The following is a 1153433-nucleotide window of genomic DNA, read 5'->3' as shown; positions in this document are numbered from 1 at the left end:
GATAAATAGGGTTGTTTGTGGCGTGGCTGCGACGTTATGTTTCGCTATGTTCTTTCAAAAGGTAGAGGGGAGAGATCGATAGGATGCGCGAGAGTAACTCCCTCCACTACCCGCCAAGTGGAGAGTTTTGGCGCCAAGACCTACCCCAACAGAGCTACAGAGCTGCCAACCTAACGGCGTGTATGCAGAATGCACAATGCAGCGTTCTACGCGCCGTTCACTACTCACTCAGTACAGTACTCACTACTTCACTAGATAGCCGCCAAGGTTCACTTTACGTTCTGTGTACCTGTTCAACCTTCTTACAAGGTAGTTAGAAAACGTTGTTACGATAAATTGCTTTCATGGAGAAAACTAGCATTTTTTGCAGAAATCTCAGAAAATAATGTAAAAAAATAATATTTTTGTCAATACATGCAAAGTGATGTTGCGGTATCTTTCATTCGTACCGATCTAAACTTACGGATGGAATTAATATTCGATGGTACTGTAAATATTTTATTTGTAGGCTGGTAGATTAAAATTACCATCTAAAAATCTGAACCTAAAAGGGGGTTTTAATAATAAAGGCTGCGTTTCTATACCATTTCAAATAACAATCCTAATGCTAGTGGTATAGCGTACATGTAACAATCCTAATGCTAATGGTATGGCGTACATGTTAACATTTAAAGTATCTGGAGGCATAAGATTCAACTATATTGTGTCTCCTTATATTTTGCGTTCTGTACAATACTAATAAACATTCTACCGAAACTAAGATAAAAACAATACACCACAATTAATTATCGTGTGCATTTCAGCAATATGTAATCAGACTATCACCCATGAATGAAATCTTCATTTCCTTTTATATTATTTAATATATTTTATGGAACAATTACAATCTCGTTTACAATAACATTACACGATTGATCTAATAAGATCAGTATAATAATCGATTCATCTCTATGATCACAACTAATGCTGCATAGATAATCTCAACCCATTCTACACTACACACACTTCTGCAGTCATATTCAGCATACGCCAATGAAGTACATAGCTCAGAGTGAAGTGACTAACTGAAAATGAGTTGGAGTTGTGTGTTGAGTTTTGTAGTTTACTTATTTTGGAACTTAGATTTGTGTACTTTGAAATCAAACAATGATCATTTTTCGTGACGATTGCATCGAGATTCTGCAATCACGGAATGCAAGCCTGTTGAAGGTACAATTCGCAAAGGAGCTGACCGTTGCGTTGCAATGTACCGAGGTCTTTGACCTGGTGCTGATGACGTCACTTCGCCCACCACCACTGCTCACCTGAGCGCTGTAGTCGCCAGTGCGAGTGCTGCCAACGTTCGCCTCAACAGACGTGAAATTCTTCCAGCAGATCATATACATAAAGAGAAATCATTGCCTATACGGTATTGCGATTCTGCATTGACTTAGGAACCACGTTACCTACCTACATTGACGTTGATCTGCTGTATTTATCTAATGCAGTCGGTTGTGCTTACAGACTCTCTGAAAGTCAGTCGCTGAGTTGCTTTATGAATGTTCCTCACTGGACCCAGCTGCTGTCCTCGTTCAAATGAGGAGACACAGCTGATCTTAGTCAGTAACATAGCTACACAGATCGTCCACTCCATTCTACATTTTATATTATGTCAGCTGAAAGTTCTTTCTTACACAATATAACGTAGATGTCTTAGGCCTCTTTTATGCACGGCGTTTTCGGTCGGGCGAAATCGTCGGGCGGAATCGATGTCCCTTTTATGCAGTTTCTCCGCCGAGCGGAATCCGCTGATGCCCGTGGTGGGGGTTGTCAGTGCTACCAACTTCGTTCATTTTGCCATCGTCAGTGACCCAAGATGGATCCTTGTGTATTGGTGTATACTTATTTGTACATGAAGAGAAATAGACGACGGCGAAGGAGATGGGCTGTACACCCGGTTAATGAAAGTCGTAGGGTGGATGGGGCTTTCACAAACCTATATGGGTTGCTGCGAAATGATGGGGAAAAGTTTGAGAAGTTCCTACGAAACAGTAAGTTTGTATTATTCCGCGGATTTAAACAAAAATGTAATTGATTCTCATGCAGTAAATTTTTCCCTAATTACACCACTTTATTTGTAGCCTACTCTTCAATCAATTACAATGAATTATGATATTCTATTTACAATGATTACCGAAAGTGATTTCAATACTGTGGATGACAGAGCGTGGGGTAGGTTGGCAGCAGTACATTCCGCCCGACGGAAAACGCAGTTGCATAAAAGGGTTCCTTTTGAACCTATGTAAAAACACGCTCCACGAAACGCCGAAACTCGGCGGAGTCTAAGTCCTCCGTCGGCCTCCGACGGAATTCTGAAACGCGACGGAGATTCCGTCGTGCATAAAAGGGTCCCATTTGATCCCATGTTAAAACACTCACCGACGGAAAGCCCGATAGATTCTGATAGATTCCGCCCGACGGAAAACGCCGTGCATAAAAGAGGCCTTAGAGAAGTTATAAAGTGGTATACATACATAAGGATCAGTTAATGTGATAGCTTGTTAAGTGCTTTAGTTAATTTTTGTTTAAAATGGAGGGAAATTTACCAAACCGCGTCTTTACAACGAGTAATGACAGTATTATTACTTTTGTGTGTGACATCACATAGTTAGAACTCATAGTCTGGATGAAACATTAAAAATAGGCAAAAGGAAACTGATTGATCAAAAACAACTTACTTACTTACTTGATACTTGTAGTCTATGTCGTTGACCGATGAAATCGGCATGACTGCGTCAGATTACTAAATACTAAAATACTATTTACACAATACTATTTACACTGTGGCAACCTATGTAAGTACGAAAAATCACAAAAAGTACAAGAAAAAAATTGTTTACAGAGTCTCTCTCAACATGTAATAGTATTGACTTTGAATAGTGCAATTAGATATCTCATCCTACATAAAATCTGAATCATTTTTTTATATGTGATTCATATTGGTGACGTTTAGTCATGCGTTGATTTGAACCAAAGTATTTTCAATGCATTAGTGTGCTAATACTACAAAATAAGCTCAGTACTTAAAAGTAAATTAATATTTTAATAGCCTCATTTCCTTAATTGATTACCCTTATATGACATGTTATTGTGCTTGGTAGTCTACAACATTCATACATTCTCAGAAGACTAGAGCTGCTCACGTGTACTCACAACAGATAAGTTATATACGTCACATCACAAACAGCTGAGTCCCAGCTTTACGTCGTGTTACACAATACACATTGCACGTAAACATAAACACCACAACAACTGACTGTAGTGTGTATCCATCTTGTACGCATTGGATAACTTGGGTCCTTTTCCGTTTTACGATTACCCCTATAGTTGTGTGTATAACTAGTGTGCAAAGTGGCACTTTGCGATCGTGTTACACATTATATTTTACATATAAAGCATATAAGAATTCGTCTTTCAAACTAAATGCAACACGTTTTTAGGTTAGGTTAAATCCATCGTTGAATGAAATAGGAATCATACACCAGCTGATCGTAGTCGTAGTGTCAAGTGTTGTCAACTTATTTTCAAGCATACACGTATTACGTGTCTAATAAAAGCATACGGTTTTGTGTTGTTTGGTTGGAATACTGGAGTGCGAAAAAAAATGAGTGCGACAAAAGTAATTAAATGCAGGAATTAGCTATTTTGCGTGCTATATGCTAATCAGTGCAAAGAAGCCCACTTTGTCAGGTAACTTAACTGTAGGAAAATAACTATTTCCACCTATTATTTTTGTTACTGACATCGTTGACGCTAAAATGCTAAAGCTTACAACACATTAAGTCGTTATAGCAGTTTTACTTGATTTTAAAGTCCACATTTATGACAGAAATAAGCACAACCTGTCTATTGGTGGCTTACTTAAACTACTGTACGTCCATTTTAATTTAAACTGGTGACAGCTTTGTCATGTCTCATGGAGATGAAACATGGAACGTTTAGTTATATAAATAATAAAAGACCAAACGTATTGCTTTTACCAAGAACTGTTAAACATTAACAAAATATTTGGCATTACGATGTTTTTAATACTGTGTCATTGTTGTCAAGCAACAGCATTAGTACATTATGATGATTACAGTAACAGCTAACTTGTAGTCTTAAAAGGGAAAGTATTAATTTCAGTACAGACCTAAAAACATTTTTTATCAAATTACGTTCAAAAATCTGATATCATATAGTGTTAATTAACCCTATATTATAGTGTGACTATCAAACACTATTTAAAGTTCTCTTCGTAAGAGTTAAAATCAGCTGTCTTCATTGTTGTCTTCTTCATTATTGTCAATGAATTCGCCATGGGGTTGTCTGGCGATTTTTCATGACAAGATGGACGCTGGAAAATGAAAGTTCAAGTTATTGATTTCTTAAATTTCACCAATAAGCAAGGATCTGTCAAACATAAGGATGAAGTGTGTCAGGTGCTGACTGGATGGCGGTGGCAGGTGCGCAGGTGTCTACGCAGGCGCAGGTAGGTATAGGGAAGGCACCTGCAGTCTGGCATCTTGTACGTACGGTCTTATAGGAGAGTCAAGCTAGGGAGGGCTACTGTAGATAGTATTGAAATAAAATAAACCATTGGCTAGTGGATAGTGTAATAGTAATACTTTTAATTTTTTTTACTCGGATAATTCCATCTATACGGACCAACTGTAGCAAGTTGGTATAGTACTGATGGGTTGTATAGTTTTTCGTTTATGTATTGAGTTTAAAAAGTGTAACAATAATTTAGATTCGCCCTGTATATTGGGTAGACAAATGTAACTAGGCTTGTCAGTTAGTCCATAAGTATATCAAAATGTATAAGTAAATGTTTGAGCGAGCGAACATTTATGATACAACTGTTGGAATGGCAGAATTCAAAGATTTTATGGTTCTGAAGTATTTGATCACATTTCAATATAAACATTTCAGTTTAAGTAAGTATATAAAATATACGTATCAATATAAATTTAAAGTGCCTGAACATAAGTCATGCGAAACAATGTTAAACCAGATTAACATAGAGAACCATAGATTAACATAATATTAAACCTTACTATTTATTAACCTTACTGCTTGATAGGTTTATTATTAATAATGGATCAGATGAAGACAATTTAAGGTTACTTCTGTCCAGTTTCCGTAGAATATGATTTTTCCTATTAGTTTGTCAAAATTTGAACAACCTAATAAATTTTAAATTAAAATGGCAACCTTTTCACTAAAAATAACCTTGCCAAATGGTAGTTTTAATAATAAAATAAACAGTTACCTTGTTCAATATCCTTGAACAAGGTAACTGTTTATTTTATTATTAAAATTTTCAATATCCAGTAGTAGGAAAATGAACTCTGGTAGTTTTAACATAAAATCTTGCGTAAAATGTGAGAAATACATTTGTCCACATCAATGAAAGCACACTCTGGTACCCGGACGTCTCCAACAAACTTTGTGGTTCAAAAACTGGCTTAAGATGTTAAAATAGGTTTTAAAGTCTAGTTGCACTATTCATATGCAATGCCCTTTAATGACCGGACCAAACATGAGTTGAGATAGTTGAAAAGCACCTATTGTTTACATCAATGATAGTTTTACCATCCAAAAAGTGGTCATTTTTTATATGGATAAAAACACATGCAAATCATTTCCACTACTCTTAACCTTTGAACATTCTTGTCATCTGGTAGCATCAGTTCACTAAGATAACCAGGATTATCGTCTTTACACTCCAACATGACTCAACGACAATGATCCGAATGATCCTGACTCAAACGCGAACTTAGTCATGATGACGTCACACGCAGTGTCACCAACCGCAGACTGATTTCCTGACTAAATAGTCATTGTGTGTGATCAATGTATTATAATTATAACACTAATAACATTGAGTTGAGATTCTGGGACAGTGGAGACGTTGAAATGATACCTAGTATAATTTACTTTAGGACTTCAGCCTAGGTACATAAAACATATGTTTTTCAATAAAAATGCCATAGATAAAGCATACTCCTTTAGTCTATGAAGAGACCCTAGCGTTGAAAAAAAAAACAGTTGTTGAATAATGCAAGTAAGAAGACTTATCTTCATAGTAGACTTATTCTCTGTAGGGATGGATGAGTTGGTGGATGCTCTGTATGGAACACAGGCGATGGGGATGGATAAAGGTTGTTGAATGCTCTGGAGGGATCACAGTCGATGGGGATGGATAAGAGTTGTTGGATGGTCTGTAGGGATTACAGGTGACAGTGAAGGATAAGAATTGGTGGATGCTCTGGAAGTCTGGATCGGATGGATCACAGACGATTGGGGAAGGATGCTCTGGAGAGATCACAGGCATTGCATTGGGGATAGATAAGAGTTGTTGGATGCTCTAGAGGGATCACAGACGATTTGGGAAGAATAAGTGTTGTTGGATGCTCTGTAGGGAACACACGTATTGCATTGGGGATGGATAAGAGTTGTTGGATGCTCTGGAGGAAACATACGTATTGCATTGGGGATAGATAAGAGTTGTTGGATGCTCTAGAGGTATCACAGACGATTTGGGAAGAATAAGTGTTGTTGGATACTCTGTAGGGAACACACGTATTGCATTGGGGATGGATAAGAGTTGTTGGATGCTCTGGAGGAAACACAGGCGATGGGGAAGGATAAGAGTTGTTGGATGCTCTGTAGGGATCACAGACGATTTGGGAAGAATAAGTGTTGTTGGATGCTCTGGAGGAAACACAGGCGATGGGGAAGGATAAGAGTTGTTGGATGCTCTAGAGGGATCACAGACGATTTGGGAAGAATAAGTGTTGTTGGATGCTCTGTAGGGATCACAGACGATTTGGGAAGAATAAGTGTTGTTGGATGCTCTGGAGGAAACACAGGCGATGGGGAAGGATAAGAGTTGTTGGATGCTCTAGAGGGATCACAGACGATTTGGGAAGAATAAGTGTTGTTGGATGCTCTGTAGGGAACACACGTATTGCATTGGGGATGGATAAGAGTTGTTGGATGCTCTGGAGGAAACACAGGCGATGGGGAAGGATAAGAGTTGTTGGATGCCCTGGAGGGATCACAGGTGATAGGGAGGGATAGAGTTGTTGGATCCCAGACGAGAGGCGATGGACGATGAAGTGCCGATGCGAGGTTGAGGTGGAGGCGAGCTTCCGCATACTGCGTCGTCTGGACCGTTACATCGCTACAACTAGGATGAGCTCTCTCTCTCTCTCTCTCTTGCTCACTCTGCTCTAGAACCAAGGAAACGAGGATACACCCACACAAAGACGGGTCACAACACAGTTCACTAACACTAAAGCAAAACAATACATGCGCAGTAATGTGATATACAAATTCTTAGATAACCAAAGCTTTGATTGTGTGATCATTTAACTTGTATATTGGTTTTAATTAACTGAAAATACTGAAAATGCCCCAATAACATTTTCTCCAACGTCTTAGGCAATCACCAGTTATCTAGTCAACAAGGATCATAAACGATCAAAATATAACAAATTTATCTTTCAGAATATGAAAAAAACAGAAACGTTTTCAAATCAAGTTAACAAATTAAATCTGCAACACCCTTTATCACCAGTTATTTAGTAATTAAGAATCATAAACGATCAAAATAAAAGTACAAATAAAGGGTGTGCAAGCCAATATGAACTAAGCCACGGCAACTTCCGTAGGCCTATTGTTCGACTGACTAGTGACACCCTCGATAATGTATTGATGTAGACGCGCTACATGACTCATGCCCGTAGACAATTGAGGGTTGTGACGTAGTGACTCACCCAGGGGTAGGTCACCCTTGTAGGGGAGGTACTACGGTACTACACTGTGCCGAACACCCGGCAGTTAGTTCTGGATCGGTTTATACGATTGCATAACAGGTGCCCAGGTCAAGGTCGAGTAATTGAACATTGGGGTTTAAAATTTAAACCACACATTCAGGGATGGAAACAAATGGTTTGCATTATGATCACAAATTGAGTTGGGGGCACAACTAGACAAGTCGGAGCTTAATCGACCACAGGACGTCATTTGAAGATCATTAGATCATGGATTAGATACACGATAAGAGTTGTACAACACATAGACAGTGACCAATTGGCCTACAGCAAGATGTGAAGATGAGTAAATGACGAATTTTCAGCCAAATGAACCCCTTTACATAAGAATTAGTGTGAGAAAAAGGACTGACGATTGTGTGGTTCAATTGTAAAGCCTAGGTTATAAACATAGGTAGTGAAAATGGTTTGCTAAGCTGGCTCAAATATATCCCCAAAGGAGAAGAGATTCCAGATTCAGCGTAAAAATTAAATTAACCCTTTTAGGAAAATCAACGGTTAGCGTCAGTGAAATCCAACTTCCAAGTTATCAAAGTAAGCCAACCGATTACCTATAACTTGAATGTTTGACTTTTCTTCTTGACCCAAGTATGAGCTGTACGTACCTATTTTGTATTTGCTATCTTATCACTGAAACTATTTGCCCCCATAGGTGGATATCTATCTATACTTTGTAACATTATTTTCTAATATTTCTATTAACTGATGTTTCCCTCCATTTCTCTGGACTTTTTCTCATTTTCCACCCCACCTCCCATAAACTATCGTATGTTTTCTCCGGCGTTGCGTGATCACCTGGACACAGCGGAGGGGGGAATTGAGGGGGCACTTTCTCCAAGTGAAAGTTGAGTTCTCACCCACCCTCTCCTCTCTGGAAGGTTGTTGAACCAAAGCGATTTGGGGACAACGGAGCGCGACGTCCAGGAACTGAATGTGGAGCGATTTGGGACCGGGAACGGGATCGGGTGGAAGTTGGAACCTTTCGGGAAGATATGTATTCCTCAAGTCCAAGACACTGATAGCAGAGTTCATAACCTAACTAACGCTCAGTGTTCGTGTAAATCTGTTGTTATGAGTTGAAAAAGACATTCAATCCCCATTAGCTGGAGCCAGTTTAAAAATCAAAATGGTCGTAGTCTCTGTCAGATACACACCTGTTTTTAAACCTAGCCAAACTTGGAGGTAAACTTATTATTGTTAACTCTAATAATCTATTGTACAATGCAAACAGTTACGTCATCAAAACTAAGAGTCACAACCTTTTTGACTGTAGGTCACCCAGTTAGAGGCACATTATTTCACTACGTTCTATTTGAATTAATAAAATTGATCCAGTTGGTTCGAAAGAGTGGGACGTCTAAACAATTTAAAAATATTACTTTCTGATACTAAAGTGGACATCTTCGGAAAAAAAATAGAATTGTGAGTAGGCTACTGTACAGTATTATAATTCGTGGATATGTCTTTTTTTGCAATATTCAATATTCCATTCAGTAATTGTGGAAGAATAAAAATATTATCTAAAACTAAATCAGCTCAACACATTCACATTTGATAGATGCTTGAAACAAAACAGTTGAACTGTCAGAAGGCACATAATCAAACCATAGATAAATGGAGTATAGACAGAGTATGTCTACTTCTTTTAATCTATGATCAAACCCTATTCCACCAATTCGAATCGCAAGCTACCTGACAGGATAATCAACTTTGTACCCAATAGACTTTGCTAGAGACTTCTAAACTCAATGTAATCATTATTGAGGTTATGTTTGACCGGAGTTTTGTAAGCATCAAAATCGAAACTTGGAAGAGACGGAATTGTTGTGAAACAGCGTCAGTCCATTGTATCAGAGGGGAGCGCCCCTCAACCCCATCCATTCATCGTCCCTCGCCACCTCACCCCCTGGCCCCTGTCCCCACACCCAGCACCTTCTAGAACACACTACCATTGACTATATATACCTACAGTAGGTATATATAGTCAATGACACTACCTTGTATTGTAGCGTCAAAACCAAACTCCACTCTACATTTAGAATAATGTTCATAAGCTATGTAAATTCTATGTAAATGCATAGTGTTTTTGATCAGTTGAATAATAAAGTTTTATTGGATAATGTTTAAATGTTTGAAAGTTTTAGCTTACTTCATCCCCCTTCTTCATTTTTGTTGTTTCGTTCTTGTCATCATATGTTCAAAATAGTTTTAATTCTTTCTTCTATATTGTAGGCTACATGTGTGACAGACTTCTTTCTTCTTGTGTGTGTTTGTGTTTGTATATATACAAATGTGTATTGGGGTTGGTTGTATAAATTGAAGGGGGGAGTACTAATTTACTATATATCATTGAAGGGGAATATTAATTTGGCCTTAACGTGTACCAACATTTGCATTCAACATGTTGAATTTTTGTTTTTTGCACTATGAAGGTAGATGTTAAGTTGTCTGTCAACGTTTGTTACAAAATATTAGTGGTTCAACCTTGGCAAATTATTATAAACACTATTCGTAAAATAGAGTAATTGTGTAAGGAATTCAAAACTACATGGTGGAAACGAAATGTTCGATCCCGTTTAAGCCCTGTCTAAATAATTTTGGTAAATTAAACTATAGGTTTAACGTGAAAAAATCACAGAGAAATACGCTTAACATTAGGCTATCTAAAAGTGATTGAGAATAAATTCGATCATGATAGGTATACTAACCTAAAAATGAATAAAATAAAAATAATTAATTAGTATTTCTCACTTATTCACACTTAAGTCTACAGGTTTTCCGTGACAATTTTCGATTTTGTTTCAATGAAGTGTGTTGTTATCTTTTGAGCAGCTTATTGAGATAATCATGTCGTCTGCATCCAATGTCTCAAAAATGTAACTGAATTACTGAATTCATTATGATTATTTATTTTTAGCTCTCTGTATGTAGGCCTATTATGTATAATTTATATATCTCTGTAACTACGTATATTATGCATTTGTATCTTTTAATCTCTGAAATCGCTATTATTTATAAAGGCTAGGCTAATGATTTTAATGCTTCTATTTTACGAGGTCTATTTTAATTTATTATTAATTATTGTCCAATACTTGATAGTTGATTACAATGAGACGATATCCGAAGTTAGCCACCAATCACTCCCTACGGCGGCGCGGCGTACCCTTTCAACCCATTCGAAAACAGTTTTTTCCTCTCTTAAAAATATTCAAAATATAACATTTCCTTATCATTCGCAGGAGATAATTCTCCTTCGTGGGAGATTATTTCGCATAGTTTTATTTTAAAAGCTTTTTTCAGAATACTGTTAATATTATTTATAAAACTAAATGATATTGTATTGTTGTGCAGAGATGTAATGTTGCAATAGTATATTCGTTTTGCGGATTGAATTATATTTTTATTTGATTTTATCTCTACTGACGACGAGCGCGTTTTAACACAAATCACCATAACAAATTTACATATACGCACACAAATACGACAAAAACAAGGCATTGTTACGTAATCACAAACAGGGAAATACCAAAAACAATTAGGTACGCAGCAATTACTTACAACTCCCAAAACCTCGTTGTGACAGACGATAAACAATATCAATGTCAATCGTGCAAGATAAAGGTTAGAAGTGGAAGTATGTGATCAGATGGCCCGTGCTCGGACAGTGGTGATTTTGGGTGCAACAGTTGGTAACTGCGACGCAGCTATACAGTTGGCAGAACTGACAGTGCAGACTGTAGCACTGTAGGGTGGGGGCAAGGTCACTATCCACTTGTTGATAGTATTAGCACGTTTTAGCCTGTCACTTTCAATTCACAAACAGTTTTTTTATAAAAATATTTAACGAAATAAACAAAAGTTTAAAACTTAAATGTTATTTAGGCTTTACGAGTCAAAAGCGATCAAACATGAAAACCGATACAGTATTTAACAAAAAAGCACATAAATGTTGGCATTTGTATTTTGATGATAGATGACAGATACAGATGTCGAAAGGAGTAGTGTACATGCTGCCCACAGAGCATGTAATAAAATGCTGCCACACAGTTAGTATGAAAGCAATTCATCGATATGAAATAAAAATTAAATAATTCAGCAACTAGTGGAAGTACTGTACATTATCAATATGTTTTCATGCATACATTATAATAATTAAGCGTTGGATTATTACTCTGCGAACTCTTTAAATAACAGCAGTCACACAGAATCTAACAAGTGTTGCAACAAAATCTGTCTTGTAGATACTGTTATGCACTTACAAATCAGTTTATGTGAAATACCCGGTTATTTATAACTGACGGTAAATACCCATTTTTCATTAATATCCGGGGGTCAAAATCCGTTACGTGCCCACAACTCCAAAACTTGTTAATATGAACATTTAAGTGTACAAAACGAAGTTATTCAATGACAGAGTACTTAGTTTACAGTGTGTATACAGTAAGTTAGTGCACGGGCGTATCAGCATAGATAAAAGGAGTATATACATGTCTACTTCTTTTAATCTATGGTATCAGCTAAACGGATCGGTCATCTCCCCTGAAACAGTGTCATAACCTGTACAACCTATAAAACTTCTCGAACAGCCAAAATTTGCAGTAGTTCATCTACTATTTTGTGTTATTTTTTCCAAATGTATCTAGCGTTTGATCAAAAACCTTTTCGAAATATTGTATTTTTCATTATTATTACCTATAAAAGGTTTCAATAAGTTATAGAAGTTCAATTAAAAAAAAAAAAATAGAGCTGTGGGCACGTAACGGATTTTGACTTTTCCGGGTTTTATGATTATCTAACTACAGGCTAGACCCCTGGGCGTCGGTGATACCCATTTACTCTACCTATTGGGTATTTATTTACCCGGCCCACATCACTATGAATTTATTTTCCTTGGCACAACTACTTTTTCTTGGTGTAAAGTATAGAATGCCATCTACATTTCTGGTCCTCTTCTTGTCTTTTACAACCAAAAACAAATTATCTAGTTGGTTTGGTAGCACTGCATCACGGCCAAGCCGAGTGTTTACGTGACGTTGGCCACACTGCTTCTGTCAGTGACGTCATGATCACGTGACCAAGGACAGTCGGATTGTTGGACTTTCCGCCTCCGCCGGACCACGAGTCAACAAACAACTTGGGAAAATACCAACAGGAACAACGACTACCAACAGTAACAACACATCAACATTAGAACAACATCAACACTTCCTGTGAATCACTCGCAGATCCTAAACATTTGACAATTCTTCGCGGAAGAGATTTTGAAAGGAAATGGTCTTATAACGGGGATTTACAGTACAATTGTTAATTATGTAGTGATGACATATGGAAATGGAAATATTGTACAGGAAATACTATCTTAAATAGTTTGATTTTTCGAAAAAAATAAAGATGGAATAATTTGTATTTGTATTCCTTGTTAAGATTGTCATCAAGCTAACTTTTTTTATTATTTTGGTGAATACTAAATAATAGTTGTCGGACTGGACTGGTAATAAGTATTTGTTATAAATCGTACAAATGAAAAATGTATCTTAATTAGTGACACGTTTCATTACACAATGAACACAAATCACAATGAATTGAGATAGTCAATACTTAAAGGAGTATGTTTATATAGGCTATATATCTATATCCTTATACTGTATATAACTTAGCTGTTGTACCCGTGCTTTGCAACGGGAAGAGGACACAAAATAGAAACATTTTGATCTTTACATTTGTTGTAACTTATAAAATAGTTACACATCCACCAACGCTTTTTAAACTAAATTCGGCTGCACTTTAGTATCTGTCCTACACTCATTCGAATGAAAAATATCGTTATATATAAGGCTATAGGTTATTCGATATATTCATTCGAATGAGTATAGAACAGATACTAAAGTGCGGCCCAAAATTCAACCTTTATGGCCTTTATAGAAGAAACATTTATGGATTTTTAATCTGGTGAGTAGTGGAAACTAAAATTTCCGTTTTGATTAATTTTAAATCTTTGTAGACTGATATGTGAAAATCTTATCAAATTTTCAAATACCATTTTCACGTACGTGAAAATTTACCTTCATCTCCCTCTTTTACATTTCTTTTTAATTATTTTTGACATTTTAAATTTAAATCTTGAAGCTGCAAAACTACTGATTATTACTTAATTTAAATGCATTTTTAGGTCAATATTGTTTAAATTAAATCACAAATTCTTCAATTTTTTCACTCACAACATAAATCATTAGCTACACTAACATCAGCTGTTATAAACTTTAGAACTATTGTTGTGCCTTATCAATAGTCTTTTTAAATATAAAATAAACTAGATTTACACTATATAAAGTTGTATATTATTAAAAACTAATAGGATCATTATAACATCAAGGACTAAAAAAGCTGATATAATATTCTTAAAATCAGAGATCACATACAGTATTATGTGTATTCAGTTCCATAGTCAATTGCCTTTACATTTTTACACTTACCATTGACTAAGTAAACATATCAACATATATTTAATCGACCTGGACCCGGGACCGATTTAATTTTTCGTTTTGAGGTCCCTAGAGGCAAAAACCATATTTATGTGTGCTAAAAATATATTTATGTGTATGTGTGTGTCCGTTAGCACGATAACTCGAACAAAGATGATCCGATTTTGATGAAATTTGGTATACTAAAACAGCTGTTTATAGTAAACACATGATACACACAAGTACGTTCGTTTCAGTATTACGTATATGATACTTTATAATATTATAGTATTTATAATACTTTACAAATGACTTTTGTTCATACAGTAAAAGACTGTGGTTTTTCAAGCTAATATTCTTTTATTGTGGTGAATACTAAATAAGAATAATTGCTAATTGAACAAAACTCTTGGTAATAAGTTATTTTCATAAATCGAACAAATTAAAAACTTCTTATCTTATTAGTGACACGTTAAAGTACACAATAAATAAGTCAATACTACGAGTATATTTGTTTTAAAAACTAATCATAATGCATCACTATTCAGGAAATCATCAACTGTATCAAATGATACTGTATGAAATGGCTTTTGTTTATACAGTTAAGACTAAGGTTTTTATTTTTCCAGATCCAAGGGCAATTTTTGTGAAAGGGGTAGTTTGTTGAATAAACTATACTACAAATGGCTATAATGATTTACAAAATCGGACTTGAGGAGTAACAACACCACTCTTGTGTCCAGTGCTGTGTGTATGCGAGTGACTGAACAATTTAACACAAGCTTCTCTGTTAAAAAATACAGTAATCAGTAAGGGGCTAAATTATAATTTCACTCGCATTATTTGCCAATACAGTACGGTCCCTTCTTCCTGTTCAAACTAAAATTCGAATTCTACTGGACTTTAAACATACCCTGAAGCTAAGTCAACTTATTCCCCGTGGTTTAGGCTCGTTTACCATGATTCAAGCTTTCCACAAATCTTATCGTTTACATGACAACGATTAAGTACCAACATAGCTACCAAATCCTAGACATACAACATGAAGCCAAAGTCCAAATATACAACAATCTCAATTCAAATTCTTACATATTCCTAACAGTCGCGTACCTTCCACTGCATCTGATGGATTAGATATTAACGAGTAATTAAAATTGTGCCTGATGATTAAGATGGAGATTGGAGAAGTTCAAGTCTTTCTAAACACTTATGTTGATCTGTTAAAATGTAAGGGTGTAAGTTTGTATAAGTTGTAAGGGTACCTATCTCCACCCAAGAGTTGCAGTGAGGTAATATCATATGAAATTATATTAAACATGTCTTATATTTGGAAACTCTATTTTTTAATACTTTTTAATTACGATTATACAAAGTAGGCATTTTAAGCCAAGTATTAAATAACGATCAGTGGAAACCATGTGGAAACCTGTGGTTTTGTTTATATTATAACGACTTGGACAATAATTGTTATTTTTATGTATGTTAAGATTTTGGGATACTAAAATCGACCTAACCTGTCCATCGAAATACATATTATCCTCGTGTGTATAACCATTAAAAATATTATCCCCTGACTGCAAAATAATCCTGTAAAAATTCTTGCCTGAAAAATGAGATGACTGTTTGCTTTAAACAGCAATTTTACAGTTATTTTTAAAATACTAGAATCGTTACGGGAAAATAAGGTGCAACCTGACTAGCTTAGCTTGTCTATCTGATTTTACAACTAAAAATCGTGATATTTCATCTATTTACTATTCGATCCTTTCGAACTTGGTGACGTTTGATAGGAAATTTTAAGTACTAAACAAAAGTGTCCTTGACATCTTTTCATAAAATCAGCAATTTCTTTGTGATTCAAATAAAAAATATAAAAATGCCGCCATTTTGAATTGGACCGAGATATGTTTTATTCTAAAATGAGTCACCTTAACATAAATACCAAGTTTCATAAAGATTGGTTGAAACTATCCCAAGATAAAAATGTTTAGGAAAAATACAAAATGCTGGATTTCTGGTTAACGAAGCGATTTTGGAAAACGATCTCCTTATTTAACCCAAGGAATCAATACGAAAATTATTATGTCCTCACCTTTTTTGAACACCCTGTTTAAAGAGATTTTAATTTTGTTACAGAGTAACGGGATGTAAGTGATAATGAGTGCTAGTGAAACTTAAAATATTGAAGCCAATACAAACAATACAATTCAAATTTTGTCCGTTACAATCCTTTCCTTATCTAGGATTGAGGATATAGTTATCTTCATCATTTCTTGATGACCTACGAACTTAGGGAAGATCGTTATAATGCAGGCCTGAAGGGTAGTAATTTATCAGACATTTAAATGTTATCAGCCCGGACTAAAATCGTATAAAGATAAGGCCCTTTAACTATTTAAACCGTCGCTACTGGATTCTTGTTAGAGGTTACTTTTTGTGTACAAAAGGTAACGTAAACTATTGATTGAATGCACTGGTCTATGTTTAGTTTGGGACCAAGTGTGCAGTTACAAATTGATACTTAGGGAAACTTTATACAATTAGTTATACTAGGTTCTTTTAACAATACATGTACCGGTGTATGACCATCAAAAACGTAAATGACATGTTAATTACTATAAACAAATGCAATATAATTTACATCGGTAATTATTTTTTGTATACCTATGTTTTTCACTTCGACTGATCATCACGTAGGTATTAAGTTTGCAGAGCAGCTCAACTCAACCATACCTGTAGTGTTACTGACGATTGACCATAGATTATTCAAGGAGAGTTTCTTACCAACTTTATTTCAGTTGAACCTTAGCAACCATTTAAGGGCACAATTTAATTTAACGGGCAAACCTTCTTTTTCTGCCAAAGATATTTAATATTTTTGTTTAAATGGGCTAATAGGTACCCAAAAATTGATTGGAGTTGGTCACAAGGCTGTGAAAAATACAGTTTCCGTCCTCCCTTGAATGTGTCCATGTATACCTATTTGTAGCTGTAGTTGCTGTAGTTAACAAAAACAGCTGATAGAGGCTATTTTTACTGTCATAATTTTATTTGATGTGTAAACAAAAATAACTGTCTTGGTTAGTTCTGTATTTTTATAGTAATCGTGGTTCGGACTAAACTTTTGTTATACAGAATTTTTAAACAGTATTTAGATAGGTTTATTATATCAATGTTTGTTACTAATGTTTGTACTGTATTGTTTTCATGGTTCATTTTCAAGGAATGAAACGCGGAAAACCTCCGAAAGCCATGCGTAGAAACACGTAAGCCATCTCCGAAAATGTGTAGGTACAGAATCTAAAGGGAGAGAAGCTACAATCGATCGTCCAACCAGTTCACAAATCTCACGAAATGTCTCAGAACCTTGGCCAAGTCGCGCATCGAAGAATGAAAATAGAGAAATAATTTTCAGATATTATGGCCGAGCAATATGATGAACAGGCCGATCATCTTGAGCAGGAGCGTCAACGAATCGCTGGCTAGACGTTTGACCATTGACCAAAGACTGCCTCCAGAGTACACTTATGACTTCTCCGAGCAAAGCTCGGTTCCAAGGTATTGAATGATTATGTAATTGATATCTCAGTTTATGCATTTTTACCGTGATAATCACGTGGTTTTACTCATGGCTTTGCGATAAATTGCAGAATGGAATTCTGTAATACGCCCCCCCCATATTATATCCTACTAGCTAATGAGGCTGAATGATTTTCCTCCAGGGAATTTTCATCGAGATGTAGCTCGGTGGAAGTGGGGTGAAGGAGAAAAAGAAGGTCCGTAGTTTCACCTCGGGCTGAGTTCACGGCAGCCTTGTAGAAATCAGGTGAAAGTTTGCCGCCATCTTGACTGTTGAGTGTGTTATGCAACGTGCACTGTGCAGGTGCAGACTCGGTCAATGCAACTGCAGGTCCAAGACGAGATATCTTATACAGTGAGGTCGAAAATCCCTCTTCCCCTAGTGAAAAACTGCCAGTCAGTGATTAGGTACAAAGTATCCCACATGGCATCACACTAGGGTGGCAAATCCTTTTTCACAAAGCTAGAAACTGCAGTAAATACTCTGAAAGATACTTCCCAAATATAAAAGTATTCGATTTAACCGGAAAACCCGTCATCTGGACTACCGCAACCAATTAAAGGTTCATGTCAGTAGTGCGCTGGAACGTGTACCACCGCTGCCCTGCACTTTTAAACAGTTTTGTCGCTGACCAGTGAAATGTTAGATGGTTTTACAGCCGACCAGTGCAATGTTAAGCATTTTATCTGCTGTACAGTTCAACGTTCAGCACACTATGTGTTCGTTGGTAGGTGGAGGTATGGTAGGGAGAGCAGAGAGTGCCACCACCGTGGCTGACTGAGGACTGTAGATGCCTGAACTCTGAAGGTGTTTATCTGCTGTCCAGTGCAATGTTCAGCAGACTATGTGCTGGTAGGTGGAGGTATGGTAGGGAGAGCAGGGAGTGCCGCCGCCGTCGCTGACTGAGGACTGTAGATGCCTGAACTCTGAAGGTGTTTATCTGCTGTCCAGTGCAATGTTCAGCAGACTAGTGTTGGTAGGCGGAGGTATGGTAGGGAGAGCAGGGAGTGCCACCACCGTGGCTGACTGAGGACTGTAGATGCCTGAACTCTGAAGGTGTTTATCCGCTGTCCAGTGCAATGTTCAGCAGACTATGTGTTGGTTGGTGGAGGTATGGTAGGGAGAGCAGAGAGTGCCACCACCGTGGCTGACTGAGGACTGTAGATGCCTGAACTCTGAAGGTGTTTATCTGCTGTCCAGTGCAATGTTCAGCAGACTAGTGTTGGTAGGTGGAGGTATGGTAGGGAGAGCAGGGAGTGCCACCACCGTGGCTGACTGAGGACTGTAGATGCCTGAACTCTGAAGGTGTTTATCTGCTGTCCAGTGCAATGTTCAGCAGACTAGTGTTGGTAGGTGGAGGTATGGTAGGGAGAGCAGGGAGTGCCACCGCCGTGGCTTACTGAGGACTGTAGATGCCTGAAGGTGTTTATCTGCTGTCCAGTGCAATGTTCAGCAGACTAGTGTTGGTAGGTGGAGGTATGGTAGGGAGAGCAGGGAGTGCCACCGCCGTGGCTTACTGAGGACTGTAGATGCCTGAACTCTGAAGGTGTTTATCTGCTGTCCAGTGCAATGTTCAGCAGACTAGTGTTGGTAGGCGGAGGTATGGTAGGGAGAGCAGGGAGTGCCACCGCCGTGGCTTACTGAGGACTGTAGATGCCTGAACTCTGAAGGTGTTTATCTGCTGTCCAGTGCAATGTTCAGCATACTAGTGTTGGTAGGCGGAGGTATGTTAGGGAGAGCAGGGAGTGCCGCCGCCGTGGCTTACTGAGGACTGTAGATGCCTGAACTCTGAAGGTGTTTATCTGCTGTCCATTGCAATGTTCAGCAGACTAGTGTTGGTAGGCGGAGGTATGGTAGGGAGAGCAGGGAGTGCCGCCGCCGTGGCTTACTGAGGACTGTAGATGCCTGAACTCTGAAGGTGTTTATCTGCTGTCCAGTGCAATGTTCAGCAGACTAGTGTTGGTAGGCGGAGGTATGGTAGGGAGAGCAGGGAGTGCCGCCGCCGTGGCTTACTGAGGACTGTAGATGCCTGAACTCTGAAGGTGTTTATCTGCTGTCCAGTGCAATGTTCAGCAGACTAGTGTTGGTAGGTGGAGGTATGGTAGGGAGAGCAGGGAGTGCCACCGCCGTGGCTTACTGAGGACTGTAGATGCCTGAACTCTGAAGGTGTTTATCTGCTGTCCAGTGCAATGTTCAGCAGACTAGTGTTGGTAGGTGGAGGTATGGTAGGGAGAGCAGGGAGTGCCGCCGCCGTCGCTGACTGAGGCCTCTAGATGCCTGAAGGCGACGGCAAGGTGAACCACTCTGACATCCTGTTCTACCATCTCTATATTTAAAGCAAATCCCGTTCAGACTTTATAATACTCCAACACAGATTTTATAAGCTATTTTATTATCTCTAAATACTGCTTTCTAATTTAAAGGCAGGAATTATAAATATCGCTTTATTTTTTTTCTAGCATTATTATTTTACTTATGCTGTGTGAGTGGTTTCGCTTTACGCCATTTACCCTGGCACTTTAGCTCAGGACTCGCTTTACCCTAAGGATTCGCTGTTTAGCCAAATGCTTAAAGTTTTCTCATTCAATCGAACCATTACAAGCGAGATAAAATCTAGACCCAGATGCTATTTTTGTTGGGCTATAAATTAACGATTCTATCCAACAAAATGTCGACGTTGAATAGCAACAATACCAGGGTTTCAAAATAAACCTAAATAAAAGGTATCGGCAAACGGTCACATTTTCTCCCATTAGCACGACAACAAGCCATGTAGTGGGTAGGTCCCCATAAAATATCATAGCTACCGGGTAGGATGGCTATGATATTTTATGGGGGAAATCACAAAAACTGCAATTTTAACAGTAAGTTTGACAGCATTTTCCCATCATTTTATCGGTTTTTATGAAGGTTTATGGTAATTTCGAGAAATGAAAAAAAACGCCTGAAACGCATGTATAGTACCCACGTAGGCCTGCCAAATTTCACCAAGATCGAAACACAGTTAGTTGTAGTCTGTAGCTCAGTAGCTCTAACCTAGTATTTGTATTCTGTATTACGTAAGGTAAGTTGTTTTCAATACAACTTTACTTCCTGATGATGGAAACGTGTAAACTGTAACAGCTATAATTCAGTAAACATTTCAATTGGCAAATGTATTGAAGCTACGCTAGTTTCAACTTTTAATTGTTTGCAACAGCAGACAAAAGTTTCGATTGTGTAGATATCTTTGACAACTCAGTTAATATTGTATAAGTCCTGAGCTTTAATACAATGTGAATGGCGCAGTATACCATTTGCAGTATACTGTGTGGACATAGTACGACTTGTATCCATCTGCACGAGACAACGCTACAGAACAACTTTAAACTCTCGTTTTAAAAGTAAACTAAAACGTCTTCAAAATTATATAAATTGAATGCAGTGTACCCTGAATTATAATAACATGATTACTAAGTATAGAATACAAATGATGTTGGGTAGTCGAGTGCCCGATTGTTTATGGTATTCGTCACAATCAACAGGTTGTCATTATTTATTTGATCTTGAAAAGTCAGAAGATTTTTATTATTTGGTCATTAGGTTAAATGACTGGTTCAAAAACAGCTGAACTTAGTGAGTAGGGTAATCAATCTCCACAGTTAATCTTACTCAACTTTACTTTTATCCTGCATTCACATTAAGTTTAAAATATGTACACACTTTGAAAATTGATTTTTTAATTTGATTTGATTTGATTTTTTTAATTTTATTTTTCCAGTTTCAAGAAAAACATCCAAATAAGTTTACCTTATGGTTTTCAGGCTCAAATGTACATCGCCCCCGGACTTCATCATACTCCGAGAACCTTACAAGCATAAGGTAAATATTTTCAATGTTGGTATTTTAGTGAAGTAAAGTTTGTGGTACGGACTTAGTTCGTGATCAGTAGAAGTTCCGTACAGTGATTGCCGGATTACTGTAACACAGAGACTACGCAGTTCGGACCATGGCGGGAAGCTACGCCGAGATGCGGAGAGAAGGGAAGGGACGGCTGCTGCGCAGTATCAGGAATTACCCAACCTTACCTTGAATTGTGAAAGTTAGTTTCAAAACATGACGGTAACAATAACAGGCCGCTTTCTATCGCAGACTCAGCGCGGTCGGCCGGCTATAGTAGAGCTACTTGCTACTATACCACCATACCATACAACCATAGATTAAACATACTCCCTTAGGGAGTAGGGAGTATGTTTATCTATGGTATAACGTACCGCAGACTCAGTGCGGTCGGCCGGGTAAAGTATAGAGCTACTATACCACAATACCGTACAACGTTCCGCAGGGCGACTCAGCGCGGCCGGCCTGCTATAGTATGTTTTCTGTGCTATAAGCTACCACCATACCGTACAACACATACCGTTACTCATACCATTCTTACAATTTGCGCTCTTTACTCTTTGGTAGTATGTAGTAATGGATGAGCAATAATTCACAAATAAATCATTTGATTTGTAGGTAACAGTTTAAGTTTCTCCTTCAAGCATCTAAATCTATTGATTACTGAGGATTGCTGCGACGGGGTACTTTAAGATGTTTACGTCTCGCGAGTCCAACAGGTGTTTATCAGTGGCCATTAGCATTGGACATTCGGACTTGAAGGTCATAAGGTCAATCTGCCGATAACGTTATCTCACTCTGTGGAAAAGTTTAAACTTCATCTAGTGCGCCACCAGACATTGTGTCTGTGGATAGGGAGAATGCGCTTGCCTACAGTTAAAAGGTCGCCGGTTCGATCCTGAGAAAAGTCAGTAGCTTTTTGATGGTTTGATACTGGACGGACCCAGCTGACCCTGAGCATTGGAATTTTCCTACTAATATTATAAATGAGAAAGTTTGGATGTATGGATGTATGGATGGATGTATGTTTGTGACAAGTGAACGCGAAAAATACTGGTCGGATTGGGCTGAAATTTGGCATGATGATAGCTCACATTCCCGATTAACATATAGGCATATTCTTATTTCAAAAATCTTTTCGGGCTCCACCCCAGTGGCTCTGGAGTTTCCCATGTTAACCTTATGAGAAATGAAATTATTGAATCTTAACAGCTGTTTCAATTAAACAAGTTGGTTCTGTTCTGTGATGTTCAATAGCATTAAAGTTACAAAAATTACCAACAGGGTGCAGCACTATTATTTCTTTTACATTTATGACAACAGCTAATTTGCAACCAAAAGGTGAGTGAGCGTAGCGAACGAACTTCAACCTGGAGGCGAGTTAGCGTAGCGAACGAGCTAACCTGAAGGCAAGTGAGCGCAGCGAACGAGCTCCAACCTAAAGGTGAGTGAGCGTAGCGAACGAGCTCCAACCTAAAGGTGAGTGAGCGTAGCGAACAAACTTCAACCAGGACGTGATTGAGCCGAGTGTAGGAGCGCTGGCGACCCGGCTTATCGAACTCGTAAATTAAGGGGTCATTAGAGTGTCGAGGCGAGTGGAGAAGACTACCTGACATACGCCTATTCTCCCCAACAGTAGTATACCGGGTATTTCGCTGGGAGAAAGGGGTGGTCGAGCAAAGAGGGGTGGGAGAAGGAGAGAGAGGGTGAGGAGAGTGAAGTGAATGTGAGCTGTGGCGAGCGAACAACACGAGAGCGTGGCCGTGTGTTGTATGCACTACAAGTAGATGCAAAGTAGTTTCTAAACAGAAAACAGAGCTTCCAAGAAAGTATCTATTGATTGGCGTTTGACAGTTAATACTAGCCTAATGCTAAAATTATAGAACATTTTTTTTTGTTATATAATTTTAAAAATATATGTGTAGCCTATGAGGCGTATATGTACAAAAATATTCTTACCTACAGTTGGATTTTTTAGCTAGAAGCAGTTAATGTGTGGTGGAATGTCTTTGAAGATGAACCTATTTAGCTGTAGTGCGATCATGTGTTTATATGTGTCAAAATTTTGAGGTTAAATCAAAACAAACAAACTGGCATGTTGGCAATCAATAATTAAGCATTTAGAGGCCGGTTTGTATTACTTACGAAAGAATTGCCATTTAAGATCAAATGAAATGATTTAGTATATTTCATTGTTTAATTTATAAGAAAAAATCTGTTTTTAGGCTACTGCATTTTATAAACCAAACTCGAATCTTGCTTCCTTGGCCTATTGTATAATGTTATCCTGTTTGTATGAGGTGAACTTATTTGATTAGTGATTGCATTAATGAATTATCAGCAATACAATTAACTGTTAATTACAATTTAAATCGGTCAAAACGTGAGTCTATAAAGGTTCATCTCGTCATATCAAGAGTATTTAATTCTGATCTCTAACATGAAACCCAAAAGGCGAGTCTATGTTTAGATGTTAAGATATTTCAAAACTATACGTAAATCATCATTACTGTATGTCCCAACGGTTATTTTATGTGTATCCCAGTCACATCAACCATATTATTCTATTAATATAATGATCAAAATTAATTAACTTATGCAAGAAGATTCAATATTTTAATACTAACTCATATAATTAACTATTATCAAAGCAACCATCACCTAAAATTTGGAGGAAACAATTAAGTATCAACTTATTCATTAGCTGATTTGGAATTAGGAATCACGTCTCTATTTCACAGTAAATATTCTATATATTGCAAAGTAGTTATATAAAAGTAGGCTAGAGTAAGTTTAAAGTATATTTAACTATTGTCAATTCCAAGAACTATTGTGTCAGTTTGTTTGTTTTTATTTAACCTCAAAATTTGACAAGTCTGAACACATGATCACACTACTGCCAAATAGGTTCATCTTCAAAGATATTCCACCACACCTTAACTGCTTCTAGCTAAAAAATCCAACTGTACTTGTTATAGGACTTTATTAAAGATCCTGGGCAGCATTAGTCCATTGGCAATCGAAACATCATTAAATACCGTACTAATATTATAAAGCTGTAAGTGTGTGTGTGTGTGTTCGTTATTTGTTTGGGACTCAATCAAGAAATGACTCGAATTGGGTTTGAAATTTCGCATGATGATAGATCATTTTATAGGCTTATTATTATTCCTATTTGTGTAACTAGTGGGCGAAGTGGCGCATTGCTGCACACGAGAGAAATGTTTACGCATGTTCCGTGGGCGAGTGTTGAAAGTGTATCGAGTGCGGCAGAGGTAGTTTGCACTCGTGTTACACATTATATTTTCCCTACAAATCATATAAATAGTTAGTCTTTCAAACATTTTTTTAGGTTAAGTTAAATCCAAACATCGAACGAAATGGGAAACGCTGCACCTTCTGATCGAAGTCGTAAGCCTGTGGTTTCCTAGACGCGTAATAGATGCACTGCGGCTTTTGTCCAGGTCCCAAAACGCAACTGCCGTGAGTGGTTTCCTAGACTGCGAACAATACACATGGTTGGTGCGTAAAATAAGTTCATGGGAGAGATTACTAGTGGCTACTAATGCTACTATGATGTTATACGATGATTTAGATAATGAAATGTATACTTTGGTCAGTTTCGAAGAAGCGTAAGCAGTGAAAAGTACATGATTAGGAAATGTACGTGGCCCTCGCGGAAGTTTAAACCGTAATATTAAAGCAAACATGTCAATTTAAAATGTAAAAAATAAATTATAATTTAACCTCTCCAACTTTGCTTTGACTGTTATTATATTTAGGCCTACCTATTCGGAATTTACCGAATTGACGAAATACTGTAGTATATTATACGAGTATAACTGCAATAAGCATTTCATACTTATACGCCAGCCCCGTAAGAAGGACGGGTACTCTGCTAGTAATTAATATACTGTAGGATTATTACTAAGATGTTCAGGGGTTCTTAAAATAATTATGGGGACTCTTATATTTGGGATTTGGTATTGTGCTAGCTTGAAAAGAATATATGTCAACATTAGGTTTATTTACAAATTACAAATATGTGAGGACAAATTAAGTGTAGGGAACATTTAATAAGGGAATTGAATATTAAAATTACACATAATGGGGAAATTAACACTACCTAACGAATGATATGAATTGTAATAATAAAAAAATTTAATTGTATGAACAACGTACTTCCATAATATGTCATTTCAACAGACAAATTCAATCGTATAATAAAATAACCTACTCCCGCCACAGTAAACCTGCAGACTAAGCTAATTTTCGCTTACCTAGCAAGATTTACACAAAAATATTCCCTTAAAACTGTCTAATAATAGTGATTTAATGATTACCTAAGTTTGCTGCTAAAGTGATAGTAGAGAGGTGTGTTTGCTGGTTAAAATGTCGATAGCTTGGTATGAAATAAACAAATTTCCCCGATTAGTATCCGTCAATAAACAAGCAAACTACAACAGTTGATTAAAAAAATAAAAATAACAAAGAGTAATATTTACTTTACAATTTTTATTGAATTTTATCTCCCCGTTAGGCGTACAACCAACGCTTTGTGGTACTAAATGATTTTTTTTATAAGCCCTACAAAATGGTTTAGAAAGAAATAGAAAAACTGTATGTTTTAGGGTCAAAAATGGGAAATCCCTATTTTATTATTTAACGAAAGTTTACACGTTTATACCACATTTCATCAACATCAGATTATATTTGCTTGAGTTATCATGCTGACGGACATATATTTAAAAATGTGGATGGGTGGTGTTTTTGGCTGTTATGACCCTTCAAAACGAAAAAGTAAATCGGTCCTGGGATTCTTACAACGAGATCTCCAGTAATAGCTAATAGCCTATACCTTTGAATAGAAAATTCACTTAACAAACTGATCAATTTGTACTGAAACAATAGAAACAAATCAATAGGCATCATTAAACTATTCATCCAAACCCGCGTGATCTTCCAGAGACCGCTCATATACAACTAATTTTTGTTTCAAGGCAAAGCACAAGAAAATTCACAACCGAATGTTGTATATGCAACACTAGTTACTAGGCCTACGTTATTGTTTTAAATTTAATCATCATTATTTAAATACGGTCAAAATTAAAGATACTTTTATTGTGAACCCAACAAGGTATATACAACTATTTATTGTTCTTATGAATTTGATTGACTAAATAGATGATAAATTATATAAAACAATATTCACAATAACAAATATACAATAATAATGAAGTGATAAAAAAATTCCCCAAAAAACACAGCTAAGTTTTTGGTTTTTACTGTAAAATAAAACAGTGCACTAAGGGAGCAGAAAATATAAAGGCTAGAAACAACTATGTATTAGACACTATTTGGCAATTTCCTGAGCCGTCCATATATTACTCATGCTTAAGTTTAATTTAAGACGGAAATAGCTAGCTCATTTCCTGAATCGTCTTTATGCTATTACTCTAGTGATTCAAAGAATTGGCTGCAATACATTTTGTTTAAATTAATATCTCAACAATAAGAATTCAATTCTAGGAAGGTCACTATCCCATCAGTTGCCCTCTCAGTAACGGAAGTGTTTCCTCCCCAAAGCCATTGCCCTTTGCACCCCTCCCCCCACCGGGGCACCAAAGTCATCCTCTTCTCTTACCCACGGGTCAGGTACTTTTTGGGGAGAGAGGTATTCTTGGGGGGAAAGCTAGTTGGTGTGCGAACTGAAGCCTAATGAAGCGTAAAAGGGTTCGACCCCGGATTAGGGCCAGAGCTCGCCAGGCTTCCGTTTCCCGATTGAGCCATGCGAACGAGATAATCTTGAAAATTAAGAAGTTAAACGGGGCAAAGCCCGCGGGTTACAGCTAGTTTTAAATAAATTAGGCCTATATCATTGACTATTGGATATACTGACTGATGAAACAGCTGATCTTAAAGCTACACAGATCATCTCACAGCATTCTACATTCACCCTTCACTCGTATTTGGGTTCAAATTCGCACCTAGGTGACGTCTCCATCTCATAATGATGATGATAATGATATGGTTACCAGGCGTTGGTCGAAGAACCTGTCCTGACCTCCAATATTAATGTTTCATCTTTAGTTCTAAACTAATGCAATATTTAACGTGTTCGTTTTTATGTACGAGTATAAATAAACATGGAAACATTTTCCTGGGGAGTGGATGTCATCAATCACGGCAAAAAAATAATAAAAATATAGTCGAGTTGGTTCTCTGACACGGTCAGATTTTAATTTTCAGTCCAAAGGGTTTACCATGGGCTTGACCCTCAGTAGCGACGCAAACGAGGGTTTGGAATTCTGATACGAGGCCGCTGGTTAAAACACAGTCTGATACAGAAGTATGTTCCTTGTCCCTACGACCCCAGGCATAGCATCTAGTGCTAGTGACACAGCACCAAAAGATATGGTGGTTAGGTTAGGTTATAAAAAAATTGAAATAGATATACATTTCAGGATGTACCTAGTTCATTTATTTTATGAAGACTACCTCGCCCCCTATATTTATGATTTTGGTGCTGTGTCACTAGCACTATATGCTAGGCCTGGGGTTAGTAGGGACAATGAACATACTTCTGTACCAGACTGAATTTTAACCTGCGGCCTCGTGTCAGAGTTCCAAACCCTTGCTTGCTTCGCTAATGAGGGACAACCTCTTGGCAAACCAAGTTGGACTGGAAATTAAAATCTGACCGTGTCAGAGAACCAATGAGGCTAAATAAATTATTTACAACATTTTAAGAAATCGCCAAAGCCGTTTTCGATATCTTTGTGCAAGCATACATACAAGCAAACATTGCTCATATTATAAGAGTATAGGATAAATACAACCATGTCACTATGTAACCCTGCATCGTCAAAGGGATTGCGGTTGAAAGGGGTTAATGATTGAATTTCAGACTGGAGAAAGATACTGTTACCACTCCAACACATATATAACTATGCACTTCAAGATCTGGTGGAAATCTGATTGCATAATTATCGTTATTACACGATTGTCACTATAACTTGGCATTATCAAACTCGCTTTGATTTCCAGTGAATATTAGTCTGAGAGTGCTGAGCGGTTTATGAGGACAGGCACAGGTGTAGCGGTTCGTTGTTCGCAATATCTCTAGTAGCTGAAAGGTCCAGTTATCCACGATATGAGGGCAGACCAAGTGGGTCGGGGCACCTCCCCCCCTCAAAAACGGTACCTCCGCTCCGCGGTGTCGCTCTCACCGCTCTCACACGATACCTCCTCTCCTCCTCTGGGATTCCAGCTCCGTTTTCTTGACCTTTATACTCCGGTGACCGCTGGATTCGCTGGAGGCGTCCAAACACTGTAAACTCCTGCAGTAACAATAAGAGTAGGTGTGTACAGTTACGGCCATACTTAGGCCTAAACAATAAAATCGCAATTGCGTAGATTAAAAAAAAATCACTGACGTCAAAAATCACGAACATAATTGATTATGGAAATGATAAAAACTTGATCATATGCACATTATTTTTTACACATCATCTGGGTATTGTGAGCTCTCCACAGATTCTAAAATATGAACATAAGGCAATAGAAGTGTCTAAAGGTACTGTAAATGCGGGGCGTGTTTCTATGATTCATCAGTTTGATTCCCTAAACAGCACTGTTTTCAAAATAGAAAATCATGGACTTTAGCTTAGCATATGGTAAAAGACTTTACCATACAAAGAGATACATTTAGTCGGCATCAATGCACCCAAACGTCCCCTCTCAGAAACATGGATCAAAAAAGACTTTAAAATTTAAAAATAGAAGCCGCCCTTTGTAGTCAGTATGCACGTTGAGTTCAGCTTTGACTATAGATACACTGCTAGAAGTACACATTCCATTGTTTAAGTTGTCAATGAAAGTTTATAATATCGTAACAACATTTCACAGACGGTTTAGTTGAGGTCTTTTTGAGATACGAAATAGACAAATCACACACTTATCTAATGTTTCGAACTGAACTCATATCGTACCTTGACAACAATGAACTTATCTGTACCGTGGAAGGTCGTGATACCCTGTGGGAGGGGGGGGAGCAAGGACGTCCCAAGGTCGTTCAGCTTGATAAAGCCAAGAACCACGTAGTACGATCAGCAGCTGCAGCGCGAGGCGAGCGTGCCGCACGAACCACTAGCTCAACCCTACACGCCTCTCAGCATCCATTCATAGTGTCTGGATAGTGGAACCCCCCGAGGTGGCGTAGTAACATCAACCTTGGGACCACGTCGAGACTGAGTCTACGGAAATCCAAAACAAGTTTCGTACATTTCGTTTTACGGACGATTTGCTTAACAAACAATGCTCCCAATGGAGGTTGATTAAATTGTTTTAGTATATGGATTCTGAATCGAGCATGTCTGATCCTTGCGATGCTATCCCCAAAATTGCTGTAATCCTGGTTTAGTGGGATGGAATCGCCCATTTGGAGCTCCTTCGATACCAATCTGTCAGCAGGATTGGCCGAACGATAAATCGCACTCTTGGAAATTCCTGGAGTCTTCTTTACCTTCTCTCCGGATGTGCGCTATCCCAAATAGCTTTTCGGAAATACCGAGGGTTCCTTCTTTACTAATCAGCTAATCTGACTGAATATCCTAGAAATATTCAAAGAGAATGAAAATGAACTAGTTAGATCAGATTTACACTGTCATTCTTCTTAATGTCTCCCAAGTCGAAGACTTTGCAAGTACCAAAGTACGTTGTGAGTTACTCAGTTAGTAAGCTGAACTAGATTTAAAACACATTTGAAAGAGGAATCTTAAAAAACGTAATAAGCAGAACCAAACATTATAACAAAACTGGCCTTAAGCAGAAGGATTGGGTGTAGCAGAAGAGTCGTTGTCAGGAGATGTTTGTCAGAGGTGCTGAAGCAGTAAGATATTTCAAATTTTAAGAGCAACTTTGGGCCATGAACAAAACAATACCTCAACGCAGTTTATGAATTATGTTACGTTTAACATCGATTCACCGAGTTATGACTATTTATATGTCGAAGGATTTAGAGAAATTTTTATCACAGAGATATCCATTGTATTCAAACTGATCATTTTCTTGCTTAGTAGTTTACCAAGGTTGGTTACTAAATGTCCTAGGAAGTACGTAGTCCTCTTTCTCCTGGTAGAAGAAGCACGTGAGGACCGAGGAGAGTACTCTTCAAATGTTTTTGGCAAAGGCAAAGCAATGACATTTTGAGGAAAACTTTGAAGTTACAAAATAAAATTCACTCCAACTTGAATAGGGAGCCCCCGCATTCTTTCCTGTGTTTTTGACTTCCAGATCAAGTTGAGGCACAGATGTTATATAAGGAACGCTGGAGTCAGGTGAGTTACGTCACTCAGGTAGTGACGTAAGTGTGGACTACTCCATGGAGTGGCGACACCCCTCCTCGCCGACCAATGGACTCGTCCGCTTATCTCCAGATAAACCCACTTTCACAACTTGCCATTATCACTTATAGCGAATATACTGTGATTTACAATTCAATATGAGTGGCAGTGGACTATGGGTATTGATGTTTTGTGAGACTGACGTGACTTTTTTTTGAAGCTGCTCCTCCCTACGACTAATCATTATCAAATAGGCGTTGTGTTTCAATGTAGAAAAGCCATTCACATACACCTTGGATAATGAAGAGCCGAGATATAATTTCTGAGATACACCTTGAAGTGGTATTGAACACGCTTTCAACTACTGATCCACTTATTAAAATCAATTTGAGGATTTGTAAGTAGCAACCAAACCAGAAGAATACCATAGATGACTCATGTTGTACCTTATACTGGTAACGAATTACAGACGCGATCAACAACTTTCGATCAGAAGATTACCATAGATGACTCTTATATGTTGTTCCTTATACCGGTAACAAATTACAGAGGCGTTCAACAACTTTCAAGCAGAAGAATACCATAGATGACTCTATGTTGTTCCTTATACTGGTAACGAATTACAGTCGCGAACAACAACTTTCGAGCAGAAGAATACCATAGATGACTCTATGTTGTTCCTTATACTGGTAACGAATTACAGTCGCGAACAACAACTTTCGAGCAGAAGAATACCATAGATGACTCTATGTTGTTCCTTATACTGGTAACGAATTACAGTAGCGAACAACAACTTTCGAGCAGAAGAATACCATAGATGACTCTTATATGTTCTTCCCTATACTGGTAACAAATTACAGACGCGATCAACAACTTTCAAGCAGAAGAATACCATAGATGACTCTTATGTTGTTCCTTATACTGGTAACGAATTACAGACGCGTTCAACAACTTTCGAGCAGAAGAATACCACAGATGAGTCTTATATGTTGTTCCTTATACTGGTAACGAATTACAGACGCGATCAAAAATTTTCAAGCAATTCTCTTTTAACGTATCAACGTGCTTATTACTTAAAAAAACTGGGATGATATTAAATTCAGGCACAATTGTATTGACAAGGTTGTTACCTCAAGCTTAGCAGGCATTTTACATGTGGTTTCGATTTATTTTGACTGTTTATTTTTGGCAGAAATGTGAGTAAGGTATATAAAAGGAAAAACGTTTCCAATACAAAGTTTTGACTACAAAAGATAGAAGCGAGCAGTGAATACAGAGTGGCAAGGAGTGGGGGTGATAACACATGAGTCAGGTCTGATAACAGCCTTATCAGACTGTGTTGAGCTAGAACAATATAACCTACAACTTTAAGACACATTTAAAGTTTACTTTACCACTGTCATTGTTGTTTTTGTCTGACATTATACTTTGTGTTGTCTAGATTCTTATAATAAATAAGAATCTAATCTGATCCCCCTTAACCCATAGGTTTTGAGTATAAATGCTGTTATTTGCTGTTTCTCAGTGGTTTTGAATTTTGTAGATTTTCTACATTTTTAGTATAACGACAGCGTGTATTTTCTGATTGTCATAAGCCACAAGCTGATTGTGAACAGAGTTCATCGAATTTAAACAATTTGTCACCTTAATTCTAAATTTGAGATATCCCAGCTTATTGACGTAGTAGCCTAGCTAGAGAGTCGACACCTAGTGACCCACGGTTCGCTTTTTTATGTTTTCATATACAATTATACTTATAACAAAGTTCTCGCATATTAGCCTGAAGGTCTCCCCAAGGGAAGATGTACAATTGATACATGTATGATCATAAATTCTGTAACTTATGGTCGTAACTGCACCAAATCTCTTGGATCATCGGCATGTTTACAAATGAACCTGACAATAAACATCCATTCTACAGGTGCCAAAGTTGCTTCATTCCTTTCTATATTCACGCTGTATTAAAATTCAGCTTATAATAAACAAAACACACGCCACCGTTTGCTAGTCATAGCTCAGTCAACAAAGCTCAAAATATGTCCCTCAGCGGGAAAAAATGGTGTGGTCCCGGATTTTTGCACAGTTGTAGGGGATACCCTCCTGAACAACATACTAAAAGTCCTGACTGATGGGGTGTGAGCTATGGGGGGGAGGGGGGTGTAAATGCACAATTTTTCTGTTTTCTGTAAAAGTAGTTCTAAAAGCCCTGGTTTGAACGATTGATTCTACTAAGTTTTTAATGTTGAACAGTGGCAGTTGCAGGAGCCTCGTTTGAAGGTTCTTGCTCAGCTACTTTACATAAAATAGCCTTCCACCTCCCACTACAACCTCCGCACAAGGTCTCGCGGACGGACGACGCGACGTCGACCTCTACACTCGCGTCTCCAGAAACTGGTTACTGTAGCTCCATTCTATACGGTAGACACTTCGGATCATTACAATCACATATTGCACTGCGGCCCAGTGGTGCTCTGTGTGATTGTACCAATAAAATGCTTCTGCTACACGCTTAAACTTCAAAATTTAAACATATTTTACACGGACGAAACAATGACAAGACAGTAAACCAATGGTTTGTATTATGGACAATGATGTCACAGAAATGTTATTCTCCTGAGGTGGTTATGTCAGCATTTTGCCTGAGCTACGGTCTCCAGAAACGAATGTGGTACTTTCCTGTTATCTGGTACCTGCGAACAAATTCTTTAACCACAAGTACAACTTCGTCGATCCAGAGTCCGGAGCACATACTACCGTTTAGGTTAGGTTTGGTTAGGTTAGGTTAGGTTCGATTACTTACAATACTCATGTTATTGATAAACTAACCTAACCTAACCTAACCAAAGTACAACCAGTTACCAGATAACAGGAAAGATTTTTTTCGCAGGTACCAGATAACAGGAAAGTACCACGAATGTTCATTCATTTGCAGATTCTCATAAGTTCGTTGAGTTGAGCATTTACTTAGAACTACAGTCTATGAACACTTCTATTTATTGGGTTTACTTGAACACTGCCGAACCAGAACGTCTCTTGGAGATTGAGCTCGTGTTGAAGTGTTTACTCTGAGCTACGGTCTCCAGAAATCTGATTTTATTGAATCAACTCAACGCTGCTGAATATCTGCAGCAGATGCGAAGCCTGTAACTGTTATTCATCATTCTGTACAATGTTATCAGAATAAACATAATCTGCAGAATTTAACAAGAAGCTCTGTTTAAGCTTTATACGACTTTATAGGACGTTTCTTGCTTTTTTAGCTTATAACATCTACCCTACAGCAAACAGATATACAATAGTATCTTGGACATTATATTGCTCTAAAGGCAATCAGGCTTTCCTTTTATCGTCAGTAATATTGTGTGTTCGTTTATTTACTTTTTAGTATTAACCACAACAAGTGTTTATGTCAGTTGGTACACCTGTAGTCAAAACCAACAATTAATATCGCAGTTGTTTTTTACACCTGTCACTTCCTGTTCCGCCTCGACGCACCTTCCCACAGGCCTCATTCCTAATCATCCACCGTGAAAAACCATCGCACAAACCAAACCAAACAACTGCAGTGGAAAATATGTTTATGCCTAAGATAGGTGGTTTTCTTTCTTTTGGGTGGCTGCTTTATTGTTTTCGAGTAATTACCTTCCTGAGACAATATGTTACAATAACGCTACTTTACCTTATCTCAAATCATAAAACCATCAACTTTGCTCAACTCATTACACCCACGCTACGCCTTCAGCTTAGCTCATATGATTACAACTTAGTTCAAACAACTGCAACTTGTTTTGGTTCTACGTGGTCCGACGTTTGTTTAGATGCGCGTGCGTGTGTGTGTGAGTGTTTATAGTGCGTGTGTGGGTGTGAAGACATTCCTGAGTGGTGAGTGTGACAATATGAGTCATGCACCAGCAAACTAGCCACAGGTCCGATTCTGTAGTGACTATAATAGAGTCCAATGGTCCTTGCACTAAAACGACACCAGTTACCAGCAAATCAAAACTTTTCCAGGAAAGATTATTAACCTGTGATTGTTTATATGAGTTCTAATTTATCCGTGTAAGGAAAAGGAATATTATGTGGATTACAAAATGTATCAGATATGCTTTATGTTTCGTCATTTATTCAGATTTATTTCGCCATTACTGTACATTGGAACTAGGGACTCCTTACAGGCGATCTAAGAAGGTGATTTAACTTGAAAACCGTATATTTTCAACCGTCATACTATATAAAATGGGGTTTATTCTGTAAAATTTTAACACTACACTTGATACCATAAAGTTTATTAAACACTACACCATGAAGTGTTGACTAAAATTTTCTGTTTATTACGAAAAATCACGAAACAAAAATAACTGAAATAACTGACTAAAGTTCTCCTCCAGTTGGTTCTATAGGCTACGTTTTATACAGCAACTCTTTAATACTTCTCACCCACAATCAATTATAACTCTTTGTAAGGCTACAAACTATTGCACCACCACGTTCAATTCACAGCAATCTTTCGTCCGTTAATCTGTGTCTGTGGCTGCCACTGCACTCAGTCATGTTCGGACCAGAACCAACACGTTGTAACATGTCGGTGTCTGAGTGTTGACTCACTGTTCTGGGTACAAGAGTAGTTGGTGGATTTAAGCTTCAATAAATGACTCAACAGTGAGGAATGTGTCTCGTAGGGCTTATCCCAACTCCGCGCAGTGGTCAGAAATCTGTCAAAACCGACTGCCCAACTCCGCGCAGTGGTCACTTCGGATCCCTCGCGGCACATGCCCAACTCCGCGCAGTGGTCAATTTTGGCTCTCACAGCCCTTACGGCTGAGAATTTGTGTTTGAACTTTAAAATTGTGTTATACTTTATGTTATGTTTATCATTTATGGGAAAGTAAAGAGATAAGATATACCTAAAACAGGAGATGAAGCTTAAAAACCACTATATTAAAAGTTTTAGAAAGTCCGCGAGAAAGAGTGACTGTGAATTTAAACGTTCCAAATTCTACAATACTCACTCATTCATATTGCTGGGCTTATGAGCTCTCTGAACTTTAGTACCAAGCTCATAAATATTAGTTTTGTATACAACCGCAGATTGCTATAACAAATTAGCTGTAATCTCTGTTTCATACAACAGTTAGCTACACACCTCAAATTGGAAAAAAATGGCCGACAAACTTCTATGTTTTTTATGACTTGCAATACAAAATTATATCAATACTTAAAGCAGTATAGGAATTTTAATAAAACATCAGACTTCAAAATTGACTTTATATTTAATTACTCTACGTACAAAATGTTCAAAATTCCAGGGCAAGTGAGCCAAAATTGGTCAAATTAATCATCGTTAACATACACATCGTGTATATTATTTACAAAAAAAAAAAAACAAAAAAAAACAATTCATTTAAATATCTGGACTAAAAAAAAATACAAATTGTTAGCCTACTAAAATTTTATAAGTAAAATATTTACAAATTTACAAAAGTTACACTTATTTCAAACCATAATAAATTTAAATTAATATAGTTAAACAATAATTATAAGCTTTGAAATGCGAAGCAATATTCACCTTAGTAAAACATTTTACAATCGTAAATATTTGAAATATTACAGTACCGGTAAGTAATATCTTATTAAATTTTCAGAAAAACTAAATCACATTATTGGCAAACCTCAAAAACAAACTTATACTTTAAATTTGATTACAAAAAGAATTTTAAAATGTTTCCTTTGTTAAATGTTATTGGAAGAGATTATTAAGTTTGTTATTCATTAAAAAGTCCATTGTAGCCAATTTTAGATGCAGAGCTAAGTTTTTTTTAAAAAAAAAAAGAGATTGCAGCAAATTTGCAGTATATTGCTGTATAAAAAGGTAAAATCCGTGATCGCAGCACACAAGTGTAACGTAAAGCTCATGAAATCGTTAATAAAATGTATTAGTATATTAAATAATTGTGAAATGTGAATTTCAGAAACTTTCATACGTATCCACTCTTCGCACGGACTTTTTGAACTCCTTACATAGTGGTTTTAAAGTTTCACCTCCAGTTGTGAATCTATAATTTTGCTTGTATAATAAGCTACAATATTTTTTTACGTCTTATTAAATGGCAAATTTGACGTCTATGAAGAGGATTTTCATTGAAGCCAGACCCAGACCAACGTTTTAGCGAATTTCCCATATAGGGAATAAGTTATAACCTTACTGTATTATGGTAAGACCTGGGCCCACTGATTTAATTTTTCGTTTTTATGTCCCAAAGGCCGAAAACACTATCCGTTCGAATTCATATAAATATATATATATATGTCCGTTAGCACGATAATTCGAGCAAAAATGATCCAATTTTGATTAAATTTGATATGAATGTTAAACCTACATATATTCGAACGAGTTCACGAACCAGCACGATCGGACCATGGAAACTGAGATTTATGGGGAAAAATCGAATTTTCCCAATTTTGACCCTAAAAGCATACATTTTTGCAAATTCTTTTGAAAGCAATTTGTAGAGCTGAAAGCCAAATAATTTAGTGTATCGAAGTATTATTATGTGCCATAATGGTTACAGAAAAAATGCCAACAAATTTTAATTTTATAATTCCCATGTTATTCTTATGGAGAATAAGTAAATTGTTGTAATTTCCTGTAAAAGGAGCGTATTTTGATTAAATTTAGAAATGAATTTTTTTTACACTTAACTATTGACATTTCACAAAAACACGTATTACCCTGCCTCTTGCAGCAAACCTATGTGCACTCATTAAACTAATGCTATTTAAATAGGGAATAAATAGTATATTTTGAAAGACATATTTTGCTGGTAATGCAATCAGGCAAATGGAAGTTCGCTTAGTCTGCAGTTTTGCTGCGGCGGGGGTATTAAACTTTTTGGAAACTTCTACTCACGTCCATGCAAATGTGCTGTAGCCTTTGTTTTGGTAACAACTTTACCAAAACAACTACCGTAGATATTAGGAGTGGCCACCGCGCGGAGTTAGACTTGACACTAAAAGTGACCACCGCGCGGAGTTGGGTTGAACCCTTCAGGGGCCATAAAACTTTTCCTCGGATTAAATTTGACCACTGCGCGGAGTTGGGCAATCCCCGTCTCGTACAGACAAGTTGTCCCAACAGTAGTTCAGACAGGGGCGGCTCCCCTACCCTAGCTGTCACCCTCGGCTCGGCCTTGGACTAGAGAAGTAAAAACTGCCTGTCAAGCGTCCAGTCCAGCGAAATTATTCACCTAAATTCCACCAAACGTCGCCGGGTTATTTACAGCAGATTCGTGCAATAAAACAGGCTGTGATCAATGTGACAAAGGTTGATTTTAAAATATGAATTTGAAAAGATGTTTTTTTGTTCCAACATGTTTAGTTAAGTTAGGCTAGGCTCTGGCTATGGTATAAGATACTTATTGCTTATTTTTTACCGACCAACGTATTTTAACAACAATTTTTTATACATGTCCCTCCCTGAGTGAGCTTATAGAACATTTGAGTAACGTGAATCTTCTGTAAAAGACCAACCTAATCTGTGATAGGCAATAGGCCTACTAACATCGTCTATGTGAAATCTGAAAAATAATTTTGCTACAAGCGAATTAACAAAAGCACAGAAAACATACTACTATAACCTTATATATAGTAGGTTAGAGTAGTATGTTTTCTGTGACAAAAGTGATAACAAGTTTGGTGAAGTCCAAGGCAAAATGTGAGACACCAATTGTTTAAAAATTACAATATCAGTTATATGGTAGAATAAGATGTTCTCTGTGATGTAATAACTGACTTTATCAGCAAATAAGATTTGTATAAAGTGTAAGAAATTTTGATAAGTAGGCAGACGACTATTGGACACACTTGACAAGACAAGAACATGGCAACTTCTCTAGACAAATTAAACTTCAATGTTCACATTCACAAGTTGGGTTTCTTAACGTCACTTATAGTTTCTGTTCACCTATTCAAACTACGGGTGACTAAGAAATTTGTCAAAAATATGAGTCAAGCTGTTGAGATCACAAAATATGATGGCTTCTTGGAGTTAGCATATCCAGGTACATTCAACCTCCGTTAATTAATTTTGATCAGATTAGACGAATTTGTGAGAGACGTAGAACTTTTTGACACGTTCAGCATGACAAGAATCAAGAACTTACTTTTTTAATGTCGGAAATGCTGAGTCTCTACCTATAAGGTGGTTTATGACCGGTTTAAAATCAAAAATACAGTAAATTTGCCAAAATCCTTAGTCGACGTTGAGATAAGAAGCGTCTTACTGACAGCGTAGAACTGACGTTATCAGCTAGTCAATTAGTGTTGTAGAAAGTAGATGAAATTGTGAGTCCATGACAACCAGTAAGACAATCGACTATTTGACACACAAGCGACAAGAACACAGTGGCAACTCACTCAACTAGTGGCTAATTAATGTCTACGAGTGTCCCCTATTCCACTAGTTGATCTTCTGGACGCCACTATGTGTTATACAGTACAGTAGTTTATGTTTGGCTTATTTTGTATTAAACATACCAGGAAATTTCTTTTTTCTTAATACAAATCATATACTAGGACTTGTCAGGTTGTCGAAGTAGTAAATACACAATTCTAGATTTGAAGGTATTAGGCTATTTGTACAGTATATCAATGTAGATATTTTAAATCTCATTCACACCCCTTGATTATTCCAAATACTGTAGCTAGAGCCTCACCTACTCCCAGAAGCGATCCCCTTGTTTTGATTTATTAAATCAAATTATTTGTCAGGCTAATCCTTGGTAAGAAGAGTAGTAACTTGGAATCAAATCATCCTTATGAACGTCCTATCGATGTTTGTTTGTATAATAGGTCTGTGTATTGTTGAGCACATACAATTAACTTTTTATTAAATTTATTTGTGCTATACTCTTAAAGTTCATGTTTTAGCCCCTAAATTGATGTACTGTACTGGCATAGTTAATGCTGGCACCGACTTTGAAGTGCCTTCATTCAAACACTTCGTTTAAGAAATCGTCGTAAATACATGATCGTGTTTGAACACACACACACTTGCCAGCATGAAACTTTGAAGTGCCTCCATTCATAAGAGGTGGAGAGGCACCTGTTGTAAGTTGTAAGACCTCTCGGCATGAATGGGAGGCAAGGGGAGTCGTGTGACATTGTTGCCAACTAAACAGCTTCAACAACCAAGTGATGCCAACATTTACGCACGATTACCTCAGGGTTCAAGTTCTTGTTTGTAAACAGATACGACCTGTCCTTATCTTTCTTTTGAAATATTACGTCATTAGAATAGTTAAGTAGTAATTGTTTGGCGATGAAGATGTTTATAGGTTCAGATTTGGCAATGGTGCAAAAATAGTTCATCGGGCGTATTGTTGAGATTTATTTGAAGACAATACAATATACTACATATAGTTACATGTAGTTCGTGGATGTAGTCGGCTTTTTAAAGTAAACAAAAACAGGAGCTTCGGTATTAGCTTTAGTGAGGAACTCAACCAACTACTGTATGTTCACTTGTAGAAATCTCACTAGCTCTGGTCCATATAGTAATTAGAATGTTGACTTCAACATCCTAAGTACGTACAATATTAGACCACCGAAACTGATTTTTTTCTTTTGGGACACCGTGAATTTTTCTTTTTATAAAATACACTAATCGTATAACAGTTTTAACAAATCTCATTTGAAATATTTTATAACAGAACCGTATTCACTCTGATATGGAAACTAACAGTTGAGTTGAAAAAAATACCATCTATTGTTTTGCGATCATTTGATTTATTGTTGTAAAATTGTATATGAAGAAATATGTTGATATAGTCCTAGTCGTAACCCACATCCTTTGATGACATCTTGGTAATCTTGGGTAATATTGGGCTGCGACAATGCTTTAATTAAATTATTAGCCACTGACCTTGGATGATTCAATCTTTTTGACAAATATGACCTCTAAATTCGTGGGTTTTTTTAAGCGTTAGATGAATAGCTAAAAAAACGCAACCGGGAGAAGTTTGTGATAAGATGATTGGTAGTGTAGTACAAATTACTGAAAAACTGAGGTAAACAAGATTTTTTTTTTCAAAAGTCTTTTAAATTCTTCGTAAACCCCAAAATATGTTCGTTACGATATATGTACTAAAATATTCCAAAAGATCGAAATTTTGGTCGGAGTGTTCTGTTGAAAGCGTGTGCTCCCGCAATCTCCGCGTTCCGCCACCTCCGAACCCAAATCTGTCCCGCCACCTCCGAATTCTTGAGTGACCCTAAATCCCGTCACTGCCTGCGTTGGTAGCAGTCATTGCATCCACGGCTGCAAAACCCCGTGGATGGAAGATTTGATGAAAATTTAACCCGTGGGTTAGGTTAGGTTAGGTTGGGTTAGGTTAGGTTAGGTTGGGTTGGGTTAGGTTACGTTAGGTTAGGTTAGGTTAGGACGGAAAGTCTTAACGCAGGTAGTAACCGAGGATTATAGGGGTCACTCTGAAATTCGGAGGTGGCGGGACACGGAGGTGGCGGGACGCGGAGATAGCGGGAGGTAACCTTCAAATCAACCCTCCACAGCCATAGTATCGGATGATGCAATGTTCTGGACTCACTCATCATAGAATCGACCATATTCCATATTCTAGTCAGTGTAAGGTAGAAATAATTAGTAGTAGGCCTAATTAACACTATCAATTATCAATTATCAATCATTAAGATGGGGACGCCACTTAGGTGCGTATCACTCTCTGTTGGAAGCTCAATAAGTTCAATTTTAAATTTCAAAATTAGATATGCACATCTCTACACTGTCAAAGATTGGTCGATCTCTTATCTGTAACCTAATCATTGAACTCTGTGGATTGTAAAAACCACGTCACGCAAGTTGTGACAGATAAGTGCAGCAGATAACAGCCTTGACCTTGACAACGACCTTGGCCCACTGCCGCATCCGCCATCTTGATCTGATATCAGCTGCACGCGACGCTATCACTATCACCTGATGCATCGATCGCGACGCCATCTTGTATATAGGCTTATAAAATAACGTGCACAGAACTGTAATTAATTATTGCATTGGTAGAAAATGTTATGTTGAGAGTATCGCCCTTGAATACTGGCATAAACTTTATATCCAAAACAATGTTAATAATGTATGTTGGTATTATTCTGACTACAGTCTTGCTTTTACTTTAAGGTTATATCAATAAAATGTTTCATTTGTCGGTTAGTGTTTGTTTGTTTTGTTTAGACGATAGTCATAAACGTTATTTCCAAAACATTTTTAACATTATGTTCTGAAATCGACTTCTTGCTTTTGGTATTTTATAATTTTTAAGGTAATCAAAAATGGCATGCCATATTATAGGTTTGACCTCTTGACTGTTCTACGTCCTTGATTTGTATGCTTGGTTTGTTATAGCAATTCATGTAACAGTTGTATGGTTAAAAAACCCATACTTTGCTACGGGATACGAGAAAACAATTGTAAAACAAGTTCTATAAACCTGCTACAAAACAGTTACTGTATCAAATAAAAGATTACTGTATAGAATGTTATATGTTTGAAAATTGGCAGAATTTTTATAGAATAAATAAACTGCTTTACTGCCGACTTTCAGATGCCAGAATACTAGAGTAGATATTGACATCTACTGTATATGCTACAGAGGTATAGCAAGTTGTTATTCACATATTACACAGTCGAATTGGCCGTTCACAGAGTGAGTTGTTGTTAAAATAATTGGCTCCCTTAGTTTGTTACAGTTAATGTTATATAAATTGTCTATACTTGAACAATTTGGAAATATTTTGTTATAGTATTACATCACAATTTAGCTTACAGAATATCCACTTCTGTTAACCAATTTCTTTTTTTGTTCACCAGGGTGCGTCTAGTCACTATGTGGGAGTCAGCTGTGTACGGACCCACTCGTTGGAATCATTTTCGTCATCTTCGCCAAAAACTGTATCCAGAACGATTGAACGATTGCCATCTTTCACTCCTTAGGTTTGTAAAGTTGTAGAAGTTGTAGTAATCATAGCTTGGTTTCCAGGTCATCTAGTCATCTGCTTCCAAGTTATGTTTTGAACAAAAATACATATTTTGGTGATAGATCATACAGTAGTAAATATACAGCACTCTCACTGATCAGGCAATTACAGGACCTGAAAGCTACAATTGTACTTCCATTTTGGCTTCATTGAAAAGTCAGCGCTTACGACAGAAGTCAGAAATTGTTATAAACACACTTTAATAGTCAAAGGCAAAACGTACAAAAGAAACATTAAATGATTCCAAGCAATGCTGCAAAGCCATAATTTCATTGATATCGATGACAAAATGCAACAGTATATCATCTGATGAACCATGTGATAAGAGAGCGAACCTCCTGACCTGAGCCTGTTCCCATCCCAATCGAACTAACCTCACAACAGAACCCTAACCTAAGCTAACGCCACATTAACTTAGGGATAATTTTAATCATTCAAACATCCAATGTTTCGAGGACTTGTTCTATCGTCTAAATTGAATGGCGATGAATATAGACTACAGGAATGGCAATTTCACTCAATGGGGCAGAAAGTTGACGCGACGCAAGCGAATTTAGAACTCCAAAAGAGAAATCGCCCAATTGGGGGTGAACGTCCGAGCGTGGTTACGTCTACGTAGACGAGAACGCAACCCTGTCAAATATTGGAGACATTTTACCCAACCCTGTGTCAATTAACAGTTGACTGACGAAATACGGTTTAGCTCGCTTTTGTCTGCACAAAGTCGAAGTGTTGAAGACAATAGGAACTGACGAAAGATTATCTCGTTGCGTTTGGGTTTAAAAGCGGAAACAACTACGGAACCGAAATATCGTCTGGGAATTTAGTTGTTGGTCGCTTATTTATAACACAGTAAAGGGCTATGTAAAGTAATAGGAATTATTTAGCTCTTCAAATTGAGAAGGAACATATTACGTTGTTATAGTATATGTATACATATTTTTGAAGTTTTATTTTGATTGTATTAGCTCCAGTAGACATTTTTCATTTTATCATTTAATTTATTAATGAGGAAAATGTACTGCCAATTTTACTTAAATGTGTTTTAATAATCCCTCCAAAAACCTCCTACAGCAAAGAACGAATTCCCATTCGGTTCCCTTTGCATTCATATGGAAATGTGAACAAATGATATATTTGATATGTTATAAGCTGTATTGTCATTTGGTAAATTTGTAAGCCTTAATAGCGTTTTGTTGTTTAGTATTTCATTGTTGTTTTCACCAATATTCTAAACCTATTTGGCAACTTATATTATTGACTATATACCATAACAATGGTATATAGTCAACGCTTCTATATATTTTTTTACCTTTCCAAACAAATTATCCATTCCTAATCTATCAATTTTTCGATCCTTTTACACCCAAAGAGCAAAGCATAAGTAGTAAAATATATAAAAAATAACAGAACATTTTGTCATACATTTAAAAATAGCTACTTAGTGCACGGAGAGTATTTATTCTATGGTTTTACTAGGGGTCCTTTATTTCAAATACGATTTAACCAGCTGAGTAAATTAATAGCTTTACAGTAGACTTTAATTGTTGCGAAGGTCATTTTTAGAACGATGAGAACGAAGAAACACGGCGCCAGGATAGGCAATCGAGATACACGAGCAGCACACACTACAGTCCACTGCGACTACTCAGTCTATTCTGACTACTATAATTCTTCAACTGGTAGAGGTGTTACTCTTGTGTACCTACTCTGGTGTACCTTGTGTTACTCTCGGATCTTGCAGACCACTCACACAGACAAGGGACTATGGCAATATTTGTTGAAATCCTAAACATGTTAACAATACGTTTTCAATATGTACTGACATGCGCCGGGTGCTTGTCAACATACGGCTGTGCGATTAAAATAATAGTCCCGATTAAATTGATGTGTCCGACATTCTGAACATACTGATCAAAAATTATTTTAAAAATGCGAATTCCAGATTTTTCACACTCTACCATACAAAAATTGAAACTGGACACTAACCCGCTTCCTAATACAGTAATACTGGTGTCGTTATAACACCGAACAGCCTTTTGTTTGAATTAAGGAAGGATTTTAGCTATACAAAATAATTTACGCAGAAGACGTATGCTACTTGACTGATATATATTATTTTACAGAAAATATTCATAGTTTTAGAAAAAAACTTAATTTGACTTGAAATATGGCATACTTTGACATTTTATGTGCTAGATTATACCCCAATATTAAAAAATGTATTGAACTAAGAACATAAAATGATGTACCGTAACTATGTGTTTGTTTTGAGGGGAGTCGCATTCAGAATACCAACCACCACTAATCTATATATTAATAGGCAAGCATGTTTCTTTAAAACCTTTTTTCTCAGCGCGTGTGAATCGTAGGGAAAATCTACGCATACCGTTGGAAAGCTATTTTCCTGTAGGTGTGCAGAATCCCTTTATAAATTTAAATAGGCTCAAAGATAAGCACAAAAAATGAGTTTAAAAATTTGAAAAGATTAACATGGATCTTATGCGTTGCTATGCTGGTTACGAAATAACAACGAAATATAAACAGAAAATCAAAACAAATGGAGGAAACTCCAATCACATGTTTTATTTACAGTGTGGGGTGAAAATAGATAAGTGAGTACATTACATATTTTTGGTCGAGTTTCGACCACTGGACGACCTCTCGTTAGATTAATTCTCTACACCGAAATAACTCAGACAATTATTAAATTGGACATGAATTTTAAATGGTTAAGAAAATAGCTTTGCAACGGACTAAGTTGTTTTTTTAGCGAGGGCCATTAATTGAACGCCCGATCATGAAGGGCAGCATGGTACAGTTTCGAACCATACAAAATGACCGACTATCCTCAGGATTGAACCCGTGACCTTATTAGATGTAGGCGAGAACGCCATTCAGCTATCCTACTATTCACTATACTCATTGTATATATAAATATACTAGCTGTACCCGCGGGCTTTGCCCCGTTTAACTTCATAAGTGAGCTCGTTCGCATGGCTCAATCACGTCCTGGTTGAAGTTCGTTCGCTACGCTCACTAACTTTTAGGTTGGAGCTCGTTCGCTACGCTCACTTGCCTTCAGGTTAGCTCGTTCACTACGCTAACTCGCCTATAGGTTGAAGCTCGTTCGCTACGTTCACTCACCTTTTGGTTGCAAATTACCTGTTGTCATAAATGAAAAAAAAATAAATAATAGTGCTGCACCCTGTTGGTAAACCTATTAACTTTTTAATGCTATTGAACATCACAGAATCAAATTGTTTAGTTGAACTAGCTGTTAAGATTCATTAATTCCATTTCAATATGAGTACTCATAAGGTTAACATGGGAAACTCCAGAGCCACTGGGGCGGAGCCCGAGAGTTCGATCAGAATGAAAAAGCTTAGTTTTCCTATTTAATGCCTAAAGAATCAGTGTACCAAATTTCAGCCTCCTAGGTAAATGGGAAGTAAGAGAATTAGTGATGAGTGAGTGAGTGAGTGAGTCAGTCAGTTAGTGAGTCAGTGAGGGCTTTGCCTTTATATATGGATGATAGGTTTTTAGTTTTCAGCATCCCAATTTCAAGATCACGTATGACGTCCGGTCGTGTTGTATCTTGCCGCGGCGCCGCCAACCAGAGTTTTCTGTAGCCCAAAATACCCTGGCGTCGCGCCCTCGGATATTTTTGGCGCCCCAATGCCGGCCACTCGTCATGCGCTATTTTTGCGCTCTCGTTTCTATCCTTTGTTGATCAGAAACGATTCAAAAACGTAGAAGATTGCCTCATCTTATTCGTGCTTAGAATACTATAGTTAAAGAATACAAACAACGGCTGTTGGCTGAGATAAAAGTGCGAAGAACAACAATAAAGTGTGTGTTCATAAAGGATTTGTGATGATATTCCAATGGATACCACCATACACAGTTGGTACATATGTTTAAACGTAGGAAAATCCTTGGTTGTTATAATATTTTGATTATTTTGGATTTTAAAACTCATAGCTATGGCGTCCTAGTTTGGTTCTGCGTTTCTTACAGAGACCCACGAAAACATAATAATACAGTACACCTTATGAAACAAATTGTTCATGCATTGGTTACAGTTACTGTACCAGAAAGTATACCAAAACCGCAAAAAAACTTCGCCGACTTTAGGTATTCATTGCTTTAGGTCAGTTCAATCAGCTGATTGCTGGAAAAGGGCAGATTAAACAATGTTACATTACACCACAGAGAAAAATATATAGGCCTACACTGGGTGGAAATGGAGGTACTCAAACGTGTATCACCAACATCTTCACCAAAATACTTTTTAGAATACATTTAATTATTGTACCTGATGTAAGAAGATCTGATGTCATATGGTTTACAAAAATGAGGCTGATGAACAAAATGAGTCAGATAGAAGCCTAGTCACGGCTACTATTAATGATTGATTCACTCCAATCGCTTCCTAAAAAGGGCGGACTCGAATTTGTAAACTTTTGCATATCCCCGAGCACGTATTGTGCAACACTTTTGTATGTAGTATAACCTTAGCAATATGTGAGTGCTTCTGAACATAATGCATACTTGCTTGGGCACCCAAGTTCGTAGGTAATCCTTTCTTCATACCGCCAATACCAGCTCATACCAGTTCATACCAGTTCATACCACTCTCTTCTGTCTCGCTGAAAATGAGCACAACCACTTAAAATTGCTGTACAAAGTAAAATTGGTAAGGAACACAGTCATTTCAAAAGCAATTTTCACTTTATGATATCTACGATCCTTTTCTAGTGCCACTTGTATTATTTTTTACAAGTAACAAGTTCTGATCCCTACGATGCTGAAATATGTTTCCAATGTCGCAATGAGACACAAATCTTTGCCAAGTTTCAAGCTATGCTCTCTACGATGGTCTCTAGAGCTTCTTTTCCAATGCCACCTGTATTACTTCTTTATGTGAAGCGATGATAAAACAAAGACGTGTCCGAGTCTGCAAGACGCAGTTGTAACGGCAGGCCAACAATAGGCCGACTCCCTCTCTACTTCCGGTCTGTCAGCTGTTTCCGCTCTATCGCACCTCACAAAGCCCGCGAACGACGATCTATGATCAGACACACGAACATTATACCATAACCACACTGAGGAAGATTTAACGCGATTTAAGTAGTTGGATGATTTGCTGCGGTTAGTATTTCAACCCAATACAGTCTTGGAAGAATCTAAGAACACAACTATAATTGTGTTATTGTGTAATTGTTTTAAATGTATTTGGATGGTCGGATGTAATTTGTTGAAATAAAAGCAAACAAAAACAATGATTTAACTAAATTTATTTCTCATAAACGTAGAAATATACTGTACATGGGTACAGTAGCCTATACTGTAAATCAGTAAACAAATATACTGTATATGGGTACCACAGGGTTCAATTTTGGGACCAATTTTGTTTTTATGTCATATAAAAAAACCTCCTCAAATTCGGAAAAAAATCAATATAAACATAGATTTTGCACCTCGTTAATCCTGAGATTAAAAGACACCAATCCCGGGATTTCTAGGTATCAAAAATCGACCGTGATCCCGGGATTGAGACCCCTAAACCTATACAGTTTGTGCGTGCAGCCGCTCGCGCTGCAGCGACCCCAGGTATGTTGGCTTGGTACCAACTATGCGCGTGCGTGTGTGTGAGCTCGCGTGCGTGAATCCGGCGTCTAGTGTCGCTGATTAACTCAATGCAAACCAACCTTTGCTGACGCTGAATTGTTCTGTGGTGTGGTGTGACATTGCAGATGAATATCCTGTGGAAGAAAGGAAATACTTTTGCTTGTACTTCCTTCTAACATTTCAAAGGCTTGTCCAAGAGTTTATATTTGACTGGAGTGCTTAAAACAAGTTAAGTAAAGGTTATTCCCGGTGCAAGATACTTTGTGAGCTGTTACGTTACTATTTACTACTGCAATTTGATTGTTTGGCTTGTTTGTCTGATCGTCATACGCGAGGAATCTAGTTCTTTGCTTGTGTTTTGTACAACTGGTTTCATCACACTTATTTTTCTGCGATCGATCCACCTGAATCATTGAATATTGAATCGTTTATTTCAGAACCCCCATAACCAACATTTTTTCGATTTCGACTTTTAGTAGATGTACAAATTGAAATACATCTTTTGGTGCAGAAATCACATACCTACAAAACATCTTGGTTAGGGGTTTCTGCAATAAACGATTAAATTACTAGGCATACTAAAGCAAGAATAGTTTAAAGTTTGTTACACCTTTTAATCTGTGATAAAACATGAAAAAATATATGAAATAATCTTTAACCTCCTTTCTAACGATACATTAAAAGCTAAAAAGATGTATCAAATAATACATTTTTGAAATTTTGATTTTAAATTTTACTTTTAAAATGCTAATTATTTCGTTTTATCAAAATACAAACCTTTTCCAGCACGATAAAGTCCTTTTACTAGGTTGAAATCCATAAAATGTAGGCCTAAATATCTTAGTAACTTATAAGGATGAGGTGCACTAGTTCTTGATCAAATAGCAAAAAATTCTATGAAAAATCGACCGTAAGAAATTTAATCAAACGCAGTATCAGTGTCAGCTAGTAAAGTTGACTGTGTCAGCATCTCAAGTTGACGTTGGTTTCACCGAGTCAAATACTCAGCGAGGTTACTGACCGTCCCAGGCCTTGCTGCATCAGCACAACTTGTGTCTTGGGTAAAAAGGTATTTATCACACCTCTGCAGATAATACCTCAATCATTACAATGGTTTGAAACGTTGGCTTGAACACAAATGTATGAATCCTCAGAGAAAACCTATGCTACCACACACGACATCCTTCTGACCTGTGATGTTCATGCTTTGTCTGAATAGACACCCTACATTATCAGCTGAGTAACTCGTCCTTGGCGTGGGGTTTTGCGCTGTTTTACATTAATTTATGAAAATCAATAATAACATGATTTAACTGTTGAAAGATACGCTGACTTACAAGTGTATTTACTTGAAGTCATTAAGTAAAAACGAACCTTACAACTTGGGATGAAGAAAAAATAGTACACAACTTATGCCTTACGTTATGAAACACATTGTTACTGACAAAAATTTCATTAATGTAAATAAAACGTAAACCAACAACTTAATATGCTAATGTTGTTAGTGCTGTTAAATATATTCTCTAGTCTCTCCTAACTGAATAGTTTGAACAGATGTTCTTTTGTATTTTTATGTTGGAATAATTTTATTATTGTAGTTGAAAATAAAATAAAAAAACAACGATAGCCAAGATTATTTTTTTATAATTCAAGAGTTGAATAACTGAATTACTCTTCCAAGTAAGGTAAGTTCATATCAAATTGAAAAGGTACCTATGGTAACCTCACATAATCGTCAACTAATTAATTAAGCGTGACTTTATGTTGTAAACATAATATTCTAGCACTGAACCCAAACTAAAAAATAAGATGTTCTTTTGTATTTTTATGTTAAAATAATTTTATTATTGTAGTTGAAAATAAAATAAAAAAACAATGATAGCCAAGATTAATGTAAATAAAACGTAAACCAACAACTTAATATGCTAATGTTGTTAGTGCTGTTAAATATATTCTCTAGTCTCTCCTAACTGAATAGTTTGAACAGATGTTCTTTTGTATTTTTATGTTGGAATAATTTTATTATTGTAGTTGAAAATAAAATAAAAAAACAACGATAGCCAAGATTATTTTTTTATAATTCAAGAGTTGAATAACTGAATTACTCTTCCAAGTAAGGTAAGTTCATATCAAATTGAAAAGGTACCTATGGTAACCTCACATAATCGTCAACTAATTAATTAAGCGTGACTTTATGTTGTAAACATAATATTCTAGCACTGAACCCAAACTAAAAAATAAGATGTTCTTTTGTATTTTTATGTTGGAATAATTTTATTATTGTAGTTGAAAATAAAATAAAAAAACAACGATAGCCAAGATTAATGTAAATAAAACGTAAACCAACAACTTAATATGCTAATGTTGTTAGTGCTGTTAAATATATTCTCTAGTCTCTCCTAACTGAATAGTTTGAACAGATGTTCTTTTGTATTTTTATGTTGGAATAATTTTATTATTGTAGTTGAAAATAAAATAAAAAAACAACGATAGCCAAGATTATTTTTTTATAATTCAAGAGTTGAATAACTGAATTACTCTTCCAAGTAAGGTAAGTTCATATCAAATTGAAAAGGTACCTATGGTAACCTCACATAATCGTCAACTAATTAATTAAGCGTGACTTTATGTTGTAAACATAATATTCTAGCACTGAACCCAAACTAAAAAATAAGATGTTCTTTTGTATTTTTATGTTGGAATAATTTTATTATTGTAGTTGAAAATAAAATAAAAAAACAATGATAGCCAAGATTAATGTAAATAAAACGTAAACCAACAACTTAATATGCTAATGTTGTTAGTGCTGTTAAATATATTCTCTAGTCTCTCCTAACTGAATAGTTTGAACAGATGTTCTTTTGTATTTTTATGTTGGAATAATTTTATTATTGTAGTTGAAAATAAAATAAAAAAACAACGATAGCCAAGATTATTTTTTTATAATTCAAGAGTTGAATAACTGAATTACTCTTCCAAGTAAGGTAAGTTCATATCAAATTGAAAAGGTACCTATGGTAACCTCACATAATCGTCAACTAATTAATTAAGCGTGACTTTATGTTGTAAACATAATATTCTAGCACTGAACCCAAACTAAAAAATAAGATGTTCTTTTGTATTTTTATGTTGGAATAATTTTATTATTGTAGTTGAAAATAAAATAAAAAAACAACGATAGCCAAGATTAATGTAAATAAAACGTAAACCAACAACTTAATATGCTAATGTTGTTAGTGCTGTTAAATATATTCTCTAGTCTCTCCTAACTGAATAGTTTGAACAGATGTTCTTTTGTATTTTTATGTTGGAATAATTTTATTATTGTAGTTGAAAATAAAATAAAAAAACAACGATAGCCAAGATTATTTTTTTATAATTCAAGAGTTGAATAACTGAATTACTCTTCCAAGTAAGGTAAGTTCATATCAAATTGAAAAGGTACCTATGGTAACCTCACATAATCGTCAACTAATTAATTAAGCGTGACTTTATGTTGTAAACATAATATTCTAGCACTGAACCCAAACTAAAAAATAAGATGTTCTTTTGTATTTTTATGTTGGAATAATTTTATTATTGTAGTTGAAAATAAAATAAAAAAACAACGATAGCCAAGATTATTTTTTTATAATTCAAGAGTTGAATAACTGAATTACTCTTCCAAGTAAGGTAAGTTCATATCAAATTGAAAAGGTACCTATGGTAACCTCACATAATCGTCAACTAATTAATTAAGCGTGACTTTATGTTGAAAACATAATATTCTAGCACTGAACCCAAACTAAAAAATAAATATTTTTCACCACACTATGATGTTTTTGGCTGTATTACATACGTTATTTGGTGGCTGAAGGTTACGTTTTGCTGGCCATGCCAGCTGTCATCGTAATTTGGGGACCGAGCAGGTTTTTACAGGCCGGGGCCGCAAAATCAGCTGTCCGCTTACTTACTTAAAACAGAATGCATTTTAAAGGGTCGCCGGAATTTTATCCCCCTGGAATTTTACCCCCTGGGCAAAGCTGACGTCACTATGACGTAGTAACCTGAGTGGCCAAAAGTTTGTTCGCGGCCGGAATTTTACCCCCGCGGATTTGGAAGTCTAATGAAAATAGACAGAGCGTGATTAATTAGATTAGCAATAAAAACCGGAATTTTACCCCCTGTCCATATAACTAGCGTTTAGACAACTGAAGATGTACGGGCCGGATTTTTACCCCCGGATTTTTACCCCCGGATTTTTACCCCCCGGAATTTTACTCCCGAATTTTTACCCCCGGATTTCCCCCCCCCCGTTATTTTACCTCCTGGCCGATTTTAGAAATTGAATGTATGATTTTCTTATTTCTGTTTTTAATTAATTGTAAACATTTCATTATTTAGTAGCCTACCTTTATTTATTTATTTTGTAAAGAAATGTTCGAAACAATTATCATTCAGTTGATTGTTTATACGTCATATTAACCAACTGTTAGCTTCAAAGATCGAATCCTAATTACTAGAATCTCAAAATTAAAATTAAAAACCTGTTCGGTTAGTTAATGTTACAAATAAATTAATATAGGCTATTTAATAATAAAATGTTTACTATTAAATTAAAACAGAATGAAGATAATTAATCATTCTCACTAATTTATATATCTGGCCAGGGGGTAAAATTCCGGGGGTAAAAATCCGGGGGGTAAAATTCCGGGGGTAAAATTCCGGGGGTAAAATTCCGGGGGTAAAATTCCGGGGGGTAAAATTCTGGGGGTAAAAATCCGGGCCGTACACTCTAGGTTTTTATAATTTGATGTGTTCTGATTAAATTCACAACCGTGAAAATATATGTTTGATTCCGCGTTTAATCCATCGAGCTGATGTCGCGAAACTCAAAAGTTCGCGGCCGGAATATTACCCCCTTGTTTGTGACGTCACGTTTGCCCAGGGGGTAAAATTCCAGGGGGATAAAAATCCGCTACCCCATTTTAAATACTCAATCAAAATCCATAGCATTGCAATAGAATTGTGTTATTGTCAGTATCATACTTTTTACCTAAGTGATTCCTTATAGTAGAATAACCACAACCCTTATTAGTAAGTACTGCATGAATAGTGAAGTTCAAATTAGGATACGTAATTTATGCGTCTCATAAACTAAAACCATGAGAGAAATGAAAATTGAACAATCAAAATGAATTCTTTTTGAAATTTTACATACTAAAACCGTAATATCTAAATTACCAAATACTACGAAGGTTTTACGAGGTCTAAGATGATTCTATGTAGGAAAAACTAATTCTTCTGGATGAAAACTACCCTGTCAATAACTGCATATCCATCGCCGTACCCTACGGACTTTCCAAATCCAGTACCTAAGGCAAGTATGTTACATACAGTACAGCATTAGGGTGTGTTGCTCTAATGGTTAGCGTTCCGTACTTCGGTGCTGGGCGACGGGTTCAATTCCTGTCACATCCACGAAAGCTTTTTCAAGGCTGAAAATGACATAACAGCCCCAGTCCGGGGGGTTTTGGCTCTCTAGACTGAAACATCACGTTTTTTACTGTATTATTTAAAACATTTTCACACAATCTATACATCATACAGTATACAGCCCATGTAAGGAAGGCAGGAAAGACAGTGTTGTAGACGACCTTGTCTTCACATCCTGTACATTCAGCGACCAGCTCACCACGACTGAGTCACTCAGCGCTAGCGGGCAACGGCTGACGTGCAAGACCAAGGCTGCGACAGTCTCTGACCATCTTGGTCACTATACTCTAGTGTAGAATAAAGGGATATCCGATGCTTTGGGGTGGAGTAAACATAGAAGTTTAATTCATTGTACTCTACGTGAAAGAAGAGACACTAAAGTTGCAAGAGACACTTACGACAGACAAGAAGAGATGGACGCTTGCACACATATGAGACACTAAAAGATTGAAAGAGGGTGCTAAAGTTACACCGATATTAAGAGACGAAAGAGAAACTACGAGAACATAAACAATTAGACGCCACACGCCATGGCCATGAGACATGTTACTAAAAGACGAAAGGAATACTAAATACATTCATGAGACTAATACTAGAGATATACCGTTAGCCTAATAACAAGACAACACTCGTACAGCATAACACGAGACAGAAAACGAAATAGATACAAGACAAATTAAGACAATGCACAAAACAACGTCAGCACAATATGTACTCTGCATTAGGCACGAACAGAAGAGACGATTGTAGTAAGTTCATGAGAGGTTCGAATCAAAGTGGCATTGCCATTGGACTGTGACGTAAACACACCATGATGTGGCATAAGTTCAAGTCAGAGATGAATGAATGATGAGCGTAACTTAAGAATGAATCACGTGATACTGTACCGACTACTAATAACCTGGGAATAATGTTTTGTCAAACATCCACAGGATCTTAATTTTGATGAAATATTCCGAGTACTATTAAATATTGTATACTTGGAATTCCCCATTTGAGAAAGACGTGATTCAACATCAGATTTAGAACCTCGTGAGATATTTAAATTAGTACATATTGAACAATGGTTGAACTGAAGAGCATGATCAATACACAAGAGTAAAAGTGTTTGAACGTTGATTAGTTATTAAAATTTTAAAATGGTCTCGTACAATGTGAAGAATATGTCTTAGTGTAGAATATAATAGAAATATACACGTCAAGATTGAAGAAAAGTAAATACTGTCAATGTTTTGTAGTGGAGTTAAACATATGCCGGGAACCTTGTTGTACTCTTTCGTAGAGTAAGAGCAATTTATAACTGCATTGAACCTTCTCTCTTCTACTTACAATCGTATCTATTTCAGCCGACATATACTGTACCTACATGAATTGAATGGACCATGGACGTTTGTTTGTCCACAGTCAACTCTCCAGGCTCCACGTACAGTATCTCGGCTGCTGCCTACAGATATCGTAGCGTCGTCGTTGTGCTTTCTTTCCTCTCAATGTGGCTTACTTTCCACATCCGTTTTGTAACACCCCCCCCCCCCCTAATCACCATTAACTATCCAAGACGTGTAGCTGCTCTGGATGCTGGATGGGATCAGTTATTTTTCTGGGATTAAATATCGTTTTCAACGCAAGTGCGCTGTATCCCCTCTGTGTAGCTATTTTTCATTAATATTTTAGAACCAATTTAGACAATGATTTTGCAATATTGTTTTATGGTTTCTATCAAATCTTCGATGAAGAAGAATACCTGTTGATCTACCACAGTGTAGTACAGTTATAGTAGTGCTACTGTACTGATGAGCTGACATGTTACACTGTAGCAGCTCATGTACATTAGAACAGTCAAGACAAATCTGTAGTGGACGACCTTTCTACAGCTTCCTAGCAGAGCAACCTCAATCATGTACACAGGACTGGATGGACTGCTCCAGTGTAGTTTGTAATAGTGTTACTGTACTGATCAGCTGACATGCTACACTGTAGCAGCTCATGTACAATAGAAGAGGCAAGACAAGTCTGTAGTGGACGACCTTCCTACAGCTTCCTAGCAGAGCAACCTCAATTATGTACACAGGACTGGATGGTCTGCTACAGTGTAGCTTGTATTAGTGTTATGTACTAATCAGCTGACATGTTACACTGTAGCAGCTCATGTACAATAGAAGAGGCAAGACAAGTCTGTAGTGGACGACCTTCCTACAGCTTCCTAGCAGAGCAACCCCTCAATCATGTACACAGGACCTGGATGGACTGTACAGTGTAGCTTGTAAAAGTGTTACTGTACTGATCAGCTAACATGTTAAACTTTAGCAGCTCACAATAGAACAGTCAAGACAAGTCTGTAGTGGACGACCTTCCTACAGCTTCCTAGCAGAGCAACCTCAATCATGTACACAGGACTGGATGGACTGCTACAGTGTAGCTTGTAATAGTGTTTCTGTACTGATCAGCTGACAACTCATATTTGACGTTATTACAGCAACCAACCAATAGACTGGCAATTGAAGTAAAAACAATGTGACAGACAGCGCTAATGCAGGAAATAGTTTGTGGACAGTTAATATTGTGTTCGTTCACTATTTTAAAAAAATGACTGAAATGTTCGTGCAAATATGGGCTAAGACGAAGATATACATGGACAACTTTGTGTGGCTTAAGTCGGAAAATCTTTGTTGAAAACACTAAAAAAAACAAGGCCAACTTCTGAAAAATTATAAAGTATTAACCGTATGAAAGTTTCATTACATCGAACTTTTATGATCATAGTGAGGATTTGCAAGTCTAATAAACTCATTGACAATTTTTAGTCGCTCGATTTCAACCAACAGGTAGGCTACACTATTTCTATAAAAACAAGTCCGAAGCAAACTATTTCTATTTCGCAGTATTGAGAAGAATACGAACAATAAACTCAAATAATTAAAGACGAGGAACACACATAACCACAATAGGGGAATCCGACGCAATGTTTACAGACAGAAGATTGGAGAACGAGCGTTGGAAGACGACGTAAAAGCAGACCAAAACAAGACAATATTGATCCGCAACACAACAGTGGGGTGAGGAGGAGTGTTTGATAAAACACAATGACAATACATCCCACGATTCTGTGTAAAGATGCCGCTCCATCCCATTTTAAATCCCATATATAGCTTAACGATTTCTTTTCTATTTGTTTGTTGGACAATATTAATATACAAGAGTGATGTTTGCAGTTGATAGTGTTAGTGTAACTATAAAAAAAAAATAAGTGTAGTTGTATTTGTGGAAATAGCGATAGACGAGGGTTTCCTAGAATATCATCCTGTATGATTTATCCCTATAGCACCAATAAATATCCCACATGTGGAATAATATCCCATATCCCACAATTAGCTATACAGATTGGTAGTGGTGTAGAACCAGTGTTTCCATCCGCAAGAAAAAAATATCCCTGGGCCGACGTCAAAAAATCCCTAGTTATCCCTAGTCCGTGTTCTAACAATCCCTCCAATTATCCCTCTTCATCAAATCTAGATAACTTATTATTTTTGCAGCAATACCAATGGATATCATGTATAGCCACCTAAAATATGGTAACTGGTGATAGTATTCTTCAATATCCCATATTATTTATAAAGTAATCTATATATATAAAAGGCAAAGCCCTCACTGACTGACTGACTGACTGACTGACTCACTCACTCACTCACTCATCACTAATTCTCCCACTTCCCATTTACCTAAGAGGCTGAAATTTGGTACACTGATTCTTTAGGCATTAAATAGGAAAACTAAGTGGTTTTTATTCTGATCGGACTCTCGGGCTCCACCCCAGTGGCTCTGGAGTTTCCCATGTTAACCTAATGAGTACTCATGTTAAATGAATGGAATAAATGGAATATATGGAATAAATGAATCTTAACAGCTGTTTCAATTAAACAAGTTGGTTCTGTTCTATGATGTTCAATAGCATTAAAGTTACAAGGATTACCAACAGAGTGCAGCACTATTATTTTTTAAAATATTTGACAACAGCTAATTTTAAACCAAAAGGTGAGTGAGCAAAGCGAACGAACTTCAACCCGGGGGCGAGTTAGCGTAGCGAACGAGCTAACCTGAAGGCAAGTGAGCGCAGCGAACGAGCTCCAACTTAAAGGTGAGTGAGCGTAGCGAACGAACTTCAACCAGGACGTGTGAGCGCAACGAACGTGCTCCAACCTAAACGTGAGTGAGCGTAGCGAACGAACTTCAACCAGGACGTGATTGAGCCATGCGAACAAGCTCACATATGAAGTTAAACGGGGCAAAGCCCGCGGGTACAGCTAGTACTATATAAAACACATTTTTGTCCATTGAAACCACGGCCATCTTTAACTCCAGCCAGGCCGCGGCCTGGTAGAATTGGCAACGTTGCAAGTACCGTAGTATTGTTTAGCGCAAGACGTCCTATAAGTTAACATGGAAATAAAACATAATATAGAATCGAAAACCAAAGCAATATAAATTGAAAATCTATTTCTGTACATTCAATGTGGAGTCAACATTTTCATAGCCCAGTAACCAAGCTTTCGTATTCTTAAAAATTACATAAATATCATTAGCTTAGCAATCTCCAAACACCTTTTACAACACTATACTTGCAACGTTGCCACTTCGAAGGCCGCGGCCTCCGTCCTGGAATTAAAGGTAGCCGTGATTAAAAACTGTCTATGTTGTAAAAAACAAGATTAATTAACTAGAAAATGAAACAAATAATTATTTTTAAAATTTTATAAACTAATACATTTTATTTATAAGTCTTTACAATTGTTTCAAAAATATTACTCAAGTGTCCAAATTTAAAACTTAAATTGTCTTTTTCAAACATGGCCACCATGCCTTGGTGAAAAGGTTACACCAAGTTACTTACTAACCAAAAAACATCACAGAAATCACCGGCAAACAAAATCAAAACGAAAACAAACATTCGACATAGACACAGGGCACAGGGCTTTAGAGTACTAAGAAAGAAACAAATCACAGTAATCTAGATCCACCGAATTCCATTCCACCGACCGACTCCAGCCCTTTGCTTGTTTCGTGCAGTGTTGGCTGTTCGCTGTTCCCAGCTGTTACTCTTCCCCTTGTGTGTTCCGACTTTGAAACACTACGTCACTACCACTACCTACAACCATAGATAAAACATACTCTTTGAGGACTGAGGAGTATCTTTTATCTATGCTACAATCGATTTGTTTGTTACCAAAACCAAAACCTAGGGAAAAGTAGTATAATCAATGTGTTATCAATACCTTGCAAAATTAGCCAAAATAGGTCCTTAACGTTGTTGAAATATAGCCATAATGTATTATTTTATCAATATTTCAATTTTATATTGTCAAAGGCCTGAAATCCCTAGAAAATCTAAAAAATCCTTCAATTTTGCTGATTATCCCTAGTTATCCCTCAATCCCTTTTCAATCCCTCGAAGGCCCTAAATATCCCTAGAAAGGGATTTTTATCCCTCAAATGGAAACACTGTGTAGAACAAACGTCGCGAACTTTTACATTCCAGCGAGCTCGGTAAACATCGTTTTGAGGGGGGATAGGAGCGCGCCAGTCGCTCGCTAGTTCCAAAACCTCCGCTACGAGCGCCACCTCTCGGAGCCAGTGTGATAAGTGATAACCTTATCTTATCAGTTCACTCTACGGGGAAGTTTGAGTGATGAAACGCACTGACAGCTGACACTTGTACAGTGACTGTTTCGTATCATGACGCGTGGTATAGGCTGGCTTTTTGCACTAGGACATTGGACATTACAATGAGTCAGCAACAAAAGATAGCAAATTTAGTTTATTCTGTACTTTTCCCTTATCTAAATTTGGAATTTGACACATTTCTGTTTGCTTTGGAAACTACTATTGCGCGTTGACGTTGATTCAATGTGTGGGAAGTATGAGGAATATGTGAATTGTTACACACAAACGCTGAATATTCGATTGTATGTGTTTGAACGAATCAAAACAAAAACATCGATTAGGCCTAAATGGGAATGCGACAAATCTAAATATAAAATAAGTTACTCCTCATCGTAATAATATTGTACTACTATTGCATTACAATACAGTGGCTGTAAATAATAACTCGCCCATATAGCAACCTGAGAGTATTGATTGCAATATTTGCAATCATATTTTTAAGCATGTTATATATCGTCAGCAGATTTTTAGGTTGTTCTAGAAATATGCTTTGATAGAAACTTCGTGTCCAGATTCCAGTGTAGTTTTGTTGAGGCGACGATGAGTCAATTCAGTGTTGCCGCTCGGTAGAAACAAAACGAGAACCAACATTCCCCACGATTGACGCTCGGCGCTAAATTTACCTTCTCGGTAGTCTTCTAAACTTGGCCCTGTTTGACGCTGCCGTCACAAACCTTGGGAATACTACTGCTGTCAATTGCTGCTTGATTCTTTTGATAAAATTTCAAGAAAAAGTATTAGTGAATAATTGAACGACTACCTTCCTTATACAGAAATACGGTATGCAAATTCAATATAATGTGTGGTACAGTATTGATGTTTTCAACTCAATTATTAAGGATTCATATTTCTTTAAATTGAAGTATTGTCAGTATACTCTTTTGATTATCAAGAGTGGTCGAAAGCGGCGACAAACTTAGAACTACATTAAACAAAAATGCATTCGTTCTTTTTTCATGCAAAAAATGTACTACGTAAGGGAAAACTCATCAACTGCTTGGGCGAAAAGTCAACATTACCGTACGTTGTCCATTTATGTTGACTGTAATTCGTGGTATATAAATAGAAACAAATTTTTGGAGTTTGAGGAACTTTGTCGGGTTCTTAGTTCTTTACATAGATCGGTCGGTGTCTTAGTTCTTTACATAGTCGGTGTCAGCTACTTTATTACATTCCAAAATTTGCTTTGGCTCATCTCAATAATTTAACACACGAGTAGACATGTAACCCGATTAGTGTGGTTTTCCTTTTACATCATCTAGGAAAACAATTGACGTAATTTACTACAAACTGTTACCTATCGTAATTACTACGGCACGTGACTTTGACGTATGTTGAGTGAAGTCAGATGAAATGAATGCATCATCGACGATGGACGTTGTGGCCTGTGGCGTGGCGACTGGCGAGGCGAGTCAAGCTTGGCTTTTGGCTGACTTCCAGAGCAAGGGTGATGTTTGAGGTTAGGTCAGGGGAAAGATAGGTGCGATAGTTGATAGAATGGCCGCTAGGATTGAGCAGCGCCACTTTCCAATGCAGATTATGTCATTTTGAGCGTTCAATGGGTCGTAAATTGGCAAAAACAATGATGTTGAAGTTCTGCCAGAGTGCAGAGAGCAAGTTCAACACAGTACTGTGCAATATTTACTTCGGAAATAATTTCCGAGAAGATATTTTGAGCACTATTGGGTTTATTGAAAAATTAATATAAAGAGAAAATAATGCAAAAATAAATAATTAACATTAAAAATATGACCCTGTAAAGTGATTACCAGCTCTAGCTCATTATTTGACCTATCTTGAAAAACATTGACATGGATTAAACAATTGTACGTCTTGGTATGAAAAATACGCATATATTATGAATAATAATTCCCGTTGATGCTCATCCGTAGTGAATATTTAGGAAGCAAAAAGGGCAAAATGTAATTTACAATGTCCAAAAATAAATGAAAATGTATGTGAAATCATTGATACACTATAAATATCTGGAGTTATAGTATTTGCCTTGTTACGCTGAACGGCTGAACGCAGGTCACAGAGCGGGGAACGGTCGCTCTAGTTGCAGAGTTTCACCAACGATGTAGAGGTGGGAGGAAGAGAAAGCGAGCTTGGCCATATTTGGAGAGGATCTGCGACTGAACCACCTTGAGATGGCCAAGAGACGCATGTCTCGTACCGTTACAGCTAGGACTAGAGACACTCTTGAGGAATCAACAACTGACTACGTCGGAGATATTCCTTAGAGGGAATGACCAAGAGACGCATGTCCCTACGCTACAGTTACAGCCAGGATTTAGATATGGTCTTGAGGAATCAACAATTGACTAGGTCAGAGATATTCCTTAGAGAGAATCACCAAGAGACGCATGTCCCTACAGTTACAGCCTTGATTTAGAGATGCACTTGAGGAATCAACAATTGACTAGGTCATAGATATTCCTTAGATAGAATGGCCAAGAGACGCATACCCAGACCGTTGCCATCACTCAGCCATCAGGACTCTGAGATAATCTTGCTTGAGGAATCATCAACTGACTTCATCAGAGATATTCCTTAGAGAGAATGTCCAAGAGACGCATATCTCGTACTGTTCCTTAGACATAATGACCAAAAGGCCATGTCCCATACTGTTCCTTAAAGGGAACGCCCAAGAGACGCATCCCCCATATTGCTCCTTACTGAGAATGACCGAGGGACTCATGTCCCGTTCTGTTCCTGAGAACGTCCAAGAGACTGTCCAATATCGGAACAAACAGGACTAGAGAGAGAGAGATACTCTTTAGTAATCAAAAACTGAGTCACAACAACACTTATCTAAGGAAAGAATCTCTGAGAGTGGAAGTGGAATTAAACACCTAAGTGGAATCATATCTAAGATTTCATTATTTCATCTCCCAGACAAGGTACGGTATACCTACAGGTTGTACCTTTCATGAGATGATATTAAAGAATTTAATATCTGCGTATTATTAAATCTTTTAACTACAAATGTGAAATCGGGTTATACAAGTAGAGGTCGGTCCAAATGTATTTATCTCATCAGCGATTAAAGCTCTTTGATTTTACCTCAAGAGAGATAGGATCAAAAGTGTTAATCCATCAATGATCATTCTCTTTGGCGTTAGTGACAAATACCAAATATTTCAATTTTTTAGGTGGATTAAAAAGAAATTGATATCAAAACTGATTCGCATGCTTATTTATGATACGAACAATATGCTATATTTGGAAAGGTCAGCTACAATGGTGGAGTGTAAGGGTTGCTATTTTTGGATCAGTGCGGGGGCGCGGCGACCTACCCTGGTGTTGCGTCATCACTACCTCCCCCCGCCAACACAACTACACCCGCCCCCGTCATTCATCCGAGCCCACGCCGCAAAATATGCCATTGTAGGCTGATAATCTCAAACCTGAAACAATTTAGATGTGTTGAAAATTATTTTACATTTCCATAACTAACGTAAGTTGTTAATTATTTTCTTAAGGTATTACCATTGACTATATATACCTGTAGGTATATATAGTCAATGATATTACTCAACTACTTTCATTGTTTGTTTGATGATACAGTACTAAGCTGCATGATGATGGTTGTGTTGTGATTCAGAGTGGGTTTGATAATTCCTAAGTAAGTTAATTTGAGTCGTAAAATTTTTGGAGTCCCTTTTTCATTGAAACTAATTGTTGAATAATTAAAATATACCTCCTATTTTAACTTCACCATTTTTATTATGGCAAATCACAATATTGTTTTCTTTACAAACTATAAGATTCCATACGCATTACTTTCTTTAGACAATAGTAGAGAATAGTTTCATCGAACACATAAAAACACGTAGGAATTCCTAGGCTTGTTGGGGGTTTTAATACTGTCTATTCGTTAAATCAAAATTTTGCAGAGATTACAGGTTTTTTACGAAGTCTTTGGAAATATCCGTTAAGATGTATTAACCGGTTTTACACCCCGGTGTCACCCTCGCTCAGTCGCTCACTCCCCCAACAGTAAAGAGTACGTTCCGATACTTGGGACACCCCACTTCCTTGCACTTGCTGTATTTACATTTTTCGGTTACAGGAAGATTTTTTACTGATATTCAAATTGTAGAACAGATTTTTATTGCTATCTTAAAGTTGCGAGGATTTAAAGTTGTTCGGATTGGATAACTATTTTTTCTATTGGTATAGTACACCGGCGTGAATAGTAACTGAAATCCTTACATTATGTTGAAAGTAAACAATCAGAAAATTGCTTAAAGGTCCTTACATCGCTAAGACTTTTATTTTTGTGGAATTTAACCAAACAGCGAACCATGTTTGAACATCTAACAAATTTATGAATGAAGTAACAATACATTAATGTACTGTTATGTGTATACTTTAAATAATCGGATATGTTTTCTGGTGCATGATTGTAAGTTTTAAGTTTTATACAAATTTCGTTAATACCACTACAGTACAACAATTCTCGTTCATACAACTTATTCATTCTCGTCAAAATTGTAACTTTGCCTTCGAGACTAACTAATTTGTTTGTTAATCCATTGGTAACTTATATTTTTACGACTGTGGTTCTCGTTACTATTATAGTGGTCGCGAATTCAGAAATCTTCCAGTGTGGAGATTCTTCTGTTGAGTCCCGCATTGAAGTCTTTGCAAAATAGAAACGTAAACATGCATTTAAATCCTGGTCTCGAGAATAATAGCTGTTATGGGAGTCGAACGAAAGATTGTAGAGTGTGTAAAGAGCATGGACTAAGTCTATAAGTATACATAAGTTATATGTCTAATTAACGCATATTAGAAATGTTTTTACGGAAGGATGTGATTTTAAATTTTTTAATTCGTTAATACATTGCCTAAAATAATTTCACAATTATTTCGAGATCACTGATTATAGTAAAACTATTATCGACTTTGGGTTTAGGATTTGAACCACACACTGTCATTCGTTATTTAATTTTTGTATGATCAGATTTTTGTTTAATTGGATATTTTGTTTTACATATTACAGTATATATCTATTACCAAACAATATGTTAAAGTCTCCTTAGCAAACGTGATTTCATTTTTATATTTTGACCATCTTGTAGGGTGTTCGACCGACAATCATGATGCAGTGGAACCGTAAGAATAAGAAGACCCTCGATAACAAGTCGCCCTTGATAACAAGTGTCATATTCAAATCCCCTTAAAACTATTTTACCCCTAGTCACATGTTATTACAAACCTCAATAAGAAGTCAACCTTGATAACAAGTCTTATTTTACAATCCCTATGAGAGTCTTGTTATCAAGGTTCTACTGTACAAATAACTGAGGGAAACTAGGTAAAGTTAAATTAGGGCCTATATTCAACATAGAAATACACAATGTTTTATTAACAAAAGAATAACGATTTAGTGCATATCCAATAAAAGTTAAGAGCCCAAAGTTAACTCTTATGATGTAATTTTGCCACATTAGTTAGTATGCCCAACTTAAACGAGCTGAGGTGACTCAATAGTGATAATATACTGAACCAGGAACTACAGGTTTTGTAGGTATCGCCAAACCCGTTCTTATCATTCAGTAGCAGCTTTGAAGTACGACCACGCGAACTCTTATCAATAGACCAGCGGTCTGGAATGACTCAGGGGCCACAGGTGATAAGATATTCCAAACAGGTAAACCCGTCCAAAACCTCATTATTTAGTAGCAACAATGACAATACGTTCATTGCGCTCTTATCACAATATGAGTGGATGGATTTCTGGGATTGACTCATATCACAAATCACATGATTAAATATGTGGACTGGAACCACAGGTTCCAATAGTTTTGTACTCCGATACCTGTAGAAACATTACCTTCCATCGGCAGATTGGATGGTACGTCAAAGATTTAAGATAGAAACTAATAAAATAATCAAAAGAACATCCGACGATGTGTCAGTGGTTTAGATAAGAAATTCGAAATAGGAAACGCCGAATTTTAAAAACTCTGACAAGTCTGTATCGCATAACCTGACCAAACCTTACTATTATAGGTATCCTTCATGTATAACATTAGCTCATCAGCAGACGAGCTGACTGGAGTGACTCATCATAGGTAATAAAAATATAAGATATATTTCAACCACTAGCTCTTCTTCTTCTTCTACGGAATACGAGTATCCTTGATAATACGCCTACCCTAGTGCTTATCAGAAGACGAGCAGACTGGAATGACTCATAAGATATTCCAAACAGGAACCACAGCCACAGACAGGTTCTTTGCCGCAAAAACCCGTCAAAGCGACCTTGGTCCCGGGGTTGCCTGTGGGGCGAACCACAGTGCGACAGTGCGGTGCGTGGGCGAGGTATTCTGTTAGATGTGAAGTGAAACTAAGTAGGGGTCAGCGAAGAGATGATCTTGTAGGCTTGTAGGGAACGGTGGTCGTACGTGCGACGGAGACGCGGGGTCAACGGAATATTAGGGTCACGTGACTCTAGCGACCAATGGCGCGCGAGAACGGAGGGAAGCAGTGTTGCCACATTTTCGAGGCCGTCGCCGCTGCCTGTGCCACCGCCTCCTCGATCGCGAAGATATAACCTCTTGTCAGATTACTGGGCGAATCAAGTTGTTGGGATAGTTTGACATAATTTTGTTCTTGTATGATTCCGAGTTTTGTGTTGTATAACCGCAATTACTTCATGGATAAATATTGAACTAATATGAATTTTATTATCAATTTTTGTGCAATGATGCATGATGGGAAATAAATTCTATCACGAAACGATTTTGTTAATGTGAATAGAACATGCTTTGTAAAAATGTACTATGATTACCTAGAGTATTGACAGTTTATTTTGGAAACACAATAATTATTATGCCTATTAATATATAGATAAGAAACCAGGACATATCGTATCCAAGGGTAACGATTATCAGTTATAATATCAACAAAAAATGAGGATTATGTAATTGAGTAATATTTTTAATATATTGCTCGATGAGTAGTAAATTAAATTTCAAAATTTTAGGCAGGTGTTCATTAGAAAAAAGTTGTTGATGTTCATACCACAAAGAAAATAAATAAATTACGTAGTACAGTAACTTGAATTAATTTTTTAAATACAAACACTTACAAATTATGACACCAATTCACTAACAGCGTTTAGGACTTATAAATCGAAGTACTGTAGCGGTAAAAGTTTGGAATCTAGCATGGTAATAATTCGTTGGGTTATATTGGCAAGAGTGAAAACGTCCTCCAAGGTTTGAAATTAGATTGGCAGCACTGGGATTGCAACAGCCGGCCTCGCCGATGCGCGCGCAGCTGCTGCTCTGCTACGTCACCTGGTGGCGCGATTTCTTGAACGTTCCCGATACGAGCTTCAAAACAATATCTCGTCCACGATTCAATAATTCACGATTCGTTCAAAAACGTTTCAGTAGTTTTGGTGTGAACTTGCGTAGAATCACAGTCAGGTTTTGAGTATATGGGCTACACTGCTATGTTACTAATGTTTAATTTGTTTTGTGGGTTACTTTTTTACCTTCTAGCAGGTGATAATTTAAATACTGATGAAAAAAAATTCTCTTTGAAATATTTTGATTTTTATTCCCTATGTAGGCTATGTAGCCAAGTGATTCTGAAGAATTAGCAGGTTGAAGAAGAGCGAGAAGAGTTTGGGATAGATAATTTGGTCGCCCACATTCACATTCAGGAATTAGTCGAGTTGTGAGTCAGAAACAAAAAGAGTAGGATTGTAGGGGTCCCGGTCACTGGTAGTAAATTCAGGGGCCAGATTAATATAATGTAACTTTACATAACCTACCTAACCAAACTTCTATCTGCGGATTAGGAGCAGTGGGCCAGTGGTGGCCGGTTCTCCGTTTCCCAAAGAATAGTAACCGAACAAAATAATAGGATTAATTAATTTGCTTCAAAGGACAAGAGCAGAGTGATCAGAGAAGGTAATTTCACTTTGAGTAATCGATTGGAGTTGGAGTATATGTACATTATATCAACGGTAGTTCTTTAACGATATGCGAGGACTCATATTCTTCAATAGTCCACTACAACAACACCACGGCCTTGTTGATTTTGTCATTGGGAGTCTACTAACTATTGAGTGAAACACCAAAATGACATAGTGACCAAAATAAACAATTAAAATATGGTAGGTACAGCGTCTTACTAGTTCAGATTACATGGGCAATTTGTATCCACTCAAAAGGAGTATTAGTTGTCCTGAATCATCAGTGATGTATCAACTCAAAATGACCAAAATAAACAATTTAAAATATGGTAGGTACAGCGTCTTACTAGTTCAGATTACATGGGCAATTTGTATCCACTCAAAAGGAGTATTAGTTGCCCTGAATCATCAGTGATGTATCAACTCATCGTTGTTTTAGATTACTTGAAGTTGAAGACGGCGATGGTGATGGTTGACGCGCGGCGCGAGCGTAGCGTAGGCCGTTGTGGGGGACCGAAGGTCGGGGGAGGGAGAGACAGAGAGAGAGATGCAGTGGGAGAGCCGGGAGGGTAGATCGTTGGTAGAAGAGAACTGAAGTGAAGTGAAGTGTAGTGTGTATGAGAGAGAAAGAGAAGAGTGACGTGTGCCACGGAGGTCACCTCGTGTGTTTCCCCTAGTCACCGCTACGCTACACGAGCGCTAGTGTCGCACGCCATCACCAAGGTCAATACACGAGTACACGGATTTGGATGTAGATAATCTCGATTCTTTGGTTAGCTTCACCGCTTCACTTACACAGATTGACTTTCCCCCGCTTTTTATCGACTGTTGATTCTACCCTTGCGTAGATTCACGTGAGCGTTTGCGTTGACCCTGTCACATGAAGCATTGGATTTTGTTATCTTACAATACTGTATTTTGAATATAAACAGTTGTATCAATTAATTGAGGATAAGTAGTTCGTTTGATTGTACGAAAATTATTTCAACTAAATATATCTAGGCCAAGCTGTAAAAAAACTCACTGTAAGAAGACGCATATTTTTATACGTTTCATTGATACATAGAGTATGCAAGACGTGAGAGCTGCAGCTGGGCTGATGCCTAAAAAAATTATTTACGACTCGTTAGTCGTCGTTCAAAACAAAAGAATAAATTTAATAAGAATAACTATATCTGGTGCTTCGTTAAGCAATGATTTGACCTACACTACAGCAATATTTATGTTATGAAATGCCATTCAATAACTGCTCATCTTCATGACGTGTACCTCAGTCGCTATTATTATAAATAATCGTAAAGTGTTGTATAAATAATCAAACGTTTCACAAAGATAGAGTCAGTAAAATATATTTAACCTATTTTGATCAGTATGGCACAAATACCTGACAGTCCAAGGTTATCGTCGGACTGTAATCAAGAATAAGAAAACAACAATTTACTTAAGTAATTTCGTAAAAATACAGATTTGTAGATTCTGAACTATGAGATTATTTAACTTACACTTATACAGATATAACCTATAATCCACTATATTCAATAAGTTGTATAGTTTGGGAAATCATGTTACTTGGAAATACTTACTATTTACCCACAAAGGTTGGAAATAACAACGTTACTTCTAAGTAAAGTGCAAGGAAAAAACTACAAATGCGACGCAACACCATCGAAGACACGTGTTGACCTCCAACCCCAGCCCACACCAGACAAAATTTTGTTTGTGTAAAAAAAATACTGTACCAATAAACTTTTGTGAATTTCTTTAAACCAAAAACCCGTAAATATTTTCTTAAATCAGCCACTCAACAACTCAGAAAACATGAAAAAATCCTGTCACAACAATTACGCAAGTGTAAATTGAGATTTGAATAATGATTTATACAAATATTTTCTAGAAAAATGAATATTTTTATACGAGTATTTAGCGTTTGAGTGCTGAATAATTTTATCAAAGTGTACTGTTGTATCTTATTTTCTATTTTATCTTCCTGAAACAGCTCACAATTAAAATTTGCTTTTTTTTAACAGTAGCCTAAAGTCATGTAGCAGGTTGAGTTCATGCACCAATGATTATAAGCGTATCACTTGATTCTGGCTGACAGTCCATTTAAGTGATAAAATACCGCCTTTGTTCAAGCTCCGATCAATAACGCTGCCGGCGCACGCGCCTTCACAACATTGCGCGCATTCTAGCGGCGACACCGACAACCAACACAAACACCTTTTGTTTGCCGCTCTTTGTCCAAGCTGTTTATCTTCAGGTTATAACAGCGTTTGTAGAGTTATCATCAAGGGGTTCCCAATACACTAGAACCATTGACTATTTCTAGTACATAGCCTAATGTTCTTTTAGTAAATCTATATAGTTACAAATTATTACTGTATCGGGAAACACAACTGTACACTGAAACCATGGATAAAACATGTACAGTAGTAGGATCTCGTGAAACTGTGTCAGAACAGAAATAAATTTTCATAAATAGATCTATAGCTTAAAAACAATGTACCAACACACAAGCATATACTGTATTCTACTTGGGCTTGTATTTACAAACAGTTATTTTATAACAGTTAATTTGGAAATACTAAAATTTAGTAGTTTAACACTTATGGAAAATTCCATAGGTTCTTGCATGGTAGGGGACTCACAAATCATCAATATATCTAACTATAGTAACGGGCAAAAAGAACATAATCAAACTGTACTTGCTCTGTGCGGGGGGGAGGGGGGGGGGGGTTAACGGGGTCGCGGCCTGACCGAAGATGTACAGTAAGCAGGTCGCTCAACACTTTCAGCAGGATCTCGGGTACCAATGCCCCTCTCCCGGCTCCCTGCCCCCTTGATATTCTGGTAAACCCCCTTAGTGTTCGAACAGGTTGGATATTCCTTATATGAAATATTTTGACAGCCTGGGGAATACAATGTGTTGTCGGATTTGTTCAAAGTAACCCACCGCGTTTCTCAGACGATCTCTGGTAAACCCTATGACTCTTTGGGCTTTTCAGAGGATACATTCTGACAGTTTGTTGATATTGTTGGATTTTTCTCTGTTAAAATAGGTTATAGAGTCAAGTCCCCCGAGGTGGTCTTTAGGTAACCTTTAATTGGACCAATTTTAGTTCCTAATGCTGATTTTACCACAGTGTTAGCCTCTGCTTGTGAATTTAGATTGTGGAGTAAAGAGACTTTGCGAAATTTGACTTTTTAAATGTTCAAGGTTTAATTTTTTTCCTTTCGTGATCATCAGGTAACCTTTAATTGGACCAATTTTAGTTCCTAATGCTGATTTACCAGTGTGTTAGCCTCTGCTTGTGAATTGGGATTGTGGAGTAAAGAGACTTTGCGAAATTTGACTTTTAAAATGTTCAAGGTTTAATTTTTTTCCTTTCGTGATCATATTCTATGTGATATTTGTGTAAGATGGTGTAAGTGAACAGTATTTAGATTTTTTTTTTTCAAGTAAAATTGTCATTAAAATAGCCCTATTTTGGAAACACTCTTATTACAAACAAGGATTCTAGGAATCACGACTGGTTCTAGTTGTAAAAGCCATTTCCATAATTAATTCAACTTTTTAATGACCTAGCGCAGCCCTATATATTTTAACCTAGGCCTACTTTTCGGTAATCCTATCCTGCCCAATGTGGAGCTTAGTAAATATACTAAGTAAACACATCCAATAGATTTCCAACAACAAATGTGATGCATTTTCTCCAGCGGGACGAGGAGACGTGGTGTCGTTGCCCTCGTGTGAAAGTGGAAAAGAAAGTTCGTCACTTTCATCATCAGCTGGACATCTACCGCTCCAGGAGGACAACGCAGAGGCAGTACAATACGCTGAATAAACTACGCACAACGCAACGCAGTACGCATTGTGAAAAACGTAGTACATTGTTGTAGAACGCAGTACAGTAGATACTACCCAAGCAAGTCAGTGAAAATGAAGTGCAAGAACACCGTAGAAAGACTACGGATACATGGCTATAATTGGGTGTACATAATTTATGATTGAAGCGTTTAAGTAGGTTTTCATTTTATGGGGTTGACTCCTTCTGTACTGTAGTCTAGAGTCAGCTTCAAACAGATCGTATCCTTTGTTTTAAACACGCATGAAATCCAAAAGCGAAAACACTAGTGAAAAACTAAATTATGCATAGCCCTACTGTCCGTATTGACAAGCAATTTGTTGCTTGAGTGAGTCGCTGAAACCTCAAATTATTTTTGAATAAATACTGTGTATGTAAAAGAAAATAGACTTCATCTTATTCTTAAGCATTTTTCGTGCGGTCAGTTTTGTATTGTGATCACCAATTGTCTTGTTGTGAACTTCTCTTTGCCATTAGGTTTAATACAAGAAATCCCCCTCCCAATTTGTTAAAAATAGCTGTGTAGAATTAAACTTTTAATTACATTACAGCAATATAAAAATGTAGGCTACTTCAGATTTAAGCATCTTGAAAAATATAATGACAGTCTGGAAACATACTGCGTGAGAAACATAAGTATAACATTTTACTCGTGTTGTAGCTTACAGAAATCCACAGCTAGAACCTTATCACCGAGTGACCTTGGACTTATTTCGATAACAGATAACACTATCAAGTTGTTGTGCAACTAACGATATTGAGCGATTGAGAATTAGACTGGTCCAAACCAACCGACCCCACAATGGGGAGGGGGCTACCGGTCGATTGTATAAGGGTGGGGGGGGGGGGGGGTGCGCCTACACCTTCGAACTTCAAACAAAGCGTCGTCAGTTCATCTACCAACCTGTGAGCTGTTTGTGTATTGATTACACCGGACGTAATGCGTTGGTAACAACATTGTTCTTGAGAATAAAAAAATAATCTAATTCCTGTTGTCATACAATTTGTATATAAGTAGGCCTAATGTTTTCTTTTTTTCAAAGCCAGGGTACTACCATAGATGAAGTAATATAAAGAAGTAATATAATATGAAGTAATATGGTGTTTATTTATTCTATGGTACTACTTTTTTGACTAGTTGTAGACACATACAACTTTATTCATCACTATAACCTTAATTACAGAGGTTACATTCCATGGTGGACTTAAGTGGTGTCTACCACCAGTCGATGGTGTCTATAGCAAATTCTATTTGTCGTCCCCTTCCGCTCTCCTTTCCTCCCTTGCCTACTACAGCACGAAATTCCTCTCCACCATACCAGAGAGCTAAAAGCGAACGGTTGTCCCAACAGCTTGTTTCCTCTGTGTCTTTCTCATTTTTGGCTGTGCGATCTCCATTTTATACCACAGGTACGTCCAAAAACATAGATTAGTAAGATCTTACTTCTCTGTGGTCCAAAGCAGCAATAAAAAAGGCGATCTTAGTTTCTCTAAAATGTGTTTAAATTATTTGCATTCTCTCTGTAATCAAACTACGCAGCTCACAATGAGATTTACGTTCACCAAATGGAGTGAGGGTGGAATTAACAACTGCCAAAGAAATATAATGTTATAAAATAATAAGGTTTATAATTTTCTGTGCAAAGTATGACGTTGACATTTCTTCACAATTTACCTTAGCTTTAGATCAGTTAGTCAGAAGAAGTATACAATCCAGAATAAAATTTCTTACCACTCAAGTTAGCAGACTGGTTGGGAAAAACCGAGCACAATGATATTTCCATATAAAATTTAATTCAGTATTTAAAAAAAAATAGCCTTACACAAACATGTTCATAGCCATGACTACTGACTAGTCATCTTGTGAAACTCCAACAAAGTTGAAACAACAGTAAACACGTTTGTATAAAAATTGTGCATTTTACCATGGTATGGTTGAATTAATTGATGGGTTTGAGTGCTAGGTACCAGAAAGATGATATGACTGAAACATCAGTAACATAGTCAGAATGTGGTTATTGGTGCTGAAAATGCTTTGAAAATATATCTGATATCTGTCCTCTTAACTGCATTGCTTCATGGAGAGAGAGACTGTTTAGAACAGGCACAAATGATAACAGAAAAGCTTTGTGACCAAACTGGTCACTGTTCTTCTCTTCTCTTTGCATCTCGACCAACTGAGACATACATCTCGTCACGTCATTGGCTGAAGAAACATTCCGCAGCAGCGATGATCTGGTCTGCAGCATACTCTGAGCCAGCTTTCTTTTCACTGCTCTTCTACCAACACGAGCAGTACCGTAGGAAGAGTTAGCCCTGGTCGTCACACGATGAGTATCATTGTCCATAATTTGCTCTTCAAATGGATCACATTCAATCGTACTTTGTAAGATCTCCTGGTCGCCGTCGCTATTCTCTGCGTCGTTTGTCCCCCCTTTGATGAACGGAAGGAGAAACTGCAAATGTTCGGAGTAACAATATCTTTTCTTCGTATTTCCACTTACGTAAGCCCTGTGGTCTTTAACAAAGGAATCTCTTACACACTTCCACTTCCTGGCCATGTCCTTGACTGAAAAAAGAAAATACGCATTAGTTGAAATGGTTCTGCGAGGAAAAACATATTTACGTTGTACAATAAAAGTGAGTCAAACAATCTTATTTGTATTATAGGTGTAATGATGTGCAAGAATATCAGATTTATAAACTGGGAAATTACCTATGAAAAATTCTAAATACAGTACCCTTTAAAAGTCGTAATTTGAATGCACTAACTAACGAGATAGCTGGGAGAGTTCATCGGGAAAGGTCAAACCTCGAGAAATAATTTTATCACTTGGGTATTTAGAAGATCTGCCTGGTAAAATCTCCATCTTATTCTCGACAAACCTCCAATATCATCAGTTCGCCACCTTACTGATTAGCAACCTCAACAGGTCGAAATGTAAACATATAGCCATCAAACCGGATCACCAGGTCGCCATGTAAGCAGGTAAACACCTAAACGGATTACCATTGGCAGCTTTGTAACCAAGTAGACACCCGAACAAGGAAAAATGAAAATATCTCCTTGAAACCAGGTAGACAATTGAACGTGATCGAATAAACATTTTGCCGTGTAGGTATCAGGTAGGCACATAAACGTATTACCAGGTTCAGGTTCATCTGTAACCACTAACCAGGTAAACATCTGACGGATTTCTTGGTGGATAACAAGGTTGATATGTAACCAGGTAAACACATTAACAAATTACCAGGTTGACATGTAACCAGTCAGGTAGACTACTAGACACATTATCGAATCACCAGGTTGACATGTAACCAAGTACACAGTTTAACGAATCACGAGGTTGTCATGTAACCAAGTAGTACACACTTTAACGAATCACGAGGTTGTCATGTAACCAAGTACACACTTTAACGAATCACCAGGTTGTCATGTAAATGTAACCAAGTACACACTTTAACGAATCATGAGGTTGTCATGTAACCAAGTACACACTTTAACGAATCATGAGGTTGTCATGTAACCAAGTACACACTTTAACAAATCACGAGGTTGTCGTGTAACCAAGTACACACTTTAACGAATCACCAGGTTGTCATGTAACCAAGTACACACATCACGAGGTTGACATGTAACCAGGTGGACACATTAACCAAATACCAGGTTGATATGTAAGTAGGCTAACACATAGAAAGATCTCTCGGTTTTAACCTGGCATGCACCTTATACAGATCACCAGTTCGCCGCTTAAATCGCAGAATCATATAAAACAGCGGTTTTGCGATAGCATTGACTGCATTTGCAAACAGGCATTTTTTACCCCCTTGCTATCCTACAATGTATGAATTAGGGCTTTGAATGGTTTAAAATATGTACCTCTTTAAAAAATAAAGTGAGATTTGTAAGATTGTAAGATTGATTGTAGGATATCAAATGAAAACAATTTGAAAAATACCCCCGCCGCAGCAAAACCTGCAGACTAAGCGAATTTCCATTAGCCTGATTAGATTTACACTAAAATGCCTCCTTAAAAATATCACATTTATTCCCTATTTAAATAGAATTAGTTAAACGAGTACTTAGGTATGCTGCAACAGGGAGGGTAAAAAAAAGTTTTTTTAATGTTAATAGTTTGGTAAGAAATGAATGTATTTTCCAAATTTGATCAAAATAGTTTCATAAACAAACAAACTACAACAGTTGACTTATTCTCCATAAGAATAACAAAATAATTTAAAATTTACAATTTTTCGGAATTTTTTCCGCAACCATTAGGCGCACAATAACGCTTCACAATACGAGTATGCTAAATTATTAGCTTTTTTAAGCTCTACAAAATGGTTTGTAAAAAAATAGAGAACTCTTGTGTTTTTAGGGTCAAAAATGGGAAAAACCTATTTTCACCCCATAAAACTCCCATAAACCCCCGTTCCCATAGTCCGATCATGCTGGTTTGCGAACTCGTTCGAATAAATGTAGGTTTACACGTTTATACAAAATTTCATCAAAATCGGATAATTTTTGCTCGAGTTATCGTGCTAACGGACATATATATATATATATATATATATATACTGTATAAATAAATAAATATATATAAATATATGAATTTGAACGGATGGTGTTTTTGGCCTCTAGGGACCTCAAAACGAAAAAGTAAATCGGTCCCGGGTCCAGGTCTTAGGGTGCGTTCACAAAGAAAGCTGGTTACAAGCACTTGTTCGCAAGCGCTTGCAAGCTTGAACCGGCGTAAGAAAAGTCAACATAGTATCAAGCGTGTGTGTTCACAGACAAAGCTTGTGCCGGCTAGCAAGCGCTTGTTACAAGCTCTGACAAGCACGCAAGAACGTTTCGTACTTGTTTTCCGGCGCTTGTTGGCCGAACCAGTCAGTTACAAACTACTAACAGTGCAGTATGGATGTCAATGAGTTGATAGCTCAAGTATTTAGAGCTTCCAATATCACAAAATATATTACCCACGTATTGTGGTTTTCCCCTAGAATGTTTAATAACGTAACCAATAGGACAAATATAACATATATGTATTAAAATTATAGGCAAACACATTTAATTCAATATATTAATTAAGTGTTGGATTTTTTATAGATGAAACTTGTATACTTTTACTTTATTTACCTAGAAAAATAAAACATTTGTATATTCTCACAATAATATTTGCATCATAATTAATCAGCTACCTGCATAGGGTGTTTAAAACTCCCTTCGAATATTTTTTAGGTTTTATTATTGGTCCAAAATTCGTTCTGGTGCATGGATAGGTTGCTTCCCAATTTCCCCAAAACTTCACTAAAACACATTCAATTTTATTGAGGATGTAATTAAACGTGGTTCACTCTATTCTCATATAAGAAAAAAAACTCACTTTATCCAATTTCATTGAGGAAATAGATGGTGGTGTTCACCGAACCTACCTCTTCTGCGGTTAATTGCATGAACACCTACTTTCCTTTTACGAATTTTTAATTCTACATTTTCAATCAAAAATAACTCTTCATCACTTGAGGAAGATATTGTCTCAACCAGAGCTGAGACTACACTGAGCTAGAAATGCAAGCGTTTGTTGTGAACACACAACAGCATTCTCAAGCGCTTGTTCCAAGCGCTGAGAGTAAGTTACTTGTAACCAGCTTTCTTTGTGAACGCACCCCTACCATGAGTACTACGGTAATAGCTTATTCCCTATATGGGAAATTCGCTAAAACTACAAAATAATACAAATAACTCAACACGTTCGCTACTGCAATAGTACGAAATGTTCCATTCACATGGACCAGCGACGCACATATGCGACGGCTGGTTTCCACCCATAGACTGCCGTCGCATATATGCGACGGCTAGTCACATTAAAATAGACTGCCGACGCATATGTGCGTCGGGGTTCTAATGTTTTTAAAATGCTTATATCTTTGTAGTGGTCTATTTGAAGGCACTGAATTCCCTGCAGTGGTCTACAGAGATGTCTGACGCACAACTGCGTCGCTTGGTCTGTGGATATGATGATTGGTGACGTCATATAATAGTTGGAAAAACTGGTCTTTACTTTTCTGCATCACTGTATGTATGTATGCAGTATGTATGCTGCATTATCCTACGTCGCTTTTATATTTGTTCAGTTATAAACTTTTCTTGAATAATCTGTTTATTTCTTTACTTACTTTCACCTTAAAACACAAAAAAATGAACTGTCGCATATATGCGACGTGTAGTCTATTTCAAGAAAACTATGATAATTTTCACTATTGTCTTCGCTGTAGACCGGGTGTCGCAAATATGCGACATTACAAAAGGTTATAAAAAATACAAATAAAAAAGAATAATTTATTTACAAACACGATTGTAGCGTATTACAATGTAAATGATCACTGTTTTACAGGTTTTCGCCCGTGGTCTGTGTGTACTGTTATCCAAGTGACAGTCGGTCTATGTGTAAGATTCAAATGTATACCTCGGTCTGTGGCAATGACCGCGGCGTCGCATATATGCGACGCTCAGTAGCGAACGTGTTAAACACATGGGTGATTCCCCACATAGGCGATGCCCGTGCATAGAAAATGAGTTCAGGAAGAAGTATGAACCGGGAGGAGAAGAGATGAGGACCTGCTCTCCTGGGTACTTACGCATTATATAGGCCACACCAAATAATTATAACCTAACCTAAACTAAGGGTGGTTAGGTTGTGTTAGAAAGATTTTGTAATTTAAACTAATTAAAATGTTATTTGGAAGAGGATTTATTTAACAGTAAACACCATTTTACATTGTACATTTAATTTTTTTACAGATGGCCAAAGGTGAAAAACAAGAAATAGTAATAATAACATGTGTGGGTCCATTACAGCTATCTACCTACACAGAGTAATCGCAACAACTTTGAGAAAAATTAATAAATATTGTATCACAGCAAGTAAGTAGGCAATAATAAATAACTAGTAACACAAGCAGAAACAATAATAACAATTAATATTAACTTAGTAAAATCTAAAAATAATCAAAAACCCAATTTTTGAAACGCTAAAACAAAAATAGCATGGATGCAAAAGCAACAAATACAAAAGAGGACAAATTGCAATAGGTACGCCAATGGTATTATAAACTCTGAATATTTTAAAAACTTAACAAGAGACAAAACAAGATGAACCATAAAATATTAATACATACTAGGTGAAACCCGTCGAAATCGACGGTTACTTTCAAGGCTTGCAACTGATATAACTGCGACAAATTGAGTGAAATTATACATATTTTGAGCATTTAGCATTGTTTAAAGAGTAATAAGTGTAAAAACAATAATGATATTAATTGCGTTAGTTGCCAAATATGGTTGATCATTCAATGAATAAAATATTTCCCATACTGTACATCATCGGAGTTATTATTAGTATGTTAACTGGTACATCTTCTTTTAGAAGAACCTTTAGATAGTATTAAAATCATATTGGTGGATCTTTTGTAGTTAAAACTTCCGCGATTTCATCTGTCTAATAAAGATTAATCTATGATTTTATTTGAGAAAAATATCTGTTTATTGAAAAGACACGTTCTAACTTTAAAAGGGAGGTCCATCCGTTGCAGTGCAAGTTTGATTTTTCCTTCGTCATGTCACGTCAGTTCATATCGTACTTCTGTGCCAATAAATAACCATCAAGCATAGTTTTGGGAAATCGGTTGGGGGGATGTTGAAGCTTATAAGACACTTCTGCACTTGTATTATTTTGCATTTTATTACACAATCGAAGATTTTCCCAATGATTTAAAACATGTATGGCAATAATCTCATAGTATGATAAAATATAGCCAAAAGTGGTGAAAAAGACAGACACCAACCCGTACAATAGATATAAGATAGTTCAATAAGAAATAATTGTTAAATAACAGTTACTGTGATAAAAGGATTTTCCACTGATTTCATAATGGAACGTTATACTGTATTGCAAAATATGACATGATACAGAAGAAAATCAATTTTAAAATCAGAAAATAACATTGCAAATACTTCTTTTGGACAATTCAGTAACTCCCAATAAATGTGTGTTGTTTAAAATACAATTTTAAATTAACAGCTGTTTCATTTAAAAGTATTATCCACATGGACAAAATGTAAACAAATCTGTGGCGGGATCTTTAAGGGCTTCTGGGGCAGAGCCCTAACGGGATTCACTTAGTTTTTCTTTTGGTAACTCATCTAGGGACCAAGACCTTTCTTTGGACACCTCTACCAAGTTTCTACGCCCAGTCGTTCTCTCAAATTCATGGAGACAAAGTTTCCAATTAAATATTTGGATTCTTCCATGTTAATCTTATGGGAGAAAATCCAACTTTGGTGGAGGATCCTGCCCAAACTAATAAAGATTTCAAAAAACGAAAAAGACTTTGCAAAACTACAGATCAGGGCCATTCATTTGACACTTTAATCATCAAAATCGGTCCAAAAATGAGGGAGGAGTTCTGTTTACAAAAATCGGCTTAGCGTATTATATATATAGATAGATGATTTATCGGTGTAGTCGGTATACTACGCAAGTACACTTCACAGAGAACTACAATAATGGCATCAACTTAACTTATAAACTGTATATGTGATTATCAATGTTGAGTTTTTATGGGATGGGCTTGATCCTAAAACCTGGAATTCTTTATAGTATTTCGACATTGTTCATAAGTTTTAATATACTGTAGCCTATGTTAAGCAAAAAATAAAAGTATTCAGTGCAAAATCCTAAAAACCTGATTGTTAAGAATTTAAAGTGGTTTTCACTATTAGCATTAGGATTTAGGAAGGTATGAAACTCAAAATTATGTACTTAATAATGTACGCAATTATGTACTTAATCTGTGAGGGGAGAGGGGAGCAGGTTACAAATATTATAAAAGTACCCCCGCCGCAGCAAACCTGCAGACTAGCTAATTTCCATCTACCTGGCTAGAATTACACTAAATTATTCCCTTTAAAAATTGTCAGATTTATTTCCTATTTAAATATCATTAATTTTAATGAGTACTTAGGTTTGCTGCTACAGGGAAGAAAATAGGGATTTTTATTGAAATATTGATAGCTTAGTATAAAGTAAACTAAATTTCAAAATTTAATGAAAATATGTCCATAGACAAGCAAGCTACAACAGTGTATTTATCCTCCATAAGAATGACATAGTAGGCTAATTTTAAATTTACACTTTTTTGGGGTTTTCCGTAACCGTTAGGCATACAACAATGTTTCAATTTACTAAATTAGGATATTTGTTTTTTTGAGCTCTACAAAATGGTTTGGAAAGAAATTGCAAAATTTTATGTTTTCAGGGCGAAAATAAGAAAACCCCATAAAACCCTGTTCCATGTTATAACCCCAAGCAACAATCATTCGCACTCCCCAGAATGAACCCACCCACACACACAAACAATCTCATAAGTAGCCGCGCGCCGCTTATTCGTCGACTCGCTACGAACGGAACTAAACAGGCGGCTATATAGTAATCACAATATACCTAGTTCATTATTCTCTAACTCGTTATAAGCAAAACAGGAGGGGTGAGAAAGGGGACACAATTAGGCGAGATCAAAGAATAAGTAGTAGGACAAATTTTACATTTTTAGTTTCCTCATCCACCACATAAAAAATACACGCGTTAAAAAGATGTAGAAAAGTGACAGCGAGCGCACCGCTTGGACTCAATGTGGTGGTCTCGTCGCCTTTTAAACGGGTTTACAGCTGTTCAATCGCGGCGGCAAACTGGGAGAACGAAAATCCCGCGCTGCAAGACATGACAAACCGCAAGCTCTCCGTTATTACACTTGTCCCTTTTCTCCCATCTGTATCGGTTCTGCATCTCACCATAGATAAAACATACTGATCTCACTCACTTTACTCTGTGGTGGGATTATTTAGGGGGAATAACACGAGATAAATAAATTTCAACGTAACCTATTAACTACCTTCAACTCACCTCTGTGTTCTATCTCGTCATCATCAAGTTCGTCCCAGTCGTCGTACATGGTAAGTCCCACCTGATGCCAACTTTCAGTCCTTTTGTCTCTGTTGTACAACTTACTCTTCAAATCGTACAATGCAGGGTAAGTCTGTACTTCACCGATGAATTTGACAACGTCGAACATGGTTTAAAGAGTTCGCTGGAAGATAACCTCAAAACGCACACGACGAACCGCTGTCGACAGCCGAGCGGCGACTGATGGCGGCTGGCGGGCGGCGGCAGTTTGGCGCGGCGGGATGCCACGTATTTGCCCGACCGCGACAACCGCGCTCTCACGCGGCGGTTTGTTCACCTTCCTCAACTGTTTTGGTTGTGAAGAGCTGAGCGAAATTACGTTAAGTTAATTCAATGGGCAAATGCGCCATTTTATATTAGAGTAGGCCTACGGTCAGTAAATTATTTGAAAGAAAACTTTTAGAAACAGCATGCATAACAACATGCAGACTGTTCCGTTCCGTAAGTAAGAAAAAATAGTAAATAAAAGTTGTAATAGTTCAAAGTTCAAAATAAATTGAAAATCAATATTATTTTAAGGTAAAATTTTTCCAAAAGCGAGCCCCTTCTGTTTGTACTACAGTACTAGTGAGAAAAGTGGTAGTTTAATTTTATCGACTTAAAAAATACAATTTGAACTCGAATTGGACACAATATTTGGTATTTATGTGTTTATGCTTGTGCTTACAACATTGAGTTTAGGATGTTTTGTGGCGAGAGCATAAACAAATCTTTGTGAATTTTTATTATGTTATATTTTTTAATGTTATTCTTAGGTTGTCGGTTACTCATCACTAAAATAAATTACAATTTACTAAAAAAATGTCGAGGTATATTTCAAGTTTACATCAAAACTCATCTTCAGCCTCTAGTAACAACATGAAAGTTTAGCTGAAGATGAGTTTTGATGTAAACTTGAAATATACCTCGACATTTTTTAGTAAATTGTGATTAATTTATTTTAGTGATGAGTAACCGACAACCTAAGAATAACATTAATAATGCCATCACGAAGGAAAAAACATACTGGAATGAATGTTATAATTTTACGATTGAACGGTACACGTCAACCTTTTCTTATTAGATGTATTACTGTATTGTTAATTGGTAGCCCAGTGATAATGCATTCTTTTTGTGTTCTACATGTCAACATGACCGTTTTCTTTCTACGTAACAACCAAAAATTGTGAATCATTTTTTAAATATGTAATAAATAAAACCAAGTGCAACTAATGTTATTTCTAAACAAGTTAGTGTGATAGTTATGATCCAAATGAGGTTCGGATGGGAGAAAAGAGAGACAAGACCGCAATAGGGGAGTTCGGGCAGTGACCGACACTTCCGGTAGTGGCACAGGGCAACAAAATGGCTGCCGTGTGACGTCATGTAAACACCAGACGTCAGAGCGAAGTGCAGTTTTGACGTCAGAGCTACTGTGACGTAGAGATATTAACGCCTGTCGGCACTTGGCAGTCTCTCTCTGTATTTTATGTGACACGTCGTTAGTTAATTGCAATTTTTTCTGAAATACTCAAATGGAAATTTAGTTTTGTAGTGGAAAACGTTAACACTATTGATTTATTAAAGCCTACATTACATTTACAAAATTACCAATAATTATTAAGGTGTTAGTTATAACAGCTGTGCATTTTCCCAAGTGTTTCAATTTTAAGATCAAGGCCTAGCCTATACACGATTGCTGCAAACAGTTTAGATTTATTTAGGGCTAGCAAAAAGTATTAGGCCTATATCATAGTCCAATTGTATTATAAAGGTAAAACTATTATAAAGTACAAAAGTTATTCTTGGAGGGATGAATTTCTTTCCTATTTGGTGAGCTCAATAATAAAAAAATTGCAATAATAATTATAAAGAAATGAAGTAAATTTTTATATTGCTTTCATTTTGTATGTGATTGGTGGCATGATATCCTATACTATAATAAGAGCTATATCTGTTTGTCTGTCTGCCTGGAATATATATCTTGAAATCCAGCGGAAGGATTTTGACTAAATTCCGGATTTAGGTAAGGTACTTATAGCCTAAAACTGTGATTGGTAACAACCACTACCTTAGGAAAATTCATATTTCCCTACACAACTAATTTGAAAAAAAAAATTAATATTGGCCTTATGGGTTAATGTTGGAACAAAATAACAAGTAAAAAGTCAAGCCATCCACAATATACATTCTAGCAAATTATAAAATACAGTATGGTACAAAGTGATAAATATCAGTGCAATAGAGCAAGTCAGTGTTGATAAGTGATGAGTGATCATGTTTTGAGTGCACTGGTATCAACTCAAATGTTTTACTCTTATTTAAGGGTATATTTTAAAATTTTTATGCACTCTTTTTTACATTTTACATAATTTGGACAGCTGTTCATAGTAAATTGAAATTCCATTGAAACTTAAACAATAAAAGCCAAAATTAGTTGTAAAAATGTAAGTTTCCTTTATATTGCTTTTGAAATAAACTGGTTCGGTCCCCCAGTACTACAGTGGTAAAAAGAAAAAAATATTCCATGCCAGTTTGTGTTTCTATTTTTTTAGAATGCAGATAGCTCTATAAAGAAAACAATGTTTCTTCCTTACTTAACCTTTTTCTGACTGATATCACTCACTACTTTCCCATACACTTATGTACTGGTCATGGTACTATGTATGTAATCACTAATCAAATGCATTTAATGTCAACCTTTTTTGTTAGATAGCATAATTAATATTAATAGCACAATGACAGCTAAACGTTATCTGGGCCAAGTATCAACACCAATCAGGATTGAACTGCAACCTTCAGGAGAAAAGCTAAGGTAGAAGAAAAACATTCCATTACCCTAAACAGGTTCATAATTTCAAATCGGTACTAAAGTATTATCCCAGTTTATTTCAGGGGTTTTGCTAGATGTGAAGTGAAGAAGTAGCTGTCCTAAATGATCTCGATGTACTTTCCAATAAGCATGGAGTAAATGAGACAGAAACTCTATCTATCAATAAGATCTGATAGCTGCACAAACTTTTTACTTAGTTTTTGTTAAAAATGTGGAAGTGTAATATTGACCTTCCTGGACTAACACCTTTATGACCAAGGCCCTCTATAAATGCCACATCATCCTTTACAAATCTTGTGAGGGAGGGATTTATCGGTCCTTACCCACAGTTTAGACCAAAGCCCCTCTGAACTGTAAAGAAATGGGTGAGTAAATCGTTAGCTAAGAACTACTCAGTTAATATCGAGAGCTTGAATATATTTAGTTAATTTTTAGCCACAGGATTGTGTGATTGACAAGATCAATAATACCTGAAAAAAACCTCGTCAGACAGGTAATGATTTGTTGTTGTTATGTAAACTGGAGTATTTGTGTTTAATTTATTCTGACGACACCTGAATAAGTGGATCGTTTCATTATTTACTTTGAAATGGCAACCATACGAATGTAGGGTTTTTAAGCCAAGTATGAATGGAGATGAGTGTAGGACTGGCGTGATCTTGTATTCTTGTTAGTGACTAAGGCAGAAATATTCCTTAGACACACAGCTGTTAATTAATAGCCCATACAGCCAATGGCAACTAAGGGACCTACAGTTTATAGTGGAATCCGAACCATATTTTTTTCCTTGTAATTTAAGAATTGGTCTAATTATCTATCAGAATAGTACTGTGGATAATCATAGTACTCACTTGTGTGGACGTTAATGCATACCAGGGAGTATCACATCCAAAGTGCCATATAAATATCTACAATTCGTGACCTCCTAGGACGACGCCATCGTCCCAGTCTTTAGTTTTTGCTGATTTTACAGTTCTAAATATCCACCATAAAATATGTAGCAGGTTTAACTTTAGATTACTTCACTACAAAGTCAATGATTGTCTGACAAAGTTTTTTTAGCTATTAAGAGTAATCATGCTATCAAGAAATCGTGTTTTCCTGTCAGTTTTTTTTAAAGGTAAAGAGAAACACACAATGTATGACAAGGACTGAAGAGGTAAATTTGGAGAATAGGGTTAAGATTAAAACAAAATAATAGGAAGCAATGCGCCTATTACACACTATGACATCACACTTAGAATCACTATGCTCACTATGTCATGCAGTCTGCCTGGTTTTACCCTTATATACAAATTGATTTAAATAGATTGTACAACCATTGACTAACAAAGAAATGCATGTCATGAAAAACGCCATGCGTAACTCTTAAAATAACGTTTTTATTTACAATTACAACACTTTACAATGCATGTTTATGCACCACATAACTTTTTTACAATCTATATAAATAATAAATAAATAAAACGGTAAATCAATACATTATAAGAGTACGGAACTACGTGGGCTTGTCTGGAGCCTGAGAGGGAGGTGAACTACAGGAGGTGGTAGATAGTATTGAGGTGTTGGATGTTCCAGTGGGTTTGCCAAAGCCCCCCACGGGTGGTCGGGTTAGACTCTCCCTGCTCAATTGCCCCGGGGGTCTCTTGCCTACAGTGGTCTGAGGCACAGGCGCGACTACTAAGGGGAGCAGACTGCCGAACAGCACATGTTGTATCACTGGGAATTTGGCCAGAACCTGCAACAATCATCATGAACAATCAACGGTTTAAAAATTACTAAGCAAACCCCTCGCATTAAAAATAAAAATATAAATTTTGAGAATCATAGAATGAATCAAGGCCAAAATATTGTGTTTGACCAGAATATAAGCTCTTTTATAAATTTACAACACAAACCCTTATTTTTAAACACCCACCTCAGCTTTGTACATTTTGATCAGACCCTCGTTGACTTTGCCCCAGTATCCAACTCCGCTGATGTTCCAAAGTTGGTTGGAATGTTCTGCAAATGGACCTGTTTTTACCTACAACAGAAAATATCAATTGTAACTCTTATCTGATTTTAATACTTTTTACATTTTGTACAATTCATTATTGTTTTAAGCTAGAATTAAAGAAGAATGCATGTATTTTATTAGATGCTTATCCTATACTCTAATACGAGCAATGTTTGCTTGTATGTATGTATGTATGCTTGCTTGCAACAAGATCTCGAAAACGGCTCCGACGGCTTTCTTCAAATGTTGTAAATAGTTTATTCCTGACCTAAAAACAAGTTTACTGCAGTTGGAACTGTCAACAAAAATCTAATTACATAGAAAAACGATACTTAAAATCACATTATTTTAACATTAGTCTTATGGGACCATGTTGGTTGAACTAAATTACAAGGAAAAAGTAAACAAAGGACCTGCAAGTTGTCTGTCCACAGTATACTAGCAAATTAAAAATACAGTACAAAAGGAAAAAGATCAGTTGTTACTATTGAGCAAAGATTATACTGAAGATTACTCGATACATTGTAGTCAAGGGTAGAAGTGTGGAGTATAAGATCTGTTTATGACGATTAGATTACGGTGTCTGCAATTCTTAAATGCTTTGGGAAATGAAGGAAACAGGTCCGCGACGTAGGAAGTGATGAAGGAAGTAGTAAAGGCGAGCAGTCCGGAGTGGGGGAACTGTTTATGACGATTAGATTAAGATATGCAATCCTAAAATGCTATGGAAAGGGAGGAAAACTAGGTCCGAGACGTAGGAAGTGGTGAAGGAAGTAGTTAAGGTGAGCTATACAAAGTGTGGGAATGGTTTATGACGATTATATAAGGTATCTGCAATCCTAAAATGCTATGGGATGGGAGGGAAACAGGTCCGCGACACGAAGGGGTGAAGGAAGTAGAAAAGGTGAACAGTGTGGAGTGTGGGAACTGGAAACAGTTTGTAGCAGTTAGAATAATGTATCTGCAATACTGAAATTCTATGAGAAGGGATGGAAACATGTCCACGACACAGGAAATTGTGAAAGAATTAGTAAAGGCTAGCAGTGCGGAGTGTGGGGAATGGATTCATGTATCTGCATTACAAAGACTGCTTTCAGAGTAAACTAATGATTCAGGTACTGAGAAATAATGCAATTTGGAATGAACCTCTTCAATAGAGGTTAATTTGATTGACTTTAAATGAGTATACAGATAAACCTTGCTTATCTCGCATCCAATGCTCCAATACATGCACCGATCTGGCATCATAAAACTTGACTTTTAACACTGAGACTTCTGGGAGCAGTCAGAATAGCCAGGGTAGGATGCTTTTAGGCAGAGTTCTGGTGAGTTTGGCAGAGTTTATGGACAAGCATCAGAAGTCGGGTGAACTTAATAAACTGGTCAGATACCTAACAATGCTCCTTTTGACTACCACCTGTTTTTGTTAGCATTAGCACTATACTAACATAAACGGCTATTTCTAAACAGCACCCAGTAGGTTTTGGTGCCTGTTGACAGTCTTGAACGTACAATGCCACTTGTGGTCTGTGGGCCTTAGCGAGAGGCAGACGACAAGGGGATTTTGGAGATGCTCGTAGGTCCTTTTCAAGCCCTTGGACTTCTCCTGACTAACATTAGACTAAGTGGTGGAAAAATAGGGTGATTGTACAGTAGAGCGTCGATCATCCAAAATAGTTGGGACAGAGAAATGTTAGGATTATTGATTTTTTGCCAGACATCAACGTAATGATTGTTTGAAATAAGCACCATTTTCCTTGGAAGCATAAGATATTTGAGTAATGACTGTTTGAATTAATAATAATTCTAATTTAAATATCATTAAGAATACAAACAACTTAAAGCACAACTGGTAATTTTTGACTCAATTTCAATAGTGTTAATTGAAAGAGGGAAACTTTCTTAAAAATTCCAAAAATATATAAACTTTATAATACAAACCTCATTAATGTACTTGATGCAGCCAAGAAACATGTAGTCCTTTGCAAAAGCATCGACAATGTCAGGCTGGGTAAAGGATCGAGGTTCTATTCTCGGGTGGTCTGAAATATTACAAAAAATATTAATGTTAACAATAGCAGCCTGACAAAATAAATCTAATTTGTCAAACACAATGAACATAACTATTAACTTTTAGTTTGCTTTAAAAGTAAGAAAATCTATGAGGGTTATCCGAAAAAAAAAAAAAACTGATGTTATAGCATGGGGTGTGGCAGTAGAAGTGGTTAGTGCCACCATGATGACAAAATGTTAAGATTTTTTTTTATGAGAAATGAACAAAGATCATCTTTGTGACTCGTTCTGGTGTGTGTAACATATTAACATCACCTGTATTTTGTAATACACTGTATTACACTACATGCGCTCTGACTTTCAGTTCCCCTGAATTTAAAGATTCTGTAAAACACTGGGACTAATTTAGAAAACAAGGCTCAAAGCCTGTCAGGGTGTCTACTGCATCCTGGATAAGAAATTCATAGACAGTTAACGGATACATTTAAGGACATGTAGTAAATGTTGTTTTCAAATATATTTTCCTAATTTGTCAATCTGTACTGACCCTTTGAGTGTCTCGAGTGGGTGAAACAATTTTATTTGAGGTTTGCCAGGCTTACATGTGGTATTGCTTCTAGGTGTGGCGGCCATTTCTCCACATAAAAGTAAGTGTGTGGGAAACAGTCGTAAAATACTGATTTAATAACATTTTTGGCCTAAATTTGTTTTGTTTTGTAGATTATTAGATCGTGCATTGTAAAATACTAATTTTAGATGAGGTTTCATGAGTTAAAATAAAATATATTCACGGACAAGACAGAAATATGTTACAATTTATACTCATTTTTAAGTTTGAGTCAAAATAACTGAAGCCATTCATAAAATAATAAAATAATAGAAGCAATGTCCGAATAAAATCATGCACCCATGGTGCCTAAGTTCAGTGGCGGCAATAAGAGCCCGCGGGCCCCACTGCAAGTTTGTTCGCCGGAATCTTTAAAAACATTATCACATGTATACACGCCTAAACTTGCACTTAAGCTTGGTACGGCATCTCCCGAGGCACCGAGGCGTCATTATCGTCTTCCATGATCGCGGAAAACTCGTGAATACTTCCCGTAGTAATGGAAGAAACATTTATAATAAGACATAAGACACAGTCTACCGTGATTGCAACCAAACCTATGACATCATCGGATAACAACAACATCATCGTCTCCCGCGTTAACGGCCCAATCTCTAATATCTCCCGCGACCCGTGGTGACGGGGAAATAATTTTTTCCACAATAGTGGCAAAACTCTAGATATATCTCTCGCGGAAAAAAAACGTCATTATCGTCTTCCGCAATCGCGGCAAAATACTGAACATCTCCTGCGGCCGCGGAGACATCGTCATCGTCACAAGTGGGAAAATGTTCTCGTCGATAACCGCGAACGCGGTAAAAGCAAAGGCCTAATCTTTCAATTTCGTGAGCTTGATCCTTGCAGATATAAAAGCTTTTACTTTTAATTGAGCATTATTGTATTGTGTACTGAGAAAATTGACTCGAGATTGATTTTCTGACTTTGTGCTTGATGTCTCAAGCTTGTAGGCCAGGCTCTGCTCGGCTCGAAAATCAAAATGATATAAAAATTAACAGTTTCCAAAGCTAACCGATTTTGGCCCGAGGACCATAGGTAAGTAACACTTTTTACCTGACTCGATGCAAACAAATCTAAAGTGCAGCCTCCTTACTATTAGGAGGAAATTAAATTAAACGAAAATCCTTCCTCAGCATCAATGAAAGAATGGAATTATTTATTAGCTAGTGCCCTAGCCACTTAGGTTAGTTCGCCGATTTAATCGTATAACAATTGTCAAGTTCATTTAGTTGAATCAGCATAGAGGGCCCCTCTCTGGTGTGACCTGCCGGGGGCTAGGAGAATTAACATTACCTACTGTTTTATCCTCCTAGGCCGGGGGCCACATTGGTTCTGAATACGGCCCTAATATAGCGTTTCACACAGTCTACAAGGACAGTTGATGCAACCTGCATGACTGATGACAATTCTTTTACTTAGGTTAGTAGGGACTTTATATCAATCAGTCAAGTAATATTATGTTAGCTGTTACAAATTAGCTGTTGTAAACTACTTGTCCTAGTGCTTTTATACAGGTTATAAACAATTTTTGTCATAACAAACGTGTGGCAATTGTTATATAAATATCGTTATGATAGGGGGCCCGTGTGGCTGAGCCTGTCACACAGGTGAAACAATCGTGGGCCTGTGTCCCGGTGATATTTCCCAAAAAATCCTAGTCAAGGCTCATGGGCCCCCCCTAGCTCGCGGGCCCCCTCGCACCGCGGGCCCTACGAGCCCGCAATTGCCGCCGCCGCCTAAGCCACCAAGTCCAGTTACACTTTATGTGACTAGCCAAAAACTATTAGTAAAACACACGTTAACTTATGGTGTTATAACTTTTTAAAGGTTTAAAATGTATTTTTCAATGATTCTGGTAATGAATCATGCAATTCTAATACCAAAACACACTACCAGCTGTGTAAAGCCGTCTTCTATTGATTAATGCGTAATGGTTTTTGATTGGTTAACCACATTTCTCAGCTTCACTGTACAGTAAAAGAGCAAAATAGTTGTTGCCAACCTACTTCTGTCGCATTTGGTACGATTTACAGCCAGCTTGATTGAAATGTGATACTGTATAAAGAGATATTTTATACTTTTCGATGAAATGGCGACCATACAAAGTAGGTATTTTAAGCCAAGTATGAATGGAGATGAGTGGCGAGATCTTGTAGTCTTGTTAGTGACTAAGGCCGACATATTCATTAGACACAGCTGTTAATTAATAGCACATACAGCTAATGTGGTAACTAAGGGACCTACAGTTTATAGTGGAATCCGAACCACATTTTTGCCTTGGTATTTACGAATTGGTCTAATTATCAGGATAGCACTGCGGCTAGTCGTAGTACTCACTAGTGCGGACGTTAATCCACACCAGGGAGTGTCACATCCACAGTGCATGCCTATAAATATCCACAATTCGTCTATAAATATAGATATTCTGAGCGTCTTGCTCTAAAACGCCGGCAACAATGGTGCGCCTCGGAGCGAGAAAAAGGTGTAGCTCAGAAAAAGATTTCCCTAAAAAGCCTTGAACTACTGTGTTCTACAGATAGGTTACGCAACGTAACATGTTACTCAACATATTATGATATTTCCAATACTTTTTTATTTTAATAATCTTACTATTATTATAAATGTGAAAGTTTGTGTGTTTGTTTGTTTGCTTGAAGTTCAATCACGCATAAACCACTGGACTGATTGGGCTGAAATTTTGCATGATGATAGCTCACATTCCCGATTAACATATAGGCATATTCTTATCTCAAAAATCCTTTTGGGCTCCACCCCAGTGGCTCTGTAGTTCCCCATGTTAACCTTATGAGTATTTTTTATTAAAGGGAATTAAAGAATTTAGTCAGCTATTTCAACTAAAAAAGTTCGCTCTATGATATACAAAAGCATTAAAAAGTTATTAAGTTAGTTTGCGTATTAATTAGATAATTCACTAATGCGTATATGATATTCACTTATCATATACAATTACCAGATTTTCTAATTAGAATTGATGCTAACCGGATACGTTAACCCCGATCGTTTTCAATATGCACACCCCGGAAAGGTCCCCCCTGCCATGATCTCCCCCGGTATACCTGCTGTAGGGCTTGGGCTCGTGACTCGAGCCAGCTATTGTTCACAAGGGTAGAGACTGTCCCATATTACCACCGCTCGACTGAACTCGCAAGAATGGGAAGGATTTGGTATTATTACGCAAATGTTGTGGATATTAAGATAAATACAAATTAACACTTTGATATTGTGCTTTCTCTAAACATTTCCCCTTAATTTTATACATCAAATGATGTATAAATTACATAATAGTTTTTTTCCGTCAACGTATAAAATGTATTTGAAAAACGTGGAAATGAAATAAAATGTTTATAGTAATAGTGAGAATTAGGTAAGAAATCAACTCGTATTACTATGAGCATGCTTCAACCACTCAACATCATAATACAGTCAGTGCACACTTGACAAACATATTTTCACATTTCCTAATTCTTAAATTGTAAACATTGAGCAATAAATGCTAATTTTTATACATTTAAATAATTGTCTGGATTTTATGGTAAAATAAATGCATTGAGAATATTCCTGATTTGATATTGGTGAAGGACTCTTTCCCGTAAAAAGAATTTAGAAAGTAAATATTGGTTAGTTTCTTCGGCAATAAACAGGAAAAATCTCACACTGTTTACGTTTGCGTTGACAGAGAAACAAGCAACAGTGTCACATTCACTTTACTTCATTATTTCACACAGCTGATATTAAATAACTAAATTGACATTGAAGTAGTACAGTTATTCCATGAACGGTCGCCCATTGTTTTGAAAGTTACACATTTAAATCTACCTGTAGTTCGCAGAATATTAATACGTATAACTTAAAAGTTTGCAAAAGAACATAATCCTAAGTATAGTATCCACTACTCTCAGAGTATTGATTTATGGAATTCGTCTGTAATTTGCAGACTATTAATTCGTAGAGTACAACTGTATTAATAGCGGGAAGTATTTTTTGTAAAATAGCTTAGATTTCCCCACTTCAGGTATCCCTCCCAAGAATACCTGAGCCAAATACGTTTGTTTAACATAGTCAAGGAAAAGTTTAGTTAGTTATTTACTAAAGTCAGTTTCATCTTTTTACCATAATTCGCACATTAACATAATTCATAATTATCAGTGTTATCTAGCCTATGTACTTAATTAATTTGGAAGGGGTTAATTTGTGAACAGAACCCCTCATTGAGTTTTAAACAGATTTTGAAAATGTTAATGTAATTTGTAAAAAGTATACTCTGATGTTGCACTAACAATAAAACCAGCTCAAAATATGGTAGGGGATTTTCCCCAGTGTTTTCTAGAGACCTGCTACACCGGTTTACTTTTTTATAACCCTCGAAATTTTGGTATATCGATATAGACTACACACATTCTACAAACATGACATAACTTTCATGGCATAAACTTATAGGCCTACTTACACAGATTTGATTTAAGACAAATCTTGATTTTACCCAAGGGTAGAAGTATAGTTCAAATCTACAGATTTCCTGAATACAAAGATCCGTTACGGTAGGAAAAAACAACATTTAAAATTGAAACAGTATGCGGGCAAACACCGACGATCAATATTTAAGTAAACTACTTGTAACATAAAAACGTCAATGACAGTTTGAAACCAGCTGTTAGTTAAAACAGCACTGAAACTACTTTAAATTATTAGCGTCGGCTGCTAGACTAAAAAAAATTAAACTTAAAAAAATGAAATCATGGCATTGACATTCCCTTCCTTAGAAAATTATATATATTTCAACACAAAAATCACGAAATCGCGAAAGTGGTTGATTCAGAATCCTGAAATGAAAAAAAAACTCTGTCACGTTTAAAAATATAATATATCACAATTAATTGCACGCTCTAGTGGAAATCGATGAAACCCACCCATATGAATTCTTGCTTATCCGTTTACTTTTCCACTCTTTGCGTTTTTGTACATGCCAAGTCAAGTCTTAAAACATTACATTTAAAACAATTGTATTAAATCTTCCATAAATTACAAGAAACAGTGACTCATCCATTTTCCCCGATTCCGAATATTTGTGCGCAATCTTGGCGACTTATGTTCAGTCTCCAGCATTTTGGAGGTGTTCGCAATTCAGACACACCCGTTCCCATAGTCCGATTATGCTGGTTCACGAACTCGTTCTAATAAACTTAGGCTTACACGTTTGTAACATATCTCATCAAACTCTCAGCGTTGTTGCCCGAGTTACCGCGCTCACGGTCACATATACAGGGTGTATTTATGAAGTCCCGCATGGGCTTAATATTTTCAAAACGGCAATAGATAAATCAATAAGATTTGGTACATATACACCACACCTAAAAACAACGTTTTAAAGACTGTCAGTTTTCTGTCATAATGGGGACATCCCGCAAGGAGTCAGAAGGAAATCTTAAATAAGAGCATAGGTTTATATTTACAGATAACCGTAGGCATATTCTACAACTTAATAAAACGTTATTTTTTGTATTACAGCCATTTTTCATTTAGGACACAAATAATTTTTTTGCTTTCTTTATTTGTTGTGCTCCTGGTCTTTAATGTTTACCAGGTTTTTAATGATTTATTTGTTGCCAAAAACAATTAAGAAAATATATTTAATTATTTACTTACATTATTTTTACGTAGTTAAAATGACTAAATATTTGATTTGATAATTTGAAATATTATCAACATATTTTTCAACCTTTTCCCATTTAAGAAGGTGTTTACCAAACACTACCAAATAGGTAAAGGTACTACAGTAGCAAAATGTGTATTTATATAAAGAAATAAAAATAAGAATAAGAAACGAAACACACAAATTTAAAGTGCGTAGCACAAACAATTTATCTTTATGTTTTTTTCTTCTTTTTGTGCTCTTGATTTTGGTTTTGATATATTTTATTGTTTTAAATTATATTGTAAATGAAGTTTGTACCGGTACTGTATAAATTCCTTGACACTTTGTAGAATATTAAATTGTTATTCAGTTATATTTTTGTATTTTCTTTCCATAATTAAAATGTATAGGCCTAATAGACGATTTAGTACTCATTGTGTGTATTTATTTCTCAATTTAAGTACCTGTCTTCCAAACTTTGTTACAAAATCCTAAATTTGTGTTAGCGAATTTCCCCTATAGGGAATAAGCTATTACCGTAGTACTCATGGTAAGACCTGGACCCGGGACCGATTTACTTTTTCGTTTTGAGTTCGAATTCGAACGAGTTCGCGAACCAGCTTGATCGAACCAAGGTAACGGGGGTTTATGGGGGATTTTATGGGGTAAAAATTGGGTTTTCCCATTTTTGACACTAAAAACTTAAAATTTAGCAATTTCTTTATAAACCATTTTGTAGAGCTTAAAAAACAAATAATTTAGTATATTGAAGCGTTAATTATGCGCCTAATGGTTACGGAGAAAATTCCAAAAATCTGTAAATTTAAAATGTCCATGTTATACTTAGAATAAGTAAACTGTTGTAGTTTGCTTGTTTATATACATATTTTAATCAAATTTGGAAAATGCATTAATTTCATACTAAACTAGTATCATTTTACAAAAAAAAAAACACATTTTTTCCCTCCCTGTTGCAGCAAACCTAAGTACTCGTTAAACTTTGATGGTTCAAAACTGGACCCATCTGTTCCTGATCATTGGGCTTTAAATAAATGGTCCTGGCTAATAAAACAGCTGATCTTAGTCAGTACAGTAACAAAGCTACACAGATCATCTCACACCATTCTACACTCATATTTGGGTTAAAATACGCACCTAGGTGGCGTCCCCATATCAATTGATATTGATATATTGAAATATTATTTAAATAGGGAATACATGTGATATTTTTACAGAGACGTTTTAGCGTAAATCCAATCAGGCAAGTGGAAATTCGCTTAGTCTGCAGGTTTGCTTTGTCGGGGGTATTTTTAATTATAATTGGCACTTTGTGATACATTAATTGGAGTATATACGTTTACAGCTCAACATTTCAAATTTTGATAACATATTAAAAATTTGAACTCAAGTATATTTTCCCCTTAGTAATTATGAAACATAATTTTGCAAACTTCAGTAGCAAAAAGGTTTTCTAAACATATACATCTTATATCACAATTTCACATCAAAATATCACATTTGTAACTATTTGGGAAAATAAACATTATTCTTATTCTTATTCTTCTTATAACAAAACTAATTAATTGGTATATCAACACTGATTGCAAGTCCTCTTCTCGATTTAAAGTGATTCTGATATTTTGATTATACTTTCATTATATTTTGACGCTATTCCAGTGATATGAAACTAGCCTAGGCTGTTTCTGAATAAAGGTACTTTTTGGCATAACCTTTAGAATAGTATCATTTACATTGTTGTAATTACTAACAATGAATTATTTCGATAAGTTTAAGGGATTAATCCCCTAAAAGATATTATGTTTATTCTTATTTAATAATCTGTTTCTAATTTTCAAATTATTAATTAAATCGGGGCCAAACCTAAAGCAATGCGATTCATTTTTAATACATTTTAGAAATTATTCTATTTTTAACAAATGTGTTGCTTAACAATTACCATAGGGTGTAAGGTAAGTTTACTGATGTTGATAAGTATAACTACCATTTAATCTTAATGCAACAGAAAAAATGTATACTTTACGCATTATCGTTGGTTATGAATTAAGTATAAAAGAATCATTTTTTAAAGTCAATCTTTGCTCGCATTATTTAGTTGTCTTAGAAGTTCGTACACATCTAAATCTACTGATTGATATTCCACCACAGCGTCTGCAATTTTCTTCTGTGGAAAAGCTGTTGTCCAAGCGACAATAATAATGAACGAGCGGCCGACCCTGAGAACAATGGACTGAGGAGGACGGGCAGCAGGTAGGCTGCCGAGCAGCACAGCCCTACTAGGGGTAGCGTTTCAGGGGGGGACGATTCCGGGGTGTACATAGGAGATGCCTTGCCGGGGAAGACCTTTCCGTTTCTACTTGTTTGAATTATAATTAATAACATAATTAGTTCATATCAACTAGATTTTGATAGATTACTTGTCAAGCCTTGGGGGGGAACGATTCCGGTCGCGGACATAGATTTTATACCAGCTGGTTGTCTGGTTTCGTGACGTCATGTTTAGCCTGGGGGGTGATGTTTCCGGGGGCGACCATTCCGGCGACCCTTAACAAACAACTGTGATACGCAATGAGAACTGTCAAAGTAGGATTGTTTACAGTTATGTTTATGTTTTTAATGTCATGAATAATTTGGGATTTTTTTGTGAATTCGTAATAATTTATTTTTCTTTATTGTTTAGGTGAAGTGGTCATTATGGCTATGTAGATGTGTAATACCATTAGTATACCGTCAATTTATAGAAGCAACTTTTATCAAACTTTGTCCTCCCCCATTGCAAACGCAAAGCTTGAGTATAACTGCAATAAGCATTTTAAACTTGCCAACCTCGTACGAAGGACGGGGAATCTGCTGGTTATTTTACAAGGGTAAATGTCTGCTTAGTTTGAAAATAAACTTTTAATTTGACAGTTTAACGATAGTTTCAAACTTCCCAAAATCCCAATTCATACCTTCAAATACCCAAAAACTCCAAACTTTTACTCTTATAAAAGATTATCTACCCCCCCACGCCCTCCCTTGGAAGACGCCCCTGATCGTCTCTCACAGTCATGGTTACATTATCATCGTCTTCCGCAACCACAGAAAATTCCTGAATATCTAAGGTGGTCATGTGGTCATCGTCATCATCTCCTGCGGTCATGGAAATTTCATCATTGTCATTCAAGATAGCGGATAACGGAAAAAACCTAAATATCTCAGGCGGTCGTGTGGTATCATCATCGTCTCCCGTGGTCTCGGAAGCGTCATCATAGTCTTTCATGACCACGGCAAAATCCTGGACATTTCACGGAGTTTTGTAGATGTTACCACTGCCTACTACTGTGATTATGGAAATGTTATCGACATCATCCGTGTTTGTGGCAAAAGCATGAATATATTGACCACGCAAACTTCATAAACTATTTAAGGACATATCCCGTAAATTTCATGGCTAACCCAAAATTGAGTAGGTACTCCATATTTCCCAGTTGGTAGACACCCTGCCTGTAGAGGTAGTATTTTTATCACATATGTTGACATTCCTTGCATGTATATGTAAATATGAGATTCTATTTAAAAGTTACCAGAGTTAACTCTCATCCTTCAAGTCTCTGACCATTTACTGCCACAATATGGTTTTATAAATAGCTATAAAAACCTTCATATACAAGAAAGGATTGATTCAGTATTGGTGAATGAGAAGACTGTAAATGTTCTTTGATAATTAGAGGGAAAGCTGTTTTTACTTATATGAGCACATATACACCCCCTACCATAGTTGTACATCTATGATCTATGCATAAGATTTATTTTTTAATTAACTAGCATATTAATATGGGTTAAGCCCAAGTAAAAATTGTTGATTCTTTTTTGCTAAAAGAAATAAAAAAACTCACCCATGAGCTGAGAACTACCCCAGATGAAGGGAATGAACTGGTAATCATCTAACGCCCACACACCTCTACTGCCAGCTGGCTCCATCTTGTATACGGTCTGCAGACGACGGACAAGAATCATGTATCTGCAATCATTACACATTTTTATATTTAACTACATCTACATGTTGTACAATTAAACCTCAAAAACAAGATCCTTTGTAATCATATTTGTAACAATAGTTATTTGTGTAACTAGTGAGCAAAGTGACACTAACTCGAAAGGTAGTATTTCGCCTGCGGCTCGTGCGTAAACATTGCTCTCGTGTGCAGCAAAGGCCATTTGCACTTGTGTTACACATTATATTTTTCCTACAGTCACTATAAAGCATATAAATAATTAATCTTTCAAACACTATACAACACGTTTTTAGATTCAGCTGGCAACACAAATAGGTCCCTAGAGAAAGTAGTCACCGGCCCGTATCACTCCGCTATTTTTTCCTCGACAAGCAATGTGCTCCGTGACTTGAGAAAATAGTTCCGTATGTTTTTGTAATTTGCAGTGGTTTCCGCGCCAAAAAAAATCCTTTAAAGATATATTCTTGTTTATTAAGATCGTAGGAATGTTTTAAAACGTTTAAAAGAAAAGTCCAGAAAGTTCAGCGAACATAAACTATAAACACGAAATGACAGGTTAAATCGTAGTTATAATAGTCAAACAGCTGCTCATAGTATTATTTTTCTTTAAGTGTTGCCAACCTATTTCCAAGCGTACACGAATTACTTGCATAATAGAACCACGCTGTTTTTTGTTGTTTCGTTGGAATCCTGATGTGCGCCAAAGTATAAACCATACGGCAAAGTATAAATATGCAGCAATTAGCAGTTTTCTTTACTATAAACAGTACAAGGAAGCCAACTTTGTCGGGTGACTTAGGAAAAAGCTTTTGTTCAATGATAGTCTAAATAGCTGAGTGGTTAGTGCTCGTCATCATGTAGAGCATTTTTATGAAACTTTATTACAACCGATCAACATTAGATAGCAACTACAGCACCTAGAGTTGGGTATGTCAAATAATGTCAATGATTAACTAAACAATAACAATTGAACCAGCAAAGCTGGGTAACAGGTGAAATTGTCAAATTAAATTCAAAACAACTTAAAACTAGATAAAGCAAAGCTTACAAAAGAATTAGGCTGCAAATAATTAAAAAAATTGTGTACACAATAATAAGCTTTATCTATAAGTAACTAAGACATCACGTTTTAAATGTTTCTGTTGAATTAAATCAACACGTTCGCTACTGCAATAGTACGAAATTTTTCATTCACATGGACCAGCGGCGCACATATGCGACGGTTGGTTTCTACCCATAGACTGCCGTCGCATATACAAGCGGCGGCATCAGACGAGTTGCTGGGGTGGCTATCAGAATAATTCCTGGCATTACGAAAATCCATCCCTGGGTGCTAAGTTACTTTTGTTTTTATTTTCTTACAATAGTGGTGTGTCTATACAAAACTCCAACCACCAAAGTATTGGTAAAGTGATCGCGACTACATCCATAAGGAACATAGTTGCGATCACGACAATATCGTCATTATTTCTTGCCATCTAGAACTTATCAAGATACTTGGCACAACAATCTAGGAAAGTGAATCAACAGTAAACAAAGAAATGTAAACTCTCCATAGGCTATTGGCAATGATTATTCAAGTATTAACAATTCCTAGTTCTGAACAAAATTCACAAACAGTTTGCAAACTTTTATCGGTCATCGCAAATAGCGAACAACTCACCATTAACTTGCTGGCTGGACTGGACACCCTTGTACATTATTAAAATTACATTAAGTTCTTCCTTTGACTTGGTATTGGGGTTTATTATCAAATAGGAACAGTCAAAATCTCGTAACCGCAGGACTAATCCTCGTATGGAAATTACCACCTGCACAAAGTACCTGCTCCCAGTTCTTAGAATGAAATCTCATATACTCATAAATCAGAAAATTATACAGCAATTTGTGTGTTACCACCATATTTTTACATCATTATGTCATATAAGAACATTTCAAAATTATGCAACTTACTTTCTCTTTAAAACTTTTATAACTTAAAATACTGTTTGTGAAATATTCCAATTTTCGGGTGTCATCAGGGTTTTGCCTTTCTTGTTCGATAATACACTCTTTCCCATTTAAAGTCCATGCAAACAAACATTCTTCACAAACTTTTGATACATGTTATTTTTACATCATTCACTAAAATGCATTGAATAATTATTTATATAGCAACAGTTTAAATTAAGTAGGCTAATGAAAACATTATAGTTTTACCTGTTGAAGACTTTACAGACTACAGCCAGATTATCCGCAGCTACGAATGCCCCAATCTTGTATAGACAACACAGAAACATACAGAAGCTCATCTCATGGCCAGTGCCGTAGTCTATTCTGGTAGAGTTACCAAAACTTTCTGTGAAGTATTCTTTGACTTCTGGCACTGCACGGTGGAATTTAGCAGGCAACACTTCTTGTAGGAGTTCCAGGGCATTCTGGAAATTGATAAGGTGAAAGGTAGAAAGAATTTGTTCTATCGAAAGATTATGTAGAAAAAGCGTTTAAGCCTGTTAAACCATGAATGTATTTGTGTACGTCATGTTAATTATGTACATGAGATTTTGTAATGGGCCTAAATGGTGAGGGGGGTAATTTCAGAAGGTAGGCCTATTGTAACCAGCTTAAACTACTATGTAACCCAGTAGGTAAGCAGTGTGGAACTACTTAGTTTATTGCTCGTATAATTAAGTAGTTAGTAGCATTTTAAGTAATAACTACCCACAGAGTCACGTCAAAATTATCGGTTCCCCCCACAAATTCCTCCAATTAGAGTGGTGACTATAAGTGTGGTGTTTAGGGACACTTTAGTTGTTCGGAGCTCTGATTAACCGAGACTATCAATACTGAGGCTATCCTAATCACTATCGACTCCTGGAAAATCCCACCAAACCGACTCGTGCGATTCCTGAGACTTCGTGGATTGTAAAGGTGGCGGAATTTCCTGTGTTACAATACGAGTTTTCACTGGCAGGGAATTTACGTCACAATTTTACAGGCCTAGCTAGATACTGGCTTGTAAAATTATTTTTAACCTCTTAAATTCCACGTAATTCATGACATGCTATACTTTCCCCAGCCTGAGTATTTGGGGCCAAGCCCTACATCACCATACTAATATCTTCATCAATATTGTAATAAACGAATCCCAATAAACCACTCAACATGTGTTTGTTTAAAAGAATTCTCCAATTTTACTATCTGTAAGTGAGAATGTGATGTACCGTCATGATTACTCATTATTTTCAAACAACTTATAGAAGTTAGCAATCTACGTTATTGCAAAAGGTTAGCTGAGTTCTAGAAATAAAAGTGTCTTATATCCTTTAACCCTCTAGGTGTCTCCCAACCGATATCGGGCGAGTTTTCTGATGCGTACGAGTGTCGCCCGTCCAAAATCGGGTGAGTGTGCAGGCGCTAAGTTAAATTCATTATTTTTTTTAATAAGGATGTATAACTGTTTAGCTAATTCAGGGCTTCATGGTGACTATAAGAGACAGACGTTTAGCGATCTATTTTTATTGTACACATGTTTCTTCTGAAACAGTTTTGCGATGCGAATGGCAAATTGTTTTGTTGTTGAGTTGATTGATGTGTGCGTAGTGAATTGTTCAAATATTGGTGATGATCTCTGTTAGAGAACTTTTAGGTCAATGACAATGACAATATTGAAGACTTTGATATCGGACAAAATCAGTCAGTGGAATCATTGTAGGGCTTTTCTAAGTGGTAATGGGGAAGAATGTGTGCTATATTATGAAAAACTGGATACTTCAGAGAGATAGGGATTTTTCAACGATCCTGACAATCCTGATGTAAATATAGTAGTAAAGTAAGTGTAGTAATTGTAGTAATGTTCCTAGCACAAGTAGGACAAAAAATACTAAAAAGAAAAACAATCTGCTCAGGATCCGTGTGTACGGTACTTCCCTGAGCAAGAGAAGGACATTGAACCAGACTTCATTAGGAGGAACCGGTGTTTGTTGTTTCAATTTAATTTAATAAATATGTTAAAATGTAGGATATTATTTTATTGTATAGGCTAAAGATGAAATAAAATGCTCTTTTATTCATAAGGGTAAGAAAAACACACATAACTATGTGTTATTAAGTGAACTAATAAAAGGTATCGGTATCGAGTGCGGAATCGAGAATCAAAACCAAAGTTCTGGAATCAGAATCTACACATTCTGAAATAGGCTCATCACTAGTAAAAAGTAAAACAAGAATGAACTGTACTAATACACTTTTTTACATGTGACAGCACTAGGACGTTGTTTTTACAGTTCCCTGCATTCATGACAGAACTACTTGACTCACCCATCTGAGGACGGATTAAAAATATTATGAAGTGATTAGAATACCCATAACTGTACTCACCTCCTTCACTTTGGTGTACCAAGTCTTGAAGGCTTTGTTGCCGAACCGCTGAGGCTGTTGGATAGGAGGTGTCTCTGTAATCCAAACGTCTAGTTTCTCTAGTAATGAGAGAACCCCTGCGGTAACTTCTGACTCTGGGCAGGACACTGATAACGGTTTTCCCTTTACTTCTCTGTTCATTGCCGTAATGAATCCTATATATTCCTGGAAGATTGAAAATTCATTAGTCTTTAGCTGGAACGTAAGCTAGTAAATGTTTTGAAAGTGCTTCTGAAATTACAAAAATATTACACATTGGTCTTTTGTACCTTAAAATTTAGAATTACATTATATCCAAAGCTGAGCTTTTTTAATTCAGTAAAATTTTTATAACAAGTTTGTTAAGGGTTGTTTGTTACTATCACATAGATAATCTCATTCAAGTTATGTGTGAAAAAAGTTGCAATAAAACTCAGATACAACTTACGAGGTATGCTTCAGATTTAAGCCAGATCTCCATTGCGTCAATGGAAGTCACACCTCGTTGAGGCACACAGAACGGATGAGTCTCTGGATCAAGACACTTTGAGCTATCCATAGTACCTAAAAGAAGTAATTACTTACAATTTGAGAGGCCTTTCTTAGTGTCTCATTAAACTAATTTTTTGTCAACTAAATTACATACAGTGTACGAATAAGTTAAACTTAGGGCTTACTTAACGGTGCAAAAACATTCTACAGTTTAGACTCTGTAGAGTGAAATTATGTATCTCTAGTTCTGAGGACTACAGAAAAAGGGCCAAAAAACTAAAATTACAAAAGGTCTCCAAACAAAACACATATTGTAGTTACACCCCTGCAGTCAACATCTCTGTATTTGGACCCTTTATTCCACTTTGTCATAATAGAGCATCATATCAGAAGGGGAAAAAATGGTTAATACCAGCAATTAAAGGGTGAAGAATTTGTCTATTGCATTGAGGGGATTGTCAGATTTTGTAAGGTGAGCTTGGCATAGGGACTTGTGAGTTATTCTTTCATACTAACCTAGTGGAAAGTTTAAAGCTGCTTTAAACAAATTGGGTACCAAGGTGAGTTGAAAGGCGGCAAGGCATGTTTAAACTTGCAGTAAGCACACATATAAGTCCCAACTCTCAACAGGGCAAGTCTACTAAGTGATGTAAACATAGATACATGGAGAAAACAAAGAGTGGCTGTCTCAAAAAAACAGCCATTCAACCATTTTTCTGCACTTTTCTCAGCCTTCGGCTGATTTGTTGGGTTGTTTATGTGGTGCTGGAATGAAACTAACTTAAACATTAGCCTACTTCTCAATCGTCTTTACAGTTTTCAAATTGGGTCTCGACAGAGCATTTAAAACGGAGTTTCTGGCAATTAAAAGCATAGGCCCACTTTACCATCCCAACTCAGTGTAAGTAGGCCTCCCTACAACTCTTTTACATGGCCTGAGTAAACCAGGTTTTATGAAAGAATATCTCATAGGCTACCTACATAAACAGTCTTACAGTCCTATAAATTATTCATTTGTGCAAAAAAAAAAAAAAAAAAAAAATGCATAATGGTAACACAACTTACTTTGAGTTTCAACAGCAGAAATAAATAGGTAGGTAATTCGCTCAAACAACTGAACTTTTCATAAAACAATACCAGCCACGTCCAAATAGGCTATGCATACCGTGGTTAATTTGTTTAAAAGTTACATAAAACATTAGATTTTTATTGAGGTACTATGATATAGGAGTTTAAAGTTGGGTTTTATAATTGACTACCGGTACTACGTTAATCTGTTTTTTGAATAGGATGTAGGCTATATAGCCTACGCGTTTGGTAAACCGGGCGTGGATTAGGCGTCCGGCAGTTACTGTCATAACCTAACTTAACTAACCAAACTTGCTGATAATAAAAAATCGAATGAAGGTTGAATCCTGTTCATAAAATAAAATTAGCCTATAAATGCCTCAAATTCTAACAAAAGTACGGTACCTATTTGTAGTGTTAAGAAGAAATGGCATTCTAAGCAAAACCTTTGACAAAAAGTTAAGTAAGTTAGTGTCACCGATGGCATTGGATCTAGATAACTTATCTCTTTTAAGTATGTCAGCCGAGTACTCTATCCACTACACCGCGAACACCATTGGCTTACGCCATATAGTTGTGGTAATGGTGTTTCGGGCCCCCACAACCTAGTGACGTCACTATCGGACGCCTAGTCCACGTTCGGTTACCGGACGCGTATCCTCTGGGTTTTTTTGTACCTAACTAGACACAGTCTAACTTATTCCCTCTGCCTAGGGTTCCCAGGGACCCTCCATCAAAAAAGAGGACAAAATTACTCACCAAGGGCGGTCCTAGACATATATTTGGGGGGGGGGGGTCACCGGGTGGCCTGGGGGGTAAATTTTGAAATAACGTGCTAAAATTAGTAGTTTTTAAGCTATTTTGAGGACCTAGTTTAGATAAATTAATATTCAATTAGGCCTACCCTTCAAGCTTGGACTTTGATACAACTTCTTTTCTTTATCCAATACCCAATTGAAGTTTTCAACCATCTAGGTTAAAATTAATGGTAACATCAAATGCCGAAAAATTTAATAAGAAGAATGCGGCCGAACGTCGAACGCCAGCATCGGACACTGCCGTTGCCGTATATCGCTGAAAGCGTCCGTCGTCTGCCGATCTTCCCTACTTTTCATAATGTACAAAAAATTGTCAGGCTCGAACGATCCCGAGGTTTGGGTTAGAGTTTGTAAATTAGTCCATTGGTTTGCCACAAGTGTAAGACTACAATGAATTCAATTTGGTAGAACGATTTGCAATAAAAATTATTAAAGTTCCACTGATAGGCCTATAATAGTTTATCTAGGCCTATATATAAAATATTTTTTTGGGGGGGGGGGGGGTGCGGGCTGACGGTCGCTAGTATGCTACTGGCCTGGCAAACTGGCTACTAGTGAGCAGAGTTAATAGTTTACAGTCAGCAGAGTCAGGCAAAGCAGGAAACCCATTGTTCGCCTTCCGTTCCGTTTGGTTCTACAGTATTTCCAATGGTTTCTAGCGTACGTTATACACAAAATTTGACCTAAAGAAAGAGGAAATGACACTTTTATACGTCAGATATTATTAAAGTGTTGTATTTTAACTTAGTTTAATGTTATGATGACGATTTCTTATAAAAGCTGATTGCTAATATTAATACTTGCAGAAATATTTTTTTATCCTCTCACAAATTCAAAATCCCGGACATTTGAAAGTATTGCCAAAAATCCCCCCGGACGTTTTTTTTGTAGGTACCCAAAAAGAGGACGTGTCCGGGAAAAAGAGGACGTCTGGGATCCCTACCTCTGCCAGTGGGTCAATGACGAAGACCAATGAATATGAATAACTTTTACGAAGGTAGGCTACTTATTAACTTAATAAGAAGGTAGGCTACTTACTAAAACATGACTTAAGTTTTAACAACGCATTAATTTCTTGCCCAAAGAGTCTGTAGCCTAGGCTTAATAGTCCTAACTTAGGCTAGCCTATCATCTAATTTGGTAAAAGAGGTAGGCCTACCGGTAACTTACCACACATTTTACCTTAATTACTGGCTCGAAAAATGTTTAGGATGACTTTTTTGGGCCTAGGCCCTAGCCTATGTGGGGGTACACTTCCGTATCTGTTGTCAAAAACAACCAAATAAAAACTTATTTGATACATCGATTATTTCATTCGGTTGTTTTTGACAACAGATAAGTTAGGCTACGGAAGTCTACCCCTATGTGAATATTAGTTTTGAATTTTAATTAGCCTAAGTTAGAATAGCAATAACTTACCCACTGTTACCATGTTTGGATCCATAGGCCTAACTTAGTAAGGTCTAGTTGAGTAAACTTATCCCTTATATTAAAAATAAGGAAAACTTTGGGACCATCAGCCGGTTCGGTCAAGTCCGGATTTTCTAGGGATCTTTTTGAATGTTCAAGTTTTTCTTAACAATGCACAAATGATCATGTACGAATTTATTAAAAATAAAAATCAACATCTAAGATAGATTTATTTAGTTTCTTAGCCGGTCTGGTTTAGATTCACAGTTCACAATCACAATGAGAATGAAATAATTAAATGAAACTCAATCAAATTACAAATAACAGAACAACGAACAACAACAAAACAAACGCTACAGACAGAACGCTCGTGCTCGTGTCGTGCCTTCCCTTTCGTAATTCGTGCCGTGCCGGTCTGCCGGACCCGGACCGAACCGACGTACAATTTTGATTTCAGCTGCGTTTTTTCGATACGGACGGACGAACGAAATGAGTACATTCTATCATAGATTCTATTCTATTGGATTGGGAATCTCTCACTCTCACTTTGTCCGTACAGACAGACGTACAGTATTAAAAAACTGCAGCTGAAATAAAAATTGTTTCTCCCGTACCCACACTCCACTCACTCCACAGAAAACAGAGAAAGGAAAGGAGTAGTGTTGGGATATCGAAAGAAAATATCGATATTTATATCGACGATAATATCGGAGCCTCAATATCGATATTCCGATAATATCGGACCAAAAATATCGATATATCGGAAAAATATCGTTAAAAATTAATGGAATTGGAATGCTATCGCAATGCATCCCTTTAACAGGAAATTACCTTAACAAAAAATTTAAAAAAATATTATTGAAATGAAACTATTCTAAACTATCCTAACCAACCAAGCTTGCTGTATTATTTCAAAATTTCGTTTGCTAGCCTATTCCCCATATGCATTTTCTGTAATCAAACGGAATTTTGAAACGGTAACTTAGCCTACACTACAGTAAGTTTGGTTGGCTTTGGTTATGTTAGGTTGAATAGTTTCTTTTCCTAATCCAGATATAGGCTATTATTTTTGCCTAAACAAGGTTAGTTCTTAATTTTTTTTTAATGCGTTTGAAGATATTAAAACAAAGGAATATATACAGACGGTAAAAAAATATCGATATGTCATCAAAAGAAATCATTGATATAAAAATGTCCCTTTAGCAGGAAAGTACCTTTGTTAATACTGAACAATATTTATTTAGCCTATCCTTATCTAAGTTGTCAGCTGATATGTTTTAATTTGTTATAATCAATATATCGGATAGAAGAATAAAATATCGATATTCAAAAAGAAATAATCGATAATAAAGAATGTTCCCTTTAACAGGAAAGTACCACCATGAACAGTTAAAAGATGCACACATATGACGTTAAATTGTTTACAATTTATAATTTTTTAGGCTTGTGTACAAAAAATATATATAATTCAATGGTTTTTATTGGTTTTCACTGCCGTCACGTCATTTTGGCACTCCACTTCTGCCAACCGTGCCAACTCACTATTCAAATGCAGGAAGAGGCAACCAGATTACAAAAATATATTTAACTAGATACATGGAATAGTGTGTGTGTACAAATAAATTTGTTATTAATAATATTTAATAACTGCTAAACAAGTTCAGAAAAGATTAAACTGTATTTTATTCTTGCATTATTCTTTGAAAAATTGCTAAAATCGGAAAATCAATTCTAACGATAATATCGAAGTAAAATATCGATATCCCGATAATATCGGAAGTCTAATATCGATATAAAAATATCGATATATCGGAACCAAAATATCGATATTTCCGATATATCGGATATCGATACCAAACACTAGAAAGGAGCGAGCAGCAAGTTTGTGTTTGTCGGTGTCAGTGCTAAAATAAGTAAAAATAACTTTTTAAGTTTAAGCCTGAGCTATAATTTTTAAGCTCAATTGGCAATTCGGAGTTTTTTTTAGTTGAAACCTGCTTAATTTGTTGGCTGGCGTTCAACTTGTATTGAAGAGTAGAAGTTCTAAATTAAAAAGGTTTGATTGATTAGGTTAGGCTTGCACAATAACTGATAAGTGATAACTTAAGCTTAATAGGCATTATACTTTAACTTAACTTAGGTCAATTAATTTTAAGCAATGTATGGTAACGCAAATTAATGCCCTGAAATGTACAGTAGCCTAGTTTAGAGCTGTGTCCTAACTAGCCTAGGTTTTCTAACTTTGGCAGCTTTTATCTTTTGCAAACCTTCTAAACCTTCAGGACTACTTTTTGCTTTTAGACAAAATCGGCTGCACATTACGTCCTACACTCATTCAAATGGAAATATCGATCGATATATCGATTATTCGATATTGTTTGGTTAGTTAGGTAAAGTTAACCTAACCTAAGTTAACTAACCATACAATATATTGAATGAAACAATCGAATAATCGATATTTTCATTCAAATGAGTGTAGGACGTAAAGCAAATGAGTGTAGGACGTAAAGAAAAATACAGCCACAAAATCCTATATATTAATCTAAGTTAGTAGCCTAGCCAATATACTTCCTTACTTGATACTTGATGTCTTCGTCTTTGACCCAGCTTGTGGGATTGACTGTGTCAGATGCCTTAATACCTACCTTAATACCTCCTTCTTCGTCTTTTACCCACAATGTGGGATTGACAGCGTCACTTTAACACGATTACTAATACAAAAACAATATTTACAACTATTTACATACTTCCGGCAGGCTACAGGCTTCTTAAATCATCCCCCAAATACTCTGAAATATCGTAATAGGCCCGGCTCTTGATGAAAGTGGTTAACACTGCCTCAAATGTTCTCAAGTCCAACAACTGGATATGTCGTGGCAGCTTATTGAACAGACTTATGGCTGACACACTATAACTAGCCTGGGTCCTAGATAGTCGCACCCTTGGTACATCAAGCTGATGGCGCTGCCTGGTGTTATACTGGTGGACGTCAACACGAGTGGTGAAGGTTGTTATATTAGCCCTAACGTGCACCAGACAGAGAAGTATGTAGTGGCCAACTACAGTAAGCACACCAAGTCGTGCAAAGAGGGGTTTGCAATGAGCACGATACTCACTCCCAGTAATAATCCTTAATGCACGCTTCTGGAGCCTAAGCACTTCAACAACCTTTGGCGAGTGTCCCCAGAGAAGAAGACCATAGCTGACATGGCAGTGAAAGAGGGCATGGTACACCATCACCAAATATGCCTCCGTTACACAAAATTTCAGCTTGAAGAGGAGGAAACAGATCCGTGAGAGTCTGTTGGTGGTCTGGTCAATGTGATGTATCCAGCTGAACTTCCCATCAAGAACAAATCCAAGCAATTTAACTGGATCTTGAACACCAGGCTGATCTCTGGAGAGGCTGCAGATGATGTGCTGTGTCTTATCCTCGTTTAGTTGGAAGCGGTTTGCCAGAAACCAGGCAGTTGTATCTTCAAGACGCTGTCTGGAGATGGCCAAAGCTTGATCGATGTTCGTACCAGCTGACAGGAGAGAAGTGTCGTCTGCAAACATAAGGGTAGTGCCAAGGTTGTCGAGATCGTTGATCATGATGAGAAAAAGGGTAGGCCCAAGCACTGAACCCTGGGGGACACCAAAATCAACTGGCAAAGTGCTGGAGACAGCTCCACCAACTGCAACGACCTGCGAGCGCCGTTCGAGGTAAGTACTCAGGATGGCAAGAGCGGCATCCCTGATCCCATAGAAGTGGAGTTTCCTTTTCAGGATGGAGTGGGAGACACAATCAAATGCTCTACTGATATCACAGAGAGTCAGAGAGAGAGCTTGGTGGTTTTCAAATGCATTTTCCACGCTTGCAGCAACTTTTGCAACAGCATCAACGGTTGACCTGCCCTTACGGAAGCCAAACTGCATATTCGAGAAGAGGTCAAGTCCCTCAAAAAATGCTTCAAGCTGGGGTTTTATGGTGGCTTCTACCACCTTTCCGAAGACAGGAGTTATGGAGATGGGCCGATAGCTATTAAGCCTCTGGTGGTCACCCTTCTTGTAAATAGAGACAGTTTTCGAGGTCTTCAGAAAGTCCGGGAAGACGCCACAACTAAGGCAGTCGTTGACAGCAGCAGCAAGTGGAATGGCGATGGCATCAATAGTTTTTTGAAGTATGTAGGTGGACATACCAAACACATCAGGGCTCTTAGATGGCTTGAAAGACAGAACCAGCTTTCTAAGGTTGTGAGGAGTAGGTTGGAAAACTGTTAGAGTATCAGGTGGAGGATTCACTCTAGATTCCAGAAGCTGGATGGGGTCCACATCTACATCAGGTAAGGCCTCAGTAATAGCTCTTACAGAATCAATGAAATATCCATTAAAGGTATCAGGGCTTGCAAATTCAACAGGCCGTCTAGTGCAAGACCTGTGCGAGTTGATGACATCCCATGCAGCCTTACAGCGATTTGGGGCGTGTTCGATTTGTGACTCAGTAGCCTTCTTCTTTGCCATCTCAATTTGTCCCTTATAATAAGCCTTGGCCTGTCTATACCTTAAAAGGTACCTGTCATTTTCACCGCCAGCAGACCTATCTTTAAGAGCTAGCATCACAGCTTTAATCCTAGCCAACTCATCCGTATACCATTCCTTGTGGCTAACTAAACGTTTAACCTTTTTGGTCTTCTGGGGTCGGTAAGGTCTGATTTTTTCAGGGAAAAACATATCAAAAATCTCCTGAAATTTTTTAAAGAAAACATACAACTTATTGCTAACTCCAGCATCATTTAAGATTTCCTCCCAAGGGGTGCTGGCAAGTGCCTCCCTGAAACGCACAAGATCAGCATCATCAACTAGCCTAGAACTAAAAGTATAATTCACACGCCAGGATAAAGAAGTATTGCTTACCAGGCTGCAGTTTGCCACATTGAGAGAGGTTACCAAGGCTGCGTGATCATCCCCATGCAGCTCCACCACCCTTGTGTCACAGTCGGAGGGTTGGAAGTTAACAGCAACGTTGTCGAGGCAGGATCTTCCTCTGGTTGGCTCAAAGCAGGTAATGTACAGGCCATATGATTTCAAGAGCTCCACAACAGTCCTCGCTCTATGGTCATCTCCAACGAAGTTTACATTGAAATCTCCAGCTATAGCAATTTTAACAGATGATTTTCTGTTCAGAAAGACAAGGCACTGTTCAAAAAGTTCACAAAAACTTTCAAAACTTCCGCTAGGGGAACGATAAACGGATACACAGATGGTGTTTTGAGCAGGTAAAAGAACAGCAACAAGTTCGCAATCAAGTTCTTTACAGAAACTATTTACATTCAAGACATTAAAATCGATGTCGCTACGGATGTAAATTGCAGACCCACCGCACCGAATTTCAGACCTACAGAAAAAACTGGCAGCATTGAGGTCAGATATTTTGCTATAAAAGTCAGTTACATTTTGAGTTAAAAAATGTTCACACAAACACAAGATGTCTAGCTTCTCATTTTCAGCAAATAGAGTCAAAAGGGCTTGCTTAGGCCTAACGGCCTTTCGGCTATTTCTTTCCCTTGAATAGTGGGATTCCTTCTGCATCATTCAGGGTGTATACTGGCCATTCTAAAAGTTCATGTTTGATGTGGTTCTTGAAATTTGAGGTTGTGAGGCTTTTCACGTCAGCTGGGAGGCTGTTATAGTAGTTTACGCAACAATTGCGTTAAGTTAGTCTTTACGACACGAGTAGAAATTTTCTTAAAACTTCTACGAGTGTCGTAAAGACTATTAACGCGAGTTGCGTACACTACTTTACCTACGACCGTTTTTTAATTAGGCCTACTAAAATTCTGGTTTTTTATTACTAACAATCACTACTCATAACTTCCTAGAGAGGTTATGTTTTCGTTTATTGTCATTGTCACTGAAAGTGATGCAACGACTTATTGTATAATCAGCTGATTTCATGTAATTATGTGTTTGTAAAACTTTGTTAAATAATACGTTACTTTTTCAGGCAATAGGTTCTGCTAGCAGCATTCTTACCATAAATACTGTATCAGGTACAATTAGGGAAATATTGCATATATTTTTGGACAACTGAATAATATAGTGAAACAGTTAATTTACAGTTAACTTAGATCTCAGCATCGAATATGTGGTCCACAACAAGTTGGGTGAAAAAGTGGTTAAGAGGTTTTCAAAATAAACCGGAAGAACATTTTCATTTATCAATTAACTTTATTTTGTTTCGTCCATTTAATGTATTGCTGGTATGTAATTGCATATGGTACCTTTGTTTTGATTTTGGTGGAAAAAGATTAGCTCAAACAGTTTGTGCTCTCATTTCTATCTCGTCAACATCACTTTCACTAACTGATATTTTAAAATCAACCTTCATTTAACTTCCACCAACTTAGGTTAAGAATACGCGAGTATCAACAGGAACAAGCCGGATCAACAGTTAAAGTTGTCAACTGATCAGCTGATTAGTTGACGTTCGAAGTATTTCAATTGTACTTCTTTTCTCTCAATCCTTGAACCTCATTGGTCCGTTACCCGTGTTGATATGAGAAAAACTATGCTGATATGAAATGAAACTATGCTGATATGAAAGTAAACAGCTGTTAAGTGAAACTTTCAATTCTAAGAACTGAACTGAAATGGCTACTTTAAAAAACGGTCGTAGGTAAAATAGTTTTATGGGCTGCAATTGGAAAAGAATTTTTGTGTTTTGCTCAGCCTGCATCTTTGGACTTTCAGATTTTGAGTTCTTTTACGAGTTCGATGTTGGTGTATGGTAGTTCTGTCATTAAAAAGATTGATATTCTGTTTGATGTAGTTTAGAGAGTTGAAAATATACTGGTTATATAATGTGAGGATTCTAAATTTTTTGTAAAGAGGTTTACAGTGTTCAAGGTCATGAATTGATGCCATAACTCTTAGCGCCTTCTTCTGCAGAATAAGAGCATCACTGCAGGCAGCCAAGTGTCCCCACAACAGAAGACCATAGTTCACATGACTGTGGAACAAGGCATGATAGATTCCTAGAAGGTGATCCACAGTTAACGCCTTTGTCAATTTCCTTAGAAGACAAATTACTCTTGATAATTTTGAACAGATCTTAGCAACATGAAAATTCCAATCAAGCCTGTTATCCAGCCAGAAGCCTAGAATTTTGACTGGTTCATTGTTCCCTGCTGGAATTTCTCTTTTTAGAGACAATAATATTCTTTGAGTCTTATCTTCATTAAGTTTTAACTTATTGCTGTGGAACCAGTTTTTAGCAGAGGTGAAGGTTTCATTGGCATCTGACAGAACGTCTTCAACGCTTAATCCTCTGTTTACCAAGGTTGAGTCATCGGCAAAAAGGAGAGTCTTTCCATTCAGGTCCATTCATGGTTCCATTCAGGTTCAATATACCATTGAACGTAAGAAAATTTGTTTACTTAAGAAACCATCTAAGTTACTCAGTGGTGGATTATGACCTCAGCGGCCCCTAGGCACATGTAATCTTTGCCCCCCGCCCATGGGCGTCATGTCAGACTTTTAATTGAGGTGGCAAGATGTGTACCGGGGGTATTCCATACCCCTCAGGCAGATGAGGGGTTCGGGGGTTAGAAGAAATTAGAAGAAACTGGCTTTAAATTTGTTAGTTTTTTAATTATCAATTATCAATCATTGAGATGGGGACGCTACCTGGGTGCGTATTTTAACCCAAATATGAGTGTAGAATGGTGTGTGATGACCTGTGTAGCTTTGTTACTGACTAAGATCAGCTGTTTCATTAGCCAGGATCATTTATTTAAAGCCCAATGATCAGGGACAGCTGGGTCCAGTTTCGACCCATCAAAAAGCTACTGACTTTTCTCAGGATCGAACCGGCGACCTTTTGATTAGTAGGCGAGCACTATAACCACTCAGCTGCCCATTAAGCTTTTTAAAACTATTTTTACTACAATTTTATTTTTATTTTCTGTCTGCGGCCTCCTGAGACCTGCAGCCCTTATGCAGTTGCCTATTGTACCTAATGAGTAATCTGTCACTGAAGTTACTATTTCCATCCTCCAATCTAGACAACTACTGTCATAGACAACAATAACAACTGTTGGTGCTTGGAAAAGAAAAACTGTTGGTAATACTGAACTTATACTTACTTACTTGTGCTCGAGGAAAATTTTTTAACAATTGCCTTATATCATTCAAATAAACAAAAATGTTTGTAAAAATCGCATAAGTAGCTCAAGTTTATAAAACTATCTTCTTATGTTACAGAATCACAGAATGGCCTCTTCAAGGTTAGATATTGTCATCTTTGGAGCTACTGGATTCACAGGAAAAGTAGCAGTCAAGGAAATTTTGAAGTTTGTTAAAGATAAAAATATAACCTGGGGCGTGGCTGGAAGAAGTGAGGACAAGTTGAAACAAGTTCTCCAAGAAGTTTCTAACAAAACAGGTAGGTACTACCTACTGTAATTATTCATTAACCATTAATCTTTATTATTTGTCAACATGCAGTGATAAACCCATTGTGTTTAGGCACTCCTGATTGTGCCATTATTTAAGCTATTACTGTATCAAACTTAGAAGCGAGCTGGTCTAGTGGTAGAGCCCGTGATTCGGTGTCCAAGGTCCCGGGTTTAAATCCCACTAAACACCAATGGATTTTATCCATGTGATAATGCCGGGAAACCCTCTAGGACTAGCCTATAAAGTAATCTGTTGTAACACAGTTCCGGGCTAAAACCTAGAGTCGTGAAGGTAGGACATAAAAAAGAACTGGGTACTTTCCTGTTAAAGGGAACATTCATTATTATCGATGATTTTTTCTATATATTGATATTTTTGTTTTCCTTAGTTACAATCCATATTCCTTGTTTTAATATCTTCAAACCCATTTAAATTACCTACAAATTTACAACTGATCTTGTTTAGGAAAAATAATACATAAGTTAATGGATTAAGAAATCAAACTGTTCTAACCTAACCTAAAATAACTAACCAAACTTGCTGTAACTTACTATTTCAGAATTCCGTTTGATAACACAAAAAAGGCATGAGGGAAATATCAAACAGAATTTTGAAATGGTATAGCAAGTTACCATAATGGTTAGTTATGTTTAGTTGAAAACAGTTTCATTTCAATATGGTGTACGTACAAATTTAAAATTAATTTTTTGTTGATACTGAACAATTTATCGTTGTATTGTCAGCTGACATGTTTCAATTCGTTAATATTGGATCTGTATATCGGATCGAAAAATAAAATATTGATATATAAAAAAAGGTCATTGATAATAATAATGAATGTTCCCGTACCAACAACTGTAAACTTATTATTGTAGGGGTGGGTTCTAAGAGGAGAGTGAGCAAACAAAGGAAAGAGAAATTCACACTTTCTTAATTTACAATAACTATCTCAACAAAGAGGGACATGTCAGAGTAATACCAATTTGCCATTCCTAATGTCATGCATGTTGTTAGTACTGTAATGTTTAATTAAATAACAAAATAAAAAAATGAAATAGTTGAGATGATGACTATATTTTACATATTTAATAGTGGAGCATTTCAACGTTTTTGAGTGCACAGGTGTGCTGCGATTGGGGTTTAATATATTTGGACTTGTCCAAAAAAGAAATGTAAAATAGTTTTCTGTGGTAACGGTGTGGTGGCACTATTTCAAATCATGACTAATACACAGCATTTTGTGGTTATTCAAACCTACGAAACTGATGGTGAAAGTAAACATCTCTGCTTTTAAATGACATTTATTTGTAAACATTGAAGTTACAAAAGTCTGTCACTAGACCCCTCAAAACCCTCCGGGGGCGGAGCCCTTTTGACTGATGTACACCAAACTTCACAGGCAATATCCTTGACACATTCTTAATAATCCCTGAAATTTTCATTAAATTCTGTTGAGAGGTTTTTGAGTCCATTGGAAACATACATACTTCCTCTTATATATAAAGATTGATTCATGTTGAAGCCTTCCGGAATTGGTAATCAATTATAACAGGTTACGTACCTTGACGTCCACAATTCCTTAGTCGGTATCCGTTGACTATAGTTTCGACTACTACGTAGTCATTATCAAAAACGGAACGTTAAAATATTACATTCGTTGAATGTCGTCAAATCTAAAATACATCGAACACATAAACAAACATAACACGAACACGGTAGACATTTAGAATGGTGGCCAATTATGTTAAATGTTTACCGTGTTCGTGTTATATTTGTTTATGTGTTCGATGTATTTAAGATTTGACGACATTCAAAGAATGTAATATTTTAACGTTCCGTTTTTGATAATGACTACGTAGTAGTCGAAACTATAGTCAACGGATACCGACTAAGGAATTGTGGACGTCAAGGTACGTAACCTGTTATAATAAAGATTGAGTGACTATTGTAGTGTCACTAATAGGGACCTAATGTTTCGTTTGTAGGGGAGGATTTGTCCACTGTACCCGTCATAGTAGCTGATGTGAAAGATCCTTCAACCTTGAGTGCAATGGCGGCCAGAGCTAAAGTGGTAGCCAATTGTGTTGGTCCGTACCGCCTCTATGGCGAACCAGTGGTGAAGGCTTGCATAGAGAACGGAACTCATCACGTTGATGTCAGTGGTGAACCTCAGGTGAGTGTGGACTGGTAACATTAATTTGATATGTTTCTGTATTATTTATTTTTTTATTTATTTTTCACTTCACTACTATGAGTTGAGCTGTTTTGATTATATGTTTACAACCTGCAAAACATCACATTTTCAACAGCTGTTTATTGTTTACTACCGAAAGTAACATTGTTTACAACCGAAAATTTTCCACTGTCAACAACTTCAAATATTTGTTATTGTTTTATCAACTGTTTAAATTTTCAACAACTCAAGTAAATATTAACTTTAAATTGAAGGCATAACCTAAACAATTCTATGAGTTTTGTAATGAAGAAAATAGTTATTCTTTGTAGTGTAGCGAAAAGTAACGTTCAAAACACGAGTGAAAGTGGGTCTATACATATTCTCCACAATTTAAAGTGCTCGATAAATCTCGCAATTCAAAAATGGTCTCAAATATGTAATGACTCACTTTCTACTCTTGTAATGATATACTACTGTATTCCTAACTTGGTAAGAAATATAAATTTGAATTATTTATCTTGTTTTGTAGCCTGGGTGCACAAGAGGTTTTATGGTTTGTTGGGGATAAGGAAGAGAAATTTTGAGTCCTTATTCATACACAAACGTTATTAAACACAATAAATTCACACATTCTTTATATAAAAGTACTCTGAAGTCCATCATGGGAATTAGATGCTATTTTAATTTATTTATTCACCACTAGCTATTTATTATCTACTTTTTTTCTAGTTTATGGAGAAAATGCAGTTGGAATACAATAAAGCAGCTGAAGAGAAAGGTGTATATGTTATAAGCGCTTGTGGGTTTGATAGTATCCCTGCTGACATGGGATTGATATACTTCATTGAAAAGTTTAATGGTAAGTCTTATTGAGGACTATGATCCTACATTTTTTACGCTTCCAAAATGCTACTTTTAAGTTTAAAACCTTCACCACTCTCTTGTCGGCTGTGAGGCTGCATTGGCCGTTTTGCAAGTGTATCACATGTCGGCTTCCAGAAAAAAATAAAAAAATACTACCTATGAAAAACAAAAAATATATTTTTTTATTTTTTATGATTAGTGTAATTTAAAGTTAAAATACTGGTACCTAGACTTAGTGACCTGCATAATAAATTAAACTTCTTAGGGTATGAGGCGGGGCACTAAAATGAGAGTTAAAAGGGTTAAGTTCAAGTTCATTTCTATAAAATCACAAACTGAAATGTTTTACCAAAATCAATTTGATTGATACAGAAGGAGCCTTCAACCCTTAGTTACTATATTCATGAGTATCTGATGAGTATTTTTGTGCACTGTATTAATAATGGTAACTATTGATTTTCTACTTAGAAGAACATCAGACATGAAAGTGGACATAAATTCAAGGTGTGAATGGAATGATTGAAAAGTTTTATATATATTGTATACAGTAGACTCCCTCTTATCCGGACTCCTCGGGACCGAGGCCAGTCCGGATAACGGTTTTTCCGGTTAAACCGACGTCTCCAAAAACTTGTTATGCAACCTAAATGTATTTGACTTAAATTTAGGAGAGCATTGTATTTAGACACGTGATCACTGGTCTCAAATCATTCCCACGAGAACAGTCGTTTCAGTACCGCCCACTTCCTGCCGATCTAGTCCGGTTAAACCGATGTGCTGATAAAAATTGTCCGGTTAAAGAGATGTCATTTCCGCCGAGTGTAGTCCGGTTAAATCGATGTCCGGTTAAAAGGTGTCCGGATAAGAGGGAGTCTACTGTTATTTAAATGCCTGATAAATCTGGAGAAAAGTCTGAAGTTTTATTTATGGATCAAGCCTGAACACAGCTTTCCTTAATCATTAGGAATTTTTTTTATGGTCCTGAGAAAATGACAAGCTAGTCTTGGTCTGTAACAAAGCTTTCAACTCATTCATTCAACCCTCATTGTTCACTCATCGTCCCTTTAAAAGAGTCATAAAAGTCTAATATATAATTGAATTGAAGTTCGTTCGCTACGCTCACTCACCTTTAGGTTGGAGCTCGTTCTCTGCGTTCACTTGCCTTCAGGTTAGCTCGTTCGCTACGCTAACTCGCCTCCAGGTTGAAGTTCGTTCGCTACGCTCACCCACCTTTTGGTTGCAAATTAGCTGTTGTCATAAATTAAAAAAAATAATAGTGCTGCACCCTGTTGGTAATCCTTGTAACTTTAAAGCTATTGAACATCACAGAACAGAACCAACTTGTTTAATTGAAACAGCTGTTAAGATTCATTAATTCCTTTTAAATATGAAAAATCATAAGGTTAACATGGGAAATTCCAGAGCCACTGGGACGGAGCCCGATCAGAATAAAAACTACTTAGTTTTCCTATTTAATGCCCAAAGAATCGGTGTACCGAATTTCAGCCTGCTAGGTAAATGGGAAGTGGGAGAATTAGTGATGAGTGAGTGAGTGAGTGGGTGAGTCAGTGAGGGCTTTGCCTTTTATAAGTATAGATCAGAAAATAAATTTGTTCCTGAATAAAAGTTGTTATGTGCTCTGTATTACTGTGGTATTCATTTGTTGTAAAATTTAGATATTTTAATTTAACTTTTAATTACTAAATCAATAAATGACCATTGTCAATTGGCTCCAAAAAGATGTAATAAATGCTATGGCCGTTTCAGCATCACTGTGACATCTTTAGACATTGAAGTTCAGCCATAAGGCGTCGTTAAAACACAAAAACATAAATGTCACACGGAACACTCACATAGTAAAGATGAGTTTTTAAAAACAGGTCTGTTGAGGAACACACATTTTCTGCACTCAAGCAAGTTGCTGAGTGGAGTCATCCTTGCTTTGTTGATGCTATTTAGGTTGTGTTTTTATCTATCAGGTGGAGAGCAAAAGTTGATTTTTGTTTTTCAGCTTTTGAATTAGGAAGATGCTTGATGCTCCTTATATCTCAACACAGGCTTGGAAATCCTTCATGACTTGGCTATGCCCACATAAAAAAATGCTATAGTGAACTTATTTTGAACGATAAACTGCAATTCAAATCACACTTCATTTTCAATAGTATTTTAAATCAGAGGAGTGAACCAAGACCAAGAGGGCAAAGTACGCTGTTAACAACACTGCCGCCTACAAGACAAGGCAAGGATGACTCCAGTCAGCTACTTCAGTAATGTGTGTTCCTTAACAGACCAGCTATAAAAATCTGTGTTTAATATGTGGGTATCTGTGTGACATTTATGTTTTTCTGTTTTATCCACACCTTATGGCTGAACTTTAATGTCTGAAGATGACACAGTGATGCTGACATTTTGTTACACCTTTTTGGAGCTGATAGACAAGGGTCTATCAGCTCACACAGTTTTTTGGAGCTGATAGACAAGGGTTTTGATTTAGTTATAGAGCTCAGGGGCTAGAAAATATTTATTTTGATTTTTCTTCTGTTTCACTGATAGGAGTTTTAATTAACAGCTTTTGAACTTACTTGATTGTATCTATTCTAGGTGAGGTGAATGCAGTGGAGACTTACTTAGAATCTGACAGCAATGAGAAAGTTGAGGTGTGTATTTTTACATGTTTGAGAAAAAGTCTTTGTTAACAAACTTCTAAAAAAAGGTTTAAGAATATCTCTTATACAATTTCACAAACTAACAAATTAAATATAAATGCAAGTCAATAATAAGAAATATATTAAAAACAAAATTTTTGTAGCAACAAATTGAAATTATGATTGATAGCATCACAAATCAGCTTACAGAATATCCGCTTGTGTTAACCCATTTCTATTTTTGTTCACTAGGGTGCGTCTATTCACTATGGAACGTGGGAGTCAGCTGTGTATGGACTTACTCATTGGAATGAACTTCGTCCTCTTCGCCAAAAACTGTATCCGGAACGATTGCCATCTTTCACTCCTAAATTGGAGCCAAGGTTTGTAAAGTTGTAGTAATCATAGCTTGGTTTCCAGGTCATCTACTTAGTCATCTGCTTACAAGTTAAATTTTAAGAATGAGACATTTTGGTGATGTATCACACAGTATTAAACAGTACACTCTCGCCGATCAAGCACTTTCATGACCTATAAAGAGTACTGGATTTCTGAGTAACATCTTAAAAACCTGGTGTTATTAGAAAATAAGTACAGATAAAATAGTGAGTAAAAATGTGCTGAGCTAATAGGTGTCAGGCTATTTTTCCGTAATGTAAGCCCTCAGCTAGAACACTGCTGCACCATCTAAATACTTTTAATTGAAAATTAAATAAACTACTCCAAATGTGCCTAGAAAGATTCTTCAAGCTTATATCCTTTTGAAATGATTGATGGCTTAACTGCTTAATTTTGAGTGCAGCTAAGTCCCTAAACCTATGTAGCAAACTTCGGGTCAATAAGTGAGCAGACTCTTGGATGACCAGCGAAGATTAAACTACTAAATAAGTATAGTCAATGGGTGTCAAGTAAAATATAATACAGAAATTGAATGGAAAACGATTGAGCTTGATTGTCCTCTGTTTGTAGGTCAGCCCTGCACAAGAGCGATGTGATTGGCAAGTGGTGTACTCCATTCCCTGGGTCTGATCGGCCAGTCATGTATAGATCTCAGCGGTTCTTGTACGAACAGGACAAAGTGAGGCCTGTCCAGGTTAGTCGGAGAGAATTAGCGGTTGGTAATGGGTGTGAAAATTACTGGATGAGCACTGGTTTAATTGGACCATTTTTGAGATATAAAAACAAAGATCATTGTGCTGAATCACAGTGAATGTGCTGCTATAACCCACGTTTCCTTTGATAGGTTTTATATTTATTAGAGCATTAATTTATTTAAACTTTGAATTTTGAGATTTTCATCTAATTTGATACCAGTAAGTAGAAGGTTTTATTCTCTGCATGTACAAGATTGACTTTAATCTATAATTTAATATATTTCACGAACCAGGTCATAGGGCTGCTTCATGTTACCTTCTGGCTGTTATGTTTTGTGAATGCTGGTAAATAGTTGCTGCAATTGAAATCGACACACTTGCACTGGTAAACTACAGCACGAACCTTTCAGGCTTGTGTGTAAAAATAAAACTATGGCATGAATTTATAAACGTTGCTTGAATAAGAAGTCTTATGATAAAGCTTGGTGATTTGTAAATAAACAGAGATTCGAGGTGTTATTCGGCCCTTGTATGATCATCTTACTTTGAGGTTCATCTAATCAATGAAGGACGTTTTGTTTTGTAGGTACAAGCCTATATTGGTTTCCCCAACCTATTGGCTGCAATCATGGTTATCTTGGTGGGAGGTATATTTGCTCTCTTTACCAAAACATCCTTCACCCGCAAATTGTTGTTGAAGGTAAGCCATTGGAGTAGCTAAAATATATATACATATCATACCATAGACAAATAGAATAAATACTGTCAAAGGAAGGTCCGGCAATATGCCGCTAGAGAGTGCTCAGTGTTCATCAAATCGTTGCCGTCGTTGACTCACTGTCTGCTACCAGCACTACCACCCTTGCAAACGAAATGCTACCAACGTATCCGACCCACTTTTTAATATTGGTAAAGTACAACATTCAGAAATCCTATAATTTTATTGGAAAAGCCCATTTTTTTAATCGGAACAAACTCCTACTCCCTGCAATCCGAGGAATTCTCCAGAAGTTGGCAACCCTGGCTTCAATTACCAACTTGTCATGGCAACGCTCGCTAGTGCTTGAAGCTGCAGCGGTGTGCGCCAAAACTACTTGGCACTCCTAGCGGTGGACGCCAGAATATATGCTATCCGCAGCACTGCTGTTGGTCTATATTTAATTATTCTGTCTATTATCATACTTATAAGACTTAAGCCAAGTTTACACAGGTAGAGTTTCTAGTAGAGTAACTCTACCCGTGTAGAGTAACACTCACTAGCGCCTAGTAGCTAGTATAGTAGATAGTAGGTGGTAGCAACATGTGGCATAGTATCTCTACTCTACTTCCCCCACCACTAGCAAAATTGTCACTCTCCTGCAGACTATACTTGTGTAAACGTGATGTGTCGGTCAGTCGGCAGTAGAGTAACGCTGTCTTGTAACTCAACTGGTTTTGAACACTCATTTTGGGAATGGAGGAGGAACACACAGTTCACAAACTATCATCAACACTACTACGTATGAACAGTCGCTTGATTGGTAGAGCGGACAAGAAAGTAGCTCTACTATAAACTCTACACTACCAACAACTCTACCCTTGTAAAACTGCCTTTATGATTTTTTTTAATATCACATGTGAGGTCTACTGTTGGTCTTCCTTCCTCCGTTTCATTTCTTGGACTGGGGGTGTTGGAATTTGAATTTAAGCATTTCGATGATAGAGATTGTAGTTTGGACTTTCCTGTTTATGGTTAGGTAGTTGCTTTAATCCATGACGTGTGTTTCCAGTTTTGTAAATTTCAATGTTGTATATAAATTTAAAAATCGGGACTTTTTTAATTTGTAATTTTCTGTTACTTTATGGGGAAATAAGCAATAAAACTCAAAACTTCTAAAAAATCAAAATATCCCTGGAGATACCATAAATTAGTACCCATATTCCAATTTTCACCAAAATCGGACCACACGTGTGGTCTGCAGCTCTCTCTGTACACATACAGACACACACCAAATAACACACGGACATCACTTTCAAAACCTGTTTTGGGTTCAGGAGGACCCAAAACGGATACATCAACACAAAACTCGTACTTAAAAAATTTTTTACGAAAAACCATACTTTCTATAGTAAAAATGTGAGTAACTTGCTAAGATGAGGAATAATTAGACCTATACCTTTTAAATCAACAACATGAAAACAATTATTTTGGGAACTGTTTTTTTGTAATAGCAATATGTGAATCTTTTGTGGTTGTAGCACCCAAAGTTTTTCTCGTTTGGATTCGTCAGTCACGAAGGTCCGAGTGAGAAGACACTGACAAACACAGAATTCTCCATCACATTCAGCGGTGTTGGCTGGACAGAGAAGGCAGTTGAGGGGCCTCACACTGAACCTCCCAACAAGACTCTGGTCACCAAGGTAGGTGATTGGACAGAAGAATAAAGTTGAACTTGCTTAAAGAACTATTGTGAAAGTGTTTACTACTTATTAGTTAAACGGAAGTTTTATGATTCAAAATGTGGAATCTGATCTCGTCTTTAGGGAAGAAAATCCAAAACATAACTTGATTCATAAACAAACCGAAAAAATTAAATATCAAACTGTTCCTCTTTAGGGTTTTCTTTTTCAATTTGCAACTCAAAACATTTGTCGTTTATAATTATTGTGTTTTGTGGCAATGCCTGCTTTAGGTATTAATTTTTGTATAGGTATGTTTTAGAAGGACTAACATCCCTAAGATAAACATTAAAAGATAATAGAATCCTAGAACAATGTTTTATTTTATTGTTTGCTAACTTTACCTTATACAAATACAGTTTAAGTTTCCATTGTAAATGTTGTCATGTGCAGGTGTCTGGACGAGACCCAGGTTATGGCTTAACCACTACAGCCCTGCTCCTAGCTGGAATAACCATAATCAAGGATGGGGACAAAATGCCTGGCAAGTAAGTTTTCTTCATAATATTTCCACCACACTTGACACCTTAATATGCAATTATTCAATGTCATCTTCTTACATAGTCTTATTGGTGTTAAATTATTGAATTATCCATCATGCTGATGCTGACATAATAAAGTATTTATTGTACATGTTTTGAGCTCAATACAGTTCAGTATTAGCAGCAGTGTACTTAATTTTAATTTAGTGCATCATTCAATGTTTGTCAAGATTACCCTTGACCTTTTTAAAGAAAGTGTGTAAGGACACACAAAAGAAAAAACACAAAGAAACTTAAAATTAACTATCTTTTACATCAGCACGTTTTATTCACACTTGGGCATTATGACGATCTGCCTGAAGATGAACTGTAATATGTCATCTCAAAAATAAGAACTACCGGTATAGTAAGGGTTGAAAAAATATTCATCAGTTTTAATGTTACTGAAAGAATACAAAACGCAACATGTAACAATTTTGTTAATGAAAAATTTTACAAACAGCTTGATTTATGGCTGCCCTTGTAAGTTAACTCCACACTTCAGAGTAACTCCGTGTGCCACTCAGAGGCACTCTGTGAAAGCTACCTTGCAGCCCTGATAAAAAAAATCAACATCTCTTCAATATAACAATTGAAACCGCCTAAAGTCAAATGAAATTAAGTTACTCAAAAGAAACCTACAAGTTACATTTATGATTAATTTGGTTGATGCATTTTTATATTTTTACAAAATATTTGATAATGTAGAAGGTGTAAATAACCTCCACTATGCACATGATGAAAGGTTAAAAAGAACGGGAACAGCATCTTCTGTACATAACTCAAACTATGATGGTTAAACATAAAAAAATATGTTGTTCTGTTAATTATTTGCAAGTACATACTAGGATTGAACTGTGTCACTTGTATGCTGAACTGCTTTCACTTTTTATAACATTTCCTATAACAGCTACATTTTATTTCAGAGGCGGTGTATTACCACCAGGTGCTGCATTTGCCAAAACCTCTTTGATCAAAGATTTGTCATCTTACGGACTCAAGTTTGAAGTCATCAAAGAAGATGTTAAAGAAAAGTCATTGTAAATTTGGCACCTGAAAGGTGGTACCTAACTGATAACTTCAAGACTGATTTAACTCTTATACATTCTTGTTGGGTCCAAACACTTTCAAAAGCTATTTATATGCATGAAGAACTTTATTGTAAGCTTTAACAAGTGATATTTAGTACTAACGGGTGAAGATACAAGTTAACTTTTAGTGGAGTTTTGTATTATGTGTAGAATGAAGTATCAGGAAGTTAAGCACATAAATACCAAAGAATGAACTGTTGTACTGTTTTAAGAGGTTGTTTATAACACAGTTACTTTGCTTAGGTTTTAATGTACGGTATGTACTTTTTAACAATGTAATCAATGCATTATTGTTAGCAGTCTGTTTGCAAAATAATCTCTGATTGTAAGTTTTTAATTTTAAACTTTGTTGGAGATATATTTGTTTGTGTCATTTTAAGTTAAAAATCAAGCCAAAGCTTTTAAAAAGAGTTTCAGCACGCACACTTTTAACTTCTCAACTCAATGTCTAATTCTTCATATTTTATTCAACTACGGTTTTAAAATCCCAGATCATAATCTTCATCTCTATGAATGTTATGTAATTTTGTTTTGTCTTTGAGCTTATGATAACTACCTAATTACTAATTGCCAATTAACTATTCACTGTGATCCTATTTGAAGTTGTGATATAATAATAAAGCTCTTGCAAAGTCTCTGCTAATTAATATTTTTATAAATTGATATCTATGTAGGTTTTAATTGCTCATCAGATTAAACTGTTGTGGTGTTAGCTATTCATATTTTGTTTAACAGATTTATTGCTATAGTAGTGTTTCTAATCAATGTTGTAATAAAATTTAAAAAAGTTCATTTTTGTGCATTATTTTTCCCTGAATAATATTTTTAACCTTAAAACTTAGCGTATGTAATCTGTAATATGTCATGATCGGTCTTATCTGTATCAGTTGTAATGTTACCCAACAGAAAGAAGAGGCCTATATATTGAAGACTAGCAGAGTAGCCGTCCTTCGTACGGGACTTTTGTCTAGAGGTCTCTCAACTATATATTCATCGTCTCTGAGTGTTTTTACTATTTTTCGTCATACTACTCATACTGCAAAAAAACAACAGTTGTTGCAGGTATAAAGTAGCTCTTTTACTCCCTAGGGAGCAAAAATCCTGTTTAGTTTCTAGGGAGTGGAAGTCAACTGTTGTAAACTACGCTTCGCAGGTCTCAAAATTATGCATTGATTGTTTTAATCGGGTGTATAGCTTATTGTTGCATTCTTATCAATAGTTTGACATATCAATAGTGTAATGTACAACAACACATATATCATAATAGAAAAAATGATTGAATCACAAGAGCTGCTTGTTTAGATTGAAATTAAGCTGGCAGTCGTTTTGAGTGGTTATTTGTACATGAAAAGTATTTTCGTTTTTTAACTCAGTTTGTTAAATATTGATACAATATGACAAAAGTATAGTTCATCACACAGGTAAAATGTTTTTTTTAAACCCTCCCTCATTTTCTAAGTTGAACTTACAAGTTTTGCTTTAAGCTAAGCTTGGGTTAAAAATAGTCATATTATGTCCTAGTGATGAAATATACTACTATGCTGGACCCAGCTGTCTTTAATTGAATGCTGAAGGGTCAGATAATCCTTGATTCAAGAAAATACACATTATAGTTTACTCAAAGCCAGTTTGCGGTTTACATGCTTACAATCAAAGTTTACAAGTGAGCAAAATGTTCAGCAAGATTTTTACTTCCTAGTAGTTTCTTTAAACCAAAAACTCAATTAAAAACAGCATTTTTTTACTGCAGTATGATAAAAATCACATTACGTAGTTGTAGCTAGCAAAACAGTTAGTCTCCTAAAAAATGCCTTAACAAAACCCTTGCCACAGAAACCTGCATACTAAGGAAGAAAGTATTTTTTTTTATGTATTCAATAAATAAGTTTGAAAAAGTTGATTACATAATATCCATAAACAAGCAAATTACAATAGTTTATTGTTATAATAAGAATAACACAAGTATTATAAATATAGGGTACAGTTTTTTTTTGAGTTGAACATTTGAACATGAAGAAGAAACATTTGAAGAAAGTTTTGTTTTCTTAAAGAATTTTGACTTTTTGGTGGAAATAAACGTTTTTGGCCCCCCTGAAGCCAAAAGTGGGGTTTGAAGTGATCTGGCTGTGTGTGGATGTGTACGGATCTACAGAATACACATGGGCCCTGTTTCATAAAAATACTAGTCTAGTATTTACTAATGGACTAGTAAATACTAAGTCTACGTTTCAAAAACCTACTAGTGTAAAATACTAGTTACTAGTGTACGGACTAGTATTACTAGTGGTTTTTACTAGTGTAGACAGCAATGTGTTTCATAAAGTTTTACTCTTGTAAATTACACTAGTAAATACTTGCCATTTTCTACCAACCTCTCTTCACCCGTATTATTTGAAGTAGACTAGTATTTTTATGAAACAGGACCCAGTTGTTCAATTTTGATGAAATTCTGTAAGGGGGTAGTTAGTGCCTACTACTAACAGGTATCTTCAGGCACACGTTTTAATTTTTTTTTTAACTGTGATTTTTACAATATCGACACGAAATATTTTTATCTATATTTAGTATGTCACGGTCCTTTTAACACTAAACAAAATGACACCCCCCCCCCGTTGGGGGGGCCCCAACGCAGTAAAAATTACGGTTCAAAAGTTATTGCAATTTTTGTGATAACCCCTTTAAAATATAGTTACTCCCGCCTTACCCATTATAAGAAAGAGTTGTTGACAAGCTAATGAGAGAAAGTATATGTCAAAGGATACTGATATAATTTATTTTTATTTTAAACTGTACTGTAACCAAACGTGTTTTAATTAATAGAATAAAAAAGTAATTACACAAGCCTACTACATTTATATTTTAAAAATATCTTCTAAGAAACACTTCAAAATAATCCGTACCATTTCCATTTAGTGGGAGACCGAAAACCGAACAGGTGGAATTTGCATTCTTGTTTATTAATTTTTAAATATGTTCGGCCGGTCGGGCCACTTCCCCTCCATAAAAACCAAACAGGTAGATTTCTCTGGCGACCTTGAGGGATGCCACCACACTACACGATGTGGAGTTCGAGGTTCGCCAGGTAGGAGAGGTGGGCGGAGCCCCACGTCTTGTCGTGGGGTCTGCACTGAGGAATCCGGCCGCGCGACAGTCCCTCGGCAACCTCTGGTGTGAACGCACGACCAGCTGTTTCCCTCCTTTCGTAGTGTTTGTTTACAAGTGCGCGGTAAACTTAACGGTGTGTGGAAGAATGTAGTGATTTGTTCCAAGTTTGACATTTTACGACTCTCGCCGGACATAACATCCAAGGCCGTGTAGTTTAGCATGTGATGGTGACCATGTCTACAGGCCCGGTGCTACTATGTCTATTCTGTGTGTTTACCCTGGTGTCTGCCCAGGAGGGATGTGTATCCTCTGGCAGTCTCGTCGGCGCCGTCCTAGGCTCGGTGGTGGCCACCCTCGTCGTCCTAGCGATAGCCTACTTTCTGTGGAAGTTCTACTGGAGAGGTCGCAGGGGTGAGTGTAGTAACAATGATGCAACTTCCCACACCTGTAACCCTACCCTAACTCAGGTGCGTCGACCTCTTCGGTATTTGTTGACACCTGATTTGTTTATTTTGCGTCTCGAGCTATGTCGCATAATGACTGTTTTGATTGCCGGAGAGAGTGGGTTTCTCTAAATTAATTAGCAACGACATTCCTATGGCTGGTGGGGTGATTCCGTGAATGTTTAAGTCGGTTTTACCGAAGGGAAATCTATATTTCTGGCTTTATTTGATCCTGAATTCATTTGGCTCTAATCCTGAAGATTATTTTCCATTATATATTATTTAATTTAAAAATAACTGAACTTACTGTATTGTAAAATATTCTATTGTTAGACACCTATATTTCTGTTCAAATTCAAGAATAAATATAAATTGCGTTTAACTGTTTGGCAGTCTATGTAATTGTTTCGTAAATACTTTCGTAACAGCATAAAGTTGGGTTTCATTATTGGGAGGGATGGGATGAGACTTAAAAGTATTTCACAGTTCCAAAATCTTTACAAATTCGCATACAGTAGGTAACCAGAAACGACAAGCAATTGAAATTTATATAACAGCCTTGTAATAGTGCTTTGTAAATATTGTCACCTTAAGGTAACTTTTGATATAAATTATATTTAAATAGCCGAATATTCAATCCGATAAGCAGTTCATATTTTATTAATTCATTACAGTACTGTTGTCAATTCACAGTATTCTTTGAACAATATTTACAAAAGACAAGTGAGCAGCCTGCATTGAAGTGATGTCCAATTGTTTACTCAGCTGATCTCATTTCATTGTTGCTCAATACCTGATTGTAAATAAAAATCAGCTACACTGATGTTACAACAACCTTTCAGAGATACCAGTAAACTTATTTGGATTGACAAACAAATTAACTTTACTAATTACCTAGATCTTGCCGTCATCATATCATTTTAATTTTGAATAAAAGAATAACATCGAAATTGTACTGTATTCAGTGTAAATACTAAACTAAATATACGTTGAGAAGGCGGTTAGTTCAAAACTGCGATCTACAGTAGACCTATGATAGGATGTAAAGCTTATTTGCAAAGTACAAATTCAATGTTATTTACTGTATCATCTCATAACATGTTCCCCACTGATGTGAGAAAAACCACCCACTTCATTGTGTTCACAAATTATGCGACTAATTTCATTATTTTATCACATTTTAAATTCCAAACGTCAGACAAGTACTCGATTAAACCGTAACAAGTATTCGATACTTGTCAATTGTATCTCTCAGTTTGCAGTAAGTTAACACTAGTAGTTTGATTTCGATGACTGTGATGTTTCTTATCGTATCGCTGATGGCGCGACGTTTATATCGTCAGCGATATCTTAGTTCTGCTGGTTGCGCATGTTTTCTGTCATTTAGGGTTTGAACAGATAATGGAGAATGCTTTAAGTAAATAGTTCTAAGTCTCGTACCTTGGTTAGTTATTAATTAAAATGAAACGTTAATGATTACTGAAGGGATTACTTTATGGCAGAACTCCTAGAGTTGTAACCGATTTTTTAAGGAGCTCCCTCTAAAGTTGTAGTAGAGTATAAAAAGAATTATAAAATTTTTAATCCTCTCATTGGATTTTAACTAAAATACCTCCATACTCCATAAACAAGTCATATTTATCCCCTATTTAAATAAAATTACATTTAACAAGTACTTAGGTTTGCTTGCTCCAACTCAAAATTGATTTCCCACCATACCCCAAGTAAACAGACTACTAAACCCACAGTTCACAGGTGATTTATAATTGACTAATTTGCGAAGAACGCTTCAACCCCTAGAGCGGAAATTAAATGAGTTATTTTCTGCAAACCCAGTGCAAGCAATAGCTCACTTTCGCTACGCATCGTGGATCGTGCGCTATTCTATAAACGGTGGGAACACACTTATCTTGCTTCAATTAAACTGATGGTGCTCATGCGGCGTTACACATTGCTTAAGAAAGCGCTTGTTACGTAGTTTTCTAGAAAGGGGTTGGATTAATGTGGAGCAGTAATAAAGTAAGAAAGTGCAAGTTTTGCTTGGAATGTTTATTGCAATGATGAGTTTGGATGTCATTTGGTGGTTTAACTTGAGGATTGAGATATACATAAGTGTGTGTGTGTGTGTGTGTGTGCGTTTATCGAGTATAATGTATATTTTGTACCATTGTTCAATAATAACTTGCAGTATCCAAAGTCAATGGTCCATTTGGTTCACATAAATGGAACGTCTACTTGCAGTATCTAATGTCAGGGGCAAGTCTGGTTCAAGTAAATAGAAAGTCTACTTGCAGTATCCAAAGTCAATGCTGTACCGGTTTCTTGTTAATGGGTCCTACTTCCACTATCTTAGTAAATGCTGCATCTGGTTCACGTCAATGCAATATCTAATTGCTGTATCAAAAGCTAATTATATATTTGGTTCCCATAAATGGAATCAAATTCGCAGTATCCAAAGTAAACGGTAAGTTACGTCTTGTTCACGTAAATGGAATGTCTACTTGCAGTTTGCAAAGCCAATGGTTTATAATCCTAATTGGTTATTAATTTTGTAGCAAATAATGCTCAACGTTATCAATCCGATCGTTCTTTCCTTTTGGTCTCTATTTCGTAACGCGCTAAAACATGTGACGACTTTTGTTTACATTTTTATTGTTATTTTTCAAATACTGTCATCACAACCAATTAGCCCATAAAGTCCATGTTAAATTTTTTAAAGTTTAAATTCGTGTAGGGAAAAGTCCTGTTGTCCGATTTGTACCATTTCAGATACCTTTCCATAGTTAGTTACCTTGTCTGTGCTAAATTTCGTGCTGATCACTTCAGCCGTTTGGGAGGAGTATTTGTAAAACTGTATTTTTAAAGCAGGAGTGTAGTAGGCATATAGGAGCTTCGCTTACTTCGCACACTGGGACGATTGCACGGGTGAGCTTGAAGAGTAATCTTAGATTTACTTGTCTTAACATTGTATAATTCTTGTACATATATGTCTCTGTTTCAGTGTCTGTACAGTTTTTATTTTCATTTAGTCGAGTAGGGACTATACTTATTTAAGTAAATTATACTGCTAAACAAAGCCCCCTCTAGATAGTATTCACAATCTGTCAAAGAGGAGCTTATGGTGACTCCTCAAGGAGCCACTGCACATTGTTGTCGACACTTCCGTTACCGACGTCCAACTTCCGTTTGCGCCTTAGAAGGCTGTGGACCGCCTACGCATATTGATAAGGTCGTGATGTTATCAGAGATGGCTATCGCAGCCAGGTGCTCGCGCAGCTGGGGTTTGGTCGTTGGTTTTGATTTGTCGATTGTTTAAGACGTTAGCTTGAGGTTTTTTTCGAAACGATGGAACTATTGTTTTGAATATGAACAACTACTTGGACCGAAATTCCTTTGATATGGAACCCATTAAACGCTAAGACGGCATTAGAGCTAAACCTCAAACCTTAAAGTTTGTAGTGTGTGTTTTCTAGAAACTTTGAATTAGAATCGTATTTATATTGGCAATCAACATTCTATACCACCTAACGTTGATGTTCACCACCGAGGAAACATTCTGTACAACAAACTGTGTAAACATTTTGACACTACTTGGTAAAAATAAACAGAATTCCTAAATTAACGCTGTATCGAGTTTTCAAATTAAAACAAATCGATTCACCATTCACCCATGAATGGTATTCATTCATTATGTGCTTTAGTCAAAAACGCATATTCTTAAAATTATAGGAGAACTTATTGGAAACTATGTATTTTATATCTAAGCAACTATAATACTAAAACCTAAGGGATGCATGTATAACTTTGACATTAGTACTATCTTCGAGTGGCTCGTCCAAATATATCCAATTTTAATTTAAAATTTGCTACAGCAAATTCACATAGAATAGACGTAGGGGTACCATTATCCAACATTCAATGCTTCACCCTAATTCGTTTCAGTTCAAAATCCAAAATAATCTTTAATAATGATACAGTAGTCATAGGATAGAAATCCTCTTCACTCCTGAAACGCCAAGGATTCGTGTCCTAAATCCTAAAATCTTTCCTCTGATTCTACAACGTTATTGTAGCACCTGTCTGGATCTCTTGTACAAATTCGCAGTCGACATCTGACAAGAGGTCGCGAGGTCACAGGTTCGAGTCCGACCTTCACGAGTTATATTCGTGATCAGCTGACTATTCATGGCGATGTTTTGTAATGTTAATGCCACGTCTGTTCCGCACACACCTGTTCACTGGTTACGTCTGTACCGATCTCTCTCTCTCTCTCTCTCCCTCTCTCTCTCTCTCTCTCTCTGACTTAAACCAGGGGTGGTGGTGGGACCGCTGGGCTTCGGCCAAACACCTCTCTCTCTCTCTCTCTCTCTCTCTCTCTCCCTCTTAGTCTGAGTACAATGAAGAACGGTTCGATGATTCAGTTATGAAATAAAGGTGTAACAATGAAAAAGTACAGAGACAATAATAATTTGTAAGGAAATAGAAACAATACTTTGCGTGCCGAAGCTGTTGAGATTTGCAAATTGTTTCATCCTGTTACGAAATACTGCGAAGAAAATGAATGTGAACAAAAACTGTTACATTAAGCCATCATCAGCGTCAAGCAAACTATTATTGTTGAAATGAAATCAAGGAGTCGTTATTTCGAAAACATTTGAGTCTAAAATAAATGTCTAAAAGACACGATTGAAATAAATCATATGTTATTTATATCTGCATAGGGTTTAAGTGTCACAACTGTTATGTAATTATTAAATTTTCTGAATGTCTGCAGTTTAAACTCAACAAATTCCGCATGAGTAGCATAACTAGGCTAAGTACTTTAATAGAAAAACCACAGAAAATTCTGAATTCCAATGTACAATTAAGAAGTGTTCATTAGTGATTACTGCATCATAAATTTATAATATAGCCTACAGTCCACAAATCTGAGACATACTTTCTCCCATTCACTTGTCAACAACCAACAACCTTTATCCATGGGTAAGCGGTGGGAGTAACTATGACATTTTACAGGGAAAATCACAAAAGTTGCAATAGCTTTTGACCCGTATTTTTACATCAAGGGGGTTGCACTATTTAGTTTAGATAAGAACCGAAACGGACTAATTTTAATTGGAACTTACCTTTTTCAAAAAATCAGACAGACATCACTTCGAAAACCACTTTTTTTGTTTAGGGGACCCAAAACGGATCCACTAGAAATTCATACTCTAAAATTTTGACCAAAACAATATTTTCTCTATATGGGGAAGAAAGTAAAAAGTTAGGCAAAATATATAAAAATTTGAACGAATAGTGTTACTGGCATTGAACATGAAAAGTAAATCAGTCCCGGGCCTTGGTCTTACCGTGCCACCTACGACAGCGATTTCCCTATAGGGAAATCCAAGCTAGGCAAATAATTTTTCCCAAAATCCTACAGTGATCACCTTGGTTTAACAAAACACATAACAACAAAAGATAACACAGATTAATTTAGTTATATAGCCTACTTTGTCACTAGACTAGAAACTTATATAAATGAATCTGATTGAATATAATTTTGATTCGGTCGCTTTTATCATTGCCAGCTGTTCAAACTAAGCTATTCCACATGCTAGCCGCGTGCTTGACGTAGCTATTCGCCCTACTTCAGTCCAACTGTTTGGTAACTCAGATTATGTAATTGGCTAAAGAAAAGGTGTAAGTTTATTACCTACCAGAGTAGATTTCAAATATAATTTAGATTATATACAGGGTGTTTCGAAACTCTCTCCCGAAACTCCGTGGTCATGTTCCTTAGGTAACAAAATATATCTTATAAACAAATGCCATATTATCTCGCTTAGTTTTCTGGTACCTCAAGTGGGTCCAAAGTTAAGGGAAATTATGTAAAAAATACGTACACCTATTAATATAATCAACTACAACAATGAAACTTGGCTGATAGGTAGCGTATCCGACCACGGGGGATAGATTTCCAGGGGTAAAATTCCGTGGTATGGCAAATCACTTTATAAGAAAACAACTACATGTTCATTATCTAACATATTGGGGGTAAATTTTTCCAGTCGCGGGCTGTTTCTCGACCATAGGCCTCGCCCCTCGTGACGTCAAAATTACGAAAGCTTTTTTTCATGGGGGTAAATTTCCGGGGGAAGAATTCTGCTACCCCACTGTAAAGCCTGTAAAGCCAATGATGGTGGATCTGAACAGTAAAAGACACCAAAAGGTTCACAATCAACATTGTAAAATGAGCTTATCTAAATCGTTTCTATAGTACGTCATATAGTTAGGCAATCACAGGTACAATTGTGTTAATGATATGCATAGCATAATATAAGTCTTGTTTGGATATGATAACACTCTTCTGACAATTGTAGGCTAATTCCGCGCAAAAACGTTGCTAGCTATTTTCTTTTATATAACATTGTTTTGCGTTAAAAAAGAATGAAAAATGTTTTTAGATGCTAAAGATGCTTTAGAATATACAGTAACAATGCAGTTCAAAGTTGTCATCTGTTGTACCCTACTACCTAACACGACTATTTTTTTTTTATAAGGGTGACGTTTGACTATAAATTTCGGGACTTTATCTTTATCTCTGTATCTTTATATTTATAAACATATGACGTCGGTCAGTATTATATCATAATTCCAAAAAATACTGAAATAAAAGGAAGACAAACTAACCTTAGGTGAACTGTAAAAGTGCTTCTCTATTGAGACTAACTGAAAACCTCATGTTTCTTTCTCACGCTTTAAGTTTGCTGCGACTTAACATGAGTCTGTAGGAAATAACGTCGCATTTTCCGCACGATAGGAATATGCAATTTCTCGCTCTGCACTGCCAATATCCCTTTGCCAAACTGCGGAACCAATGATCCCAACAGTGTTTACACGGTGGCAGTGGGAGACATGCCTGTCTTGGTATGAGCTGCTGGTAGTGGGGGGCTAATTTATGGTATTGTTTTTTTCTCTGACCAGTTCACCTTGAACGACGTTGCGTCTTGCGTCTCATTCCTCTGTGGAACGCCCTGAACGTTCAACTCCACCAGGCCACTGATATCAGCTGATTGTATTAGCCCTGATATCAGCTGATTGTTGACCAAAATCCGTGTTGTGTGAATGTGAATTGACATACACTTACTTGTTATTGCATTGGTGGTGTGACATTTCAACCTCTTTAGTGTGGACTTGTTTATTTATTTTGCGACTGAGTAACGATTAAATACCAATTTTAAAGTTGTAGCTTGTTTCGAAAAAAAAACCGTAGGTTGATTGAGACACAGAAATAGTGTGATTCTGGACAGTCCCGTTTTCTTACTCATTCACCCACTTAAACGAATTTTTAACTTTAAGGACAAATTGTTGTTACTAAAGTCGTCGTTTATGTCTCAATGCACTACCCCAGTAAAACGACAGCAGAGAAATGACAAATCGAATATTTGACTTTGTGAAACGTTCATTCAACCTTGTTATCGACGTTATCGTAGAGCCAAATCTTGCTGCAGCCGGTCAGTATGGGATATCTTCTTTCCATTCAAGATTCTTTAGTTAGACCATTTCTCCAACACGAAACCAATCAATACCTGCGACCCGGTGTGGATCATCGTGTGCTCCCACTATCTCCGCGTTCCGCCACCTCCGAACCCAAATCTGTCCCGCTACCTCCGAATTCTTGAGTGACCCTTATAATCCCGTCACTGCCTGCGTTGTTAGCTGTCATTGCATCCACGGCTGCGAAGCCCCGTGGATGGAAGATTTAATGAAAATTTAACCCGTGGGTTAGGTTAGGTTAGGTCAGGTTAGGTTAGGTTAGGTTAGGTTAGGTTAGGTTGTCACTAACCTTGGGCCTGTCAGAGACATCCAGCAGGTGGCCGGGGGGGGATTGCACACTTCTGCCCTGCATCACTGGCAACCTACCTCTTCAGCAGAGATTTTGTGTATTTTCGCTAAATTTAAGAACTCAAATAGTCCAGATTTTTATGGAATGTCGGCATCCTGGTTGAAGAAGGTTATAGATGTTATATTTGCTCCTCTGGCCATTGTTATAAATAGTTCCCTGAAAAATGGTGTTTTTCCCCAATGCCTCAAGACCTCTAGGACTGTGCCAGTGTACAAAAAGGGAGATCGAGACGTCCTTACTAGTTACAGGCCTGTCTCCATAGTGCCGGTTCTGGGCAAAGTCATTGAAGCCGTAATATCATCACAACTGACACAGTACTTGGAGACAAACAGTTTGATATCAGATAGGCAGTACGGCTTCAGGAAAGGTAGGTCCACCACTGGAGCAATTAAGAGGTTGGCTGACTTGGTTGGTGAAGCCTTCGAGGCTGGCGATACAGTGACTCTCACAATGTGTGACTTGAGTCGTGCTTTTGACTGTGTCAATCATGATCTTCTGAATGGAAAGTTGAGGAGTTTAGGAGTAGGTAGCGTGGCACTGAGGATGATCGACTCCTATCTGGCGGGAAGACAGCAGGTGGTCTCCGTTGAGGGTGCAACATCTAAGCCCAAAAGTGTCAGGTACGGTGTTCCTCAGGGATCGATTGTAGGCCCGTTACTATTCCTTGTAATGATCAACGACCTTGATAGAGATGGAGGGGTGGTGCTCTTTGCCGACGATACAACCCTGATATCACGGGGACCCCAAGTTGAGCTGTCGACAGCGGATGCAAACCGGCATCTCACTGAAGCATCCCGCTGGTTTGAAGGAAATGGTTTCCAGCTCAACCAGGATAAAACCCAGGCACTGGTCTGCAGTCTGGCGAGAAATGCCCCACGGGACGAGCCAGTGAAGCTCCTTGGATTTCATCTGGATAGGAAGTTGGCGTGGAACGATCACATCAGCAAAGTTAGTAGCAAACTTTTTAGGGTATGTTGCCTGCTGCTCAAGCTACGAAACTTCATCACTCAGCCATACCTGCTGAACATCTACCATGCTATGTTCCACTGCCATGTGAGCTATGGCCTACTGCTATGGGGCCATGCTGCGGATGTTGAGGACATCTTAGTGCTGCAAAAACGTGCTGTAAGACTCATTACTTTTAGTGACCGCATTGCCCACTGTAAACCCATCTTCGCAAGATTGGGAATCCTCACAGTCTACAGCCATTATATCCTGGCTTGCTCACTACTGGTTTATGACAATTACGACAATCTCCAACTCCGTTCAGCATTTCATGACCACCAAACAAGGCAGCACGAGCTACTGGATGTGCCTAGGGTTAGGCTTGCAAGATCGCAAAGGAGCTATAATACAGTGGCAATTCAAATTTTTAATAAGCTGCCTCACTCGATCAAGCGTCTTGAGCGTAAACTTTTCATGAAGAAGCTCGTCCCTCTCCTTAAGTCAAGAGCGTACTACTCTCTAAAGGATTTTTTTGAGGATAGTTTTCCTGAATTGTCTGGCTAAACCGCATATCCACATGCCAAAGTTATTGTAAATATATGTTTGTATCTACTCAAATTCAGTTTGTTATTATGTATTTTTGTATATATTGAAATTCTGACGCCATCAATCCCTTATTGGGTAAAAGATGAAGACATGGTAATAAGGTAATAAGGTTAGGTTAAGTTAGGTTTGGACGGAAAGTCTTAACGCAGGAAGTAACCGAGGATTATAGGGGTCACTCTGAAATTCGGAGGTAGTGGTACACGGAGATGGCGGGACGCGGAGATAGCGGGAGGTAACCGTGGATCATAAACATAAACAAATGACGTTGTTGGCCCGAATCCTATACTAATAGCATTGAACATATGTTTTGGCAGTTCCATTTAAGCAATGTTAAATAATGTTTATTTTCGGGCCAAAAACGTCATTTGTTTATGTTTATGATCCATAACGGTATTATTCTAGTATTCGTGCCTGCGACTATCCTAGAAATTGCTTCAGAATCGTCTTCAGCTGATTTACAACGATGAGCTAACTGTTATGAGTAGGCCTATGAGTAATCTATGCCATTGACAGTAAAGACTACCGAGCAGGGAGTTCCCAAACTGCAGCGATGACACCTGTTCCTGTGTTATCCGAGTAGATCAGGAAGGCCGTGGCTGATATCCATTACATACAGGTCTCATCATTCTGGGTGGTCTTGATCGACGCTCCTCACCCCCTCTCACTCTACCCTCGGGTTCAATTTTTTTTTCATAATCACCGGAACCCTAAAATCACCGTAGGTCGTTACACCCTTTAGGGAATTTCTTCTGGATCTTTTTATGTGGTTCCGCATGAACGGTTTTGCCCTTTTGTTTCCTTCAAGGAAGTTTCTGGGTAAAGTCGTCGCCCGCTTCTGTATCGGTATGGTTAGTTATGTTTGAGGGTTTATTCGTGTTAGAATATTTCTTTTGTAACGTTTTCCAACGGAAATTTAGGGAAATGGATTGTTGGCACAGTGTAACGTCAATCCTTGGGTTGTCATAGAATGTCATTTCTTGACCCCACATTAAGTTTAGTTTTGAACAGTTATATAACCTTAAGTGATTGTAGAGGTAAAATTTTACAAATTAGCTGGACTTAAAATACAATAAACATATAAATGTGTTTCTAAATACTCGAACAAATCGTTTAAAACTAAATATCCGACCTAATTACAGTTCAAATTGCATCTCCAAAAAGGTCCTTACCACCTTGTGGGGAAAAATGGCAAAAGACAAAACCCCTGTATAATACTCCTTCTCGGATTCATCGACTGAAGTGTTTAAGTTGTAAAGCATACTTTGGGATAAATAAAGAGAGAGAATGTTGCTGTTGGTTGTCAAAGACTCGCCACCCACAGCTACTGGATCTGTTTGCAGAATGCTTACCAAGCTGATCCTATTCTAAATCCCTGCCAACATTTTACCATTGTTTTGACCACCACGACTTGCATTGTCGCCTGTCTGGATCGCTTTCCAATCCTTCTCGATCCTGTGCTGACAATATTACAAATCAACCAGCATATCTTATTGTACACTTCCCAATATATGTTATCTTACAATATTACTGGCGCGCAGTTTTGTTAATGCGAATGTTTTGCTTCATTCGAACTACTTTAGTTTGAATCCATGGTAACCATGAATGGTTTGGGTACCGAGTGGTAATAGTGCTCGCCTTCAAATCTGAAGGCTGTTGGTTCAATGACAAGTGATGTTGATTCTAATTCCAGATGTCATTTGGTTATCTATTCATATTAAACAAAAGATCGACGTTTGATTTTAACAAGTTCAGAGGGCGGCCCGGTTTCTACAACAAAACGCAAAGAAATTTTAAACGCGTTAAAACACACGAAATAGCCGAGGTGATTGACAGCCTTAAAGCTTTTTGTTACGTAGTTTGTTTAGTTATACATGCTCATGTATTTTTTAATAATCTCTACAAATTATAAAAGTACCACAAAACATCAAAGAGGTTTACACTTTTATATAGTTAATCGCATCCAACCTGATCTGATCACATTTGACACCGCGCTAACTACACAATTTAGGTAATTATTGTTGAGGATGACAGATCCGATAGTTTACCTATTACAACAGTTTTGTCACAACAGACTGATAAGGAGTGTGCCAAGGTCGCAGTGATAACAAGTAGTTAAGCGCAGTCAGCTGTACAATACAGTAGTGATAGACAATCAACACCAGACGCTCTCAGGGACTCACGGTTGTTAATTTGTACTCACATACACATAGGGAGAGCATGAATTGATTGCAATTTTACAGTACATCCTTCCTGTGTAATGCTTATCCTTCCTTATACATAAATTGTTGGTTGATTGTTAACGTAAAAGAATTTCTAGAATGGAAAGTCCAATTTCTTCGTAATGATTAAATCATTCTAAAAAGCTCAACACAGTAACTGAGAGGACAGAACCCTGTATTAAATTGTAAGATAGGGAATAGGGCAGACACTTTCACAGACAGATGAAAGTTTCACAGTGATCAAATGAACGTTTTAGTATATAAAGCCTAAAGCCTTTGGGTGAAGGATGTGGAGACCTCTTGGGGGTTAATGTGTTTCTTCTTATTCAACCAACTTTGAAATGACCTCAATTTAATTAGTACAACTAATTGTAAACATTGCTTTGCTTGTCCTTTGGTATTAAGTTAAAATTAAATACTAAAGCACAAGTATAAAATGTACAATGTACCATTGCATAAAAGACATTGAGTCAACATCAGCGTACTCAAACATTACAGTACCAACACAAAACATTTTTAAAGTAAAGCAAACTTAGGATTTTAGATTAGCATGAAGAAGTGCACTCACAGTAATGTGTACACAGTATTTAGTAATTGTATGTGTATTTAAAAGTGTGTATTGTGTTCATGATGTACGTAGTGGAAATAAACATATTTTTTAAGTAATCAAAGTCAATGACCCTGTTACTCAATATGGTGTTAGCTTCGTGTGGTTGAAATATAGTTGTGTACCAACAATATCCAGATTGTGGAATTGGGAATTTTCTGTTTTCAAAGAACGTGGTCCATCTATTGGTAGTTTTTTTTTTTTTGCCACTTCTGTCTTGTCAACCCCTCTTCATCCCATAATTTGGTTGGTTTTATGGCCGTGGTAAAATTCCAACAAATATAACTGTAATTGTAATTGTAGCTCTTCGTGGTTACAATCATGTACATTTAACTTCCACGCATCTATGACGTCACCAAACGCTACGCATATGTGCAAACTTGTTCCCCAATGTCTGGACATATGGTTGATCTATCGACAGGTCGACAGCAGCGCTGCGGTGGATAACTTGCGCAACCTATCCTTGAGTTACATTCCTATAGTCAATTACTCCCCATGTTGGGCTCTTTCTATACCACTTTTACCTCTCAAATTTGGTTCCAGACGCTCTCCCCCGTTCTCAGAACCCCATCATAGTTGCCCCAGGGCTCCGTTTTCGCTTGATTCCCACCACGGGTTTGAAGAGTTTTCTTGACAGTGAAATTAGCGCTCGAGATAACCTGCGAGAGGAGAGATGATTTCCGATACAGATATTGCTTGCGAAAGAGTTTGGTCAGGGAAGAGCATTTTTAGTTAGTTACTCAATAGGTCCAATTCCATAATCCAATGGCCAATTAATCTGTAGAAATGTATTGAGACGGGTACCTATTTTCTGCCTATTTTACCCTGAATATGAGTAAATGCGTATCTTAATGTAGGATTGTTTGGATCTGGTAAATTCATGTATTCTACTCATTAGTCTAAAGCACAAATGCTTCTACTGTGTCTCTTCTCTCTCAGTCCTGTATTGAAAGGAAATTTTGAAGATGTCTTAGCTAGCTACCAGCTACGACTTGGAAGAGAGAGCTTGGCACGACTAAAAACCTTTTTGACACTTACACTGTTGACAGTCAATGTTCATATTCCGACATCCTAAGAAAATACCTCCTGAAGCAAATTGTTTTGCACGTATGGCAAGGAGTTCTAGTCGTCGCCAGATTCCCTCCATCATGTTTTCCATTAGTCCCCCGCTGCGATGAGATCGGGTCGCATTTCGCACTTTGATGGATGAACGGTTGATTGATTGATTGTTGATTAAAGGTGATTGACCCCCGGGCTCAAGGACAATCAATATTGATTTGCATTCAGATTAGCAAACCAATTTACACTGTCTAATTTGTTCAGAATAATTTGAGTCAAAGTAAATAGAAAATGAAGCCTGTATTAGTTGTGGCATGCAACAAACTCGCAATTCAACTTGGCGTTGTCAATGATGTGCGACTTCATAATCGGCCATTGTTTTAAATTCTACATCGGCCCCTTGACACATCAGGGCGTCCGCGTACAGGGCTTGGGGTGAACGTGTGGACTTGCGCGTGATGTGGCGTGATAGACATCTACACTCTACAGTGCAGTAGATGAGTACAGTACTGACGAATTCTTCCCAGTCTGTGTCTATATAGCGCTTGGCACTTCAATTATCTAGGGCCTGAGATGAAACGCTAAATTGTGTTTAGTTTGTATCTAACACCACTTACGTCCCACTCCAGGACTGAGTTGAATAAGTGAACGTGCATGTGTTTAGTATATGACTACTGATGAATTCTTCTCAGTCTGTGTCTATAGCGCTTGGCACTTCACTTATCTAGGGCCTGAGATGAAACGTTAAATGTAGTTTAGTTTGTATCTAACACCACTTACGTCCCACTCCAGGACTGAGTTGAATAAGTGAACGTGCATCGTGTAGTATACGACTACTGATGAATTCTTCTCAGTCTGTGTCCATCACTGAAATGTGGCATCCATCCATGTTTTATGGCTTTATGCAGCGATTGCTGCTACCTTAAAGCATTGATTAAAGGATAAACAACATCGGGATCCATTCAGTTCTCTATAGACTTAAACGGAGGGATGGATTGAAGCTCTTAAAGTCAGAATTGCACGATGTCTTATTTCCCTAGCTAAAGCAAATCTTGATGCAAAATTAGAGCATTTTGATCGATTATTTACCAAAATGTACTTAGTACGAACATTTTGTCACGATCCAAGTGTGCGAAGTATTTGTAATGAGGACTTTCGCCTCATTTCTTATTTTTGGTATCCCTAGCGTAAGAATTATTGAGCGGAACATGAACAATTAAAATTAACTCTTAAATGGAATAGAACCTAAAAAAATTACGTTCGTGATTTTCCTTTCGCAACCATCACGGATAGACTTTGCACTTGCATTCCAGTTGTAATCGTCCATTTATCTTTTCTCCATTCAAAATACCTCGGTCTTTAACATTTTCTTCAGTCAGCAATCAGCTGTGTCAGCCCAGAGGCGGTTTGGCCAAGGTCTACGCTACAGGAATGCGCCGAGCCACACCTTCATTCTTCATTCTTTGCCGCGCGTCTTCGGCGTTCGCTCGCTCCTCTGCCTGTTTGGAAAGCTGTCGTCCCCGTCCCAGCGTGGTCAGGTGCCCTGTATGGCCATGTGGATCACCACCATGTATGGGGCTTTATGGTGGCCGACTCAGGGGAAACTACTGGAGAAATGTTCTGTTGGAAAATTTAATGATTCTTCATAGAAATTTAAAATTTGAAATTAGAGTCTACGAGTTCATTATCACCTTGAACATATACAAGAAACACTTAGCTTTGGGTACATTTTGTTCATTTATGAACCATGATAGTTTTAATTGACTACTCGATTCCCGTACCTAGGACGGGCTAACAGCTCGTTATTCCTAATACAGCAGCGAACTACAGTAGTTGCGTTTTGATGAGTATGAATGTTGGGGAGTGTGGGGTGAAAAAAGACACGACTTATTTTACTTTACTGACTAAAATTAGTGGTTTATTTAGCCTTGGACAATAATCAGTTGGAGCTGAGTCTTCTGGCTACTAGCAGGCGAGCACTGTAACCACTCTGCTAGGCCTACTCAGTTATGTCACAAATAAATAGTCACATATAAGTTAATAGATTTCCTCGGATCTTGGTCAATAGGTAATTCGGATTAGAGAATGAGAATCGACTAATCTGCTTGTGACGTAATTATAAAGTAAAATCGTGTTTGTCCACCATATACCCATTTCAAAAACCCCATACTCCAATACATAATCGGTTTCGCTTTGCCCCTTACCGAACACCTTCGTCGCTGGAGGACCATGTTTTATGGCCAGGTTTATGGGCTTTGTTGAGTTTATGGTGACATAAAACGTGATTAGGGGAAAATAAATACAAGAAAACGCGTTTTGACACCCGGACTCGGGCCACACGATTTGAGGTTCTGGCTGTTTAAATATTCTGGTCCGATAGACTTGATGACCTTGACTCTGACTCTAGTCATCCGGAGATTCGAAGAATTAGGGACCATGCTCAAACTTTTGTAAATAGTTACATAAACACGATGATTTTGTTCGAGTTAAGAGATGAAACCTAAACAAATGTGTATCAGATTTAAATTACAAGGTTATATGATTCGAAATACCAAAGACTTATAAGTCGTAAATTAATTTTAGTGGTGCATTTGCATGACGCATAAAAATCAGCTGATTATATCCCCTCGGCAATGTCAACCATGCCAACTCACAATGAGTAGGCCTTCAACGACGAATCAAAATACTGAAAGCGATCTACTATGAAATTATTCTGTATGGTTAGTTACTTTAATTTAAATTATACTTTGTGATATTACTTTAAATACTTCTATTGATAAAACTCAACAACTTATCGAATGTAATCTAAGAAGTAAGGAATTTCATCAGATCTTTTAGCGTTTTTAAAGATAAGTTTCCCAAATTTCGGTTGTTTTGTTTTTAGTCTACTGTTCGATCCCTGTTAAAAATTGTCTAAATTTAATATACATACTCTCTCATTTCAAAACCCAATTGATGAGCACAATATTAATACCAAAATTAAAGAATTTCATATATACATTTTGTGTTTATTTTTAATCAGTATAAGTTTACACTAACACATTTTTCTAATCATCAAATTAGAAAAAATTGCAACCTCCTATAAACAAAATTATAAATGTTAAAACCGGATTGGATGTAAATAGTTTTTAAGAAATTAGCCGATAAACCTAAACAGTAGTACCTTCGATTACAGATGGAATTAGATATTCTATTCCCATGTTAAAATTGTAACCAGTATCATACACGTACTGTAGTTTCTTTACAATGTGCTGCTGTCAACTTGATTCTGTCGTATAAACCAACTGTTCAACTGAACTTAACTGAAAGGCCAACTGTGTGTTAACCTAACCAAATTTTACCATTTTATAACAAAAAAATAAAATCTAATTTTAACATTCGCTTAATCTGTGGGTGACTAAATCAAGGTATTTAGTCTATGATTCAACCATGTTCTATTTGAACAAATATTTGGCTAAATTGGCTACAACTAGCCCATGTAGATAGGACGTCTTCCTTACCAACAGGTCAATGCTAGTACTGTACCTATTCATTTCGAGCTTTTAATACGGAACAAAATATCGGTTTCGGTGAGTAACTTGCAGCTTCATACCTACATCACTATCTTACGGATTCAGAGCTTTGACTATTCAATAGTCAATAGTCAATGATCAGAGAAAGGCACTTTATCGTTGACGTCTCAAAAATCAAAAAAGGTTATGAGTCATGAGAGATTCACACAACTAAATTTTACGTTCCTAGTCAGTTATTCAGGGATCCGGGAAAACGAACGCCGCCCCCTTATCAGCACGCCCTGCAATCAACCTTCTGAGAAACGGTGCGTTCCGAAAATTCGTACTCTATGTTCTGGCGGGAGGCGACAGGAAGCGGATATGCTGACTACTCCATGGCGGTCTGGAGAAAGGGAAGGAGCGAGCATCGCGGTATTTGTTAGGTTAGGTTACGCAAGATGAGGCCGCGCAGGGCTGATTGTGGTGATTCACAACATGAATGGCCATATTGTCAGCCTACTTGCGAGTGGGATCTCGGCGCTCAGCATCCACGCCGCGCAAATAGCAGGGAAACATAAAGGTGGACGATTCACTGCTTTAATATTAGGAGTATACAACGGAATTTACATTGTTTGCTGGGTAGCCAATGTCGTTCCATTGAAAGTGGCAAGGGTTGTTTTGTACTTATTCGATAATTCAATCAAATCTTTATGTCAACGACACATACTTAGGCGCGTATTTGAAACATAGACACGAGAGAGAGTAGTATGGATTTAGATGGCCTGTGTAGCTATTTTACTGGCTAAGATCAGCAGTTTCTTTAGCCAGGACCATTTTTCCAGTGAATAAGGGAGGATTAGCTGAGCCCTAGACCAACGGGAAACATTGTCAGGGGAGACGAGTATACTGATAATCAAGGCCGTAGCCAGGACAAACTTTCCTGGGGGGGGGGGGGGGTCAGGTTAGTGGAGGTTCTAGGACCTTGTCAAGGGGGGGGGGCTTCTCCCTTCCAATATAAGAGGGAGGTCCTCTCCCGGAAAAATTTTATATTTTTAAAAGCAGTTTGGTGACTTTCCAAAGCAATTTTAAAGCCTAAAACTGTCTCCAATCGTAAAAATACTCTCATTTCACCAGTTGTTTGTCATAAGCAAGTAGACATTTACAAATTTTAATTATGACGATTGCATTCACAAATTTCAAAACATAATATAGACTACGGCCATATCCTCCTAAAAGAAGTTTAGTGACTTTCTAAAGCAATTTTTAACGTCTAGAACCGTGTCCCAAATCCTCCCATTTCCCATTTTATTTGTCATGAACAAGTAGACATTTTTTAAACTAAACTATGACGATATCATTCATAAATTTCTTACCATACTGTAGGCTACGGCCATATCCCCCTAAAAGCCGTTTGGTACTTTCTTTATCCCTGTATCCCCCCTTGGAACCGCCACTGCTGTAGTTTCTATTTCATAATTTAACTTGGAACTTGCACTTTTTGAACCTAGTGTAAATTTTTACTACTAAAGTAAATTTCGGGATTCGGGGCCTTTTAGATAATACTATATAGACTTCTAGGTAATATTAGACTCGCATTCAAATTATAAGCTTGCTGGTTCAATCAAGAGTGAGAACAATTCAAGATGTCATTTGTCATGCCACGGAATAAAGCACACAAATAAAATACATAACAAACATATTGATTTTTACTTCAATAATACCTGACTGTTGGGTCGCACTTGAACATGTCTTGAACATGTTTAAAACGAATTTATCATGGATCACCATGCTGTATCATTCTTTATTCATTGATTACATCGAAATGATAATGAATCCATTTGCTTGAAGGTTTAATATGTTTTAAACATGCTTAACAAAACAATGGCATCATTTGACACGGCTCTTTACCGCCCATGATTCTAATTTTATACCTGAGTAAATATTATATCATAGGTCACTTGTGGCAATAAAATGCACCGTGATACAATAATTCGGTGAATATTAAGTTATGTATGAAAGACGGCTGGAGAATAATTATTATGCATTATGCAAGTGTTAACAATAATTTCTCACGGGCTTTCTCCTGCGTGACTAAATATTCTCAGATGTGAAATTACGTAGTTTCTGTTTTGTTTTCTATTATTACGAATTCAAGTTATAAACAAGTATTTTTTCTATGAATAACCGCTTCAAAATACTTTTTTATGACAATGCCATTGAACTAACCTTTGTTTTTAAACGTTTCATGTAATGTAAACCCAATATTATGTTAATTTATGGATTTACAATTGAATTAATTTTGTTACAACTACTTAAAATCTTTGTGTAACCTTGAAATGTTATCCAGCACTCTTGGGATCTGAGTGGCTATTATTATCCAAGTCCTTGATGGACAAAACACTTTTCTCAGAGTTCGTTCGAGCGTAAACCACGTCGCCAGTTATAGACATAGGTCTTGCTTATCACCTTTTGTATCTAGTTTATTGTCAGCGCAAGACAGCGCATCACTCAACAAACATTGCGCAGATGTCTGATGTGATTGCGCAGGCGTATTGTTTACCAATCGTGTTAGCACTGCTTCGCCCACTGCCTTCTAAATAGGCGTCGCCATTCGTGGAGAATGCATTATTGTTTTATCGTAAGAAAAGTTTGAGAAATATTGATAACTGATCGAAAAAGACGTCAGGAAATCTAAGAAAACATTTGGCATAAGTGTAATTTATCTATTTTGATGATAATATGAAGAGGAAGTGGTTCCTGTATGTATGTGTTTGTGAGTGGGTTATCAAATAAAAAACAAGTCTCTTTATGTTAGTGCATTACCAAACCGATGGATGTATAATTTCGAGACTGAAGTCCGTAAAAATATTTGACCTAGAAGCTTTCTGTCATATTACCGACTCTAAATTGCTTAGGGGATTTCCCTCGGGCTTTCAAAGTTCTGAGTTGGGAGAGAAATAATATTGATTTGCATACATTCCAATAAGACAAACTAAGTTTTATCTTTTGAAGTCATTGAAAATTATGACTGTTATTCGTTTTAAAATAACGCGTAATGATTTGCAATTGCTCGAATTCGAGCAACAGGTACACTTGTGTTTAAAATGAAGCAAATATACGACCTAAACATAGTACAAAGGATAAACATTCGTAGCCTACGATGACCACTGATCAAATAATACAGAGAAAGTATTATACGCCACTACCACTGGTGGGGGGAAAATACCACTGATCGGATATGTATTTTACAGATTTTATTTATGTAATCTAAATTAGGTTATAACGAATAATATTTAACTTATGTGATTGGGAATTTAAACAACTACATGAATCAGAAGTTTTAAGGTTTATCTAAATAGGTTTATATGTAGATGAGGGCGTATTATTTACTTTAAACAGTGTAAGTGAACTTTTGATCCTATTGTGGAAATTATTTTGGAAACGTTTGAGTGTGTCAATGTCAACTAAATATAACCACATTTGTTTGATAGCAAAGATTGACCTTATGTAAATGACAGTTAAACAAACAAAATAAACTGTTTTAACTAAACCATATTTTAAAATTAATGTTTATTTGTGTAATTGGCTATTTATTATCAACACATCACGCGGTCTACCACTGAGTTTAAACAACGCATTCTGATTCTATAAATCCCAAAAATTTAATTCTATTCTATTCTAAAATTTGTATTCTAAAATTTAAAACATTTGTGATAACAGTATCGTGCTGGCAACATACTTGATCGTCATGCTGTATTGATCAAACATATTAGCAACGATTTGGGGAGATTGCCTAAGTTTAAGCATAGATAAAACATACAGTAGTCCCTTATTTCCTCCTAGTGGACTATATGTTTTATCCATGGTTTAAGTTAGTATACATCAGTTCAAGTAAGTAAGTCAAAGTAGTTTTTTGCGTTTTCGTTTTACTAGAAAATGCCTAATTCGCTTAACAGCGCCATACTTAAAAGATTTTAGAATGCATCCTCAAAAACTGCCTGATATTTGTAGAAAATGAAGACGAGCAATAAACGCCCTAAACACACGAACAACTACTTTAAAGGCAATAATTTGAGATAATTAAATGTAGAACACTTGCTTGAAAACAATTTTCATATGTTTCATGTACAAAATTTAAGAAAACATTCCTTAAGGTGAAATTCCTTAAGGTGAAAACTATTCGTGAAATTCTCTTCTTAAAACAGTCAAGTCTTCCTAAGTCGTCAGCTAATCAATGGATCCATGCAGGATTAATTTCATTCCTGCCTGACTTACCAAATCTAGCCAAGATTGAGAAAATGTCGATTGATCGGGTTCAACTGAACTGTTGGTTCATCAGATTACATAAGCAAACATAGAAAAAAACCGACACAAAAGGATATTTATGTAATGTCTACGTCTTTACTTATGAAACTTGTTATAGATGTTGATAGTTCTGAGACAAACTAATAAGGTAAATTGATGCAATAGTTATACATATCTATAAACATTGTTTTAATTCATTGATTTATTAAAAACCATGAAACGTGATCGTTCCGCTCAACTAGCTATCGCTGCTATGAAAGCAATCCTAGTTATAGAAGATTTTTCAGTGACAGTTATAAGAGTGGTAGGGAGGTATTTTGATTTCATATAAGCACGTTTGAAGCGTTTTATAGACATTAAATTAACACTGTGCCGTGTGTACGTGCTCAACGCTCAACGGCAAAAACACATTCATTCTCAGTATTTGTGTGCTAACAACTAAAGGTTACTGGAGAAGATATTTTACACCGCAATGGCAATACATAGTACATACGTAATTAAAGTTGGCATAACCGTTTAAAACTCCAGAATGAACGAGACAGTAATTTAAAATTCTCCTATCTCGTTCACCTTGAAATGCCTCATTACAGTGGAATCTGGAATCTGAAGACGTTTAAAACAAAAACGACTACAACCAGTCCAAAATCCACGGATTTGTAGTTCCTCGGGCTATTGGCCGCCGCACCTCTCTCTACACACTACGCACCTCTACACACTACGCACCTCTACACACCGATACCAGGGATCTACGTACAGGCTCGACGAAAATAAGAGGAGTCGGAGTAATATTTATGACACTCACTTTGAATATTCTGATCAAACTTGGGCAGATGCCAGGTACGGTCATCAACGTGGAAATAAAATTAATAGGCTTCGGATTGGGCATTTCTCGGGAACCGGTTATGCTTGCTAAAGTGGCGGCATTCCGCTTGGGGTTGGTTGCCGCATTGGATTAGAACGTTTCTTGGTTTTGGTTTCACGATGGTATCATGGACGCCGGTTTATCGATAGGTTGAAAATGGTGTAAACACTAGTTTAATCCTTGTAATTTGACGTAGGTTGGCACCAGCCTATTCAGGCTACCAAGAAGTCAGTAGCTTTGTGATGATTTGAGACTGCATTTAGCTGTACATAGCTTGATGATAGATTTTTAATAAATAATGCCAACTATGTCTACACCACCCTATGTGCGTTTCGTGATTTAAAAGTGACTGTTGATCAGAAGGTAGACACGATTATAGTATTAAGCTGGCATTTACACAATTTTTGGTTGTTTTAACCTAACTGTATTTTAATAGGATTAAGAAAAAAAATGTAAACATCTAATAAAAATGCATAAACCAATATTAGGCCGAACGGGTTTAGCTAAAAACAAAATCGTACCGAAAGGTTTTAACATTTATTTTGTAAAATGGTGTAAATCTGGCGAAATAATAACAAAATAGTAAATATCTAAACGGGTGGCCGTCGGGATGTTTCGGCTCCTTCGACAACAAATAAGTCTAAGTCTAAGTCCAAAAAGAAAGAGATTTCTTTGATTTTTAATTTTTTACAGCTAGGATCAAAGCCTTGCTAATTTAGTTTTGTTTTATGTTGTAGGTAAACACCTGGTGCTGGTTACGGATCCTGAGAAGGGAGGGGACTACGCTTTTGACAACCCTGGCTTTAAAGGTTGGTATGATATAAATATAAATGTATATTCACGTTTGTAAACCAAACTTTGGTCATTCAGTGGCAGTTTCAGCTAAAGCCACTAAAAATACATTTTTTGTACTCTCAACCCCACTCATTTTCTTGTGTTCATTAAAACAGGGTATGTTTTCTGTGGTAAGGTTAACATAGTTCTCAAATCATACAAGTGATTCAAGTCAAATAACTCGAATAGTTTATATTACAGTATATGAAACTATGTTTACCTCACCACCTCACCCTGACCAAACATATAGGTACTGTACAATGAAATTAGTGTAACCATGAAAAGTGCCAAGATGAGAGTTAATTTTTACATGAAATTGGTACCTACTCTGTAAATATTCCTCCTATAGACCTATTCCTCATATTCGGATTTGATTTTAAATATATATTTAAAATACCCTGCCGCAGCAAACCTGCAGACTAAGCGAATTTATATTTTTACCTGGCTAGATTTCTACTAAAATATCCCTGAAAATTGTCAGATTTATTTCCTATTTAAACAACATTAATTTTAATGAGTACCTAGGTTTGCTGCTACAGGGAAGGTATTGAGGTGTGTTTTTATTGAAATGTTGATAGCTTAGTATGAAATAAGACAAAATTGCCAAATTTGATTAAAATATATCCATAAACAAGCAAACTTGAACAGTTAATTTATCACACAAACATAATAGGAATAACACGGGAATTTTAAATTATTTTTTTTAGTTAACTCCGTAACCATTACCAAACAATAAAGTTTTTTTGTTTACGCTTTTGAAAGTAACATGCATTTTGTTTGGGAAAATTTAGTTTTTGGTTTTGTTGGTTTGTTTTGGTTGGTGTTGGTACCAACATTACAAAAAAGTGAGGTAAAAAATTATCATTTTGAAAATTATTACATGTGACACATTATTGTAAAGCTGCTGTGTTTACCAGGATTACAAATTTTCAATCAGAACAGAAAAATGTTTAGCGGTTTCAAAAATGCAGGGTATTACATCAATACTTGAAAAATTCACAAAAAAGTATTTGAAATGTCTTCTTTGTATGTGATTTAGGGGGAATAACTTCATTTCACATTTCTAAGTGAAAACGTACTCCTGTAAAAGTATGTGTACAGGTGGGCTGTCACACCCTGTTCATTACTGTGTTTTAAATTCAAGGAATATAAATAATGAACAAAAAGTATACTTATAGTTCCTATTAAAAGGGGTATTGTCAGCATTATACAATAAAATTTGTAGTTTGCAAGTATAGCATATTATCTGCATTATGTTTCATTTGCAATTTATTTTAGCAAACTCCCCACATTACCCCACATTAAATTGAAAAATTATGGAGAATAAATTTTGCAAATTTGCCTACTTCTTACTTAGATACAAACATTTCAATAAAACACACTTTATTACCTTCCCTAAAGCAGCAAACCTAATAATCTTTGAAACAAATGTTATTTGAATAGGAAATAAATCTGACAATTTTCAGGAAATATTTTAGTGAAAATCCAGATAGATGGGAATCTGCGAACTGCGTAGTCTGCAGGATTGCTGCAGCGGGGGTATTTAATATTTTTAATGATTATTTAATTTTTTCCAGAGGGTACACCCATTGGTCGAACAGCTGCCAAAGAGGAAAATAAGGTAAGAAGTGATTATTTTTATCAAAGTTTTTCCATGTGTAATACGCATTGTTTGTACTGAAGGTACAGTAAGTTCCATAAAATTATACTAGGCGAAACCTGTCAAAATGAACGGTTACTGTCGAGGATTCAAGCAAAATCATTTTACTATCAGTCTATGATAAATAACTACATTTTTTTGGAACAACTTGGGTACATACAAACATACAATCATAATAATCAATAACTCAAATGAAAGCTGACCAGTATTTCACTGAAGGTTCTGAAATCTAAACATGGAAAACATAATTTTAATTGAACAATATATTTAAAATTAAATTCCATATCCGAGAAATAATCAAATTTATCTATATTGATTGAGTAATACAGTATCAAGAAACATAACTGATTCAAACGATCAATATCTCAAATGAAGATGATAAATGTGATGAAGGATGACAGTGGCGGTCCCAGGGGGGGGGGGAGGGGAGGGATATCCCTTCCCCGAAATATTTTATATTTTATTAGCATATAACATAACATAAATACTATATAAGCTTGAACAAATTTTAGAGCTCAAATACGTTTAAAAATACATTTTAGGCTATAAATTCCAAATTTTTCCAGGGGGGGATCCACGGACCCCCTTTTTTTCCTGGGGGAAATTCCGTACCCCCAGACCCCCCCAAAATGAAATCCTGTGACCGCCACTGAAGGATGACATCCTTTATTTCTAGAAGTATTTTAAAACCAAGACATATGAAATAATTGAAATAATAAACGGTATCAGCAATCCAACACATACATTCTCCCGTTAGCTTTCCAACAACCAAATGTTCATGTTCATGTTTCATAGGTAAGCGGTGGGAGCAAACTATGATATTTTAAAGTTAAAATAACAAACATTGCAATAACTTTTGAACCGTAATTTTTACAGCAATAGAGGGTTGCACCATATTGTTCAGAACTATAAGGGTAATAATATAAAAATTGTAATCAAAACCGGCATATTTTGAAAATCCAGTTCTCCGTTATTTTATTTTCTCCTTTTATAAAATATGACAATCTATATAAGTAGTTTATCAAATTAATTCCTATCATCAGATTTATAACTGATTCAATGTCTGTAGCTGCTGAAATGGCAGAACTGGGCTCCGCTTGCTGGTTTGAGTGGCCCTGGTGGCAAACCACGAGCTTTGGACGACTCTTACGTTGGTGTGAGTATCAATCAATAACATTTTGTATTTATCTATACAAGCATACTGTGTATTGGTTATTTATAAGTAGGTATTTTTATCCTATGTTTGTTTATTTGAATGGGTTCTAGCGTAGCCTCTAATACAAAGCCTCGGCTTTGGTGTGTGGCAACGTCACCTTTTGCCATACTAATAATAGAAATAACAAAAGTGTAAACATAAACATTGGGCAGACACTCCTTTATGAATTAGTGCAACGGCTGTTTCGGTTTGCTGGGAGAGCGATGTTGCCATTTTTTTCTTATCCCGGTCTTGTATTAGAGGAGGCTATGGTAGTAGGCAATAGGCATATAGTTTAAGTTTGTTCAATAAAGTAACATGATAAAAAACCATATAGAAAAACCAGCAAGTAAAAACTACTCTAGTCTTTCTCTGTAAATTTTACTTATATCACATTATGTGACATTTTGGTTTTACACATTTCACACAATTAATAAAGGGTTAAATTATAGCCATTGTAGTGAAAAAATCTAATGGAAGCATCGTTTGAGTGTTCAGTATCAGATCCCATGGCCAGATCAGTACTCTACGTTGTGGAAAAACATACTTTTCTCTCAGGGCTAAACTCGTAAAAATGTTTGTGGATAAACTAAACTAACTACCGTACTAGAGTTAATCTAAATCCATTGAAAAATGTTAGAACAAGGTATATTTTTTAAAACCTATTGACAAAAAATATTTTTGAAATTGAATAAACATGGTTACAGGGATACCATCTAGATAGTAGGGATATATCTATTTAGTGTTTCAATCTGGTTATATAGTTTCACTTTTTCAATATCTTGTGAAGGAAACACCAAAACATCAAGTAAAATTATCTTGACACACAATCAACCTAAGAGTCATCAATCAAGGGCTTTTAGCTATCATATCAAGTCTAGTCCCTCCATTATAACTCATTACCCACATCAATTTTATCCCAAAGCCAAAGGAACAAACAAAGACAAAAGTGAAGGTTGTTCAAAAAATCTAACACGACCTAAGAAACATATTTTATTTTGATGGGTTCAAGCTACGTTTAGAGATCCTGTTATACACCGAAAGAGTAATAAAGGGGGTACCCTGTTGTACAATGTACATGACATAATTCCCATAATTGTAAGTTGACTATTGGATACAGTTGTTGTATTAATAGTCAAAGGTTATGGTTACAGCCACTGCATACTATCCTTTCAAGTGTCATCTGGTTTGTTAGACATTTCACTGACAACAACTAAGACCAGCATAAGTTAACAAACAACTAAGGCTGCAAATTTTGTAAGATATTTGCTGTAAACAAGGAGACAAAACTTTACTTTAAATGGCGATAACTCGAATAAATTTAATGACACATTCAGAGCAGTCAACCTAGGCCTTTTGTACCTAGGAAGCTGTGAGACAGCACCGGTGTGAATATACCAAAACTGATTTGATCAATTACAGCAGGTAGATACAGAAGTATAGACTCGGTATTATAAACCAGTCATTGCTCGTAAAGTCGTCACTGGTTTCACCTAGTGACCAGTTAGTAGATCTATGATGATGAGTTGTTGTAAGGGGTGAGCAAAAATGGGAAGTCACCTGATAGGTACAGAGCTAGTGAGGGAGATAATGAGATAGTCCTCAGTAGAGCATTTCGTTTGTTTTGTAATTTTTTTCAGGCAATGAAGGACATGTCAATTTAGTTTAACAAAACCACAGAAAATATACTACTATTACCTATTTTAGTATTAGGTTTAGTAGTATGTTTTCTGTGGCAAAACCTACAACTCACAGTTAATGGTGCTAAAAGTGTTAACCTCAAACCTAAATTTCCAACTTCATTAAAATAAGATTTTTTTAAATGAATTAGTGACAACTTTTGACTCCTTGTAGGCTTGTATTTTATTAGAAATTCCTAAAAGTTGGGGGGACCCAGGTCCCCCCCCGTGGGCCCATCCTACGGGACACCTATGCAAACCCTGGTGTGTTGTAGTAAGCTAATAATCTAATCTAAAAATCCTCCCTATCGGGGTTCTACAACTTGATGGTTATGTTACAGCAGCCACTAGTCAATGTGGTGCCACTGAGGAGCCATGACTTCACAGGTCTCGGGTTCAACATCTGTGGCAACATGAGGGATGGAATCTTCGTTAAAGACGTCCTCCACCGAGGTCCTGCCTCCGAGTCTGGTCGCATCGCTCCAGGTGGGCAAGAAAATATTTCCATAATTCTTTGATTCTGTTTTTCAAACGGTCTTTTAATCGATCTTTTTTCTGCAAGGAATTGTTATTTCATATTTTTTTTAAAACACTTTTGAAGAGTCACTGAAATCTGTACAGTATTTGTAGCATGTTTCTGAAATCATTCATTGAGGAACAAAATTGTCTGCATTATTGTGGGGGCAGTAAGAAACGTCATTCTTAGTTGTCCTTGATATTTATCCTGTCTCTTATTTTCCATAAATAGCATCTTTTCATAAACAGCAATGTGTATATAAAAATTAAATCAAAATAAAAATCTTTTTAATATGGAAAACCATTACCCCTTTAAAGAGAAGAGAGCAATACTTGCACTATTATCTCAAAATGATTCTCTAGGTGAAGGGGGTCATTTATTTTGTTTTTTGGATTATCACTTGTTTCAGGATATTCTTTTGTAATATAAAACCTGGATGGAGGTTATAAGAAATTTGTTTGTTTGTTTATTGTGTTGCTGTGAAGGGATTTGAGGCATTAACCCTGACCAATAGGGTGTTTTAAGAAAATGGTTTTAGTGTTTTATAATAATACAGGAAAATATTGGTCTAAGCCACATAAATTTAAACGAGGGGACCCATGCTCAAACTGCACATTTTTATAGGGCTCGATTTTGAGTCAAAATGAATAATGCAACACCCTATTATTTTCAGAGATTATTTTGTTTGAGACAGTTATTAGGTGAGGTGTTTCGTGTTATGTGTCCGATGTATAAAGGTTGACAACCTCATTTACGGATGAAAAAAACAATTTTTTTAACGTTCCTACCTGAAGATGTACTCCTAGCAGCATAAAACAGCTGTAGTTATTCATAACACAATGATCAATTGACGTAACAGTAGGTAACCTAAACCTTTTTAATTTTGCAATATCTTGATCCAGAGGCTAATCCATCAGTTATTAGGTGAATAAAACTACTACAGTATATATTATCATAGATATAACATACTCCCTTAGTAGATTTGTCATCCATATGGAACAGCTGAAGCCAATGTTATTGTTAGGTACCTAGTTCTGTACGTGACACTGCAGAGGTCGTGTTTTGATTACAATTTGTTTCTTGTTATTTCAGTAATTTAAAACCATGTTAAACCATAAGAAATGGTCAAATCATAAACAATAACTGATGGTCTCCTAGTTATACAGTGTGGTATAAAAGTCAGCCAAATCTTCGTGAACCACTGCTAGCGGCAATCTTCGTAGCGTTGCCTCTTTTAATACGGCGGTTTCGCTTCTTATAAGGTTCTGTAATCATTGGTTCTACTAACTAAGACCTTGAATTAGATACCAAAACTCGACCTATGCTGCTATGTAAGAACTTTGACTACTCGTGGACCGTTCCCCTTAAGGGATAAAAATCTGATAATAGCTTAAAAGAGTAGACATTTATGGCTATTGAGTGAAAATTTAAAAACGTACGTTTTCATGTCCCTGGCCTTTTACTTCGTATATACTGGATTTGTAGTTTATTATTATGTGTTTTAATATTTTTTGGGACGGGGGCAACATGTTACACACATTTATTTGGTTTTAAATAGGTTCTAGGTATTTTTTTCGTATTTTTAAAGTCTCGAAATTCACGACCATGACGTGTCCCTAGGGTACATTTTCCAACTTTCACGCTGTTTTTAGACTAATTATTCATGCCGAAATATATAAAGCCATATTTTTATGTCATCAATGGTTATTAAACTTACAAAAAAGGAGCATATTATAATTTTATTGTCATTACAAACTGACTACCATGACAAAATAAGTCTGTCCCTCGATTTGGCATCACGACCATTTGGGAAAAAATTTCAACTTTGGAGCACGACAGTGGCAAGCCTGGCGTCGATGGAGTTAGTTGGTTTTAGAGACTAGTTCGGGGTGTACGTCAGGATTGTAGTGCCGGTTGTTTCGAGTTGAAAGAAGGAATTACAAGATTAATAAAGGAAAGATTGTGTTTTTTGTAATTTTGGTGTGTCCATGACCGTACGTAGTCATTCGATGAAGTAGACATGGTGTTAATTTTTGTTTATAAGATATTTTAATTGCTAGATTAACCTATAAGTCCACTTTGTATCCTCGAACATGAGGCGCAGGGCCACCGCCAGAAGAGAGCCAAATAACACGCAATTTCACGACCAAAGTTTCACGACCATCGCGGGTTTTTTCACGACCAATCCAACATTATGGATTATAGTGTGTTTGGTCGTGACAATAACTTTAATATAATTGTAAATTGAACAGTTTAGTTCAATTGAAACACATATTTTTATTATAACTAATAGGATAATTGAAGGATTGTTTGGAAAGATTTAGATTATCCCAGACAATTCACGACCGTACCGCTTGTCCCTGACCATCACGTTTATAATTTCTATCCTAAAAATTTCAAAAATTAAAATATCGTCATATTTCAATGTTTTATACATAAGAAGCACACCTCTATACAAACATAACAATTTTTCGGGTCTCAGGTAAGTTTTTTCGGAGTTATACAAACTTAAAAAGATTTTATTGGCTTTTTTCAATTTTTTGAGTTTTTTTATTTTTTTCTAGAAAGACCAAATATACCAAAAGCTCAGTGACCTTTTTATTGTATAATGGTCATAAAAGTAAATTAGTTTATAGCAAAACATAGTTACAAAAATAATATTAGAGTGAAAATTTAAAAACGTACATTTTTAGGAAAAGCACTTTGCAAATTCTTTTCCCCTTTTTTCAAAACTTGTATTATTTTTTTTATTTCATTAACATTTGAAGTTTCATAAAATGTCCATGGTAACGCAATATCTTTGGTAGTTTCTTTTTAAAAGAGCATCTTTAGTTGAAAAACACAAAATCCTGTCACGACCATAACGGACGTTTAAATGAATATTAAAAAAAGTTAATATTATTTTTATAACTATGTTTAGCTATAAACTAATTTACTTTTATGACCATTATACAATAAAAAGGTCACTGAGCTTTTGGTATATTTGGTCTTTCTAGAAAAAAATAAAAAAACTCAAAAAATTGAAAAAAGCCAATAAAATCTTTTTAAGTTTGTATAACTCCGAAGAAACTTACCTGAGACCCGAAAAATCGTTATGTTTGTATAGAGGTGTGCTTCTTTTGTGTATAAAATATTGAAATATGACGATATTTTAATTTTTGAAATTTTTAGGATAGAAATCATAAACGTGATGGTCAGGGACAAGCGGTACGGTCGTGAATTTTCTGAAATAATCTAAATCTTTCTAAACAGTCCTTCAATTATCCTGTTAGTTATAATAAAAATATGTGTTTCAATTGAACTAAACTGTTCAATTTACAATTATATTAAAGTTATTGTCACGACCAAACACACTATAATCCATAACGCTGGATTGGTCGTGAAAAAACCTGCGATGGTCGTGAAACTTTGGTCGTGAAATTGCGTGTTATTTGGCTCTGTTCTGGCGGTAGCCCTGCACCTCATGTTCGAGGATACAAAGTGGACTTCTACGTTAATCTAGCAATTGAAATATCTTATAAACAAAAATTAACACCATGTCTACTTCATCAAATGACTACGTACGGTCATGGACACACCAAAATTACAAAAAACACAATCTTTCCTTTATTAATCTTGTAATTCCTCCTTTCAACTCGAAACGACCGGCACTACAATCCTGACGTACACCTCGAACTAGTCTCTAAAACCAACTGACTCCATCGACGCCAGGCTTGCCACTGTCGTGCTCCAAAGTTGAAAATTTTTCCCAAATGGTCGTGACGCCAAATCGAGGGACAGACTTATTTTGTCATGGTAGTCAGTTTGTAATGACAATAAAATTATAATATGCTCCTTTTTTGTAAGTTTAATAACCATTGATGACATAAAAATATGGCTTTATATATTTCGGCATGAATAATTAGTCTAAAAACAGTGTGAAAGTTGGAAAATGTACCCTAGGGACACGTCATGGTCGTGAATTTCGAGACTTTAAAAATACGAAAAAAATACCTAGAACCTATTTAAAACCAAATAAATGTGTGTAACATGTTGCCCCCGTCCCAAAAAATACTAAAACACATAATAATAAACTAAAAATCCAGTATCTACGAAGTAAAAGGCCAGGGACATGAAAACGTACGTTTTTAAATTTTCACTCATTAACTATTTTTAATATTCATTTAAACGTCCGTTATGGTCGTGACAGGATTTTGTGTTTTTCAACTAAAGATGCTCTTTTAAAAAGAAACTACCAAAGATATTGCGTTACCATGGACATTTTATGAAACTTCAAATGTTAATGAAATAAAAAAAATAATACAAGTTTTGAAAAAAGGGGAAAAGAATTTGCAAAGTGCTTTTCCTAAAAATGTACGTTTTTAAATTTTCACTCTAATATTATTTTTGTAACTATGTTTTGCTATAAACTAATTTACTTTTATGACCATTATACAATAAAAAGGTCACTGAGCTTTTGGTATATTTGGTCTTTCTAGAAAAAAATAAAAAAACTCAAAAAATTGAAAAAAGCCAATAAAATCTTTTTAAGTTTGTATAACTCCGAAGAAACTTACCTGAGACCCGAAAAATCGTTATGTTTGTATAGAGGTGTGCTTCTTTTGTGTATAAAATATTGAAATATGACGATATTTTAATTTTTGAAATTTTTAGGATAGAAATCATAAACGTGATGGTCAGGGACAAGCGGTACGGTCGTGAATTTTCTGAAATAATCTAAATCTTTCTAAACAGTCCTTCAATTATCCTGTTAGTTATAATAAAAATATGTGTTTCAATTGAACTAAACTGTTCAATTTACAATTATATTAAAGTTATTGTCACGACCAAACACACTATAATCCATAACGCTGGATTGGTCGTGAAAAAACCTGCGATGGTCGTGAAACTTTGGTCGTGAAATTGCGTGTTATTTGGCTCTGTTCTGGCGGTAGCCCTGCACCTCATGTTCGAGGATACAAAGTGGACTTCTACGTTAATCTAGCAATTGAAATATCTTATAAACAAAAATTAACACCATGTCTACTTCATCAAATGACTACGTACGGTCATGGACACACCAAAATTACAAAAAACACAATCTTTCCTTTATTAATCTTGTAATTCCTCCTTTCAACTCGAAACGACCGGCACTACAATCCTGACGTACACCTCGAACTAGTCTCTAAAACCAACTGACTCCATCGACGCCAGGCTTGCCACTGTCGTGCTCCAAAGTTGAAAATTTTTCCCAAATGGTCGTGACGCCAAATCGAGGGACAGACTTATTTTGTCATGGTAGTCAGTTTGTAATGACAATAAAATTATAATATGCTCCTTTTTTGTAAGTTTAATAACCATTGATGACATAAAAATATGGCTTTATATATTTCGGCATGAATAATTAGTCTAAAAACAGTGTGAAAGTTGGAAAATGTACCCTAGGGACACGTCATGGTCGTGAATTTCGAGACTTTAAAAATACGAAAAAAATACCTAGAACCTATTTAAAACCAAATAAATGTGTGTAACATGTTGCCCCCGTCCCAAAAAATACTAAAACACATAATAATAAACTAAAAATCCAGTATCTACGAAGTAAAAGGCCAGGGACATGAAAACGTACGTTTTTAAATTTTCACTCATTAACTATTTTTAATATTCATTTAAACGTCCGTTATGGTCGTGACAGGATTTTGTGTTTTTCCACTAAAGATGCTCTTTTAAAAAGAAACTACCAAAGATATTGCGTTACCATGGACATTTTATGAAACTTCAAATGTTAATGAAATAAAAAAAATAATAAAAGTTTTGAAAAAGGGGAAAAAAATTTGCAAAGTGCTTTTCCTGAAAACGTACGTTTTTAAATTTTCACTCTATTATTGGTATACAAAGTCTCAAGACTTTATCTGGAAAAAATATATGTAACCGTTCTCTGGGACATTTCTACCACACTGTATAACCAAACAGTGTAGAGCAAAATTCATGAAAATAAACCGAAAATAATAGAAAGAAAATTTTGGCTACACTAGTGATCAGTGTCAACGCACGTGAACTAGACACAAAAAACAAGCTTCAAAATGTACAATGGGATGAGAAGTCTACTTGTGTTGCTTAGTCTAACGAATTTGTTGGATTTTTGTATTCGGCAAATCGACCCCTAAATATTTATTTTTACAGGCATATTGGGTATCAATTTAAAGTTAAAGCTCTTATCCTCTATATGCCTTTTGCGGGTTTGGGTAGTATCCCGGGAAAGCCCTTCATCCTATAGGCTTTTTTTTAAATTTCAGTTTGTGCTAAATTCTGTTGTTAATCATCTGAACTGAGTGGGTAGTTTGTAGTCTTCTTTAGTTTACAAGTCGTCCTGTACCTGTTTTATCTGTCTATTAAGTGTATGTTAAATGTTATTACTTCACTGAAAATCTCATAGAGCAATAATACTTCACAGAATAAACAAAACCAAATGTTTCAGGTGACCGAATCGAAAGCATCCGAATCAGTTTGCGCCACATGGTGTTTGAAGACGCCTTGACCATCTTGTCGTACGCGTCGCCCTACGAGGTGCAGCTGGAGGTGGAGAGTCCCACATCCCAGTCGTCCTCACGACCCGCAACTCTGCTGCGAGAGAAGAGAGGCGCGCCTCCGACACAGGCGGACCGCATCTGTCATCCGTTCTACCGCAGCCACTCCATCACTGACCTCATGAAGGTAAGCAGTAGTGGTAATCAGATGACATGCATATCCTCAAATGTCCTGGGTTCTATAATATTGTTAGGTGTAACTCATGGCAGTCACAGAATAACTCAGAGTTTTTTACGTTATACGATTTAGCAAATATTTTAATACTTAGGCCTACTCAATAAAGTTGACATCATATTTATTTATAAAACTTATTTTAAAATCTTTCTATCATGGAAAAAATCTTGACTCTTATTATTTGTCAAAAAATGTAATGACTAATTTACCACTGACATTTTTTAAATTTGGAACTTCAGATAAAAAAAAAACTGTTAACTCGACTTATTACACTAAGCTTTAGTCATGCTCAAATGCTTGGATATAATTGATTTCCTATTAATTTAAAAATAATACGTGGATGGTGGAATCTCCTAAATTATTGTTTTTTTTGTTACAGATAACCAAAAGCAGTCCATCCAAGTGGGCCAATGAGTCATCAGTCGCAGACTTGAGCAATGGAGACATGACCAAACCTGCGATAATCGAAACATCTCCGATCGAAAAAATGCAAAAAGTTGGCGTGCGAGTACTGCCGCCAACAGCGAACTCTGAAACACTGAAAATCGAAGCAGAAAAATCACAGAATGCTAGAAACTCATACATTGAAAGTGGTCAAGTTTTATCCAAGAAATCTCCATCCAATACGCTTATCAAAACAGAAAAGTTGACTTCAGATTCATCCACTAAAACAACAAAATCACCTGTTACTCCTTCAAAGCCAAGTATATCACACGATTTTGATGAAATTGATTTGACAGATAGTGGCCACGATGATAAAATGAGCCAAGATGGCAACAGTAGAAAAAACACACCCTCCCCTGGCCTGAAAGAAACAAATGTTAAATCTTTGTTAGTGAAAGGTTACAACAACTTAAAAGAAAAATTCCATCATGCTGGATTAAAGCTTGAAAAAGACAATGAGGACGAATTAAAACCAAAACACAATGATGCTTTGCCTGAGGACAACTTGTCTGTAAGTGCCAAAAATGATAAGGCCATAAATATAGAAAAACAGGATAAAAATGCTAATGCTGAATCCAATCAGACTCACGATGTTCCAGAAGAAGTGCAAAAAGCTGGTATGGCAGCAAGAAGCAATCGAAAATCAATGACTGAAGAAGGGAAAAACTGGGAACGCCTCAGTGTTATTGATGTACAAAAACTAGAAATAGAAAGAAACAGAAAGGATAGTGTCAGTGGGGACAGTTCGAATGGAGGTGAAACCTCTAGCCAAAAAAAGAGCAAACGGAAAGCTCCTCCTCCACCACAAATCAAACCAGAGGACGAGACAGAACCAGTAAAACCTGCTCCAGAAATAGATGAACCAGATAACAAAGACAGTTTGTCAGAGAAAAATAACAGTCTTGATTCAGTTGATAGTGATTCTGAAGCTGGAGACAAAAGCGGAACAACGATCGAACTGAATTCTTCACACATAACAGTTCATCATGCTCCTGATTCTGAAACCAGCAGGAAAGCAGCATCGCTGGGAGATCTCTCCAGAATTGGCAATGATCAACCAATAATAGTTTTGGAACGGGCAGTTTCACTTGATTTGGCTGATGGAACACCGGGTGGTAGCAAAAAGAGAAAAGCGCCTTTGCCACCACAAGAAGAATTTTCAGATGACAGTGGACTAGCATACAGTAAAGAGGCGAGGATTGATTCGACCGTACAAACAAGGCTAAAGCACTCCTCTGATTTTGGAAGACTTGAAGATGCTGTAAAACTAAACGATCATTTGTCTGACGATGATACAGATCCTGGTGCAAGTGGTCTTTCCACACCTGAGCCTCCCTTGCAAACTATGATCAGTTCAACTCCCATGAAGAATGAGTTCTTCATGCCGTCTCTATCAGACAGTACTTATCAGAATGATAACACCAACACAACAATCAACAAGTCATCCCCTAGTCCACCTTTGAGTCCAGGTAGCAGCATCGGCGGTGTTCATATCAGCAGATGCAGTTGGGACTTGAGTGTCCCAGAAACCACAAATGAACGATTCATAACAGCCATGAATGGAAATAATACGGAGGACGAAGATGACACACCTCCTGAACTTCCGACCTCCCCTATTCCAACATACGTGACTGAAATACAAGTTGTTACTGCGAACAAAGATGGATTGGAAGGCCTCGTGGAAAACGGCAAGACCGAAATTAGAGATGACGTTTTCCCAAAAAACATTCCAGAGATGTCTTCGTTTATGTCTAACAACTCACACAAACCATTTTCTACATTTAACAGTGATCCATTCAGTGTTTCGACAAGAAAAACCCATGTGAACATCATAAGTTCCAATCAGTCTGATGATATGAACTCTTTGCCTAGCTTGAGTAATATGTCAGATACGTTGACTTCTGAAGTAAACAGGGTGTCACTTAGCCAGCCTAACAGTTTGGATCCTATTTTACCTGGAGATTTCACCATGAATATAAAGGAGTTCCGACCATCAGGAACTATGATGTTTTCAAGTGAGAACATGTCGGATGAACAGATTCTCGCCATGAAATCATCTCCCGAGCCCATTCTGATTGATACTAGTCCAAGACAAACACAGCTTCCCAAACCAGTGAGAACCAACATCAGCGTAACGTCAATCAAGAGTGGAGGTTCTCGTATACCAGTCCGAGCAGTGCCTGAACCAACTCAAAGGAAAGCTAAAAAAGAAAACTACGTGAGTTTCTCATCATTGAACGTGTCCTCGCCAAATGACAAAAAACATACGAATGGATCAGGGGAAAACAGCATCACTCATATAGTGTTGGACACCCACAAGTGAACTTCTATCGTTACACAGGCCTTCAGACATATATTGTCATGACTGTTGAGGTTTTAACTGATTGTTTTGTTTTAGCAGTGGTGCTGAAATTGAGTTCTGTGATGGTATTTTAAGTTAAGTTGTTATTGTTATAAGGGTAATTCGACTGAGAATTTGGAGAAATTGTACTTTTGTGCCAGAGTATAGCCATTTTAGTTTTAAAATGCTCAATTCCACCATTCTAGTATTATATATGTACATTTATATTTAAGTTGTGTGCCTTAATAACCTCTGTTGTAATATACTGTAAATAAAATAGGTGAATAGTTTGTAAATGGAATGGAGGACTACTTGATTTTCTTCAGTTATATTAGTTTTACAATCTCTTAAAAGTATATTATTCTTTTGTGACATAGTAAAATCAAAATAAAGTTTAAGATTTATTATTTGTTTTATATATACTGTAAGTTTTGAGGCGCTTGGACATAGAAGATTAAAAGTGTGTTTTTAACTGAATTTTTCAGGAAAAGGACCTTTAGTTTTTTGACAAGTAAAGTAATCGAAGCTTTTTCTAATGACCCACCACATAGAAATAAGATTTTATTCTAAGGTAAATATATCATCAATTTGGTGCTATTTACTTTTTTGTTATTAATAGTAGTTATTTTACTGTGTAATAATTATATATATTATAGTTTAAGAAAAATGCTTGACATACAGTAAAACCAAAAGATTACACCCACTATGTAATGGTAGCAGTACCAAATCATTCTCGATGAATTCTAACTCTTTAAGATAGATTGTGTTGGAAAAACATTATTAACTTAAATTATGTGTCAAAATAAAAATTTCTGTACCTGTAATAGCTAGAGGAATGTATGAATGGTCGTTGTATATAAAAAGTAACCTGTTTTCAATGCAGAGAATGTATTTTAACAGCTCAAATTAAAGTTCTTTTTAATCCTGTTTTAAATTTTTTGTATTTTTTCCTGATAGCACTGGGGGTTTGTTTAAAACATCTTAAACTCATTCTACACAATATGTTAACTAATTAATTCTTAATGCATCTTAACCAGGCTAATAACATTTAGTAATAAACCTGCAAAATAATATCCAATAAGTTACACAATTTTCATTTGGATGGAGCATTTTTAATCAATACACCACTCAAGTTGATGACTCAGGAAACTAGTCTAATAGTTTTTTTTATCAATCAACGACACTGACAATTCAATTTTCTTGGCTCAAAGCAGCAATGGGAAGTAAAGAGTGAACACAGTTGTTGTATACAAGTATAATAAGTATAAGTATTTCAATAATAAACACATAGATTCAACAATTTAAAAAATCAATATAAATTATGTAAACTGTTCAAAGTAAATTGATTATAAATATGTTAAATTCATCAGGAACACCACTGAGTAAATAAATGTTTAAATAATTACTATCCAAATAAGGAACGTATAATTAAACTTATGTAGCAAAGTATATAGTGCAGGCATTCTATACAATGTCTGAAGCTTATAGGTAAAGAATGAAATGGAGTAATAAAAATAGAATTTTGATTTTATACACTTTGACAAGGATTTTTTTATAAATACTGTAATAATGCCTAGCCATTCTATACAGGATGTCCCTAATCAACCTGTACTGTTTTTGTGGGATTGTTCCTAATATAGAGACAAACAGATTTTGCAATATACCATGGGGTCTTCCTAGTTTTCCGTCTATCTGTTTGTAAGTGTTTTTTACAAATTTCCTCATAGCTTGCTTCAACTTATGTTGAAACATCTGTACCAAATTTAACGATTCTAAATTGAGGCCTTAAAAGGAAATTTGTAAAAAACAATACATAGACAGAAAACTAGACATGGGAGACCCATGGTTATATTGCAAAATCGTTTTGACTCTATGCAAGGAGCAATCCCATAAAAGCGGTGCAGGTTGTTTAGGGACACCCTGTATAATGCCCCACAGGTATGCCAGGCAAAATATAAAATCAAGATTCAAGGTTAAAAAAAAAACATTTACTTAATTACAAAGTGTACAGGGTGTATCCATACTTTTGCCTGATTCTGTATATAGACAAACATATTTTTTCAATTACAATAGCTAGATGTAATTGGTTACATTATTGATTGCAGAACTGTTTGAATAAAATATAAAATATGATTACAAATTATACAAACAGTTAAAATAAAATATCGGACTTAGGAACACCACAGAAGTACATAAATGTGTAAAAGTTTCTATTCTTTTACCCATCAACCAAATTATAACCCTGGGAACCAATGTGCAACTATTTTGGTTATGTTGTACAAGATTAGAAACAAACATGTTTCAATAAGTATTTTTCCTGGGAAGGATTAAGTTTGCCAACCATGAGATATTTTGCAAAACAAAGATAATCGTTTACACACTGATTATCTAACATATAAAAATCGGAAAAGAGAAATTTTGCATCTAGTTGTAAACCTTTCAAAGTCCTCTCTAGATTGTTGGTCCTTTGTGTACCATAATACTGAAATCCTGTTTCCCGGGGATGTTTGTTGCACACCATAACACCACGAATGGCAACAGCGAGAGAGTATTCTTGAAATATACCTTCTTGCCACTTTGCCATTAGTAAGTCACTGGTGGCTAGCCGTTTAGCAGCCTCACTTAAGTCAACAAAATTTGTGAATTTTGTATAGAAATTCTCATTCAATCTACAGACAAAATCTTTTGCCTCTGCGAGGAAACTTTCGATTAAAGTGTCAGGTGTTGCTCCAAATTGAATATTACGATTTGCAGAAACTATAACTTTCCTTGGTGTGAGAACATTCCCAATACCTTGAAAAAAATCTACACGATAGTCTTTTGATTTTTCCTTATCACCTGACTGGGTTAGTAGTTTTTTATCTGTTGGTTCCATACACTGAAAGTACAGTTCTAACACACCATGACGTATATCACCTTTGCTAGAGGAACAGATTGCATAAAGAGCTTGGTCAGTTGGAACTTTAAAGTGTTTGTTTGATTCTCTTTCTCTAGTGATAATTAATCTGAGAACTCTGAGCATCTGAAGGTTTGTTATCGGGTTAAACCAAATCACCTGTATCTTAAGATTCATCTTACTGGAAAATAACATCCTGCGCACTTTACTATCACCACAGATAAAAATTATAGGATTGTTTAGTGTCAAATTTGAAACATTTTCTAAAACTTCATAAAATAAATTTGGGTTTTGAATAAATACAGTGGGAAAATCCTTTACTAGGATTACCGTTTTAAGACTATGTAAACTGAAACAACTGTCGTATTTTGATGTCTTCACTAGAAATTCTTCAAATCGTTTTATAATACTCAACTGTGGAGCAGTTGCAAACTTATCTACAGGCGTTATCCACTCTAATAGTTTGAAATGTAGCTTTTTACATACAATTTCCAAAGTTGTGGTTTTACCACATCCAGAAGGTCCAGCAAGTAATAAAAACTTACTCTGAGACTGAACAAGCCAATTTTCAAGTTCTTCAACTTTACGAATATGCACTCCTAGTTCGTCAATTTTGGTAGGGCAATGGATTTTCAACCAGTCACCTGAACTTGAAACTATTTGATTTTCTTTCGTAGTATCTACTACCACATTTTCCTGATGTATACATCCCTTCTTTAAGGGCGGTGGAAGAAAAAGCTCTTCTGATTCAAATGAAGGTTTTATCCAATTCATCTTTTTATTTTCTCTTTAGCTTTTACGGTTTCTCTTTCATCACTATCTGAAATTATTAAATCAGAATATAGTTAGTGAGGTAAATTCACAGAGCATAGAATAAATATAGAGTCCCCACTCCTATCCTACAGCTATACCAGTAGTGAAACCGATTTCCGCCATCTTGGTAAGAGAACTGGGCTCGGAACTTTGAAAACACAGCGTCATTACCACTGTGTTATTCTATGCTACTTTATGAATTAGATGAAGCTACGGTAACGCTCCGAGGATACATATAGAACTATCCTCCCTTCGATATTGACCTAGGACTCTGCTCCGCGGGCTTTCAAAGTTCTGAGGTGAGAGTTTCAAAAGTAAATATTGATTGGTGGTTTCCATGGCAACAATATAATGGTTTAAATGTAAATGCAGACCCGGCCGAGAAGCCTGCTTCAATCCAGACATCGAGTGCCGCCTCTATATTTATTCTATACTCTGTGGGTAAATTTCCTTCATCACAGTTTTAAAACAAACTGGCAAACCTATAGTGATAAAACGTTACAAACATTATCATTAAAAAGTATTATATTCAGTATGGGATTTGTAAATGGAAGTGAATCTACTTGAAATGAGTGTCTTGATCTTTTAAAATATTTGTTGGGAAGCTGATTAATATAAATTACTTTACCCTTAAAGGCCTTATTACACAAGGTAGCATGGCGACGTCCCCAGTGACAGTAGCTGGCGACGCAATGGCTACCAAACCACTGGCCAGTTCAGTAGCCAGAATTTTTCTATTTTTATAGCCAGTGGCAACAGGGCTCGGTAGCCAGTCCTTCGCCAAAGTGTGGCTACCTTCCTGTAATAACATCCATAAGAATCAATGCCCCATGACAGACTGAGTAGCCAGTTCTGTAGCTGGCGATGTCGCCAGGTTACCTCGTGTAATAAGGGCCTTAGACATCCCATGTCTTCTTATACTTAATAGGCCTACTTTAAACTATTATATTATTAAAATCCAACACCCCATGAAAAGATAATATTGCCAGTTTCAACTCACAGATTAACTGAATGATTCAAATGCGAATTACCAAACCAAACTGTAATAGGATATATCTATTATAGGAAACATAACTAAAAACAATGGCTATAATCATTGAGTATAAACATAACTATGTTTATATGTTATGTTTATACTCAATGCTCTAATTAATCAAAAAGAAAATGTTGAAGTGCTATTTTAAGCATAGATGTTGCAGTCCAGTTTTGGTAACAATATAAGGTACTGTGTACATGAGCTTAACGATGGGGTCAGTTTAGGGGATGTTCTACAATCATGGACAAGCCAATCAAAGTATTTTGCTGAACATTACCAAAAGCGCCCCTTCAATTTTATATTAAACAAGTTTGGTTATAAAAAATTAAGTCTAATACTGTAGGCTATAAACTGAGCTCTTAATAGACTATAAACTGAGCTTTTGTTAAGCATTTGGGGTTGTACATGAAGGCTCCCAAATTTGGTTCCCTATAACTAAAGTCTATAGATTCAGCAGGTTAATAATTTTAGACATTATCTGTTGCTATGTCAGTTTTATTTTATACGGTACTTAATAACTGCAAATGGTCTTGCATAGACTATAGCTGGCAGGCCTAATCATTAGCTTACAGAATTATTTAAATATATTGATTTATATTAGCCTATGGTAAAAAAAAAAAAAAAAAAAAAAAAAATGGCATGACATAAGACTAGGGTTAAGAATTGTATCAAACAATAGTGTAGGAATAATATTATGATAAAAAATTAGTACCTATAAAACTTACATGAAAAGACTATTTGCAAAATTATAATCAGTGAATTTACGCAGAAGACTGTTTGTATAGCTTTGTATTTAAAAGTTTCTTTCCACACATAGCGCAGATTCCTTTTTTGTAAGCACAAGGTTGGCAATAATGGGATCCAACTTGGTGAACTTTCTGCCGGCAAATTTTGCAGGTTTCAAACTTTGATGTGTAAGGGTTGAATCGGTTTTTGCTTGCTGTTAAAGCCTTATTTTCCCCAACCTTCCTTCCACCACTCTCGACAGTGTTTCTTGCACCAGTTTTCCAAGGATCTGGCGTGATGACCTTTCCAAGTTTCTTCTCACATTTTTCACAAACCATTCTGAAAACAATAAACACAGCTATTGATAGATCTGGTTACCAACATTAAATCTAGTTGAAAAAACGAGAAAAAAACTGTTCTAATTATTTGTTTTATCTTGTTGCCACAACTGTTGTCACTGAATATGATCAAAGTAATTTCATTTCGTAGAATATAAGTCTAATAATAGGCCTATGCATTGAAATCCTCTAAATGTATATAGTCCTAAGTATTAAAAATGGACTTAACAGGCCTTAATAGCATAATAAGTCACCCAATCTGAGTACCTATTCTATAATATGTTCATAAATAAATAATATCATAAATAAAAGTTTATCCTCGTTTTATGAACACAAAACTTATTTTAATAAGTAAAGGTGGGTCCACACTTGACGAACAATGTCCGCTAACATGTGAATGTTCGCCAGCGAACGTTCGATGTCCGCTAAGTGTGGACGCATCAACGAACATTTTTTGTTCAGCCTAAAAGTTTGCTCTATGAGCAAAATTTTGTCCAGTTTGGAGAGAGCAGCCCTTCGTGTTACAGCCCCTTGCAGCATGTCTTTGCGTTAAAAGTATACGATGGTGACTGCAACACAACGTGATAACTGTCAAGACCGACTAGACAATGGTCGAAATGCCACTTACTTTGATATTCATCAGCAACCGCAATCTATTTTTTAGCAGAAGATGGCGTCTTTACACAGCTAGATAATGCACAAACATACTTCCAGGACAATATTTGATATGCTTTGCCTGGATATTTTAAACAAATACATTAGAGAGTCCCCACTTGCCAAAAACCTTAAGGTGACTGCTAATCTATCTTTCACACCAATTGGTTCACAACAAAAAGTATTCTTTTTTTAAATTTCAGGACCTATTAATGTTACCAGCAATTCAAAATCATAGTTCGGCATCCGAGTAAAGTTTGAGAATATGCAAACAGCTACCAAGTCCGCTCTGAAGTGTTGTCCACTATATTTATTATCATTACTATTTATTATCACTTTGTTATTACCATTGTTATTACTTTTCTAGTTAGTACTATTGTAAATGCCTTCTCATATTGTAAACACATATTTTGTAAAATGGTGCAATCCGTTGGGAAATAAATAAATATATTCATATCGTCTTCTGTCTCTGTCACCACCGACGACGCCGTTGATAGATGTTAATGTAACATGCAGCAGAAACAACAGTACAGATTGAACAGCTTAAAAATGTTCAGCGGATATTTTTTCCTAGTTCACTGTACAAACGTGCATGTTCCTCGTGAATGTTCGCCAAGTGTGAACGCAGCTTAAAACAAGTTTAAATGAGTCTTATATAACTTAATAAGAAATATTTAAAAAGTAGCATGATGAGCAATTGTGAAACAATTCACTCATCCCTCTGGGTGGTTAATTTCAGGTCCACCTATCCCACTCAGCTCAAACACAAAAATTCAACGACCAGACCTTTGCTACCCGTAATAAATCACTTGCAATGACCATTGTCATTTGTAATGACTTGTAATGACCTAAATCACTTGTTACAAAACATTTTATTACGGTACACATCATGTTAGTTAGTTGCTGTGAACCGAAATAGGCCTATCATTAATTTGATAAGAGATTAGGAGAAAGTATTTTTTAGGAGATGGTCAGCGTTCCAGATCTTTGGAGTGATTCTCAGATTTATGGCCTAAGGGTAGTAGATGCTGGGGAAGGGTTGAGAAAGCAAGGGTGATAGCTGACGTAGAGTGAGAGAGAAGGAAAGGTTGGGGAGAAAAAGAGGGATGACGTCTTGAAGGGTGGAATACATTTCTTAGAAAGCATGGGGTGTTATACCAAAACTAAACTAAACTACTGTAAATAATGTACTTAGTTTTTATTTTTTATCATTAACAAATTATAACGCAATCTATCAGACTAGTTCTGTCAAAGATGAAGAATTCAAGTATACAAGTAACTGTTCACATATGGGTCACTTGAATGGATTTCTGTTTGACTAACAAAGATTAGGCCTATATGCAACAATAGTGGCCATCAATAGAAACTAATTATTCTAATTTATTTCCTGTTTTCTCGCTAACCTATTTATAATAATTTGAATACGGTACTTGGCTTGTCTTCAGCGTTCATTTACTACAAAAAACTTTCTTTTTCTAGTTTCTAGATATATTCTTGTTATTCTCTGTTCTATTTCCAATACAACAATATTAAACACACATCTTGTTTCAACAAACTCTATTTCCAACTAAACCAATGTTTACAAAAACATGTTTACAAAAATCATCTGTCAACAAAAGATATTTAAACACAAATAAATCATATGACTAAAAGAACATACTTAATACAACATCCCGCCTCAAGATGTCTACATCTTCATGAAGCTCGGTACCGCCTCGGTATCTTGATGAACCTTCCATAATGGGTAACTGTGCCAGCGTCTGGACGATCACGTGAGTTAGATGGACAATTAAGGACCGTAGATGAACAGTTTGAAAGAATGCAATCTTCTCCGTAGTATGGTGCAGGAACTAAGAACTTCTGGTTTCGTCGAATGGTTTTCTTGTCAATGTCCACAAGGTAGGAACGTGGTTCGTTCAATTTCCTGACTACTTTACCATGTCTACGTAGATCTGTGATCCATACCATGCTTCCCTCTTCTAATTCACTTAAACCCCTGGTTCCATGTCGTTTATCAAATTGCATCTTATACTTCGACTGGTACTTATTCTCCCTCTCAAAAAAGTCTTTATTTTCCACAGGATTTCCAACCAAAGTAGATGGAAGATTGTCTCTTATTTTCCCTCCAAACATAAGTTCTGGAATCAATGGTTCACTGTGATTAGTTGAGTTCTGAATACACACTGGACACGATTTGCTTTTTCTTTCTATTTCTTGAGAAATTCCAGGCCACCACATGGTTTCCAAAGCACGTTTCCTTGTTTTTGTGATTCCCAAGTGTCCACTGTGAAGCCTCTTAAGCATTTCCGCTCGTAGTTCATGAGGTATTATCATCCGAGTTCCTCGAAGCAATAACCCATCAATACAACTTAACTCGTCTTTCACGTTAAAGTATTCTTGAATCTCATTAGGTAAACTTGATTTTTCAGGCCATTCGTCTAAAATTTTTAGCTTGAGTTGTGCACATATTGGATCCCTCATTTGTGAGTGAAGTACTTTTGTCACATTTTCGTCTGTAGTGTTTATTCTAAACATACTGATTTCATGGACGAAGGCTTCCACTTCTTCTGTCAATTCGCCATCTTCATTAGCCGGAATAGGACATCTCGATAGCAGATCTGCTATGGCAAGGTCTTTTCTTGGGGTCCAGGTCATGCGATAATCGTATCTCATCATACGCATTCGGAATCGCTGTAGTCTCGGTGAGAGCTCGTCCAAATTTTGTCTATTGAAAATTGAGACAAGCGGTTTGTGGTCGCTCTCAATTGTGTACATTTTACCCATCAGGAAACATTTTAAACGGTCACTTGCCCAAGTGCACGCAAGCGCTTCTCTCTCAATGTTACTGTAGTTTTCTTCAACAGGCATTAGAGTCCGAGATATATATGCCACAGGTTTCTTGTTTTCTCCTTCAACTTGTAGTAAAACCGCTCCAAGACCTTTTTTTGAAGCGTCACAAGAAAGAATCGAGGGCTTTTCCGGATCGTAAACAGTTAAACATGGCTCTGATGATAAAATCTGTTTCACTGTGACAAAAGCTTTTTCCTGAGTTGGTCCCCAAAAGAAATCGTGTTTAGTCTTTAACAAGCTTGTAATTGGCTTTGAAATCTCACTGCAGTTCGGAATAAATTTAGCCAGAAAAGTGACCATGCCCATGAATCTCTGGACTTCATTAGCATTACTTGGGGCTGGTAAGTCCACAACTGCTTGTACCTTGCTTGGATCAGGCTTGATTCCTTCCTTAGACAGCACAAACCCCAAAAATGTCACAGTCTTCTTGCAGAACTCAGACTTCTGCTTATTCAAAGTGATTCCATTAGCTTGCACTCTCTCTAGAACGGCTCTAAGACACTCGTCGTGTTCCTCTTTCGTTCTTCCCCATATCAAACAGTCATCAATGTGCACTAAACAGTTCTTTGCCCCTTCTAAAGCTTTTGACATACGGCGCTGAAACTCTTCATGAGCAGATGTAATTCCAAAAGGTAACTTACAGAATTTATACCTCCCGAAAGGGGTGATAAATGTTGTGTAATCTTGAGACTCCTCTGCAAGGTTCAGTTGCCAGAAACCGGAATTCGCATCGATCTTGCTGAAGTACTTGGCTCCCGCAATCTCGGACAATGAAATCTCAATCTTTGGAATAGGATAAAACTGACGTTTCACACTGTTGTTGAGTTTGGATAGGTCCACGCAGATCGTAACCCCACCTCTCTTTTTTGCGCAAACTACCATTGGTGCGCACCAATCAGTCTCGTGTTCAACTGGGACAATCACTCCTTTTTCAAGCATATTCTCTAACTGCTCTTTCACCTTGCTTTTTAAAGGTATTGGTACAACCCTGGGGGTAGATATAGCATAAGGAACTGCATTCTCCTTCATTTCTATCTTGTACTCTCCTTTCATATTTCCCAATCCTTGAAATAAATTAGGGTACTTAGTAACCCAGTCAATATCTGATGAATCTACAGAAAAGATCCTCTTCACCAGGTTCAGCTCTTCACAGGAACGTCTGCTAAGAAGTGGAACATTGATCTCATCAGAAATATACGCATAATCATAAACCGATACACCCTTATGGTTAAGCTTCAGCCTTAAAGTTCCCAAAATATTGATTCGTTCTTTCTTCTTTGCACTGTACACAGGGGATTTGCACTTTCCTAGAGGCAGAGTCTTAATAAAATCACCAAGAACTCCTACTGGAATCATGGTTACATCAGCGGCTGTGTCAAGTTTAAATTTTATAAGCCCTAACACTTGGTTTCCACAGCTTGCTTTTACCTCCTGGGCCCAGGCTCTGTCATTGTTTTCTATATTCCCGATGAAAATCTCAGGAACCTGTAGATCTCCACAGTCTGAAACTCTCTGTTCGATTTCTTTAACAACGTTTTTGTTTTTTCTCATCCACTTTTCGCGGTAGGGACAGCATCGAAAAAAATGTCCAATCTCGGAACATTTGTCACATTTGGCTTTCCTAGCAGGACATTCGGCCAGTGATCCGTGCCAATCATAACCACATTTCCTGCACTTCTTTGTATTTTCTGCATCCTCGATGTATTTCTGGTCACAAACTCCTTCTGTCCGATTCGGTTTACCGTTTTGAACTGACGTTTTATTTACCAAAAAAACATTAGTATTGGCAAGTTCACGTTTTTGGCGTTCTAGCTCCTCATGTTGGCGCAAGGTATTAATTGCTTTCTCCAGAGTCAATTGAGATTCCAGCTGGAGTCTATCACTCAGACCCTCATCTTGCATACCAATAATGAGGATGAGAAGCATCATCTCATCATTTAGTTCACCCCATGCACACGTTTTCGCAAGGCCATGCAAATCTGTTATAAATTTTTCAGATGGATCACTCCCTTGCTTGTGTCTCAAAAATTTTGATCTCTCATAAATTATATTCCGTCTTGGCACAAAGTATTCATCAAAGGCCCTAAGAGCCTCGTCATAAGTATTAGGTTTTGGTGAAAACGAATCGAAAATATCTTCACTTCTACTACCCATTACAAACAAAAGTACATCGATTTGCCGAGCGTCGGAAGTGCTATCCAGACCGCAACCCCGTCTGTACCTTTGAAAGCGATTCCTCCAGGAATGCCATTCATTCGGAATAAAAGAGAACGTTTCTGGAGTTGGTAACGTGATATTGACCATCGGAGTAGGAGTATACATAACTGCATCATTTTCTCGGTTCGTATGTCCCAATGCAAAACCTCGTGACTCATCTTTAGTCTTTCTAGAGTCCCTTTCTGAAACGTAGTTGAGTTCACTTTGGGCGTCGTCCTCACCGTTATCCTCATACCTTTGCCTCCGAGTATTTCGTTTTTTTCTGCCCTTACTTGACATTATGCGTGGTTTTAGACTTTCAGTTCGATAAAAATCCACTAAGCTGCCACCATGTTCTATTTCCAATACAACAATATTAAACACACATCTTGTTTCAACAAACTCTATTTCCAACTAAACCAATGTTTACAAAAACATGTTTACAAAAATCATCTGTCAACAAAAGATATTTAAACACAAATAAATCATATGACTAAAAGAACATACTTAATACAACATTCTCATATTCATCTTTTTATTAATTCATATAGGCCTCATATGAATAAGGTTAGGGCCTATTTACCTAGTCCCTTTGGATTTCACATTTTTATGTCTTGTGGTATAATGACAATTGAACTAATCAATAGAGCAGGCCTACTGTAAGCATACGACTTGTTTGCGAGCCGGGTGCGCGGGGGGAGAGCGGTACCAATCTCCCACCACGCAGCCAAAGTTTCTGTAGCATTGGTCGGACTACGCTTTCTAAAAACATTCGACTAGCGCTGTTCGCGTTGTTTTCCTTTTTTGCGTACATTTCTTTAGAATTTAAATTTGAATTTGATAAATACTAAGGGTTCTATATTATTGTTTTGTTACTGTAGTAGAGTATTTTATTTTGATATAACTATTTTTTTTACTTATTTAAATGTACACCAAACGGTAAAACCATATTAGGCCTATATTCAAATTTAATTGTAAAGTTTGACTTTTTAGGTGTAAATTTTTTAACTTTTATAGTTAGAGTTTACAGGCGATATCTTAAGAAATAGATATAGATGCATGTAAAAACACATACAGATATACCTATAAACAGAAAACCATAAGGCTTAGTACATAAAATTATGGAAACTTTTGCTTTTTTCATATTATGTACAATAAATAACACCTAAAAATATCGGACGGGTTTTCCGAACACCCTGTAAAACGGTTAATGGCTTGCAGTTATTTATTTTAAGTGTCAGGTAAAAGTGTAAAAGTGTCAGGCTAGGCTAACATCGATTAATATCATGGAAACCACCCATAAAAAAGGGCAAACAATTCACAGAGAAGCGATGGAAATATTATAAGACCAACAGGTGCCATGTGTTGGTGTTACGCATCCGCTGGGAGTAGCAGTAATATAGACAACATTTTTAGGGCGACTAGTAGCAGATCGCCAAGCGCCGGGCAGTGGTGGGGGCCCCTCCTGGCTAAGGAGGCGGTGGAGGGGCCACGCGCAAACAAGTCGTGCACTTACAGTAACTTCAACAGCTAACAAAGGCAAAAATAAATCGAGTTTTGACCTTCTAAAGTGGAAGAAGTACTGTATTTATTTTTTATAGTTACGAACGCTTATGAAACAAGTATTTAAATTATTGTACTTAGGTTAGCGAAAAAAAAGGAAATACAGTATAACAGAACAATTAGACTTAGTTTCCATTGCTGGCCACTATTGCTGCATATAGGTTCAAGATTATATAAGTAGCCTACTTAGCCTATTTTCGACATGTACCATACAAGTTTTTGGTGAGACAAGTTCATTCACATAAGTAGAACTTAACAGTAGGCCTATCTTAACTTATACTAATCTTACGGATCTTATACTATTGTTGTGGGCTACATAATTTACTATGTCTTTAAGTTTAGCCGAAGAGCAAGAAGAAAAACTATGCATTATTTTTTAAGACTAAGATAGCTTAATGCAATTTATGGCTGCACTTTAGTATCTGTCCTACACTCATTCGAATGAATATATCGATTATTTCATTTGATAGGCCTATATTAAGTCTGGTTAGTTAGGTTAACCTAACCTAACCGAATGAAATAATCGATATATCAAATTTTAATCTATAGGCCTATATCGATATTTATCATTCGAATGAGTGTAGGACAGATATTAAGTGCAGCCAAATGTTTAGATAGATAGCCTACTGGATACCAAGGTTTGGAAGTGTAATAAATTAGGCTAAGAAATTTTACCTGGGGCAGCCAAGTAGAGCAAAGTTTCAGCTTTTGTTGATTGTTTATGAAACAAGCTCGGTTCTCGTTCGGTATTGGTGATAACCGACTGTTTCGAAATTTGAATCTGTAGTTACTTCAATTCACACAGCACCTACCTCTACCTACCTAGCCTAGACCTAAATAAATGCATTGAGTAAATGTAATGTATTGGTAGGCTAGGTAATTTTCAATAACTTCCTATTTGACTCGATGCCTCTTGGTTACTGATTGTAGGTTATTTGACCCTATAATACTTGTTATAATTTATGAAATATATTGTACTACTGATTTGAGTGAATAATATTGTGCTGTGTATGTTCTGTATGTGTGTGTACTATTAAAAACAATACCTAATGATGTTTTAGTGTTTTTTATGTCCTATGTGGACCAGTGGACGGTATAAACCTATAAAAAAAACTCAAACTCACAAACTAAACTGAAACTGACACTTCGACACTTGACTTGACTTGACAGATGGTAGATGGATGTGCGTATCGATACGTATCGATACAGATATCGATACAAGGACCGCAAAATATCGATATTTTGTATCGATACGTGGGAGTGTATCGATATGCCCGTATCGATACACCTATAGCCAATATCGTATCGAATATCGTATTGCTTATTTATTAATATAAATCTTATTTTTATGGTAAGAAATTTGTCTTCCCATCTTCCTTCCCTCAAAAGGAGTATTGGAAATTTGATATTTTACCCTAATCTTCAAAAACACTGATAAAACATGTATTTTCAGCTATATTTTGCAAATAACCTCAAAACTAGGGCCACCATTAATGGAAGTGGGGACCCTCATCGTCCATATTATCACGGCCGCCTTTAAAGGCGGCCGTGATATTATACTATTTAGGGGCGGTTCACGAGCTCGGGACTTCATAGTCCGCGACCAGACGTTGGTCCCGGACTATATAAGCGACGACCAAAAAATGGGTTCACGAGTCAGAGCCTAATGATGTGAAAGCCGGGCCCATTGTAGGTCGAGACCAAATCCATAGCGGAGCCTAATGACAGGGATTCGCAGGGAATTTCTGTTGAGACGTTGGTAACAACCAGTAACAACAGTCTGGAAACACATGTGAAGCCACTGCTGTTGACATACGCACTTCCATACAATAGGATGGTCGTGAAAAAGGGCTGAACCAAAACGTCCAAACCGATTATTTTCCCCGTATTTCATTGTCCCAATGCTCGCCGATAATCTATCTAAGTTTATTTATTTATAAACACAACAATCCACGTTTTTGTCAGATAATGGAAGTCTTTAGAGAAATATATTTTTCTGTGTGCATTATTGTAATTCAATTAAGATGCATGATATAAAATAACCGGGTAGGCCTATTTATAACCGGATGAATGCCTATTTTGCATAAATGCCCGATAATTAAGGATGGTGATTTTTGGATAGGATAATTTTAACTAAACTTATTTAAATGGTGTACAATTATTGAAACTAAAATGTATTTAGAGGTACTGATTATTAGGTATAAAAATCGTATGTGTGTGCTAGATTTAATTGTGGCTGTAAACAAAGAATATTCTTTCCGTTATTCTTCCACTCTATAATAATCTAACTGTAAAATGTTGAAAATAATATTCTGCAATTAGCTTGTAATATTATTTATGTTAACAGCTATGGTTTTTAATTTACATTTTGTGTTGTTGCGATTTTTAAAATCAGTTTCATTACAATGCGTTTATATTTACTAGGTAGGAAGGATTTACTTATATTATATTTACTAGTAGGAAAACATAGTTTTTTTTCTTTGGGCATAGTTTCGAACTGAAAATTTGATTTGTTCTGCTTTCATTACCAAACAAATAGCTACCATCCAAACTTTACTAACATTAAATAAACCACCAGTTTCTCGATGAAAAGTGCCATCAGCCAAAAATATTAGTGCAACTGACATTTCTTTTTCAATTTAGAATACTGTAATGGATTTTGCTGTCGGGAAATCCGTGCCTTGGAGTGAACGCCTCAAATGACTCATTGACGGCATCTTTGGACACATTTTAATCCATCTTTAAATTCATCAAGTCGTAAAGGGGTTTTAGTCATGATAACGAGCTGGTCCTATGCGAGGTAGCGGAGTGATGGTACATAATTGTTAACATAATACAGTATAGACATTTCATAGTCATATTCAATACACACGGCGACCAGTGAGCCAGTGAGTACAACACAAGACGGTGATATCATCGCGAATCGTACTCAACGACTGACGGTTTGATTGATGTTTCCCACGGCAAAAAACTATTTCTGATAATTATGTTGGATAACGATGGTTTAACTGTGGCTGATTAGTTATATTTATATTCTACGCATAATTTTGTCGTTAAAATTGTAATGACATGGGGTTTATCAGTAAAATATCTTTGTTATGATACTACTTTGTTACGTGCATAATTTATCTGTCGTTTTAAGTTGTTTGATGATTTTTTTCATGTTTTATGATCCTTTTTACCATTTTTACATATTTTTTAAATATGGTGTTGTGGGTAATAAAACTGTTCGGAATTTAATGAGGAACCATATTTAAACATTAGTTTTTAACAAATAATAAAAATAAAGGAGCTAATTAGATAAAACCGGCATCATGTCACGTTAAACCTGCCTCCTACCAGGTCTGAGTTGGAGACCAAACACCATTGTTCTTTTGGGCCCGAACCATCTCATTTGGGCTCGGACTTGACTCGTGAACCCACCGGGACTAATGATCAGAGCCGGGACTATCTGTAATTGGACTCGTGAACCCAACTTTTAAAACCGGGTTTTATCCCTGCACTAATTGTGTGCCGCCTATCAGTTTGGTCCGCGGCTTATATAGTCTCGAGCTCGTGAACCCGATTTTTTAAGTCGCGGCCCAAATACCGGTTATTTCCGGATTCTGGGCTCGGACTACGATAGTCCCGAGCTCGTGAACCGCCCCTTAATGTGTAAGTGGCATACCCACCATCATTATTAGTACTTTTTGGTCCAATTAATTTCTGGAAACACATGTGAAGCCACTGCTGTTGACATACGCACTTCCATACAATAGGATGGTCGTGAAAAAGGGCTGAACCAAAACGTCCAAACCGATTATTTTCCCCGTATTTCATTGTCCCAATGCTCGCCGATAATACCCAGAATAGCATAACCGAAGGAACATAATTTCAGGTATATATAGTATATAGTATATAGGTTACCATAGTACGGGTTATCCCTGTGTAAAAACTAGGAAAACAATAACAAAATGTTTTCCAATTTGAGGGTTTACCGGAATTTGGAGGTTATGTATGTATGTTTGATACAAAAAAAAGACACAGGAAGGTCTTATAGTATAATAAGTTATTAATAACCTATTATAACCCTCTTTACAAGCTTGTAAGTAACATAGTATTTGTCTATGCAGCTTGTATATTTGAGATATTTAATTTTTTATATAAATTATAAATAAACAATACGATACGATATTTTATCCGATACAGATAAAAATCGATACAAGAGGATACGATACGATACACATATCGATACACCACGTTCCGATACGTATCGATACGCAGTATCGATCCACCGCATTGACCCGTATCGCCCATCACTGAGATGAGGAGACGAGACAGCCTGAAAATGAAAAGAGTGAGAGAAAAGAAAAAAGAGTAAAGAAAGAGACGGATGCCAGACTTCAGGACATGAAAGGAGTGAACAGATGTTTTACCAATGATTATAGATATGGATTTTGACTTTAAATAGCGCTAGTAGAATGGATAAATAGCGCCATGGTGGAAAAACACCATGTTTTCCTTTCACCATGATCCGCAGTACTATCCTGATGACCAATTCGAATATACCAATGAAAATGTGGTTGGGATTCCACAATGAACTGTAGGTCCCTTAGTTGCCATTAGCTGTATGGGCTATTAATTAACAGCTGTGTCTAAGGAATGTCGGCCCCGGCCGTATTCACAAACAAGACTACAAGATCGCGCCACTCATCCTACACTCATCTTCATTCATACTTGGCTTAAAATACCTACTATATGGTCGCCATTTCATTGAACAGTCATTGAACAACAGATCATTTCGTAATCTGAAAAATATACAGATATATATACAGTATACTAGTATACTAGGTAATAAGGTAATAGTGGTAATAGTATGCTAGTATACTGGTTTAAGTTTGGAATCGTAGTGGGCCGTTAATGAATAAATGTTTTCTCATATTTTAGAGTAAATTTAGTGCTTTGCCATTACCATTAATCTTATCACTCCACTACTCACCGATTCTTCTCCGCGTCCAGAGAAGGGCTTAATTTGAATACTGGAGTTTTTTCTCGTTGACAAAGGCTTACTCTGCTTTGGTTATAACACAGACTAATCAACTTGAATACTTGAATACTTGAAGTCTGTGTCGTTGACCGATGATATCGGTATGACTGCGTCATATTTACTTAATACTGAGAAAACTATTTACACACTATTTACACTGTGGCAAGTGGCTCGTTGCCTAGCTCTTCAAGGCTGTAAAGAGGCCTATCTACCAGCCTGTCACGTAGGGCCGTCTTAAAATCGTCTAGGTCCAGAGGTCGCGTACATGCACCGGCAAGGAATTAAAAAACCTTATCGCAGACCGAGGATAGCTCTTCAGTGAGCGGGCTAGGCGGCATCTCGGCAAATCAATGTCACAAGCTTGACGGGATGATGGTGACTATGAATATTGTCTCTCACAACAAAATGGTGGGTATTAACCTTCAGCAGGATCAAGACATTGAGGACATACTGGCTATAAACAGTCAACACACCCAGCTCCAGGAAGATGGGACGGCAGTGCGCTTTGTAGCCAGAGATGTTATTATCCTCAGCGCCTTTTTCTGTAGGGCAGAAGTAATTCCTGTGTCCATGGAGAATGGCCCCACAGAACCAGGCCATACGTGAGGTGACTGTGAAACAGCGCATGATACACCGCTAGCAAATACGGTCTGGTACGTAATGGTGGTCCTAAGCTTCCTTAAAAGGTGGAGAACTCTTGAGAGCTTTACACATACCTTTTCAATATGGTGGTGCCAACTTAGCTTTGAATCCATCCAGAACCCAAGCAGCTTCACGCTGTTTTCCTCAAGACCGATCTTCAAGGAACATAAAAGGATCTGAGTCTTCTCCTCGTTGATCTTAAGCTTGTTGGCTATAAACCAGTCCTTGGCCAGCCTCAGGGTGTTGTTTTCCTCCTCCAGCAGCGGGTCGATGTTCTTCCCCTTTGTGACCAAGGTGGTATCATCTGCAAAAAGGAGGGCATGGCTGGTTGTAGCAAGGTCATTGATCATTATTGTGAAAAGAAGAGGGCCCAGGACCGATCCCTGCGGAACTCCATGGGGAAGAGAGCCTATAATAGAAGAAGCACCCATAATTGTTACTATTTGTTTGCGGTTGCCAAGGTAGTCTGCAAGAGAGCAGACAACTGCGCCACCGATACCATATTTTCTCAGCTTGGCCAGAAGGATGCCATGTGACACAACATCGAAAGCCTTGCTGAGGTCACAAAGGCTGAGGTGGACCGATTCATTTTCCTCAAAGGCCTGGGATATGGTGTCGACCAGGCTCAGGAGTGCGGAGGTAATAGATCGACCACTACGAAAGCCATGCTGTGAGTCCACCAGTAGGCCATTATTTTCAAAGTATGAGAGGAGTTGTCTCTTCATCACAGTCTCCATCACCTTAGAAAAGATAGGGAGGATAGAAATGGGGCGAAAATTTTCCATCAGTGTAGGGTTCCCTTTCTTGAAGATGGGCACAGTACGGGCCTTCTTTCCCAGACAGCACATTTTATCCCAGGGACATCCCGTAGTAGTCCCATATGTCCTGAGAATGTCTCGGGATATGTGCGCTATCCTCAGGATATCCCGCAAAATCCCGGGACGAGTACGAAATCCACAGGATATCCTACAATATACCGTAATGTCCCGAGATTTGTAAGTTAACCTCAGGATATCCTGTAAAGTCCCGGGATATGTACGAATGCCATAGGATATCCCAGAATGTCCCATGACATCCCGGGACATGTAAAAAATCCACTGGATATCCTGTAATGTCCCGTAATGTCCCGGTAACAAACTGAAGAAAAAATACTACCACTGATGAAATGTACAGTATATCTAAATTTAAATGTTCAACAAGGCCAATATATAATAATTTGTTTTTTTCACTAGTGCTTTCAGAAACTTGGTTTCCATCTTCAGGCTGTGTTTACACTAGTACAGAAAGTAAATATTTACTTAATAAATTAATTTTAAACAAAGTTAAAACAGATGATTTAAAGGATATTGGAAAAATAAAAAATAATATTAGAAAAATTAATCTTTTGAATTTTGGATATGTTACAGTGTTGTTCTTGATGTATTTATTTTCAGTAATTCCGAATTTATAATTGGGCCGTCTTCATTATTTAACAAATAATTTTGGTCTGTTTCTTTTTTTCTAAAAATAAGATTCCCACGCATTAAGATGTTGAGGTTTTATAATTTATTTTAAAAGTTTAAGGTTTCCCAGATTGAAAATATGTCTTGTTAATACTATGGCTAGCAAGGGTTGACTTTACTTTACTGACATATTACTACCACAGAGTTCAGGAAAACTAGAGTTCTATCATAGTTGTGTGAAATGTGAATTTAATTCTAACTTTAAATTAATAAAACAACAAAAAACTAATTTTAATCATATAACAATCAATTATTACAGTGCTAATCTAATGGTGATTAAATAATCTATATTCAAATACCAGTATCCTCTCCAACTACCAGAAAAACAATTCAACTACTTGAGGCCTAAACAGATTAACAGAATCATATATAGCCTATACTGTAGTATCAAAAATATTTTAAGTATTGCGACCATTGCAACTGTTGGCTACTCTTTAACAACTTGAAAACACCCATAATCAACAAGCGCAGATAGCTCAGGAGGTAAGGTAAGAGGCTCACAAGGCGAAGGTACCAGGTTCGAAACCCGTCTGGGCCAAAAACTTTTTTCTCGTTTTTTTCTTCAAAATTTGTGTTTATTAACTATTTAATCAATTTACTAAACTTATAATTAAGCTTTTCATACTAAATCTATATTATTTTGTGTTTTTTATGTTCAGGCCCAGACCACACTTTATCCCAGGGACATCCCATAGTAGTCCCATATGTCCTGAGAATGTCCTGAGGACAACCCTGGGATGACCTCGGATGTCCCACGGATATGCGTGTGAGCTTATCCGTAGGACATCCCCGGGCGGGGACATTACGCATTCCTGTGGATATCCTGTGATATCCCAAGTTGACCATAGGACCACTATGGGATATCTTGCATATCCTGTCGCAATATCCGTGGGATGTCCTGAGGAGAAAGTGTGCTGTCTGGGAGAGAGCCCGGAAAAGATCCATGAGCCAGGCACAAGTTGACCATGTGCGTGAGAGGAACGGCCACGAGATCTGCAACAGCCCTGAGAACATGTGTAGAAAGGCCATAGACATCTTGGCTCTTGGAGTCTTTGAAATTCTTAATCATTTGGGATATCTCTCTTACACTCACCCTATTCCAGCAGGTAAATGAATGGACGGAGGAGTAGTCCGGCACAGAATCCAGAGGATCCGTCTGCAACACAGGTAGATCAGAGATGATGTTTCCAGCCACACTTGTAAAATATTCATTTAACTCATCAGGGGATGCTTGGATTTTAGGCCCGGGACCTGGCGCTCTTTCTTTATTGATAATGTCCCACGCAGCTTTACATGGGTTAGGGGCACTAAGGATGGATTCTGCATTAAAGGATTTCTTGGCCACATTGACTCTAACCCTATAGTTCATCTTGATCTCCAAATAAAGAGAATAGAGCTGCCCTTTCCTACACATATCACTGGAGCCCTTATACAGGTCATGAACAAAAGCCATGTAATTTCTCGTCCTCCTCAGTTCAGGGGTGTACCAACAATTGGCTGATTTGTTATGCCTTGAACCAGAGCCAACGGAACAGACTTTACTCTTGGGGTTATATAATTTGGCTGGAAAAACAACGCAAGGGACTAACTTAAAGGAGGAATGTTTTATCTGGTTTTATCTAAACTATGGTTTTGGCAATGGCTATAATTACTGTAATATGAGAGAAGCAATGATTTATGGAATATTTTGCTACATACAGCTATTTCACCTCAACATTATTGTTTAATAATAAACAAAAATTGTGAACAGAAAAGCGCCACCGTCACCACCTACAAAAAAAAACCAGATTGAAAAAAAATAAGTATCAAGTATGTTTTTAAATGGGTGTTTGATTGAATCTATAGAAGGTATAAATAAAATATAGGTAGGTAGTCAATCGCGTTTTCATAATCCCATTTGCCATTGTAAATCAAATAAACAAATTTAGGTTTTATTTGTGTACGTATATCGTTTTAAAAACTTGTTGGCCTCAAACCAGTCAAGATCATTACCAGTGGAAGGAAATCTGAGCAGTTTGTAGTCAAGAAGCAGGCGTCAAATTCTTGTAATCTTCTTCTTCTATCTCGTCGGGAGTCGTTTCTTGTCGTTTCGTGTCGTCGTCGTCGCCATTTTCTAGAGCAAAACAGATTTCACGTACTTTGTGTGTGATATGATCCGGTGAAAAGTGATTGTTAAGTTATATTGTTTTGTAATGGTTAGAGCACTTGAAATTGTTTGAGAACAACGTCAAAATTACTATATTTATAACGTACAGTTTCTAAATTGTTAGTATATGGTGTACTTCTCTCTAAACTGTAAGTAAAATATTGATTTTTAAATGTACTTTTAGGGAGTCATATTCCAGTTAAATAACTGGCTGTTTTCGCGAATATGAGAGGTTTTATAGGTTTATTCTTTAGGATCTCGTTTAGAATAGTTTTATTTTTAATTACTATTGCTGTGCTCAGGCTACATGAATGAGTTTACTGTTCTATTATAAGTTAGATGTCAAAAGTAAGCTACTAAGCTAGATTTTCAAATGGGCTTTGAAAGAGAAAGTTGAAATGAAGTTTGATGAACAAAGCGTAGGTCTGTACATAGTCTTAGTTTTGAGGTAGGCCTAAGTCTCTAGTCATGTTGCCAAATGGTAACTTATAATGGTTAAGACCATGTTAACTTATAGGCTATCAGTGTTTACTAGACCTAGGCTAGGCTTAGTTTTTATTCTTCTTTATTTTATTTTTTTACTATAGGCTACTTTATTTTATTATTCTTTTAGAATTAACTTATACATAACTTATAGGCCTACATGGGTCCTAGACCTCATAATCAAGGGAACAAATGGTTTCTTTGATAGCCTATGGAAGACGTCCTAAATTTCACAAAACAGAGGCCTTTGGCTTAGAATATTGTACAGTAGAACCCCTCATATCCGACCATGACAGACCCCGGCCATGGTCGGGGAACCAAAAGGTGGGATCAGGGCCGTATTTCCTTATTGGCGGACACAGTCCTCGGGTTATCGGTATAATCGTATCTTGCAACAACGGCAAAACTTGCAATCTCTGCGTCTTCGGTAATCGTCTCACATGACCGTGATTACTCCCATGAGCAAGTCTCTGCTAAGGATGGAAATTACGTCTACTTTTCAGTAAAACGTTCTACCGTTCCTTGACTGGTTGGTAATTATAAATTAGGTGACAGTAACCCGTTTAGGTATTTCTGTTTAGCATTTAGTTACAGACATACCCTCCTGATCCATTTAACTTAGTAACTTAACTTAGGTGATAGGCTAACTTAGGCTATAAATTTATTTTTTAGATAAAAAATAATAATGTAAGACTAAATTACTTACGTAATTCCCGCCACAGCTCAATAAAATATGTCTATTCAGGACATGTTTCGGTGTTAAAACACCATCGTCAGCTTCAGGTACATACTTAGTGTCGAGTTGATCAGTTGTTAACATCGTCAGAAGATAAACACAATACGGACACGAATAAATACATAAAAGAATGAAACATTAAAAAAACATTAAACAAAATAAATATAACTAGTTACCTATACCTACAGCCGACCTCAGTCCATGGCAATGATTGTGGTGTCGCATAGGCCTATATGCGACGCTCGGTAGGTAGCGAATGTGTTACATGTAATCCAACATAACTAAATCCAACCTAACCCATGTTTAGGTTAGCAAAGGGTCAAAAATGACCGATTTTGGTATACCAAGTTTAGGTTAGGTTAGTATTAAGTTATTGACACTTGACGGTCAAATGTGTGTCGATATTTAGTGATTTTACACACATATTGCGTTAATAATGTGTTACCCTTTTCCATATTTCAAATGCGTTTTTCGGGGTGAAATAGCCTAACTTAGGTGTTTACCAGTAGGCTACTTACCTACAAAAAAAGTGATTGAAATGGCCGAAACAATAAGAAAGATAAGCCTACCATTAAAAGAAAAAAAAAGTTGTTAGTAGGCCCTACCTAAAATTGCCAATTTCTAGCGCTTTTCTCGATTTTCAAACACAATTTTCAGGGTGAAATAGGCGTTTTCTTCAAAAGTGTCAAAGGAAGAAAGTTCTTAAAATAGGTAGCCTAAGTTAATTTTGGAAGATAAAGGTAAACAAATTCAATATAACATAAGTAGTAAAAGTTCAATCTCTTATTATTAGACTAAGTTAAGTTAGGTCGTTAGGTACCTTATTCTTGTTTCTTGACTGATAATACAACTAGCCTAAATACAATAAAAAAACCCCTTTTATTTTTGGTATTATCAGAAATCCTTTCGTTCTTAAGCAAAACAATCTTGCAATAACTTTTACCATGGTCACATGTTATGGTAACATAGGGTTACACAGTAACCCAGACTAGATTAATAAGTTAATATAACAGACAATAAAATAACAGATAACAATTTATTAGTAAAAAAGAAAGCTATAGGCTGGGTGGAATGTACTAAGTTAGATAAACTATTAAAACATCTAAACTTAACAACTTTTACTTAACAAAAAGTATTTAATCACATAACAAGGATGTACAACAAGCCCCAGTTAGTTATATAGCAGATCTTTAAAAATCAACTCAAACAACGCTCTTGACCCAGAGTGCAATACATTGAACAACTTTAAGCTCATGATTGAATGGTTACTTGCACATTTACTCAGTCAGGGACGGCATTTCAAGTAGAGAGTTAGATCTACTGTACATAATGAGAATGGAATTATCTAACAGCCAAATGTTAGTAACTGAGAGGGATCAAACCTTTTCAAGGAATAAAAAAAAAAAAACACATTATAATTTAAAATGTTGGTACTTTCCTGTTAAAGGGAACATTAATTTAATTATTATCGATGTTTTCTTTTGAAACGATCCATATCACTTCTGTTTTTATCTTAAAACGCATTTAACCCTTCATCTGTGACACCACGGAGTTTTCTTCGGGTGCATTTGTTTTTATAGAGAAATATGTGTTATCGCCAGCCGGTAACTTTGGGAGTAACAGTACCTTGCGTGCATCTTTCTAGGAATCGATTGAACATTATTTAGATCTCACACCTCCCCCGCAAAATCCTTATTAGGCCTAATCAGTTAAAGCCCGAACAGTCACGTAGCACATAGACTGGCTCCATGAGTCACCGATGGTGTTGTTGTTTTTGTTTGCTAAATATATTTTTTACAACTATATTTTTTTTTTACAACTTATTGAATTATAAATATGGATAATGTTAAAACAGACATCGACATATCGCATGTTTACTACTGGATATAAGAAGGTAAAGCAATTTATAAAATCAATTATACAACATAATGGATATTGGCCGATACACGGCAGAGCTGACCACGGGGGGTAGATTTCCGGGGGTAGATTTCCGGGGGTAGATGTCCGGGGGTAAATGTCCGGGGGTAGATGTCCGGGGGTAGATGTCCGGGGGTAGATGTCCGGGGGTAGATGTCTGGGGGTAGATGGCCGGGGGTAGATTTCCAGTCGCGGGCTGTTTCTCAAACGTGTATAAGCCCCGCCCCTCATGACGTCAAAATGACGTAGGCGTTTTTTCATGGGGGTAAATATCCGGGGGTAGAAATCCGGCGACCCATCAAATCCTTTAAAACATCGTGTTGAATTTGGTAAAAAATCTGACAGAAAAGGAAAAACAATCGAATATCAGTCTTGGTGGCAAAGATGTTTAAAATATTGATATATCGGATCAAAAAATAAAATATCGATTTATCAAAAAAATTCATTTATAATAATGAGTGTTCTCTTTAACAGGAAAGAACCAAAATGTCTTTATCATTTATAATAGCCTAACAAGAATTGAAGTAGGCCTATAACAATATAAAGTGTTCAGTTAAAAGAAAAAAGATCTGAATAGACTATGTGAGTCCTGTTGCGACATAACTTCCTTTTAATATCTGTAATAGTCAATGCTGTAACGTGTCGATCAAACCATGATGGCCTGTAACGGTTTCAACGAAGTTACGGCGTGACAGTCACACAGACAGCTAATGTCCCTTCAAACGTATACGTGTACGGTAACTGCGGTGTACTGTTGCAGCTATGACAGTGTCAGTGTGCGGTTACAGTCACTTCTTACTTGCCGTCTACCTACCTTAAGGTTTATCTAGCACAGTAATAATATGTTCCGGTAGCTAAATTTAAAAAATAATAGCTGGGGTTTAAGGTAACCTATTGAGGCCGTAACAGTTAAATTTGTTGAAATCGTTCCCTCGTTATATCTTTAACTATCATTAGGCATACTTTAATTAGCTTAAAAACTTAATTGGTTCAGTTTTCATTGAGTGTTCCCAAACTGTAATTATTTCTTGGCTATATTGCCTAATTTAAGTTACGACAAAATGTAATCAGAAAATAAGATAAACATATAACCAAGAAGTAAGAAGTCTTAACCCTTACCGCGCTGTAGAAGAATATACTCGTCGAAATTCCCTTTGCTCAAAACGCCATAGACGACTATACTCGCCTTTAATACAGAGTGCATTGGCTGGTCCTTGTAGTTCCCAGTTTTGCCGATAGAGTGCAGCAGCTATTGGAGAACTTAAAATCACGTGATGGAAAATCACAATAACAACGTTCCCCGCCCTCTAATTGTTCAAAATGGCGGCGCCCTACACTTGCCGGTCTTTGCTATGAGAGACGCCAGCGCTGTGAACGAACTAACTCGCAAGTGTTTGGTTAGCTCGCAGACTCCACAGAAAACTTCGTTCTCTGCTACGTTCGCTATTATATTGGCTTATTACGTTGGTTATATTGTTATAATTATAAAAAAAATATTCAGCTTTGACTTTTTGGAAAATGTATTTTTTAGGTATATATAGCGTTACAGTCAAGGCCACCCGACATATCTGTAGCGCGGTAAGGGTTAAGTTAATCTCTGACATAGGCTTACTATATTTAATAAATTTGTGTCACATATATTTTTGACTTTTGAACCTAGTCCATTTTTGACATTTTTTTAACCTTGTCATTATTTTCCTAATGGCTTGGACCAACTTGGTGAATATTGAATTTTACACAACATAAACTATGGTGTTTGTGTGTTTGACATAGGCTCAAGCCTGGCATACCGTTTGTTAAAGATTTAAAACTAGTCGCAAGATACAATAAAAATTAATTTTCAAATAGGCCTAATGGTAGGGTCTACCTAGTGATTTGGCATTAAATTATTTAAACGGATTGACCCACATAAAAGAGAGATGGCAAAAAATATAGCCTACTGTTAGTTTTTAGTATTGTCTTATTTTTGTGGTTAAATAAGAGCAGTGTTGCTGTTTCAGTGTTTTAAACAACTGAGCTACATGGCACCTAAGAAACCAGTGATTCCTATTCAAGAAGTACCCAAGAAGAGGATAGCTCCTAATGGTGTCCGTCTGCCTGACCCCATTAGTGAAGGAGAACTACTCACTGACTCAGCACAAAAGACTTGGCGGCTAGGAAGGTCTATTGGGCTTGGAGGATTTGGAGAGATTTACTTGGGTAAAGCTCAAATAACTTAGTTCTGATCCTTATGACCTTGAAAATGTAAATTTGAACCTAGGCTGCATGGGAAAAGTTGATTCAGTGTTCATATGGTGTTAACTAACCCATTCCACCTTCTATCTAGTTATAAGAACATTCCATGTTTAAAACATGCCAAGGGTATGTATCAAAATAGTACACAAAATCCAAAAGATTTGAACTGTGAATAGCCTATATTAAAAGTAACGTTGCCAAGTACAGGTTGAAACACCATGTTCAATTTTGGACATCTCTAAAAAGTGATTGCTTTATAAATTTCTTAAAACAAAAGGGTTCATCAAATTCTTTTTCTAAAGAACAATCAATTTATTGACAGAGTCTGTATTTTCTTCACAGCTTCAGACGAAGTCAACAAACCAGTTAGAGAGGATGCTCCTTTTGTCATTAAAGTTGAACGGCACACCAATGGTCCATTGTTTGTTGAGAAGAACTTCTACATCCGAACAGCTCAAATGGAAATGATCAATGAGTGGGTGGCTCGTCGCAACATGAGAGCTCTAGGGATGCCCCACTTCCTAGGCACCGGCTCACACCATTATGACGGAGAACATTATAGGTTCCTCGTCCTTCCCAGGTGGGCGATTCTCCTTTATGTAGCAAAATGCTTTTTCCGTTTAGTTCAGTAGAACCTTGATAATGTAGCATGTGCTCCTTTAGGCCTATCGTAAATGGAATTTTGTTTTTTCTTAATTTTTTGAGGTTCTGTGTCCTCTTACTGTAATTTTTACAAGTTAACTAAAGTCGTGAAATATTCAACTGAAGTGAGGACTGATTTAGGACAGAGAGTTCAACTTGCTTACCTACTTTAAAAATGCTATACCTTAGGTGTTCCATGGTTCACTATGATAACTAGTGTGTGTTTAATTTTTCCCAATTTATCTCAAAATTGTCTGAACTAATGTTTCTTAATTAAGTCTGTTCAACTTAATCTGTCATAAGCCCTAGAAGACTTTGACACCAAACAAGATTTTTTGTACCTGATTTCAAATAAAATAAAAGTTAGTAGGTAGGCTACATTCAAGTAATATTATCATAGTACGCAAGAATCAGTGTATTTTACAACTGTTGTTATGCTATAATTAGGCTACTATTATTTGATACTTTTTTATGCGTTATCTATGTTTTATTCAAATACAAAACTTCTTTATTCTGTCACATGTAAATTGTTTACAAAGAATAGAGTCAGACAAACTCTTTATCAACATTCTTATGTCCTGAAACAGCGTAGCAGTGGCTTATGACTAGCAGTAGCTTACTAGACTTTCTATTTTTCTGTTCTTAATTTTGCTGTACAATGTTTGGTAATTTGTTTGTTTGAGTAAAAGTTTGAAAAAGCTGTGATTTTAAACGCTACAGATTTTATTACTGAACCAAGGTCAATGACATAGGCCTAAAATAATTATCATGATAGCGCAATAGCATTCTAATTGTATTTTTATAATGTACTATGCAAATTATCCCATTAAAGTCCATTTATACAGTTAGTATTAGGTGTGTTTATGAGTTGGATATAACTGTTTTATGTCATGTTCGATTATCCGTGGTTATCAGCTATTTGTGGGCTGTTCAAAATACAGTTTTACTACGTTTTATGTCAATAAACAAGTTCCTCTGATAACCCGACCTCTTTGCTGTTCCGACCATGCTCCCGGTCCTGTGGGTGACGGATTAGCGAGGTTCTACTGTAATACAACACAGACCTATTTGTGGAACATCCTTTTTCTACAAATACTCTTGGTCAGTGTTTTGGTAGGCCTCCCCTACAATGTTAATTTATTTCTTATTTCTGATAACCTGTAGCCTATATAATTGACTATGTTAAACTTTTTAAATATTGACTGGAAGTTTTGTTTCAGGTTTGGACTGGATGTAGAAAAAGTATTTATCCGTCAAGGTAGAAAGTTTCATGTCAAGACTGCTTTTACACTGGCCTCATATATTGTAAGTAGACTAGACATATTTGTTAATATCTGTATTCATTTAATTAAGTTAATCTCTAGCATAACTCCCCATAATAATGCTGCTGTGTGTAAAACAAGGTAGCCTACTAACATTAACAAGCTATTAAATGTTTTGTATTACACTATAAGAGTCTTATTTAATTTTATGCTTTTTCAAACAAGAAGAAAGGGAATCATTAGATAAATATACATTAACAGTTACAAACTTCTAGAGAAAAAAATTGAAAGGTAACGCCTGTGACAACATTGTAGTCTCTCGTGTGTAGATGTTAGTAATTGTAGACGAAACAGGTGTAGAGTTACCAAGGCTGAGCACCATGAACCGTAAAATGTAGCTATTCTCTGAGTGTGTGGAACTTAATACCCTCCTACAGCTAGTGTCCATACGCAGATAAGAACTATGCATTATGTTTTCAACTGCTATATGTATTCAATAATTAATTGTGATGACATCAGTCTGCAGCCAAAATAAAGCACTAGGCCAATTTAGATAGGACATTTTAAAAGTTGATTTTAGATGTTTTTACTGAGCTTTTTAGTCATTTCAGATCAATATTGATACAGAGGCTGCTAAGAATTTAGTTCAAATATTCCTTTATTCGTAGCAATCGTAGCCACAATGAATATGCTTGAATAAAGTAAAGTCTAAGTAAGTAAGCTAAATAAAATAGAATAGCTTTCCTTTATTGAATGCTAACCGACAAGCAAAAGATTACATTAGAAACATTATAAAAGTGCAGAACACCATAGAAAAAAAAACTTATTAATATTTTGTCAAATCTTTAATAACTTGTTCAGTTTTTGCACCATCTTAAATTATTGCAATGTTATTTGTTTATATTAAAAACCAGTTTTTGTAAAAAGAGTAGGCCTTCCAAACAAAAGTACAATTTTGTAGATGGACGCACTAGAGTATATCCACTGCCACGACTACATTCATGGAGACATCAAAGGGTCGAACCTACTGCTAGGTCTGGAGTGTCAGGCACCAGTGTATCTCCTGGACTATGGACTAGCCACACGATACCTCTACAGAGACGGCAAACACAAGGAGTACCGGCACGACGAGCGCCGTGCACACGACGGCACTCTGGAGTTCACTTCACGCGACGCTCACATTGGAGGTGGGTACAATATCAATGTTAACTATTTCCCGGTCATTTTAGGTTAGGTTTGCATTATCCACGATTTTCAGTCACTCATTATCGTGGATAATGAGGACCTACTACAAATATATTTCTTATATTTATATACAAATATATTTATGATTTATATATTAACTCAGGGTAGCTCGTTCGCTATGCTAACTCGCCTCCAGGTTGAAGTTCGTTCGCTACGCTCACTCACCTTTTGGTTGCAAATTAGCTGTTGTCATAAATGTAAAAGAAATAATAGTGCTGCACCCTGTTGGTAATCCTTGTAACTTTAATGCTATTGAACATCATAGAACAGAACCAACTTGTTTAATTGAAACAGCTGTTAAGATTCATTAATTCCATTTCTCATAAGGCTAACATGGGAAGCTCCAGGCCACTGGGGCGGAGCCGATTGGACGGATCACGAAATTGATGGTGTATAAACCTATTCCATGAAATTCTACACGTATGTACCAAGTTTCGTGGCAATCGGTTCAGCGGTGTCTGAGTTTATCACTGCCAAACAAATAAATAAATATATATATATATATATACAAACATCCTCTTTTATACTTATAGATAATAAATATGCCATATATTTATTTAAACAATATATAAACTAATTACATAATGAATAACCTAAATCTCCTGATGCCTCATTTAGACCTGCTTTGGATATTGATTTGTCTGAAAAAAAAAACGAATTTCTTAGCGCTAATGACAAAATGTTTATGGTATATTGTTTGCAGTACATTCTAGACGAGGTGATCTAGAGATTCTGGGATACAACCTGGTCCAGTGGCTGTGTGGGAGGCTACCCTGGGAGGGCAACACTGACCTGGAAGAGGTGAAGGAGGCCAAGATAGCAGCCATGAACAACATCACTACTTTCCTCAACAACTGCTTCAAGCCCGACCACGCTCCTGGTAAGCGTACATCACTCTAATAGTATAGCCTGACTCTGGCCATACTAGTCCTACCATTAGCTATATAACAATTTAGTATCTGAAAAAATAATGGTGAAACCAAATACCCCCGCCGCAGCAAACCTGCCATCTAAGCAAATTTCCATCTGCCTAAATTGATTTTCGGGTGATGTGTTATTATATTGATCTATAATCAAAAGGGCAAAGTAGTTAAAGTTATTATTGTAACAGTTTTAAAAGGTGGAATGCTAATATTTTTCAGCGATTGTACTGTAGGGTCAAAGCCTTTCATAAAAAATCTAACTAGACTGCCGTATGCCACTCAAAACAATAACACAATTAATTTAAATGTGTTTTTATAAGGTACATATTAAAATGTTTGCGAAGACTAATAATGCCTTAAGCTGGCCTAGGTTTTTGCAGGAAAGAGCATGACTTAGGAATGCAGTTGACATAACAATTATTGAACATATAAGTAAAATGTACAGGATCATGTAATAGGCCTAGCTCATTCATCCTTTAACTTGCATTTTACTAATTAATTGTCTACTAATGTTCTACACATCTGTATTAATTTATTTGCAAGTACCTGTGCACTTCCTAAAACTGGAAGGAGTTTGCAGTTAATTTTCAAAATTTGATGTAGAACTATCATTAGGTAGTACTTTAAGTTTTACGAAACCTCTTTTTTTATAACAGTAGTTGCTTATGTAATAACAATCTTTTTTTGCCATCTAGCCGTTCTACATCACTACTTACAATATGTGGCACATCTGGGGTTTGAGACGCAGCCTGACTACAAATACTGCAAACGTTTATTCCGCCAAGCAATCAGAGAGGCTGGGTATCAAGACGACGGAAAACTCACTTTCCATTCTCACGCCAGAAAGACAGCCAAAAAGGTAAAGTTTTTTGCTGTCAAAGAGTGCAACGATCATTTGCTTAGTAGGTGAAGAGGCAGTTTCAATAAATTAGAACATTCTTTAGGATGTTATTTGAAACCATCTTTGAAATAAAGTTACAAGTTTTAATTTTAAGCCTACTTTTGTTTTCATATTTTTACAATTTAGGTATACATTATTTGTTTTCACATTTTTTTCAGAGCTCATTTATAAACTTGAATGTTTGTTTAGAGGGAAAAAACCTTTCATATAAAAAATATAACTATTATCGGTAGTGTATTAAAAAAAATGTTTATTCCTAATTTAAAAGAGCAAACTATAATCAAATGAATTTGATAGTCTTATCCTTTATCAGACACGTTACTGTCAAGGTAATCTTATCAATTATGCAAACATGGTAGAGGTCCCTAAACAACATTCTTATTTCTATTAACAGAGTTCATAATGAGTAATGTGATAAATAATGTAAACATGTTCTTAGTTAGACATTTATTAACATCTATCTAACATAATTTATGTGAATGTTTTCCAGAGGAAGCCCTTGTATGAGCCGGAAAACAAGGGCGTTTGTGCCAAAAAGAAGTGTGTCCAGCCCTCGAGAGAGCCCTGTGTTGTCAAAAATCTTAATAGGTACGCTTAAACTCTACACCTTGTTTTAATTTTAAAATGATAACAGTCAATAAATTTTTAAAAAGAAATTTGTTAGGTTAATTTTTTAAAAGTGTAGTTACCTAATGTGCCAATTTCTGCTGCTTGCTTAGTGTCAAAAGAGTTGAAAGGTTAGTTACAATAATGTATTGTGATTGTGTTTACAGGATGACAAGGAATGTAGCCAACACATTGCCGTTGTTGAGATCAAAAAATGAGTTTAACTGGGCAAAGGTTTTGGCAAGTGATCCAGAAAAGATGATTAGGAAGAAGCTTCATTGTGCGGCTGCCGCGAACAAGTTGGAGCAAGACTCTCCCATCAGGTAAATAATAATAATACTGCACTCCAGCAAAATCTTGCTGAATAAACAGAGCTGTATCATATAAGATTTGTTAAATCCTCAACAAGAAAAATCAAGTTGAGAAGATGTAATATCTCTAATTCAGAAGAAGAAACCAAGGTGTTAGGGTAGCTGGCTAACCTAGATAGTTAAAAAAGGTAAGCCAATAAAATGTAGTAGCCTAACTGATTGTTTACCAATTTGTTGTATACCTATTCACCACCTATTGTACTCTAAGACATTACCGTTTAACATAAGAGAAAAAAGATGTTTGATTGTTACGCTGAACTAGCCTATATAAGAAGTTAGATAGTTGTTTTTTTGTAGGAATGGGGATTAAATAAGACATCAACACAAAAACAAATATCATTTATTAAATACAGGCGTAGAAGATTGTGAAGTGACACTTTTTATAACTAGTCGACTCCGATTGTCCGCACTCGAGGTCGAGTACAGTACTCGCCCACCCCTAATCATATGTGTATATTTATCATATGTTATTATTTTATTCTGTTTACTTTTTCAATATATTGTTTTTTTTGTTAACATGGTTTCTTATTTCTTTATAATAATTTGAATATTTGTTACTTTTCCCAATCCAACAGATATGTAATTTTTAGAAACTTTTTCTTATGAGAGGGGTGCTTGAACATTTGTGGCGAGCCATGCCTTCAAGAATAAGACCTGTCAAAAATATTTATAAAATAGGTGGATATTTTGAAACTTTGACCTATATAACAGTTTTTCATGCCTTGTGTTTTTCTCAGGTTAGAGAAATCTGAGGGTCACAGTCCAGACAGCTCGCTAGACAATCCCACTCCAGCCATGTTGGCCGTCATGTCTCGTATGAGAGACGACGTAGTAACCACCAGATCCGGCAAGCGAAGTAGGAGCGAGAGGTATGGTCTGCGGCTATGATTACACGGGGGTTGTATTGTTAAGCAAATTCATTATAGTATCTAGCTTAAATTTATATTTTATTACTTTTATGCTAAAATAAAACAAATTTATTGAATTAAATTTGTTTTTCATTTAGAAATTCCCTTTCCAACACGTTGTGTTGATGGGAAAACAAGCAGGGACATCATATTATAGGGATTGCAATAAGTTTGGTTTTATAGTTAACCTTATGAAAAGTTAAAGGAAATATATATATGTAAATTTTTCTGGCTGGTATATATTCCATAACACAAAATTTACCCCACTGTTGGAAGTGTGCTTGCGGTGTACACTTATAATATGATTTCTTTGTTTGCTTTCTCATATTGCTTTATCTATTTTTATTTCCCGGTAAGTACAACATCATGTGACATGTAAATTGATTTCATGATTCTGTTGCACTTTTGTTATTTCAGACTCATCAAGTTTGTAGGAAGCACTCATCCTGATATTCATGTTTGGTATGTCATCCAATTGTCGTTTCATCGATAATCACAGCTCTACTTGTTCTTGAATAGTATTTTCTTTTGGTCCTTGCTTTTTTTGAAGGTGTATCATTAGATAGGAATAAAAGTGTTAATTAGCCTATGTTATATTCTCGGTCAGGTTTCTGTTATGGTCTGCATGTTCAATCCTGTTGTACATCAAAATTCGTTGTTCTTCTTACAACCCATGTTTTGAGTGTTTGTTTCCCTAGCTTTCTGCTGGTTTCTCGCTCTCATCAACTGTTTATAGCCATCAGTTATGTGGTAAGTCATTGTTAGGGAGGAGGTAAGTCAGTAAAGGCCTTTTCAGTTTTAAGTTTGTCCTTTTTTAGGGAAGGTGAGTATAGGGTTTGGGTTCCAAATCAGTTTCGGAAACTAATGTTTTTAGTTTTCCAGGTATAGATGGATTGTCTGCAGGTTTTGTGAGTAACTGGTCTGGTAAACTATTTTTAACGGTTCTTGGTTTGCTAACAAACTTTTCTTTCAGGGACTTGGTCGAGGTGAGCGAATGCAAGTCTTAGCAATTGTCAGTGTATAGCTTTAGCAAGTAATCTTAATTTGAGATAAGATTTAAGTGACCTAACAGTTTAATTTCCATTTATATTCATAGAACAAATTTACCTTATTTTTTTAGTTCTATGAAAACAAGTCATGTTGCATAGAACACTTTATCAATAGGCATGTGTTGTTTTGCCTGAGAGGTAAGCTCAGGAATGTTACGGTGTTAAAGTCGCTGGAGTGGATATTTATCATTGATTGTTTGCTCTGCAGCCGTTGCCCGAGTCCAGTAGAACCTTCATACAACACCCCGGCAATGGAAGAAGTGCTGCAGCGCAGAGATAAAGAGACTGCACGAACGCTGAGGGTAGCAAGGAGAAATTCTGGTAGGTATTTAATATGGTTATTTGTTAAATTTATTTATTTGGAATGCAATTGCATTCAACCGAAGACTTAATATCTGTATTTTAATATTTTTACTTTGTTCCTATTGCAATTGGTTACAGTAATGAATTAAAAGCAGTTTAAACCCATTTAAATTATGTAGGAATATCAAGGAATCAAAATCCCTTGCGCTCAAGTCAACTGCTTATCTCAACATTCACTCCTCTACTTTGGTTCATCGATTATAAAGGAAATAAAATAAAAACTCGAGAAGTGATGCTTTATGGTGAACAAATTTTATACCAGGTAATTTGTAAAGCTATTCTAAATGATTATTTACCTATTGTGTTGGCAAGACTGATTCCAGTTCTGTAACTATTATTTATAGCACGTGCTTATGGAGATCCCCTTGGAGGTTTCACTTGATATCAAGTTCATTTTTTGAGCTTTTTGTGCATTATCAACTGTCTGGAACCCTATTCTTAAATGAGTTAGTAGTTATGAGTCAGTGCATTATTCCTCAAAATGTCTTCCCTCAAACTTATTCCCCAGTCTCTGTCACCATCCCTTGTGCTTTCTGTTTACTAATCCGTCGTATATTGTAGCTCGCTTGGCGCCTGCCCCCACAACGACTACTCGCAAGTCGTCTCCGGTCGCAAAACGTTCAACGCGCAATGCAGCTCTCAACCACAAGGGTTAATTGTGGTAAATAGATAGTGTCTCCGGTTGTAAATATGTAAATAACTCGTCAACGAATGTCAGACAACCACATTTACCAATGTAAATGTGGCTGTGTAGAGCAGTAGCAATAATTTTAGGCAAGAAACAATGTCTATTCAATAACTGTTGTCTAAAATCATTAAAATTTTATAAAATCATTATCGCTGTTGTATGAACTTAGTCAAGTTCTTTTCGTACTTTTATCAAATAACAATTAAAATTTGTTTTTAAATTATCACACTGCTTTTTTTAATATTTAGGAGTTAAGGAAAGGCCAATTGGCTGATTGGGATTAATATCTACAAGGATAGGAATTAAGCTCCTTGTACATTTTTTTTAATATTTGCAAACTTTTACCTGTATATTTATTTTAAAACTAAATAGTCCATATTCAATATTTAGGATTTTATTTTTTGCAGCAAAGAGAGGATCTTGTTCTAAATATATTAAGCCATTGAAAATCTTAAGAAGAAAAATTATCTTGAAGGCAGGAAGAATTAGAACTTAGACCATTATTATGTCACCTTAGCCAAGAGAAGGTTGTATTTTTGTGTTTGTGTATAAGACTGACATTTTGTAAATATATTCAAAGACATTTTTTCTATTTTCTGATTAATTTCGTAAGGATTATAGTATAGTTATTTTGAAATATACATGGATGAATTTGTGTTTTACTTATTTTAATTGTTTCAAACTATGTTAGTGGCACATACTTGAAACAATTTGTGTTAATATTAGGTTGTTAATAGAGTTGTGTCTGTACCAAAATGGATCAATTCTCGATACTGATACCATAATTTTTTTACTCTACCAAATTTTCTATATATAGCTTTATTTTACTACACCGACCCAACCATTTTGCTGCCATAACGGAAGGCAGTGACGATGGTTCTGTACCCGTAATAAATTGTAATTGGCTAGTTAGAATTATTCATTGCTGCTTTAATTTTTATTTACGTCACCCAATTAAAGCAGCAATGAAAAATGCTAACTAACTAGCCGATTAAAATTTTTTACAGAATCATCATCACTATCTTTTGTTATGGCGGCACTATATTGAACATATATAGTGGGCCCAGAAACATTGAGATCATCTCGGCAATATCCTAAATATCTCCATCGGTCATGGAAACATCATCATTATCTTTCATGATCACGGCAAAAACATGAACATCTTCTGCGATTGTATAGGCATCAACATTGTCGGCCGCGGTAACTATAACGTTATTTTCTTTATCCTTAACCGTAGCAAAATTCTGATCATCTCCTGAGGCAGTGTAGACATCATCATTGCCTGCCGTAATCACAGAAACATTATTGTCCTCACCAACAATCGTGCCAAAAGTATGAATTTTTCTTGCAAACTTCAGAAACCTATTGAGTATTGGTATCAGTATCGAATCTTGATGATTGATTCTCAACATCGATACCAATGTCCAAGAATCAATGATATTGAGAATTGATAAAGAGAATCAACACATTTCTAGTTTTTAATGTATGATAAACATTGGTTGATGTCTGTGATTGCATTACTCAATATTCACTATGAATATAGAAAATATAAATGATATTAACAAATTACATTATACATAGATGTAAATGTAAAAACGTTATCAATTTATTGTTTGAATGTACATTAAGTTAATATCTAGTAATTGGTAACTATTAATATTTTCTTGAGCACTTTGAAAAATCCTTTAAAACTGTGATGTAGTGTATTATCGATAAAAACTAATATGAAATTAGATGACATTGTTCTAACTTTACTCGACTTCACCTAGATTTATATAATTGGGTTGTGTTGATTAGCAATTTGGTTTTTCAACACTCTTTTTATTTCAAAATACATTGAAAAAATGCATTGCTTCTTCAGTCCTAAGAAAATCCCCACATTCTGATGCAATCACTGTTGCTGAAGCACTGGCTTAATAGTGATTAAAGAATCATGTAATATCTAAGAGACTAGTTGAACAGGTACACAATTAATTGTGCTTGTACATAGGACTGAGTGATTGCCAGATAATTCACCATATTAAATAGCCTACTGGTATTTCATATAGGGAATAAGCCATTACCGTAGGTATCATAAACTGGGCATGTGATCGATTAATTTTTTTGTCAGAAGAAAAAACACCAACCATTCAATTGATTTAGCATGATAACTTGATTACAAATCATCCAATTCCCATTAGACACTTTTGGGGTCGAGATGGTTTGGGAAGTACGGTACACACTTTTTCCACAGTTATTCATTAACTGTGGTTTATGTGACAAAAAATCCCATTTCACATCACAATATTGTTTTTTATTATGTACCTAAAACTTTTAAATTGTACTGATTCAGCTCATGGTATGGTTACAATGTGAATATTTAGTATGTTACTTATGACAGGAGTGGTCTTGGTACCCTCCTTTGGAGGCTGTGTGGATGAGTCCTGCTTTGCATGTAAATAGTCCTTCCAATGTAGCTTTGCTGGAAGCTCCAACTATAGAATAATTTTAGTCTAGAAATACTTGTTAGACTTTGAGTTTATTAATGTTGTTATTTTTTGTATACTTTTAAGACTAAATAAATATTATACTTACTCAATATCTCCTTTATTTATGCCTTTTAACCTAAATGTCCTTTATAATTGGAATGGGTTGTCCTTGTTTTAGTACAAAACCCTACAGTATTAGAAGTTTAAAATAGTATATTTCATAACTAGAGTAGTGAGTGCTTGCATATCATTATGTGATGTGGAAAGCGAAAAGAGACCTGACTCTTTACACATATTCCTGACTCGGGTCAAACTATCATACCACGCAATAGTTTGTAATCCTTTAAAACTGACTAAGAAGGAATTTCCCAAGTTACCTTTGCCATGACTTTGAGCATATGTACACTGGACATACGCTTACGAAGGAAGGATTGTACGTGCCAGATCCCATTTTATTACATATTCAGTTTTTGTCCTATACTTAAATCAACAAAACACTGGATAATGAGGGTCCTCACTTCCATCAATGGTGGCCCTAGTTTTGAGGTTATTTGCAAAACATAGCTGAAAATACAGGTTTTACCAGTGTTTTTTAAGATGCTAGGGTAAAATATCAAATTTTCACTACTACTTTTGAGTGGAGGAAGATGGGAAGACAAATTTCTTACCATAAAAAAAAATTTATATTAATAAATAAACAATACGATATTGGCTATAGGTGTATCGATACGGGCATATCGATACACTCCCACGAATCGATACAAAATATCGATATTTTGCGGTCCTCGCATCGATACGCACATCACTAAGAAAGGATTTTTTTCTCAGCCTACCCCTGGAACAAGATAGAATTAGCCCTGCTAGATAGAACATTTACATGAAGCACCCTTGAAATGTATTGGTTGATTTATATTGCATAGTTCATCTCTCTCAGGTTAGGCTCAGAAAAGCAAATAAATATACTAAATTCCCTTTGTAATGAACCCATAGGTAACAATATTATCAATAGTTTGTTTTCTGCTCCTAAGAAGGTAGTTAATGACAAAGACGTAACACTTCAAGTAACACATTTATTTACATTAGTTTGTGTAACATGGCAATACACAACTAAACATTTGAGCATTCTTTGTAGTATCACAGAACAATAATTACCTAAGAACATGATCATATAATTTTAAAGTACCCAGTGATTTATTGGGGTACGAATGATACAGATTATTTGCTCACACTGCTATTTTATTAAGAACCTTCTCTGTACCACCAAAAAGGTATACAGTGATGTTTTTAATCTAAAGTAAGTGATCCTGCCCTTAAAATTTGACAGACTACATGACTAAACATTTGAGTTAATTTGAATTAATCCCCCCATTTATTTTGTTTGGTAACATAATTTATAAATTAATTTGAGTTGACTTATTGTTGGCAGGGAAGTAGATTTTAGTCTGAAGATGGCTTGAGAGACTTATCAGTAGTCTGAGTATAGAGAACAGTTAACAGACAAGCACCAAATGCTATCACGGATGAGACCAAAAGAGCGCATGAAACCCCTCCCCAGGATATGATGAGTCCGGAGATGAACGGAACTAGAATACGGGCAATAGACGTGATACTACTTGAGGCCCCTACCACCGACCCAACACAAGACGCATCCGACTGTTCTAGCAATACTTCAGTCAACAATATCCGTGTCAGGGCATGACTAGAAGACAGAGGAATAATTCCCAACACAAAGATTTGGTAACTATTTGTAACATACAATAAACAAAAAGTAACAGCCATCATGAAAAAAGTGTAAGTTAGGCTTTTTAGATTGGACTTTGGTAAAAAGCCTGAGTGCTTGATTTGTCCCACGCCCAAGTTACATAAAACAGACACAAAACCATAAAAAGATATTGTATATCCCATAGACTTGTGGGATATTTCAAAGTTTTCGGTTAAAATAACACCCATGTTTTGAAAAAATAACATTCCTGTCAAAGCGAATAAAAACTTTACACTGAACAAAGCCCAGAAACTTGTCCACTTAATGTTATATAATTCTTTAAAAACAAGAACAATGTCTTCATATAGCTTCCTTCTCTCTGAATAACTTTCTTTGCTAAAAGACTTGTCAGTTTTATTAGCAAAAATATACACTACTGTTGTGTTCAAAATAAATATTAACATAACTGTTCTGGTTAAATTCAGGAATCCATTTTCCATTTCCATCATATGCCCACTGATTACAGGACCGATGGTGAATGAAAATGATGTGAAAGCATTCATGATTCCGTGGACAGAAGCTTGTTTCTCTTCAGGTACAATATCGGATATGAAGGCTCTAGACAGAGTCTGTGTATGTTTAAAGGATCCAAGAACACATCGGATAAAGAAGAACTGGGCAAATGACGAGATTATACCCATCAAACCGTAAGCTACCGAACAAATTATCATAGACAAACACAAGATTTGACTACGACCATTGATGTCGCTCCAACTACCAATGACAGGTCCTGAGATGAGCTGTGTGGCTCCGTAAATGGAACTGAGCAGGCCGATATCAGTGTGTGAGACTCCCAGAGAGCGGAGATGGGCACTGAACATTGGCATGATCAAACTTGCACCAAACAAATCCAAGAAACAGACCACATACAGCCAGCTCCATGGTTTCCACAGCATTTCTGTTCTTAGAGTCATTTGATCAAATCACCCTGAAAACAATTTAACTTTTGGAACGACTGTTAAAAGTGAATTGTTTATCACTGGTGGCGTACTTTCAAACAAATAAGGTTAAATAGTTTGAAGTTTTTTTTTATTGAGATTTCTGGATCAATGAATCTCAGACTCGGGTTTATATAATGATTAAATTAAAAAGCATTAAGGTGTCTTTTAACCTAACTTAAGGACTCATTTTAAGGACAATTTTCTTGAATGAACCTAGCAATAAAATGTACCTTAGCCTATTAGTTATTGAAAAACAAACATTTGCCAATTATACACATAGGGTACAGTTAAGTTACAGTGGATGCAAACTTATCCAAATAAATTAGCTAAGCCAAATCACTCAACTAAGAATATGTGTCCTAGTGGTAAGTGTCTCGAATTTCAGAGTGACAGTCACTCGTGTAGGCCTATATAACTAAAATGAGAAATGTTTGTTCTGCTTTCAAAGAAATTGTTTGAGTATCTCTAATCAAAATGCCTCTTGCGCATACAATGAAAAAACATTGTGAGGCTCATTTTTATTTAATCAAAACAAATGTGTTAGAAAATGTATCACTTAACTTTGAGAGCTTTGTTAGTAACAATGACTTGACAACAACCTAGCTTGTGAGATTGCAATGTGCCGTTAAGAAGACCAGATTACACCATAACTTAATCTGTTCCATTAATAATTCCCTTGACTTGTATTTAATAATTTAAAATAAGGCCAAGGTAGGTTTTTTATAGGTAGGAAGTCCAAATCCAGCATATTTTACTTTTGGGACCACAATTTAAACCTTAGAGTTTAGGTTAATAGAATACCATAAATGCAACATGAAAAAATGATAGTGGTAATTGTGTAGGTAACTGTGCAGGTTTAAATATGCATTGGGTGTATCGATTTCAAAATTAGCCTAAAACTATTGTTTTAAAATATAGGCGGTTGCACTTTAGTTACGGATATGTCCTACATTTACTTAGAGGTGGGGCAAAAACAACGCAACGGTTGTTTGACAAAGGTTGTGGCGCGAAGGATGTTGCACAGCTAAACTGTTGTGGAGAGCTGGCAGTTGTCGACAACTGTTTCCGGGAGTTCATAGCTGCGCGACTGCAAACCGCAACGCTCTACAACAACTGTTCGGTTCGGTTGTGGGCTGGCCAGATGCACGCGTTATCCAGCTAGCCTAAACGGTTGTGTAAAAAAGGCTGAGGCAGTTGTATTCAACTGTTTCGCGGCGAAGTCGTTGTTGTTTAAGACCGAGGTTACATGAAAAACTAATTTCTTTCTTATCGTAGGCTACCGTACTCAAATAATAGAATGCAAATGCTATCCTAAGTTTGTCGTTTTTATTCATGTTCATTTTAGATTTACTCCAAGTTATGTCAATTTTTACTCTATAAAATGCCATGTATGGCAACAGGCTACTAGGCTACAGCCAATTTAATGGTAATTATTTGGACGTAGTGACTACTCGCAAAAGTGAAATTTTTTTTTTTCATAATGACCTAAATTTCACGCTGAATCCGAAAATGAGGTTTTTATTTTTCGGAAAATACCGGAAATTCCCGAAAAAAGGGGAAAAACGGGAAAAATATTTTTTTACTCAAAATACGTCATGTGGGTACTCAAAATATGCGGAATATTGTGTAGATTAAGAATATGCAAGAATTGTTTTGATCCGATGAAAAACACCAGAGATATGACGAAAAAACTGAATAATCTGTTAGGTTAGGCTTGGTTAGGCTAGGTTAGGTTAGGTTAGGTTTGGTTGGGTTAGGTTAGGTTAGGTTTGGTTTGGTTAGGTTAGGTTAGGTTAGGTTAGTTTAGGTTAGTTTAGGTTAAGTTTGGTTAGGTTAGTTTATCAATAACATGAGTATTGTAAGTAAACTGACCTAACCTAACCAAACCAAACTTAACCTAACCTAAACTAACCTAACCTAACCAAACCTATCCTTACTTCATCATTAGGTTAGGTTAGGTTTGGTTAGGTTTGGTTGGGTTTGGTTTGGTTAGGTTATGTTAGTTTACTTACAATACTCATGTTATTGATAAACTAACCTAACCAAACTTAACCTAAACTAACCTAACCTAACCTAACCAAACCTAAACTAACCTCATCATTAGGTTAGGTTAGGTTAGTTTACTTACAATAGGCCTACTCATGTTATTAATAAACTAAACTAACCTAACCTAACCAAACCTAACCCCAACCTAACCAAACCTAACCAAACCCAACCAAACCTAACCTACCCCAACCAAACCAAACCTAACCTAATGATGAGGTAAGGATAGGTTTGGTTAGGTTAGTTTAGGTTAGGTTTACTTACAATGTTAGTTTACTTACAATACTCATGTTATTGATAAACTAACCTAACCAAACTTAACCTAAACTAACCTAACCTAACCAAACCTAACCTAACCTAACCTAACCAAACCTAACCAGACCTAACCTAACCTAACCAAACCCAACCAAACCTAACCAAACCAAACCTAACCTAACCTAATGATGAGGTAAGGATAGGTTTGCTTAGGTTAGGTTAGGTTAAGTTTGGTTTGGTTAGGTTAGGTTAGTTTACTTACAATACTCATGTTATTGATAAACTAACCTAACCAAACTTAACCTAAACTAACCTAAACTAACCTAACCAAACCAAACCTAACCTAACCTAACCCAACCTAACCTAACCTAACCTAACCTAGCCTAACCAAGCCTAACCTAACAGATTATTCAGTTTTTTCGTCATATCTCTGGTGTTTTTCATCGGATCAAAACAATTCTTGCATATTCTTAATCTACACAATATTCCGCATATTTTGAGTACCCACATGACGTATTTTGAGTAAAAAAATATTTTTCCCGTTTTTCCCTTTTTTCGGGAATTTCCGGTATTTTCCGAAAAATAAAAACGCCATTTTCGGATTTAGCGTGAAATTTAGGTCATTATGAAAAAAAAAATTTCACTTTTGCGAGTAGTCACTACGTCCAAATAATTACCAATTTAATTTATGCAAGCAATCGAATTTCTATAACTAAAGCCAAATGTAAAATACATTCACAACAACGTAACTGTGCACTCAGTTGAGCTGCTAAGCTTATTGTAAATGTAAACAGTGCACAAACACAATGCAACGCCAGTGCCAAGGTCAACAGTTAGTTGTCAACAAACGTTTAAGTTAAACGGTTGTCACTCCGCAGCGGTTGTGTGATTTTGGCAGTTGTGCCCATCCCTAATAGCGTAGATAAAACATACGCTAATAGTCAATGCTATTATACATTAACTACCAGCTAATTATAAAATGTAGGCTAACTGTTCTAAACTAAACCTAACCAAACTGCAGTAACTTATTTTTGTAAACAAGTATTTAACTTATTTACAATCTATTTTATACTAGAACAATACAAGCAAATTTCATGAAAATTTTAACATGGGTTAGTTACACTCCATCAAGTGCACTAACATCTACTACAAAAACTAACTTATACAAAGTTTAACTATAAAAACGATTTGGAATGTGTGAAAAATAGACTACTCTGGACAAGTAAGGTTTTTCAAACGATATAATAAAGGTTACTAAACTTAAGCCACAACCAAGCCAATAAAAATAACATTTAAAGTTGGCCTTGGTCCCAAACCTTCAGTGCAACAGATAAATAGGCTACAGTAAGGCCTAGTAATTCTAGCCGTTTCTTATAAAGGGAAAACTTCCATAGTAACATAAGGCACAAGATTTAATCACCTTCGATCATACCATCCTTCAAAATCAATCGCTAAACAGAATAATAATATTTAATTAATTAGTTTGTTGTTTGTTTATCCCATCCTAACCTCAGTGTCTAGCACTCACACACACTACGCTGAACTGAACTGAACTGACTGAACTTGAACTGACACTCTGACAGTGACACTCGCACTTCACTTCACAATCACACTACTCAAACAAGGATAGCGCTGGGTTCACAACGATATAGTAGGCATTCGGTTAAATATCGAGCTTGTTTTCTACCGGATGACAGACATCGACTTTTAGTATCGGCATCGGCTGTCGGCTCTCTGGCTCACCGCACCGGCTGTCTCATACTCATGGTGGAATAGTAATAGTAAACTATTGCCTTGGTGCCTTCTGCTGCAGCTGCTCCTATAGCTCCTATGTCTGTCGTCAAACGTCATAATGTGGCCTTGACGACGGAAGGCCATAATTTTATTCACAATATTACAGTGAGAGTGAATGCAAATAAATAAGTACAACATAATATCTGAACCTGGCATAAAATTTGCCAATGAAAATGTTTATTATCCAATTACAGTAAGGCCGATAACCAGCATGATAAATATATAAGAACTTAAATTACGGAGGAATTTTAAAATTAATATTCCAGTAACTTGCGCAATTAACGCCAGATAAATTACCACCCCCTTACTTTTAAAAGCGTTTAGATGACCTTTGCATATTTCCTCCATAATAATGCACTATGCACCATGAAACTGATCAAAAGGAACAATGTTGGAATAAATTTAATCAAATATTTTCCTCTCCTTTTAGGCTAGTGCTAGTAGTTTTTGTAATCCCTTTTTGTCTTCTCTCTTCTGTCTGTCGAGTGTCGGTGTTGGTTGGTTTGGTTTTTTTTTTAACAAAGTTTATTTACAATCTGTTTTACATTAAACAATTAATAATTAAATACGATGACATTTTTATTAATAAAATAAAAATTGGAAAACATGAGTTAGCAGCTAAACTGGTTTGTTTACGTTTTGGTTGGTTGGTTGGCGCTATGGAAGCCAATCGATTTACGATATTCGATAGTAGCTGTTTTCATACTACGACGATCGATACTTAACCGTATGCCTACCATATCGTTGTGAACCCAGCGCTATCCCTCAAACAACAACTCACAACTCGGAACTCGAACGAACTCACACTTCAGTCAGTCCACCTGATAACTTTTTCTTGTTTTTGTCTGGCTTTTCAAGGTTTCAATGTATAAAATGCAGCTGAGTTTGAGTATTTGACCTCATCCTCGTCTTCTTCTACACTGTTTGAGGGGGTTAAAAATAACCTATCTATTTATTTTATATGCTTAAAAAAATGCGACTGTGATATATATCGCTTTTTAGTAGCCAATACTTACTTACTTGTTACTTGATACTTGTCTTCTTTATCTTTGACCGTGGTTACGGAAATCGTCAAATTTTTAATACTATATAATAGAAACATATATTTACAACATAAATACTAAATATAAGTAGTATTTATGTAGTATATTATATAACCAATATAATGTGTCTCTGAGACGAGGTCTATTGTTATTTATTTATTTATTTTGTTATTTATTTATTTTACCGGCAAAATGCCAATTCATACAGAATAATTCAAAATTGACTTGTGCAACAAATGTCACAAGCAAAAGCAAAGTAAAATATGCTTAACAATACAAAAAATTGAAACAAGAACAACATCAAAGCAAACAGAAACAGTGAATTAATTTACAATACAATAAATAGAAACACTGACAAGATCTAAGCAAACAGAAACAGTGAGTTTTTCTATAATAGTGCAAATAAATAGGACTAGTGTGAAACATGGGGGAGAAATTGCAAATTTTGACTAAAAAATACCCCCGCCGCAGCAAACCTGCAGACTAAGCGAATTTCCATTTGACTGATTGGATTTACACTGAAATGTCTACTTAAAAATAAAACATTATTATTCCCGATTTAAATAGAACTAGTGTCCTTAAAGAATTGTTTTAGAGCCATGGGCCATGACTAAAAGACTTTTTAAAATAATTAAAGTAGCCTATACTAAAAGTCGCATGTATATTAAAGTTGTCTTAAAATCATTCCAAAAATAATTCCTTTTTTTCCAAACAGTTATTAAACAAAATGTTTAGACTATCTTATAAAGTGAACTTTTAACATAGGTACCGGATGTCCGCCCAAGTAGCACACATTGTTGTTCATATATATATTTTTGTTTGTTATTGTTGGCCCAACGTGGGGAAATGGTCACACGGTTATGGGCCCATCTGATTAGAGCCCATCATAACTGTGTGACCATTTCCCCCCGTTGGGCTTGCTTGTCTATGGACATATTTTAATAAAATTTGGGAAATCTGTTTACTTTATAGCAAGCTATAAATATTTCGATAAAAACACACCTTATTGTCTCCCTGTTGTAGCAAACCTACGTACTCATTAAAATTAATGATATTTAAATAGGAAACAGCCCCTTTATCTGCAGGTTTTCTGCGGTTGGGATATTATATTTTATTTTTAATTTAAGAGAATACCCAACAATTGATACAATTGTATATGAGTAACAACCCAATTGATAAAACTAATGTAGAAAAATATAATAGCAATGTTTAAAAACTACTTAGACCTGATATGTCACAAAAAACACTCGGGATTTAACCAAAAATCAAGCGGGATTAAACAGGATTTTTCATGACTCTAAAGCGGGATGAAACAGGATTTCTGGACCCAGTAGGCGGGATTATTATTTTGGTCGTGTGGATACACTGCCTACGCTATAATAGCTTATTCCCTAGATGGGAAATTCGCTAAAAACACTAGGCTATCTAAACTTTATTAGTTAATTTTTGGATAGGTACCTACTAAAAACAAGAAACAGCATCAATCTTTAAGCTTGAGTTGAGGATGTAAAATAATATTACTTCAAGATAAATGGTTCAAACCATAAATATTTACTTGGAGTGGAACAATACAAATGTGATATACAACTACAAAACATGATAAAACTTGTATCATTGACTCTTGTATAGTATACTGCCAAACATTTTATATCTGTTAACAATCATCCCCATATTTGCATTTATTAAAAAAGAAAAACTCTTTGGCATTTCCACACGATGGCTTCTGGAAACGTTGTTTTGTAAGGTCTAAAAATGTGTATTTCCCCCACAATTCGTCTTCTATTGCACCCAAAAAGTTGGAGATGTTGATGAAAACATTAGGTACCGTCTTGGGATTACAAGGATTCCGTGTAGACAAAATTCCCAAGAGTAGAGTAGAGCAGTAGGGTTTACTCATTTTTTCTTGCAAAGGACCACCATGGTCTAACTGTAATAGATAAAACATTCATATTAACAGCCTCAGCAAAACTAGTATACACAAAATTTTGATTGGTTACAAAATTTAAAAATAAAAATACATATATTTTTAACCAGGTTAAAGAAAATAGTAAACTTAAAATTTGGTCTACAAAATTATAGGTATTAAACATTCTATGGTTAAACCAAATAACATAGACATGGATGTTATGAGGGTAATCTATGAGGGAATCCTTATATATAATACGTGAAGGCGATTTCTACGAAACACTACTCCTCCGTTAATAATGGACGGATTTTTACAAACGACGTGTCAAAATAAAGTATTTTTTGTGTAGACCCCCTTTTGCTAATTCCTGTAATAAAAGTTCTTAGGCTTTGCCCCACAGGCCATCAATGTTGGAGTTTCTCCCATAAGATTAACCCATAAGATGGGGGAATATAAATATTTAATTTGAAACTTTGTCCCACTAATTTGAGAGAATGGCTGGGCATAGAAACTTGGTAGGGGTGTCCAAAGAAAGGTATTGGTCTGTAGATGAGTTATCAAAATAAAAACTAAGCAAAATCCCTTAGGACTCTTCCCTAGAAGCCTTTAAAGATCCCTCCACAGAGTTGTTTACATTTTGGCCATGTGAATAATACTTTTTAATGAAACAGCTGTTCATTTTTAAATTGTATTTCAAACAACACACATTTATTGGGAGTTACTGAATTCTACCATAGACTAACCAACACAAGTAGACTTCTCATTGTAAATTTTGAAGCACGTTTTTCGTGTCTAGTTCATGTACGTGACACAAAGGCGCTAGTGTCGATGGAACTTTGTTTCCATTATTTTAGGGTTAATTTCTTGATTTGTGCTTTACTGTTTGGTTATATAACTTGGGGACAAGTTATTGTTTATGATTAGATCGTATTATTTGGTTAAAGGAGGTTTTAAATGGCTGTAATAACGGGAAACAAATTGTAAACAAAACACGACCTCTACATAAACCGTACATGAACTAACAATAAAATTGTCTTCAGCTGTTCCATAAGGATGAGAAATCTACTAAGGGAGTATGTTTTATCTATGATTCTACCAAATAAGTATTTTGCAATGTTATTTTCTTATTTTAAAATTGATTTTCTTCTTTATCATGTCATGTTTTGCAATATATAACAATCCATTACGAAATCAGTGGAAAATCCTTTTATCACAGCAATTCTTAAATTATTTCTTATTGAACTCTCTTATATCTATTGTACGGGTTGGTGTCTGCCTTTTTCACCACTTTTGCCTACATTTTATCATATTATTCTACACATATCAAATATTTATGTAGAAATATCTGCTCTTAGCTCTTATCAAGTCTAATAAAATCCAAACATAGAAACCTTGCTTAAATGGTACCCATGTTGACAAATTATTTGCACCTGCCTATATTACGGACTTTGGTGCACTGGGTTGGTATTATTGAAAATAACACATTTTGGCTATAAAATATGGCACAAAGAGAAAATATTATTTTAGCAGCTACTGTCATGACAGAAAGGTCATATTCCTTTTAAACTACGGCAGATGAAATAATTCTTTATAAGAGACGTTGATTAACAATATGTAAACGTCAATATATACGTACCAGCCAATTTACAGTATTTTCACTTTTTAGAAATGTCCCATTGCTATGTAATTTGCATTATTTGTTGCCAATGAAGCCACCAAGACCATATGAACTAGGAGGCCCCTAACAGTTCAATAATAAAAGCCAACTTCACTTCAAGTATTCCACTACACCTAACATTCCGTATAGAGATTATATTGACAACTTTATGTTATTGATAAGGCTGAGACAACTAACTGACATCCTCCATGTCAAGGAATTCCAGCTTTAACAGTAACCGCACAATCAATTTCTCAAAACTATGCTAGAGGGTTCATTCATTGTCACAGAAGTACGGTATGAACTGACGCGACGTGACGAAGGAAAAATCCAACTTACACTGTAACGGATATACCTCCCTTTGAAGTTAGAATATGTCTTCCCAAAAATATTTTCTCTTCAAATAAAATCATATTGGGCCAAACTGATGAAATCACGGAAGTGTTTAACTACAAAAGATCCACCAGTACGATTTGAATACTATTTAAAGGTTCTTCCAAAGAAAGAGATACCATATAACATACTAATAATAACTCCGATGACGTACAGTATAGGAAATATTTTAATCATTGAATGATCAACCAAAATTGGCAACTAACGCAATTAATATCATTATTGTTTTTACACTTATAACTCTTTGAACAATGCTAAATTCTCAAAATATGTATATTTCACCCAATTTATCGCAGTTAGATGAATTAGCGTAAGACTTGAAAGTAACCGTCGATTTCGACGGGTTTCACCTAGTATATGTTTATAATCTACTATGAAACATACCAAACAGGGACCCTTATTTTCTCCATTTACGTCAGGATATCCCTTCGAACACACTTGCCAGCTTACAGGAGCTCCAAAAACCCTGTAGTAAGGGTTTTCTCCTGTGTCATCTTTGAAAAATTCGCTGGTGCAAGATTTAGACTGTGTCAGACCACTTGTTAATGTATTCAAGTATTCACTTCTGTAGGTGTCTAGAATCAGGAAAATACTCATTTAGGATGTTCTATTTGAACAAAGTAATGTATATTGACTTGAAAACATAATAATCAATTAACTACCTGGTAATTAAATAGCTTATTTGAAAACAAATGGCTAGATATAGCATCTTACCTTTGCTTAGCCCTGTAAAAATATAAAAAATTTACTATTTTACCCTACCGTACTAACATCATGCCAAATACCAAACAATCCAAAATATAGACACTACCATGTTCTGATGTATTTAAAAACTATGAATACAAAACCTGAAAACTAGAGCAGACCCGGTATGGACCATAAACATAAACAAATGATGTTACTGGCCCAATAGTAAAAATTATTTAACACTTTTGTGATATAAATGTCATGGCCTTGTGTGGTGCTTGCGTATTTTGTTAGAGTTGATGATTGAACACATTGGTATATTTGAATTGATTTACTTAATAAGATATAATAGATTGATATAAAAGTGAGTAAATGTTGTTGTTAAGTTTTTCTTGTGAAGTCTGTCGTGTCCTTTCTCGTTGAAGTCATCTGCCTTGGGCAGTCTCGATTTGTCTTGTCACACTGAGTCTTTTGGCGTCAGCAACAGTTTGGGCATTTATTTCTTTTTGGCCTTGTTCCGCTCTAAGAATCTCAATACGGACATATTCAGTTTGCAGCATCAGATTGTGTTGTTGATGGTACCTTTGGTTGTTAATAAAGAGGCGAGTTTCGCGCTCTTCAACGGTCTCAGCGTGTTGTCTTAGGCGGGTTACACACCGGTATCTCCGACATGATGTTGCAGATATTTTTTGTGCCTGCGACATGCCCCTCAAAAACCAACCTAGGTCAACTTATGGAGCTATACACACCAGTGTCGCAGTCGCAGGCGCGTGTCTCGAGCGAACCAACCGGTCGGTGTTTGGACAGACATGTCTCTTGTCTCTTGGGCCTGCGCATGAGCAGAACATGTTTCTAGTAGTTTTGGCGCTTTATTTACTTACTTAATTGCCTTATGGTGTGAAATGTAGTATTGTGATATTATAATACTTCAATTGACACCATAAGGAAATTACGTAAGTACTGTAATACAATTAATTACAATGTATTTTGGAAAAATTACCATGAAGTTATCTTTAATGTTTTTTGTAGAAAGAACAACAGCAACATCACAGCATCTTCTGCTGACGATGACATTATTTAAACTGATAAATGTTGTGATTCCTTCACTTTCATGTCGCCAGCTGCCTCTTCCCATGGTTGTATTTTATTATATGTCGCAGACATCATGCCCGCGACATCAGAAATATCGGTGACATTATGTCTGCAATACCGGCGTGTAACCCGCCTTAGGTCATGTCGCACTCTGTCATCCTCTCGCCTTTCCTCACGGTCGTCCTCTCCAGCTTGTCGTCTAACATGATGCAGCTCTCTATCCCGGGCAATCGTTGTTTTCTCTCAACCTCCGACTGCCGTGCTCTAGAACGTGCCATTTGCTCCCAAAATGGTGGAAGAGTGAGAACTGAACTATATTTTCATTTGTCCGGACAAAATTTCAGAGTCATCTAATGTTGTTTCATTTCCTTGTAGCTCGGATTCAGAATATTGTATTGTACCACCACCATCAGATTCGTAGTCTTGACTAACTTCTTGAACAGTCTGTGACATTCACCTTCTATTAGCATATTTAGATATGGCACGATGGCTTGTTATTTAAACTAAGAAAGTTCGGAGTCCCGTAATTCCTACCTACAAAGAATAATTGAAAGCTTCCTCAAAAATAGGACATTTATTGATGGCTCTCTATAAACTACCAGACCAATACAAGCCGTAGTCCCACAGGGTGCAATTTTTCACCACTACTGTTGTTGAATATTTACACTTCTGGTCTGCCCTTAATCAAACCAGTCCAAACAGCCGCGTTTGCAGATGACACCCTCCTCTACTCTGACTCTACACACCATGACAGCGAAATTGTGGCCCAAAACATTCAAAATTCCTTAAACGATTTAATGGAATGGTTCACAAAATGGAGAATAGCTATAAATCCAATGAAGATAAAGTGAAGATTTTTACCCTCCGAAAACAGTCAGATGCTCCAAATATTGAAATTCTAGGTGAACAGATCACACAAAACCCTCCAGGCCAAGTAATAAAATATTTAGTTGTATACTTGGACCAAAAGTTTCATTGGAAATTTTATATTAACAACAAATTAAAATTGGCTAATGGCATATTATTAAATTGGTTCCCTTTAATCAACAAAAAATCATGTTTGTCTATTAAAAATGGAACCCTTCTATACAAAGCTCTTCTACGTCCACTATTAATTGTTGTACGCCAGCCCAGTATGGCGAACTGCTTCATCAAGGTCAATTCGTAAACTGCAAACCTTTCAAAATAATATTTAAGGATAGTCCCAAAATGTAACTGGTATGTTCGAACCCGTCAAATACATTTAGAACTGGGAATCGAACCTAGAGGATTTCATCAAGAAAACTATCTTAAAATTCTTTACAAAACTTTCACTAACAAGCAGCATTTGAATTTATAACACAGGTCAACCTTCTGAAATCCAGAGAATCCGGCTAAAACCCAGATTGCCTCAAGATGTCCTACTATAACCCTTTCTCCATTTGTGTTCCATTCTGAAGAATTCTGTGTTCCATTGGTGTATACTTCCAACAGTGCCTCACAGTGAGAGCCACAAAAACAGAGTGACAATTAATAGTGCCTAGAAGGCTAGCCATAGCTGACCCCTACATATGTCAATGTACTGTAGCCACATTGTTTTTTATGTTATACTTGACCTGTATGCTGATCGGTTAATCCTATACTCTAAAACAAGCGAGTGTGTGGACAAACTTTAATTTTCGTCGGAGGATAAATATTTTTTTGTTGACAATGGGGTATTTGATCATGACAAATCGATTGGAATTGGAATTGGTCACAAGGCTGGGGAAAATCCAGTTTCCGCCCTACAGCCCTTGGAAGTGCACATGCTAATGTCAATACCTTTTTGTAGCTGTAGTTAATAAAACCAGCTGATACAGGTTAATTCTATTGCAATTAACACATTTATAAGATAAATGTTATTTTTAAAATAATGTACCGGTACTTAAATGTTTTTTTTTCTATCATCTATATTTTTATAAAATGTGTTCACATTGACACCGTGCATTATAAATATCTTTATCTTAGCTAATTATTTTAAATAATAAATGTAATGTTTAATTTGATCCAAGCTAAGATCGGTCTCCTGGTACTTAATTGTAAAAAAAGGTTTTGTGTTAGGCGTAAAATATTCTAGGAACAGCTGATATTATTTTTTTACAATAAATCACTCGACTTGTATGGTAAAACTTAGAACAAAATGAGTCTAATACAGCACAAAACTGGGTTTTTGAGTGTTCTTGTTTTTATTTCCAATGGATGTAGACACTTTGCAAGTAATTAAAAACCTTATCATATATGGAGAGAATACATCAAAATAGTTTAATCTTGATCTGTTAGTCTTTTTCCAGGAGAAAAAGAGCGTAAAATGCCATCTTGAGCGTCACAGATAGACGGACAGAGAGAAATATTGAGATAACACACGTTTCTGCTTTCCTATCGTATTAAACAAAAATAAACAAAATATTTATGATTCTAAACTATGTACAGACAAAAATATAATTTTTATTTATATAGTATAGATTGCTTAAATGGAACTGTCTAAATCATGTTTATGTTATTTCATTAGTATAGGATACGGGACAGTTGCCAGTTGTATAATTTTGTTTATGCTTATGACACATACCGGTCTGTTCTAATATTTGTGGTACAAACTGTGGTTTTAAACTCAACACTATCTTACTTTCTTATACAATTTTGTAAACTTAGGAACCATGCTTTATTATCTTATCCTTGATACTTTTTTATGCTGTGAACTCATTCTTTAATAGGTACATACATAAACAGGGTATGTTATCTTGTCCACTTAACAAAACAACTTTTAACTGAAGCCTACATTTCAGTTTTCAAGCACTACATATTATTGCCTTTCTTCTTGAACTCTTGGATAACAACTCTTAGAGGGAACATTGTATACCCATGAATAAGTCTTCAACAGCATAAGTTGTAAACACAAAACATATAGTAATAACAAAAACATGATTATAGTAAATCCTCTTATGTATAGCACTATTGTATTTCTCAAACACTGTTTGTAAATGTTAACTAATGTAAATGTAAACTGTTTGTAAATGAAAATTACAAACAATTCACAACTCACACATCTTAATTACCTGGAGAGCCCCAACCTAAGAAGTCGAAAGTACGGTTTCCCCAACCCTGACCATGTCCGTACCACAAGCATGCTGGACGAATATAACGAGTAATTTCAATTTCCCTATCCAACTTGTACAAGGCTATGTCAATTGTTTCAGAAGTAGGACGTGCTCTGTTCTCTTTTGATGGTTTATATCGGAAAGAAGGTGGATAGCCATTAGGTTGAACAATCTGGGTGACTAATAAGAATCTTTCTTTTCCATACTCGTAAGAGGACGATGCATGCTCTCCTAGCATGACAACGTTTACTTTATATCTGAAAAAAAAAACATTTAAAAATATGTAATATAATTATATATTATGATTGTTATTGTGATGGTTGAATTCTTCTAAAGCTATGTACAGTATATTAGCTAGACTTTTAACTCTGAAGGTTTGAACGACTGGCCATCTTGTTGTTACGGTACATATAAAGATAGTAGGAAACCAGAAACCAAGTTTTATTCATGCCGTTCACAACATTAAAATGTTTAAGGCATAAAATACATTTAATAAATGGCTTATATACCTTAACTATCAGGTGATCAGGCCGCTCACAACATTAAAATGTTTAAGGCATAAAATACAATTAATAATTACCTTAACTGTCAGGTGATCCTTTACTACTGCAGTTTCAACCCTCAGGGGGCTTTCTTCAGGTGTCAAAGGAAGTCAAAAGTTGTCATTCATACGAACTCGTCACATTTAAACTACAAGAACACAAATACAGACTCGAACACGAACATAAAAACAAATTTCACGTACGAGCCACAAAATTTTTTTCTGGGCATTGATGTGCGACGCGCGCAAGGAGCTAGTCTAGAAAACATATGACTATATGTTTATCACATATTTTCATATGAGCCATATGAAAATATATGACTAGTTTAGACTAGCTCTTCGCACGCGTCAGGCATCAATGCTGGTATCCAGAAAAAAAGGTTTGTGACTCGTACGTGTTATTCGTTTTTATGTTCGTGTTCGTGTCCCTATTTGTGTTCTTGTAGTTTAAATGTGACGAGTTCGTATGAATGACAACTTTTTACTTCCTTTGACACCTGAAGAAAGCCTTCTGAGGGCTGAAACTGCAGTAGCGGTAGTGTAAAGCCGCGTTTACACCAAAGTTGACAACCAGGTTTTTGACTAGAGTTTTGGAAACTTGTTGCTTTTTCAACAAAATGCAGCGACTTTTTCTGTCGTCAACCAGTGGAGCAACAAGTTTTCCACTAAATTTTGGTTTCCCGCAAATAGTCTGTAAGGTCAAAGAATGTTGACAACAAAAAGTTGAAGACTAGTTGCTACGCGCTTTGCGGGTTTTCGAACTACAAGATATACAATTTAGACAAGATATAGCCTACAATTGAGATACAATTTCTAGGGGATTTCGTACGGGGTTAGCATGTAAGTATAAAATGCTTATTACAGTTATCGGAGAGGACACGGTTTAAAAAAATTCGGTAGGTTGGAGCTCGTTCGCTACGCTAACTCGCCTTTGGGTTGAAGTTCGTTCGCTACGCTCACTCACCTTTTGGTTGCAAATTAGCTGTTTTCATAAATAAATAGCTTATTCCCTATATGGGAAATTCACTAAAAAAATAACAGTGCTGCACCCTGTTGGTAAACCTATTAACTTTTTAATGCTATTGAACATCACATAATACAATTTTTTAGTTGAACCAGGTGTTAAGATTCTTCAATTCCATTTAAATATTAGTACTCATAAGGTTAACATGGGGAACTACAGAGCCACTGGGGCAGAGCCCGAGAGGATTTTTGAGATAAGAATATGCCTAAATGTTAATCGGGAATGTGAGCTATCATCATGCCAAATTTCAGCCCAATCCGTCCTGTAGTTTATGCATGATTGAGCAACACACATACACACAAACTCACAAACTTTCAGATTTATAATATTAGTAAGATACGAGACAGGCTGGTTTGTGGAATCGGAATCAATCATGACAACACTCGCCAAAAACTATTTCATGAAGAACATTTGACACTTGAAAAGACAATAAACATCTGTAAGACTTCTGAAGAAGTAGAATTTCAGCTATCTACAATGTCTGAAAATAAATGCTGCAACGTTTATGCAGTTAAAGGAAAAGAAACTTTAATAGGTGAGAAGCAAGAAGAAAAAACAAGAATATAACACCTTCACTTGCAGTCGCTGCGGATATCGCCATGGCCCTTGAGCTTGTCCTGCTTACCAAAAGAAGTGCTCTAACTGTGGTATCCTTGGCCACTTCTCTAAGATGCCGCTCAAAACCAAATAATCGAGTGAAATCATTAAAAACTGAGGACTCCGATGAACATGGTGAAAAGTATATTCGATTCAAAACTCAGACAAGGTAACATTAATTAGTTCCTTATCTAAAGAAAGAAAACAAAAAGCAGGAGAATGGACTGAACTCCTAATACTTCCTAAGAACCAAGAAGTATTTTTCAAATTAGATACCAGGAGCTCAATGTAATGTAATAAGTAGAACTGTTGCATTAAATAGTAGTTTAGAAATTAATGGTTCTAAGATGAAAAATTTGATTTCATACACAAATATCAAGCTACCGGCGCTTGGTGAATGTACTGCAACTGTAGAAACAATTAACAAACCACAACAAAAAGTCAACTTCATTGTAGTTGATGGAAATTATCCAGCAATTTTGGTCGAGATTCATGTCAGACATTGGGATTTGTTATAAGGGTACATGAATTACACGGTAGCAATCTTGATGAAAACCTATTCAATGGGATAGGGTGTTTGAACAATTATGAATATGACATTGATATAGTTGACAATCCTTCACTTAAAATCTATCCAGCTAGGCGAATTCCTTTTGCATTAAGAGAACATGTTAAGCGTGAGCTTGTTACATGGTAGAGTTAGGTGTTATTAAACCTGTAACTGAACCTACTCCTGTAGTATCCCCCATGGTTTTGTTGTACACAAAAAAGACAAAGTCCGAATCTGCTTAGATCCAACAGATTTGAACAAAAATATTAAACGTCGCCATCACCCACTTCAAACTTTAGAAGAAATAGCATCAAAATGGCTCAACATTTTTCACACTCCTAGATTGCAGAAAAGGATTTGGCAAATTAAGGTTTCTGAGCGTACTTCTAAGTATTTAACTTTTTCCACGCCTTGGGGAAGGTACAGCTACTTAAGAATGCCATTCGGCATATCCTCTGCTCCCGAAATATTTCAAGAACGCATGTGCTCCATTTTATCAGGCTTTAGATGGAGTAGAAGTTTCAATGGATGACATTCTTATTCATGGCTCGACCATTGATATTCTGGAAAAAAGGACTTCCAAAGTTTTCTCTGCTCTCAATATAGCAGGTCTTAAGCTCAACAAAGACAAATGTATTTTCAAAGCACAAGAAATCAAATTCTTGGGACACATAGTTTCTGGAAATGGCCTCCTTCCAGATCCCACTAAGATTGAAGCTATACAAAATCTAAAACAGCCCTCAAATGTAGCCGAGCTACAGCGATATCTTGGCATGGTAAGTTACTTGGGTAAATTCATTAATAAATTTTCAAAGTTGACAGAGCCTTTGCGCAAACTACTGTACAAAGGAATAGCCTGGGTTTGGGATTTTGATCAAAAGACAGCATACAAAAAGCTAAATGAAGCGTCACCTCCTTTGCTCTGTTACTTTGACCCAAAACTTCCCATAACATTATCAGTTGATGCAAGCTCACATTCTGTTGCATCAGTGCTCCTACAGGAAAATCGGCCAGTAGCATATCTCTAACTAAAACACAGCAAAGTTACAGCCAGTTAGAGAAAGAGGCTCTAGCAATTTCAGTTGCATGTAAGAAGTTTCACGAATATGTATGGGGATCACAAGGTCTGGTAGTTGAAACTGACCATAAGCCTCTTGAATCGATCTTTAAAAAAACTCTTGCATGACACCCCTCCAAGAGTTAGGCGTATCGTTATGGAGATAATACCCTACAATCCAAGAATTGTTTATAAGAAAGGAACAGAATTATATATTGCGGACACACTGAGTAGAGACTGCACAAATCAGGCTACTCCTGAAGAAGAACTTTCTTTTGCAGTAGACTTGGTAATATCCATGCGAAAATAAAAACTTAAGGAGGCTCAACATCTCACAGAAAAAGAAGCTGAACTCTCCAAACTTAAGCACATCATTCTAAGTGGTTTGCCTGAAGAAAAATATGAATTGCCAGACAAGTATTGGAATTATTGGGATGAACTAGCTGTTCATGAAAATATAATTTTTAAAGGGGAAAAAATATTGCTGCCCATGCATCTTCGTCCACTTACACTAAAACAGATCCACCTAGGACACAGAGGAATACAAGACTCACTAAATTTTGCTTGAGAATACGTGTTCTGGCCTAATATGAGGAACAAAATCAAAAATTATGTTTTGAACTGCAAAATATGCTCAAAGCTCCAAAAAGATAGTAACGAGGAAAAATTATTACAGCAAGAAGTACCATCTAGACCGTGGATGGAAATAGGAACTGACATTTGTCACCTATCCGGTAAAGACTATCTTGTTGTTGCGGATTCCTACTCCGGTTTTTATATGACATTGTTGAGTTAAAATCCACAACATCTTCAAATGTTCCCAAAAAGTTAACAAACTGAACTCAAAAAGTTGTTTTCAGTACATGGAATTCCTGAAACATTATTGTCAGATGGAAGTACTCAGTCCAATTCATTTGAGTTCAAAAATTTTGAAAAAGAGTGGCAATTCAAAAAAAAGGGTTTCAAGCCCTTTGTTTGCAAGATCAAATGGATTAGTCAAACGGTATGTTCAAGAGGCAAAACTCATTGTAAAGAAATGTCTAGAAGAAAAGACCGATGTTTATCTAGCCCTACTTCATCAAAGAAATATACCCCGGAAAAATCTTTGATCTCCAGCTCAAAGATTAATGGAGCACAGGACAAGGACACTGCTCCCTAGCAAAGATAAAATTCTGCAACCTAAAATAATTCAAAACGTTCACAATGAATTGCAAAATATTCGGGAAAAATCCAGACAATACAGTAACAGAACAAAAAAGAACAACTTAGAATTTGAAGGAGAAAAAGTTCTGTATAGAAAAGAACACAGAGACTGGCAGCCAGCTACAGTCGTAAGAAAAGGTCCGGAGCCAAGATCATACCTTATAGAAACTCCAGATGGGAATATTTATCGAAGGAACTCTTGGTTTTTGAAGAAATGATTTTATGACGTTGAAGAACCTGCAGGAGCAAGTAAAGTGAACGGAAGTGAAGATGGAAATGGAGTTAAATGCGTAGATAGTAGAAAGTCATCAGAAAGAGTAAATCCTCCCAAAAGACTTAACTTATAAGTGAAGAAGGGAGATGACATATGACTATAAAGTCATATGGTTGTTAATTATTATTATATTGTTTTTGTAAACAAACTTACTTGTAAACAAACTAACTTGTAGTTCATTAAATGGAATTCTTCATCTAAAGATTTACTTTTATTTTAAAACAAGATACAATATGTTTTTGTCTAAATTTTATTATTGTACCTACTAACACATTTTTGTATAAAAGAATTACATATATTCATGTCTTATTAACTAATCTCTGTTCTTTATTTTCAAGGAGATTAAAAGTCACTTGAAAGTCCTATCAAAAACAATATGTGTATGTAAGACATCTAATACTCAACTCACCCCCACCAATGTATACAGCTGGCAGCGGAGAGAACATAACGCAGACTAACCAGTGCCCCTCCGCAGTGGAAAATCATTATCTTTAGAACTATCACTCCTAGGGATGCCTGCAAGTATGTCACTGAGTTCAAAGCATATTTTTGAAAATATTTTTATTATCTTTTACTATGGAATAGAAAGAGGCATTCCATTCCCATGTTAAAATCACTGTAGACAATTTCAGAACTGATAATGAAAGAAACAGAATGTATACATATTACTGACTTTATTTTGTGTATGCGAATGCACAATCCATATAGACCCCAAAGGGTATTTACTCAGGGGAGGTATAGAAGAGGCTACGATGACAGCTGTGGGCTTCTTATTAGCTGAGGGAACGCCATTACCGTAACAAAACGGACAATAGCCATCGGCCTCGGTGGTCTAATGGTTAGCGTGCTGGGCTGATATGCTGTAGGTCCCGGGTTCGAATCCCGCTGGTAGCATTAACTTTTTGTCCAAGATGTTTTTATTATCAGCAAGTTTGGTTGGTTTGGTTCGGTTATTACAGTTTAATTTTATTATTAAGTCATTATAAAATTTTAATTGAGCAATTTCCAGTTTTATTTAATAAACAGAATTATTTTTCCGATTACTAAACTTTTGTTATATTATTTCTTTATCAGCAAGTTTGGTTAGTTCGGTTAGGTTATGATAGTTTAATTTTATATTTAAAAAATAATAAAATTGAATTTGAGGCATTTATAATTTTATTTTATGAACAGAACTATTTTTGCGATTAGTAAACCTTCATTGCCAAAGTGCTCTCTACTACAGCGCTGTTCACGGAGGAATTTAGAACTAAATGCCTCATTCGTACCTCCCCTAAGTCAGACCCATCCCAAAGTACCCATGAACCTTTGAGAAAACTACAAGTCACACCCCCATAAACCATATACTTAAAATGTTCGTCATGACGAGAAACCTTGCGCAAAACTATCATAAATTGCCCTTTAAGGTCGTAATTTCTTTCTAAAGTGATCTTTCCATATACCGTATGTTAAAAATACCTCAGCTGTACTTATTTGCATGTTATTGCTAGCTGGCCCGACATACGTCGTCCTGTCCTAATGTGGTTAAATGCTCGTTCATTTTCAAGATGAGCTCGTTCGCATGGCTCAATCACATCCTGGTTGAAGTTCGTTCGCTACGCTCACTCACCTTTAGGTTGGAGCTTGTTTGCTGCGCTCACTTGCCTTCAGTTACATTTGACAAAAATATTTGTAAAAAACAAATGGAATAGAAACCTATTTGATAGCTCTCATTTGTTATGCATAGATTTGTTTTTAAAAATTAGGTTATCATTACAACAGCTGTTTCCTTAATTTAATTTAATCAAGAAATGACAAACATGGCATGGTAAACAAAATAAAACATTCTTCCATAAGATTAACATGTAAACTGCAAAGGGCCATAGGACACTTCCCAAGGGTTTTTGAAACGGAAACAGGCTATTGTTATTCTAGTACCTAAGGAATATCCCTGTAAATTTTCATGCCAATTGGTTCAGTTGTTTTTAGCGAATTTCCCTATAGGGAAGTAGCTATTACCGTAGGTCTCATGGTAAGACTTAGGCCCGGGACCGATTTACTTTTTCATTTTAATGTCCCCAGAGGCCAAAAACACCATTCGTTCAAATTTTTATATATGTATATATATATATAGGTATATATATATATATAGATTTATATATATATATATATATATGTGTCCGTGAACACGATAACTTGAGTAATTTTTATCCGATTTTGATGAAATTTGGTTTGAAGGTGTAAGGCAGGATAAACTTGAATGAGTTCGCGATCCAGCATGATCGGTCCATGGGAACAGGGTTTTATGGGGGGTTTTATGGGGTAAAAATTGGTTTTTCTCACTTTTTACCCTCAAAACACAAAATTTCCCAATTTTTCTCTAAACCTTCTTAAAGAGCTTAAAAAAACAAACAATTCAGTATATCAAAGTGTTTTTGTAAAGTTATTGGTTACGGAGAAAACTAAAAAAATGGTAAATTTAAAATTCCCATGTTATTCTTATGGAGAATATTGTAAAATGTTGTAGTTTGCTTGTTTATGGATATATTTTGATCAAACTTGGCAAATTTATTTATTTTATAGTAAGCTATCAATATTTTACTAAAAACACACTACTTTATTAGTTTCCTTGTAGCAGCAAACCTAGGCACTCATTAAACCTAATGTTATTTAAATAGATCAATTGAAAATCAATTCGGCCAAATGGAAATTCGCTTAGACGGCAGGTTTGCTGCGGCGGGGGTATTTAGTTATAAACGCTGTAACCAACACAACTTTCTTTTATATATTAAGATTTTTATTATTTAAATTTATTACCTTATTAAAATCAGGTATGATTATTTGTTTGTACTTTTGTATTCTGTTTAGTTTATTTCAGCTTAACTTAACCAATCAATGGTTAATGTGTTAATACTTATAAAGTCAAACGGGGTGAAGCCTGTGGGTAAAAAATAGTTTGAGTAAAGATGATTTGATTTGATTAAGATTTCCAGGAACATTAATCAAAAGCCCACAACACAACAACCAAGCTTTTTTTCAGGATTGAACTGACAACCTTCTTAATAGACGAGTACTATAACCACTCTGCTATGTAGTACTTACCATATGAGGATTTTCACCTGGTTTTGGTGGATTAAAAGGCCCTCCAACACACATTGAGCTACCATCCGGAGACTTGCGACAAACTTGCTTTGCGTACTCCTCACATTCTGAAATAATAAAAGACGTCATACTAAGATCATGGTTGAATAAATTAAAGAGTTTTAACTGAGCGGAGCGGAGCGAAACTCTTTGGGATCGGCTTCAATGCAAACTTTCTAACACTATCACTCAATAAGAGCTGAACATATTTTAAACAAATGTACCAAGGTTGTTTCAAGAAATGTTTGGAAGGTCTAAAACGGAACAATTAAAATTTTTGATAATGCCTGTATAGTTTAAAAATAGCTCAAAGTTTTTAAATTTTAACATTGGCCTTATGGGTTGCCACTATGGTTACAAATTAATGACGTAAAATGTAAACAAAACAAAGAATAATAACATGTGTTTATAATCAAGTCACGACCTAAACACAGTACAAAGGATAAACATTCGGAAGATTACCACTGATCAAATAATACAGAGAAAGTATTACACACCATTTGGAAACTACCATACTGATCGAATAGGTATATGTATTTTACTGATTATATTTATTACATTTATAACATTTTGACTATGCCTAGTTACATCGGCAATCATAAAAACCAGTCGGAGACTTGCCAACCCAGTCTCTGATTTATATTGTTATTGGAAATTGTTTGGAAGGTGTATTTTATTATTACAATATCCCTACACCTAAAATACTGATAAGGAATTTATGTATTAAGTGTGATCAAACTTACTATAAACGCTGCGTACACCCGGTGCTATGTTGAAGAAGGTTGGGATTTGAGGGACTGGGACATAAACATCATTTGGAGTCTTCAGAAACTTGTTTCCCATATCATTGATGTGACAGCAATGGTGATATCTGTTTGATACCGGGTAATGGTTCAACGGTTCATAATATACTACGTCTCTGCGAGGGTTCTGCACTGGTGTGAACTTCTGCTGACAAAACTGGTGCCACAATGGATTGGCTGGTGGTAGCGGATCCTTCCCACTCGCTTTTGCCTGAAAATACAACTGTGTCCTTAAAGTTGCAAAGAAAAATTGATTTAAAGGTAGACCTACAATTAAAAATCCATAGCTATAGGATAAGTCCATTCATTTAACAATTAAATATAAATACAATAATGTCATTATTTATCTGATTCACAAACTGGAATTGATATAAGTTTAATTAGGATTCATCAATACATTAGTAGGTGGTAAAACGTCCTAAACTTAACAAACTTTACCTCCAAATGTTAAACAAATACATTTTTGAAGAAGAATTGGCTTTAAAATTGAAATTGAAAGATAACTTTCCTAAATGTGTATGTATTATATTCATTTTAAAATATAATACCTCAATTTTCATGTTGTCAACATCAATTATTATCCAATCTATTGTTTGATAGGGTACGATCCCATCACTGAGCTAGAGATACACCAGGGGGAAGCACTGAATGAGAGAATTGCGAGACGTTGGCTGCCATTTGTACTAAGGCTAAAATTTATTGTACTTTTTAGTTCATTGGAACTAGAGGATTTTGGAATTGTAAAAAGGCCAATGAGCTGGTTGATTCCCCTAGTTAACAACATTTACTGCATGTTGATTTTCTAGCAAAGTTGCCGTGCTATTCTGGCTCACACCTAAGAACATTATTTAACAAAGAGACTTACCTTGCCACAGTCTTCAGGCTTCACACACAAGTATGGGAACCAGGAGAATATTATCCTATTGTCTTTTACCCCCAAAGGCTCCCCTCTTGCAAAACCACAAACTTGAGCTGGAAAACATGTTGAGCCTCTGAGAGATTGTACAATCTATATGGGTATGTCAAACTAAATATAAATATAGTTGAAACTTTGTTTTTTCCATGTGATGTTTCCTACACCATGTTATTCCTTGCATCTCTAACTATGGTTTTCTTGTATTTCATTTAGTGCAAATTCTTTGAATGGTAATCATTTAATTAAATCTGAAGCAAATAGTTTATTTAAGTGTCTATACACTGAAAAATTCAAAAGAGAAAATAAAGTATGCAATCAAATAGATAAATAATTAAGTTAGTGCATAAAAATGCACATGGTTGGAGAGGTTGGAGAGGCCACGCAAACGCCCCTTCAGTTAGCTTATAGTCTGCCTTTCAACTACTGTACAATGAATATACAAAACATTCATTGTTTGTAACATTCAAGCTAACGGTTGACAAAACTAAATAGAATGCAAATTTATTATTTTTTCATATTTTTATAGTTAGAATTTAAAAATCATACTGATGTTATAAATGTGGTAGTTTGTGTGTTTGTTTGAAGTTCAATCACGCATTAACTACTGGTCGGATTCATTGGATTGATCACATTCCCGATTAATATATAGACAGTTCTTATCTCAAAAAACCTTTCGGGCTCTGCCCCAGTGGCTTTAGAGTTTCCGGTGTTAACCTTAGTATTCATATTTAAAAAGAATTAAAAAATTTTGCCAGCTGTTTCAACTACACAATAATTTGTCTCTATGATACAACACTATTAATTCTATTTTCATATATGACAACAGCCAACCTGTAAAAGTAAATGACTTTTTTTGTTTTAAATGGACTAGGACATAGTTATTTGTGTAGGTAGTGCGCAAAGTGCCACTTAGCGTTCGCACTACACATTATATTTTTCCTACAATAACTATGAAGCATTTAAATAATTAATTAGTCTTTCAAACACTAAGCAACACGTTTTAGGTTAGATTAAATTAAATCCAAGCGTTGAGTGAAAAAGAATGTTAGAACGAAACAACAGGTTAAGTCAAGGTATCAAGAGTCAAATGCTGGGAAACGCTGCACCAATCTGATCGTAATCTTAGTATCTTTAAGTGTTGCCAACTTATTTTCAAGCATACACGTATTACGTGCCTAATAAAAGCACACTGCTTTGTGTTGTTTGGTTGAAATCTTGTAGGGCGGCAAAGTAAAATGAGCGTGGCAAGAGTAAGTAAATGCAGCAATTAGCTACTTTGTGTGCTATAATCAGCGCAAGGAAGCTCACTTTATCAGGTAACTGTAGGAAAATATATTAAAATACAACTATATAATATAAATTTACCAGTGTTAAATGCATCATAATTCTTGCGATTAAAGAACGTAGTTAGTTTCCTCTGATCTGGAAAAGACAAAAAGTTCTGGATTACTAAAGGATCCAGCTAATAAACTCACTAAGATCACATTAATTTATTATAGTTAAGAGAAGGTCTCAAAGTAATAAAATAAAGAATGATGAAGAATATCTAGCTCTTATACAATATATTTTGTGCCCTAACATTGTGTGCTCTGATTGTTTTGAAAACCCATTATATTTTTAGAGCTCAACTTATGCTAGGAGTAGATAAAAAGGTAACATAAGCCTAAATGCTTCCAACTTTACCTGCTTTGTTCAAATAGTCAAAGTTGCGGCCGGAAACATGGTAGTAAGGCACCCAGAGTCCGCGATATTCCTCTAAGCTGGTCGGAACTTCTGCAAACTCTGTATGGCTTCGATCTGGCTTCACCTGGTTGTTCGCCAGTTGGTAATGCTTCCACAGTTTGGTGCCGTTGATTGGGCAGCACACAAATGTTTCAGCTATGATGGATGATATGTGATCAGGATACAATCCAGCACTGAAATGAAAAGATAATTCACAAACTGAGAGTTCAATTTGAAGGAGAATGGAGTTCCAAGACCTCTATATGGTAGATGTGTAATACTATACTGTATAATTATACTATACTTGACCGTATATACTATACTATATCTGTAATACTATAGCATACCATAAATATAAAGAACCAAATTATCTCAAGCCTTATCCTCCCACATTGCAAACGCAAAGCTAGAGTATAACTGCAATAAGCATTTTATACTTTTACGCTAACCCCGTACGAAGAACAGGTATTTGGCTAGTATATATATATATCATTCTATGCAAAGACCCATTTAGGTGGAAATGCAAGGATACAAGATATTGTCAACTATAAAATAAACGGTATCAGCAATCTGACACATACTTTCTCCCATTAGTGTCAACAACCTTTATCACGGGTAAGCGAAAAGAGTAAAAAAAAAACTATGATATGTAAAATCACAAAAGTTCCATTAACTTTTAAACCGTAATTTTTACAGGAATGGGGAGTTGCACTATTTTCTTTGTTTGAAGTTCATTGTTGGTGATGGTGAGTTAATGTTGTTCAAAGGTTTATTGCGGACATTTTCCATCACGAATGTAAAAAACAATACACAACGTTTCGGGATCTGGAATCTGATCCCGTCTTCAGGTGAAAAAACTTAACTAACACATTACAACTAACAATACACAAACGCCCAACCTAAGTTGGAATACACTACAGTGTATATTTTTTGACTACTACCCTCGGTAGTGTATTCCAACTTAGGTTGGGCGTTTGTGTATTGTTAGTTGTAATGTGTTAGTTAAGTTTTTTCACCTGAAGACGGGATCAGATTCTAGATCCCGAAACGTTGTGTATTGTTTTTTACATTCGTGATGGAAAATGTCCGCAATAAACCTTTGCACTATTTTGTTTAGAACTATAAGGACCATAACAGCTGAATATCAGAACAGTTTTTTTTAAATCCATTTTTCCGTTTTTGTACGCATAAAATTTTCATGGGAAAGTGAAATAAGTTAGAATAACTTTTGTACCGTAATTTTTATGGCAATGGGGGGTTGCACTATATTGTTAACAATTGTAACGACCATCACTTAATAATTTCAATCAAAACCGGTTTTTTTTTTAAATGAATTTTTCTTCATGAGTGTTGTAGCATTTTATTTTCAATATTTTATTTTAGCTATTTTTGTTAACTTCAAAAACAATTTTACTACATTTTTTTAAATATTTATTCAAGCAAGTTAAATAATTTAGGAAACTATTCATTTGAGTAAAACTATGAAATTAAATTAAATTAAAATATAAAACCAAATTTAACTTGAAAGTCTAAAACAAGAATATTCTGTGCAAATCACTGCACAGGTTGAAGCAAGGTGGTGTGATCTTATTGGCTGGAATGTTCCAGAACTTGTGAATTTTAGCCAATCAAAGAACAGATCCACAGTAAGCATAATTTTTCCAAGTTTCACCCTCATTCTCTGTCTGTCTTGTGAAGTAGTAGTTTACTTTTGATGCATGTGACAATTGTAAAATTTGCTATAATTTTAAAATCGCCTTTTGGGTAAGTAAATTTTAAATACCTAATTATATTTACCTTGTTGAACCTAATTTTAGTAAAATATTCCAAATTTATCTTTTACTAGCAGAGTACCCGTCCTTCGTACGGGGTTGACATATAAGTTTAAAATGCGTAGTGCAGTTATACTCAAGCTTTGCATTTGCAATCGGGGAGGACACAGTTTGATAAAATTTGCTTCTTTAAATTGACGGTATACTATAGTATTACACATATACCAACCATAATGTTCTACCACATTACACTTAAACAATAAAAAAAAATATTAAAAATTCACAACAAATTACAAATTGTTCATGACATAAAAAAATACCTAACTGTAAACAATCCTACTTTGACAGTTCTCATTGCTCACAGTTTCTTGTTGCTGCTTTTAGTTCAAATTAGCTGTATACATAAATGCAACAATAATTGTAGTGCTGCACCCTGTTGGTAAATCTTATAACTTTTTAATGCTTTTGTATGTCATAGAACCAACTTTTTTAGTTGAAACAGCTGACTAAATGCTTTAATGCCCTTTAAATATAAATACTCATAAGGTTAACATGGGGAACTGCAGAGCCACTGGGGCGGAGCCCAAAAGGATTTTTGAGATAATAATATACCTATATGTTAATCGGGAATGTAAGCTATCATCATAGACTAACCAACACAAGTAGACTTCTCATCGTTCTCATCCCATTGTAAATTTTGAAGCACGTTTTTCGTGTTTAGTTCATGTACGTGACACATGGGCGCTAGTGTCGACGAAACTTTGTTTCTATTATTTTAGGGTTAATTTCTTGATTTGTGCTTTACTGTTTGGTTATATAACTAGGGGACAAGTTATTGTTTATGATTAAATCGTATTATTTTGTTAAACGAGGTTTTAAATGGCTGTAATAACGGGAAACAAATTGTAAACAAAACACGACCTCTACATAAACCGTACAGAACTAACAATAAAATTGTCTTCAGCTGTTGCATAAGGATGAGAAATCTACTTGGGGGAATATCTTTTATCTATGCTATCATCATGCCAAATTTCAGCCCAATCCGTCCAGTGGTTTATGTGTGATTGAACTTCAAATAAACAAACACACAAACTTTCACATTTATAATATTAGTAAGATAAGATAACCAATTTGTTTGAATTTTTATTATACTTTTTTCTATCTTGAAATGTATAAGTTTAGAGAATAAGTAAATTGTTGTAGTTTGTGAGTGTTCTCATTGCAGCCATGGAGACCAATCAATATTTACATTTAAAATCCTCACCCCATAACTTTTAAAGCCAAAGTGGCAAAGCCCATGGTCAGTATCGAAGTGTGAATAGTCTTATTACCATTCTTGATATGGTAGCTATATTTCTGTAAAATTGAAGCCCAGTCCGTTCTGTAGTGTTTGCGCCTAATTAGTAATACATATACAGACAGACACCATTAGATTTGCATACAATAGTATAGATATATAATAGGTTTTTCAACTAAGTGGTAGAGTTGAGATTTTAATAATCAATGGTGGTTGTTCCATACTGTTTTCTTCAGTAGATTTAAAGAACGAAATTATCCTCTTCTGGTCCTCCCACCACGTTGTGAAGTGAAGTGAAAGTAACTATAGTATAGTACACTAATTAAAAGTGCTCAGTCAAAAAAGTTGTATTTAACCTCATAGTATTACTCTGAGTACTGTATTATTCTGAGATTTAACTTACGAATCATGGCCCACGATTCTGCATGTTTTATTTCCCCATTTTGTCAGAAAAAATGGCTTTGACTCTAGGCATTCAGCGGCTGGGACACACACTGCTGGGACATAGTGCCACTGTCCCACCTCAGGCTCATAGGATGTCAAAAAGTCACAGAACTCATGGGCTGGAAATTAAAAACGTTATATTGCCGTTACTTCAGAATTAATAAATATTTTCGTTGGAAATTGATTTTACAAGGTAAAATATTATCATACAAATATTTCTTGTAAAAATATTAATTTTTTTAATGTAACATACAGCAATAACAAATAGTGAAAATATCTCAATTTTTAAATTCATTTAACGATTACAATAAGTGTAAGATGGCACATCCACAAAACTTTCATTGGTTTGGACCGAATTTCCTTAAAAACGTTAAAAATTACATCAACTTCAATAAAAAATGCCACTGGTAAAAAATAAAAGAAAAAAGGTATTGGTAAACCACTTATAATAAAATAGTTACGTTTTAGTACAACTTCTTCAGTAAAATAAATTTTAACAGTACCAGACTTATTTGAAAAACAAACTCTGGACGTCCAGGAAATAAATTCACTCATGAATTAAAATCTATCTCTTTAAAAACTGTTGAAGATTTAAGTCCTACCCTACCATAGAAAAATCATTCTCTTTTAGGTCCCACTAACTACTGTGGTTCCTGCGGACCCCTTTTTGAATCAAAACCCGTTCTTTCTTGGCTAACTATGCAAGCTGAGAGCACATCTACAATACATGATTGTAGAAAGAACCTGGCTGAATAAATGAATGAATGAATGAAAATACTTATTTGTTGAGGTGAACAATTAGGACCACATGGTCCTTTCTTACAGTTAACCTCGTAAATCTAAATATAAACTAAACAATGATTTTCTTAACAAACAATGATTTTAAATTCGAAACCAAATAAAACTAAAAACTAAAATAATAGAATCGTAATCCCTAAACATCACATTCACTCTCTGCCACAAATCTTATTAGTTAACAACGTTACTTACTTTGACGGAATTTTTCATACAGAAGGCCATCAAAAGTTTCCAGTGGTTTTCCTGAAAAATTAAAGTCTTCAAGTTTAGGATATTGCAGAAATAATATGATTCTATTTTGACCTTTTTAGTCTGATTGCTGATTACTCCTGTAATACAAATTTTTCAGTGTAAGCCTTTAACATTTCAAATTCCCTTGGAAAAAGGTAACGGAGATTTTATGTTCTATCAAAAGGTGCTATAATCTGTTAGCGAATTTCCCACATAGGGAATAAGCTATTACCGTAGGTATGGTGGCAAGCCCTAGCTAGACCTGGGACTAGTTTAATTTTTCGTTTTGATGTCCCCAGATCCGTTAAAATGCACATATATCCTTATATATAATACGTGAAGGCGATTTCTATGAAACACTACTCCTCCGTTAATAATGGACAGATTTTTACAAACGATGTGTCAAAATAAGTATTTTTTGTGTAGACCCCCCTTTTCACCAATTCCTGTAAGAAAAGTCCTCGGGCTTTGGCCCACAGGGTATCAAAATACCAATGTATTTCTTATGGATAAAAGATTTTGTTTACTTAAACGGACGAATAATTTGTATTACAGTAATTACAGCTGTTCATAGTAAACTCATGATACACACAAGAGCGTTCATTTTCAGTTTCGATAACTGGAGTGGAGTGATTGATTATATTATCTTTGAGTTGACTCTTTTAAGTTATCAGAAATTATGACTGTTATTCGTTTTGTAATAACGCCCGTAATACTTTGCAGTTGCTCAAATTCGAGCAACAGGTGCACTAGTATTTATATAATATCTGTCCGTTAGCACGATAACTCAAACAAAACTCGTCCGATTTCGAAAAAATTTTGTAAAAACATTTAACCCACATTTATCCGAATGAGTTTGTGAACTAGCATGATCGGACCATAGGCACTGGGTTTTGTAGGGAGTAACAATAGTTTTTTTTTTCAAATTTTTTACCCTAACATTATAAAATTTCATAATTTCTCTCCAAACCATTTTGAAAAGCTTGAATAAATTAGGATTATTCAACTTTTATGGTTTGTTTGTTTATAGATATGTTTTGATCAAACTAGGAAAATTTATTTATTTTATACTAAGCTATTAATATTTTACTAAAACACACTTTATTCCCAGTAGCAGCAAACCTGGGAACTTGTTAAACTTAATACTATTTAAAATTTAAATAGATTCAAGCGAACATCTAATCAGGCAAATTGAAATTTGCTTAGTGAGCAGGTTAGCTGCGACGGGGGTATTTTATGAGGTTTCGAGATATTTTTACGCCGGGGCTCCAGGTGCATAGTTTGAAAGAGTGTTGCATGAAAATGATGACAGCTTGTTTGCCTAAGATACTGCCTGTCTAATATCAGCTGGTTATTTAGCAAGAATCGTCATCAATCAAATATAAATACGTGACAGGGTTTTTTATTTCACGTTTCTGAATCAACTACTTGACGGATATTCACGATTTTTGTGTTGAAAGAAAGATAATTTTGAGAACTAGGGAATGTCAGAGCCATAATTTTAGTTTTGGATTCCAGTTTTTTTTAGAAATTAAGTTTTAATTTTTAGAAAATCTAGCAGCCGACGCTAACATTCTAAACTAGATTTTGGTATGATAAAATTTGCTTAACTAACATAACAGGTGTAAACATTTAGCGTTTGTGACACAAATTCAGCATTTGGATATAAATGAAAAGACATAAGTATAGTTGACTTAATTATACTATGTGTAATGCTATAATCATTGATACGTTCAATTCTTCGGTAAGATAATGACTGGAAGTTGGTATCGTTGACTAGGCCTACACTTCTCAAATCTCAATTGACAATTACTCTCTCTTTCGGCTCAATCGGCTAAAAATTTTACTTCAACGCTTATCACATCGACACAATTGATGTTTTATTGTAAAATTATAGGATTTAAAATGCATATCTAATGGGATGAAAATATATTTGGTCACGCAACAGATGTTAACAAGAGGATTTTTCACATTAAAACTGCAAGAAAATTTGTCTTTAAACTAAGTGAAAACTAACTGTTCTGAATTATACACACTTTTAAATGACTACTCGATTACGGCACGTAGGACGGGCGAACACCTCGTTATTTGTTAAAAGCCAAATGATCAAGGACATTAGGCTATATGGAATAAGAAATTTTAACTTACCAGCGATTAGGTTGTCAACATATCCAGTTACGTCGTCCGTTTCAATCCAAGGGTCAGGTAAAAGCTTCGTATCTTCAATGTCACAATCTGACGAGAGATCTTGCGGCGGAGCTGGAACGGTTTCATATTCATCTACATTTCCATTTTGAGAGCTAGTCAACAAAATCGGCAACAAACACACTCTTAACAGTATTCTCTCCATCTATGAATAAGTTTTGTCCCTCCAAACAAGGGGTTGTCCTTTCACAGTCTGTTTGATTACAATACCTTTTCAAACTACTAGTTTAAACACCGTCTTTGACTGTCATTTCTATGACTGCAACAAATCACTAGAAACTAAATATCGAATGTAAATTCAGCGTGCTATTTTATTAATAATGAGATTAAATGCACAATTTAGTATTTTATGTTTCATTAGCTATTGTATTGTGATAGTTAAATTATCAGTATTGATTTTACACACTAGAGGGGTAATAAAAACCAATTGTGCTTTTCTGCAGGTAGTTACGGGTGCTTAATATCTTATGTTTAATTGATTGTAGTTATTGTATTAGTAGTCAAAGGCATATCTTGACTACAAATAACGGAGAAAAATAAATTCTTCTGAAGTTTAAACTACAAATTGTATAAATTAGCAGGTACTGTATTACCTTAAAAAAAAATTAAATAATAAAATAATAATAAAATACCCACGCCGCAGCAAACCTGCCGACTAAGCGAATTTCCATTTGTCTGAATTGATTTTCAGTTAAATATATTTTAATAACATTAGGTTTAACGAGTACCTATGTTTGCTGCTACAAGGAAACTAACAAAGTGTGTTTTTGAGTAAAATATTGATAGCTTAGTACAAAATAAATAAATTTGCCAAGTTTGATCAAAATATATCCATAAACAAGCAAACTACAACATTTTACAATATTCTCCATAAGAATAACATGGGAATTTAAAATTTACAATTTTTTTAATTTTCTCCGTTACTAATAATTGAACAAAAATACTTTTATATACTAAATTATTTGTTTTTTTAAGCTCTTTAAAAAGGTCTAAAGAGAAATCGGGAAATCTTTTGTTTTGAGGGTCAAAAGTGAGAAAAACCAATTTTTACCCCATAAAACCCCCCAAAAAGCCCCGTTCCCATGGTCCGATCGTGCTGGTTCGCGAACTCATTCAAGTTTATCCCGCTTTACACCTTTAAACCAAATTTCATCAAAATCGGACAAAAATTACTCAAGTTATCGCGTTCACGGACGTATATATATACACATATATATATATAAGTCTATATATATATATATATATAAAAATTTGAACGAATGGTGTTTTTGGCCTCTGGGGACATCAAAATGAAAAAAGTAAATCGGTCCCGGGTCTAGGTCTTACCGTGCCACCTACGGTAATAGCTACTTCCCTATAGGGAAATTCGCTAATAATGAAATTATCTCCATTATTTTGTGTTGTGGACCTATACAATTTTACATTTATGTAAAGTGAATTCAATTTTCATAGTTTTTGAGTTATTAAGCTTTGAAAAATAAAAATGGCCGCCATTTTAAAATCATACAAAGTAGAAACTTGATGCTTAGAAAAATAGTTCCTACTAGTCATCATACACGTATTAAGTTTGAAGTTGGTAACTCAAGTGGTTCCAAAAAGTTATGGGAAGCTATGTAAACAATACGTTCATACTGACAGACGGAAAACTAAGCGAGGTAGGGCTAGTGGGGCCTTGGGTAGGGTCATACGTTTATATGATATTTTTGTTTGTTTTGACTGAGGAACATGTCCACAGATTTTCGGAAGATAGTTTCGAAACACCCTTTACACACATATATTCCGTTAGCACGATAACTAGAGCAACAATTATCCGATTTCGATGAAATTTGGTACTATATGTAGACCTACCTAAGTTTTTTTCGAACAAAGTTCGCGAACCCAGCGTGACCATGGGAATGGGGTTTTATAGGGGGATTTAGGGGATTTTAAAAATGGGTTTTCTCATTTTTGACCCTCAAACGTAAAATTTCCCAATTTCTCTCTAAAAAATTTTGAAGAGCTTAAAAACAAATAATTTAGTACACTGAAGTTACCCCCCCATGTATTTTTTTGTGGAGAATAAGTAAACTGTTGTGGTTTGCTTGTTTATATTTTTATCAAACTAGGCAAATTTATTTATTTTATACTAAGCTAATAATATTTTACTAAATAACACACTTTATTACCCTCCGTGTAGCAGCAAACCTCTACGTACTTGTTGAATCTAATGTTATTCAAATAAATTTAATAAAAATCCAATGAGGCAAATGGGAATTCGCTTGGTCTGCAGGTTTGCTGTGGCGGGGGTATTTTCTGTTACAAGTATATAGTGGTCCATAATCATAATCATATGTTATATTTTGTGACAAGATTATCTTTGGCTAAGATAATAATCAGTCATCTGCATGACACATTTTTACTAAATTTAAACTATTGATAGAGTATTGTATTAACTATATATTTAGAGTGCCGATTAACACGCTTTTTAAACAAGCAAACGTCCTTCAAATTGCCTACAAACACGGCATTTCTTCAACTCCAAAGTAGGAAATGACACGCCAAATTAAATAATTGTCACCAAAAGCGGTAATTTACTAGTTTTCCATGAATACGAATTCGGCGTCGCGATCACAGCTTATTTCCCCGTCACTGTCGCACAATGGTGTAATTACATCCGCCGACCTTCCACACCACATAACTAACTATATATATGGTGGTCACATCACCACTGTGAATTGTCAACATGCAGTTGGTAGTAGTGTTTGCTGTAGCGTGTGCGGTTGCGGTGTTTGGTGTGAAGGGGCAGGACGTTTGCGGGCCGCCCCAGCCCGGCGAAAAGCACGCCCATCCCCCGGAGTGCTGCAAACTAGAGGGTGCTTTGCCAGAACCGATGAAGGCAGCGGCGATGAAGTGTCAGGACAAGTTTCCTCATCCTCCACATCCGCCACGTCCCGCTAGTCCTCCCACTGGGCCGCCTCCCACTCCGAGCCCGGAGATGAAGAAACACCACGCTTGTATGGCCGAGTGTGTCTTCACTGAGACCGGGATGGTGAGCGGCGGCAAGATTGACAAGGCAGCAGTCACCAAGAACTTCGGCTCCGGCTCCGTTCCCGGTAACCTCCAGCCGGTCGTCACCGCTGCGATCGACAAATGTTTCGCCTCTTACGAGAAGGACATTGACACTAGCCTGGAGTGCAAGAGTGGAGCAGCTGAGCTGGAGAAGTGCGTCATGAGGGAAGTGTTCCTCAACTGTCCTTCTGCCTCGTGGACCGAGTCTCCGGAGTGTTCGGCGCTGAAGACCAAGATCACCAGCTGTCCCCAGCTGCCCATCATGATGATGGGGAAAGGTCCCCGGGGCCCTCAAGGTTAAGACTACCTCATACTGCTAAGTAATTTTTAAAGTTGTACCGGATAAATTTATTTAAATATAGTTGAGAATTTACGTCTCTTGTTTTATTTTTGCCTAGTCATGATGACTCAATTTGATTTAATTTTGTCTCAATTTTGTTGGTTGCAAACTATTTTTCCGTTATGAAGCATTATTTTTTCCAAATTAACTGGAATTATTCTTTTCAATTTTATTCATTTCTGAAAAGGCAAACAGTTGAATTGTTAACCATACATTGTAGACAATATTCATATTTTGTGATTTATTCATAATAACGTTACTCATCGGCTTCGCCCGATATAATTTTGTGTTTTATTACTACAGTACTAAGAACCCGTTGAGGGTTGAAATTGCCTTTTTCATTAATTTACTGTCTAACTCTCCTTTTTCCAGGAGCTTAAAATTACTCCCTCTGGAAAAGCCTACATAAGGTTTGTCACCAAAATACTATTCACCATATGGATAATTTTCACTACCTTTTAATAAAACATTTGTTAATATTTAAATTGTATTTTAAACAACACACATTAGGTAGTTGAATTACTAAAAAAATAAGTATTTGCAATGTTATTTTCTAATTTTAAAATTAATTTCTTCTGCATCATTTCATGTTTTGCAATACAACGTTCCATTACGAAATCAGTGGAAAATCTGAATATCACAGTAACGCTTCAAAATTATTTCTTATTGAATTATCTTATATCTATATCACGGGCTGGTTGTCTGCCTTTTTTACCACTTTTGTCTATATTTTATCATATTATTCTAGACAGATCATCCGAATATTGTCATTATGTTTTCAATCATTGAAAAAATTTTCTATTGTGTAATACAATACAAAATAATACAAGTGCAGAAGGGCACGTTTGCCATATGAGCCGTGTCCATATTTTGTTAAATTAATATAGTGTTAAAGGAGTATGGTACGGCTGTTGGTAAAGGAGAAAATTAAAAATATTGTAAATGAAAAATTCCCATGTTATGTATTGGCAATTTGCCATTGGGAATAAATAAATAGACACTCACCTTCCACCATGGACACACACACTACTTGGAGAGATCAAGATTATAGACTAACCAACATCTTATCTTACTAATATTATAAATCTGAAAGTTTGTGAGTTTGTGTGTATGTTTGTGTGTGTGTTTGTGTGTGTGTTTGTGTGTGTGTTGCTCAATCACGCATAAACTACTGGACGGATTGGGCTGAAATGTGGCATGATGATGGCTCACATTCCCGATTAACATTAAAGCATATTCTTATCTCAAAAACCCTTTCGGGCTCCACCCCAGTGGCTCTGTAGTTCCCCATGTTAATCTTATGATTTTTCATATTTAAAAGGAATTAATGAATCTTAACAGCTGTTTCAATTAAACAAGTTGGTTCTGTTCTATGATGTTCAATAGCATAAAAGTTAAAAGGATTACCAACAGGGTGCAGCACTTTTAATTTTTTTTTTAATATATGACAACAGCTAATTTCCAACCAAAAGATGAGTGAGCGTAGCGAACGAACTTCAACCTGGAGGCGAGTTAGCGTAGCGAACGAGCTAACCTGAAGGCAAGTGAGCGCAGCGAACGAGCTTCAACCTTAAGGTGAGTGAGCGTAGCGAACGAACTTCAACCAGGACGTGAATGAGCCGTGCGAATACTTATGAAGATAAAACGGGGCGAAGCCCGCGGGTACAGCTAGTGTGTAATATAAGTAATTTGAGTGATGTGTAATATAAGTAATGGTTTTCTATGCATTTATTAACCATCAAAAATTGGAGTGGGTCAGTTGGTACCATAAAATACTGTAATTGAGCGAAGCTCACTTTCCCTCACTTTGTAGCTTCTTTGTAAAGCGGCCCACACACTAGGGCGCTTGTGCGCGCACATGTGACACGCGAACAGCTCGACGCGCATGCGCCTCAATGTGTGGGTAAATGTGCCCATGCTCGCGACGCGCATGCGAGGTGCCTGGTGCCTGCCGCCGGACCTTCGAGCATCGTCACAAGTGCGCGAGCTTGTTATGATGCGCGCCAGTCTGTGGGAAAACCGAGGCACATGTTCGTGAACTAGCAGTACAAACCATAGCTGCATATACTGTAAATCGGGAACTACAAGGTCTGCGCCTGCGTGGCACAGTGTACACTGACTACTGCCCAACGTGTTGCATTTTATTTGTCCTTATTGTTTGGTTATTATTGACTTCTTTGTTGTGCGGTTAAGATGTCCTGGCATAAGAAAGATTTGGTCTGACTTTATTGAGCTTTATAGATCACAAACGTGTTCTTGGGACGTGGAAAGTGCAAACTTTTCAAACAAATAAATGAGAAAAGAAATTATGGAGCTATTGATAACGAAATGCAAGGGTGTTTCCTGGCAGTGACGATAAGTTTGTGAAGACTGAAATTAACTCTTTGAGATATTAATATCGATGTGAACCAAATATACTAATTAAATCTAAGTCTATAACCCTCATACTCTAAATACGACCCTTATACCCTTATATTAAATAATACAACCCTCATATTCTTTAATAACTTATTTCCCAAAAACCCAAAACCATAATGCATACAACTAATAACTACCCAACTAATTAGTAGTTTATAATCAAATCTGTTTTTTGAGGCAAATTTTATTCTTTAGTGACTTAGATTGCAACTCTAAAAATATGTCCATGTTAAAAAAATGCAAAATGAAAAAAAAAATAGTAAAAATTAACATGGTGACGATACAAAGGAGTTTATTAGAATGATTTCAATATAACTGTTGAATTTGCTGTTATAGCCCACTATTTGCATGGTCAAAGACGGTGGTGTCGCGCATGTGTCTTTAGGCCGGTGCTCCACTAAGCTGTTTGGCCGCGCGCGGCAGAACCTCGCGCGGCGTGGCCGCGACTATGATTTTATGCTCCATTGAGCGGTTTTAACGCCAATTGCGGACCGCGCTCGCTACTTTGTTGACTCACCTGGTACAGTGATGACGCGTGTTTTTTGTAGTGCAGAGTGATGTCGTTAGTAAAAGTTGTGTGTGCTCTCGAAGCCTGTGGTATGCTGGAACCGAAAAAGAAGCGGTACTGGGTTCACCCCTTCACTTTGGAACGCAGACAAGGAAACAATTTCTTTAAATTTTATGAAGAAATCCGGAAGCATGAGGACAAGTTTTTTCAGTACTACAGAATGTCGATCAAATCATTTGATGAACTAATTTGGAGTAGACAGGCCACGGCACAACCGCACAGTGGAGCTCACCTCACAAGACTGAATGTGGCGCCGCGACTGCGGCGACGCCGCGACATGTCGCGGCACCACCGCAAGGTGCGGCGCCGCCGCGCATGATGGAGCCGGTCCGATTCAAATGCATCTGCTGTCACAGGGCGGCAGCACCGCGCGCGGTTACCGCCCGCGGCCAAACAGCTTAGTGGAGCACCGGCCTTAGTGTGTGGTTACCAATTGAATCGCACATGTGCCTAGAGCCGCTCACAGTCACCTCACCACGAGCCACGCAAGGCACATGCGCGCTAGTGTGTGGGCCGCTTAAGAGCATCAGAATGTAATGGCTTGACCTGACCAATTGATATGAAATTTGGCCAACAGCTAAAGAATACTGAGCACATTGTGATTTTATTTTACGGGTCACGCAATTTCGCTTGTTATTTTAATGTAAGTTGAAAGAAAAATTATATTGGGTTTATGACATGTGGGTTTATCTCGTTTCATTTAAATAAAATAAACATATGTTAATTGTTTGTAACTGTTTTTTTTTACAATTCAATGTTTACTTTCATCCTAGGTAAAAGTTGGAATGTAACAGTTTATCAATGGAAGTAACAGTTTTGCTATATTTGTTTTGAGCATGCCTCAAAGGCCACGTCGTAATATTTATTGGTAGTCGCACCAATAATGCAAATATTGTAAGAGAGTGGCGTCGTGAACAAGAAGAACCAGATGAAGCAGTGGTGGAAGAAGCTGATAATGATAGGCAGTTAGCTAATCAATTCCAACATGAATTAGATACACTAACATTTTACACTTGCACTAGCTGTCATCGCCAACAACTAACAGTTTCAAACCAATCACCGATTTGTTCGCGTTGTCGTTCAAATGCAACTAAATTCACGGCGTTAAATAATATGGATGTGTCAAGTGTCCCGAACGAATTAACTGACCTGACGATTGGAGAACAAATAATGTTGATTGCACGAGTACATCCCGCTATGCGCATTTACAAAGTACAGGCAAATGGTCAGGTCATAGGATGGCCAGTTTCACTACAAAGGTAACATCATTAATGTTGAGCAAGATATTATAGAATCTGTCTTACCTACACTGCTCGAAAACTTAAAAGTCATCATTGTCCAACGTCAAGGCGTCTTTGGTCATATCGATTTCAAAGTTCGACGTGAAAAACTACAGCAAGCACTTATTTAGCTGAAGGCAAATAACGCCCATTCTATTTTGACATAACCATTAGTGATGAAGCGCTACACCAACTACCAGTCAATGATTTTGTTCACATGAGAGTACAGTGTGTACGTGAAAACCAAGAAAGTCCTGATGAAATCGAAGAAGACCAAGTTGAAGAAACATCGGTGCCTATGATTGCGCAGTTTCGTCAAAGGGATCACGTTCAGAGACTAATGTGGCCGACCGGAACATCAGCACCCGTAAACGAATTCACTAGGGTTGGCTATATTATATTCCAATGGCATTTCCTCATCTGTTTCCTTATGGAAAACCAGACTTATTGGATTTCACTCGGCCGCAAAAGATATCATCAGTAGCCTATATGAGTGATGTAAAAGTCTTGCTCTTGACAGTTTAAACGAAATGTCAAATACACATGTCTAATAACCTTTTATCAATTCCTATTCTTAACTAAATAAATGAACTATCAGATAAATTTGTCATTCTTTTGAACTTAAATAATATCGGGCAAACAAACGGTGAATCTGTTTAAAAGGAACATATTGTAGGTTGTTAGCTGCTTTAGCCATTGACAATCTTCAAATAATGCTTCGCTCATTTATGCGTCTAAAGTGTAACGGCAGACCACCCTAGTGAAGAATTTTCTGAGTATATAGGATTACTGCATTTTATACATAAGTTTTAATACACTTTGGTAGTTAGTTGGCAACAATGTAGTGTTTTTGTCTGCTTTTCTAGGTACCTACCTCCTCGACCTCCTACTCCTACAGCTGTTAGTCATATTGAAACGTCAAATCACGATGTTCAATGTTATTGTTTTGTTTACAACAGTTTTAAGGCTACTCCACGAATACTTAAGTTTAGTAACTAAAATAGACTTGACTTAAAAGTCAATGGTAAACTAGCTCTAGGTAACAAGGCACCTCTAGGTAAACAAGTTCTAGGTTATCGATGTGCCAATTGAATATAATGATAGTATTTTATTTGATAACATTAACTGGGATCACTTTTACATGCTATGAAGTTTGTTCTAAACATGTAAAATATAAACCTGTTGTTATAGTACATGGAATATTGACCAATTACTCAACAATAACTGATCTTGCTGATCGCATATCTGAGGTAAGACAATCCTATAATTACATATCTGAGGTAGTACAATCTTTACTTTATAACGTAAATATTTAATGCTATGGCAAATCTTAAGGTGACACAGGGTAATTAGGTCTTTCAGTCATTTGATATCAAATTGTTGACAAAAGGTCAAGAGTTAGTAAGGTTTAATGTGTCATAACTTATTTTAAACCATAGTCCTAAGTCCGCATCTAAAAGTTTTCCGCACAGTTCACTTTGGCACTGTATCACCCAAGTCTTATGGCCCACGCGCACAGGCCAATAAAAGGTTAAAGGGCGTCAAGTTATTTTAGTAGAAAAAATTTAGATAGGCCTACTGTAATTCCCATGTTTGTAAGTTACTTAGTAACAATTAATTCACCAGTTATGTAAATCATTTTGAATACTCGTAATACCGTAATGATATTGATCTGGAAGATCGGAGGACTGCATTTACCTTAACTTACACATTTTATATTTTTAGGCAGTTTTGGGATGGTTGTGTTCTTGACACTGTCTTAAATAATCTAATTTAGGGACACAACCAGACCAATGCCACAATTGGCCTCCCAATTGACAGGAAAATTTGTAGCTGTCAGTAGCTTAGCTTTTATTAAGCACTCCACTGCCCTCTCCACCTAAAAAATATTCATTTATTTAAATCATATAGGCTAAGGTTTATGTTCCAAATAAGTATGACATTTCTTAGGCAACATATTTTACGCTCCACTACTTACTTACCGTGTTAACGAGCTTCCCACACAAGGATTTAGTCTAGTCCAGAAAACAGCTGTTTGCCGCCAGGTTAATCAAATGGGATTTCATTACGTAGGTACTACTGTACTGTAATGAGTTTTTACCGGACACCAATCAGTTGATTATATTTGACAATGAGTGGATACAAACTAAAGCATAACCGATTGTTTAGTCCTTTAGTCGGTGGGATTAAGTACATAAGGATTTGTAGGGTTGCTAATTAGCTTAAAGTAACTTAGTATGGCGTAAAATATCGTACGTCACTCGTCCAAAATGTGTTTACCGGACTCTTATGGTAATCCCACGGGCACTCGACTTTGTCTCGCACATAACTTAAACGACCACATTCGTCCGGTAAACACCTATTTTCAGGACTATTACAAATCACTGATCCTGAGCATACAAGAACAAAAACAGTAGGCCCTAGGCCACTCAACTCATAAAATAATTGACATGATTTCAAAACCTTTCATGCTAAATACTGATTAATTAACTCATAAACTATCCTACAATTTATCCTCTGTCAAGACTTTAAATTTTAACTTGTTTTAAGATGCATCCTGGAACAAAAGTATACATTACAAATCAGTTTGGAGGATTCTGGAGTCTTGAACCAATGTGGCATCAAGTTAGTAAAATTGGTGCTGAAATAATGCAAATTTGTGCAATCCATCCTGAAGGAATCCACTTAATTGGTAAGCTTAAGCTAGGGCCTGTTCGATTTTAGTTCAGTTAAGAAATAGTAGGAGTAGGTGTTGTACCTTGAGACAGACAGTTGGTCATGCTTTTCACAAGACAGATGAAAGACCTACTGCAAAGGACCATGATGGGTTGGTTACCAAAATCGAGACAATTTAAGATGAAGTTAATCAACCATTGGTTTTAACTTCAACTCCTGCTTGTTTTGTAGATTCCACTATGCCTCCTGAAAGTCCCTTTTTCAAAAGCTGGCCCAAGAAAACCACAAGCGACACAGCATGGAAAATCGTGTTCACGGACATATTAAACTGTACAAATTGTAACGAATAGCCTTCTGTAGTAGGTCTTTAGGGAGATCAAAATGAAAAACTAAATTAGTCCCGGGTCTAGGGTTTTCTGCGCCACCTACAGTAACAGTTTCTTCCGTATAGGAAAATTCACTTGTGATTTTAATTTTTCTTTCTACAATAAGATTACAAATATTTCAATTTAAGAACACATTTATTTTTTACTTATATTTATAAATAAATGTTTGTTTACAGGGTATTCTCAGGGCGGACTTATTGCCCGAGGCATTTTAGAAAAGTATCCCGATCACAATGTCCATAATTTCATCTCACTCAGCTCTCCGCAAGGAGGCGAATATGGAGTCAAGTTTTTACACCTTTTCTACCCCGATGTGGCTTTGAAGGAGGCTTACGAATTGTTCTACTCTCATGTGGGACAACTCACATCAGTCGGCAACTACTGGAATGATCCCCATCACCAGGACTTGTATTTTAAATTCAACAACTTCTTACCACTCATTAACAACGAGGCAGACGACTATCAGGATGAGTTCAAGCGAGGAATTGCCAAATTGAGAAACCTAGTGTTGATTGGAGGACCAGATGATGGTGTCATCTCGCCATGGCAGTCCAGGTGATTAAAGTTTGAAGTTAGCCTAATATCAAGACTAGAATTTCCCAATTTCTCTCTCTCACTCTACCATTTTGTAGAGTAAAAGAACCCAAATAATTTAGTACATTGATTATTGAAGTGTTTTTAATTGGGTCACTGGTTACCCAATGGAAATTCCCTTAGTCTGCAGCAGGGATATTTTATTTTATTTGTGTGTATCCACGCCATTTGAATTTTGTTGCTGTCTAATGTCGACCTTTTGTTGGATACCATCATGAATTGATAACCCAATCACACATTACCTCTGGGTCCAGAAACAATCTTGTAAAGATTGGAGTTGAACCAGCGACCTTCAGGCAAGAAGGCGAGCACTTACCACAAATAACTTATCTATTACTGCTGCTGTTCCCCTGCTTTGCAATGCGAAGAGGACGCAAAAGATAATAATTTGTTTAGTGGTTTATTGTTTAGTATCTATTGCATAGTGGAATAGATAACAGAATATGACTTGCAATGGAGTTGGCTTTGAAGAGGTAGGGGATGCGACGTTGTCACATCCTTCTTGGCTGTTTAGCCGACTTTCACTATAAAGACTGCTATCTCCTAATTGCTTCTAATCTTCCCACATGTAGAGTAGTTCAACACTGCAAATAATTTATTTTTTCTTGGTGGTATCAGGTGGTGTTTTTATATTTGTATACCGTATGGAAGATACATTCATCACATACAGTACATCATAATGGTTTGATTGCACAACCCTCCAAAATGGCTCTAACAGCTCCCCAGCATTAGTTTATGAAAAAAAGAAGATAATATTAACAAATACAAAATGAAAATAAATATGTTAGGGTCATATGTCCCTGGAAATATGTTGTCTAGAGTCATATCTTTCCCAGCTATGATCTAAAAAAATCACTGTAGGCTGGCCTAAACAAGAACAGTACCTAATAGTTTTATGTAGGCTATACAATATTTTGGTTTTGATAAGGAAATGAAGTTGGTCATTGTTTAGGAATCACTCTAGAGCTCCCTAAATCCTTTTTTCTAAACACCAATCCTGACGCTAGCTCCGTTATTCTTATTACTGTCACTCGACTGAGCTCAGATTTACGGAGTTTGAGAGCTCAATAGCGACAATCAAATTCCTATAATATTGTGGTTTGCCTGAAAATGTTCATTAGTTTGATATCAATTTTCAGAAAAATGAACTAACGTTTACATATTTTTTATATGCGTAGGTACTTAATTGTTGCATTCATTTAGAATAGGTAGTTTAGCTATTCTATCTTGACATTGCGATATTGTAAACATTTTACTTGTACATGTCGTCGGCTGTCGGGCAGAGACTGAACTTGTAGCACAACTTGGCAACAGAGGACCCCCTGTCGAACTGGTTTCGGTCCTATTCTGTAATCTATTCTACCTGAGATTCTACTAAAGTAGGCTAATATTATAATGACAGTAAGTGACCATTAACGAAAACATAACCACTCAGAGACGTTATGAGTAGTGATTGTTAAGTCCTTAAATCTGTGGGAACATATTACCGACTTTGACAGTTTTTCTATTGTTTGTTTAGGGTAGTTATTGCAAAAAATATTGTAGGCCTACGTCATTCCAAAATGTGTTTACCATCAAAATCTGTTTATACATACACTTGACTCTGTCTCACATGGGAACGACCATACTCGTCCATTAAATACCTATTTACCGGATCAGTAATATACTAGTTTAATCTTTTCACCTTGATTTTCAGTCAGTTTGGCTGCTACGATGAAAATGAAGATGTGATTGACATGTTTGACCGGGACATTTACAAGCAAGACCTGTTTGGACTCAAGACGCTTGACGAGGCAGGCAAATTGACACGGTACATGGTGGCAGGCGTACCTCATCACAAATGGCACAGTAATCTGTCCGTCATTGATCACTACATACTGCCATGGCTTAGCTGATTGGTTGTGCAAATCTACTTCATTATTCTGGGTGGGCAAACAGAACGGTAATGTATACTAATATCATAGATTAAACATACTCTCTTAGTAGATTTTTCATCCTTATGGATCAGCTGAAGCCAGTTTTATTGTTAGTTCCGTCTGGTGCTGTCAGGATCGTGTTTTTGTTTACAATTTTTTTTTATTATTTCAGCTTATATAATTATTTAACCCTTTGCGGTCGAATGGCAAGTATAGGTCGCCGCCCGCCATTTTGCCGACTGCTCAAAAATGGCGACCTACAAGGACCATAAAAAAAAAATTATTCAAAAATCAAAAAAGTAATTTTTTTGGTTGAATGGCGAGTATAGGTCGCTGGGCGCCATTTTTCTGACTACTTGAATGGCAAGCTAAATTCGCCAGAAAATGTGGAAAAAATTTGACCTCAAAGGGTTAACCAAATAAAGCAATAAGTCGTCCTCTAGTTAAGCAACCAAACAGTAAAGCACAAATCGTGAAATTAACCCTAAAATTATGAACTAGACACAAAAACAAAATTACAATTACAATGGGATGAGAAGTCTACTGTGTTGGTGTAGCGTTCCCATTTCAATTGATAATAATAATAATAGTCTTAAGCTAATATATTCATACTCACGGATTAGACATTATCTTACTCCTGATTATTCATGGGTTAGGTTTTAGCATTCTATAAGATTTGAATTTGATGATGTTTAAGTATAATACCATAGACAAAAAGAATTAAATATAGACTTTCAGCCATGCTGCGGTTACCATAGGTTTCGGTGCACACCGCTGTAGTTTATGTAGCGTGTACGCCGTAACTACATGGCGCTCCAAGCGGTGTGCGCCAGAACCTATGGTAACCGCAGCACAGCTGTCTATATTTGATTCTTTTTGTCTATGATAATACTGTAATTTAATCAAGTGAATTTATTTTGTCATTGGTTAATACTATAATGTTTTTTGCTGTGATTATTTGTGACATTTAATTTAGTCAATGTTTGACTGATACTTTAATAATTAATTTAAGATCACTCTACAATGAGAATAAACATAACAGATGGTTCTATTTGGTTAAAAAAGCTAAAACTTGTCTTAAAAAGTAAAGTTCAAATTAAATATTGATAGGATAATAATATTCCACTTGATCTTGCTTATAGTATACGTGTGATGAACAAATATAAAAACTATTTTATGCATAATTACTGTACACGTACACAATGTAAAGTTATACAGTAGAACCCCTCACCCTGAGGACCAGGAGTATAACGGCAAATAAACTAATTGGGTGTGCTACTAGCCTAGTGTCTCGGGCTTTGGTGAGGGAGGGACGGGTTTTGATTCCCGGCACATCCACTTAACCTTAATATGGGTTTGAACCACTTGCCTTCAAAAGCGTTTGAACTCACATTGATTTCTAGTAAAAAATTCCAGTGAATACAGTAGTGTATAATACATATCGAATACATATTTTTATTTCAGTATTATTTCGCTGTGCCAGTATAATGCACGTTTATTTAGACCTGCAACGGTTTTTAATGACTTCAGACGACAAAGTCGTAGACATAATTTTGTACGAATAGTACCTAAACTTGAGCTTGATAAAATGTTTTTACAGTATATTATATAACTTATTTTATGACATTATAGACTATATTTTATAATATCATGGAAATTGTAGGCCTAAATGCTTAATTTTATAACGCCTTGGACAAATTAAACACCACGAGCAATCCTTGGTCCACTGGTGCTATTCTTCAATACGATTTAAAACTATATTAGGTAAAACCTTATAAGTTATGCTAAGGAGTAATATATGCCTCTAAAGTTACTACAGTTACAAGCTTTTTCCAACAACTTAATATTATCATTTAAACTATTATTATATCTTGTTACATCTTATTATTGTGTTTTGTTAAATGTTTATCAAAAGTTTAGATAAAGAAATTGATCTCATTAAATGTGTACAAGTTTTCATATGTCTATTATTGTCCTAATCACCTCAAATAATTAGTGAGGGGGGTTCATCAGATTTCCAGGCAACAAACAACTAACAACAGTTAAAACCATTTTAAGAATAGAACCCAATACTAGTAAACTTTAATGAAATTGGAGCTTCATTGATAGGCTAAGAGTCTTGCAGATTTCTTCTTGGTCATCAGTTACACAAAACAAGTGGTTTGAGTTGATTAAAAAATAATTACTTTGCTTAACTGTGTAGCTTGAACAATATAAAATGTATTTATCAAGCAAACTCTACTCTGAAATAGACACATTTAGATCCGGGCCAAATAGTCCTATCATTAAGTACATTTTTGATGTATCATCAAATAGCTTATGTACACTTAGTCTGTAAACTATTTGACCTGTTTGTAGGTCAAACACTTATCTCTCCTATTATTAAGTATTGAACTCTTAGCTGATAACCATGACCTGATAAGTGTTTTGTATAATGAATCATCAACAATTCTGTATTCCAGTACAACTTAATGCAAAATTCAAATCCTAGATTAATATTTTATCTTAAGTAGGAATTTTATAAAGAAAAATTGTGGTTTGATTGAATTAAATATGAAGTTTTTATCCCTATTTGGTAAGATGCAGTCTGGAGTATTAGTCACTAGACATTTTCCTGATTTTATAATCTATTTGAGTCAGACAATATTTAAATGAAAAAATTCCATTACCAGAACATGGCCTTTGTCTTCAGAAGCCAAGTTAAAATGTCCAACATTTAATAAAACCTATTGAAATTTAGATTTTTAACTTTTTAAAACACAGAAACAAATGGTTTGATTGTTAATTGTTTGAGACTATAATTAGTCATAGGAATTGTAAGACCTGAAATTACTCTTGCAATGGAAAAAGAAGGTTACTGTTAACTTAATCTTTGTAACCAGGGTAATCTCTAAGCCAATTAACCGTAATCGCTGAATTAGTCATGACTGAGCCAATTAACTGTAATCGATGAGTTAGTCATGACTCATTATTTATTATTCATAACAATTAGCAAACTAGTAGCCTGTAGCTGTCTCAACACGAGTTTAACACTTAGGTGGTGTTTTACACAGACACAAAATAGGATTCAACAACTAAACGAGATGCTTATGATACCAAAATAATTTTGTACTGGCCACCTGAGTGGTTATAGTGATCACCTGACAGTCAAAAAGTTGTCAGTTTGATCCTGAGATAAATAAGTAGCTTTTTGATGGCTCCAAACTGGACCTATTCATAGCAGTACCGGTATTTGATTTATTGCTTTTGTTTGATTAATTGCCTTTTTCAAATGGTTGAGGCTAACACAATTACTGATTAGTAACAAAGTTACATAGATAATCCCGATTCTACCCATATCTTCCATTCAAGTTCTAGGCATCTAGGTGGCGTTTTTGAAGTATCTTAAAACGTGACAGGGTTTTTTTACTTCACGATTCTGAATCAACCACTTGACATGATTCACGACTTTCATGATTTTTGTGTTGAAAGAAAGATAATTTTGAAAGAAAGGGAAAGTCGAAGACATAATTTTAGTTTAGGGTTTCAGTTTTTTTAGAAATAAAGTTTTAATTTTGAAAAATCTAGCAGCTGGTGCTAACAATTTAAATTAGTTTCTGGGCTGGTTTAACTAACAGCTGGTTTCAAACTGTCATTGAAATGTTCAAGTTACAAGTTGTTTGTTTACAACAATATTGATTGTCGGTGTTTGTCTACATACTATTTCACTTTAAAATATAGTTTCAATCCTACCATAAGGACCTGCGTTATCAGGAAATGTGTAATTTTGAACTATACATCTCAAACACTTGCGTATAATTAAGTTTTGTCGTAAATGCAATTTGTGTAAGTTGCAGTTGTAAGTTCAGAAAACTATCGATTAAAATATAGTCTAAGTGGTTTACATGTTGACAATTTTTCTTGATGTTCGAATGTTAATATGTCAGCATACAAACATTTTTTGTTAGTTATGAAAATGTCAACTGGTGTGGTTTCTATAAAACTGTTCAATAAGCTGCAGGGTGTCAGTAGAAACCAAAATCAATTTCCAAAATCAATGAATACCAAAATCGGATACCAACTATCCCAGTAGTACTGTATTGTTCAGTAAACTTGGCCACAGACCAAAAACCGAAAAACCATATTGCTGGGTTTGAGAATATAGTGTGTAGGAAAAAATGGCAGTGGTGTAACTAGACCTTTGTCAAGGGGTGATACCGTGGGTCTGGGGTGTATGAAACCATAGACACACCATATAGATAAACACCCGCACCGCAGGTAACCTGCAGACTATGAATATTTCCATTTACCTGGCTGGATTTCTACTAAAATATTCCCTTAAAATTGTCAGATATATTTCCTATTTAAATAACATTAATTTTAATGAGTATTTTAATTTGCTGCTACAGGCTAGGTATTGAGGTGTTTATTTATTGAAATATTGATAGGCCTAGCTTATTATGAAATACAGTAAACGAAATTGCCAAATTTGATTAAAATATCATCGATACTAGCAAACTACAATAGTTTATTTATTTTCCATATGAATAGGCCTAACATAGGAACTTTAAATTTAATATTTCCTGAATTATCACCGTAACTGTTAGGCATACAACAACGCTTCAATAAACAAAATTATTTTTTTTATTTTAGCTCTACAAAATGGTTTGGAAAGAAATTGTGAAATTTTATGTTTTTAGGGTCAAAAATGGGAAAACCCTATTTTACCCCATAAATCCCTGTTCTCATAGTCTGATCATGCTGATTCGCGAACTTGTTCGAATAAACGTAGGTTTACATGTTTGTACCAAATTTCATCAGAATCGGTTGATTTTTGCTTGAGTTATCACGCCAACTGACACACACACACACACACACTTATGTATATATGAATTTGAACAGAGGGTGTTTTTGGCCTCTGGGGACCTCAAAACGACAAAGTAAACCGGTCTCGGGTCATACCATGAGTCCTACAGTAATAGCTTGTTCCCTATAAGATGGGAAATTCGCTAAAATACAAGGCAACAATATGTAAAGTAGATATTGAGAATTAAATACTCCCTGTTTTACATAATAATATAATTAATTGTATGAGGAAAACACATTTAAAAGTAGTCTATAAAACAAGAGACATGCATTTATTCAATATAAAAATCATATTATTCTCAAACCCTCAATTATTCAACTAAAATTACACAACAATAGACAGTATATTCAAATAACCTTTTGTATAATAAACCAGTCTATAAAATATCTTTATGGTACACCTGTACCAAAGTCAAATCAGACCTTTCCAAACTATCTAAACTGATGTAAGAACAACAAGAGTAGGCTACAGGTACACTTGGTACACACACTGTTAATTAAATCGAGTACATACACAAAATAAAATAAAATATCTTAGAAATCTTAAGTAAAACTTGTACAGCTTACTCAATAAATTCAGTTACTAGTTTTAATAGAATAATTTATTTCTTATTTTTAGGCTTTGTTATCATTTTAGAGAGCTAACTTATGTAAATCCAGAATGGGAAACTTTATAAAAACCTATTCATAATACCGTATAGAAATAACAGTCAGAGTAGAATCGTATACACGAAAAGACGCTGAAAATATATATAAATAAATATACCAACCATCAACTGATAGGCCTACCCTTTTTTTTATCATATTCTATACTTTTATATGAGCAATATTTGCTTGTATGTATGTATGCTTGTATACTTGCACAAAGATCTCAAAAACAGCTTTGACGATTCCTTAAAATGTTGTCAATAATTTATTTCTGGCCTAAAATGTGTTTTATGCAGTTAAAACTGCCAACAAAACTCTAATTAAGTAAAAAAATGAAATCAAAAGTCAACATCTTTTAACATTGGCAAAAAACTTATATGGTTTGCCCAATAACCATGTTGGTTGAACAAAATAACAAGGAAAAAGTAAATAAAAGACTGGTAACATGTGTCTATAACAAACCATCCACAGTCAGCGACCAAAGAATCACAGTATACTAGCAAATTACAAAATACTGTACAAAAGGAAAAACATCATTTGTTACTATTGATCAAAGATTACACTGAAGATTACTCGATAAAGGGCTACAATGGAAACTATGCCTGAGCCGGTCCCCATTAGGTACTAATCCTTAAGTTTTAATAAAAATACTCTCCATAGATGTAGGGAACTTAATTTTAAATTACATAGGATAGGTGGGATTAGTAGGCTACAATACTTAACACAAATAAATTTCCAAGAAGAAGTCCTGGAACTTTGTATTATCAAAACAATAATAACCTCAAAAATTCCATAAGTATTATTAAAAATAAATAACATAAAAATCATGTCATGGAAATAACTAGTTTTTGGGATCACAAAAATAATATTTTTGTAAGATAACCAAATAAAAAACAAGAGACTGGCTGGACAAGAATAAATGAACAAATGTTACAACATTACAAAATGATGAATCCCAAACAAACAATAAACCTGATCACTTGAAATGATAAATCCTAATAAAGTAAAAAATACGACTGTATGTTAGCATAGATTAAAAGAAGTAGACACCCCTTTAATCTATGATGTTAGCAGTGACTCTAATGTAGTTAATATAGCATTTAATTCTTCTCAAAATATTGGAAAAACTAAATATGAAATTTTAGAGGCTGAATCACATGCAAATTTACTTTAGTACTGTAATTGAACTCAGCTTTAGCGGTTTATACATTGGGAATATGAACTAGAACATTTAAATTTCTGTCACAAAGCTCAGATTTGTTAAAATGGAAACAAAACTTCAATTCTTAGATCAATACATTCAGTACTTACTTTGCTTTAATTTGACTTTTAAAACAATTTACCTGATGAAAACACACTGTGACTGAAAATATGAACATACCACTCACTCTCCCTAAAACTAATGTGTGTAAGGTCTTTGTCTTTAGATGTTCAGAGTAGAGGTGTAAAATCTTCAGTTGACATTTGAACAGTTTCTTAATATAAACCTACATAAAAACCCACAATTTTAATTTTAACTAAATAAATTCAGATAGTCTACTCTCTTTTTAGCGAATTTCCCTATAGGGAAGTAGCTATTACCGTAGGTCTCATGGTAAGACCTAGGCCCGGGACCGATTTACTTTTTCATTTTGATGTCCCCAGAGGCCAAAAAAACCATTCGTTCAAATTTTTTATATCTTTATATAGAGATACTAGCTGACCCGGCGAACTTCGTATCGCCTAAGTTATAGGTTTCCCCTAAGACAGACCGATGGAAAGAAAGTACCGTTACGTTTAATTTTCAAGATGATCTCGTTCGCATCGCTCAATCACGTCCTGGTTGAAGTTCGTTCGCTACGCTCACTCACCTTTGGGTTGGAGCTCGTTCGCTACGCTCACTCACCTTTAGGTTGGAGCTCGTTCGCTGCGCTCACTTGCCTTCAGGTTAGCTCGTTCGCTACGCTAACTCGCCTCCAGGTTAAAGTTCGTTCGCTACGCTCACTCACCTTTGGGTTGGAGCTTGTTCGCTACGCTCACTCACCTTTAGGTTGGAGCTCGTTCGCTGCGCTCACTTGCCTTCAGGTTAGCTCGTTCGCTACGCTAACTCGCCTCCAGGTTGAAGTTTGTTCGCTACGCTCACTCACCTTTTGGTTGCAAATTAGCTGTTGTCATAAATGTAAAAGAAATAATAGTGCTGCACCCTGTTGGTAATCCTTGTAACTTTAATGCTATTGAACATCATGGAACAGAACCAACTTGTTTAATTGAAACAGCTGTTAAGATTCATTAATTCCATTTCTCATAAGGTTAACATGGGAAACTCCAGAGCCACTGGGGCGGAGCCCTTTTAAGAATTTCGAAACGGGAAATAGTTTACGTCCGATTCGCATACCTACAGAATTTACACACCAAATTTCATAACGATCGGTGAAGTCGTTCCGGAGGAGTTTGCAGACAAACACTGTGACACGAGAATTTTATATATTAGATATATATATGTGTCCATCCGCACGATAACTTGAGTAATTTTTGTCCGATTCTGATAAAATTTGGTTTGAAGGTGTAAGGCGGGATAAACTTGAATAAGTTCGCAAACCAGCATGATCGGACTATGGGAACGGGGGTTTATGGAGGGTTTTATGGGGTAAAAATAGGTTTTTCCCATTTCTGACCCTAAAAACACAAAATTTCACAATTTCTTTTTAAACCATTTTGTAGAGCTTAAAAAAACAAATAATTTAGTATATTGAAGCGTTATTATGCGCCTCATTGTTACGGGAAAATTAAAAAAAAATTGTAATTTTAAAATTCCCATGTTATTCTTATGGAGAATAAGTCAACTGTTGTAGTTTGCTAGTTTATGAACATATTTTGATCAAATTTGGAAAATACATTAATTTCTTACCAAACCACAGTCCCTTTTAACATTTTACATAAAAAAAAACTTTTTTCCCCTCCCTGTTGCAGCAAACCTAAGTACTCATTAAACTAATTCTGTTTGAATCCAATCAGGCAAATGGAAATTCGCTAAGTCTGCAGGTATTCTATATTAGTAGTGCATCCTAAATATTAAGGCGGTTGTCTAAAATATGTTACGATATGGGTACATATCTGTAAACATTATAACTTATCATGTTTTATTTAGGCTTTTAGTACTGCATTACAATAAAACAAAATTGATTTCCTTCATATGCCTAAATCAGTAAATTAAAAATGGATAAACTTGATAACACAATCATAAACCTGAGACAAAACACTGTGGAATGTAGGCCTACCACTCACAAACAAAAAATATATTGTATTTAAAACTACAATATGAAGAATCTGAAAACATAACAAATGGAACTTACTTAAAAAGGTTTGCCCCTGGTGAATCTGGTGATAAAATCCACACTCCACTTTGGTTGGTCCATTGGTACCATATGACCAGCATTTCTAACCAAAAGCACATTCAAATTCTTTGCTACTCTCGAATAACCAGCGAGTTCATTTCCAACAAACCATGGTTTTCTTGGAGCAACTCTATAATCCTGGGCACCATTCCAGTTCAGAGCGTCCACAAAACTTTCAGTCAAAGGAAAAGCAACAATTATATCCAGCTGTCCATTGTATAGAAGTACCCGGTAATCAGCATTCAGAAGTTTTTCAATTGTCGGTTTTGCAGATTGCATGAAATCTTCAATAAGATTTTTTTCAACATCGACAGATTGGACATTAAATTTGGCATTCCCAACATGGAGGTTTTTTCTGATATTTACAAGAGAGAGAAATCGTCCCATATCTCCGTAAGTGCTGTAGTCTTGGTTGTACAGAAAGTTGAAATAAAATGAAAAACCTGTTAAAGTTTTGAAAATAGAAGTTCCATTGGTTAGATCGCCCATTAACAAGGCATCATATTGATTAAAGGCGGATTCCCAATTCTTTTGCTGGATACTTTTTACGATATCTTGTTCTTTTTTAAGAAAAAAATCTCTGCCATTGCTATCAAGCAATCCGATCTGATACAAACGGTTGCCATACTGCATCATGTGTTCGGGATCACAAAAACCATTGCCAATAGCCAATCCTTTTAGATTTATTTTATTGATTGTTCTTTTGTTCATGGTGTGGATTGTGTCACATACGGCAGGTACATACTTACCGGCATAAGATTCCCCTGTGACGAAAAAATCATTATTTTTGTACTCTGGGAAAACTTGAAAAAACTGATACAAAGCTACGTACAGATGCTGACCAACTTGAGTCTCGTTTCTAACATAGCCATTGTCATTTGTAAAACTGAACCCAGTGCCCACTGGATTATCAATATAGATAACATTATGATCATGAGTCCAAGTATACTCACGTAACTTGAGTCCGTGCTTCTTTTTAATAGAAAATGGCCCATGTTCGGCAAACAATCCGTACAGTGATGTTGCGCCTGCACCACCTTGAAGCCAAAGAATAACCGGGGCAGAAGCGTTATTTTGGTAAGCAGGAAAAAACCAGAAAAACATATTTGAATTAAATCTAGAATCAACAGTAAAAAAACCTGCATAACTAGAGATATTGCTTTTCATCGGTGTCATTTTGCATGCATCACGAGCTTCTTTAATTTTACCTGCCTTTATATAATCCGTCAAGATTAAGGGCTCTCCTGGATCATCACCTCCACTTTGGATATTGTGATCTTGAATTTTAGGATACGGATTGAATAGTCCAAGACAACAGTTTAAAATCATTAATACACACAAGATAGAGATAGGTATAAAGCAATTATGCTGCAGCATTTTACTGTCTATTTTCAATCAAAGCAAAAATTTCAATAAAAATAAATTAATAAAATTAAAAACTTGCTGGTTTTGGTCTGAAAGTTAATCTAAACCACAAATAACAAAACAGTCAGCACAATTTTCCACTTTGCTAGTTGTACCATGAACAAAAAATAATTTGTTTTTAGTAAGCACACTTTATTAACTAAGTTAAAATAAAACCAGTTCTTCAAATACACTGTTATTGGAAGGTAAGGACGGCTGAACAGTACTTGGACGATTGAAATTGAATGGTTGGTGAACACTGAACACAGAACAGAGACCAGCCCAGTAGTCTAGACAGACAGGCAACTGATAATACACTGACCAGTACTGTACTGTACTGTACTGTACTGATTACTGAAACAACAACCAATGAACCATGAATCGTCTGCTCTTCAGTGTTGCCAACCAACTGGTAGTAAAAAAAAAAAAAAATACTCTATAGCAGAATAAGAATTCCCAATGTACAGTTTGGATATTGTAAAACAAAATATTATTAAAGAAGGTTTATAGTGTATCCAGTGGTGGTTCCAAAGGAGCTATAAGGGCTAAAGCCCCTAGTAGTTCACCTTTGGACTCTGGTGATATAAATTTATACTAGAGGTCTTCCAGTGGTCGAAAACTCAACCAAAAATATGTAATGTACAACTTATCTATTTTTACCCCACAAATAAAAACATGTGATTGGAATTTATTCTATTTGTTATGATTTTCTGTTTATATTTCATTGTTATTTTGTTACCAGCATGCCAACCATAAGGCCCATGTACATTTTTTGTGCTTATTTTTTAGCCTATTTTAATTTGTAAAGAGATTCTGCACATCTACAGGAACACCAACAGTACGTGTATATTTTCCCTGCGAGGCACACGAGCTGAGGAAAAAGGTTTTTAAAGAAACATGCTTGCCTATTAATATATAGATAAACATAAATCATGTCCTAAAAACGGTAACGGAGGTATTTGTAGACAATTGTAGACATTACAAATAGCTTTAACAAGTCACCTTTGCAAATAGTAAATTTTCCTGGAGAGGCCCTCCGAAACCCCCTCCTGATGTGTTAGTGTGTAAACACCACTGTTAGCCCCCTCATCTTTACAATGTCCTAGAACTGCCACTGTTTGGACTCCTAGCTTGGAAATATATGAAAACAAAATAATGTGAAAAAATAGGTTTATATTAATTCATTAAACTACACAAAGTTGTTAGTTTATACATATTGCAAGAAATTGGCCTGTTTATTACTACTGTTGGAATTTTTATTTTATTGAAGAAATAACTCAGAAACTAATGAAAAGTTGATAACATGTGTAAACAAATTTCATAAAAAAACTTTAAACTATGTTACTCATCTTTTCTCATAGGTAGCCTACTAATACAATTTTTCTTGGATCTCAATTTTTTATACCTTATCCTGGCTTATGATGGGGGGGGGGGCAGCTGCCCCCCCTGCCCCTCTCTGGGTACGCCCATGCTCGGCGCTAATACTTGTGAATTTTTCTTAAGCATCGCATGTAGCTTGCACATTTATACTTGCATAACCTTCCAGGCAAAAATAATCATCGCCGTGCAATCCTGGTTTCAAATGTTCTATTAGTGAGCCGTCTAACGTGACGATACAGTTGTTTATCGAAAAAGTTCTTGCCATTAATTCTTCCCCTCATACAATTGTGCCAGAGTCGTTGGAAACTTTATCCAACTATGCGACTCATCAACTAATTCTATTTAACACATAACAGACAGTCTTATTAGCTGTAGATCGGTGGACGCCTTAATCTTAGCATACACCGAATTGGAATCCCGGGTCTGCTACGAAACACAGAAAAAATGTCATATCTTTTCGTTTTGAAAGTTCCCCAGTAAGATTGTCAGTCTCAAGGAATTAATTCGCTACAAAATCTACATTATCACTTTCAAATTTCAAAAGCTGTTTACAATTAGCAACGTTGATGTCCTAACTATGTATATTTTCCTCTGACGGATCAGTAAAAACTTTGCCATGGCTACAACTCTACTGAAACAAATAGCAAATGCTAGTCAAAGTCAAGTGTGCCCCTGACCTCACTAAAAATCTCATCGCAATTGCTAATGAAAACTCTAGTGGTAGGTTTTTATTCACTTCTATATAAGCAATTGCTAGGTGTCCGGAAATGTCTAGCAATTTCTACCCCTAGCAAATGCTAACTCCTTTTATTCACACCAAAGTAAGCTAAGGAAAAAACCTAGTTTCAGCAAATGCCAGTTTTTATTCACTTCACCCACAAGGCTAGTGACGTAATTTGTTTATGTTTAAGATCCACACAGTTTCTGTTTTAATATTCGTCGACACAGCCATACTGTGCCTGTATTTGTACGGCAAATTGTGGCTGTTCAGATCACTAGTTTTAACTACCATAACGCCTTCTTCCTGCAGATGCAATGTGGGTGCTGCGCTAAGTTTGCCTAAGGTGCGTAGATTGAAGGCGTTACAAAGTCTAATAATGCTGTAGGCCTAGTACAAGGGTGCCGAAAATCTCGTCGTGTTTAATTTGTTTGGGAGGTTAACAATATATATCGTACCTATTTATGATTTCCAACAGATTTAATTTGTCATTAAAAACATTCAAAATAGTGACTAAAATATGTTATAAATACCCCCTAGCACAAGAGCAGACAGAGCTAATTTCTATTTGCCTGATTGGGTTTTTACTCCAATATTTCCTTAAATTACAAATACTGTACTATGAAATGGATGCACGAAAATGTTTAGGTTATATATTTGAATAGTAGAGATTTAGAAGTTTAAGGTTCTTACCTTAAATTTTCTACTCGTGTCGTTAACACTATTTACGCGAGTTGCGTACACTACTTTACCTACAAAAGTGTTTTAATTACTACAATCACTACTCAAAACTTGTAAGAGAGGTTATGTTTTTGTTTATAACCTCTCATTGCCACTGACATTGATGTAACGAAACTGTACCAAATACTAATTGCACCACTCAACAATTAAATTGGCCTGAACAGCTGATAAGTTGAAGTTCGAATCATTACAATTTTTCTTCTTCTCTCACAATCCTTGAACCTCATTGGTCCGTTATGAGTACTATTCTGTTATGTAAGTAAACAATGCTGTTGTGTGAAACTCTTCAATTCTAACAACTGAACTGAAACGGCTACTTAAAAAACGGTCGTAGGTAAAATTATAAAACTGGTACTCGAAACTAAACTAATCAAAACAATAATATTAATAAAGTATTAAGTAAAATGGTACACATTTTATAGCATCGTTACGTAAAATAATTTCAACTAACTACCATAAAAAATATCATAAATACCAAAGAAAAAATCTTAAGCTTCTTTCAATCTTTTATTTTCGAGTTTTGACCGATAAAACAATGCTCTTAATTTGAATCGAGGCGCAACTTTCCTTACAACGCCTCGTAAACAATAAAGTATTTAAATTATCAACAAGACTAGGCGACAGGTGGGTGGTGGTAAAATATCGAATACAATCGAATACATTAACGAATCGGTTCACCCGTATTGGGATCGACCTGCATTCAGATAAATAAATGACTGGTCAAGGGTGATTTTAACATTGCGTTGTAGTGTTATGATGTAAATAAGTAAAACCTCGTCATCATTTGCTTGGCATAAGGTACTATCTTTTCCTATTTTGTTCGCATTAAAAATAATGTTTGCGACAAACCTATGTTAATCCCTGTTGACTTTCGTTAACAGATGAAATAATCGATTATTGATAATAAAACATTATAAATTTGACTACAGAGTAAAAATACGGTTAATGAAATGCTTTGTTTCCGTAAACCTAATCGAAAAGGTCAGTGTTCTAAGACTATTGGTAACATTGTAACAATAAATAAATTTGTCTGTTCCTGCAACACTGTATGAATAGAAAAGAAAGAAGGTAAGAAATCTATCTATCTATATATTAATAGGCAAGCATGTTTCTTTAAAACCTTTTTTCTCAGCTCGTTGCATCGCAGGGAAAATCTACGCATACTGTTGGAAATAGATATTCCTGTTGATATGCAGAATCCCTTTATAAATAAAAATAGGCTCAAAAAAGCACAAAAGTGAGTTTAAAAATTTGAACAAATTAACATGGATCTTATAGGTTGTCATGCTGGTGACGAAATATAAACAGAAAATCAAAACAATTGGAAGAAACTCCAATCACATGTTTTATTTACAGTGTGGGGTGAAAATAGAGAAGTCTGTACATTACATATTTTTGGTCGAGTTTCGAATACTGGACGACCTCTATAGTCTATATATAATAGCATAGATAAAACATACTCCCCCACGTAGATTTCTCATCCTTATGGAACAGCTGAAGACAATTTTATTGTTAGTTCTGTACGGTTTATGTAGAGGTCGTGTTTTATTTACAATTTGTTTCCCGTTATTACAGTCATGTAAAACCTCGTTTAACCAAATAATACGATCTAATCATAAACAATAACTTTGTCTCCTAGTTATATAACCAAACAGTAAAGCACAAATCAAGAAATTAACCATAAAATAATAGAAACAAAATTTTAGGGGCCCTTTAAAGTTTCGTATTTTTCCATAAGATTAACATGGGAAACAAAAATTGTTATGAAACTCCAGCTGTTGTCAGAAATTAAAAGTGAGATGAAGAACATATGTTTATTGTAAACAGTCAATGTGTAAATTATTTATGTTGTATTAAAAAGGTGTATAGTTTTGGATGTTGTTAAGGACAACCTAATGCGGCTATGAGTGGGATACATTATGTAGTAAACACTAAAAAACAAGATCAGCTTTTGAAAAGTGATACCATATTTACAAGAAATGTTGATTATATCGAACTGTTATGTACATCGTGAGTATTTCCATAATCTTTGAGTCTACTCTTTTAAAGTCATCGGAAATTGTGACTGTTATTCGTTTTAACACAACGCCTGTAATACTTCGCAATTGCTCGAATTCGAGCAACTGGTACACTAGTCAATATAAATCGTATCATTGAGAGAAATCTTGGGCCAGAGGAATACAGTAACTAGATGCTTTTTACTATGAAAGTAAACCCAAAATACGATGTAACTTTTATTTAAAGGAATTGACGGTAAGCAAAACGTTTTTATTAGCTCGCTTACTTGTCCGGTAGGCCTACAAATTTTGCAATCAATTTTAAACTAATTAAAAACATGTTCCCGATGAGCTAGTGACTTGAATCTTGAAACATAGCTCACAAACGGATGACAATGCAACATACCTATAGTCTATATTTATAGTATATCATTTTATTTTCATATTTCTCTTGGGCTTCCAAATTTTCCATCTTTACATTTTGGAATAATGTAAATATATCAGTTGAAATCAGCTGTAAATACTTAAATTTGACAGTTCAAAGAGCATTGGTTAAGAGGTACAAGTTCTAACTCCCAAAAGATTCTAAATATAAAACAAGCATTTCAAAGTAAATATAAAACATATTAACAGGCCAAATAAAATAGATTTAGCATATTTAGACATTAAAGACAAAAATTAGAAAATAATTCATAAATAAAAAATACTTTTAAAAAATGCCACATTTTTAAACGCACTAAAAAGTAGAAAATAATTTATAAATTTGTGAAGAGAATAAGTACTTGTAAGATTTTAAACGAAAAACGTGGGGCGCATGCAATAGATAATAATAGTTCAATAGGTGAAGGTAAATTAGCATGAAAAAGAAAAAAAAATGTCATCTTTCCATACGCAGTACCATCAGATGCAGTTCACTCTCAGACAGAGAAATTATATTTAAGTTGCCTAAACACAGAAAAACATGTGAAATGCATCTACAGTATTTCATAACAGGTTCTTCAATATGCTGCATAAACCCCTCCCTTAAAGTGTACCATGACACTGAGCGATTTTAGAAAGTGGTGATTGCCTATGTATAGATTGCCTACTGATAGAACAAGCCCTCTTTAGTATAAAGGATTTCTTGACTTGTCGAACAAATTGAGACAGGGATTTCTGTGATGGAATTTAGTAAGTACGGTATATAAAGATTCTTTTTATTTTGGAAAATCTTTGTGACACTACTTTACAGATTTAATTCAGCATAAATACATTAATAAATTTTATTGTGTTAAGTGAGCTCTTTTTTATTAAAACTAGTTGAGCCTCTCGAATGCAAATAATGCCTATTTTTACGTACTGTAGGTATGGAGCTTGTTCAACCAAACAAATCAAAAACACGTACATACAAAATAAACCTGTACATTCTACTCTTCCTTCTACCCAAATGTTCAACCGACTACTATCGAACAACCGGGTGTCCCGATGCGAGTACTCGATTACTCGGATACTCCTGGGCGCAGGTTCGTAGGACTCAGGTCGATATGGTCGGGCGGGTCACTGAGACAGTAGTCCCTCAAAGGCCAACCTAGAGTGCGGACGTGCGAGTGTCTGTGCGTGCGTGTGTCGTCAGAGTGATTGTACATTACATTAGTAGGAATGCCACCCGACTATACCTTTGTAAGTTGGGCCACATCTAAGTAGTTGCAGAGTACGATGCATCCTCGGAGAACTAATTCCTAGATGCTTGTGAATTGCATGATGTGGTATGGAGGGGTTTTCATACCTGTTGATAAACATTTTGATCTGAAAGTGGTCACTTTGATTTTTTGCACAATGTAGTGTTACCTAGAGTTCCTCTTACTGTTGTTAGGCTTCTGACGATGATGATATTTGACTTTTCGAATAGAAGTGGGAATATGACAGGGAAAGACATCAGGTATGTTAAGTCGTCCGAGGTAAATTTATTAAAAATACACAAGTGTTTATGTATTCAGATTTCTCTGGAGATAATTATCTACGTACTGTAAATAGTTCACCGTACAAAAAGTGGAGTCGAGCTCCAACGAGAAACTGAATTGATAATTTTTAATCAGCATTTCCTGTATTCCAAGTGGTCTGCTTGCATTAAAGGTGTTCATAACACGAGTAAAATTATCAGTTGCGTTCATAAAAAAATATAGTAGTTTTATATTTGGGGATATTGTTATGTCTCATCAATTAAGTAAGACATGTTAATACTTTTGTTATGACAGGTGAGGTTTTTCGTGTTTACACTCATGTTATTATTCAAACATTTTGCATGAAACACATTTTTAAAATTTCGTTAACAGGTAAATTTTAAAACATAGATTTCAAGCACGTCGGTCATAAACATTACTTTTGTGTCCAATACTGGGGATTGGATTGAAATTGATGTTAACAATCTGTGCAGAGTAGGGAAAATAAAAAATTATATTTAAATTTCCGAAAAATAGTATATAAAAAATATATTCCCCAGCAAGTATTTAAGAACACTACTAACACTTGTGTAATAATGTGTATTGTAATTTGACAGGTGGTTTGTACTGTATGAAATTTCATGGTCAAAATGTACGAGTTTATAAAATGTTGTGTACTAACATGTCTTGAGAAAATCACTCCCATTTCTTGAAAAAGCTGTCTAGCTACAAAATTAGTTTCTGTTACCTTAACTCCAAACAATCGTCATTTAACAAATTAGTTTCTATTCCCTTAACTCTAAACAACATCTAACAAATTATTGCGGCAATTTTCCATCATGATTAATAATAAATTTGTTTTCACAAAAAAACAACAACAATTATGTCACATTAATTATGAGGAAATATAATTAATCTTATTTGGATTGATACAGGAATACTTGACAAAGTTTATTTCTTAATTTAGTGTACAATACTACTGTGTAATTATTATTATTAGAATGTTGACAATGTCAATGAAATAAAGAAGGGTTTTCATTTCATTTCAATGACAGACCACACTGCAGTTAACTTTACCTCCAGATACATTTTGAGGCGTCATATTATGCTTAGTAACTAATACAATTTTAATTACAGGTTTATGTATGTTTAAATATAGGCTATATAAATAGTGAACCCATTAAATTGTAATCGCCACTCAAAATAACAATAATTAATGACCAATATTCAAATGGTTAAGGGTTCCACTAAGATTACTCAGAAATCATTTATTTACGAGAGGATTTGTATCTACGAAAACAAATTGTGCTTTCTATGAACAACCAAAATTATTGTAAGAGCTATAAAAAGTTCTGATGTACTGCCAAAAAATCTTGATAAACCCAAACAACCTATAAATTTGGACAAAGCAGTAATATTCATGAGAAACTGGTAATAATGGTTTGAATAAATCTTAAAATAATTCTACAGCAAATATTTTCAATTTTTTTAAATTTTATTAGGTCTTTGCTTATATGAGGTCTATGCTGGTATCTTCAGACTCATCAAAAAAATAATTATTTATTTAAAAAATAAAAAAATAAAATAAACACTTATAGATTTGTATACGTAGATTAGTATACTTGTATACGCTATATTATAGATTTGAATGTTTAGAGTATGTCAATAACGTGAAAACTACTTGACCATTTGATCGGATTTTTCCATGAATAGAGCCGATATAACCACAGGTTTAATGGAGATGTTAGTTTAGAGTATGTCAATAACGTGAAAACTACTTGACCATTTGATCTGATTTTTCCATGAATAGAGCCGATATAACCACAGGTTTAATGGAGATGTTAGTTTAGAGTATGTCAATAACGTGAAAACTACTTGACCATTTGATCTGATTTTTCCATGAATAGAGCCGATATAACCACAGGTTTAATGGAGATGTTAGTTTAGAGTATGTCAATAACGTGAAAACTACTTGACCATTTGATCTGATTTTTCCATGAATAGAGCCGATATAACCACAGGTTTAATGGAGATGGTCATCTTTTATTTTAATTATCTGATAGGACTCTGCCCTGACAGCTTATTAGGTCCAATGTTGTTCTTCGAAGTGACCGTAAAAAGGCACTCGAAATGTCACCCAACTTGGTACGGCAATCAATAGTTTTATTAATACTTATGAAGTTAAACGGGGTAAAGCCCGTGGGTAACAGCTAGTAGTATGTATAAAAGTTGCTAAAAGTGCTTTGTACATTAATAGTATATTTTATAACAAGAGTAGAAAGTGAGTCATTACATATTTGAGACTATCGAGCACTTTAAATGGTCGAGAATATTTTCTATACATATTCTAGACACACTTTCACTCGTGTTTTAACGATACTTTTCGCTACACTACAAAGACTATAAAATTACGTTGGTTGTACATTTTTGGTTGTAAAAAATTTAAACAGTTGACAAAACAACAATTCGTAGTTTGTTTACGTCGGCAAAATCCAAAAAACAGTCAGTACTTTCGCATAGTAAACATTCTTTTGCCGTAGTAAGCAATGTAATGATGCATTTTCGCAGGTGATACATGTAACAGAACAGGTTAGTTCACAGTAGAGTAGCAAAAAATACAATATTATTGTATTCAGCTGACCTAAAATGATGATAGAACGGGGTAAGTATAATCCATGGTAATGTATTTAATCGAATATTGATCTTTATACTCCATGGAAAGACCTAACATGATTTTACTCGATGAAAGGAGGTTATCCAATCCACGAGGGCAAGTTTTGTTTGCTCGGTCGATTTGTTTGCTCGTCCTTCCGCTTATCACTTTACAACAAACAGGGTTTCCCCGCCAAGCTATCAAACAAGAGGGGAAGGCTGTTAGTAAAAATATCACTTGTATACGTTATGTGAGCGAATATTGTGGGTGTTAGTGATGGACTTTCAAAGCGCAAAAGTCTGCCATACCTTTTTAGATAACGTAAACTCAAAATCACCGACAATTAATTCAAACAAGGACTTGTGTACAGCAATTAACTTTTGGATACTGAAATAGACATCTGTAGTCAGTTTGATCAATAGTCAAAGGTTTTATCATTCAAACGGAACATGGTTGAATGGACCACAAACTGTGAGCTATTGTACCGGTACTGTAAAATTAATTTTCCCTTATTTTAGCAAATTTCCCTATAGGGAAGTAGCTAGCTATCACCGTAGGTGCCACGGTAAGACCTAAAAAACGTTTTTAAGGCTATAAGCATTAAGTCCCTATTTCCAAAATTTAGTCAAAATCCTTTCACTGGATTTCGAGATATATATTACAGACAGACATACACATACATACATACATACATACATACACACACACACACAGACAGACAGTCAAACAGAATTTGCTGGTATTTAGAGTATAGGATACATTTCAGAAAAAATTGAAACACGTGTTATTAACTTCATTCCTATGCATTTGCGGACAGTTTCTTTTTAATTGTAGTTTTTTTCCTCACTAGCTATTGAGGATTACTCTTAAAAATTAGGGTGAATCGTCTGGTACCAATCTCCAACTAACGACGCGGTTGAGAACACGATGGATTAATTTATATGTTTATAAGTTTAGATAAAACTCCTTTCCATTTTCCCCATGTCAGTTCCAACATAGACCAAAGATGTTTCTAGGCAACAGAAGCAATTGGTTCGTACCATAAAATTTTAGTTTCATCGCGCAACAAAAGGAAGAATACACTCACCCCTGTAAGAAATGGACTGTACGAAATGCGCTGTGGTCATTGTGTTATTGGTGGGGTTGATTCTTTTCCCCTTGGAGACTTGGGTGTTCATATCTGCATTTATAACGGTCATCCTACTAACTGTGATCATAACCCTGATCTTACTTTTCATCTCCTTCGTCATCGTAACCATAGCCCTGATCCTCGGCGCCATATTTGAGAGTATTCTATCTGACGAGGTCTTCTTGGCAGTTTTCCTAGGAATGGTTTTGTGGGCTTCGTACATGGCAGTCGTAGCGTGTGGGTTTGGATATGTAATTAAAACTTAATAAAATTATATATGTAATTGTGTACTATTAATTGTAATGGTTGACGTCATAGGTGAAATTAATTTAGAACATTGCCGTACTCACTCAATTGATCTAAATAAGTATTAATGTTATATCTAAATTATTAAAACGACAAATGACTTAAAACAGAGTGTATATCATGTATGTATATTATGTATGTAAACATTTTATGTTTCCAATGTATTCTTTGCAGTAACAAAAAATTAACCATGTTTCCCTTTGTACTTTTTTAGTCAAGCTCTGAATAAAAACTATTTAACGTATTTGCTATTTAAAGTAGCACTTAGTACACTAGTTACACAAGTAACTATTTATTCCGTACCCTCACACGGATATTTTTATATGGTTTGTGGGTATTGTGTTTATACTCCATCCACAAAATTTAGGTGGTTTGAGGGGAATCCTCTCCTATTCGCCCTAAACAGCCGTCAGCTCATATAAATACATCAAGCTAAAAAATGGTGGGGAACCTAGGAAACCTTCCCCTTAATATTATAATAATATTAATATTAATATTAAACCGCCTAAATCTCTGTGAAGAGACCATATATAAATATCAATTGAGATAAGGACGCCACACCTAGGTGCGTATTTTAACCTAAATAATTGTGAAGGATAGGCCTCCTTCAGTGTCGAATGTTGCGAGATGATCTTTGTAGCTTTGTTTCTGACTAAGATCAGCTGTTTCATAAGTCAAGACTATCTATATATCTAATTCCGTAAGCCCAAAATTTTACAATGAAATTGTGAGCGAACGGGAGGCCGTAGAAAGCTGGGAGAGGTCTCATTTTAAAGGTCTGGGCATGAAGTTTTGGGGAAAATTATTCATTTTTCTTAATTATGCACCAAAAGGTCGTTACGTAATAAAATAATTTACATTTAAATAACATGGGAATCCAGGTCATGTCTGCTTTGGTTACTTAAAAACATGTGGTTTATTTAAATTAAATCATATGGTAATATGTACTGTAATATGTATACTATTATAAAGCTGAAATCCAGGGTCTGGATTAGTTAATGGAATAAGATTAGTTGTGTTAGGTATGTCTGAAAAAAGTGTAAAGTTAGAAGTAATTACTGGAGTAGGCAAAGGGAACATATTTTTCATGCCAAAAATAAAACTAACATCTAAAGATCCTAATATGCCGTTTAAGTTTAGGAATTCAATTCCTATTGCGATTAGCTTTCGATATTACTATAAATAAAGCGCAAGGCCAAACCTTCAAAAAGTTGGCATTTATTTGAAAAAAAACCCGTGTTTACCCATGGTCAACTTAATGTAGCTTTTAGCCGGTTAAAGTTGCCAGATGATGTTAAAATAGTACTAGAACAAAATAAAGACCAAGGGTTCGATTAAAATGGATACTATACTCTGTTGTTTTCAGAGAGATTTTGTTATAATTAGCATTATACAATTTGGAGGATGACATTATCTCTATGTGTTTTATTTAAGTGAATTTGTCTATATTCAAAGGAATTGATAAATATTTAATTAATAGTCATGAAGATTATTATTGAAAATCTTCCTTAGATGTATATAATGATTAGAAAGTTTGTATTATAAACACACTACATGAACAGTCCTTTGGAATCTATATTTTAAACAGAACAGACATCAAAAAATTGCATTATGCAGGTATGTAATAACTTTTATACATATTATAATATACAAAAATGTTAAACGATAATTCAAGGTAGGGTAACCCATGAGACTAATAATTTGTACAAAATATTTACTAGAATATATATATAGGGGCTATTGCCCCTACAAGCCACTAGTTTTGTGTAAAGCTTAATGCTCAGGCTCAGCTGGGTCCAGTTTCAAACTATCAAAAAGCTATTGAATTTTCTCAGGATCGAACCGGTGACCGTTTGATTGTTAGGTGAGCACTATACCCACTCAACTACCCTCCCTTACATGATCACGTATATATTTAGTATTTAGTGGGATCAAGACAATTGAAAGTACCAGATTTTTTGTACACCTTTAGTAGGCCTATAAAACTATTTTAATCTATTGCTTTAAACAGACAGAATGAACTAAATAGTTGAAACATGGTTGAAAGAAAGTGTGATCGTTTTTCAATGTTTGGGATTTATTCAGTCCGGTAGTATTTTTGTGCTGAACATTCACACACAACACTACAAGTTGTATAAGGATAGACAACACATGGTTATATTTAAAAAAGAAAAACAACAATGCACGTAAATGGGTCCTAGACGTGTTCAATAGACGATTGAATCTTGAATATTGAATCTACACAATCTTCGCTATTCAAGCCAATGGCTTTGTATTCAATGTTAAAAGAGCAGTGGGCAAATTTCCAAACGGGTACGAAGTTCAATTGTTGTTCGAATCCTATTAGCCTCCCTTGTAATGTATCCAAAAAAATAAAGCACGGATAAAAATCTCCATGTAATTGGTTCTTGGTTTAATTAAACAAATAAGTTCACTCTCGGATGTGAAAATATTGTGCCAAGGTCAGCTATTAACTATGCTAACATTGTTTAGAGTAACAACAATTATTATGGTGACAAACAATATGCGCAGTAGAAATCATGACCATTAGTTTACCATTTTCTTAAATTTACAATGTGATACAACGCCCAAATTGTAGTAAATCAGTCAAAACACAGCGCATGTAACTTCTTTACTCTCCCTTGACGTCTTAAAAACTTTTGCATGTCAATAAACCTATTTTGCCAATCGTCTGTGCGCTTATAAATGAACAGCTGACTCATTGTTGACGATGTTTTCCTTGCAGTTCCTGTGGTTACTTGTAGGCTTGTAGTCTGCATTACACGCGCTGCTGCTTTAAGTTATTTTAAGTTATTATTGCTGCACCCTAGTGTTTCGTGTGTTACTTTATGTTTCACACTAAAAATGTCAATGCCACTATTTAGAAACTCCATTATTCTGTATAGGAATGTATTAGAACAGTTGGTCCAAAAGTTGCGTATTTTGAATACACGTTTTAAAAGCTACCTACTAACTGGCCTAGTGTAAACACGACTTTATGGATCAGCTTAAGAACTTTAAGGTGAAACCAATCCAAACGATATTATTATAAACAATGGATTGTCATACATGAACATAGTATCATCACTAAAGAATCTTAAAATCTACCTTAACCTTAAATTGAAATTAAACATTTATTCGATGTAGATTGTACAGTACAGTGGGTCTATAGGGGTATGCTGGTACTGGCAAATGTCTATGAGAGCACATATCAAGAGATCCTTAGTGGTTCTAAGAGTTGTACAGTAGTTTGATCAGCTACACCTTCCATCCTATTTTGTAACCTGAAACCTGTTTAGATGAGTGTTTTATGTCCAACTAGCAGAGCACCCGTCCTTCGTACGGGGTTGGTATATAAGTATAAAATGTTTTTTGCAGTTTACTCAAGCTTTGAGTTTGCAATGAAGGAGGACACAGTTTGATAAAATTTGCTTCTTTAAATTTACAGTATTCTATAGTATTACCCATCTACCATAGACATATTGTTCTACCACTTCACCTAAACAATAAAAAAATATATCAAAAACTCACAAAATATCACAAATTATTCGTGAAATTAAAAACATAAACATAACTGTAAACAATCCTAATTTGACAGTTAGTTCTCATTGCGTATCACAGTTCTTTGTTGCTGCTTAGTTCAAATTAGCTGTTTTCGTAAATGCAAAAAAATATAGTGCTACACCCGATATTAAATATGCATGTAAATGCATTTGGGTGTGACTTGTAGTTTTCTCAAAAGTTCATGGGTACTTTTGGCTTTATATAATAGATGCAAAAAAATTATAGTGCTGCAGTTGGTAAATCTTATAACTTTTTAATGCTTTTGCATATCATGGAACCAACTTTTTTAGTTGAAACAGCAGACTAAATTCTTTAATTCCCTTTAAATATGAATACTCATAAGGTTAACATGGGGAACTACAGAGACACTGGGGCGGAGCCCGAAAGGATTTTTTAGATAAGAATATGTCTAAATGTTAATTGGGAATGTGAGCTATCATCATGCCAGATTTCAACAAAATCTGTCAAGTGGTTAATGCGTGATTGAACTTCAAACAAACAAACAAACACACACACTTTCACTTTTATAATATTAGTAAGATAACGTGTTAGAACAATGAAGTAAAATTAGTGTTTTCTCTGTTATTTTTATGTAATTTGATTGCCTGAATGTGATAGAATTCCAATATACATGAGGTATAAATTAGTAAAAAAGCAAGATTAGCAAACACCTCAAATTTCCCTAAAAAATATTGGAAGTAGAACATCTAGATTGGCCAAACAGTTTTTAATTGGAAAAATATTACTCACTTTTGATGAAAATACACAAAATATATATTTTATTCTGTGGAGCTCTTATGACTTTATTTTTGTAAACCTTGAATTTTAAAAGTTTAATTTTATTTTGATCTACCTCTGGCGTTTTTGGTCGGTTGAGAGTTATTACATTTATTCAATATAAATGCTTTCTTTATTTCTGACAATTATGCATGTTAAATTTGAAACTATATTAACTCTAATTTGTTGCATAGTCTGTTTAAAGAGAGCCATTTGGTTTTTATCTCTGCTTGATCAGTTGCGTGCAGCAGTGAGGCTCATTTACACAACACAATGCGACAAACCGTAAAGCCTTAACATAGCGCTGGTCTTCGACGGTCCTTTCCGAGAATTAAACATTAATAGGTGAAAGATTAAGCAAGGTAGTGTATGGACTATAAACACAGCATAATATCATTGATTGTATAATATTCGAACAATTTTATCTGAACTTAAAAAAAAAAAAACACCCCGCAGGAAACAAGCGAATGTCCATTAGCCTCATTGGATAATCACTGAAATATTTCGTTAAACATATACTTTAATACTTTTAATACTTTCTTATGAAATGGCGACCATACAATGTAGGTATTTTAAGCCAAGTATGAATGGAGATGAGTGTAGGATGAGTGGCGCGATCTTGTAGTCTTGCTAGTGACTAAGGCCGACATTCCTTAGACACAGCTGTTAATTAACAGCCCAAACAGCTAATGGCAACTAAGGGACCTACAGTTTATAGTGGAATCCGAACCACATTTTTTCCTTGGTATATACGAATTGGTCTAATTATCAGGATAGTACTGCGGATAGTTGTAATACTCACTAGTGCGGACGTTAATCCACGCCAGGGAGTATCCCATCCACAGTGCATGCCTATAAATATCCACAATCCGTGACCTCCTAGTAGTTGGATTAAAGGACGACGCCACCCGCCCCAGTTCATCCATTATCTGTTATTACATTTATTCAATACCTAATGTTATTGACTAATGTTAAACTAATGTTAAATAACATTAGTTTTAGTTAGCACTTAAGTTTGCTGCTACAAAGGAAGGAAGTGAGTGCGTTTTAGTGAGATATTAAAAGCTGTTAAAAGATGTTAAAAGCTTATAAAATAAAAAAAATACCAAATTTAATAAAAATATATCCATTAATAATCAAAGTAAAAAAAGTTAACTTATTTTCCATTAAAATATCTTGATAATTTTAATTTACAGTTTCAAAACATTCTCCGTTACCATGAAGCGTAGGCTATATCAACTTTTCAGTGTACAATATTATTTGCTGGTTAAGGTTTACACAATGTAATGGAAAGAAATTCCAAAAACTCCAAATGGACCAAAAATTGGGAACACAAAATTTTACCCATAAAACCCTCCCCCCTGTGTCTGTAATCCGATCATACTAGTGTGCAAACTCGTTCTAATAAATGTAAGTGGACACAATTGTACCAAATTAAAAAGAAAATAGTGATTTTTGCTCTAATATCGTATTTACAGACACACACACAAATATATATAGCTCTGGAACACAAAAACGAACAAGTTAGTTCGTCCCGAGTGTATGTCCCGAGTCTAGCTTTTGAAATAAAACCTACCACAATAGCTTATTCCCTGAACGGAAAATTCTGATTATTCAGATAATTTTACTCTTAATTATAACCATAAAAACCATTAATAGGCTGGACAAAGGATAAGATTTTCTAGTAAAAAAAATTATCTAACCCAGCATCAATAGAGCACAAAATTCGTAGGTGTGTGTGCGTTTGTATATAATCTTACTAATATTATAGATGTGAAAGTTTGTGTGTTTGTTTGTTTGTTTGAAGTTCAATCACGCATAAACCACTGAACGGATTGGGCTGAAATTTGGCATGATGATAGCTCACGTTCCCGATTAACATATAGACATATTCTTATCTCAACAATATTTTCGGGCTCCGCCCCAGTGGCCCGGTAGTTCTCCATGTCAACCTTATGAGTATTCATATTTAAAGGGAATTAAAGGATTTAGTCAGCTGCTTCAACTAAAAAAGTTGGTTCTATGATATACAAAAGCATTAAAAAGTCATAAGATTTACCAACAGGGTGCAGCACTATAATTTCTTTTGCATTTATGGAAACAGCAACTTTTAACTAAGCAGCAACAAAAAAATTGATTCGCAATGAGAACTGTCAAAGTAGAATTGTTTAGGTTTACAGTTATGTTTATGTTTTTAATGTCATGAATAATTTGTGAATTTGTAATAATTTATTTTTCTTTATTGTTTAGGTGAAGTGGTAGATCATTATGGCTATGGTAGATGTGAAAACCATAGTATACCGTCAATTTATAGAATCAAATTTGATCAAACTTTGTCATCCCCCATTGCAAACTCAAAGCTTGAGTATAACTGCAATAAGTATTTTAAACTTATATGCCAACCCCGTACGAAGGACGGGTACTCCGCTAGTATATGATAAGTATTTACAATGATACAGTGTAAGGTATACACGCAGGTCGTATATCAGCCAGCAGGTAACTCATTGTGCGTTAACCCAAGTCGTAAATTGTACAGACACAGACCGAAATGTCTTTCTGAGTTTGTTTTATTTATATGAAGAAACAACAACAGTTATACAGGAAAATTGCTGGATCTCCACCATTTGGCATTAGTAATTAATATATTTCACCTGACATGGTTTGGCTAGTTAAGTTAAATTAAATAATTCAACTTAAATTTCTTACCAAAGCACGAATGTGTAGATGCTTTTAACAAAAATAAAACTAGTAAGTGAAGTAATCGATTAGAATAGATGGTTTTCTCCAGCAGTTTTAGGTAGGTATTTTCACTTGCTATTTTCCACGAGTCAAACTTATCTGTTTTTGGTCTACTTTTAGAAATAGCTCTTAACTCCATTAATATACATTGTCAAAACATTGAAAGGGGTGCATTAGCTTAGTTTTTGAAAAATCAGTTTTAAAACAAAAGAAGTAGTTTTGAGCTTACATTATTCATTTTAAAGTTCCTAGCGTTAGATAAAAGAGAAATTGATTGACTGTCCTTATTTTCCTTACTATAGTAATGTCCTGGCAGAGGATATAATATTTATGAATTTGCAACATTTCACGTTCTAGTAATTATATAAAGGAATTTAAGGCAGTGGTGTACGTTTTTAAGTAGGGAAACTACCCTATACATAATATATTTAACGGATAGACCTGCGTACTCTTTTTTACTTTCTAGATATGTGGACATAGAGGTAATGTTGGTCTAATACTTTGAAGGCAAAGGTAGGTTTGATAAGTTTGAACCAGGCCCCTAAGCCCTGGTATCCGACTCACGCTTTTATTGCTTGATCAAAGTAATAATGAAAACCTAGTAAGGTTTAGTTTTGATTAGTGGTTCAAGTTCTAGTAAATTATAATAACAAATTTACTTCAAAAGAATACTACTTTACTTTAATGGTTAGATTACCAGTTTGTCACTTTCAACAATGTGTCCTGTGACCCCTATGATGAACTACATTTTTCGTCATATTGCATCATTTATTACAAAAGTATACTAGACAACAAAAATACTTTTCACGTAAATATAACCTCTCAATGCGACTTTCAACTTGTTTTCAATTGTGAAAATGCAAACAAGCAGCTGTTTAGTAAGTGTTTTGATCATTCTCGTCTATCAATCGATATATAACTTTAATTTTTGCTTACAATCGACGTTTACAACTCAGTTTACAATATCTGACTTTGGCGCTCTAGGGACTGAAAAGGCATTTTACTCCCTAGAAGGAAAAGAGCTACTTTGGACCCGCAACGCATGCGTTAAGAACTGCTGTTTTTGCTGCAGTATGACGAAGGGTAAGTCAACTTGATTTCGGATTTACAACCTCTCAAGCTAAAATATAAAAAAAAAACAAGTTAACCAAAGTTCAAACCTCTCATTCCTTACAATCAGATTAAACGTATGTAATTTTCTCACTATCAAAGGAGAATGGAAAAAGAAAAAAGTTTGTAAGTTTTTGTAAAATATAAATGTTATAGTTGAGAGAACATAAGTAATTGCATCAATAATACACATTGCAAGGCGTACTTAAACAAGTACAACTGTCAATGGGGGTGAACCGGGTACGGTGTGAGTAGGCTCCTGGTACTGTATTGATCTAGGGTTGTCCCTGTCCATATAGGCTGTAAGGAATATCCTTTACCAAATCCCATTCTCAAAGTGCATTGTTAATAGGCATACATTAGTTCGTATGTAAGGCAATGGAAAAATCGATACAATTTGCCTTAACGTAAGAAACACGTATTTCAATTCAAAACATTATTGGCAAATAATCGAAACATAAGAATTCACTTTTAATTGACTACATCCAATATGTAAAATTCAGTTTTGTTTTGAAAATTTATTTATTGAACCTCATTTTAATAAGTCTGCTTACAAACCTGTACTAGAGGTCGTCGAGTGGTCGAAAACTCGACCAACACCCAACGCTGTAAATAAAACATATGATTGGAATTTCCTCCATTTGTTAGCGAATTTCCCTATAGGGAAGTAGCTATTACCGTAGGTGGCACGGTAAGACCTAGGCCCGAGACCGATTTACTTTTTCATTTTGATGTCCCCAGAGGTCAAAAACACTATTCATTCAAATTTTTATATATGTATATATATATATATATATAGATTTATATATATATATATATATATATATATATATATATATACATATATATACGTCCGTGAACGCGATAACTTGAGTAATTTTTGTCCGATTTTGATGAAATTTGGTTTAAAGGTGTAAAGCGGGATAAACTTGAATGAGTTCGCGAACCAGCACGATTGGACCATGGGAACGGGGCTTTACGGGGGGTTTTATGGGGTAAAAATTGGTTTTTCTCACTTTTGACCCTCAAAACACAAAATTTCCCAATTTCTCTTTAGACCTTTTTAAAGAGCTTAAAAAAACAAATAATTTAGTATATAAAAGTATTTTTGTTCGATTATTAGTAACGGAGAAAATTTAAAAAATTGTAAATTCAAAATTCCCATGTTATTCTTATGGAGAATATTGTCAAATGTTGTAGTTTGCTTGTTTATGAATATATTTTGATCAAACTTGGCAAATTTATTTATTTTGTACTAAGCTATCAATATTATACTCAAAAACACACTTAAGTTAGTTTCCTTGTAGCAGCAAACCTAGGTACTCGTTAAACCTAATGTTATTAAAATATATTTAACTGAAAATCAATTCAGACGAATGGAAATTCGCTTAGTCAGCAGGTTTGCTGCGGCGGGGGTATTTTTTTTTATTTCTGTTTAGTCTATATTTCGTTGTTATTTCGTACCCATTATGGCAACCCATAAGGCCCAAGTAATTTTTGTTTATTTAAATTCATTTTTTGTGCTTATTTTTTAGCCTATTTTAATTTACAAATAGATTCTGCACATCTACAGGAAAATATCTTTCTAACAGAACGAGTAGATTTTCACTGTGACGCACACGAGCTGTGAAAAAAGGTTTTAAAGAAACATGCTTGCCTATTAATATATAGGATCACCCTGATAAAATAGCTGGATAGCTTAATGAATGTAGTTTTTTATGTTCCACCTTAACATTATAGGATGCCAAGTTCTCGACCAGAACTGTTTTACATATTGCTTCAAGCTTGTCCTAGAGGGTTGGGGCATTATCAAATGGAAAAAATCTATTGGCGATTGGCGAAATTTGAACCCGGGACCTTAAGCTCCGAAGCTTTGCAACCTGACAAAATATAGTCGCTTTTACATGGTTCAAAACTGTCCTTGGTCATTGGGCCTTGTATACATAAATTTACTTTTATTCATACGAAATAACGCAGCTTGTTTTAGTCAGGAACAAATTTATATTTCATTCACTCATCCTCGCTTTAAAATGACGTTAGCGTCTTATAAATCTAATATCAATATATTCTATTCAATATACTTAATAAAGAACCGGATAGACTCATAGTGGGTATACATTTCCTTGAGCAAAGCTCGGCCACCGGGTACTTTGGCTATAACTGTTTCAGTAACCGTGACCTAGCATAATTACCCCATCAACGAGTTCGCAACGTGGCGCGGCATTTTAATGTAAACTATTAGTGCAACACTCGAGAACGTAAATTGGTTTTTCAATTTAATAATTATGACATACTGAGAATATGAAACATGCTTTGGAACTCAAATCTACTTTTAGTTGCGATAAAATCATTATGGAATCTACTGTAAATTATCATGTATACGCAGTGTACGTACTAAAAGACGTATCCTTTACTAACTGGGTTTGATGTATTAGCAACCAGTGGTTAATTAGCAGGTAATAAGGTATTAGTGAAATATTTTGTGCGAATTTTTTACAAAATACTAAGTACCTAGGTAACTATCCTAAAATCTAATTTAGTCTAATATTAGAAAGTCCTAAATATTAAAGCGAGTTTTAAAATAGTACCGGTTTCTAAAGTTATTTAAAATGACGGTGGACTCCTACTACTTCGAGGCCAACAGAAAAGCTTTACTATATTATGTAAGTAAAATAAGTATCCTTAAAACATGGATAAAAATTCCAATATACGTACATGTTATATCTTCTAGCCTTATAACTACATTCAACTGTTATAATAATACAACTTCGATCCAATAGCTGCTTAATCGCTAGAGTCTATTTTAGTCCAATGAATTAAAAGTCGTGTTGTCAGCGTTCAAATCAGTGACCCTTTCACCAACACCAAACTAGATTATCTTCAATTCCATCCATGTCCTTTCAAGTAGTAATTATTCATGTAAATACCAATATTTTTCAGATAAAAGTTGATGAGTTTTAAAAAATTGCATCATCAAGTTCTTATTTATATGTTTCTGCCTCAGTCTAGACGCAGTTTGATATTACGGTTTTCTAATAATAGGTCAACCAAGAAAGAACAAAAGGATTGAAATTAGCTCCAGAAAAAAATCTTATAATATTTTTTTTATTTAAAGGACTGAGATCTTCATGGCTTAAATAGCCCTAGCCAGAAACACAAATTAAAAATACGACTCACAATTGATTCTACGACGGTATTTTAATCCTATACGATAAAAATACTGCACCAAAATTTAATGTAGGACACGAAAATGACATTATCTACTCAAATCCATATACAGGTAATTGAGAAATCGCTGTATTAAGTTTAGAAGCATAGTTATTTTTTTAAAAACATAGAATATTTTTTTGGGAAGCTAACTTTTAGACTTGGAACATTTGATATGCATCATCACACTTCATTTACTTTGTAGCCTACTTACACCAAAATATTTTTGTCACACTGAGTACCAATCACCCTGTATACTAGCAATAAAAGTACAAAGGGAAAAACATCAGTTGTAACTATTTAGCAAAGATTACACTGAAGAATAATCGACTTAGAGGAAAATAGAGTAATTGTTTCACAATGTTTACTAACTCTTTTACAATAAAAGAGTTAGTAAACATTGTGATTACCTCAAACCTCAAACGCTATAAAAAGAGTAAAATAATATGTAAATTGTTTACATATTATTTTACTCTTTTTATAGCGTTTGAGGTCGGTTGGTTTTTTTACAAAACTTGAGTCATGCTGAAGTTTTACTTAGGCTATACTTAAATCTATCATATTATTAAAGTGATACAATCAAATTTCATGTAAACTGTTAAGGCAATTTACCAAATAAAAATATAGGCATATGGCACATCAAAACGAAGCTTAGAGTGTGTGAATTTGCCGAAAAGTATTGATATGGACGAATTTCCTAAGGGCTCTGCCCCACAGGCTGATTTCCAAAGGGATGCGCCTGGCATGCTTCCAATGTTTACATTATTTAATTTAATTTAGTTAATGAAACAGCTGGTCAGTACAATGCACTGGTGTTTGTTTATTTACGCGAATAAGATGTTTACGACGCTTTATGTAGATTGATGAGGGTTATGTTTGGTTTTAAAGTGAGGTTGTATACGTTTTGTAAAGTATTGCTCAAAGTTTCATTTTTTAATTTATATAGTAATCTACAATTGAAGAAGCTTGAATAAAATTGAAGAACATGGTAAAACATGTCATTCATAAAGCATCAATATGAAGCAATAATTGATGCTATTGCTACACTAAGGTATGATGTCATATTCTTAGGGACCTATAACATCAAAAGTAGTGGTTTGAAAGTAAGTAGGTTTACGCTTTTAAATCAGCTTCTATTTTCAAACTAAATCATAGAGTTGCTGTATGCATTTTAAAATACACATCAGCACCACTTTATAACTCTCTAGGTCACATGTTCTTCCCGTTGCAAAGCACGGGTATAGCAGCTTGTAAAGATTTAATTTAGTACCAAGAAATAAATCAAGCCCCTACGCTGTACTACGACGCTTTTAGCTGATTGCTACTGTATTAAACTGTGATTGTATATTAATTCCTACTATAAGAACTAATATTATAAAAATACTTCTTTTATTTTATTAACATATGTTTGATTTATTCTCAAAAATCCCGCACTCCTATTGATAAGGCAGGAAAAGAAGAGACCGGAAGTAAGACAGTATTGACGTAACAGGTGAGGAGGCAAGGAGGGGAAGCGAATAGTTTGGGGGGGGGGGTAGGGTAGTAAAAAATGTAACACCTGAAAGTATGACTTGACGTAAATGTCTTGCCAAAACTCAGAGAAAGAGAGAAAGGTCAATCGGGACAATTCTTTATTTTAAACAATCGCACACGCATCTTAACTGAAGTTAATAGTGTATGGACACTTTTTTACTCGTAGGATTCAAAAGTACGTACTGTAAAACGTAGTGAGAATTTATTAAAAAAGTAATTTATACCAACGTTCAATCTGCGGTGTGGAGTAGCGCTGACTCAAAATGTTGTAAATAAACTGTTTAATATACAAACCTTACAACAAATACAGTACTTGTGTACGGTCTTTAGCGGAAAGCCGTACGGCGGTTTGAACAAAACAAAATTAATGCTGGTGCTACCGTTACCTTGTCGGATGTCTTGAAGGTGGATGATGTCCGTCTCGTCCAAGGTAGTGGGTAGTCCAGGGGACGGAAGCGGTGTAGACAGCAGCGGTGTAGACCAAGGGTGCGGGGGCAACAACAAGGGAAATGACTAGCACTGGTGAAGTTAAAAATGACTGGTATATTGAACAAAACTTAAAACTGACAGAAATGAAGTTAATTGTGAATTAATGAGATTGAGAGAGTCTATGTAATATTATGTAGGTAAATGTAGCGGACGTCTGCCCATGACGCCGTCGGCAATGCTAGTGAGGAGCGTTTCCAGTAGTCGGAGTGGGGACGATTCGCCGTAGATAACGTTGGGCAAGGTTAGGGTAGCACCAATCTAGGGACTTTAAATAAGTACCGAACAACTTGTATAGCAGGTAATATCAATAATTTTTATCGTTACTATTAGTAACGATAGACACTAGCCCTGTTTTTTCTCAAGAATTCAATTTACCTTCGTGGTTTTCAGATTGATTTGGCACATTAAATGTTATTATTAAATTGTTTTTTGTCAGTACACCTAAAACTGTTTCGCTAACAGTCGCAAAACTTGTTATAGTGCTCAGAATTCGTATTTTTTTAAAAATAGTTATTATTTTATCACTTTTTATTTATTTATTTTTTTCTGAAATATTGTAAAGACTGAAAATATTTCAGTAGGTACCTCTTAGTTCGTTTCAAACAAAAAAACCCCTTCAAATGAAGCGTTACTTAAAAGGTTCATTTAACGAAATATTGAGACTGCACCCAAATAGTTTAAAATCAACAGTTTGATAATCAAAGGGTTTAACAGTTTTGTACAATATTGTGTTGAATACGCTGTGCAATAAATAATTAAAGATTCCACTGTTCATTCGTTTACTGCACTGAGCTGTTGAAGGAGCTTTAGCATATGGATATGACGTGTTTATGCTTTGCTAAAACCTTTTTATTTTACATTTCATTGACCCTAGATTCAAATAAACGTGAAAATTTTGTAAACATTAATAGTAAAACTGAGATTACAGGACTGAAGTTTATTCCATAGTAGCTCTACAGTCCTTATCAAGCCAGCCAAGCGAGAATTAAATACTACTTACTTAAAAAAATAACAAAAATGTATCATAAGTCATAATTTGTTTTTCAATTAAAATACCATTACAATTTTCTTCCTAATTAGTCGCAGTCCATTTACGTAATGGTAATTTAATGAGCTGAGTCATTATAAGCTATGCAGGTGTCTTTCAGTGCGACTTCTATAGAATGTATACATAGATACATGTTTTTAATCATTACACCTTTTATTAAATTGTCAATTATTGCAGTCAAATAAGAATAGTCAAGTTCAGTAGATCATTTCAATAGTCACTTTATTTACAATTTTTATTCATCGTATTAACAATATTAAAAAATGTGATAATTAATCTTCACAAATAAATTGTACAGCAGAAATATAAAGATTAATCAATGGACATACATATATGAAATTAGTCATTAACACTTTTTATGACCATGGAGGTAAACACATTTTTCATGTGTAAGTCTGTTTTAAAACGATTACCTTTATTTATTATGAATAAATCTACTGAGTGAAAAAAGACTATTTTGGGAGTTCCATTCTAAATATACGTATACGTAGTTTGAAAATAGTACAATATTAGTTTTGTTTGAATCATAAAGAGTATAATAATATGAAAAAAAAAATCTATACTATACTCCTATTAAAGAGGTGCAAAAGTAGGAATTCAGTAGCGAAATTGTAAGTTAATAGTAGTTTTTATAAGTAAAAAAACTTAAATTATTTAGAAATAGTATAAAAAAACAGCCGAATCAATGAAAACTGGGGCTTCAATAGATACACAGTCATGTAAAAATAAATGCAAAAAGGTAATTACTACTAACCAGCTACAACTGCAAATCTTATGTTGCATCCTCTGTAGTATATTAATAAACAAAAAACAAAAGGTGTAGTGAAATATGTCTAACTTTCGTTCAAAGGTGAATCTTGTTTGCACATTTTGTTTCGTTCTAGGCGAGAGTTAACAAACATTTTGCAAGTTTATTCATGTTTTGATAACACAGCTGAAGATTTTTTTTTATTTGGGATCAAGTGGACAATAGACGGGTACCTAATAATAAAAAATGTCGACAAACAGCTGTTGAATATTAATTTAGGTTTTAATATTTAACAAGGAATTTATGAATACCTTAGAATACATTAAATAGGAAACCTTGTTTATTACCGAACGTGTTTACCACTGAAACAATGTCTGGGCAAGCAGGTTTGCTGCGACGAGGGTAACACCTGTGTGTGACGTAAGCATTGACTGGCCAGTATCGAACGTCCGCCCACGACACCGTACAGCTGACAGGTCACGTGATCATATTGTTTTATGAATGACCCCCACCGACCATGTCAATCTATTGACTGAATGACCTGTTTCGCATGATAAGTAGTGTAAACTAAAATAAATAAAAGTTGTAGTTAAAATAAAAATAAAAAAATGGTTGTTTGTAATGCTTGCGTTGAGGTTTGTAAGGTAATTCTGTTTTTATAAAGTAAAGATGAGGGGAATTGAGAACTTCGGTAGTAAATTTTGTTAGTTATAAATTTCAATTAAAGAAACCGAATTAATATCGAGAATAATGTTATCGGTTGTAGTTCAATATTGTTGGCTGGATGCAGTTTGTTTACTTAACTGAGTTGATTTATTAATCAAAATGCGCATTCAAATTCTTTTCGGGAATACTCATTCATGTAAAACAAAATATATTCAACATCCATAGTTATTTCTCAATAACTAATCGTATAACTCAATAATTAACAGTAACCTGATAGATAACCACTTTGGTATCACCTGTAGGTTTGAGATATCAAAACTATAAGAAATTTATTTTGGAATGTACTATTTTTATAAAGGTAAAAAAATAACATAATGTGCGTTATGAACTAGTTAACTTTTACGTGATATGACTACCAAAAGTGTAGTAGGCCAGTTATAAACGCTCACTCTAGCCGAGTACTTCAGTTCGTGTTGAAAAGTCACTTATTATGTGGACTGTTCCGGGCATATATCTTGGCTCAAAAAAAAATGTTCAAAAAACATTTAAAAGGCCTCGTCCACTAAACCATTGACTCTATAAACAGTCAATGGCCAAAACTTTAAAGAGTTATAGTTAAAAAAGTAACGAACCTGCGTTGACGATACTGGTACTAACATGATAAATGTTTGGTCCAACACACACAAAAACGTGTGTGGATGTTTCCTAAAACTGTCTTTGGAGTTAAGGCAGTTTTATAACAATGTTTGACACTTCAGATTTTGAATCCGTCAAAAAAATATTTTGATCATGCTTACACTGCTTTGCATTCACTACGTACTAATTTTGTATGGCGTCTACAAACGAATGTCTATTCGAAGTTAACCTAGAGGAAATCACACAATGACTTTGCTCTGAGAAGTCGCAGATGAACCCTTACAAACAGAGAACGTCACACACACAGATGACAGAAGCCACACACATACAACCATTTTGTCCGCAATGTGATTGTTGGGCGTAGTCACGCGACGGAGAATAAAACGAAAACATTTACATACAAAGTTTACTTTTTTCAGAGTTATTCATGAAAAATTGGTTAAAATGTGTCTTTAGTCAGTTTTCCTTAACTATTTATACAGCTAAACATGTGTGATTTATAATGTATAAAATAGTTATTTTCCTACAGTCATCCGACAAAGTTGGCTTCCTTGCATTGATTATAGTACAGAAAGCTGCTGATTGCTGCATTTACTTACTTTGTCGCACACCAGTATTCTAACCAAACAAAATACAAAACAATACAAAACAGCGTGGTTTTATTATGCACGCAACCCGATTACACTTGGAAATAGGTTGGCAGCACTTAAAGATACTATTAATATTATCAGCTGATTGACTATTTATACTACATTTAACCTGTCATTTCGTGTTTATATTCTACTAGCTGTTGTACCCGTGCTTTGCAACGGGAAGAGGACACAAAATAGAAACATTTTTATCTTTACATCTGTTGCATTTAATATAGTTACACATCCGCCAACGCTTTTAGAAACAAAATTCAACTTTTAGCCTATGGCCTTAATAGAAACGTTTAAGTTATGACTTTTAAATCTGGTAAGTAGTGGATACCACCATTTTGGGTTTGATTAATTTTAAATCTTGTGTAGGCTGATATGAGAAAAACTGACCAAATCTTCGAATAAAACTTTCACATACATGATTTACCTTCATCTCCCTTAGTTACATATCTATTTTCTTTATTTTGACATTTTAAATTTCAATTTTTAAGTTGCAAGAATACTAATTTTTTAATTTAAATTAACATTTTTTAATTTCACTCTTCTTCATATTAAATCACAAATCCTTCCGTCTTCAGTTTCTTCACTCACAATAAATCATTAGCAAGTAAAACTAAGTCAGCTGTTATAATCTTTAGAAATATTGTTGTGCCTTATCAATAGTCTTTTGAAATGTTAAAGAAACTATATCTGAACTATAAAAAATGTTAAACAAATAATTTAGCATTAACGACAGCAGAAAAAAACTAATATGATTATCAAAGCATCAAGGACCAAGGACAAAAAAATGTAATAGCAAATACAGTATATTATGTTTCATTGCATCTCTGATTCTACTCTACAAAAATATCAACAAACAACACAATATCATACCAGTTCTATTAATCAGTTCCATTGTCTATTACCTTTACATTTTCACACTTACCATTAAGTAAACATAGTAACAGATATTTCCTTGGTTTAATTTAATCAGTGATGTGACAAAACACAAATAATAAATTTATCAAATAAAGTAAATGTGAACTGAAAGCTATGTTAAGATAAAATAAGAGTATTTAAATCAACGATATACAATTTAGTTATTGATGATATTCTTTAGTTTAATTTAAGCATTGGTTTAGCAAAACACAATAACTAAATTTACCTAAATATACATAAAAAAAAACAATGTGATGTGAAAGTTATGTTAAGTTAATCTAACACATGTTAAGCAGTTCGAATTTACTTAAATTAGACTCCAAATTCATATAAAACATCTATACATTGTAATTTTCTTATTGTTTCCATGAAAATATATATATAACATTATTTTCATAACACTTAAGACACCATAAAAATCAAAAGTAGAGCCTTAGTTGATGCAGCAATGCTTTTAGAATATTTTTTTATTTCTATAATCATTGACATAGTTTTTGAATAAATGATCTTTGATAAATTTTTAGATTAAATAAACCAACCACATAATTGTATGAAATAATAGCCTATATTAAATTTCATTGGATCAGCTGTCTTAAAATGTGAAATATGCAATTTGGCAGTTCTTGTTTACATTGAAATGTCAAAGCAAATGTAAACATTGTGAGTATTCTCATTGCAGCCATGGAGACCAATCAATATTTACTTTTAAAATCCTCATCTCAGAACTTTTAAAGCCAAAGGGGCAAAGCCCACGGTCAGTATGGAAGTGTGAATAGTCCTATAATGGTCCTTGGTATGGTAACTATATTTTTGTAAAATTTAAGCCCAGTTGGTTCAGTAGTTTTTGCACCTATTAGTAATACACATACAGACAGACACCATTAGATTTTTATATAATAGTATAGATATAGATTTTCGTTCAACGCTTGGTTTGAACATAACCTAAAGTGTAGTATTTGAAAGAATTATAAGTGGGCCTAACATTTTTGAGAATAATGAACTCAGTGATTGTGAATATATGTGTACACCAAAAGAAATATGTAGCAGAAACTGCAAAGCATGTTTCATTGAACCTGTTTCCTGAAATATCAAGAAAGATTTATGAACGAGCATACGAACTGTTTTCTTCTTGGTGCGTAAGTAAGAGAGTTAAAAAATTACTTGTTTATTCTGTTTATACTTATTATTACGGTTTATAAGTGTACTCTTGAAAATAAGTAACAAAAAGGTTACACCTAAAGATACTACGACTACAATCAGCTGGTGCAGTGTTTCCCATTCCGTTCAACGCTTGGGTTTAACCTTACATTAAAACGTGTTGTATAGGGTTTAAAAGCCCTCTTCTTGAATCAAAGTGTCCACTGAGTAGTGAACTCGGCTGTCATCATTTAGTTGCTCAACTATTTTATTATTTATTTCGTCACAAAGTTCATTCTTTGGTGAAAGTATTGCATGCTTTTTTGTCCTTTTTAAAGCATCTTCAGAGAATCCTTAACTGAAGATTTTGTCAATAATATTTTAATTCACAATACATTGGGGCGGAAGTCGTATCACCAAAGATACCACCAAGCACCGGAGACTCACCAAGACACCAAGATCATTATGGTAGCTCTCTTGGCCATTATCTATTCATAAAAGATATTTAGCAAATATTGATTCGCTTGGATTGGCTCTAATGTTTTTTGCAAGTAAAATCTTTTTATACATTGGCCATAAAGGTGATCTAATTATTGAATTTTCTACTATTGCACAGCGACTCGTGCCAGGTACTATGGGAGCACATTGCAGAAAATCACCTCCCAAAACAACAGAGAATGTAAATATTTAAATGACACAAGGGAAAGAGGTTATTTTTATAAAGACAGATGTTTTTTTAGAAATGAATCATATGTTTGATAAACTTTACTAAATTTTCACCTATATTTAAAAATACATGGCAACTTTTAAGTCCAATGGGGCGAAGCACATTGAACTGAGCGTGACAAAAATTATTCCATGACTTCTGCAGATAATTCCCTTTAATTTGACACATCAATCATCAAAATCGGTTAATAAATAAAAGAGTTTTGCTGTGCACAAGAAATTCCTTACGGAATTAGTATAATAGATTATTTATTTATATGCTTTATAGTGACTGCAGGAAAAAATATAATGTGTAACACGAGGCAAATGGTCTTTGCTGCACTCTAGAAAGTATTGTTTAACTAGTGAACAAAGTGGCACTTTGATGCACACGAGAGAAATGTTTAAACACGAGCCGCTGGTGAAGTGTGGGGTTCTATACATTTCATTAATTCTTTCCATTCAATCAATTAATCCAAATAACTTATAAACTTAAATAGGCCTACATGATGACGATTTTTAGTCCAGTTCGGCTTCGTCTTCTAAATTATTATCACAATATAACATAGTGTAGGCCTATACAAGATCTAATGATTAGTCGAAAATGCACATTTTTGTAAACTGACTCTACTTATTTTCCACTTGTAAAATTGGACCGATTACGAAACCCAATTACATAAGTACTCTTTCTATATTTCTAATCATATTAGGTTACTAATAGCATAACACGAGTATGACAGTCATAAACATATTTACGTAAAGTGATTTTGAACAGTGAGTAAGTTAGATTTTGTTTTTCAGTAACTCGTTGGTTACGTCATTGTTTTAATAAAAGATGACTTCTAACTGCTGTATAGATTGCCATCAAGGTAAATTATGTCGCTTAAACGTGTATTTATTAAATGTATGATTTATGAAATTTGAATTGTTAGGCAACTATTAATAAATTTACAACATTATCCTTTAGGATTTGGTACTGAATATTTGGTAAGTAGTTTATACCTAAGACATAACTATTCACAAAGAAATAAACCCAAATATTTTGTTCTCTAAACTAAATACTGTGGAAATTTCCTTTTCACATTTAATTGCCACCAAAGGGCAGAAAAGGGCGTGGTGCAGAAGGCTGAAGTGAGCTCAAGGGTGGTTCTGATCCCTTATTGTTTCTGCGCCCTTGACGCCCTCCTTAGCGCTCTTTAGCTGTAGATTAATCGGCGGCTTTCTGACTGTTGCTGGCGTCTGCAACGTGGTTGTCTTAGGTCGTGTGATATGTCCAACATGTGATAGACCAAATGACGTAGAACAGTCAAAGCAATTGACCATTGGTCACTGGTGATATTTGAAACCAGACCTTCATTATAAAAATCCTGCATCTTTACCAATAGACCAAGTAGCAATCGTAGCAAAAATTTGTTTAAAACGATAAACTAAATGAAATCGTCGTGTTTTAATTAAAATAAAGGCAACGACTAATCTTGAATAAGATTGATTTGTACACGGTGGTTTAATTATTCATTAAATACTTTAAAATCGGTTACGAGATTATTTAGGCAATTCTCCTAAATTGCTTAAATAATAAAAATTTACGAATGTACAACACATACATGTGTGCTTACTATTGAGTAATTACACTGAAATTTAAAACAATGTGTTTAAATATTGGAAACAAACAAAATATAATGACTGATATACTTTAATGCCCTTTGTTGTGGGTGTTAGGACACTTTTACCAATCTGAAAAAAAACAATTACCCTGTCCATTCAAGTTTTCTGTTCGGAGACAATTTAAATGTACAGGTTTTGAATGGCACAGTTCAACATGGCTATTGAATATTAACTAGGGGAAACCCGTCTAAATCGACGGTTACTTTCAAGGCTTACGTTAATTCATCTAACTACGATGAATTGGGTGAAATATACATATTTTGAGCATTTAACATTGTTCAAAGAGTAAGTGTAAAAACAATAACAATATTGCGTTAGTTGCCAAATTTGGTTGTTAATTCAATGATTAAAATATTTCCTATCCTGTACGTCATCGGAGTTATTATTAGTATGTTATATGGTATCTCTTCCTTTGGTAGAACCTTTAAATAGTATTTAAATCGTATTGGTGGATCTTTTGTAGCTAAACACTTCCGTGATTTCATCAGTGTTTGAGACAAAATATATGTTTGTTGAGAAGACACGTTCTAACTTCAAAGGGAGGTATATCCGTTACAGTGTAAGCTTGATTTTCCTTCGTCACGTCGCGTCAGTTCATATCGTACTTCTGTGCCAATGAATGAACCCTCTAGCATAGTTTTGAGAAATTGACTGTGGGGTTACTGATAAAGCTGGAATTCCTTGACATGGGGGATGTCAGTTAGTTGTCTCGTCTCGGCCTCATCAATAACATAAAGTTGTCAATATAATCTCTCTACGGAATGTTAAGTGTAGTGGAATACATGAAGTAAAGTTGGCTTTTATTCTTGAACTGTGTTATTCTGAACTCCTAGTTCATGATCTTGGCGGCTTCATTGGCAATAAATAATGCAAATGACATAGCAATTGAACATTTCCAAAAAGAAAAAATACTGTAAAATGGCTATTGACGTTTACATATTGTTAATCAACGTATATGATAAATACTTTAATCCTTTAATACGTTTTTTTTATGGCGACCATTCATAGTAGGTAAGTCAAGTATGAATGGAGATGAGTGTAGGAAGAGTAGCGCGATCTTGAAGTCTTGTTAGTTACTAAGGCCGACATTCCTTAGATACTGCTGTTAATTAATAGCCCATACAGCGAATGGCAACCAAGGGATCTACAGTTTATAGTTGAATTGGAACCAAATTTTTTTGCATTGGTATTTATGAATTGGTATAATTATCAGGATAGCACTGCGGGTAGTCGTAGTACTCACTCGTGCGGACGTTAATCCACACCAGGGAGTATCGCATCCACAGTGCATTCCTATAAATATCCACAATTCGTGACCTCCTAGTAGCTGGATTACAGGACGACGCCACCCGTCCCAGTCAAAGGATTATGTGATCTAGTTTAAAAGGAATATGACCTTTCTGTCATGACAGTAGCTGCTTAAATAGTATTTTCTCTTTGTACCATATTTTACAGCCAAACTGTCGTGTTATTTTCAATAATGTTACTAATTCAGTGTGCCAAAGTCCGTAATATAGGCAGGTGCAAATTATTTGTCAAGATAGGTCAAGATAGGTCAAGATAGGCCATTTTAGGCAATGTTTCTAAGTTTGGATTTTATTAGATACAATAAGAGCAGATATTTCTACATAAATATTTGATATTTTGTAGAATAATATGATAAAATGTAGGCAAAAGTGGCGAAAAAGGCACATACCAACCCGTACAATATATATAAGATAGTTCAATAAGATATAATTTAAGAATTGCTGTGATAAAAGGATTTTCCACTGATTTCGTAATGGAACGTTATATTGCAAAACATGGAATGATAAAGAAGAAAATCAATTTTAAAATCAGAAAATAACATTGCAAATACTTATTTGGTAGAATTCAACTCCCAATAAATATGTGTTGTTTGAAATACAATTTAAAAATGAACAGCTGTTTCATTAAAAAGTATTATCCTCATGGCCAAAATGTAAACAACTCTGTGGAGGGATCTTTAAAGGCTTCTGGGGCAGAGTCCTAAAGGATTTTGCTTAGTTTTTCTTTTCATAACTCATCTACAGACCAAGACCTTTCTTTGGACACCTCTACCAAGTTTCTACGCCCAACCGTTCTCTCAAATTAGTGGGGACAAAGTTTCAAATCAAATATTTAGATTCCCCCATGTTAATCTTATGGGAGAAACTCCAACTTTGATGGCCTGTGGGGCAAAGCCCGAGGATTTTTACTACATGAATTGGTGAAAGGGGGTGTCTACACAAAAAATATTTTATTTTGACACGTCGTTTGTAAAAATCCGTCCATTATTAACGGAGGAGTAGTGTTTTCAAGAAATCGCCTTCACGTATTATATATAAGGATGCCACTGATGAGGGAAATATTAAAATCAATTGATTTAATATTCTTTTCGTCACAACGCAATAGAGCACTCGAATCCAAATGCATTTAAAAGATTTGTATTCAGACTTTTAAGCTCTTATTTCAAAGACGTTTTAGAACTTACCTGCATTATGATGGCTATTTGGTCTGAAGAAGATTACTGTTCGTTCTTTGTTGCTATGGTCAGTGCTTTGAGATTCAATAAAATAATAAAAAATACAAAATATATTTGAATATTTTTGACGAATCTTATGTATTTCGTCACTGTTTATTCCAGACCAGAACAATTCCTTTTTCATGAATTATAATTTCAAATACGTTTTCGAGTTTGTCTGTATATTATAATAACTTTGGGTACGAAAGATAACTGTTTTGTTTATATCTAGAAGTAGTGTTGTTTATATCTAGAAGTAGTTTTGTTTGTGAGTAAATTTGATTTGAAAATGTTTAATTTTGAATATGTATTGCCATAAAAGAGTGAACACTATGGTGTGTTCTGTCTGGGTTCTTCTCCTTAATTGTAACAGGCTGTGAGAGATGTTCCATACTTGAGTCCAACCTTTGCCAGAGCCTGTTTTGCTGCATTCACTAGCTTAGATGTGCAAGAAGCTTTTAGAACACCCTTGTTAACTAACACCGAACCTGCCGATACGTTTGCACCTGTAAAAATATAAATTAGCGTAAATAATGCTTAGTATTTTCAGATGTACAGGTGAATAATGTACGTACATTCAGTTGCAGTTTTATATTTTTTACCTAACCCGCCATGTTAAACTTCCCTATCCCAAGCGTGATGTATACAACTTCGTTACTTCTCGAGTGATGTAAAGTATCAAAAACTCACTCGGTGATGTAATGAAACCCATTTAAATAACATTGAGTAATTAACTTAAAAAATATACCTCTATGGAGCCAACGACGTTCAACGCTAGAAATCAGCTGTGCTCTTGAATTTTATTGTTATGTTTTGAAGAATTTTCCTAACCTAGCTTTTTTTTGTTTGTAAATGAACGTTTACTGTTAGAAGATGAGTGAAATGAATGATGATTAATATTGTTCGTAACCTCCTGTATATTGTCGGGTCAGGTAAAATCTTGTACGTTACACGTTACGCAAGAGCGTGTTTACATCACTTAGGTAAATTATGCAACTCGCTTCCGCTCGTTGCACAACCTTCACCTGCGTGATGTAAAAACGCTCTTACTACACTTGTAAGGTAAATAGCTATTACACCATCCTTAAAATCCAATAAGTTATGATTATTTCAAAGGTAAAAAATAAAAACTGAATGATTATCTCTAGATCAATTTATTTTATCGAGCAGGTTATACTGATTTTTGGAAGATCAGTTTCCTATGAAATTAGATTTACAAAAGACTTCCGTTTACTAAAATGGTAAAGGGTTAATTTGTCATTATATCGAGGGTAAAAGTAGCTTATCTTGTTGAACATTGCCTCATACCATAGGATTATTTGGTCAGAGAGATAATTATATACCACCAAATTGTGGATTTATTTTTTACGATAACATAAAGAATCAACATGATTCATCTATATTTTCGTATCATGGGCGTAAAATTTAGTAAAAGTAAAATCTAGTATGCACTAAGTACTAACTATTGTTAGTGGAAACCTACCACTGACACTGCATGAATAGCACGCACACACTGAGTAGTCAGGTGAATGGTAGACGACGTATGTGTACCTCAGAACATCACCAGTGTTTGGGTCTGTAAACGTTGTAAACTGTATTAAAGTATAACTGCAGGAGACTTAACACTATTCGCCCACCAATTCAGCAAACAATAAAAAAGCTGAAATAGAATGCCTATTTCTACCTATTCAATAGGGCCTACCTTTAATTCTTTAACATTTTTGTGTACACAGTTTTTTTTTTTTAATTTGATTCATGGATATATGTGTAATTCGGAATCTGTTCATCGGTGTTTAATTTTTCCCCAGCGGAAGGTAATTTTTTCATGAATTTTTACTAACAGAAACTTAGAGAAACGCAATACATATCGTACATACTACCCAATTAACTAATCTTTATTAACATGGCATGCGTTGACATAGTGGCTTTTTAAACTAAGAGTGGCGTTGTCCTTTTATTCAAATTGTAATGAACTGTTTAGTAGCGCAACAAAAGATTTATGACAATAATACAAAGGATTGATTGATCTCTTAAAACCATTGCAAACAGTTTTGTTGAAAAACTTTTGGAAACTATAACATTTGGTAACCGGAATCAATTGACTAACTTTATAGTGGTTAACTTTATCAATGGGTTGACTTTATTTTGTATTATAAATTTCCTTGAGACCAAAGTCTCAAGATGTTGGAATATGTACCATAAAATTACCATAATAATTACCTCTAAAGTTACCATAAGAAGATTTTTATTTTTATCGTTTACTACTCGTCACGAAAGTTCCATTTCAGGGCTCGATAGTTTTTCCGTGCTCAGCTTTGCCTCGCTCGTTCGTAAACCATTATCTTGCTTCGAAATGGACCACTTTGAGGTTATTACTAGTGAAGTATAATATTTTAGACTCACTCAAGAAATTCGCAAGATCTCTAAAGAAAGTCTAGTGGTTTCATTAAAATTAGATTTTTTGCCATACATTAAATTCGTAGGAGAAAAATAACTATGAATATTTAAAGGCTACGTCTAACTAACCGTGTTTTAGAACACGGAATAATGGTTAAACCGTTTACATAAATAAATAATGAAATAAACAGAAGTATTACGTACAACATTATTAAAAGTATATTTAACAACAAACATGGTTGTGGATTGTGAATTCCTGGATATATTTTAAAACGTTTTTATTAGCCCGCTTTCTTGTCCGGTACAAATTTTGATATCGATTTTAAACTAACTTCCTGATAAGCTAGAGACTTGAAACTTGAAACATAGCTCGCAAATGGATGACAATGCAATAATCATTTTATTTTCATATTTCCAGGCCCCATTCATATTGGGGCTAGGCCCCATGGGCTTCAAAATTGTCCATATTTACATTTTGGAAGAATGTAAACATATAAATTGAAGTCAGCTGTAAATACTTAAATTTGACAGTTCAAAGAGCAGAGATTAAGAGGTACAAATGTTCTGCTCCCGAGAGATTCTAAAATATAAAACAAGCATTTTAAAGTAAAGATAAAACATCTGATTACAGCCAATAAGGTTTTGGTTATGTATTAACAGGCCATATAAAATATATTTCACATTTACACAATAAAGACTAAAAGTAGAAAATAATTTATAAATATGTGGAGGGAATAAATACTTGTAAGATTTAAAACGAAAAACGTGGGGCGCATGCAATAGACAATAACAGTTCAATAGGTGAAGATAATTGTAAATTAGCATGCACCCCACGTTTTTCGTTTTAAATCTTACAAGTATTTATTCCCTCCACATATTTATAAATTATTTTTTACATTTTAGTACGTTCAAAAACGTGGCATTTTTAAAAAGTATTACTATTTATAAATTTTTACAGTATTAACTTGCCTATTTTCACATTACAAAATCAATTACTTACCTATGACCAACTCTTTGCCATCCTTATAGCCTAGAATGTACGATCCTTTTAGAACTCTGCGAAAATTAAAAGTGGATTGATTAAAAAAATAAAATGTGAAAAAGCTGATTTAAACGTCATAGTTCGTAGTTTTCAACTAAAAACTGTAACCAATTAAATTCATAAAAAAATTAACTCAAAAGAATTCAATACTGTATTTGTTTGGTTGAAGTTTATTACACATTAGTACAGGTAAAATAATACAAAAACACTCCATATAAACAACAAAATTTGTACATTCATGAAATTTCACCCGTGAGTTACTAATAATATGAGAAATGAAGATCCGATGAGTCCCCAAAATTTTGGGCGTACTAAGGCCCTTTTTGGGGCCCTTTTTGATCCGAAGGGCCCTTGTTCCTGAATAATTTTGTTTTTACGTTTAAGGTCGAGTGAGGTGTGGTTTTCGATGGTTTTAATTATTTTAAATCGATTGGGACTAGTTTTAAGTGTATTAAACCACTCCATACAGGGTGTTTCGAAATGTTATTACTTTTTACGATATTTAAACATTTATTCATAAAGTAATAAAAATTAGATGCTCTATATAAAATGGGATTGTTGAAAATTACTGTAAATATTCTTTACTATATAAGAGGGAAAGATCACAAGAAGTAAGAGAAAATATTAAATATCCCCGTCACAGCAAACCTGCAGACTAAGCGAGTTTTCATTTGCCCGATTTTCAATTAACCAAAATAGCATTGAGTTTAATGAATACTTAGGTTTACTTCTACAAAGGAGGCTAATAAAGTGTGTTTATCGTAAAATATTAATAACCTTGTACAAAACAAATAAATTTGACTAGTTTTATTAGGACATATCTACAAACAATCGAACAAAATCATTTTACACTATTCCCCTAAAGAATAACATGGAATTTTAATTGTATTCGTAACTAATACACTTACAAAACACGTTAATATACTAAATTATTTGTTTTCTTTAAGCTCTTTAAATGCTCTAGAGAACAATTAATTGGGAAACTTTGTGTTTTGAGGGTCAAAGATTACAAATGTATACAACATAAAACCCTGTTCCAAGGACCGATTATGCCGGTTTCGTTAAAATTGAACCAAAATTACTCGAGTTATCATGTTTACGGACACGTATATAACATGGATATATTATATTATATATATGTATATAAACACATATATAATATTTTGAGTTATCTAGCAACCCTCTAAACAGCAGCCCTCTAAGGGTGCTTTAGGCTTCTGGGGGCATCGAAATGAACACGTAAATCGGTTTCGGGTCTATAAGACCTTCGGTAATAACTCATTTCCTCTACGGGAAGTTTGCTTAAAAGGGATGGATTAAGTTTTACACTATAACATAATAACATAGGTTTCTACGCAAAAATTTCAACTTTTAAGGTGGTGTGAATAATCTTTCAATGTGTTTTTCATAAGAACAATTTCAAATTGATATGTACTTTTCTTAGGTAGTTATTTAATTTTTTTTACATTTATTAAAAATTTAAACAATTTTATTTGTATAAAACCTTACATTACATATTAAAATAAAGTAGCCTACTTAAACTAAAGCTATTTTTCTACAATTTCCGTAGTATTTCTCTTTACAATTTCATCATCACAATAATTATTCTTAGACGACTCATTAACAATTTTATTATTCTTAGCAACTTGTCCATCTTTACTGATTTTGTCCAAGTTGGTGTTCAAGCACGATTCCCCTTTACAAACCTTGTATATTGCAGAACAGGCAACACCAATCTTAAAGCACGAACAATGTGGTGCAAAACACCTTTCATACATATTGACAAACCCCAACTTGTATCTTAATTTCCTCAAAATTATTTTCAATCAATACAAGTACGGTTGTCTTTCGTGGTTATGACGACCAGGACAACACTAAGACATCAGAGCAGCATTGTCGGTACAATCATTTTTGTCCTGAACAATGGGAACGAGGTTTATGGGGTAAAAATTGGGTTTTCACATTTTTACTTCACCCTCAAAACACAAAGTTTCCCAATTTTTCTCTAGAACATTTTAAATAGCTTAAAAACAAATAATTTACTACATTAACGTGTTTTTGTATAGTTATTAGTTACGGATATAAACACTAAAATTGTAAATTAAAAATTCCCATGTTATTCTTATGTAGAATAGGGTAAAATGATTTTGTTTGTTTTTTAATAGATATATCTTGATCAAACTTGTCAATTTTATTTGTTTTATACTAGGCTATTAATATTTTACTATAAACACACTTTATTAACCTCCTTGTAGCAGCAAACCTAGGTAATCGTTAAACGCAATGCTATTTTAGATTTAATTTAAAATCAAGTAAGTAAAAAGGAAATTCGCTAGGTCTGCAGGTTTGCTGTGACGGGGGTATTTAATATTTTCTACTCCTCGTGATCCTTTCCCCTTATGTAGTAAAGAATTACAATTATTTTCAATAATCCCCTTTTATATAGAGCATGGAGGTAACTAATTTTATCACTTTATGAATAAATATTTAAATATCGTAAAAAGTAATAACATTTCGAAACACCCTGTATGAAGTGGTTTAATACACTTAAAACTAGTCCCAATCGATTTAAAATAACTAAATCCAGCGAAAACCACACCTCACTCGACCTTAAACGTAAAAACAAAATTATTCAGGAACAAGGGCCCTTCGGATCAAAAAGGGCCCCAAAAAGGCCTTTAGCACGCCCAAAATTTTGGGGACTCATCGGATCTTCATTTCTCATATTATTAGTAACTCACAGGTGAAATTTCATGAATGTACAAATTTTGTTGTTTATAAAACCCTATTTTACCTGTACTACATAAGGAATATAAGATTACTCACCCGTTGTGAGAGGATCTTTGATTCCCATCGGAATCTTTGTAGAAAGTAGAAAATTGACAAGTATCGTTTGTAAATCCCGCAGGAGCTGACGAACTTCCGCTGACATACACAACATCATAGTCTCCTAACTGTCACAACATTTATAGTCAGTTCATAGGAATATAATACAATACAGTAATAGTGCAGAATAGAGGAATGTGTGCTTTGTAAACCACTGAACCACCAAGGTGCGAAACTCACCCTTAAAATTAAGGCGTTTGAACACATAAGTTACAGTGTGCCAAAGTTTGTTGAGTTTGTAAGAGTTTTGATGAAATAAGTTTAATAATTGAAAATGGAGGGTAGTGGACATCTCAATCCCTGTAAAAGATGTTGTTAATTTTAGAACTAATTAGAATGGAAGTGTTGAGCTACCAAAAGGTTTGCACCGTCTATGATACGAATCATGTGATACAAGTCACGTGATATATGTCATGTGATATTTGTAAACCGACCTTTAATCAAGTAAAACTGAAAGGGCAGCATTGTGTCAACGTATCAAAAACGAAGAGAGGAATTCCGTTTTGACGAAATCGTATTCAGTCAGAGGCTTTGTCCATGATCATGTTTTGTCACTAAAATCATTGTATCCATATACAATGATTTTAGTTTTTGAAAAGTTAATGAAAACTACAACAATTAATTTATGAAAATTTTTTACACATTTTCAATTAGTTGAAAGGATTAACAAGCACACATTAAGACCTCAGCTGACTAACATCTATATTGAGAAGCACACAGGCTGGTTAAACAGTTCTTTTACTATACAAACCTAGGCTTAAAAAGACTTAATAGTGATATGTTGTTGCACTTTAAAAGAAGAAAATCAGGAAAGATAGAATACGGGTTGACAATAATTTTCTAATAGTCCCGCCTTATCGAGGTGTTAGTTTTTCTATTGAGCTAACCTTAAAATCGAGTTGTAGGAGAAAAAACAAAGTCAATCTAATTTCCTCCACACAAAGTGATTAACTTAAATAAACTTGCTGGTTCAGCAAAAAAAGTAGCCAAAACAGTTTAGGATAGTAGTTAAAGTCATGTCATCGGACTTTATGTGATAGCAAATTCTTTCTAGAGAATGTTATAGGATCAGGGATTTTGTACCTTTCCTTTTTAAGAATCTGTTCAAACAATATACTCTGTAACTACAAGACCAATTGTCCAGATTTTAGGAATAAATTCGTATGAATATTGATTAGTAGTGTGGCAATTTACTTTTGTAAAACGTTTTATTTTACCTCAAGTGATATGTTTTTAAATTAGGTACATTTAAGGGGTTGAATTTATTTCAAAGGCAACATTTAATACCTCAATCCAATGGTATATTTTATCCTGTTTCCCTTTATTAGTAGTTGGATTTAGGTAAGGTGATGTCAAAGTAGGCTACGTGAAGTCACGTAAACTAATATCTTCATAGAACAATTTAAGGTCTCTGAGCATAATAAACATTTTGAAGAACTGTAAGGATTATTTTAAAATAATATCGAATCTCACAAACATGTTAACAAGTTTAACACGATGTGTTTACTTACAATATTCAGAAAAGGCGAGTCGTCAATTCCCTTACGTGAAGTCTGGATATTGTTGACGACATCTGACTCGCACGCTCCACTGGCCCCAGCCACGTACGAGAGGTAGGCGGCGAATGGGAGAATGCAGAGTAGTCGGGTCATGCTGGTAAAAGAATATCAACATTTCACACCAATGATTGTAAACAAGGTTTAATGCCAACGATAACCAAAGAAGTTGCAAGCAAATGATAGCATGTGAGCCGCTGAGGCTACCATAACCCAAAATAAAACCAGTGGAAGAACTTCAGGCCATTTTTGGATCAGTGGTCACAGTTGGGTAATGGACCAAACGCCAGAAGCGAAGTTGCCCATCATCATGGATCGAGGTCATGGTCCGGGTTACGGGGAAGTCTGATCCTGATTTAAGTGACAGTTAGCAGAACGTATCTTTCAATAAACAAGGATATTTGAGTATTATTTACTTCGACATTAATAGTCAAAACTATACTCAAGACCGGGGTCTAGAACATTTGAAGTTTTTATTTAGTTTAAAAACGGGTTAGTATTAAAAAGACACATACATTTTTCAAAATTTAGGGACTACTAATTGTGATCGGTGCAATAGTTTTCTCTGAATATGTGGCAAAAATTAGTACCTCAGTTTAATTAATATAATCTATTAAATCTATTGACTAATTAATTTCAAGTGTATTAACTCATGAAGCGTCGCCAACAGACACACAAATAAATAGACAGAAATTATGTCTTGTTTCTGTTTTATAGATTATAAATCAAGTAAAAAAACTCAAACTCAAATATCTTTATTTTTGACAGTCGTTACAAACTGCATAATAGCGTTAACAAAATGTCTCTTAAACAAATAAAAACAATATTTTCGTACGGATAAAATCTAAAAACTAAAGATCATTGTTTTCTTAAAAAGTCTTGAACACTGTAACAACAGCGTGACAAAAGAAGACTCTTAACCCCTTTGCCAAATTTGTCCCCACTATTTTCCATCTTCAGGGGAGTGGGGAGTGCATTAATAAGAAACAACTTTACGATTCTAGGCGTTGTAAATACAAAATTGTGTTTTATTTAGTAAATATTAGATATGACATATTTAAAACCCCAGTTACGAGGACACCTATTTCGCAAGGTAATAGGAGTCTGATAGTTTGGTTGACGAAATTAGACTAAATTATTGTTCTTTATTAAAATCCTCCTTGGTAAAGGTGGCATGCATAAGTAACTCCATCGATATAAATGCATTACTTCATTTATTCAAGTAGCTTATTCTTATCATATTATTTTGTATGGCATAGTTCATATTTAATAGCTTTTTTTCTACATAGTTTGATATTGATTAAAGTTGTAATAGCTCATCTTATATTAACTTAGACCCTAAATTAAAAAAAGTTAGAAAACTTTATTTTGGAGAAGGCATTTTACTCATTGGAGGAATGTATGAAAGCTGTTTAGATGTTAGGCTCAGCCTATGATCTTAATTTTAGTATAAAGACTATAAAATATTGTAACAATGACGAATTACCTGGCTGAATATGATGTTATGTGATTATAGGAAAATAAATAAATAATTAAATCAATAAGTAAATAAATAGACAATTAATTACAGAGTCAGATAATACGTATTTTCTCACCTCATAGTGAAAATAGTAGTAAGCCAATCGACAGTGGAAAAAACACTTCGTTATATTAGTCTTGTTCATTACGTTTTTATATAGTTTAAGAAACCCACGTCATGTTTAGCTAATAAAGATTAGGTTAGCTTCACGATGTCATGACTAGTGATAAAGAAACTATAAATTCTTTAGGCCATAACGTTTTTAAACTTAAGCACTCATATCTTTGAATGGTAGCCTATTTAGTAAAACATTTTAATCAATTAATTATTAAAGCCAACCTTTTTAAACTGGAAGCAAACCTAAAAATAAATTATATTATTTTTTTTAAATCCCTTTTTTATTAGTTACTGATGTTCTGGGAGTTACTTTATGAAGTGAATTCCATGTAGACATTAACAATAGCCATTAATGGTAATATTTACCAGTTAAAATTAATTTTTACCACCAGAATTAGGCCAGGATATTACTGTAAGTTATGTCATGTAAGCTATGTCTATTTACGATATTTTTTAACGATTAATTAACCCAAATAACCAATACAACCAACTAACCGAGCAAGGCTCGGTCCCCCGGTACTATTAATGAAGCTGATAATTGAAAAGTTTATTTTAACACTTAACATTATTTTGCCCAACCACTATTTAACTTAACCATTATGATGCTTCATTACATCACTTTTAATCTGCAATGACTTACCTGTATGTCGTGTTTCGCAGAAATTGTGATAGAAAACGGCGTTAGCCTCAATATAAGGCACCATACACAAAACAAGTTGTCTACACATATTAGTGACATTGTGTGAAAACGTGTACCCATTATAACTGGGAATGGTGGCGTACAGATGTGTGCCCTTCACACATAACAATATAACTCCACACAAGTGTGACAATCAACCGAATTGTCTTTGGCATTCATCTGGAATATGTTTTCGTGGGCCCTTGTTGTTTTGAAATATTTTATTTGCTTAGTTTTTGGGAATTGAATGTACATAGTGTAATAAACTGCAAATGGTTTCTTTATTATTTGAAATGTACTCGTATTGTCAAAAATAGATGTTCGACGCGGAGCTCAAGTTTCACGACCGATGTGAAGCCGTGGTCGGAAAAACGAGATTTGAAAGACACTTTTTGCCCGTGTGATTACCTATATGTTTCCTTATCTTAAAAAATAATCAACAAAACAAATTAAAAACGAGAATACTTTTAATCTATACATAATCTCAAAATGACTGCAAACTTGTTTTCAATCAACTCAAATAAATCTTCAAATAAAATAATATGAAACAATTATTTTAGGTTGAGTGTGAGATAGAAGGATTTAAATAAAAAAGAACAGCTCTTTGTGAACTATTTTATATGAATGAGGAACACGGATACTACAAGTGAATGGGTAAGGTGGGTGCGGCCACGGCGGAGTGATATGTGGCAATGGGCGGTGACTGTACCATCCTTCCTACCATTTAATTATGTGTTTGGTCTCTACACGAACGGATACGACTTTTAACCCAAATTGAAACCCTTGAAGTATAGAATTTGCTGTTCGTTACACACACATTTTGAATTCGAAAACAGTTTCTGCGAGTGCAGCAAAAATTCTTTACGCACGAATTACACTTTCCCTTCAATTATAAACATACATAGATTGAGAATGTTTTTGAAGAAGAGCATTTGCTGCTGTTCTCACTAATAACTAAACAGTTTAGATTTACATTAAAACTTTGTTTGGAGTCATGTCATAGATTAACGAAACTTTCTTGGCCATTTCCGTAAAATCTTTGGTCGTATTTTATAATTTTGCTTGTTAGTATATGTATAGGCCTACTTGTCTTTGCTTTTCAATATACAAAGTCAACAAGCGAATGAAGTTAACTCCTTTTCTTGAACATGTCCCACTAGATTCAGTCAGAAAAACTACATCTATACTTACATAGGACCAGAGTATGTTTTATCTATGATTGGACCGCGGCTTTCACGCCGTAAGGAAAACAGGGCAATTTCGTGGGTTATAACCTTCGTTAATGGACACTTAACTTACAACGTTATGGTCATGGTCTATCAAAGTAGTTCAATCAATACTCTGTATTTCGAACCGCAGGTGACTATGCTGTGTATACAGTTTAATAAACCCTTATAAGTACGAGAATGATTTTATGTACCGTATGAGCTTGAAATAAGCACAACACATTATGAAATAATAATTAATCAACTGACTCACTGGTGTCATGAAGCCCAAAACCAACTGGTTTACTGCTACTATAAAACAGCTGCTTATGTACAGAAAACAGCTGATAAATCGTGCACAGATTCTCATACTGTAATGTTTAACATTGCATGCATATTGAGCGGGTTTCTTCAAGATACAGTGACTCGTAGAAAGTGTCCAAATTCGGTTGTTCTAAAGTCTAATATTACCAACCTTATACAAATATAAGGTTGGTAATATTATTACTCTGGCATAATATATATATATATATATATTATGTATATATACATATAATGTAATATTATATTATGACATATGTCATAACATAGTTTTTTGTTCAAATGGTAAAGCTTAATAGCCTGATAAAAAAAAATAAATGTGAAGGGTTTCTTCACGGCTACAGCTCTAAAAGAAACAATTCAATACTAACATGGTTAGTAATTTAAACTTTGTTTTTAGTTAATTAAACACTCAAAGCTATTTCTACAGATTTTAAGCGATATCTAAGCTTTGTAAAAATCTCAAGCAGATAAAAAAACACACACACGGTCCATGGTTTTTAATCTTAATAAATGCACACAAGAAGTCCCATGTGATCCTGAACACCATGCATAGTCATGAATGAAAGGGAATTAAAGCGTTAGAGAAAATTGAATACAAATCACATACCTACCATCCCCCCGATATTTGCCGGCAAAACAACTATATTATTCCTTATCTCCCTACTATCACGATATTTGACAACAAAGTGAATTAAAAACGATACAAAGTCCACAAAGAAGTGGTGTTAAATGTCGCCGGTGTGGATTGTAGTTGCCTCACCTACACGATATCTGACAACAAAGTTAATTAAACACGATACAAAGTCCACGGAGAAGTGGTGTTAAATGTCGCCAGTGTGGATTGTAACTGCCTCTTTTACACTATATTTGACAACAAAGTTAATAAAAAAACGATACAAAGTCCACAAAGAAGTGGTGTTAAATGTCGTCGGTGTGGATTGTAACTGCATCACCTACACGATATCTGACAACAAAGTTAATTAAAAACGATACAAAGTGCACAAAGAAGTGGTGTTAAATGTCGCCAGTGTGGATTGTAACTGCATCACCTACACGATATCTGACAACAAAGTTAATTAAAAACGATACTAAGTCCACGGAGAAGTGGTGTTAAATGTCGCCAGTGTGGATTGTAACTGCCTCTTTTACACTATATTTGACAACAAAGTTAATAAAAAAACGATACAAAGTCCACAAAAAAGTGGTGTTAAATGTCGCCGGTGTGGATTGTAACTGCATCACCTACACGATATCTGACAACAAAGTTAATTAAAAACGATACTAAGTCCACAAAGAAGTGGTGTTAAATGTCGCCGGTGTGGATTGTAACTGCCTCGCCTACACGATATCTGACAACAAAGTTAATTAAAAACGATACAAAGTCCACAAAGAAGTGGTGTTAAATGTCGCCGGTGTGGATTGTAACTGCCTCGCCTACACGATATCTGACAACAAAGTTAATTAAAAACGATACAAAGTCCACAAAGAAGTGGTGTTAAATGTCGCCGGTGTGGATTGTAACTGCCTCGCCTACACGATATCTGACAACAAAGTTAATTAAAAACGATACAAAGTCCACAAAGAAGTGGTGTTAAATGTCGCCGGTGTGGATTGTAACTGCCTCGCTGGCTACCCATGTGTCGGGATAAATGGTGTGTATAAATAAGCCTCACCTACACATTGTGGGCTCGAGTTTTCCCTCCATTAAAGATTATCTGGCCCTCTAAATGAAACAAGTGGTGTGTGTGTTTCACTGAAGCAGCCAGAGCTACTCGTTGTTGTAGTCTTTTTGGATCTCTGATTTATTAAATACACCAGCCACAGCAAACCTGCTGACTAAGCTAACCATCTATTTGTCTGATTATGTTTTTACTAAAACATTTCCTTAAATATGTCAGGTTTATTTCACATAAGGTCTATTATAAAATACATTTTAAATTAATTCAATAATTTTAATATTTAATTTTATTTAATAATTTTTATAAGATTTAAGTTGAATGTATTTAGTTGGAGTTGGGTAAACTTAAATGAGTTGGCGCACCAGCAAGATCGGGTCATGGGAACGTTACTGGGTTTTTAAGTTTTAGAAAAAATAATTTTTATTCCAAATTTGTACTCGTAAAACATGGAAATACCAAATTTTCATTGAAAACGTAGTGTTATTTAATGTAAAATAGTATTCCAGTAACTAATACATGACACATAGCATATTTACTGTTTGTTACTGTATTATCCTTAAGAATACAAAATAACAATTGTAGTTCTGCATACTCATAGAAATTAAATTCATATTTACCAAAACATGGAGGTTCAAAATTAATGAAAATAAATCAGCACACATTACTTTTACCTTAAATCAGGCTACATGTCCTCCAGTATCCATGAACAATATTCACCTCCCTCAAGTAACGGAAATAAAATACTTGGGCATGCAATTAGATGCAAAGCTTAATTGGAAGGCACATATCTGGACTAAAAGGCAACATCTAAATTTAAAAACAACTAAACTTAATTGGCTTCTTGGATCTAAATCAAAACTCAGTACACAAAATAAATTGTTACTGTACAAAACAGTTTTAAAACCAATTTGGACTTATGGTATTCAGCTTTGGGGATCAGCAAGTACCTCAAACATTGAAATTATTCAACGTTACCAATCAAAATTATTACGTAAAATTGTCAACGCTCCTTGGTTTGTTACCAACAGAACACTTCACAATGATCTTCAAATTCGAACAGTAAAAGAAGAAATTACAAAATATAGTGAAAAATACATTATAAAATTGGAAAATCATTCAAATCATCTTGCACTTAATTTATTGGACAATCACAACACCATTTACAGACTGAAGCGACATACGATATTGGACCTACCATTCAGATTCGGCTAAGTGTTATCAAAATTCTCTTTGTTTGCTAGTGTTGACGGTGGTCAATCACTAGCTCATGTTCTTCAAGTTATTTTTGTATTACTATTTATATCATTTGCTTATTGTTCAACTTGAACAGATTGTAAATTAAATAAAGTTAAAAAAAAAAAAATATTTACCATGTTGTAAATGTTTACATTAGGCTTAAATTTGTCTAGTTTTAAAAATGTTATTTTGTTATATTCTTGAACTAATTCCAACACGTAAAATGATGGTCAAGAAGTTATTTAAGTACAGACCGTTTCACCGTGCTTGGCGTGTAGGGGAGGCAGTGCGAGAGAGACAGAAAAATACAAAAACGTAAACATAAAGCAAACTAATTTGACAACTTATGCTAGTTCACAACTTCAGTATTTGAACGTGACTGTACCGTACATTGAGGCGTAGTGGGGGAAAGCTCTCAAGTGCGCATGCTCCAGCGAGGCGCCATGCACCGTGACACTATCTGTAAGATAAAAAAGTTACAGTATCAAAATTCTTAAATGACAACAAAAATAATTACAGTATATTCATAAAGCTATTTTAACTATACCACCATAATCTAAGGTAATAAGAAGGTGTGGGTGCGGAAACGCCCTCTCCAGGGGCCGGGGAGGGGGAATAATCATGTACCAGCACCTAATCATCTTGTGAACAAAGGCCAGGGCTTAAGGGTTCAGAGGGCAAATTTTAAAGGGATGCTTTTTATACCTTTTGTCTCATATTATGTCCAAAGCTATTAAAGCTTTGTTCTTAACATCAAAGTTATAGCGTTTATAGTATGCTAGTCAGTCAAACTTAGTTTTTCATGCTCACTGATATCGACGATAATTTTTTTACATTCAATAATTATTTTTATTTTTTGAGGTAAGATATGTCTTGCTACCTTATTACACAATAATGCAGAAAACTTGGTTTAACATTAACCAAGACATAGCCCTAGCTTATATTAAAGCCAATTAATGAATTGTTTTTTTTCGTATGTGAGATATCTACATGCGGTATGCAAAGTCAATGGTTAATCTTGTTCCCATTAAAAGGATGTCTACTTGCAGTTTTTTGTTTCCAAAGTCAATTGTATTTCGATCTCATGTAAACGTCTATTTGCAGTATCCTAAGTCAATGGTACATTTCTTCACATAAATGGAATGCCTATTTGGAGTATCAAGAGTCAAATAGTGCGTTAGCATAAATTGATTATTAATTTTGTAATAAATTATACTCAACGGTACTAATCTGATTGTTCTTCCCTTTTGTTCTGTATTTTTAATGTGCCCGTTTTGTTGATAAACATTATGTTGTATGATTCTGTTGTTTACTTGATATTGTTATCTATCAAATTGGCTACATATTAACCCCCAAGGCCCATGTTAAATTTGCAAAAGCTAAAATGCAGAGAAAGCCCTGTGGTCCGATTTGTACTATTTCAGATTTATATTTACCATTGTTGGTTTCTATGGCTGTGCTAAATTACGTGCTGATCACTTCAGTTGTTCAGGTGGAGTGTTTGTTAAACAAAAGCAAGAGTTTAGTGTCACAGACAATTTAAGTGGTAGTGTTATGAGCTTCGCTCGCTCCGCCCAATAAAATTCACGACGAATAATGAGTTTGTTTGTTCAATTTTCATATATAGAAAACGACTATTACTTAATGGACTGTTTTTCGATGGATGTGTGAAATAAATTTTAAATGAACCACAAACATTGGAAGACATTCAAATTCGTCCAATCGGTGCCTTCAAAAGATGTAAAATGAGTTGAACTACTCAAGAAGCATACACAGGCCCGTTTTTGACCCTGTCAGCGCCCTAGGCACAACTAATAGTAGCGCCCCTTTGCAATATATATATAAGGGTGTCCACCGACCGGGAAATCCGGGAATCATGCGGGAATTTTATGAACCGGGAATTATGTGTAAATTTTGTATTTCTACCTGGAGTTTTCAAATTACCGTGATCGCGCATGACAACAGTTTCCGTGACCGCGGGAGACGATAATAATGTCTACACGGCCGCGAGATATTCAGAATATTGCCACGATCACGGAAGACGATGATAATGTCCTCACGACCGCGCGAAACAGCAAGAATTTTACCGCGATCGCGGAAGACGATGATGATCTCCACACAACTACAGAACATGATAAACATTTTGCTGCAATCGCGGGAGACGATTGCCATGTATACACGATCGCGGGAGACGGCTACGATTTCTACAGGACCGCGGGAGATACAATAATGACACGGCCGCGAGGGACGATCGGAATTATGCCACGATCGCGCAAGACAATGATAATGTCCACATGACCGCGGGAGAAAATCAGAATTTTGCCTCATTCACGGAAGACGATGATCTCCATATGTCCACAGGACCGCAGGAGATACAATAATGATTTCTACATGGCCGCGAGGGATGATCAGAATATTGCCGCGATCACGGAAGGCGATGATAATGGCCACACGATCTCGGGAAAAGCTCAGTACTTTGCCTAATTTGCGGAAGAGGATGATGATCTCCACAAGACCGAGGGAGATGATTACCATTTTTTTTTACAATCGTGGGAGGCGATTAATATGTTCAAACGACCGCGGGGGACGATATAATGATATCTTCACGGCCGCGAGGGGTGGTCAGAATTTGACCGCGATCACGCAAGACGAAGATAATGTCCTTACGACCGCGGGAAAAGATCAGAATTTTGCCTCATTCGCGGTAGACGATGATAATCTCCTCACGACCGCGGGATATGCTCATATATTGCTTCGATCATGGAAGACGATAATTATGTCTAAACGACCTGACCGCTGAAAATAGTAAGAATCTCGCCGCAAACGTGGGAGACGATTACGATGCCTACACGGCGGCGAGGGATTATTAGAAAGTTTACCGCAATCGCATGCAAACAACCACCATTTTTTTTATTTTCCAAATTTTTGGCGCCCCCCAAAAAAAGCCAATTGCCTCGCACCCTAGGCACGTGCCTACCGTGCCTATTCGGTAAATCGGCCCTGAGCATACAGAAACCCATCCTCCATATGGTTGAAACGTCTATTTATATTATTAAAGTGATACAACCAAATTTTATGTAAACGGTTAAAGCCATTTACCAAATAAAAATATAGGCATAATGGCATATCAAAATTAAGCTTAGAGTGTGTAGATTTGCCGAAAAGTATTGGTATGGACGAACTCCCTAAGGGCTCTGCCCCACAGGCTGATTTCCAAAGGGCTACGCCTTGCATGTTTTGAAGTTAACACTATTCGAATAATTTAGTGAACAACAGCTGGCCAATGCAATTGACAATATAGTTTGTTTGTTGTTTGCTTATACGTCGACTTTTATGCATTTCGTAATACGCAAACTCCTCCTAGACGGCTGAATCAATCGTTTTCAAATTTTGGATGGTGATAAAGACCATATCGGTGAGTGCCAACATCTATAAGGCGTTAAAAATAACTCTCAGGAATCCGCCCCACTGGGTCTCAAAGTTTCAATGTAATCCTTATGGAAGCAGTATTTGACACATAAACAAAGACATATGATCAGCTGTTGACTTTTGAATGCAGTAGATAAAGAAATAGCTGACAGCATTATTCCACAGATATTAGAACAGAAACGGTAGGAATCATAAATATAATCAAATGACGACACTAGCTTGAGGTCCGTGACGTAGGAAGTGCTAAAGGATTTACTAAAGGTGAGCAGTCTGGAGTGTGGAAACTGTTTATGACGATTAGATTTAGGTATCTGCATTCCTAAAATTCTATGGGAAGGGAGGACAATGGGTCCGCGACGTAGGAAGTGGTGAAGTAAGTACTAAAGGTGAGCAGTCTGGAATTGGGAAACTGTTTATGACGATTAGATTGAGGTATCTGCATTCCAAATATTATAAGGGAAGGGAGGAAAACGGGTCCGCGACGTAGGAAGTGATGAAGGAAGTAGTCAAGGCAAGCTGTCCAGAGTGTGGGAACTGCTTATGACCATTATATTAAGGTATTTGCAATCCTATGATGCCATGGGAAGGGAGGGAAACAGGTCCGTGACGTTGGAAGTGATGAAGGAAGTAGTATAGGCGAGCCGTCCGGAGTGTGGGAACTGCTTACGACCATTATATTAAGGTATTTGCAATCCTATGATGCTATGGGAAGGGAGGGAAACAGGTCCGTGGCGTAGGAAGTGGCGAAGGAAGTAGTAAATGCGAGCATTCCGGAGTGTGGGAACTGTTTATGACGATTAGATTAAGGTATTTGCAATCCTATGATGCTATGGGAAGGGAGGGAAACAGGTCCGCGACGTAGGAAGTGGTGAATGAAGTAGTAAAGGCAAGCAGTCTGGAGTGTGGAAACTGTTTATGATGATTAGATTAAGGTATCTGCAATCATAAAATGCTATGGAAAGGGAGGGAAACAGGTCCGTGGCGTAGGAAGTGGCGAAGGAAGTAGTAAATGCGAGCATTCCGGAGTGTGGGAACTGTTTATGACGATTAGATTAAGGTATTTGCAATCCTATGATGCTATGGGAAGGGAGGGAAACAGGTTCGCGACGTAGGAAGTGGTGAATGAAGTAGTAAAGACAAGCAGTCTGGAGTGTGGAAACTGTTTATGATGATTAGATTAAGGTATCTGCATTCCTAAAATTCTATGGGAAGGGAGGGAAATGGGTCCGTGAGGTAGGAAGTGGTGAATGAAGTAGTAAAGGCAAGCAGTCTGGAGTGTGGAAACTGTTTTTGATGATTAGATTAAAGTATCTGCATTCCTAAAATTCTATGGGAAGGGAGGAAAACAGGTCCACGACGTATGAAGTGGTGAAGGAAGTAGTAAAGGTGAGCAGTCTGGAGTGTGGATACTGTTTATGTCGATTAGATTAAGGTATCCGCAATCATAAAATGCTATGGGAAGGGAGGGAAATGGGTCCGTGACGTAGGAAGTGGTGAAGGAAGTAGTAAAGGCGAGCGTTCCGGAGTGTGGGAACTGTTTATGACGATTATATTAAGGTATCTGCAATCCTAAAATGCTATGGGAAGGGAGGTAAACAGGTCCGTGACGTAGGAAGTGGTGAAGGAAGTAGTAAATGCGAGCAGTCTGGAGTGTGGGAAATGTTTATGAGGATTAGATTAAGGGATCTGCAATCCTAAAATGCTATGGGAAGGGAGAGAAAAGGTCCGAGACGTATGAAGTGGTGAAGTCAGTAGTCAAGGCGAGCTGTCCGGAGTGTGGGGTCTGTTTATGACGATTATATTAAGGTATCTACAATCTTAAAATTCTATGGGAAGAGAGAGAATAAGGTCTTCGACGTAAGAAGAGGTGAAGGAAATAGAAAGGTAAGCAGTGTGGAGTGTGGGAACTGGAAACCGTTTGTAGCAGTTAGATTAATGTATCTGCAATGCTGAAATACTATGAGAAGGGATGGAAGTATCCCCACGACATAGAAAATGGTAAAAGAAGTAGTAAAGGCTAGCAGCGCGGAGTGTGGGGAATGTTTGTGGCAATTAGATTAACGTATCTAAAATACTAACTTGCTATGGAAAGTGTTGAAAACAGGTCCACGATGTAGGAAATGGCTTAGAAAGTAGTAAAGTATGAGCATAGTGTGAAAACCGTCTGTGGCAGTTAGATTTATGTATCTTTGATCCAAAAATGCTATGAGAAGGGAAGGAAACAAGTCTATGACGTAAGAAATGGTGAAGGAAGTAGTAAGGCTTGCAATGCAGAGTGTGGGAACTGTCTTTGGCAATTACATTAATGTATCTGCAATCCTAAAATGCTATGGGAAGAGAGGGAAATAGGTCCACGACGTAGGGGGTGGTGAAGGAAGTAGTAAAGGTGAGCGTGTTGAGTGTGGGAATGGATGTATCTGCAATGCTAAAACGCTTTGGGAAGAGACTGTAGATTGTAGGTTAAAATAATTACAAAGCACGAATCGATACACATTTCGATACATGCAGTTGTTTACAATAGAAATTTACAACTGACCTGACAACAGGTGATTTTTACTCCATAGAGGATAAAAACCATTTTTACTTCCTAAAGAGTAAAAGTGCTACTTTAGACCCGCAACGAATGCATTAAAAACGACTGGTATTACTGCAGTATGACCAATACAATATAATATAAACCCTTGATGACTCCGCTCAATTTTGTGGATGCCTCTGCGAACGCCACCTAGTTTACATTTTTGTTTACTTATTTTATTACTAGCTGTAACCCGCGGGCTTTGCCCCGTTTAACTTCTTAATTTTCAAGATTATCTCGTTCGCATGGCTCTATCACGTCCTGGTTGAAGTTTGTTCGCTACGCTCACTCACCTTTAGGTTGGAGCTCGTTCGCTAAGCTCACTCACCTTTAGGTTGGAGCTCGTTCGCTGCGCTCACTTGCCTTCAGGTTAGCTCGTTCGCTACGCTAACTCGCCTCCAGGTTGAAGTTCGTTCGCTACGCTCACTCACCTTTTGGTTGCAAATTAGCTGTTGTCATAAATGTAAAATAAATAATAGTGCTCCACCCTGTTGGTAATCCTTGTAACTTTAATGCTATTCAACATCATAGAACAGAAATGTGAACTCGTTTAATTGAAACAGCTGTTAAGATTCAATAATTCCATTTCTCATAAGGTTAACATGGGAAACTCCAGAGCCACTGGGGCGGAGCCCGAAAGGATTTTTGAAATAAGAATACGCCTATATGTTAATCGGGAATGTGAGCTATCATCATGCCAAATTTCAGCCCAATCCGACCAGTATTTTTCGCGTTCACTTGTCACAAACATACATCCATACATCCAAACTTTCTCATTTATAATATTAGTAGGATTTACTTTTATGTCCTTAAAAGAGGTGCGGTGAATTAACAGTGAAGCTATTTCTAACTGTTTGATACAAGTGAGTGATTAAAGGTTTTCGAAACACGATGAATATGAGACTAACAAACCATTTATGTTGTTCGTTCCAAGAGGTTGTCACCGATCTTTAACAGGTCGCCATTTCATTGAAAAGTATTAAAGACGTCGTGAAAGAGAGCGGCGAGTTCAGGTACAGCCGTACCCACCTCGGCCACCTTAGGACGTAAGGTATGAAGGTTCCACTGCTTTTAACATCCTTTCAGATGATAATTACTCGAACTTGGGCCCTTTAAATGAAATATAAAGTCAAAGTTTATTAAAATAATTTAATGGGGGCTTCTGTACGCCCGTGAATTCGCGGGTAGAACCCCTTGTATTAGATTAAAATAAGGTATGTACAAGTAAGGAGGACTAGGGTAAGTGTAACTAGGGTTGGTGTTTTGAGATGCTGATGAGGTGCGGGGGGGGGGGTTAATTACCGAACCACCCCTCTAATCAGGATCAGAACAATACGAGACGGCTGCTTGCTAAGCACTTACGCCTCCACCTCGTGTTTTGTTGTAGTTTGGTTTGCAAAAGAACAATTAAATCTGTGCCAGCTTTTAATATTTTGGATTAAATGTTATTGATTGACAATCGACTGTTGATTGTGGTATAGAGATGTTGATTTGAAGTTTTAACATATCTGTTGTGAGGTGAGGTTTTTAATTGTTGTTACACAGCACACATTTCAGAGAAATTTGTTACATTTTTCATTGTTTCAATGCGTCAGATATTTTAAAATTCACAAGAGTCTTTTGAGCTACCGTTAGTTTTTGTTTAGTTCAATCATTGACTTTTGGACACTGAAGTAGTTGTTCACTAAGTTATGAGAAATAATTGTTACAAATTAGTTTGTTGATTAAAAAACAAGCGTTTGGATCCACTAAACATAAGCCCAATAATGACTTTGATATATTATTATTCTAGCTGTACCCGCGGGCTTTGCCCCGTTTAACTTCATAAGTATTCGCATGGCTCATTCACGTTTTGGTTGAAGTTTGTTCGCTACGCTCACTCACCTTTAGGTTGGAGCTCGTTAGCTCGTTCGCTACGCTAACTCGCCTCCAGGTTGAAGTTCGTTCGCTACGCTCACTCACCTTTTGGTTGGAAATTAGCTGTTGTGATAAATTAAAAAAAATAATAGTACTGCACCCTGTTGGCAATCCTTGTAACTTTTATGCTATTGAACATCATAGAACAGAACCAACTTGTTTAATTGAAACAGCTGTTAAGATTCATTAATTCCTTTTAAATATGAAATAGTTATTTGTGCAACTAGTGAGAAAAGTGAGCAATTGACTCACTCGAGAGAAATCCTTACTCACGAGCCGTAGGCGAGTGAGGAATGGTTTCTCGAGTGAGGCAATTGTACTTTGAACTCGAGTTGCACATTATATTTTTCCTACAGTTACCATAAAACAAATAAATTGTTGAAGAAACATAACCTATTTTTACACAGAAGTGATGTTTTAATATAACATTTAATGTGAAGTGACAAATACAACAGTACAACAGCTGACCAGCTGATTTACAGCCAGTGCTGCCAACGTATTTCGCGCGCATACGACGTTGCCTGCATGTTACGCGCTCACTATTTCGTGCCTTCACGTCGCAAATCTGGAGTGAGACAAAGTAATTAGAGTGAGACAATGTTAACATTGCCTCACTGATGAGCGAATTGGCCACTTTGCTTTCTCAAATCAGTGAGAGAACATGTACATTGTTAGGTAACTGTAGGAAAAATCATAAGGTTAACATGGGGAACTGCAGAGCCACTGGGGCGGAGCCCGAAAGGATTTTTGAGATAAGAATATGCTTTAATGTTAATCGGGAATGTGAGCTATCATCATGCCAAATTTCAGCCCAATCCGTCCAGTGGTTTATGCGTGATTGAACTTCAAACACACAAACAAACAAACAAACAAACAAACATACAAACTGTCACATTTATAATATTAGCAAGATTATTAGGGGATAAACAGCTGATTTACTGTTCTTTACCGTGCTTTACTGTTAAAAAAATGTGTAACAATTAATTATTTATCCTAAACTTTGTAAACTGTACTTTCATGTATATATATTTTCCACGGAGTTTACTTTCTTTCAAAGAATGCATTAGGGAGTGAAGTTTGACATTAAATGAGACTAAACATTTGATGTAGATTGAATTTTTCATGAATAGTCTACAACAATAATGCTGGATATGACATTAAAAAACAATATTAATCATAGTTATAATCATAACTGTTCTTTCTAAATTCATGATGTATTTACAATAAACCCCATCATAGCTAAAAACACTCTTAACCTCCTAGTAGATGTGTGATGGTCGGCGATAGTGTTCAAGATGTGTGTTCCGTCCAGTGACACAATATTGGCAATATCTGTCATGTTGAAGGGTGTTATTTCATCCCCTATCGTTATACAGAGATAATGGAGGCGTTCTCCTAGCCTTAGACAACACGGTATCTTGACCTTGCACTAAATGTGTTCAGAAACAACATTACCCACCCTTATAATTGTGGCTATTTAAAATTGCATATCTGAATTAATTTTAAAACTTGTGATTTTTCTAGCAAATCTATAGAATTAGGCTAACTCTTTTAGGAAAGCGATATGGTTAATAGAAGGTGTTACTTATAAGATTTTGAAGTTTGAATCTTTAAAAAATGAAAATGCCCAATTGGAGCTAATTTCCCAACAGGTAAATACCCCCGCCGCAGCAAACCTGCCGACTAAGCGAATTTCCATTTGTCTGAATTGATTTTCAGTTAACTATTTTATAACATTAGGTTTAAAGAGTACCTAGGTTTGCTGCTACAAGGAAACTAATAAAGTGTGTTTTTGAGTAAAATATTGATAGCTTAGTACAAAATAAATAAATTTGCCAAGTTTGATCAAAATATATCCATAAACAAGCAAACTACAACATTTGACAATATTCTCCATAAGAATAACATGGGAATTTTAAATTTACAATTTTTTTAATTTTCTCCGTTGCTAATAATCGAACAAAAATACTTTTATATACTAAATTATTTGTTTTTTAAGCTCTTTAAAAAGGTCTAAAGAGAAATCGGGAAATTTTGTGTTTTGAGGGTCAAAAGTGAGAAAAACCAATTTTTACCCCATAAAACCCCCCGTAAAGCCCCGTTCCCATGGTCCGATCGTGCTGGTTCGCGAACTCATTCAAGTTTATCCCGCTTTACACCTTTAAACCAAATTTCATCAAAATCGGACAAAAATTACTCAAGTTATCGCGTTCACGGACGTATATATATATATATAAGTCTATATATATATATATATACATATATAAAAATTTGAACGCATGGTGTTTTTGGCCTCTGGGGACATCAAAATGAAAAAGTAAATCGGTCCCGGGTCTAGGTCTTACCGTGCCACCTACGGTAATAGCTACTTCCCTATAGGGAAATTCGCTAAAAGCTATTGCCGTAGGCAGATCGGAATGACCTGATCTCGGGGCCATTATATCTTTTATTTTGATGTACCATAGGTCAAAAATACTATCCGTTCAAAATGATGTATTTTAAAACAAATCCAATCAGATGATGAAAATTCTCTTAGTCGGCAGGTTTGCTCAAACAAGAGTTCTATTTGTTTCAGTAATTTGAAAAGTTGCATTCCTTATTTAAATTTCCACACACATATTCTGCCTGTGAGACTTTTTTTAGGTTATAAAAGGTATTTTTTACATTTTTTCCAATTTATTTTACTGGATATAACTTTTTTCCTTGGTAATAAGTGGCATGGGTGGGGTGGGAGGGACAATTTGACCTAGTATCCCCCAATGTCTGCCACTGTTATTGTTTGGTATGCATATCAAGTGGTAATGGTATGAGGCTATGAGTTATTACACTAAGTCGTCTATTTATGGCTTGAAATTAGTAGTTGTCTCTTGTTTCATTGAAGGTGGATTCGAAACCAATGTTTGAATTAATTAACAGGAGTTATATTCCTGTCACATTCTTGTTGTCGGTCTGGTCTTGTAAACCTTCCCATTTAGAAGTGAATACTAGTCAAATATTATGAATTGTTTTCATTTAGGCCAAATAATCGTAGGCATATCTCGTAGGTAGACGATTTGTAATTAAATTGTTACAATTTATACAATTCTTTATTATACATGCACTTTCTAATAGTACTGTTAGTAGTGTTAAATAAAAGTTAAATAAAAATTTGTCTTAATTTGAGATGATTTTTAAAATCAAAATCCAACCAGGAAGAAGAAATATTTTTCTAATTACCTAGTTTTAGATTTAGGTTTTTAAAATATCAATTCATAATGATAATTTGATGATTAGTTTTGACATCACGTTCACAATTGCTATGACTGTGCGTGCAAATAAATTTGTTTTAATTTGGTAAAACCTTGAAGCCTAGCCGTCCTAGCTCAAAGAACAATTACAAAACTACAAACCAATTTCTTATCTTATAGCGCCCTAGATATTTAAATTAGAATCACTTTGGTATTTCAATTGTTTTGGTATGGTAAATAACTTCAGCGGCTGTTTGAAATTAACATTGCTCTTATGGAGGGTAGATTCAAGATTGCCATTGGCCTTCAAAGACTCTAAAGGTTAATTTAAACTAAGAAGTTATTGCATTAGGTATTTTTCCTACTTAATATTCATCCACATAACTAAGTGAACAAAGTAATCTAAAGTTATATTAAAGTTAGTTGTTGAAACTGAACAAGTTTATTCGACAGATAAGTCTGGAATTAATATGTGATGCTTTTGAAGTTTATATACACGGCTAGACATGTTTATTCATTCCTTCTTTGTCAATTCTGTATCCTCAGATCGACTAATTAAATCAAAACGATTGACAGATTATCCTAAAGAATCATTTAACATAAACAAATAGCAGCAAATAATAATATTATACACAAATAAAATAATATAAACAAATAGTATAAACTAAGCGAGGTCATATTTACGTTCTGATACTGATTACCAAAGTGATTAGAAGAAGAAGATAAACAAAACACAGAGTATATCATGAGGTGGAAAGTGGAAGCCTCTTCCAACTATAATATCTATTACAACTAATCTTGAAGTTAAGAACTAAGACACGCATTCTACAAATTCGTAAACGTCCTGAAAAAAATACTAAAGAATTAAGTACAGTACTTCAATTTCCCACTGCATTTACTTTAGAGCGCCAGTTAGTTTTTGTCAGAGTTTTTATTGTAGTGCTGTAAAAGGAGTTAGCATTGTTTGTGGTATACAAACAATTATAAAATATAAGTCAAGTGATACAGCTTATGCTTGAGTGAGGCTAATGAATTTGGTTCTGAATTGCAAATTTGCTATTCTTCTGTCATTCAGTTAATCAAGCACTCTTTTCTCTTTGTTTTACAGCACTTCCTTACCTTATGGTAAATTTTAGGTGTATGTTCTTAATGCCTCACTGTTTTGGGGGAAATCTATTTATTTTTTCTCCTCCTCCCAAATTGCAATAACAGAGATGGGCTTACAGAATTAATATTATTCACCGGCGGAATTATCTAACTTTGCTAATTTGTGTGTGTTAGCAATATCAAGCAACCTAATGCTCTGCGTAATTCACGATACAATTATTACAACGGTTTCAGTCAGTTGTAACGGAAGCCACATGGCTTCCAATCTGGGTCAGTTATAGATCGATAACTCAACTTCGCCGACGTTTGTTTTCGTTGGCCTCCACTAGTTTTGTTAGTAATCCAGACAAGTGTTGTAAATCCTATAATGGTTGTGTGGTAAACCATTGAGGGTGGTTGAGGACGAACTTTCATGGTTTGGTGGTGTAGGTACTTGTACATTTAATCGAGTTAGGGGGAAATGTTCATGCTGCGAAGTAAATTCAAGTAGTAAGGTTATCTATTTATATTTAATAATAAAGTACCTGGAATCCTGTCAGATGATCCTGTGTTTGGATAGGCGAACAACCTTTTCGAGTAGTAACAAGGCTAATGCAACCAAATCCTCTTAATCGCTAGGGTTAGGAAGAGTCGACTTAAACACAAAGCCAACACAAGAAAACATTTAACTTCGATTAGGTCTATTTATGGTAACCCTAATTACGGACGCTTGTAGCTTAGTGTTGCCTGTAGATATAGAGATAGAGTAGTCATTTTCAAGCTCGCGTCATTTTCCACAAACTTAGATCCTGGTTTCCATTCACAACTTTACTGTTAAATGACAATCTTACAACAAGTTGAGTTAAGAGAGTATCAAAGCTAGATTTTTATTAACAGTTATCAAATATTTAATAGCTTTATAAAAAGTATAATCAATTCCATTGAAAAAAATAAACAAATTCTAAGTAAACAAAAAGTAACTCTAAATAGACAATGTTGAGATTATATCCGTAGAATAATTAACTTGATAAGTTCGCTCTTTTTTGTGACAGTAACCTTAATTGCAAGTAAAGTGTTTAGAATTTTGCTGCACTGTTAACGAACAAAATCACTTCTTTGTGCTGATCCAGTCAGGCGAAGTTTAGTACAATGTTATCGAACTTTGCTTCAGTGGACAGATAATAAACTGCAGTTTAACTGTTAAACGAATTAAACACTTTAACAACAGATTTAATATTTCATTAGACAAGAGTTTAATTTTAAACATATGAAAGGAATATACTATTATCGTAAATTTCTTAGTAAGACCCAGGACCAATATACTTTTTCGTTTTGATGTCCCAGAGGCCAAAAACAACATCCGTTCTAATTCATGCATATATTATATTACTAGCAGAGTACCGTACCTTGTATGGGGTTGCTATCGCCGAGTAAGAACCATACGGGTTTTTTAAGAAGTAGGTAGTCTAAAATTAAAGTATGATTTCAAAATTGTAAAACAAAGCAAATGATGTAAACATTATTACTTGAAATTTATACAAAAATATGTGCATACAGCTCTTTTTTTTTGAGAAAAATTTATATTTATGTGGCCTAATCCAAAAACATGTTTCAGTACTTTCAAGTTGTAAAAAAAAAACTATTAAAATCGTTCAAATTATGTAAATCTAATAATTTCCCTATTGTTTTGACATATCTATCAATAAAATAATTCGTTCAATATTAACTTTGAAAACTCGGTGACAAAGCCTAGGCAACAGAATACATACTATAATAAAAACTTCTTAAACTATAAACTTTGATACATACTATAGAATCTAGCTGGTTTCCTTAATCAATGTCTATAATCATCTTAAAATAAAAAATTGCTGAATGATATTTCGTTTTATTTTAAAGCCAGCTGTGTGGTAGAGTATTGGAAAATAAAATACCTTTAGACAGTTCTGCTTGTTTACATTTTAGTCATAGCGAATGTAAACTTTGTGAGTTTTATTGCAGTAATGGATACAATCAATATTTACTTTTAAAATTCTTACCTCAGAACTTGGAAAACCCTTTACGTGAGTAGTCCTAAACGGGTCCTTTATAGTAGATATATATTTTGTTTTTCCTTGATTGAGTAACACCATTGACTGGTAACACACACCCCATTTTATATAATTATACAGAAGTATTATAGGGAAACATGTTTGTGTGTCCATTGGGACGATAACTCAAGTAAAAGCTATCCGATTTTGATAAAATTTGGTACAAAAGTGTAAACTTACGTTTATTGGAACGAGTTCATGAACCAGCATGACTGGACTAAGGAAACGGAGTTTCATGGGGGGTTTTATCAAAGGCCAAAACCTCAAATTTTGCAATTTCTTTCTTCAGTTTCTAGAATTTAAAAAATAACCAAGCAAAATAGTTAAGTACAGCAAATTGAAGCGTTATTCTACCCTAAATGGCCCTTAATGAATCTACAGTAGAAAAAGTAAAAAAATGTAAATTTAAAATGTTGTTTTAAAGGAGAATAAGTTAACTGTAACTGTAACTGTAACTGTTTGGGTGTTTATGGATATGTATTTATTTGATCAAATTTGGCAAATTCATTTGTTTCATACTTAACTACTAGATTTTCACTAAAAGCACATTTTATTACCTTCGGTAACAGTAAACTGAAGTACTCATTTCACCTGAGGTTTTTTTAAATAGGGAAATAAATCTGTAATCGAAAAACAATTTTCTCATTTCCCAATCAATCAAGGGGAAATTCGCTAGTCTGCTGGTTTACTGATGCGATTTTATATTATAATTTTGCTATCTTATTATCAAGATAGCATGAAATCAATATTTCATGTACATTTACTATTTTAACGGTTGTTTGTTAGTGTCATATTAAAAGGAGTTAAAATGATACTTTTGTAAATATTTACAAGTTATAGGTACGAAACATAATTTACAAAATAAGCGTAATACCCAATGATAATCGTTCTAATTTGTTCCATAATGTAATACTATTGACTATTTGCATTGACTATTCTATTGGATACAGAAGTATACGGCAGAATTTAGTAATTCAGATCAGCGTAATCTGTAGGTGGCTCACATCAACTAAGACGATTTTGATAGAAACAGCTGGCTACAAATTTAAAATGGGGATGGAATGTCTAGTTGTATTGATAGTCAAAGGTAATACTTAATCCAAAGATAACTAACGTGTACCGGTACTTGAAATAGAATATTTTAAACGTAAAGTAAATTGGTATTGGTCGATTACCTGTGTGTTACATTTCTCAGTATTAATAACATTCTTTTAGGCTATTGTTTTATATATTTTAACTGCAAACCTTTACGTTACAAGAGGTGTTATAAACATGGATAAACCGATGATGAATTACCTGAACTACTGACATAAACATATGATGAGCTTTTGTCAAAGTCTAAAGATTTTTCTTTTGTGTTTTAGGTGAGTACTGCTCTATTTGGCTACGTATAAGTAAGTGAACTCAAAATTCCACGCTATTTAATTATATACGTTTAGTAATCATATATTTACATCCTTTATTTCATACATAGTAGAGATAATCATTTAGATTTACCAATGTATAACTATAACTAACTTATTTTAACGGTAACTACAGTAGATTAGTTTCTAATAACGCAATTTGTTTGGAAGTTTAAAAGATATAGTTTCTAGTGATTTTAAATTTGAAATCAAGTATGTTCATAAAAAAGTTACGAGAAAAGCAAATAAGGTGCAAGAGGGACTATTACAAAATTTTTTGACGAATTTTTAAAAAAATATAATCTTCCATCAAAATTAAAAAATGAAATAGTCATAAAAGTGCTAAAAGAATCATGTAAAATCATTCAAAATCATTTATATGGACAACGTTATTAATCTATGTTACATGTTATTTATATCGTAAATTTAAGTTTTTTTTACTGTGTCTAATAGGCAAAGTTTATTAATAAACTCAGTTTTCAAAATAAAAAAATAAATACTGAGTAAAAGTATAAATTAAAATTCTAAAATTACCCTTTCGAGCTGACATGATTCACAACTTTTGTAAAGATAGAGACAAACATTTCCTTTAGTTGAAATAGACTCTCTAAAATAAATTCAGCCCACTAGTTAATATTTGAACCACCCCTTTTTATGGCTAATAAGTTTTATGTGAAATATTTTGTAGATTTGATTTAAAATGAGTTCAATAAACTTTGGCATATTGAAGTAGAGTAACCAAAGTGAGCAAATGTGCTACAGATTCTGCTAACGCTGCTTTATGTTTTGGTAAAGGACCGTTACCCTGCAAAACACATAAATATGCCAGGAGCGTAAATAAATAACTAAATTAAAATTCCCTTTGCCTCATCAAACTATCTGGACTAATTAATTTGGTAGCTTAATTTATCCTTGTTCTGAAACATATGAATCGAGTAGACTTGGTAGTTTTTATGTAAAATGTAAATTTTTTGTCTTTTCACAAATCCACGATCCAGTCATTATGTAGCAGCTCTTGAAGCAGAGGTAGAGATGCGTTTTTACTGTGGGATTGAAGAGGAGCGAAGGTGTTAGGAGAAGCGTAAAAAAATGTGGGAGGGAGCGCTGGATCTGGGCGGTAATTAAGCTTAGAACAATGGTGATGTCGTTATAATTCCAGTAATGGCCTAACTGCTGTAATGGAAAATTGCTGCGTATTTTGATTCGTCAATAAAAATGAGTCTTTCTTTGCATAAACAGAATGAAACATTTATTTTTATTCTCCTGGCTGATAATCTTTGGATTATAATTTCAAGCGAGGGATTAGTTGATATTGCTTGAACGTTATTAAATCTCAAAATGTTTTTCAATTGTTCAAATACATGATGATTTTCTTATTAAATAATTTTGTAAGCCCATTTATCGAAATAGGTGGTATTAATTGACATTGTTGTAGGTGTCTTGATTATATCACACAGTCCGGAAGAGTTAGGACCAATTGTTTAACAATCTACCAACTATAATCTAAGGGGTTAATATGAAATATATAGGCACAGAGAGAGTAATTTATAAATTATGGATGAGGCAAGAATTGATAAAACACATACAATGCTCAGTAGTAGGAACAAATACAACATTTAAGGCCACTAAGTTGTTGAAATAAATTGTACTTTTTATAAGGAATACGAGTAAAAGAATATCCCTAGGTTTATTTTGTCATTGCATTTAAAGTAGTTTTTTTTACATATTATTGGAAGACAAGTTCTCAAAAACCCCTCTTTGATTTTTTTAAAGGTCATTCCTATAACCTATCTGAAGGGTATTTAGGCATTGTTCAGACCAAGGTTGTTAAATTGCCAGGAGGAAATGGTCAATTGCTATATGCTCTTTTTCATATAAACGTAATAGAGTTACTGCTAAAGTACGTTTTATTGGGTTTGAATTTGGGGTTGTTAATTTAAATCAAAATAAACAACATGACCGTAGTAAGAACGAGTTAGTTATTGCAGCTGATCTGTCAAAGGAACAACCCCGGCTGGCAATTAATGTGTGTTTCACAAAGCTTCTAATATCTTTTACGTTCAAATCTTATGACATTTTATGTAACTGGTACAATAATATATCTATGATACTTTATACAAAATACATCCGTCCTTGGGGATAAATGTTGTTGAATAAAAAGTGTAAATAAGTGTATGAAAAGTGAGGGGATTGAAACAAATATCTTGTTAAAACCTATGTTTTGAACGCATTAATGCTAAAATAATTAAACAGTTCAAGGTCGTTTTACACCCTCTTATAAAAGTCGTTGATACCCTGTCAAGCTTCCAAAATCTTACTTTGTTTAAAGCGAGTTTGTATTTCTTTATTAGACAACACATTTGTCTGGCGCCATTGGACAAAGAAAGAATAGCAAAGAGCGAGAGGGGGAAGGGAAATCAGGGAGGGGAAGGGAAATGGGAGAAAGAAGGGAGCTGGAGGGTGAAGTTGGGAGAGGCTTTGACAAACGATCTTGTTTACAGATAAGATAATTAAACTGATTAGAAGTTGAGGCAGTGCTTCTATTCTCATAAGGCACAAATAAGGTCATGGTATTCAGACCAAATTAAAATAACGCCATTTATTAACCCACATAGAAGAATTATAACATCGCAGCCCTTCTTTTTGTATTCCTAAAATTTCAATTTCACTACGCGATATTGAATTGGATCAATATCTCTTTGCATCGATATTCCTCGCAGAGGTACCATATCAAGTGTAACCTAGGTGATTCTCATTTGGTCACTTTATAAATTTTAATTTGCATTACCTATCCATAATAACATTTCTGTGATTGAGATACAAGTTAACGTTCATAAATTTTAGGACCAGATTTATAATACTTATTGAGATATAAAAATACATAAAATAAACTTCATATCGTGATTAATTGGACAAAAGTACAGTATTAGCACATATTAGTAGTTAAATTTGCAGATCTGTATGTAAATAAATCTGTCCGTAATAAAGGCCTCCCTCTACCTTCCGTTACGGCGAGTTACTTCAAATATGGTACCAATCCACTACTATTATACTAATAATTTTTCTCCCCTAATATCGTCAAAATAGCTGAGCATTTTGTAAAGAAAAATTGAGAATGTATAAAACCTATTCTATGATTAGGTAAGGACTCAATCCCCATTAAATTTCGTTGCCAGTTGATATCATTTACCGAGGCCCAGTGGTTCGAAATCCACTGAGAGCTGTAGGCTTAACATGATCAAATATAATTACCTTGAGATAAAGATAACTCGAATTCGAGATTTTTCCCCTGTAGAAAGGGTTATGAAAAGTACAAAAGCCACATACGAAGAATTTATAAGTATTGAAATAGTTTACAAAAAGTATAACTACTATTCGTGTAAAAGAAATATTTTGTACTGTATTAATTTACTCAGTAGTCGATACATTTTCCATTTAGATTAGGAAATTCAAACACAAAGTAGTTTATTATGCGTCTCGGTCTGTGTCGTAGCCTGCATAAAGACCAAGACTCACCTTAATCAAGTAGTGAAGACGAGCTAATAAAAGAGCTTTACATTGCAGATGTACTCCGCCACTCGGGTATTCTAAGAATAATCACCACCTTTGGCTTATCTACTGTTCTCTGATTTCTTTTTTAGTTTGCGTAAGAAATATCTAGTTTAGGGTACAGACATTTGCATTGATCTTTAAACCTATTTATACACAACATAGAATAAAATTGTCCAAATGTTTTCTCCATACTAAATACAGTAAAACTCTAAAATTACTTTAAGGTTTCTCAAGAAAATCTATTTTTGTTGTAAGAGTAGATAGTTCAGTATCTCGTCATTGTTGTCATAAATCCACGTTTTGGGAATAGCATGTTTTTAAAACGTTACCTATCAACCGCCACACTCCTCTGTATGAGGGGTTTTGAGTCAAATGTGTTAAAATAATATTTAATTAATATCGATAAAACTTGTACAACTTTGGAAAATAATAATGTTATATCATCGTGATAAAAACCCACCACCTAAATCTATTATTCTACTGTATATCTTGGTTTTACATTTTCAAAAGTCCCTTGTAATATGTGAAGAGAGTACCTTTAAATGTTTGTTCCAATAAAAATAAAATATGTTGATTTAAATTAATAAATAGTACTGATTGTGAACGTAAGTGAGTTTTCGTAATGAGATCAGTTTAAACTTTAAGTGGTTTCTATATTTTAAAAATCTATTGAATTTCGTAGTTCATTATTATTGTTTTGAGACATAAACTAAGCAAAATTGATTTTCTATCCTCAACGCTGAACGTTGAGGATTTTCAATCCTCAACTATGTGTCCTCACGGTTTACTATCAAGCCCCAGATTGATAGCGTAGACTCAAAATAAATTAATTAGCACATAAACGCCAGATAAAAGTGTGCCAAATGAATTGTCCCGTATTTCGAATGTTCGGTCTATCGTCGGTTAATTAATCGCCTACAAGATCGCGTCTGATTTATCGTTGTGAGAACTAAGACAAGAAACACAACTGTGTCTTCCTTCCCTCTTGATCAATTGAATCTTGAACTGTGTACATCTTGATGAATTGAACTTAATCCAACTCACATTGGAATTCTAATCGAATATTGTAATTGTGTCAGAGTGCTAAATCCAAGCTTATCCAAACCAACGCAAAATTGAATAGGAAACCCCATTAATATACTAAATACTTTACATAGCTGGGTAAAAGGATTGAGAAATATTCAGAGGGTTCGATCCTGGGAAAAGTTAAGAGCTTTTGATGGTTCCCTACTGATCCCTTGTGTCCTTGTTCTTTTGGTTTTTTATCAGTGCTTCTGAAATAAAACAACTGTTCTTAATCAGTAAAAAAACGACATAAAGTGCATACCACTTTCTTACCACATCGCAATCATATTTTGTGTAAAATACGACTAGTAGCATGCCCAACAGTTATAATATTTGGAATTTAATGGACCATTCTGTGGCTTCAATTAGGAATTACACCAATAATACTTATTTTAGCCTAATATAAATGTATTATTCAACCCAAAATTGGTTCGGTAGTTGTTCGGCCTCACTCATACTTTAAATTATCATAAGCTTCAGTACATAAGATATAAAACAAACTTCAATATTAGTTCGAATAGAAAAGTTTCTACATACATTAATTTCACAAGGAATTTTAATAGCTGAGCAAGTGCAGGCAACGGAAACAGTTGAATTTTTCTCCCAATAAGGTTACAGACAGACAGTAAGTTCCGTGAAAATTGCAGACTCGGATGAAAATGAAATTGAGGCATAAAGTACCATTTTACTGCCTCACATAAACCAAAGACCTCACGAGAATCTAGCCTCAGCACGAACACTCAATGGGCTTCCTTCCTTTGGCGGGAAAAACCTAACGGTCCGAGATTGCCATTAACAGCACACTGATTTAATACTGCCCTATTATATTCTGATATAACTTAATAATGCATGTAAAAGAATTTTTTAAATTAAACAAATTATAATACCTATTTTACTTTTGAATCCTTAAAACTCTAAACAGTATTAGTTTTACATTAAGTTTAAAGCTAGATAACAAATTAATTTACCAGTCTTTTGACCAGTTAGGCTGATGTACAAAAGCTTAGTCTGCAACATCAATTGGTGTGTTTTTATTTTAAAATATATAAAACTGAACGAATATGTAAACAACTGAAACATAATTAAAAGGCTTGACAGCCGCAGCAAACCTGCAGACTGAGCGAATTACCATTTGACGGGTTGAGTTATCACTAAAATATTTTCGACTAAGCGAATGCCAACTTGTCTGATTACGTTTGTACTAAAATATTTCCATAAATAAGACATATTTGTTCCCAATTTAAACAGCATTGGTAATTTAATGTTTCGCTACCATAGTTTATATCTCAGACGCTATTGACTAAGCTTGTGAATTTGTTTTGATATATTGGTTTCAACAAGATTTTGGTTATCATCAAAATATTTGGTTTCATTTGATAGCTACTGTATTCAGAGGGTAGCTCCGAAACGAGATATTAATAATGGGTTGGTTGGCCTTAGGATAATGACATAGAATTGTCCTTGTCAAATGGTGGATTGATATTAAAATAACATGTCCATCTTCGTTACTTTACCAATCCCTTATGTCATAACGATGATAAAGAAGTTGCGTCAAGTCACGGTTCAAACTGAGTTTACTTTATACGAGGTATTTTTTTTAACTGATTTTTTAATAGTTATTTGTGTAACTAATGTGCATAGTGGCCCTTTGCACTCGTGTTACACATTATATTTTTCCTACAGTTACTATAAAGCATAGAAATGAATAGTCTTTCAAACACTAAGAAACATGGTTTAGGTTAGGTTAAATCCAAACGTTGAACGAATTAAGAAACACTGCACCAGCTGATCGTAGGCGTTATCATGCGTTACCAACTTATTTTCAAGCGTACACTTATTATGTTCCTAATAAAAGCAACATTTTTGTTGTTGTTTTGTTAGAATACTGGAGTGCAGCAAAAAACAAAAGAAAACGAGTGCGGCAAAAGTAAAATGTGAGTGTAAAATAAGCAAGTAAATGCAGAAATTAGCTACTTTGCGTACTACAGTATAATCAGTACAAGAAAGCCTGCTGTGTCAGTATAAGAAAAAAAGTAAAAACCTTATTGTAACGCTAATTTTTATCACCAGCCATTTTACCGGTTTGCATTATCCGATGAAATTCCCTTGAGAATGTTTATGTAAGGGTTGTAGCCTCAGCGGTGTGGGTCAGCTTACATCAGTCGTAAAACAGTGTTTTACAACCTTCCATGAAGCTCTCTACTCCTCCCTTCTCTACCAACCCTGTAGTGGCTTAGTACACCCTTCTAAAATGTACTTAGATTGGTTTGAAACTACGATAGTATATGACACTAAAGAGCATCCTTAAGATTCCTTGGAGAGTTGACTTTCTATCTCATAACACAATTAAGGTTCACTAAATATTTAAATTACAATCACTCTGGTGTTTGGAAAATATTTTGAGATTGTAATTAACTCTTCAGCAGCTGTTTGAAATTATAACTGGTCTTATTGTGGGATAATCCAAGATGGCCGTTAGCTTCTATAGACTCTCTGGGAAATCAATTCAAAACTTCAAAAAAGATTTCTCATGTAACATTGTCTTAGATTTAAATTAAATCACTTTGTGCTTAAACAAACACTAGCCGATCCACGTGAAGCATTCACACTGAATCCCTCTGAAATCTCACTTATTGAAGGACACAACATACAGTTAGTACTGCGTAGTAAGTGTATTGTTGATTTAAGTATGGGTCCTTACTTAAGGACTAGATGTGGTGATTAACTTTTTCAAATTATAATGGTTAAGCTATGTACGTTTTTTCATGTTTACAGGACCTCTTTGAACACAATGTTTGAAGTAATAATATTGCCATATACGGAGGTATTGAGGACAGCTAAAGCCACTAAATGACATTATAAAATATATAATTTAATAGCTTAGATATCTTATTTACAATATGGATTTGAGCCAGCTACAGTGAGGGCCTTATCCCAAGACAATATGCTTATAACAGGCAAATCCCACTCACTCACTGATCATTCTTAATACCGACATAAGAACTCATAATTTGGAATGGAGGTTCCAATTAAGCTCTAAGTGTGCAATAAGAAGCGTTTTCAAGATATTTCATTAGGGCTCTGCCCCAGTGGCCTCTCATGTTATCCTTAATGGAGATCAGATTTGTTTACACCTAAACAGATGAATAATTTTAAATCTACACTATTAAGGGAACAGCTGGTCGTATTTCATTAGTTGAAATGTAAATATTTACATTGTTTTTGTGGCGTGAAAGTTTGTGTTTTTCTCCATAAACTTTGTGTAAAATAGTTAAATGAATCTAAAAAAATCAAGATGTGTACATATTGTAAAAAACATTGTTGTGAGTTTTAAGATCTGTGTGTTCTCTGCAACCAAATAAAATTACATTATTTGTGTTCAAAATACCAATGTCAAAGGAACAAATATTATTTACTTTCGAGTTTCATCTATTATTTTAAGGGATGGCACATGCATTATCCTATAAGCATAATAATTTATAATGGGTGTTCAGGAACGAAGATCAGAATTATTTGGTAAGTACAATCCCGTCCATCGTAGGGCTATAAGTAGGTTATAGTAATCACAAGGCCACAATCATGCATTGTACTTTGTTGTAAAATTAAATTCCACGTATTTGGCGGATTATGGTTTAGCGATTGAAGTAAATTACAATAGCTATTTGTGTATTAAGAGCGCAAATTTCGTCGTTGCCGCTCAAGAAGTGTAGATGCCATCTTTAGCTGAGTGTGGCTATACATTTAGAGAACAGCGATGACTGTCTGTGCTTTTAATCAATATTTTTCCAACCATCATAATTAATTTATCACATAGATGTTTCGCAGTAGTCTCTATGAAATGTTATTTAGGTTATGTTTATTTTTTTAGGTGATGTTATTTGCTTTGTTAAACGGTTGTTAACGTACCTGTTCACCGGCTGTGATTAGTGTAGAAACGCTTAAGGTAAAATCCGCTGAAGTTTAAATAATGCATTTTTTCTGTAGAATTGAGAAAAGCCAATTTTATGTGTGTGCATTAAGCTTGGTAAAAGCCTTGTAGACACCGCCAGTGTACCCCTGCAACTTTTTAGGGGCTGTGAAAGTAATGAGAACCACAATGAAACATCATGCGAGGATTTTTATATTACTTAATGTTACTTTAATATACAAGTAATACTTTTCAATAAAGCTATGAGAGAACTTATTGTACTATTGAAAATTAAGTGTACACCTAACTAAAAAGAGGTACAGCCAGGATAGTATTCTGGACAAAAACATTATGTAGGTGGTTTCAGACCAAAGTTCTTGGTCGAAGGGTAAAACTCCCTTGGTAAAACTTTGTTAGTCACGTTGAACTTATTTTAAGACCTTATGGTTCGGAAATTTGGTGATTATATATAGCTAAATGAATGAATCAATGCATTTTATTTGAATAATTGAATGAATGAATGAATAATTGTATTGTTGTAACTGTAATTTTCAGAAAAAAAAAAAAACATTCATTCGTTCATTCATTTATTCATGCATTCATTCATTCATTCATTCATTCATTCATTCATTCATTCATTCATTCATTCATTCATTCATTCATTCATTCATTCATTCATTCATTCATTCATTCATTCATTCATTCATTCATTCATTCGTACATTCATTCATTCTAACTGAATTTAAAATGTATTATAATTGAATTATTATTATTTTCTGGCTTGTCTGATAAAAAAGTAACTTTCCAATTTAAGTTTTCGTGAGCGAAGCCATGACAAATCAAATAATTAAAAATTCATATAGGTTTTTGAGAATCTTCTAAATGGAAATCTAACCTAATTTGGACAAATCTTTACTGGTTATGAATACATATAAAAATGACATTTCCAGTAATTTTACTATGCTCATTATACTTAAGCAAATATTAACGTAGGTATCTGCTAGAAATGTAATCTTTCTACTTGCCAAGTTAGTTAATTCCAGTGTTAATTCCAACGCTTTACTACTATTTTACAAAAGAATCCACCCACTTAAAGTGGTTAAATCGAGGACAGAAAATTTCAAAACGCATAAAAAATTGCCGGTCTGGAGTATATAATTGGCCTACATAAAGTAATAAGCAATACCGCATCATTATGCTGAACGTGATTTCTGAGAAAGGTTTGTGAATATTTTATAAAAAAAATCATTCTTGGGGGCAGCTAATACATAAATATTATGGAATAGCGAAAGGTATGTTTGGAAACACGAGGTTCTTCTAAATGTGATGATATTAAAAGCAGTTTCCTTAAAAATCGTAGGTAAGATCTGTAGCTATCTCACATATTTTTTTCATGGGATATTTACTTCAGTATACAAAAACCAATGATATGATAACGTACTTAAGTCGCGTGAACGTGGGCTAGCGTGAGAGACAATTATTTATCATCGACTGCGTCACTTTATAATTTAGCCGATTGGTAACGATTGGTAGGGCATTAGTGTTTGTTTAGTTCTATATTAAGCTTCAATAGAGTGGTAGGTACATTCATCAAGTATAAATACCTTAGTAAACATCAACCTATGTTTGGATACTAGATTAGCCTACTAAGGCCATCCGCAACATGGTGCATTCATAGCACAGAATTTGAAATTTAGCAAGTTTTAAGAAAATTTAAATTAATGTACATCGATAATGTCTATAATTTATATTATCGTGGCGTTTGTTTATTTTTATGCAGTCATGTAATAAGTAGATAAAATATTGATCGATGATAAATATAAATTACAGAAAGAATCTAATTTTTCGACATAAACACAATGATACTGGCTTCTGTGTGAGTCTAGTATTATTATAACCGTAGATGGTCTAGTCGCTATGTTGCTGTAAACAGCTAAGGAATGTAATAATGCCGAAGCTGTTTATTGGAAGGACGATATTACAGTGCCATAGCTTAGACTTTTATGTATTGCGCTAGACAGCAATTTAATTGCATAATTACAAATCATCTAGTTGCGAATTGTGTTTCAACTGTTGAGTAAGTGGAATTTTACACAGTTGAAATAGATTATTAAAAAAACTTTTTACTACTGGAGACTGTACCATTTATTTATCACGTTCTGTATGAAATTATATAGAATACATGTAATATAATGTAATTATATAGGATACATAAAGAACTATTCCCGATTAGATATTGACCTAGGATTCTGTCCCCACAAAGTTAAACCCACAAAGTTTTTTGTTAACAAGCGGAACTGTCAGATGACTTTATTTGATTTCACATTTCCACACAGCTGGTTCAAACATATTAAATACTTCACGAATATTAGAACAGAAAGGGTAGAGATCATAAACATAAAAAGTGATGTCACTCACCAAAATGCAAACATTATTTAACGTTACTTAAGTGGAACTGCCAAACCATTAGTGAATGCCATTAGTAAAGGATTCTTTCAGTTACGTCATTTGTTTATGTTTATGATATATATTGAGTCTTTTCTAATATTTGTGTAATGTTGTAATAAGACTTTACTCGGAGTAATTCGAGCAAAAGATATTATTCATGGTTATAGGAAATAATTAAGACTAGTGTACCTGTTGCTCGAATTCGAGCAATTGCGAAGCATTACAGGCGACTCAAAGACTCACGATCTACACAACAGTTAGAGATATACCCTAATCAAAATCTTGTGTAAATATCTCATCTTTTTTCAAAAAGCTGATCTTGTTTTTTTAGTGTTTTTAGTGTAAAAAAACATTATTTCTATTTCTTTTACTTGGTTGTGTTCTATGACATTTTCTATGTTTCCATTGTTTGCAAATCGGTTATTTCAATGATTGCTCAAGAAATGTAGCACAGTGTTAATTCAGTTTTACTTTTAGCCTATATCAAATTGTCCAGGATTTCTCACTCTTTTCCATTGTAATAATTACACCAACCCAAGTTTCGTCTTGGGCAGAAACCAACCCATACAATAGATATAAGTTAACTCCATAAGAAATAATTTTAAAAGTTACTGCAATATTAGGATTTTTCACTGATTTGGTAATAGAACATTATATTGCAAAACATGACACGATGCAGAAGAAAATCAATTTTAAAATCAGAAAAATCCATTGCAAATACTGTACTTCATTTTGACAAATTCAATAAATCACAATTTAAATATTAACAGCTGTTGCATTAAAAAGTAGTGTAGAATTATGCATATGGTTGTAATGTAAACAAATCTGAAGAGGCAACTTTAAAGGCTACTGGGGCATAGCCCCAAGGGAATTTACCTCTTTCCCCTTTTGATGGCTCATCTACATACCAAGACCTTTCTTTAGAGACCCCTACCAAGTTCCTACGCCCAGTCGTTCTCTCAAATTAGCTGTGACAAAAACCCCGTTTTCCTCCATAAGAATAACATAGGATGGGAATTTAAATGCCACGGGGGCAGAGCCCCAAGGAAATTCACCATGTTTTTCTTTTGATTGCTCATCTACAGACCAAGACCTTTCTTTAGACACCTCTACCGAGTTTCTACGCCCAGCCGTTCTCTCAAAATAGCTGTGACAAAGAAACAGTTTCAAATTAATATATAGATTCTATAATCATTGCCGTATCAACCTAGGATCCTATACTGAGATTTTTGAGAATTATTTTTTAGATATATTTTTGTGTAAACAGTAATAAAATACCCCTTCTGCTGCATACCTGCAGACTGAGAAATTTCCATTTGTTTCATTATATTTTCACTTAAAGTTGTTGGAAAATTACACTATTGTCAGGTTTGGAACTATTGTGATAGCTTTTCGTTTACAGTACAAACCATTCAACATGTCATTTTATTATACCTTAAAATCTATGGTTGACTTTGTATCCTAGGCAGCATGAATAACTGTTCAGAGTCTTAGTTAACAGACACGTACTATTATCAAGTTAAGTAATACATTTCAATTTTTCGTTTCTAATTTAATTGGTAGGTTTGAAACTATTTTTATGACATTTTGAAAGAACCAACATTGTCTCTTTTGCATACCTAATGACCCTGTTGCAAGGCACGTGTATAGCTGCTAGTTTGAATATAAAATGTTCATTTGAATAATTTACTGTAGAAACTCCATTATATAATCTTTTTCATACTTTGCTCATTGATGTGACATGAAATATATTGTTATTCTTTTAAAATATTTTTTAATTCAGCGTAAAGAAAGAGCTGTGATTGACAGTATCGTAAGTGGCTCCATTCATCAATGTTTATTTACATTCTAAAGCTGTCAACAACTTTAAAATGTGATTGGGATGTATACATATTACGTTCTATATTCAAGTGTTTTATAACGTACTTGCTGTAGCCCGCGGGCTTTGCACCGTTTAACTTCTTAATTTTCAAGATAATCTCGTTCGCATGGCTCAATCACGTCCTGGTTGAAGTTCGTTCGCTACGCTCACTCACCTTTAGGTAGGAGCTCGTTCGCTACGCTCACTCACCTTAAGGTTGGTGCTCGTTCGCTGCGCTCACTTGACTTAAGGTTAGCACGTTCGCTACGCTCACTTGCCTTCAGGTTAGCTTGTTCACTACGCTAACTCGCCTCCAGGTTGAAGTTCGTTCGCTATGCTCACTCACCTTTTGGTTGCAAATTAGCTGTTGTCAGAAATGTAAAATAAATAATAGTGCTGCACCCTGTTGGTAATCCTTGTAACTTTAATGCTATTGAACATCATAGAACAAACCTTACCCTAACCTAATTAACTTGTTTAATTGAAAGAGCTGTTAAGATTCATTAATTCATTTTAAATATGAAAAATCATAAGGTTAACATGGGAAACTCCAGAGCCACTGGGGCGGAGCCCGAATGCCCGATCAAAATAAAAACTACTTAGTTTTCCTATTTAATGCTCAAAGAATCGGTGTACCGAATTTCAGCCTCCTAGGTAAATGGGAAGTGGGAGAATTAGTGATGAGTGAGTGAGTGTGTCAGTGAGGGCTTTGCCTTTGTAGTGAGCTGACAGATTTATCAGCTGACAGATGTTTTAAATAGTTTATTGAATTTTGGTTGCTATGAAAAGAAAAATAAACAAAGAGACATTCTTTTAGGCTTTTCAACCAAAGTGGTTCATTTTTATTTGCTCTAAATAATTAATTGTTAATTACTTGTAAAAGTATGATAAATTAAACAATAATATTTAGTGGAAACCTCTAGACTTTTATTTAAAGTATTTATCCTATTTAAATGAGGTTCTTTTCACTAAAATTGGTGACCCCGATTTGAACACATCAAGAATACATAATGGAAGTCAATGAAGAAGTATTGGCAAGACTAAAACTGATGGAAGAGCAAAACCAAAATCTCAGAAAACAACTTAATGATGTATTTGGAGTTGACTCTGAACATTCAAGACAAAATCATGATTCAGAAGAAGATCTTTTGGTTAATCCAATGAATCAGAAAACTCAAGAACGAAACAATTCAGTAAATCCAAGACCGTCTGAAAACATAACTTCAATTCAATCTCCACAATTAAAATTTCCCCATTTTTGGCGTGAGAAACCAGCACTTTGGTTCATACAGATTGAGGCGATTTTCTCTTTATGGCACATTTTTGATGAGAACCTTCGTTTCACACACGTTGTGACACACTTAGATGAGATGACTGCTTCCGAAATAGAGGATTTACTCTCAAACCCAAATCTGGAAAACCCTTACACGAGCCTTATTGGAAAGAATTAATAAGAAGATTATCAGTCTCGGAACATAAGAGAATTAAACAGTTACTCGTAGAAGAAGAACTCGGTACAGATACGCCATCACACTTTCTCAGAAGACTGAAATCGTTAGCTGGCAGCAGCGTTCAAGATGACTTGCTGAGGATCATCTGGATGCAGCGACTTCCTGCGCATATTCAAGGCATCCTCCAAACCCAGTTAGGCGCTGGGGTCAGTACCGAATCATTGGCCGTTACAGCGGACAAGATTCAGGAGGTTCAACCTTTGAGTTCACCTGCAATGAGCTGTGACGCTATTTTGTCAAACCGAGGTAAGCCAACAAATACCTTTTCTCAGAACCCACATAGTCATAACAATCTCAATCAAGGAGGAGGTTTTGAGGCAATTTTGGAGAAACTTTCAATGCTGGAGGAGAAAGTTAACTGTCTTTCAGACGACTTGATCACATATAAAAATAGTAAGTTCAGATCGCAAAGTCAAAGCCAGCCCAGTAAACAGCATAGTACCTCACCCCACAATGACATCTACTGCTGGTATCATAAACGTTATGGATCACGAGCCAGCAAATGCGTGACTCCTTGCACTTATCCTTCTACAAAAAACGAACTAGGCAACTAGATGCGGTGTCGACTAGTTGTCATGTGCCTAGACGCCAAACTCATGAATCACCCGGAGTTGACAGCAACCACAGCAACAGGTTACAAGTAATTGATAACAATTCAGGCTATAAGTTTCTGATAGACACAGGTTCAGACGTAAGTTGTATACCACTAAATTTAGTCAAAAGACCCTTAAAACCATCCGGGATAGAACTCAGAGCTGCAAATAACTCTGAAATACCCACTTATGGTAGTTTATGTCTCAACTTAAATATTGGTCTACAAAGAACTCTAGTCTGGAATTTCATAATAGCTAAAGTAAGCACTCCAATAATTGGTTCTGACTTCCTAGCTCACTATTCTTTATTACCTGATTGTAGTAACGGTTTCTTAATTGACAACATTATACAATTAAAAAGTAAATGTCAGTTCATGAATACTCAGCAATATAGTATTAAATTAATTACTTCCGACCCATCAAACTATCCACTGTTATTGGAATTTCCAGAAATCACAAAACCTTTAGGAGTACCAAGATTTATTCCTCATAACACAGTGCATTACATAAATACGACTCCTGGCCCACCAGTCTCATCAAGACCAAGAAGGTTAGCTCCAGATAAATATAAAATTTCCAAATTAGAGTTTGAATCTATGGTAGCAAATGGAACTGCGTGTCGTTCCAAAAGCCCATGGTCATCACCACTTCATATGGTACCTAAAAAGAATGATGAATGGCGACCATGTGGCGATTACCGAGCATTGAATGCCCGCACTATTCCAGATTCTTACCCTGTTCGACATATACATGATTTCTCAAATTGTTTACACGGTAGTAAAGTTTTCACTGTGATAGATCTTGTAAAGGCATATACCCAAATCCCGGTTAATAAAGAAGACGTGCCCAAGACTGCAATAACGACCCCATTCGGTCTCTTTGAGTTCCCGATCATGTCTTTCGGTTTGAGGAATGCTGGTCAAACTTTTCAAAGGTTTATTGATGAAGTCGTAGAGGGACTAAGTTTTTGTTTCCCCTACATTGACGATATCCTTGTTTTCTCAAAAGATCCTGTCGAGCACGAAGAACACCTCCGTATTCTGTTCAAGAGGTTAGTCAAATATGGCGTCCTTATAAATGTGAAGAAATCTGTATTTAACACTGACTCGGTAGTTTTTTTGGGATATCAAGTCACCGCTGACGGAACCAGGCCTGTGCCTGATCGCATTGACGCCCTTCAGAATTATCCTTTGCCACAAACTGCCAAAGGTCTTAGGCGATTTTTGGGAATGTTGAACTTTTACCGCAGGTTTATTCCTCACACTGCAGAATTTCAAGCCCCTCTCCACACTGCCCTTTCGTCATTAAAAGGGAATCAGAAAGTCCCTTGGACCGATGTATTGACTGAAAAATTCAGTAAATGTAAGGATCATTTAGCCGAAGCTACATTACTTTGTCATTCCAACGCTAATGGTAAATTAGCACTTTTTTGTGATGCATCGAATACTGCAGTAGGATCAGTACTACAACAATTGAATCAAGATGGAATATGGGAACCTCTGTCCTTCTTTTCCCAAAAACTACTACCTAAGCAAGCCAGTTGGCCCGCTTATTATAGGGAATTGTTTGCCATCTATTCGTCTGTTAAACATTTCAGACATATATTAGAAGCTAACTCCTGTATTGTCTATACTGATCACAAGCCCATCACTTTCGTTTTTCAACAAAAGAAGGACAAACTACCTCCTGTTCAAACTAATCATCTTTCATTTATCTCACAGTTCACGACTGACATTCAACATGTTTCTGGTGCTTCAAACATAGTAGCAGACAGTTTTTCTAGGATAGAATCTATTTCTGCCAACAAGACTAGTAAAATTGATCTGCATCTCTTGGCAGATTCTCAATCTAATGATGAGGAACTTAAGTCTATTCTCGAAAACAGTACTTCACTTTGTCTTCAACCAGTTCCAGTTCCTGGCTCTGATGTTTTCGTCTACTGCGATACAAAGAACGGTAGAGAACGATTGTATATCCCCAAATGTTTACGCAGAGAAGCGTTTAATTCAATCCATAACTTAAGTCACCCTGGGATAAAATCCATGAATAAAATGTTAACTTCAAGATATGTTTGGCCTTCAATAAATCGTGATTGTAAAGAGTGGACCTTGTCCTGTCGAGAGTGTCAACGTTCAAAAATTACTCGTCATGTTCAAACACCTATCAACGATTTCCCTTTGCCAAATTGTAGATTTGAACATATTCATGTGGATATCATCGGCCCATTACCCCAAGTTGGAAATCTTCGTTACTGTCTTACAGTAGTAGATAGGTTCACCAGATGGCCGGAAGCACACCCCTTGCAAGGTATCTCTGCCGAAGAAGTCTCGTCAGCTCTTTTCAATTGTTGGATATCAAGGTATGGTGTTCCCTTGCGAATAACACCAGACCAGGGTAAACAATTTGAATCTGCACTCTTTGCTGAGTTGGGAAAATTGTGTGGATTTTCAAGATTAAGGACAACAAGTTACCACCCGTGCGCAAATGGCTTGGTGGAACGTTTCCACAGACAACTCAAGGCAGCCATCATGTGCCACTCCGCCTCCACGTGGGTCGAATCCTTACCCACAGTGCTTCTTGGAATAAGAAATGCTTTCCGTGTGGATCTGAACACCTCGTCTGCTGAAATGGTTTTTGGAGAGGTTTTACGCCTCCCTGGCGAGTATTTTATGCCAACAACCCAGCTAGCACCCTTAGAGGATCCGACTAATTTTGTGTCTCGATTACGACTCAAGATTTCATCATTAAAACCAACAAATATAAAGAGACACGGCATTAACCGAAGCTTCATTTTTCGTGATTTGGACACATGTTCACACGTTTTTCTGAGAGTAGATGATGTGAGAAAATCTTTACAACATCCATACACCGGACCTCATCCAGTGATCAAGAAAGACAGTAAAACTATCACAATAAATGTGAATGGTTCTATTGTTAAAGTTAGTCTTGACAGAGTTAAACCGGCCTATGTCCTTCAGAATGATGAAGTTAAGCCCTCAACTGTATCTCAAACTTCAAAGGATGTGGATTTTCAAAAGTCATATACGACAAAGTCTGGAAGAAAAGTGACATTCAAGAATCCAATTTCAGTTTGATTGAAATCGCCTTTGCTGTTATTATTATTTTTTTTGTTATTTGTTTTTTTTTTTTGTGACTTTTTGGAACCCTCCAAAACTCCATGGACTTCCAGTCTTCGTAGGGGGCTCCTGTAGTGAGCTGACAGATTTATCAGCTGACAGATGTTTTAAATAGTTTATTGAATTTTGGTTGCTATGAAAAGAAAAATAAACAAAGAGACATTCTTTTAGGCTTTTCAACCAAAGTGGTTCATTTTTATTTGCTCTAAATAATTAATTGTTAATTACTTGTAAAAGTATGATAAATTAAACAATAATATTTAGTGGAAACCTTTAGACTTTTATTTAAAGTATTTATCCTATTTAAATGAGGTTCTTTTCACTAAACCTTTTATAAGTATAGATACTCTTTGTATACATGTTTTTACTTCTTTCAAGATATAACATTTTTGTCGGCTATTTTATAATAGGTTAAAATACTTTTATTTTAACCAATACCTTTGTATTGGTAAATAAGTGGATGCTAACATTGTGAACTTGTAATGCTTCATACGAACGAATAAATAAAAGCAATACTCATAAACTTGTCACGGTAACTTTTTAATTTCGGGGTGCAGAGCCCTTAAGGTCGGGAGTAAGTGAGATACGTTTCTAAGCACACATATACAACTAACAGAGTATCCGTCCTTCGTACGGGGTTGGCATATAAGTTTAAATTGCTTATTGCAGTTATACTCAAGCTTTGCGTTTGCAATGGGGAGGACAAAGTTTGATAAAATTTGCTTCTTTCAATTGACGGTATACTATGGTATTACACATCTACCATAGCCATAATGTTCTACCTCTTCTCCTAAACAATAAAGACAAATAAAGTATTACAAATTTTAAAAATCACAAATTATTCATGACATTAAAAACATAAACATAACTGTAAACAATCCTACTTTGACAGTTCTCATTGCGTATCACAGTTGTTTGTTGCTGCTTAGTTCAAATTAGCTGTTTACATAAATGCAAAAGAAATTTAGTGCTGCACCCTGTTGGTAAATCTTATAACTTTTTAATGCTTTTGTATATCATAGAACCAACTTTTTTTAGTTGAAACAGCTGACTAAATTCTTAAATTCCCTTTATATATGAACAAGCTGCTATACCCGTGCTTTGCAGCGGGAAGAAAATGTGACTTAGAGAGCTATTAAAGTGGTGCTGATGTGTGTTTTGAAATACAGCAACTCTATGATTTAGTTTGAAAATATAAACTGAGTTAAAAGTGTAAACCTACTTACCTTCAAACCCCTACTTTTAATGTTAATTGATCCAAAAGAATATGACAACATACCTTAGTGTAGCAATGGCTTCAATTGCTTCATATTGATGCTTCATGAATGACATGTTTTACCATAATTCTTCAATTTTAGTCAAGTCCCTTTACATGAATACTCATAAGGTTAACATGGGGAACTACAGAGCCACTGGGGCGGAGCCCGAAGGGATGCCTATATGTTAATCGGGAATGTGAGCTATCATCATGCCAAATTTCAGCCCAATCCGTCCAGTGGTTTATGCGTGATTGACCTTCAAACACACAAACAAACAAACAAACAAACACACAAACTTTCACATTTATAATATTAGTAAGTAGTCCAATCATATAAGGAATTTCCCGGGAAAAAATTCCCGAAGATTTTTTCTCAGTGGTTTCTTATGTATTTTTTGACGCTGAATCCGATTTTAAACTTTGCCACCTCGCCAGAGGTGAGCTAACTTCAGAAATCGCAAAAAACTAATAAAATACTGTACTTTGTTTTACTTTTTTGCATATAACTCACAAACGGAGTATTTTTTTGCAATAACTGTCATTTACTAAATTAAAGTACACTAAATTCCCTACAATTTACGTATAATAACTTTATTTCTACGATGTTCCAAACTGACGCTAGAGCACGCTCAAAATTCATTATTTTCTTTTACTAATGGAAAACGTAGAAAACACCATTATAAATCCTTGGATTAGACACCCAACGAACTGATGAATATTGATTATTTTATAATTATATGGTACCATTTAGTGGTAAAAAAATGTAAGTGATGTTTATAGTCGGTAACCATAGCATAGCAATAAATAAATAACGAAACAATTTTCAATTTAAACTAGAGGACCCATGCTGCTCCGCAGCGTTAACATAAATATAATATCCGAGAAATAATCAAATTTATAATTTTTGATTGAAAACAGTATCTCAATTACTTAAATAAAAGAAAGTTCTTAGACCAAAATATATACAGTACGATTATATAATTACAACTGGTGAAATACATCTTAAATTGATGTAAGAATACGAAAATAATCAAATTATGTTCTTAGTGGAGTAAAACAGTAGGTAAATATATGCCGATGCATGATGTGAATTATTTGCGTGTATGGCATCAATTTGTGACCTAAATCATTAAAATCAGTCAGGTAGAAGAGCCAAACGAACTCGGAAAAGAGAAACCAAATTTATCTCCCATAAGAAATACATGGAGAGAAAATTTCTTTTACATATAAGCCGAGTGGGATTATAGATAAATATATGCCGGTGCTTGATGGCTAATCTGTGCTTGCATACCTTCAATTTGAGACCCTAATCATGAAAATCGGTCGGGCAGTAGAGCCAAACGAACTTGGCAAAGAGAAACCAAATTTATCTCCCATAAGAATAACATGGAGAGCAAATTTCGTTTACGTATAACCTGAGTGGGATTATAGATAAATACATGCCGATGCTTGATGGCAAATCTGTGCGTACATACCTTCAATTTGAGACCTAAATTATGTTAATCGGTCGGGTAGAAGAGCCAAACGTAGTCGGAAAAGAAAAACCATGTTTTTTTATATAAGATACCTTTGAAAATTATTATTATAAATCAATGTGTCAATTCTAACTATAGTTTACTATGCTGGGGCTGCAGTATAGATACCATTTTCCCTATATATGTACATTATATAGATAGTATCTTTATAAAATGTAGAAACTATATACAGAAAATAGACAGAGATGTTGACTGAAATGCTATAGACGAGCTTCTATTTATTAAATTAACATGTACAACTATAACTTTTATTTTCCTATTTTCTCCTCACTTGTCATCTTTATTTTCTTGACTGGCTAGGGGTCCTCGGATGTGGGCTGAGCTTTGAGATGGATGTTCTGTAGAAGGACCTGGGATGTTGTCCACCAAGAGTCTCTCCCCTGCCTCGGTAATTTCGTTTGTTGTTGATTTGGGATTAGAAAACCAGCAATGATAGGTATAGAGGTCGTTAGTCTTATAACTGTCTTATGACTCGACGTACGCTCTATTCCAACAAGGTAAAGTAAAGGCACTAAAGACAGTAAATAAAATAAAGACGGCAAGTGAGGTGAAAATAGGAAAATAAAAGCTATGGTTGTACATGTTAATTTAATAAATAGAAGCTCATCTACAGCATTTCAGTCAACACCCCCTGTATATTTTCTGTATATAGTGTGTCCATTTATAACTAGGGTTGCTTTCAGAGAGGTGAAAGCCAGTTGAGCGGAACAAACGTGATTTGATATTTGTATAAGTAACTAAATGTAAAAAAGTCAATGTACTAATGCTGGTTTTATTGTTTAAAATTATGATAATTCAGATTTGTTTTTACTACATCTTGTTATTCAGATACCTCTTCCAAAAGTACATTATGGTAGTTTTGACCAGGAAAATATTATCAGTTAATTTGGTGCAACACAAATAAACAACTCGATCAATTACACTATAACCTATACTTTACCTTCCTAATCTAACCTTACTTCAAAACACGTAGTCACGAATACTCATAAACCCCGACCTACCTTCCCCACATGCCTAAATTAGATGAGTGTTCAATCTGCGTTTTTATTAATAAGTGTAATAACTTACTGCACCGTCGATGTAATTCAACATAATATAAACTGTGATGTATTATCGGATTAAATATCGATTTCGATTCGGTTCAATATATCGCTTATTAAATCCTGATTTCTAACATTGGCTGTTTCTAATCAGCTGGCAACACAAATAGGTTCATGTTTAAAAACGTTTAAAAGAAAAGTCTAGAAAGTTCATAAAAACCTTATGATTCTCTTGTTTACATTTTTCTTGTAAACAAAAAACTGTCATATGGCTACTTTAGTCCCATAAGCCTAATGTTAAAAATTGGAAATTTTAAATTCGTTTTAAATTGCATTAGCATTATCTAATTGAAAATTGTTTGTTTATTAACCATTTCACTATTAGTCTAAGTAATCTTGTTAAGTTTAGCTGAAATGTGTTCTGCCGTTATTGAGTGATGTTGCTTTATTTGTTGCATTGAAGTTGATCCCAAAGAGCTACGCTCGCTTCGCTCAATTATACTATCTATATAATGTACATATATGGAGAAAATGGTATCCATACTGCAGCCCCAGCACATTAAACTATATTTTTAGTCGACCCTATGATTTATTTATAATAATAATTTTCAAATGTATTTAAATTGAAAATTGTTTTCTTATTTTTTTATGCTATGGTTACCGACTATAAACTTCACTTACATTTTTTTACCACTAAATGTGACCTAATGATCCCATATAATTATAAAATAATCAAAATTCATAAAATAGAGCTCGTTGGGTGACTAATCCAAAGATTTATAATGGTGTTTCCTACGTTTTCCAATAGGTAAAAGAAAATGATGAATTTTGAGCGTGCTCTAGCGTCAGTTTGGAACATCGTAGAAATAAAGTTAATATACGTATATTGTAGGGAATTTAGTGTACTTTAATTTAGTAAATGACAGTTATTGCAAAAAAATACTCCGTTTGTGAATTATATGCAAAAAAGTAAAACAAAGTCAAGTATTTTATTAGTTTTTTGCGATTTCTGAAGTTAGCTCACCTCTGGCGAGGTGGCAAAGTTTAAAATCGAATTCAGCGTCAAAAAATACATAAGAAAGCACTGAGAAAAAAACTTCGGGAATTTTTTCCTGAAAACATCATCTTTTTTCCTCATATGCTTGGACTAAAGATGTAACAAAGGTTCACGACGATTGGATTCCAGTTAAGTTAATTGATCAATAGATCTAAACAGCAAGTCCTAGAAACAAAGATATCTCACAATATAAATGTATGAGCACGGTATGCTTTTCGTCATACTAAAATTTAATCCTACTATAATATTACTACTATAAGTATTAATATCCTACTATAGGTATCCTGAATTTATAATCGCGTGTCTCCGTAAGAACTAGCAACTCTCTTGAGGTTTTTGGCTTTATTGATTTTATAGAATCATTCGCAGTACATTACTGTGTGAAATGCATATAGTTATGGCAATCATTATTGTAGCTAAATTACCGTAGCTTGTCGCAGAACAACATTTCTGACATTTTCATGATATAGATTTTTATCATTCATATAATTTATTCATTCAGACGATGGTTTTTATAAATACCCCCGCCGCAGCAAACCTGCAGACTAATCGAATTTCAACTTGTCTGATTACATATTTACTAAAATATTTCCATAAATAAGACATATTTATTCCCAATTTAAAGAACATCACATTTAATTAGTGCTTAGGTTTGCTGCTACAGGGAAGGTAATCAGTGTTTTTTGACCAAACGTCAATAGTATAGGAAGAAATAAATAAATTGACCAAATTTTATCAAAATATATCCATAAACAAGTAAACTACAACAGTTTTCATTTTCTCCATAAGAATAACATGGGAATTTTAAATTTGCACTTTTTTAATTTTATCCGTAACCATTAGGCATACAACAATGCTTCGATATAAATTTCGTTTTTTAAGCTCTACAAAATGGTTAAGAAAGAAATTCAAAAATGTTATGTTTTTAGGGTAGGAAAACGGGAAAAACCCATTTTTACCCCATAAAACCCCCCATAAACCCCCGTTCCCATGGTCCGATCATGCTGGTTCGCAAACTCGTTCGAATAAATGTAGGTTTACACGTTTATACCAAATTGCATCAAATTCGGATAATGTATATATATGAATTTGAACGGATTGTGTTTTTGGCCTCTGGGGACCTCAAAACGAAAAAGTAAATTGGTCCCAGGTCCAGGTCTTATCATGAGACCTACGGTAATAGCTTATTCCTTATATGGGAAATTCGCTAAAACCCATCCCATAATGTATTTGATAGTGCTACGGTTTGCGAAAGACATGTTCAGTATTCAAAGGGTTTCCGGATATGAAGAGGAAAGAATGCCATGAGGAAGAATGCGTTCATATTTTTTTCTGAAACAAACCCTGTCGTTCATTTTACAACCCTTATTTAAGGAGAGAAGAGAGAAACAATTTTGTATTGACATTCTTAAGCAATGTATACACATTGACAAGTTGAAACCTGTCTGGACTTGTAATTCAAAACTACGCTTCCTGTGAAGGATGCTCTAGTTATTTAACTAGAGACAACTTAGAACCTGGGGGGGGGGGTCATCATCCCTAATACTCTGTAACATCTAAAAAAAATATTATATTAGGGCTACTACATTATTAGCATTAAGAATGCATTTACTGTATTGCATTTGATTTGAAATGACCATATTTTAATTTGTAGAATTTTCTACTTATTAATTTTACTATCTAGGAACAAATAATATGAAGAAGTAAGGGATACTTTTAAATTAATATTGTACACACAAACTATTCATTCAATCACAGTGAACCCATAACACTAGGTGTAATGCAGTTGTCTGATTGTAATATTGAACAGGGAAAACGTATTAATCCAATATTTTTTAGAAATGAAACCACGAATTGATTGTTCCAAACGAGCTCGGTTTCACTTAAATTGGATTGACTTTGGATATTGCAGGTCTACTTTGAATGAGATGTTAGTGGCAGTATTTAAAGGCAGTATTTTTAGCTATGTATACTGCTTGTGTATTTAATATACATTATTGTTTTGTAAATAAGCGAACAGTAGATTTTGCGGCCCTAGGGATGTAAAAACCTGCTCGGGGTCCCCAAAATGACGATGACAACTGGCATAGCCAGCAAAACGTAACTTTCAGCCACCAATTAACGTATGTAAACGGCTAAAAACATCATAGTATGGTGAAAATACATTTACAGTCATGCATGGTTACACAAAAATCCTAGTAATTGGCAATTTTACGTAACATTTCCATTAAACTACAAATCAGAACGCAAATCCCCCTCCCCTCCACCTGCTAGCAATCCACCACAGGATACACAAAGTCTTATTACTTGTTCCTGGAACCAATAACCAATGTCAAACCTACATCAAAAGCAAAAGCTCAATTTTCCACCTAAAGCAATTCCGGTTATAAAGTGTGCTTTCAGGTTACTGAATTCTATTATATTTGAGAAGCTTATTGATTCTTAATAGTTTTTCAAATCCCTTTAAACGTTGTAGAATATTTGTCATTGTTGATAGAATTTTTTTATGGCGGAAAGAGTTTTAAGTACACAGAGATATTACTCTACGGTGTGGTAGGGTTATCTTGCTTACTTTGTGGGGGGATCAGGGTAGCATTTATATAGTCTGGTAAACTTATTCAATCTCAAACCACCGTGAACAAAAATAACCCAACCATCTCCAACCAATCTTTGTCTTTGTGAACTTTAAGATGTTCATGGAATTTCTTTCATTACCTGGGTAAGGTAAACATTTGTTGTTGTCTTAGGTAAAGTATGCAATCAATTCAGAGGCTTGTGAACATCCATGCTTTGATTACAGGAGGTGAGGTGACGGGGGATGGCGGACGAGGAGTTGAGGGAGTTGGAACTCACTCACGGCTACGGTGGCAGCGGGGGGCGCTGGGCCGGGAGCTCCGGAGCCACCTGGGGGCGCAGTCCGGGAGGCGGGGGCTCCCTATCACATCAGAGGATGGCGCCCTCGCAGCACCACGGCAACAGAGCGGCCGAGGCGGAGGACATCATGGGGCGCTCCCAGGTAACTAGAATGTAGACTTACGTAGCCTAGGTCATTAGAATCCATAGTGGTTGTAAGTCTCAATCATGAGTCATTTGGAGATTGCTGTCTGAACGTTTCCTCAGTAGCTAGGTTGAGACACTAAACTCTCAGGATGCCTCTTAAGATCAAAGCGTCTAGTATAAATTTAAACAGATTTCATGCTTGACACCATAAAAACACATTATCTCATAACTAAGTGATGACTGTCAATTCATAAGCCGGTACAGTCTGTTGTACGAGTGAAAGCCGAAACAAAAAGAAGCGCAGTACACCGTGATGCTAGTGGGCATGCGCGAACTAAAACAGAACTAGAATTTAACTAGAACAGTCAACTCAATTTGGTGAGCACCATAGCGCCGGGGTTGTTGGAGTCTTTTTTCTATAACTTGTAATTTACATCAGTTGTTTGCCCTATAATCTATTGGATAGTATCACTGTAGCTTTCTGAATTGACCTTATCCTTACACCTATATCTCAAGAAAAACAACATACCATGGTAAATTTTGAGCGCCTCAATCAGGAAACAACTGTGTTGGAGATTAATAAATAGTAAAGCCTAAAACTTTCAGATCCTACTGAGATTCCTTTGAAACATTTTTGGTTTTATTTAAAATATTTTTATATACTGTATGTCTAATATAGGTAGTGTATTATGTTGAACTGGCAACGAAGTTACTCAAATATAATAATTTCTATGTCAGTATTCCTGTTTCTGGTTTCAGTATGGTTCAGTATGTGGATAATGGTTACTTTTTTATTGAAGACAACTAGCTGTGCGCGCACAAATATAGCTATTGAGTTTTCTTTTATTCTATTCAATATTCTAAAGGTTAATAGGTTTGTATCACTTCCTCTTTAATGTGTTTTCGAATTGATATCATCGACAAATGCCGTAATGGCATAGACACAAATCCCGTCGCAGCATACCTGCAGACCAAGCGAATTTCCATTCGCCTAATTTGATGTTCACTAAAATATTTTTAAGTAAAACATTAATTAAAGAGTACCTAGGTTTGCTGTAATAGGGAGGTAATAAAGGGGTTTTTTGCTAAATATCAATAGCTTAGCATGAAATAATTATATTTGCCAAGTCTGATCAAAATATATCCATAAACAAGGAACTTCAACAATTTACTAATTCTCCATAATAATAACATAGGAATTTTAAAATTACAGTTTTTAAATTTTTTCCACAATCATTGGGCGCATGAGAACATTTTAATCTTTATTATTTGTTTTTTAATCTCTACAACATAGTTTGGAATAAAATTCCAAAATTTTTAGTTTTGAAGATCAAAAATATGAAAAACCAATTTTCACACCATTAAACTACCCATAAAACCCCGTGCCCATGGTCCGATCATGGTGGTTCACGAACTCGAATATATAATTATATACATACGGTATTTTAATTTTAGGTTCACGTAATAGGGCTGCTGATATATTAAATTATAGTAGTAAATAAAGCACAACAACTGAGCACCCTGAAATATAATCTAATAGTAGTTTATAACAGGTTACGTACCTGTTATAATTTATTACCCATTCCGAAAGGCTTCAACATGAATAAAATAATTATTATATCAGGGGGATCAGTTGTGCTTTATTTTCTACTATAATTTTTAATATATACATATATAACAACTTGAATAAGTAGTGTTTTTGGCCTCTGGGGATATCAAAATGAAAAATATCCCGACTGGTCCCGGGCCTAGGTCTTACCGTTCCAACTACGGCAATAGCTACTAACTTCCCTATTGGAAAATTCGCTAAAATGAAGGAGATTCCCCCAATACAATTTGTTTGGTTATATTAACCGTTGGGAACATTTACCGTCCCTCCCCTAAGGGAGGAAAATTGCACTTTTACGGAAACAGTTTCATTTTGTACTTGTTTACACAATCTTTAGCAAAATGCGTTTAAAACTAGAATTTTTGTCCAGGGTTATAATATACCCATAGCGCAATAAGTACGTAGGCTCAGTTTTTGATTGACACTATACAGACCACGAATACCAGGAAAATACAAAAAATATAAAAGATTTTTCTAGTATTCGTGATACAGACTAATCATTACCATACCCTCTTTGGTTTTTTTTTATAACGATAAACGGGAAGGCCACAATTTTACCGACATATCACTTGCTTATCAAGCCAGTTAACCAACATTTTCATTTGTGTTTCGTGTTAATTTTAAAATTTCAAATTAGGTAAACTGGCCTGTGGACCAAATTACTACAAATTGGGTTTTCGTATTCATTTAATTTAAAGTGTCGGTCGACTGGCCTGTTGATAAAGATGTTTGTTAAAAGATTGTAGGATCCACATTAAAGAATAATGATTAAACTGTTAAGACTCTAACTAACTACTGATAATTTTTTCTGTTCAGGTGCCCAGAGGTCGCTCCGGCCTGTACTACTCGCCGCCCGGTACCTCGTACACGATAGTAGAGCGGCCCCCGGGGGTGGGCGGGGGAGGAAGTGGAGGCGGTGGCGGTGGCAGTGGAGCTGGCAAGCCCAGGGGGACGTACCTTGGTTCGTCAACGTCCTTCTCCCACAACAACAACAGGACCCCCGCCTCCGGGAAGAAGCGACCCATCTCACCTGAACAGGTAACTGGGAAACCCAAATCTTATTAATGCTGTGATGGTTGATGGAGGAAGTCAAACCAGAGTAGATAACTGAGAAAACTACACACTATAGAGTGTGCTTTTGCTTCCATAATCATTTCCTTCCTTAGATTCAATGCTATAGTTGATATAACACAATAAAGGATGAAATTTACAATTAGTTATCCCACCATTGTGGTATACCTGGTTAAAATCGTTAGCTTGTACTGTGTAACATAAAAATGTATCTATAATGGCAGCATACTCTATTTATTGATTAACTGGATTACCTTATTAAAAATTACTAAATACCTATATATTTAAAATGTCAATGGAATGACTAAGTTACAGTAGCCTTTGTAAAACGTTTAACTCAGTATTCTGTACAATAAAATACTTACTTGTTGCCTACATTAAATTCTAAATATTGCTTGGCAAGTTTATTAGTAATCTCCCCTCTTAGGTGCTACAAATGCTGGGTCATAACCACCTGAAGACGCCTCAAGAGCCCCACCAGACCCGCCGCCCAGCGCCCCCTCCCCCCACCATGGACCAGCTGGCCGTCCGGACTGTCAGCATGAGCAGAGGACCAGCTGATGGCACCCAGAGTCACGGCTTTGGCATCTGCGTCAAGGGCGGCACTAAGGACTCTGGTGAGTGCCGTGCCACTAACATGGCTTTGTAATAAGTATTATCTTTGTATAAAAAAATCTCTCTAATATACCTACAGTTACAAAGAGGACTTCACGAAGAACATAAATATTAATCAACTAAGAAATTATAAATATTTGTGACTTTTGGTCCACATGAAATCATATTGATCGGATGAGGACGCTGATACCGTAAACAATATTCAGATTATTAAGAATAGAATGAGCAATCCATTAATCATGATTTTTGTGTAACGAGCTTCACTTGAAACATATTATTTAATTAATAGTGCAGTCGTTTTAGGGTTTTAGGAGGAAATAACTCTCTAAACGGCGTAACTTTGCATATGTGTTGTACTAGTAGTGGGGTCGTATAGCTGTATATAATGGCAGAATATTTCAGTTCTGGCGGAGAGGCTGCAATTTTAGGTGGTTATAGTATACAAGTTTCTGAACCTAAAACCGCCCAGACCCCAATTTTTAAGGACCTCGGTCGTCCGTGATGACGTCATCAAAATGGCGACCGTAAGAGAATGTTGGGTCCCCATGAATTGGCTATAATGACCGAATGCCTGAACCGATTTTCATGAAATTTGGCACACAAGTGCTTGAATACATTATCTCGGCCTGGATTGAAAATGGTCAAGTTTCATCAAGTCATTTCAAAATGACGGCTGTTCAAAACTAAAAAAATATGAGGAAAATAATTGTGATTTGTTTTATACAGGGTGAGTTTTAAATGAGTTCCCCCCCTACTTTTTTATATATTTCTTAAGATATCAACTCCGAACCACGTCAGATAATTGTAGAGTAGTGAGTACTTCATTTTGACTGGGTTTTATTTGATCTGTTTTTGTTATCAAGCTTTCTTGATAAAATATAACAATTATTTTGATTTAAAATGTCAATATTTCAAAAACCAAATATGACAATGAAAAACGGATTGCGGCATTGAATTCAACATAAAAAGTAGTTCAAAATGATGGGTCACAACACCACCTTCATTTTTTAAATAAGTTATCACATTTCAAAATGGCGGATCCAAGATGGCGGCTAAAAAAATACATCCGTCATAACCGAGTGAAAATAGGTCAACAATGAATAGTGGTGTCCACTTATCTTTATCTAGCACTATTTTGAGGTTATGGCCTTAGTTTGTAAATGCACAATGTTATAATGGACTAAAAATAAAGTTATAAAAAGTTCTCATAACTTTAGAATGGATCATTATTTTTTTAAACAGATTTCAGCATCGTATTTAGCGTAAAAGTCTTGTTTGAAACGGTGGGTCACAACCCTACCTTTACATTTGAAAAAATAACTTTGTATCCAAAATGACGGACCCAAGATGGCGGCCAAAAATTTAAACCCAGTCAAAATGAAGTACTTGCTACTCTACAATGATCTGACATGGTTCAAAGTTGATATCTTTAGAAATGTATAAAAAAGTAGGGGGGGCTCTTTTAAAACTCACCTGTATAAAACAATTCACAATTATTTTCCTCATATTTTTTTTAGTTTTGAACAGCCGCCATTTTGAAATAACTTGATGAAACTTGACCATTTTACTGATTTTTACTTTTTTGACCATATTTCCCAAACCGTTGGAAAAACAGAAATTATTTTTCATACAATGGTTAAAGATCACAAAAAATACATATTTTTGTTACAATATTTGTCCTACTTCTAAGGGTTATTGAGGAGAAAATATATTAACGTTAAATTTAAAATTTGCTATGTTAATCTTAAGGGTGTTTATGGTTATCTTTTAATAAAATTTTGCTCGTTTTTTGTACTAAGCTATTGATAAAAACACATTTTATAATCCTCCCTGTAGCAGCAAACCTAGGTACTTGTTAAACATAATGCTATTTAAATAAATTTAATCAGACAAAATTTCAATTCGATTAGTCTACAGGTTTGCTGCGGCGGGGGAATTGTATATACATTACACTGCACTTGAATCAGCACGTTATTATGCAATTTAATAGGGCCTAATTTACAGCAGTGTGATTGGTTGTCCTATTGCGTAACCGAATGTAGGAAACACTTATAACTCTGTTGTTTGTCATCCAATTTTAACAAACAAGGTCTCAAAGATTTGGATTTAAATTTTCCATTTACAAATTTCATAACATTTTGGCATTAAAGATTTTAAATGGCAGACTTGAGATATTGGAACGACATTTTCAAAGCTCTTATTACCTTATAAACTACACATTTATGCCAATTTTGATATTTCTCTGTTAAAAAATGTCCAAGATATAAAATTGTTTAAAAAAAATCACAAACAGACCGATAGACAGAAATCTAGTTATCATAGCCCCATACTTTCATGACATTATATGTTTGTCTTAGTCCAAGGAACAAGACCAGAAAATATGTCCAGACAATTTGGAAACACCCTGTATACATAGCTACTATAATATTTGGTTTTACTATCCTGTACGTCCTGACGATTGAAATGGTTTCTCAATTAATTTAGAATTATTTGTATTTATTAATGTAATAAATATTATTCGTCAATTGCTGATTGTGTAAAGTTTTGAATGAAGATTAATATGTTGATATCAAAAAGAATATTAGCGAAGGAACATTTTTTGTCAGAACACGGTGATAACCGTGCAACAGATCCTACCAGCTTCAACGTTCACTGTTTAGCTAACTGATTTGTAAGATAAATCTTAGTTCGTGTAGGAATTATAATTTTTATCCTACACAAGTATTTTCACAGGAAATGTATGTGTAGGTAAACATTGATTAGCCTTGAACTTTAAAACAAGTGCCCTTTACGTTGCCAACATTTAAACTACCCCTGACATTGAGTCTAGGGCCAACTAGGCCTTGGTTGTGGCGAAAAGCCAGCCCTTTGTTAAATAATCCGTATTAATGTACTGTAGGTTAGTAGGATTTCTAAACAATAGCGTAGAGCCTCGGGCAGTTAAATAGTTGATCCGATGGCAATTTTAAACAACAACTTTAACTTTTGAAAGCTGCTAAAAACCTTGGGTGAACTTATTTTTTGTAATATTTTGAATTCTTGGTACTTAAGATCTCAGGAAAATTTTGCACTTGACTTAAAACTTTAATTTTACTTTTATTATGTCAAAATAGCTACGGTACAATTTTAAATAGAAAAAATTGTATCTATTAAATAACGCTCTACAAAATCTTTGTTGATCCGTAAGGCAAACAAATCTGAAGGGGATATCTATGCCATAATGAAGCACTGTTTTTATACCACTATCCCTATCATGACACGAGTCGTCCTGATCTTTTCCCTCATTTGTGATTTGGTCTGGTTAAATTTCATGCATTTCTGAAACATTAAAAACACGATTCTAATATATCTTCTGTAACAAGATAAATTTAATCTCCATTCCTATGCATTTGCGAACAGTTTATTTTTTAATTATATTGTTGGAGCTGAGTCAAGCCATTGTGGATAACTCTTAAAAATAAGAGTGAATGGTCTGGGACCAATCTCCAACTAAGGACGCGATTGAGGCAAACACACGATGTATTAATTTATTTATAAGTTTAGATAAAACTCCTAGCCATTATTTTCCTTTCCGTTATAGCATAGACCAAAGATATTTCTAGGCAACAGATCAATTATGTCGAATAAAACAGAATCATGTATCTAAACATTTTATGTTTGTAATGCATTCTTTGCAGTAACAAAAAATTTACAAAGTTTCACTTTGCATTTTTTTAGCCAACCTCTAAATACAAAATAATTGATAATTTCAAAAATCATTATTGTTTTTAAATTTTTAGTACGCCTAATATACGCCCTCCATAATTTCATCTAGTAAAACAATATACAAGTTGAGGGCACAATAACCAATTTTGGAGTGAATAGAATAGAAAAAAGTGGCCTACCCACACAAATAGAAAAGAAGTTTTCACAATTATCCATCTGAGGACAGAGATCTATAATCTCAAAGAGAATTGCGTCATGAGAATATAAAGTCACAGCCTAAGGAAAAGAAGGATGAGTTTATATAAACAAAACCACATCCAGCCTAGAGCCATTACTCTTTCCCCCCTTCCCCCCCCCGCAACCCTCTTTAGACTCTCTCTCTCTCACTCTTCCATTCCTCCACTTCTATCAATGACATGGGAAATATTGTGAAACTTTTGTTTTTCTCGTATTTGCTTGAGCTGCAATATCCGGTGTTTTGACTGACGGTTTATAACAATTCATGTTTTACCTTTCACTCTATCTAACAATTCTGCTTCAAGTATTTTTATTTAAATGAGAATTTAAATTTATTTTTAGAGATTGAACTGCAAATAGAACCTGTTTTAGCCAAAAAAGATTTAAATTTTGAAGTTCTTCGTAAACTTAAACTCAATTTAAAATTATTCAAGAGGCCATAATCCATTCAGATGGAGGTACCATTTTGGACAATCTGGAAACACAATGCTGTTGGACTTTCACTCATGATCTGTGAAGGTCAAAGATGTGAATATTATTTTTATTTAAGTCATTATAAAATGTTTTGTTTGTACGTTAGTGCACTCGCTGGACTGTAATTAACTCATGTTAAATTGTCATGACATTTACTTGATCCAGTATAGAACAGATAGTAAATCAAATACTTGTAAAAAGAAATATGTTTATGTTTTATAATTATTGCCTTTGTTTTTTACTTAATTAAATTAAACACTAGTTTCCTATTCTGTATGAATTTTATTTAATTGACTGGGACGGGTGGCGTCGTCCTGTAATCCAGCTACTAGGAGGTCACGAATTGTGGATAATTATAGGGATGCACTGTGGATGCGATGCTACCTGGTGTGGATTAACGTCCGCACAAGTGAGTACTACGACTATCCGCAGTACTATCCTAATAATTAGACCAATTCGTTAATTACGAGGAAAAAATGTGGTTCGGATTCCACAATAAACTGTAGGTCCCTTAGTTGCCATTAGCTGTATGGGCTATTAATTAACAGCTGTGTCTAAGGAACATGTCGGCCTTAGTAACTAACAAGACTACAAGATCGCGCCACTCATCCTACACTCATCCTTCACTCATATTTGGGTTAAAATACGCACATAGTGGCGTCCCCATCTTAAATAATTGATAATTGATAATTTGATATTCATGAGTTTTAGATTTAATTCCACATTTCATATGCTCTCCCCTTTAAATGCAACACTTTTTTCTGTAACCAACACGGATCATCATTTTTCTGTGGGTTAATTTGTCAGGATCGATTCTCAAACTATTAATGATGCTTAACACGATGGACCATAACGGCGTTAAAGGTAGTAAATAACATTGATGTAAGATATCCTACAAAGCACTGGAGACGTTATGAAGTTGTGTAATTAAATTGAAATGTTGCCACTGTAAGAGGCCTTAATGGCTGCTCCTTCCTGGAATTATTATGGCTCCTTGAGGTCAAGCGCTATCAGCTGATATTTTACTGTTTTAGAGGGAATACAGAAATAAACTAATGTGATGTTTGATTTTCGCAAGTTCAAAGAACACGTTATTTTAACAAGAATCCATAATCCATCGAAATGTATATACCATTTTGGACCATCTAAAATCACAATGCAACAATTAGTTTCTTTTATAGGATAACAAACGGATCATCAGTTTTCTTTAATTGATTCTAGTTCTTTATTTTTTCATTTTCTTTTAAATACCTACTGTAGTTAGCTTTAAATTAGTTAAAATCTTCATACACTAGCTAATAAATATACTTTTTAATGAGCAAGAAGAAGATAAGTCAGTTACATCCACGAGTCTATAATACTAAAATATCGAATTATTATTATGTAAGTTGGGAACAAGTAATACAGTTTAGGGCACGTTAAAACAAAATGTTTGCTATTATAATCTGATGACCTTGAATCTTGTATATGCTATATTTTATAAATAGATTCCCATGTAGATGTAAATTTATTTTTGTATATTATACTAAGTTAGTCTGTTCAAACGTCATTGGTGTGATTTGCATTTTTGGTAAAGATACGGTCCAAATCTTGACTTTGTTACTCACTAATCGACCTTTAGATCCAACCAAAATACAGGGTGTTTCAGAATTAGTGTCGGATATTTTAGGGTATTATTCCTGGGTGAGAAACATATCCAAATATCATATTTAAACAGTCCGGAAGTCTTTATTTACTCAAACAGCCACCATTTTGTTTCTTCCTTAAATATATTTTTTAAAGAGAATGGTAAAACATACGGAATTGAAACTTTGCACAAACATTTCTGACTACTAGGCAAAGCTACAAAAAAATTATGAAAATTTTCCAAATACATAAAACAAAATGGCGGCCATTTAAAATTTTGTTTCTTAAATAACTCAAAAACCGTTGATTTTATGAACATTTTACAAGTATAACTTATTTTAGGTAATTTTATCACAAATCGATTGACACATTACAATTGAACGTATATTAACTGAGATATGGCAGTTTTAGTGATACGTCTGCCACAACAATGCATAACTCCGCATGCACTACAACTAACCTCCAGTGGTCACGTATCACTAAAACTGCCATATCTCAGTTAATATACGTTCAATTGTAAAAATTAAGGTGTCAATCGATTTGTAATAAAATTACCTAAAAAAAGTTATTCTTGTAAAATTTTCATAAAATCAACGGTTTTCGAGTTGTTTAAGAAACAAAATTTTAAATGGCCGCCATTTTGTTTTATGTATTTGGAAAATTTTCATAATTTTTTTGTAGCTTTGCCTAGTAGTCAGAAATGTTTGTGCAAAGTTTAAATTCCGTATGTTTTACCATTCTCTTTAAAAAATATTAAAGGAAAAAAACAAAATGGCGGCTGTTTGAGTAAATAAAGACTTCCGGACTGTTTAAATATGATATTTGGATATGTTTCTTACCCAGGAATAATACCCTAAAATATCCGACACTAATTCTGAAACACCCTGTATAGGTAAAGTAATGCCACTTTTAATTGACAGGCCAATGAAAAACGTTGACATGGGTCTATGATTGACTTTTGACTGGGATCGAACCAGAAACCTTTGGATTTGAAAACAAATACCTAAAATACCTCCGCTACCCAGACATTTTCAGCTTTATTTGAGAAAGAGAGTTTAGAATGTAGGACATCAGAAGTTTTTTTATTTCTACTTCATGAAGGATGCAAGAAACCCAAGATAGAAGAATGGTAACACTTGAATATCGCGCACATTTCTCGACATTTTCATTCTTCACATATAGCACGTCACTTCCAGATCCTCTTAAAGTTTATCTCAAAGTTGCTCGGTGCCCTTCTTTGCCTCCTTCGTCAAGTTACATTATTAAATTTTGTTCGGTCAATGTAAATTAATTATTTGCTAAACATCATTCAAACAAACTATTTAAATGTTACAAATGAATATTTTCCATGATAAAACAAAGACACTAACACAGTTTTTCTTTGAGACCGGACCTGTTCTAATATGTAAATCGTGGTCAATTATTTCCACCTAAGGTCTCTTATCCTCTCTCTTCCATGTGACCACTGTGTTAGAATGAGTGGAAAAATTGCCTTTGGGGGCAGACCACCGTATAATATTCAAGTAAAATTTACACAAACACTGAATATTCTACACAAAATATGCACCTAAAGTATTTCATTATAGACTTGTCTATTGTAGGTTGGTGGTGTACATAATATTCGAAATAGTTTTTTTCTAATATCATTATTATTACACGAGAGGAAGCATAACCTAAATGTTTAAATGTATAATAGTGATCATCTAATACATTTTAGGATGCTGTTTTGATGATGGACTCGGCCTCTATTGGTCCTACATTATACACCACAATAGTAACATCATCCCTGAATACTTCGTCTAAAACCCCCTGGATCATGGACATATCTGTTGCAGGGGTCGGGGTATACATCTCCAGGGTGGAGGAGGGGAGTGTAGCGGAGAGGGCGGGTCTACGACCAGGAGACTCGATACTGGAAGTCAACGGGACCCCCTTCACTGGGATATCACATGAAGAGGCTCTCAAGGTACTGTTTGTTTGTACATAATGTTTTACCCATCGAAATGTAGAGGCAATTACATGTATTCTGTATATTTCTTAAATTGTATTAGTCTTATACTTGCCAAATGTATTAGCTGGAGTGATGAGTGGATATAGTGTTTGTTTCGTAATTAACAGCTTGGTGCACCAATGTTCAGTAATTATTCATAGTTTGAAACTGGACCACAACAGCAGCCCGGATGGTATCCTTTATCTTTAGGATTTTAATAAATGATCCTAGGCAAAGAACAGCTGGAAATATAGACACACAGGCACACAATGTATTTGACTCTATTGTACAGGTTGTTCTAAAAGGTGGGGACGTAGTTTAGGTAGTGATTCCTTGGGTCAAAATAAAGAGAAAATAAGATTTAAAACTTCTCCAGAATCGCTTCGTTAACCATATATCTGACAATTTGTATTTTTCACATAACGTTTTTATTTTTAGATTGTTTCAACCAACCTTTATTGAACTTTTTGTGTATGTTATAAAATAGAAGAGACCCATGTTAGAAAAAAAATTATCTTGATCCATAATAATTGCTGGTTTTATGAAAAAGTACCTTATATTAGAATTTAAACTTTAACATTTAAAATTTACTTTTGCCACCAAGTTTGAACAAGATGAAAAATAACTTAAATTTCATGAATTTTGGTTTTACAACGAGGCAAGCCTGGCTAGTTTAGCCTTATTCTACCCCATTTTACAGACTAAACAAATCTTAAGCTGAAATTGTTATGTAAAATAACAAAATGGCGGATATCTGGTTAATGAAGCGGTATTAGAAAGGTTGTATTCTAGATTTTCTCTTTATATTGACCCAAGGAATCACTACGTAATTATGTCTCCACCTTTTTTGAACACCCTGTTCATCGATGGTGTTTTTACTTTTTTATTTGATACCCGTATTTTTTAACGACAGAAAATACAAATTATTTATTACACATAGAAATTGTGTATATTACCTCTAAATAGCCTTAAGTGTTGTCGCCTTGCCAAGAATATCTGTTTTATACAGACCCCATTGTTATAAATTCAACTTCGAATAATACGACCATTCCAATCCAAAGAGAATATGAATTTGGCTTGGTATCAGAATGAATATAGCTCTCACCTGCTAATACAGAAATGTAGTCTGGTTGGGCAGTAATGATTGCAGTCTTTAGAGATTTATTAATGTATATTTAAGGTAACATCCCTAGACCATAGGCAAATGTCAAATTTCACGTAAAAAATATCCAAAACTGAGAAATTGTGTTGCTAAACATAAAATCTTATCTGTGAGGCCGGAGGACACACACTTGGGTAAAAATAATAAAAACCACTTCTCAACTAATACAGTCTAAAAATCAATTACGGAGTTAAATTGATGTCCTCTATGCGATCGGTTGCATTGGACAACGGAAAGGGGCAAATTAATGATATTTCTAAACCTGTTTGGAGAAATTATTGATTGTCATGTGGTATGTAGTCTAGAATTTATTTTTCAACGTGAAAATTAAGTTTTTGTGATGTTACGGTGAATGACTATGGCCTGTGTCTTACTTCACTCCTCATCCTTCGTCTCTGTGTATAGGGACCGGCGATTCATGTGATACAGTCAGCCAACATTAAATAATTTCAAATGCCTACTCTGGTGCAATTGGGGAGGGCCATGAAAAGAGATGAAACCAAGATCAGTTTCAAAAAGGTTTATTTGATGCAAGGGACTTCACATAAACGAACTGGAAATGTAATAATATTTCATCATCGAACGGTTAGTACCAAAATATCCCCGAACGTTAAGTATGGAAGAGAATTCTCAAGACTATTCGAGAAATTTTTACATCCGTTTTTTTTTAGATAAAATCCAAACAATTTATATCTAGAGTGGCAGCATTGACTTTATAGCCACTACGTGTAAATATAAAGCCAATGGTAGCAGGTTAGCATTTTACAATGTTTAATACATTAATACTTTGTATTGAAATAATGGTCGCTACGAAGTAGGTATTATAAGCCAAGTATAAATGGAGATGAGTGTAGGATGAGTGGCGTGATCTTGTAGGTTTGTTACTGACTAAGGCCGACATATTCCTTAGGCACTGCTGTTAATTAATAGCCCATACTAATGTTAACTTAGGGACCTACATTTTATAGTGGAATCCGAACCACATTTTTGCCTTGGTATTAGCGAAATTTTCTAATTATCAGGATTGTACTGCGGATAGTCGTAGTACTCACTAGGGCGGACGTTAATCCACACCAGGGAGTATCGCATCCACAGTGCATGACTTGCTGGCATGGCAGTATAACTTGCTTTAACTTCATTTTCGGTACCGCGAACAATATACTATCAAGGACCTTGACTGTAATCGCAGTTTCGACAGAATGATCCTCTGTCGTGGAAGGATGGGCCATGTGACCCAGATATACACGTGGATCGATCAGGTGGCTGCGTGCCTGACCTAACCTGGCGCGCCTTGACCCTGCCAGAGCAAGGAACCACCCTTAGGGAGAAGGGAGAAGGGAGGTCGAAGGGAGGATGTTCGATAGTGTGTCACGGGTCCGTACACCGATCAAGACGCCGAACAAGACATCAGGCCGAGCAGGGAGACGAGCGCTCTGGAGGCGGTTTTTTGGCGAAAGATCAAAGAAAAGATCGGTCCGATGTACGGTCCGATGTACGATAGTGTGTCACGGTACATTTTTGCCCCGTACATCGTCGCGAGCGCCACACCGAGCGGCCGCCTGCGCTAGCATTGATAGTTCTGATTTAATATGGCAATTAAACTCTTTAATTGGTAAAATAAATAAATGTTGGGTAATATGTTGCCGTTATATATTATAATCATTTAAGATGTAATGTTGTGGTTTGTTTGGTCAAGGTTGAAAGTGTAGAAACCGTTAAATCAATTATATCAATTTTATTAATTTGAATTAAGTAATTGATGTTGACTTAAATTCTTTCAAAAATAATATAAACATTAATAATATTAAAGGCAATTAAAATGATCATTCTGTAATTTCAATGAATAAAACCAATAGAAATCAATAGATATAACTAAGCATCCTTTCTAGAATATTTTATTTTTGCGACAAGTTTTCAAAATGCGACTTTTAACAATAATTTTTATGTTATAGAAACTTTTTGGCTTTGGTCAATGCACCCCCTCCCTCTTCCACGGCACTGACTCCGCGCTCTCACTCGCACACACTCTCTATCTCTCTCCAAACTTCCTTTTGCAGCGCTCGGTAGAATTCGTCTGGTCTTGGTCATGTTCGGGGAAATGTTCGGAGTAAAATTTTGCTGATATTTATCTCCCTTCTCCCTTCTCCCTGCTCGGTTCGGGGTCTTGATCGGGGAAAAGATCGATAGTGTGTCACCGCCTTTAGACACTCACTTCTGTGAGGATAAATAGTTTACAAGACAAGTGGAACTACTGATGTGATAGACTACGACGCCGACAAAGTAGGTTGGGCAAAATTGTCTTTGGGGTCGTGCAAATTTCCTTCTCAAACTATTGCAACAGTAAAGCCTGTTTTGTTGTGTTTCGTGTACGTTTAGGAGCAGTTTTTTTACGTCGTAAATGTTCCTTTTTTAGAGTAAATGTTTTTTTCTACGCTCTACTTCTTTGAATATATCGGATAAGTGATTTTATAAATACGTCGTTAATATTGTTAATATTTAAGCCTGTTTCGAATAAGGAGAAATACGAAGTAAACATCAAAACCACACTCTGTATTACCAGGTATGAACGCGCTAAACATTTATCTGTGCTAATCTATATCGTTTACAAATCTAAGGAAGTATGTTAAGTCTATGGAAATATGTGAAACAGTGTATGATACTCTATGAGAAAAATAGAATATCGTGTAGATTCGAATTACTTGTCATAGCAAACGTTCACTTACTCTAACTCACTCACTTGACAAGTTTCTCACACAATTCAATTGATTTTGTATTGTTAGTAAGAGTAAATTAATATAAGATACTTGTTTTCTAGAATACGGAATAATAGGCCTAATACGAAACTTTACCAACGTTTTAACCCTAATGATGCAGACCTATTAAACATTAAGGAATTTCTAGCCGTAATTCTGTTTATAATATTCTATTTTCATCTAAAAATCATCTAGAAATCTTCAGACTCTTATTATTGTAACACAAAAAAACTGCCGGTACTTACGTATTATACGGAGGCCACTTATTTTACAGCGCGCTGCGGCAGTTGGGTTAAGTTGGGTTATCATAAATATGTTTGTAGAACTTTCCTAGTTTCGTTATGAATCGAACTATAAGAGATGAGTCATAAAAACTTATGATAACCCAACCTAACCTAACCGCCGCAGCGCGCTGTAAAATAAGTGGCCTCCGTATAATACGTAAGTACCAAACTGCCAATAAACAAACAAAACTATCAGAAAAAAATGTCTATGGTATACATTTTTTAATAACATACACTTATCCTTGTATTTTGTTCTAGCCAATACATGCACACGTCCAAGTTTAATCAATCAAATCAAATCAAGTCAAAAGAAATCTTTTAAATAAATTCTAGGTCAATATTTTACAATGCAATTTATTGAAAATATAACTCATCTATTGTTAATATTGGGATTGAAGTGTTGCAACCAAATTTAAAATACATCAACAACAAAACTCGTTGAAACAGTTTGAAAACTCCAAACGCAGAGTCCAATTTAATTTCATACAAGATATTTGATTATGAAATTAACTTGAAAAGACTTCCGAGAATGCTTATACAACGTCTACAACAATTTTAATCAAAGAGTAATGTTTGAACCATTGGAATTAATCCGTTGATTAAATTTAATAAGCCTACAGCCCCGGTGGTGATGAGACCTTGTTTCCCATTACCATTATAGCACATAGTTAACCTTTTTCGATCTAGAAAGTCCAAAAGGGACCCGGGGTGGTCGTTAAAGATAATGGGAGCGATTCAAACGAGGGCAACCTCACATAACACAGCCTACCTTCGCCCTGGCTCATTCTCATTTCCCTAATCGATGACCGAAACTCACACTTCCTTCTGACCCACCCTATCTTACCTTGCCTCCCCTTGTCTGTCCTTGACCCGATGCCCGAGAGTGCGAACCCCATAACTCCTATGAGTGTGTTTGGGTATTGTAAATTGAGTGTCAACGCGTGAAAAATACAATGGTGGAAAATGGTTGTCGAGAGTTTCAGAAGAAATAGTTGTTTGTGTAACTAGTGGGTAAAGTGGCACTTTGCTGCACACGAGAGCAATGTTTACGCACGAGCCGCAGGCGAGTGTGGAATGATCTCGAGTGCAGCAAAGGCCTTTTGCACTCGTCTTACACATTATATTTTCCTACAGTCACTATAAAGCATATAAATAATTAGTCTTTCAAACACTATACAACGCGTTTTTAGGTTCAGCTGGCAACACAAACAGGTGCCCTAGAGAAAGTTGTCCTCGGTCCGTATCACTCCGCTATTTTTTCCTCGGCAAGCAATGTGCTACGCGTTTTGAGAATATAGTTCCGTATGTTTTTGTAATTTGAAGTGGTTTCCGCGCATAAAAAAATGCTTTACATGTATTTTCTTGTTTATTAAGATCGTAGGAATGTTTTAAAAACGTTTAAAAGAAAAGTCCAGAATGTTCAGAAATACCGAAACTATAAACACGAAATGACAGGTTAAATTGTAGTTATAATAGTCAATCAGCTGCTCATAGTATTATTATCTTTAAGTGTTGCCAACCTATTTCCAAGCGTACAAGGATTACGTGCATAATAGAACCACGCTGTTTTGTGTTGTTTCGTTGGAATCCTGATGTGCGGCAAAGTATAAACCGTACGACAAAGTATAAACCGTACGGCAAAGTATAAATATGCAGCAATTAGCAGCTTTCTGTAGGCCTACTATAAACAGTACGAGGAAGCCAACTTTGTCGGGTGACTGTAGGTATACCAAATAGTCTGATCTGCCTTGCTGAAAGGGAAGCAGCATGGTCATAACATGTTGTGAAGTCATTCCTTAAAATAAAATTCGTCTATAGTTAGTTTTAAGTTTTAAATATGATTAAAGATGATACAATCAAACGTTGACTCTATAAAAATCATCAGTAAAACTAGTATAAAAGATTTTCACCTCACTATAATGTTTTTGGCTGTATTACATACGTTAATTGGTGGCTGAAAGTTACGTTTTGCTGGCCATGCCAGCTGTCATCGTAATTTGGGGACCGAGCAGGTTTTTACAGGCCGGGGCTGCAAAATCAGCTGTCCGCTTACTTACTTAAAACATGAATGCATTTTAAATACAGAATCAAAATCCATAGCATTGCAATAGAATTGTGTTATTGTCACCGTTGCCTAGCTACTATTAATTTTTATTTTTACTGATTCCTCAAATTATTTCTTCACATAACCTTAAAGTTGTAGTTGTGTTGACTATCAGTGTGCATTTTTACTGTGGTGATTAATGGTAATAGTGGTATAGCACAGAAAACATACTACTGTGGGTATAGTGTGGTGAAAAATAGCGTTCGTACCACGGACCGAAATGGTTTTACAGCTCTCGATCGATTTAAGTTCTCGACTTCGTCTCGAACTTATAAACTATCTCGAGCCGGCAAAACCTCATTTTCGGCCCTAGGTACGAAATATACTATTATATTCATTAGACTGTATTTTGTGACGTTAGCATTAGGAACAGAATTAACCAAATTGTTAAAATTTTAAATTGACACAAAGGGGCTACTTTTACATAATAAATATATATATTTAAATCTAGAAATATATAAATGTAAGTGGTTCCTGTCTGTGATCTGTGTACCGGTAGCGTTTTATTCAGCGTATAGTCTACCAATAACTACTAAAACAGCTGGGCTGAAATTGTTCACAAAGCTAGACTATGCACCTAGGCACATAGGCTTACGTCCTTATAATACCATCGGGATACAACCTGTGAACCTTTAAAGTTTCGTGGTAAAGTTTTTGTAAGTAAATACAACGATCATAAAACATCAATGTTAACATTAGCTCTATTGCCAGATACTTTTCGTGCATATTTTCCCTTTGCATTTCTATAAAGCTATTAATGTATTCTGTCACAGAGTTATTGTAAAAATTCTGTGATAGGTATCGAGGAATACTTGTTTATCACACAACTAAAATTATCTCTATGTATCTAGGATCCTGAGGTGTATAACTTGGAATTAAACGACAATGATTTGAAATGATGAATGCAGGGTTGGTTTTCACTTACCTTACCACAGAAGCTGTGCATTTAGTCCAAAATAGAATCTTGTCAAACTAAACATCAGTTGAAGGTGTGGAGGGTGGGATGGGAAATGATGATTGGAGGATCGTGTGAGTTTGCCTTCCGTGACCTCAGTCCTCGCTGACAGAAAGTTTGTTTTGCATCAAAGGGCTCAACTTGGGCCAAGGTGAAGGAGGCTTCATTCGCTGACCTAGCTGATAATGTTTTTATCTTGCTATCCTACCTCAAGATGTTTTATGGATGATTCTCCACTATCATGGGTTTTTGGGTATTTTCCACTAGGTATTATAGTTAAGTTCTCGAGAATTTCCCGGTCCAACTCTGAACAAGGAAACCACTACGAAATGTTGGCTCGTAGACACTTATAGGGTTTAATTTTGTTACTTTTTTAGAAACTTTAGTGAATTTTCCTTATAGAAAAGAAACTATTATAAAGAAGCCGTAGGTGAAATGGTTAAGACCTAGACCTGGTATCGATTTAAATGTTTTATTCGATTTAAAAAAAAAACTACTTATTCAGATTGATATAATTTCTAATATAGCCTATTATTTAAGACAATATTAGTTGAACTTTAAGGGTGTATTTTTCAAATATTTACTAAATTTTAATATTTTTATCGGAGTGTTAAAACAATTTACCACTAATTTATTGTCCGGACTAACTAAAGGTCGTATACAGTACGACATCTGTCGATCACTTTTCACATAGATAGATATAAGTGTTTGTGTCTGTTAACTCAATAGCCCGAACATTTTTCGTCTGATTTCTCATTAAATGTGGCATGGATGTGCAGGGCTGGATAACCTTGAATGGGTTTGCGGAAGGTCGGTTCATTTGACAAGTTAAAAGGGTTTACAGTTTTCCCAATTTTTTTTTATTTTATCCTTATAACTTATGCCTAATTATTATTACAACCATGGAGTAGAGCCTAAACTTAATAATATATTATTTTGAAACGTTCCTGTAATTAAAGGTTACGTTGAAAAATTAAAAAATAACTGTACATTTAAAATGTTTTAGTTATTTTTATACAGTACTAGCAGAGTACCCGTCCTTCGTACGGGGTTGGCATATAAGTATCAAATGCTTATAGCAGTTATGAGTGAGGACATGGTTTAAGAAATTTCGGTTCTTTTTGAAGTTCGTTCGCTACGCTCACTCACCTTTAGGTTGGAGCTCGTTCGCTGCGCTCACTTTCCTTCAGGTTAGCTCGTTCGCTACGCTCACTTGCCTTCAGGTTAGCTCGTTCGCTACGCTCACTCGCCTCCAGGTTGAAGTTCGTTCGCTACGCTCACTCACCTTTTGCTGTTGTCATAAATGTAAAAGAAATAATAGTGCTAGTGCTGCACCCTGTTGGTAATCCTTGTAACTTTAATGCTATTCAACATCACAGAACAGAACCAACTTGTTTAATTGAAACAGCTGTTAAGATTCAATAATTTCATTTCTCATAAGGTTAACATGGGAAACTCCAGAGCCACTGGGGCGGAGCCCGAAAGGATTTTTGGGATAAAAATATGCCTATATGTTAATCGGGAATGTGAGCTATCATCATGCCAAATTTCAGCCCGATCCGACCAGTAGTTTTCGCGTTTACTTTTCCCATACACACACACAGACACCACCTCTTTTTTATAATAGTATAGATAAAAATTTAACTGTCGTAGTTTGCTTCTGCATGGATATAATAGTTTGATAATATTTTGTTAAATTATTTATTTCACCCTATATTATTAGGCTACATTTTATGAAAACAAAATTGTTCTCGTTCTTGTATCAGCAAACTATAGCAATCGTGAAAATTAGGTGAAAATCCGCAATGAGTTAACTAATTTGTCTAGAGCCATGGAAAGCAATTGGGACTGGATATCTAAATGATAGAACTAAACAAGTTTTAATACATATGTTATACCAAATTAATTTGAGAATTGTTAAACAATATTTTCAAATGTAGGAATTATGGGATACAATATTATAATAGAATTTAAAACTGTGAAATGAAAATTGCTTAGCTAATCAAACTGTCAATAAATACTTATTAAGAGAGGTTTCCGGCATTATTGGAAGCCAACCAAAGCCGGTCCCGCGACGGTCAAGGGAAGGGTAATAATGTTATTTTGGTTATTGAAACTAGTTGCAATATGGTTTACTAAGCTGAAAAATAATGACGTGAGCAAACTTATATAATAAGCAAATTTGTTTTTTTTATTTTCAATCAAGTCCATATTAAAATTAATTGTAGAGTCGATTAGTGCACAATATAAAAACATGGGGTCATCGGGGACTTAGGTTTGCTGCTACAAGGGACAAACAAAACTATTTACTATTAATAATTTAAAATCTGACAAGGAAGTAACCAATTTTGTTAAATGTCAATATACATTGTTTCCAAATACTTTCGTCCTTAGTGACAGTTAGTCCTTAGTTGGTTTCCATTTGGACAAAGACAAGGTTCCATATCCCAGACAGAAAAAGGACTTCATCGCATAAGAAATATTTTAGAAATGATTAATCCTAATGTACCAATATATTTAGTAGACTTAAACGTAAATCAAGGAATGCCGTGTATGTTTAAATAATTTTGGGGGCTCAAAATTTGATATCACAATTAAATACAAACATTTAGTTATTACTAGTGGTCGTCCTGTGGTCGAAACTCGACCAAAAATAATTAATGTACAGACTTCTCTATTTTCTCCCCACACTGTAAATAAAACATGTGATTGGAATTTCTTCCATTTGTTTTGATTTTCTGTTTACATTTTGTTGTTATTTCGTCACCATCATGGCAACCCATATGGTCCATGTTAATTTTTTGAAGTTTTCAAATTCATTTTTTGTTCTTATTTGTTAGCCTATTCTAATTTTTAAAAGCATTCTGCACATCTACAGGAAAATGTCTTTCCAACAGTATGCGTAGATTTTCCCTGCGAAGCACACGAGCTGAGAAAAAAGGTTTTAAAGAAACATGCTTGCCTATTAATATAGATAAGACATCAAGGATATGGCCATGGTATATATACATTTACGTAAGCAAATAGGATAATCAAGTTATGGGGGATTTGGCATGTCTGTTGACGTTATAGAGGTGATAATGACAGTTGTCCTTTTTATTGGTATAGTTTACTTTTAGGTGTTGCATAGCAAAGGAAAACGATTAGATCAGATGATTAGCACTGCTGCCTATTTAGCATCTTGTTGACGTCACATACAGTTAAATCGCTAATCCAGGTGCTATTGACATGCAATGACTAAACATTTACCGCTTTGTTCTTTTAGGGAGTACCGGTATTTGTTGAATGTTAGTAAAACTGCACTTATTAAGCAGCTTTCGGTCATCAACCTGTGCTTGGTCACGTGACCTGGCGTGATACCGCGACTAACATTGTCGTGTGCATTACCCCGAAAACGAACTGCGATTTATCGGTAATCGTTGTATACATTTGGTTAGAAATGTCATACATATTGTTTTTATAGTAGTATTTTACACGTATGGCGTTTAAATCCTGTGGTAATTCGACAAGTTTATATATTCTATACTGCTACACGATTTGGGAAAATGTCTTCAAGATTTCATTTAGTTTCTTTGTGTTAAACCTTTAAGAACTCTCCCTGTCTTGATTTTTCTACCTAGTACCGAGTAGTTGTAGAACGAAACGGCTTTTTACAAAGAATAGAGTTAAATTATTAAGGAACGCGGCAGCGTTCCGCCCCGCCAAGTCCCCCAGCGGTACACAGCTGCTGCAGTGTATATATACTTGACGTGACAAAGTGGCTTTTTCACTCGTCTATAGCTCTGAAGAAACAAAAGCTATTAAAATAATTGTTCATCTATTGGATAGGGGCACTCATCCTCAACAAAATAAAAAAAAGAATTTAAAAAACTGTTGTGTTTGAGCCAAGAAAAACTAGTTTGAAAATTCACAAATTTTCCGTGTTCTCCTTCTCCTCCTTCTCCTTCTCCTTGAATGTTGACGGACCTACAGCCCAAACCACTGGCTCAATTTTAATGTTCTTTATGTTGTTTGAAAGCCCTTAACGTGTAGATGTGCCTTTTGAGGGTCTCAAGTCGGTGAGTTGAACCATAAACCCTTGGCAAGCCCTCAAAGTACGATTTTGGCCCATTTAAATAACATGGGATTAAAATCAAAACAAAAGAAGGACCAGCTGCGATTAAATCTCAATTAATTTAAATGTTAGAGAAATTCATAGGAACAGCTGAAAAATTATTTTAAAACTTTCATAAAGCATTTTTTCAGGTATACCGAATGATTTGAACTACTTACTATATAAAATTACTTAGAGCAGTGATATTCCCCGATACTTTCCATTGAAAAATGCAGTGTACCGATGGTACACTGGTACAGCAGTTCGTCATTTTTAACAGTTTAATACTACTTATCAAAACATATGAAACCTAGTAACTTGAAACTTAGTACTAGTACTAAGGTTTGTTTTATGTTTTGATACACTAAAACAAATAAAAGAATCGGGAAAGTCACTTTACGTATGTTAAACCAGCAATTAAAATGTAAATATAGGATTAATTAGTTTTTCAATATTCGTTTTGCCTTATGCTATTTCCAACAAACCTAAACTGTTTGATTACATTTTTACTTCTATAATAAGGGCTCAATTTACACTAGTCTTTAGATATACGGGTTTAATTATCAGAACACTTATGTAACACCAACGCATTTTATGTTGTTCAAGATGAACATTGCTGAATTTACAGCCCCAGACACAGAACCTATATTAATGGATGATGACTAGATTATACAGTTTCAAAGTGTGTGTTTAGTTTAAAATAAACATATTCTTGACAAAATCATAAATAGAAACAACCACCCTGTTGACTATACGTTTAACACATGTTTTCAAAAACTTCCAACGTAGCAATTTTTGTTAAATAGTAATTTTGGTAGGTGTGTCAAAAAGTTTTTAATTGGTTTATAGCAGATAAGACCAAAAAATGTAGAATTTAGTTCTACACAAACAATATTATTGAAATGAAATGAGATGTAGTTGTACCGTGGTCTATATATTTCACCCAAACTATTTATAACCATTTTTAATTACCAGCTGTAAATAAAAAAATTTGATGTCTTGTTTATTTTTACAAAAAGAGCAGCATTGTTTATGTTTAGTGAAGAGATCTAGTTCAAGAACATTGAGATGATTGAGAACATTTCTTAGGATCATTTGGTAAGATACCACGTCCATGTTTTAATTGCATTTACTTTCTTTCTAATCTAACATCAGTATGCCTTCTAAAGAAAGACTGGCAAGAAAAAGAAAACAAGAATGGTATTTAGAAAACGCCCCTGCTATAAAAAAAAGAAAAACAGAAGAAGCTAGCATACAATCCACTAATAAGAGTTCTACTTCTAAAGCTTGGTACCTTGAACATGTTAAAGGAGAAAAATCCAAAGCCAGAAAACGTTATCTAGCTAATATTGAAACTGAGAGGTTAAGAAAAAGTGTGCTAATCCTGAACCTCACAGAGCTAGGTTGCGGCAGCAATATTCTGCTAATCCTGAGCCACACAAGGCTAGGAAGCGTCAGCAGTATTCTACTGATCCTGAGCCACACAAGACTAGAGTGCGTCAGCAGTATTCTACTGATCCTGAGCCACACAAGGCTAGGAAGCGTCAGCAGTATTCTACTGATCCTGAGCCACACAAGACTAGGAAGCGTCAGCAGTATTCTACTGATCCTGAGCCACACAAGGCTAGAGTGCGTCAGAAATACTCTACTGATCCAGAATATTATAAAGCTAAACAACGTTTAAACTACGGTGCAAAACAAGAAATGAAACAATCTAATCGCAGGAGACGTTACAAAGTACTTTGTGCAAAACACCCTGGCCACTTTCGCTTGCGATATAAACTTAAGGTTTTTCACGAAAGGGTGCGAAAGTGTGCAGCCTATCAAAGCAGACGCTTTTTTTTTAGAAATAGATCTGATGGGAAAAGAAAATCATTACAAAATGCAAAAAGGAAAATTAAAAAAACTGTTGCAGCTTCACATATTTTCTTGGGGAAAATAAATTGTGAGAAAATAGCCAGACTTATAGCAAAGAAAATACTTGAGCAAGGTTATACTAAAAGGTTGCTAAGGGCTAAAGAGCTCTTGAAATGGGTGTTGCATGCTTATAAAAATTACAAAAACAATTTCCTTAAGCTATTTGTTAGCCTGCAAAATCGTGCTAAAGAGTCTCTTGCTAAGCTAACTGCAACAAGCACGTTTGAAGACAATGTTGAGGCGTTGTGTGGGCACAGTCTTCATGTTTCCACGTCGGAGCCTTATTTGTGGGAGTTTACGTATAGAGTGTTTCCTGGTAAACAAATAACTGTTGGTAATGAGCCCAGCACAGCTCATAGTTCTCCAAAGAAACAGTGGAAATGCAACTCAGATATGTGCTTCATTGAGCCTGACCACTTAGAGCAACTTAAATCTCTTTACAATGAAATAGTTGCCAGCTCTCTCACTAAAGGTTCTAAGCTTATTGTCAGCATGGGAGAGCACTCATGTCAAAGTGGTGTATCATCTCGTGTAGGTGTTCATCCTCACTCTTTGGACTGTTACTCAGGAGCATGTGTTTCGAAACTTCCTTTTCTGAGAACAATCTATCCTCACTTTCCTGCAATTCGTAGTCTTGTCTCCAAAATTTACCGACTGTTGAAAATAACTAAGAAGATTATGCTAATTAAAAATGGTATTCTTAACGTGCAGGTGAACGTGTTGTTTTCGATAGAAAGGGAATTTAAAGAGCAAACAAAAGCCTTTCTTACAGATGACACAAGTGAAAGCAAGGTCCCTGAATCTGAGTCTCAGTTGTTCGAAAAATATCAAAAAGCATTTGAGGCATTGGAGAAGCGTTCTTCTGAAACGCCAGTGTTTCCCTGTGTCTCATGCGATAAGTTGTTTAGTAAGCAGCAAGTAAGCCTTTTGAAAAACCTGAAAAATCAAATTGTAGGACACATATGGAAAAGAATAAAAGACATAAAGAAAGAAGAGTGCAAAACAGGATGGATTTGTCGGGGCTGCCTCGAAAAACTAAGGAAAGGTCAGATGCCTCCTACTTGCATTCTTAACGATCTCTATGTTTGTGCGCAGCCGAAAGAGCTAACTTGCCTTAACAGTTATGAAAAAGTTTTAATTCAGAGAGCCAAAGCATTTCAGGTTGTTACAAAAATGAACACAGTTGGGAAAAGAACAAGTCGAGCTCAGCAACAAATTTCTAAAGTCGTTGGAAGAAGTTTTCATTTGCCACTACCCCTTCAAGAAACCCTGCAAAAATTGCCCAAACCAAGTGACCCTCTGAATCCAAACCACGAGCTGTACGTTTTGGTCAGAGGGGTACCGACCAAAGCAAAGAAAGTTTGGCAAATGTTGGTTAGTGTGGATAAGGTACACGCAGCCTTAATTTTCTTAAAGAAAAACAACGCTCATTATGGTAGCATCGTACTACCTACAGATCCAGAAGGACTCTTCAACCTTAATGATGACACAAATTTGTTTCAATCTACCCATCAAAACGAACTGCCACCTCAGGAAATACTACATAGACGTGCTATATTAACTCAGGTAACTCACGAGGAATGGGATTCAGAAGAGTCTCACTATACAATCCACGCTCTTCATGAGTCAAAATCTTATAGTGATGACACCGAGCTCTATAAGATGCTGAAAGTGAATGAACCTCCGATTAGTCATGAAAACAAAGAGATTGACGTGCTTTGTTTCCCTGATTTGTATCCCGAAGGTAAATTTGGCCAGTTTCATTCCAGAGAAACCAAACTCAATTCTGCTGAATTTATCAAATGTCGGTTGCTTTCAAAGCATTCTCAGTTCAGACTGAATCAGCAGTACCTTTTTTATTTGCTGCACGATGCAAACCTTCGGCAGTTAAGACAAGGAGTATTTCACAAGCTCAACGTCACTGGATTCAGTGGCTCTCTTAGTGCTAGAGACTGTTTGAACAACCTTGCATCGGGAGAATTAGAGGGGAACCTGACATCAGTATTCTCCAAACTCAGGAACACTAGCCAGTACTGGATACAGCCTAGAAATGATGTCAATTGCATGGCCCAGCATTATGGACCAGCTACATGGTTTTTAACCATAAGCCCAAGCGATTGGAACTGGGATGACATGGCATTGTTCATTAGGGAAGTAAACCGGAGTGTTCCAGGCGCAGAAAAAAAACAAACTAGTGAACTTGTGGCTATGGATCCTATCAGTGCGTCAAGGTTTATCCATATAAAGTTCAAGGCAATGTTGGATTTTATTGTCTCTGATGCTGCTCCTTTAGGAAAAGTAAGTCACTACTTCTACAGGCGAGAATACCAAAGCAGAGGTCTCCAACATTTCCATCTTCTTCTGTGGGTTGAAAATGCTCCTGTAATGGGGACGTCCAGCAACGCAGAAGTAGCCGACTTTATCCTTAAGTACATTACTTGCAAGGTTCCAAATGCATCCGTTTCCCCTACTCTCAACAACAGAGTTACAAGTTACCAAATGCATCACCACAACTCGTACTGTATGCGGACAAAGAAAACCAAAACCGGGTTTCGTAAGGCTTGTCGTTTCGGGTTTCCCCGGCCTATCACAGGGAATCTTGTTCTGCGTGACGTTGTCGAGTCTGTAGCTGGCAGAAAAGCTCTCAAGTCTAAGTCACGTCTTTATGACCTACCCAGAACACCAAGAGAAAGCTTTGTCAATGACTACAACCCGGCCATGTTGCTAGCTTGGAATGGAAACGTGGACATCCAGTATGTAGGTGAAAGCACTTCTATCCTACATTGGTATGTCACAAAGTACACTACCAAAAGTGAACAAAGTCATGCTGGACAAGTTTTTACAGAGATTAATTCTACAAAATCATTAGCTAGTAGACTGTTTAACGTTGGCCTTAGAGCTTTAAACAACCGTGAGTGTGGTTCTTTAGAAGCCAGTGACACACTGTTGGGCATTCCATTGTACGGCACGGACCCGGAGACAACAATAAGATGGTTAGATGTAGGCATGACCAGACGCAAAAGACTACAAAAAATCGACAAGATACGAAATATGGACCCAAGTTCGACGAACATATTCTACGAGTCGTGGGTTGACGACCACTACCCAACTAGACCAGATGAACTTGAAGATATGAACTTATACGACTTTGTGAGATGGTACGATATAGCTGCTCAACCACCTAAAGGCGACCGTGAAGTGCATAAGTTGAATTCAGGCAAATTCCTCACTAAAAGAGTCAGACCATGCTTACTGAATCACTATAAGTACAGCCCCACTCAGGATCCTGAAAAATACTACCATGCATTACTTCTTATGTTTCTTTGTTGGAGATCAACTGATGAGCTGAAAGAGTCTCATGAAACATACACAGATGCTTTTATGGCCAAGCAGACACTTCTCACTCAAGCCTTCAAATATGACAAACGTTATTAAAAGACATAATTGCGGCATCGGAGAATGCAAGAGACAAAATTCAAAACCGAGTTGAAGAGATCAATGCAGAAGAAGGAGAGGTTGCTGATCCATCCAATATAGCCTTTCAGCCCTTTAATGAACCTGTACCCGCATCCCAGCCTGCCAGGGACAGCAATTGGGCTCCCAATGACGAGCCGTTTGAGACAAAATACCAAAAACTCAACGATGACCAAAAGAGAGTGTTTGATTATGTCAAACGAGCTGTTGCAAACTCTGATGGGACAGATAAATATCTGAGACATTTTGTAAGTGGTGTGGGAGGTACTGGTAAGAGTTTTCTCATCAAAACTATCAGCTCTTGGACTAAAAAATGTCTTCAAGCCTCCACATCAATATCAGCTCCCACAGGACTAAGTGCTTACAACATCAATGGTTCTACGATCTACAAAGTGTTTCAGCTGCCAGTTGAGCATGGAAAAACTCCAAAGTACAAAGCTCTTACTGATGATGTTTTAAAAATGTTGAGATCCAACCTGAAAGATGTGGTGCTCTTCATAATAGACGAAGTGTCCATGGTCTCTAATCTAACATTGATGTACATAAATCTCAGATTGTGTGAAATATTCAACACCTCAGACCAAAGTAACGGCTGGTTTGGTAAAAAACATATACTGCTCTTTGGAGACCTTTTGCAACTTCCACCAGTACATGAAGACTCCCCATTCATTGAACTTGACAGTGGCAAACTTAGTTCTTTTGTTGGCTCTCTGTCTTGTGTTAACATCTGGTCTGAACAGTTCTCTTATGATGAACTTACTACAAACATGCGACAAGCTCAAGATTCTAAGTTTGCTGATGTGTTAAGCAAAGTCAGAGTAGGCAATATGACCGTTGAGGACATCCGTCTAATTGAAAGCAAGAAAATACATCTTAATGGAAAAACTGCTTCGGAAAACCTTTCTCTACTAGGAGATTACTTGTCTGCTTTACCCAACAATTCTGTGTGCCTTTGTTCAACTGGTTACCAATGCTCCATAATAAATGATGAAATGGTCAATAGAATAAGCGGTCCTGTCGTTAACTTGGTTGCAAAAGACTCAGTTGACTGTCTACCTCGTCAACAAAACAAAGTTAAAAAGATACTGTCATCTTACAACTCTGACTGCAGCAGAACGGCTGGTATGGAGAAAATTATTCCTATTAAGGTTGGTGCTAAAGTTATGTTGCGCAGAAACATTGATGTCACTGTGGGGCTAGTTAACTCCGCCATAGGAACAGTAACGGGGTTGAGGTTTAATACAGACAATTCTGATGATGTAGACTCAGTGACAATTAACTTTGATTGTGGCATTACCCATCACCTACAGCGAGTAAACGTCAAGTTTCAAGTGATGGATAACGCATTTGTGTATCGAGAGCAATTCCCGATATCAATGTCCTACGCGGTTACAATTCACAAATGCCAGGGCCTCAGCTTAAATAGCGTAATAATTGATATTGGGGAGTCCATATTTACATGTGGCCAATCATATGTTGCCTTGTCACGAGTGACTTCATTAGAAGGGCTTCATCTTATTAACTTTAACCCAAGAGATGTGAAGCCTCAGAAATCCGCCATTCTCGAATACAACAGACTAAGGCAGAAGTACAAATCTGATCTTCCACTTTACAACACAAGTTGTGACTCCTCTTCGGCTCCTTATGTGAGAGACAGGAAGTGGTGCCAGACCAAAAATGTCGAAAAAGTGCAGGATGAGAGTACAAAACCAGTACCCTCTGCAAAGACTACCGGAAGATCGAGAGTTCAGTCAACTTTAGCATTAAGAGGGTTCAAGAACAATGATCGTGTGTCATGTTATGCGAATGTTGCAGTTCAGATGCTGTATTCTGTTCCGTACATCAGAGAGATAATAAAGAACTCGGAACTAATTTGTCCTCAGTTAAAACAACATCTTCATGATTACGAAGTGTCTCCCTCGGAGGTTGTTTTAGATACAGTGATTTTAAGAAACCTCCCTAACAACAATACATATACCCTGACAGAGCAGCAAGACTGTGCTTTGTTCTTGCTGGACTTATTGGAGACCAACAAGGGCATTATAGAAGCCATCTCATACAGCACGGTGAAAACCACAAAATGCCAGCACTGTCATTACACATTCACAGGGCAAGAGGAGACAGGCAATATAATCAGAATCCCCGTGGTGGCTGGTAAAGTAACACTACGAAATCTGTTAAGCCTTACGATGAACGACCACTGGGAGCCCTTGTTGGATTATGTGTGCAGTAATGCTGAATGCGGCCAACGAGGATCGAGCCTGGGCAAAGTACACGTCACGAAGTCAAACCGCTGTGTTCTCTTACAGTTTTTAATATTCAACAACAACTTACAAAAGATTACCACAACAAACATAGCAGGAGTCCCAAGTGCTCAAGTGACTATAGGTACTAAAACATACAGACCTACAGCAGCAATCTTTCATCACGGAGATACAATATCACGAGGCCATTACACTTGTACCATGAAGACAGCTTCAGGTTGGACAACAGCCAATGATGAACAAATATCAAACCAAAGATGGCCCATTGGTTCAAAGAATCTGTACATGCTGTTATTAACAGAACAGTAGAGGCAGCAGTTATTACTTTGTTACTAATAAAATTTATTTTAATTTTTTTTCAAAGAAAATAGAATTTTTATTTTAACTGTTAATTTTCTACAAAAATAAATAAAATCTAACAAAAAACCACTAAGTGGTAATACTTTCCCCGCCAAGTCAGCAATCCAAAAAAGATAATAAATCATTGTTTTTTTCCGCCAAGAAAAACAATGTAATGTATGGCTTGTTAAATACTTCAAAACATCAATGGCATCTTTGCAATGGCAAAAGTTTACTGTTAATTTATTTTCTGTAGTAAAATTACATCATTTTGTTGGTTTCTACTTTTATTTTTTATTTTTAAAATCACCAAGTTTGGCAACTTGGCGGCAGACTTTTGCTCGATCACTTTAAAAAATACCATAAAATTAGTTTCATTGAGCAAGTATCTCTCCCATTAGTACATTGCTAGGTGATAGCTTATTTTAAAAAAAAGACCTTATTTGAGCCACATTTCATAAAATCATAATAATGATGGTTTTATATTTACTGATTACCTCGAAATTATTATACTTAGTTAGTTGGACTAATTAATTAGAGAAGTTGATTTATGAAATTATCCTCAAACGTAACTTTAATGAAAAAACCAAGCAAAAGTCTGCCGCCAAGGTGCCAAACTTGGTGATTTTAAAAATAAAAAATAAAAGTAGAAACCAACAAAATGATGTAATTTTACTACAGAAAATAAATTAACAGTAAACTTTTGCCATTGCAAAGATGCCATTGATGTTTTGAAGTATTTAACAAGCCATACATTACATTGTTTTTCTTGGCGGAAAAAAACAATGATTTATTATCTTTTTTGGATTGCTGACTTGGCGGGGAAAGTATTACCACTTAGTGGTTTTTTGTTAGATTTAATATAAAGTACGCACAGTGTTATTGTTCAGTAAATTTCACACTATCTCTATCAATAAATAAAATCCAAGACGAATGGTTAGCTTGGCTACACAAGAGCAGAAGACGATTGTACTTTGTAGAATTATCTCGGAATCCACTTCAATGGATGAGATAAACGGGATATTAACTCGTTGGATAAAATACGACGCTAACACGTCATCAGTTAAGACCACGCCACATTTAACATAAGGGTGGCCCTGATATCAAGATGTACAGACTTGAGTCACGAGGATTGTTCTGTAGTTTGGATCAATTTATCTTCTAGACTTTTAGAAATTCTTTTCCGAAACTGTTCCGCACACATATTGGAGTTTTAACTTATCTAAATATATAAAAGGCCCTCACTGACTCACTGACTGACTCACTCACTCACTCACTCATCACTAATTCTTCAACTTCCCATTTACCTAGGAGGCTGAAATTCGGTACACCGATTCTTTGAGCATGAAATAGGAAAACTAGTAGCTAGTAGTAGTAGAAATAGTTTTTATTCTGATCGGGCTTTCGGGCTCCACCCCAGTGGCTCTAGAGTTTCCCATGTTAACCTTATGCGTTTTCATATTTAAAATGAATAAATGAATCTTAACAGCTGTTAAAATTAAACAAGTTGGTTCTGTTCTATGATGTGCAATAGCATTAAAGTTACAATGATTACCAACAGATATTGCAGCACTATTATTTTTTTATTTATGACAACCGCTATTTTGCAACCAAAAGGTGAGTGAGCGTAGCGAACGAACTTCAACCAGGACGTGATTGAGCCATGCGAATGCTTATGAAGTTAAAAGGGGCAAAGCCCGCGGGTACAGCTAGTTGTCTTATAACCCCCAAACAGTTTACTGATATTTATATTAGCGTGTTGGGTGTTAAACAAATCTTGATGCATCGAATAGGGCATTTAATTGAAGATTGGCAAGAAGTTAAAACGAATATTAGAACAGAAAGCGGTATGGATGATAAACATAAGCAAATTTCCATTTAAGCAATGATAAATAATGTTTACTATTGGGCCAGTAACTTAATTTGTTAATGTTTATGATCAATACAGTTTCTGTTATAATAATAGTGCTAATACCTTGTTGGCTTGGGTTTTGAAAGATTGACAGGTAAAAACAATTACAGTAGTCAATTTCATTCCGTTGAGATTGGAACAGATACTAACCATGGGTGTATCTAGGAAACATTCTAAACCCGTTAACAGAGGCTGTAACCCTCGGATTAAATCTGAGATGAAAGTGATCACTAAAATAAATTAATCCCAAGTAAAAACAATTTTATAGAACAATTGTTGGTTATGATTATAGCTCTGGCTTAGTGCCATACTTGCATAACGATAACATGGACTACACGAATCTGTTAGTTAGCAATATCAATAAGAGCAATTCTAATAATTAAGATATTGTCATACTAGTTAAGCAATATCCTCCTTTGCAAAAAAAATTAGTATAGTGGACTTTATTACTATTGTAGAAGATTGAATACGCTCATTTTAAATATGAAGAAAATCTGTTTAAAATTATCTTGGGTTTTACTGAGAAACTTTTCTGCTTATCAGTTTAAAGTGTTTGTATGGTTTACTTTGCGATTAATGGTTTCAGCGCTAACAGAATTATTCAACGAACTTTACTACGTTTATTGTAACTGTAAATATATAACTGATTGATAAAAACCTATATGAAGAATTAAAGTAGGGTATTACATAGAGTAATATTAGTATAAATTGTATACAGGATTTTCACGGTATGGTTAAAAAAAATTTTACAAGACAAAATCAGGACTGTACAAAACAATGTGAGTAATTTATGACATGCTATTTGCATAAGATTAAATATCAAAAACTAATAGATACTAATAGATACTAGTTAACTAGAAAAATAAAAGTTTTTAAAGTTTAAAATACAAAAACTACATATTTTTACATTGAATTGTTTTGTAAATAATAAGCGAAAATTGCAATACTTTTGAACAAACAGTATATCAATTAGTTCCCCGTTGGGAAATGGTATATGACTTTGACTTTAATGAGAATAAAATCGGTTACTCACTCATTTCACTGATTTATTCCGAGGTTTGTACCACTGTTGTGTATCACCTAACAGCCAATGAACATCATGTCATCTTTCACTTGAACTTCATTCAAGCGCCATAAAAATAATACAAACTAAATACATAATTAGTCATTATTCTAACAAGGAAATAAACTACAACAAAACTATGTAAATCATGTACTTCAACTGTGCACTAGCAAGACATCATTAAAATTCGGCATACAATGTTTTCGGGTTAGTTTTCTTTGTTGATGCACATTTTATGTAGGACAACATTTGGAGCGAATGGGTTGGTGACAAATGAACAATGGACATGCCACTAGACATGTAAAAGTGCATTATCTATACAGTAATCATTGTAACCACAACCAGTCAAGGATTTTTATGTAAATGTTATAAGATACTGAGCTGCTGCTCAAACCTAGGTCTGTATTAGGTATTGTTCACGGGACAAAGCCCCAAAGAAATGGGCATGTGGGCTATTTTAAGCCGGCATGTATTAGATATGAATGAATGAATGAATGAATAAATTATGAATTTATTCCACCACATATATAAAAATTACACAACCAGATGTACAAAAAGAAAAAAGTTCTTTATGCAAAACTAAACTAACTAACTATAACTAATTAACTATATACATGCGTAAAAGGTTGTTCCTATCTAATTAGTTCTGGAATTAGCAGACATAGGCTGTGCCTGTGCGTCTGCTAAGTTGCTATAAAGATTATGAAGTTAAAGTGGCGCAATTTAGTTTTATTATTTTGTATGAGTGAAAAATAAAATTAAATGAAAAGTAAAATTAAATGAAAAATTAAATGAATTTCAGCAGTTAAGTAATACTGACTGAGTTCCGATAAAGTTTTATGTTACCTATCTGTTCGAGGCTTTAAGATAAGTACAAACGTGTAAACCTACGTTTATTCGAACGAGTTCACGAACCAGCATAATCGGACCATGGGAACGGGGGTTTATGGGGGTTTTATGTGGTAAAAATGGGGTTTTCCAAGATTTTGCAATTTCTTTTCAAACCGTTTTGTAGAGCTTAAAAAAATAAATAATTTAGTATATTGAAGCGCTGTTGTACGCCTAACGGTCATGGAGAAAATTAAAAAATAGTGTAATTTAAAATTCTCATGTTATTCTTATGGAGAAAATGAAAACTGTTGTAGTTAACTTGTTTATGGATATATATTGATAAAATTTAGCAAATTTATTTATTTCATCCTATAGTATTTACGTACGGTCAAAAAAACACTTTTTACCTTCCCCGTAGCAGCAAACCTAAGCACTCGTTAAATCTAATGTTATTTAAATTGGGAATACATTTTATGTCTTATTTATGGAAATATTTTAGTAAAAATGTATCAGACATGTTGAAATTCGCTTAGTCTGCAGGTTTGCTGCGGCGGGGGTATTTTTACTACTGCACTTTTTGTGAAGAAATTCCTTTTTTAATAAAGTGATTTAAAGCAGTTTTTTTTCAAATAATATTTTTCCACCTGAATTTTATTAAATTACAATCGTATTCTAAGTAAATAAATGGAGACCTCCAACTGAGCTTTATATTGCTTGTCTCAGGCAACATCCTGAAAACTCTTTTAAAAATATTCTACATTATTACCTTGAATTAAATTCTTAATATCACAACGAAGAATATTAAATGAATTATTCACGCATTTTTACGTAGTATTTTATAGCCAAATTGTTTCATTTATAGTTTTATGAACGGAATTTTTTGAGACGTTTCATTTACATGTACTGTATATTTAACATCAGTACACTTTACCATAAGGAAGTCAGACTATCAAGATTACACTTGAATCTTTTGAAATATATTAAATCTTTTTTAACATGTTATATTTTAGAACACAATTATAACATGCAATATTTAACCATTGATAGCATAAGTATACTTGTTGTATTCGGCCTACACTCCTTGCCTTAGTCATACACATTTTAGCTACCTGTACATGCAGTAATGTAATTACACATATTTCAACTGTGATTTATATCAATATTATTACTACAAAATAGGACACAATTCACTTAATCCGTAAGCTACTGGGAAAAATAAATTTCCCTCGTGCGTTGATCAAGAAAGTACCTAGACAAGTGCACCGTTTTCAAAAATATTGGACGCTAAGAGGTCATAAATAAGTCGCACGAGTATCAATAATTTGACGAAGGGTCGGCAAGGGACCAGGCGATATTAGAGTGCGTAAACATGTTGGAAATGAAGGAGGGGGGTTGGAGAAGGGTGGTGATAGGGGAATGGTGGAGAGAACACCTCATAGTGGTGGACTCCTCAGTTTATACAGGCTAAATTGTATACTTAAGCAGATTTACAGGCTACATTATACCAGGGATTACAACAATAAGAATTCGGTGTTGCCTACTGATTTTTTTTCAGCATTGCTAAACTGGTACTGCCTTTATGGATCAGTTTCTAATTATTACTCTAAATTACTGATTTATCCGTTCTCTGTAGGGTTTATTGAGAAACAGATACCTTTAAAACTACTTAAAAAAACTTATTTGTAATAATATTTTTCAGAGGCCCAAATGCTTTCATAAGATCAAACCAATTTCATTTAATGGCAAATTGACATCTGGAGCCAGAATCACAATCGACCCGACGTCTGAAGGCGACTTTATAAGAGAGTGTTTTTTATATATTTCGTATCGCAACTTGGTCACTGCCGCAAACATTTTATCAGTTACCTTCGTCCTGTATCGGCTCACTCCTTGCTTTGCTAGATACGTTCCATCCCACAGATCTGTAGTCTATGTGGATCAAATAGTGGACGGGCAAATGCAAGGTTATAAGAGGCTGCCAACCTCTTAAGAAACAAACTTCTTTGAAACTAAATAAAAATATCAACTTTTGTGTAAGCATCAAAAACAGTGTAGCTTAGGCCTACAACTACGTCAATAAATTCACCACTTGAGAATGGTCACAGTAAGTCGTAAATTAATCCAAGTATGAGGGTGGAAAAGAGATTCTTTGAGTGGATTTCATACTGACTGAGATTCGCCGTTTCAAATTTATCAAACTACTAATAATAAGAGACAGCTGGGTCCAGTTTCGAAAAAACAGTGTAGCTTAGGCCTACAACTACGTCAATAAATTCACCACTTGAAAATGGTCACAGTAAGTCGTAAATTAATCCAAGTATAAGGGTGGAAAAGAGATTCTTTGAGTGGATTTCATACTGACTGAGATTCGCCGTTTCAAATTTATCAAACTACTAATAATAAGAGACAGCTGGGTCCAGTTTCGAAATATCAAAAAGCTACTCGTACCAGCGGCCTTCTGACTACTAAGCAAGCACTATAACCAATCATCTTTTGTATTATAGTTATACCATGAAGCCAATTAGGTAGTATACTTTAATTTAGGAAGAATCTAATTTAAGCTGGTAGTAGAAGTGAGATAAATTAAAAGACTAAGTAGGGCAAAAACATATATATTTTATGGTTCTCAAATTTCACAAAATACACTTTCCCAATAAAATCAATTATGGTCTTATTACTTCCAAATCTTGTACTAAATAATAAAATAGTGGAAAGATCTTACTTTAATCAGAGACACTGGTTTAATGGTCAGAACAGGCACTAGCAGATACCATGCAATGCAACTAGAAGTGGTACAAAAGCTACTGAACCAATCATAAGAAGAAGATGATGATGATGATATCTGTCTGAAAACATCACACAAACCCAATAAAAACTATTCTCTACAAATTCTAATAATTAAAGGTGGATTTAAGATCCTTACAACGCCTTGTGAAAATGTGCTTCTCCTAGAACAAAACTCGACAGGTCTGTATGAACTATACATGTTTTCTTTTCTTGTAAAATGCATTAAAATTCATTTGAAAACTATTCTTTACTTTACATCTTTTTCCAAAAATGATTTCTACAAATGCTATATACGATAAATCTCCTAAAATCTATTTTTTTTTACAATATTAAAATCTACTTACAATTTCTACAGCAACCACATTTTAGTAGACCATTCTTTCCAGTGAACTTAACTGACAAACTTGAATTCTGTTATCAATGACCACTACCAACCCTACAAAACTAAATCTTTTAAATCCTTGGACACTCTTTCTTAAGTTATTCTAGCCAATGATTATATAATATTAATTTTGTTTTGTTATTTCAATTAAAACTAATTTCCATCGGTACATAGTGTAATATTTGTTTATAATGAACATGTATGAATAAGAATCCAACAAAGCAGTTGAGACTGAAGGTTTTCCGTAAAAAGAGTCGATCTGTTGGTTCATTGTTAATCCTCATGTGCGTATCTTACGTTTGCCAACCTCTAGTGTTGTAAATTGTCCAGAAATATTCCTAAAATAAACATTTACAGTCTAAAATGTTCATGTAGATTTTGAAACTTTCGTCTTTAAAAGTCTCAGCGAATTTTGCACTCTTTGGGTCTTATGTGTAATCAAGCTAAACATGCAATTAATTGGCTTATTGATGTACAATTTTAATAAACTGTAAAAATTATTTAAGTTATAATTTACCTGGTTTACAGATGCTCAAGTCGTGTAGACAGCTGTCCATGACAGTGCGGAGTCCTCACCCCCCGCCACCGCCGGCTCCTGGAGGGAGTTCCCCCTGGATGGTCCGACAGACCTACTCCTGGATAGACCGTCAGGGACGTCCCGTGTCGCCGCCCCCGGAGTACGCCCGTGCCTCGCCCCCTGTCCTGGTAGCGCCGCCGCCCCCACCTCCACGGTGGAACTACTCCAGGAACATCAAGGATAGACCCATCCGGAAGGTGGGTTTTGGTGAAGCAGAAGGGGTTGGACCTCTTTAAGTGTTTGGTGTTTGCGGGGGTGTTTGATGAGTCACAAGTTTTTACGTTGATTTTGGCATATTTAGTTATACCGTTATACTGTGAAAAATTTCGAGATACGTTTAATATGGTTAACGATGTTAGACCAGCTTTTAAGGACATGATACTTCTAACTCTATAATGAAAGCTAGAAACCATTAGGCTGTTGTGTGTGACAGCATCAACATTTTTGTGAATTTACCCTATAGGAAAGAAGCCAATGCTGAAGTTGACATAGAATGGCCTACCCTGGTGTCTGTTTAATAAGATGTAGTGTATTTGTTTTTCCCAGTGGAAATATACAATTTGCGCGTATAGAAATATTTTGTAGAGCTAAAAGGGTAAGGCCTCGATCGGGTAGTGGTGTAAATGGGAGGTTGGGGTTCCCCCCGTCAGCGTGCTGACGGTCCCCTTCCTTCTGGCTATGATGGCGGGTTCTGCCTGTCAGGGATTAGATAGGTCCCGAGTGTTGCTTGCACTAAATGCGTCGGGGCGCTCCATTATGGTCCTCTAGGGCTCGTACCTGGTGGAACCCAGGTGGAGTGACGCTTAAACAAGCAGCCGGAATCCCTGGTTAGGGTTGAGGGGCAACCCTCTTTCCGAAGGGTCTGCTTCGGCAGCCGGCGAGCCTGATGACCTTAAGTCATCCGCCCATGATGTGCTAAAGGTTGATGCGTAAGCTTCGGCCTACATCATGGGGCCCGGGTATGTCCTCAAGGATAGGTACCGGGTACGCAGTCAGGGGGCTTCGGCTCTCATGACAAAGAAATAATAATAATAATAATAAGAGCTTCAGAAACCAATTATTTTGTACATTTAAGCGTTGTGGTGGATTAAAATGCTAGTTCGACAATTCCAAAGTATTTTGGATATATTTTTATCATATTAATACTTTTGTCATTTTATGCGAAACTATTTACTTAAAAAAAAACTTTTCGATTCCCTTTTCTCATGAAAAATTTGCAGCCTACTAAAAACCTAGATTCAAGAAATATATGTTACGTGTATATTTTCAAATCAGACATATGAACATTGTATTAGTCTGCAGGTTTTCTATAACGGGAGTATTATTTGTGATTAGTTTTGCTTAGATATTGAAGAAGCTGCGATACGAAACAGTTTTAACTCATCAAATGAATTAGTAGAACCGTTTTCCACGAAAAAGGCGCATTTACAAATCAATACTGCATATTTCAGCAAATTTCAGGTAGGTAAATTTTAGGAGGTGTATTGTTGTCAAATTTAATTAAAAAGGGATATTCCATTTTAAGTACCCTCGAAAAGCTAGCTTAACAATTTGTGAACTGAAAATCCAGTTTCGGGTTTTTCATTTTTAACTTTTTGCTTTTTAAGCTAGCTTGAATATATTAAGAAGACGAAAATGGTACATTTTAACCATAATTATTGGTCAATTTTGAGATATTAAAAATCATATATTTTGGCCCAAGAGAGTATGTTTCCATTGGGTATATCCAACACAGGAAAATTAGTTTGTCGTATAACGAAAAATGTTTGTCTTCCGATTTGCAAGCAATTTCGTGAGAACCTTTGTTAATGTTAACACATGTGTTCCTTATGCACAAGACCCACTTAGTCCTTCCGAAATCACCCACTTAGTCTTCCAAAGTTTGCATTCTATTCATTCAAGTCAACGTTTTATTTGAAAACTCGTTTCTTACATTTAAAAGTATACGAATACATATTTTACGTGATTAATTATAACGTTTCATATTCAAGCTCACGTGTCTTCAAAGATAAAATGTATCCAAAATAAAGCATTAATACAAATATAGGGATGTGTACCTGTGGGAATATGTAATGATTACTAGGAAATGTAACGTTTATAACCTGCGAAGTCTCTGAGTTTTAATTTTTCATTCACATATCCAATCAGACGCATTTTCCAATCAATTACTACGCGGTGTTGTAGAATAATAATATGGAGTAAGAAAGTAGTGTGTTAAAAATTTGGAATTAGGTCAATAGAGTGATGTACACCCTATGCACTCCAAAGAGTCATTATGATAAAAACACCTTAAAAACACATCAAAAACCGTTGACTGGGTTGTAACAGGAAGATTATGTATCTATTGGGAACCTTAGAAAAAGCTATTGTCATATACTTTGATCTCGAGGGCCTAGTGCAACATGATGCCAACACATGGCAGCCAATTTGCCCAAGGTTCAAGATGTTATTCTACTTAAGGGGTTTATTGGCTCAATATTTTGTTAAGATTCAAGCCCTCGTGAGAAGAGCAATCACCATAGATAGACGTGCCCTACACTAAATTGCTCTTCACGTCAAGGGCCCGTCTCTTTTGTGGCTCGGCAAGCTGATATTGTTTATGATATAACGTGTCTTATACCTATAAAGTGTCTTATGCTTCGATTTAGTAGTAAAGATGGCTAAGCTCTTATCGATGTCTAGTTTTTTTTAACTTTTAAAAAGGCCTACTGTATCAACTTTTTATATAAAAGATAGTATCTTAAAATCATTTATATTCTGTGCTGAGTGTCAACTTATACTATAAAGTGCAACAGGGGAACTAAGAAAGGTTTTACAGAAATTAAAATAATAGTCCTTAAATAAACTCTAGGGGATGTATTTATCTATGTTTTAGCGAATTTCCCTATAGGGAATAAGCTATTACCGTAGGTCTCATGGTAAGACTTAGTCCCGGGACCGATTTACTTTTTCATTTTGATGTCCCTAGAAGCCAAAAACACCATCCGTATATGTGTCCGTCAGCACGATAACTCGAGAAAAAATGATCCGATTTTGATGAAATTTGGTTTAAAGGTGTAAAATGGGATAAACTTGAATGAGTTCGCGAACCAGCATGATCAGACCATGGGAACAGGGTTTTACGGGGGGTTTTATGGGGGGGGGGGGGAAATTGGTTTTTCTCACTTTTTACCCTTAAAACACAAAATTTCCCAATTTCCCTTTAGACCTTTTTAAAGAGCTTAAAAAACAAATAATTTAGTACATAAAAGTATTATTGTTCGGTTATTGGTAACGGAGAAAATTAAAAAAAATTGTAAACTTAAAATTCCCATGTTATTCTTAAGGAGAATATTGTAAAATGTTGTACCCTAGTTTGCTTGTTTATGGATATATTTTGATCTAACTTGGCAAATTTATTTATTTTATACTAAGCTATCAATGTTTTACTAAAAACACACTTTATTAGTTTCCTTGTAGCAGCAAACCTAGGTACTCGTTAAACCTAATGCTATTTAAATATATTTAATTGAAAATCAATTCAGACAAATGGAAATTCGCTTAGTCGGCAAGTTTGCTGCGGCGGGGGTATTTTTAACGATACTGCATGAATACTAGAAAAATACCGGTATGGATCATAAACATAAACAAATGACGTTGTTGGCCCGAATCCTATACTAATAGCATTGAACATATGTTTTGGCAGTTTCATTTAAGCAATGTTAAATAATGTTTATTTTCGGGCCAAAAACGTCATTTGTTTACTGTATGTTTATGATCCATACCGGTATTTTTCTAGTAATCGTGCGATACTGTCAAGGCTAGTTTTCTGGAATTATATATTTGGCATTCTTTGGCATTGTCATCAACCTTTTAAATTATCAATCTCTTCGGTTGGATTTTGAGAAGTGAAAAAAAAACAAATAAGACAAAATGAAAAATAGTAAAAGCAATTTTATTTTAAAAGTGTACCTTTTCAAACAAAATGAATGTAACGTAAAGCCCATTGCAATATTTATGTAATTTGTAAATTATGGTCTTAACTCTCACACTCGAAAAAGTTTAAGGTTCTAAGGTTTTCACTAAATAACTAAAATATTCCATTTGGCATTTATAATCAGCGTCGTAATTTCATTAAATTTTATGCCTAATCTTAATTCATTATAAGTTGTTTGTACCAATTTAAAAAAATTATAAAAATATATTTAATTGTTAACAGTCAAAATTTAATATTTAACTATTTTATTACAGAAATAAAAATATTATAAACAATAATTATGAAGGACTAAAATAAAATTTTTCCTTTGTTACTGTTTCCAATCGCTAAAATACAAATAAAAAATGTTTGTCACAAATTAAAACTTTTGAAAGACTTCTTACGTTCTTGAAATGAACGTTTATGTTTCTACGGGTAGTAAGTAGTTTAAGGAATCTGAACATTGGTTTTCAATATGAATTAATTTAAATTAGCATATAAAAGTATTTACATTTATTTGAATAATTACATGTATATTATTATAATAATTATAATATAAACATCTCAATACATCTCAATATAGTATGACGTTTTGGATATAATTATTTAGGAGTACAGAACGCTCGACAGCCTAGACATGTCCTGCTAGGGTGACAAGTTTATGACCATGTATGTGTGCAGACATGTCAATATGGCGGATTTGAGGGGGGGGGTGCGCAAGGGGCTGATGAAGGATGTAAGGAAGGGGGGGGAGTGTAAATCTAATCACTCAAATCACCTCTGAGTAGGCTACATGTCTGTCTTTCTAATTGCTTTTTAAGACAGCTCCGTCAGGTTGGGTTTAGTTTCATTATGACACAGTTTATATCTGTATTTTTTAAAGATTATCATAAATATCCTTATTTTAGTAATTCGTGTTGGACCTGGAAATTTATATTGCGTGCTGCAGTTTTTTTAAATTATTAACGTGTTTGGGCAGAACAGTAATAATAAAAAAAATTTGTTGTAGTTGATATATGATAGGTAACTTATTTCATTGTGTAAGTAATTTAAATAAATCAACAAATAAATATTCAGCAAAATATTTGACACATTATTTTAATGCGTCTATTTACCGAAGATAAATACACCATTAGCTGTCATATAAGGACAAATATTATTATCATTTGTAAATAGAATAAGCCTTAAGCACAAGAAAATATACGAATAGTAGTTAATTGATTAGTCCTGTTTAAAATTCTAAAATATGAACTTTTCTACCGAACAGAAGTTTTCACAACTTCTGGTATAAGTTTTTTTTTTCTTTTATATCTTACTGTGAAGAACTAACATTATGCATATCCAAAGGACATTTTACATTCCGAATATACAGTGTAGTGTTTAAAATAAGATCACTGGTTGCCACTTCTAAAATTAGATTTAGATCTTGAGGGAGAAAGATTTTGGTGTCAGTTAGCCATGTTTTGTTTTTTTCATTATGAACAACCTTTTACCCTAACCTACAACTAACTTTTACAACTAACCTTTTAAACAACAGATGTGAATTGGGTTATTGCAAGAGGCGGGTTTGACTTGGATCCTTGTCCCAAAGAATACCACCTACCTCTAAACTTGACTTATAAAAATGAAATGAATACACTTTTTAATATATTGCATTTGTTCCTTTTCAACGATTCATTTTATTAGGGTGAGTTTAGAAAACGTTGTAAGTGATTTAGTGGGGGGGGGATTAAGTTCTGGAACTAATATGAATGTTTACTGCATGTGATGGATACCAATATATTACCCAGGATTGAGTTGTTACTACACCAGATTGTGTTTAGTCGCCATGTATCATCTAGTAGTACACAGTACCTCCGCTTTACACAGTATGCTAGTTATTGATATGTTCCTAAGTTTCCTGTTCAGTTCCTGAACCCTAAAGGAAAACTTCTAAACAGTTTAATCCCGACTAGGCCTGGGAAGGGATCCATTGAGTGAAACATTTACTTCTGCATGTATCATTGTACGAATGTTGTAAGTTGGAAAGGAAACGAATAAAAAACTGGAAAAGTTTTGTAAACATCAAAAGAGACTGATCAAAAATTCTGACGAGGGCCTATACAATGATGATCTGAAAGAAGGATCACATACTTTTGTCGCTGTAAAATTGCCAACGCAGATATCAGGATGGTCAAAAGATTTCTGTATCCAACCACTAGGAGCTCAATGGTTTTAGTTTGAATCACGTGGTACTCTCAGTCACTAGAAAGGAACGTAAAAGTATCAACTTTGATGGGAGACTAAGTATTCGGTGATTTCTAAAATTGTATGTTACAATTCATACACTCGGTTACCGATAGTTTCAAAAAGTCCGTGGCAGCTGATATGGATGGGAGATTAACTTTTAGACTGTCCACCCATCAAAGTAATAATTAGTTAAGCACCAGCCGGAGCTAATATTTTTGGCACTCTGTATATAATTTTGCATCTTCCTAACTAACTACTCTTTATGTACTTGTTTGGCAGGTGGAGCTCAGTATAGAGCCTGGTCAAAGCCTGGGTCTGATGATAAGAGGAGGAGTTGAGTACAATCTCGGTATCTTCATAACTAACTACTCTTTGTGTACTGTTTGTTTGGCAGGTGGAGCTCAGTATAGAGCCTGGTCAAAGCCTGGGTCTGATGATAAGAGGAGGAGTTGAGTACAATCTCGGTATCTTCATAACTAACTACTCTTTGTGTACTGTTTGTTTGGCAGGTGGAGCTCAGTATAGAGCCTGGTCAAAGCCTGGGTCTGATGATAAGAGGAGGAGTAGAGTACAATCTCGGTATCTTCATAACTAACTACTCTTTGTGTACTGTTTGTTTGGCAGGTGGAGCTCAGTATAGAGCCTGGTCAAAGCCTGGGTCTGATGATAAGAGGAGGAGTAGAGTACAATCTCGGTATCTTCATAACTAACTACTCTTTGTGTACTGTCTGTTTGGCAGGTGGAGCTCAGTATAGAGCCTGGTCAAAGCCTGGGTCTGATGATAAGAGGAGGAGTGGAGTACAATCTCGGTATCTTCATCACGGGGGTTGATAAGGATTCCGTTGCTGATCGAGCTGGACTCATGGCAAGTACTTATATTAAATACTCTTAAAATATGACATACAGCTGTTGTATACCAAACAAATCATTGAAATTATGCCGCTATCAAATATTTATTTACATCACTATATCCTATGACCTGAATTTATTTGTCACACACTGCGACGTGAGTTTTTTTAGCAATTATGTGCCAACGTGTGTTTGTGATGAATTTCCCTTTCAAAGAATCGTACAGTACGTGAAGATGTGGCAATGGCCACGAAACATATAAGACGTAACTGCAACGTTATAAGTTAAAGTTGCTGTCAATGTATGTTTAACCGTAATATAAACCAATTTCCAGAAGTAAAAGAAATAGGTCTGATTGTGATTTAACACCCAACTGAACTGTTAGATTAAAAATTCAAGTGTTTTTTAGTGTTGTAAGGTACTTTTTAAATAAATCAAAGGCTCAGTCTACCCTCCCCCCTAACTTTAACGAACATTACCCATTTAGTCCATTCGCCCCTGCGTAAGGTCATAACATTTAAATTTACACCTCAATCGTAAAAATTGGTTTAGTAGTTCGGATGAGGGTGTAACAGAGATAACTCTTATCGTATTAATTTTAAAGATAAACTATGCATAATTGTGTGATAGCTAGTAAGTCTCTAATAAGGTATTTAAGGGTCCTTAAAAAACAAAAACAAAATTCCATTCACTGCTTTTTTTTTACAAAACATAGAAATGCGCCTGGTAGTGCCCAGTGTGATTGCCGTAGTAACATATTTTATATGTTTACCATATTGTATTTTTTTCAGTTTAAAAGTGTATTTTATTTACAAATTTTATAAAGAAATGCTGGGAGACATATTTGATAACGATGTAATAATAGCAACAACAAGTAAACTGATAGTAAATAAGTTCTTTCCAATTAATATGCCAAACTTCAAAACTAAGTTGTACGTATTTAACATTGAGCCATTTTCCTGCAATTTATGTTATTCTATTTACATACCCTGAGGAAATGTTATATACATTATTGATGGATAGAGGCACAAACCACATATTTTGGATTTTGTTTCACAATGTGCGTTCCAAACAGCAATACCTACTGCACTTGACAGCCAATTTCAGTAGTCATATGTTTGTTGTCTTCTCACAAACTAAACGTTCTTATGTCTTGACAATGTGGGATTTCAGAGACAAGTAATATTAAAATAGCGCGACCCGGGTGTAGGATATATCATACTTATGTGTTGACAAAGACCGAGTGATATTGGAGAGCGTCGCAAGATGTGACATAACATTTTGTTTGTTCTGTCTCTTTATTGCTTTTTAAAAATATGTTGCAACTAACTTTCCAGCAGGATAAAGATAATAATGTTGCTATTCACTTGAAGGACAACACATTTTCCCTGTGGATAGTTGTTTTATGATTTTTAATTAACGATTTTTATATTTAACACAAATTGTAATATGCATATTTCGTTTTGTGTTATATGATGATGTTATGTGATGCTTAATGATTTCGATTAATAGTTGGGATCCAGAAACTTGGCCCGTGTTTGATGACAAAAAAATGTATCTAAAGAAAATAACCCAGATGTTTGAATCGTATAAATAGGCAAGCGTGTTTCTGGAAAACCTTTTTTCTTAGCTCGTGTGCATCGCAGGTAAAAATCTACGCATACTGTTAGAAAGATAGAACCCTGTGGAAGTGCAGAATCCATTTGTAAATTAAAATAGGATAAAAAATAAACATAAATACCCCCGCCGCAGCAAACCTGCAGACTAAGCGAATTTCCATTTGATTTACACTGAAATGTCTACTTAAAAATATAACATTTATTCCCGATTTAAATAGAATTAGTTTAACAAGTACTTAGGTTTGCTGCATCAGGGAGGTAAAACAGTTTTTTTTATGTTAATAGTTAGTAAGAAATAAAAACATTTTTCAAATTTGATCAAAATATGTTCATAAACAAGCAAACTACAACAGTTTACTTATTCTCCATAAGAATAACATGGGAATTTTAAATTTAAATTTTTTTGGAATTTTCTCCGTAACCATTAGGCGCATAATAACGCTTCAATATACTAAATTATTTGTTTTTTAAGCTCTACAAAATGGTTTGGACAGAAATTGCTAAATTTTATGTTTTTTGGGTCAAAAATGCGAAAAACCTATTTTTACCCCATAAAACCCCCCGTAAACCCCCGTTCCCATGGTCCGATCATGCTGGATCGCGAACTCGTTCGAATAAACGTAGGTTTACACGTTTGTACCGAATTTCATCAAAATCGGGTCATTTTTGCTCGAGTTATCGTGCTAACGGACACATATATATATATATATATATATATATATATATATATATATATATATATATATATATATATATATATATATATATATATATGAATTTGAACGGATGGTGTTTTTGGTCTCTAGGGACCTCGAAACGAAAAAAAAATCGGTCCCGCGTCCAGGTCTTACCATGAGTACTACGGTAATAGCTTATTCCCTATATGGGAAATTCGCTAAAATGAATTTAAAATTAAACAAAATTAATATGGGTCTTATGGGTTGCCATGATGGTGACGAAATAACAACAAAATATAAACAGAAAATAAAATAAAAAACATGGAGAAATTCCAATTACGTCATGTTTTATTTAAAGCGTGGGGTGAAAATAGAGAAGTCTGTACAATACATATGTTTAGTCAAGTTTTCGACCACTGGACAACCTCTTGTATACTTTAGTAGTTAATTATTAAGTTATAATAAATACATCAAATTTAGATATAGCACCACTTCTTCTCACAATCTCATTTTAAATCTTTAAATCTGTATTTATATGTCAATACTGTATAAACTACTGTGTAAGGATTAGCTCCATTACATTTGTAAAAATTGTCCCCATTCTATAATGATTCGAGCGAGATACCTCTAGTTCCCACCGATTTTCTTTTATACTCAAGGATTTTAAACTGAGGTGTCATTTAATGGGGATTTCATTTAAAATTTTGAGCTGTCCCCGAAATAACCCATTTTGGGCTTTCGGACAGTTTTGCGATTTTGGTGGACATATTAGTTTAGGTTGCGTTCTGTAGGTGAATGTGTAAGCTTTATTTATACTTTTAACCTTGATCACTCTAAGTGTTTGGTAGTTGAAAATCGTAAACAAAAGAACCATAAAAAAAATTAAGATATAACTAGCTGTTGTACTCGGCTTCTACACAGTGTAGAAGAACGTAGTCTCCTTAATACAATAACAAATCTTAGTAGTATAACGATTTTATAAATTTTTGTCCTATGTTACGGATGGGTTTACATATAGTAAAAGTGAATTAGTAATCCATTTCAAACCTTTACTTAATTTGCAAATTGCGATGGACTTTAAAAACTACTCTTTGACTTGGAATCAAAATTAATCCACTTAGTCCACTCGATGAATCGGCATTGACAAAAAAGAATGTAGTTGTTGTTTAAAATTTAGATTTTTGTATAAAAACTACATCAATCGCATTTCTCAAAATGTGTAACTTGTTATGCACATAGATCACTAGAGTATTTTAATTGTATCTTACATATTGAATTTATGTTTGCATGTATTTTGCAAAACTAAAAAAGCCTGTGTGACTACATGATATATGGAACCTTAGGCTGACTCACTGGGGACGGCTAACACCACTCCGGGGACTCATACGTTTTTGCGACTTAGTTGTCAGTACTGAGGGCAAGAAAAAATATTCTCTTGGAAAACTAAAGATAAGTGTGGATTCAAATAGGTAAATCTATTTGTTTATCATCCATACCATCTATTTGTTTATACCTATTATTGTTTATAAAATGTGTATATAAAGAATGACTAAACTACTTCCAAACTTTGAGCGTAAATAAATGCATTGATCTGGAGTGGCTGTACAATTTAAACAATTGTATTTTATTAGATTTCGAAACCTCTCAAACATCCAAACATTATTTACTGAACCTGGTCTTTACAGTGAATTTTAAAACGTCTTGACAAAGCATGCTTATTTGAGTAAAACTGAACTGGTGTAGGATGGCTGATTTTGTGGGAGCTAGATTGTTTAATGACATTGTACAGTACTCTGTAATAACAAAAAAACGCTATTTGCATAAAGAACTGACGTATAAGTTTTGTCCTATTCCATCCTAGTCATAGTCCTCAAAATATCGTGCTGAATCGCATGAAAAGAAACATTTTACTGTACAATGAAACTCTTTATTGGTTCGATTATAGGTACATTTGAAAATTTTATTATCAGTATTTGAGTGCACTACATTAAAACCTTTACCTAAGACCGTTCTATAAAGTAGCCGTTTCAGATTAGTTCTTGAAGAATTGAAAAGTTTCACATAACAGCATTGTTTACTTTCATAACAGAATTGTTTACTTTCATAACAGCATTGTTTACTTACATAACAGCATAGTTTTACTCATAACTACATAACAACATGGGTAACAGACCAATGAGGTTCAAGGATTGAGAGAGTAGAAGTAAAATTGTAATGATTCGAACTTTAACTAATCAGCTGTTCAGGCCAATTTAATTGTTGAGTGGTTTCGTTGCTTTACTGTCAGTGGCAATAAGAGGTTATAAACGAAAACATAACATCTCTTAAAAGTTATGAGTAGTGATTTTTGGTAATTAAAACACTGTCGTAGGTAAAGTAGTGTACGCAACTTGCGTAAATAGTGTTAACGACACGAGTAGAAAATTTAAGGTAAGAACCTTAAACTTCTAAATCTCTACTATTCAAATATATAACCTAAACATTTTCGTGCATCCATTTCATAGTACAGTATTTGTAATTTAAGGAAATATTGGAGTAAAAACCCAATCAAGCAAATAGAAATTAGCTCTGTCTGCTCTTGTGCTAGGGGGTATTTATAACATATTTTAGTCACTATTTTGAATGTTTTTAATGAAAAATTTAATCTGTTGGAAATCATAAATAGGTACGATATATATTGTTAACCTCCCAAACAACGACGAGATTTTCGGCACCCTTGTACTCATTATTCGACTTTGTAACGCCTTCAATCTACGCACCTTAGGCAAACTTAGCGCAGCACCCATATTGCGTCTGCAGGAAGAAGGCGTTATGGTAGTTAAAACTAGTGATCTGAACAGCCACAATTTGCCGTAAAAATACAGGCACAGTATGGCTGTATCGACGAATATTAGAACAGAAACAGTGTGGATCATAAACATAAACAAATTACGTCACTAGCCTTGTGGGTGAAGTGAATAAAAACTGGCATTTGCTGAAACTAGGTTTTTTCCTTAGCTTACTTTGGTGTGAATAAAAGGAGTAAGCATTTGCTAGGGGTAGAAATTGCTAGACATTTCCGGACACCAAGCAATTGCTTAGATAGAAGTGAATAAAACCCTACCACTAGATTTTTCATTAGCAATTGCTAGGAGATTTTTAGTGAAGTCAGGGGCACACTTGACTTCGTCTAGCATTTGCTATTTGTTTTAGTAGAGTTGTAGCCATGGCAGAGATTTGACTTAGGATAAACCATCATGTAATCGGCAGAAATCAGTAATTTAGATCAGCGCAATCTGTAGGTGGCTCACATCAACTAAGACAAATCTCATTAAAACCTGGCAACTTTAACATGGGTATGAAATGTCTAGTAAAACCTAGACCCGGGACCATTTACATTTTCGTTATGAATATCCTCAGAGGCCAAAAACACCATGCGTTCGAATTCATATACGCAGTCAGTAGGTTTGCGGTGGTGGGGTATTAACTAATATACAGCCAGAACAGCGACTGAGTTATTAAAAAGATATTTGCCATAAAATTTCGTTTGTATAAATTTTCCATCAGGGTTGCGATACAAAAACATTATTGTTGCCAACTTTTCAGCACTGACAACGAAAAACTTCATGAATATTCATTTTATTTTAAAATCGCATCAGTCTAGCGTTTTAAACAACGTTTCATTTTATTGGTGTTTTCCTAAGTCCCGCTAAGCAGAAAACAATGTTTGTTGTTGGCTCATGATATATTTGATTACTTTAAAATACTTTTTAGGGATAACGTTATTTTTATTTGTACCTCAGTGTCCTCAGTTAAACACTTTTTATGCACAAAAAATATAAGAAAATTATCATCTTATCTCAGTTACAAAGTAAAGGACTAGGGATCAAAACCAATTTTAATGTTAAAACACTTAACTTAGTGGCGCGCCTGATAATGTTAGGTAAGCAATCTTGAGGCTGTAACCATATTGTATACGTCATGCAGGCAATTGTAAAACAAAGATTTTAACATATAGCAGGGAATAAGCTATTGCATTAGATCTCATGGCAAGCCATAAACCCAGTACCAATTTTATAAATTTTTGTTTTGATTTTCCCAGAGACCAAATACATTACCTGTTCAAATTCATATTTAAAAGTTAGTGTTCGTTAGCACAGTGACTCGAGTAAAGATCGTCCTATTTTTATGAAATTTAGTAAAATGTGTAAATCTATGTTTATTTGAACGAGTTTACAAAACAGCTTGACCTAGCTTATGGTAACGGTTTCTTTTATTGGCGGTTTCCAATTTTCCACCACCTAAACTTAAAGTCTCTTAACTTCATTTGAAAACATTTTTTATAGCTCAAAAACAAATAATTTAGAACATTGAAGCGTGTTTGTACGCATAATGGTTGCGGAGAAAATCGTGCATTTGTACTAAGGAAAATAAATTAAAATAGTTGGGGGCCTAAAATAGTATTAATTTTGTCTACGTACCACAGACAAAGTGGGACTTATAACACAAGCAACGAAGCCCAAACGTTTTAAGACCCAAAAACTGAGCTGATATAAGATCAAATGTTTTATTAGTCACTGAATATAGTTCTTGCTCGTAGTTATTAAAGTTACATACAACCTGGCATGGAATAGGCCTGTATATACTCGTTTAGCTATTTAGAGACTAAATGTAAGCTTATCACTACATTTTACGATTATTTTTTGTTTGAACAGTGCTAGATTGTATTTTCATTTTCAAGTTTTAAGCCATAGTGAAATGACATACTAAATTTATTGTTACAAGTAAATTGGTGATTGTTTCTCCGTAGTTTTATTTTTGAAATCAATATGATCTTTTAATAATTCCAGATCTAGAATAGTTTTCTTGTAATAATTTTAGTTGTCTCCTAATTTACTCACTGACAACTAAGAATAAATTACCAAACTACTAAATGCCAAATCGTGTGTTTAGTGTGTGTAAAACTTGTTACTGTATAGGTTTTTTGATGATTTTATACATTTAGAATATTAAAATTGATTTATTATTATTATTTATTAATTACTGATCATTTACCTTTATTATTTTAATTGTATTACTAGTTTTCTTTTTATCACATGAAACAATTGATACTATCAATGTTCAAGAACTAATATAAAACCACATGTTTTATTTTTTTTAGAACCCGGTATTATCACTTTGTTTGGTCTTAGAACGATCCATCATCAAAATGCAAATTAACTCTAAGAATTAATTAAGAAGACAAATAACTGTGTTGCAAATAAGCTAAAGTAATTAATACATTTTTGTCACTTGATTAACACTAAACAGCAAGAAATGATGCATTAACCCGACAAAGATCCGATTCTGAATATCCTATGTAATTAGGTAATAGATATTGATTGATTCAAATTGAGAAAGCAAAACGTCTCAATTATGCAAATTAATCGGGCTATGTTTTATCTATGTCATTAGTCAAGATCTTAAATAACAAAAACAACACAACGACGTCCTAATAAGCATATTTGATTTAAATAAAACGTCGCATTAAATCTGCAGACTAAGCGAATCTGCATTTAACTGATTGGATTTGGGCTTAAATATTTCCTTAAATTGTCAGATTTTAAGTATACCTACCCTTTACGTTTATCGAACGGAGCATCACAAATAAATGTATCACTGGAGCTCTAACATGATTTTATTGGTGAAACAAAACGACAAGTAATAGTAAAAAACTGTCTAATAAAACACTGGTTTTATTTGGGTAGGTAAGAGAGTATAGTGTAATTATCTTAGCCAACAAATAAAACGAAACATATTTTATAAACTAAGTAGGAAGTATTGTGGTATATTTAGAGTCGCATTAATATAAATTCATTTTAGTAAATTCTTGGTGTAGTTAATACTGGCACCTGTTCTGCGTAACACATAGTTAGGAACTATTTTTTAAAACATTCTAAAAAAGGCATTTTTAATGGTAAATATTATCGTTGAAAAGCGAGACATTTTACAAACAACCAATAATAATTTTAAAAAGAGGAGAACTAATCCTAAATCCTCTCCTATAGATCCATACAATACATCTATCTATATATTAATTTGAAACTGTTTTTCTTTGTGACAGCTAATTTGAGAGAACGGCTGGGCGTAGGAACTTGGTAGAGGTGTCTAAAGAAAGGGCTTGGTCTGTAGATGAGCCATCAAAAGAGAAATGTGGTAAATTCCCTTGGGGCTCTGCCCCAGTGGCCTTTAAATTCCCATCCCATGTTATTCTTATGGGGGGAAAACGGGGTTTTCCCGTTAAGACGATAAAGAAACGTCTTGGTCTATAGATAAGCAATCAAAAGAGAAACAAGGTAAATTACCTTGGGGCTCTGCCCCAGAGGCCTTTAAAGTCCCCTCAGCAGATTTGTTTACATTATGACCATATGTATAATTTTACACTACTTTTTAATGAAACAGCTGTTAATATTTAAATTGTGATTTACTAAATTTGGCAAAATGAAGTAATGTATTTGCAATGGTTTTTTCTGATTTTTAAAATCGATTTTCTTCTGCATCGTGTCATGTTTTGCAATATAATGTTCTATTGCCAAATCAGTGGAAAATCCTAATATCACAGTAACTCTTAAAATTATTTCTAATGGAGTTAACTAATGTCTATTGTATGGGTTGGTTTCTGCCTTTTTTTTTACCACTTCTTGGAGATTGTACGTAGGCGTGTTGCACGTAGATGATTCTTTGGCGTATTGCATCTGTAGACGATACTTGGGTTGGTGCAGTTATTACAATGGAAAAAACGAGAAATCCTGTACAATTTGATACAAGCCTACTAAAAATAAAACTGAATTAACACTGTGCTACATTTCTTGAGCGATCATTGAAAGAGCCGATTTGCAAACAATGGAAACATAAGAAAGTCATAGAACACAACCAAGTATAAGAAATAGAAATTATGTTTTTTTCTTCATTTATAATCATTATTATAGAGAACCTAATGCGGCTATGAGTGGGAAACATTTGTAGAAAACTCTAAAAAACAATATCAGCTTTTGAAAAAATATAAGATATTTACAAACAATTTTGATTATATCTAACTGTTGTGTACATCGAGAGTATTTCCACAATCTTTGAGTCGACTTTTATAAAGTGATCGGAAATTATGACCGTTATTAGTTTTAAAATAAAGCCTGTAATGCTTCGCAATTGCTCGAATTCGAGCAACAGCTACACTAGTATATACAGGGTGATTTGTACTCAGTGTGACAAAATTTTTTTGGTGTAAGTACAAAGTAAATGAAGTGTGATGATGCATATCAAATGTTCCAAGTCTCAAAATTAGCATCCCAAAAAACTATTTTATGTTTTTTCAAAAATAACCATGCTTTTAAACTTAATACAGCGATTTCTCAATTACCTGTATATGGATTTGAGTAGGTAATGTCATTTTCGTGTTCTACATTAAATTTTGAACAAGAATAATGGAAAATGACGGAGGATCAGTTCTAAAAACTCCATTGTAAATAGATTCAAAGATAAAAATTAAGATATTTGATAAAAATTTTAATAACAATGGTCTATTACATTTTTCACACCCTGTATACAAGAAAGTGTCGGAATATATTAAAAACTGCGCCATTTTATAAGCTTTCCAACCATATGCTACACTATTGAGGTTTAGATATATTTTGTTTGTTTTAGTGGTTTGAATACCAGAAAACAGGGAACTTTTTTACTGTTTTTACTGTTCAAGCTGAATCAAAAATACAACTTTTGCTTAATACATGCCGACTTTCTATGTTTTAAATGGTAAAGACACCATGCTTTGTAGTCTTCAAACCATTAAAGCGTACATAAGCAGACATAAACATCAATAGTGTAGCATATCGTTGGAAAGCTTATAAAATGGCGCAGTTTCTAATATATTCCGACACTTTCTTGTATATAGGGTGTGAAAAATGCAATGGACCATTGTTTTTAAAATTTTTATCAAATATCTTAATTTTTATCTTTGAATCTATTTACAATGGAGTTTTTAGAACTGATTCTCCGTCATTTTCCATTATTCTTGTTCAAAATTTAATGTAGAACACGAAAATGACATTATCAACTCAAATCCATATACAGGTAATTGAGAAATCGCTGTATTAAGTTTAAAAGCATGGTTATTTTTGAAAAACATAAAATATTTTTTGGGAGGCTAATTTTGAGACTTGGAACATTTGATATGCATCATCACACTTCATTTACTTTGTACTTACACCAAAAAAATTTTGTCACACTGAGTACAAATCACCCTGTATAATTCTGTAAGAAAAAATGTTTACCAAAAAATTGTGGACGTCTGGTAAGTCGCAGAAAAGTGGGAGAGGTCTCAAATTGAAGGTCTTGACCCCGGACTCGGGAAAAATAGCAGAATTCCCATAAAGTTACCAGAAAACGAGATATAACGTAAAATATCCACCATAAGAAATGCATGGGGACTGAAAAACGTCTGCATTCTATCAGCTGTTACTTTTTTTGGCGAATTTCCCATATAGGGAATAAGCTATTACCGTAGGTCTCATGGTAAGACCTAGACACGGGACCGATTTACTTTTTCGTTTTGAGGTCCCCAGAGGCCAAAAACACCATCCGTTCAAATTCATATATATATATATATATATATATATATATATTTATATATATATATATTTATATATATATATATATATATTTATATATGTGTCCGTTAGCGCGATAACTCGCGCAAAATTGATCCGATTTTGATGAAATTTGGTACAAACGTGTAAACCTACATTTATTCGAACGAGTTCGCGAACCAGCATAATCGGACCATGGGATCAGGGGTTTATGGGGGGTTTTATGGGGTAAAAATGGGTTTTTCTCATTTTTGACCCTAAAAACTTTAAATTTCTAAATTTCTCTCTAGACCAATTTGAAGAGCTAAAAAAAAACAAATAATTTAGTATATTGAAGTTTTTTTGAATGTTCATTGACTACGGAGAAAATTTAAAAAATTGTAAATTTAGAATTCTCATGTTATTCTTATGGAGAATAAATAAAACTGTTCTAGTTTGCTTGTTTATGGATATATTTTAATCAAATTTGGCAATTTGGCTTATTTCATACTAAGCTATCAATATTTCAATTGAAAAAAACACACCTCAACATCTTCCCCGTAGCAGCAAACCTAACTACTCACTAAAATTAATGTTATTTAAATAGGAAATAAATCTAAAAATTTATAGGGAATATTTTAGTAGAAATCAAGCCGGGTAAATGGAAATTCGCTTAGTATGCAGGTTTGCTGCGACGGGGGTATTTTATTTGCAATGTTTACATTTATTCCGAAAGTCAATATTGGTAAATAATGTTTCAAAATGAATTGTGTTTAATTTTTTTGTTTTCCGTTTTTATAATGAGTGAAGTAACTTCACAGGGTAGGGGAAGACCTGCAAGACGTGGAAGAGTGTCCAGGAATTCAACAGACTTAAGAAATGCAAAAGAGAACGTCATGTAGGGCCTAACTGTGAAAGAAATCCAGAAGCTGTTTTACAACCTGCCTTTAGAAGAACGCTGGAAAATGAGTTGAGTGTTGTTTCTCACAATCTAGGTCCTCTTAAAGCACTTGCATGCATTGTGGCGCATTTCACTTCGCAGAGGAGGCCACAAATGGACATTTCAACGCATGTTGCCACTATGGACATCCCACAACCACAAGTAAATGACGATGATTTGAACTTCATAAAAAACATAAGGCAATACAACAGTGCAATGGCTTTTGCGTCGATTTCCGCTACACAAAAAGAGATTCCGGGAAATGGGCCTTATTGTCTTAAAATTCAGGGACAAATGCATAGATATATTTCTGACTTACTACCACGAAATGGGGAGTTGCCTTCATAATAATTAACAATAATTTTGACCTTTACATGTGGTTCTCAAAATGGAAACTATAACAGAATTCGTAAGATTACAAAACAAATCTTCAATTTTAAAATAGAAAAGATGTGCAATATTTGGCTGTATGATTTCAGCTCTGATTCGTCGCTCTCCGGGCTCAGGCCAAACCGTGTGCACGTTTCCATTTGTTAATATGTTGTGTTATTGATTTAATCATTATTTTACAATTGTATTTCATTGACACATCAGAAACAACTAATATACGACTCCAACGGAAGGAAAACTAAGATATAAAACAAAAAAAAAACACTTAATTTTAAGTAGGCTAACATAAAATTGATAACTTTAAAAACATAGGCCTATTTCGAATATTTGTCATTTTATGTATGTTTTTTTTATTGTAGTCTAAATTAGGGGCTATCTATAGGCCACTAGTATAACTTAATTTGATTACGATATTACTCGGTATTTGTACTCTCGTCTGAATACATTATTAAATATAATATGTTTGAATGCCTTAATGTTATTTAAAAATTATTTTAAAGTTTATTTGAAGTTTATTTTTAAGCAAATTTATGCTATTTAAATAACAAAAATCGTTTGCCTCCTTGTTTTAAAAACATCTTTTGTTTCAGTAATCATTTATATAAGTCATTCATTTATATATATATATATCATTTATACTACACATATCTGTATTATGGGGCTAGGATATTGAAGTAATTATATTTAGGAACTATGGAGGAGGATGTAATACCAAAATCAAATTATGATCATCGTCATAGTCTGACCGCGACCTAAAATCCCAGACATTAACAACTCCCATCTGGCGCTGACAGAAACGCCCGCCTTCTTTACAAGGGCATGTTCAACGCCAATTCATCCTGAAAATAAATCTTTGAATATAATATACTAACAAGTCAACAAAATGTGTATTTAACTTCTGAATATTTACAACCAACGACTAAAAATACGGTTAAATATCTTATGTGCAATTTGTTTTTAGATTATTTACTTTTATATTACTTCCTAAAATTTCAGCCAAATCCTTCCCCTAGTTATTCAAATAATTTTTTTATTGATAAGACCATAAACAAGCAAACATTTCTTAATAAAGTGTGAGATAGGATATAAAATAGGATACCTGGGGATTAAGCTCTTTTCGGGGGTGATCATTAGGCTTAGTGTATTCTAAAATTAGTTTTCCCTCAAAATATAAGTCTAAATTGATCTAAACCAACTGTTTTGTGACAAATCCCAATGGCATTTATTTATAAAGAACTAGCTGGCCCGACAGACATCGTCCTGTCCTAATGTGGTTTTATGTCAAATGCTCGTTCATTTTCAAGATAAGCTCGTTCGTATGGCCCAATCACGTCCCGGTTGAAGTTCGTTCGCTACGCTCACTCACCTTTAGGTTGGAGCTCGTTCGCTGCGCTCACTTGCCTTCAGGTTAGCTCGTTCGCTACGCTAACTCGCCTTCAGGTTGAAGTTTGTTTGATACGCTCACTTACCTTTTGGTTTCAAATTAACCGTTGTCATAAATTTTAAAAAAGTAATAGTGCTGCACCCTGTTGGTAAACCTATTAACTTTTTAATGCTATTGAACATCACAGAATCAATTTTTTTTAGTTAAACCAGCTGTTGAAATTAATTCTTTAATTCCATTTAAATATGAGTACTCATAAGGTTGACATGGCAAACTCCAGAGCCACTGGGGTCCTTTTGTCGTATCTGCACCAAACATCACAAAAACCATCCTTAAAAAATGCTTAATAATGCCTGAAAGTTTCATTACAATCTGTCAAGCGGTTTCGGAGTCCATAAAGGACAAACAAACATACATTGGATTTTATATATACGAGGTGTTAGCCCGTCCTACGTACGGGAATCGAATAGTCAATTAAAACTGTGTATAATTCAGAACAGCTAGTTTACACGTATAAAGACAAATTTTATTGCAGCCTACAGTAGAAAGAGTAATTATCAATTTAGAAGTGTATAGGCCTAGTCCACGATATCACCTTACATCGCATACCTGCCCCTTCCATAATCAATATCACCACAATAAATTCATCATTAATAAAACATACTACATAATACACAATTTCCAGTAGGTCTGAATAGAAACTCAGTAAAATCAAACGAAAATATCCAATAAAATTCACAGTAACGTTGGTGTCCTGACATCATTAAACGAATCGTCACACATATCCTTTAGCCTATATCAATTTCACTACATCAATTGCTAAATAAATAATAAATAAAATAATATTCATTTGAAAAAAGAACTGGTCACATGTTGAAGGAATGTAAAAAGTAAACACGCTAGTAAAGCTAGTGACGTAATTGTCTATGTTGGTTATCTATAGCCTACCATTATCAGTTCTAATATCCTTGATAATTAAACCACCCTCATTCAACCAATGAACATCGTAATTCCCCATATTCATTTATTTAAACTATTCAGTTTAAATAAAAGGGATATTTTGCCTACATCAGCGCCTCCAAACGTAACCGAAACTAAACACACGCCAAACAACTTTTTTAGACTTCATAAATGGATGGTTAGTATAAATAATTGTAGTATCCTATGTCAATGATGACGGTGTGTTCAATCTATGTCATTCATCTGTATATCTTTGGATAATACCCGTCTGAGGTTGTGGTGCTAATGGTATTCCTGAGGATTCTTGGTCTCCCTTTTTATGACATCAATATTTCCGGGCCTAATTCAAACAAAGTTTAAGCATTCAAACATTGATTGTAAACAAAAAGCTACTAAGATGAATTAAAACATGTAAACATTTTTATTTTCCTACCCTTTCCTAAAAAAGTTGAGTAGCAAAATAATTTGCATATCCTTTTTTTAAGACTCTTGTACGGAGCCTCGACTTGTATTACATCGATGGTGTTACTTATCTCGGTTGTCTACTAATCTTACTTATTTCTTATAATCAATGACAAAATAAGAGTAAATAAAATAACCTCATAGTTCCATAGTTGATATTTAACCAGCTGTTAGTTTAAACAAATTATATTGCTCTAAAACAAATCGAAGATTACAAAGATTGCTAAAAAAAATAATTTGAACATCCTAGTATTTTACTATGTATATTTAATTAATCTGTCATCCTCTTACAGAAGAATTGAACGTATTAATGATTAGCATTACACATAGTATAAATAAGTCAACCCTAAGTATGTCTTTACAATTTCATCCAAATGCTGATTATTTTATGCCAAAAGCTAGTTTAGAATCTTAGCGTCGGCTGCTAGACTTTAAAAAAAAATAAAACTTAATTTCTAAAAATCTGGGGCCCTAAAATTCCCTAGTTCTAAAAATTATATTTCTTTCAACACAAAAATCATGAAAATCCGTCTAGTGGTTGATTCAGAATCGTGAAATAAAAAAAACACTGTTTCGTTTTAATATTATAGATAGGTAGAAGATGCGAAAATACAATATTTATGTAACTTAGGGGTGTGATCTATTTCCTTGGTACCTAACTAAGTCTTTCTATAACTAAAATTGAAACTTCAGCCATCTTCAGCCTTACTAATTCAACTAAACACAGCCGACCGATGTAAACCTTAGAAAAGAGTGTGACAGAAATTGTAGAAGCTTTACTTAAATAATGGAGAAACATTGAGTCGTTATTCCACTGTTAAATGAAAATTTAACAACAATTTCCTTAGTACTTGGGGGGGAATATTTTGGTGGGAAAGTAAAATAATCCAAGTAAAATAGTCAGCATTCGATAGGAACAGTTTTTGTTCAAATGTTGAGTACTGTAATCTTCTGTGTAATCTCTGATCAATAGTTACAACTGAATGTTTTCCCTATTTATTTTTTCTTGTTATTTTGAAAAACCAAAATGGCTACTTGGCACACAGTAAATAAAATCACAAATACTAGAAAAGACCCAGTATGGATCATAAACATAAACAAATTATGTCACTGGCCCAAAAATTAACATTATTTAACCGTCTAAACCATATATTAATGTTATTGGTATATTAATGGTATGTTATTCGGGCCAGTTACGTCATTTTTTATGTTTATGATCCATACCGGTTTATTTTCTAATATTTATGGTACATATATGGCAATTCATCTATAATATTAAAACGGTTTGTGTAGCGGAATAAGAGTTTACCTGAGGTAGGGCCTCAGGGATCAACTTGTAGATCTGAAAGTACCTAGTTCCGTATTTTTGTCTTAATCCTTCCGCTAGATTTCGATAAAACAAATCCAAAGACATATCTCGTATTATTGGCTATAGGATTTACATTGTAGATATTGGACAACAGTTAATAAAATGTGATGTAAGATTATGTCAAAATTATCAAATTATGCTAAGAGATGCAAAACCACGAGCAACTACATTAGATGTCCCAGTTATCCCTCGTTATTGGCTATAGTTTTGTTTACATTATACACGATTAAAACTTAATGCGAACTGTTGAAAAACTGTCTAGCTCCAATCTCATAGCACGAGTACTACCCTTCACCACCCATGTTGGTGAACAAACATAATCTTTGATTTATGAAGATAGATTGACATTATTGATTATAAACCTATTGCAATAGAACTTCTCTAACACAGGAGTTCTATACTTGACTCCCACTCAAGCCACGTTGGTTGAATTGTATCATGATATATTGTAAGTCAATGTTTGGTCAACGGTAAGTCGTCCCTGGACTAACACACTATGAAGCCCTAAACCAACCCTAGTTCCAAGAGAAGGTTTCGAATTGTTATTAAGTTTGATTGTTCCCATAGATCGGTGACCAGATCCTGGAGATAAACGGTGAGTCGTTCCTGGATGTGGCATACAATGGAGCTGTCAACCAACTCTAGTACCACAAGAGGATTATTCTAATTGTTATTAAGTTTGATTGTTCCCCATAGATCAGTGACCAGATCCTGGAGGTGAACGGTGAGTCGTTCCTGGACGTGGCATACAATAAGGCTGTCAACCAACTCTAGTAACACAAGAGGATGGTTCGAATTGTTATTAAGTTCGATTGTTCCTATAGATCGGTGACCAGATCCTGGAGATAAACGGTGAGTCGTTCCTGGACGTGGCATACAATGAGGCTGTCAACCAACTCTAGTTCCACAAGAGGGTGGTACTAATTGTAGTAATGTTTGATGGTTCCCCATAGATCGGTGACCAGATCCTGGAGGTGAACGGTCAGTCGTTCCTGGACGTGGCATACGAAGAGGCCGTCAACCAACTCTAGTGCCTCAAGAGGATGGTCCTAGCTAATTGTAGTAATGTTTGATGGTTCCCCATAGATCGGTGACCAGATCCTGGAGGTGAACGGTCAGTCATTCCTGGACGTAACACACGATGAGGCTGTCAACCAACTCAAGTTCCATAAGAGAATGACGTTAACGGTCAGAGATGTAGGGAAGGTACCGCACTCCTGCACTGCCTACGACAACGACCCCTGGGACTCCCCTCAGGCGTGAGTACCCACTCCTTACGTAAGAAGATAAAGCTCCTTCTTTATTTACACTAACTCTGCTAACTAATAATCATGGGTGCGAACGCATCACAGACATAAATACTATGTGTGACTAACTAAAAATACTTTTATAAATAGGGCTGATAGTATGATTGGGACAGAAACAACCCTTTACCATTGATTCCTCTATTGTTTTTAATTCCTTATACTACTGTACTATGACTATGCTGCGTAGTTCCGTGGATACACGATACACAACTGAAGATTATGTATGACCTTGTGCAACACCTGAATTAAGTAATTGGATATAATACGATTTCAACAGCACATGATTTAATATAAGCCTTAAGTCATGTCAAGTACTTCTTCAGAGTATTACTCTAGCCTGGCAGAATCATATGCGTAGGAGTAGAAGTGAATGATTTCAAGTATGATGCATATTCTGCTCATTCTACATGTTCTCACCCCAACCTGTACTCGTGTTTCAGAAGGAGGATCCACGCGTCGCGGTCAGCCGCGCTGCAGATGGTGGACGAGAAGGCTCGTGTGGTGCTGAAGAAGAACGAGTTCAGCACCCTCACGTACTACCTGGACGAGTACTCGGCTAGACAGATGACCATTGAGGCCTTCGTAGCCGTCCTGCTGGAGCTGCTAAACACGCCGGAGAAGGTAAATACCACTCTAGCCCTGTTATTTACGTCACATTTTGGACGAATACACAATACTTAACTTCATATTTTAACAATCCTAAATAAAGCCAACAACATCTTCGCCATGATTCAGGGACCACTTTGTTGCTCAATGTCACCAATTCTATCTTGTTCGACCCTGCACTACCCAACAGAACCATAAAGATACCATAGAACCTGTGTCCATGTTAAGCTGTTGTCTGATGATATTGCCAATCACTAATAATTTAGGAGTTTGACTGGATACGCGGTCTGATTGGGTATAGCCTGATCTGGAGTTTTTAAGTCCTTTTTTGTGGAATGGTACCTTTAAGGTTCTGCGTGACGCTGGTACCTCAACAAGGTACCTAGAACATGGAGAATCCATGGAAGTATGAGCGTTTGATACTTCGGAGTTGAAATAAAATCCATTCGATATGCTTCATCTTATTCTTTATTGGTAAATACAGATATATGGGACAAATGTGGTATTTTGTATAGGATGTCCCGTAAGTAAGTACAACAAATTTAGGAATGGACTCAATGGGTCAAAATAAAACAAAAATCAAGAATGATATTTTTTTCTCCTAAATACCTCGTTTGTGAGATCATTGTCTCTTTGTTTTTTGTGTTTTAAAATTTTTCTCTCATAGATTATTTAAGATTTGTTTATGAAATTTTGAATATACAGGTAATTATATCAAGTCATAATCTATTTTGGAAAAAATGTCATTAAAATACGTTTTGGTTCAAAAATGATGGCCATTTTAATTGTTATAACGTAAATAACAAATACACTCCTGATTTTAATAAAAAAATGCCAGGAACACTTTTCTTTAGCATTACAAATAAGGTCATTCCTCTATCAAAATGACAACAAGGTCGAATGATAAATAGCTGAGAAATCGCAATGTTTAGGCGCAAAAAAGGTGAACCCAGACTGCTTGGCATTTTCCGCGGTTATAACAATTTTTAAGTTATAAAAATCACATAACCACCATCTTAAACGAATAATTTTTAATGGAATTTTTTTATAGATTTATAAAAATATCTTAATAGTTTTTGGGACATACATTGAAAATACAAAATTAAAAATATCTTGCTAATAAGAAATTTTTGGAAAAATTATTCTAGATTTTGGTTTTATTTTGACACATTAAACCTATTCCAAAAACCATTGTACTTACGGGGGACATCCAGTATACAATTTTTCAATTTCCTAATAAACCCTTTTTTTAAGACTCAAAAACACATAATTTGATCGTTGTTGTACAATAAATTAATAGTTGCGGTTTCCGTGTAATTCTTTTGGAGATTAACTGTTGTACAGTATGTAGTTTGCTTGCTTGTATTCATTTTGATCAAAGTCCACAGATTTATTTATTTCACCTAAATTTTACTTAATAACCGCTTTATTTATTTCCTTCTGTGTAACTGCAAACCTAAGTACTGTACTACAATGGTTATTAAGAGTCTATAAAGGGAATAAATCTGGCATTTTTCATAACTTATTCAAGTAAACATTCCATTCAGGGAAAAGGAAATTTACTTTTCCTACAGTTACCTAACAATGTACATGTTCTCTCACTGATTTGAGAAAGCAAAGTGGCCAATTCACTCATCAGTGAGACAATGTTAACATTGTCTCACTCTAATTACTTTGTCTCACTCCAGATTTGCAACGTGAATGCACGAAATAGTGAACGCGTAACATGCAGGCAACGTCGTATGCGCGCGAAATACGTTGGCAGCACTGGCTGTAAATCAGCTGGTCAGCTGTTGTACTGTTGTATTTGTCACTTCACATTAAATGTTATATTTAAAGTTCACTTCTGTGTAAAAATAGGTTATGTTTCTTCACCAATTTATTTGTTTTATGGTAACTGTAGGAAAAGTATAATGTGCAACTCGAGTTCAAAGTACAATTGCCTCACTCGAGAAACCATTTCTCACTCGCCTACGGCTCGTGAGTAAGGATTTCTCTCGAGTGAGTCAATTGCTCACTTTTCTCACTAGTTGCACAAATGACTATTTCTGCAGGTTTTGCTGTGGCGGGGATATTTTTGTACGACAATTTCATTAGAGTTGTCTCTCTTTAAATTATTTGCCTATAATTCAAAATTAATAATATCAAAGTATCGTATTTATTGTTTTTTTTCTTCTGAAACCTATGTGAAGCATTTGACTAACATCTGGACCATCATACTAGGGTAGACTGCTTATTTCATTAAATTACGTGTACCGTTTATGCCCAAAAAAACAAAGTTCTTTTTGGAAAAGCAGTTTGTAGCGTGAATTCAAAATGTTAAGCATATTAAATAACGTAATTCGTAATCAAGGTGGATAACTTTAAATCTAATTAACTTGTAGCCGACGTTCAGAGATTTCCTCGTCGCTCCTCAATTACGTAAAGTTTCATTTCTTTACCGTTTTATTTTATTAAATAAAATAATATTTTACATCCGTTAGAATTAATCATCATTCAATGGTGGTTCAGTGGTCCAATTTAATTCATGCAGGTTTAAAATATTTGATACGGTGGGTTGGGGCTGTATTCATTGTTGTATAGTTTGCTTTTGTTTGTGTAGTTGTATTGGAATCTATGCTTATTTAATACGCAAGCAGGTTTTTTTGTGACAATTACTCCTCCGAAACTAATGAATCGATTGACATGTGTTTGGTGTTATTGGAAAGAGCGTAACGTGAATTTGTGCAGGAAACTTGGGGCCCTTTAAAGTTTCGTATTTCCCCATAAGATTAACATGGTAAACAAACATGTTATGAAACTCCAGCTGTTGTCAGAAATTAAATATGAGAAGAACAACATATGTTAATTGTAAACTGTTAATAAGTTTGCTAATTTGATAGTTTGCTACAAAAATTTACTTACTTGGTTGAATGAAATATTTACTATTTGAATTTGGGTTGGCGTAAATATTATAATGGAAAAAAGTGAAAGTGCCTGAATAAATTGATATACTAAAAAGAAAACTGAATTAACACTGTGCTGCATTTCTTAGTAATTAATTATTGAAAGAACCGATTTGCAAACTATGGAAACGTACGCCTGCAAAGCCTGAAACGCCTGAAATACTTAGCAATTGCTCGAATTCGAGCAACCGGGACACTAGTGAATAGATAATGCATTCATTGTAGTACATTGTATTGTCATTTTTCTGCATTGTGCACGATACACCGTCATTTGTGTGTAGTATTGTGAAGTGTTCGGCAGTGTATTCTATCTGTATTGTAAAGTGTACATTGTATTGTATAGTGAATTCCAGGACAAAGTATTTAAGCTGTATTGTGAAGTGTAGGAGAATGTATTCTAGCTGCATTGTGAAGTGTAGGAGAATTTATTTTAGCTGTATTGTGAAGTGAAGGAGAATGTATTCTAGCTGTATTGTGAAGTGTAGGAGAATGTATTCTAGTTGTATTGTGAAGTGTAGGACAATGTATTCTAGCTTTATTGTGAAGTGTAGGGCAATGTATTTTAGCTGTATTGTGAAGTGTAGGGCAATGTATTTTAGCTGTATTGTGAAGTGTAGGACAAGGTATTTTAGCTGTATTGTGGAGTGTAGGCGAATGTATTCTAGCTGTATTGTGAAGTGTAGGAGAATGTATGTTAGCTGTATTGTGAAGTGTAGGACAATGTATTCTAGCTGTATTGTGAAGTGTAGGCCAATGTATTTTAGCTGTATTGTGAAGTGTAGGACAAGGTATTTTAGCTGTATTGTGGAGTGTAGGCGAATGTATTCTAGCTGTATTGTGAAGTGTAGGAGAATGTATGCTAGCTGTATTGTGAAGTGTATGACAATGTATTCTAGCTGTATTGTGAAGTGTAGGACAATGTATTCTAGCTGTATTGTGCACTCTTAACAGTGTCGATTGTACAATCTCCGATCGGAGCTGAGAGGTGATTTTCCACCCGACTCGCTTCTACATGCAAATCCAATTTATTCAACGTCTTGACGGGTTAAAATGTTAACATAACTACTTACAATGTAGGTTGCCTGTCAAATCCTTTCTCGTAAAATAGTTTAGCTTTGGTTTAGTTTGCTTTCAACTAAACTCACATTATTTTAACATCAAGAGGTTAAACTTACCTTAACATAACAAGCCCAAAACCCAATAATTTTGGATTAAGTTTTTTTTTTTATTTATGGATAGTTACTAGGACATATACAGCTACAAGAAAATGTATGACGACATTCTGTCACCTTTGGACAATTCGAGTTTTCGTCGCCATCTTGAATTTTTCAAAAAGGGTATATCATTTTATATGTTTTTATGTACGCACGAGCATTTTTTTTTAAGATTAATGAATTACTTGGTAGTATATTTTGGCAAGGGTTGAAGTAAAACAGAGATAACAACTGTTGGGACGGAAATGGAAAGCCTGCCGGTGACATTTTGCTTGGTATCTTGGAATTGGAAATAAAGTACATGTAGTGAAGAAAAATACCGTAAGAGTATGACTCATTACGTAGATTTATAATGATGGCTCATTTTTCAGTACACGCTGCTGACGGAACTACGGGAAGTAGTGATGCCTGAGGACAGAGGGAGGTTTGACGAGCTGGTCTACAGGAGAGAGTCTGAGGGTCAGCGGCTGCAGCACATCATGGAAACTAGACACTCGGCTCAGCACACGAGGGTAAGACCCTGCACTACCTAGAGTAGTGGTAGTTCTGTAGTTACTTGGACAGAGGCAGGTTTGACGAGCTGGTCTACAGGAGAGAGTCTGAGGGTCAGCGGCTGCAGCACATCATGGACACTAGACACTCGGCTCAGCATACGAGGGTAAGACCCTGCACTACCTAGAGTAGTGATAGTTCTGTAGTTACTTGGACAGAGGCAGGTTTGACGAGCTGGTCTACAGGAGAGAGTCTGAGGGTCAGCGGCTGCAGCACATCATGGAAACTAGACACTCGGCTCAGCATACGAGGGTAAGACCCTGCACTACCTAGAGTAGTGATAGTTCTGTAGTTACTTGGACAGAGGCAGGTTTGACGAGCTGGTCTACAGGAGAGAGTCTGAGGGTCAGCGGCTGCAGCACATCATGGAAACTAGACACTCGGCTCAGCACACGAGGGTAAGACCCTGCACTACCTAGAGTAGTGATAGTTCTGTAGTTACTTGGACAGAGGCAGGTTTGACGAGCTGGTCTACAGGAGAGAGTCTGAGGGTCAGCGGCTGCAGCACATCATGGACACTAGACACTCGGCTCAGCATACGAGGGTAAGACCCTGCACTACCTAGAGTAGTGATAGTTCTGTAGTTACTTGGACAGAGACAGGTTTGACGAGCTGGTCTACAGGAGAGAGTCTGAGGGTCAGCGGCTGCAGCACATCATGGACACTAGACACTCGGCTCAGCATACGAGGGTAAGACCCTGCACTACCTAGAGTAGTGATAGTTCTGTAGTTACTTGGACAGAGGCAGGTTTGACGAGCTGGTCTACAGGAGAGAGTCTGAGGGTCAGCGGCTGCAGCACATCATGGACACTAGACACTCGGCTCAGCACACGAGGGTAAGACCCTGCACTACCTAGAGTAGTGGTAGTTCTGTAGTTACTTGGACAGAGGCAGGTTTGACGAGCTGGTCTACAGGAGAGAGTCTGAGGGTCAGCGGCTGCAGCACATCATGGACACTAGACACTCGGCTCAGCACACGAGGGTAAGACCCTGCACTACCTAGAGTAGTGATAGTTCTGTAGTTACTTGGACAGAGGCAGGTTTGACGAGCTGATCAACAGGAGAGAGTCTGAGGGTCAGCGGCTGCAGCACATCATGGACTCTAGACACTCGGCTCAGCACACGAGGGTAAGACCCTGCACTACCTAGAGTAGTGATAGTTCTGTAGTTACTTGGACAGAGGCAGGTTTGACGAGCTGATCAACAGGAGAGAGTCTGAGGGTCAGCGGCTGCAGCACATCATGGACACTAGACACTCGGCTCAGCACACGAGGGTAAGACCCTGCACTACCTAGAGTAGTGATAGTTCTGTAGTTACTTGGACAGAGGCAGGTTTGACGAGCTGGTCTACAGGAGAGAGTCTGAGGGTCAGCGGCTGCAGCACATCATGGACACTAGACACTCGGCTCAGCACACGAGGGTAAGACCCTGCACTACCTAGAGTAGTGATAGTTCTGTAGTTACTTGGACAGAGGCAGGTTTGACGAGCTGGTCTACAGGAGAGAGTCTGAGGGTCAGCGGCTGCAGCACATCATGGTCACTAGACACTCGGCTCAGCACACTCGGGTAAGACCCTGCACTACCTAGAGTAGTGGTAGTTCTGTAGCTACTTGGACAGAGACAGGTTTGACGAGCTGGTCTACAGGAGAGAGTCTGAGGGTCAGCGGCTGCAGCACATCATGGACACTAGACACTCGGCTCAGCACACTCGGGTAAGACCCTGCACTACCTAGAGTAGTGGTAGTTCTGTAGCTACTTGGACAGAGGCAGGTTTGACGAGCTGGTCTACAGGAGAGAGTCTGAGGGTCAGCGGCTGCAGCACATCATGGACACTAGACACTCGGCTCAGCACACGAGGGTAAGACCCTGCACTACCTAGAGTAGTGGTAGTTCTGTAGTTACTTGGACAGAGACAGGTTTGACGAGCTGGTATACAGGAGAGAGTCTGAGGGTCAGCGGCTGCAGCACATCATGGACACTAGACACTCGGCTCAGCACACGAGGGTAAGACCCTGCACTACCTAGAGTAGTGGTAGTTCTGTAGCTACTTGGACAGAGACAGGTTTGACGAGCTGGTCTACAGGAGAGAGTCTGAGGGTCAGCGGCTGCAGCACATCATGGACACTAGACACTCGGCTCAGCAGACGAGGGTAAGACCCTGCACTACCTAGAGTAGTGGTAGTTCTGTAGCTACTTGGACAGAGACAGGTTTGACGAGCTGGTCTACAGGAGAGAGTCTGAGGGTCAGCGGCTGCAGCACATCATGGACACTAGACACTCGGCTCAGCACACGAGGGTAAGAACTAATAGGCCAATATTCAATAGGCAAATGACACCTATCGGGCATTTGCCTATTGGGTCCGATGATGATTCGAGTGTCCAATAGAAATCAATAACCATTGCTATCTTTTAAATGTCCTTGAACGTTTTATGAGTTAACAGTAAAAGTATAAATATAACATTTTTTCAAGATCATTAATAGACTTATTTTCATTTACTTTCTGTACATATTCGATAACAATAGTTCTGTAGATGAAAAAGACAATTGGCCTACGAATAGGGCCAGGCACCAGAGACATTTTTTTATCATGTTACATGCAAACAAGTAACTTAGTTAGTACAACATGCATCCAAACACTGTATTTCTCTTAACCCTCTTATGACTCAATCAAAGAATCATACTTCCTAATATAATTTTTACAGGTCATATTATTTAAAAGTAATGTTTTATGTAAAGTTATAGTAATGGTTACGTTAAATATAAACTTAAGTATTTTAACTTGTATTACAATTACCCAAAACGTAATACTATTTTAATGTTCCAGCGGAAAGCAGGGCCTGGGGGATGCTGCGACAACAACCACTTATTACCCAGCATGCACCACGAGTCGGTGAGTCTTTCTCTCTCTCTTGCTCTTATGCACAAGGCTGATTGCATGATATCTCTCTCTCTCTCTCGCACTCACTGGCTGGCATCTTCACTGCGTAACGCACGCAAACTGGCCTCCTAAAATGGTACTGCTAACTTGGAGGTTTTCAAAAGTATTATTGTTCAAAAAATATAATTTTTAAATTGTTTTTGTAACTTATATAGGGGTTTTTATTAGTTTGACACCTCTTTTGGGAGTCTGAAATTTTGTATTATCTATTCAATACGAAGTAAGCCTCTTTAAAAGAGACAGGTTACAGGGTATAGTAGTTACTTTATTGATTTAGGAAATGAAAATGCCATATTCTGCTTGTCTGTACTTATTTCTGATAGTTTAAACTTTTCATCAATAGTAAAAAAAAAAAATAGTATTTTAAAATATATTAATATTATTTTATATACTATGGTTAGAGTAACTTTGCCAATTATATGAAATCCATTGTTCATAGTTCTTGAGTACAGCCTAAAATATCTTGATAACATTTCATTCACTTAATTTATATTGGAAAATGATTATTGTATTGGCTCCTTGAACAAATTTAAAAACAAAATTCTCCTACTAAGCTATTGCTAGATTTCATTAGAAGTTCCAAGTTGGCAGTATTGGTTATATAGTTTGAATGTTTGATGTTTATTTAATTAATTAAAAGTAAAACCTGAGACAACTAAGAAATAGAGCCCAACATGATAAATAAGATATGTGATCCACGTTGTTCAAAATGTCATAATTGTAAAATAGTTTTAGATTTTGGAGTGTAAATATAAAAAATATATGTTTAAAGATGAAAGTTGTAGAATCCTCAGGTAGATTATACAGTATGTATTATACCTAGTAAATTTTATTTATAGAATTTTAAATTAATTGCTAAGTAGATATTAAACAAAATCTTTGTAAACTAGCCTATGTTTTATAAATATTGTATTGTGAATAGAATTGTAAAACAGTTAGGCAATAATAATAAAGTAGCATAGTACATCCATTTGGAAATAGCAGCCATAGTCTGAATGTTGTATAGATTAAAAAGCCATGTACGAAACAATCTTATTAGGCTTCAATATATACAAATGTAAAAAGCCAAAATTGTATAAACAAATTCCAAAACGAATCTTTAAAATGTGTATATAAGATAGCTTTGGACTGTATATAACAATTTGTGTAAAAACCCCTTATAATCTTTAAAATGTACCTGACCTATATAATTACATTCTCGATTCATACGAATTATCATCCAATGTTTAAGAACTATAAACTTAATTCAATTATATTAGTGGCTCACTGAATTAAAACACAACTAATATAAAATACTAGGCTTACCATTAAACGATAAAGTAATTATTAATGCTGTAAACTAAACTGGGATGATTTTCAAAGTCCATTTTTGAACCATGTTGAAACACCTATAGGATTTAATTAGGCAATTGTATTGTTCGAAGAGATGCTATGAATAGCCATAGTAGAGACGTACCTAAGTGCCAAAAAAAAGAGAATGCCGGCGCCGATCGTAGGGGTTGGACTTGGCTCAAAGCCAAGAAAGTAGATGTGAAAGGGTAAAGTGTCTTGCCCAAATTGAAAATAGTTTTGTAACTGTCACCGCTAGATTTTTGTATATGCAGTTGCTTCACATCATTAAAATTGTTAAAATTGTTAATAACATGACCTGATAAAAAGTAAAAAAAGTTTGAATTATTGTAAATTTATTGTTTAAACTATTCATCACTTGAGAGTTAAAGTAATCCTTATTACCCATTATGTTGGTTCATGTATCAATCACTTCTTTTCATTTTTCTGATTGCGTCAACCCAAATCCTCATTAAACCTGATTTTAAAATGTGACAGATCCATGCCCATTGTTTCTATCGTTGTACAATCTTAAAATAACCTAGTCTTGCATATGCGGCAAATATGCATTTTTATTAGCTCTTAAATGTTTTCACGACCTCGTAATTATTTACACATCCATTTCTCATACTTAAATCATTTTAAAAGGATAAATACACCCGCCGCAGCAAACCTGCAGACTAAGCGAATTTCAACTTGTCTGATTACATTATTACTAAAATATTTCCATGAATAAGACATTTAGGATATTCCCAATTTAAATAACATTAGATTTAACGAGTGCTTAGGTTTGCTGCTACGGGGAAGGTAAAAAGTGTTTTTGACCATACGTCAGTAGTATAGGATGAAATAAATAAATTTGCCAAATTTTATCAACATATATCCATAAACAACTACAAAAGTTTTCATTTTCTCCATAAGAATAATATGGGAATTTAAAATTACACTATTTTTGAATTTTCTCCGTGACCGTTAGGCATACAACAGCGCTTCAATATACTAAATTATTTCTTTTTTTAGGCTCTACAAAACGGTTTAAAAAGAAATTGCAATTTTTTTTGTTTTCAGGGTAAAAAATGGGAAAAACACATTTTTACCCCATAAAACCCCCCATAAACCCCCGTTCCCAAGGTCCGATTATGCTGGTTCGCGGTCACGTTAAAATAAACGTAGGTTTACACGTTTGTACAAAATTTCATCAAAATCGGATCATTTTTGCTCGAGTTATCGTGCTAACGGACACATATATATATATATATATATATGAATTTGAACGGATGGTGTTTTTGGCCTCTAGGGACCTCAAAATGAAAAATTATATCGGTCCCGGGTCCAGGTCTTACCATGAGTACTACGGTAATAGCTTATTCCCTATATGGGAAATTCGCTAAAAGAGAAATTCCGCGGTGGGTTTATATTTGTCAGGATTAATAGCCTCCTTAAAATATTACAAGTTATTAAGTAATATTTAAGGTCAAAGACGCGGAGTTTTTAAACTTTGAACTGCTTCCAAAACATACATTACCTATATAACTATAATACTTTTGGTTAAGTTTTCGACCGCTGGACGACCTCTAGTAGTTTGTGCCATGGGATGGGGTTGGTTTTAACTTACTTCTTAAGAAAGAATCATAAGTATGCCTTATGTTAATGTGTGCCTCCCATTTTACGTCCAAGTCACTTTGTCGACAAGTTAGGTGGCCTGTATAAATTTATAATTTTAAAAACTACTTTGTCATCATGTCATTTGTCCTGACATATCAATTGACTTAACATTGAAAATTAAAAATAAATTACCCAACATATTTCTTCTAAATGTCAGCCAATTGACCTGTCGACTAAGTAACAAGGCATCAAAGTAGATCATCCCATTTATCAAATTTATAATATCGGTCAAGTGGCATATCGAGCAAGTAACATTTCGAACAGATGGAGCCCTCGCAGCCAATTGAGTGAATACACCTTCTGTTGAATTTAAATACATATTCAACAAATTTTAACGCTACATCATAGCAAATTTCGATTTTGATTAAGTTTTAGGTAGGCATAAAACCCCTTTCCAGTGTTTTCTTACTTTAATAGGAATACCTGTAGAAAATGTATAAAATAACGTTTATGACCGTCAGTTAAATCAGTAAAGTTAAATTCTACATACTAGATGTTGGTATTTATCCCACTTTTATCTAGGAAATGTTTTGAATATTGTATTGAGCGGACTAACTCCTTTGAATGGTTTAAAAATCGACAAATTAATAAGTTACACTTCTACCAATAATTGTATACAGTACCTATGTAATAAAGTAAAAATTAATGTAACCCCTTTTGCAAATATTACCGTGATAAACATCTGATAACAAGTTGAATTAACTAATCGTATACTAAATTGAATAAATCAGTCTCCTAAATCAATGCATGACGTCGTTGAGTTTAGTTCCATCCAGGAATTGGTTGCATGGTTCATGAGTACAGCAACGTTGATAGTTTCGGAAACATCTTGTCTCATTAGAGTAGGCAGAAAGTAGTATTTCCCTTTTATCACTTCTGTACACATTGGTTGGATTTTGCACCTATTTCCTGGAACCTTTTGTAAAGATAAATATTTTATGTCACTTAATATGTTTTTCTTTAATATATTTCACTTTGTTTCAAATTGTTTTTCTTTTAAAACTATTCTTATTTTTATTCAGTGTGTCTTTGCTTTGTTTATCCCCTTTCTAATATAGATTTTAATCACAGACATTTCTATCAGACTCTTTTCGTCTGGTGATTCCAACTTTCAACTATTTTACACGCATTACGCATATACAGTAACACACCTGAATCACAGTCAATCAACTTCATCCTATCACCCCATTCTCCTTATCACTTCCAAAATCCAACCCTATCGGCCATCAGTTTCATGTTCAAGATGAGGCACCTCTTGATTAGTACCATCTTTTCTCCTTTGCATCTGCACCGTTCTCTCCCTCTATTTCTTGTTCTGGTAGTGGCACCGTCGCATGTGGACTGATGATTTCTGGGGTTCTTACAGCCGGAGTACCACGCTACCTCACGGCCGTGCAGGGTTCCCCTGGGTACCGAGACCATCTATAGTGAACCCGAGGACTTCAGGACCCCGAGTGAGGACAGCGGCTTAGGTCTCGGTCCTTCCGAGTTAGGGCCAGGTCGTAGGTGAGCCATCCCTTATTTCCGTTTTCACATTGTGTTTTTTTTTATTTGTTTCACTATTTTCTCCACCTACCTTGTCCTTTCTGGCTCAACTTGAGGGCGAAGCTTAGAAAATGGATCAGGGGGCGTTCTTTGGAAGATATGTTTCCTTCGAATGTTTACATGACAGGGTTTTCCTTTGCATGAAGGTCTACTAGTCTATATGATCATCAAAATAGTTTCCACAAAAGGGGTTCTTCATCTATTGTCGGAGGTGTCATTCTAATTTTGCGACTTTTAATTACAATTACGTATCCAGGACTTCTTGATTGAAGAATCTCAGTGTGTGGGAAACCAACATACTCTAGTTAGTATCCACTTCTAACACAACCTGCATTCACCAGGAGTCGTAAGCTTACCAAGTTTTAATACATGAGACCTTAACACGGTCAGAGTTTCTGTAAAACATCTCGTCTTGTTTGTGTGGATAAACTTCCGTAAATTTGAAATATTTGTGCAATTCATTCAGCATTTTATTCCATACCTCAACTGTTTTCTTTCTAACGTGGATTAGTATCACTAGAACATTGCATGCTTCGAAATAAATCTCATTGAACGCATTTGAAATGTTGATGCAGTTTCCTCAGTGAGCTTATCCTTATCCTCATTAAGACTTTCGTTTCCTTTATGTCATTACATTTATATCGTCTCTATTTTTTACATATCAATGTTTTTTTGTGTAGAACGTAGAGCAATGAAACCATGTAGGTAAATATTCAGCTTAGCAAATTAAGTAATGAGTAGCACAATTAAGAAACTTTCTTGGCAAACGGTATGCTAAATAGTTACTAACATTTTTCTACTTGTGTAAAAATGTATGTTAAGAATGCATCATATTTTTTAAGGTTATTACATTTAATGTTTGGTTATATTTTGTCATGAAATATTAAATCATCATCCAAGAGGGCACAATAGAATCATCAATCATAAATATTGTTATATTGTTCAACAGATTTTGTCCAACAATTATAACATTTTTCTGTCTTCTCCCCACACTTTAACTTTTAAGTCCATAAACTCAAACAGTTTAGGTTAGTTGATACCCGACAAAATCCTTCGTTTTAGGGTGATTGTAATTTACCTATTGAGTACAAATCAGTTGTATATGACAAAAAGTTAAAAAAATTTAAATCTTTCCTTTTAAAAGTAGATTTTTTTCTAATCAACACAGTCTCTAATTTTGAAAAGCTGAAGTATAATTTAAGTACATTTTAAAACACAAAAACATGTTATAATTACAAATAAAATTGCAGATATCTCTAAAAAAATGCTGATAGAGTCATAATGTTATTTCTTTTACTATTTATTTATTGAAAAAGGCCGGAAAATAGCAATTCTCTTCTCAATGAAAAGGTCCTAAGGGACATCAGATTCTAAGTAAGCTGCAACACAGAAGTTTAAACTGGAATTTCATTTTAAATTGCTAGATACTTTATATAGACATAATTTGAAAAACTTGCGATATTTAGAGTATTTTTTGAAATATTTTATAAAATCATTAGATTAAAAGTTTTCTGATTTCTTTAACGGTTCAGGATTTCCTTGACGAACGTTTTTCTGGTTCAGAACACTGAGTTTTCGTCTCATTCTCGTAACATTTAAGTTCGGGGACACGTTCTGTACATTACTCAAGAAGTTAACATCATGAAGCTCCGGAGCAACTTTGACAGGAAACACATAAACATTCTGTTACAAGATTTCCTTCCGTCTGTCTGCACATTCAGTCTTTTACTAAATTTAGTTATAAATATTTAAAAAAGTTTGATGGATTGACTTTTCCTATTTTCAACCTACAATAGTTTCAAAAGCAGTATAAAGTGAATTTTTGGAGCAAAGAAAATATTTTCCCCGTTGGGGTTTCATTGAGGAAAACATCACTACTTCATGTCTACAACACCAATAAAATAAGGTTCCGAATTGTAATTACCGTTTAAAATCGCCAAATACATTTTTTACATTAAAAAAAAACCTCTTTTACATATATATATAACTAATTAATACATATCAATTTTAATGAATTATATTGTTTGGTTTGAGTGTATGTTCTAAAAGGTAATATATACACTAATTGAACGTGCTAATTAAGTATCTTAAAGGTACGGTGTTCTACCTAAGCAAACTTCAGCTTGACTCCGCTAGAGATTTTGATGACAAAGCACTCTATACAGGGTGATTGATATAAGTGTGCCAGCCGTTTTATTCTAAAACTATAAGAGATATCAAAAAAAGTTAATGGTAAGTGCCTTGGATTTTTTATTTTAAAAATTTTAGTCAAGTCAAAAAAAATATTTTAGCCGCCATTTTTCCAATATGGCCGCCAACTTGGATTTTTCTTACAGAACACCCTGTATTTTATGATGTATTCCGGTAGAAAATGTAATTTTAAGACGATTTTATTCTTGGGATTTTTTTCATAAACCTAACCGTTTCAAAGATAATAATGTTTAAAGTTTTAAAAATTAGGCATAAGAAAGAGTTTCGATAAAGGCCTAAGCAAGCATGCCAGCTGCTTTATTCAAAAACTATTCAAAATTTCACAACTTTAACCATTATTATCTTTGAAACAGTTAGGTTTATGAAAAAAATCACAAGAATAAAATCGTCTTAAAATTACATTTTCTACCGGAATACATCATGAAATACAGGGTGTTCCATAAGAAAAATCAAAGTTGGCGGCCATATTGGAAAAATGGCGGCTAAAAAAAATTTTTCGACTTGACCACAATTTTTAAAATAAAAAATCCAAGGCAGTTACTTTTTAACTTTTTTTGATATCTCTTATGGTTTTCGAATAAAACGGCTGGCACACTTATATCAATCACCCTGTAGATCAAAGACTCCTTTCATTCAAATGTAAATCCACTTCTAAAGAAACCTTACTCTTAAATCTCCCTGAGAATATGTAATTCCACATATCTGAGAGCGTTGTTTCTACTATCTGCATTAAAAAGTCAACTCTTGACCAGTAGCCTAGAGTTTAAACTGAAGTAGGGCGTAGAGTTTTATTTATATGAATAAACGTTTACGAGACATTGATTCGGTTGTATAATAAAACAAAATACATTTTTTGCGAAAGGTAAGATACCTTTTTCGCTTCTCCAAAATAAAAATAAACTTGATTTGATTTTTTTATAGAACTACATTTTTTCTCTAGAGTAGATTGGATAAAGGCATTTGCGAATTATTAAAATACGTTAATACCTGAATATAGTGGACATATACTATTCTTCTCTTTTATTTTTTGATTTATGTTATGACCGATGGAATTTACCTTTGTTTAAACCCTTTTACGGTCATAGCTTCTACCTTAAAACATGTTTACAAGAGTTTGTAATAATGTGGGGAGAAATATTTAACATGGAACCTATTATTGTTACAATAATTGCATAGGTTTTTATATATAATATTTTTATGGTTTTTTATTTTTAATTATGTTCCAAACTAAATTGTCAAATTAAATTAATTAATTGTTAATTCAGATGAAGTTCGCTTGTACATCAGCCGTTTGTATGTTTTTTTTTCGTTGGAGATTCGTAAAAAATAAAAAGGATTTTCACAAGCATGTGCTAAATAACGTCAACTTACAAACTTGAAATGTCCAGCAAACGTGTGTTCTATAACTAACCGTTTGATTTTAAATCTTTTGAACTTGTATTCTTAAGAAAACTAAAGATGGTTTGGATTAATTATTTAATTTCACTGAAGTAATGTTTTAAATATTTTTATCTTATACCAAAAGTACAATATTTTATAATTTTTTATAAGGGATAAATATTTAAAACCGTTCCGTAAAGTTTAAGGGCAACTTACGTACTCTAACAGTTTTTTGCTATTCTGTGTTTTTGCGAAACCTATCCAACACTCAACACATGTCAAAAGTGAGTGAAAATATCTCTTTAGTACTTTTGTGAAAGAAAACAGCGATAAACATGGTGAAATTTGACCTATTAAAAGGATTTTTTTAACATTTCTGTTATTACTAAATCAATCCTTGTGGATTTATTGTTGCAACAATTCCTTCCCTTTTATATTTTGTATAGTTTGTTTTTCATTGTGTTTTTTAGACGATCGCTATCCACTATTTTAAAATATATTAAATATATTAAAATCTAGATTAATATAAAAAAAACATAAACAATGCTCACGTTTCAGAAGTATTGTAAAATCTAAAATTGCTTACTATTTAACTTAGGTAAAGAATTTCTTTGCAGACGATTTGTTAACAGGCAAACGTAATCTTTCGTATCAGACTTAGAACACCACTTATTAAAAAAGGTTCAAATAAAAATCAAACTGTATATTTCTAGGTCACAGTTTTCAAATCATGATGAGAGATTATTGTTTACTTGCCCCGTAGTGCAGACAATGTTCAATATATATTCCACCCCCTAACCTAGAACAGTATATGGAACACATATAATACAGGATGCTCACATTGACTGAGTGTATAGACAGACTAAGTCTTCCGGCTATAATATACTTCCCGGGCTTGTGTACTTGGAGTAAGCCATTGATTTTAAACTCAACTGTTCTACCTAATCCTATATTTTATTGCTCACTGTGTATCTAAAACATATAGGTAGGTACCTACAATAAACGTTGATACTTTATTACAAACTTGACTTACCAAAGGAAATGTATATTTGAGTATCCGTGGATTTTAATAGAATACTTTTTAAGTTTTATCCGTTTTGAGTAGTACAGTTAATTTTTATTTTGACATCAAAGTAGACTAGTTAAAAATGCTTCAGGATTTTTATTTTCACGTATAGATAAGATAAATAATTTTGTTGGAGAGGGGTGAAGATTGACAAATGACTGTTGTTTTATTTTTTAAAAACTATGGGACCAGTTTAAACAGGTAAAATATTTAAGTCAATATACTATTTCAAAGAATTATTACATAGAAATGACTGTTAATATTTAAAATGTGGGTTTAAATTAGCTGTAGAATACGTTTTTTGTTTCAAAGTTACTATTCTTTAAAAACACGTATGTTTTTTAACTAGAATCTTGTTAAAGGTAAATTTATTACTTTTGAGCCTAAGCTAAACCTTACAATTTGTCCATGTGTGATTCTTACTACTAATGAAACATACTTCTTTATATGATTATACATTTAGTATCCTTTTAGACGGCTAAAGACAGTTTAAATGTTTGTTTTCAAACGGATCATAAAAAGGTCGTTTACTATATTTATTTAGCCAAATTTAAAAGTGTTTTACTCAAACAACAAATTTGTAAACTCACCCTCTGATAGTATAACCAGAAAGTAAAATTCAGCTTGTAAACCATAAGGTAGGCTTCCACATTCAGTTTAGACTTCTGAGTCTTGGTCTTCGAGGGATTATGACGACTTTGAACTCGCGAAAACACTGATTGACCAACGTTTGCGATACGTTTGCAGCAATCTATCTTCGGGACAAGCTGAAATTCAACTAAAATTAATATTTAACTGTAGCTTGCCTTTGGTGTCATCCCCCGAAGAACTAGATTCGTTAGTCTACTAAAGTCCACCACAAAATATGAAAGGAACTCTGAACCAAAATTACATCATAGATTAAAGAGTCTACCCTTTTAATCTATGATCAAACCCATATAAACTGCTTGAGATTTAACAATAGGACGAGCAATCTACTAGTAGCCTATAGTCATAGCGTTAGTAGGATAGTGTAGCTACTAGTAGTGTGTGTGACTCCAGCATGTACCCCCGGGAGACGATCTGTCGGGAGAGGGATTGTCCCGGGAACCAGCGGTGGTCGCCGACCTATCTCAACAAGAGGACGTCCGACCTGGCGCTCTCCAACGACGAGGACTATGACCATGGCCATCAGGTAATTACCAGGAGACTAGGGTGTGTCAGGGGATCAGAAGACAGATGATCAGGAGATAAGTGATCAGATGATTGGTGATTAGGAGATAAGTGATCAGATGATAGGTGATTAGGAGATAAGTGATCAGATGATAGGTGATTAGGAGATAAGTGATCAGATGATAGGTAGTGTTTGTTAGGAGTTTTGATCAGTTCAAATTTGACAAGAATCAATATCTTATATACTAAAAAACTTTTGCAAAACTTGTGACAGCTAGCCTGACCATACTACTGGACCGAACTACACGCGGTTGGTAAATTAAAGAGATTTTCCTTTAGATGTGCAGAATCCTTTTATAATTAAAACAGGCTCATAAATAAGCGGAAAATGAATTTGAAATTTAAAAAAAATCAACATTGGTCTTATGGGTTGCCACGCTGGTGAGAAAATAACAACAAAATATAAACAGAAAATCAAAACAAATGAAAGACATTCCAATCACATGTTTTAGTTACAGCGTGGGGTGAAAATAGAGAAGTTTGCACAATACATACTTTTGGTCGAGTTTTCGACCACGGGGCGAGCTCTCGTTATATTCGATTACAAATTTGTGAGCACAAATGGAACAGCTGTAGCCAATTTATTCAAATAAAACATTGTTGGACTATCAAGTTACAGGATGATATATTAGTAAAACAAACTACCTCTATTAGTTTACAAAAGTTTGGCTTGGTTAGATATTATAATAATTAACATATAGCATATCACATATAGCATATCACCTACAGCAATCAATATTTTAAAATATAGCATATCATATTAAAACATATAACACATGTAACATATAGCATATCCTTCATTTTAGCTTGTTTAAAAAGTTCGTATAAAAAAAATAATAGTTTACATCAGTACACTCTGTCAGACTTGTAATTTAGCAATGTTTATTTTTATTTTAAATTTTTCACCGGGAAAAATAATATAAAAATTATTCTGGAACTGTATAAAAATGCATTACCTTTGACAGTTTAGTTTAGAGACAATAAGTAAATTAATTGTTCATGTCCCCATTATGGTGAATACCACGTGACTAACAGTGATTAATAATTTTAATGATTGCGTCATTGTTCAGGTCAATCATATATAAATGACGTCACTATGGTTGTAATTTCTGTAATAAACATATGACGTCATGGCGTCTGTCACCAGCAAATGTTGTGTTGGGAGATTTGGTTTGACCAATTAACATGCTAATTTGTTGTACCTCTTAATGGTACGGAATAAGGAATTAATTAATCGTAATAATTAATACAGTATCATATTTTAACGTTTTGAATATAGTGAAATTCTGAACAACAATAATCGAATGATTGAAACTGCACTAATGATATGCATTTCAGAAATTGTCATGTATTTTATGCAGTCTGTTTGGAGGCTTTCTGTTTTAATTTGCCTAAAGTATGATTTCGATCAATTCTTTAAGAACTGGATATTGTCCGTTAGCTTGGATTATTTTCTGTAAATCTGAGATGGAAAAGTTAAAGGTTAGTTAATCATTTCTATAGAGTAAGATTACTTTAAATCTAAATCTTAAATAATGCTTTTAAATTAATTGAAATGTAAGTGTTGTATTTTCGTATGCATTTTTATTTTTTACGAATCTAGTATATCAAAAATACCAATGGAAGATATGCTCTCTCTCCCAAACTTACAACGTTAATTTGTATTGTACACACCTAACGATTTTAAAAGAGTTTATTTTAGTAGTTTTATAATTTGTTGTCTTGTTTAAATTTAGTTTTTGGTTTTAAACCGTTGTTTGTTACTAGTATTTTTATACTCTATTTCAATATAAAAATCAATTGATTATTGTTATATTTGTTAATGAATAAAGTGGAACAACAAAGTCAAAATACAACCTCCTAAAAAAGTATTGTCTTAGGTCTTACTTTAAGTTTTACATGTTGTCTCGTATCTTGCATGCCACTGCTGAAGTTTCAGTTATACGTCGTTCACACAGTCTTTTACATTGTGGCGTAAAAGCAATAGTTCTTACTAAAAAAAAGTTATTCCCAGTTTCTGAGCACATGCTGCAATCCATGTAATTGATATTGGAATGAAAATATAGGGTGGTAAAAAAGCTTAACCATGGTAAATGTAGTTTGTTTCACTATGGTAATTTTATTTCTATTATACAAATTGTTCTGAGTATTACTCGATTTTATTAAGAGGCAGGCTAAATGTTTAAAATATAATAGCAATTTTAACATTTTGTTTTAAGATATAGAATAAACTGATAGCATCCTTTTCCAAGTTGGAATCACAAACGATTTGGATAGTAAAACAGCTGATCATGTAATTCATGGCATGAAATAGAACCTTTTAGAACTAATTTGATAATGCTGAATTATGCTCGTTCCGATAAAAAAAACTGTCTTAAAATAAATGTGTATTAATTTGTCAAAATATTTGGATCCATAATTTGAATAAAATATTTTCCCATATTTGAACTATAGTAAAAAAAATGTTAATACTAAAACAACTGATCATTAAAAGCTAATCATGAAATATTGTTTATCAGTTTGATTTTTACTATTTCAATTTAGTTGTTATACGTATACTTTGAGTTGTGTTGTGCTCGATTTTGATCAACAAACGACATAATAGAGTAAAACCATTGGTCAAGAGATTTCAATTTCTTAGTTGATGTAATTTTTTTCTAAAATTATAATCATGACTACAACAATTTATCATCTTTGTTTAGACTGTGACAATGACAGTGATTTAATCAACAGATATGTTGTACGTTATCAAGAGATTGTGTGAACGGCTAGGCGCACAGTGTGTCTAGGTGGTAACGTGGTGGCTGGCAGGTGCTAGTTGGTAGGTGCTAGGTGCTAGGTGCTAGGTGCTAGGTGCTAGGTGTAGTCGTAGATGTACAAGGTACTGTGGCTGTCTCGCAGGACTATGGTGAATTGCACGATCATGAGCTCGACAGAAGACACCATACGACCATCTCCACCGTCAAGTCACTCAACCAGCCCTACGATGACGCCAACATGGTGAGTACAAACCACAAACCCTCTCAAAGTTCATTTCATTTGTAAGATACGTTATTTCTTAAGGTTACGGGTGGGTGCTACCTCTGACATGTAGCGAATCGAAGTTTCTAATACTAGTTGTCAGTTTGAATGTCAGGGGAATTTTGTAAATTGGGAACTTAAACGCGTTATGGGCTGTAGTCCATACCCCTAATTCTTTACGTCTGATTCGTTGTAGATGTGCCCTAACAACTGGTCCTTTTGACGAAGTCTGCTAGGCTAGCAACACACACAAATTGTTACAATCTATTTAGATTTTAAATCGAATTACTATTTGATTTCACTCCTTTCTCAAATTCTTGATTCTTGAATGGGCTGATATGAGTTTTTAAATAGTCAAGGTAATTGAAACAATTGGTAAAATCCTATAGAACCGGTTGATGTTTTCAGCTTCAACAGATTCGTCACATGAAATTTACTGCTAGACGCTTTGCTATTGCTGTGAACTGAGCCATTTTTTTTCCCAAAAGGCAAAAAGTATAGAAGGCCTTTCTTCGAAAGATTATACGTGTCTCTGTATCTTAGTTTTTAAAAGGTTTCGAACAGATTAAGAACTTTAAAAAACCTTTATCTAAATATTAAAACCCATTATGAAAGCTGGGTATTTTTTTCATTTTACGTAACTTACAGCTATTTCCTAACGTACGGAATTCCAATACTATTCTAAATCTTTAATCTTGTAAACATTTTGCAAACACAATATTACGTTGATAATTTTTTCGATGTCACTCAAAAAAGTGTTAAATGCAATCAACTTTTCAATATTAATAAACTTAATTTTTCTTTGTAAGTAATATGATATTGAAATCCTAGGAGAGACAAATGCAAATCTGTTACAGTGGAACCTTGATAAGAAGACCCTCGATAAGAAGTCAACCTTGATAAAATGTCTTACTTTACAATCCCCATGAAAGTCTTGTTATCAAGGTTCTACTGTAATTAGAATTCTATTGAGATAGCGCTCACCCATAGTGTGTAAAAGATTCATAAGTCCCAAAAGGTAAAATAATATTGTATGGGTTACTTAAATTAGTTTTTTTACCAATTACTGTCACGTTTATAAAACACTTCGTTGAAGACAAAAATTGATTTATTTGAAACTATTAGGCGAATCTCATATAAATTGGATGAATCTTCGAGAGCGAGAAATCTGTCTGTCTGGAGTTTAAAGAAAGTTTAAGAGTCTGTTCATTTACGCGATTCCCTAAACATTTTGGTTAAGGTTAAAATTGTATTTGTCGAGTATTTTGTGTTTAACGTGAAAATTGATATGTTTAAAGATTTGTATTTGATTAGTTTTTTTGTCAAAGTGAAGTTTTAGTTTAATGTGGAAGAGTATATGCTACTGTGAAGTGGAAAACCATCACAAACATACATATAGCCAAAATTGTGTTCCTGAAAATGTTATAGATAAAGTTTTAAGGTGAATTACCTAGGTACAAAATAAAGTAAGGCGGATTTCAACATAAATTACATGAAATGTATAATAAGATTTTAATGGGTATTTTATCTCTCTTTCAAACAATTCTGCTTTTAGCGAATTTCCCATATAGGGAATAAGCTATTACCGTAGTACTCATGGTAAGACCTGGACCCGGGACCGATTTTTTTTTTTCGTTTTGAGGTCCCTAGAGGCCAAAAACACCATCCGTTCAAATTCATATATATATATATTTTGGCCAAACAGGACGAAATTTTCAAAGTAGATACAAAGAACATATTCAAGCAATTAAATCAAACAACAGAACTACACAAAAATCTACATTTGCAGAACACATACTTTCTACAGACCATACATACAAAAATTATAACGAAAACATTACCATACTAGACATTATTAACAAAGGAACCAAAATGAACATAAAAGAAAATTTTCACATATATAAACACTACAAAGAAGACAGAAACAACATTTTAAATATAGTACACACACAAACCACTAATCCTATATTTAACAAAATTATAAGTGTTAGAAAAACCAACAACTAAACATTCATTCACATAGGTACTAACAAAATTAACAGCTGTATTTATTCATAACATAATATTTTTGTTTGAAATTAGGTTAACACACTTGAAAATGTCCTTAGAGACGAAACATGTTGTGATTTATTAAATAAAAAAGAATATAAAAAAAGGGTACTCATGTTATTTTACATATTATTTATTAAATATTTATATATATATATATATTTATATATATATATATATATGTGTCCGTTAGCACGATAACTCAAGCAAAAATGATCCGATTTTGATGAAATTTGGTACAAACGTGTAAACCTACGTTTATTCGAACGAGTTCACGAACCAGCATGATCGGACCATTGGAACGGGGGTTTATGGGGGCTTTTATGGGGTAAAAATGGGTTTGTCCCATTTTTGACCCAAAAAACATAAAATTTTGCAATTTCTTTCTAAGCTATTTTGTAGAGCTTAAAAAAACAAATAATTTAGTATATTGAAGCGTTATAATGCGCCTAATAGTTACGGAGAAAATTCCAAAAAATTGTAAATTTAAAATTTCCATGTTATTCTTATGGAGAATAAGTAAACTGTTGTAGTTTGCTTGTTTATTAACATATTTTGCCCAAATTTGGAGAATGTTTTTATTTCTTACCAACTATTAACATTTTACATAAAAAACACTTTTACCCTCCCTGTTGCAGCAAACCTAAGTATGTTTTAAACTGATTCTTTTTAAATAGGGAATAAATGTGATATTTTTAAGGAGACATTTTAGTGTAAATCCATTCAGGGAAATGGAAATTCGCTTAGTCTGCAGGTTTGCTGCGGCGGGGGTATTTGTAAAATTTGCTTTAAAAGTTATTGATGACAATTTTTTAAGTAATTATCACAATAAATATTTAACAATAGATGCCGTCAACCATTTGTGAACTTTAGATAGTGAACACAATAAGTTAGTTAGTTAGTGCTTCCCAAATAGTTTACAAGGTTTGTGTTGCTCCTTCGACTTTTAGATACATCTTTGCCTGCGTGTTTGACTGGGAGTCTTCTAGCGGAAGAAGGCTCCCTTTTCCTTTGTGTAAAACATTCTACCGCCCAAATAGAATGTTATCAGTAAAGTTTTTTTTCTACTTAACACCCCATCCCAAATACCAGAATATAGTTTTATATCATAATTTATGTTTCAAACCAAATTTATTGATTTGATAGTTTTATGTAATATAATAAATGTTTAGTAATAATATTATAAATAAATAATAAATTTAAATAATATTAGTTTATGAATCAAATTAAGAAATATAAAGCAACTGATTTCAGTTTTTAATAAAGCTACAATTTTATTCAGTGTAAATAGAACTCAAAAAGCGTCGCTGTCTTTATAAATTGACTAAATATACGGTATCTCTAAATAAATAAATTGATATATATACATCTACGTATTTGCTTGAAACCTTTTTCGTATCTTAGCCACAAAAGTCATCCTCGTCAATAATTTTTGTAGAGTTCTGTTGTATCAATATACTGGGTAGAGTACATCCAGGTCTTTTCAAATACGTGTGGAACTTTCAATCTTTCTCTATGGCCTTTAAGAGTTCATTTCCATAAATTTATTATTTTTTATGCGCTAAATGGAATTAGGGCAAGAAACATTTGATCGGTTTGACAATATCATACTTTTTTTAATAAAATGTTCTTGTAATATTTTAATATGTTTTCATACTATACTGTTCAGTTATTATCAAGCCGTGAAAACATTGATCATGACATCAATATTGCTAAATAATTATGTTATTAAATAATAGTGTCATTTCCAAAGTACAACATCTTGGACAAAATTAAAATATCAATTCCATCAGGTTTGACCTCCTTAGCAAATTAGTGATAGATACGTTTCGAGAGCTGATATATGCCGTGCAGATGGCAATTAAACTATCTCAGTAAACATCACTAAGGGATTAACACATTAGGAAGTTTCGTGCTTCTAAGTCATTAGCAAGCGTCGGCCTACTGAGATAAAAACTACCTTCCGCATTCTAATTGTTATCAATTGTCACAAAGAAGGTTGGCTTCAAGAGGATAGATGAGTTTTGGAGCTGTTTAAGAAAATAAATCTTGAGTTTTGATTTTCAGCTAACTAATAACATTCATTCTTAATAATATATTTAAGACGGAAAAGCGGTCTTTGCCAGTGCGAGACGAAGTCGAGCACGGAATTTAGATCAAACACTGGCAAAGAGCTTTTCGGACGAGTATAGAATCATACTATTCGTCATACTACAAACAAGTATGATTATTGATTGTAAGGTTTTCATCTGTACACCAGTTGACAAATCTTTTGTATTCATCCTTTTATCTGTTACGAGATACTTGAGGTAGCAATTCATTTGAAACTTGACTTACTCAGTCCAAAAGGTTTTGGGATAAATTTCCACTTCCACTAACCATTATTTCAGAAATCACCAAAACACAATGCCATAATATGCTTCGCACTTGTAACACCAATGAGAGGTTAAATGTAACCAATCATATGACAATAATAAAAGTCAGCTGTTGTGACGCGTTTGTAATTTCTAATACTGATCTGAAAAGAGCTGTCCCGCAAAAATAGGCATTCACCATAAGATTAACATGTAGCTTATTTTAGTGATCGTAAAAGACAACGAGGGAACTTTATGTTATTTTTAATGAAAACAGCAAGTTTCCAGCCCCATTTTATACTGGAGGCCTACCTAGGTTTTGACGGGTGGTTCAGAAAAGAGTGAGAGGCCATATACGATTTGAAGTTTTAATACTATTTTGAAAGGGCACTTTGCATGAGTGTGCAATATTTTATGGAATACTAATAAAATAAGGGATAATCTGAGTTTATTGATGAGTATTATGTTTCATCATTAAACTAAATTTTCTATTGGTAATCAATTCTTGGTCGGAAAATGACTTTACTAGGTTTTGTTGAATTATTGTTGCTTCTTCAATGCTTCTGGTCAATCTTAAGTAAACTTTATTAACTTTCATACACTTATATTACGTAATGGCTAAGCGTACCATTCCAAGAAAGAGGCTACAAAGTTTAAAAATAGCGATCATTATTAAAATGATCGCTCTGATCATGATTAAACTTAAATAAACATACTTACATTATGAAAAGGAAGAATACATGAGACAACAAAAATAAATTAATATCACTAAAGCTGGTTTTCCAAATTAACTACTCAATATATTAAACAATGATGGGTTTTCTTTTCCGAGTCGGTTTGGCTCTTCTGCCCAGCCGATTGTCATGATTTTTTTTTTTTAATTAAAGGTATGTACACACTAATTTGCCAACAAGCATTAGTATTCATTTATCTGGCGTTTATTTCAAGATATGCAGAAAAGTAACTTCCTCCCTGTACGTTTATTATGGGAGTTAAATTTTGATTTTCTTTTCCTAGTTCATTTGTCACCTCTACCCGACCGATTTTCATAATATTGGTCTTAAATTAAAGGTATGCATGCACAGATTTATTTGTCTACTATATTACTCTACCAAAAAACATAAATTAGTTTTTTTTTCGAATCCTTACTTCAATTAAATTAATGTATTCACCATTTCTAATTACATTATCCTATATGTTTTGGTCTAAGAACCTTCAGTAAAATACCAGCTCTCATTTAAACTATTGATTGTTAAGATCTGACGTACCTGAAGTATGCTGCTGAATCACGAATCAACAATAATTCTAATTATTTAGAACTTATCTGTAATAAATTATACGTAACTCCATTTTGAGTTCTTTTATATGTCTTGGTCTTAAAATACTCCTTTCTAAGTATAATAGCTTCGCTTAGATATATTGATTGTTTGAATCAGTTAAGTTCAAGATACTGTATTACTCAATAAAAAAAATGAAATAAATGCTTATGTTACTACTGTATTTCTTTTTCTTGGTTGTATAGCGTAGACATTTAAATTATAGTGTTCTTTTAATGATGGTTTAAACAAACAAATGATATAATACCATATCAATTGTTGGTTTAAACCATCATTAAAAGAAGATTTTACCATGTCTAACAACAGTTGTTTTTTCACATACACAAAATGTTTATTTCTCCCCAGACTATCCCATGACTCGAAGTTTATAGGAAGTTTTGAACGCTGATTTTCGCAAATTGTATTTTCAAATGGTGACTCCTTGACGAGTACCAAAAGATGGAAAGGTTTTAACGAAGCTGATTGTTGTGTCAGTCAGTTCGACTAAGTTCGGTCATTTGTCACTATGGCTTAGGTGTGAGAGCTCTTCTGGGCGTTGAATATGAAGTTGAGTATGTTTAAAATGTTATAACAACTATTAGCTTTATCCGTATTTCGCAAATGGTAGTAGGCCTAGATTTTTGCAACTGGGTCCTTCAAAGTTTCCGTAAAAAGCTAGTAGTATTATCGTACTAATGATTATATATTCATTCATGTTTATCTAAAATCAATGTCATCTCATATCCATTTGATTTTGAAAATAATACTACAAGGCTCTTAATACTTTAATACTTTTTATGAAATGGCGACCATACATAGTAGGTATTTTAAGCCAAGTATGAATGGAGATGAGTGTAGGATGAGTGGCGCGATCTTGTAGTCTTGTTAGTGACTAAGGCCGACATTCCTTAGACACAGCTGTTAATTAATAGCCCCTACAGCTAATGGCAAATAAGGGACCTACAGTTTATAGTGGAATCCGAACCACATTTTTTTGCCTTGGTATATACGAATTGGTCTAATTATCAGGATAGCACTGCGGGTAGTCGTAGTACTCACTCGTGCGGACGTTAATCCACACCAGGAAGTATCGCATCCACAGTGCATGCCTATAAATATCCACAATTCGTGACCTCCTAGTAGCTGGAGGACGACGCCACCCGTCCCATATACTATACTATATAGTGGTACAGTACTAAATATTCTATTTGATTTGCTTCATTCATAAGTTGTATCATCGTTGAACGTGTAAACACTGTTGTTTTATTTTCCCACTTTAGGACGAAATTTGATTAAACTCGCATTTGGCTCGCTGGACGATAAACATATAGGGATATTAATCTGTTAGACTAATTTTTGCTTCGTTAGACCGTATACCATGTTACTTGTTTCTAATAGGCTATTTTTGGGACGTGAATATAAAATGTGAACCCTGGTGATATTTTGTAAAAGACTCGCTACACTACCAATGTTGGTATGTATTGCATAGGCATAAGTGCACTTTAAAAGATTGTAAACATTTGTTTCGAAATACGTACTAGTTTTCTGCGTAACGTAGCAAGCTTGAAAGGAAAATAATAAAAATTTAACTGCAAAATAATATTAAATATATTATTTAATAATAAAATGATAACAATACAAATAATTATTAGCTAAACAGTCTTAGGGCTAAAAAGAAACTTTTTACAATAGGAAACATAGCTATACTACTGTATCGTTTAACATATAATATATAGGTACTTAAAAGATATTTTATTGAAAGCATTTTCCCCTTTTTAGTCTAGTTTACTTGCGGAAACAGAACTTTGTTAAATTGTATCATTAAACATGATGAAGATGAAAACATATTAAAGAATATTACATTATTAAAATATCAACCGATTATTATTTCAAAATTGTTTTATATGTGGTAAAAGGGTCGACAGACATTTTGTTTTCAAAATACGTAAAAAATACGTATTAAGGGATTTAAATACAAGTTTAACGTCTTTATATGATCATAAATGTTTATAATTATTTCTATAATAGCTCACAACTCAAAGGGTCAGTGAAGTCATAATCTAATCATAAACTAGAGTCATAATCTATTAACTTGATAAATTTATGATGATTTATTTCTACGACGTAAAAGTTGTAATTATTCCAAACTAAAAAGTTCTCTTGCGTTATAATAGCTGAGGAAAACGTAATTACAAGACTTTAAAAGAGAAACAAGACTTGCATTTGAATACAACCCCCTTCCCCCTTCATATTCTTGATGAGTGATGGAGAAAGGGGTGGGGGGGGGTGGGGGGTTGGTGCCTCAAGCTAAACATTCTCTCGTTTTACATGAATCTTGACGAGAAACATTATAAAGTAAATATTCCATTCCCGAATATTACATTGCATTAAACGATTGACTTGTTGAAAAGAAGTAGACATCTATATGGATCAGTTAAGCTATTTTTCTCCATATAGAACATAATACTCATCTCCCTGATTTTACACTTTTCTATAGTCTGTTTCTTTGTTGTTAATAATAAAAGATATTAATTTGTTTGGTATTAATCGGAAGGAGTCCGTGAATTTGGTTCCTACAAACGGTTAGCTTTGAAGTTTAAATAATGATCGTAAAAATACCGATAGTGCAGTATTTCTAAAAAGGACTTTCGTTATCCTTTTTTGGTGTTGTGTGACAACAAAGATTCTTTATGTTTCAATAAGTTGCTCTTTTAGTTTGGCTTGTTAAAAAAGTTAGTGTACACGGCAAACTTAGACTTTTACTTAAAAATTACCAATAAAATCATAATTTTCTATAGAAAAATGTTAAACGATTGATTAACTACTTTTTCTCATGAAAGTCTTCACTTTCAATCGCTTATGTCTAATTGAACCAGGTATTAAGTGACAACATAGCGGCTTCGCCACTTTCCCCGGGTTTCTATAGCTTTTCCTGGATGCTTCTTCTGAGTTCCTCTGTCGCCTTTTCCAAACTCCTCTTGGTCTTCTCCGCTTCCTCAGATAGGTAGTAGTCCTTGGGTGGTTCCGTGGGGTACCTCAGGGCACCAGTCTGGAACTTGGGTCTGGGGATCCTCACCCTCTTCACCTCCAGTAGCCAACTCTCCATGGTGCTAGGTTCTGGAACAGAAGGGAGTGTCGTGAAATAACAGTTGTAACTGAGAAAAGCTTTTAGGAGTCTGTAGATGGTGTAAAATTGAAATTCTGTTAGTAAACATATATGAAAGAATCGTGTAAAATATCCCAACAAAATTAAAGTTGCACTACTACTAATGTACTAACCTAATTCAATACTTCCAAACTTACCGAAAATAATCCAACCCAACATTATTTAAAAAGTCACTGCTTTCAAACTTGTGTAATTCTAATATGTCAGAATCTTACCGAATCTGATTAAACCTAACGTAATCGTAACTATGCTACTAACTCTGACCTAGCCAAGTTAACATCTTTTTATGCTATACAGGGTGAATCTCGTAAGGTGTCCAGTATTGATTTTAGACAAACCGTTGGTCCTACGATGATGAAGTAAAATTATTTCCCACTAAACCAACCCCAAGGAATAACGTAAAAATATTTTTAACGATTTTTAAATACAGGGTGTACCAGAAACTGAGGGTCACTAGTCCGAATCTACGAAATATCAAATACAAACGTATATCATGTTATACATAAAATTAAAGCTCTTTTCAATCCAAACCATTTGGCAGAATCGGATTTTGATTATATTGATTCATTTCAAAATGGCGGCTGTTTTTGTGAAAAAATTAATATTTTTTTGAATACCCTGTATTTTTCTTAAAAATGCAGATATCTTGATTCTGATTCAAATATCGCATTCCTTATGAGCTAAGCTTTATTTTGATATGCAACACATCAATATTATCTCTAAAACAAAAAGTTTCAAAAATATCAGTTTTTGAAAATATGTACATAGCCAAAACTCAAAAATTTCAAATAGCACCATTAGTCAAATAGCATATCATTTTAAAGGTATTGGAATTCTAAGAAACTTTCAAATTTAAACCTTATGCGTATCTATTTTGGTTTTTGAGTTATCAACAAAAAACATGTTTTCCCACATTAAAACTCATGTTATTTGTGCGTCAGCCAGACGGCTATAAGTGTGGTCCAGCCTTTACCACCATGTTTAACAAATAACATGCGTTTTAATGTGGGGAAACATGTTTTTTGTTGATAACTCGAAAACCAAAATAGATACGCATAAGGTTAAAATTTGAAAGTTTCTTAGAATCGCAATACCTTTAAAATGATATGCTATTTGACTAATGGTGCTATTTGAAATTTTTGAGTTTTGGCTATGTACATATTTTCAAAAACTGATATTTTTGAAACTTTTTGTTTTAGAGATAATATTGATGTGTTGCATATCAAAATAAAGCTTAGCTCATAAGAAATGCGATATTTGAATCAGAATCAAGATATCTGCATTTTTAAGAAAAATACAGGGTATTCAAAAAAATATTAATTTTTTCACAAAAACAGCCGCCATTTTGAAATGAATCAATATAATCAAAATCCGATTCTGCCAAATGGTTTGGATTGAAAAGAGCTTTAATTTGATGTATAACATGATATACGTTTGTATTTGATATTTCGTAGATTCGGACTAGTGACCCTCAGTTTCTAGTACACCCTGTATTTAAAAATCGTTAAAAATATTTTTACGTTATTCCTTCGGGTTGGTTTAGTAGGAAATAATTTTACTTCATCATCGTAGGACCAACGGTTTGTCTGAAATCAATACTGGACACCTTACGAGATTCACCCTGTATAACCCAATGTAACCATACCTAATTTTACTCAATCCCTAACTTAACGACACTTTGAACAGCCTGGCATAGTTAAACTCGGCTACAAATAAATGTAGTACTTTTGTATTATGAGTAGAATGCTATTGATATCTTTCATATTCGCTCGAAAAAAGTTAACCTTTTAAATGTTCCAAGCCTAAGACCTTTAGCGTTTTACGAAATTTATCCTACTTAATTGTATTTAAACATAAACCTGCGCAATAGATTTAAAAATGCATCGTCACACAGCATTGAAATATATACAAGACACCAAGTACCTACTGCACTCACTGTAAACCGGATCGAACGCAATAGTGAAACTAGTGCGTTTCAGACTTTCTACCAAGTTGCCAATGCAAATTCATTCAAGCAGCATTATTAGATCGGATTTCAGAGAAATGCATGAGGTAAGTGACTGGAGGTGACTGGTCGGAACCGGTTAGTTAATATGGATAAGATCGACGACTGCACTATCGGAGAATCCGTCTTCCGTCTTCTACTGTTAAATGTTAATTATGTTGACAAGCTATCCGTGCAACTTGCTAGGTTCTTGGACAGTTTATTTCCTATGATGGTCATGGAAACACCGATTGGTTCTTTTGAGAGAGACTCTGGATTGCCGGGTGAAGGGTTTTCAGAAAAGGCTCCGGTAAAGAGAAGTAAGAGTTCGTTACTGAAAATATAATTAAGAAATGTATACATAGATCCTGCTGAAAAAAGTATGGGGGGTTTAGATAATGTTATATTCATACGATGTCGATGTACCATGGCACGTATTTTAAGGAAAATATGAAAGAAGGATGGGTGTTAAATGAAAAAATTATAGCCTCTTTACCAGGATCAGTACGTCCTTTAGCCGTTATAAAAAGCTCTATAATCAAGGACACCTGGGTCTGGTAACTCTTCGATCACTGGGGGAGAACTTATCACTGAGCTTTTTGAAAGTTGCCATTGTTTTATGTTATTTATGTTGACGTGAGTTGTTTTGAAAAACATATGTTGTAATATGAAAAACGCTCAAGAATAAAGACGATTTTCATTTCATTTCATCTAACACCATGAAAACTAACCCCCAACACACGTGTGTACATGTTTCACCACTACTTCGACCACTCAATCAAGCATTGCGACGTTTTGAAACCAATTGTTACGTTAGGAGAGCACAAGAGATTACGACGATTGCCCCCGGTCGTTACTGACCCCAACTATAACACGTCGTTTGAGGCGTAACCCTGTTTATTAGTCGGAACTTTCTCCATGACTCATGTGCCCAACATGGTCAGACCACGTGGGTTCACAGATAATCTCGATCCGGCTCGAAGGACCAACGATTTTTCAAAGCCTAGTCGCTCTTTGTCAGTGTCCAACTTAATCGTGTGTGGGAAATCGTCTCTCGATCGTATCGAATTCTCAGTAGAAACACACGGATTGGATACATGTTTCTTAATTTTGTATTTTCTCTTATGTTTGTTGAAGTGAGTTGTCTGATTTGTGTACACTCAGATGTGTCAGCAATCTTATAATAGGGAAGAACACCCAAAGGAGGAGTACACATAATAGCATTAAAAGCCTCCTTTAAAAGCTAAATAACAAAATAATTCAATCTCAGAGACAAAAGACGACTTAATCGTGTGCAGGAAAACTAAAAACATCTCTTCAACCAATCGACTTCTCTATAAGAATATTCGGATGGATGTATGTTTTACTACTTCGGTATTAAGTCTCCTGTTCGTTGAATTAATATTTCCGATTAGTGTAGGCCTACCGTTAATCAACTTATGTGGTCGATAAGTTAACCTAGTTCGCAGCAACAGTTCCAATAGCATGAATGTAAACAATAAAATAAAACTATAAAAGGAATACAATTTTACGTAAATAAATTGAAAACTCTACGTTATATGTTTAATTAACTCTTAAACCTTAGGCATACGTACACTCAGTATTTAACACCAACCCTAGATTCTCCTTTAGAAGCTAGACAACGAAAGAGCTCAATTCCAGAGACAAAAGACAATATTGAATCTCAGACGAGTCGTCCATTAGCTTTCTGGCCAGACAAAGCGGAGCGGTCAAGGCCATGTTCTTGTCACCTCTCTACATCTCTAGATGCTGACATGTCTTTAGACTCTATAGACACTAGATGCTAGCGCAAGACCGTGTGGAAGATGGAATCGATCCCCAACCACAGGCGCTACCCCATTTGGGGATTCTTTTTCATAACTTTGTTTTTTGCTTCATTTGTATCCAATACTTTTGTACTGAAATAATAAAGCATTAATTCACTAGAGAGGTACGTCGAATCTTTAAAATACATGTTCTAAAATACTGTTGCCAAAGCGCTATGTGTTGAAGTCAACGAAAGTAGTTTTCCTCGCAATCGATTCAATAGATTTCTATTTCCTCTGGGAGGTGTCATTTCCGGCCACACCGACGCCGCGGTCGATTTCATTATGTTGACGACCTTCGATGGTAAATTTTCAGTATTGACACTTTAAAAACAAAACAATGTGAGTGTTGGCTAGTAAATTTACTTGGATTATTTTAATCTTCACGATCAAAAACTGTCATCATATAAACACTCTACCACTCTAAATTTTACATCTAAATTTTATAATCAACTTAAGAAAACTTTCAAAAGGTGTTATCAGACTACCAAACTGTCCTACAATAGCATTTGTTAGTCTCTTCTTTTCGGTATTTCCCCCTCCTTCAGCAACCATTGTTCGCACAAAAAGCTAGTAAATCGTGAATTGAAGTCATAAACATAACGTTATGGAACATTTTCCACATAAAGGAACTATGGGAAAGTAATTGTTGCTTATTGCTGCATTACTTTTATTACTTTACTTTGAAATGGTTCCAGGAATTGATGCACTTTCGTCACTTCGGTTGGAAATTTATAACAGCAATCGTGAGTTTTTGTGTTGAGTGAAGAAAGTGACAAACGGTGGAAACCTTGGAAGCAAAGTTTGGCTCCGAGTTAGCAGTTGTTAACACTACCATGTTCAACAGACTTCAATGTGACAAGTTTAAAGTCAACGTAAGAAACTATTCTAAGTCTTGTCTAAAAAGATAGACACATTTGAAACCAAATGCGCAAGATAGCGCAATACCAAACAATTATCTACAAAATAAAGTAATTTTATGTTTACGATAAATTCACTAAAAGACGTATGCAAATCTTACGGCATATATTAAAGGATTTTGTCTATTCGTCTTGAAATTCACATGGCGCTTTTCCCTCCCAGGTAACTACTATCACTGGTTATTAATTGTACAACACTATTGAAAACCTAATTATGATGAATTTATGTGTTCTAAAACCGCTTATTTCCTCCTCAAGTCCCCACCTTCTAAAAATTAATTGATAAAAATGTAGCTTCGCTGTAGTTCTAAGTTAATCCTAACATTAGGTTTACACGCCATACACGATGCTACTAGTTACTACTACATGGACAATACTACCATTAAAACTAACTTGATCCTGAAAAGTCAGTAACTTGTTGATAGCTAGAAATTAGATCTAGCTGCTCTTTATCTATTTGGATTTTGATGGATGATCTTGGCTGCGCAATCAGTGGATTCTATTGATACGTCGCAATGTCCCTATTCGTGTCGATACTACAACGGGGTGCTCATCTCAGTAAATTGTACCATCTTGTTGTGAATAAATTGCTCGGAGACGTTCTCAAGAGCGCGCACGCATCGCGTGTCAAGCCACCACTAGATCTGACCTTATGTTAGCTAATCACATTATGTTGCTCATAAACTGAATGAATCCCCATAATCAGTGGACGCGAGCCAAGTTTGTCTTGCTCCTCTGATGAATCCTCAAATATAGTTTCATAGAGAAAATAATTTAATGTGCTGCTCCCGACAAGAACATCCACAAACAGTTCAAGAGTGTGCAGACTCCTTTATGTGAGATTCCTTGAGAAGTATCTTCATTTTTAGAAATCTTTGCTTGTAGCAAATGATCATATTTGTTTGTTTGTCTTTGTTTGATCGTTGTTTATTTGAGATACTCTTCATTAGAGTATCATTATATACTAAACAGTCAATGGTATTGTGTAATTAGTCTCCTAACTAGAACGGATAATTAGTGTATAATACATTTTTGAGCATAGAGCTTTTCGAAATTTGAAGAATGTGTATGAAGTATACACAAACGACAAGAGATTTCCTATTTGCATCTTGAAACATGGATTGATTCAAACATTTGGATGGGGAAGGGAGTTGTAGAAATTAAGAGAAACTTTTTCACACCTAAAATACTTGACCTTTTTTGTTTCCAAACCGATGGGCTCGACAGCCCAAGAAAGCATCCTCGGTTTAACTTGTGTCAGGTCTCGAACCGCCTGATCAAGGGTTCACATCACTTGGAACAGTTTGCGATTCGTGATTGCTACGTTTTGGTTCTAGTGGGCGATGAAAGGGATATTCAAAATCCATGAATGAAGGAAAGTCTTGCGCATCAAAGTATAATCATCATGTAATGTAAAGTTCGTATCAAGGGCATGCAGATTCACTCTATATATATTTTTAATGGTAATACGTTGCGGATACCCGTTCGTATACCTGCAGAACCTATATAGGCGATTTGCTAAACGAGGTGTTGAATAGGCTAACTCAAGTGTAAACTGGAAAATGAGAGTGCCCGAGTTATGTTTGGCCAAGAAAATCTAAATGAGACTAATTTTGCAAACAGCGAGGTCTGGATGGGTCAGTCCAAGCAGCCAGAGGCAGTGATTTAACTTGCTGTATACTTATGTTGAATATCCCGTTTGTGGTTAGATGATTCATCTTGACTCCTACAGGAATTTAAGCGCAGATAAATTACACCGAGAGAAATAGGATGAATTAGGCTTTATAAAAATACTTCTTTAGAGGAGATGTAGATGTATGTGTTATGAAACGCATTCCCTACTGCCATAACTAAGACTTGACAACAATGCGTTGGAGGGTAGACACGCATATTTGGCGCGAAACGTAACACTCTTGTGGCCTGTTCGTGACCACGTGACCGATGTGTGCAGGGAAACCATTCTGTTTCCGGCGCATTTCCGAGGCTATGTTTCCGCTTCCGGTTTACCTCATTTTCACGCCATAACTTGTACAAATTACATTCGCGTCTTCAAACGTGCGAGAAAGTGGATTCACAAAGAGATGTTACGGTAATTGACAGTAATTTGTTGGCTTGTTTTATAAATTGCAGACACACAAATGTAATGAAGCATGAATAGACTTGAGTGCTAATTGGACACTCTGAGGTACATTTTGAGTGACGGTCTGCTGATTTGGAAAACAACTCTAAAACTCTTAGAGAGTTGGGACGTGATAAAAGGACGAACAAATAAACTGAGATTTCATGCAGTTGCCCTTCATTGGACGTTCAAATGTTACCTTACTGGGTCACTGACCCAACCATTTCTAAACACAGAGTATATTCACTTCATACAAAACTTGGTGGACATATTTAACATGGCTTAATCATAATCTAACACCTACTATTAAAAGAACTAAGAAGTATTGTTTTTCTTGCAGAGCTGACGCTATCATCTGAACTTTTTTTCATTGAAAGTCAGTACTGTATTTCCCAATACCTTCGCATACTCATAATCGCCACTCGACACTGACTGGGGTGATTATTTGCATGCGAACAAAGAATCACTTTCACCCTCGGTTCCCGGAATTTCTCTTTTCTCGGCTGATTAGTAACGAAAGTGCCTCGGTTCACGACCCTCGGTTGGCCAAGGGACCCGAGCACTGGCAGAGTGACTCGCATTGTGAAGAAGTAGAAAGTTTGGCTATGGATTGGTTCAGAATATATGTCTTGTGAGATATTTCATCTGAATTGGTGTTCATCGAATGAGTCAATTTAAATGCTGTTGAAGGAAAATGGAACATTTCATTGGTTATCAAAGCACGATTTGTCTAGAGGTAGTCCATCCCCTGTGACTAGATGGTTGGTGGTATTGCAGAGGTCAAAAGGTGTCTAAAAGTGTATCAGAAGCTGAGAGGCACATCTGCTGTTCAATTCATCTAGATGGTTGGTGGTATTGCAGAGGTCAAAAGGTGTCTAAAAGTGTATCAGAAGCTGAGAGGCACATCTGCTGTTCAATTCATCTAGATGGTTGGTGGTATTGCAGAGGTCAAAAGGTGTCTAAAAGTGTATCAGAAGCTGAGAGGCACATCTGCTGTTCAATTCATCTAGATGGTTGGTGGTATTGCAGAGGTCAAAAGGTGTCTAAAAGTGTATCAGAAGCTGAGAGGCACATCTGCTGTTCAATTCATCTAGATGGTTGGTGGTATTGCAGAGGTCAAAAGGTGTCTAAAAGTGTATCAGAAGCTGAGAGGCACATCTGCTGTTCAATTCATCTAGATGGTTGGTGGTATTGCAGAGGTCAAAAGGTGTCTAAAAGTGTATCAAAAGCTGAGAGGCGCATCTGCTGTTCAATTCATCTAGATGGTTGGTGGTATTGCAGAGGTCAAAAGGTGTCTAAAAGTGTATCAGAAGCTGAGAGGCACATCTGCTGTTCAATTCATCTAGATGGTTGGTGGTATTGCAGAGGTCAAAAGGTGTCTAAAAGTGTATCAGAAGCTGAGAGGCACATCTGCTGTTCAATTCATCTAGATGGTTGGTGGTATTGCAGAGGTCAAAAGGTGTCTAAAAGTGTATCAGAAGCTGAGAGGCACATCTGCTGTTCAATTCATCTAGATGGTTGGTGGTATTGCAGAGGTCAAAAGGTGTCTAAAAGTGTATCAGAAGCTGAGAGGCACATCTGCTGTTCAATTCATAACTAGAATGCTAGGCTGAAATTAATCGCTAATGTGTTTTGCGATTAATCATCCCATTTTATGTGGTTTGGATAGAGTTAAAATGATGGAGCACTGTAGCAGTTTTAGGTTTTAGTATTAAGTTAAATTAAATGGACTGAACAAAGAAGGTTTATGTATTCACGCCAATTCTGATAGTAGATTAGTATTTTTAACACCACAAAAATCATGTGTACAGTAAACAAAATTTTAAAAGTTATGTGTACATCTCTAAAAACTGGTCCATAATTTTACGAACCAAGCTACTCTCTATGCCTGTTGAGTAGAGTCTAATAAGTTACATTTCGGTCAAACTATTTGGGTAGAGGAGTGGGCTGTTATAATTTGTTTAACAAGAATTTAAATTTGAGGTATATTGAAGTATTTTAAGTGTATGCCGTATAAGGTTTTCCGTCATGGCATTCACAAAGTGCATTGCTCAGTTTTTGGAATTGATTGCAAAACGGGGAATCTTATTACTACGACCAATCTTCTGAATAACATTGCGCATCAATGTTTCTGAGAAATTCTTATATTTTGTGTTTGCTCAAAGTTCATATTGTCAGCTGGTCAGGTGAAGTTCTCGAATGTTAGGAAAGAAAAGTCTCGACTCAACTTGTGGCTTAGCGCCAACATAGCAGTTTCTCTTGTGTAATTGAGATGTGTAGGAGTAGAAACCCGTATAAAGGACAGTTTTATTGAATAGTCTAGAATCGTACCTATGAAAAACAAGTGGAATAATTTATACAGAATGTCCTCGAGTTGTACACTGACCTTTAAAGGCATCATTCCTGGACCTAAGACAAACTAAAATATCACGTAAAAAGTAATTTTATGTAATTTTGGTGTCATCACGGTTAGAATGCTGTTAGCTAAAACAATCAGCTGTTTTAATTCTAGTTACCCAATCAGTGCAAATGTTGTACCACTGACCAGGGAATAAAAGAGTTGTACACATCATATTAAAAACGGGGATTTTCCAATTAATTTTGTTTACAGAATTTCTTGAATAAGCTGTCATTAGAGTTTAAATAAAACTGTGCAGAAGTTTTGTTTACAAGTGTAACTTAGTTTTCATGTTATTTTAAGTTTAATAGTTTTAAACGGCCACTACAGTATTTTAAAACCAAACATGATTAAAACACAATATTTATACTCAAAGTAGGTTGTCGCGTTACTATTCTGTCTACCAAAATTTAATTTACTACCAAAATCCGTTAGCAAATAAAAAATTATTGTGGGAAAAAAATTAAGACTGCATGGTTATCTTTTGTGTTTGGGAAATTTCGCGATATTTTTTTTTACCAGTAATGATACCTTAAGAGTCTTCCGTAGTGGAAGCCATGTTGGATTTCTTCCCCATAAGAACAATGTTAACTTTGGGTCCAAATATCTCATCAGCAAATTGTCATATAATTATGGATAAGGAGTTAAATTTAAGGAATTGCGGTCCTCTAGAGATTGACGTTTTTTATTTCACAATTTTTAATTTTTATAATGAATAATTGATTATTAATTAGCTTAAAATTAAGCTAATTATTGAAAGGAAATGAAATGGATTTTCGAAATTCAAAAACCTCAGTCACGATTCTATTAAGTTAAAAATACAAATTATAAATTTCAAAGCTATATCTTAACAAATAACGCCGTTACGTGTCCACAAATGATGCAATTCTAACATTGTTCATATGGGGAAGAAATCCAACATGGCTTCCACTACGGAAAGTTCGGTAGAGTTTGGGGTCACCCTCTGTATTTTCATTTAAGAATGTCTGTTCAATCATAAGACCTAGTATACTGTATCAAAGAGACTTTTTTCGGAGCAGTTGCAATTTTTCACAATAGAAATTTGGTAGAAGATATGGGGATCAACCAGTTTTAAAAACTTTTTAGATGAATTCATTCAACTACATTAATCTACAGTATTTTAGTAATTTCTGCATTTAGCTCTACGTTTGCATTTTGTATGGTATTTTTGTGCTTTTTGCGTTGTAATCTCAATTTTTGCTATTTTAGTAAACATTTTCCAAGATCTGTTGCGTGTTCCAGTTATTCCCTCTCATCGGCAGATATCAGTTAGGTCTCCCTACAACATCGCATTTGGTGAGAAATTAGCAACTTTTACCCATTTTCCTCTTAGAGCGAAAAGTTTTTTAGACAGCCGTAGAATTTTTCGTTTCAAACCGTAGATATTTTTATTTTGTTGGTAAAACGACACATATAAATAAACCAGACACTCATTTTGCTTCACTGCATGATCATAGTTTTTTTTTTTTTTTATTTGAGAAGGTCAAATTTCAATTTAACCTTGTGTAATGTCACGATTCTAGGTACTTCGGCAAACCGGGAAAGAAGGTAATGTTTATCTGAAGCTTTGTACATATGCCTTTATCTATCAACGATATTTTTAAATTTTAAGATACTGTTTATCAGGCTTAAACATTGAATTTAGCAAGAACGAATATATTTCTAATGGAAACAGTTTTTCAGTCTATTACTCCAAAACAGGGTTCATCTATTGAAGTGTTTGTTTTAAAATTACATGTTTTTAGAGCATTGCAATAGCAAGTTGCTAGAAACTATTGCAATTATCAATTTAAAAATATATATTTTATGGTAAAGCGATTTAAAATCGAAATACTGTAGGCTTTTCTCATTTGATTATTGATAACTCGATTAAGTATTTTAAAAGTCTCGTGTTTTTGTATCTATTTTGATTATGTATACAGTTTTTATCTATCGGTTTTCGTTAAACTTAGCTTATAAAATATAGGTATAAGATGTTAGTAATTGTATTTATTTATTTAACAGTGTAAGACAACAAAAACTGAGTCCTATCATCTAAAATACCTCAAATAATCATAAAGGTTAAATGGTGTATAGAAACAAGACATCTATACGGAAATTCGCTTAGGATTATTATACTTACACACCAATTTTAACTATCTTGAGTTCCTATTCAAAATAAGAATTTTTTAATTCTGCGTTCATAAAAATGTTTCCCATATATTCAAATTTATAAGAATAAAATGTAAACTTATAAACTTAAAACTGACTCATTTGTTGAAGACGTTTTACCGGGTTTAGATGTATTTCAATTGCTGATCGGACTACTGAAGCAACGATACGAGTTATCTCTTCCCCCTCCACCGTTCTCTATTCAACCCTCTGAGACGATCGTTTCCACTCTGTTAACTTTTAATTGATCTACTCAACGTACCTCAGCCTAGATTGATGAGCGGATGGACACTCATACCATTTTGTATACAGTCGTTGATCACTGAGTTCATAAACAATTGATCAAAAAACACTGTGTACATTTATAATTTTGTTAATATATATATTGTGTGTGAGATTATGTTGGTTATCACATAATCAAATGATTAATCTAGTTTTAGTCAGTTGGAAAATTATAAACCAGTTGATTTTCATATGTTTATGGGGAATGTCGCATGTTGACATTTGCAACAATCGTGGTAGAAAGAATATTACGTATTGTATAATTGTGTACCAGATTACCGATAAAACCCCTACTACGGCTTCACAATTTATTGAAAAATTGAGTAATTATAGAAGCTCTCCTTGCTATTAGTTTTTTTCATCATGGCTATTTACCCATAGTTTGTTAAAAGTATTTCTATATTTGACCAACATCGTCCTCTCCCTAAGACTGGGGAGCAAAAGTCATAAAACAATAAATGAACCAAAAGCATGATGAATCCAATTATATTTTTTTTTGCGTTAATAGAAAATCGTATCTTGTACATGTAATATTTCTTACAAATTTATTGTTAATGAAGTTATTTACATTGTTGCACTCATGAGGACTTAAAGAAGTCCTTTTATGCTATTCACCCCCACTTACATTAGGCTTGAGTTAGGTTAATTAGTTTGGGACTGCACTAAGTTAGGTGAAAACGTTGACTAAATATCACAATATGTATAGCAGTCAATATACGGTTAATATAAAGTCAATGGTAAAACATAATGCGGAATCATAGAATCTTTTGATAACCCCATTTAGAAAAAAAAACAACTATAATACTGAACAATAACTTAGAAAAATAATAAAATTAGTGTTTCTTTTGGAGGCATGGTCTATCCAATGTAGACAAGCATCTAAATACACTGTATACCATACTGTATCGCTTGCGCCACATGTACGGTGATGAGTGAACAGAAAGTATTACAACCAGAGATGAATTAACGGAAAACATCCCGTACGACATGATAAACGACACCTCAGACATTAAATACCACGTCAAGATCCGTTGGCCAAGACATGTAGCAACTCGGTCACAGCAACCGTTGCAACAATGGTTGCTCCTACTGCTAGGTGTGGTAACATCATTGTTATGGTTGCGGTAACCACTACTACCGCTACCGTTGTCTGTCTGTCTGTATTGTTTGTAAACACTCGTGCTGATGCCATATACGATTACGAAAAGTTTTTTGTCACTGTTAATCCATTCTTAAGTAAGTTGCTATTATTTTACATCGCCAGGTGTCACCTACCATCGCTTGAAACGTTACAAAATTGCAGATCTTCGTAGAAAAGTGAACCTAGATAAATTTTCGTGGTTTGCAATCCTCAGGACAGGCAGAGTGTGCTCTAGTTTATCTGAACGTCCCACTGGCCCTCTAGCATTCTCAGTCCACCAGCTACAGAGACACTACTGTACTCAGGACGTGGTGGTTGTGTAGTGAGGTAATATAGTCAGGAGAACACCGTGACGTGAGCGTGCTCTATTATATCTGAACGTCCCACTGACCCTCTAGCTTTCTCAGTCCCCCAGCTACAGAGACACTACTGTACTCAGGACGTGGTGGTTGTGTAGTGAGGTAATATAGTCAGGAGAACACCGTGACGTGAGCGTGCTCTATTTTATCTGAACGTCCCACTGACCCTCTAGCTTTCTCAGTCCCCCAGCTACAGAGACACTACTGTACTCAGGACGTGGTGGTTGTGTAGTGAGGTAATATAGTCAGGAGAACACCGTGACGTGAGCGTGCTCTATTTTATCTGAACGTCCTACTGACCCTCTAGCTTTCTCAGTCCCCCAGCTACAGAGACACTACTGTACTCAGGACGTGGTGGTTGTGTAGTGAGGTAATATAGTCAGGAGAACACCGTGACGTGAGCGTGCTCTATTTTATCTGAACGTCCCACTGACCCTCTAGCTTTCTCAGTCCCCCAGCTACAGAGACACTACTGTACTCAGGACGTGGTGGTTGTGTAGTGAGGTAATATAGTCAGGAGAACACCGTGACGTGAGCGTGCTCTATTTTATCTGAACGTCCCACTGACCCTCTAGCTTTCTCAGTCCCCCAGCTACAGAGACACTACTGTACTCAGGACGTGGTGGTTGTGTAGTGAGGTAATATAGTCAGGAGAACACCGTGACGTGAGTGTGCTCTAGTTTATCTGAACGTCCCACTGACCCTCTAGCTTTCTCAGTCCCCCAGCTACAGAGACACTACTGTACTCAGGACGTGGTGGTTGTGTAGTCAGGTATATAGTCAGGAGAACACCGTGACGTGAGTGTGCTCTAGTTTATCTGAACGTCCTACTGACCCTCTAGCTTTCTCAGTCCCCCAGCTACAGAGACACTACTGTACTCAGGACGTGGTGGTTGTGTAGTGAGGTAATATAGTCAGGAGAACACCGTGACGTGAGTGTGCTCTAGTTTATCTGAACGTCCCACTGACCCTCTAGCTTTCTCAGTCCCCCAGCTACAGAGACACTACTGTACTCAGGACGTGGTGGTTGTGTAGTTAGGTAATATAGTCAGGAGAACACCGTGACGTGAGTGTGCTCTAGTTTATCTGAACGTCCTACTGACCCTCTAGCTTTCTCAGTCCCCCAGCTACAGAGACACTACTGTACTCAGGACGTGGTGGTTGTGTAGTTAGGTAATATAGTCAGGAGAACACCGTGACGTGAGCGTGCTCTAGTTTATCTGATCGTCCTACTGACCCTCTAGCTTTCTCAGTCCCCCAGCTACAGAGACACTACTGTACTCAGGACGTGGTGGTTGTGTTGTCAGGTAATATAGTCAGGAGAACACCGTGACGTGAGTGTGCTCTAGTTTATCTGATCGTCCTACTGACCCTCTAGCTTTCTCAGTCCCCCAGCTACAGAGACACTACTGTACTGAGGACGTGGTGGTTGTGTAGTGAGGTAATATAGTCAGGAGAACACCGTGACGTGAGTGTGCTCTAGTTTATCTGAACGTCCCACTGACCCTCTAGCTTTCTCAGTCCCCCAGCTACAGAGACACTACTGTACTCAGGACGTGGTGGTTGTGTAGTGAGGTAATATAGTCAGGATAACACCGTGACGTGAGCGTGCTCTATTTTATCTGAACGTCCCACTGACCCTCTAGCTTTCTCAGTCCCCCAGCTACAGAGACACTACTGTACTTAGGACGTGGTGGTTGTGTAGTGAGGTAATATAGTCAGGAGAACACCGTGACGTGAGTGTGCTCTAGTTTATCTGATCGTCCTACTGACCCTCTAGCTTTCTCAGGCCCCCAGCTACAGAGACACTACTGTACTCAGGACGTGGTGGTTGTGTAGTGAGGTAATATAGTCAGGAGAACACCGTGACGTGAGCGTGCTCTATTTTATCTGAACGTCCCACTGACCCTCTAGCTTTCTCAGTCCCCCAGCTACAGAGACACTACTGTACTCAGGACGTGATGGTTGTGTAGTGAGGTAATATAGTCAGGAGAACACCGTGACGTGAGCGTGCTCTATTTTATCTGAACGTCCTACTGACCCTCTAGCTTTCTCAGTCCCCCAGCTACAGAGACACTACTGTACTCAGGACGTGGTGGTTGTGTAGTGAGGTAATATAGTCAGGAGAACACCGTGACGTGAGTGTGCTCTATTTTATCTGAACGTCCCACTGACCCTCTAGCTTTCTCAGTCCCCCAGCTACAGAGACACTACTGTACTCAGGACGTGGTGGTTGTGTAGTCAGGTATATAGTCAGGAGAACACCGTGACGTGAGTGTGCTCTAGTTTATCTGAACGTCCTACTGACCCTCTAGCTTTCTCAGTCCCCCAGCTACAGAGACACTACTGTACTCAGGACGTGGTGGTTGTGTAGTGAGGTAATATAGTCAGGAGAACACCGTGACGTGAGCGTGCTCTAGTTTATCTGAACGTCCCACTGACCCTCTAGCTTTCTCAGTCCCCCAGCTACAGAGACACTACTGTACTCAGGACGTGGTGGTTGTGTAGTGAGGTAATATAGTCAGGAGAACACCGTGACGTGAGTGTGCTCTAGTTTATCTGAACGTCCCACTGACCCTCTAGCTTTCTCAGTCCCCCAGCTACAGAGACACTGCTGTACTCAGGACGTGGTGGTTGTGTTGTCAGGTAATATAGTCAGGAGAACACCGTGACGTGAGTGTGCTCTAGTTTATCTGATCGTCCTACTGACCCTCTAGCTTTCTCAGTCCCCCAGCTACAGAGACACTACTGTACTCAGGACGTGGTGATTGTGTAGTCAGGTAATATAGTCAGGAGAACACCGTGACGTGAGTGTGCTCTAGTTTATCTGAACGTCCTACTGACCCTCTAGCTTTCTCAGTCCCCCAGCTACAGAGACACTACTGTACTCAGGACGTGGTGGTTGTGTAGTCAGGTAATATAGTCAGGAGAACACCGTGACGTGAGTGTGCTCTAGTTTATCTGAACGTCCTACTGACCCTCTAGCTTTCTCAGTCCCCCAGCTACAGAGACACTACTGTACTCAGGACGTGGTGGTTGTGTAGTGAGGTAATATAGTCAGGAGAACACCGTGACGCGAGTGTGCTCTAGTTTATTTGAACGTCCTACTGACCCTCTAGCTTTCTCAGTCCCCCAGCTACAGAGACACTACTGTACTTAGGACGTGGTGGTTGTGTAGTGAGGTAATATAGTCAGGAGAACACCGTGACGTGAGTGTGCTCTAGTTTATCTGAACGTCCCACTGACCCTCTAGCTTTCTCAGTCCCCCAGCTACAGAGACACTACTGTACTCAGGACGTGGTGGTTGTGTAGTGAGGTAATATAGTCAGGAGAACACCGTGACGTGAGTGTGCTCTAGTTTATCTGAACGTCCCACTGACCCTCTAGCTTTCTCAGTCCCCCAGCTACAGAGACACTACTGTACTCAGGACGTGGTGGTTGTGTAGTGAGGTAATATAGTCAGGAGAACACCGTAACGTGAGTGTGCTCTAGTTTATCTGAACGTCCTACTGACCCTCTAGCTTTCTCAGTCCCCCAGCTACAGAGACACTACTGTACTCAGGACGTGGTGGTTGTGTAGTGAGGTAATATAGTCAGGAGAACACCGTGACGTGAGCGTGCTCTAGTTTATCTGAACGTCCTACTGACCCTCTAGCTTTCTCAGTCCCCCAGCTACAGAGACACTACTGTACTCAGGACGTGGTGGTTGTGTAGTTAGGTAGTATAGTCAGGATAACACCGTGACGTGAGTGTGCTCTAGTTTATCTGAACGTCCTACTGACCCTCTAGCTTTCTCAGTCCCCCAGCTACAGAGACACTACTGTACTCAGGACGTGGTGGTTGTGTAGTTAGGTAATATAGTCAGGAGAACACCGTGACGTGAGCGTGCTCTAGTTTATCTGAACGTCCCACTGGCCCTCTAGCTTTCTCAGTCCCCCAGCTACAGAGACACTGCTGTACTCAGGACGTGGTGGTTGTGTTGTCAGTTAATATAGTCAGGAGAACACCGTGACGTGAGTGTGCTCTAGTTTATCTGAACGTCCTACTGACCCTCTAGCTTTCTCAGTCCCCCAGCTACAGAGACACTACTGTACTCAGGACGTGGTGGTTGTGTAGTTAGGTAATATAGTCAGGAGAACACCGTGACGTGAGTGTGCTCTAGTTTATCTGAACGTCCTACTGACCCTCTAGCTTTCTCAGTCCCCCAGCTACAGAGACACTGCTGTACTCAGGACGTGGTGTTTGTGTAGTGAGGTAATATAGTCAGGAGAACACCGTGACGTGAGTGTGCTCTAGTTTATCTGAACGTCCTACTGACCCTCTAGCTTTCTCAGTCCCCCAGCTACAGAGACACTACTGTACTCAGGACGTGGTGGTTGTGTAGTGAGGTAATATAGTCAGGAGAACACCGTGACGTGAGTGTGCTCTAGTTTATCTGAACGTCCTACTGACCCTCTAGCTTTCTCAGTCCCCCAGCTACAGAGACACTACTGTACTCAGGACGTGGTGGTTGTGTAGTTAGGTAATATAGTCAGGATAACACCGTGACGTGAGCGTGCTCTAGTTTATCTGAACGTCCTACTGACCCTCTAGCTTACCCAATTTTCTTCTCATTTATAATACAATTTATAATGTAGTTGGTACGTAGGACTCAGGTGATTTTTTTTTTTTTTACTAGTTGTAGGCTAAAAATAGTTTTTTTTTATTCTCTCTGTTTTTCCGCCAAAATGTTTGTCTGTTAAATTCCTTTAAAATTATGTATAACATTATAATACAACATTATGTAAACATTATATGTTTACATTTGAAAATGTCGAGATTCGAACTAGTAACCCTCAGTTTTTGGCACATCCTGTATCGGAAAAAAGTTAAGAATATTTTTATGCAATTTCTTGGGGTCAATTTAGCGGGAAATAATGTATTTCATACTTGTACGTTAAGCCGTTTTCCGTAATCAATTTAAGACACCTTACGTGGGACACCCTGTATAATCCAACTTCATAATTTTTCTCTTTGATATTAGCAGTTTGTTGTCTTCAAGCAATCTTGAAAGGATAGAACAGGTACCAGGACTCAATGTTACTATTATACATTACTTCTATACTATTCAAATGTTACTATTCAAATAACGTCTGGTTAACCCGGAGGCGCGGTAGCTTTCTAATGCAAATCAGTGCCAATAAAAGTGGAGATTGTCGATAGCAATTTGTGGCATATGTAGGATAGGCCAACAGCTGGACAACAGTTAGACTGGCCCAGCTGATCTCGAGAACAGCTGACAGAACAGCTGACCAGCGAGTAGCGAGAGATTACTTTACCTGAGGACGGGATCAGATTCCAGATCCCGAAAGGTTGTGCGTTGTTTTTTTTACCATCGTGATGGAAAATGTCCCCATTAAACCTTTGAACAACATTACTTGACAAATGGCACAGAGTCTTGAGAGCTTGTGTTAAAAATTGGCGATTTGGTGCTGAACAAATTTGTTTAACAAATATTTAATTTAATTAATTAGGGGTTTTTATTACTTTGCTCAATTCTAGGATTTAATCAGTCAATCCCAAGTTACACACTTATACTGTTGAAATTGGCTAAAATATAGTACTGAGGAATTACAATATATTTAATCAAAAAACAATAAATGTTAATGTTAATGCATCTCAAAAGTTGAAGCTTTTTTCCAATGGCGATTGACTATTTAAACTATACATTTTAGCTTCGTCAACGTTTTACAACCTAATAATTTAAATGTTTCCTATATATAATTATTTGTCAAAATTAATGGCAGGAATTAAGTTTGCAGCACACCATTCCAAGTTCTTTGAACTCTTTTCTTTGACGGATGCCAATTTGAGGTCTTACTTAGCCGAGTAATTGACATTCCGAGTGAGTTCACTTTGGAGACGGCGAATTACCGGGGATTCCCGACCCAACTTTACCAATTACTTTGGGCAAACGGTGTTACCGTCTTTAGCAAGTAATATACTTTATATTATTCAATAAGAATTAGAAATACATTTTTTAATCGTGTAAGGTTTATGAGAAAGTTGTTCGAAGCATGGTCATTTTTAAAGCAATCCGTTTTGTCGGTACTATGTTTAAATATTCAAGATATTAAAGGGAAATCACTGATTCCCAAATGCATTTTACACACGATTATTTACTATTTATTAAGCACACGATGAATTCACATGTATTTTACTACTAGCTGTTACCCACACCTCCACCCCGTTTTACTACATGAACGTTATTAATTAATGAACGTTGGTTATTAATAAAACTATTGATTGGTTAAGTTAAGATGAAATAAACAAAACAGAATACAGTAATGGTAATACAAACAAATAATAACAGCTGAGGTATTTTTAACATTAGGTTAATGGAAAGTTCCCTTTGGAAAGCAATTATATAACATAAGCTATAAGCTTATAAGCTGTTGTATAGGACAATTTATGAAATAATGAATAATTTTGCGCAAGGTTTCTCGTCATGACGAACATTTTAAGTATATGGTTTATGGGGGTGTGACTTGTAGTTTTCTCAAAAGTTCATGGGTACTTTTGGCTTTATATATAGATAAGCTATAACTAGTAAAATACGGGATCTTATCCCTTCAAAAATGTGTAGGCTACATTATTATTGTTGCCATGCTGAGAATACTGGACCAATTGAAGTGAAATTAAAATCTATCAGGGGTTACATTGTAGGTATTTTTCATCAATAAATTCCCTTAGGGTTTCATTTCACCCTACTGTAAAAAAGGTAAAGACTTGTAATACTTTCCAAAATGTATTGATCGTGTGTGATTGTTTTAAACCAACAGACAATTTTATTACATGAATACTATGTATATTGTCCACATTCTATCTAACATCGTAGTCAATCAAATCCACGCATTGCTATTGCCACAAATACGTTGGATCTAAATAAATGTACATTGGCATTACTGATTACATTCGATCCACTGTGGCCGTTTCTGCGGGGTCGAGCCATCAAAAGATGAACGCTACATAATCGCTCCACTTTAAGACGGTTTATTTTTCCATCGTTTATCTCATAACGTTTGATGAGCGCAATTTGAGTTTGGGCCGTAACCAGCCGCGCGGGCATCACAAGCAACCGGTAAAGGGTCCTCAGCAGTGATTCACACAGCGAGCACGGTGGTCTGCTCTGCACGGTGGTCCATGGCCAGCGGCCGCCGAGGAACATGACACGAGAGGAATCCGGTTACAAAGAACAGTTCCAAGGTGTAACGGTTACTAAAGGAAGATAGTTACAAAGAGCAGTTCCAAGGTGTAACCGTTACTAAAGGAATATAGTTACAAAGAACAGTTCCAAGGTGTAATCGTTGCTAAAGGAATATAGTTACAAAGAACAGTTCCGAGGTGTAGTCGTTACTAAAGTTATCTGGTTACAATTAACAGTTGCAAGGTGTAATCGTTGCTAAAGTTATCTGACAACAAATAATAGTTCAGAGGCGTAGTTGTAACTACAATCTGGCAATAGGGCAACAAAGATCAGTTCCGAGGTTATCTTTACAAAAGTAATTAAGTTCTAAAAGCAGTTCCAAGGTGTAGTCGTTACTAAAGGAATCTGGTTACAATGAAAAGTTACAAGGTAAAATCGTTGCTAAAGCTATCTAGCAACAAAGAATAGCTCAAAGGTGTAGTTAGTAGTAACTAACTACAGTTTTCTGGCAACAAATATTGGTCCCGAGGTAATCTTGACAAAAATAATCAAGTTACAAAAAGCAGTTCCGATGTGTAGTCGTTACTAAAGTAATCTCAATCTGGTTACACAGAGCAGTTCTGATGTTGTTAAGTTGTATCCTTGACTATTTATAGGAGACATTCCATTCCCATGTCAAAGTTGTTGCCAATTTTGGAATAAAAATAACCTCAATTGAATTGAGTGCGCAGAAACCAATTACTGTTTTTTTGGAATAGGCAAACTTAAACAAAGCAAAGCTGAAAGGACAAACTAGCTGTTATCGTGGCATCTTTGATGGTACATCAACTATCTGTATTTGCCTAACTATGCGTGTGAAGCCGAGAAAATAGAAGTTTTTCATAAATTTTAGAATTTTATCAGCACACGCTGTGATTGGCTCATTCAGCTGGGTGGGATTTAATTAAATATCAGCTACATGTGACCAATGTAGTGGGATGTTGATTTGTACCAACAAAGCAATGCTTGTATAGTTGACGAATACATGACAAGCCAAATGTAATCAGATTGTCGCCGCCTTGTCACTGGTTAGCGAAACGGGTTTAACATTACAAATTTTGGGATGGAACAGGTTATTGAATAAAACTGGTTTTGTTCTCATGTAAGATGATGTAACAAGTTCCAGTGATTGGGATTGAATCCGTCCCATCTTTCCTTTTAGGGATCCAACCGGTTTCGAAGAAATAGGTTATGTGACATCATTCGCATTAACTTCTAGCGACTGTCTAAGCTCATTAGAATTGAAGCAGTTCTTTGGTTGTTTTTTTTTTTACCAATTACCCTAGAGATGTATAAACTGTTTTTTTAATATGATTCAATCTTGGAATACATTACGAATATTAGATGAAGGCGGAAATCTCCATTGTTGGTAAAATAATACCATCGAATGTTTTATTTTATACAGACCATGATATTTTCTCCTCTGAGGTCAACGTGACCACGACCAGTGTTGCGATATTACCGTTGTTTGGGTGTAACGAGATGGGAATCGTATCGTTAGTTAATGTAACAGGTTACGGATGCAGTGACATTGATGGCGCTATTACCTGTAAGCAGTTAATGACGCGAATCGGTCAGTGGTAATATGGTTACTAACTTTTGAAACTGATAAAGTTTGGCAACAAAATGGAGATGCCAGTGTTGGAATTTTTTACTTTAAATATTGAAAATATAAACCTACTTTTGTAGTAGAATTGGTTTCAAAACTAAAAATGTTATTTTGAGAGGAGTTTTTAACATCATAAAAGTATTCTTTTAAGACTTTTGGCGTTTAACGTTAATACAATCAATTATACTTTTCCTCCAAGCGTTGCCCGGTGACCAGATACCACACTGTTCGACATTTGTCCTTACAAATAAATAACTCGTTTTAAATATTTTGAAGAAAATTTTGTTTTAAATATTCAAACAAAATATAATTTTAAAATTACAAAATTATTTCAGTGGGAACCAAGCCTGAACCATCGCCTTGTACCTAGATTCAGATAAGTTACCGCCTGATATCTGATAGCCAATATTCGTTCAATAGCCAATGGCCGATTTATAGCCAATCATTGTCCCGTTACAAAGCGCCGATTATATTGGGCTGTAAATGCGTCCGGCAGTACAAATGGTAGATCGCCGCAAATGGCGACTACAACAGTGTTTAAGTGCTGAATTCCATATGTCGCAAGCTAGACTGTTATTTTTTATGTATTTTGTTACACGATGAAGGATATGCCTATTTTTTTGTATATGATTGCAGTGCAATCCTCTCACCGTTTCAGATCAATCGTTCGTTCCAGGTGGAATGTAATCTTTGATACAAACATTAGCCTATGTATTATCACATTATTTATGTAGTACATTGATTTACCATCCAAGTTAATCTTTGCAAGGGTCAACAAATAAATGGTTCAAACATTAAACGCATTTTTAAAGGAATTATCGGTGATATATTACATGTAGATCTTTTAGACATATTTATCAATTATTAAAAAAGTGATATACAGAGGTTCCTCTTAACCTAGCTTTGCTCCCTAAATGAATATAGTATTGATATTTTTTTACCTACGACAGTTTTTTAAAGTAGCCGGTTCAGTTCAGTTCTTAGAATTGATAAGTTTCACATAACAGCATTGTTTACTTTCATAACAGCATAGTTTTACTGATAACAACACGGGTAACGTACCAATGAGGTTCAAGGATTGAGAGAGAAGAAGTAAAATTGTAATGATTTGAACTTTTATCAGCTGTTCAGGCCAATTTAATTGTTGAGTGGTACAATTGGTGTTTGGTACATTGTTTCGTTGCATTACTGTCAGTGGCAATGAGAGATTATAAACAAAAACATAACCTCTCTTAGAAGTTATGAGTAGTGATTTTTTAGTAATTAAAACACTGTCGTAGGTAAAGTAGTGTACGCAACTCGCGTAAATAGTGTTAACGACTCTCGTAGAATTTCTTAAAGCACTAAAAAGGTGTAAAGTTTAATTTAATATATGATCAATTGTTCTGTTAAAGCAAGTATTGAGATTCTAAAAAAATACATATACGAACCGAAGAAACATATATTCATCTATATTTAATAGTCCAGCATGAATTTTGTGATAATAAAGATTAATCGATCACAATTCTGCCAAAGAGAAAAGTATTAATTGGTCGTTTTTTGTGTGAAAATTTCAATGAATAGTCTATTGGCAGTAATAAATCATTCGGTATTGCTTTATGTTTAATTCATGTCACGACCTATTGGCCTACATCACTGAGTTCGCAGAGAGCATTAGCGTTTTGAGCATTAAAAAATCCAATCTTATTTTACTAAACTGTTCATAGTTCCGTAAGCAACTCTAATGTCAAAATTAATACATGATACTATGCGGTACTCGACGATTGAAGGCCACGCTGATGTTATTGCCTGTTCAGGGCTGGATGAGTAAGCATGAAGACTCAGTATAAATCATAAATTATGTCCAATTACATCATTAGACAAGCTCTATACGAGACTTTAAGTGCTAACGAGTTTCATTGTTTTACACAATTAAAAATATCTGTATACAACAATTTTGAATTAAAGAATGTCTATAGGCTACCACAGACTGTAAGCACATAGTCCCTCAACAGGCGGAACTCTTTCAGTGGTTTTGGTAAAGAGCAAGCATACTATTGTATATTATTTTTTGTGGATTCCAAATAAACAGTTTTTGACATTATGCCACATTATTAATTGGTGTTAAAAAGGGGTTCAAACTATGCTTTTCAGTAAAAATTGATCAGATCGGTTTCACCCCGGGCAACTTTATTTTTAGGTTATACACTATTAAATGTGAACAATGCCCTGACCTAGACAAACCTGGACTAGTGTACTTCTCATTTTCTAAATGCAATATGAGGTACCGTACAAACGAGTAATCGTCCTAATTTCCTCATAAGGCATTAACGATTAACGGACATAAATATTGTTTCCCAGAAATGTGTCACTGTTGCACACCAACAAATAACAATCCGGCATGATATGGACCAAAATCGGCTTGGCCGTTGATTCATTCGATCCAGAACCGACGACCGCTGACACATACCTACTACTTCATTCGATACTACTACTTCATTCGATCCAGAACCGACGACCGCAGACACATACCTACTACTTCATTCGATACTACTACTTCATTCGATCCAGAACCGACGACCGATGACACATACCTACTACTTCATTCGATACTACTACTTCATCCGATACTACTACTTCATTCGATACTACTACTTCATCCGATACTACTACTTCATTCGATACTACTACTTCATTCGATCCAGAACCGACGACCGCTGACACATACCTACTACTAGTGTACTAATGTGTAGTGAAATGTGTTTGTGTGAGTGCGTGTTTACTAGATATCCTCGGCACCACTAATACCTTCTGTTAAAGTCTTTAAAATCGTAGTTCTAGTATCGCATACATCATAGTCCAAACAATATCTGAGGGATTATTACTTTCAAATCACATTACCTATAAAAAAAACTGGAAAATCTGACAAAACATAGATTTTAATTAGTTTAATTCATCATAAAGTACTTCGGTGGTTTCCATTATTTTTCCCCAAATATTGGAAAGAGCGTAAACGTAAAGGTTTAATACTATCACAAAGTGGTACTTTTCAACATCGTTACCTCGTAAATTTAATTTTTGAAAATATTTGCTTACTAAGCTAAAACAATCAGTAGTATTTCTGTATTAGTGCTCTATCCCACAATTCAAAAATCAAACAAATAAATGCTCTTAATATTCATATCATTCGAGCGTCAACTCGTACATACTATTTTCATAAAACTCCCTTTTCATGCAACGTCAAAAAAGAATAACACCCAATCCAAACGCTGCTTATCACTCCGACGTTCAACTGATGTCAGTAAAAAAAGATACGTCACACGGCCAATATAATTTCAGATAATTTTATATCCACTTTGTCGCCATTAGTGAAAACTTTAAACGAGCGTTGATGTAAAACTTGTTCTCTCGATGTTTCTTGCTAACAAGTACAGGTTTACCACAACAAAGAGCTATCACAATACAATAGCACAAAATGGTTTCACTTTTACTCGTTTTGTCGTTCCCGTTGGAAAGTGAAAAGTAGCGAATCTAATGTCAGAGTTTGATAGAAACAATCACAAGGTCTGACATTGGTCATGGCCATTACTATTTCTCTCTCTCTCTCTTTGGGTGATCAGCTGTTGAAGACTGGTGAAGTTATGTTTGTCAACATTACATTAGAAAAAGCGTGCAGGGACGAAATTATTTTCTAATGTCTGTTAAGAAACAATGTGTCTATTCTATCCACTTTTTTGTATAAATAAACATTCCGTTTTATGAATCAGCTTAAGTGAATTTTAAGGTACTTGCGTGTCCGGTGTAGCGTCATGCTTTTTCTTATTTAGTTCTTGCTATTTCGAGTATACTCGAAACTTGTTTCGAAATAAAAATATGAACAAATGAAATGCTGGCTGCCCTGTAGTAGGCCTATTTAAAGGTTTATACCACTTCAGGGTAGGTTTAAGTGTACCACCTACCCGGGTAATTTTTTGGTGTATAAAATGTACACAACCTATTTATTTGACATCAGTGAAAACGTATTAACACACATCAAAATGGAATTTAAATACGGTATCACAATAGAAAAATAAATTTACTAATAGTATCCAGGTCAACGATTATAATAAACGGTGGTTGTGGTGGTAATATGAAAACATAAAGAAGCCAAAACTATTGTTCCTACTCATGGCCAAGATTGCCTGGCTGCATTGTATTCCAGCACTATTGCCCAATTTGCAAGGGATTTGAGTTATATCAAAACGTATTCTTTAAGGTGCTTACGACACAAATAATCGTTAAAAGACTATAAACAGTAGATCCGTTGTAACACCGCTTTATGTGTAGCAAGAGGATGCTATACTTTTATCAAAAAGCAAATTTATTATTGGGTGTTTTCTATCAAAGCATTATAATGATCAACTAAGGGGATAGGAAGAACTTACGTCATTATCAAAAGGCGCTTTTGACGTAGAAATACGAACACAAGCGTTCGATTACACTTACTTTTGTGAGGATAAACAAAATTAAAACATTATAGGGTATCAAAAACGACATTATTTCCGCCGAATATTTATGTAAAAGTAGATTTTAATTTGGAATGATTATTAATGGGCGAGAAGTATTTAGTCAATCCTTTGATCATTTTCGGAAAAATAGTTATTGGAGGTTCAATGTCATTGCATTTTCCAACGAGCTTGATAAACTAAACACTAAATAATTATTGGAAAATATCTAATAGACTACATATTCTTAAACTTTCTGTAGGTATGATAACAGGTATTTAAGATAAGATAACCGTCAAACCAAGTGCCTGTGATGCCATTAAACAGGAGTGCTTTAACGTTTGAAACATTTTCATGGATAGTTTCATCGGTGTCAATAGCGTTCGTTATGCTTAGTTAGATACTTAAAACGTTTTCCAAACTTATCCGAAAGAACCAATGTATAGTATTTTATTTATTAAAATATAATGAAGATAACTGATACTGTAACAAAATCAGATCCATAAATCTGAATCGTTACCTGTTCGTCTCCGAGAACAAGCAATTTATCTTTAATTCTAAGCAAAGAACTCCTTTAAAAATTTTTAAAGTTTTTTGATGATTTGAAACTGGACCCAGCTGTCTGTGATTATTGTTTTGTTATATATGGCGGGCTTATGGCCCTGGCCAAGGAATTGAGTTTGGTGTTACCTTCACTCATATGCTTAAAACACGCACCCTGGAACAACTATAAGAATAGTACATTTTAAACTATTTAGCTAACTTATACATCCACTAAGGGGTCTAAATATCACTCAAACTACCAAATAATTACAAATTGAGAACTGAACCACCAAACTAAGATTCGATTCATTACAATTAGATCCAACTATTTCATTAATAAATTTATTTCTGTAAAAACTAAAAACAATTGGTTAAATGCTAGATAACTAGCTTAGGTATGTAATCTAAGAGGTGTTACTTACCAGATGTGTACTGAGTAGCTGTCACGGCAGACGTACCAGTGTTACCACTACCAACTCCGGCCATCTACTGGAGTACTGACTCACTGACTGTAGGACTGTACTGAACGACTGAACCGAACCGACCAGGTCTACCAACCTACGGTATCAATGGGGCCTTCACTCCCTCCATTCATACCGCTTTGTTTACACCTAGAGAGGATATGGGGCAGCACGACTGAGTTTTTGTGCGGCTAGGTTGGCAGTGTTTACATTCTGGTAGTTGGTAGGCCTGGCTTGTTCTTGTTCGTTGGCTGGTTGTTCGTCATTAGGCACTCATCTTCATCCTAATTTCCTCGTTGATTGTCAATTTGCACGACTGTTCACTGTTCAGATGGTCCCTGGCGAGTTGAAGGTTTTTGGTCGCTGGGGGTTGTCGTCTCATGGCAGTTGATAGAAGGGGTTTGGTGGTTCTTTCCAACTTTCTAAAGGGCAAGAATTTGAGAATTACCTTTCTTGATGGTAAATATCTGTACCGGCTGATTTATTTTTTACTTGCGTAGATGTAAAACAGGAATTATTATTTACATTATGTTAAACGTTTACTTGGCTTACTGAAAGTGAGTGTAAAAGCCTTCTTAAAATTTCATATTGATCCAACCTGTGCTGGTCCATCCGAGGTAGACCTTTGACCCCTTGACTTTCGTCAGGAGTACCCTTCACATCCTCGTATTTATCTTGGTGATGACAATGATATTCGATGAGTCTGTGTCCGTTCAACCAGCCGCTTTTACTGAGGCTATGCTTGAGCAAGCGCTTTTGATAGTGTGCTTACATTGTCATCATCACAAGGTAGGCCCTACCCAGTATATTGAAGACCAAAGGATTCCCTGGTTAAAATCTCCCTGGTTAAAATCTGATAACTGTCTCCAGTTCACTAAAATGCAAGTTGGGTCATGAGGTCAGGTTTGTTATGATAATATCAAAAACAATTAGAATACGAGTATTCAATCAGAATACAGTACCTACATTCTACATATTTCTAATGAAATCATTCTTAACTAACCTTTTTGCTATTTGGGAGCGTGTGTCAGAAAAATCTGACCCACCTAGAAGTTATAGGAGTTTGGGGCAGCTATGGAGTTGACCCTACCTCCTATCGAAACCCCCTAGAGTGACTTCGCCATCTGTACTAAGGAGGCAAGCCATCTAAATGATAGAAGAAACAGAAAGTCATTTTTCACTTTACTTACAAAACTTGAAAAACAACTCACTACGGTACATTCTTAACTCACCCTTGACTCGTACTGTGCAAAAAATGCACAGAATTTTGACCTTGTCTCATTGTAATGATAATAAGGTGAATTAAATTCCAACAAGCACTCCGGTATTACTATTTTAATACTTTTTCTTCTGATTTGTATAGATACACACGATAAGTATAAACCACAGTCGAAGACCCACAGATTTCAATCGTGAAGAAAACTATAGGCATGCAACAGTTTCTTCATATTTGCTATGTTTACTAATAGTTTATGTTTATAAACCTTTCCACATTACTTTTGGAAAATTTGGAAACCGAATCCAAAATTTTGGTGAGAAAAATCTCACTTCTACCTCTACGTTCCGTGCACGCTCCGGGACATCCCGCAACGAGGGGCAATTCTAATCCGTTCTTCGTCATAATTAGGAACACCGCGTGGAGTTTCGCGACACGGATATCTGTCCGTTACTTTGACTCCAGCTCCTCTACCTCCACACATCCTGGAGTACAACACACTTTACCTGCCGAGTACCGATACTTTCCGACAATCCATTCTGTTCGTCTGTCAAGTTATTGTTTCCAAGATCTTACCGGCCGCCGATGTTGATGTTGTGAGGACTTGACATTGCACAAATTGTTTATTGCAGATTGATATTGAATATTTTAAATATATTATACATACTTTAATATCTACCTGCCGGTAATTTAGCACCCTTATGCATAAATGCGCATGTCTGATTATTTGGCATAATTATCCTTATCTGAAGATGAGAAAAGAAGCCAGCAGTAAGAAGTCTATTCAATTAAAAACGGCGGTCTGTTAAAACATTAATTACCCACTTAATACTACGTACCTCAACAAATAAAAAAATCTATATCATTGGAAAAACAACTTAGTCACTACAGAAGTTCACAAATCCAACATTGTGTGGTAGCTTGATCATGTTACGTTTTTCTGAACCGAAGAACGATTAACTATTGCTGGATAAAAGTAGTTTTTTTTCTTATTTCCATAGTACCTAAGCTTCTCTTGACTTGTTCGATTATTCCTGGGTAGAAGTCAATCCTTTTCCTCTATAGTGTTTTACTTCTCACGACACCGTGATGGTTCCATTCAGATCATTCTACTGTTGTATGCCGTGTACTACTTTGTCAAGGTTATAACTGGTGTTCTATTGCCACGGTTGTAGAGTTGTAGCAACTAGTCACATTGTCATTGTACAGAACAATACGAGACCTTGTATGGGTGCTGTCATGTGCATAAATAGGAAAACGACTAATCTAGCTGGAAAGTATAAACATGCTTTGCGTTGGCAGATGGGCAGATTTGGTTTTCAATTTTTTGTGTTTTCCTACCCCGTTATAAGTGTTAGAAGTCAAGTGTTCAAATCCTTGTCCTCATATTATGTAAAGTCACACTTTTTAGTAGCATCAATTGATAGCACATGATAAATGCATTTGGGACAAAATTCCAGATTGATCCAGCAACCTTCAGTGGCGAGTATTAGTACTGTAACCCATTCCTTAAGAGTTGGAAAATCCGTGTTTCAGGGCATAGTAATGCAACATCAAGCCTATTTATCTTAACTATAGTTTTGGAGGAGAGCTATCATCACCACACTACTATGCACCCAGTACCCATTGCTATGTTACGCAGTTTGGTAGAAGAAATCGGGGATTTTCGTTAAAACCCGTTAAATTTGGGAGCGTGAAGGTTATAGTAGTATGTTTTCTGTGGCATGAGCCAGAAAAATATCTATTGTATCTTCTACGATTTCTACGCGAAGTTGTATTATTCTACGTTTAGGTCTGAGGAGACATACAAACCTACTTTCTATAAGTCCACGCTCACGCTTGACCTTTTTCTGCCCCTAAACTCGCATTGCGTGATCAGAATACTTAGTTTTGTCTTATAAATCACCACAGTCGTCCTGGGTATGAATAATTCCTAAGTCTAATCCAGAGTTTAGGTACATTTCTATTCACCTCCCCACTTATAGTCTCATTATCTTCTGCCCTCCTGGTATTTCAAATTTGCACGTTCATTTTTAGAGTTAAATATTTTATGGTGTGTTGTTGCAGTGCGGTTGTTGGTATAGTTTTTCCTCAACAGAGTTTAGGTAGCAAAATTAATAAAAGCTAAAACCCAAACACTGGCAAACTTAAAAAAGAATAAGTTCTGTCGGCCGTCAAGGTGAAGTGGATGTTTAAAAGTGCTTTATATTATTAGATTGAAACTAGAAACCAACAGCGCATTAAACAAAATTCAAACAAAAAAATTATGAAATGTTATGGGGAAAATAGGGCCACACATTGAAAACACCAACCCATTTGTCCAATCTTCTAAGACTGAGCAGAATTTTGTAGGGACGAGAGCTCCGAGGTTAAAGTGAGATTCTTATGTACATAATAAAAGACAAAGGATGTAATCATGTCGCTACAATGATGCTACCTGTACAAAATGTCGCAGCTATTTAAAGCTGAAACGGAGCACCAACTGGCCAAAGAAATCTTATAGAAACCATCCGTTTTCATTCCCCCCCCCCCTGGAAATCCGATAATCCCCGATTCTCCTAGAAGAAATGAGTAGCCGAAGCCGTGTGGAGTGTAGGCCTATATAATACTCACCTTATGATTACATAATAATATTCTGAGTTTCTCAAGGTTAAACCAATTATACCTTCTGACTAACGGTCCAACTCTAAAGAAAAATCAGACGCTGTTTGATGTTTTAAACTCGGACCCAGCTGTACTTGATCATTGGGATCTTAACAAATGGTCCTAGCTAAAGAACAGGTCTATGTTAATCATTAGCAAATCCGTAATATCATTCATTCAACATTCATAATGCACTCGACTTGCCCTAAAATGCGCTCCGATTTGTGTCATTGTCATATAAGCATAATACAGATCATAAACGAATGACGTCACTGACCCGAGGGTAAACATGATTGTACTATTATTGAAGAGCTTATTCCCTTCAATTGGGAAATTCGCTAAAAGGAACTGTCACATAACTTCCAAACCTGGTGTTACATTTATAATTACAAAATCAAGAGTAACCAACACAACCATGACTCACGTGACTAGTCATATTCCGTGGGTAGGCCTATATGATCCAGGCCAGGAACGTCATTAATTTGTTTACGTTTATGATCCATACTTCTTTTCTAACATTCATGGTATAATCTTATGTGAATAGGGAACTAGTTGTGTATTAGTTTTGTGGCCCTGGGTTCAAATCCCATCAAGTACCAGTTACTTTAGCTATAATAATACCGTGCTCCTTTAGGCCTTGTTATGTTTGAAGGTTTTATAAAACAATTTCTGGCCTGATCCTAGCGTCCTAGGAGAACACAGCTGGTGGTGAGGTGACTCTACCGCTAGGTATGTCCATGTCACACCATCACCCTTGTACGTGGTCAGCTACCGCCGCAGCGGTGGCCGACGTGGGTGGGACATAGTAAATCTCGCAGCAGTTTCGCCCAATTTAGATCTTTATCGGGGAAATATAGCGCTTGTTTATTTGGACGGAGGTTCTGTCATTATAGCGCGCCGCTTCTTCCTCGCCTCTAGCGTCTTCTGCGCTGTAGGTCGTCCGGGTCACCACAGAAATGCTGATTTGTATCTTTTAATATTCTTCTGGTAAAAAGTGCATTTCATTCATTCGCTTCTTGCTTTGCCCGTGCTTTTAAAAGACCGCGGAAGAGTATGAGCATTGACTATGTATACATTCTAGCATAAATACCGGTGATTATACAATAATCAATGGTGTGAGGTAGTTTAGTTAGGTACACACTTACTACGAACACTCAATCACTCAATTGTTTCGCTCAAATTGATCATCGAGCATTATTTATTGGATAGATAGACACTGGGTTCTCAAGTAGCTAGTCATCTCATCTATCTGGGCCAGTTGTAGCATATTTTATAAAAATAGTAGTAGTTAAATGAACCAGTCACATACTGGGTTGCTGACAAAATTGGTTATCTTTTTTAAAACGTTGTTATTATGGAATATAACATGCTTTAAGTTACAATAAGTTGTTTGCCTTGGCTAGAAAGTCACTTTAAATCCTAGTGATGACATACTGTTCTAGGTAATTTCATTAACACCCATTTAATTAATTTACATTCACGTTAGTTAGTCTATAAGAATAAGATGGAAATTGACATTTTTAAGGAATTTGAAAGCAGTATTTTATACTCTTCCGGTGATAGTTAACTTATTTTTAAACTAACCTTGCTATATAAGTTTGATTAACCCTCAGTAGTAAATTTTTGCTACATATCATACTACTACACATCTATACTACTAATCAGTGGGATTGACCATTTATTATGCGGATTTGAAATCTGAAATAGATTAATTACAGTTTAATTCAGCTTAGACTTCGATTAGGCGATTTTCGATGGTACAACTACAACATTTATTTAATATAATTTTACTCATTTTAACTTGAGCATAAAAGGTTATATGGTGGTCCATTAACAAAATTTCTTTGGCTATTCTCCTTTTACCAGACCTACCAATAAATCCCCCCCCCAATAGAAAATCCTTTCCTGATTACTCCTCCGGTTTGGATGTTTTTCCAATTCACAAAGGTTTGTTGGTTTATTTCTCATTATTTGAACTACTAAGACTATATTATATTTCGATCCTTAATTAAATTACACCACAATGTTGATTTCAACCTTGAGAAATCAAGCCTTGATGGTTCATAAACTTCAATGGATGAATGGGCCGGGTAAGGTCAGTTTTAAATGGCCAATTTTTTACTCCGTTTAGGTGTATAAATTTGGCACATTTTTGTCGTATTTGGAATACCTCGTGTGGCGTGTGGACAGTAGCAATAATGTTTGGAATGTTATTGCTGACTAGAACAAAGCAATGCTGAGTGCACAGAATAGTAAATCGATGGAAGCGTATACAACTGTATTGTTTTTCTGATTTTAATTTGTTATCGATTTCAAGCTCCAGTATTATGTAACATTAATTAGATTGTATGGGGATGACACATTTTAAAAATTAATTGTGGGGTTTCTAAGACATAAATCCCTCTAATTACTAGTTAGATAAAACTACATTCTAAAAGTGTCTTTTAAATTTGTTGTCGGTTTTTTATTGTTTAAAAGCTTGAATCTAATATTTTATTAAATTAGCTGCATTGTGTGGCAAACTATATGAAACATAGAACCTGTTTGAACATTGAAGTACCTATTTAGCCACCCTAAACATTCTAATACCATGGAATATATCAATCATTTATTAGTTAATTGCATCAACTACATAGTATAAGTTTTTGTGTTGAATTAGTTTTATCCGTACAGTGTTTGAGATGTAGAGTAATGGGTGTTTAGAAATATGTTTACCTCTAATAAAGTTAAGTAATTTAGATGAATGTCTTCTAGAATTAGTCATATAGAGTATTTATATAAGGTTTCATTCCCCTTTTAAGGATCGAGTTTCCTTAGATACATGTGTTTTCATAGACATACATAGAACGATAGAACAATAGTTTAATCCTTAGATGATAATTGTAGCAGTTTATCCCAACAGTTCCATTACAGTAATTGTTTCTGCCAGTTAGTAGTGTCAAACTGCTGAGGGAGTTTAATTCTCTCATGAGCTTAGGTTAGAACCAATTATTGTGTGTAAACAATTTCTATTGATATTGTTTTGTTTTGGCTACAAATGAAGTTAAAATGTATGGTGTCATGTACAATCAAAAATGATTTTTTTGGGAAATCACCATAAGCTGAAGAATGTTGCCCAGTTATTAAAGACTGTGATTAGAGTGTTGCTGATTAGCCATCCAATGTTCATATTGCTTTATTTGACAATGGCTGCCCAAACATCTTGGTGTCCTAACCAGATAAAACTATTAAGGGGGACATTCTCAAACAGATAGTTTGAAATTAAATATATAAAACACAAGTCTTGGATGATAATTCAGTCATTAGAACTACAAGTAAATTAATTTGTGGGAAATCCTGCAGTTTCTATAGTGGTGAAGGGTTAGTATATTTATGGTTCGCTAAACATGATATCCAGGACATTAGATCTTTCTAGAACTTCATCCATTCTTCCCAACAAGTAACCTACCAGTACTATAGCCGCCTGAAAAAAAAATTAAAAATCCAAGTACTCTCGGTGAAATTTTTATGTCTAGGATGTTTGAAAAAAATAAGTTAAATTATGATTAAAATTCTTAATTTTAAAATTACCACCCTTAACATGATTTCTAGGCCATTAAGTAACAGCATTTCTCAAAGTAGACTTATCAATTACTTTAGACTTTGAAGTACGATTGAAAACTAAAATTTATAACACATAAGACCTGTGTTCAGCACCTAAAGGTGAGCATTATTTGCTATGGCTAGTGGCATTGAAGTAGACATTTCTTAGGCACAAGCTGTAGCCAATTTGTTATTAAAAAGAGCACAGTTGAATGAGCCACTCACAGATTGTACTTCAGTCTCAAATTATATTTCCTCCCTTAGTTTCTTTTACTGTGATAGTTGATGAAACCACAGAGAAGTAAGATAAAAAGGATACATTCAATGGTACACTTAAGTAGTGTCTAGCACCAGTCGCGTGTGTCTAGTGTAAATTCTATTGGTTGTCCCCTTCCCATCTCCTTTTCCTCCTCCTCACTATCACATACTACAACGCTCATGCTGTAGGAAGAGTCTGTGCGCTACAACTGCTGTTTTAAACAATAGCCGTTCGGGCTCTTCCTTGCTCGGTACTAGTATATTTCCATTCCACCATTCCCGAGCTAAAAGCGCACAGTTGTTCCATAAGAGTGTTTCCTCTATATCTTACTTCTCTGTGATGTAACACAAGAAGCTATCATATCAGTTAGACTCGATTAAAGTGTTGCCGTGGTAACAGGAACTAGAACACCCTGTTGTGGTTGTGGCTCAATCGAACTTTGTTCATTTTCATCCTAAGACTTGTCTACAACTTTAACATGGGAATAGAATGTCGAGTTGTATCTATAGTCAAAGCCAGTGGGTTGGAAGTATGAGCAGAGTTCTAAGAAACCTCTTACTCTCTGGATGTCTGGTCTATAGCGTAAGGTAGATGTTCCGTGGGAGGGGAAGCAAATGAGAGGCTATGGTTTCAGTGCGGCTACCTGGAAGGGCTCAAGTCTCAGTTGGGAGGCTGGACGCAGAAAGTCAAGTCTTGGTACTGGGGAAACCCTCTTGTAAGTTAGATTTCCTTCATCTCACCATCTTCTGACTTCCACTTGCGTTTGTTATTCAAAATCAACTAAGGGTAAAGGAAAATTGGTTGCGTTTAGTTTATGTTTGAGATACATAAGTTTGGGTTTCCAAACGATTGAAGCTAAGCCACTGTTTTGTTTATTTATTCTTAAAGAATGGTTGGATTAAATCGATGTGAGCCAATTATGACGAGGATTATGGTCATTACGACTTACGAGTGGCCTGTATCACATTATCCAGATTGTCTCAAGTTGAAGCGGTTGAAAGTGCTATGATTCATCATTAGAAACAGTGTAACTTGTATCATTGTTTGTTTGTAAACAATGATTCTCTCAATTTTTTCTGCACTTTCTAACCTTTCTTACCACTACTTTTGGGGTAAACTCTGAAGGGTTAGGTGCAGTCACTAAACCACATTTACTATCATACCCCCACAAAAGGTATGGACAAATTTACCCACCAAAATATTAATCTGACAAAACCTTTTTTTGTCTTTTTTTAATTGAAACATTTGATTTACTGTTCATAAATTTACCACTTGTCTGAGAAAACAGGTCTATCCACCTTTAACAGCGCATCGACCAAAGTTGAATGTTCAATGCCAACCATTCTTTATTTGCTTTGAATTCAGTTTCTTAAACAGATTTATTTTTTTGTGACCAATATTTTCAAGAATTTACTCAAAATGTAAATATTTTGTACTCTTACTAAACCATGGTGTTTTAAGTTTTACGGTTCATTGTTATTGGGTTTAATTGTAGTTTCAAGCACTCTAAAAATGAAAAAAATCCTTATTAACACATTTCTTTACTGGGGCGTAAGGTAGTTAGGGTTCTTGGAGGAATCGGAAGTGGAAGTCAGTCACCTTCACCGGCAAATCTCTTTACAATGTCTGCACCTTTCTTTCCGCACACTTGGTCCCAAATTTTTCTATAATATTTAAGTATCAGGAATGATTTACATTTTACTCTTTCAGCCCTTCCACTGCATTCAAACACATTTTGATAAGGTATACATTATTTTAAACACTTATCACCATGGTATGAAGATTGTTGATTGTGAAGACAGATGATTTGGAATTAAAAATCATAGCAACAAATTACAACATTCAGTTAATAAAACAAGGCTTTAGGATAAACAGATTTCTGGTGTCTGTATTCTGTACCTTAATTATTGTCCAAAGCTTTTCCTAAGTATTTAGTAAATCTAGGCAGACCAGATGTAGCTTTAAAATAAGGAACTTAGGTTGGTTTCACAAAAATGTAAATCCACCTTTCACGTTTCATCGGAAAAGTTTTATCCCTTGAATAATGGTATTTTCCATGGAGCTAAATACAAAAATGAATGTTTTTCTAGCTTTTTTTTTTCAAATACTATGTTATTTTATACTAATTCAGTGATACATACTTTTTAGTAAAAAAAGGTTTAAGTATATACATTTCTATGTATATTTCCACTAAACACACATTTCTTACGTCAACAACTTCCAAATAGCCACAGCAAACAAATTTCAAAAATTTTGTATTTTAGAATTTAGGTTTGTGCAGTTAATCACTATAGTATTTCAAAGAGATTCGTCAGACAAAAATTGTTCATTAGTCTGTTTAAGTTTATGGTGGATTTCATATCTTGGTTATTTCCATTTCAACCTTGGCTTTGTGATCTGATTCCTAGATGGTTAGCCTTTACTTTGAAGTGGCAATGTCAGTGTTCCATGTCACTTCAATGTTTCAAGTCCCCAGTCAAACAAGTTTCCACTTCAAAGAAAAGGCAAAGTCTAGCAACCAGAAGGTCACAAAAAGGTTTACAGAAACGCCAAGATACGACTCATACTAGTTACAAAACTATGCGTTAAGGTTTTGAATTTGTTTCTCCATTAAATTGTATTTATTAGTAGCAAACCTCTGTAATCTTTTACGTAATCGTTACCAGGAGTTATGCTTGTGATGGCTACAACACAGGACTTTGTTTAGTTATTTCACACAGAACAATTTCACTGTTAAATACCTATAGTAATTCACTACAATCTTCTGTTACGAAGAGAATGAATTGTAAGAGACTAGAAACATACACAATCAACAACAATACTCTTTGCTTCTCAATCAACAAAAACAGCTCATGGAGGTAGTTCGACTTGTAAGGAGATTGGCGGCCCTGCATGCTTCCGTTTCGTAGTGTAGGTTGGTAGACCCGCATGGTTGGTTGGTAGCCCTGTAGCCCTCATTTGGTTCTCGTTTCCACGCACCCGCTCAAGCTCATAGCCTCCAAAAAACCTCTGCATCTTTTACAATCTCACTTTGCATGGATTTTCCACTTTGGTCGATGCAGAGTTTTTCTGGAACTTAGTTTGCAGTGGATTTGGATTTGCATGATTCTCGAACTATGTATGTTTTATTCCTAGAATAGTCTTTACTCATTCCTAGTTTAGTTTGATTGCCTCCTTGAGATAACAAAAACCTTTCTAGCTCGTATTAAAAATTAAATTAGGATGAATCTAAAATTTGACTCTTGCAGTTGTTGAATCATCTTCCGATCAGTTTCTAAAACTTGGGCTTATGAAAAGTTGACAGATCATGTTGGGAAAATTTGTTGACCAAGATTATCGCTCATCAAGTACATCCTCATCTAGAGTTAAATGAATCCTTTCCTTTGTTTATTCTAACTGCTTACATTTCAGGATGTTTAGTTAGTCACAGTATAAACCAATAAATGGCACAGAGTCAACCCAAAATCCAGTGTACAAATGGAACACAATCTATTAAATTGTTTTTATCCTGACCAGTTTAAGCGTGGAAACTAATTTATATGTTACAAAATGGTTATTAACTGGACTCTAGAATTAGGCTGTCATCTTTTCCTTAGTAGGTAATTCTTTTTTATAATCAAGTTCACCCAGGCATAAATGGACCTCTACATTTAAGTCCATCAAGGGTATCACAGCCACTCATCTGCCACAACAATACTTGTAATGGTTGTCTACGAGATGATCTGTTGGATGCTGCCTTGTTACAGCAGCTCGCTCACAAGTTGGGACGAGGCTTCGACCTCAAGGAAGAACAAGAACTACTCGAGGCAGAGCCTGGTGGCATGAGAAGACACGGGTCCAACATGAGACTGTCTCGTGGAGACCTCCAAGACTCCTCAGCTGACAATGAGGCACAGGTTAGTCCTTTAATCCTCTAAATCCCAAATAAAGGATATCTGGGGTAATGTCAGGTGATCCTAGTTTTGCCGGGACAACAATGGTTTCAATCCTAGCAGTTCGTCAGGTTATAAATAATCCTCTATGACACTGAAGTTATCTTTCCATATAAAACGTGTAACAAAACATATAACTGTAGGCCTAAACATCTAACAAATCTTTACAACCTACTCATTTTTCCAACGTTCATAATGTCTCTGCAGAAATACTACAAGTGCCTAAACAGGATGACATACTGGAGATGATGTAAGTTCACGCTCTTGAGCATGGGAATTTCTTTTCTATCACCTTAAACTCCTCAACCAATTTCTCCCCTGGGTATAATCAACGAATGTTAATGTAAACAGCCAGGTAGTTAAGTGTATAACTTGTTATAGTTGAATTAGTCATAGCTCCTTGTATTTTATTTTGTATTTTTAGATTCAATCTGAAACGAATTGTTAAAAAAATATGTAGCCTAACCTCTTTTATATAAAATTCTATTTATTTATTTTTTATAATACATACCGGTACATTTTGTTATTGGCTATTTATTTTCAGTTAATTGTAACTAAATGTCTTCATTCTGTTAATTTTAAATAAAAGAGCGGTTGGCTTTTTCCTTATGTGAGGTTTTCCTCCTGTTTGTTGAAGTTAGTTGGAAACTTGACAAGAACAATCAGACTATCTTCAAGCTGGTTTACCTCTGAGTTTAAACTTGTCCCAACTTACTTCCAACTCAGAAACTCTTGGGTTCAGAGATTTCTTCCTTCTAGATAATTGGAGAACAAAATTGGCAATATATTAAACAAAAAATGTACAACATAATAACCTTTTTTGTGTGCAGTTGTGCTTTTTTTTACAATAAAAGTATGAGACAATTATCAAGACAAAATAAACGTAAGTTTGTGCTGATTGTTAAAAAGTCAATTTCTTTACACTCAATGGGAATTCAAAATATTGATTGAGTATACATTTAAACCCAACACAATTCCTGTTCATTCGCACATGTGGAGTGTGTGTGCTATTTGGCAGTTTTTACATTTTATACATTTTTAGGAAAGAAACTACAGTATCACAATACTCTCCTAGATAAACCTCCTAGCTATGACTCCACATTAGCAACAAACTAACAACATACAAAGCTGACTAGACAAATAACACCAACCTCAAAGAAATGGTATTTTTAGGTGGGTTACACACTGGTGTGAAGTGGTAGAGGGAGTTCGGAGGTGGTCTTTAAAATATTTTCACAATGATTTCCACGGTGAATGCATTTTGTTGTCTATGAGTCTTATTAGACACAGTGACAAAAGGGGAATTTTGTATGCAGATCAAGGTGTGACCAAATGAGAAAGATTAGATTATCACACTATAGGGGACGTATTCACGATTATCACCTCTGATTCGTATCAACTTTTTAAACATAAAAAAAAAATACTTAGAATTATGACTTCTTGCCCGCAAACATTCTTGCAAACAACTTTTTAAAGAACTAAAGATTCTAACCGTCCCTAATTTGTATATTCTTAAATGTTTATTGTATGTGAAATCAAATTTTTAAAAACTCCACAGTGAAAATAATCGGCACAATTATAACACTAGATTTCATACAGATGTTCAATGTCCTATACACAGATTAAATCTTGTGGAAAGGACACCTTCTTATATGGGTAAAAGATTTTTTAACAATTTTCCTGGGTACTACAAATCTATAATTGGATTAGTATCTTTTCAAGAAAAAATTTTTGAATTTTTGTTGGAAAAGAATTATTATAGTATAGATCAATTTCTCGAAGACAAATCAATGTAAATTGTTTGTTTTTTTACTATGTATTTATTTTTACCAATAAGCTAGTTTATTTTAGTATAGTTTGACAATGTCACCTGTTTTGTCTGGCTGTGCCAGAGCTTTAAAAAAAAAGTTTTGTGACAATAAAGATGACTTTGACTTTATTAAAGAGACTATTAAGAACGGTCAGCCCTGAAAGTCCGTAATGTGCAAATCAGCAAGCAGTTTCCTTAAATGTGATCACTGTCTAATGCGAACATCTGACGGCCCTGTTGTGCAAATATGTAGCCTTTTACAAACTTCCTAAATCACTAACACGCTTCTTCAATGTTTTCTGCATTCACACAAGTCAACTAATAAACAGAGATTTACCCCTTCCTACAGAAACCTAATCATAGAACGTGATTAATACTTGGCTTGGCAAGAGCGTAGATTTTCTTTCATCTTTCATAGCAAGTTTAAATACTATGGGAAGACTATATGGGTAGGAACCGACCAGAATAGTAGTGGATTAAGGAAGGAAAACGAGATTTGCCTCACAATTGAACTAGCTTGCTTCGCTTTGATAGAGTTCAATGAAGACCTTAATTATCAACAACCCTCGTAGATGCAGTACCATTTCAGTTGGCTTCAAACTTTGTAAAACTACAATAGTGATTACCAGTATGCCAAATATTACAGTAGCTTTGGAGTGGTAGTCCAAGTTTATGATTTAACCTTTCCCTTTGCAGGTTGTTCCGGATAGTCAGGGTAACTTGAGGATCACTGTGAAGAAGACTAAACCATTGTTAGGAATTGCGATTGAAGGAGGAGCAAACACAAGACATCCGCTACCCAGGATTATCAATATTCATGTGAGTCTATAAGTTTACCCCTTTAGAACCTAATTGACTAATTTGTTTAATCTTTTCCTTTACCTTATGAACAAAATGATAAGAAATTTTATAGTACAAGTTTTTTGGTGGACACAGTCACAGTAAGGATAAGTGAAAAGTAGCAATTTGTCATTCAACTTCTACATCAACCATTCACAGTTTATTTTAGTTGGGCTTCTCCAAACAAACTTACAATATTCTTATTACCTGTTTTTGAATACAGACAGGTTAACTTATGAGTTGAACAACAGACTTGACAGGCAGAATTTGTAGCCTTGATTATCGAGTTTGACAGATTATTTGGTTGTTGGATCAACTTAAAGTGTCTGATTCGTGCATTTCATAGAAGAAATACAACATATGCAAGTAAAGAGGGCTTGCAATATGGTGAAATTGAGCATCCGCCCAGAATCAGCATTGAATTTCCAATCACGAGTCCACATCAGTTTTCTTTGTTATTTTTTACCTACATTTCTAATCCTTATTTTATGTTCTTTTATCTATACCAAACTGGTCTCATGATTCTCTCTCATAACTCTCATAAATCTCCTGTAAATTTGTACAGACACTTTTACATTTTTGAAATATGTAAAAATAATTGTTTTGGCTTAACAGAATCTTTTTTCCTTACAGGAAAACGGGGCAGCGTTTGATGCTGGGGGTCTAGAGGTGGGGCAACTTATACTGGAGGTTGACGGTCAAAAAGTTGAAGGTTAGTAGACCTGTTCAATATATTTTTTTAAAACCTTTGATTGATTGGAGGGAAGGGACATACCCTGGGTGCAGGCATTTCAACCATAGCTTATTTATTGTGCACAGACCTTGCTTACTTGGTTGGACAGATACTTCAAGTGTAGAGACTGCTTCGGTAAAACCGTCTACACACATACCCAAGAAAAATAACCTTTACTCAAATTTAAAAATTGGATAGTAATTTTTATTTTAGGCCTACTTCATTGAGATTGTATGCAAAGAAACAAAATTTTTTTTTTTGGAATAAGAGTTACAAGACGATATGTGTTTTACTATTTATCATAAGTAAAATATTTTAAGGAGATATGTTCGAGGGTTGTACAATTTAGGGTATCCTTCAAGCTTCCACAGAAGCCAAGTTTAAAATCTGAGACATCTTCGTGTTTCTTACTTCATCCACTTCTATTCCATCTGGTTCTGACCAAAACGGGACATTAAGTAGGCGTATCATAGCATTCAATAACATTGAGAGAGAAAGTTGACACTTCCGTCAAGTATGAATTGTGTTCTGTGATTAGGTTACTCATGTGTGGCTTCCCATTCTTAGTGGTTTAATCAAACACTAGTTGTGTAAACTAAAAGCACTTTTAACTCATTCGTCACTTTACAGGCATGCAGCATCAAGAGGTAGCAAGACTGATAGCAGAGTCTTTTGCAAGAAGAGAACGACAAGAAATAGAATTTCTGGTTGTCGAGGCCAAGAAATCAAACTTGGAACCCAAACCCACGGCGCTGATATTCCTAGAAGCGTAGCGTCAAGACGACGCTCCCTCCCAAGCTATCTGTGAGCTACGCTATGCAGTTGTGCTACGATGTGTCGCAGTGTTATCAGTTGCGAGTACGTTAATTTCTGAATGTTGGATGGTTAAGTGCAAGGTCATGGTTTATTTTTGGAAAGTAGCCAACTGTGTTTAGTACATTGTGATATCACGGTTTTGTGGCTTGTTATAGTTAAATTCTGCATTTGTTTCGTTAAATCAAATTGAACAATATAAACTTCAAGGAATGTATTTTTGGGTGCTTGGTCTTTATCTCTAAATCATCACAAACCAAGACTGAACACAATTAGATCCTTTGTGGTGGTGGAAATTGAAAAAATGGATTTATACCTAACATAGATTGTTAATTCCTATTGGCTTGGTTTCACAAGAAAAAACAACATAGTAATTGGTACAGAGAAAGTTCTAAAAGGGTGTACTCCTCAGTCTTGGTTACAAATTAGGCCAGTGTCATGTTTGTTTTGTTAGATCCCAACAAACACAAATCCACTTAAGAGAGAAAGGCAAGGGATTGAGGGGGGGGGAGGAAAGTGGAAAAAGACATTTAGGAAATTCCAAGAAATGAAAACTTAACACACCCATGGTTTTGCTCGATATCCAATTATTTTCTTGGGTTATCCTTTACAGTTTTTACTCCTGTGCATTTACAAAAAAAAACCTACAAAACAGATTGCACTATGACCAAGCCACAAAATAATTTGTATTGGTTTGTATTGACCTTGATGATAATGAATTTGTACTGATTTTGATTTATGGTTTTCCAAACATTGCCTTATTTGTTAATCAAATAATTTTGCCGAGGACGCCAGGTTTCACGCAGAAGCTACAAGAGCCGTGCCTGACGAGACAGTCGCTATTGTCACAGAGAATTTTAGCTTTCAGTGTGCGTTAGTTCCTCTACATGTGAACTTTTAAGAGAGACTTTTTTTACTCTTAGAGACAAATACTCGACCCATTGTGTGCCAAACAACATATGAAATATATAAAATATATTTTTTAAAGAAAGTATTCTAAAATGACAAAATATTAGCCATGTTGTTTTAAGGTTTCAAACTGTTACTTGAATAGCATGCCTTAAGCCTTGAACCTCATGCTGTGTGTGCTTATTTTTTTGTAGAAAAGCTTTATCTTTTTGTTATACAAGCCTTTATATTGTATATAAACTGTTATGGCTTGAATTCTACAAAACCTCCTTCATTATAATTATTGGAATCCCATGACGAAGTAACTTTAAGAAAAACCTAAGCTCAATGTACAATCATTAATATTTATCAAGAGATTTTTTTACCCAAAATTAATTTTAATCTACTTGTCATGTATCAGTATTACATGTTTAATTTTTTAATCACTGATGTTTGTATATTATCATATTATTTTCAGTTTCTTAAGTCAGAACAATCAACTATTAAATTTTACAAAGTTTCAATAACTGTTGTAAACTCTTAAGAATTTGATCAACCTTTGCCAGTCAAGATTTATCAGTACAGTTTACTGATACTTTACTTTACCGTACTGACTCATTACTTCTTAGTTTCATACATTCCATGCACAGGCCTAAGGCCCATAGCAAATTTGAGCTAATTGTTTGATCTTTCAAAATTATGACCCACTAATGAAACATTTTACAGCCTGAAACTACTGGATTATTTTTGGGCTTTTGTAAAGCGAAGGGGACGCAGTCAGAAATACTGAAAATTGTACTGCTAGTTATGTTAAATTAAATTAGGCATGGTTTCAACAGTGTTTACGAATGAGAAATTTATTAAATGCAGTGAGACAATTTGTTGCTTTACAAATAAAAATATGCATTAGACAATTATGTTAGGTTATGTTATCAAGAATTGTGTAATTATTGGTATGTGTTCATCATTTAAATATTCCAGATGTACAGATTATATTTTTATCCCAATCAGATTCCACAGATAGGATGCTGTGGTTGTACATAGTTTGTGGAACGGTACTAGGTAGATGGTGTTATTGTTGTTACAATAAATTTATTTAATATTGTTACTGAACTTAGCTTAGAATTTTTTGAATGTTAATCCGTTTAGGGAACATAACTTAACCTTTGTTTCAATTTGTTTAGTGAAAAAAGCCTATTTTCATTAATTTGTAATTTGTGTGTGTGTGTGTTTGTTTATATCCCCTTTCAAACATTTATTTTACTGGGAACGAAGTGTGACACAATAAGAACTTCTGACCTTTCTTATCAAAAGTTAAATAAAGAAAACTCAAATTAACCACAACTTTCATAAGGTTTTAGGAAATTTATTCAACAGTAAATGGTGGGCATGGTAAGAATGTAAAATGAATCATCTGTATGTCTCAATTTTTTTGATGATGTCAAAGGATATTTATCTTCTATCTTAAGTATTGAAGAAAATAATATGTTAAAAACGCTACTGTAAGAAATAATTTTAAAAATGACTGAATTGATCCTACGTTTATTCTTAAATAAAAAAATTAAATGACTTTGTTCAACACAAAATGTAAGCAGATGCCACACTTCATTATTCAGGAGAATAATTTATTATCAATTTGTCTTAAAATATTGTATTTTCATTTTCCAGTAATCTACACATTTAGTTTTTATTTTTTAGGTTAAAAAAATAAATTATAACTTTGTACATTGTGTATATAAGTGATAGATTTATAGTTATTTGGAAATTTTAATAATTATATGGAAGGTTTGTAACATTATGGAACTTGTTGTATTGTTATAATATAACAATAATATTGACTCGTCTGTTATTCGCCTTTGTCAAGACGAAATATGCAAAACAATGAAATATGATTTTGGTGCTGAAGAACTCAGATTTTTTGTTTAAAGGGTTCTTATAGATTTTTACATAGGGAGCAAATTTGTCACTGACCAACTTAAAATTACAAAAAAATTTTGTTTATGTATTTTTTACAACTAATCTTTGGCAACTAACTGTGTCTTTTTTAAGGTAAATATAATATTTTTACTTATTAGAAATGATTATGACAATGTAACTTGATTTTTTTCAATGACATGATTCTTGCTGAGTGTTTTTGTGTCCCATTAAGTTCATTTGATTGTGTTTGGCAAAACTTAGTCTGAAAACTGAATTGAGGCAGCTCAGTTGAAAGGAGAGACAAACAACAAATTAGAACAACATGTACTTAAAGGAATTTAAAGTTACATATCACAAATAAGATCAAAACTTTTACTGTTGACTAAAAGATAGGAACAATATTTAGCGAATTACTGAACAAATAGTACTAAATTTTTATCAAAACAAAAATTTATTTTATAACGATAGTCTAAAACAGATTTGCTCTGACGTTAAAAATATCAGAGATTTAACAAGTCCGCATAGCAAGAATCAAACTGAAACCAATTCTTTCCACTAAAAATTAATATTGAAACGATTTGAACTATATACTGCCAAACAAAAAGACTTATTGTAAATAAATCACCAGTAACATTTTATTTGCAGAGTAAGATATTTTTGTTAAGTTTCCATTGACTTGGCTCCCAGTAAAGACCAGCTTATTACCGAGCTAGTGTCTATGCTAATCTAGTGTATTATGTTGGTAGGACAGAACTGTGTTGCTGTCATCTGTCAACTGAATGTTTTGCTACTAGGCTAAGATGACTTCTGTTGTCGCACCACTTTTATCGCTGATGCACCATATTTGTTCAAATGTGACTCTAAGGTTGTTGATTAGTTTGTAAAATATTTCCATATTATAGCAGGCCTATTGTGCAATAAAGTAACGTGTTTTTGTTTTGTATGAAACCTGGATAAACGTCTTGTGTAGTTTTTCTTACCTGCTGTTATGTTTGATTGAAACTTATTAGTCTTTTAAGATATTTGTTTCATTAACATTGGTTTACTTTAAAACAGGATATCGTAGATTGTATTTAATTTAAATTGATTTAGTATTAAAAGGAGTTAATACTCCGTTAAGTTTTAGAATTGGTCAGATTGCATGAAATTGATGGTACTAATTACAGATTTAAAATAACTGTTTATATAACCGAATATTTAAAAACAAAATTCAAATTGATAATTTGAGAAAATTTACCAAACTTTCTTATGTTGGGTGTTTACTGCACTAAAACAAACTATTCAGAAAAATTATTATTGAACCCCAATTAGTGAAAGACACAAAAACTTAAAGTGGAACCCTCTAATTAAAGAAACTCAAAAGTTTCAGGATTACCCAGTATAATTGGTTGTATTTGTTACTTCATTTGATAGTAAACCTTAAAGCAGTTGCTGTTTTGTGCAAAGGAACAGATGACTAAAAGTGAAAATAACGTAGCCATTGAGTAACAAAATACACAAGGCTGAAAGTTCCAATATTCTGGCCCTTTGGCTTTAATTTAATTTGAAGACTGACATCACCAATTCTTTGATGTAATGTTATCAGTATAGAAAATAAAGTGGACAAAACTCCAATCTTTTTTTTAAGGCTCTTCCAGAAGATAAATATTATAGGACCTATTTTGTTAGTGTTATTTTGGGTCACTATGAAAACCTCAAAACTTGTTTAAACTAGCCCCCCCCCCTTGTTTTCCCCCATAACCCCCCCCCCCCCCCCCGCGTTGTTTTCTTTGCTGGCAACTACCTTGCATTAGGCATCTGCTTGATGACTTAACATCAAACTTAATAATGTGACATTTCAATTGTAACTTAATAGGGTATTTAACTTTTGCTTGATATTTTCCTAGGATTTCAACGATTTAGTCTTTCAATCATGTCTCCTAATTTTAAATGGTCTCTCTCTAGCAGCCTAATACCAATGTAAATATTTATAGGACCAGGGGAATCAACACTCAAGTAACAATTACAGACATATATTACAGCTCTAATACCTTATACAGACACATAAATAAAAACAAAATCCATTATCTCTGAGCTGCCATAAACAATTCTTAGGATTGCGAGTAGCTTTAATTAAAATCACTACTATACAATTATGGAATTAACGAGAGAATTTACAATTTACACAGATAAATTACGCAGTTTGTTACCACAGGAAGCTAGTTGGCTCTCGGCCATCACAGAAGCATCACCAGAAGTAGTTCTCTGTCTGCGGGGCTCTCATGACGCCCACACCCCCACCAAGCCTGCGGTAGTTCATAGCTCCACAGAGACGCCACTGGTTCTGCTCGGGGTCATACACCTCGATGGTCTTCAAATAAGCTGTCCCGTCAAATCCTCCCACGGCGTACAGCTGTCCGTTCACTACTGCTAGGCCAACCTGTGTGTAAGCAATTAGATTAGTGGCAGCAATGTTCAGGGGTGGAATCAGACTGCTTTAAAAGCCCAAGTGTTCTAAGAATTTGGCGTATAAACAGAAACTACAACTTAAGTAACAAGTATTAAATACAAATCTAAAAAATATGGATCTTAAAAGCTTAAAATATATAGTCCTAAGAAAAAACTAACTAATTGCTGTACACTGCAACCATTCCATAATACAACTTAGTGTGATTAGAAGGGATTCTACTGTGTCTTAAACAATTAATTCAGATATTTAAGACAAGACAATACTAAGAAATGACGTCATAGAAAATTTTGAAAATATAGTAAACATTTGACACTTAAGGGATAGTGTATGAGTGCCAGGGAGATAAAATTATTTATTATATTATAACGGATAACAACATTTAAGTATTCATGGATTCACAGGGTCAGTACTTGTGGCGTAGTACTGTCACAGTCATGCAACTACTTGGATGTTGTGCTATTTTCGTAGGGCTGCCCCAGTAATCTGAAATTGGTTTTGTGACGCCCACAAGATTAAGTGTAAAGGGGAAGTGAATTACATTAAAGGAGATACCCCTACTTCACCTAGGACCAATCAAGAGGGTGGGTTCTCCCCTTTAAGTTAAAACCCTGGATAACCACTGAATTTTGGTGATTTAATATGATATTAAGAAAGATGAAGATATTCATCACATAGTATGGTACAAATTCTCTGCCCCTATCCCGTCACAGAGTAGATGGCAATGTGGTTACTACGAAACCATATAAATTCCCAGTTCTGAGGCAAAGACCTAGGTGCCTAAGATGAGCTGTAGTAAGGACATTCCACCAGCTCAGTCAAGCAATTGGCTACAATACAATAGGGTAATGGCCAAACTCGTAGATGGCAACCCTATACAGAGATTTTTTATCCTGCACAATAAATGATGGCTGAATATTGCTATTGAAGTCGACCTGTTTTACTACTCACCCCACTACGACGTGAGGTCATGGCCACGATGGGAGACCATGTGTTGGTGTGAGGGTTGTATCTCTCTGCACTGGACAGCTCCATACAGTCGTCTCGGCCACCCACTGCATAGATCAGGTTGTTGAACACTGCGCAGCCGAGGTGTTTACGACGGGTCGACATCGGGGACATGGGCGTCCATTTGTTCTGTCTAGGATCGTACCTCTCCACTGCAACAACACACCAGTACTTTGTGTTAGCTCATCTTTTTCAAACCTAGTCAGGTCAATGAACAATTGTTGGTTTGCTAACCCCTATTACCTAATTATGTTTTGTACTTCATTGCTGAGGCTGTTTCAGTCTAAACTCAACGTCCGTATAGCCCGCCACTCGATCGATCGGTACCATAATAGTTATTGGCCATTTTTCGTGTTTTATGTTTAGTGTTGTAAAACTGTAAATCTCAATGTTTTTTAAAAAAACTACGTGTACGCAAGAACGAAAAGACGATGACGAAAGTGGTCGCCTTTCAAGGACACAAGGATCACTTGACAGCAGGTAATTTCACCAGTACACGTATTGATCAGTGTTTTGTAGGCTTAACTCAAACAAAATAAAATTTATTGGTTTAACAGTGAATCATTTAAACAAATAGAATACTACTACTACTAATACTAAATACTGAATACTAATAGAATACTGTACTATATTTAACAATTCTATATATTGTTTTGATTTGAATGTGTTTACTGTTTGGTTGTCAAAGTGTTGTTTTATACAAGTAAATAGGCCTAAGTTAGATTTTCTTTATCTCTTAATATAACCAACCTACACTAGTGAACAATAATCAGTTTTAAAAATTTAATTAGGGATATTTTTTTTTTAAAATAAAACAATTAAGTAGCCTAATTTAAAATGAGGTACCGGAACCAAGAACCGAGAATGGATTTTGGTTAGGAACCGGAACCGGAACCGACATTGAAAAAGTGGTACCGATCCATCACTAACTGTTACAGTATTTTTACTGTTTGACATGATTGGAGTTTCCTCTAACCTGTATTGAGTGGACATTGGCCATCAGATCCTCCGATAGCGTAGAGATATCCTCCGAGGACGGCCACAGCAACCCCGAGTCTACGAGTGGTCATTGGCGCCACCTTACCCCACTTGTTGTCCTTCGGGTCATACCTGCAAAACACAAAAACACTTATTCCATAGTTGACGGTTGGATGTTAAAACCACCCCATCAAAATTAAACAGTAAAACCACTATTGTCAGTAACTGTGTATTGTTATTAAAGAATTGCAGCACAGCTGACCCTTCAGTATAAGCAGCGAAATAAATATAAGAGTGGCATTTAACCAAGGTCTTCATTTTGCACCGATTTCTAAAAAGTGAGACTAGGAAAATACATGCAGGAAAGCAATAAACTTATTTCAAGTGAGGTAGGTAACCTACAATGTCTGGATTCAAAACACAATTGGAAAATTAAGGTAATGGTAAACTTGGATCAACTTATTTAACACTTATTTATTGAAACATTTTATTTATTGAGAAAAATATTTAGTTGATTGAGGTACTCACAGGTTGTACCACACAGTTAAATTCTTTTTTCTCCTTTAATTTTAGGTACAATTTAAATGTGACATAAAATGTGCCATAATTTTAACAAGTCGCCCTTTCGATTTGGTTTGGTTAGAAAGATGTATATGTAAAAGATGTTAATTTGTCAGAAGTCAGTAATTGACATTGTAACTGGCTCAATTCAACCACGCCAATTTATATTCTGAAACCAGCATCAAACTTAACATGGCACTCGATCATTAGATGAGAACTCTTACCTCTCTACATGATTGAGACACTGGACGCCATCTTGCCCTCCCACAGCGTACAGATAGCCGTCCAGTACTGCGACACCGACACTGGTGCGACAGGAGGTGGTCGGGGCGACGTCACACGACCACTGGTTAGTCTGAGGATCATACCTGCCAACAGAACAACGACATTCTTACAACTAATACTCCCAAACTATTATAGTATGCAAAAATAACTCCAGATTTTATCATAAAGGATTAACAAAGGAAGCCTTCTCCGAGGCATATTCAATTTTAGTTCCACAAACGATATCGACTCAGTGAAATCTCTAGTCACACAGACAACTTTGAGATAATATGGCCAGGCTTGTACAATAATGTTTTAAGAAATTGTAAACTGAGAGATATGGTGGATGAATAGGTTTTGAATTGTTAATAGGACATTTTTAATTGCTCAATAAAAAAACAATAGGTATACAGAACACCTATACCTTTGCAACTAGATGGACTTAAACACTACTAATGCTTCCATACATGTTCAACCGATAAATTTTAAGTTTACTACACTATAGAATGTGTAAGCTGTGTTATCTTCGAGCCAAGACCAAGCCTAGCCTAGCTGATCCAGGTTAAGTGATGATGCACTAAGTCAATAAAACCGAGAAATCATAGAGACGCCAAGGTTTATGAGTTTCATTTAGTTTAGTGGTTTGATTAACATTTTAAATTAATTTTATAGCCATGTTTTAAGGATTTTATAGATAACAAGGACATAGGCTTGATAAACAAGTATAAATAAAAACACGATTTTTATATCTAAAAGCATTTATATCAGTTTCAAACCCAACTGACCTCTCAATGCTGTTGAGATATGACTGTCCGTCGTGACCTCCCACTGCGTACAGCAGATCGTTAAGCACAGCTACGCCAACGCCACAGCGTCTCTTGCTCATGGGCGCAACCATCTTCCAGTCCACGGTCTGAGGATCGAACCTCTCAACACTGGCTATGGCATCTCCACTGCACCATCCGCCCACTAAGCATAAACATTAGTTAGTTGATTACAGAAGTAAAATTGTTCTTATAATATGTAGATGTTGATCCCAGACATAAGAATGCAAAACAAGTTCAAGAGTTATAACATTTTCAAGAGTTTAAGGTACATTTTCAAATATATGGTTAAACAAGTATATTATCCAATTATAATGACAGGTTACAGATTTGCTAATCATAATATTACATCAATATCTTAAAAAAAAATTTTTTTACTCGATAAATTGAATTATTTAAATTAACTTATATTATATATTTGGCTCTGATTTTCAATGCGGTATACATTTTAGATCAACCATTTTTGTTTTAGATTAAACATCTCAGGGGTGAGAACTTCAAATGATTTGAGTATTTTTTTTTACAAAAGCCCATTTCCTTTCAAAAGTTCTAGAAATTTTCTAGGGATGGTCAAGTCTCGAAATTTCGGGAAATTTTCGGGAAATTTTAAATCTCGTTACACGAGACGAGATTTATTTTTGGCCGAGATTTTTATCGAGACGAGAATAAAAAAAAAAAAAAAAAAAAAAAATTAAAAACGCCTGCAGAAAGTCAATGCAATACCCGCAATACACGAGCGTGTTGTAGTTGCGTTTCCTTTGCGAAGGCGTTCTTATTTAATTAATTCTTTAAATGTAAATATTACTTTAATTATTTTAATAATATTACTTTAATAACATTTGAGAAGTTTTTTTAAGTGTAAGCAGTGTGAGGAATGTTTAATTACTATAAAAAGTCAAAACAAGTAACTATTTTATAAAAATTAATATTGCTTTTATTTTATGATTTATTTTATTTTAGGATAAGTTGAACTCTATCCTAACTGATATCACTATGTTTCCTAATCGTAGGCATTTTTAATAAGTTAGGCGTGATTAATAAAAAAATGTTATGCTGATGTTTTTTAATAAAAGATTGTAAATATTCTTGCCTATTATCATTATTTTTGTATTTAAACAGTCATCTAACAATGTTACAAAATCAGGTAAAAATTTTGAACGTGCATTTCCCGTTGCGTATGAGAAGGGAAATCCCGTCTCGATCTCGTCTCGAAATTTTATGAGAAATAAAAAATCTTGTCTCGTCTCGTCTCGAACTAAAAATCCAATCTCGTCCATCCCTAAAATTTTCCAATATATTTTGCCACAAAGTGTGGCATCCAGGGAGAGAGGCACGTCCTTCTATTTACAGTATGGTTTGTACATACAAAAAAGTCAACGGTGTAATCCATTAACACTACGGTGTGGAAATGCTCACCGGCAAAGAGTACTTCTCCACGCCGCGTGGGTTTCCTAGGCCGAGTGCGAGGGCCCTGCATGAGTGGCCTCTCCTGAGGCAACAGCAGGTAGTTCTTAGCCTCGTCCACCAAGTCTCTACAAGCCTCGTCACTGCGAACCAGCAAGTCTGATCCTACTGTGCCTACCAGGAACTTGGGACTCAGCAGGGGAAGCCTCACATGCTGAAGTACCTGTATAAACAACATTCACTCTAACATAGGTGTCTGTGGATCTGTAATATTCTCGAGTCAGGTCGGGCCAACTGTTGGCCCAAAAGGACACAGGTTTGTGCCTGAAATGGGCCAAATTTTGATTAAAGTCGGGCATTGCGGAGCTTCTATTATGGCAATTGAAGAAACCGTCTGCAAAGATTGGCGATCAAAAATTGACGGATTAGGTGCGATCGTGTGTGATGTTCATCGTATAACCATGATTGTGGGGGACAATGGTGATTTTGTAGTGACCGCAGAAGACGTTCACGATTTCGATATGGGGAGATCATCTACATCATTAGCTGATTCTAGTACAACAATTATATATTTTTTCTAATCAATACTTTCCAACGCAAACCAATTTTACCCTAACCCAATTTCGAACCAAAACTGAAGGAACAAATTATTTTACCTGACCCGACTCAACGCGAAGTAAAAAAAGTCAGCACTGCAGACTCCTTCTTTTAAGTTGCAGAATAGTTTGATTATTGCATCTATACTTGGACCAAAATAATCCTCATAGTTCTTTTAAGAGGATGGTCCCTTTAGTGTTGCCTTTGCCGGTCCCCAAGGGCCTCAAGAGCATGTGCTTGGAACCTAGCAAGCAAGGCAATGGTATCTGGGACAGAACAAGAATAAACTGTACTGATACATTTTAAGTGGCAGCTTTGAGACTCTAAGACAAGACTACCTTTGTTTCACGGTTATTCACACTACCAACTGAGCCACTAACTCTACTGTGGAAATTTAGCATGCTTCTAATGATGAATATACAAAATTAAAGCATGTCCAGGGTGTGATAAATCTATGACGACACTGACAGACTGGTTACCTGTGCAAGATGCTGCCTCCTTTCAGACACGTTGTACTTGACCCAGTTCATGACTGCGCTGAATACTTGCTCCTCGGATCTGACGTTGAGCTCGTCACTAGAGATTATGTCCACTAGCTGTCCGACGGGCAGCAACAGGAACTCTTCACTTTCCATCACCTACAATATAGACCTTTCAATTAGTGAGGTGTTGAATCTACTGAATCTCAAGAGAAAATTTTGAATCCCATATTTAATACCTACCAATAATTGACGACGCTAGCATAACCTGCGCTTTTGTTCGAGGTAAAAACCTAATGGAATCCTAATAGTAATGTTCAAGTTTTGAAAACTAGGGTTATTTTTAGACTGAGAATCTTGCAATATTATTGCATTTTCTCAACGTTGCTGCAACTATAGGAAACAGTTTTAAACATCAAATAGGTCTATACTTGAAATACTTTCAAACCAAAAACAAATAATAATGAGACAGTTAATAATTCATTTTCACAGTTGATGTGAATACCGGGGTACATCATATATTTATCATATTTTAACAATTTACATGGTTTTGAGGTTTAAGATTTGATTTTATAGGATTCAGTATTAAGAATCAAAACTCATGAACTTGAGATCACTACTTTTGACCTGTCATGTTTATGAAGTCATAACGTCTGTATGATACAAGAATGAACATTAAATTTATTAACTTTTCAAACATTGTTTTATTAGTTATAAAATTTGGGCTAGGGAATATGATTTTAGAACTAAAAACCAAGAAGAAGACACGTAAATAAGCACGGATTGAGGATAGAAGAGACAAATGTCAAGGATTCTCAAAGATGGATGAAGCACTCAATGTATGGTACGTATTGAGAACTTGAGTAGGCCTGCTCTAAAAACGAACAAATGTCACAAATATTTTTCATAGAGTGGTTGCAGGCTAAACATACTTAGCTACTTTTTACTAAATACTCAAAAGTAGTTATATGAATTTAATTTAACCATACATCAAACAACTCTTTGAAGTTAGACATCATATTAAGTTTTGCTCCGCTTAGCACCAGCTTCTTCAAGGATACACCTTGCACTCCAAACTGTTCCATTTCTTCCCACAAGGTTGATAAAATAACCAATTGACTAAAGAACCATACCAATTAATCATATTAACCATACCAAAGAATCGTAGTAAAAACATTACAATGATTACTTGCCTCTTGGAAGTTGTGCTGCGTGAACTTGTCGGCAATCCTCAGCAGTTCCCGACATGAGTGTGTGTCTGCGAACGCTCGTATCCCGAGGCAGTTGGACGGGTCCAGCTGTCGCTTGAGAAACTCACAGCAAATATCTTGTATCTCTGCTAGCTGGAGAAGACAGGCTGGAAACCAAAAATCAAAGTTTTCAAATATAGTTTTCAAGGATATTTCTTGTTTTGTTTTGGATTGCAAACTCAGTGATATAATAAAAAATCATAAGCATGAACCTTAAACTATATTGATAGGAAAGACCTAGAGATCACAGAGAACTATATTGTTTCCTTTTAATAAAGGGAGATCTTTAAACACTAACATTTAAATTTGCCCAAGAGGACTTGGGGACACTAAGAGCTCTTTTATGAACGTGTTTTGACGATTAAAATAGATAGACACATATATGACAACGATTTTGTAAAAATGTTTACCCGCACTACTTTCAAACCAATTTTGTATGTTGATAAATTGGCATACACGTTTTACTGTCTAGGTCATAGAACATTATTATTTAACAGGGATGTACAGATTTAAATTTTTTTTGCACCCAATTGAAAAAAAAACCTATAAAATCTATTTAAATCTGGTACTCTAATTAGTTTTTACTTAAATTGTATTTATTGAATTAAAATTGTTTTATTTACATATTAATGATCCGACCATACTCACCGGCTGGTAGCAGTGTCTGCACATTGGCCTCTTCTACAACAATTTGCGAGGTGTAGCAGAAGTCAATGAGCAGCTCCATAGCGACCTCGTCAATGTCTCTAATCGTCACTTCTGTCTGCCGGGACTCGGCTAACTCCCCGGTGAACATCGCTCGGAAGTAAGGGCTACACGCTGACAGAATCACTCTGCAACAAATACTTTGTAACTATCTAAAACGTTTAGTGAACCTAATTTGGATCATCCTAATACCATAGACAAAAAGAATTAAAAATAGCCCGTCAGCCGTGCTGCGGTTACCATAGGTTCTGGCGCACACCACTAGGAACACCATGTAGTTACGGCGTACACGGTACGTTCATTAAAAAAAAAAAAGCACGTAACTACACGGTGCTCTCAGCTGTGTACGCCAGAACCCATGGTAACCGCAGCATGGCTGACAGTTTAAAGCCCAGTACCAGGAGGCGGGCGTTGCTTGGCTTTCCAACCCAACAGAATCAACGGTGATGCCGGTTTACTATTACACGTTAACTCCAGTTAAAAGGACATCTCACTGTAATCCAGTCAAAATTAAAAACCTCTTTGGTTTAAGTTTGTTTATAATCAGCTGTTGTATTTATTTCTTTTATTTTGTTGATCTTTACGATTTGTTTTTTGTAGGATGGACGAGATTGGATTCTTAGTTCGAGACGAGACGAGACAAGATTTTTTATTTCTCATAAAATTTCGAGACGAGATTTCTCTTCTCATACACAACGGGAAATGCACGTTCGAAATTTTTACCTGATTTTGTAACATTGTTAGATGACTGTTTAAATACTAAAATAATGATAATAGGCAAGAATATTTACAATCTTTCATTAAATAACATCAGCATAACATTTTTTTATTAATCACGCCTAACTTATTAAAAATGCCTACGATTAGGAAACATGGTGATATCAGTTAGGATAGAGTTCAACTTATCCTAAAATAAAATAAATCATAAAATAAAAGCAATATTAATTTTTATAAAATAGTTACTTGTTTTGACTTTTTTTATAGTAACAAAACATTCCTCACACTGCTTACACTTAACAAAACTTCTCAAATGTTATTAAAGTAATATTATTAAAATAATGAAAGTAATATTTACATTAAAATAATGAAAGTAATATTTACATTAAAAGAATTAAAGTAATATTTACATTAAAAGAATTAATTAAATAAGAACGCCTTCGAAAAATCTCGGCCAAAAAGTAATCTCGTCTCGTGTAACGAGATTGAAAATTTCCCGAAATTTCGAGACTTGACCATCCCTAGTTTTTTGTTATTTTTTTGCCAAAGTAGTAACCCATAATATGGGTGACTGTTAAAATTGTTTGGGCTACTTTCAATTCATTTTTTTACGTAATTAGATTTTTGTTGGCAGTTTTAAGTGCATGAAACACGTTTTTTGGCCAGAAATAATTAGCCTTATTTACAACATTTGAAGGAAATTTTCAAAGCCGTTTTTGACATTAAAGCATCAAAGTTTTTGACCACACCGTTTTTGACCTTTGACATCAAAGCCGTTGCCTTTTTTTTCTTTTCAAACATCATATGCTCAATTTTTTATCACCATTGTCCTGTAGTTCATGTAAAACATAATACAGTCAAAGGTAGTCCTTCACTGAGTCACAACTTTAGAAAATGGTTCACACCAAAGCTTGAAGCTATGCGAAACCTAACACTCATTTTGTATGACACGTGGAAATGCAGTGCAAATGTAACAGACAAGAATATGTACATAAAATCTAAAAAACTTTATAACAAAGAAATTGGCAAAGCAAAGAAAATAGTAAATGATAATCTTATACAGGATGCAAAGAATAATTGTCAAATGGCCTGGAATGTTATAAAAAGAGAATCTTTGACAACTTAAGAGATCGTAAATCATGTAAAACTAGTTTTCAGAAGGTAAAAATCTTAACCATTCCATCTGTATATATTTTAAACACCTTAGTATATGTCAAACAAAATATAAACTCTTTTGCTCCTCAAAATGCTCATCATGATCACCTCACTAGATTTAGACATAACCTTGTTACTCCATATGTAAGGCTTGCAAAAACCCTGCATTGTCATGTTTACCATCAACTCGCTCTTTATAATAAACTACCAATAGCTATTAGAAATTTTCCACTCAATAGATTTAAGAAAACTGTAACTCTATTTCTAAAGGACCAATCCTACTACTCTGTTGCAGACTACATGGACGATCGCCTCACATCATGACCTGTTTATCTGATGTTAACATTTTTATCTAAATTTTTGTCGCTGCTCTTATCTTGTTTTTAAGCTATGTGTCTCAACTCTATGTATTTTACCATAAAATTCTTGACTTGTCCTATTGCATTATCTATGTTTTGCTTAAAGGAACAAATATATATTGTCTATTGTCTATTGACATATTCGTGCAAGCAAACATTGCTCATAAAAAAGTATAGGATTCATCAAGGACAGCTGGATTCAAGCGAGCACTATAAAACCACTCTGCTACCCAGGCACACTATGTATGACTAGTACTATAGGCAATAGGCAGGTTTACCAAACACATAATAAAGCTTGGAGGATTTAATGAGTTGAAACACATTTCGCATGAAAGAATTGTAACGAGTCAAATTATTAAAAAAGATTGATCATACTACATAAAGCCTTTAAAAAGGAATAGTTTAAATTATCTTATCTTGAATTTAAATATCTTTTTTTTTTTGTGAAGCATAACTCGGCAATCTTGAGCTTCCACATCTGTAATTGTTATACACATTAATATTTTATAAAAATTTCTTACCAAAGACAAAATCATTGTTTACCTATGAGCGAATATCTTGCGTGCGCCCACGTTAAGAACAACATCACACAGCTCTCTGTGGCGACGAAGCACGTTCAGTTCCGTCAAAGTGCCCCGAGGATGTTTCTCTGATGTGTGCGCCAGTCTGACCAACACAACTCAGTTAGTCCAACTTCACGTGATAACGTGATATCAATAGAAATACCATAAAAATTATTCTTCATTTATCTTCCTGCCACTTCAGTTATAACCTCCTATAGTATGGTCATTTAAATACAGTAGAACCTCGATAACATGTGTCTCAAGGGGATTATAAAATAATACTGGTTATCGAGGTCGACTTCTTATCGAGGTTTACAATAACATGTGATTAGGGGTAAGATAAAATTCAAGGGGATTAGAAAATGACACTTGTTATAAAGGGTGACTTGTTATCGTGGGTCTTGTTATCAAGGTTCCACTGTATGTCAATTAAGTTTTAATATTTTTCTTTACTTTATTTTGTGGTATGTGTTCATACTAGGCTACTTCATGTTAAAGAAAATGACTTGTAGTTGTTGGGTACTCTAGTCCAGATTAGTGTGAACTCAGTCGATCAGCAGTAGTAAAGGACTGGCCGCCAAACCAAATCAGTGAACAGTACTGACTTAGAAAACAAACTAGCTAACTTTGTAGAGGAACAAGGAAGGTAAAAAATTAGTTGTATCAGCCCTAGGGAGTTTAAATATTTGTTGACCTACTTTTTAAGGACACTTGGAGTAGGAGTATTGAATGCACCGACTATTTACATACATGTGAAAGGAGTAGGAGTATTGCAGTTCAAACTGTTTTAGAGATGTGGAGTGGGAGTATTTGCAAACCTACTAGGACTAGTGGAGTAGAAGTTTTGAAGACGCCTACTATTTACAGGGTGTTATAGTAATAGTAGCATTATAGGTAGGCCTATAATGGTTTAGGACGTTTGGAGTAGGAAGCATTTATTTTAGGCCTGCTTTTTTGATAGGTAGGCCTACACAATCTCTTTCAGTACCTGGCCGGGCTTGGTGCTCGGTCTCTGTCTCTGTCACGATCCGGCATCATCTCTCCCATCCTGCTGCGGTTGTGTAGACGCAGAGGGGGAGAGGCCCAACCCCACACCACGTCAATCTGGACACAACCAACGGTCAGTCATCACTTAAACTGTTCTTTCTGTGCATTCTTAAAAGCCAGCTTTGTTTCCAGCATGTTTTATCTTGTTATCATTGTTCTAACTTAATGTGTTGCTTGTATATGGAGTTGGTGTTTAAGAATGTACCTAATACTGTCCATCAGGATTTTATTTTGCAAGTAAAATAACGTAGAAAAACACAGAACAACGAATACACAATGCAAACACACACTGCTCCAACAGTGCTTCCACAGTACAAAAATATGAAACGTATTTAACATACACTACTCGACAACACAAGTCTCTTGAATGAATACTAGACTAGGTACACGTTACACTAATGAGCAATTAGATTTATACTTTACTTAGTGTTACTGTTAATAATAGGTAAAACTAATAAGGGAATAGGCTACTGTGTTTGTTGTCAATATATTGAAATTATATAGCCTAGGCCTAATCCCATGAAGCTTTTAATCACTATCAAGAGTTTCATTATTGAACTACAGCCTATGAAAGTACTGCAATTGATTAACAAGATGGTTAGGTTTGGTTGCCTTCTTCATAAGTGTAGCCCATAAACTTACAAACTTAAGCTCAGTGTACTTTTCTAGAACATAAAGGTTTGTTTTAAAACATTTTTATCTGAGATAGGCTAAATGTAAACAAACAATTTTGCACTTACTTTTACACTTCCCTGATTCCACTTTAGGGGAAAATCTCTGGTTAAACGACTATGCCAGAATTGTTCACGGGGTCACCTTAGTGAATAGACGAATCATTACACGAAGGAACTTGAATCTGCAACAGAACAAATATAATTTAGGCTATACAACTCTAATTTAATCAATCTTAGTTAGTACTAATGAGATAATTTAATTAACAAACCTATATGGTTAGTTTAGGGTTTTTTACTGTAAACTTTCCCAGACTAAACATCAATTCCCCTATGAATGAAAGCATAGAGACTAGTGATGTGGGCCGGGTAAATACCCAGTGGGTAGGTAAATATAAATTGGGTTTTTACCCGGGTACTTACCCCAGGCCCGGGTAAATACCCAAAAACTGGGTATTTATAATATTTATTAAAGTTAAAGAAGATTGAGATGTTCTTAAATTCTTCTGCAATTATTACCCTGGAAAGATAGTAAAATGATGATAAAATGTGTTAAACAAAATTTCATATGGTCACAACTAGCATTTTACTTCTGGTTATAATCGCCATAAATACCCAGGTCTCAGCATAAAGCATAATCGGCTTAAATACCCTGGTCGCATGGTTGCACTGGTCCTGACTACTTATGATTTTTCTACTTATGAATTTCTATGATAGGCCTAGATAGATGAATTTATTTTATTGAAAGTGAAGAAAAATAATTTGTAAAGTAATAATTATTATTTAGAAAGACAGGAAAATTTAACCTAGTAGTGGCCTATGTGTAAACAACCTAAGAAAATAAGGGTACACTTCCATATCTGTTGGCACAAACAACCGAATGAGTATTATTGATTATTCGACTGTTAAATTCGATATATCGATCAATATTTTCATTCCGTTGTTTGTGCCAACAGATATGGAAGTGTACCCAAAATAATTAAAATTAAATCTGTAGGATGGCAGGATTTAATAATATTTTTGTTCTAGATATTTAGTTGGTATCAATGGTATCAACATAAAAAAAAATAATTTCATAAACTTGTGATACAAATCATTTGAATCTATAGCACAATAAATCTTTTGAAATTATATTGAATTAGACCAAAAGAGAAGAGATAGGCCTACATTCTTTTTGTAGGTTTGTCCAAATATATTATTGTTTCCAACTAAGCGGTAACACAGAAAAGTTTAATTACTTTTAGTATTCTGCCATTCTGCCTATGTCAATCAAGCCTTAGGTCTGTCTAGCCTTCCAAGCCATTTAATACAATAACAATTTTTACTATCATAATTTAATAACATTTGGATATTTATAAATTAAAATAATTTTGTTTATGCTATTTAATTGAAAAAAATTCATAAAAAATTTAATTTATTGAAAAAAATTATGAAATGATACAAATTGAAATAGCCACAACCTTTTTTAATATACTATTTTTAAAGTACTGTAAGTTAAATTTAACTCATGTTACTCGATTTAAGACACGAAACCCCAAGCCTTTTGGAAACTTTATGTATTATTTTTTTTTTTAAGTGCTTCAGTATAAATCATTAAATAAAAGGTACTAGCAAAGCTTCAAGTTGCTGTAAAAGGTGTTATAGACTATCCTAATTTATCATGTAATGATAACAATAACATATTTAGGGGTGAATATAAATGAATTTCAATTGATTTCATAAATACCCATAATACCCGGGTATTTATGGATTTTGGGTATTTACCCGGGTAATTACCCAGGGTATTTACCCTGAGTTTTAAATGCCTGGGTATTTTACATCACTAATAGAGACTATAATTAGCCTTCAGACACAGGCATATAATTATTGAAAATGGCAATTCATAACTTAAAGGTTGATGGTGTGGTAGTTTTGGTACGCCTACAATAACTTAGATAAGTAGCCTATTTGTTTGAAAAAAATTTCACCGGTAATTTCACTAATTTATGTAAGAAAACACTCTAGTATCAAGAAGCTTTTAAGAATTATTTGTCATTAAATAAACAGACAATTGTAATAAGCATTGTTTCAGCAAAAATACATCTCGTTCAGACAGTAAAGGCCTAATACATAGGCATTTAACTTAGGGCCTGCATTATAACAGTAAAATATATCAGATAAGTACAGCGTTAATTGTAATCTATTTTTTGTTATCTATTAACTTTGTAATAATATTTGTATGACATTAAGTAAAATCAATGCATTGGTAGGTACACTAATTGATTACCTTAGTTGTATCATAGAATAAGCAACACAAAAGGAAGGCTGTATTAAAACTAGATGTTACCCACGGGCTTCACCCTGTTTGACTTCATAAGTATTAATAAAACTATTTATTGGTTAAATTAAGCTGGAGTAAACAAAACAGAATACAGTAATATAAACAAAATATCACAACTGATTTTAACACGTTCGCTGCTGAGCGCTAGATGCAGGGACGGCGCCAGGAGCTGAACTAGTGCTTGCCGCTGCGTAACTTTGCCACTGATACACTGAATTGCAGTAAAAACAACAGTAGTTATATACTGGATAGCAATGTTCTGCAATAAAACTGACTTTGAGCATAGTACCTAACAAGCGATTCTGATAGATAGCAGCACTACCCAGGTTGCAGTCGGTAAAGTAGTGTCGCTATCTAGCAGGAAAGAGGTGGGACAAAGCACTGTTCTATAAGACCCTGGCGGTGATTCAAGGAAACTATATTTTTTATGTCAGAAAAGTACGTCCCCACGAGCTGCAAAGAAATATAGGACGCTCGTGACAAGCTGCAAAGAAATATAGGACGCTCGTGACAAGCTGCAAAGAAATATAGGACGCTTGTGAAGAGCTGGCTGATCCATGGAAAGGTTAAACAACAATGAACGGTGACGTTCCGGAACGTTCCTAGCTCCTGGCGCCGTGGCCCCGCTGACATTCCGGAACGTCCGTAGCAGCGAACTTGTTAATAAGGTAATAAATTGGAAGAATAACAAACTAATAAGTGCAGCTCCCTCTTATCCGGACTCCTCGGGACCGAGGCCAGTCTGGATAACGGGTTTTCCGGTTAAACAAAAACTCGTTAAAACGGACCGTTTACTGTGAAATTCCACTTAAATTTAGGAGAGCATTGTATTTAGACACGTGATCACTGGTCTCAAATCTTTCCCACGAGAACAGTCGTTTCAGTGCCGCCCACTTCCTGCCGATCTAGTCCAGTGAAACCAATGTGCTGATAAAAATTGTCCAGTTAAACAGTGATGTCATTTCTGCCAAGTGTAGTCCGGTTAAAAGGTGTCCGGATAAGAGGGAGTCTACTGTATGAGAATTAGTGATGAATGCATGTCAGTGAGGACTTTGCATTTTATAGGTATAGGTTCTTGAAATGCCTTCTTTCTGTGATTCTATGGGATATACCATTTAAATGGCAGCATTTACTGCCTTTAAAGTAGGATGTGTTTAATTTGAGAATCATATTCCTTTAAAGTGAAACCACCTCGTCCCCAGATACTGGAATAGGTAAAAATGGAAACAACTACGCCTATGCATTAAAGCATGGATGTAAAACTGCCAATAAACCAACATTAAGCTATGACGTCAGCGTCAGATCAGCAGATCAAGAAGGCCGTGGCTTCAGAACTTCCTAACCTCAAATGCATGTTTCACTGAAATATGTGGAAATCATATATTTTGAGCAGTGTTTAAGTGTTTGTTTTACTAATGTACCATTTTTATATAACTGAGTTGCCTAAATAAAGTACAATAACCATTAATATCACTTGTTGTTATTCCATTGTATCACTCTATGAACCACTAACCTCAAAGTGCATTACTCGCAACAAAGATATGTAAACATTCCTTTCAGCCTATTTTAATATTAAATTTTATTAATTTGATTAATAAATGTAACCAAGGCACATACGAAAAAAATAATGATATAACACTGTTACTCTTATACCATAATATTGAATCACGAAATATACTCCAGACGTACGAGAATGTAACAGTGTTACAGTAAACAAAAACAGCTTCAACTGGTACAATCAACAGAATGAGTAAAGTGTATTATTCAAATCTGGTTTGATTCATGTTTACTATTTTTATGGAGTATGTTATTTACACGTATATACATGCCATAATAAAATGGCAAGCCCATTCGATGCTTATGATGGTTTCTGTAGGTGGTAGATGATAGTCCTGCTCCTTACTGAGCTACCGATTTTTCAGAAGAAAAAAAATTATATTTCAAATTTCGCTCGATAAATTTTGATAATTTTTATGGAGTATGTTATTTACAAGTATACACGTGACATAATTAAATGGCAAGCCCATTCAATGCTTATGATGGTTTTTATAGGTGGTAGAATATAGGCCTGCACCTTATTGTGCTACAAATTTTTCAGATAAAAAAAATTTATATTTCAAATTTCGCTCGATAAATTTTGATTATTTTTATGGAGTATGTTATTTACAAGTATACACGTGACATAATTAAATGGCAAGCCCATTCAATGCTTATGATGGTTTCTATAGTTGGTAGAAGATAGTCCTGCTCCTTACTGAGCTACCGATTTTTCAGAAGAAAAAAATTATATTTCAAATTTCGCTCGATTAATTTTGATTATTTTTATGGAGTATGTTATTTACAAGTATACACGTGACATAATTAAATGGCAAGCCCATTCAATGCTTATGATGGTTTCTATAGGTGGTAGAAGATAATCCTGCTCCTTACTGAGCTACCGATTTTTCAGAAGAAAAAAATTATATTTCAAATTTCGCTCGATAAATTTTGATTATTTTTATGGAGTATGTTATTTACAAGTATACACGTGACATAATTAAATAGCAAGCCCATTCAATGCTTATGATGGTTTCTATAGGTGGTAGAAGATAGGCCTGCTCCTTACTGGGCTACGGTTTTTTCAGATAAAAAAATTATATTTCAAATTTGGCTCGATAAATTTTCATTATTTTTATGGAGTATGTTATTTAGACGTATACACATGTCATACGTAAATGGCAAGCCCATTCAATGCTTATGATGGTTTCTATAGTTGGTAGAATATAGTCCTGCTCCTTACTGAGCTACCGATATTTCAGAAGAAAAAAATTATATTTCAAATTTCGCTCGATAAATTTTGATTATTTTTATGGAGTATGTTATTTACAAGTATAGGCCTACACGTGACATAATTAAATGGCAAGCCCATTCAATGCTTATGATGGTTTCTATAGGTGGTAGAAGATAGTCCTGCTCCTTACTGAGCTACCGATTTTTCAGAAGAAAAAAATTATATTTCAAATTTCGCTCGATAAATTTTGATTATTTTTATGGAGTATGTTATTTACAAGTATACACGTGACATAATTAAATGGCAAGCCCATTCAATGCTTATGATGGTTTTTATAGGTGGTAGAATATAGGCCTGCACCTTATTGTGCTACAAATTTTTCAGATAAAAAAAATTTATATTTCAAATTTCGCTCGATAAATTTTGATTATTTTTATGGAGTATGTTATTTACAAGTATACACGTGACATAATTAAATGGCAAGCCCATTCAATGCTTATGATGGTTTCTATAGTTGGTAGAAGATAGTCCTGCTCCTTACTGAGCTACCGATTTTTCAGAAGAAAAAAATTATATTTCAAATTTCGCTCAATTAATTTTGATTATTTTTATGGAGTATGTTATTTACAAGTATACACGTGACATAATTAAATGGCAAGCCCATTCAATGCTTATGATGGTTTCTATAGGTGGTAGAAGATAATCCTGCTCCTTACTGAGCTACCGATTTTTCAGAAGAAAAAAATTATATTTCAAATTTCGCTCGATAAATTTTGATTATTTTTATGGAGTATGTTATTTACAAGTATACACGTGACATAATTAAATAGCAAGCCCATTCAATGCTTATGATGGTTTCTATAGGTGGTAGAAGATAGGCCTGCTCCTTACTGGGCTACGGTTTTTTTCAGATAAAAAAATTATATTTCAAATTTGGCTCGATAAATTTTCATTATTTTTATGGAGTATGTTATTTAGACGTATACACATGTCATACGTGAATGGCAAGCCCATTCAATGCTTATGATGGTTTCTATAGTTGGTAGAATATAGTCCTGCTCCTTACTGAGCTACCGATTTTTCAGAAGAAAAAAATTATATTTCAAATTTCGCTCGATAAATTTTGATTATTTTTATGGAGTATGTTATTTACAAGTATAGGCCTACACGTGACATAATTAAATGGCAAGCCCATTCAATGCTTATGATGGTTTCTATAGGTGGTAGAAGATAGTCCTGCTCCTTACTGAGCTACCGATTTTTCAGAAGAAAAAAATTATATTTCAAATTTCGCTCGATAAATTTTGATTATTTTTATGGAGTATGTTATTTACAAGTATACACGTGACATAATTAAATGGCAAGCCCATTCAATGCTTATGATGGTTTCTATAGTTGGTAGAAGATAGTCCTGCTCCTTACTGAGCTACCGATTTTTCAGAAGAAAAAAATTATATTTCAAATTTCGCTCGATAAATTTTGATTATTTTTATGGAGTATGTTATTTACAAGTATACACGTGACATCATTAAATGGCAAGCCCATTCAATGCTTATGATGGTTTCTATAGGTGGTTCTATACATATGGTTCTATAGGACTTCTAGCCCAAACTTACATATATTATGCATGACATAGGCTATGTTGGTTCCTTAACCATAGTTGTTAAGTTCATTAATGTACTTATTAAACTTTATTTCATAATTGAAATGGAATTGGTCACATATCTTTGAACTGTAGCATACTTAATGTTGTTTTGTACCTATTTGCGTAAGTATTTCCATACTCTTAAGCAGTGAATTCAGCACATTCAAAAGTACGGGAATGTTGCTGGAAGTCAACAGTGCCGGAAGATCAAATAATTTATGCCTGTGCCGCTAGGTCAAAAACTACAATGTTTGCAGTGTCTGTAGATCAAAAATCCCAGTAAGTCAAATAATACAGTACGTGCTAAATACGTGGTCCATGTTAAAGCGATTGACACATTGGGAATTGACACATTGGGATGGCAGATTAATCAAATATGCATAGTAAAATACAGTAGTAGGATGTTCAAATTATTTTTTTAATTTTTTTATAATTAGTTTACTAGCGCTACTCAGCAACAAAAATTATTTAATTTATCTCTAAAAAACATATTCTTATAGTGCACTGAGCAGCAGTCTAAAAAATACTATGTAACTTTCTCATATAGCTACAAAATGCTCAAACTCACATTGCGACATTAATTTATAAATCGGCTTATATTTATCCAGCAGTTATTCATCTGCAGTAGAAGTTCAGTGTGCTCTTATCGTGTCTAATATCATCCAAACACAAAAACCTTGCCTAAAATGGTACCTATCTTGACACATTATTTGCAGTGGCCTATTACGGACTGTGGCCCACTGGGCTGATAACATCATTGAAAGTAACACGATACTTTTATTTTTTTTAGCTCATCCGGAGGGCTAGAGTAGAAATGCCGGAAGATCTGTTGACAGATTTATTCAATCACTGTTTACAATTATGATACCAAAGGGCGTGATGTTTATTTTAAGGGTCGTCCAGAGATATTTTATCGTTGTTTTTAACAGATTAAGGTAAACAGCCCCAATACAGGCATGTATATTGTCTATGTACAGAGCCGTCTTTATAAAATGCGAGGTCTGGGGCAATACATAATTGTGAGGCCTTGTTTAACCAAGCTTACCGGGGGGTCTGGGGGTTTCCCCCCGGAAAATTTGTGTAAAATTATACTTGTAAAGTCGTCATTTTAAGCACTTTGACGAAAAAAGAAATGAATATTTTATACTCTGAAAATGGCTGTTAATATTATAGCTAATTGCACATATTATTGTTCCAATTCCAAAGTGGATATCATAAATATTGTCCACGAAGTTCTTTACAATAATTAATAAAAAAATGAACACTTCTCTTCACTGTGGATTGTCGTCCCGTCACTTTGTAAATAGTAAATGCTCATAGGCTAACTTGTTTATGTACTTTTTGTAAATATAGGTTTATTGTGTTTTCGGCAGTTGGTCTGTAATGGGGGGTTTAAAGGTAAAAAATATTACCTATAATTGTCAATGAGTTTTTAATAATAAATTAAAAGAGGTAGTATCATTACAAACAGTGGAATTGATTCACAGTATTACTTTTTACTTTAATGACAAATATTGTTATAGGTTTATGTTTATTGCGAAATGCGAGTAGTTTACAGTCAGTCTTATCCACGCTGATTATCCATTCAATCCAGTAAACATTTACATCTGTAAATAAATTGAACTTAATTAATCATACAATAGAACTTTAATGGCACCAGTAAGAGTAAGCGTATGACTCACTCACATTCACCGGGGTGGCTCGGTGGCTGCCGCGAGGCTCGGGTTCCGTCATCGCCGCCGAGCTGTCAAACGTTGTTTGATATTCTTTTGTGTTTTAAATGTCGTTCGTAGGTTTTTAATCGATACAACAATTGATATAGGCTAATTCATAATAAATAAGACATATTTTAGGCAGATGTATCTGTCTGTCCTTTATTTTTTTATTTTCATTCCAAAACATTAACTTATTTCTAGCGATAGTAAGGCCTCGCCGGGTAGACCTCGCCGGGCAGGCCTCGCTGCGCGAGGCCTTCTCCGGCGCGAGGCCTGGAGCGGCCGCTCCACTCGCTCCACCCTAAGGACGGCGCTGTCTATGTAATATAAAAATATACTAAACTAAAGCTTATTCCACTTACCTCTTTCATACTTTGAATCACTAAGAGGTTCCAGTGGCGTTCGTGGTGTAGTTGATAGCGTCTCGGACTGCTGTTCAGGAGGTCTCGAGTTCGAATTCACCCGGGGGCATATACTTTTTGTCAAAGATTTTGCTTTAGAATGCTAATACTTCTTAACTGTACATCTTTTGTTCGAATTTGAGCCATTTATAATGTTATTTATGAAGAGAACTATTTTTTTAAAATAGCAAACCTTTATTCAAATTTTTTCTTAGAGCTTTTTCATATTATCAGCAAGTTTGGTAGAATTGGTTAGGTTATGACAGTTTAATTTTATAATTCAACATTTATAAATTAGTTTCATAATTAAAAAATTCATTTTCCATATTTAAGAATCATAAAATGTTATTATATCATTGTGTATCCAGTTCCATTTGGTAACACAGGATTCCAACTCCCACGACACAGTTACGTCGCGGAAAGGGGGAACATACCCTCCTTCGCCATTACCTCCCCAACATGCGCTAAAAATTTCGCGCAGGTCGTCTGCGCCGGCGCCGTCCTAGTGACTCATCGACGACAGACAGACAACGCAGTATGCTTATCCTCATACTCGCTATGTACAAGTTCATACGGACCGTTAACATGATTCGTAAACAGTATAATAACAGTCAGATAGCATTCATCATTTCACTTTGTACTTTCTTAGATTTATATAAAAATTAAAAAATATAATGATTTTCTTTTGCAATACAAGACGGATTAAAAATATTTTCAACAATTTTTGATTGAAAAAAAATGGACCTTACTTCATACTTAATCCATTGCCACAACTTTGTACATGAGTGAAAATTTAAAAACGTACGTTTTCAGGAAAAGAACTTTGCAAATTTGTTTCCCCTTTTTTCAAAACTTTTATTATTTTTTTTATTTCATTAACATTTGAAGTTTCATAAAATGTCCATGGTAACGCAATATCTTTGGTAGTTTTCTTTTTAAAGAGCATCTTTAGTAGAAAAACACAAAATCCTGTCACGACCATAACGGACGTTTAAATGCATATTAAAAATAGTTAATATTATTTTTATAACTATGTTTTGCTGTAAACTAATTTACTTTTATGACCATTATACAATAAAAAGGTCACTGAGCTTTTGGTATATTTGGTCTTTCTAGAAAAAAATAAAAACAACTCAAAAAATTGAAAAAAGCCAATAAAATCTTTTTAAGTTTGTATAACTCCGAAAAAACTTACCTGAGACCCGAAAAATCGTTATGTTTGTATAGAGGTGTGCTTCTTTTGTGTATAAAACATTGAAATATGACGATATTTTAATTTTTGAAATTTTTATGATAGAAATCATAAACGTGATGGTCAGGGACATGCGGTACGGTCGTGAATTGTATGGAATAATCTAAATCTTTCTAAACAATCCTTCAATTATACTGTTAGTTATAATAAAACTATGTGTTTCAGTTGAACTAAACTGTTCAATTTACAATTATATTAAAGTTATTGTCACGACCAAACACACTATAATCCATAAGGCTGGATTGGTCGTGAAAAAAACCGCGATGGTCGTGAAACTTTGGTCGTGAAATTACGTGTTATTTGGCTCTGTTCTGGCGGTAGCCCTGCACCTCATGTTCGAGGATACAAAGTGGACTTCTAGGTTAATCTAGCAATTGAAATATCTTATAAACAAAAATTAACACCATGTCTACTTCATCGAATGACTACGTACGGTCATGGACACACCAAAATTACAAAAAACACAATCTTTCCTTTATTAATCTTGTAATTCCTCCTTTCAACTCAAAACGACCGGTACTACAATCCTGACGTACACCCCGAACTAGTCTCTAAAACCAACTGACTCCATCGACGCCAGGCTTGCCACTGTCGTGCTCCAAAGTTGAAAATTTTTCCCAAATGGTCGTGACGCCAAATCGAGGGACAGACTTATTTTGTCATGGTAGTCAGTCTGCAATGACATTAAAATTATAATATGCTCCTTTTTTGTAAGTTTAATAACCATTAATGACATAAAAATATGGCTTTATATATTTCGGCATGAATAATTAGTCTAAAAACAGCGTGAAAGTTGGAAAATGTACCCTAGGGACACGTCATGGTCGTGAATTTCGAGACTTTAAAAATACGAAAAAAATACCTAGAACCTATTTAAAACCAAATAAATGTGTGTAACATGTTGCCCCCGTCCCAAAAAATATTAAAACACATAATAATAAACTACAAATCCAGTATCTACGAAGTAAAAGGCCAGGGACATGAAAACGTACGTTTTTAAATTTTCACTCACATAACAAAGCCAGTGTGCAACCGGTCACAGTTACTGTACATGTCTGCTGTTGCCATTTTGTGAAAATATGTGTAAATAATATACATGCAGCAACATTAAATTTGCAGTCAAAGGAACGAAAATCAATTAAACAGTTTGCTTTACAAATACTTTGTTTTATCATAAACTGTACTTCATATGAAAAAATTAAAACAATATTGAGTCACACCTTCACTGTACTAATGACCTATAACAACAACTCTGAAGTCCAATACGCTTTAGGTATTTTAAACTTTGAATGCACTGTTGAGGAAAGCACATTTGAAACAGATTTTGATAGTGAAAATGAATGTACAGATGAAATGTTTCAAGATACAAGTTGCACAACTTTATACAAAAAAAGTCCATTCTTTAACGAAATTTGTTACACTAAGGCTGAATTGTTTGCTATGCATGGTTTAGTTGTAAGTTCTTTAAATGATGAAAATAAAGCCGATTTAGACCTTTGTCCTTTATCTAAAGAAAATAGCCCTGACAGCTCAAATTTAGACTGTAGGCCTAATAAGAATCCGTTTTACTGCCCAAAATTAGCAATTCTCATTGCTAAGAGATTTGTAGCTTTTTTACCACTGTGGTCTGCCATATTGTTAAAAAGCAAAGTTAATGTTAAAGCATTAAAGAGATTAAGCAATGCCCCGGTTGAAAGTTGGTTTGGTATGGTTAAAAATGTTATTTTAAAGGGACAAACTAATCTCAGAGCTAACAGGTTTATTAGGCTGATAAGAAAGGTTATTGAGGCCCGTTGCAAAGAAATCACACTAAACATACCAAAGGAAGGTTGTTGTGTTCGTAAACCGAGGAATAATGTTGGTAAAAGACATTTAAAATTGAGCACTTAGTAGTCTAACTTAGTAGTCTAATAAATGGCAGGTTCAACTTCTACCTCATACAGAAACCATCATAAGCATTGAATGGGCTTGCCATTTAATTATGACACGTGTATACGTGTAAATAACATACTCCATAAAAATAATCAAAATTTATCGAGCCAAGTTTGAAATATAATTTTTTTTTAATCTGTAACTTAGTAGTCTAATAAATGGCAGGTTCAACTTCTACCTCATACAGAAACCATCATAAGCATTGAATGGGCTTGCCATTTAATTATGACACGTGTATACGTGTAAATAACATACTCCATAAAAATAATCAAAATTTATCGAGCCAAGTTTGAAATATAATTTTTTTTAAATCTGTAACTTAGTAGTCTAATAAATGGCAGGTTCAACTTCTACCTCATACAGAAACCATCATAAGCATTGAATGGGCTTGCCATTTAATTATGACACGTGTATACGTGTAAATAACAGTACCTGGGGACCGAGCTTTGCTCGGGGGAAATTATTAGTTTACTCTGAAAAGTATTGCAGATACATTAATCCACTCCCCATCTCCAAACTGCTAACCTTCACTACTTACTTCACCACTCCCTACGTCGTGGACCTGTTTGCCCTCCTTCCATATACCATTTTAGAATTGCAGATACATAAATGCCACAGACAGTTCCCACACTCTGCACTGCTAGCATTACTACTTCCTACACCATTTCCTAAGTCATGGACATGTTTTACTCCCTTCTCGTAGCATTTTAGGATTGTAGATACCTTAATGTAATTCCCATAAACAGTTCCCAGACTCCAGACTGCTCACCTTTACTACTTCCTTCACCACTTCCTACGTCGCGGACCTGTTTCTCTCCCTTCCAATGGCATTTTAGGATTGCAGATACCCTAATCTAATCGTCATTAACAGTTCCAAAACTCCGGGCTGCTTGCCTTTACTACTTCCTTCACCTCTTCCTACGTCGCAGACCTGTTTCCCTCCATTCCCATAGCATTTTAGGATTGTAGATACCTTAATCTAATCGTCATAAACATTTCCCACACTCCGGACTGCTCACCTTTACTACTTCCTTCACCACTTCTTACGTCGCGGACCTGATTCCCTCCCTTCCCATAGCATTTTAGGATTGTAGATAACTTGATCTAATCGTTATTAACAGTTCCCACACTCCGGACTGCTCACCTTTACTACTTCCTTCACCACTTCCTACGTCGTGAACCAGTTTTCCTCCCTTCCCATAGCATTTTAGCATTGCAGATTCCTTAAACTAATCGTCATAAACAGTTTTCACACTCCAGACTGCTCGCCTTTACTACTTCCTTCATCACTTCCTACGTCGTGGACCTGTTTGCCCTCCTTCACTATACCATTTTAGAATTGCAGATACATAAATGCCACAGACAGTTCCCACACTCTGCACTGCTAGCATTACTACTTCCTACACAATTTCCTACGTCATGGACCTGTTTTCCTCCCTTCTTGTAGCATTTTAGGATTGTAGATACCTTAATGTAATTCCCATAAACAGTTCCCAGACTCCAGACTGCTCACCTTTACTACTTCCTTCATCACTTCCTACGACGCGGACCTGTTTCCCTCCATTCCCATAGCACTTTAGGATTGCAGATTCCTTAATCTAATCGTCATAAACAGTTTTCACACTCCATACTGCTCGCCTTTACTACTTCCTTCATCACTTCCTACGTCGCGGACCTGTTTCCCTCCATTCCCATAGCATTTTAGGATTGCAGATTCCTTAATCTAATGGTCATAAACAGTTTTCACACTCCAGACTGCTCGCCTTTACTACTTCCTTTACCACTTCCTACGTCGCGGACCTCTTTCCATCCCTTCCCATAGGATTTTAGGATTACAGATTCCTTAATCTAATCGTCATAAACAGTTTCCACACTCCAGACTGCTCGCCTTTACTACTTAAGTCACCACTTCCTACGTCGCGGACCTGATTCCCTCCCTTCCCATAGCATTTTAGGATTGTAGATAACTTCATCTAATCGTTATTAACAATTCCCACACTCCGGACTGCTCACCCTTACTTCTTCCTTCACCACTCCCTATGTCATAGACCTGTTTGCCCTCCTTTTTTATACTATTTTAGAATTGCAGATACATAAATGCCACAGACGGTCCCCACACTCTGCACTGCTAGCCTTACAACTTCCTTTCCCATTTCCTACGTCATGGACCTGTTTTCCTCCCTACCATTACATTTTAGGATTGCAGATACCTTAATTTAATCGTCATAAGCAGTTCCCACACTCCAGTCCAGACTGCTCGCCTTTACTACTTCCTTCACCACTTCCTATGTCGTGGACCTGTTTTCCTCCCTTTCCATAGCATTTAAGGATTGCAGATACCGTAATCTAATCGTCATAAACAGATCCCACACTCCACACTGCTACCCTTGACTATAGAATCTAGTAATCTTCAGTATAATCTTTGCTCAATAGTAACAACTGATGTTTTTCCTTTTGTACTGTATTTTGTTTTGCTAGTGTACTGTGGATAGACAAATTACAAGTCTTTTGTTTACTTTTTTCTTGTTATTTAATTCAGCCAACATGGTTACCTAGCAACCCATAAGACTAATGTTAAAAAAATTTGATTTTTAGTTTCATTTTTCTACGTATTTAGATTTTTGTTGGCAGTTCTAACTGCAGTAAACTCGTTTTTAGGCCAGAAATAAACTATTTACAACATTTGAAGAAAATCGTCGGAGCCGTTTTCGAGATCTTGGTACAAGCAAGCATACATACATACAAATATTGCTCGTATTAGAGTATAGGATACTCCTTAAAAATAATCAAAATTTATCGAGCCAAGTTTGAAATATAATTTTTTTTAAATCTGTAACTTAGTAGTCTAATAAATGGCAGGTTCAACTTCTACCTCATACAGAAACCATCATAAGCATTGAATGGGCTTGCCATTTAATTATGACACGTGTATACGTGTAAATAACATACTCCATAAAAATAATCAAAATTTATCGAGCCAAGTTTGAAATATAATTTTTTTTAAATCTGTAACTTAGTAGTCTAATAAATGGCAGGTTCAACTTCTACCTCATACAGAAACCATCATAAGCATTGAATGGGCTTGCCATTTAATTATGACACGTGTATACGTGTAAATAACATACTCCTTAAAAATAATCAAAATTTATCAAGCCAAATTTGAAATATATTTCTTTTTATCTGAAAAATAGGTAGCTCAGTAAGGAGCAGGCCTAATTTCTACCACATATAGCAACCATCATAAGCATCGAATGGGCTTGCCATTTTTTTATAACATGTGTAAACGTGTGAAGAACATACTCCATAAAAATAATAAAAATTTATCGAGCCAAATTTGAAATATAATTTTTTTATCTGAAAAAAACCGTAGCCCAGTAAGGAGCAGGCCTATCTTCTACCACCTATAGAAACCATCATAAGCATTGAATGGGCTTGCCATTTAATTATGTCACGTGTATACTTGTAAATAACATACTCCACAAAAATAATCAAAATTTATCGAGCGAAATTTGAAATATAATTTTTTTCTTCTGAAAAATCGGTAGCTCAGTAAGGAGCAGGACTATCTTCTACCAACTATAGAAACCATCATAAGCATTGAATGGGCTTGCCATTTACGTATGACATGTGTATACGTCTAAATAACATACTCCATAAAAATAATCAAAATTTATCGAGCGAAATTTGAAATATAATTTTTTTCTTCTGAAAAATCGGTAGCTCAGTAAGGAGCAGGACTATCTTCTACCACCTATAGAAACCATCATAAGCATTGAATGGGCTTGCCATTTAATTATGTCACGTGTATACTTGTAAATAACATACTCCATAAAAATAATCAAAATTTATCGAGCGAAATTTGAAATATAATTTTTTTCTTCTGAAAAATCGGTAGCTCAGTAAGGAGCAGGACTATCTTCTACCACCTATAGAAACCATCATAAGCATTGAATGGGCTTGCCATTTAATTATGTCACGTGTATACTTGTAAATAACATACTCCATAAAAATAATCAAAATTTATCGAGCGAAATTTGAAATATAATTTTTTTCTTCTGAAAAATCGGTAGCTCAGTAAGGAGCAGGACTATATTCTACCAACTATAGAAGCCATCATAAGCATTGAATGGGCTTGCCATTTACGTATGACATGTGTATACGTCTAAATAACATACTCCATAAAAATAATGAAAATTTATCGAGCCAAATTTGAAATATAATTTTTTTATCTGAAAAAAACCGTAGCCCAGTAAGGAGCAGGCCTATCTTCTACTACCTATAGAAACCATCATAAGCATTGAATGGGCTTGCCATTTAATTATGTCACGTGTATACTTGTAAATAACATACTCCATAAAAATAATCAAAATTTATCGAGCCAAATTTGAAATATAATTTTTTTCTTCTGAAAAATCGGTAGCTCAGTAAGGAGCAGGACTATCTTCTACCACCTATAGAAACCATCATAAGCATTGAATGGGCTTGCCATTTAATTATGTCACGTGTATACTTGTAAATAACATACTCCATAAAAATAATCAAAATTTATCGAGCGAAATTTGAAATATAATTTTTTTCTTCTGAAAAATCGGTAGCTCAGTAAGGAGCAGGACTATCTTCTACCAACTATAGAAACCATCATAAGCATTGAATGGGCTTGCCATTTACGTATGACATGTGTATACGTCTAAATAACATACTCCATAAAAATAATCAAAATTTATCGAGCGAAATTTGAAATATAATTTTTTTCTTCTGAAAAATCGGTAGCTCAGTAAGGAGCAGGACTATCTTCTACCACCTATAGAAACCATCATAAGCATTGAATGGGCTTGCCATTTAATTATGTCACGTGTATACTTGTTAATAACATACTCCATAAAAATAATCAAAATTTATCGAGCGAAATTTGAAATATAATTTTTTTCTTCTGAAAAATCGGTAGCTCAGTAAGGAGCAGGACTATCTTCTACCACCTATAGAAACCATCATAAGCATTGAATGGGCTTGCCATTTAATTATGTCACGTGTATACTTGTAAATAACATACTCCATAAAAATAATCAAAATTTATCGAGCGAAATTTGAAATATAATTTTTTTCTTCTGAAAAATCGGTAGCTCAGTAAGGAGCAGGACTATCTTCTACCACCTATAGAAACCATCATAAGCATTGAATGGGCTTGCCATTTAATTATGTCACGTGTATACTTGTAAATAACATACTCCATAAAAATAATCAAAATTTATCGAGCCAAATTTGAAATATAATTTTTTTCTTCTGAAAAATCGGTAGCTCAGTAAGGAGCAGGACTATCTTCTACCACCTATAGAAACCATCATAAGCATTGAATGGGCTTGCCATTTAATTATGTCACGTGTATACTTGTAAATAACATACTCCATAAAAATAATCAAAATTTATCGAGCGAAATTTGAAATATAATTTTTTTCTTCTGAAAAATCGGTAGCTCAGTAAGGAGCAGGACTATCTTCTACCAACTATAGAAACCATCATAAGCATCGAATGGGCTTGCCATTTTTTTATAACATGTGTAAACGTGTGAAGAACATACTCCATAAAAATAATGAAAATTTATCGAGCTAAATTTGAAATATAATTTTTTTAGAATCTGTAAAAATCGGTAGCTCAATAAGGAGCAGGCCTAACTTCTACCACAAATAGCAACCATCATAAGCATTGACTGGGCTTGCCATTTTATTATAACATGTGTAGACGTCTAAATAACATACTCCATAAAAATAATCAAAATTAATCGAGCCAAATTTGAAATATAATTTTTTTTAGAATCTGTAAAAATCGGTAGCTCAATAAGCAGCAGGCCTAACTTCTACCACATATAGCAACCATCATAAGCATCGAATGGGCTTGCCATTTTTTTATAACATGTGTAAACGTGTGAAGAACATACTCCATAAAAATAATGAAAATTCATTGAGCTAAATTTGAAATATAATTTTTTTAGAATCTGTAAAAAATCGGTAGCTCAATAAGGAGCAGGCCTAACTTCTACCACACATAGCAACCATCATAAGCATCGAATGGGCTTGCCATTTTATTATAACATGTGTAGACGTGTAAATAACATTCTCCATTAAAATAATGAAAATTTATCGAGCGAATTTTAAAATATAATTGTTTTTTTTAATCTGTTAAATCGGTAGTTGGGTAAGGAGCAGGTCTAACTGTTACCACATATAGAAACCATCATAAGCATCGTATGGGCATGCTATTTTATTATCACATGTATTGACTTATAATGTAACATAATCCATAAAAGTAATCTACATAAATCTAGTCAGATGTATGTTTGTAGTGTGAAATGCACTTTGAGGTTAGTGGAAGTAGGCCTACATATCAATGGAATAAAAACAAGTGTTATTAGTGGTCATTGCACTTTATTTCGGCACCGCATTAACATAAAAATGGTATACTAGTAAAACAAACACTTAATAACTGCTCAAAAGGTGTAATTTAAACATAAAATGTATTTGAGGTTAGGAAGTTTTGACATGTGACACATGTGTTTGAGGTTAGAAAGTTTTGATACATGCATTTGAGGTTAGGAAGTTTTGATGCCACGGCCTTCTTGATCTACTGATCTGACGTGACGTCATAGCTTAATGTTGGTTTATTGGCAGTTTCACAGACATCATTAAAGCACTAAAAGCAGCATATTTTGTCTAATTAAACGAACAAACGTGATGACAAGAAAAGCGTTTAGGTACATTGAGACATTAAATAACTTAGTACACCATGAAATCTGTACTAGGGATCGAATGAAACAGCTTAGTCGTAATAAGTTAATATAACATCTAGTATGCTAGGCTACTAGCCTACGTAAGGCATTATAGTTGTTCATGCTCTGTTATTATTATGTATTCGTTATGAATAGGCTTACAAACGCTCGGTAGTTTGTGGCCCTGTTATTTATATATAGATTGACCATTTATTTAACATCACTAAAAGCTTAGTAAATAATTAGTATTTCTAATGTATAAATAATTAGGCCCTTACCACCATTTGGGGTCAGATGTCGATAACCTATAACTTCTCCAAAACTAACTAAACCTAAGTCCTAAACTGACTGATTTTGACACTTTGACACGGAGGACGGAGAGATTGAGATTGGGATTGGGAACAGGCGGAACAGGACTGACTCTCTGACATAGACAGGAATGTTTTGTGATAAAGGTGGCCGTGTTCCGTGTTGTTATTATATCATGGCAACATCCATGGCCGCCCATATCTTACATCTAATAATTAGATTAGATGTAATAATAACATCTAAATTTAAGTGAGTTAATATAGGTTTTTGCACATCAACTATAATAACTCTATTATTAATTTGTCAAATATCAAAGTCAAACAAAAGACATGTGATAATTAATCTTCACAAATAATACAGCAGAAATAAATATATTAATCAATGGTTAAACATATATAGGTATATGAAATTAGTCATTAACATATTTCCCCTCTTTAGGTATGGGTCGCTGTCAATGCGCCACCACGTCAAACCGCCACCTCGGTGTTTTGGTCAGAGGCGTCAACCCGCCACCACAAAAAAACCGAGGTGGCGGGTTGACGTGTATGTATAGGTCAACCCGCCACCTCGACAACAGGCCACCATGACAACCCACCACCATACATTTTTCCGAGGTGGCGGGTTGTCGTACACACTCAAGTCAATGAGCCACCACGACAACATGCCACCACGACTACCCGCCAACACCAGTTTTTATCAGAGGTGGCGGGTTGTCGTGAAGCTCCATGTTCGATGTCGGCAACCCGCCACCACGCACGTAGGCGACAACGCGCCACCCCGTCAACCCGCCACCACTCTTTTACGAGGTGGCGGGTTGACGTGTACGCTCAGTGTTCGGTGCCGTCAACGCACCACCTCGCTCATAGGTGACAACGTGCCACCTCGAAACACACCACCATGCACTCTTGTCGTAAATCGGTTGGATTTATATTCTGTAGCATTAAATATATTGTACGTTGATTCAGTTAAGTTAGAGAAAGTTAATGTAACTCTTAAATAGCATTTCTGGAAATTTTAGTTTATTTTCGGAAGAAAGATTGATAGGTAATACAATTATTAACATGGTGAAAACCCGACATTTGAAAGGGTCTCACGCCCTTAAGGGTAGTAAGTATTAAATTGTAAAATCTTAATGCAAAACTACGAATTGGGCCGAATCTTTTAACACCCTAAACGTTAAAATTTGTCCACAAATAAGGGAGGAGTAGTGTTCACAAAAAACAGCCCTCACGTATTAATATGAGATATGATAATGTATACCAAAAACGAATTATTTTACTTAATTGCTAGTGAATAAACAATGTTTTTTTTTCATTAGGCATATATATATATATATATATATATATAAGTTTTTATGCGCACCTACCACCACGTGCGCACGCCAAATACGTGTGAAAAGCATACATTTTATAAATTTAAACCGGCAGTAGTCAGGGATAGTTGTGCCATATAATGGTGATTGCGAAAGCAAGACGGAAATAAAATTGTATTCACTTGAATTCAAAAGGTAATTCGGGTGAAATGATCGGTATTTAGTCTGTGATTAGACCACGAATACTAGAAAAGACCCGGCATGGATTATAAACACAAACAAAAATGATGTTTAAAAAAATAGTACAACACCCTGTAATAATTATGGTCCAAAAGTTATTGCAGATTTAATGATTTTTAACTATATACTATCACCGCTTTCCCAGGATAAAGGATGTTAACAAGCTTATGGGAGAAAGTATGTTTCAGAATGCTGATACCGTTTATTTTTACACTTGTTTTGTCATTTCTAATGTGTGATATTAAGTAATCGTCCGTGATATGAAATAAATTGAATAACGTATATTGACGCTTTCAATTGGCTGAAGGCCACTGAGGCAGAGTCCTGATGAAATTTCAAAATGTTTTGTTTTATGGCAAATTTACAAGTCACGACCTATCCAACGACACCTTAAACGTTATGATCGGATGTGTAGCAGTTTCAAAACAATGTTCACAACATTTGGGCTGGCCAATTAAATATTTAAATAATGATGATGATTATATGTAGGTAGGTAAATGTATCCTCGACTAAACAATTTTCACAATGTGCAGTATATCGTATCTACATAGGTTAAAATAATATTACTGATTAATTTGAAACTTAATTACGCATCAAGCAGTTTCATTATACAGTATAATACGATTAGATACAAATTTGACATAGGATTATAACCTGAAAAAAAGTCAAAGCCAAAGTCCTTTATTTTTGTTAACCTGATTTTTGTTTTGATAAATAATTGGGGGGTTTCACAAGATAATGACCATTGGTACCATTTTCCTCCGTTTAATAATTGATCAACGCTGTTTGGCGAAATAATATTACATTTGGATGGTAAAAATGTAACTGGCCTAAGCGTTTATTTCAAGTTACGGCCTGATTAATATATGTTGAAGTACAGTGATACTAATTATACTAATATTACAAATGAAAGTTTGTGTGTTTGTTTGGGGTTCAATCACTCAATAACAACTCATTGGGCACATCGGGATTATGCTGAAATTTGGCATGATGATAACACTTTCCTGATTAAAATATAGGCATGTTATTACCTCAAAACTGTTTTCTGCCTTCTGGCCTTTTTGAATCTCTCTCGTATGTATTAAAACAATAGCACAATATGCCTCATTATTGCTAAATCAGGAACGAACCATGAGTTATTACTGGGAAAGTGAACGAAATGCATGTTGTAAAATGTAGACGTGGAAACCTGGTGCAAAGTATTTGGCCTATTGTTTAATATAAACAATCCCATAACCCATACCAGTCAGTACAGCGGGAACTTTAAAGGAAATATAAGGGACAGAATACAGGGGTGTCCCGTTAATCCCCTCGCACGTTTCTAAATTTCTTACATTTTTCTTTCTCATCAAAGTCCATTCCAGTTATTGGGGTGTCGTATCACTCAGGTCAGTTCACTTTCCCGTAGTCCTTTAATTTCCAACCTAAATACTGTTTTCATTTCACGTAGTAATCGCAAAAGAGAACCAAACCAATATTCTGCTGTTGATAAAAATATTCGCAACGGGAAGATGTGCCAAACGTCCATACTGCCTAATCCAAACACTTGTTAAGTATATTGAATTTTTAAACAAATAGCCACCAAATTTTACAAAAAAGTATGCCCTACATTGTAATTGCCCTACTGTTAACATTAAAATATATCAATAACATAATTTTCACAACTTATGGTTATAGAATTTTTCTTCATTTCAATAATCAATGGCATAAATAAACCTACCACATATTGTGTAAATTACATAATGTTTACAATTAACATATGTTCTTCTTCTCACTTTTAATTTCTGACAACAGCTGGAGTTACATAACAATGTCTGTTTCCCATGAATCTTATGGAGAAATACGAAACTTTAAAGGGCCCCAGGGCCTCACCCTAATTATTTCCCTAAAAAGAAAGTTTCCTGTACAACTTCACTTTACGCACTTTCCAAATGACACCAAAAACGTGCCAATCGTTTAGTAGTATCGGAGGAGTAAATGTCACAAAAAACCTGCTTGCGTATTAAATAAGTTCAAAATCCCTCACCTCAGAATTTTGAAAGCCCGTGGAGCAGAGTACTAGTTCAATATCGAAGGGGTAGTTCTATATGTATCCTCGGAGCAGTAGCTTGATTTTTGTCCAATTTGAGTCAAATCGGTTCAGTAGCTTATAGTTTATCTCATACAAACACACTACACAACCTCTTCTTTATAATAGTATAGATAGACATAGTAAATGATAGATGGATAGATAGATGTCATTATTATGTGATTATTGTTATTGTTTAGATTTGATTTGTTTACAAGTTGTACACAGATTTAGTTTAGTTAGTAAAGATACTTTTGTTAAATATGAATCAATTATTTCATACAATTTTCAACAGTACATTAGTGGAATGCCCCGAACCCATTGTGCCCATTGTGTATACTGCCCACAGTGCGCAGTATACATACTCGACGGAGTTCATGTGGCAGCAAGGGGCGGTGACGCATTCAACTAAATCTTCGCCGACACCGCTGCCTTCTGGGAGGCAGAACTCAAAACCCGCTAATTGCAATCATGTCAAATCTGGACAGTAAGGTAATTAAAATAGGTTCTTTCTAATTATGTAGTTATTTTTGGTCTTAGGTAAAAAAATCCCTCTAAAACAAGTGGCCTCCGAATAATAACTAAGTAACGGTAAGGTATTTCCTGAAGCATGAAATGGAATTTCAAGCAGAACATCAAAAATGCAATAAAAATCTTTGTTTAAGATATCTCCTAATGAGTTTTTTGGAATATATCTGTCTGGTATGAACTTCTCTGGGCAATACCCTTGACTCAGAGGTCAAAGTACATTACACGGTTGGGTCGAGTCTAGTTCTGTATCCTTTTTCAAATTCTTCTAAATAGAAAAACAGGTGCGCGCTAGTCCACACAAAGCACATTTTAGTCTGTTGTACTCTATATCAACGATGTATATTTTGTTTTATGTTTTTGGTTGAATGTATTATTATTTTCACCACAATACGGTTTTAAGAGAAAGTATAACCGAACAATACATTTTCATCATTTTTGTTTAGGCCATACACACGTGAATTACAATTAATAAATGAAGTTTTTAGGTAACTTATTTTGTAATGCATTGTCATAATGCTGAAAAAGAAAATAAGTATGGGTATTATACCAGGTGTGCACCTACAAAAAATCATAAGAAACTAATATCTTATTTTTCAAAATTAAGTTTCATGTTTTTGTCTTCAATGAAAATATGCGAAAACATAATTAATATTTTTATTTTAATTCTAGAATGACCCTTAATCGTTAATTTGTATTGAGTTTATCTTAAAATTCTTATAAACAATAACCGTTGATTAAAAGGAAAAGTTGTCTTGCGTGGATGCGTGTACTTTATTTCTATGGCAGATCTAACGATTCGAAAATTATTTTTTTTTTCAATCAATCAAGAAATTTATTTACACAATAATTACCAATACATAGGATACAAAAGTGCAAAAACCACAAATGGTTTGTCTGCACTAAAAATATTGTTTCTTATTTACCATACAGTTTTGTCAGTTTGAAACAGTAGCATGCAGTTTTATGAGTTCTTAATTGTCTCTTGAGTAATTATAAAAAAAATACAACATTGACACAAATGTCTGTAAAAATTCAACAGTAACAATAATAAATAAACTATTAGAATAAATAACAATAATATATTACTTTAACTTCAACTAAAAATGTATTGACAATAATGAATTAACAATCATTAATGAATTAACAATAACTAATGTATAGTTAACTTCACAGTAAACTAGATAACACATGTCCAGGTAAACTGCAAAAAGTGATGCATTTTATAATACACAGACAACAGCGGCTTTGCCTACAAAGATGGCGGGTTGTCGTGTACACCCCATGTTAACTCTCGTCAACCCGCCACCTCGCATGTAAGCGACAACGTGCCACCACGTCAAACCACCATCACTATTTTATGAGGTGGCGGGTTGTCGTGTACGCTCAATGTTCAATGTCGTCAACCCGCCACCTCACACGTAGATGTCAACCAGCCACCACGTCAACCCGCCACCACACTAAAGAGGTGGCTGGTTGACGTGTATGAACACGTCTAAGCACCACCAGGACAACGTGCCACCACGACAACCCACCACCACACGTTTTTCCGAGGTGGCGGGTTGTCGTGCACGCTAGAGTCAACGTGCCACCCCGACAACGAGCCACCACGTCAACCTGCCACCTCAAACTTCTTCTTTTTGATGGCGGGTTGACGTGGTGGCGGGTTGACGTGGTGGCGCCTTGGCGCGTTCCCTTAGGTATAATGGCAATTTTTGTCATCGGACGCCAAAAAGTACCTTTTGATGTTGTGATGTCAACAACTCTTACTTGACCATCCCGACCGGGGTACAGGGCAGATATTCTTCCTAGAGGCCAGGTGTTACGTGTATTGTCTTCGTCCACGATTATTGCCAAGTCGTTGACTTCAGGTGGAATAGTTCTTTTGTCTTCACTTCATCCATCCAGGCTTTCCACTTCAGACTAAGTTGAGTTGTCACAACACAACATTATCCCAACCTAGTTTCGTTCTCCATACATCCTGAACCAGTAGTCTGCTTTTCACTGTGGTAGGGGCACGATTACTAGAAAAAACATGGATCATAAACATCAACAAATGACGTTTTTGGCCCGAAAATAAACATGATTTAACATTGGTTAAATGGAACTGCTAAAACATATGTTCAATGCTATTAGTATAGGATTCGGGCCAACAACGTCATTTTGTTTATGTTTATGATCCATACCGGGTTTTTTATAGTAATCGTGGGTAGGGGCAATCAGACCGAGGTGATCGACATTAGCTGCTTTAAGAATCACCTGTTTCGTCGGATACTCAGATTCGAGAAATTCAAGTTGTTCAATATTGCGATGGAACACATAGCAGTCGGATTCAGCGTCCCTCCATAAATCCAAGTACTCGTTTGGAAGTCGAGTATCGGGCATCAAATGTTTTTGGTTTGGCTGGCTTTCAGGTGTTCAGGAATTTTCGAAAGTTTTGAAAGTTTTGAATTAGACATCCAGTTACAAATTTGGAACCCTCCAGCCCTATGTATCTCAATTATTTCTTGAACACGACGTCTAGCTTCCTCTTCTGTGTCGGTCAAATCCAGTTGGTCGTCCATATATTCTTTAGTCAGTATGGAGTTACTAGCTTCAGGGTACGAAGAGTGAAAAAACTGTCTTGCATTGTGGTTTACAACAAACAGTGCAGAGCTTGGTGAACATGTTGCTCCGAAGGTCATCGCTTTCATTGTGTAGGTATCTGGGGGGTTGGTTTTGTCTTTTCGCCACAGAAATATTTGCGAGAGTCAACGTTTTCATCTCTTATATTCACCTGGTGAAACATCATTCTCATTTATATCTCCCACGATGGCAAATTTTCCCAATCAGAATTGCAACAGCACAGATGGCAATAGATTGGAATAGTCAGGGCCACTACTGAGTAGCATCATTGAACGAGACTCCGTGAAATTTAGCAGCAGCATCGAAAACCAATCTTATTTTTGATAGGTTTGTTCGGGTTCGGTACTCCAAAGTGGGGTAGATAGAATGTTCGACCTGTTATGATACCAGCTTTTACTAGGCTGAGTTTTCTAAAAAATCCTTTTTCGATATTTTCGTCAATCTTACATTGTGTAAGCTTCTTTAAATTCCAGATCTATTTCTATTTTCTTTTCAAGAGTATTTAATCTTCTCAGAGCATTGTCATGGCTGCTTCCACAGTGTACTTTGCTATGGAATTGCATTCTGGGGAAACTGTAGTGAGTGAGGCAAATAGAATCTTTCTACTACAAAAACGTGTTTTAAGAATCATCTATGTAAAACTCACTTCATAGAGCACTCTGCGAACCTTTATTCAAGGAACTTCAAATACTTACCCTGCCATCAGCATATATATTGGAATCGGCCTTAAATGTTCTTAAATTTCCCGATTTACCCCCAAGAAATAATGAAGTACATGAGTGAAAATTTAAAAACGTACGTTTTCAGGAAAAGCACTTTGCAATTTTTTTCCCCTTTTTTCAAAACTTTCATTATTTTTTTTTATTTCATTAACATTTGAAGTTTCATAAAATGTCCATGGTAACGCAATACCTTTGGTAGTTTTTTTTAAAAAGAGCATCTTTAGTGGAAAAGCACAAAATCCTGTCACGACCATAACGGACGTTTAAATGAATATTAAAAATGGTTAATATTATTTTTATAACTATGTTTTGCTATAAACACATTTACTTTTACGACCATTATACAATAAAAAGGTCACTGAGCTTTTGGTATATTTGGTCTTTCTAGAAAAAAAAAACTAAAAAAATTGAAAAAAAGCCAATAAAATCTTTTTAAGTTTGTATAACTCCGAAAAATACTTACCTGAGACCCGAAAAATCGTTATGTGTGTATAGAGGTGTGCTTTTTTGTGTATAAAACATTGAAATATGACGATATTTTAATTTTTGAAATTTTTATGATAGAAATCATAAACGTGATGGTCAGGGACAAGCGGTACGGTCGTGAATTGTCTGGAATAATCTTAATCTTCCTAAACAATCCTTCAACTATACTGTTAGTTATAATAAAAATATGTGTTTCAATTGAACTAAACTGTTCAATTTACAATTATATTAAAGTTATTGTCACGACCAAACACACTATAATCCATAAGGCTTGATTGGTCGTGAAAAAACCCGCGATGGTCGTGAAACTTTGGTCGTGAAATTACGTGTTATTTGGCTCTGTTCTGGCGGTAGCCCTGCACCTCAGGTTCGAGGATACAAAGTGGACTTCTAGGTTAATCTAGCAATTGAAATATCTAATAAACAAAAATTAACACCATGTCTACTTCATCGAATGACTACGTACGGTCATGGACACACCAAAATGACAAAAAACACAATCTTTCCTTTATTAATCTTGTAATTCCTCCTTTCAACTCGAAACGACCGGCACTACAATCCTGACGTACACCCCGAACTAGTCTCTAAAACCAACTGACTCCATCGATGCCAGGCTTGCCACTGTCGTGCTCCAAAGTTGAAAATTTTTCCCAAATGGTCGTGACGCCAAATCGAGGGACAGACTTATTTTGTAATGGTAGCCAGTTTGCAATGACAATAAAATTATAATATGCCCCTTTTATGTAAATTTAATAACCATTGATGACATAAAAATATGGCTTTATATATTTCGGCATGAATAATTAGTCTAAAAACAGCGTGAAAGTTGGAAAATGTACCCTAGGGACACGTCATGGTCGTGAATTTCGAGACTTTAAATATACGAAAAAAATACCTAGAACCTATTTAAAACCAAATAAATGTGTGTAACATGTTGCCCCCGTCCCAAAAAATATTAAATCCAGTATCTACGAAGTAAAAGGCCAGGGACATGAAAACGTACGTTTTTTAATTTTCACTCACATAGGTACAGCACAAGACAAAAAAATAGTATCCATATCAACCATCGCAGAACTACACTAGCACAGACTAGCCCTTAATATTTAGGAAGCAAAATTTTCAATAAATTACCACAAGAAATAAGATTTTGTAGATCAAGCTAAATTCAAGAAAATGCTGAAGAAGTTTCTATTAAATAAAGCCTATTATTCAGTAGGGGAATTCCTTGAAGAGTGAAAAAGGCTGACAACTACCAATGATGACCACGGCTGAAAAGCTTCCAGTGGGATAAATACAAGTATGCAAGTTAGGCAGGGTGCACACTGGAGAAACCCGTTTCAGGAAACTGATTTCATGAAACGAGAAACTTAAGTTGCTCGCAACAAAAAGATTAGCTTAACACAGGGCAGTGCACACTGCGTTGCATGAAACTTTAATTTCATTTGTTTCTTGCAACTGGTATACATGAAATCCAAAAAACAGATTTCGTATAGGCTTCAGTTTCACGTTTCTATTGGTTTTATTGACTTTCTCAATGTATTGTTATTTTTCCTCAGCACTCAGAGCTAACCTCCGGTCGGTGTCCTTCTTTGTTATTAGTGGGCTAAGTAATTCCACCAAACGTTCAAAAAGAGGCTTTGGCATTCTAAAATACCAACAAATATGACAGTATCACTGCATAATTAATGAGCTACAATGTAAGTACTGTGTTGACCATCCCTAATCAACAGGTGAACCCAATACTTCCTTCTTTTAGTTTCCTTTAGCCACCACGAACGAAACTGATGGAATCCCGTTTCTTCTGTGTGCATTTGTTAAAGAAATGGTTTCCTTGAAACAAATTTAATGAAACCAGTTTCCTGAAACGGGTTTCTCCAGTGTGCACCCTGCCTAAGTATTAAGTATATAACCGAACAGTAAAGTAAAATTCATGAAATGAAACCCAAAATAATAGAAACAAAATTTTGTTTGATACTAGCGATTAGTGTAACTGGACATGAACTAGACACGTATAGAAAAACGAGCTACAAAATTTACAATGGGATGAAAAGTCTATATTCTATGATATTACGGAGTATGTTTTATCTATGATATTACCTACATTGTATCAATATTCAAAGCATAGATAAAACTAAACATACAGTACTCTATTTTAACTGTCTTTTATTGTTTTGCCTATTTACTGTTTAGATCAGCTGTTGATTGAATAATAATTTATTTCTTCTTACTGTTTTGTCATGGTGTAGTTTGATTTGTTCTCCTAGAGAATGCGCTAGTAGTCATACAATAATCACAAATTATGCATTTGTTTACATTTATCAAAAATAGTGATGTGACGAGTCGGGTACTTTCCTGACTCGAGTGACTCGACTCGCCAACTGCCGTGAACTCGAGTTACGAGTCGAGTCAGACTCAACTCGAGACGTTCCGAGTTCGTGTGAGTTCGGCATTCTCCGTACGAGTTCGTTAGTTTTGCGAGTCGGCCGACTCGGTACCGGCCAATAGCGTGTCAGCTTTACGAGTCGACTCGACTCGACTCGAGACGTTCCGAGTTCGTGTGAGTTCGGCATTCTCCGTACGAGTTCGTTAGTTTTGCGAGTCGGCCGACTCGGTACCGGCCAATAGCGTGTCAGCTTTACGAGTCGACTCGACTCGACTCGAGACGTTCCGAGTTCGTGTGAGTTCGGCATTCTCCGTACGAGTTCGTTAGTTTTGCGAGTCGGCCGACTCGGTACCGGCCAATAGCGTTGAATCTATGCGAGTTGACTCGTAAAGCTGTGACGCTATTGGCCGAAAGCGAGTGCGAGTAAACTCGAGTCAACTCGTTACGTCCCGAGTTCGTTAAGGTTCGGCTTTCTCCGTATGAGTTCGGTTTCTTGACTCGGCATTTGCGAGTCGGACTCGTAACGTTACGAGTTCGTGTAGCTTCGGCAATCTCCGTACGAGTTCGTAAAAGAACTCGAGTTGGAATTGAGTTGACTCGAGTTGACTCGACTCGGGTCTTGACTCGAGTCAACTCGACTCGCTAACTCAACTCGTCACATCACTAATCAAAAATATAATTATTGAAAAAACGTACTCTTAGAATAAAAAATATTCCTTGAAATTACGTTGCACCCATCGCTTAGCCTTTAGTTTAAAATGTCACAAATTGGAGGACTGGTTAGCCATTTAATTAACCAAGATGGCTGACACTTGTTGGTTGTTTTGGAAACCAATCCTAGCAGCCTTAGCCCTTAGCCTAGTTAGGCTAGTTGTATTCGGGTTCTGTTTGCGTGTAGTGTCTCGTACGGTGTTATCGTTTGTGTACGAATTAATAAATAGTGCTGTGCCTTTCCAGGATAAAATTGTGTTTCTAATTGTATAATAATATTTAGTGATTTGTGAAATGTGAATAAGTGTCGCAAAATAGCTCTAAATACCTTCTCTCTAATGGGTTAAATGCATCGTGATGTTGCAGTGTTAAATTCACTTCTATTATATGCAATTATTATATTGTGCCTTTAATTGATTATGAGCGTGTGTGTTCATTAGAATAAGCCTGTATTTGGATATAATGGAAAACAACCCCCCCTCTGGACCAACTGAAAAGTAAGTTTCATATTATTAGCCTAGCTGGCGCTAAGTTAGCCTACCCAAAGTTCCATTAACAAAATACGGTAGGCCTAGGCCTACTCTATCATTCTAGACCTAATTAGTTCAGACTGAATCTAAAATCATTTTATACCCTGGCTTAGCCTAGGATTTTTTCTATTCGGAGAAGGCAAATTTTAATGTAGGTAGGCCTAGATCTGAGCGACATATTTTTAGCAATTGGCAATAACATAAGTTTAAGCTTAGAGTCTAATGGTCTAAACGTAATGGGCAATGTCTAGGATTTGTAAAAGGTTTTACCTGCAGCCAACAGACATTTTAGTCAGTTCATAATTCATTTAGGCTAGGCTAGAGGAATTAAAAATATCCTAATCTAGACCTAGGCTGACAAATCTAACTTTAAGGCCCAGTGAGTCCATCACTACTTAAGTTAAAACAGGTAGGCTTGCAGCTGATTTAACCCGTGAGAGGTCGCAAAGATCTGTCTAAATGTTTGTACTGTTTTGCGTAAAAATTATATAGGTATATATATGCGTAAAAAATATTTGTTGGTAACTTATTGTCAGCCTTTACCATGCCTAAGCTCAGAAAACATAGGTACCCTACTATATCCCAGTATGCTGACCGCGTTGAGCTTTGCCTGTCAATTTGTAGGCAGCGCCACCATCATTACTATGCTGGTGCATTGTATGCTGGTGGCGCTGCCTACAAATTGACAAACTAAGCTCCACACGGTCAGCATTCTGGGTTAGGCCTATAGCAGTAAGTTTTCTGTGGCATAAGTTCACACCATATCCCAGGAAAACTGTGACATACTTTTATGTACATAGGTACCGTCCGTCCTTTAAGGGCACTCCGATTCCTATTTAAACTCAATGGTAGCTATAATACACATTAATAAAGTTTAATAAGGACTAGGCTAGAGATCTAATTTTTGTTTCTAGTGTAAATTTGTCCTTGTTTTAGTTCCTTATGCAAGGGTTTTAAAAAATAACAAGGATTTGCCGAGAATTTTTATTTTTTTTAAATATATAAAAATTGTTTTAAAAATATTTATTTGAATATTTTTTATTATTGTTATTTTTAGAGGTAATTTTAAAGTCTTGTGTAAGGAACTAGATATTGTTACTATAAACATGTGGTAAAAATTTGGTTGAGATATGTGTAATAGTTTTTGAGTAAAGTGTAATATAAGTTAAAAATTAACAATTTTCGGGGGACGGCCGAAATGCCAGGCAACTAAGCGTAGTACATGTAAAAAGGAACTCGTTCCTCCAAGTAATGTGAATCATTTTAATTTTTTTACAGATGGAAATGTTTTTTTCCATACAGTATGTATTATATCGTTAGAAAGAGGATTTAATTTAGAATAATAATCATCAATAAAAAAAAATTAAAACAATTAAAAATTTCAGGTCAGAGTGCCCTTAACTCCTCATTTTAGTCTAGCGACAGCTTTTTGTCATGTACTGGTTGATACCACTGCGTGCTTCTCCTCGTGTTTTTTTTAAAATTAAGGTCAAGTGCGGTAAGTCCTACTCCCGAGGCAAGTGGACTTCCAGCGAATAGATTTGTTTATTAATAAAAAAAATTGAAAACTTGGCCAAAGGTATTCAAAACTTTTATAACCTACTTTTTTGCTCTTTTAAATTAGTCTAATCACTAATAAATTCTCTTGCTAAGTTTACCTTACCTATGATTTCTATGAGTTTAGACATGTTTAAGAACCTCTTACGTTTCTACTCAAAACACAAGTGCCGCTCGTTAAATAAAAAAAAAAAAAAAATACTAAAAAAATAAGGATAGGCCTGCTAACTGAAATTTGGTGATCTTAACTTTTTATTTTTTGAGGGGAAATTCACACATTTTTATAGCCCTTAAAGTCAATTTTGGGGAGTTAGGGGTGGGCGGCACACTGTGTTTAAAACACATTTTAGGGGCAAAAGTACATTTTCCCATGGGGCAAGTGTACGCCCCCCTTAACTGATAGGCCTAAATTATCTCTAAGAATTTATAAAACTTTATTACCCATCTCTTGCTTGAATGACAAGAAAAAACTTGCACTTTGTAAATTTAGTTTTTTTAAGAGTTCTAAAATAAATAGTAGGCCTACAAATAATGAAAAACTGCTGTGAATAATACTAAGCAACACTTACCTTACCTTACACAGTACCTTTATTATTATGTTTGGTTTTATTGAAGTACAGTAGGCTAAACCGTAAGTCCTGTTAGCCTTCTGTCGGGCGCATTGATTTTCAAACACCAAAGGGCGCTCACGGATGTTACCTCCGAGAGTACAAAAACTCTACAATGATGATTAAAAACACTTTAATAGCAACAAAACTGTTAGAAAAACATTTTTTATGAGTTATACGTTATAAAATAGAAAATTTTAGGTATAATAAACAATAATAATAGCCTACATAAGTGTTGTGGATTAAAAAATTTTACGTTTTTACATACAGCCTATTACAGTACGGTACTAGCTATAGTATAAAATTAGAAAGAAAAATCAATAGGTAGGTAGTGTACTAAATAAGTATGGTATACCCTAATGAAATAAATCAATTGTTAGAAGGACTAGCCTACTCATTTTCTCAAAGCTCTTTTTCTTGAAAAAAAGGTTCACAAGTAAATGCACCAGTAGATCTTTCCACTAAATATTGTTCTCTGTCCTACCTTTCAACACTAGCCAACAATCTCGCAATTTGTTTTTCTTCAATCCATTTTATAATAGCGGTATCGCTAAATAAGGTCAAACACAAGGGCGCACAAGGAACTAGGCTCTGTAGGAATAAAATCAATTTCTTGATATTTTTGATAGGTTTACTGTAGGCTACATTCAAAAAAGTTATTTTCAATAGTTAATGTAATACGGTAGCCCAGAAATATAGGCCTAATGGAAATGTTTTTATACTGAACAAATTATTAATACATCTTTTTAACAATTGGGCTACTTCAAACCAATCCAAACCATACAAAAGGCAAACAAGACAACTAGGCTAATATTGATCAGGTGATGATGTAAAGACAAGATGAGAAATATTACTTCTCTAACCACCCCTTAATGTTTATTTGGGCCAGGAACATTTTTTGTCTTCTTTTCTTGACACAAGAAAGTTTTCAGGCTGTTAAATATATAGGGCTTCTTTCCGCTTTCTGTTCAAAAAAGCAGTTGACAAATCCAAATTATGAATTGGTGTGATCATGAACAAGATTATACACTTGAAAAGGTCCAATGTCCTTTGGTTTCCGTTGTCTCGGTGGATACTTTCTCACCTCTGGTTCTGCTTCATGATCATCTGCTGTATACATCTCCTCTTCCAGATTTGATACATTCTCAGCTATGACATCATTAACATCATCTCAGTTTTGGCTCTACTCTCTGAGTCATCATTTGATAGATCTAAAATCTTATATATGATTTTTATCTCTCACTTCTCCCCCTTCAACTGGTTTTTCTTCTAAGAACATTTAACATTTTTGGATATGATTATCTTAGAGGATCAACTAGTCTGTAGGCTATAGAGTTTTGGCAATAACCAACAAAAATCAACTCACGACTTGGGATCGAGCTTCTTTCTTTGTCCACTTGGTACGTGAGCAAAGGCTTTGCGCAACCAAAAACTCACAAATGACTAAGATCAACTTTCTTGTCGGTCCATACACCTCTTCTGGTGTGCTCCCAAAAACAGCTTTAGCAGGAGACCGATTCTTCAAATAAATTACAGTTATTAGCTGCTTCAGCCCAATACTTTTTGTCTAACCCAGAATCATGCAGCAGAGAACGAGTCTTCTCAAAAATTGTACGATTTGCCCTCTCAGCAACGCCATTTTGAGATGTTGTACTCCAGAAGCTTTCAGAAAATCTTCTAGCTCTCTCTTTCTTTACAAATTAACCTCCATTACCGAATAGTACCAAGTAGCCGAATGTCTTTCTTGAAAAATCATCAATGAGAGTTAGTAAATATTAAGCTCCTCCATGCGAACTAACATTCACTGGGCCGCATAAGTCGGAATGCACTAATCCAAAAATTTCTGCTGCGCGAGTTCCTTTCTTCTTTTTAGAATAAGGAGTTGTAGTTTGCTTACCTTGTATGCAAGAAGTACAGGGTGAACCTTGACCAGAATATCACATACCAGTTGACATTTTGTCCTTCAATAATTTCATGGATTTCCGACTTTAAATGAGCAAGACGATGGTGCCATAACTCTCTGTGTCTTTACTATTTCCTGCAAAGTTGCTTGACATTTAGTTATCAGGATCAATGTCCAACTTGTAAAGACCATCCACATTTGTGGCATGAGCTACAGGCTGATCTGATACTTTACAGTCCTCCTGTTTGTATAGGCCTACATCACACCCGTCTTCAGAAAAAAAACATTGTTAGACCTTTATTTACCATTTGACTAACAGAAAGCAAATTTAAACTTAAATTAAGAACATGGACAACATCAGTAACTTTTCTCTCAACAGAATCTATCATGACTGTTGCTTCTCCTTGACCTTCACATTTTAGTTTTTCATTGTTCGCCACAATGACATCCATACCAGTTTTGCTATACTTTTGGTATTTTTGAAGTAAATCTCTCTGACCTGTATGTGATTGGTACAAGCTGAATCAAGATACCAGCAATCAGCACTAGTTTGGCTTCTACCGGTAATGCCGATAGAATACACCAGTCACTGCTTTCATTACTGTTATTTGATATCTCATTAGCACGTTTGTTCCGATTAGTACCCTTCCCGATTTTGGAAGAATTTGTAAAACAATCTGATGCTTTATGACCATGTTTGTGGCATCGATAACATATCACGTCAGAACGTTTAGTGTTCTGTTTTGTAGCTAATGCATTTCTATGTTATGACTAGGGCTGACAGATTTTAAATCTTCTTGAAGTAATTTAGACTTGACTAGTTCAACTGTTAATTCGGTTCCTGAGTTTTCCAATGCCATAACCATAGGTTCATAATGACTAGACAAGCCATTCAGCATGACTACAGCAAGAAATTCATCTTCAATGGGCTTACTTATGTCTGCTATTTGTTGTGAAACAAACATAATTTTTTTTTTGTAACATAAGCGTCCATTGAATCAAATTAAAAAAGTTTAGTATTGAATAAAACCCTCAATAAACTTAGTCGTTTAACTAATCCCTTATCCTTGAATGCATTTTTAAGATTGTCCCAAGCCTCTTTTGCATTTTTTGCATTTCTTACGTGAGGATAACAACAAGGTTTTACAAATAAACATATTTTAGCAAGAGCTTTTTGATCTTGTTTCTTTCCACTTACCAAACCATCCCCTTGTGTATCATCCGGTTCAATTGTATTCCATATATCTTCGTGTATTAGGGCCATTTTCATTGCAAACTTCCAGTTATTGTTGTTGGAAACTCCTTCAAGCAGTTCAATTCCTATTTTCATGTCTCTTTCCCCCATTTTAAAAGATACTCCACTATGATGAATAATACCAATGATAGCAGCAGCAACAAATAGAAGAAAAATAGTTATGTTGAAAATATCTTACTTTCAGGATTTACAATGACAAAATTTACATTTACAAATTTTAAAAGGCCCATAACCTAATAGTTAATGTAATTAAAATAGCCCAGAAATATAATGGACAACGTTTTTATACTGAACAAATTATTAATACATCTTTTTAACAATTACATCAAACCAAACCATACAAAAGGTAAACAAGACAACTAATATTTGATCAGGTGGTGATGTAAAGACAAGATGGGAACTATTACTTCTCTAACAATTTTACCCTAATTCCTCAATTTCAGTCATTCCCTTTTACCTCTAGCTTATTAAAATTATTTAAATTAGCCTACAAGAAAAGTACAAGAAAAAAGAGCAAAGATTCTACAAAACTTTTACTGACTTTCTTTAACCCTCTTTAAGTTACCCACACATTTCCACAATGTAAATAAAGCACAATCAAAAACCTTTCAAGAAAATAAACAAATAGTCGTTATTGCATCGGCCAGTTGTTAGGCAACTAGGGCCTACACCATTCTGTGATTAATTTACAAAATATTTAGCTATGAGAGGCTACTTACTGTAGGTAATTTAGTTAGGTACGAATCTTAAGGAAGAAATACTTAAAAGTGTTTGTTTTCCCCAGGAACAGTGTCCGAGGAGGACTCTCCAACGGGCCGTCGTTCCGCCGACCGCCGGGTGCCAGACCTGTGTCAGCCACCGACGGCACTTCACCTCATGCCAATCACCTGCCCTTTCAGCAAGTTACCATCACTGTGTACAAGGATGAGAAGGGGTATGGCATGAAGGTGTCAGGCGACAACCCTGTTTACGTTCAATCCGTTAAAGAAGGTAAGAGTTTTTCAACATAGGCTACCTTAAAAAGTAGTTGAGTGATTATTTTTATAGGTTGATATTAGTAACAAAACTACCTACTCAATTGATCTAATTTAAGATCCTTTACTAATATTTGGATAAAAATAATCCCATTAATTTGCACCTTTATCTTTGTTGGTAATGGTAGGCTGAATAATTTTTTACCTATCCTCTTTGTAATTCTTTTTTGTAATCTTTTTTGTAATTTTCCGAAAAATGTTAGAGCTATTTACTCATTTTGTCCGAAAAGTGCTAGGCTTGTCATTGGGACAAAGTCTAGTGTGCGAGAAAAAAATTAGTAGGCCTCAAAAAAAGTTTTCATCTCAAAAGTGCTAAGGAACGAACGGTACATTGGGCCTTGATCAAATGAGGAACCAAAAGAAACCATCACTGTTTCAACTCAACAACTGAGTCACCCGATATGCCCATTTAAACTCACACAATTTAAACAAATAGGAGGTCATGCTGGCACGATATATTGTCGCACTTTAGGATGAAACGCAAACAACGATATATCGTTCCATAGCTAGCACTTTTTGAGAAAAAGACGCACAATGATAAATATCTTCGTATAGCACTGAAAGGGTTAAGCTAGGAATGTTTCATGGGTTGTTTTAGATAAAAAAAAAACAACAGAACTAGCCTACTTAATTTAAACTCCTTTATTTACGTTTGGATAAAAATACAGTGCGCCCATTTGTACCTTCATCTTGGTTGGTAATGGTAGGCTAGTAATAATTTTGACCTATCCTCCTCACTTAAACTAGTAGGCCTAATGTTTCATGGGTTGTTTTAGATAAAAGACATCAGAACTACTTTTGATGATAAAGTACCTTAGATCAGGGGTCTTCAACCTTTGGCCGGCGAACATATTTTATCCGGCCTGCAAAGGCCTACTGGGAAATTAATTATTTTTATGTAATAGGTCTAAATCGATGATCGTCAAAGTTGTGGCAACACCAGTAAGTAATTGTTTCAGTCTCGGTGATATCATGATCGTCATTCACAATCGAGGCAACTCGGCGGTATCGTTGTCGTCACTCAAGGTCCGGCAATACCCAAAAGTATGTTGCAGTCTCTGTGATAATGCGATCGTCACGGTTGTGGCCATATCCCTAAGTAAATATTGCGGTCTCAGCGATACCGTGATAGTCCCTCATGGTCGCAGCAATTTCCTAAGTAAATTTTGCAGTCTCCGTGATAACGTGATCGTCATCCGCGATCACAGCAACTCAGCACTATTGTGGTCCTCACTCACGGTCGTGGCAATTCCCGCATGTAAATGTTGCGACCTCGGTGATAACGTGATCAATATTCACGTTTGTGGCATCACTCGGGAGCATATTTTGCAGTCTGGCTTCACCACGATTGTTTCCCGCTATCACAACTGCACTGTGAACATCTCTTGCGGTTTCAGTAAAATATCTGTGATGCTCTCTAGTGATAATGATTTACTTATGATGTTAAAAGAGAACCAATGTAATGCCAACAATGAATTGAGATTTATGGGCAATTCTAGTCCTTGGTCCATACAGAATTCAAGTACAATACAAGTAATCGGTGCCCAGGTTGGCTGGTTACCCAGATATCCTGTTTATAATATAAGAATGTGTAAAAATGTCAATAAAGTAGAGTCCCGTTACGATCCCGTACCGAATATTTCGGATTAAACGTTTATTTTTTATTCTTAAAAATATCTTCTTTTTTTTTGTCTTCTAGGACGCTAGGCGCGAGGTATTGTTTTTCACATTACTTTAGGCTAGACTTAGGGGCTGCAGCATTATCACTTAAATAAAATCCATTTGTGATGTGGCGGGATTGGAACCCAGGACAAAAATTAAAATAAGTTAATAAAAAATGGTGAAATATTTACTAAAAATACTCTAAATAACAAGTCTATCTCGCCCGGCCGCTACAGAATACTTTGATCAGGTACAGCTAACTGTGTTAAACGTTTAATAAAAAAAAGTTAATAATTCAATTTTTGGTTTTCGGATTAAGTGGACTCTCGGATTACAGAAGTTCGGATTATCGGGACTCCACTAGTACCATACACCTCTCTCACACTTTCCAAGTTATTTCCAATAAGAGAAAATTAGCTGGAAACATGTGCCTAGTGATTGAGCTATCTTAATACAGATCTTCAAAGCTATGTGATCCTGAGCAGGACATCAAACTTTAACCCTGATTTGGCTAAATACAAATTTATCCTTAAAGATTAATGTCAATTTTAGCTTTACACTCCTTGTAAACTCATTGTCAACCATTCTTATCGTCATTACAAACAATTATGTTACTTTCAATTAAGTAAACTTAGTAGTACATCGAAAATATTTCGAGTTGTGTCATCCTCTTTTTGGGTTATTTTGAGGGGGGCTACATTTCTACACTGAAAAAGGTCCGGGCCCGCCTTTCCTCCAAAAATTGTCAGTGTGGCCCTTGAGCAAAAAAGGTAGGAGAAACCTTAGATGATAATATTACAAAAAAATACCCCCGCCGCAGCAAACCTGCCAACTAAGAAAATTTCCATTTGCTCTGGATTGATTTTCAAATAATATATTAAATTAACATTTATGTTTAACGAGTACCTAGGTTAGCTGCTAGAGGGTAACTAATTAATCAGTCCTACTTTAAAACTTCCATTAGGCCTAGATATAACACATAGGCCTATTAAAATATCAAGGTAAATATGCTGTTGAATAAACTTACATTAAATTTCTTACCAATTCAAATAATCATAAGCCTACTTTAGTTATGACAGACAAAGTATAAATCCGACAAACGCTGTTTTGATACCTATAAATAATCGTGACGTAAAATTCTAGGGGGGAATAAACTAGTAGCCTATTCACCAAAGTCAGGCTAGGCCTACCCCTAGAACCAGCCCCACTCAAATTTCTTCCCCGGAGTGCTCAGAAGGAGCAGAGAAAAATCCAGGGGTGATACGAAGCTGTCACGGCTTTGACTGATCTATTTATTAGATTTAATCGAAGGCTCAGAGCTGATTAGATCTTCAGTATTCACTTTGTCTTTTATTATTTTGTTTAGTCTCTTATTCGGTTCCTCTTCCTTTGTATCCTTTCTTTTTCTGTCTAAGCAATGTCCTCTTTATTTTTCTTCTGATCACTCATTTTCACAAACAAACAATCAACACAAATACACTCAACAACTACCACAGTGCGTTTGTCTCTGCAGTCTGCACTTAAACTGAACCAAAATAGTAGTTGCGCACGCATCCACGGTGGCGGCCACTGGTTGCTTCGTGTGAAAGCTCCCTTTTAATTCAATGCCCCGCGGCGAGTTGCCGCCACTGCGGTTGCCGGCGGCTGCCGACTAGCAGTTGCACAAGGAGACACTGTTTGGCCAATGTGTCCTGGCGGGCAACTGAAGTGGCTGCGTGTGAAGGCTCCCATTTAAAATAATGTTAAAGCTGTGGTGGTGGCCGCTTCGTGTGAAAGGGCCCTAAAGTGTGTTTTTTTATTAAAATATCAATAGCATAGTATGAAATAAATAAATCCGCCGAGTGTGATCAAAATATATCCGTAAACAAGCCAAATACAACATTTTACAATATTCTCCATAAAAATAACATGGGAATTTTAAAATAACCAATAATTGTACAAAAACACTTTGATATACTAAATTATTTGTTTCTTAAGCTCTTTAAAAAGGTCTGGAGAGAAATTAAGATTTTTTTTGTGTTTTAGAGGGTCAAAAGTTAGAAAAAAACCAATTTTTACCCCATAAAACCCCGTATTCCGAATTACGTGGTGCAAGTCCCATGCCTTTACGATCTTTTTTGTTTGAGTCATAGGACTTTGAAATTTTGTTATGGAAAAGAGTCATTTTGAGAAAACTATTTTGAAAATTTCAAATACGCATAAAAACAGTTTTTTCGTATTTTAAGAAGCTATTTTGGTAACAGTATCAAAAGAAAGCTTATGTCCTCTTTGGAGGCAATACCAATTTTTGTCTTAACTCACGGTAGTTTTAATTAAAATAATTGTTTTATCAAAGCATGTCGTAAAATTTGCATTTAGAAAAGGTACCTCTTGTCGGGACCGCACAATTTGTGAGATATTTGGTTCTCAGTAAACTTAATTTGTTGTAGTTCTCTAAATTCCCACTAGAATGCAGGACAATTCATTTTTTGGACTAAAGTCTGTTTATAAAGTGAATATTAGAAATGGGTCCTCTTGTCGATATGGCGAAATAACATTGAGCGACAACAGGTGGTACCTTTTCTCAGACCGTGCAGAGGCTAACAAATGATTTATTTTGACCTTTTAAATCTTCAATTCGATATTTTAACCGATACTGTCCTGTTCTATGTCAAATAAGGTTTAACAATCGATAAAAACCTGAATTTTAATATTTTCTACCTTAGGTACTTACTTACTTATATCGGCGGTACTGAAATTTTGCATCGTCGACAAGAGGTCCCTTTCGCTATCCACATTACAAATAGTGTTTTTTGCCTTTAGGGACACCAAAATTAAAAAGTAAATCGGTCCCAGGACTTTGTCTTATTTACCATGCCACCTATGGCAACTTCCCCATCTAGGGAAATTTGCTAAAAGTGGGTCGCAAAAGAAGATCTAAGATGAAGGTGGGTCGCCATATTGCAAAGTTAGGGAACTGCTATGTAAGCAGTGTTTTTGTGACAAAAATCACAGATTAGTGAGAGTGGATGTAGAGTCTACTCTCTTTAATCTGTTCTTGAACTATTAGCCAGGATCACATTTTTAAGCCTAATGATTCAGGTCTAGTTTTAAACCATCAAAAAGATACTGACTTTTCTCAAGATCGACCCGGCTACCTTTTAATTGCTAGGCTTTTGAATGATTAACAGTTGTTGCCTGATCTATATCATTCCAGTAAGAGATCCATGTTTTGGTCCGCTTACATTCCTTCGGCAAAACCGTACTTGTGCCACAATTCTGTTGCCTAGCTCATTTTCCTAATAATATCAATTTTTATGATGTTCTCAGTTAATCCTGGTATTGATTTGACCGGAAAAAAGTTTTTACTGTAATACTGTAGGCTACATTGTTTGCTTGTCATTTAGATTTGTTGCATTCAAATTTGTTTGATATTTTATTGTTTTTATCATAAAAACCTATGAAAATATGTCATAGAATACAATTACATGCCTACAGACAAGTACAGCCTGTATGCTCATTTTGTCTGTATTCACACAAACCATGTCTTTAGACTTTACGTAATCTTTAATTATTGTCTCTTTTTAGTTAAAGTTAAAGTTTTTAAACATTTGGTTTCAGGTGGTGCGGCGGAACGAGCTGGCCTCCATAGTGGGGACAAAATTATCAAGGTAAATTAATTATAACTATCTATATCTATATCTAAGTCAACTCCAACTTGAGGATACTGTAGTCCAAAAAAATTGAGGATTAACTTATTGTTAAATTAAAATTATAGATTGACTTTAGCTGTTACCTATGTGGTACTTATTTTATTGAAATTCCAAGCCTTTAGGCTAAGTTAACTAATTTATTTGTAAACATTTTCGTACATTATGTAGGCTAGATAATTTAACTATTCTACTACCCATAAAACAGCTACAAGACGTTAACATTCTATAAATGTTTGTATTTTAAATATTACTCTGTTTGGTCATTGAAAATGTTACTACCCATTTTTTTTACTACTCACCTGAACCAAAGAGACCATTAACCTTAACAATTTTATTACCAAAACCTTAACATTTTGTCTTTCATTAACTTTCAGACAATATTATATTTCCATTGACTTGTGATTTTTATATTCTTCACTATATTGTTTAGTAACCAGTTTTTCCAGTTTGTATTTTTAACTTTTTAAAGTAATCTGTAATTATTTTAATATATTATTTTAATTTCAGGTGAACGGAGTGAATGTAACTCATTCGACGCACACTGAGGTGGTTGAACTTATAAAATGTAAGTGAGAATTTTTAACATTTAGCATGTTAATTTTATAAACACATATATTTTTGTTTTGTTAAAAAAACCTTTGGATGATGTACATGTTATTTTTTAGTTATACAGCCCAGTTCTTCATCACGTTTAAATTGGCCCAATGCAGTAGCAAGGTGCGGATCCTAGTGATGAAAGTTGCAAGGCGTATGTTGTCTCATTGCCAGATTTTCCATATTCTATGTTGAACACTAGTCATCCTCATTCATACAACGACCTAGCACACGTATGTTGTACATACGATTGAAACACTTACGTGTACACATCATTTAACACGTTTGGCTGGCCAAGGAAGAAAAAAAATATTTGTATTTATAGTAAAAGTTAGTGCTTTTTGCCAGCCAGTACTTCTGGTTGTACCTAAACTACGCGAATCTACAATTATTATTGAGCAGACAGTAGTTTTAGCAAACACACATTAATTCTTGTGTTTTCTTGTAAAGAAGTGTTTTTGACCCCCTAAGATAGGTTTGAGGTTAAAGGTACAAAAGTACTCGGAGACACGAGAATGATTCCTAAGGAGGGGAAAGATGCTCCGATAGGGAAGGTAAAGTACTCACCCCCACCTCTTGGGTACCATTCGGCGGGTATAAATCCAGGGTGTTTGGTACCAAGAAGTCAGTTAAGCCTCCGGGCCCGACCCCACCGGATGGGCGTGCTGAGCCACTGGTGAGGGGCCTGATGGGCAAAATCTTGCGAGGAAGTTTCCCCCAGAACCCTAGGCCTTCTCAAGGGTGTTAAGGGCTGATAAGTGAAAAGACGGAGTATCTCACACTTCCATTTTATTCCATACTATCCTTATCCTAACACATATGTTTCCATGTACCATCGTATATACACTCTTGATCCTGGGTCCGTAGTCCTACTACCGTACCAGGCAGTGTCTCTGGGCTCGTATTCAGGGGTTGGGCAGAGGTTGGATCAAGGACAAAAAATGTATATATATATATATATATATATATTATCTAATATATAAAATTCTCGTGTCACAGTGTTTGTCTGCAAACTCCTCCGGAACGACTTCACCGATCGTTATGAAATTTGGTGTGTAAATTCTGTAGGTATGCGAATCGGACGTAAACTATTTCCCGTTTCGAAATTGTTAAAAGGGCTCCGCCCCAGTGGCTCTGGAGTTTCCCATGTTAACCTTATGAGAAATGGAATTAATGAATCTTAACAGCTGTTTCAATTAAACAAGTTGGTTCTGTTCTATGATGTACAATAGCATTAAAGTTACAAGGATTACCAACAGGGTGCAGCACTATTATTTCTTTTACATTTATGACAACAGCTAATTTGCAACCAAAAGGTGAGTGAGCGTAGCGAACGAACTTCAACCTGGAGGCGAGTTAGCGTAGCGAACGAGCTAACCTGAAGGCAAGTGAGCGCAGCGAACGAGCTCCAACCTAAAGGTGAGTTAGCGTAGCGAACGAACTTCAACCTGGAGGCGAGTTAGCGTAGCGAACGAGCTAACCTGAAGGCAAGTGAGCGCAGCGAACGAGCTCCAACCTAAAGGTGAGTGAGCGTAGCGAACGAGCTCCAACCCAAAGGTGAGTGAGCGTAGCGAACGAACTTCAACCAGGACGTGATTGAGCGATGCGAACGAGATCATCTTGAAAATTAAACGTAACGGTACTTTCTTTCCATCGGTCTGTCTTAGGGGAAACCTATAACTTAGGCGATACGAAGTTCGCCGGGTCAGCTAGTATATATATATAAAACAGGAAGTGATTTGAGTGCAGAATCTAAGTCATCGTGTCACAGGTTCTAATCCTGCCAGTCACAATGGCTTTTTTTTATACGCAAGTCCCGCAACCCAGTCAGCCTTATTCATAATATGTATTAAAACCTACCTACGTAAAGTTGATGAAACTGATTGAACTTGAAATAATTAATTAGAATCAAGGCTAATTTTTTATTGAGCTGATGATTTTTGTGCTCGTTTTGGAGTAAGTCAGGTCCATTTAGCTGCCCAGCTAAGAAATCATCAAAATGTAGAAGTAGGTAGGCCTATGTAAGATAATAACAAGTCAGTGTTAATTAGTTTTAGGCTTGTGTTAATTGGCTGTACAGACTGGTTAATTATTCTCCAAACTAACCTTCAGCAGCTGAATACAAAACCTCACATGGCCACTCATTAGTGCCAATTAAAGTTAATTTTAACTGTAAAATTTTTTTTAAATCTATTTCAATAAAACTTAAACTAGGTATGGTGTGATTGTTTACATCAAAATAGTTTGGTATGGTTGTTGGCTGGGTAGTCGAGTGGTTATAGTGCTTGTCCAACAACCACTATAAAAACTGGTGGCACTGGTTCGATCCTGAGATAAGTCAGTATCTTTTTGATCGTTCAAAACTGGACCCAGCTCTTCCTAATCATTGGGCTAAAAATAAAATGATCCTCACTAAAGAAATAGCTGATCTTAGTCAGTAACAAAGCCACACAGATCATCTCAAAACATTCTACACTAATCCATTACATGCACCCCCATAATTTATGCGGATAAAACCGAATAATCTTTGTTCAGTATATTTGATCAGTTATTTACACCAAAACAGTTTAATTTTACAATTAAATATAAAAATATTCATCTGTTTACAGTAACATTTTACAACTCAGAATCCATGTATTTTACGGCACCTAATTTCTTTCTCGTCAATCCATTAAAAAGAAAAATTATACGCAAATTTTCATTTCATTTGGATTTTAATATAGGATTCTTACTGACAATTCTTTGTGATGCTCCAGTTTCTATAATTTTTTTATTTTGTAACAATATTTACTTAAAATTAAATAATTACAGATTATCTTCGTCTAAAATAGGTATGTCCATACAGTTATTCCAGAAAGTTGACAACAGTAGTCCTACCTGGATCAAGTTTCCTGGTCTTCAACGTTCACCTTAACATGTATTTTTTAAGTAAATATAGACTGAGAAAAGGGGTACTATCCTGTTAAGGGGAAAATTCATTATTATCAATGATTTCTTTTCGATATAACCATATTTTTGTTTTCCTTTACGATCAATATTCCATCTATTTTAATATCTTCAAACGCATTTAAATTACAGATAGACAGACAAACAGACATAGCAAATATGTCTAAGTTATACTTGGTTCAATAACCAAGTTATTGAGTTATAGCTCGTATTAGAGAATAGGATTAAGAACTAATCTTGTTTAGGCAAAAATAATAGCCTATATATTGGATTAAGGAATGAAACTTTTCTAAGCTAACCTAACATAACTAACCAAACTTGCTGTAGACAAGTTACGGTTTCAAAATCCCGTTTGATAACAGAAAAGGCATATGGGGAATAGGCTATGAAACAGAATTTTGAAATTAGTTACTACAGCAAGTTTGGTTAGTTAGGTTAGTTTAGAATAGTTTTATTTCAATATAATTTTTTTTTTAATTGTTTTTGATACTGAACAATATTTATTAAATTATTGTAGTTGTCAGCTGATAAGTTTGGATTTGTTAATATCAATAGTCGATATATCGGAAAGAAATCATCGATAATAATGAATGTTACCTAAATCATAACTAGTTCTTTTAATCAGTTCCATAGTCCATTGCCTTTACATTTTCACACTTATCATTAAGTAAACATAGTAACAGTTATTTAATTGATTTTAGAAACAAAAGAACACTGTGTACAACTAGTTTTTTGATATTTTCCTTGGTTTAATTTAGTTAGTGGTGTAGAAAAACACAAATAAATTGACTAAATTTGAACAAAGTAAATAAAGTAACTTAAAGTAAATGTGAACTGCAAACTATGTTAAGGGTATTTTGTATTACCATTAATAATTAAGTATAGTCACACACATACAGTACCACAAATTATAGAACATAAAAATCACAATTTAGTTATTTATGATATTCTTTAGTTTAATTTAAGGATAGGTGTAGCAAAAAAACAATTACCTACTAAATTTTCCTAAATATAAAAATGTCAATTTGAAATGCAAGTTATGTTAAGTTAATCTAACGCATGTTAAGCAATCAAATTTATAAAAAAAAATGCCTCCAAATTCATACAAAACATCTATACGTTGTAATTTTCATACTGTTTCCATGAAAATATTTCAATACCTGTAAAGCAACATAGCATATTTTTTTATTTCTATAATCATTGACATAGTTTTAGAATAAATAACATATGAATAAGGTTTAGATAAACCTACATATCCTTGTATAAAATATTATATTTAATTTCTTTGGATTAGCTGTCTGAAATTGTGTAAAATCGTAATATGCAATTTGGCAGTTCAGGCTTGTTCACATTGAAATTACAAACCAAAAGTAAACATTGTGAGTGTTCTCTTGACAGCCATGGAGACCAAATCAATGTTTACTTTTAAAATCCTCACCTCAGAACTTTTAAAGCCAAAGGGGCAAAGATCACGGTCAGTGTCAATGTGTGAATAGTCCTATTACCATTCTTGGTATGGTAGCTATATTTTTGTAAAATTTAAGCCTAGTCAGTTCAGTGGGTTTTGCGCCTATTAGTAATACACATACAGACAGACACACCATTAGATTGTTATATAATAGTATAGAGTATAGAATTATAGATACAGTATAGGATATTAGACCCACCGCAGCAAACCTGCATACTAAGCAAATTTCAATTTGTCTTATTGGATTTTTCCTAAAATATTTCTATAAACAAGAATTCTATAAACAAAATGTGATCAGAATTGGTACAGTATTTGTAATAAACATTCAAGTAAACAAAATTATCAGTGACAGCTAGAAAAAAGAATCTTTAACAACTGCTTGTTATTTCATATAGGTATAATTATTCTCTAAACAGTTGATTGGTATTTGATGGCGTATGTAGTAAACATTGGGAGAAAATGTGACAAAAATCGCACAAAAATGGGGGTTTATTTATCTTTGTTCATTATTTTACCTTCAATGTAATGAGGCCATATTTTAATAGCTAAAGACATTCTCACCAATCCAGTGAATACAATAAAACGATTTGAATCTTGATCGGTACTCTAGTTTTCTAGGAGTAGACTGTTTAAATTGAAATTTTGGCATCACAGACAAACAAACAGATAGACAGATAGTGATTGAGATAAGAATCCTGGCATAAAATGAGGTTACTAACCTGTCATCAATCAGTCCTCTATTGTCTTGCAAATGTCAAACATATTCTCTTGCATAAGCCGTCGTCAAAATTACTTCACACATACACATAAACACACACGAAAACATTTATAATTACAAATCATATACATGCGAAGGGAATTTAACGACTGAAGAGAAGATTTGAAAATGGGGTTTTAACCCCGAAACTATAGTCATCCAAGACAATACAGGACTGATTGACGACAGGTTAGTAACCTCATTTTATGTCAAAAGATCAATCCTGGAGGCAAATTATAAAAAAAAAAAAATCCTGGCTCTCTTAGAGACAGGTTATACAAAGTAAAAATAACTAAAAACTTCATGATTTAAAACAATGTACAGACAAAATTGTAATTTTACCAAATTTGTTTAATACATTAATTTTATCAACACATTCATAAACAAGCAAATATATTACACCAGTTTTTTCTCGATAAGAATAACTTGGGAATTTTAAATTGAAAGCTTTTTATAGTTTTTTCTGCAACCTTTAATTTTACTACGACACTTCAATACACACCTTGGTGGCGTTCCCATTTAAATTGGTAGTGATAGTAATATACTAAATTAATTTTTTTTTAAGCACAATGGAGGTACCTAATGGAAATTGGCAATTTGCAAGTTTTAAGTTTAACAACGTAAATAAAAACAATGTTTGATAATTAAAAAACCCCATAATATCCCATTTCCATGACCCGATATTCGCCCTAACACCTTAAAGCAAAATTTCATTAAAATCCTCGAGTTATCATGTTTATAGACGAACACACACACATAGGACTGTATGTATATATTCCTATATATATACTTTATATGTATAAAGCCTACATATAAATTTGAACAAAAAGTGTTTTTGGCCTCTGGGGATATCAAAATGAAAAAAACCAATCATTCCTGTGTCTAGGTCTTAGACACGATATTGTAGTAGATATTGTAGTAGGTAACGTGATCTGTGACAAAATAAAATCCAATGCTACATAACTACCAGTTGTTTATTGTCCCCCGGCCCCCCATTGACAAGCTGTGTCATAGTTTGTATGGCAACTGCTGCTGCATGCTTGCTAAGGTGTTCATAATCACTGTCACTGCCATAGTTATTTCTCGCTGTACCTGTGAACTTCTGAAGACATTGTGTCAGGTTTCAAGGTCGAAGAGGTTCTCAGGACTAGACATAACACTTGCCTCTCGAGTATGAGTGGAAAGTTCTGTTGGAAGCAGCCTTAACTCTTGAAATACTCCTTATTCTTATTGTGTAGTTTTCCTCATGCTTTGACGTTTTCATTAGTTTCTGTAATGGTTGGCTCTACTGACAATTGTCATTCTAGTTTTATTATTACCATGTTTTTATAGTTATTGTTTATCAGCCTACTTCTTGTTGATTTCTGACTACCAAAGCTAAAAACATCCGAAATATCGAGAACATCTTGAAAAAGTTTAACGGCAAGGGGGATTTTGTAGGGGCTTAAGATGGGATAGGTCACTATTAAACTTTTTATAATGATTTATGCCCATGACCGAAGTGAAACCACATTTATACTTATTCTCCATAACATTGGTGGTTGGTGGTTTTGGCCGCAACAATCGTTTAAAAAAAGTCCTTTTATGAAAATGTAATTTAATTTTTTTGAAGGGGTTACAATTTTAAAATTTCATTTTTGGGAATTTCCCTTCAAATTTGGGAGCATTGAAAGTAGAAATATATGTCCAAAAAGTAATTTTATAAATTGAAAACACGTTGGAAATCTAAGAAATTTTAAAAATTAAGTAGGTCTTTTTTTAGGGTGGAAGGTGCGATTTTTGGAAAACGTCAAAGGGCACATTTAATGATTAATTATGAAAATTCTTTCAAATGCGCCCTTTGACGTTTTCCAAAAATCGCACCTTTTACCCTAAAAAATTACCTACTTAATTTTTTAAATTGCTTAGTTTTTCGATGTGTTTTAAGTTTATAAAATTACTTTTTGGACATATATTTCTACTTTTAATGCTCCCAACTTTGAAGGGAAATTCCCAAAAATAAAATTTTAAATTGTAACGCCCTCAAAAAATTAATTGGTTTTTTTTAAATGTGGTTTATAGGAATTTTTATAGGGGGGTTAAAATAAGAAAATGGATGGGTGAAATTACAAAAAAATGTTTAACAGGTTTCTATAAACATTGATTTACTATTTACATACATTTATATGGCCTACGTGTAATGATCCAATTCGTTGGCATATTAACCAACACTAGTTTGTTTAGCTGGGATCAATTAATTAGAAGCCCAATGTTTAATAACCGACCTGACCTTTTATTGTATAGACCTCTAAATTGAACCACCCAGTAAAAAAAAATCGATATGAAAAATAATACCCCTGCAGCAGCAAACCTGTGGATTAAGCAAATTTCTATTTACCTGATTGGATGTTTAATTAAATCTATTTAATTAACATTAGGCTTAACAAGTACCTAGGTTTGCTGCTATATGCAGGGTAATAAAGTGTGTTTTTGTAAAATATTAATAGCTTAAGTGTAAAGTAGATAAATTTGCCAAGTTTGATAAAAATATATCCCTAAAAAATCAAGCTACAACATTTTACTTATTCTCCATAAGATTAACATGGGAATTCTAAATTCAGTTTTTTGATTGTCTCCGTAACCAATAACCATAAAACATACTTCAATATACTAAATTATTCGTATATTAAAAAAATACACGAAACACACGAAAATACACGATTGGGTTATTCGTATATTATTCGTAGGTAGCTCTTTAAAATGGTTAAACTAAATCAATATATAGAAATTTGAAAGACTAGCGTTTGTTGCCACCAGGGACATAATTCCCGAGCATCCCTACGGTAACCCACCTACGGTAATTAGGGAGGTATCTATTGCTGTTCTAAGTGGAAATTTTTATCGGGTTTTTTATGTAAGCCTACCTAGTTAATTATCTGTTCTATTTTTCGTGTAGTTAGCTGTTTGGGGGTTAGGTAAAGAATGGTTTATGTGGTATTTGGCATTAAATATTTAAATTAGCCGCCATTTTTAAACGGGTTGAGAAGTTGCTAACACATTTTGCAAACAGATCGCTAGAAAGATTATCATTTTTGCAGAATTTCAACACTGTAGCTCAAACTGTTAAGGAGTTGTGATTGTTTTTGTAAAAACCCATACAGTCAAAAAGGCGCTAAAGGTAAGGAGATGGGAAATATGTTTATCAGTTATAAACGTTTCTGCTTTTCTGACCCAATGAGTCACTACGTTGCAAAACATACAATTTGGCAATATCTTTCCGTTCAAGATAACTGTCTACACCTGGTCTTGTTAACTACTATTTAATGTTGACCTTTTGTTAGATAACATCATTAATTGATAGGTCAGTTATAATTTTAAAGTCAATAGCAATCATTTGTATTGATATATCATGACCAATTTCATCACTGGGTAGTCAGTACGCAACTGAGTCCTGCACAGTTGAATTCTTCAGGTAGTCAGTCAAATTACATACAACCTCACACTTTAAAGACTTGGTCAGTCCAGTCCAGAATGTAACGTACCGCGGCGGCCGGAACTGAACGGGTCCGCGGAATTGGCTAACTCTGGAACTCGCTAACCCCATGTTAAACGCCCTATCTTCAAATTTGGTCGATGAGAGGAACTCACTAACTTGTTCGGTTTCGGAATTGGCTAACTCCGGAACCCGCTAACCCGCTCTAGAGCCGGGTTAGCGAGTTCCGTCCTCGTACGGAAGTCGCTAACTCGGTCCCTCGGCGGAACTCGCTAACTCCCAATCAGAAGCCTCGCGGGCCGTCCAATGGGAGCCAAGCACGAAGATTTTTAGCCAGTGTTGCCGAAAGTGTAGTACCTATATCGTATAGGTACCATAATGTTGTATCCTACGAATAACTATAGGATTAAGAGCAACGTAGTTGATAAAATCGACAAAAATATACCTTAGATTATAGTTGATAGTCGATAAACTATATTTAGAAGTATGTTTAATATTATTCTTATGATTATTAGGGTGGAAAATTTATTATAGTCTTAACATAGCCTAACCAACACAAGTAAACTTTGAAGCTCGTTTTTCGTGTCTAGTTCATGTCCGGTGACACTGATCGCTAGTGTCGACGAAATTGTGTTTCTATTATTTTATAGTTAACTGTATGATTAGTTCTTTAATGTTTGGTTATATAACTAGGGGACGTGTTATTAGTTGTGATTAGAACGATTTATTTGGTTAAACGAGGTTTTAAATGACTGAAAACAAGAAACAATTAATTGTAAACAAAACGCGACCTCTAAAGACAGTGCACCGGACAGAACTAACAATAAAACTGTCTTCAGCTGATCCATAAGGATGAGAATTGTACTAATATAAGGGGGTATGTTTTATATGTGGTTTTCTCAGTAGCTTATTGGGATGCAAAAAGATAATACACTGTACATTTAATTTGGATCTTTTACATGTTATGAAATATCTATTTTCATAGTCCGCCATTTGTTTCTTTAATTAAAATAAACTAGTTGCTCTGCCCGTGCTTCGCTACGGGGTGAGAATGCATAAAAGAATAATTTTGTTTTACTTTAAGATACTATAATAATATACTTTAAGGAACAGTTGCAACACACTTACCAGGAAACATATAGGCAAAGGCTAAATCGTACTTATTGATTATTTAAATGAATATCTCTTAATGTATTACATTACCACCATTTTATATAGTGTGTATCCTTTAAAATATATGCAAAAGTATAACTTATTGACCACATGGCACCAAGAAAAAATAATTCTCTTTGTAAACAAATTAAATTAAATAGCAGAACAGCATTTCTGACAACAGCTGGAGTTTCATAACAATGTTTGTTTCCCATGTTAATCTTATGGAGAAATACGAAACTTTAAAGGGTCCCAGGGCCTCACTCTCTAATTATTTCCCTATAAAAAAAGTTTCCTGCACAACTTCACGTTACGCTCTTTCCAATGACACCAAAAACATGTCAATCGGTTCAGTAGTTTCAGAGGGAGAGGAGTAATTGTCACAAAAAATCTGCTTGCGTATTAAATAAGTATAGATACCATTTTGTTAACTCCTGCAAATATAATTATTAAGTTCGTATTTATATACTGGGCTTGTAACCTTGAATCATAAATCATGATAAAATGTACACGTTAAACTTCATTACAGAAATACATTGTATTTGTAATGTTTTTTTTTTTATATAGCTATTGAATTTAAATAAATATTGATCAATACATTATAAAGTGGTAGGCCTAATGTATTCATGGATTGCATTACAAATTTGTATATGCATAAATACAACTTGTAAATTTCTGTTATCGTAGGCTATTAGTTAGAAGTCGGGTTATCCTCTTAATTTTGTTTAATTAATATTAATTTTACGTCTTTCAGTAGGTCTACTTTTTAAAAGTGTGGATTTTTTATGGTTCTAAATGGACCCAGTCATTCTTGTTTGTTATCATTTTTATGAATGGTGGCCATAGCTAAAATTACCTGATCTTATCCAAAAACAAAGCTTTAGTCTATTGAGTAGCTCAGTACCGGGGAACAGGGAACCGAGCAATGGCTTGGTATAGTTTATTTCGATTGTGAAAGCAATATAAAGGAAACCCAACACTCAAATAAGGAAAATCCGTCAAGTCGTTGATTAAAATCGTGAATTAAAATAAACCTGTCACGTTTTATTATATGAATATTTTATTATATTATATTTTATTATATCTTCTCCTATTATTTACTAGTGATGCTTAGGTGTACAATCTAAAAACTGTTTTAAAACATGTAACATTATTACTAAAAAATTCAACACATTTTAGAATTAGGCAACTATTTACTAGTAGGCCTAAAATGCTTTGGTTTAAACCATTAGGCCTACAGCTATTCTATAAGTTGATATGAAACTTGGTCTATGTCATATTTGTACACGTTGGACGATTCAACGACGAACATTTAATTTTAAGTCTATGAATTAGTTATGAAATTTACGATGGCTGATGATTGTATTAATTAATAGTTTTGGTTTATTACGACATTAAGATTAAATTTGTTTTCCATGTTTGAGAACTTGCGTGTATTTTAGCTTAATTTCGTAGAGGTTTAATTATTTAGTACCTATTAAACTGAATTTTAAATATTTTTCATATTATGTTATTTTCTTTTATACTGATGGCATTTATATTTAAGATCGAAATCATAAACATTTAATTGGCCATTGTACAGTTAAATAAAAATAAAAAATAAACACTTTTTCATGATTTTTTATTGTCTTTGAATTACTTTGGGCTAGTTATCTGTTAAAAGTGGAATTGATAACAAAAAACAATAACATTTACTGTATCTTCATTGACACTGACATTTTGAACTGGCAGTGTACGAGTATTTCGTCGAACAAGGTTGGCAACGCTCCGTGCAGTGGGCGCGGCCGGGTTAGCGACTTCCAGAGTTAGCGAATTCCGCCGCGAGACAAAATCGAGTTAGCGGGTTCCGGAGTTAGCCAATTCCTGACTGAGACGGTTAGCCAGTTCCAGAGTTAGCCAGTTCCGACACACGACCGAGTTAGTGAGTTCCTGAGTTAGCCAATTCCTACGTCTCAACTGAACCACATGCGGGCGGGGCATTAACAAGTCAAATTGAGAGGGAGTCGGACTTAATGAAATGGAATAAATCCAGAGGCAATTTCACAGTGGTTAGTGAGCGTGAAATGGCACCGAAGCACCTGGAGTCGGTAGTCGGCACGGCACCTCTCGCTCGTGGTCACCGACAGTAGGCCTAGACCAGCTGACGTCGGACGTGTAGAAATGTGTGATGCAGATGCATACGGTAGATTGCCAACTACTGCACTGTATTTTAACAAAGTAAATTTTGAATTAGGTTAGGTTTATACAAAGCCGAAATAACAGGGCAAATTGTGAGCGAATTATACGTTTTAACTGGATGAGATGACAACTATGTTGATTACTTAAATCAGCTATTTTTAAGTGAGGCTATTTATTTAAAAGTTTAGCCATTAATAGAACTGTTGGAACGAGAGATTGATTGATAATTAAGACTCGAAAAAATAGTGATTCATCTAAGGATCAGCCCGGTGAACAAAAACCGCCGGGAAATAGCGCTCAGACTCGCGTTATCCTGTCTCATACTCAGCTTTATTATGAGCTGTCGTTATTTATGTTAGCAATTTGTAAAGACAGACTATTTCTAACATTGTTTGGGGGTTAGATATGATTCTGTAGGGAGACGGACAACGGCCCAGATCTTTGTTTGGGTTAATTCCCTGATTTATTACCTGATGGTAGTGGTCACCGTAGCGGTGGGGAATCGAGAATTCTGAATCCCACCAGAGGCGTTAACTTTTTGTCAAAGATTTCGCTTCGAATGTGATTACTTCTTTTGTTAGAATTTCAGGCATTTATCATTTTTTGCCTACACCCGATTCTGTATTTGTATATGTGCAGTAACAAGCATCCTGTCAAGTGTGCATATGCCTAATAAATTGCGATGTAGGCTACCCGATTCTATTAGGGTTGCACGTTGCTGTGTACTTTATCATCGTATCATCTACTATTTAATTTTGTAAATGCGAAAATGTACGCTTAAATCAAAATGTTGTGGAATTCAGACAGAAATGCGGTACCTAAGCTGGCATATTTCAGGAGGTAACGTTTCCTGTGTCACCCGCTGACGTGTCCCTGGCCTTGACACCGAACTGGCCAAACATTGTAGCGAGTCACGCCAGTACTGTACCTGTGTACTGTGTTAGGAGTGTATTGTGAGGTATAGGCAGAGATGCAGGACACAAGCTGGCATATTTCAGGAGGTGACGTTTCCTGTGTCACCCGCTGACGTGTCCCTGGCCTTGACACCGAACTGGCCAAACATTGTAGCGAGTCACGCCAGTACTGTACCTGTGTACTGTGTTAGGAGTGTATTGTGAGGTATAGGCAGAGATGCAGGACACAAGCTGGCATATTTCAGGAGGTGACGTTTCCTGTGTCACCCGCTGACGTGTCCCTGGCCTTGACACCGAACTGGCCAAACACCAGTACTCTAACCTGTGTAGGAACTCAGAGGACTGCAAATTTTCCATAGCTCAGTAGCTAAGCTGTGTCATTACAGTGTATGCGTATGCCTGACATTCAAAAGGCCGATGGTATGAAACTAGGCCACGCAGTCAGTCATTGCGTTTTTAATGTTTTTGACCCAAGAAACATCTTATATTAGTGACAAATCTTTTCAAATCAGCCCACTCCATTCTACTTTCTGTTGTATCCAAATTTTGCTTATTAATATTTATAAGCGCTATTTCTGTCTACATAAATATGATGATCAGTATAATATACAAATAGTGTGTGGTAATGTATTAAAAATAATTAATGAAATGAAAATTGTTATTGTGAGAAATAAAATTATGTTTCGTATATTGAAGATGCGATTAGAAGACTGTTATGTCAAGATTTGCAATGCACGAAGTATCGCCAAAGATAATTTGGTATTATCTGAACAGCCCGTAAAACAAATCGGTCGGAGAACATTCCTAAATATAACCTAATTAGGCACTTTTAGATTGTCGTTGGATTACTGTAAGACTTTTTGGGTTGAATTCCTGTGAAACGGCACTTTTACGTACAATATAAACTAACTTTGCAGACTATATGCAATCTTAGAAATCAAACCATTCGCTCATATTTTCCTGTACTATGGGATATGTACCACTGTGAAGGAGTATCAGACATGTATTGTTCTCTGTGGCAACACCAAGACTTCACCATTTTCTGTCATGATGATTCGACAACTCCAGCACCTCCGCTTACAAAATAATTAGACATGTGGCTCCAACAGATGAATTTACATAGGCTTCTAGTCGAGTCAGTGTCCTTTTTCATCAGTGACATCATTTTTATTATGTTCTAAAAATAAAGTCAACTAACATGCTGAGCTCTTAAAGTATTCAGATTTTATTGCCGATTGTTCGACCCGTCATAAACGTGGACTAATTTTCATTATTATTCGATAACGCTGTTAGTTCTGACTTCGTGCTCACCCTGAACGGAATTTTAATTTGGGTCGACGTGGTGATGGTTGTTGAGGGAGATTCGATTGGGCTTTCAAATTCAAATGCATTCCTTCAAATTTATTGTGTTGATTTTTACAATTTTATCATTTGAGATAGCTTCAACCAACATGCAGCTTCAGCTAAAAATGCACCCGTGCGTATTTTTAACAGAAAACGAGTGCCAAATGAGAGAGAAAATATGCTTGGATTGTTTATGATTAAAATGAGCTGTTCCTTTTACCAGGCCTAATAAGAGCCCAGTGATCAAAAGAAAGCTGAGCTCAGTTACGAATCATTTAAAAGCTACTTACTATTATCAGGAACTGGTAACCTTGTGATGGTCGGGTGAGCACTGTTAAAGCTACCCTGACATGCTCAGTTAGAATTGATATGATCTGTTTATTATTTTATTTGATATATTGATATACAATCTCTCCCACAAGACCTCTCCGACTTCTACAATATGAACTTCTTAACTGTGCCTTCTCCTAGAGATATCCTGGGTTTACTTGCAAATTTGCGATTATAACTTGCCATATGAACTGTATCCAACCACAGAGAGATTACTTCTTTGTGGCCCAATTTAACATACGATTGTGACGTTGAAGCATACGATCCTGTTATCCTGAGGGGCGTGTCCTGTCGGCGTTGCGGATTATCCGGGATTTATACGGCGGAAGCGGAACCGGGCCGGGCCCTACACTCTGCAGTCCACACAATACAATACACCAAACACTCACACATCTGGTGGAGATGGCTCAGTTTTTATTACAATTTAACCAGTCAAATTTTGTTTCTATATCATATCGAAAACCTTGGTGATTTAACCTCGAAACCTCGGTGTAGAAATTTCCCCACTTCGGTTTCAAACGGCGACTGAGGAAAAACCTTCCTCAAAAACAGTGTTTATTAGGTGGTAGTTTTCTTTTTGGGGCGTTGGATGCATTATTGGAAGCTTATATGGGAAATGACGCAAGCTCATAAGTTCTAGTGATGTGGATTTGTGAAACTTATAGCATTTAAAATCAGATCCATGATACACTATAGTTTATTTTAGCAATAGTTTATTTTATCGTAGATTAAAAGTATATATCCGTTGGCGTGTGTACTCTTTATTCTGTGACTTTATCAATATATTTGGGTGATACTACACGTTTTAGTCATGGCCAACGTGGGGGCAACAGGGGAATACCCAGAAGTCAACAGTAAGAACGTTCCTTCACTCTTTCGGTTATTGTTCATTGTGTAGACTTTGAGCAAAGCTGCTTTTGAACTTGCTTTGTCAAGGAAATTTTATTTTATGTTGAGAAATTTTTATTTTAACAAGTGTTGGGGGCTAGCTGGAACTGTACAATGAAAATTTCAACTTACTAGTCAGTGATTGCATTTAAAAGAAACTAGCAAATTAGTCACAGTGGCCAATATGACAAGCTTCAGACTTATGTTGGCTACTAGACCTTTCGGACTTGTTTTCTGTCACCACTCGTCCAAAATATGTCTCCTAATCCCTCATAGTGCTACAGTGCAATCAAAGTAGCTAGAATTCCTCAAGTATGAAGTCTTACGACTTTGGATGACGTCCAATCATTATCAATTCTATAGGGTTTCAAATATAATCGATGTGGCACATTGCGATTGCAAATTGGGAACTATTGTCATTAAAGGTTATGTTTTGAACTACAAAGAACTACAAATATCAATATTTTACTAAAGCTTCTTTGATGTAGATTTTCCTTGACACAAATGCTTGGGCTTCTAGCGGCTGTACTCAGCTAATTGGAATGTTTGAATAGTGGGAATGTTAATTATTGTGTTGCAACTTAGTGCTGTTAGTGTGGCAGCAGTGCTTTGTGCCGGTACTTGGTACTTGGTTGTTGGTAGACCTGCTATTGTGTTATTTGTCTTATAAGGCGGCGGATACTGATAACAGTGAATTTACTGGACTTAAGGGCATTCCTAAGAACTAGTAATTCAGTATTGTACATTTTGTTTGAACTTGGTTGTTTCTTAACTATTTGACGCAGTCTAAAAGCCACCCATGTTTAATGTATTCTCTATCCATATAAAAAGAGTCACGTATTAATAATGGCAATTTTTTATATCTCTATTCATATGTTTTTTGCTCCTCCCAAATACTTTTATTGTGTTTAGATTACAATATCGAGTTCCTATAGTTACTATAGTTTAATTCCCTTTAGATTTATTATACTTTTAAAGTAAATTAAGTTTGTTTCTAAAATGTAAAATACATTATGTGTAGCTATTTCTCACATCTTTTAAAAATCTGCATTATTCTCTTTCGCGTCATGTTACCGTTCTATGTGTGTAGATTAGAGTTTAGCAGATCCTTTCTTTAAATTACTACAACGAAGTTGCCTTATAATGATAGTAATGTTGGTCAATAATGTTAGTGTTGGAACTATTTCTTGTTTTGAAAGATAAATAATAACACCTGCTGCTTTGTATTTTCATTGATAAAATAACCCTACCCAAGAATGAAAATTATATTTTGCTCTACATACAGCTAATTCTGGCCAGATCTTATCACCACAGATAAAATAATTTATAAATAAAAATGCTTTTTAAGAATGCCACGTTTTTAAACGCACTGAAAGTATAAAATAATTTATAAAATGTTGAGAGAATAAATACTTGTAAGATTTAAAACGAGAAACGTGGGGCGCATGCTGATTTACAATTAACTTCACCTATTGAACTATTATGATCTATAAGTATACACGTAGGCCTATGTATAACTAACATTTAACTACGATATTGATTTGTCATACCTTTGCGATTCGGAAAAGGAATTGTCGGTTTTTAAATGTGTATACTGTAGTTTTTAATTTGACTACAATTATTTGGTACTGAATTCAATATTGCAACGAAATATCTTCTAAAATTGAAGCCACTTGACTAGAAGACTATAGATTAGCATAGATTAAAGTAGTAGACATTAGTCTATTTTTAATCTGTGGTACCAGCAGGTGGATTGCATGGAAGTGCCTGTTTGTCACTCACTGTCGGCGGCTAAACTGTTTGATTACTTCAAGTAGGTCGTCTTTGTCAACTTAGAAACTTGTAGATAAGGTTGACATACTCGCTAAGTGGTTTCTAGAATTATTTGCATCTCAAGATTTTCTCATTTGTTATTGTGTCTTTTCAATGAAAGGTCGAAAAATAAGTTTTGGTTTTGAAACCCGATTGGATCGATTGTTTCATTTGCCATTATTAGGCCTACGATCTTTAATTTGTTAATAAATTGAAAACTCGATGTCAAATATGAGTGTTCATTTCACGTTGGAGCACTTCTTTTAAAAAACACTAAATAATTTGTTTTGTCAAGTTTCATACCAAAAATTACATGATAGGTGCCACTTATTGTGTTGGTTAATTCATCATTTAGTAACACGAGTGAACAAAATATTTTAGAATGACCAATTTATTGTAGCTAAATCCTATGCTAAATAATGCGTTTAAATCGTTTGAAACCCAGAACAACGTGTTTAACCGAAGATATACACATTTTACAAGAAAAATAAGCTAACTAATCAGTTTTTAAATAACACCTAACCACTACACCAGCTCGCTCCCCGGTGAAATGGGGATAGAGGATTCATATTTTTTTATTGCAAAAGAATTAAAAACTCCAGACGCCACGCGTACCGCAGTAGTGTACTTGGAGCCCTACATATTGTTTTGGACCAATCAAAAGCCCCACTGATACGGCGTGGGGTTCCCTCGTATGCCAGACAGGAGCAATTGAGCTGAGGCAGACAGACAGACGCACCCTCCACTCCATTACACTCAACACCGATATACCCGCCAAAACAAACGCTCCCCCCCTGTGTCACGCCTGTACACAAACGTTTGGTCGGTGATTCCTGCACCCTTTGTGTCGATGGTGCGGAAAGGTGGTCAATTATTGTGCAGCTGGTCCGTCTGCGTGTGCTGCAGATTGTGGTGTATGGGGATGTAATGCGAAGAGAATATCAATTATCAATATTACAATGAAATAGTACACTGAATATAGCAAAGAATAATGATATTAAATACTAAATTAAAATATTTTACAAAATATTAAATTATCTAGTGTTTTTAACTTTTACCCTCCAAAAGACACTGGTTTTAATACTTTAGAGTCAGTCACTGTATCGGGTGCTAAACGGGCGTCTTTACAGGTCTTTTCAGATGTTGGCGGAGCAACGCTTCCTAGACCTATTTAATGACCACGGTGATAACTTATTCAATGTTCTTATTAAACACAACGTCTTTATTTTAGTTAAGTGCCTAATTGGGAACAATACAATTGACAATACGTAATCCATAGGATTTAGACAACGATATTGTACCGTCAAATGGTGCTCGCATACTCAATGTAGGCAATAGGCCACGAATCACGTTCTGGTTTATTTTTCGAACTGGCATATTGGACAGAGATTTAATGCTTAGCGATACAAATTTGCATTGATACCGTGAAATAACGATAAAGACCAACCCCAAGAATCGTGAGGGGATTTGTGACGATCAGCATCAAATCAGCATTATTTGATAAAACTGTGTTATCAATGACCGTCTACAGGGTGAATAAAAAGTCAAGACCCCCCCCCTCTAATATTTTTCCAAGTAAATATACAGAGATATCCTTTTGGTGGTCGAGCAATCTTAGCAGGAAGTTTCATTTTATCATTTTGAAATTTTTGAGTGTCCCCCCAAAAGGGGGGATTTGGGGGGCAACTCAAATTTTTTAAATGTAAACCCCCTTCAAGTGACACCTCATTTTGAAGTGTTTACAAAAACTTAAAGAATGGTGAAAACTAGAGGTCGCTATCCCTTCTCTATCTAAAATGGTAGCCCGTCAAATGTTGTGGAAAATCAATGGTAAAATTGTTAATATTGGCTGCCATTTTGGATAGAGAAGAGATAGCGAGCTCTGGTTTTCACCATTCTTTAAGTTTTTGTAAACACTTCAAAATGAGGTGTCACTTGATAGGGGTTTATATTGAAACATTTTTAGTTGTCCCCCGAATCCCCCCTTTTGGGGGACACTCAAACATTTTAAATGTAAACCCCCTTCAAGTGGCGCCTCATTTTGAAGTGTTTACAAAAACTTAAAGAATGGTGAAAACCAGAGCTCGCTATCTCTTCTCTGTCCAAAATGGCAGCCAATATTAACAATTTTACCATTGATTTTCCACAACATTTGACGGGCTACCATTTTATTGAGAAGAGATAGCGACCTCTAGTTTTCACCATTCTTTAAGTTTTTGTAAACACTTCAAAATGAGGTGTCACTTGAAGGGGGTTTACATTTAAAAAATTTGAGTTGCCCCCCAAATCCCCCTTTTGGGGGGACAATCAAAAATTTCAAAATGATAAAATGAAACTTCCTGCTAAGATTGCTCGACCACCAAAAGGATATTTCTGTATATTTACTTGGAAAAATATTAGAGGGGGGGGGTCTTGACTTTTTATTCACCCTGTATACGTAACAATTAGATGGCAGCTGCCCAGTTTACATGCAGCGCGATCCGCGAGCAGTGTGAAGCGAGTCATGTGAGACAAGCTTGAAGGCTTCAGGAACAAGGACAATTACTTCCGGTGGTTAGTGTAACCTCTACATGCGCGCCGCGGCGCTGATCAAACACTCAAGATGATGTTGAGCCTCTCCTCTTCTGGGTCCTTTATATTAGCCAAGACAAACATTTAATTGTTTTGTTGGAGCAGTTTCATTTTACGGATTAAAAGTACTGATTTCTTCTCGTAGTTGGCTTGATGAATGTTCTGTATCGTATTTAACGTACGTTGTGTTGTTTTTCTTTACATCAAGCCGTTTAAAATTCTATGTGGCTGTTCGAAGTATATCACTGCAATTATTAGTTCTTCTATTGGTTCTTCTTCACTTTATGTTTATAGCCACTCGCCAGCAACATGTTTAAAGGAACAGCCCAAATCCTGGGTTTGTTGCTTTGTCACTTTGACGTTTTGTTAGAAATTAATTAATAGACCAATCACAAATGGCATCTGGTACCCGGTAAGACCAATCACAAATGGCATCTGGTACCCGGTACCCTATTTGATCTTGGTTGGGACCGAACCAAGAACACATTAGGTGTTTAGGTGTGTGATACAAACACTCGGTACAAGTAGTTTGGCTGCTTCGTTGTGTTTTACGAAACAAAGGTTGTGTATTACAAGTTCGTGACCTGTCGAAACTTCTGGTCACCGTAGGGGGTTTAATTTGTTGCGGATCTTCGGTGTTGTACTGTTGTTGTGGTGGTTGTTTGTTGTTGTAACCACACTCCTCCCACCTTCTAGTATAGTGAATGTTGCTGTAGCAAGATATGCTCGCGGTCGTGTGCCCTGTGAACTACCAAGGTGTACCACCACACGTACGATGGTGGGCCGCCCCAGGCGCAAGGTACGATCTATTGTTGTAGGCCTATAATCAGTGAACAATCAACTAGACTTGGTCCGGGAATCCGCAAACAAAACGATCATCATGTGTTCCCACAGTTAGTCAGGACTTTCTAGCGGCTTCACTAGACTGGGAGCTCGGGAATTGGTCAGAATGCGAAGGTGTGGATTAGGTGGTAAAAATAACAAATAGAGGTTTATGTTGCCTGTGGTGCTGTCTGAACTACCCGTTGCAGTGTGAAAAATTGCAGCTTCTCTAGGAAATGGAGCACATCTTGAGGTCAGAATGTCAGCTATTTACAAATATATTATGGTGAAAAACTTCTGACGAACCTCACCATGAGGAATTTAAATAGCTAGCATTCTGGCTGGAAGATGTGTTACATTCGCGACATTAAACAGGTGTAGTTAAAAAGTAAAGTACAACGCACTTTTGTGACAGATATACAGGCGAACTTGACTCTTATTTTTAATTCCGACGATCGAGAAACTAACCCATTACTAATTGGTAAACAATAAACTAATAATAGCCATATCTATCTATTATACTGTGTTATTAAAGCGATACAATCAAATTGGCCATTTACCAAATAAAAATATAGGCATATGGCACATCAAAATTAAGCTTAGGTAGTGTAGATTTGCCGAAAATTATTGGTTTGAACAAATTTCTGCTCAGCCCAACAGGCCGATTTCCAAAGGGCTACGCCTGATATGCTTCCAAAGTTTAAATGATTTAATTTATTTCATGAAACAGCTGGTCAATGCAATAAACTGGTGTTTGTTTATTCCTCGAAAAATATGTTTGTGATGTTTTATGTAGATTGAGGAAATAATATGCATTATTTAGTAGGAGAATTATGTTTGGTTTTAAAGAAGGGTTGTATAAGTTTTGTTAAGAGTATTGCTCAAAATTTCATTTTGTAATTTATATAATAAGCTACATGTTAAGAGGCTTGACTAAAATTGGTGAATTATGGTAAAACATCTCATTCCAGAAGCATCAATATGAAGCAATTGATGCTATTGCTACACTAAGATATGTTGTCATATTCTTTTGGATCTAAAAAAAATAATTTAGTATATCAAAGTGTTTTTTTGTGTGTTTTTTTTGGGGGAATTGTGGGTTTGCATAGTATTACAAAAACACTTTGATATACTAAATTATTTCAAAAAAAGTCTTACGAAATACGATCTTGGCCTATTAGGGTTAACATCAAAAGTAGGTGTTTGAAAGTAAGTAGTAAGATTCTTTTAATAAGATCTTTTCAAATCAAATCATACAGTTGCTGTATTTTAAAACACACATCAGCACCACTTGGCTGTCTAGGTCACATTTTCTTCCCGTTGCAAAGCACGGGTATAGCAGCTCGTGATTAATTACTTCCATGCTATTTTCACTATTTATAATGTTGACTATTTCAGTGCGTGGTTCGAGTGCGGCCCGTAGCCTACTGTTTCCCTGATTCATATTTCTTGGGTGTTCATCGCCCAGCTCGTAGGATAGGATAGGATTCCTTCTTCATAATTAGTAAAGGATTCTGAAATTGTCTCTTGTAATTACTTGACAAAAGATTAATGTAGCAACAGCTGAGTGGTACTAGTGTCAGTGTTGTGTTCGCAAAAGGTCAGGTGTTTGTGATGGTAATCAAAAGGTGGCTGGTTCGATCCTGAGAATTAGTAAGACAAGGATGCTGCTACTCAAAAGCTATATTATTCTGAATCCAATGACAATAGTTTGATACCATGATTTTGTGGTAATTGTTACTTCCTTCGTCAATCAGTTCAGCACAATTAAAACACCAGTTCTTTTATATCGCTCAATCTCTATAGGAGAAAAGAATCTAGTATAAATTTTCGTAAATCCTCATAAATTATCAAAAACCTTTTTAATGGCAATTTCCAAAGAAAAGTGAACTTTCGACCGAAGGCAAGTCTGCGAGTTGAAAGTTTTCAGATGTAGCAAATACGCCAGGAGAAGAAAGTACGTGCTTGGAATGGTCTGAATTGTTGGACGCGCGTGACCGGACTTAAAATGGACTATCTTTGGGAAATGTAGATTCTTTGTGATAAATATTGCAAATGGATGCATTCCTTAGAATATTTTATTAGCTTATAATGAAGGCGATCAGTTTTACCAAGAATAGTTCTAATTGTGATAATTCAAACACTATTTCGTCATAATTTTATTTATAGTTTTCATACCACTTTCGGTACCAAAGTCGTAACTCTCATAAGTCTCCCAAGTTCTCTTGGTCGTAGTTTCACAACACATCTCCGGCACGATGTTCGCTACCGGAAGTAACCGGAAGCAGTAGATCTGGCGGTAGCCAAGGCCGTGGCGGAAACGGATACATAGAGAAAGTTCTTGTGACCTTATCAGATGTGTTGAGGTGCTTATCAGTCACTAACGCGGCGTCTGGCCACTGATAGGGTATATTTGGCAGCCTCCGTCTTGGCTGGCAACAGAAGCAGTGTTGTATCCATTCGTCCCTATATTTCCTGGTCATTTGATTCCCTTGGTAAAATCATAGATGAAGTAATAAAATGAACCATTGGTCACTTACCGTGGAACATTATCATTGATGTAGTAGAGGCTCATTTATTGATTCTGATTAAGTTTTAAAAATCTTTTAGTATATTTGGAATCTATATCCAACCACACCCGTATATCTTGGCTCCCAAAATATAATAGTTCAATTTAAAATGCGAAATATTTTCTAATCTCCGTCCTAACTGTGCTTTTTTTAAACATAGAACATTTACCCTTAATTGAAGACACCAGGTTTTGCTATCTAATATTCATTGCTATGCTTTTTGATTGATAGACAATAAATAAAACAAAATCATCATGTTTTAATCAAAGAAGAAAATAACATCACTACGTCTGCATTTTACAAACAATTTTAAAATTTTACCCTCTGATGTCTGTAAATCGTCTGTGTAAGGAAAAATATTTGTAAATGTGAATGCCAATGTAATCATTGTATTATTCTTATTGTTTGTATGGAAACCAAACAATATAATTGGGCTCAACATTTAAACTAGTCATTTTATTATGAGATGAACATGCTCCCAAATATAGAATGATTTCCAACATTTCATGGGTTGGATGAACTTAATTCATATAATTCGTCAATACACAACGCATATAGTCACACTTTCTTCAACTTTAGTCACTTGTATTTACCCAATCATATTGTGTACAACCTTATAGCACAAAAATAAAGTAGTTAACATTTAATTACATTACTTACGTACGGATTTTGTACGTCGATTACAGGAAATGAATTCGGCCACCTGGTAGGTTACTTGGGTCATTATGGCTAATGTATGGGTTTAACGTCTCATTTGGTCAAATCAATGCATTGAGTATAGGGTCCTTTAACTATGTGTTTATTTCGTTATTTCCTCTCGATATGTTGCGTCGAATAATTTTTTGTCGACCAAATCTTCTACTCTCATTCTCTCCATTATGGTACAGCTTCGAAATTAAGACATAATATTTGCACGTTGTTCACTGAAGTCTTACTATGTTCTTTTTTTATGTATTCTATTAGGTGTGTTACTTATGTATTTTGATTTAGTTACTTAAAATGCTCGATTGCTTCAAATACGTCCTATACTTTTGAATTTGATATAATCAACTACAATAACCAGTACACAGTATCTAATGTATCTTCAACACAAACTACAAGTTCTATTTGCACATTAACTTTCTAGAGAAATGATGATAAAAATATGACACTAAACAGTTGATAATACTTATCAGCTGTACCAAACAAACTCAGTAAACTGAGAAAACTATACGTAACTTAGTTAGAATAAATTATTTTTTTTCTAAAACATATAGCTATGTAATGACAGGAGATATGTACAAACATGATAACCAAATATAGTTCTTAATTATGTATCATGGGCGTTCAAAATTATTTACACGTAACCATTTCCATTTTACTAACTAAGATGGAATCGCAACTTTGGACGTTACCATTACCATTTTACCAACTAAAATGGACTCGCAACTTTACACGTTACCATTACCATTTTGTCAACTAAAATGGACTCGCAACTTTACACGTTACCATTACCATTTTACCAACTAAGAATTGACCCGCAACTTTACACGTTACCATTACCATTTTACCAACAAAAATGGACTCGCAACTTTACACTTTACCATTACCATTTTACCAACTAAGATGGACCCGCAACTTTACACGTTACCATTACCATTTTACCAACTAAGATGGACTCGCAACTTTACACGTTACCATTACCATTTTACCAACTAAGATGGACTCGCAACTTTACACGTTACCATTAGCATTTTACCAACTAAAATGGACTCGCAACTTTACACGTTGCCATTACCATTTTACCAACTAAGATGGACTCGCAACTTTACACGTTACCATTACCATTTTACCTACTAAGATAGACTCGCAAATGGGCGTATTTAGTTTAAACATGAGTGAAGGTTGAGTTGAGTATTGAGTATAGTAAGACAATAATTGTGGAGCTTTGTCACTAAGATCAGTAGATTATTAGTCTAGGCCTTTACTGGTAATTATTGGAAGCACAATGATAAAGGAAAATCTGTATCCAGTTCCCATCCATTAAAAAGCTACTATAAGGATCGAACCGGGGGCCGTGTGAATTACTGATGCATCAGTTTCATGTTTAAAAAAGTCCAAATCAGTACAGCTACAGGGTCCGCTAGTAGCTTGACCGGTGGCGGAGGCAAGACGCAGTTAGCAGGTTGTTTGCTTGTGTGTTTACAAACGAACACACTACTACAGCAAACCTGCGTGTGTTTGTATGGACAGCTGGGGGGATCTTGGCAATGTTGTCTTTACTGAAGCGTTAGATTAAAGTTTTAGAAGGTCCAAATGAGGTTGGTGCCATTCTGTGGATTTTTTACATTGGGTTTCATGTGATCTGACCATCGTTGTATTTAGTTCAGCGTTGTAACTCGTTAAGAGAAGAACTAACAGAAGTAGTTTGTAATGTAGAACCGTTTTATTAACTGTAGTCATTTGAGAAATCGAATTGATTCGTAGACACGTTTTTGATATTGGTGGACATTTACAGCGAAAAGATACATGCACTGTGCGTTTGGCATGTACGGTTTTGTGCTTTAAGAGCTTAACTTATAATCTATGGCAAGTTGTGTTGATATTCTTGTCTAATTTTATAAATGTTTCAGGTAAGTTTGGAGTTTTACTATGTCCGGTCGGTGAGTCTTTAAAATTGTTCAATTGCAATCTTGTGTTATGGAATAAATAAAGTTAATTAATTATTGTTTAGTGATAAAACAAGATTTATTTGAAATCTACTGTAATGCCGGTTCGGAAGTCAAGTTTTCTAGAAAGTAAGCACTGTATCTTCTGTTTTGAAGTCGGATTAACATTTTAAAATATAATACTTCCTGTTTTGAACCATCAGTTTTTGAAACAGAGTCAACATAACCTCTTGCAACACAACTGAAACAATAAAATCCTGCTAGTTTTAGTGAGGGACGTGGTTTAAAAAGCTGAAAAAAGCTTTAAAGGACTTTGGACATCGACTTCACCATGAGCTTTATCCAGCAAAACAATCATTTGCATACAATACTTGATAAAGTTTTGTCACAAAGTTATCTTTTCATCAACAGAATAGATTATATGTTATCTTTACATCAACGTTATCTTTATCATCAAATGAACTTGTCCTTCAATTCGTGCGCATTAAAAGTAATCACCCATCGATTATCAATACCCTCCCACGCTTATTGCGAAGCCGAATCATATTTAGATCAGGCCTTCATAAAACTAGTTTTCCTCGATTACCGGGACAATTTCCCCATTCATATTCACTCATTTGAATCACCCTTTCCTCCTCATTTGGTACCTAACAGATTATGTCGTTTGCTACAGTGCAAATGGTTATCAGATGATTGGACCATAGAGTATATATTAGAACTTATGAGAAAAGTTGGTCAAGTTGTTCGGTTGATCCGAGGCCGCCACTCCTTCTTCCCACGTCTGACTCATTCTTTATCATTCGTCTGTTTCTCTACTGTTGTACGTCGTCTGCTGCTGTTGAACAGGTAGTCAGATGATATTAGAATACTCCTCTGATATCTTAAAAAACAGTGAGTAGCGGACTTAAGACAAAGCAATAGATCGGTGGTAGAGGTTTCTGTGTTATTAGTTTTAGACCAGTTAAATAACTTTCGGTTTGCCCTACTTGTTGTTTCCTCTTAGAATACGATGTTTTTCTAGTTAAATTTTTGTCTACGTTGATATATATTTTTTAACTTATTGCAGTCAAGATGGTTTCGTCATTTCAGTTTTTTATTAATTCTTAGCGTAATTTCTATCAATGATCTATTGATGGTCTTGGCCGTGACATTTTGCAAATTTTCTGAATAACAATAAAGTTTTGATCTTAGTGTTTGAATTCATACAGATGTTGCTGTTGACGTGCATAAAAACTGTTATCAAATATCAAGTTTGTAAAAAAACATGACGTGATGGCAGGTGTGTTTACACCTGGACGACCTTGAACTTCCTAGCATAGTTTACAGTTTAATACTGAACAATAATTTGGATACGCTTACCGTTTGAAGCATGCTGTTCTAAAGCGTGTAATATAGATGATTTTTATCAAGTTGTTTTAATTTCAGTAGGTGCTGTTGACAAAATTTAGGGTGAGAGGAATTAGATATCGCTGATACGCTAATGATTTACGTTATACTACTATAGGCGTTACAGTAGCAGTATTAAATTGTTAACTCGTATATTACTTGTACACAAAAATTAGACGCGATAGATAGTCAGCAGTAGTGGAGAACTACCGGTTTAACAGCACTTGGGGCGTTTTTTCCCATAAGAATAACATGGGGATCATTTTTTGGCCACCAAAACCAAAAATCCTGATCTTTGCCTAAATATCCCTATATAATTGTCAAACCTTATTTCTTACTTATTCCCTATAAATATATTCGATATTAAGCTAAAAAAGCTATTTCTTACATTTATTTACCCTTACAAGTGTACATTTAGAGTAGATACAATAGGACAATATGACACCACTTTAGGCACGTTTTCCCCATAAGAATAACATGGTGAGCTTTTTTTGACCACTTTTTTAAAAATCCAGCTCTCGACCAATACAAGCCTATATAAATGATCAATACCATTGTATAACTTCATTACTATTTCAAATCCACATGCATTCACATGTATATTCTCAAAATCATCAACTTGACAGTGCGAGGTTTGTACGCGAACTCGTGCGCGCTCCCGGCTCATGGCGTGCTCCCTTGGACATCCTTAGTGGAAATCCATGAGTTCTGGCTACTTGGGAACCCAAGCCATTTGACATACAATAAATCACCCTTCCTCCTAATTACCTTCTCTACCAAATACATGTCTTTATACTTGGTCTTTAACAACTCCTCTGTATAGAAGCCTCCCCTGATTATATTACCATTTTCATCTTTCAAGATATAAGTCACAGGCTTTGTATTCTTAACTTCTGCTATTGTAAATAGCTCACCTGTCCAATTTGGAGTATATCCTTTACTAAAAACATGTTTATACTTGGAAATCCTCACACTATCACCCACCTTATATCTTGGCTTTTTAACTTGCACTACTTTAGAAGTCCTTTCATGCAACCTCTCATGCACATATTTACTATTCTTAATATTCACTTGGTTAGGCTTCATACCTATAGATCTATGCACCTTATTATTATATTTTCGAATTAACTTTGGAAGTAAATCCAACCATTTATAACTTCCCTGAGCACTAAATTCCCTATATAACCAATTTTTTAAAGTTCTCTGAAACCTCTCCACAATTGCAGCCTTAGTTGTAGAAAACGTGTGATAGTGATTAATATTTAATTTTTTCATTAGTTTGCTAAAATATTGATTAAAAAATTCTTTTCCATTGTCAGATTGAATGTTTTTAACCCCCTTTGGTAGAATGGTTTTAATGGCTTCTGTAACCACCAACCCTGTCTTATTCTTTAGCGGAGCAGCATAAGCTTTTTTAGAAAATGTATCTATTAAAGTTAAAATATATTTATTGCCAGAATTTTCTCTAGCATAGTTTTGCATATCAATTAAATCTATTTGTAAGGTTTCGTTTATACCTAATACTTTGAAAGACCTTCTTATGAAATTCTTTCTTGCAGGCTTATGAAGCTCGTATGCAATTTCATTCATTTTTTATAACATCATCCTTTCCTGTAACTCTAAATACATCACCATTAGCCCCAATCAATAGATTATCTTCCATTCTTTTAAATACATAGTTTTCTGGTATATATGGTCTATTATCTATATACTTAAATCCACTCAAAGATGTGGGGTCAGCAACTAATAAATCAGGATTATATTCCATCAAATTAAAATTTTTTTCTCCATATACAAATTTTGATCCATCATAATACATAGCTTGTGACATTAAACAAATATCATCTAAATATTCCCCCATTGGCAGATTTCTTATATATTGTTTTTTGGCATCCCAACATTTTTCTTTTTTATCAAAAGTTATAGTCTGTTCTTTTGTAACACAGTCAGTGTCATCAACGGCAGGTTTAACACGTACTAACCTTTTATTATTAAAATCCCAATAGCCTGCTTCCATTTTTGGAACTTGTGAAACATTCACAGCATCTTTACTATCTGTACCTTCCATCAAATTGCTAAGTTTCTGTTTCTTAGCATTCCAAACACCATTCTCTGATTCTAAAAATTCATAATTATTATCGTCTTGTACAAATTTACCATCTTCTTTTCGTATTAAAGTCTGTTGTAAAGTGGGTACATCATTTAAACTTTCACCCTTTTCCACATTAGTAATTTTCTGTTTCTTAGCATTCCAAACACCATTCTCTGATTCTAAAAATTCATAATTATTACTGTCTTGTACAAATGTACCATCTTTTCGTATTAAAGTCTGTTGTAAAGTGGGCACATCATCTAAACTTTCACCCTTTTCCACATTAGTAATTTTCTGTTTTTTAGCATTCCAATTTTTATTCTTGGATTCTAAAAACTCATATTTAGTTTTACCTTGTAAAAAGACATCACCTTTTCTAGTTAATGTCTGTCCCAAAGTTGATACATCATCTACAATCTCCCCATCTTTAACATTACCAATTTTACGGTTTAAACCATTCCAACTATCGTCTTGTAAATTTAAAGTAGGTTCACTACTAGCCCTGGGTTCTGCAGGCTTATTATATGGATTATATAAACGATAAAATTTATCTATAAACATATTTTTATTTAATAAATAATTCCACTTTCTCTCAATTCCTCAATAATGGAATCTATTTCATTATCTACTCCTGAGTTACCGGCTTGGCGACTTAGCCAAAGAAGTCTTAACCTATCTACAAGCTCATTAGGATCATCCCAATAAATATAGTCTATTTTATTACCAGTCACTTGTCTCAAACCTTCACCAACAGATTTAAAAAGAGGTTTAATTATATTAAGATATTTAGTATGTCTATTACTTGAAATTGGTGCACCATCTTTGTAACTCTTTAAATGCCCATTTGTAGCTTCCAAAATTTCTTTATAATTTTGCAAATCAGCCGGAGTATAATCCTCAGGTTCTTTTAAAGTTAACAATTGCCACAAACCTTTTGTCCCCTTGTAGGTTTTATTTGCAATTGTAACATCATCATTGGCAATATCAACTTCCTTATTTCCAATAAAAAATTTATTTGCTTCTCGTCTAATACCATATGTAGTGTCTGTCATACTACTTTTACTGAGGTAATTTCCTAAATAGTCTGATGCTAAAAGACCAAAATCTAATTTCTGTGGAGTGGATTGCTGTAATGGTTGTAATGGTTGTAATCTTGGTATTATTGGTATTCTAGATGGAGTCATTGGGAGAATCTCCATTCGAGGCCTCTCTGTTTTGGCGATTTTTTTTAATTCTTGTAATGGCTCTATTAAAGGTTGGAATGTTTGGAACCTCTCTTCAGCCTCTAGAAACTTGCCACGTTTTAAAGCTCTATATTTCTCTCGTATTTGATTTGCAGAGTCAACCAATTCTTGTTGAATGTTTTTCATCTTTTATTTACATTTTATTTATCTCATTTGACAAAGGATTGTACTCAAACACTTTATCATGTATTATCAAACAATATGCAGATGTATTTGCTGGCACATTTTCTGCAGTTTCAATCTCTAATTTAATATCAACAATTCCTTCCTTCACTGTTTCGTTCTGTCTAGAACAGTCTATTACAATTAGTGGATATTTCTTCATAAACTCAGCCCTACTAATCATAGGATCTGGGATAGTATTATAGTAAGTCTCTCTAAACCTCATAAACATCTCATAAGCTTTAGAGACATCTCCATTTTCAAAGTCGAGATTTAAATCACTATAAGGATAATATTCAGAGTTTAGAAATACTTTGAGATTTTTTAACTTACAGTGATCAAATTCATCAGTTCTTTTTCGTGCACTATTATCCCTAGCTGTTTGGAAACCAAATATAATATACCTAGGCTTCTCCAAACTTGAAGACATCTTTACTGACCATGTATGTCTTGTAGTATTGGGATATGATGGAAGTTCATGCAGCTCTAAACTTCTAAATGCAATTTGCAAATTTTTATTTTGCAATAACATCTTTTGTAATTGTAACTTCTCCCCATCTGATGGTATCACATGTGGCATCACCCATTGAATTGAGTTAAGTGTAATTTTAGGAATCATATCAGCAGTGCCACTGGCTGGAGCACTAGTGGTTGTTAATATACAATTCAAATCATTTTTGGATCTTTTTAACACCAATTCTTGTTTGACATTTACTAATACCTTATTAAAATCCTCAAATACACCCATTAACAGTTCTAATGGCAAACAAGTACTAAACTTGCCACTTTTATGGAACTCTTTTAAATTCGTGTCAGAATCAAATGCCACATTTGACAATTTAGTAGTTTTATTGTAAGAGCTCAATATTTTCATAAGACTAGAAATTCCTGGGTTTCTTACAATGTCTATTTCTTTACCTGCGACTTCATATCTAATTTCATCAAATAAGAATGCAAATGCATTATTTATAAAATGACCTTTATCATGATTTTCAATTTCTCCCTTAATATACAGATAACTCCTACACGGGAGAGTTAGCAAATCTTGATTATTAATACATATTCGAATTTCATCGGAATTATTTATTGCCAAAGTGTTGTGGGGAACATAGGAGTGATTTGTAATTTTAACCACACTATCGTCGAATTGGGATTTCCCTGTAACGTCTAGAAAATCTTCCATTTTTATTAATAGAAAATTTTAACTTTAGTCCTATTGATCGTAGGAACCTAGCATTTTGTACACTTATAGATAAATTCTTATAAATTCTCATATCTTTTTTATATGACAAGTAATTGTAGTTTCTTCTCCATTAAAGTCAATTGCCTTGTCATGCTGATCGGCAAATGTAATACTGACAACATCTAAACTTCTCTTATTTACAGGAAAATATATAATATTTCTTGGAACTTCAATAATTTTGTAGCCAGGAGGAGCTTCTGGATAAAAGCTATGTATGGTGTGTGATTTGTTTCCGTTTAAATAGGACCCGTTTGCAATATTACATTTTACTCTAATCACATTTACATTATTAATGTTTATTTTATTTGTAGATTCAAACTGAACACCAGGAGTAGAAACACCTTTAAATCCCAATAAAACAGACCCTAAACATGGTTTTGTAAAATCAAACACGTGGCTAGAAAGTAATGTTGCTTTCATAGTTTTATTATTAGCTGTAAGGAAAAAGTCTGGGATTTGCTTTTGAATTTCCTTTGCAAGCTCAACCACCTCATATGTTCCTTCAGAAATTTCTATTGTAACTGGAGCTTTGTGGTCATAATAGAAAACATCATCACCTTCTTCAATGGTTAATTTGTTGCCTTTAAGTTGATTTAATTTTGGAATAAGCCCTTTGAATAAAAGTTTGACTTTAGTATTAATTAATGCTTCTCCATTCTTATGTATTATAACTTTAAGTTTACCATCTAATAACTGGTTTAAATCATCAACTAAGATCTCTCCCTTTGGTAATGTTTTTTTCTCTACTTTGTAATATGTTAAAGTATTAAGTGGTTTTTTTACATTAAATATAGAATTATAACTTTGAAAATCTACTAATCCAATTACATAATCATCATTTAATTCTATGGGAGGAAAGAACACTGACTTTAGCTCTGGCTCTGTACCCGAAAATGTTATAGTAAATGAATCCATTTTTATAAACAAAAATTTTTTATGAATGATAAACATAAAATTCCACAAATAGAACTATTTAAATCTTGTATTTGATCGGTTGTATAGAATATTTTATGTCCCTCAAAATATTTAATTACTTCTTTTGGAGGTTGGATTCCAAATGGGTCAAAATAAATTACAATATCTTTATTTTTACGATATGCTGTCCAATGTGTGCCAGATGAACTGTCTAAATTAACTATTCCGCACTCTTTTACTTTTGGTGTTAGATTTTTTAGCTCGTTTTTTAGGTACACCCCCCGGAAGTGAGGCACGTCTTTTGCGGCCTCTAACAGCTGGTAGTTGTCCATCTTTTTTATTAAATTTTAATCCCATTCCCATTTTTGCTTTTGCCTTCATCAAATTTGTCACCGCATAAGCTGCAGCTCTTTCAGCAAGACTTGCGTCCTTGGCCGTTACTCTAGTCCAAGCTAAGTCTGCTAATCTCATGTCTGCTTTGTTCCGAGCAGCGGTATCGGGATTATTCATGTAGAATATGTCATGCTCTTTACAATAAGAGTCTAGCTTATTTTTTGGAGGTACATTTTTGGCTAAATTTTGACGTATATTCGTTCCAGGTCCACAGTACCGATATGATGGTATGTGAAGTGGAAATGGAAGATTATTTATAAGAGTATTCAATAACCCTCGACCCCTGTAAGGCTTTAAGAATAAACCTTTGCCCTTTTTACATGTTTTCTTATTATTTTTCACCATTTTTATTATATAAAAAATGTCTTTTATTCAACAAAAACATAAATTTAAAATAGTACATACTAAGGAAAATATACCAAAGAAGTTGGGTCTATTTCCTACCAATATTCGATGTGTTATTTGTGGTCCAAGTGGAAGTGGGAAGACGGTTGTAATTTACAATTTAATTGTGAAAAAGGAAGGATTAAAATTTACAAACTTATATTTAATATCTAAATCTTTAGAACAAGAAAAATATAAAAAAATAATTGAAATATTTAGTTTGTGTGACGAAGTGAAATTACACACGTTTACTGACTGTGAAATCACACCAAATGATGTAAAATCACAGTCAGTTGTTGTATTTGATGACATAAATAGTCAAAATATTACACAATTTTTTTCAATGGGTCGACATAAAAATATTAACTGTTTTTACTTGTGTCAATCTTACAGCAAAGTACATAAACATTTACGTGATAATGTAAATTTCCTAATATTATTTAAACAAGATGATTTAAATTTAAAACATGTATATAACAATCATGTTGGTAATGACTTTTCATTTAACCAATTTAGAAATCTCTGTCATCAATGTTGGGATAAAACTAAATATGGCTTTTTCGTGATAGACAAGGAAAGGTCAAAGAATAATGGCAAATATAGATTTATGTTTGATCAATTTTATAATGACCAAGCGCAAGAGTATTGATGCCATCTTCCAGAATAAACCTCTTGTCATCGTCAAACGATAGTACTTTCTTATTCATAGTTAAGGTTTGAAGATGATGATTTGTAGATTTAATTCTTGTCACATTCTCATAATAATCTTGCCCAGTTGCAAGACAGTTTAAATAATGTTGATGTCTGAGGAGATGTTTAACTGTAGCACCATCAGCTCCTTTAGCTTTTTTGACCTCTAAAGCTTGCTTGTCTTCTTCATATAACCATTTTAGAGGAATATAAGAATATAACTTTGGTCTTAAACCACAATATTCATACATAATATGACCATCTAATTCGTCTTTAAACTTGCCAGTGACTTTTTTATTTTTATCAGAGTATAAGAAATGGTCTTTACTATATCCAGAGGTATCAAAAAAGTGCAAGTCACATTCTATTTCCTTGTAAAAGTCCTCTGTAACTATAGAATACATTAAAGAATCTGTATCTGTCATAAGAAATCTTTTGTTCTTAAATTTTGACATATAATTATAGTGGAAATCATACATTATTACTTTACTGATATCTAAAATGGTCATTCCTAAATATATCGGCTTATTAAACTTTACAACTAATTTATTTAAATGTATAGCATGTAAATTGTTATCGAACTTTTTGCTACAGTCGAACCTTGGATTAGTGACATATTTAGTTAATAGTGACTCATCCTTGAGATATATATCACGAAACTTGCGTTGGTTCATAATTGTTCGACCAAAGAGACTATTATTTAACAATTTGTAAAAGTCTTTTTCAAAATCATTTTTAGCACATTTGCGTTTTTCAATATTAAAATTAATATAGGGCGCAAGCCATTTAGACTGTCTAAATTTTAAAATTCTATGGTATTTTGTAACAATCAAACCCAATTCTTCATATTTTTGTAATGCTTTATAATGTAAAATATATTTAGTTTTGTCATTTAAATTAGGTATTAATTTGCCATTCATTTTCTCAGGTGCTAATGGATAGTCATTATGTAAATCATGTAAGCTTTTATCATATTTTAAATCAACTTCTAAAATGTATCCAAACTCATCATTTTGATTGTTTTTGTAGTCTATCTCATTCGTCCAACGAAATCCATCCATGGGTAGTGTCTCACACATAGCTGTGGAGTATAGCGAGTTACAATCTAAATATACTAAATACACACTCTCTTGTTTGGGGTCATAATGTTCACCCATATATCTATTATTGGCTTTAGCGTAACGTGTGGAAATCATACTGACTCCTCCTCTGATTGCACTTTCTATGAACAAATGCATGTCAATATCTTGAAATAATTGTAATTTTATACCAGTCATTCTAAGACAGGCCTCCCATGTAAGTCCAGGAAGTGAATACATATGTACGGGGTCAAGTTTGTAATCTTTTAAGCACAGGTCTCTAAAAGTCTCAAAGACATCAGCCAGTAGCAATACATCTGTTTTAAGATATAAATCATGATATTCTTGTAAATTATTTATATTAAAATGTGTCCAGATATGTTTTGCATGTTCATATTCGATGGGAGAGATATGTTCTTTAGTTAAAGTACTGTAAAATTTTTCAATTGGAGGTAGAGACTCTGCAAACTTATCTGGTCCTGTCATATATTCATAGGGAAATACACCTTTACGTTGTAGTAGTGGATTTTGTATGAATCTAAATGTATTTAAATTGGAAGCTAATTTGTATAATGGAAGGGACAGAAAGTTATAGGAATCTAAAAATACTAAATCATCAACAGAGAATGAAATGTACTTTTCCATATCTTTGGCTATGCAATTTAATTTACGATTAAACTTTCCCAAGTGTTGCATTATTAAATGTCCATCGTAATTTTTCAAGTTATGGAAGAATACTGGGATTTTCTTTGTTACTTTATAGTTTAAATTACAATCATTGTGGGCAGCTCCACGGTATTGGCCATTTGAATGACAATGTTCCCGTACCCTATGAAAATATAGGGGCTTTTCGCAAATGTGACAATGTGTTGAGTTTTGGAAAGATACCTCTTGCTCTGGAGTCATTACAAGGGGAATGTATATTGACATTTGACGTTTAATGAAGTCATAAGTCTCAAACAACCTTTTGAAAAACACATCCATAACGTTTGCACCACTATATAACTCTTCAGAAATAATCTTAGAATCTCTCACGACAACAAATGCAAATCCAGATGGAGTATGCTTGTTAGAGTTTATAAAGCATTCAAAATCTGCATAAATCACAAATGGGGCTTTAAGTTGATATTTATAGTTTTTAAATTGTAATGTATCTTGTTTAGACATTTCCACTCGTTGGGCATCAAAGTTTTTACAATATGTTGCATGACGTTCTAATATATCATTACTGTAAAAATGTTGCAAACACAACTTGCAAAAATGCTTCTTATGGTCATCTTTTGTAGAGTGGAACATTAACTTATCAAAATCACGAATTAAACAGTAATGTAATTTACGACCTTCTTGTAATAATAATAAATCTATATGAGTACTACTATTTAGTTTGGTTGTTCTTAATGGATATATAAATTTATCATATTCAACCCCAAATACATTAACACTTATGTTATTTTGTATTTCAAATTTATCTATATCAGATATTTTCACAGGATACTTTATGTTTGTCATATTCAACTGACTTTCATAGGGTACATAATTAGAGACTCTATTAGCACTTTCATTAGAGTTCCTTGGATATAAAGCTGCTAAAATTGACCAAAGGAAGCATTTATTATCAGAATTTTTTATATTTAAAACTGCATGTTTTGATTGAATACTTTTTGGTGTGGGGATATATGACTTTGGAGTTAAAGGCTTATACTTATAAACATGCAACTGCCAATATTTAGTATGGTCATATATCCATCCACTGCCTTGGGCTTGATATTTATGAATCGACGCATCAATCTTTAAAAGTGCATTTTCAATTTGAGGCTTTAAATCTCTCTTCTCAATGGTTAAGGTAGTAAGGCTTCTAAAATCTGCAATACATTCTTTTTCATTAACTAATTTTCCATTTTGATCCATTGAATATTTTATAAATTTGATTCTCCTAACTAAAGTCCATTTTATTGGCAGAGGATAAGACTTCAGAGTACTTTCAAGGTCAACTCTAATCGATTCACCAACAAATTTTATCATTGTGTATGGACAATTGTTACAAGAATTGACATGTCTTTTAAAATGTCCAACAACATTTCTTTTACAAAAATTACAAGTCTTGTGACTTTGTAATATATGTGATTTTAAAGCCACATTATTATCACAGATTAAATTGCAAACTTTGCACAGTTTCACCTTCATTTTATGAATTACCTTGTAGTGGCGAATCAGGTTACTTTTGGTGGAGAGCGACACGGAGCAGTGTTGACAGGTCGGCATCATGCACGAGAATGAGGTCTTGGGCCAATGCCACCTCTATTTATAGATTTTTTGAAATTTGCAAAATTTTTTACCAGAAATTGTGAAATTTTCTAAATTTTTTACTAGAAATTAAAAAGTTTCAAACAATTTAACTAAAAATTACTTCAACAGGAGGTCTCCCAACTAGGACTAGACCACTAGAGACAAGAAGACCGACCATGGGTCAGGAGCAGGACCATGAGCCGGGAGCGCGCACGAGTTCGCGTACAAACCTCGCACTGTCAAGTTGATGATTTTGAGAATATACATGTGAATGCATGTGGATTTGAAATAGTAATGAAGTTATACAATGGTATTGATCATTTATATAGGCTTGTATTGGTCGAGAGCTGGATTTTTAAAAAAGTGGTCAAAAAAAGCTCACCATGTTATTCTTATGGGGAAAACGTGCCTAAAGTGGTGTCATATTGTCCTATTGTATCTACTCTAAATGTACACTTGTAAGGGTAAATAAATGTAAGAAATAGCTTTTTTAGCTTAATATCGAATATATTTATAGGGAATAAGTAAGAAATAAGGTTTGACAATTATATAGGGATATTTAGGCAAAGATCAGGATTTTTGGTTTTGGTGGCCAAAAAATGATCCCCATGTTATTCTTATGGGAAAAAACGCCCCAAGTGCTGTTAAACCGGTAGTTCTCCACTACTGTCAGCATTAGGGAAATGTACCACTGTTTTACTCTACTAGACATGTTCTGATGCATTTGTAAAGTGACTTACGATTTCAATTTTTTTTAAAGGTTATGCCACTCATATATCGTGGTTATTCGATCTATTTTTACTTCTACTGTAATTATTTACAAGACTCAGTTAGGACTTTCGGATTGCGGCTGATTATGAACAGATTGGTGTGACTGGTCAAAATTGTTAATATGACATATTTTTATGAACATTTTACCGTTGTCAGTATAGGACATACTAATGTGTAATGTGGAATAGTGTAAGAAGCCGAAGTTTGTTTTAACCATGCAACATCACCAAAACAATGCAGCAATATAAGCAAGAAGATAAGATCAAGATGATGTTTCAGAAATACAATACAACAAAGATTGAGTCCCTACATGATGGTTTTTTTAATCTTTTGACTGTACGAAGCAAACTTTATCTCACGTAGAGAACTAATATCTTTGGAAAAGTTGACGTACAGTATATTAACATTAGCAATTCATTTTACCTTTGATAGTCCAGGATATTTTCACTTTTCAAACCTCGACCAGACTACTAAAATAACTCTTACGTGTGAGGTGAGAGTGGGCGATTATGGTAAAAATAAATATTACTGAACAAAGAGTCATAAAAGTTGTCGTTGGTGCGAGTGACGTGAACTGGGCAAGGTTTGGCAGTGATGGTTTGGTGCTGGTGTGTAGCAATAGCGAATAAGCAATATGTGTGTAATATTGTACTGAGTGGAAACACTGAACAAGTTGTGTATACAAGTGTCAGAGATGTTAATTTGGAAAGAGAAATTAGATGTGAAATTGGCGTTTTTGCTGTGTCGCAAAATATTGTAGGGAATTGTTTGAGACTGACATTTGCAAGCTAAACATGAATAATCGTGTTTATTTACGGTTTCTCCAGAAACAAACAAAAATATGACCTATAAATTCATAACGGTGTAAGTTTCACCAACAAAGTTCTTCCAACGCTTGGTCTGAAATCCTAGTCGGACAATGTTGGAAAACAAATTGCACATTGTGTGACTTTTCGTTAATAGTTTAAACCAGCGTTTAAAAAAAATCATAGTTAAATTGTCATACCATGCGATTATTTATTCTTTGGTTATACTGAGACACTCGACCCGGTACTAACTAATTTAAACCTCGATATAAGAAGTGAAGGATGCAATGAGTGTTGATTGGAGTGAGCTGTTTTTCGCAGATTTGTTAATAATTAGACTAGTTGTTCTTTTAGCCAATTAAAGAGGGAATAGCAAGAACAGCTGGGCTCAGTTCAAAAAAATATAAAAGCTACAAACCTTTCACGGCACAGCACTGAACAGAGAATCTATTGGTTACTAGACGAGCAATATAAGAACTCAGTACCCGCTGGTAGGTAAACAAATTCAAAATAAAACATTGTTCGTTGAAGGGAGCAGTTTTTGTCATGAAAGATTCCCTGTAAGTTAATTGCTTATTAATCATTTCGTTTGAACAATATTTTTACAGTATACGTGACACGGTTCATGTTAAAACATAACAACATCGCACTGCTGTTTGTTACGCAGACAGTCAAATATAATATATGATGTAAAACTAATGGTCGACTTTTGTTAATTTCAATCAATGCAATGACAAGTTCCATAAAAAGCAAACTACAACAGTTTACTTATTATCCTTAAGAATAACATAGAAATTTTAAATTGAAAACTTTTTGGATTTTCTACGTAACCGGTTACCCCGCAAAAACACCTAAATATACTAAACTATTTGTTGTTTAGCTCTTTAGATTGGTTTGAGGAGAATTTGGGAAATTTTGTGTTTTGAGTGCCAATAATGAGAGACCACATAAAGCCCCGTCCCCATGGCCCGATCATGCTGATTCGCGAACTCCTTCAAGTTTATCCCGCCTTACGTCTTCAAGCCATATTAAACAAAATTGGGCAAAGATTACTCAAGTTTTCGCGTTCACGGAAATATACATATTTTGGAAGAATAGTGTTTTTGGCTTCTAGGGACATCAAAATGAAAAAAGTAAAAAAGTAAATCGGTCCCGTGTCCAGGTCTTACCGTGCCACCTTCGGTAATACTGTAGCTACTTCCCTATAGGTAAATTCGCTAAAACCATTAGGTCGGTGTTAAACATTTTACTTTTTGTGAAAAATACGATTTCCTCCACATGTGTAAATTAACTAACAACCTCATAATAAGTGTTCGTGCAATTAGAGCTGCCTTCGACATAGACAACCATATAAATAGACAACGATTGGTAGTTAAAAGTAACGAATTGATGACCCTATCCTCGCTTTTAGCTGAAGAGCTTGACATAACGGGACAAAGAAAGCCGCTTATGCGCAAATCCTTTGTAAACGGAGGGGACAAATATTTAAATATTATTAGCGTTGCAAAGCTGTCTTTGAGGATAGCTTTGTGGCGTTCGTTTTAAACTACCAAGTTTGTAACACAATAGAATCATTGGAACTTGCAGTATATTCATAGTTAGAGTTGTCGTGTAAAATGTACACTTTTCTATTAAAAATAATGTTAAACTCTTTATGTGGCTAATTTTTAGCCTCCCCATCCCCCAAATTGAATTAATTCCCCACATATCTGATTTGTTTTAGCGAACAAGACTGAGGACGTTTTAGAGCGTTTTAACTGCTTTGTTTTTGTGTTTTCTTTTATTTGTGTCTAATGAAAAACACCTCAAATTCAAATGGGTTACTTTTATAATTGTACTAGCTGTACCCGCGGGCTTTGCCCCGTTTAACTTCTCAAGTGAGCTCGTTCGCATGGCTCAATCACGTCCTGGTTGAAGTTCGTTCGCTACGCTCACTCACCTTTTTGTTGAAAATTGGCTGTAATCATAAATTTAAAAACATAATAGTGCTGCACCCTGTTGGTAATCCTTGTAACTTTAATGCTATTGAACATCATAGAACAGAACCAACTTGTTTAATTGAAACAGCTGTTAAGAAATTCTTTTTTAAATATGGAAAATCATAAGGATAACATGGGAAATTCCAGAGCCACTGGGGCGAAGCCCGAAAGCCCGATCAGAATAAAAACTACTTAGTTTTCTTATTTAATGCCCAAAGAATCGGTGTACCGAATTTCAGCCTCCTAAGTAAATGGGAAGTGGGAGAATTAGTGATGAGTGAGTAAGTGAGTGAGTGAGTGAGTCAGTCAGTGAGGGCTTTGCCTTTTATATATTAAGATTCCACAAAATGCACAAGGTATATTGATAAATTTACACAACACGTCCACTATCACCGCCTGAGTAACGCAATTTATAAACAATGATTTAAAAAGCAATATGCCAGCCACTAAGACGTCTTCGGAATCAAAAACACTAACCTACAATGTAAACTATTAATCACCCTTTGCCATATGTCTTTTTGCCTAAAAACAATGTATATTCTTATACCAATTCGCAAGCACAATGGAATCTAATGCTAAAAGTGTCGTAATTTGTTTAAAACCATACTCATTTAAAATAATTTTGCAACTATGTCTACGCACAGGTCAGGTCTCTTTTGGCTATGTAGTTACAGTTCCGTTTGAATTGTGTAATAGGTTTTTTATCACCCATTCAAGTAAACTACGCTATGTTCGTCATAAGAGTTTACAGCTTGTTAAATACATTTTCGATGCAATTCAATCCATTCACGCGTGAGGTGAAAAATACAAATGACAAACAAAATACAAGTTCATAAACTCTATTAACTGGGTTCTATTAACTATTTCTATTAATTGAAGTTTGTGTATGTGGTTGTATTGATGGAAGAGACATTTTTGAACTTTCATTTCGCTTTTGTAATTGACATTTAAGAATGAAAATAAACTCTGTTTTAAGATGATCTCATTGCTAATCAAGCTACATTCTCGCTACACAACTGTAGCTGTACAAGTGTAGGGGTACACGGTACAGGCAAGACGCGGTTACCGGAAGTCGGCCAGGAATGTAAATGCAGACTGAGCATTACCGTCGACAAACAGTAAATAAACAGAGAACAAAACTAAACACATGGCAGCTACCCTGGTCTGTACACTGCGCCGCTTCATTGACTCCCTGTCTACCGTAGCAACAATGCTATAGCAATTAAACATACAGTATTAGTCTAATGAAGGCTGGTCAGAAGCGGACGATTGTTATTTGAGGTGCTCATTGAATATCCACTCCTTTCTAAGGGAAGTGTTTAGGTCAGTAGGACTAACAAAGCTAATAATCTTACTCCATCTTCCTCACTATTCAAGTTTCATAGTACAGAATTATGTCGCTGTCTCAATATAAAGAAAATTGTTGAACTATTACAATTATTGGTGCGTTGAAATATTTTCAGTGTCGTTTAAGAATGAGAATAAGAATGCTTTATTGTCGTTACACTCGTTTACATGCATGGCACAGTCAAGGAAATGTCTTAGAACTAGGGTTTAATTTAACATAATTTATAAAGTCTATTTCTCTATATGGGCACAGGTTTAACAGGTAGTTTTTAAGTACCGTTTTAAATTTAGAACAATTAAAACATCTAATTCCATAAGATAACATATTATAATACTGTTTGGACTTTCCAATAAAACTAGTAGCTGTGGTGCTGTATCGACACTGTCTAGATATAAAATTGCAGCGGTTTCGTGTGTTGTAACTGTACATTTTCATGTGTGTCTGTTTTACTAAAACTATTTTTTGCAAACACAAGGCAGTCTAAAATATACATTGCTTGTACAGTTAAAATAGTAGCCTCCATAAATAATGGTTTACTGTGTGTACTGAAATCAACATTGTACATGATTTTTATAGCTCTTTTTTGCAATGACAAACGTTTTTTTTATAATTACTACCTCCCCATACAATTGTTCCATAACTTAGATGGGAATGTATATGTGCATAAGATACGACTTCGTTTTAAAATGACATCACTCGCATCTTAACCGGTGTTGAACAATGTCGAAACTATTGTGGAATTACCAGTTACGTAACACCACAGAAAACATACTACTATAACCTTATGGTTATAGTAGTATGTTTTCAGTGGTAACACGCAGTTCGTACATGTAGACTACACCGTACAATGAGATGGCGGCGGCGGAGGACTACTGCTCGTTCTGCGGCTTAATTGGGACAAGGAAATAATTAAATGACGTCCCTCGTCAGTGACAGTCTGATTCTGAAGGCCGATGACCTTGCTGTGACACCGTCAAGGTCACTAGTGTATGAATCATCAAAATGTTGACGTTAGTCACCCTCACATCCCCGTCGGCTCGTTATCTCTGTGAACGGTAAATAATGCAAAAGAATCCCAGACACATGTTCAGTAATGTACCTGAAATATGCCCACGTTTTTTTACCTAAGTGTAAATGGGTTGTAATATGTAATTATTGTTTTATTTGCGATTTTGTATGCCATTGGCATTTATTCTAAACGCACGCCACAATGAAAACGGTCCAGCCTCATAGATCTCTATATATAAGAGATCTATGTCCAGCCTTTATTTTTTTTACCATCAAACGTCGTGAGTTAGCATCATCCATTTAAAGCCCAATAAGGAATTATAACTTACCTTGAAAATTTTTTGTAAAGTAAATTAGTAAACTAGAAATATCAAATGAAAGTATAAAATCTTAATACCTTTTTTTCTTTGTAATTATGCAGTTTTAAGTACACCTTGCTTAGACAAATTTAAATACTTTTAAATTTTCGTTTTCAAAGTACACAAAATCATTAAAAACTGGATTGTACAAAAATAGTGTGATGCAGTAATCTACTCAATAATTAATTGTTATCCGAGTTGACGATGACTCACAAAAAGTCATGGGATCGGAAGCCATTCCTGGCCCTACGTATATTTACTTGGCAATAATAACTTTTGGAAGTGTTCAACTTTGGATTATGTTGTTAATCACTTGTTTTTTTTACGTATTGTCTAAGTATCCGCCATTTTAAAGTTGTAATCTAATATTAGTCATCTTGTAATATCGTGATACTAGCATATCGTGATATTGTATCACGTTTGTAAGCATATTGTACTGTACATCGAAATTGAATGTCCGTTGAAATAAATAAAGAAGATAATTAAGTCTTTGGACGACTTTGTAGCTTGAAAACGAAAAGAGATATCACAACCGTATTTGGTATATCATTACTGGTAACAGTAAGCAACTTTTTTTGTACATAAGGTGTTCGGATGTCACCTATGGAGGATGGCCCATTGGGAGTAAGTTGAAAATCTTAAAGATAAGCATAGGTTGACATGTAAATCAGATAAAAGTTTTGTTGAACTAAAAACAAAGCCGTAAACATGACTTCAAATAGACAACCGAGTCAAAAATGACAGACGTCGAAATATTTCTTGAGTATGCAATTTTGAATCTTTAAATGGCTGCATTTTTGACTCGGTTGTTCTTTGAGCTCAAATTTAATGTGCGGCATTGTAATGTATTCTAATAATAAAGAGCTTTAATTTTATGTGCATTTTGGCCTATGCGTGCGTTAATGATTTTCTTCTGTCTTCTAGCGGGTGCCTCCTGAGAAGGTAGCGTATAATAACGTTGCAAATTCAATAAATCTTTGAACAGCTGTCATTTTTGACTCGGTTGACTATTTGAAGTCTGGTTTAAGGCTTTGTTTTTAGCTTTTTAACAAAACATATACTTTGGTTTATTTGAGATTTAATGGGGTAAACGTTGGTTTTTCCAATGTTCGGCCCTAAAATTATGAAATTTCACAATTTCTTTCCACACAATTCTGTGGGGCTTATTAAGTGTACTGAAGTAACATCGAAACATTTTAAATTTAAAATCCCCACGTTGCGTTATTCTTATGAAGAATAAGTCAACTATTAATAGTTTCCTTGTTTATAGAAACGAAGGAAGTTTGAAGCAGGAAACCTAGGTATTCGTTAAACTTATTGATACCTATTTAAATAGATGTAAGTGAAAACAAAACCAGGCAAATGGAAATTAGTTTAGTCTGTAGGTTTGCTGTGGCGGGGGATTTTTTAAACGCCGACACATGTTAAGGATTGTCTGACGGGGTACTTTTAGCCATTATTTGCCATAAAAAGCAATCCTTGGGATATCGAAATGAACTATAAAAAGGTAAAGTCTTGAATTCACGCAATACGAGGTCAGTCTTAATATTTCTAAAGCCTGTGGGCCATTGACAGGAATAACATGGCACCAAATATATTTCTAATCAATCTCTTCCTCACTACTTCATTACCTTGACAGTAACCCCATTGTAGTGAGCGGTGAACGCACTAGTAGTACGGAAGTAGTGATCTAGATGGCAGCTTGGCAGGTGACAGTCCGCATTCCGACGTTCTCTTCACTGTCTCTGTGTCAAGGTGATTAATTATCGTTTATATTGTTGTGTATATCCCAGTGGCGTAGTAATCTGTCTGTCACTATCTGGCACAATTGACTATTTTTACCAACCGTAAGCTTACAACGCGCCCGAGGTTTTAGCCTCTCCGTGCATTTAAAAAGTTAATAATTTTTAATGATTACCTGAGTACGAATTGTTTTGGCGATTTTTAACAAACATATTTAGCTGGGTAGCTGGGTGGTTACAGTACTCACCTGGCTATTAAAGTCGCCGATTAGATACTGGGAAAAGTCAGGAACTGGATCCATCTGTCCTTGATTATTGGGCATTTAATGAGTGATTCTTCCGAATGAAACTGTGGATTGTAGTAATTAAAAAAGCTTTACGTGTCGTCCCACGCCATTATATAATCTTGCCATTATATAAAGAGTTACGTGTACAGTAGTTCTGAAACAGATAAATCTAATACAATACAACGATTATCATTCAATTTTACCTGTACGTTTCCGTAATTTGAAGAGGTTGATGTAATTCTTGAGCTCGTAATTTATTGTTCAAATGAGGCAGGGACAAAATGCAGTGTTAAAACTATGTATGACTGAAGGACGTGAGTATATAAAGTTAGATAGGAAAGAAACATTATTTTCAAGCGCAGTGGATGAAACGTTGTAGAATTGTTTTTGTATAAAATTGAGAATCTCAACGAATTCAAAACCCGAACAAGTAGTTCTTGCACTTTATGTACTCAACCCTACAATCGTAAGCTTATGGCTAAAATAGCTCGGCGATGGTGATTAGGCAGGGATCTTTGAGTAAGAGAAAGAGGGTGATAGAGGGAACAGCTGATCTGCGGCGGTACTTTTGGAGGGAAGCCAGCCAGTCTGCGCAGCTATGTTTACACCAAGGCTACTGTCGGACGTTGGATGTGCGTGTTTGGATATTAGTGAAAACCAAACTATTTCGTTCTGGTTAACTTGACGATGCACTTGGAAAATATGTTGTTCAAATTAATATTTGATACGATAAAATATTAGATTTTTACATATTTTAACTTGAGTGTTACCGATGCTAATACTGTACTTCCATATGTTTTGATTGGTTAGAAATGGGTGGTTATAGATGGTTAGCTCTACACAATTCTATTGAATAAAATATTTAAAACCAGAAGAACGCTTGGCTGAAAATTTGGATGTTTAACAACCATAATGTATAATTATTCGTCTAAATTAATCAAAAGTTAATATATAAACAAATGAACGACGAATAAACGTGTATAGACGTTCGAAACTTAATATTGTGTCAAAATGTCTATTTACATGTTGTGTTTATGTTCTATATACATATTTATAGTAAAAATAAATAAGTTTAAGAATTGTATCATGACTGATTAGGGCTGTGCATAAGAGTAATATGATAGGATAAAATGTGTTGTTAAGCAAATCTAAATAAATAATGAATGTTTAAATTTTGTAATTACTAACACACAGTCTATCACTGTATCAATTCATGGCCATAAAACAAACTTATACTGTATTTACTAACGCATTGCAGACGGCCATTCTTTTACTACTCTTACTAAAACTTGATACATATGTAGAGCGTTTTACCATTTAGTGGATGAGATATAAGGACCACGAGTCGAAGTAACAGTATGTTTTGTGTTTTTCTTCAAACTACAATGTTTACGCTGTAGGAAGGTCGTGCGGTATTGGGTGTGCTCCAAATGGCTGTAATCCCTAAAGCTTCGTATCCCATTTGTTCCCGTCTCCCCTACAAGCTGCTATTTTCTCCCTCTTGAATCTTGGTTGGTATGACTCTACTGCTACACAACAAATAAGCTTCTACCATTGTCTCTAACTAAAATGTGTGTATACCAAAACATTGACATTTTCTGACACTATTCAATATGTGCTGTTTGGTATTTTTATAATTTGTTATCATATGTTGCATATTTGATGTTTGTTTTGATTGTATTGTTGTTTTGAGCTTGAAGACTTACTTTTGGAATCTTGGCTAATAAAGTAACCAAGTAAAAAGTTTAAGTATAAAGTTTAAGTAGTAGTGGTTTAAATGTTTAACTGTGGTGTGAGTTTTACCTTTCACTTCATGGTGTCAGGTTAAATAAACTTTTGTGGAGAAGAAAGAACTAAGAATGGCTGAAGCAGTGAGTAGTACAGTTAGTACAGTTCAATACTGTACCAACTTGTCACACCTGAACCTTTCAATTTCAGGGAACCTTCTGAATGGCCTAGATGGATAAGAAAGTTTGAAAGGTTTAGATTAGCTTCAGGATTAGACAGTAAGAGTGGGGAAAATCAAGTTAATATGCTTTTATACTGTCTAGGAGATGAAGGAGAAGACCTTCTAACATCTTTCGGATTAAAAGATGAAGAATTACAGAGTTATGACACTGTCAAGGGTAGATTTGAGTCTTACTTAGGTTTCAAAATCAACATTGTATATGAGAGAGCTAAATTTCTAAAAAGACGTCAGTCTGAGGGGGAACCTGTTGATTCTTTTATAAATAGTTTACACAAACTGGCAGAGCGATGTAAACTTGGGGAATTAAAAGATGAACTAATTAGAGATTTGATAGCAATTGGGGTAAATGATGATAAACTTTCTCAAAATTTACAGTTGGATGAAAAATTAACTTTAAGTACAGCAATTTTGAAAGCAAGACAAGCAGAGAGTTTAAAACAACACAAAAAGTAGTGAGGGAATCACCAGAAATTAAGTTTGTCAATAAGGGTATTAATCAATCCACTAAACATCGGTTTAGGGACAGTTCTTGCAATAAAAGTCAAGATCAAAGCTTTTCAAAGAAAGGCAAATGTAACAAATGTGGATTTGTTGGGCATCACAATAGCAATGATTGTCCTGCCAATCAGTCTACATGTTTCAGATGTGGAATAAAGGGACATTATGTGAGATGTTGTACCAAAGGATTTGAAGTGAGAGAAATTAATAAAAGTAATGAACCATTAGAAAAACCTAAAACCTATTTAGGGGAATTGACCATAGAAGAGATTGGAGGACAACATCCTTGTAAAGTAAAACTTAATGTTAAGGGGCATGATATTTTTTTAAGTTAGACACTGGAGCAGTTGTTTCTATAATTGGATATGATCTTTGCAAGGAGTTTAAACTGGAAACGAGTGAAACAAGTAAAATATTATTTGGTCCGGGGAAAACTAGGTTGAAAGTGGTTGAATATATATACAATAATATACAGTATATATTTTGAATAATAAACTGTATATTATGCGCAACATTCCGAAATAGGCAGATTCGAGCTGTTGCGTGCATGAAAGTAATTTCCGTTTGCGTGCGTTAGGTGACAGTCTAACGTTTGATTGATTGCATATCAACAGGTAAAATGGGATACGTAAAATACGTAATGTTGACCTAGGTGACTAACAATGATAGAAAAAAATTAGATTCTTGAATGTTTTCACTTGGGTGGTATCAGAACTGCATGGAGGAATACATCTAATGGAAATGAAACCGATAGCCTTTCAGTTTTGAAAAGACGACCAATAATTTTATTCACCCCACGATAATATTGATATCTAAAACATCTTAAATTATAAAGTAATTAAAATCAAAAGCAAAATTTCCAAATTTGTTTTACTGACTGCTTGGGATAAATACGTTGCTAATCATAACTAAAATAGTTCATTAGCTTTCCTCCTACTAATACTGCAGCACTGTTATGTCGTTTTATTAGCAAAAGCAAAGGGAAGAATACTGTAATATATTATTCATAGTATGAAATTAATTTGAATTTGGAATGGGTGAGATATGCTGTGTACATTTTAATATACAACCTCCGTGGCAGTACTGTATATACCATGACGTATTAGTCAATAGTTCCTTACCTATTCACTTGTACCACTAACCACAACAATGGGTGTACCCACACTATCACCAACTCCCTCCTCACCACAATACGTCTAGTGGCTATCTGACAGTCGTTTGGTGATAGTTAATGACTTGGTCGGCTATTTGTTCAGCTCCCACTACTATACCAGTATAGTACACCTTAGCAGTACCTCAGTGCTAACAAATTGTCATACGTCACCCATGCTGCATGGTTATCGCACGCGCCATTATCATTTATTAAACCTATTTCTCCTAGGTATATAGTGTGCTGCATCTCCTCTGCCTGTGTTAAAATTATTTAGTTTGGTGGTACTGATGTAACTTTTGTTCTTGTTTAGCCTAATTTAAATACCTGGTTTGTACAATATACGTTCGCTTTGGTTTCATGTGATCGCTGGCTTAACCAAACGCCTATTTTATTTAAGACGGGACAGTTAAAATGCATTTTTTTTTTATAAAAATTTTACTCGGGGTCTGTCTATAAATTATTTTAGATGAAACTACAACTTTCTCTTTTAATACATCTTAACAATCCATTTCCAACCGTAAGGGTTGAGATGCAACAATTCCAGTTGTGTTTATAAAATACATCGCATATTATTTTGAATAATTATAACACACGTTCGCTTGTTAATACGAAATAACTCAAATACCTTATTTGTGCCATGCGGTGAAGGAGTGTAGTAAAGCAATGCAATGTACTCTAGTACTGTTACGTTTCCTGGTAGTTCACGGTATATCCACTACTCCGCGAGAGCAGCACCGTCCGGCATATCTTTTCACCTTTCTTTTCGTCTTGATAATAATTTAAATCGCTTTTGTCGAATTTCCAAAAATAAGTAGTTGTTCCGAAGTCGTCATCTTAAGACCTAGGTCCGAGACCTCCGTAGTTTTCGTTTCTGGGTTACCAGGAACAAAAAATACCCCCACCGCCCCGCCCCAAAACTTCAGACTGATAGAATTTCCACTACTCTGATATTTTGCTCGGATATTTCCTGTAATGGTAATTTATTTCCGATCAAAATAACATTAATGTCAATCATATGTTAAGGAGTCTACTCATTTAATCTATGTTTCAATACTGCACATGGAAGGAAAAACATATACAGTAATAAAAAACCTTTTCTATAGCGGTTAGCTTATTCCCCATAAGAATAACAAGGTTTCTATTTTTTAGTTTCTCTGTAACCATTGGTAACGCTTCAATGTACTAACTATATGTACTTATTAAATTTTTGTATTTTACAAAATTATTTAGGAAAAATTTTATGTTTTCGGTGATAATAATTTTTCCGGATCTAGGTCTTACCATGAGACTTATGGTATTACAGTACTTATTTAATATAGGGGACGTTTGCTTACACAATGGTTGCGACATACATGTTGTAAGTTTAGGTAGTTTTTATCTAATAAAGTGCTACTACGTTACGTACAGTAATTAGTCCACGTTGATTGGTTTCGGACATGTTTTAGAGAATAAAATCATTGTTGTAGCCTTCGATTATAAAATATGGCAATTCTTTTGATTCTATACGTTTTTCTTAACATCGTTTTTGTGTCCATCCATCAAACACTCATTATGCGAATGCGGACTACTTCGTGTTGTAATTTTAATTTATTAATGTCCATTAAAACCCATAAAAACAATCGCAAATTCACTTAGACTGTAAACATTTTTGTATAGCTCATTAAAGCCATGCGTTGAAGGTCTTAGATCTGTATTCTTTGTAGTCACCGCCTCGCTTAACTGTTATCATAACTTTATTGGTTTTCTAAGAACGCTGATACGTCACAACCGATCTAGTAGTTTGTGGTCAATTACGTCGTTAATTGCTTTTTGCTGAATTATTTTAATACAAATCAACCTTATCAGCTCTTGCTATTGAGTTAATTATTAACGTCATTGTTTAGATTGTTTTACTCTTGAAACCTGAGTTAAGTAATTTTAATGCCTAGTTTTAAATTATTTTGTTCGTAAACCATTTGCTCCTAATCTGGGTAAAAGTCAAAGAATTAATTCTTTTGAAAACGTCTTCCCCATAAACTGTCATGGTTTTTTTTTTTTACTGAGTATGTTATTTATTTGCAATTAAAATCCAATTGACTAAAATTCCAAGATGCTTAATGTACCTGCGTTAGTGATTTTTCATCTGACATACAACACAGCTTTTCTCACTCAGTTTGAATAAATTAAGTGTGGAATTATACCTAGTGTTATAGCGATAGAGAGGATTGCATTAGTTAAGCATGGTTCAAGTCGAAGCATTTAGTCGAGAAATCAACTCTTGAATTATGTTATTCTATGTATTATTCCATTTTATTACAAACACAATTAATTGTAGTTAGGAAAAAAATATAAAAAAATATATAAAAAAGCTGCTGCAAAATCTTTCTTCTATATATTAATTTGAAACTGTTTTTCTTTGTCACAGCTATTTTGAGAGAACGGCTGGGCGTAGAAACTCGGTAGAGGTGTCTAAAGAAAGGTCTTGGTCTGTAGATGAGCCATCAAAAGAGAAACATGGTGAATTCCCTTGGGGCTCTGCCCCCGTGGCCTTTAAATTCCCATCCCATGTTATTCTTATGGAGGAAAACGGGGTTTTTGTCACAGCTAATTTGAGAGAACGGCTGGGCTTAGAAACTTGGTAGGGGTCTCTAAAGAAAGGTCTTGGTCTGTAGATGAGCCATCAAAAGAGGAATGAGGTAAACTCCCTTGGGGCTCTGCCCCAGAAGCCTTAAAGGTGCATCTTTAAATTTGTTTACCATATGCATAATTCAACACTACTTTTTAATGAAACAGCTGTTAATATTTAAATTGTGATTTATTGATTTTTTCAAAATGAAGTACAGTATTTGCAATGGGTTTTTCTGATTTTAAAATTGATTTTATTCTGCATCGTGTCATGTTTTGCAATATAATGTTCTATTACCAAATCAGTGGAAAATCCTAATATCACAGTAACTCTTAAAATTATTTCTTATGGAGTTAACTTATATCTATTGTATGGCTTGGTTTCTCCCTTTTTTACCACTTCTTGGAGATTGTACGTAGGTGATATTCTTTGGCGTATTCCATCTGTAGACGAAACTTGGGTTGGTGAAATTATTACAATGGAAAAAAGCGAGAAATCCTGGACAATTTGATATTGGCTAAAAATAAAACTAAATTAACAATATGCTACATTTCTTGAGCAATCATTGAAATAACCGATTTGCAAACAATGGAAACATAGAAAAAGTCATAGAACACAACCAAGTAGGTAGAAGAAAAGAAATAATGTTTTTTTTTTCATTTACAATCTATTATAGACAACCTAATGCGGCTAAGAGAGGGAATAATTTGTAGAAACACTAAAAAACAAGATCAGCTTTTTGAGAAAATACAAGATATTTACAAAAGATTTTGATTTTATCTAACTGTTGTGTAGATCGTGAGTATTTCCATAATCTTCGTGAGTCGCCTGAAATGCTTCGCAATTGCTCGAATTCGAGCAACAGGTACACTAGTTAACTAATTAACTGTTGAATTAGGTTATGCCTAATGTTATTTAAATCGATAGAGAATATTACATAATTAAATTCGAAGGACTTGCAATATCGATATACTGTATTAAATCTTGAATCTAGTAATCTCGATCGTTGTTTCATTTTGTTAAATAATAGTTGTTGTGTTCAAAAGACATGAACACGCATATTACACATCCAGCAAAGCTTAGTTTATGCCCAATCAGGCTCAAACACTATTTTTTTGCCAAACAATGAAACTTGTCAAGCCTCTCGTGTATCAGCTGAGTTCGCAGCCACCGGGGACCGACCGTGATAACTCACACTATCCGCTTATTTTGCAAGGTGTTGCCATGACTAAGCCAGATAATAGTAAGCTCAGTTCAGTTATCGGTCGGCTTTTGCCAGTGTAAGAGAACTTTACAAGTTCACCGGCTCCTTGTTCACACACGAGAGGTACGTTACCATGAACAGGAAAGTTTGTTCAAAAATTGTTAATTCATGAGATTTTTCAGCTAATTTGTTGTAGATAAGTTCTAAGATTATAATATTTTAGCATAGCAATTTATTTGAGGGCAACTATCTAAAGAAAGCCTTGTTCAGCTACCCCATATCCTTGTTGTTCATTCTATGATTTAAGGTTTGTTTAGTGTGGCCTTGGATTTAAGGGTGTTTATGAACAAACAATTATAAGACTCCTAAAAAACCTTTTGGGCAACCTAAAGCCGATAAAAAGAAAGGTAGGAAATATTGTGTTAAACGAATTCATCAATCACGTTTTTAGGGAACACAATCGTCATACTTATTATTGCTTATCCTCCCTTCATATAACTAAGATTTTAATGACTTCACTCTATCCAACGCAGTTAGCTGAATTTACATAAAACCTCAAGATTAACCGTCGATTTCGACGGGGTTCCACTAGTTCTGTTTAAATAGGGAATAAATGTGATATTTTTAAGGAGACATTTTAGTTTAAATCCAATCAGGCAGATGGAAATTCGCTAAGTCTGCAGGTTTGCTGCGGCGGGGGTATTTTTGTGTTGTTCTCGTTGTTACTTACCTCTGTGAAATGCTAGTCCCAGGTACTATTGATGGTTCAGCGGCTACATATCAAGGTCTCCTACGTCGGAAGGGACTTCTAGTTTATTCGGTGGAGTTGACGTACCAGTATTATTAACAGTTATCCTAAGATTTTACACTATCATATTAAAAGGATCTCTTGTTCCCCCAGTGGCGTTGACGTGCAAATAGCGTTCAAATCATTATAAGGACCTGTAGGTGTAGATCTCGTAGTTACTGCACTTACGTGTGCCTATGTGACATGCTCGTCCCATGTTCTGTTGACGGTTCAGCGGTAACATATATACTAAGATACACTACGATTAAAAGGACTTCTTGTTCCTTCGATGGTGTTTAAATACTAGTAGTTTTGCCAGGTCTCCGGCGATAAGAAACACTTCTTGTTCCTCAGGTGGTGTTGACGCAGGTCTGCAACAGTTTGAAGCACTTGTTTTTTTGTGTCCGCATGTCATTATCCTATTTTTATTTTCCAGCCGCGCCGCAAGTAGTGTTGACGGTACAGCAGCGTTGTGCCAGCCACGTAGCCAGATCACCTACGGGATCCATCGCCTCCCCAGGCATGGCCAGGTCACCGCTGCAACATCACCACTCGGCACCCTCTAGAGATCGCATCACCGGGCCTCAGCCTGTTGACGTAAGTGCCACTGCTACTGTAATACTTTTGTAAGGTTTGATGTTAGGTTATTTAGCCCTTGGAACATGGTGGTTCTAGTTTTCGGTAGGACAAGATCATTTTATATGCTGTTGGATATGATGTAAACAAAACATTATGGAAGTACCATGCTTTGTTAATGAATTAAGTACGTAATTGGAAAGTGTTCAAATTCAACTTTGCTAATGTATAAATTACTTTTAAAAGAACAAAACTAAGTTTTTTGTATTCAATGTTATGGGAAAAGAGAGTAAGGAATCAGTCGTAGATAACTGAAGAATTTACGATAGTACCACAAGTTTGAGAAACAAGTATCCTATCTGATAGATGTGCAGGTTTAATAGAGAGTAGGTACGAGCTTAGGGAATTGGAGATGTGAATGTACCACGGAGACAATGCCCAAGAAAAAGTATTGGAGGAAAACAGGATAAATTACAAATTGAGACGTCGGTACAGAGGAGGCCGATTTGAGGAACAATAAGTCGGTACTGAGAGGGAAGCCTAGCTGCAAGTGTAGACGTCGTCTGCACCGAATGAAAGGCTAAGGTACAAGCGGATACTTTGGTGCTGGGATAGCCTAGATACTTTTTTTACGGAAATTCACACGTTAAACCTACAACACAGAGAGGGTTGTTGAGGTGATTCGGTTATTTGATTGATGCCTCGGTGCGTGGTGGCGTGATTTGACGGTCCCTGACACATTGATAACGATCCTGGTGGCCAAGCTGCAAGTGTACGTCGGTACTGAGATGGTGGCCAAGATGCAAGTTGAGATAACTGCATTGAGGAGGTCATGGCTGCGCTGTCTTGTAGATTGGCTGTGATTCGTTGACAATAAGATGATTGTCGGTACAATCTCCATTGGACTACTTGTCTAGTACAATTTTGTTACATACGCTTCACTAATTTTTCTACAGTACAAATATAAATGACTGCGACAATAGCTATCGTCAAATACATAAGAGTGAAGATTTTCATAAAACTAATACTGTAACTTATATACGTTTATTTTATGAAGAGGCCTTTTCAACAAAAATAAATTCCAGCTAAAAGTTCATTGTTTTATCAAAATTAGTAACATGCTTTTATAATGTCATAAGTAGTTTTTTTTGTGATTACCCGCTCTAACCCTCTTATTCCCAAGGAAGTAAACAGTTAAAAACGCTATACTTTTTGTAATTTAGCTTCATTGAGAGTAAATGCGTAGAAATTAACTTGAGAAAGAAAGTTGTAAAAGAAATTTATAAACCTGAATACAATTTTAAATCTTCATCGGAAATGTCTGACTGAGTAACACGGCAAGGCAACAAGAGTCCCCAAGAAATGACCTTGAGTCCTAAAGAAATGAACATTTATATTTGTATAGCCTAATGATTTGTTAGCCTACTATTAAACCTTAGCTGTAGGTAAGCTTTATTGCAGGTTAGCTTTTGTAATTTTTGCATACACTCATCCCTTAAGCCTGCTGAAATAAAGAAGTCTACAGTAATTTGTATTATTAAATTGTACAGTAGCATCTAGACTAAGCAATACAATGTTTTATCTATGATAGTAGCTTACCTGATTGAAGAAATATTCAAATCTGCACGGTTCCATAAACTACTAATTCCACCCTATTAAATTCGTTTTGGACAGTATAAATTGTAAACTAAAATACATAAAATCGATGACAAATGATAGACTAAAATTCCAAACTAAATCGTGGTTTACATTTAGATAATTGGGGAAAGGCAATCCAAGAAACTGTTCCGAAATGTTTAACTAATATTGAGATTTTTTGGAACGAAAGGGTTAAGTTGCACACCCATTAGCACGCATAATAGCAGAGCTCAAATATTTGAATTGGTATTATATTTTACTCCTGCAACAGTTAAAGGGTAATAATCGATAAAGTAGGTAACTTGACAATATCTTATATAGTCCACCATGAACATTAATTGAGTAAAGTCTGCGTTGTACCACAGACTAAGGAATCACTTTTTCGTAGTTGTAGGCTACACAAATTTAAGCTGTAAAGTTGTGGTGAACAAGATAGCGGAAGTTTTTCTGCGTTAAGCCTCATCAGCTGACGCAATCACAGATGATTTTATCAGCTGATTCTACAGCTGACTCCCACGGGGCGTTGCTGCTGCCTGATTGACCTCCTATTCACTCAATTGTCATAAACATTTTACGAGCCGCCTTATCAAGATTTTACTGGGTGTTGGGTGTTGCAAGCAACTTATTCATCACGCTTTGTTGTACTGTACGTACGTGCATGTAGCCGATGCAGTTTGTACCAAATGCTGTGGAGTATTTGATGCAATTTATATTCGCTAAGTATCAATAATGAATTTACCCCATTTTTCCTGATAGTTATCCAGATTGCTACGTCCTAATTGCAATTTTTTTCTCAATGTCAGCCACAACGTCTAGCACCTGTCTTGAAGTTTGATAGACGAAGAAATCAGGACGATCCTTCTGTAGGACCTGTGTATTTAACCGTAACATGAAATAGGCCAGTACAAGATTCGCCCTCAAATTCGTCCTCTGTTCAATTTTGGACTTAATATAAGCCAAGATTTCAAGATCCAGCTGCTAAAATTGCCTTTGTTCATTATTCGATTTGGTAACTGTGCCAATACTTCGAGTCCAAGAGTCAGCCATAAAATGTTACCTGCCTTTTATCTGTACAAACGTTTTGGCATACACCCTAATTACAAAATGAAACTTCAAAGTAGAACCAGGATTAATTTTGAAGGATGACAGTTAAGATTATAGTATCCAGCAATCCAAGATGATCTTTGCTAACAAAGTGAACAAAGTGTATTCGGTATGGTTATGGTACAAGATGCAACCACATACTTAATCTTCATTTTTTATTTATTCAAGGCTGCATAAACAATTGACCACAGTCGTGATCCTAATCCAATGATGAGTTTTTGTCGAGAATCAAACATCTATCCAAAAACTCAATTCTTCACTAGATAACAATTTTGTATTGGCCAAAACACAGTATTCAGAACCTCATTCCATGGATTATTTTTATGGTTATTACACTATCAAGAAACAGAATTTGACTGTTAAATCGCATACGAGGATATATTTAAGATACACTTGATACGCAGAAGTAAATAACTTCACTCCTTGATCTGATTCAGCCAATGAGGAATTTTCTCATCAATCACTCACACGGATTTCCCCAAATTTTCGAAGATCGAACCGCAATTTTGTTCCAGGGTGAGAAGAAACGACAAGTTGAGTACGAGCGGGTACACACGCTACAACTGATGCTGGAGAAAGAGCAGAGGTTCGTGGACGGTCTGCGGAGCGAGCTGGCCAAGACCAACGACATCAAGAAGCAAGAACAGCTGGCGGGGGCGGAGCGGAGGGTGCAGACGTTGCAACAGCAACTGCTCAATCTGTCGTCGCACTACGAGCAAGAGGTATGTACAGATGAATAGTGTTGTGTGATTGACGGGTTCTTTTTAATCTGGGTCAAGTGCGGATCAAATCAATCAACACAAACAGTTTTAGCGCCACCTAGACTCTTTACGATTAAATAGGGGGTTTGCAGAAGCAATCTGAATCAGCAAACGGGGAAAACAAGTTTCGTTGCAAGCTTGCAACAAGTAAAGACAAAAAATAAATAATTTTTCATACCACGACATGAAATCCAAACGAAACCAGAAATAAGAAACTGGCTAACCTAAATAGATTTTACTTTATTTTAAACTGGCTGCGTAAAATGTGGCTTTATCAAGATAACCCTTTGGACAAATTTTACATTTTTTAGTCTGCAACCAACATAACGGAGGTTTGGAAACGTGGGAATTTGAGAATATGGGTTGCCTATAAGGCGTTTCCATTATTGAACTAAATGATTCTGGGTGGTATTAAAGATAGGGGGAATGTTCAAGCATTTTATAGGTGTAAGTGTCTAGGACGTATAAGAACGTATAGTTTCAGTTTGGGCTCTATATTGTCGTTCCCCTTATTTATTTTGGACGGTACATACAGAATCAACCACCTATGGCGTTCATTGTTTCAGTTCTCATTTATAAAAGTTTCTGCATACTTATTTATCAGTTTGGTTTGATTTTACTTATACCTTGCCGGTAATTTCGATATTACAAAATGGTTAAAAGGGGTAAAACACCGGCGTTGAAAGGAAGAATTGTTTGAATTACTGGATACTTGTATTAATCAATACAACATGAACCCAGGCATTTCACTGTTAACTTCTCGCCTCGCCCAGATTAAATCGAACCCAATTGTATTGAACGAACGTTACTTTGTGAAACCTGCATTTAGATAGTCGTTTTTGTGTGCACTTCTTTAAAATTGAGCTATAATTTAGTTAGTGAGCAGTTTGAGAGTTTATACTTAATTATTTATAAATAGACAAATGCTGTGTGTTAAGTGTATTGGGTGTAACCAAAAACTGTGGTGTCTTGCACTTAATTCCAGAATAAAAAGTTGGAGAATCTTTCACTCTTTATTCTGTTCCTAACTCAGCACTTTGTCGTTGTTTAAAGCTTTGATAGTTTAGTTATTCTGTTAGAAAGTAAATTCTTAATGAAATAGAACAATTTCGTGATCAATAGTTAAGCTATAGCTCTATAAAATTGACTCTTTCCATTGCACCTATACCATTTCTTATCCTGCAACGATTAAAATTTTACTGCCAGTAATACACGTTATAAGTATTGTATTACTCACTAGTGCCTTGTCCCCTCTTTCAACGGAACAGATGAGCTTAAAATTATAAAAATAATCTCCTCTCAGCTGCTAAATTAAAAAAAATTTTAATAATTAAAAAATATAATTAATCAATTAGTTTTTTTTTCAAAAAATATTCTTCAGCTCTCTAACAAGCTTAACGTGGCGATTTCGCAAGAACTGGGGCAGAGCCCTGAGGGATTTTAATACTGTATATCGATAAATATAGGAACCTTCTCCATGGACATAACATAGAACGTTAATTGACCAATATTTCCTAGATGTTATATAACATGACACAGTGTATAGGAAAGTTCATATCTTCAGCATGTGGAACAAGTTTTACGACAATTTAACATACTACAGATATAAGCATAGTATTTCAATTTGTGTTCATACTAGTTGTCCAAGTTGATAGATTTCTGCCCAAATTCAATAACGCCTTATTAATTTCCAACTTTATTTCGTAACATGTAACAAAATTATGTGTTTTATACGATATTTTCATAGATCTATTTTTTTATTTTTCTCTCTTGAGCAGACAAAAATTAAGCCTGGATATATTTTCCTCATTAGTTTATGCTAAGGCTAGAGGGGGTCGCGGCATTACCACTTAGATCTAATGCATAGGTGATCGACTGGATTTGTACAGGTATCTCGGGGACCGAACTCCCGCGCTGTACCACTGGACCAGCTCGCTAGCACAGATAATATATTAAATAGTTGTTAGTTTATTGGTTTCCATTTAAAGTCAACCTGTGAATTGTTGGTTTATTACAAGCAATTAAATATTCAGAAACGTGTCGTAGTGTTGATGGGGTATTGCCGTTTCATATTGTTGACATTATACTAAGTTGGTTCTCTTCCAAATTCGATACTGTAGTGACTTCTTCGTTTCTAACTCTATCGTGTAACAGTTAGCAAATTAAATATCAGGAAATGCGTCTGAGTAAGTAGGATTGAGGCGTTAATTTTATCTTTAAGATGTTATACACAGATAGTTTATTAAATACCAGTAAGTTAATTGGTTTCCTAAGTCGATGAAGCCTTATTTGTTCTTAACTTTTTGCACAACAGTTTAAATAATGTTCGGAAATGCGTCGTCATCGAGAGTATTATAGCCTGTAATCTTGAAGATATTATACACCGGGATTATATAAAATATCGTACTAATTGATTGGCTTCCATCCAATCAAAATGACTTCTTCGTTTCTAAGCAAGATAAATATCCGGAAATGCGCAGTAGAGTTGATAGAATTGTGTTGTTTTATCTTGACAACATTAGTTGATGGGCTATCAGTAAATGACGACCGGGCTGTATGTTTAGCCAAGGTATTCACATTAGTGGTGCCCTACGTTGTCATTTGACTGGGTGGGGCGCACAAGGCAATGTACGACGTAGTAAATATACAACGTATCCATAAGGTTTAATATTTTTATGGAGAAATTCCTTTGTTCAGTGTGTCATAAAATGTGTAGTGGGCTCTGCAGAACCAGGTTATACTAATAAATACCTAAATACTGCAAGTCAAAAATCGTCCAGTATTTTGTTTTATTTCGGGGTTTACTCAAACTTGGTATACACTTCAGGGTGGTTGTTATTAAAAGTATCCCAGAATATTTGCTATCTGTTATTTCAACATTTCAAATATTCAAATATTGCATGGACTTCAAAATGACGGTCTATTAAAACTTGAAGAACCCTTTATTCCTAATTCAATGACACTTTAATTTAAATTCAATAAATATCTTCCTAGAAGTAGTATTTATAGCTGAACTGTGTTATGTAAAGCAAAGAAAATGTAAAGAAAAACTTTGTTGGAAAATATATAGACTACCAATATCAGTGTCAGAATTTTAGTGCCAGGGTAAAAACATTTAATAAAACTTAATCAAAACATAAATTACAATAACTTAACTACTATATTTGTATTATATATTTAAATACTTCTAACTGCAAAACTTATGACAGCTAGCCTGACCATACTACTAGGCCGAATTACACGCGGTTGGCACAAAATGATATATATTTTTCTGTGCATGTTCAGAATCCCTTTATAAATTGAAATAGGGTAAAAAAGCATGACAAATTAATTTGAAATTAAAAAAAAATAACATGGGCTTACGGGTTGGTTTGCTGGTGACAAAATAACAACAAAATATAAACAGAAATCCAAACAAATTCCAATATATTTGTATTTTATTATTAACGAAACCACCGTGGTATGATCTTATTAGATCAAGTTTATTCACTCAATTATATTTTCAATTCAACAATGATAACGATTCAACAGCTGTTTTGTCCCGATCAGGTGATTCATATGAGGTGATACATCGTTTGTCCTTGTCACTATAAAGCCGCCTACTCGACAGCTGTTTATGTTATGATAAAAGCATTTGTAAAGCCGTGGCTACATAGTAAGGTGACGTTTACTAAAAGGCGTTTGTCCGAGTTGATGTACTGGTTTGATATTATCTAAATTGTACACAATTTGTTCGTCATGACAAATTTCAACTTCAGTATCTGCTATAGTGTTGGTATCGAATGCTGTTTGTGTTGTTTATTTTTTATCCCGGATTAAACTAATTTACAAATATTAACGTGATCAAATTGGCATTACAAGTTCAGCTCATTTAAAACAAATGTGAAAAGGGGGTTTATAAAAGATAACGCTGGCATACCGGACATTGTTCTACAATTCTCAATCTACATTTATTTTTATTTTATGTTACTGTGTAAGGCCTAACTGACTAAAGGTAAAAAGTTAACTTAATCTTTTAAGACGTTGGCCATTAACTTATCACAATCACGGCAAACAATTGTTACCCTTTAGTGAAAATAAATTGCAAAAACTAATTTAAGATCGTGTGCTTATAGTTGTAGAAGGAATTGGAAAAACGGCTTCTTTATCGTTTACTACGCGATAATACACATTAACAATAATCCATAATTTAAGTTAAAAATCGGGTGTTTGAATTTTGTAAGGTCTTCATTTATTGCTTAACTTTTTTTGTATTAACATGTTACAAATTATTTTCATTTGTCCTATATATATATGAAATAATTATATTTATATCTTTAGTTGACAAGTTAATCGCTTTAGACCGAGATGAGATATTCGATGTCAATTTGACAGTTCGCGTCGCGGACTTCGGGCCCAAGGCAGCGATGTCGTGGGTTCGGATCCTGGTCACTGCCGATAACATTTTATCAGTACAGTTCACCTTTGTACTGTACCGGCTCACTCCTTGCTTTGCTGTAAACGATCCACGCACGGGCGCTTAGTCTATGTGGACGGGCAAATGCAAGGTTAAAAGAGGCCGCCAACCTCTTAAAAAAAAAAAAAAAAATTGTTCAATTCTTTACGAGATGCTGCATGCGTATAATTCAGCTAAGTTTCGATTCTGAAGGTACAGTACGGAACACGTCATCGTCTTGATGGTGTGGAAGTGGTGTGGTGTGGATATGGTGGACTTGACCTTTAGAATGGAAAGGTCATCAATAACATTCAGAACCCCGCTGTGTCGGTGTGCAGCGTACAGCGTATCCGCCTTCAGCACGGCTACGGCTACGGCTAGTCCGTGAGAAATGAGTTTTAAATGAGATTTTTTGTGTTTTATCTGTCTCAAAAACGGTATTGTACATAGGGGGGTTTTTACTAGGTTTTTTTCCCGGGAGTGTTTTATATCACTCAGGCTAGGCTTAGAGGTCGCGGCATTATCACTTAGATAAAGGTAATTGGCGATTTGCGGTGTTTGAACCATCGATGTATAACAACTCCCGGTTGAGTATATTAAATCGATGATTTGATCCAGACACCAAGAGAAAAGTCCCGCGCTCTACCACTAGATTAGAAACCATCTAACACCAGTACTACAACATTTCTTTCAGAAACATGCACACTTTTAAGAGCAGGACACTGCCAATCATGAAAAACACTTCGCAGAACATTATTTTTATTTTAACACGTTGGGTGCTGATGACGGGAATTCCCGCAATTGCTTAGCATTGAAATAAATGCAACTTTTATGTTCAAACATGTCGACAGCACAAATAGTGTTAACGCGACGTGAACACATAAATACAAATAAAAACTAGAAATACCATAGAATATCAAAAACGTAAAAGGAAATGATATATAAAAGAATAATATTATTCACAAACTACAAGAAACGTCTTAAAAATTTACTAAATACTTTGAACCTTCTCAAAACGAACCCAAAATTCGAAAAATTATAAAACCTTATAAGCAAAATAATTGCAAGAAAATAAGCTCTACGTGGTGTTTATATGGCCAAACAACGACATTTTCTTTATCCTTAAAATTTACAGTTATATAACATTTTGATTCATCCAGGACGGAAATAAACCTACACGAATCATTGGTTGATTCAGCGATATTTAGAGGAAATGGAGAATCCTATCGCGACACGTTTGATGCACATGATAATATTATTGAAACTATGTCAGATATTCGAGTTAATTGTTTAGCTGTAAATCATTTGTCCATTATACTGTACAGTGCTAATTGGCTATTGCAGTTTGCAGTAGTATTTTTGGTATACGAGTAAAAAGGTTCATCGGTGTATTTCTTTACTGTACAAGTTATGAAAGTGACCCCATCTCGGATAAATATAATATACAGGGTGTCCCGGAACTCTCTACCAATATTTTAGGGCATTGCTCCTGGGTAAGAAACATACCTAAATATCATATTTAAATTGTCCGGAAGTCCTTAGTTACTCACACAGCCGCAATTTTGTTTTTTTTTCAGTTATTAATTTTTTTCTAAAGAATGGTTAAACATACGAAATGGAAACTTTGCACAAACATTTATTACAACTAGCCAAAGCTAAAAAAAATATGACGATAAAAAAAATGGTGGCCATTTCAAATTTTGTTTCTTAAAAAACTGAAAAACTTGATTTTACAAAAAATTTAATAGGCCGCCATTTTGTTTTATGAATTTAAAAAATCGTGATAATATTTTGGTAGCTTTGTCTAGTTGTCATAAATGTTTGTGCAAAGTTTCCATTTCGTATGTTTAACCATTCTTTAGAAAAAAATTAATAACTGAAAAAAAAAACAAAATTGCGGCTGTGTGAGTAACTAAGGACTTCCGGACAATTTAAATATGATATTTAGGTATGTTTCTTACCCAGGAACAATGCCCTAAAATATTAGTAGAGAGTTCCGGGACACCCTGTATATTCTATGCCCCCTGAAATAGTCCATTAATGACGTCATTGATCAGAAAGAATAGATTAAGATAATTTTAGATAGTTTTGTCTGGTATGTGTAGAGGGATTCTTTTCTATTTATTTCTTGTTCATTAACAATCTTTTAAACAATTTTACCAAATCCAACAATCCATTTGTAAAATATTGCCTGTCCCATGGTAAACCAAAAGCACTACTGTACTTGTATAATCCACCCTTGTAAATAAGATCAAATCATTTTGTCGTATTAAGCGTAGGGTAAACTTACGGTTAGTGAAGTGTGACTCAATAAAAAAGCCAACACATCTGCGATTGAACAATACACTGTAAAGATTACGGTGACGCACCTACAGATTAGCTTATCTTAAACACATATTTTGCCAGTGAACAACTATGGTAAGTGGCTACTTCAGTGTTGTTGGTACACAGACTTCCCTCATCGTTCTAAAAATAAATTTGCAATTGCATTTTATTGGATTTTAAGATGGGATGAAACTACTTATAACCGGAATCTTCGGGGTTAAACCTAAATGAGGGACCGCTGGTATGCTGTAGGCTCTTTCGTCTTTCAGTCGTCCAAAGTTTTTTGCGGGATTGACTCTTGCGAAAATTTACGAAACTTCATAATGTTATTTTTTAACTTATTGGTAAGGTGTTCTGGTATGATTTTTGGGTGTTCTGGTCTGATTTTTGGGTGTTCAGGTGTATTTTTCACGCTAAATGTGTTTTCTAAATTGCTTTAAACATACATTCAATGTTTTGCTGACATGTATATTCCGATAAACCACAGCTAAAATCGCAAAAAACACGATTTCAGTTTACGTTTTCAGTTCTACCTTTGTTCTAAACAGCAATTAGTCAAACGGCAGTTGATACCAATCTGTTTAAAGGCAATGTAGTATTACCAAAGGTACTATTGCGTCGCCTTTAAAAACCTTCGAATGGCTCTAAGAATAAGAATAAGAATAAGAATAAGAAAGTTTATTGCCATTGACCAAGTTGTACATAGGAATAGGCATTGTCAAATTACATTAAATAAAATATCACTAAACATGTTCATATCTATAGATAACAAAGATATAAGTTAACTTATATACACTTATGAAAACAATATAAGATGATAACCGCTTGATAATACCGCACGTCAACTTTTTAGATTACATTTATCTCTCAAATCGCTATTTTAATTAGGCTGTTTCTTGGTTAAGCTATGTTAAAGCAAATAATTTTTCACAAGACATAGTTTAACAACAATTTACACGTCTCGGAACTCATAGACATTTACAAAGAAATGCGGGGACATTTCGCCAAAGTCCCTTGCAGGTTTTGTTTCTTTTCTTTGACGGAGGTAATTTCAATTGCGCAAATGAACACAATTCACTTGTGATTGCACTCGAGATATGACTCGCCCAGTGTGTCAGATAATGTTATCGTGCAGTGCAGGGTGGAGCGGTGTTAGTGTGTATATCGCTATCATTGTTGTGTTAGTGACCCGTGCGCGCGACTCTAGCTGCCATTATCCACCAATGTTTACATGTCATAATTAGTCTAGTGTTTGTCGGCGCCTGAAGCGCTTCTGTTACGGCCCGCGGTACGTTCGTGTGCGTCAAGGTTCGCGATGGATTTTAATCGGCACCGTAAAAATTCTCTTCAGGTAGTTAAAATAGGCCTACTTTAATTTTGTATAAATGTAGGAACTAAGGTTGAAAAGTGTTTTTAAGGGTTATAGTTTTTGGAAATAGTTACACTCGGTATTCCTAAGGATATTTGGAAATTTCTTACACATGCGTTTTGAAAATAGTCTTATGTGGGTTAATTGTTAGAGATCGGATTTTTTCCAAGCAGCATGGGTTAAAAAAAAACTATAAAACCTTTAAAATAAGTGATATAACGATTTATCCTGATGTAATTTTTTATTTAGAAAACAAACAATGATAGGTATCTCAGGTTAGGAGAGCTTTTTTCTGAATTGAAGAAAACCCTCCATTCTAAATCATATAATGACAATAATTAGGAAAGGTTTGGAAGTCTTGGGAAGTAGTTGCACGCAATTTTTTTTAAAGGAATTCAATGCATCCTTAGCCCTAGGCACCTGAAGTATTTATAAAAAAGTTAGTTGGAGTTAGGCCTACACACCATGCAGTTTAGATAAGTTTTAAAATATTTTAAAAACTTAAAAATTAAAGGTTTTTCTAGAAAGTTTTTCAAAGAAAACTAGCTAACGATCCTAAAAATACCTAGGGTACTTTAGCGAATTTCCCTTATTGGGAATAAGCTTTTTTCAAGCAAAGAAATCCAAATATTACAGAACTGTAAGGCTTTGTTTAGCGACAACCTTATTTTGTTATCCCTGTTTTATTTATTTCATTGTCAATCAGCTAATATGCATTGTTGCAAAGTTATCTCTAAAGTTTGGTGTTATCACAATGTTATAGGGAATTTATCGTAAATAAGACTGAACTTGGTGTTTTCAGACGCTCAAATAGAGTATGTACTGTAGGTCTAGGTTTTTTTGTTTACTACATATACGTTTTCTTCAAATCTAATATATAAAATTCTCGTGTCACAGTGTTTGTCTGCAAACTCCTCCGGAACGACTTCACCGATCGTTATGAAATTTGGTGTGTAAATTCTGTAGGTATGCGAATCGGACGTAAACTATTTCCCGTTTCGAAATTCTTAAAAGGGCTCCGCCCCAGTGGCTCTGGAGTTTCCCATGTTAACCTTATGAGAAATGGAATTAATGAATCTTAACAGCTGTTTCAATTAAACAAGTTGGTTCTGTTCTATGATGTTCAATAGCATTAAAGTTACAAGGATTACCAACAGGGTGCAGCACTATTATTTCTTTTACATTTATGACAACAGCTAATTTGCAACCAAAAGTTGAGTGAGCGTAGCGAACGAACTTCAACCTGGAGGCGAGTTAGCGTAGCGAACGAGCTAACCTGAAGGCAAGTGAGCGAAGCGAACGAGCTCCAACCTAAAGGTGAGTGAGCGTAGAGAACGAGCTCCAACCCAAAGGTGATTGAGCGTAGCGAACGAACTTCAACCAGGACGTGATTGAGCGATGCGAACGAGATCATCTTGAAAATTAAACGTAACGGTACTTTCTTTCCATCGGTCTGTCTTAGGGGAAACCTATAACTTAGGCGATACGAAGTTCGCCGGGTCAGCTAGTTTTTACATATTAATAATATTTGATTTATTAGGTATCTACTAGAGTCACACCTGGGTACTAAATTTCAAACCTTTCTTGGCATAAAACTAATGATTTATTTTTAATGTATTCTTGAACTGTAACTTTTTTCTTAATACTTTAAACGGTTGCATAAAAAATATCCTGTGTATGTCTTGGAAAAGCATTCAATATTATGTTCAAAACTTATTTTGTATGTATAACATTTAATCCAACTTGATTGGGGTTTCAATCCAAAATTGCAAGGATTTTAATGAAAGTAAGAATATAGGTTATCTTTTGAAACAAGTCACCCTTGTCAATATGAACACAATATTTCCTAGAATAAAGCCGGTTAACTTTGCCTTTAGATGGCATTGTTGATGTGTTGGATGGATTGCTGTATAAAAAACTGTACTTTCTTTAACACTATTCACAGCCATGAAGTGGTTAAAACTAAAGTCCACAATAAATTAGGTTAATTTCACTGACACCCAACTATGATGTTTATATGGTATGAAATAACCTTAAAAAACTTTACTTATTTTTACTCTAACAGCTGATGATTAAATAAATTGCAGACATGTAAACAAAAACCCAAAACAAATTTTTCTTCCTATACAAACTCCATGCTAACATTGAATTTCTGTGGGGCGTGGCCCATTGGGAATTTTGTAAAATCGCTTCTTATTCTAAGTGCTGCGGTTTGGGCTGTGCGTTGATCGGAATTTCGCATTTATATATAGAGTTAAAAAGTGTTTGTACAATAATTTGTTGCATTACTATTATATTACTAACCTAAACAAATGATTTTTGAACTGTATGGTATAGCCCCTTCTACTGTACGGAATAGCCCAACCTCCCGGGTCTCTTTCTTACAAGGTAACTTTTTTTTAATTACCAATTTTTACATCTAAAAAATGCAGTAGTTCCAAAATGTTTATATACAATCAGTAGTCGAATAATTAAATTATATATTGCTTGTGTTTACATTACTTTTACTTCGTAATTTGCGATGTAACTACGAATCTCCCTTATGTGTACGGCATAGCCCCGCTCTCCCCTAAACATTATTTCTTAAAGTTTTTGGAAAATAATTAACATAATCTCAAGGTTTGGTGTAACAGTGGTTTTGTACAAGTCATTTTAGTTAGCCTACAATACAGCACTTTTAAATGATGAGCTTATCAATGAACATTTTAGTATGTTAATTATCCTTAGCTAAGTATTGTATGCGCCCATTTAGGTACTTCCTTAAACATTACTTTTTAAATTAACTTTCTTAAGTGTGTTAATTTGTCTAACTTGTAGGTTTGTTTTGACAGTGGTATTTTAGTAGTAATAACTCCTATTTATCTTGTCAAAATTCAAATTAATTTACCAGCAAATAAGAAAAGATATGGAACATAGTAAACATTCACAATTAGCTGTTCCCCAGAAAACCTTCTGACCAACATGTTAATGGCAGAGTCTATTCTTGGAACAGTCAATGGATTGTGGAACAGTAGTTGTGAATCTACAAGCTTGTAAACCATTACAAAAGCTGTGGCATCTCTTTTATATGTTTGCAGATTGTGTTTTATCTGTGCTTCTGATCTTTTCCTCCTCATTTAGGGCTAGTTTGAACTAGATTACCCTCTCTGAGATTTATATTTATTGTTGGCTGAATTAATCTGCTTTTAGATTGAGTGGGCCATTTTATGTAAATTTTTTCTTGTTTTTGGGCTTGCAACTTGAGAGATAGCACACTGTAATAAAGCTTCAAGTTGTTGTATTAAAATCGTGTTCACGGGGACCAAAACGTTTGACTATAGATGTAATAAATGAAGTAGAAGATTCCATTCTGGTTTTTGAGCTGTTGCCAGATTTTGAATTTCTAAAGATCATTTGAGCTAACAACAGATTGGGCTGATGTAAAATATATTTACTTTTTCATTCCTCGACATTTTTTTGTGCCAATTCAAAAAAGTGACATACTGAAAAATAGACAATTTTTTTGCCCAAAGAGTATGCATTGTAATGTAGAAGAGTACATTAAAAATAAATCATTCTTTTAATGCTATGAAACTTTTGCAGTTCAGTTTTAAGGTCAGACCCCAGCAACTAATAAATCAACAACAGGTTGTTCAAACTGTCAAGGTCAATATTACAATCTCTATTTGTTCTATACATGTGTATTATCAATCTTAAATGGCTTGCTATTTACAGGAATGTATATGAATTTGAACAAATGACATTTTGGCCTCTTAGCAAATGAAAAAGGAAAAGCAAATCTGTCCTGCGTCTAGTTCTTACTACAAGAGGGAATGTGTTTTACATTCATACTCAAAGTCAACATTAAAACTTATGTTAAACTTGTCATCATAATTTTAATTTCTCATAATTTAATTAAGAATTTTGACTAAAAAAATTGGCAAAGCAACAACTAATTTATGTTATGATCAGTGATATTGATTCTGTACAATTATTCATAACCTCAAAGCAAGTATTGTGTCGGCACAGTCCGTCAGTATACAGTGCAAGTGCATACAGCTGCAAGTGCAAGACTAGTGATGTCGGTCTAAGTGAAGTGTCAATAAATGGGTCAATTCAGATGACATCACTTAGTTATGTAACTGTTGCATCCAACTGGTTATTGATAAATTCAACTCTAATTGGATTGTGATCAAATGAATAGAATGAATACTTTGGGTTGCGTTAGACGTTGTTTTATTTGTTGTGTATAAATTGCCATGAATGTTGGAATTTGTCCATTCTTGGAAAAAGGACATTGTTCAGCCTAGGAGGTTAGCTTCTTGAAATTTGCACAGAATGCAAATGGGACCTATTTAAACAAATCTGCAAAAATTTTAGAGGTGTAGACTGCTATCCTTTAAAAGTTGTTGAGTTTCTGTCGTTGATAATGCCATTGGCGCAGATACATCCACAAAAATGTCAGAGATGTAGGATGAGTTCCTTTAAAAGTAGTTGGGGTTTCTTCCGTTAATAATACCACATGCCGAGATACATCCACAAAAATTTCAGAAATGTAGGATGCATTCCTTTAAAAGCAGTTAGGGTTTCTTCTGTTAATAATGCCACTGGTGAAGATAGAAAAAAGTTATCAAAGCTTTTACATTTTAAAATGGTGGAGAACAAAATTATTGTTTTTAACAGTTATATACTATCAAAGTTTGGAATACTTTTCTTTCTTTTAAATTTGAGTTGAGTTGATGTTTGTTTAGGTTACTAGTATCTTAGAGTTTGCAATGCCAGTACGGCCACTAACTTTTATCAGAATTATTCAGTTAGTAAATTTTATGCCGAATGAGGTCGAAAGTAGAATTATTTATGCTTGACTTGTTTCAAACCCACAGGTGAATCAACATTAGCATGAATTTAAAATTAGCAATGTTTATTTAGTTCACGAAGACATATACAATAATAGTGCCTAAAACATTAATAATTACATTAACACGGTTGCAATTAACACGCACATGACATACCTTTAAATATTAAATGGGACTATTCATTCCTTTACTATCTCACACTTTTCCCTTGTTTTTCTTGATTCTTTTAATGTTTGGGAATAGAGTAAATGGATATATTTTAATTTAAATGTCAGTTTACCTCTTTCAAACATTTACTGAAAAAATGTACGATGAAAAAAAAATACTATTTAAGCCTTTTTATGTTTTATCCAATTATATTGTAATATATTTTAACCTTCATAAATATATTCTCTTTAAGATACCCACATTACTATTACTTAAACTATTAATTTAAGCTCTAGTAAAGCTATTTACTAATACCCTCAGCCTGCATATTTAAGTATACATTTTATCTGTAGATTATACTGGGTTAGGCAAAAGTATGCATGCCCCCTCATGGCTTTTGAGTCAGTGGATTACACCGGGAAAACTATTCCTGCACACCTAAGTATGGTAAAAAATAACTTTTTGGTTTGTACAAAATCTTTTCTTGGAGTCCCAACAGATTTTTGGGGCAGCCTGAAAATTTTTAATTGCAAAGTACCATTGAGTGACAACTCTTTTGAAAGACCTTTTACTTAGTAAAAAAAGGTGGTTGTTTAACATTTTCAACAACGCAACGTAAATGTGTTTTTGATTTTAAAATGACCGCATGTCGTAGTAGGTTGAGATAGAGACCTCTGGTTTTCACTGATATTCCTGAGGTGTCACTCGATGGATAATTCTTTGACTAAAAATTTTAAGTTTTTATTCATGTGGCTGATTTACTTAAAATGTCTTGGCTTAATATATATGGCAGTCTATTGATTGCATCATTTTATGATTGGGGGAAAAAACCTTAATCAATCTATAAAGTGGCCAAGAGTTGATGACCTCTATTGTCATAAAATTTCTTCTCTAATGAGTAGTAAAGATTGTTTTGCTCGTGGTCATTTTGCATTCTTGGTTTGAGGAGGTTTAATTTATTTGATAGCCTCGAGATAGGAAGACCATAACTCATCCGTGACAAGTTACACAATGGCTCAAGGCATATTAGGCTACTGTGAATAATACAGCTCTACAGGATATTATTTGTTAATCTCTTATATTATCCTTTACAATTTACATTTTTTATATACATTTTTTAAAAATGTATATAAAATATGCTTGAGTATACAGGGTTAGTAAAAAGTGTGGAGACCCCCTGTTATTTTTTTAACGGCCCATACTAGAAAAACTAAACTCGGCACACCATTATGGCATGTTGTGAAGTACTTTTTGGGCATAACCACCACTTGGTGTTCATCCCCAAAATGGGGGATTTTAGGGGAAACTAAAAAATTTCAAATACAAAGACCCATCGAATGACCCCTCATTTTGAAGGTCTTGGTAAAAGAAAACCAACAACGCAAACTAGAGGTCTCTATCTCAGTTAAGTACAAAATGGCAGCCGATTGAAATTCTCATAAGTTCCCAAACCCAAAATGGGGGATTTTGGGGGAAACTCAAAATTGTTTAATGATAAGCCCCATCGAGTGACCCCTCATTTTGAAGGTCATAATAAAAGGAAACTAAAAACACAACTATAGGTCTCTATCTTAACACAGTAAAATATGGCAGCCAATTCAATATAAAATTGCAAGTTATTTCCGATTTTAAAGATTTCAATCACCTTCCATTTTTTACTGGATTGAGATAGAAACCTCTAGTTTGCGTTGTTAGTTTTCTTTTACCAGGACCTTCAAAATGAGGGGTCACTTGATGGGGCTTATCATTAAAAACTTTTGAGTTTCCCCCAAAATCCCCCATTTTGGGTTTGGTAAGCAAGTGGCTATTAGGCTTAAAAAGTACTTCATAACAGGCCAAAAAGGTGTGTAGAGTTTAGTTTTCCTAGTGCGAGCCGCTACAAAATTTACAGGGGGTCTCCAGACTTGGAAAGCTGCAAGTTAAATTCAACTTCTGAGAATTTCAATTGGCTGCCATTTTTTAGTGGATTGAGATAAAGACCTCTAGTTTGCGTTTTTTGTTTTCTTTTACCAGGACCTTCAAAATGAGGGGTCACTCGATAGGTCTTTGTATTTGAAATTTTTGAGTTTCCCCCAAAATCCCCCATTTTGGGGATGTACACCAAGTGACGGTTATGCCAAAAAAGTACTTCATAACATGCCATAAAGGTGTGCCAAGTTTAGTTTTTCTAATATGGGCCGTTAAAAAAATAACAGGGGGTCTCCACACTTTTTACTAACCCTGTATAAACATACAGGGTGATTGAAAAGTCTGGGTACGGCTTAATATTTTAAAAAATAATGCAGATAGAGCTAAAATACTTGGTACAAAGTTACAGGGCATAAAACTCTATTTTAACACATATTCAGTGATTCAATAACTCTTCAGGGGGACGTCCCACAAGGAATTTAAGTATATTTATTTTTCTATTTGCTTCCATTTAGCATAAAACTAAATAGATTATTATATCAAACAATTAATTATTATAAGTAACAAATTTGTATAACTCTAACATACAGGGTGATTGAAAAGTCTGGGTACGGCTTAATATTTTGAAAAATAATAAACGTAGACCTACAAAACTTGGAATCTAGTTATAAGGCATATAAATCTATCTTAACACATATCCAGTGATCCGCTACCTCCTCAGGGGGACGGCCCGCCAGGAGTCAGAAGAAAATCTTAAATGGAAGCATAGGTCAATATGCACATCAAATTAAAGGTCTTTTTTGGTAGAATACAATGCCGCAAACCGCACTTCAAAAGGTTGATCCTGCGCAAAATGGCAGATGTTCAAAGATTTCTTGAATCCGCCATTTTGAATCTTTGAACGGCTGCCATTTTTTACTCAGGCATTCTTTTGAGCTTGAATTTACGGCATCGTAATATAAAAGTGAAGACCTTTAATTTGATGTGCATATCGACCTATTCTTACGTTAACAATTTTCTTCCGATTCCTAGGGCTGTGCCCCCTGAGGAGAAAGCGTATAATAGCAATGTAAATTAAATGAATCTTTGAACAACTGTCATTTTGCGCAGGATCAACCTTTTGAAGTGTGGTTTGCGGCATTGTATTCTACTAAAAAAGACCTTTAATTTGATGTGCATATTGACCTATGCTTCCATTTAAGATTTTCTTCTGACTCCTGGCGGGCCGTCCCCCTGAGGAGGTAGCGGATCACTGGATATGTGTTAAGATAGATTTATATGCCTTATAACTAGATTCCAAGTTTTGTAGGTCTACGTTTATTATTTTTCAAAATATTAAGCCGTACCCAGACTTTTCAATCACCCTGTATGTTAGAGTTATACAAATTTGTTACTTATAATAATTAATTGTTTGATATAATAATCTATTTAGTTTTATGCTAAATGGAAGCAAATAGAAAAATAAATATACTTAAATTCTTTTTAATGAAATAATTGGCCATACAAAGTAGATATTTTAAGCCAAGTATGAATGGAGATGAGTGTAGGATGAGTGGCGCGATCTTGTAGTCTTGTTAATTACTAAGGCCGACATATTCCTTAGACACAGCTGTTAATTAATAGCCCATACAGCTAATGGCAACTAAGGTACCTACAGTTTATAGTGGAATCCGAAACGCATTTTTGCCTCGGTATTAACGAATTAGTCTAATTATCAGGATAGTACTGCGGATCGTCGTAGTACTCACTAGTGCAGACGTTAATCCACACCAGGGAGTATCATATCCACAGTGAATGCCTATAAATATCCACAATTCATGACCTCCTAGTAGCTGGATTACAGTAAATAATAGTATACAAGGGTGGTTTTTTTTTGAAAAGGCAGTTTTTTTCCTATAAATCCGTAGTTCTCTTGTACACGCAACGAAGCTCCTCGTAACTTACTGGCATCATTTGTAAACAGAATGATACCATTTGCATCTCTGTAGCTGACATGTATGTTTCGCTGAGTGTTTAAAAGCTGAGGCTCAATAGCTTAAAAATTGTTAAAACCACAGCGAAGCGTACACGTCAGCTACAGAGCTGCAAATGGTGTAATTCTGTTCACAAATGATACCAATAAGTGGCGAAGACCTTTTTTGCGCTGTACAAGCGAACTAAGGATTTATATGCAAAAACGACCCTTACATATTTTTAAAATGTGTTTGCTAAAATAAGTTAAAACATTTAATTATTTTAAATCGCCATCAAGTCAGTAGCTCAATTGATGGGGTGACAAACTACGGAACCAAATTCTTGCGAGTTCAGGTCCTAGCGCCACCTTAAATTTGTCAGTTTAGTTAATGCTTGTGCTGTATCATCTCACCTTTGATTTGTTTAGTATGTTCACACTCAGGCATTTGATGCTCACTTGTTGAGGCAAATGTAAGATTAGAAGATACTGTCAACTTATTAAAAACAATGGAAAATTTAATTTATCAAATTTATTTAAAGGTTACCTTTAGGTTTAGGTGCAATGGAAACATTTTTAAAACTCTGTTTATTTACATGAAAAATGTTATTAGCAAAATATTGTGATGGTTTTGTGCATCTTATGAATTTGATATTTTGCTCTGTGTAAGATTCAAAATGCATTTTGAGATTTCTCACGTTTGATGTTTTATTTTAACTTATTTTTAAAATTATTTATTTTAGTGTTGGTTTCAGTGTTTAGATTTGTCAGTAGATGAATAAATTTAGCTATGAGTTAGAGGAGAGTTGATGTTTTAATTTGAATGGTTGATGTCTATTTTGATTTTTTTTCTGCTGCTGTTTGTAAAATACTCCCTGTGTCTAGATATTTGTTTTGAAAACTTTCTTCTAAATTTAACTACCTACTAATGATTGGTGAGAGTGACTATCAAATGCTTTTGGGAATCCATGGTGGTGAACTAATAAATAACATAAATAACTCTTATTAACTCATGACTGATAAAAGATTTAGTCATTTTGTTTATAACATTTAAAAACTTAATAAAAAAAAAGTAAAACTATATGAGAAAAATTACTTATGCTACATCGAACAAAACATTATACTCAAACTGTTGAGATTTGGAACCAATAGTTGCACAAATCTCAAACACTTTCTTATTTCCTTTTTTATTTACAAATACTCGCTGATGAACAGTTTTAATTATACTTAAAAACAATTTAATTTAAATAATGGATTTTATTCTTATACAAATGTTATTGTAAGTCAAATACTTTGTGGTTGGCCAACTTGACATAATGAGAAGTGAAATTTAAAATTTCTGTAAGAAAACTATTGAATAAAAAAATATACCGCCACCTCAAGTAAATATTTTAATAAGAGGAGTCATTGCATTGGTCCTAATTATGTTTTTCTATAGTCAGTAAAATAGGTATCTAGCAAAATCCAGGATTCTTGAAACTGATCATGCACATCATGGAAAATCTGGAAACCAGGTTCTTCTAGGCATACTTTTCAAAAAATAAATAGGCTACTTAATCAACTTATTAAAGCAAATCCACCAGATTTTGGCACCCTAGAAATGTTCAACCAATTGGCCTAAGAGTTTTTCACTCATTTCTCAACCAAATCATTAATTATTCTACTAACCGAGAACCATCCCATCAACCATTCAAGCGTGTGCCGCTAGTGTGTTGAGCTTGTACTAATTTGCTTGTGCTTTGCAGCCACTTTCCCCTCGGCATGCAGATCCCGATGTTCCTCCGCCTCTCCCGTCCCGCAACCCTGTTCCTCTCTCGTCCCCCCAGTCCCCTCCTCCCTTGCCTCCCAGGCAGTATCTTCTGGTTCACTCCGAGTCTGTTTTGGGAACTGTCAACTCTAATATTGCCGTAAGTAGTGGGTTAGCAAGATAGGACTGCACAAGATTGCACTCCTGCAGCTTATAAAAAAAATTGGTTTTAGGACTTATACTGTCGCAACTGGTTTTGGTTATTCTTGTCTAGCTAAATGAAATGCTCTTTTCTTTTGAGAATTTTTTCAATCTTCTCTCTGTGATTATTTGAGTATTAAAATCCTATTTGGAATGTTTTCTCAACTTTTTACCTTATGTCACAAGTTTTTTTTTTACTTTTACTAGCTACAACAACATTAAAAATCAAACAATAAATTTAAGTTAATGCCCTACTTTTACATTTTGCCTATTATGTTTTGGCAGTATCAAGCTTCTTTGTACAAACTAATTTTGCTAAGGGTTTCTGCAACACTCACACTTGACAAAATATCTACCCACTTTTAGAGGGTCAAGTTGTTAGACATTTTTGCCATACAGGAAATTTCCCATTTTTTAATTTAAAAAACTTCTTGTATAGGAAAGAATTTTGAGAATAAAGTTGTCAAACCACAGAAGCCTCGAGTTTCCAAAGTTTATATTATCAATATCCAGAAATTGTTTATACTTAAACACCTGTCGGTCGCACCTATTTTTAACATGACCGGTTGCACTATATCTCTTGTATACATTTTTCCTTAAAGGTTTTTTTGTACTTTTAGAGATATATTTTCCCCATCATTTTTATTTTACTTTATAAACACTCTTGATGTCATGCATATTTCACACTGTCTAAGCATTTCTCAATTACACATATAAAAAACAATTTATCAGACCATACACATTCTGTATCCATTAGATACAGTGTGACCATGCCTGTCACACTGTATGTAAAATTAAATTCTCAACGTTTTTTTTTTCTAGGTAAAAACAGTTTTATTTATTTCTATATTTAATGGAATTACCTAATTTTAGCGAATTTCCCATATAGGGAATAAGCTATTACCGTAGTACTCATGGTAAGACCTGGACCCAGGACCGATTTTTTTTTTCCGTTTTGAGGTCCCTACTGGCCAAAAACACCATCCGTTCAAATTCATATATATATATATATATTTATATATATATATATATATTTATATACATATATATATATTTATATATATATATATATATTTATATACATATATATATATTTATATATATATATATGTGTCCGTTAGCGCGATAACTCGAGCAAAAATGATCCGATTTTGATGAAATTTGGTACAAACGTGTAAACCTACGTTTATTCGAACGAGTTCGCGAACCAGCATGATCGGACCATGGGAACAGGGGTTTATGGGGGCTTTTATGGGGTAAAAATGGGTTTTTCCTATTTTTGACCCAAAAAACATAAAATTTTGAAATTTCTTTCCAAACTATTTTGTAGAGCTTAAAAAAACAAATAATTTAGTATATTGAAGCGTTATAATGCGCCTAATGGTTACGGAGAAAATTCCAAAAAATTGTTAATTTAAAATTCCCATGTTATTCTTATGGAGAATAAGTAAACCGTTGTAGTGTGCTTGTTTATTAACATATTTTGCCCAAATTTGGAAAATGTTTTTATTTCTTACTATTAACATTTTACATAAAAAAAAACACTTTTACCCTCCCTGTTGCAGCAAACCTAAGTATGTGTTAAACTGATTCTATTTAAATAGGGAATAAATGTGATATTTTTAAGGAGACATTTTAGTCTAAATCCAATCAGGCAAATGGAAATTCGCTTAGTCTGCAGGTTTGCTGCGGTGGGGGTATTTGTATGATAGAACAGAAATATAACAAAGATATATCATATAAAAATGAAACCGGTCCCGTTTTTATTTTGAGATACATCACAAACTAGAAACTGAGGGGGGAGGGAAGGAAGCAGCACAGTGGCCAAGACCGGTTTTGGGGCGAGAATTCAAAAATGGTGGGAATTTTTTGTGTTGCTGTATCTAATAAATTAGGTGTGACCAATGGAGGTTTAACATCTTTTTAAAACACATTACATTCAAACACATCAAATTTTGAAACCTATAACAGCTTATGTGTATAAAACTTTTGCTTTACCAAAAAAGAATAGCTTTAACCTCAACATTTTAAATTTATTTTAGTGATGACGCTAAGGTTTTGTCAACTATTTCCAGTTGTGAATAACATGCCAACTGGGTGTTTTATTTTTCAACATTAATACCTATATTACTAATTTATTTCTGCCATGTTTGCAGGGCCCCGCAGCACAAACTCCGACTCACCACAGGACAAAGTCCAACCCTGACACTATGTCTGCTCATAACCTCTCCTTAGCTGAAGGTAATTAAAAAATAATTACCCTTGTATCTTAGATAGTGATCATTTGGCTACCTCAGCAAAGCTGCCTACTTTGTAGAATATACTTTCAATTTTGGAATTGATTTAATAAAATCAGTTCAATTTTGGAACTGCCTACTAAGTACTCTGTTTCTGATTCTGAATCATCTGACATGTGTTTCTGGCTCAGTCGGTAGCGCAACGGACTATGAATCCATGGCAGCGAAGACAAAGGTTTGCGTCCCAGAGTTGTCACTCAATTGTATCAGTACAGTTCACTCTTGTACTGTTTTTGCTCACCTCTTGCTTTTCTGAATACTCTTCACAAAGCCCAAGGCCTAATGCAATTTTAAAAGAGACAACCAATCTTCTTAATTAAACAAATCTTAATATTACTGACAAGGAAACCCAACCTACAGCTATTCAAATAGGGTTTCCTGCTGTTCCTGTTGGAAATTATTTATTAAAATTCGTATATCAAATTTTGGTCCAGCAGTGTAAGTTTTTGAAAGAAAAAACCAGCTATATTCGAAAGGTAAAATCCATTTTTAGTCCCTGAGCTGTGATGTAACTAAAAATAGACCTTTCCTCTACAGCTCAATGAGTTGTAACTTTTGTTACGGCCGTTTCGGCATTATCATGCCATCATCAGATATCTTTGGCTGAAGCAGTGTCGTCAAAGTAAAAAAGAAACACATAATACGAATAGGAACACATTTTACAATTACAAAAATATGAAAATAATACCCCCGCCGCAGCAAACCTGCCGTCTAAGCGAATTTCCATTTGGCCGAATTGATTTTCAATTGATCTATTTAAATAACATTAGGTTTAACGAGTACCTAGGTTTGCTGCTACAAGGAAACTAATAAAGTAGTGTGTTTTTAGTAAAATATTGATAGCTTACTATAAAATAAATAAATTTGCCAAGTTTGATCAAAATATATCCATAAACAAGCAAACTACAACATTTTACAATATTCTCCATAAGAATAACATGGGAATTTTAAATTTACCATTTTTTTAGTTTTCTCCGTAACCAATAACCGTACAAAAACACTTTGATATACTGAATTGTTTGTTTTTTTAAGCTCTTTAAGAAGGTTTAGAGAAAAATTGGGAAATTTTGTGTTTTGAGGGTAAAAAGTGAGAAAAACCAATTTTTACCCCATAAAACCCCCATAAAACCCTGTTCCCATGGACCGATCATGCTGGATCGCGAACTCATTCAAGTTTATCCCGCCTTACACCTTCAAACCAAATTTCATCAAAATCTGATAAAAATTACTCAAGTTATCGTGTTCACGGACACATATATATATATATATATATATATACATATATAAAAATTTGAACGAATGGTGTTTTTGGCCTCTGGGGACATTAAAATGAAAAAGTAAATCGGTCCCGGGCCTAAGTCTTACCATGAGACCTACGGTAATAGCTACTTCCCTATAGGGAAATTCGCTAAAATTTACAGGCCTGTCTCACACACGGTACCGGTTGTAATTGTAGAATGTGTTAGAGTTCGTGTTCTGTGTTTCTACCGTGACGACGCTGCTTCAGCCGAAGACATCTGATAATGGCATGTTAATGCGAAAACGGCCGTAAAAAAAAGTTACAACTCATTGAGCTGTAGACTAAAGGTAATCCATGTTATTAGTATATTTGAAAGGCTTTTAATTGTCTATTATTAATAGTGTATCTAGCATTTTTCTCCCTTTTGTTTCTTTTCTATTTTAAATAAGAAATCTAGTCTGGTCAGTATACACTTAAAATATTGATGCATCCCTGATATTGCTAGGAGAGTAACATGGGCTTGGTGTCAGGTAGCAGGGCTATAAACCTTGTCTCTTTTGGTATGACCTGTCTATAAATTACATTTGGGCCTCTACTCACGCTGTCAGCACTCAGACAAATGAGCACTTGTCTGCGAGCATTAAGGGATTCCTACAATTATTAGACCATTATTTTTATTGATGATATTAGATAAAAATTTTTGTTTAGTGCTCACATAAAACGTAACGCTTGATGGTTTTAAAAGAGATGTAGGAAGACTTTTAGTAGTAGTAGTCATGTCAGAGAACAAATCATGGACACAGACATTACTCTTTTTTATCGGATATATTCTCTCAAAATCTTTGTGGCTGACTCGTAACAAAAGAATACTCACTTGTTTAAGTCCCAGCCACACAAACATTTACCAGCACAAGTTAGTATACTTAAAATGTCAACAATTGTACCTTTAAAATGAACATACAAATTCTCTAATTGGAGCTCCCAAAACTTTGGACAAAACAAGCCTTGAACACAGAGTAACTTTACGAGTCTTTAGTTTACCATCAATCTAGTAGAGGGTTTATAAACCTTTTCGAACTCTGTTCTGCACATGTGAATGTTTAGACCGTTTGATCATGTTGTTCTTTACAAACCGTGTTAAACAATCACAATCTGATATAAACCCACCTTAAAAGTACGTATATAGAGTTACTTATTTGAAATAGTTAATTAAGTTATAGATAACCGCAGTACATTCTTATCAGCCCCTCTATATTACTATTTACATTTTTCTTACTCAATATTCTCTTTAATGCAGCTGGATCAGATGGAGAGCTTAGTACAATTTCGGTCGATGAAAATGACAAGAGTCGTAAGTTAAAGTTATTATGATGATAGTGTACTTTGTTCAGGTTTTAAAGTATTGTATGAGTAAACAATGGGAATTGTTATGTTTCAATATGGTTAAGCTTAGTCAATTGTAACTTGAAAGTTGAAAAAAATTCTATGTATTACTTAAGAAAATATTAACTACTGGTATCGATATGATTTATTTGACAATCTGTCAAAAAAAGTACCTTTGTAATACAGGTTCAGGTTGCCTAGGGCCTAACAATATTTTGTAAATACTGTAAAGCACTTATTCATTAATTCATTCCTTTATAATACAAAAAATGATTGAAACACTTAATAGCCCATTGTCTATGTAAATGTGTTGAATACTTATTGTTGAGTACTTATTGGAATTTAGTCCAAGAACAACAATACATTAGTTTAAGGGAATACAGGGCTGCTAACTATAGTTCGGCCGCTTAGAAAGCGACCTCCTCCAGCATTGGTTTAGCATTAGCGCGCAGGTCGTTTTCTAAGCGGCCGAACTATAGGAACATTTGATAGGTGAAACTCTTTTGATAGAGGATTAAACCATCCAATCAGGATATTTGGATTTTACACATAAACAGCCTATTGATCTATTTGGATACGTAACTTATTTTGTCTATTATTTATAATTTGTAAATAAGTATGGTATACCGGTACACATAAACTTTACGTTAATATTTGTTATTTCTATTCTGTCCCACATTCACTGTTCAGTACATGGTGCTCATAACCCATGTATTTCAAAAGGCAATCTCAGTAAAACTGTCTGTCCTAAAAAAAAATTAGACACATTGTGAAAAGCTCCTTTCCATTTACCTATTTATTTACACTAATATTCAATTGTTAGGATACTAACGTCAAATTATTAAGTCCAAAATTAAAATAGGAATAAATAAATTACATAAAGAAATAAGTAGGCTATAATGTTCTGAGCCTTTACGACTACAGTTGGCACAACTCATATGAGAAATATGTATAGGCCTACCTCAACTATCAACTATCACCCATACATCCTGTACTGCAAGATGAGCATGGAACTGAGTACCTACATAGCTTGTAATAATATTCATAAAATTACAATCCTGCATTCTCCGTGGTAATAATGTTTCCTGTATTACAGCGTCCAAGAGGCTGATAGCTTCGGAGTCCATGTCCGAGCTCCACTTTGCCAAGAGGTCCAAGGGTGGTGTCGCATGGGATGTAGACTCCCCCCGTATCACACCCCCCGGCACTCCTCCGCCCCCATATGGTGGGGCCGGCGCAGCCAGCCCTGTCACTGAGGACAGTGTCAGCCCAGCATTGGATGAGAATGACACCACTAGAGGGGAGGTGAGGTTTTGGTGACATTTGTATAGCCTACTGTAGTAAGAGTATCTTTAACTTCAGTATCTAGGTATCAAATACTCAAAGCTATCAGACCCCTTGTGAAATATCTTAAATGACTTCTTGATCAGCATTGTACATGTTATTAAGCGTAAATGTAAGTTTTAAGTCTTATAAGACGTTTCTTTTATTTACTTTCTGTAAATACCTTAAAGGGAATCCAAGTGGCCGAACACTAGGACTAAAATATCAGTGTTGATTTGCGACCTTTTAGTGGATAGTAGAAGGTCAGAAGGACCAGCAATGGCACTGCAGCCAATTACATACGGACTTTGCCAAACAAATCCAAAAAAATTGATAGCTTAGTGACTTGTGTCAGATGGGCCATATTTAATTTCCATTCAAAGGGTTCTGTGATCATTTCTTCTCTGTGGCTTTTATCAACTAACATTGTGGTTGTGTTTGAATGTTTGACTGATGTATTGTTGTTGCAGCCTCCTCCAGGAGATATATCTCCCAACCCTGGACTCAGCCCTCAGCCTCCCATCATCTCCATGGAGGAAGACGAGTCCGACCAGGAGATGGTAAGTCCAGTAATATAACCTCCTGGTGCTCTAACTAATTCAATTTCTACTATATTGTGCTAAAATGCCTTGTCAAAATAAGAGACTAATCCTCAAACATTTAAAATAGTATCTTGACTTTTTTCCTAACACTGATACATTTAGTGATTTTTACTTATTGACTTAAAACTTTTGTTCAATCATTGACGTATTTAAAGGAGTGCTTGATTTTTTTTCAGTTTGTCTAAAACAATCGAAAACTCACATCTCACTCTGTTATGCTATTTTTTGGCTACAATTCAATGTTACTTGATAAATTGTTTTTATTCTAAAACTTGATTCTTAAGATATAAAGTTGTCATTGATGAGTCTGTAATTTTTTTACTTTTGCCTTACAAACTTTTCTTATTTGTGTAATTTACAATAGTCAGTTTTTATTAGTATTACAATGTCATCATTACAATAGTTATTTGTGTAACTAGTGGTGAAAGTGGCACTTTGCTGCACACGAGAGCAATGTTTACGCACGAGCCGCAGGTGAGTGCGGAATGATCTCGAGTGCAGCAAAGGCCTTTTTCACTCGTGTTACACATTATATTTTTCCTACAGTCACTATAAAACATAATTAATTAGTCTTTCAAACACTATACAACACGTTTTTAGGTTCAGCTAGCAACACAATTACACAAATGGTGCCCTGGAGAAAGTAGTACCCGTGGTCCGTATCACTCCGCTATTTTTCCTCGGCAAGAAATGTGCTCCGTCTTTTGAGAATATAGTTCCGTATGTTTTTGTAATTTGAAGTGGTTTCCGCGCCTAAAAAAAATGCTTTAAAGGTATTTTCTTGTTTATTAAGACCGTAGGAATGTTTTAAAAACGTTTAAAAGAAAAGTCCAGAAAGTTCAGAAATACCAAAACTATAAACACGAAATGACAGGTTAAATCGTAGTTATAATAGTCAATCAGCTGTTCATAGTATTATTATCTTTAAGTGTTGCCAACCTATTTCCAAGCGTACACGGATTACGTGCATAATAAAACCACGCTGTTTTGTGTTGTTTGGTTGGAATCCTGATGTGCGGCAAAGTATAAACCGTGCGGCAAAGTATAAACCGTACGGCAAAGTATAAATATGCAGCAATTAGCAGCTTTCTGTACTATAAACAGTACAGGGAAGCCAACTTTGTCGGGTGACTGTAGGAAAAATAATTGTTGAACAAGATTACTTACTTTTCAAATTGTGATGAATTTTTGTATATTATCTATATGAAATTCCAGTGTCAAATTTGTCTTTAGAATAAGTACACAACATAGTTTTATTGTTCTCTGAAGGAACATAAAAAACTAATTTAATCCCAGCTTAATTTTGTGAGGCTCTTTTAATTTTCATATTTCAAAAAGAATTATTTGAATTTGCTTTCAATTATAATCTTGAACAATAAATCAATTCATCAGGACGATCAAGTTAGGGATTGTACTATTTTATATGAACACATTTTCTATGATGGAAATTTAATTAACAACTGTGTGATAAGTTTATAACCTCAGACCTGCAATTTATGTATGTTGACATGGAAAGCTAGCAGCTATTAAATATGCTAAATTGAGAGTAATTCAGGAATAACCAGCCTCGTTCTTGTGTGGTTTATTATCCCACTCTCGTAGCTTTCAATCTTGCTTTAATCTTATTTAATGACAATGTAGGCTTTTAGGTTTAATGTGTTTGTGAAAATGTGTCATAAACTCAGTTAACTGTTTTGCTTCAAGTTCAATTTTAAACTTGTGTTTCAGCGGCTTGCCAGAACCTTTGGCAACGATACAAACTGTTTAATACCTCTTTGCAGAAAAGATTATGGACAAATTGTTTAAAACAGCTTTTAAAATAAAGAGGAATGAGGTTCATGTGGCCTCCTTTTAGAAATTGTTACTTTTTTTGCTAAACAAAACTGATCTTAACTTGATGAGCTTATTCAGTTTACTCATGAGATCTGTTTAAAAACATGTAAAGTAATTTAACAGTTGATTAACATAAATCAGCGGTAATTGGAAATTTGAGTGGTTTATGGAGTCCATCCATAACACTGATCTTAAAAACCACTAAACTAACTAAACTAAACTATGTGATAAAATCAAGTGACACTGAATACGTTTGTATGATTATATGATGCGGAAAAAAGCTTCTGCATGCATCCTCTCACGTTTTAAAGGTTAAGTGTGGGTTAATCCGTAGCTAGCACATTCGTTTAACACCAACAATAGGGAATATAATGTATATAAATAATAAAATTTGTTCCTCTCTTAGTTGCTAAAACTTTTACTAGGTTGAGTTTAACCGCATCCGTTCACTCATATTCTCACATTTCAATCTGAAATAAAATATGACGAGGTTTAATTAGAATTAGATTATTTTGTTTGGTTTCTTCTTTACAAATAATGAAAAAAAAAACTTGTCTAAATCAACCCTCTTCCCTCTGTGTGTTGTTGCTAACCGTCGTCTGTTGTACCAGAGTCAGCTGGAGGACCATGGACCATTCAAGAGTCTCTCAAAACTGTGGAACAGCCATGCTCATCTGGCAGTGTTCATGAACTACGTAATCTCTAACAGCGAACCTTCCAGTCTGGTGGGTAAAACCAGTATAGTCCGCTATTGGAAGTTCTCTTCTTACTTTGTATGCACTTGAGGCGCATCTATTTTTCTTCTCCTGGTTTATAATTATTTTCTAAGATTTTAGGTGTTAGAAGGTACACTACTGACCTTTAGGTACACTCTTCATACTTTAACATTTCGCCAATTAGCACCCCCTCCCCTTCCATATACAATACTCCTAACAACAACACAATGTGCTTAACTCTATATTAGGGATAGACGAGATTGAAATTTTAGTTCGAGACGAGACGAGACGAGATTTTTTATTTCTCATAAAATTTCGAGACGAGATCGAGACGGGATTTCCCTTCTCATACACAACGGGAAATGCACGTTCAAAATTTTTACCTGATTTTGTAACATTGTTAGATGACTGTATAAATACAAAAATAATGATAATAGGCAAGAATATTTACAATCTTTTATTAAAAAACATAAGCATAACATTTTTTTATTAATCACGCCTAACTTATTAAAAATGCCTACGATTAGGAAACATAGTGATATCAGTTAGGATAGAGTTCAACTTATCCTAAAATAAAATAAATAATAAAATAAATGCAATATTAATTTTTATAAAATGGTTACTTGTTTTGACTTTTTATAGTAATAAAACATTCCTCACACTGCTTACACTTAACAAAACTTCTCAAATGTTATTAAAGTAATATTATTAAAATAATTAAAGTAATATTTACATTTATAGAATTAATTAAATAAGAACGCCTTCGCAAAGGAAACGCAACTACAACACGCTCCTGTATTGCGGGTATTGCATTGACTTTCTGCAGGCGTTTTTAATTTTTTTTTTTTTTTTTTTTTTTTTTTTTATTCTTGTCTTGATAAAAATCTCGGCCAAAAAGAAATCTCGTCTCGTGTAAGGAGATTTAAAATTTCCCAAAAATTTCCCGAAATTTCGAGACTTGACCATCCCTACTCTATATAATAATATAACACAACACAAAATTAATTAATTGTTTTAAGTAGCCTAACAAAACAATTTTTTCCTGCCTCATCAACTCAAAATTTAATTTCAAAAACTTATCTTTATTGTTAAATTTAGTATTCATAAATTTTTCTTATACTGCCTTGCACAACCTTGTGCAAACCAAGGAGTAGACGGAAGTGACTTATGGATGTAGTTCTAACAGCCCTATGGCATTATTTATTATTGTATTGTCTTTGGTCAAGAACACACATACTACCAAGGTTTTGTATCATCAGTGCTTCTGCGTGCACCTGTGCTACCCTCCCTACTCAAACCCTTGCCAAAGACATCATTCACCATTCTATACAAGTATGAGATATGAAGATATTTATTTTATTAAAACTGGAATTCCGTAACATTTTACATTTTGGCTAAGCTAAGTTAATAAGTACACTAGTCTAATTGAAAATGTAGAGTTAAATTCACAATTCATTTTGCACTAAATGTTGTGTATTTTTCAGCTGTTCTACTTAGTGACAGATCTGTACAAAGTTGGGAATGCTAAAGAGATGAAGAAGTGGGCTTATGAGATCCATTCTAGCTTTTTAGTCCCTGGCGCGGTGAGTATGAGTTTATATTTCAAAGTATTAAACAAATCTTATTGCTCTGCAGCTCAGATAAATTTCTCACAGATAGACTCTGATGGACAGTAGAATAGGTTGACATTGAAACACCCAATAGAACCTATAGTGAAATAAGTCTTTCAATCGATTTATTCAAAACAATACTAATTGAAATTATGTTGGGGAGCGAGCTGGCGTAGTGGTTAGAGTACGGGACTTCACTCCCTGAGGTCCCGGGTTCGATCCCCGCCAAGTCACAAATGGATTTTATCTAAGTGATAATGCCGCAACCCCTAGGTCTAGCCTGAAGTAATGTGAAAAACAATCCCAGGCTCGTGCCTAGAGTCCTTAGGACAAAAAAAAAAAAATGAAATTATAAAAAAATTTTAACATATTTTATAGTAGATTTTGGAAGAAATAATTTCCCTGTTTAAGTAAAACCAAGAAGTAGAGGGAATCAGAAAAATGTGTCTTAGGCCTAAGCCTTGAAGATTTAAAAGTATAACATCTCTGAATCATCAGTTTAAAATGTAAAGTTTTACCGATGTAATTTTTGTCCATGTAGTTGATTTAATTTACCAAATGTACTTTTATTTTCAGCCTCTTCGGCTTGCAAATGTAGATGAAAACATCGCAAGAGAAGTGGACGATGTTTTACAAAACGAGTCTGACAAGGAAGAGATACTGCGAAAGGTAAGGCCTTGTGAAAAACTAGACAAAAATAACTTTTTTGAAAATCAAACTTACAAATGAGGGCTTTTTGATAGGATGATGACCTTTGTTAATACGGTAATAATTGTCCAGATTCTTTGGATGTTATAACCTAGCCTGGTTTGTATCAATCAGTTTTGGTGGAGTTTATTGGAACAATGTAATCAATCACTTTCTATTAGTACCACATTTTGGTAATGCAGAATTTGTCACAAATGGAAGGAGTCCTTGATTTTCATTTTGTCAAAGCCACTTAATAGGACTCAAAAATATAAATAAAAGCTTAGCCACTTTACATCATCTAAAAGTGCTGGTTGTGTAATAACATCATTGGTTGAAACTGTTGTTATATTCTACATTGTTATGGGCCTATATTAGATAAGACTAAGAGGAATGTGGTGTTCATAATTTGAGCAATGAAGACTGTGTAAAGCCAAACCACTTTTGATCTTAGATTCCATTCACTCTTCAAATAAACTTAAATCATAAAAAAAAACCTAATAATATATTTTGTCACAAGGATCTATTCTAAAATGATTCTTTTTAGTCCGAGCTTAATGTTAACGACCGAGGCAAAGATTAAGACAAAACACAAGTGAGGGTCAAAAAGATACTTTTTGATCGAGTGATGAACCATCCTTTTTGTCATACTGCACTACTATTTCATAGCTGAAATTACAAGCACTGTTCGATATGAGAGTTAATAGAGATTAGAAAAAAACAGTGTCACATACCTTTCAATAAGAAAATCTAACACTGGAAAGTAGCAGGGGGAATGGGGATTGGGTGAGCTCACCACGCTGAGGGACACACAAGAAGATCTGGAAGTTCAGATGCACTACACACTTCGAAATGGGGAATTTAGTACTATTATTCACTGATTAAGATATAGAGGTTTTAAAGTGGGGACACTTCCACCACGAGGTGGTCAAAAGACCGAGAGATTGCCAGAAAAACGGCGCGGCGCGGCACATACGTCCGATCGAGGAAGGTTTTAGACGCTAACTGAATAAAATCATGGTGGGGAAATTTGAATTTTCCATGAGAGGGAAAGAGACAGAGATAGATCACGCCATATGACGTAGGCATCGTATGATTTTAAGGAGAATGTGGGGGAGGGGAATTGCCGTGGTGTGTGTGTGTGAGTAGAGTAGAGTACATTTTACAGACTTAAAATAAGTAACTAATATACAAATAAATGTTGAAAACCTATGCACACTGTTAATTAAATGTTAATAAAATTGATGATTGATGATGAGACTACTAATTACGCTATTTACAGAACTGTACTGAACAAGCACTAAGTTACGAAAAAAATCCATCATATTTGTGTATAGGTTATTCCCAAAATGCCCTCTATGTTTTTTCGGTTTTTTACAAACCAAAATATTTAACCAATTAATCTCAACGAACTTATGGAACACTTTAATATTAACAGAATTATATTTGTATCTCTGAGTTATATTATTCTAATAGCCACTGTTCCATTTGCAGGTGTTCTGGAAGGCACGTAACCGGGCGAAGGAAGATCTGAATGAACAGCTTGCGGACTTCCAGCAGAAGAGGACGGCAGGACTGGGCACACTGTTTGGACCTCCGGACTCCGTTCTGGACGAGAGCATACATGACAAGGGGAAGGAGATCAAGATCGTTGAAAGCATCTTGCTACCCAAGCTCGAGCCTTTCCTGTGAGTTATGTTGTGGTAATCATGGTAATCTGAAATATCTCTTAACTGGCAAAAGTAAAGATCTGTTTTTGTATGTTTAAATTTACAGTCTCAAAATTATAACAGGGTTTAATTGGCTCAAATACATATTACGTTTCAGATTAATTTATGTTCCAAATAGCATTTACTCAAAACGTTTTTCTATCTGATAATTTTCCCTTCAACAGTCAATAATCAATGTTTATGTTATTCCGCAGAGAGGAGATCGACAAGGATGTAGTGGACGATCGCAGGTTCACGACAGGAGCTGCGCTGGGAACTGTCATGGGCAAAGTGTTTGGAGTACGCTCACAATCCTTCTCCTCAATGCTGGATCGGTGTCCTACCTTTGTCTCAAAGGACAAGTCATTGAAGGCCAAACTTCTTGGCAAATCTAGAAAGGTATTATACCAGTAAGCTATGGAATAATTTTTTGGGAAATAGCCCACATGTAAAAAAGGTTCTTGTAATTCAGAAAAAGATTCTAAGAATAATAGCCAAAGTAGATGTTGTTGAACACCATAAACCAATTTCTATTGATTTTAAAATTCTCACTGTTGTTAACATGTATATTTTTAATTTATTGTTAACTAGTTTTAAGAATTTAAATGCTTTTAACTGCCGCAAAGATGTCCACCAGCACAATACTTGATTCAGAAATTAACTTGACATTCCCTATGTTAGACTGGAGAAATCTAAGAAAAGCTATGAAATAGTGGGCATGCAATGTATCAATAAGATGACTACATGTATGTTCTCTCTCCCATATAATTCTTTTAAACATAAAGTGTTCCAATGGCTAGCTGTTAATCCTTTTTACGAACTCAAAGACTTTTTAGACCTTCCTTCGTCAAAGTTTTAATCCTTTTTACGAACTCAAAGACTTTTTAGACCTTCCTTCATCAAAGTTATGTTTTTAGTTGTCATTGTCAAACTATTATGCCTTCATTGTAGTACAACCTGTCTAATTTTGTAATGTTTTGCTAACTTTTAAATGGTTGTTTTTACTTCTCGATAGTGATAAACTCTGTGATATTAGTTTAAGACCAATAATTAAATAACTTAAAATGCAATTTTTTTTTCGTAGACTTCACAGTACACTTCGTAACTTACTTCTCAATTTGACAACTGCTCTGCATGAAAAATGCTTGACTCTTCTAATACATTTGTAATATGTCTCCTGGAAATAAACATGTCTTATGTCTTAGGTATTTATTCCTCTTTAATTGATTCAGATACAAGTTTGCCAAAAATAGAGACAAGTTTTATTTTAAGAACTAACTAATAGCCGTTCCCAATCACAAATGATAACTGTGTTCAAAGTTAGTTCTCAGGATGAAACTGGTTAAAAGGGATGAGCTGATTATGAATCTTGATTCATCAAACCCAACAACATTGGTGGTATCAAGGAATCATCGATTAATGATTACGGATAATTTGTTACTTTGGATCAAATCTCAAAATATTATTAAATGACAGCATTTCAAATTATTTATCTTATGCGATTGTAAATTTTTAATCTCAAAAGCTTAGCAGACTCTTTTGCAATTGCAATAATATCTTAATATTTATCCCTATTTAAAAAAGTCTAATTTCACAAGTAATAAGGATATACAAACTTTTAGATTTTTTAGATCCTTAACATCATTATTTTTAACGATTGTAGATTACTAAGTATAAAATAAAGTGTTCAATATATCAACTGTTCAATATTGTTCTGTGAATAATTTATCAATCTTCTTAGTGGTTTTTAACAGCTTTCTTTTCTATCACTGTTTGCTAATTTGCTATATATACATAATAATATCAGATCAGGAAAAATTGAAATCAACATAATCTATCAGTATCAAAATCGTACAGCATTCAAAGTCGACATCAGCAATCACTACAATCAATAGCGACGATTAGAGGGGTTAGCTGATGATTCCTTACTTTTACAAGGATATATTGATAATCCAATGTAATATTATTGCATTATACTACCCCATGTCTAATGGTCGGTTTGCCACCAAAGACTACAGTAAAAGTCTTTGCAAGTTGGGAGTGTGTGTCTCTAATGTGATTTGATGTTGTAGGTGACTGCTCGTGGACATCACTTTGTGGCACACCACTACTACACTGTGACGTACTGCAACCATTGTCAGCTCATCATATGGGGCATCGGCCCACAAGGGTATCAGTGTTCTGGTGAGTTATCATCTGTCACTCCAACCTGACTGGACTGTAATTGTCTTAAGAACTGAAGATACAGCATCTTGAGTTATGAATTCATTTACAGTTAGGTGCTGTACAAAAGTATAGGTATTCTTGTTTTGAGATTTGGCAGTCCTGGCTATCCACAATGTATGTGGCTCAGCAAAGTATCATGAAAAGTTAGAATGTAGGTTACTGACCACCAGACTATACGTTTTGAAGATGTGTAAATAAATTTAAGAGAATGTCTAAGTAAATAGAATCGATGAAACAGAGAAGGATACTTACAGGAAGACCTAAGGGGATGTGAATAGAGGTGGGAAGGGATGTAGGAAAAAGAGGAGTGAGATTGCAGGTGGTGGATTAAGAGAGTGGAGGTAGGTCCAAGTATGGCTCAATTTTGTAGCCTGTTACAGGCTACATCAGTAATAATATAATTGCAAATTAAGAATGAGGTAACATGATGTATAGGTAACATGATTAATATAACAATAATCATTAATTACAATATTCAGTTAACAAAAAAAAGTAAAGCATAATACACTAGTTATTTGTGTAACTAGTGGGCGAAGTGGCACTTAGCTGCACACGAGAGAAATGTTTACGCACGAGCCGTAGGCGATTGTAAAAAGTTTCTCGAGTGCAGCAAAGGCAGTTTGCACTTGTGTTACACATTATATTTTTCCTACAGTTACTATAAATCATATAAATAATAAATAATTAGTCCTTTAAACACTGTACAACACCTTTTTAGGTTAGGTTAAATCCAAACATTGAACGAAATGGGAAACACTACCAGCTGATCCTAGTCGTAATATCTTTGTATTGCCAACTTATTTTCAAGCGTACACGGATTACGTGCATAATAAAAGATTGCTGTATAATGTTGTTTGGTTGGAATACTGGTGTGTGCCAAAGTAAGCTTTCTGTATTACAATCTATGCAAGGGAGCCCACTTTGTTGGGTGACTATAGGAAAAAAAAAATTATCCATTAGTCCGCGGCCTACTCGGTCTTATTAAAGATCTAACTCTGGAAATAGAGAGGCCTGGAAACAAGACAGCAACCTCTCTTCCAGTGAAGTGGAAGATGATATGTTTGTAATAATTCCCTCTGGTTAAGCCCCTGTCACACGGAGCTGGTTTTCTCGCCGCTAGAACCAGCAAAAAACCAGCATCGTGTGACTGATTCTCCAGCTGCTAGAAACACTCGCATGAGCTGGTATCTCCAGCCGCTGGAGGTTTTAAACAGTTTAATGTTACAAGCGATTGTCACTTGTAAGAGTCACTCAGGTCATGTGACCACCCAGCTGTATTTGCCTGACAGTATTGTGCTAGTTCTAGCATTAAGAAAAATGAATTTATTTAAATTAATTGAACACATTTAAACTAATAAAAAATAAATTTAAACTTTCATGTTTAGAAATTTTTTCACGCATTGTCATAATTTGCTCGTTGTTACGATTGCTACATTTCACATATATTAATTAAATGAATGTGATTTTTGTGTTGATGAAAGATAAAGTCCTTACGCCTACCACAACTTATTCGATTTTAATTAGTTAATTTACATGCCCGTAGTAGATACAAAATAGTAGTGTTTTTATTTATTAATATTTAATTTTTTTGTAGCACTTTTTACTTCTATGACGGTTGATCATTGACAAAATATCACTTCTAATACCAAAATTATTTTTGTTACCTACGGAGTGTGTAGTTACATCAAATTACATCCCCAGACTTGTAAGCTGTAGCGCTAGTTCTCCAGCTTCGTCTGACAGGACTTCTAGCGCTCTGGAGAACTAGCGACTAAAGCTGCTGGTTCTCGCAGCAAGAACTAGCTGCTGCAACAAGCTCCATGTGTCAGGGGCTATAGAGATTCGTCATTAGAGTGATCGTCGATAGAGTTTCTCGTCTAAAAGACTAGTGTCTGTAGTGTGAAGTGTGACATAACAGCTGTTGTGTATTAATTATTAGTATTGTTTGTTATGGTTTATGTTTACATTAGTTGAATTTCTTGAAAATAAAATGGACTTTATTAGAAAACTATTTTGTGTGATACAACTTTATTACTGGTGGCAGCGGTCAAAATAATAAGGTAATATAAAACCATATAGCTATTATTTCATCCTAGAACAACACATTATGGATTTGAAAGCCCCACCACCTATAGATTTGAACAAGAACACTTTTGATGAATGGGCTAGATTCAAGCAAAAGTTCTTTTTGTATTTAGAAGCTACTGAGAAATCTAAAAAGCCCGGTAAAACTAAAGTTGCCTTACTCCTTTGTTTAATGGGGAATGATTGTTTGGACATTTTTAATAACTTCAAACTAGAAGATACAGATAGGGATAATTTAGATAATGTTGTTCAATCTTTTGATGACTACTTTAAGCCAAAAGTCAACACTGTTGTAAACAGATATGAGTTTTTCAATATGAGACAAAGACCAGAGGAGCCAATTGACACATTTGTAACCCACCTGAAAACTCAGGCAAGAAAATGTCAGTTCGGTGAACCTTGATAGTTTAGTTAGGGATTTGCTTATTATTGGAACCAAAGATGTGATGACTAAAGAAAGGCTGCTAATGAAATCTGATTTAAAGCTTGATACAGCTATTCACTATTCTAAGGCTAGGGAAGAGAGTCAAAAACAAGTTAAAAACATGGGAGAAAGTTGTTCTGTTCAAAACCATCACGATCATCCTAGTCCTGAAATTCATAAGATAGCAGCTAAGAATAATGATTTCAGGCCTGCTAAAAATGAAATTAAGAAGACCTGTTTTAGGTGTAAGACTAGCCATAGTTATAGAAACTGTCCAGCTTGGGGGAAAAGATGTACCAACTGTAACAAATTAAACCACTTTTCAAAAGCTTGCAAAGAAGCAAGGTTAAATTCTGTAGAATATGAAGAAAATTTTAAAGCCTCTGAAGAAAATTTGATTAGTATAGAAACAATTGTTAGTGTAGATTCCGTGAATTCTTGGACTCAAAAGCGTATTGTAAATGGATTAGAAATTTCTTTCAAACTTGACACTGGTCTAGATGTAAATGTTATTCCTTACAACATTTTTTGGAAAATCTCAACTGATTCAAACATTAATCCTACTGGTAAATGCCTTAAGTCTTACAGTGGCCATGATATAGATGTTTTAGGCACATGCTTACTTAACTGTAGAGTTTCTGGTATCAAACCAGTCCTCTAGAACAATTTTACGTTGTGAATGGTGAGGCTTGCCCTATTCTTGGACTCTTCACATGTAAAACGTTGAACCTTATTGCCAGAATAAATGAAGTAGCAAATAAAAGTAACAACGTTTTATCGGATTACCAAGATGTTTTTGATGATGAGTTAAGGAAATTACCAACCACATACAATATTAAACTAGTGGATGAAGCTATTCCAAAAGTTTGTTCTGCACGACCTATACCTCAGGCATTGAACGATTTGGTTCGTACAGAGATAATTAAGATGGTTGACAAAGGTATTTTAAAAGAAGTAAGTGAACCAACTGACTGGGTTCATCCCATAGTGATTGTGAAAAAACCAAATAGTAAAGTAAGAATTTGCATAGACCCTAGAACGTTAAACAAGTACATCAAAAGAGAGCATTATAAAATGCCAACCCCACTAGAGATTTTCTCCAAGCTGGAAGGAGCAAAATACTTCAGTGTGCTTGATGCTTCATTGGCATTCTTACAAATACCTCTGACTGAAGAAAGTTCACGATTATGTACAATAGCTACCCCTTTTGGCCGATTTTGTTACTGCAGACTACCGTATGGATTGAATAGCGCTCCGGAAGTGTATCAAAAAGCAATGGATTTTGTAATATCTGGTTTAGAGGGAGCAGTTTCGTATATAGATGACATTCTCATATTCGGGAATTCTAAAGAAGAACATGACAAACGATTGGAAGAGTTTCTAACAAAAGCTAGATGCTTTGGACTCAAGTTGTCTAAGGATAAAAGTCAAATATGTGCTGAAAGTGTAATTTACCTTGGACATAAAGTAACTTCACAAGGGATATCCGTAGTTGAATCGAAGTTGAAAGCAATACAAGACTACCCAACTCCAAAAGACAAAGCCGATCTTCAAAGATTTTTAGGCATGGTGACATATATTGGACGATTCATAAATAACCTATCAGACAAAACTGGGACGCTAAGATCACTTATGAGTAAAAATAAAAGTTTTGTGTGGACAGATGTTGAGCAGACGAGTTTTATGGACTTAAAAGAAGAAATCATCAAAAGCCCTGTGTTGGCTTACTTTGACAACAAGAAGACATCAGTTCTATCTGTAGATGTAAGCAAGTATGGACTTGGTGCTGTTCTTCTCCAAGAAAATCATCCAATTGGCTATAGCTCTTCTGCCTTAACTACTACTCAACAAAGATATAGCCAAATAGAAAAGGAACTTCTAGCGGTTTTAAATGGATGTAAAAAATTCCACTATTACTTATATGGAACGAAATTTGTCATAGAGACTGATCATAAACCTCTTATTGGCCTTCTTGAGAAGCCTATATCCAATTTATCTCCACGACTTCAACGAATGGTAATGGAATTAATGAGATACAACTTCAAACTGATTCATGTTCCAGGAAAGAAAATGTTTGTCGCTGATTCGTTATCCAGAGCTCCTACAAATGACAATGTAAATACGGATTATCTTGAAAATGGTGCGGAGGTTGTGTACTCTTTAGTAGTGTACGAAAATGATGACATATTACAAAAGCTGAAATCAGAAACAAATACAGATGTGGAGTTAGAAAAAGTAAGATACTATATTGAGTATGGGTGGCCTGAACACAAAAATAAAACTGACATTGAAGCTCATCCGTTTTGGGTTAGCCGTTACGAGTTACATGAGTTTGAGGGTTTGATTTATTTAGGAAATCGTCTTGTGATTCCAAAGAGCCTTCGATCCAACATTTTGCATCAAATTCATGCGTCCCATCAAGGAATTAACTCTTGCCAAAGGAGAGCACAAATGGCCTTTTATTGGCCTGGTTTGATGAAAGACATCAATAGCTTAGTTAATCAGTGCAAAATTTGTCAAGCGTTCCAGAGATCTAACACCAGAGAACCTCTTAAACCTCACCCGGTACCTGAGAATCCATGGGAAGAAATTGGCATTGATTTTTTTTAAATCAAAGGAGCAGAACACATGTTGGTAATTGATTACCACTCTAAGTTTGTAGAGATTAAAAAAATGAATACAACAAATGCTGAATCTGTTACCAGCAGTTTAACTCAAATCCTCAGAACACATGGATTGCCAAAAAAGATCCACTCGGATAATGGCCCTCCCTTTGACAGCCTTAAGTTCTCTGCCTATGTGAATAATTACCAGATAAAACATGAAACATCATCTCCATACTACCCCAAATCAAACGGCATGGTAGAGAGAGCCATCCAAACTCTAAAATCAATGCTTATAAAAACTATGAATTCAAAAGGAGATTTGAATGTGGCCGTTGTAGATTATAATAACACTCCCAAATATCATCTGAAAGCTCCTGCTCAGATGTTGATAAGAAGACTATTGAAAACTGTAATTCCAGTACCAAAAGAAGTTCTCAAACCCCTTTTCCCTACTACTGATACAATTCAAACTCTTAAGAAAAAAACAGGTAGAACAGAAGAATTACTATGATAAGAATTCTCACAGTCTCAAGGAACTTAAAGACAATCAAGCTGTTTATGTACAGAATGGGAAAAGAGATTGGGTCCAAGGAAGAATTTTGAAGAAACATGAAATGCCAAACTCATATATTGTTGAAACCGAAGGTGGGACCTATAGGAGGAACAGAATTCACCTCAGGCCAGCATACGGACATAATTTTCAAGACAGCAAGAGAAAAGAACCTGAAATTGTGGAAGTACAGCAGAAAAGGCCTACAAGAACTTCCAAGCCTCCAACAAAATACAAAGACTTTGTTCCTTAAAAAAGGGGGGGGGGAATGTGACATAACAGCTGTTGTGTATTAATTATTAGTATTGTTTGTTATGGTTTATGTTTACATTAGTTGAATTTCTTGAAAATAAAATGGACTTTATTAGAAAACTATTTTGTGTGATACAACTTTATTACTTGAAGCAGTTACTGAGAGATAATGTTTTCCTTGTGTTTCAGATTGTGGGCTGAACATCCACAGAGCCTGTGTAAAGGTTCTGGATGAGAGCTGTCCTGGGCCGATGGTCAAGAAGGAGAAAGGCAACGACCGCATCAGTAAACTGATGGAACGGATCATGCCTGAGCAGAGACGCAAGCCCAGCTCCCTCAACCTGGCACATGGTAGGTGTTTTGGTTGTTCAATAAGTTGGTGCTTGATAATAGGACGCTTTCGAAAATAATGCTCAAGTAAACCTATAAAGTTAGAAAGGTGTCATAAAAATTGCCTGGGTAGCCAAGTGAGTGTGGCGTTATAGTGCTTGTTCAACGTACTTATTTGACTGATTAGTGTTGGATTTACGAAAATCATGTCACAAAAACATTGAAGTACCGAAAATAATATAAACTTTAACCTATGTGTTAAGAAAAGTAAAAGTAGCATAACAATTTTTTGGGTAGCCATGTTTTTGTATTGATATTCTTCTGACACTTACGGTACCAAATGAGTTTTGGATTACCAAAAACCCTGAATTACTGAAAGAAAAACTAGAGTTAACCTAAGAGGTAACAATAGCTATAAGGGACTACTCCGCTAAAAACAATAAACATTTAACATAAAATAGTTATCTAAAAATAATTTTTACGTTCATATCAACAAGGATTTCTTCTACATAAAGGCCCTATATGGCTAGCTTTTCAAGGTTGCCCAGCTGTCTTGAGGATTTTGGGTACTTTCGTATTATAATGAGGCCACCCTTACACAGTGCACTGTGGCGGTTATGACTCATCTGGTATCGTTTGATTCATAACAAAAAGAGGACTTTCATACAAACATTTATGATCACCCAACCTAATTAACCGCCGCAGCGCGCTGTAAAATGAGTGGCCTCCGTATAATACGAAAGTACCGGATTCTGTTTAGGCTAAGTTTCTGTAAAATGGGTTTATTACATTCCCTTACTTATATTTTAAAATAATTTCAGGTTAACAAATTCATAAAAAAAATACTTTTCCTACAGTCACCCAACAAAGTTGGCTTCCTTGTACTGTTTATAGTACAGAAAGCTGCTAATTGCTGCATATTTATACTTTGCCGTACGGTTTATACTTTGTTGTACGGTTTATACTTTGCCGCACATCAGGATTCCAACGAAACAACACAAAACAGCGTGGTTCTATTATGCACGTAATCCGTGTACGCTTGGAAATAGGTTGGCAACACTTAAAGATAATAATACTATGAGCAGCTGATAGACTATTATAACTACGATTTAACATGTCATTTCGTGTTTATAGTTTCGGTATTTCTGAACTTTCTGTACTTTTCTTTAAAACGTTTTTAAAACATTCCTACGATCTTTATAAACAAGAAAATACCTTTAAAGCATTTTTTTTAGGCGCGGAAACCACTTCAAATTACAAAAACATACGGAACTATATTCTCAAATTGCGGAGCACATTTCTTGCCGAGGAAAAATAGCGGAGTGATACGGACCGGGTACTACTTTCTCTAGGGCACCTATTTGTGTTGCCAGCTGAACCTAAAAACGTGTTGTATAGTGTTTGAAAGACTAATTATTTATATGCTTTATGGTGACTGTAGGAAAAATAATAATGTGTAACACGAGTGCAAAAGGCCTTTGCTGCACTCGAGATCATTCCGTAAACATTCTCGTAAACATTGCTCTCGTTTGTAGCAAAGTGCCACTTTGCCCACTAGTTACACAAATAACTATATAATACAACAATAAGATTATTATTGCCTATTCTTCCATTATATTATTATTTTCATGCTGCTCAGAAGAATATAGTAATATATTGCCAAATGTCACAACGGGTATAGTACAATATTTCAGAACGCTCATATTATTCCACTCTTCACATAAGTTATATGTTTTGCACTAAGTGTGATAGCTTTACATGTTTATACAACATATCATTATTTGTTAAATTCAATTAGGCTTTCAACTTCTGTTCAAACTTGTCTTCCCACTCTATCACTATTGTTCAACTTGACAGAATAAATGTGGAGGCGTTGAGTTTATTTGCTTAAGTTGCACTGTTCATCGTCTTTCTGCTTTGTTAATTTGGCAACTTCAGTTACCGCTAAAGTTAGGGTTTGTTAAAAGTGGTCTTGCTCTGTCCATGTGTTTTCTCATTTGTATAAATTTGTTTATACATCATCTTAAACATATTTTTTGTAAGTTTTTTAGTATGTTTAATTTGTTTGAATTTCAAAGTCAAACAAATTGTGAGTTATTGTTTTAAGTTTTTCTGTATTCGTTTTGTAACAAACAGATCTCAGTGTTATAAAAAAGTAATATTTTAAAATACATTCAAAGTACCTATAAAACTGTCTAACATTTACTAATTAATCACAAATCTTAGAAACTAACATAAGTAACCGATATTTTTTTAATTTACCAAACAAATTTTTTCTTATCAATGTATAGTTTACTGTAAATATACATTTATAATCAACAAATTATTTTTGATTGTTGAAATAAATGCTCTTATTAATAAAATTACACAAAAGTGTTAATCAAAGTTGTTTTGTAAAGTATTTTCATTGTAATAAACTAATGCTAAGAATAATAGGGTTGAGAAAAATCTTTGAACAACGTAGCGATGGCGAATAGTTTTAGAGTGTTAACATAATTGCACAATTACAAATACGTGTTTCACCATACCGTACCGCTTGGTTCTTGGCACCTGAACATACTGACAGCACCTGTATGGAGCCCACTGATAAACCTTTAGTGAGATAACCCTGCCTTATCATCAATTTGATAGATTAACCTATTGTAATAATTATTTTCAGTGTTAGTCTTGAGTGTTTTTGTAGTGATATCTGTGTGTGATACCTAACTCATGTTGAACCGTAGATATAAGACTCACAAAACCTGTTCTGTGCCGACAGACAATGTTGAATTTCTTAAACAGATCACTTCTGTTTTCCTTCACAGTAAGTGTTGATCGAAACATGATTGTCATAGACATTTTGATATTGAAGGATATCTGTGTAAAAAAAAAAATAAAAATAAACAGGGATTGTGTATAGTTTTAATTTTTCAGTTTTAGTACAGGTAAAACTCACCTAAGAAAACATAAAAATTAGTCCATTCATGAAACTTGCAGGAAACGTATAAACTTCTCCCGTTTTTTTTTAAATAAAATAACCGTTGGTTCCGCCAAACATTGAGAATCACTACTTAATCCTCAACTATACCTTACAGTTACTGGTTAACGTTTGTTTTTCACTTTCGGATATTGTAGGCCTGTACAGTTTCAGAGATTTGCGATCGCTCTATTCATTGCCAAAAGTAAAAGTTACCCTACAGGTAAACCTTACACTACATTCGCCTTTGTGTTCTTACAACATTGTCTGTAGCTAGAAAATTATTTATTACAACGGCAACAATGAACAGTTATGAGTGCTACTGTAACAAACACAAAAGGAAAAAGAATTGAAGTAAAATATTAATTTGCAAATGTTTGTTCCAGCGGAGAGGGTTCGTAGGCAGCAGGAGGAAGCTGAGAACACCGACACAGAATCTGGTAAGTTCAATCCATCGGTATTAAATAATTATTTTTACTTTTTTATCTGTAATTATAATAGTATAGATTGAGCTTTCCAGTTACCCTTAAAGTATGTTTACATCCAAACAGATAAAATGTGTTGTTTATGGCAATACTTTGGCATGAATTCTGTTTCAATAAAAACTGTTTGACTTATCTGATTAATGCCTGGAATAAGGGATGAGTGTAAAAATATTATGAGAATGCTTGGTTACTGATTAAGTCATAGGACTACTAATTGTTGGGCAAAAACATTTTTTAGTTTTTTTTGTGACAATTATTCGACCATGCTTAAAAGGAAAACTATTCTTACAGGCATGCTGTTAAGTTAAATTTGTATCTTATTTTACATCATGAAGAATAGTTTTCCAAAGTAACATGAGCCATATATGCATAAACGGTGATAAATAAACTGACATTCAAAGTCCCTGAGATTTAATTTTAACAACCATTCAAGGTGATTTGAATTCCTTACAATTTCAATGCTCAGTAGCAAAATGTGAAAATAAACAAGTCTGGCTGGCTTCGGCCCAACGTGCGACAAATTGCTGATCCCTCATGGAGCTCACAGCTTATAAAGTGTGCAGAGTGTCGGCAGAGAAGGCTGGGTAAAAATTGACTTGGAATGTTGGCAAATCACCAATCGTCATCTCGGTACTATGTTTAGGGAAGTAAATTTAGTCTGGTGTCTGATTTTTTAATTACTGTAGTTAATAATACGATATACATTAAATTGTGTTTAAATTTTATGACTTATTGAGGTTCTTTTGATGTTGCTTACCCAACAAAGAAGGCTATCAATTTTATAACAGTTGTCAAATTAAATTTATGAAATAGGTTAAGAGGCTGAAATACAATCTCTAATTTAAGTCTATCAAAGTTTTGACGTTAACAAATTATGCAAATTTAAATTCAATCTCATAAATGGTAAATACCACTGACTGACAGACGACCACTATACCTCAATATATACAGGGTGTCCACAAAAGATTAGTACAATTTCAATCATTAACTATTCTGTTACTTTTCAACACACGACTTTCTACCTTTGTTTTTTTTAATATTGGCTACATGCTAACGTTTAGTTTTACTCATATTTGTTTCCAAGTTTATTGGTATTGTGGTCTAAAATAGATATTTTTGATTAGCAGATTTAATAGACGAGGTTACATACTGGCTTCCTAGTTTATTTTCACCATCACTCTGTGCGATTTCTCCTTATTGGGTGAATCAGGGACATTTTCTACACTCTACTTGACATAAACATCTCAGTTATAAACTATAAGATAAAATTATGGATGCCTTTCTCCAGGATTTCCAATAATGCCATTTCCATATAAATTCATGTTTAAAACTATGTTTTTTGGATTTAGTTTTAATTTTGAGAAATGCTTTTCTAATTTTAATCCTTAATTCATCAACTGAGATGTTTTTTTTCAGCTAGACTATGTAAACTCTAATCATAAGAGGCGATGTCAGGAAAAGAAAGAAGTTAGTTTATTTGCCAATATTGTCTATTTTTTTTGCTAGTCAGCAATTTAAATTTAAGGTCAGAATATCTACTCAGACGAGCAAAACTGCCAAAAATTGTGTGTTAAACTAAATTGTGGTGTGAGGCAGAAACAAGTCAATACAGGTAGAGCATCGTAAAAAATAGCAATATGGATTAGGTACGAAATTGTACTAATCTTTTGTGGACGTATATACACGGCCTCGAATTATCAAATTTGACATAGAAGGTCTGTGTATGGTGTTGATGTGCAATAAGACAAAATTACAAAATTCAAAATTTAATGGGGTTTAGCGATTTTTGTTGAAAATCTACTATGCAAGCCTTTTTATTTTGGTCCGTATGAGCTAAACCAGTGCTTTTATCTTAAATCTGATGAAAAATCCTTTGTGCAGAATAAAATTTACTACAACTTTTAAAGTTCTTTTCATCTCATTCGGTTTATTGAAATCAGTTTAAAGTCAAAACTGTAATTTTTTTGGAAACAAAGGCAGTTCCCATTTAAATATTATTACCAAACTTTCTATTTAATTATAAAGCAGTTTATTTATAGTAGTTTACGCAACAATTGCGTAAAGATAGTGTTAACAAAATGAGTAGAAAATTTAAGGTACGAGCCTTGGCGAGGGCCCTAAAAACTTCTACCAGTGTCGTTAACACTATTTACGTGAGTTGCGTACACTACTTTACCTACAACAGTGTTTTAATTACTAAAAATCACTACTTCTAGCTTCTAAAAGAAGTTTTTGTTTATCACCTCTCATTGCCACTGACAGTGATGCAGCGAAACATTGTACGAAACACTAATAGCACCACTCAACAATTAAATTGGTTTGAACAGCTGATTAGTTGAAGTTCGAATCATTACAATTTCATCTCAATCCTTCAACCTCATTGGTCCGTTACCTGTGTTGTTATGAGTAAAACTATGCTGTTATGAAAGTAAATAATGCTGTTATGAGAAAGAACTGTACTGAAACGGCTACTTTAAAAAACGGTCGTAGGTTAACATAATAAAAATACAGAAATTGATAAAAAAAGCTGTTTATAAAGTGTTGTATAAGTGCTTAAAGTAAGCACTTTATTACATTTTAGGAGTTATTGCTCATGCTATTTCTTAAAAAATAAGTACAAAATAAAACATGTAACCTCCTAAAAACATTCAAAATTTTCTATTCCAAAACATGATCTCAGTACAGTATTAATTGTTACCATTAGCCAAACTATTGTAAAATTAGGGATAGTTTTTGTTTAAAGTTTATACAGGCATAAATTTGGTGAGTCAGTGGCTCAGTCGGTAACGTCACTTCGGGCCAAGGCAGCGATGTCATGGGTTCGAATCCTCTTTACTGCCGCAAACATTTTATCAGTACAGTTCATCTTTGTACTGTACCGGCTCACCCTTTAATTTGCTGGATATTCTGTTATTTATCGCTATGATGTGTTGCGTCCTTTTCCTACAATTAGAGCTACTGGTTAAAGTTTGTTTTTCACTTTCGGATATTGTAGGCCAATACAGTTTCAGAGATTTGCGATCGTTCTATATACAATTTACCCTACAGGTAAACCTTACACTACATTTGCCTTTGTGTTCTTACAGCATAGTCTGTAGCTTGAAAGTGTTTCAAAAATGTCTAATAATATGCTACAGCTTGACAAGATTAAACTTCCCTGAACTGCCTGCTATGAACGCAGGTAAAAAAGTTAAATGTTAGTATTGGTAGCTCAAGAAATATAAAAGAAAGAGATGACAAAAACTCAACAATAATATCAAATCAGGTAGATATAGCGACAGAGAGCAAAATATATCACATTTAATATGTGATATTATGTCACAAAATTAAGGTTTTTTTATGTTACTTAATGCTATTTTGAGATAGACTATCTAATACTTTGCAAAAATTTTATGAGAAAACCAATGCAAAAAGTTATTTTAGCCCATAGTGAAGTCACAACTTCAGCGGGTTTATAATAGTAAAAAAAAACCAAAAGTAGGTCAGGCGAAGCCGTCAGGCAACAGCTAATCAGTATATAAATGTTCAGAGAGTAGGTACTCAAACCTACACTGCCTGACTAGGAGTTTTGAAATACCTACGAGGGTAGAATGAACATTGCCTTCCAGTCGAGAAGTGTAGGAGAGTATTGTACTTGTAAGGATGAATTATTGTTTATGAGGTTGTAGTGATAAGTAGAATCGGTAGGTGGTGTGAGGGAGTCATTGTAGTTGATATCCTTTGTTAGTGATATTGTTGTCAAATTTATCTCGAATTAGCTTGTGTACTAGTCCTACAATAATTATTTTCTACAGAATGTATTGCAATTTTTTCTAAACATACTGCTCATAAAATCATAAAGCTGGCATGTACGTAAAACTTTAACTAAATGCAACACACCTCTCATATAATTGTTTGTAAATATTACTTATCAAATCTTCTTTCAATACTTAAGGATTGGTTGGTGGGGCCATCTAAAGTGTGCGAGCAGTCACAGAGATATATGAAATAAAATCAAATGATACGGAATTCCTTCTTTATTAATACTTTTAATACTTTTCTTTGAAATGGGGACCATACAAAGTAGGTATTTCAAGCCAAGTAATTATTAAGGCGAACTTAGGAGCTCGTGGTTCTTTCTTACAGTTAACCTAATACAGTACCTTATAGTTAATATAGTAGAGATGTTGAGATGCACCAGGCCCAGTGCCAAGTGAGGATATTTCTATTTCTCCCCTGAATGACGTTCACACAGCTTGACATGTCTTAAAGCAATGCTGTATACATTACTCATAAAGTGTTCACTGTAGACTATGTGTGTGGTTTGTGTGAACATCTACAGTGTGTGACTAGTCACAGAGCCAAGTGAGGACATTTCTATCTCTTCCTGAACTTATGGCAGCTCATCATGTCTTTTACGAACGTTTGTATACATTACTTATCAAGTCTTCATTGTAGACTTTGTGTATAGCTGGTGGGACCATCTACAATGTGTGACTAGTCACAGAGATATAGTAAAGATGTTGAGATGCACCAGGCCCAGAGCCAAATGAGGATATTTCTATCTCATCCTGACCTTCTCACAGCTCAACATGTATCATACAATTGTTTGTATACATTACTTATCAAGTCTTCATTGTAGACTTAGTGTATAGCTGTTTGGACCATCTACAGTGTGTGACTAGTCACAGAGATATAGTAGGGATGTTGAGATGCACCAGGCCCAGAGCCAAATGAGGATATTCCTATCTCTTCCTGACCTTCACACTCAGCTCAACATGTACCATACAATTGTTTGTATACATTACTTATCAAGTCTTCATTGTAGACTTAGTGTATAGCTGTTTGGACCATCTACAGTGTGTGACTAGTCACAGAGATATAGTAGGGATGTTGAGATGCACCAGGCCCAGAGCCAAATGAGGATATTCCTATCTCTTCCTGACCTTCACACAGCTCAACATATCTCATAGAAGTGTTTGTATTCATTATTTATCAAGTCTTCACTGTAGACTTTGTGTATAGCTGGTGGGACCATCTACAGTGTGTGACTAGCCACAAAGATATAGTAGGGATGTTGAGATGCACCAGGCCCAGAGCCAAGAGAGAATATTTCTATCTCATCCTGACCTTCTCACAGCTCAACATGTATCATACAATTGTTTGTATACATTACTTATCAAGTCTTCATTGTAGACTTTGTGTATAGCTGTTTGGACCATCTACAGTGTGTGACTAGTCACAGAGATATAGTAGGGATGTTGAGATGCACCAGGCCCAGAGCCAAGTGAGGATATTTCTATCTCATCCTGACCTTCTCACAGCTCAACATGTATCATACAATTGTTTGTATACATTACTTATCAAGTCTTCACTGTAGACTTTGTGTATAGCTGGTGGGACCATCTACAGTGTGTGACTAGCCACAGAGATATAGTAGGGATGTTGAGATGCACCAGGCCCAGAGCCAAATGAGGATATTCCTATCTCTTCCTGACCTTCACACTCAGCTCAACATGTATCATACAATTGTTTGTATACATTACTTATCAAGTCTTCATTGTAGACTTAGTGTATAGCTGTTTGGACCATCTACAGTGTGTGACTAGTCACAGAGATATAGTAGGGATGTTGAGATGCACCAGGCCCAGAGCCAAGTGAGGATATTTCTATCTCTTCCTGACCTTCACACAGCTCAACATGTCTCATACAATTGTTTGTATACATTACTTATCAAGTCTTCATTGTAGACTTTGTGTATAGCTGGTGGGACCATCTACAGTGTGTGACTAGTCACAGAGATATAGTAGGGATGTTGAGATGCACCAGGCCCAGAGCCAAGTGAGGATATTTCTATCTCTTCCTGACCTTCACACAGCTCAACATGTATCATACAATTGTTTGTATACATTACTTATCAAGTCTTCATTGTAGACTTTGTGTATAGCTGGTGGGACCATCTACAGTGTGTGACTAGTCACAGAGCCAAGTGAGGACATTTCTATCTCTTCCTGAACATATGGCAGCTCATCATGTCTTTTACGAACGTTTGTATACATTACTTATCAAGTCAATACAATGTGTGACTAGTCACAGAGATATAGTAGGGATGTTGAGATGCACCAGGCCCAGAGCCAAGTGAGAATATTTCTATCTCTTCCTGGCCTTCACACTCAGCTCAACATGTATCATACAATTGTTTGTATACATTACTTATCAAGTCTTCATTGTAGACTTTGTATAGCTGGTGGGACCATCTACAGTGTGTGACTAGTCACAGAGATATAGTAGGGATGTTGAGATGCACCAGGCCCAGAGTCAAATGAGGATATTTCTATCTCTTCCTGGCCTTCACACAGCTCAACATGTATCATACAATTGTTTGTATACATTACTTATCAAGTCTTCATTGTAGACTTTGTATAGCTGGTGGGACCATCTACAGTGTGTGACTAGTCACAGAGATATAGTAGGGATGTTGAGATGCACCAGGCCCAGAGCCAAGTGAGGATATTTCTATCTCTTCCTGACCTTCACACAGCTCAACATGTCTCATACAATTGTTTGTATACATTACTTATCAAGTCTTCATTGTAGACTTTGTGTATAGCTGGTGGGACCATCTACAGTGTGTGACTAGTCACAGAGATATAGTAGGGATGTTGAGATGCACCAGGCCCAGAGCCAAGTGAGGATATTTCTATCTCTTCCTGACCTTCACACAGCTCAACATGTCTCATAGAAATGTTTGTATTCTTTACTTATCAAGTCTTCATTGTAGACTTTGTGTATAGCTGGTGGGACCATCTACACTGTGTGACTTGTCACAGAGATATAGTAGGGATGTTGAGATTTACCAGGCCCAGAGCCAAGTGAGGATATTTCTATCTCTTCCTGACCTTCACACTCAGCTCAACATGTATCATAGAAATGTTTGTATTCTTTACTTATCAAGTCTTCATTGTAGACTTTGTGTATAGCTGGTGGGACCATCAACAGTGTGTGACTTGTCACAGAGATATAGTAGGGATGTTGAGATTTACCAGGCCCAGAGCCAAGTGAGGATATTTCTATCTCTTCCTGACCTTCACACTCAGCTCAACATGTATCATAGAAATGTTTGTATTCTTTACTTATCAAGTCTTCATTGTAGACTTTGTGTATAGCTGGTGGGACCATCAACAGTGTGTGACTTGTCACAGAGATATAGTAGGGATGTTGAGATTTACCAGGCCCAGAGCCAAGTGAGGATATTTCTATCTCTTCCTGACCTTCACACTCAGCTCAACATGTATCATAGAAATGTTTGTATTCTTTACTTATCAAGTCTTCGTTGTAGACTTTGTGTATAGCTGGTGGGACCATCTACACTGTGTGACTTGTCACAGAGATATAGTAGGGATGTTGAGATTTACCAGGCCCAGAGCCAAGTGAGGATATTTCTATCTCTTCCTGACCTTCACACTCAGCTCAACATGTATCATAGAAATGTTTGTATTCTTTACTTATCAAGTCTTCATTGTAGACTTTGTGTATAGCTGGTGGGACCATCAACAGTGTGTGACTTGTCACAGAGATATAGTAGGGATGTTGAGATTTACCAGGCCCAGAGCCAAGTGAGGATATTTCTATCTCTTCCTGACCTTCACACAGCTCAACATGTATCATACAATTGTTTGTATACATTACTTATCAAGTCTTCATTGTAGACTTTGTATAGCTGGTGGGACCATCTACAGTGTGTGACTAGTCACAGAGATATAGTAGGGATGTTGAGATGCACCAGGCCCAGAGCCAAGTGAGAATATTTCTATCTCTTCCTGGCCTTCACACTCAGCTCAACATGTATAATACAATTGTTTGTATTCTTTACTTATCAAGTCTTCGTTGTAGACTTTGTGTATAGCTGGTGGGACCATCTACACTGTGTGACTTGTCACAGAGATATAGTAGGGATGTTGAGATTTACCAGGCCCAGAGCCAAGTGAGGATATTTCTATCTCTTCCTGACCTTCACACAGCTCAACATGTATCATACAATTGTTTGTATACATTACTTATCAAGTCTTCATTGTAGACTTTGTATAGCTGGTGGGACCATCTACAGTGTGTGACTAGTCACAGAGATATAGTAGGGATGTTGAGATGCACCAGGCCCAGAGCCAAGTGAGAATATTTCTATCTCTTCCTGGCCTTCACACTCAGCTCAACATGTATAATACAATTGTTTGTATACATTACTTATCAAGTCTTCATTGTAGACTTTGTATATAGCTGGTGGGACCATCTACAGTGTGTGACTAGTCACAGAGATATAGTAGGGATGTTGAGATGCACCAGGCCCAGAGCCAAGTGAGAATATTTCTATCTCTTCCTGGCCTTCACACTCAGCTCAACATGTATAATACAATTGTTTGTATACATTACTTATCAAGTCTTCATTGTAGACTTTGTATAGCTGGTGGGACCATCTACAGTGTGTGACTAGTCACAGAGATATAGTAGGGATGTTGAGATGCACCAGGCCCAGAGCCAAGTGAGAATATTTCTATCTCTTCCTGGCCTTCACACTCAGCTCAACATGTATAATACAATTGTTTGTATACATTACTTATCAAGTCTTCATTGTAGACTTTGTGTATAGCTGTTTGGACCATCTACAGTGTGTGACTAGTCACAGAGATATAGTAGGGATGTTGAGATGCACCAGGCCCAGAGCCAAGTGAGGATATTTCTATCTCATCCTGACCTTCTCACAGCTCAACATGTATCATACAATTGTTTGTATACATTACTTATCAAGTCTTCACTGTAGACTTTGTGTATAGCTGGTGGGACCATCTACAGTGTGTGACTAGCCACAGAGATATAGTAGGGATGTTGAGATGCACCAGGCCCAGAGCCAAATGAGGATATTCCTATCTCTTCCTGACCTTCACACTCAGCTCAACATGTATCATACAATTGTTTGTATACATTACTTATCAAGTCTTCATTGTAGACTTAGTGTATAGCTGTTTGGACCATCTACAGTGTGTGACTAGTCACAGAGATATAGTAGGGATGTTGAGATGCACCAGGCCCAGAGCCAAGTGAGGATATTTCTATCTCTTCCTGACCTTCACACAGCTCAACATGTCTCATACAATTGTTTGTATACATTACTTATCAAGTCTTCATTGTAGACTTTGTGTATAGCTGGTGGGACCATCTACAGTGTGTGACTAGTCACAGAGATATAGTAGGGATGTTGAGATGCACCAGGCCCAGAGCCAAGTGAGGATATTTCTATCTCTTCCTGACCTTCACACAGCTCAACATGTATCATACAATTGTTTGTATACATTACTTATCAAGTCTTCATTGTAGACTTTGTGTATAGCTGGTGGGACCATCTACAGTGTGTGACTAGTCACAGAGCCAAGTGAGGACATTTCTATCTCTTCCTGAACATATGGCAGCTCATCATGTCTTTTACGAACGTTTGTATACATTACTTATCAAGTCAATACAATGTGTGACTAGTCACAGAGATATAGTAGGGATGTTGAGATGCACCAGGCCCAGAGCCAAGTGAGAATATTTCTATCTCTTCCTGGCCTTCACACTCAGCTCAACATGTATCATACAATTGTTTGTATACATTACTTATCAAGTCTTCATTGTAGACTTTGTATAGCTGGTGGGACCATCTACAGTGTGTGACTAGTCACAGAGATATAGTAGGGATGTTGAGATGCACCAGGCCCAGAGTCAAATGAGGATATTTCTATCTCTTCCTGGCCTTCACACAGCTCAACATGTATCATACAATTGTTTGTATACATTACTTATCAAGTCTTCATTGTAGACTTTGTATAGCTGGTGGGACCATCTACAGTGTGTGACTAGTCACAGAGATATAGTAGGGATGTTGAGATGCACCAGGCCCAGAGCCAAGTGAGGATATTTCTATCTCTTCCTGACCTTCACACAGCTCAACATGTCTCATACAATTGTTTGTATACATTACTTATCAAGTCTTCATTGTAGACTTTGTGTATAGCTGGTGGGACCATCTACAGTGTGTGACTAGTCACAGAGATATAGTAGGGATGTTGAGATGCACCAGGCCCAGAGCCAAGTGAGGATATTTCTATCTCTTCCTGACCTTCACACAGCTCAACATGTCTCATAGAAATGTTTGTATTCTTTACTTATCAAGTCTTCATTGTAGACTTTGTGTATAGCTGGTGGGACCATCTACACTGTGTGACTTGTCACAGAGATATAGTAGGGATGTTGAGATTTACCAGGCCCAGAGCCAAGTGAGGATATTTCTATCTCTTCCTGACCTTCACACTCAGCTCAACATGTATCATAGAAATGTTTGTATTCTTTACTTATCAAGTCTTCATTGTAGACTTTGTGTATAGCTGGTGGGACCATCAACAGTGTGTGACTTGTCACAGAGATATAGTAGGGATGTTGAGATTTACCAGGCCCAGAGCCAAGTGAGGATATTTCTATCTCTTCCTGACCTTCACACTCAGCTCAACATGTATCATAGAAATGTTTGTATTCTTTACTTATCAAGTCTTCATTGTAGACTTTGTGTATAGCTGGTGGGACCATCAACAGTGTGTGACTTGTCACAGAGATATAGTAGGGATGTTGAGATTTACCAGGCCCAGAGCCAAGTGAGGATATTTCTATCTCTTCCTGACCTTCACACTCAGCTCAACATGTATCATAGAAATGTTTGTATTCTTTACTTATCAAGTCTTCGTTGTAGACTTTGTGTATAGCTGGTGGGACCATCTACACTGTGTGACTTGTCACAGAGATATAGTAGGGATGTTGAGATTTACCAGGCCCAGAGCCAAGTGAGGATATTTCTATCTCTTCCTGACCTTCACACTCAGCTCAACATGTATCATAGAAATGTTTGTATTCTTTACTTATCAAGTCTTCATTGTAGACTTTGTGTATAGCTGGTGGGACCATCAACAGTGTGTGACTTGTCACAGAGATATAGTAGGGATGTTGAGATTTACCAGGCCCAGAGCCAAGTGAGGATATTTCTATCTCTTCCTGACCTTCACACAGCTCAACATGTATCATACAATTGTTTGTATACATTACTTATCAAGTCTTCATTGTAGACTTTGTATAGCTGGTGGGACCATCTACAGTGTGTGACTAGTCACAGAGATATAGTAGGGATGTTGAGATGCACCAGGCCCAGAGCCAAGTGAGAATATTTCTATCTCTTCCTGGCCTTCACACTCAGCTCAACATGTATAATACAATTGTTTGTATTCTTTACTTATCAAGTCTTCGTTGTAGACTTTGTGTATAGCTGGTGGGACCATCTACACTGTGTGACTTGTCACAGAGATATAGTAGGGATGTTGAGATTTACCAGGCCCAGAGCCAAGTGAGGATATTTCTATCTCTTCCTGACCTTCACACAGCTCAACATGTATCATACAATTGTTTGTATACATTACTTATCAAGTCTTCATTGTAGACTTTGTATAGCTGGTGGGACCATCTACAGTGTGTGACTAGTCACAGAGATATAGTAGGGATGTTGAGATGCACCAGGCCCAGAGCCAAGTGAGAATATTTCTATCTCTTCCTGGCCTTCACACTCAGCTCAACATGTATAATACAATTGTTTGTATACATTACTTATCAAGTCTTCATTGTAGACTTTGTATATAGCTGGTGGGACCATCTACAGTGTGTGACTAGTCACAGAGATATAGTAGGGATGTTGAGATGCACCAGGCCCAGAGCCAAGTGAGAATATTTCTATCTCTTCCTGGCCTTCACACTCAGCTCAACATGTATAATACAATTGTTTGTATACATTACTTATCAAGTCTTCATTGTAGACTTTGTATAGCTGGTGGGACCATCTACAGTGTGTGACTAGTCACAGAGATATAGTAGGGATGTTGAGATGCACCAGGCCCAGAGCCAAGTGAGAATATTTCTATCTCTTCCTGGCCTTCACACTCAGCTCAACATGTATAATACAATTGTTTGTATACATTACTTATCAAGTCTTCATTGTAGACTTTGTGTATAGCTGTTTGGACCATCTACAGTGTGTGACTAGTCACAGAGATATAGTAGGGATGTTGAGATGCACCAGGCCCAGAGCCAAGTGAGGATATTTCTATCTCATCCTGACCTTCTCACAGCTCAACATGTATCATACAATTGTTTGTATACATTACTTATCAAGTCTTCACTGTAGACTTTGTGTATAGCTGGTGGGACCATCTACAGTGTGTGACTAGCCACAGAGATATAGTAGGGATGTTGAGATGCACCAGGCCCAGAGCCAAATGAGGATATTCCTATCTCTTCCTGACCTTCACACTCAGCTCAACATGTATCATACAATTGTTTGTATACATTACTTATCAAGTCTTCATTGTAGACTTAGTGTATAGCTGTTTGGACCATCTACAGTGTGTGACTAGTCACAGAGATATAGTAGGGATGTTGAGATGCACCAGGCCCAGAGCCAAGTGAGGATATTTCTATCTCTTCCTGACCTTCACACAGCTCAACATGTCTCATACAATTGTTTGTATACATTACTTATCAAGTCTTCATTGTAGACTTTGTGTATAGCTGGTGGGACCATCTACAGTGTGTGACTAGTCACAGAGATATAGTAGGGATGTTGAGATGCACCAGGCCCAGAGCCAAGTGAGGATATTTCTATCTCTTCCTGACCTTCACACAGCTCAACATGTATCATACAATTGTTTGTATACATTACTTATCAAGTCTTCATTGTAGACTTTGTGTATAGCTGGTGGGACCATCTACAGTGTGTGACTAGTCACAGAGCCAAGTGAGGACATTTCTATCTCTTCCTGAACATATGGCAGCTCATCATGTCTTTTACGAACGTTTGTATACATTACTTATCAAGTCAATACAATGTGTGACTAGTCACAGAGATATAGTAGGGATGTTGAGATGCACCAGGCCCAGAGCCAAGTGAGAATATTTCTATCTCTTCCTGGCCTTCACACTCAGCTCAACATGTATCATACAATTGTTTGTATACATTACTTATCAAGTCTTCATTGTAGACTTTGTATAGCTGGTGGGACCATCTACAGTGTGTGACTAGTCACAGAGATATAGTAGGGATGTTGAGATGCACCAGGCCCAGAGTCAAATGAGGATATTTCTATCTCTTCCTGGCCTTCACACAGCTCAACATGTATCATACAATTGTTTGTATACATTACTTATCAAGTCTTCATTGTAGACTTTGTATAGCTGGTGGGACCATCTACAGTGTGTGACTAGTCACAGAGATATAGTAGGGATGTTGAGATGCACCAGGCCCAGAGCCAAGTGAGGATATTTCTATCTCTTCCTGACCTTCACACAGCTCAACATGTCTCATACAATTGTTTGTATACATTACTTATCAAGTCTTCATTGTAGACTTTGTGTATAGCTGGTGGGACCATCTACAGTGTGTGACTAGTCACAGAGATATAGTAGGGATGTTGAGATGCACCAGGCCCAGAGCCAAGTGAGGATATTTCTATCTCTTCCTGACCTTCACACAGCTCAACATGTCTCATAGAAATGTTTGTATTCTTTACTTATCAAGTCTTCATTGTAGACTTTGTGTATAGCTGGTGGGACCATCTACACTGTGTGACTTGTCACAGAGATATAGTAGGGATGTTGAGATTTACCAGGCCCAGAGCCAAGTGAGGATATTTCTATCTCTTCCTGACCTTCACACTCAGCTCAACATGTATCATAGAAATGTTTGTATTCTTTACTTATCAAGTCTTCATTGTAGACTTTGTGTATAGCTGGTGGGACCATCAACAGTGTGTGACTTGTCACAGAGATATAGTAGGGATGTTGAGATTTACCAGGCCCAGAGCCAAGTGAGGATATTTCTATCTCTTCCTGACCTTCACACTCAGCTCAACATGTATCATAGAAATGTTTGTATTCTTTACTTATCAAGTCTTCATTGTAGACTTTGTGTATAGCTGGTGGGACCATCAACAGTGTGTGACTTGTCACAGAGATATAGTAGGGATGTTGAGATTTACCAGGCCCAGAGCCAAGTGAGGATATTTCTATCTCTTCCTGACCTTCACACTCAGCTCAACATGTATCATAGAAATGTTTGTATTCTTTACTTATCAAGTCTTCGTTGTAGACTTTGTGTATAGCTGGTGGGACCATCTACACTGTGTGACTTGTCACAGAGATATAGTAGGGATGTTGAGATTTACCAGGCCCAGAGCCAAGTGAGGATATTTCTATCTCTTCCTGACCTTCACACTCAGCTCAACATGTATCATAGAAATGTTTGTATTCTTTACTTATCAAGTCTTCATTGTAGACTTTGTGTATAGCTGGTGGGACCATCAACAGTGTGTGACTTGTCACAGAGATATAGTAGGGATGTTGAGATTTACCAGGCCCAGAGCCAAGTGAGGATATTTCTATCTCTTCCTGACCTTCACACAGCTCAACATGTATCATACAATTGTTTGTATACATTACTTATCAAGTCTTCATTGTAGACTTTGTATAGCTGGTGGGACCATCTACAGTGTGTGACTAGTCACAGAGATATAGTAGGGATGTTGAGATGCACCAGGCCCAGAGCCAAGTGAGAATATTTCTATCTCTTCCTGGCCTTCACACTCAGCTCAACATGTATAATACAATTGTTTGTATACATTACTTATCAAGTCTTCATTGTAGACTTTGTATATAGCTGGTGGGACCATCTACAGTGTGTGACTAGTCACAGAGATATAGTAGGGATGTTGAGATGCACCAGGCCCAGAGCCAAGTGAGAATATTTCTATCTCTTCCTGGCCTTCACACTCAGCTCAACATGTATAATACAATTGTTTGTATACATTACTTATCAAGTCTTCATTGTAGACTTTGTATAGCTGGTGGGACCATCTACAGTGTGTGACTAGTCACAGAGATATAGTAGGGATGTTGAGATGCACCAGGCCCAGAGCCAAGTGAGAATATTTCTATCTCTTCCTGGCCTTCACACTCAGCTCAACATGTATAATACAATTGTTTGTATACATTACTTATCAAGTCTTCATTGTAGACTTTGTATATAGCTGGTGGGACCATCTACAGCGTGTGACTAAGTCACAGAGATATAGTAAAGATGTTGAGATGCACCAGGCCCAGAGCCAAGTGAGGATATTTCTATCTCATCCTGACCTTCTCACAGCTCAACATGTCTCATAGAAGTGTTTGTATACATTACTTATGAAATCATCACCGCATACTTTGTTTGTGGTTGTTGTGTGACTAGCCCCGTTATACGTTATTGTATGGAAAATTTTAAGGTGAATGTTTATTGTGAAAATTCCCTTATTATTTCAATGTTTCTTTCAAATTGATTATAAAGAATATGATGTTAAAATGTAATATCCTTTGCACTATCTCAAATTTGTAGGTTTAAATTAGATCATTGTTTCGTATATAGTCTTCTAGTTATTGTGGCCATTAATTACCATAAAGTTTTGAATGAGCCTAGAATGAATAATCAAAATATCACGTTTTAAATTTAGGAACAAGCGTACTTTTATCTCAGTAAAATAAAGCTTTTGTTATGTTTACATATTGTAATTTTCTAATGTTTGGAATAAATAATTACTTTTGAGTTGAGGATTGTTGTAATCATATAGTTTAAATGTTTGATTAACTAATTAATAGATATGTTTTAGTTCCAATACATATGAGAGAATTTTTAATTTTCTGTAACTGGTTTTTACTTTTAGTCTACCTTTTCCTGTGACTGTAACCCATTGATCCATTCAAGCACTTTATGCTCTTATACAGTTTGTAAAAGAGAGTTTACAGAATTAGTAATTTTGATCCTTTGTTTCCAATCAAGTACGTTTTATACTTTTGGGTTTAACCATGCTTATTAAAACAATAATATGTACAGTAAAATATTTATTCACACACAAAATTTTTGTTCAATTGTATAATTATTGCACATATTACATTAGTATGATAATATACTTAGCCAATATTTTTATTTCAAGTATTGTATTTAATTTAATTTAAAAAATAAATTTTAAAACTTTAAATTTATTAACAGCATAGTGTTCAGAAGGCTTAAAGGGGAGGGGGGAATCAGAAGTTTTGAGAGTCTTTTTTTTGGGATTAGTTTGAATGGTTTTACAGTTTTGTTTGTATAAAAATAAACAGCAGCAAAAATGTTTCACCAAAGTCAAATATCCCGTAACTGTATTGGAGCAGAATCTATCATTGTACTCTTTCTGCCTGTATTGAGACACAGGCTGTTATGTATTCTAAAGCACTCTTCTTCCGAGGAATTTATTTCCCGTTCCTCAATATGAGCCATACAATGCGGGCCTTTATTGGCTCAACGTGCTGAGAAATCTTATGTTTTCTCTCCTAATGTCTATGAAAATATTTAGTTAAATCAGCGCATATCACCTTGAAAGTAGAGTAATGAACCTTGAGTTAAATAAATTAACACGTGAAAATAAAAGTTTCAATAAAGTAAAACATTGCTCAGTTAATGAAGGAAAGGAGCCAATTATTTCAGCAAAGTTGAGATAAAGTGAATTCGTTTAGTGAAAACTCGAAGTTCTTTATGAAGTATTACCTGAATAGTTATATTCCTTACTTCATTTTACAAATTAATTGTATTACTCTTAAATTTTTAAAGGTGTAAAACTTTTTAAAATTTTTAAACTTTTATCTAATTAATGTAAATTTATGAAGCATGCTTTATAATCTTGAATTCTTTCCAAAATTAAAATTCTCTTAGTAGGAATTTATGCTAAATGTTAATCTATATACCAAGGATTACTATAGGTCTGTTTCCGATGTAATATCGGTCATGCGCACCAGTCCTGGATTGTTTAAGTACTTAGGTGGAAGTTTGTATTGCATGTCCTCCTTGGTTAATTAATAATAATAAATAAGAATTACAATGTTTATTTTTACTTTAATCCTCAAATTCTACCAATTTTACACTTCCAAAAGGCCAATAAAAAGAATGTAAAACTAACTATGGCTCTATATTATTGATTAATAATTAACATTATGTTATAAATCAGTAGTGATAGCACAACTAAAGTAATACTTTTTATTCTGTTGTTATATACACAGTTGCATAGCTAAGCTACTAGTTTTTTAAGCTAGTGAAAATGCTTCTAGTGAAAATGTTATTTTAGTGAAAATGCTTGAGGGGGTCAATTATTTTGATATTTCTAAAACCAAATCTTGAAACTGGTTTCAAAATTATAAGTATCCTGAAACTCCTTAAAAATAATTATTGAACCCCCTCTTACTTAGACAAATAAGGAATTCAGAAAACAAGAAAAATTTCCAAACATCAATAATTTTTTAAATAATAAGCTTATTCAAGAAATATTTAGTCTAAACTTTTCCTTGCGAGCCCAGCCAAAGTGACAACATTGCACAGGAAGCCTAATTGCTCGGGTGTCAATTAACAACTCCCACATACAGTCTGACACGTAACATCAGAGTCCAGGCTACAACTACAGGCTTACTCTGTGACTTACTGTAAAACTATCAGTGTGGCCACCTGTTAGCGAAAATAGCTAAAAATACATGGAATTCAATATTTAATCAATGAGTACCTATGTTAAAGTAATCCCACGTTTCTAGAAAAAAGTAGAAAATGTCAAAATTTTGTATTGTATTATTTAAGGTTTTTTTGTACATTTGCCATAACTATAAAATAAAGTTTGATAAATATAATCAGACCCTGTCCTTAAGTGAGAAACTACCTAAAACAAAATAAAATATTACTACTCAGACCAGCCAAATAGCCTAAGTCAAAAATAATATAAACTAACCATCACCAAAAAACGAACCTTAACAAATGCACACCATTAAAAAATAATTAGGTTTCTCTTTGTCCTTCAATCACACAAAACCCAATTGAAAAGTAAGCAAAAATTTTGTTCTAAAAAATATTGGTCTTATTTATCTACCCCTTGATTGATTGACCAAGAGCTGAAAAACGTAGGTTTTTTAATTTGAGAATGTACAACATATTTAATTGTGGTTAAGCTACAAAGAACATTTTTATTTACAGTATAAATTACAACGCTTAAGCTAGGGCTACACTTGTCCAGTTTAGTCTGGTCCGAATTTGTGAGAGGTGACTACACTTGTCCAATTTGCTCCAGTCTGGTCCAGACTGGATGACTGGAATAGGTAGGTGGGTACGCTTGTACCATATTTGGAAGAACACACACATTCTATGAATCTACTCCTTTAAGAGGTAATCTTGTGACGTCTGAAATAGCCGAGTGTTCTTGGAACCCCCAAACCTCACCCGAATTTCAGGAGTGTGTGGCTAGACTTGTCCGGTCAGTTCTGCTTGCCTCTGTAAAATTGCAGATAAATGCTCCTGGAGGATCCTTCCATGCTAGACAGGACCGTACAAGTGTAGACCCATTTTAATTAATGGGAAGCATAGTTCTGCATTTTGAAGGACCATAACCGGACCAAATGGGGCAAGTGTAGCCACTGCTTTATTTGATTAAAATTTAAAATCCTTAAAATTGTATAATCTTTTATTTATTAGAATTGTGTTATCAGTTACTTACATTTGATATTTGTTTTCACTAATGTTGTATGTCTTGTGTTTTAGGTGAGTGCAGAATTCATTTTATAGCTGTCTTTGGTAAGTTTTGATAAGTTTCAGTACAGTGCAGGAGTGCAATGAATGTGTGTTGTTGCCTTTAAGAAAAGTAAGTGTTAAGTCTTTTTGGGAGTTGAGGGGTGTTTGCAGAATGTTAGTTACACCTCTGCACCTCCGTCCTCAGATACTGTGCATGAGCATGCTTATATTTAACTCAAACGTTTTTAAGTTCATGTAAGACACAACAATAAAGGAATTAGGCGAGTTACTTATATAGCTACTGATTAAGTGACAAATGTGTATCATACTCGTACAATTGAGGTTTCACTTTTTCGTTCAGTTCAAAAATCAACATTCAATTAATCATTTCTTTATACATTTTTATGTTCAACCATATGATGCAAATACGCGGGGTTGAACAACTTGAAACTATTTAGTGGTGGTCAAAACCAGAAATTTTGAATATCAAAAACAAAACCGAAACTTAAAAAAACGAATCCCGAATCTCAAATCTCAAAACCCAAACGCGAAACTTTTTAGTTACTCTAAAAATGCAGGTAATGATAACAATTTCATTATGATTATGTGATCAAAACTGAAACATATAGTGGTCAATAAAAATTCCATTGCGACCATCTTGTATATGAACAGTGTTATAAACAATAATAATGACACAAAAAAATCTCAGCAGTTTCAAAAAATAGTGCCAAAATTTTCAATTTCAAAACTTTTGAATATCGAATCTCGAAACCAAAACTTTTCTTAAGTATTGATGGGGTTTTGAGATTTGGTTTTGACACATCACTAATAGTCTTATATTCATCTACACCTTAAAAATGTTTGGTTTCTCACCTTACATTACCTACTTCTACTTTCATTTTATAAACGTGATTCTTGTGATCTTCCGTCCTCAAGACAATGTTTGTTTTAATCATTTTGTGTTTTCATGCATCAATTTGTTAAATCATGCTCTTTCCCACACTGAAAGAACTACGAGAACTAAGGTGCTAATACCATTTATACCTGGCAAAAAAGCTATTTGGAGAACGTTCGGCCATTAACTTCTACCTTATATACACGCCAAAAGAGTTATTTTCACTTTGAAAAGTGTTATAAATAGTGTTCCGAAAGTGTTATAACGGCTTGGATGAAGTTTTCGTCTTTGCCTCAGTCAGTGTTATACCGGGACGTTGGTTGCTTTTGGCACTGGTCGTTGGCTTCGCTCATGGTTTTCTCTGTTGTGGCACTGCGTCCAAACAAATCTTCAGACTTGCGTGAGAATACACGCATTCAAGGAATGCGCCTCAGACTAGTGAATGGTAGCTGGACCGTTGCTGTTTCAAGCTGTAAGGAGAAATGATTATGATTGATAATTGGTGATGGTAAACAAATGTTCTTATACCAAGTAGGGAAAACAAGAACATTGAGAACCATTTTTACTCGGTTGCATAAAGAAAAATACTTTAATGGGTTTAGGGAATTTCTCATTTAGGGAGTTTAAGCTATATTTTGTTTTAAAGTGCAAGTAAGAATACAAATTTCAACCAAATAAATAGAGGTCTTTAAAAACTACTATTGTTAAACTTAAAGTAACTAAGTACAGTGTAGGGAAAATATGGTTTACATTTATTTTTTTATCAAAACTTTTGTTTCTAAATTCTGAATTGCCAAACAAATTGTTGGAATAAATAATTGAGATTTCAAGCCAAAGAAGGAGACAAGTAAAAGACGTGTTGTATACATCACTATTATCATCTTTTTCTCTATGATAAAAAAAATTTTAAACCTGCAAGTTTTCATTATTTTTTATGGCGTAGGATAGTTAAAGATCCTAATTAATACTCAACTGTCTATGCTAGAAAATTTATGACTTTTATCAGTTTAGTTTCTAATAAATAACAACTATTAACAAAAAAAAACCGGTTAATAAATAAAAAAAATCAAATATTGAACATGGCAATTTTAATAATTTTGAATTTAAATTCATCATAATTTTAACTATTAAAATTATGTTAATTTTATGTATATAAATTATAATTTTTTTTATTAAAATCATGATTATTTTATTCATTAAAATCGTGATAATTTTATTTATTTAAGTAATAATAATTTGATTTATTTAAAATATCTTTTATTTATAAATATTATGATGATATCATTTATTTAATATATGATCATTTTACATATTAAAATTATTTTTAATATTAGAATTATGATGGAGTCTCTTTATTATGTGATACAAGTAATAGACAGCAGACTATTGTCTCTACAGTAGCCAAGATGTGGGTCATTAGGTCAAGGTCATCTGTGACATTGATCATTATGCATTATTATGCTCCTCCTATCATCATCTTGCTAGTGATGTGATCACAAAATGTTTGCATTTGTTGCCAAATCAATCAATACCTTAATTGATATGTTCTCGCCTGAACTGTTTAAAAGCTTGTTTGGTTTTAAAAGAGATGTGTGCTCTATATACTGTACGGTTACATAGTGTGATGATGACTAAATATTGACATAATTCCATCTTCATTTTTTAAGATAAAGTCGTAATTCAGAATTTTATTTTTTGCTTATTTTGGTGTGTGCCAACATGCTTATTGTCATGTCTCTTTGGTTATAGTACAATAACAGATCTAACTGTTCAAAAACTAATAGTTTGTTTTTGTTTAAATTATTGAAAAGATTTTTGAATTAGCCTAGTGAGAAATAAATAGTTAATTTTAAATTGAATTGTTCATGATTTAAACCAGACAGAACTGTAAAATACCCCCGCCGCAGCAAACCTGCAGACTAAGCAAATTTCAACTTGTCTGACTACTTTTTTACTAAAATATTTCCATAAATAATACATATTTATTACCTATTCAAATAACATTAGATTTAATGAGTGCTTAGGTTTGCTGCTACGGGGAAGGAGAAAAGTGTTTTTTGACCATACATCAATAGTATAGGATGAAATAAATAAATTTGCCAAATTTTATCAACATATATCCATAAACAAGTAAACTACAACAATTTTCATTTCCTTCATGAGAATAACATGGCAATTTTAAATTACACTATTTTTGAATTTTCTCTGTGACCGTTAGGCATACAACAGCGCTTCAATATACTAAATTATTCCTATTTTTAAGCTCTACAAACAGTTTGAAAAGAAATTGCAATTTTTTTTTGTTTTTAGGGTCAAAAATAAGAAAAATCAATTTTTACCCCATGAAACCCCCCATAAACCCCCGTTCTCATGGTCCGATTATGCTGGATCGCAAACTCGTTCGAATAAACGTAGGTAAATTTAATCGGTTCTGGGTCCAGGTCTTACCATGAGTACTACGGTAATAGCTTATTCTCTATACGGGAAATTCGCTAAAAACTGTACACAAGTTAGTGATCAATATGGATGACATTATGACTAATATATAAAAGTAGTGTGTTTAATCTGTTCTAATGGTCAGCCTAAATGCAGGACAAAGATCTTAAATTTTACTAATCATTGAAAAAATACTCAGTCACGATTTTTTTTCTTCCATTTTTCAAATACAAATTGCTTATCTGTTTAGTATCCTAGTATATGACACAACTTTGTTGGTTTAATTAGAATTAAAAACTAAAGTTTTCAATTATATTTACCTGAGCAGAAAATATCCTAAAAAAATTTTAACCCACTCTATACACATTATTAAATAGATTAAAACCGAAACAAAACAAGTTTATGCACACAATTTCCGCTTTTAGATCTTATTTTAAAGAGTTTAAAAATTTATCATATTTTTTTTTATAATGCAAATGATTCAAAGATAAACAGACCCTTTACATTTCATGCAACTAAACAAACAAGGCCGTGTTGACTCGGGTATACCCGAGGCCTGGGTTTGGGTATACAACTTGAGCTTGGGCCTTTTAAATATTTACACACATTCCCTTTGTATAAAGTGACATGGATATTATTGTTGTCAAACCTTTTTGTGACTGTTTGTGGTTGGAATCCTATCAGGAATAAAAATCACATGCTTTATTTGCATATAAACATTTAGAGTACATTTCAATGTCGTTTGACCATATAAAGTACGTTTATACTATGTCCGCGTTACCATTTTATCCGTGGTAGGTTAACATAAAGTGGATACTACTAAGCTGTATGTTTTTATGTTGTTGGTGTAAGAGTATTAATTTATAAATCTCAAAATTTAAAGTAACCTAAAGGCTTGAAAGGATGGTGGCTGCAGTTAATCAGAGATAAATTGTTTCTGTAGGCTGTAAAAACGAGATTTTGAATTAATAAAATAGCAAAACTCTTGAATTATTGTTTATACAAAAATATTTGTTAAACATTTATTTGTTCCCTGAAAACTGAACAGATTATATGTGTCATACACTACATGAAAGAATAGCGATAGCTTTACTAAAATTTGTAATTTTTTTGTTGAGTGTAGCCTCATAAATTGTATAAACTACTAGAAATTATATTGTTCACCATCTATTTTTTTAGTTGCAAACCTTTAACTTGCATTTATAGACACTTTTGGACGAAGAAATAAAAGTTAATTCCACAGAGTGTTTCCAAATTGTCTGTATATATTTTGTGGACTTGTTCCTTGGGCTAAGACAAACATAAAATGCTTTATAAGTATGGGTCTAAAATGCCTAGATTTCTGTTTGTGATTTTTAAGAATTATTTTATATGTTTGAAATTTTTCAAGATAGAATGTTCAAAATTGGTATAAGTGTGTAGTTTAGAAGGTAAAAAGAGCTTAAAAAATTCCGTTTTAAAATGGCGGCCATTTATCTTAAATTATTGATGCATTAAAGATGTTTTAATGCACAATTTCATGAAAACTGTAAATATTAAGAATATTGTTTTTAAAATCAAAAAGATAGATGTTTTAATTCCAAATCAAATAAGACCTTGTTTGTTAAAATCGGATGGAAAACAACCGAGTTATCAGTTTTTTTTTTACATTCGGTAGGACTACCATACTGCTCTGTAAAATAGCAATAATAAACCTTAAGAGCAGTACAGAATGGCAATGGTAGTCCTATTAAATTGCATAACCGAATGTAGAAAAAAACTGATAATTCGGTTGTTTTCCATCCGATTTTAACAAACGAGGTCTTATTTGATTTGGAATTAAATTCTCTATCTTTTTGATTTTGAAAACAATTTTCTTAATATTTATGGTTTTCATGAAATTTGGCATTAAAGAATGGCCGCCATATCGAAACGGCTGAAGATATTGGAACAAAATTATTTTATATCTTTTTAGCTTTTAAACTACACAGTTATACCAATTTTGGACATTCTATCTTAAACAAATTCCAGGATATAAAATAATTCTTAAAAATCACAAACAGACGGACAAACAGAAATCTAGACATTTTAGACCCATTCTTATACGGCATTTTACGATTACCTTAGCCCAAATAACAAGTCCACAAAATATGTCCAGACAATTTGGAAACACCCTGTATAACAAATTGTCACTTATGGAAGACATGATTACAGTGCAATACTGCAAGTAAAAGTAGCACAAATAAAATATAATAGAAGTATTTCCGACTTATACGATTATAAACGGTATCAGCAATCTGACACATACTTTCTCCCAAAAGCTTGTCAACAACCTTTATCATGGGTAAGCGAGTAACTTTGATAATTTATAGGGAAAAATCACTAAAGTTGCAATAACATTTGAACCGTAATTGTTACAGCAAGGGGGGTTGCACTATTTTGTTTAGAATTATACGGACCATAACATGTTATTTTTATCAAAACCGGCTTTTTTCCTAAAATCTGATTTTTGTGTTATTTTATGGGTTTTTGTGGGTAAATAACATAAGCTACAATAACTGTGGAACCGTAATTTTAACGGAAATGGGATTTGTACAATTTCGTTCCAAATTTAAATGACCATAACATACTAATATTAGTCGAAACCGGTATTTGTCTAAAATCAGATTTTTAGCTATTTTATGGGGTTTTTATGAAAAAAAAAAACAAAAAAGTTGCGATAACTTTAGAACCGTAATTTTTATGGAAATGGGAATGGTACAATTTTGTTTAAAATTTAAAGGACTATAACATACTACAATTATCAAAATCGTTTGGGCTACTTTCGAGAAAATAGATTTTTCCGTTATTTTATGGGGTTTATGAAAAAATCACCATTAAAAATAAAAATTTCAAAAAATGAAAAAAACAAAACGCCAGGAGATACCATTGATTAGTCTACCTTCATATGTACCACATTTCAAGTTTTCTAAACTTTAAACACAGTCTACACTATTTTATACCACTACCACATGGTACAACTAGTGTATACAGTATGCTTAACCCCGATACACTGATACAGTAGTAAGCTGTATCACCCCCACCCCACCTCCCCCTCTCAAACCGTGGTGCGCGCCGCGCCGCGCCGCCTCAGTTGCCGACATGGTCGCGTCCTGTCGTGTCTCGTGTCGTCCGTGTCGTGTCGCTCCGTGTTGACAGTGTGTTGTGTAGTGTTGTGTTGGATTGGATTACCACCTCGTTGTTGGTTTGTATTTCGACGATCACCGTTGTTTGTAGCAGTCAGCGAATCATTTTTAAAATTCATAAATAGGCCTAATAATATAATTAATTAATTATAATCGATAAATGGCATATGTTTATATTTTATATAGGTGTTTGACATGTTACTATGGTTGCGAGAAATTTATCTATATATTAATAGGCAAGCATGTTTCTTTAAAACCTTTTTTCTCAGCTCGTGTGAATCGTAGGGAAAATCTACGCATACCGTTGGAAAGCTATTTTCCTGTAGGTGTGCAGAATCCCTTTATAAATTTAAATAGGCTCAAAGATAAGCACAAAAAATGAGTTTAAAAATTTGAAAAAATTAACATGGATCTTATGCGTTGCTATGCTGGTTACGAAATAACAACGAAATATAAACAGAAAATCAAAACAAATGGAGGAAACTCCAATCACATGTTTTATTTACAGTGTGGGGTGAAAATAGATAAGTGAGTACATTACATATTTTTGGTCGAGTTTCGACCACTGGACGACCTCTCGTATAATCAAATATGCAGTGTTGAAGCACTTATCGCAATTTTAATTGTTGAAGATATAATCAGCTGTTTAAATTGTCGCATTGTTGGCAATGACCGTAGTGAATCTTTCTTGAGACTTGTAAAAAAACGAAATATGTAAGTGTATCGGTCGTTAAATGAAATAAAATACAAAGTCTACAAGTTGACACAAGTTATACTTATTTATATTATAGTTCAAATATTTTGAAAAGTATGTACAATATTACTTCACTTGTAGACTAGCGGGAAATGGTTGAAAAACTTCCTTTCCATAGAATTTACACTTTATTTTACTCAAAATTATTGCTATAGTTTTTTTACGATTGATTAGCGTACGAATTGACTGTAGAACAACTTACGATGATAGTAATTTGGCAATTCCTCCAACTCTCTGTTAAGACACGAGTTTTCGTCGGTAGAACTGTGTAGGCCTACGTTTGTAAACAAGTTATTAAATGCCTGCCCAGTTGATTAAATTTGTTAATCGATTGATAGCTTTTTTATTTAAACATTTATGTTGCAGTATTCTAACTGGTTTTGCGATTTAGAGCGCACCCATGCAGGACGCTTGCAGTTTCCAATCCCCAATAATATGATAACTTGTAGGCTGGGTCGGAGCCCACATTTTTTACACATTACAAAACAAAAAGTTAGTTGTCTTTTGCGGCATTATTTCCTCCCTTCAATAAAATGAATCAGAAAATGGAATTTAACGGAAGTTAACGAGGCGTGTAGCATGGGTTGTCGAGTTTAAATGTTCACGTTTGCTCGAGTATGGTCATTAACCAAGTTCATGTCCCTCGGTGTTAGTTATACTATAGTGTTATACTGCGGACGTCGGGCAGGGTCCAGAAGTTACCGTCTGGCTTGAGAAATAGCAACCTGTGACGGAGAAATAAGATTAAATACAATCTTCGTATGTGATAGAAAATTAGTTTAACGTAAAAGCATTGACTATTGGATAGTCAAAGGTAAAAGTATGGATAAAACAGCTGAAGCAGCAGAGTGGATATAGTGATCGTCTAGTTATCAGAATACAGTATTGCCAGTTTGGTTCTGTGAAAAGTCAAAAGCTTTTGATGATACGAAACAGGACCCAGTTTCATAACCGAAACGCAGAACACTTTTTTACTCTTTAGAAAATTGCTAATCTTTCAACTATAATGTAACTGTTCCCTAAAAATAATTAAAAACGATTAGCTTTATTTTATGGCTAACATTAAAGTTCATATAGTCTATCTAATAAAAGAAAGTAGCATAAATCGTATCATGTAGGCTACCTCAATCCTCAACTAATAAATAGATCCTACCCAAATATGTGATATTTTTACAAACTCTATTAAAAATTTAGTCAGGATAAAGTTTATTCTGTATTTTAATTTACGCTAACATATCTTATCAGAATTCGTGTTATTCATTTTATAAACTCGTTTTTAGAACGATCTTCCATCATTAAAGTGTAATTATATTAACAAATCGAATAAAGACCTTACATGTTTACTATAAGGTGTGTAACAGCTTATTAAATCCTACAGCACAAGAGTATAGGTTCCATCAAGGTAAATCTAATGAAATAATGTAAACGTTTGTGAAATTGACATTAATACAGTAGCATACGTCCGTGGGGTTGTTTAATGTGTTGAGGGAGAGGCGACTGACGTATGGACTTGCCGATCCATAACTAATGAAACCTCTGGAATTAAACCACATGTTTATCGGACGTTTTCACGTTTTTGTCCATTTGCGATTGTGATTGTACATTTTGTGTAAAAATAACCGAATGAGTATTAATTCAATTTAAAATACATAGTAGGTAGTTATAAATATTAGTTTGGCTTTACAATGATAATATCATATATATCATATATATGATAATATTATATTATAACTAGCTGACCCGGCGAACTTCGTATCGCCTAAGTTATAGGTTTCCCCTAAGACAGACCGATGGAAAGAAAGTACCGTTACGTTTAATTTTCAAGATGATCTCGTTCGCATCGCTCAATCACGTCCTGGTTGAAGTTCGTTCGCTACGCTCACTCACCTTTGGGTTGGAGCTCGTTCGCTACGCTCACTCACCTTTAGGTTGGAGCTCGTTCGCTGCGCTCACTTGCCTTCAGGTTAGCTCGTTCGCTACGCTAACTCGCCTCCAGGTTGAAGTTCGTTCGCTACGCTCACTCACCTTTGGGTTGGAGCTCGTTCGCTACGCTCACTCACCTTTAGGTTGGAGCTCGTTCGCTGCGCTCACTTGCCTTCAGGTTAGCTCGTTCGCTACGCTAACTCGCCTCCAGGTTGAAGTTCGTTCGCTACGCTCACTTACCTTTTGGTTGCAAATTAGCTGTTGTCATAAATGTAAAAGAAATAATAGTGCTGCACCCTGTTGGTAATCCTTGTAACTTTAATGCTATTGAACATCATAGAACAGAACCAACTTGTTTAATTGAAACAGCTGTTAAGATTCATTAATTCCATTTCTCATAAGGTTAACATGGGAAACTCCAGAGCCACTGGGGCGGAGCCCTTTTAAGAATTTCGAAACGGGAAATAGTTTACGTCCGATTCGCATACCTACAGAATTTACACACCAAATTTCATAACGATCGGTGAAGTCGTTCCGGAGGAGTTTGCAGACAAACACTGTGACACGAGAATTTTATATATTAGATAGTATAATGAAGTTATTAAAATATAGTGGTTAGTGCGTAGGACTTTAGTTGTAAGTACCGTTACATGTATTACAACCTTGTCAATTACCAATGGATTTTAGCTTTGTAAAACCTTGACTGGGGTGGTTCGGAACCTACTTCAAGATAAAATATGTTTTATTTGCTAGAAAACAAAACTTATAGAAAAATCTTTTTATGTATTCGAGAGCTCACTTTACTAAATGTTATACGACATTAAATAATGTATACAATTAGCAGTAATAGGGTAAGTTAAGCTTCAGGATACAGAGTTTAAAAAGCTAAAGTCTCTCTCAGATTCTCTTCATGAGTGCGAATTGAAATATTACATTTAATGAGATTGATAAAAACTAAATACGTGTTCTTGGGTTGTTAATATGATTAATAAACGTTCTTCAAAATAAATTATTAAGGTTAAATAGTTTCAAGTATTCTGTTTGGTTACGATCTATCTGTTTTGTACGATTTGTTTACTTTGATGGATATTAAAATCTATTAGTTATATAATATAGTTTATTGATCGTTTTTGTTGAGAAAGTTCTTAATTTTTACCTAAAATGTCATTCTTTGTGTTGCGACGTAATAATTGATAACACTAATTGAGTGTGCAACCACAATCCAAAACCGATACATAAAGTTATTTTAATTCTTAATAAACATGTAAACTTAAATGTTTTGTATAGCAAGTGAGGCTTGCAATGCGAAAGTACTTTGCATTACCAATAATATACTAATTGTGCGATGCCATTCTTCATCACTTTCTCTAAGGTTGTGTTCACACGCACATTTTGAATCCCGTTTAAGTCGAGTACGGAATAACACTTTATAAGTGGCATTTTAACATTTTCTTCATCACAAAGTATGATTTAAACTAATGTGCCTGTCAATATTTGCTAGTAGTATTTAAGACCGACATGGCGCGCAACCTTTCAAGACGTGTAATCTGACCCCGTCATCAGGTGCGAGGTAATGTTAGAACTGCTTGTGGTTTAGTGTTCAGCCTGGGTCTGCGCTCAACCTCGTCATTGTTACCCTACGAGGATTAGTTGTGTATTGAATAAATTATCATGCGATATAATTTGTGATATTCAAGAAATTACGGCAACTCTTCGAATTAGTTCACTCTTCTCTTTATACCGTTTAAATTGACATTTGGTTTGTGTGAAAATTGCTAATTTTGAATACTTATCACGTTTCAATCTTAAATAGCCACAAGGTCAGTTTGGCAGCGACGGTGACTGTAGTGCCGTATGTTTAGGTGTAGGAGTGGCCCAGAATAGCTCTGATCTGATTGTATTTCTACAGTGTATTGTAATGTATTGTATTGTAGCGGTGACGGTGACTGTAGTGCCGTATGTTTAGGTGTAGGAGTGGCCCAGAATAGCTCTGATCTGATTGTATTTCTACAGTGTATTGTAATGTATTGTATTGTAGCGGTGACGGTGACTGTAGTGCCGTATGTTTAGGTGTAGGAGTGGCCCAGAATAGCTCTGATCTGATTGTATTTCTACCGTGTATTGTAATGTATTGTATTGTAGCGGCGACAGTGACTGTAGTGCCGCATGTTTATGTGTAGGAGTGGCCCAGAATAGCTCTGATCTGATTGTATTTCTACAGTGTATTGTAATGTATTGTATTGTAGCGGCGACAGTGACTGTAGTGCCGCATGTTTAGGTGTAGGAGTGGCCCAGAATAGCTCTGATCTGATTGTATTTCTACAGTGTATTGTAATGTATTGTATTGTAGCGGTGACGGTGACTGTAGTGCCGCATGTTTAGGTGTAGGAGTGGCCCAAAATAGCTCTGATCTGATTCATTATCTGCAAACGACTGGTAGCTAACCGATGTGTTTCTTTAAAAGTCAAGTTGGGCCAGGGTCAACTATATTATAATATTCTCTAGAATTGTGCATATCCCACGCCTACCTTTTTTGTAGTGCCTTCGAAATATTCTCCATCTGGAGGTAGAGTAAACAATCTATATTGTGTTACTTATTAAATAACAAAATTATGTCTGAATTCGTTTTTTACGAATATTTTACTTATTGATCGGTGAAACAAAATTTTCCTTAATATATATTTTTTATTATGTACTCTGGCTGTTTTGATATAACGATTGCATATTCTTTTCAATACTAATATTCCCTCTCTATATTTTGTCTATACACTATTTATTAACAGAAGTGTTTCAAGTGTATACATACATATAATAACCTACATTACACATACTATATGACAGATAACTCACTAGTAATCATAATTTTCTTTCCTTTTTTAGGCAAACGTACACGCTTGCTGTAGTTATTCAATAAAAAAATAGATTGAGACACCATTTGGAGTCAAATTTTATCAAACAGTTAAGCGACTCAAGTGTGTATTACTTGTATTTACGGCCTGGCCTTTGTGCAGTAACAGTAAGTGAACAGCTCAACTTAGATCATGACTGAGGAATGACTCAGTGTTGATGTCAGTATTGACTAGTGCTAAGTCAACTCAGGTGCTATCGCATAGTGCGCATTATAGTGTATGTTGTCAAATACTGATGAAGATAATACGTATGAGGTATCTTACCTTTATTCCTAAGGTCTTAGGATACCAAGTTGATTATTTGCTAGGACAAAATACCGCTTTCGCCGTTTTCATCTTTCTGTCGAAATCCTGGGTTTCTTTCCGCACGTCATGTATTAGTGGTTTCACTTCAACTTAGTCAAATGTAACATCTTTACCATTATTTTAGGAAGAAGAGAGATCCCAGATAGGTGTTAAGAAACTTAAATGGCGATGGCCCTTTCGTTTGTACGATGCTCTTAAAGAGTAGACTCTTAAAGGGGGTGTTTAAATCGCCGAATAAAAGCCATTCTTATTCACTAAGGGTCAGACTCGGCTGTCAGCCTTTGATGTCTATGTTAAAGTATTATATATGAGCATTACTGTACCTGCATTAGCATTTGTATCTCAGAGTAGAGCTCTTCTCATTGGCTAAAGGGGTGATCTCTACTGCACGCTTCTGATGTCAATTGTAACACATACTGTGTTGGTGAAATACCGCTGTTTTTTTTCTGGAGTGAATATCGACTTGTAGGATGTTTCTGCAGTGAATATCGACTTGTAGGATGTTTCTGGAGTGAATATCGACTTGTAGGATGTTTCTGGAGTGAATATCGACTTGTAGGATGTTTCTGGAGTGAATATCGACTTGAAGGATGTTTCTGGAGTGAATATCGACTTGTAGGATGTTTCTGGAGTGAATATAGACCTGTAGGATGTTTCTGGAGTGAATATCGACTTGTAGGATGTTTCTGGAGTGAATATAGACCTGTAGGATGTTTCTGGAGTGAATATCGACTTGTAGGATGTTTATGGAGTGAATATCGACTTGTAGGATGTTTCTGGAGTGAATATCGACTTGTAGGATGTTTCTGGAGTGAATATCGACTTGTAGGATGTTTCTGGAGTGAATATCGACTTGTAGAATGTTTCTGGAGTGAATATCACCTTGTAGGATGTTTCTGGAATGAATATCGACTTGTAGGATGTTTCTGGAGTGAATATCACCTTGTAGGATTTTTCGGAGTGAATATCGACTTGTAGGATGTTTCTGGAGTGAATATCGACTTGTAGGATGTTTCTGGAATGAATATCAACTTGTAGGATGTTTCTGGAGTGAATATCACCTTGTAGGATGTTTCTGGAGTGAATTTCGACTTGTAGAATGTTTCTGGAGTGAATATCACCTTGTAGGATGTTTCTGGAATGAATATCGACTTGTAGGATGTTTCTGGAGTGAATATCACCTTGTAGGATGTTTCTGGAGTGAATTTCGGCTTGTAGGATGTTTCTGGAGCAAATATCTACTTACATGGTGTTTCTGGTTTGAGTCTCATTTTTAGGACGTTTCCGGCTTGAATATTGACTTATAGGATGTTTCTGGAGTGAATATCTACGTGCATGGTGTTTCTGGTTTGAGTCTCATTTATAGGACTTTCTGGCTTGAATATTGACTTGTAGGATGTTTCTGGAGTGAATATCGATTTGTATTATGTTTCTGGAGTGAATATTGACTTGTAGGATGTTTCTGTAGTAAATAAATCTACCTAAACGATGTTTCTGGAGTGAATATCTACTTACATGGTGTTTCTGGTTTGAGTCTCATGTATAGGACGTTTCTGGCTTGAATATTGACATGTAGGATGTTTCTGTAGTGAATATCTACTTAGGCCTACATGGTGTTCTGGTTTGAATATAAATTTATATAACAGGACGTTTCTGGCTTGAATATTGGCTCATAGGATGTTTCTGGTTTGGATGATGTTTATGGTTTGAATATCTACTTTTACGACGTTTCTGGTTTGAATATCGACTGGTAGGATTACATTGACACTCAGTTAGCTCCACGGTGACGTTTTACGAGATCCCCGAGAGGTCAGAGTTAGTTAGCATTTACTAATTGCCAATTACCATCAGGTTCAAGCATTCCGTTCTTTGTTCGTAGTGAACTGCTTTTTAAACATGCTTAGTTTGGGAACTATTCTGTGAATTACTTATAAGCAATTATACTACACGGCAAAGGTATAAATTTGTTCATAGGAATCTTGATACCGAGTTGATTAATATTGGCTGTCTGTAGTATTACTTGAATACAAAGCACATTTAATTAATAAATAACTTCTTGATCAGCATTGTACGTGTTATTGCAACAACACAATAACATAACACAACAATGGCATAACATAACAACGCAATAACATGTTTGGCGTTAGCATTTAATTAATGGGTAATTAAATCTTAATGTTAATTTCTGTGTTCTCCTTTGATCTTTGTTTTATGTTCATTATACTTGATGCACTTCTTTGACCAGGTTTTTCGGATTTAATGCGCGTATTTAAAGTTGACTAACGCCCAACTATAATTTAAATAAATTAAAATGGAATGCACGTAAACACATTAATATATGTGAACATAATCAATTCTGCCAATTTGCTAGTATTAACCAATTTACACATGGCTGATTATCCTGTGACGTTACACTGGAAAACCCTGTGAGAAATAATTTAAAATTTAGTCCATTATAATCCGAAGTTACTTTTAAGAGATACGACGGACATCCAGATCGAACTGTTAACCATCTTCTTTAGACCAGCTGATTTACATAATGATGAGTGGGTTCGTGAGTTTACACCCTATTTCTAATTGATATAAGATGTCATAAAAGGAAACTATATGGGTATTTTTTATCAGGCATTTACCACCATGGTGAGTGAGATGGTCACAGTTTATTTTCTTTCGTAAATTCATTGGAAGACAGCTACGGGTACAATTACACGATTTTTAATGCAATTCTTAAAGCCAACTTACGTGATGAGATAGACGTATCTGTTAGCCAAATTTACCAAAGGGAACTCTTCTAATTGATACTGGGTCCAAACGACAATGATCGGCTTCGAAAGGGGTTCGTTAAGCTATGACGTCACCGCGTCGCTCCGGTCGTCAGTAGATACGTTTCACCTCATCAGAACAAAAATATCTAATCCTACAATTAGTATTGCCAGAAATTGCAATGACAATCACCACGATAAATAGGATGAAATAAGCAGTGGCTTTTATAATAATACACTTGTCTTATTTTAGATGTTTGAAATTATCAATAACTTCTCTAGGATTTATTTGGAAGTGGAACTAACGCCGTCAGCTTGATGATAAGAACAGGAGCATTTCAAATATAAGATTCCTCGTCGATAAACCTATATATTATGTTATACAGTAGGTAGGCTCTCATGATCTAAATAGACTGAAAATGCCTGTTACTATCGCCAAATTTTAAGCTAACTTATTAGTAAAATGATGTTACTTGATGGGGATACACGGTAGCCTAAATAGGATGACTGAAGTTAAATCATTTAGCTTTTATCAATTATTTTGATTGCAATTGGGTCAGGCTACATTAGGTTAAAGGATAGTAATTTCATTTTCACACTTTGTAAACAAAGTTTATTTTTCTATTAATAAAAAATGAAATAACTATCGTTATGTATAATAGTAGATACATATCCAGGTATCGAACAAAACATTTGAGTCATTACTGATACATTTTTGCTAGTAGTTTATATGTGTTAATATGGCAATTATAATACTCCACTCCACGGCTGATCGTCCATAAACACGCTTCTACATCTTACTAAATGCTAATATTATAAAAGTGAAAGTTTGTGTGTTTGTTTGTTTGTTTGTTTGAAGTTCAATCACGAACTACTGGACGGATTGGGCTGAAAATTGGTCTGATGATAGCTCACATTCCCGATTAACATATAGGCATATTCTTATCTCAAAAATCCTTTCGGGCTCCACCCCAGTGGCTATGCAGTTCCCAATGTTTACCTTATGAGTATTCATATTTAAAGGGAATTAAAAAATTTAGTCAGCTGTTTTAACTAAAAAAGTTGGCTCTATGATATGCAAAAGCATTAAAAAGTTATCAGATTTACCAACAGGGTACAGCACTATTATATTCTTTGCATTCATCAAAACATATAATTTTAACCAAGCAGGAACAAAAAACTGTGATACGCAATGACAACTGTCAACGTAAGATTGTTTACAGTTATGTTTATGTTTTTAATTTAATGAATAATTCGTGATATTTTGCGGATTTTTAATAGTTGTTTTTCTTTATTGTTTAGGTGAAGTAATAGAACATTATGGCTATGGTAGATGTGTAATATTATAGTATACCATAAATTTAAAGAAGAAAATTTTATAAAACTATCTTCCCCCATTGCAAACGCAAAGCTTGAGTATAACGTGGACGAGTACGAGTATACGAAGGACGGATACTCTGCTAGTGTTTATATAATTGTCAAGTATATGCAGTACAACCTCTGTGGGTAATTCAAATATTCAGCGAGAGACCTGAGTTTTATATTCCGCGGATATTGAAGGCATTTTCGCTGCTCTGACGGAAATTGTCGCGTCGGTCTCCAGATCACCAACTGAATATCGTATCAATCGTTGCTCTTTGACCTTTCATATGATTTTATGCAACTGCCTCGTAAAACTAATTATACTGATGGAATATCCTTGACTCCTAATAAAGAACTACCTATTCTGTGTAAAAATAATATTACGGATATACGTTTGTAGTTTTGAGGTTAACAAAAATTATCAATAGACATGATTTAGCCCCTGAGCTGAATTAATGACTATAATATAATTGTACCATTACCTCGTCACAGATCTGTAGTTTCCGTATACGGCCGTTTCGGCATCAAAATGCCATCCTCAGATACATACAAAAAAAAAAAAGTTCAGCCGTCTATCTGTGCGCGCGAGCCCTTCGCTACTATCCTTGCAGAAAACCTACGATAGGGGCGACTGAGGGCATTGTTCGCTTATTTCCACCAACCCAACAGTAATTCACAACTAATTTTGCACTCGAACTTCATTCATATTCACCTTTAATATGCACTTTAGAAGGGCTTTGGTACCTCATAAAAATATTTTAATTTTACTAAAACTGTGCTGCCTTGTTATTCCATGTTTGTATAGCTAAATGTCAAGTTAATAAGAATAACAAAAAATTTTTTATAAATCATTTAATATGGTAAATATTACTGATTCACCATAACATGACCAATTTTAACACTGCTCTAGCTAGAATATATTTTCAAACATCATAGCGATTGGTGTGTTGTTAATAAACACAAACTTATGCTGGGTTATTCCTTTTTTCAACATTTTAATAAGGTAATATCCTTATTGACATCGTTAAAACTAAAAATTGAGTAAATATGCAATGTGAATAGTTTACCGTTTATTGTTGCTGTAAAAACCGCATAATATGTCCAATTGGAATGTAACAAAAACAGAAATGATTGCTATGTCACTGTTAATAATATAGGATCATGACCTCGTATTTCCTAAGTAAAATTTACATAATTCAAAATTGTACTAGGTCGTACACGGAAGCGTCACTAATAAAATTACACCTGCAGGCCAGTTTGGGCTGCCTCAACTTCCCGTTGCCGTTTTGGGGTAGCCAATGTTTTTAGAAAAGAGCCCCCTCCCACCCTCCCGCCATGCAACCTGACCACCGGCCCGCGCGCACAGATAGACGGCTGAACTGTACATCCACCCGATTTGGCGTCGTCAAACTTGATACTTACACGTAATACAATAACAAACATTTAAAACATATAAAACGAGAGACAGGCCTGTCGCGCACATGATGAGTACGATTACGGAAGCTGAATGGCAAAAAATATTTTAATATTTTTATATGAAATAAATATATAACATAAATAAAATATATAATCTACAAACATGTTAAAACTTGAGTTACAAAGGTATAGAAATTGAAGAAAATACCTAAACTAAAGTGGCTGAAAAAATGTCGATATGTAGTATCATTGACTAACAGATTTGTTTATATTTTATGTTTATTTCGTTCTTTCGATACTAATAGACAAAGGTTAAGCAGTTCAAATACTGATCATAAATTTGGAAATGAAAAACGGCTATCGCATTTACGTCAAAAAATTGATTGAAACATTATTTTCTCATATTGTGATTGAAATATAATAACACGTCTGTCTAATAGTACTAGGTGGCTTGTGCTATTTACAACGATGTCTGCCACACAGTGAGGTGGTTGTGGAAGCGTGTACGTTGTACGTTGTCGACAGGTGTAAGTGGATCAGCGAATCAGCATTGACTCAGCAATACCCAGCATACCGCCACAATGTTGAGCCTAGGTAGGGTCTTTTACTATGACTATCGATAAACAAGTTAACATCCCAGCCTTTTGTTTGGCCTGTTTTGGTAGTTTAATTTAGCCTCAGAATCAGTGTCAATGGCTGATTTATGTCGGAAAAAGATTTTGGAGCAAGTCAAACTGAAATGAGTAGGCATACCTATCTGTAGTGACAGATTTTATGACAAATCATAATACGGAAACGTATAGAATTCTATGTGGATAACTTATTTAACTATGTTCTACTTGAATAAAGATTTTGCTACAGCTGGTTCGTATGTATAATATGCCTCCCCTGGTATCTTAAAATCATGTGAGAAACAATAGTTGGTCAAAAACATTTACGATGACGAAACAGTAACAGTAGTACTGAAATTTTCAACGTTATGTCGTTTCACTTTTTTCAATTCATACGTTGTTATTAACCAAGGCCCCGCTAGAAAAACATTAACGCCAGGCTAATGCTTAACCTAGAAACCATATACAAAACCAGAGATTTTACGAGTTTCAAAACCTCCCGCCCAATTGGTTCAAAACATTGGGCAAATTACTATTGGTGTCGTGGGGCTCATTTCACCAGTTTTATTGTAGGCAGAGATGTTTCAGAATTCGTCCAAATCGGCTGGTTACTGTCACTTAACCATTATTGTGTTTTATAGTTTAGACTGTTTTAATTTCGATAAAACTGTGGAATCAGTGATTTTCAATCCAAAATATTAATGCAGCTTTTAATTATCAATATTAATTTTATACATCGAGGCTAGTACAGTTAATCAACTTTTCTTCGATATCGTCTTTAACTTGTAAAACAAATGGGTTGTATGCACGGTTTAGTTTATGAACCAGTGTACTCGACAGAAATCAGAATACTATTTCAGTATAATTTACACGTATTAGGTGAAACGTGTAACAGTTAATTGCATTGTTGGAAAGTATCTCATCATAATCCGTTAGGAGTCTTAAAATAATTTACGTATAATGATAGAAATTTAACTTGACCTGAGCTCGGTACGGTAAGTTTCCAATATTCGATGCTGAACAATGATATACAGAATGTTATTAGGCATTGTAATTGAACCGAGAACAGTGCAGGATATTAACTGAGATAGGCAATAACCTTCAGACGTAGCTGAGGAAATGAGCTAGTGTACAGTAGTTATATGTAGCACGTGTTCAAAGCACACGATACGGAAACTAAACCATTTGTAATTAGACTTCTTATAAAAAAGGTACTCAGTCTACACCTCATACTTAAAACATTACCTTTGCTTGATCGTTCTCTGTGGTTGCATGGGATTTGTTCACCGCCCACTGAGTGGTGGAGAATTTACCAATAGCCAACGGGTTTGGGCATTCGATTTTATTATGTTTTTTTTATTGTAATATTAACAGGCAATACCGGTAACATGTGCAATAATGACTTTCATAGTGGTTGACATCTGGGCAACTGGTTTTAAATCCTCAACAATACAATACAGTATATAACAGTATAAATTAATTAGAATGGAAGGACAAGTACGTAGATTGCCATTGCTGAAAATTTAGCTTACAATATTTAAAATTAAAGAAGAAGTTTGATTTGCAGTAGAACGGTCTTTTTATCTGCCTAAGATTTTCTCTTCTAATCTGTGGATGTACAGTAGTTCTAAATCGTGGTTCTTCCGAACACTCAGTCTACGGTGACGTCTCCTGATCGGTTGGCCATTAATTAGACCCAACTTTTTAATTATCTGGCAATACTGTACTGATAAATCTAAAGTATAAGCATGGAGGGCCTAAACCTTGTATCCAGGTGCAGCACATGTCAGAGCGTGACAAGATGGTCCGGCGTCAAGGTGACCCGGTGCCAAATAGCTCTGAACAATAAGGCTAAAATTGTAGTTAGGGCACTGATACAGTAGAGTGTATACTCTTTAATCTGTGATACAACTTACGTTATCGCCTTGTTGCCAATCTTGCCGGAATATCACTGCTTCCTCCTACCTACGCTTGTTCTGGCTGGAACGTGACGTCATTTTTCAGATTAGTTTGACGCCGGAGCACTTTGTCATCGCACCGCTTGTGTACCGATTTTGTTGAGTTATGTTCACATAGACAGTAGCGAGTGAAGGTTTGCTTGTAGTCATAGAGATATTTGGTGCTCAGATGGGCGAGTCGGTCCAATATTTAAACCACCTGATAGTCGATTTGCATCGTAATGTTGTAGATGCAGTTCTCGGTTTGACGGCTGTTGCGGTCTCATCGTGCGACAAAGAGATAAGGTAATCTCTGCAGCTGTAAAGTGAGCACACACGCCGGGCTATCACGGATATGGGCCGTATATTACTGCGTGGAGCGTGAGCGTGAGGTGCATTCCTCCTCCCACCCCTCAAACATACTACATACCTCCAGGCACGGGCGAGATCAATAGCAAAATATATTTTACTCTTAACACTTCTGAATGCTGTATGACTTGTAGTGGTATTTCGACTTCAGATAAAATCCAATTCACTATTTTCAAAAATGTGCAAATTTTACTTAAAAAGCACACTAGGCTGTTTAATAATTTTCACCTATTTACACGAATTAAAATTAATTTTAGCGAACGAACAATGAACGAACGAGAAGAACAAACACTATGAAAACTAAATAGCACCTGGACATTTTCCATCTGTGCCATCATACTTCTTTTGTCAACTAAATACTTGCCACGCATCTAGTATTTTTCTCAAATTTACATGATTACGATATTAAATTACAAAATATATGGTTATTACTGAAGCAGCATGTGCTCAATTTTACTGAACCTCGTAATAGTTTAAAGGTATGTGTTGATAGGTCAAACAGTATGTTGACATACTCTTAATTCATACACTAAACTACAATCCATACTCATATCATACCCTAAAGCTGATAAAAATTACAACATTCAGTGTAGAAAACAAATCCGCAAATTTCTGATATTCCGCGAGTCAGTTGCTGGCGTTCCTTCGTCCCTTCGGTTTGTACTCTAATATCAGCATACTTGGACAGCTCACGCTAACTTGGTTATTTTCCTCTTTATTTTCATAAAAATTATATTCATCTTTGAGATCTCGTGACTAGCAACAGTATTAGTTTTTGTAATGCGCCGATTTTCAGGTTGAAGGGCGTTTCTTGCGGAATAAACGATTTGTGGGATAATGAGTAGCCTATGAGCGTTGGTGTACACATAGTTTTACACCGTGTTACCAGTCAAGTTACTTGTTCATGTAAACAGTTGACTGACTAACTAATTTTTAAATTGATTTGATTTGATTTTACAACAATGCTGTATTTTACACTACATCTACTCCGTTTCTTACATTTATTTATTCAGAATTCATTTCCTAAATAGGATTGCTGAACATAACCGTTAATCTAATGGTCAATAAAAAGTGATTCTTATTTTATTCATACAATTTAAAATGGCGATCGACTGTTCGGCATCCGTAATTATAATGCTTATGTCATGTGCTAGGCACATTCTTTGACGGCTCTCAAAATTTAGTTTTAACTTCATTTCCACTACATCAAAGACATTTCCCTTTTTTAGTCTAGAAAGGTTGGTGAATTTGACTATTTCGACGCACCTTTTTTGTAACTGAGCTGTTAGCTGGATTGGTGAATCTGTATGTCTGGTCGGACCCTCAAACATTGGTGAATCTGTATGCGCCAAAGAAACTGTTAAAGGATTGTAAGACTTAACGACTACTAGTATTAGGTTTATTGCTTCATTGAGATAAGGGTCGTTAGCAACTCGTGTTAATCGTTTGGTTACGTAACTCAAGTTTAATGTAGAAGCTCACTAATACTGTGTACAATATTGTTAAATATTTTCTCCATATTTTAACAACATTTATACTAGTTTCTTTATCCTTGCACTTACATAACACTTACATAAGAGAGTAACGCGGTTCTTTGAATCTACAGAAATAGTTACACCCACTGTTGATGTATTAAAAGTTAACTATACCGATAGGTTTCATGGTTATATCCCGATTGCACAGTCTATTATTTCAAGATACATTTTTGTATATTGTGAAATTTAGTATTTCAAAATTTAATTACAAAATTAGTTGTATCAACAATATTTTCAGTATTTTTTTAAATTGTGACTAATTAACTAATTGACTAATTGTCTGATTTAATTGATGGAAACAAAATAAAACAGTGCTTCTGCACGTCTTGGAGTGACGGATTGTGAATTTGACCTAGCTTACATTATTAAATTATTTTCATAAAATTATGTTTCAATTTGTATAAAAAGACATAATTTACTTTATTTGCAACTTTACATTGTTTATCATGTTGAACGCTGTTTAGGTTTTAAATAAATCATGGTAACAAATTATTACATTTGTTATATGTTATACACTATAACTAGGCAGTCTCTTTGTTTCCTAAGGAAGATTGGAATTATGTTGCATCTATTTACACCTAAGAGTGTACCAGCTTACGCTTGGAGGTCATTGGAGCGTATTCGGACTCGGACATATTTGGTTCATAATGCATCCGTAAATATCAGTGGTATTTTCAGTAAGATTATTTAGAATGAATCGAATTAAGTATTCAATAATATTGAAATGATATGTTTTAGTATGGTCATTTGTGCACGCGTTTTTTTACAAAAAGAGATAAAAAAAATCGTTCACATAATAGTATAGAAGCCTACAACGTTAGGGGCTGCATGAAGAGGAAATTCCTGTAGCGGGCGACTTGACGATTGAATTCCCTACATGTCTCTTATATTGATAAATGCTTTCCCTTCTCTTTTCTCGACTGCTGTAGCTGTATTCCATTGCGTTTGGCTGAGGTACCGCCAGATTAGTGCACCAAAGTACTAGACCAACAACGTAACATGTCAGCTATTTTTAAGGATCTTTATAGAACAAAAAATTTACTTCGTTATGATCAAAAAGTTGTATTTTATTTATGATTTATAAACGTCGTGAAACACTTCAAAGAAAGATTTTTTGTAAAGCATAATTACCGGCCTAGGTGTTTATCGAATTCGTTACACGGGACTGGCCATTTCGATAGGTACGTACGGAGTTTGGCATCTACATGAAGATTGTTGTAAGTTTTGATAAGGGACTACATCAAACTCGTAGTCCATAAATCGTACCATAATCCCTATTTTTTAGTTTCCATACTCTTAAGTGCAGTTTGTTAATCTCTGTTTTATGTTTTTATCACTGCAAATCTTTGGTATTGTACAAGAAAAAAATTATTTGATCGTAATTTCACATACCATTTTAATTAAATACTTTGTAATCATTATTAGAGGCTTATCTTTGCATGAATATCGCCAATACGTTGCTTTGGAAATAAAATAAAACCGTATAAACACCAACGCACATTTTGCTGGTATTTCAATCTGACTTCTGAGTGCGGGTGAGATGAAGAGTGGAACCTGTGTAGCTTTTCGCGATTACTTATACGACCCTTATGATCAAGGGCCCCTTCTCAGTGCCTAACCAACTGATTATTACTATGCGTTCCTACAGTTGAATCCTTACAACTCAGTGTTCGATGGACTTCACCAAGCCAAACCCAAACTGATTGAACTTTAGCCACGCGTGACCCGCTGTTGATCCGTGGCTCGGCTCCTTTGCGATTAGTTTTTCGCATTTTACGGAGCCAAACTGGGTCTTGTCGACAACACGAACCCCTGCTGTAATTGCTGCACATTCCACGTTTTATTGGCTCCCCCCCTCACCGCCTCTCCCACCTAGGTGGACACGAGACAGTTGATCTGTTGAGCCGCGCGGCGGGTGTGAATGTGAATTTTCTGTTTTCTGTGACTAAGTCTTACCCGCAGTACTTGGTTTACGAGTTCCATTTCGTGTGAGTGAATTAAAAGATCGGTATGGATATTTCTCAACGTGGACGTGACACTTATCACTTAAGCAACTATTATGTATGCTACGATGCTACTGAGTGTACATGGACTCTGTTACACAGTTTTAAAGATAATCAGTTTCATCATTCTCATCACAATGTCACACTCAGCAATGGTAAACGATGGTTGTCAAATCCGTGCCCACCTTCACTTTGATCTCCTGGACATAAAAGGCTGCCGAGCAGTGTCCGTGTACTGAAATGTCCACATCACGTACGCCGGACGCCCTCTTGTCTGATGCAGCGGTGTATTATTGGCTTCTCTTCTAGAGAACTCTAAAACTAAATTTTGTGTGGGCTAGGTTAATTTTGGCTGTAATCAAAATTGTGTAAGTGAGTGTTTAAATTTAGAACAGCATGTTTTAATGTTTTTTTTTTTAGCCACAGGTTTTGCATTCTTGTAGTTCAACATGGTTCCGACTTTAAGTTGCCTAGTTACTTCTTCATTAGCATTTTACTTGTTGGTGATATCACATGAATTACATAGTGTTCTAAACCTGTCTGATATATTTATACCGTATCATTAACAAGACGGTAAATATATAGGCCTAAATAAAACAATATGTTACAATCGCGATCGATTTCGAATAGTCAAATCTGTCATCATCATGTCCAATTGGAGACAGTTTAGATTATTGACTTTAATATTAACTGGACAAATCATAGTAAATAATCTACAAAAAATCCCACAGTTTTTTTTTTTATTTCTATGACAAATGCGAGAAGGGGAATTTCGAAAAAAGAACAATATTTTTAATATGTAGCCTACTTTTAGAAAATACCATTACTTATATGTATCAGCTATCGGATCTATTCAAATTCCATCGATTTTGATTGAATTAATTAATTCCCAAGAACAAGCTTACTTTCTCCAGCGTCAGTCGACCGTGCCAGACAAGCGGTAACTAAAGAGAGCGCTTAGCTCATTAACGTACTACAAAGTGGCGACAAACGGAGTGGAACCCTCAAACCTAATAGAGGGCAATTATATCCACTGGATTAAGGCCACACAACAAACCTGTGATTATACGGTAGCTGAAATGTCTCCTTCGGGGTTCATATTATATTATTGGTATAGCTTCAAATGGTAAAGTTAAGCAATCGCTATCTCATCGTGTAAATTGCTCGATGTATTTACAATTTTTTACGATGTCCTTCGAATATTGTACACATTTTCCCTTAAAAACATTTTAAAGTTACATTTTGGTAATCGGTAAACATAAACGAGGACACATGTTAATGAGGGTCTTATTATCAATGTTTTATCATTCAAGGTTTGCCTTTCTATCTTCTAATTGTGGGGACAATTCCCTTTACAGTGATGATTTTGCTCACAAATTCCAATAAAAAGATAACATGTACTAACTGTTCTGTATTTTTGCCAAAAATATAGAAACATTAGTTTTTGGTGTGCATAAAGTTTCAATCTGTCAATAAAATAAAGTTTGCTCTAGGTTTTGGGGTGCAAAATCCGATACAGTTGTTCTAAATCAACAAATGTACAACTTAATATCCACACGACAAAATGAACTATATTCCACGCTGATTATTATTACCTTTTGTAGATTGCTTCAGAACCCCTTCCACAAGCACAGCTACAGGTGCACGAGCGTTGTATGTTTCGCCCTATAAAACATAAATTTTCCACCCTGTGAGCAGAAAATTTCAGCTCCACTCACCACTCTGTGTCATATTTCAAAAACGCAACTGAGGATTTGAAGTTTACACAAACTTTATTCACCTTGTGTTTCGTCGCGTGTCATTTAAAATATTTAAAATCATAAACTGCTTCTCAAAGAATAATTTATATATGATGAAAATATTTTTTTGAATAAATTATGTTACCAATTAGATTTAAAATGACTTCAAATTTACTCTACTGCAGTTGTTTTGAGTGTTCGCGATTAGAAAAGCTACTTTGGTGGAGTATGCTTGGCGGATTCGTCTGAACTAAGTTCTGACTGGTATTACAGTAAAAATCATTACCATCCATAGTGTTCTTTACATAAATTGTTGTCCAAATGGTCATACAGAAGCGTTAAGTAGTGCGAGCCCAGTATATTAAAGTTTGCACTTAGATCCGACCCTCAAATTATATTTCCTAGTCTTCTCAGAAGTACATTCCGTGATATTTTTATACTTCCTACCTAAAAAGGATTTACTTACTTTTTCACTATAGGCAAATCTTTGAGTACTCATAAGTACCTTTGTTCACTGTAGTTGTCAGTTACATTCCGATCTCTGAAGTACCGAATGTGCCGTATGTTTGGACGCCTGTTATACAGTTGATTAAAACCAGCGCCATAAAGATACTTACAAGGCAGGAATTGATTATTGGATCCAAACAGCTGATTGCAACACGGGCTCTCGGCACATTGCTCGGTGAACGCCTTTAACGGCACGAATGATTGGATGTGCAGCAGCAGCACACATGTGCCAAGTGTAATCGACCAAGCCGTTCCAACTCGCATACTAGGGACTCGGTGTTCCATTACGTTAAAGTAACAGTTCCAATTTTATACTCCTGTTGATAGTTCTCTTAGCGTTAGACTGCAATGTCCCATATCGCATACGTAGTTCTCAGTGTTAAGGCTGTTAAGATGTCAAAACATTTAATTGAATAATGTGTTATCTAGGCATATGTATGTGTTTAACTGATTCAGTATTTATACTTCCACAGAGAAACAAGTAACTTCTCAGTGTACTACGGACAGAACCAATTATTGCTTATCATGAAGTTGATTTTGATTTTGTTTTATTGAATCGATATACTGTGAAATGTGTCAGTTGAACTCCACTCCTAGAAGTTTGCAGAAATGATATTGTGTTTGGTTGTGAAATAAATCCTTCCAATGTATTTGTACACTCATTAGGTGTGCTGAAATATCGACTTATCTGTCTTAAGTGTCTAGATAACTGAAAAGTGATTGTGACTTAAAATGATTATCTTTCTATCGAGTTTGTACTTTTCATGACGTGCTAATAAATTTGAAGTAGGACCAAAATGGCCAAAATCAAAGAAAATTTTGGATACGATATGAATTGTCTCATAGTCTGGATATTCGCAGGAACTTAACCTATTATCCTACAATCAAGTACTTACTTACAAAATGTTAAGTATCGCTAGACGCTTTCCCCTCATATGGATGTGTTACTTTCCTTCTGTCAGAACTTATTCAAAAACCTCTACAATCTAGAACACTTCAGAGCATGTGCATAGGGAAGTAAGTCTTGAAAGCTTCTTAATCTGTAGTGAGGGGGTCCTACAGATGCATATGTGGCCACAGAGGAGTTAAAATGCCCGTAACCACTCTGCCACCGCAGCAAGGTAACAAAACGCTAGACGCGTAACCAGAACGTTCGGTACTCGGGTGGCCCAGGTAGCATCACAACGGAAGAATCTCACTCCCATATAAAAATATAGGGATGGTTTTATATAATTTTCTTTTCATACTTTCTTAAACCTGTCTCTATTTTTTTGCATACCTTGGGGTGGAAAAGGGGAGTAGTTTTATTCTCAATCAGAGTGGAGGGAAGGCGCTTTTACAAAAGCTGTAATAAGCAAATAACCCTAGAGTAGGATTGACTTGGAATACTCTAGCTAGATTAATACATTACCCTAGCAAAATGTTGACATAATCTACTCGAACTGAAATAGAAAATCCGAAACTCGAATAAAAAATGCGTCAGTTGAAGTTCTGAGTTTCTTTCAAACGAACGTTTCTCGTCGCAACCACGAATGTTAGAATGGTAATTGACTTTATCCGATTGACAATCAATTACTGTATCTCGGTTTATTGGTTTTCGAATTACCACTTAAACGTTTCATTGAGTTAAATTTAGTTGCACTGAGGCGTTTGTACAATTTTATTTGACAGCCTTAATAGAGTGGCATAAGCTTAAACTTTTTCGTTTTTCTTGATCTCTTAAAAGAGTTTTATCACGCTAACCCATTAGGCGACCTCTTAGTTTAACGTAATTGCATTTGACGTTAAAATTTAAGTTTTAAAAATGGATAATGGTCAGGATTTTAAAGTTAAAAGACTGTTGTGACTTCGTTAATTTTAAGGTGAATTATACAAGTTATTTCCCGTTTCTAGGGTTTAAGAGGTTATATTCGGTATGGGCTTTAATGATCTAGGAGAAGCCGAGGTTGGAAAATGAAAGAGTGTCGTAAAGACATTTTTTAGCCTGTTTGTTTGAAACTATATTATATTTCGTAGTACTGAGCAATCTAATCAAAAAACGTAAATGTTTTACTTAGTTTGCCTTTAAAAATTAGCTTTCAAAATATTTGCAATACTGTATTTATTTTACCACACACGAACAGCTGTCGCATTTTGTATACAAATATGCAAGAGGTTTTATTCCAGTTCGCCAATACAATAAGTAAAAAAAACTCAAATTACTACTGGAATGGTTGTGTTTCAAGTTGTCAATATTGTTGTGAAATATGCAATGTGGCACGGCAATAAACAATATTATCTTGGTATTGTGATTATTATCAGCAAAATCAGCTGACTAACTTTGAAATTTTCAGCTGATTTACTCAGCTCCAGCTAATTCTTTTGTTTCCTAATAAATAAATAGGTATTACAACGTAACCCACCAACGCATGTATTTTAAACAGCCGCAGTGTAGGCTAAAATATTTTGATTTTGGTTTATATTTAGCCCAAACCTTTACGTTATACCTTGAACTATTGATACAACCGGCACATAATCAACGTCTTAGTCCATACTATCGCTGTGAATCTTAGATCAACTGTTCTTAATGTTGTTATATATCCGCTAATGCTGCTGTGTTACTAGCATTTCGTACGTAGAATTGCAGAAACAACTGGAAACTACCGAGACAGCAGAGCACATCGAGTACCACTTGACTCTATAAGCGATATTGGAGTGTCTTCAATGCTGCAGTGACGTTATACGTTCGATCGTTCCACTTCGTGGTCGGTTGGTAATTGCAATGAGTATAATACCATTACCTCCCAGGTAGAACAGGTTGGTATCTCTGATAGCAAAACACGACCCTTGATTTATACAATTAGACTGGTATACACGTGCTTAGCAGCGCGGTGACTATAGAGAAGCAGTTATTGTATTACCATTGGTTAGGAAAAATAAATTTGTTCCTATGGTAACTGGATTATTAAAGGACAATCAAACGTAGGCCTACTTTAAAATGTCCCCGCCGCAGCAAACCTGCAGACTAAGCGAATTTCCATTTGCCTGAATTGATTTTAAATTAAATCCATTTAAATAACATTATGTTTAACGAGTACCTAGATTGCTGCTACAAGGAGGCTAATAAAGTGTGTCTTTTAGTAAAATATTAATAGCTTAGAATAAAATAAATAAACTTGCCAAATTTGATAAAAATATATCCATAAACAAGCAAACTAAAACATTTTACAATATTCTCCATAAGAATAACATGGAAATTTTGAATTTACAGTTTTTTAATTTTCTCCGTAACCAATAGCCGTACAATAACTCATTAATATACTAAATTATTTGTTTTCTAACTCTCATGCTCTAGAGAGAAATATAGAAATTTTGTGTTTTTTGAGGGTCAAAAATAAGAAAAATCTATTGGTACCCCAGAAAACCCCCCGTAAAACCCCGTTCCTATAGTACAATCATACTGGTTCGCGAACTCATATGAATGGAACCTTCTTGTGTAAATTTCACTGAAAATTTATAGGAAGCAGAGAGAACATTAATTTGGGCTTATGTAGACTATAATTGATCATTCAATGTTTACAAGTACTTTTCCCTCGTGGCACCTTACGTAGACAATTCTTTTGCTTATTTATTTCTAAGAGAAATTAATTTCAATAAGCAGTTTCAGCATTGTATCCTGTAGTATTGAAAAACGTATCTACTGTACATACCTGAGACCGAGGATCTATAAGGTTTTGCATCCTAGTCTTGTAAAAATATTGCAAAAATAGAAACTCACCCCTGCCTTCATGTACTGATAAATAACGGGTTGTGTTAGAAGTAAAAATAAATTGTATCAAAGTATATCGAGCACGTACTTCGATTGCAGTTTGTAATAATTGACTCAATGCGGCCACTAGTTCGATTACAATGTCGGATCGCAAAGGAACAGCTTGAGTGTATTAGCGCTTATGGCAGCAATATCTGAGGAGTCTTGTGTTATGTCTTCAATAACATTGAGAGCTATTGGATATTGGATTGCACTTGGCATTGGAGGAAATCACCTTAGGACAGGTCTGAATGGACCATTACATGTAACATTATAATGTATAATCTCACTTAGACGGTACAAAGTGACATTGTAAAACATGTAATGTTAGACTTGTAGCATTATTACTAAATATTGAAATAAACCTAAGCTTTTTTATTGAGAAAAATCGTTCACAATGTAGTGGCTTCTTAGGCCTGTTTCACATCTACCCGACTGCCGGGTGCCGGGTGTCGTTTAGCCGGCAATGGGGTGAAGAAGTATATATGGCACCGTTCACAAATGCACGGCATGTGTCGTGACCGGTTAATCACTTGCCCGGCTGCCGGGTACTAGTCGAGGGATGCCGGGTGCCCCCTCGGCGAAGGCCGGCAGCCGGTGCCGGGTAAACAAGCCGGCTACTACAGTGGGTATAGCGGCCCAATGTGACTGTTCACATCAACCGGCACCTGCCGTCTGTCGGGTACACCAAGAGTACTTTTAGTTCAGTTCTTTGTAATTAATGTGTATTAATTTTGGGTATTTGTTCGCAAAGTTTTGGTCATGTCCATGAATAGACCATGAACTACTTATTAATTTAGTTCAAAAGCAGAACTATTTGAATTAAATAAAATTTTTATTCAATTTATTTTTTGATTTTATTTTATTATATGATATTAAATTAAATTTTACTCAAATACATGTCACAACTAATGTCACAACTTAAACCATTATTATCTTTGAAACGGTTAGGTTAATGAAAAAAAATCACAAGAATAAAATCGTCTTAAAATTACATTTCCTACCGGAATACATAATAAAATACAGGGTTTAATAAGAAAAATCAAAGTTGGCGGCCATATTGGAAAAATGGCGGCAAAAACAATTTTTTCGACTTGACTAAAATTTTATAAACAAAAAATCCAAGGCACTTACCATTTAACTTTTTTTGATATCTCTCATGGTTTTCGAATAAAACGGCTGGCACACTTATATCAATCACCCTGTATAGGTACTTTTACGAGTTTTTATCTACTTTTTTCTGTCCTAAATACTCTTGATAACCTTCCAATAGTTACTCTTCTCTCCCATAACGCGTTGCGATATTACTGGAGAATGTTCTCCTTTTAAAGAGTCATGAGCTTTGTCATTTTCCGATAACTTAGTAGTTCACAGTCTAATGCTTATTTACATTTCGCCTGTACTCCCGCCAAAAGAGGTGTGGAGGTGACGATATCCCCGCCATTTGCGAAGCTTGACCGCTCCGAAGCCTCACGACCGCGTGTAAGGCTTCTCTTGGACTTTTAACGTCTCGAAGGTTTTGTACTCGGTCAATGACAACGTGTGTATCAGTTTGAGTTATAGTAAAATAACAACAAGCCAATTATTCGTTCCTAATTCCACTTTCCAGTACAGCCCTTATGGAAGAAAGTCAAATTCGCTAACAAAGATAATTGAAGTTTTACGTTCTCGCTTTGTAAAATTTTTTTCGAATCCCAAAGTTGTACAACCATTTTCCTAACATGTGTTTTGTAAAATTAAGTGTTTTGTGAAATTTGTCGTCATTATATGAATATCATAAGTCACCGATGTCGTAAATACATTCGACGTTAATTTTTTACACATGTATTATGTTGGGTCAAGATTAAATTGAGAAAAGAATAGATGAATCGTCGATGTTCGAAATAGCTTGGCTTATCGGTGTCAAAAAATCACGTTTAAAGTCGTTTATAAAAGCTTTTAACTAAACTCTTTAGAAATGGTGTTAAAATAGTATTAATGTAGAGACAAGTTGCAGAACTAAGGAGGAATTTAATTCTTCTTGCTAGTGACAAGCTAAAGACATGTACTGTATATCGTTGCCATTTCATTGAAAAGTATTAAAGTATACAGTAGTTAGACCACCATTTTGCAGTGATACGAAACACCTATGTTTACACTTTTTTCCATTGAAATGTTAGAAACAACCGTGAAACCTTGCAGTGTAAAATGCAGCAATAGAAAGGTGTTTTCCCTTACCTAATAATCGTATTATTAAACTATACTTCATAAACAACTTAGTTAAATACAACAAGATTAAAATAGTTTATAAAAATTAACTGTGACTATAGGTGTGTTATAGCTGGACTCGTGGACCGGTTATGCTACGGTTGTTGAGAGAGCGTGTTGTGCTCACGGTTGGGTTTATGTTCGTATTTATTATTTGCACAACACGTACAGTATTTACAGTATGATTCGCTGACTGCTGCCATTCTCAGGTTGTTTGTTATACAAAGCCACAGCCTCTGTCGTTGACCCTACATAGCTAGGTGTTAACAAGAATCAGTTACTTTGGAACTGTTACTCATATTTGCTAACAACTAATATTTCAACACAAGAAGAATGAACATCATTTTCCAATATAGGTTGTCTTACTTTGAATATATTTAATCTCAAATCTACGTAATTAAATAGGCCTACTGATTTTTAATGTAGGATACTCTTCTTCAATCTACTTTATGTACGTATTTGAGACAAATTTACGCGTATGTGATAAATTTACGTATGTTTGGGAATGATTTACTTACATTTAAACTAGAATTAATATAATTTGATGTTTTACGTCCCTTATGTAATCAGCTAATTTACGTAACATTCAACAAACGCATGTAAATGTAAAGTCTCGTATACATCTGTTTCCACCATCGACATATAAAACTAACAGTTAGTTTTATGTCGATGGTTTCCACTGACAATGCTCAGTAGTAGCGCCCGTATTGATGTTAGCAGACGCTTGCCTGCAGAGCCCGGATAGCTCAGTCGGTAGAGCATTAGGCTTTTAACCTAAGGGTCCAGGGTTCGAGTCCCTGTTCGGGCGTTAACTTTTTGTTGACTTTATTGGTTCGTTTTATTATCAGTATATGTTCTTTAGTAACATTGTCGATAAATTCATGAATATTTTCAATTTATTTACATTTTACCATTATTTTGGTATAGGTATGTAATGTAATTCCCTGCAGGCTTTTTAATAACTTAATATTACATTTCGCATTTCTGTGGCTTTATATAACTACAGTACCCTACGTCGTTTATTTTACACTGTGAACGTTTTTATTTATTTTTTTAACAATTGCTGGTTTGAATACCATTTTATATTGATAAAAATTGTATTTAGATTTCTTTAAATATGATAGGATTATCACTTTTTTAATTTCTGAGGAACATATTTCTCATATTTATTTTTTCCTTTTTACTAATTTACATTTTTGCTCTTTTAATTTAATTAAATTTAATTTTAATTTTATTATTTAATTTAATTTTTAATTTAATTTTAAAAATTAATTTTTAACTTTTAATTTTTTTTAATTTGCTTTATAAGTAAACTTTTTATTTGAAACAAAATTAAAATAAATTGTTGTATTTACAGTTCAGTCCTGTAAAATTAATAGTATTTGTTTTGGTGTTCATTAAAAAAAATTATTTACTTTTATTTATCATAAAACTACTTTTATACCGAGAAAAATAACTACCTACAAAACTTTGCATATACTTACTTTATTGCAAAATAAAACGACAATTATTGAAAATGAATAAAAACGTCCACAGTAAAATCAATTTTCTCTCAACAGCTGTGAATCGTCTGCAACAATGATGCATACTGTTTAGTGATTGGCGCACTAGTGCCATTTTGACTAGTGAAGTGTCACTAGTGTTAGTGATGGTGAAGTGAACTAGTGATCTAGTGATGCTATGGTGTGTCTCCCGGGTGTATGGATATCCTCTGCCCCCCATACATGGAAAACCATGAACCCCATAGGAGCGGGACGCTGAAACGCAGCAGCAGCTTCAAGAAGATTCTCAAGCTATTGGGATCAGGTATGTGTTCAAATGAGATTTAGGCAAAAGAGTGTATTTCAATAACACAAATGAGTAGTAATGTAAAATTAAATTTGCAATGATGTGTAATTAAATATTTTGGTTACGAACGAGCGTCTTTAGGTAGGCTACTTACCTCACGATCAATTTTTTTTTATATTTCACGATACAATTTTGTCTCTTTTTTAATTATTGGTGCATAAACAAACAAGAGTGTACACATTTACTGGGTTTGCATATTAATAAATGGTACTAGTCAATATTTTTCATTGTATTTAGTAACTCATTTTTCCTTTTATGTTTGAGAACACTTTGAAATACACCCATATACCTTTTTTACCAATGCATTCACTTAACATAGGACCTATTACGAACAAACCAATGGGAAGGTGCAAAACGGAACACTTAATATTTTAACCTTTGAAAACACACTCATATATTTACCAATTCATTCACCCAACATAGGGACTACTAAGAACAAACTAAAGGGAATGTGAAAAACGAAACACATATTTTCCTTCAAAAATTAGACAGCTATAAAATAATTACTAACAACTCAAAAAATTACTATTTAAGCTCCTCCAAAGTCTTCCTTACCTAATGAATTGAAATTATAAAAATACAGTTCCATTAAATCAATTGTTAAGTTTTTGTTATTTATTTTAAATATATAAATATACTGTATTTCAATTATTAACTTTTTGCACATACACATTGGTAAACTAAATGCATGTCGCGTGTTTTGGGATCTGCTTGGAAATATTTCTCTCTTGGGCTCGGTCATGATAATTGATGATCATACATGCAATTCCAAGCAACTCTTGCGTTTATCTTTAACTCTATTGGTATTTCAAACGCATTTTAAGGGGCGGCCTGAAACTTGGTTTCGTAACCTAAAATAAGTTACACCTTTGGCTACATCATCATCATCATCATCATCATCATCATCATCAATGATACAGCCATGTGACAAATGATGTCTCGGCCAGGATCGTTTCCGCTTCGGATAGAACTGGCAACCTTCAAATTTCAGTAATAGTGTGTTTTTTCATTCCTGTCTCTCGCCTACATTGGTACTGTATTCATGAGTTGGCGCCAAGTGAATGAGAAGCGGTCAGCAGGCGGGACGGACACGCTGCAAGGCGCAAGGCCTGTTGTCTTGTGAGAGTTGTCTATTTTCATTTACTTGGCACCAGTTTTGGCAGTGTACCTCTACAGTCGAGGTCTTGGTGGTTACATACACTGTTTCATCGCTCTGTCGAAATATCTGACACGTGGTCCAACCATAACTACGTTCTACTCGCCGAACCCTTGACTACCTCGTTGTTTTCTGAGTCTGAAATATTTTTCTGTGTAAATATTGCTTCAGTGTTTTTTGAAAGGAGTATTCAAGCTTTTGACAACATTTTGAAAACAACTAATTGATTGATTCTTCTTTCAGTTCTCATGTTTGTGTTCTTCTCAGTTCTATTGTTCATCGAGATAAACAATATAGCTAATTCGTATTCCTTTTGGTTTTCATTTTTGTGAATTCTCATCTCTAAGATCTGTTGTTGATCTGTTGTGACACAGAAGCAGACAACCGTATAGCATATTTCGATATGAAAACGAAAAGAAAGTTTGATGCCCTCGCGTTTTGTTGTTACTGGTTGTTAATGATTTGACTATGGCTGTACCAAGGGGATCAATTCCTAAATATCAACTGTTAAGTCCTGTTTCGAACCTTCAAGAAGTTTACAGGCTCCTACATCTTTCCTCCAATCTCATTAATCTATCTTCTTGTTTAGGTTAACTATTTTCAAATAGGTTACCTTTTCCCACATTCTGCGCTCCAATGTTCGCTCTCACCTGTGATATTTTCAAACTTTTTCTCCTGTTAACCACCTTTACAACTATTTTCGGAACTCGTTTTTGTCAGTGCTTTAAGATTGTTAACTTAACTTTTTTTGTGGCTATTTTCCCATGTCACGTTGTTTGAAACGTATTCTTCTTTTAAATCTTTATTTTAAAAATATTTCAAAAAATACTCCTATATAAACTCTCAACCTTATAGGTCCAACTTTTTCTTAACTCTCTTATTTAGGCATTGCCCTTATATTTTTCAATTCTCCTTAACCCAGAGCCACCCTTTTCCAACTTTTTGTATTGCTCGTATAGTCCAGCTTCAAACCCAGGTTTACTATTTTTTCCAGTTTACCTCTATGTACACTGTACAGTCCCTCTCTTGGAAGGGCAAAGCATAGAGATGCTGTGCCCTTCCACTCTACCTCTCTTTTCTTCGTTCATCCCTATACAACTCCCTTTTTTTTATCTGTTACCCCATGGCACATATCCTATCCTCTCAGACCTAGTTTTATACTTTTCCAGCTCCCCTTATCGCTATGTAATTCCCTAATATAGCCTCATTCCCAAACTTACCCTTTTCCGTCAATTTTCTGGTCCAACCCAGCTTCCTACTTTATCAATCCTCAGGTATACCGGTTTCACACTAGTTACCCTCAGTTTTACCCTGTCCCCCCTTCCCTTTGTCACATTTCCCCAGCACGTGTCCGCAACTGTAAGTGGACCGATGCGTCTGCTGCTGCTGCTCTGTACTCTGTACCCCGATCATGTCCCTCGACCTCTCAATACCCAGGTCAGGTACTGGGCGACTTTCCCCGCCACTTGATTGACAGCTACTGCGGTAAATGTGACAGCGGATGACACTTGACACTCCGCTATGGTTAATGAAGATTGTTTATTTACAAGTGTCTTCAGGCCCGCACATTGTTGGCATTTTATCCGTCACTTTTTTCATAGACTTTCCAATAAAGTGTTGTTACTTGCTTTGAATCTACCATGGGAATGTTGTCCTTCCATGCGGGAGTAGATTTCTGTTTAAAGAAAATCCCATAGAGCTACCGCAACTTAAGTACGTTGGGTAGGTAGGTGACGAATAGATGTTTGGACCCACCTTCATTTTTCCCTGTTCCTAACGACCCATATAAAATTCCACTTTCCATTCTAGCCATAGGACCTCCATTTAAAAGTTCTGCATGACTGGTGACATTTAAGCTCATCATCAGCTTAGAATCATTCAGCAAAAATAAAACACTACAAGAAAGATCACTTGATCATTGCTGTGCAGTACTTATAAAAGTAAGTGACGGAACTGGGATTAAGACCGACAAGTGCGATTTGATGATTTTAACCTGACTAGCTCCATTGGCTGGACCTTAAATTTCCCACGCCCACTTCTTAACAGCGTATAGTGATTATGTTTTAAATAGTGCTTTTGAAGTTGAAATAAAATGTGATTTTATAACTAAAACTGAGATGGTGAATTGGCTTTAATGTTTTAAACTTTGCAGAAGAAAGTTGGGTTTTACTGGTGAACTATTAAGAAAAAGGTTTTAATGTATTTTAAACTATGAACTGTAGGGTAGAATTACATTTTTAACCGTCAAAATAATGAATGAAATGGAATTTCAATGGTTTACTATCTTGTATCCCATGTCAAGCAGTAAACTGGGTTAAAATAATTGTATGTTTAAATATGTTTTAATATGTGTAACGTGGAATTGATCGAGATCGTTTAACTGGTGAACTAATATTGTTATTTAGAAATGGAGGTTTAACGAAAAAAAAACTGGAGTAAAATGGCATAAAAGGTAAATGGATTTATTGACTGTTAAACTATTAAATAATTTGATTTGACGGAATATCGTGGGGTAAATAGGAGTTTCAAGTGGCAAATTATAACTTTAGGATGAAATTACTGTAAATTTTGACAGTTAACCTATTGAACCAAATGGGATTTCAGTGGTGGTGGTTGAAACGACGTATCAAGAGAACAGCTGGGATTTAAACGGGATTCTTCAACGACGGGATAGATACCCGTGCTGATAATGAATCACTCGTTGCCCAACCTGGGATTGGTCATCGGTGGTCGTGTGCGATGTGATTGGCCAATAGTGGTCGTGATTGGAGAGTCAAATAGGTTAAACAAAGCCTTATACATCACTGGGCACGTAACAGGCCCGACGCACTTCCTGGGCACGATGACGAATATTGCAATCGATCGTATAATTGAAACGTTAACGCGTGACGATTCGCAAATAATATCTTAATCTTGGCTGTTGTGTATTCGATTTGGATTGTATAGACAGAGACTGTAATTCAAAATTTAAAAATTCTCCTAAAAACCTAATGAGGAAATGTTTACTAATTTTTAAGAATGTTAGTTCATCTCCGAAGAGTGTCAAACAGTTTGATTGTTCGAAACTAGACCCAGCTGTCTCTGGTGTAAGAGACAGCTGAGCTTAGTTAGCTACAAAGTTATACAGATCATCTCACTATATTCTACACTCACCTTGTACCGACATACACTGATTCATTCATATTCAGCTTGAAATAACCTCACAGCTGTTCATCATTGAAGTATTGATTGAATAATTGAACATAACTATTGACTATGTTGTTGTATTAATAGTCAAAGATATAACACATACATTTAGATGCAACAGTACATGTGACCCTAAAATCAAATGCAATATTGGCAAGTCTACATTAAATTATTTTGGCTTTATATTCCTCATTGCATTTTCCACAATGTAAACCTTTTGATTTACAACAAACTTACGCTTTTTATAGCCGAAGTACTGTTTGTAAACTCACTTCTGTTAAAGAAGTTGAAAGTTTTTTTTTTTTACATTTAAAGAAATATAGTAGCATAGATAAAACATACTCCCTTAGAAGATTTCTCATCCTTATGGAACAGCTGAAGACAATTTTATTGTTAGTTCCTGTACGGTTTATGTAGAGGTCGTGTTTTGTTTACAATTAGTTTCCCGGTTTTACCACCATTTAAAACCTTGCTTAACCAAATAATACGATCTAATCATAAACAATAACTTGTCCCCTAGTTATATAACCAAACAGTAAAGCACAAATCAAGAAATTAACCCTAAAATAATAGAAACAAAGTTTCGTCGACACTAGCGCCCATGTGTCACGTACATGAACTAGACACGAAAAACGTGCTTCAAAATTTACAATGGAATGAGAAGTCTACTTGTGTTGGTTAGTCTATGATAGTAGTCTTTAAAACAGCTTGTTTTTAAATTAAATAAATCTTCTAGGCAACACTGATTAAAGGAACCGAAATGGACGTCTAAGAAGTATTTATAGATGTTGAACTACTTCATCTTTGTAATTTAAATCATGAATGGTTGCATGCACGGATATTAGAACACAAACTGTATGCATCATTAACAGAAACAAATGACGTCACTGACCTGAATGGCCAGTAATAATAGGCGTACAGCTTAATTGGACGTTTTTTGTCAGTTACGTTTAAATAATGATAAAAACATGTTTAATTTCGGGCCAGTGACATAATTTCGTTTATTATCCATACCATTCATGTTATAATACTGTACTCGTGGTTCGACCGTAATCCCAGCCACAACATGTCTTGTCCCATATCAGCTGACTGTCAAGGTCACAGCTGTTATCAGCCAAGGTCAAACGTCACTCACCTGTCCCGGGGAAGGACGCTGATGATTTGCATAAGATTGAGTCAACAACGTCTTCTTCCTTAAGTATTTTCACCACTGATTGTTGCGTTGACTTTACTGTGTGACCTTGAAATTATAGGTCTAGTTACTCGCGGTGACTATTGAGTCAGTTAATATCCGGTTGAATCAAAACACTGTTTCAAACACATTCAACCTAATTTTGGTACTCGATTACATAATAACTAATTCCATGATTTCCATGAGGACCGATGCCACCAGGTATGGCACGGTTTAGTGTGTATACTCCACCTATATATATTAATTAGAGACCTCATCCTACACTCATCTCCATTCATACTTAGCTTAAAATACCTGCATTCGTATGGTCGCCATTTCAAAGTAAAGTATTTGATTTTATTGTTTGATTTCTTTAATTAAAATCTGATTTCTCATCTACGATCCTAACTCTCCGATGATCTCACTCAAATTGCTAGGCATGCGGGTAGCAACCACCAATGTATGTGCATATGTAAAGATCGTAATTCCCAAACCGGTTAATTTACAAGCAGGGATAGCAAGTGCCCAGTAACAAGTTTATATCGCCTTTCACATGAGTTATTTATCGTTAGCATACATACAGTCATAAACTGAAACGAAGGTAACCGAAGAAAATATACTAATGAGGTTCTGCCACATGAAAGAATGTCTTAAAACACATTAATAGGGGTTCCCTTGATATATTTATTTCTGAAAATGATTAATGTGTTGTCCTTATTTACTTTTTAAAGCGTATTGTCACACTTTCGTAAAGATGTAGAGTGCACTATTTCCTATTCATTAAAAATGTAATCATATTCGACTATACTCATGTATATTCGTTTAAATGCATTTGTTACTTTGATGTAAAATTATGAATAAATTAGTAAGGGATAATAAGGGCTGCTGTACTTAGCACAGATACCTTAAGCCATCCTATAATAATTTTTGTTTTTTTTATGGTACTTGTAGCTCATTTAGGTGATTTACCTCAAGAAGGCTTTCCATCCGAATCACGTAAGCATTCCCACCTTACCCCGTGGATCATTCTGATTAATAATTTTTCCCTATTGTTATTCCTATTGTTTTTCCCAATCTAATTTTTATTTTTTCCCAATCTCAACGGAGACTCTTATTTCATAGTCAGTCTACGATCGGGTCTGACCAGTGTGACTATTTGAAATAAATTATGTACATTTAACATCGTTATTTATGTGAGGATTAAACAAATTTGGTATCGTATGGAAGACGTAGTTTGTTCAATTCGTATATTAGTTCATTTAGCTGCATGTAGAACGCTCTCATTAATCTAGAATCACAGAGACATGTGAAATGTGGAATCTACATGTAGAACGCCCTGATTTACATTTGCCCCCGGTGTGTAAATGCAGTGTAGTTGCTCACATTAAAACCCCGTTGCCAGAACTGAGAACCAGTCGGAGCGGTTGGCGATCATCTTCGATCCTATTATTATTTATGCAGGTTGCTCTCTTCTGCACAGTTTCCTGCAATTTCACAAACCGTCCTATTTCCTGGACACTGCTTCAGTTAGAAGCGTCATGTAGATGGGATGAATTTGATTTGACAGATTAATATTACTATTTTCAGCCAAGTGTGTTGTAGTTGCACAATGTGATACTGTATCTCAATATGAGAGAATTTGTCTCTTTTTAACGTACTTCTTTAAGTAACTGCATATTTGGGCCATCATCTCATCTCCCATTCTTCCAATACAGTATTATTTTGTTATTAGATTTCGTAAACTAGTATATGGGGTTAGAATAAACTAAACCCATTTGTGCCCTCAAAAATAAAATTACACTAAAATAACTTACTTTAGTTAACTGGCTAACTTGTTTATAGATCCATATTTTTGTTGGCGTAATTCTACGATAGTGAAGGCGTAGAAAAGATGTTATAAAATGTACAGCATAATTGCCTTTACGTTGATTGTACAAGATAATTTGTTCTATTTATGTGCAATGTGCTATTGTGTGTGGAACTGGGTTCCTTTTGTATAAGGGTGTGTTTTATATGTATGCACTTTTGTATATTTTACCACATAGCTTTTTGTACTTATTCATCGATGTAAAACTAAGAAAGGAAATAAGACCCAACCTCTGGATGAATATCCTTATATACAGAAAACTTTTTGATTTTCCTCGCGAAACTCATCAAGCTCAAAACTCAGTCGAATCTCACTTCAACGAACAAGAACAAAATTACATTACTTTAGCGAAGGATTTGTTCTTTCCACCTTAACTGACAATCACATCTGTGTAGTTACAAGAGCGTGCTGCGGTTACAATTGAACTGTATCAAGTGTTGATTGTAATTTCATAGACAGCTTAAATCGATTAGTTTGTATTTTCTTTTTATTCCGTGTTTAATGTCACTATTTTAGTTAGTAATTTGCTTGACATTTCATACAAAAGAGTATTTCTACAACTTTTGACTTGTTTACGTAGGTACAGTAGTAACTTCACTTTGGATGAAAACAGAACACTTTGCAAACAAAACAAGTATACCAAAATGTAGAAATTTTAAATACTGTACTAAAACTTATTATTTTAGAACATGAAATTGACTTGATCTTTATGGAATTATTTGGGTTTTTTACTTGTTTCATCTTCAAGTAAAATATAGTATCTTCTAATCTATCTTATTGTAATGCAAGAAATCTCGCGCGATTTCACCCAACAATTAACCCCACAGTATTTATTTTTGCCGTCATAGTCTTGCTGTTTTAAAATAAGACAAAATGTTAACCTCTTTGTTTCCTTACTTTATTGGCGGAAATTCGTATGTTTTAGAAGGAAACAAAATTGCAATTCAGGAGACATGTTTTCCCCTTATGTGGTATCCCAATTCTTACAGTACTGTATCCTAAACTTGAATAAAAATTCATATCCGTTTTGTACCTTGGCACACCTAAACACGTGTGTTCATGTTAAATACATGGAAGTAACTTAAAAAAAAACCCCTCTCTCAAAAGTTTGCACTAAATTAATTGCAAGTATTAATGTGGAGGTAGGTCTTAAAAAACAAATCTTTATGGCAAACAAATTTGACATTAGTCTACACTTTATTCTCTAATTAGACCTATCCTAGTTCAGTGTCACATGTATCAAACAGTAGCAGTAGTTACATGTGTTTAACGTGTTGCTACAGCGTCGTGGCCTGTCACGTATAATATTACACGTACAAGATTTACACGTGCATTAAATGACACATTTGTCTACGTTTGCCGGCTTTCTTGAAGTCGTGCATGGGTCTACATGTCTTACAACACTGCTCTATAGTAATAACAATTAGGTGGTACGTGCTGATGCAGCAATCGGTTTAAATCGAAAATAAATTGTAGTTAATGTAAGTAAGCGCAAGTCTTGTGACAGAAAATAATATGTGTTATCAATTATGCTGATTCTTAGGGTTTACTATCGTATCACAAAAATTTTGAAAGAATTTTCTAAACAAAAACCCAAAATAAAAAAAGGGTCTCTCTCTAGTTGTTTCGTAGTACTATTTACTTTTATTAACTTAAATCAAAGTATTTTGTCTATCAAAGAAGAAATATTTTCATAATTTATTAGTTACGTGTTATTTGTAAACATCAACCCTTCACAAGATTTACTGTAATGATTTAAAACCAGTCACATTACATCAAAGATTAAGAACAAATATTGGGAATTGTTAAACGTAGGAATCAGTAATGAATATGTTTAAACGTACATCTCAAACCAACTTAACCCTTACCGTATTTGAAACGGTACTTATACAGTTTCCTGTGGTGATAAATTATTGGTAAGCTTTTCCTAACTGCTTAGCGACGAAGAATGAAATTAGTCACGACGAAAAAAAATTATTACATAATTTATGTAATTCTCACCATCAATTTCCGTAATATATTCAGCAGCTCTCCAAAAATCACCGTTGTAACGACGTAAGGCTTTCACCCGGTGATAGAATATATTGAATTATATTATCAAAATTTAAATCACACTAGCTACAGGGCGATCTGCGCGAGTGCTAATTCCCCAGACTGGACTCCAGCGTTGTAGATCGTGATGTCTTCTGGCGTTGGCTGACCTCTGCTTCTTTATTCCTTGAGAGTAACGCCCGTGGAATGTAGCCAAGTATTTTATATAACATATTTTTCCAATTAAAATGCCTTTGTAAAATAATCAAGTGTTAATTTTCCTCTTAATAGTACTGCGTAAGTTAAACTATGATGTAACGTACTTTTCACCACACTTAGATGTTTTTGGCTGTATTACATACGTTAATTGGTGGCTGAAAGTTACGTTTTGCTGGCCAAGCCAGCTGTCATCGTAATTTGGGGACCGAGCAGGTTTTTACAGGCCGGGGCCGCAAAATCAGCTGTCCGCTTACTTACTTAAAACATGAATGCGTTTTAAATACACAATCAAAATCCATAGCATTGCAGTAGAATTGTGTTATTGTCCCCGTTGCCTAGCAACTATTTATTTTTATTTTTGCTGATTCTTCAAATTATTTCTTCACATAACCTTAAAGTTGTTGTTGTGTTGACTATCAGTGTGCATTATTATAGTGTTGAATAGTGGTACTGTAATAGGGTATAGTGTGGTGAAAAATAGTGTTCGTACCACGGACCGAAATGGTTTTGCAGCTCTCGATCGATTTAAGTTCTCGACTTCGTCTCGAACTTAAAATCTATCTCGAGCCGGCAAAACCTCATTTTCGGCCCTAGGTACGAAATATACTATTATTATCTTAATCATTAGTTTACATCCCTATTAACGATTAACCCCATTAACCCCTAGTTATGTAACTTTTTTATCGGAGGAAAGTTTTTTTCCTGTTTAAATTCAATAATGTATTTATTTTGTGAGCTGTGTGTAGTTATAGTGCGTAGTAGTAGTGTAGTGCGCGGGGGGGTAGGGGGGTGTGCATTTTGCATTTTAAACACATACTTATAATCCTAGACAACACAAACAATTTAGAAGTACCGGATCGTTTGTAAGACCCCCTTATTTGTCTCTTACTGGACTGGAAGTATCTGTGCTGATATTTTGATGCATTTTATTTATCTTAGTTCGTCGAATCGTCGTTGTTTGATATCTTCTCACTTTGACTAAAGTAAAGCCGAAATACCTTGGATTAAATATGTTGCCAGAATTAGATTTAAAATGAACACAGTTGAAGAGAACCTTTGTAGGAGTGTCCCACAGACAAACGCTCATTTAGGTACCGTACTCAAACTTTCCAACCGAGGTACAACAGGACGCCTTGTTGTAAACAGTTGTTTCTTTTATACATATAAAATATGACATCAAAACTAATAAGCTTCGAGTAGGCAATTAACTATGTTCCATTTTAATTTTAATTCTACTACCGCTGGCCCATATACAGGGTGACTGATATAAATGTGCCAGCCGTTTTAATCGAAAACCAGAGATACTGTATAAAAAAAAGTTAAATGGTAAGTGCCTTGGTTTATATTAAAAAAATTGTAGTCAAGCCGAAAAAAAATATTTCGGCCGCAATTTTTTTAATATGGCTGCAAGTATTGATATTTCTTATAGAACACCCTGTATTTTATGATGTATTCCAGTAGAAAATGTAGTTTTAAGACGATTTTATTCGTGTAATTTTTTTCATAAACCTACCCGTTTCAAAGATAATAATGGTTTAAGTTGTGAAATTTCGAATAGTTTTCGAGTAAAACAGCTGGAATGCTTGCTTAGGCCTTTATCGGATCTCTTTCTCATGCCGAAATTTCAAAACTTTAACCATTATTATCTTTGAAACTTTTAGGTTTATGAAAAAAATCACAAGAATAAAATCGTCTTAAAATTACAGTACATTTTTTACCGGAATACATCATAAAATACAGGGTGTTCCATGAGAAAAATCCATGTTGGCGGCCATATTGGAAAAATGGCGGCTGAAATAATTTTGTCGACTTGACCACAACTTTTTTAATAAAAAATCGAAGGCACTTACCATTTAACCTTTTTTTGATATCTCTTATAGTTTTCGAATAAAACGACTGGCACACTTATATCAATCACCTGTATACATTAAATGTCTACATATTGTGGTGTGCAAGGTTGGCAATAGTTCTATGCATGGGATGTATTATTGTTATATATTATTTTGGACAGAATAATTTTATTTGTCATCATCATATTGAATTAATGGTCGTTGTATAACTAACTTATCTATACAGGGTTAGTAAAAAGTGTGGAGACCCCCTGTTATTTTTTTAACGGCCCATACTAGAAAAACTAAACTCGGCACACCATTATGGCATGTTATGAAGTACTTTTTGGGCACAACCGCCACTTGGCGTTCATCCCCAAAATGGGGGATTTTGGGGGAAACTAAAAAATTTCAAATACAAAGACCCATCGAGTGACCCCTCAATTTGAAGGTCATAATAAAAGAAAAGTAACAACGCAAACTATAGGTCTCTAACTTTACACAGTAAAATGTGGCAGCTAATTGAATATAAAATTCCAAGTTATTTCCAATTTCTAAAGATTTCAATCAGCTTCCATTTTTTACTGGATTGAGATAAAGACCTTTAGTTTGCGTTGTTGGTTTTCTTTTACCAGGACCTTCAAAATGAGGGGTCACTCGATGGGTCTTTGTATTTGAAATTTTTGAGTTTCCCTCAAAATCCCCCATTTTGGGGATGTACACCAAGTGACGGTTATGCCCAAAAAGTACTTCATAACATGTCATAAAGGTGTGCCGAGTTTAGTTTTTCTAGTATGGGCCGTTAAAAAAATAACAGGAGGTCTCCACACTTTTTACTAACCCTGTATATACAATTTATCAATCCTACCCCTGCAAGAAGCTAGCTAGTCACACTGCATTTTTATCTCAAAGAGAAATAACCTGGATCCAATTTGTTAAGTAGTTTTCCCAATACGATATTTGTTTTTCGTAAGGCCTCTCGCCCACTATACGATTTCAGTCGTACGACACTGTGTCGTACGATATTCTTATCGTATGTGTGGTCCTCGCCCACTATACGACACTTTATCGGATAAATGACCAGTTGCTCGGTAGCCATGGAGGAGTGGGTGTGTTGCGCAATATCTTAACCATGTTTTTTTTTGTCAAACAATGGATCCGTTACGTGTTGTTGCTATGTGGCTGCTATGGCGTAGAATTAAGCGTCGTAGGGTTAAGCGGAAGTATTGGATTCACCCTATTAATCAAAGTAGGGAACACACAGGATCATTTCAAACTCTTTTTGATGAACTTCGGCGTGATGATAACAAGCTCTTCAACTACTTCAGAATGTCTGCTGCATACTTTGATGAATTACACCAGAAAATAAAAGCTACAATTGCTTACCAAAATACTAACTGAGGAACTGCATCACTTCTAAAGAAAGTCTAGTTATTAGGGTACGTTGAGGTTAGTAAGATTACATTATATATTTGATACGTTTTGTTGGAAGTGGTCAATGTGAGGCTACATCATTAAAAAAGTAATTTTTTTTTATGTTTAGATTTTTCCTAAGTTAATGTAGGTTAATGTTAAGTTAATGTTCCTATTTAAAGACATCTTAAAATTATACGAGTCCGTGACATTTAACAAGTTTTTAACATTACTTATGTTTGTCATATTACTTTCATAGGTTTTGGTCATAGGTGTGTATGTTCGAACAGGTTTTGTATTGTTTTTAAATATTAATACTATTTGTTTAAACATATAATCTGCAAAAAGTAATACTTAGGTATTTTAGACAAACTATTTAACACAATATAATTAATAACAATTGTTATACAAAAATTACGGAATAATAAAAGTCGCATTGTTTTATAATTTTGTTTAAATATTTACTTATAAGTAATGCAGTGCATTAAAATAATATGAAGAAAAAATATGAACGAACTGTCAGGAATACAGACAAAATAAAAAAAAATCAAAATCACGCAAAATGTTGGCTGAAAAGACAAAAACTAAGCGATATATCAAACATTATAATAAACAAGTAGCCTATGAATTAATTGTAAAAAATATATGCATGATCAAAATTATGCAAAAAACTATTTCAAAAGACGAAAACCCCATTTTAAACGACAAAACTTAAATTAGCGAAAGTCATGCGAAGTGAACAGCGAGAAGGCTCAGCGCGAACTAGGACTAGGAGGACTTGGGGAGAACGCACGACATACGATAAAAATCGTATAGTGGGCGAGCGCCCATTTGATCATACACGCCACTGCGAGTTAGACAGTCGTACGACAGTCGTGTATCACAGTGGCAGTCGACGACTGCTTCACGACAGTTTATCGTAGTCGTGAGATTATCGTACAGTGGGCGAGCTCTCATAAGATCCAATGGTTCACTGTTGAAATGTTGTCGTTCCGACACAGTGTCGTACGACCGAAATCGTATAGTGGGCGAGGGGCCTAACGAGACGGGACGCGACGTTTCAGACCAATTTGCTCAATAAATCCGTCGGCGTGTAAAATCGGAGAACCAACATCGCCGTACCCTCTCCCTCCCTTCCACTATCCCACCCCCAACCCCCCACCCAAGCCCATCGGTGTCTGTGATTGGGATTACTTTCGACTGCCAACCAATGGCATTACTTTTTATTTACGGTATCATCCAGGTAAAAGCATTATAAATACGTTATTTCTAGATTTAATCTGATATTTTGTGTAATTAAAATTATTTTTAATAACCAAGAACTTTTTATTAAATCATTAATGAAACTAATTACCAACATATCATATTTAAAATCACACAAAGAAATAAAAGTGTGATTTAAAGTGATTGCACGATATGATTATCACTTTGATCTTGTTGTCCTGCACTAAATACCTCCTCCGTTGCCGTAACGCTTGAGAAAGATGTGTATATTCTACTGTGCCCAAACTATGAGAACTCGACTTTATTTACAAAATTAAAACAAACTTTCCTCACTAACCGAAAGCGAAATGAAACAATCGCCGGACGAAAGCGCCGCGGCGCGGTTTTGATGAAGAGTTCTCCCACTAAGTGGATAAGAGGAGGGAAAGTAGAGGAAAGAAATTGCAAATCCCACAGTTAACCTGGTTATACAGGTGTAATTTGACTGACGCCAGTTTAAGTGAACGCCTCACATGAGAGATTGTTGTGAATACGATTGTTGTCATGAAGTGTGAAGTGTGGCTGGTCGGTAGCGGATCAGCTGTGCACTGGTTATATCATAGAGCAAACATCGAAACATGTTTATGCTATGATTATATCGTGTTGCGTTAAATTAATAATTGTTTACATTGGTAATTGATCTATTTTCAAGTAAAGCTGCAGCGGAGCAAAAAAATCCTAAAAAGGTTATGTCATTGATTCAAAATCATCATAGCCTCAAAATAAGTTAGTCTTTTTAACTCTCAAAATGTTTGGAATTGGAAAATAAATCAAGAATCTAATTTATTGTACCGTAAAATAAAGAGATGTCTTTCTTTATGATTTCAAACTCTTAAACATAAACAACAGAAATCGACGTTTTTAGTCATGCTGAATGCTGTTAGTATTTTAAAGATTCTCTCATTATAAAGATCTAAAGGCTGTCAGTTGGATTCCTAATTAAGACGATTATGGACTGGATACAGTTTATCATTTGCTTTCAATTAATCGATGATTCAGGCAAACAAAATGAAGCGGCTCATTTCTTCGATTGTCGCATTCGCAGAGTCATTCGTGTAGGTACTTCGGATACTTCACTAATGCCATTCCTGTACACTTTCCACTGTAATATTCCAACTTTTTAAGTCGAAACGATGAAAGTTATCACTTCACATGCCGCGTCGTTTTCACGTATCGTGTTCCACTTTGGTTGTTGGTCTAGGCTACTACGTACGTTACGTTACATCGACCAAATAGCACGTACGTTTTATTTTGTACGTTATTGGAATTTCTACACATTAATCGTAAGGGAATGGTACAAACCCTGGTTTCGTCACTAAGCGCTTACCTTATGTTAGATACTTAGTTAACTGACAGCTCATCAACAAATAACTTTGGGCCCGGAATCGATCCAGAGGGGTAGTCGTAAATTTTCCTATAGTGCGTAACGCTCACCGTTGTCGCTCGCGGAAAAATAAGAATCCCAGTATACCACTGAATCGATCTCGCTTGGATTCGTACTAGTATTTGAAAGCAAGCACTGTAACCACTCGCCTACCAGATGATCTGCACCACTCTGTTGTCTTAGCACGGTATCCTTAGTAGACTTTATAGTTTTCGCAAACGGATTCGAGACATTTTGTTCGACCTAATTTTTTACTTTTCAGGATTGACCAAGAGTCCCGCAGCCTACCCTGTCAAACACGGGTTTCGCATCCCTTCCTACCGCTCTGTAAGGGACGAGGACGTAAGTCTGGCCAAAATACACTCTTTAAGTTGGGTCTTATTTGGGAATTAGTCCACTTACCGCGAACATTTGCTCAATTTAAAATTGTATTTAATAGTAACTAATAGTTTCTTCAATGTTTTCTAAAATTTTAAACTAAAGTATTTACGTTTTCTAACTTTGTGTAGACATTTTTAGTGGGCTAAATTGTTTATACAAGACCTGACTTTTGTACCACAATGCACTCTGTATTCCTAGCCAATTGCAACGCCGGTCGAGAAAATCTGCTGACATCACTTTGCTAGTAACACATTCTGCTAGAAAGCACAGATTTGTAGAGGCTTTTGTGTATCTGTTAAACAACAACGCTTATCAATAAGTATATTTTTTAATGCAAAATACTTCGTATGTAAGCATTACGTTTGCTAAGTAAGGCGGCATCAGAGGGTTTTGTTCTTTTGAAAAGTTCACTGTTATTTTATAATGCTTTGGTCTCTTTAATAAGAAATGTTCTTCATCAACATTGGCGCGCGACATTGACCCTGCAAGTCCAGGTTCTAATCCCGCATATAAACTAAATATTGCCATGACACCGTTTTTGGATCCCGTCTTAACTGTATGTACAGTTTTAAGAAAAAGAAGGATCTCAAAAGCAATGAGAGCTGACTCTGTAATACTTAAGGACAATGTTACAAATTTGTAATACATCACTCTGATTCCGGGGAGCGAGAGTGGCCTAGAGGTAAAGTGTGAGATATCGGTCCCTGAGGTCCCGGGTTCAAATCTTGCCAAATCCCCGTTGGATTTGAGTTTTTTCAAGTGATAATGCCACAACCCCTATGTTTAGCCTAAAGTGATGTAAAAACAATCCTGGACTCGTGCCTAGCGTCCGTTAGACAAAAATAAAACTACGATCCCACCGATCAATTAAGTAACAAAATAAATTAAGATAATTGATAAATTAGTCCCTTAGGCGAGTACATCCCCTCGTTGGTAGTAGCACGGATTGTTCGGTATAGTAGAAAGTGGTATACACCTTTTTATTGGCATTGATAAAGCGTCATATCCCCCCAAACAATACAAAACCGTCACAAGACCGTCTGATTGTGGAACAATCTGTTATAGTCGTGTCGTGTGGGTGTATTTATATCTGGTTTTACCAATCCACCCACTTCCCACTTCCGGAAATCTCTTTTCGATATCCGTTCGCTGATTTTCACCCTTTCAGCAATTTACTGTGTCTGCGTTTCGCCTCCGTTACAAAAATAGTAGTCCCCAATGTGCAATATTGCTCGTTCCAATGTTCGTGTTTTTCTTTCACATCTAATCTTGATCTTTAAAATCAATACTCTATGTAAATAAGACACTACTAGTTCCTCAAATTATTTGGGTATTTCCGATTGTCGGTCCTGTACAAGGAATGTTTCCTTTTTCTCCTAACGTTATGGTATACTAGCTGTACCCGCGAGCTTCGCCCCTTTTGACTTCACAAGTATTAATAAAACTATTGATTGCCTTACCAGGTTGAGTGGCTTTTCATGGTTACTTTGAAGAACAACATTAGGCTTAAAGCTGTCAGAGAGTATTTGGGCCCTAGGAGAGTATTAAAATAAAAATTACTATCTCTACCAAGCCTGTGGTTATATTGGCTCCCATGAAAAAAAAACAGCTCAATTGATCAAGTAGTTTTCACGATATTGAGATACTTCAAACATTTATATCTATAATATTAGCTCCTTCTATCCAAGTCATTGACTTGATCAGCAGTAATGCTCTAAAATTATTAACTCGCTACTATGTTTCCTGGACATTATTTTTAGAGGAACAAAACACGATACTTTTTTATAAAAAAAAAAAAAAAAATTAAAATCAATAAGTTGATGAATTATGCACTTAAAAATAAAATTACCCTATTCGCACAATAAAACAACAATTTAGTATTTGACAGTTCTCATTGTGTATCACTGCTTTTTGTTGCTGCTTTGCTTAAATTAGCTGTTATCATAAATTCCAACAAAAAGTTAATAGTGGTGCAGCCTGTTGGTAAACCTTGTTACTTTCTAATGTTATTGAACATCATAGAACCAAGATAAAACATTAGAACCGAACCAACTTGTTTAATTGAAACAGCTGTTAAGATTCAATAATTCCTTTTAAATATGAGAAACCATGAGGTTAACATGGGAAACTCCAGAACCGCTAGGACGGAGCCCGAAAGTCCGACCAGAATAAAAACTACTTACAGTTTTCCTATTTAATGCCTAAAGAATCAGTGTACCAAATTTCAGTCTCCTAGGTAAATGGGAAGTAGGAGAATTAGTGATGAGCGAGTGAGTGAGTGAGTCAGTCAGTCAGTCAGTGAGGGCTTTGCATTTTATATGTTTAGATGTCAATATATACCACGTTAAATGCAATCAAACCATGTACAATAAAACCGTGCTATTTTTTTAACAAAAGGAAAACGTATTAACTGATGATTAACTCATCAACTGAACGTATTGACCCCTGGCAACTATCATCAAACGATTAATTTGTTTAATAATAACAATAAATTATTTATCACTAATACTGTTGGGTTTATTTGAAATTTAAAATTCGCTCTTTGATTTAACTTTGGTTATATTGATAACTTGATAACATGATATTGATTGGCTCATTGATTCCATTCTGTAGAAGAGTGTTATATTGCTTCAACATAGGTATTGTGGATTTAAACTATTCATCATGACATTTCAAAATGATAATAACACTAAAGTATAATTTACTTTACACGATTTTACGATAAGGAATTTAAGGGTAAAAGTTGAGTCTATGTCATGAGATACTAGCTCCTTGGCTCAGCGCGCTGCAGTAACAATATCGTCTGAACGCTGAATCTGTTTTATATCAAACATTTCTCCTATGTTGGATTGGATGCAATTCGTATCTTGCTGTGTTACGCCAAGTAGTCGGTTTGTATTTTTGTAGATAAGTTTAGTAAAATTTGGGGCAATATTACACGATTTTGGACAGACTCACTTTAAATACGAAGTCAAATGTAGCTTTGAACACATAGTTATTATGCCTCTTGACTTAATTTAAATTATTGGAAGGGAATGGCAAGTATTGTATAAAACACATAGTACATAGCATTATACCACATATAAGGTAAAGATAATAACTAGTTGCCCTTTGTAAAAAAAATATAGTTTCCCTTTTGATCAAGTGCAAAAAATACACGTTTGAAAAAATCTTTTGACACCGTTTTATGAAACATCTTTTAACTTTTGGTGTCTAACGAGATGGTGTTATGTTTCGTCATATTTTAATAGTACAACTCTTTGGAAATGAAGTGTACATGTTTTTAGCTCAATAAGGTAGGACCCTGTGATCGCTGAGGGTTCAGCGTCTCTTGGCCAAGAATCGATATACATAGCAGTGATGGGGTCGGGGTCGGGTTGCCAAGGTTACGCCCATGGTCTGCCTCAACACCGGTCTGGTAGTGCACTGTACGCACGTGTACTACGGCAGAGGGCCGCCGGGTTCAGCTCTCGCTGGTCCCAAACCTGCAAAGAATATCGCTCTGGCGAAACTACGTTTATATTATATTGTAATATTTTATACTTATTTGGTGTTAGTATCTGATTTAGTGATTACCATGATAACTAATAGATTTTTTCGTTTCAGGTGAGTCCCTCCCTCGAACCAGAATCATTTGGTAAGTTAGTTAAGGGTAACATTCTTCCTCAGAATTAAGTTAAATAAGAAATCTTTCAACCAATAAGCATTATGCATTAGGTATGTATGTTAAAGATAGTGGGATTAATTATTATAACTGTCGAGTATCAGTTTTTGACCAATCTTACATTATTTCCTGTTGCAAAATCTGTAAGGAACGAATTATATTATTCTGATGTAGGCTAAATACGTAAATAGCGTGTTTAAAGCTGAGAAGACAATCACTTCATTCAGCTGTTAAGTTCGTAAATCTAGACGTTCCTTAAATAGCAATACAAACAATTTCTTCGAGTAATCATTAAACATTCAAAAAATGTATTAAAATATTTTGAATGGCCATGACTTAATTTTAAAACATAACATTTTACCGGGTAACGGACAACTTTATGAAATTATATCATGAAATAAATTAGATAAAATTAACCTTTGCAGTTTTCTTGTTATTGACAATAATGACAACAAATAATTCAATTCTTATTTTATCCAAATCTTAGGTAGAAACTCCAAAGATCTTATGTGAAGCCGTATGTGAAAATATCAATAGGCTACGTACATGTTTGCCTAGTTCTAATGTGTTTTCCAGAATACAATCTATTTCTGTAAAAATACCTTCGAATATCATAAATTTGTTTTCGCTTGGTTATGAAACATAACATTCATTCATACAAACATTCACATTAGCTATATAACTTGCATCTACACGTATATCAAATCTACGATAAACGAGTTGATAAACAGACTACTTTTACCACCTTCCATAATCATAATATAAATCACCCCCTTATATGTCCTGTAAAATATTTCCTCTAAACACTTATAGCGTAGCAAAGTCTGATTAAAATATTGACAAAGATATGTTAGTGAGGTCAATTTCTACTTTATTTAGAATCTCAAGTTTTTAACTCTGTACAAAGTAATATAAGCACGTCACATAACACAGTATACAGTAGCTGCATGCCCTGACTCAGTTATACACTGTCGTAGTCCTAGCACGTCGTCCTTAACTTTGTTTACTTTGTTCTGAAACTTCTCTGTTCCACCGTTCGCTGGAATTACTAAACTAAGTACATTTTTACGTAAACTTTGTTATAAGGTGTACTAAAACCAACACGATTAAAATCTAGCAAATGTACTGAACAAGCTTACTTACTTTCCGTGTCCGGAAATCAGACTTCGCTTTTCCAAAAATTAGCTACCGATATGGCTTTGTCATTCGCTTGTAAAACATCATCTTATGTACAAGACTGGTCTAGGCGTGGACAGATCAGCAGATACTGAACAAGCTGTCAAAAAGCATATTCGTAATACTAGAAACAAGTACAATAGTACAATAGTAAGTACAATAGTATCTAATTTTGTATAATTTTCTACAAAACAAAACAAAAACAAATTAAATCCAGACATAATTTTAGAAGATTATAAATTACAGCAGGTAGAACATACAAAATTTCTTGGTTTAATAATTGATATAAATCTAACCTGGGACAAACATGTTGATCATGTTATCAAAAAAATGTCTTCAGGAGTGTCTGCTTTAAGACAAATGTATACATTTTGCAATTTAAAAACATAAATATAAATATATTATGCCTTAGTTCATTCTAATTTAGCTTATGGAATCAGTATATATGGAGCAACTACATAAAACAACTTAAAACGGATTTTATCGTACCAGAAAAGGGCAATTAGGGCAATGTTTAATTTTAAGAGGAAAGTTTCGGTAAAACATATTTTTACCGATCTTGGAATACTAACTGTTCATGGAGTATATATCTTGGAAACTATTATTTATGCGAAAAATATTACAAAAACTCACGCATCAAACAAAATTAGTCATAATTATAACACTCGTTCTCAAGTTCAAATTGATAGACACAATCTAGAATTTTATTAAAAGAAAACGAAATTCACAGGAAATAAATTTATGTCTCATCTTCCAAAAGCACTTCTAACTGAAAATGATACAAAAATGTTTAAAAATTGTCTGAAACAGTATTTGATTAAAATTGCCCCTTATTCTCTTGAAGAGTTTTGGGAGAACAAATAAAATAAACATTCTGTCTTATTTTTAGTTCAATGTAAAACATTTTATTTTGTAAGATCTGACTCTATTCCTGTACAATTGTACTTAAATGAATAAAGGATAATTTGATTTGATTTGATTTGATAGTAACCGACATGAAACGCGCAATATAATAGGTCATAAACGTGATGAGTCTACTTGCACTTTTCAAAGGCAAAGATCTTATCTTGTAAAGGCTGAAAAACTTGATAAAAAGCTTGATACTAAACGGGACTTATAGAAACTTCTAAATCTCAAGATAAAACTTTACAGATTCTTATAAATTATGGCCTCCGCTTCTTTGTTTTGGCTGAGAGCCATAATGCTTTGACTTTTCCACATCGCCTTTAGAAAATTAACTAAGTGCCAAACTGCTCTAAATTGAATAAAAGTAATTATAGTTGTCATATTAAAGTTTTTATAGCGTAACATTTAGTCGAACTATTTTTAATAGATTGAAATAGGGTATTTAAAGTAGTTTTTATTTATCTACGTATTTTCTACACGCAACATTAAGGCTTTGGTGTCTGGATAGCGCAATAAATACATTATTAATTACAAAGTCTTTTTAGGTTTTGGTTTAATTATAAGGTTAGCGCTTGACAAAAGATGGGTTCGTGGTACCATTGACTATATAACCACAACCACATATATAACACACATATATAACCACACTATATAACCACAATGTTGTGGTTATATAGTCAATGGTGGTACGTCTACCTGGGAAGTTTGAATGTTGATGTAAATAATACAAAAGCAAAACATCGCAGCTATATGTTTGTCATATACATATTCATGATCTGACTTTCATATCCATATAAAAGTTATTGGTTTGTCGACTCAGTGACTACATTTAAACTTGAAGCATTTAAATTAATTTGAGGTTAGACACTCGAATATATTTTATATACATATAGCATGTGTATGGATCCCCCAGGACCTCATTTTGGCCAGCATCAAAATGGCATTTAATTGTATTATTTATATTTTTGGAAACACCTTGATAGCAAGATAATAACCAAACAATACTCCTCGTTAGTAGCTGAAAGTTGTGTGAAATTATTAACACTAATTTATTTGGGTCTTTTCAAGAAGAGTGCTGAGGGGGAGGGGGGATAAGATTCGCCCTATGTAAGTGGAGAAGTTGTAAATAAGGTTATTTTAAGTTAGGTTTACTTGTGTTTTTATGTCAGGCTACGTAATTTTCTGTTGGATAAGATTTTCTTTAGATCAAGGCAGGCCATTCACAGCTTATTATGCATGATCTTAGGAAGAGTCACAGGTTAGGTTATATAGGTTGGTTCTCTTACGAAATGTAAGTAGAACCATTGTTTATTGTTTTTTAAAACGCACATCACCTACATTTGAATTCATGGAGTTCCAATAGTGGAGATCTTCTTGAAATAACCCAAAGCAGTTTCTTACAAAATACAATCCTAACATGTGCTGCTTTTTCAAACATATACGCCAAGGTTAGAGCTGTGTGAATCATCCTATGTAGTATTGATGTAGTAGTCGATGTAGTAAATGAAATACTAGTATTGCCGTGCAACACGCGAGTTGCGTAACGCCCTGTCATTGATTGCCTACAAGTATTGATGTGATAAACATGTCTCCAAATGAGGTTGTGGAAGTAGTAGTGGTAAGAGTGGGTTGAGTGGGCTTTATTGATAATTCCAAGCAGGCCTGATACGTTTTCGTTATCACGTTATTAAATTTGTGCCGAATTCGTATTTGCGGCTAATTTATAGTACCAAGGAAGAGGTTGAACTATTGTACATGTAAATTCCAACTAAACGTGTAACCAAGATTATTTAGATCCGTGCAAAATTAAAGGTTGTAAATACGTTGGAGAAATAAAGTGATCGCATGTAAGATCCAACGTGGCGTGTGAATACTTTGTATATTCTTGCCACAATTTATGTTTTAATTGAGACCAATCTATAGACTGCAGAGACATAGTCAAACTGAATCAACCCCAGATAAAATCGTAAACTATCAAACATTCTTATAACCTCAAATTTTATTATCTAGACCATTCTTGGATTCGTGTTGAGTTTGTACCTTGATACAAACCTTATCGTGTCCTGTCTTTTGCCTTTTAAGGTTTGTTTTCATTGGTATGGGGCGAATCGAATGCTCTCGAACTGAAAAAAATTTCAGTAAATCGACACCAGAACATTTTTGTTAATTTATTCAAGTTTTTTCACTTATCTTTGAACATAACTGCTATTCTTAAATTTGCAATGCAAATTTGTGTCGTTAAAAGATTAATTAAATCACTAATTAAATATTATGGAGATGGTTAGTATTTAATCGCTATAGTCAAGTGTCTTTAACATTTACCCTTCCGCATAATATTTTGGCATTCAATGAATGAAATGCAGGCGTAGAGTTGAAATAATTCCCATCGTCCAACCGAGTTCAATGATCTTTGAAGAGCTGGAAGGGTGTAGTCTAGGGCTCTTCCTGAATTGAGATTCTCCCTCTTTTGCACATATTTGTTAACCACTTTCCTTCATTCCTTTCTTCTTACTATTAGGAATATACAAAACTCCTTTACCAGAAATGTATTTAAGTGACAACCCGCGGAGAGATGTAATGAAGTTTTTAATTTGCACTAAAATATTTTAGCTCAAATAATAATTTACTGTAGTTAAAAATTCATCAAACTATTTCTGTTCTTTTGATTCAGTACAGATTTTTTTTTTTTTATTTAATACAGATTGGTCGGTAAGCAATAAAGTTTGTTACAAAAAGCTATATTCCCCCTGTTTGCGTTTAGTTGAGGAAGGCAAGTCAACCTCAATTATACACTGCGGAATTATTGTTGTCACGAACGCCTGCAATGTCACCTTGACTGTCCGTCATACTTCTGTGTTACTTGTGTTGCCTACATTGAGGTGAGCAGGCGCTGTCAATACTGTTGTTATGTATTTCGTTTGGACTAAAGTAGTAGTTTTCCAGGTTATCTAGTTTAAAACTGCGTAAAATATGTAATTCAAGAAATTAAACATGAATAAGCCCCTTTCATACTGAAGGTTCTTTACCATTTCAAGATTTTTCATAAAAACTACTAATTTGCTTTACAAATCCGCTAAAAAGACAAACAATGTTTATGTCATAGACTTCAAATCAATATTCAATGCTATAAATTATATGGTACATCAGATTGTTTGTTTTTGCTCATATTTGATGACGTTAGACAAATTCATTTATTATTGGCCCTTACACACGTTTTTTGTAGGTGCTATAACTTACTGATATAACGATACTGCCTCTTATATCCGAAATTCCCACTCATTTTGCCACGTTAAGTAATTATTTCCATTATTAGTATGTACTGGTTTAATGAAAGTTCAATAATTTGTTTGAAAACTCGTCTAGTTCGACATTTTGCCACAGCGGGAATATCTTGTCCATGTAAACCAAAACACCCTTTCAACAAAGAACATGCGAACATTTGCAATTTTGATTAAAAATATATATTCCAATTAGAATTTAGCCACGAAATATGATATGCTTTCTTTATGTTTGACTAGCAGAGTACCCGTCCTTCGTACGGGGTTGGCATATAAGTATCAAATGCTTATAGCAGTTATGAGTGAGGACATGGTTTAAGATATTTCGGTTCTTTTTGAAGTTCGTTCGCTACGCTCACTCACCTTTAGGTTGGAGCTCGTTCGCTGCGCTCACTTTCCTTCAGGTTAGCTCGTTCGCTACGCTCACTCGCCTCCAGGTTGAAGTTCGTTCGCTACGCTCACTCACCTTTTGCTGTTGTCATAAATGTAAAAGAAATAATAGTGCTAGTGCTACACCCTGTTGGTAATCCTTGTAACTTTAATGCTATTGAACATCACAGAACAGAACCAACTTGTTTAATTGAAACAGCTGTTAAGATTCAATAATTTCATTTCTCATAAGGTTAACATGGGAAACTCCAGAGCCACTGGGGTGGAGCCCGAAAGGATTTTTGGGATAAAAATATGCCTATATGTTAATCGGGAATGTGAGCTATCATCATGCCAAATTTCAGCCCGATCCGACCAGTAGTTTTCGCGTTTACTTTTCCCATACACACACACAGACACCACCTCTTTTAGCGAATTTCCCTATAGGGAAGTAGCTATTACCGTAGGTGGCACGGTAAGACCTAGACCCTGGACCGATTTACTTTTTCATTTTGATGTCCCCAGAGGCCAAAAACACCATTCGTTCAAATTTTTATATATGTATATATATATATATATATATAGACTTATATATATATATATATATATATATATATATATACAGGGTGTTCATTTGAAAACTTTCCATATCTGTTGTGTGCAAAGGTAAGGCTTTTAACACTTGTTTGTTCTCAATTCCCCCTAATTTGGACATAAATTATTTTCAATTTTGAAAAATGCCCCAAAAGGGCCCAATTTGGGGGGTAGGGGTGCTTTTTGAGAAATTTTCAAATGTAAACATGGGTTGTGTGATACATCAATTTAAAGCTCTAATCACCCCGATCATTTTGGTGCAAAAAAAGTTTAATTATCTTTAACCGTATTTACAGTGTGGGTCAAAACGTTTTAAAAAAGGACTTTGAAGTTAAGTACCGTATTACCCTAACTACTGAACGGAACAGTGCCAAATTTCTTTCCAAGCTTATTCTTGAGCTACTCTTTAAGATAACTTGTAGTAAGGGCATTTTCCAAGTTATTATCTAATTTTAAAAAAATCTCAAATTTTAAGAATAAAAGAAAGCTGAAAACTAAAAATTCTTAAATAGCAAGGTATAACAAATTTCATACCACGTGAAAGGTCCTTTTTTAACAAACATTTTACGTATTTAAGTTTTCTTTCTATCTCTTACCGTTTAAAAATTGCAGTGGAAAAACATAATTTTCTATGGTAAAATAACTAGTTTTCTAATAAAACACATTGCACTTTGTACAACGATGTAGTAGGATTCATAACAAATTGATCGACTACTTTTACGTGTGTCAGAATTCATCCTGTTCTTTTCTCATTGGTAACTGAGCCAGTTTCAGAAAACTTCCTAACTAAATCATTTACAGCCATATGACTCAATGTTATACCTGGATATCTATTGTGAAAAACTTTGCAGTTATCCTGGAACACTTTTGTTGTGACCAATAAGTAAAAATAAAGTATATTTTTTTAAGTTTACACCATATTTGATTAGGTACTACAGGAAATGGTACTTTTGAAATTAGAACTACCATTGACTAGTCAATGGTACTACAGAAAGCGGCCCACGCTTGGGTTTTTCTCATCAGCTATAAAACTTGTTTTTCACAAAGTAAAACGTAATGACTTGTTTGCCTATCTGCCTAAAAATAATTATGAATTGTTTCCTTCAGTTATTGCACCACTTAATGTGTCTAGAGACGAATTTTGGCTGTTTTATTAGAAAACTAGTTACAATTTTACCATAGAAAATTATGTTTTTCTACTGCAATTTTTAAAACGGTAAGAGATAGAAAGAAAACTTAAATACGTAAAATGTTTGTTAAAAAAGGACCTTTCACGTGGTATGGAATTTGTCATACCTTGATATTTAAGAATTTTGAGTTTTCAGCTTTCTTTTATTCTTAAAATTTGAGATTTTTTTTAAATTAGAAAATAACATGGAAAATGCCCTTACTACAAGTTATCTTAAAGAGTAGCTCAAGAATAAGTTTGGAAAGAAATTTGGCGCTGTTCCGTTCAGTAGTTAGGGTAATACGGTACTTAACTTCAAAGTCCTTTTTTAAAACGTTTTGACCCACCCTGTAAATACGGTTAAAGATAATTAAACTTTTTTTGCACCAAAATGATTGGGGTGATTAGAGCTTTAAATTGATGTATCACACAACCCATGTTTACATTTGAAAATTTCTCAAAAAGCACCCCTACCCCCCAAATTGGGCCCTTTTGGGGCATTTTTCAAAATTGAAAATAATTTTATTGGATTTGGCATGTCCAAATTAGGGGGAAATGAGAAGAAACAAGTGTTAAAAGCCTTACCTTTGCACACAACAGATATGGAAAGTTTTCAAATGAACACCCTGTATATATACGTCCGTGAACGCGATAACTTGAGTAATTTTTGTCCGATTTTGATGAAATTTGGTTTAAAGGTGTAAAGCGGGATAAACTTGAATGAGTTCGCGAACCAGCACGATCGGACCATGGGAATGGGGCTTTTTGGGGGGTTTTATGGGGTAAAAATTGGTTTTTCTCACTTTTGACCCTCAAAACACAAAATTTCCCGATTTCTCTTTAGACCTTTTTAAAGAGCTTAAAAAAACAAATAATTTAGTATATAAAAGTATTTTTGTTCGATTATTAGTAACGGAGAAAATTAAAAAAATTGTAAATTTAAAATTCCCATGTTATTCTTATGGAGAATATTGTCAAATGTTGTAGTTTGCTTGTTTATGGATATATTTTGATCAAACTTGGCAAATTTATTTATTTTGTACTAAGCTATCAATATTTTACTCAAAAACACACTTTATTAGTTTCCTTGTAGCAGCAAACCTAGGTACTCGTTAAACCTAATGTTATTAAAATATATTTAACAATTCAGACAAATGGAAATTCGCTTAGTCGGCAGGTTTGCTGCGGCGGGGGTATTTTATAATAGTATAGATAGATAGATAGATTATCCCATCATATGATAACACTCATAATGATTTTTATTCTCTTTCTTTGCAAGTCTTGTTATATGTCCCATGCATTTTCATTTAACCAAACAAGGCTGTGTACACACACAAACCTCAGAGCCCCTTGTTTGATAGTCAATGAGTGGAGATCGCAAAGTTCCCCACTACTCTGGCATTCCCCCAGCAATAAAATTCCCCCTTCCCCACCACTGCTGTATATACGAGTAGGCTGCGTGCATACGACAACCCCTGCCGAGATAAAATCAAATGTACTGAGCAAAGCTTTTGTGGGCTTTAAATTAAATGTGATTTAAAATTTAAATATCCTGCTATAACAAACTCGCATATCCAGTTAATTTGTTTAATATTCCAATGGATATATTAATCCATTATTACATTATCTGGATCACGTTAGATATACACCATCTCTTTCAGTAAAATAAAGCTATTTAGATATTTAATAAATGAATCTGAAAATAATTCTTCTTGATATTTTTTACAATGAATTATGAAGTAGTAAAAGTTAACTAAAGCAGTAGCAAGCAGTAGAAATAATTTACCCAATCTGTAAGGTACGTCACGTCCACAAGTTGCATACAAGTTAGTTTAACTTACTCATATTAAGTTAATGAACAGTTTTGAAGAAATAATTGCACAGTGTTTTCTATTTATTTCTATTTACCTGAATCGTCTAATAAAACAAGTGTGAAGTGATGAACGCGCCAAATATAAGTTTTTTTGTTTTTTGTTTTGTTTTTCTATTAAATCATCATGGGTAAGTAATTCTAATAAAAAGTAATGTTGTTTTCGGAAACTATTTATGTTATTTACACGTCAATTTATGCGTATAATTCAATTAACTGTCAACAGGTACAATATTAATTTTAACACTATAATTTTTAAATGAATAGATGGATGTATGTATTATAGTTTTTCATTGAAGGCCACATTCCAATACAGTTTTTACATCAAATTAAGAATTTTTACGTATAAATTACTTTCAATAAATAAACTTCGATAGCTTTCATACAGATTTATTATATACACTTTTAGTTTTATAAAAGATAGTCTCATTCCCGGAAGACTTGAAGGTCGGTCTGTTGGTGGCATTCTCTCAAATGCCAGCCCCACAACGATGCACAATAACGTGATAACGACCCAACTTGTGAAAGGACCTTTCAACTTCCCGGTTATGTTACAAAACTGTAAATCTTAATGTAACTTAATTAAACCGCCTGTAAAGGTCCTTATGAATATCTGATGATTAGAACAATGCTGTATCTCTATCACTGCAAAATGTGGCTGGCTACTTTTAGTTTCTATGAGTTTATCACAAATTAGAATAATAGACCAATTATTATAAGTTTTAAGAAACATTAGCTGAAGAAAACAAGATTTTGCGGAAACAAGGTTACACTAAAATGTTACTAATAGTCACGTAATAGGAGGGTTACTTTGTACCCAAAACATCGGCCACAAGAGTAACATACGTTCGTGGCTTACACATATAAAACATCCCTTATACTTACTTAAACCACCCCTTAAAGCTCTATGCTAAAATAAATCAACTTCAACGTGATTCCGCCAAAATGGCTGACAACTATACCTGACTTGAGCTGCAAGAGAGAGTAACATATAACAAATTATCTACGATGGTTTTGGGGTTACCTGTATGTAATGGGGTAGTATTATATTTGTTTAGGCAATCAATGCTAAGGGTCCGATCTGTGTCTGACCTAAGGGTGGTTCAGTTCAATGGTTGGAATCCCCAATGCGTATGGATTATACAGTAGACAAATATATCCTTTATTAATGTATCGGTTGAGAAAACTAGATGAGCTTTACATGGCTTTACGGATCTCGGTAATATAATTATTTTGCAGTGTTTATTAAACTGGTTTTCTTTTACTGAACATAATATCTTATATTGTTACGGTTTTTTAGGGTGTAAATAGTAGTTTACGCAACGATTCCGTTAAGTTGGTCTTTACGACACGAGTAGAAAATTTAAGTTTAAATTTAATTTAAAAACTTCTACGAGTGTCGTAAAGACTATTAACGCGAGTTGCGTACACTACTTTACCTACGACAGTTTTTTAATTACTAACAATCTGGTTTTTAGTTACTAACAATCACTACTCATAACTTCTTAGAGAGGTTATGTTTTCGTTTATTGTCAGTGCCACTGAAAGTGATGCAACGACTTTATTGTATAATCAGCTGATTTCATGTAATCACGTGTTTGTAAAACTTCGTTAAATAATAAGTTACCTTTTTCAGAGAATAGGTTCTGCTAGCAGCATTCTTAACATAAATACTGTATCAGGTACAATAAGGGAAATATTGCATTTAATTTTTTTTTACAACTGAATGATTATAGTGAAAGAGTGAAAGAGTTAATTTACAGTTAGATCTCAGCATCGAATATTATAGAATATTATATAAGCAGTTTGTGCTCTCATTTCCATCTCGTCAACTTCACTTTCACTAAATGACATTTTTAAAACAGTTTAGCCTACCTTCCTTTAACTTCCACCAACTTAAGTTAAGAATACAAATGCCAGGATATCAACAGGAACAAGTAAGATCAACAATTAAAATTGTCAACTGATCAGCTGATCAGCTGATTAGTTGACGTTCGAAGCATTACAATTTTCTAATTCTTTTCTCTCAATACTTGAACCTCATTGGTCCGTTACCTGTGTTGATATGAGAAAAACTAAGGTCCGTGAAGTTGGCGTACCCATATTAGCGTATCCACTTTTGATCATACCAATCGTTAGTTCATCGTTAGTTCTCGATAGTTCCCAAATTTTTTCGTTAGTTCTCAAAAAATAAAAAAGTTATAGCCGATTATAAGTGGGTACGCTAACTTCACACTTCCGGGTTCTAGCACGCGCCGTTTTCTGAGGAGAAATGTTTGCATCTATATACCAATCGTTAGTTCTTCGTTAGTCCTCGATAGTTCCCAAACTTTTTCGTTAGTTCTCAAAAAATAAAAAAGTTATGAGGCATACAAAGTGGGTACGCTAACTTCACAATTGTACAATTTCCAGCGGGAACGGTTTTTTTACCATAAATGCCTATATCTATATACCAATCGTTAGTTCTTCGTTAGTTCTCGATAGTTCTCCAAAATTAACGTTAGTTCTCAAAAAATAAAAAAGTTACGAAGCATAACAAGTGGGTACGCCAACTTCACAGTTATAGAATTTCCAGCGGGCACAGTTTTTTTACTATAAATGACTATATCTATATACCAATCGTTAGTTCTTCGTTAGTTCTCGATAGTTCTCCAATATTTACGTTAGTTCTCAAAAAATAAAAAAAGTTAAGAGGCATACAAAGTGGGTACGCCAACTTCACAATTATAGAATTTCCAGCGGGCACAGTTTTTTTACTATAAATACCTATATCTATATACCAATCGTTAGTTCTTCGTTAGTTCTCGATAGTTCTCCAATATTAACGTTAGTTCTCAAAAAATAAAAAAGTTAAGAGGCATACAAAGTGGGTACGCTAACTTCACAATTGTACAATTTCCAGCGGGAACAGTTTTTTTTACTATAAATGCCTATATCTATATACCAATCGTTAGTTCTTCGTTAGTTCTCGATAGTTCTCCAAAATTAACGTTAGTTCTCAAAAAATAAAAAAGTTACGAAGCATAAAAAGTGGGTACGCCAACTTCACAACTATAGAATTTCCAGCGGGCAAAGTTTTTTTACTATAAATGCCTATATCTATATACCAATCGTTAGTTCTTCGTTAGTTCTCGATAGTTCTCCAATATTTACGTTAGTTCTCAAAAAATAAAAAAGTTAAGAGGCATACAAAGTGGGTACGCACACTTCACAATTATAGAATTTCCAGCGGGCACAGTTTTTTTACTATAAATACCTATATCTATATACCAATCGTTAGTTCTTCGTTAGTTCTCGATAGTTCTCCAATATTTACGTTAGTTTAAAAAAAATAAAAAAGTTAAGAGGCATACAAAGTGGGTACGCTAACTTCACAATTGTACAATTTCCAGCGGGAACAGTTTTTTTTATATAAATGCCTATATCAATCGTTAGTTCTTCGGTAGTTCTCGATAGTTCTCCAAAATTAACGTTAGTTCTCAAAAAATAAAAAAGTTACGAAGCATAAAAAGTGGGTACGCCAACTACACAACTATAGAATTTCCAGCGGGCACTGTTTTCTGACTATAAATGCCTGTATCTATATACCAATCGTTAGTTCTTCGTTAGTTCTCGATAGTTCTCCAATATTTACGTTAGTTCTCAAAAAATAAAAAAGTTACGAAGCATAAAAAGCGGGTACGCCAACTACACAACTATAGAATTTCCAGCGGGCATTGTTTACTGATTATAAATGCTTTTATCTATACACCAATCGTTAGTTCTTCATTAGTTCTCGATAGTTCTCCAATATTTACGTTAGTTCTCAAAAAATAAAAAAAGTTACGAAGCATAAAAAGTAAGTACGCCAACTACACAACTATAGAATTTCCAGCGGGCACTGTTTACTGACTATAAATGCCTGTATCTATATACCAATCGTTAGTTCTTCGTTAGTTCTCGATAGTTCTCCAATATTTACGTTAGTTCTCAAAAAATAAAAAAGTTACGAGGCATACAAAGAGGGTTCGCTAATTTCACAATTATACAATTTCCAGCGGGCACCTTTTTCTGACTATAAATGCCTATATCTATATACCAATCGTTAGGTCTTCGTTAGTTCTCGATAGTTCTGTAATGTTTACGTTAGTTCTTAAAAAAATAAAAAAGTTACGAGGCGTACAAAGTGAGTACGCTGACTTCTAATTTATAAAATTTCCTGCGGGCACCGTTTTCTGACTAAAAACGCTTATATCTATTTACCAATTTTTAGTTCTTCGTTATGTCGTGTTAGTTCCCCAATATTATTACTAGTTCTTAAAAAATGAAAAGGCAATAAGGTCTTAAACGTGGTTATGCCAACCTCAAACCCAAATCATTCCTAGCGTGCACCCTTGTCTGACTAAAAGTGCCTATATCTTAATATTAATCGTAAGATGGGCTCACTCATTTATTTTGTTAGTTCTAAAAAAGTTAAATAAATATACGTATAGCCAATAATCAATAGATAAACTTATTTAATGCTTCTGATTTCCAGCGCGCACCTTCATTCAACGAAAAATGCTTACAGTATACTACTATACAACTAAATAAATATTGTCTCGACCCCGCCATACCCAATACGCCATGCTAGTAATGTGTTGTACACATTTATTCCATCCACTACTCTAGTCTCCAGTTTGTTCAAGTCCGTATGACCTTCCAGTCTCGATCCGTGCAACTGTCACTCGTAACGTGTTACGTTTAATGATGCAATTTTATAATACTAATACCGAACACAAACAAATACAAACAATACAAACGATTAGTTTAATTAACCAAACAGAAGTTCTTTGATCGTACATATTTTATCTGCTTAATCCAATTCAAATAATCAATGCTTATAAATTACTTTATACCATTTTACTTAGCAGACTCTGGTTTTCATTTTGATGGATAGTTTATTTTGTTTCCATGATGGACTTTTTATAAAATGCACTTTTTCACACAACTAAGTAGGTATAAATATGATTTCATTGCTTATCTAAAACCAATTTTTGGAAGCGTTGTCTTTTTTGGATGTTCTAGTTAACTGAACATATTCAACTGTTAATCATTTTGATAACGTAATCAAAATTATCACTCCTAAAAAATAATCTAACCGAGTGACACCTGCAACTACTATTGCGGATATCACAGATAAGCGCTATCCTGGAACTGATAAGCAATCCTTTCTCTTCGAGAGAATCATAATGTGATAGTTATTCTAATGTCAGTGTTACTTTGATTTTCATTGTGTGAAGATGAATCAAATTACAATGCATGGAACTAAAAATTGGTATATAGATTTAAGCGTGTTTAGTAGGAAAACGGTGCCCGCTGGAAATTTTATAATTTTGAAGTCAGCGTACTCACTTTGTATGCCTCGTAACTTTTTTATTTTTTTTTTTAGAACTAACGTAAATATTGGAGAACTATCGAGAACTAACAAAGAACTAACGAATGGTATATAGATGTAAGCATTTTTATTTTAAAAAAAAAACTGTGCCCGCTGGAAATTCTATAATTGTGAAGTTGGCGTACCCACTTTTTATGCTTCGTAACTTTTTCATTTTTTGAGAACTAACGTAAATATTGGAGAACTATCGAGAACTAACGAAGAACTAACGATTGGTATATAGATATAGGCATTTATAGTAAAAAAACTGTGCCCGCTGGAAATTCTATAACTGTGAAGTTGGCGTACCCACTTTTTATGCTTCGTAACTTTTTTATTTTTTGAGAACTAACGATAATTTTGGAGAACTATTGAGAAGTAACGAAGAACTTACGATTGGTATATAGATATAGGCATTTATAGTAAAAAAACTGTTCCCGCTGGAAATTGTACAATTGTGAAGTTAGCGTACCCACTTTGTATGCCTCTTAACTTTTTTATTTTTTGAGAACTAACGTAAATATTGGAGAACTATCGAGAACTAACGAATAACTAACGATTGGTATATAGATATAGGTATTTATAGTAAAAAAACTGTGCCCGCTGGAAATTCTATAATTGTGAAGTTGGCGTACCCACTTTGTATGCCTCTTAACTTTTTTATTTTTTGAGAACTAACGTAAATATTGGAGAACTATCGAGAACTAACGAAGAACTAACGATTGGTATATAGATATAGGCATTTATAGTAAAAAAAACTGTGCCCGCTGGAAATTCTATAACTGTGAAGTTGGCGTACCCACTTTTTATGCTTCGTAACTTTTTTATTTTTTGAGAACTAACGTTAATTTTGGAGAACTATCGAGAACTAACGAAGAACTAACGATTGGTATATAGATATAGGCATTTATAGTAAAAAAACTGTTCCCGCTGGAAATTGTACAATTGTGAAGTTAGCGTACCCACTTTGTATGCCTCATAACTTTTTTATTTTTTGAGAACTAACGAAAAAATTTGGGAACTATCGAGGACTAACGAAGAACTAACGATTGGTATATAGATGTAAACATTTCTCCTCAGAAAACGGCGCGTGCTAGAACCCGGAAGTGTGAAGTTAGCGTACCCACTTATAATCGGCTATAACTTTTTAATTTTTTGAGAACTAACAAAAAAATTTGGGAACTATCGAGAACTAACGATGAACTAACGATTGGTATGATCAAAAGTGGATACGCTAATATGGGTACGCCAACTTCACGGTCCTGAAAAACTATGCTGATATGAAATGAAACTATGCTGATATGAAAGTAAACAGCTGTTAAGTGAAACTTTTCTATTCTAAGAACTGAACTGAAATGGCTACTTTAAAAAACGGTCGTAGGTAAAAGTCTTAACAACATTTCAATATCGCGACATTACGTGTTTACAGCAAGGAATTGTTCGACACAAGTTACGGATTAATCCAGCTGTTTTTGATTGAGGTGTCTATTGTTAAAACGATCACGTGACCAGCAAGACTAACCAATCAGACCACTAATATGTATTGGCGGATTCACAGTAATGAATTGGCTGTCCCAACTAAGTCAGTAATTAATAAAGCGTTAGCCTTAATGACATCAGCTCGCAATCGACATTGTGTGTTTTTACACTACATAGAGGGACAGTGCTTTTAATGATTACTGTATATGTTTAAGGAAAATATGTTAGTAAGTAAATGATTAACTTTAAACAATTGTATTTTTTAGATTTCAAATTTTGGATATTATTCGTTAGACTAGTTTAAGCTAAAACTACAATTCATGACATTTGCAGTTTTATACAAAAATACTATTATGTAATTTTTTAAGGTAGGGATTTTGCAGACCCTAAATACTTAACAAGAACATGAAATTTACCAGTAACACCTTATCAGCCACTATGCACTGCAGTGACTGTTAAACAATACAATGTAATACTTTGAACGAGAGGTCGTCCAGTGGTCGAAACTCGACCAAAAATATGTAATGTACTCACTTATCTATTTTCACCCCACACTGTAAATAAAACATGTGATTGGAGTTTCTTCCATTTGTTTTGATTTTCTGTTTATATTTCGTTGTTATTTCGTAACCAGCATAGCAACGCATAAGATCCATGTTAATTTTTTCAAATTTTTAAACTAATTTTTTGTGCTTATCTTTGAGCCTATTTAAATTTATAAAGGGATTCTGCACACCTACAGGAAAATAGCTTTCCAACGGTATGCGTAGATTTTCCCTACGATGCACACGAGCTGAGAAAAAAGGTTTTAAAGAAACATGCTTGCCTATTAATATATAGAAGATAATGGTTGCTAGGCAACGACAACAATGCACACAATGGAATTACCGATCTAGGGTTGAAACCTTATTATCCTAAGGATTTGGTTTGTGACTGAAAGTAGTAATCCTCTTCCTCAGTCTGCACAATATACAGGGTTAGTAAAAAGTGTGGAGACCCCCTGTTATTTTTTAACGGCCCATACTAGAAAAACTAAACTTAGCACACCTTTATGGCATGTTATGAAGTACTTTTTGGGCATAACCGTCACTTGGTGTACATCCCCAAAACGGGGGATTTTGGGGGAAACTCAAAAATTTCAAATACAAAGACCTGTCGAGTGACCTCTCATTTTGAAGGTCCTGGTAAAAGAAAATCAAAAACGCAAACTAGAGGTCTCTATCTTAATCCAGTAAAAAATGGCAGCCAATTGAAATTCTCAGAAGTTGAATTTAACTTGCAGCTTTCCAAGTCTGGAGACCCCCTGTAAATTTTGTAGCGGCTCGCACTAGGAAAACTAAACTCTACACACATTTTTGGCATGTTATGAAGTACTTTTTAAGCCTAATAACCACTTGCTTACCAAACCCAAAATGGGGGATTTTGGGGGAAACTCAAAAGGTTTAAATGATAAGCCCCATCAAGTAAACCCCTGGTAAAAGAAAACTAACAACGCAAACTAGAGGTTTCTATCTCAATCCAGTAAAAAATGGAAGCTGATTGAAATCTTTAGAAATCGGAAATAACTTGCAATTTTATATTCAATTGGCTGCCATATTTTACTGTGTTAAGATAGAGACCTATAGTTTGCGTTGTCAGTTTTCTTTTATTATGACCTTCAAAATGACTTGATTATGACTTGATGGGGCTTATCATTTAAAATTTTTGAGTTTCCCTCAAAATCCACCATTTTGGGTTTGGGAACTTATGAGAATTTCAGTTGGCTGCCATTTTGTACTGAACTGAGATAGAGACCTCTAATTTGCGTTGTTGGTTTTCTTTTACCAGGACCTTCAAAATGAGAGGTCACTCGATGGGTCTTTGTATTTGAGATGTTTTAGTTTCCCCCAAAATCCCCCATTTTTGGGATGAACACCAAGTGGCGGTTGTGCCCAAAAAGTACTACATAACATGCCATAATGGTGTGCCGAGTTTAGTTTTTCTAGTATGGGCCGTTAAAAAAATAACAGGGGGTCTCCACACTTTTTACTAACCCTGTATATTTTATCTATCAATAATGTTTCAATCAAACAACGGAAACAAAAACAGTGATCAAAAGCTTTTATCAGCTGGATTCAACCTCTACTTATCTTTTATGAATGATGAAAACTATCATCACACCCTGGTACATGTATGGTATGGGTGTACAAACTTGTCTTTCATTTTGCTTGACACGGAAGAGAAGACCACTCTCCCGGTCCTATAAGCCGACTATCTAAATGCAAGCGTTTCTCTGTCCAGAATAAGAGAACCCAGCTTAAAGGTGCATTGTCCCTGAAGCGACTCTTGCGATAGTAGCTGAGCGATAGTAGCTCAGCGATAGTAGTTGAGCACTGGTTAGCGTTGTTTCAAATGGGACCATTGTCCATGACGCGACTGCGACTGGAGCGGCTAGCGGCTGAACACAGCGACTGTAGCGGGTCTGCTCTGAGGGGAGTCTGCTCTCAGAGTCGCAGTCGCTGAGCGATTTGTAGGTGTGGACGGGTTTTGGTCGTAACGTCTTCAAAGAATACAAAACCGCTTTTTACCCCTGAAGAAAATATGAGATATGTACGTAATATTAAATCACTACTATTATAAATATAAAAAAACACTTTTTCAAAATGCAACGTTTTTAAACGCACTATGAAGTACAGAATATGTATTGAATAAATACTTGAAGATTTAAAGAAAACGTGGGGCGCATACTTATTTTACAATTATCTTCACCTATTTATTATCCATTGCATGCGCCCCACGTTTTTCGTTTTAAATCTTACAAGTATTTATTCTCTCCACATATTTATAAATTATTTTTACTTTTTAGTGCGTTTGAAAACGTGGTATTTTTTAAAATTATTTTTATTTAAAATTATTTTATACTTTTTAGTCTTTAAAGTGTAAATATGTTAAATCTATTTTACCTAACCCACCATGTTAAACTTCCCTATCCCAAGCGTGATGTATACAACTTCTTTACTTCTCGAGTGATGTAAAGTTGAAAAAAAACTCACTCGGTGATGTAATGAAACCCATTTAAATAACATTGAGTGCTTAACTTAAAAAAATATACCTCTATGGAGGCATCGACGTTCAACGCTAGAAATCAGCTGTGCGCTTGAATGTTATTGTTATGTTTTAAAGTATTTTCCTAACCTAGCTTTTGTTTGTAAAAGAACGTTACTGTTAGACGATGAGTGAAATGGATAATGAAAAATATTGTACGTAAACCCATGTATATTGTCGGGTCAGGTAAAATCTTGTACGTTACACGTTGCGCAAGAGCGTGTTTACATCTCTTAGGCCGGGGCCACACGACGCGGATCATCCGCGCGGACGGACCACGCGGACGATCCGCGTGGTCCGACAACACATTGAATCAAATGAGAGTGGCCACACGGGGCGATCCTAAGCCGCCTGGGCGGATTGTCCGCGCCATGTCGCGGATTGTCCGCGCGATCATAAGCCGCGTTGGAGGGGATGACACACGTAGTCTTATGAGAGTGGCCACACGATACGGATTGTCCGCGCGGTTGGAGCTCATTTTCAAGCATTTGTAGTGGTTTTTTTTAGTTTGTTCTTGTGCATTTCGGTTTATAGGTGTAAAATGTTCGATACAGACAAATCAATAGAACTTGTTACTAAAGATAATGAGGGATTTCTCATGTTGTACATTTCTCATGAGTATATCTTCCTTAGTTATATGCGGTCAAAGCAATTGAAGTAGCTCGTCAAACGATGCTATCTACATGCGATAGTATCAGAAAAAGACTCCAAACTATGGTTTCGCATGTGCTCGTAAAAGGTTTGGAACACAAATGGTTTATCGGTTATGAAATGATGGACCCAATGATTTCGGTTAGGCTCTAGCTCACCACACGCTTCTAATGCACAAACTAACATTCGTGTTTCTTCCATGACTACAACGAGAACGAGTGAATTAAACCATGTTAGAATCTCAGTACGTAGGCTGGGAAACCTCAACCGGAAGCGGTTCATCCGCTCCGTGTGGCCGGGACATCGTCGCGCGGCTTATGATCGTACGATCATAAGCCGCGCGGACGATCCGCCACGTGTGGCCCCGGCCTTAGGTGAATTATGCAACTCGCTTCCGCTCGTTGCACAACGTTCACCTGCGTGATGTAAAAACGCTCTTACTACACTTGTAATGTAAATAGCTATTACATGGCCTGTTAATACATAACCAAACACTTATTATCTGTAATCATAATATGTTTTATCTTTCCTTTGAGCTGCTTATTTTATATTTAGAATCTCTCGGGAGCAGAACCTGTACCTCTTAACCTCTGCACTTCGAATTGTCAAATTTTAGTATTTACAGCTGACTTCAATTGATATATTTAGGCCTACATTCTTCCAAAATTTAAAATGAAAAATTTGGAAGCCCATGGGGCTTAGCCCAAGGGAAATATGAAAATTAAATGATATAATATTGCATTGTCATCCATTTGTCAGCTATTTTTAAAGTTTCAATTCTCTAGCTCGTCGGGAAGTTAGTTATTGATTGCAAAATTTGTACCGGACAAGAAAGTGAGCTAATAAAACGTTTTAAAATTACCTGGTGTCATGGCACTTATACAGTAGCACCAATTCACTCGAAAGTCAGCAAACTAATGAACAGAATCGCTCTGGAACAATCGCTTCTGGGACAATGACATGGTTAGCTACTATCGCTAAGCTACTATCGCTGAGCTACTGTCGCTCAGCTACTATCGCAAGAGTCGCTTCAAAGAGTCACCAACCGCAGGATGAGAAATTATACTTAATGAGAAATTATGTACATATCGGATTTGTGAGATCGAGCTTGTCTTATTTTGGACCCCCAAAAACACATGTCTCCAAATTCAGAACCTACATCCAGAAAAATGCGTTGGTTTAGAAATTCGTTCAAGTATGATAATTAAATTATTTTGAAATTTATCTTTCGGAGCTCAGGAGCCCAATTGAGACTTTTGTATGAATTTTCTGCAAGCGTCTACTTGCCTCTTATCAGTGTCAACAGACATTTATGCTATTTTGACTTGAATATAGGTAACAAGTCTTTTCTAGCCAAATTGAACTACTAACTTAGATATTGTACATACAAACCTTCGTTACTTCACCACATTCATTGTATTGTTGTAGTACATTTGTACCGTCCTTGTGGCGACGTAATACAAGTCCATCTGATCGCCAACAATGTTAATGATGCAAGTTCAAGACCAGGACGACTGTTTGGCAGAGGTTCATCACTTTAGGCGCCTTCATAGTGATCATAGGCGACGCTGTGTCGGCTCGTGTAATGGGATATGTTATCTGTTGATCGTTGATTGGTAAATTTAAATTTCCTACATTTTTAAAGTGTTAATACATCTTTAATACTCGCATGCATACTGATGGACTTTGCATTGCCAACCAAACTATCCACGGATAGTAGACACTGGCCGCGGCCGCAGACTGGCCTGACCTCGTTGACCTCAACATTATGTATAACCATGCATGTCTCACACAAGTTCGCCGCCTCTTGCAGCTTATTGTTCCTGGTCCATCACAGTCACGAGACCTTCATTACCAGTCTTTCGGACGCGGGGTTGACAGATTTTTCTAAAAAAATGTCATGTTTTTTTTTTTAATGTCAATGATAATTGTGACGTATCGGGTGTGTTGCTTGAAGGACACGACAAATTGATGATATTTAAAGAAGAATGCATTGAAAACATTTAACCTTCATTTTGGAATATTAACTTGTGTTAATGGTGTGCACCTGGATCATTTCCAACCAACCAAGACACAGAACATGAAAATAGCTGTGTGCTTTCGTTAAAGTAATTTAATACAAAATCATTCCAAATTAATTATTTACTTTTTAATGCTACTTGAGTCAGTAAAGTTAGCTATTTAAAGTGCTAGGATAGTGGTAAATTATAAATGAAATGCATTTAATTCGTAACCCTACATTCAAACTGATTTCCATAAATCGCTTTGCATTCTCTTGGTATCTCACATATTTTGCTGATTTTGTTTTTATTTCGTCGCTCCGTCATTTTGTTTTAGTTGTTTTGTGTTCGACGCGTCTTGTATACTAGTTAAAAGGCAAGCCCTTCATGGAACAATCTGTATACGTATATACAAATACATTAAATAAAATAATATACGGAAATCACAAATTATGAGAAATATACAGTCAATATCAGCAATATTCTACCATTCATTGGACGTTCGACAACACGGTGGCTGTGCTGTAGAGCATATGTTTCGATCAATAATGACGTCACTGATGGATGACGTCACCACATTAACAGCTGATTAATAGTTTACAGCTGGACCTTCTTAATCCACCTTTTGCTTCGACTGTGTTATCAACAGGAAAATCAAAGTGTGACACTATTTAAAACGCTAATCAGAATTTCATATTAACACCGGCTCTACAGGTCTAATTTTCTAAAGCCAAATGGTAGATTCAATCTACAGTATTATTGAATGGGGAATGCCATCTCTGATTGGTAATTCGCATCCTGGCCTTTCAGAATCATCGAATTTCCGTTTTTTATGAATATTTTTCTACACTAGGCCTACTTCTGAAGTTGTGTGGTGTTTATATTTGTTGTAAAATGTGATGTGTCCCGTTATATATTGGACGAAGGAAGGTACAGTGTCCAGTTTTAGCACAAGGCGTTGTGTCTCAAGTGGACAGTAACTAAGTTACGTGCGGTTACTGCCAGTGATTGGATCTGCTGCTGCTACTTCGATAGCCAACTCTATTTACTCTCTGAAATTCCCAGGCTTAATATTTTAAATTTTTAGATTCACGTGTTGCTTATTTGAGAAATTTATTCTTCTTCATCTTCTTAAAATAAAACCGGTGTTTGGCAGAATATTTTCTATTATCTTCTTATAACATATTATGTAGTATACTGTAATCCTTTTAATGACCAATACTTATTTAAATTTGTTTTGCGTAACGATGTTAGTTATTTTTATATACCCTAACCTAAAAGAAGAACTTATTAAGACAACCTAAATAATGGAGTTGTTACGACGTTACAAAATATTTGTAGCACACATTTTTAAATAGAAAGTTAACTTGTTTGAAGATACTTTCTTGTTTTATTTTTTGTTTTATTTTTATTATTCCGATATTTTCCTTTTATGCCCGTTTTAGTTTACAGTGTTTTGATGGTAATAGTGATTCTTATTTATTCAAAAAGGCTTCACAAAATTGTTTATTGTGACATCTTACTCTGCAGAATAATAAAGCGAAATTTGGAACTCATCAATTATTGTACTTTTCAATCTCCAGATTAAGAATCGTGATTTTTGCATTGTTTCTTAAGTTAAAACTCGGTGTTTCTTTTTTGGAAGTAAAATTTTCATTTTATTAATGTGATCTTGCACACTTAGGCCGAATTCCATCGAGTTGATGGATTTCTTCTGCAAACGCCCACTTCCAATCTTCCCTTCTGTTATCTTCTATTCGGTTTCTAGTGGTTGCTAAAATTCCAGTCCATTTTAATGTGCTGTAGTTGGAAAGCTCTAAGCGAACCCCTAGCTAACCATATATATTAAATGTACTTAATGGCTTTACGACGTAAACCAAGGTGTTACAACATAATGTCTACACGACCGACATACTCCACGGGTCGATCACCCATCATGTAAGCTCCTACCGATGACTCAGGTTAGGGTGTGGTCCGATGTCTCACCCCTCTACCAGTGAACCCCTTGCATTTTGTAACTATATTTTTTGTTAAACAATTATATTTATTAGATGAAAGTGCTATCAAACTTTTACTACACGACATGTTGTAGCGTTTAGTCTACAAAATAGGTCTGTTCATTATTTTCACTCTCTGTATAGCTGATGTTGTTTGGCTATAACTGTCTACAGCTACACTTAGGTGTGTTTGACTTTCTCTATGTATACACTTTTTGTATAGAGATTTTTGTCTGTCACTGCCTTTATTCAGGGGTTTTCCTGACTCTTTGTACACAGGCTGAAGTCTTCTGACTATCTCTCCCTGTGTATATACAGTATATAGTTAGTCTCTCTTTGTACACATACTTAAAGTCTATCCTTACCATAATCGTACCTATGCAAAAATATTGTGATTGTAAGGTCCGTGAAGTTGGCGTACCCATATTAGCGTGTCCACTTTTGATCATACCAATCGTTAGTTCATCGTTAGTTCTCGATAGTTCCCAAATTTTTTCGTTAGTTCTCAAAAAATAAAAAAGTTATAGCCGATTATAAGTGGGTACGCTAACTTCACACTTCCGGGTTCTAGCACGCGCCGTTTTCTGAGGAGAAATGTTTACATCTATATACCAATCGTTAGTTCTTCGTTAGTCCTCGATAGTTCCCAAATTTTTTCGTTAGTTCTCAAAAAATAAAAAAGTTATGAGGCATACAAAGTGGGTACGCTAACTTCACAATTGTACAATTTCCAGCGGGAACAGTTTTTTTACTATAAATGCCTATATCTATATACCAATCGTTAGTTCTTCGTTAGTTCTCGATAGTTCTCCAAAATTAACGTTAGTTCTCAAAAAATAAAAAAGTTACGAAGCATAAAAAGTGGGTACGCCAACTTCACAGTTATAGAATTTCCAGCGGGCACAGTTTTTTTAATATAAATGACTATATCTATATACCAATCGTTAGTTCTTCGTTAGTTCTCGATAGTTCTCCAATATTTACGTTAGTTCTCAAAAAATAAAAAAGTTAAGAGGCATACAAAGTGGGTACGCCAACTTCACAATTATAGAATTTCCAGCGGGCACAGTTTTTTTACTATAAATACCTATATCTATATACCAATCGTTAGTTCTTCGTTAGTTCTCGATAGTTCTCCAATATTTACGTTAGTTCTCAAAAAATAAAAAAGTTAAGAGGCATACAAAGTGGGTACGCTAACTTCACAATTGTACAATTTCCAGCGGGAACAGTTTTTTTACTATAAATGCCTATATCTATATACCAATCGTTAGTTCTTCGTTAGTTCTCGATAGTTCTCCAAAATTAACGTTAGTTCTCAAAAAATAAAAAAGTTACGAAGCATAAAAAGTGGGTACGCCAACTTCACAGTTATAGAATTTCCAGCGGGCACAGTTTTTTTACTATAAATGCCTATATCTATATACCAATCGTTAGTTCTTCGTTAGTTCTCGATAGTTCTCCAATATTTACGTTAGTTCTCAAAAAAAAAAAGTTAAGAGGCATACAAAGTGGGTACGCCAACTTCACAATTATAGAATTTCCAGCGGGCACAGTTTTTTTACTATAAATACCTATATCTATATACCAATCGTTAGTTCTTCGTTAGTCCTCGATAGTTCTCCAAAATTAACGTTAGTTCTCAAAAAATAAAAAAGTTACGAAGCAAAAAAAGTGGGTACGCCAACTTCACAGTTATAGAATTTCCAGCGGGCACAGTTTTTTTACTATAAATGACTATATCTATATACCAATCGTTAGTTCTTCGTTAGTTCTCGATAGTTCTCTAATATTTACGTTAGTTTTTAAAAAATAAAAAAGTTAAGAGGCATACAAAGTGGGTACGCCAACTTCACAATTATAGAATTTCCAGCGGGCACAGTTTTTTTACTATAAATACCTATATCTATATACCAATCGTTAGTTCTTCGTTAGTTCTCAAAAGTTCTCCAATATTTACGTTAGTTCTCAAAAAATAAAAAAGTTAAGAGGCATACAAAGTGGGTACGCTAACTTCACAATTGTACAATTTCCAGCGGGCACAGTTTTTTTACTATAAATACCTATATCTATATACCAATCGTTAGTTCTTCGTTAGTTCTCGATAGTTCTCCAATATTTACGTTAGTTCTCAAAAAATAAAAAAGTTAAGAGGCATACAAAGTGGGTACGCTAACTTCACAATTGTACAATTTCCAGCGGGAACAGTTTTTTTACTATAAATGCCTATATCTATATACCAATCGTTAGTTCTTCGTTAGTTCTCGATAGTTCTCCAAAATTAACGTTAGTTCTCAAAAAATAAAAAAGTTACGAAGCATAAAAAGTGGGTACGCCAACTTCACAGTTATAGAATTTCCAGCGGGCACAGTTTTTTTACTATAAATGCCTATATCTATATACCAATCGTTAGTTCTTCGTTAGTTCTCGATAGTTCTCCAATATTTACGTTAGTTCTCAAAAAAAAAAAAAGTTAAGAGGCATACAAAGTGGGTACGCCAACTTCACAATTATAGAATTTCCAGCGGGCACAGTTTTTTTACTATAAATACCTATATCTATATACCAATCGTTAGTTCTTCGTTAGTCCTCGATAGTTCTCCAAAATTAACGTTAGTTCTCAAAAAATAAAAAAGTTACGAAGCAAAAAAAGTGGGTACGCCAACTTCACAGTTATAGAATTTCCAGCGGGCACAGTTTTTTTACTATAAATGACTATATCTATATACCAATCGTTAGTTCTTCGTTAGTTCTCGATAGTTCTCTAATATTTACGTTAGTTCTCAAAAAATAAAAAAGTTAAGAGGCATACAAAGTGGGTACGCCAACTTCACAATTATAGAATTTCCAGCGGGCACAGTTTTTTTACTATAAATACCTATATCTATATACCAATCGTTAGTTCTTCGTTAGTTCTCAAAAGTTCTCCAATATTTACGTTAGTTCTCAAAAAATAAAAAAGTTAAGAGGCATACAAAGTGGGTACGCTAACTTCACAATTGTACAATTTCCAGCGGGCACAGTTTTTTTACTATAAATACCTATATCTATATACCAATCGTTAGTTCTTCGTTAGTTCTCGATAGTTCTCCAAAATTAACGTTAGTTCTCAAAAAATAAAAAAGTTACGAAGCATAAAAAGTGGGTACGCCAACTTCACAGTTATAGAATTTCCAGCGGGCACAGTTTTTTTACCATAAATGCCTATATCTATATATATTAATCGTTAGTTCTTCGTTTTTCTCGATAGTTCTCCAATATTAACGTTAGTTCTCAAAAAATAAAAAAGTTAAGAGGCATACAAAGTGGGTACGCTAACTTCACAATTGTACAATTTCCAGCGGGAACAGTTTTTTTACTATAAATGCCTATATCTATATACCAATCGTTAGTTCTTCGTTAGTTCTCGATAGTTCTCCAAAATTAACGTTAGTTCTCAAAAAATAAAAAAGTTACGAAGCATAAAAAGTGGGTACACCAACTTCACAGTTATAGAATTTCCAGCGGGCACAGTTTTTTTACTATAAATACCTATATCTATATACCAATCGTTAGTTCTTCGTTAGTTCTCGATAGTTCTCCAATATTTACGTTAGTTCTCAAAAAATAAAAAAGTTAAGAGGCATACAAAGTGGGTACGCTAACTTCACAATTGTACAATTTCCAGCGGGCACAGTTTTTTTACTATAAATACCTATATCTATATACCAATCGTTAGTTCTTCGTTAGTTCTCGATAGTTCTCCAAAATTAACGTTAGTTCTCAAAAAATAAAAAAGTTACGAAGCATAAAAAGTGGGTACGCCAACTTCACAGTTATAGAATTTCCAGCGGGCACAGTTTTTTTACTATAAATGCCTATATCTATATACCAATCGTTAGTTCTTCGTTTTTTCTCGATAGTTCTCCAATATTAACGTTAGTTCTCAAAAAATAAAAAAGTTAAGAGGCATACAAAGTGGGTACGCTAACTTCACAATTGTACAATTTCCAGCGGGAACAGTTTTTTTACTATAAATGCCTATATCTATATACCAATCGTTAGTTCCTCGTTAGTTCTCGATAGTTCTCCAATATTTACGTTAGTTCTCAAAAAATAAAAAAGTTAAGAGGCATACAAAGTGGGTACGCTAACTTCACAATTGTACATATCCAGCGGGAACAGTTTTTTTACTATAAATGCCTATATCTATACGTATACCAATCGTTAGTTCTTCGTTAGTTCTCGATAGTTCTCCAAAATTAACGTTAGTTCTCAAAAAATAAAAAAGTTACGAAGCATAAAAAGTGGGTACGCCAACTTCACAGTTATAGAATTTCCAGCGGGCACAGTTTTTTTACTATAAATGCTTATATCTATATGCCAATCGTTAGTTCTTCGTTAGTTCTCGATAGTTCTCCAATATTTGCGTTAGTTCTCAAAAAATGAAAAAGTTACGAAGCATAAAAAGTGGGTACGCCAACTTCACAATTATAGAATTTCCAGCGGGCACAGTTTTCTAAATAAAAATGCTTATATCTATATACCAATCGTTAGTTCTTCGTTAGTTCTCGATAGTTCTCCAATATTTGCGTTAGTTCTCAAATATGAAAAAGTTACGAAGCATAAAAAGTGGGTACGCCAACTTCACAATTATAGAATTTCCAGCGGGCACAGTTTTCTAAATAAAAATGCTTATATTTATATACCAATCGTTAGTTCTTCGTTAGTTCTCGATAGTTCTCTAATATTTGCGTTAGTTCTCAAAAAATGAAAAAGTTACGAAGCATAAAAAGTGGGTACGCCAACTTCACAATTATAGAATTTCCAGCGGGCACAGTTTTTTTAAATAAAAATGCTTACATCTATATACCAATCGTTAGTTCTTTGTTAGTTCTCGTAAGTTCTCCAATATTTACGTTAGTTCTAAAAAAAAAAATTAAAAAGTTACGAGGCATACAAAGTGAGTACGCTGACTTCAAAATTATAAAATTTCCAGCGGGCACCGTTTTCCGACTAAAAACGCTTAAATCTATATACCAATTTTTAGTTCCATGCATTGTAATTTGATTCATCTTCACACAATGAAAATCAAAGTAACACTGACATTAGAATAACTATCAAATTATGATTCTCTCGAAGAGAAAGGATTGCTTATCAGTTCCAGGATAGCTCTTATCTGTGATATCCGCAATAGTAGTTGCAGGTGTCACTCGGTTAGATTATTTTTTAGGAGTGATAATTTTGATTACGTTATCAAAATGATTAACAGTTGAATATGTTCAGTTAATTAGAACATCCAAAAAAGACAACGCTTCCAAAAATTGGTTTTAGATAAGCAATGAAATCATATTTATACCTACTTAGTTGTGTGAAAAAGTGCATTTTATAAAAAGTCCATCATGGAAACAAAATAAACTATCCATCAAAATGAAAACCAGAGTCTGCTAAGTAAAATGGTATAAAGTAATTTATAAGCAGTGATTATTTGAATTGGATTAAGCAGATAAAATATGTACGATCAAAGAACTTCTGTTTGGTTAATTAAACTAATCGTTTGTATTGTTTGTATTTGTTTGTGTTCGGTATTAGTATTATAAAATTACATCATTAAACGTAACACGTAACGAGTGACAGTTGCACGGATCGAGACTGGAAGGTCATACGGACTTGAACAAACTGGAGACTGGAATAGTGGATGGAATAAATGTGTACAACACATTACTATAAAAAAAAATAGCATGGCATATTGGGTATGGCGGGGTCGAGACAATATTTATTTAGTTGTATAGTAGTATACTGGAAGCATTTTTCGTTGAATGAAGGTGCGCGCTGGAAATCAGAAGCATTAAATAAGTTTATCTATTGATTATTGGCTATACGTATATTTATTTAATTTTTTTAGAACTAACAAAATAAATGAGTGAGCCCATCTTACGATTAATATTAAGATATGGGCACTTTTAGTCAGACAAGGGTGCACGCTAGGAATGATTTGGGTTTGAGGTTGGCATAACCACGTTTAAGACCTTATTGCCTTTTTATTTATTAAGAACTAGTAATAATATTGGGGAACTAACACGACATAACGAAGAACTAAAAATTCGTAAATAGATATAAGCGTTTTTAGTAAGAAAACGGTACCCGCAGGAAATTTTATAAATTTGAAGTCAGAGTACTCACTTTGTACGCCTTGTAACTTTTTTATTTTTTTGAGAACTAACGTAAATATTACAGAACTATCGAGAACTAACGAAGACCTAACGATTGGTATATAGATATAGGCATTTATAGTAAGAAAAAGGTGCCCGCTGGAAATTATATAATTGTGAAATTAGTGAACCCTCTTTGTATGCCTCGTAACTTTTTTATTTTTTGAGAACTAACGTAAATATTGGAGAACTATCGAGAACTAACGAAGAACTAACGATTGGTATATAGATATAGGCATTTATAGTAAAAAAACTGTTCCCGCTGGAAATTGTACAATTGTGAAGTTAGCGTACCCACTTTGTATGCCTCTTAACTTTTTTATTTTTTGAGAACTAACGTTAATATTGGAGAACTATCGAGAACAAACGAAGAACTAACGATTGGTATATAGATATAGGCATTTATAGTAAAAAAAACTGTGCCCGCTGGAAATTCTATAACTGTGAAGTTGGCGTACCCACTTTTTATGCTTCGTAACTTTTTTATTTTTTGAGAACTAACGTTAATTTTGGAGAACTATCGAGAACTAACGAAGAACTAACGATTGGTATATAGATATAGGTATTTATAGTAAAAAAACTGTGCCCGCTGGAAATTGTACAATTGTGAAGTTAGCGTACCCACTTTGTATGCCTCTTAACTTTTTTTATTTTTTGAGAACTAACGTAAATATTGGAGAACTATCGAGAACTAACGAAGAACTAACGATTGGTATATAGATATAGGTATTTATAGTAAAAAAACTGTGCCCGCTGGAAATTCTATAATTGTGAAGTTGGCGTACCCACTTTGTATGCCTCTTAACTTTTTTATTTTTTGAGAACTAACGTAAATATTGGAGAACTATCGAGAACTAACGAAGAACTAACGATTGGTATATAGATATAGTCATTTATAGTAAAAAAACTGTGCCCGCTGAAAATTCTATAACTGTGAAGTTGGCGTACCCACTTTTTATGCTTCGTAACTTTTTTATTTTTTGAGAACTAACGTTAATTTTGGAGAACTATCGAGAACTAACGAAGAACTAACGATTGGTATATAGATATAGGCATTTATAGTAAAAAAACTGTTCCCGCTGGAAATTGTACAATTGTGAAGTTAGCGTACCCACTTTGTATGCCTCATAACTTTTTTATTTTTTGAGAACTAACGAAAAAATTTGGGAACTATCGAGGACTAACGAAGAACTAACGATTGGTATATAGATGTAAACATTTCTCCTCAGAAAACGGCGCGTGCTAGAACCCGGAAGTGTGAAGTTAGCGTACCCACTTATAATCGGCTATAACTTTTTTATTTTTTGAGAACTAACGAAAAAATTTGGGAACTATCGAGAACTAACGATGAACTAACGATTGGTATGATCAAAAGTGGATACGCTAATATGGGTACGCCAACTTCACGGACCTGTGATTGTACACAAAATTGTTTTATACGAAATTTTTCTTATATTAACACATTATCTCTGTCGTTCTTAAAGAGGTGTATACTTGCGGAGAGTAGAACGCCAAGATGGATGTCCCAATTGCTGTTGTGTTAGATTGATAGTGGACTTCGTCGTGTGACTTGGGGCTCTTATAATACTGTATCACTAAAATTGCATTGACCGTTCAATATTTCCATGCATGTTTAATCTATTTCGTCAATAGTTTTCGTTAATGCAATAAGCTATTGTGTAAAACTCTTGTTTATTAACTTTTGTTCTGATTGTATTTATTATTCACATTTGTACTGATTGTATTTCTCTTTTTCAGGTGAGTCTTGCTCTTTGCAGTTTAAGTGGTAAGTGGTATGTATTGTAGTTTCTGCTACCATGTTCAAGACATGCATTTTATTTGCCAGACAAAGCTGAGGGAGGTGCACATGGTCATTCAAAATAACTGTTGTTATCTTTAGTAACTCACGTAAAAACTAGTAAAAGTAAATATTGATATGGGGTTACTTAAATACTTAAATACTTTAAATACTTTTTTATGAAATGGCGACCACACATAGTAGGTATTTTAAGCCAATTATGAATGGAGATGAGTGTATGATGAGTGGCGCGATCTTGTAGTCTTGTTAGTGACTATAAGGCCTTACGCAGAGAATACCTTACCCGTTTTTTATGAATTCCAATTCATTGTACCTTGGGCTTAGCCCTGGCTCCAGCATTCTAAATCACTAACATGAATCCCTAAATTAATCCTTAACTCCTGATTGGTCACGTTACTTGTTACTTATTCTTAGTGTGTCTGTGTTCCGAAGACTTTCACTACTGAATACTCGTGATTTTTTTGTTCAAAAGGTAAACAAATTGTGAAATGCAATCCTATGTAAAAGTTAATTTGAAAATCATAGCTCTATATTATCTAAGATAATATTGGATGTGTAACAAATGTAAACTTTTTTGTCCGCACGTTGTGGAATGTGCTCATGGTGTGGAGAGAGATCCAGTAGAGTAGTAGACCACCCACCAAGTTATGGGTGATTGCACTGAACCCCCTGCAGTGTATATAAACTACATAAGATCAGACTGTACCAACACTCATAACTACACTTCAGGAATTTTTGAAATTGTAAGAATGCAATTCAAGGCCTCAGCGGTGAAGTGGCTCTCTTGAATATAGATGAAACGTTCTTGAAGAAATCAATCTGGGGATTTGAACTGCTTACGTTAATATAACGAGTGGATTTTTGGTACCTGTACACTTGTTGAACCTCTAGGAAATTTGGCGAAACCAGTTAGTACTCAGTACTCGTTCAGAACTCCCCTTTCTCAAGTGTTGCTGCAGTCAAGGTTCAGAGGTGAAGGGCGATGAGGCCATTCCGCTGGGCACCACAATATCCGCTCTGGCCAGATGCCAATCAGACAGGGATAGTCTTCGTCATTTCCGTTACTTCTTCAACCTGAAACTTTCATACGTCAGCTGATGAACGCACAATTGACCAACAATGAGAAAATATATCGTCCGCATAATCGTCTCGAAATTTTGTTGGACTACACTAACTACAGTAAAGATGAAGTCCAAAAAAATGGCAAAATTATATTTTTGAACTTCATTCATTATAACTGTAAGACACTGGCAATGACGTGTGTCATATCGGGTGAATATGAAGTTGGATTCTTTGTATGTCTATGTAAGTTTCATAGCGACTAAAACTATCTGATTATTTGATTGAATGGTCTCATAGTAAATGTTCTAAGCTCAACTGCTGTTTTTGCATTGGCTCAGTCCACTCACGTACTTAGGATGCATTCACCAATTGTTCAGCCATTCAAGAGTTGCCCACGACCCGACACTTCTGGCAACATCCTTGACCTTGGCAAATATGCATTCAGCCAAACCTCATACTCAGGCCGGGGAAGTCCTATCCACCTACTCTGCGACAACTTCTGACGAGTTGACTGTTGACTCATCCAAGGTTATCTGACCATCCAAGGTTTTGATCAGGAAGAGTTCTTAATAATCTTTCTGTCATTCTTTTACACAATTTTGCAGAAAGTGCAACAATGAACATTTAACAAGCAATGCGTTATTTATACACAATCTATATGTCCATTTACATCGTAACTTCTGAAATTGAATCCGTTTGCTTTGAACATTGTATTGGTTCGTATCAACTATAGTACCAAACCAATTACTGTATATGTATGAAAAAACTAACGAAATGTGTTGAAAATGTTGGATAGACACAAAGTACATCATAAAATTATAGTATTTTTTTTTTTACTTGCCATGTTTAGCAGTACAGTATCTTTGTCGTGATCATTTCATAAATTTGACTGAAAATAATAATACATCCTGAAACCTAAAAAAATAAATCCTGAAAATAGGTTTTGCCATACATCACGTAGGCTATTATCATTTTAGCTAAAAATCTGGGTAACTCAAAAGAATGAAGCTCTTATCACATATCAGTTTTAAGGAAATTAATGTAATTAGTATGCTTTGGATTCTGCCTTATTCATAAAACTATAAGCTCTAGCTGAATCAGAAGAAAATGTCATATCAACCAGTAGCATCACTATTTACTACGTTTCTACTAGCAGTGAATAATATTACCTATAGAATACAGTAGGTATCTTTTGTTCATATGGAGCAGTCTTTGATTTCTCAGAACCCTTTCAAAGATCATACACAACTGCTTGTACCAAGTTTATTCACGAAAATTTTAACAAGACTGTGGTTTAAATTGATAGTCAACACTACACCGTTTGTAGACCTTGCACAAACCGTCATCTCGACTCATTCTTCTGTCGGTCTTGTTTTCCAAGGCTCGTACCAAATTACCCGAGTTGTGAGACATGTGACGCGTTCGCTGTTTATTTCTGTTTCAACTTCTTCAATGTTTTCACAGTGGATGTGATTGTGTAGTTGTGATTACTCGGGTTTTGACATACACTATTTTATAACTGGGTGTTCAATGATTTTAGCGGAACCTTGAAATGTATCTTATCCTCCTTAGGTTGGCTAAATCTTTGCTAGTTAATGCCGTGCGATTCACCTTTTGTGTTTAATTCTTTTAATATTCAAAAGAAAAATCAAATAATCCGTTTTTAAAAATCAGACAATTTATTAATATTTGAGGTATTAATTAAATTAATGCGGTCTGGTCCAAGAAGGTCGGACAACACTACAAAACATAAAATTGTTGACTGATGCACCAACAGTAGCTACTAAATGAATTTTCGCGTTGAGGAAATGAAAATATCACATTTCTTGATCTGTCAGATGCTCGCTCATAATTCGTCCTCAGATTATCTATCGATACAAGAATTATTGCATGGTATAGTTAGGAGTGATGCAAGTATGAGATTCTACATATCATAACCTCCCAAGTTGCACAGTTTATAAACCTGTGTCTGTGTTGGTTGTTGTATTGTTGTTTGCGTGTCGTGCCGCCGCGCCGCCACGCTCCCCTCCTCTACGCCCCCACTACACGGCGTGTTCCGCACTTAGTTCTCTTTCTCTAGTCTCTCACACTCGCACTCTCTAGTTTAGTTGCCAGTGGGATGCCGCCGCGAGAGCGAGTGTTGTATGTTCGTCTACAATGAATCGCATTGTTTTTGTTTGTGTTTGTGTTGAAAACGCAGTCACTATTACAGTGGGTAACTTGTGTTTCGTCACTTGAGTTTTTTGTGATTCACATTGTGTTTTGTGTTTACCGTGTTATTTTTGTGTTAACCGCGATACTTGTGTCAGTGTTTGGTATTTAATTAGTGTTACATTTGGGATCAACTATGTGGTTCACAACCCCGGAAAACAGTTTCCGAATGTCGAGCTTCAAGACGAAGATTCGTCGAAGGAAGTACGCGCTGACCCGCGGTAACAGCAGTGCTGGAGACAAGAAGAAGGAGAAGGAGGAGTGCCACGGGGCCAAGGGGGTCGCCGCCGATTGGGAGTTTGTCAACTTCAACCCGGTCATCTACGGCCGCCGTGGACTCCCGCAGAACCTGTCGCCTCCTGGTACACCTCTGGAGGAGGACGAGGGTGACCATGGGACTGTGGTGAAGCGACGACCTACCCCCTCGCCCCCCGCGTCTAGGCCATCCTCCAGACCGCCCTCATGGCTGGCGGCTCTGCCCTATCACTTTGTCATGGAGGATGAGGAAGGTAATTCGTCACGTTTTTTGACACTCCCTTTGTTTTTGCCCTCCATCCTCTAATGCTCGTGTCCAATGGCTAAAAGGGTTCCAGAGAGTCTACAATTGGTTGTAGTTTCTGTTTTATTTAGTGTTCGTTGCAATAATAAGATAATTGTAACTCGCGTTCATTTGACCACCCAACAATTTATCGCAACATTGATCGCAATTTACAGCATTCAATTCCCAAATTTAGAAATACTCTTTGTTTTTAAATGACCCTAAGACCAAAGGTAACTGATCCTCAAAAGCCTGTGTAACTTGTCCACTTGCTAGAAAAACTGTATTTGTTATATTTACGATTGCAAGTTTTATCGTAATATGTAAAAAGTTTGAGTTTTAAGCTGTCAAATTAATTTTTACTCAACTTTCCTTCCCTTCTTCCAAAAACACAATTAAATGCACCGTCAGCAAAATACACTAAACTAGTAAAATTTGAATAGAAGTTTGTGTCAAATGTGGTCTGTTAATTTAGACTTCGTCATAATAACTACACAATACATAATTATCTTATTCCCTTCATATCAGATGTCCCAACAGACCGACAAGGACTTCTTGAAAGAACGCAGCCCCTTTGACAGCCCCAAGCCCCAGCCGATGTTTTTGTTGGGTCTGACGAGGGTTTTAAGGGGGGGGGGGTGTTGTCGGAAAAGAGGTCTGTGGAAGATTTTAGTTTTGATTCTATCAGTAGAATAACTGGAGAACAGACATCAAGGTTAAGTTCTCAATAATTCCATGATGTCAATTAAACTATTTTGGAACAGGCACACTGTGGGGCATTTGTAATAGTCTACATAGGATTCTTTAAATACACAGATGGCGTGTACATTGCATTAGCCATTCTTCAATTTCCAAAGTTGTTGATCACGTTGATCAAACTTTCATACAAGCAAAAATACAGTACCATTCCCGAAACTGACTTGCAAGTATGCAAATCTACTTCACAGCCATAAAACCTGGTTCAGCATAACTACAGCAGTTCATGCAATAAAATGACTGGCTTGGCGGAAAAGATTAAACGTGAAGTAGGTAGCATAGGTTATTGCTTGTCGGTACTTTCTGCCTAGCCGAATTGCATCGTAAGTTTTGACTACCGGTAGGCCTACTGCGTTAGTTTTCGTCATTATGTGTAGAACTTAAGTTCCAAAATTAAATTTAAAAGATGATTTCTATGTGAGTATTTTCCTGTCTTCGGAACAAATACATTGAAGTTATCTTTAAACCGTCCAACACATAAGTTTATTTATGTCTGCTGAATCGAGAACGTTAAGCGTTTCAAGGTACGGTACCATCTTTTTAAAACGTCAGTTTTCTCTTTTGCAACCATCGCGACGATCGCAACCCAGAAACCACCGTATTAGCATGTACTGTTTTTACTTTGTTGTGTTTTACAACTGTTTTAGTTGCGGAATTATTTCAGATTTGCTACAGAATTAAAGTCCTGTAGTTGCGATGATTTCGCTCAGTGTCATCTTGCCATTTAATGTGTCATGTCGCCGTAGTTTCCCCACTTCCTCGCTTGCGACAAGTGTTTGTGAGTGAGTTGCGTCGTGGAAGTGAGTCATTGTTGTTATCAGTGAGATTATAGCAACTCTACAATCTCGTATCTCTAGTCGTTAGTTACCCCATAATCGTTATGGAAGAGAGCAATTCAATTTGGTTTCTGCCGAACCTAATAGCAACACAACTATAAAATGGCTCAATGAAGATTTTTATACGCATCGTATTTTTTTGGGCTCTGCGGTTTTAAACAGTTCTGCTGATTTGCGTCTACGTGATACAGTCTTGGTTGTTATTACAGTATAAGACTTAACTTTTCCACTATTGTCTATTGTTTTAATTACCTATGTTCAGATGTCGTTGTTATACATATTCTTTCTCACTTCTCGTCTATATCCGTTACTAGATAAAACACACCGCCAAACTATAATACTGTAATAACTGTAATACTATAACTGTAATTTTTCGAAATAATGATGATTAGGAGCCACAAAATAGCTCCATTCAGATACAGTATAGGCATAGTATCCAAATGCATATACATATTGTAACTGTATACTAGTCAATTCCAAAATCGTCATTTAAAACCTAATAATTCTACAAATATTTACAATTTTAAAAACTAACAATTGTTTACAAACTAAAGTAACTCTATAACTAGAAATTATAAAAACGAAAACATAGAATACCTACTTGAACACCCCATAAAAATAATGCTAGTCACTATCATACGCTCTGTGTAGTTAGCGGACAGTGCAGCATACTGTAGTAGAGGTTCAGAATTTACCTTACAAATTTCATGGGGTCGGCTTTTTGGCGCGAAGTGCAGCTTGATTGTGGCGTGTTGTGTTTGAACAAGTGAACTTCATTAAACAGTACCGATACTTCAGTTGGCGTGAATGTATGACTACAAAACACTACTAACTTGTACCACGTGATCAAACATTTGAATAATGTTCAAACCTTCACGTTCAGGCCATGTTAAATAAGATGTATATAGTGTTCTTATTTAGAAGTTTTAGCTAAAGTTCTTTGAGTTTTTTGAAGAATACCCGCCTTACCAATATTGTGTAGGAACTACAAAGATATTTCGATTTTACATGGCTGTATTGTAGCCTACATATTACCGATAAATATACTAATAGTGTAAATAGTACTGCTATGGCAATCCCGTGTGCAGTGGCGTTGCTTGGTTAAATTCCAGGGGGGGGGGGGGAGAAGCCTCAAATTTCCCAACTGCTTAACCCCAACTATTTTTTTTTAAATCAATTTCTGTACTATTTTTAAACATCTAAAAGTTATTATACTACACTGCAGTATCATTCAATTCAGTATTTATAAACTTGCATCAACAAAACATAGCTAGTTTTACATGTATACAAAATTACTCAATTTCTAAAACTTCTACCAATTCATAATTAAATTTTATGACTTAGACAAGTAATGTTTCAAATCCAAAAAACTTTACAAACCATTGTGGTAGCAGACGTAGCAGTGTAAAATTTTAGGGATATAAAATAAGCCTCAGAGTACAAATTAGTATAGAAAAAATATTTTATTGCAAAATAATGGAATTAAAATACTTTTAGAAGTTAAGATCAACATTTTAACTTTCAAAAAACTTACAACTAGGGTAGGCCTAAACAAGTTTGTAATGATGAAATATTAATATCAGTGTTGTGAATAATATTATTCTAGTCTAGAAAAGAATAAACCTAAAATAAGACTCGTATAAAATAAAAACGTTCAACTTGGTTGATAATAAACTTATACATACAATAAAAATGTTAACCTTCATCTTCATCAAACTAGAACTTAGACAAAAATCAAACTTAGATTGAAAGTCAAACATCAAATTTTAGGTTATGTTTTGTCCACGTAGATCTGTTTCAGAGTGATTAGTTGATTCATTTTTGTAAATCCTTAATTAGGAATGATAAATAACTTGTGTAGATTTTTTAAATATATTCAGCGAATAATTATTCCATTTAGGTTATTAAAAAATAAGAGTTTTAAAGGTAATACCGATACACAAAACCTATCTTTAATGTTATTTTAATCTGCTTATGAGCAAGTACTCCGGTCAGTTAGCCTGCTCCAAATACCATAAAAAAGTATAAAATATATTTCATGTGACTGACGTGAAAAATATTTTTGAATTTCTTGTAAACACTAACAAACAACATAATTGAACAGAAGAGCGACATTGCTTGCACTTTCAAAATTCAAACTCGCAGTCTCGCAGACGAATCATTCAGAATCATCAACACAGGACAGGATCAAGGTGGCCAACATACGTCCAAAAGGAACAAAATTTCTCGTCAACGAAATTCCAACAAGCTATACCGCTAATTAATTATTGATTTCTTAAAATAAGGCGTGTTTAGCCATGGTTTAGCCTTGTTTAATCAAAGTTAAATGAAATCAAAGAAGTGTCAAGTTTATTTGTCCAAGTCAAAGAAATTTTTATCTTTGATGGATTTTTGCAAATATTTAAATTTTGTTTAGTTTAAAAATATATTTTCTTGTATCTGACTTCCCAACTGTCCCAACTCGTGGCAAGGAAATTCCCAACTTTTCTCTTTCCCAGATTCTAGGGGGGGAGGCTCCCCCCCTACCCCCCCCCCCACAAGGCGACGCCCCTGCCCGTGTGTAGCAAATAGTTTCGTCCGAATTGCAACTCATTCGGACTGTACTTATTGAAATTCCAACGCATTATCTTCTGCCGAGGGTCATGATTAAAAACAAAATTCAGTACATTGGTGCGCACACCTGTACAACATGAAGATGGCTCCAATTCGGGGGTGAAATTATTTGCTGAACACTAAGGGGTTATCTTGGACCAGGTAGGTATTTGAACCATTCTCAATCGTGATAATGGCTCTTAGTTCAGTTTGTGTACATACACTATTATCCCAATGTATAATTTTATTACTTTACTAGCAGAGTACCCGTCCTTCGTACGGGGTTGGCATATAAGTATCAAATGCTTATAGCAGTTATGAGTGAGGACATGGTTTAAGAAATTTCGGTTCTTTTTGAAGTTCGTTCGCTACGCTCACTCACCTTTAGGTTGGAGCTCGTTCGCTGCGCTCACTTTCCTTCAGGTTAGCTCGTTCGCTACGCTCACTTGCCTTCAGGTTAGCTCGTTCGCTACGCTCACTCGCCTCCAGGTTGAAGTTCGTTCGCTACGCTCACTCACCTTTTGCTGTTGTCATAAATGTAAAAGAAATAATAGTGCTAGTGCTGCACCCTGTTGGTAATCCTTGTAACTTTAATGCTATTCAACATCACAGAACAGAACCAACTTGTTTAATTGAAACAGCTGTTAAGATTCAATAATTTCATTTCTCATAAGGTTAACATGGGAAACTCCAGAGCCACTGGGGCGGAGCCCGAAAGGATTTTTGGGATAAAAATATGCCTATATGTTAATCGGGAATGTGAGCTATCATCATGCCAAATTTCAGCCCGATCCGACCAGTAGTTTTCGCGTTTACTTTTCCCATACACACACACAGACACCACCTCTTTTTTATAATAGTATAGAAGATTTGCTTGGTTCGTTTTTACACAGTCATGACACGAAAAGATCCACAAAAAAAATATTCACTTGAAAATCGTGTAAACTGAATAAAAATTTAATGATCGTATTTAAAAATTCATAAAATGTTTATAGAACAAGTAGATTAATGTGTTCGATAATAAACAAAACGCGTTAGAATTGTGGATAACAGGTCTATAATGATTGATCACTTATGGAGGTTATTGAAGGCGCGATATAGGTCGTGACCTTATAGCGTAGATAGAGCATGATGCTTCTGAGATAGGCCCATGTGCCACCCAGCTGAGACAGTGGCCGACACACGTCATGGACCACAATAGATCTTTGTAGGATTCGCAACCTCTACACTCAACACAGTAACCTACGTGCGGCCTACGTCGATGTATAATAATGTTGAACTGAGACTTAATACGATACTATTCGTAACTTTCGTAAATTGTATGTTCTTATGATATTAATTAAATACTTAACTGTTCATCTGATACCTGTAACGTTTTGAGGAATGATCTATACACATGCCTGGGGACGTGTCCGCCCTTTTTCCAATACGATCATAAATCTTTTAGACCACTGCCTGAGTTTTTGGAGACCCTAACTTGTATGAGTAATTAATTTTATTGATTGGTTTCTATATTGGCTATACAGAAAGTGTAAGAAACTCTGATGTATATCTTTAATTCGTTAGTTTACACATCCAAAATTCAATGTACAAAAATGGTGTTTAACCAAATGATGAAATTGAACAAAACAAATGAGTTTTTATAGATATGGAAAATAAATCCTTGTCCTTAAACAAACTTGTATGTTGCCTCTATCAATCAATCAATTTATCACCTAAATGTTATATACTCTGTAGAAATCGTGTTCACGTAAGTTTGATTTTGTTCAATTCCTGTTATGAACTCAAGTTAATAATGTGTTTGTTGTCAAATTAGGCATTAACATTAGTATGTATACTTTTAAATCACATAACTGAACTCTATTATGGAGCTTCTACGTTTTAAGCCATTTCAATTACTAAAATATTATAATGTATGTCCTTAAAACACTTTACAGAATGGGATAGCGATTAAAACTTTCAATTATCGACGATCTGTTTCAAGTAAACCTTGCACAAGACATCAAGTTACCTACAGTTTAAAACTGATACAGGCGATTTAGTGTCAAACTGCGCAGTAATGGTCAGCTTTGCAGAGTCAGTAGGATAAGTAGGCCAATACATTGCTAGGCCAGCACAATACATGTATACCTGGGTATGGCCTGTGTATCTAGGTATAATAACATCGCTACATCAGTAGACGCGCAGCTTTCAAATATTCAAACACATCGACCAGTCTGGGGCTCTGGGCCAGCTTCTCCGGGATTACTGCTTAGAACCTTTATATCTTGAATAAAAGACAATGATTGTTTTTATCGCCTCTATCACTGTATATTTTATAATGTTCTTGCATGGATTTGTTGTTAAAATATTGACTACAATCATCTCCCAGAGATTGTAATGATTGATAATGATACCGAATGTTAACAGAAGAAGAAATTTACCAGAACAATAATAAAGTTTATGTTTCGCATTATCCATTTCGATTTGTAGCTTTTTGATACCAATGCCAAAGCACTTGGGTTTAAATTATTTATCGATATGTTATTGTCTTTCCTAATCTAAGAGCATAACTCTTTGCTTCCTAACATTGGAGGAAAACCTAGAGTGAGGTACAGTATGTTAGTTGTTGATATACTATTTAGAACTACTTAATGTAATCAGACTAGCACGGCATCTTATGTTTCCAATTAGCTTCCTTACCTCAATGTTGGAAGACATCCAGTGTAGAATGGTATGTTGCCGTTTTGCTATTTCGCTTTCTATCCTGAATGTAAGCAGACATCGATTGTAGCATAGCATGCAGTTGCTGCTTTCTAATCTAAATATAAGATGGTCAAGATTACATTATGTTGTCTAGACGGCACTTTCGTAACCTCAATGTAATTAGACGTCCAGTGTAGTATACTGCAGTATGTTGTCTAGACGGCACTTTCGTAACCTCAATGTAATTAGACGTCCAGTGTAGTATACTGCAGTATGTTGTCTAGACGGCACTTTCGTAACCTCAATGTAATTAGACGTCCAGTGTAGTATACTGCAGTATGTTGTCGTGTTGGCTTCCCGTCCCCCTTCCCACGACCACTGGCCCCATGGCACACATTGAACAGCGTACTTGCTACAAGGACGTGGTATATGCTGTTAGAAAACTAAAACTTTGGTCATAAATTTTTTTAACAAAATTCGTTTGTCTGAACTTAAAATATGCATGTTCCGTTAGCATTAGACAGCTTCAGATATAAATCGTGTATTTCGTAAATGAATGTATGGAATGTTTAATATCATCAATAAGTCTCTGAAAAAAGGCATACATTTGAGTTGTAGATGAACAACCCGAGTTCGATTTTAAAATTCATATTATCTTCTAGGGTGTTAACAGAAGATCCTGAATTTGCCTATACAATCGCCTTTAAAGCGCAGACATAAATAATAATCGTGTCAACAAGGACGTGGCGTATTTTACATAACCTATCCTGAATCAAATGCATAAATCGGGAAAAGTTATTGACAATCAATCAGCAGGCAGTGAACTGATAACTAACAGACACTTTTATCTCGTTTTAATAAGTAGAATATTTGACAAGCTACTATCCTGGAATGTTAACAGTTTTTCGCTCGAAGTTTCAGTTAAACTATTGGCTTAAGTTAGGATATTTATTGTTTACATGCATGTGGTCAAAAGTTGTATGCAAGATACGCAGTAAGTACACGATATGCAGTTCATAGCTGTATGCTGGGTCAGTGGCCGACTGTCCGGATATGAGCCACTCTACACCACCTGACTCATAAGTAAATGAGCCAGCAAACCCAGTTACAGGAGTCATTCATATTGCAGCACTTTACTCAGCAAACATAGATACAAAATCCACAAAGCACTCACATTCTAGTGCATCCTATAACGTCATTAGATCGACTAACGATGTGAAGAGCCGTCGTAACTTCCCGGTTGTTCCTCGTAACTTATCGTAACGTATTACGATATCGCGAATCTTCCCGGCCGTGTTCCTTTCCTATGATTCATTTTTAGATACGCTTATAGAGCTGAAGGTGAGCTGTGTTTCAAGCTTTAAGTCTCTAGCTCATTGGGAAGTTAGTTTAAAATCGATTGCAAAATTTGTACCTCAGACAACAAAGCGAGCTAATAAAGACGTGTTAAAAAAGAAAGAAATTATATCCAGCCGTCCATGATCAACTTTAATAATGCCATGCCTTTGAGAACCTGCTGATCTTAGCCGCCAAAACATCATTTGTTTTACGTCGGCGTCGAAATGAAATCAGTATCGTACCTTTCCCATCTGCGGTTTTAGTTTGGTAAAGTTTCGTTTACAGTATATATATATAGGCTATATTTTGGTACCTCCAGTATATTTTCATTAGCCCATTAATCGGTCTCTGTTCTCAAAACGATTTTGCATGCGAGGATTTTCTGTACAGACAAGCATTTATTATTCATTTGTAATCGTGTTAGTTGCTCATAATTACATAAGCGCTATTTGTATACAATTCCGAGCGTATTGATACCCTCAAAGGAGGTCACAGTGACAATGGTCGCGGCCACGTTTGCTGCATGAAGTCACACCTTACAATGCGGCCTATTGCATCGATTATGTCGTTGTTATGGAAATGACACGAAAACAACAGCTGAACACTCGGTGGCTCACACAATCACTTTACCCAGTCCAGGAATAGGTTTACCTTTGTCATTTGGATTTTTATGTTTTGGAGGATAAGAATCGGTCGATAAGTGATCACTTGAAGTATCTCCTCAGCTCTGTAGGGACTTGTTCATTTAGTGATCACTTGAAGTATCTCCTTAGCTCTGTAGGGAGTTGTTCATTTAGTGATCACTTGGAGTATCTCCTTAGCTCTGTAGGGAGTTGTTCATTTAGTGATCACTTGGAGTATCTCCTTATCTCTGTAGGGAGTTGTTCATTTAGTGATCACTTGGAGTATCTCCTTAGCTCTGTAGGGAGTTGTTCATTTAGTGATCACTTGGAGTATCTCCTTAGCTCTGTAGGGAGTTGTTCGTTTAGTTAGGGCCAATGAATTCGCGAGTCACTTGTTTTTATCATAATTTTCAAACATATTGATAGCAATATAAATTTGTCTGCTTAACTGTATAAACACGCTTGTTCCTTGGATTCGAACTCGCAGTTCAGGAACGGTTTTTTTCTACGGGTTAGTTTTACTGACTGTGAAGTGAAACCAAGGCGAGTTCGTGGGTTCGCGTCTGGGAGCAGTTGATTATTTTACTATTTAACCTTTTCTTTGTTTGATAACGTTCCACGCACAGGCCTTACATGCATATGGACAATTTTGAGACACAGTGAGACCATAGATGAAGTAATCTTCATCTATGGTGAGACTACCAAACACAAACATATCCTTCGTAGTAACAAAAATGTTCTTCTAATGTAACAAAAATCTGCAATAAACAACTATTGTAAAGATTTACTGTTGTCATATACATTGGTTAGAAAATATCGATGCACTCAGTGCAGGGCTTGTAACAGGCTATTTTTTCCTCTTGGTTTTTTTGTTATTTTTTTGGAATTTGGTTATTTTTTATTTTTTGGGGGGTTTTGGTTATTTTTTGGGCAATTAGGTTTTTATTTATCGATTTTAATGAAGCCCGTAAAACTTTTAAAACTCATAAAATTTCTCCAATGAAGAGGGATAGGATTAGTAACATAAACCAAATTGAACATGGATTTATATTCTTGTCTTTGTACAATCCTGTATTAACGTTGCTTACTTAACGTTAACATTTATCTAGTTTAAAAATGTTAATGTTATATAGGAATATTAATTATATTTGTTTTTGTATTTTTTGTCTAAATAAATGTTTAAAAAGGGGAAAAGTAAGGGGAGGATGGGATGACTTTTTCTATTTTTTTCATTTTATTAGTATTATTGCCTTAGTAGATGATCACTTGCTATTTCAAAATTATCCTACGTCATTTTTATTGCCTACATATTTTTAATAAATAGGTGTCCCAATAAAATGCCGGTTTTTTTTTAATTTTTAGCGACATTTTGCGTTTAATCAAGGCTATCTTTTTATTATTTATTTTTTTACCTCAAGAACTGTTACAAGGCCTGTCAGCGATAAAAAATTTGGTTAAAGTTTAACTATTTCAGCCTAAACACTAGTTTTACTACGTATTAAGCCTCAGATTTTATGTTGATTTGATTCAGCTTATGTTCTCCCTAAAATAACAGTCAAGTAGATTATTATGGCAGGTACACTGCAGGATGGTTCAAGTAGCTATATCAGAGACTCGAGTGTCGGTGATATTGAGGGTTATTTCTGTTGAGACCCGCGCAAAGGTCGCACGTGTGATCGCGGCTCGTGTTCGACAATCTGCTCGGTGTAACACCTTGTAATTACATCCACATTCACTGTCATGTCAAATATCCTCACCAACTGTGGCATTTACAATAGTGTCCCTATCCCGTCAAACTATTTTGATCCTCCCCATACATTCAGGGCTTTTACTGATGTAAAGTAACTATTGAACACTTAAGAATAATGATTATTGAAATTGCATATTCCCTTTCTTGGAAATATATTTTTTTACACTAATGTTTCAATATTGTGCTTATTTGTTTATATGTGTAAAATTATACATGCGACTTAATAATCAACAAATGAAAATCAATTCCTTTATCTTTGTGATTCAACAAATATTTTAATTTGTTACAAAGTTTACTAACGTTCTGAAACGTGGGAAGACTTAATACATGTGTTATCAATTAAAAATTAATTAAAACGTTGTTTGGCGCCAACCGTTCACGTATACGGTTGTGGCGGTGGTGCTCCACAAAAAATCGCATCAGAAAATGTTGAAAAGATACGTTAAGGAAATTGTTATTGTTCCAGTTTATAGATAATAACACTGCTCTTTGAGATCGGAGCCATAGGCCTACTCCTGTTCCTTTTACATTTTTCATGAATAACCCCGTTTTAGCTCCTTTTGCCCCAGCCTTCTAGTAGGGTGTTAAAATGATTATTTTCTACTTTGAGCCTTAACACTACTTGTAAGTTAACAACAAACTATATAAACGCTGTGGTATTTATTTGTCTTTTATCTTTGCTGTCCACCTTTGTTGTTCCCGACTACAATTGTTTAGAGATCCGCAGTGCTTCAGCAGTTGTTATGTTTCATGGAGAGGCGATGATGATGGCTTTCACAGCAGAGGTTGAATGGACTTGTGCGTGACTCTGTGTATGGGCAAAGCTGGGACTCGTGAGCGAAACAAACACCCCAAGACACCGCGACCCGCTCCCTTCCCAGCTCCCAGCTGCTCAACACTATTTGCTGATTTTCCATTCCAGGTGCTAAGTGGGAATGAGTTGACATTCCTCATAGTGCCATAGTATGATGGATGGTTAATGGTAATGGAATTGTACTTGAACAATATGGTTAAGGTGGTTAAGAGAAAAAAAATTCCTACTAAAATCGTGGGGGTGTCCTGAGAAGACGTAGTACTTAACCATATTCGCCCAGCTTATTTCAATCGTGTTTCGTTCATTGATGCGTACAACATTTAAATTAATGAATATGTACCTACAGAATATTATTTTCAAACAGTATACATACTCATAAGGTTCACAATCCATACAATATTTGTCTGCATACACCTTATTCCATATATACCAGATAATTGCTTTTTCTTTTATTTTATCCGATATTAACCAACTTCAAAAACCTGACCACTTTTGCCGTTAATTGTCAGAGATTTTTCAATTTGTTGTTTGATTTTTGTTTTCATGGACATTTTGTGCACCTGTCACGACGATATTCCAACTTAATTTCATAATTTAGTAACCGATTCCACTAGATTTACCTGTATTGTTCCAACTCACATTTGTATGCACATTTTAAACAAGTTAAAATATTTACACGAAGTATTCCTTCATGGCATGTCTTTTCTAAGGTCATTAAATTTTACACAGTTTAATATTGTAAAAGTATGTCTATTGGGTTAAATGTATTCCTGATTGGTTGTCAGAGTGTGGGAAACACCTCGCTTTTCAACACCACGAGTGCACGACCTCTCTGTTCTGACAGTCTCTAGATGACTCTGTAGATGAAGGGATCATATCGTGCTGGGAGTCAAACCCTGATAACCTCCCCAGTTATGGATTGTGTTCATCCGAGACCGACTAACAATACCACACTGCTGTGTTATAGTGAGACTATAATTAGGCACAATCGACGACTACTGATGATAGGCGCGAGTTCATAGGCTACTTCCGACTAATTTACATAGCGAAGACTTATCCCAATTATTGTGGCATACGCATACCTCCGACTAGGACGACAGGTAATTCCTCAGTATGGTTCTTATATTCAATGATTTATAAATCCAACAGACAAGCTTAAACAGGGGTTTTATAAGTTCCTTGCACTTCTCTAAGGCCCCGGGTACGATACGAGCGGCGAGCGGCGGGCGGTGAGCGGCGAGCGGCATGAGCGGTGCCGCTCTGACATCGGGTCTCATTTAGTTGCGTGTAAATTTGATGAGGGTGGCCACGATACGTCTGAGCGGCGAGCGGCGGTAAGCGGCACCGCTCAGCGCCGCTCATGGTTCCAAGTCAAAACCGATTTTCGCGAAAACGCCGCTCGCCGCTCAGGTGAGTCATGCACCAATTCGGCCTAAAATGACAGGGAAACAGCAGCAAACATGCGATACGGGTCGATACGTGAGTTGCATTCCAGGGAATGTTTGTGGAATGACCAGCACGGAAGTTTTAATACACTTCAGTCACCAGAAAAGTATGAGATCAAGTTAGGGTTAAGGTTTTTCTAAAATCTAAGTTTTTCTTTAAAGGCAAACAATTGTCGGATAGCAACAATAGTTGCAATACGTCTTGCAGGTAAGCATAGTTTACCATTTTCGTGTAAACTGACTCATAAAACTGGGGAAATTTAAAGAGCGTTATAAAAGTGCCGCTTGTATCGTAGCCACCACCGCCGCTCACGTGCCGCTCAGGTTGCCGCTCGCCGCTTGCCGCTCACCGCTCGCCGCTCGTATCGTACCCGAGGCCTAAGACTTTCAAAGCTTTTTTGTATGAGGAAAATTCTGATTAGGTAAAATAATTCAATTAATACTATGTTTAGTTGCCATTTTATACGTTTTATTTATACAAGATAAGAGTAGATCATTAGACTTTCCGATTTATTTAAACTAACTTTAATATTTTACTTGCTATTTTTTCCTTAGGTTAGATGTTGTGCCAGGGGACCGAGCCTTGCTCGTTAGTCGTTTAAACCCAATCAGGGGTTAAAGTAAAAAAAAAAAAAAAAAAACATATAAGAAAACAGACACATTCTGATGTGGTAGAAAATGTATAATCTAGTTAAACCCCTTAAGTGCTTGTGTGACAAACAAAAAGTCACCGAGTCGTTCCTGGGAAAATGCAGTAGCTATTTAATGATTCTAAACAAAGCCCAGCTGTTTTTGGTTGTTAATCAGGCTTATTGGTCTCTACAAATAAACAGCTAGTCTTGGTCAGTAAAGCTACCCAAACATGAAATACCATCTTACATGATATATCTTGAAAAATACATCTCACTCCATTCTACTGTCATCCTTCATTCGTATTTTATATTTTGGGTTACTAAGCCCAGTTGCCTACATAACATATTTTCTCATATACCTGTATTAACTGGTATTGTTGGTAAAATTTCATATACAATAGTTCCAACTCTAAAAACTCATAAATGCTATCAACATGTTAAAGTTTGCATATACATTTCTAGTAAAGTGGTAGGCATACTGTGTGTAGTAGGAGTGAACTCGCCTCCACTGCATTGTCCAAGCACTTGACCCCTGGCCCGGGGCCGTTATTATGAGTTAATGTGCAGCTTGGTTACACCGACCTTGAGCTGTTACATTGTTCTTGGCTGCTCTCTTAGACGTAAGGAAGTTGTTAACTGTTCTGCTTCCTCATCACTGAAAGCAATCGAAAATCAATTCACTCGTGAGAAAATTGTGGAAATTGTTGGTTTTGGTAAACGTGTATTTTAAATTATGATCTTATTGGTTTGATTTTTTGTGTTTTGCAAGATCGGTCTAATTCCTACAGTCCTGTGAAATGATTTACTCAAATGTCGTGATTCAACCAAATGTGTAAAGGCATAAACAAATACAACAGTAAATTCAAACCATTTCTATGTTGGAACATGTATATGGGAAATTTATTTACATATAGTATGGGTTTTCTAATAATTGTATTCTGTACTCTTTATTTGATCTTTTTCCTATGGTTATTAAAACCGAATGTTTTGATCTCAACAACCAATTTATTGTTTCCATTTCCTCCGATCCTACGTAACCTCTTCACATTCTCGTGTCTTCAAATACACCATTCTTTCTCTATCTTTCCTTTAAGACTTTTAGCGCATCTTCTTTCTTCCTTTCCTTTTATATTTTTTTCAGCCAGCGAACATGCTTCGATTTTTCACTGTTATTTTTTCAATTCCCAGCACGTGTCCAGCACATTTTAATGTAACACATGCCATTAGTTTAAGCAACGTGGTGCTTGACCTGATACCTTAGCTCCCTAGGGATCCTTCATAATAAATTGTAATAAATAATAATAAATCCTTCTTGTTTATTTTTAACTATTGGATGACTATTTCGATCCGTGGTGTACAATTTACTCATCATTAGTATGCTTTTCATTGACTAACTTATTTAAACTATTCATATCACATGTTGTCCACCCTCTTGATATTATGTTCTCCAACTTCTTTTACGACTGCCGTGGTGTACATCCCTACGTTGTAAGCGTGATTGATTTATCCATAGATAGACTACTCCTTTAATCTATGGTTTATCTTGCTGATCCTCCCGGCCACGTAACTGGTGAAAGTTATGTAGGAAACAGAGCGTTGTGTGATGTACTGTCTTGGTGTTGTAGTGAAGTGTGATGACTCATAGTATATTGTAGGAGTGGCCAGTGACACATTGATTGTTGGCAGTGTATATGCGATTATATCTTTTCCGTTATACGGAATTAGGCCAGTTGGTTTTCGCCTGGGGGTTAGCTATGTTGGGGTTTTGTTTAAAATTTAATTTCTTCGAAGATATTAAATGTCAATATACGTGTGAGATTGTACATGCATATAAACGTTGCGTATTATCTGATATTTGAAATTATAGTGGTTTTTGCGGTGATACTTTTTGTTTAAAATAGGGAATTAGGGAAGGCGTTGAATTTGATTGAAAAAGTTATTACGTTTGTGCGCATTGTCGCCTTTGATTTTGACATTGTACTGTAGTTTTAAATATAGATGAGTTATGGTTTAAATGTTTTGGATGTGTAAAAGACATTTTAATACGATATTGTAATAAATTATTAGGTTATTCTGGACACCAAATCATTAAACTATTATTGTAATATTTAAATTTTTGCTTAGTTTACTGATGTAAAAATCTTAAATATAATGCCATGGGTAGGCTCTACTTTGGTATTATACCGACCACACCGATAACTCGACTTCCAAATAAGATTTTAATTAGTTTAAGAAACATAATATTCCTAACCTGACCTTACCTAACCACCCTGGTTAGGTTAGGTTGTTTTATTATGTGTGGTTGGTATATACCAAAGTGCCAAGTAATGTTTTCAGCAATACTGTAGTCTCACTTATTTCCTTTCTATCTTAACCAAAACTTGCTTCACTCTAGAAACAACTATTATTCCAGCAAATGCACCTGAATTGCGTAAAATAGTAAGATTTTCCCAATTTAACTGCTACAGTTTGCCTTAAATATATTATAAATCACATTAAATATTTCATGGCAGTTAAATTACAGTAGCTAAATTACAGTAGTTTCGCCATGACCGTCGTCTCAGTTAAGTTACTTTCAACAATGATGCACAACTGTTTGAAACTCAAATCCTTCTTCGCTCTGTTTTGTTCAATGTTGAGCGTGTAGTAAACTTGTGTATTTGCACAAGATTTCACATTAGCGGAACATTCGTGGACTATTTTATAGAACGCCAACTTGGAATTACAGCTGTGCAATTAAACGTGGAACCAAATTAGCATGTTCTTATTTCAACGAAGTAGCATGTAAGTTACCTTTGACTCAAAACTCAGTAATAAATAATGCTCTTCGTGTTTTTTAACTTATACATACAGATTGCTTATAGTAAAAGTCATGATTCTGCCAGACCACATGGACTGTACTTTACCTGCTTTGAGAAATAACCAACATGCAGCAAATGGAAGTATATAAAAATTGGTCATACAGTGTACCTAACATTGTCGCCTTCGTCTTATGCTTCGTTCCTAAAAGTTTAGCTGTTTTTGTATTGTAATTATCATGGTTTTGTTGTTTAGCAACCCAAATCCTGTGTAAGAATGTCATAACCATTGAGCGTACCTTCCCGTTTAACCATAGTCAAAATGTAAATCCTGTCTTCTGGCCACATCGTATGCCAACATAACATATGGGCTTGAACCACTTGTCGAAAAAGTGTGTGTCTTTGTTCATGTTTACAATACATCCGTTAAGGATGTCACAACGGTGTTATTTTATCCTCCCGATACAGTATGCTCAACATGTTCAAGATCTATGGAATCTCATGAAGTAGAAATAACTAACCACTAAGTAAGAAGGTGGCAAACATATTGAGCTCGTGATTGAGCTCCTTGTGGCAGTCCTAAACAGTAATCCACAAAGAAGTCCATTTTTAACGTAATCCATCCTCTACGTAAGATCGATTCCACCATAGTGCACGTTGCACGTTCCTAGACCGACGCTGAGGCGGCAGGCACGACCCTCGCCCATATATTACTGTTTTAACGACAGCAATACACCTTGAACATCGTCGTGCCAGCGGGGTTTCCATTTATGGCAACCATCAGACATTAAACTCCGCGGACAGTCGGGAACAAAAGGGTTAGGCGGTGCTGTAGAACCTTGAAGGATGAACAATCTAGGAATGCACTTAGACAGTTTTCGATAAAGTTCTGCTACACCATACCTACCTACAGCCAATGACGAAGTGTTGTTCCTCTACTCAAAAATCCTAACCGTTCCAACTATTATTATATTTGAGTCAGCATTGATTGTTTAGAAGACTCCAGAGATTGCTACAGTATTGATATTTTCCCCATCTGTGACTCCAAAAATCTAACCACTGCTTTAGTATTCTTGAGATAGTTTAAAAGACGCCAGATCTGTTTTAATATGTTTTTTTTATTCGAAGATTCACATAATATTCTCCACCTGAGCTCATTACTGTACATTGCTAGTTAAAAATACGTCAGAGATTTTTTGCTAAAAGTTCGAATGTGCACTGCTGCAAGTACTCATTGTATAGGAATAGTGAAACTTGTAGCAACTTTCTTCCAACCTTGAAAAAAGTGATCCAAGAATAATATTGACGACAAAATTGCAAGCGAAATCATAAAAATGGATTGCGTGGACACATCCAAGAAAAATAAAAGAGTTGATTACAAAGTTTGCATAAAGAGATAATAAGAGTGCACTAAGTGTTTGTCTGCAAAGGCATAATCATTTGTTATCAATAATGCTTTTCGTGCGTTGGCAATAATACATTACTTCCATCCAGTCATATAACCAGACTTGACTTAACTGCCAGGAAATATTTGTTAAATACTTAAACTAAATGTCTATAAATACTTCCATCAGCTCCAGATTATGTAAAATCGTTGAGATTAAGTTGTTTCACATTTCCTCGCCTGTTGCCTCTCGGCTTGTGATATTAAACATCGCGAAATTGCACGAGCTTTCACTTAGCAGCAATTAAAAGAAATTGCGCTCAGGATCGTGTTGAAAAATCTTAGAAATTCCAGCGAGATTAGAAATTAAGTCTATTAAGATCGTCGTTCTGAAGGATATTTGTAATTGGCATTTTTGAACTACGTAAAATAACCTATAACAATGGAATAATCTTCATCATGTAGCATCATACCTCGGCATAAATAATTTATTTCGTTACTTTATTACAAACCTTTGGACTTAAATGTGGATTACAAATACAAATTTTTAATTTAAAAATCCCGTAATTTTTTAAATCCTGCCTAATGTGTTTTTAATCCATAATTTTTTTTTTAATTATTATTAACAAATGACGAATTCTGCAAAACATAAATCAGAAGGGCCACTCCCTATATCTAAAATTTTCTGGACTTCTACTGTATAGTTTCATTATAATACATGACTCTTTTGAAATATGCATTAGCGAACTTTTGTAATGTAGCAATATTTTAATTATTAGAAACTGCAGTTTTAGTAGTTTGAAGTTATGTATTAGCAAAGCAGTAAAATATACGCGTTAGTTTATTTTGTGAATAATCAGCAAGTTTTAACAAGGTTTTTCAACCCTGTTATTAGACAAGTTGTAAATGACAAAAGAAGCACTCGTCTCCGATTTAATCACTTTCGTAAGAGCTCAAAATATTTCATCTTGGAATGTTTAAGTTTAATCTTTTTGCAAACAGAAAGTTGAAATGCTTCAAAGTTGTAAAGGAGTGAGAAGTTTTAATAAGATCAAAATCTGATGTCTTTTCATGTTCTATTTGACTCAGGAAAAATATTTTTTTTAATTTTTTTATTGATTCCTTCTGAAATTCGTTCTGTGTATAAATGATTTGAAAGCAATTCTTTCGATTTGAAATCTGATACGAAGAATCATGTCTTTATCGACATATTTGTAATGGAATTATGTCTGCAGTGTTAAATTTGTGAATATTTTTGTGTACTTGCTTATAAGCAGTTTTGGTAATTTTGTATTTTTTCCAGGTGGGTTTAATGACAGAAATATAAATGTGCTGATTGGTGAGTTTTAAATTAGTGAACCTTACAAACATTTTCCTTAACGTTTGCTCACAAATGTGCATTAGAATCGCATACACGAGGCAATAAGAAATTTATAATTATTATTTACCTGATTCAGGGGCAACATTAAGATACACTACATCGCTCGTTTTTGAAAATGCATACATTGTCAACAGTTCCTATTATCACCCATTATAATTGCAAAATTAAACGGTTACTTATCATAGCAAGGCGATCCAGTGCAGTGTCGATTTCATTTCCGTTTCCGCTTTCACCGCTGTCTGTGCACTAAGTAGTGTGATCGGTACCTGGTACTTGGTTCTCGGTGCTCAGTACTTGCCACTCAGTACCGCAGTTTGGCGGGAAAGTTTGGTAGATGTCATGAATCACTAATGACCAATCAGCTGATCGCGCGGCTTTCACATGACTGACACAATGTCTCGTTTGAATTTTTACGAATTTTCAAAAAAAGGTCTGCAAAATCGCCAAAATGGGCTGGCCATTCCACACTTCTAACATTGGTCACTGCTATGGTTAACAGCAATCAAATAATCCAGCTGATCATAATGTAAACAAATTATCAAAAGGATAACATGGGAACTTAAAAAGCCACTGGGGCAGGTCCCAAGGGATTTTTTTCAAAAATGTAAGGTCAGTTTTCAAATCTACACACCAAGACGAACATTTTGGAATATACAATGTGGGGTTAAATCTTTAAACAAAAAAGCCTCGTTCACAAAGTCTCATGTAGCGTAAATAACATAGATTATTATGACATGTGACATTTTTTCACACATGTTTTTTATACCACTGTGTACTTACTGTACTATTGTTTGTTTACCTACGTTGTTTGCATAGCAACCACGTTCCACCCCGCAACACAATGAAATCACTTGAATGGGCCAACTGAACCCTTGTATCCGTGTTATCTTAAACGTCACAAGGAGGCGGTTATCTACGGGTTATCAGCCGCTGATAAGTGTCTGCTGATAGCACAGCTCAGTCTGATTGTTTGGTAGCAGACATGTGGTTGTGTGCAGTGTTCCCCCACCACACCACTGTCTATAGGCAGACGCGTGTAATGTCTTGTCATGCTTACAGTCAATAGTGTTGCGATGTGATAGTACGACTTTGTACGCTGTGATAGTACGCTAGTGTTGTGATAGTGTCAGCATGCACCATGAAACGTCAGTTCTCCTTTTACGGAATCAGAAAACGGAAAACTCTTCAGAATGAGGAGAAACAGAAAAAGGAGAAATTGCTGAAAGCTGTGTTGAGAAGTGAGCAACAGAAAGGTATGAGGTTATTGTTGACTGTATAGTGTTTACATTCGGAGCAAATGTTTTGGGACCAAATGAAAATACTCTAGATTACACTTAACCATCATAAAGATCTCACTTAAGTCCTCGCCTTAGTTATAATCGGAAAGTTGTTTATTAGCTAACCTCAATCAAGTCAAAAAGTTGATTTTGAGATTGTTGGAGCTATATGTAGAGGTTCAGTTATTGCGAATAGGTTTTTCTTAAAACACGTATAGTGATAGACATAATGTACCGTTCGAGGGTTTGAAGAGAAGCAGTGGAAAATTAGGGGTAAACTGTGAATTACACTCTTGTCTTTGATAACAAACGTCAGTCTATAAACTTTGATTGACGAGACGATTCACAAATCGAAACCACATTTCTCAGTAACAGATGATTCCTTACTTTGTGATAAACTCTAATTAGGTATCTTCTGTAATTTATACGATTGATTGGATCTTGTATACTAATGCTTCATTGAGTAGGCTATAACAGTATACTGTGGCATTGAGGCTTCACAAAAATGTTGTGTACAGTTTGCAATGTAGTTAAGTAAACTTTTCATTTGATTTGGCTTAGCAACATTTTCTTTTTGCTTTGATCAGCTTTGTGGCAATGTAAAATAGTTTTTAATATGTCAAAATCAATCGGTGGGTATGCTTCTAGAGGCTTTTGGCAAATTTTAAGTTTATTTTGGGTTTGAAATCACAAGGACTTTTCTTAATGTAAACAAAGTTACGTTCACAAGTTCTAGAAGTCATAAAGTTAAGGCTTGATAAGAACAATAAAACTACAATATGAAAAGAGAAGGGGGAAAACTAGTGATGCTAAAAGAATGGCGACAATTGTGCAAAGCTGGTGGTAATTAGAAATGTTTACATTTGTTCTACTGTATTGTGGGTAATTGGGGTTGTGCAATTGACTCTCTCCCTCTGTCACATCTGCTGGCCTATTTTTTATGACTTCGGAACATTAATGGCATTTTGCTTTTAAATGGAAACATAACTTAAAACTAAAGCTGTACGTGGTAAATGTGAAAACTGAGCGTAACTGTAAAGTCCTCAGTCATGTTAAATTTCATAAATTCTACAACGTTGAAATATTGACAATGCATGGATTCCACACACATATAAATACGTTCAGACAGACATACATTTGATTATATTGTGTGTGTAGATTAAAGACTGTTTTATAGAGAACGCGTCAAAGCGAAAAACCACAAACTACTTGGTGATTTGTTAAAACAGAGACGGCCGAATAGATGCCGTTGTGTCAAGTATGATGATGCTACGCTCGGTTTTAACACTTGTAACAGTTTTGAGAGCCAAAATGTCACTCATTTGTTTCAAACTGAATGGGAATGGCCCAAGGCGGAAACATCGAAAATAACTAGTCTATAGTGGTACTTTCCGTAGCAGTAGCCAGTAGCGCGGCCTCACTTGGGCACAGGTGTCTGGGACAAGGTCTGAGCACAGCGTGTTGACTGGAACTGTCGATTTCTACGTCATTGGTTTGAACACGCATCATATACCGGTTACATTTACTAACTTCTCGAGGACTGTGACATACTTTGAGTACTAAGCTAAATTTTAATGTGGGGTCAGTGTATGATCAATGAAACAATGTGGTTGAAGATCTATTTCTTTTATCATTGATTAATGGCCCCTGTTTCTCTTCCCAGGATAATTTTGTATCACAACTCCAAAAATAGGAAATTTCAGGCTTCGGACCATCAAAAAGCTATTAACATTGGAAAAAAGGTGTAATTCCATCGCGTGAATTCCCTACATTCGTTTGGCCGTGATAGTCATGTATTCAACAACAGTATAGATCAGTTCAATAAAAATGTTAAGTTTATTAATTACACCTTTGGCGCAGGTTAATTACTAGGTCACATACCAAAAGGTTATTGTCTTAGAGCCAGGAGATAACCGATATACTTACTTGAATACTTGTTGTCTTAATCTTTGACCGAAGTATATCGGATAGATTGCGTCGTTATACTAATATTTTCAAAATTATTATATACAAAACTTGTTTTACAATATATCATAAAACTTAGGCTGTGGTAAGCGTGTCTGTTTCTCAACCTGACATCAAAGGATCATATTTGACAACTCGTCAAGACTATACAGGGGCCTATTTGGGAGCAAGTTCTTCAGCTCGGTCGGAAGAATGTACTATTGATGCACAGGATAATATTTTACTCTGGAATAATCTTTAAGATTTTTAGACTTATGTTGGCAGGTCGAGTTATTTTTTTTTTTTCAAAGTAATTGTACGTGGTTGAGAAAGAATCTAGATGTACTTATGCAAGTTAAAGGGACACAAGGTTTAATCCTCTGATATTATCTGATATGATAATTATGATATTTTGCTACATTCCAATTATACGTCATTTTATTTTATAAGTTTGCCGTTGTGTAGCCCTTGTCGACTTATTGAACGACGACGTTTCCCAATAGCACGTGTACTATGAGGTTGTACGACCCAGTAGCAGAAGTGATTTATGACAGCTATAACACTTACTATAAAAATAAATCGCTAGTCCTATGAAACATGGCGGTTCATAACTTACACCGGCTTCCCAGGCCTACCCAAGTAGACGATAAACCGCATTGGGTATAAATCTACGTATTCAATTGCTTCCCATATTTCATATAACATCTGGCACAACTACCTATATCCTTCATTTTTATTATTTTTTGCCTCCTGATCACAATATATAAATTATTACTAGAGGTTAAAATACCTTATAATCCGTCAGTGTGATAAAAAAAGTCACCGATGAAAGGCGACCGGTTTCAACCCATCAAAGGGGTCATCGTCAGGCGTTGAATGGACACATAATTACTCCGAAGAGGTCGTCATAAAGTCAATAAATACAAAACGAAGAACAGGTGAAACACTTAAACACATTTTTACAAAAACACGTGTGGCCACAAATTGACTGCGCGGTGGACGGTATGTGCACATTGAGTTACAAGTCCAGACTGACCCCTATGCCCTATATCTATATCCAATGACTTCAAAAAAATCAATACTCATTGCTCAATACACTTTCTCTGCGAGGGTATGAGTGGGGATTTATTATTATTCTAGGTCCCTTATACATTCCTCTGAATGGGAAATACAAATTGTAGTTTTGCACAATATGTTAACACTCTTTTCTACTTTTTATTGCGTGTGTATTTTTGGTTTCTTTGGTAGATGAATTCAGGGGTCGATTCTCGGCCAAGATGCCATACGTCATTGAGGGTTACTAATTAATTATGTCACCTAATAAAAATCTATGTTAGATGGTAACAAGACAAGTTTTTGACCGCTCCCTCACAACGTAAACGATGGTAATGCTACAACATAATCTCGTTGTGCGCTTTCAGTAGCGTTTTAACACATCAAGAACTAAGTGTTGAGAGTTTTGAGTAGTTGGTTCTTTTTTTTTACCTAGAAGGACAACTGGTACTGTTTTGTTGGTATATAGTACCACGTCCATTGAAAAATAATCTTTACGAAGGCTTTGGGATTGAAGGAGAAAACATGAATTCTTTTTGAAGATTGTCTGAGGTAATTCTAAAAAAATTAAGCTTAAACCTTTGTTTATTTACTCTGATTTTGCGGTTTCTGTCAAATAATCTATGGATTCATAAAAATACACGATTTTTATTTTAATTTATAGTATCCCTTATTTTTTCGTTCAACTTTCTTTTTTTATCTATTTATGCAATGGGTCATCGAAAAAAAATCAATATAATTAGTTGTGGTCTGGCTGCATGCTAAGAATTCTTCCCCCTTATTAATCTTAAGATACTTAATTAAATAAGACAGGTTTCTACCTTAGTGGATTGTATAACGCCCTCTAAAGCTATCCAGGAAATGGCACTAGAGCGTTATCCCAGTATTGTGATCACCCTGGCCTGGATACAGTTAAGTTTCTCTGACTCATACATTGCGGTGAAACGTGTTATAATTTTCACCGAGTTATCGACTAGTCCAAAGGTCAAGCTTTGACTTCCGTTGTTGGGAGTGTAAAGGTGTAAAAGCTCTCAAGTGTTGTATGTCAATATAAATAAGTCAAGCATTTTTATAAAATATATGTAGCTTTTGGTAATCGTGCATAGTCCCCAGTAGTAGTAGTAGTAGTAGTAGTAGTATTGTAATGCGCTTTTCATCAAACTTGAGGTTGATTATTGGCCCATTGAATTATGGTAACACACTTGATTTTACCTTGTAATAATTTTATTACCTCGATGGGGTCATTCAAAGTGTTTGAAAAGATATACATGTTACCGGCAAAGTATATATTAGGCATTCTATTGATTAACTAGGCGTTCTTTACAACGCCTAAAACGAATTAGGCAAAGTTTGAAATAGACTAGTTGTATACAGCATTAACCAAAATAAACAGTACTGAAACTGTATCAGGTATTACCCATCGATCTCTATTAGAGATCGACGGTATTACCATATCAGTACTGTTTATTTTAATTTTGGCTAATGCTGTATTTTCCCTAGTCTATTGAATGTAAGCTACATCGGTACACACCATTCTGCACTCATCCTTCACTCATATTTGGGTTAAAATACGCACCTAGGTGGCGTCCCTATCTCAATGATTGATAAATTCCTTGTTTGGCATGAACTAATCGTATCTAAAACAAACTAACCTAATGGGATACCTTAGTGCGTGAAGATACCTTTGGAAACCTCATGATGATACCTTAGGATACATCGTGGTTGAGGATACCTCTTGTCTTGTGGATACCTCGGGGTTCCTCGTGTTCCAATGACTCATCGTCGCCGGCTCGGACGGCTCCATGCTCCATGTCGTGGTGTGATGAGACGCCGGTGTAATTGCCCAGCCCAAGGCCTCCTATTGTACACAGGCTATTGTGAAGACCTGCTGTACTTGTACTGGAGGCGCAACGCTCCGTTCCATGATTCATGCGGTGTCCCACATGATCAAGACACCTTTGCACGTCATTCTAGAAATGTTTCGTAGAATCTCATCTGATTTGACACATCAATATCAGGGTATGATTCCCTCTACATTGGTTTCTTAATGCTGAATGATAAGTATATACATTTATTTCACGTGGTGCTTAGATATAATTTATTAAATTGTTGCCATTGAGGTACTCAATCATTTTGACAATTTTGTGGAAATTAAAAAATAATGTTTTTTTAGTGTCAATCAATTTGGATGGTCTCAAGTTTTATGTTTGTAGTACTGCACTTTACCATTACCTAGTATAGGGTGTTCACATTCTGGAAAGTCAGGGATAGTCATGGTAAGTCATGGAAATAGGCAAAAAGTCATGGAAGTCATGGACCTCCCCAATGATGGATGGATTTCGGGGGTCCATTCAATGATCTAATCGGCCGTAACCCCGACTATTGTAGCATTTTTCCGAATTTTTCACAAATGTACAACAATTAAATTTATACAGTTGTCTTAGTTTATGGGTTTTGAGTTTGTACTTAGTTCATTGTTGTACCTGTTGTACGCCATTGTTATCTGTTTATACATATTTCAGTATTTTCTATCTAGACAGTATTATTCGTGTGTTTACAGTATATTATAATTTTCGGGTCGAATCATGGAAATCAATGGTTAATGGTTATGGATAGTCATGGAAAGTCATGGAAATTAATGACAAACTGTCTGTGGACTCCCTGTAAGTAGATATTATTAGTGTTCTGTAAGTTTTTCAACACAACGTAAATTGAAAAACGTACAGGAATATTCCAACTAACCACACTCAGATTGAATTGTGAAATTGTTTCATCCCTTCTTAATCTTAAAAACATATACAATAAAAGTTGTGGGTCAAGGTAACTAGAAAAGAAACAAATAATCGTAGAAAATATTTATCTGATTGTTTTGATACGTAGTTACATAATCGAGAGAAAATAATACACTTTGAAAATCCCTTACTAAGTGATCTCCGAAAGACTGTAAATTCTTTATAGCCAATTATTCTAGTTGGTTTCGGGGTTCATATTTTATAAGTAGCTATAAAATAGGAGCTCAAATTCCTAGAAATAATGGACTGTATATTTGTGAAACTAAAATTTAATTGTCCTATGTTAGAATAAATTGACAACGCCCTCCTACTAGTCCTACTTCTTTAGTATAGATGTTCTATTTACAATATTTTTAATTTACAAAAAAAATTGCATATTAGCTTTACAGCCGTGATAGTTTGATCCGTATTCGATTCTCCGATCGTTTCGTCCTGCCGAAGGACTCCAGGACGGGTCTGTGATAGGAATGTCGTGGACATGAATCATGGAACAGATCTTCTGGGATTGGCACGACGACGCGGTAGTTCTCGGAGAAACAACGCAACATAACTATTGTATATACTACACGATGTGTTATATCCTGATCTCCTGCGTCTAGGCCTCTAATGTCTCGGAATCGCATGCTTACCAGAGTTAACATAATTTACTCTAAATTACTCTTAACCACCCAAAATGTTGGGTCTGTAATAAGTGAAACCAGATAAATTACTATTCTGGGAACGGGTGGATCGTGTCTGTAATTGGGGTGAAATCAGGAAGCAGCTCTTTGTCCCTTAACTCTCGTAAGGTTTTTGGACCTATGAGCTTCTGAGGCATATTCTTCACACTTGAAAGGCAACTGAAGTAAGTTAGTTGTAAAAATTGCTTTTCGTTTAATCTTTGTTTGCTATATTCAGATATGCTTGTACAAATCCGTAGCCTTTGTTTATTAGCCTTTGTATTACAATGTTTTTTTTTCTTGTTTTTTTTTTTTATCTCCCATGGACATATCATTTTACGTAATCCTAGATCGCAAATATGTTCGACGTTCTCGTTAATCTTTGCTGTTTCTCGGACAAGCGAGTCCTAAACCTTTGAAGTATTTGTATGTTCATGCTAGAAAGTGCTTTAACGGTATCATACTTAAGCATGTATATTTAGAAGAGACGACGCGTTAGTTGGAAATGGATGCAGGGTGTATGTAAAATTAGTGAGGTGACTCAAGTGACTTATGCATTGTGTTACTGGCTAGGATAAACCTTTTCTAAAAAAAAGCAAGGCCTTTTATTCAAAGCCTGACGATAAGATACAGTTAGTTCTAGTTTTAAGAGACCCAGAAGCAATTGATTGTTCTGTTACCTATTTGGCAGTCCACGTCCAAATGAAGAACAAGCCCGTTTAAAATGCACACTAAGTAGGCTACTTAATTTCAACAGTTAGGCTACTTTCCTCAACAGAACTCTGCAAGTGATCTACTAGGCCGCCAACAAGTGCTCGTTTCAAGACCATAGGTTCTGTTTGCGCTCGCATTTCACACAGCTGGAGTCTATTATAACGTCCCCTGGATACTCGAGTCGAGCTGCTGTCTGCCCCATCCATCCTCCGGATGTTCACCACCCCCCCCTACCCCTCCTATCACCTGTCTGTCACGTGTTCGTCTCAGGACCCTCAGAGTGTTTTGGAAGATCAGCTGTTGCTGTAGGGTGTTGCATCCGTACATTGTTGTCTTTAACTTGATTGGAGCTAACCTTGAAATTGTCTTCAACTGGTCCATGAGGACAATTTTTAAGCAACAGTATGTTTAATATTTGACAGTGGAATCAGACATTGCATTCACATGTTAAAACTGTAGAGAAAAAATCGACGTATTTGAATTTAAACATTAATCGCTTATGTCAATTACTGATTTATGTCGAGTAAGAATACACGAATTTCAACAAAGCGAAGTTTATAGGGCATCGTATTGCATACTATAATGCCTCGTTATGTAACATGAAAATCAACGTAACAAAGAATTGGGAGTAAATTTAATTTGGGCAGCAGCGAACTGGCACCTTGTGGTTGTTTTTTATTTAAAATTGTTCTTGTAAACGGGATGTCTTATTCAGTATCCAAAGTTAACTTGATTGGTGTCAAAATGTCGAAACGCCGATAAGCTTATGACGCCTTCTCCTTGTAAGCTGTATTTTTGCACAGAAAACAGACTTCTACTGCGATGTGGCGGATAAATAATTTTCTTTTATTACTTTGAAATAGAAAAGGCTTATTAGCAAAACTTAGCTTAAAAATGACTATATGGGTTATTCGAAATTAGTTGTCCCATAGCACTAGCAGCATTTTGCATCGCACACATTTTGATGTAAGGAAAAACAGATCTTTAGTTATACCTGGGTTCCGTTTGTTAGGGAAGTAAAAACCGTGGCTCGTAAAGTCTGACTGTATTTCTACAATATTACACGGCTTTAAAGCATGCAAATTCGCTGAAAACGTTAAGTCAATTTAAACAGCGAACAGCAACAGTCAACCTGTCAAATAACGCTGTTAACGGACGTTAACAAGTAACTTACGCTTTTTGAACTTAACGACTCGCCCTCGTGAAGAAAGTGAACAGTTAACTTTATTTTCGTTTTGTTCTCTTGTTTCAAATTAACTCTTCGTCTTTATGTAATAGTAAAAGTCTTACAAGATTGTTTTATTTATTTGTAAAATACGTAGCTGTGTTTAGAAAAACTTTTAGAAAAACGTGTACTTTTTCGAGTAAAAATACGTGAACGTCCTTTTCCTAAGTTTTCGCCCTGTGGAAAATATTTTTCTTTTAAATAAAGTTAAAGTAGTTCTGGTTTTTAAAATTGTGCTTCCAGATTTAATAAATAGATTTCAGTTATACACAGGCGTATTCCTGCCTGGTTTGGCCACAGCACACAGCACAGGGCCCAATGTTTAGTCATAGCGGGTATGTCTGTGGCGTGTTGGTATGCGATTGTTTACTTCGAGGAGTGTGACCTCTCGCACTCACTCATTCGATAACTATCGTACGCAGATCGATATCGATTGACTATCGTATCAGCGTAGATGGTTGTCAGAATATTGGTCAACTAACTAAACTATATTGCGAACTAATTACAAAGCACGCTTTTGTTTACTGTATCAATAAATTTAACCTTTGAAGACAGCTTTGTTAGTAATTTTACCAACTCAGTATCATTAAGGAATGCACGAACAATCGATTTACAAGATTTAAATTGATCTTTAACCCACTTAATCAATGTAGCCCAAAAATCGAATGACATGCGTTGATAGTTCATTTACTGCTTTTTGATGTCAACTACTTTTGATAACAAACTTAAGGCCTCTCGCCCACTATACGATTTCGGTCGTACGACACTGTGTCGTACGATATTCTTATCATCTGTGTGGTCCTCGCCCACTTTACGACACTTTGTCGGATAAATGGCCAGTTGCTCGGTAGCCCTGAAAGAGTGAGGTGTGGGTGTATTGCGCAATATCTTAAAACAGTGGTTTTGTATCAAATAGTAAAACAATGATTCCGTTACGTGTTGTTGCAATGTGGCTGCTGTGGCGATAGTGGCCAATGTAGGCCTACAGCATTAAAGAAACATTTATTTTTATGTGTAAATTATTTTTTAAGTTAATGTATTTAAAGAAATTTTCAAATTATATTAGTCCATGCATTTTACAAGTTTTTAAATTTACCATAACTATCATAGGGTTTTGGGATAGTCTGGTAAAAAGTATGTATGTTAAATTGTTTTGGATTAGTTTTTAAATAGATTTAATTTTATCAATATAATCTACAAAAAATTATATTTATAGGTTTTAGTGAAACTTTTTTACACAATATAATTAATAATTAAGATTATACAATAATAAATAATAGCCAAACTAGCATTGTTTCAATAATTATTTTGGTATATTTACTCATAAGTGATGCAATATTTAGACATAATATAAAGAAAAATATAAACAAATTGTAAAAAATAAATAGGAATATCAAAATTACGCAAAATAATGGTTGAAAAATAAGACCAAGTGATATATCAAACATTATAATAAAAAAGTATTCATGAATTGTAAAAAAATATTTATTCACGATAAGAAATACGCAAAGTGATATAACAACTATAATAATGACGAAGTATGAGTTAATTGCAAAAAGTATAGGCCTACAGTATATAAGACTACTGGGGAGAACGCACGACATACGATAAAAATCGTATAGTGGGCGAGCGCCCATTTGATCGTACACGCCACTGCGAGTTAGACAGTCGTACGACAGTCGTGTATCACAGTGGCAGTGAACGACTGCTTCACGACAGTTTGTCGTAGTCGTGAGATTATCGTACAGTGGGCGAGCTCTCATAAGATCCAATGGTTCACTGCGGAAATGTTGTCGTTCCGACACAGTGTCGTACGACCGAAATCGTATAGTGGGCGAGGGGCCTAAGGCCCCTCGCCCACTATACGATTTCGGTCGTACGACCCTGTGTCGGAACGACAACATTTCAACAGTGAACCATTGGATCTTATGAGACCTCGCCCACTGTACGATAATCTCACGACTACGACAAACTGTCGTGAAGCAGTCGTCCACTGCCACTGTGATACACGACTGTCGTACGACTGTCTAACTCGCAGTGGCGTGTATGATCAAATGGGCGCTCGCCCACTATACGATTTTTATCGTATGTCGTGCGTTCTCCCCAAGTCCTCCTAGTCCTATTTCGCGCTGAGCCTTCTCGCTGTTCACTTCGCATGACTTTCGCTAATTTAAGTTTTGTTATTTAAAATGGGGTTTCCGTCTTTTGAAATATTTTTTTTTTCATAATTTTGATCATGCATATATGTTTTACAATTAATTCATACTTGTTTATTATAATGTTTTATATATCGCTTAGTTTTTGTCTTTTCAGCCAACATTTTGCGTGATTTTGATCTTGTCTGTATTCCTGATAGTTCGTTCATATTTTTTCTTCATACTATTTTAATGCACTGCATTAATTATAAGTAAATATTTACAAAAAATATATAAAACAATGCTACTTTTATTATTTCGTAATTTTTGTATAACAATTGTTATTAATTATATTGTGTTAAATAGTTTGTCTAAGATACCTAAGTATTACTTTTTGAAGATTGTATGTTTAAACAAATAGTATTAATATTTAGAAACAATACAAAACATGTTCAAACATACACACCTTTGACCAAAACCATCCCAAAACCTATGAAAGTAATATAACAAACGTCAGTAATGTTAAAAACTTGTTAAATGGCACGGACTCGTATAATTTTAAAATGTCTTTAAATAGGAACATTAACTTAACATTAACGTACATTAACTTAAAAAATAATCTAAACATAAAAAAATAATTACTTTTTTAATGATGTAGCTCCACATTGACCACTTCCAACAAAACGTATCAAATATATAATGTAATCTTACTAACCTCAACGTAATAGCTAGACTTTCTTTAGAAGTGATGCAGTTCCTCAGTTAGTATTTTGGTAAGCAATTGTAGCTTTTATTTTCTGGTGTAATTCATCAAAGTTCGCAGCAGACATTCTAAAGTAGTTGAAAAGCTTGTTATCATCACGAAGTTCATCAAAGAGAGTTTGAAATGATCCTGTGTGTTCCCTACTTTAATTAATAGGGTGAATCCAATACTTCCGCTTAATCCTACGACGCTTAATTCTGTGCCATAGCAGCCACATAGCAACAACACGTAACGGATCCATTGTTTGAAAAAAAAAACCATTGTTAAGATATTGCGCAACACACTCACTCCTCCATGGCTACCGAGCTAGTCATTTATCCGATAAAGTGTCGTATAGTGGGCGAGGACCACACATACGATAAGAATATCGTACGACACAGTGTCGTACGACTGAAATCGTATAGTGGGCGAGAGGCCTAAGACAGCAATTTATGCAGAGCCCTGTCCGTACCGTAATCATTTATTCTACACTCATTCTTCTTTGCTAAACTACACTTGTTCATGATAAGCACGTGTAAACACTGATAGTTTAATCAGTTTTAAGTTATACCTTCTATAATTAAAGGGACCAGATAAAACTAATTGTTAGTTTTTTTAGTTTCCCATTTAATTCTCTTGGTAACCAAAATTATGGAATAATTATACATACCCTGTAGCCTCTAATCACTACAGTGACAGCACTCAGCACATAATGTTTTGTCCTTTTAACTCTCAATGCGTTCTATTTGCAAAGAAATGTTACACGTTTCGACAAAAACATTGTAAACCCAACCAGTGTTTTGCTGCTCTAAATATTGTAAAATTGGCCTATCATTTTATTTATTAAAGCATGTATCAAATCAATATTGATATTCGCTCAGAAGTACCTGCGCGTGTTGTATAATGGTGGGATCACCTCATTCTCTGTCGCTATGGAGAAACCAATACACTGAGTAGCGTGGGATCTGTGTGGATTGCAACACAGCAAAACAGCTTATAAGGGTTTATTAGTCACAGAGAATGATTCTTAATTATGGCGATTATTTCGTAGTAGCTAATGCGCAATACACCGAGTTAAAACTGTTTTCACAGTGATATTTAGCAGTAAAATGATTTTTCCTACAGTCACCCGACATAGTTGGCTTCCTTGTACTGTTTATAGTACAGAAAGCTGCTAATTGCTGCATATTTATACTTTGCCGTACGGTTTATACTTTGCCGTACATCAGGATGCCAACGAAACAACACAAAACAGTGTGGTTCTATTATGCACGTAATCCGTGTACGCTTGGAAATAGGTTAGCAACACTTAAAGATAATAATACTATGAGCAGCTGATTGAATATTATAACTACGATTTAACCTGTCGGTATTTCTGAACTTTCTGCACTTTTCTTTTAAACGTTTTTAAAACATTCCTATGATTTTAATAAACAAGAAAATACCTTCAAATATTTTTTTTTAGGCGCGGAAACCACTTCAAATTACAAAAACATACGGAACTATATTCTCAAAACGCGGAGCACATTTCTTGCCGAGAAAAAATAGCGGAGTGATACGGACCGCGGGTACTACTTTCTCTAGGGCACCATTTGTGTTGCCAGCTGAACCTAAAAACGTGTTGTATAGTGTTTGAAAGACTAATTATTTATATGCTTTATAGTGACTGTAGGAAAAATATAATGTGTAACACGAGTGAAAAGGCCTTTGCTGCACTCGAGATCATTCCGCACTCGCCTGCGGCTAGTGCGTAAACATGGCTCTCGTGTGCAGCAAAGTGCCACTTTCACCACTAGTTACACAAATAACTATTTCAACGCATTAATTTTTTAATTATTGCTTTTACTGTAGATTTTACCATAGAACACATAGTTGCCCTATCAGTATTCCCACAACGATTTAAATGTCATGCTAATGGGGGAAATTTTGTGTCAGTTTGCTGAGATACGTTATGTTTTATTTTCAACAGGTGACAGCTTTGGATGGGTTCCGAACCACCGGTCCATTTCGTTATCACGCAGCTTAAAGCTTTCGCTGATAGGCGGGATTGAAGCCACGGCCCCAGGAACATGAGTTCCGTGTTAAACCACTGTAGATTCTCCCGTATAGTAGGCAATAAGATTGCGTACAGTTTAGAAGAATGGAATGGCTGCCACATTATGGAATATTCATATCTGGAACCATTAAATTTCATACTTTCTTCAGTGTAGCTGATCACATTCACATCTCTTCAACGTGAACTGTCCAGCTATGTTCCTTTCGGAGATTGGTAGCATTAACGCCTGCAATTGTCCTTGGAGTCCGCACAGTTTAAATAGCATCGTTGAGTGATGATGACTCAGTATCCTGTGTGTCTATCCTGCCATCCTGTAGTCCTGTAGTCCTGGTGGCGTTGTGGTCAATACACACGCCACACCGCCACTGTCGTGTCGGTTAGTTGAGCACGCACGCATTGTTTGTACCATCACTGAGCAGATATAATGTGTTTATCTTAGTTCCAAGTTGTCTCTACCAATATGATCTTAGTGAACACGACTAACTGCATCAGTGCACAGAGTAATTGCTGAAGCCATAAATTCACATTTTTGTCATTTCGATATGCATATAAGTTACAGGCTTGAAGATTGTGGAGGATTAACTACAGTACTGTATTCATTTTCTTTGTTCTAAAATACTTAAACCATTAGACGTGGTATAATAATCAACAAAAAGTTGATTTCAGTGTTATATATTTTTTTTAATAATGGGGGTTAGTTCTAGAAGTAAACTCTTGTATACGCTCCCTAGAGTGTTCTTCAAAACTACAGTAAGAAAACTCAAACCCAGACACCTTAGATCTGAGGAATTGAGCCCATTGCTGTGATGTATTTAAAGCAAATTAGTTTTTACCAAGACTTGTACTGTGCACTACTTGGAAACCACGATGCACCTTAGGTTTAAATGGAAAATAACTTCATGCATTTTGATAAATAGGCATACTGTAATGGCGCAAAACAGTTTAGTTAAATAGTTAACCATGTATACGTTGTCAACGGTGTAGAGTTGTAAGTAGTTTTGAAGGTGACAGAGCACCCGTAGAGTTCGCATGCTTATCAGAACGTGGCTGATTCTATCCTGAGTAAGCTAGTAAAAAACAAAGATTTGCCAGATATTTTACTCCACAATACACAACTAAAACACAAAATTTCTTATCTCATAACGAAATTATAAGATTTATTTTGTATGATGATTTTTTTACGCTATGATTGTTTCCAATGATGGTTTTATGATTTAACTTAATAACAATTTAGAGTTAGCGACGCTGATTAGCAGGACTGTGTTGTTAGTTATGTAGATACATGACGATGACGTGTTGTATAACTTGTAGATCAGGTTACTTGAGTGAGCAACAGCTGCCAATACAATGCTAACAATCTTCAGTGCAGGGCTGATACTGTCAAAACTTGGCCAATCAACCCTGGGCTGACACCTCTGGCAAATAAAAAATTATTGCTTCAGTCCTAGAGCCTTGGACCACAGACTTTGGAGTAACTTTGGTCTATAGTCTTTGCTTGGACTCCTCGTTTTTGTGTTTTCATATGTTTCAACACCATTAAAAAGTTCTTCAGTTTTTTTCAGGGAACGGTCTAAAACCTACATAGTCGTGTTACCATATAACGTCGGCCTTTTCCCAGATAGCGTAATTAGTCCAATGGCAAATGACATCTAAGGTCGGAATTGACACCGCTTGGGATCGAACTAGCAACATTCACAATGAAAGGCGAGCATTATTACCTCTCTGCTATCCATATACGAACCATGGAACCATAGGTTTTCTTTGTGTGGTAACGTAACCGTAACCTTGTCCTAGTCTGATATCAGAGATGCTAGATTTTATAATTATAATTGGAAGGTCTCTTGAACGAGATTTGAGAATCTCCCTTCTTTTATTTTTGCGGTTGGGGTGAGTACGTCACGATACATTCCCTTGCACATACAGCCTGAAAAGATTCTGCTCGGCCATGCTTTTGGGACCTCGATATCAAGACAATTGCAAGAGACTCTTTTTATAAACACTTTTTTAATCCCATTGACTGTATTTAAGCAGTCGATGTTGTGGTGGGTTACTCATAAGTAATTAATATTTTAATTTGCCATGGTTAAGGACAAATCAAGGTCAGACTAAAGCCGGGTTTACACTATGTAGCAAAAACTGCTATATAACTTTTGCTATATAACATTGTTATATAACTTTTGCTATATAACATTGCTATACAACTTTTACTATACAAAAAAGTTACAGACAATTTTGTGATTCCGGTGCCCGTGCTATATGTTAAGCCGGGTTTACACTATGTAGCAAAAACTGCTATATAACTTTTGCTATATAACATTGTTATATAACTTTTGCTATATAACATTGCTATATAACTTTTACGATACAAAAAAGTTACAGACAATTTTGTGATTCCGGTGCCCGTGCTATATGTTATATGTAGCACAACCTCATTTACATTCTGTATCGAAAATGTCGAGCCGAAGAGACATTGTTCGAGGCAGCTATCACGGTGATCGGAAGTCAGAAGCGGAAGCGATCCATAATTAAAACGCGAAATAAGACGATGGTAGATTCAAAAATGTTTTACGTATGACCACAACGCTGGTTGTCCACGGAACAGTTCAATTAAAGTTTATGTTTATAATAGCATCCCGATCCCACGCACTGTCGCTTTACAGTCTTTCCATTGTAAACAAAGATCCCCGAGCAAAAACGTCCGTACACAGGAGGCTACAACTGTGAACTTTTGTGAACTGTTGACACTAAATGCTACATATAGCAGATGCTAGACGAAAAATATTTGTATAACATTGCTACATATAGCAATGTTAGATGTAGCATGCATTTCTTTTGATCTTTACCGACTCCCGATGGATAGCACAATTTTTGCTATATATAGCAGAATCTGCTACATATAGCAGTGTTATATAGCACTTTTGAAAAGTGACTTTTTCTACTTCTAGCAAATGTTATATAACATTGCTAGATGTTACACAAATCTGCTATATAGCAGGTTTTGCTACATAGTGTAAACCCGGCTTTATATGTAGCACAACCTAATTTACATTCTGTATCGAAAATGTTGAGCCGAAGAGACATTGTTCGAGGCAGCTATCACGGTTATCGGAAGTCAGAAGCGGAAGCGATCCATAATTAAAACGCGAAATAAGACGATGGTAGATTTAAAAATGTTTGACGTATGACCACAACGCCGGTTGTCCACGGAACAGTTCAATTAAAGTTTATAATATCATCCTGATCCCACGCACTGTCGCTTTACAGTCCTACCATTGTAAACAAAGATCCCCGAGCAAAAACGTCCGTACACATGAGGCTACAACTGTGAACTTTTGTGAACTGTTGACACTAAATGCTACATATAGCAGATGCTAGACGAAAAATATTTGTATAACATTGCTACATATAGCAATGTTAGATATAGCATGCATTTCTTTTGATCTTTACCGACTCCCGATGGATAGCACAATTTTTGCTATACAGTTGAACCTCGTTTGTACGAACCTCAATAAAACGAATTCCTCGATAAGACAAATTTTTTTAAATCCCCTTGACACTTTCATATAGGTCAATGATAAAAACACCTCTATACAACGTAGTAATTAAGTTAAAAACCTCCATAAGACGAATTTGTTTGTGACATGGGGTAGGACTGATTATTCTCTATACAACGAATATTCTTAGCACAAAACCTCTACAAGACGAACGTGACCTCTATAAGACAAATTTATCATAATCGTAAACTCCATAGTACGTAGTTTTCAAAACAAATAGAAGCTCGTCTCAACATGAAACCCCCACCCATCCCTCCTCCTTCCTCAGTCATTGTTTGGAGAAACCTTGGAGCGAGGAGAAACCTCTATAAGAAGAATAACAGCAGCATTAAACCTCGATAAAACGACCCTCTTTATTAAGAATACCTCTATAGTACGAATTTTTCCCGTACCCCTTGAAATTCGTCTTATAGAGGTTCAACTGTATATAGCAGAATCTGCTATAGCAGTGTTATATAGCACTTTTGAAAAGTGACTTTTTCTACTTATAGCAAATGTTATATAACATTGCTAGATGTTACACAAATCTGCTATATAGCAGGTTTTGCTACATAGTGTAAACCCGGCTTAATACAGTATCAGTGTAATCAGGCCACCATGCTGCGCCTATAAGGCGGTCAATTCAGTACAGTATATGCTAATGTGGCTAATGGTCAGCTAATTGTTTGCATATTCCCGTTCATGAATTCAATTTACATAAATATATTGCACTGATTTCTTACAAAGAAAAACTGCATTGAAAGCTGCCGACGTTGAAAGTAACTAAATACACATGTAATGTTAAGTGTTTTTAAGAACCGGTTTGTGAAAATGGCTACTAATACATCTGTCCTTTACGTTTGATGTTGAATAGGAAATCAGGTTTACAGTAATTGTTTGCTACGAAATGTTTGTACGCACGAAGATCTCCTGGAATTGACATCAGCAAGGACTACATGTACTGCCTAGTCGGAAGTCTTAACCAAGTGAAAATGTAAATTAGCTGACTCAGATTGATGTGAAAATAGTTTTAACGTCTTGCAAACTGTTTTTATATTTAATTACATAACTGTTCCCGAACAATATGTATACAAAACTCACAGGCAGCCATGCTGAACGTATATAACCTTGATAGAAACTGCCATTACATGATTAAGACTTCTTATCATAATAAAGCACATCACATTGACGGGTGTGCTATCAAAGGCCCTAGTTCAACTAATCGACATAATTTAATATCAACTAGGAAATTTTTATGGTTTAACTTGAACTTACTGGCCACTAAGACTGATGGATTGTTTGGAGGTTAACAGTGAGACAGGACCATAAGGTGATTTATTTCATTTCATAATTTAAAATATGTATAAAAGGTTTACGTTCCTTGTCCGTCTTCAGTCGTTAGACAGCAAGGTGCCCGCTAACCTTTCATATGATTCTTCCTTCCAATCAAATCGCTCATTTAGACCAAATGAGTTAGACTTTTCCACTTTTACACACTCTCTCTCCGGTACTTTGGTATTATACCGGCCACACCGGTAAATCGACTTCCAAATAAGATTGGAATTAGTTTAGGTAACAAAATCTTGATAACCTAACCTAACCTAACCTAAAACATGGTCCAACCTTAGTTTAGGTTAAGTTATGATTAGGTGAGGTCTGTATAACCTCTCCTCCCACATCTTATCATTTAACATCATAGACTCATTGCCGAGTGTGTGTTTTATTCTGAGGACCATCGGAGTGTAACGTCAGCTGTCACGGTAGAATCACCTGGCGTCTGTCTGTCTGTGTTGTCACGTAAATAACCTCTTGTGCGGCCGTCACGTCACGCTGCGTCACACAAGGCGTAACGCACCACCGTGTCTCCGCCGCGTGCTGTGAACAGATTGTATGTAGTCGTCGAAGGACTTCTTCGTAGCAACCAAGACTCGAAACACGAATTAAGTTAACTATCATCAATTCTGGACAGCCGTGTATAAAAATGGCACGAGCTCATGAACGTGACACTGTAGACTACGTAGTTTAACGTAGTTTGCTGTTAAAATGAAATGAGTAACGCAGGACATGTTCATTGTGGTCGCAACGTGACAGAATTGTCAATTCACTGTTCATCCTAGAAGTCTTCAGCTACGCAATTCTTTGGTTATATGCAAACATTGTGTTTTACAAAGCAACGATAAACCATTTACATCAGCCGTTTAGTTTATATAGTTGGAAAATGATAATTCTTTGATGATACAGACATACTTGTATTATAAATGATATATTAAATCATTATCCATACCGAAATGATTTTCTACTGGCTCATGGATACATAAAGTCATACATTCTATAGATTCATAGTAAAGACTGGGGTTGTGTTTTAGAACGCCACACATCAGTTTGATTAAGGAAAGCAAGATTGGTAACGTCGGTGAGTCAATTTGTTGCCACCAAGACTATCAATTTTCGGACTTGTGTCCATTTACTGCTTTAGTACAACACAGCAGATTTTCCAACCGGGAATATGTTGTTTGCAAAATCAGCCATAGGTGCAAAGTTCACGTTTATAGGCATACTGATGTGAGATATGCTACTTTAACAACTGTAAACAGAAGAAATGTTTTACCTATTTATAATACGCATACGATTTGGTAATTTGAATTGTATTTATTCTTGAATTAAACAGTTTTATACCAGGATAAATTACATTAGTTTACCCTCTCTCATGTGGGCATCGTCAGGTAATTGGAAATCCGCTACGAAAAAAAACCTAACTCTTTGTTCTTTCGTTGATTTTAAAATTTTTAAACGTCGATCCATTGAACGCGAGCGGGGATCGTGTCCGAGAGCAGACGACGCTGTTGCCATGACAACAACAGTACTAGCTGCAGTAGTTCAGTGGTGGGGGGGTCGGAACTCCCTCATAGTTGCTGTAGTTGATTACTTGTGGCGTAGCATGTATATTATATTAAGTACGTTTGTGTATATTGAGTTAACGTTTGTTTTTCTGTTCCAGGTGAAAGGACTGTGAGCGGGTCGCGTGTTGACCGAAGGCCAGACCCGGTGTCCGAGGAGAGGGCAGGGTCCAACACTCACCATCCCCACCTGGCAGACCATGACGACGACCCCGCCCACCACGAGCAGTGAGTATCGCAAACTTAAAATACAAATAAATAAACGGTATCAGCAATCTGACACACACTGTCAACAGCCTTTACTATGCCATGTTACGGGCAAATCACAAAAGATGCAGTAGCTTTCAAATCGTAATTATTCCAGTGGGGGTTGTACCATTTTGTCTAGAATTGTAAGGACTATAACATACTAAATTTTGATCGAACCCATTCAGGCCGATTTGTTTAAATTCTATTTTCCGATATTTTTGTGTTTCATAAGGAAATCGCTATAAAAATATCTAAATTTCAAAAAGTTAAAAAAAAAAACTTCTATATAGATATCAAGGATTAGTACCCACCACCACAGTCTTCAGATTCGTATTCAGCACCCTCAAAAATATAAAGTAAGCCATAAAAAATTCAATTACCTACGAACTTTCCACTTCAATTCCTTTTTAAAACCCATTTAACTGGACCGAGGTGAAGAGAAACTGAGTGCGGGCTTACTGAAAACAGTGTTATATCATGGACGGTTATATCGTATGTTGCCTATTAGAAATGCAGGTTTGGCAATCTGCCCAGCCTCTCTATGGACTGGTATATTGTATTGATTGTTATTGCATTTCTCCGTATTGTTCTGTTGACCCCGGTGGCTGTATTTGCATATCAGAGTGCCAGAGAGCCGACAATCGTGGTACAAGGTCAAGGTCACATGGTTTAGTTGGCCTTGTGGTGAAAACACACCTGGAATGTGTTTATCATATATAAAATAATCGTATATTTAGCATTGTGACTCGTGTACCATGATTATTTAATTACAACGAAACTTTAGTTAATGTTCTCCTATTTTAATTCAATTAAGAGTAGTGAAACGAACATTTTTTAGATGGGTTTACCAAGTAGTGTTCCAACCATATGGGTAGAAGGGAAGATATCCTTCCATGTAAATAACTTGTGGAGGATAAATATCATGTTGTAAGTCAGTATGTCGCTTCTTTCCCTTGTAACAACCTTTCATATTCAGCATAAGTGCAAATTAAAATCCATAATAATAATAATTGTACATCTTGTTGAAGCAAACTTAATTTTCTTTGCAGACAGTGCTACTTATTACAGTACCGTGCTTATACTGGACGGAAATAAAACATTTAATTTGCTTTTAAAATGTTTTAACTGATAATAAACTGAAACCCCCTAAAAGACACGCTTGGTATGCAGGTTATTGGTAGGTTAATTATGGCTGGGCTATTTGTATTTCGTAGCAGAATGAACATATGTTGTTGTCTAGTATTCGTGCATTAGCTATCAAAATCATTGTGCCTTGTAATAGTGGCATCGATATAAAATTTTAAGTTTTAAAACAGTAACGATAAGAATGTTGGTGTTTGTTTAACTCGCTCTTAACCCAATTAAGAAAAATATGGTTTAAGTTTTATGAATGTATCTTAATGCATATCCGTATGTTAGTTACATAAATTTGGTTTTGGTCCCTGTGTAACTATAGTGCAACTTGCCACAGAATTGTCATTACAGTACAAGGTCTGCTAATGCTATGTTAGTTGTCCTAGTGGCAATACCGCGTACTACTGCTAGCGCTAGCGCAGCGTGGTGGAGAATCAGTGAACCAAGCCAGCGTTGGTAGTTGCGCTCTCCGCTGCTAGTAGCGCTGGTGTATGGCGTGATACCGCACCATCGTATTGTCTTATCACAGTCGGTGTCCCGCGCTGCTGTGGCTGTACCGTTGCGGGTGGCGGGTGTTCAAAGACCATGGAAGGACCGTAGTAACCTTGGTCCTGTCTCGCGCCCGAACCTAGAACATGTTTCAGAGGAAACGAAGCTTGCCGGCCTCCGTGTATGTAGAGATGTTGGACAAGATTATGTTTACGTGAAAATGTTTGTGATTAAATGTTGTTTGTCTGTAAAACACAAAAAACTTTATTCGTACAACTTAAGATGTAATTTAAGCGTGAGTAGATGGCATCGAATAGGGAACTTGTTGATTACATTCACGAAATTAGCATTACACAGTTTAGACTGAATGTCTTTCTTAGGATACGATTGCATTGGGTCTACCTTTTTTATGGTCTTAAGACAACTTACTGTCATTTGCCAACCTCCAAAAATTATTCGTCATAAAAATAATTGAGTAAACCTTTTTGTGTTTGTGTGTGTCAAATTTGATCACAGATTAGAACGTGTTTACTCTTTTTGATGTACAAGAAACTAAAAATTCTTGATTACAAAACAGTTCGGGTTGGCATTTGTCATTTATCCTTCTCCCTTCGAACAAGATGTATCTGGGACCCCGTCAAATTGAAATACGAAATTGACAATAATTACGAGTTTGATTTTGTTAACACATTAATACATAAACAAACCTTTTGATTTAACTAATAAAATAATAAGTTCAGTTTCAGTGAAATAATGAGTGTTAACAGGGCTCATTACTGAAAAAATATTTCTATACACTAAAGAAGAGGAACATTAAGATTGCTGTGATGTTTAGAAATCTTTAAAACTACTGTAATACATTTCACCGGCAATAATCTTAAATGAAAAAAAAAAATGGACGCGTAGGTTTTATTTTTGACGACTATAAATGGATCTCAAAATTATTTTAGCGGCATGTTTATATTCACGTGATTGGTGTGTTCTTCGCTAAAAAAACTAACCAAATTACACTCTGCTTTGAATATGATTAAAATACAACACTCTCTAGGTTCTTTCATCACACGTCTCTTAAAAAAGAGGAGATGCAAACAAAAATAAAAATTCTAAAACTCTTTTAAAATATTTATACTGTTAACATTTGCTCCCCCATTCATGAATCCTACGTAGTAAGAAGCAGGTTATGAAACATCCAACATCAGTTTGCATTGTGCAGCTCGATACCGTAATAGACTTGTGTTAATATTTGTAAACACTGCTGCCATGTGGTTTATGGCTTTTTAAGCCAGCCACCGGAGTAATTAAGTTCAAAATAATGCCAGGCAATATGCCAAATGGTGCCAAGCTTACGAATATTTACTACTAAGTTACTTACTTGTGGTTGTTTTTATATGATTTTAGACATTTCGAAATTACGATATAGAATTAGTCATTGTATTTAAAATGATCCTGCCTGATGAAACTGCTAAACATAACATAGACAACAATTTTCTATGATCATAGTCAGTATCAAAGCTACACAGATCATCTCACAACTTTCTACACTCATCCTTCACTCAATCACTCTTATTTGTATTGAAATACGCACCTCGCGTCCTCATATAATTGGATAATTTATAGTAATAATATTCAACCTGCAATAATATCTAATCAAATCAAATCAAATCAAATAGTTTATTTGCACATTAGATTTGTATACAATAACATGTAACAAATAATAATATAAATATAAATTAACCATACTATTAAACATCGTAGTGCCCTTTTGTTGCAATGGAGACCAATCAAAATGTACAGGAAGAACTCCGTCTCGAAACAGACGTCCGGCTGTAGCCAAATAATATTTAATTGCCATGAACATGTCTTTATGCTCACATGATTCATAATACAGTATATATATTTTTTACACGTTTACTGGTTCAGCACTCTCTACTGTCGACCGGTGCATACAGATTCATAGACAGATACCACCTTCAGTTTTGTTTGGTATCGGTTATAAAACTATTACTATATAACATAAAGTTATCGATAATCCACAGCCGCGCCAGTGCAGGGGCGGTCAAGGTCAAGGTCGTTTGTACGAGTGATAACGCCGGATATGGAGTGCAGTGATAACATTGCAAACGTTTGTAATACTTGGTTTTTATCGCGGTTTAGTTTGGTATTGTAGGTTGATATTGGTCGTTCTTTAGCTAACTGAAGCTTAGTTTATAACTGCAATGCATGGTTGAAGGATTTCCATTATACTCTACAGTGTTAGGTGGGAAAGTCTGTGAATTGTCAAAATTGAATTAGAGCAATTAACGTAGTATCAAGTGAGTCAAATGATAAATCAATTACAATACGTGATCAATATAGTTATAAGGTTTATTATGTATTTATTATTTAAATGTTTTTTTCTCTGTGAGATAGTAGGTAACACGAATACTTAATTAATCTTCGTAATCATTATCATCAACAAATCTGATGCATATCCCTAGTTTTAATACGATATTAGTCTCAGCACAATTAACCTGTTTTGGGATCTTGTTGAGTTGAAAATGAATATTTAGTATTCCCGCGAGAAGAATCGTGGAAACAAGGTGTCTTGGCGAGAATGAATATTTTATCTCCTATGTCCTAGCGCGGGGAAGTGAGCGGGTTTGAGGATTCACAACCACTATCCATATCAGTGTTTTGATTATTTCGTGGATGTTTAAAATAACGCGCGAAGCATTTGTGATACTTAGGTGTAACTTGTTGTTAACCGTTTGTTTTTTGTATTTAAAATATTTCCCCCCTGTTAAACCAAAGTAAAACTATCTAATTGGGAATACTATTTTGACCTCTGAATCCGATATTACTACCAAACAGTAGAGCACACATTTTAAAATCTACATTGAAATAAAATATAAACGTCCAGTGCACTCAGTTTCAACATGAAGCGAACATGTAAACCTTCAATTTGACGAGTGGGATCTTCCACTATCCAGAGTCAATGATTTGGTCCGTTTTGTAAAGCCAAGTCAAGCCAAGTACCATTCAAATGTCGTATTTTAGCTTCATTGACAAGCTCAGCGCCGGTGTTTCGGCTATTGGATCAATCTGCGAGTCGTATTGACCTGGCAATTTGTGAATGAAAGGTAGTGACGACTGACGATGATGGTTCGTGTCTCGAGGCTATCAATCAGTTGCTGAGGACCACGCCCTGAGATGGCGATGCTGATTGTGCTGAGGAGTGGAACAATCAGTTCGCAGCATTTAGGAAGTAAATGCTGATACTGTGTATGCAATGCTGCGTAATCTAGCATTACCCTTGACCAAAAAATATTAGTGCAGGTGGTTATGCTCAAATTTTATTGCCCAAGAGTACATATCGCGCATGATATGTACATACCCAACCTGAACATAAATTATATAAAAACTTGGCGACGATGATTTAAAAAATGTAAGTTTCCCAGCCATATACAACACTGATTCACGGCCCTTTTCCCGGCTATCAAAACTCAAGAACAGTTGTTGCACTTGCGATTAATTAAATCCGTTATGTAAGACACAACGTTTTAAATCTCACTTGGTTTGGATTTGCTTACAAAACGTGATCGGAAATGGTTGCGGTATTTTTGTAACATTTAATCTAAACACATCAGTGACAGATAGAAGTGAGAATTAATCCAAACAGCTGTTCGTTATTTTATAAAATGTAATTGTAAACATTAGGAGAAAACTTGACAAAAATCGTTTTTAAATTGGGGTTTTGATGGTTTGTTATTTTATTTCCAATGTAGCGAGGGCATATTTTAATAGCCAAAGACACTCACCAATCCAGTGAATACAGATTTAATTTCTGACGTAATATTTGAAACATGAATTGAACTATCATATTTGAAGCCGTCAGTAGATACTATACACTGTACTAGCTGAATTTAGATCGCACATGAGTGTTTACAGTGAATGTTTTGTTTGTTGTAGGAGTCATCATGTGACCAAGACCAAGCCTTCAGCCACCTCCATCAACCGCTCCGAGAGCTACAAAGACCGGATACACCAGAAGGTAGGAATACACCTACTGTAACCTGCACTCGTATTGTTATGTGTAGCTTCTAACTGCTGGGCCAGACGTTTACTTCATCCATACATAATAAACCTTGGCAAGTCTAAGTAACACCCCTTGTATGGTTGATGAATAGTGTACAGTTTTATTGTTAGTTGCACAAATAAACCATTCACGCAAATATAGAGTAGATTTCCGAATGCAAATACTGCGTGTAGTTTTATCTCAAGTTGGTAATACAATCACAATTTTAGGATCATTCTGGGTCCGAGAAGTCAGCCCGCATACTGTAGTGACATTGGGTAACTAGATTGCCTCTTTGTTAATCCAAAACCTGTAATTCTGTATAATTATTTTAAATGTAAGATTCGTCAATTTTTTCTTTGATGAATCGCTATTTTTATCCTATTACTTTGAAATGGGGGGGGGGGTTAGTGCAGCTGTACGGTAAATCAGTACATTTGTTAATAGTAATCATTGATCGTCCGTCCTTCAAAGTCAAAGTCAAAGTCTTTATTGCCATTAAATACAACAAGTACAATAGGCTCGTCATTTAAATAAACAAAACATGCAAAATCAAATCCATCAACAAACAATTCAAATAAATAAGCTCTAGTCAAAAAACAAAACAAGAAAACGTGCACAAACCATGCAGGTGTACCTGAAAATGACTCAAACGGTTACCACCAGATTGCTTTTGTCACAGTTGAAAAATTCGGATATGTGGTAAAAAGGATTTAGAGTGAGCCAATTTTTTACAAAAGTGGAGAATTTTTTTGTGTGTAGATTTCTTGTACATTGGGGCAATTTGTTGAAAAGTTTAATGCCTGAAACAGGAAAAGAACACAATGATTTTTGAAGCCTATTTCTAGGTACAAAAATATCAAACTTATTTCTAGTATCATAACTATGTACATCGCTATTTATTATTATTATTATACCTTTATTATTATACCTTGTTGTAACAAGGACGATTAAGGAGTCTACAGAATCCATACTCATGTTTGGCTTATATTATTTAGTGGTAAAACAACTCGCAATGTTCTTATACAAATTAAATCAGCAATGCAATGAAAAATATTATTCGACATCATAACCTATTGATGAGTTCGAGTTAGTGAGCGATTATTGGGTTTAGCGATAGCTAACAATACGACTCAATTGCCTAATATTAATTCACAGAGTAGAGGATATGTTAAACAATGTTACATGAAGGTCTCCTCCTCCTCTGAACTCTGAAGCAGGCCCTTATCATCATATCAGCTCGGCTCTGCTGGAACTAAGAGCTCCCCCACCCTCCCTGCTGCAACTCACCCTCCTACAATGTACAATACTGACGATGAATTGTGTAATCCTATTCACAAAACCTGGCGTAGAAATCTAATTTTCTAATACGTTGTATTGTAGTATCATATTATGCTAGTACGGCAGTATGTTTTACTTTTTGTTCTATCGTTATCTCGTACCCAACTGTAGTTACACTACCATCTTCAGTATCCAAAAGTCAATGCTACCATACTACCGGTACCGTAATAGCTTATACTTATATTTTAATGAAAAAACTAATATTTTATCTGTTCTTCAATTGATACTAAATGATGAAACATTTTGCAAAATCTGTATACTTATTAGGTAGTTCAAAAATAAAGTGCAGTACAACGATATAAGTTAAGACAAAACAGAAAACTCTTTTGAAAAATTATGATTCCTCTTCAAAATACATGTACCTATTTTAGAACATCCGTTTTACAAATGTTTTGTTGCATATTAAGTTTATACTAGCAGACAATGTAGCCAATGTTTCCAATGTCTGCGATACTAGCTATCTCATCTATGTTTTGAATATAAATAGAAATAACTCGCCCAAATTAACCCAAATCTAACAACTAGATCTCGTTTAGTTCAACAATAATAGACCAGTCCTGACGATTTATAAAACCGTGGTTTGCTGAAAAAAAAACACCTTTCCCCAACTACTTTTATCATAGTACAGTAGCATGAAACTTGTATATTTAATAGAATCTGTGAATAAAAAATTGTAAAATGGCAGATCCCAAGTCTACAATAAAGAACGAATATACAATACTGTATTAATTAGTAGATAATTAGTATATTCATTGGCAGGTCGATTCCTCATTGGAATATTACCGAGTTACAAGTTTGTCTACCAGAATGCGCGGTGCTCACCGCTTGCGACAGTAGCGCTCCTAGCAACTATGATGAAAACTACATCACCGACTATTGAGTGCCAAATACTGCCTTGCCGACACTGTTTGTTTGTTTTGTTAATTTTACTTTGGCATCGTTGTGTTTTCCGGGGTCTTTCAATAATAAGTTTCATTTTCTGAGAAGTTAACAAATAAATCTAGCACAGATTGTCAATTTCATTCCAATAGCCTTGACTATTGGATACTTATAACTATGGACTGTTTCATATAGAAATAATAGTTTGTCAAATCACGTTTACATTAATGTTTACAAGTACAGTAAAACACGTTTTAAACATACGGCTACAACAATCCAAATTACAACTTTTGTTTCAAATATTATTTTGCAAACTCCGGGGTAAACGCGGCTTTACAACTTTAACAAATGCCTGCATTTAAAAACTATTCTTTTTTATTTATTTATCCCTGATTTGTTAGGATCTTCATTTCTATTCTTCAAACAGCACTAGATTCGTGTTCCAGTATGATCTCTTGGTTTTGACGGTTCATAGTTTGCAACAGCTGACGAGGCTTATTTTTCTGTATTTTATCAGCTCCATAAGACATTTGAGTATACACTTTCATATATTTTCTTATTTTCAATTTCATTGAATTTAAAATTTTAATACTATAATAGTATTACTGCGATTCCTTTAAGTACCTTTTAATACCAAATTTGGTTCTTACAAACTAAGCTGGTTTTAGTCAGTTTTCAGAAGTAGAACCACATAATGGAGAGTATACTGTCTACTCCTTTAATCCATGGTAGAACGACCAACCCTTTAAGACATACTCTATGTGTGCGTGCGTGTGTGTGTTTGTTAGATGCCATTGTAAGGGATGCACTGTACAGTGTATCTCTGTGCCAGCATACCCCTTGACATTTGATATTGATTGTGGAGCCCCTCCGTCCCTACCTTTACCTCAGCACGTGTGTTGTGATTCCTCGGTATCTCGGCTTTGTTCAGCATTTTCCAAACCCAACAGTAGATTTTATTACTTCATATTTTAATTTTAAAAAGACATAAATTTACATATTTTCAATACAGTGATATACCACAAATTTACACAGTATTTGTTACCCTTGACTTTGAATACTAGGGTGGACATCATATCTATTTTGACTTGCTGTAGCCAATGTTTACAATTAAAAATGGATCAAAAATAAGTCACTCATATGGTAAAATGTTTGTCTTTCTTGTTTCTGATACCTTGATAACTTATGCGACATTATCGATGTATAGTAGTTACTTATCGATGTGTGACATAAGGATTATATTGTAGCATAAAATAGGCCGACGTTTCGTTTGGCTCTTGTTTAAAAATCTGTAATTAGTGAATTAACAGCAACCCACTTGGTGGCTCAAACCAAAGCTAGTAGATTTTATCCAACAACTGGCTTCAGCTTTAACATTTTGTTTTTATTCTCGAGTGTAATATTTATATCACGATATCTTTTTCTTTAATAAGTTCGAATGGTCATCGTGCATTTTTGTAGAAACTAGATGCAACTATCTCCTAGTATTTAAAATGTTAACTTCAGAAAAAAGTTAAACCTGATGGACTTTCCGTTTGGCATTTTCCATGAATTTTCTGTGATTAAGAATGATTCTCTCTTGGTCATACTATTTGAGCCTTCCCTGTAAATGTATAACCAGTAATGTTGAATCATAAGTCATATACCCACTGATTAAAAGCTTCGTATCGATTCTTGAATCTAAATAGTTTCCGAGTGTATCGTCGTCTTCTTCTAGTACCGTATGGTTTGTTTCAAATACAGCAAACTACAACATCAAATAATTACTTAGCAGTACCTTACTTTACCTAGTTGGCCATCTCAAACCTAAGCAGGTTTTTGGCCTCGCCAAAAGCTTTTCGCCATCTTCCTCGGTCTTCCATCAGTTATTCCGTAACATTCGTTCTTCTCGTGTCTTTTCGGACTTGGTCCCACCACCGCAATCTCGATCTACCCAGTGGTCGCCTGCCTGCAGGAACTGCGTCTAATAAAATTAAATTTGACTCCCCTGGTCTTCTACAGATGTGTCCTGCCCATCTTAGTCTTATTTATGCTAACTATGTGATTGGATGGACAGAAATTTTAACCGTTTGTTCTTTCAAACGAAAGAGAAACGCCATGTTGAATTTCCCCATGTTAATTCGTCAATATGTAACAACTAACGATATTCCTCGGACAATCTGGCGTTATCTCTCGACTTGTACCATTAGGTTTAATCATAAGCTCCATGACCCGATGACACTCTGTTGATTGTTTACCGCTAGCGACGTCAACCGGGCTTGCCACTGTCCAGTGATAGCGATGAGTCATCGACAGTCACTCAGTCCACTACGGTCAGTGCCTCACTAGCCATCACATTGGTTATTAACTTGTGCGTTCGCGTTGCACGCCAAGCCCCAGTTGTTATCTAGGTAGATCGTTATCAGTTCGTTGGTCCTTCGTGCCGGATCCAGTCAGTCCGCCGCGATGACGGCCGGCGTGTGTTACAAGTGCAAGACCCAGCTGGTCCATGCGGTCAAGAGTGTGGTGCGGTGTTTCAAGTGCGGACAGCTGTTTCACGCGGCGTGTGTCAGGATAGCGGATATTGTCAAGTTCGGGAAGGACAAGACGGAGTATGGCTGGGTGTGCGACCAGTGTGGAGGTAGCCATGACAAGGAGCGTGTTGTAAGTTAAACTGTACATTTTCTAAAGTTCTTGAAAGAAGTTTCTATGATGTTCGGCTCGTTCCTACCGACGAAAGTAACGTTACAGATGTTTAAATTATTGTTTCACGACTTTTATGTGGTTCTAATACCTTGTATCCTCATTAATTCGTGAAGGCGATTTCTACGAAACACTACTCCTCCTTTAATAATGGACGGATTTTTACAAACGATGTGTCAAAATGAAGTATTGTTTGTGTAGATGCCCCCTTTCACCAATTCCTGTTAATACAAGTCCTCGGGCTTCGCCCCACAGGCCATCAAAATCACAATGTATTTCTGATGGATAAAAGATTTTGTTTACTTAAACGGACAAATTACAGCTGTTCGTAGTAAACACATGATATACACACAAGAGCGTTTGTTTTCAGTTTCGATAACTGGAGTGGAGTGATTAATTAAATTATTTTTGAGTTGACTGTTTAAGTCATCGGAAATTATGACTGTTATTCGTTTTGAAATAACGCCCGTAAAACTTTGCAATTGCTCGAATTCGAGCAACAGGTCTATTGTACTCTCTACTACGCCGCAGCGTATATGGTTGTGGTTTCTTTTCGAGTGGAAATAAGTTTTAATGTTAACATTCCACTCAAAATAACTATCGAATGGTCATTTTTAAGGTGTGGTCAACAGCCTTCACATCAAAATAGTGGTTCTGTAAATTACTTTTTGACGTTTGGTACATTAAACCACCATCACTCCTGTTCTTGTTACTAACTAATTGGGCTTTTCCAACCTTCTCGCACTCCAAAGCAAATGGGAATTTTATATATTCTATTTTAGTTATAGAAGTAGAAAGTTCACTTTCCTCGAGTTGTCAACATGAATTCATTCCCACTTTAGAGGCAAGCTGTAGTTTGTTAGCTGTTGCACAGTATATAAATTGTCGGCGTGAAACGTTAGCATATTCGCATAGCATTGCAAATTAAGTTGGTAGTGAAACGTATCCTAACTACCTGATGTATTTTGTTTGATTTCAGGTTTTGTAGTGTTCTATAGACCGTTTTACATACTGTATTTCGAACGATTGTGTATGCTTTTTTTGTTTAACGATTAATGACTGTGCAGAACGGAGGTCTGAAGTTAGTTTTTTCTCAATGTATTCGTACACAATGTTGATGAACAGTTTCTTTCGCAATTTATAGGGGAAATACTCAATAGACATCATAAATCACTGTTTAGTGCACAGATTGTATAAAAACATGTGTTGAAGTTAATATTTTTCTTTTGGTAGGAAACTCTTACAGTTTGTTAAAGGAAATAACGCTCAGTTTGTTATAGGAGATAGCACATGGGGAAAACAAAGACCAAAATGTATTGTATTAATCCTTTGATGCGTACGAGTAAATTTTTTTTATAGCAAAGAGTTTATGAAGCATTATTGAGTACCGGTTGCAAATATTTATGTTGGCTAGTGCCATTGAGTAATGGACAAAAACATGTCGTTTGTCGTTACTAGTATAATGCTACAGTACATACAACCTCGTGCTTATGCACATTGGTCTTAGTTTTAGCTTCATATGACCAGATAACCTAGAATGGAAAATATAATTCTGAGCCCAGGTCTAACCATGGTGGTAAAACCTTATTGAATACCGGTTCGTATTTCATGTTTACTGGAATACTTTTGCCTCCACTTGAAAATACCTCGTAGCCTCGTGCTTAAGAGTTGCTTTCTTAATGTGTATCTTAATTATCCCGAACTTAAGTTTCACCAATGGTGGTAGAGTACATAATTTTAAGCAGGGAAAATAATCTGAAACGTAATTAAATACCAGTGTGCCATTTTGGTGTCGGCTTTGGTACCTTAGCAGTATAACCCGACCACTCTAACATACCTCTTGTGTATGCTGTGCATGTGGTCTGGTATGGGGTGGAATGTTTGGACGGCGGGTGTTTGCATCACAAAGCCTCATTAAGGGCGGTTACAATCCCCTCTCCCCGACACCTCAAAGGCCCGGCACTTACTGGGTCTGTGTGTATAAATTACACGCCTGTCTCCATGTGTACACTGGCGATGCCGCGGTGCAGCGAGGCTTATAAGCTGGGTTTAAGAGGTTTCGTTTTGAGTTGATTTACCTGCGTTTACATAAAATACAAGTCTGGTTTAGTATGGGCAAGGACAACCAAAATAGTTTGCGACTGTTTGAGGTGTTAAAATGTCGGTTGAGACGCTAAACAGAGTCAGGCACTGCGGCACTTGGTACAGCCATCGGGTTGCGTTGATAATGAGCGAAGTATTCAATCAGACTCGAAAAACAGATATTCCGCAGTTATTCATTTATAGGCTAAACTCAATAGAAATGTTACCATACTCAGCGAATAGTGTGGTGATACGGTTTGACCTATAGCAACCACTGAGGATTCCGGCCTCCCATTCTCTTCTATCCTATGCTTCTTCTAATAGTCTTTCATTACCCTCCACTTCATTCTTGGTTTTCCTAGTGGTCGTCTACCTTGTGGTACTCCTTGGAATCCACTTTTTAAAGTTGATGTATCTTATCTACACCACCATAGGCTGCCCATACAAGGCTTTTTCTTTTGAAAATCGCCCCTATATCTGGGCGTTTATACATTTCTCGTAGCTCTCTGTTCTTTCGTATCTTAACCTCCGTTATCTTAAACTTTACTTCCTCGCGCTCTATTCTCAAACCCAGCAACAAGGTTTTTCGGTTCTTTAATCAGTGCCGAAGTTTCTGAACCATACGGTACTACTGGGATAGTTATGGTATGGTATGAATCGAATTTGGGTTCTACTGACACCCTGTAGCTTATTGGACTGTTTTCTAGAGACCTACTACACCGGTTGACAAACAAGCATTCGAACATGAAGAAAAAGAAGTATCAATACGTATACCACTTAAATCTTAAACAATTAAGCGATATTATCTTGAAAATATTTCTCAAATATAAGTTACAATTTTCTTGGCATAAACTTATACGTAGGCTACACAGATTGCATTTACGATAAACATTATTATACGCAAGTGTTTGAGATGTATAGTTCACAATAACAAATTTACTGATAACACAGATCCTTACTGTAGGGGAAAAACTACATTTTAACTTTTACGTAACTTAACTCATTAACTTTAAATTAGTTAGTAGGCAAACACCGAGATCAATATTATTGTAAACAAAAAACTTGTAGCATAAACATTTCAATGACAGTTAGAAACCAGCTGTTAGTAAAAACAGCACTGAAAGCTTTAAATTGTAAGCGTCGGCTGCTAGACTTTTAAATATTAAAGCTTAACTTCTAAAATTTGAAACCCTAAACTAAAATCATGGCTTCGGAATTCCTTAGTTCTCAAAGTGATCTTTTTTCAACATAGATATCATGTTAATAGTCCGTTTTAGAGAGAGATTCAGGATTAATATCAATTATTACTGTTACATTAACATCATTTTTTTTATCTATAGGTTTCTTTATTTTAATTTCAGTCAAACGTAAATAGTTAGGAATATCTTGGTTTGTTTATTTCGTGATAAACAGAGTACCCAATGAGTCATGTTGACATAGTATTGTTTATTTTCATGTTTGGATTATTTAATTTACTGAACAAGTTGTTTGTATGCGACGAAACTGTTATTTATTCTACTAGCCTTGTTTGAGTGATCGTAATTTTATAATAATTTCCATCTGGGTAAAATTATTTCGCTTAATCTTTGTGTAGTGTACGAGCACCACGAAATGTTCAATTACTTAGCCGATGGACATAAATGAAATATAACCCCTAACAAACAATGAAAATTAATTACATCAATTAAACTATCAGTCGTTAACTTTGTAGAATAAGTTTACCAACCCATATAGTGTATTTGTTGCAAAATACTATCCGAATGATTTTATGTTTGAAGGGTCACCACCGGTTTTTTATGAAAAAAGTCAGGATATAGAGATAGGTCGATAGATACATAGTGGATATTTGGTAATTTATCCTGACGTAAAGAATCTAGTTAGGTATCCGAATGGTTAGAGCTTGCCTTGAAATCTGAAGGTTGATAATTCGATCTCGTGTAAAGTCGCTTCTAGACCAAGTCTTAATTTCTTTTTGTATCAGGAAATGAAGCTATCCAACAAAATGTAAACTTTGTCAAAGTACCGAGTTTTAAGCAAACAAATTAACGTAAAATATGTTTAGCATTTTTATAAAGCTAAACAGTTGTATTTAAAAAAATATATAGTAGGCTAATTGTTTTTATCAAACGGTTTAAATCTCATAAGAAGTAATAAAGCTGGACTTATTCACTTAAAGCACCGACCTTCACTATTTTATCAGTCAGAGTAATCAGAAATTTGTTATTAAACACAATTACTTGTGTGGCTAGTAGATTGAAAACCAATAAGATGTTTATTTTACAATAACTAATAATCATATCCATTTGTGCAACTGGGTTTGCCCAAACTCATGAGAATGACACCATTTCCGCACCTTATCGCTACGATATCTCATCTTAGTACAATGCCGTATGATCGATAGCCGTAGTGTCCAGTTGTACCGAATGTTCGTTTATGTGAGAATGGTTGCAGGTTTTCGTCTTATAGTTTGTTTATTTTTGTGATCAACATAGTGTAATAGGGTCGAACATGACAGTGTAAATGGAAAGGGAGCGACATCGTCGTGCGTTGTCCGTTCCTTTTGTAAACCGAGGATATGTTTGGGTATGTTGTGGGATTGTTAGTCTTTTCTATACACTTTATATATTTTTATTGTCAAAATTAACGCACTGACTACTTTGAAATGTATATTGTGTCGCTGAGGATAGTAATGTGTTGATGGACTTTGAAGAATTCTTGTCGTTAAGGGTTTGTTGTCTTTACTACTGTATGTCCCCACAATTTCAGAGATGATATGGCCTAGATGTGTTTATTTTTTAAGGAGTTAATATTTGTAGTAACCACTAGAAAATTATACAATGACAGTTTGGAAGTCAATAAATATTGTTTAGGATGAGACGAGAAGAAAACTCAGAAGTGTCAATGTTATCAGGATATAACAAAACAAACAAAAACCTGGCTCGTGCCCTCCCGATTGCGAACAATCCTGATTGCAAAAAGTCCAAAATGCGAACATGTTTCCGGGTTTACGAGGGGTAGGGGGTTGTCTATAAGGTGGAAAGGATTCCCGATTGCAAAAACATTGGAGAGGTTGGGGTTTTCCACCCATTCTATTCGTAGATACTTTGGTCTTTAACAGAATGATTTGGCCAGAATCACAGATCAAGACTGGTAAACACATACTGGAGCAGGACGAATTGTTCAGTGTTCTAGAAGACACATAATATCTTCATGAAACGTAGTAAGTAAAGCCGCATTCTTCTGTCTCACAAATCCGCTCTGATTATATTTAAAGTGGTTGTTTATCAATATGTTTGGCTTATAATAATCAAATAATCTTAAAACAGAAGGTAAAAAACAATGATTTCATATAAATACTGCAGTTTAACATAATTAATCCTAAATAAGATGAATATGCGTTATAAACAAAAATATCAGCCCGTCTCTTCTATTTAACAGCAGTGACTTGACCATTTTTACAGATTCCAAATATTTTTCGCAGTCTGGACGACTCACGTTCTGGTAGTCCTCAGCATTGTTGAGGTCTTCGCAGTCTGGACGATTTTACCCTTGTTCGCGATCTGGACTGTTCTCAATTAGGACTCTACAACCTCCGGGCTGACTCAAAAACTTGTGAGGCTGGTGCCTTCATAAACCCCAATGATCCACTCTCCATTACATCCATCCCAGATTACACTATTTTTATTCGGAAATTACTCTATCCATTTCCTGCACTGTTGTGCATCGTATCAATAATTATACATCAAGAATTAATTAAACTTAAAGTTCACTGTACTAAACAGCGATACATTTGTCCAAATCATCACTGTATGCTAGTGGAATTTTAATAGCATAGTCATTCAATTAGTAAACATTTTAAGAATTAATTTATTTTTAATCTCTTCCTTTGAATGACATTAGTAATTTAATACTTACTAATTTACGGATGTTCCTCGAATTTTACCTTTGAAGTATTTATTGTTTTTTAGCTTTTACACACTCAATATAGCTCAATAATCCTACTTGTATGTTTCAGAGACAACTGCGGGAACGACGGAAAACAAGTGATCCGAACCTCTCGAAATCAAACAAGTAAGTAATATGATTCTTGTAGCCTAATTGTACTTCTTAATTAGTTCTTTCACACACGTTTCCGAACAAAACTCTGAAAATATTTACCAAGCTATTAAATTCCATACATATTACTTGTTCTCTATAGATTTGTTCTATTTTCACTGAGATAGTTTTTTCCAAAGAATTCCCTGTGTTTTAAACGACCATCTCAATACCTCAGCAATTACAGCACTAGTAGGATTTCTCGTTGAACTCTTGAACTTTGCTATGCGAGATGATGAGAGGCAGAGGCGGTGCTGAGAAGCGTCGCGGCGCCCACGCGCGAGGGTAGCGCCGAGCGCCGAGCGTCGCCCAGTCGAGTGGTGGCACCGCGACGGGAGACAGACACACGTCATACATCGTGTCTCCGATACGTGCGTGTGATACGTGAGTGGTGAATAGTGCATATACATTACTGTGTATACTTGTATACTACACAGCTGTGTAGAACAGTGATAAACGCACTGTGTGATACAAGTGAGAAGTGAGGTTAGGTTTGATACAACCCCCACCCACCCCACACAACCCCCGCCACGCCATGTCCACTTTTATCATGGCATCGATCTGTAATACCATCTAGTGATGAATTACTTGTTGAATGCCGGTGGCTAATTTCCTTAACTTGAGTACGGTTGCCCTAGATAGTGCGTTTTAACAGTGTTTGTGCATAAATTGGGATATTAAACACGTTTCAATGTTTTTCTCTTACAAAATTATAATTTACAATATCTGAACATTGTTTCAAATACGATAGACTAGGAATTATTTAATTCGAATGCGAGGGTCTAATGATGGGTTGATCAGTACCGACTGTAGGCAGGGAAGGAAGCGAGGGTCTGATGATGTGTTGATCAGTACCGACTGTAGGCAGGGCAGGAAGCGAGGGTCTGATGATGGGTTGATCAGTACCGACTGTAGGCAGGGAAGGAAGCGAGGGTCTGATAATGTGTTGATCAGTACCGGCTGTAGGGAGGGCAGGGACTGAATGTCTGATGATGGGTTGATCAGTACCGTCTGTAGGCAGGGCAGGAAGCGAGGGTCTGATGATGGGTTGATCAGTACCGGCTGTAGGGAGGGCAGGGACTGAGGGTCTGATGATGGGTTGATCAGTACCGTCTGTAGGCAGGGCAGGGAGCGAGGGTCTGATGATGTGTTGATCAGTACCGGCTGTAGGGAGGGCAGGGACTGAGGGTCTGATGATGGGTTGATCAGTACCGTCTGTAGGCAGGGCAGGAAGCGAGGGTCTGATGATGGGTTGATCAGTACCGACTGTAGGCAGGGAAGGAAGCGAGGGTCTGATGATGTGTTGATCAGTACCGGCTGTAGGGAGTACAGGGACTGAGGGTCTGATGATGGGTTGATCAGTACCGACTGTAGGCAGGGAAGGAAGCGAGGGTCTGATGATGTGTTGATCAGTACCGACTGTAGGCAGGGCAGGAAGCGAGGGTCTGATGATAGGTTGATCAGTACCGACTGTAGGCAGGGCAGGGACTGAGGGTCTGATGATGGGTTGATCAGTGCCGACTGTAGGCAGGGCAGGGAGTTAGGGTCTGATGATGGGTAGATCAGTACCGACTGTAGGCAGGGCAGGGACTGAGGGTCTGATGAGGTATTTATCAGTATTGACTGTAGGCAGGGCAGGGTCTTAGGGTCTGATAATGTGTTCATCAGTACTGACTGTAGGCAGGGCAGGGTGCGAGGGTCTAATGATGGGTTGATCAGTACCGACTGTAGGCAGGGCAGGTAGTGGGGGTCTGACGATGGGTTGATCAGTACCGACTGTAGGTAGGGCAGGTAGCGGGGGTCTGATGATGGGTTGATCAGTAACGACTGTAGGCAGGGCAGGTAGCGGGGGTCTGATGATGGGTTGATCAGTACCGTCTGTAGGTAGGGCAGGGAGAGAGGGTCTGATGATGGGTTGATCAGTACCGACCGTAGGCAGGGCAGGGACTGAGGGTCTGATGATGGGTTGATCAGTACCGACTGTAGGCAGGGCAGGGAGCGAGGGTCTGATGATGGGTTGATCAGTACCGACCGTAGGCAGGGCAGGAAGCGAGGGTCTGATGATGGGTTGATCAGTACCGACCGTAGGCAGGGCAGGGACTGAGGGTCTGATGATGGGTTTATCAGTACCGACTGTAGGCAGGGCAGGAAGCGAGGGTCTGATGATGGGTTGATCAGTGCCGACTGTAGGCAGGGCAGGGAGCGAGGGTCTGATGATAGGTTGATCAGTACCGACCGTAGGCAGGGCAGGGACTGAGGGTCTGATGATGGGTTGATGAGTACCGACTGTAGGCAGGGCAGGGTGCGAGGGTCTGATGATGGGTTGATCAGTACCTACTGTAGGCAGGGCAGGGACTGAGGTCTGATGATGGGTTGATCAGTACCGACCGTAGGCAGGGCAGGGACTGAGGGTCTGATGATGGGTTTATCAGTACCGTCCGTAGGCAGGGCAGGAAACGAGGGTCTGATGATGGGTTGATCAGTACCGACCGTAGGCAGGGCAGGGACTGAGGGTCTGATGATAGGTTGATCAGTACCGACCGTAGGCAGGGCAGGAAGCGAGGGTCTGATGATGGGTTGATCAGTACCGACTGTAGGCAGGGCAGGGACTGAGGGTCTGATGATGGGTTTATCAGTACCGACTGTAGGCAGGGCAGGAAGCGAGGGTCTGATGATGGGTATATCAGTACCGACTGTAGGCAGGGCAGGAAGCGAGGGTCTGATGATGGGTTGATCAGTACCGACTGTAGGCAGGGCAGGGAGCGAGGGTCTGATGATAGGTTGATCAGTACCGACCGTAGGCAGGGCAGGGACTGAGGGTCTGATTATGGGTTGATGAGTACCGACTGTAGGCAGGGCAGGGTGCGAGGGTCTGATGAAGGGTTGATCAGTACCGACTGTAGGCAGGGCAGGGAGCGGGGGTCTGATGATGGGTTTATCAGTACCGGCTGTAGGCAGGGCAGGGACTGAGGGTCTGTTTTGAGTTATTTTCATCATCCTTGTGTCGTAACGATGAAGCAATGTGTTGTGGCCTCTGGCACGGTGTTTTATTCGTGTTCGCGTCAAGCTTTGCTTTGTTTGTATAAGTTTGCACGTGTGTAGGTAATAAATAGATAAAGCTTTTCAACATTTACGATTTTCATCCGACCTGCGTTTAGTACGGATACGGTGTTCACCTGAAGGACGTGTTTTTGGTCTACGAATAAAACAAATAGTGTGAAGCAAAACAAATAACATAACACTTTTTATTGATTCGCTCGCACAACTAGAAATATAGTCGATCAAATTTTTTGCTACTACTTTACCAATATAATTTCGGTTTCCCAATGAGCTACTGTATAATAATTTTTTTTACTCTGAGTATTCAATACTCTCTTGTGAATCGCAATAATGTCGCCGTTGCCAAAAGTTAATTTTTGCATGACTTCTTGGCTTTTAATCTTGTCTTTAACGAAAAAACGTAAGTACTCTTTGTTCGTTGCAATGGAAAAAGAGTTGAACTTTTGAGCGATGTTTTGGAACCATTCCACAGTATAATTATACATCGTCCGACTAGTTCAGCTGGCGCGAAATTTGTATTAAGCTGCAACAGTAGAACTCACTTTTGAACTGAACGTGGTATTCAGATCGATTTCCTTCTACCTTTAACTCCTTTCAATACTATTTTTATACTCCTGAACAGGTGAATTTAGGGTGGAAATTCTTAAATGAACGCAAAGTGTCCTTTGCTAATAGTCAGTGTGTGACAGAAATGTGCTAAAGTGTGTTAGAATTGTTTATAATTCCGTCTGAAGATGGATCAGCACGGACGTGTGATGGAGAGGAACTTGTCCAGTGTGGACGCGACAAGTTTGGCCCCTGAGCTAGGCCCGGACAGACGGTGTTACTCGGAGAGGTAAGGGTAGTAAAGGAAGGGTAAAACAAAACGTAACTAATAGATGAATGTTAAAAAGTAATGAGTTCGTTTTTTTTCTGTTTTTTAGCGAATTTCCCTATAGGGAAGTAGCTATTACCGTAGGTCTCATGGTATGACCTGGACGCGGGACCGATTTACTTTTTCATTTTGATGTCCCCAGAGGCCAAAAACACTAATCGTTCAAATTCATATATATTTGATATGAATCAAATATATATGAATTTGGTATCAAATTCATATGTGTGTGTGTGTGTGTGTGTGTGTGTGTGTGTGTGTGTGTGTGTCCGTTCGCGCGATAACTCGAGCAAAAATGATCCGATTTTGATTAAATTTGGTACAAACGTGTAAACCTACGTTTATTCGAACGAGTTCGCGAACCAGCATAATCGGACTATGGGAACGGGGGTTTACGGGGGGTTTTATGGGTTAAAAATAGGTTTTTCTCATTTTTGACTCTTAAAACATAACATTTCTCAACTTCTCTTCAAACCAATTTGAAGAGCATAAAAAAACAATTAATTTAAGAAGTATTTTTCTGCGATTTTTTTTCTTGTACGTGTTCGTGTGTTTGAAGTCATTAGAATCCAAGGTGGTTTTTTACATCAACCACGACGGCAGGTGGATATATCTATCAGACGTTCACCCTTGTGTTGAAGAGGTATCCTCAGTGGCCAGACTGAGACTAGAGATAGGCAAACCTCTTCACAGTAAGGTTGAAACGTCTAGTAGAAATCCCCAACTGACAACGCAGTAGGCGTCGAAAACCACCATGGATTCAATCAAACCGTGTTTTTGGTCAGGTACTTATTATACTAGTGTTTATAACTCTGACCTGTGACGACATTTCTGGTGGTAATCTTGTTATAGTATGGTTCTATTCATAAATGCCTGTGTACAATATTTTGTTAATAGAGGTAACACAAAAACAAATTTTCTTAACATGCATTGAATGTTGGGGAGGTTATCTTGTTAGTCCTTTTTACAGCCGTATTCGGAAGCAAAACTCCAATAGAAAGGTTTAATTGTCAAATGACCGAAAGATGAAGTCTGTTTGAAGGCGAGTCCTGCAACGTGAGGTGGAGCGGCTGACAGTATTTCAAACCCTCCCCCCTCGACCCCTCGGTCAATCTCCACCCTCTCATTTCTCTTCTCCCTTTTCTCAAGTCGAGCACACAGTATCGAATCTTCTCACCCCACCAACATCGCATGGTACAATGTAAATCAGGCATAGTCGAGAACGGGTGGAAATATTGTGCCTAATACTCTAGAAAATTGGTTATTCGTGTTTTTTTAGTTTGGTCAGGCTAAATGAAAATGTATATGTATGAGAAGAGAAATTAATGTGGTACATAAAAAAATATTTAAAATATGAACATTGAAATAATTTTATAATTCTAAAAATTAAACCTGACTTAAAAGTTCTTTACAGATATGTTTTCCTATATCCTCGTGGGGCGAATGGATTAATTCGTTTGGTAATCATGATAATCTTTTATAAAATATGTCTGTGTACATTCTCTATCAATATACTCCACCCAAAAATGGAGGATCCGATGGTCGGCATAAATCTAGCTTGTTTCCTCCATACATAGTCTATTAAATCCTTTTTTTGTTTCTGTCGCCGTTTAAAGAGTGATATCTTATAATTTAGAGAATGGATATTCTCGAAAGATTCTGCCGGAGACGCTTTTGTCGTTTAGTTACAAATGTATCTTTCGTCACAATACACTGTTTTGATACAGTTTTCAACCATGAAATTAGTCCAGAAAACAGCTGTTTGCTGCCTGCTTAATCAAATGGGGTTTCATTACGTGCTACTGTACTGTAATGATTTTTTACCGGTCACCTGCTGATTAAAATTATCAATAAGTCAACGAAAACGAACAAATAAACGAAAACATAACCTCCCTTAGATTTTATGAGTAGTAAGTGATTGGCAATACCTTTAGTCGGTGGGAATATGTAACGGATTTGTACAGTTTTTTAATGGTAATCGCCTGTTTTCCTGACTAGTAACGTAATGTACTATTACAAACAGTTAATATTTAACAGTTAATGTTTTTTAACGTACATCTCTGACATGGGTTTTATCATGTAACAAAAATCCTAACTGTAAATGCTTGTGAAAATTGAGAACGATACAATATGCGGAGTAAAGTAGTATTACTTTTGTGAAATTGAGGAATGCGTTGCTGTAAACCGCGACAGGTGAAGTGATTCCTCCAAGGAACAATAACAGTGAAATGCTGAACAGTCACGTTATGTAAGCTGATGAAATGCCACCAAGTGTCAGCAAACATTTTGTATCCGCTTCAGACAAATTGCTTGTCTCGCTCATCCTTGGAAGGTTTAAATTATGTTTGGAGATGTTTAGACAGACATGTGGTCGCCGCATACTTTGTCGTCAAAGTTGTATACCCTGCTTTATTAAATAACGACGATTGCTTATAGGCTGTTTGGCATTTTTGTCTGAGGATAAATTTGTAAAACAATCTCCCAATCGAATTTGCAAAAAGCTAGTTTGTAAGTTAAGTTAGGTACCTGGTTGGTTAAAAATAATTTTAGGGTAAAGATGTAAATGTGTTATTCAGTTATTAAGTTACTCACGATACGGGATATCAATAAATGGTTTTCACTTATGCGGTTAAGGTGAAACTTGACCCATAAGCGAGTATCCTACCGCAAAGAAATAACAATAGCACAATTACCTTATAGCAGAAGCATGCATTTTACAATGCTGGTGCCAGCTAATGGTGTTTAGTGTAGTATTACTGCATAGAGTTTTGAGTAAGTCTTACATTATTCCAACCAAACCAATTAAAAGTGATAGTTAAATAAACATAAATGAATCAATAAATAAACATAGCACAAGGAAAAAAATATTTACCTGCAATGATTATCATCTAACTTATTACAGTCATATTATCATCTTATCTATCTTATTATCATTTATCTTATTGTCTGCATGTATACGTTAAGAGCAAGCACATTTTTCTGTTTACACTGTTTCCGTTTTCCCTCGCCCAGACTCTTGACTGCAGAGTTGAATTAAAACATATTTGGAATGATACAATTTTAAGTTTTGTAAATTTGCATGGGCAATAGCCACGATATTTTGGTATTTTTTTTTAACTTACCTCAAACTCTTTGTATTTTTTTTTTTAATAAGTAGTTTGATTCGCGAAAATTAGCTAAGGCGGATCAGTTTAGAGCACGCTCGCAGTGCGTGTGTAGAACACGGATCTGTTATGTTGAGATACCGATGTCTGGACCATTGCCAACTACCATCTGAATGGAATGGGCTCAGATTGACGCGTCAGACTGTTTTGGCATCCGAACCACTGGGATGACTCATGTGGAGGTCTTCTGCGCAACGTTTGACAAAACTTCAAAACTATTATACTTGTCTGAAATAGACTTTGGTGACACGTTTACGCTGCCGTTCCGGATGTTCAGAATTGCACAGTTTGGCAAACTTGACGATACTGATGGGACAATCAATTTAGGAAGTCCTGATTTGTTCGTGTAAAATATACTCTGTCAGCTGAAGTGGGTTGCTAATTTAGTTAGTCAACCGTATTTTTAAACTTTTAGTAAGGTTGTTTCATTCTTTCTTCCTAGAAGGTTGTAGCGATTTTTCTTATTCCTATCGATAACGTTCCACATATACAAATTAAAATTGTAAAAAATGCAACAGCACAAGTCGAAGTATTATGATTTAAAAAACTTGTTCGACGTGGACAAATATGCGTGTGTATATAATACAGTGCAACTTTGTTAAAGCTAAGCATTGTTTTTCTTTTGAAGAAATTATCATAAAATGTTCTTTAGAAATGATTGATTAGTTGATTGGTTAATGGCCTATGGACTAAAGTACTCATTGGATATTTTTTCTTTATAATTTCACCTCCTACACATAACTGATGTAGGATGTCTATGAGGACATGCGGTATTTTTTAGATTCATCGTCTCTTGCTCAGCTGTTTTTCTTTCCCTGGAATCGGAACCATTTGTGACCTCACTTTCGCCCTGTGAACTCTTCTTGAAACTTCACTTGAGTGAGTCGAGTTTCTCGAACGGCTCTCTCTATCGAGACCGAAAGGTGTAAGTTTACTCTACAGTATGTGACTTGAAGCCTATCCACGAAGAAAAACACTAACTTTATTGATTTTTTGAATTCAATCACTTCCTTCACCACCAATCTATTAATTTTTATCAGGATATCCTTCACACCGTGATATACGTGACTTTCAGAGGATGAAAGTGTTGCCAACCTAGTCCACCCGGCGCCGGCTCACCGTTTACGTTTTGCGGTTTCGCTTAATTTAACAAGCAACTTATCACCTCGCCCGTCTCCCAGCGCCGTAACTTTGCTATTTTTGCTCCCTTTTGTTTCTGGTGTGACTGAACGCGGAATGACTCCGACCAATCAATACGTTGACACTTCGTAAACTTTGTACGGGCAACAATACTGGAAACGTGTTTCTGGAATAGTTATTGTAATATGCATTTTCTTTTGTATAGAAATCGAAATGGCCTTGCACGAGTAGTACTACTCACGTGATTGATAGTAACAAGCGGTATATTAAACACCTTATAAATTTATCATCATTATGGCTCAGTGCAAGACAAATTTTAAGGACGGTCCAGTGCAGTGTGTAAGGTCTGGTAATTTTTGAGAGCGATGATGTCTCATTTATCTATAGCTAACTTAATGAATTAACTTAGAAATTTGAAACTATCTTGACCAAATAAATCGTTGGCTAGCATTTATAAACTACTGCATGATCTACGACATTATAAGTAAATTTTAATGTGCACACTGGTACTGTATCCTAGCTGTCACATTGTAATCATTTATCAGTTTATTTCAGATAGTAGATTGATACTCATACGAGATGAAATGAAAATGAAATGAAAATCATTTTTTCAACAGGCAAAGTTAGGGCCACATGGCCCTTTCTTACACTTAACCTGCATACATAATTATAAATATAAAATAGAATATACAATTTAACACATTATTTACACAAAAACAATACTTTTTTGACAAAAACGAAAACAAAATGTCTAACAAAAACAAAAAAAGTCTCACACACTCAGTCAGCAATTACGCAAGTGCCAAAACAGTCCTAGGACGCACCAGCCGAGGCCATACGCTCAAAGTACATTTTTTTCAGTGCCGCCACGAACCGAGGACCAAGGGCCGAGATCAGTGTCGAAGTAGATTTAAACAAATGCCGTCAGATGTGATAGATTTTCATGTATATTTCTGTTTTGTTGGGTTTTGATGTAATGATTAACTGAATTGTCTTGTTTCGCCAACTTCAAACCTAGCAAATAAAAACTTGACTGTTTTAATCCTAAATATTTTCAATTAGAAAACCAGATGTAGAGCCTATGCAAGTCTGAATAAAAGCATGGTATAGTGAAGTAGGTGGTGACATTCTTCTAAAATATAAACACATTTAGTCAACATCTTTCAAACATAAATGAACTTGAAACACAATTTAATCTAGCGTGTTGCACAAAAACATAAAACACTGTACACATATTGTATGGTGATGATCTTTAGATTGCAATATATGAAAATTGTATGTCATAAATGAAGTATGATCGTATAGCATAATTAAGTAATTTGTTGGTTATTGAGAACACCTAGGTCGAAGCGTTGAAGGCATGAAGAACGAGATAAGTGTTGTACTCTTGTTATCAGAGATGTATCTCGCACAAGAGGCCATTGTGAGAGACGAGGCCAAGAGGCTAGAGGCCGCTAGGTTAACAACGTTATAATTAAGAGCCGCAATTAATTAGAGTCATATAAAATCGTATTTAAGTTTTCAGAGCTATAGATTTCTCGTGTACATATTCCAGGATACAGTATTTGTGTGTTTGTGGTCAAGCGTTGCGGTTTTGGTACAGCGAGAGCGAATTGTAGAATACGAGGTTTTGGGAAGTAGAGTTTATTTAGGATTACTCCTGTTTAACCGGTTTTTTTTAATTATTGAAATAATTGTGACGGACATTAACTAACATAAGTTGTATAAACTCGAAATTAAAAATATCCAAATTAAGAAATTCGTGTTAACATCCTAAAATATTTACTACTACCTACTAATGATAAATTGATTTTTTTCATGGAAAACGTCGTTTTTCTTGCATGTACCTACAGTATTTAGCCAATTTCTCTATGGGGAAGATGGTAGGCTTATGTCGTCTCTCCCATGTTATCCTCGTTTAGAAGTAATTAACTTTTTTATTTGAGCTATATAGCTTAGTGTGGTATTTAACGATAGTTACATCAATATCAGTATGATTGACCTGGCTGTAGTGAGCCCCCACCTTATCAGATACAGATCCTACAACTGATAACGGAACTCTGTTTGACGTATCCGTGTAAACTGTGTTGTGTAATCGATGATTGACATTCGTGTTCAAAATGTACAACAATCTGCCATGTTTTGCTCGGATATTGCGGTAAATCAGCAAACAACAAGCTTGTCAACGTGTTTAATCAAAAAGCTCATGACCTATCTTGTTGTGCAACTGGATCAGATTTCATTATTTTTATTTCATCTGAAACTGATTGTTTATTTGTTTTTATTAGCACGACTTTGGAAAACGTTTGTGAGCTAGTTAGTTGTTATAGACTGTTATTATTCCAACCTAATTAGGGCTTTGTAAAAATGAGTAGTTATATTACTTTTGAACTGCTACTGAGTTAACATTTATTTATTTTTGCTGTCTATTTTTGATTTCACAAAATGGACTTGTTTGATTTTGTCTGTGTAATTATGTTACTTTATAGCTTGGACAGCGAATCTCCATAAACTTATTTTTTGGAGGCACATTGGTAACGTAAAATAAAAGGGACCTCCAGTATTTATTATTAATTATCTTTACTGAAAAGAAAGAAATTATTCCGGTATGTCAGTAATATGTCTAAAATGGTCTAAATCAACACAATAACCCTGGTAAAATCCAAAGCACCTACTTGTTTTCTCGCGTAGGCATCGCTTCAAACAACAACACTGTCGGAACCGTTTACACCCATTGAGCAGGCGTGGAAGACAAATTAACAAACAAAATGACGCGTCTGAGTAGTTGGTGTGTTCAAAGGAATCGCCAACGTCTTCGTGTTACTGGCAAGAATAGAATGGCGAGGTAGGCGTAGTATACTTGTCTAGGGAGTAGTTAGTCATTCCCTGGGGATCAGGTAAACCTTAGGGAGACATTGCCAGAGGCAGTGACTGGTATCATAGACCATGGATGGACTTAGAGGCTCCATTTGTATGTTGCAGTTTTGGTCAGGTTTTTTTATTTATTTTTTATTTTATTTAACCTCCGAGAATTTTATGTTATTAGTTACTGATTTCAATTGGGAAAATTTACTTTCTAGCCTACTCTGAGAGAAAGGCGTTGTAAGCTAATCAAACTACACCTTTTATGCGACATCAAACTTAGAGAAAATATAATTCTAACTCTAACAAGAACACCCTGTAGGTGACCTATTCAATAACGTATTCTATTTGGGTATAAAATGGTACCTACAGCTGCTGGTCTATATAGATGGGTGCCCACTCAGGTACCTAATAGTCAATGATAAAGTTAATTGCATAATCCAGAGGGTTTTAGGGCTTATTTCACCTGTACCACTTTAGAAATAGTTTAATTCTACCTGGTCAAGTGACGGAAAACTCGTTGAAATTAACTTGAAACTTGCAGGTTATTTCAATGGTTATTCCAATTAATGATAAGAGTGTTTTGTTCATGCCATTTTCGACTCAATCCATCCGCAGCCTCGTGCGAGGGGGACGTGTGCTTATGATGTTGATCTCGTTTACGACGTGTCAACATCGTATGTTGACGTCACTCTGGAGCTTGAGACGAGGCTAGTGACAACAATGCCACAACATCGATTGTTAGTGTCTACAACAGATATCCATTGATCGTCAACACTGTAGTGTAGGCATATTAGGAATTCTTTTTTCTTTTAAGAAAAAAGCCGTGAATCTGCATTAAAAACTAATATATTACTATATTACTAACATATTACTATTTGACCAGTTAGTGATCTTTTAATGCATTGTCCTGGCTTAAGAACGATTTTATATGAGTCAGTAACACAGTATTGTAACAAAGTTCATTCAACACCAATTCTTCCATTGAATAACGCACCCTGCTGTGACGGCGTCGTAGTATTCATCTGTAACGGTTACTTAATTTATACAAATTAAAAAAAATACTTATGTCTGGAAACTAAATACTGTAGTAATTGTCCATGTCACTGATGACTACTTTAGTAATTGCGTCATTATAAAATATCAAAACTGTACCTTGATAACACTCGACTACCTTATAACACTTGCTACGGTCCCCTTCTTTTGTTGTTGTTTAGGTGGATCGGCTTTAGGATTTTTGATGAAAAACCACACAGTAATAGTTTATGTAGTTTTAATGTAGATGAAAGAAACGAAAAAATGTCACATGTTAGGCTACACAACTTTACTAGCTAAAGCCTACTTTGAAACTATATAAGAAGTAGTTGATACTGTTCAATAACTAAAATGTGGAGTGGTGATAGTTCTATTATGTCGAATAACTCGAGGATATAACGTGTAACGGTCGCTACTCAGTACGCACTCAACTCACATGGCGTCACAAGATGGCGTCGGCGTTGTCTGTTATCCACCGCGCACACGTACAGCTCACTCCCTCAACGTTCTATCTCAGACTGCCTTCACTACAAGAAACGAAATACTTTTGCAACACGCACCCCCTGGTGGTCTTTTTTGGCAACTCTGTACTTCGTTACCGGCGCTCCGTCAAGTGGCGCGCCTGGTGTTTAATTCTGAATATAGTTATTGATTTGTTTTTTTAAGAACTATCGCTGTCGTCCGTTTTTCCGTTATTGAATTTGTGTTAGTCCTTAGATTTAATATTATTTAATTTTAAAGATTTGAACCATCACAGATTACCCCCTTGAATTTTTATAAAAATTTGTTGTTTACGAAATATTTTTTTAAAAATTCACGATATCGCATATCACCACGTCCACTTACATTGTAGGTACCTATAGATAATATCATATAAAACATAAAAATAACTTTTGCATTGAGCACTTATATTGTTCCTGAATTCTCAAATTCTACCTACTATTAAAGTCAAAACACCAAAATATAAATAATATGTTTGGATACCTTAAAAACAATAACACTGTTGCAAAGCGTCTTTTTCATACTAATATTTCACTTCATAGAGCTACAGATACCAATAACAAACCTTTCTTCTTCTTCTTTTATATGTAAATAAAAATGGATAGGTAGATCTTAAATCACTAACCCTAGGGTTCCAGTGGCTTATATACTCTAACCTACGTAGAGCTCCCAATTTGCCCTTATAAAATCATACACTTCAAACATTTTTCAATACATTATAAAACCCAAAATTACTTCACATTACAATCTTTTCATAATTACCTTATTTCCTACCTAATATTTACACCATATATATATATAAGAAATAAAAAACATTAATACAACAATTAACTGAGTTATGAAAAATAACTATTTCCATAATAAATCAAAAATGGTCACCATTCATTGTTGTTTCAAATCCAGAAGATGATGAAAAATTGAAATTGCGGAGGTTATCCTAAAAATATTGTAGGCCTATATCTATTCAAAGTATTTCTTTAACTGCCTAACATTGTATGTACCCTTGATTTTGTTTTTACTCTCATCCCGCAATACATATGCATTTTCCATCTTGATATCTACTATCAGATATGGTCCCTCATATAACTGGAAATATTTCTTAATTTTCTTTCCCAGTTTATCCGATAAAGGATGACTCTTAATCAAAACTTTGTCTCCTATTTCGTATTTCACAGTGGTATTCTTTGTATTAAACATGTCTTTTCTCCTTTTTGCCTTATCTCTCAATTTGTTCTTAACTAAAGCTAATACTTCCCCATAATTAAATGAATTTGATGGGTAGTCTATTAATCTACTGAATATATGATCACAACGTTTACCAAACATCAATGTGTAAGGAACTTGTTCTGTAACACTACTGACGGAAAAGTTCAAACAGTCTTCTATATGACTTAAATATTCTGTCCACTTGGTATGTGTTTCATAACAATAAATCCTACAAAGGCGGTTGATTTCTTTGTTATACCTCTCCACTGGATTGCTTTGTGGATTATAGATTGATGAATGTATACATTTAATATTCAACTCACCTAACCCTTCATACCATTTTTTCGAACTCATTTTTGTTCCATTGTCGCATAATATACACTCGATTTTCCCTACTGAAGACAAATAGTCTTTCACTTTGAGTAAAAGAGTCGCTGAATTTGGCTTTCTAATCGCATATACTTTTACGTATTTACTAAAAATGTCTACCATCGACAGTATATATTTTGCTCCAAACCTACCAGTCGGTAATTCCCCAATAAGGTCTATGCTTACTAGTTGTAGTGGCCTATCAGCCAATATTGGCTGAAGTTCTCCTATTTGTCGTTTATTAGTATGCTTTGTCTTTTGGCATAGATCACATTTCTTGAGCTGTTGTTTAATTACCTTTTCCATATTCTTAAAAATACAAAAATCCCTCAAAATCAAATATACTTTATATCCCCCAAAATGTCCATACTTTCTATGTGTATAGTCAACCAACTGCTCGATCTTACTTTGAGGTACGCATAATCGCCAGTGTTGATCATCGTCTTTCTTATTTTTAAACAATAACCCATCATGAACTTTGAATGTTTTGCTAACTTTATTTTTTAAATCATCGTTATCACAGTTAAGTATGTCTATTACACTACTCCATATTACGTCGTTTGCTTGGCTTGCTCCGAAATCTTTCAATATATCCCGGACTTCTTTTTCCCCATATCCAACATTTAATTTATTCTTATATACTTTGATGTTATTATGTACCTTATCATCCATACCGCCATCTCCGATTCTTGACATTACATCACAAACAATGTTTTCTTTGCCCGGTAGATATTGAATGTCTAAATTAAATTCCTGTAAAACCAACGCCCATCTAAGCAATCTCCCGTGGGTTAATTTGCATGTATTTAAAAACGATAATGCCTTATGGTCCGTCTTTACAATGATTTTAGGATGACCTGTCAAGTACGCTCTAAATTTATTACAGGCGAATATTAAGGCGAGTAACTCTTTCTCAGTTATTGTGTACGCCTTCTCTGCCTCTAGCAGCTTTCTACTTGCAAACATAATTACTTTCTGTTCTCCGGAATCGTCTAGTTGATACAATACACTAGCTATTGCGTTATCTGATGCATCAGTCCCTATATAAAAATCTTTATAGAAATCAGGATGACTTAGCATTACTGACTTAAGAAACTCTTCTTTCAACATCTTAAAATTATCAGATTCTTCTTTGTTCCATTTCCACGTCTTTTTTCCACTTAACAAATGGCTGAACTTATTAGTCATATCAGAGTATTTATGATGGAATGCCCTATAGTAATTCATAAGTCCCAAAACAGACTGTAATTCTTTTAAGTTTTTTGGATCCTTCAAATTCAAAATTTTGTCTACTTTTTCAGGATCTACTTCAATACCCTTAGCTGAGATTACATAACCCAAAAAATTCACTTGTGGTTGTAAAAAATTACATTTACTAATTTTTACTGTAGCACCATATGTTTTTAATCTATTTAGTACTAAGTCTATGTGATGTATATGTTCCTCTAGTGTCTTAGAGTAAATCAAAATATCGTCAACATATGCAATCATAAAATCGTCAAAATCTGAGCCAAAAATGTGAGTCATTGCTTTAATAAAACTAGCAGAAGATATTTTAAGTCCAAAAGGAAGTCTTTTAAAACAGTAATTAGCCCCATTGAATACAAATGCGACATATTTTCTAGATTCCTGATTTAACTTTACTTGTAGAAAACCTTGGGTTAAGTCAATCGAGGTTAAATATTTTGCCCCCGAAAATCTTTGTAAAATATTCTCTATTTTGTCTGTACGTTCGCAATCATTAATTATGTATTTATTTATGCGCCTACTATCGAGACACAGTCTGATCGATCCATCCTTTTTTGTTACAGCCACTAGGCTATTGCTAAATGGACTATCTGACCTCTCTATTATCCCGTCTGCTAATAACCGTTCAATTTCTCCCTGTACCTCTTTTCTTTTATGGAATGGAATTGGATATGCCTTACCTATAAAAGGCTTCTCATTTGTTAAATTTATTTTAGTCTCATAGTCTTTGATCAAACCTGGTTTGTCTGAAAATACCTCACTATGTTTATGCAAAACCTGGGAAAGCTTATTTAATTCATTACTGTTTATTTCATGATTTCTTAGTTTAACATCTTGTACTACCTCCACTAACTTGTCCTCTACTTTTAACCCAGCATGGCTCACTCTAACCTTTATTTCATGACTATTATCACATGCAATACTATTTATACTACTGTCAGCGATTTTATTTTGAGCAAACTCCAACTGGTCCTCGTCAGCTACTATACGTACATGTTTATTATAAATAATTTTTATTCCACATACGTATTCCTCGCTATCACTCCTGTTTAAAGCTATTACATGTCTCCTGTTCTTACCTTGTAATTCTACTGTGTATTTGGCATAGTCTAGTACTGCCTTATATTGCTCCAGGAAATCACTACCCAAAATTGCAGTTAAAGGAATGCCCCTCACTACAAAGCAAGATATGTCAAATAATTCATCTCCTATTTTACAAGGTAACAAAATCTGTTTATGTATTTTTTTGGATTTGATTCCTGTGACCCCCATTATTGATATATTGGTTACAGGTAACTCAGGAATGTCTATAGTACTTTGGGATTTTATGATGTCAAACATATCTTCAGACAGTATTGTAGCCTGAGAACCAGTGTCCACTACACACTTGATTGGTACACTCCCTACCATTACATTTAACTCCGGTAACTCTGTCCCTAATCTTCTAGACATTTCGCTGTTAAAGTTACTTTCATTTGTTAATTCATCTCTGAGATCTGGACTGCCTAAAAGTGTACTATGGTTCACCCCTATTTTTTGTTTCTGCACTTTATTTCCATGATGTATTATAAAATCATGGCACCGTTGGTACACTAGTCTCAAACCTTCTCTATTTAGATGCACCTCATCAATCCTATTAATTCCCCTTAAGTAAATATGCTTCTCAAATAGTTCCTCTCTACAGGCACAATTATTCATAATTATGTCACTAATTTCCATATATTTAATTTTATTCATGCCATCAAAACTTTTCAAAAAATTATTAATTTGATTCACTTCATTAATATGGTTTCTGTTTATTTTAACAAGCTTAGGTACCACTGGCACACCTATAATCAATATGTTTCTCTTTAGATCTATTAATTTTTTCAATAGAGCTCTATACAGGCTACACACTTGTTCTACGCTGTCACCTCCTAACAGATTATTTATACCTATCCAGGTTATTACATTAATACTTAAATCATTCGGTCTTTCCTCAACTAATTGGCTTAAATCCTGTATTTTATTCCCACTTACACAAAAATTAATCTGGTTTTTCCCATTTTGCGAGCGCCCAATACTATTATGCAATATTTGATTCCCCAATCTAACCCCAAAACTGTCAGATAACAACTGAAAACCTTTAATACTTGGTTCATAGTTGTTATTTGTAATATTATTCTGAGTTCTAGTCATATTTATTTGTTTCGTATTATCCGAGACGCTCGCCGCCTTATGTCACTTTGGAGAACCGTCGTTTTGACTAGGCCTATTGTACCTTCTATTGCCATTTACTTCTGACTCGTTATTGTTTCTGTACCCCCCCGATCTTTGTCTTTGAAAAGAGTCATTTCGTCGATTATCAAAGTTTTTCGAATTTCCCTGGCTTCCCTCAACACTATGCTTGCTTTCGACAATGTTCGACAATTGTCTTAATACTACTTCAAGATCTTCCTTAGTATCAACGTTCCTGGCAGTAGCGATTGCTAGCCCTAAACTATGTGGGAGGTGTCGAGCAATTTCATTAATGAATTCTGTCATAGTGAATGGTCTATCTAAATAGGAATTTTTATCATAATACTTTAGCACATAAGCATACAGATCAGACCTACCCTGAACAAACTCCCCTTCACCTAACAAGTCATTTTCAAATTGTCTCTGAATGCTTTTGTTCCAGTATTGTCTCCTAAAAGCACATTCAAAATCATTGAAAGAGCCAAGAGTCATAATTACGTCTCTTGCCCATAAGTTAGCTGGTCCTTTTAAATATCTTAACAAAATTAATTTGTTAGTCTCCCATGAGTTTTCAGACACCTCCGAGAACTTTTTGGCAAATTTTAGAAAATACATGGGATGGACGTAACGCTCATTTTCTCCATGAAAATCTACAAGATACATTTCGGCGGCACTACTAGTTTGTTTAACTAAAAACTCGCTACCATTACACGTTTTACTTAAATTTTCATTGAAAGTCGGCCCTTCGTTAGTTAAATCAGTTTGTGATGTAGGCCTACTTCTAAGCTCCCTAATATCTTTAATTAACTGGTCCCTAACGTCAATTAGTTCACTTTTACTTAACCTAAACTTTTTTTCAACTTGTTCATCATATGAAACTAACTCCTGCTTAAGCTGACTCTCTATTTCTGACTTAAAGAACTCTCTCCACCTTTCTTGTTCTACAAGGAAGTTACTAATTTTTTCTGAATTGCTTTTAACTAACGTACACTGCTCAGAAACTACGGTCTCGACTCTGTCAACTCTATCTTTTACATTAACTAATTCTCTTTTACAATCAACAATTTCCCCCTCCATCAACTCCACCTTTGAAACAACAATGACTGATTTATTCTCAACAGTTTCAACTTTAGTTTGGATTTCACCAATCATTTCGTCATGCCTATTTACAATAGAATCTAACTTTTTATTAAACTTTTCTTCAAAATAGTCAAATTTCTTATTTAGTCGTTCATCGACTGCCTTAACTTCATTTTTAACTTCATTTAGCAACTCTGCTGTCTTATTTACAAAAAGGTCCATTAGTTTATTCATAAAATCATCAGAATTTAAGTTAGGCCTACTGTTAACCTCTGACAAACTAGGCCTAGCCATTTCAGTTTCATCAGGACTAGTTAACTGTTTTTGTGACTCACCCCCCTCTACCGTATTCATATTTACATTATTTAGGTCTAGCCCATTTAGTCCTACCTGCTGTAAATCTATTTCAATATTTGGGCTATTTTCCTTAGCATCACTCATTTTATATTTTAAATAAATTAGTGGACATTCCTCAGAAGATATCGAGCCAGAATCGCTCATTAGGCTAATTCTTAATAAGTTTTAAGTTAATTGCCACTGGCCCTTCACAATACACTAACTTAAATAATAACTTAGATTAGGCCTATGCCTACCTTATTCACTTACTTAAGTAAAAACGTTTCTCAAGTCGTAAGGTCGTCATGTCGTGATTTCATCAGGTCGTGAAGTCGTGGGATCATCTGGTCGTAAAGTGGTCAGGTCGTCAGGTTGTCGTGAAGTCTCCAGGTCGTCAGGTTGTCGTGAAGTCTCCAGGTCGTCAGATTGTCGTGAAGTCTCCAGGTCGTCAGGTCTCCAAGTCGTCAGGTTGTCGTGAAGCCTCCAGGTCGTCAGGATGTCGTGAAATCTCCAGGTCGTCAGGTTGTCGTGAAATCTCCAGGTCGTCAAGTTGTCAGTAGGCTATATCACTCATCAGGTCGTCAGGTTGCAATTCATCACTCATCAGGTCGTGAAGTTTTAGCCCTCAGGTTGGCGCGCCATCTGCTACGGTCCCCTTCTTTTGTTGTTGTTTAGGTGGATCGGCTTTAGGATTTTTGATGAAAAACCACACAGTAATAGTTTATGTAGTTTTAATGTAGATGAAAGAAACGAAAAAATGTCACATGTTAGGCTACACAACTTTACTAGCTAAAGCCTACTTTGAAACTATATAAGTAGTTGATACTGTTCAATAACTAAAATGTGGAGTGGTGATAGTTCTATTATGTCGAATAACTCGAGGATATAACGTGTAACGGTCGCTACTCAGTACGCACTCAACTCACATGGCGTCACAAGATGGCGTCGGCGTTGTCTGTTATCCACCGCGCACACGTACAGCTCACTCCCTCAACGTTCTATCTCAGACTGCCTTCACTACAAGAAACGAAATACTTTTGCAACACGCACCCCCTGGTGGTCTTTTTTGGCAACTCTGTACTTCGTTACCGGCGCTCCGTCAAGTGGCGCGCCTGGTGTTTAATTCTGAATATAGTTATTGATTTGTTTTTTTTAAGAACTATCGCTGTCGTCCGTTTTTCCGTTATTGAATTTGTGTTAGTCCTTAGATTTAATATTATTTAATTTTAAAGATTTGAACCATCACACACTGTGCCTCTAAATATCTCCAATCATTCACAATATTAAAGTGATGAGTATCGTATCGAAGGTTGGTATGTGTGTATGTGTGGTGGCGTGGTGGCGCGGTAGTGGCGCCCTGGAGCCACGCCAGGTGGCGCTCAGCCTCGCCAGATATACGCGCCATCGCTCACAGGGGTTCCCTGAATTGTGTAACATCTGTATCAGAACCTGGCTACCTCGTGCGTGACCGTTGGGCAGAATTAACTTAATACACTGTAAGTACGAAGGTTCGGTCATGGACTTTCATGTGTTTCTATGAAATTTTCGGCATTACTTTGCCTAAATCCTACAGATTAGTTTCCTGTTTGGTCACAGAAACTCTTCAAAGAGATTACATTTTCGTTTGAAATCGCTTGTTGTAAATTATTTTCACAATTTTAAGAACATATCCTGCGAATGTTCCGGATGATTGGCAGCAACGCGGTATCCCGCCAATTAATTTGGGAACGCAACTGGATGAAGCGCGTAAAAGAGATGTAGAAGAGTTGTGTAGTTACCTCATAAGACCAGCTGTTTGTTTCGGATCAAGGACAGTAGCTGGGTCAAGTTTTAAACCATTTAAAGCTAAAAGGTTAGCTGAATTTTCTTAGGTTAGAAACAAGAATCTTTTGATTAACAGGTGAACCTTCTGAACCCATTTTTGAAGAAAATCTAAATTTAAACTTTTAGTTCTATAATGTGCCGAGTTGAAATTTAACACATCTAGTTTTTGGTCTTCCAACAAAACCGATGGTATTATTTCTTTTAATTTGGGTATTTCAATGCATTTTTTTATTTTTATGAATTTTTAATTAGAATGTCCAAATTTACAGTTTGTATTGCTCACCTCGCGATAAGTCATACACTGGACATCGTATTGTGCTTTAGACAGGTCGACAACGACTCTATTGTGCAGTGTGCAGTCTACAGCCACTGTTTGTAGAGTTAACCCCTTTAAATCCCCCTCCCTCCCCCACCATTAATCGACCAGTGTGGAAACGTTGCTAGTTAACTCTCTTTAGTGTCTTGATAAAATTATCCAGGAGACTGCACTCCTTTGCCTTTAAAGCTTGCACATTTAAAACTCAACTCATGAAGTAGTTTATGATGTTGTTAAGAAAGGTTCATAAAATTAAAAAAGCTGGATAATTTTGCATCTATTATTATAGCTTTTAATTTTGAAAATAATTTTAGACAGTCGTAAAAAGTATTTTCTCAATTAAATGTTTGCACGGATGTAAACAGATACAAGCTCTAAATGTATGCAAAGTTCAAATTAAAATGTTTCCATTCCAAGACAACACATAATTTAGTCGAGAAATGTCCTGCCTCCCCTTTACCTTCCCCCTAAATGTTGAGCCACGTGTGGTAAATCATACATAACATTACCCCAAGATGAATCTCCACCCCGTTACCTCCTATGGACACCAACAATCAGTCACGGAATTCCTATTGTCACTTGATCTTCTCGTCATATGTTCAATGTTTGCTTCACGTATTAAGCAATATTTTTTCCTCAGAAAAAAAAACTGTTTAACTCTTGTGTGTAGCACTATGATAAGTTGTATAGGAAAGTTTACCAGTTTACCAGTGCATCGGTTGTATAGCAAATCGATGCGATTGATAACAAAAATAGCTTAATTGTGCAGTTTTGGCAGAAGAGGAAATGCGTGTAGTTTTTCCGCATTGCTGCAAAGTCAGGTCAATACAAGGTGAGTGGGATGAGATAAACTCGTTACCAGCTCCGATATATTGGCAAATTAAACAGACACAGTTTACACACAAGGTTCACTGCAGCGTGGAGCGTACACTGTTCTATAGGCTGTGGCTGTGGGGGCGTCACGTGTTTCTTTCTTCTTTATCGACTTGGTTAACCGTAAACCAACCTCTTACGTTTTTCGATTTATGTAGATAGGGGTCCGTTGGACCACTCCCACCTCCTCGATCCTAATAGGATTCGATTTTGTGTTCTGTTGAATAAACCTAACTATGTATTTACCATAAGTAAATTGAAACCCAGTCGTAAATAAGTATTACTGAATTAATACCTTAAGCCACTGACATGGCGAATATCGAAACTATATTGTTATGAACACCATAATTTCTCTATTGGTAATCTCGGGGTATTAATGTATTAATTCAGAAATACATGAACATCTATATTTATAAAAGAGGAAGTTTGTATGTATATATATTTGAACGTTATGAGCTCGGACACCGTTGGACCGATTGCCACGAAAATTTGTACATACGTGTAGAATTTCATGGAATAGGTTTATTCACAGTCAATTTCGTGATCCGTCCAATCGGCTCCGCTTCAGTGGCTCTGATGTTTCCCCATGTTAACCTTATAAGTACTTACATTGAAATGGAATTTTAAAGAATCTTAACAGTTGCTTCAACTAAACAATTTTATTCTGTGAGTCCAGTAGCATTAAAAAGTTAATAGACTTACCAACAGGTTGCAGCACTATTATTTTTTTTAATTTATGACAACAGCTAATTTGTACCAAGCAGAAACAAAAAGCTATGATAGGAATGGATGGATTTTTACAGTTATGTTTATGTAGCCAGTTAATACTAATACTAAATTAATTAAAGTCTATCTACATACAGGAGATCTAGGGAACATAATAATCGTTCTATTTAGCGTTTTCAAGCTGCTTGCCATTATTTTCAAGGAACCAAAATTGTCTCTTCCGCATCTTGACCCCGTTGCAAGGCAGGGGTATAGGGGCTAGTAAATTAATAAAATTCAAACAGGAAAATACCTGACTTCTATAATTTCCTCACTTATTTCTTATTCCCTCCGAAATTTGTTATCTGTACGTCAGTGACGTAGCCAAGGGGGGGTCCGGACCTCCCCCCCCCTTCGGGTCCTAAATATAATATTTTTTTGTTAAATTAAACGTAAAATTATATTAAACTAATTATATAAATTATATAATAATACTGTATTGACGTTGGGGTTGTTTATTTTCAATGCCAGGAGATCTAAAAGACCGTGTTGGGGCCTATATCTTCAAAAATTTTCCCGGACCTCCCTACTACCCGACTGGGCGGTCTGTCGACACCCCCATTTTGAAATCCTGGCTAAGTCACTGTGTACGTCGACCTATTAATTTTCTGTTCGTTCTTCAACGCGTTACCTCTTGAACTGATGCTTTTAAACAGTTTATGTGAGTGAAGGGGAAGTGCTTGAACCCGAATGTTTATAGGTTAATGTATCACGGTCTCGACGTTCAAACTTGAGTTTGTGTATGTAGACGAAGTCTGTTCTTAGTAGTGTGCAAGTTACAAGTGCGTAGTGACTGAGATTACAAACATGATATTTCACAACCCAACCCTTGAACGTTGAGTTTGACAATGTTACGTAAAGAGTTATCTGTCAAACAAGTGTCTTTACTTGTAATTTAATTTTGCCGGTTGGATATGAAAAATTAGCTCTTTTTTCAAACAGCCGAAATATCGTCATATGTGGATTACTCGATCCGTGGTAACTTGATGGTTGTCCAAACCCTTGTGCCGAAATATGTAGTCTTCACTGTATATAATTGTGTTAAACGTTATGAAGTACATAAAGCAATGTCCAAACGTAGTGTTACGTTACGCAATTTGTCCAAGTGTATTATCTCCTGTGTAACTGTAATGAAATCCTCAGTGAAGCCTTGTTCTGTAGATAATCCTACCTAATTCGATTTAGCTCTATTATACGGAAAAGTATTCTGGTCGGCCTAATCTTTTTAGTTGTTAGTTGTTTTTAGCTGCAATTTTTTATACAAATATACGAGAAACTCAGTAAAAACGCCCATGAACTTTACCAAGCAAGTTTGAACATAATGGTGAGCAACTTGTAGGTTTGTGTTGTTCCTGAAATGTATGCAAGACAATGAAAATTGCTACGTGGTCATTTTAGCAGAGAAACAAAACCCCATATTCCAGTAGATATCTAGATAGATTTTTTTCTGTGTGGTAATTGCACCTTTCTTTGACGTTTTATCATCAAGTTTTGTTCGATAGAAACGAGGGTGATTCTGGACCCAGTCGTTTGTCATTGTGCTATCAATTATTAATCATTAGTCTATCAGCGAAAAGGTCTACGTTAAACAATACCATTGTTTGGACCGTTCCCTTACAAAAACGTAAAATATGCGGCGTCGTAATAAAAAAAAGAGTCTTTGCCGGAAGAGTTTTAAGTCGAAACATTGCCAGAGAAACCCCCACTTTTTTGCGCATCGGCACAAAATTACTCCTTGTGTGATATTATAACATAGAAAAACAGGAATATTTGTGAAGTGACAACAAATAGTTTAGCTTATGATATGAGTGTAACAAACAGCTGTATAAGCGTCGTGACGTCGAGGACGCTTGTGGATTTACCGCTAGCGTCTGTTGTGAGACGGCAACAAATTGATACCAAGCAGGCGACTGGCCAACGACACCCACTCTAGAGGAAATCTCACCATTATTTGTGTGAATTAATTATCACGAAAAGACTGTAGAGTTTGCTGAACTCATACTGAGCAGTCCATGGGTTGCCAAAGAAAGGAGGTCTTGCTTGGGTAGGGGATAATCGATGAAATCGTAGCTATAATAGACTGTCGATTTGTCCGTTTGTTATCGGATATTTTAATTAAATAGTTGGGAAGAATGTAGATAATTCATCATCAGAAGTTAAAAAAATATCGTTTAAAACACGTAAACTAATAAATATACTGATATCTATAAAGTTAGTTGAAGCAGCAAGTCCCCTCTCCCCCTCCCCAAAAAAGGTCTGACTGGCTACCTATAAGCAGGATATAGAATTTGATCAATAACCTTAAATATGAATTACGTTTGTGGAAATGACGAGTTATTTACCTTTTTTTGTTTTTTATAGCAAAATGCATAACCAGGTTTTTTTTAATTAAATGAGTATTCTCTAACTTATTGACAACTTAATTTTTTATACCTCAGGCAATGTTTTTTTATCGTTGGTTTGGATTTTTTAAATGTGTTTGACATACATGTATTGGACTTAGACTAAGACTAGAATGTTAGGACTAAGTCTTTAAGATCTTTACGAATTTGACAGTTAGATAGATATCCCGTAAAAACTGACCAATGCTTTCACAGCAGACTTGATATCAGTAGTTTGGTGGGCAGTGTCCATGTGTGATATGGCGGTCTGATGAGACGTCTCCTGATTCCCGGGACGCGGAGTTATCAATGACCTCAAACCAACGAGTGGGTTTGGTAGGATGTCGCCAGAACAAAGCGGGTTTGGTCTAGAGCAGCGACGTATAACGTCAGTGTTGGTGATTCTGTGTTTGTTTACAATACAAGCTGGCGACGACAGATGCCAATTATTTGACATTGCATCGATAGCAACAACATTGCTTCCATCCTCCTCTCGCACCCCTCAGCACCTCTCACATCATCCATTCTCCCCGTCGGCTCTTATTCTCCCTTCTTCTTCCTCATATTTTTCTCGTCCTCTTTCACCCGTCCATCTCATCATCCTCATTCCATTATCCCCATCCTTTTTTCCTCATCCTTCCTTCCTCCCCAACCTTTTCGCATCCTCCTTCAATTTTCTCACTAGAACGCTGTAGAAGAATTGTGAATTGTTTAGTACAGCAAACTTTGGCACAGTGATTATTTAGTGAATTTGGCAAATTTGTACCAGTTCAGCAGGTATATATGAAATTCTGCCGTTCTGTCATTGATTGCATTATATCTACCATAGAATACCTGGTTCTTGTTGGCCTTTGTATCGTGTACTAGGAAGTGAAAGTTCTCAGTTCTCAACAAGTTAGTCTTCACAGATAAAGGGACGAAACTGTGAATTATGGGACTCTTTGGGGCTTTCGCTGAATACAGTTTAATTTTGTATCAGCTTTAATTATTACTATAATCTTTAAAACAAAACAAACATAATGTTAGTAAATTAACATTGTGGTCTCTGTGAGGTTATACTTTTTTAAATCTTCCACTGTTCTTCCGATCATTTAGCCTGATAAGGAAGCGTCACAAAGTGTTTGCCAATGTTCTGGTATTTCCGTCGTCTCTTGGTCTACCACTACCACATTTGTTATTTCTTCTATATACCGTACTAAATACTTTATTCTGAAATGGCGACTTAGGTACGCATTCTCATGTAATAATTGAAATGCTGAAATTATTTAGTCAAGCTACATGTTAATAAACGGAAATCTTCTCTGTGCATTTTATTAAAAAAGAAATACGGTACGAAATCAGAGAGGTTTTACCCAAAAACTAAAGAAAAATTGTAACGTCTATGTGTAACACTTCGAGGTTTCTTTAAAACATCGTAAAATTGTATATCCGAGTGGGAAAAGCTTTAATTAAGTGTACCTAATAACTTCACTGCGAGCTTATGAAAAATGCTCTTAATGTTTAGCAGATTGTGTAGTTCTTTGCTTATATTGTCGACATTCAGACAAACGTAATTGCATTATTTGTTTATTCATTTTGTATTCCTTTTTCATCTCAACTGTCATTTTTCGTTATTTTTAAGGGAACAGTCTAGGCCCTGATCTTCTTACTATCCAACACTTACATTATAATACACTATTCATTGATAGCCTAATCATAAGTGACAAAATGGGTTCATATTCGATTCCGCTCAGAAGTGAACCAGCGAACGTCAGACACGAGGGCGAGGATTACAACCCTTTGATCACCCAGACAATTTTTCTTGAAATCGTTTAGCAAAAAAAATATCGAGTAGACTACAGAGATATGCACTAAAGGGCGCACATGAAAAGAGCCCAAAAACTCAGGCAGACGCTTGAAAAGCGCCCGGACCAAGGTCCCTCCCAGGACGGTGCGAAAAGAGCCCGGGCTCTTCCTAGAACTTTCACAACGAGTCTTCAAAGGATAAAGAACCAATAACACAGTTTAAATACATGAATTTATTTACAATATTAAAAGATACAATGTTAAAAGATACATTATTTAAAATATATTAATAAAAGATATTTACATTACTAAAAGATATAGTCTGTTTACCTAACCTAACCTAACCCAACCAAACACAACTTTATTTCAGAACACGAGTCAGCGTCCTCCTCCTCAGGTACCTGTGGAGACCCGGGCTCTTTCCATGCTTAAGATTAGTGAAACTTTTTTAGGATTAAAATTTTGGGCTCTTTCCACGTGCTCCGGCACTAAAAACCCCTTTAAAAATCTCACCCCATACATTGTGTGTCATGAATACCTACCTGAAACGGCATCGGAACTAAAAAGAGGGGAAATACAAAATTCCTCAGTGTTTTCGGGAAACTCGCACGCTCGGAATGCGTGTAAGTCCAGGGTTAATATGCTAAGACACATGACGGGCGATCCCGGCGAGTCTGATACTAAATTTAAAGCAGAGTTATTTTAACTGCGGGAGAAACGTAGTGACGTACACCGTCATGGCGGGTTTTGGAATTACTTTTGATTATGCCGTCATGTCGCCGGTGTGGTATTGCTTATAAAATTGGGTTGAAATACACTAAACTCGTACGTAAAGCAGAGCGTGTCGACGATTTTTGTAACAGAATTTTAAAAGAAATTTTAGTTTAGTTGTTTTTACTATTTTTCCAACATTTATTTATTTGAATAAATATTTTTATACCCAAACATAAAAAATATGTCTTTCAACATGTTCCAATATCTACTCCTATTGTGTAGTACAGTTATTAAATATATAGATTTGCTTAGTATTTATCATTAAGAGTAGACATTCTAAGCGCTGTATTGGAATTTTATTTCATTTTTACTTATTTTTATTTTTAACGGCAATGGCATTTACAATTAATAAACTTATCTTTGAAGGTCCTCAACTGGTACTCAACAAATTACAGGAATCGTCACTGTTAAAATGCTTGAACAAAATTTGCGTATACAAGATTCGAGTTTCTGTTTTCAACATTTGCAAGTTAGTTCATCATTAAATAGGTATATTAATTATTTAATTTACAACAAAATTAAAAGAAATAAAAAAAACATTTAACACAGCCAAATTTTGCTTTTACATTAAGCGTATTGGGTTTGACATTTTCTAAATGTTTTATGTTATGTCCATATTTATATTATTTTAGTGTATGATATTAAACAGTGAATGACAGCACATTACGCAAAATAATGTATGTAAATTTTCAAATTTTTTATACAAAAAAAAAGGTTTGCTGTAATTTGTGCTGTGTAACGTAGTCTTTAGAACAAATTATAAAAATGAGCAGTTATTAGAGTTGTGATATCAGTTAATGAAAATATCAATGTAGATTTGTAACAAGATCAAAATATGATAAAATAAAGTGACAAAAAGTTTTGGTCGACCGTGACAGGATTCGAACCTGCAATCTTCGGATCCGAAGTCCGACGCCTTATCCGTTAGGCCACACGGTCGGTGATGTGAGGGTGTTATATTGCGCCATTCCCCCCTTACTTCTTATCAATTAACCATAATTCCATTGCTCAGATCTATGATAGTTAATTGCATTTTTATGTCATTAATTATTATTCTTGTATTTCCTTAAATTTGTTAAATTATGATAATTTACATTACTTATTAATTTGTTTAAATTTTATAAAATAAATGAATTTAGGGTTAGGGGTAGCTTAATCTAAGTTGGCTACTGTTATTTTGGATTTTCAATGTACATTTTTGAGTTTTTTTTATGAATAGTTAGAAAATACTATAAAATATAGGATTTGTTATATCATCAATTTAAAAACAAAATTGTGTCAGCCTTATAATTGGGAATCGTAATACAAATTAATATTTTTTGGTCAGAAAAATGTTATACGGTAACTACTATTCATGCCTGCACAGAATACTTTATGGCAGATAACTTCGCCAGAAGAATGTTCAAAGTAATTTTTTACACTGTCCTGCTGCTATAAATACAAAAGTGCCACTTAATGCGCACACCCACGTAAATCATGTTCAAAATTTTTAAGATAGGAAAAGTTATTATCATTTTGAAGGCTACTATTTTCATTATTCTTCTTTTCAATCAGTGGCTTGAATAAATAATTTACCAATTGAATCTTTTCTAAATGATTTTAACTTAATAGGCCAAAGCTACTTGGGACAATCCAATTTTAATTAAATGATTTTTGTATTGAAAATAACTTTAATACTTGTCAAAATGACTTAATCAAAGATGAAAAGTTGTTGAGAAACAAGTTCTATAGATTAAAATTTTATTAAATCCGTTCAGGAAACCGGGTGTTGAATGTTTAATATCATTGCGAAAGATAACTGTTTATGCACCAATGCATACCCTGTTTAGTACTATCTCCTACCCATAATCCATCAGCAATGGATCTCAAAATAGGAGTTGGTTGCATCTACATTTCATATATAATTTACTGTATACTGTATTAAATCAGCTATTTTTTTCTGTTAGCATTTTTGAACTCTGCAAATTCCGATTCTCTACATGACTTGTGTTTTGTTTCAGTGATGTTGACGTGGAGAATCAGGCGTTGTCCTATCACTCTGGTAGCTCATCAAACTCCAGTCTTTCTACGAGGTTAGTATGAAATTTAACAATATAACAGTTAGTATTAACATGATTTTAAAAAAATATTAAATTTGTAAGCAACTTTTTTGCAAGAAATATTCTTTAAACAGTTTTTAAATAAATAGGCTTTACAATTGGAAAAACATTAAAACCGATGTTTAGCTACAACACCTCTTCCTTCTGTCAGCCAGTTATTACTTCAGTTTACAAACTCATTGAAAAATATGGCAATACATTATACACAATTGGTGTAAATTGTAGAAACTCTGTGTATCAATTTTAAGGAACAGTGTGTTCCTGTCACTGGGTACCGTAAATGGGAAAAATACAGTGATCTCAGATCTTGATCTTACCATCAAGGCTTCAATAATAGTTCTTCCATAAAATCTGAATTCCTTAAAACATTAATACAATGCAAATACCTATTGATTTTTCTGTCATAAAAAAATAAAATCACACTCTGTTAAAATTATTATCAACACATTTTAATTTTGTGTGGTGTAGTATAGCATAATAATTTGTTTTATAAAAATGCATTAAAACAAAATTTAAATCAGATTTTTTAGTTTGTTATAATTATCTTGTTTTACATCATATACCTTAGTGGCTGATTGGAAATGATTGTAAATGCCATTACCGCTAACCAAGATCTATTGGGACAGAGACTATAAATAATTGTTGAATAAGTAATGTCAGTTAGTAGCTGAGTGAGCCTGGTTGTTGGGCGGGGGCTGTAGAGAATGAAACTTTGATGAGGCGGGAGTGTTTTTCCCCAGGGTAAAGGAAGGCTTTTCACAGCATCCTGACACATTATATGCTTTATTGGTTGCTTTATAGACAGTCATTTATACTGTTTTAAGGACTGTAAAGCTGGTGATTCTGTATACAGCTTCAACTATTTTATTTAAAGCTATTTTATTTATTTTTATATAGTTCGTACTTAAATATTATACAGGGTGAATAAAATGTCAAGACCCCCCCTCTAAAATTTTTCCAAGTAAATTAACAGAGATATCCTTTTGGTGGTCGAGCAATCTTAGCAGGTAGTTTCATTTTATCATTTTGAAATTTTTGAGTGTCCCCCCAAAAGGGGGGATTTGGGAGGCAACTCAAATATTTTAAAAGTAAATCCCCTTCAAGTGACACCTCATTTTGAAGTGTTTACAAAAATTTAAAGAATGGTGAAAACTAGAGGTCGCTATGCCTTCTCTATCCAAAATGGTAGCCCGTCAAATGTTGTGGAAAATCAATGGTAAAATTGTTAATATTGGCTGTCATTTTGGATAGAGAAGAGATAGCGAGCTCTGGTTTTCACCATTCTTTAAGTTTGTTTAAACACTTCAAAATGAGGTGTCACTTGATAGGGGTTTCTATTGAAACATTTTTAGTTGTCCCCCGAATCCCCCCTTTTGGGGGACACTCAAAAATTTTAAATGTAAACCCCCTTCAAGTGACACCTCATTTTGAAGTGTTTACAAAAACTTAAAGAATGGTGAAAACCAGAGCTCGCTATCTCTTCTCTATCCAAAATGGCAGCCAATATTAAAAATTTTACCGTTGATTTTCCACAACATTTGACGGGCTACCATTTTGGATAGAGAATAGATAGCGACCTCTAGTTTTCACCATTCTTTAAGTTTTTGCAAACACTTCAAAATGAGGTGTCACTTGAAGGGGGTTTACATTTAAAATATTTGAGTTGCCCCCCAAATCCCCCCTTTTGGGACGACACTCAAAAATTTCAAAATGATAAAATGAAACTTCCTGCTAAGATTGCTCGACCACCAAAAGGATATCTCTTTATATTTACTTGGAAAAATATTAGAGGGGGGGGGTCTTGACTTTTTATTCACCCTGTATGTTTAAAAAACAGATATAGTTAAAGAAAAGATGGTGGCAGTAGATGTTATCATTGATTATTGGATACTGAAGATATCCCATCTATTTCTCAAGGTCAAAAGTTTGGAGAATTGGTTTTGTACAAGGTTTGGAATTTATGTTTCCAGGTGTGATTCTAGTACCTAATAAATTAACAATTATTGATATGTACAAATTGGAAACTGGATCCGTATTAGACAAAAACACATAGACATACAGATACAATACGTTCTCTGTGATTGTGAAAACATTATGGTTGAGTCTTATTTACAATAAATTCCCAATGACACCAAACAAACATCGTTGATAACTATGTATGTAGTAAAGAAAACAGGGAGACCAACATATAAGCACAATACTTGTAATACTTGGGTTGCAAAAAATAAATAAATAAACACATTGTAATACAATTAAGTAATTAACCACAGCATGTCCGATTGTGGCTCGATTGAACCTCTGTCATAATACATAAATTTTTCACTCAATTCAAATATAAGACTACCTACTGTTTGTAAGTTGTGGCATCTTTTTTGTTGCATAAACAATTTCTCTATCACAAACTATGGCAAAAAACGATTTAAACTGTAAGTTACTCTGTGAGAAGTTCATTCAACTAAGTTCCGTTTGTCTATAAATTTGGCTACAAAACAGGTCTATATGGATGGAAAATCTACTTCAATGTCCAAAAAGTCAATGCTACCTCTCCCTATAGCTAACGTTGAGACTGTTTGACAGAAGCTTGGACAGCCCGAGCAACTCGCTGGAAGCTGTGAGTGGAGGGAGAGGGCCAGGGGGTGAAGTGACACCATGGGACAGTGATACAGAGGCGGACGTGGTCGACCCTCCTGACTGGAAAAACACTGTCCCAGAGGACATTCTCAGGACCCTGACACCTCACGAGATCAAGCGCCAGGAAGTTATCAATGGTAAGGGACTACTGTTCGGTTAACAAATCTTATCTTCTCAACACAAGTAAGGATTCCACAGTCAAGTACGCTACAAACTAGTTCTTCTGGTAATGACCGCATTAAAGATGTAAACTTATTACTTATGGCACATTTTTTCCTCATCTTTTAGAGTATTATTTATCTGCAACCGGTTGCAAGTACTTCACTTCTAGTTGTGTTTTAGTAGTAGATCCTGACAACAATAACAGTGAAATGTTCTAAGGATGGCTGTCTGCAATGAGGGTTAAATGTCAGCACTTACGTATAAGTGTCTGTCAACAATGTGCGTGTAACTACAAGACCTACTGTACTTTTTACAAAAAGTTGTACCATTGATTCTTGATCAATACCAGTCCTACTTGATCTCTTGAGCAAGTAACTTTTTGTTTCATAATATTCCCTTACAGATATTGAATAATAAATCTTGCAAGCATTCTAATGCATATTTTTAAATAATAGTTCAGTTTTTAGATTTGTTGTATTTTTATTTTTTTGTTCTTTTGTTTTTAGCAGAGCCGGTCTTATGTGTCCTGCTCCAGGAACAGATTGAATTGTTGTTCAGTAATATGGGAGCATTTCACAAGTTCCAAAATCGGATGATGCAAAGTTTATATTGCCGATCGGTATTGTACTTCTGGTTATAACTGTACTTTTGGATCTACCGATCTTTGGATCATCCGATCTGCAATATAAACGTTGGATCTTCCGATTTCGGATGAACCAATCGGCTATTTAACTATTGGATCTTCTGATTTTGGATCTTTGGAAGATGATCCAGTAATGTGTACGTTCTTTTACAGAACTGTTCATGACTGAGAGATCTCATGTGAGAGGACTCAAGGTGCTAGACAGAGTATTCTACAGGCCTATGAAGGAGCAGCAGGTCCTGCCCCAGGAACAGATTCAGCTGTTGTTCAGTAATATGTACGTTCTTTTACAGAACTGTTCATGACTGAGAGATCTCATGTGAGGGGACTCAAGGTGCTAGACAGAGTATTCTACAGGCCTATGAAGGAGCAGCAGGTCCTGCCCCAGGAACAGATTCAGCTGTTGTTCAGTAATATGTACGTTCTTTTACAGAACTGTTCATGACTGAGAGATCTCATGTGAGGGGACTCAAGGTGCTAGACAGAGTATTCTACAGGCCTATGAAGGAGCAGCAGGTCCTGCCCCAGGAACAGATTCAGCTGTTGTTCAGCAACCTAGAGGAGATGCTGGAAATCCACTCCAGGTTCAACAACAGCATGAAGGCCAAACGTAAAGAAGGTCCCGTCATCGGCGAGATTGGCGATCTTCTGTATAGTATGGTAAGTTTCTTACTCCATTAAACTTAATAACATATCTACTGTGCTCTTAGTGCCATGGGATGTGAATGTAAATTATTTGTATGGTACATAAGAATCTTGATGGGAAGACTTCCAAGAGAATTAATTTAGACATGCCACTATTGTTTAATTTTCACCAAAGGTATATTCATATTCATATTCAAACATCTTTATTCATCATAAGTCATGTACATAGGTGGTACAGTGAATAGTGTCAGGATACTTAAAATAAAAATACTATATCTATACAGTAGAACTCCAATTATCCGAACTCCAATTAACCGAATCTCCAATTATCCGAATCGCTTATTTCAACAATTTTAAAAACGTAAAGCTAGGCTACAGTAATAAGTTTTGCAAAATATCAAAGAATTGTTATTAAACACATTTAGCCAATTTTGGACTTTGATGGAACACTATTGACTTAATAACATGTATAGAACACTTGTACTACGAGCATTGTAAACTGTAAAAATGTTCAAATTTAAATTATCATTAATTAAAAGTTCACTTAGTACCAAAAATGAGGATTTTTCTTTAAAATTCCCGGAATTCCGGTAAAACTCCGATTGTCCGAATTTTTGATTATCCGAATGGGGTCTGGTCCCTATTGATTCGGATAATCGGAGTTCTACTGTATATGGGAGGTGGAAAACTCCTCAAAAGAATATAATGCTAAATTTATTAAATAATCTTTTAGAATTTTCTTGAATTTAGATAGGTTTGTTTCTTTTTTTATCAATTCAGGGACAAATTTTAGAAACTCGTTACCAGCGTATGAGGGTTTTTTTTCAAAAATTTTAATTTGTGAGGCTGGACAAACTCTCTTCTCCTCCTGAAATAATAAGAATGTACTGAATTTATTACCTGCTCAGATTCATTTTTTTGCAATAAGAATTGTTTCATAAATATATTGCCCATAAACTGTAAAAATTTGTAATTTCTTAAAATGTTCTTTTGCCGAATCATCTCTTTTAAGCTTAAGCATAATTGTGATAGCCTCTTTTTGCCGCTTCAGAATGCTATCCATATTAAATTTTTTTAATTTTTTGATATGTGTATTGTGTTCGAATAATGAACCCAATGGAATTTTATAAGTGCTATTGTTGTCTAGCAAATCTTTATATTAATGTTTTACTGAAAGTAAATCTTGGAACTAATCAAGCAGTGTTTAATGAACAAAAATCGCAAAATGTGGAAGTCCTTTTTATTTTGTCCAGTTTTTTAGCACGCTATTTATATCTTGTGTATTTATATCCTATACAGCTTCAATGAATCTGCTTGTGATGTATATTCTTGTATCCCTGTTACAATTTTTATTTTCTGTTCAGTTTGAAGGCACAGACGGTGAGCACTTCCAAGAAGCAGCGGCTGTGTTTTGTAGAAAACAACAAATTGCTCTTGAAGCTCTAAAGGAGAAACGGCGGAAAGACGCTAAGCTCAACAGTTTCCTGAGTGATGCAGAGGGCAATCCTGTGTGTCGAAGGTTACAACTGAAGGATATCATACCTTCAGGAATGTTTAGGTAAGCACTTTTCTGTCACCCAAAACTCATTAATGAGGGCTAAAATATACTTATTGTAAAGTAACAATATAAAAAGCTAAAATAATGCATGAACCCGATTTTGTTGTCCAAATTATTGAAGAAAGACTTCTGTTTCATCATCCTACCCAATAGACAGCAATTCGGTTAAGTTTCATAAAAGTCTAACTTAAAGGTGGTTAATTTTAATAAATTACTTTCTCTACAAAGAAGTAAGATATAGAGGATACAAGCTTATGGGACAACTGTGCGCTTTTAGCTCTGGTTCGTTGGGACAGAAATGAACTTGTAACGAGCAAGGAAGAGCCTGAACAGCGATGGACACATTTTTGTACAGTAGTTGTAGCACACACGGTCTTCCTGCAGCTTGAACAATCTACGGTAGTCTCTTTCCAGTAATCCGGCGTCTTTTGATGGGTAAGGTCTTCTGCGATCGCGGCAAAATTCTGATTATCTCCAATGAATAAACCTTAAAAGAAGTGAAACCGCCATATTAAAAGAGGCGACGCTACGAAGATTGCTGCTAGCGGTAGGTCACAAAGACTTGGCTGGCGACGCTAGCGCTTCCCACATAAATCTTCATGAACTGCCGCTGGTAAAAATCTTTGTAGCGTCGCCTATTTTAATATGGAGGTTTTGCTTCTCATAAGGTTCTGTATTCATTGTTATCTCCCATGGCCGATTAGGCATCATCATCCCTTCCTGCATTGACGGAAATGCCATCGTCGTTTTGCACGATCAAAATCATGAACATCTCCCGGGCCGTTTAGACATTATCATCGCCTCCCGTGGTCACGGAAACGTTGTCGTCGTCTTGCGCAATTGTGGCAAAATCATGAACATCTCCTGTGGCCGTTTGGACATTATCATTGCCTCCCGCGATCGCGGGAAAAATCCGATCATCTCCCGCAGCCGTGGAAACATCATCCACTCTTGCATTCACAGAAACTTCATCGTCGTTTTTGCGATCGCGACAAAATCATGAACATCTTTCGCGGCCCGTTTAGACATTATCATCGCCTCTCGCGGCCGTTTAGGAATAGATCTCAGCGTCCACTGGACCTCGGCGGCCCCGCCACACTGCGGGGATGTTATTTACACTTCACTTAATTTCTCCAATTACATCTGTGCTGTTATAAAGTTCCCATCTTGGGCCTTCTTCTCCAATCTCCTTGTTCACATATAGGTCCATTGATTTTTTGCAGTAAAAAACTATGAGTACCTTTTCATGTTTTATAATTAATTTCCAAATTTCTGATCCATGTAGGAGGACTGGGCATATTATTGTTTTGTAGTACATGGATTTGCAGGGATAAAAGCAATTTATTACATTCATGGCAACATTTTGTTTGCTGAAATTATTTTACTTTGTATCTCTAGTAGCCTACATGAGTATTTTGATTTGATATTATTATTCCTAGTTATTTAAAACTGTTTGTATTATCAAATGTATGCCCCTCAATTTGTATGGGCTCGTTTCTATCATCACGCAAAGTGCACATACTTGGGTTTAGAGTAATTTGCTTATAAACATATTTTTCTATCCTCTCTCATACAAATTCTAGTTAATGTCTTAAAATCCTCTAGTGAATTTAATGAAAAGAGTTTTATTTTACTGCGGTTAATAGTAAAATTATTTATATTTTTTTAAGGACCACATTCTTCTCTTTTGCGTCCTCTTTGCATTGTGAAGCACGGGATTAGTAAATTGTTAAACATGTATTTTCGGATGAATACTTAACCTCTGTTTTCTTGCAGGTTAACCAAATACCCGCTGCTACTGAAGAACCTAGAGAAGTATACAACGGCTGGGACGGAGGAGGCAGTGAGAGTGACGAGGGCAGAGGAGAGGAGTCGAGAGATCCTCAACTACGTCAACACTGCAGTGAAGGAGGCAGAGGACCAGTACAGATTAGCGGAGATACAACGAAGACTGGACAGAGCCTCCTTTGACAAGGTCGACCACGCCATGGCACACGAGTTCAGAGTCAGTATTACTTTCTTTTGTAAATCTGTGAATCTTGAGTGTAGTCACAAATAATTAAAATACACTAAAGGAGAAGGAATGTGTACACAACTAACCGTAAGTCTAAAGAGTTCAGGCTGATAGGACCAAAAAAGTTAAAAACACAATTTGATAATTTGCCCAGAAGTGGTTTCTGCAGAAGAAAGAAGTAGGAATGGTCCTGCTGATTTTCTACTTCTTCCATCCCAGGGGCAAAATGTCAATTTCATTGGGTCTTTTTTGTGTGTTTTTTTTATGTGCTGTTAACTGCCTTCAAAGATTTGTTGGGGGAAGATAGGTGTCTTTCCATTTGCCCCCTAATGTATTGCCCCCTATTTTCTCCAAAAACTAAAAATTAATTTTGAATTACAAAGGCAATGGTGAACAGATGCATGGTTGATTAATAAGTAATAAAAACTGAAACAAAAAAGTCACAACAAAATACAATAAGAAGAGTACAATTGAGAGAAAGTTACCATTTCAAAATAGTTAGCAAAAAAGTGTAAATGAAGATCTTGAAGCAATGTCAGAGACAAAACAATTAAAAACAATACAATCTGAGTCATATTTAACATAAACTCATGGTCAATTAATGTCATGGTCATATAGGAAATCTGCCGGGGAGTAATATGATTTCTCATCAATAATGCGTTAGTACAAATTTAAAATTTGTGTGGTGTATAGGATTTTATTTTCAAGGGGATCTTATTATATGAACAAATCCCCATATACATGTTTTTTTTTGTTTTTTTTATGAGAGTGTTTATGAATTGGTCCAATTATCCGAATCAATTATGATCATACCACATGCGGATGATAAAATATTTCGATAGTTTGATTTTTATTGAAACTCGGGGTAATGCAGAAAATAAGCTGATTCAAGCTGAGCTTTTACTACAATGATTGATTGCAGATTGTGTCTGCAAGTTTTCGGTATCGGAAAATTCACACTTTTGCCACTATTGCGGAAGGCGATTATGATTTTCTGTGACCGCGGGAGACGGTGACAAAAACAGGAGAGGTTTTGGATTTTGCAGAGGCACGGTTTCTCTCTTAATTTTTAGTCCTAACACTTAAGTTAAACTCTACGGTTTTAAGTTTTTAAAATTCTTTCTGTAGCGATTTGGATAATCTGTGATTTATATTGTTGGAGTTCGGATATTTAGAGAGTTCTATCGTATACCTCAGTCCAACAGCGGAAACCCCCTTTCTTTGTTATCCCTACAAACTTGTTCCTTTGGTGAGTTGGTAGAGCAACGGACTATCAATTAATCAATGTTAGCAATGTCTTGGGTTCGCATTATACTGCTACTAATTTTATCAGTACTTTTTACTCATGTTCTGAATTGGTCCACCCCTTGTTGTGCTGGATATGTTCCATGCACAGCCCCAAGCCCTATACAGAGGGCAGAAATAAACCTTCTTTTGTGGCTGTGCAGTTCAATGATGTAGCTTTGCATGATCCCTAATCTATGTTGGATATCTAACACACTATGGTGAAAACAAATTTACCAGCCAACGATCTCCTATTTCCCCTAGATATTATCAACAGTCAAACTGCATAAGTGATCAAATTACCTTTAAGGGAATCATAATAAGAAAAATGTTTTTCTTAGCATTTAACCTTTTATTTCCTATACCTTTTGCTTTTAGATAGATTGAGATTGGATTTGTACAACGTCAAAACACCAGGGTGTGTACCAAAACGGCACAAGGAAGATTTCTCAGGTGCCGTTTGACGTCACTAACTGCTGACGTCACTTTGAGGGAACACCATTAGCGCAACGATGCGGTTGTGAGCCATCGGCCTCGGTGGTGTAGTGTATAGCGTGTCGGGCTGATAATCCAAATATACCGGGTTCGAATAATTAAAAAATTATAAAATTGAATTTTAGGCATTTATAATGTTATTTTATGAACAAAACTATTTTTTAGATTAGTAAACCTTCATTCCATTTTTCCATTATCAGCACGTTTGGTTAGTTTGGTTAGGTTATGACAGTTTAATTTAATAATAGAAAAATGATAAAATTGTCTGTTTCTTCAGACGCAGCAGTTAGTGACGACAAACGGCACCTGAGAAATCTTCCTTGTGCCCCACCGGTGTACTGCTTATTTCTGGTAGAGATGACTGAAGGATAAGTGTTATTGTACAACATGATGAGTAACACTCTACTGATGTTTGCAGAATCTAGACCTGACGAGACATAGGCTAATACACGAAGGCCCCCTCAACTGGAGGATAGCCAACCGTCCCAAACCTATAGACTTGCATGTGCTGCTACTAGAGGACATTATCATCCTGCTACAGAAACAAGATGACAAGTACGTCCTCAAGTACTACAGCTCCACACTGAGTCCTGTCATCAGGGTGTCCACGGTCATCGTCAGGCCGAACGCTGTCGGTGAGTTGTCGTTAGTACATACTTGCAATCAATTGAAGACGCTAGAAATACAGGTCAATTGTCACTGAACTAGAATAAAAATTGTATACACAAGCTAGTTAAATTCTTGCATTTAACAGTAAAAAAGTAAAATACTAAGTAAGATACCTGCTTCTGCTAGGAAGCAGGCTTACCTGAATGGGAAAGAGTCAGGCACAAGGCGTATTATAATTATTGTATCTTACTTTTCAAATAACCCGAAGCACTGTTGGGAATATAGTTGGAGCAAATTGCAATCGTTATATTCTTCGTTGATCAATATAGACCCTTAACTTAAAAACAAACGCCATGTAACTGTTATCCTTTCACCATCTACTACATCTGAGAGAAATTAAGGCTGTCTGACATTTTTTACTAGACCCTTTAGTACTGTAAAAGAAATTTATCCTGTGGTTAGTCTGATGAGGCTAACACTATATGGGGGAAGAGGACCTATAACTCATATGTAGACAATATTCATCTCTAGACATTATGTAATTGCTAGTGAGTCTGTCCTAAACTCGTAATGGGTTAACAAACAAAGCGTACCTAAACATTCACTTTCTTAGGTCTTTAGAATTGTTTTTAACCTCAAGTTTTTTTACTGGAAAATTACCAGTTTCCATCCAAGTAATTGTTTAGTTTGTACTTTCAGCAAATAACTGTTGACTTTACCTTAACGCAAGTAGCTCAGTGGTAGTTTCTTTGGCTGGTAAGCCACACATTGCTACTTAAAGCCTGCAATCACCTCTAACTTGACAATGTGACCATGCTGTAAAGGTACTTCACTACTCAAATGGATAGTCAGTAGATGAGCAGATAACAGGCAGTTGGAGTTTTAACAAATTGAGGATTTAAGTTAAGTGTTGTTTTTAATTTCAGACAAGAAGGCGCTTTTTCTCGTCAACACAGCACAGAGTGGGGCCCAAATATACGACCTCGTAGCTAGTTCAAATTCAGAGAAAAGACTGTAAGTACAGCCTTTTTCTATTCTTAGAACTGTTAGTGATTGATTTGTGAGTGTAATCGATACATCCATGATTGTGTTTAACTATTACAATGATAGTTCAACACTTTGCCGTAAAAATAAATAAATTAGTTCATTGTATTATTTAGTCGACAAAAAAAAAAAACTTCAAACAATCAAGGGAGGGTTAATAAGTTTCACATCATATTGCACAAAAACGTATGGCATATGTCGTACTTGTCATTTATGATGACGTATCCGTAGCCACACAAGATGATTTTGCCGCAATCGTGGATGACGATAATGACGATACCGCGATCGTGGGAGACGACGATGACGTCTACATACCGCAAGAGATATTTATGATTTTCCCGCAATCGTGGATGACGATAAAGACGTTTCCGTGACCACGGAAGACAATGATGACGTCCACACAATGACGTTTCTGTGACTGTGGGAGTCAATGATGATGTTTACACGGCCGCGGAAGATTATTTTGCTGCTATCACGATCCCAGATGACTTTCCCGCGATCCTGGGAGACGACGATGACGTCTACATGACCGCAAGAGATATTTATGATTTTGCCGCAATCGTGGATGACGATAGTGACGTTTCCGTGACCACGGAAGACAATGATGACGTCCACACAATGACGTTTCCGTGACTGTGGGAGTCAATGATGATGTTTACACGGCCGCGTAAGATTATTTTGCTTCTATCACGATCCCGGATGACGACGATGACGTTCCCCCCAATCCTGGGAGACGACGATGACATCTACATGACCGCAAGAAATTTTCATGATTTTACCGTGCTCATGGACGAAGAGGTTTCCGTGATTTAATCCAAGAGGAGTGCTGAAAAAGTTCAAACATGTGAAATATGTATTTTATTTTTTAGTTATTTAAATGTACTGTATTTTGGCAGCTTTTTGGAGCATCTTTGGCTACTTTTGAGCCTACTAGCACAACATTTTCTTGAAACAACAAATCTTGAACACAGGTCTAGATACTAAAATTAAAAAGCTGAATAGCCAAAATGATCGGATAAAAGTGAATATTTTGTATGTATAAAAAGCCATAAAGTTATGGAAACCTATTTCAAATATTTTAATTAAATTAACATATTTTCATAAAAAATAGATGTAGCCTATGCTACTTATATGCTGCTCATCAGTCCAAAATTCCAATGCCCATTGTTTGGTAAAAGTTTAACGTATTTGTAGCATTACAAAATGGTGCCAGAACTGATCTCAACTTCCATCATGATACACCAAACTTTGTTCATATTTCGGAATAAATCTTCCCGTCTGTCATGCTTACGTGTGGCTTTCAAACACGTTGCCTTACTTAAAACTTCCATTGATGGTTCTTCTGCTAAAATAATCTAAAACCAAGTATGTGATGTATTGTATTAATGACTCATACTCACATTTTTAAATACTATTGTTCAATAATAAGTATAATGATTAATTATTTGACCTACTCAACATATAATCTCAACCAAGTTAACTCTTCATTAAGTTATACTAAGAGAAAAAGCTATATTCAGAATATAGTTTTTTTATCATTCCACCCTTTTGTAGCATAATTATCATGATACCTCTCGTACTCACCTATACTTACAATAAGCTGAAATACGGTACGGTTTTTAAATCCTAAACCTGTGCAAATTATTCATCTAAGATTTAGTATCAATCTAAACTAAAAGTAGTCCAGTGGTCGGGTCGAAAACTCGACCATTAATTTGTAATGTACAGACTTCTATTTTCAGCCCAAGCTGTAAATAAAACATGTGATTGGAATTTCTTTCATTTGTTTAGATTTTCTGTATAAATTTCGTCACCAGCATGGCCATAAGGCCCATGTTATTTTTTTCAAATTTAAAATTCATTTTTTTGCTTATTTTTGAGCCTATTTTAATTTGTAAAGGAATTCTGCTCATCACAGGAAAATATCTTTCTAACAATATGCGTAGATTTTCCCTACGATGCACACGAGCTGAGAAAAAAGGTTTTAAAGAAACATGCTTGCCTATTAATATAAAGGTATAATTGAATTATCAAATCCTTAAGCATGTTATTGAATCAGGTTGAGGCTTAATAGCTTCAGGTATAACAAACTAATGTTCTATGGATCAATTATCTTTAAACTATATTTATGATTGAAAGTGAGGGTCCATTAGTTTTATGAAGTTGTAAAAGAGTATTAATCACGATCTACACAATAGTCCATCAAGTAGTTAGTCATATAGGACTGAATTAGTCTCTTTGAAAGCCTGAGATAATTTGATACGTAGTTCTCTTTTTGTGTTTCTGGTTTTTTGTGAAACAACTTTGTAACAGTATTTTAGCCTCTTTCAGTTAGACAAAAGACAATTGCCTGGTGACATATAAGAAAGAACTATATATACCTCTTTTAATTTGACTCATAAATGTACTGTATTCAAATTCAATTTAGATTATTTATTTTAGATATCTAGTCTACATTCTCCCTTTAACACGTTCCCTACCGATCGTCACACCCCCCTGTTTCTGAGATGAGTATAGTTGGTAGTTAATGTGTTAAAACGTTAAAAGTTTTAACTATTTCAATTTGATTAAACATTTGGGACCTGAAATTATTCTGCAATGTTTAACAAACTATTACAAACAAATTCTGCACCTTTAATTTTTGCATAATTAAATTCCATGTAGAACTTAAATACACAGTTGACACACTTCCTAATCCGGCTTGGGGACTTTAACGGTGCAGTGCTGAACTATTGAAAATGCTAGATTCTTGTACATATCTATTAAGGCCTCTTTTATACTCTGGGGCTGCTGCGACCTGCGGCTTTGTAAGTGCATACAGTTAAATGGAAGCTTTCATACTATGCTATGTTGGCTAGATGCTCAACGGTGCATCATAGAGCCGCAGAAACATGCAACCTCAAGGTGAATTGCATTGTGAGAGCTTTTATACTCTGCGTGTCGCTGCAGAGTAGTTGTCAACATGGCCAAAACAAAACGCCTCCCAAAATACTCCTGCCAAATTCTTTTAAACATAATAATGATCTAGACCGAGATAAATGATTAAATGTTCACTTATAATATGATATACACTCTGAAATAGTTGTTTTACTATTGACAATAATATTATTTAGTACGGTACTATCATTATAAACAAGCTAATTAATTTTGTCTATTAAGCCACGGTATGAGTTTTAGCGGGATGCTCCGCCAGGGAAGTATTAGGCCTATTTGAGTTCTTAGAATTATATTATCCCATCACCACATTCACTACAAATAACTTTAAAGGTGAAAAGAAATCCCTAAGTCAGTAACCTTGACACCCCCCCCCCCCCCTTCCTCACTACAACTGGCGCTGCACAAACTTGTGGCTTCTGCCATTGGCCGCAGCAACGTGCGGATCGCCACAGAGTATAAAAGAGGCCTTAAAAAAGCCATTATTGGGAGACTAGCAGAAATTGTGCTAGATAGAGAGGTTGTCTGATTTTATTGAGACTGTTTTAACCTTGGAATTAAGCTATAGAATATGTCTTATTTTTCTCCTTCACAAATATAACACTTTCTTTTGTTTTCAAACTGTGATAACTAGATTATTATGAGCTTTTTAAATTAAGAGATAGATTATCCCCATGGTACACATGATCCGTAGAGCAGCCATACAAGGTGTAAAGTGTTGGGATACGTTGTTTTGTCGTGTTGGTAATGCAAGTACAGAGGTGTTAACGTTCACGTTGTGGCCGCACTGTAATGTGATAACAAGATGCAATAGTGAGACCCCAAGTTTGATTGGAATATGTGATAGTGGTTCTACTCTATTTACGTTAACTTGTGTGTAGTGTTTTGCCTTTTTATAATGTGGTGGCACAGAATATTTAGATTACAAAATATATAAAATTGAATTTTCATTCATTGACAAATATTTGAAAATATAATATATTAAATATTTAAAATATGAGAATTGAAAATTGTTTTGGCTATAGAATGACAAAATTTGGTTTTTGTGCTGATCTTTTTTTAAAATATGATGAGTAGTGGAAAAGTAAGAAGCTTTTTTTCCTAATGTCCTTGATTATTGGGCTATATAAATAGTTGATCTTTGTCAGTATCAAAGTTGCACAGATTATCACACTCCCAGTCAGCAACACCCACCCTTCCATTCAACTTAAAATTAAATATATATATATTCATTACACAAAGTAATTCACTGTCTTTTTGACTTAGTTACTTTCTTGACTGATATAATTTTCACTTTTATTACGGCAGTTTTGAGACTATAGTGGCATATGACATTACATGGTAAACATATTCCATGTTTGCTTCAGTTCTTTCATTTCTTTTTATGTCTACTCTTTTTTGCGTGTATTGAGCAAAAAAGAGTAGGATTTCATTAATTTAGATTGAGATATTCTTGCAATTGCCAGCCGGTAAACTTGCTACTTTTACATACTTCTTAGCTGTTTTGTATTTAATGAAAGAAAAATGAATTAAGTAAGACTAGTAAGACTGATTTCAATTATTCTTCCTATAAAATATACATAATTTCCAGCAAAATTAATATTACCAAAGTAACTCTATTGAATTCCCATACAAACGATTCCTTCAGCACACTTCATATAATGGCAATTTTTCTCTGTTAGTTGCTACATTATTCTAGCCAACTCTGATTATTAATGTATGTGGGCAAGCCATGAAGTTATTTGGCCCAGGGGAGCAGTAACCTTGCATAATGGTATTCTAGTCTGGACATGTATCACAATGGAAACACTATTTGTTTTGATGCTTTTGTAAATGGACCTGTTGGTTTTTGATTAAAAACTGGAGTTTTCATTTGTTTTTTTCAGTTTTAATACTCTTGTAACTCTGAACTGTTATTACTTATTGAATGCTAATCATTATGTGTCCTGGTAATAATAAATGCTTTGTGTTATTCAATTTTATTTATATTAATTTAATCTAATAAAGGACCAAATGATGATGCATAATTAAATAAATGTTTAATTACCTAAAAAAGTTGAATGTAATTTGAAAAACAAATTAAAAGAAGTGTAGGAATATTCCTTTATTTACATTGTGAGGAAGAGCCAAATTAGATTGTAAGATCAAATCAAAATATAATAAAAAGGTTAATGCTTCCTGAGAAATAGATCTATATCCCTTATGTCTCTTCTTCTGATTTGTTCTTTGCATAAGGTAAGATAAATAATCGAATGATATATTGAATAACAAATTAAAATAAATAATTTAAAATAATATCTGAAACTTAATAGGAACTATAGATTTATCTGTTTATTCAAAGTAGCAGGATTTATTCATATGGTTTGAGAAAACATCAAATGATATCCGAAAAACGAATGAAAACTCTTTGTTTCTTACTTATTATTACACTTTCTTAGTTGACCCATTATTGATTCCTCTTTAAAACAAGATTTGTGTAAAAAACATAAAATATATTCAGAACATTTTGTTTTATGCATACAATAAATAAAACATTTAAAACACATTTTTTTAATGTATAAACTAGCTAACCCTTGAAAAAAGTCAAGACAAAATCTGTATAGTATTCTCTCTGGAACAAAAATTAGCAATTTAAAGCTGTGCCGTGTAGTGTAATAGGTTTCTAATAAAAACCAATGAGGATAGAAGATTGAACTGCTCTTTAAAAGTCAATATCGTGGATTTATCAGGTCTGAGAGGATATAATGGGCGATGGCGATTACCAAGCGAGCCTAGCCACTGATTGCTCTTCACCCAATGTTAGCGCTCCAGCCCGATAATGTCTTGGCTTTTAGTACTTTTCAGCATTAAAATTCTTATTTAAGCTTTTAAACCACTTGAATGTGATTAGTTTGCAACAAGCTCCTGCAAACGATTTTATCAAGTAAATTATTGTATGGTGTCTTAAAAACAATTTTAATCTGTTTAATTTGTCACCAACCAATTGTATTCTTTCATTTTAAACGTATTTGGTGCTCAGTCAATGTTTTTTGTGAAACTGTTTAGGCTAAAAATGTGTTTTCGTTATACTGCAGCAAAAACAGTCATTTTTAATACATGCATTGCGGGTCTAAAGTAACTTTTTTTCTCCCTATGGAGTAAATACAAGCTGTTGTAAACTCAGTTGAAAATTTGATTATAAGCAATTGCATGTCCCAAAAGTATGTATCGATTTTTTTACTCGGCTGTAGCTTATTGTTGATCTCTTGTCAATAGTGTTTCCATTAGCAAAATTGAAAACAAGTTGGCAATCGTCTTGAGAGGTTATCTTTACATGAAAAGTATTTTTGTGTTGTAACTTAGTATGCTTAATAATGGTGCAATATGTAATAAATATAGTTCATCACGCAAGAAAAAAATATTTTTTAATCCTCGCTCATTTTCTGTCCTCAGCGTTGCCTCGGTGTGTCAAAAAGAGTCACGCTTTTGTAATAAAATATATGTACTACTGAAATCTCAACCTGGATGAATCTATTGTAATCATTGGTTTTAAGACGGTTATGAGCCATGCAAGCAAAAAATAGTTTTATTTTTAACAGACCCATTCGAGACACAACTGATTAGGTCTTTAAGGTAAAGGGGCAAATTTTGAATTATGCCTAGATCACATTCAAATTTGTTATACTACAGAATCTTTGAAAATATTTGATCATTGTATGTTTTCTTTTTTAAATAAATAAATTGTTTACATAAATGTTTCTTGCCCGTGTTAGTTGTGATAACACCTTTTCTAACCCAGCTATAACTTGCTGTTTACCAAATTTAATCATTAATTACAAAGTCAGAGAAGCTTTACAACATTTACCATACTGCTCACACCATTCTTTTGTTGCTCAAGTGAACTCATTAATCATATCTTGTCCCACTCAAGATTTTTCTTACGAGTTTTTCATTTGAGTTAGATAATTGTTTTTAATCACATTAATACGTCTAACACAGGTAGAAAAGTGGTGTGACTTGAGTTAGCACCCTAATTATCATCATTGGTAGTTTGTTTTGTTACATTTTTAAATCCGGGTATTATACCTACCTTAATCAGTATCTATAAAGGAAAAATTGTGTTTTAGGCAGATGTTAAAATATTAACGGAAAGTCTACGAAACTCTAAGAAAACTGTTGGAAACTACGAACTTTTGCTCTTGATAGTCAAAAATTATGCTCGCAGTATTGCTTATGATTTTCACATTGCTCACTGAACCCATATATTTAGTAAATAATTGTGGCTAACAGCCAACATTCTATAATATTGTTTAGACTAATTTGTGGCACAATTAACTGAGCTGTTAGTCAATTAACCCTCAAAGGCAGCAACTCTGATCTTGCCTTTGTAAGCTTGACTGCATCCCTTTTTACAGACATCTTAGTTCCATTATTAACTGTTAATAATTTTGTGCCCAATACAACAGTAAAACATAGTCTAGCATAAAAATAACTGTTTCGGTTTTTTTTCTAATTGGGTTATTTTAAACACAGATTTATGGGGGTTTTACATTTAAATAATTGAGTACTAAAACATATACCTGGCTGTAATGAATCAGCTAATCTTATTTGACCTAAACTGGCCATAAAACTCATCTACTCGGTTCACACAAATCGGCCATCATCCTATATTTTATTGATTCAAACATTACAAGATTACCAATGAAATATAATTTGAGGGCAATATATATTGATCGCTTTATGAATAAAATATATTAATGGTTTGATTTGTAAGTTTAAGATATTAGTGAATTTTTAGCTCTTTATATGTTTCTACTGTTTTCAATCGTTAGTTTTTAGCATAAAAAAGTACATTTATAATAATGTTTTCTAATTGTGACATACAAATTAGTTCAAGATGTAATTTGATGTTATGCTTTACATGATCATCTCAGGTTGCTGTTGCGTGTTGCATGATTGTGTCACGATCACTCACACTTTTCCGATGTCCTCCGTGATTGCTATATCATGTGATTACTGCAACAGAAATCATTGTTTAACCTCTTTTTGTTTTTACAAATTAATTTTCCCCTGACTAGAGACGGTAGAGTATATATACTGTTAAACAGGTAAATTTTCGATAACGATGTTTAACAATTGGACTGGCGGTATCGAGATTGACTCATCCTAGTTGTTATCGTCTGTTATCAGTTTGAGAGCGCCAAGGGGGGGAGAGGGGGTTGACGTAAGCCGAGTTTACGTCATCAACCAGAGCTTAACTCTCATATTATTGATTTCCGTGGTTGTTAAATTCCATCTGACAACTGATATTCATCCCTTCCTCCCACTAATTCAACTTCCTTCAAATATTGTTTATATTGTCAACAGCTATTACAATCATAACGAATTTTGTTGTTTGCATATTAATATTACATTGGAAAACATTATTGCGGTAAAACATATTTATAAAATAAAATTCATCCTTTTGAAATAAACTAAATATAAGGTTAATAAAAAGTAAGAGCAAGTTCATAGTTATAGTCTCAGTAGTAGAAAAATCGGTATCATCCGGAAATATTAAAACTTTTCCTTTTATTTTACTTGTTTTTTTTTTGTTTTATTCCTTAAACTTTATTTGCCATGTAGCCAGCTCATTTGAAAACATTATTGCGGTAAAACATATTTATACTGAGTCTAAAATTTTTCTTTTTGAAATAAACTAAATTTAAGATAAATAAAAAGTAAGCTAAAGCAAGTTCATAGCTATAGTCTCAGTAGTAGAAAAATCTGTATCACCCAGAAATATTCAACTTTTCCTTTTATTTTACTTACTTTAATTTTTTTTATTTGCCATGTAGCGAGCTCAGTCATTAGGCGTGTTCATTTATGAAAATTCTTATAATGACTTAAAGCAGTTTTATAAAAGTCTTTTAGCTTCAAGACAAACAAATTTTGTGTGTTGTATATGTATGGAAATAAAAATAACTAGAGCTTGTAAGGCCTTAATGCAACATTTGGATATTTACTAGAGTATTAGACAATTAAGTCACCTCATTTCGAAAGTACTTACAATTTGTATTACTCTACTTGACGTACAAAGCTATAGTAAACAGTTGCAATCTAAATGGTTATAATTTTAAACCATCGTAATAATTGGTGAGGTTTGTAATATCTTTGGAATCGATCATATGATGTATTGGCCCAGAAAAGGTATTAGATATACAATAATTATTGAGTAATAACATTGACTACCTATTGAATACAAAAGGTAACTTGAATATGATCATTTAATATACTGTTATTAATAATATTATAAAATGTAGACAGTTTGTAATGCACTTTATGGATCTAAGTGTTGTATTATAGGATCTGACATTAACCGTCATTAACGATCTATAGATTAAGGATCTATAAATGGCACTTTGTCAATACCTTGACTCTGTATAGTTGAGTATTGTTAAGTGATGTTCAGTGTGCAGTATTGGGGAATCATTTGACTAATGGCTATACTCAAAAGTGTGTGTTCCAATTAATTATTTTTATGCTATCTTTTGATAATAGTATTTTATGAAAGTCTAAAATATTTAATTTGCTTGAACTATGTAATATATTTATTCACTCTACGACCATGAAATAGTAAATCAATGATTATGCTCTTTACAAAGTGCTATGCTGCAAAAAATGTAAAACGATTAGTTTGATGCACTAAAACAAGAGGTTTAACAATGTCTTTTATTTCTCATTCGCTTAAAATTGGGATGTACTAGGTATTGTTTGTGGCACAATTATTGTTTAAAACAACTATTACAAATGAAATAGTAAAATGTGTTATGAACCCGGACTGACTAGGAGTTTGGTATTCGTACGAAAAAATTATTTTTTTGTACAGATTGAAAATTAAAATTATTACCATACTAATTGTTTTAAAGCGAAAGAATTATATGACACAATTCTACTCCATCTCAAATGGTTGCGTGATACTGAGGGTGTCAATAAGCTCTCTCGTTTGTCCCAACAGAAAATAAATTAATTACTGAAGATTGGATGTTTTGGGTGTATTTCTTAGGTTAATTTGTCATACATGGTATACATCAAACTGTTGGCAAAGTAAAGTTGACAGCAATATTAAGTTATTGTTAGTCCCGTGAAAAATTGTTTATGAGGGCGTGCTCACATAATAGAGTAGACGACTGATTTTATTAGTGTAAGGCTACAATTTACATTAAGACCCTTTAAGATATATAATAACTATATTTAAGTAATAGAGTTAAACAATTTATGACTTTGTCGACTAATGAAGAGAGCGGACGTATTTAAACTTTGTACAATCACGTATAATTAGTGGAAATGAACCGTGGGATGTTTATTTTACAAACTCAAAGTACAAAGGACTTTGTCTTTTGTTTGAGCAGTTTGAGCATCAAAAGCTCCCATTTCCCTTTCTATGCGTTCTAAAAGCTTATAATATAGCAGCTTGGAGATGGTTTGATTTCACAAAGCTACTCAATTCAACAAAACAAAGCTACACAAGCTACAGGAACTCAAGCGTTTGAGTTCCTAGAATGTAAACTGTCCAGTAGACGCCATGCTGCCTGTTTTATCAAAAAAACAATTTTAACACAAGTTGACACTGCGTTTTAATCAAGGTACGAATTAATATTTCAAAATGTGGAATGTTTCAACTATCGAATTGAATTTGTTTTTTATTTGTATTTTTTAGTTTAACCAAACAATAGAAAATATGTGTATATGGGAAAAAAACTATTATGTAACCTATGCAAATGATATCTTTTAAATTTGAAGAAATATTCATTAATTTGAACTTGTGCTGCAAATTTTTATCCAACAAATTTGATGGAATATCAATATTTTGTTAAGAGGGAAATAATTTACTCTGTTCCGTTCCACCCTCGTCTTCATTCATGGCCAAAAACCTCTTAGTGAAATTACATTTATTAATGATCATTTTCTCTCAAACCACGACGTAATGTAGTTAATAGCGAATCATCAGCCTACGCTTGAAGTCAGTGATTGATTATCTTGTATTAATGTATTTTGATGGCTTTCTATAGAAATGTTGGCTGATGCATTATTTAGTTAATTATTAAAAATTTTAATATATGACCACAATAGTTAGCTATGTAGGGGCAGCGTGACTTCTAAAGGCGAGATATAGGGACATTATACCTTGAGGTTTAATCGGGGGAAGCGAGCTGGCGTAGTGGCTAGAGCGCGGGACTTCGGTCCGTGAGGTCCCGGATTCGATCCCCGCCAAGTCACAAATGGATTTTATCAGATTTTAAGTGATAATGCCGCAACCTTTAGGTCTAGCCTGAAGTAATGTGAAAAACAATCCCGGGCTCGTGCCTAGCGTCCTAAAACAAAAAAAAAATAATAACTTCAGGTTTGGGTTTAAATTTCACTTAAGACATTGGTTATTCTGAGACATGTTTAGTTTTGTTTTCATTAATTTATATTAGAACAAAAAAAAATTACGTCCCTAAAAGGAGTAAAATTTTTCAGCTCCATAGTGAACACATTAACTCTTATTTTAATTTGTATATGTCTTTTACTCGTACTGTTTACATTTTTTTGTGCTAGTGCAGTTGATTTCTTTTGACAACGAGATTGTATGAAGTTGAATGTGGCACCTAAATACAACAGAGTAAGAATGAAACTGTGATGGTAACAGTGGGCCTACTGTTACAGCATCGCGTATCTCCGGAGTAGAATTGATTATACAACCGTCTCTGTGGTTTTAGTGACAACTGTAAAAGATGGCTGTGAAATATATCATTAGGTTTTTAATGTCTCATAATTTGAAAGGCGGCAAGTGTTTTAATAGTTCTCTTGCAGTTTGTCTGTTTGATGGCTTTGTCAGACATAAAGTTAGCGGAAACCTTACATCATAAGGTTGACGACCAACGACCAGTCTAAACATTGCCCGGTCACTTATGTCAAACCAACTGTTAACTCTAACCTGCTGACTCATTGCCTTTCTAGACAAACCTATTTGTGGTATTTGTAAACCATAAGCTATTTTAAACTTAAACTTTTACAGTTGAACCACAAGTAAACCGTAAAAGGTTTTTTCCTGTTTAAAAATGTAGTTTTGTACTATCTTGTGTAGACATTATGTCTTGAAAGTGTATTTCAGTTTTGTATGAATAAAAGTGTAATAAAATATTGCACACCAAGCTACTTGTATTTTGAAGAAGATGTGGTTTCTTTTTGGGAGTTTGTGTTTTGGAGACCTACAAAACATGCTGACATTTTCCCACAAGGGTATATAGTAAATCCGGGTGACACAGGCATATCCATGTTGAAATTGTGGACTTCAAAGTGTAAAGGTTATGACTCCGGTCAATTTTTATTTTCTGATCCCTTTGGGGATGAAAAATAAGGCAAACCAAGTTATTTTTAGTTTTTAAATCATTAATGTAAATACACAACACATAATTAATAAATACTGGGATACAGGGAAATGTGTAGAGTGAGATTAGAGATTTTCCATGGTGCAGTGTAGAGATTGATAATGCTATCACCAGTTGATTTATCTCTTTGCCACTGATAAAGGATATCGAGATCGAGGTCAAGGGTAGTCTGGTTTCCACCAAGCTTTCAATAGTTCACTACTTTATCATTCGACCGCCATTGTTGGTGAAATTGCATTCTGGAACTTTTTTAGAAATTGTGTGTCGTTTACAACAGATCTCTCATAATTCCTCTTGAAATTATGAAAAAATCTTAAAGAATACCTTTTCTGTCCCCCTCTAGCGATTTAGGTTCCGTTTAATATTGGAGCTAAATCAACATTACGAATTTAGTTATACGTTTATTGCTTGAGATGCAGATAGTTTTTCTCGTTTCTTTTGAGAAATTCTATGCTATGTACCCAGTTCAAAAAAAGTTAACACCTATGTTGATGTGATTGTAGAACTTGCTATTAAAATACCCCCGAAAAAATTCCCCAATATTTTCGTTACAACAGAGTTAGGTTGTTGTGTCTATGAGTCTATTGTAAAGTGGTATAGATTAAAAGATATTTTAGTAATCATTGACGAATTGACGCGTTGGACAAAATTGTAGCTCGTCTGGTGAATTCTTTTATAAAGATAAAACTCGCAGAGACAGTGAGCTAGGCTTCGGGCTAATCCCTCAATCTATCTTACTGGGATCAATCTAACCCCGATGTCTCGGAGGTAATGTGCTACAAAACATCCTGGAAATGAGAAAACAAAGATTTGCTTTAAATAAACAACATATTGTGCATGCGTTTTACAAATTTGTTGACACTATATTAACTCCATAATAAATTTAATATGGCTGTGTAGCAGTTGTATGTTATGCTGTAATAACGCTAAATAAGACTAAAATATGTCATTTTGATTGTAGCCAGTTATTAAAAAAACAATTCGGTCTAACTAGTCTGCGGGCTACTTGAGTCTAGACCATATTATCAGAGACAGTGAGCTGCATCCAGAACTACAATCATTAACGAAGACATATGTAGCCCAATGAAATGTTTATGAAGTAAGAGTTAAGTAAAATAAACAATTGTGGAACAATACAGTATTAACCACAATATGTGTTTATACGTTATCTATATAACGTTAAGTTCAGTTGATTCTTTAAACTCATTTATGTACAAGTCGTTTTATATGTTTACTTACTTCGTCAAATTTTGGAGTTTGCTTAATATCAGCAATGACACTAATTTGAACTGAGTGTGAAATGTAGGGAGAGTCTAGAATAAAGTGAGATGGCCTACTTCAAAATCTAATGGGGACCGCTATCTCCCATTTTTAACTATTGGAAAGCTACTTACTTTTTTCAGAACTAAACAGTCGTATAACTCAGACTATTTTCACTCTCTGTGATTAAAACAGTATATTATCATTAGTGGAAGTGAAAATTGTGGAACCCTCATAAAAACTGTGTTGATAATTGTTCCTTTTCGTGATGTATTTATAGTAAAAATAAGTTGAGCTGTATTGTCTAGAAGAGAAGTCTTTTAGTCAAAGAAAGACAGTCAGGACCGAGTTAATCTTATTTACAGATTCAGTCTCAACGCTATTTGTCTGAGTTAGGATTGTGACAGTGAAGTAGACAACAGGGTTCAGAGCAGGAGGTACTTTATGGGATAATGTACTTTGGATATCCGTAGGCCTAATTGGAATAAACACAATATGGGAGAATGTTTATGGTACATATTAACAGGTTCAGTCCCAGCCGTCACACTCCCCTGTATGTATGGCTACTCTCCACACGGGAGTGATGTCCTAGGCAAAAATTAAGGGTTCCTCGACTAACATTGCCTTATTTTTACAGAAAAAACGTTATATTTCAGTTATCTTTTGTCCGATCTTTTTGATCCTGGTATTGTTTTGTAGGAAATTAAAAATGCTAAAAAAGTATCCTTGACATTTTTTCATAGAATTAGCCGTTTTTGAGTTATTTAAGTTAGAAAAATTCAAACGGCCGCCATTTTGAAATTTACAATCGGAACAACTTTATTATTTTTTCTATTATAGGTATTGTGTATGTTAACATGTTTACCAAATTTCATAATCATCGAATAAAAAACTTCACAGATAAAAATATTTTTGTATAAAAAACAAAATGGCGGATGTCTGAGTAAATATGCATTTTCGGACATACCTTCCCATAAACTTTTTTTCTTCCTTTTAGTATGGGGATTCATTTCCCAAAGTCCTGAAACGTTTTTTATGGACACCCTGTATACATTTGTCTGGACAGGTTTAGAATTTTGTTATTTTTTCATTCCCCACAAATAGGACCTTGATAAAAAAATCTGGCGACTTTCTGGTTGGGCGAGATAGAAATGGGGTATTGACCGGCAAAGTTAGGGTTAAACTGGGATATTCCCTTCATGGTATGGGATGAAATGTGTTCTTTTACTGTAAAGCGAGAAGGATAGGGGACTTCTCATCTTGAAAGAAGACGAAAAAGAAGAAAAACTAAATAGGTTTATAAAGTCAGGGATACGATGCAATGCGGATAATAAATTCAATACAATACTTCAGGTACACTATATGCAATACAGATTTTCAATTGTTAGTATATTCTTATCGAGTTTACAAATTTATGTTCATATACTTAAATAGCATAAAACCACAAGGTTACACGAACTTCGTGCAATTAAATTGAGATTTTTTTGTGTTTGCGTTGAGTCCATCATTATAAACTACAGTATAAAGATTTCCCAAAATACTTCTGAAGAATGATTAAATTAACACATCAATCTTTAATCCGTGCAAAATTGTGTATTTCATAACTCGGGCCTATAAAGTCACTCTTTCCTACACGAGCTCTAGTTTAACGACCGAGGCAAAGCCAAGGTTGGGAAATAAGTGCGGGTTGAAAAGCCATTGCGGTCCGTGTGATGAACTATGTTTCCGTTATACAGCACCGACCTAAACTAGACATGTGTAACATATCTATGATGAAATTAATTTACAGCGCTAAAACTCCGAACTTTGTTTACTTTTTAGATAAGTCTCTAAAATATTTTCCATCTAGCTTTCGTCTAAATGTTAAAAGAGGAATTTAGTACATTGAATATACAATATGACACGATGAAAAATATAAACAAATCAATAACGATGCGATAATTTTGTGATCGCGAATATTTTCGTGGCAAAATCAGCTGGGTAAGTTTAAAGCGAGAAAATGTCCAGTTGACATCTACTATTCCAGCTGATTTATTTGTCCCTATGGATAAAAAGGCAACTTTAACTGCAGTTGACGAATATCACACTTTATAGTGAGGTGAACGCCAAACAGCTGTGTCAGAGGTTTCCCACGTTGCTGGCTCGTTGACACACTGAACAACAAACAGCCATTACCTGTGAAACGGCACTCCGAGTACATTATAGCGTAAAGGGCCGTTCATGGTCCAATGGTGGAACGGTGTCTGTAGAAAACTGGGCAAGAGTATATGATTTACGAACATAAATTATCTATTTTTATATAAATAAAATTAGAGTTTTGTCTGTACATTGCTCAGAATTATATATTTTTAGGTTATTTTTACGTTTTATACATTAAAGAAGCAGAAACGAGTCTTATCTCTATTTCTGTCCGTCTGTAACACTCATTATGGCATTTTACGCAATATTCTCCAGGAAAACGAGAGTACCTATCAAGATCCAAGTCATTTTAATGTATTAACTGGATTGGCGAGAGTGTCTTTAGCCATTAAAATATGACCTCACTACTTTGTAAATAAAATTACAAACGTTCTAAAATGCAGTTTTGTGCGATTTTTGTCAAATTTTCGTTCAATTTTTATCACATAATTAATTTTATATGAAATAACGAACAGCTTCGGATCAAGATTATTTTTTCTAGTCTTCTATATATTAATAGGCACGCATGTTTCTTAAAAACATTTTTTCTCAGCTCGTGTGCATCGCAGGGAAAATCCACGCATACTGTTAGATAGATATTTTCCTGTAGATGTGTAGATGTAATTTCCCTTTGTAAATTAAAATAGGCTAAAAAGTAAGCACAAAAATGGATTTAAAGTTAAAAAATAACACGAGCCTAATGGATTGCCATGCTGGTGACGAAATAACAACGATATATAAACAGAAAATCAAAACAAATGGAAGAAGGTTTTATTTACAGCGTAGCGTGAATAGAGAAGTCTGTACATTACATATTTTTGGTCGAGTTTTCGACCACTGGACAACCTCTTGTTCAATATGATTTCTGATTACAAAAATTGTGCAACGAGTGTACTTTTTTAGATTTCAAAGCATTTTCGGCCCTTTATAGATTGAATAAGTTAAGTTTGTAGAAATCATGTACAAGCCGCTTATTGTTGTTGAAAAACTAAATTTCTAGTGTGATTGCTAACTATTGTCCCCCATTTTGAACCTAAGGTAAGGATTAAATCCTCTTCGGCTTGTACACGTTATTTTACTAAAGTTTTAACTCGCCTGAAATTGACAGTCTACTTTAAATACGCACCTAAGTATGTGCTACTATCTCCATCTATTCTATATAAAGAATAGATGGAGATAGTGGCACATATTTAGGTGTGGCACACAATATTATAATTCAGTTTTAAAAATCTTTGTACAACTAAATCTAGAGTTCTACTGGACTGATTTTATTAATTAATGGGTCGTTAGAAAGCTTAATTCGTGTAGATTTGCAAATAATTATGAAAGTTTGTTTTTGTTATGATTTATGGTGAAAATAAAAAAAAACATGTTTTCCATAAGAAATACATTGGAAAAGGTGTTTTTCACACTTTTTATTTGGGTGAGACTTTCGGCTGCCTTTTTTTAGTGTTTCCAAGAAGTGTATGGTATCAATTTGTTGGAAATTTTATTCTTTTTCAGAATATCACCTTCCACTTTAGTCGATTTCCTCACCATTTAAAAGTTATTTGCAAAAAGCTAAGCAACCTCCGAAAATATAGTAGTGAGAAAATACTGAGTTAGGGATATTTTTGTTAAACTTTGTACAACTAAATCTAGACTTCTACTAGACCGATTTTGTTAATTAATGGGTCATTGGAAAGCCCAATTCATGTAGATTTGCAAATAATTATGAAAGTGTGAGTTTATTGAATATGTGTGGTAAAAAAGTAAAAATAACAAAAATACATTAAAAACAGCTTTTTCAAGTTTCTGTTTTCAAGTTTCTTTTTGTAGCCAGCTTTGGCTGCCTTTATTAAGTTTGACTATAAATCAATGATAAATACCTCAATCTTTTGAAAAATGTAAGATGTTCTTGATTTAGCGAATCTGTGGTGCGTCCATACCTTTAGATTAAGGCCAAAATTATGAAAATCGGTCGGGTAGACGACCTTTAGCCCGACTTGGAAAAAACCAATAATTTTTATAGATCGCAATAATTGCTGGTTTACCAGTGTGCATAATCTAAACATACGAAACATGACATGTTTAATTAATTGTGTTAATAATTTAACAGCTTATTGCTATATTGTTATTTAATGGATTTTTCTTTTGATTAAAGTGAGTTCCTTATGTTAAGTATAGTATGCGATTCTAATATTGTGTGCTTAATCTGTACCAAAAATATTAGTGAGTAAAGTGGTGTATGGATTTCACAACCATTATTTTACTAGAGGCCGTTGTATTTAACCACAACGGGCTCTGATGCTAGTAATACAATAATAACTTATAGAACTACTCCGATGTTAATTAACAATTGATGTGCGAGAAAATTTAAATTATTAAAACTTTTAACTGGTGTAAACCAAACTCCTATAAAAACACTAGTTGTTATAATTTTTCCAAAAACTTCTATTATTGATTTAAAATACTAATATTTTAAACATTTTATACACTTGACAGATTTTCTTCACTTAGATATTCGTAAATGTTTTACGCCTCTTTCACACGACGCGGCGCGCGCCGTGCGGCGCCCGCCGGATCCGGCGTAGGGCTATGGGAGTATATGAGTCCCTTCACACTATGTCCGGCGCGCGCCGCGCGGCGAATTCGCCGCACGGCGCGCGAGTTACCGCCGGATGCACCTTCAGCCGGACGACAGCGCCGCGCGGCGTCCACGCCGGACAACTTGGTGAAGGTGCATTGGTTCTTATGGGAGCTTTCACACGGTGCGGCGCGCGCCGCACGGCCTAGCCCCTACGCTGTCTCAATTTAGGCAAACAACCTGACCAAGGGGGTGCAACAGTTAGTTAAGAAATTATACATCGTTGTATCGGAAAATAATATATTTAAAGTTATTACAAAACATATATTTTTATGTTCATCCCATGCAAATCGGCCAACTTAAAGTATTAAAACAAATTTTTTTCTTTAATAACTAGAGGAGAATATTTAGTATTTAATTAATAATTTAGTAATTTATACGTAATGTAACATTTTTTTAAACTTCTAGAATACAATATTTTCAGATATGACGAATACTTATATATAATACGTGAAGGCGATTTCTGTGAAATACTACTCCTCTGTTAATAATGGACGGATTTTTACAAACGATGTGTCAAAATTAAGTATTTGTTGTGTACACGCCCCCTTTCACCAATTCCTGTAGTAAAAGTCCTCGGGCTTTGCCCTCCGGCCATGAAAATCCCAATGTATATCTTATGAAGACAAGATTTTGTTTAGTTAAACAGACGAATAATTCATATTAATTACAGCACTTCATAGTACACACATGATACACACAAGAGTTTTCGTTTTCAGTTTCGATAGATGGAGTGGAGTGAGCGTTCGTTTTCAGAGTGAGTTCGTTTCCAGTTTCGATAACTGGAGTGGAGTGATTGGTTGCATTATCTTTGAGTTGACTCTTTTAAGTCGCGGGAATTGTGACAATTATTCGTAAAAAAAACTCCTATAATATTTTGCAATTGCTCGAATTCGAGCAACAGGTGCACTAGTTTTTATATTTTTAATTAGCCTACAGTATTCATTTTATTTGAACTTTTAAGTGGAGTATTCATTTAAAAGCCACAACTGAACGGAAATTAAATTAGCCTATAGTATTCATTTTATTTGAACTTTTAAGTGGAGTATTCAAAAGCCACAACTGAGCAGAAAATAATAAATATTTAGGAGGGCCGTACGGCGCGCGCCGCACGAAACTGTACTAGTGTGAAGACACACGCTTGTCCGGCGCAGCGCCGCGCGGCGGGCGCCGCACGGCTCGCGCCGCTTCGTGTGAAAGAGGCGTTTAGGATCCGACGCTAAGTAAGGATGTTAATTCCCCCTCTCCCTAGGCAAGTCCCGTTCTTCCCCTTCGGTTGACACTAATCCATCGGGATCTACTGGGTTTGCATAGCAATAGCTCGAGCATAACAATTCCCCTTCGTTGCAAAAATATTTACTGTTGATAGAACCATTTACTACAAAACTGAATTGTTGTAATTTAGTAATTACAGTATAATTGCAAATGTCATAAAATGATTGAAAGATTTGATTTTTACTGCAGATATTTTGTTCCGTTTTAATCTGAAAATTTATATTTTGATCTAAATGATTCATACTACAGTTTTATTTAGGTGTAAACTAGAGTGCACTTTTAGTAATTTGAATGTTCCTTACACCTTCATTCGGATACTGCGCTGTAGGGAGTTTTCTCGTGCCGAGATGGAAAGGAACAGTTTTATTTTGTGCTATTTTTATTAAATTGTATTTCGGTTGTGATTTCAACAAAGGTGTGGCAAGTAGTGTAACCATCAACTTAAAAATGATAAGTAAACCTGGCTGATGTTGCAGCTGTACTTTTTCGAGATTTTACAAAATTACGTATAGCTTTGAATCGTGCAAGAAGATTAGTTTCTCGAATTGTAAATTTTGAAATATTTAAAAAAAATCCACGATGATATCGTATAGACAGACCATTATTATGTTTCAGAATAAATGTTTTCTGTTTTAAGGACTTCTTACTACGACGTATGCTTAACTATGTTGTTAAAATCGCAGGCTACACGCTGTTTTTCATAGTAACTTATATTGTTTTGTTTGGTTAAAAATGTTCAAAAACAAGTCGAATAGCTAGAAACAATCATTTTTCACATAAACTGCACGGTGCTAAACGTTTTACTGATCTGTAAGGATTCGTGAAGAAACGGCATATTTCTACAATAATGATTTTATATTGTAACTAAAAGCAGACGCAGATAACAGTTATTCGTTCAATCGTGTTATGTGTCCTGTTTTATTCGTGTGCATTTATTTAAAGTACAAGCTTCATATTTTTTATCATAGAAAATAAAAAAAGACTAACTTAGACATTGGAGTTTTACGGAATAAAAGTAATTGAACCGGGCATCTTTTGCCACAAATCCTCATGATCAGGGATTCTCACTTTCTCCCACCCCAAGTTCGCAGGTTGCGCTACGCCCGGGATGCTGTGTTGTAGAGCGGAGGGGGGAGGGGGGCGTCACGTCCCCCCACGACGCTTGGGCCAGTGCCAGTGTATCGCGATGGTCGTGACGGAACGGACGCATCTTTGAAGCGCCGCGGCGCTTATGCGATACACGACGCTTACCAAGCGCTGGGATTAAGTTTTGTGTGTTTTGTGAAAATATTTCCGACTGACAATTCATTCGTGTACGGAAATTAATTTTCATAACCAGGTTTGACATTGTTATTTTGACATAGAGTTCAATCGCGTATTCATAATTGTTTAATTTATAAAATATTTCTTTTTTAAGGTAAATTTAGTAGTTTTTGTTAATTTGTTTTCCGTAAATAACACGTGCAATGCTGATCAATAAATTATTTAATTTAGGTGGATTTCTTTACGAAATAAAACATATTCGCGAAATAACAAGTTTGTTTTTAGATATTTATGAATATATACATAATATACTTAAATATATATACCGCTATGGTTTTATTTTGGCATACAAGGATTTAACTCTTTGAAGGAATTAGTCGTTATTACGGCCAACAATCGTTAAAATAGCAATATGTACCAATACTAACAATAAAGACATTGTTTGTTAATTTGTATGTTAAATATAAACGTAAACGTGTGTATACATTACACATACAAACTTATTTAATGTCTGATTTTGCGTATTCATTTATCAGAGGCCTATTTAAAAACGAAAGATTTAATAACTCAAATCTATTTTCTTTTATATTGTTGTATCCTAAAGTTAATATCGATAGTTCGTTTTTACTTATAGCTCTGATGGAATTCGATTTTTTGATATTATTTTAAAACTCTGATGGAATAAGTTCCAAAATGGTAATATTTTAAAGTGTAACAATATCCCCAAGCAGGGCCGTTCAACGAGCGATTGCAAAATAACGCTCTGTTACTGACTCATATGAGATATTGATACTTCAGACATTTCTCAGGAGACTAGAATGCAGTTTCTTACATTTTAATTTAAAAAATACACACCTTATGCCACAGCTAAGAAATAGAAACTACATATAAACAATTTGTTCGTCAAAATGCTAAATAAAAATAATTTTTTTTACGTTCTTTGAAAATGTTGGATGCATTTATTTATGACTTAAACTTTTGATTAGAAAAATTGCAACTACATGCAACACATTGTAAGTTAAATCGTGTTAATAACTACGTACTGTAGTTTCAAAGCCAGGAAAGTTGTATTTTTGTATTTTTTCATAAAATTACTTACGTACAAAACATTGTTACGAATAGTGGAAATACAGACTTTATATGTAAAAGGTTGAAACTATAAACATCGAAAAATCTAATTATTATATCGTGTGCTCCAAGTTGGACACAACAAATCACTTGTCTCCGACTCGTCGAGGATTCGAGGTTGACCAATTTGGCCAAGTGCTATACGCTGTTCTATTTCAAATACACAACAAATAGATGCTTACTTTAACCGATGCGCATCTTTTATCACTATTAAGATACTGATACTAATCTACTGACCATTTTTAAGGCCAACCTTCTCAAATATTAAACGAAAAAAATTTGTTTGTACTCCAGCAACATTTCAAGAACACATCCAGTATGAAATAAATAACTAATAAATAAATTATGCGTATAGTCTTACTAATAAAATGTTAGGCCTACACATAAAGTCACTTGTGTGATGTGAAAGGTGTTTCAACAAAGGACAGATTTATGGAAGTTTAACCATTTAACTTAAAGCCAAAATTTTGGTGTCATTGTTTATCAGGATATAGGTTTGTCAATTATTTGACTAATATTACAGTAAGTGTTCACAATATGATAGAGTACTGGTAAAAATTGTTTCGACGATTGTCTAAAACACTCATGGGTCATTATGATAAGTCCTATATTGCTTGTTACCTAAGGGGTTTGTGCGAAAAAACCATCAAACCTCTTGCGAACATCTTTAACAATTCAACCTAGAACTTAATTCCCTCAATAATTTCATTGTAATTTAAATTAGAATAAGATATTGTCATGATTGTTTCTTATTCCCAGTTAAAGCCGTGTTTTATCCAGTTAGTTTCTGCGTGAAGATCTTTTTAGCATCAAAACCATTACTTAGATGTAAAGTTAATCGATCAAACCTATAGAAGCTCTTAACATTGTTGACTCATTATACTGATAACGTGCGTGCATTATCGATACATCCCACTGAGCCTCCATATCCCGTATGTCAACATGTGACGTCATTCCCAAGGTCATTAACACATCACTGTCCATGATAACCCACATAGATAGCAGAGGGCAGACCGTTACTGACGTCACACGTCAGACCAGCAGCCATTTAAATCACTTGTATTGATTATTGGTCACTAATTGCCGGCCCAACACTTGAGGTGATCATCCGTTGTTAAGCTAGGAGACAATAAATATAACTCTGTGGTGCATTCAGTGACATGCGTCAACCAGGAAATGCGTTTCCTTTGATTTGTTATTGGACTATACATTTTGAAATCAACACAACAACAAATATTAGTAGTGCATTGCGATCACTCTTAAAGACTAAGTTGAAATCACAGTTACACGGCGGTCTTAAGGTTTTTTAAATTAGATGTTTTGTTGAATTTGCAATCTGTGTTAATGTTAATTTCACAGTAACTAATTCTATGAATGGAGACCAGGAAAATGGAGGGAAATTTCAGAGTTCAATAGTAATCAGAAATAATTGCAGAGGAATGTGCTCAAGTTTGGCGACTTAAAGTTTTTAATGATGCATTTGAAACTGTGTACTTCTTGCTAAGTTGTGTTCTAGAATTGTGTTCAAAACTTGGCTCATTTCTTTTAAGCTGCACTAACTACCTATATCAAAATATAACGATGATTTAAGTATGAATTAAACTGTCGGTTTAGTATACAGGACTCATCCTACACTCATATCCATTCATACTTGGCTTTAAATACCTACTTGGTATGGTCGTCATTTCAATGAAAAGTATTAAAGTATTAAAAAGTATGTAACCCATTAAAATAGGTATATGTTCACTGTGTGGCTCCCACATTTGTTTGTTAACAATTTATCCAACGATATCATCCGTAATGTTTTAAAATTGAATTACATTTAACGTATTTTCACTTAACTTAACCTTACAGAAAAGGCAAAATTAAGACGTATTCAATAAAGATATTATATTTAATTCCATATATATTCGATCTCAATTACATTATCACCGGAACGTTTACAGTATTAAATTATACTGATTAATATAATTAATCGTGTATACTAAAAGACTTTTGCAAAACTTACGACAGCTGCCTGATCATACCACTGAACCTAATTACACGCGGTTGGTACCAAATTAAATAAATTTTCCTGTATATGTGCAGAATCCCTTTATAAATTAAAATAGGCTTAACAATAAGCACGAAAAATTAACATGGGCCTTATGGGTTGCCATGACAATATATAAACACAATTATATAAACAGAAAATCCAAACCAATTTCAATCACATGTTTAATTGACAGTATGGGGTGGAAATAGAGAAGTCTGTACATTACATATTTTTGTAACAGGTCCACGACGTTGGAAGTGGTGAAGGAGATACCTAGTATTTATAATAAAACTTTAAACAGTCAGAAAGCTGTCACAAACAATCTTAACTGAAATGGATAATTAACAATGTATTTGTTTTTTCTTAACACTTTTGAAACGTTGTTTCCTATCGAACATGGTCCAGCTCCAGATAGGAATGCTCCAGCTTGTCCATTACTATAGACAAAGCCCACAATGGTGCCTGGCGTATTGTTATCTACAAAGAACTACGCTTGGGGCACACCGATGACGAATCACCGCCGAAATTGAAACTCCCCGGGGCCAACAGCAGTTTGTGTCTTTTTTTCTTTTCGATTTCGATACGATTACATCATAGAACTAACCAAACACTACACAAACAGTCTAACCTGTGTCGTCGATGTGTTCATTTAAATGTCTACATGTCGGAAAACGGAGAACCGGCCACCTCTGGCCCTAATCCGCATATAGAAGTTTGGTTAGGTTAGGTTAGATTAGATTATATAAATATGGGCCCTGAATTTACGAAATGAGTGCAAAGATGTCACCTGCCACTACTAAAATCACTCAAACGTAGTTTTAGGTTATTTCATTTCAAAAGGGATGCAATTTTATATTGATATACAGTATGAAGTTGTAGAGATTTTAAAATGTCCATTTATTTGTTATAGAACAATAATTAATGTATCTACGCAAATTATAGTATTGGAATCGGTTGAAATGCATGAAATTGACATGCCTAATATTTCTCTATAACTTGTCATAAACAAAATTGCAGGGTTAGAAAACTAAGTATTGTCATTCAAATATTTAAAAAAGCTGTAAAGATATTCTTCATTTTTAATTTAGAGACTATAAACACACCTATTTAAAGGTGTTATTCAATGTAAACTTTAGAAACTCAAAGATTATTAATTCGAGTGATATATGATTGTGCAGAGTTTTAAATACCCCGTATCTTTTCTCCCATGTTAACGACATTGCACAGTTATAAATGGAATTTTGTGTACGTGTGTTAGGGAACTCGCTCAATTAAACAGTTGTAATATTCAGTGATACTAATTGCCCTTAATTATCGATGGAAATCAATACGCCTCCGACAATATATACTTCAAACATTGGTTTTAATTAAATCCATGGTGATATTCCACTAACATTTTGCAACCAAAGGTATATTATCAATTAGTTTTCTAGGTCCCGAAGTTCTAAAACTCGTCTGCAAATATTCCCCACCAAACCGTCGATCAACTCTAATAAAGGTTAGGATAAATTATGCTTCGACACAATGGTGTTAAACCCAAATAAATAATCGTGGCCAAATAACCAGTCAGTCCATTTAAAACTCATTTTTCAAAACAAATACACACCCTGATGTGTCGATGTTGTAAAACTCTAATCTAATCAAATCGTGTTAACCATTTGATCAACAGTTTGGTGAGTAATGTTTGTCGTATTACTTACACATCGGGACTAAATGCAGTTTAACTCGGCTGAATTTTTTATGACCTACGGAAGACGTTTTTCCGTATATATCGCATCTATAGTGGAACACGGTAGCCAGAAGCCCGGGGTAGATTTATCTGTGTTCCCTGAGGTCGTACTAGTGCTGATGGAAATGTTAGGTTTCTTTGTCATTTCGGCGGGCTGCTGCCGGAACCGTTTTGCGTAATTACCAATACATATTGATGTTTCGTGTCGTATGGATATTTACTTGACAAAAAGTTGTGAGGAAATTTAATTTTTTACGTACGCTGTACTTATTTTAATGTATTATTTCCTTTCAGCCACTTTTACTTTAAATTATTATTATTCAAACAAATAGGATGTTTTTTTAAACTACAGTACTTAAGGAGTTTGTCTTTAAAAGGTATCAGTTTTTTAAAATTTCAAAAATGACTGAACCACTGTATTTAGACATTGGCTCGAAATGATAATAATTTGACATAGGGTTATCCAAAAAATGTTGAATGCAGTTTGAGTTGCAAAGTGACTTGTGTCTTCAAACAAGGTTCAGAGATGGTGAATTTCCATTATTTTAAGTTTGTTTACTGCCAATTATATTCACATGTTTCCTATTTCACTGATCTAAACTAAACGTTTTGATCACATACAAATGTAATTTAAACGATGACATTTTAGATTAGGCCATGAATTATTAAAATGTTCTTACGTTTTATACCAGGATAAACACATTAAACGTAATGTTTCTTTCTGACTTGACTTCTTGGTAAACTATACCGATACGCTAAAACTTAATGGTTAACAATATATAATTGCTAATTGCTAATATCGTTTCGTTGATAGGACAACAGAAATAACATATAGCGGTTGTGGTCAGTGTATCTGTGCGGTCGCCGCAGCACGGACTGCGGTTTGTGAACAAACTGATAACCAAACTCTAACCTTATTCAAGAAAATACTGAATGTAGTTCTTAATAAGTTGGAAATCAAAATCAAACAAGCGGATGTTGATTATTGTGTAGTATGAAAGCTCTGGGTTTTCATTATGCAACAGTCAAGGCTGCTTACTCCCTTGTATAACGTAAAATATAAAGAATCATAAGGCAACATAATGTGTAAATGAACGTTTCAACTGTAACATGAAAGTTAGTAAATATCCTACTTTCTTAAAAATGAACGCTGAATATTTTTACACAATTTATTTTCTTTAAGTGCTGCAATTAAAATTCATCTCTATCAAATTAAAAGTTTGTAATATTAATTAGCTCTGTGTTTTCTCATTAAGCGCCAGTGGCTCAAAGGTCGGTTAAAACTTATGGAGCAATGTCAACAGCTCCGACACGTTTTAACGAGAGGTCGTGTTTAACTAAAAGTTAAGCCCTTGGAAAGGTAATGAAAACTTGTGTTTCCTCTTTACGCTAGATAAGCTTAAAATACGTCCCGAACAACCCGAAACTTTCTACGTTAAGAAAGCTTTCGCAAGCTGGGAAATTCGATTTATCTGTAAATGTTGAAAGTGTGTTCTTATATAACATACCAACCTGTATATCGATCGTGAAAGTTAAGCCGTTGAGCTGTAATTTAGATTTATTTCTAACAACTTTGGACTTAAACTATATAATTGGCGTTTTATACATCTGAAAACTTAAAACCCTTTGATGTATTTTTGGAATCATTTGATAAAGGCGAGTGCCTTAAAAACTTCTACGAGTGTCGTTAACACTATTTACGCGAGTTGTGTACACTACTTTACCTATGACAGTGTTTTAATTACTAAAAATTGCTACCCATAACTTCTAAGAGAGGTTATGTTTTCGTTTATAACCTCTCATTGCCAATGACAGAGATGCATCGAAACATTGTATCAAACACTAAATTCACCACTCAACAATTAAATTGGCGTGGACAGCTGATTAGTTGAAGTTCGAATCATTACCATTTTACTTCTTCACTCTGAATCCTTGAACCTCATTGGTCCGTTACCCGTGTTGTTATGAGTTAAACTGGTTAAACTATGCTGTTATGAAAGTAAACAATGCTGTTATGAGAAACTTTTCAATTCTAAGAACTGAACTGAACCGGCTACTTTAAACAACGGTCGTAGGTAAAAATGTTAATATTCTTGTCGTGCACTTTTATTGTGGTACAGTTGTATACATTTATCCGCCCAACCACCAGCCAAGCTGTACTATTGCAGTTCTAGCTGTATTGCAGTAGTGGTATGCAATGCTAAACGGCTGTGTTTAGTGTTAACGTGTAGTTAGTGGTAAACACGCAGATTGTTATTCTACGCTGTTGACAGAGAACTGTGCTGCGAACTACACTGGCCACTGCTAAACAAATACAACGCACGTTCAACACATTAAATATATTTAAACTATACAGGTATCTTAACTTCTTGGTTAGTTCAGTTTAAATTGATAATTTTTGTATCCACAAGATTATGTAGTCTCGGTTTGGGTCAACGTAATATTTCTAGCTTCTTATTGTAGGTTTAGAAGTAGGGTTTTTGTATCCCTCTATCTTACTTCAAAACAAAGAAACATGCCTCTTATTTCCTCAACCTCAATGGTCGAATCGTTAAATCACTACTATAACAGGGAACGCAATTAGGGCGTATTGTCATCCAAATATGAACTGATGACGATGAGTGTGGGGTGTGAAAGTTACCTTATGTAGCCTGGTACCGACTAGGATCAGCTGTTTAACCAGACAGAGCCATATTTAAACCTCAATGATCAAAGACAACTCCGTCAGTTAAACAATCAAAAAGCTACTGATTCAGAATCGGATCGGCGACCTTAAGATTGCGAGGTGAGGGCTAAAACAACCCAGATAATTCACTTTAATATTTTGTAATAACACTTAAAGAGGAACTGACCTACTATTCACAGTTTAGTCCGCCATACTGGGAGGAACTAAAACTATTTGTATTTTAGTAATGAGTCCGCCCCAAATCCTAAAAGCGTTAATGCAAATTTGTAACACCTGGCTAAATGTGAGTGTTGATGGTTTACACTTTCGCTCGGTTCACAGAAAGGATGTGTACGTAACACGTTGGGTAGGTCATATTTACAAACATTGCGCGGTCCAGCCGCGTGGAGAATTATGATGTGTTTGCGTTGGACCACGTTTTGGGGTTGCCCCCCCCCCCCCCCCCTATGGCACGGAGACTTAGTTTGTTGTTTTGAAATAAATTCACGGGTTATTCTTAGGCTTAGATTCCGCAACTGTTTGAAGTAACAGAACTGGGTTAAGGGAGGTGGAAATAGGTTTTGTGTATTGTACTTGCTCGAATACCTTTTGAGTTTAAAGGATACTTAAAATGTTTATACATTACAATGGTGCTAAAGGGGTCATTAGTTTCGACTGAAGTGACCCTTTACAGGCCTAATAGAGTCAAAAGACATGTTAGGAGTATCTAAAAATGGTATGTTCTAAAGAAGTTCATGTTCTAAGATTCCATGTTATGGATATATTTTTTCCATACGATGCTTATATGTACCTCCCCCATAGAAACACGTAAAACAATTACATGAAATCTTTATAAGACATTATGTTATTTTTGAGGTGTGTCAAATAAAAAAATTTTGGTAATTTAGGCCTACCTTGGATTCACCATCACTATCTTTTTCCTGAATTCCGATGTTTCACGATCCGTTAGTTTAAGTTTAGTCTTGAATAGGCTACGTTACTGCAAGTATAACGAGAACTTAACAGTTGATTTTCATAATTTGGAAACCAAAACACTCTTTAATAAAAAGATAATTATGACAACCTCTGCATCTGGTCTGATCGTTATGTTAATTTTTGTGTTTTGTACGGAATATCGCGGACTCTTATTCCGTCATTTAACTTTGTCGGGAATTCTAGTGGAAAAAGAAATCTTTTTCAAATATGCGGAACGTGTTCTGTTGCTATTCTTGTTATTTTTAATGGAGGTAAATTAACAGAAATTAAAAGAAAGGTAATGGAGGAATAACGGGTAAAGCTAATTGCATCCCGTTGAACCGTGTTAAAAAATCGTGTAAAATATTAAAGCCATTTCATTGTAAAAAAACCCTCGATAATCGTTAAGTTTTTAACTTTTTAAATTTACCTTTTCTCAACCCGTGTTATGTTTTAAAATTTAAATCGCAATTCGTCATTAGAAAGCTCGCATAGAAGTTAAATGAGCGGAGAAACTTGCACCAAAATATGAAACTAAAGGGAGAGTAATGACTGCACATAAATATTACCGTTCCATTTCTCTTTGTCACAATATTTGTACTTGTAGCGTTATCATTGTTGAAGCAGCCTCCGTTGATGAATAGACCTAATCGTGCTATTTTTGTTCATCGTGTGTGTACTAGTTATGTATCAGAAATTATTTCATGCCATCCTTGGTGATTATATGTCTAAATACTTCTATTTGTCCACGATTTTACTACTTTTTCATTATATTCACGTAATTTGTTTTGAATAGTATCAGGTAAATAAAAACAATTAGGCGTTTTTGCTGGTTCCAAACTAAAAATACGACATATATGTACTATTAAAATACATAATTTAAACTACATCAATGAATAAGCTGTATTGTAGTCGCTATTGAAGTCGAAAGTTACTTAAAAAAGCGTATTTAATTCTTTTGTAAACTATCTAATCAAATCAAATAAAGTTTTTCTATAGTTGTTTGTTTTATTATAAAAAAATGTATATTGTACACACTCCTCTATTTTCACCCCACTCTGTAAATAAAACATGCCATTGAAATTTCTCCCATTTGTTTTGATTGTTCTTTTATATTTCGTTGTTATTTCGTCACCAGCATGGCAACCCATAAGACTCGTGTTTATTTTTTAATTGTAAATTCATTTTTTGCGCTTATTGTTGAGCCTATTTTAATTTATAAAGGAATTCTGCAGATTGGAAGAATCTTTCTTAACTGACGACATTATGTGAATTAATAAAACAATAAGTGATGAAAAGATGTGAAAGATTCTCATTCTCATTTCAAATATATTATAAACCCCATGTCGGCCATTTAAGATGATCCACATGGAGTAAAACATGGTACATGTATTGTGTTTCTATGTGCAGTTCAGTTACTGTACAAAATCAGTTATCCACATGACTAGCCCGTGTCCGAATCCAGATTCAACATGGCCGATTGATTCTAGCTGAAACCCACTCTGCCACCCTCTCCCTAAATACACAGGCTTTTGATTACGGCGAAAATGAAAACTCTCCCTTTTAGGTATTTAACTTCCTGTAAACTCATTAGGACTCTTGTCATAGTGTTAATAGATTATAATTATATTTCGTGCTTTTCAACGGCAAGTGGTTATGTGGATGTAAGTATTCGAGTTGAACTGGCCATAAATGTAAAAAAAAATTGAACAGTATCGAAATGACGTTTAATTTTATACATTATAGTTTACTTGATATCCATTGTGCCCGGCTCAATATAGCATGTAGTATGTCATTAGACATTAATGCGTAATATTATATATTACTACTTATTACAAGCCATCAATATGCATCAATATTTGGTTTTTAGTCCATTTGTAGGATATATATAGACTTAATGCGTTATTAACCATAGTTTACACAGCGTAAAAGTATTTTCGTAGTTGCTGCAACTGCAGGTGAAACAACTCTCTGGAGGGAATGTGTTTTTCCTACTGAAAGCTTTCTCTTCCGCTTAAGTGTTTTCTTACTTACTCTTAGTAAGTGATTAACCCATCAACCTTTAGTTTTAACACTCTCCGAAATGCTTAGCTAAATAATCGTCTTAAAACTTTACTGTTCTGCTTATACAATTGTTAACCGCGAAGTAGTGTGTCTGACATGGATTAAACGCTTCAATAAATCTTGATGGAAATTCTGTAAGAGAAAGGTAAAGTTATGTCTATACAAACTTTCTTTTCCGTTGGTAGTTATCATATAATTCAGTACCTTATATGTTGTTCTCGTAGTACATAACAAAGTCAGTGAGTGCCGAGTATGGCTAATAAGTTAGGCGGCTTTTCGAACATGAACCTACAAGGATTGATCGATCTAACACGATTATATAGCTAATACTTGTTGTAAACTCGGTAGTAGGCTACGTGTCTCTCGTAACTGATTTTCATTTTATATCAATCTGTGTTTTCGTGTTTAGTAATGTTTGTAATATTAGAAAATAGTTTTAAATAATCGGGTTTATTGTACAATTTGGGAAATAGTTGCAAAAATGCATCCAGCTTTGCTAAACTAAAAAGGGACCCACATGCACATGATCTTCGTTTTGAAATACATGTCCGTATTTAGGAAAAATCTACGAATTAAGTCCATTCCCTTTCCATTGTTTTTAATTGAAATTTGTATCTGCATAGAAAGGAATTATTCGTTCACTACCATCTTTGACTTTATATCTACACCAGAGATATAAAGTCAATGCTACCATGAAACAGAATGCAGTATTCTACTGACATTGTAACCCACATTTTATAATACTGTAACGAAAAAGCTTAGGTCTACAACAGTCATAACCTCGTATTGTGAGTTTGCAAAACAATTGATAAATACTGATTATTTGCAGATTATGGGAAAAAGTAGTAGCCTACATAATGATTATGTGATCAGAGACACGTAATAAAGATAATCAGCAAATATATTTTAAGGAAGACGATAATTAATTCCTACTAGTTGCCCTGCCCGTGCTTCGCTACGGGGTGAGAATGCAGAAAAGAATAGTTAGGTTTTACTTTAAGATACTATAATATACTATAAGAAACAGTTACAACACACTTACCAGGAAACATATAGGCAAAGGCTCAATCGTACTTATTGATTATTTAAATGAATATCTCTTAATGTATTATAGTACCATCATTTTATATAGTGTATATCATTTAAAATATATGCAAAAGTATAACTCATTGACCACATGGCACCAAGAAACAATTCTCCTTGTAAACAAATTAAATTAAATAGCAGAACAGCATTTCTGACAACAGCTGGAGTTTTATAACAATGTTTGTTTCCCATGTTAATCTTATGGAGAAATACGAAACTTTAAAGGGCCCCAGGGCCTCACTCTCTAATTATTTCCCTATAAAAAAAGTTTCCTGCAAAACTTTACGTTACGCTCTTTCCAATGACACCAAAAACATGTCAATCGGTTCAGTAGTTTCGGAGGAGTAATTGTCACAAAAAATCTGCTTGCGTATTAAATAAGTAAATAGATAGATTATTAGAAATATATTATTCTTTATAGTAAACTGATATACCGGGCCCACAATGCTAGCTTTAGAGTAATAAATCTGCAATACCAAGCAAAGCTATTTCAATAAAACTCGTCCACCCAGCAATGAATATAGTCCTAAGGCACACGTGTGCTGTATGAAAGACACACGTGGCGTGTATTTTGTTTTATTGGACTTCAGTGGGCGGAATGTGTTTATATTTTGCTATATTTTACTAGAAATGTAGAGATTGTATGCAGAACTCTGTATCTGCTGTGGGTAGCACGGATAAGGATTAAAAATATTTCAGACAAAATGTAAAACTATATGATTAAGGAGACTTTAGTTAGTTAAGTTGATTGTCAGACATTCAATAGTTTTAGGAACATAAATACGTTTTAATCAAATTTATTTAAAGAAATATATTTTTACGAGACAAAATGAAATTCGTAACGACGAACATGTGCAAATCTGGTGACGCCCTTGAAGCATCTCAGGCGCGTATTTAAAACAAAATATTTTATTCACGTGTTTGTCTAAACAGCAATAATATCCTCATTCTGCTCATATTAACTCATTTGCACGAAACAAAGCCTATCGCCTGAATGGTGATTGTTAACGGAATCAACCGTGTTGACAACAACAATAGGCCTGATCAGCGAGCATAGCCTAACGTATTGTGCTAATACAAGACCATCAAACTTGTTTTCTCTCTAGAAATATTTAACTTATCGTTAAAAGTATTTTAAGTGCCATAACTTCAATGGAGTGTCATTAACTGTTCGCATCTAACATTTTTTAGACAGTTTTCCTCTTTTAATAAAATGTCTAACTATGCCAAGGTTTTAATTTTGTTGTTGTTCAAAACATAATATGCAGAAAACTTAGGGCTAAACTCAATTATTGACGGGGGTGGCGCAAGACATCATAAATTAACCGAATATTAATGTATTATAATGTAATCAAAACTACATGTAACTAAGAATTTGCGATCTCTCACATCTGGACATATTCACTTCTGTGTTTGTACTAACTCAAAACATTATATGATATGATTACTTACAGCCCGTCGCTTGTGAATAACATTATAACATTATTGGAGACATAAATAAAATGATCGAAATATAATAAACGTTGGTGATAGAGGCAATTTCTTCGTGGACTTGGTTTGATGGACATGACATTTTAATTGTGAAACGGTAACAAGATCGTGTTACGAGTGGAAGCTGTGGGGCGAATTAGTAGTAGTGGTGAAATGGCCGTTCTGGACCAGTTTCGTTAAACTGTTGCGTCATCATGCTGCGGGACCGCCGCAAGTCGTTGACACTAGACCACCACAAGTCGCCGCCTCTAGAGAGACTGAAGAACGAGAGGCGGGGTAGTTTTGCCGCCCCCAGTACTGCCGCCCCTTCTACCCCGCCTCCACCTATCAGCTCCAACAGTCTACATCCCTCGTCCGCTGAACATCCCCAGCCCTACAAGCACGAGCGGCGAGGAAGTCTTGTATCCAGGTACAGGCACTTGCTATTGCTATGAAGTGTACTAAATAAACTGTTATGGTGCTTTAAGTATTGTATTAAACTTGTGCTTATTTTTTTTAAGTTTATCACCGACATTTTTAACAACGTAGATACAAAGGGATTTGCGAAACTTCTGGATCTTAAAAAGCTTTAACTCGTGTTTGTCTTAAAGTAATTTATAACATAGGAAAAGTGTAGTCTATTATCATGTGCCCGCTTTTTATTACTGACAAATATAACACACAATACAGTACGTATAGTAAACTCGAAATATACAAACAAACAAAGTATATTTTTGGTTGTTTTAAAAATAGTTCTGTAAAATGTTTAATGTATTAACTAGAGAAAACTCTTATAACTGATGTTATACCGAAAATGAGGCAAATTTGCTGTGTAGGAGCTAAATCTTAGAGATTATCTTTCTCTGAATTCAAGTGCCGGTATTGACCTCACACTAACCATCCAACAAATAAACAATATTTGATTCGTTTTTTTACGTTGCAATTGCAATATACACACAGCTTACTATGAAAAATAAAACTTAAAGAAATAAGTCAAATTCTCAAGGCTGTCATCCTTCTTGATCTGATTTTGATTTTGGTTTGAACTACAGTGGAGCCTTAATAAGAAGACCCTCGATTACAAGAAGCTTATAATATCAAGACTCATTTTCAAATTCTCTGGATGTCAAACTAGGGTCACTGCAAACCTCGATAGCAAGTCTTATTTTATCATCACTTTAAGATACTTGTTATCGAGGTTCCACTGTACCTTAATGGGGATTAAGCAACACTTTAAATAATTACTATTATACTCAATGCTATTAGCCTAAAAGATGTACGTGTAATTAAACGTTTTGTTTTGTTTTGTATGTGAACACCCTTAGTGGTTTGTTGTTATCCCATTCGATCATGTTTTAATCCAGAAGATTGCCTATGAAGATAGTCCATAGCACATAAATACTATCATATCAAGAGTATCTTTAGGATTAAAAACTACAGCCGAAGTAACTAAAAGGACAAGGTCGGTCGTCATCACAGTTTGGATTGAAGCAGTTGAATGGGAATTCGAATCGCAGAGAGATGCGAGGGATGTCAAAGAGAAAGTAATATCTTACGTCTTACCCAGCATTTAGAGAGCCGGTATTCATACTAAAGTCGTCCGCTTGAAGAGCTCAAGTCTTGTTATAACGTTTATTCAAAACCTTGTTGCCGGCTTAAATTAGAATATTGGGTTTCTACCTTCGTCTAATGTTATTGCTACTCCAAAAATATCTTGTCTGACCCAACTGAAACTTTTACTGTGATTTGATTTATTCTATCGTTGTTTTTACATCGTGAAATAACATTTTTGTGGATTTCATTTATTTATTAAAATATCTTACATCTGATAACAAATATTTTCAAAACGTCACTAGATGTTTGTTAGGGTGGTTATACTTACTGTAGTACAAAAATAGTGTAATAAAACAAATATTTATTAGAAGACTATTTCAATACTGCTAAAGGCACCATAGTTGCTGCACAAATAGAAATATGATAACCGTTATAAATATGATACTGTATTAACGATTTTTTACGGAACTTGTGTGTGGTATTTTGCAATGAAATTACGTTTCTTAGAACTGAAACGAAACTTTAATAGAGGGTTTCCATAAATTAAGAAAGTCATATTTCCCTTCCAATGTATAGTGACGGAAAGAACTTGGGCTACAATAGAATGGCAATCTTAGAACAAAAGCAACGTCCAAACAAAAGCTACGCTCTGCGTTATATATTGGGTATACTGGGTATCAAACTGGACAAAGATTATTTATCCTTGGTGGAAATCAAGTGTTGGGAGTATTCAGATAAATTTGATTTCCTCTCTGCATAGTACTAGTAATTGGGTTTCTAAAGAACAATAACAATTTATTTACATTTTTTCAATTTAAACTTGAATTAATGCTACACAATATTTGTTGTAAGAAAGTTAATTCTCCCTGAACCTATGGTGCTCATCTACAAATGGCGACACTGTCACACTTTTTTAGTCGACACATTTGGTGCTTAGGGGGATGCAATAAATCGAGACAAGATATGAAGTAGTGATTTCTAGTGTGAACAATCTTTTTCGAAGAATTCTTAGAGAAGAATCTTACCAAACCTGACTAAAACTACATGCCTTAATTTCTCCTCTGTGGTGTACTTGCGCCGTGAATACACATATTTCTGATACCTAACATTAAATACTTAGATTTGTCACATTTTGTAGTGTTAAAAGGTGACAGTACAGCATTACAATGCTTTATTCTTGACCATTGCTAAAGAAATGTTGCCTGCATATAGTTATGATATTACAATATTTCACAAATAATGTCTATAAATAAGTGCTTACCTTATACAGTTCTAGCTGATTATTAGTTAACAGGTACATTTCATATAAATTCTAAGTGGAATCTATTTCAACTGTTTGACCACATTTTCGTTGATGTTCAAATTATATTCCTTCGAGGGATGTTTATTTTAAGTCCCTTTGATACTGCGCCAAGTTAAGCTTTCAATTAATTGCACAGCTTCGAGTTACGTTTTGCAATTAAACTTGGAATAAGATAGTTAAACCGCCTAGATTATATTCTTTGTGGATACGGTTTGACAATTCAATTTTATACATTTCAAACGTTCACACTGAATACATATAATGTAATAAGCTTATTTATCTTACTATAATCTAACTGTTAATTAGATCTTCAGCAATGTTACATACGCTGACAGTTTGTAACTGAGCTCCTGATTATCACACACGCCGCGTATTTATGAGCCCCATGTTGCTTTAAATTACACGCAATTCACCTAGAAAAGTTAGTTTACTTGCGAACGAATTTGTACAACAAAGCAACCATTAGTACACAAACCGTTGGTATTAGTAAGAAATCAAGAAATCGAGAATCTTTATTGCTGTTGATCCATGTATTATAGACATTGGCGTAGTCAATAACTTAAATAAATGCAGACGAATTTAGCAAAGCGTTAACTTATTACAGGTAATTAATCTAAGGACGTTTACATAATAATAAATCGATTTATTGAGCGGAGCGAGCGAAGCTCTTATACGTCGACTCTTATGCATTTCGTAATACGCAAACTCCTCCTAGACGGCTGAATCAATCGTTTTCAAATTTTGCATGGAGATAAAGACCATATCGCTGAGTGCCAACATCTATATGGCGTTAACAAAGTCTCTCTGGAATCCGCCCCACTGGATCTCAAAGTTTCAATGTAATCCTTATGGAAGTAGTATTTGACACATAAACAAAAACATATGGTCAGCTGTTGACTTTTGAATGCAGTAGATAAAGAAATAGCTGATAGCATTAATCCACAGACATTAGAACAAAAACGGTATGGATCATAAATTATAATCAAATGACGACATCTAGCTTGGGGTCCGTGACGTAGGAAGTGGTGAAGGAAGTAGTAAAGGTGAGCAGTCTGGAGTGTGGAAACTGTTTATGACGATTATATTAAGGTATCTGCAATCCTAAAATGCTATTTGAAGGGAAGGAAACAGGTCCGCGACGTAGGAAGTGGTGAAGGAAGTAGTAAAGGTGAACCGTTCGGGGTATGGGATCTGTTTATGACCAATAGATTAAGGTATTTGCAATCCTTAAATGCTACGGAAAGGGACGGAAACAGGTCTGTGACGTTGGAAGTGGTAAAGGAAGTAGTAAAGGCGAGCTGTCCGGAGTGTGGGAACTGTTTATGACGATTAGATTAAGATATCTGCATTCCTAAAATTCTATAGGAAGGGAAGAAAACGGGTCCGCGGCGTAGAAAATGGTGAAGGAAGTAGTCAAGGCAAGCTGTCCGGAGTGTGGGAACTGTTTATGACGATTATATTAAGGTAACTGCAATCCTAAAATGCTATTTGAAGGGAAGGAAACAGGTCCGTGACGTAGGAAGTGGTGAAGGAAGTAGTAAAGGTGAGCCGTTCGGGGTATGGGATCTGTTTATGGCCAATAGATTAAGGTATTTGCAATCCTAAAATGCTACGGAAAGGGACGGAAACAGGTCTGTGACGTTGGAAGTGGTGAAGGAAGTAGTAAAGGCGAGCTGTTCGGGGTATGGGATCTGTTTATGACCAATAGAATAAGGTATTTGCAATCCTAAAATGCTATATAAAGGGAGGTAAACAGGTCCGTGACGTTGGAAGAGGTGAAGGAGGTAGTAAATGCGAGCAGTCCGGAGTGTGGGATCTGTTTATGACCAATAGATTATGGTATTTGCAATCCTAAAATGCTATGTAAAGGGAGGAAAACAGGTCCGTGACGTTAAAAAAGGTGAAGGAAGTAGTAAAGGCGAGCTGTCCGGAGTGTGGGAACTGTTTATGACGATTAGATTAAAATATCTGCATTCCTAAAATTCTATAGGAAGGGAAGAAAACGGGTCCGCGACGTAGAAAATGGCGAAGGAAGTAGTCAATGCGAGCTGTCCGGAGTGTGGGAACTGTTTATGACGATTATATTAAGGTATCTGCAATCCTAAAATGCTATTTGAAGGGAAGGAAACAGGTCCGCGACGTAGGAAGTGGTGAAGGAAGTAGTAAAGGTGAGCCGTTCGGGGTATGGGATCTGTTTATGACCATTATATTAAGGTATTTGCAATCCTAAAATGCTACGGAAAGGGGCGGAAACAGGTCTGTGACGTTGGAAGTGGTGAAGGAAGTAGTAAATGCGAGCAGTCCGGAGTGTGGGAACTCTTTATGACGATTAGATTAAGGTATTTACAACCCTAAAATGCTATGGGAAGGGAAGGAAACAGGGGTGCGACGTAGGAAGTGGTGAAGGAAGTAGTAAAGGCGAGCTGTTCGGGTAATGGGATCTTTTTATGACCAATAGAATAAGGTATTTGCAATCCTAAAATGCTATATAAAGGGAGGGAAACAGGTCCGTGATGTAGGAAGTGGTGAAGGAGGTAGTAAATGCGAGCAGTCCGGAGTGTGGGGATCTGTTTATGACCAATAGATTAAGGTATTTGCAATCCTAAAATGCTATGTAAAGGGAGGGAAACAGGTCCGTGACGTAGGAAGTGGTGAAAGAAGTAGTCAAGGCGAGCTGTCCGAAGTGTGGAAACTGTTTATGACGATTAGATTAAGGTATCTACAAACCTAAAATGCTATTGGATGGGAGGAAAACAGGTCCGCGACGTAAGAAGAGGTGAAGGAAGTAGTAAGGCGATCAGTGTGGAGTGTGGGAACTGGAAACCATTTGTAGCAGTTAGATCAAGTATTTAGATCAATGTATCTGCAATGCTGAAATGCTATGAGAAGGGATGGAAGCAAACCCACAACATAGAAAATGGTGAAAGAATTAGTAAAGGCTAGCAGTGCGGAACGTTAATCTAATGTTTTGTGACAATTAGATTACCGTTTCTAAAATACTAAAATGCTATGTTTAGTGATGAAAACAGGTCCACGATGTAGGAAGTGGCTTAGGAAGTAGTAAAGTATGAGCATAGTGTGAGAACCTTCTGTGGCAGTTAGATTAATGTATCTTCAATCCTAAAATGCTATGAGAAGGGAAGGAAACAGGCCCCACGACGTAGGAAGTGGTGAAGGAAGTAGTAAAGGCTGGCAGTGCAGAGTGGGGGAACCGTTTGGGCAGTTAGATAAATGTATCTAATACTTAAATGCTATGAGAAGGGAAGGAATCAGGTCCATGACGTAGGATATGATGAAGGAAGTAGTAAGGCTTGCAGTGCAGAGTGTGGGAACTGTCTTTGGCAATTACATTATGTATCTGCAATCCTAAAATGCTATGGGAAGAGAGGGAAACAGTTCCACGACGTAGGGGGTCGTGAAGGAAGTAGTAGAGGTGAGCAGTGTTGAGTATGGGAATGGATTAATGTATCTGCAATGCTAAAATGCTATGGGAAAACACTGTAGACTGTAGGTTAAAATGATTACGAAGCACGAATCGAATCGATAAATATTTCGATACATGCAATCGTTTACAATACAATAGAAATTTACAACTGAGTTGACAACAGCTGATTTTTACTCCATAGAGGCTAAAAACTATTTTTACTCCCTAAAGAGTAAGAATGCTACTTTAGACCCGCAACTCATGCATTAAAAAATGACTGTTTTTACTGCAGTATGACAAAAACAATATAATATGAACCCTTGATGACTCCGCTCAATTTTGTGGATGCATCTGCGAACGCCACCTAGTTTAATTTATTCACATTACTAACAATGTATATAGAAAACGTTGATGCCCATTTACGTAGCAAGAAATGATTAACCCGTCGATATTCGTTTACCATACAGCCATTTATGTAGCATATTTCCATCCAATGATAAGTAATTGATCCAACAAAAACCATCAAATCTACAAATAGCCTATATAGGTAAAATCGCTTATTTTCAGAACTATCGACCTAAAAAGCAGCTCGATCATATTGTGCAAATACTAACAAATCGTGTAACTAATTCAGGCAATTAATCTCGTAATCGCAATTAATATTATTGCCAACCCAATACATCAGACTTGTGCGTTGGTCATTCATTACTCCGACTTACTACATCTCCATTGTTTTAGTCTTTTTGCTGAAAATAGTCTTTAATAAGTGCATAGTTATACGGTACTGTATGTAAATACTTAGCATTGACAATACTACAAATGTTTTGCACAACTAATTCTTTGTTTGTTTCTAGGTAAGTGTTCCTGTATAATTTCCATGGTTTTGGTGAGTCCTTTAGTTAGTTTTGCTCTTTGACAACCTGTTAAGTGTTTTAAGGTTTTCTTTTACGAAATCTTAGTGCTGTTAAATTCTAGTTAGTCCTGCATTAGTTCTATTTATTACATTCACCACTAGTTGTTTGAATGTCACTCCCTAATATATACAAATCTGATGAAACTTATCTGAATAATTAACTAATATAATTTGACAAAACTTATGTCAATGCACATTCCAAATATGTGAAGAATGTATGTATTTCACCAACTTATTCGTCCTATTAAATTAGTCAATTATATATTTCGTGTAAAATCAATCGAGAAAAAACTTGTATCAATGACTGGTTCACTGGCTGTGTTATGAATCCGTTCAGTTTGTTATAGGCTACAACGCGGCGCTGTGAAGTCCAAGCCAAACAGCTGTTGTCTAAATATCTAGATGTTAATGTACACATGATGTTAGCCAACTGTAGCTAGAAGTTACTTTGGCTGAAACGTCTTGGATCCAATCTAACTTGGCTTGCGATGAGGAAATGGGTTATTTGGTTATTGACACACTGGGTTAACTTAGATACTTAGAATAAACACATTTTCTAATCAATATTTAATACAGCAACAAAATTCAAGCTGCATATGCTGGATGAGTGTATAATGGAGTGATATAGCATTTAGCTTTGTTATTTACTGATATCGGCATTTTTTTTTTTTTTTTAAGAGGTTGGCGGCCTCTTTTAACCTTGCATTTGCCCGTCCACATAGACTAAGCGCCCGTGCGTGGAACGTTTACAGCAAAGCAAGGAGTGAGCCGGTACAGTACAAAGGTGAACTGTACTGATAAATATTAGTGGCAGTGACCAGGATCCGAACCCACGACATCGCTGCCTTGGGCCCAAAGTCCGCGACGCTACCGACTGAGCCACCGACTCACAAACACACTTTTTTTTGTCAGAATCATACGTTAAAAAATAATAGAGTACAGCTTGGTCCAGTTTTTACTACTGATTTTCTTTTCATCGGGATGGATAGAGTTTCGAATTCAACACTGCAATTCTAAAAAATGTTGACAAACTGTTTGTGATTGGTATAGTAAATTTAACTGCACGGATTCTTTTTTTTATTTTTTTTTTATATGGGCACATCGTGTTAAAACATGAAATCAACATCAAAGGAAACACACGTCGATAGATAAATCATAAACCCTATCATGTCAAAATTTATAACGTTTACATTGTTGCCGACTTGAGCAGAAAAAAACTCACGATGCTAACGAAACCAAACAATAATTAGATGACACGTCTATTGTTTTTTTTTTACGTAGACCTAATTGTTTCATATAGATTATAATAAATAAATAATAATAAAATACATTAGGGCCTATTAATAAATTTTTAATGTTTACTTTTCACTATTTCCTATTACAGTATTGACAATAATAGCTAAACGCACGGTTACAAGTCAATAACATAGACTCGATGATATAGTAGCTATCTGTTTAACCGTGTAGGCAAATGCAATTACATCTGATGGATGAATGTACACTCAACGCTCCTGAATAATTAGTTTATGAAACACATCTACAGTAAGTTGATCTCGTCGCTACCTTCAGGCGAGATTCATTACTTCACTTCACTTTAGAAAGTATAAATTTTCCATAAAACATAATACAATCGAAGATTGTTTGCACCTCAATTTTAACTGGTACGTATTAAGTGCTAACTAAAATCAGTCACAAGTAGGTTACTTCCTACTACTTCCTACTACTATTTATGTACTTACTCAAATATTTAATAAATATTGACTTATTTTGTCAGTATTATCATAGATCATAGTATTGTTTATTTAATTGTTGTTTTGTTGATTTTGTCAGATATCCATAAAACGTGTTTACCAGATTGTGTGTTTTATGCTTCGTTTAGATTATATATTCAACACATTTTATTTCCGTAAATTTATCATTTTATTTCAAGTAAAATGTTCTTTTTCATTCACTAAACTCCCATTCTAAATAGATATGCGATTGTTATGTTATCATACTTTACCAATAGAGATAATAATGGTAGTTTTGCGATAAAAAACTTAAAACTTAATGATCGAAAGGTTCATACTCAGGTAGGTCGTTTTCGTTGCGTACACTTTGAATTAGCACACAGTTGTCTAAAGATGTCTATGAAGAATTATAAAATCTTAATTTCATGCACTTTTGACATAAATTTTTTTATATTTTCATTGTTCATGTACCTATATTTATTGTAAAATTTACTTTAAATATTTCAACAATATTCGATGCAATTGAACACAGTTAATATGATTGAATGAATTGATATCCTCTATAAACCTTAGTTCATTACAGTATTCTCTATGTGATACGTGCGCAGGTCTAATGAACACACGGACCAAGTCAATGTTTGTGTGGGTTTGCATTAATTGGTAATTTCATTTGCCCGTGAACTGCCTGCCAATGTCAACCCCCCCCCGTCCCCCCTCACACACCTCTCCAGGTAAAACAAACAAAACGTCCGCTTGGATTATCATTGTTGAGTCAGCTCCATCGTGGTAATAAAACGTATTAACAATTATTGAAACAGACTAGTGACGTACTCAAAGTCACAGCAATAGAAAATTAAACTAAAATTGTTTTTGATGTATTTGACAGTATTCTACGAGTAATTGTTGAAGGAAAATTGAATTTCTGAAGGACTAGTTTAATTGTGAAACTTATGCGAAATGCGAATTTGGGAAGATATGTAAAAAGTTAGGGGGTATCTCATGTCCTATACTTCATTCGTAATTTCTTACGTTTTCCTCTCGCCAACACTGTATAAGCAAAAAATGCAAAATAAAGATCAGCAATTCCTATATTTCACGTTAGTTAGCCTAGAGTGTGTAAATATTTGCCTGTTCGATTGACCTAAATGATCTGTGATGATGTCATACCGCTGACAGAGTCGAACTTCCATGCTAAGACGCTCTGAATAAACAAAGATATGACCAAGCGATACCGACACTGTACTTTATTGGAGAAAAAAACAAAATATAATCGTTCGGACTTGGGTATTGTCATTGAATGTATTATTTATCGATGATATCTTATGTGATTCGTCCAACTTAATCTTTGTTTGGCAGGACTCGTCGGATATGATGAGAACACACGAATTTTCATGAAACAAAAATGCAATATTATTCTTACAACACATACTCGTTGGAATTTGATTCCTCCTACGATATCATAATTTAGAATATTTATAAAATTAAATCCGGTTTCAGAAGTACTTGTGGGTAAAATTTTTCACAAATATGGTAGGCCTATATCAATGATGATTATGAAAGCTTAACTGAAAATTTGCAAATCAATTGTTATCGTTGGGAAAAGTTTGTAAGAAATTTTAGACGTTTTAAACTTCCGCCTTAATATTCATCTTAACAAGAACGTTGGAAACAGTTTCGTCTCGGCACTAAATTGATGCCATCTTACCATCTAAGAAAAATACCATCTTTATTAGAATATACAACATACATTGTCACGCCTTTGAGGTGGTACCACTTTTCTGCTACGCAAGTACATCTAACAGTAATCCAATAGCTTCAATCAACCATTATGAAAATATTTTAATTTCCAACAGTTCTCGTTAATACAAGTTGATGCAAACTCAAATTACATTGCTAACAGCAATTACAGTTTTAATGAGTAAACAGAAACTAGTTTACAAGTGGTGTAAGTTGCGTTGTTTGCTGTCGCAGCGGAAACAAAACTCGGAAAACAATTGCAGATGTAACAATTATTAGCAATACTCGTCCAACCAATGTCACTGAAAACCCGGTGTTGACACTGCATAGTTTTATACGTTTGTAGAGTTTACAAACGTACAGAATATTGTGTTTGGTTTCATTGTTATGGTGTGTGTATTTTTACCCTCTATTGTTTAAATGATTACATTTCACAATGGTTACAATCAAATACACTTGATTTTGTATATGATGGTGTTAAACAAAACAAACTTATATCATTCTAGTGTACGTCAATTCAATATTTTGCGTACAAAAACATGTTTCAGTACATAGGCCTAACTTTATTATTTTGTCGAAACTGCTGTGGTTGAAAATATTTCACATAAGTCATGTATTATTTACTCAGTAACATTCCTAAGTAAAATCATGCAAAATCATGTAAGCTGTATGCAATAATTGTTGAAACATGGTTACATGAAGCGTGTTAGCGTTTACAGGCACGTTATGCTAATGTTAAGGTCGTGTTTTTATCACATTATTTTACAATCACATACACTACTAATTTAACGAACTTGCAAAATTAGGTTTGTTGGGTCTGGTTTTAAGTTTCAGTGCCGCAATATATTTAACGATACGACTACCCACTCGCAACATATACAGCCATCATTCAAGTTAAACCATAAAGGTTTTAAAGTTATCGTTAGTTCGTCCAGCGTAAAGCAGTTTTCCACGGTTCTTAACCTGATTAGTTTCGTTCATACGACCTACACGGAATTGCGTAGCATAAAACTGTACACTTAATGCTCGGAAATTGTTTGTAATATATTAATCACAAGCTGGCCCGACAGACGTCGTCCTCTCCTACTGTGGTTTTATGTCAAATGCTCCTTCATTTTCAAGATGAGCTCGTTCGCATGGGTCAATCACGTCCTGGTTGAAGTTCGTTCGCTACGCTCACTCACCTTTAGGTTGGAGCTCGTTCGCTGCGCTCACTTGCCTTCAGGTTAGCACGTTCGCTACGCTAACTCGTCTCGGCGTTGGAGTTCGTTCGCTACGCTCACTCAACTTTTGATTGCAAATTAGCTGTTGTCATAAGTTAAGAAAAATATAGTGCTGCACCCTGTTGGTAAACCTATTAACTTTTTAATACTATTGAACATCATACTACTATTGAATCAAATTGTTTAGTTGAACCAGCTGTTAAGATTCTGTAATTCCATTTAAATATGAGTAGGGTCAACCGGGGCTAATATGAACAAAAAAAGTAAACTTTTGACATTAACTCAAAAATGGTAAATGACAGAAGAAAAGAAAAAATAGTAGTGTATACAGCTCTTTTAGCTGAATCTATTTATTTACTAACAAAAACCATAAATGTAACCATTATTAAAAAAAAAAATTAAAACCACTGTTCACATTAGCCCCGCTAAAAGGGGCTAATGTGAACAGCCATGGGGCTAATGTGAACACTCTTAATAACTCTGTTATTTACAACACTAAGCATATGTGGGGGCTGTTGTGAACAAGCCTAGGGTCTAGTCTACCAGTTGCAATAAGTCTCAATATTTTATCTTAAATAGTTTTTGAGATATGAAGGTATCTTTGGAGAGCCACGGGTCGCCCTACGGTAACCCTTTTTTTTAAACCATTTATAAATATTATACAGGGCTAATAATAAGATATAAACAAGAAAAAAATTATCTGTCAACATACCTGAGTATTTATTAAAAATGTCTTCCACATACAAATTGTTTAAAGCACTTAAAAAAACAATAGCCTAATTTAAGACAATGCAAATTGTTCGTTTAGGCAAATGACAGTTTATTGCACTTTTAGGCCTATATTAGGTAAATATAAAAATGTGGGCTAGGCCTATTCAACACCTTAACTGTTGTCTTTGTAAAATTAAAACTGTTTTATCACTGTAAGGCCTTCAAAGAAGTTTATTGAGGAACTTACGCCTCAAAAACTTCGACAATTTTGTCGAAGACATACTTATGTCTATCACTGGTTCCACATACATTAGGGGCTGGAAGTTTCCCCAAAATGTCAGTGGTAGAAACAATAAATATATCATCTTCTTTTTTCAGGAATGATTTTTTTTCCTCATCACAGGATTTAAATCCCATCACTTCGATCTCCCCGTCAGCCAGTGTTTTTAACACTGTAGCGACATAGCGGAAGGTGGTACTGTTCACAATAGCCCCCATTCACTGTTCACATTAGCCCCCCAACTTTGAAAGCTTATAACTTTGGCTGTTATTAATATATTTTAACTTTGGGAAAAGAAAAATAATCCCAAATTCTTATTTAACAAAATTCAGGCTTAAGATTATTCCTACAACCAATGTAAAAATTGTTATAACAAAAGTTTTCACTTTGTGCGGAAAAGTTTTTTGGGCGGAAAAAAAGTGTTTTAACAAAGTATTTTTTTAAAGTACCTAAAAGTCAAATTTGAAGTTTTCTCATTATGGACACAAAAAATACAATAAATTTCCTTTCTAATTATATTTTTTTCATGATTAAAAATCCCAGATAAATGACTTTTTAAGTCATTGTTCATATTAGCCCCAATATTTTGGTGTGTTCATATTAGCCCCGGTTGACCCTACTCATAAGGTTAACATGGGAAACTCCAGAGCCACTGGATCGGAGCCCTTTTGACAGATCTGCACCAAACTTCACACAAACCATCATTGAATAATACTTAATAATGCCTGAAAGTTTCATTACAATCTGTCGAGCGGTTTCGCAGTCCATAAAGGACAAACAAACATACATACAAACAAACATACATTGCATTTTATATATAGATTTGAATTGTAGACTCATAATTTCTTCACAGTATATTCTGTAAGAATTTGAGTTATTACAATGAATTTATTGTATAATTAATTATATACTCTTTTTTATCAAACATAAAACCACTATAATGCCATTCGATAAAATAATTGTTTGAAAATGTATGTTTTATATAAAATAGCTCTCTAAAACTAAACATTATAGTGAAACTAAAACAATGAGCACATCTTAGTAAACATACCACATATTGCTCAACTTTTCATTTAGCAACTTTAAGTAAATTCATAACTTTTTCAAACACGTAACTCTCTTTCCCTTATATTCTTTTGGTCTTTTATAGGTATTGGACATATTTTACTTACATTGATATTGCACAAATCATAGGTTCATGTAGCGCAAGTTCAGCTGTGTTAAATACATTTCACTTAGTAATGAAATTAAAATATTCGGAAATTCCATTACCCTACATATTGATATAAACTTTATATGTTTCACTTTGTATGCTTAGTCTTTTTTAACTTGCTTACAATTCGTCTCGGTATTCGCTACTACAGTAAGGTTGGTTTGTCAGCTGTGAAAGTCGATATTTTTATCCAATTCCATGTTTGTATTTTCCACACTGTGTTCAGTCACGAGTTTTTACTCACACAACACGTTATTACTGCGGTCGTGACTTATTTATACAACAATCGGCGACTTATCGCTAACTTTGGTGGTGACCTTGTAGATTACACAAGCACAGCAGGTTTACCTCAATTGTGGATATTGCACGCAAAGTATGATTTTCATACTGAAGGAAAGAGTTACTGGTTTTAGTTTCAATGATTTGGTTTCATTTTAAATCCTTCTGCTTGGATAGCTTTGAAATTTGATTTACAACTTCAAACAACATTACTATTCGATACGGTTGTATTTTGCGTATTTTCTGTCCTCCTAAAGCTTCAAACAAATTAATAAACGCATGTGTGTGATCAAATATTTCGATTTGCTGCGGACTTCGTCCTTTAACAGTATCAAACTTTCAGTTTGTCTATGGTGAAACTTGGGTGATGGCATTCAATGTTAGCATTTAAATAGTTTATTTTTCGTTCGTTTCATTTCCAATAGTTCCAGGTTTAATGTTAACCACCAGCTAATTAAATTCTAGAAAATCCAAAACGCTGCTAAGTAAACTGTGAAATTTAGAGAATATCATTGTTAGTGGTTCTGTGCATGTGTTAAGTGATAATTGTACCCCGATGTGAAATTCTTGAAAAGTTGAGAAATAAAATCTAGGCTTACGTGATTTTTAGTTTTATAGATTTCTTATGATAGCATGCACTTCGGCCTTGAACCATATTTTGATCTTGTTCTGTTTGCACATTCGCCCCCCCCCCCCCCCACCCTCTTCACAAACATGACAATTTGTACTAAAAGCAGAGTAAAGGTATATTGAAGGTATCGAAGAAATCTAAGATGAATTTCGGGTGTGAAATAACCTGACAATCAACCAAAGAAAAATCTAAGCCTAATAATTAACGTCCTTGATATCTTTAAGAAATGCGTCCTTTCAACTCCTCAGTATGTATTTCATACAATAACAGCGCAAACTTGACGTAGGTCAGTGGAACCTTGATAAGAATACCCTCGATAACAAGTCGCCCTTGATAACAAGTGTCATTTTCAAATCCCCTAAAAAATATTTTACCCCTAATCACATGTTATTACAAACCTCGATAAGAAGTCAACCTTGATAACAAGTCTTATTTTACAATCCCCATGAGAGTCTTGTTACCTTCTACTGTATAATGTTTTTCAAGTGTTATTAAACTTATTGTAAGTTAATTTCCGTAAATTTAATATCACGTAGGTCTACTATGCTATTAAGAAGTTATAAACCTTATAGCATAGTTTTAATCTGTATCTCAATCTCAATACATCTTTTATTTTACTTGACTCTTGACCGTGAGAGATGTAGGAGTAAGTACAGCGCTGCCTCTTGACCTGCATTTCTTCAGTTTGATGTTGGTTGTAAGACTGCTTTGTGGAGGAAAATTGCAACGCTACTCCGCCCACAAGTATTTCTGTGGGAATATTCGTGTATTTAAGATATTTTAACCAAATTGTTTAATTTCTAAGGTCGTCAGGTACTTTGTTTTAGTAACAAGTAAACAAGTACAACAGTAAACTGTAAACAAAATGGTAAACAATAACTGATTTGCCTATGTTAAAAAACATAAGATAGCACGACGATACACAATTTTACACATTCACATTGTTTTCCAAATAAGATATATTGTTTGTTCAGTATATCTTGTAAAAAGAAATTTGTTTGCTACTTCTCCTTTACTAATTCATAATTACGTAACTGACATATGTAGTCCAACATATAGTTCTACGAGGGCTTAACGTTCACATTAAATCACACGCAGCTTCTGAACAACCTTGATGTAAAAATAATATAGGCTTAGATAGTTTTGATGCCAAACTACAAACCAAGACAAAACAAAACTAAATAGCTAGAGCCAAGTTTTGTGTTAGAGCGCGAAAAATGAAGACAGAATACTTGACCACCTGCCCAGCAAGTTGGGTATAAATAACTAGGAAATGGTATAGTTTTACACGTTGATTTATGACATAGTTACAATGTACTGTTTTTGAACTCAAAGCGGTGATTATGAAAGTATGTTTCGGGTAACATGAAATGTTTTGCCCCTGTGAAACTGGATGTGTTAAATCTTCAAAATACGTTCTGTAAATATGTAATAAACCCAAGTTTCTTTAGCGTTTAGCTACAAACTCCAGGACTAAATGGCTGTTCTTGCCGAAAATCGGGGGTTAACTTACATCATGAAGGCAAAATAAAACGTTTTATCCGTAAATATAAAATCTTCATCAAATTAATGTTTTAAGTATCAAATCTTCGTTCTTAAAATATTTATTAAATCCAAAAATATTGACTATTTTAAGTCGTTTATGTGACTGGCCTTGCTTTACCATTTATATCCAAAATCGTAAATTTTAAGTCCTAAATGCCTCATCTCGTATATAATTTGATATCCATTTTTAAAACTAATGATATTAATATGCAATTCTAGTCCAATTCACTTGCGTGTTTGTCTTATGGGGTTCTGAATGTTTAACAAAAACACCTTGAAAATTAGTAATTTTAATCACTTTCAAATAACTAACTGCCCTGCCGCCAGTGTATTTATTTTTATTTTTAGATATGTTTCGTTAAAATAATGACTCAACTAAACGCTGTATTTAACCTGGACCCACGTATTACAATATCAAAATAATTTATAAATAAAAATACTTTTTAAGAATGCCACGTTTTTAAACGCACTAAAAAGTAGACAATAATTTATAAATATGTTGATAGAATAAATACTTGTCAGAATTAAAACGAAAAATGTGGAGCGCATGCTACTTTACAATTAACTTCTCCTATTGAACTATTATGATCTATTTCTATTGCATGCGTCCCACGTTTTTCGTTTTAAATCTTACAAGTATTTATTCTATCAACATATTTATAAATTATTGTCTACTTTTTAGTGCGTTTAAAAACGTGGCGTTCTTAAAAAGTATTGTGGCTACATGGTTTTGCCATTAATTTGAATCTGCTAATTACTGTCTCAACTATACTTTAAATGTTAAAATTATGATATGATCAGCTGATCATATCATAATTTTAACATTTAAAGTATAGTTGAGACAGTAATTAGCAGATTCAAATTAATGGCAAATATGTGGCTACATGGTTTTGCCATTAATTTGAATCTGCTAATTACTGTCTCAACTATACTTTAAATGTTAAAATTATGATATGATCAGCTGACTGTTTGTAAACTTTATATTTGATTTTATTGTAGTTCTTTTCTTAATACAAAAGTGTTTCAATGTTATAATCTCTTCTTTTAATTAACTTATTTTGTGTTAGTATATTTATATAAGGCACAAGCCTTATTTGGTGACCCCTTACTGTACTTTTTATTGTCATTAATTCAATTGGACCATAATGAATAATCAAGATTCTACTCCAACTCCTAGTACACCAGAGGCTTCACAAATCTCAACAATTCAAGTGAAAATTCCACCATTTTGGTCAAAAAATGTTTCACTTTGGTTTCATCAAATTGAATGTCAGTTTTCTCTTCATGGAATTTCAAAGGAAAGAACTAAATACAATTATGTAATGAGCTCACTGAACAATGAAGTTGCAAGTCACCTTTCGGATTTTATTACCAAACCTTTGTCTCAAACTCCCTACTCTGACTTAAAAGAAAGGCTCTGCTCAGAATACGAAATTTCAGAAAATGCCAAACTAAAACAACTGACAACAGAAGTTTTTCTCGGAGATAAGAAGCCGACAACTCTTCTTCGTGAAATGAGAACCTTAGCAGGCACACAGGTAACTGACAGTTTTTTGAAAGTTATTTTCCTACAACGTCTACCTAGTCACATTCGTACTGCTCTAGCTGCTTCTCAAACCAATTCTCTTGATGACTTAGTTAAATTAGGTGACCAAATAGCTGAACTATCAGCTGTCGACAACTACGTTTGTGCTCAAGGAGATGTTGCGCAATCTAGTGATCGGATTGCCAACTTAGAAAAACAAGTCAGCGAACTAACTCAGTCTATTGATGGACTTCTTAAGTTAAGTAAACGCAACTTCCCAGTCAAACATAAGAACAATTACTATCCTAAAGAGAGAAATGATCAAGGTGAAATTTGCTGGTATCATAACAAATTTGGTGAAAATGCTAAAAAATGTGTTCAACCTTGTTTGTTCACACCAAAAAAGAATGCACAACAGGAAAACTTCCTGCCCCGTCACTAAATGCGGCTCAGGATGACAGGGGCTTTCAATCTCGCCGCTTATTTGTAACCAACTTACCCTGTGGTCGTAAGTTTCTCGTGGATTCTGGAGCAGACATATCTGTTTTGCCTCTCACAAACAAAGACAAATGTGCTGTAAGTAATAGACAATTATATGCTGCCAATGGTTCTGTTATCAAAACGTACGGTAAACAAGACATAAAACTTGATCTAGGCTTGAAAAGAAAGTTTGTCTGGTCTTTCATAGTTGCAGACGTAACCCAACCCATAATTGGCGCAGATTTTTTATCACATTATGGTTTACTTGTTGATATCAAAAATAAAAGACTAATCGATAACAGGACTCAATTATCTGTTATTGGAATTCAAAAACTTTCAAATCAACAATCTGTATTGGTTCTTGACCCAAAAGGTAAATACTCAAAACTTATCAACCAATATCCTAATTTACTGAAAGAAAATCCTAATTTTCAAGTTTCACAGGACACAGTTTTTCACTCAATTCAGACAACAGGTCAGCCTGTGAACTTTAGAGCTAGACGTTTATCTCCAGAAAAACTTGCGGTAGCTAAAAATGAGTTTCACAAGATGGTTGAGTTAGGCATTTGCAGACCTTCAAAAAGCTGTTGGTCCAGTCCACTTCATTTAGTTCCCAAAACTGATGGTACATGGAGACCTTGCGGGGATTACCGTGCCCTAAATGCAAAAACAGTTCCTGATAGATATCCTATACCTTATTTGCATGATTTTAACAGCCAGTTAAATGGAAAAACTATATTTTCTAAAATTGATCTTGTTCGGGCTTTTCATCACATTCCAGTAGCTCCTAATGACATTCCAAAAACTGCTGTCATAACGCCTTTTGGATTATTTGAATTTCTAAAAATGCCATTTGGATTAAGGAATGCTGCACAAACTTTCCAGAGATATATTAATTCTCTTTTGCATGATCTAGAGTTTACCTTTTGTTACTTAGATGATATTCTAGTAGCATCCTCCTCAGAAGATGAACATATTAATCACTTGCAAACTGTTTTTCATAGACTTAATAAGCATCACATTAATATTAATACGTCAAAGAGCGTATTTGGCGTGACTGAGATCTCTTTTCTTGGTTACACAGTTTCGAAACAAGGAATTTCTCCTCTTCCTGATAAAGTTGAAGCTATTGTTAGTTGCAAACTTCCTGAAACCATTCTTGAGCTTCGTAGATTCCTTGGACTTATAAACTTTTACAGAAGTTCACTTCCTAACGCAGCTGCTATTCAGCAACAACTATTTGATTTGTGTAAGGGTACACATAAGTCTGATAAACGAAAAATAATTTGGACTTCAGAATCTAAGAAAGCTTTTGAGGATGCAAAGGGCCAGCCAGTCAATGCCACACTTCTAGCACACCCATCTCCTGATGCTCCTTTAGCTCTCATGGTCGATGCATCAAACTTCGCTATAGGTTCGTCTCTCCACCAGATTTGTAATGGAAACTTTGAACCTCTTGGGTTTTTCTCTAAATCCCTTACAACAACTCAACAAAAATACAGTACCTATGACAGGGAACTCCTGGCTGCATACCTATCTGTGAAGCACTTCCGTTATCTCCTTGAAGGGCGAAGTTTTGTTATATATACAGATCACAAACCTCTATCTTTTGCCTTCAATAAACCCTCTGATACATCTAGTCCAAGGCAATTGCGTCATCTAGACTTCATTGGACAGTTCACTACCGACATAAGGTATCTTCCAGGAAAACAAAACATTCTTGCTGATTTCATGTCAAGAATAAGTGCTATTGACCTACCTTCATCTATATCATTTGAACAAATTTCTGAAACTCAATCTCAAGATGCTGAACTTAAAAACCTGAAGTACTCAAACACAACTTCTTTGATATTCAAAAATATTTTACTTCCTAATGGCTCAGAGCTGTGTTGTGACACAAGTACTGGAAGACTACGACCGTTTATTCCTCAGCAGTTCAGAAAACAGTTATTTGACTCCCTTCACAACCTGGCACATCCTGGAATCAAAGGATCTCTGGACCTTATTAAACAACGTTTTGTTTGGCCTTCCATGAATAAAGATGTCAGACTTTGGGCCAAAGCATGTGTAGCTTGCCAGAAATCAAAGGTTTGGAAACATACTACTTCTGAGATTGGAGCTTACAACAACATAAATGGACGTTTTTCTCACATTAATGTGGACATAGTTGGACCCTTGCCACCTTCTCAAGGATTTACGTACTTGCTAACTATCATAGACCGCTTTACACGATGGGTCGAAGCAACGCCTATCAAGGATATTACTGCTGGAACAGTTGCAGAAGCACTTCTTTCTACCTGGATTGCTAGATTTGGAGTTCCTCAAAACATTACTACAGATAGAGGAAGACAATTCGACTGCAATTTATTTCAGGAATTAACAAAACATCTCGGTATCCATCACATTAAAACTACAGCGTATCACCCTGAAGCTAATGGAAAGATCGAGAGATGGCACCGACATCTGAAATCTGCATTAACGGCTCAACTCACATCTAACTGGACACAGACGTTACCAATGGTTCTACTGGGACTAAGATCTTATATTATTCCAGAACACAACGTTACTGCTGCAGAAATGACACTAGGTCAGTCCATCAGACTGCCATGCGATCTTTTTCAAACTACAGAAGATACCTCAACAAATGTTCCTGATTTAGTGTACAATCTGAAAAGAAAAATGAATGATCTCAAACCAATAGAAGCCAAATACCATTCTTCTAAGAAGGTCTTTGTTCATCCAGAATTAAGAACATCCAACCATGTTTTTGTTCGTCATGATTCATCCCGAAGACCGTTGCAAGCTGTCTATGATGGTCCTTACCAAGTGGTTTCGCGATCTGACAAGTGGTTTACTATTCTTACTCCACGAGGACCTACGTCGATTTCTATTGACCGACTCAAACCGGCATTCCTCCTTCAAGATTCTATGAACGGTACGACCATTAACGTAAGAAAAAATGACATGAAACCTAGAGAAACTCAAGTAGACAAGACCAAAGACAGAAATGAAGATGTTGACCTTAAAAAAACACTGATTTTTACAAGATCAGGTCGTAGTGTTCACCCCCCGCATCGTTACGTTCCTCGTTGACACTGGGAGGGGAGTATGTGGCTACATGGTTTTGCCATTAATTTGAATCTGCTAATTACTGTCTCAACTATACTTTAAATGTTAAAATTATGATATGATCAGCTGACTGTTTGTAAACTTTATATTTGATTTTATTGTAGTTCTTTTCTTAATACAAAAGTGTTTCAATGTTATAATCTCTTCTTTTAATTAACTTATTTTGTGTTAGTATATTTATATAAGGCACAAGCCTTAGTATTTTTATTTATAAATTATTTTCTAATTTTTAGTCTTTAATGTGGTTAAATCTATTTTATATGGCCTGTTAATACATAACCAAAACGTTATTATCTGTAATCAGATGTTTTATTACATTGAAATGCTTGTGTTATATTTCTAGAATACTGTATCTCAGAAGCAGAACTTGTACCTCTTAACCTCTGCTCTTCGAACTGTCAAATTTAAGTATTTACAGCTGACTTAAATTAGTTGATATATTTACATCCTTTCAAAATGTAAACATGAAAAATTTTGAAGCCCATGGGGCGTAGCCCAAGGGAAATACGACAGTTAAATGATATAATATTGCATTGTCATGCATTTGTGAGCTATGTTTCAAATTTCAAGTCTCTAGCTTATCGGGAACATCGTTTAAAATTGATATCAAAATTTGTAGGAAAGCGAGCTAATAAAAACTAGCCCATGGGGCGTAGCCCGAAAGGAAATAAAAAAAATAAATGATATAATATTGCAATGTCATCCATTTGTGGGCTATGTTTCAAATTTCAAGTCTCTAGCTCATCGGGAAGTATCAAAATTTTCAAGAAATCGATTTAATAAAAACAAGCCCATGGGGCGTAGCCCAAGGGAAATATGAAAATTAAATTGTATAATATTGCATTGTCTTCCATTTGTGAGATATGTTTCAAGTTTCAAGTCCCTAGCTCATCGGGAAGTTAGTATAAAATCGGTTGCAAAATTTGTAGCGGACAAGAAAGCGAGCTAATAAAAACGTTTTAATAATTACGTCCTTTGAAAATAATTTTTCTTATCTTCTTTAGTTTTGTTATTATCAAACTACGAATTTAAAGTGACTACAACTGAGTAGATTGCTTTCATAAACCCCGTGTCTACAACGTAGTGTTTGAGAAAAGTTCTCTTCCAACTTAAAGTCTTTGGTGGAGAATGAAGGTGTAAATTTAATGTGTTTCAAAAGTAATTTCGGCACGTGTGATAGGTCCTTTGATCTGTCCGAGATTGAACCGTCAGCATCACTGGAGCTACAGACGTCCGTATCTCACATCCAGGCTTCGCTCAAACATTACTATATATTGCCCAGCCTCGTGTGGTAATCTGTTCTTTTGGAGGGAAAACTTTTGTGGTTGTAAGATAAAATACCCCCGCCGCAGCAAACCTGCCGACTAAGCGAATTTCCATTTGTCTGAATTTATTTTCAGTTAAATATATTTTAATAACATTAGGTTTAACGAGTACCTAGATTTGCTGCTACAAGGAAACTAATAAAGTGTGTTTTTGAGTAAAATATATATAGCTTAGTACAAAATAAATACATTTGTTAAGTTTGATTAAAATATATCCATAACCATCCTATAAACAAGCAAACTACAACATTTTACAATATTCTCCATAAGAATAACATGGGAATTTTAAAATAACGTTTTTTTGAATTTTCTCCCTAACCAATAATTGTACAAAAACACTTTGATATAATAAATTATTTGTTTTTTTAAGCTCTTTAAAAAGGTTTGGAGAGAAATTGGGAAATTTTGTGTTTAGAGGGTCAAACATTAGAAAAATCAATTTTTACCCCATAAAACCCCCCGTAAAACCCCGTTCCCATGGTCCGATCATGCTGGTTCGCGAACTCATTCAAGTTGATCCCGCCTTACACCCTCATATATAAATTTGAACGAATGTTGTTTTTGGCCTCTGGGGACATCAAAATGATAAAGTAAATCGGTCCCGGGCCTAGGTCTTACCATGTCACCTACGGTAATAGCAACTTCCCTAAAAATTTCCTAAAAACTTCCCTAGGGAAATTCGCTAAAAACTTTAGTGGTTTTAAGATACAACAAAAACTGTGTTCAGAGTGTCTTTGCTGCAATGCATTATTCCCGACAAACCCCTAATGTGAAAGTGTACTTATTTGTTATTACCGCACATATTTGTTAACAGTTACTGTCCTGATACTGCTTACTGCAGTCGCTGCTTTTAAAAGGTAGATTAGCGAACTGATTGAGAAGCGCCGCTTTAAAGGGAATTATTAAGTCGAAGGAAATTAGGCCTATAATTACTTCCAACGGATGGAGTTTTATTTTATGTACCTTGAGCAGATAATGAGGTTCAATAAAAGAACAAAAGGACAGTGATGGAAGTATTAATGCTATTATCTCTCTAAAAAGAGAGCAAGAAGTTTACCCTTTCTTATCTGTATGCATTTATAATGAGGATACACATTTTAAACTCACATCACCTTATTGTAAAGACATAAATCTATTAAAGGGGTTTTTTTTTATAATTGTAGTGTAAATATTTTTTATGTGCCATACAGTTCGTGTACAGTATAATATGAGAAAAAGCTGCAACCTAGTTAAATGAATATGCAGCTAGTTGCACGTTTGTAGTAGGTGTTTGTGTGTACATTACACATATCCAAAATTGAGTTTTCCCTTGCTTAAAATCGCGTTAAAACGACTTTTCTACACGTTTCAGCATATTTTGCGATCTCCGTGTGTGCGAACCTTGACAATAGATACATACAATTATAACGGTAGAGTGGTTTCCAGTTCAAGAAGAAATATGACTGGTATGATTGAGCCGCCGACAAATTGCGGCAAAATAAATTTTTCTTCCGTACACCATATTTTCAATCATTTAACTAAAGCGGCTCTTGGCCAACTCAAGTATGCTTTCTTCCCCCATCACCCAACATATTTTCTGAGAAAATATTACAAGACTAAACTAGCTATAGCTGGTCTTAAGATGGAATATTGACCTACAATGGTTAAATACTATCGGAAATCATTGAATCTATACTTGTCTGGGTAAAACATAGTTTCATGATTGTTAGTTCCTTCAACTGTTTGGTTTGTGTAGCGGTGTAGACGTGAGCGTGTTGACTGCAAGGTCACGCGTTTTGAAGCGTGACGTCACCGGGCCATGTTGGGCAGCATCACATACCTAACTAAATTTGAGTTGAACCACTTGTGAACCACTTCAGACTCTGACCTACCACCAGTCTCAGGTCACTTGATATCGACTAACTATGACGTTTTTGTTGATCCTAATCGAAAGACGGAATCTTTAAACCTAAGTTACCGATTTTCACGTAGGTAGTAGAAGTCAAAATATGTTTCTTTTAGTCCTGATCGATGCTATAATTCTTTGGTTGATGGGAACAACACGTTTATGAGATATTGGTAATATTGTTTTTATTATGGCAGTAACCTTGTTATTCCATAATGGTGTAGTCTCAAAATTATTTAGTTTTAGAATATTTACTTCAGAGATTATGTTGGTTTGATATCTGTAACGATTGGGGTTGTGATACTAAATAATTAACTTGAATCTCTCTTATACAGAGTGTACCAGAATTCCTTGTGCTCCGTTTTTAGTTGTATTCCATGTTTCCAGACAAAGATAACACATTTGAACATGGGAAAAGTGGTTGTGTATTAATGTGTGTATATGCATACGTACTTTTAGTCAACCCCGAATAACTTATATGAATTCAACCTACAAATTGTTGAAGGCGTGTCAAGCGGTTTCAAAACGTCAGTTCTTGGGGGCTGCTCTGGTATTTAAAGGTAATCGGATGATTACTAATGTTTTTTACAAAGCATTGTAGTTACGAAAATTCTACATTACTTGCCCCTTACCACGTTAAACATCACATACTCTGTGCAAAATAATCGTTTTATTATGATTTTTGTTAGAAAATTTGTTTTTTTAGGTACCTCTTTTGTTACCAAAGGTATATTTTATACATATAAAGTAAAGGCAGTAGGCCTAATGTAATAGTATACATTACATTCATATAACGTTTACTTCTTCATTGATTTATAAGTACGAAATAAAACTTAGCAAACTTACCTTTCAAAAGATTTTATAAAATTAAAAGTTTTAAATTGGTTCTTGACAACTTGTGTTAAGTTGTTTTAATTATATAGGCCTATTCTTTAATTATTTCTACTTTTCAATTAACAAACTAGAAAAAATGTATTTACATTGCAAAAAAGCAAATGGCGCCAGCTAGCATTTAATTGTCTAGACGTAAGCCTATTTACTGTACATTGTTAATTGCATAGTAGGAAAGTCTAATGATTTCTAATCAACAATTAGACGTATTGTATGTAGATAACCGTCAATCTTCAGGCTCAGTTTACAATATAATATCTATAGCCTACCACGCGTGGCTGCGGATCCTTTAATTGGATTTGTAGGGTCGTTGAATAATTAATTGGTGTGTCATGTCGAATAATGTTTAGTGTTGTTTTATTTCACGTGAGACTTTTATCGTAGTGAATTAATTGGTACGTTACGACGTTACTTCTTGTAGTAAATGTAGTTTGACTGTCTTAGTTGGCGCCGTTTCATTCACTATCATTTAGTTTGTTATAACTATTTTGGAGGATGCATTTGGAAGCCGTAAGAGATACAAGTAAATATATGGGCATGAAGAGAATAGAAACATATTTGTACGAATCCTTTAACATGGAAAATTAGTAATATTTGATTTTTCTTTCAGACTCATGCCGAATCTTTGTACTTTATGGCACATTGAACAGAATCAAACATTTTTACCAATACATTTTCTTAGTTCGTAATTTGCGTATACTGTAGGCTACTAAATAATATTATACCAACAGTTGTTACAACATCAGGTAAGTTTTTTTTTTCCGATTTCCGGCGAAATTGAATTACTTGTCCTTGAGTCCTACTACAAAATTATCAAAAAATATTAAGTGATTGTTTCATATTTCCAAGTAAATCCGTTGGTGTCAAATATATAAAAAAGCCAAGCCAGTTTTTGGTAATTCCAAAGTCGTATTCGCGAAGCTTTCATTTCCCAGCTGCAAACAAAGCTCTCTAAAGCTGGCCATATGTTATCAGCTGACTGCACACGTTGTAACATGTCTACGTCACGTGGTCTAAGTAGACATATTGCATATCACTGTCACTCACCTACATATTCTCACTTATTGTTTTGTGTTTATGTCAAATTACAGTGTTTTATGTCATCGTTGACAGCGTGGCACATCTCTTTATTGGAATTCCTCATGTTTTCTGTCGAATTACAGTATTTCTTAATGTACAGTATGACATTTGGATAATGTAATATTCGTGGATGGAATTTATTTTGTTTGACTTGACGGAGTGTTTTTTTATTTGAATTGTAATAATGTTAACTTAAATGGAAGGTTTCGGTTGGATTGAAAAACTTGACACAACACGACATATAATAACTAAAGTACTACATATTATAAATACAGTACAATACATTCACTTAGAGAAACCTAACCTGAACATTGACTTTGAATGGTGCACGTAGACTTCTATTGTAAAAGTTAAATCGTAATGCAGGTTTCATGTTGGTTTCGTTTGAGTGCGTTAAAATAGAATACATAATTAATTAAGGATAAACAGTGCAAGTTGTGATTCAATCCTTCCGTAGTACTAGTTGACGTTTACCTATAGATCTTATGAAATTAATTGTAAACACCTAAACGCCATTTTGAAACTCGGACAAAAACCTTTAAAATTATCTTCAGCCAATCTCTATGAATGATTGACAAGGGAGTAAGGTTTATCTTACTCTAGTGTTCATTGGAATATGACATTATATTATTGAGTTAAATGTGTTAACGATAAGGATTTTGCAAAAACATTTTACGTTAAATGGAAGCATGCATGTTATGCCGACCAAATGGTTCACAATACTTTAGTGAATCGTCCACCTCATTACTAGATATACTATACTATTACCACCAATTAAATTGGGGACTGAACTATTTTAACCCAAATATGAGTGAAGGGCGGTATTGTAGAATGGGGCGATGTGGCTTGTATATCTTTGTTACTGGCTATTTATCTGACCAAGACCATTTATAAAAAACCCAATAATCGAAAACAGCTGCGTCCTGTTTTGAAAAATCAAATACTACTGACCGTTCTCAGGATCGAAACGGCGAACTAGAATACTATTAATTACTTAAGTATGGCTTAACAACCGAAGCCAATTGCACAACTTGACCAACAATTCACCAGAACGTAGAGTTAAAGCGGTTAACTTTATGCTTGTTTGAAGCACGGCGGAAACATGTTTCACATTAGTCGGCTCCTCAAGGTCTGCCAAGTGCCAAGTGGTTGCAGTAAACACAACTTACGCAGTCGTTAATTGTGTGGAGCACCGCCAGGAGTGCTGCGTGTCCGAGTGTGTGTGTGTGTGTGTGTGTGTGTTCGTGGATATCATCACATTAGTCGGCTCCTCTAGGTCTGCCAAGTGCCAAGTGGTTGCAGTAAACACAACTTACGCAGTCGTTAATTGTGTGGAGCACCGCCAGGAGTGCTGCGTGTCCGAGTGTGTGTGTGTGTGTGTTCGTGGATATCATCACATTAGTCGGCTCCTCTAGGTCTGCCAAGTGGTTGCAGTAAACACAACTTACGCAGTCGTTAATTCTGTGGAGCACCGCCAGGAGTGCTGCGTGTCCGAGTGTGTGTGTGTTCGTGGATATCATCACATTAGTCGGCTCCTCTAGGTCTGCCAAGTGCCAAGTGGTTGCAGGTTGCAGTAAACACAACTTACTCGTTAATTCTGTGGAGCACCGCCAGGAGTGCTGCGTGTCCGAGTGTGTGTGGGTGTGTGTGCGTGTGTGTGTGTGTGTGTTCGTGGATATCATCGCATTGCGCGGGTCTTGCCAAGGTAATGCTTCACAGTTTGGGTTGAGTTGTGTTAACTAAAAAAATATATCGGATGTGTTTAAAGAGAAACATTATCAATAATTTAGAATAGGCACACAAAGTTGGGTTTTATAATTTTGGATTCATAATTTAATTGTATAATCATGTATAGAATTGGCTTGTGGACTAGAATCGACATCTCGTTGTTCTAAATTACTCGTAGTTGTAGAAAAATTTTAAATTTAAACACTCCATTAACATTATTTATTTGAAAGAACCGCTTACACAGCGTGCGGCTATTGCCAGATTTATTGTCTCTTAGGTTTCATACTTTGATATTTTATAAGATATATAAGATGTCATAAATTACTGCTATTTGCCTTTCAGTTTGGCCTTTAAAAGTTTGACTATTTATATAAGTATAATCTATCTGTTAGCGATTTCACAATTATTGAATGCAGTACCTAATGTTTTAAATTTATTAAATACAAATAGCCCATTAATTTTCGTTTTAAAATAATAAAAACATACGATTACGAGTTGTCACGAATTTAACGTCCCATATTGAATATACCAGTGTGAGTCTACTGTATTAGATATATGGATGCATTGACTATTAATGATTTAACTCGTGGCCGAGGATTACTAATAACTAATAACCAATATAGAGAGATCTGTAGATTACATTATAGCTGCGTTTCCATTACTGTGTAATGTGCAATTAGCCAAGGCATAAATTAACCAAAGCATACAATTTGTCAGTTTGTGCAAAGTATATTATTTGTAAGCCTACGTATAATAAAATATATGAATTTTGAAATTACTGTTTGGGGTTTAAAAGTTATAATTAACTGTTGGGATTTTTTCAATTAATTATTAATTTCCTGAGGTACCTATAACATGTATTGATCCTCTCATTGAATACACGAATGTGAATGTATTTATGTATAACCCTCTCTGGTATAACGCATGTATCACGTTAACGTAACGCTCTGTCGTAGTCACTCTTGCGTGACGTTAGTGACGTCAGCGTGACGCATGTGATAACTGTCACGGTCCTCGCCTCGACCTTGAGTCACATCATTCCGTAGACTCTACTTCGGTGGTAAAATATTGAATAAGTGTGCATTACTGATGACAATTACGTGCATATGAGCATGCTCAGAACTGTGGCGACACAGATGTAGTTTCTACAAAAAATATAACATTTGCTAACTACTGATAACAATGAAATAGTTATGTTTAGTTTACAAAAAATACGTAATTTCCTTTAAAATTATACTTTCTTGGTATTATAATGTTGATGTGAATTTGGAAGCCATTGGTGTGTAGTGAACTGTACCATCGTGTAAAAAAGTTCTAACTCACTCACTTTAAACGTGTTTTAGAAGGGAATCCCCCACTTTCATGAATGTTCCAGAGACAGAAAATGTTCATGTTACCATTAATCTATTAACTCACGTAGAAGAGAATCAATTTATTTAATTTTGACTCGCTCGTCTATTTTTGTGTGTAAATGAATGTGTTTTATAGTAACGCCCCTCATAGAAATGCAAGGGTTTGAATGAACAGACCAATAGATATTGTCTGTACCAATAGGCTCAACAGAGAATCGCTTGAGGAGTAAAAGTCATCTGGTGCCTGCAGGATGTAATATCGCTAGACCACGTTTCGTTCTCGACTCATTCCAGTTTAATTTCTCTCTGTTAACTCGCTATTATTTACCATCTACATTCCTTCCAACGTTTAATCCGCCGTATGTTTTCACTGATTAAATTCTGCTTAATTATACTTTATTGCGTTTTAACGTTTAGAAATACTTTCTGGTAAAAAATGCAGTTTGTTCGGAATTGAGAACGCATTTACTAAGTACTGTATAGTGTGCCATTGTGTTTGATAATTAAGACGTTGGTAAGTAATTAATTGTACTAAATATCTGCTGTTATGGTGCGGTCATACGTCAGAAAAGATTAATTATGATTATAGTGAAAAGGTTTACACAATGGCTGAATATTTCGAATTCATTTATATAAAAAAATATTGAAAATATTTTATTAATTTAGGAATTGTCACTTTTAATCCTTACTATGGAATTAAGGGATGTTATTCTAGCGAATTCTAGCAGGTAAATTAAGGTGTTGATCATTATTTTTAGAAGTTAGGAGAGTGGAAAAAAGACCTCACCACCATAATTTGAAAATCCCTTGAATAAAATATACGAATCTAAAGGGCGTGAGCTTGCTGTAGATTTAAAAACAAAATGTTGACCAAACCTAAACCAACTCTTGTGTTACATTCTGAATTAATTTAAGATGGTACAGTAGCTATCACTTCAATACTTTGATCCTCGACAGTGTAGTAAGCTGTGTGGTGGTTTATCTGACATTTGTACCACATTGTTTGTTGTCGCTATTCTCGTCTTCTTTGACCTGAATGTTACTACAGTGCCAAGGTGTCCTGGTCGATTGTAATGCCACTCACGACTGTCTGAAGGCTCGTCACTTCCTTCTGGGGCGGACACCCGACCACCTGCCGCGATCTGCTGATCTGCAGGGGCTGGTGTATGTAATGCGGGTAGTCCATTGTGTGAAACCTACTTAGAGATGTTACGAGTGTTCGAAATACTGCAAAAATTACAAGTAGTCAAGTAATATGAAGATTAAGCCAGTCACTTTTGGCCACTGGAGGTGACATTCCATGTTCATGGGCTAGCTGTAGTCGATACTTAGCCGATATAGAACATGATTCAGAAGCCACTCACGAGTGTGCAAAATTCAATTTTGTACCAAAGTTTTTATTCCTGAGATAGTTGTTGTGACATGATGATTGTATTGTTCACAAATAGTTATTTATTCGGTATGGCTTGGTTATAAAGTTGGCGTGTTAAATAGAATCGTATTAGGGAGTCTAATAGCTGCAAACAACAACAGCCGATGCTAATGTATGACTAAAAAAGTCGTTTACTTCCACAGTTGTACACAAGTTAATGTAAAACAGTAATTATTACCAACCGTCTACAACCTCTTGCAACCCTTAGAACTCGTATGCTTCATAAAAATATTGACTGAGTATAGACACCAACAAGTCTTAATTTCAAGTCTGGTTTACGGGTTTCTATGAAACTTTGCATTTACCGTTACCAAAAATTGACTTTAAACAAAGAATCACGATTTTATTCCTACATTTTGATGTGATACGAGGTCAAGAAGTCGTTTATTAGATCGTTTGATGTGGTTGAAATGGTTTTAAGACTGGTGAAATTACAATAAATAATAAAATAACAATAAAACACACTCTTCTAAAACATAATGGAACCAATATTAAGATTTTCTGGCTAATTAGGGTGATAAATAAAGGAGTATGTTTAATCTGATACCAGATATGCCCGAGGTGTCTTAAGCAGCAGACGGGTATAAGAAGCCCCAGACTGTGATACAAGCCCCTCTTCCCCACAATTGATTTCGCATCGTATTACCACGTTAACGTCTGCTGCCGGCTGACTGATGCCTAAGTACCGTGCACTGTACAGGATCACTCACCCCACTGTGTTATATGATACCCCTTACGTCATTAATATCAGGTTAATGTTTACGGCATGCTGCAATTTTTGGGATTTTTTGTATAATTCTTTTAATATTTTGATCTCACTAATTTTACTGTACGAGATTATTTAGGTTTGAAAAAGGTTAACTCATTTCATATCATATTATTATCGGTAGCATACTTTTCAAATTATCTTAACTTACATTTTGAATGATATGAAACGTTTGCTGTAAAATATTTGGGGTCGAGATAATTTAAAACTGTCGTTTAGTCTTTATAATAATCTTCAAATCTTCTCAGAGGCGGGTTGTAAAATGTCTTATCGAGGTACACGTTTTATCAAGGTTAGTCTTCCATCTGTTCCATGTTAAAGTATGTCAACGCCGGTAAACAAATATCCTTTAATATATTGGTAAAGTTTTCAGTTACAATGTATTATGTCATCAGAACCCAAAACTTTGTTTCGAAATAATTGTCATTGTAAATTATATTTTTAACTAATTAAGTATTGAGTTTTTTTCTACAAAGTGTTCGTACAAATATTCAAAAGAAACAAACTTGTTATTACGTTACTCGTAATAATACCAATTTTGTAATATGGGAAACTTGTAGTTTTTAATTAAAAAAATATATATATTGATATAATTGTGTTAATACAACATATTGTATTGTCACTTGAGTTAGACATATTGTCCTCTAGAATCAATTGCTCCAGGAAAGTAATTTCATTAAGGTGAAAGCGATTAACTTCTCGATTCGCCCAATGAAGCGCAATGATTACATTTTTTGTCGTCTTTGATTCTGAGCCAATGGCCTGCGCTCTCATTTGGAAACTGTTTGATTGAATTTTTAAGTGGGTGGATCTATAAGCAGGCTTTGAGTTGTCTAACTTTTTTGGTCGGACCTAATGGAAAACCAAGTAAATTCTTATACTCATGATTTATTTTTTAAACTTTAAGTTACTCCCTGTTTTACTAATATTTTAAAATTTAATCAGTTAAAGTTAAATTAGTGCTTTTAAATTAAAGCAATAATTAAAGTTTCTATACAAAAGTGTGTTAAGTCTAATTTGCAATTTTTTATCTTATGGAGTGACAATTACTTTTAGGGGAACCATTAAACCACTGACCATTAGATTTAATAACGAAAGCATGACAAAATACTTATGATAAAGCCCAATGTATCATACATCGATGGACCCAATCAAAGATACGAAATTATGTTAATATGTTTCTTCATGGTGTTAGATTGGTGTTTCGTCATGGTGTTTCTTCATGTTTGACAGGGTCGTCTGAGGAATTAGTAGGGATTGTTGTCAATAAGTTTTGGAAACGTTGTCCAGTCCCACTTGACTGATACAAAGAGTCTCTGTAGGCCATTTTTTTAACTCAGCTCCCTTATACTTGGTGTCGCCTCTTCAACCGAGGTCGGTCTATATACAAAGAAGTTTTCTAAGGCCAAATTTTGTCTGGGATCAAAAGTTTCGTTAACAGCTCAATCTTTAAATACAATGTATAAGGTTCTAAAAGTTATTGATGTTGTGAAAAATATTTCGTCTAGCACTTGTCATTATGTAAATGAGATCCACGTAAAATTACAAGAAATAAATGTTAAACAACGAAGCACATTCTTTTTTATACACAAGCATAACTCAAAATTGTTTTAAGGTGACCCATTAGGATGAATAATATGTACGGGAATATGTTATTGATATTTAATATGTTGTGCCTAATGCCTTTGTTTTAGGATCCCTAACCATAGTAAATGCTACAACATAAATTGTTCGGTTTTTATTTGTTGTTAACCATACCTTTAAGTGGAAATAACACTGTTTCACAGCATTTCTTTGGTATAATTTAGTAAAATTATTGTATTTTTTGAGTTATAAATGTCATGCTAATTTGTCCTTTGTTTTCAGGTAAGTTAATAACTTAGCTGTGATTGTTGCGGGTGGTAAGTTTTAAAATTACAACTTAATAAAAAAACGTAGTACTGTACCGATTGCCGTAGACCAGATTTGTATTAATATGCGTAATTTAATATCTATATTTATTTAATACGCAAGCATGTTTCTTGTGTACTCCTCCAAAACTACTGAACCAATTGACATGTTTTTGGTGTCATTGGAAAGAGCGTAATGTGAAGTTGTGTAGGAAGCTTTCTTTTTAGGGAAATAATTAGAGAGTGAGGCCCTAGGGCCCTTTAAAGTTTCATATTTCTCCATAAGATTAACATGGGAAACAAAAATTGTTATGCAACTCCAGCTGTTGTCAGAAATTAAAAGTGAGAAGAAGAACATATGTTAATTTGAAACATAAGTTTGCTAACTTTACAGTTTGCTACAAACATTTACTGACTTGGTTGAAATGAAATGTTTACTATTTGAATTCGGGTTGGCGTAAATATTACAATGGAAAAAACGAGAGAGCCTGGATAAATTGATATATTCTGTTATGTACATCTTGAATATTTACATAATCTTTGGGTCGAATCTTTTAAAGTCATCAGAAACTACGACCGTTATTCCTTTTAAAATAACGCCTCTAATACTTAGAAATTGTTCGAATTCGAGCAACAGGGACACTAGTATATTTTATTTTACAATTATTTTAATAAATTAGTTAATTGTGGTTAACTAACCGATATGTACATTGATCGATATGTAATGTACATTGAAAATGCGTTGAATACAAATCCATACAGAAAGGCCTAATGCAGAAATAACTACAAAATGCAGTAATATGTAAGCGACGGTTTCATGTTTTTAGAACATATTGACTGTACCATTACGAATTCACCCCAAAGGAAATAATATCATTGTGAATGGAGTGAGAAGGAGAAATAAATAATGTAGTTGGTAGCAGTGGTGTCAGAGCCCACAGCTGATATTCTGCGTTGATACCTCGTAATATATATTTAGGGATTTACAGGAAATGTGTGTTCTCATTATGACCACTGTAATTGTGATGCATGCAATCAAGGCTAATCGCTTTTATAATTAGGTGTCTATAAAAAAGTGTAATTCAAAGTGCCCTTTAATAATTGGATCCGCAAATTATATATAACATAATTTAACAATCCATTACTTTTTATATTCGTACCCGAACAGTAAATTTGGTTTGTTTTAGTTTTACAAAACTAATTAGAAATTTCTGAGTTTTTGAAACTAGCCTTTTCAATTCAGTTCTAAGAATTGAAAAGGTTCACTTTACAGTGTTGTTATTTTTACTTTACATCAATAGTAACGGACCAATGAGGTTCAAGGATTGAGGGAAAAGAATTAAAATTGTAATGCTTCAAACACCAACTTATCAGCTTTTCAGACAAATTTAATTGCTAATGAGTGGTTCGTACAATGAGTCATTGCTACATCACTACGACTAGTATTCGTGCTACATCACAACCAGTGATATTGATAGGTTGTACACGAAAACATAACCTCTCTTAGTGTAGAAACATACAGACAGCGTAGCGTAGCGCAACGTAGCGTAGCGCAGCGTAGCGTAGCCGAGCGCAGCGTTGTCCAATACACACAGAGAGCGCAGCGTAGCGTAGCGCAACATAAGTTGTAGACGGTCTTAAAGGTACATCAGTATTCCATTTCCATTTCCATTTCGTTTTGTCATGAGAGCCGAAGCCCCCTGACTGCATACCCGGTACCTATCCTTTAGGACATACCCGGGCCCCATGATGTAGGCCGAAGCTTACGCATCAACCTTTAGCACATCATGGGCGGATGACTTAAGGTCATCAGGCTCGCCGGCTGCCGAAGCAGACCCTTCGGAAGGAGGGTTGCCCCTCAATCCTAACCAGGGATTCCGGCTGCTTGTTTAAGCGTCACTCCACCTGGGTTCCACTAGGTCGAGACCTAGAGGTCCATGGTAGAGCGCCCCGACGCATTTAGTGCAAGCAACACTCGGGACCTATCTAATCCCTGACAGGCAGAACCCGCCATCAATAGCCAGGAGGAAGGGGACCGTCAGCACGCTGACGGGGGGAACCCCAACCTCCCATTTACACCGCTGCCCGATCGAGGCCTTACCCATTGCTGGGAAACCAGAGATAACCAGAGCGATAGATCCCCAGATACCCCTGGCGGGCTCGGACCCAGCACCCGATCTACTTCGTTTGCCCGTCAGACCCAACATCACTGCCAGGCCATCAGGGTTTCCCAAAAGGAGGCAGGTATAGAAGTGGGACCCACCCGGATGAACCTATCCACCAGAGGTGGCGACACCCTTGACTCAATTGAGGTTCCGGGAAGAACCCCCCACACTCAAGATAACCATACCGTCCGTGCTCAGAGACAGGGATTGGTTTGCATAAGTACCTACAAACCGTTGCCCTCACACTGCGGAAAGTTACGTTGCCCTTGAGTGTCCCCGTGAGTTACGGGTACTTGCCCGTTTTCACCTCCAGGAAAGGTTACTTCCAAAGTCGAGGATTTGCCCACTGAATGCTGGTCGCACACAACAAGCAGGCCGAAGCCCAAAGAACCACAGACACAGGTAGGTTAGAGATTATGATGTACTTCCATCTCTCCTAGAGCTAAACACCCCTCCATCCTGGATAAAGGAATGTCACTGGGACCCAATGCCCAGTCGTCCATGTCTGTGGCCTACTTGAAAATGCCGATACCAACACGGAGCATTTACCTCCCCTCTGGGGGCTAGGTATTTCTCCTCCCAGGACGAGGCTACTTCCAAAGTCGAGGATATGCCTCACAAAATGTCAGTCGTACACTACAGGTAGGACTCAGTCACAACCACAAGCTACAGGCAGGTGAAAGATCTATGAACTTAATCAACACTAGCAGAGCTGAACACCCCACCACCCTGAATGGAGGGAATGTCACTGGGTACTCTCACTTTGGGTACAACCCAAAGAGGCTGGCTTGCCCAGTCGTCCATAGCTTGTGGCCTACCTGAAGTGCCGGTTCCAACACCGGGCAATTACCTCCCCTCTGGGAGAGCTAGGGTCCGCGTGGTCGCCCAGGCCACGAACCCACGCAAGCGTGGGCCCCCTGCGGATAGAGGTACATCAGTATAGAGGATGGCTCTGTCGAAGACGACTCGTATTAGTTTTGTCGAAAATATTGAAAATTTTAATAGTCAAAGGTTATATATTAACAGGCCATATTAACATATTTACACATTAAAGACTAAAAAGTTGAAAATAATTTATAAATAAAAAACTTTTTTTAAAACAAAACGTTTTTAAACGCACTAAAAAGTAGAAAATAATTTATAAATATGTTGAGAGTATAAACACTTGTAAGATTTAAAACGAAAAACGTTGGGTGCATGCAATTAATTGATAATAATACATTAGTTCAATAGGTGAAGGTAATTGTAAATTATCTATTGCATGCACCCCACGTTTTTCGTTTTAAATCTTACAAGTATTTATACTCTCAACATATCTATAAAATTTTTTAGTGCGTTTAAAAACGTTTTGTTTTAAAAAGTTTTTTATTACGTTTTCCATCGAAACATAACATTTACAACAATTACAAACTAGGACTTCAAGCGCAGTCTCTATTAAAACACAATTCATTTTTAACTCCTGAACACCTTAAACAATAAAATATCCGTCTTTACCTTCGTCTTAAGTCCAGATTTAATTTAAAAAAACAAGCTGCTATACCCGTGCTTTGCAACGGGAAGAAAATGTGACCTAGAGAGTTATTAAAGTAATTCTGATGTCTGTTTTAAAATACGGCAACTCTATGATTTAGTTTGAAAATATAAACTGATTTAAAAGTGTAAACCTGCTTACTTTCAAACCCCTAATTTTGATGTTAATAGATCCAAAAGAATATACAACATACCTTTAGTGTAGCAATAGCATCAATTGCTTCATATTGATGCTTCACGAATGACATGTTTTACCATAATTCTTCAACTTTAGTCAAGCCTCTTTACATGTAGCTTACTATATAAATTACAAATGAAACTTTGAGCAATTCTTTACAAAACGTAGACATGTACAAACTTTCTTTAGAACCAAACATAACCCTCCTCAATCTACATAAAGCATCACAAACATCTTTTTCGAGTAAATAAACAAACACCAGTTCAGTGTACTGACCAGCTGTTTCATTAACTAAATTAAATTAAATCATCTAAACTTAGGAAGCATGCCAGGCGTAGCCCTTTGGAAAACAGCCTGTGGGGCAGAGCCCTTAGGACATTCGTCCATATCAATACTTTTCGGCAAATCTACACACTCTAAGCTTCATTTTGATGTGCCAATATGCCTATATTTTTATTTGGTAAATGACCTTAACCGTTTACATAAAATTTGATTGTATCACTTTAATAATATAATAGATAGATGCCAATTCCGTACGAAGGACGGGTGCTCTTCTAGTCAATAATATGTAGGAAATAAATCTGTAGTTAGTGATAGTTTTGTATGCAGAAAACTAGGATTAACGTCAAAACTTCACCTCTTAGAATGTGTATACACAATACTGTATGTATTACTGCTTTGCAATGAGGTTTTAATCAAAATCGTTTGATGGTGTCCCAAAATAGTTGTTTATGAATGTCGAACAGATAGAAGAAAGGGTTGTTCTGTCCATTATGCCTCGGGCTAGGTTAGCGAACTAAGTGCTGTGCGGTTGTGTGGTCAAGAAGGGTTGCAACTGGGGGGGGGAGGTTGGTCAAGGGGGGGGGGGTTCGCCCGGATATCATCACTTGGGAGGGGAAGAAACCCGAGTAGAATAATCGGTGATATTGGAACTGTGCAGTTGTCCGGAAACGAGAGAAGCAATTGATGTGCACGTTCTTTTACTGTACAATTACGTTAAATTTATTTTGTTTTTAAAATTTATAAAAAAAATATGTTTTGCACTTTTTAAGGAAAAAAAAACTTGTTTTCTAATTAGCGTACAAATAGTCTTATGAGCCTCTAGATCACGGTTATAAAAAAATACAAAGTTCCAAATGCCTGCATAACTGGTCGTGATCTGGTAATTTACTTCAGTCAACTACTGGTTTCAAACTACGCGTCGAACACACAATAATTGTTGGTGTGTTTCTCTTTCATACCTAATGTCGCGGAAAAAACGCTTAGTCAATCGAGCTTCGAGCTTGGAGTTAGAGTAAAGTTGTAAAGAGTTGTCATAAACACGAATACACTAACTGGCTGAAGTTATTGTCTACGATTAACGAACGGTGTTGTCGCCGATGGTGGGTCTTGACACCATACCAATACAGTTGATTGTTGCACCTTTGGATAATATGAAACCAGGGGTCGTCTGAGGACTGAAGAAGATCACCTGGCAATGTCACAGAAGTATTTACGTCTTTTTACAAAAATATATTGTCTAGTTGCATTTGGTGGTAATTTAAAAACAATTGACACGTATATAATATGTTTCTTAATGAGATTTTTTATTTAATTACAAATTATCACTTTGTGAATTTATAATCTGTAAATATTTCAAATAAGGAAATAAAACACTATTAACTTATTTTATATAATTAATTCTTATGAAGTCGGTTAAATCCATTTCAGCATTCAGAGGGGGTTTCATATTGAAAAGCTAAGCACTCTTTAAATTCATCGTGATGAAAATAATTTGTGAGACGGATGAATGACGCGAGAGACAATATCGCCTGTGACTACGCGACGCCACTAGCGCTACAGTCGTGTATTGCGGGAGGTCGCGACACTAATGCAGGCGCTCTCTCGCAACCACTCACCGTGATGAGTTCTCCGTTCTCCGTCTTTGTCTCTCTCATACAGAGATAGACGTGTGTATATTGCCATCATCAAGTATCAACATCTGCTTCTCTTCCTTCTAGTTCTTTAGGTATTATATTTTCATGGTTTTGTGTTGTCACTTAGGTTATTTTTTGTAAACACTGTAGTGAGTGATTGAAAATTATAGACCTATACTATATTTTTAACGGCATCGAAATATATACGTTTTTTGATCAATAACACTAGTTTAAATCTATACATGTGATAACTGTTTTGTGTAATATTTGACCATACTGATTTTCAATCGCTAATAAAAGTATTTTAGTTTTGATACTATACATTTTCTTAGGCCTACAGTGCTACAGTTCAAAATGTTTGATTTTCCCCATTGCATGTACGTAGTATATGTTTGAATGATAATCAATCGTTTACAATAGGTTCCAACTTTCAAACTCGTTATGGATATGTCGTACATTGAACCCTGTGATCTTTCACCGTCCGAAACATTTACCAGTGGCTGGGCAACACAACCAATACTCTACCAAGTATTTTTTTTAAGTATGTTGCTGCCATATTGAACAGGCTATGTCGTTAGGAATCTGTAATTTGTAAATACCCAAAACGCCTTCAACAGCACGTCTCTCTGCCGCAGCACACTCCTGTAGTGCAGTCGCCAGAGGCAGAACCTAGTTTGAAGGTGAAAGGCCACAGGTTCCTCAGGACCGGTTTCCGGTTTCCCCTTGTCCATAACGCCAAGTGTGTCAGTCGTCAGTCGGGGCCGCGGCAGCGTCTTTTCAAAATAGCCGCCGGCCCCGCGTCCGTGGCCCGCCACCGCTATTTGTGTCTGCCGCCTCAGTCTGTCTGCGGTCGTGTTGTCAGTGGCGGTGTTACTGTGTTGTGTGCCTTTGATAAGGAAAATAAGGTTTTTCATAATACACTTTCTTGTAAGGATGTGTGAGAAATCTTGTGTGAAGGGGCGCTCTAGATAACTGTGACTTGGATTTTCAAAATGAGGTTTTTGACATACACATTCTAAACCAATTTTGGTATCCATGAAGAATTCTTTAGTTTTTTGGGTTGCTTTACAATTTTTTTAGGGAATTGTCGAGTCCCTGGTTTTGTCACTTCATCATTCAGGGCAACCACATTCTATGTGCATGAGCCACATGGGCTTGTTGCTCTCTGTCACTATGTTATAGTTAGCATAATTAATTGTTTATAGCCTGAAGACAAATGGCATCTGAGTCCAGAATTTATCACTGGAGATTAAATAAAGTAATAATTACAAAACATTGTTGCTAGGGTCTTGAACCCAAATATAACTGCTTCTTGGTACTTTAGTTTTTTTTCCAATTTATTTTCTTGATTGACCATAGTTTGCACACGTGATATACATGTCATGTGAGTCAGCTTATTTTTTTCTGGCTACACTCAATTCAATCATCGTTTTCCCCCTGAAACTTGTTTATGCAGTGGGAGTTAAGTTAAATTTGTTACACCGGATCTCTTTAGTGCCGTAGTTTTAAAATGGTTCATAGTGTACATAATTTTTCATCAGTAAACAATTAATTACTGTAAATGGGTAGAATGTGGAAAATAATATAAACCATTGAACAATTAAGTTTAACATTAAAGTTGTAAACTCATGCCATGGCCAGTGGCTACCACACAATATTGTATGACATCATGTGACCTCTCTCTGTCGAGATATGTCATAGATAACAGTTTTTTTTTAATTCTTCAGAACTTTTGGAACAAAAATTAAACAGCCAGAACTGTATAGTGTTAAGGTAATTTCTTGATTTCCCCTTCGTTGTGGTTGTAATAGAATTGACAACAATCATCCTCTGTGATGTTGCTACTTATTTATTCTGTTACCTGGTTGAACTGCTTGTCGGTTACAGTAGTTAGTTTAAGACTGTCTCTTCTGATAAAAGAAATAAATATCAGACAATAACAACATACATGTAATCAGAAACACAAATGTTAACCTTTTCAAATTGTTTGTATCTTTAATTACCATTTTGCTATCCTAGTATCCTTTCAGCATTTTAGTAACCGGGAAAATAAATCATTGACTTGAATGTCAATTCAATAAGAACAAGTAACCACCAGCCTCAGCAACAAAAATGTTAAATACAACCTCATACATACTCCATGTAGTTTTGAAGTAACAATTTTGACCATGTAAGTTACTCGTGGAGTATTTTACCTCACTCGAAGCTCTGTGATTCCCAAAATTTCTTCGAATGATTCAATCATATTTTTAATTCCTTTGGTGGAGGGAACTATGACAAATTTGTTTATAGTTGATGATTTTTCATGTTTACTAAGAAGAGACCCCAATGTTTTTGAACAATTTCAAAAATAGATCCGACTTAAGATTTTCCCAGCAGCCCTTTGTTCTGACCCAAAATTGTGCGGAATGTGTCACAATATCCCTAGTTTAGTGGCCGTCAAGCTCAGAATAACCTGTGAGTGACAAGCGTAGGTCTGACTCTCAGAGAGTGCCAAAACTTGAACTGCGATTGAGTCTTTGGTACAAGTGTTGACGTGAGCGATGGTTTCTGCTTGCTTTTGAGCCGTCTTATGTTTTACAGACATGTTAGATCCTCTTTCATGAAATACTTTAGTTCTTGTCAATCTTATTACATCAAATTTCCTATGGATTCAGTGTTTTTATTTTTTTGGGGTGTCTGTTCATACACCGTGCCAAAGTTCTTAAAAAAAATGTGAAATTCCTGCTTCTGAGTTCTGTAGTTATTTTTTGTGGCACTCATACTCAAGGTCTGTGCCTCTTTCTTCAGATTTTGTTTCTTGTACTCCACATAGCCCTGCATTTAAGAAAACTAAGTTACAAAACAGTATGTAGATAAGATGACCTCATAAAACGACTTCCAACTTGTTTTCAATTTTGCTTATGCAAACAAGCAGCTTTTTAGTAAGTGATTCAATCATTTCAACCATTACAATTGAGTTTGTACATTATACATTTGATATGTTGAACTATTGACAAGAAGACAACAATAAGTTTTTACCGATTTAAATTAATAAATGAGTTTTATACATGTGATTGTTTACAATAGAAATCAACAACTGAGAAACAACAGTTGACTTTTATTCCATAAGAGAAAAAGAGCTGCTTTAGACCCGCTCGGCTTGTTTAAAAAACAGCTGTTTTTGCTGCAGTATGAAAAAATATGTTTTTCGTATTTTCCCAGCCCTGCTGGCCTTCTGAAAGTTCAAGTGTTACCATGCTGACCAGTCTGAAAGACAAAGTCAGTATTTATCTGAGCTGCTCTGCCTCCAGTGCAGTTAATGTTAGCAACCTGACCAATTAAAACAACCAAAAATAGGATTTCTAATTGCAACTGTCATGGCAACATTTTGTATTTCCCCATCCATCAAAGTTTTTGCATAAGTTAGTTGAATATCTTCCCATAAGAATTTGGTCTTAAGATTTATATATGTGTGACAAATTCATGTATGTGTAAAAAATCAGGTTGTTTATATTATTTCCTTACAAGCGTCCTATGTTCAGTGCCTGATTCTTTCACCCACATGTAATTTACCAAGCACAGTTATTGCAGAGGTAGCTGTAGTCGGAGGTCATATTAATCAGTTGTAGCATTGTAGCTCTGTAATTGTTCCTCCTAGACCAATATATTTAGTGGATCATTTTCTTTTGTTACCTTAGTGTTAGCTTGGAATGGGATATAAAGTATTTTAGTTACTGTTATGGTTTAATTGTTTAAATTGTTGTCAGAGGTTGTCACTAACTTGAAAGAAAATTGTTTTTATCAGCTCTACAAACTCTGTGGTTGTATTTGTAGTCAACTAACACATAACCAATGAATACAGAATGAACAATAATTTAGTCTTTTGAGAGTCCAAATAATAATTGATTGGTCTTTTAAAGAGATCTTAGGAAACATGTCTTCTCCGATTTCTTCCCTCTAAAACTTAAGTTTCCCAATTCAACTTCTCCATTTCACAGTTCTTACATTGTTGTCTCCCTTGGTGGGGGAAATAAGTTTTTAACTTGAATGTTTCCACTTCTCTTTGCTTTCTGTGTCATAAACCACTCACTTTTTTCCTCTTACAATATTGAAAACAGAAAATCTGTTCCCTGAAATCAACCCCTCTGTCATAACCTTCATTTGATTAAATCCACTCATCGATTCTGTAAAGTTTCCACCATGATGCATTAGCCAGATATTCGTGTTTACCGTCGAGACGCAGAAATGAACAAACGTAAATACCCGACACGGCACACTGCTTGGCAGTTGGCACAAGTGTGAGTGACTCAGTGAGTGGCACAGGTGGCCGTGTTGGTGTTAGTGTGTTGGTGACAGTGTTGTGGTGTGGTGGTGTGCCATGTCAGCTGGGTAGGACCATGGGACTGGGCATTATGTCATCCCCTCCGACTTCTCCTGGAAATGCCATCAAGAATGTGTTCAACGGTGTTCAGTCGCAAGCCACCAGGTAATAGGCGATTTGAATTTTTGGAAATTTAAGTTGGTTAAAAACACTGGGTCCAGCAATTCATCTGATTTCTGTCAATGGCTTGCGTGAAATAAAAATCTTATGAAAAATGTAAATTAGGTTATTACTGGTCTCGTGGAAATTATTAATAATCTAAAATATTTCTAATAAGATTAAAGTGGTGGCTTTTAAAACCCTTTAAAAAACTCTGAAGGGTATAAAACTCTCTGGGTAAAACTCTGAGGAACAGTTAGGGAATAGTTTTTATAGTCACAAGTAGATCAAAGTTGCATGGTGATGGGATGGAGGTATGCCTAGACAGACAGGTTCAATTATTTATGGATTATTATACTATCTAAAAAATCAAAGTAATTTGGGTAAGCAGTTAAATGTTATATAGTTATTACAAAATTATATACTAGAACAGTAAACACTTCTCTTTTGGTTTGTTAATTTTATAGAAAAGTACTTAATTTTTCCTCAATAAAAACTTAAAAATTCATTTATAAAAATTGACAAAGCATATTGCATCATATTCCAACACCATTAAATTAAATTATTAATAAACAAATTTTAATTTATTAATTTTTCTTTTTTCTGACCATTCAGCTGTTCCATTGGAAGGATATTTTTATAGCATTTTCTCACAAGAAAGGACGGTTCTTTAATGAGGTATTTTATAATAATGATTAATTTCAAAATACTGGATTCAAATAATATAACAAAACTGTCCACACAAAAACCTAACATCATTTGTTATTAATCAAATCAAATTAATGTTTGCCATCTAAAACTATTATTTTTTTATAGCCCATGTAAAAACAACACAGTATTTTTGAGTGATAAAATCACTGTTAAACCAATGTAACAGATTTTGAGTTGCACATTGACGGACTATTGCTGTAGTCAGATTCTATATTTGTACCACCCACTCCCATGTGTTTACACCGAGGTGTGCCATCTTTGTTGGGCTCGCGATCTCGGTCGGTCTTTCAAATGTTCAGATGCTAAAACAGAGCTCAAATGTTCACAACTTGCAAGTCTCTTTAGCTTCTTCTTTACCCCATCAAAAATATGTACAAGCGGTAGTAAACCAACTCCACATTCTTAATATGGAAAAATTAAGTAAAGGTTTGAGGGAATGATGGGTTTGTTTAATCAATCAAAAATCTATTTTCAATAATAATTACCAAACTGTATTGTGATTTTTGATGTGAGATGTTCAACTATTTTCTTCTGGCCTGAGATTTTGAAGTGTTTCTGAAGTAATTCCACGACAAGCACACAAACCAAAATAAAACCTTAAAACCTTGATTATTGGATACCAACATGGCATAAACTGTGTTGACTTTATTTTTAAGCTTTTGAAGTATTATTATCATTCAGTTCAACAACATATTTCATCCTTCAGACATTCGCACTAGTGTACTTCTCTACTTCAGTATAGAACACCAAACTTACAGTATAAACATCTGAAGAAAAATGTACTTCTTATAGATGAAAAATTAAACCAATAACTTTCTTTTCTAGTCACAACTACTGTTTTAATCACTGTTTTATCAACGCTTATTCACTGATACAGTCTCAGTGACCTTGCCAGAGCCAGGATAATAGTATGCAATGTAGATAACACCGTTGTTTACGTGGATTGAAAAGCTGTGAGTCACATCCTGGCGGGAAATGTGAATTGTGTTTGCGTAGGATAGCGAATTGCTCAATGGGCTAGCTTTGGTTACATAATTCTGTGGAATCAGTCGGAAATACTGGTTGATCCATGAGGCAGTTGAAGATTACATCAGCATCCTCAATAGCTCAGAGATAATTTTTGCTGCGGTTTATTAGGAGTGTAAATGCTCCTAATAATAAATTTGAATAGAAAATTGAGATCCTAATCAGAACTGTGTGTGCGTAGGATAGAGTAACAAACATACATATATTGGTATGTGCAACTTGTATTTCAAGAGGTGCGTTATTTAATACACAATTATTTAGCTTTGGTTGTTTAATTCTGTAGAATCAGACAGAAGTACTAGATGATCCGTGAATCATTTGAGTAGTAAATTCAGTATAACTGAGAAATGAATTGTCGTAATGGTAAGTCAGGGGTTTAACAGACTTATAATTAAGTTGTAAAATGTATCTGGGCTTTTTTGAGTATTGTTGATTAAAAAAGTATTTTTTTACAAACTTTAAAAATAAAGTTAAAAAATAAGTTGCGAATGTGACATTGGAAATTCAATTTGCCTTTAATTAATAAGGCGATGTAGACAAGTCCCTCAGGCTCAACAGGCCACCTGTTGGAGATGAGTGATGATCCTTGTGTCTTCTGCGGCATATGACATTATCTGTAGTTTTAACCTCTAACATTGTACGATTTTGAATTTGATTTTTTAACAATTTATTTCAATAATTTCTTTGACAAATATAATGTTTGTTTCTTTTCTTACTACATGAACACATATAACACAATAAATCCCTTGTTAGTAATTTATTTGTTAAAAATCAATCCAACCAGTTGTGTTATCCACCTTGTGATGGTTTACTTTACGTAAGTTAGATTATTACTGCTCGGCTAAAAGTTAAAAAATAAAATCACCTATCATATTTTTAGTTATATTAAATGATACTTATATTAGTTAACTTTAAATGTTTGTTTAACATTTAATTGCACACATAAACGTATACTCCGACCTTAAAGCAAAGAAACTTACAAATGATGATGGTACAAATTAATTTCTGCTGATAATAAATAACTATCTGAAATGATAAAGATGAATTTTCTCGGTTATCATGTACAACAACAAAAAACTTGTCAAACTTGTATATGTCTAACAGAAAGGTATTTTTCCTATAAAAGCAGTCAGGCGTGTGACAGCTGTGGCAGGTTTTCTGTGAACTGTCTGCTTTTCACCTGTTTGTAATCACTCGAGGTATTTTCTAAGTGGCCATCGAGCTGGATCATTACACTGTGTCTGATGAAATACTTCATGAGTCGGTCCAAGAGTTTGGTTTAAACCAATACAGATTTGTTTATGTTTAACTTCTTAGTATTTTTTTTATATTTGAAACAAATGGATTCTGAGTAACCTTTTGGCAACCAAAAGAAATTACTAGGTGGTATTTGAACTTCTTTAAATTTTTGTATTTATCAAAGTAAATTAAAAATAGCTCATCTGCCAAAATTTTAAATTTCTTAAAGTCTTAAAATATGCATTAATAAAATATTACATCTATAGATATGATGTATTTAATCTTGAAATAAATCGTAATCTTAGTTGTTAAGTAGTCATTGGAATTGAATCGTGTAAGGAGACTTGCCATCCTGTTGTTGGCAACTTTATTGTGTGTTTCATGTTAGTGTCACGGTTTGAAGTAAAGAAATTGACTACATATTTATCTCTTATTTAGATTAGGTTTCTACAAGGACACACCAAAGTGTGTATTAATTTTACTACATTTTACAATTCTTGATCTTTGGTTGTAATAATAGGCAGATCTCGATTGTACGTATTGCTTATTTTAATGAAAATATTTTGTATATTTGGATTAAACCGTGTGGCATAATCAAAACTAATCTAATTTCACCCCATGCTTTAAATAAAACGTCTGATTGGAATTTCTTCCATTTGTTTTGATTTTATGTACGGTATTTATAAAGGGATTCCGAACATCTACAGGAAAATATCTTTCTACCAGCATACGTAGATTTTCCCTGCGATGCACACGAGCTGAGGAAAAAATTTTAAAGAAACATGCTTATCTCTTAATATATAGGATGATAAATATTTAAGTATAATTATTATGTTTATTCAATTGTACATAGTCCTGGAGGGTTACAAATTCAATTTCAGGCAGTCAGGGGGGCTTAAGCACTTCCTCTCCGTTACAGGGCAATGCTTCCTGTGTCCACCACCCCCCCCCCTCCCCTCTGAAGTATAAATAAATCAAACTCCATCTCGGGACATCATAAATCATGTACAGCAGACTGTACATTAGAACAACCCAGTGTGAAACTGGTAATGCTCGGCTGTTAAACTATTTTAATATAAATATATTTTGAGTTACAATGCTTTGTGTTTGAATAGTGAAGGTATAGCGCAAAATTTATTTGTCACAGTACTGTACTATGGTAATGATTTTGACAATATTTTGGTCATGACAGTCAATAAAATCTCTTTGCATCAGCTGGTATTTAAAACAGCTAATAGAAACACTGTAGCAGTACTTCCATTAGAAAATGACTGGATCTTTGATGGCCTGTGGGGCAGAACAGGGGTAATTTTGGACACTTCTGATATTTTTCCCACCGTCCTTGGACCGTAACCTTTAGAATGAATCCTAAACAGCCTAATATTATAATATGCTACCTTTTTCCTAGCTCAAGATATTTTTTGGGGACCGATTCACTTACGGAATTGAATATATAGATCTGCCTGTGTAATGGGTTTAAACTTCAGGTTTGATAAGTAAGACCCATCCTCTACATAATAGAGTATCAATGGGTTTACAATCTTACACCATTAAATTACCTACATTGCCTATTCCTTTGCTAAAATACCCCCGCCGCAGCAAACCTGCAGACTTAGCGAATTTCCATCTGCCTGATAAGATTTAAACTAAATTGTCTCCTTAAAAATATCACATTTATTCCCTATTTAAACAGAATTAGTTTAATGAGTACTTAGGTTTGCTGCAACAGGGAGGGTAAAAAAGTTTTTTTTAATGTAAAATATTAAAAGGTACTATGGTTTAGTAAGAAATTAATGTATTTTCCAAATTTGATCAAAATATGTTCATAAACAAGCAAACTACAACAGTTGACTTATTCTCCATAAGAATAACATGGGAATTTTAAAATAACAATTTTTTTAAATTTTCTCCGTAACAATTAGGCGCATAATAACGCTTCAATATACTAAATTATTTGTTTTTTTAAGCTCTACAAAATGGTTTAAAAAGAAATTGTGAAATTTTGTGTTTTTAGGGTCAAAAATGGGAAAAACCTATTTTTACCCCATAAAACCCCCCATAAACCCCCGTTCCCATAGTCCGATCAAAGTTTATCCTGCCTTACACCTTCAAACCAAATTTTATCAAAATCGGACAAAAATTACTTAAGTTATCGTGCGGATGGACACATATATATATATATATATATATATAGATATATAAAAATTTGAACGAATGGTGTTTTTGGCCTCTGGGGACATCAAAATGAAAAAGTAAATCGGTCCCAGGCTTAGGTCTTACCATGAGACCTACGGTAATAGCTACTTCCCTATAGGGAAATTCGCTAAAAAACAGAGTCAAAACTCACTGGTGTTTGCATAATATTTGAAACAAACAAACTGCAGATAACGCTAGCGAAATTGAATTTAACTGTTTAATTGCACAACAACTAATAAATCACATCGAGAGAGTTATCAGCTGTTTTGACCCTTGTAATTGTATATAGTGAGAGGATCAGTTCTCCACCAATCACCATGTCATGCACTCCGCCTCCCGTTATAAGGTGATCTTACTCATTTACGACTATTTTAGCCTTTTTATATATAAATTCAAATTTATTTAAAAAAAAATTGAAATCTTACTACACATTGTAGTCTGCTGTAGAACAAAGAATAATATTACAATAAATTTTGCAAGTTTGTTTCCTAATTATCTATCTATATATTAATAGGCAAGCATGTTTCTTTAAAACCTTTTTTCTCAGCTCGTGTGAATCGTAGGGAAAATCTACGCATACCGTTGGAAAGCTATTTTCCTGTAGGTGTGCAGAATCCCTTTATAAATTTAAATAGGCTCAAAGATAAGCACAAAAAATGAGTTTAAAAATTTGAAAAAATTAACATGGATCTTATGCGTTGCTATGCTGGTTACGAAATAACAACGAAATATAAACAGAAAATCAAAACAAATGGAGGAAACTCCAATCACATGTTTTATTTACAGTGTGGGGTGAAAATAGATAAGTGAGTACATTACATATTTTTGGTCGAGTTTCGACCACTGGACGACCTCTCGTGATAATTATTATATAGGTGGTTTCTTATAATATTAATAGAAAATTTTATGGCTGTTAAAGATATTAAATATAGCACTTGATTTTCCAAATTGTTGAGAATTGTTCCTCTTGATCCAGTTTCTAAACTTAATACTTACTTAAGTTGGTCTCCTAAACTCAATTCCACTTTCATAGCCCAGTATGGGTCATATGGGATGGTCATTGTATTAACATTACTGCAAACAGCATGCTTAATTGCTTATTGTCATGCAGGATTCTGGATTTGTCAACTGTTTTTGCGACTCTTGACAATTTCTTAGTTGACACTAAGATCATAGATGTTCCTTACCACACGAAGAATGTGAATAGAATAGCAAAAGCTCTAAGTCTCAAAAAAATATCTAAAATTTTAGTTTTCTAAAAATATATCAAGTTACTGTAACACAGAAATTAATTTAACAAACATACTTTTGAGGATATGGAGGTAGAACCCAATTCCCCAATAATTTAGGATCATCCCTCTCCAATCAAATCTTTAGGAATCCAAACGCCAAACCAAACCATCCATCTGCTCATATATTCACCTTTTCTAATTCACCTTGGATGATTCCAAGTTGAGGTCGTCATGGTTGCAACTTAGGTCAAGGTTAGGACAAGTTCTCTCTATGAATGTTGAGAAGCGTTTGACCTCAAATGTAGCTATTCAGAAATAGACTGACTCACATTCTGCACTAACCTCTCGTTTTAGTCCATCTGTTAAATTATTTTAATTGCCTCCCCCCTCTCCACCATTTCCTCTACCTTCCTCTCCTCTCTGTCTGCTCAGTGACAGTGTATAGGGGAGACGAAGCTGGCAGTTTCATTATTCGTTAGTTTTCTTTCATTGTTTCATTAACCATAATTGTCATAGCTAATGGAATCCCATCCTTGTTGGCATTTGGCAATAGAACATACAATGTTTAAAATAGTTGTTTGTGTTAAGCTAACCAAACACAACTGTAAGGAAACATGTTGAATGAATATTTGAAAGTTACATTATGGAAAGCTATAAAACAATAGCAAACAAGTTGTCTTCGTACTTTATTTTGAATAGATCCACTCTATTACCTAATTTAAATTTATGTTTCTCATTTCAGAATTTCAAAAGTTTAAGAGGTTTTAATTTTCTAGTAGTATTTATCAAAACGACCTATGTATCATAATTTAGTTATGAAAAAGAATATTCAATCACATTCTTTTCAATATTGTTTTTTTTAACAAGAAGGTATACAGTTTTTCAGTCATTCTGTTGTTAATTCTAGTGGCAAAGAAAGTAAATTAGGCCTTTTAATTGATCCGTGAAATTCAACAACCCAGAATATAAAAATAACAAAATGTATAAATAGTTTTTCAAATATATTACAAAGTTCATTGTTTGACATTTACTTGTCAGTAAAGTTATAGCTCTTGTTTATTTATGACTCTCTCATAAACTTGAAGGTTATCTAGCTGTGTTGAGGTTAACAAAATTTCATTACTGAACCTTGTCTTGTATTTTAGGATCTTAGATAACGCAACTACAGTTAAGATTTGGTTGTATTGTGTATTAAATTTACAAAATGGATATTAAATTATTTTTATCTTATAGAGAATAGTCCAATAGTGTTTTATAAATTTAAAATCAGGACCCAATATTTACTATCTCAATATTACACTTTGCAGTCCAAGTTTCATTAATAGACCAAAAGCCGATTGAAAAGTGCCTAATAACACTTTCAACTTTTTATATAAGACAATTTAGATTGAACACCTAAGTTATCCTCTGACCCAACCAGTGAACTATGAAAGCCACAAGCCAGAACTATGCCTCATTCATTCGCGGAAGGGGAGATGATAACCATTTTTCTGCAATTGTGGGAGGCCTTATCTATGTGCACACGACCACTGGGGACGATTTAATGATGTCTTCACGGCAGCGAGGGGTGATCAGAATTTGACCGCCATCGCGCAAGACGATAATTATGTCTACACGGCCACGAGGGATTATCAGAAGTTTAACGCGGCCGTATGCAAATACAACCACAAAATATTTTATTTTCCAATTTTTTGCCCCCCCCCTCCAAAAAAAAGCCAATTGCCTCGCACCCTAGGCATGTGCCTATTCGGTAAATCGGCCATGGTGGTGGATATCGTGCCATTATTCAGTGTTAAGTCAAGCTCTCTCTTGTGCTAGCACATCTTAATTATAATGATACTTAGTTTAGTTAGCCTTTGGTTTTTTAATTGAACATTTTATGCGAAATATTACATTAAGAGTCATATCTAAAATTTTTTGGAGTGAGTCCAGATTGTATATTTAAAATAGTTCATCTAAGGATCTAAAGACCATGTTGGCATAATCATCGTAAGTCTTGTATCGAAATATGTTGGTGGTCAAACTAAGCCTACGTTGGTTTGTTACAGGTGGTTCAAGCACATATCAGATGCTGCCGAAGCTTACAAGACTAGGGAAGGAAAGCATCGACGCCAGGACACCAGCACTCACGAAGACAACCATGACAAAACCAAAGAGTAAGTAGCTTGACATACACATCCATTGGCTCATTGTTTTCAGTGTGAAAAATGGATAGATATTTGTTAAAGGTATTTATAAGTGTCCGTGGCAGCAAAACATTAAAATACCACCCCCGCCGCAGCAAACCTGCAGACTTAGCGAATTTCCATTTGCCTGATTGGATTTAAACTAAAGTGTCTCCTAAAAAATATCACATTTATTCCCTATTTAAACAGAATTAGTTTAATGAATACTTAGGTTTGCTGCAACAGGGAGGGTAAAAAAGTTTTCTTAGATGTAAAATGTTAAAATGTACTGTGGTTTAGTAAGAAATTAATGTATTTTCCAAATTTTATCAAAATATGTTCATAAAGAAGCAAACTACAACAGTTGACTTATTCTCCATAAGAATGACATGGGAATTTTAAAATTACAATTTTTTTGAATTTTCTCCGTAACAATTAGGCGCATAATAACGCTTCAATATACTAAATTATTTGTTTTTTTAAACTCTACAAAATGGTTTTAAAAGAAATTGTGAAATTTTGTGTTTTTAGGGTCAAAAATGGGAAAAACCTATTTTTACCCCATAAAACCCCCCATAAACCCCCGTTCCCATAGTCCGATCATGCTGGTTCGCGAACTCATTCAAGTTTATCCCGCCTTACACTTTTAATTTTATTAAAATCGGACAAAAATTACTCAAGTTATTGTGCGGATGGACACATATATATAAAATAGATATATAAAAATTTGAACGAATGGTGTTTTTGGCCTCTGGGACATCAAAATGAAAAAGTAAATCGGTCCCGGGCCTAGGTCTTACCATGAGACCTACGGTAATAGCTACTTCCCTATAGGGAAATTCGCTAACAACGTTTCACATATAGACCTTACTTTCCTTGAATATAAATAAAATAACAAAATATTGGAAAGTCAATTATGAATTTATGAATATTTTTACTTTTCCACAAATTAAAGTAGCCTTTTCTTATTCTATACATCTAAAAATTATTTTTTTTGTTCAAGAACTGTACTTTCCTTTATCTTCTTAAGAATCTATCTAACATTAAATTGCTATTATTATTTATTATTATTCATCTAATAGTATTCATTTTGCAAATTACTCAATACCCTTTCTACTTTCAACATTACACAATATTTCATCAAAGATACCAACCACAGAAGATGTATTTACAGTTTAACTCATAAATGTTTACAGACTAAATGGAATTCTGCGTAAACATAATTTGTTTACGTTAATTTTCCTCAAACAACAAAGTAATGTTGTTATTTCATGGTTTGATAGTCACTAATTACATTTGGATATTAGTGAAAGTGATTAATGTATTTCTGCATAGCCACGTTCGGATAGAAAAATGGTATCCCAATGAATCGATAAATAAAGAAACAGAATTTTCTGCACTCTGATTGGAAAGATAGTTTGGATCAATAACAAATAATGTAAACTAGAAACTGGGAAAATAATTTGGATTCTGTTTATGAACAGAGAGTAACAGACAAAAGCGAACATTTCATTCCAGCCCAGACTTTGCTAATATTAGAAGAATCAATATCAGAAATGTTGTTAAAATGGAAGAGAGGAATATTGGAGTGGAATTTACTTTGCAAAATTGTATTCCTCCTTTTTGTTACAAAGCTCTCTAATGATTAATGGAACACTTTTGAAATTTAAAATTTAATCTTTGTTTTCTTAATAGTCTTAAGTCACGAGTTATATCAGTTCCCATCTGTACTATTCATCTTTATCCAATGTTATACAATTAAAGCTACTCTTGTTATTTTACTCTTGCTTATTATTCATTAATTACTTATTACTTCAGTACAACTCATTCAATGATCTACTAATACATATACTTTTCTTAAATAGAATAAGGCACTAAGAAAGCTCTGAAGAACGCCATTTGTATTAACTTACAAGTTGGTTTGCAAAATAAATTATTCTCTGTTTTTTACTGATAAATCTTACTGCACCTTTCAGTCAAGTATGGAATTGAAATGATGATGATGTTTTACTGATGTTGCTCCTAATCCTATAAGTACCCCCTATAAGGGGGAGCAAGCTGGCGTAGTGGCTAGAGCGCGGGACTTCAGTCCCTGAGGTTCCGGGTTCGATCCCCACCAAGTCACCAATGGAATTTATCTAAGTGAAATGCCGCAACCCCTAGGTCTAGCCTGAAGTAATGTGAAAAACAATCCCAGGCTCTTGCCTAGCGTCCTAGGAAAAAAAAATTCCTATAAGTACACTTTAGATAATTTTCAGTCTCCCCCTTCCCTTAAAAAGTCCATCCTAGAGCTGGTACTTATTTCAGTAGAATCGGCTCTAAGTAAAAAGAAACTATTCATTCGTGTACAATGAGTGTACCAAACTGACAACTGAGGCAACTCGTCTCTCATTTACAAGGGACAAAACGAGACGTAGGAATTGGCTAACTCAAGAGATCGCTAACTCGGTCGTGTGTTGGAACTGGCTAACTCTGGAACTGGCTAACCGTCTCAGTCAGGAATTGGCTAACTCCGGAACCCGCTAACTCGATTTTGTCTCGCGGCAGAATTCGCTAACTCTGGAAGTCGCTAACCCGGCCGCGCCCACTGCATGGAGCGTTGCCAACCTTGCACGACAAAATAATCGTACATTACCGTATTTCAAAATATCAGTGTCAATGAAGATACAGTAAATGTAATTGTTTTTGTTATCAATTCCACTTTCAACAGATAACCAGCCCAAAGTAATTCAAAGACAATTATTAAAAAATCATGAAAAGTGTTTTTTTATTTAACTCTACAATGACCAGTTAAATGTTTATGATTTTGATCTTAAATATAAATGCCATAAGTATAAAAGAAAATAATAGAGTTGAAAAATATTGAAAAGGTACTAAATAATAAAACCTCTACGAAATTAAGCTAAAATACACGCTAGTTCTCAAACACGGAAAACAAATTTAATCGTAATGTCATCAAACATCAACCATCAGTCATCAACCATCGTAACTTTCATAACTAATTCATAGATTTAAAATTAAATGTTCGTCGTTGAATCGTCCAACTTACGTGTAAAAATATGACATTAGACTAAGCTTTTATCTAGGCCTAATAGTTTAAGCCAAAACGTTGTAGGCCTACTAGTAAATAGTTGCCTAATTCTAAAATGTGTTGAATTTTTTAGTAATAATGTTACATGTTTTAAATAGACTAATTTTTAATTCAATCTATAAATAAATTAGGCCTACAACTTTATAATATTGTATTGATAAATGTGTATTTAAATTCAATAGCTCTATTTAAAAATACATTACCACCACAATGTATTTCTGGACTGACAATTAACGTGTAAATTTTATCATGATTTAAGATTCAATTTTATGATTCAACGTTACAAGCCCAGTATATAAAATACGAACTCAATAATTTATTTGCAGAAGTTCAAAAAATGGTATTTATTCGAATAAAAGAAACAAATGGCGAACTACGAAAATAGATATTTCATAACATGTAAAAGATCCAAATTAAATGTACATTTTTATCTTTTTGCATACCATAAAGCTACTATTTAAGTAAGAAGCCCAAATATAAAACATACTCCCCTATATTAGTATATTTCTAATCCTTATGGATCAGCTGAAAACAGTTTTATTGTTAGTTCTGTCCGGTGCACTGTCTTTAGAGGTCGTGTTTTGTTTACAATTGTTTCTTGTTTCCAGTCATTTAAAACCTCGTTTAACCAAATAAAATGTTCTAATCACAACTAATAACACGTCCCCTAGTTATATAACCAAACAGTAAAGAGCAAATTATGAAGTTAACTATAGAAATAATAGAAACACAAAAAAAAAAGATTTTGTTGACACTAGCGATCAGTGTCACCGGACATGAACTAGACGCGAAAAACGAGTTTCAAAGTTTACAATGGGATATAAAGTTTACTTGTGTTGGTTAGTCTATGGTAAGACTATAATGCATTTTCCACCCTAATAATCATGAGAATAATGTTAAACATACTTCTCAATATATTTATTTGATCAACTACGTTGCTCTTACTCCTAATTAATCGTAGGATACGACATTATGGTACCGATACTATATAGGTACTACACTTTCGGTAACACTGGCCAAAAATATTCGTGCTTGGCTCCCATTGGACAGCCCGCGAGGCTTCTGATTGGGAGTTAGCGAGTTCCGCCGAGGGACCGAGTTAGCGACTTCCGTACGAGGACGGAATTCGCTAACCCGGCTCTAGAGCCGGGTTAGCGGGTTCTGGAGTTAGCCAATTCCGAAACCGAACAAGTTAGCGAGTTCCTCTCATCGACCAAATTTGAAGATAGGGCTTTTAACATGGGGTTAGCGAGTTCCAGAGTTAGCCAATTCCGCGGACCCGACAAAACTACTCTATGAGATATTTTTGTCTGGGGGGATTATTGCTTGATGTCGAAAAATTCTTGTAGATTTAGAATTAGTTACTTGTCCTTTATCCTAAAGAATTTATTGTTCATGCTAAACTTATCTTTGTAGATCTGAGGAGTCGGGAGCCAGCAACAGTGAGTTGTTGTCGGCCCAGCGAGCAGACGACAACCAGAGTGACGCAGCATCTCCGACACTCCTTGCCTCCAGTGAGACAACACCTCAAGCCTCTCCCTCCCCTCAGCATCCTGACACGCCTGAACCTCCCTCCCGCAAGAGTGGTGAGTTAGTCTACGTTGATATTCAAAGATCAAGACATTACAATCAATCTACTTTTTACTGCTTCATTCCCATATTGTGTTTGGTCTAGAAGTATATGATGCAAAATGGCTAATTTTAACCACAAAAAAATGTTACACCTTAAGGTTGTCTATCACAACTATATAGGCTTTTTTATTTTCAAAACTCAAGATTTAAGAACGCTCTATAATTGCATTTAACACAAATTGGTCCCAATGATTTTAATTGCTATTGGGCTAACAAATAAAACTTTGTATTGCAAAAAATATCTTTATTTTAATTAATTTTTGTATGATTAGAAATTATTTTTTATTTTACAGGTAATTTTTTTATTATACCATTCATGTATACTTTATATTGTATATGACTGAATAAAGAAGTTTGAATTCATCAAGTTTTGTGTTCCAGTTAGGCCAATGAATACAAATATTCTTTAAAAAGCGTAATGTTTATGCATAATAGTCAGACTAGAATTTTGCTGCCAAAATGAGCTTTGTACGGCCACCACTAGGATCGCTCGTGCGGCGGCCGCGCTATTCTATCCCTCTCTCTTTCTCTAAGCAGATTTTTTGTCTCACTCAGTCAGCTGACTTGGCCGCATGCTTGCTATAGTCTACCTAGCGGCCGCCTCAAGAACTATCTAAAATTCAATCATTTCCAGACTGAATTTGTAACGAAAGCATTGCCCTTCTTATTGGTTTTGTATCTTAATTGGTAAGGCTTACATTAGCATTTAAGTTCAAATCAATTGTAAAACTACCAATAGAAAATTACATGTTCACTAAATTTCAGTTTCACCGTTGAAGCTTGACTATATTTCTCCTATTGTGACTGCAGGTGAAGGACTGAGTCCCAGTCCGGTGCGCCGTGTTGCTGAACCTCTGCGCCAGACGACGGCGGAGAGTTGTCTCATAGAACCTACGGAGGTGGTCATCTGTCAGAGTCCCGTGCTCACAGCTGAGCCAGTCCTCACACCTTTAGGTGAGTTGTAACTAAAAACCTTTTGAAAATCAAAATACTCAAGATTCTAATCTTCTTGCAGTTATCTTCATCAATGTTATCTGCAATGTTATCAAGTTATCTGCATCATGCTTATGCAAACAAAAGTATTAAAAAAAACGTATGTATAGTAACAATTTAAAGTGTTATAAGCAGGCGTAATGTGAAGCAAGTGCTGTGACTAGTATCATTGACTATTCTATACAGAGGTAGACATCCCATTTACATAGATCAACTACTCTGTACACAATATTTTGGAATAAAAACGCTCCCCTAGCGCTCACAGAGTGTCCTTTAAACAAAATTATATTTTATCCATTGGATTTTGATTTATATAAACTATCAATTTTATTATTTGATGTAGGACCTAAAAGATGACACGGTTTACACTAAGTTTTCCTTTCAGATTTGCTCGGTTAAAAAGCCAGTTTATACAATATAAATCAGTAATTATTGACTTCAGACACTGTCTGGAAGGGAATATTCAACTTTGTTTATTTCTACTCTAAAACTGTCTACAACTCTGGAGATAGAATGTCGGATAGTGCTAACAAAAGTTTGTACTTTGGTAGCAGATGTGGGTTATAGATCAATAAATTTTTTGGGATAGATTAATAGATTTTAAGATATTTTTTTATAACTAAAATAATATTCATACTAATTTTGCTATTTCCTGGTTTTTATTAAAATTATATAACTATCATTCAAACCCCTAAACCTCTTCCCTTTAATTTGTGAATTATTTTATGTAATTGGCCAAGTAAAACATGTAGACTGTTCTTACAGAGAAACTGAGACGAACGGACGAGCGTATACGGGAGTCGCTGGAGGAGAAGCGACACCTCGTGGCGGAGATACTGCATGTGCCACCAGCCGAGTATGACACCATCTCAGACATGGCGGCCGAGCCTTCCCATGACAAAGAGCCCCAGGAGATACTACTGGCTCTGTCCAACCAAGGTACAGTATAGACTCGTGCAGAGTAGTTTTTGTTGGTTTCAACGCCATTGGTGTTTTATAAATCACCAAACGCTTTCAAGAGAAAGTTTTTCTAACCCCTTAAATTTTCTGTGAATAAGTAGGGGATCACACTTGTTCATCAAGGTTTGGAGTCCAAGACACTTATCACGAGGCTATTATAACACTGAAGTAAATTCTGAAATATAATAGGCACATAAAAGAATGTGTACTATTGTCAGGCATTGGACCTGTCCCTTTTACACCAAAGTTTGAGCCGCTAATCACGAGGAGAGCAACACACATAAACAAATTTTGTTTCACAGTACATGAATGAATTTGTAACATTTCTGGGGACTGAACCAGATTGTCTCACAATGAATTGTTGATTCAGTAACACCCAGGCTAGCAACACATCCTAATGATTCCTGAAACATCCCAATTGAATTATGTCTATAGCTCTTGTTTCACCAGTTAAATTTCAAATAATAATAGTCTTTTACAATAACTATTGTTGTTCTGACAGCCAACAAGCTAACGTCAGTGATTAACGAGTACCTGCAAGTGACAGAGGAGGAGGCAGTGACGGCCAGTAGAGCTGTGGAGGAGAGACAACGATGTCACTTGCCCAGTGTTCCGGCACATGTTCTGCAACAGATCAGCTCACAGTTCAACTCTCAGTTGACTCTACTCATGGTGAGTGCAATGTGTAGACATGCTTGTGATGTAGGCGATGGTAATATTTCTGTCATCAGAGATCATATAGCAAATCCACAGTGTTCCTTTAACCTCCCAATGCTAAAAGTTAACATCCCATCTATAACATTCACCATTGTAAAATTTGAAGCTGATTTGGTGTATGTTATTTGTATTTAACTCTAGAGCAAATCCTAATAATTTAAAATAAATTTATTTTGGTATTTTGTGAATCTACTAAAGCAGAATAAATATTTGGTTATAATTTATGACTTCGTCTCGTACGTGAAACTCACTCACAAATTTGGTATTCCAGTGGCTTTACTTCAGTTAACGACACTCTGGAAAATAGCACTTTTGGTACTACTAATGAAATGGACTAGCCTACTCCTATATGGGAGAGGAGTTTAATTGTGAAACACTAAAGAAAGTCAGCTCAGCCTTCATTGACTAGAAATCTAGGGAAAATATATTAATCTTAAAATTCATTTTAACTATCAATTTTATTTTATTTTGTTTTTACTTTTTTACAGAGTGTTATGAAGACACGAGAAGAGGAGAGAGTTATGTTTCGACATGAGAATCAGAGGAGTAGAGAGCAATTGCATGCTGTCTATGAGAGACAACCTGCGGCTACGTTAAATACTTCCACGGACAACCGCTCTACGGATAACCGACGATCCATGGACTTAGAACCTGGTGAGTATCCTGGCGCACTTGTACATGACACAACTATATTGCAGTTAATATCTTTTCTTTGTTACAATCAGGCAAAAATGTTGACAAGTTTTCTGAATTGTGTTCCAGGTCCCTATTTTGTATTGCAACTTTGTTACATAAATTTTTTTTCCACCTTGTAATTCAATGAAGCCTATTGTAAATCATGTGGTTGTAATAGCATGAAACTTTTTATTCTTTTTTTTTTCAAGAAAACACAACAACTCTAAGACATTAGGTGCCTATTACACTGTAAATAAGTTTCATGCGATTGAAACTGTGTGCATGTACACAAACTCCCTGCTCGCTACCAAAATCACTCTGCACTTTCCTTTGCATTAAACCTTTCGATTTTTTCAAGGCAAATGCTATGCTACATTTAGAAACAGAGTAATGCAGTTTGATTTTTAATGCAAATAATATTTTGAAATAAAAGTTGCGATACATAGTAGGGGTCTTTAATGCTAAAAATATGTTTTACCTTTTCAATTATATTCCCCATCTAACAGCTTAATTCTGAGTTGGTTTATAGAGAATGATTATTAGCTCACTTTCTTGATGAGTTTGATTTGATATAGTCACACAACTATTGATAGATTTGTTAACCAATGATTTTTTTACCCCTAAAGTCAACTAGACTCTTTTTAACTAATCCATATTTTTATTAGTTGCTTTATTTTTAAGTTTAACATTAGTTAGTGTATAACTCTGTTATGTGTTGAGTGAAAGCCTACAAACAAATAGTTATCCGCCTTCTAACAAGAGAAAGTTTTGCGCTGAAGTTTCTTCAATGGAACTAAAAGTAATTAATATAAAAATATAACAAATAGGCCTACTTCTTAGTTACTTTTTGCTTCACATTACAAATGAATGCACCCGAAGCAGTTAAATGCCACAGTGCACAGGTTTTCACATTTTTCATGAAATTGCAGTATTTTTTTACAAAATATATATAACACAACATTATTACTTAAATTTATTTACTTTACCTGGTAATTTTCTTTCATTCCTCTTATGTAAAATATAAAAGTGTGATTTTTTGTTTCAACCCCCGGGGGTTGAACCGGTTTACCCCACCGTTATCAGACCCCCCAAATTGGTTGACTGTTTCAATATTTGTTCTATAATCTGGAGTTAATCTATATACTGCATATAGTTAATATGGAACACAAACTTTTGAGAAAACCGTAAGCAGCAAACTTTTCCACCGCATACAAATAAAAGGTCAAGAAAAAAATTTAATTTTTCTATAAACCCCTTCCCTAAGGGCACGAACCTGAATTCTTTAATGATTATAAGAGTGTTGTAAACAAATTTTAAATATTCAATTTGTGTAATTACAGTAAATTTTCTTATTTACTAATCAGTGGTACAAAGAGAAATCATCCAAAATATTTAGTAGATTATTCCATTGTTCTCCCAAGTTGAAATATTTTTTTAAATGTCTATAAAGTTTTTGGTTAGGACATTTTGTTTCAATTTCCAATTGAATTAATAATTATATATCCAAACTAAATTATTCAACTCTCCTTTCAAATTTGAGAAATACAATAATTAGTTGGACAATTAATTCTTGAAATTGCTTAACTAAAGAACATTTCTCATCCAATCAGTGTCCATATTGATCCAAGTTTAAGTTTAGGAGAAGCGTAAATTAATTCATTCCATCAATCAAAACATATGATAAAAAAAGTTTTCATTTCAGTCTTTGCTTAAATCCACCCTACCTTGACACTTGTCACAATACACTATTGGGTTTTATTATCACATCTTTGCTGTGCACTGTTTACCACCCATCCTGTAGTGTTTGCGTTCGCAGTGTTGTAAATGCTTTGCTTTGCAGTAGACATTGGAGCTGCATGTATAGAGACTCAAAGCATGCCACAAGATGAAGCAGACAAGGATCAGAATTCAGCTAAAATACCCACAACGCCGGAGGTATGTAACTGAAACTACAGGTATAACCTTTATGTTTCTCAAAAAAATTTTTTTAGATCATATTTGTTTAAGTAATATTTTATGTAGCAAATCCATTGAGAAGTTCACTGATGTCAATTTCTTTTAATTTTTTTTTATCATTTTCACTAAAATAATATATATTTAATGCCTAAATTCTCATAGAGGTTGTATATTAAACTCTTAACCGGCCAGACTAGACAGCACTATCAGTTTCTTCTTCTGCCAATATGACTCTAGGAATCAGAATCTTCTTCATAGTTTATTTGAATAGAACATTAATGATTGATACTCATATTTTTTTTGAAAAACATTGATTTAAACCCTAACCCAATTTATTAAATAATCTTCAATCAAAGAAAAAGAAAATATTTTACCTCAGTCACCTACCTACTACAGGTCCACGATACTTTCAAGTTGGGTCTGGCCAGCAGTTAGCCCAAGGGATTGGTTTGGGCCAAAAATGTTTATTTTAACGATCGTTGAAAGCATTTGATGCACGATTGAACAATTCAATTGAAGATTTCATTTCGCATGCAGCTGAAGATCATGGCGATTGTCCTGACAATGATGTTGCAGTGGCCGCAGAAAATGTTCACGATTTTGCCGTAACCTCGGAAGATGTTCTCGATCATACCATAATCGCGGAAGATATTCACGGTCTCACTGTGACCGTAGAAGATATTCTCAATTTCACCATGACCACGAAAGACTTTCACAATTTCGCTGTGACCTTAAGACTATGTGATTAGGCAGCGATCTCGGAAGATGTTTGCCATTTTACCAAAAGACATTGACGATAAGCAGAAGGTTATGTATAATTTTATGCAAACCAACGGTAGTATTCATGATCATTCATCTGTCATTTTTAAAAATATTTTCCATAGCAATAGCAATCCGATTTTGGCCCAACTCCAAATTAGTTTGGGCCCAACCCTGGCATGCAAGTCTGGCATGCAAATGCCTATATTTGATGTGCTCTGATCTGTCTAGTGTTGTGTTGCAGGTGTTTGTTGATGCCTTGTCAGGAGAGACGGAGGAGAGTGTCGCCCAGTGATCACGTCGTGTCAGTGTACAGTACTGTTGAAGCCTTGCCCTAGTGCCTAGTGATGTTACCAGACACTACCGTGGTGCTCATTCCAGACAGTTCGGGACTAAAATGTTACAGATAATCAAAGAGATTTGTTATTATTTTGATAAGTTTATTCGAGTGTTGTTTGTCTCGTTTTTTATTATTGCGTTGTTCGATCCTGGGTTTAATTTATTACGAGACGAGGTATTGTAGAGTAGTCGTAAGATGTTTCCTATATGCATTTATACAGTATTGTCCCGGTGTGGAAGTTGGTGCTACTCGTGCCGAAGCTAGAGTCGACTTTGCGCTCGTCCCTTGCGGTTTTGGCTTGTTCTGTGATAACGAGACGTTTATTCAATCGGCTTAGTCTAAATAATTTGCTAGCGTATTTCCGGTGTTTCTTTTGGAAAAGGTTCGGAAGTGTTATATTTTTTACATTTTATTTGTTTTGTTGTTAAGACGATTGTAAACAAAGGCCTAAATCCAAAAGGATTGTACATAATAGTTTTATTATAGAGCGCAAAGTTGTCTCTAGTGATGATCTGTGTTTGTAATATTTTTTTGTATAAAATACTTGTATATTTTGCCTGTATTGTATTGTTCGAGCACTACTGTTTTAATATTTTATTTTTGTCACTTCTGATAGAACTAGATCTGTTACCCCCATTGCGCTCTAGAATTTAATTTTTGCAGTATTATGTATTGTTTTGTAATTATTGTCATTTAAATGAACCAGTTTTTAAAACATTAAAAAGTACGAGCTTTATAAATTTAGATTTATTAAGGGATTAAAAAAATATGCTTGAATTATTTGATTGGCCAAACATGCGCATGGCTCATTTAATCTTTCTAAAGGCGTTTTGTTTTTAACAAAGTTTATTCAGTTCTTTACATGTATACATTTATACATATTTTTTTACTTATAATATTTTTTGTGTATGATAAATTTATTTTTTGAGCTATTTATTTTGTCAATAGTAATTGTATGTTTATTATCTGTTCAATCCCAATACATTATGAAAGCTACAAAATAATAAAAAAAAATGTTGACTAAGTTTTAATTATTTATTTTATATAAATCCTTGATAAATGTTTCTTGAATGTAGGACATTACATTGTGGTATTTGTAACCAAAGTATGATTTTTGTTGTAAATAGGACAATTTAATGTACAATATTTATACAGTCGGTAGGAGCATTTACTCATCCGAAGGCCTATGAGATCATTGATATAGAAGCATGCATATTATTATAACCCAGCTGACATGCTACTGTATATTCTTGTAACACACATGTATTGTATATAGACTGAATCACGTAAAAATAAACACATATTGATATATAAATAACTAACCAGTTGTTTTATTTTTCACCGTATTAGTATAAGATTATAGGAAATATAATTTTCTAATACCACATTACATAACATGGGAAGTATGGAAATTAGAAAGATTTAAGAAGCCTGCAAGAAATGTAAATAAAGTGGTATGGGCATTATTAAATACAATGTTGACTGGAAACAAAACAAAACATAGTTTCTCCAAATTCAGTTGAAAGGTTTTTACAATTAATTCTATATTATTGAACAAATTATAATTTCAGCAGCAGAGTTTATAAAAACTTTTAAGTTTTGTGTGTAACTGTTGATCTCAAAACCTTTAAAGTTTACACAAAATTATGACTTATTCATATCCTTAAAGGTGGCAGATTAAATAAATCTGACATATTACTTAACATACATGGAAGTACAAACAGCAACTCTAAACAAACAGTGTTTTACATTATACTGAAATATCATCCCTGTATTTTCAAAAGATCCAAATAGAGGTTAAGGTGATAAAAACCACATCTTCCCCAACTATTGCCAGAAAGCTGGTTTAACTGTCAGTTAGAAGCTGTTAAAACATATATAACTTACATCTCAATATCCTTTTCATATTCTCAACACCAACATTCCAGTAGATTGGTGAAGACAACAATTTTAAACACAATTTAGGATTACAAAAGAAATTGCTGTGACACATTTTTGTGTGGGATAAAAAATTTACCAATTATAAAACATAAACATTTTATTCAAAGGTTTTATGGTAGAAATGTGGTGCTAGTTCCTCTAGCCATTCAGGTTGGATCACAGTCAGTTCTCTCATGTAGCTCCTGTCAGTCTGCACAACCTCACAGAACAGCAACCTGCGAACAAATATTCACTGTGAATCTTGCTCAAAACCGTCATGTTTCTGAAACCGATACTTTTACACTCATATAATGTTGCTTGAAACACAAGTTGTAAATAAACAGTGTAACCAATTGTCGAGAAATCTGTGGATTGGTTTAAGTTGTAGTTATTACCTGCTTTACTTTAAGTTTTAAGTAGATAAGTTATAAATTAATTTGAGTGTAAGTTCTGTTTCAATTTTATTTTTTTCACTAAGTTTTGATTATTTTCTTAGTAACAAAATAAACAAAATAAAATGCAAATCACAGCTGTCTAAAGACATTGCAGTAGCAACACCAATTGAGACAAGCCCCAGAATGATATAGTCACATTGACCATAGACAAAAAGAATTAAATATAGACTGTCAGCCGTGCTGCGGTTGCCATGGTTACCATAGGTTCCGGCGCACACCGCTGCAGTTTACGTAGCGCGTACGCCGTGTAACTACGGTGGTGCTCCAAGCGGTGTGCGCCAGAACCTATGGTAACCGCAGCACAGCTGACGGCCTATATTTAATTCTTTTTGTCTATGCATTGACTTACCATTGTATGTTATGACATTTACTGTTGCTGACAGTAGTAGTAGGCCTAAGCAACCTGATCCAAAAATAGTTGCTTTACTTGGTCTGATAAAAATTACTAATCATTCAAATTCTTGGCAACACTCAAGCAACCTCACCAACACTAATCCAACTAACTAAATATTTGGATTTTAACTTTTATATACAGTCCAATTTCAACCCCAATTGGCAATTTTATAGACTTTCTGTGTAAAAAATTATGCACTTTAAAATTCCAACCACTATTCACTATTTTTGTTTACTTCTAGACATTAAACTAGAACTTCAGTTTTATAGCTCCCAAAAGATTCTGGGATGATAAAAGTTGATATTTATACTAGTATATTAATCAAAATACCTTTAAACCCATTAGTAAAAATGCAAAACTGTCAGTTTGAATAATAAAAAAAGTGTAAATAGAACAATGTGAAAAAGTAAAATGTTAAGGGTGAAACAAATGATATTTTATACCTCCTTAGGGCATAATTTGCACCACCATAGACCATACTAACAAAATGATCTCAGGCGTAAGAGAGAGGTGTGTGTTTTCATCAGCTCAATTGTTTTCATGCCGTTAGAAAGTAACCAATACACATAATATTTCATCATTTACCAACAGCAATTAGTCTGTACCTTTCCATTCAAAACATTCAACAGTTATTGCTCTCTATTTATTGTTTAAATAACTTAAAGCAGGAGACTCAGTCAAAATTTGTTTTGCCCTTGATCCCTGCTAAATCATATTATAGACTACATACCGCCATGACAAGATTACATCTTTGACCATAGAAGTAGACGTCCCATTCCTATGATAAAGCTGCAGCCACTTAGATAATAAACAAGTTAATGTTGGAGTGAGCTACCACCAGAGTGCACTGATTACTGATTTCTCTTGAACGTGCTAACTTTTAAACAAAAGCCAAACTAAAAGAACAACTTATTGTAAACCATAGCGTCTTATGTCACATCAATTATCAAATGTAACACAACAATTTTGACAACAGTACATTCGACTACGTTCTAATGAATTAAAAAATTGCCAATAGCAGGTCTACATAGATGGGACGTTGCTCACCACTGAGGTTGCTCCAGAGTGTACAGTACGGACGTCGGATGAACGTGCAACACCACGTCTCCTCTCACAGTCTTGTACACTCCGGAGTGATGCAGGTAGGCAGTGTTGGGGAAGAAACCTGCAGTGAAACATCGCCTCACCTTACTGCTGTCCCCTGCGACAGTTGGATCACTTAGTGTTACAGCACTTTACCCAATGTACTAAGGTGCTAATCCAGCCAGGTGATTAGAACCTGTGCAAGGTCTGGAGAAAATAATAATAGCTTCCATTGTTTTCCAATATATTTTAAATATCTTCTCTATTGCTTACATGTATACTCGAGTATTTAGGCTTACCACAAAAATTTATTTTACAGTGTTTGAAATAGTCACACTAATCTATTCTAATTGAATCCTATAACCACAAAAACGCAACAATTTACAGCTAAAATAAACACTGAAATTTGATCTAATATCACTTTGAAGCAAACCAAAACCATAGCGTGAATCTCAAAGGCAACTGTAGTCGGTCTCAGCATTGTTGCAAAAATAAACAAAGGATAAAACGTAAAACAGGTGGCTGCTAGCAACAGTTAAAGAGCGAAATGGACCGGTGATTAATTTGAAGCTTTAGGACACATTATCAGCCTATAAGTCCTTGGCATTGCTGTGTACATGAAATACAAAGATTCTCCCTCAGCAACACACACTGAAGCCTATAATTACACTGTCGCTGTGAGAGACTGTCGCAGCAAGAGGATTAATTAGTTGATACACAGCATACAAATTAATCTACCAATGAGTATAACTGTTTGTGATCATTGTTGCTGAATGTGTGACTTCTCTTTTTAATAGAGGGTAGTGCTGCTGGCTTACAAAGCATATTTTTACAACAAAGGTACAATTTCACAAGCAGAATAAATTAAAGAAAAATGTATGAAGTTCAAATAAAAGCAATTTCTCTTACTCACACAACAGCGTCTATTTTTTAACATATTGAATAACATTCTGATTGAATTAGGTTGGATTGCTTTCCTAACAAAAATCTGTTATCGATAAAGCCATTATCCTCGTGAAGTTGTACCAAAGTCAAAAAATTATTCCAACGAAGGACTATCTCACTGATACTTTCACAGAAAAGTACAAAGTTACTATATAGTTCCATTGCCTGCTATCAACAAAATTATCAATCATCTATGACCACGTCTTTACTGTAATGTCACCCACCTGCAGCAGATATTATTGGTACTCCGAGTTTCTCACAGAGTTTGAGCATCTGAGATCGTATCTCCGACACTCTCTTCATGGCCTTGTGGTTGACAAAGTGTTTGTGACACCATTCTCTACTGGACTTGTCTGAACGTGCCACCTCTCGTTTGTACGCAGTGTAAACGTTCAGGAGAGTCAGCAAGTCTCCTTCTTCTACCTGGGCAAGAAACAGATGTATATATTATAGAGTTAGTATAAGTTGAAGCTTGAAGCAAATGTAAACTTTGATTATGTTAGATACTAGTGTTATTCGCAGGAAAATTTAAGTCCTTGTTTTATAATTGGCTATTAGACAACCCTTCTTATAGCCTGGACGATTTTTTCAAGTCTGGCCAAATTAATCTTTGATTGCATAAACCTGCTGCTCACCTGTTGCTTTATCAGGTCCTAAATTATTGTTGTTTGTTTAGTCATATGTACATATTTTTATTTGAGTTATTAAGCGCTATTGTTTTTTCAAAATATTGAAAGTGTTTTTGATTTTGTTTTGTTTGACGATTGATGTATGATCATGATTTTGACTTTGTCGATGATCTAATGTATTCTTATGACAAATAAACATTTTTTATTATTATTATTATTATTATTGACAGAAGTCTGATTTACAATTCAAAAGATGTTTCTTAGTTATTATTATTCTGTTAAATGGTATTAACATAATATTTTTATTTTTAAATTCAATTAAACCTAAACCTGAGGGTTCCTACAAGCGGAACACGGAGAGCGGACTCCTCTTGTCTTAGGTAATTTTAATGTTACTGTTTTCCTAGAAGCGGAGCGGAACGCCATGTTAATCGCTTTTCTGCTCTCCGCTCTCATCTTCCGCGTCTAGGAAAACCCGGCTTAAGAAAATAAGGGTTCTAACAGCAAAATTTTAATTTCAGTAATGAAAAGGCTGTACATATACAATGTAAACCTTGTAAGTTTATCAATTCATTCATTCAACTAAAACAATTTTCTATATATTTTCAGATAAGCAATCAGCCGGGTAACTGAGTGGTAATAGTGCTTGAAAAAAGTCATTAACTTTTTGATAGTTTGTATTGTAACTAGACCCAAGTCTAGTTTTATTATTACTTTTATTACTGGGATTTTAATCAATGATCCTGGAAAGAACCTGTTACTCTTGGTCAGTAATAAAGCTACATAAGGATTTGATTCTATATTGATCTACCTCATTAAAAAGATTCACTCACCTCAAACTTGCGCCTCTCTACTCTAGCCTTCACACTGGCAGCTCCACCTGCTGGTCTAGTGAACACACTCTGGACCTGCAGCAAGGCAAGTACACTGGCAGCCTCCTCTGAACAGCCAAACTCTCCTGGTAACCCAACAATATTGGCTAACCTTCGGTATGAACTGCATTTTATGGAATAATATGTTTAAGACATTGAAGCCTATGGGCACTAACAGAGCTTATATGCATAAATATACGGATCATTTTTGTATTAATTCAAAAAAATTTTACTTTTACAGTTTTAATCAAAACACCCAAACCATTTATCATTTTAAAGAAGAAATCAAGATTTTTTAAGAAAATATAATATGTTATAAAGTAATTAAAAATAATATTATTTTTTTTTTAAGACAACAAATATTGTAAAAAGAAAAAAATGGTATGTTATGACAGAGTTAATTAATTGAACCCAATGTTTAAATTTATTGTTTGTGCATACATAAATAGATAAAAATTCATCCTTTTTACCGAATTAAATTTAAACTTTTTTTAATTATTTTTTTAGGTATTATAATTTATATACCTAAAAATTCAACATGTCCGGCTTGTTTAGAAGGTTGGCGAATTTGCCAGAAATCTTCAATTATTGTCATAAGCACACTCTGTAAGTGGCTCAATTCTACAATTTACACTTAATTTTTATTCCAAAACTGGCTACAGCATTTTTAATATGAGAATGGAATGTCTCATCTATACACAGTAAATTCTGTAACCCAAAGTTACCAAGTGTACCTGCTTCATAAATGTTTGTTTTTCGCAAGCAAAGTACTCAAGATAGAATGTAATCAACATGTATGTTCCAACCTAACCCACCACTCACCGGAGGCGAGCAGAACCTTAGCATGGAGTGGAGGGAGAGGCAGCTCCGCCATGTTGGTGCCGAGGGGTTGAGATAGAGCACCGTTGTCATCAATGGCCCCCAGAGCGTGCAGCAGCTGATAGGCTGCGGCCAGGTGTCGTGCAGGCGGAGGCGACGGGAAAGGGAACCTCACAACATTATCAATCCCCAGCGCCTTCAACTGCAGAACTGCACTTGACAGATCCATTCTCTGCATCTCCGGTGGTGTGGTGGTGGGAAGTGTGTCGTAGTCCTTCTCACAGTACAACCTTAGGATGAATTGAATTGAACTTACTTAAAGGTCGATTCACACATATCAGTTACAGCACGTCAAAGTTCAGTCACATCATTCACGCCACAAACAACCAAAATATTCTTTAATGAATTTTATATTGCATTATCTACACTCATCCAGCGCAGGTCCGTCAGTTGATCTGCCGGCATTTGTCAGTCAATTTCAGATTTCTTCTCACCGATATTTTTAGGTTTGTCGGACGCCTGACAGACGTGCTTGAGGTTAGAAAATAGTGTTTTTTTTATTATTATTAAAATGATTGTGCTTATATTTTAACGACTGATTGTAACAATTAACAAGATGGACAGTGAAAATTTGATAGAATATTCAGTTTTATTTAAAAATGTTGACTGTAACATCACTGTAAATAAAGTGACGGAAGACTGACTGTAAACAAATGAATAAGAGTTTGACTGGAAAATTGCGGATACAACTGAGACTGAACTGTGACTGGTCTGTGACCGAACTGATATGTGTGATTCGACCTTTCATTGAAAAATCCTAAGCCTGTCACTCAAAACCAAACACATAATTTAATCAAAGTTTTGATTTTGTTAAGTTTTCTTTGTAAAGTTGTTTAAGCATAATAAATTATGTGATAATCAGTTTGCTCTCAAATATATAGTGAACTTTCAAACAAACTTAAATAAATTAAGATTTCTGACTAAATAGAAATACTAAATTTGTTCATAAAATCTCAGAAAAATAGGACACCTGTAAACTTTGCCAGGTCGCACACGACCAGCCCGGCCGGCCCTCTGTTCAGCTGACGCCTGTGACACTGGTACTGTCACTAGACTGTCACAACATGTGTGTGGGTCGTACCATCGCATTTTCACAAATCCACAGTCCACCACTAGACATTATAGAACAAACAAAGAATGAAGTAATACATGAAAACACCAAATTAAACCTATACTGCAATTCTTTCTCAAACACAGGTAGTTAAAATATTCTAAATATGATACGACCCATTGGATACTACCATTATCCCACCTCATATCAAGTCAGTTGTTGTTTTCTGTAGGTACTATTATGCAATACAGGGGAGTGAGAAAATAGGTACTCACAGTTTTGATGTGTTTTCAAACTAATCTGTGTATGACTGTGCCAGTAAAATGAGTTACTGTAGCTCTTTTTCTGTGGTTTTTGCAATTGTTTGTTGCTATTTATATCATGCACTTGAGTCATACGGCTGATTTGACAAACAGTTAAACCTCATTTACTTCTATGTCACTATAAACCTACGTTTGCTTCCTCTGAAAATTTACTTTCTAGTATGTGAGAGTAAAAGTTTGTTTTGAACATATTGATATTGAGGTGATATAGACTCGAGTCTAGAGCCTTGCCGAATAGTTTGATTGATCAAGAAATCAAGTAAGAAAACTAAAACATACCGAGCATTTTTCTTGTAATATCATTGTAATTGCAGCAGCGTCTGCGAATATTGTGCGTTAAAAATGTACTATATCGCAGCAATTGTGTGTGATGCAGCTACGACACATATAATTTTAACCTACCATAAACAATTCCTGGAATAGTAACAGATGTCTCAGCAATGTTGGTTGACACAACAACTTTACGCTGAGTTCTGGCTGTGTGTTGGAAAACTTTCAACTGGTCTGCGTTTGGTAGAGATCCGTACATAGGGAGAATCAGCAGTTCTACTGAAAAATATACTCAATTATATCATAGAATGAAAATTAATTTAACACCAGGATAGTTACAAAAACATTGTGCATTATATTATCTGTTTATAAATAAAACTTTAAATTATTTACCTACAACCGTTTTTTTTAAGTAGCCGTTTCAGTTCAGTTCTTAGAATTGAAAAGTTTCTCATAACGACATTGTTTACTTTTATAACAGCATTGTTTTACTCATAACAACACGGGTAACGGACCAATGAGATTCAAGGATTGAGAGAGAAGACGTAAAAATGTAATGATTCGAACTTCAACTAATCAGCTGTTCAGGCCAATTTAATTGTTGAGTGGTGCAATTAGTGTTTGCTACAATGTTTTGTTTCATCACTGTCAGTGGCAATGAGAGGTTAAAAACAAAAACATAACCTCTCTTAGAAGCTATGAGTACCAGAGATTTTTAGTAACAAAAACACTGTCGTAGGTAAAGTAATGTACACAACTCAAGTAAATAACACACAACAAGCGACACAAGTCAACTCAAGTAAATAACTCGTAGAAGTTTTTAAGGCACTTGCCAAGGCTTGTACCTTAAATTTTCTACTCGTGTCAACAACACTATCTTTATGCAATCATTGTGTAAACTACTAACATAAAATATAAATTGAAATATTTTTTACTCTGAGTACATTGGGCCGAAACATGATGTTACAGTTATAGATTGTCCACATATAACTATTCTTATATATAAATTATTTCAAGTGACTGCACAACATTTCAGAGCATAATATACAGTATTAATATTATTGAAAACAGTAATCCCCTAACCGTAAGTAAGTAATAAATGTGGTGTGTAGCTAGCCCAGTTGTTAGCATCTCGGACTTCAGTACTACAGTACAGTACTGGGTTGGTTCCCAGGCAGCAGATCCCAGGTATATCCAAGGAAATTATAGGCGTTTTGGCCTCTTTTACCTTAAAAGTGTTTCTGATTCCTTCATACAAAATGACGTAGACACTAAAAAGGGAGGAAGAGGTAATCCTGGGCCAAACAAAATACTCTGAAGAGTTAATACATTACTCACAGTCTCTGCGTGGGCTGGAGGCTGCATGTTCTCTCAGCAGAGCCACTGCACGGTCAACCTCCTCTTGTCCTGTCAGGAAACACAGCACATCCCCTCCAGCCTCTGACACATGGATCTTCACCACAGTGTCCACAGCGGCTCTCACATAGTCCGGTACTGGCTCTGAACACAGTACTCAACACACTCAGTCATACTCAGCAAGTACAGTCTAGGAGAGAGGCCTGTGGCACCTATGTTACAGAACCAGCTGAACACATCAAACTGGTAACCCCCAATGTACTTTGTGAAGCTAAAAATTAAGGGAAAAAACAGAAACTTACATACAGGGGTTGGTTTCTAATGGATTGTTTTTTGCAGTAAAGTGTAATCATATGACAAGGCTACGATGATAGTGTATAGACCTATTTAGAACAAATTACTAAATTGAACTGGATACTAAATTTTATTTTTTGCTAGAGACAAATCCAGTTTATTGACAGTCCGGATTTTTGACCTCCAAATTATTGATGTTCTACTGTACTTGGAGGAATCACGACTAGTGTGAATGGATGTTCATCTTCTCATCATTCAGAGAATATCAGCATTTGTAGTGTTTTATAAATATTCTCTATCCCTGTACCGAACAGACTGCTCAGAAAGTGATGAATATGTGGACATCTATGCACGGAAATTAGCAAATACCAACACAAGTAGACCGTCACTCGTCAAATGCTCGGCACATGACATAGCCGCATGTGTGGACCCCCTTAAATTGTTTGATCATGTGATGGCATGGATCTTTGTTCGATTTGGTAGAATAGTTCTAACAAATGAGTTTGATGCACACAACAAACCCTGCATTAGCCTCTTGACAACATGCTGAGTGGAAACTGGATCTACCTTTCAAATAGTGGATTTGCACTGGATACAGACGACCTTCCACACTCATTATGACAGCTGTTTTCTTGTTTTTGTCCGAACTATGGTTGAAGAAGCTGCACAAATGCTCTGCATCCATTGTTGCTGAGGTGACAATGACTCTCAACTTCTTTTGTTTCTAAATAAACAGTAACATATCACAGAATGCAACCACAACAAACACAAATCTTGATTGAACATGTCAAGCAAGAAACTAGACAGCTGGTAATCCACAGATTGTGCTAAGCAACGAGTTTGGAAACATAAGTGGTAACCTCCTTTGGCTATGCTTAGAGATGTGTACTGTCGTAATCTTCTACTAACCTTTTAATCACTAAAAAAATGTTATTAATCTATTATAAATTATTTTTTACATGTACAATAAAAATTTAAATGTCAGATTAGTCAACAGACCAGGGTATGTATCTCATAGGCGAAGATGACCTTATATAGATGATTAAATATATAAGATTGTAGCTTTATTATAGCGTGTCACCATCCCATAATTAATTGTACTGTAATCTTTAGTTGGTTTTGCTTTTTTTGTATTTTAGTTATGTTGTAACAGTTGTCTTAGTTCTTTTTTCAGCCTTTTAGGCTTATCTAATGGTAAATCACGTGATTTCAAGGCAAGTGTTAAACAAAGATACGTGTTGAAGTTACTTGATCCCGTACTGGAATGGGGAGGGGGCGCATACATTGTCATCTAGGTATTATTTGCGCTTCACTTATCGTACTGTCTATCACTGTATATCATTGCTCAAGATCAATATATACAGTATACACACATATTGTATCTGATAGGCTAGTTGAATAAACATCAAACTCATGTTTTTCATCATCAATATCTTCCCATTCTCATTAGGGCCTACTCTCCCTTTTTAGAGTAATGGTGGCAGCAATACCTCAATACACCCTTGAACTTTACTTGCGACCAGTACAATTTTATGTAATAAGACCAGCTGATTCATTAGTCAAGGCCATTTATTGAAAGTCTGATTGTGTGTACATCATTGCACTTTAACAATTAATAAATTTATGGTGTTGAGCAGATAATCACGAACTTAAAACGTATGCCCAAGTGCGGTCTGAGGCTAGCACCACTTTTATACTAAAACTCTTTAATTTAAGCTGAGGCTTTCTCTCTTTTAAATATAGCACATTATTCATGTATTTATCACAAGCAAGTACCTCACCTTTTTCAACATGTATCAGTAATCCAAAGGGTATAACACATTGATTAATCAAGCAAGCACAGCACATCACTTAATTAAATAACATTCCATAGGAAACACAATATGCAGGGTACAGGATTTTTTTTAACAGAGGGCCAGGCTTACGCTTGACCATGGGATTGCATCGCAGCTGGAACAGCTTATTGTGCACCCTCATTCACAGGTCCTCATTCCCCGTCAAATCCCAAGTCCTTAGTGAACCATAAGAACCTTTTGACTATGGTAACCTGTTCTTCCCTTTGATCTCCCATTAATAGGTCAGGGGATCTCATACGCAGACCTTGTAGGGCTGGGTACATACAGGGTACAGGATGATGAGATTACCTTGGTTTACCACATTACATTTACCATCCACATTAGGCAAAGATTGTAAACGTTTAAAAAGTAAAACTTTTTTACGATTGGCAGTTCAATTGTTTGCAGGTAACAATATTTTGTATGTTGTGTTTAATTTCTATAGCCAACAAAAATAGCACACTCAAACTTATAATACTTACCCTTAAAATTTTCTTCAGAAGACCCATGAGGATGTCTGTTGACGTAGTTCTCTCATGAACTTCATCTAACATTATGACAGAATATTGCCTCAACAAGGGGTCTGCCATCATCTCACGCAACAGAATCCCTTCTGTCATATACTGCAAAATAATTAAGTCCCTTAGGCCCTTAGATATGTATCAGTAATATGAAGATGAAACAGAGTAAACCAGAGACAATTAACTGTAAATGGGACTATCAACACAGAATAGCTATTTGTGTATTATGAGCGCAAAGTACGTCATTGCCGCTCAAGAACTGCCGCTAAGCTAAAACTTTGTGCAGCCATACATTTTGAGAGCGGCAATGACTGTTTGTAATACACAAGATGTTTCCTACCACCATAATTAATAGGCTATCATAACAGACAGATTAACTTTTTTATTGTATATAAAGTCATTTGGTTATGTTTGCTTTTTAGGTTATGTTATATGGTTAACAAATGTTAGTGTTTTATAGAAATGCTAACGACGTAATCAGCTGATTCAGTGTTTAGCGAGCAGAAATTATCTATTTTGCATATCCTTTACAGGTGTGGCTATGTGATCATTTCTATGGTCATGATGGTTGGCCACTGGATCGTTAAAATTAGCACTAATAAGTTTTAAATTACCTGGCTACTGTCTCCGATCCTCGGTATAGTTTTAAGAAACTACAGCTGTTTCATGCCTTACATTGGCACATCATCAGGTTTGGTGAACGCCAGCTTTTCTATAAAATATCCCTCGGAGATGAGATCGTTATGGTTTTACAAAAAACATGTAGACATTTACACACACGAAAACACGCACGAAACATTTAAACACTAATAATTGAGAAACTACTGCGAAACGTGATGCGGCGCCGGTGACGAATTAGTGCTGAATTCGGTATAGTTCTAAATGATACTTTACGAAAAGAACTGGCAAAAAATGATATAGCAATATCGTTCAAGACTACAAACAAGCTGTCGTCATTGGTCAGAGCCAAGAGCAAGTCCCACACAGATAACGACAACAAAACCGGAATCTATAGATTAAAATGTGACAACTGTCCCAGCTTTTACATAGGACAAACTGCCAGATCTTTCACAACCCGATTTAAAGAACACCTACCAAAAAAGAACTCTAAATCAGCTTTTTCCAACCACCTAACAGCCACGAACCATAACTATACAGACATTCATAATAATCTAGATATTTTACATTTTTGCAATAAAGGACGCCATATGGACACAATAGAAGAATATGAAATATATAAGGCATCAAAAGAACAACCACATCATATTTTGAACGAAAAGCAGTCCTTTGAGTCTAACATAATTTACAACACGGCCATTCTGATATCTGATTGTCAAACCAAAGAAAGAGAAGATAAGGATAGAACAAGGGTAGGGGTCAACGCTGCCGACACGTGACAGTCGCGACTTATCCGTCACCGGCGCCGCATCACGTTTCGCAGTAGTTTCTCAATTATTAGTGTTTAAATGTTTCGTGCGTGTTTTCGTGTGTGTACAAATGTCTACATGTTTTTCGTAAAACCATAACGATCTCATCTCCGAGGGATATTTTATAGAAAAAGCTGGCGTTCACCAAACCTGATGATGTGCCAATGTAAGGCATGAAACAGCTGTAGTTTCTTAAAACTATACCGAGGATCGGAGACAGTAGCCAGGTAATTTAAACCTTATTAGTGCATTTCTATGGAGTGGTGGGAAAACAGATATATGAAACTATTCATGAAATTTTAAATAATAACCATAAAATAAATACTATACTCATTGACAAGAACAAATTGAAGATTTTTAGACCTCCTTAAATTAGAATATTTTTTTTCTGTTTCACTTAAAGTCTTTATTTTTTAGTTTGGTTTCATAATCATGTTTTATCAAGTGTTTTATGTAAAGAGTTAATTCTGACAATGCTCTTTATTCAACGATTGCTATTACATGTATATCAATAAATGTATGTGTATCACAGGGTTGCCACCCGTCCCGATTCTGCCGGGATAGTCCCGATTTTGGTTCCTTATGCCTGTATTTAAGTATATGTTAATTTATTCATCATTGCCTCCAGGATTGATTATTGACAATATAAATAGGTTACATACCTTACGTCGTCAATCCTAAAATAAGTCTATGGCGACTAGTTTCGAAACATCAAGGTTTCATTGTCGAGCCTCTTGCCTCTTAAAAACATTGTGACATCTTGTCGTCGTCATTATACACAGTACATTTAACATAAACACACGAACACGGACACATACTATTTACAAAAATGAATGCGCGGCCGGCCATAAGTACCGCGGTGACGGACACGATACCACCCCACCACTGGGCTGGGGTATCGTGTCCGTCACCGCGGTACTTATGGCCGGCCGCGCATTCATTTTTGTAAATAGTATGTGTCCGTGTTCGTGTGTTTATGTTAAATGTACTGTGTATAATGACGACGACAAGATGTCACAATGTTTTTAAGAGGCAAGAGGCTCGACAATGAAACCTTGATGTTTCGAAACTAGTCGCCATAGACTTATTTTAGGATTGACGACGTAAGGTATGTAACCTATTTATATTGTCTATGTTAATTCGAGAGGGAGGGGGACAATGTCCCGATTTTTTCCTGACGTAAGGTGGCAACTCTGGTGTATCATGTCTATGTCGATGTCAGAAACTCACCTTGATCTTAGTCACTCCTGGTTGGCTACAGTCATCAAAGCGTATGCAGTAGCCGACAGTCTGTCCGAGCACTGTGCCTGTCTCGTCTGCCACTCGGGTAGCAAGAGTTGTAGCTGCCACTCGTCTCGGCTCTGTAACCCCTACCATCCTCCCATCTCCACACCATCCCGCCTCCACCAGGTACTAAATAATATTAAATGAGTAAAAAATTAGTATCATACTTTGTTTAAACAATATTGTTGATAGATTGGTAGATGTGATAGGCCTAGGTTGATGAATCAGTCTCTATAAGAGGGCTGCATCAAAATAAGCTTACATGAATAGATGGCGAATTTAATTAGGTAGGTAAAACTTTTAGGTTAAATTGCCTATTTATGATTTATTTTCATAAAGATTTTTTTAAACACTGTAAACTTTTAAATTAAACAAAAACCACAATTGAGATTTTTTAGTGAGGATAGCAGGCGTCCTGAATGAAGAAGTCTTAAGCATAAAACTTTACACTATAATCACAAAGCATTATAATATTGCACAGTTAATGACAGTGTTTTCAACTAAGGAAGAGAGAATTTTCTCGTCTAATGGTGGCTACATTTACAATGCTATGTGTTATAATATTTATGAAGTGTTGAGTTTTTTGTGAATGAACGCTTTTATGCACAACACAGAAGCTTATTTCCCACGGGAGTTTGTAAAAGATTATCCAAACTAGCTTAAAAACCCAAACATAGTGAAGAGTTGAAGTTTAACAGACATAAAGTCTAGATCAAAACCATTAGTTCAGTACACAAACCTGAGGAATCTGAGTGCTTTTGCCACATCCTGTTTCTCCAACTAAAACTAAAGTTTGGTATTCCTCAAGCAAATATAGCAAGTGGTTTCTATTGCGATTTATTGGAAGTTTTTGACGCTGCTGTTCTAATGCTAGGGAAATGTTGGGATTGTATATGAATTTTGTTCCTGACAAAGCTTCTATATCCGACTTGTCTTCTTCCCATCCAGCTGATTCTCCTAAAATAATGAAACCACAATGTCAGCAGTTATAGGCAACATATCTAAAACTATCTCTTAAACAAATAGGTCAGGTTTCAGAATACAATTGTGTCATTATGAATTTGCCTCAGGGAACATGTTTTAATGAGTATATACACTATTTTAGTAACTCAAGACCAAAGAATTTTAAGAGGTTTCAAAGCTTAACCTTTAACTGTAGACTAAGGAGTATGTTTTATCTATGGCTTAACTTATTCATACCGTACCAAACACTTTGATGCCTCCAGCACCTTCAAAGGAAGGATGGGAGGAAAGTAATTTAAGTTGAAACTTAAAACGAAAGGGTAAACCAGTTTAAGTTGATGACAGCACAGACATTTTAAATGAGCGTAACCAACTTAAGCTTGTAGGCTGATTTTACAATTTTATCATTACAGATTAATATACCTACAAAGGTACAAAGTTTTTAAGGCCTTTTAGGCAGAGCCCTGGCTGGATTTACGCAATAATAGACTATTATTATCTTAACGTTCCCCAAACCTTTTGGTCTGGCAACCCACTTAAGTTACATCTTGGATTTTTTGCGACCCACCAATCAAAATATAGGCCTTGGCCCTATTATTTATTTATTTTTACAATTTCATTGTTACTCCTCATTCAATGGTTTTTATTCCTCATTATAGTTCTTTCATTGTCCAAGTTTTCACATGTAGGCCTTACTGAAGCAACGAAGCAGGCCCTACCCTGTTGCCCCAACGAAGCAATAACCAAATCTGACCAGCTGTTTGAAGTGGCAAGAAATTGGTTTTCACTTAATGGCCTCAGGTTAAACGAAGAAAAAACGCAAAAGCTCCTGTGCACACTCAGTAAATCATCTCCATCTCAAGATATTCCAGTCAAACGCCTCGGTTTTATCCTGGACCCAAAACTTCAATGGGACTGTCATATTGATACAGTGTGTCTTAGGCTGAGTAGAGTCAATTTCCTCTTAAGAAAACTTAAGCACCAGATCACTAAACAATATCTTCTGATGTCTATTTCTCCTTATTTCACAGTCACATCAACTATGGTATCATACTCTGGAGCCACGCACCCGCCTGTACTAAGATTCTCAAACTGCAAAAACAAGCCCTAAGAATAATTACCTACAAGCAGCGAAAGACGGGAACATTACAGACCACTTTTCAAAATGCTGAATGTTTTTACTGTTTTCAATCAGTTCACCTACAATTGCCTTCTGCACTTCAAAAGAAATTTAAACTCTCGTGAAACAAGGGGTGACATGCACGACCATAATGTCTGAGGTGCCCGTAAATTAAATACAGATCGCTATCTTAGACAAACTATGACAAGAGAGTTTCCCTGCCATAGCTGTCAGGATGTATAATGCTCTGTCTGGTAAAATAACAGAACTTGACACAAAAGTGTTCACAAATAAAATTTAACAATTTTTATTGGAGAAACCCTTTCTACTCAACTACTGAGTTCTTCAAGTATGCTGGCGCGATGAACTCGCTGTCCACCGCCACCACACAGTTTTAAATGTATATATATATCTAAAATAGTTTTTATTTTATTTTTTTCCGCCATCTATCCAGCCTAGGCTGGTCATCGATGAAGAGGAGGTAATTCAGGTACCGGTAATACTGTATTCTTATTATTGTTACTTTTGATATTCCTCTCATGGGTACAGTTTCTTAACTGGGCTACGCTAATATCGATTGAAACAATCGATTCGATTAGTAAACGTGCATGCGATTTTTTCACCATCAGCAAGTTTGGTTGGTTAGGTTAGGTTATGATAGTTTAATTTTGAAATAGATATATTTTAAAATATTGATTATTAATCAATATTTTCAATTCAATAGTTTCAATTGATATTAGCGTAGCCCAGTTAAGAAACTGTACCCCCTCTCATTATTATTATTATATATATGCTATCTAGTCATAATGAGCAATTTACAACTTGTAATCAAACTGAAAACTGGTGTAATTCTGTTGGCAAATAAATAAAAAAGCTACCGGTAGGCTACCTACTTACCCGGCTTTAAGAATACTGGTCTGCTGACTTTCATATTTTAGAGATAAAATAAACGTGTTATCTTACTAAATAAACACAATTACGGCAAATAATTTACATTACATAGCTTTATGAACATTCATCGGTCCTTTCACAATTAAAAAAATTCATGTTGATAAAGATAGCTAACCTATCACAGACAGTTTAGTTAACCAATCTAATTTTGATTCGGTCAATCTATTGAGCAAAAACTAATTGAAAACAAGACAAATTAAAGATTTTTCAGCAGCAGTTAAATAAAAAAGAACCCAACAAACTTCTAATTTCACTTAAGTTATTACTTATTTGTTGTTGTTATGATGAATTTATTTGACGCATTGTATGATACGCATGGGATTATACGACGGACGACAACGTCGACAACTCTCTATAAAGCCTCGTTCTCGTTCACACGGTGCGAGTTTACAAGCTACTCGCCAGCGTGTAAGAAGCCGGCGAGTTGGCGAGTGTGCTTGCTTAGGGCCCTTTCACACGAGGCCACTGGTGGCGGACACCGGTGTCCGCCACCAGTTACCGGCCGGGAAACTGCAGTGGATGGTACAGGCAACTTACAAGCCACTCTACTACAGCCACTGTACTGGTAGAAATGCTGTACATGCTGTCGAACAATGAACATCTCCTTCTTCTCGCGTTGATAATAAAGAAAATAAGGCAAAGACACAGGCGTACTATACCGAATAGCCGGTTACTTTTCAATTTCGCAAATTAGATCATCAGTATCCACTTTGTTTTCTATTATTTTGTTTATTCTCTTCTTCTGTTGTTTTCCTTTGTCTTTTTCTTTTTCAGCAACGTCCTCTTTATTTTTCTTCTGATCACTCATTTTCACAAACAAACAATTCAACACGAAAACACTCAACAACTACAACCATAGTGCGTTTGTCTTTGCAGTATGCACGTGAACTGATTCAAAATAGCTGCGTGCTCATCCACTGGTGGCGGCCACTGGTTGCTTCGTGTGAAAGCTCCCATTTAATTCAATGCCCCGCGACGAGTTGCCGCCACTGCAGTTGCCGGCGGTGGCCGACTAGCAGTTGCGCGAGAAGACACTGCTCGGCCACTGTGTAGTGGCGGGCAACTACAGTGGCTGTGTGTGAAAGGTCCCATTTAAAATAATGTTAAAGCTGTGGCGGGCAACCAGTGGCGGCCACCGGTGGCGGCCACCAGTGGCCTCGTGTGAAAGGGCCCTTATAGCTCAGTGGCTTGTATTCGTTCACACGGAGCAATTGTCTGTGCACGGAGCTTGTCCACTCGCCTACTCGCAGACGTGTAGAAAGACGCCGGCGAGTCGGCGAGTGCGCTTGTAGTCGTTCACACGATGCTTTTCCCCCCCGGCTTTTTCCACTCGCTCACAGTGTTTCCATTCGCGGGATTATTATCCCGAAAACGGGATTTTTAGACCTTGAGCGGGATTAAAACGGGATGCGGGATAAAACGGGATTTTCGGCTGTGACGATTATTTATATTTTTTTCTACTCAATTTTAGAGAAAAACTAACTCAAATTGTTTACATACTGTAGCAAAATATAATAGTGATGTTTAAACAACTTATAAAAGATTTAGTTGGGAGTATGTTTTATCTATGGTTGTACAAAGATTTTTAAAACCGAATTATATATAGAATAGATAGCGCATGTTATGCACGATACGATGAAACTTAGGCATTGTGGGATTATGCACTATGATATATTTGACAGTCTCGCAGTGTATAATCTTAGATGAAGTAATATAAATAATATGGTAGTAATAATATGGCGTTTATTTATTCTATTGTATAATCATCTTTGACTCCTCGTATCTGAGCTGACTGTACTTTATATAGTATGTCAACATATTCAATTTGAGGAATTCAGGGAATGGGTTAGGGTGAATCATTGGGAATGGAATGATGTTATGTCACTTTTGCCTTTTGTCACTTTTTAGAGGTTAGGTAAAGAAAGGCAAATGAAAATCATACAATAGAAGGATTTCCTATTATTTATTTCTACTTTTATTAAATTATTAAGGAATAGCATATGCAAATCATTTCCAGCGTAAGTAATTATTCTCAAGTTTTATAGTCCTATGTTGTACTGCTCTGAACTTAGTGATGGGATAACCGAATGGTTTCCATGACCGAATAATCAATCAGTTATTTTTTGCGTCAATCGGTTATTTTTAGTTGAATGAATCACCGAATCAATTTTAGTCATTATTCAGTATCACAAACCACAACTAATTTTTATCCTATGGGAAACTGAATGGCATTTAGTCTTTCAGCGTCAATCGGTGATTTTTAGTCGAACGAATCGCCAAATAAATTTTAGTTACCTGATTATGTGACAAACTAAATCAACTAAATAACTAAATCACCGAATCGCACGGTAAGACTAATTTAACCGAACCAGGATAAAATAACCGAATTAGTCTATTCAGCATCAATAGCCGATTGATTCGGTTATTTTCATTCGGTGATTCCCACCACTATCTGAACTTAGTCTAGGCCTAGTGGCGTGAGTAGAGTAGGCGACCTATAATAGGCCTGCGTTTTGCAACCAAGTCCGGCTGCACTTTACTTGACGTCCTACACTCATTCGATTGGTTTTTTCGATTCGATATTTTCATTCGATTCTTTCATTCGATATATCGTTTGGTTAGTTAGGTTAGGTTAACCTTACCTAACTAACCAAACGATATATCGAATGAAGCAATCGATTAATCGATATATCGATCGATATTTTCATTCGAATGAGTGTAGGACGTCAAGTAAAGTGCAGCCCCAAGTCCTTGTTTATTTATTAGGCTAAATAATCCCCATTTACAGATGAAAAATGTATTATCCTATAAAAAAAATGGGTACAGTTAACCAAAAGATTATCCATAGCCTACAAAAACAAAATGAGCTAAACAAGTTTTCAGATTTGGCTTATAACAGCATTTCTTCGATGCAAGTGTTTGACATAGGCGTAGGCTTAAACGTTTCATCAACTTTCTAGAAGGTTACATTTTTTAAAGGGAGAGGAGGGAAAATGCTTTTACGGACACTGGTAGCCACTGTACGGCCTGTAGTGTGAGACTCAAAGAATCTATCTCCTGAATCCTGAGTCTCCTGAATCTATCACAGACTACTTACTAAAAAGCCCCCTCTACTCTGTTGGACACAGACCTGGAATTGTTTCTCACATTACTTCAAGTCAGGCCATCATGTGACCTAAGCCCTCAGGGCTCTCACCGTTTTTGGCATTTAGATACTTTATGACCTACACCGCATCCCGGTCAAGGTCGAGCTTCTTGGCGCAGAGAATCTAGATGTAATGTGACACACAGGTCCAATTGTCCTCACCCTCCGTCATCATCGGTATGACCGGGTCCACTGACAGCAGTCCTACTAACTGTTGAGCCTCCAGGCGGGGCCTTTCCCAACGCTGGCAGTGGAAAAGGTATGTTCCACGTCATCTGAATGCCTGGGCAGTATCTGCAATCGGGTGACACGGCTTTGCCCATCCTGAACAGGTACGACCGGAAAAAGCCGTGACCCGTCAGAAATTGGGTGAGGTAGAAGTCCACCTCTCTGCACCGCCGATTAACCCGATTAACAGAAGGTTATGAAAACTCTGTGAACTGCAAAATAGAAGGTCAAAATATGGGTAACTTATAAGAATCCAATAAGTTAGTATGATCGACTATTAGTCCCGAAAGTAAGTAATTTTGGGGCACAACATCAAGCCCCCAAATAGAACTTTTGTGATGAGGAAGGCCGCTTTTAAATATGCAAGAGGTTCTAGGTTTTGTTAGGGCGCAAGGGAGAGTAGGCCTAACCTTAACTAACTAGGTTAAGGGGTGCACATTTATCTCTCGGGCCCTTAGCACATCAGATGCGAACCTTGGCTCTGGTGATGAGTAATAAACAACACGTTTCATCAAATTACGTTAATCTTCTTGGTTTTAATTAACAAAATATTATTCCATTGTCTCTTTCAAGTTTTTTCAGCGAACGATTTCCAACCTGAAGGTGAGTGAGCGTAGCGAACGAACTTCAACCAGGAAGTGATTGAGCCATGCGAATACTTATGAAGTTAAGCGGGGCAAAGCCCGCGGGTACAGCTAGTACTGAAATAAATGTGTTGATAGAGATGTTTCTGTTGGCAGATGTGACATGGATGATCAACACCAACAGCTGTTGCAGCAGCTGAAGACGACGGTGGAAGGACTGCTGATCAGTCAGGTGTCTAATGTGTGGCACGTTTATGGCGGACTCAACCGCCTGCACAACATCATGTGCAAGATCTTTAGACATGGCTGCAAAACTCTCAGCCAACAGGTCAGTGTGGTTATGGCAGAGTAGCTGAGTGGTTAGGTCTATATACTCCGTTCAAAAAATTTAGGCGGCTTTAGGCGAAGAAATCTCCTCCATGTCTTGATCCTGCCATTAAAACATAGACATAGCTCAACAGCTGAGATGTGGCAAAGGGGTAGCGGATTTTTATCCCCCTGGGCAAACGTGACGTCACAAACCAGGGGTTAAAATTCCGGCAGCAAACTTTTGAGTTTCGCGACATCAGCTCAATGGATTAAACGCGGAATTAAACATATATTTTAACGGTTATGAATTTAATCAGAACACATCAAAGTATAAAACCTAGAGTGTACGGCCCGGATTTTTACCCCCGGAATTTTACCCCCCGGTGTTTTATCCCCGGATTTTCCCCCCGGATTTTTATCCCCGGAATTCAACGCTCTGGCCAGATATATAAATTAGTGAGAATGATTAATTATCTTCATTCTGTTTTGATTTAATAGTAAACATTTTATTAGGCTATTAAGTAGACAATATTAATTTAATTGTAACATTAACTAATCAAACAGGTTTTTTATTTTAAATTTGAGATTCTAGTATTAGGATTCGATCTTTGAAGCCAACATTTGGTTAATATGACGTATAAACAATCAACTGAATGATAATTGTTTCGAACATCTCTTTACAAAATAAATAAATAAAGATAGGCTACTAAATAATTAAATGTTTACAATCAATTAAAAACAGAAATAAGAAAAGCAATCATTCAATTTCTAAAATCGACCAGGGGGTAAAATTCCGGGGGGTAAAAATCCGGGGGTAAAAATCCGGCCCGTACATCTTCAGTTGTCTAAACGCTAGTTATATGGACAGGGGGTAAAATTCCGGTTTTTATCGCCACCTAATCTAATTAATCACGCTCTGGCTATATTCATTAGACTTCCAAATCCGCGGGGGTAAAATTCCGGTCGCGAACAAACTTTTGGCCACTCAGGTTACTACGTCATAGTGACGTCAGCTTTGCCCAGGGGGTAAAATTCCAGGGGGATAAAATTCCGGCGACCAGTGGCAAAACCTCAATTAGCTGCATCATACATTAAGCAGAAAAAATGTTGGGGGGACTTCCCATCAAACCGCCTAAATATTGTGAACAGAGTATAGAGCTCGACTAGTGCAAAATAAATAGGCATGGGCACCCACAAGGGGGTGCAAGTACTTGTACCCCCCTGGCTAGAAAAAAAGAAATACATTTAATACCCATAATGCTTTGTAATCACTTTTATTAATCCAGAGTGGGTTTTAAGACATTTATAAAATTACGTTCATAATGGTAATTTCACAAAAAATATTTTAAATTGACATTTAAATCAAAAAAGTAGTTGACTCACAGATTAACCATACTTTTATACTTTACTAGCTGTAGCCTAACCCGTGGGCTTTGCCCCGTTTAACTTCTTAATTTTCAAGATGATCTCGTTCGCATGGCTCAATCACGTCCTGGTTGAAGTTCTCTGTGTTACCAAATAGTGTAAAAGTACGTTTTAAAACACTAGCCTATATTTTCAGAAATTTTCCTCAGATCCCCCAGATGTTGATTAGACCTATATATTGCACCCCCCTGTTCCAATCCTGCGGGCGCCCATGTAAATAGGTAATCCTAATTTCGTCTTAGACAACTAGTTTTGAAACATAAATTTAATTTTCAAGCCTCATTTTAAATTATTAGAATACATTGTTGTCGTCAATACTCAAATATTAAACATTTAGCTCATAAGGAACACATTAACATTATAAATAGCTAATCTCAATTATCCTAAACCAACCACCTCAAAGTCAAATAACTCTAAAAAGTACGGTAATGAAATTTACAATTATTCTTAGGCATTGAAAACTTTTAGACAAGGCCCTACTCATTTATAATTAAATAAATATTATGTAATGAGTACCGTACCGGTATATTTAAGTAAAAACACCGTTTCTGAAACATAAAAAAAAACGAAGCCCAAAAGCGTCTAGCAATATGGGCTGGGGGGGGGGGCTGGAGCCCCCCTATGAGACCCACGTTAACCACATTAACCAGATGGTGGGACCAAAGTGGAACAGGACCAATCGAGACGGGAAGAAGAAAGGAAGAGGGAAGAAATAGAGATAAATCGAGGCATTCGATTGGGTTGATTGATTGATTCTGTTGGGGTCCTGTTGCACGTTAGCCACTAATTGGCTTTTTGTGCTCCCCGATTGTTGCGTCAGAGTCCGTCAAACCAGAGTTGCTTAATGAACTTCAGCATCCTATCTATTAGCTCCTCCTGAGGAAGGTGTCTGCCCCTTGTCATTCATTGTTCCAAGAGTGCTACTCCTTACCTCGTTCAGAGCTGTACAGTCATAGAGTAGGTGATCTGCAGTCTCCTCGGACTGCCCACATTTCTTACTTGCAGTGTCTCCATTGTGAATCCTCAAGCGATTCAGGTGCAGTTTTAGGAAGCCATGGCCTGTGACCATTCCTGTGATCTGTCTAAGTTGCCTCCTGTCTAATCGTAGAGCATTAGAGGCGACTGATTGTGTTGGGTTAGGTTAAGTAGGCCTACCATTTGGATTTGGGGTACAATACCGGCAGCAGTAAATATGTTTAAACTTTGAAATCAGTTGAGTCCACAAAATAAAATTATTACAGGATAATTTTTACTTAGTACTATAGCTGAGCCAAATTTGAAATTTGTATTTTCATGCCCAACATTAAGCAATATTAAGCATCAAACTTTTAAAATTTTGAAAATTTTAAGATTTTGAAAATTTTTATTTTAAACCCTATACAAGTCCACAACTTGAAACTTTGAGAATTTGGAGTACACTATCAGATAAAAAAATAACAAACATATAGTCAATTGCCTTTATGTAAAAAGAAATTGTTAAAAATTAGTTTTTGTTAACATAGTTGTGTTCAACTTCAAACAGGTAATTAGACCTATTGAGTGCATAACTATATTACCATAGGAAAGTTTAGATCTTTCTGAAGAGATTGGTTTCTATTTTAATGTTCTAGGATTAGTAGAACCAGAGATATTTAATTTAACGCAGAGCCCTGAGATCGCTGAAAAGGGGCATTCGAGTAACAAAAAATAGCCGCCATACAGTAGAAAAATAAAATTAAAACTAAATAATTGTATTTTTATACTTCTAATCATATGTACTTTCAAGGATAAAAAAATGAAAAAATTAAAAATCTTGAAGCAACCAATTAATTTATTTCTGGACCACTTGATATGGATTGACCCAACTTAACTGTTTAAATAACAACATATTAATAATGATAAATAACTTAGTGAACATAATTCACTGTAATAAAGCAGTTACAGATTGATGGTGGAGCTATATGGAATTTTATAATTTAAAACCTTACTGACAAAAAGTAATTATTATCAGTTTATAATTTTTTTTTTTAGATCACTATCTTAGATCATGCAGAGTGCGTGAGTCACAGGTGATTTCAGGGCACAGGTGTGTTTGTATACAAAAGTGCGCTGAACTAGTTTTCATTGCGCAACAGTCAAGGTCATGTGTTTAATGTTATCAATACTGGTGTACAAGTTTGTTGTAGCTAGGTTCCAAAGTTCTTACCAGCTCCGAGTTCATTTATCTATTGACGCACTTGTTATCTTTCTAATAAATATTTTTTTGTGACATCATTCATCATGGACGATACAGTGAATCATCGGTTTTTCACGGTAGGTTCGGTAAAAATACTGGAGGAATTTTGTAGAAATTTAAAGCTTTCACCAAAAACGTCCAATTATTTTAACAGTGACTCATGAGAGCTATTTTAATATATGACCAATGTGAGGAGGTTCCCGTCCGTGTGGAATAAAACAATAGACTCCTAATTGAATAATTACTGGAAGTTATTTTTATCATAGAAAAATATCTATGTGTTAAGAGGCAGTTAATTTGTTACGTTTTACAAAGTTTCAAGTCAAATATTTTTTTCATAAACGCTGTGATTATTTAATGAATTAAACATATTTAGTGACACTTAAGTTTTGTTTCAAAACATTACTTATGTAATGTCTGAAGGTTAGGACATACATTTTCTAAATAGCATATCTTCCTTCGTCACAAATTTAAGTTAAAATAATAATAGTCACACTTTTTATAACATTTGAATTTTTTATTTAATTGTTTTTGACAATATAATAGGTTTACATACCTTTATTTTATCTATCCTGATTGACTAGTTTTGAAGCAACAGTTTCATTGTCAAGCCTCTTGCTTCATAAAATAATTGGAACATATTGTTGTTGTCAATAGACAAAAAATACAACCTTTAACATACACGAACTTGGATACAATTTATTAACATAAACGAATGCATGTCTGGCCACAAAACACACGGTTACAGACGAAGCATTGTACATTTTTTATTGCCCCGAAATCACTCACATAAGGGCAAATAGTGAATTATTGATCTGTTTTAACTGTGATGTAAGATACCACAAAGATAATAACACACATAATATATGAGTAACAAAGATGGTAAGCCTAAGTGAAAGTATGCTACCAGAAAAAGTTTTATACATAATAATTTATGTATTCCATTGTCCCATAAAATTTGTCATTTACATTATCATGTCCAATGACTCAGTCAGTGATAGTCGATATCTAATCTGGCAACAGTGATAGTGCATCTGTCATTTCTTCCCTCTATTATTTTTGTTGCTCCAAAGTTAAACATGGGAACGCCACCTAGGTGCGTATTTTAACCCAAATATGAGTGAAGGATGTGTGTAGAGAATGTGATGATCTGTGTAACGTTGTTACAGACTAATAAGCTGTTTCATTAGCCAGGATCATTTATTTAAAGCCCTCAATGATAAGGAACAGCTTGGTCCAGTTTATAACCTTCAAAAAGCTAGGCTACTGATTTTTCTCACGATTGATCCGGCAAACTTTTGACCCAGCCTGTAACTTCTGTAAACATTCTAGAAATGAAAAATGTCTATCATCATATCTACATAGAGTTTGTTCAAGATGTGAAGATGTTATTGTTACAGGGGGAGCCAGATGTGTGGATATTCATACAAGGATTGAGTTGGCTTCAACCCACCCTCGCTGCCTCCCCTACATTTGTATTGGACACAGCCAAGGGAGTTAAGGATAAGGCGGCCAACTGGCTGTACAAAAGGTGTGGTATGACTCTGAAATCTGTTAAAAGTAGTGTTTGAAATGTGTTGAATGTGTTTGATCTCTGAAATCAAATGCAAAAATACGAGAAATTAACTTCACCAAAAAGTAGTATACTGTATAGAGATTCATGCAATTTTATTTGGAAGGCATCAGTTGGACTTTGCAAGATATACCAAATACATGTAAAATAGATGATTCTGTGAATCATATCAAATTAGGGAAGATATTTAGATTCAATGCAAGTACAATATCCTCCTTTGTTCTAGTTATTTCCCAGCATGGGTATTAATTTACCAAACCCTCCACACCATCAAACTTCTCTTTCCTATCCATCCTCTTTTCTACCATCAACAACTCCATTCTCCTACGAATTCTCTTGTCTTACATTCTTTTTACATGTCCAAACCATCCAAGTCTTTCTTTTCTACTTTTCTGTTAAATCTTTCACCACTTCCCATCCGTTATGTTCATTTCTAACTGGATCAAACCTTGTTTTACACGCAGTAGCCCTGGGAAATTCCCTTTTCTACAGTTTGTATTCTATTTTAGTTTCTGGACATTCAAAACTTCCTCCCGTAAGTCACTATTGGCCTGTAATATACTATACCTGGATGATTTTGCCATTGTTGATACCCATCTATACTATTTTAGCCTACATTTTCAGATTTTGATAGAGCCCTGCTCCCGCCTCATCCTCCCATTACTTGACTACACACCTTATCTACTTAACTGCTCCTCCAACTTATATGGCTCATTACTCTCACAATTCCTTCTGACAACAATTACATCACCCTTCCCTCTACTTTGGTTACTTCCTCCTTTACTCTCAATGACTCCAGTTTTCCACTAACAAGTTCCTCTTTCAATTTCTATTGATCACCAGTATCTCACCCCTGCTGTTGTAGCCTGGAGAGTCACTCGCTGTCACAGAAGCTGTCTTGGTTGTTGTCTGATAAGGAACACCTGGCCAGCTGCTATGAACCCTCGGCCTTCCTGTGTCAGCCCAGGTACAGTGAGGCGACTCTCATCTGTCTCAGGGCTGTGGAGGAGAATCAGCTGTCTCTGCTGACTGACATTGACCCTAGTCTGGTGAGTCAGCCTCGGGCATCATTAATTGAGAGGAGAAAATGGTGTCTGAGTCTAGAATACTTGGAATTGAACCAGTGTCTTGGGCAGGCGAGAATTTTAACTCAATTATTAACCAGACGATTGATTTTGTAACTTTGTACCCATAGTTTTTCTATCAGTTTTCATCCAGTCTCCAGTCCTAGCTTAATAGTGCTGCCTTAGGCAGGGTTCACTTGAGCGACACATCAAGCTGACTGGCATTCCTCACGACTCGGCGACACACAAGTTCCACCGACTCGTGACGTAAATGAATGTGCATCGATAAACAATGTTTTTGATAAGTCGATGTTTTGCTGTCAATATTTTATGTTCCTTGAACGGCTCCATTTGATCCTGTGGTCCGCTACCTAGTCCTGCTTACCTAGTCAGCTAAATAAGTTGCTTGTGTGAACCGTGTCTTAGTTTAAAACTGCTAACTAGCTGACTTGTTAGTGGAATTGAATGTTGTAAGAATAGTTTTGGAACGATATATGGGTGTACAAATTTCACAATTGCATTACCGAGCATTTTTAGTTTCACTTACCATTCCCCCTCCCACTTTACCTTTTTCAATAACATTTAATGACTGAAGGTGTTTATTGCTGGCTTTTACAGCCGAATCCAAATCAAATTTTGTAAGTACAAGTATTTGTCTACTGCACTCATAAAAAATTAATAATAATATAGACTAGGGTTTAAATATTTTTCTTTGGCTCGATAAGGAGGCGTTTTTAAAATATCTACTCTTCTTATCAGAATATCTGCTACATACATAATAAAGAAGGATTGTTCAGAGGTTATCTCCAGTGCAACTCATGGTTCAATTGATATTGTGTTAAGGCGTAGTACTCTGATAATCTGAACTTGCTTGTCACCGCTACAATTAGACCATCAGTACACCAGTACAAAACAATGTAACACTTTCTGTATGGTACTGTCAAAAAATATGGGGATTTGTTTTTTTTGTCCTACAGGTTGGCGTGTGTTAACACTCAAAAAATGTTAAACAACTCCAGTCAACGCACAGATTTCCTGTCCTTATAAACTCTTTTCCGATGATTCATTCAGTAAAAATAATTGTGGATTTCTCTTTAGGGTAGCAACAATTACTGCCCTCAATTATTTAATTACAATTATTTAATTGTTTGAAACCACTGTGCTTGAGCTTTGTTCTCCTCCCTCAAAAATAAAAAAAAACTCACAATTAATTTGTTTGTGAATATTGCTTGAAGCAGTTGCATTTGTAAGAATCTCCCAAAAAAGTTTATTTTGTTCCCTAGATTTAAACCATAATTATTTTTGTACAAATTTATTTAAAGCTACTAAATCATATTTTAATAGGAACAATTCAATTCTTGCATTAAAATAGGTCATGTTATATATTTATACATTTAGACATATACATTTAGAAAATAGTTTAAACATAACAAACCTTATCAGTAAGTTCCGGTCGCTAGTCTTGGGTAACACGATGTCACTGAGCCAAGTCGTGTCTCGTTGTATCTCTGTCTACAAATGTAGTTTACCATCACAGCTGTCAAACAGTGCAAAGTCCACCATGTTGAACCCCCTTGACCGCACTTTGTGATGAGTTTCTGTCATTCCCGAGGCTACTGCCTGATAACTTGTCACTTGAGACCATCGACTGTACATTCACACAGTGGCCTCAGACAGAGATAAGCGTTGGGAAACCTTCATTCAACAAACAGCTGTACAGCTTAGTCAGTGGCCGAGTGCTCCGTTGCACTCAACTGTCTGTGTGTTGCACTCGAGTACAGAATGCTGTTGGAGATATACACCGGTGTTGATATTGCAAGTTTGCTCTTATCTGATAAAGAACTGTCTGATCAAGATGAGGTTGGTTGAAATTTTTTTTTACAATTGGGTCAATATTTTTATTTACAATGAAAACATTTTAGTATTTATATTTTTAGTTTAAAATAAATTATCTTAAATATTGACTGTGGTACATAGTTTACTTCTATAGTTTGCTTCTAAAACATATTTTTACTATCAAGCTGTTTTATTTTTTTTTTTTCTTATTTTAAATTCTCATTGGATACCTATGCACAAACAGGTACTTGATTTTATTTTAATGAATGAACAAGTCTTGTTAATGTAACTGTTTGTTATACTTATTGTTCTTTATGCTTGTTCTCTAAAAATAACAGATAATTTTTCTTTCCTAGTCATGAAAAAAATCTTGTAGCCTTATATTATGACAAGTCTTGTAACTTGTGTTAACATGTTTTGCTATGTTTATAAAATGCACACTTAAGTAAACTGTTACTTTCAGTCCATAATTTTCAGTCTTGTTTTAATATATTTTAGTTTAATTTTAATTAAAAAACCAAAAAAAGTGTATGAATTGGTTGAATAAATAGCATCTTTGTTCAAAAATGACACATTTTTAATGTAAAAATCTTATCATGATTTTACAATCTGATTTTGAAAAATAAACCTCATAAGATTTGTTTGCTCAGACAAAATGTTTACAACAATGTAACCCGAGTCAGTAAATAAATTCATGTACAAATCAATTATTATCCTACCTACATAAAGTATATCAAGTATTTTCCTGCAACTTAAACTGCTGGTACATTACTCTGAAAACAATTTCATTGAGTGATTTCAACTCAAAGACTTGAAAAATGAACGCCTCTATGGAAAAATTGTCTCTTTGAACCTTACTAAGCTCAACCCTAAATCAAGATTTATTGTAACCCATTTAGCAAAGTAAAAAAGTTACGATTTAAGCATTCAAATTTTAATTATAATTACTAGGCCCATTATTGTTATTATCATTTGAGATGGGAACGTTTCCTATGTGCATATCTTCCTCACAGAAAAGTAGACACAGTTTATATAACAGTCTTTGCTCATGTTTTTATTGTTTTAAATTTAAAAGTATACTAACTTGTAGCTTGCGTTTTGCTAATAGTTTGTTTTTGATCTCATTCATGTGTTTTTCAGTTTCTGTCCAAGTGGAAAGCTCACCGCCGATGTTCGTCTTTCCCCGATGCGATGCAGAGAGCGGCAAAACTCAAACACAAACTCGTCCCCCCTGACACAGAGTTGGCAGCCATCACTCCCCCCACTCCTGCACCTATATCCGCCACTGTAGAGTCTACGCTGAGCACATCGGAGGTCAAGGAGAAACGTGACTCTCCTGTCCTGCGAGCATGGCGAAGTCTTCCTAGTCTTCTAGAGGCGATCGGGAAGAAAACAGAAGAGCGAGAGAGACAACCTAAAAGCGCACCTGTATCCAGAAGACCTTGTACTCTCCCATCATCCCCAGCTATCCATCGAGTACAGCCCTCCCCAAAACCGCCAGAACAGAAAACACTGTCTCCGAGTGTTCTGAAAATAGACTATAAACAGTTACAGAAAGAAAGCACAGTTAAGAAAGGAATTTTGAAGAAATCGAAGAGCAACACAAATGAACTCATTGTTATGAAAGACGTGTCAAGAAGTGAACCGATAAAAATCAAATTGAGCAAACATAACGAAGTGAATATTTCCTTAAGTAGTAATGGTAGTTCGGACATTCTAGAACGACGGAGAAGTCACAAGAGCATACATGAAATCACCAACAGTATCTATGAAGAGACTGATAGTTCGTATGTGGACAGTTCGTCGCAGAACAGTTTCTCACATAGAGTGAGACTCAAAGGTGGAGTGAGATGTGGTATAAAGAACAGCAGGAGGAAGAGTTTCATGGAGTCTGGAGGTAACAGTGTTCAGCCGATGTCCACTGGTTACTTCCCCAGACCTACGCAGGGTCAGAGCCTGGCCAGCTTCTTGTCCTCAGGTCAGTTTGCAGGAGCCAAAGCTGAGCTGGACAGGGAAAACGCACATTTTGCCATCTCCGAGGCCATGATTGCCGCTATTGAACAGGTACTTAGGTTTCTCCCTTAATCTATTCCTCTAATGGATAATACTTAACTCGCATTCCAATAAGGGTACCCTGATCTTATCATCAATTTGATCAAATAACATAAAAGTTATTAGTATCTTCCCAAAAGGCAAAAAAAATATAATTAGCATTAGCAACACAAAATTTATTTACGTTTCCCACCACAAAAATTGTAAAAATTGTTAGTTGTTGTTTTTAGTACTAACTATTAAGATGTTCTTCAAAAAAGAGATGAAACTGTTAACATAGTAATAATAACTCTTATGACGTCCTGGAAATATTTTATTCATTGTGACCATATTTTGTAACTTGCGCAATAGCTATTATTATTTTTACACTTATTTATTACTCATTAAACAATGCTAAATGTTAACAAGTTTTGATAATTTCACTCTATTCATCACAGTTAGATAAATTATTAGCGTACCTAGTATTATTGATTTTAAAAGTAAACTGGAAATACATCATGTCAAAATAACTATTATAACTATTAGGGAGATTTTATTGTTATAACTCAATATAGGTAACTTATTAAATGAGTCGTGCTTGAAACTATATTTGGTTGAACTAAAACTCAAAAATTCAAAGTTGGGTTTAAAAGAATTAATAGGTATTCATATGAAATAGATATGGTGGAGAGAACGTAAATGGTTTCAAGGAAATAGAACAAACTCGTTCGATAGTTCATCCTTGATAAGGCATTATTGTTAGTGTTCTATTGCTGTTGATAAAAAAACACATTCTTCCTCGGATTTTATTTTAGTTTGTTTTAATATACAGAATTAAATCCATTTATTTTGTCTGAAATTTAGTTGATGCCACTAGTTTATGTGAGTTTTTTTGCCTCTACGTTTACGTTTCAGAAGTAACAATAAATTGTCTCCCTGTGTATGAGAATTTATCTTGATGTAATAATCCTCAGCTTGGATTGGAATAAGAGGTTAATAAACTGGAATCTTATAATTAAGTATGCGAGCTGTGCTAGACATTGAAGAAACCTTTTAAGATTAACTTAGTCAAATTAAATACACAATCGGAGAAAACTCTGAAGAGAATTATGATATATTTAAATATGTGCTGATCAATGACTTAGTTAATCAAGTTTTAAAATTCTATTCAAACTTAGGCTGGAAAGTGTAATCTACAATTAAAATAAATAGGTAACTTTAAAAATGTTTTCCTCAATAATTATTGATAGTTTATAACAGAACATATTTTTGTACTAATCACTTTTATAGTAATACAAACAGTTATTACTTTATTAATTTTTTTAATCGATAGATACATCAGTCATAATATACTGATGGAATGGTAATCTTTTAGGTGAAGTTTAACATGTGGGCAAAAGTAGCAGAAGACACGATTGAGGAAAGCGATGAAGAAATCAATAATTTGAAGCAGCGAATCAGATTGCGGCGAAGGCAGAAACAGGAGGAGAGGAGGAGGAATGTTTTAGGTCTGTCGCTACTGAGCGATGGCAAGACTGACAGTAAGTGCTAGCTAATCCAGTTATTTGCTTTAGTCCAGTACTGTATCTGTTTGACTGCATGAAGTGTCAACTTGTTTTTTTGATTATTATTTTTTCTAAACCAATGTCATGTTTACGATTTTCTCTCAACGGTTTCTTCCATGTAGCCTAAAACGAAATAACCTAATTTCACATGTTATCAGAAAGGCATTTTTCACAATAGCAATTGTTACACTAAATATTTTTTCCTTGTACAGTACTTAACAAAAATTAATAATTTAATTTGTTGATTTGTCAATAAGCTTGTCTTTTTCAATGATTGGTTTATGTATTTATTAGCTTAGTTATTTCTTCTCTGAACTGTTTCTTTTAAATGCTGACTATTTTTTAACTGTTTTACTTACAAGGAAAGTAATATTTTTTTTAAATTGCATTTGGTCTATAAAACTACAAATTTTTAATCAAACATTTTTTTTATATTAATTGTTTTATTACATGTTTAGTGAACGTAACTGTACAAATCCAAACTATAACACGGTTTCATGTTACGATAATTAAAGGTTGACCTTAATTGATAGAAGTGTAATTTAAACACTTAAATAATAGTTTCTATCACCTGAACTATTACCACAGTTTAATGGTTACTTAAGGTCTGACCTTGATCAAATGAATGCCAAATGATATTTTGTAACCAATTGTAAGCAGCGCAGTTACTCTTATCTCTTATCAATGTCGGTTCACACCATCTTGACCTTTAGTTAAGATTAATCACCCTCCCAAGTCACTGATATGATTTATAGTTTTAGAGGTCAGTTATTTTCATTGTGTTAATTGTTTTTTTTAGTTATGTTTTGTTTACATTTTTTCTATTCATATGCTGCCCAGTAGTTGTTTGTGATTTATTTTGAACCAGTTTTGAATTTTTTAATGATTCATAACTTAGTTTTCACCACACTCTAATGTTTTTGGCTATATTACATACACATTAATTGGTGGCTGAAAGTTACGTTTTGCTGGCCATGCCAGCTGTCATCGTAATTTGGGGACCGAGCAGGTTTTTACATCCCGGGGCCGCAAAATCAGCTGTCCTCTTGCATATTAATTACACAAACAGTATCCATAGCATTGAAATAGAATTGTTTTATTTTCACCGTTGCCTAGCAACTGTTTATTATTATTTTTGCCGATTCCTGAAATTACTTCTTCACATAACCTTAAAGTTATGTTGACTATTAGCGAATTTCCCTATAGGGAAGTAGCTATTACCGTAGGTCTCATGGTAAGACTTAGGCCCGGGACCGATTTACTTTTTCATTTTGATGTCCTCAGAGGCCAAAAACACCATTCGTTCAAATTTTTATATATGTATATATATATATATATATATATGTGTGTCCGTGAACACGATAACTTGAGTAATTTTTGTCCGATTTTGATGAAATTTGGTTTGAAGGTGTAAGGCGGGATAAACTTGAATGAGTTCGCGATCCAGCATGATCGGTCCATGGGAACAGGGTTTTATGGGGTAAAAATTGGTTTTTCTCACTTCTTACCCTCAAAACACAAAATTTCCCAATTTTTCTCCAAACATTCTTAAAGAGCTTAAAAAAACAAACAATTCAGTATATCAAAGTGTTTTTGTACGGTTATTGGTTACGGAGAAAACTAAAAAAATTGTAAATTTAAAATTCCCATGTTATTCTTATGGAGAATATTGTATAATGTTGTAGTTTGCTTGTTTATGGATATCTTTTGATCAAACTTGGCAAATATATTCATTTTATACTAAGCAATAATTATTTTACTTAAAACACACACTTTATTAGTTTCCTTGTAGCAGCAAACCTAGGTACTCGTTAAACCTAATGTTATTTAAATAGATGAATTGAAAATCAATTCAGCCAAATGGAAATTCGCTTAGACGACAGGTTTGCTGCGGCGGGGGTATAAGTTTTAATTATTATTATTGTGAATAGTAGTAGTGTGGTGAAAAATAGTGTTCGTACCACGGACCGAAAATGTTTTTGCAGCTCTCAATCGATTTAAAAACTATCTCGAGCCGGCAAAACCTCGTTTTCGGCAATAGGTACGAAATATACTATTTTGTATCTCAATTTTTATTTATGTAACATTTGTGTACGGTACTGTAAAAACGTGAATGTATTTAATCCAACACAGTGTGTTTCTTCACATACTTGTCTTAAAGCCTATAATTGGCCTCAGTAAATTTAAAATTTAAATTGAGGGTTTTATAAATGTAATTGACTAAATTTTACTTAATTATCCTAGCTTAATTGCTTCTAAGTTTAAAAAAATCATATACAATTGAAATAGGCCTATATTTTGTAAGTTTACAATAATTAAAACTTGAATATTGAAATAAATGTAAATAACTATTTACTCTATTTGGGTACCTAATACTTGAGTTAAAAACAAATTAACTATAGGTAGTTTAAAAAATTACATTTTTTTTAAGTTCTGTAATATTGCATTATTTATGCACTAAAATCTTACGTAGAAACTGATTAATTATATGGAAACTCTGGTTGGATTTTTATACAAGCTCAAATCCAATTATTTCTTTACATATTCTAACTTCATAGTCAGTTTGGTAATATTACTGATATTTCATAAAAGTTATATCATGAAAGTTTTAAAATACAAAAAGTCCATTGTCTTTAAAAATCCTAAGCTCCTCCATATCTTAAGTTTATATTCAACACTTGTAGGGAATCACATGATTAATTATCTATTATTGATATGAGAGTATTTACCCCACAGTTCATTGGGTCAGTTTCATACGACGTTCACAATAATTGATTTTATTAATATTTACACTGCCTTTTTCCATAGTTTGGATATTATAAGGGTAAATATGTACAAATTGGTCAATGTTGCTGGTTTACATCCACATGCCCAACCAAACAGTCTAGTTGTAGTCGGAGAAAAATGTTGACTAAATGGAATGTATAAGAATTGTACAACATGCTGTACATGATTTTTGTCATCAACCACCAGAGTGATAGTGTGAATGTGTATGTTAGGGATTACGATTTTGTCACTTCAGTTTGTAATAATTATTTTTCAAATTTTAAAACATGCTTGAAAATCATTGTTTAGTTTATGTTTAGATTTACAAGGTAAACTAATAATCATCTCAATAAATAAGTATTTTTATTTTTATTTCATTTACAAGTATCATAAAATTCATCAGGCTCTTGGTTAATTTTTTGCGGGGTTTGTTGAATGAATAAATACATAGTTTATTCCAAAAACAGTGACTACAGAATTCAGTTGTGCTTATTCTTATTCAATACAGAGTAAGACAAAGTCATACACTAAAATTACACTTTTGTTTTAATTTACCTAAAGATTCAACAAAAACATAGGAAACTTCATGGATGATTATTATTTGCATATAAAGTGTGTAATGTTACAATTAGGTTTTTCAGTCATTGATCCCCTCTCTTCAATTTTCTTGCTGTCTTGAATCCAGTTAATAATTGTTGTCCTTTTAGCGAATTTCCCATTAAGGAATAAGCTATTACCGTAGTACTCATGGTAAGACCTGGACCCGGGACCGATTAACTTTTTTGTTTTAAGGTCCCTAGAGGCCAAAAACACCATCCGTTCAAATTCATATATATATATATATTTATATATTTTAATTCACGTAATAGGGCTGCTGATAAATTAAATTATTGTGGTAAATAAGTACAACTGAGCACCCTGAATATTATATATATATATATATTTATATATATATATATATTTATATATATATATATATTTATATATATATATATATATATATGTGTGTGTGTGTCCGTTAGCACGATAACTTGAGCAAAAATGATCCGATTTTGATGAAATTTGGTATAAACGTGTAAACCTACATTTATTCGAACGAGTTCGCGAACCAGCATGATCGGACTATGGGAACGGGGGTTTATGGGGGGTTTTATGGGGTAAAAATAGGTTTTTCCCATTTTTGACACTAAAAACACAAAATTTCACAATTTCTTTTCAAACCATTTTGTAGAGCTTAAAAACAAATAATTTAGTACAGTAGACTCTCCCTCATCAGGACCAATGTGGCGGACGTCCGGTCCGGATTACGAAAAATCCGGACTATCGAGAGTCGAGCAAATACACAGTACTGTATATAGACGTTTTTTCAATTTTGTTCCAGGTCCACAGTAATGATAGCCGGGCATATGCACTTCCACCATCGGCCAAATTTTGTTCCAGGTCCACAGTAATGATAGCCCAGGCATATGCACTTCCACCGGTAATAATTTTTACCGCCGTGTTATCCGAGTTTTTTCATTATTCGAGGTAGTCTATTGTACTGAGCCACTAAAAAAATCACTATTGCCGATCCGGACTACCGGGAGTACGGACAAGGCCGATCCGGATGAGCGAGAGTCTACTGTATATTGAAGCGTTATTGTGCGCCTAATGGTTACGGAAAAAATTCCAAAAAATTGTAAATTTAAAATTCCCATGTTATTCTTATGGAGAATAAGTCAACTGTTGTAGTTTGCTTGTTTATGAACATATTTTGATAGAATATGTAAAATACATTCATTTCTTACTAAACTATGAACATTTTACGACAAAAAACACCTTTTTACCCTCCCTGTTGCAGCAAACCTAAGTACTCGTTAAACTAATTCTATTTAAATAGGGAATAAATGGGATATTTTTCAGGAGGCATTTTAGTGTAAATCCAATCAGGCAAATGGAAATTCGCCTAGTCTGCAGGTTTGCTGCAGCGGGGGTATTTAGGAGAACAAGGCTTTTCTCTAGGTTACTACTGTATATTAAATAATAAGTTAAACTTAGACATTGATTTATATTTGTTATACAGCCACAACCACAGAAAGTGTTTCTCCACTTTCCACATCTCCTGGAGGTTCGTCTGACAGTATCTCAACAGATGGTGTAGATGACCTTGAGATAGACGATAACACCAGTAACCTCAACAAGCTTAACCAGTCTGGTAAGGGTTGAGTTATATCAACTGTTTACAAAATGTCCAGGATGTCTTGTGTTATAAATATGTAATGTACTACTCCATTACTAATTAGCAATATAACGAAAATTTAAATTGCATCATTGTATGAGATCAAAACATTTTTGTTTGTATATATTTCATGTTTAAGTGAAACCAACCAGTAGAAGTAGACTTCCCATCCCATTGTAAATTTTGAAGCTCGTTTTTTATGTCCAGTTCATGTCTGGTGACACTGAATGCTAGTGTTGACAAAATTTTATTTCTATTAATTTAGAGTTGATTTCGTTTTGCGCTTTGCTGTTTGGTTACATAACTAGAGGACAAGTTATTGTTTATGATTAGATCGTTTTATTTGGCTAAACGGGGTTTTAAATGACTGAAATAACCAGAAAAAAATTGGAAATAAATCACGACCTCTAACAATAAAATTGGCTTCAGCAGTTCCTTAAGGATGGGAAATATACTTTTAAGAGATTATGTTTTATCTATTGTGAAACCTTAGATTATTAAGATTAGCCTAGTTGATATCTAGTTGTTGTATTAAGATTAAGTTGTAGCCAGCTTTAGAATGAAAATTACTGTAGTTGAATTGATCCACTGATACAGTTTCAGGGTGTCTACCAGTCGGGAATTCCAGGAAAGTCAGGGATTTTAAAAAGTTGTGAAAAGCAATAAATTTCAGCCGAAGGTCCAAATAATCTAACCCTTAAAAATTTATCGGAAAATTATCGGGAATAATGTATTCCCGATCATCGGGACGGTATTACGTTTAGTACGAGATTTTCTTTGGACATTATTCGTTGTGATCGTTGGCGATTTTGCCGCGTCGTGAGTGACAATGATGATGTCTCCTTGATTGAGAGAGATGTAAACGATGATTGCGCGACCCCAGGAGATGAAGTTATTTCGGTGATCGCGAAGATCTTCAAGCTTGCACTGTGACCGCAAGACAAGTCAGAGATGGCGCCGTTAATGCGGGACATGTTGACAATAGTGCCATGAGCGCAGTACATGTTGACGATGGTGCCATGATCAAGAGACATGTTGACAATGGTGTTGTGACCACGGGACATGTTGACGATGGTGCAGTGACCGCCAGACATGTTGACGATATTGCCGTGACAGCGGGACATATTGACGATCGTGTCGTGGCCGTGGGACATGTTTATGTTGGTGATGTGACCGCAGGACATGTTGACGATGGTGCCGTGACCACAGGACATGTTGACAATGGTGCCGTGAACGCGGGACATGTTGATGATGGCGTTGTGACTACAAGATGGATAAGGTGTAGTAACATGGAGAATGGACTGAGGTTGTGGTCGGGATTTTTTTTAAATGGTAACGAAAAGTCGGGAATTTCATTTGAGAAATCTGGTAGACACCCTGAGTTTCCTGCTGTCTATCACTGATTTCTATCACATACACTGACTTAATCCAAGACAAACCGACCACAGAACTTGCTGTGAGCTACAGCTTTTTTTCATGTCCATCAATTATCAAAACTTAAGAGAGAAAATATAATTTTGATAGCAGTTTACGACAATGGTGATAAGGATGATCACAATAGCTATAATGATGATGAAGGTGGTTTGGTAAAATACAATTAATTCAAATTGACTCCATAGGGTTGTCAGTGTCGCTGGCATCTCTTTTCTCCGAGGCAGAGTTGTCTCGTCCACCGCAACGTGACAGTGATGTAATGTCAGGGACTGGGGTGACAGCTGAGGGTGTCGCGTTGGCACTATTGAGGCGATTCAGTGACAAACAGCTACCTCGCGCATCAGACATAGAGTGGCTAGTCAGCGAACAGGATGCTTGTGGCCAGCGAGTGAGTAGAAATACATTTTTGAAGGAATGGGAGAGTTTTCTTGAGGTTAAAAGAAATATTTTGAATTTCAAATGTTTTGCATTTTTTTTTCGAAATCCAAAATCTGCTTAACATTTTTCAATGAAACACCTACTTTGTTTTTAGAAAATCTTTGAAGATTCCTCTGCATCAACTGATTCTTTTATCTCCTGGATCTCTGAATATTACAGGTCAAACTAATATTTATTTTTTGAGCTTTTCCTCCAAACATATTTTTTTTTAATAAACCCCTTAAATTAGACACAAATACAAACGCTACACTGTATTTCCAGATATCCTAAGCTGATTAAAGCCATTAAACTGGTGTTGTGCTTGTTTAATTTGATTCTTAAGGCTCTTGTAACGTTTTAGTTTAGCCTGATTTACTCTTTGGAAGTTGTATTGTTGCCAGACCTGTTTTTATTTTGTTTCATGGGAAGAATAAATCAAAATATCGAATAATATTTATCCAATTTAAGTGTGTGCGATTGTACCCAAATTTCCTCAAAATGAATGTTGTTTAAAAATCCTTTTAGTTGTTTGATATTTTTAACCCTATCTTAACAAAACATTATTTCTAGTATGCATATACACTATTAACTCTTTGAGCTCCACTGTCCAATATATTGCATAACCAAAATTCCACTTACAAGTATCTAACTCATCCAAAACCACTTTAAGTTATAGGTGATAGGAGCTACAACCTAGAAGTCAAGTTTAAAAATGCTACATTTTGGTTTTTGGTTAGCCACTGCGGTTATTGCGGTAGTAAGCTAGGTCTGATTAATGGTCAAGCGGACCAACACGTTGTCTTTTCATCCAGAAGATAGCACTGTATATTGGGGGTAGTAATCCCGTCTTGGTCAGATCTGGTGTGCAAATCTATGGTAAAAAGTTAACAGGATCGGTAAATTCATTGTGATTTGCACAGTTGCACCTAAAATCAGGCATGTTTCTTATCTTATGTTTTGTGGTGTCCACCAGAAACCTGTTAACTTTTTTTTAATTTTATGTCCATAAGATAAGGAATAAAATAATATAGGTTCAACAAATCTATATAATACGTGAAGCCGTTTTTTGTTAACGCAACTCCTCCCTTATTTGTTGACCAATTTTAATGTTTAAGGTGTCAAAAGATTCGTCTCAATATGTAGTTTTGCAATAAGGTTTTAGAATTTTAAAATTCCTCCTCTTAATGTCGTGAGGCCCTCTCAAAGGTTGGGTTTTCCTCATAAGAAATACATAGAACAAATTTAAAAACAAAAAAAACAGCTGTTTCTAAAAAGAAACTCATTAGATTTTTGGTAGTAAATATGCTTGTAATATTCAGTAGGTTAAGACCAAGTTAAACAGTTAATCAGTTTTGTTGGAAGAACAGAAAATGCCTCAAGTTCAAAGAAGAAATATTAAAAACGGGAGGAGGAGACAATTAATAATAAGATATCTTTATGCGTATGAGAAGAGTAGAAAAAGAGAGGTGTGGTCTAACAGATACCCATCCAAATACACATTCACTTGGTGAGAAGAGTAATATTTGCCAGTTCTGCTATGCAACTTACTTTGGAAGTGAAAAAATTTACGAAGCACATAGTGTTGTCACGGGTAAGGTAAACTTGCCTAATGTCAGATCAAATGAATGCATGCAAGAAATGTTTACTTCTGACACTGATAGATCAAGATATTTAAATACATTTAGTATAAACTATGTTTATGATGAGTTAAAGTAGGAAGATTATACCAAATCTTGACGGACCTTATGTTTTTGTTGTAAACTTTTGTATTACTCGCTCTTCTTCAATTGAGAAAAAACGCAAATGGATTGTTTACTTCTAGGTTATGTTGCCAGTTCCTCGGACAAACTTTTACAAAGTTTTTTTACTGAATTCACCAACAAAATCCAGACATTTCAAGTCAAAAATAAGAAGTTTCAAAAACTCATTTACTATTGAAAGTTTTAGTGGCAATATAAGTGACCAAACATAAATGAAGGAATTAGTGTTTATGTATTCAACGATCGAGTAGTTACGGTCAAGTTTATTTTTATGATTCAGGGGGAGGCAAATAATATACGCTGTTCAAAAAGAGAAAATGAAAATTGCTATCCAAATCTTTTAGCTATAAGAGTTATCCAACATATTTCAACAAATGAATCCATACTTTCAAAACTTTGGTACAGGTATTGAGAGAAACTCCACTGATCAGAACAACAAGAGAATGTTCTGCTGCGGGACATATACCTACTGTGACTGACAGACAACACGTTAAAATACGTTAACCAACTTTCAATGGTGTTTGCTGCTTTAGCCTATTCAAAGCAGATTATGGTTGTCCAGTTGGTAACCCAGATTTTGTGGGTAAAAAATGGAGCACATGAAATGGTTGATATCACCCCACTTTTCATCATTCTCTACGGAGAAAATTCGTTTCTTAGGGGATGTCTCAAATCAAAGAAATAAAATGACCCAAATTAAATTACTTGACACAGCTTATCAGTAAGGTAACGGTTTTCTTCAATTCTCAATGCTGGAAAAACTTTGTTGCAACATGTTAACTCGAATTGAAGCAGATCGTTTAGCATTCATTAGAAGTTATCAGTTAAAACTGAGAGCAGAAATAATGTAAGTGAGCCTTGACGACGCAAATAGAGATATTTAAAATTAGTTTCTAACAAGTGTTTAAACAACTTTAAGATGTAACTAGAATTACTCGAATTTAAGCATAACGTTTTCCTCGGCGTTATGTTTCATACTATGCGGCTCATTGAGCCGCACGGGTTCTCTAGTAATCCTTAGAATTTAAGTTTCAAATGTTTGGCAAATAAACACTCTTTGTTATTTAAGTATCGGTTTGTTTGTGTGCACAGCTGTTGCCACTGCCCACAAGTGTGCCAGTAAGTCCAGACGAGGCTGAGGATCAGGATATGAGGAAAGCGACCCCACTGCGGGGAACTGTGGAGTGGGCCCCGCCTCGGCCACAGATCATCTTTACCGCCCACCCCCCTCCAGAGTGAGTAAACATCACAGGTTAAACATTTTATGTTATAGCTAAGAGTTGCGTTTTCCTACATTTTTGTTTGGGGTTATTAAATGACACTTTGAACTTAGCTCACTATGATTGATTTTATTAAAGTTTTGTTTTTGTGATTGCTAAAGTAATGTTATTAACCTGCATTGATCATGTGCAAAACTCAATCGAGTTTAACCAAAGGTTTAGTTATCCAAACTGGTATTTTGAGGAACATTTACAAAAACATCTCTTCTAAGTTTTCTGTTGTTCAGATAGGTAACGCTTTATCAATGTCTTCCAAATAAAAGCTTCTGATATTACTAAAGATTGCTCAGACTAAGATTATGTGAAGTATGTCTGCTATTATTAGAGGTGTCTTGATCAAATCAGTCAGGTCCTTTAACACACAGAAACCACGTTGAAATTATGATTCACACGAAGCACATTCTCTGTCCACAGACGGCGCATTCTTATGGCCAAGCAGAACTACAGATGTGCAGGCTGTGGTCTAACAGTTGCGCAGCAGTACGCAGGCAGGTTTAGATACTGTGAGTATCTCGGCCGATACTTCTGCACCGGCTGTCACACCAATCAGCTGGCTGTCATACCTGGAAGAGTGATACAGAAATGGGACTTTACCAGGTATGCTGAACTAAACATTCTTCTCACTAAGACTAAAAAAATCAAAGTATACTCCTACAAAAAAATTATTCAGAAGATATCTTGTTTTGGCTAGTTGTATTGCATCCGTTGCGAAACCTGCGTAAGTTTCTCTCAAATTTCAGTATGGCTGGGTAGGGTTTTCAATTTTTCACTGTATTTTATGTCGATATAAGATGTTTATCATATTATGTTCTTGACCTTGTTCAGTTCGATGCTGGATATGAAAATAGATCATATAACCTGAAACTATCCTTTGACTACTTGTTATTGGACTGATGACGTACAAAGCATGTTAAACTTGATATATTTCTCAAATGAACTGACACTTATCTTTCTCAAACTAAATCCTTGGATTGGATTGGATTTTTTGCAAAAGTGTGGGATGCATTTTATTTATTGATGAATAAAATAGTAACTTAGTGAAATTTTTCTTTTGTAGGAATTACCATAGTAAAAGAGGGGAGTAGTAATATTTTCTTTATTCTTCTTCTAGTGCAGTCCAAACCTTATTTTTAATTTTTAAATAATATAGTTTAACTTTGAAATTGATTAAGCATTATAAGAAATGTTCCTGCCATGGGATGAAAAAAAGATTTCTTAATAAGTACTGCACAATTTATTCGTCCCTGCGATAGAACAAATCAGCCTTGCTTAATCTATCAAAACCTTTTGTGTGATGTTCAAATTTACCCGCAGATGTGCTGTCTCCAATTTCTCGTACAGACTGCTGGACCAGATGGCCAGTGATCCGTTGTTTAACATCCTGGATCTCAACTCCGGATTGTACTCTCGGGTGAGAGCACTGGATAGAACCAGGGTGTACAGGATACAGCTGCACTACCTCAAGGACTTCCTCAACACATGCCGTTTTGCACTACAGTAAGTCTGTGTCCCTTGCACAGATTCAAATTTAGGCCTAAATTATAAGCAAATATGTTAAATAATCAAACACTCTTTAGAAGAATCTTAATTTTTACCCATTAAGCACCATAGACAAGTGAAGTGTGATTCATTAGATGAAATAACAAAAAATTTATCATCAACATCCACTTAGCAGCTCCAGCCTCCTGGAAGTGTGAAGCGTGTTAACTAATGAATGAGTTGTATGTTAAATTAACCCTTTGAGTGACTCGAGTTGGTGAAACAATTTTATTTGAGGTTTGCCAGGCCTACATGTGGTGTTGCTTCTAGGAATGCTGGCCATTTCTTCACATAACTGTAGGCGTTTGGGAAAATTGTCATAAAATACTTATTTATTAAAATTTTTGGCCTAAATTTGTTTTGTTTAGTAGAGTATTAGATCGTGCATTATGAAATACTAATTTTAGTTGGGGTTTCATGAGTTAAAATAAAATATTTTCATGGCAAGGATAGAAATATGGTGCAGTTTGCAAAGTTTGAGTTAAAATATCATAATATAAAATTATTCATTGACATTCAATTTTACATTCTTTTTAAAGAGCATTAAAAACTAATAAGAAATCATGTATAACAAATGTATTTATTATACTTGTCCAAAAAAATGTAACATTTACTACAAAGAGGTCTCAAAAAATTGTAGGCCCTACCAATGGCCCTACCCAGTAAACAACCCAAATCATGCTCTAAGACTTGTGTTGTTACAGACAAAACTATATTATTTTACATTTGACTGTATTTTATGTTGTTATTATTATGTTTATAATTCAAATTACTATTAGAAGCCATGCACAAAATATACAAACGGTCAAAATAAAATCATGCACCTAAGACCTATGCTACCATGTCCATATACCGGTACATTTTATGAGATTAGCCACAAACTATCACCAAAACACAGAAATAAGTTGTGGTATTATAACTTTTTTAAGGTTTAAAATGTATTTTTCAATAATTCATGACCATAACCTGCAATTCTATAACCAAAACAACTTGTAAACAACAGTCGAAACAACAACACAACACACACACCAGTTGTGTAAAGCTGTCTACTATTGCGTAATGGTTTTTTATTGGTTGACCCCATTTCTCAGCTCCATTGTACAGTAAAAGAGCAAAATAGTAGTTGCCAACCTCCTTCTGTCGCATTTGGTGTGATTTGCGGCCAGCTTTATTGAAATGTCATAATGTATGAAGTGATTTTCTGAGCGTCTCGCTATGTATTGTTATTGTTTCTGATTTGTAATCACAAACATTCATCATGTGTTCATAGCTTCATTTATGTAAATATATGAGTAAAATAAATATTGTCAGTCTTTCATAGAAATGTCCTAAGACTACACTAAGAGAGAATGAATTGACAAGCAACTAAATCACTTCAGAAAAGAATTTCAGGCAGTTGATGGCACCCAAAAAGTTTCCACCACAATTCACTATTCATTTTGGGTACCGTCAACTGCATGCATTTCTTTTTATTTGGTAAGTTTAGATGTGTATTTTTTCCTTCTTCCTGTAAAACAACATAGTTTATACCCTTAGGCATTGATTCCCTGCAAAATGGTTACTCGATAAAGCTTCCGTTTTGTCTTACTTGTGTTGGTGATCGTGCTTTTTTACCTAGTTTTGCAAATTCCATTACCATCAAAAGGTATATTTCAAACTCCAGGTGACAGATTGGCAATACTAACATGGATGGTTGTATTACAGAGAAGACGGTTGTCTACAGGATTTTTTGAGGTCCACTCCCCCATACTTTCTGATGGATCCCCATGTCTACTCCATCCAAGACCTGAAGCAGGTTAAGATCGGAGAGATGACTGAACAACTGAAACTCCATGTAACCGCTGCCTTGGCTCATGTGGAGGATTGTGTGGTAATTCATACTATTTCAGTAGACTAACAACTCTTTAAAGTTCAATGAGATATACTTTGCAAGTTTGTTCATGTTGCACAAATGAACTGTTAATAACAAAATACAAAATAAAATCATTGCCTTTTGGATACTAATGTAGACATCCTCTCCCTATGTTGGAGCCAATGATGTTTCAATGTAAAATCACATTTCATTTCTTAATTTGTTCTACCTTAATAGTTGATGTGATATAAAACATGCAGTAGTCTACATTAGGTAGTTCTTTAAGCTTGGCCTGGTTAAAAAGTGGCCGTATTTAAAGAAATCAGTAATATACATTTGTGCACTCTGTGAATAACTCAATTCAATTAGCCTACAGTAGAGGGTCGATTATCCAAAGCAATCGGGGATCTGGGGTGTTCGAATAAAGGTTTTTTTTAGATAGTTGGTGAATGATAGTGAAAATTATATACATAATTTTTATTTTAACTTTGATTGCTAAAATAGAGATTGAAATGTATACATGCAAAACAGATTGTTGACTGTCTCCTGCAATTGTAGCAACGCTCAAGAGTATATATTGTGGTGTTTGCGTCACCACTGTTGGTTCTTGGAATAGCAGCAACGCATGTGAGAATATCATGCGGTTGCTTCATCACCGCTGATCGTTTCATGCGATCATGGCAACACCACACCAAGTAACGGCCTTTTGGTTTTGATGTTTCGGATGATCGGGCTTTGAGTAATCGATGCTCACTGTATGTCCATTTTCATTCAAAGACTGACTACAACTTAACATGTGAATGGAATGTCTCCTTCTATCCATACTCAAATAGTTTGTAAACAAAAACCTCAAAATTGAAAGTGTAACATCTAATCTTAATCACAATTTCCTTGTAATTGCAGTTGTGCCAAGGACGAGGGTTCGTCTGTGAGGTGTGCAACAAACCCGAGGTGATATTCCCCTGGCAGCTGATGAAGGTGGACAGGTGTAACAGCTGTGGCAACTGTTTCCACTCTGACTGCTACAAGGTCGGCACCACTGCTTGTGGTAGATGCTTCAGACTGACCAAGAGAAAGAACTCCATCCTCACATCACCTGTTGAAGTGTCATAGCGAAGACTGAAGTTCCATCCAAGGAAGACTGAGAATTTGTCGTAACACTGTCTGTGATTTACCTGGTAGCTTATGAAAAGTGATAAATGAAAAAATATCAAGATTTTGCTCAATGTGAGTTATCAATCAAATACTATAAAAGGCCTGGCCTGATGTATTAAGGAGTTAATAATTTGGTTAGGCTGGATAGAGTATGTTAATTGAATTTTGTGTTACTTTTCTTTTTCCTTCTGTGGTTTAGAACAAATTATATATAGTTTAAGTAAACCAACCTGTTATCATATTCTATCAAAATGTTATTCTAGCGGTACCAAAGATGCAGAAGAAGTAAGTTAAAATGATCTTAACTTTTGATATGTTAGGTTATTTTATTTTTATTTTATTGCTTGGTTTATTATTGTATGCTAATGATTTGCTCTTAATCCGTTACTTTACAAACGAAGCTGGATTATTGTAAAACTAATTGGAGGGTGAGGATTACAATACTGTGATATGATCTGTTAAGTATAATTGCACATTTGGTATGAGCAGCTCTTGTTAACTCACTTAGGTCTACATTGTATCAGAAATTACAACTTTTTAATGGACTTGCAGGTAAAGAGTTAAAATATTTACGAATATTGTACCTATATTACTATATAGGTATACGATTGAGATAGTAATTAATAAACTAGCTGCATTGTAGGATAATTTAGCTACCTTCAATTAATGTGTGGTTCGATTTATTTTGGATCAAAGTTTTCTGCCATAAAGTACTCAAATCAAAATAAGATGCCACGGCAAAATCTGACTGTTGTCTCATGCCTTCACTCACTACAGTTAGTTGTAATTCAATATATTTGAAGACACTTAGCTAAAGGCATTTATAGCCTTCCAACAAAAAGACTGGTGTGTACAGTAGGTACTCTTTTATCCACCATTTTAAGGATTTTGGTTAAACTGAATAACTAGTTTTAGTCATTTTAACAGAAAGTTAACATATTAGTTATTTACTATGTTACTATAAAAATACCAACATAAATGGGACCTTAATAAACAAAAGAGATGTTTTAGGGGGTCAGCTAATATTTAATAACTTAATTGCAGTAAGCAGATTTTTAAAACACTATTCCTTTTAAAATGAATTCCTTGTGACAGGAAGGATCAACCGATGTCAGTTCATTTGATGTTATATAAATCAAAAGAGTGCCTACTGTAGTTACGTTTACAGATTCCTCTAGAATGTATGTGTTTGGTTTGGCCAGTAGGTTAAGCACTGCGGGATGAAAAAACTGTTAGTGAACCTCTAATACAGTAAACTAGTTTATCGAAATTGGTCTGTTCTGTTTTGCACCGTCCCAAAGTCATATCAAAGTTGGTGCTTTTTGACTGCCATAATGTGAACGTTTGTGTAGATCAGGTCTTTCCTAGCTCTGAGGTTGCAAGGTAGCCTACATTAGGCAACTATAATTGTATTGTTATTGTTAGCTGTCTTGTGAAACGCCTATCCTATTGTACAATTGTGTTTTATTTTTATACTATATTCTAACAACAAACTACGAGTGAATTCTCGTATCACATCACTTAATATTTTTAGATTACTGTAATACAATTTTGAACATAAACATTGACATCTAAGTTTTAAGAATGAACTTATTTTATAATTAATTATAATTAACTAAGTTCGCAAGTTTTCATTTTAATATTTTTGATATTATTACACAATCATCATGTTTAACTTTTATACACTTTCATGCAAATAATATTTCGTTAGTTTTATAACTTTAATATAGTTACGAATTTAAATATTTAATATAAAAGTGTTAATAAATATGTTTATTGTTTATACTATTATTGTTGATTAAATAAATCTAACAAAATAAATTTTATGTTCCCTTCTTTTTCCAAATCATATAAAAATTCTAAAAGGAAGAAATCTTCTAATCAAAAAACCAGCGAACTTGTGACAGCCAATTTAAATCAGAAAAAAGAGGGGGGGGGGAATGAAGTTAAAAGAACTGCCGATTAACATTTCCAATATACCTACTACTAGAGGACCCATGCTGCTCCACAGCATCATATAGGATGGAGAGGACACAGCTAACTCACCTGATGAAAGGTTGCAGACGAGTCAAAGAACACATAAGTTCTTTGTTATGTGTGTGTTTTATGTGTTCTTTGACTCATCTGCAACCTTTCATCAGGTGAGTTAGCTGTGTCCTCTCCATTCTATATATTTATTTGATTTTTAATTCAGTAATACAGTATCTTGGAACTTAACTTAAACGTTTGCTTAAAACTCATCTAATATCTTAAATGAAAGCCGGTATTTCACTGAATTTTCTTATACCAAATATATAGGATTATGTATATTGTAACTGATTAAATACATCTTAAATTGAAGTAAGAATTTAAAAAAAAATCAAATTTATGTTTTTTGTAATACAGTAGATAAATATATGCCAATGCTTGATGTGAAATCTGGGAATGCATACTTCCAATTTGAGACCTCAATAATGAAAATGGGTAGAAAAGCCAAACAAACTCGGAAAGAAAAACCAAATTTAACTCCCATAAGAAATACATGGGGAGAAAATTTCAGTTACATATATGTCGAGTGGGACTGTAGATAAATATATGTCGACGCTTGATGAGAAATCTGTGCGTGCATACCTTCAATTTGAGACCTAAATCATGAAAATCGGTCGGGTAGAATAGCCATTAAGATTGAGTGCTTAATATCGGGTGCTACATTATTGAAGAATTCATGGTCACCCAAATCATTGACAGACAAGCGGAAAGTAAATAAAAGAGACGTCTTATAACGCTTAAAACATATATTTACGCAAATCCTGTTACTCACAAGACGGTAAATATACAAAAAAGATGGTAAGTGGTGATCGATTTTGATTGGACACTCCAATCATCATCAGACCCAATAGGCGAATTGGCCTATTAATTCGCCTATTGGGTCTGATGATGATTGGAGTGTCCGATTGAAATCGATCACCACTTACCATCTTTTTTGTATATTTACCGTCTTGTGAGTAACAGTATAAGCGTAAATATATGTTTTAAGTGTTATAAGACGCTTCTTTTATTTACTTTCCGTAAATTTAATAACACGTACAATGCTGATCAAGAAGTTAAACAGACAAGTGAACAGAACATGAACAAGGTATTAAAAGATACGTCTATGATCTGACAATAACTTATATTATAATTTAAAAGCCTAAAAATACAATGGTGTATACAGTATAATAGTAATCTACACAAGAATGGGTGATCAGTACAAAATACAGTGTGTGGCTAAGATATGGAGTCTAGGCAGGTACCAGAGGGGGAGGGGTAGAGGTAGGGGCGGTGTCTTGGTCCCCACCCCCTTCACCTCGAGCTTTTTTCCGCCTCTCAACATGCCCGTGACAGTTGTCACACTCGTCGTCATCTTCACTGTCCGAACTCTCACCAAACGCCCTAGGCTTGTTGTAAATGCAGCAACCTGAAATAAAAGGAATATTATAAACGTTAGGTTAACGTCGTTGTAAACGTCTACTACATCAGTATACAAGGTTATTTGTGTTTCAAGTGGCAAAAGTAGATGGTCAAAACCAGAAAATATAGAATGCAAAACCAAAACATAAAAAATTAAATCTAGTATCTCAAAACTTGAATACAACACTTTTTTACTCTCCTGGTTATGTACAAAAATACAGATAATAATAAATAGTTTATTAAAATTAATTAACCCTCCGAGTGTCCATAGTTTAGGCCTTAATGTCCACCTATTTTTGGCCCCTTTGCAAGGTTTTATTAAAACGGATCTGAGAAGCTTAAAACAATGTTAATTCTAATGTTCTATATACCATTTTGTTTGGAAAATCATGGGCTTCAATATTATATATAAAACATAAGGAACATTTAAAAAAAAAAAAATTTTAGGTAAAAAAAAATATAATTTCAAAAATTTTCAAAAAAAAAATAAGTTCGCGCTCAATGAAATTGTATAAATTATAGGCCTATAAATATTTGAAAATAGCCACTTTGTTCTAAATTTAATGAGGATTACAAATATATAATCATATAGCGAGGTAAGTTATCAAATAAATAAGTTATGAGCGAAAAACGGATTTCAGTACATAGCGTTTAGCTAAGAATGCATAGCCTAACCATAGCTAGGAATCTGGCTGATAATTTACATCAATATCACTACCTACTTCTTCAGGATCATCAACCAGCACTTCAAAACCACTTAAATCTTCTTATAATGCACCACGTATATCACTACTTTTGATTTTTAACACTAAAACAATGATAAACGTAATAAAACACATCAGTCATCGGTCCGGGGGAACCTAGCTGTTTACAAATACACGCATGTCAGCTGTCTGCTACAATATTTTCGGAACTAAAATGAATAGCGCTTAGAGACAGACCTCTGGAGAAAGCTTAGAATATTACGGAAAGAACGATACCTAACTCGATCCAGTTCAATCCGATTCAGTCAGTCATAGAGCCTTCGCCGTAAACGATGTTTGTGCGTCTTAAACTCGACGCGTGACCCTACACAAAGTGTGTTGTGCGTCTTAAACTCGACGCGTGACCCTCGGAGGGTTAAACAAATAATAATTAAATAATATAATTAAATAAAATTATAAATAATAATTATAAAATAATATAATAAAATAAAATAATTAAAATTAATAAAACAATTAACAATTCTTTTCACAGCATATTTTAAGGGATCTCCACTGGGCGACAGCGGCACCGGACTTACCGGGGGGTCGAGGGTATTGTTTTTCCACCCCTCAGCAAAAAGGGGGGTACAGGGGTTCTCCCCGGAATATTTTTGCATAAATTAAAGTGAAAATCACACATTTCTACGTATCTTTTAATGAATTTTCCGATTATATTTGCTTGTAAATAGTCCATATAATCTCACTTAATTACGTATTCTAGAACGTTGTAACAGGCCAAGGCTCGCTTCAAAACTTTTCGGGCCAAAATCAAGCATGTTAATCACTCGTTTACTAGACGGAAGCTGAGAGTAGGCCTACTCTAAAATATTTACACAATGTAATTTTTTTTTACTTTAAATTCTCATACAATGTGAATCATTAAAAAAAATATGCCGGTACCAACCATATTCCCACTGGGCGACAAAATCTCAGCACTAGGCAACACTTGTGTCGCCCAGTTAACATGTTATTTTATGCCCTGATACTTTTACTTTTTATACTCATACTCAAACTAAATTAATGGTCTATAGTCTGTGCTAGCACTTAAATCGAAACACCGGTTAATTTTTTGAAGTGGTAGTTATTTTGTTTATGTATCAGCTGCATTTAACAGAGGTAGATTAGGAAATAAGTCTAGGTATTGCATTCTCACCTGAAACTAGCTTCTCGTGTCTATTTAAATATACATCATTCATTGTCTTTATATTCTTATATTTTAATTAAAAAATGAGGTCATATTCGTGATAATGTTTCATGAGAATATTTGAAGGTATCTATCTGACCGAGGAATAGCAGGAAACCATTGTTGCTTACGCGTCGGATATCTTGGAATCTTAAAACTCTGTATGTATTTTGAGTTTTAAATGAGCTTTTGTAATTATTCTTTCACCCTGGCACAACACATTTATCTGGCATGGTGTAGTAACAAGTTCAATGTCATAACTAATGATTAAAGGTAGTAGAAGCACGAATAAGTAAGTCGGTACGCGACTCCTCGATTCACTATTGTGGTAAGACGATCGCGCGCCAAGACTCAGATGCGACTTGCGAGTTTTCGCTCGCCGCGGCCTTGTGTACTAGAGAAGACTATGGTATATAATCCACCCTCTAAAATTGAGAACTAGAAAATATAAATGTAGTCTTGCTTGTATTGTCCTGTTAAGCTGGCTGACATTAAGTTAAAAGCAGATTTATTTCCGATTCACAGGTTTATTCCATTCAAGATGTTATATTCTGATGGACCAAAAACCATTAAAACCATTGTGCTTAATTAAAGAAAATGTTTTTTTTTTGTTTTGTAAAATAACACAAGAGTCATTGTACCAACTTAAGGTTAGATGGGTCTATTTCATTTACTTACATTTGGATTTTTTCTTATTTAAGTGTTCATTATCAACTGTGTCTTCACCCCATTTTACTTGTTTCTTGGATTTAGGTTTTTTAAGCCTCAACCGCAATGTTGGGAGATCCTGGAAAGAAGGATATAATTAGCATTGAGCTGCCACATCAATTTCTTAACCAATAAAAACATACAAGTTAAAGATTTAAAATTAGCCACTTTTTTGAGTTATGACACTTCTAGCATAACCAAGCCTTAGGAGTTGTTTTCTTACGTCAGTTAAGATAAAATTTCCTTTAAAACAACTAATTGGTCAATCAACAATCCAGGGTACAGCATTTATAAAAAAGGCCATCTTTTTTGTAAAAACATTTTATAAACTTCAATTATACAGGGTGTTATATAAACGCCCTGTATAACAAAGCGATTCCATTATATTAGAACTACCAAGTGACATAGATTAACTTTTTTGTATTTATGACATATTTTATGGTCTTGGTTGAGACACCAAACATTACAGAACCTAAATTATTCTTCCTAAGGGTAGTAATCAAAGGTTGTAGGCCACCACAATGCATTACATTTAACATTTACGTAGTACTGGATACCAAAATATGATTTTTTTAAACTGGACACTACTTTATTTTTAAGTCCTTTCTGCAGTATAGCCTAAACGTAATTGTTAGAGTAGCTTACCATGAAAGGATCAAATCATTAATTAATTGTTACATGAAAATTAATTCTTATCAGTTTTATAATATTTTATAGTAGAAAGCCCATGATAACTTTAATTACATTTTGATTCTTAACTAAGAAATATTTCTCAAAAGTTTTATATTAGTATGTGAAAAATAAGGTTAATAAAAATTACTTGGTTTTGTGGAAAAATAACACTTTTTATTATATTACAGTTTTTAGCATTATACATTGATTTATCGATTTTATTGTAACTAACTACCTTTTTTACACCTGTTTTGTAATTTACACTTTTGGAGGATAAACTACAAAAACTAAACTAAATAATTACATAAGAATACAGTTGAAAAATATATACCTATTAAGTTTAAACAAATTTTTATGTTGGATCAAATATTAATAAAAACAATAGCATTTGTCATTTAGATATTAATTAATGACTCTATCTAACAACAGGTCACAGATAGTAACCAGATAGTAGGGTTTAGACCAATCCCTTAGATTTTTTTTAGAAATTTCCCTCAATTAACCTACTGTAGTTTGCAAAACCAATAGCCACTTAATTTACAGGTTAATTACTTTTCATAAGATTTTTGACTTGATATGATGTAACGTTTTGAGATATCTAATCATTAAATAAATGTAATCACTACACAAGATAAAGCACTAAAACAGTTTGCTTTCTGTTTTCGGCAAACACACTCCTTGAAAATCTGAAAATATTACAACAGGTAGATTTTTTTTATCCCACAGGGTTTCTTAATTAAATATTGCCAAGGAATTACTTAAGAAGTCCATAAGGTTGGGAATGGATGACAATATTTAGCTAATCATCAGAAAACAATAAATTTACTGAAATAATCAGTCCATCTTCATATGTTTCTCACTTAAAAAGTACAAACACAATTTAAGGTAGATTTAAAACTTGAAAGGTAAGTTAGTGCTTACTGAAGTAGGCTATAGCAATTCTGTTTACAGGGAGAAAATTTATTTTTTTACTTAGAGGTAAGTAAATTTCAAACTATGCCTTGTGTGATTTAAACCATTCTTTAGAATGCTTGACAATGAATAGATAATAGATGGGTGATTTATTCCATGGTCCAATAGCATAATTTAACTTCATGATTTGATTTGTAATAAACTAACTGATATAAATGGATTAATATATTTGTTTTTACTACATTCCCCTAAATTACTACATTATTCTCTGCCCTAAACACGGCAGAGAATAATGTGACCGTGTTCTGCATTACATTTAATAATACTCTGGATGGGGCAATCAAAGCTCAATTTTCCCAAAAAAAAAAATGAAAATCCAAACCAAAAATTAATCTAACGGGGGGTAGAACTAAATCTATATTAATGGTTCGTTTATGGAGTATTCATAAAAAAATACTACTAGGTACTGTCATTGACTATTGGATACTGGGAAAATGCTAGTACAGTATAACTATAACTATACAATGAAACATGGACAGTGTTTAAACAGAACAAACACTTGAAAATTTCCATTAAGCTTATCTGTTTTCTCGCTAAAAGAGGAAAACAATTTCAAGGTGCTTGATTAGTTTGGATATTAGTTTAAACTATAACACTACATACAGGAATAATGTTAAATTTTTGGTAGCATTTCAACATTTAAATTTGTTTACAGACAAGTAAATATATTGTTTAATTGAGCCACTGATGGAGTGTGCATAAGTCAATCACTGGTTTCTGTCCATTACACCAACTTTTAACCAAACCAAGGACTGAATAGGCAGCTTATTGTGAGCTATAGCATCTTTTATGATATTTTAACAATCATAGTATGATACCTTGCCACAGCAAACCTGCAGAATGCAGACTAAGCGAATTTTCATTTACCTGGTTGGATTTTGCGCAATAATGTTCCCCTAAATTTTTTAGATTTATTTCCTTTATAAATAACATTGATTTTAATGAGTAACCTACTTAGGGTTGATGCTACAGGAAGGTAATGTCAGCACATTACATGTCAGCATCTGAGGTACATGTTTTTGTAAGACATGTTGATGGCTTAGTACGAAATAAACAAATTGGTCAAATTAAATCAAACTATTGCCACAACCTAGCAAATACAACCTATAAAACCTAACCTAACCAAACTTGCTGATTATGAAAAAATGTTATGAAGGTTTACTAATAGAATCAATATTTTTAATCGATATTAGGGTAGCCCGGTTAAGAAACTGTTTCCGGTCTTTTTTACCTCCTGCCCACTACACCCCTTCCACTAAAACCCCTGAATCACTCTTACGCTCTGGGGAGTCAAACGGCACTCGGGCCAACCTGACGGTTTTGACAGTTCATGACCCCACAGCAAAGAATAGGACGGCACTCGCTCCACATCCCATATCCAGTATCCCGGTCATTTTGATTTACTTTATATGGCCATTCTTTTTCAGTTCTCCGATTTTTTCTGGCGAATAATTCAGCACTTGTGACAAAACATGGTCTGTATGCTCTCCCAGAAGAGGTGGAGGGGAGTGTATACAATTTGTGCTGTCAGAATATTCCACTGGTGGTCCGACAAGTTTCACAGTAGATCCATCTACCAGCTTCACATCCTGGACTAGCTCTATGGCCTTCACGTGCTCATCCTCAAACACCTGGAAACATTAATCGTCTTGAAACTTTGAAGGAAACATGCTAACTCTTCAGAAGACTACATAGAAAATATGTTGATTTAAGTTTTAGAAGTTGTCTGAATAAATTTAAAAAGGCACATTTTTGTTGATTAAGAAACAAAACAACCACTCACCATCTTTATGAAAATAAGCCGGTGAATGTCAATGTTTAAGATTATAAGGACAATATGAGGAAACTATTGCATTACTTTCTCTACATTGACATTGTATTACAATAAGTCCATACAAAAGAGAAAGTTTATCCTTAACACTGACAAGAGGTCTAGTTACATTTTTTTAAGATCAACAGAAATGCTTTATTCCTTGAGCAATAAAATACATCCTAAGCTACAGCATACATGAATTAATTTATAAACATTGATCTTATTAACAAAATGGTAGAATTCTTATTTAACATATTATTATTGGATTAATGATAAAGAGTTCCTATAAGGAGTTATTTAGCCTAAATTAATCAATAGTTACCAACCTGAGATAGTGTATTCACTTGTCCATAAGGAAAAGCAGAACCCTCCAAAGTCTTCAGCCATTCTGCTGTGGACTTTGATATAAAAACGTTTATTAATTGTCTTATTAAAGCCTTTCGGTTCTTAACCCGTTCCTTGTTGGTTGCAAACCTCACATCTTTATACAGCTCGACAAGATTAATTCTCTGACAAAGTGATTTAAACTGTTGATCTGAACCTGTTCCTACAGTCAGATAACCATCAGCAGTAGCAAATGTTTCATAAGGCACGATACTCTCATGTGCTGTCCCCCACTTCTTAGCTTCTTTCCCAGCATTGAGATAGTTGGATCCAATGTTTATTAAACTGGCTATTTGTGTTGAGAGAAGATTGCAGTCAATTTTCTGCCCTCTGCCTGTCTTTGCTCTATGTAGCAGAGCTGCTAGTATTGCTCCGTGTGCAAACAGTCCGGTCGCCAAGTCAGTCATGGCTACCCCAGGCTTGCATGGATCTCCGTTTTCTGGGCCTGTGATGTGCAGGAGTCCACCGATGGAGGCAGCGATCACGTCGTACCCAGGTCTCTTGCTGTAAGGTCCTTTTGAGCCGTACCCAGTCAGAGAGAGGTATATAAGATGAGGAGCTATCTTTTTTAGTGAGTTGTAACCAATACCTAGGTCATCTAACTTACCGGGGACAAAGTTTTCAATCAGTACATCACTGACTTTTGCTAAATCGTTGATAACTTCTACGCCCTCGGGAGTTTTCAAATTTACACAAACACTTTTCTTATTTCTGTTAAGGCACACAAAGTAGCAGGTAAGCTCCGATTCTTTAACGTAGGGAGGGCCCCATTTTCTAGCTTCGTCTCCCCCTTCAGGCTGCTCAATCTTGTAAACTTCTGCTCCTAAATCTCCTAAAATCATGGTACAAAATGGACCAGCTACTATTCGAGTCAAGTCAATAATCCTTACACCACTTAATGGGCTACCAAGATCGGATGTAGAAAAATAGTTGAAACCTTTGTACGATCCACATATCAGTTTTCTTGTACTCCTTCCTTTCAGCATGCATGCTACACATGCTTTAGTGGCTAAAATATACCTGAAATAATAACATCAATCTAATGCATTCATGCGGCACATTCTAGTCCATCCTGTAAATAGCCTAGATAAAAAAAAACAAGTATGCCAAGTAGTTTTATGTTATCATAAAAATGTCTGCATACAAAAATTTCAGATAGGTTAGTTAATGCAATAAGTTGTAGACCTAGGTTTTACAAATAACTTAGTTGATTATTATCAAATTACAGCTAGATAGTCAAATTTTGCAGCACTTCTAATGGTTTAGCAATATTATATACGGTAGCTTAAGGTACTATGAACGGTTTTTCGATTTTATAATAACTAGAGATGTTAAATTAAATCAACCCTTAGTTTGCCTTCTTAATTTAATTATCTAATGTACATTTTACATCATTATTTTTGTAACTTGGTTAGGCCTCATGACTTAGCGAATATTATTTACGAGTACAGTTGACTCAATAATGAGACACTTGGCAGTCTGATCCTGCCATGAACACATCCACATTTAGCATCTGTAAAAATAGGTAGCCTGCAGAATTTTGATTTCTGTTGTACTGAAGCTAATAGGACTCTCGTTTCTCTCCAATTGGGGTGTCCAATCAAAATCGGTGGTCCTGACAATTTACAATTATTATTATGTGAATAAAACTAGGCCTCATTTTTAGGATTTATTAGTCAATTAGGTACGGTAGTAAATCAAACTTTTAAAAGTATTCGAGTTTTTCAGCAATTAGACTAAGCTACTAGCTACTTGGGACACCTTATTGAATTTAGGCTAATTTAAAAGTTATGTCTACAAGATACCTACAGCTGTACCTACCTACACGAGGTAATAAACTAAAATTGTATAAAATAAATAAAACATTGCTTTTTCTGTAAAAAAGGACTCTCAATAGTATTAATTGAAACACCCAGTAGACAAGGAACGTAATAATAACTTATAATAAACCTGTAGGCCTATTGGCTTCCATGGTCAATGATTGCACATTCGTATTCTTGGTCAATGTTTTCATTTACCTATAGTCTAGATTGATATTAAAACATTACTCTAGGACCTAACTTGTGTTGAGAATTATGACCGTTTCCGTCTGCAATTAGGTTAATTTTAACGGTACCTATTTATTTTTCTGGAACGCAATGTTGCATTTTTGAAATAGTATTTTGTTGTGTCTTACCCGGTATTTTAATTGAGCAAAACACATTTAAGTCACACATTTTTAAAACATTTAACTTGGTCTGGAGTTAACATAAACTAACAGTTTGGTTCCTTAACCTAAACTAGGGTACAGTTCTGTAGAGAACCTGGTGATATGATGTCGGAGTAAATATCAATTAGGTCCATATGTATCAATTATAATTTGGTCGAATCAAATTTAATCTGGCCATAAACTACTAGGCCTCTTATTATATGAATAAAAACAATAACCAAAACATTAATAAAGCTGTTTCTTTTTTATCCTATAAGCTTAAGATAACTTAATTTTTTATGACTAAAATGGGATGAAACTATGCCTAACTTATACATTTTTGAACCCTATGCGGTGATCAAACTTGGATAACTTTGTTAAATTGTAAGTTAATGTTTGGGTCCAATTTAGGCCTAATACCTTTTTGTTTGTATTGGTTATAAAACATTGAATTGAGTAGGCCTAACTTACCTTTGAAGTTATTGGTCTGTAAGCTATTCAATTGAAACCAAATAATAGACCTATTTTATGAACATTAGGGTACAGTTAGTTCCACAGAGAACTTGTGATATAGGCCTATTGTCAAACAACTATCACAGCTCCAAATTCGCAGAAAGGTCCACCTTCCATCCTCACATTAGGGATAAGCATCGATAACTTAGTCGATGTTTTTCTATCGATGTTCAATGGTAGGTTACCGATAGGCCTATGGGATTGGTGTGAACCTGGCAATAACTCCAGCCATAAGTAGTGCGCGCGCCCGAAAAAATCTATTGCTGGCCGTTTTGCGGCAAAATGCGACCGCGTAACATGAAACCGATGATGTCACCAGATAGAGGACAGTTTAACGGACACAACAGTATCAATATCATGTACCTGGGGAATAAGAAAGGGGGGGTAAAGTCAGCAATAAGTAGTGGGCGCGCCCGAAGAAATCTATTGCCGGCCGTATTGCGGAAAAATACGTCCGCGAGCAATAATAACGACGATGCCAACAGATAGAGGACACTTCAACGGACACGACAGTATCAACATCATGTACCTGGGGAGTAATTTAGGGGGGGTAAAACCAGCAATAAGTAGTGGGCGCGCCCGAAAAAATCTATTCCCGGCCGTATTGCGGAAAAATACGTCCGCGAGCAATAATAACGACGATGCCAACAGATAGAGGACACTTCAACGGACACGACAGTGTCAACATCATGTACCTGGGGAGTAATATAAGCGGGGTAAAACCAGCAATAAGTAGTGCGCGCGCCCGATAAAATCTATTGCTGGCCGTATTGCGGAAAAATACGTCCGCGAGCAATAATAACGACGATGCCAACAGATAGAGGACACTTCAACGGACACGACAGTATCAACATCATGTACCTGGGGAGTAATATAAGGGGGGTAAAACCAGCAATAAGTTGTGCGCGCGCCCTTTCAAATCTATTGCTGGCCGTATTGCGGAGAAATACGTCCGCGAGCAATAATAACGACGACGCCAACAGATAGAGGACCCTTCAACGGACACCACAGTATCAACATCATGTACCTGGGGAGTAATATAAGGGGGGTAAAACCAGCAATAAGTTGTGCGCGCGCCCTTTCAAATCTATTGCTGGCCGTATTGCGGAGAAATACGTCCGCGAGCAATAATAACGACGACGCCAACAGATAGAGGACCCTTCAACGGACACCACAGTATCAACTTCATGTACCTGGGGAGTAATATAAGCGGGGTAAAACCAGCAATAAGTAGTGCGCGCGCCCGATAAATTCTATTGCTGGCCGTATTGCCGAAAAATACGTCCGCAAGCAATATTAACAATGATGCCAACAGATAGAGGACACTTCAACGGACACGACAGTGTCAATATCATGTACCTGGGGAGTAATATAGGGGGGTAAAACCAGCAATAAGTTGTGCGCGCGCCCTTTCAAATCTATTGCTGGCCGTATTGCGGAAAAATACGTCCGCGAGCAATAATAACGACGATGCCAACAGATAGAGGACACTTCAACGGACACGACAGTATCAACATCATGTACCTGGGGAGTAATTTAGGGGGGGTAAAACCAGCAATAAGTAGTGGGCGCGCCCGAAAAAATCTATTCCCGGCCGTATTGCGGAAAAATACGTCCGCGAGCAATAATAACGACGATGCCAACAGATAGAGGACACTTCAACGGACACGACAGTATCAACATCATGTACCTGGGGAGTAATATAAGGGGGGTAAAACCAGCAATAAGTTGTGCGCGCGCCCTTTCAAATCTATTGCTGGCCGTATTGCGGAGAAATACGTCCGCGAGCAATAATAACGACGACGCCAACAGATAGAGGACCCTTCAACGGACACCACAGTATCAACATCATGTACCTGGGGAGTAATATAAGGGGGGTAAAACCAACAATAAGTTGTGAGCGCGCCCTTTCAAATCTATTGCTGGCCGTATTGCGGAAAAATACGTCCGCGAGCAATAATAACGACGATGCCAACAGATAGAGGACACTTCAACGGACACGACAGTATCAACATCATGTACCTGGGGAGTAATTTAGGGGGGGTAAAACCAGCAATAAGTAGTGGGCGCGCCCGAAAAAATCTATTCACGGCCGTATTGCGGAAAAATACGTCCGCGAGCAATAATAACGACGATGCCAACAGATAGAGGACACTTCAACGGACACGACAGTATCAACATCATGTACCTGGGGAGTAATATAAGCGGGGTAAAACCAGCAATAAGTAGTGCGGGCGCCCGATAAAATCTATTGCTGGCCGTATTGCTGAAAAATACGTCCGCAAGCAATATTAACAATGATGCCAACAGATAGAGGACACTTCAACGGACACGACAGTGTCAATATCATGTACTTGGGGAGTAATATAGGGGGGTAAAACCAGCAATAAGTTGTGCGCGCGCCCGATAAAATCTATTGCTGGCCGTATTGCCGAAAATTACGTCCGCGAGCAATAACTTATTGCTGGTTTTACCCCCCCTAAATTACTCCCTAGGTACATGAAGTTGATACTGTCGTTTCCGTTGAAGTGTCCTCTATCTGTTGGCGTCGTCGTTATTATTGCTCGCGGACGTATTTCTCCGCAATACGGCCAGCAATAGATTTGAAAGGGCGCGCGCACACCTTATTGCTGGTTTTACCCCCCTTATATTACTCCCCAGGTACATGATGTTGATACTGTCGTGTCCGTTGAAGTGTCCTCTATCTTTTGGCATCGTCGTTATTATTGCTCGCGGACGTATTTTTCTGCAATACGGCCGGGAATAGATTTTTTCGGACGCGCCCACTACTTATTGCTGGTTTTACCCCCCTTATATTACTCCCCAGGTACATGATATTGACACTTTCGTGTCCGTTGAAGTGTCCTCTATCTGTTGGCATCATTGTTAATATTGCTTGCGGACGTATTTTTCGGCAATACGGCCAGCAATAGATTTTATCGGGCGCGCGCACTACTTATTGCTGGTTTTACCCCCCCCTAAATTACTCCCCAGGTACATGAAGTTGATACTGTCGTGTCCGTTGAAGTGTCCCCTATCTTTTGGCATCGTCGTTATTATTGCTCGCGGACGTATTTTTCCGCAATACGGCCGGGAATAGATTTTTTCGGGCGCGCCCACTACTTATTGCTGGTTTTACCCCCCTTATATTACTCCCCAGGTACATGATGTTGATACTGTCGTGTCCGTTGGAGTGTCCTCTATCTGTTGGCATCATTGTTAATATTGCTTGCGGACGTATTTTTCGGCAATACGGCCAGCAATAGATTTTATCGGGCGCGCGCACTATTTATTGCTGGTTTTACCCCCCCTAAATTACTCCCCAGGTACATGATGTTGATACTGTCAAGTCCGTTGAAGTGTCCTCTATCTGTTGGCGTCGTCGTTATTATTGCTCGCGGACGTATTTCTCCGCAATACGGCCAGCAATAGATTTGAAAGGGCGCGCGCACAACTTATTGCTAGTTTTACCCCCCTAAATTACTCCCCAGGTACATGAAGTTGATACTGTCGTGTCCGTTGAAGTGTCCCCTATCTTTTGGCATCGTCGTTATTATTGCTCGCGGACGTATTTTTCCGCAATACGGCCGGGAATAGATTTTTTCGGGCGCGCCCACTACTTATTGCTGGTTTTACCCCCCTTATATTACTCCCCAGGTACATGATGTTGATACTGTCGTGTCCGTTGGAGTGTCCTCTATCTGTTGGCATCATTGTTAATATTGCTTGCGGACGTATTTTTCGGCAATACGGCCAGCAATAAATTTTATCGGGCGCGCGCACTATTTATTGCTGGTTTTACCCCCCCTAAATTACTCCCCAGGTACATGATGTTGATACTGTCAAGTCCGTTGAAGTGTCCTCTATCTGTTGGCGTCGTCGTTATTATTGCTCGCGGACGTATTTCTCCGCAATACGGCCAGCAATAGATTTGAAAGGGCGCGCGCACAACTTATTGCTAGTTTTACCCCCCTTATATTACTCCCCAGGTACATGATGTTGATACTGTCGTGTCCGTTGAAGTGTCCTCTATCTGTTGGCATCGTCGTTAATATTGCTTGCGGACGTATTTTTCGGCAATACGGCCAGCAATAGATTTTATCGGGCGCGCGCACTACTTATTGCTGGTTTTACCCCCCCTAAATTACTCCCCAGGTACATGATGTTGATACTGTCGTGTCCGTTGAAGTGTACTCTATCTGTTGGCATCGTCGTTATTATTGCTCGCGGACGTATTTTTCCGCAATACGTTCGGGAATAGATTTTTTCGGGCGCGCCCACTACTTATTGCTGGTTTTACCCCCCCTAAATTACTGCCCAGGTACATGATGTTGATACTGTCGTGTCCGTTGAAGTGTCCTCTATCTGTTGGCATCGTCGTTATTATTGCTCGCGGACGTATTTTTCCGCAATACGGCCGGCAATAGATTTTTTCGGGCGCGCCCACTACTTATTGCTGACTTTACCCCCCTTTCTTATTCCCCAGGTACATGATATTGATACTGTTGTGTCCGTTTAACTGTCCTCTATCTGGTGACATCATCGGTTTCATGTTACGCGGTCGCATTTTGCCGCAAAACGGCCAGCAATAGATTTTAGCGGGCGGGCGTACTACTTATTGCCAAGTTATTGCCAGGTTCACACAAGTGCCTATGGGTACACTTCCACATCTGTTGGCACAAACAACCGAATGGAAATATCGATCGATATATCGAATTAAACAGTCGAATAATCAATATTACTCATTCGGTTTTTAGTGCTAACAGATATGGAAGTGTACCCAACGATATTTTTGTTACTGTACATCGATGTTTTTCATTACTAGAGAGTACAAAATGCAGACGAAAAACTGATAAAACATCAATGTTTTTTTATGGTTTTGCAACAATGTCATCAATCGACAACAGAACAATCGAATGTAATGGTTGACATCGATGTTGAACATTGATGGTTGGCCTATCAATGCTCATCCCTACCTCAAATGCCTAGCTTATATAACTTAAGGCAATCTAAAACACAAATCTCAGAGTGGAAACGATGTTTGCTTTGAAAAGTGCCAGGGGAAAGTGCTTGGAATTTTCTAATATAGCCAAACAAACTAAAGTTTGTAGAAATCACATGAGTGGATAAACTGTTCATTTACCTAAGTCTAAGTTAAATGTTCACAGGCTAAATAGGCTAGGCTACCCAAATGGTAAGTTAACTTCTAAACCAATTTTACACTAGGCCTAAAGGCTGATATTTAAAAACTATCAGGGGGAACTGATGAAGGGAAATGATGATCTGCTTACATCTATCAACCTTTAACACACAAACAGAACAGACATGGAATAACTGAGATCTTGACTTGATGTTACTCTAAAGACTGAAATTATAATAAAGCCTAACTGACCTGCTGAGCGCTAGCATTTTCTTCCTCAACAACAGTAACGGTGTTACTTTCAGCTACTTGATTGAGATTATTAGCGATTTCCGCCATCAGCTTCAGCTATGACAAATTGACATGCGTATGCATAAGTGAAATGTAAAAAGAAAGTGACAATTAATTTTGTATACAACCACCACAATAAATGTGACACTGACGACTGACGAGGACGAGTGGGAGTTGGGAGTAACGAGTGGGACTGACGTTAAAAGAAGAACAAGAACAAGAAGTTCTAGCATGCTGTTTTAAGCCCCCCACACACTACCAGACCAGACCTCCAGACCAGACCGTCTGGTCTGGCGTCTGGCACTTGTCTTATCGTGTGTGGGGCTGTCTGCAGACCGATTTTCTCGGACCAGACTGTCTGCGTGTCTGATGGTTGAACCCTCAGACCACAGACGGTCTGAGGTTCCCCCACCACTATTTTTGTCTGGTCTGTGAGTGTGTAGCGCTGTCTGTCAGACGGCCGACCATCGTGACAGTCTTCATCCATTTGTTGGAGTTCTCACCACCGTCTCTCAATTACGAATGTTAGACCGTCTGGTCTGGGAGTGTGTAGAGCCGTCCAAGACGGTCTGGTTGCAGCCAGACGGTCTGGTCTGGAGGTCTGGTCTGGTAGTGTGTGGGGGGGCTTAAGCCCCCCACACACTACCAGACCAGACCGTCTGGCTGCAACCAGACCGTCTTGGACGGCTCTACACACTCCCAGACCAGACGGTCCTAATTCGTAATTGAGAGACCGTGGTGAGAACTCCAACAAATGGATGAAGATTGTCACGATGGTCGGCCGTCTGACAGACAGCGCTACACACTCACAGACCAGACAAAAATAGTGGTGGGGGAACCTCAGACCGTCTGTTGTCTGAGGGTTCAACCATCAGACACGCAGACAGTCTGGTCCGAGAAAATCGGTCTGCAGACAGCCCCACACACAAGACAAGTGCCAGACGCCAGACCAGACGGTCTGGTCTGGAGGTCTGGTCTGGTAGTGTGTGGGGGGCTTTACTCGACGTTCTGGGTCTGTACCCACGAGCTACTCAGCTTCCACATGCACAACAGCATGACATAGGATAACAGCTATTTGTGTAATAGCTTCACTGTATATCTTTAATTGGACCTGTTTAGATAGTTGTTTCGTTTCAACGTTTCAACAGTTGCAGTTTGCAGTTGCGAACTGTGCATTGTGGTTTTGAGGTGTTTATTCTTTACTGCTTGTTTATTTTTGACTTGAGCTGCTTGAAAAGGTGTTTTATGATTATGAAAATTAAAGTATTAAAGTGTTGTGAGTGAGCTGAAGCTGATTATTTGTTATTAGGTATTAACAATTAAATATTTTGCGTGCATGAATTATTTATGAACTTTTAAATGTTCACTTAACCTATCTTTTTCGGATTCCTCAAGAAAGAGTGATTGTTAATGTTAAGTTGAGTTGCGTTTGTGTGTAAATTTGTTAGATTGGAGTTTTGGTAGTGGTAGGTCTGGTCTAGGTTTATTTTGATTAAGTTAGTTGGGCCTTTCAGTGGAGTTTAGGTCTAAGTTATTGCCTTTGAAAAAGTTAAATTAATAACTTATCTATTAATAAGAAGAGTATGCCTAAGTTAAGTTTACCTTAGAGGCTAACTTAGACCTACCACTACCAAAACTGCAATCTAACAAATTCACACACAAACAAACACCTAACCTAACCTAACAATCACTCTCTCTTGAGGAATCAGAAAAATATAGGTTAAAGTAAACATTTAAATCTTCATAATTAATTCATGCACGCAAAACATTTAGGCTAATTGTCAATACCTAATAACAAATCAGCTTCAGCACACTCACAAAACGTTAATTTTCATAATCATAAAACACCTTTTCAAGCAGCTCAAGTCAAAAGTAAACAAACAGTAAAGATTAAAGAATAAACACCTTTTCAAAATCACAATGCACAGTTCGCAACTGTAACTGTTGAAAAAACAACTATCTAAACAGAAACAGGTCCAATAAAGATATCCGGTGAAGCTATTACACAAATACCTGTTATCCCAGGAACTGTTCGAAGGCCTTCTGTGCTTGTTGAAGCTGAGGTGCTCGTGGGTACAGAACGTCGAGTCATGCTGTTTTTATAGCTCAGTGATTTTTTTTTTTAACGGCCGGCTTTGTTCGTAAAAACAATGCAGCAGCGTGGTTAGATATTTCGTGGGGTCCCAGTTTATCGACATCCCAAAAGATCGACACTGAAATAGTCCCACTTTGTCGACAACTCAAAATGGCGACAGTGTCGGTAATATGGGATGTCTGTAAAGTGGGATGTCGGTTATGTGGGATGTCTGTTATGTGGGACGGTTGTGTAAATTTTCCCACTTTATCGACACGCAAAATGTCGACAAGCAAAACAGATCGACAAAGAGCGGGAGATTCAAATTGAAGGTGAACAGCTCTTGCTGAACAGCTCGGTTGAGTCCAGATGCATATGTAATGGAGAGTCGTTCTTTTTCTTTACTCCGAACGACTTCTATTCACCGCGCTTGCAGTCTCCTTCAAATTTGGCAATGCTATCCCAACTATCATGTGTATATAAATTGTGTTCTGTTGTTTGAAGGCTTTAAAATAATCTGACATTTTGTCAAACTTGTATTATTATACTGTTTTTTTTTTTCGTGTAAGAAGAAGGTAGTTAAGACTTGCTACCTAGGCCAAAATTTGCTTGAGGATGATTATGATATCCATCCAAAGTTTTTTCAATCATAAATTTATATGAAATAGAAATATATAACGATATAGTAAATAGCTTTTTCATTTAACTTGCTAGCTTAGTGTTAAAACAGATCAACCCAAATAACAATTTTACGTTCTCCAGAACTTACATCGAAAATGAGGAAATGAAAAACTGCGTTAATTTTCCTAAACAAACTGCAGATGCTTTGATTCTTTTGTTAACCTTTCCATTACCAATATGGCAATCCATAAAAAGCAGTGACAACATAACATTTTGCAATTTCTTTCCAAACTATTTTGGAGAGCTTTAAAACAAATTATTTAGTATATTGAAGCATTGTTATGCGCCTAATGGTTACGGAGAAAACAGTTTAAAATTTAAACGGGCTCGAACGGGAAATTTCGTTACAACATACTGACTATACATCACTGCATTTACCTAGCAGTGTAGCCATGCTGCGGAAGGAAAGTTGAAATCAGGGGCGTAGTCTCGCTGAATTGAATTAAAAATCATTATTTTTAGCCTTAGCCAATCTATTACCGACCCTCTACGACCAAACTATACGTGACATTTGTTGTTCTACTACTTTTACTGAACCTCTTAAATTTTATCTCTAAGGTAGTATGTGTTAAAATGAAATTGTATTAGTTAAATAATCATTTGTCTAAAGAAATTTAACTTAAGTTAAATTTAACGTTCGTTGGTACCATTTTATTAAAACGAAAGGTTCGTAATTGTTTAAAAGTTGTTATTTGAGTGGAAATTAAATCGTAAAAGAAATTCATAATCATATTCTCAATTCATTTCTAAAGATTTGGATAGTTAAAAATATACTGTAATATGCTAACTGGCTAATGGTTTTTCATGATTTTTCACAGTTAGTAGGACTGCTGTCGGTGGACACGGTCATACCGATTATGACGGAGGGTGAGGACAATTGGTCCTGTGTGTCACATTATATCCAGGGTATTCTCCGCGCCAAGAAGATCGACCTTGACCGGGATGCGGTGTAGGTCATTAAGAATCTAAATGCCAGAAACGGTGCGAGCCCTGTGGGCTTAGGTCACATGTTGGCCTGACTTGAAGTAATGTGACAAACAATTCCAGGTCTGTGTCCAATAGAGTAGAGGGGGTTTTTTAGTGAGTAGTCTGATAATTTTCAGTCTCACACTACAGGCTGGCTACCTGTGTGCGTAAAAGCATTTTCCTCCTCTCCCTAAAAAAAAAAAATGGTTTTTCATGATCTTGTATTTCTGTAGCAGTCAGTCTTACAGTCACTTAACTGCATTCTCCGTAAAAAATATAACACTTCATAGATAAAACATTAAATTTAATGTAGTTTTTCCATAGGACGTCATTACAAAATGTAACAACGTCTATATGAGTTTTGCTTGTGTCATCATAATGAAAACTATGTTTGAGAGGGATAGACATCAAGTACATTTTTTTTTCAGAGGCTTTTTGGTCGATGCGCCATACTTCCTTAATAATATTCATCAATTTCGAAAATTAAGGCGCCACTTCAAATTTTGTATTAACTGCTACGCTGGAAAAATATTTCAAATACTTACATTTAGAACAAAAATAAATGTTATATTACAGTATCTCCATTCCGCCTTTTTTACTGTCTCCCCTATACACAGTATATGGAGTAAGTATTGATGTAGGCCTATTTGTTATTGATGCACTATTTGAATCTATGGTATTGTTTGCCAAAGCTGTCGAGTTTGTGGTTTGAATAAAAATATCCATTTTCGGTCTCCTTTAGCCCAATCTAAATATTCATAGGCAAGCATGTTTGTTTACAACTTTTTTCATCTCGTGTGCATTGCAGGGAAATTTTACGCATACTGCTGTAATAGTAGTTTACGCAACGATTGCGTTAAGTGAGTCTTTACGACACGAGTAGAAAATTTAAGGCACGAGCCTTGGCGAGTGCCTTAAAAACTTCTACGAGTGTCGTAAAGACTATTAACGCGAGTTGCGTACACTACTTTACCTACGACCGTTTTTTAATTACTATCAATCTGGATTTAATTACTAACAATCACTAATGATAACTTTTTAGAGAGGTTATGAATCAGCTGATTTCCTGTAATTACGTGTTTGTTAAACTTCGTTAAATATTACATCGCTAGCAGCATTCTTACCATAAATAATATTGTATCAGGTACAATTCGGCAAATATTTCATTTATTTTTGGACTTCCGCCAACTTAATTAAGAATACGCGAGTATCAACATGAACAAGTCGGATCAACAATTAGCTGATTAGTTGACGTTCGAAGCATTACAATTTTAATTCTTTTCTCTCAGTACTTGAACCTCATTGGTCCGTTACCTGTGTGGATATGAGAAAACTATGCGGATATGAAATGAAACTATGTGGATATGAAAGTAAACAGCTGTAAAGTGAAACTTTTCAATTCTAAGAACTGGACTGAAATGGCTACTTTAAAAAACGGTCGTAGGTAAAGATATTTTCATGTAGATGTGTAGAATCTTTTAGCGAATTTCCCATATAGGGAATAAGCTATTACCGTTACTCATGGTAAGACCTGGACCCGGGACCGATATAATTTTTCGTTTTGAGGCCCCTAGAGGTAAAAACACCATCCGTTCAAATTGATATATAGGTATTAAATATGTGTGTCCTTAACTCGATAACTCGAGCAAAAATGATCCGATTTTGATGAAATTTGGTACAAACGTGCTAACCTACGTTTATTCGAACGAATTCACGAACCAGCATAATCCGACCATGGGAACGGGGTTTATGGGGTAAAAATAGGATTTTCCATTTTTCCCCCAAAACAATAAAAATTTGCAATTTATTTTTAAACCGTTTTGTAGAGCTTTAAAAAAGGAATAATTTAGTATATTGAAGCGCTGTTGTATGCCTAACGGTCACGGAGAAAGTTCAAAAATAGTGCAATTTATACCCATGTTATTCTTATGGAGAAAATGAAAACTGTTGTAGTTTACTTGTTTATGGATGTATGTTTGATAAAATTTGGCAAATTTAATTTTTTCATCCTATACTACTGACGTATGGTCGAAAACACTTTTAACCTTCCCCGTAGCAGCAAACCTAAGCACTCGTTGAATCTAATGATAATTAAATTGGGAATAAATATGTCTTATTCATGGAAATATTTTAGTAATAATGTAATCAGACAAGTTGAAATTCGCTTAGTCTACAGTTTGCTGCGGTGAGGGTATTTAAAAATTAAAATAGGCTCAAAATAATCATAAAATGGATTAAAAATTTAAACAAATTTGCATATGGGCCATATATGGGTTGTCATGCTGGTGACGAAATAACAACGAAATATAAACAGCAGAAAATCAAAACAAATGGAAGAAATTCCAATCACATGTATTATTTACAGTGCGGGGTGGAAATAGAGAACTCTGTACCTTTAGATTATTTTGGTATAGTTTTTGGCCACTGGACGACCTCTCTCGTATATGGTACAGTATACACTAGGGTGGTCTACCGTTACATTTTTAGACGCATAAATGAGCGAAGCATTATTTAAAGATTGTCAGTGGCTAAAGTAGCTAACGACCTACAATATGTTCCCTTTCAACAGATTCACCGTTTGTTTGACCGATATTATTTAAGTTCTAAAGAATGACAAATTTATCTGATAGTTCATTTATTTAGTTAAGAATAAGAATTGATAAAAGGTTATTAGACATGTGTATTTGACATTTCGTTTAAACGGTCAAGAGCTTCTTTCTTCTTTGCTCAAGATCCGTGTCTAATTGACATCAATCGGTCTAGTGAAAATGGTGTGTGGATCCAGAAGCAGCGCCTTCAAATATCTTAACTCTTGATAGGCCTACACGTAGGACAAACCTAAGCCATATTCTGAAGATCCAATGTCCACAACAGCTTGGTTGATGACTTTTAAGTTTTCGGGTAATGTAGGTATGACAGATGCTATTTCATTAATATCTTGCTCAACATAAATGATGTTACCTTTGTAGTGAAACTGGCCATCCTGACCCATTTGCTTGTACTTTGTAAATGCTCATAGCGGGATGTACTCGTGCAATCAACATTTGTTCTACAATCGTTAGGTCAGTTAATTCGTTCGGGACACTTGACACATCCATATTATTTAACGCCGTGAATTTTGTTGCATTTGAACGACAACCCGGACAAATCGGTGATTGGTTTGAAGCTGTTAGTTGTTGGCGATGACAGTTAGTGCAAGTGTAAAATTTTAGTGCATCTAATTCATGTTGGAATTGATAAGCTAACTGCCTATCATTATCAGCTTCTTCCGCCACTGCTTCGTCTAGTTCTTCTTGTTCACGACGCCGCTATCTTACAATATTTGCATTATTGGTGAGCACGATTACTAGAAAAATACTATTTTTCTAGTAATCGTGTTGGTGCGACGACCAATATTACGACGTGGCCTAATTGAGGCATGCTCAAAACAAATATAGCAAAACGCGTTACTTCCATTGATAAACTGTTACATTCCAACTTTAACCTAGGATGAAAGTAAACATTGAAATGTAAACAAAACAGTTACAAACAATTAACATATGTTTATCTTATTTAAATGAAACGAGATAAACCCAATATAATTTTTCTTTCAACTTACATTAAAATGACAAGCGAAATTGCGTGACCCGTAAAACAAAATCCAGAAGGAAATTTGCAAATATTTTTTACCAAAACATTGTGCTCAGTATTCTTTTAGCTTTTGGCCAAATTTTATATCAAATTCTTCAAGCCGTTACATTCTGATGCTCTTACAAAGAAGTTACAAAGTGAAGGAAAGTGAGCTTCGCCCAATAAGGATAATTTGAGTAAAACTAGTCGGAAGTGTTACGTTAATTCAACTTTACAACTATCTACCATGTAATTGAGCGTCAATTATATCGGTTTGACAAACGATGTGTCAAAATTAAGTATTTTTTGTGTAGATGCTCCCTTTCACAAATTCCTGTAATAAAAGTCCTCGGGCTTTGCCCCACAGGCCATCAAAATCCCAATATGTATTTCTTATGATAAAAAAAAAACAGACAAATAATATTTTTATTGTATTAATTACAGCTGTTCATTAGTAAACACATTATACACAGCACAATATTGTTCGTTTTCAGATTGAGTTCGTTTGCAGTTTCGATAACTAGAGTGGAGTGATTGATTACATTATCTTTGAGTTGACTCTTTTGAGTCATAATCGGAAATTATGACTGTTATTCGTTTTGAAATAACGCCTGTAATACTTTACAATTGCTCGAATTCGAGCAACAGGTGCTCTAGTATTCACGTATTACGCGTTTTTCACAAAGGCCATTCAACTTACAGTTCTTGGACCAGAAGAAAAATTAGAAAGAAGCTCTCTGTGTTACTGTGTACACACGCCTCTATGTGGAGTCTGTGACTTACCCAAAATTCCCTGAAGGCCTTATTCAACCAAAAGTACTGGTGATCGTGATGAGGAAAATTCTCGGGTACCTAGCCATAGTATGAACGAATAATATACTAATTTGAATATTACTTCATCTATGGCTACCTATAGTTAACTAACGCAGATTTTCCAGACTTGTGTATGGACATAGATAAAACATACTCCTCAACATACTCCTTGTATATCTATGGTATGGACTTGGTGTGTATTCGGCGAAAAGCAATTTAGGTTTTATGTATTTTTTCGTGCAATGTATAATCAACCTGATAATGTTTGTTATTTATTAAACAAATCAGTTTTACAGCTTTAGATAATTTTAATACTATAGGTACTGAAAGATTAAAAGTATACAAACATTATTAACGGGTACCACCAAAAAGGGCTGTCGGTGCAATCGTAGGGTGGACCTAATTCCTGACCAGGTGCAATCGGGCAACTACAGGAGGAATAGTACACTTCCTGTATATTGTTAAATGAAAGTAGTAGCTTACAGATTACGTTACTGCATGTTTTATTGATTTGGCGAATAAAACCAACCTGAACTTTTTTCTGACACAATTTTGTATATGGAGCTTTAATTATATGTTGTAGGGTATTTCTGAATTTTAAATGCACAATTATTAACAGGTTTCAACATTATAGCACTCTTCTTTTCAGTTGGAGTTGGACTTTTAAATATTTTATATTGTAGTGGAAACCAATAATTAATTACGTTATTAATATATGTCTCAATGTCTCTGTTTGAAGTGAAGTAAAATAATTTTTGATTTGTTATTTGTATTTGAAATTATTATTACAGTACAAGTATTATTTTAATAACGTGCGAAAGTTCCGCATTGACCTAGACCTAGACAATTTGAATCATAAAAGTACAGTCTGCTGGTATGACCGCAACTGTATTGGGAGGCACGTCAAGCCTTTGATATCAATGGCATTTCCGGCATTTCCGCTCGGGCATTGTATACTGCTGGAGAGATAGTCAGCAATTGAGATAAGACTTGTTTGCGTTGTTTCCGCTTCTTTATTGTGTGAAATGTAAAAATAATCAAAAATAATTTATAAATAAAAACTTTTTTTGAAAACAAAACGTTTTTAAACGCACTAAAACGTGGAGAGTATAAATACTTACAAGATTTAAAACGAAAAACGAGGGGTGCATGCAATATATAATTTACAATTACCTTCACCTATTGAACTATCAATATTAATATCAATAATATCAGTATTATTATCAATTGCATGCACCCAATGTTTTCGTTTTAAATCTTACAAGTATTTATACTCTCCACATATTTATAAATTATTTTCTACTTTTTAGTGAATTTTAAAACGTTTTGTTTTAAAAAGTTTTTTTTATTTATAAATTATTTTCTAATTTTTAGTTTTTAATGTGTGTGGAGGTTAAATCTATTTCAAGCATCTATATCAGATTAAGACAGAGGCATGTGGGAAATCTACGGTTTTATTTGAGCATAGATAAAACATACTCCATTTGAGTTTCTTTCCATATAATTACTAGCTGGCCCGACAGACGTCGTCCTGTCCTAATGTTGTTTTATGTCAAATGCTCGTTCATTTTCAAGATGAGCTCGTCGCATCCAGGTTGAAGTTCGTTCACTACGCTCACTCACCTTTTATTTGCAAATTAGCTGTTGTCGTAAATAAAAAAAAAATAATAGTGCTGCACCCTGTTGGTAAACCTATTAACTTTTGAATGAAACTATTGAACATCACAGAATCAAATTGTTTAGCTGAACCAGCTGTTTTAATTACATTTAATATAAGTACTCATAAGGCGAAGTAATGGGAAACTCTAGAGCCACTGGGGCGGAGCCCTTTTGACGGATCTGCACCAAACTTCACCCAAACCATCCTTGAATAATGTTTAATACTGCCTGAAAGTTTCATTGCAATCTGTCGAGCGGTTTTGGAGTCCATAACGTTCAAATACTAGCTGTACCCGCGGGCTTCGCCCCGTTTAACTTCATAAGTATTCGCATGGCTCATTCACGTCCTGGTTGAAGTTCGTTCGCTACGCTCACTCACCTTTTGGTTGGAAATTAGTTGTCATAAATTAAAAAAAAATAATAGTGCTGCCACCCTGTTGGTATAATCCTTGTAACTTTTATGCTATTGAACATCATAGAACAGAACAAACTTGTTTAATTGAAACAGCTGTTAAGATTCATTAATTCCTTTTAAATATGAAAAATCATAAGATTAGCATGGGGAACTACAGAGCCACTGAGGCGGAGCCCGAAAGGGTTTTTGAGATAAGAATATGCTTTAATGTTAATCGGGAATGTGAGCTATCATCATGCCAAATTTCAGCCCAATCCGTCCAGTAGTTTATGCGTGATTGAGCAACAAACATACACACAAACTCACAAACTTTCAGATTTATAATATTAGTAAGATATATATATTTAAACTAGCAGAGTACCCGTCCTTCGTACGGGGTTGGAATATATAAGTATAAAATGCTTATTGCAGTTATACTCAAGCTTTGCGATTGCAATGGGTGGAGGATACAGTTTGATAAAATTTGCTTTTTTTAAATTTACAGTATTCTATAGTATTACACATCTACCATAGCCATAATGTTCTACCATTTTACCTAAACAATAGAGAAAAATAAATTATCAATTCGCAAAATTTCACAAATTATTCATGAAATGAAAAACATATACATAACTGTAAACAATCCTACTTTGACAGTTCTCATTGCGAATCACAGTTTTTTGTTGCTGCTTAGTTCAAATTAGCTGTTTTCATAAATGCAAAAAAAATATAGTGCTGCACCCTGTTGGTAAATCTTATAACTTTTTAATGCTTTTCCATATCATAGAACCAACTTTTTTAGTTGAAACAGCTGACTAAATTCTTTAATTCCCTTTAAATATGAATACTCATAAGGTTAACATGGGGAATTACAGAGCCACTGGGGCGGAGCCCGAAAGGATTTTTGAGATAAGAATATGCCTATATGTTAATCGGGAATGTAAGCTATCATCATGCCAAATTTCAGCCCAATCCGTCCAGTGGTTAATGCGTGATTGAACTTCAAACAAACAAACAAACAAACACACAAACTTTCACATTTATAATATTAGTAAGATATATATATATATATATATATATATACAAACTTCCTCTTTTATCAATATAGATGTGATGGAAAATTTTGAAACGTACGTTTTCAGGAAAAGCACTTTAAAAATTTCTTGATCCATTTTTTGAAACTTTTATTATTTTACCGAATTTCCTTATAGGGAAGTAACTATTACCGTAGGTCTCATGGTAAGACCTAGGCCCGGGACCGATTTGCTTATTAATTATGATGTCCCCAGAGGCCAAAAACACCATTTGTTCAATTTTTTATATATGTATATCTAGGTATATATATATATATGTGCGTCCGTCCGGAAACTAACTTGAGTAATTTTTGTCCGATTTTGATAAAATTCGGTTTTAAGGTGTAAGGCCGGATAAACTTGAATGAGTTCGCGTACCAGCATGATCGGACCATGGGAACGGGGTTTTATGGGGTAAAAATAAGTTACTCTTAAAACACAAAATTTATCAATTTGTCTCCAGACCTTTATAAAGAGCTTAAAAAAACAAATAATTTAGTATACCAAAGTGTTTTTTGTACAGTGATTGGTTACGGAGAAAATTCAAAAAATTGTTAATTTAAAATTCCCATGTTATTTTTATGGAGAATATTGTAAAATGTTGTAGTGGGCTTGTTTATGGATATATTTTGATCAAACTTGGTGAATTTATTTATTTCAAACTAAGCTATTGATATAAAAAACATACTTTATTAGTTTCCCTGTAGCAGCTAACCTAGGTACTCGTTAAACATGATTGTTAATTTAATAGATTAATTGAAAATCAATCCAGGCAAATGGAAATTTGCTTAGTCGGCAGGTTTGCTGCAGCGGGGGTATTTTTTTATTTCATTAACATTTGAAGTTTCCTCAAATGGCCATGGTAGCGCAATATCTTTGGTAACTTTTCATTAATAGAGCATCTTTGATGGAAAAACACAAAATTTTATCACGACCATCTATTCTATATATAATTCAGTTTTAAAAATCTTTGTACAACTAAATCTAGAGTTCTACTGGACCGATTTTATTAATTAATGGGTCGTTGGAAAGCTTAGGTCGTGTAGATTTGCAAATAATTATGAAAGTTTGGTGAAAATTTTCAAAAAAACATGTTTTCCATAAGAAATACACTGAAAACGGTGTTTTTTACACTTTTTATTTGGGTACGACTTTTAGCTGCCTTTTTTTAGTGTTTCCAAGAAGTGTATGGTATCAATTTGTAGGAAATTTTATTCTCTTTCAGAATATCACCTTCCACTTTGGTCGATTTCCTCACCATTTAAAAGTTGTTTGCAAAAAAGCTAAGCAACCTCCGAATTTATAATAATGAGAAAATATTGAGTTTGGGATATTTTTGTTAAACTTTGTACAACTAAATCTAGACTTCTACCGGACCGATTTTGTTAATTAATGAGTCATTGGAAAGCCTTACTCATGTAGATTTGCAAATAATTATGAAAGTTTGATTTTATTTAATATTTGTGGTGGAAAAATAAAAATAACAAAAATACATTAAAAACTGTTTTTTTCAGGTTGTTATTTTCAAGTTTATATTTGTAGTCAGCTTTTGGCTGCCTTTATTAAATTATTTCAAGAAATACACAGAAGGTATTTGTAGGAAATTTTATCTTCTTTCAGAATATCACTGCATTTTCTACGATTTACTCACCATTTAAAAGTTATTGTCAAATTAGATAAGTGACCTCCAAATTTTTAGTTGTTAAAAATACTGAATTAGGGATATTTTTGTTAAACTTTGTACAGCTAAATCTAGACTTCTACTGGACCGATTTTGTTAACTAATGTATCGTTGGAAAGCCTAATTTGTGTAGATTTGCAAATAATTATGAAAGTTTGATTTTATTAAATATTTGTGGTAAATAAAGAATAAAAAGCAAAAATACATTAAAAACTGATTTTTTTTTTAGTTAATATTTTAAAATTTTAATTTATAGTTAACTTTAGGTTGCCTTTTTTGAATATTTTCAAAAAACGCCTAAGAGTCCTTTGTAGCAAATTTTATTCTCTTTCAGAACATGATCACCTTCCACTTTGGTCGATTTCCTCACCGTTTAAGAGTTATTTGCAAAAAAGCTTAGCAATCTCCTAATTTATTGTGGTGAGAAAATATTGAATTGGAGAGATTTATGTTAACTTTCTACAACTAAATCTACAGTTCTACTGGACCGATTTTATTAATTAATAGGTCAATAAAATCTGTGTAGATTTCCAAATAATTAGTAAAGTTTGAGTTTTATTTATTTATGGTAGTAATACGTTTTGCCGGTATGAATAATCTAAAAAATTGTATGGTAGTAATAATGGGTTAGCCAGTATGCATCATCTGATCATATGGAACACATGTATTAGATTGTTTTATTGTTATTTCCTTGATTTTTCTTTGTTTACATTTAGTTGTTTACTATTTGAATTGGTGGTTGAGGTCCGTAAAGTGTGTTTCTAAAGTGATGTTTTTAATCTGTACCATTAATAAGTATTGGCAAGTTAAGTGATGTATGGATTTCATAACCAAAAATTATTATTTTAAACTGCCAATTATAAATTATTCAAATTTAATTTATAATTCACAGTTTAAAATAGTATTTAATATTTGTTATTTTGAAATGTTAATTATAAACTCAATATTTTACATTAGTTTAAAAATGAATAACTTTACTCTTCACTACATGGTTGGTGATGGAAACTGTTTCTTTAGAAGTGTCTCATTTTTATGCCATAAATCTCAATCCAGATACAGTGATATACGATCCACGGTAGTTGATGAAGTCGTCAATAACTGGGACTACTATTGTCCTTTGATCGTAGGGGATAAGACATATAGACTAGAAGGAAAAAAACGCGACGGAATACAGAAATTTGATGACCTAAAGATGGGGAATACGCCGGTAATGTCGAAATCGAAGCTGCAGCAAGAGTTTTTGACTGCCAATTCAAAATATATGCTGAGAAATTGGATTATTTTGTAACGGTTGGTGAAGGCACAACGATCTATAAACTACGATTCTCAGGAAATGTGGATGCTGGGCATTACGATGTTTTGATAGACAATAGTATGCCTGAGAATCAAGAGGATATAATCTTACCAAAATCAAAACGTGGCCGTGCATAAAAAATATGGAAAAAGTAAAACATGTTCTGGCAGACGTGAATCAACAGCTCATAAAAATAAATTGAAGAAACCAAATTATAGTATAGATAAAGATTTACTCCAAGGGGTAAAAAAGTGTTTATCAAGCAATCAAAAGGATGGAGAACCAGAAAATGAAAAAGAAACAGAACAAGATAGTCTGACCAACACTTCACTCAGAGATGATGCAACTTCCTCAACCTCCTTAATTTGTGTATTGGGAATGCCAATACAAAAATTAAATTTAAAAATTGGAGCTGTAATAATATTGCTACGAAATCTTAACACAAAACGGGGGTTATGTAATGGGACACGATTAATTGTTAAAGAACTCAAGCCCAATTAAATAATTGCAGAGGTTTTAACTGGATCAGCAGCACGTGAAATTGTATTCATTCTAAGGATTGAATTAGCACAGACGGACACAGATTTACCATTTGTTTTAAAAAGACGTTGCTTTACTCTTTTAGAAAATCAGTTTATTTTCTAAACAATTTCATTCTTAAAAAAATGTTCAGGTACTTACAAGGGCATATATTATGTACTACTGTACTTTCTAGGGACCGTTGTATTTATTAACTACAACGGGCTCTGTTGCTAGTCTTGGACATAAAACTGAATATTAAAAATGGTAAATATTATTGTTATAACTATTTTTTGCTATAAATTCATTTACTTTTAGGGCCATTATACAATAAACAGCTCACTAAGGTTTTGGTTTATTTGGTCTTTCTAAAAAAAATAAAAAAAATAAAGAAATTTAAAAAAAGCCAATAACATTTTTTTAAGTTTGTATAACTTAGAAAAAACTTACCTGAGACCCGAAAAATTGTTATGTTTCTATAGAGGTGTGCTTCTTTTGTGTATAAAATATTGAAATAAATATGACTAGCAACAGTGCCCGTTGTGGTTAAATACAACGGTCTCTAGTAAAGTAATGGTTATGAAATCCATACACCACTTTACTCACTAATATTAATGGTACAGTTTAAGCACATAACATTAGAATCACACATTTAACATAAGAAACACACTTTAAACATAAATGCAAATTGTTAACAACAACATTTTATCAAAGAAAAATTAATTAGATAACAATAAGCTGTTGAATTATTAACACATGTTTCGTATGATTAGATTATGCATACTGGTAAACCAATTATTGCCATCTATAAAAATAATTTGTTTTTCTTTTCCGAGGCGGGTTAGCTCTTCTACCCGACCGATTTTCATAATTTAGGCCTTAAACTAAAGGTGTGGGACGTTGCGCAGATTTACTATCAAGCATCGGCATTCATTTTGACGTATATTTCGAGTTATGCACAAACTGCCTCCCTGTACATTTCTTATGGGAGTTAAATTTTGGTTTTTCGCAATGTTTCGCAAGCGGGCGATGGTTTACAGGAGGGCTCTTCTACCTGCCCGATTTTCATAATTTTGGTCTTAAAATAAAGCTATGCAAGCACATATTTGTCATCAAGCATCATCATTAATTTATCTAATGTATTAATCGACGAAAGAATTTGTTTTCCCTCCAATTAAAGATGTATTCCAGCAGTTATAATTGCATTATACATTTTGGTCTAAACACCTAAAGTGAAATACCAGCTTTCATTTGAGCTATTGATTATTAAGATCGGACTACCTAAAGCACACTGCTGAATCACGAATCAACAATAAATACAATAGTTTTAGTACCTATCTGCAATCAATGATACGTACCTCTATTATTTAGGTTATTTTATATGTCTTGGTCTTAAAATACTTCAAAGGCTTTCACTTGAGATATTGATAGTTTTAATCAGTTAAGTTCAAGATACTGTATCGCTCAATCAGAAAATATAAATTTGATTATATCTTGGATTTGGAATTTAGTTTTAGATACATTTACTTAATTCTAATTACGTTACTCTATTTGTTTTGACCTAAGAACCCTCATTGAAATTCCAGCTTCCATTTCATTAAAGTACGCAGCTAAATCACGACCATCACAAATTGTTAAAAAAATGGAGTTATTTATCATCGATTTATAGCCAAACGATCTTGCTTGCAACCTCAACAGTACTTTCATAATTATTTGCAAATATTCACAAATCAGGCAATCCAATGACCTATTCATTAATCAAATCGGTTCAGTAGAACTGTAGATTTAATTGTACAAAGTTTAACAACAACATCTTTAATTCAGTATTTTCTCACTACTTTAAACCTGGAGGTTGCTTAACGTTTTTGCAAATAACTTTGAAACGGCGAGGAAATCGACCAAAGTGGAAGGTGATATTCTGAAAGAGAATAAAATTTCCTACAAATTACTGTTATGAATTTCTCGAATATACTCAATAAAGGCAGCCTAAAGTTGGCTACAAATATAAAATTGAAAATATAAACCTGTAATAAAAGGAGTTTTAAATGTATTATTTTTATTTTTTATTTTTTACCTTAAATAACTAATAAAATCAAACTTTCATAATTATTTGCAAATCTACACAAATTAGGCTTTCCAACGACCCAGTAAGTAACCAAATCGGTCCGGTAGAAGTCTAGATTTAGTTGTACAAAGTTTAACAAAAATATATCAAATTCAGTATTTTCTCACCACGATAAATTTGGAGATCACTTAGATTATTGCCAATATCTTTTAAATGGAGGGGAAATCGACCAAAGTGAATGTAACATTCTGAAAGAGAATAAAATTTACTACAAATAACTACTATGCAATTCTTGAAAATACTTAATAAAGGCAGCCAAAACCTGGCTACAAATAGAATCTTGAAAACAGAAACTTGAAAAACCCAGTTTTTAATGTATTTTTGTTATTTTTAATTTTTCACAACAAATATTTAATTAAATCACGATTTTGTAATTATTTGCAAATCTACATGGGTTAGGCTTTCTAATGACCCATTAGTTAACAAAATCGGTCCAGTAGAAGTCTAGATTTAGTTGTACAAAGTTCAACAAAAATATCCCAAACTCAATATTTTCTCATTACTATAAATTCGGAGGTTGCTTAGCTTTTTTGCAAATAACTTTTAAATGGTGAGGAAATCAACCAAAGTGGAAGGTGATATTCTGAAAGAGAATAAAATTTCCTACAAATTGATACCATGCACTTCTTGGAAATATAAAAAAATGGCAGCTAAAAGTCGCGCCCAAATAAAAATTGTGAAAAACACCGTTTTCAATGTATTTCTTATGGAAAACACGTTTTCTTTAATTTATCACCATAAATCATAACAAAAACAAACTTTCATAATTATTTGCAAATCTACACGACTTAAGCTTTCCAACGACCCATTAATGAATAAAATCGGTCCAGTGGAACTCTAGATTTAGTTGTACAAAGATTTTTAAAACTGAATTATATATAGAATAGATAGATGATATTTTAATTTTAGAAATTTATATTATAGAAATCATAAACGTGGTCAGGGACAAGCGGTACGGTCGTGAATTGTCTGGAATAATCTAAATCTCTCCAAACAATCCTTCAATTATACTGTTAGTTATAATAACTAGGTGGCGTTAGCAGAGGCATCCACAAAATTGAGCAGAGTCATCAAGGGCTCATATTATATTGTTTTTGTCATACTGCAGTAAAAATAGTTGTTTTTAATGCATGCCTTGCTGGTCTAAAGTAGCATTTTTACTCTTTAGGGAGTAAAAATCGTTTTTAGCCTCAATGGAGTAAAAATCAGCTGTTGTCAACTCAGTTGTAAATTTCTATTACAAACGATTGCATGTATCGAAATATGTATCGATTCGTGCTTTATAACCATTTTGACCTAAAGTCTACAGTCTCTTTCCCATAGCATTTTAGCATTGCAGATACATATTGATCCATTCCCACATTCAACACTGCTCGCCTTAACTACTTCCTTCACCACCCCCTACGTCGTGGACCTGTTTCCCTCTCTTCCCAATCCCATAGCATTTTAGGATTTTAGATACGTTAATCTAATTGCCGCAAACATTGCCCACACTCTGCACTGCTAGCCTTTACTACTTCTTTCGCCATTTTTATGTCGTGGGCATGCTTCCATCCCTTCTCATAACATTTCAGCATTGCAGATACATTAATCTAACTGCTACAAATGGTTTCCAGTTCCCACACTCCACACCTTACTACTTCCTTCACCTCTTCTTACGTTGTGGACTTGTTTCCCTATCTTCCCATAGAATTTTAAGATTGTAGATACTGTACCTTAATCTAATTAATCGTCATAAACAGTTCCCATACCCCGAACAGCTCGCCTTTACTACTTCCTTCACCACTTCCTACGTCACGGACCTGTTTCCTTCCCTTCCCATAGCATTTTAGGATTGCAAATACCTTAATCTAATGGTCATAAACAGATCCCATACCCCGAACAGCTCGCTTTTACTACTTCCTTCACCACTTCATACATCGCGGACCAGTTTCCTTCCCTTCCAATAGCATTTTTAGGATTGCAGATACCTTAATCGTCATAAACAGTTCCCACACTCCGGACAGCTTGCCTTGACTACTTCCTTCACCACTTCCTATACATCGCGGACCTGTTTTCCTCCATTCCCATAGAATTTTAGGAATGCAGATACCTAAATCTAATCGTCATAAACAGTTTCCAGACTCCAGACTGCTCACCATTACTACTTCCTTCACCACTTCCTACGTCACGGACCTCAAGCTAGTGTCGTCATTTGATTATATTTACGATTCATACCGTTTCTGTTCTAATATCTGTGGATTTGCTATCAGCTATTTCTTTATCTACTGCATTCAAAAGTCAACAGCTGATCATATGTTTTTGTTTATGTGTCAAATACATCTATATTTATAAAAGGCAAAGCCCTCACTGACTGACTGACTCACTCACTCACTCATCACTAATTCTCTTACTTCCCATTTACCTAGGAGGCTGAAATTTGGTACACTGATTCTTTAGGCATTATATAGGAAAACTAAGTTGTTTTTATTCTGATCTGACTCTCGGGCTCCGCCCCAGTGGCTTTGGAGTTTCCCATGTTAACCTTATGAGTACTCATATTTAAATGGAATTAATGAATCTTAACAGCTGTTTCAATTAAACAAGTTGGTTCTGTTCTATGATGTTCAATAGCATTAAAGTTACAAGGATTACCAACAGGGTGCAGCACTATTATCTCTTTTACATTTATGACAACAGCTAATTTGCAACCAAATGGTGAGTGAGCGTAGCGAACAAACTTCAACCTGGAGGCGAGTTACCGTAGCGAACGAGCTAACCTGAAGGCAAGTGAGCGCAGCGAACGAGCTCCAACCTTAAAGTGAGTGAGCGTAGCGAACGAACTTCAACCAGGACGTGATTGAGCCATGCGAACGAGCTCATCTTGAAAATTAAGAAGTTAAACGGGGCTAAGCCTGCGAGTACATCTAGTCGAACTATATAACACAACTGGAAAACCGGGTAGATAGGAGATTTGGGATAAAAAGCGCGCCGTTTCAGCAACCTTCCCCCACCACAAAGGGGGACTCGACGCAGATATGTCAGTTCCTCAAGCCGTGCACGCGGTTGTTAATAACCTCCTGGCCGTGCATACAATAGGTTGACTGCAATTAAAGTTATATATTCGGAATCTGTATTAACTGAAGAATCTGGCAGGGCGTAGCCCAAGGGAAATATGAAAATTAAATTAAATTATATAATATTGCATTGTCATCCATTTGTGAGCTATGTTTCAAATTTCAAGTCTCTAGCTCTTCGGGAACTTAGTATAAAATTGATTGCAAAATTTATACAGGACTAGAAAGCGAGCTAATAAAAACGTTTTAATATATAATTCTGAGCAATGTACAAAACTCTAATTTTATTTATGAAGATTTATTGTTTGTTTTTACTCTATTACTGAATTAATAATTATTAATAATCTATATATTAATTTGAAACTGTTTTTCTTTGTGACAGCTATTTTGAGAGAACGGCTGGGCGTAGAAACTCGGTAGAGGTGTCTAAAGAAAGGTCCTGGTCTGTAGATGAGCCATCAAAAGAGAAACATGGAGAATTCCCTCGGGGCTCTGTCCCACTGGCCTTTAAATTCCCATCCCATGTTATTCTTATGGAGGAAAACGAGGTTTTAATCACAGCTAATTTGAGAGAACGGCGGGCCGTAGAAACTTGATAGGGGTGTCTAAAGAAAGGTATAGGTCTGTAGGTGAGCCCTCAAAAGAGAAACGAGGTAAATTTCCTTGGGGCTCTGCCCCAGACGCCTTTAAAGTTCACTCTGCAATTGCGTTTACATTTCGACCATATGGACAATTTTACACTACTTTTAATGAACCAGCTGTTAATATTAAAATTGTATTCAAAGGTCTATTGAAACTGTCAAAATTAAATGTTTACATTATTATTTATGATTTTAAATGGATTCTCCACTGCATGGCAAGTTTTTTATAGTTTCAACAAAATGATGAATTTATGATACGTTTTAAATGTTTTGTTCAAAAATCTTTGCTTTATTGCTCTTAGAAAATTTTAAATGATGAAATAAGTGTGACATATCAATTTCAAAGGAACATATAACTACTCCTTATCGGGTTAGCTTATATATATTGTAAGGTTGGCACTTGCCTGTTTTTCCTACTTTCAATCACCATTTATTTTTAAATTCAAGAAAGAACACCTGAGATTCATTTATTTGAATAAAAGTTTTTGATAATCGGGTTGAAAATTGTGTCATAGACGAGTACGTTGAGGATGAGAGCTGTGTTCAAGTTTTGGAATAGACTAACTACGGAGTATGTTTCATCTATGGTTTTGGTGAAGTAGGTGAACTAATGTCAATTCAAGGTACGGTATTTAAAAAAATGTGTACACAGTTTTTACTTTGATGTACACATGTAGCTAGGTCGAACAACGCATCTAAACCTCACTACATACAAAACATTCGGAAACACAACATTGTCATCACATCTCATCGCATTTGCATAATTTGTTACCAAGGCTGGACCAGGTTATGGATTTGGTTCCGCAAATGATTTGTGATAAAATTTCCTACAATTATGGTTCATTACAATCCACAAAATACATGCACAGCTTTATATGATCTAGGCCTATACGGCCAAGGCAAAACTACCCCATAAGTTAATGAACTATCAAGTAAGAACAGGATGATTAAATACATGGGTCGATGTGGCAAGAGAAGGAATTAAAATTGCTGAGATCGAAGTAAGAATGTTACTGCTTTCTGGAGAATCAGATATGTTTATCAAACAAAATAGTGATAGTGGCTTTGGTAAGAAACAAACTCATGAACAAACAATTATAAGACTCCTAAAAAACCTTTTGGGCAACCTAAAGCCGATAAAAAGGTAGGCAATATTGTGTTAAACGAATTCATCAATCACGTTTTTTAGGGCAGGGGTGCCCATCCCCCCCAAAGCTCACGTCGCAGAATCCCCCCCAAATTCGTTGTTTAACCATACCCATGCCGGAAGGTCTGGGGGCTAACCCATAGTTATGTTTATAATCCGGGGAGGGAAGGGGTGCCCCCGACACTTCTTTAAACTTATGGGAATTTAAGCGTTTGAATCAAACTTTAAACCCAATAAAAATGGACAATTTTCCTTTAAAACTCTAGTACAGGTAGCAAACTATTTGTTGGTTTAGTTTTAATTTAAATGAGTTGGATTTTTGACATGCACACAATTTGAATCAAAATTGGCCATAGTCAAAGAGTGTAACATGTTAATTTTTAATCAAAATCGTTCGGGCCAATTCTGAGAAAATGTTATTTATCCATTATTTTTATAGGGTAATGGAATATATCACTATTAAAAATCCAAAATGAAAAAAAAAAATCTGGAGAGACCATGGATTGGTACCTAAAATACCAAATTTCATCAAAATCGGACTCAGACCACAGGCGTGGTCTGTAGCTCTGTACCATACATACACACATACAGACACACACACACATCACTTCGAAAACCACTTTTTTGGGATCAGGTTTTTTACATAAAAAATTCTTTTACCATATTAAATTGTAGGGGAGAAAGTACTTGAAGTTATGTCAAAAAGTTTGAGATATTTTCTAAATTGCCCTTTAATCCACTTCTGAGTTTGGTCCTTTTTAAATAAGTGTAAAATATTCAGTCTCAAAAATATTACTAGGCCTAAACTTAATAGTATATTTCGTGCCTAGGGCCAAAATGAGGTTTTGCTGGTTCGAGGTAGTTTTTAAGTCCGATACGAGGTTGAGGACTTAAAACGATCGAGAACTGCAAAACCATTTCAGTCCGTGGTACGAACGCTATTATTCACCACCCCACACTATACCCTATTGCCACTAATTCACCTCAATGATAATACACTGCACACTGATATAGTCAACACAACTACAACTTTAAGGTCATGTGGATAAATAGTTTGAGGAATCAGCAAAAACAATAATGAATAGTTGCTAGGCAGCGGTGACAATAAAACAACTATATTGCAATGCTATGGATACTGATTGTGTATTTAAAGCGGGCAGCTGATTTTGCGGCCCTAGGGATGTAAAACCCTGCTCGATCCCCAAATGACGATGACAGCTGGCATGGCCTGCAAAACGTAACTTTCAGCCACCAATTAATGTACCTTTATGTAAAACAGTTAAAAACATCATAGTGTGGTAAAATAGTATATTACGTTACTAGTCCTGAATCCCGTGCGAGACGAAGTCGAGTAGTGTTTTTTTTTTATACGAGTCCGGCCAACACAATTTGGACGAGTGACGTACGATAGTTTACGCCATACTTCTAAATCCGTTCAAATTCCTATATTACCACCAACTAAAGGACTAAAAATCACTAGAGGTGTTTTTGTTATAACCACTCATTGCCACCCAAATAGGCCCTACAGTATAATCAGCTGATTGGTGTCCAGCAAAACTCATTACAGTACAGTGTAGTACTGTATGAAACCCCATTTGATTAAGGACAACAGCTGTTTTCTGGACTAAATCCTTGCATGGGAAGTTTGCCAAAATAGTGTAGCGTGGCGTAAAAAAATAATTATATATCTATTCTAAGACTAGTAAAATTTATTTGAAGCTCTTTCTAGATTCAAGAAAAGACAATAACAAATAGGTACAATTTAATTAATCCATAATCATGTGTTTCAGTTCTTGAAGTTAACGTAAACACATAGCCTATCAAAAACCTTAATTGAATGTCACAGTACTGTATGTCAATTTCTTCCAATGAATAAATGACCCAGGCATAATTATTTAGTAGAGCCAAAATATTATCACAAGCTTTCATGTTGTTTTTCATGTTGTAAAAATAGCAAAATGATTATCATTATCATAATACTGGCTTTTTTATGAATCAAGAATATATATTATAATAAACAAACCTATAAAACCATCAATAGGTCCTCAAGGCAATGAGACTATTTGAGAATGAGTTCATAATGAAAGGTTAAAACAAACTCAAATTGCAGATACAATTTAATAAGCAACCATAATCCTTTGACAGCAGTTGTCATGGAGTTGTTCTCACTGTCAAACATGATACGAGTCAGAAAGTGGAAATCCATCCACATTAAAGCATAGATAAAAGTATCTATATATTTTATAGCAATTATAAAATGATGTATTAATCAAGATAAAATGTCAAACGGGATTTTGATTGCATAATTACACCAGTAATAAATTAAGGAGGTCGTAAAAATTATCTGATTAATCTTTTATGTGCTTTTAACCAACCACAGGCTTGGATCCCCCCCAAAATCCCAAAATCCCCCCCAAATAAAATTCTGATGTCGCATTTTGCGACATCAAACCCCCCTGTGGGCACCCCTGTTTTAGGGAACACAATCGTCATACTTATTATTGCTTATCCTCCCTTCATTTAACTAAGATTTTAATGACTTCACTCTATCCATAAAACCTCAAGATTAACCGTCGATTTCAACGGGGTTCCTCTAGTCTATATATTAATTTGAAACTGTTTTTCTTTGTGACAGCTATTTTGAGAGAATGGCTGGGCGTAGAAAATCGGTAGGGGTGTCTAAAGAAAGGTCTTGGTCTGTAGATGAGCCATCAAAAGAGAAACGGGGTGAATTCCCTTGGGGCTCTGCCCCAGTGGCCTTAAATTTCCCATCCCATGTTATTCTTATGGAGGAAAAACGGGGTTTTTGTCGCAGCTAATTTGAGAGAACGGCTGGGCGTAGAAACTTGGTAGGGGTCTCTAAAGAAAGGTCTTGATCTGTAGATGAGCCATCAAAAGAGAAACAAGGTAAATTCCCTTGGGGCTCTGCCCCAGAGGCCTTTAAAGTTCCCTCTTCAGATTTGTTTACATTACGACCATATGCATTTTTAATGCAACAGCTGTTAATATTTAAATTGTGATTTATTGAATTTGTCAAAATAAAGTACAGCATTTGTAATGGATTTTTCTGATTTTAAAATTGATTTTCTTCTGCATCGTGTTATGTTTTGCAATATAATGTTCTATTACCAAATCAGTGGAAAATCCTAATATCACTTATGGAGTTAACTTATATCTATTGTATGGGTTGGTTTCTGCCTTTTTTACCACTTCTTGGAGATTGTACGTACCTAGGTGATATTCTTTGGCAATTGCATCTGTAGACGAAACTTGGATTGGTGTAATTATTACAACGGAAAGGAGCGAGAAATCCTGGACAATTTGCTATAGGCTAAAAATAAAACTGAATTAACACTGTGCTACATTTCTTGAGCAATCATTGATATAGGTAACCGATTTGCAAACAGTGGAAACATAGAAAAAGTCATAGAACACATCCAGGTAAAAGAAATAGATTTTTTTTTACACTAAAAACATTAAAAAAACAAGATCAGCTTTTTGAAAAAAGATAAGATATTTACAAAAGATTTTGATATCTAACTGTTGTGTAGATCGTAAGTATTTCCATAATCTTTGAGTCGCCTGCAATGCTCCGCAATTGCTCGAATTCCAGCAACAGGTACACTAGTAATTATAATTATGATTCTCATTATAGATGTTTGCATTGGTTTTTGTTCTGCCACACTGTTCAATGCAAACACAAGAGATGTCTATTAAAATAAGTATTAAGAATGATTGAGATTTGCCTGTATATTCCAACCATGGTAAGTGAGTGTAACTTATTCAGTTATAGGCTAGTTTGACTAGCCAGAAAACCGGGCTGACACTAACAATGACAGGTTTTTACTTTCCTGACCCTATTTTCACAAGGTCAGTTTGTGTGGTATATTTTCCAGGGTGGCTCTTTCAGTGACATCCATATCCATGTTAATCAGACACACGAAAAAACATTGAAAATCTTCAAAAATATTGTTCAAAATGGCTCTTCATGCTGGAAATATGTAAACACCTACACCTTACCTACCCTTTAGGTTTTCACCCTACTAGATTTGCTGCTACGGGGAAGGTAAAAAGTGTTTTTTGACCATACGTCAATAGTATAAGATGAAATAAATAAATTAGCCAAATTTTATCAACATATATCTACAAACAAGTAAACTACAACAGTTTTAATTTTCTCCATTAGAATAACAAGGGAATTTTAATTTAAAATATTTTTGAATTTTTTCCGTGACCGTTAGGCATACGACAGCGCTTCAATATACTAAATTATTTCTTTTTTTTAAGCTCTACAAAACGGTTAAAAAATAAATTGCAAACTTTTTGTTTTGAGAATAAAAAATAGGTGAAACCAATTTTTACCCCATAAACCCCTGTTCCCATTGTCCGATTATGCTTGTTCGCGAACTCGTTTGAATAAATGTAGGTTTACACGTTTCTACCAAGTTTCATCAAAATCGGACCATTTTTGCTCGAGTTATCACCCTAACGGACACATATATACAAATATATATTATTCTTGAGGAGATCTTGATAGAGTTTATGATAAATGAAACATGAAACATTGCAAATTTTCTTTTAATACAAATGTTTTCAAGCAAAGAGAAATTAATGAAAAATGTAAAAATGAACAAAATAAATAAATATGAACTGTTTTTTCATAAATAAATATATATATATATGAATTTTAACGGATGGTGTTTTTGACCTCTAGGGCCCTCAAAACGAAAAATTAAATCGGTCCCGGGTCCAGGTCTTACTATTAGTACTACAGTAAATGGGAAATTCGCTAACAACATTTCATTTCATATAATTTTATTCATTTCAGTACATCAATACAGGAGTAGCGATCTACACTATATAAAGTTGAAAATGATTAATTTACAACTTATCAAAATATAAGAAGGTTTCAACTGACTTATACGATCCCCGCCTATAGAACAGGCACCCTGCTAGTTAAATATCAAGATATCTCTTTTCACCCAAGACAAGGTCAGTTAGTGAAAGTAATCATTTTAACAAACATACTAAAAAAAACAGTATTTTTTTTTACCAGGCAGAAGTACAAACAAATATTAAAAATTTAAGAAAACATTTTCGTAAAAACAATAAAATGATCTTAGTTTAATAATCTAAATGAGAAAAAAATGTAAATAAAAGTATACTGATATTCCAAATAAATATTAAACTAATCAACATAATGAATCTAAACTGATTTGTCTCCACTTCTTCAGCCTCCTCTCCCCCAACCACCATGCCTCCATCGCCTTCTACCCTGTCATCAGGCCTGGAAAACAGAACAAAAATTAATACAAAAAACTGTATTCTGAACAAGTTTAGTCTTTTTATGCATACTTTTATTATTATTTAACACGTTCGCTACTGCAATAGTACGAAATTTTCCATTCACATGGACCAGCGACGCACATATGCGACGGCCGGTTTCTACCCATAGACTGCCGTCGCATATATGCGACGGCTAGTCACATTAAAATAGACTGCCGACGCATATTTGCGTCGGGGTTCTAATGTTATTAAAATGCTTATATCTTTGTAGTGGTCTATTTGAAGGCACTGAATTCCCTGCAGTGGTCTACAGAGATGTCTGACGCACAACTGCGTCGCTTGGTCTGTGGATGTGATGATTGGTGCGTCATATAATAGTAGGAAAAAGTGGTCTTTACTTTTCTGCATCACTGTATGTATGTATGCTGCATTATCCTTTGTAGCTTTTATATTTGTTCAGTTATAAACTGTTCTTGAATAATCTGTTTATTTTTTTACTTACTTTCACCTTAAAACACAAAAAAAATGAGTTGTCGCATATATGCGACGTTTAGTCTATTTTAAGAAAACTATGATAATTTTCACTATTGTTTTCGCTGTAGACCGGGCGTCGCAAATATGCGACATTACAAAAGGTTATAAAAAATACAAAAAAACAAGAACAATTTATTTACAAACACTATTGTAGCGTATTACAATGTAAATGATCACTGTTTTACAGGTTTTCGCCCGTGGTCTGTGTGTACATGTTATCCAAGTGACAGCCGGTCTATGTGTAAGATTGAAATGTATACCTCGGTCTGTGGCAAAGACCGCGGCGTCGCATATATGCGACGCTCAGTAGCGAACGTGTTAATGTGCTCAGTGGCGTACTGAGGGGGGGGGGGGGGGGGTTCGCACCAGGCCCCACACCAACATAGGTCTCCAAATATCAGGGCCGTATTCCCCCAACGGCGGACACTGTGATTTCCGAGGGCTTCGGCCTGGGAAGGGGACTCACTTGCGGCCTCAAAAGAATGCTTTTTTTTCTCTTGGAAAATAAATTTTCCCACAATCTGTTAGAATTAGGGGGTACAATAATCCAAGTTTAACTTGTATTCTCATGATAGGCGAAAGCGTCTGCAAAGATTGCGTGATCAAAATTTACGACTACCAGCGATCGCAGGTGACGATAATCAGGCCTCGCAACCGCGAAAGATGTTCACGATTGCTCCGAGGATGCCCACGATTATAACCACTGGCGACTGTGGAAGACGAAGATGATGACCCTGCAGACACGGAAGACGCTCACGATTTGGTCATTACCGAGGACAATATCGTTTAATTTTGCCACAAATGCAGTAGTCGTTTGTTTCAATATATAAGTGCATACACCCATTTTGTATAGGACAAAATATAATGTACAGAGTGTGGCAAAATTATCTGATAGTTTTCTTCGCCGCCCTGTGACGACTGGCGGAGGGTGGTGGGGATAGGGGCGCTTCAAGGCCTACGTGCAGACACTTAAGTGGCAATTCCGGTGTAGCTGTTCAGGGGTAGTCCCGTACACGTTTCAACATGGGTCCAAGGGGAAAAGTCCCAACTTGAAACAACATTTTGCTGTGGGTCTGCACTTGGATAAGCTGTAGCTGTGCACATGTCTGGCCACTCAGTAGAAGAATTTTATGATATGACCTGCACTTTTTATTGATACAAAACGGCAATAGTGCAACAGTTGAAGCCCAGTGGCTAAGCAAAGTGCATCTCATTTTCAGAACCAGTGATTGATTTGATTACATGTGACAAAATTGCGTTATGAGCGACGAATCACACTTTCAACCACAACACATAGTCTTTCTCCCTCACTCTCTTGAAGTTCTCTAGTATCTGGGCTGACCTTGGATGGCCTATTGATTTTAGTTTCAATGCTGAACTAGTAGCTCTAAAGTTGCTACCCAAAATGATGTTGCGAGTTGGGACTTTTCTTCTTTGATTCACATTGAAACATCTACTGTAAAGCTACACAGGTATAGCAACTTTTAAAAACACTTCCACTACAAAAATACATGGTGCTCAGCTGTCCACAGCTCCATGGCTACTAAAAATTGTTCACACGTTGGCTTTGTAACAACCCTATTCCCACCACCCTCCGCCACACACTGGCTTGACAGGGCGGCAAAGAAAACCGTAAAATAATTTTGTTTGTCAACCGCCCTGAATGACCTTTTTTATTTCTTAAGGTAACAAATTGGCTTGGTGGACAACATTTTATGTCAAATGATCATCAATGAAACAGGAGAGTATTTTTAAGGCTTTTCAAGTTTGTAGGGTACTATTTATTTGAACAGCATTTGAAGGAGGTTGGAGTTAACTTTAAGATAAGATAAATTGAAGCACGCTCGTACTAAATACCTTATTGATCTATCAGAATTTTACTACTTCTTTCAACTGCTTCTGTTGACAACGCTTTTCCATTTCTCTTAAAATAATTTTTGTTTCAGTACTTACCAAATGTAAACACTATGACATATTCAGAATAATTATGTTGTCAAAAAATATAGCCTACATTTCCTAAAAAACAAAAGCAAATTTTGGGCACCTCTCCAGTTAAAATGTTCGATACACTAGGAATTCAGGAGGGTTATGCGACATAGGTTTCAGGACACGGCCCTGGATTTATAAGTATTAAATTTGAGGAAATGGCAAAACTTACCATAAGTTAGCTCTCTTCAATCTTCGTCTTTACTTTGCCCCATCCTCCATCTCCTCTTCCTCTGGCACCTCTCCCCTGTACCTTCCAATGTCGGAGGATATTAATTACAACGCCCCCATTCTACTGGTAGGCTACAGCTCTGTACAGAAATATTGCAAAAAATAAAAAATAGTGTTATACAAATAATTTTAGTCTAACAAATAATACAAGAGTGTACACTCCTTTCTAGATTTGCGATATTCAAATAGGTAGGCCTACAGCTAATAGATGCAATTTTTTGGCAATCTGGGTCAAGTTAATATAAATGTTAGAACTTTTATCAATAATTTGGTTTGGACAAAATAAATTGCTTCAAACATTAATTCATTGTTATTTCCCAATTTGGAAAAATGCAAGCTATAGCCTAATTAAGACATTTCCAAACAACATGTTTCGTGATGTAATCCAAATAAATTTTAAGTAGGGGCCTAGTTTTAAATTGTTATAAAAACTAAAAATTTGCATACAGATTATAAATTATCCTCATGTTCCACCAAAAACTATTGTAACTAGTGGGCAAAGTGGCACTTTGCTACACATGAGAGAAATGTTTAAACGAACGAGCCGTAGGCGAGTGTGGAAAGTATCTCGAGTGCAGCAAAAGCAGTTTGCACTTGTGTTACAATAGTTATTTTATTTGTGTAACTAGTGGGCAAAGTGGCACTTTGCTGGACACGAGAGCAACGTTTACGCACTCGCCTGCGGCTCGTGCGGAATGATCTCAAGTGCAGCAAAGGCCTTTTGCACTCGTGTTACACTTTATATTTTTCCTACAGTCACTTTAAAGCATATAAATAAATAATTAGTCTTTCAAACACTATACAACACGTTTTTAGGTTCAGCTGGCAACACAAATAGGTGCCCTAGAGAAATAGAGAAAGTAGTACCCGGTCCGTATCACTCCGCTATTTTTCCTGGGCGAGAAATGTGCTCCGTGTTTTGAGAATATAGTTCCGTATGTTTTTGTAATTTGAAGTGGTTTCCGCGCCTAAAAAAATGCTTTAAAGGCATTGTCTTGTTTATTAAGATCGTAGGAATGTTTTAAAAACATTTAAAAGTAAAGTCCAGAAAGTTCAGAAATACCGAAACTATAAACACAAAATTACAGGTTAAATCGTAGTTATAATAGTCAATCAGCTGCTCATAGTATTTTAATCTTTAAGTGTTGCCAACCTATTTCCAAGCATACACGGATTACGTGCATAATAGAACCACGCTGTTTTGTGTTGTTTCGTTGGAATCCTGATGTACGGCTAAGTATAAACCGTACGGCAAAGTATAAATAAGCAGCTTTCTGTACTATAAACAGTACAAGGAAGCCAACTTTGTCGGTTGACTGTAGGAAAATTATATTTTTCTTACAGTTATTATAAAACATATAAATAATTAGTCTTTCAAACTCGGTATAACACGTTTTTAGGTTAGGTTAAATCCAAACATTGGTGAAATGGTAAGCTGTACCAGTTGATCCTAACATCTAGTATAATATCTAGTCGTAATATCTTGAATGGGTAGCCAACTTATTTTCAAGTGTACGTATGTATTACGTGTCTAGTTTAATAAAACCAGGCTGTTTTGTGTTGTTTAGTTGGAATACTGGAGTGCGGCAAAAAAAGAGTGCGGTAAAAGTAAGTAAATGCAGCAATTAGCAACTTTCTGTGCTATAATAAGTACAAGGAAGGCCACTTTGTCAGGTGACAGTTGGAAAAATAATTCACATGCGCTTCATTTTGAAAACTGTGAATGACTGACTTAAACAACCTTTTTATTATTACTGTTATCATGTTAAAATGTGTAATTTTGCGCTAATGCTGCCTAGTTATTAGTTTATAACTAATGTGATAACTGTATACACACATTTTGTTTGTCCTAGGACGCTACAGGCACTAGTCCGGAATTTTAATTCGCATTTCACACTTCAGCCTAGGTCTAGGGCTGTGGTATTCAGACAAAAAATAAAATAATATAAAAATAAATAATGAAATACATTGGTCATCTGGCAGAATTTGAGCCCCAGCCCGGTACTGAAGTTCTGCTCGCTCCCCTAGGGTACAGAATTTAGTCAATTGTAGGCATTAGGCAGGCCTATAAAATACGTAGAGGAGGCTATGACTTAGAGCATTGGAACGCTGAGAAATATGATCAGTCATTAATATTAATCGGGGCCAATCGATGTGACGTCAATAGGCCTATGAGCGAAGACAGAATCATATTTAGTAAATAAAGTTGTCACTTCCAATTACTTGGTGTTGAAAACAATCAGCTGAAGGCTTAAGTTACTTCACCCACAGTTCATTCCACTTGTTAATGTCATCCACCCTACCTTGACTATTCAAACATTTTGAGCGGCGATTTATTCCGTTTCCGTAATATTCATCTGCAGTGAAAAATAGTGGTCTATTTGGATTCAGTACATAAAAAACTACGCAGAGGATACGGGCCCGGTAACCAGACGTGGATTAGGCATCCGGCAGCTACTGTCATAACCTAACCTAACAAACCAAACTTGCTGATAATTGAAAAAATTGAATGAAGGTTAAATTCTGTCCATAAAATAAATTTATAAAAGCAAAAAATTTAAACAAAAGATAGCCTATTGTACAGTTAAGAATAAACCCAAATATGGACAGTAGGCCTAGGACATAAAAATGTTCTTTCCATTTATGATAACCCAACCTAACATAACCGCCGCAAAGCGCTGTATATCTGTAGCCTCCGGATAATACTTACCACAGTACCGCTTTGAACATTGAATAACTTCAAACATAGCCTAGTTATCTATCCCAAAAGGGGAAGAATATTGACTCACCTCACTTAAGTTATGGTTAGACCAAGGAACATTATCATAGCAGTATGGCAATTATTGCCTCCAGGGTACACAACTCTGGTCTCTCTCTCATCTGCAGTGATGTCGATAGCAATGTCGTCCAGAAAGGTCAGTCCTCTTAACATACAGTATTTAAAATAAAGACCAATTTGGGTTCAGGTCAAATTACAGCCTTTGCTCCAGGATCATCTATAAAATTAACATTGAAGTCATCAGCAATGAATGATATAATCCAAGTCAGCTCTAGAATATTTGAAAGCACTTAAGTTTACGTCCTACACTCATTCCAATGAAGGTATTTCTTTAATAGGCCACTTTCTTTCTTATTACTTGACGACCATACAAAGTAGGTATTTTAAGCCAAGTATGAATGGAGATGAGTGTAGGATGAGTGGAGCGATCCTGTAGTCTTGTTAGTGACTAAGACCGACATTCCTTAGACACAACTGTTAATTAATAGCCCAAACAGCTAATGACAACTAAGGGACATACAGTTTATAGTGGAATCCGAACCACATTATTGCCTTGGTATAGGCCTACTATACGAATTGGTCTAATTATCAGGATAGTACTGGGGAGAGTCGTAGTAAGTATTCACTCGTGTGGACGTTCATCCACACCAGGGAGTGTCGAATCCACAGTGCATGCCTATAAATATCCACAATTCGTGACCTCCTAGTAGCTGGATTACAGGACAGCGCCACCCGTCCCAGTCATATTGATTATTTCATTTGATAAACTTAGGCCTAGGCCGGCTGCACTTTACTTTACGTCCTACACTCATTCGAATGAAACTATCGATTGTTCGATTGTTTCATTCGATATACCGTTTCGTTAGTTAGGCCTACGTTAGGTTAACCTTACCTAACTTACCAAACCATATATCGAATGATACAAACGATTAATCGATATATCGATCGATATTTTCATTTGAATGAGTGTAGGACGTAAAGTAAAGCCCCTAGGCCTAATATTAAGTTTGGTTAGTTAGGGTAAAACCTAACCTAACTAAAGGAATGAAATATTCAAAATACGGGTACAGTTTCTTAACTGGGCTATGCTAATATAGATTGAAACTATCGATTCGATTAGTAAACCTTCATGCGATTTTTTTGCCAACAGCAAGTTTTGTTACATAAACAAATTCTTAAAGTTGACACTGGGTCAGTGGGAAAAAGAGATCGGCGTGACTATCCTAATAGCCTAGGGATAATGCCTATTCAAACATTTGCTACAATATTGTTTGATGATCCAGAATTAGCCTAGGAATAAGCTGTATCTTAGGTTCTTGTTGGTGACTTACCTAAGTTAGTGTCTGGTAGGACTAATGTTATGAAGTTATCATGTTGATTACGTTTTTTATCCTATAAAAATTAACTTATTTTACATTATTCCTTGAAAACTATTGTTTGTAACACTCGAGTCATCTATTTTCTTGTAAAAAAGTAAAGAAATAAAAAAGATAAATATTTACAATATAGGCTACTTAAAAGTTTTTAGTCTTAGTCAATAAATAACCAGCTTGAAGATGTCCGTCGGAATTCAGTTCAGAATCAAATATTGCGACTCGTCGTGAGTTGAGGAACTGAACGATGAATTAGAACAACTCCTTTTCAAGAGTAGCTCCGAAGAACGGGAGCTTGTCGATATACTGGGACTATTTCAGTGTCGACATAGTGAAACTATTTCATTGTCGACAATATGGGATGTCAACAATTTGTGGTGTCGATCATTTGCGACGTCGGTTATTTGGGATGTCGGTTAAGTGGGAATATTCCAGTGTCGACAAACTGGGAATAATTCAGTTTCGATCAATTTCTACGGTTGTCGATATTATGGAACCCACCCGATATTTTATATATAACTTTTTCATTTTGGTTGCTTCCTTCGGGTTAGTATTGTCTTCTGAAATGCACAATTGGGTAGTTAACTTAGCAAATCTAAAAATGTTGCAGGGATGCTAAGCTAAAGAAAATACCCCCGCCGCAGCAAACCTGCTGACTAAGCGAATTTCCATTTGTCTGAATTGATTTTCAGTTAAATATATTTTAATAACATTATTAGGATTAACGAGTACCTAGGTTTGCTGCTACAAGGAAACTAAAAAAGTGTGTTTTTGAGTAAAATATTGATAGCTTAGTAAAAAATAAATAAATTTGCCAAGATTGATCAAAATATATCCATAAACAAGCAAACTACAACATTTGACAATTTCTCCATAAGAATAACATGGGAATTTTAAATTTACAATTTTTTTAATTTTCTCCGTTACTAATAATCAAACAAATATACTTTTATATACTAAATTATTTGTTTTTTTAAGCTGTTTAAAAAGGTCTAAAGAGAAATCGGGATATTTTGTGTTTTGAGGGTCAAAAGTGAGAAAAACCAATTTTTACCCCATAAAACCCCCCGTAAAGCCCCGTTCCCATGGTCCGATCGTGCTGGTTCGCGAACTCATTCAAGTTTATCCCGCTTTACACCTTTAAACCAAATTTCATCAAAATCGGACAAAAAATACTCAAGTTATCGCGTTCACGGACGTATATATATATATATATATATAAGTCTATATATATATATATATATAAATTTGAACGAATGGTGTTTTTGGCCTCTGGGGACATCAAAATGAAAAAGTAAATCGGTCCCGGGTCTAGGTCTTACCGTGCCACCTACGGTAATAGCTACTTCCCTATAGGGAAATTCGCTAAAAGAGTTTGCTCGGCTGCTGTGGCATTGAACACATACATTGAACATTACCTCCTACACAATACCTCTTAAACAGGCCATAGTACGATTTAAATTATTTCACCAGGACCACAACAATGGATGGATTCTTCAATCTTCAATTCTTCAACTTGGATAGAATTTCATTCTTAAAAAAAGGGTGATAAGAATCATAATGAATTTGAATTTTGGTGATTCGGTTCAACGGCACTTTATATGTTTTTTACACAGCACTTCATGTTAAAAAAAAAAAACTAAGTATAAACAATCTGGTTCCCAGGTTAGGTGACAGACATTCCTATTTTACAAGAAATAGAAATCAAAATGCCATTGATTTCCACATTCTAGAGTTTTATAATAAAAAACCTAAAATGCGGGTGCTAAGTTTTTACTACGGCTACCTGTGGAATGGAATTGAGAAACGTTGATGATGTAAAATTTTTTAAGAAAAATTTTAAACTGTATTATTTGACAAATAACCCATTATATACATTTCATGAACTCTGACAACCATACTTTTTGTTTTGTTTACGATCAACTTTTGGTTTAAATAGGTACCTTATTGCTTATGGAGGAATTGTAAATGAAATAAAGTTGTTAGCTTTAATTTAGCATAATGACGCCGTTCAATATATACCACTGTATATTATATGAATAAAGACATTTTCAATTCAATTCAATGTAACACGCCTCTAAAAAAACCATACACACTCACACATAAATACAACAAACCCCTTCCAAGAAATTTACAACTCTCCGGTCTCCACGACTGTGAAGATTAAGATGTGGCTAATGGCTAAGACAGGCCGAGGCGACTCTTTCTTTCTTGATCAGCATTTTGCAATCCAAATTAGTGTTCATGAAGCAAACAGAATTATCGAATTTTGTAAATTTGAAGGGGCATTAGTTTGCTATTATTTATAAAAACCCACAAGACAATATTAACTTGATACTTGATGCTTGATGATGTCCAACTAGCATCGCTCCTGCGACATGGACGTCAAAATGGGTAGAAAACACAATAATAGGCCTAATTGAACAGATCTTCTACTTTAAAATAGGCTGCTTCAGATAAATATTCCTTTAACATCTTCTTAAATTTTAATTTAATGTTAGAATCAGCAAGATATTCTAAATTCTTAAAAATGTTTTAAGTCAACATACGACTCTAAACTATATGTTTTGTCTATACTATATCATTTGCCTAGAAGCATTCCCATATTAGATCATAGATTAGATAATTACAGTATTTGAGTTGAATATTTATATAGAAACCCGATCTAATAGGTATTTTGTTATTGACCTTAAGGATTGTGTTATCTATGCTAAAACCTAAAAAAAATTAAATTCTTAAAATCAAATAAAAACACTAATTTTATTTAGGTAAAGTCGACAATAAATTGCATTACCTAAATCTTAAATCCACAACTTGAAACTCTTTCGGCCATACATTGTCAAAGAGTCCAAAGGTTTTCTGAGCGAATTGGTTATGGTTATTTTTGCATGTGCCAACTATTTTAAGTTTTTTTTTTGATACTTACTTACTTGATACTTGTGTGCTGCGTCGTTGACCGACAATGTCGGATAGACTGCGTTATCAATATTGCGTTATCGATATTGGCGAGGGGACGTCGGAGGCACGGCCACCTTTAACTCCCAGGCCGCGGCCTGGTAGAATTGGCAATGTTGCAAGGTAGTAGTGTTTTCTAGTGCCAGACGTCTCATAAGATAACATGGCAGACAGGTGAGCTCATTAATTCGTGTATAATTCATTTATATTTAAATTTATGCACATAAATTTATTAAAAGATTGACAAGAAAACATATGGAATAACCAAAACAGTGTTTAAAATCGAAAATATAGTTTTGTACATTAAATATTTGAATCAATATTTTCATAGCCCAGTTACCAAGCTTTTGCATTCTAAAAAAAAAAATACACAAATACCTTAAAGGGACCTACAGTTTATAGTGGAATCCCAACCACATTTTTGGCTTGGTATTAACGAATTGGTATGTAGACGTTTGGTATTTGGTTTGTTATCGGTCGAAAGGGAGTCTGATATCAAAGTTTCTCTGATAAAATTAAAATGTTAAAATATGATGAGAAGTCTACTTGTACCATTTATAGTCGATGACTTATAGCACAGAAAACATACTCTTATAGTCACACTCAATCGTATAATTTCCTCAACTTGATCATCGGTCTTAAGTGGCGTGTTCTTACAGCTGATAGCCTATTGCTATTTGGAGGATCAGGACTACTTTGGCATGTTTACAAATATCAGCTGTCAGCTGACTGCTACAGAAGAAAACACAAGTATGTATGTATAAAAATATTCTGTGTTAGCTATTTTTGTACATATATTTTTAAGTTTAATTCATTGATCTTCATCCCTCCGCGTCCAATCAAAGGTATTGTTGACTGAGTAATATTTGACTCATAACATAATAGTTTTATTATATATTATTATTGACTCTTTGTTATCTCCCAAAGGTTTGGATGACAATGAATAACTTGTGCTAGTAATGTCAGTTACTTAATTTATTAGCAATTGACATCAATTTTAACATAGGCCTACTATTTTTAGTTAAGTTAAGGGGTTTAAATTTTTGGAGCGATATTTTATTTATATAACAATGCCTACTTATCAAACTAAAATATTGTGCATTTGTTCTCTAGCAGTTTTTAAAAAGTATCAGAGTACCAAGTGAATTATGCTAAGTTAAGTCCTGGTTGTTTTTACTCTTAAAACTGTAGTACGGTGTACAATTTAGTGAAAGGTGGGCTGGGTATGCCAGAGAGAACATAGCCTAGCCTATCTGAGGTGTCAACAATAGCAACATCACTTGTTTACTCAACTTTGTATCTGCAGTGTTATTGTGCAATTCCTTAATTATAAAACACATTGCTGCTAGACCTAGGTTTGATTGTTGTCACATGATTCTATTTTAGTTTTCTCCTTGTTGGCTAAGTTAGTGAAGGCTTGCAAGTTGCCTTGGAATGTTAAGTCAAGAGAAGCAAATGGTCAGACCCGAGCCTAACCTTGCCTCTAATTAATTCTATTGTTGTTACTGTTAGGACTATTTATTTGGTCAACTTATTAATTTAAGCAAGGCTCTGAACAAATTAACTGGAACATAAACTTCTTGGTGGCTTAAAGTGAAATTAATATCTGCAAATTTGTTTTTTTCAGCACCACACTAGTGGCTGCAGCATGGAGGGGGAAAATGGTGATATCAGTTGCTGGGAGCTGATGCCGGACCCAATGCTGATGCAAGTGTTTCAATACCTGACAGCCAGAGAACTCTTGAGTGCCGGACAGACTTGCCACCACTGGCACCGAGTCTCTCATGATGAGATGTTGTGGAAGCGCCTGCTCTATAGAGACTACAGGATTGATCCTAGCATTGGAATTCTCCCAGGTAAACCTATGGGTCGCCGGAATTTTATCCCCCTGGAATTTTACCCCCTGGCAAAGCTGACGTCACTATGACGTGGTAACCTGAATAGCCAAAAGTTTGTTCGCGGCCGGAATTTTTTTTTATTTATTTATTCACTACATGTCATTACATCATTTGACAGGACATAAGTCATATACAGGATAATACTAAAACTAAGAAATAACAAAAATGTCTTACTAAATTATTAATCTAACTTAACGTCCCTATTTAAATAACATTCGATAGAAAAAATTTTTTTGTTTTCAACCAGGTCTTCAGGGTGGATCTGAACTGTGTTTTACTATCAATATTTTTTATGCGGAGTGGTAACTTATTGTAAACTTGTGGGCCTATATATTGGGGAGATAAATGAAATTTCTCTAATCTATGGGTTTCAGGCTTAATATAACTCTTAAATCTAGTGTGGTGGGAATGAATGGGTTGGTTCATGAATGAGGAGAGATTGTCTTTAACCCAATTTGAAATTTCTAAAATATAGTGATCATAAAATGTTAAAACCGAAAATGTTTGAAAAAGACTTTTACAAGGAGTTCTACGAGGAACTCGCCCGATAATTCTAATTGCAGATGTAGGAATTTTACCCCCGCGGATTTGGAAGTCTAATGAAAATAGCCAGAGCGTGATTAATTAGATTAGCGATAAAAACCGGAATTTTACCCCCTGTCCATATAACTAGCATATAGATAACTTATTTATATATCTGGCCAGGGGGTAAAATTCCGGGGGTAAAAATCCGGGGGTAAAAATTGGGGGGGTAAAATTTTGGGGGTAAAATTCCGGGGATAAAAATCCGGGCCGTACATTTTAGGTTTTTATAATTTGATGTGTTCTACTAATTAAATTAACAACCGTGAAAATATATGTTTAATTCCGTGTTTAATCCATCGAGCTGATGTTGCGAAACTCAAAAGTTCGTGGCCGGAATTTTACCCCTGGTTTGTGACGTCACGTTTGCCCAGGGGGTAAAATTACAGGGGGATAAAAATCTGCTACCCCAAACCTATTCATTGTTTTGTAAAAATTGTATTAGCCTACAACTTTTTGAAAAATTAACCAAAGAAACTGGCTTCTAATTTTGTTTGGGTTTAACCAAAATATGTAACTTAGGTAGGTACGGTACCTACTGTATTGTCATGTAAAAATATATTCCTCATACAGTAGAACCCCTCATATACGGCCTTGGTTTTACCGGTCCTCTGTTTATCTGGCCCCTTCCAAGAAGCCAATATCAATTTTTTTCTCACAGCTTACAGACGTTTAGAAGCAAGCACTAGGCTTTGTGACTGCTCAAGTCATAAAATAAAAAGTTCTCATTATTTATCTGTTTGTTTATACATTTATTTGCTGAGTCACTATACTCAGTTGAGCTAGTAGACCTAACCTCTTATCAGTTGGTTGATTATTTCCAAAGTGGGGTTAGTACAGTACAGTGTGAGTACATTAATTTTTGTATTTCACAAATTGGTTAAGAATGTTGAGTAGAAATGCATGTACCATTTTAGTGCTAATGATCTTTACATACAAATTATTGTCATTTTTACCTCCATTTAATAGGTTTTGTTACCTGGAATCATAATATTTGTACATTCATTACTTAATGACTTTAACCTACAAAAACTTTTTTTCTTTTTACAAACATGTTTATTTTTCTAAAAATGATCCCAGAACAGAATTAAATGATACTTTTGGTTGCATATATTGATTACCTATTATTATTAGGTATGAATTGTCATTTTCCGTAGGTTGGTTTATCCGGCCAAATCGTTATCCGGTCAGGGACTTGGTCCCGTGGTGGCCGGATATGAGGAGTTCTACTGTATTCATATTTGTATTAGGCTGTTTACTACAGATGTTGCTTGTTACTTGTTAGCGAATTTCCCACATAGAGATTAACTACTACGACTATCCGCAGTACTATACTGATAATTAGACCAATTCGTAAATTACAAGGAAAAAATGTGGTTCGGATTCCACTATAAAACTGTAGGTCCCTTAGTTGCCATTAGCTGTATGGGCTATTAATTAACAGCTGTGTCCAAGGAACATGTCGGCCTTAGTCACTAACAAGACTACAAGATCGCGCCACTCATCCTACACTCATCCTTCACTCATATTTGGGTTAAAATACGCACATAGTGGCGTCCCCATCTTAAATAATTGATAATTAATTGATAATTGATAATTGAACTTAAGCTATTATCGTGGAGATGGATTTTTTAATAGCCTAACTATGAAAACATGTACCAGTAGCAAGTTGCCTACAAGTTCACATGTCGAGGACTGTTTGACAATGTATGTTTCACCATTAGTCAAAATTTCTGGATCAAATGTCTGGATAAAATTTGATAAATTTTGGATTTAAGGGTAAAAAATGAGAAAACCCATTTTAACCCCATAAAACCCCCCGTTAAACCCCGTTCCCATGCTGCTCCAAACATGCCGTACTAGTTTGCTAACTCATTTTCAAGTTTATCCTGCCTTACACCTTCAAACCAAATTTTATCAAAATCGTACAAATATTACTCAAGTTATCGCGTTCAAGGACACACACAGTGTTTTTTGCCTCTGGGGACATCAGAATGAAAAAGTAAATCGGTCCCGAGCCTAGGTCTCACCATGAGACTTACGGTAATGGCTACTTCCCTATAGGGAAATTCGCTATATAATATGGTAGGCCTATATAATATGGGGTACGACTGTACCCCATGCGCCTATTGAGGTTTTAAGTGTTGGCTGGAGGGTTAAATCCTATATTGAAAGTGACAAGGCAAGCCTTGAAAAATAAAGAGAACCCCATAGCTAAGATGAGAACCAAAACTGAGATTAAACTCAAACTTGAAGCCAAATAGCCAAACCTAACAAAATCACTCCGCTAGGCCTTTGAAAGAAATTAGAGAAGATCTTCAATCGGTTTTCCCAAATGTAGATAGCATTAAGGATCTTTGCAAGCACATTTATGAGTGAAAATTAAAAACGTACGTTTTCAGGAAAAGCACTTTTAAAATTTTTTGTTCCGTTTTTTGAAACTTTTTTTTATTTCATTGACATTTTAAGTTTCATAAAATGTCCATGGTAAGGCAATATCTTTGGTGATTTTTTATTAATAGAGCATCTTTGATGGAAAAACACGAAATTTTGTCACGACCATCATGGACATAAAACTGAATATAAAAAATATAGTTAATATTATTTTTATAACTATGTTTTGCTACAAATTAATTTGCTTTTATTTCCATTATACAATAAACAGCTCACTAAACTTTTGGTATATTTGGTCTTTCTAGAAAAAAATAAAAAATTTTAAAAAGCCAATACAATCTTTTTAGTTTGTATAACTCCGAAAAAACTTACCTGAGACCCAAAAAATCGTTATGTTTTTATAGAGGTGTGCTTCTTTTGTGTATAAAACATTGAAATATGATGATATTTTAATTTTTGAAATTTTTATGATAGAAATCATAAACGTGATGGTCAGGGACAAGCGGTACGGTCGTGAATTGTCTGGAATAATCTAAATCTTTCTAAAAAAATCCTTCAATTATACTGTCAGTTATAATAAAAATATGCGTTTTCAAACTAAACTGTTCAATTTACAATGATATTTAAGTTATTGTCACTACCAAACACAGTACAGTATAATCCATAAGGCTGGATTGGTCGTGAAAAAACCCGCGATGGTCGTGAAACTTTGGTAGTGACATTAAGTGTTATTTGGCTCTGTTCTGGCGGTAGCCCTGCATCTCATGTTCGAGGATACAAAGTGGACTTCTAGGTTAATGTAGCAATTGAAATATCATATCAACAAAAATTTACACCACGTCTACTTCATCAAATGACTACGTACGGTCATGGACACACCAATATTACAAAAAACACAAACTTACCTTTATTAATCTTGCAACTACTTCTTTCAACACAAAACGACCGGCACAACAAACTTGACGTACACCCTGAACTATTCTCTAAAACGAACTGACGCAATCGACGCCAGGCTTGCCACTGTCGTGCTCCAAAGTTTAAATTTTTTCCCAAATGGTCGTGACGCCAAATAGAGGGACAGACTTATTTTGTCATGGTAGTCAGTTTGCAATGACAATAAAATTATAATATGCTCCTTTTTTGTAAGTTTAATAACTATTGATGACATAAAAATATGGCTTTATGTATTTCGGCATGAATAATTAGTCTAAAAACAGCGTGAACGTTGGAAAATGTACCCTAGGGACACGTCATGGTCGTGAATTTCGAGACTTTAAAAATACGAAAAAAATACCTAGAACCTATTTAAAACCAAATAAATGTGTGTAACATGCTGCCCCCGTCCCAAAAAAATATTAAAACACATAATAATAAACTACAAATCCAGTATCTACGAAGTAAAAGGCCAGGGACATGAAAACGTACGTTTTTAAATTTTCACTTTTATATCAAACTGCTCACCAGAAAGATCGTTTTCATGCTTTAATAAGGCAATAAATTATTTTAGAAGCAGATCTTCTGAAGAAAGACTTAGTTAATTAACAGTCTTGAATATTGAAGCTGAAGGAGAACTGCTGAGAACTCCCTGGACTTAACTTGATCAGTTATTGGTTCATTTGCTAGGATGAAATCATTAAGGAAATTGTAAACTAAACTACTAACTACTAACTTAACTCATGTAACCTTTCAAGTACCGGTACACTACAACTACATATGGTGTCCGGTCTAAGTAAGTAAAAATTAGGAATAGGTTTAATAAAACCAATTAGAATATAAAGTTTTTCTTTTTAATATGGTTTTATAGGACAAAAAAAGTAAAAAACTGACATTCCCATTTATATTCTTTACAGGCAAGACATCTTGGCAGGAAGAGTACAAGAGGCTGTGCTATCACACACCCACGGTGTGCTCAGAAGTGCTGAAGGAACATGCTCACCAAGTATTGCACGTCAGTTTTGCACACAATGGAACAATGTTTGCTACGTCATCCAAAGACGGATTCATAATTGTAAGTGTTTTAAAAATGTTTACCGTTTGAATTAATATTGCAAATCTAGTCATGTGCACCTATAGATTTGCGCAGATTGGTTTTCATTTAAATTCATATTGATTATGAATCTTATTTTTAGCGAATTTCCCACACCGGGAATAAGCTATTATCGTAGGTCTCATGGTAAGACCTGGACCCAGGACCGATTAACTTTTTTGTCGAACAAAAATGATCCAATTTTAAGAAATTTTGTATAAACTTACATTTATTTAATGAGTTTGTGAACTAGCATGATTGGACAATGGGAACGCCGTTTCAATGAAAAGTATTAAATGTATTATAACAGAAGTTTATTAGGGGTTTTATGAGATTTCCCATTTTAACCCTAAAAACTTAAATTTGGCAATTTCTTTCTAAACCATCTTGTAAAGCTAAAAAAAACAAATGATTTAGTATATTGAAGCGTTATCATGCGCCTAATCTTTAAGGAGAAAATTAAAAAAAAAAACTGTAAATTTAAAACTCCCGTGTTACCTATTCTTATGGAGATTTAGTAAACTCTTGTAGTTTGCTTGTTTATAAAATATAATTTGATCAAATTTAGAAAATGTACCTATTTAATTGTTTGTGGAAAATTGTAAGTTAGGCCTTATCAATAAATTTTGGACCACTTAAGTAATAGCAGAATTTATCTAAATTAATGTTGATTAGTAAACAAACTTCAAACACTATCAACGGAATTAAACGTAGAATAAAAATCATAGGCCTAATACATTTTGTAATCACATGTTTAATGTAAACAAAGCTGACGTTTATCAATCCCAATGCATTTGAAATGGAAGATAATTTTCATTATTTCCCATTTTCTGGTAGATTTGAATACAATTTGATATTTTTCCCAACCCCCTGGGACCAAGAACTTTAATTTGAGCCCTCTCCCATCATCCTGCGAGCTGGCAAACTCTCACAGTTTTGATTAAAAAAAATAGCTTATAGAACTAATAATTCAAGGTGGAAAAAAGTCCTGGGACGGTTAAATATTTTAAATAGTAATACAGATAGAGCTTCATAACTTCGTGCACAGTTACCGGGCAAAGATAATTTTATCACATTATTCAAAGATGCCCTACCTCTTCAGGGGAACGGCCCCGTTAGGAGTCAGAAAAAAATATTAAATGTAAGCATAGGTTTATATGCACATCAAATTACTTAAAGGTCTTTGTTAGTAAAATACAATGCCGCAAACCTGAACTCAAACGGACAACCGAGTCATAAATGATTACTTTTTAGCGAATTTCCCATATAGGGAATATTAGCGAATTTCCCATATAGGGAATAAGCTATTACCGTAGTACTCATGGTAAGACCTGGACGCGGGACCGATTTTTTTTTTTCGTTTTGAGGTCCCTAGAGGCCAAAAACACCATCCGTTCAAATTCATATATATATATATATATATTTATATATTTATACTAGCTGACCCAGCGAACTTCGTATCGCCTAAGTTATAGGTTTCCCCTAAGACAGACCGATGGAAAGAAAGTACCGTTACGTTTAATTTTCAAGATGATCTCGTTCGCATCGCTCAATCACGTCCTGGTTGAAGTTCGTTCGCTACGCTCACTCACCTTTGGGTTGGAGCTCTTTCGCTACGCTCACTCACCTTTAGGTTGGAGCTCGTTCGCTGCGCTCACTTGCCTTCAGGTTAGGTCGTTCGCTACGCTCACTCGCCTCCAGGTTGAAGTTCGTTCGCTACGCTCACTCACCTTTTGGTTGCAAATTAGCTGTTGTCATAAATGTAAAAGAAATAATAGTGCTGCACCCTGTTGGTAATCCTTGTAACTTTAATGCTATTTAATTGAAACAGCTGTTAAGATTCATTAATTCCATTTCTCATAAGGTTAACATGGGAAACTCCAGAGCCACTGGGGCGGAGCCCTTTTAAGAATTTCGAAACGGGAAATAGTTTACTTCCTATTCGCATACCTACAGAATTTACACACCAAATTTCATAACGATCGGTGAAGTCGTTCCGGAGGAGTTTGCAGACAAACACTGTGACACGAGAATTTTATATATTAGATATATATATATATATATATGTGTCCGTCAGCACGATAACTCGAGCAAAAATGATCCGATTTTGATGAAATTTGGTACAAACGTGTAAACGTACGTTTATTCAAACGAGTTCGCGATCCAGCATGATCGGACCATAGGAACGGGGGTTTACGGGGGGTTTTATGGGGTAAAAATAGGTTTTTTCCCATTTTTGACCCAAAAAACATAAAATTTAGCAATTTCTTTCCAAACCATTTTGTAGAGCTTAAAAAAACAAATAACTTAGTATATTGAAGCGTTATTATGCGCCTAATTGTTACGGAGAAAATTCAAAAAAATTGTAAATTTAAAATTCCCATGTTATTCTTATGGAGAATAAGTAAACTGTTGTAGTTTGCTTGTTTGTGAACATATTTTGATCAAATTTGGAAAATGTTTTTATTTCTTACGAAACTATTCAAATTTAAAAAAAAACAGTTTTACCCTCCCTGATGCAGCAAACCTAAATACTTGTTAAACTAATTCTATTTAAATCAAGAATAAATGTTATATTTTTAAGTAGATATTTCAGTGTAAATCCAATCAGTCAAATGGAAATTCGCTTAGTCTGCAGGTTTGCTGCGGCGGGGGTATTTTTACCTACAGTATATTACTTTTCGAAATATTTAACCTTCCCGGTACTTTTTTTCCACCGTGTAAATAAAGATTGATTATACTATTAACATTTAACTATAAAACCAATTTATTACCTTCCCTTTAGCAGTAAACCTAGGTACGGCCGGTACTCGTTACTATGTTATTTAAATACAGAATAAATATGCCATTATGTCATTATCAGTAGGCCTAAAGGAAAAATATGTTTTTCTTCTCACATTGCAATGTTTGTTTCTTTCAAATAGGTCCTAACACTTTTAAGCTTAACACAAAATTTAAATACTGACTATTAACAGAATTTCATGCAGGTGCACATAGGCTACCTTGACTCACAAATTATAATCTATGATTGTTAAAAGTAAAACTATATTGTAGGGGTGGGTCTATTCTATTTAAGCATTTTTTTTAAGTAAGCCAATTCATTACTATAACTGAAAAAATCTATTGTGTTTTATATATATATATATATATATATATATATATATATATAATCATTATTATTAAATAACATCAAAATAAAATAAAACTAATTGTTTGTGGAAAAATGTTTGTTAGGCCTAATCAATTTTGGACCACTTTATTAAAAGCTGAAATTAATTATTTGTTTGTGATTTAATAATAATTAAATATTTGATTTGATACACACAAAATAAGATGAGGTTCATATAAAGTCAGAGTAATATCAGAGTGATCAGCTACTTTATCATGGTGGTACTAATTCACAGGTTTGGAACTCTGACTACCCTGCTTCAGAGAGGTACAGTCATGACATGAAGAACTTCAGCTGGAAGTACACTCAGTTCTCACAGTTCAACCAGTCCGACACACTACTTCTGGTGTCGGGTGTACACTTCGGCACGCCTAACAGTACCTCGGGAGAAATAGCTGTCTTCTCACTAACAGGTAATGCTCAGATAGATTTTTATTTGTGTTTCATTGCCATTGGCATTTTTAACATCTTTTTGTAAGGAAACGCTGTTCTCGTTACCAATATTTTTGCGGTGCCTGCACTAATTTCCATTTTAAAGCAGGTAAATTCAAGATACACGTACAAAACTGCAGCATGCAAAAAATGGTTTGAATTGCAACATGACTAACTAAAAATCGCAACACATTTTAGGAATATACTATTCTTAATTGTTATTTAGAGTACGGGTACAAACCTAATCTGGCCTAATAAATAACACCTCTAAAACTCTTGAACCGTCTACTTAGTTGTTTGTACACTTGAGTGCATTGGAAATCCATGTTGCATCCCCTGTCAACCGTTGTCAAACTTGATGATAATCTTGGAAACAAAGGCTTAGCCAGTCTCACCTAGACCCCTTATTATTACTGATGGTCCAGCCTCAAAAAAACAGCTAAGAACATTTCAGGTCAATAGATACTAACCTTGAAACTAAACATCCTTCCATTACAGATGGCTTCCAACTGCAATGCAGGGTGGTCAACAAGCCCTACGACATATTCGGCACATGGTACAGTGACCAACACCTGCTGTCTGGGGACCTGTACTGGCTGGCTCATCTGGTCAGCACTACTGGACTTTGGCTGAACAAAGCTTCTCAGGTCATACAAGAAATGTTGTCTTATCTCTCGCTATGTTTTTACTGTGAAATCTTTACAGACGTCTTGTAAAAACACGGACGGATTGTAAAAATTCTAAAATTGTTGGGGTTTGAAAGTGTTTAGCATATATAGGTTAACAATGATTTATATAATAAAAAAAAAACTGTTTAACCTATTATGTAAGAGAATTTCATAACTTAAGGTTACAGCTAGCTATAGTTGCAGCCAAGCAAGTTAGTTAGATTTTGACATCAGCACCGTATTTACTTTATTACTAACTTTTTATGTCTATATACTTTTTACTATATCAACTGGCAATGAATTTCAATATCATTTGACCCTCTTCCCGTAGAAACTTATTTATACAACACAATCCTAAACTGGCTGGAGTGCCGATTCAACCCAATATTGTTATTGGCTTCTACAAGGAGATAAATCTTCACATAGGGGTTGGAACCGGCTAAAATAGTACCAAGTTAGGAAAATAAAAAAAATAAAAAATAGTGCAGGTTTCAGATTTGAACTATTTCACTTGGCTGCGAACTGGAACATCGGAACCCTCGTACAATTTTGTGTACATCTTTTGTTACATCCTCGTAATTTTATATGACTCACAACTATGTAAATATTTGTTCACAACAGGAGACGGCGTCTGAACACACGCCCATTCTGAGTCAGCTGTTTCGGTTTTACAACACCAACGCCTCCTCAATCAGGGCCATCATGGTTGCCAACTGTCTCACCAGTGAGGACCCTCAGCCAGAGGGTGAGGGTAGTGGTAGCACTGCTGGGAGCCCCCCTCTCCCTACCCCCCAGGAGCGGGGCAACCCCCTCTCCCACCGAGAGCTTAACCGCAGGTCCGCCTCCTTCCGGTGCAACACACTTGTTGAGGATGCCCCATCTAGTGATCCCCACAGGTTAGAACTGTGCCTACTTAAAAAAATAACAGCATTGTACCAATGGAAATTTAGATGTTGCAGTCGTTTGGCAGAAAAATAATCATTGTTTTACATATCTTCTTCGCTGAGATGAAGCATTGTAAAAGGAGGTGAGAAAATTTACTGCTAGTGGATAGTGGTTATTTAGTGGTATTTACTGCGCCATTAAAGTTTTCAATTACATTAAAGGCATCATTGTGTACATCCTTCTAGTTTTCTTCACCTAATTTTTTAATTGTCTACGAGTTCATTAGTAACTACTACTCACCACAAATAAACTTTTCCCATTGTAGTGTGGCGATTGTGCCAATTTGTAACAATTGATGGAGTTTGTGACTGGTTGTTACTGATTGAAACTGGTGGGGTGTGCCTGTGGAATAATGGAAGAGTGGTATGAATAGGCGAGGGCTGGGACATGGAAATATATAATGAATTATCTAAAAGGTTGAGGAATTAGAAAAGGGCTGTAATTGTCTCTATTTTAAAGGAAAGATTTTACCCTGAGGTTGATTGTGTACATTGCCATAAACACCCTGAGCCAGCTTTTGATGCGCTGTGATTTTGATTTACTAATTTTATAACATGAAAATCTAATAACTAAACCACTACCTGAAAATGTAAGAATTGCGTTGACATGAATAACTAATTAATTAACTAACTGTGGGATATGAAACCTTGATTGAAGTAAAGTAATTTGGGAATAAATTACCGTAATAAATAAATTACGGATTGACAGCAGAGAATAATTGAACCATTTAGAACCATGTGAATTTGTGACATTGTTTCAACAAGCTGAATGCCGGTTCCTATTAAGAAGAAACCGACATATTAAATTGTAAAACTACATCCTAAAACCCCTGGTTTCTCCCGGCAACCCTTAACTAAAACTATTTCACTAACTACTTAAACTATTTCATAACTACTATTTGGTTCACCTGATGATTTAACTATTAATATTAAAATACTACTTATGATTAATTTGCAGTGGAGCTGTCTTCCATATAGGTCTAGGCAGGTGGCAGGCGAGTGAATAACAAGAGCGAGTTAGGGCTGCTTGTTCTTTTTAGTTCTATTGCCTTTGACAGCTGATACGCTTCGGCCAGTAAGTTTTTGCTCGCATGCTGAGTATGTATTGTAACGTTCCGAAGTGGATTCTCCTTTTTATTCAATCCTCTCAACAATGCTGAGACTGATCAACTCAGCTATGTTTATAAGCTGCATAAGCGCGCTATGCTGCCTGCCGTTTGAGACCAAAAAAAATACCCAAAATAAAAGAAGAGTTGACTCCGGATCTACACCAACTGGACTCAGTTTCCCCCCCCCCTTGTTCCTTGGTTTTGGAAGTGAATCCTTTCGTCCTTCTTCTCTGAGACGACGGCCATGATACTTCATCCTTTTCTTGTCCTCCAAGATTCTCAACAACTGTCCCCGAACCCTAGCCTGGGATTTATGTGATCGGGGTGAGTCTGAATTTAAGTTAGTTAAATTATTTGTCCTTTTATTGTATTTTGTCTTTCTGTGTAATGTCAACGTTTGTGTTTAGGTTCAATTCATTTTGATTATTGAAATTGTCGAAACACTCGGCACGAGAAAACCAAAATGGACATGTCAGGGAAAAGTTTGTCCAAGCCTAAAGTGTAATTTTGTAAATTTCTGATACTTAGCCTTTCAAATTATGTATTTGTTTGGTGTTCCTACAGAGGGATAAACTTAGTTAAATTCTTTATTATGTGTTTTAAGCAAGAATAGTTGGAAAAAAGAGACTAGTCGTTGACTATCAAGTTTGGTTTTGACATGTCGCAATCTTAACATATTTTGGATTCAAAGACGAAGTAGTGAGGTTAAGGCCTAACAAACTTTTTGTATGTAAATAAATGTCCTGTTTTAGTATTTTTGTTGAATTTCTGTCAAATTAAAAATTGATTTTTGTGTTAAACTAAGATGTTTTAGGATATGGTTGCCTGCAGAATCATGGCAAGTTGAGCACATGGTTGGACCTTATTAGTTTAGGTTATTTTATTACAACCATAGGTTACAGGTATAGTTATTTTGATAGTGGATTACAGAAATGTTTGATTTAAAGGAAGTTTTAAATTCAATTTTGAATTTTGTGGGCTGGAATTTGGCTTAGGCCTAGTACCGTAACTTTTGTGGACACTTGAAAAAAAAAAATAGAAAAAAAATGTAAAATAAATTAGCTCTAGCCAATCTTATGGTTATTTATTACTATTTCTTTGATTTATGATGTAAAAATTCAGTTGAAAGTGCCTAACCTAACCAAGATGCTTACTAGCTTGCTCACCCCATTGAAGTGCGCAATTACAAGACTGTTTCGCTATCTCCGTTTCGGAGTGAATGAACAATATAATTATTGACACTCCAACCTTGGTACCCGGCTAATTTTGCCTTTTGAGTGACTGAACTATTGCCTGTTCACAGAAGTTAGGCCTAGGTAGTGCAGTGCATCGTGTTAAACCATTCTAAGACTGAACTATTAGAACTCCTGTGGTTGACCTCATAGAACAAACATTTAGTGCTACTTAAACCCACATATCTTACCATTGCAACATTCTATTCCCTTTGGGTTGTACAGGGAGCAGTTACGGATCAGAGAGAGCAGTTACGGATCAGAGAGAGCAGTTACGGACCAGAGACGTTATTGGACTTCCAAGATCTGCCTATTGACGACCTCATCGCCGCTGCAGTGTCACTGTAACTGGCCACTGAAGTCTACCCTACCAACCGTTGGACGATCCGACCCTATCGCCATGGAGACTCTGGGCCCGAGATTCGACTGGATGTGAAAACGATAAGTCCTAGGCCTAAGTTAACTTACTGTGTGCAGGCAAAATCTTTTCTGTTTCAATTTGAGCCGTCCCATTATCAACAGAACAGAAGACTGAGTGCACCCTGCCCGTTTTGTGGAGTGTTAGGTTAGGTTAGGTTGGACGCTCCGTTTCTGAAGAAGCAACGTAGGTTAAGCAACATTCATCGTAATATTTATATTTATTTGTATCATTGTTTCATTGTGTATTATATTGTGTTTATTCCAGGTGGCCACCTAAATTCATGAAAATATTGTCTGAAATTTAATCATTTAATTTACTGTAGGAATGTGTTAGGTTCTGGTTAGGCCTAGTGTATGTAAATAGTAACCTGTTTAAATCCCACATTCTAATTTGTTAACTTGTCAGTGTTTATTTAAATCGTTTGTTTCATGTTCCAATATTTTTGAGATTTAATACTCAGCAACTTAAATTTGTTTCATGTTTTCGAATATTTGAGATTAGTAAATTTAGTAAATTGTTTCTTGTTACATTGAAGGGTCTTTTCTTGTTATTATTGTCCATGTTTTGAACCACTCGGTACTTGAGAATATTTTTTTGGTTAAGGAATTGTTTCTGCCTTTTGTACTGATATTAATTGAGTTCGTAAATTTTGAACCACATTTCAATTCCTTGTATTGTCAATAGTTGAATTTTTCTCTAGTAAACTTGTATTTTGTAACTTGTATTTGTATTGAATTATTGATTCCCATTCTAGTTTTAAGTCATGCATTTCCCCTTGATAACATGGATCAGTATCCACACACCTAGGTAGGCCTAACAGAATTTTAGGTTTTTACGCTCACAGTTACCTCTAGATCTTGAGGTTAGGGTACATTTTAGTAATTTTAGATTGTAAGGTGTGTTCATTTTGGTCACGTAAAACTTGTTCTTTTGTCGTATTCGCGTCTTTCGTAATCAGGCTCACCTTTCGGTCACCTAAATACCAGGCAACCGTCCAACCCGCTAGGAATTCCCTTTCCTCATTAATGGAACTCCCCCCTACCCTAAGGCAAATGAGGTGGCGCCCTGTGACTACAAGGTGAACTGAATACAAGACTGAAAATACAATTAGGCAACACCCTCGACCCAAACCGACTGACTTGGCAATTCATGTAACTCCCTTTGGGAGGTTACAAATTGGCGTCCAGAACGTGGGGCCCTTTGGACTATTGAACCTTCTGTAGGAGAATATTGATCTTGGATATTTTCTACTGCATATTTTAAGGCCTATTGGCAATATTTTTAAGGATACTTGAATTTAAGGATCTCTTGTGCATGTTTGGCTTATTATTGATTAGGCCTAAGAATGGATAAAATTAACGCATATAGGTTACGTAAGGAGGAGGTTTCCTATGAACTGAAGATAAGAGGTATCTCAGGTGATGGGGATGCAAATGAATTGCGTAAGCGACTCACACACGCCCTTAATGCTGGTACTCCCATTGAAGAAAAAGTGGTTGCGAGTTTGGTAACAGAAAATGAACTGGATTGCTGTGAAGATAAGTTTTCAGACTTGAAATCTTTAGTTAAGGCGTACTATGAAGACCTACCAAACGAAGCAGAATATCTTAGAATTTCAACTCGACTTAGTCATCTTCTACAACGAGTCAGCAGGATTCCTATCGATGAAGACAGCGAAGACAACAAAGAAGAAACCTCTAGGAAAGAAGAGCTACTGAAGGATATTAAGGAATTTGTCGATGAATTGTCAAACAAAACAACGAAACCAAACACAGAAGGCCAAGGCCCTTCAGATCCCATGAAACAAGTGCCCGGTCCGGAGAATAAACCAGATGAAATTGCTACCCCAATGTGTGGTGACTTAAAAACTACAGATAATACAAAAACTGAAGAACTGGAGAATCGTAGTGAAACTAAGCCCTTAGGTAGATCCAACTTTCAGAACAGTCAAGAAAAACATCTCAAGGACAAACCAGCACGTTTATCCAAGACAGTACCTGTATTTAAATGGGGGTTAAAGTTTGACAATGAATCAGGTCAGAGCGTAGGTGCGTTTCTAGAAAGAGTAGAGGAACTTAGAAGAGCTCGTGGGTTGAGTGAGGAGGATTTATTTGAATCTGCGGTAGATTTGTTTTCCGGGTCGGCATTGATATGGTACCGTTCAACAATCTCAAGAATTGACTCCTGGCATGCTCTATGCACCGAAATGAAGATTGTGTTTCAGAGTCCTGACTATGATTACATGCTACTTCAAGAGATAATGAGTCGGAATCAAGGGGAAAATGAATCCATAGACATGTATCTTGCAGCGATGGAGGGGCTTTATGGGAGATTGTCAGAGAAACAACCAGAGGTACTAAAGTTGCAGCAAATGATTAAAAACCTAAACCCTTACCTTCAAGAAAAATTGTGCATGTTCAACATCAGAAACCTGGAAGAACTTCGAGATATGGGAAGGAAAGCAGAGTTAGGAAAACTACGAGCAAGTTATCAATCTCAGTCACAACGCTCTAAAGCCTTAGAACCTGACCTAGCTTACAAAGGACACTCAAGATACAAATCAGATTGGAAGACTACAGACACCAAGAAATTATCAGCCTTACAAAATAAACAGACTACCGGAGAATCACACCCAACGATAAAATGCTGGAATTGTTCAAGAGAGGGCCACAGATTTTCAGAATGCAGGAAGGAGAGAGGGAAATTTTGCTATTCTTGTGGAACACCAAATATTCGGAAGCCAGAATGTCCTCGGTGCAATCCTACTAGTCCAAAAAAACGCATAAGCTTGGGGGCCGGTAATGAAATTGCTGACTCCCAGGAAATTAATAAAATTCTGAAAATTAGCTATGTCATCACCTCCAGTGAAAATGATCCTAGGCCTTACTTGGATGTCAGGATATTCGGGAAATCAATTAAAGCACTTCTAGATTCCGGTGCCTCGAGCACTGTGTTAGGAAACCAAGGTTTATGGATATTAGACCGATTCCCTGCCAAATTAAAAGAATTTTCGTCCAAGGTTGTTGAGACAGCTGATGGTAAACAACATTTAATTAAGGGGAAGATAATCATCCCGATAACCTTAGAAGGGAGAACACGAGAAATTGCCGTGATAGTAGTACCCACTTTACCACAAGGCTTGATCCTAGGCATAGACTTCTGGGAAAGGATGCAACTAGTCACTAATATGGCAGAGAAAACCTGGGAATTCGCTCCAAAATTAAATTCCATGGAAGTTAAAGAAGGTCTTCAACCTAAGGAGTACTTATCTAAAAACCAAACTGAAATTTTGCAGAATTTAGTTGAAAAATATTTAGGAGACAACAAAAAGGTGTTAGGCCGCACTGATCTGGTCACCCATGTGATCGATACTGGTGATGCAAAACCAATTAAACAAAGGTATTATGCCGTTTCTCCGGCCAGACAAAAACTTATCAACGAAGAACTAGATAGAATGCTTGAGTTAGGGGTGGTTGAACCCTCCATGAGCGCTTGGTCGAGTCCCGTGATCCTCCTGGACAAGCCTGACGGTTCAAAACGATTTATAGTGGATTTCCGGAAGGTCAACGAGGTTACCAGAAGAGACGCTTACCCACTACCCAGAGTAACTACCATCTTAGACCGTCTGAGAGATGCAAAATATCTAAGCTCTCTCGATATAAAACATGCGTATTGGCAAATCCCACTTGAAGAAACTAGTAAAGATAAAACCGCTTTTACTATCCCAGGAAGAGGTTTGTTTCAATTCAACACAATGCCATTCGGTCTCCATAATGCGCCTGCCACCTGGCAACGATTTATTGATAATATTTTAGGCCCAGCATTAGAACCTTATGTATTCGTCTACTTAGACGACATTATTGCGGTAACGCCAACATTCGAACTTCATCTACAAGTATTGGAGAATATTTTCAAAAGACTTAAAGAAGCTAAACTTACCCTGAATCGGGACAAGTGTGTGTTATGTCGCCCTGAACTTAAGTATTTAGGCTATATTGTTGACCAGGGTGGTCTTAAGGTAGATCCAGATAAGGTAAAAGCAATATTGGACATCCCGATACCACGGAATCAGAAGGAAGTCAGACAGTTTTGCGGGACGGCCAGTTGGTACCGTAGGTTTATACCTGATTTCGCAACCAGAATACATCCTTTAACAAGCCTTCTACGGAAGAAAGTTCCATTCAAATGGACCGCTGAGGCCCAGTCTGCTTTTAGGGATATAAGAGGATGCTTAGTTAAGGCCCCTATTTTGAGCTGTCCAGATTTTGACAAACCTTTCCTCATTTCGTGTGATGCTAGTGGGTTTGGATTAGGCGCTGTTTTAAGCCAAGAATTACCAGAAGGGGAGACAGTGATCGCTTATGCTAGTCGAGCCTTATCGAAAAATGAACAAAAATTCTCTGCTACCGAGAGAGAGTGCCTAGCAGTTGTGTGGGCGGTGGAAAAATTCAGAGCCTATGTGGAAGGTACAACTTTTACTGTCATAACGGACCACTACTCGTTACTCTGGCTACATAACCTAAAAGAACCTCAAGGAAGACTTGCACGGTGGGCTTTGCGCCTACAAGCTTTCGACTTCAAGATAGTTCACCGTAAGGGAAAAGAAAATGTGGTTCCAGATTTATTGTCCCGAACATCCAACCCATCAGTTGAAACCCCTAAAAGTTGTGGCTTAGTAATCCCGAACAATATAGAAGATAAATGGTACCTAAAAATGATTGGTCTAGTAAATTCTAGTCCAGAACGTTACCCGGTCTGGCGAACTGACAACCAACGGTTATGGAAATTCCTCCCAAATAATGATAAGTGTGATAGCGAGGAAGATGCGTGGAAATTGGTAATTCCTAAGGAACTGCGGAAAACAGTATTGGTCGAGTGTCATGATCTACCAACAGCTGGCCATCTTGGTTGTTACAAAACCTATCACCGTGTTAAACAAAAATATTATTGGCCTAAGATGCGCACTGATATTATGACCTACATTAGACGCTGTGAAACTTGTCAGAAGGTTAAATATGACCAAACAAAACCCACAGGTTTCATGGGTGTGCGTCGTGGAGTAGACAAACCATGGGAGATGATAAGTATGGACTTGTTAGGCCCTCTGCCGAGATCATCTAAGGGTAATAAATTCATCTTGGTAGTTACAGATATGTTTACGAAATTTGCCTTACTTTTTCCCATACGTGCCGCTACCGCTATTACAGTTGCCAACCTGGTAGAAGAACATGTTTTCCTTTTATTTGGAGTACCTCGTTACATAGTATGTGACAATGGTTCGGAATTCATCGGGAAACCAGTGAAGAAATTAGCAGAACAGTATCGAGTCAAAATGCTATTCAACCCCAGCCGTCATGCACAATCCAACCCTACTGAACGCACTAACAAAACCGTGCTAAGCATGATTCGTGCTTTTGTTCAAGAAGACCATCGTAAATGGGACGTAAATATTGCTCACCTGGCTTTCGCACTAAGGACAGCAGTTAATGAAACCACAGGTTATTCACCGGCCTACTTGAGTTATGGAAGAGAACCTTCAGCCTCCGGGGATGGATATCAACTTCTCAAGAGTCCAGACGAATTAGAAGAATTGCAAGATGTGAACCTACTATCCGAAAAACTAAGAAACCTTCAAAACATATATAAATTTGTTAAGGGTCAACTGGATAAAAGCCACGAGAAAAATGCCCAGCGGTATAACCTACGGCGGAGGGATCTTCAATTAAAAGTAAATGACTTGGTGTGGAAGCGAAATTTCACTCAATCTGATGCGGCTAACTACTACTCCAGTAAACTTACACCCAGATTTGTGGGACCATATAAAGTTGTGGAGAAACTGTCATCTAATGTGTACAAATTGGAGGATCAAGATGGAAAAGCAATTGGGAAGTGGCATATCTCAGACTTAAAGCCTTATATTAATTAATTTCTGGCAGTCAAGAAAATGTGGGACATTTTCTTAAGGAAAGGGGGTATTTGTAACGTTCCGAAGTGGATTCTCCTTTTTATTCAATCCTCTCAACAATGCTGAGACTGATCAACTCAGCTATGTTTATAAGCTGCATAAGCGCGCTATGCTGCCTGCCGTTTGAGACCAAAAAAAATACCCAAAATAAAAGAAGAGTTGACTCCGGATCTACACCAACTGGACTCAGTTTCCCCCCCCCTTGTTCCTTGGTTTTGGAAGTGAATCCTTTCGTCCTTCTTCTCTGAGACGACGGCCATGATACTTCATCCTTTTCTTGTCCTCCAAGATTCTCAACAACTGTCCCCGAACCCTAGCCTGGGATTTATGTGATCGGGGTGAGTCTGAATTTAAGTTAGTTAAATTATTTGTCCTTTTATTGTATTTTGTCTTTCTGTGTAATGTCAACGTTTGTGTTTAGGTTCAATTCATTTTGATTATTGAAATTGTCGAAACACTCGGCACGAGAAAACCAAAATGGACATGTCAGGGAAAAGTTTGTCCAAGCCTAAAGTGTAATTTTGTAAATTTCTGATACTTAGCCTTTCAAATTATGTATTTGTTTGGTGTTCCTACAGAGGGATAAACTTAGTTAAATTCTTTATTATGTGTTTTAAGCAAGAATAGTTGGAAAAAAGAGACTAGTCGTTGACTATCAAGTTTGGTTTTGACATGTCGCAATCTTAACATATTTTGGATTCAAAGACGAAGTAGTGAGGTTAAGGCCTAACAAACTTTTTGTATGTAAATAAATGTCCTGTTTTAGTATTTTTGTTGAATTTCTGTCAAATTAAAAATTGATTTTTGTGTTAAACTAAGATGTTTTAGGATATGGTTGCCTGCAGAATCATGGCAAGTTGAGCACATGGTTGGACCTTATTAGTTTAGGTTATTTTATTACAACCATAGGTTACAGGTATAGTTATTTTGATAGTGGATTACAGAAATGTTTGATTTAAAGGAAGTTTTAAATTCAATTTTGAATTTTGTTGGCTGGAATTTGGCTTAGGCCTAGTACCGTAACTTTTGTGGACACTTGAAAAAAAAAATAGAAAAAAAATGTAAAATAAATTAGCTCTAGCCAATCTTATGGTTATTTATTACTATTTCTTTGATTTATGATGTAAAAATTCAGTTGAAAGTGCCTAACCTAACCAAGATGCTTACTAGCTTGCTCACCCCATTGAAGTGCGCAATTACAAGACTGTTTCGCTATCTCCGTTTCGGAGTGAATGAACAATATAATTATTGACACTCCAACCTTGGTACCCGGCTAATTTTGCCTTTTGAGTGACTGAACTATTGCCTGTTCACAGAAGTTAGGCCTAGGTAGTGCAGTGCATCGTGTTAAACCATTCTAAGACTGAACTATTAGAACTCCTGTGGTTGACCTCATAGAACAAACATTTAGTGCTACTTAAACCCACATATCTTACCATTGCAACATTCTATTCCCTTTGGGTTGTACAGGGAGCAGTTACGGATCAGAGAGAGCAGTTACGGATCAGAGAGAGCAGTTACGGATCAGAGAGAGCAGTTACGGACCAGAGACGTTATTGGACTTCCAAGATCTGCCTATTGACGACCTCATCGCCGCTGCAGTGTCACTGTAACTGGCCACTGAAGTCTACCCTACCAACCGTTGGACGATCCGACCCTATCGCCATGGAGACTCTGGGCCCGAGATTCGACTGGATGTGAAAACGATAAGTCCTAGGCCTAAGTTAACTTACTGTGTGCAGGCAAAATCTTTTCTGTTTCAATTTGAGCCGTCCCATTATCAACAGAACAGAAGACTGAGTGCACCCTGCCCGTTTTGTGGAGTGTTAGGTTAGGTTAGGTTGGACGCTCCGTTTCTGAAGAAGCAACGTAGGTTAAGCAACATTCATCGTAATATTTATATTTATTTGTATCATTGTTTCATTGTGTATTATATTGTGTTTATTCCAGGTGGCCACCTAAATTCATGAAAATATTGTCTGAAATTTAATCATTTAATTTACTGTAGGAATGTGTTAGGTTCTGGTTAGGCCTAGTGTATGTAAATAGTAACCTGTTTAAATCCCACATTCTAATTTGTTAACTTGTCAGTGTTTATTTAAATCGTTTGTTTCATGTTCCAATATTTTTGAGATTTAATACTCAGCAACTTAAATTTGTTTCATGTTTTCGAATATTTGAGATTAGTAAATTTAGTAAATTGTTTCTTGTTACATTGAAGGGTCTTTTCTTGTTATTATTGTCCATGTTTTGAACCACTCGGTACTTGAGAATATTTTTTTGGTTAAGGAATTGTTTCTGCCTTTTGTACTGATATTAATTGAGTTCGTAAATTTTGAACCACATTTCAATTCCTTGTATTGTCAATAGTTGAATTTTTCTCTAGTAAACTTGTATTTTGTAACTTGTATTTGTATTGAATTATTGATTCCCATTCTAGTTTTAAGTCATGCATTTCCCCTTGATAACATGGATCAGTATCCACACACCTAGGTAGGCCTAACAGAATTTTAGGTTTTTACGCTCACAGTTACCTCTAGATCTTGAGGTTAGGGTACATTTTAGTAATTTTAGATTGTAAGGTGTGTTCATTTTGGTCACGTAAAACTTGTTCTTTTGTCGTATTCGCGTCTTTCGTAATCAGGCTCACCTTTCGGTCACCTAAATACCAGGCAACCGTCCAACCCGCTAGGAATTCCCTTTCCTCATTAATGGAACTCCCCCCTACCCTAAGGCAAATGAGGTGGCGCCCTGTGACTACAAGGTGAACTGAATACAAGACTGAAAATACAATTAGGCAACACCCTCGACCCAAACCGACTGACTTGGCAATTCATGTAACTCCCTTTGGGAGGTTACAGTATATATCACGGTGACGCGCACGGCTCAGTAGGTTCCCAGAAGCTAAGATTAGAGTAATGGTGTAATGCTTAGTCAAATTACCGTCACAAACAATGGTAGGTAGCTAAAACTAAAACCTTAAAATGGTGTAAATTCTAAATAAATTATCTGATTGATTTAATGATGTTGTGTTCTGACAGTTCTGAGGGAGAGGCTCAATCATCGTCAATTTGTTACAACACGGACTACCGCATGTTTGAGAGCCAGTGGTCAGAGCAGGGCCGAGACTCGGACTCTGATGGTAATCCTCTCTGCTCGCATGCTAGTACGTGGGGACAAAATACACTTTATTTCTCATGTCTTCTTTTGTAATCAGAAGTTTATAAATTTTAAGAGTTGGAGATAAGTTCAAGCTTTGATTGTGGATTGAACTAGACATTTCATTCCCACGGTAAAGCTGTGGCCTGGTTTAGAATAATAATGGACAAAGTTGAAACGAGCCACCAATAATGTGCGCTGGTGTAGAATACTGATTTCTATGAACACGCTGAATGTTTAATATAGCCAAAATGAACGGACAGCTTATGTTAAATTCCATCATATTTATATTACATGAACAATATGCCAGTAACAAAAAATAAGGGAGAAATAGCATTTTAGACTGTAGCGCAATCTATGGGTCCCTCATTCAACTATTTTATATTTATTTTTTTTTTTTACTGGTTACTAATGTGATGTCTACTTCATTATCCTAAATTCAATGTTAGAGTTAGATACCATACTAATGTACGTATTGTACTAGGCCTAGATATTGTTTTAATAACATCACGTGTGCTATCAGTTTTGTATGAGGTGGCATTAAAAGTGGACATTTTTGGAATAACACATACAAAATGAGTTGTTGATTTTTATTTCTTTTAAATTTAACTAATGATATTTTGGCATAAGGAAGGCTTCATTTTGCAATTAGTAGCTAGAGCTGATAGGCTAGTGTTGTAATGAAACAGCAGTTGACTTGGCCAAATTTCATCTAATTAAATTCTAACCTAGAAAAATTTGACACAACTTTTTAATGTCAGTTGAATGTTTGATTCGCATTATTGTATACTTGCCATATATATATTTTTTAATTGTAATTATTTAGAATATTTATTCATCAATGAAAGAGAATGTAAATTGTCAAATAGTTTTTTTTTTTTTTTTTTTTTTTTTTAGATAACCTCAGCATGGTAAATCTTTTAGTTATAAAAGCAAATGTATGACCCAGGTTCTGGAGATGAAGTTGAAGTGGAATCTGAAGTTTCTGACATGTCGGTAGAAGGTGATGATGAAGATCTAGCGAATATGCCTGAAAAGTATCTAATTTTCACTACAGGATCAAAAACATACACACCTCATCAGATCGGTAATTAATAAATTATAATTGCATGTTAACATTTCTATATAAACACATAGATCAAGTATATTCCATGAAAAAGCAATGCTTGTTGGTAAAGATATTGTGTATTATAATATCTTGGAATTTTATTTTTTTACTACAACGATCACTTGAGTAAGACAGTGACATACTTTGTGTATGTATTTTAACCTGAACAAGAATGCAGTCTGAGTTTAAATTAAGTGAATGATCTGTATTTTCACTGACTTAGACCAGCTGTTTTTTCATCCAGAATATTTTATCAAAAGCCCAAGCTGTATCAAAAGCTTGTATCAAAGATGACACCTGAATCCAGTTTTGAAAAATAAAAAAGCTTCTGACTTTTAGGATTGAATAGGGAACCTCATAATATATGTTCCTACAGGTTTAAAGAGGATCAAGCCGGTGTCCTTTCCACCTGTTCTGCCTCCCGGGGCCTCGCTGCAGGAGCGACTAGCTGAGCGTAGGGAGAGACGACAGCGGGAGAGAGAGAGGGAAGACGCAGGGTTCCCTCCCCCACCTGACCCTGACTGGCTGGACTACGCTGCTGTAGCTGACAGGTTTGACACCATAGACCACGTCATAGATCTGCACGGCCACATCATCGGCATGGGGCTCTCTCCTGACCATCGGTATGTCTACTACATCATTCATATTTATTTGTACTTGCTATGAACTTTTATAAAGTATGTGAGAGAACACAATGAATATAAACCATGTACTACAACTTGGAACATTTAAATATAAAACTTCTTTTAAGACACGCTGTAAATTAAAAAAAATTAAGTTCATCAGACGTTCATATTTATTTGATAATCCTAACCATCATATGTTTTTTTACATAAATATGTTTACGAAATCATAAAAAAAAGAACTACCGATAGAGAAAAGTTTGTACTTCAATGTAAAAATCAAGCAGGTACAACATTAGAATAAAATGTGCGAAGTGTTGAATCAAGTTACCTTTTAAGGAATTTAAAGACCTAATAAATGCTTTGATTTAACATGTAATTTTTTCCATTTGTAGAAGTAGACATCCCATTTCCATGTTAAAATTGTAGCCAGTGTTAGAATGAAAAGTGAACGTAGTTGAATTGAATTCAATTAAGTAAGATAGTGTTGCAGTCAATAAGTACGGATTTCTGTCTGTTACGCCAACTTAACCAAGCCAAACAAAACTATAGCATCTTTGATGTCACATTACTTATCCCATTATCAAAAATCAAGGGGAAAAAAGGATTTTCACTCTAGTCCACGCTGTGCAAGGCTCATTTAGCTGTTGTAGTTGAATGAACCATTGGCTACCAGCTACACCAGCACTTTTTGTCGACAAGATGACTACTTTGTTATCCAAAGGTCAATAATATAACTTGAGAGAAGGAGTAAGCACTTGTGAAAAGTGACATGGGTCTTATAGGATTTCTCTTCTCAAAAGTCTCAAATATGTTCAGAAATAAATATAGTTAATCAACTAAATAAGCTATTATTATTGTGAAAAAATTTCATTGAGGATTTGTTGATAGGTTCCTCTACGTCAACAGCAGGCCGTGGCCGAGCGGCTACCGCATCAAGAACCCTCTCGACCCTCCTCCGATCGCCCAAGAGATTGATATCCACGTGATCGACCTCGTGACCCTTAAGGAGGTGGGCACCATGCTGCGAGCCCACAAGGCGTACACTCCTAACAACGATTGCTTCTTCATCTTCTTGGATGTTTGCGACCACTATGTGGCGAGGTCAGATTTAATTAAGGTTTTACTTATTCCTTGCATATTACTTGCAGGATGCTTACCTGCTTGAAAACTTTGCATCTGGTGGTTAAAACAAAACAAAATTTAATTAGCAACTATCTTATTATGTTGCCTTTATTCTTGCTTTATAGTTGTATACAACTTACAACCACTGAACTAACGCAACAAAACATTGACACTTATTCAGGGCCAATGAAAAATAACTGTAATGTTTATAACATCTGTGTAGCCTATTATATTAAACTTATTTGGGTAAAATTCTGTCTCGTAGACATCATTCACCATTGTATATCAATGATATCTGACCCGCTCCCCCAATGATGTCTTAAATTTGATTGCCTTTCAATCAGCCTCTTTTATCATTATTGTTGGGGTGTTTTGCAGTGGTGCGGAAGACAAACATGGCTACTTGTGGGACCGTCACTACGGCGTCTGTCTCGCCAAGTACCCCCACACTGATGTTGTCAACTCTGTAGCCTTTAACCCTCGAGATAGCAACATGCTGGTTACCACTTCTGACGACTACACCGTCAAGGTAGCTGTGTAAACAGTTTTTAGTAGTGATTTAGTGATACGTATATTACACTAGTTTTGAGAGATCTTTCATATTATAATGGAATTGGTTGTTTTTTTATTATTTTTTAAATTTATAGCCATTTATGCTTGTGTTGTATTGAATTTTTTATTCACTTTTTATTTACTTTTGACATTGGCTTTCAACCATCCAATAGGACTCTCAACCAAGGTATGTTTATGTTTGGGAATATAGAGAAAAGACATGGCAGGGCTACTTGACAACTTACAGAAACTCATTGGTTTTGTCTACCCTTTTGGCCCATCGTTCACCCCAATGCATACCAGAAACAGCTGTCTCTATTTCTATATTTATGGATTTAATTATGCATACAACCAATTTTCATGAAGTTGAGTTAACTAGGGATTCCTTTTTATGTAGTAAAAAAGTATTATGAACCAAGTATGTTTTAAAACCATCCAATCTGAAGAATTTGAGGTACCGTAGTGCTCTTGTGTCATAAAAAAAATTTGTAAAACAACAATAGATAAACTAGTTCTAAGGATGTGGAAATTTGTCTGAAGTTGAAGATGAAGCACATGGATCTAGTTTCCAAGGATTTTTCAACTCAAACCTTAGTTACGAAAATCAGTGACCGTGAAGTAGTCTAATTTTTTGTGTACTGTTAAATTTTGATTCAATCGCCAAATTAGACTTTCCCCTTCAGGTAAGCATGCAATACTCACAAAAACTATTAAAACCTAGGTCCTTGTGCTCTACTTTACATCCTGAAAGTGACTTTTATGTGAAGGTATGGCGCTCTCGAGCAAGGCTGGAGGGTCTACTGGGAGTCGCAAGGACCAACAATCTCCCACGAGCAGTGAAGGGACATCAACGCAACTCTCGGTGCAACATGAAGAAGTGTGTAACTTTGTAAACTGAACTTTCATAACTGGATAGGTCAACATATATTTTGGAATCCCTCATCAATATTGACACCATAAATAATTTCTCCCATTTTTGTGTGTATTGTTTGATTTTATGCTATTTGTACTGTTGAGTGTCAGGAGTTCATTTTGATTTCCCACCGATGGTGTGAACTAAGATAATTGTGTGAAATTTTGACATTCATGGATTTAAATAAAATAAGGACAGTTACGATCCTTTTTGAGAAATTCCAGACAAATGTATTTTGGAGTATTTACTTTGTCTAATACTGTATACCTAATAAATCTAATACATCATTAATATCAATGCTATTGTGAATTTTTAAGTCAATAGTTTTTCCCAAAGAAGGAATCTTCGAGACTCAACTGTACAATGTGCTTATAATCACTTTTTACACTATGATTTTGATCCTCTGATTGTTCTATAACACCTAGATTTTAAGGATTCCAAAGTACCATGTTAAATTTACGATCTGTAGGGAAGGAGGTTACAACCACATCTTTTGGATATATTATTAATTATTCCTGAGTATCTATTTAAACTTATTTAATACGCAAGCAGGTTTTTTGTGACAATTACTCCTCCGAAACTACTGAACTGATTGACATGATTTTAGTGTCATTGGAAAGAGCGTAATGTGAAGTTGTGCAGGAAACTTTCTTTTTAGGAAAATAATTAGAGAGTGAGGCCTGGAGCCCTTAAAAGTTTTGTATTTCTCCATAAGATTAACATGGGAAATAAAACAAACATTGTTATGAAACCAGCTGTTGTCAGAAATTAAAAGTGAGAAGATGAACATATGTTAATTGTAAACAGTCAATGTGTAAATTATCTAGAAGATAAACATGGACAACCTAATGCGGCTGTAAAAGGGAAACATTATTAGAAACACTAAAAACAAGATCAGCCTTTGAAAAATGATATTTACAAGAAATGTTGATTACATTAACCTGTTATGCACATTGCGAGTATTCCCATTAGTTAAATAAACATAGATTAGTTTGAGTTGACTCTTTTAAACTCATCGATAATTATTATCGTCAGTCGTTTTCAAGCAACTCCTGTAATACTTTACAATTGCTCGATTTCGAGCAACATGTACACTAGTGTATTTTTAATTTCCAAATCCATTGTGATAGGTTCGCACAAATGTTTGTTAATTTTAAATCAATTATCAGTCAATCAATCAGTTGTTTAATTTTTCATTGCTTTTGGAAGGTCCTTTTAATTTGTTGCATTGTGTTTATTTTTTTTTTTATATTACAAACCTGAATCTCAACTCCAGCATTGGAATAAGTAATTTATGGTCTTGAAAACCTATTTTGCTCGTGAGATACTACGGCTTGAGAAATTGCCCGTGTTTTGTACTTGAAAATATTAACTCTTGAATTGTACATACCCGTCTCATAAACCGTCCTGAAGTGAAAAGTCAATGAAAATATTTCTTACAGCTATATCTCATATCTTATCTGCATGACTTTCCAGTTAACATTAATTTAATATTCTACAGTTGTGAATTAAACCAACCATTAGCAGGATTGTAAACAATGTTACCTATACACTATATCAAACAATAGGCTAATTTAACGGTTAAAAAACTGTAGTTTGAAATATTTTACACAATCTCAAAACCATTTTTTAGTAAAACCTATTTACATTATATCTGAACAGTTTAGGATCGCATTGGATAATTTTTATGTAGCATTTGACTTGTTTTACGATTCAGTTGTAAAATTCATAGTTCAACATATACTTGTTAAATTCAAAATGTTAGTCTTTTATGAAAATGGCTCCAAATCACCAACCCCAAATACCAGCTTTGTGTGTCGTTTTCAACATGTTTAGTGTTTAACAATTTTTACCTAGAACCGTGTTTTTAACTAGCCATTTCAGTTCAGTTCTTAGAATTGAAAAGATTCACTTAACAGCACCGTTTTACTTAACTACACGAGTAACGGACCAATAAGGTTCAAGAATTGAGAGAAATTAAGTAAAATTGTAATGCTTCGAACTTCTTTTGGAAGTTATGAGTAGTGATTGTAATTAAAAAACCGTTGTAGGTAAAATAGTGTACACAACTCACGTAAATAGTCTTTATGCGATCCTTGCGTAAACTACTATAACCTGTTGGTTTTGGAAACCAATGAGAAACCCCAAGAAATTTTTGGACTTTTTGAAGAATACTCATGATTTGACCCCAATGGGAAAACTTTGTTCCTTTATTGTTAGTCACATTTCTGGGTAGAATTGTAGATATTTTGTAACTAGTATAAGATATTCATTAAAGTCATATTAGTGTTGGCTACTTTAAATAGTTTAGTGTGAAGTTTTACTGTTGTAGATGTAAAAATTTAAGTCTTGTTGATGTATTTTGAATACATATAAATATTTTAGTTTTAAATCAAATTTAGGAACGAGGAACAGTTTTTGTTTGCTCTTAGCACGGTGTCACATTGGTTTATTTTAATGAGGTTTCATAGAAAAATAACCACTGGCTGGTCGACTAGTTTCCTCTCTAGTATATTGCCTCCGGCAACTATGAAAATGTAAAGTGGGTAAGAGAGCTGTATCCTTCACAACACAGTTTTACTAAAAGCATTGGCTACCTACTTAAGGACACACCCCATCTATAAGAATCGGATGTACCGAGCTTTTTTTACTGAAAGAGATCATAGACAAGGTTTTATAAACTGTGATAATAATACAGTTATATTTTATCTTTCATTCTATGTTTACTAAAGGCACAGAAAATATGCCATAACCTAGTTCAAAATACACTTCCCTTTCCGTTAAAGATTGTTTAAGGTGTACAGTGAATAATACAGTATTTTAAACAGCTCAATCTGTAGATGGCTAAACTGTACCGTAATTACCTTTTATTGTATGTTTTCATTATAAAACTGGATATAACTTAACACGGGGAGAATATGTCCAGTTCAAATTAGTGTATCTATAGTTAAAGAACAATGAGCTCGCTCAGAGTTATGTGATGGTTATACAAATACCCAATTCATCTACAACCAATAACAATCCTTAGCTCTTTATATTGCTGTACACCATTCATTACTACCTTCACAGTTTTTGTGAAGTTTATATTAAACACCCAAACTATTTATCTGTCTATTTGTTTATGTATCAGTAAATCAGAATAATTTTAGCTATTTAGATTAAAACTATTTGAGTTCTGATAAACTCAGACATGTTGTTATCCAAGCCTTTTTTTTTAGAGCTGTCAATGTAAAAATTCTGTATGTGCAATAGTATATTTCGTACCTAGGGCCGAAAATGAGGTTTTGCCGGCTCGAGATAGTTTTTAAGTTCGAGACGAAGTCGAGAACTTAAATCGATCGAGAGCTGCAAAACCATTTCGGTCCGTGGTACGAACGCTATTTTTCACCACACTATACCCTATTGACACTATTCACCACTAAAATAATGCATACTAATAGTCAACACAACTACAACTAAGGTTATGGGAAGAAATAATTTGAGGAATCAGCAAAAATAAAAATAAATAGTTGCTAGGCAACGGTGACAATAACACAATTCTATTGCAATGCTACGGATTTTGATTGTGTATTTCAAATGCATTCACGTTTTAAGTAAGTAAGCAGACAGCTGATTTTGCGGCCCCGGCCTGTAAAAACCTGCTCGGTCCCCAAATTACGATGACAGCTGGCAAGGACAGCAAAACGTAACTTTCAGCCACCAATTAACGTATGTAATACAGCCAAAAACATCATCGTGTGGTGAAAAATTCTTTACCCTACCTTACCTACTTTGTTTTGACTTGCCCTTTATGTCTAAGAAAATAACACACATTCACCAACAAGTTACTATATAGTAGACAGCATAAAAATAATTCAATAAAAGTTGATTAGATGTTCAGATTTCTGTGGTATTTAATTGCTGTAACAAACAGCTGTTATAATTTCTATAGGGCCATTTTGTGCAGTCTTTTCTAGATTTGTTATTCTTTACTTAAATACAAAAGATGTTTTTTTTTTTTACTTTCTTTGCTTGGATACAACATTGTACTTTTATACAGTATATAACCCGTGTGTGGGATGGTCACACAATTGTTCATAAAATTTCTTAGTTGCGTTGTTCTATGTCTCTAATAATGATTACTGTATATGATTGTTTATGGGATTGAATAAATGCATTCAAATATAGATACAAGCTTAGCTGCGTTCAAACAAAGTTTCACGTTTTAAGCATATTTAACAAACTTATAATATAATTAGCATGCTTATAAATTTGCATCTGGTATCAAATTCCATAGTAATTTCAAATTTGGTTTGATTTGTAGGTTGTGGACTAGATGAATTTAATTTTTTTTTCTAGTATTAAGTATTTTTATCAGATTGAAAATCTGGTTGTTTACCATTCTTGTACATAGCTTCATCTGTAAAATACAGAATAATGAAAGTGTTTTGAGGCGTCCATCTTATTATTGTTTATTGGCATCAAGTGAAGAAATAAAATACTTTTGTTATATTTGTTGATTATGTTAAATACCCCTTCTAACTAAAAACAACCACCTTTTACTTTACAAATAAATAGTTTTGAACTGTTCATTCTACAGGTTTAAGCTGTCTCAGTAAATAATAAATGTTAATATACTCATTATTATCTTAACAATTAACTAGTTATCATAACGATCAAATTTATGTTTGCGAGTATTTTTATGTCAATTGTAAGTGTATCAAACAGTAAAAGTATGTCTGAAAGAAGCTGACTAAGGGTAAACAGTAAAAGTGATTGTTAATTTTTTTCAAAAGATAAAAATAATAAGAGTGAGTTATATTGACAAACCTTTATAAACAATAACTTTATTCAGGCAGTTTTGTTGTAACAGAAAGTTTTTATCAATGCCCAACATGAACAAGATACCAAATGGGTTCTCAAATCTACGAGAAAAAAAATTTTTTAAAGGTAGGTAGGCTCTTTTAACCTAGCATTTACACATGGGCCACAGAGGCCTGTGCATGGAACCTTTGTAACGCAAGCTGAGACTAGACACACGACCGACACGCGTCTACATGTTCCGCGTTTTAATAACAGTAGGCCTACCGCGCAGTTATTTGTTTTTAATCGTCAATGTAATGTTTTTGTGTAATGTGTATGTGTCTACAAACTTCAAGACGCACCCGTAATGGTGAAGTTCAAGGACTTATATTAGGACTGATGATGGCGATATAATTCGCCGAAATGCATCTTCTGTGAAGGATACCATAGGATAGACACAGGTAATTTAACCTTTTTGACCATTCATAATTCACTTTTAAATTCTATAAATGCATATTTGTGAATAATTTACAAAACAAACACACATCATTGACATTCTCAATAGGAATTTTGCCAACAAGTTTTACCTTATATATTTTTATTGTGATAGAAAGAAAAGGCTGATATTCATCCAAGCATCAATAAAATTCTGAGAACCATTTATTTACACTCTTAAATTTTACAAGCTTTCTAATCAAAAATAAAATTATTCACTAAGCCTATATACAAATGCATAAAATATTTTCTTTTAGACTCAAATTAGAATATTTCACAATTATTAAGGATTTAAGTAGTAATGAAATATATCTTATCACAGTTCATATTTTCATAGTTATTGAACATTCCCATACAAGCTACACACATACATACTTTGAGCAAAATACACTTTCAAAAAAATGTCCTCATCGATGCAAGTTTATAATGATATCAAGGTAAATATTTTACGTTTGATAAAACTATAACTCTTTGACAGTAATCTAAATGGCAAATAATAATAAATTTTGAAAGCAATAATATACAAACAAGTTATCACAACATAGGCTATTTATTATTAAAATATACGACAACAACCTATAATGACTTTATTATAAAAATGGAATGACAGTAGATTTTCAATAAAATATATTTAATTGGGTTATAAATTCCTAATTTCCAATAATTTGAAATTTTTTTATCATTTTTGTCATACTGCAGCAAAATGCATTGCAGGTCTAAATGCTCACTAGGGAGAAAAAAGCCTTCAGGCAAAAAGTGACTATTCAACCCACCCTCAGTTTCCAAAACTTGGGTTCAAGTAAAAAAAAGAGTCACTTTATGCCCTAGTTATATTTGTTTGGTTCAGTATTTTATTCTAAACCTATTTGTCTGACTATGACACAAATTTATATGTTTCATTGACTATTTTGATGAAAAGCAAATCAAATTTCATTATATTAAGCTTGAATATTAGAGATAACATTTTGATTTTCTTTACAATACCATAAATGGTAAATTATTGTGTGAAATAGAAGCTAAAACTAACAATAAATTCTTGAATAGACGTTCTATTAATATTTTGGGTACTAAAAATATTTATTCAATAAACTACATGAAATAAAAATTGTTTGAAAAATATAAAATTATTCAAAACTAAGTCATATAAAATTATCTGTGATAATTGCAACAAATAAATAAGACAAACAGCACACAAATTACAATATAATGAAATTATAAACAAATTAAATTGATACTAATTTGACAAAATACTAGTTCCTAAAAATGGATTACCTGTTACACATTGCTGGGCAAATGATTTCAATAATTTAATATACATTTTAAATGAGGCAGTAAGTTTTAACTTAATAAAAAAAAGTTTTTAAATATGTCAATTCTGTTTTAACACGTTTGCTGTGTTGTATATTTTCATGCATTATTCCAATGGTGCGTTACGAGATCTATAGGTCTCGTCCGCTATAATTATGCCTACCCAAGTGCGATACGAGACCCCGAGATTACGTTGCGCAGAAATCATTTGTACATCATAACCTCACAAAGAAAAGAGAGCGCTCTGTGTTTGTTTATTTGAACCGGTACCGTACAATGTTGACAACCTTCAGCCAGCCCAGGAACTGAATATGACAAGATTGTACAAGACCCTGGGATCTCACAGCTATACGTTAATTATTTATTTGTATTAATTTCTCTCATACAATGAAACATTATAAAAATATGTGATTTCTAATTATTTACAATTTCCTAATAATCATAACCGTAAAAAATGGATATTTTATCTTTCTATTATCACTTTTCATAATGATACGTTTCCTTATGGCTGATTTCAGGCTAAATAAAATAAAAATGAAAAAAATATGTTTACAAATTATTAATTTTGTTATAATTTTTGGGTTTGGCAATGACCTCGAAATGAGCACGAGCCACAGTGGAACGAGTATGGCAGGGGTGGGCGCGAGCTATATTTAGACTTGCTAGGGGGAATCCAATCGCAGGACAATGATACAAAGTTGTTTTTTTTTAAATTCCTTGCCCGGTTTGACTTTTGATTGTCTTTTTCCGCGTAGAAACTTTGAATCATTAAAAATATAATTTGAGTTAACCAAGCATTGATTTTATATGAAATGCTAGGGACTAGAGGAATGTTCCAATTCAAATTAATGCTATGATTTGCATTTTTATACCAAAATCCAACATTGCGCAATGACGGTATTTTAGGTTATTGACCTTAATTAACGCATCCAGTAGTGCTGTTTCAGAAGAAAAGCACGTTGTTAATTATAAATTACTGTTCCCGTAGTTGAAAACTATTAATTATCTTGTAAATGTATAAAACATTAGATAACTCATAAAGATAAGAACATACATCATTATTCTTTCTCATAGTTCTTCCATTCTTTCTTGGGTTTCATTTCATTCACATTTAACAAGTTGCCATGGTTACTAATCACGCCATTAGCCTCCTGTGGTGCTTGAAACAACTATTTTTGATACGACATCCAGAGGTCTCGTATGGTAATAAAGGAAAAATTTATAACTTCAGTGCATTATCTCTTTTAGATATCTATTCATCTCGTTAATTTCTTGTTTACTAGCTGTTTCATCAATAAAAATGCATTACTTATGTACAAGTTTCATTTCTTTACGATAACTATACGCTGAAATATCAATGTCATAAATTAAGGGAAAAAGTAAAATTATGGGTCCCGCACTAAGAGGTAGGTACGATTCGAGACCTCGAGATCTCGTAACACAGGGAACGTGTTGAAATATAGGCCTATGTTTTTGCTTAACTAATCTTTATAATATAAGTTCATCAAATTACCATATATGGTTGTTATTTTCAGTTTGGAAATTACAAAAATATGATTTATGACTAGGTTGATTTATCACATGGCTTAGTTTCGTAGAAGTAGATGAATGCGGGAAACCAAAAAAATTTTAAGGAAGCAGATCTTTAAAGAGATAACATCTGAGAAAAAAATCTGAGAAAATTTAAAGAGTCCAGGGGGAAATAGATTCACATAAAAGGTTACAGAACATAACACTGATATTTCATCTAAATTAGGCTTCTTCGGTAATTAGATTGAATAAGAAAAGAGAGAATAAATATATCTTCAATCTACCCGGTTAGGACATAACATAAGTTTTATGTTTTGCAACATGTTTTTGTGTAACTTTTAGCCCTTGGACTCTTACTTTTCTCAGATAAGCTAGCTGAACTCAACCCCTTCTAGGTGTACACTATTCACAATTTACCAATAGTGACACTCAAAAGAACTTTTTACAACTGCATTGTGTTTTACACAAGGCGTTCAAAGTAGAAAGAAGAATCCAACACTGTTTGACAGTTGGGTATTCATTGTATGAATCTTGTAAATCCATCTACTTCTACAGTTACGGAGAGGTGGTAGTTTACGAGGGAGAGGTGAACAGCAGTGAGAAGGCGTAAGCTGCTGAGCTGCGTACTTCTCTCTCGGGATCCTTTACTTGCTGAAGTAGCCTCATAGTTATTGTCTCCAGAGCGACACGTTCACGCACGTAGCTGGGAGAGTTGCTGTATAGGGCTCCTGCACAAATATAGAAAAAATTAGGAACAAAAGTAGATTTGAGTTTTTTGAGGATACCTGAATGGGAGAGAGTTCACTCTGGCCAAAGAAACAACAATTTAGCTGATGTACAACAATTTAGAAGATTTTAGCTGGAGAAATATTCTAATTTTTGTACAGTTTTGTGTTTATTATGGAGAAAACGCTACTTCCATTCACTTTTATTGATAACTACCAATAACTTAAATAAACTTCAAAAATATTTCATGAAAGTATTTACCAATAAACAATGCAGAGCCAGCTCTAATGGAAGGCCAGGAACTTTTACCATAACTTAGAGCTGTGGTGATCATCACTGGTATTTGGTCAGTCATTTCTTCAACCTTAAGAAACATATCAGTTGATTAAAAAGAGGAAACTTCTATAGTAATATTAATTAATGATTTAGCATATTCCATGGAGGATTTAAAATTACTACTTTGCATGTGTTGTCACAGGGTATATGATAACAGAGTAGAGTAAGTTATCACTTCAAAGCTATGCTGTAGAAAACTCAGAATTTAATATGTTCCTGCATCCGGGGAGCAAGCTCGTCTAGTGTTAGAGCATGTGGCTTCAGTGCCTGAGGTCTCAGGTTCAAATCCTGCCAATCACCAATGGATTTGATCTATAATGCCGCAACCCACCAGGACTAGCCTGAAGTAATGTGAAAAACAGTTCCAAGCTAGAACTAGCGTCCTTAAGACATATAAGAAAATAATCAAATATTTTCATGAATCTGGCTGTTTTAGGCCTTTTCTGTAATTAACAGTAGTACAAGAGAATATACATTATAATACAGGTCTCACCAGTAGTTTAGCCAGCCCCAAGAAAAAATCTTGGTAGTATAGAGTAGCATCATCAATCAGATGCTGGTTCATCATTGCCTTTGTCTTCTCAGCCTCCAAAATGTTGCTGACAGCTCGTAGACTGAACTTGCACGCCTAAACAGTAAACACAGAAATGTCACTAGATATCAGAACTAGATATCTTACAACTCGTGACTGGACCCTTGTTCCAACTAAGCAATTCCTAACCATCAGTAGGAAGTCTTATGCGGGAGCAGTGTGAACCATAAAGATCTCAAAGAGTGAGAGTCTACCTATCTATCACAACCTTTGTATTTTATCTAGTCATAGAGCTATTTAGGAATGTCATTGAGATCTCTAATGAATGAATCATCTTTATTAATATCATTTAACCACAAACCTTAACTACAGACGGCTCAGAGTCACACAGATGCATGAGCAGACAAACCAAACACGCCTTGACTTGCTCTTGGAAGCCCGGAAGAGCAGAACCCCCAGAAACGGCCAGTTCTCCCAGCAGCCTCAGCGACATCGTTCGCAGCTCTATGTTCTCCTGTGACACAAACCTTATCACAACAAACCTCGGGAAATAGCGTAGGTATTACAGTACTTATAATAATTTGGCTGGATGTACTATGTTTAAAATAAGACTTCAGGCAAAATCTAGAGGTATTTTCTTACATTACTGACACTTTGAACAGGTTTGTTATAAACAGATCGTAGTGGGTTTTGTTGAAAATTATGTTTTAACTTCTTGTTGAACAATCAGATAAATGAAATTGTTAACAAAATCATGTCCTTCAATAATTTAAATATCTAAAAAATGATTTATTTATCATGATAAACCGCAGTACAACACAAAGTAAAGATAATATATATATAACTTATAAAATGTCTTATCAATAAACCATAACCAATAAGACCAATAAGATTTATCATATACTTGAATTGTTAAAAATAACATTTATTACAAAGCTATGAAATATTTACCAGTCATAAATTGTGTAGTAACTAAAATACACTTTGCAAACACCATTGTATAGAGATTCTACTCACAGTTCCACCCTCGACAATCCGACTACTTCATTTTACAAAAAAGCTCAACAAACCACAATCCACAAACGTTTTCTCAGTATACACACCCCCGTTTTATATGCGACCCCCAGCAGTTTGGAGACAGCTACCTTCTCAAAGAACGGTTTGACTCGCAGCGCCACCGCCACCTGTATGTCTCGTACGTGCGCCTGCTGTATTGTAGGTAGCACCTGCGAGAGTCCGACCATCGCCTGCAGAGCAACGTCTCCATGACACTCTGCGTCGTGATCGTCCAGGCCTTGGATTAAAGCCTCCAAGATACTCTCGCAGTGGCGCTCTCTCTGCAACAAACACAAATGATTCTATTGGAGCAGTAGTTTAGTTTTTAACAGTTATGGTTTGAAAAACTATGTTTTTTTAAGTTAATGTACTTTTAGAAGCAACAAGGTTAATTTCACAGTGATACTCTCAGTATCATACACAAATTATGGGTCCGCAAGACAAGGCATCTCATTCTATTCCATACTCACACCTTTAATTAATATTTTGTGTAAAATACACCCAGATGTGTTCCCATCTTAATTAGTAACATTTCGAACTAACTTATTTTAAATTGTATTATTGAATTCTTACAGAAAAACAAGGGAAACAAAAGACTGATTGAATAAAAAAGCACTGTAAAATAACAAAATTTGAATAATTGCTGCAGACAAGCCAAATGGCTTTTGGCTTTTGTGGCTGAATTGTATTTGTTTTGTACATTTGTATTTTTTTGAAAAAAAAATTGTAATTTTATTTTGAATACTGACTTTATACTTTTGGATATCATGCTGCTTAAAGCCTTTGCAAAACTTCTACTCAAGATGTCTTACAACAGGCCACATATATCAAATTACAATTATTTTACAGGATTATGTTAGACTTTTGTTAAACAACCATTCACAAAACAAAAAATATAATTAATCAAAAATCAAATTACAGAAGTTGAATTTATAAATCACAACTTTTTATCCTTCATCAACTATTTAAAAATAAAGTAAAAAAAACAGGCAAAAGTAAAAAAAAGAATGTTATAATCCAGCCAATTGGCATAATAAAGAGCTTGCCACATACCACAACACAATGGTTCCAATATGCAAGCTATACAAAAGACAAACTATTATACATAAACATAATATTGAGTTTGTGTTGCACATTAATTTGTAGTTACGATATAACCTGTTTGAATAAAATAGGAAAAGTAGACTCAAGTTAGTAGGCCTATTAGTAAAGTTAGTATTAATCAATTTAATCTGGCAGATATAGGACGGTGACACTGCCGGATTAGTGAAAATGCCAGATTCCTGGAATGTTATCAATAAAAACACTTAAAATACACTTAAAACCCGTCTCCGAAGATCACACGATCAGAAACAGCTATTGATATCATCGGACGACGATATTTCCGTCATCCTGGAGTCGTTGATAACGTGTAAACGTCCGCAGGAGATGTTCATGATTTTGCTGCGATCATGCATAACAATGTTGACGCTTCCATGACCACAGGAGATGTTATGACTTTGCCGCGATCGCGCAAGACGACGACGACGTTTCCGTGACCGCGGGATAGAATATGGATGTTTACACGGCTGCGGGAGATGGTAAAATTTTTGCTGTGACTGCGGAAGACAACGATAATGTCTACACGGCCGCAGGAGATAATCAGAATTTTGACGCGATCGCGGAATACCTCGGAATACCAGCGCAGGAGTGGTGCAGTGCCGGATTAGAGAGGGTCTACTGTACTAGTATTAAAACCACAAAAACTGTATTTTTTATGTTCAGTATTTATTTCAATAACCAACTTAATAACTGCGGATCGATAGCGGTACAAATTTCATGCACTATTGCGTTTCAGAACAGCTTTGATTATACGTCCATTTGAATTATCAAAGACCACTTAGCCAATGTGTAACTTAACTTTTAATTTGTATCTCTATAAGAGCTTTAATTTAAGCTTTCATTGGAGTTTCTAACTTGTCCCGTCGCTGAAATAAAGTGCCTTTACAAAAACCTTAACAGAATTTTTGTTTATTGACGAAAAATTCTAAAGCTTATAAATATTCTTTATATGTATATATTCTAATAGCTATAACAATTTCATGACGATTAGATCATTAGTTTTTTTGTTATAAAATGTTAAATTCGCCCGTTGTTGGTAAAGCGCAAAAAAGCGCGTTGGAAAAACCTGCACTTTTTTCATTCAACCCACTGAAAGGCTGAGTTGAAACTTCATATAAAATGTGAAACCAACACACATAAACGCAGAAATAAATTCGTAAAATTAAGTATGATGTAACTTGTTTTTTTGTCTATGTTTACTGGTTACGTTGCAATAGAAGCTCAAACTTGAGTATCTATACTTTTTGACCCAACAGTAGATCCTTAAGTGGTCTCATTTACTAACAAGGAGCATATTAAAGTGGGTTAATTGTAGAGATATTGTTTTTTTTTTTTTAGTTAAAGAACTAATTATATAAATTCAAGGATGTGGACCTACTTGTTGCTCATCCAGATAAGAGATGTTAGCAAGACCCTTGAGGCTGAGTCTCCTCACTAGAGCCGAGGGATCAGTCAGGGAGGCCAGTAGGTTACTGAGTACACTGTCTATCAGTACAGTTTGTCCTGCACACTGCAGCTGTATACACTGTAACATACAGGGGATACATCCAGATAAGAGATGTTAGCAAGACCCTTGAGGCTGAGTCTCCTCACTAGAGCCGAGGGATCAGTCAGGGAGGCCAGTAGGTTACTGAGTACACTGTCTATCAGTACAGATTGTCCTGCACACTGCAGCTGTATACACTGTAACATACAGGGGATACATCCAGATAAGAGATGTTAGCAAGACCCTTGAGGCTGAGTCTCCTCACTAGAGCCGAGGGATCAGTCAGGGAGGCCAGCAGGTTACTGAGTACACTGTCTATCAGTACAGTTTGTCCTGCACACTGCAGCTGTATACACTGTAACATACAGGGGATACATCCAGATAAGAGATGTTAGCAAGACCCTTGAGGCTGAGTCTCCTCACTAGAGCCGAGGGATCAGTCAGGGAGGCCAGTAGGTTACTGAGTACACTGTCTATCAGTACAGATTGTCCTGCACACTGCAGCTGTATACACTGTAACATACAGGGGATACATCCAGATAAGAGATGTTAGCAAGACCCTTGAGGCTGAGTCTCCTCACTAGAGCCGAGGGATCAGTCAGGGAGGCCAGTAGGTTACTGAGTACACTGTCTATCAGTACAGATTGTCCTGCACACTGCAGCTGTATACACTGTAACATACAGGGGATACATCCAGATAAGAGATGTTAGCAAGACCCTTGAGGCTGAGTCTCCTCACTAGAGCCGAGGGATCAGTCAGGGAGGCCAGTAGGTTACTGAGTACACTGTCTATCAGTACAGTTTGTCCTGCACACTGCAGCTGTATACACTGTAACATACAGGGGATACATCCAGATAAGAGATGTTAGCAAGACCCTTGAGGCTGAGTCTCCTCACTAGAGCCGAGGGATCAGTCAGGGAGGCCAGCAGGTTACTGAGTACACTGTCTATCAGTACAGATTGTCCTGCACACTGCAGCTGTATACACTGTAACATACAGGGGATACATCCAGATAAGAGATGTTAGCAAGACCCTTGAGGCTGAGTCTCCTCACTAGAGCCGAGGGATCAGTCAGGGAGGCCAGTAGGTTACTGAGTACACTGTCTATCAGTACAGTTTGTCCTGCACACTGCAGCTGTATACACTGTAACATACAGGGGATACATCCAGATAAGAGATGTTAGCAAGACCCTTGAGGCTGAGTCTCCTCACTAGAGCCGAGGGATCAGTCAGGGAGGCCAGTAGGTTACTGAGTACACTGTCTATCAGTACAGTTTGTCCTGCACACTGCAGCTGTATACACTGTAACATACAGGGGATACATCCAGATAAGAGATGTTAGCAAGACCCTTGAGGCTGAGTCTCCTCACTAGAGCCGAGGGATCAGTCAGGGAGGCCAGCAGGTTACTGAGTACACTGTCTATCAGTACAGTTTGTCCTGCACACTGCAGCTGTATACACTGTAACATACAGGGGATACATCCAGATAAGAGATGTTAGCAAGACCCTTGAGGCTGAGTCTCCTCACTAGAGCCGAGGGATCAGTCAGGGAGGCCAGCAGGTTACTGAGTACACTGTCTATCAGTACAGTTTGTCCTGCACACTGCAGCTGTATACACTGTAACGGATAAATCCAGATAAGAGATGTTAGCAAGACCCTTGAGGCTGAGTCTCCTCACTAGAGCCGAGGGATCAGTCAGGGAGGCCAGCAGGTTACTGAGTACACTGTCTATCAGTACAGTTTGTCCTGCACACTGCAGCTGTATACACTGTAACATACAGGGGATACATCCAGATAAGAGATGTTAGCAAGACCCTTGAGGCTGAGTCTCCTCACTAGAGCCGAGGGATCAGTCAGGGAGGCCAGCAGGTTACTGAGTACACTGTCTATCAGTACAGTTTGTCCTGCACACTGCAGCTGTATACACTGTAACATACAGGGGATACATCCAGATAAGAGATGTTAGCAAGACCCTTGAGGCTGAGTCTCCTCACTAGAGCCGAGGGATCAGTCAGGGAGGCCAGTAGGTTACTGAGTACACTGTCTATCAGTACAGTTTGTCCTGCACACTGCAGCTGTATACACTGTAACATACCATTAACAATACAAGGGTCCATTCATTTCTGCCCTTTCATAATCGTTTGAGAGTTTCTCATACCATAGAGGATGGTGATTATTTTAATTATTTATTATTTTTTTATTAATTATTATCAAGTATTACCGCGAGATGCTATTATTAAATTGAAGAGTAGGCAGGTTTTTTAACAAGGAATATCTGCCTTGAAAGTTATTCAGATCTTGATTAATATTTTAAAATACCGTAACGCCATAAAACAAATCTTTGCCTGTCAAACACAAACTTGAATGTATGGCAGAAGATGATAAAATGAACGGTAAAACTAAAACATCCACCACACAGGATGCATTTGATTTATTTATCAAAGATCAAATCATCACATGTTACTATTTTTGACGTAAGTTATGGTATAACTTACTGTACTTATGGTATAATTGGACTGTACCTCAACATTGAAGGCAGTTACGGCAGCCCTCTGAGCCTCTAATGTGCTGTCATTGTATTGACCCAGAGCTGTCAGTATCTTGGGCAGCAAATGTCCCCAGCTCTCACACACTGCCCTGTAACATTGTCATTGATCATCAAAACTTTGAATATAATGTAGTAAGTTTTACAGAATAGTTGAAAATCTTTACATTTGATTTACAGTTATTCTTCTCATCATAAAAATACTACTAGTCAAAAACTTTGCTAGATTGACCTAGCCTTTTCCAAATTATGGTGAAAATTCCATAAACAAACAATTGTGAAATTGCTTTAATACAATTAACCACCTCCATGAATTCAAGATATGGTAAACTTTATGTAAATGACAAAACACTACCTAATTTTAAAATGAGGATATTAACCCTGATATGAACTTCCGGTGGAGGTCACCCTCTGTGGCAGAGCTTAGTAAGAGAGGTCCACTTAAATAAATGGGGGATGGCTTCGGTGCAAGTTGACAGGATGGGTTAATTCTTTGCCAGTTGCACCTCATATCTTGCGTTTTGCAGCTTTTTGTAAATTCTCGCTGTGTATGTTTGTGTGTCTCCACCAAAAATTGCCGTATTGTTGTAATATGACAGTTAGTTTTTTTTTCTTGTAAAGGAGGAAAATCATATATAAAATAGCTTATAGGCAATGTTAAACCACTGAATAATGGAGATAGAATTGTGAAAACAAAATGAACGTTAGCTATTTTCACAACTAATACCTGGCGAGAGCTGGTATCATGGCCAGGAAGTAGTCTATGTTGTTGCTGCCCAGATCTATCTGTGAACATTCCAACACAGCCTCGGCGGCCGCATCACATCTGGCACACAGCAGGAAATTCTTGAAACAATCCTGCGCCACTCTGCAACATAAGACGGTGCATTATATTTAACTGCCATGCCAAAAATGGTGTAGTTACTGTTCAGTTCTTTTACCTAACATTTTTCTTTAGCCTGTTTAAAATTAATTAGAACAGCTGATGATTTTAAAATAATTTATAATATTGAACAAATAAACATGATTCTATTCTGGTTCTTCTTGTTAACATGACTTACTAATTTTTCTCTTATAATTTTCATTTATTACACACAAACACAATACAGTTACTTAGTTGCAAATCATTAAATAAGATTGGATTCGTATGACACTGTCAAAACAAGGGTGTGTAGAAACAAAAATAACTGAAGGGTGAGTTTTGAATGGATGAGACATAGTCATTGACTAGTCAGGTGGTTCTTTAGCTGGTCCAATGATTAAATGCATAACCATCAAGCTGGGCCCTATTTTTAACTATCAAAAAGGTACTGACTTAACGTAGGATCAAACCAGTTACATTTGAGACAAACACTTTAACAACTCAGCTACTGAACTTACAAGTTAGACTATTCTAAAGCTCAAAATAGTTGACGTACTTAGCTGGGTTGATCTTGTAAGCTTCTCTGTTTGGTATGAACATGGTCTTGTTTGTCCCAGGGGCATAGATGGGAGGAGTGACTCCAACGTAGGCAGCGACCACAGTAAGCAGCAAGGCAAACAGGTCAGCAAAGTGGGCAGAGGCTAGGTCGTACATGGAGGCCACCAGGAACATCTCTTTGAAGGCTGAGATAGCCTGCCACCAAACAAGTTATGGTAAGACATTGAGGATAAAATTGATGTGTCATTCTTCTGGGTAATTGCTGAGTTTTGTTAGGTTGTAAATTGATTGAGTAAAATAAGATCGTTGAAGACTTAACCTCTACAGTGTAATATCTGTACATGCTTGCCTTTTGTAAATTAATAAAGCATTAAGCTTCAACAGGTGTACAATAAGCTGTTCTAGCTGTGCTGTAATCCCATGGTTGCTTGTAAGCCTGGCCCTCTTAAAAAAAAGCTTCAACAGTAATCTATGAGACATTATCAAGATAGCTAAGTTTGAAATTTAATTGATTTTTTAAGGCTTTCCGAGGAAAACAATTATAAATAACAATCATAACTATATCACTAAAATAACATAATGCTATATTCAAAACAAAAATAATAAGTTAAATCAGTAGTTAAATCAATTAAGGTGGGTTTATTAAGAGGTAGAAAAGTGTTTTAAAATATGTTTTCTCCAGTCCAAGTTATATTAGTGCAAACAATTTTAAATGTTTAATTTTTCAAAAGGGGTGGGCAGCTTCTTTTGCCTTTGCCTGAGCACAATATCCTCAGGCCTGTGGGAGGAATGTGTTCAGCAAAGCAAGAAGTGAGCCAGTACAGTATAAGAGTGGTCTCTACAGATCAGTAGTAGCGGCACCACAACACAACCCCCATATTGATTGATTCATAGTCTGCCACGCTATCGAATGAGCCATTGACAAAACTTGACTTGACATGGGCAAAGACTTTTTTTTAATAACCATACCACCTGCATAAATAAGGTGTGCGGTTTCAATAAAGTAGACAAGATAATAGACATAGGCTTACAGCAAAAGGTAACAGAGCAGCGACTCTAGGCCGGTCGCCAGTCGTGGCTGCGTCCTCGTTGAGCAAGGCTGAGGTGTTGATGAGACGCAGGAATTGATCTGTAATGTCAGCAGCCATGGACTGGTCTGCCGCCAGGGCCTTCCAACTGTCACACACACTCCTGCCAACAAACATAGTTCATTCTATAAACTCTATTTCACATTCACCTGTCTACACTGGTAGTACGCTTATTCTGCGACAACGAGATGTGTGAACGTGAGCGCAACAATGGGCGAGTCCACCAAATCTCAGTTAACAACAATCATAACTTTTCGTCCATTAATTAACCGAAGTCATTGGTAAAATTTCTGGTGGATTTCCAACAATTATCGATAGGTGGTAAATCTATCGTTCCTGTACAAAATATCTATTGTAAATTCATCTCTTTAAAATTATACACAATAGTTTAACCGATCAACAGTGTTTTTAGAAATGTTTCCTTATTTGTTATTAGGCCTATCATAAACAAAATGAAGCCAAACTGAACTAATCTAACTTAACCTAATTGCCACAGCACAGTGTAAAAGTCTTCTTAAAAAGATCGTATGGCTTAAAAGGATTATGTATAATACAAATACACACAAACGATAGACCTATTATAGTATTATACAGTATCACCTAAAAATGATTAACAATCCAGTATATGTCTAACTACCGCTTATTCATATAGTTGTTTTAATTCCCAATCACATAAGATAAATTTGTTATAACCTAATTTAGATTAAAGAAGTAAAATATGTAAAATACTGAACATATTCGATCAGTAGTAGGTAGTTTCCAAATGGTGTGTAATATTTTCTCTGTATTATTTGATCAGTGGTCATTCCGAATGTTTATCCTTTGTAATGCGTTGAGGTCTTATGGCTTGATTTTAAACATATGCTAAGATTCTTTGTTTTGTTTACATTTACATGGTTTTTTAACCATCATAGCAACCCATAAGGCCAACTTTAAAATTTAAAAACTTTAAGTTATTTTTAAATTTTATAGGCATTATCAAAAATTGAAATTGTTTCGTCTACAACCTTCCAAACATTTGTCAAAACAACCTTGGTAAGTTTGGCTAAAATATGTTCAGCCGTTATTGAGTGATAGTGTTAGAAAGATCCTAAAGAGCTTCGATTCACTCTGCTCAATCAAGAATGTGTACTTTTAAGAAGATGAAACATGTTTCAATTGTCAAATGTCCACTCACAGATGCCAAGGTAGGGGCTGAGCCAGCAGTGTGTTGACCATGGCTTTAGGGTGGTGTTTGGCGAGCGGTAGAAGTGTGCGGACAGCCCCTGTACGACTAGTGGGGTTGAGGGCAGCCAGTCGTGTGAGTAGCAGAGCTGAAAAATTTGGTGATAATACATAGCTCAACACAGGATCTAATTAACTATCACAATAACTTAAAAGTTAAAGTATGAGAAACTATTTTAAATTTGAAATGGGTTAAATTTTCGGGCAATGGTAGATCTGTCAATCTATGTTGAATTTCCTAGGCTGTTTTTTCTCAAAAATTCATTGAATTTTTCAGACTATGTGGTGTTTTTCAGATTATGTTAAACTTTTCATTCTGTATAATTGAACCAGACAAAGAAAGTCCTAATCGCTTCCCTTTATTTGAGTATGCTTAAATTGTTCAAGGTATGTTGGTATGAGAAAAGCAGTCCAGGAATTCCTACGAAAATGGAGTTGATGGTGATAGAAAATGATGCTAAGAGAAAAACCTAGAAGATACAGAGAAGAGGGAAGAGGAACTGAGGAGGAATAGGAGGAGGAGCATTCGTTGATACCTGGTGATTTAAACAGAACGGAATACTGTTATCCAAGTGACAGCCGGTCTATGTGTAAGATTCAAATGTATACCTCGGTCTGCGGCAATGACCGCGGCGTCGCATGAACATGTTTAGTTAAATAGATTCTGTAAAAACATAAATTATACCTAATATGTCATTGATGTGGTGGTACAGTTCGCCACCCTTAGCCTGGAAGAAATGCACGAGAATGTCGCAAACAGCTTCAACATTGGCTGGCTCTAGGTCAGATAGTCCTTGTAGTACTGTATCTGCGAAGTGGTTCAACTGGTAATGGGGCAGCTTGCCAGCAACAACCTGAGGACAAAAAAAACTGTTTAGAGATTAATTTTTGATTTAATTTTTTTACAAGCATTTCTGAGGGCGTCCAAAATAAGAGATGGGTTATAGTTCGGTGGTTGAAAATATCAAAAACAAAGTTCCAAATACCATTTTGTTATTGATGGAGATTGGGACACAATGGGCTGTATTTTAACCCAAATAAGAGTGTAGAATGGCTAATATTACTTGTGTTACTAAAGCCATGTTTCCACCAGAGTTTGCAACAGAATAATTTATACTTTCTTTTACAATAATTATTGCCTGGGTAAACAGGGATTACAAAAGGGCTGTTAACATATTTGTCCTACTTCTTGTAAAATTCTAAATTATTGTTGTAAACACTAAAAATGTATTTTCTCTCTTTTTGGATTTCAGCAAAGTTTTGTTGAAATATATATTGTAAACCCCGATATAATGAGGCTTTGGATCAACTGTTTTTAACCATTAAAATTTATGAAAAGCCTAACAATCAAAGGGCAGTTAGATCCAGTTAAAACCATCAAAAGTTTCTCACTTTTCTCTGGTCTAATAATAACAATAACAAAATTTTCGGTTATTATTACTAAATACTTTTAAGACTGTTATTTAGGTTTAAGTAAGGACTCTTGTTATAAGAATAATGACAAGCTACGTGTAAATATGATAGAAATACCCTGGCAACATTTTTACTACCAGGCAAACACTATAACCACTCAGCAACTATCAATCAGTAACAAGACTGACTCACACATGACATACATCATGCCCTTCATGTTACCTTGGCCAGCTGTTCATTGACGGAGGCACTGTTTGTGTTCATGCTTGCAAAAGCAGCTTCAAGTTCTGAGTCACTGATGCTTTGGCCCTCGTACTTGGCGGAGATGAGGAGTATTAGACGAGCACATTCTCTTGCACACGCCTGCACTTGTGTGTCCTCGTCCAGACAACGCAGTACTGCGCGCCCCATCAGCACACCCGCCTGGTTGAACTTACTGGGGTTCTGTGGAAGCAAAGTCGGTTAAACCACTTATCTAATGTAAGGTTGGTTGTCAGAAATGTGGATATCTATTTTAATTTTAAGAAGAGGTGGTTTATGTGTCAACGTTTCTTTTATTAAAAACAAAAACACAAAAAACTACAGAACCAACTAATCTGAAATTTTTATATTAAAGTAGATCATGAACTAAGTCCACAAACAGCACTATTATTTGCTTCCAAATCCCTCAGATAGGCTTTTTTTTTTTGTATAATTACAAGTGTTGATGTTGAGAGTTTATTGTGTAGCAATTTATCTTCATGAATTATTTACCAAACAGTGAACCAGAAAAAAATCAAAATTTAATTCATGTCATCTTCACATTATTGTACGTATAAATGTTCATTTAATTTTATTTCCAAAATGTTCAAAATCATCCCTGTGAAAACTAAACTCCTTCATTCGCAGATTTAAAAAATTCAAAATCATTAACAACACTTGGTTTGGATCAGTTTTGATTTGATTCTCAACATTTTCAAACAACTATCCCTATGATATTCAATCACAGTCACAAACAAATCCAAATGATTTACGCCATCAGTAACAAATTACAACTACATAACATTAATCACACTTGGTAAAGTCACAGAACACGTACGCTAGAGTGTCTAGGGTCAGTCACAGGCTTCATTAAGTTATGGAAAATATAGCACCAGATATATTTCTGTTGATTATAAAAATCGTAGCTCACTTCATATCCGAATGTCATGTGGTGGTAATAGGCCTGCAGGGTTATCCTGAGAATGTAGACGGCCGCAGATCGTTGTTGTACGTTGCGTTGGATCAACCAAGGCTCCAGCATGGTAGATATGTCGTCTAAAGTGGCCGGAGAAATGTCGTCTATGAGCAGCTCTTCAACCAGGAGACCTGCAAAGAAAATGAGACAGTGTCAGGAGGGTTGTCTGTGATTAGGGTCTTCAACACACTCCTGTCAGCTAACTTGCCTTGCTTTACTAAAAGCTCTCACCACAGAAGTTGGAACCAGATATAAATCTGTGGGAGTAGTAAAGAACACAGAGCTTGTGACAGGTTTGAACTAGATTGTTCCGTCTTCATGGGAGCTTCCAAGACATTAAATTAGAGAGAAATTTGAATATACTTTTTCAGTAACATACCTTCATTATGAGAGTAAATGTCTTACTCTGTTCATTCATAGGCCTGCTAAATTCAAAGGCTAATAAGTTTACTTTTACTTTTAGTCAAAAGTATAATCTGTCTCTGCAGAAATGGGTTTTTTCTGCTATATGAATCTTGAAAATTTGTTTTAACATTTTTATGAGGTTATGAAAGGAAAGGTTAAATAGTGATGCTTTGTATCATAAAAATATGCAAGTAATTTTCAATGATCACATAATAACACATACAGGAAAAAAATTGCTTAAGTGCTGTTAACACGTGTTTTTCTCCTTGCAAATAATTTTTCCTACAGTCACCCGACAAAGTTGGCTTCCTTGTACTGTTTATAGTACAGAAAGCTGCTAATTGCTGCATATTTATACTTTGCCGTACGGTTTATACTTTGCCGCACATCAGGATTCCAACGAAACAACACAAAACAGCGTGGATCTATTATGCACGTAATCCGTGTACGCTTGGAAATAGGTTGGCAACACTTAAAGATAATAATACTATGAGCAGCTGATTGACTATTATAACTACGATTTAACCTGTCATTTCGTGTTTATAGTTTCGGTATTTCTGAACTGAATGGACTTTTCTTTTAGACGTTTTTAAAACATTCCTACGATCTTAATAAACAAGAAAATACCTTTAAAGCATTTTTTTAGGCACGGAAACCACTTCAAATTACAAAAACATACGGAACTATATTCTCAAAACGCGTAGCACATTTCTTGCCGAGGAAAAATAGCGGAGTGATACGGACCGCGGGTACTACTTTCTCTAGGGCACCATTTGTGTTGCCAGCTGAACCTAAAAACGTGTTGTATAGTGTTTGAAAGACTAATTATTTATATGCTTTAAAGTGACTGTAGGAAAAATATAATGTGTAACACGAGTGAAAAAGGCCTTTGCTGCACTCGAGATCATTCCGGTAAACATTGCTCTCGTGTGCAGCAAAGTGCCACTTTCACCACTAGTTACACAAATAACTATTATGTTACCACATGATTATGTATTTAGGTATGCAGTAATAGACTAATCATAGGTGGTTACTGTTATTGTATGAAATATCATTACCCAAATTCTTAATGATTGGATTGCAGTCTGGAGGCTTTTCTTCTGCATTATTCTCACCGTTTTCTGCAGCAAAGACCCGGTCAAAACAGGAGCAAAGAAGCTTTGACCTGAACTCTGTCGTTATTTCTGGTGGTAGCTTACTGTTTATATGAAGGAAATTAAAAATATACTGACTTAAATTGCAGTACTTACATTAAGTTATTACTATCTTATGGCCAATGTTATTTTTGTGTGGAAATTAGTTTTTATTTGAGGCTCTAAACAAGCGCAACACAGGTAAAAAATATGTCGTGCCATAGAATTAGTTCTCAATATTTTGATTACAATCTCACTCACTAACTACAGTAACTTCCATTGCATACCTAACATGTGGTCACAACTTATACAAAGATTAACACACACAGACAAAATCGATTAAAATCCCCTCTTCCATCTTTTTAAACAACACCCAAAACAATATCTATATAAATAAAATTAGAGTTTTGTCTGTACATTGCTTAGAATAATGAACTTTTTGGTTATTTTTACATTTCATAGGTCAGAGAAACCGAATCAAACCTTATCTCAATTTCTGTCTGTCTGTCTGTCTGTCTGTCTGTCTGTCTATCTGTCATTCTCTTGGTAACGCTAAAATACGCACTTTATTACAACTACTCCTCAATAACTATAGCACTGTCCCGCCTGAAACTTATTTTCCAAATACTATACATATATGAGATGGTTTTAGACGTATTTCATCGAATATGAGACAGTTAGATATTTAACAGTAAACCCTTGAAAATCAAGTTTTTGTCGATTTTTGACGTGGAATTTCTGGAAGCCCATGTTAACCTTATGAGAAATGAAATTATTGAATCTTAACAGCTGTTTCAATTAAACAAGTTGGTTCTGTTCTGTGATGTTCAATAGCATTAAAGTTACAAGGATTACCAACAGGGTGCAGCACTAGCACTATTATTTCTTTTACATTTATGACAACAGCTAATTTGCAACCTGGAGGCGAGTGAGCGTAGCGAACGAGCTAACCTGAAGGCAAGTGAGCGTAGCGAACGAGCTAACCTGAAGGAAAGTGAGCGCAGCGAACGAGCTCCAACATACAGGTGAGTGAGCGTAGCGAACGAACTTCAACCAGGACGTGATTGAGCCATGCAAACGAGATCAGATAGTAAAAATAAAAGTAAGCCTACCGTTATAGGATCGACCGGCAGACACAGAGGTAATTTAACCTTTTATTGATTGTCATACCGATCCGGAACAACAAAAAACAACATAAAATGAAGCTATGTATAATAGTTTGGCCAGCATATCTTAAAATATGCAAACCAACTGCTGTTCGTTATATAAGAAGGTTTCAACTGAATATTATAAGATCCCCGTGCGTAGAACGGGTACACAGCTAGTTTCCTATAAAAACACTTTAAACTCTGACAAAAAAAATCCTTTTTCCATATTTCACATCTACTGAGAAAAGGTTAAATAAAAAATCTTTACTAACAAAAAAAGTTAAAACAAGAAATGTTATTTTACGACTGCAGGACAAAGGATACACCACAGCGGCTGTGACCTTCAGCAACAGTGGGTCGGGGGAAGAGCTGTTGATCAATGAGAGTAGAGTGTTGAGTAGGAGATCCCGGGACTTGAGGTTCTCCGAGTACGTGTCTCGGTGACGGTCTAGTGTGTCTGCAATGTTCGCGATCGTGTGTAGAGTGGCCTCTCGAGCAGCTGGGTCCTGTTGACAGATACAAGAGGGTACTGTTTAAACTAGAGTAGAAGCTATAGATATTTAGAGTATTTATATTTTTCAATTAGATATTATAGAAAATTGCATGTACATTATTCTGGCGATTCATGTAAATTATGTTGTTCCTAAATTATGTTGTGACTGGCTTATGTTATATTTGAAATAAAAATTGACTACAGCTGTAGCATCCTCCAATGCCAGGCTGTGCCCAACAATGTGGCATCAACGCTCCCCTCTCATCGCTATAAACTACTCGCTACAGTCACTCCACAACTGCAAACAAGTACAATCAGCCACACACTCTGTTCCATTAATGTTACGCATATTTATGTACAAACTCTTCAAATGTAAAGTTTTCACATTGAAGATCACACCTCTAAAACTGCTAAGGACATTAATCTCGTCTTGCTTTAATATATATTTTTAACACACTACAATAAACAATAGTAATAGTAACAAACAAGTAAACATTAGCATCGTGAGGACGCTATATATGAATTAGTGCTACAGATGGTAGGCTTGGGCTGCGTCGTTGGCACATTTAATTCGTTGCAGCCTTGTATTAGAGGAGACTATGCTAAACTAAAGCTGGTAGGCCGGGGCTGCGTCGTTGGCACATTTACTTCTTTGCAGCCTTGTATTAGAGGAAGCTATGCTACAGCTGGTAGGCCGGGGCTGCGTCATTGGCACATTTACTTCGTTGCAGTCTTGTATTAGAGGAGGCTATGCTACAGCTGGTAGGCCAGGCCTGCGTCGTTGGCACATTTACTTCTTTGCAGCCTTGTATTAGAGGAGGCTATGCTACAGCTGGTCCACACACACGGAATGTCTAATTCAGTATCCTAAGTCAATGTTTACCTTGGTCAAGTTAAGCTGACTGATGAGCCAGTTCATGAGGCCGTCCTCCAGGCAAGGCAGTAGAGCTGAAGGAGGAGCCTGATTCGCTACCTCTGCGTAACATCGCAGCAGCGTGATGCGTGCTCGCTCCACCTGCACAGGAGTTACAGTTTGGTTAATGATAGAAACTAGAAAGTACTGTAGCTTTAAATGTTAGCCTCTGCCTAGCATTTAACAAATAAAAGGTTCAAAGTATCTGTTGTACAGAAAAAACAAACCTGTTTTCGGTTAAATGATCATAGTTTTTAAACTAAAAGTTGATTTTCAAGCAGGATACCAAGTTGAAACATTCTCTTCACCTATGAGGTTGTGAAGAGTCACTACAAACACATACACTAAAACAAAAATCAACACAAAATTTGTGTTAGCTTTAAGAACTCATCTTAGACTGACCTCTAGATCTGCACGGGTGTCTTTCATTAGTCCGAGGAGGCGAGACGATCGTCGGTTGAGCTCGCTTTGTGAGACAGAGTCCAGCCTAGAGAGGACCAAGCTGAGATGTACTCGAGACAGTAGCCCTACGCCTCGAGCACAAGCCTGCAACGCAAACCCTAGGGCGTTTTTATTACGATAATAGTAGACACATACATAAACACATTTTGAATAGAGACCTTTACTTTTACAACAGAATTTCAAACATACAGGGTGAGTTTTAATTGTCCCCCCCCCCCAACTTTTTTCTACATTTTTTCAAATATCAATCCCAGACCACTTCCAAACATTGTTGGGTAGTAAGTACTTCATTTTGACAAGGTGGTCATTTCCGGCCGCCATCTTGGATCCGCCAATTGGATGCAAAATATTTTTTTCAAATGTAAAGGTGGGGTTGTGACCCATTATTTCGAACTAGATTTTTACCCTGATTACAATGCCGCAAACTGTTTTTAAAAATTTTGATTCATTCTAAAGTTATGAGGCCTTTTTAAAACTTTATTTTTAGCCGATTTTAATTTTGTGCTTGTACAAACTAAGATCATAATCTCAAAATAGTGCTAGATAAAGATAAGTATACACTACCAGTCATTGCCAACCTATTTCCACTTGGTTATGAATGATGTATTTTTTTCGGCCGCCATCTTGGATCCGCCATTTTGAAATGTGATAAATTATTTTAAATATAAAAGGGGGGTTGTGACCCATCATTTCGGACTACTTTTTTAAGCTGAACTCAATTCCATGGTCAATTTTTCATTTTCATATTTTGATTTTGAAATATTAACATTTTTAACAAAAATATTGCAATGTTTCATAAACAAAACTTGATAACAAAAATGGATTGCAGCATTGAGTTTAACTTAAAAAAGTAGTTCAAAATGATGGGTCACAACACACCCTTCATATTTAAAATAATTTATCCCATTTCAAAATGGCGGAACCAAGATGGCGGCCGAAAAAAATACATCAGTCATAAATAAGTGAAAATAGGTTTACAATAACTGGTAGTGTATACTTATCTTTATCTAGCACTATTTTGAGATTATGGTCTTAGTTTGTAAATGCACAATGTTAAAATGGGCTAAAAATAAAGTTTTAAAAAGGCCTCATAACTTTAGAATGAATCAAGATTTTTAAAAACAGTTTGCGGCATTGTAATCAGGGTAAAAAATCTAGTTCGAAATAATGGGTCACAACCCCACCTTTACATTTTAAAAAAATATTTTGCATCCAATATGGCGGCCGGAAATGACCACCTTGTCAAAATGAAGTACTTACTACCCAACAATGTTTGGAAGTGGTCTGGGATTGATATTTGAAAAAATGTAGAAAAAAGTTGGGGGGGGGGGACAATTAAAACTCACCCTGTATATTGAATGACATATAAAAGGGCTATTTTATTATTTACTAGCTGTGTGCCCGTTCTACGCACGGGGATCTTATAGGAGTAGTAAGTCGAAACCTTATTATATAAAGAACAGCAGTTGGTTTGCATATTTTCAGACGTGCTGGCAAAACTATTATATCCAAACCTAATATTATGACATATAAAGAAAAAGCAAAACATATACAAAAACTTTGGTGACAGTTTGAACCAAACAATCTCATCCAAACAGCTTTTTGTTATTTAGAATATGACGTATTCTCTAAACGATGTTTGGTATATGTAGCTAATATTACTGTAGAAGGAAATGTAAACAAAATCACACAATGCTGTGTTTTTTTTTAAGTTTTTAATTTGATTTCCTAAGTAGGTACCTAGGCCATGTATTCAAGGGAAAAGTACCAGTATCAAGGATCGTCGTAGAATAGGTTGTTATGAATAATTGGGTAGGCTATGTACCCAAGATACAGTCTTATTGGCCTATTGGCTGTATGGTCCAGCGATTGTAGCACATAGGGGTCAGTAGAAACCGAAAGTGACATATTGGAAAAGCGAGTTTAGCATCATCCGTAAACCTCTGTTACAATCACCCTCTGCAGTTATGATTTTTCACTTTACGCTTCACACAACCGCCATTGAAACGCCGTAAATTTAATAAACGTAAGTTTCCCAGCCCTATACATCACTGTTTCAAGGTCTTTTTCCCGGTTATCAAAGCTTCAGAGCAATTTTATACACATAGAATCTCTATTTCATTTTACACATTATTGAACTTGCGATTAATTAAATCCTTTATGTAAGGAAAATAGTTTTTAATCTCACTTGGTTTTGGATTTTGCTTTCAAAATGTGATCGGAAATGTTTGCGGTATTTGTAAATAACCTTTAATGTAAACATATCAGTGACAGCTAGAAAATATAATCTTGATCTGAACAGCTGTTCGTTATTTCATTGATGATTAAGTGATGAACATTGGACAATGGGAGAAAACTTGACAAAAATCGCACGAAGTCGGGTTTTTAAACGTCCGTCGTTTTATATACAAAGTAGTGACGCCATATTTTAATGGCTAAAGACAATCTCGCCAATCCAGTGAATACATTAAAATTATTTGGATCTTGAAAGGTACTCTAGTTTTTCAGGAGAAGGCCGCGTAAAATGGCTCTTGGGCCGTAACAGACACGAAGACAGACAGAAATTTAGATGAGACTTGTTTCGGTTTGTTTAATGTATAACACGTAAAACTAACCTAAAAGTTTATGATTCTGAGCAATGTACAGACAAAACTCTAATTTTATTTATATAGATAAGAAATAGTACATTAAGTTGTCTAATTAAATTATATTTATCCATTTTGTATGATTTTTACTTTTTTCATCATAATTTGTTTCTAAATTCATGCTACTCTTTTGTATGACGTTTGTCACTCACAAGAACAGCTATTTTAACCAAACTAGCTTTTAAAATTGAAATAAAATTATCTGGGTAGCCTGAATGTTTACTGTGCTCGCCTTCAAATCTGAAGAATGCTGGGTCGATTCACAGGAGATCGATTTAGGAACCAGATGCCATTTGTCATTGGGCTACCAATTAAAGATGTGATCTAACAATTGGTTATGTTGGAGAGTAACACGAACGGAGTTTGTAATAAAAAGTCGTAAGATCGTAACAAAACCAGAGTTTAGAAAGTTTTTCACAAAAAAACTTTTAAAATACCAAGATGGTGCATATATAAACATATATAAAAAGTACTCCCGAAGCTGTAAATGTCATCAGTACAAGTAAAATACTTTTACTATTGCAACAATTGTACAGTTATTGTGCATGTGCTGAGATAAGCCTGCTGGTGAATCACCTTACTGTCGTGCGGACTGTAGTTTCTGAGGGGAGCCAACATAACATCCAAGTGAGAGCTGACTATCTGCCTGTCTGACAGGTTACACGCAGCGAGCGCAAGACACTTGAGCAGCATGGCACGCTCGTCTGTGGCACTTGGAGGGTACAGAGGTATCTGTGCGCTCAGTTGGCCTGCGACTAGGATCACCTGCAGAACAACATCATGTTGTTAGTTTCACATAATAAGTGAACAGTATGAACATTTTTCAATTACAGAACATCTAACTAATGTTGAGTAACTACTTTAATTTACTGCAACAAGGCACACAAACAATTGTTGTTTTGGTTAGACTTTAAATCTTAGTTTCAAATAAAGATATTATTGCCTTGTTTTGTAAAAAAATAAAAAATAGATGTAAACAAGCAATTTTTAGCAAATTAATTTATTTTCCATAAGGACAGCAGGAGACAATGTAGCAGAGCAATTTTCAAGTACAGTTATGATAATCTGAATGATAAGAATAATAGTTCAATGAACCGTACAGATTTTTTTAAATGGTGCTTGAAGACGAAGTAGCTAGTTTTAATAATGAATAGATTTTTGAACTATTTGAAAATTTCTTAGTAATTTAGATCAAAGGAGATTTTACCTAAATCGAAGAATTTTTTAAAGTTGTGCCTATGGATCATTGTGCCTATGAAATCATATGAGTACACAGTAAGTGTAAGGTCCAGGACTCCATGACCTATGTATTATCGTATTACCGTTGACCATGGGTAGAGCAATACATTCGAGTCCTATGTTAACTTTGTAGGCAGTTTTAGAATGAAAATGAACATAGTTTAATTGAGACACAGTATGCTGATGTAATGGATTTTTGTTGGCAAAGCCCATTTTTTTACTAAGCCAAACTGAGGGGACATCTTAGAGTAACGGTAACCATCACAACATTGAAAATAAAGGGAGAAAATTGAATTGTGTGCTCTAGCACATTCTGTGAGTAATTCATTCATCTGTGTTTTTTTATACAACATTTGTAATTTTGTGATGTGTCTGATAATGCCAGCATAGCTGGCGGAAGGCCTCATAAAAATTAAAAATTCAGAAATATTGGCGAAGTTGTTATTTCAAATTAGTATTAATTCCAATATTAACAGTTCTTCTTGAAGATTTGTATATACATTTGTATATAAAATTTGTATAGATGGGATGACTACGTCAGTATACCAAAGGTGATAGCTACTTCTTTGATACAAACTAATTAAAAAAAATTTCACTCACCCAATCCTCAGACTCCTCGGCCGCCACTACAGTCTGTAGTGATGAAGACACAAACTCCAACACTAGAGCCTCCCATTCCGACTCCGACCATTCTGAAACTGTCATTACGAGGCGGATCTTCAATGGAAGAGATTACATTTGCAGAAAACTAAACATCCAACCCACTAAAGCCCCTACTAAATTTTTACACCAGTTAAACATATTTCCAAGAGATTAAAATGTACAACATAATTCAAAAGTTATACTTTGACAACTTAAATTTCACATTGGGCAGAGTGAAAACTCAGTTGATGGGCTAATTGATAAAAATTATTTTAAAACTCAGTTTTTCAGAACAACTTTTGTCATTGAACTACTTTACTTAAAACTAAACATTTACATCTATTAAACACTTTTTAAACTTGATCTTAAATGTATTGTTGGATGCAACAATTTTTAGGCTCTCGGGTAGTCTGTTGTACAATGTGGGTCCGAAATATGAGAAACTTTTCTTTCCCAATTCCAAGGTGACCCTTGGAAAGTGAAGCCTCCCACCATGACGTGTCCTTCGTTGTATGATCTCATCCCGGACAGAAAGCCTCTCGCAAAGATAGTCTACTATACTAATCTAAAGGGTGTCCCAGTAAGAACGCCGGATTTGAGGAGCGTCTTATTCTTATCTGTATTTCAATAGAAATTCCCAAATTATCAGCTATGTTATCAGTATTAGGTCCCATTTGTAGTCATGAATCGCTACACGACGGATCAACGCGTGGTCATAGATAAAGTGCACCACAAGTACGGAAGCTGCGCGCTTTTACGGCCGGGACAATGCACCAAATGAGCCATCTGTCCGAAGATTGATTTCTAAGTTCGAATAAATTGGCTCAGTTTTATTCTGGGGATATTTAAAGTTGCTTATTTTCGCCAATAATCCTCAACCAATCCGAGACTTGAAGGAGGAAATGATTCGTGCCATTAATGGAATTCAACAGGAAGTGTGTGAAAAAGTGATGGAAAACTTTGTCAAGAGATGTCGGGCCTCTCAGTATTCAGCAGGTTGGCACTTACAAGACATAATACTCAATTACTAATCGGAGATACTATGCTTTAAGATTCATGTTTCATATTGTAAATTTAGCATGAAAATATATGGTTTATTAACATTTTAAATCCGGCGTTCTTATTGGGACACCCTTTACATATACTAATACTATTCTAACCAACCTAAACATATTCTCTAAATACATTATAGCTCCAATCATTCAAATAAATCGGGACCATACCACATTAGAGTAATCAAAAATTAGGATAATTGCATTTTTGCGTCTGCAAAGACTATGTGATCCAAATTTTTTTCATCAAATCATTCCATATTTTTTAAACTTCAGGGTAGTCTAGTTTTTTTTACCAAGACTATTTTTTTAGGCAATTCCAATTGTGATTCACTAAACAAACCAAAAACAGCCATTACGCCCTTCTGTCCAGAATGTGTGTCCAAAATTTCTCAAAAAATATCCTAAAGTCAAACCTCCAGCTAGACTGGAAAACTTCTCATGCCAGGGTGTGTGTAAACAATAAATAAAACCAAAAACAAAACTGAAATCTGAACCGAAGATATAATATAGGTTAAAGCAGGTCAAGGGAAGCATTTGCACTCAATCCGCAACCACAAGACTCACCCAAGTGAAATCTTGCCCCAGACGAGTCGCCTATTCAACAAATAATCTCTTAATAATAAACTTTGTTAGGTTGTAAATAAATGACACAAGGTTAAAAAGGTGAAAAAAGTGATTCTAGTTAGAACCATATATATATTTTTAATGCATGAGCTTAAACTGTAAACAAAGATTTACTATATGTAATGTCTCAACCATGTGCCAGCAACACAACATGTCCGTAATCATTATTAGTATTATTTGACCAAATTGTTGTTACATTTTTTTGTGCTCTTGTATTTGTGCGTATTTACGTGTTTATAACAACTCTTTGCAAGTTCAGTGATGAAGAGGATTCACAAAAACTTTGTTATTAAACTTGAAAATTAAACTTTAGTTTCAGAAACATTTGCCTTCCAAAAAATATCAAAATGAAGGTATTTGAGCCTTTTATTTAGCAACTAATATAATGGTTTTAAATACCTTCAGTCACCAGTTCAAAATAAGTCAGCTGTTGCAACCGACTTTTATTTCTAACCGAGTTATTTAGTAAAAACTTTTATAAAACTTGAATATACTTTTATTTAGTGTAAACATCATGTAGTGGCTAACAATGATTAAAAATGCATTTACCAGGATTCCTTTAAATTCATTGCTCCATCATTAATGATTTATATTTTTATGTGTAAGCAAGCTCAATCTCAAAAAGCAGGTCAATTTTATTTGTGAGTGTTAGAGCAAGGAATTACATAATGACTAAATACTTTTCACAAACACCTTTTGATTCTCCAACAATAACTTTTACATAAAATGTAGATTATTAAGAACTTGACCTGAATATACATAAGCAACAGTGAGAGATGCCACGAAATAGTTACTTGTAACACATTCGTATAAAGAGGTAAAAATTTAAAATATATGTTCATTGACTGACTTATACTATAAAAGTAATGAAGGAATTGCCCTTTTCTGTGGGAGTCTTGATCTCTGAACCAGCCCATTTAAGTGTCCTGTTTTATTGTTGGTTTTCAAACTGGTAGAATCATTTTTATTTTATTTGTACTTTTTGATGGATTATAACATAACATGATTTTGATACAGTAGTAAATGGCTATGACAAAAGATTAAAAGCATGACCTTACCTTCAAGGTAGTTAACAAGTTGTGGAATCTTGTGGTCCCATATCTTGGCTAAAGAGGGTTGTAGGTGGGGACAGTAGTGCTGGAGAAAATTGAGCAAATACGGCCCTCGGTTGTTGTTGAGAGGACTCCCAAGTAGAGCGAGGCACCGAGCGAACACCGCAGGGGGGGAGGGGATGCCACCACCGTTCTCTACAAGAGAAATTGTCAATACAGTAAAAAGTAACAATGCATTCATATAAAGTAACAATACACAGTTATTGTTTACAATGATTAAGGAAGACACAGATGGTTTGTAGGTAAGGTAAAGCATGTACAAGAGAAGATTGGAGAAATGGAGGCAGATGGATGGTGGTAGAATGGAGATATGGAAGAATATGGAAAGACCTAGTTGATGCCTAGACCTGAGTATAACCAGAATCGAAGAGGATATGCCCATTTATACGTATTGTCTGTTATATTTCAGTTACTACGATTCATTACGATGAATAGAACAGTAATTAATGAAAAAAGGAGTTAAAATATAACTAGAACCTTTTAGAAATTTTTAAATATGGGTCATGTCAACTTCTTCAAAAGTTATTTGTTAAATCAAATCATTGGAATATGATACTTAACAGTAATTTATTTGCATTATTATGTCATAATATTATGTTTGGAATTAAGATGTCTTTTTTTTTATTTAGACCTATATCTTTTGTCATTTTGAACAATTGAACAACATTTAAACTGTAAGCTGAAGACTTTAAGTACTTGTTTTCAAATCTGAATACTACTGCTTCAACCCCAAACAGTTTTAATTCTGGATTTGGACGCCTTTCATATTTAGACTATCGATGAACGATGAATAAAACGTCGAAGTTAAGTAGGGGTTTAAACCATTCCCTTACGAGAAATTTAAAAAATCCTTATGTCTTAGAAATAAACAAATAACATTAAGGTCATCTGGGTCAAGAGGAGTAGAACCAAAAATATTTACAAATCCAATCCTTATATTTGTGAGCAAAGACATTTTAACAAGTCACAAAAAAGTGACACCTTGCTATCGTCTAAATATTTATTAATGTTTCCACTAACTTGTAACCATCTGATTGTTTCGCTTGACAGCCAAATGTGCCAGAGAGCGTGCCATAGTGGCACATGCAGGGTCATACTCTGGTATCAGCAATAGCCTCAGCAGCACAGACCACAGCAGTGACTCTACCTCAGCCACTGTGGTGCTCAGCAAATACACTGTACTGGAACACATGGCACGTAGCTCCTCCCATTCTGGCCCCTACAACAATACATATGCAATAGTATTTTAGAAATAAGTTGGTTTTTGAGGTAGGTTGTCAGTTTTACCAGGCTTGAGATAAAAAACGAAAAAAACAGAGATTTCATGGAAAATGTCAGGTTCTGTTTATAGCTAGTCATACAGTAATTTTGCAGAGATCGTGTGATACAATTGCTACTCCTTCACGGTCACTAGGGACGTACAAGATTTAGCCGCAATTGCGGGTAACGATGATGTCACACAAAACATTTACGTTTTCGCTACGGTCACAGTAAACAAAGATAATGTTTCAATGATTGGGGAATACAATGTTGACGTTAACAAGACTGTGATATATTCAGGAATTTGCCGTGGTCTGGAAAACAATGATGACGTCAAGAAGATTGTGATATATTCAGGATTTTGCTGTGATCGTGAAAGACTAGGATAAGGTTAACAAAACCGCAGTAGATTTGGTTGTTATCACGAATGACGATCATGACGTCCATATGACCAGGAGAGATATTGATGTGATTACAGAAGACAATGATGTCAACATGGCCGCCAGGGATATTCAGTATTTTGCCACGACTGTTGAATGATGTTCATGTTAATAACACCACTGTACAAATTCATGATTTGGCCGTCATAGCATGTGATGATTATGATTGTGAAAGTCTTCACAATCAAAGGGGTTCAATATTTTAGCCGCAATCGCTGAAGATATCGTCACGATCAGGGTGAATTTTCAAGATTTTTCAATTATTGCTTGTGACGATCAAGTCTTCTTTATCGTGGAAGATGTTTTAAGATATTTCTGCGATCGTTGGGGACAGTGAGTGGTTATGTCTTCGCAATGGCGGGGGGTGTTCAATGCACTCTAAACCAAATTTATGGATAGCAAAACCAAATACTGCTTTTCTATCAGCAGCCATACAAGAAATGGGTTGAAACATTAAATATTGTAGTAATGATGAGTGTTAAGGGATACTGTAATAATAACTTTAAGGCTTATTGCATTAATTTTTCATCAATATTTAGTGAAATTAAAGTTTTAACTGCAATAGTTTCTGTAACAACATAAATCTACCATCACCAACAGCAAACCTTAATAATTTGTTGCAATTTAATTCATTTAAAACCGAAAATGTTTTAAAAAGACAACCAATAAAACAACACAAATGTAACTGAAACTGAACCGATTAAAATTGTGACTGACACATCATTAGTATATTTCAACGCTAAGGCCTACAGTGACTCTTTTTGTCACAAATTCTAGTTTTACGACAGAGGTGAACTGAGGATGGTAAAATAGCTAGGGTCAAAAAGACACTTTCAGCCCGTGTGATGAATCGTGTATTACTGTATATCATACAGTACTAGCTGTACCTGCACCACAAAACTAAGATTTTATAGACTGTTTATACTACTAAGTTACCTTCTAAAATGGATGCCTAAACATTAATTAAATTTCTTCTTTTACATGTTTTGATGTTTAATTAGCTAGGAAGGCTAATTAGTGTCCAAAAGATTCATGACGGCTAGCACTTTCTTGAATAATCAAAAAAGTGTTACACCTATCCACAATTTCATGTCAATTACCACTAACTTCACTACATATTGTGGCTCTTCAAGTAAGAGTGGTATGAAAATATACTCACAGAGAAGTTGGGATTTGGGCAGCAATGTCTCACGAGGAATTCTACAAAGTCTGAGCCATCTTCAGCATTTCCACGGCATGCTAGAGACACTATAGTCTTCAAAAGTGCTTTCTTGATCTGAGGAAAACAACTTTCAAATTAACTAAGTTAAGGAACAGTTAAACAAATTTTATTTGGCATTGACAAAAATTTGAGTCTTCCTAAAAGGGCAATATTGTGATGGACTTGGAGTTTCAGATTGTAAAGGTGTAAAGGTTTCAGATTGTCAAGACCTAGAGATATTTAAATGATTAATCGCCACTAACTATTACAGGATAAAAATTACAGGACTTTTATGACAGATTTCGTTTTGGTTAATCACAATGGTAAATTAATTCCTTACACATCTCCTAAATTCATTTTTTCTCTCTTATAGTGGTCAGTAAAAGATAACAAATTCCCAACAAGCTACAATTAGTTTAATACATACAACAAAGTTGCTGTTATGATCAACACCAATACATTTTTAATATCAAAAACATGTCCCAAAAACAAATAGTTTTTTTCTTCTAGGTTTAAAAAAAATGTGCTCCACAAAGCTGCAACAAGGTGGTCTTAGAAAAACAACACCAAAGTGCCGCTGCCCATGGTTAAGTCAGTACTTACTTGATGTTTAGGAAATGTTGAAACCATATTCAATATGTAAAATTGTACATTTTCCCTCAATGACTGCAATACCACATTGAACAGTTACTTTTTGAAAATTGTGTTACCGTATACATATGAATACAACAATTGAGTCTATTAATTACATACTTTGATTCTTTTTTATTTCTAGTTCCAAACAAGTTCTTATTTTCCCAAATTCATTTAGTTCACTCCAACAACATTTTTTAAGCAACCTAGCAAATTCACAGGCAGCCCTTGCTTATGTCTTCTGATTCACTATAGGCCTTTATGTGTGACAAAATTTAATAGCTACAACAATATCTTTCATCTCAATTTTATTTTAGCAATTTATTTGACAAAGGTTAGGATTTATTGAAACCTTTTTAACTATTCTTGTTGAATAAAAGCTATATTACACGTAAAAGTTTAGCGTTCTTTACCCTGACAGAGTTGCAAGTTAGTAGCAGTCTAAGTGCAGCAGTTATATCTTGCACTCTCGGTTGTAACACGTTCTCCGAGCCCGACAAAAGATGAGCCGCAACAATCAACGCCTCTACCCTCTCTTTTTCTGAGCCGGAACTGAGCTGCCGAACTAGCAAATCAGCTGTACGCTGAGGGAAATGACCACCTGGAAAATCAATGAGCAATATGTAAAAAACATTTAAAAAGAAATATGGTGTTAGACAATTTTTAACAAACTAGTTGATGTCAGAGTGGTTGGAGTTAGCACCTTTTAATCCCGGGTCTATCCATATCAAGTGATCCAACAGGGGTTGCTTGACCATTTTTAAAATAAATAATATTTTTATCCTAGATGCCTTTATCAATTCTGGGTTCAAGAGTTATTTTAAAATTTTTTTATCTATTTTGTTACTCCTACGGCGGCCATTTTTGTTTTGAGGAACACGCAAATTTTTGCTCATGTAAGGGTTTGCGTTAACTTGCACAACTCGGTAACCATGAACACTAGAGTGATGAAACAAAAAGCATTTTAATCTGGAAGAAACAGCCTAAATATTATGTTCAGTACATATTTATTGAAATGTGTATCAAAAACAGTTTTAAACCCATCTCAACATTTCATAAGAAAACAGAAAAATTTCAACTTTTGAAGGCGTATTACCATTGGAACGAATAAAATCTCAGACTTGATTTTTTTTGTGTGTGTAGCAACTCAGTAGAACTGTTTGTATTTCAAATATCAACCATGAGACTTAATTCCTTTAAAAGTTATCATTTTTCAAAAACTGAAATTTTTTGAAAAATTCAAATTTTGAGTCTCAATATCTTTGTTGGGACAAAGTTTAAAAATCTGAAATGTTTACCAAAAACCCCTCTTATGGTTGTTATACTGCTGTATGAATTTCATCTTTGAGATTTACTTTTAAGCTAAGTTACAGTATCATGAAAATCGCAAAAACCCCATAAGCTCGGCCAACGCGGCTAGTACTGTAGGTAGCTTAAAAGTTAAAAATTAATTTATAGGTGTAGGTAATTATTTTATTTAATGTAAACTTACCTAACTTACTTTAAAGTAATGTATAGCCTTTTCTTGCAAATTTCTTGTCTTATGTGAAATAAAAAAAAACTTTTTATCACATTATTTTAATTCAGGTTTACACCTTTTTTTCAATAGGCCTAAATATTTTGAACTCATTTATTAATTTATTGAACCACTTTCATTTTAATAAAGAATATTAGAAATTTCACATACAAAAGCTGTTTGAAAGACAAGTTCTTAAAGTATACAACTTTTTTTACTTGTTAGTGTTTTTTGTTCTGCTTTGATCATGCTAATTAGGAAGTTTGGATGTTTCTTTATTCAGTTTGGGTTTGTCCTTTCAGTGGTTTTTGTCAGTTAAAAGAGATTTTATTTTCTCAAAACTTTGTTTATAGGCACCCAAGCTTGGTCTTTCTAATTTGTTTTAAAGGCGGTTGGTTGTTGGTCCTGCTGGATCTTTATTTTGATAACTGATGTCAATCACCTCTGCCACCCACCACTGTCATACACAAATGCAATAGAGTCTTTGGTATGAAGTGTAATTTTTACAGCTTTCAGTTGCTAGTGAGGTTACGAAGCACCTAACATTACTACTGTCCGGTACAGGAATAAAACAACGGAAGCTTCTTGTTCCAGTAATCTTTAAACAGTTCTCAAATCGGTCCAGGAGTTTGTTGTTGTGGTGTTGAGTGATTTCTTCATCTGTTATAAAAATGAATTATTTTGTTAAGAAAAACTGTTTTGTGACTCATTTACGACTTCCTGTAGGTACTGGAGATTGTATCAGTTCCCACGGAATATGAGTTATTTTTTTTCAAAATACCACGATAAACACTTTATTGATTTGTGTTATATACAGGTTACGGTACATTAAATCTAAATGGAAAATAAATTTTAAGACCTCAATATAAATAGAATTAACTAGGTTTTATTTAAGTTAAATGATGAATAAAACTTAAAATTTAGCAGGATTTTATTTATTTTTTTTAGTACCTAAGCGGTACACATAGGCCTAATTTGTACTTTGGGTACAAAGTTTAAGTTAAAAATCTGTTTTGGATTTTTGAAATGTACATTAAGATAAGTTTACATTAAATAAAATAATTACCTACACCTATAAATTAATTTTTAACTTTTAAGCTACCTACAGTACTAGCCGCGTTGGCCGAGCTTATGGGGTTTTTGCGATTTTCATGATACTGTAACTTAGCTTAAAAGTAAATCTCAAAGATGAAATTCATACAGCAGTATAACAACCATAAGAGGGGTTTTTGGTAAACATTTCAGATTTTTAAACTTTGTCCCAACAAAGATATTGAGACTCAAAATTTGAATTTTTCAAAAAATTTCAGTTTTTGAAAAATGATAACTTTTAAAGGAATTAAGTCTCATGGTTGATATTTGAAATACAAACAGTTCTACTGAGTTGCTACACACACAAAAAAAATCAAGTCTGAGATTTTATTCGTTCCAATGGTAATACGCCTTCAAAAGTTGAAATTTTTCTGTTTTCTTATGAAATGTTGAGATGGGTTTAAAACTGTTTTTGATACACATTTCAATAAATATGTACTGAACATAATATTTAGGCTGTTTCTTCCAGATTAAAATGCTTTTTGTTTCATCACTCTAGTGTTCATGGTTACCGAGTTGTGCAAGTTAATGCAAACCCTTACATGAGCAAAAATGTGCGTGTTCCGTAAAACAAAAATGGCCGCCGTAGAAGTAACAAAAGAGATAAAAAAAAATTAAAATCACTTTTGAACCCAGAATTGATAGAGGTATCTTGGATAAAATTATTATTTATTTTAAAAATGGTCAAGCAACCAATTATTTTATTTCTGGATCACTTGATATGGATTGACCCTCCCAGGTTAGCTAGATCAAGCCTGAATAAATTCTAAAAATTGTCAATGCTTTATTGAATACCTAGTTAAAAATATACAAAGTATAATAAATATGTCATGGAAATTAAAATATATATAAAAGTTACGTTGATTTAACCTTGATATAAGTTAACATATCTGTTGGTAATGAATGACTCTTTTTCTGTTAAGTTTTCTATATAGGAGACACCTGTAATTTTTTCAAACCTGGTCATGTTACACACAACAACGGTTATGGCATTGACCTCTTGTTAGATAGCATCATTAATTGATGGACTATGACAAATGGTTTACAAAAGAGTTATTGAATAGTATACATATTATGTCAGTAATTGACTATCTAAACATGTCAGATAATTGTGTATTTGTTCATTATCGGGACTACTAAAACACATTAAATTTTTAATAGCAATGTTTATAACCGTATCTAAAAAAACAAAACCATACGATTATAAATGATTACACAAATACACTACTATTGACTATCTCATTTTCAAGTTACTCAATTTTTAAACAGGATGTAATATTGACTCACCTAACTTGTCGTAGCACCTGAGGACTTCACTGTGATTTTTCACTGTTTGTGGATTTGTGTAGTCTGGACTAACAACAACCTAAACAAACACAACTAATATTAATCAAGAAATGTATTTTGTTGTTTTTAGTTTAAAGGGGAAACTACGGTATTTATTAATTGAGAAAATTACTGGGCAAAATTATTATATTTGATGTGTTTTGATGAAATGCTAGTAAATACAGGGAAGAAAAAGATCTCTAGATCTAAGTGTTGCTGTGCATAGTATCCACAGCTTTATTGAACTTAACTCCTCTCTATTTGGTAATCAATATTTAGACATCATGGGTTAGCTAGGCAAAATTACATAATAAAATATAACTTACCTACACAAATTTGAAAGTGTAATCATAAAATTTCTTGGTTATCTTTAACTTAAGAGTGCTCTTTTGGAAATTCAGATGTATTTATTGCATCGTTCAATCTGATTTAATAAACACTTTAGAATGTGGGCCTACTACTTGATGATAACTCCTTCTATCCTTCAGTGTCCCCTTACCGCACAACACTCCCGTTTCATCACTATGTACTGTAGTTCAAACATATTTATTTGTACCCCTTCGTCCCCTTCCCCCAAATGTTATTTATCTTTGATTAGCTCTCCCGTTATCTTACATGTAACACGATTAATCGTAATTGTGAAATGACTTAGTTGTCTTTTACACAAAGTGTATTTCGTAAGATAAACATGAGAGCATCCAATTATTATAAGAAATTAGAATTTTTTTTAGTTTTGGTAGCTCAAAAGTAGAATTTTGGTTTGGTGAAGCTGGTTTGAGATCAGTCGTCTGCTTTTCTCTCATCATTGAATCATTTTAGTCACTACTGGCTTGCCTTCGGACTTGCACCATAACAGTACTTCAATGCCTTTAGATCAACACATGGTTCAGTAGTCTACGAGAGACAATTAAGGTTTACAAAAGATTCATTAAATTTAACATAAGGTATAAAAACTGTAAATATAAATAATAATATTGTACTTAATGGAAATAAATTCTGAACAAACCATATGTCCGAGCACTGATATCAGCTGATCGTAGAGAGGTTCTATAGCTTGAGAAGGAGCAGCTTGTAAGATAGAAGCCAAACACTGAGTGATAGGGAAGTGGTTGCTAGATTGACTCCGTTTGTACATGTTCAACAACACTGTTATTGTCTTGGTCGCGTACTCCGGTTGTTTGTCTTCACACACCAGGGGAAACATCGGTCCGACAGCAATAATCACATTCTCTGTGATCTGAAATTTGAAATACTACATTAAAACATAAATAAAAAAGTTTGTATCTTGAGATAAATCTGGTATTTTATAACTAAAAATAAAACTAACTAATTGATACCATTTTACAGTCTGCTTAAAAATCCATATGTATATATATATATAGCACAATGACACTCTGGCCCAATAAAATAGTATAGTTGTGAGTAAGAGATTGTGCGTAGCATGTACTATGATAGAAAGATGACGTTTTAGAACTGTTTAAGAGACAACAGTTTTGTTTTACCAAAACCCGGAAACTTATATTTTTTTACCTTGCGCAATTGCTTTTTATTTTTGTTCACCATTACACTTTAAACATAAAACACACTCCTGAATCAATTGGTCAGCTGGAATGCTCCTTGTTAATTTAGTTTTTAGCTCATACGGTAGACAAAATCTTAACAGACCACGAATCAACCACCACTTGAATTAAAAGTCTCTGCCCAAGCGAAAATTGAGGTTGATTTATCCACAGACAAAAACTGGTTGTACAACCAGTGTAGGTTACACCAACGATCACATAAGACCAATGGATGGGGGACAGTGGCCAGTAAAGCAAGGATTTTTCACAAATCCATCATAATAAAATTAAATTCCACTGAAACTTAAATAATAAAAGCTGAAATGAGTTATAAAGATAACGCAAGTTTCCATACCGAGCCATGGCTCTGTCCCCCTGTACTTATTTATTAACAAAGAACATTCCTCTAATTCTCACCTTAGACTCTTTGGCCTGTAACCATGATGTCAGCAGTATCTCATAGGCCGCAGTGATCCCGTCAGTGAATGCTTCTCTTGTGACACTTGGAACTATGTCTCCTAATTGTCCATCCTCTTTAAGTTTCTCAGTGCTCAAGTACTCTAACACTGCCTCACTGAACCTTCCAAGAGCTGGGGACATTTAAAACATTAGAAATATGTGGGATTTACAAAAAAATATATTTTTAAAAATATTTCTTTCAAAATTTATGTTTCTGGCCCCTGCACTATATTGTTAAGACAATAATAGGGTTTTTCATACCTCCGCCAAATAGTCTAACGATTAATATAGCTCATCAGCTTACAAAGTTGCAAGCTTTAAAAATGTTGTCTTCGCAACGAAACATGTAAGCTGAGCAATATTACTCGTTGGACTATTTGACGGAGGTATGTAAAAACCTATTGTTGTCTTATATTTCTTTTGTTATATAGTTATTGATTGATATTTTTAAGGAGGAAAGTGCTCTATGAAAGAGAGGTATATTTTCTTGTCTGAGAGAATTAATCTTCTTTATACCCTTATACATATTAAATAGAGAAATCATTGTTTTTATCTAATCATTCTAGTTTGATTAAGTTTCAAGTGGAAGTATATTTTAACCAAGAAGATATTTACCAAAATACCGAAAAATAAGTTGTTTCGTTACGGTTTCAAATTGGATCTAGCAGTCATTAATCAACAGGCTTTGAATAACTAGTCTAGCTAAACACCTGCGTAGACAGTAAAAAATCGTTCATTATACCCATTCACAACTCAACCTTCAGTTATCTTTGCCTTAAAATACACACCTTGGTGTAGCAATCCAAGCTAACTAAAAACCCTTTCATTTAACGTCAAGACCCTGCAAGAGAACTCATATATTTTGTCAAGTTGGTAATTGTCGTTTCAGTAAAAGCAGTTCAGGTGTTTACGTACCAAAAGAGAAGACTTGTCTGATGGGGTCGTTGCGGATGGTTGGCAGCAGTGGGAGCATGAGGTCAAGGACTGACTTGATGAAGGGCACAAACTCAGGGATATTTGCTGAGGCGAGGTTGGCCATCGTGTGCATTACTGTGTAGTGTGGCACAGTGTTGGCCTCTAGCTTTTGAATCAGCCCTGAAATAACCTGACCACAAAACACTTCAGATTAGTGTTTTATGAGGATTCGTGTAGTTAAGAATTACAAATTTATTAGTTTTTTTTAGCTTCTACCGATTTTCTATTATAACAGTTTTGACAAGATAATGGGAGAAAGTATGTGTCAGTTTGCTGATACCATTAATTATTTTATACTTTGCTTCAGACATGATGCTTCTTAGTTAGACTGACTCAAATGACAGTTTAAGTTACATCTCTACAGCCTTACCTGGCATCAGTTACTTTCTAAACACTAAACAGTATAGATTAAAAAAAAAGCCAAATGGCTGATTGGGAGATTTTTTACCAAGGGGTAGACTTCAGCTAATTTACCTGAGAATGTTACGTTTGAGTTCAGGGGGTACAAACACAATTAAAGGTCACACAGGTTTACCACCTTTAACTTATTGTGTATCTCTAAGCTCCTGGAATCCGGTATTTAATTTGTTCAGGTAAGCTTTCTGAACAGTTTGTAGTATAATATTTCCCGACTCAAACAATACATTTTGTAGCTTTGCACATTCAAAGGGCATTTCAAGATCAACTTTTTTGTCTATAACACTATCAAAGTTAATGATACTAATTAAAAACTTTAAAGTTGGACAGATTATGTTCTCAATACAAACCAGCCACATCTGGCAGCTAAATATTGTTTTGATTACATTCCGAATATTGGAGTTTGGGTGAATAGGCAATACTTAAAAAACTAGCGGACATGAAGATCACAACAATTGTATTGTTAATCTGATTTTGTAAGGGCTACAAAGAATGGAACTACCAAGAACTGTAATACAAAAACCACATGAGCTTAAATATTGGTCTAGTACAAAAATCTACCGTCCTCTAAAAATGATCCCTTTGAAGATGTTTGTTCTACAACACTTACATCGGAACAATGCTTCTGTCCCAAGGACACTAGCATGTTGGACACGGGGAACTGTATGTTGGGAAGATACTCAGAACATTTGGTCATCTCGTCTACACAATAAGTCACCAGCTGTTTCACCGTTAGCTCGTCAATATCGTCAGTCTGTTCGTCACAAATCCGCTCCATAGTTGTCAAGATGGTGGCCAAGTGAACGGAGTTCAGCTGGAAGAAGAGCGTTGTGTTAAAGCAATTTATATCCCTGGTGGGTTAGCTGGTGAAATGTGTTATGTACCGGTAAATCCCCATTAATAAAGAGTTGGCTTAATCTAGACAGCAACAAGACAACAGTTTGTGACAGTTTATGAGAATTTTTACAGCTAATTAAAAATGTGCCACTATGAAATAGAGTTTTGTTGTGTAAATATGTTGTAATTGTATTTCAAACAATTTAAGCTTATTTTCTGTGTAGGTGATGATTTATAGTTTACTCCAAAATCTATATATATTTTTATGAAAGAAATATCAATCTTATTGTAGGCCCTAGAGCAAAGGCAAAGAATCACGTTTTCACATGCTAAGGTTTTTTAGGTAAAAAAATAAATAAAAACAAACAAAACTCTTAGCTTGTATTACAAGTTTTTGTTAATTGAGTATTCTGTAGTTTTTACTAGGGATGGACGGGTCCCGAAATTTCGGGAATTTATCGGGAAAAAAATATTCCCGATTATCGGGACGGGATTACATTTGACTCGGGAATTTTTCGGGACGGGATTTGGTCCGATCGTCGGCGATTTTTCCGCTTCGCGAGTGCTGATAACGCCATTATTGCGAGCGATAGGTCCGTGAACGCAGGGGACGAAGTCATTTCGACGATTACGCCGTGACCGCGGAGTCATAACGACGATCGCGCCGTGGCCGCGATTATTGGACCGACGATCGCACCGTGACCGCGAGTCATAACGACGATCGGGCTGTGACCGCGAGTCATGACGACGATCGCGCCGTGACCGTGAGTCGTACAGACGATCACCCCGTGACCCGCGAGTCACAAGTTTCTATAGGTACCTGTAAATTGTTACCCATTTTTTTGTTTTTATAGATCAGTGCCACAAATGGTAAAAATTGATTTTGTATGTCTTTTTTGGTAACTGCAATACAGTACTTTCTTTTTATGCACAGAAAAAAATCCCGTCTCGTCCCGTCCCGAAAATCGGGAAGGAAATAAAAATCCCGTCCCGAACTAAAAATTCAATCCCGTCCATCCCTAGTTTTTACATAAAATATTTAAAGTGTTGAGAAACATATCATTTACAGACCTGTGTCCATAAATTTTTAGTTTTTATGAACTTTCTTAAAACTACACATTGTTTTACAACTTGAGTCAGTATTATATAACCTAAAATTGTAAGGAAAAATACAAAATATAATGCAGGTATATTAGGAAGTACATACAACATACCAATTGTGTTTGATAAGATATTTAATTACCATTCAACTTAAGTCATTAAATTATGACTCAGTCAACAATAGATAACCTATTGATTGTGCAGTTTAGATAAAGCTTAGTAGTTGATACTGAGCTGTAATATTGTCTGGTGTTTTATACAGTATTCTCTGGATGAAAACATTCTCTTTCCTATTATTATTATGGACCAAATTTTATCTTGATTTACGTAGTGACGATTATATAATTGGTTTTTTATAAATTATTATTTACTATTAAAGAGAAAATTAAATTTTGCAGGAAAAACTCCTAAAATAACCCCAATGGGCTAATTGCCCACTGAAATGTCGTGATCATTTCATGTTTATTATTTTAATTACATTTAATCTATCTTCTAAATAAAAAAAGCATTACTACACACCAAAACAATTGCAGGGTATAAAACAACAGGCCTAGAAAGTTACTCGCAACTTTGTAAAAATTACTAAGCTTAAGCTATTGTACTTAATTATTTGAACATCAAACCTCTTTGTACAAGGTAAACTATAGAAAACATGTGAAAACTAAAAAGAAATTGTTTATTCTTAATCAGCGTTTTCATAATTTTTATATTTTTTTTAACTCGCATCCACCTTGCATTTATTGCAACTTATGTATTAGAAAACCTTAATAGCTATTATGACTAGGCCCTATAATTGTTTTCATTATACAAAGTGGAGGATGCCTTCCAGCACAAGTAGGCTACATAATTGTAAATTTTACTTCCTCTATTACACTAGCACTAAACTGTAAGAAAAAGTATTTCTAGTTCTAAACAACTAGTTGTTCTAATTTCTCAAATCTGCAACTGTTCACAGTTTGTTTTAAATGTATGTTGCTATATTATTTAGAAAAGGTTCTATTGTTTTGTAGCAAGAAGAATTAACAGTTGTCAGAGAGGTATGTTGAAATTTTTTACAATTTCTAACATTTTCATTTTTCTTAACAACACTTGGAAAATGTTTAATCTTTTCCCACAACCCACTAGTCAGTCTCAACTCATACCTAGGAAAGGAAACTGTATAACTAGAGTTTACTCATAATCAATAGCAGTAAAATTTCACAATAAGAACATATGAGCGTTTCAGAATCTAAAAATAAGTTTATTGACAAATAATTTTACCTTTGGGTTCTTCTGACGGTAGGCGACTGCACTTTGAAGTACGTGAACTGCGTACTTCTTGGCGAGTCTGCGTAGTGACGAAGACACAGAGTCTCGCACACTTTCATCTTTGTCTCCGGCTGCGTCTAAGAGAGTGTTGATTGTCACTGAAACAGTAAAAAATGTTTTTCAACTATTCAACTACACCAAATTTGTTGACATGAGTCTCTTGTCACTTAAAACAAAGGTGATTGGTCTTCCGCCTGAAAAGGGTTCTAGGTAAAGAGCTTTCTAGTACCGAAGGTTGTATTGAGAAGGAAAGCCGACAGGCTAGAAAGGATTTTTTTTAAAGGAATATAGTTCAGCTCTGAGCTTACCTAAGAAAATTAGTGTCCAGAGGCTAGATACACAATAGATAGAGTAATGTAATATTTTATGTTATTTTATTGTGTATATTTATTAGCCCCCACACTCTCATTTTTTCAGTTAACCTAGCTGAACTCTATTCCTTTTCAAAAATTGCTTCCTAGTACCTAGTCATTGGTGGTGGGCCCACTATTTTATGTAATTCATACTTCAATAGACTAATTGATTACATGTCCTATTACCAATGTTTGTGACATGCTATTTTTTATTCAAATGTTGAACCGGAGCTAAGTTACTAAAACCCTGTTGTTTGTTGCTTAAAGTTGCTGTACCAATATGTTTCAAAAGCAGATTTACATTTTAAAAGAAAAATTACCAACATTTTTATTTTATTTTAATAAAAACACAGTCGAGTAAACAACTATTTTTGCTACACTACTGTGAAATGACCTGTTTTCGTTGCATGTTTATCACCTGTGAAAATTTATCATTACATTGTTTACTACGGCAAAAGGATGTTTACTATGCAATAGTTATTTGTGTAACTAGTGGGCAAAGTGGCACTTTGCTGCACACAAGAGAAATGTTAATGATGGAATGATCTCGAGTGCAGCAAAGGCCTTTTACACTCGTGTTACACATTATATTTTTCCTACAGTCACTATAAAGCATATAAATAATTAGTCTTTCAAACACTATACAACACGTTTTTAGGTTCAGCTGGCAACACAAATAGGTGCCCTAGAGAAAGTAGTACCCGGTCCGTATCACTCCGCTATTTTTCCTCGGCAAGAAATGTGCTCCGCGTTTTGAGAATATAGTTCCGTATGTTTTTGTAATTTGAAGTGGTTTAAATGGTTTGAAGTGGTTGAAGTGGATTTCTAAAAAAATGCTTTAAAGGTATTTTCTTGTTTATTAAGATCGTAGGAATGTTTTAAAAACGTTTAAAAGAAAACTCCAGAAAGTTCAGAAATACCGAAACTATAAACACAAAATGACAGGTTAAATCGTAGTTATAATAGTCCATTCAGCTGCTCATAGTATTATTATCTTTAAGTGTTGCCAACCTATTTCCAAGCGTACACGGATTACGTGCATAATAGAACCACACCGTTTTGTGTTGTTTCGTTGGAATCCTGATGTGCGGCAAAGTATAAACCGTACGGCAAAGTATAAATATGCAGCAATTAGCAGCTTTCTGTACTATAAACAGTACAAGGAAGCCAACTTTGTCGGGTGACTGTAGGAAAAAGTAATTTTTACTATTTTTTATATTTTGCCGACGTAAAGTAGCAAATATTTGTTATTTTGTTATTTATTTATCAACTGTTTTAATTTTCAACAACTAAAGTAAATATTAACTTTTGATTGAAGGCATAACCTAATAATTCAATGAGTTTTGAAGAAAATAATTAATTTTTTGTAGTGTAGCGAAAAGTAACGTTCAAAACACAAGTAAAAGTAAGTCTATACACATTCTCGACCATTTAAAGTGTTCGATAAATCTCGCACTTCAAACATGGTCTCAAATATGTAATGACTCACTTTCTATTTTTTTAATGAAGTATACTATTTAAATTACCATAATGCACGAAGAAAATGCCTTACAAATATAAAAATTCTTTAATTGTAGGCTACAATATATTAGTGTGCTTACTTAATTACTAACTTTTTAAGAGTATTTTTTTTATTGAGAAAAGTTTAGTTTGTGTATGCAGGTTAAGTGTTTGAAAGGGACATGTTACATGGCACTTAACTTTGACTGTTAAAATAAAGGATTTTAATTTCATACATTCATTTAACATGTGAACCAAACATTTACAGTATACAGTACTTAGATTTAGAATTAACTCAAAAAATAAATGTATTTTGTAATAAAACAAACAATTATTTTATCTTGTTAACATTTGTTGGAATTTATATTAGTAAGCAACAAAACTCTTCTGGTGAATTTTTAACTAGGTTATTCCCTAAAAGTAAAATTTACTTATTTCCAATGATTCACTTAATACTCACATTCAAGTTGTGGTACGATTATGACTCGATTTGACATAAGAGTAACTAAATAATTTAAATGGCTGAGCATTTTGATTTTGTATAAATGGAATTTTCAATGAGAAATCACATCTTCACTAGCAAAACCTTCTGTTATCTAACAGTAGCAGCAGGCCAAGCGTTATCTTCAGTTTGCAATCAATGCCTCATCGGCCTTACTACCTTCTACATGCTGTCACAGGCAGGCTTGCTGCAATTGTTTTGATTTCTAGCACAAAGGTTTCTTTGAACAAGTACTGAGCGTATTTGTAATAACTGATATAAGAAACACTCATTCTCATGTGAGTATGAGTGTATCAAATAAAGTGTAAACAATTACAATCTTTGAGTAACAAGTAAAGCTATTACAAAAAATAAGTTTTAAACAATAACACAAAAGCAAAGGTAAACTAAAACTAGTACGACAGTAAAACATCCCAGCTGTAGCACACCTGCAGACTAAGCAAATTTCTATTTGGCTGATTGGATTTTGACCAAAATATTTCCTTAAAAAGTCAGATTTATCCCTTTTTCAAATATCATTAGGTTTATCAAGTAATTATGTTTACTGCTATTGGAAAGGAAAGTGTGTTTTTTATGTTAATAGTTTTGTGTGTAGTAAATCAAACTGAAAAATTGGATTTTATCAAAATGTATCCATAAACAAGCAAAATACCAGTACATCAATTTACTTACTCTCAGAAAATGGTTTTGAGGGGAACTTTTTGGTGTTTTTCGATCAAAAGTTAATAGTAGAGGGTCAAGTAAATAAATTTGCTGAATGTGATCAAATTATATCCATAAACAAGCAAACTACAAGAGTTGTATTTCTCTCTATAAGTAAAAAATGAGAATTTTAAATTAACAGTTTTATTGAAATTTTCTCCGTAACCTTTAATTGTACAACAATGCTTTGATGTACAAAATAGTTTTTTTTCAGCTCTACACGATGGCGTTACGGGTAATGAAAATTGGGCATTTTCATATTGTTTTAAAGATATAAATTGGAAAAAACCAATTTTTGAAAATTTTTAAAATCTTTTAACACCATGTTTCTATATCCCGATGAGATTGGAAACATAGTGTTAGCCAATAAAAATAAATTTCCGATGACTGAGCTGTAATGACTGAATCGTTACTTTTTAAAAATGACTCGATAACAACCGCTCGTAGCTCAGGGGACCACTGCTCTATGACTACAAAAATGGCTTTGTGTAAAGCCCCGCGCGCACTGCGCCGTCACGGCCGGCACGGCCGTCACGGCCGGCCTTTTCCAAAAGTCGTTCCCATGTAATGTAATGGAGGTGCGCGCACTAGGACGGCACGGCCGTCACGGACGCCACCGCCGCCACCGCCGTCTGTCAGAAAGTTCGGAGGAGCGAATCTCAGGACAATTCCGCGGCGTCCGTGACGTCCGTGCTGTCCCAGTGCGCGCACCCCACGGCACGGACGTCACAGAAAGACGTCTAGAAAGGCTCTCCTCTAGGTATCGAAGTAGACATTCGAACTTTTCATGGGGCATCCTAAAGTACTGGAAAAATTTGTCATCGTCCTCTACAAAATCGGGGAATAATGTGTGAAATTCACCAAAACCTAGTCGTTTTCTATTTATATTATGTATCCAAAATCTCGCTTTCCTCTTCCTCTTCCTCTCCTCTTCCTCTTCTCCTACAATTAATCCAACTACCACCACGTCTTCTTCAATATCCATAGCTCCCAGACTCTCACTGCTCACAGCAAAACAACTCAACTGCAAAATACATCAGTCCAAAATGCTGTGACGGCCGTGACGGCCGGCCGTGCCGTCGCAGTGCGCGCACCACCCCTGAAAAAGGCGGTGACGGCCGTGACGGCCGTGACGGCGCAGTGCGCGCGTACCTTAGGTTATCCAACGAGCATACTCCCACCACCCTCAGATGACCTGTTGCTGAACAGTGCACGCTACAGAAAATAGATCGTTTTTTTCCGCACTCTGTATATATATATATACTAGCTGTGTACCCGTTCTACGGACGGGATCTTTTAGTCAGTTGAAACCTTCTTATAATCATAGGCCTATTAGCAGTTGGTTTGCATATTTAGTGTGAATTTTTACAGATGTAGGCAAACTTTGTATACAGCACTCTTTCAAGGTCTTTTTCCCAGTTATCAAAACTCTAGTTGAATTTGTTACCACACACACAGCATCTCCGGTTAACAACCTGAATGATGCCTAGAAATTTAATTTAATTTACAGTTACAGTACATATTATTGCACTTATGATTTATCAAATCCGTTATGGGGGGCACAACATTTTTAATCTCACTTGGTTTTGGATTTTCTTACCAAACTTGATCGGAAATGGTTGCAGTATTTGTAAACAACATTTAATATAAACATATCCAGTGACAGCTAACAAAAATAATCTTTATCCAAACAGCTGTTTGTCATTACATAAGTGTCGTATTCTCCGAACAGATTATTAGTATTTCATAAATTACGTATAAGGAAACATTTTGAGAAAACTTGAAAAAAATCGATCAAAATTGGGTTTTTGAATGTACGTTATTTTATTTCAAAAGTAGTGAGTCCATATTTTAATGGCTAAAGACACTCTTGCAAATCCAGTGAATACACAAAGACTATTTTGAATCCTGATCGATGCTTTTGTTTTTCAGGAGAAGGCCGCGTAAAATGCCCTCTGGGCCATGACAGACAGACAGATATTGAGATAAGACTTGTTTCGGCTTCTTTAATGTATGTAACGTAAAAATAACCAAAAAATATATAATTATGAGCAATGTACAGATCAACATTAATAGGGCACAAGGACATCCCTGACTATCGCCGGTTTAAATTTACAAAATGCATGCTTTCACACGGACAGTTGTATGTTGCGTGCTCACGTGATGGTGCGCCTGACGCCTAAAAACTGATATATTTATACACCTAATGAAAAAACTATAAACATTGTTTATCCACTGGCATTAAAGTAAAATAAAATATTCTACTTTTTTTCTTAGTATATTTTTTTATTATTTATCGTAAACAACAAATTACCATTTTAAATAATTGCAGCAATGCAGGCAGGGTAACACTAGTATCTCAACAAAGTACTGGTACAGAAAGTACCGATATTTCTAAATGGAATCCCATTTTAATTAACTGGGTTGAAAAACATTACCTATTGGTACTAATTTGATCAAATTTGAAAGTTGAAGCTTTTTTACTGACTGGTTCAGGATGAGATAGATAGGTACTCAAAAATACCTATATATATGTCTCTGTTTTTATGCAAAGTCTACTAGTTTACCTGCTTATGCGAGATAATTATAACTTCCAGTCTTCAAATTTGTATTTTTGTGTTACAGAATAAGTGTTTACAGATAAATTTAAAAGTTACAACAAAACATATAAATTATTATAGACCCCACTACAAGCAAAACAAGGTTTTTTTTCAAAATTTGCTAAAGTATTAATCATAAAAAAATTTTAAAATGTGTTTGAATCTGAAACCTCACTACCTAAAAGTACCGTTTCACTAAAAACAAATTCAAACAATGAGCGGATTTTTGTGTCAAGGATTTTAACTGTCAAAACTTAGCTTGGATCAATACAACTGATCTCTTAAAAAGAAAAACAGCTGTGGGATCTATCCTATGCACATAAAATCAGCAGATGTGCCTGATACTGTAATTGTCTGAATGTAAACCCCTTATTAGCAACATTTAGGCTAGGCCCCTACCTTAGTAAAACAATGTCAAGGGCACAAAAGAAAGAGATGTAATACCTATTTAAAAATTGACACTCACTAGGCATTTTTGTGAGTAAGGAATATTATTAGGTGACAGTTATGATAACTGTTTTGTAATTCACCACATGTGCCACGTATGTTTAAACAACTGCTTTTGCCATTTGAGAAAGCTTTGCTAGTGTGATTAAACGCCCAAGCTACCTTTGCTTCAAGCTGAGCGTTTTACAAGTTGTTGCTTGATAATGTAACCAGAGACTGTTCCCATACCTTTTAAAAGATTTAACGTCCTTTGCAATCGTGTGATTATTTAGAGGACACAGATAATTAGTTACCTAAATTCCCAAACATTTTCTTCAAACTCACTTGCTAAAAAGGTACCAGTAAAATTAAATTAAATTTTCAAAATATCTTTTAATTTAAAAGCAGGTTTCTGAGGTGTTATCATGTGACCTTGTACAGACATAGAATAGATAAGAGAATGGTGACTCAGTTATGGTTATTGAATGAGAAAAATGTGCCCTATAAACAGGGTGTTTTGTAACTCTCTCCCGAAAATCCGTGGGCATGTTCCTTAGGCCAAAACAAACAAAAAATAAAAACTTTAACCGTGCAAATGGAAAGATTGTTTGCTGCGGCGGGTATATTGTCCCACATCATTTGCCCTCAAATCAAACCAAAATATAATTCTTGAACAAACCAAAATATAATTCTTGTCCAAGGTCCAATCTAATCCAAGTGCTCCACATAAATTATTGTTTCCTCCATATCGAAAACAACAAACACTAAATACTAATTTGAAATAACAACTTCGCCAATATTTCTGAATTTTAAATTTTTATGAGGCCTTTCGCCAGCTATGCTGGCATCATCAGACACACTGCCCTAATATTGAAATTTCATTTTGATTTTCTTTGAGGCACCTTAAATGCAATTTTAAATTTAGAAGGGCCGTGCAATATCAGAACCTAAACAATATATAAAAGTGATGGCCAAGTTAACTCCTGGGGCTCCATTCGCTAATAGAGCCCAGATGTTTATTTTCTTTTTTTGGGCTAAAGATTAAAGAAAATGTCAGTTAGGTGTCTTGCTTGTGATTCAATAGTGTAGGACTAGATGATAGTGTGTAGTCGATCCTTTCCTATTATTTTTTAAATGTTGAGATCAAACATTTTAATTTTCGTCTAAAACACCTTAAAAAATTACTAACCTAATTGTTTACTTTGAAAACCTAAATGATGGGATTTACTGAATTTGTGTAAGTAAGATCTGTAAATTATTTTTGCAACTAGGGCCTATTTATATGTTGTGGTTGACATTTTACCAGAAGTTTTGCGTACGGTGCTTGGTGATAATCTACAAAGCCAACCCATCTCCAAGGTCAATTTCACAAAATTTGGACGACGGCTAGCAGTGCCGTGTCCAATGAATGACCTTGTATCAAATTTTGTTTTAAATTTTAGTGTGGCTGGCTTTAAACTTAGTTATTACATTTAGTTGTTCTCTAAATGTTTTGAATATTTTTGTTGTGTCAATATCTTGGTTGTCTATTGGGTATAAACTCTCTTCAATTTTAGGTGGAATTCAAGGACAGAACATTGCATTAACTTGAATTTGAATTGTAGAACTTTTCATTAACAGGCTAACTTCGGCCTAAATAGAGTAGCCTAGGCCTAATTTTTATGGGTGTTGATATTTTCTTCATTTATTTGTAGGCATATGGATTTAATTATCATTAATATCATCAATAAAAACAATTTTTGAAAAAATTAAGTAGGTAATTTAGGTTACTGATTCCGATTCTGGTATTTTTATAAGATCATTCAATCGGATTAGGTGTCCTTTGTACAGACCAGCAACACAACCTACCACACATCTTTGTTTAACAAGCATCAAGGCTTGTCGTGTAATGGGGGGAGGGAGGCTGACAACATTTTTGCCCAGCACACCAATAAGTCGCATGACAACCTTGAAAGTATGGGTGAGTAAAGGAAAAAGTCCCTACTTTATGTGTATTTTAAGCAATAAAGGACTCATGAAACTACTGAGGGTCACTGGGTATTATGTGTCGGTAAAATAATAGTTCTAGGTCTACCTTAGTAAATGGTTCTTGAGCAAGAAACTTCTCAGAAAAATGGGAAAGCTTTGTAGCTTTGATTGCAGCATCTCTGGTTTCAGCTGACTCAATTGGCATGCAAATAAAGGAGGGGCTATATGTAAAGAAGTTTATAGGAGAGGCTTGTCTGTGGATAAACAGAAGTAGAGTTCTGAGTGGAAGTTGTTTTATGCACTGATACAATAGACATCAAAACAATCATATTCCTACCCTTCCTATTTACCCATCCTATCTTTTTATTAAGTTATGCGAGTCCAGCATATTGTGATTTTATATTTTTATCTGGTTTGTGTGTATAAACGTATGAGATTTATGGAAAGAAAACCCATTTTTTATTTAATGTACATTATAGTATTAAGGTTAGTCATAAAAATATTATACTGCAACTTACCCACTAGTTGGGGGTCAATATACGGTAAAACAATAACCATTTTGGCAAATAATTTAAAAAATATTAACACCTTAAAATAATACTGATTATGTATACGTTTACATAATTAAGTTTTAAAATGTTCCTACACTGAACACAAAGTCATTGCCTTGTGACATAACTTTGACAGTTAAGTTAGTGTTGTATTGTATTGTATCATCACAACAACAGAACAGACAACAGACAACTCAACTCAACTACCAATTACACACAATAATTGAACTGAGAACGAGAACATATGTTAGTTACTATAACAAATTCATGAAAATAAACATAGAGGACGGACTATTTTTTTTTTAAATAGGGAGGCATTGGTTAAATTATTGACTAGAGAACTGCGTTATAATGTACGTGGGGTCCTAGAGCCACGAATAGCCGTGGAAAATAATCTGTATTATTCTGTAGTCTGTGTTGTTGACTTGTTTGTTATGTTTGTTTCGTTCTGTCTGCTCAGTCACGGCCGCCTTTAACTACAGGCCGCGGCCTGGCCGAATTAGCAACGTCACAAGTTGTGTTGTTTAGTGACAGACATCCCATAAGATAACTTGGCAGACAGGTGACGTCAGCTCATTTATTCTCACTTTATTGATTCAAATTTAAATTTATAAACATAAATTTATTAAAATATTGAAAATAAAACATACAGAATCGATAACCGAACAATATGAATTAAAAATCTATCTGTACATTTTAAGCGGAGTCAATATTGTCATAGTCCAGTAACCAATCTTTCGTAAATACACAAATACCATGTGCTGCTTCCAAACAAAACAGCTGTTACAACACCACTTCTGACGTTGCCACTTCGAAGGCCGCGGCCTGGAGTTAAAGGCGGCCGTGACTTGCAACGTTGCTACTTCGAAGGCCGCGACCTGGAACCAGAGTGGTACCAGTTTTTAAAAAGGGATCTCATGATAACTTGTCTAGTTATAGACCTATAGCTATAATTCCCATTCTGGCAAAGGTGTTTGAGGCTGTTATGCTGGAACAACTGTATGAGTACTTTGAAGTGCATCACCTGCTTGTGCCTGGGCAGTACGGCTTTAGGAAGGGCAGATCCACTGTTTCGGCAGTGGACTCCCTTCTTCAGGTAGTGCTTGATTGCTTTGAAACCAAACAAAACACTTCTGTCTTGCTCTGTGATCTTTCACGAGCTTTTGACTGTGTCTCTCACCAAATTCTTCTTATGAAACTTGAAAGATATGGCCTGCAGAGTGGTGCACTCGACGTACTCAGATCTTACCTTAGCAATAGACAGCAGATAGTATGTTGGAATGGTAGAAATTCCACCCCTTTGGCAGTAAATCATGGTGTCCCTCAGGGCTCCATATTGGGCCCTTTCTTGTTTTTGGTGGCCATTAATGACCTCTACTATGAAGTGTCAGGTAACGTTATTATTTATGCAGATGACACTACCTTGTTTGCCAAAGATCCTGACTTGAAGCTCTCAAAAACCAAAGTTGAGGGTTTTCTTTCTACTGCTACTGCCTGGTTCAATGTTAACAAACTGATCCTCAATGAATCCAAGACTCAGGCAATCCCCTTTAGCTTGGGAAAGTCTGCTGAGTGCACTGACCATGTAAAGCTGCTGGGCTTTACTCTGGACCCTCACCTTGACTGGGGAGATCATATTGAGTCGCTGTGCTGTAGGCTTAACAGGGTTATATTTTTATTGAGAAGACTGAGTTTTTACCTGCCAAAAGATTTTATTCGTGTTGCTTACTTTGCTTTTTTTCACTCTATTATTGTCTACGGAACGAGACTCTGGGGTCACTCGCCTAAAGTCAACAAAATTCTGGTTCTGCAAAAGAAAGCGATGAGGGTACTTAGTGGAGCCCAGGATCTCGCGCACTCCAAACCACTGTTTCTCCAAAACAAAGTCATGACTGTATATAATGTATATATTTTTCAATGTCTCCTAGAAATTAAGTCCAATGAAATATACCTACCTAGAAATCAGCATGTACATAGCCATAACACTAGAAATAGGTTTGATATTTTCACTGTAAGGCACAGACTGAGTAAATCAATTAATTGTTTTCCTGTTACAGGTTGCAAGTATTTTAACCATCTGCCTCTTGAAGTGAGGCGTTTGCCTTTACAAAAATTTAAAGCCTTTCTAAATAACTGGCTCCTAGAAACACCTTTATTTGACTCTAGTGAGTTTCTTAAGACAGAGGTCCACCTGTAATTAGGTAATGCATGGTGTGTGCTTTTTTTTAACTGCTTTTTGATTTGATTTTCTCCAAATGTGCATGGTTTTAATCTGATTTATTTAACTTTTTATTTTGTATGCTTACTTACTTACTGCTGGGGCGCTACAAATCGCAGTCGATTCTTCGCCTCGTAGATCAGCCTCTTCCACGCTTCTCTGTCCGCTGCCATCTCCACTGTCCCTCCACACTGACTCACATCTCTCTTAACTTGGTCATACCATCTCATTTTTGGTCTACCCAGTGGACGCTTTCCAGTTGGTACAGCAGAACATACTTCCTTCAGTCTTGTTCCTTCTTCCCTTCGCAATACATGACCTAGCCAGCCTAATCTTTTTGCCTTTATCAAAGCTATTATATCAGGGTCCTGGTATAACGCTCGTAGCTCTCTGTTTTTTCTAATCCGCCATTCTCCTTCTTCGTTTACTGGGCCGAATATTTTTCTTAGGACCTTGTTTTCAAAAACAATCAAGCGTCCTTCATTTCTCTTGGATAGGACCCAGGTCTCGCTTCCATACAATAATACTGGTTGAATAATGGTTTTATATATTCTTATTTTTGTATCAGATGATAGGAGTCTTGATGACAGTAGCTTCATACATGCACCTAAACATTTATTGGCATTTGCTAATTTACTTAATATTTCTGTATCTTCCATGTTAAAGCTATTTACAGTAACTCCTAAGCTTTCTACTGGTTCAATTAAATAGTTGGCTATATTGAAATTGGTGCCTCTATTGATGGGATGTCGTCCAAACTTTA

General features: G+C 35.3%; 22 protein-coding genes, 1 long non-coding RNA gene and 2 other non-coding genes across 38 annotated transcripts; 10 read left to right on the top strand and 15 right to left on the bottom strand.

The window, feature by feature from the left end:
• Positions 1-73480: 73480 nt before the first annotated feature.
• LOC129000971 (uncharacterized) lies at positions 73481-82034 on the bottom strand. Its single transcript, XM_054428083.1, has 2 exons — positions 81766-82034; positions 73481-74369 (listed from the first exon to the last, which is right to left on the bottom strand). Exons 1-2 carry the CDS (start codon positions 81932-81934, stop codon positions 73816-73818), a joined length of 723 nt encoding a protein of 240 aa, XP_054284058.1. The 5' UTR covers positions 81935-82034; the 3' UTR covers positions 73481-73815.
• A 3965-nt stretch (positions 82035-85999) lies between these two features.
• LOC128999410 (serine/threonine-protein phosphatase 2A activator) lies at positions 86000-107462 on the bottom strand. Its single transcript, XM_054425913.1, has 8 exons — positions 107118-107462; positions 103769-103884; positions 103303-103506; positions 101143-101360; positions 98824-98948; positions 88578-88678; positions 86556-86663; positions 86000-86375 (listed from the first exon to the last, which is right to left on the bottom strand). Exons 1-8 carry the CDS (start codon positions 107140-107142, stop codon positions 86136-86138), a joined length of 1137 nt encoding a protein of 378 aa, XP_054281888.1. The 5' UTR covers positions 107143-107462; the 3' UTR covers positions 86000-86135.
• Positions 107463-108978: 1516 nt separating this feature from the next.
• LOC128999408 (saccharopine dehydrogenase-like oxidoreductase) lies at positions 108979-127159 on the top strand. The gene is made up of 11 exons (XM_054425911.1): positions 108979-109164; positions 115353-115533; positions 117533-117720; positions 118453-118582; positions 121189-121244; positions 121485-121615; positions 122202-122325; positions 122913-123026; positions 124565-124726; positions 125159-125253; positions 126213-127159. Exons 2-11 carry the CDS (start codon positions 115362-115364, stop codon positions 126328-126330), a joined length of 1290 nt encoding a protein of 429 aa, XP_054281886.1. The 5' UTR covers positions 108979-109164; positions 115353-115361; the 3' UTR covers positions 126331-127159.
• A 2331-nt stretch (positions 127160-129490) lies between these two features.
• Positions 129491-168252, top strand: LOC128999405 (uncharacterized). Its single transcript, XM_054425902.1, has 7 exons — positions 129491-129893; positions 152648-152719; positions 154322-154365; positions 155474-155560; positions 157620-157764; positions 164250-164485; positions 164913-168252. The coding sequence occupies exons 1-7, from the start codon at positions 129707-129709 to the stop codon at positions 167298-167300; spliced, it is 3159 nt and encodes a 1052-aa protein (XP_054281877.1). The 5' UTR covers positions 129491-129706; the 3' UTR covers positions 167301-168252.
• Positions 168253-168672: 420 nt separating this feature from the next.
• On the bottom strand, positions 168673-181502 carry LOC128999407 (cysteine-rich PDZ-binding protein). 5 transcript variants are annotated; one of them, XM_054425908.1, is made up of 3 exons: positions 181066-181430; positions 172789-173128; positions 170917-171034 (listed from the first exon to the last, which is right to left on the bottom strand). In XM_054425908.1, the coding sequence occupies exon 2, from the start codon at positions 173125-173127 to the stop codon at positions 172825-172827; it is 303 nt and encodes a 100-aa protein (XP_054281883.1). In that variant the 5' UTR covers position 173128; positions 181066-181430; the 3' UTR covers positions 170917-171034; positions 172789-172824. The 5 variants fall into 5 exon arrangements, with proteins under 5 accessions (XP_054281881.1, XP_054281882.1, XP_054281883.1 ...); XM_054425909.1 differs by having other exon boundaries at positions 170929-171030; XM_054425906.1 differs by lacking the exon at positions 181066-181430 and having other exon boundaries at positions 168673-171034; positions 172789-172926.
• An 8163-nt stretch (positions 181503-189665) lies between these two features.
• On the top strand, positions 189666-206613 carry LOC128999406 (serine/threonine-protein kinase VRK1-like). Of its 3 annotated transcripts, XM_054425904.1 has the most exons (13): positions 189666-189855; positions 194843-195041; positions 195420-195657; positions 196940-197024; positions 197943-198168; positions 198930-199106; positions 199845-200008; positions 200541-200638; positions 200824-200979; positions 201765-201896; positions 203193-203305; positions 203909-204008; positions 204443-204618. In XM_054425904.1, exons 2-12 carry the CDS (start codon positions 194864-194866, stop codon positions 204001-204003), a joined length of 1662 nt encoding a protein of 553 aa, XP_054281879.1. In that variant the 5' UTR covers positions 189666-189855; positions 194843-194863; the 3' UTR covers positions 204004-204008; positions 204443-204618. The 3 variants fall into 3 exon arrangements, with proteins under 3 accessions (XP_054281879.1, XP_054281880.1, XP_054281878.1); XM_054425905.1 differs by lacking the exon at positions 203909-204008 and having other exon boundaries at positions 204443-206613; XM_054425903.1 differs by having other exon boundaries at positions 203909-206613.
• A 1026-nt stretch (positions 206614-207639) lies between these two features.
• Positions 207640-213028, bottom strand: LOC128999409 (major facilitator superfamily domain-containing protein 9-like). Its single transcript, XM_054425912.1, has 2 exons — positions 212925-213028; positions 207640-209193 (listed from the first exon to the last, which is right to left on the bottom strand). Exon 2 carries the CDS (start codon positions 209177-209179, stop codon positions 207941-207943), a length of 1239 nt encoding a protein of 412 aa, XP_054281887.1. The 5' UTR covers positions 209180-209193; positions 212925-213028; the 3' UTR covers positions 207640-207940.
• A 2841-nt stretch (positions 213029-215869) lies between these two features.
• LOC129000581 (uncharacterized) lies at positions 215870-241913 on the bottom strand. Its single transcript, XM_054427542.1, has 12 exons — positions 241687-241913; positions 239500-239550; positions 238469-238628; positions 234958-235190; positions 234640-234696; positions 233224-233330; positions 232299-232569; positions 231517-231623; positions 228845-228951; positions 223148-223446; positions 218682-218872; positions 215870-216268 (listed from the first exon to the last, which is right to left on the bottom strand). The coding sequence occupies exons 1-12, from the start codon at positions 241886-241888 to the stop codon at positions 215996-215998; spliced, it is 2058 nt and encodes a 685-aa protein (XP_054283517.1). The 5' UTR covers positions 241889-241913; the 3' UTR covers positions 215870-215995.
• Positions 241914-244465: 2552 nt separating this feature from the next.
• LOC129000580 (uncharacterized) lies at positions 244466-245164 on the top strand. Its single transcript, XM_054427541.1, has one exon. The coding sequence runs from the start codon at positions 244466-244468 to the stop codon at positions 245090-245092; it is 627 nt and encodes a 208-aa protein (XP_054283516.1). The 3' UTR covers positions 245093-245164.
• A 5236-nt stretch (positions 245165-250400) lies between these two features.
• Positions 250401-256905, top strand: LOC129001640 (lysosomal thioesterase PPT2 homolog). Its single transcript, XM_054429008.1, has 4 exons — positions 250401-250647; positions 251948-252089; positions 252636-253014; positions 254750-256905. Exons 1-4 carry the CDS (start codon positions 250477-250479, stop codon positions 254946-254948), a joined length of 891 nt encoding a protein of 296 aa, XP_054284983.1. The 5' UTR covers positions 250401-250476; the 3' UTR covers positions 254949-256905.
• Positions 256906-263769: 6864 nt separating this feature from the next.
• Positions 263770-265486, bottom strand: LOC129000927 (venom serine carboxypeptidase-like). Its single transcript, XM_054428012.1, has 2 exons — positions 265468-265486; positions 263770-265221 (listed from the first exon to the last, which is right to left on the bottom strand). The coding sequence occupies exon 2, from the start codon at positions 265211-265213 to the stop codon at positions 263795-263797; it is 1419 nt and encodes a 472-aa protein (XP_054283987.1). The 5' UTR covers positions 265214-265221; positions 265468-265486; the 3' UTR covers positions 263770-263794.
• A 6154-nt stretch (positions 265487-271640) lies between these two features.
• LOC129000579 (uncharacterized) lies at positions 271641-497122 on the top strand. The gene is made up of 30 exons (XM_054427540.1): positions 271641-271735; positions 356316-356531; positions 358941-359162; positions 359623-359812; positions 367688-367818; positions 394691-394843; positions 401462-401495; positions 401658-401788; positions 419239-419411; positions 419900-420080; positions 424596-424736; positions 424904-425028; positions 425081-425174; positions 425342-425466; positions 425519-425612; positions 425667-425758; positions 425811-425904; positions 426072-426196; positions 426541-426634; positions 426802-426926; positions 426979-427072; positions 427602-427667; positions 432076-432215; positions 437953-438085; positions 441025-441123; positions 485866-485946; positions 488978-489127; positions 491670-491792; positions 492447-492525; positions 493177-497122. Exons 2-30 carry the CDS (start codon positions 356334-356336, stop codon positions 493317-493319), a joined length of 3630 nt encoding a protein of 1209 aa, XP_054283515.1. The 5' UTR covers positions 271641-271735; positions 356316-356333; the 3' UTR covers positions 493320-497122.
• LOC128999321 (uncharacterized) lies at positions 300480-310430 on the bottom strand. The gene is made up of 6 exons (XM_054425749.1): positions 310345-310430; positions 308024-308165; positions 306453-306580; positions 303585-303640; positions 301671-301763; positions 300480-300693 (listed from the first exon to the last, which is right to left on the bottom strand). The coding sequence occupies exons 2-6, from the start codon at positions 308162-308164 to the stop codon at positions 300548-300550; spliced, it is 564 nt and encodes a 187-aa protein (XP_054281724.1). The 5' UTR covers position 308165; positions 310345-310430; the 3' UTR covers positions 300480-300547.
• On the bottom strand, positions 448454-477624 carry LOC128999322 (uncharacterized). The gene is made up of 2 exons (XM_054425750.1): positions 477493-477624; positions 448454-449980 (listed from the first exon to the last, which is right to left on the bottom strand). Exons 1-2 carry the CDS (start codon positions 477554-477556, stop codon positions 449784-449786), a joined length of 261 nt encoding a protein of 86 aa, XP_054281725.1. The 5' UTR covers positions 477557-477624; the 3' UTR covers positions 448454-449783.
• A 1038-nt stretch (positions 497123-498160) lies between the features above and the next one.
• On the bottom strand, positions 498161-530387 carry LOC129001006 (kelch-like protein diablo). Of its 3 annotated transcripts, XM_054428130.1 has the most exons (13): positions 530266-530387; positions 511262-511377; positions 510463-510578; positions 509455-509577; positions 506624-506808; positions 505919-506082; positions 504726-504884; positions 503662-503872; positions 502207-502390; positions 501382-501525; positions 500595-500728; positions 499562-499770; positions 498161-498583 (listed from the first exon to the last, which is right to left on the bottom strand). In XM_054428130.1, the coding sequence occupies exons 3-13, from the start codon at positions 510519-510521 to the stop codon at positions 498392-498394; spliced, it is 1764 nt and encodes a 587-aa protein (XP_054284105.1). In that variant the 5' UTR covers positions 510522-510578; positions 511262-511377; positions 530266-530387; the 3' UTR covers positions 498161-498391. The 3 variants fall into 3 exon arrangements, with proteins under 3 accessions (XP_054284105.1, XP_054284106.1, XP_054284107.1); XM_054428131.1 differs by lacking the exon at positions 509455-509577; XM_054428132.1 differs by lacking the exon at positions 510463-510578.
• An 11086-nt stretch (positions 530388-541473) lies between these two features.
• On the top strand, positions 541474-962717 carry LOC129001808 (rho guanine nucleotide exchange factor 12). Its single transcript, XM_054429256.1, has 37 exons — positions 541474-541868; positions 548009-548214; positions 553521-553570; positions 554120-554177; positions 608905-609065; positions 612302-612508; positions 631263-631424; positions 633622-633706; positions 636300-636353; positions 637482-637690; positions 638179-638268; positions 640755-640868; positions 642344-642442; positions 643046-643138; positions 644651-644844; positions 645081-645264; positions 646938-647049; positions 653198-653359; positions 656681-656734; positions 805453-805579; positions 811172-811253; positions 822277-822332; positions 852164-852235; positions 854840-855030; positions 856132-856358; positions 857708-857901; positions 859678-859906; positions 862113-862329; positions 863230-863317; positions 950156-950263; positions 954780-954949; positions 955806-955949; positions 956754-956927; positions 957451-957620; positions 958154-958319; positions 960181-960275; positions 961300-962717. Exons 1-37 carry the CDS (start codon positions 541834-541836, stop codon positions 961348-961350), a joined length of 4890 nt encoding a protein of 1629 aa, XP_054285231.1. The 5' UTR covers positions 541474-541833; the 3' UTR covers positions 961351-962717.
• Trnak-uuu (transfer RNA lysine (anticodon UUU)) lies at positions 708826-708898 on the top strand. The gene has a single exon. It is a non-coding gene; the product is annotated as a tRNA-Lys (tRNA).
• Trnar-ucg (transfer RNA arginine (anticodon UCG)) lies at positions 851030-851102 on the bottom strand. The gene has a single exon. It is a non-coding gene; the product is annotated as a tRNA-Arg (tRNA).
• Positions 962718-963415: 698 nt separating the features above from the next.
• Positions 963416-992128, bottom strand: LOC128999740 (probable ATP-dependent RNA helicase DHX35). Of its 2 annotated transcripts, XM_054426398.1 has the most exons (14): positions 980234-980250; positions 979914-980129; positions 977673-977890; positions 976880-977062; positions 974184-974324; positions 972434-972590; positions 971555-971716; positions 970349-970495; positions 969543-969684; positions 968516-968802; positions 967655-967779; positions 966417-966615; positions 965212-965365; positions 963416-963551 (listed from the first exon to the last, which is right to left on the bottom strand). In XM_054426398.1, the coding sequence occupies exons 2-14, from the start codon at positions 979945-979947 to the stop codon at positions 963434-963436; spliced, it is 2067 nt and encodes a 688-aa protein (XP_054282373.1). In that variant the 5' UTR covers positions 979948-980129; positions 980234-980250; the 3' UTR covers positions 963416-963433. The 2 variants fall into 2 exon arrangements, with proteins under 2 accessions (XP_054282373.1, XP_054282374.1); XM_054426399.1 differs by lacking the exons at positions 979914-980129; positions 980234-980250 and adding an exon at positions 991946-992128.
• On the top strand, positions 981878-1011994 carry LOC128999739 (run domain Beclin-1-interacting and cysteine-rich domain-containing protein-like). 3 transcript variants are annotated; one of them, XM_054426395.1, is made up of 13 exons: positions 981878-981985; positions 984081-984252; positions 989274-989404; positions 990312-990495; positions 993487-994410; positions 995753-995918; positions 1000771-1000902; positions 1002546-1002748; positions 1005630-1005772; positions 1006232-1006414; positions 1007132-1007314; positions 1009061-1009226; positions 1010112-1011993. In XM_054426395.1, exons 2-13 carry the CDS (start codon positions 984088-984090, stop codon positions 1010319-1010321), a joined length of 2790 nt encoding a protein of 929 aa, XP_054282370.1. In that variant the 5' UTR covers positions 981878-981985; positions 984081-984087; the 3' UTR covers positions 1010322-1011993. The 3 variants fall into 3 exon arrangements, with proteins under 3 accessions (XP_054282370.1, XP_054282371.1, XP_054282372.1); XM_054426396.1 differs by lacking the exon at positions 1007132-1007314 and having other exon boundaries at positions 1010112-1011994; XM_054426397.1 differs by lacking the exons at positions 981878-981985; positions 984081-984252; positions 989274-989404; positions 990312-990495 and adding an exon at positions 992243-992370 and having other exon boundaries at positions 1010112-1011994.
• Positions 1011995-1013497: 1503 nt separating this feature from the next.
• On the bottom strand, positions 1013498-1028570 carry LOC129001615 (E3 ubiquitin-protein ligase PPP1R11). The gene is made up of 3 exons (XM_054428978.1): positions 1028361-1028570; positions 1016397-1016505; positions 1013498-1013799 (listed from the first exon to the last, which is right to left on the bottom strand). Exons 1-3 carry the CDS (start codon positions 1028445-1028447, stop codon positions 1013624-1013626), a joined length of 372 nt encoding a protein of 123 aa, XP_054284953.1. The 5' UTR covers positions 1028448-1028570; the 3' UTR covers positions 1013498-1013623.
• LOC129001614 (succinate--hydroxymethylglutarate CoA-transferase) lies at positions 1018636-1021404 on the bottom strand. Its single transcript, XM_054428977.1, has 2 exons — positions 1020210-1021404; positions 1018636-1019701 (listed from the first exon to the last, which is right to left on the bottom strand). The coding sequence occupies exons 1-2, from the start codon at positions 1021251-1021253 to the stop codon at positions 1019471-1019473; spliced, it is 1275 nt and encodes a 424-aa protein (XP_054284952.1). The 5' UTR covers positions 1021254-1021404; the 3' UTR covers positions 1018636-1019470.
• A 26359-nt stretch (positions 1028571-1054929) lies between the features above and the next one.
• Positions 1054930-1062504, bottom strand: LOC129000856 (uncharacterized). Its single transcript, XR_008491363.1, has 4 exons — positions 1062279-1062504; positions 1060958-1061164; positions 1058110-1058248; positions 1054930-1055418 (listed from the first exon to the last, which is right to left on the bottom strand). It is a non-coding gene; the product is annotated as an uncharacterized LOC129000856 (long non-coding RNA).
• A 3501-nt stretch (positions 1062505-1066005) lies between these two features.
• On the top strand, positions 1066006-1098086 carry LOC128999613 (F-box/WD repeat-containing protein 5). Of its 3 annotated transcripts, none has more exons than XM_054426198.1 (12): positions 1066006-1066025; positions 1066903-1067131; positions 1072000-1072157; positions 1075580-1075757; positions 1076275-1076423; positions 1077066-1077340; positions 1089157-1089281; positions 1090224-1090361; positions 1090759-1091005; positions 1091897-1092109; positions 1092509-1092659; positions 1093450-1098086. In XM_054426198.1, the coding sequence occupies exons 2-12, from the start codon at positions 1066924-1066926 to the stop codon at positions 1093573-1093575; spliced, it is 1968 nt and encodes a 655-aa protein (XP_054282173.1). In that variant the 5' UTR covers positions 1066006-1066025; positions 1066903-1066923; the 3' UTR covers positions 1093576-1098086. The 3 variants fall into 3 exon arrangements, with proteins under 3 accessions (XP_054282173.1, XP_054282174.1, XP_054282171.1); XM_054426199.1 differs by having other exon boundaries at positions 1066013-1066120; positions 1089157-1089257; XM_054426196.1 differs by having other exon boundaries at positions 1066013-1066120.
• Positions 1098087-1099019: 933 nt separating this feature from the next.
• On the bottom strand, positions 1099020-1144289 carry LOC129000578 (maestro heat-like repeat-containing protein family member 1). The gene is made up of 39 exons (XM_054427539.1): positions 1144164-1144289; positions 1141803-1141948; positions 1139215-1139418; positions 1138128-1138317; positions 1137171-1137343; positions 1136201-1136431; positions 1135156-1135234; positions 1131674-1131861; positions 1130586-1130702; positions 1128747-1128945; positions 1127673-1127861; positions 1124894-1124991; positions 1123631-1123819; positions 1120350-1120493; positions 1119918-1120049; positions 1118866-1119047; positions 1117319-1117458; positions 1115811-1115986; positions 1114862-1115083; positions 1113912-1114080; positions 1113180-1113315; positions 1111946-1112105; positions 1110913-1111109; positions 1110222-1110362; positions 1109472-1109586; positions 1108887-1109033; positions 1108628-1108717; positions 1108420-1108566; positions 1108104-1108250; positions 1107788-1107934; positions 1107472-1107618; positions 1107156-1107302; positions 1106840-1106986; positions 1105414-1105440; positions 1104450-1104641; positions 1103666-1103818; positions 1103266-1103400; positions 1102698-1102800; positions 1099020-1102438 (listed from the first exon to the last, which is right to left on the bottom strand). Exons 1-39 carry the CDS (start codon positions 1144231-1144233, stop codon positions 1102284-1102286), a joined length of 5871 nt encoding a protein of 1956 aa, XP_054283514.1. The 5' UTR covers positions 1144234-1144289; the 3' UTR covers positions 1099020-1102283.
• Positions 1144290-1153433: the final 9144 nt, after the last annotated feature.

This window comes from Macrosteles quadrilineatus, unplaced genomic scaffold (assembly GCF_028750875.1).
Source record: "Macrosteles quadrilineatus isolate MER2022 unplaced genomic scaffold, UCM_ALF_1.0 Scaffold_8__2_contigs__length_117827958, whole genome shotgun sequence".
Classification (NCBI taxonomy): Eukaryota; Metazoa; Arthropoda; class Insecta; order Hemiptera; family Cicadellidae; genus Macrosteles; species Macrosteles quadrilineatus.
Note: the sequence above shows the minus strand (reverse complement) of the source record. Positions and strands in the feature narration are given on the sequence as shown.

Coding starts and splice junctions, on each gene's coding strand:
- LOC129000971 (XM_054428083.1), bottom strand. CDS start 81,934: ATGTTCGACGTTGTCAAATTCATCGGTGAAGTACAGACTTACCCTGCA. Junction 74,370..81,765: donor TGACGAGATAGAACACAGAG/GTGAGTTGAAGG, acceptor TTCTTTTTTCAG/TCAAGGACATGGCCAGGAAG.
- LOC128999410 (XM_054425913.1), bottom strand. CDS start 107,142: ATGGATCCAAACATGGTAACAGTGG. Junction 98,949..101,142: donor GTCTGTAAAGTCTTCAACAG/GTAAAACTATAA, acceptor TAATGATTGCAG/ATACATGATTCTTGTCCGTC. Junction 88,679..98,823: donor GGGTAGTTCTCAGCTCATGG/GTGAGTTTTTTT, acceptor GTAATATTTCAG/ACCACCCGAGAATAGAACCT.
- LOC128999408 (XM_054425911.1), top strand. CDS start 115,362: ATGGCCTCTTCAAGGTTAGATATTGTCATCTTTGGAGCTACTGGATTC. Junction 117,721..118,452: donor ATGTCAGTGGTGAACCTCAG/GTGAGTGTGGAC, acceptor CTTTTTTTCTAG/TTTATGGAGAAAATGCAGTT. Junction 123,027..124,564: donor CCCGCAAATTGTTGTTGAAG/GTAAGCCATTGG, acceptor TTGTGGTTGTAG/CACCCAAAGTTTTTCTCGTT.
- LOC128999405 (XM_054425902.1), top strand. CDS start 129,707: ATGGTGACCATGTCTACAGGCCCGGTGCTACTATGTCTATTCTGTGTG. Junction 155,561..157,619: donor TGGACGACTCTTACGTTGGT/GTGAGTATCAAT, acceptor GTTATGTTACAG/CAGCCACTAGTCAATGTGGT. Junction 164,486..164,912: donor CCATCACTGACCTCATGAAG/GTAAGCAGTAGT, acceptor TTTTTGTTACAG/ATAACCAAAAGCAGTCCATC.
- LOC128999407 (XM_054425906.1), bottom strand. CDS start 170,988: ATGAATTGGATAAAACCTTCATTTGAATCAGAAGAGCTTTTTCTTCCA.
- LOC128999406 (XM_054425903.1), top strand. CDS start 194,864: ATGGCACCTAAGAAACCAGTGATTCCTATTCAAGAAGTACCCAAGAAG. Junction 195,042..195,419: donor ATTTGGAGAGATTTACTTGG/GTAAAGCTCAAA, acceptor TTTTCTTCACAG/CTTCAGACGAAGTCAACAAA. Junction 200,639..200,823: donor GTTGTCAAAAATCTTAATAG/GTACGCTTAAAC, acceptor TTGTGTTTACAG/GATGACAAGGAATGTAGCCA.
- LOC128999409 (XM_054425912.1), bottom strand. CDS start 209,179: ATGACTCTAAGAACAGAAATGCTGTGGAAACCATGGAGCTGGCTGTAT.
- LOC129000581 (XM_054427542.1), bottom strand. CDS start 241,888: ATGGAGAGAATACTGTTAAGAGTGTGTTTGTTGCCGATTTTGTTGACT. Junction 239,551..241,686: donor TGTTGACAACCTAATCGCTG/GTAAGTTAAAAT, acceptor TTAATTTTTCAG/GAAAACCACTGGAAACTTTT. Junction 233,331..234,639: donor TTATGATGCATTTAACACTG/GTAAATTTATAT, acceptor CATGTTTTCCAG/CTCAAGTTTGTGGTTTTGCA.
- LOC129000580 (XM_054427541.1), top strand. CDS start 244,466: ATGCAGTTGGTAGTAGTGTTTGCTGTAGCGTGTGCGGTTGCGGTGTTT.
- LOC129001640 (XM_054429008.1), top strand. CDS start 250,477: ATGTGCCAATTGAATATAATGATAGTATTTTATTTGATAACATTAACT. Junction 250,648..251,947: donor TTGCTGATCGCATATCTGAG/GTAAGACAATCC, acceptor ACTTGTTTTAAG/ATGCATCCTGGAACAAAAGT. Junction 252,090..252,635: donor TGAAGGAATCCACTTAATTG/GTAAGCTTAAGC, acceptor GTTTGTTTACAG/GGTATTCTCAGGGCGGACTT.
- LOC129000927 (XM_054428012.1), bottom strand. CDS start 265,213: ATGCTGCAGCATAATTGCTTTATACCTATCTCTATCTTGTGTGTATTA.
- LOC128999321 (XM_054425749.1), bottom strand. CDS start 308,164: ATGACCCGACTACTCTGCATTCTCCCATTCGCCGCCTACCTCTCGTAC. Junction 306,581..308,023: donor ACTCGCCTTTTCTGAATATT/GTAAGTAAACAC, acceptor ATGTTGTGACAG/TTAGGAGACTATGATGTTGT. Junction 303,641..306,452: donor CAAAGATCCTCTCACAACGG/GTGAGTAATCTT, acceptor TAATTTTCGCAG/AGTTCTAAAAGGATCGTACA.
- LOC129000579 (XM_054427540.1), top strand. CDS start 356,334: ATGGCGGACGAGGAGTTGAGGGAGTTGGAACTCACTCACGGCTACGGT. Junction 425,029..425,080: donor ACTCGGCTCAGCATACGAGG/GTAAGACCCTGC, acceptor TTACTTGGACAG/AGGCAGGTTTGACGAGCTGG. Junction 491,793..492,446: donor CCAGGATTATCAATATTCAT/GTGAGTCTATAA, acceptor TTTTCCTTACAG/GAAAACGGGGCAGCGTTTGA.
- LOC128999322 (XM_054425750.1), bottom strand. CDS start 477,556: ATGGCCGGAGTTGGTAGTGGTAACACTGGTACGTCTGCCGTGACAGCT. Junction 449,981..477,492: donor AGCTACTCAGTACACATCTG/GTAAGTAACACC, acceptor CTTCTGTTCCAG/AACCTAGCACCATGGAGAGT.
- LOC129001006 (XM_054428130.1), bottom strand. CDS start 510,521: ATGGGAGAGATGATGCCGGATCGTGACAGAGACAGAGACCGAGCACCA. Junction 500,729..501,381: donor TGTCTCAATCATGTAGAGAG/GTAAGAGTTCTC, acceptor TGTGTTTTGCAG/GTATGACCCGAAGGACAACA. Junction 498,584..499,561: donor TGACCTCACGTCGTAGTGGG/GTGAGTAGTAAA, acceptor GCTTACACACAG/GTTGGCCTAGCAGTAGTGAA.
- LOC129001808 (XM_054429256.1), top strand. CDS start 541,834: ATGGAAAACAACCCCCCCTCTGGACCAACTGAAAA. Junction 644,845..645,080: donor CCCAAGCTCGAGCCTTTCCT/GTGAGTTATGTT, acceptor GTTATTCCGCAG/AGAGGAGATCGACAAGGATG. Junction 855,031..856,131: donor GCGCCAGGAAGTTATCAATG/GTAAGGGACTAC, acceptor GTTCTTTTACAG/AACTGTTCATGACTGAGAGA.
- LOC128999740 (XM_054426398.1), bottom strand. CDS start 979,947: ATGAAAGTCAGCAGACCAGTATTCTTAAAGCCGG. Junction 968,803..969,542: donor CGACCTGGCAAAGTTTACAG/GTGTCCTATTTT, acceptor ATTCATCCTAAG/GTTGTACTGTGAGAAGGACT. Junction 967,780..968,515: donor TAAGGTTCTGCTCGCCTCCG/GTGAGTGGTGGG, acceptor TTGGGTTACCAG/GAGAGTTTGGCTGTTCAGAG.
- LOC128999739 (XM_054426395.1), top strand. CDS start 984,088: ATGGATGATCAACACCAACAGCTGTTGCAGCAGCTGAAGACGACGGTG. Junction 984,253..989,273: donor GCAAAACTCTCAGCCAACAG/GTCAGTGTGGTT, acceptor TTATTGTTACAG/GGGGAGCCAGATGTGTGGAT. Junction 1,000,903..1,002,545: donor CAACAAGCTTAACCAGTCTG/GTAAGGGTTGAG, acceptor TTGACTCCATAG/GGTTGTCAGTGTCGCTGGCA.
- LOC129001614 (XM_054428977.1), bottom strand. CDS start 1,021,253: ATGCTGAAAGGAAGGAGTACAAGAAAACTGATATGTGGATCGTACAAA. Junction 1,019,702..1,020,209: donor AAGTGAATACACTATCTCAG/GTTGGTAACTAT, acceptor TAATGTTTCCAG/GTGTTTGAGGATGAGCACGT.
- LOC129001615 (XM_054428978.1), bottom strand. CDS start 1,028,447: ATGGCGGAAATCGCTAATAATCTCAATCAAGTAGCTGAAAGTAACACC. Junction 1,016,506..1,028,360: donor AAAATGCTAGCGCTCAGCAG/GTCAGTTAGGCT, acceptor CCTTCTTTCCAG/GATCTCCCAACATTGCGGTT. Junction 1,013,800..1,016,396: donor AAATAAGAAAAAATCCAAAT/GTAAGTAAATGA, acceptor CTTTTATTTCAG/GTTGCTGCATTTACAACAAG.
- LOC128999613 (XM_054426198.1), top strand. CDS start 1,066,924: ATGGAGGGGGAAAATGGTGATATCAGTTGCTGGGAGCTGATGCCGGAC. Junction 1,072,158..1,075,579: donor CCAAAGACGGATTCATAATT/GTAAGTGTTTTA, acceptor ACTAATTCACAG/GTTTGGAACTCTGACTACCC. Junction 1,077,341..1,089,156: donor CCATCTAGTGATCCCCACAG/GTTAGAACTGTG, acceptor GTGTTCTGACAG/TTCTGAGGGAGAGGCTCAAT.
- LOC129000578 (XM_054427539.1), bottom strand. CDS start 1,144,233: ATGCTCAGCCATTTAAATTATTTAGTTACTCTTATGTCAAATCGAGTC. Junction 1,104,642..1,105,413: donor ATTGGAACCATTGTGTTGTG/GTATGTGGCAAG, acceptor TGTTTGTTGCAG/AGAGAGCGCCACTGCGAGAG. Junction 1,103,819..1,104,449: donor TCAAACCGTTCTTTGAGAAG/GTAGCTGTCTCC, acceptor TTTGTGTCACAG/GAGAACATAGAGCTGCGAAC.